The 1,153,433-nt window shown below is 42.8% G+C and overlaps 11 protein-coding genes and 1 long non-coding RNA gene across 37 annotated transcripts; 6 read left to right on the top strand and 6 right to left on the bottom strand.

Annotated features, from left to right (window-relative positions):
* Positions 1-101,945: 101,945 nt before the first annotated feature.
* On the bottom strand, positions 101,946-208,851 carry LOC137375375 (very long-chain specific acyl-CoA dehydrogenase, mitochondrial-like). Of its 10 annotated transcripts, none has more exons than XM_068042468.1 (20): positions 202,455-208,851; positions 202,302-202,375; positions 170,647-170,788; positions 170,103-170,172; positions 167,455-167,527; positions 153,481-153,545; positions 152,823-152,957; positions 149,861-150,005; positions 147,976-148,099; positions 147,189-147,314; positions 144,452-144,650; positions 141,701-141,805; positions 131,416-131,478; positions 127,877-127,978; positions 126,624-126,721; positions 124,180-124,252; positions 122,379-122,451; positions 114,440-114,512; positions 113,105-113,180; positions 103,184-103,419 (listed from the first exon to the last, which is right to left on the bottom strand). In XM_068042468.1, the coding sequence occupies exons 4-20, from the start codon at positions 170,154-170,156 to the stop codon at positions 103,282-103,284; spliced, it is 1,722 nt and encodes a 573-aa protein (XP_067898569.1). In that variant the 5' UTR covers positions 170,157-170,172; positions 170,647-170,788; positions 202,302-202,375; positions 202,455-208,851; the 3' UTR covers positions 103,184-103,281. The 10 variants fall into 10 exon arrangements, with proteins under 10 accessions (XP_067898567.1, XP_067898569.1, XP_067898571.1 ...); XM_068042470.1 differs by having other exon boundaries at positions 202,302-202,552; positions 208,162-208,851; XM_068042469.1 differs by lacking the exons at positions 202,302-202,375; positions 202,455-208,851 and adding an exon at positions 180,841-180,922.
* Positions 183,505-187,548, top strand: LOC137375374 (leucine-rich alpha-2-glycoprotein-like). The gene is made up of 2 exons (XM_068042462.1): positions 183,505-183,655; positions 186,446-187,548. The coding sequence occupies exon 2, from the start codon at positions 186,451-186,453 to the stop codon at positions 187,465-187,467; it is 1,017 nt and encodes a 338-aa protein (XP_067898563.1). The 5' UTR covers positions 183,505-183,655; positions 186,446-186,450; the 3' UTR covers positions 187,468-187,548.
* A 7,365-nt stretch (positions 208,852-216,216) lies between the features above and the next one.
* Positions 216,217-244,392, bottom strand: LOC137375376 (D-beta-hydroxybutyrate dehydrogenase, mitochondrial-like). Of its 2 annotated transcripts, none has more exons than XM_068042475.1 (5): positions 243,997-244,392; positions 238,129-238,239; positions 232,007-232,148; positions 222,532-222,684; positions 216,217-217,049 (listed from the first exon to the last, which is right to left on the bottom strand). In XM_068042475.1, exons 1-5 carry the CDS (start codon positions 244,207-244,209, stop codon positions 216,580-216,582), a joined length of 1,089 nt encoding a protein of 362 aa, XP_067898576.1. In that variant the 5' UTR covers positions 244,210-244,392; the 3' UTR covers positions 216,217-216,579. The 2 variants fall into 2 exon arrangements, with proteins under 2 accessions (XP_067898576.1, XP_067898577.1); XM_068042476.1 differs by having other exon boundaries at positions 232,007-232,142.
* A 27,096-nt stretch (positions 244,393-271,488) lies between these two features.
* Positions 271,489-307,731, top strand: LOC137375377 (D-beta-hydroxybutyrate dehydrogenase, mitochondrial-like). 3 transcript variants are annotated; one of them, XM_068042478.1, is made up of 6 exons: positions 271,489-271,618; positions 291,324-291,372; positions 298,638-298,748; positions 300,265-300,406; positions 301,242-301,394; positions 306,212-307,731. In XM_068042478.1, the coding sequence occupies exons 1-6, from the start codon at positions 271,554-271,556 to the stop codon at positions 306,679-306,681; spliced, it is 990 nt and encodes a 329-aa protein (XP_067898579.1). In that variant the 5' UTR covers positions 271,489-271,553; the 3' UTR covers positions 306,682-307,731. The 3 variants fall into 3 exon arrangements, with proteins under 3 accessions (XP_067898579.1, XP_067898578.1, XP_067898580.1); XM_068042477.1 differs by having other exon boundaries at positions 291,321-291,372; positions 306,212-307,730; XM_068042479.1 differs by lacking the exon at positions 271,489-271,618 and having other exon boundaries at positions 291,342-291,425.
* A 12,932-nt stretch (positions 307,732-320,663) lies between these two features.
* LOC137374921 (uncharacterized) lies at positions 320,664-344,227 on the top strand. The gene is made up of 3 exons (XR_010975919.1): positions 320,664-320,734; positions 338,149-338,234; positions 344,024-344,227. It is a non-coding gene; the product is annotated as an uncharacterized lncRNA (long non-coding RNA).
* Positions 344,228-438,460: 94,233 nt separating this feature from the next.
* Positions 438,461-877,118, top strand: dlg1b (discs large MAGUK scaffold protein 1b). Of its 11 annotated transcripts, none has more exons than XM_068042451.1 (26): positions 438,461-439,466; positions 439,789-439,920; positions 454,727-454,890; positions 470,307-470,372; positions 589,354-589,518; positions 682,900-682,995; positions 689,488-689,541; positions 703,771-703,821; positions 709,550-709,674; positions 713,499-713,668; positions 718,318-718,454; positions 720,332-720,476; positions 734,080-734,212; positions 765,745-765,901; positions 766,521-766,623; positions 799,258-799,372; positions 814,473-814,649; positions 837,045-837,111; positions 842,255-842,354; positions 851,175-851,216; positions 860,321-860,371; positions 866,482-866,583; positions 868,025-868,197; positions 868,499-868,608; positions 870,748-870,839; positions 875,264-877,118. In XM_068042451.1, the coding sequence occupies exons 1-26, from the start codon at positions 439,448-439,450 to the stop codon at positions 875,368-875,370; spliced, it is 2,853 nt and encodes a 950-aa protein (XP_067898552.1). In that variant the 5' UTR covers positions 438,461-439,447; the 3' UTR covers positions 875,371-877,118. The 11 variants fall into 11 exon arrangements, with proteins under 11 accessions (XP_067898552.1, XP_067898555.1, XP_067898553.1 ...); XM_068042454.1 differs by lacking the exon at positions 842,255-842,354 and adding an exon at positions 842,689-842,734 and having other exon boundaries at positions 682,897-682,995; XM_068042452.1 differs by having other exon boundaries at positions 682,897-682,995; positions 842,258-842,354.
* Positions 877,119-881,817: 4,699 nt separating this feature from the next.
* meltf (melanotransferrin) lies at positions 881,818-961,410 on the bottom strand. The gene is made up of 15 exons (XM_068042449.1): positions 961,261-961,410; positions 946,135-946,234; positions 936,322-936,507; positions 932,597-932,753; positions 929,545-929,612; positions 922,034-922,221; positions 919,035-919,209; positions 917,609-917,760; positions 915,560-915,656; positions 908,787-908,975; positions 893,011-893,167; positions 889,798-889,862; positions 887,498-887,685; positions 885,113-885,302; positions 881,818-884,202 (listed from the first exon to the last, which is right to left on the bottom strand). Exons 1-15 carry the CDS (start codon positions 961,366-961,368, stop codon positions 884,138-884,140), a joined length of 2,085 nt encoding a protein of 694 aa, XP_067898550.1. The 5' UTR covers positions 961,369-961,410; the 3' UTR covers positions 881,818-884,137.
* A 30,892-nt stretch (positions 961,411-992,302) lies between these two features.
* On the top strand, positions 992,303-1,020,839 carry LOC137375371 (GPI mannosyltransferase 4-like). 3 transcript variants are annotated; one of them, XM_068042448.1, is made up of 3 exons: positions 992,303-992,362; positions 997,104-997,245; positions 1,018,086-1,020,839. In XM_068042448.1, the coding sequence occupies exons 2-3, from the start codon at positions 997,119-997,121 to the stop codon at positions 1,019,705-1,019,707; spliced, it is 1,749 nt and encodes a 582-aa protein (XP_067898549.1). In that variant the 5' UTR covers positions 992,303-992,362; positions 997,104-997,118; the 3' UTR covers positions 1,019,708-1,020,839. The 3 variants fall into 3 exon arrangements, with proteins under 3 accessions (XP_067898549.1, XP_067898547.1, XP_067898548.1); XM_068042446.1 differs by lacking the exon at positions 1,018,086-1,020,839 and adding an exon at positions 1,001,006-1,003,252; XM_068042447.1 differs by lacking the exons at positions 992,303-992,362; positions 1,018,086-1,020,839 and adding exons at positions 992,386-992,493; positions 1,001,006-1,003,252.
* A 22,354-nt stretch (positions 1,020,840-1,043,193) lies between these two features.
* Positions 1,043,194-1,044,063, bottom strand: ncbp2as2 (NCBP2 antisense 2 (head to head)). Its single transcript, XM_068042445.1, has one exon. It carries the CDS (start codon positions 1,043,975-1,043,977, stop codon positions 1,043,669-1,043,671), a length of 309 nt encoding a protein of 102 aa, XP_067898546.1. The 5' UTR covers positions 1,043,978-1,044,063; the 3' UTR covers positions 1,043,194-1,043,668.
* Positions 1,044,064-1,044,349: 286 nt separating this feature from the next.
* Positions 1,044,350-1,058,453, top strand: ncbp2 (nuclear cap binding protein subunit 2). 2 transcript variants are annotated; one of them, XM_068042443.1, is made up of 4 exons: positions 1,044,350-1,044,510; positions 1,047,340-1,047,521; positions 1,055,572-1,055,710; positions 1,058,086-1,058,451. In XM_068042443.1, exons 1-4 carry the CDS (start codon positions 1,044,436-1,044,438, stop codon positions 1,058,182-1,058,184), a joined length of 495 nt encoding a protein of 164 aa, XP_067898544.1. In that variant the 5' UTR covers positions 1,044,350-1,044,435; the 3' UTR covers positions 1,058,185-1,058,451. The 2 variants fall into 2 exon arrangements, with proteins under 2 accessions (XP_067898544.1, XP_067898543.1); XM_068042442.1 differs by lacking the exon at positions 1,044,350-1,044,510 and adding an exon at positions 1,044,523-1,044,921 and having other exon boundaries at positions 1,058,086-1,058,453.
* Positions 1,058,454-1,093,308: 34,855 nt separating this feature from the next.
* Positions 1,093,309-1,122,782, bottom strand: LOC137375056 (sentrin-specific protease 5-like). The gene is made up of 10 exons (XM_068041682.1): positions 1,122,624-1,122,782; positions 1,115,152-1,116,661; positions 1,109,530-1,109,635; positions 1,108,232-1,108,379; positions 1,107,873-1,107,920; positions 1,106,956-1,107,033; positions 1,105,240-1,105,377; positions 1,100,326-1,100,409; positions 1,099,548-1,099,598; positions 1,093,309-1,096,026 (listed from the first exon to the last, which is right to left on the bottom strand). The coding sequence occupies exons 1-10, from the start codon at positions 1,122,780-1,122,782 to the stop codon at positions 1,095,916-1,095,918; spliced, it is 2,433 nt and encodes an 810-aa protein (XP_067897783.1). The 3' UTR covers positions 1,093,309-1,095,915.
* A 7,923-nt stretch (positions 1,122,783-1,130,705) lies between these two features.
* Positions 1,130,706-1,132,083, bottom strand: LOC137375055 (nuclear apoptosis-inducing factor 1-like). Its single transcript, XM_068041681.1, has 3 exons — positions 1,131,837-1,132,083; positions 1,131,452-1,131,572; positions 1,130,706-1,131,294 (listed from the first exon to the last, which is right to left on the bottom strand). The coding sequence occupies exons 1-3, from the start codon at positions 1,132,081-1,132,083 to the stop codon at positions 1,130,706-1,130,708; spliced, it is 957 nt and encodes a 318-aa protein (XP_067897782.1).
* Between the last annotated feature and the right edge of the window lie 21,350 nt (positions 1,132,084-1,153,433).

The raw sequence follows: 1,153,433 nt of genomic DNA, 5'->3' as shown, positions 1-1,153,433 counted from the left end.
GTTGGAAACTTATCTCCATCCTATGCTCATTGTCTGTGCAACTTCCCAGCTGGGAGCACAAATTCACCTTAATAACATCACAACGTCAAACAAGGTCCTGACTTACTGACAGTTCAAATTAATTGGAGGCAAAACAAGTTAACACCAGAGTACATAGTTCTTGGAACTTTGTAATTTAAGATTCAAGAGTCGAATGATCGCTTTGCCAATACAGCATTAAAAAATGACTTTCCTCATATGGCAAAGCTTTTACACATTGCCTCTTCTAGGTGATATGTCCTAGACAATGAACACCATAATGGTATCAATATAGGATAATGCTCCGCCAGTGGGCATGATGCAGAAAATGTTTTATTGCCAGTTATCAGCTCCCTGCGGACTTTTATGCAGGAAGCTAATTTTCTCAATAAAAGTCTATTTCTACAGTTATCAATTAGTAGAAAGTTTGGTGGAAACTATCTGTTGGCAACTGATCTTGCTTTGCCCTTAATTAATGATGATGCCAAACTCAATGATTAACAAATAATATGTAATCACTGTCAATGTAATGAGAAACAACCAACAGGAATTACTAGAAATAATGTGATCAGTAGTTAATACCATGAACTGGATTACGTTCCAAGACATGATCTGATTTCATTTGTTAGGATATATGATACTTATTAATCAAGAAGTTGTATTTTGTAATACATACGTGGAAAGTCGAATCTTGTCCACTGATCAAGTCTTCCTGAATTAACAGAACAAAATTTAATTTAGAAACGCCAGCCACATTTTCCCTTGATCGCAAACAACAACAAAATTGAAGTTAATATCAGTATTTCTTCATAAATAAAAGCACTAAAATTCTAGTCTCCACTCTTCCTTTCTGAAGGGGAGATGTGGGACATCTTGTGCAGAGCCGACATGCAGATTTTCAGGTTGTACAGCTGAGAGGGAACATTGATGGCCAGATATTTAGGGGATGGTGATTGCATATTCTAAGTGGAAAAACTTCCTTCAGAAAGGGTTGAGCAGGGGGATCATTCCTATCAACGTGGATACAAAATAAAGCTTTTGAAGAGAAATTTTAGTTTCTATTGAAATCAAAATAAACAACCAACAACTTGTATTTATATACCACCTTTAATATAGTAAAATATCCCAAGGTGCTTCACAGGAGGAAAAGGTATTGAAAAGCTTCATATTTGCACAAGGATATGCACATAGATGTATGAGAATATGTAATGTTGTGAAGTTTCTGTTGTTTAATTCAATTACATAAATTTTATTACGGGGGGGGGGGGGGGTGGCTGTGGAGGGAGAGGGGAGTGGGAAGAGTGGCCATTGCATGAGCTTCTGACATTGGTCCACTGGCATAACCTAAGGAAACTTTTCATTAATAAGGGCACTTTTGGCATCTGAGCAGCAATGCAAGCAGCTGGCAGTGCACTGTCCTCATCACTTTCCTCCTCCTCGGAATCATTCAAAGAAAGTCTGAGCTCTGTGCCTTGCTCCTCCTACAGGTCCAAACCTAGTCACAATGTTGTGCAGGGCACAGCACCTTACAGACATCCTGAAAACATTTACTGGAGGATGCCTCCAGATCTGTCGAGGCACTGAAGCACATCTTCAGCATGCCGATGGCTTGCTCAATCACATATCCGGTGGTCATATGACATTCACTGTAATGTTGCTGGGCTTCACTGGTTGGGTTTCTGACAGCTGTCATCAGCCAAGTTTGAAGTGGATATCCCTTGTCACCTAATAGTCAGCCCTTCAGTCTGCAAGCTGGGAGCTGTTGGGTTTCAAAACAAAGAATTGGTTCTGCAAGCGTTAGCAAATAGAATTTGTCACAGCTGTTTTTAGTGACCTAAAGAGCTACAGATGAAACTACTCCTTCAAGACTGTCGTGAGAAGGACCCAGGGTCGTTGGCGACAAGACTGAAATGGTTAAGGGAGGACTGCAATGCTCACTATTGATGAGAAGATTTTACTTCCATTTCAACATTCTGGAGGACAGGTGTTGGCCATCTACCTGGAGAAGTTCATGGTTTTGTGGAACGTTGTAACTGTTTGGTGTTATCTTTGCTGAGAGGACTGCCCAGAAGAATTATGAGATTTATCTTTGATGCATCTGATAATTAACGTGTAACCTTTAGGTTAAATAACTGTGATTTAACAGGCAGTTCATGTTTAACTTAAGTTGGTTTTGGTTTGAGTGTTAAAGTAACATTTATAAAAATGAAATTTTGTCCTTTTGTTTTTTCTCTGAATTGGGGTCGGTCAGTGGATTGGATTCTCTTGGTTTGTGATCACCATGAGGATCATAACAAAACTGGATGCTCGTCCGGGATCTAATACAGAATGGTCTGTGAAACAGAGTCACAGGCATTTTCCAGAGTTTAAACAAACAAGATTTCACATTTACTTTGGTTGTATTCAGTGGGAAATCACAAGTACTATTGATGTACAAGCCTTCATTAAGTGAGAAGATTTGTCTCTCAGTACTTTGCAGCAGTTGAAAAAAGTTGGTTTGATTGGTATATCAAAGTATGTGGGGATTACTGTAAGCCCAAGGGCTAAGAAAGCAGAGATAATCCAAGAATTGGATCCTCACTTGAAGCTGCAGAAAGAAAATGATGTTTCTGTTAGTGTTCAAGTCGAACGACCAAAATTGAATTACAGAAAGTTAAAAATCTTGAGTTAGAATGAGTAAAAAAGGCAAACTGGAGTTAGAAAGGAGAGACGATGAGATTGGAAAGAGAATTAGAAAGAAAATGTGAAAACTTGAATTAGAATTCAACTTGAATAAAAGGAAAAGTTCAAAGCCTGTGGATGTAAATTGGAGGTGAAAGCTGAGGATGACACAGAGTGAACTCCACGTAGTTTTGATTAGCAAAGAATATTCGCTTAGTACCTAAATTTATTGAAGAGGGAGTAGAAATATACTTTGTGTCATTTGAGAAAATTGCCATGATTCTGGATTGTCCTAAATCCTCTTGGCAATGCTCCTACTGAGTGTTTTCGTAGGAAAAGTTTTGGAGGTGTATTGTCTCTTTCAGAAGATTACTCATGAGACTATGACAAAGTAAAGACTGCTGTCCTCAACGCTGGCAAGTTGGTGCCAGAGGCCTACAGACAAAAATACAGAAATTTTAAAAGGAAACAAGGCCTGACATATGTGGAATTTGCTAGATAGAAGGAAATGTTATTTGACAGATGACATAGATTGATGAAGATGGCACAAGACTTTGACAGCCTTAGGGAAGTGATTCTGATGGAAGAATTCAAAAATAGTGTCCCTTCAGGAATAAGGCCCCACCTGGAAGAACATAAAAATAGCTACTAAGGGATGCTACAGTATTGGCAGATGATTATGAATTGATTCACAAAAGCAGTAGTCACAGGTCCCAATTTGGAAGCTTTCAGAAAAATTGGAGAGATAGGAAGTTTGATAATGAAAAGAAATCTGGTTCTATTGAGAAAAATGACATGTGAAGGCTGAGTGATGAAATTGGAAAAACAAGCCCATCACATGTGCACAGTCACATGGGCCGAAATTTTACAGTGGGCGGACGGTAGCCGGACTCCGACTTAAATGTCGGCTTCCGCCCAGTCTGGGGATCCATCCCGTATTTTACGGGTCCCCGGGTTTTAATTGGCCCGAGCTGGGACTTCCACCCATTTGAGGGAGGATGTCCAGCCTCAGTGAGCTGCCAGCCAATCAGCGGGCCGGCAGCTCTTAGTCTCAGCAGCGCCAGTGGGAGCGGTGGCCACTGCTGGGACTGCAGCCCACCTGACGCCATAGACCCGAGAGAGTGCGTAAGTTTGGGTTGCCTCACCAGGGGGAATCAGTCGTGCTCTGGTAAGCTAGGGTGGTCGTTTGGGGGCGTCTTGGATCCCAGGGGTGGGTTGGGAGGCTGGGGCGGCCCTCAATCGGGCACCTTGTGCCTGACTGCCAGGCCCCCCCCCCCCTCCAGGGTGCGCAAAGGTCGCCAGCTATCGCTGGGCGGCCTTTCACGTCCCAGGCACGCCTGCTTGCCACGGGTAAAATAGCCGTGGAGGCTGGCGAGCGCCCTTAAGTGGCCGTTAAGGGTCTTGATTGGCCTCGGGCGGGTGGGCCGTTTCCCACCCCCCGCTCCCCCTGCCGGACCTCCGTAAACTTGTTCGGAGGCAGAATTAGGGCGGGTAGGCCTCCCGGAGCCTGCTGCTCAATTTTACACCGTCCCCACGCCACCATCCGACCCGCTGGGGTAGCGCAAAATTCCGGCCATGGTGTTTCCCCAGGAAATAATGTCCTAGCACGTAACATTCCCAACAAGCAGGTGATTTCTCCCATGTTCACTGATAAAGCAAATCAGATTTCAGAAAACTATAGAAATTTTCTGTTTGCGGGTGAAGTATCCCCACTTTTGTCTGATGAGGCAGGCATGTGAATTATTATGCTTAGAGATACAGGGGCAACACAGCCACTAATGTTGGCAGGTGCCATGAACTTTTCCTGGTCATTTGCTGAATGTGAAGGCATTAATCCAAGGGATTGATGGAAGCTATTTATCCGTTCCCTTATATAGGGTTGATTTAAAATGTGTCTTAGTCACTGATCCTGTTACTGTTTGTGTCATTCCTAGTTTTCCCCTTGAAGGTGTGGATTTTCTGTTAGGGAATGACTTGGCTGGGGATAAGGTATTACTGTCTCCAGTGGATTCAGAGAAGCCAGTTGAGGCTGCTGAAACTGAAGTTTTGCAGGAAGACTTTCGCAGAATATTCCCGATTGTATTGTGACTAGGTCCCAGACTCATAGGGTTAAACAAGATGAGAAGGATTCAGTCTTTGTGGAGGACAATTTGGTATTTATTTAGCTGAAACCTTTTTCAAGTATTTGGATGGAGATGTTGGTGCTAAAGGCTCCAAGGCTAACCGTGGGGAATTGTTTAGCAGATCTTCTTTGATTGAGGCACAAGAAGCAGATCCTGATTTGAGGAGCTTCTCAGACGGCGTGTTCTGACGCAAAGGCTTTAAATATTCCTGCATGCTATTATGTCAAGAATGACATTTTGATGAGGAAGTGAAGACCTCCCCAGAGGCCCGCTGATGAGGATTGGGCTGTAATCCACTAAATTGTTGTTCCTCCTTGCTACTGCAATAACATTTTGAGAATTGCCCATGAGATTCCAGTCACAGGTCATTTGGGTATTCGGAAGACACATGCTAGGGTAATGACACATTTTTACTGGCCGACATTGTACAGGGATGCAGTTGACTTCTATAAGACGTGTTACACAATTCAGATGATTGGAAAGCCACAACCTTCAATTAAGCCAGCCCCATTAATACCAATACCAGCATTTAATGAACTGTTTAATAGGGTTCTTGTAGATTATGTTGGACCTTTACCTATGACTAAGTTGGGTCATAACTATCTCCTGACCATCATGGATTTGTCCACTTGATTTCCAGAGGAAATATCATTGAAGAAGATCATCGTGAAAGGGGTTGGTCCAGTTTTTCACCAGGTATGGGTTGCCAAAAAGAATTTCAGCCTGACTAGGGGTCAAATTTCATGTCAGGTGTATTTTAGAAGGTCATGGGTAATTTGGGAGTGAAGCTTCTCCGATAAACAGAAGTGGTCAGACCAGTTTTAGTCACATGTCTGACTTGCTGTGGCAGAGAAATTTGAACCTCCACCAAAGGATGTGAAAAGACTGTTCCATACAAGGAACTAGTCACATGACTATCCTGCAGGGCAACCTGGGAATCTTTTTTGAATTTGAACTCCCATCAAAGGGATTTGAACAGAGAGAAAGCCATGTACTCATGGAGTAAACATCTCTCCTGGAACTGAAGCAAGAATTACAGCCTCTCCTGTCTGCTTGCTTCATCTCTTCCCACAGAACTGAAACTTGTGAAAACACATGAAATGAAAAGAGAGAACGATTTCCTACGTGTACAAGATTTAAGATGAATACTGGGCCCCAACGAACCGCAAGACCATATCTTCAACCAAGGCAAGCTCGAGAAACAGTAACAAGATATTGCCTCAAACTGTTCTACTTATCTTTTCTTCTGTTCTTTTCTATTCCTATCTGCATGTTTATATCATGCGTGCATGCTATCGTGAGCGTGTCATATATCCGTAGGCGTGAACCGTATTAGAGTTTAAGTTTTAAATAAATTTAATCTTCTGCTTTAAACCAAAGAAAGCCTGTTTGTGCTCAGTTATTTGCCTGATAATTGGAAACTGAACAAGGATTCACAAAGGGGAGCTCAAAACACAGTGTGTTTAAAATTAAACCCTGTTACAATAAGACCAGGTGAAGACAGCAAGAGACCCCTAGACACAATGCTCACCTGGTCGTAACACTGTATAGATTACCAAAACATTAATGCGGTAACTAAGAGATTCCTATCTGATCCCAAGGCTCGAGGATTTTATTGATAGGGTGGGGAACTCAGCCTTTGTTAGCAAAATTGATTTACTTAAAAGGATATTGGCAAGTCCCCTTATCTGGCCAAACCAAAGAAATATCTTCTTTTTGCCAGGTTTGAGTAATTGTATTGTGTATATTGTAAGGGCCAGCCGTGGCAGAAGCAGCAGTTAAATGAACAAAATGACAGGGACGGCTACAAAATGGCTGAAAAAGGTATTTGGCTGAAATAGCAGATTGTAGCCTGCCATAGTAATGTGTAACACATAGTAAATTGTAGTAAGGAATAGATAAATTGGCTGTCTCGATAGAAACTAGATTAGAAGCATACTCATAGACAAACCCAGACAGCAGTTAGATAAGAAGAGGCCCTGGGTACACACGGATACAGGGTCTCATTGTTCGAAACAAGCTCATTGTTCTTAACAAGTTTAAGATTCTAAACAAGCTTAAAGTTGTACATCTGTTATTTCTTCACCTAAAGAGATAAGGGGTACGACAGGACTTGACCACATATTCACAAGATGATGAGAGCCTCAGAATAAGGGGTAGAACATGCCCTGATCATGCATCCACGTGATTGTAAGACCCCTAATCAATTGGACAATGTCCAGCCGATATGGCTGAGTAACTGTATTTAAACTGTGTCATTTCTTCTGTTCGGTGGAGAGGTACCTGGACTGCCCAGAGGCCTGCTCCCCACCAGTGTAAAACAATAAACTCTTTGACGGTTGAATTGGATCTCGGTGTCGAGTGATTCATTTAGTCATTCCACCCCAACATATATCAATGACCTTTTGGTGTAAAGCAACACCTGGAATGATCATGCCTGACATTTAAGAGCTCTATTTGACTGGCTGGCCAAGGTTAACCTGATCATAAACCTGGCAAAGGGAGAGTTTGCCAAGGCTATGGTAACTTATTTAGGACATATCATGTGTCAAGGTATAGTGTTACCAGGAGAGGCCAAGGTTAAGGCAATAATAGACTTTCCTGTACCCAAGGCAAAGATAGAAGTGTTATGATTTCTGGGTATGTGTGGGTTCTACAGGAAATTTGTCCCTAATTTCAGCACAGTTGTCATCGCATGACAAATCTGTTAAAGAAAAACGTCAAGTTAACAGTCTTATGCATTTGTGGGCCACCAACTGGAAGACTCTGGATATGTCTCCAGCAGTGAAAGGATCCAGAAGCTAAAATGTTGGGGGCAGTGGTGATTTTAACAGCAATTGGTAATGCGCGACCACCAGATCCAGCAGGCAACAGGTCTACTTCTCGGAGGCTGTATATGTCTGCCATCACCTGACATGACAACCTGAACCTCCTGTAACACTGTGTTCGGGTATGTGAAGGAAACTCAGTCTCCATGTTTTGGATCTTGCCTCTTGTGAGCTGCATCCTTCTGCTCCACCCCTCTCTGCTGTCCAGCTACATGTCTCTCAAGAGCAGGCTGCTGCTGCTGGTTCTATTGGTCCTCATCCGAGGTCCAATCTAAGACATCCAAAGCACAAACAGAAAACCTCCAAAGTGTAGAAAGTAACCTCTCAGCAAAAATACTGTGAACAACCCTTTCCCACTAGCAGATAAGTAAGCATCCGTGAGTAATGAGTATTTATTGCAATACCTCTATAAGTTTGAATCAGTTCCTTCAATTGCCATTGTGTTCTCACCTTACTTTCACTGGTGATTTTCAGGAAACCCAGGAAATCTATAGATGCCCCATTAAATTTAAAAGTCAGTTGAAATATCGCTGCAATTGAGCGATTAGCATATGTTTATAGGTAACCTGCCTTTCCTGAGGAGATTGCGCAGAAACATTCTAATGTGTTCTAGTTAAACATTTAAGTTGACAGATTGGAACCAACCTCCTGATCTGCTGATACTTTTCCTGGGTTCCCCAATTCAATATTCCCCCATATGAGTCTGTTACCTGTATGGAATGAAACCCTTAGCACAAACAAATAATTGTTTCTCCATTCAATTTAGTCCTTTTTTTGAAGGTGAAAGGTGGGTAGCTACAATTGTTCACAAAGGGAATCCTGTTAAGAAAGCTAGTAGAGACATATTTCATTTCCATACTTACCGCTCGCGATTCTGAAGGAACATTTAGCTTTCTCTTTTTCTTTCTTTGGAGGTAAATATAATTCTCCTTCAAATACTTCCACAGAACCATCTTCCCTGCAAAAAACAGAACAGCTTTGTATGTAAAAAAAATCACTGTACTTGCACTTCCTCATGAATGTGTCAGAGGCAAAGAAATGGTGGTGGGGAGAAATTTCCTCTTGGGGGCGGATTTCCAATGGGGTAGATCTTCTGTCTACCCTTTCATCTCAGCCACAACATACTGTAGAAAGGGTTGATGTAAACAAGGAACGGTTACCAAGTCAATATGGTTGGATGCTAAGGATAAAAAGGAGTTTGTTACATTAGTAAGGGCATATTAGAGACCTCCAGATTGTGGGGAGGAAATCTGCAGAGTAGAGCGATGAGTAGTGTCACAGAACTACTTTTTCTGCTCCTCTGATTAACAGTGTGCCTTTAAGACTCTGTTTAAAAACTGTGCGCTTTTAAAAACTAGGAGGCACAGTGTGCCAGCTGCACCTGCTCCTATGCCACAGCAGGAGAGAGGTCACATGATGTACTGTAACAATTTAACAGTGTAAAAACCGTCTGAAACCAATTTTGAGAGACACCAGTGGAGCATGCTACTGAAGAAAAGAGCTATTTCTCAGCAGAAGTTCTACAAGGAGCTACAGGCCTAGTTAATTGCCTAAGGAGATAAAAGCCCTTTGAAGAGACTCGTTGTATTGCTGGAGTAAAGTTTCGACTGAGAGACTGTTAGTTTTAAAATCCGAGTGGATCCATTGCTATACTCCTTTTTTAAAGAACTGATTGATGCCTGCTGCAGCCGAACGCCGATCTACTAAGAGACTGTTTCATCAAATCCGCATGGAGACTTTGAGTGGCATCTAATTATTTTTACACTAGGATACCTCACCCATCAGGAACATAACCCACAAAGACTTATTAACCCAGTTATTTATTTATTAATTGTTAAAATAGCAGTTTTAAAGAAACCGGCTAACCGTGATTTTTGAGTGTATGTGTGTGAATGGGGGAGTTAGGTTAAAATAAGAAATTATAAGGTCTTCAGACATACCTTTATCTTAATAGTGTTTAAGATTTAGTTTTAATAAATAGTTAATTTGCTGTTGTCTAAAGATACCTGGTTAGGTCGGTTTTATTCTGGGGGTTACTGGAGTGCTTAATTTGGCTGTTTTCAGGTTGGGTGGGAAAATGTTAATGATATGCTGCGACCTGTGGAGCAATGGGACTGAATTGACAGTGCAGTACTCCTGCCTCGGTCGTAACAGTAGAAATAACAAATTTATTGCCTGGGACATTTAAAATATCAACTTAGCGATCAGGATGGAAAGAGTAAATGGAGAAAAGGGGACAGAATTCTTAAAATATACAGGTCTCTTTCTTCAAGTAGTATGTTAGTAGGCCAACAAGGGTGGAGGCATTGCTAGATCTGATAATGGGCAATGAAATAGATCAGGTCAATGAGCTAAATGTGGGCGAACACCTTTTGAGCAGAGACCACAATTTAATTGGTTTAAAGATCCAACTAGAAACGGAAATTACAAGTTCAAACACTAGAACACCATATTAAATCAGGCAAGATTGTAGAAAGGTGAGGAGAAATTGGCACACAGGACCATTGAGCAACAGTGTTTTTTTTAAAAAAAAATTACAAAAAGGTACAGATTAAGTATATTCCAATAAGAGGGAAGGAAATTATTCATAGCTTTCAGATGCTGTGGATAAATAGAGATCAGAAATCAATAAAAATTGAAGGAGAGAGCCTATGATAACTACAAACATAAGAGTGAAAGTACTAAAGGAGAATATAAGAAAATAAGAGGTTGAATTGGATAAGGGTGATCAAAAAAGGTACAGTAAGGTATTTTACAAATATAGTTATTAAAAAATTGTTTTGAACCAAGAGCTGCTGAATCTGGTAAGTCTGGTGAGGAGGAGTTTTAAGGGTTAATTTATATTTATAGTTTTTTCTTCAGTTTAGCAGTTAACTAAAAATTACTCCTTCAGTTAAGAGAAGTTACGTATTATCCAGCCTTAAAACAAGGGTATACAAGCGACTGGCAGCTAGCATTAAAGGAAATCCCAAAGTTTTCTATAGGCATATAAATAATAAAAGGGTGGTAAAAGGAGGAGTGGGGCCCATTAGGGACCAGAAAGGGGATTTACACATGAAGGCAGAGGGCATAGCTGAGGTATTAAATGAATACTTTGCATCTGTCTTTACCAAGGAAGAAGACACAACCCAGGCAATGTTGAAAAAGGAGGTAAGTTAGCCACTAGAGAAAGTTAAAATTGATAAAGAGGAAGTATTAGATAGGCTGTCTGGAGGTAAAGTGGATAGAACACCAGGGCCGGATGAGATGCATCCAAGGATACTGAGGGAAGTGAGGGTGGAAATCGCAGAGGCACTAGCCATAATTTTTCAGTCTTCCTTAGACTTGGGGGTGGTGCCAGAGGACTGGAGAATTGCAAATGTTACACCCTTGTTCAAAAAAGGGTGTAAAGATAAGCCCAGCAAGTATGGGCCAGTCAGTTTAACTTCGGTGGGAAAACATCTAGAAAAAATAATTCAGGACAAAATCAATAGTCACATGGACAAATGAGAGTTAATTAAGGAAAGCCAGCATGGCATTCTTAAGGAAAAATCATGTTTAACTAACTTGCCGGAGCTTTTTGAGGAGGTAACAGAGATGGTTGATGAGGGCAATGCTGTTGATGTGGTGTACATGGACTTTCAAAAGGCATTTGACACAGTGCCACACAACAGACTTGTGAGCAAACTTGTAGCTCATGGAATAAAAAGGATGGTAGCAACATGGATACGAAATTGGCTGAGTGGCAGGAAACAAAGTAGTGGTAAATGGATGTTTTTCAGGCTGGAGGAAGGTTTGCAGTGGAGTTCCCCAGGGACCAGTGTTGGGTCTCTTGCTTTTCCTGATATAAATGAATGACACAGTCCTTGGTGTACAGGGCACAATTTCAAAGTTTGCAGATGATATGAAACTTGGAAGCATTGTGAACTGTGAGGAAGATAGTGTAAACTGCAAAAGGATATGGACAAGTTGGTGGAATGGACAGACAGGTGGCTGATGACATTCAATGCAGAGAAATGTGTAGTGATTCATTTTGGTAGGAAGAACATGGAGAGACAATATGGAATAAAGGATACAATTCTAAAGGAGGTGCTGGAGCAGAGGGACCTGGGTGTATATGTGCTTAAGTCATTGAAGGTGGCAGGACAGGTTGAGAGTGCGGTTGATAAAGCATACAGTATCCTGGGCGTTATTAATAGGGGAATAGAGTACAAGAGCAAGGAAGTTATGTTGAACTTGGATAAGACACTAGTTTGGCCTCAGCTGGAGTATTGCATCCAATTCTGGGTGCCACACTTGAGGAAGGACATGAGGGCATTGGAGAGAGTACAGAAAAGATTCACGAGAATGGTTCCAGGAATGAGGAATTTCAGTTATGAAGATAGATTGGAGAAGTTCTGACTGTTTTCCTTGGAGAAGAGAAGGCTGAGAGGTGATTTGATGGAGGTATTCAAAATCATGAGGGGTCTGGACAGAGTAGATAGAGAGAAACAGTTCCCACTCGTGAAAGGATCATGAACATGAGGGCACAGATTTAAAGTATTTGGTAAGAGAAGCAAAAATGACATAAGGAAAAACCTTTACATGCAGTGAGTGGTTAAGGTCTGGACTGCGGTGCCCGAGAACATGGTGCAGGCAGATTCAATTATCACATTTAGGGAGGTGGTCACACCGCAGGTTTTGAGCATGCAGGCGGAGAGAGATGGGTGACTGCCAGGCAGTCTAAGAGAACCAGACGGGCAGTGCAGGTGTCCCCTGAGCCTACCTTGCTTGCTAATTGATTTTTCCATTTTGGATACTGGTGAGGGTAATGGTTCCTGAGGGGTCTGCAGCCAGAGCAAAGTCCATGGCACCACAGGTGGTTCGGCTGCACAGGAGGGGAGGAAGAAGAATGGAAAAGCAATAGTGATAGGGGATTCGATAGTCAGGGGATTAGACAGGCTTTTCTGTGGCAGTAAAAATGACTCCAGGATGGTGTGTTGCCTCCCTGGTACCAGGGTCAAGGATGTCACGGAGTGGGTGCAGCACATCCTTCTGTGGGAGGGTGAGCCAGAGGTGGTGGTTCACATTGGTACCAATGACATAGGTAGGAAGTGGGATGAGGTCCTGAAAGCAGATTTTAGGGAGTTCGGAAGGAAATTAAAAAGCAAGACCTCAAGACCAGTCATCTCAGGATGACTCCCACTGCTAGTGAGCCAAGGAATAGGAGGATTGATCGATTGAACACATGGCTGGTGAATTGGTGTAGGAGGGTGGGCATCAGATTTCTGAGGGATTGGGATTGGTGCTGGGGCAAGTGTGACCTGTACAAGATGGACAGGCTACACCTTAACAGGACCGGAGCTAATATCCTCGCAGGGCAATTTTCTAGTGCTGTTGGGGAGGGTTTAAGCTAACTTGTCAGGAGTATGGGAACCTGAGGGGTACTCAAATTGTAAGGAAGTAAAGCTGGTAACAGGAGGTAGAAAAGTAACAAGTGATATTAGAAGGCAGGTGAAACAAATGTAAGCATCATCTAGGCTTAGAATACAGAATAATGTCAAGAAGGCAAGGTTAAGGGCACTGTACCTGACTGCATGCAGCATTTGCAACAAGGTAGATGATTTAAAGGCACAAATAGAGGTAAATGGGTATAATCTAATTGCCATTACGGAAACATGGCTTCAGGGTGACCAAGACTGGGAACTGAATATTCACGATCTTCAACATTTAGCAAGGACAGGCAAAAAGAAAAAGGAGGCGGTGTTGCACTGATAATAAGGGATGGGATCAGTACATTAGTAAGGGAGGATCTCAGATCGAAAGAACAAAATGTGGAATCTGTTTGGTCCTAAGAAACAGCAATGGGCAGCAAACATTGGTAGGAGTTGTTTATAGGCCACCAAACAATAGTGGTAGTGTGGGGCATGGTATTAAACAGGAGATTAGCGAAGCATGTGGCATGGGTAATACAGTAATAATGGGTGAATTCAATCTACATATAGACTGGGTAAACCTAATGAGCACTGATGCTGTGGAGGACGGGTTTTTGGAGTGTATTAGGGATAGTTTTCTAGAGCAGTATGTTGAGGAACCGACTAGAGAACAGGCTATTTTAGATCTAGTTTTATATAATGAGAAAGGGTTAATTAATAATCTTGTTGTAAAAGAACCTTTAGGGATGAGTGACCATAATATGACAGAATTTTACATTATCTTTGAAGTGAGGTAGTTCAATCTGAAGCTAGGGTGTTAAATATGAACAAAGGAAATTATGAAGGTACGAGGGGCAAATTGGCTGAGGTGGATTGGGAAAATACAGTAAAAGGTATGACAGTACAGAGGCAATGATAGTCTTTAAAGAATTATTACATAGTTTACAGCAACTATATATTCCTTCAAGGCACGAAAACCCCAAAGGAAAAGACAGTCAACCGTGGCTAACAAAGGAAGTTAAGGATTGTATAGGATTAAAAGAAAAAGAGAGAGAGAGAGTGTGTGTGTGTGTGTGTGTGTATATATATACAGGGAACTACAGCCCCATTAGCCTTACATCAGTGGTAGGAAAAATGCTACAATCTATTCTAAAGGATGTGATAAATGGATAATAATGATCTGATTGAGCATAGTCAACATGGATTTATGAATAGGAAATCATGTTTTACTAACCCGATGGAGTGTTTCGAAGATGTTACCAACAAAATTGATAAAGGGGAGTCAGTGGATGTGGTATACTTGGATTTTCAGGAGGCTTTTGATAAAGTCCCCCACAGGAGGTTGTTTAGAAAAATTAAAGCACATGGGATAGGAGGTAATATACTGGCATGGATTAAGGATCGATTAACAGGCAGAAAACAGAGAGTAGGAATAAATGGGTCATTCTCGCGTTGGCAGGCTGTGACTACTGGGGGTACCGCCAGGATCCTCCACCTTTTCCGCGACGTCCGCATGACGCCACTACCAAACACATCTTCCCCTCCCTTCCCCTGTCAGCATTCCAAAGTGATCGCTCCGTCTGCGACACCCTAGTCCACTCCTCCATTACCCCCAACACCTCACCCCTTCCCATGGCACCTTCCCATGAAATCGCAGGAGGTGTAACACCTGCCCTTTTACCTCCTCTCTCCTCACCATCCAAGGCCCCAAACACTCCTTTCAGGTGAGGCAGCGATTTACTTGTACTTCTTTCAATTTAGTATACTGTATTCGCTGTTCACAATGTGGTCTCGTCTGGGGAGACCAAACGAAGATTGTGTGGCCGCTTTGCAGAACACCTCCACTCAGTCCGAAAGCATAACTCCGAGCTTCCGGTTGCTTGCCATTTCAACACACCCCCTGCTCTCATGCCCACATATCTGACCTGGGCTTGCCGCAGTGTTCTAGTGAACATCAACGCAATCTCAAGAAACAGCATATCATTTACCAATTAGGCACGCTACCGCCTGCTGGACTGAACATTGAGTTCAATCATTTCAGAGCATGACGGGCCCCCCTTTTTATCTTTAGTTATTTTTTCTCTTTTATTATTTATTATTTTTAATCTGTTTAGTTTATTTTAATTTGGTTCATTATTCTTTTTTTTTAACCATGTGCCTAGCCACTGTTTTTTTTCATGTATGTGCTTTGGGCCAGGGCTGTTCATTTTTCTGTCAATTAACACCCTCTCTGCACTAACACTTTGTCTTTCAGCACACCATTAACATACCGTTTGTCTTTGTTCCATGACCTACTGGTCAGTTATTTTCTGTGACCCTCTGTCCTATCAACACCTTGCCTTTTGTTATGTCTTGCCCCATTCCCACTTTATTTGCTTAAAACCTATTACATTTCTAACATTTGTCAGTTCTGATGAAGGGTCATGGACCTGAATCGTTAACTCTGCTTCTCTTTCCACAGATGCTGCCAGACGTACTGAGTATTTCCAGCATTTCTTGTTTTTTTCAGATTTCCAGCATCTGCAGTATTTTGCTTTTATTATATTACCACAATGATCAGTACTTGGGTCCCAGCTGTTCATAGTATATATCAATGATTTGGATGTAGGGACCAAATGTAATATTTTCAAGTTCGCAGATAACACAAAACTAAGTGGGAATGTGTGTTGTGAGGAAGATGCAAAGCGGCTTCAAGGGGATTTGGACAGACTTAGTAGTGGCCAAGGACATCACAGATGGAATATAATGTGGAAAAATGTGAGGTTATTCACTTTGGTAGGAGGAACAGATGTGTGGAGTACTTCTTAAATGTTAAGAGATTTGAAAGTGTAGCTGTACAAAGGGACCTGGGTGTTCTTGTCAATAAGTCATTGAAAGCTAACATGCAGGTGCAGCAAGCAATTAAGAAGGCTAATGGTTGTTAGCTTTCATTGCAAGAGGATTTGAGTACAGGAGTAGTTTAGTCTTGCTTCAATTGTATAGAATCTTGGTTAGACTGCACCTGGAATACTGTGTGCAGTTTTGGTCCCCTTACCTTAGGAAGGATATTATTGCCATAGAGGGAGTGCAACGAAGATTCATCAGACTTGTTCCTGGGATGGGTGGACCATCCTATCAAGAGAGATTGGGGGAACTGGGCCTGTATTCTCTAGAGTTTCGAAGAGTGAGAGGTGATCTCATTGATACCTACAAAATACTTAAAGGGATAGACAGGGTAGATGCAGATAAGATGTTTTCCCTGGTTGGGGAGTCTGGAACCAGGGGACACAATTTCAAAATAAGGGGGAGGCCACTTAGGACTGAGAAGAGGAGTTTAGTTTAGTTTATGTTTAGTTTAGAGATACAGCACTGAAACAGGCCCTTCGGCCCACCGAGTCTGTGCCGACCATCAACCACCCATTTATACTAATCCTACACTAATCCCATATTCCTACCACATCCCCACCTGTCCCGATATTTCCCTACCACCTACCTATACTAGGGGCAATTTATAATGGCCAATTTACCTACCAACCTGCAAGTCTTTTGGCTTGTGGGAGGAAACCGGAGCACCTGGAGAAAACCCACGCAGACACAGGGAGAACTTGCAAACTCCACACAGGCAGGACCCAGAATTGAACCCGGGTCGCTGGAGCTGTGAGGCTGCAGTGCTAGCCACTGCACCACTGTGCCGCCCCAAAGGAGAAATTTCTTTACTCAGAGGGTTGTGAATCTTTGGAATTCTCTACCCCAGAGGGCTGTCGAATCTCAGTCATTGAGTATGTTGAGTATGAGTCCTCATTTCCCGGCGGAGCAGCAGGAGAAGGTAGCGACTCTTCGGTGGGTAAGTGAAGGCACCAGGAACTGTGTTTTAAAAGTTGTACTTACTGTTTTCCTTGTGTTCAAGCTACTTTTGGCGCGGGAGGAACCGGAAGCTGGACGGCAGCAAGGACTCCTGGGTAGGTATTTTCTTTAAAGGTGCGGAGCTCCGTGGACTCGGCCTCATTTCCCGGCGGAGCAGCAGGAGAAGGTAGCGACTCTTCGGTGGGTAAGTGAAGGCACCAGGAACTGTGTTTTAAAAGTTGTACTTACTGTTTTCCTTGTGTTCAAGCTACTTTTGGCGCGGGAGGAACCGGAAGCTGGACGGCAGCAAGGACTCCTGGGTAGGTATTTTCTTTAAAGGTGCGGAGCTCCGTGGACTCGGCCTCATTTCCCGGCGGAGCAGCAGGAGAAGGTAGCGACTCTTCGGTGGGTAAGTGAAGGCACCAGGAACTGTGTTTTAAAAGTTGTACTTACTGTTTTCCTTGTGTTCAAGCTACTTTTGGCGCGGGAGGAACCGGAAGCTGGACGGCAGCAAGGACTCCTGGGTAGGTATTTTCTTTAAAGGTGCGGAGCTCCGTGGACTCGGCCTCATTTCCCGGCGGAGCAGCAGGAGAAGGTAGCGACTCTTCGGTGGGTAAGTGAAGGCACCAGGAACTGTGTTTTAAAAGTTGTACTTACTGTTTTCCTTGTGTTCAAGCTACTTTTGGCGCGGGAGGAACCGGAAGCTGGACGGCAGCAAGGACTCCTGGGTAGGTATTTTCTTTAAAGGTGCGGAGCAGAGTTAACCCGAGACACTACACATGTAGTGTCTCCCACCCATCCTCCTCCTCTAACCTAATAATAAGACCCTTTTTACCCTCCTCCTCTAACCAAAAAGGACTGAACAGGTAAGCTATTTCACTGTTTTTGTTAATATCTATATTTGTACTTAATTAAGGGGTAATTGAGTAAAAGAAATGGCAGCCAGGGGAGTGCAGTGCTCCTCCTGCAGTATGTTCGAGGTGAGGGGAACCTCCGGTGACCCTGCCGACTTCACCTGCTGGAAGTGCATCCGTCTCCAGCTCCTATCAGACCGTGTTAGGGAACTGGAGCTGGAGCTGGATGAACTGAGGATCATTCGGGAAGCTGAGGGGGTGATAGATAGAAGCTACAGGGATGTCGTTACTCCACAAAACAAAGGCAGCTGGGTAACAGTTAGAGGTGGGAAGAGGTCAGTGCAGGGATCTCCTGTGGTCGTTCCCCTCAGCAACAAGTATACAGTTTTAGATACTGTTGGGGGGGACGGCCTATCGGGGGCAGGCTGCAGTGAACGGGTCTCTGGCACGGGGTCCTGCACTGTGGCTCAGAAGGGAAGGAGGGAGAACGGGAGAGCACTAGTCATCGGGGACTCGATGGTGAGGAGTACCGACAGGCGGTTCTGTGGGCGCAAGCGAGACGCACGGATGGTTTGCTGCCTCCCTGGTGCCAGGGTCCGTGATGTTTGTGATCGCGTCTTCAGGATCCTTAAAGGGGAGGGGGAGCAGCCAGAGGTCGTGGTGCACATTGGCACCAACGACGTAGGAAGGAAGGGTGGCACAGATGTTAGAAGTGAGTTTAGGGAGTTAGGCTGGAAGCTGAAAGCTCGGACGGACAGAGTTGTTATCTCTGGTTTGTTGCCGGCGCCACGTGATAGTGAGGCTAGGAATAGGGAGAGAGCACAGCTGAACACGTGGCTGCAGGAATGGTGTAGGAGGGAGGGCTTCCAGTTCTTGGATAATTGGACTGCATTCTGGGGAAGATGGGACCTGTTCAAACAGGACGGGCTGCATCTGAACCAGAGGGGCACCAATATCCTGGGAGGGAGGTTTGCTAGTACTGTTCGGGAGGGTTTAAACTAGTTTGGGAGGGGGATGGGAACCGGACTTGTAGTCCAGGGACCAGTGGGTCCACTCAGAAAGACAAAGAGTGTAGTGAGGTATTGGGGAAGGTAGCACTGTCGCAGAGGACAGATGGGCACGGAGAAGGGTTAAAGTGCGTATACTTCAACGCAAGAAGCATCAGGAATAAGGTGAGTGAATTGAAGGCGTGGATGGGCACTTGGGACTACGATGTTGTGGCCATCACTGAAACGTGGATAGGTGAGGGGGAGGAATGGTTCTTGGAGGTACCTGGTTATAGATGTTTTCATAAGATTAGGAATGGTGGTAAAAGAGGTGGGGGGGTGGCATTGTTAGTTAGAAATAGTGTAACAACTGCTGAAAGAATTTTCGAGGAGGATCTGCCGACTGAGGCACTGTGGGTTGAGGTCAGGAACAGGAAAGGAGCAGTCACCTTGATGGGAGTTTTCTATCGGCCCCCCAATAGCAGCAGGGAGGTGGAAGAGCAGATTGGGAAACAGATTTTGGAAAGGAGCAGAAGTCACAGGGTAGTAATTATGGGGGATTTCAACTTCCCAAATATTGATTGGCAACTCTTTAGATCGAATAGTTTGGATGGGGTAGTGTTTGTGCAGTATGTCCAGGAAGCTTTTCTGACTCAGTATGTAGACTGCCCGACCAGAGGGGAGGCAATATTGGATTTGGTACTAGGTAATGAACCAGGGCAAGTGATAGAGCTGTTGGTGGGCGAGCACTTTGGAGATAGTGATCACAATTCTGTAGCATTCACTGTGGTAATGGAGAGGGATAGGTATGTGCAACAGGGCAAGGTTTACAATTGGGGGAAGGGTAGATATGATGCTGTCAGGCAGGAACTGAGGAGCATAAGTTGGGAGCATATGCTGGCAGGGAAGGGCACGGTCGAAATGTGGAACTTTTTCAAGGAGCAGATAGTAGGGGCCATTGATAAGCATGTCCCTGTCAGACAGGGAAGGGATGGTCATGTGAGGGAACCGTGGTTGACAAGAGAGGTTGAGAGTCTTGTTAGGAAGAAGAAGGATGCGTATATAAGGTTGAGGAAAAAGGGCACAGGCATAGCTCTGGAGGGATACAAGATGGCCAGGAAGGATCTGAAGAAAGGGATTAGGAGAGCTAAGAGAGGGCATGAAAAATGCTTGGCGGGTAGGATAAAAGAAAACCCCAAGGCCTTTTACGCGTATGTCAGAAATATGAGGATGACTAGGGGGACCGTAGGTCCGGTCAAGGACAATAGCGGGAGACTGTGTGTTGAGCCGGAAGAGATAAGTGAGGTTTTGAATGAGTACTTCTCTTCGGTATTTACGAATGAGAAGGGGTGTATTACTGAAGAGGACGGTGTGAAACAGACTGGTAAGCTCGAGGAAGTGCTCGTTAGGAGGGAAGATGTGTTGGGGTTTTTGAATAACTTGAAGATAGACAAGTCTCCCGGGCCTGACGGGGTATATCCAAGGATGTTATGGGAAGCAAGGGATGAAATTGCAGAGCCGCTGGCAATGATCTTTTCATCTTCTCTGTTGACGGGGGTGGTACCAGGTGATTGGAGGGTGGCAAATGTTGTGCCCCTGTTCAAGAAAGGGAATAGGAACAACCCTGGGAATTACAGGCCAGTTAGTCTTACTTCGGTGGTAGGCAAGTTGATGGAAAAGGTGCTGAGGGATAGGATTTCTGAGCATCTGGAAAGACACTGCTTGATTCGGGACAGTCAGCACGGTTTTGTGAGGGGTAGGTCTTGCCTCACAAGCCTGATTGAATTCTTTGAGCAGGTGACCAAGCAAGTGGATGAGGGTAAACCAGTGGATGTGGTGTACATGGATTTTAGTAAGGCATTTGATAAGGTCCCCCATGGTAGACTTATGGAGAAAGTCAGGAGGCATGGGATAGTGGGGAATGTGGCCAGTTGGATTAAGAATTGGCTAACTGATAGAAGGCAGAGAGTGGTCTTAGATGGTAAATACTCAGCCTGGAGCCCAGTTACCAGTGGCGTGCCACAGGGATCAGTTCTGGGTCCTCTCCTGTTTGTGATTTTTATTAACGACTTGGATGAGGAAGTCGAAGGGTGGGTCAGTAAATTTGCAGATGATACAAAGGTTGGTGGAGTTGTGGATACCGAGGAGGGCTATTGTCGTCTGCAAAGGGACTTGGATAGGTTGCAGTGCTGGGCTGAAAAGTGGCAGATGGAGTTTAACCCTGAAAAGTGTGAGGTCGTCCATTTTGGAAGGACAAACACGAATGCAAAATACTGGGTTAACGGTAGGGTTCTTGGGCATGTGGAGGAGCAGAGAGACCTTGGGGTCTATGTGCATAGATCGTTGAAAGTTGCAACTCAAGTGGATAGGGCTGTGAAGAAGGCATATGGGGTGTTAGCGTTCATTAGCAGAGGGATTGAATTTAAGAGCCGTGAGGTGATGATGCAGCTGTACAGGACCTTGGTAAGGCCTCATTTGGAGTACTGTGTGCAGTTCTGGTCGCCTCATTTTAGGAAGGATGTGGAAGCCTTGGAGAGGGTGCAGAGGAGATTTACCAGGATGTTGCCTGGAATGGAGAATAAGTCTTACGAGGAAAGGCTGAACATTCTAGGCCTCTTCTCATTAGAACGGAGAAGGATGAGGGGTGACATGATAGAGGTTTATAAGATGATCAGGGGAATAGATAGGGTAGACAGTCAGAAACTTTTTCCCCGGGTGGAGCAAAGCGTTACAAGGGGTCATAAATTTAAGGTGAAGGGTGGGAGATATAAGGGGGATGTCAGGGGAAGGTTCTTTACCCAGAGAGTGGTCGGGGCATGGAATGCCTTGCCTGGGGAAGTTGTTGAGTCAGAAACTTTAGGGACTTTCAAACGGCTTTTAGATAGGTATATGGATAAAGGAGAATGATGGGGTATAGATTAAATTGTCCTTGACAGAGGACAAAGGATCGGCACAACATCGTGGGCCGAAGGGCCTGTTCTGTGCTGTATTTTTCTATGTTCTATGTTCTATGTTCTATGTTTAAAGCAGAGATTGACAAATTTTTAAATACCAGTGGAATAAAGGGAAATGGGGATAATGCAGGGAAAAGGCATTGAAATGGATGACCAGCCATGATCGTATTGAATGGCGGAGCAGACTCAATGGGCTGAATGGCCTACTCCTGTTCCTATGTTTGTATGTTCCTAAAAGTGAGATGGAACCCATGAGAAATGAGGTTTGTCAATTTGTAGAAGATGATTAAAAAAAATTGACCAAGATAGTCAATAAGTTTTACTAAAGAGAAGTATATTGCAGAGGAGGTGAATCCTGGAGTGCTTGAGAGCAAGGTCAGTAATATTATAGATCAAAGGAAATGTTTTCAGAAAGGACAACAAAGCATCACAGTCCGATGGGATACATCCAATGGATCCTGGAGAACTTGAGGAAGGCCCTAGAAGATGATATTTCAGAGCTCTATTGAGTGTAGGTATATGGTGCTGGACTGGACAGTGGCCAATCTTGTATCCATTTTTTGAAAAGGGAGACAGAGCTAATCTGAGTAATTACCAGCCAATTAGATTTACCTCTGTGGGAGGGAACCTTTAGAGTCTTTAATTAAAGATGACATTACCAAATATCTATATAAAGAGACATTTTTTAGAAGTAGCCAGCATGGACTTCAAAAGGGACAACTGTACATGACAAACTTCTCTAAATTCTTTGAGTTGGTAACAGTACTGTAAATGGAGGAAATGCTGTAGTTGTGGTGTACATAGAGTTGAGGAAAGCCTTTGACAAGGTACCGGATGGGAGATTACTACAGAAGGTTAAAGGGTATGGAGTTAGGGGAATGTTAGCAAACAGGATTTTTAAAAATGATTCGAAGAGAGAATACAAAGAGAGTAGTAGTTAAGGGCAATTTTTTTAGACTAGTTGGAAGTAGGTACTGGCGTCTCTCAGGGTTCAGTTCTGGGACCACTTCTGTTAACTGCGCATATCAATAACCTAGATAAGGGCCTAGAGGGAGTGGGTATTGAAATTTGCAAGTGATACCAAAATGGGAAGTATAGTTTTTTTTTAAATGACCAAGAAGAAACTGCAAATGGATATTGATTGATAAGCTAGGGGAATGGGCCAAAAAGTGGCAGATGGAAATGTCTCTAAGTGTGAGATGATGCTCTTTGGTAAATTAAGTAATAATTACACTCGGAATGGAAGTAGGCCAAGTGCTGTAGAAGGACAGAGGAACTTGGAGGTATTTAATCAGGCAGCAACTCAGGTTGATAAGGGTGTATAAGAAGGCAAATAGAATTTTAGGTTTTATCTCAAGAGGTATAAAATCTAAAAGTCAAGAGGTTATGATTGCACAATGTTCAGCACCATTCATGACTCCTCAGACACAGAAGTAGGCCATGTCCAGATGCAGCAAGACCTGGACAACATCCAGGCTTGGGCTGATAAATGGCAAGTAACATTCGCACCACACAAGTGCCAGGCAATGACTATCTCAAACAAGAGAGAATCTAACCATCTCCCCTTGATGTTCAATGGCATTCCCATTGTTGAATCCCTAACTATCAACAGCCTGGGGGTCACCATTGACCAGAAGCTGAACTGGACCAGCCACATAAATGCTGTGGATTGGGGTTGTATCACAGGTTAAAATACTACAAATCTGGAATAGGAACCAAAAATGCCTCAAACTCACCACCTCAAATGTTTATGGGGTGGGACAACCGCCCAATCCACTCACAGGAAGCATATTAGTCATTTTAATATTATAATGAGGTTGCAGTCTTAATTTTAAGTCATTCTATTTTTAACCACAGGTGACCAGGTTTCCCAGGCCTTGGGAAACTCAGCAGCTTAAAGGAAGCGAGAAGTGCTGAATCCACGTGGCAAGTGTCTTTACAGCATTTCTTGTGGCCACGAGGAGCAGGAATGCCCTGTGATCTGTCTGCTTCCCCCGCCCACCACTCTCAGAGACCCTCAACCACCATCTGCTCCCCTGGACCACCTATCACCATTGGACACTTTTCTCACAATTGGAAACCCCTGGACCACCCCTCCACAATCAGGACCCGCCCCCCCACCCCCTGATCTCTGTCACTCCTCCACTACACCTGAAAGGTGAAAGGTCTCCAGCCTGTCAGTCAATCAGACTGCCTGTGGGCAGGAACCCCAATCAAAAAAATGAAAAAGCAGCCCTGTAGTTAAATTCTGCAGGACATTCTTCCAGGTTTCCTACCTCAAACCCCCACCCTGGCATAGAATCAGCCTCCAGGCTAAAATCCTGGCCCATGCCACCTTTGAGGAGTAGGCTAGATAGCTGGTTGAAGGAAAGGGGAAATAAAAGGTTATGTACATGGGATTAGGACTTCTGCCAGTGTGGAGGATAAACGCCATCATGGACTGGTTTGGCCAAGCAGCCTGCTTCCTTGGTATAATTTGATATAAGTAAACTCCAGTTTCTGATAAGGACTCACTTATGGCAATTGCCATTGGATACAAGGAAAATGTTTAGGTAAGACTTAAAAGCTATCTCTGGAGTACTTACTTAGTCAGCCGAGTGAGAAGCTCTACCCGATTTCCATTCATGGTGTATTTTTCTGAAATGCATGAGTGTTTCTCATCAACTTTACCAGATCGTTCAATTTCATACCATGTTCCCAAATACTGTAAAATGAAAACAAACATATTAGATTGATTTGTGCTTACAGACTCATTATTCAGGATCAAATGCTAACTTAGGTGGTAAATCAACACTGAAAACATTATACCTCAAAATATCATCACAAGATCACCGTGAAGTTTATGAGTGAAGCTGTGAAAAGGCATTGAAAAAACTAAAGATAAATGAAACAGCTGCAATGTAAGGAAATGCAGTGGGATATGAATAGGACAATATGGAAAACATAAAAATTAAGGGAATCAGTTATAGTCTGAAGATGATCAGTCCAGAGGGCTGAAGAGTACCCAACTTCCAGCCAGGTTTCACAAGCATATCACGAGCAGCTTCGAGGAAGTTCCCAACCATGGTAGTCCTGATTTCACATTAGCTTTCTGATTTACCGCAAGCAAGTTCAAGGATGGAAATCTCTAAGCAAGATAGGAAGGGAGCTGTCGTGTCAAACCACAGAAAGGTCCAGACCAAGATTTCAAACAGAACGCAGATGTTAGGCAAATTGGTCTCTCCCATATAGAAACACCTGACTGGGAGCAGTGAATATCTCATTCTTTATAGATGTGCATGTAAATCACCAACTCAAATTTACCAACTCTCCCACTGTGAATCAGGCATACCCATTTTGTGGGTCAATGTGTAAACAATTCCACTGCAGCAAATGAAGCGACACTTCTGATATTTTTCTTTCAGCCTTTCCCAAAAATTCCTCTTTGTCTCCTGATCACAGTCAATGATCTCAGAATTATTTTGAGATTGCAAATGTTGAGAGATAAAGTCTGAAATATGCTTTTTTTTTTAAAGTCACCACAGGACGTGTATCATTTTTTTCTCATGCTTCTCACTATGAGTTGAAAACTGCAAGCTCACAGCGAATGCAAAGGCAGCTGTATGTTAACAGATGATCTGCACCCCTTCCAAACAATGACTTCAAAATACATTGAACAATGTGTGCTAGCTGGAACCCAAAGGAACACCACTGTTGATATTATTTTGCAAATGCTTGGAAAGGTGTTTAAATTAAAATCTTTAAATTATGATACAAATTGTTCCAATTTTTTAACCAATATGAAATGAATTTCTCTCCTTGCTTTTGTAGCTGACCATGTATTAAAATCCCTGAGATACTAGGATTATTCCTGATAACCTACTAAGCATTCTGGTACAGAAGTTTATATTGAAAAAGTTCCCTTGATAGTTACAATGTTTAGGAAATGTTTGTCCAGCAGAATTGTAGCTGTATTTTTTTTTTCACACAAATGAAAGCATTTGCTATATTTGGGCAGATCAACTTAATGGAGATTACATTGCGATAGTTTAAGATATTTAAAGCAAATCTTTCTTCATCTAAAATTGGTGGATTTAAGGTGATTATTGGAAAAGTTAAATCGAAGCAAATAGACTAACAATATATAAACAGTTGCCAGATGTTATATAGACTTTAATGAAAAAAAAAGACAGTAGTAAATAGTAAATGGTTGCTTTTCAGACTGGAGGAAGACAGTGGTGTTTCCCAAGGGTCAGTGCTGGGACCACTGCTTTTGTTAAGATATATATATATAAAAATGACTTGGATCTTGGAATACACAGGAGAATCTCAAAATTTGCTGACGAGTTGAAACCTGGAGGTGCGGCAAACAGTGAGGATGATATGAACCACAGCACAAGATTGGGTAGCAAAATGGGCAGACAGGTGGCAGATTGAACTTAATATTGACAAATGTGAGGTGATGCATTTTCAGCGATGAAGGATTTTAGTTACAAGCTTAGGTTGGAAAAGCTGGGTTTGTTCTCCTTAGAACAAAGGAGATTGAGGGGAGATTTAATAGAAGTGTATAGGATTATGACTGGCTTAGATAAGTTGGACAAGGAAAAGCTGTTCCGATTAATAAAAAGGTACAAGGACTCGGGAACACAGATTGAAAGTTTTGGGCAAAAGATGCAGGGGAAATATGAGGAAGCACTTTTTTTTACGCAGTGGGTGGTAATGACCTGGAACCCAGTGCCCACAAGGGTGGTGGAAGTGGAGACAATCATTGACTTAAAGAGGAAATTGGATGGCCACTTGAGAGAAATAGACTTGCAGGGCTTCGGGGATCGAGCTAGGGAGTGAGACTGACAGTATAACTCAATGGAGAGCCAGCATGGACTCGATGGGCCAAATAGCCTCTATGTGCCATAAATGACAGTTGATCACCAAGTCACATATATTTATACCAACATCATCCAAATGCATCAATGCTAGCTGACAATACATGAATAGTGTCAGTGATTTCCCACCCCCAGTAGGGGCCATGCTCAAAGGGTTGTGTGTTAGAGCAGTGCTGTCCAATCGAATTCCGATGCTCGCCAAACTTGTGGCTATCAGGTCACCACATTTTCCATATGATTCAAAATATATGCGAAGGATGGGGTGAATCTTGTAACAATCTCCCAAAGATGAAGTGAGACAGGATTAAAGGTGAGCAATAATGCAACCACTATGCCAGCAGCTCTGCCAATTAATATTTTTAGTAGCAGCAGCTACTCACTGCACAGCATCCAGTTGTGGTGTAGCAACCAAAATGTTTCAACATGCTTTCACTTCCTTCAGTGGGTGCCTCTTTACCACATAGCTTAGTGGAGCTAGGATACAGACTTTTTTTAATGTTAAGAATTGTTTATCCTGCAGAATGTTCTACATAATTTTGCCGTGGCCACGGATTGTGTCAGATTGAGTCTGAAACCCCATCCTCAGTCGAATGGGCTGCCGCAGGGTCCTAATGTCCATTGACGAAGAGCATCAATTCGCCACATGTCTGTGGCTAATTCGCTGCATGTGGCGAGCGTATTGGACAAAACTGTGTTAGATGACGTGAACTGAAGTGTTGTAGCCCTATTTGTGTCAAGTTATAAGCCCACTAGATGAGCCGGGCTGCAAGAACACAAACTAATTTCACTCAAGACCTCCATGGCTGGTCTGGTTTCAATTCCAGGTCCCAATAGTGAAGGGACAGTGTGAGAACCCACTACACCATCCAGTTCCATTTGGAAGGTGCTGTTTATTGATCTTTTAGCGCCTGCGAGCAATACTTCTTTACAGAAAGTAAATTGGGTTGCTATGCATCAAAGAATGAACATCAACACAACTAACCTCATTGATTGAGAAATTTTGTTGCAAGGGTTCTGTGCCACAGGGACCCCAGGAAGCTTGGTTTGTTTTGGTGAAACAAACTGAAACAATCAACAGCGTCAACAATATCCTCTGCATGGTACCGACTTGCTCGAGAGGAAGCTGAAACACAAGAGATTTCTTAACCACTTACACTCGGAAACTGATTTTATCAAAGAGGAGGAGATGGAGTTCCTTTTGTGGAGGCATAGCTTTATTTGGAAACTCTCATTCAGGACCCCACTTAAAGAGAACATCTCATCAGTGTGATGAAAGGTCACACAGACATGAAACGTTAACTGTTTTTCTCTCTCCACAGATGCTGCCTGACCTGCTGAGAATTTCCAGCAATTTTTAGAATCACAGAAAGTTTACAGCACAGAAAGAGATCACTTGGCCCACTGTGTCTGTGCCAGCTGAAAAATGATCCACCCATTCTAATCCCACCTTCCAGCATTTGGTCCGTAGCCCTGCAGATTACAACACTTGAGGTGCATATCCAGACTCCTTTTGAATGAGTTGAGAGTTTCTGCCTCAACTACCCTTACAGGCAGTGAGTTCCAGACCTCCACCACCCTCTGGGTGAAAAAGCTTTTCCTCATCTCCCCTCTAATTTTTCTACTAATCACTTTAAATCTATGCTCCCTCGTCACTGACCTCTCTGCTAAGGTAAATAGGCCCTTCACCTCCACTCTATCCAGGTCCCTCAAAATTTTGTACATTTCAATCATATCTCCCCTCAGCCTTCTCTGTTCCAAGGAGAACAACCCGAGCCTATCCAATCTTTCCTCATAGCTGCATTTTTGCACTCCCGGCAACATCCTTGTAAATCTCTGTACCCTCTCCAATGCAATTACATCCTTTCTGTAATGAGGTGACCAGAACTGCACACATTACTAAAGTTGTGGCCTAACCAATGAGTTATACAGTTCCAGCATAACCTCCCTGCTCTTATATTCTATACCTCGGTTAATAAAAGGAAAGGATTCCATATGCCTTCTTAACCACCTTATCGACCTGTCCTGCTACCTTCAGGGATCTGTGGACATTCACTCCAAGGCCCCCCCCCCCTCCCCCCTCCCTTCCTACACACCTCAGTATTTTCCCATTAATCGTGTATTCCTTTGCCTGATTTGACCTTCCCAAATGCATCACCTCACTTCTCCAGGTTGAATTCCATTTGCCATTTTTCTGCCCATCTGACCAGACCATCAATATCTTCCTGCAGCCTACAGCTGTTTTTGTTTTAAATTAACCTCCAGGGCGAGGTGTAATCCATGATTATTCTTGTGTAAAATACTGCACTCGTATATTTCTGTCTTTTTTGAAAACTGTCCTCCCGTTCGATTCTTGCAATTTCTATAGAATTTGATGAGGAGAGTTTTGAAAGATATTTCAATATTAAGCACTAACTGCCAACTATTACTGCAGCGCTCACGGATGTGGCGGCTACTGAGGTGACAGAATAGAAAAAGCTGCAACATATATTAGTACTAGAGCTGTCCCCAGTCAGCTGCACCCAATAATCAGGGCACAGACTATTTAAAATAAAATCAATCGTTAAAATTCTGTCTAACTGTTTTCAAATGGCTCATCGATTGTAATTCATTGAATAATTTTCTATTGCTTTCCCCTTTGTCAGGATTGCCCATTCCTAACCAAGAGCGCTAACGGGCTTTTGGCTGTAGATCTCTTGACAGGTCTCTAACGAAAGCATTTACCTTTCTTTTCCCTTTCAGATGCTGATACAACTGTTATCTATTTCCAGCATGTTCTGTTTACACAAGTTCCCAATGTTTACTCTTTTTTTTAAAAAAGAAAATCCAAACTTTTGGCACGGTCACTTTGTAACTGGGTTCCAAGGAGAGAAGTGGGAACAGATTTGATGATTTTAACTTTATCTCCACTCGGATATTCTCGCTCCTACGCTTTCCGAACAGGAGGGAGTGCCACTGGAAGAGGTTTAGTGTGCGTGAAGCAGTAGTACAACAAAGATCTTTAAATTCAATGTGCAGAAGTATAGAGTCTATACAAAGCGCTGAGTGGTTCCATTATACCCGACCTCTCACAGTACCTGCCAAGTTCTTTAAATTCTTACTCATTAATCTGGAAACTATGATTAAACAGCCGCAACAGTAAACTGTATTCTGTTGTTCGTCCCATATCTCAGCGCCCTCTACAAAAGCTCTTCCCTTTCAATCTATGATTTAGCAGAACTCCCGTCTGTGTTTGTGGAAACCTAACTCGGGTCCTTACCACTTTCCCTGAACTCCGTTCAGCTCAGCTCAATGCAATACAAAAGCAAAATGCTGAAAATCTGAAATAACAACAGAAAGTGCTGCACTTGTTTTTATTTCACCTCAATGCAATGCAGCCTTTCTCGACTAATGAAGCCAGTTCTATTCAGTCAGCTCGCACGGTTCAATAAGCAATCTCTCTTTATAAATCAACCAGGTCTATTCGTTTCAGTGAAGCAACATTCAAATCGCACGGTCCAATCAGCCAAATATACACTTCAATTGCTCGCCAATCTCTGTATAAACCCGAAATAAAAGCAAAATACTGCAGATGCTGGAAATCTGAAATGAAACCGGAAAGTGCTGGAAACATTTCAGATGTTCTGATGAAAAGTCACAGACCTGAAATGTGAACTCTGTTTCTCTCTCCACAGAGGCTGCCAGACCTGCTATTTCCAGCACTTTGTTTTTATTTCTGTGTAAACCCGCGCTGTTCGCGTCCATGTGGTTCCAATTTAACCCAATTGGTTTCCTTAAAATCCGCAACAAACAAACGCTCCGACAGTCGATCTCTTTAGTAATAGAATCCAGGCATTGATCGTATTCAAAATGAGCAAAATATTGAACAAATGATCACATTTCAGTATGTGGGGGGAGGGACCCCTTATGACATCCCGACTCGCCTCGACTCCCCTCCAAATTGCATTACCCCTTCTCTGTTTACATATCCCCTCCCCCGTATTACAACAACCCCCCAATAGCTCACCCTCCACCAAAGTGAAGATTGGATGGTGATATGCTCTGGAGCGAAGCCTGGAATCCCAACTGATGTGTCCCGCTGTCTGCAGCACAACCCCACAATGAGTCCTTATATCCGAGTCAGCGCCACCCAAAGCACCACGAGGTCAAACTTACCTAACAAGGAGAACAAGAGTAACAACAATCCCACCCCGCGGCCCTGGGGGACATCCCAGTGATGTACACGTCTGTACAGGAGTGTGAATCAGCTAAAGTAGGGAAGTGCCAGCTCTCACCAAACTGCTTCTAAAATGCCCCTCACCTCCACATCCCATTGTTCTCTGTATCAATTTTTTAAAATAACCACACAAAATATTACAAAATATTGTTAAAATGTAATTATATTACAGTAGCAAATAGCTTGTTTCTGTTGGACATGGTACCCAAGCTTGAAGGAACAACCCTTTGCTGTGATGAAGATGTAATGATGTATTTTTACAGAGCCCTGTCAGAACCGTGCCCTGCCACATCCAGTCGTGAATGGTGGTGGACAATTAAACAACTAGCAGGCTCCACAAATATCCCCATCCTCAATGATGGGGTAGCCCAGCACATCAGAGCAAAAGAAAAAGCTGAAGCATTCACAACTATCTTCAGCCAGAAGTACCGAGTGGATGATCCATCTTGGCCTCTTCCTGAGGTCACCAGCATCACAGTTGCCAGTAAGACACTGGATACTGCAAAGGCTATGGCCCTGACAATATCCCAACTGTAGTACTGAATACTGGTGTTGTAGTACAAGCTGCACCCCTAGTCAAGCTGTTCCAGTACACTGGCATCTACCCAACAATGTGTAAAATTGCCCAGGTATGCCCTATCCACAAAAAGCAGGATAAATCCAATCCAGCCAATTACCGCCCCATCAGTCTACTCTCGATCATCAGCAAAGTGATGGAAGGTATTGTCGACAGTGCTATCAAGTGACACTTGCTCAGCAATAACCTGCTTACTGATGCTTAGTTTGGGTTCTGCCAGGGCCACTCGGCTCCTGACCTCATTACAACCTTGGTCCAAACATGGACAAAAGAGCTGAATGCAAGAGGTGGGGGTGACCTCTCTGGATATCAAGGCAGCATTTGACTGACTGTGGCATCAAGGAGCCCTAGCAAAACTGAAGTCAATGGAATTGGGGAAAACTCTCCACTGGTTGGAGTCATACCTAGCACAAAGGAAGGTGGTTGTGGGTTTTTTTTAATTCATTCATGGGATTTGGGCATCGCTGGCCAGGCCAGCATTGATTACCCATCCCTAATTGCCCTTGAGAAGGTGGTGGTGAGCTGCCTTCTTGAACCATTGCAGTCCATTGTTGGAGGCCAATCATTTCAACTCTAGGATATTGCTGCAGGAGTTCCTCAGGATAGTGTCCTCGGCCCAACCATCTTCAGCTGCTCCATCATGAGTTTTGAAGTGGGGATGTTCGCTGATGATTGTACAATGTTCAGTACCATTCGCAACTCCTCAGATACTGAAGCAGTCTGGGTCCATGTGAAGAAAGACCTGGACATCAAGCTTGGGCTGATAAGTGGCAAGTAACATGTGCACTACACAAGTGCCAGGCAATTACGATGTCCAATGAGAAAATCTAACCATCTCCCCTTGACATTCAATGACATTACCATCACTGAATCCCCCACTATCAACATCTTGGGGGTTACCATTAACCAGAAATTGAACTGGGCTAGTCACATAAATACAGTGACTGCAAAATTGTGAGGGATCTGGATAGAGTGGATAGGAAGGGCCTATTTACCTTCATTGAGAGGTCAATGACTAGGGGGCCGTGATTGGTAAAAGGATTAGAGAGGAGATGAGGAAAAAAATTTTCGCTCAGAGGGTGGTGGGGGTCTGAAACTCACTGCCTGAAGGGTGATAGAGATAGAAAAACTCATCTCATGTAAAAGGTGCTTGGATGTGCACCTGAAGTGCTGTAGTCAGCAGGGCTATTGACCAAATACTGGAAAGTGGGATTAGGCTGGGTGGCTTTTTTTTCTGCCAGCACAGACACAATGGGTCTCTTTCTGTGCTGTAAACTTTCTATGATTCTAAGAGCAGGTCAGAGGCTGGGAATTCTGTAGCGAGTAATCCACCTCGTGACTCACCAATGCCTGTCCACCATCTACAAGGCGCAAGTCAGGAGTGTGATGGAATACTCTCCACTTGCCTCGATGAATACAGCTTCACAATACTTAGGAAGCTCGACACTATCCAGGACAAAGCAGCCTACTTAATCAGTACCCCATCCACCACCTTAAACATTCACTCCCTCCACCACAAACACACAGCAGTGTGTACCATATACATGATGTATTGCAGCAACTCACTACACCTCCTTTGACAGCACCTTTCCAAACCCGTGACCTCTTTCACCTAAAAGAACAAGGATAGCAGATGCATGGGAACACCATCTGCAAGTTCCCCTCCAATTCACACACCATCCCGACTTGGAAATATATCGCTGTTCCTTCACTGTCGCTGGATCAAAGTCCTGGAACGCCCTCCCTAACAGCACTGTGGATGTACCTGCACCAGATAGACTGCAGCAGTTCAAGAAGGCAGCTCACCACCACCTTCTCAAGGGCAATTAGGGATGGGCAACAAATGCTGGCTTTGTCAGCGATGCCCACATGAAAGAATGAAAACACCTATCTCAGAAACGTTTCAAAGCATTTCATATACAATGAATTACTGTGAAGTACAGCAACTACTGTCATCATGGAATCCCACAAACAGCAGTGGCACAAATGATCAATTAATCTCTTTTTTAGTGGCATTGGTTGAGAGAGCTATGTTGACCAGGACATCAGAATAACAACCTGCACTGTTTTGAATAGTGCCATAAGATCTTTAATATCCACCTGAACCAACAGATGGGGCCTTGGTTTGACACTTCAAGGACAGCACCCCTGACAATGTGGCACTCCCTCAGTACCACTTTAAGGTGTCAGTCTACATTATGTTCTCATGTTTGGAAAAGGAGTTCAAACCTGGCTTTGTAAGCTTTATTTAGATAATCCACACATTTGGAAGACAAAATAAAATCCTGTCTGTGCAAGAGCCATTTCTTAGAATAAAATAGGCAGAATCCATTTAGCCAATAAGCTAGGTCGATCACTTCCAAAGTTCAGCTTTTTCATATTAAAAAATCCTTCAGTTCACAGGTAAACTCATTGAGCTGATTTTGGACACTTGTGGCACTCACAGAACATGCCAGTCAGGATTTTTTAAATTCAGCATGGGATGTGGGTATCTCAGGCAAGGCCAGCATTTATTGACCATCCCTAATTGCCCTTGAGAAGATGGTGGTGAGCCCCCTTCTTGAACACTGCAGTCTGTGTGGTGATGGTCATGCTGGTAGGTAGGGAGTTCCAGGATTTTAACCCAACGATGTTAAAGGAACACTGATGATACATTTCCAAGTCAGAATGGTGTGGGACTTGGAGGGAATCTCACCGGTGGTGGCGTTCCCTCGTGCCCATGATAGAGTTCATGGGGTTAGGAGGTGCTGTTGAAGCAGCCTTGATGAGTTGCTGCAGCTATGGTTTTCCAATAATACAGAGAGTCAGTGTTTAAGGTGGCAGATGGGGTGCCAATCAAGAAGGTTACTTTGGCTCCTGATTGTTGTTGGAGCTGCACTCATCCAGGCAAGTGAGGAGTATTCCATCACACTCATGATATGTGCCTTGTAGATGGTGCACAGACATTTGGGAGTCAGGAGGTGAGTTACACGCCACAGAATTCCCAGGCTCTGACCTGCTCTTGTAGTCATAGTTTTTATATAGCTGGTTCAGGTAAGTTTCTGGTCCATGGTGACACCCAGGGAGGTGATAGGGGATTTGGCAATGGTAATGCCATTGAATGTCAAGGGGAGATTTCTGGACTCTCTCTTGTTGGAGATGTTCATTGTCTGGCACTTGTGTGACGTGAATGTTGCTTACCACTTATCAGCCCAAGCCTGAATGTTGTCTAAGTCTTGCTCAATGTAGGCATGGACTGCTTCATTATTTGATGAGTTATTAATGGAATGTCAGGTCCATAGACCTTAACTTTGCAACTATTTAAATAAATGGCTGGAAAAGCAGAGGCTTTGGACTGCAATTTCCTGATTAGTGCTTCCTATGAATGCTGCAAGTGTCAGATTGGAAAATTAGTTCTATGAACCAAAACATAGAATTACATGGAATTTACAGCACAGAAACAAATTATTCGGCCCAACTGATCTGTGTTAGTGTTGATGCTCCACACGAGCCTCCTCCCAAATCACTTCATCTAAACCAATCAGAATACCCTTCAACAGATGTCAGTCTGGGAAATTCCAGAATCTTTTGACAGATAGGCTGTGTGATACCTTCTAAACAACAAACAGTTTACTGCTCAGTGGGAATTTTCTCTGGAATGAAGTAAAATAAGTGATCCAAGATATGAGAGATAACCTTTCAGTTAAAGCTTAGTGTTTCTTATAGCCTGCAAGCCATGCACTTATCCGAAATCACCAGTTGCTGAACCAGTCAACAAGAACAATGTAGATTTACTATTCAATTTTTCTCCTTCCCGCAGAGGAAGTGCTTGCCTTAATGTGTGGTCCAATCTGAGGTCAAGACCTTACCACATGACCTCATAATTAAAGCTCTTTCAGCATATTCCATCCTGATCTTTCCTATGTCAGTGAGGGATTTAAGATAAGGCCTTGTTATTTATCATACAACACCAAAAGCAATAAATCCCCTCCATATCACATACTGTTCCTTCACTGAGAGAATAGATGAACCCGTACTATACAACTTATTCAAGTTCCTTGGTAAAATAATGACATGTAACTGACAGTCTGTAAATTTAATATTTAATTACCACCACCCCCATCCTTTTTAAACAATTTTGTCCTCTAATTTGAACCTGTACTCAATTGTGTGATAGGTAGTTGAGTAATTTACATTGCGTCTGTGTTTTTGTTGAGTTGACAGTTAGAAGGCGCCCAAGAATAGCATGGAGCAAATTATCACATTCCCCCTTTGTACCCAAATGCTTCATCACTGCTTGGGGCTCATCCCATGGAGAATCATGCACATGGATCATTTGCTACTGCTCCATTGTACACTGAGCACAAAAATGTTTCTCTCCATTATATTTATATCTTCCAGAAACAGCAAGCGGAGGTTACATGTTCTATCATCCAGCAAAACAAACCCTCTGCTCCATATTTCCAGATGCCACATAACGTACAAGTACACAGGGGACCGAGACAGAAATATGTAAACAGAAACATCTATTTCCACATGACCCGCTCTTTAAAGGAGCATTGCACTTTATTTTCTAAAGATATTTATATTATACTTTCTCTTCTCTTTTGGTCTTCCCACATCATGTAGAAACTTACTATTAAGCTTCTCGCAATAACACTATTCATCTAGCCACCGGAAGGTATATGAGAGTGGGCCATAATGGCTCTCTGTCTCAGTGCCAGTGATAAGGTATATGGCTTCCATTCTGTATCTGCTCACAGCAGCATGGCTGAGGTCATGACCTCATCATGAGAAGATTCTTGGACATTAACCCACATATTAATGCTCTACTTTGCTGTGACTACTGGCAACACCTATGCAGTCATATTCAGCTGGCCTCAGACACCGGAAACATCAGAGGAATGTATGATGGCATGAAGAGAGCTCTTGGGCCAACCATCAAGAAGATCACCCCCCTCAAATCTAAATCGGGGGACATAATCACTGACAAACGCAAACAGATGGACCGCTGGGTTGAGCACTACCTAGAACTGTACTCCAGGGAGAATGCTGTCACTGAGACTGCCCTCAATGCAGCCCAGCCTCTACCAGTCATGGATGAGCTGGACATACAGCCAACCAAATCGGAACTCAGTGATGCCATTGATTCCCTAGCCAGCGGAAAAGCCCCTGGGAAGGACAGCATTACCCCTGAAATAATCAAGAGTGCCAAGCCTGCTATACTCTCAGCACTACATGAACTGCTATGCCTGTGCTGGGACGAGGGAGCAGTACCCCAGGACATGCGCGATGCCAACATCATCACCCTCTATAAAAACAAAGGTGACCGCGGTGACTGCAACAACTACCGTGGAATCTCCCTGCTCAGCATAGTGGGGAAAGTCTTTGCTCGAGTCGCTCTGAACAGGCTCCAGAAGCTGGCCGAGCGCGTCTACCCTGAGGCACAGTGTGGCTTTCGTGCAGAGAGATCGACTATTGACATGCTGTTCTCCCTTCGTCAGATACAGGAGAAATGCCGTGAACAACAGATGCCCCTCTACATTGCTTTCATTGATCTCACCAAAGCCTTTGACCTCGTCAGCAGACGTGGTCTCTTCAGACTACTAGAAAAGATCGGATGTCCACCAAAGCTACTAAGTATCATCACCTCATTCCATGACAATATGAAAGGCACAATTCAACATGGTGGCTCCTCATCAGAGCCCTTTCCTATCCTGAGTGGTGTGAAACAGGGCTGTGTTCTCGCACCCACACTTTTTGGGATTTTCTTCTCCCTGCTGCTTTCACATGCGTTCAAATCCTCTGAAGAAGGAATTTTCCTCCACACAAGATCAGGGGGCAGGTTGTTCAACCTTGCCCGTCTAAGAGCGAAGTCCAAAGTACGGAAAGTCCTCATCAGAGAACTCCTCTTTGCTGACGATGCTGCTTTAACATCTCACACTGAAGAATGCCTGCAGAGTCTCATCGACAGGTTTGCGTCTGCCTGCAATGAATTTGGCCTAACCATCAGCCTCAAGAAAACGAACATCATGGGGCAGGATGTCAGAAATGCTCCATCCATCAATATTGGCGACCACGCTCTGGAAGTGGTTCAAGAGTTCACCTACCTAGGCTCAACTATCACCAGTAACCTGTCTCTAGATGCAGAAATCAACAAGCGCATGGGTAAGGCTTCCACTGCTATGTCCAGACTGGCCAAGAGAGTGTGGGAAAATGGCGCACTGACACGGAACACAAAAGTCCGAGTGTATCAGGCCTGTGTCCTCAGTACCTTGCTCTACGGCAGCGAGGCCTGGACAACGTATGCCAGCCAAGAGCGACGTCTCAATTCATTCCATCTTCGCTGCCTTCGGAGAATACTTGGCATCAGGTGGCAGGACTATATCTCCAACACAGAAGTCCTTGAAGCGGCCAACATCCCCAGCTTATACACACTACTGAGTCAGCGGCGCTTGAGATGGCTTGGCCATGTGAGCCGCATGGAAGATGGCAGGATCCCCAAAGACACATTGTACAGCGAGCTCGCCACTGGTATCAGACCTACCGGCCGTCCATGTCTCCGTTATAAAGACGTCTGCAAACGCGACATGAAATCGTGTGACATTGATCACAAGTCGTGGGAGTCAGTTGCCAGCATTCGCCAGAGCTGGCGGGCAGCCATAAAGACAGGGCTAAATTGTGGCGAGTCGAAGAGACTTAGTAGTTGGCAGGAAAAAAGACAGAGGCGCAAGGGGAGAGCCAACTGTGCAACAGCCCCAACAAACAAATTTCTCTGCAGCACCTGTGGAAGAGCCTGTCACTCCAGAATTGGCCTTTATAGCCACTCCAGGCGCTGCTTCACAAACCACTGACCACCTCCAGGCGCGTATCCATTGTCTCTCGAGATAAGGAGGCCCAAAAAGAAAAAAAAAAAGACTTTGCTGTGTGTCCACTACACCCCTAAATTTTCATTCAAATAAAATTATGTTGGAACATCTTTATTCTAGAAGGAACTTCATGAATTTCAACAAAGTGATTGCAGATAGGTCATTGATAATAAAAAGAAGTGAGGGTAGATTTTTGTAATTGTTGTGCCCCATTAATGGATTTAATTGGAGCATAACTGGCCAGAAGTATGGCAGAGATCACTTATGTGAGATCTCTACCCATAATGCACATGTCAGCCACATTAGAGTTAGATTAGGGCCAATCAAGGATAGTAGTGGGAAGTTGTGTGTGGAATCAGAGGAGATAGGGGAAGTGTTAAATGAATATTTTGCGTCAGTATTTACAGTAGAGAAAGAAAATGTTGTCGAGGAGAATACTGAGATTCAGGCTACTAGGCTAGATGGGATTGAGGTTCACAAGGAGGAGGTGTTATCAATTTTGGAAAGTGTGAAAATAGTTAAGTCCCCTGGGCCAGATGGGATTTATCCTAGGATTCTCTGGGAAGCTAGGGAGGAGATTGCAGAGCCTTTGTCCTTGATCTTTATGTCGTCATTGTCAACAGGAATAGTGCCGGAAGACTGGAGGATAGCAAATGTTGTCCCCTTGTTCAAGAAGTGGAGTAGAGACAGCCCTGGTAATTATAGACCTCTGAGCCTTACTTCGGTTGTGGGTAAAATGTTGGAAAAGGTTATAAGAGACAGGATTTATAATCATCTTGAAAAGAATAAGTTCATTAGCGATAGTCAGCACGGTTTTGTGACGGGTAGGTCATGCCTCACAAATCTTATTGAGTTTTTCGAGAAGGTGACCAAACAGGTGGATGAGGGTAAAGCAGTGGATGTGGTGTATATGGATTTCAGTAAGGCGTTTGATAAGGTTCCCCATGGTAGGCTATTGCAGAAAATACGGAAGTATGGGGTTGAAGGTAATTTAGAGCTTTGGATCAGAAATTGGCTAGCTGAAAGAAGACAGAGGGTGGTGGTTGATGGCAAATGTTCATCCTGGAGTTTAGTTACTAGTGGTGTACCGCAAGGATCTGTTTTGGGGCCACTGCTGTTTGTCATTTTTATAAATGACCTGGAAGTGGGTGTAGAAGGGTGGGTTAGTAAATTTGCGGATGACACTAAGGTCGGTGGAGTTGTGGATAGTGCCGAAGGATGTTGTAGGGTTCAGAGGGACATAGATAGGCTGCAGAGCTGGGCTGAGAGATGGCAAATGGAGTTTAATGCGGAAAAGTGCGAGGTGATTCACTTTGGAAGGAGTAACAGGAATGCAGAGTACTGGGCTAATGGGAAGATTCTTGGTAGTGTAGATGAACAGAGAGATCTTGGTGTCCAGGTGCATAAATCCCTGAAGGTTGCTACCCAGGTTAATAGGGCTGTTAAGAAGGCATATGGTGTGTTAGCTTTTATTAGTAGGGGGGTCGAGTTTCAGAGCCACGAGGTCATGCTGCAGCTGTACAAAACTCTGGTGAGACCGCACCTGGAGTATTGCGTGCAGTTCTGGTCACCGCATTATAGGAAGGATGTGGAAGCTATGGAAAGGGTGCAGAGGAGATTTACTAGGATGTTGCCTGGTATGGAGGGACGGTCTTACGAGGAAAGGCTGAGGGACTTGAGGTTGTTTTCGTTGGAGAGAAGGAGGAGGAGAGGTGACTTAATAGAGACATATAAGATAATCAGAGGGTTAGATAGGGTGGATAGTGAGAGTCTTTTTCCTCGGATGGTGATGGCAAACACGAGGGGACATAGCTTTAAGTTGAGGGGTGATAGATATAGGACAGATGTCAGAGGTAGTTTCTTTACTCAGAGAGTAGTAGGGGTGTGGAACGCCCTGCCTGCAACAGTAGTAGACTCACCAACTTTAAGGGCATTTAAGTGGTCATTGGATAGACATATGGATGAAAATGGAATAGTGTAGGTCAGATGGTTTCACAGGTCGGCGCAAGATCGAGGGCCGAAGGGCCTGTACTGCGCTGTAATGTTCTAATTCTAATTCTAATTTCCAGTCAAGTGTATGGCTGGCACAGGAATCTCCAACCAGAAATCTATGGAAACCTTATTTCACTATGTTCATGTAGTGATAATAAGATCATTTGGTTATTAATGCTGTTTTCTAGCCTTTTCAGTGCAAGTAAATTGAATCTTACTATTGAATATATAAATTGAACATCCAACATTGCCAATCTGTCTTTTAAAAATACTATTTATAGGGAGCACCTGCTACATTAATGTCTATTTTTCAAGTGATAGTTTCAATTGTTTTTTGTTGTGGAGGGGGGTGGTGTGGGCCTGCAGTGAGGGGTTGGGGGTAGGAGACTGGGAGATGGGTTAAGCCCAACTCTGGAGCTGAAGACTGTTTGTGATATGGGTTTTAGTCCATCTATTTTTTGTTACTGACCTATCAATTGGGATCATGGCTTTGTGGCAAAAATGAAGCATCGGTGTCTATGTTTTAGTTTGAAATTAACACTTTTAATTCTGTTGTGTTACTTATGTCAGGCAAACCCCCTACCTGCCAAGACTAAGGCACACATTATTTCGCCACATGAACATTAAAACTAAAAATTGCAAGCCCCTGACTGGAAAGACATTTCATAGTAACAGACAGTGTCAGAACAATGGGGACCCAGTCGTTGCTTCCCCAATACATCGAAGAAGTGGTCAGACCAGTTTTAGTCACATGACTAACTGGATGTTGCAAACATTTGAACTGAGAGTTTTAAAATTGGAGAAAACAGTGTTTGAAATCAGAGGCTGTTTTTCTCCTGGACTGAGAACATCTCTCTCCTGTCTGCTCTCATCTCGCTCACACCAGCATCGGAAACCATTGAAGATATATGAACACTAAGAGAGAAACCTCTCCTACAGTGAACAAGATTTAAAAAGAATACTGGGCCCCACTATAGGTACCTACAATCAAGGACTCGACGGCGAGCTGGAAACACAGCACAGTAAATAAGAAACTCTTCTGAAATTGCCTCAAGCCTCACCATTTTATTTTTCTTCTCTTTTCTGTCCCCATTTGCATGTGTGTATCGCATGTGCATGTTAGCATGGGCGCATCGTATATCCGTAGGCATGAACCGTATTAGAGTTTAAGTTTAAGTTTAATAAATTTCACTTTTCTCTTTTAAACCTGAGAAAAACATGGCATGCTCATTTCTTTGCCTTATAGTTGGAAGGTTTGAACAAGGATTCTCAAAGAGGGAGCTCAAAACACAGGGCTGAATTTTACCGGCCCCTCGACACTGCGGATCGCAATGTGGGGGCTGGTAAAATGCTGCGGGGAGTGGCCTGCTGCATTTTACCAGCAGTGGCGGGACCACGGTACGGCCCCCTCGCCGCACAGCGGCGGCACCACAATTAGCATATGGTAATGATTACTTACCTGTGCTGATTATGCAGCCCACCGCCTCTTCACCGACACTGCCGGATTTTCCGTTGAACGGGCAGCCGTCATGTGCCGTCCCATTCACGATCTGAAAAGCCGGTGGGTCCTCACTCTGCATTACGGAAGGGAGAAGGGAGGGGGTATACACAGGGGTCTAACTGCATTCTTGAAGGGAGGCGGGAGGGGGGATACATAGGAGTCTATCTCTGCATTCTGGAAGGGAGGAGGGAGGGGGGATATACAGGGGGCTAACTCTGCATTCTGGAAGGGAGGAGGGAGGGGGGATACACAGGAGTCTAACTGCATTCTTAAAGGGAGGTGGGAGGGGGGATACATAGGAGTCTAACTCTGCATTCTGGAAGGGAGGGGGGATACACAGGGGGCTAACTCTGCATTCTGGAAGGGAGGGGGAGATACACAGGGGTCTAACTGCATTCTTGAAGGGAGGGAGGATATGCAGGCTCTAACTCTGCATTCTTAAAGGGAGGAGGGAGGTGGGGAGATACACAGGCGTCGCACTCTACATTCTGAAAGGGAGGGGGTCTGGGATTACTGGAGGGAAAGCAGTGCTGGCATGAAGCGAGGTACCGTGTACCATCCCTCCATTAACAGTGTACATTCTGTGTTTGTGAGAGGGCAATGGCACACTAGGCAACCTGTGTGTGGGGAGGGTGCCAGAAAGGGCAAGAGCATTAAGGTTTTATGGATGCTGGGGGCAACCAATTCATTTTGTAGGATCTTGATGTGATCATCCTGTGCCATTCTGAGTGTTGGCCAAGATGGGCAATGCCATGGCACGCCATATAGTTGATCCAGGAAAGCAGCTGATGTACCCATCAACATCAACCCCTGCCCTGTTAGGAACCTTCAAATACACGCAGGGTTCAACTTTATTTATCACATGGAAACAGGTATGGCTCATCCTTCATTGTGTGATCCTCTGCACGTGAGGATCCGTATGCGCCAGAAGCAATACCAACAAGCAGGTGCGATCCACGTAGAGGCCCCCGGTTGTGGGCAGCAGCCCCCAAGGTGAGCCTGCCATTACGGTTGCCGTGTATCTGCAGGCCCCACATGACATACCATCAGATGTCAGAGCTTCAGTGTCAGAGGAGATTGCGCACATGGAGAGATTGGTGACATGTCTCTGTGCCCTGCTCAAGGATGACCTGAAGCCCATGGGCTCCGGTGGACATCCCATGCCTTTGTTTCTCATAATGGCAATGGTTCTCAAGCCTGATGCCTCTGCAGCCTTTTAGGGGCCGACCAGAGACCTTAGTGGGATCACACAGTCAGCAGTGCACCGCTGCATCAGGGAGGTCATCAATGCCCTGCACCGGAGGGCCAGTGAGGATGTCCACTTCAGGACGGACTCTCACAGCCAGACCCAGAGGGCAATTGGTTCTGGCACCATTGCCGGAGAACCATAGGTTGTAATGTTCATAGACTGCACTCAGGCCTACTGCCAAGCTACCACCGGCAGACGTCACCACTAAAGGAGCCCTCTCAATCTAGGTGAAGCTGGTATGTGAACACCACAGATACTTGCAGCGAATCTGTGACCGTTTCTCAGGCAGCTGCAATGACACCTGGGTCTTGCGCCTGTCCCAGCTGCCACCGCTGTTCACTTAACTGTCTCAGATAGAGAGGTGGCTTCTTGGAGATAAGGGCTATCCTTTGCAGACATGGCTCCCGACACCAGTGAGAGATCCCACCACTGCTGCAGAGGAGAGGTACAATGCAAGCCACTGAACTACTTGTGCCACCATTGAGCAGGAGATCGGCATGCTGAAAGAGCGCCTCCAATGCCTGTATGGACAGGGTGATGCCCTGTACTACGGGCCAAAAAGGCCAGCTCCTTTCTTTACTGCTCTGCACAGCTATGCATCCAATAGGGCCCAGGCCTAGCATGATGAGGAGAGACGTCAACAGGATTTGTCCTCAGACTATGAGGACGCTGATGACCTACAACATGAAAGACGCAAGGGAGGGCAGATGACACCCAGGCTCTACATACAGGGCTAGCAGTGAGGTAGGGATGTATGGATGTGGCTTATCAGACAAAGGCAACCTGCTCCATAGGAACTGACATGAGCTCTACAAGCCATACATTACCCTCACTCACCTGCTGTGCACCAGTCCACATCTGCAGCATCCCTGTGTAAACCATTAGAGGCAGCAGCTGACTGAGCCAATGTCCATGTCACTGCATCCGTGGAGACGCTCATGTGTAATGGTGGCTTGGCAATGATATTATTGCATATGTTGGCTCTTCTGAAGGGCCAATGGTGCCAAGGGATGTGACATTGGCGCTACATGCTGGCACACATCATTAGCACAGAGAAAAGGACACACATGTTGGTGAGGAACATTTAGTGAAAGACGTATTTACATTGCTGTGACATCCATGCATTCCCATTTGTGTCAGTGTGTTCTCTGTAAACCTCTGTAATACCTTTTATGGTCTATTTAAGTCTCACGTTCTGGAATGTGCAAATTTAAGATTATTCACCCAGGTGTGGCATGCCTACAAGAAGGAATGTTACACTGGAGTGGGAGAAGAGGATCGTAACTTCACAGGACACTGGGACACAGCAGGGCAAGTATGTGGCAGCAAAGCGGAAAGTGCTGGGGTCACTCAGCAGGTCAGGCAGCATCTGTCCGGCAGAGAGATTCAGTTAACCTTCAGGTCCGTGAACTTGGACAAGTTAACTTTGCTTCTCTCTCCACAGATGCTACCTGACCTGCTGGATTTCTGCAGCACTTTCTGCATTTCTGCCAGATTGACAGCAGCCCCACTCTTCAGTAGTCAGGTAACTTTGACAGCTGTCAGGAAGCAGGTGCTGGGGTGCTTAAAATAGGGCCCCCAGCACCTCCTGCACAACTGTCAAAGGATTCCTCACTGCGCCTCTCCCCACATAATATCAGGGGGGAGGCTCAGCACAGTGATGCTAATGAGCCCCCGCGCGTAATATTGCGGAGGCTCTGCGGTGACCGCTAAATGCAGGCGCCACGCTGAGTTGAAAGGGCGCTGCAATGCAGCGCGGCGCCCGAATAAAATTCAGCCCACAGTATGAAAAAAAATAATACTGTGTTACAATAAGACCAGGTAAAGACAGCAAAAAACCCCTAGACACCTTTGTCACCTGGTCATAACACTTAGAAGTTAAAAGCTACTTTCGCTCGCAACAATTATGTCCCAACTTAACTCAAAACAATATTGTAACTATTGTTCAGTTTTTCTCTGAGCAGTTTGCTTAGGGGAGGTGCCAAGACACTCAATTTAAACACAAAATTGTTCTGGGATTTGTTCAGATGTGTGGCTGATTACCAGATTTTTGAAGTTAACAGGTGGTGGTTCAAATTCTGCTTGGCTACAGTTACTGCTTTGGAGGAACTTTCCAGCCTGTCCTTTTCAAATCACTGAGTTTGATTTGGCAGCTTTGAAGCACAATTATCTGGCTTATACCTCTGAAGGGGATTTGATAAATGAATAATGTCAGAAGTTGCTGAGAATTGAAAATAAATAACTGCATAGAAATGTTTTACACAACAGTTTCACATTATTTATTAATTTTCCACACAAGGACCTGGTATTTGTTTAACAGCTGTTGTAAACATATGTATTGTTTCTATTATTCACTTATGCATTTGCCACTAAGTACATTTTTCAGCATTTAAGGTGTAAAATGAAGTCTAGTACTCATGTTATCCTGCCACATCTCAAAGACAAAGAGGAGGCATTGGATCAACCAGTGTTTGAAGCAACCTAAAAATGGTCTCCTTGTTCATTATCCTCTATGCTTATTGTTCTAGTTAAAAATCAGGGCAAATGTAAACACTCTTGAGGGTGTAGGGAGTGAGGGCTCACCAAAAAGAGTAGTCTGAAATACAGAAACCAAAGAAAAAAGTCCAGAACAAAGAATAAAAGAATCCCCAAATTTTGCAGGATGTTCCTATGGGGATCCTCTTTATTTATGCTATCTGAAGGTGGAAGATGGGAGGGATTATAGGTTACATCAAGAAGGACTGTGGTCACCTGTTGTTACCCTCCCAATTACATAGATGGGAATTATCTCAAGAAGCGTGTATGCATAGGTGAAGATTCACCAGGCAGGCTGTGAAAGACTTCTGTTTCAAGCAACCTGCAGTTAAATTCCAAATCAGGTATGGAACTCCCAGTGGGTCTCAAGGGCATTACTGCCTGAACTTCTGTACCTCAGATTCATTCCAGTCTGTCACAGGGGACCTCAGTAACACCAGTTAAAATACAAAGAACAGATGTGTCAAGCGGGTGACATGTGTTTTCCACAGCTAATGACATCATTACTTTCCCGATGGGCATCTGACAACAGCATGACAGGGTATTGTATTTATTCCAAATTGCAAGATTCTCCCAAGTCTTGCCTGCTCCTGCAGTTAATAGTTATGAATTCGTAAACTACACAAGCTATCACTCCATCAATGTGCAACTGGTGGGTGACCATCTGCACAGGATCATGCATGTCAATGATCACTTCCAGGGTATTAGTCATGATTACTTTAGTTAAGGCAATCCACAGTGCAAATGCAAGTAATGGATTCGTCCACACCAGCTATCAGCTACGAAAGGTTAAGTGGCACTACCTGCAACAATTGCAGCCATCTTTCATGGTTTGAAAAATAAATCCCCTGATGTCTGATCCTTGTCCTCAATAACTGAGGAGGACACAAGCTAATACTCCAGAGAGCAGCTTCTTGTATATCATGTGCCATTACCACCTGCTGCTGCTTATTTCTGTTTATCAACCAGTACCTTCTCCTCAGCTTCATTTACTAAATCTCCAGGGTGCTGAAGATGGTGCGGTGAAGGCTTAAAGTGAGGGATCGTGTGTGCAATGATCTAGAAGCTTCTTCTGAGTCCCTTAGCTCAACTCAGCTACACATGATGCACTTATGGAAAAAGAACATATGTCTTTATGTCAACTTTCTGTTGATTTTTTATTTGTTCTCTGTATGTGGGAGACATCAGCAAGGCAACATTTTTTGACCATGTTTAGTTACCCTGAAGTGATAGTGGGCCTTCTTCTTGGACTGTCGTAGTCCTTTTGATGATGGTGCTCCCACAGTGGTGTTAGGTAGGAAATTCCAGAGATTGATTCAGTGGCAAGAAAGATATTAATATATATTTTCAAGTCAGCATGTGTGACTTGAAGCAAAACCTAGAGGTAACAATGTGCCCATGACGTTGTATTCTTGCCCGTCTTGATGGTAGAGGTCATGGGGCTAGGAGGTATGTTGAAAGGACTGAATATTGAATCAAGTGCACTACTTTAGCCTTGATTGTAATACGCTTCTTTATTGTTGTTGCAGCTGCACCCATCCAGGTGATTGATGAATAGTCCATCATACTTGCACCTCGTAGATGATAGAAAGGCTTTGATGAATTAGGAGGAGTGCCACTCATCAGAGAGTGCCAAAGCACTGGTCTACTCTTCTAATCACAGTGTCATAATGACAGGCCCAATTAAGCTTCTGGTCAAGGGTGACTCACAGGATGTTGATGGTGGGGGATTCAGTTGAAGGTCACAGTGGTGGGGCAGTGGGGGGAGGTGGTGTGGAAGGTGGCTAGTTGAGAACACTATCTGGAACTTATATTGTTGCAAATCATACCTTCTATCTGTCAGCCCAAGCCTGGATACAACCCAGATCCTGCTGAAGGCTGGCGTGGGTGCTTCATTATTGGAAGAATTGTGAATGGAGCCAAATGCAAAATGGCAGTGAACAGTTTATACATACGAACATACGAATTAGGAGCAGGGGTAGGACACTCAGCCCCTTGAGCCTGCTCCGCCATTCAGCAAGATCATGGTTGATCAACTCCACATTCCTACCTACCCCCAATAACCTTTCAACCCCTTGCTTATCGAGAATCTATCTACCTCTGCCTTAAAAATATTCAAAGACTCTGCTTCCACAGCCTTTTGAGAGAGTTCCAAAGACTCACGACCCTCTGAGAGAAAAGATTTCTCTTCATCTCTGTCTTAAATGAGCGACCCCTTATTTTTAAACAGTGACCTCTAGTTCTAGATTATGACAGAGGGATGGTTATTAATTAAATACCTGAAAAGGTGGAGTCAAGGGGACACAGCCCTGAGGAACTGTGGCAGTAATGTTGTGGGCTTGCAATGATTGTGCTCTGAGAACCATGAACCTCTTCCTGTGTGTCAGGTTTGGAATTGTTCTTCCATGTATGCTTTGCTGCCAGTAAGTGAGTAAATGAGTCAGATAAGCAAAAGGGGCTGCAGAAGTCCAATGCAAACTCTGAGCAAGTGCTAAACCTCCAACCGCACCATCCCCTTTTTTTCCTCTCTACCCCTGATCTCCACAGCTGCCTTCTTGAAGGTAGTCAGAGGACAGAGGTTGGGTTGCCTCCTTCCATGCCTTCTCTCCTTGTTATGTACTGTCTTCTCCTGCTAAAATAGTAGAAGAGTTGATAATTTGAAATTACTATGCAAACAAATGATGATGCCAATGTGTGAGCATGCCGCACATCCTAAGTGTGCGAGTATAAACCTTCATCATGCAGAAGCAATAGATTAAAGAAACTATAGAGAGAACAGCATTTGAAGATGTGAGGGAAGAGACACTTGAGAGAAGTGCTGCATGATGAGCAGTTACAGGAAGCATGTAAAGTACTGTAAGACTGTGAGTGACAGGTAACTGCACATGTCTTGCAATGCTTAATAAATTCTATTATTAGAAAATAGGATGGGGTTTCTTATTTAATACGCAAAATGAAGTCACTCAGATTCTTATGCAATGACAGAGAAGTGCCTTTGGTATTTATGATTGTAGCTACCTTCCATCAAGTAGCTCGCACCACTCACCCGAATATTCAGCTACCGTTAGCAAAGAGGGCCTGTGGAGTGCTGGCAGCAAGCCAAATGCATCAGCTAGGGCCCTGGAAGCTGACAGATAGGTCCATTCCTCTTCTCTTCGCTGTTTCCCAACAGAAGGCTGAGTTAGAGGGCAAAGGATTTACTTCTGGGAATGCAACTAGCCCACCAAATTCAGGTGTAGTTTGATCTGGACAGCCACAGTGCATTTTAGCTGCCATGCACCCGACCAAAGAGCGGGCAGGAAAATTGATCACTTGCTTAACGCCATAAGATTACTGTGGCGATGTAGTGCAGTGGGTTAGCACAGCATCCTTTTACCTCAGAGATCTGGGTTTGACTCCAATCCAGCTTGATGCAATGGAATATTCCTCTCTGATTAAAAGTTTATTTTGTGAAATTAATTTAGAATTGTATTAAATCAGCTTTACATGATGGTTGGGCACAGCATAAGACTGCCCATAATTTAATTTAGTGGGCAACCTCACTCAGAGACCCTAATGATGACAAATGTGAGAAATACAAGCATCTCACTGATTTAAGTAGTTTTAAGGCATATTCTTAGGGCAGAATAAAAAAGAGCATGCATTTGTACAGTGCCTTTCACGTCCTCAGAACCTCCCAGAGCATGTTACAGACAATTAACTACTTCTGAGATGTAGTCATGTTGTTCTGCAGACCAACACAGCAGCCAATTTACACACTAAGGTCCCACAAACAGCAATGAGATAAATGGACAGATAATCTGTTTTTGGCGATTTTGAATAAGAATAAATGGTAACCAGAATAATTCTCCTGTTTTTTTTAAAAATACTGCCATTTGCATCTTTTACATCCAAGGAACAATCTGATCGGGCCTTAGTTCACTGTCTCATGTGAAAGACAGCACCATCATCAATCCAATGTTTCCCACAATACTGCACTGAAGTGTCAGCTTCATGTGCTCAAGATGGATTAGAATTTGAACCCATAAGCTCCTGGTGCAGAAGCAAAACTTTATCAGTAGGATGAGTTGTGTAGAACAAACAAGATTATCTGTCTTGGGAATGCTTTATTTAACAGTGCGCCCTAAAGTGGAAAATGTTCAACTCCCAATACTAACATCCTTACCTTGATAAACACAAGTTCCCCTCCTCCACCCACTCCAAATAAAATATATAGATTGAATTAACAGGCTCCACTATACACGGTGAAGTTGAATCAGATGATTTCCAGGTTCTCCCTTCTCCTTCAGTATAAACAGATGCTTGAATTTATAAAAAAACAACTAATGCAGTGAAAAATCTTAAATGCTTCACTGAGGCAAAAATCAATGACAAGCTGTGATTGGAGAAATGTTTGAGATGGGGTGGGGTGGGGTGTGGGGATAACTACAGGTATGGCTTTCGAGGAAGGTTTTGGAGAGACTTACAAAAGAAGTGAAAGAAATACCAAGGTGTTTAATAAGAGCATCCCATCCCTAGTTTCCATGAAAAAGTGGTGGTAGACCCTTTTCTTCAACTGCTACAGTCCACTCCCACAATGCTGTTAGGTAAGGAGTTCCAGTCTCTTGACCCAGTAATGATGAACAAATGGCAATATGTGTCTAAGGTAGGTGATGGCACTCCCATGCACTTGCTGCCTGTGTCCTTCCAGGTAGTGTAGTTTGCGGGTTTTGGAGGTGCTGTAGAACAAGTCTTGCCAAATTGCTGCCGTGCATTCTGTAGATAGTGCATACTGCAGCCATAGTGTGTTCATGGCAGAGAGTGTATATTTTAAGGTAGAGGATGGTTGCTGATCAAACAGATTGTGTTTACATTGGATAGTTTCAAGCTTCTTCAGTATTGCTGCAGTTGCACCCATCCAGGCAAGTGAAGAGACTTCTATCACATTCCTGACTTGCACCTGGTGGACAGGCTTTGGAGAGTCAGGAGGTGAGCTGCAGAACACACAGCCTATGACTTGCTTTAGTAGCCAGGGCATTTATTCAGCTGATCCAGTTGAGTTTTTCATCAGTGGCAATACCCAGGATGTTTATGATGGCAGATTTAAGGATGGTAATACCAATGTCAAAGGGAGGTGGCTAGACTCTCTCTTGTTCGAGATGGTCATTGCCTGGCACTTGTCTGACATGAATACATGAATGTTACTTGCCACTTCTCAACCCAAGCCTGGATGTTGTTCAGGTCTTGGTGTCTTTTTTTTATTTTTTGATGGGGTGTGGGCATCACTGAAAAGGCCAGCATTTATTGTCCATCCCTAATTGCCCTTGAGAAGGTGGTGGGGAGCTGCCTTCTTGAATTGTGGCGGTCCATCTGGTGTGGGTACACCCACAGTACTGTTAGGGAGGGAGTTCCAAGATTTTGAACCAGCAACAGTGAAGGAACAGCGATTTCGTTCCAAGTCAGGATGGTGAGTGTCTTGGAGGGCAATTGCAGATGGTGGCGTTCCCATGTATCTACTGCCGTTGTATTTAGAGCTATGGTAGCTAAATTCCTACTATAGTGAGAATGGAGCATAGGGAGGCAGGGTGAAAGTGATCAGAGCCAGAAGAGCGGAAGGCGCCTGTCAGCACTGAGAGCTGGAGGGGGTTGCAGAAGTTGGGCTGTAAAGTGCAGGAGGAGCAGCTTTATAGCATGGGAGAAAGAGGCTGAGAGGAGAGGCTGTAAAGTAGGGGAGGAGCAGCTAAGAAAAGAGCCCACTCTGTGATGCAGGGAAGATTCTGAGAAAAAATTTCTGAATCTGAAAAGGTGCTTTCAGAAGAGTGATGGAGCCAAAGGAATTACAGCTAAGTGTTTAATTTATTACATGATTAAGTGAAGTGTTTAATTCATATATAATTAAGCCAACTGTTTACTTAATTAATCAGATCTACGGGAATAAAATTAAAGTTAACTAAATAAAGGATACTAACATTAAAGGATTCCAATTTTCATTCAATTAAAATCTAATATCCAGAATTAATATAAAAGGGTTAAGAAAATAATAAAATAATGAAGTTAATAAACAAAAGTTAAGGTTAATTAGCTACTAATAAATCTGAAATCAAGATGAATTCAAATATCTAAATATAATCTAGCTCTTAGGTAATTGTATTCTATCTAAAACTAAAATAATACCAATATATAAATATAAACCAGAAATGGTAATGTAGCTGGTGTGTTGGGAGGGGAATGTGTGGGAGTTTGTGGACTTAGACTGTTCCATATTGCCACAACTGAAGTAACTGCCTCTGGTTTGAGACAATCTGGTTTAGAGTCTTTGAGCTGGAGTAAACAACTAACAGGAGGAAGAGACTCCATAAATATCCCCATCCTCAATGAGGTGGGAGCCCAGAACATCAGAGCAAAATACAAGGCTGAAGCATTTCCAACCATCTGCAGCCAGAAGTTCCAAGTGGATGATCCATCTTGGCTTCCTCTTGAGGTCCCCAGCATCACAGATGCCAGTCTTCAGCCAATTTGATTCACTCCACATGATATCCAGAAACAGCTGAAGGCACTGGATACTAAAGGCCTGCTACCCGACCCAAACCTGGCGGGACCTGACGACATGCGTCAGATTCAGGTCGGGTCGGGTCGCTCTGTTAGGCTGGTGGAAGAAATACAATGTTGCATACCCTAAATTGGCCAGGCTGGCTAGAAGTATACTTTGCATTCCACCCAACAGTAGCAGCAGTGAGAGGAACTTCAGCATCGCTGGAAGGGCAATCGACAAGCGGAGGACTGCCTTTAAGCCTTCCACTGTTGACTCTATTCTTTTTTTACATGACAATTTATGACACATTTTGTTCTTTTTTTTTTGCCATGTCTGTAACAGAAACTACTTACTTGCTATGTCTGAAACTAAGACTACTGAATAAAATGTTCGCCGAACTGCCGATTGGGTGCTTCGTTGGAGTAGGCTATTTGTTTTCTTTTTAATCTGGAAAGTGGTTTGGGACATCCTGAGGTTGTGAAAGGTGCCAGAGAAGAGCAAGTCTTTCTTTGTAGAGAGAAAATGGATAATGACATGAGAAGACTGCTTAAAAATCATGAAGGAGTCAAGATGTTGTTTGAAAGTCTCGGAAGAGACAGGTTGATATTTCTGACTGAGAAGAGAAATACTATGTGTATTTGAAAGTTATCTACAAAAACTTAGTTCGGCTTCTAGAGGTGGGATCTTTAATTTTGTGCTCTCAAGGAGTTGGAAGAAAGAAGTTCAATAAATACATAACTGTATTTGATCACTGTTAGATTATTTGTTTTGCATTTTAATACTTCAAATCAGGGCTTCTGGGATGCTTTATCTCTTCTAAGACTGAACTGTAATCTTACAGAGGAACAAGACAGTCCAGTGTAAAGGCCTGATCAGGTCTGCAAATGAGACCCGACCCGAGCCCGACAGAACCCCATCCGAGCTCGAGCCTGACCCAGCCCGAGTCCTTCCATTTTTTCCCGCGCCAAACCCAACCCGACCCAACCTTGAGTTAACTTACCTTCCATTTTTCATTTTGTTCCTTACCAGCACAAGCTTACAATAAGTGTAGCAAAACCACCTTTAAAGTCCAAAAAGTAAATTAACATTAAAGTCACTTACCTGAGGTGGTGATAGAGCGTGTCTGATCCAGCCCGACCCGACCCAAGCCCGAATGCCGGACCCGGAAGTGCAACCACCACCTGCAAGTTCCCCTCCAAGTTACACATCATCCTGAATTGGAAATATATCGCCGTTCCTTCACTGTCGCTGGGTCAAAATCCTGACCTCCCTTCCTAACAGCACTGTGGGTGTACCTAAACCACATGGACTGCAACAGTTCAAGAAGGCGGCTCACCATTGCCTTCTCAAAGACAATTAGGGATGGGCAATAAATGCTGACCTTGCCAGCAACGCCCACATCCCACGAAAGAATTTTAAAAAAAGATGGGGAAGGAAAAGGGCAGGTGGGGTAGCTATACTAATTAGAGATAACATAATGGCAGTCGCAAAAAGAGACATAACTAACAGGTTAGAAATAGAAACACAATACCTATGAACTAAAATGAAAGATTAGAGATTGGGAGGGAGCTCCAAGATTTTATTCCAGCCACAGTGATGGAATGCTGATTATATTCCCAAGTCAGGATGGTGTGTAACTTGAAGATGAACTTGGACAATAGTGTTTCCATTCATCGCCTGCCCTTGTCCTAGGTGGTAGAGTGCGTGGGTTTGGGAGGTGCTGTCAAAGGGAACTTTCTGAGTTGCTGCTGTGTAACTTGAAGATTGTATACATTGCAGCTATGTTGTGCCAGTGGTGGAGGGAGTTTGAGGTGGTGAATGGGTGCTGATCAAGCAGGTTGTTTTGTCCTGGATGGTGTCAAGCTGCTAGTGTGTTGTTGGAGCTGCACTGATCCAGGCAAGTGGAGATTATTTCAATCTACTCCTGTTTTGTGCCTTGCAATTGGTAGAATAACAACTTGTGTTTCTATAGCATCTTTAATGTAATAAAACAGAGGAGCATTATACAAATTTGACACCTAGCTGCTTATGGCAATATTAGAGAAGTGGTCAAAAACTGGTTTAAGGAGTGTCTCAAAGGAGGAAAGAGAGGTAGAGGGGCTTACGGAGGAAATTCCAGGGCTCAGGGGCCCAGACAGCTGAAGGTATGGCCACCAATGGTGGAGCAATTAAAATCAGGGGTGCTCAAGAGGTCAGATTTAGCGTGCAGATATCTTGAAGGATTGTGGGACTACAGGAGATTGCAGAGATAGGGAAGGGCGAGGCCATGGAGGGATTTGAAACAAGGATGAGAATTTTAAAATCAAGACGTTGCTTAGCCTGGAGACAGTGTAGGTCAGTGAGCACAGGGGTGATGGGTGAACAGGACTTGATGCGAGTAAGCCATGAACAGCAGATTTTTGGATGACCTCAAGTTTATGTAAGGTAAAATATGCGAGACCAGCCAGGAGTGCATTGGAATAGTCAAGTCTAGTGGTAACAAAGGCTTGGATCAGGATTTCGCCAGCAGATGAGCTGAGGCAGGGATGGAGTCAGGAGATGTTACAGCACTGACGGTCTTAGTCATGGCATAGATATGTGGTTAGAAGTTCAACTCATGGTCAAATATGACACCAGGGGTGTGAACAGTCTGGTTCAGCCTTACAATTGCCAGGGAGAGGGATAGAGCCAGTAGCTATTTATCAGAACTATTCTGATGATAGATCATTGACCTGAAATGCTCTCTCCACAGATGATGCCAGAGTATTTCCAGCATTTCTTGCTTTCATATTATATGTAATTGATTTAATTCATTCAGTTTCTGCTGCTTTATTAGTAGATTTACCTCGTGTTCATGGTTAGAGATAGAATTTTCTGAAAATCACATGTAATTTGCTTGTGCAAAATGTGATGCATATGAGACAGACAGGGAGTGTGTACAGGAGTGTCATTTTTATAATAACACTAGTGCATTTACTGTGAGCAATGCCACAAGCGATCAGAGGATAGGCAATTTCATAAAGATAGAAATGTAAATCATCCAATTTATAATGTATTATTCTGAGGTGAAGTTGTTTTCTTTGAAGGCAGCAGATCCTAATTGTCATGAAGTACACACCAGCTCAGTTAACACAGTTTAAAAATTGTTTGGTTAGGGGAAATTGCACGTTCTAAAGTGCTTGTCAGTTCACAAGAACACAGCATTAAGTAAGCTTTTTTAAAGAATTTTTTTTCAAGATTGCTACATCAGTGGCAAATTATGAAGTCTGGAATGTGATATGCCACTCTTAATTTATTAATTTTAATATCAAATAGCTAAATAGAGAGCTATGTTAAGTTTTCTCCATTACACTTTGGAATGCAAATAAATTATTAAAAAAATATTTTCTCAGGAGCACATCACTAGACTGCTCAGAAAATATATCAATGCATTATGTGGAGTATTCCCACTTCTAAATTTGCCACTGCCCACTGTGTAATCCTATTCAAACAGATACTATGGAGCTGATAAGAAACATAGCCACTTTGGTTTCATATGTTTATTGCGAAGACCAGAACTCATTACTACAAGTTTTCTGTATTATCACAGTACACAAAGCAAAATGGTGGCATGCATGACAACTGAACTAATAATGTAAGTTCTAAGAACTGCACACTTTGTTAAATCAACTGTGATAGAACATCTAAAATAGGCATTCAAATAATTTTCATTGTCTCCTTCAATAATAGAATTAACCCAAGAACCTGGATAAACCTTTAGAACAATTACAACACATCATGGCAAGCAACGTGATATGAAAAATATCTCCATCAGATGGTTACAAACTTGTGACTTTGATGTTAAAACTCACTGGGTTACATTTTCAACTCGTCATCCAGATGTAAGATTGGCATTATGGATTGGCTGCGTGTTGTAGAAACTGCCCGATTTTCATTTCCATGGAAATTAATATTTTCTCGGGGTGGGACGGGACTCCCGAGAAAAGATTAATACATTATCAGGTGGTATCTATAACATGCAACTGATTTGGAATGTCACTTTTACACCTGGGTAGCAGTTGGAAATCTACCCCATTGTGAAGTCAAACTGTATTAACTCATGACTACAAAGAACAAGATGACTCGTGCAGTCTGAAATCATGAGGTGCATTATTTTCATGCACATCAGTACCAACGAGTCAGTTATCTGCTTATACTACCTCGTAGCCAAGTCCTCAGCAATTCAGGGAAAAAATGCTAATGTGTAGTGTGTACTAACAACTTGGCGAACAAGAAGATATGAAAAATGTCTCCGTCAGATTGATACAGACTTGTGACTTTGATGTTAAAACTCACTGGGTTACATTTTCAACCAGTCATCCAGATGTAAGATTGGCATTATGGATTGGCAGCGTGTTGTAGAAACTGCCCGATTTTCATTTCCATGGAAATTAATATTTTCTCGGAGTGGGGCGGGATTCCCGAGAAAAGATTAATACATTATCAGGTGATATCTATAACAAGCAACCAATCTGCAATGTCACTTTTACATCTGGGTAGCAGCTGGAAATCTACCCCATACTGAAGTCAAACTATATTAACTCATGACTACAAAGGATAAGGTGGCTCGTGCAACTGAAATCATGAGGTGCATTATTTTCATGCACATCAGTACCAAGGAGTCAGTTATCTGTTTATACTATCTCATTGATAACATAAACTCAGCCAAGTCCTCAGAAATTCAGGGAAAATGCCATTGTATGTGTATTGTGACCCAACAACTTAGCAAACAACAAGATATGCATAATATCTCCATCAGATGGTTGCAAACTTGGGACTTTGGTGTTAAAACTCACTGGGTTACATTTTCAACCAGTCATCCAGATGTAAGATTGGCATTATGGATTGGCTGCGTGTTGTAGAAACTGCCCGATTTTCATTTCCATGGAAATTAATATTTTCTCGGGGTGGGACGGGACTCCCGAGAAAAGATTAATACATTATCAGGTGGTATCTATAACATGCAACTGATTTGGAATGTCACTTTTACACCTGGGTAGCAGTTGGAAATCTACCCCATTGTGAAGTCAAACTGTATTAACTCATGACTACAAAGAACAAGATGACTCGTGCAGTCTGAAATCATGAGGTGCATTATTTTCATGCACATCAGTACCAACGAGTCAGTTATCTGCTTATACTACCTCGTAGCCAAGTCCTCAGCAATTCAGGGAAAAAATGCTAATGTGTAGTGTGTACTAACAACTTGGCGAACAAGAAGATATGAAAAATGTCTCCGTCAGATTGATACAGACTTGTGACTTTGATGTTAAAACTCACTGGGTTACATTTTCAACCAGTCATCCAGATGTAAGATTGGCATTATGGATTGGCAGCGTGTTGTAGAAACTGCCCGATTTTCATTTCCATGGAAATTAATATTTTGTCGGAGTGGGGCGGGATTCCCGAGAAAAGATTAATACATTATCAGGTGATATCTATAACAAGCAACCAATCTGCAATGTCACTTTTACATCTGGGTAGCAGCTGGAAATCTACCCCATACTGAAGTCAAACTATATTAACTCATGACTACAAAGGATAAGGTGGCTCGTGCAACTGAAATCATGAGGTGCATTATTTTCATGCACATCAGTACCAAGGAGTCAGTTATCTGTTTATACTATCTCATTGATAACATAAACTCAGCCAAGTCCTCAGAAATTCAGGGAAAATGCCATTGTATGTGTATTGTGACCCAACAACTTAGCAAACAACAAGATATGCATAATATCTCCATCAGATGGTTGCAAACTTGGGACTTTGGTGTTAAAACTCACTGGGTTACATTTTCAACCAGTCATCCAGATGTAAGATTGGCATTATGGATTGGCTGCGTGTTGTAGAAACTGCCTGATTTTCATTTCCATGGAAATTAATATTTTCTCGGAGTGGGGCGGGATTCCCGAGAAAAGATTAATACATTATCAGGTGGTATCTATAACATGCAACTGATCTGGAATGTCACTTTTAAACCCGGTAGCAAGTTGAAAATCTACCCCATAGTGAAGCCAAACATAAACTCAGCCAAGTCCTTAGCAATTCAGGGAAATATGCCATTGTATGTATGTTGTGGCCCAACAACTTCTAGAGATGGACTGATCAGGGTTTCAAAATCACCATAGATGTTTTCACTACTCACTAATTTGAATGGGGCCAAATGTTGATAACTGACCACGTTTCGGAGATGCTTGTTATGAGACTGTTGCACTTTTAGTGCAAGTAAATTGCACTCAGTTCACAGCTCAACACAGAAACCTCAGCACATCTGACGTAATCCCAGTTATGCTAACTCAGTTGTAAAGTGCAATCATAAAAACTAAAGATAAATTGATTTTGATATAGATTAAATGTTGATTTTGTACCGATTCTGTATTTTTATCTGTATGTAGAGCAATCTTCTTGATCTGTTGCAACCATTTTTGTAACATCAACATTATGTGAAGTCAGGAAATCATGAGGTTGGTTGATGGGATTTTCTTCTAGGTGTCGTTCTCTTGACAAAATCTAAGCATACTCTGTGTGTCTAAAACTGAAATTCATCCAGCAGGAGTATATCAGTGAGTAATTTGCATAGTTGATGGATACTACCCAATATGGAATAAAGGAGATTTCTACAAAAAACACAGTTCACCGAACATTAATCTGAGATAAAGCAAATAATTTTCAATGGCTGCGTAGATAATAGCATTAACCCTAGTATCAGGATAAAACTTTAAAACAGTTACAACATGTCATGGTGAACAACAAGATATGAAATATATTTCCATCAGATGGTTACAAACTTGGGACTTTGGCGTTAAAACTCACTGGGTTACATTTTCAACTCGTCATCCAGATGTAAGATTGGCATTATGGATCGGCTGCGTGTTGTAGAAACTGCCCGATTTTCATTTCCATGGAAATTAATATTTTCTCGGGGTGGGGCGGGATTCCCGAGAAAAGATTAATACATTATCAGGTGGTACCTATAACGTGCAACTGATCTGCAATGTTACTTTTACATCTGGGTAGCAGTTGAAAATCTACCCCATAGTGAAGTCAAGCTGTATTAACTCATGACTATAAAGGATAAGATGGCTCGTGCAACGGAAATCATGAGGTGCATTATTTTCATGCACATCAGTACCAAGGAGTCAGTTATCTGTTTATACTATCTCATTGATAACATGAACTCAGCCAAGTCCTCAGCAATTCAGGGAAAATGCCATTATATGTGTATTATGGCCCAACAACTTAGCAAACAACAAGATATGACAAATATTTCCATCAGATGGTTACAAATTTGGGACTTTGATGTTAAAACTCACTGGGTTACATTTTCAACCAGTCATCCAGATGTAAGATTGGCATTATGGATTGGCTGCGTGTTGTAGAAACTGCCCGATTTTCATTTCCATGGAAATTAATATTTTCTCGGGGTGGGGCGGGATTCCCGAGAAAAGATTAATACATTATCAGGTGGTATCTATAACAAGCAACTGATCTGGTATGTCACTTTTACACCTGGGTAGCAGCTGGAAATCTACCCCATAATGAAGTCAAACTGTATTAACTCATGACTACAAAGGATAAGGTGGCTCGTGCAACTGAAACCATGAGGTGCATTATTTTCATGCACATCAGTACCAAGGAGTCAGTTATCTGTTTATACTATCTCATTGATAACATAAACTCAGCCAAGTCCTCAGCAATTCAGGGAAAATGCCATTGTATGTGTATTGTGACCCAACAACATAGCAAACAACAAGATATGACAAATATTTCCATCAGATGGTTACAAACCTGGGACTTTGGTGTTAAAACTCACTGGGTTACATTTTCAACCAGTCATCCAGATGTAAGATTGGCATTATGGATTGGCTGTGTGTTGTAGAAACTGCCCGATTTTCATTTCCATGGAAATTAATATTTTCTCGGGGAGGGACAGGACTCCCAAGAAAAGATTAATACATTATCAGGTGGTATCTATAACATGCAACTGATCTGGAATGTCACTTTTACACCTGGGTAGCTGTTAAAAGTCTACCCCATAGTGAAGCCAAACATAAACTCAGCCAAGTCCTTAGCAATTCGGGGGAAAAAATGCCATTGTATGTATATCGTGGCCCAACAACTTCTGGAGATGGACTGATCAGGGTTTCAAAATCACCATAGATGTTTTCACTACTCACTAATTTGAATGGGGCCAAATGTTGATAACTGACCATGTTTCGGAGATGCTTATTATGACTGTTGCACTTTTAGTGCAAGTAAATTGCAGTCAGTTCACAGCTCAATACAAAAACCTCAGCACATATATTGTAATCCCAGTTATACTAACTCAGTTGTAAAGTAAAATCATAAAAACTAAAGATGAATTGATTTTGATATAGATTAAATGCTGATTTTGTATGGATTCTAATCACATCTTTATCTGTACGTAGGGCAATCTTCTTGATCAGTTGCATCCATTTTTGAAACATCTATATCATATGACTTCAAGATATCATGCAGTTGGTTGATGATATTTTCTTCTAGGTGTCGTTCTCTGGACAAAATCCAAGCATATTCTGTGTGGCGAAAAGCAAAATTCATCCAGCAGGAGTATACCAGTGAGTAATTTGTATAGTTGGTGGATACTACCCAGTATGGGATAAAGGAGATTCCTACAAAAAAAAAGTTCACAGAACATTAATCTGAGATAAAGCAAGTAATTTTCATTGGCTGCTTAGATAAAAGAATTAACCGTAGTATCTGGATGAAACTTTAAAACAATTACAACACATCACAATGAACGAGATATGATAAATATCTCCATCAGATGGTTACACACTTGGGACTTTGATGTCCGCAGATTGTCGAGTTGGTTGGTTTTACAGGTACAAATATTTAGCATCTCTCAACAGCCCTGCCACAAAATTACTATCAGAACTACTGACGAAATATGAAAGAACATAAAGAAATGATTCAACTTTATCATTTATGGAGAAGTAAGGCTGACAACAATACAAGAGAATATGAATTATGAGGTGATGAAGACTGGATCTTTGGAATGTCTAGATTAGATTGCTACAAAATGAAGCAATACAGGTGCTGCAAGATTTAAGATAAATCTTGATTCAAAGATGTCATAGAGATCAAAGAACTATAATGAAAGGAAATGTAACACACAATGCCACATTGGCATCGACTAGCAGAGAGAACTTTTGATCAGGAGGATCTTATGTTCTTCTGATATAATGTGGGGTAAAGAGGAATGAACAATTGACATAACATTCCAGAGCACTTGTATTTATTTATACCTATATCTGGCAGCCTCTTTCTCTCTTTGCATCCAGCACAGATTCATTATACACCAGACATCAAACTTTGTCACAGGTGTATAACAATCTGTAAAATCAAAGAAAACGAAAACCAAGGCTGGGATTTAACAGAGGCGATGACCCAATCCACCAGCTGGAAAGCCAGGGGGGAGCCCACCTCCGATGGCCCTGGAAGCCACAACTGTGTTTTACAGTCCTCAGGCAACTAACTGCCTGCAGTCGTGGCTTCCACCCCTCAAAGGCAGGATGTCCCACCTCCAAGAGTTGTTGGCTAATCAGAAGGCCGACAGCTCTTCAGTCCCAGCAGTGTCACCCGGAGCAATGGCCACTGCTGGACTGTAGCAGCCTCGGAGCAGTATCCATCAAGGAGGCCTGGAGTGCAGGTAACTGGAGTCAGGAATCGCCGGGGCCAATTAGGCAGGACCCAGTGAGGGCGATGGAGTAGGGGGGGGGAACGATTATGAGGGTAGTGGGGGGGGTGGGTCTTCCAGCGGGGGTGGCACTTGCCACTGAGGCGAGGGAGTCCTCCGTGGAGCACAGGGAGTGCAATCTGAAGGGACCTCACCCCACCAAAACCAGAGAAAGACCAACAGGTTTTACTGGGCAGTCTCCCCAGAAGGCAAAGTGCCCATCCACTGCTGGTAAAATACCAACGACGGCAGAAAGAGGCACAAAATTCTGGTGCAAGCATTTCTAATTTAGAAAGGAAGTCTACCAGCAAAAGAAGCTAGCTCCTAATTAGTATTCAAAAGAACATAAGAACCTAAGAAATAGGAGGCCGAGTAGGCCATCTAGCCCCCTGAGCCTGCTCTGCCATTTAATAAGATCATGGCTGGTCTGACTGTGGCCTTACCTCCACTTTCCTGCCTGCCCTCCATTACACTTGACTCCCTCGTAGATCAAAAATCTGTCCAATTCAGCCTTGAATATATTCAATGACCAACTGCTCGCAGGGGAAGAGAATTCTAAACACCAACGACCCTTTGAGAGAAGAAGTTCCTGCTCATCTCCATCTTCAAAGGAAGACCCATTAATTTGGAACTCTGCTTCCTAGTTCAAGATTTCCCCATGAGGGGAAACATCCTCTCAGCATCTACCCTGTCAAGCCCCCTCAGAATCTTACACATTTCAATAAGATCACCTCTAAATTTTCTAAACTCAAATGAGTATAGGCCCAATATGTTCAACATTTCCTCATAAGACAAACCCTTCATCCCAGGAATCAGTCTCGTGAACCTTCTCTGAACTGCTTCAAATGCAAGTATGTCCCTCCTTAAATAAGATGACCAAAACTGTACACAGTACTCTAAGTGCAGTCTCACAAATGTCCTGGACAGCTGCAGCAAGATGTCCCTACTTTCATAATATAATATAAAATAAAAACAAGAAATGCTGGAATTACTCAGCGGGTCTGGCAGAATCTGTGGCGAGAGAAGCAGAGTTAATGTTTCAGGTCAGTGACCCTTCATCAGAACTGACAAATATCAGAAATCTAAAAGGTTTTAAGCCAGGAAAGCGGGGGTGGGGCACAAGAAAACAAAAGAGAAGGTGTTGATATGACAGGTCACAGAGAAGGTCATGGAACAAAGGCAAATGGTATGTTAATGGTATGGTGAAAGACAAAGCGTTAGTACAGAGAGGGTGTCAATTGACAGTAAAATGAACAGCCCTGGCCCCAAGCACAAACATGAAACAAAACAGTGGGTAGGCACAGTAGAAACAAACTAAACAAACTAAAATAAAATAAACAAAGAAAAAAGAAAAAAATAACTAAAAATAACTAAAAATAAAAAGGGGGGCTTGTCATGCTCTGAAATTATTGAATTCAATGTTCAGTCCGGCAGGTTGTAGCATGCCTAATCGATAAATGAGGTGCTATTCCTCGAGCTTGCATTGATGTTCACTGGAACACTGCAGAAATCCCAGGACACAGATGTTAGCATGAGAGTGGGGGACGGGTGGGGGAGGGGTTGGTGGTGGTGGGTGCGGTGTTGAAATGGCCGCAACCGGAAGGTCGGGCTCATGCTTACGGATTCAGTGGAGGTGTTCCGCGAAGCAGTCACCCAATCTGCGTTTGGTCCCCCCAATGTAGAGGAGACCACATTGTGAGCAGCGAATACAGTATACTAAATTGAAAGAAGTACAAGTAAATCGCTGCTTCACCTTTGGGGCCTTGGATAGTGAGGAGAGAGGAGGTAAATGGGCAGGTATTACACTTCCCGTGATTGCAGGGGAAGGTGCCGTGGGAAGGGGATGAGGTGGTGGGGGTAATGGAGGAGTGGGCGAGGGTGTCATGGAGGGAATGATCCCTTCGGAATGCTGACAGGGGAAGAGAGGGGAAGATGCATTTGGTGGTGGCAATTACGCTGGATGTGGCGGAAGTGGAGGAGGATGATCCTTTGGATGTTGGGGCTGGTGGGGTGGAAAGTGAGGACAAGGGGAACCCTGTCATGGTTCTGGGAGGGAGGAGAAGGGATGAGGGTAGAGGTGCCGGAAAAGGGCCGGACACGGTTGAGGGCCCTGTCAGCCACAGTGTGGGGGGAATCCCCGGTTGCGAAAAAAGGAAGACATATCAGAAACGCTGTCATGGAAGGTTGCATCATCAGAGCAGATGCATCGGAGACGGAGAAACTGGGAGAATGAAATGGAGTCCTTACAGGAGGCAGGGTGTAAAGAAGTGTAGTCGAGGTAGCTGTGGGAGTCAGTGGGCTTATAATGAATATTAGTAGACTGCCTATCCCCAGAGATGGAGACAGAGAAGGCGAGGAAGGGAAGGGAAGTGTCGGAGATGGACCATGTAAAGGTGAGAGAAGGGTGGAAATTGGAAACAAAGTTGATAAAGCTTTCTAGTTCCGGGCGGGAGCAGGAAAAGGCACCGATACAGTCATCATCGTATCGGCAAAAGAGTTCGGGGAGAAGGCCCGAGTAGAACTGGAACGAGGAATGTTCGACATATCCCACAAAAAGACAGGCATAACTAGAACCCATGTGGGTACCCATAGCAACACCTTTTACTTGAAGGAAGTGAGTGGACTTGAAGGAGAAGTTGTTCAATGTGAGAACATGTGAGAACAATGTGAGACACCCTCGTCCACTCCTCCATTACCCCCAGCACTTCGCCCCCTTCCCACGGCACCTTCCCCTGCAATCTCAGGAGGTGTAATACCTGCCCATTTACCTCCTCTCTCCTCACTATCCCAGGCCCCAAACACTCCTTTCAGATGAAGTAGCAATTTACTTGTACTTCGTTCAATTTAGTATACTGTATTTGCTGCTCACAATGTGGTCTCCTCTACACGGGGGAGACCGAATGCAGATTGGATGACCGCTTTGCGGAACACCTCCGCTCAGTCCATAAGCATGACCACGAGCTTCCGGTTGCTCGCCATTTCAACACCTGACCCCCATGCTCTCATGCTCACATCTCTGTCCTGGGATTGCTGCAGTGTTCCAGCGAACATCAACGCAAGCTCGAGGAACAGCATCTCATTTACCGATTAGGCATGCTACAGCCTGCCGGACGGAACATTGAGTTCAATAATTTCAGAGCATAATGGGCCCCCCTTTTTATTTTCAGTTAATTTTTCTTTTTTCTTTTTTCTTTGTTTATTTTAGTTTAGTTTGTTTCTACTAACTGTGTCTACCACTGTTTTTTCTTTCCATGCTTGTGCTTGGGCTGTTCATTTTACTGTCAATTGACACCCTCTCTGTACTAATGCTTTGTCTTTCACCGCACCATTGACATCCCATTTGCCTTTGTTCCATGACTTTCTCTGTGATCTTGTCCAATCAACACCTTCTCTTTTGTTTTCTTATGCCCCACCCCCACTTTCCTGGCTTAAAACCTTTTAGATTTCTAATATTTGTCAGTTCTGATGCAGGCTGCCAGACCTGCTGTGTATTTCCAGCATTTCTTGTTTTTATTTCAGATTTCCAGCATCTGCAATATTTTGGTTTTATCCCTCCTTTTATACTCCATCCCCCTTGCAATAAAGAAAGATTACAAATATACAAAAAGAATGCTTGAAAGAAAATTTCGTCTGATCTCTAATTGAGTGCTTACCATGAGAAACTGCCTCTATTTGAAAAATATCAAGGCAAAAACCCAAAAACATGACAACAGACTTCTACACAATCTTCCACTAGCATTCGGAAGCTTCATAATTCACCTTAAGAAAGTGACCTTTCTCAAAATATTCGCCTCCCTATTTGGCTTGATCTTTACACATTGCCTCATCTAGGTAGTGTACCTGAAATCATACCACATCAATCCTTAATGGCAGTTGATGTACCATCATACTCCATCACTGGGCTGAATGCAGCAAATGTTTTAACCTCCCAGCAGAGTCTCATACATTAAGCCTGTTATTGAATAAAAATCTACTCCTCTGGCTATCTATGTGCTCCATGAGAAATTTTGGTGGAAACAAATCATTTTCAAATATCAACTGATTTTGATTTATCTTCGATGAATGATATTGCCCTCACTGAAGGATAAACAAATGTTACATAATAACTGCAAATTTAATGAGAAACAATCAACAGTGAATTAACAGAAATAAAATGGTCATTGCTATTGGAAACGATAGTGTAGTGACAATGTTAGTGGACCAGTAAGCCAGAAGACTGGACTAAATGCTCTGGAGATGTGAGCTCAAATTCCACAGTGGCAGCATTTAAATTGAGAAAATAAAATAAATCTGGAATAAAAAGCTAGTCTCGGGAATGGTGACCATGAAATTACAAGTTTGTCATAAACACCCATCTGGTTCACTGATGTCCTTTCGAGAAGGAAATCCACAGTTCTTATCCGGTCTGGCCTACATGTGACTCCAGGTACATAACGATGTGGTTGACTCTTAACTGCCCTCTGAAACAGCCTAGCAAGCAACTCAGTTGCAGCAAAGCACTACGAAAAGTCATTTCAAATAAAATGGACCACCTGGCATCGACCTAGAATTGGGATACAACAAAGGCACACCCAGCCCAGTCAATGCCGTAAAGTCCTCCTCACTACCATCTGGGAACTTGTGCCAAAATTGGGAGCGTTTCCCATCAACTACTCAAGCAACAACCTGACAGTCATACTCACTGAATCATACCCTACAGCCAATGTCCCAGACTCCTCCATCACCATCCCTGGATATGTCCTGTTCCACTGGCAGGACCGAGCCCCCAGAAGTGACAGCACAGTGGTATAGAGTCAGGAGGGAGAGGCTCTGGAGTCCTCAACATTGACTCCAGACCTCATGAAGTCTCATGGCATCAGGTCAAACGTGGGCAAAGAAATTTCTTGCTGATTATCATCTACTACTCTCATTCAACTGATGTATAATTACTCCTCCATGTTGAACACCACTTGGAATAAGCAATGAATATACTCTGGATGAGGGTCTCAGTAGCACCATTACTGACCAAGCTGGCCGAACCATGAAGGACATGGTTGCCAGACTGGGCTTGCAGCAGATGGTGAGAGACAGAAAAGCCGACTCAACCTCTTCCTCATCAATTTACCTGCTGTGGAGGCATCTGTCCCTGACAGTGTTGGTAGGACTGACACCACACAGTCATTGTAGAGAAGTGATCCCATCTTCACTGTGAGGACACACTCCATGTTGTGTGGCACTACGACCGTGCTTAATGGGATAGATTCAGATCAGATCGTGGCCCAGCATATCCCTCACCCTACCATCAAGCCAAGGGACTAACCCTGGTTCATTAAGTATAGGAGAGCATGCCAGGAGCAGCACCAGGTAGACCAAATAATAAGATACCAACCTGCTGAAGATATAAAGCAGGACTACATGCATGCTAAACAGTGGAAGCAGCAGATAGAGCTAAGCAATCCCACAACCAACAGATCAGATCAAAGCTATGCAGTCCTGCCACAGCCAATAGTGAACGGTGATGGACAATTAAACAACTAACGGGAAGAGGAGGCTTTCTGAACATCCCCATCCTGAATGATGGCAGAGTCCAGCACATCTGTGCAAAAAGACAAGGCTGAAGGGTTTGTAATCATATTCAGTCAGAATTGCTGAGTAGATGATCCATCTTGGCCTCCTCCTGAGGCTCCCAGCATCACAGATACAAGTCTTCAGCCAATTCAATTCCCTCCAATGTAGTATCAAGAAATGGCTGAAGGCATTGGATATGCAAAGGCTATGGTCCACAGCTGTAGTGCTGAAAACTTTTTTAATTCTTTCATAGGATGTGAGTGTTGCTGGCAAGGCCAGCATTTGTTGCCCATCCCTAATTGCCCTTGAACTGAATGGCTTGCCAGGCCATTTCAGAGGGCTATTCAGAGTCAACCACATGCCGTGAGTCTGGACTCACACGTAGGCCAGACCAGGTAAGGATGAGAGATTTCCTTCCCAAAAGAACATTAGTGAACCATATGGGTTTTTACGACAATGATGTTAGATTCATGGCACCATTACTGAAACTAGCTTTCAATTCCAGATTTCTGTTAATTAATTGAATCTATATTCCACCAGCTGCCATAGTGGGATTTGAACCCTTGTCCCCAGGGCGTTAGCCTGAGCCTCTGGATGACTAGTCCAATGACATTATCACTCCGCCACTGTGCTCCAGAACTGGCCATACCCCTAGCTAAGCTCTTCCAGTACACAACACTGGCATCTACCTGACAATGTGGGAATTGCCTAGATATGTCCTGTCGGCAAAAAGCAGAATAAATCAAATCCAGCCAATTACCACCCCGTCAGTCTACCTTTGATCATCAGCAACATGATGGAAGGTGTCATCGACAGTGCTATCAAGCAGCACTTACTAACAAATAACTTGCTCACTGATGCTCATTTTGGGTTCTGCCAGGACCACTCGGCTCCAGACCTTATTACAGCCTTTGTCTAAGAGTGGACAGAAAAGCTGAATTCCAGAGGTCATAGAGTTATACAGCACAGAAACAGGCCCTTCAGCCCATTGTGTCTGTGCTAGCCATCAAGGACCTAACTATTCCAATCCCATTTTCCAGCACTTGGCCCGTAGCCTTGTATGCTATGGCGTTTCAAGTGCACATCTAAGTACTTCTTAAATGTTGTGAGGGCTCCTGCCTCTACCACCCCTTCAGGCAGTGCATTTCAGATTCCAACCACCCACTGGGTGAAAAAAGTTTTCCTCAAATCCCCTCTAAACCTCCTGCTCCTTACCTTAAATCTATGCCCCTTGGTTATTGACCCCTCCGCTAAGGGAAAAAGTTTCTTCCTATCTACTCTATCAATGCCTCTCATAATTTTATATACCTCAATCATGTCCCCCCTCAGCCTTCTCTGCTCTAAGGAAAACAACCCTAGCCTTTTCAGTCTCTCTTCATAGCTGAAATGCTCCAGCCCAGGCAACTTCCTGGTGAATCTCCTCTGCACCCTCTCAAGTACAATCACATCCTTCCTATAGTGTGGTGCCCAGAACTGTACACAGTACTCCAACTGTGGCCTAACTAGCGTTTTATACAGCTCCAACATAACCTCCCTGCTCTTATATTCTAAGCCTCGGCTAATAAAGGCAAGTATCCCATATGCCTTCCTAACCACCTTATCTACCTGTGCTGCTGCCTTCAGTGATCTATGGATAAGTACACCAAGGTCCCTCTGACCCTCTGTACTTCCTAGGGTCCTACCATCCATTGTATATTCCCTTGCCTTGTTAGTCCTCCCAAAGTGCATCACCTCACACTTCTCAGGATTAAATTCTATTTGCCATAACTCCGCCCAACTTACCAGCCCATCTATATTGTCCTGTAATCTAAGGCTTTCTTCCTTACTATTTATGACACCACCAATTTTCGTGTCATCTACAAACTTACTGATCATACCTCCTATATTCACGTCTAAGTCATTAATGTACACTACAAACAGCAAGGGTCCCAGCACCGATCCCTCTGGTACACCACTGGTCACAGGCTTCCACTTGCAAAAACAACCCTCGACCATTACCCTCTGCCTCCTGCCACTAAGCCAATTTTGCCCTGGACCCCATGGTCTCTTACCTTCTTAACCAATCTCCCATGTGGGACCTTATCAAAAGCCTTACTGAAGTCCATGTAGACTACTTCAACTGCTTTACCCTCATCTACACATCTATTCACCACCTCGAAAAATTCAATCAAGTTTGTTAGACACGATCTCCGCCTGACAAAGCCATGCTGACTATCCTTGATCAATCCCTGCCTCTCCAAGTGGAGATTAATCCTGTCACTGAGAAATTTTTCCAATAGTATCCCAACCACTAATGTTAGACTCACCAGCCTGTAATTACCTGGTTTATCCCTGCTACTCTTCTTGAATAATGGTACCACATTCGCTGTCCTCCAGTTCTCTGGTACCTCTCCTGTGGCCAGAGAGCATTTGAAAATTTGTGTCAGAGCCCCTGCTATCTCCTCCCTTGCCTCACATAACAGCCTGGGATACATCTCATCAGGCCTGGGGATTTATCCACTTTTAAGCCTGCTAAAACAGCGAATACTTCCTCCCTTTCAATGCTAATATGTTCAAGTATATCACAATCCTCCTCCCTGATCTCTACACCTACATCGTCCTTCTCCATAGTGAACACAGATGAAAAGCAATCATTTAAAACCTCACCTATGTCCTCCGGCTCCACACACAGATTGCCATTTTGGTCCCTAATGGGCCCTAATCATTCCCTGGTTATCCTCTTGCCCTTAACATACTTATAAAATGCCTTAGGATTTTCCTTTATCTTGCCCACCAGTGTTTTTTCATGTCCCCTCTTCGCTCTCGTAATTATTTTTTTAAGTACCCCCCCCCCCCCCCCCTACACTTTCTATACTCCTCTAGGGCCTCAGCTATTTTCAGCACTCTGAATCTGCCATAAGCCTCCTTTTTTTTTGTGATCCAATCCTCTATATCCCTTGACATTCAGGGTTCCCTGGATTTTTTGATCCTACCCTTCACCTTAACGGGTACACGTTGGCTCTGAACTCTCACTATTTCCTCTTTGAATGACTCCCACTGGTCTGATGTAGACTTTCCTACAAGTAGCTGCTCCCAGTCCACTTTGGCCAGATCCTGTTTTATCATATTGAAATCTGCCTTCCCCCAATTCAGTACCTTTATTTCTGGTCCATCTTTGTCCTTTTCCATAACTACCTTAATTCTTACAGAGTTATGGTCACGATACCTGAAATTCTCCCCCACTGACACTTATACCACTTGTCCGGCTTCATTCCCTAGTATTAGGTCCAGTACTGCCTCTTCTCTTGCAGGACTTTCTATGTACTGGCTCAAAAAGCTCTCCTGTATGCATTTTAAGCCTTTTGCACTAAGACTATCCCAGTTGATATTGGGGAAGTTGAAATCCCCTACTATTATTACTCTATTATTTTTACACCTCTCTGAGATTTGCCTACATATCTGCTCCTCTATCTCTCCCTGACTGTTTGGAGGTCTGTAGTACGCTCCCAGCCAAGTGAATGTGCACTTTTTGTTTTTAAGTTCTACCCATATGGCCTCATTTGAGGAACCTTCTAAGATATCATCCTTCCTTACTGCAGTAACTGACTCCTTGATCAACAGTGCAATGCCACCTCCTTTTTTATCCCCTCCCCTGTCACGCCTGAAGATTCTATACCCTGGGATATTGAGCTGCCAGTCCTGCCCCTCCCTCAACCATGTCTCTGTGATAGCAATAATATCATAATCCTTTGTGCTAATCAATTCCCTCAATTCATCTGCCTTACTAGTAAGACGCCTTGCATTAAAATAGATGCAATCTAGCCTTGCATTTTTCACTTGTAACTTAACAGGTCTATATTTGCTCTGCCTTCCAGACTGACTCAGTTTCTCTTCTATATTTGACTGTGCATCACCCCCTACTGTACTTCCACTCTGTATCCCATCCCCCTATCAAATTAGTTTAACCCCCCCACCCCCCCAACAGCACTAGCAAACCTCCAGCAAGTATGTTGGTCCCTTTCCGGTTCAGGTGCAACCCATCCAACTTGTACAGGTCCCACCTTTGCCAGAAACAGACCCAGTGATCCAGGAAACTAAAGCCTTCCCTCCTGCAATATCTCCTCAGCCAAGCATTCATCTTCTCTATCCTCCTATTCCTATACTCAATAGCACGTGGCACCGGGAGTAATCCAGAGATTACAGCCTTTGAGATCCTGCTTTTTAATTTGCTACCTAGCTCCCAAAATTCTTGTTGCAGGACTTCATCCCTCTTTCTACCTATGTCATTGGTACCAATGTGTACCACGACCTCTGACTGTTCACTCTCCCCTTTCAGAATGTCCTGCAGGTGAGGTGAGAGTGACTGCCCTTGACATCAAGGCAGCATTTGATTGAGTATGGCATCAAGGAGCCCTAGTAAAATTGAAGCCAATGGGAATTGGGAGAAACTTTCCACTGGTTGGAGTTATACATAGGCTGTGATTGTTGGAAGCCAATCATCTCAGCCCCAGGACATTGCTGCAGGAGTTCCTCAGGGCAGTGTGCTAGGTCCAACCATCTTCACCTGCTTCATCAATGACCTTCCCTCCAGTGCAAGGGCAGAACTGGAGGTGCTTGCTGTTGATTGCCAGTGTTCAGTCCTATTCATGCTCGCAAGCAGCAAGACCTGAATAATATTAAGGCTTGGGCTGATAAGTGGCAAGTAATATTCATGCCACACATGCTAGGCAATAACCATTTCTAACTAGAGAGAATCTAACCATCTCTCCTGACCATTCAACTGCCTTACCATTACTAAATCTCCCACTATCAACATCCTGTAGGTTGCCATCACTGAACTGGACTAGCCACATAAATACTGTGGCTACAAGAGCAGGTCAGAGGCTGGGAATTCTGCGGATACACAGTCTCATCTCCTGACTCCCCAAAGCCTGTCCACCATCTACAAGGCACAAGTCAGGAGTGTGATGGAAAACTCTCCACTTGTCTGGATGAGTGCAGCAGCAACAACAACCACTTGTATTTATATAATGTAATAAAACATCCCAAGGTGCTTCACTGAGGCATTAGAAAACAAAATATGACACTGAGCCACATAAGGAGATATTAGGTCAGATGACCAAAAGTTTGGTCAAAGAGGAAAGTTTTAAGGAGTATTGTAAAGGAGGGAAGTGAGATAGCGAAGCAGAGAGGTTTAGGGAGGGAATTCCAATGCTTAGGACCTAGGCAGCTGAAGGCACGACCACCAATGGCGGAGCGATTAAAATCAGGGGTGCTCAAGAGGCTGGAATTAAATGAGGGTAGATATCTCTGAAGGTTATAGGGCTGGAGGAGATTACAGAGATTAGGGTGGGGCCAGGCCATGGAGAGATTTAAAAACAAGGATGAGAATTTTTAAACCGAGGCATTGTTTTACCAGAAACCAGTGTAGGTCAGCAAGCACTGCGGTGATGGGTGAACAGCATTTAGTGCGAGTTAGGAAATGGGCAGCAGAGTTTTGGATGACCTCAAGTTTACGAGGAGTAGAAAGCAGGAGACTGGCCAGGAGTGAGTTAGAATAGTCATTTCTGGAGGTAACAAAAGCGTGGATAAGGGCTTCGGCAGCAGCAGAGCTGAGGCATGAGCAGAGACAGGCGATATTACAAAGACTGTGTACAAGGCCACATGGACTGCAATGATTCAAGAAAGCAGCTCACCACCGCCTTCTCAACAGCAATTAGGAATGGGAAATAAATGCTGTCTGTGACAGTAATGCCCACATTCCATGAATTAATAAATAAAAACTTAGTACAGTGAACTGGATTATTAATTCCAAGACTGGATCTGATTTATTTTGTTAAACAGACAGTTGTATACTTTCGTACATACCTGGAAATTCTTCCGCAATCATTCTTGGAAATAACCCTAAATTGACAAGACAAAAATTACTGTATTAACACTAACCATGTTTGCCAAAAAGGAACAAAACTAAAAAGTAAAAATATCAATATTTAAAAGTAAAATGACCTAAATTTAGTGTAAGAGTTTGCTCCTCTTTCATCCTCTCTGAAGAAGGTGAGAATGACACACAATCCTCCAAATTATCTGGGCATGGATTTTTCCTAACAATCCAACAAACCATTTGCACAAGAAAATATCAACACTTAAATATCTGCACTTAGTAGGCAGAATTCAAAAAAATTATTGTAAGAATGGATTTCATAAAGATTAATTTTCGAAGGATAAAATTATTTAATGGTGTTGTGGCTTAGAAATGATTTAGAAACTAAACAATAACAGCCTTTGCTGCCAGACTGCCAATTGGGCATTAGGATGAGCCAAAACTTGGACTCTGGGAACAGTGAAGCTGAGATTTTCAGTCCCCACCATAAATTCCATTCTCTTGTCACAGAATCCTTCAGGCCTGTCATTTATTCAGCTTTAATCAGGATTTGCAAAAACTTACCAGACCAAAGCTGATCTTCAAAGCTGGGGACAAATTCTTACCCTGCCACCTGGGTGTAAAACTAGCAAATCATCCTGCTCATTGTATAAACTTCCATTTCCTTTCCATTGGTTTCAATGGGCAGCAAGTTGAAAATCAACCCCCCCAACCCCCAGCATATATAATTCAGCACCAATACTGTTTGATTCTACCTCCGCAAAGGTGCCCTCCCCTGTCATTTAGCCCCACTGCTGCCGAAAGCATTATCCATACTTTTGTCACCTCTTGACTGGATTTATCCAATGCCTTCCCTGCTGACATCCATCCATCATCCTTTATAAACTCTAACTTCACCAAAGGTTCCAAGAGTGTATCCTTGATCACGCTGGCTCCATGTCCACCAATGCACGGAATTCAAAATTCTCTTTCTCATCTTCAAATCCCTCCATGACCTCCCTCGGCCCATCTCTTCCAAGCTTGCAGTCTTCCTATGCTCTTTAATCCTCCAGTCTTTTGTGCAGCACCTTCTTCCCTTTAGACCACCATTGATGGCAGAACCTTAAGTTACCTCAGCCTTATCCTCTGGAGCTCCATCCTGAATCCCTTCATCGTTCTCTGCTTTCTGAATCTCTCAAATTCCATATACGCAGCCAAGATTTCAGTAATCTTTCCACAGCAGTTTAATATCTATTACGCACCATAGCGGTCTGACAACTAATTAACTTTGGACTTAACTTGGAACCGTAAAGATGTTTTAACTAACCCTTTTTGGCCCTCCTTATAAAGGGGGCTAATTGACTCACTTGTGGGATCTTTCCATAGTGCGGATAATGGCACTCCTTTGGAGTGAGCATTGTGTGTTTCATTATGCACCCTCTTTCTACTGGCAGGGGACTTGACCTTCACCCTTGGTAGTGCAGGCATCCACCTGGCATATCTAAATCAGATGATCTCCTCTGGTCTCATTTATTTTGACGGGGTCAGATCATCAGCAGGTGGACACTGACCCTTAAGCCAGGCTTGACAGCTCTCTGATTTTTGGACACACTGTGATGGTGAGATAATAAAAACTGTTGGGAGATTATGCATAGGGGACCTTGCTTTTAGCGAATAATGTCTTGGTGTGTGAGCTGAGTCAGCCTTTGATTGATGGCTTGTCTTCAGGGAACTATCAGAGTGATAACTTTGTCAAGAATACTACTAACTAGGAGTGAAAGTTTGGCATTGGCTGCAGTATAAAGAATATAGTTCTCACACCTGTACCCAAAGGTGATTCAGGTCCCCTGAAAAAAAAAATATGAATTGTGCAATCTCCGCCTCATTTTGGATACTGACATAATGGGATGGAATCCATGCACATCCCCAGACCTAAACTTTGGTTAAAAAAAGACAAATGGAAAATTTTGTTTTTATCCATCAAATTTAGGAGGAATTTTTTATTGATTATAAAATCTGAGCATTTATAAGTGAAAACAAATAAAAACCTGATTTTGAAAATCCTATTTAAGCTAGATATTAGTTTGTATGATCTTTTCAGGATTGTCCCATGCCTAGATATCCTTGCTATAGTACGGTAACTAGAACTGAACAAAATACTCCATATGTTCCCATAACCAGTGCCTAGTACACTGATGAGACCTATGTTAAATGTCATTCACAGTTCATCAGCTCACCTTCCCAACCTATCCAGATCCCTTTGTATTTATTCTCTTTTTGAACTCGCTTCCCATTTTATGCCATCTGCCCCTAACAGTCAGCATTTTGTCAGCGCTGTCAAACTGTCGTTTGCTGATTGAAATTAGCATGTGCTACAGCTAGGGTTATTTTCTATTAAACACATCCCAGAATATTTTGAATCTCTTGTGCTGGAATTCCATGAATGTGTAAATCTTTGAAATTCTATGCACACGAAAAATTTTGCAAAAGTGTGGAAGTTGGGGAACACCTGGATCTTCACTAACTGGACTGGCATATAATGAACAATAGGTAAGAATATTAGAAATCATGATATTTATTTTGAATTTGTGGGCCCTGTACTTGACTGCAAGACTGGAAAGTTTATCATTTAAGCCTTATAGTGCATTATTAGCATAAGTTCTGGTTATTGTGAGCTAAATCATTTCTAATCACAATTCACTCCAGAATGCATCAAATGGGTGTCATAAAATAACTATTACTAGTTCTTCTACAATTGAGGGGAGGCAGGAAATAAACATCGCTTTTTTGAGGAGGACAAAAAGTTAGTAAGCATTCTGTGGAGTGTGGAAAATATGTCACTGCAGGGCAGGATAGAGGAGGTTGTTGTCTCTCCAATTAGCAAAATGAGAGAGGACCCTCTTCCAATGATTGGAGAGCGGGCAATCTATATTTTCTGTGATGACAAGAGAGGGATGCTCTCTGTAAAAAGAGAATGTGAGCTTTCTGTGTCAGCATGCAAGAGGATGTGCCGACACTGTAGGAAGGAAGGAATGTGAGGGAACAACATGGATGAACATGTTTCCTCTAAGGGGATTGGGGAGGAGGATGCATGCTCCCTTTGCGTTGGAATAGGGAAACAGACTGCTGATTGGACAAGGTCCCATGGGAGGTTGAGAAGGGTGGACATGTGCTGTCTGTGGAGAAGGGAGGAGAGATAAGAGATGACATGCTGGGCTGGATTTTAATAGTGCACCGCAAATCGCGGCAGCGCACTTTGAAGTCGGTGGTCTGCCCACATGGAGCGGCCGTCGCTGAGCCCCGGCGATATTTCGCACGGGGCCTCATTTAAATGGAGGGTGTGGAGCGGTCGCCCCTAATGACGTAAAGGGGGAATTGTCTCTGGCAACGGCGTCCGGCACTGGTGCCATTTTTAAAGTCTTCAAGCCCTGCAGTTTAATTAAAATTTTTAAAGGGACAGGTAGGAAAACATTAAAGTTTAAACCAGAATATTGGTGTGGGACGGCTGTCGCTACCAAGTAAGTGATTATTCATTTATTTTAATGTCATTATTATATCAAGATTAAGGCTCTGCTGCCGAGCAGCAGCGGGGCTGCCCCGAGACCTTGCCGCCATCAGTAAAATGCGGCGGAGCCTTCCAGGTATCGGGGGTCATGGTGGGCCTCTCCCGGAAGGATTTTCCGGGCCCCCCACCCCACCATGACCCCTGACATCAGAGGGCTGGTAAAATTCAGCCCGCTGCCTCTGAGACGTGCTCCCTTATTAGGTGGGGAGGGAGAAGGAAACATTCTCACTGAGCAGAAAATAGAACATGTTTTTCACAGACTGAGGGAAAAGCACACTCCCCCTGATTACATACTCCTCGTGAGTGGCAGTGCAAAGTGGGTAGTATCACTCTGGCCACCTTTTATATATAAGCCCCACCCAATGTTCAGTTCCATGGAAGCCAATTCTATTTCTACCCATTCTTCTTTTATTTGGAGGTGGCAGATAAATACCAAATGTGATTCACATGTAAAAGAAAAAACTGGCAAGGATTTTCAACCAAAAGAGGTAGATTTCACTTATCTTTGTGTACTTACCTCTGAAGGCTCTAAATTGAAGTTTAGCTGTTTCATTCACATTAGCTGGAGTTAAATCTCCTTCATAAGCTATCAAGGAACCGTTAGCCCTGCATAAAACACAGATTTAAAAGAATAATGTCAGAATAATATTTACAGCTTTACTTCAGCATTTTGTGACCTCAGACAGATAATGAAATTTGAGATCTCAGACACAGTACATGAGCAGGTGTAGCTCCGTGAGCAGAGACAGGCAAGTTGAGAACTCATTCACCTCTGTAGCAATGCAGGAGTCAATTCACTTACCGTCGCTAAAGGAATGCATTTTCTCCACCTTCCGCAACACATAAATGTAGAAAGCTGACTGATCATAAAATAGAATTTACTCCTGAACTGCCTTTTGAAAGGAGATGGATGGAGGGGATGAAAGAATAGCAGTCATCAAGTTTATTCCAGTTAGTATTTCTCGGGAAATTAGAAATGCATTCAACAAAATTAATCAAAAGATGTCTTTGTGGACTTATTTATGATGCTTCTCAATAAACAGAGCAGTTTCGAAATGAACAGCGAGTTATTTTCGGAACCTTTTCATTGATTTAGTCTGGTTATTTCCTGTAGAGGACATTCATAGCCTCAATGGGACTTTACCACTATGATAAGGCCCGGGAGTTAAAATAATCCAGACCTCAAGCTGCTGAGGTCACACCAGTTTGACACCCACCTCAGCCCCTGTCTGTTGATTCCTGGGCAAAATTTGGAAAGTAAAATTGAGGAAAATGTAAGAGAATAGGCTCTAGAAATTGCTACTTTAAAGCAAAAAAGTTTGAGAGAAATTAATCCTTCCCAATAATTTGTGCAAGCAAATGACATAAATGTTGGGTCTTGGTCACGATGGGATGCCATTTTCACATTGGCATCTTTGCCATTGCGTGAGTTGATAAAAAATATGTTCAGACTGCTTATGGGAGCGACTGATGTCACTGCAGAACCAAATTTGTAATGGGCAATATATGACACATTTTCTGTTAATCTGTCACTGTGGTAAGAAAAAAGTGTATAACATGGAACAGAGAAGGCATCAAGTAAAGAAAGATTTGGCAATGGTGTCCTCTAGGCTCTTGTGCAGCAAATCAGAATCATTAGTGAAGAAGGGCAAGAAATGAGCAGAGCCTATTGCAGAAATGGAAGATAGCAGAGATTTTCAAGTTGATCTGACACTCAAATTTAGGAATAAGTCAGGAAGAAGGTTCCTTAGGTAAACTGCAAAAGTTGCAATTAATCCATTAATCTTCCACAATACCCTTTAAGTAAATCAGAAAGCAATTCACTGCAACTTAGCAACTGAAGTGTTCCACATAAAGTGCCATTTAATGATCATCATTTAAACTGTCATCTAGCAGTGCTTATGACTGTTATCATTTTCTACTTGGTTACTTAGTACTTTCATTATACAATAATCACCTTGCATTAATCCTTTTTTTCTGATCATATTCCATGAAAAAAATCCTTTGACACACATCTCAGCATTGGTTTCTCATTCATCCCACCAACAGTAAGCTACAGCTTCCAATAACGTCACATATTGAATCAAAACTTTCCCCATAGCCCTGCAAATATTTCATTTTCATATATCTAATTTCCATTTAAAAGTTAGTATTCAATCTGCATTTACCACCCTTTCAGGCAGTGCATTCCAGATTGTAACCACTTGTTGCAAAAAAACATGTCTCCTCATCTTTCCTCTGGTTCTTTTGTCAATTATCTAAATCTGTGTCAGTTGTCACAGATCCTCCTGCCAGTGGAAACAGTTGCTCCTCATTTACCCCATGAAAATTCTTCTTAATTTTGGCCATCTCAATTAAATATCCTCTTAACCTTCTCTGCTCTAAAGAGAACAATCTCAGCATCTCCACATAACTGAAATCCCTCATCCCTGGTACCAATCTAGTAACTCTCCTCTGCACCCTCTCCAAAGCCTTGACGCACTTCCTAAAGTCTGGTGCCCAGAACTGGACACAATACTTCAGCTTTTGTACTTTGTCCCTATTTACAAAGTCCACCATCCCTTATGTATTTTTTTAAAAGCCTTATCCACTTGTCCTGCCACCTTCAAAATTGTATGTTTGTGAACCCCCAGATCTCCCTGTTCCTGCATCCCCTTTAAATACATTTTCTTTTGTAATTTCTGCTTATCATCACCACATTTCTTTCTTTTACGTCAATACTTCTTGCTCCTAGAGATTGCATTTAACTACTCACTTCCCAAGACTCCTTCAGGAAACTATTTGATTGATTTATTTATTTCACTTCCAAGAATAGATATCCTCCAGTCTATTGCCTATTTTATTGAAATATCCTTCGATTTCATTTAGTTTTGAATCTTATTTTCTCCCTCTAGTCACCATTTTGTGACCCCTTTATCTTCAGTATTTCACACAGTAATTCACGTAAAGTAGGAGCCTATTTCAGCCCTGTTTAAATGCTTAACTGTTTTTTTTACCTCTTGGCCCACTATTCTAAAGCTGTCCTGGCCAACCTCCCATCTTCTCCCCTCCATAAACTTGAGTTTATCTACAACTCTGCTGCCCATATTCTAACCCTTATTCTCATCCTTATGTTCAGACAACTCCATGGTCTATTCCTGTAACCTCCTTCAGCTCTACAACTCTTCAAAAACTCTGCATTCTTCTGCACTCCCACTTCCTTCACTCACCCATTTACAGCTGTGCCATCAGCAATCTAGGCCCCAAGTTCTGGAATTCCCTCCCTAAATCTCTCCATTTCTCTCTTCTCCTCTAAGACCCTCCTGAAAACGTAATTCCATGACTAAGTGGCGAGTCACCTGAGCTAATATCTCCTTCTTTGGCTCAGTTTCAATTTTTGTCTTATTGTGCTCCTGTGAAGATGCTTGAGGTGCTTTACTATATTAAAGGTGCTATATAAATGCAAGCTTTTTTGTTATTGCTGCCAAATGGTAATTGCAGTGTATAACTTACTGCTAGCGGCAGATTTACAAGTACTAGATGAGAATATTGGGTATTGACAGATCGCTGTAACTGAACAGAATTTATGTCTGAACATTGCAAAACCTGCCTTTGCACTTGAATAAGTAGGATCCAAATTAACTTCAAGGACTTCTTTAAGAGTTCCTGATTTTAAAACAGATTTGTTTACAGGTTATTAAAACAATTAACTGAGATGTTTGCAATATTAATTAGCATATTTGTGCTCATGACTTTATCTATTATTCTACCCTCCATCTATTTCTGGAAAACTTACAGCAACTCATGAGTGATGATCTTTACCCAAGCATCTGATTCCGGGATGTATCTTTCTGCGATGCATTTGCCTTTCACAAAACGTGAAGGAAATCTTTCAATTTCATACCATGTTCCCATATACTGTAAAATAAAAATGTTAAATGTTAGATTAATGAGTCTGGGTGCACAGATCACTCAGAATTCAGCAGTAACTCATTTAGAACCCTTCATGTCTTCAGATCATCCCAAAGTACTTCACAATCAGTTCATTGCTATTTGAAATATGATCAGTTTTGTTTTTGTAGGCATGCACAACAGTTAATTTGTCCAGTATGGCTCACAAGCAGCAATGAGATGAATGACCCTTTGATGATATTGTTTTGGGGATGAATGTTGGTTAGGACACTGGAAGAAATCCCTGCTGGCCTTCAAAAAGGTGTAATGGAATCTTTTATGCCTACCTGAATAGGCAGTTGGGGCTTTGGTTTAACATCTTATCCAAAAGGCAGGACCTCCAATAACACATTGGTCCTTCAGTGTCAGTCTATTGGAACTTAAACCCAGAGCCTTATGGTCTTGAGGGTAGGTCCCTACCAGTGACAGCTGTAAGAAGATTTGTCAACAATCTACCATGTGTTTAAGCCTTTCTCTTTCCATCCCAAACATGTGGACTTGCAGGCACACACAGTATTCAGTCAAAAGGATTGACTCCATTATATATGAACATCATTCAAGATTTACGGTTATAAAGGATCCAGAATTTCTCAGGACACAATCCCATCAGTGCTCTCCAATGTTGAACCCACTGCAGTTTGCAGGGTACTGGGAATGCACCACATTTGCATGAGTCAGACTGGCACAAGCATCAATTCAGAAACTTCTCCGGCACCACTTGCCCATGCCTGTCTAGAATACTAGCACCCATCTGCCAGTGTGGGGAGGGTTGGCCTAGGTCACCTCCAACTCTGCCAATTTTCTGATTTGCTTCCCAAGAAAGTGGCCACTCAGCCAGTTTTTTTTTTAAATTTAAAACTATTCAGGGGTCCAAGTCACTTACTTGGCCCTCACTGGTGGGACCCACATATGGCACTGAATTTTATAATCCCGCTGCCAAAATCGGCAGCGGGCGAAAACAATGGCAGCCCGCCTGTGCAGGCAGCACGTCACGTAGCCGCTGCGATCCTAAGCGTGGTTGCTCAATTAAATAGCCGAGGCAGATTGTTCCCCCTGATCATGTGGAGGGGGCGAGCTATCCATCCCTGGCAATGGTGTCAGCTGCCTGTAAGCAGGCCCTGACACCACTTTTAAAAGGCTTTGAGCCCTGCCGTTAAATTTAAATATTTAAAGAAACAGTGAATTAAAAAAATTAAATATATTTATTTTGCCCCTCTCCACCACCCACCCCCCCCCCCCCCCACCCCAATAGCCATAAAATTAATAACTTGCTTTCATCCCTCCAAAACATTTACCTTGTCTACCTGACCTTCCCCCAGCCCCCGCCGCCAAAGTGCATAAACTTTAACCTTAACCCCTACCTACCATCTCCTACACCAATGACGTTACTTTGGTCCTGTTTACCACCTCCCACACTGAGAAACTTACCTCCTCTCTCCTCCCTACAAGTGTTCCGCCTCGTTTCCCCAGATGGGAATCCGAAGGCCAACAGCAGGAAGATCGCAGTGGGACAGAAGGTGGCAGACTAAGTATGATTAATGCATTCATTTCCATTTATTTAAATATGTAAATGGGGGTCCCATCACCGAGCGGTGGGGGGGGGGGGGGCCGCGCCACCAGGCCTCTCGGCCACCGGCAATATCGGACGGGCCCTCCCAGCGTTGGGGTGCATGGCGGCCCTCTCCTGGAGGCATTTTCCGGCCATCCCCCCACCACAAACCCCGAAGTCGGGGGTCTGTAAAATCCAGCCCATGGTCTTATGGAGGTTGGTATGTGGCCACTCAGTTGACATACCTGCTACCACTATAACACCATGTCTCCTTTCAGCCTGAGCTGCAGTACTCTTAACCTAGGGAAAACCCATCCCAGGCTGCCATTTACTTTATAGGGGTAAATGGAAGTTTTGCCCCTGACAACCCAAAGAGGAAACTCATAGAAACAGTCAGGTTATGGCCGGAGACTGGCAGAACCTGTGGCCCAAGGTGCTCATCCACCTAATTGAGATATGTAAAAAAAAGTAAGGAATTAAACTCCCAGCTCTGAAATGTGCTCTATTTGCTACTTTGCTTTTCCCAAGCAGCTGAGTTAAAACCTCCAATCTCATAAGTCATGTGCAGTGCATCATACCTGAATAATCTCGCACCCCTTCTCCCCTCCAAAAAGATTTATGTCTGTGCTGAATAATGTCTGTCAACCAGGACCTAAATTCTGCTACTGCTGGGTTTTTCCAACCACCAAACATCTTAAAGATTCTTAAACTAAGTCATGCAAGTTGTGAAGTTTTTTCATGCAAATTGTTTTCAATGAGAAACCATGTGGACTCTATACTATCAAGAGGAGACGTGTGAACTGAAACAAAAAAATGATTTCCCTTTGGGCTGTGTATTAAATCCATTAAGACTAAACTATCTTTAATAATGTAGGGCATAATATTCCCATGTGCAAACAATTTTGCATAGGAAAAGTTAGCTTTATCAGTTAAATTTCTAAGAATTTTCTAGCTGAATGGTACTGGAGACATCAGTGAGCCATTTAACATTCTCTTAACAGAAATCAATTATGCCTTGTAATTATAGAAAGACATCCAGGACTATTCTTCTTTGGCCTCCTTATCTCGAGAGACAATGGGTAAGCGCCTGGAGGTGGTCAGTGGTGTGTGGAGCAGCGCCTGGAGTGGCTATAAAGGCCAATTCTAGAGTGACAGGCTCTTCCACAGGTGCTGCAGAAAAATTTGCTTGTCGGGGCTGTTACACAGTTGGCTCTCCCCTTGCGCCTCTGTCTTTTTTCCTGCCAACTGCTAAGTCTCTTCGACTTGCCACACTTTAGCCCCGCCTTTATGGCTGCCCGCCAGCTCTGGACATCCAGGACACTATGCAACAATTACCAATAAAGCTGAGGAGCCACTGTATTCCTCTCACAAAAAAAATATTGGCAATAATGTGCATTTTACAACAGAATCTACAAACAAGTCTGTCTCAGTTGAATTATTTCCCTCAAAATGATGGTCTGATGACATGGCACAGTTGTGCAATTTCTTTCCGTCCAATCAAAATCAGCATCTGATAATTTTAGACGAAGGCTATGCCTTGAAATACTATCTTAATGTCATAACTTGCTGTGGTTACAATCTCCATTTGACAACACATTTTTTCACCAATGGCTCTGAACTAATCATGTGATGTGTTTAGCAGTCTCTTCTACATTGTTTTTTAGTCTAATGTTGCAGTCATCAAGATGATAGCTGCCAATGCTTGAGAATGGAACCATATTTGTCAACCTTTATCAGCAGCAAGGACTTTTGATTCAGATGAAGCACAACTAGATCCAAAATAAAACTTTCTCAACTATCTCCAACATTTTTGCCTTAAAACCAAACTCAAAAGAAGACTTCTTAATGCTCTTACCTAAATTTTGCAACCACGGTAATCATACTTTTGGCCTTTAAGTGAATCTGCTAATTTACTACTGACTCTTACTGAAGAATGCACCCATCAGATGAACCAGGTTGTAAGACCCAAAACTCATTTCATACAGGATTTTTAATACCTTCAGGTGAGAAAAATTGATTTTCATCAGGCTAGGCCGGATTGAAATCCAGGTCCCAGAGGTGAAAGAACCATGTGATGAAGTACTGTGCTATTCAGTCTTCTTGATAGGTGCTGTTTATTGCTATTTCTAAGAGGCTGCCAGGAATATCTTTTGACATAACAGAACTGGTAATGCCTTATAGCTATATAATTAACATTAACTACTAACCTCTTCTAGAGTGAAATTTCGTTGCAATGGTATTTTGGGACATGGCCCCCTTGCATTGTTGCTGTTTGCTCTGAAGAAGTAAATGGAAAAAACTAACAGCGTCCATATAAGCCCCTTCATCTTACCGTCATGGGAGGATCTGAAAGACAAAGGGGTTATATTAGGTTTCTCAACCTCATCACTCTGACCTTAGCTGTCACAATAGTGGCATTTGAGAATAACAGATAAGGAGTAAACGGAGGCTTCTCTTTAAAACATAGCATAGGCAGCAATCACTGCTTAAGCAAAGTAGTTATGTATTGGGTGAACATGCATCATTGTTTGTTTTTTTTTAAAAAAGCATAAGCTTTAAAAAGGAATGTTTTTAAACACGGATATTCATCTTGTTAAAGTTAGTTCCAGGCATCGACAATCTTTGGCTGAATGGGTTAGACTCGAGCGTACAGATTCCTTCTCCCAGGCTTTGTTCTTCACAGACAGATTCTCTCTATTGTGCGAATTGTGTATTTTCATCTGCTTTTGGTTCCTTTCCTAACTGCTCATTCTTTTTGAATAAAAGGCATGCAACTGATTTCCAGCCAATGTGGCTCTTCACCTTGCCGTAAAGTTGGCATTTGGCTTTTCTCCCCCTCCGATTACCTTGCGGGTTAGACATGGGGAGGGAAGCCTACAGTATCTGGACCCTCTTTGAACCCCTTTAAAAAGAGTGAATGAAAGCCTGCAAATGTAGTGCATTTAGAGAGGGAGAATCTCACCATTAGGGACGCCTCGCCCTTTTCAAAGAGAGAATTGCCATAAATTCATTCTTCCTAAATCTAACAACGAATTGTGAACAAAAGACGTGTTTGCTTGTCTTGTGTTGATGGAAACATTGAAAGTACTGAGATGAGGAGATCTGAATTAACATTGCTTGATAACTCTGTGGTTTTATCAAGCCAGCTGCGTATTTCAATCAGCTCCATTCATTATGTGGGAAGAATACACTTATTGAACAACAGGATTGCCATGTTCTGTTTGTTTTTAAAATCGCAGAATTCGAGTGATTCATTTATTTCCCATTCCTCTTCCAGACTTTTCTCACACTATCTCGACAGACTCTCGAGTTGACGCCTGTTCAACCCGCCGAATTTCCCATTCTTTTTCTAGATGATAACCAACTTGTGCATTCCCCGCAGCTGCATACATTTCAGTTTCCACCATTTGTTCTACATATGCAAGCAGCCCCTGCAAGTGTGGGATTTTCAATGCCTTTCTAATTTATTAATCTCAAAATTATGCTTTAACAGCTGCAGCAGTGAACAAATATGTTCTGTTGTCCATCATATCTCAGCGCTCTCCATAAACATATTACAAGACCACCTTTACCATGCTCTTCCCCTCCAGTTAAAAGATCTCACATGAGCAGCTCACCCTTAGCTCCACTCACCTCAATGCAATCGGTACAACTGAACCCAATCCGGTTCAGTAAATAATTCAAACATGCTCCTTCAGTAGATTGTCAATCTCTCTATAAATGAACCGGCTCATGTGGTTACCAGATAACCCACTGAGTTTCCCCCTAAAATCCCCAACAAGCAGGCGCCTGGACGGTCAGTTCCTTCAGTAATACAATCCAGGCACTAACTTCATTCAAAAATGGCAATTATATTTTAGCATGGGAGGAACTGTGGTCCCAAAACCCCCTCAGCAGCTTATTACATTACCCTTTCTCTGTTTACATACTCCCTCCCCCGTATTATAACAACCCCCAAAAGCTCACCCTCCACCAAAGTGAAGATTGGACGGTGATGTCGTCTGGAGCGAAGCCCCGACTCCCAGCTGATGTGTCCCGCCGTCTGCAGCACAACCCCACAATGAGTCCTTATATCTGAGTCAGCGCTACCCAAAGAAGTGCATCAGTTACCTAACAGGGCGTGGTAAGAGCAAGCCCCACCCGGGGTCTCAGGGGAGATCCCAGTGATGCACACGTCTGTATAACTAATGTGCAGATACTTCTAGCTCTCACCACACTGCTTATTAACTCAACATTGTGCTATTCTTTTTTATTTCTGATGCAAGATATAGATTCCGCATCAAATAGCGCTTACTTTCTGTTTTTTTTAAAGTGTCACTTTAGCCAATCGAGCGCTATGGTGTTGAGGAAAGGAGTTCAGGAACATCACTGACTTCGCGTCCAATGAATCACAAACGATAGTTATTTAAGTGAAAGAGGTGAGTTTGTATACGGCAAGATCCCACAAACAGCAATTAAAATAACGACCAGGTAATATTCTTCGTTTGGTGACAGACCTTCTCGCGTCTCTTCAAAATTCAACTTATTCCATCGAAGTATCCCCATTGTAGCATTTCAGCAACAATCGGCTGTTTGGCTTCTACTACTTCAACAGCTTATTTCCAATCATAGAAAATTACAGCGCAGAAGGAGGCTATTCGGCCCGTCTGTACCTGCTCTTTGAAAGCTGACCAACTTAGTCCCACACTTTTAACTTTTTCCCCCAGAACCCTGTTCTATTTCGATATGTCCAATTGCCTTTTGAAAATTCCTATGGAATCCCCCACCCTTTCAGGTAGTGGGTTCCAAATCATCATAACCTTCTGTGTGAAATAATTTCTCCACAAATTTCTTCTAGTTCCTTCGCCAATTATTTTAAATCTCCTACCTCAGGTCAGTGACCCACTTGCTAGAGGAAACAGTTTCTCCCTACTTGCTCTATCAAAAAAACCTTCATAATGTTGAATATCTCTATTAAGTCTTTGCTCAAGGAGCACAATTTCAAATGATCTACTCTCACATAACTGAAGTCCCTCAACCCTAGTATCATCCTGATAAACCTTCTCTGCACCTTCTCCAAGGCCTTGACGTAAAGTGTGGTGCCCAGAATTGAGCACAATTGTGCAGAGGTGTAATCAGTGATTTATAAAGATTTAGCATGAATTCCTTGTTTTTGTATTCAATGCCCATATTTACAAAGCCAAATATCCTAAACACTTTATTAACTGCCTTATCAGCTTGCCCCACTTCCTTCAAGGATTTGTGAATAACCACCTCCGAGTCCCTCTGCTCTTGCACACCCTCAAAATCCAGCCATTTATATTATACTGCCTATTTCCTTGGTGATAGTGACTGTTTACAAGATGAACCAATCTGAAGTCATGTGACTGGCATGGATCCACGATGGGCTGAATGGCCTCCTTCTGTGCTGTAAATGACTCTATGACCTTATAATTCATACTCTTATAACCTTTTCTTTAATAACTGACTTATGATAGGGCCTTGCTATTTATCATGGAATATTCGAAGCAATAGTCCCCCTCTATATCACATACCACTCTTTAACTGTGACCTGCAGGATGACCTTTTTCAAGTTCCTTGGAAAAATATTGGGCTGTATCTGACAGTCTGTGGATTTAATATTTTTCCTCCTAATTTTAAACTGTTCTCAATCCCAGTACCACAGATCATTTGTCAGTTGATACAGAACAAGGAAGACCTACTTCACTCAGAGGACTGAGAATGTTTGGAATTCTCTATCTCAGAGAGTTATGCGTGCTCAATCTATGAACATATTCAAGACTGAGATCAATAGATTTTTGGACACTAAGGGAATTAAGGGATTATGGCAATGCGGGGGCAGTGGGAGAGGGGAGTTGGTGGAAAATGGAGTTTATGTAGAAGTGCAGCTACAATCTTATTGAATAGCAGAGCAGGCTTGATGGGTCTTATGGCCTACTCCTGCTCCTATTTCTTATGTTCCTAAGTGTGACATGAGGCAAATCACCCATCGATTTATGCTCCTCTGTAGGCAAGTGTCTGGTCTCCCTGCTCAAGGACTCAAAATACAACATACTGCAGCATCAAAAAGCTGCTGTCCCATTACAGCACAGAAGGAGGCCATTTGGCCCATCATATCCGCACCGGCTCTCTGAAAGTTCAACTCCCTCAGTTCCATTCCCCCGCCTTCTCCCCATAACCCTGCACATTCTTCTTTTTCATATAACTGTCTAATTCCCTTTTGAATGCTTCAATTGAACCTGCCTCCATCACGTTCTCAGGCAGTGCATTCCAGACCTTAACCACTCGCTGCGTGAAAAGGTTTTTCTTCATGTCACTTTTGTTTCTCTTACCAAATACTTTAAATCTGTGCCCTCTCATTCTCAATCCTTTCACGAGTGGGAACAGTTTCTCTCTATCTACTCTGTCCAAGCCCTTCATGATTTTGAATACCTCTATCAAATCACCTCTCAGCCTTCTCTTCTCCAAGGAAAGCAGTCCTAACTTCTCCAATCTATCTTCATATCTGAAATTCCTCATCCCTGGAACCATTCTCGTGAATCTTTTCTGTATTCTCTCCAATGCCTTCACATCTTTGCTCAAGTACGTCGCCCAGAGTTGGACGCAATACTCCAGCTGAGGCCGAACTAGTGTCTTATACAAGTTCAACATAACTTCCTTGCTCTGGTACTCTATGCCCTATTAATAAAGCCCAGGATACTGTATGCTATTTCAACCACTCTCTCAACCTGTCGTGCCACCTTCAATGCAGGAACAACAAGAGGATGTGTCAAGTTCTATCTATCTATCAGCGATACACCAGAACTTCATACCTCCAGCTGACACACAATGTACAAATATATAGGGGATAGAATAAAAATATGAAGCAGAAATATCAACTTCCACATGAACTATTTTTAAAAGAGCACTACACTTGCTTTTAACATCCTTAATGTGTCCAACATTATAAAAGTGACAACACATCAAAAAGTACTTAATTGGCTGTAAAGTGCTTTGGGACATCTGGCGTTTGTGAAAGGTGCTATATAAATGCAAGTCTTTCTTTCCTTTGGTTTGTCTGTACCATGTATCTTCCCATGGTGGAAAACTGTCAGCAAGCCTCTGGCAATAATGCTATAGAGCATTATTATGTGAATGAACCACAATGACACTCCCTGTGGCTTTCCCGCTCAGTTAGTGGTAAAGTACATGGCTCTCTATTTCCACCATCTCACAACAGATCAGTAATTTACTGAGCAACCATTGCTATTTCATGAAGATAAGGTTGCAACCTAGCATGTAAAGCAAAATGCTGCAGATGCTGGAAATCTGCAACAGAAACAGAAAATACTGAAATTATACTTCAGGTCAGTTAGCACCTGGGGAGAGAAAAGACAAGTTTGCGATTCGGGTGCGGACCAACGTTCTCTTTAAAGTTTCCTTGTTGTGCACAGCCAGCTTTTTCAATGCGCAATTCCTTTACATTTTTTTGCACATGCACTATTTCAATGGAAAATGGCCTGCATGGTATGTCCCAGGCTGCTGTGCACAGCTTAGCAGGAACATTAACGTGGACTAAAATAAAAGCAAAATATTGCGGATGCTGGAAATCTGAAATAAAATAAGAAAGTAAGAAACAGAGTTAACTTTCTGATGAAAGGTCACAGACCTGAAATGTTAACTCTGTTTCTCTCTCCACAGTTGCTGCCTGACCTGCTAAGTATTTCCAGCATTTTCTGGTTTTATTTCATTACTGTGGATGCTTCTCGAGGCATTTCCACTGACAATGGAGTGGGAGCAGCAGCAAAGAAATCCCAGGTTCAAGTCATGTTGCTGAGTCATTTAAGTGCAGGAAGCAGTGCAAGGAAGGTTACAAGACCTAGGGGTCGATTTTAACTCAAGGAGGGAGAGGTGTAGAAGACGGGCCTAAATGCTGTAGTTGGTGTCAGGCTCCGCTGATATTAACCAACGAGCCTCAGGTACCTGTAGCTAGACAAGCCCCAGGCCAGACTTACTATCTAGACAGCGGGCAGGAGTGGGATTTCCAGTGATCACAGTGAAGAGCAAGGCAGAGGAGATCAAGTGCTTCCTTGTAGCGTCCCAAAGGAGCAATCTTGGTCCCTGGCAGATTTGGCCACATTTTGCCAGGCTGAAAGAATTATAATTATTCCCTAGTGTTAGGGATTTAATTTGAGAAAAGAGTGGATAAACTTGGGTACTGGTGAATTTCATGTCACTGTCACCTCAAGTTACCATGCAGCTGGCCTGATGGTGAAATAAACATTGGGAAATAAAATCTTATTGCCATGTTTCAGCCAATTCTGCTCTAGTGCTGATCTCCAAGAAATGTGGAGCACTGTCCAATATTTTCTAGACCAAAATAGATCAGTAGAAATTAAATCTAATGGGTGTTATCTCCATACAGCTCTTGGAATATTTATTTAGAGATACAGCAATGAAACAGGCCCGAGTCTGTGCCAACCAACAACCACCCATTTATACTAACCCTACAGTAATCCCATATTCCCTATCACCTCCCTACACTAGGGGCAATTTACAATGGCCAATTTACCTTATCACCTGCAAGTCTTTGGATGTGGGAGGAAACCGGAGCACCCGGCGAAAACCCACACAGACACAGGGAGAACTTGCAAACTCCGCACAAGCAGTACCCAGAATTGAACCTGGGTCTCTGGAGCTGTGAGGCTGCGGTGCTAACCACTGCGCTACTGTGCCGCCCATTTGTGAATTGGTTTCAATTTTAACACTGAAAAATGTTTGTTACATTAAAAGTCCAATGCTGCTGCTACTCCTACCAGGAGATCTGCTGTCATAGAGAGATACAGCACTGAAACAGGCCCTTCGGCCCACCGAGTCTGTGCTGACCATCAACCACCCATTTATACTAATCCTACATTAATCCCATATTCCCTACCACATCCCCTCCTACATTAATCCCATATTCCCTACCATTCTCCTACCTACACTAGGGGCAATTTACAATGGCCAATTTACCTATCAACCTGCAAGTCTTTGGCAGTGGGAGGAAACCAGAGCATCCAGCAGAAACCCACGTGGTCACAAGGAGAACTTGCAAACTCCATACAGGCAGTACCCAGGTCGCTGGAGCTGTGAGGCTGCAGTGCTAACCACTGCGCCACTGTGCCGCCCTGTCATGGTATGTCATGCTCATCGATCTTGTGCCATCCTCACACATCCACTGTAGGTTATCTGCAACCGTTCTGTGACATCCTATATCCAACTATGCCTAGGTTGACCCCTCTTTCTGCTGCCCTCCACTTTCCCTCTAGAAGCGATCTCTGTGGAGAAATGGCTGAACTACTGACATTTTCTTTTCTGCATATCACATTTTAGATTTCTTTCTGCTCTTGCAATTTCAAGCACCTCTTCATTCGTCTTATGGTCTGTATAAAGAATTTTAAGCATATATCTTAGCATCCACATCTCAAAGGCCTCTATTTTCTTCCACAGATCTTTATTGTCCAGGTTTCTGAAACATACAAGAAAGTGGATAGAATGTAGCATCTTATTATTTGTTTCCTGTTGCTAACACATCCTTCATCTTCACAAAATTACTTCTGGGTCTCTCTACCATCTTCTGTTATCATTTGCTCTAAATAGACAAACTTATCTACTTGTTTCAGTGTGACACCATCCATTTCAATGTCATTCTAGTTTCTTCGAATGTATTCCTTCTAACTACATTATTTTAGTCTTTTTGGTGTTTATACCCAATCCATATTCTAAACTTATAGATTTTACTTGATATAGGATATTTTGCAGGGCCTCTTCTGATTTTGCAAGTAGCGCTGTGTCATCAATGAACTGCAAGTTTGTTATGTTCATGCCTCCAATCTCTGCACCTGGAAGTTCATCTAATTCTCTGGGTACAGTAGCAAAATGATGACACAATATATAAGTGAATTGTATGATGATCCAAATTGAGGGAGTCCTCAAGATATAGAAGCAGAGGAAGGACCAAACATTATAATATCAAAGGTAAAGCATGCTTTGAAATTGATGAGTGCAGGGAAAAGCTCCAGACATTGATGAAGTAACAACAGAACATCTAAAAGCCCTTGGAGTAACAGAATTAGAAGTGATAACAGAAATTTGTGATCAAATACATACCAAAGGATACATTCCAAATGACTTGAGATTTTCATTGGGTTGCATTCTAAGACTCCGCTGCCGATGTAGGCGGCAGACGTAAAAAAATGCGGCCCGCGCACACGGGAATCATGTCACGCAGCCGTCAGTGGCTGGCCTCTGCTGTACCAATCTTCATTGCCCCCCCCCGCCACCATTCCCGGCGGCAGAGGGCCTTTAAAATCCAGCCCATTATTCATTAAGATAACTAAGAAATCTAATGCAATAGAACCATAGAAAAATTACAGCACAGAAGGAGTGCAATTAGTTTAGAACTATAAGCTTAATGAGTCTTCTTAAAGTGATCTTGAAAATCATAATAAAAAGAAATAATGATACATTTGAAGCAGAAATTGGCGAAAAACAGTTTGGATTTAGACCTGGAGCAGTAACAAGAGAGGGCATATTTAACCTAAGAATAATCTTCGATAAATACCTCGAAGTAAACAATGCTTTATAGATTATGAAAAAACATTCAATCATGTTTATTACCAAAAGCTAATAGATATGTCACTGAAATGTGACATTGACAGTAAAGATTTATCCAGAGCTTATATTTGGACCAAATAGCAAGCATCAGACTTGAAGACGGACAATCAGATATGTTTCAAGTGGAGAGGAGTAAGACAAGGCTGTGTACTGTCACCAAAAATTATTCAATCCGTACACAGAACAAATATTCAAAAAGTCCAATAATCACACAATAAAGATAGCCAATTGGTAAGCCTGTGTCCTTATGAGATTTGTCAATTGAAATGAAAAAGGAAATAAGTTAGATGTTAAATGTACTTGAAAGATTAGAGGAAAGAGGATTGAGTGCTTTTGATGGCTTGCAGTTCAACATTTTAAAGAACTTTTGGCTTGCTAACTGGAAATGCATGATATGCACAAACCATCAACTGCCAAGGAACAGTTCCATCTCTGATTTAGCTCAGAGGTTCCTTAATATCCCACTAGGTTAATGCACCACACAGAGTTTTGATGCACTATACAAAGTGGAAAGCATCCCAAGGTGAGGAGAGAAAAATCAGCCATAGAATTGCACAGAAAGCTATTCAGCCCAACCAGTTCATGTTGGAGTTTATGCTCCACTAAGCCTTCTCCCATTCTAACTTGATCAGCATAACCCTCTATTCCCTTCTCCCTCATATGCTTATCTAAGCTTCTGCTTAAATGTGTCTATACTATTTGCCTCAAATACTCCCTGAGGAAACAAGCTCCACATTCTTATCACTCTCTGGGTAAAGAAGTTTCTTCTGGATTCTCTATATGGTTTCTTGGTGACTATCTTGACAACCTCTACTTTTGTACTTCCCAGAAGTTAAGAACACTCTCTGTGTCTACTCTATCAAAATCTTTCATAATTTTAAAGCCCTCTATTTGCTAATTGTATTTTAATTGGGTGCTTAATTGTATTCAGGTGGTGGACATTGACTGGGGATTCACCTGTACTCATATACATAGGAGCAGACTGAAACTGTGGTTGTTGGGTTGGTGATGCAAAATATGTAATGTGTGTTTCTGTAAATAAAAGCTTGTAAGTGTATAAAGACTAGGCATCAATTCTATCCTTCACCACCTGGCTGTCTGAATTCTAACATATTAGGTCAACCTTCAGTTTTCCTTTTCCAAGAGATCCTGTATGTTCAGCATTTCCTAATAGATATCGTTATGACATGACCACTCAAGACAAAGCTCCCAATCAAAATATATAATTCTGATTGCAATGGGAGCAACGCATTGTAAATTCAGTCCCGTCACTCCACAGGTTGTGTAATATATCTCTTTAAGTGTTCCCAAATCAAAGAAAGCAGCAGCCAAATTGAACAATCTAGTAACCCCCGAATGAGGCGAACCAAACTAGGTATCTTTAGATATCAATAAATTAACTGTTTATTAGAAAAAACTAAAATATTAAGCACTACTAAGATAAAACAATATTTAAAAATAGAAATAACAGTAAAGTCCTTGCAAGTTTACGCTTACTGATGAATAGTCCTCTGATTCAAAGTCCACTCGCAATCTTCCAGGGTCCAATGAATCCGACAATAGGAATTCAGTAATTCAGTTCAACATTTGAAGCTTCAAACTCTTCTTCGTTCCAGCGATGACCACAGCAGATCAACAATTCGTAAACACTTTCAAAAGAATCAATCTGGCTTAACTTTTAGAATTTTGAGAGGTAAAAGTAAACGGTCTAAATTTGCTTCCTTCAGTTTAAATTGACTGAGAGATCTCTTTTTAGGTGCTAGCACGCAGCTGTCTGTCAGAACAGTCTGTGTCTCAATTGTCTCTGCAAAGCCAGGTTCAAAAATTGAGTTGCAACACTGTATGTCCTGTTCTCTGTCTCTGAATGCTTATATCCAGGGCAACCAAGATGCTCCTTTAATCAGTAACTTCTGAAGCTTGCTGCCATAAAGAAATACTGATCTCTTACAGCCTTAAAGGCACACCGCATATTTCCCAATAAAACCCCAACAGGATCATGAAATCATCCTTTATTGCACCCTCTTCAATGCCTCTACATCCTTTATATAATATAGATCAGAACCATACACACTTTTCCAAGTGTGGCCTAACCAAGGTTCAATATAAATTTAACATAACTTCTCGAGTTTTCAATTCTGTCCTTGTAGAAATAAACCCTAGTGCTCAATTTACCTTTTTTTCTGGTCTTATTAACCTACATCACCAATTTTAGTGATTTGTGTTATTTGTACTCCCAGATCCCATTATTCTTCTATCCCATTTAGTTTCTTATTTTCCAAGTAATATGTGTCGTAGTTATTTTTCTTAGAAAAATGTAATACCTCACATTTATCTATGTTGAAATTCATTTGCCAGTTATACGCCCTTCTGCATGATTATTAATGAAATTTATTGACTATTCCACCCAATTTAAAAATTATGTTTTTAATTGCAAAATCTAAATCATTAATATAAATTGTGAACAACAACAGTGGGTGCAGCACTGATCCTCGTGGGATCCCACATTCCACCTTCTGCCACGCTGCCAACCTTTATCCCTACTCCCTGCTTTCTGTCTCATTTTGTCCATCTCTCTTTCTCTCTTCTTCTCTTGCTTTCTCATTATCTCCCTATGTCTCTGTCTCTTCCTCTTTCTGTCTCTCACTGTCTGTCTTGCAGCCAGCTAGCTACTAGTTACTAAAGGACAGGTGTAGACTTGAAATTGATACCCCATATAACTGAATAGCCTGCTGATGCTCGCTACCTAGTCTCACACAAGACGAGTAGCCACTTGGGTGAGGAACTGGAAGACTGAAAGCATCGGTGGAACCATACCCCGACAAAAGCCATTGATTCAGAAGAAGTGAAAAAATAGAGATGGGAGAAATGAAAGTGTTGCTGAGTTTGGGATTTCCCTGTTGTGAGGAGCTGAACCTCTATTTCTCACCCTTTGTTAGCTCTCCTTCCTACTGATATACATTTCACCTATTACTAGAACGTTCTTAGAAAGGCACATTCTTGATTATAATATAACACCTTGCACCTCTAACTATAACATTTACTGATACACTAAAAACCTCACTCATATCCCACATCCATTACTAAGACATCCTCCAATATATCCTCTGTCATTCAACAACAAGAACAGCAACTTGTATTTATATAGCCCCTTTAATGCAAGAAAATGAGCCAGAAACATTATAAGACAAAATTTGACACAGTCACATAAAGAGATTTTATTTTTATTCATTCATGGGATGTGGGCATCGCTGGCCAGGCCAGCATTTATTGCCCATCCCTAATTGCCCTTAAGAAGGTGGTGGTGAGCTGCCTTTTTGAACCGCTGCAGTCCATGTGGGGTAGGTACACCCACAGTGCTGTTAGGAAGGGAGTTCCAGGATTTTGACCCAGCGACAGTGAAGGAACGGCGATATAGTTCCAAGTCAGGATGGCGTGTGACCTGGAGGGGAACTTGCATTTGTTCCCATGCATTTGCTGCCCTTGTCCTTCTAGTTGGTAGAGGTTGCGGGTTTGGAATGTGCTGTCTAAGGAGCCTTGGTGCATTGCTGCAGTGCATCTTGTAGATGGTACACACTGCTGCTTCGGTGGTGGAGGGGACTGAATGTTTGTAGATGGGGTGCCAATCAATCAGGCTGCTTTGTCCTGGATGGTGTCGAGCTTCTTGAGTGTTGTTGGAGCTGCACCCATCCAGGTAAGTGGAGAGTATTCCATCACATTCCTGACTTGTGCCTTGTAGATGGACAGGCTTTGGGGTGTTAGGAGGTACGTTACTCGCCGCAGGATTCCTAGCCTCTGACCTGCTCTTGTAGCCACGTTATTTATATGGCTACTCCAGTTCAGTTTCTGGTCAATGGTAGCCCCTAGGATGTTGATAGTGGGGGATTCAGTGATGGTAATGCCATTGAATGTCTAGGGGAGATGGTTAGATTCTCTCTTGTTGGAGATGGTCATTGCCTGGCACTTGTGTGGTGTGAATGTCACTTGCCACTTATTAGCCAAGCCTGGATATTGTCCAAGTCTAGCTGCATTTCTACACGGACTGCTTCAGTATTTGAGGAGTTGCGAATGGTGCTGAACATTGTGCAATCATCAGCGAATATCCCCACTTCTGACCTTATGATGAAGGAAGGTCATTGATGAAGCAGCTGAAGATGGTTGGACCTAGGACACTACCCTGAAGAACTCCTGCAGTGATGTCCTGGAGCTGAGATGATTGACCTCCAACAACCACAACCATCTTCCTTTGTGCTAGGTATGACTCCTACCAGCAGAGAGTTTTCCCCCTGATTCCCATTGACCTTAGTTTTGCTAGGGCTCCTTGATGCCATACTCAGTCAAATGCTGCCTTGATGTCAAGGGCAGTCACTCTCACCTTACCTCTTGAGTTCAGCACTTTTGTCCATGTTTGAACCAAGGCTGTAATGAGGTCAGGAGCTGAATGGCCCTGGCGGAACCCAAACTGAGCATCACTGAGCAGGTTATTGCTAAGCAAGTGCCGCTTGATAGCACTGTCGATGACACCTTCCAACACAGTACTGATTACTGATGATTGAGAGTAGGCTGACAGAACGGTAATTAGCCGGGTTGGACTTGTCCTGCTTTTTGTGTACAGGACATACCTGGGCAATTTTCCACATTGCAGGGTAGATGCTAGTGTTGTAGCTGTACTGGAACAGCTTGGCTAGGTGCATGGCAAGTTTTGGAACACAGGTCTTCAGTACCATTGCCGGAATATTATCAGGGCCCATAGTCTTTGCAGTATCCAGTGCCTTTAGTCGTTTCTTGATATCACGCAGAGTGAATCGAATTGGCTGAAGTCTGGCATCTGTGATGCTGGGGACTTCAGGAGGAGGCCGAGATGGATCATCAACTTGGCGCTTCTGGCTGAAGACTGTTGCAAATGCTTCAGCCTTATCTTTCGCACTGATGTGCTGGGCTACCCCATCATTGAGGATGGGGATATTTGTGCAGCCACCTCCTCCAGTTAGTTGTTTAATTGTCCACCACCATTCACAGCTGGATGTGGCAGGACTGCAGAACTTAGATCTGATCTGTTGGTTATGGGATCGCTTAGCTCTGCCTATCGCATACTGTGTACACAGTTTGGCACGCAGATAGTCCTGTACTGTAGCTTCACCAGGTTGACATGTCATTTTGAGGTATGCCTGGTGCTGCACCTGGAATGCCCTCCTGCATTCTTCATTGAACCGGGGTTGGTCGTCTGGCTTGATGGTAATGGTAGAGTGAGGGACATGCCGGGCCATGAGGTTACAGATTGTGGTTGAGTACAATTCTGCTGTTGCTGATGGCCCACAGCACCTCATGGATGCCCAGTTTTGCATTGCTAGATCTGTTTGAAATCTATCCCATTTAGCACGGTGGTAGTGCCACACAACACGATGGAGGGCAGCCTCAATGTGAAGGCGGGACTTCGTCTCCACAATGTCTGTGCCCTGGTCACTCCTACCAATACTGTCATGGGCAGATGCATCTGCGGCAGGCAGATTGGTGAGGACGAGATCAAGTATGTTTCCCCCTCAGCACCTGCCGCTTACCCAGTCTAGCAGATATGTCCTTTAGGACCCGGCCAGCTCGGCCAGTAGTGGTGCTATCGAGCCGCTCTTGGTGATGGACATTGAAGTCCCCCACCCGGAATATATTCTGTGCCCTCGCCACCCTCAGTGCTTCCTCCAAGTGCTGTTCAACATGGAGGAGTTCTGACTCGTCAGCTGAGGGAGGGTGGTAGGTGGTAATCAGCAGGAAGTTTCCTTGTCCTTTGATCTGATGCCATGAGACTTCATGGGGTCCAGAGTCGATGGGTCCCTCCCTACTGTATACCACTGTCCCGCCACCTCTGGTGGGTCTGTCCTGCCAGTGGGACAGGACATACCCAGGGATGGTGTTGGCAGCGTCTGGGACATTGTCTGTCAGGTATGAATCCGTGAGTATGACCATGTCAGGCTGTTGCTTGACTAGTCTGTGGGATAGCTCTCCCAACTTTGGCACAAGTCCCCAGATGTTAGTAAGGAGGGCTTTGCAGGGTCTGTCGTTGTCATTTCCGGTGCCTAGGTCGATGCCAGGTGGTCCGTCTGGTTTCATTCCTTTTTATTGACTTCATAGTGGTTAGATACAACTGAATGGCTTGCTAGGCCATTTCAGAGGGCATGTAAGAGTCTAGAGTCACATGTAGGCCAGACCAGGTAAGGACAGCAGACTTCTTTCCCTAAAGGACATTAGTGAATCAGATGGGTTTTTACAACAATCGACAATGGTTTCATGGACATCATTAGACTAGCTTTTTAATTCCAGATTTATTAATTAAATTCAAATTCTACCTTCTGCAGTGGTGGGATTTGAACCCATGACCCCAGAGCTATACCCCGGGTCTCTGGGTTACTAGTCCAGTGACAATATCACTACACCACCACCTCCCCTATGGAGATACTATGGCAGATGGCCAAAAACCTGGTCAAAGAGGTTTTAAGGAGCCTCTTAAAGAAGGAGAGAGAGATAAAGAGACGGAGAAATTTAGAGAGGGAGTTCAAGAGCCTATGGCATTGGCAGCTGAAGGTGCAGCCACCAGTAGTGGAGCGATTAAAATCTGGGATGCTCAGGAGGCCAGAATTAGAGGAGCACAGATATCCTGAGGTTTGTGAAGCTAGAGGAGATGACAGAGATACAGAGGGGTGAGGCCATGGAGGGATTTGAAAACAAGGGTAAAAATTTTAGAGTTGATTCATTACAACTAATCCGATGTACGCAATCCAATAATATTATCTGATATACTCCACACTCTCTCCATATATATACCACATCCCTCACAGTGATACTTTCTGATATTACATGACCTCAGATACAACCAGTATTATTTAGCTGTCTCTTATTAATAGGGAAAATTATGAAAGTGGCATATTCGAAAACAAGTTACTTGCCAGAAGATTCAATTAATAGAATATTATAGAGTATATCTAGTATAAAAAGGATCCAGAGGGAATAAATGAAGGGGAAAAGCTTTCCGGGGAAGTTAACACCCCTTCCCAATTCAGAATGAAAGGCATCAGACACTGAAAAAGCTGGTTTTCATTCAAACTTTCTGTAGTTAATCTGAATTCCCAATTCACAACTCTTTAGCATATTTTCTACAGACATGGAATTTTGCAACAATATGTTTCTTTTGATAAAACACACAGCTCTAACTGAAATGAGATTCACCACATGATTCTGATTCAATGTTTTCTTCCCGAACATAGGCAGGTGTTAATATAAAGAGGCATTAGAAAAACAGCACTGATCAGACAAACAGTAAGATCAAGCTACACAGGAGACTGATATTTCCAGTCAACAGTGGTTTTCCATCACTGTACCAATTACTGTTGCTCTTCCATTAAAAGCCCCATTTCAAAACAGAACAACTAAGGCAGTCATCGCAATGTCATTTCCATCTGTGTCCTGAGACTCACCATCAAATAAATGGATAGTGTTTCCTTTAAAATAAAAATTCATGTTTATTATTTTTTAAATCAGAAATTTCTCTATAAGCTGATCTCGAAAATGTAACTAATAAACTCAAGCTCCTCAGATCCTAATTAAGAACAAACTTATCTCATCGTAGTGCCTTTCACAACTTCAGAATGCTCCAAAGTGGTTCATAGCTACTGAAGTACTTTCAAGTGCTGCCACTGTTGCAATATAGAGAACCCTGACAACCAAAATGTGCACAGCAAGATCTCACAAAAGGCAATTAAATAAATGACCAGATAATCTGATTTAGATGTTAGTTGAGGGATAAATGTTGGCCAGAACACCGGGAGAGCTCCCCTACTCTTCTCCAAATAGTAGCATGGGATCTTTTCTAACCACTTGAGAGGGCAGACAGGATCTCGATTTAATATTTCATCCAAAAGACACCACCCTCAACAATGCAGCACTCCCTCAGTACAACACTGTTTACATGCTCAAGATTCTGGAATAGACTTGAACTTGACTCAGAGGCGAGAGTGCAATCATTGAGCCAAGGCCAATACTTAGTCAGAACAGACCCTCCTCCTCCCTCCCAGAAAGATTTATATATTTGTTTTACTATATGAAACATCAGTCCATGCCATAAACTTTGTATGCAGAAGTTCTTCACATATTCGGTAAAAGTAATTCAGTGAGTTGAATATTCCTTTTAGAACACCATTACCATGTTAAATTTGTTCCCTTGGGCCTCATTAAATGTATTTGTGAACCGCCTGATCACAAGGCTGCTGTACTTGTCAAAACATGCTTATTGTTGCTTTAACAGCCTGTTAATGCTCGATAGTATAAAGAATAACAGATGGCTGTGTAATATACTCAAGAGGCTTGGATGACACCAAAAGCTGTAAAAGTAAGTTTCACACAGTTTGCACGCTAATCAAAACCCAGAATGTTACTAATATTGATATTTAAATTTGCCAATATTTTGAATTTAACGTGACCATTTGACTTTGACGAGTCCTACTCAGGCCCCCTCCCCCAACTCTTTTTCCGGTACATTGATGACTGTATCGGTGTCGTTTCCTGCTCCCACCCCGAACTGGAAAACTTTATCAAATTTGCTTCCAATTTCCATCCTTCTCTCACCTTTACATGGTCCATCTCTGACACTTCTCTTCCCTTCCTCGACTTCTCTGTCTCCACCTCTGGGGATAGGTTGTCTACTAATATCCATTATAAGCCCATCGACTCCCACAGCTACCTCGACTACACTTCTTCACACCCTACCTCCTGTAAGGACTCCATTCCATTCTCCCAGTTTCTCCGTCTTCGACGCATCTGCTCTGATGATGCTACCTTCCATGACGGTGCTTCTGGTATGACCTTTTTCATCAACCGAGGATTCCCCCCACTGTGGTTGACAGGGCCCTCAACCGTGTCCAGCCCATTTCCCGTACCTCTGCCCTCAACCCTTCCCCTCCCTCCCAGAACCGTGACAGGGTTCCCCTTGTCCTCACTTTCCATCCCATCAGCCTCCATATCCAAAGGATCATCCTCCGCCATTTCCGCCACCTCCAGCGTGATGCCACTACCAAATGCATCTTCCCCTCCCTTCCCCTGTCAGCATTCCGAAGGGATCGTTCCCTCCGCGACACCCTGGTCCACTCCTCCATTACCCCCACCACCTCGTCCCCATCCCATGGCACCTTCCTCTGCAATCGCAGGAGGTGTAATACCTGCCCATTTACCTCCTCTCTCCTCACTATCCCAGGCCCCAAACACTCCTTTCAGGTGAAGCAGCGATTTACTTGTACTTCTTTCAATGTAGTATACTGAATTCGCTGCTCACAATGTGGTCTCCTCTACATTGGGGAGACCAAGCGCAGACTGGGTGACCGTTTTGCGGAACACCTCCGCTCGGTCCGCAAGCAGGACCCTGAGCTTCTGGTTGCTTGCCATTTCAACACTCCCCCCTGCTCTCATGCTCACATCTCTGTCCTGGGATTGCTGCAGTGTTCCAGTAAACATCAACGCAAGCTCGAGGAACAGCATCTCATCTACCGATTCGGCACACTACAGCCTACTGGACTGAACATTGAGTTCAATAATTTCAGAGCATGACAGCCCCCCATTTTACCTTCATTTTTAGTTGTTTTTTCTTTTTTCTTCTTTTTTACATTTTTTACAACCCTTTTTTTCCATTTATTTCATTTCATCTTAGTTTGTTCAGTTTGCTTACCCACTGTTTTTTTTCATGTCTGCACTTGCTGCTGTTCAATATTCAGTCCGTTGACACCTTATCTGTACTAATGTTTTGTCTTTCAACACACTATTAACATATTGTTTGCCTTTGCTCCATGACCTTTTGGTCAGCTATGTGGCCTTGTCCAATCTGCACCTTCTCCTTTGTTATCTCTTGCCCCACCCCCACCTCACTTGCTTATAACCTGTGACGTTTTAAATATTTGTCAGTTCCGAAGAAGGGTCGCTGACCCGAAACGTTAACTCTGCTTCTCTTTCCACAGATGCTGCCAGACCTGCTGAGTGGTTCCAGCATTTCTTATTTTTATTTCAGATTTCCAGCATCCGCAGTATTTTGCTTTTATGACTTTGACCATAGGTCACCCCAATGCTCTGACATCAAAGCATATTGTGGACAAATGTTCAAGGTTCAAATTTGTAGAAACTCTTAAAAGTGAACTAGCATTGTCACAATTTTTCAGATCCCAAACATACAGAAGTCTTTAATAAGTAACCTCAATCATCATCACTTGGCTTCATGACTGTCCAGCAGCACAAAATCAGTGACTGATTCATCAGCAGGCTGCTCTTCCCTACATTCCAGATCTTGAAATGAAGTGGAATCTCAGGAAAGGGCAACTGCGTGTTGCTGAAGAAAGTGGAAAAACATAGATTCCGTAGATATTTAAATTCAGGACAGGCTTTAGAGGCTAAATTTGCAAAAAAAAAAAGTATTTAACTGATGTTTACAAAATGTTCTTGTTCTTGTTCAAGAGGGCTCAACATGCATTTATTGTAAAGTGCATGAAAAATGCAATTGCTTAAAAAAATTGGCAAAAGGCTAAATTTGCTTAGAATCCAAGTGGATGGTTTGCCACTACTCCTCCCTTGGCCACAAGCTGCTTTGATAAAGTCCTCATGTTGTTGATGACCTGCATGCTGGACGCAGACTTTAGTGCATTCAGATTGTTGGTTATACGAGCAAATGCCTGAAATAAAGACAGAAAGTTAGTTAAAACACAACATACATTTTCTAAATAGCATTCAGGTAATCCAGAATGTGCACATTGAATCATTATCTTTAATTCTGTTGTAATGTAGCATTTCTGGAGACACAGGACAGTTCATAAATTTGACCAAGTATGTTGTTGGGTGTTTTTTGTCACAAATAAAGGGGTAATTGCTAGTATGTTGTAAAAACATGAAAACTTTCCTTTTAATCAACATTAGCATGAACAAAAGGAACAATAATTGGAATTTATTTGTTATAATACTGCTTGATAAAATACATTAAAATCTACCCACTCATAGTTGGAAGTCTTTCTAGAATTTATAAAACCTTATCCTTAAAGGTTGGCATAGTGGAGCTGATCTTCTGGGATGATGGTGTTAGCCTCCTGAGATGTCAGAGTGATGAACCTGTCTTTAGAGATCTGTATCCATTCCTCCTGGATTCTCTGCTGCTGGGCTAATTCACATTCTGCATTGATAGCTACTTTTAGCTTATATTTCACTGCCCTCAATCTTGGGAACATAGGAACGTAGGAGCAGGAGTAAGCCATTCAGCCCATGGAGACTGCCCCCGCCATTTAATAAGATCATGGCTAATCATCCACTTCAATGCCTTTTTCCCCACACTATCCCCATATCCATTTATGTCATTTGTATTTAGAAATCTGTCAATCTCTGCTTTAAACATACTCAATGACTGAGCTTCCACAGCCTTCTGAGGCAGAGAATTCCAAAAATTCACAACCGTCTGAGTAAAGAAATTTCTCCTCATCTCAGTCCTAAGTGGCTTCCCCCTTATTTTGAAATTGTGTCCCCTGGTTCCAGACTCCCCAACCAGGGGAAACATCTTACCTGCATCTACCCTGTCTATACCTTTAAGTATTTTGTAGGTTTCAATGAGATCACCTCTCATTCTTTGAAACTCTAGAGAATACAGGCCCAGTTTCCCCAATCTCTCTTCATAGGACAGTCCCACCATCCCGGGAGCAAAGTCTGGTGAACCTTTGTTGCACTCCCTCTATGGCAATAATACCCTTCCTAAGGTATGGGGACCAAAACTGCACACAGTACTCCAGGTGCGGTCTAACCAAGGTTCTATACAATTGAAACAAGAAGTGTATTTCTAAGTGACACACTTATATCTGCTTCAATCAGGCTGACATAGCTGTCAATTTTTAACTTTTTGTAATCTCTCTCTCTCTCACCCACACACACTCACTCATCATTTCAGAGTATGATGGCTGATGTGCCCAGAGATGTACTATCTGCCTTTTATGGAGACACCGTTTTACCTACAATAGACAGAGAACTCCTGTAGTACCAAAACCTAAAGCTACCTAAAAACTTCTACACTTACTAAAACTTTGAATTTTTAGTCTCAAAACACCATGGTATGTATCCTGATTCTTAAAGAAACCTCCTCAGCTTTTTTCATGAAACAATCAGAGTAACACATGCCTTAGAGGAGTTCATCCTATTAAGAATCAATCACTGCAAACAGCCTTATGAGTACCTTTGATGGCCTCAGGTTAACAAAGCAACAGAATCCATACATTCCAGATGGTCCTTTCAATGCCCTAACTTATCCATTTTCTTTTTTATCTAAGAGTCTTACACTCCTTCAGGTCAGGAGTGACATTTTTATATCTCCCAATAAGCTGACTTTGAACCTATACCTTTGCTTATTTTTGCCTCCCAATTCTTGTAAGGAAAACATTGAATCACATAAGCCTTGATGGTTTTAATTAGCATTCGTTTTTTTTGCTTTCACACATGTTGGTCTAGAAATTGGTTGACACCACTCCTGTTTTACAGGCATAAAACAGACCCCAAAAGATCCAATCTGGGGGCGGGGGTTTTGTGCACATGCACATCCCACGCTGGAGGTAAATGCAGAAAAAGAGGTATTCAGGGCCCACAACTATTGACTGCATTCAGGAAAATATGGTGTACATGCATCCAAAACCAGCAGTTCTTAAAGGTACCACTGTGGCCACTAGTTTGTTAAAAAATATTTACTGGCTGAAGATTGTGCCGGCTCCCATTCCGCCCCTCCCAAACATGCCCCAACCCCCCACCCCCACACTCCCGATTGCTCTCCTCCCTCCCCATCACTTACCCCACTCCAAATCATCCCTTTCCATACCAGTAACTTGCCCCCCTCCATTTATGAATGGTTTGCCACCCTTCCCAGAGCGTACCTGAAAATTTAATGCTGATTCACGTGGCCCAATATCAGGCATGCCTTGCGCCTACCCATTCTGGAATTTTGTCAATGCAGCTGGAGCCCTGACGATGGGCACGAAAGCCGGAGGTAACCCCGCCTTGGCCGCATCTTTCAGACTGTCCAGCAACTAATTGGTTACTGTCGGGACTCTTGTCCCTTTAAAGGATGGGGCCCTGCCCCCAGGAGCTGCCAGTCATCTTGAGGGCCTGCAGGTCAGTACTCTCAGCAGCGCCATCGTAAGTTTTGGAACAAAAGATGCCATGGGAGCAGGCCACCCTCCCAACCAAGTAATTGGAGTCTGGGGCACCGGGACCAGTCAGGCTCTGGAGAGTGGTGTGGTGGGGGGGGGGGGGCGTGGAACAGCTGGTTAGACCAGGGGGGACAGGTTCCCACGGCAGTGGCCATTGCTGCCAGGGGGCCCCTCTGTGGGCCACAGAATGCCCAAATAGGAGAGCCCCCCCTCCCTTACACAGGCTGCAAGGAAACTGCCAGGATTCACCAGGCAGTCACCCCACAGCAGAGCACAACCGCTACCAATAAAATGCCAGTGGCAGCAGGAAGTGGATTTTAATTGGCTAGTTAAATGGCTCAAATAGCCTCTGGGAGGGAGGGCTGTACTCCACCTTCCCCACTGTTGGTAAAATGGCATGGCAATGGGAGAATGATAGACACTCCAATAACGACATTCCCTCACCATTTTCCCACTCCTCACACCTCCCAGCCCATACCCAGAGGACTGGTAAAATCCAGCTCGTGATCTTTCCCAATGAAGGAGACATTGTCGTAATATGGGGAAATGCAGCAGCCAAATTGCATAAAACAAGGTCTCACGAATGAGATGAAATACCTAACAATCTGTTTCAGTAACGTTGGGTGAGTTATACACCCTGGCTGGGGAAAACGACACTGTTGTTCTTCAAAATGTGCCATGGAATCTTTTACGTTCACCAGAAAGGGCAGACAGAGCCTTTGTTTAAAATCTCATGTGAAAGATGGCACCACTGAAAATGCAGCATTCCCTCAGTGTTCTGCTGAAGTTGCAGGATAGATGCTGCACTCAAATGTCTGGAGTTCGGCTTGAACCCACAATCATCTGAGTTGGAAGCAAAAGTTGGAAGCTATTATTGAGCCAAGACTGACACCTGGAGGTGGCTGTATATACAAAAAAAAGCACTTCCACCAATCCTGAAGAGGGCTGCAAAGACCTTGTCAGTATAATAGAAATTCAATGGAGATCTCCCAGAATTAGAGATCCAAGGGACTAGAGAGAATGAGGAATTGAAAGAAATTAGGATTAGTACGAAGGTTGTATTGGAGAAATTAATGGGGCTGAGGGTTAAGTTCCCGTGACCTGATATTCTACATCCCAGAGTGTTAAAACAGGTAGCTATGGCGGATGCATTGGTGATCATCTTCCAAAATTCTATAGAATCTGGAACGGTTCCTACAGATTGGAAGGTAGATGTCACACCACTATTTAAGAAGGGAGGGAGAGAGAAAAAAGGGAACTACAGCCCTGTTAACCTTATATTAGTAGCAGGGAAAATGCTAGAATCTATTCAAAAGGGTGTGATAAATGGATAATAATGATCTGATTGGGCATAGTCAGCATGGATTTATGAATGGGAAATCATGTTTGATGAACCTGTTCGAGTTTTTTGAGGATGATTCTGACAGAATTGATAAAAGAGATTCAATGGACGTAGTACATAGAACATAGAACAGTACAGCACAGAACAGGCCCTTCGGCCCACGATGTTGTGCCGACCCTTTAACCTACTTTCAGATCAAACTACCTACATACCCTTCATTCTACTAATAGAATACTTGGATTTTATTGAATAGTAGTATACTTGGATTTTCAGAAGGCTTTTGATAAAGTCCCCCACAGGAGGTTGGTTAGCAAAATTAAAGCACAAGGGATAGGAGGTAATATACTGGCATGGATTAAGGATTGGTTAACAGGCAGAAAACAGACAGTAGGAATAAACGGGTCATTCTCGCGTTGGCAGGCTGTGACTAGTGGGGTACCGCAAGGATCTGTACTTGGGCCCCAGCTGTTCACAATATATATCAACGATTTGGAAGTGGAGACCAAATGTAATATTTCCAAGTTTGCGGATGACACAAAACTAGGTGGGAATGTGTGTTGTGAGGAAGATGCGAAGTGGCTTCAAGGAGATTTGGACAGGCTGAGTGAATGGGCAAGAACATGGTGAAGTAAATGGGCAAGAACATGGAATATAATGGGAAAAATGTAAGGTTATCCACTTTGTTAGGGGGAACAGATGTACAGAATATTTCTTAAATGGTTAGGGAGTAGAAAGTGTAGATGTACAAAGGGACTTGGGTGTCCTTGTCAATAAGTCACTGAAAGCTAACATGCAGGTGCAGCAAGCAATTAGCCTTTATCACAAGAGGATTTGAGTACAGGAGTAGCGAAATCTTGCTTCAATTTTATAGAACCTTGGTTAGACTGGACCTGGAGTACTGTGTGCAGTTTTGCTCCCCTTACCTTAGGAAGGATATTTTTGTCATAGAGGGAGTGCAACACAGGTTCACCAGAATAAAAGCAAAATACTGCAGATGCTGGAAATCTGAAATAAAAACAAGAAATGCTGGAAATACTCAGCAGGTCTGGCAGCATCTGTGGAAAGAGAAGCAGAGTTAACGTTTCGGGTCAGTGACCCTTCTTCGGAACTGACAAATATTAGAAATGTCAAAGGTTCCGAAGAAGGGTCACTGACCCGAAACGATAACTCTGCTTCTCTTTCCACAGATGCTGCCAGACCTGCTGAGTGGTTCCAGCATTTCTTGTTTTTATTTCAGATTTCCAACATCCGCAATATTTTGCTTTTGGGTACTTTTGAAATAAAAACAGGAAGTGCTGGAAAAACTCAGCAGGTCTGGTAGCATCTGTGGACAGATAAGCAGAGTTAATGTTTCAGGTCAGTGACCCTTCTTCAGGACTGGAAGATATAAGAAATGTAAAAGATTTTAAGCAAGTGAGGCGGGGGTGGGGCAAGAGATAACAAAGGAGGTATAGATTGGACAAGGCCACACAGCTGACCAAAAGGTCATGGAGCAAAGGCAAACAATATGTTAATAGCGTGTTGAAAGACAAAGCATTAGTACAGATATGGTGTTAACGGACTGCAGATTGTACAGCAGCAAGTACAAACATGAAAAAAAAAGTGGGTAAGCAAACTGAACAAACTAAGATGAAATGAAATAAACATACAAAAAAAATTGTAAAAAATGTAAAAAAGAAAAAATAGCTAAAAATAAAAGTAAAATGGGGGGCCCGTCATACTCTGAAATTATTGAACTGAATGTTCAGTCCGGTAGGCTGTAGTGTGCCTAATCGGTAAATAAAATGCTGTCCCTCGAGCTTGTGTTGATGTTCACCGGAACACTGCAGCAAGCCCAGGATAGAGATGTGAGCATGAGAGCAGGGCGGAGTTTTGAAATGGCAAGCAACCTGAAGCTCAGGGTCCTGCTTGCGGACTGAGCGGAGGTATTCCGCAAAGCGGTCACCCAGTCTGCGTTTGGTCTCCCCAATGCAGAGGAGACCACATTGTGAGCAGCGAATACAGTATACTACATTGAAAGAAGTACAAGTAAATCGCTGCTTCACCTGAAAGGAGTGTTTGGGGCCTGGGATAGTGAGGAGAGAGGAGGTAAATGGGCAGGTATTACACCTCCTGCGATTGCAGGGGAAGGTGCCATGGGATGGGGACGAGGTGGTGGGGGTAATGGAGGAGTGGACCAGGGTGTCGCAGAGGGAACAATCCCTTCGGAATGCTGACAGGGGAAGGGAGGGGAAGATGCGTTTGGTAGTGGCATCACGCTGGAGGTGGCGGAAATGGCGGAGGATGATCCTTTGGATATGGAGGCTGATGGGGTGGAAAGTGAGGACAAGGGGAACCCTGTCACGGTTCTGGAAGGGAGGGGAAGGGGTGAGGGTAGAGGTGCGGGAAATGGGCCGGACACGATTGAGGGCCCTGTCAACAACAGTGGGGGGAATCCTCGGTTGAGGAAAAAGGAGGTCATATCAGAAGCACCATCATGGAAGGTAGCATCATCAGAGCAGATGCGTCGAAGACGGAGAAACTGGCAGAATGGAATGAAGTCCTTACAGGAGGGAGGGTGTGAAGAAGTGTAGTCGAGGTAGCTGTGGGAGTCGATGGGCTTATAATGGATATTAGTAGACAACCTATCCCCAGAGATGGAGACAGAGAATTCGAGGAAGGGAAGGGAAGTGTCAGAGATGGACCATGTAAAGGTGAGAGAAGGGTGGAAATTGGAAGCAAAGTTGATAAAGTTTTCCAGTTCGGGGCGGGAGCAGGAAACGGTACGATACAGTCATCAATGTACCGGAAAAAGAGTTGGGGGAGGGAGCCTGAGTAGGACTGGAACAAAGAATGCTCGACATATCCCACAAAAAGACAGGCATAACTAGGACCCATGCGGGTACCCATAGCAACACCTTTTACTTGAAGGAAGTGAGTGGAGTTGAAGGAGAAGTTGTTCAATGTGAGAACAAGTTCAGCCAGGCGGAGGAGGGTAGTGGTGGATGGGACTGGTTGGGCCTCTGTTCAAGGAAGAAGCGGAGAGCCCTCAAACCGTCCTGGTGGGGGATGGAGGTGTAGAGCGATTGGACGTCTATAGGGAAGAGGAGGCGGTTGGGACCAGGAAACTGGAAATTGTCAAAATGACGTAGGGCGTCAGAAGAGTCACGGATGTAGGCGGGAAGAGACTGGACCAGCGGAGAAAAGATGGAGTCAAGATAGGAAGAAATAAGTTCAGTGGGGCAGGAGCAGGCTGACACAATGGGTCTGCCGGGACAGACCCGTTTGTGGATTTTGGGAAGGAGGTAGAAGCGGGCTGTCCGTGGTTTCGGGACTATGAGGTTGGAAGCTGTAGAGGGAAGATCTCCAGAGGAGATGAGGTCAGTGACAGTCCTTTGGACGGTGGCTTGATGTTCGGTGGTGGGGTCATGATCCAGAGGGAGGTAGGAAGAAGTGCCTGTGAGTTGGCGTTGGGCTTCTGCAAGGTAGAGGTCGGTACGCCACACAACAGCACCACCCTTGTCTGCAGGTTTGATGACCATGTAGGGGTTAGACCTGAGAGAACGGAGTGCCTCAAGTTCAGAGGGGGACAGGTTAGAGTGAGTGAGGGGGGCAGAGGAATTGAGATGAACAATGTCTCGCCGACAGTTTTCAATGAAGAGATCAAGAGCGGGTAAGAGGCCAGGGGGAGGGGTCCAGGTAGAGGGAGAATGCTGGAGGCGGGTGAATGGGTCTGCTGGTCGAGGGGAGGACTCCTGGTCAAAGAAGTGAGCCCGGAGGCGGAGGCGACGGAAGAAGAGCTCAACATCATGCCGAGTGCGAAATTCATTGAGGTGGGGACGTAAGGGGATAAAACTGAGACCTTTGCTGAGTGTAGAACGTTCAGCATCAGAGTGGGGGAGGTCAAAGGGTATAGTGAATACACGGCAAGGGGTCAGATCAGAAGGGGTGGGGTCAGAGGGAAGTGAAGTGGAAGGAGGATCTGGAGGAGCATTCGTCCCCATCAGCTGCTGGAGCCAGACTTGTTCCCAGGATGGTGGGACTGTCCTGTGAAGAGAGATTGGGGAAACTGAGCCTGTATTCTCTAGAGTTTCGAAGAATGAGAGGTGATCTCATTGAAACCTACAAAATACTTAAAGGTATAGACAGGGTAGATGCAGGTAAGATGTTTCCCCTGGTTGGGGAGTCTAGAGCCGGGAACACAAGTTCAAAATAAGGGGGAAGCCACTTAGGACTGAGATGAGGAGAAATTTTTTTACTCAGACGGTTGTGAATCTTTGTAATTCTCTACCCAGAGGGCTTTGGAAGCTCAGTCATTGGGCTGGATTTTACCTTAGGTGAATGGGAATTCACCACCAACGTAAAAGTCGGTGGCGAACACGCTTCCGCCTAGCCTGGGGATCCGTCCCGTATTTTACGAGTTCCTGGGCTTTAATTGTCCCGAGGCAAGGTGGTCTCGCCTCAGCGAGCTGCCAGCCAATCAGTGGGCTGGCAGCTCTTAGTCCCAGCAGCACCACCGGGAGCAGTGGCCACTATTGGGACTGCAGCCCAGCCGACGACAGGGATCCAGGAATGAAGGTAAGTTGGGCTTGCCTCACCAAGGAGATCGGTCCTTCCCTGGTGAGGTTGGAGTGGTTGTTTGGGGGGAGGGGGGCATCTTAAGTCCTGGGGGTGGGTTGGGAGGCGGGGGCGGCCGTCAATCAGGTACCCTGTGCCCAACTACCATGGTCCCCCCCGGGGCGCAGAAAGGCCGGCAGCTTTCGCTGGGCGGCCTTTCACGTCCCCAGCACACCCACTTGCCACGAGTAAAACAACCGTGGAGGCGGGTGAGGGCCCTTAAATGGCCGTTAAGTGGCCACTTAAGGGCCTTGATTGACCTCAGGCAGGCGGGCCGTTTCTCCCCCACAGCCCACCCAACCGCTGTAAAGTTGACCGGAGGCGGAAGCGGGATGGGTCGGCCTCCCGGAGCCACCCACTCAATTTTACGCTGCCCCCACGCCACCATCCGACCTGCTGAGATGGCGTAAAGTTCAGCCCATTGAGTACTTTTAAAGCAGAGGTTGACAGATTTCTAAATACCAATGACATAAAGGGATATGGGGATAATGCAGGAAAAAGGCATTGAAGTGGATGATCAGCCATGATCATATTGAATGGCGAAGCAGGCTCGATGGGCTGAATAGCTTGCTCCTGTGTTCCTACGTTCGTATGGAACAGCAATGCTAAAAGTCAAATTGATCTGCAGGTCATTTTATAAGAGATGACTTAGGAGAGTTCAGATTCTTACCTTAGGTCTTGGTCAGGTCAGGAAACTTCTACCTACAAATCAGTCAGTCCTCGGTGCAATGTTCCTGGTATTGACTTGTTCAACCACCTATTGCGGGATACTTGGCTGGAGGCCCTTCTGCCCCGCATCCTCACCACCTCCCCCAACCCACCATTTGGAGGAGTACTTCCCTCCTCTTACAAACCCTCTCTACAGTACAACATCTGAGAATCTGGGGGCCCTAACAGCCTAACAGTACAGCTGTTCCTGCCATTTTCAATGCTCACAATAAAATTTAAGTTGCCTGTGCCTCCCCTTTAAATGGTATTAGTGATGCCCAATATCAGCCTCCATCCATTCAATAAACTGCCAACAAGCAGCATAAGTAGCAGAGGCAGTTCATCTGTTTTTATCAAATAATGATCAGACCCCTTGCCCACTTGAGTGGGCACGTGGATCAATTGCTCCACACAATTCCTGACCAACTACAGGCCAGACAAATTTCTCCCCCTTAATATCTATCCCTGTTTAAAAAGACTAGCACCAACCATTTGCTAAAATTGAGTTTCTACCAGAGAACAATGGTACATGAATCACACCTCAAGGCACCAGGTTTCACAAAGAACTTTCTCATGTTGAGCTGATGGGAGCCCTTGGTTGAGAGCACGAGATGCCCTGGAGTACAAGAGAAGAATAAGTTTCAGAATAAGTTACCAAAATAAAATAGAGTATTGAGAGGATAACACTCCAGTGATTCTGATGAAGCCACAACAGGAAATTTGAGGAATTTTTATTCCCAACATAGATCTTTGCCTAGGAACTTGGAATATAGGAACAGGATTAGGCCATACAGCCCATCAAGCCTGTTTCACCAGAGGAAATAGTCTCTAGCTACCCTATCAAATGCTCTAATCTTCTTAAGCACCTCAATTGGATCACCCTTAATCTTCTATACTCAAGGGAATAAAAGTTAGTCTATGCAATCTATCCATATAAGTTAACCCTTCTCCCTTGGGTATCATTCTGGTGAATCCGCAATGCACCTATTCCAAGGCCAGTATATCCTTCCTCAGGTACGGTGGCCAAAACTGAACACCTGACCTCCTGCATATGAATCTCCAAATCTCCCTGCTTGACCACATTTCCTTGTTTCTCATCATTTAGAAAATACTCTGATACATCTTTCTTAGGCCCAAAGTGGATGGATGACCTTACATTTCCCACATTAAACACTATCTGCCACAGTTTTGCTCAATCACTTTGTCAATGTTCCTTTGCAATCCTATGCTCCTTCGACACTATTTTGCTGTGACCTAACTTTGTTTCACCAGCAAGCTTGGATATATGGCTTTCCATGTCGAAATCAAGGGACTACAAGCCTAGTTTATGCACCTGATGGGAAATCCTGCAGTCTGCTTAACCTTTGTGCCCAAATTCCTGCTAGCGCATGGATACAATTCCATATAATTTACCCTATAAACTGCAAGGCTAAAACACTGGCAGTTTACATCACCAATGCCTTGACTGGATTATTTCCATATAAATGCAAAGACAGTCACCCCGCTATATGTTATATTCTGAAAGCGGCCAAAAAACAGGTGCTGCATGGCTCAATTCCTAGGCTGCTATCTCTGACTAGCATCCTATCAGCTAGTCAAAACATTCAGAGCTGCAGAATTACATGGGTTAGCTTTTCCACCCATCCAAGTAGCGAAATACAGAAACAACTCAGCAATGGTTTGACTAAAGATTTTCCACAGCAGGGCTCAGGATATATTATAGAGAGCTCTGTTAAACACAGATTAACTATTTTACATCAAAGAGAGATAGTGTTTTATAATGAATGACATGGACCCTATTTGGTGTGTGCGCCAAACAGTTTGGAGTATATTTAAGTGTGTTATCATGAGACAAATTGTATTTCAGGAGTTTACCTGGAGATGACCACAGACATGGCATAAATATCAATGGCTGCATCAGCAACTTTCTTCAATAAAAACTGCTGATCTGAAAAACGGCAAGAAGTTAGTGCAGACCTTTGGTTGTACACAGCTATAACAGTATGTCCAAACTGCAGCCCCAGAACTGTGTACAGTCCTCAAAATCTGGCAGTCTGAAGCTCAGGCAACTCAGTCTTTTGTGCACTTATATAGAGTCATAGAGTTATACAGCACAGAAACAGGCCCTTCGGCCCAACGCGCCTGTACCGACCATAAAGCACCCATCCAATCTAATCCCATTTTGCCGCACATGGCCCGCAGCCTTGTATGCTATGGCAATTCATGTGCTCATCTAAATACTTCTTAAATGTTGTGAGGGTTCCTGCCTCTACCACCCCTTCAGACAGTGTGTTCCAGATTCCAATCACCCTCTGGGTGAAAATTTTTTCCTCAACTCCCCTCTAAACCACCTGCCCCTTGGCTTAAATCTATGCCCCTTGTTATTGACCGCTCTGCTAAGGGAAAAAGTTTCTTCCTATCTATCCTATCAGTGCCCGTCATAATTTTGTATACCTCAATCAGGTCCCCCCTCATCCTTCTCTGCTCCAAGGAAAACAACCACAGCCTATCTAGTCTCTCTTCATAACTGAAATGCTTCAGCCCAGGCAACATCCTGGTGAATCTCCTCTACACCCTCTCAAGTGCAATCACATCCTTCCTATAGTGTGGTGCCCAGAACTGTACACAGTACTCCAGCTGTGGCCTAACCAGCATTTTATACAGCTCCAACATAACCTCCCTGCTCTTAAATTCTATGCCTTGGCTAATAAAGGCAAGTATCCCATATGCCTTCCTAACCACCTTATCTATCTGTGCTGCTGCCTTCAGTGATCTATGAACAAGCACCCCAAGGTCCCTCTGACCCTCTGTATTCCCTAGGGTCCTACCAACCATTGTATATTCTCTTGCCTTGTTAGTCTTCCCAAAGTGCATCACCTCACACTTCTCAGGATTAAATTCCATCTGTCACTGTTCCGCCCATCTTACCAGCCCATCTATATCGTCCTGTAATCTAAGGCTTTCCTCCTCACTATTTACGACACCACCAATTTTCGTGTCATCTGCGAACTTACTGATCATACCTCCTATATTCACGTCTAAATCATTAATGTACACTACAAACAGTAAAGGTCCCAGCCCAATCCCCACTGGTCACAGGCCTCCATTAGCAAAAATAACCCTCGACCATCACCCTCTGCCTCCTGCCACTAAGCCAATTTTGGATCCAATTTGCCAGATTACCCTGGATCCCAAGGGCTCTTACCTTCTAAACCAATCTTCCATGTGGGACCTTATCAAAAGCCTTACTGAAGTCCATGTAGACTACACCAACTGCTTTACCCTCATCTACACATCTACTCACCTCCTCGAAAAATTCAAACAAGTTTGTTAGACACGATCTCCCCCTGACAAAGCCATGCTGACTATCCTTGATTAATCCCTGCCTCTCCAAGTGGAGATTAATCCTGTCTCTCAGAATTTTTCCAGTAATTTCCCTACCACTGACGTTAGACTCACAGGTCTATAATTACCTGGTCTATCCCTGCTCCCCTTCTTGAATAATGGTACCACATTCACTGTCCTCCAGTCCTCTGGTACCTCTCCTGTGGCCAGAAAGGATTTGAAAATTTGTGTCAGAGCCCCTGCTATCTCCTCCCTTGCTTCACATAGCAGCCTGGGATACATCTCATCTGGGCCTGGGGATTTATCCACCTTTAAGCCTGCTAATACAGCTAATACTTCCTCCTTTTCAATGCTAATTTGTTCAAGTATATCACAATTCCCCCTCCCTGATCAGTACACCTACATTGTCCCTCTCTATAGTGAACACAGATGAAAAGTAATCATTCAAAACCTCACCTATGTCCTCCGGCTCCACACACACATTGCCACTTTGGTCCTTAATGGGCCCCACTCTTTCCCTGGTTATCCTCTTGCCCTTAATATACTTATAAAATGCCTTGGGATTTTCCTTTACCTTGCCCACCAGTGTTTTTCATGTCCCCTCTTCGCTCTCCTAATTATTTTTTTAAGTATCCCCTACACTTTTCTATACTCCTCTAGGGCCTCCGCTGTTTTCAGCGCTCTGAATCTGCCATAAGACTCCTTTTTTTCCCTTATCCAATCCTCTATATCCCTTGACATCCAGGGTTCCCTTGACTTGTTGGTCCTACTCTTCACCTTTACAGGAACATGTTGGACCTGACCCCTCACTATTTCCTTTCTGAATGACTCCCACTGGTCTGATGTAGACCTTCCTACAAGAAGCTGCTCCCAGCCCACTTTGGCCAGATCCTATTTTATCATATTGAAATCTGCCTTCCCCCAGTTCAGTAATTTTATTTCCGGTCCCTCTGTGTCCTTTTCCATAACTACCTTAAATCTTACAGAGTTATGGTCACTATCCCCGAAATGCTCCCCCACTGCCACTTCTACCACTTATCCAGCTTCATTCCCTAGGATTAATTCCAATACCGCTCCTCCTCCTGTATATATCCCATATTTTCTGATATGTCCTGTTTGAAATTTGAGAACTCAGAGGTTTGCAAAGAGCTATTCTCAGCACGATTTTGTCAGTGATGAATATATCCCAAATCAGAACACCACAATTTGAGATTTGCACAAATTAACATGAATTTAAACTTTATAGGAGGAACCAGAGACTCCGGGCTGTGTGCCTGTGCGGCCCACAAAGATGAAAGGCTTGGACATCCCTGAGCTACAGGAACGTTCTCCACACTAAGAAAGAAGTACGTCAGTTTATATTACTAGAAGACAAAAGTAATCATAGAAATAATCTCATCTCAGAATAGCATCCTTGATAGCGGACAGGCCAGCACAAAACATTTCCAGTTCCGAAGAAGGGTCACTGACCCGAAACGTTAACTCTGCTTCTCTTTCCACAGATGCTGCCAGACCTGCTGAGTGATTCCAGCATTTCTTGTTTTTATTTCAGATTTCCAGCATCCGCAGTATTTTGCTTTTACAAAACATTTCTCATTGTGGCTGTACTATTTATTGGAATGCTGAAAGGTCATAAACACAACAAAATCCTTAAGTCAGTAGGGGCACTATAACAGAGTGTTGGTGCACCTCAGCAGACATTTAAAGTGTAAGAATACCTTTACAATTTCATGTAAAAAAAGACAGAAGCGCAAGGAAAGAGCCAACTGTGTAACAGCCCTGACAACCAATTGTATCTGCAGCACCTGTGGAAGAGTCTGTCACTCTAGAATTGGCCTTTATAGCCACTCCAGGCGCTGCTTCACAAACCACTGACCACCTCCAGGCGCTTACCCATTGTCTCTCGAGACAAGGAGGCCAAAGAAGAAGAGAAGATTTCATGTAGAGTAAATTCCTGTTTTAAATCTGTCATGAGAATGTGAACAGCAGCAGTTTTTTTATACAGTGCAAAGATAATGATGTATAATTAAACAACAAAAGGATTAGTCAATCAGATTTTTACTGTTTAAATGTGTTATAGAGAGCAGCGGTTTAAGAATGCCTCCCATCTTTGCGCAATTATAGACTTTTTCTTTAACTTAGATACTATCTTTAACTGTTTTAATGAACCACGAATGGCGGGTCCCACCCTTGGAATTTTTCTTTCTTGCTGAAAAGTATCTATTCTGTGTATTCTAAATATCCCCTTAAATGTCTGCCACTGAATCTCCATTGACCTATCCCTTAACCTGATTGGCCAGTTCACTTTAGCTAGCTCTGCTTTCATGTCCTCATAATTGCCCTTATTTAAGTTTAAAATACTAGTCTTGGACCAACTCTTCTCTCCCTCAAACTGAATGTAAAATTCAATCATGTTATGATCGCTGCCACCTAGGGGCGCCTGAACTATGAGGTCATTAATTAATCCTATCTCGTTGCACAATACCAGGTCTAGTATAGCCTGCTCTCTGGTTGGCTCCAGAATGTATTGTTCCAAGAAATTATCCCGAAAACATTCTATGTGCTCTTCATCTAGGCTACCTCTGCCCATTTGATTTTTCCAGTCTATATGTAGGTTAAAATCCCCCATAATTATCACTGTACCTTTCTGACAAGCTGCCATTATTTCTTCCTTTCTTCCCCAGCCTACAGTGTGGTTAATGTTAGGTGGCCTGTACACCACTCCCACAAGTGACTTCTTGCCTTTATGATTTCTCATCTCTACCCAAACAGCTTCTACATCCTGGTCTCCTGAACTTAGGTCCTCCCTCTCTATTGCTAATGCCATCATTAATTAACAGAGCACCCCCTCCATCTTTTCCTAGCTTCCTGTCCTTCTTAAATGCCATGTACCCTTTAATATTCAGGTCCCAATCTATGCCATCCTGCAGCCATGTCTCTGTAATGGCTATCAGTTGTACTTATTTATTTCTGTTTGCACTCAGTTCATCTGTTTTGTTTTCAGATACAGAGCCTTTAGTTTTGTCCTTTTACTTTTTTGTAACCTCTAGCCTTATCTGTTAATTTACTCTTAGATTTGTACACTCTGTCCCTTCCTGTCACAGTCTGTTTATCATTACCCATATTAATACCTTTCTCTTTTGCCTTGTCTCTACTCCTTGTTTTACCATGTCTTCCCAAATTTGATCCCTTGTCCCCACTATTCAGTTGACAACCTTCTCTATTTCCCTAGTTATGCAGCTCGCTAGAACACCAGCCCTAGCACGGTTTAAGTGTAGACCGTCCCAACGGTACAGCCACCACTTTCCCCAGTACTGGTGCCAGTGCCCCACGAACCAGAACCCACTTCTACCACACCAGTCTTTGAGCCATGCATTAACTTCTCTAAGCCCTATGCCAATTTGCATGTGACTCAGGTAATAATCCAGAGATTATTACCTTTGAAGTTCTGCTTCTTAATTTGGCGCCTAGTTCCTCATACTGACTATGCAGAACCTCTTTCCTTATCCTGCCTATGTCATTGGTACCTACATGGACCACGATGACTGGATCCTCCCCCTCCCACTATAAGTTCCTCTCCAGCCCTGGCACCGGGCAGGCAACACAGCCGTCTGGACTCTTGCTCTTTGCTGCAGCGAACAGTGTCAGTCCCCTGAACTACACTGTCCCCTACTATCACTACATTCCTTTTTTCTCCCTCAACTTGAATGGCTTCCTGTACCATGGTGTCATGGTCAGATTGCTCATCCACCCTGCAGCCCCCACTCTCATCCAAACAAGCAGAAAGAACCTCAAACCTGTTAGGACAATCGCAAAGGCTGAGGCTCCTGCACTCCTGCCCTCTGGGTCCCCTTACCTGCCTCAGCTGCAGCCACACTCTCCTGTCCCTGACCACTGACCAAATCAGAAGACCCTCTCCTAAGGGGTATGACTGCCTCCTGGTACAAAATGTCCAGGTAACTTTCCCCCTCCCTGATGTGTCGCAGTATCTGCAGCTCAGACTCCAGTTCAATGACTCTGAGCTGAAGCTCTTTGAGTCGCAAACACTTACTGCAGACGTGTTTGCCCAGGATCGCACTGGCATCCAGGAGCTCCCACATGCTGCAGCTGTGACACTTCAGCTGTCCTGCCATCCTTAATGTGTTTTAATTAACTACTTAATTATTTTATTCAATTATTTATTTTAATTTCCTTTTTTATATATATATTTATTAAGCTTACCACTAGTTCCTTTACTATTTTAAATGTTAGGATTAGAATGGATCTTAATCACTTACCAGATACTCACCAAACAGGTAGTTTCTTCCCAAACCAATCACCTACCTGTTTATCTGTGATGTTTGATGCTATGTTTGATTTAAATTAAATTAAAAGCTTACCTGTATACTCACCCTGGCGGCTCTCTGTTTCCCTGCTCTCTCTGTTGATTGTGCCATCACTCTGATGTCACTTTTCGATTTTTCGCTGCTCCGTTCCTGCTTCTCCAGCTGTGCTGCTCTCTCGCTCTCCGCTCCCGCCATACTCCTCTCTTTCTTGCTCTGTCTCCGGTCTCTGATCTGGGCTTTTGGCGCGCTTTTTAAACCTTCACTTCCACCGTGCTCCTCGCTCTCTCGTTCTGTCTCTGTCTCTGTTAGCAATGTCAGGGACATTTTGCACTCACCCAGCTCGCCACATGACCAATTCACACTCCAGATTAAAATCGGGATACATGTTCCTCGGTCTTCAGACACGTTTCATGTATATGCTGATGTTCAGTCAAATTTCACAGTCATTTACAAAGCAGTATTCCCACCCAGTAGGGGGAATTTTAAAGAGGTAACGTGGTCTCAGCCGCGGGCTGAAGATGCGGTGGGAGACCCGTGTAGCCTCCTTTGGGGAAGGCATGCCATATGATGAGTCAATCAGGCAATTAACAGTCCACCTCCGGGCCTTTCCCAGGATCAGGACCCCAGGGACAGGAAGTCCTGCCTGCCTAGAGCTGCCGGTAGCCCTTTTGCTCAGCAGCACCACCAGGGAGATGGCGATTGCTGCCGGAACAATACTAACCGGAGACCCAGGATCGGGGTGCGGCCAGGGCCAGAGCTAAGTGATAGCGGGAGGGTTTTTGTGGGGTGGGGTTCATGGGGGATAGGGTGTAGGTGAGTTGGCAGCAAGGACAGGGTTGTGGCTCTCAGAAGCCCTCCCCCTTCCCAATGCCAGGTCCCTCAATCAGACACTGTGCCTGAGAAGGAGGGACCCCCCGGGAGACCACAGGCAACCCCGTACAGGTGCATGTCGCACTCGCCACATGGCAACAGGCCTGCACTGCTGGGTTAATACCGGCAGTGACGGGAAGAGGCCCTTAATTGGGCATTAATTGCTCCTTAAGGGCCTCAATTGGCGCCAGGGCAGGAAGGTTGTCCATGGGCCTTTCCGTCACGGACTTAATCAAGGTGGAGGCAAGAAGGTGGTGGGGTCACCACCCACCACCATCCCACCTGATTAAATGGCCTCCCTGCCTCCAAACTCACCATGGGAGAGAGCATAACATACTATCCAGGATGTTCAATCCCAACTTACCTGGAGTTACAAGGCATCAGTAAGAAGGCCTTTATGAAATAACCGTTGCATGTGTCCACCTCTTAACAGTAACTTCAATTTCATGCAATTAAAAAAAGTTGCTATAAAGCTAGAAAATGATTTTAAAATCATAGAACAAAACCTGGATCACAAAATAGATCAGGTTGAGGAAAATTATTTGTCATCTTAGCTCATCCCATTATCAAGGCATCTAATTGCGTTTTAAAAAATCCATGTTTTTCACTTCTACTATTCTATGTATTAATTACCCTTTATGTGAAGAATGTCTTGCTATCAGTGCTTTTATTAGTTTTGAACCAGGAGCTCTTGTCCTACTTTCATGGTTTAGTTTCAAGTAACTTTCCAGATCTACCTTTTCCATAGAATTTATTATGTTATATCTCGAAAAGTTCAGCTCTCAGTCACCTATCATTGTTACTTCTGTTTGGGAACATACTTTTTAACAAGGTAGCTGCTAACTATGTGGGAGTTAGATGAGGAAAAACATCAGATAAGTGTAGGGCAGCCCTTTACTCCCCCAAAAAGGCATGATGATTTTACTGAAATGAAAACAGAAAATGCTGGAAACACACAGTAGGCCAGTTTGCATCTGTGGAGAGATGTGGGGTTCGATCTCTTTTATGGGGCACAGTAGGAGCACAGCAGAAGCTGTAAGTGCTGCAGGATTTCCGCCACCAAGTAGGAGCCTGCTGTTATCAACCAGGAACATTAGGCAGTGGAGCTTCAACAATGAATAACTCACAGGAAAATATATTCACACTTCTATAAAGCTACTTTCGACATTGACAAAGTCAATGATGCATCTCGCACAGATGGACACCCAGTATTCCATCAAATGCTCCCTTACATTTTACTTATTTTTGCATCACATGAGCAGCAAAACACTTACTTATTATTTCCTTTCTGTATTTCAATAGCAGATCTTCAATGGATGTTCCAAAGTGGTCAACAGCTTCCCCCACCTGTGAAGCATAAAGCCCAATTTTAGTTTGAACCTTGTTTGAGAGGAGGGCTAAACAAGGTAGGAGAAATTAGCACTGGGAAAAACAGTATTCCCAACTCAAGTAGCTGAAAATAGCATCAAAAAGTCCAGGTTAGGTAAAACATAGCTTGCACTTGTTTCAGAAGCAGAGTTCCATCATTTGAAGCCATGAAACATTTGTGTTATATCCTTTTAAGATTTTAAATGCATAAACCCAGATTTTCAATCTGTAATTGCTTGGTGGGAACGTATTAAGCACTTTATATCAAATTGCCTGTGTTATATTAAACCTGATATTGATTTGCTTATTTCTTGTCTGCCTGAAAATAACACACCAAGCAACTCTGATCAAACAATGTATACTATATATGGCAAGTGGCTGCTTTTGAACAAATTAAACTTAAGGTGCCAGATATCTTGCTTGCCCTAATAAACTAAAAATGAAGATCTAGAGTAAAGTGACTGAAAGACACAAGCAAGGGTCTTTGATCAACAGATTAGCCAGGATGTTCGTCATCTGTGAAGTGTTAATGCAGAAAATAGCAGGGTTACTTTTCAAAATGATAGCACCCTGTGCCATTAAAATTAATTGAGGTAGCAGGTCAGTGTGGTTCTGATGTGTAAGAGTTTCATCTGAGGTCAGGCTGGATTGTGTTAACTGTACAGTGGATATGTTTCAAAAGAGATTTTAACATAGAGAGGCTTCATCTGCAATCAATGAGCTACGAAATTTTTACAAGAATTTTGCTGTTTTCCCCAAGAAACATAAAGACTTGCCAGCTTGGGTCAGAATTTAAAGTCCTGCCGAAAACAAAATTGAGCACCATTGATTGGCATGATGTATCAACAACAAGAAATTGCATTTATAGAGTGCCTTTAATATAGTAAAACATTGCAAGGCGCTTCTTCGCAGGAGTGTTATTAGCAGAATTTGACGCCGAGCCACATACGCAGATATTTGGACAGGTGACCAAAAACTTCATCAAAGAGGTAGGTTTTAAGAAGAATCTTAAAGGAGGAGAGAGAGGTAGAGAGGTCGAGAGGTTCACATATGTTAGAGGTGGGAGAATTTTAAAAATCAGAATGCTAATTTTATAGAATAATCAGATTTAAAAACAAAATTGGAATATTATTTTCTCTCCCACTTTGCATTCAAAATACTTGCATGATATATTAAAATAAAGATAAGTGAAGCAGATGGACTGAGAAATTCCTCAAAGTTAGTCCTGCTCTGTAAATGGAGTTTCCGCCAGACTTTCAACAAAGTAATGGCATTGGAGCAGGAAGAGTGCTGAGGAATTTCTCAACTACAGTATCCACAGATTCAGTGCATAAGGTGCCCATCATAGAACAAACTACCCCTATAGCTAATAAAAACAGAAAGTGCTGGAAATACTCAGCAACTCAGGCAGTATCTGTGGAGAGAGAAGCAGAGTTAATGTTTCAGGTCTGTGGTCAGAGATCTTAAACATTAACTCTGCTTCTCTCCCCACAGATGCTGCCTGGCCTGCTGAGTATTTCCAGCACTTTCTGCTTTTATTTAAGATTTCCAGCATCTGCAGTATTTTGCTTTTATTTTACCCCTATAGCGACTAAGGTAAAGTTTCAGTGCATGCTGTTTTACAAACTGATCTGCCTAAGAAATAACCACAGGCCTGATAGTCCCTTTGAGTGATATTGTATTCATTATAGTATTAGAAATCGTTACCAAATACCAACTCGCCCTCAGATCAGGATGCATTACATTCCTCAGCGATAGACCAGTGGACATGCCCAGTTTTCTGTGGATGCAAGGAAGAGATTAAAACACATGCTGCAACTGACATGATGATCTACATCTTTCATCTCTTTACTTCATGTCACTTACAAGAAAAATTAACCCGTAAATAACTATTACAGAATGCTGAATTTAAAAAAAACTGTTTTCAGAACTGTATCTGGGATGTAAGACTTGAGTATTGGGAATTTCAGCTTCCCTGTTGGCAAAATTATTCTGTTGCTTTTACAAGGCAGTTGAACCAACAGGCGAGAGGAAAATCTGACAGCAGTCATTAAAAACCAGGGCTGATACCCACCTGCCTTTCTTCTGTCCTCCATTTCTGTCATAAGTAGTTTCAACAGAACCAAGCTTATAGGTGGCTCCTCTCAATGTGGTTCACAATTGAAGCTTAAAATGCTCAATTTTATAAAAGTGCCAACACTTGACTAGTAATTGCATGTGTGTGGTATTTAAAAAAATCTTCTGCCAGTAAGTTTCAACTTGATGGAAGATTTGATTATGAACCTTTAATTTCCTGACAGGCAGAGGTAGCTAGGAAACCCAATGGCAAATATCAACTACTTGCCATTTAGTTAGCGACAAGTTTCCAAAAACTGTCAGTACAATGTAAACTACAGTGGCTCTTCCGATTGGCAAACTGAAGCAATGAGTTTATTAAGTAGATCAGGAAGATGTGTCAAAAATAGTCACATTGCAATGATCACTTAAATGACTATTTGATCCTCTGCTGCTGGATCATTTAAAAACTGCCAGAATTTAAAAAGTTAGTTGACAAATATGTCCTCACAAAATGAATTTATTAACAGTGACATCATGTAAAAGTTTCACTGTGGGTTCAGCTATCCCACAAGCTGCAGGAGCATTATAAAAAATATCATCGCTACAGGACATCACATAGTCAGCAAAGAGTGACTCCTGGTGAGTAAAATGAGTAACTGAGTAGAGGTAGTTTGAAAGGCAGACCTTTAACTATCTTATATTGTATACAAAAATTGGCACTGAGACATACAGTTGGATTACCATCTCAGATGTGAGTGGATGATTAGATTTTAGATTGCGTATATTAGTAGGAATAGAAATAGATATTCAAACACATACACAAACCCAACTGTAATCAATGTGAATGTGTTTTTTTGGCCTACTTTGTACTGTGAATTTACAGGAGCTGACTCTGACATTTATACATGCCAAATAGTATGAAATGAATTGCTCTTATTTGCCTGGTATATACTGTACTTTCCTTTAAACTAAAAACCAAGGTGAAGGGCCAATGTTCACTTTGAAGTCTGCCATCAAAGTTCAGGAATTAGTGATTAGGTGACACTTAAGTGGCAAGTAACACTTGTACCACACAAATGCCAGGCAATAATCATCTTCAACAAGAGAGAATCTAACCACCTCCCCTTAACAGTCAATGGCATTACCATCGTTGAATCCCCCACAACTTGACACTTGGGTCTGTAGGAGGTAAGAAAGACTAAGGGAGGGAAAGGGTAACAGCATTTGGAAGTTGTGTGGAAAATTGTGCAATGGGTCAATTTCAACAGGAATAAAAGGCCAATATTTTTGCAGCGGAGGGTAATGGAAGAGGAAGAGTATGTATTATAATATACACGCTATTCAGAAGAAACAAAAGAGGAGAGCTGGAAAAGCATTGAGCAAGATAGACAAATAGAGAGAAGGAAGGGTGCAGCAAAAGGGAGAGACAGGAACAGATAGAGAGAGAAATTGGAAACTAGAGGTGAAAGAGGCCAAGTTTACTCTTATATTATGTGAAGTGTGTGAGGAAGGTACTGGAAGAGGTTCACAGATAGGAAGGCAGTATTCAAGTTTTGAACAGAATTAGGTTTTAAAGAGTTCAGAATTGTTGAGGTGAAAAGCAATGTTTTGTATGAAAAAGTAGCATATGTACAGGATCTGATACTGGGAAATGCATTGGTCATTTGTACAGTCCCAAATGTTTCTCCCTCCATGCTACTGTTCATATACCCATTATCTTTCCTGTCACTAGTAAAAGGCAAGATATCAAGGGGTAGATAACTAGCACTGTGCAGAAAATTGACAGTATCTGATCAGCCCATCAAATTTTACTCCCCATTGAAGTCAATTGAAAGTAAATCTAACAGGATGAATAATGGATGGTCGATTCATAACGTGAGTATATCACCCAGCAGGGAAAGTTCAAATCTACTTCAAAAAATCTGCACCTACCAGTTCTCCACTCCAGCAGATAACCCAGTCTACACCAGGAAAATTTACAGTTTTGGGACAACTAAAGTCAAATGCCAGCCAGGTCTATGATTTGACCTTGGATTTCCCAGTTGGTCTAAACTCTCTTAATTATTGGGTTACTCCAATGGAACTCACAATACCGCTTAGTTCTTTTGATGACTTGCTCCATTAGTATTCGAGGATTACTGAACGGATTCTTCATGATCATCTGCAGTTTTTTAAAGTAATCTCCAGTTTTCTGTTACGTCATATTTAGAAACATGTTGCAAAATAAAAATCAGTAAGCACATTGCATTCTGAATTCATTAATATAGCTCATCAACATACTACTCACACAGCATGCTTACTCTTTCAAGTAAGAATACATTCTGAAATAGCAAAAGGTGAAATTTGTTGCTTTTTGAAAAATAAAGATCAACTTTCCTTTTCCAGCTTCTTTAGTTCTGCGTTTCTGGATTTCCACATGCCTTGGTTGATAATATGGATAAGTGACCTGACCCCCAGAATTTTGCCAATATTGCTATGTAAAAGGCTGGTAGGAAGCAAACAAAGTCTAGGCAGTAGTTTCTTGCTCTCCAATTCTCCCTACCAGCAAGTGCATCTTGCGTTATTAGTGTCCTTCCCAAGCAGCTTACCTTTGTTCTACATTTGACAGCACATTTTGAGATCAAGGCTTCTTATATTGGCAGAAATCAATTCTTACCATCCAAGGTACTCTACAATTCCTGCCAATGGCAGCTGGGAATTGACCATGTGGGATATCATGGGGGTTTGACCCTGAATTCATGGCACAGTGCTTCAAAGCATCAATACATTTGCCATTGCATCATTCATAAGAAAAGACTGATCAGATATAAACCAGATTTTCGTTCATTGATTCTGAATAGGCAGAGATCTAGCCCATAAACACCACGTGGATAGAAAAATAAACTTTAAACTATATTGAAAAGACTATTTTTTGAAAAGGCACAGCAGTAAACGTCAACGGCAAATCTCGCATGGAGCGAAACATAGTACCATTGATCTAGTTACAAATACATTATACAGTAGGACAGCCAAATTTATATCTGTAATAATCCATTATATGGTAGGTTCTTGATCTTACTTGTGCCAAGAAGTGTGGGCCAATGGAGCATGCTCAGGAAAGAAAATCACAAGTGTAGCTGCTCTTGCACACCATCTAGTGGCTTGATAAAGAGTTGCAGTGGGAAAAACTGGGTCAGGAGAGGCAGTGAACAAGAGATTTTGGGTAGCCAGGAGAATTAAAGTGCACTATACTATTAATAGCCAATGGAACAGGAAGATGTAAGTACATTATTTTGTACGGGATAGGTATAGGTTCTTTGATATAGTATTACTACATTATAGTGTACAGTAAGCAGTCAGAACTTACTTGAATACCAGTTAGCGCAATAAACAATCGAAGAATGTCATTGGTTCCCTCAAAAATACGGAAGATGCGCAGATCTCTCATCACTCTCTCTATACCTGTTTCCTATAGGATTGCAAATAAGTAAAAATAGGTACATAACATACACATACATACTAGGTACATGCATATTACTTACATCTATAGATTTCAATTCTTAGATATTTTTATTTTATTCTGTGTCCTACAGAAAAACAAGAACAAGCGTACACAATATTGTTAATTCTTTTTTATTTAATTCACTCATGGGATGTGGGCATCGCTGGCCAGGCCAGCATTTATTGCCCATTCCTAATTGCCCTTGAGAAGGTGGAGGTGAGCTGCCTTCTTAAACTGCTGCAGTCCATGTGGGGTAGGTACACCCACAGTGCTGTTAGGAAAGGAGTTCCAGGATTTTGACCCAGCGACAGTGCAGGAATGGTGATATAGTTCCAAGTCAGGATGGTGTGTGACTTGGAGGGAACTTGCAGGTGGTGCTGTTCGCATGCATCTGCTGCCCTTGTCCTTCTAGTTGGTAGAGGTCGCAGGTCTGGAAGGTGCTGTCCAAGGAACCTTGGTGCGTTGCTGCAGTGCATCTTGTAGATGGTACACACTGCTGCCACTGTGCGTTGGTGGTGGAGGGAGTGAATGTTTGTGAATGGGTGCCAATCAAGCGGGCTGCTTCGTCCTGGATGGTGTCGAGCTTCTTGAGTGTTGTTAGAGCTGCACCCATCCAGGCAAGTGGAGAGTATTCCATCACACTCCTGACTTGTGCTTAATAGATGGTGGACAGGCATTGGGGAGACAGGAGGTGAGTTACTCGCTGCAAGATTCCTAGGCTCTGACCTGCTCTTGTAGCCACGGTATTTATATGGCTACTCCAGTTCAGTTTCTGGTCAATGGTAGTCCCTAGGATGTTGATAGTGGGGGATTCAGCAATGGTAATGCCATTGAATGTCATGGGGAGATGGTAAGATTCTCTCTTGTTGGAGATGGTCATTGCCTGCCACTTGTGTGGTGCAAATGTTACTTGCCACTTATCAGCCCAAGCCTGGATATTGTCCAGGTCTTGCTGATTTCTACACGGACTGCTTCAGTATCTGAGGAGTCGCGAATGGTGCTGAACATTGTGCAATCAGCAGCGAATATCCCCACTTCTGACCTTATGATTGAAGGAAGGTCATTGATGAAGCAGCTGAAGATGGTTGAACCTAGGACACTACCCTGAGGAACTCCTGTAGTGATGTCCTGGAGCTCAGATGATTGACCTCCAACAACCACAACAATCTTCCTTTGCGCTAGGTATGACTCCAACCAGCGGGGAGTTTTCCCCCGATTCCCATTGACTTCAGTTTTGTTAGGGCTCCTTGATGCCAGACTCAAACTGAGCGTCACTGAGCAGGTTATTGCTAAGCAAGTGCTGCTTGATACCTTCCATCACTTTACTGATGATTGAGAGTAGACTGATGGGCAGTAATGGTCCAGGTTGGACTTGTCCTGCTTTTTGTGTACAAGACATACCTGGACAATTTTCCACATTGCCGGGTAGATGCCAGTGTTGTAGCTATACTGAAACAGGTTGGCTAGGGGTGCAGCAAGTTCTGGAGCACAGGTCTTCAGTACAATTGCCGGACTATTGTCAGGGCCCATAGCCTTTGCAGTATCCAGTGCCTTTAGTTGTTTCTTGATATCACGCGGAGTGAATCGAATTGGCTGAAGTCTGGCATCTGTGATGCTGGGGACTTCAGGAGGATGCCGAGATGACACGGCACTTCTGGCAGAAGATTGTTGCAAATGCTTCAGCTCATCTTTTGCACTGATGTGCTGGGATCCCCCATCATTGAAGATGGGGATATTTGTGCAGCCACCTCCTCCAGTTAGTTGTTTAATTGTCCACCACCGTTCACGGCTAGATGTGGCATGACTGCAGAGCTTAGATCTGATCCATTGGTTATCAGATCGCTTAGCTCTGTCTATCACATGCTGCTTATGCTGGTTGGTACACAAGTAGTCCTGTGTTGCATCTTCACCAGGTTGACACCTCATTTTGAGGTATGCCTGGTGCTGCTCCTGGCATGCCCTCCTGCACTTCATTGAACGAGGGTTGGTCTCCTGACTTGATGGTAATGATACAGTGGGGGATATGCCAGCCCATGATGTTACAGATTGTGATTTGGTACAATTCTGCTGTGGCTGATGGCCCACAGCACCTCATGGATGCCCAGTTTTCCATCACTAGGTCTGTTCGAAATCTATCCCGTTTAGCATGGTGGTAGTGCCACACAACACGATGGAGGATATCCTCAATGTGAAGGCGGAACTTCATCTCTACAAGGCCTGTGCGGCGGTCACTCCTCCCAATACTGTCATGGATAGACACATCTGTGGCAGGCACATTGGTGAGGATGAGGTGAAGTATGTTTTTCCCTCTTGTTGGTCACCTCAGCACCTGCCACATATCCAGTCTAGCAGATGTGTCCTTCAGGACTCGGCCAGCTCGGTCAGTAGTGGTGCTACCGAGCCACTCTTGGTGATAGACATTGGAGTCTCCCACCCAGAGTACATTCTGCGCCCTTGCCACCTTCGGTGCTTCCTCCAAGTGGTGTTCAACATGGAGCAGTGTTGATTCATCAGCTGAAGGAGGGCGGTAGGTGGTAATCAGCAGGAGGTTTCCTTGGCCATGTTTGACCTGATGCCATGAGACCTCATGGGGTCCAGAATCGATGTTGAGGGCAACTCCCTCCCGACTCTATACCACTGTCCATCCACCTCTGCTGGTGGGACAGGACAAACCCAGGGATGGTGATGGCAGTGTCTGGGACATTGTCTGTAAGGTATTATTCTGTGAGTATGAGTAGTCTGTGGGACAGCTCTCCCAACTTTGGTACAAGCCCTCAGATGTTAGTAAGGAGGACTTCGCAGGGTCGACAGGGCTAGGTTTGCCATTGTCGTTTCTGGTGCCTTGATCGATGCCGGGTGGTCCGTCCAGTTTCATTCTTTTTTCTTGACTTCGTGGCGGTTAGATACAACTGAGTGGCTTGCTAGGCCATTTCAGTGGGCATGTAAGAGTCAACCACATTGCTGTGGGTCTGGAGTCACATGTAGGCCAAACCAGGTAAGGACAGCAGATTTCCTTCCCTAAAGGACATTCGTGAACCAGATGGGTTTTTCCAACAATCGACAACAGTTTCATGGCCATCAGACTAGCTTTTTAAAAAAAATTCCAGATTTTATTAAATGAATTCAAATTCCACCTTTGGCTGTGGTGGGATTCAAACCCATGTTCCCAGAATAATACCCTGGGTCTTCGGGCTATTAGTCTAGTGACAATACCACTAGTGACAACACCTCCCCCAACTCAGGTCATATTACCTCATACATCCCATACAGCAGCTTCATAAGGCTTTTACAGCACCTGCACAAAAATAGAAACATCATGCACCCTACAGTACATGTCTACATTCCATTCGGTATGTACATATAGACCATCCAGTGTTCAGAACCATTATATACACCTACAGTACCTGCATATATCCCATGCCTCCCAGGATCTGGATACATTCATCAGTCACGTACCAGGCAGCCTCCTGTAGAGAACATAAAAGAATGCACAGGATATTTGGCAGATTTTTCACTGATTTTTTTTTCTGTATGTAGTTTAACTCATCATTCCAAATAACAATTTCTACCCATGATTTCTCCCATTCACTTCTACCCAGGACATCTCTTGATAATTTCATAAGGACTTGTCTAGTTATCTTATTTAGTGGAAAGTTGTTCGAAATGAACCAGAGAAATAGTACAGTGGGTCCTAAATGAAATATGCATTGTAATCACATGTTGGTAAACTCAAACACCATAGTTACTGTCCTTCAAGTCAAATATCCCAATGCGCATTCCAGATATTGCCACTGCCACTGCCAATCCATATTTTATTGTGAATTGAGGAAACCCTTTTTGATATACAAATATGTTGCAACAATTTTCAAATTTATTGTGAATATTCTATGCTCTGCATATATACATATATTTGAAATGTCTCATTACAAAGCTTGTCATTTTTTTATTTGTTCATAGAATGTGGGTGTCACTGACAATGCCAGCACCTATTGTTCACCCTAGGTGGTGTTGTGCCACCTTCTTGAACCTTTCAGTCCTTGTGGTATAGGTATATCCACAGTGCTATTAGGAAGGGAGTTCCAAGATTTTGAGCCAGTGACGGTGAAGGAATGACGATATAGTTCCAAGTCAGGATGTTGAGTGACTGGGAGGGAACTTGCAGGTGGCAGTGTTCCCATGCATCTGATCTGCTCCCCTTGTTTTTCTGGGTGGTAAAGGTTGTGGGTTTGGAAGGTGTTGTCAAAGGACCCTTGGAAAGTTACTGAAGGACATCTTGTATATAGTACACACAGTGGTGGAGGGAATGAATGTTTAAGGTGGTGAGCGAGGTGCCAATCAAGCAGGCTGCTTTGTCCTGGATGGTGTCTTTAGTTTTTTTAGTTTAGAGATACAGCACTGAAACAGGCCCTTCGGCCCACCGAGTCTGTGCCGACCATCAACCACCCATTTATACTAATCCTACACTAATCCCATATTCCTACCACATCCCCACCTGTCCCTATATTTCCCTACCACCTACCTACACTAGGGACAATTTGTAATGGCCAATTTACCTACCAACCTGCAAGTCTTTTGGCTTGTGGGAGGAAACTGGAGCACCCGGAGAAAACCCACGCAGACACAGGGAGAACTTGCAAACTCCACACAGGCAGTACCCAGAATTGAACCCGGGTCGCTGGAGCTGTGAGGCTGCGGTGCTAACCACTGCGCCACTGTGCCGCCCACTGTGTCGAGTTGCTTGAGTGTTGTTGGAGCTGTACTCAACCAGGCAAGGAAAGAATATTCCATCCCACATCTAACTTGTGTCTTTTATATGGTGTACAGACTCTGGGGAGTCAGGAGATGAATTACCCAGTGCAGAATACCCAGCCTCTGACCTGCTCTTGTAGCCACAGTATTTATTTGGCTCAACCAGTTAAGTTTCTGGTCAATGGTGACCCCCCCCCGCTGCCCCCACCCCCCCAGGATGTTGATAGTGGGGGATTCAGCGATCGTAATGCAATTGAACATCAAGGGGAGATGGTTAGATTCTCTCTTGTTGGAGATGGTCATTGTCTGGCACTTGTGTGGTACAAATGTTACTTGCCACTACCAGCCCAAGACTGAATGCTGTCCAGATCTTGCTGCATGAGGGCACAGACTGCTTCATTTCCTGAGGAGCTGCCATTTTTTTTTATTCATTCATGGGATGTGGGCGTCACTGGCTATGCCAGCATGTATTGCCCATCCCTAATTGCCCTTGAGAGGGTGGTGGTGAGCTGCCTTCTTGAACCGCTGTAGTCCATGCGAGGTAGGTACACCCACAGTGCTGTTAGGAAGGGAGCTCCTGGATTTTGACCCAGCGACAGTGAAAGAACAGCGATATAGTTCAAAGTCAGGATGGTGTGTGACTTGGACGGGAACTTGCAGTTGGTGATGTTCCCATGCATCTGCTGCTCTTGGCCTTCGAGGTGGTAGAGGTCACGGGTTTGGAAGGTGCTGTCGAAGGAGCCTTGGTGCATTGCTGCAGTGCATCTTGTAGATGGTACACACTGCTGCCACTGTGCGTCGGTGGTGGAGGGCTTGAATGTTTGTAGATGGTGTGCCAATCAAGCGGGCTGCTTTGTTCTGGATGGTGTTGAGCTTCTTGAGTGTTGTTGGAGCTGCACCCATCCAGGCAAGTGGAGAGTATTCCATCACACTCCTGACTTGTGCCTTGTAGATGATGGACAGGCTTTAGGGAGTCAGGAGTTGAGTTACTCGCCGCAGGATTCCTAGCCTCTGCTCTTGTAGCCACAGTATTTATATGACTACTCCAGTTCAGTTTCTAGTCAATGGTAGCCCCTAGGATGTTGATAGTGGTAGATTCAGCGATGGTAATGCCATTGAATGTCAATGCAACTCAACATTATGCAATCATCAGCGAACCTCCCCATTTCTAACGACATGATGGACAAAAGGTCATTAATGAATCAGCTGAAGATGATTAGGCCTAGGACACTGACCTGAGGAATTCCTGCGGCTGAGATGATTGGCCTCCAACAACTTTAACAACTTTCTTTGTGCTAGGTATGACTCCAGCCGATGGAGACTTTTCACTATGTTTCCCATTGACTTCAATTTGATGAAGGCCTCCTTGATGCCACATTCAGTCAAATGTTGCAATGATGTCAAGGCCAGTCACTCTCATCTCATCTCTTGAATTCAGATCTTTTGTCCATGTTTGGACGAGGGGTGTAATGAGGTCTGGAGCCAGATTCTTCTGGCAGAACCCAACTGAGCATCAGTAAGCAGGTTATTGATGAGTAAGTAGCACTTGATCGCACTGTTGCTGACACCTTCCATCATTTTGCTGATGATCAAGAGTAGACTGATGGGATGGTAATTGGCCAGATTGGATTTGTCCTGCTTTATATGGACAGAAACATACCTGGGCAATTTTTCACATTATTTGGTAGATGCCAGTGTTGTAGCTGTACTGGAACAGCTTGCCCAGGCACACGGCCAGTTCTATAGCACGAGCCTTCAGCACTATTAGCAAAACAACTTTCTTGTTAAGCTTTTATTCTCTCCATTTTTAAAAAATTTGCAATCTCACTGTAAAATGCTGAGAGGTTGGATTGTACTACTGCTCTTTAGCTGGCTACCAGGAGGCACTTTAGCCAACTTCTCTGTTCCAATGGGGAAATTTCTGTCTCCTGCTCAACACCTTTCCTCATTGGTGTAGCTGAGCACAGAAACTCACTGTGAGGCGAACTGCAGACATAAACTATCACCCCACTATTTTGTTGCATCTTCTTGTGCTCTTGTAAGGTTGTCTTTATCAGAGATTCATTTTGTTGAGGATTTGAACATAATGTAGCTTCAGCCTGAATCAAGCAAGCAATCAAGGAAGTTCTGTTGCAAATGAAGTTAGGTAATAAGAGTTTGTAACAAGATCCAATCATAACAGCATTTCCTTACATCAATACTCACTGAAGCAAAGACTTTGCTAATTGCAGCCTCAATCTGGAATTCACTTGCACCTGCATCCATATTACCACTGACTATATAAGCCATCGACTGTAAGAATACACATGAGCTTCAGTAAGAAAAGTATTATGTCATGAAATGCTTCGCCGTTAGTCCTTTTACTAATGTATGTATCTACTGGAATGATGTTCTTACTGTTGACTCTATACTCTTGTCAAACTCAAAAGAAAATATGTAAACATTTATATTTGTTCAGAGAGTTGAACTCAAATCTCATATAAAATGCTATACAAATGAAGAAGAAATGATAAGGGCTGAATTGGTACCCAATAAAATAATGAGGCCTGACACATGAGGTTGCTAAGATTCTTTGTGGCTTTATGTAGCATGGCATCACAGTGATCGCAATTGTAAATTGCAGCCTCTCTACTGCACTAAAGAAAATGCCATTCTTGATTTATATGCACCGTTTCAATTTATTCTAAATGAAAAGTGTTTGCGGAGTTCACCATACTTTGATAGCACAACAGACTGCTGATATGCACAAAATGAAAAGTGGCAACTTCTGAAATGATCAAGGAGGAAATAGGTAACTTACTTGATCTTGTATGAGAACTAACACGTGTTTCAGAGGTAAGTTGTGACACTATTCGCATTACACTCAACATATTAAATGGCTGTGCAAACTGAAGGTAAATAAATTACAGGGGCCAGATGAGATGCATCCGAGCATTCTTAAGGAATGAGGTAGATTACAGGGGAGCTCTAGCCAATTAAGCTTACTGGTTTGCTTTGAAGATGTGATAAAGGGGTTTGATAGGGTTCTGGCAGGGGATAAGGTACACTTGGATCTCAGTAGTGTTATGAAAGTGATTCTGTTCTTTTTTGTTAAAATATTTTTAAAGGAATTTATTTATTAAGGGATATGGGCCAAAGGCAGGTATATGGAGTTAGACCAAGGATCAGCCATGATCTCATTGAATGGCCGGACAGGCTCAAGGGGCTGAATGGCCTACTCCTGTTCCTATCTTCCTATGTTCCAATGAATTTATAGTTAAACTGAATAAATGTTGTACTAGTTTTTTTTTAAACAGCCATCAAGGGGCACTGAAGGGACTGGTGGCAACAATGTAATTGGTTGTCACATGACACAAGTTAAAGCCAGAACAGAAACCCTGGTAACAGGGGCAGAAAAGTGACAAGGGTCCCTTGATTGGACAAGCAGCAGAGCACACCTGGGATGGGCAGAAAACTCACAAGCTTTTTGGCCGTTGGTCAGTGTGTGTGTTTTACCTTCCGGAGTGAGTGGGAGATAAAGTCAAGTCCGTTGAAGAAGAGTAAAAAGAAGAGATCACAACCCAGCTTTGTTTTCCAATATCTCAGAAGGACCCTGAGAACAAAGAACAAAGAACAGTACAGCACAGGAACAGGCCATTCAGCCCTCCAAGCCTGCGCCGATCTTGATGCCTGCCTAAACTAACACCTTCTGCACTTCCGGGGCCCATTTCCCTCTATTCCCTTCCTATTCATATATTTATCAAAATGTCTCTTAAACGTCGCTATCGCATCTGCTTCCACCACCTCCCCTGGCAGCAAGTTCCAGGCACTCACCACCATCTGTGTAAAAAACTTGCCTCGCACATCCCCTCTAAACTTTGCCCCTCGCACCTTGAACCTATGTCCCCTAGTAACTGACTCTTCCACCCTGGGAAAAAGCTTCTGACTATCCACTCTGTCCATGCCGCTCATAACTTTGTAAACCTCTATCATGTCGCCCCTCCACCTCTGTCGTTCCAGTGAAAACAATCCGAGTTTTTCCAACCTCTCCTCATAGCTAATGCCCTCCAGACCAGGCAACATCCTGGTAAACCTCCTCTGTACCCTCTCCAAAGCCTCCACGTCCTTCTGGTAGTGTGGCGACCAGAATTGCACGCAATATTCTAAGTGTGGCCTAACTAAAGTTCTGTACAGCTGCAACATGACTGGCTAATTTTTATACTCTATGCCCCGACCGATGAAGGCAAGCATGCCGTATGCCTTCTTGACTACCTTATCCACCTGCGTTGCCACTTTCAGTGACCTGTGGACTTGTACGCCCAGATCTCTCTGCCTGTTAATACTCCTACGGGTTCTGCCATTTACTGTATACCTCCCACCTGCATTAGACCTTCCAAAATGCATCACCTCACATTTGTCCGGATTAAACTCCATCTGCCATTTCTCCGCCCAAGTCTCCAACCGATCTATATCCTGCTGTATCCTCTGACAATCCTCATCATTATCCGCAACTCCACCAACCTTTGTGTCGTCCACAAACCTACAAATCAGACCAACTACATTTTCCTCCAAATCATTTATATATACTACAAACAGCAAAGGTCCCAGCACTGATCCCTGCGGAACACCACTAGTCACATCCCTCCATTCAGAAAAACACCCATCCACTGTTACCCTCTGTCTTCTGTGACTGAGCCAGTTCTGTATCCATCTTGCCAGCTCACCTCTGATCCCGTGTGACTTCACCTTTTGCACCAGTCTGCCATGCGGGACCTTGTCAAAGGCTTTACTAAAGTCCATATAGACAACATCCACCGCCCTTCCCTCATCAATCATCTTCGTCACTTCCTCAAAAAACTCAATCAAATTAGTAAGACACGACCTCCCCTTCATAAAACCATGCTGTTTCTCGCTAATAAGTTTGTTTGTTTCCAAATGGGAGTAAATCCTGTCCAGAAGAATCCTCTCTAATAGTTTCCCTACCACTGACGTAAGGCTCACCGGCCTATAATTTTCTGGATTATTCTTGCCACCCTTCTTAAACAAAGGAACAACATTGGCTATTCTCCAGTCCTCTGGGACCTCACCTGTAGCCAATGAGGATGCAAAGATTTCTGTCAAGGCCCCAGCAATTTCTTCCCTTGCCTCCCTCAGTATTCTAGGGTAGATCCCATCAGGCCCTGGGGACTTATCTACCTTAATGCTTTGCAAGACACCCAACACCTCCTCCTTTTTGATAATGAGATGACTGAGACTATGTGCACTCCCTTCCCTAGGCTCATCATCCACCAGGTCCTTCTTCTTGGTGAATACTGATGCAAAGTACTCATTTAGCACCTCACCCATTTCCTCTGGCTCCACGCATAGATTCCCATCTCTGTCCTTGAGTGGGCCAACCCTTTCCCTGGTTACCCTCTTGCTCTTTATATATGTATAAAAAGCCTTGGGATTTTCCTTACTCCTGTTTGCCAATGACTTTTCATGACCCCTTTTAGCCCTCCTAACTCCTTACTTAAGTTCCTTCCTACTGTCTTTATATTCCTCAAGTGCTTCATCTGTTTCTAGCCTTCCAGCCCTTACAAATGCTTCCTTTTTCTTTTTGACTCGGCTCACAATATCCCGTGTTATCCAAGCTTCCCGAAACTTGCCAAACTTGTCTTTCTTCCTCACAGGAACATGCTGGTCCTGGATTCTAATCAGCTGACGTTTGAAAGACTCCCACATGTCAGATGTTGATTTACCCTCAAACAGCCGCCCCAATCTAAATTCTTCAGTTCCTAATATTGTTATAATTAGCCTTCCCCCAATTTAGCACCTTCACCCGAGGACTACTCTTATCCTTATCCACAAGTACCTTAAAACTTATGGAATTATGGTCATTGCTCCCGAAATTCTCCCCCACTGAAACTTCGACCACCTGGCCGGGCTCATTCCCCAATACCAGGTCCAGAATGGCCCCATCCCTAGTTGGACTATTTCAAGAAGCCCTCCTGGATGCTCCTCACAAATTCTGCCCCATCCAAGCCCCTAGCACTAAGTGAGTCCCAGTCAATATTGGGGAAGTTAAAATCACCCACCACTACAACCCTGTTACCTTTACATCTTTCCAAAATCTATCTACATATCTGCTCCTCTACCTCCCGCTGGCTGTTGGGAGGCCTGTAGTAAACCCCCAACATCGTGACTGCACCCTTCCTATTCCTGAGCTCCACCCATATTGCCTCACTGCATGACCTCTCTGAGGTGTCCTCCCGCAGTACAGCTGTGATATTCTCCTTAATCAGTAATGCAACTCCCCCACCCCTTTTACATCCCCCTCTATCCTGCCTGAAGCTTCTAAAGCCTGGAACATTTAGCTGCCAATCCTGCCCTTCCCTCAACCAAGTCTCTGTAATAGCAACAACATCATATTTCCAAGTACTAATCCAAGCTCTAAGTTCATCTGCCTTACCTGTTATACTTCTCGCATTGAAACAAATGCACTTCAGACCACCAGTCCCGCTGTGCTCAGCAACATCTCCCTGCCTGCTCTTCCTCTTAGTCCTACTGGCCTTATTTACTATGTCCTCCTCATTTACTTCGCTAGCTGTCCTACTGCTCTGGTTCCCACCCATCTACCACACTAGTTTAAACCCTCCCGAGTGACGCTAGCAAACCTTGCAGCCAGGATATTAGTGCCCTTCCAGTTTAGATGCAACCCGTCCTTCTTGTACAGGTCCCATCTGTCCCTGAAGAGAGCCCAATGGTCCAGATATCTGAAACCCTCCCTTCTACACCATCTGCTCAGCCACGTGTTTAGCTGCACTATCTTCCTATTTCTAGCCTCACTGGCACGTGGCACAGGGAGTAATCCAGAGAGTACAACCCTAGAGGTCCTGTTTTTTAACTTACTACCTAACTCCCTAAACTCCCCCTGCAGGACCTCATCACTCTTCCTGCCTATGTCAATTCATCTCGTTCCTGTCTTTGAAGAAAGCCTGACAAATTACTTATTAACACCACCTGAAAAGAATTGTTCTGAAAGATCCTAATGACCTGTTTACATGTACTCAGAAGTTAGACTGTATGCCAGTTTTGGAACAACATATCTCATCTGCTGTTTTCTTCAAAAGCGAGCAAGTAATCTGCCCAAATTTTCTTTTGTCTGTAACAGAGCTCTGAATTTATAAAAGTCCCCTTTTTTTCAGTTAACCAGTATGTATTTGTGTCTGTGAGTGTGAAGGGACTAAGGTTAAAAAAAGGGAACTTAAAAAAAAAAATCGATCTGTGTGTTTATGTTTTATTTCATTACTGGTTAAGACTTGTTTTATAATAAACTGATAATTTTGTTGCTCATTAAAGAAACTTGGTTAGTGTATTCTATTCTGGGAAAAATAGAGTATATGATTGACTGTATCGATAAGTGGGAAAATTTAAAATAATATGTTGTGACCTGCGGAGAAGTGGGACTAGAAAAACACTCCTCCCACCTCGATCATAACAGTAGGGTCGTTGATACAGTTTCTCTGGAAAGGCTGGTATTGAGAATAAAGAAAGTAGGAATTTGTGGAAAAATTTGTTGGTTGTCTGATAAAATCCAGAGGGTTTGTCACCATCCTGGGAGAATGTTACTAATGGGTCCCACAGGAGTCTGTTTTGGGATCTCTTTTGTTTAATATCCTCATTCATGTTCTGGAGCTAGGAGTCACAAACCCAATGGCTAAATCTACATACGATATAAAGCCAATGAAGGTGGTAGACTCCACAGCTGAACAGAATGAGCTGCAGAAGGATTTGAATACTCATGGGAATTGGGCAAGCAGGTGGCAGATCAAATCCAACGTAGAGAAAATCACATGAGGACAAAAAGTCCAGGAAAGGACTATTACCTAAATGGAAAAGAAAGAAGGTACATGGTAAATGAAAGCGATCTGGGGATCCTGATTGACAATAAATTGAAGCTATTGTAACAATGTTGGATGGTAGTGAGCAAAGTATTAAAAGGTCAATATTGAGCAAGGCAATGAGGTAATCTTAACACTTTAGAAATCATTGTCAGGAATGCACTAAGAGTATTGTGTACAGTTCTGGTCACCACAGTACAAAAAGGATATTGCAGCTGTTGAAAAGATATAGAAGAGAGCAACCGGAATGATTGATAGAATGGAGGGATTGGATTACGTACAGCCAATAAGTAAATAGAGCATGTTCTCACTGGAAAAGTTTGATAGGTGATATGATTGCTGTTTTTAGGATTCCAAAGGGACTAGATAAGATAGACCAGGACACCTTTCCAATAATAGAGGCAGGGGTTACAACCCGCACTTTAAGGGGGCTAAATTCAAAACTAATATGCGGAAATGTTATTTCAGTAAGCCAATCTATGGAACAGGCTCCCTCGGAAGATGGTAGAAGAAGCTAGTATTGATTCATTCAAATGAAAACTATTGATTCATTCAGAAAATACTGTTTTGAGATACAGTATGAGTAATTTAATACATGACATTCGGTATGAGTAATATGCTTGGGAGTACAGGTGATTTTGAACGTTTGGTTCCCAAAGCTTTCCACCATACTCACCTCATATTGGTCTGCTGCAGACTAATTAATAGCAATTGATTGCTATAATTAGTTAACAATTCCATTATCGTGTTAGGCAGCTACAAGGACAGTGGAAGACGAGCAAGGTGGACCATGGTCTTTTTCCATGCAGCAATTCCTATGTCCCTATGATATTTATCTACTAAAAACCCTCACCTGCACTTTTCAGGAGTAGTCACTAAATAGCAAACAGGATCTTAATCCAACTTTTCCATCCCAAGATCATGGTTGTTGAAACCAATTTAATACAACTGCTGCCATCCTAGCTGAGATCAGCTAACTCAGTAGAGATGGTATCAAACCTGGGACCTTATGGTCTGTATGACTCAATTATATACAACCTAGGAAGCTTTGAGAGGAATGTTTTTCTAGAATTTTTACCTCAGCTACATACTGCAGCATAGCCATAGTAGCAATTTTCTCTTGAATGAGGCCATAATGGTGAATCTTGCTCCCGAATTGTGTTCGATTGGCAGCATGGTCTACCTATTAAAACAGTTTCAAAAGAAAATGCAAAGGGATATCATATAAACAACTATTGCCTTTGAGGTTAAGAAAAAAACATTTCAAGTGGAGTTTATTGCTCTAGCTCTGTTCACATCAGACTTGACGTGTCTTCCCTGGAGAAAACCAATTTGCAGTGAAAGCACTGTTGGAGTGAAAGTTGCTTCAACCTGCTATTATAAATATATATGCTTTTTTCCTTTTCCACCCACATTTGCTATGTTTAATCTCTTCATTTCATTAACTTAAATAAGATGTGCTTGGTGCAATTCCACTTGAAATGTTGTGCACTCCACTCCTCTGTACAGTACTGTGATATCTCAACCCCAGGTATGGACCCAGAATTTCCTGGGGACCAGGGGGGTCCATGCTGGTTGGGGGTGGGGGAGAATGCACATAGTACAGGGGATGGGGAGGGGGTGCGACGCAGATGGTGGATGGGGAGGGAACAATCATGCAGGGGCAGGTCTGATGGTGGTCCAGTGGTCGGGTTGGGGTTGGGGTCCAATTATGTTGGGGATCCGATGGTGGTTGGAGGGAAGAAAATGGGAGTTGGGGGAGGCCAATAATCATGGACAGGGGGAGCAGACAAATCGTGAGGGTGGGGAGGGGGTTTACTAAGTAGCTTTTTGTGCCTGGAGGAAGTACGCCTCCTCATCCTGGCCCACAAGCAGTGCTTTAAAGGCACTTGTCTGTGGGTTCAGCCCTTCTCACTTCCTTTCAGCTGCCTGGTTTCCCAAGCCTTGGCTGGAAAATGAGCTAAAAATAGAGTGACTACTGAAATGAAGATAGGTAGCCTCATTACAATATTTAGATGACCAACCTGCTTCCTGTAAGCGGATTAGTCACCTGTCCTCATCTTGTCTGTGTTAAAACTGGAAGTGGGCAGTTTCAAGATATATTGGATTCCTATTTCAGATTTTTTGTATTCTAACATCTAAGATGACCCCAAACCAATCGTTTCTGGGAGTTAAGATTCACTCCTTGATGTTCACTCCATAAATTATGCTCTGTAAGTTTACGATTGGGGCAGGTGTAAGTTACATTGATTACCCTGGTAGTCTGGTCCTCTAAAAGGAGGCCGGAGCAGTGGGAGGGAGTTATCCTCTGGATTTCCCATTGCTCCTGCTTCTTCTATCCTAACTGTGCTGGATATTACCATCCATTATAATGGAGTGGCCATGACCTTGAACACTCCAGAAGATAGAAGTCTACCAAACTATCTCAACCTTTTAGCCAATTCTTTCTGTTTCCCCTCAGTGGGTACCCAAAGATGCTGGGATGGGTCCATCCTGACTCCACCCCCTCAATTTTATTGTAGCCTGACCCCATCCTGGCATTGAAAACTCTGGCAGTGTCAGGCTCTCTTTCGACCAGTGGATCGTGATATCTGCAGTACCATGGGTACAGTAGTAGGGGTTGAATTGTAACTATTCAGCCCTGTTATATTTCTTTTTACTTGTAGACCCATCATTTTAAACTTCTGGTGAGGAAAAAGCCTCTGTATTTTGGCTCATATTGCATATCATTTTTTCACAAAGTCAAGAATTTGATCTCAGAAGTTCAAGCAGCAGACAAAAAAAAATTGAAATGAGCTCTGTTTAGAATTGTTTGCGATCTGGAGTAGTTCACAACATACTGGAGTATTATTGTGCTGCAACAACATAAGATGTCTCAACAACAAGGGACTACATTAACTGGATACCATTCTATAAGTCTAGCCAGGCACGGTACAATCATTTTAAACTGGAAATGATGATGCCATAAGGAGTTCCAAATTATATCGATGACAAGTCTGACAAGAGGGGTGATTTCTCCTCAAAGGTTTGCAGCTCTACAGGCCTGGCTTTGAGCCTTACTATACTGGATGGAAATGAAGGAGAAAGGTTCCACTGAAGATGCTGAAGGGTGTACAGACTAGTTTGCATTCTATTTAGAGATCATAGATCATAGAGAGATACAGCACTGAAACAGGACCTTCGGCCCACCAAGTCTGTGCCAACCAACAACCACCCATTTATACTAATCCTACATTAATTCCAAATTCCCAACTTCCCTCTATTCTCCTGCCACCTACCTACACTAGGGGCAATTTATAATGGCCAATTTACCTAGCAACCTGCAAGTCTTTGGCTGTGGGAGGAAACCGGAGCACCCAGCGGAAACCCACACGGTCACAGGGAGAACTTGCAAACTCCGCACAGGCAGTACGCAGAATTAAACCCGGGTCGCTGGAGCTGTGAGACTGCGGTGCTAACCACTGCGCCACTGTGCCGCCCACAGTGGTATTTATAGTGGTAAAGAAAATCCTTTAACTTTCCACCTTACAAACAGCATCAGCATGTTTCCCCTCCCAAAATTGTTTCTTTTCTTTGTATTCCCCTTTATAATCTCTATTGAAAGTTTACATAGCAATTCTAGTTCATGAAAATTGATGAGTTCTACTTGTCAAACAGCAGACAATTTCTACATTTTACCTGCACAGAGCTGTGCACATTACACACAGTATAAAAAAGTAATACTGGTTCAGCATTGGAGCCAAAGATTGCTTCAAATGTTTAAATTCATGTTCTGATGCATGATATTTACATACAAAAGGATAGTAACATCAACCAAATTTATACTTACTGCTTTGGAGATCGCGCCAATCATTGTCCCTGAGAGAGCAGCTGCCATGCCGAATCGACCATTGTTCAGTATGTTCATGGCTACTTTAAACCCACTCCCGACCTCACCTAGCACATTTTCTGCCGGCACCTTCACATTGTCAAAGTATACCTCAGCTGTGTTAGAAGCCTTGATTCCCATCTTCTTTTCAGGAGGACCACTGAATCAAAACAATAACAATATGGCCATCATTGAGGCAGAGTGTTATTATGATGCATCAGGGAGTGAGGAAGGTCTAAGTTGAATAAGAAGATTGGATGTTTCATACTTAATAATTATTTTTAAAAAGTATGGAAAAATTATTTTGCTCTCTTCCCTTCCCTCAAAACTCTGTCCTTACACCATCCCTGAGAAGACAAGCAACAGGGTCCAAGATCCCTGCCAATTCTGCTTTGTAGTTATATTTGTGTTTTGAGGGTTGAGTTCACTGAATATTCTTTCTTTTCCCATACAGAATATCGAGGATAGTCAGAAGCCCCCAACATATTGTACCACCCAATGACAAGAATGCAAGTTGTGCCTGTGATCCTCCGCACAAGATAGTGCCAATGTCAGCCACACCGGTCATCAAGGGTACCAAGCAGAGGTCAAACACTTCCCACAGGGAAGGAAATGTAGGGAGAATTGCAATTATCAGAGTTGAGGAAACTGGTTGGGCACTGGTCTTAGCTAGAGATGATATATGGCACAGGGAGGTCGAATCAAGAGGAAGAAGAAAAAATTATCTTCAAAAATAAAACTGTCAGCCATGAATTTATTAAATATAGAACAGGCTGATGATATAGAGCTAAGCAGGGACTAATATTATAGGATACAAAGTAAACTGGGAATCTTTATACGGTAGGCTCACATGAATGTAAAAATGTCCCATGCACGCCAAAAGTAACTACTGGTCTGACAAAGGTCAGCTATTCCTTTTCCATTAAACCAATTTTTAATTTTTAATAAGGCTAATGAGATGTCAGCAAGCTTAAAGTTAACGATCATTTTATTTATTTTTTTTAATTTAGTGATACACACGGTCATAGGGAGAACTTGCAAACTTCACACAGGCAGTACCCAGAACCGAACCCAGGTCGCTGGAGCTGTGAGGCTGTAGTGCTAACCACTGCGCCACTGTTATTAATGTTATCATATACTTTTGCTTCACTTGCATCCAATACTAAAGGAGTGTCCAAGTTTTTGTTGCCATGGGCCTTAAAGGTGAATCATGAAGCCTCAATGGACATATTTGACAGCTAAATCCATGTTCCTGTTCATTTGCTATCCTTGAAGCTGCTGATGCTAACAGATCTTGGTGTTCTGGCTTAGGGTTTAACCAGATATGAGGCAACAGCATGAAGAAGCCTTTTCCAAAACTCCTCACCCACAGAATTTGAGCAGTACATAACAAGAAATAATACATAAGTGCAAATATGACAGTGGTGCATGAGTTTCAAGGCCCAGATTGCTAGGACTCAAAGGCATATGTTGCCCACAATTTGTAGCATATCATTCCTGAAATGGGGAGAAAGATGCACATGAAAATATATTTCAAAGTTTTGTACTTACAAATTTTGTGTAAATTTTATCTTGCTTCCCCATATTCTCAGCAATTGCCTCGATGATGATGACTGGGCTAAACTCAAACATGCTCCTGGCATTATTTGTTCAGCCCATAGTTATTTGTAAGGAAAACAGCACTATATGCTGTGGCAAGGTGGAGCTGTATAAACGTTAGTTAGGCCACAGCTGGAGTACTGTGTACAGTTCTGGTCACCGCACTATAGGAAGGATGTGATTGCACTGGAGAGGGTGCAGAGGAGATTCACCAGGATGTTGTTGCATGGGCTGGAGCATTTCATCTATGAAGAGAGACTGGATAGGCTAGGGTTGTTTTCCTTAGAGTAGAGAAAGCTGAGGAGGGACCTGATTGAGGTGTACAAAATTATGAGGGGCATTGATAGGATAGATAGGAAGAAACCTTTTCCTATAGCGGAGGGGTCAATAACCAGGGGGCATAGATTTAAGGTAAGGAGCAGGAGGTTTAGAGGGGATTTGAGGAAAAATATTTTCACCCAGAGGGTGATTGGAATCTGGAACATACTACCTGAAGGGGTGGTAGAGACAGGAACCCTCACAACATTTAAGAAGTATTTAGATGAGCACTTGAAATGCCATAGCATACAAGGCTACGGGCCAAGTGCTGGAAAATGGGATTAGGATAGGTGCTTGATGGCCGGCACAGACGTGATGGGCCGAAGGGCCTGTTTCTGTGCTGTATAACTCTATGACTCTATCTATGACTTTTTGGTATAGATTCTGGATCTTCAGATTTTGTGCAATAGGTTTTAATGATAGACGTATTAACTGTTAAAATGGCAAGTACACAGTAATTTACTTAACAATCTGTTATGATCACATTATTGATGTCAATGTCGATTACTGTCTTTGGTAGAAGCAAGAAATAGTTCGGAGGGAAAACGGCAACAATAGTCAAATATATAAGAGAAACAAATTGTTAAATCTCCCACTGATTTTCAAGGGAACAAGAACTGACCTAATATTACCAAGTAACCTCAATCATTTTTGACAACAAATGAGGGATATTGCTATAATGGAGTGGATGGTAGATAGTTAACCAAAAAAATTCTTTTCACAAAATTCTCACCAGAAAATCAAAATATAAAAATTTCTTTAAATTATTTTTTCACTTAACTGAGTCACTCCTCCAAATTTTCTCTCCACAATAAATGCCGTGATCTTGTCCTTCTTGTTTCCAGTGTGTTTATCCTTGACAGCAGTTTTGGCAAACACAGTGAAGATCTCTGCCATGCCCCCATTACTGAAAAAAATTCATAAATGAATAGCTGTAGAAACAATTCAGCCTCTGGGCAATTAGCTCTCTTCGTCCTGCTGAAATATTTTGTTGCTAACAGCTTAACCCATCGATGAGGAGCGATATCCAGTCAGACAACTGGAATTTACATCCCATTTTGTTGGCTCTACAGCCCTAAAGCATCCTAGATGAGAGGAGTTGAAGTTCATCCTAAATCCAATGGATTGAGAAGCCTGGATTTTCCTCTTTGGAATGGAGTTTCTATGGGACAGGGTACTTCCACCTACCCCATTGTGCCCACCCCAGCCTCAACCCTAGGTCAAGGCTCAAATGAGATGCAATGCAAGCTCACAGTGGGATTCCTGCTGTTAAGATTAAGCAGGACCCCACCTCTGCCAGTAAAGAAACACCAGATGCTGTGAGGAGACTACTGCAGCATCCGAAGGTCTAATGATAGACTTAAAGGGGTAGAATGAGGACACCCAATCTAGGTTTCATCCAAGAGCGAGGCCATCCACAACTAAGTCTCAGTCATTTGGTGAGAGAGGAGGCCAATATAAGACCCTCTCCATCCATTTGGGTATTTATCACCACTTTCCAGCATCCAGGAAGCAACAAAATTCTCTAATCATTTAACACTGATCCTGGGAATGAAGTTGACACTCACCTAATCCAGAGTTTGCTCCCATTCAGAATGTAGTCTTTTCCCTTCTTCACAGCAGTTGTTTTTATAGAGGCTGCATCGGATCCACTTGCTGTTTCAGTGAGACAGAAGGCAGCAATTGTTTTACCTACAAATGTACAGTCAAAAGAATAAAAATGCTCCATCTAGTGGGAAGAAGACATTCAGTGGGTTAGACATGTTCATTCACATTTAGGACCTGTGTTTAAATCCAGCTTAATGGGATAAAAGTCTTTTCAATCTGCTAGCAATGAGCTTCCTTTTGGCAGTCCTACTCCAGTTCCTGCAGGTCTAAGCTCAAGACACAAACCACCCTCAAATGGTGCTAAACTCATAATCTCACTAACAGAAGACATAGGATGATTAATTTGGAAATCAGAACAATGTAAACACTTTGGCAGTGAGGGGGAACAGTGAAGGGAATTTTTTCTCTGCATGTTTTCTCTTTATTTGCATATCAGTGGTCATGGGATAATAATGAGAATGGACAGTGAGAAATCTGAATACTCTCCCAATAGATTGCATGGATTAGGAAGGAAGGAGATTGAGGGATGGGTTAGATAGTAGATGACACAGCCTTGCAAGTCTTTTCTTATTCTTCTTTTTCTTATGTAACCCAATCATTGCTCAAGAATTGTATCACCCTGGTGAAGTCAGTTAACTTAGCACAGAATGAGGATTTATCTATTGAGTCAATGCAAGGGCTTTCAGATTGCATCCTAAAATGATGAGCCTATAAATATATCTGTAGGTATCTTTATTCTCCAGAAGATAGTCCAGCTTCAGTTTTCCAAAGAATTTTCCTGAAATGCCCAAAAATGAACCTCAAAATCTCTTTGGTCATAAGGCTTCTGAGGTTTAAATCCTACATCTAAATCATAAGAATCAAACCATGAATGAAACTTAATGAGCTCTGACTTGTATGCACCTTTCAGATAATAACCTCAACCAATTTATTTATATAAATTATATAAATAATATCAAATTGACTCCTGACAACGCAGCGGCTCACTGACATCATCAGAACGCTCCAAGCTGTGCACATGCGTAAACGGTCTCCTGCACTCTGAGATGCTGTGCATGCGCAGCCACGTCTTGCCTTGCCAGGACTAACAGGCGCATGTGCAGAAAAACGCTCTACCCCCTCGGCCACTCGCTCCAGGCTGCTCGCTCCTCGCACCACCCCCCCCACTCTCCGGCCACTCGCTCCTGCACCCCCATCCACCCCTCCAGCTGCTTGCTCCCCACTTCCCCCCACCCCTACCCCCATCCCTCCAGATGCTAGCTCTAGGCTGTGGGCCGCTTCCCTCCTCTCAGCCATTCGCTCTGCCCAAAGAAGCAAAGCGGGCCGCAAGAGGTGACGGGGCGATGTAGGAGCGAGTGGCCAAGAGGAGGGAAGTGGTGCGGCCAAGAGCTAGCATCTGGAGGGATGGCAGGGGGAGGTGGGGGAAGTGGGGAGTGAGCGGCCCGAGAGCGGGATGGCACTGAAACCTCACAGAATTATGGAGGGTGTGCAGCACTGTCAGAGGTGCTGTCCTTCTGATAAAACTTTAAACAGTGCAATGTTCTCCGTGTATCAAACATGTCCATTGTGTGCTGCCATAGGTTGAAGTTGTTTTTCTGTGATAACTTGAGCAGCGCCATCTTTAATCCTGGCAGCAGCTGAAATGCTGCAGACAGTGGCGTTTAAGTGGATGAGGCTGCATTTGCGCATGTGCTAGTACAGCGCCACCTAGTGGTTGCATTGTCAGCAAACGCAGCCAAATAAGATACACATTAAACAAGAGGAAATGAATGCACAATGCCTATATGTAAATAACAATAGATATCATACACCCTTGGAATTCTGAATGAAACTAGTCTCACCCACCTGATGCAAGGTCAGGCAAATATTTCTCCTTCTGTTTATTGGTGCCAAACAATAGGATTCCTTTGAAACCAATGGATTGATGAGCCCCAAGGGTAATACCCACTCCAAGGTCATGCAGACCAACAATCTCCACCAGTCTAGCATACTGAAAAAGAGTAGAGTTTAAAAATGAAGTTTGATAACACAACAGAACACAAAATAAGTCAACATATGCAATTTGTCATAGCATACAGGAATCAAACAAAAGTTGATGATAGTTATCACAGAATTGTTACAGCACAGTAGGAGGCCTTTCGGTCCATCGTGTCTGCACCAGCTCTCCGAGTGAGCAATTCGCTTAGTGCCATTCCCCTACCTTCTCCCCATAACCCCTGCGCATTCTTCCTTTTCAGATAACATTCTAATTCCTTTCTGAATGCCTCGGTGGAACCTGCCTCCACCACTTTCTCCGGCAGTGCATTTCAGATCCTAACCAGTAGCTGCATGAAAAAGCTTTTCCTCATGTTGCCATTGCTTCTTTTGCCAATTACCTTAAATCTGTGCCCTCTTGTTCTTGATCCTTTCACAAATGGGAACAGTTTCTCCCCATCTACTCTGTCCAGCCCCCTCATGATTTTGAATACCTCTATCAAATCTCCTCTCAGCCTTCTCTTCGAGGAAAAAGTCCCAACTTCTCCAATCCATCTTCATAAATGAAGTTCCTCATCCATGAATCCATTCTCATGAATCTTTTCTGCATTCTCTCCAATGCCTTTGCATCTTTCCCAAAGTGCGGCACCCAGAACTGGATGCAATATTCCGGTTGAGTTATATTGTAAGATCGTTATCATCATATAAGCTTCCTGAAGAGGCAGCAGGTAAATGGCAGATTTTCCTTCCGTTTTTGTCAGAATGTGTGACTCAATTGCTTTCTTACCAGAAGATGTCTCTGCATTTTCAAGACTAGAAAATAGCTTTATGTCTGGCACTGGATCAGGAGAGATTAAAGTTTAAATTTATTTTTAATTGCAAAGTTTATGGCAAAGGAGCCCAAGGACAGTTTCAGCAAAATGGTGAAAGACCAAAGAGGTGACCACAGGACTTTGGTGATACTGACCTCCAAGTCCTCATGGACAAGATGTAGCTGAGAAGCGATGGCTTATTGGGCTTTCAGGCAAGGAAGCTGGTGAAGGACATTTTCTAAGCTATGTGGAGAGGGGTAGCAGTGACTCTGTGCCCCCTCCTTCATCCCCAGGATACCTTACCAGTATTGCAAAAAAAACAAATTCCATTTGAGGGTGGGAAAGGTAAAAGACCTGGCACAGTTCCCTTTTCACTTGGGCACTGCCACACTGATCACCCTCATTTGTTAAATGGATTGATTGACAAGTCATCATGTATAACACACCAACATGTTTCAATGGCTCTCTAATCTTCCATCAGCAACCTTTGTATGAAACTCCTCTCCCAAGCCTTACTTGAAGCAACCCCTTATAACTTCATCCACTCCTGTGACAAGGGCCTTCCAATACATCTACTTGATATTCCATCAGCTGTCTGCTGCCACCTAGGATAATGCTTCAGATACTTGCTTTCACCTCACGCTGTGAATGTTATTATAGGAAACATTTACTGGGAGACTGCATGTACACTAACTAACCCCTTTCAAGGAGCAAGCTATGGAGCTCCTGGGAGGTATTCCATCCTAGCTGTTGGTGATGGTAAGCTCAGTGTGCCAGTACCTGCACCTGCTCTAGCACTTTAAAGAACCAATTTGGCATTAAACTCTAGAGCTGTATCTAATTTGGCCCATTCTTAGCTGTTTTCTTCTTTGCAGATTTATCTCAGTAATACAGGGGAAGGTAAACAGGGAGATAATGATGAAGACAAAGAGAAACAAAGAAAATATTTTGGGTTCTGGAAAACACTGATCCCGCTCCAATAGGCTTACCCCTCTATCTCTCCCCATTCCCCATCAGTTTCATTCGCTGAATCGCTGGCCTCAATCCTATGCACCAACTCAGAAACTTTCACCTGTGGTGATCGTCTGTGTTCCCTTATGTTTTCCTTTTCCTCCTCCTCCCCCTAGCTAGACAGCCTACAGAGGAATTGCCACAGGTAAACCCATGCTGCTCTACTGTACACTTTACTGTGGGTAAGGGTCAAAGATTCAGCAGTGCCGAGCATCCCTCTCTGTCAATTTAAAAACCAATTCACTAGCTCCCCAAAACAAATAAAGAACACTCTAAAATATGCAGGTAAATCCAAGATGTGGGCAAAGTTTTTCAAGGTTGTAGGCAGCTTTATAAGGAACACTTCTTCCTGGCTCGGCTGATTCTTGCAAGCTGCTATAACTGACTCATATATCTGGATGTGTTACACTGAGTGCAGTTGGAGCATTCTGACATCTCAGAAGAATTCCAAAATCTTACACCATCCTATCATTTCCATCTCATTTGCAAATGTACACTACTGGAGAGATGAATGGAGGAAGCACCCCCCCACCCCCATCACGGAGCCAGGAATTTCAACTGAAACATAATGGAGTGAAATCCCAGACAAAATGGATCTTGCCCCATAATTCACGACCCTGCAAACAACATGCACCCAAATATCACCCTATCTTCCCAGGACAAAGAAGGAAATTCAAGGCTTTTACAGTAATGTGGAACCACTATGCATTATAAATTTAAATACATTTTTAAAAAATCTGCTTAAAACCTACAAAATCACGTTATGGTTTATCTCTTTCCACTTTCTTTTAAAAAATGCTTTTAAAGTTTTAATGAGGATAACAGGAATATGATTAATGCAAGAACATTCTTATCCACTTTGACCCTTGTAAAAAGTAGCAAAACGAGAATTTAGTTCAAGCACCCCCGTAGTGTTCTATGTTTGAAGTTGGTTTTAGATATTTCTGCCTGGATCTATACTACAATGAAAGTTCAGCTAGCATTCAAATCTTTGTAGATGAAGCTCTTACCTGAGTATTGCTGAGTCCCAAACCCCCAAGTTCAACAGGAACTTGCAGCCCAAAAGCTCCCATTTCCTTCAATCCTTCCATGGTCTCATCCTCCACCTTCCCCAGCCTATCATTTTCATCAGCATTATTGACCTCCTAGAACAAAATGCAGAAATTAAAACTCAACATCATAACTACTAAGTTTCCTCTTCTGTTTTTCTTGCCTACTTTCTCTGGGAAATGTACCAGCCTTGACAACAAGTGTTGGCTGCCTTTCAGTGAAAAGAAACATCACATCCGCAGATGCACACTTCCAAGAGATGTTTGGAAAAAGGATTAGGAATGGGAACCCTAGAAGATTTTTATCTCCCTAGCCAAATAGCACAGGGATCAGCTGGAGCACTTCCACTGCCGCGATGGCTGAAATCAGTTAAGTTAGCACAGATTGGGATCAGATAAAACTCTATGTAGCTCAGCAAATCAATGAATAAAATTTCTGGGTATGAAAAAATTAAGTGAACTATTTCTTCCATATACAAACATTATGACACTAAAGCAATGTTATATCAAAGTTCTAGCACAGTCAGTCACCCTACTTATTCTAATGACTAGAAACAGTCACTGAATTCACAGTCACAAAAATAAGATAAAAGAAGAAAAACAGCAAAACTTTGCTTACCAGGAAAAACTTGGAGACTGGGCCTACTAGCTCCTGGAGAAACTGTGACTGCTCACTATTTAGAACTGCATGAAAGAACAACACAGAAGAAATTAAATTGAATTCTCAAATAAAGAAAAACCCGCAATTTTAAAAAAAACCTTACATTTTTTTTCTTTACATCTCTAAACAGGCTGGAGCATTTACGAGCTCTTTTTCTGCACCAGTTCCACAATGGATCCACTCTTGCATTACTTATCACAACCAGACCATTACCAGCAATGGCTTCCTGTCCATCTTTTGCACTGTTACCTCTTGAGTACCCCAAGGATGTATCCTTTACCCTTCTCTTCTATGTGCTTCCCCTTGGCAACACCATCTATAGACATGGGGTCAACTTTCACATGTAAGTTGATGCCGCCAGCTCTATCAGTCCACCACCTCTTGGATTCCTTCCACCCACAAACCTTGTGCTGTTGGACTGTTTGTCAGACATCTGGTCTTGGATGAGCTGCAACATCCTGCAGCTAAACATTGGGAAAACCAAATGTTTTTTTGAAAATCCAAATACACTACAGCCACTGGTTTCCCCCTTATCCGTACAACTCGTTACCTCCTCTAAAAACGCTTCACAGATTTGTCAAACATGTCTTCCCTTTCAATAATCCGTGTTGACTCTGCTTAATCATATTATGATTTTCTAAGTTACCACATCTCTAATAATAGATTCTAGAATTTTGCCTACTACTAATGTTAGGCTATAGTTCCCTATTTCCTCTCTTCCTCCTTTCTTAAATGTTTGCAATTTTCCAATCCTTGTGAACTGTTCTAGAATCTAATGAATTCTGAAAGATCAAAACCAAAGCATTCATTGTCTCTGTAGCTACCTCTTTTAAAACACTATGATACAGGTGATCAGGTCCAGTGGATTTGTCACCACTTAGTGCCATTAATTTCTCCAGTATTATTTCTTTGCTTATACTCATTTCTTTAAGTTCCTCTTCTCACTAGACCCTTGGTTCCCCATTATTTCTGGAATGTTTTTTGCGTCTTCTACTGTGAAGACAGATACAAAGTATTTGTTTAATGTCACTGCCATTTCCTTATTCCCCACTATAATTTCACCTGTCTCTGCTTCTACTAGATCTGCATTTACTTTTACTAATCTCTTCCCATTTACATACCTATAGAAACATTTACAATCTGATTTTATGGCAGGATTTTAGGTCCTCATGGGACGTGGGAACGGAGATAAGTGAGCACTAAAAATAGCAGCACTGGCTGGCGTGCTGATTTCCTCTCAACTTTCCTGCCACCGGCGAATTTCCCTCAGGATGGGGAGGAAGAAGGGACCAGGCAACCCGCCCGATTTGGAGATGAGTCCAATTAATGTTGTTAACAAGTTCATTGTCAGCTCGTTGAGGAACAGTTTGCAATTTCATAGAATCATAGAACGGTCACAGCACAGAAGTAGGCCATTCGGCCTGTTGTATCCATGGCTCACAGCAAGAGCAAGTCACCCAATGGAAGCTAACCCCAGTCCCACTCCTCTGCCTTTTCACCTTGACCCTACAAACTTTTTCTCTTCAGATAATTATCCAATTCTCCTATGAAGGCCTCGATTGAATCTGCCTCCTCCGCACTCTCAGGCAGTGCATTCCAGATCCTAACCACTCGCTGCATGAAAAGTTTTTCCTCATGTCACTGTTGCTCTTATCTCAATCACCTTAAACCAGTATCCTCTGGTTCTTGATTCTTCTGCCAAAAGAAACAGTTTCTCCTTATCTACTCTGTGCAGATCCCTCATGATTTTGAACACATCTATCAAATCAGCTCTTATTCTCTTCTCCGAGAAGAACAGCCCACCTTCTCCAATCTGTCCAAGCAACTGAAGTTCCTCATTCTGGAACCATTCTCGTAAATCTTCTCTGCACCCTCTCTAAGGCTTTCACATCCTTCCTAAAGTGTGGTGCCCAGAAATTGACATAATATTCCAGTTGAGGTCGAACCAGTGTTTTATGCAGGTTCATCATAGCCTCCTTGCTTTTGTACTCTAAGCCCCTATTCACAAAGCCCAGGTTGCCATATGCTTTATTAACGGCTTTCTCAACCTGACCTACCACCTTCAATATCTGTGCACATATACCCCAGGTCCCTCTTTTTCCACACCTGCTTTAGAACTGTATCCGTAATGTTATATTGTCTCTCCTTATTGGTCCGACCAACATGTATCATTTCACACTTCTTTGCATTCAATTTCATCTTCCACTTGTCCACCCATTCCACCAGCCTGTCTATTTCCTCTTGAAGTTTATTTGTGGGGGAGGGCGCACAAGTTACGCTTGTGGATCAGGGGCAGACCAGGTGCATGGAGGCAGCAACACAGCTGGGAGCCAGTCATTGGCGCCAAATTATATTAGCTGGGCCCATAAAAGGGAGCATGGCTGAGAGGGGCACTCGGCCATTGGTAGACAGGTACCATCAGGTGTGTAAAGGTTGCGGAGAGTATGGTCTGTATGCACTCGGGCATTGCAGGAGACATGACCCTCCTGGCATCACAAAGGCATAAGAGGCGGGGATTAGGCTTACAGACATTATTGGGTGTCCAGCTGAGTGCAAGAAAGGCAGCAGCTGGTAATGGGAGCTTGATTCTCAGATCTTGGTGATGAGGATCAACGTCCACAGCAGCAAAGGCACAGCACTGGGCATGAATAGTGCAGAGGAAAGGAGCAAAGGGCAGGAAGGCAACAGAGGTCATATCCTGAGCATAGGATCTACTGCTAAAGATGGAGCTATCCGGACATGTCGGAGAACCAGTGCTGCAGGAGACTGTGCCTATCCAGGAAGATGTTCAAGAGATTTGTGCCATCATCACGGAAGACCTCACACCTCATGCTCACCATGCCCTGCCAGCAGCCATCAAAGTCACTGTGACCTTGAACTTCTTTGCCTCTGGTTCCTTCCAAGAATCAATTGCAGACCTTGGTAGTGTCTCACAAGCGGCTGCACAACACCACATCTCACAGATTATTGATGGCCTATTTGCGAGAGCTGGGCAGTACATATAATTCCAGACAGACGGGGCCTCGCAGACACAGAGGGCAGTGGGTTTTGCCAGCATCATTGGATTCCCCCAGGCGCAGGGCATCATCGTCGATTGCACCCATGTGGCCATCAAGGCATCAAGTGACTGCACAGTGAGCAACAGGAAAAGCTTCCACTCCTTCAACAGTCAGCTGGTCGGCAACCACAAGTGCTTTCTGCATGTGTGTGCACGCTTTCCCGGCAGCTGTCATGACTCCTTCATCCTCTGGCGCTCCAGGGTGCCACAAAAACTTTGTTCCACCCCTCAAAATACATGGTTGGATTCCAGGAGACAAGGAATATTCCTTGAAGGGATGACTGCTCACCCCCTTATGTGACCTGAGACAGAGGCACAGAGGTGCTACAACCAAAGTCATCTGGTCACAAGGCCTACCATCGAGCAGGCCATCGGACTTCTGAAGATACAGTTCCAGTGTCTCAACCGGTTGGGCGGAGCACTGCAGTACACTCCTGCAAGGATCTCGTGTACTGTGGTGGTCTGCTGGGTTCTCTACAACACGACCCTCCAGAGCGGTGTGGATCTTGAAGAGGATGAGGCACTGGAATGACACAGCTCATCGGAGGAAGAGGAGGAGCATGAGGTGGAAGTGGAGGAGGAAGAGGAGGAGGAAGGTGCAGAAGACAGAGGTGCCTCAGCTGCACAGATGGTGGCTGGGCCCAGCACAGGACTCGAGGGTCTCTTCTGGATGCAGTCAACATCAGGGATTGTCTAATGCAGCCACAATTCAGCTGAGCCCTTCTAACCCAGGAGGATGGCATGGTCTAGAACTACTTTGAGCTTCCTGTGAGAGCACTTCCATTGAAAACACAGCCTGGAATAGATCCACTCTTCCCGCCAATGAATGATCCACGTCTGTCCATAGGTTTCAAAGTCCCCCTTCAATACCCCTTGCTTCTCTTCACCATCTCTTCTCTCTTTTCCAGTCTTGCTAAAAAAGAATGGAAGCTCAAATGTCTGCCATCATCTGTCAATATTACATTATGTTCAAAAGTTAAAAAGTGCACATTAACAGGTGAAACAAACCCCAGTGACCCACTCAGTGCTCTGCCCGAAGCAGTGGCCTCCACTCTTGGCCACTTCTACACCTTGCTCCCCTTGAGGCCTCAGATGAGGTGGAGGCTGTCTGCTCACCTGTTTCTGCTTGCGGTTGTGATGCACATGGTGGTCGTCCTCGTCGTGAAAGTGCCATTGGGAGAAAATCCAGAGGGTGCTCCACCAGCATCAATGCCAGGACAATCTCAATGTTCAGCACGATTCGCGACTCCTCAGATACTGAAGCAGACTGTGTCCAGATGCAGCAAGATCCGGGCAACATCGAGGCTTGGGCTGATAAGTGGCAAGTAACATTGACGCCACACAAGTGCCCAGCAATGACCATCTCAAACAAGAGAGAATCTAACCATCTCCCCTTGATGTTCAATGGCATTACCATCACTGAATCCACCACTATCAACATCCTGGGAGTTACCATTGACCAGAAACTGAACTGAAGTAGCCACATATACTGTGGAGAGGATTCCATCGCACTCCTGATTTGTGCCTTGTAGATGGTGGACAGGCATTGGCGAGTCAGGAGGTGAGTTACCACATATACTGTGGCTACAACAGCAGGTCAGAGGCTGGGAATTCTGCGGCATTGTAACTCACCTCCTGACTCGCCAATGCCTGTCCACCATCTACAAGGCACAAATCAGGAGTGCGATGGAATCCTCTCCACTGGTCTGGATGGGTATAGCTCCAACAAGAAGCTCACACCATCCAGGACAAAGCAGCCTGCTTGACTGGCACCCCATCCACCACCCTCAACATTCACTCCCTCCACCACCGATGCACAGTGGCAGCAATGTTTACCATTTAGAAGTTGCATGGCAGCAACTCACCAAGGCTCCTTTGACAGCACCTTCCAAACACGCGACCACCTAGAAGGACAGGGGCAGCAGATGCATGGGAACACCATCACTTGCAAGTTTCCCTCCAAGCCACACACCATCCTGACTTGGAACTATATCACCATTCCTTCACTGTCACTGAGTCAAAATCCTGGAACTCCTTTCCTAACAACATTGTTGATGTACCTACACCCCAAGGACTGCAGTGGTTCAAGAAGGTAGCTCACCACCTTCTCATGGGCAATCAGCGATGGGTCAGCGATGCCCACATCCCATGAATGAATAAACAAAAGTCACTCGGCTCTGCTGCATAGAAGGTCCCTCAGTCAGAAGGGCCAAGGAGGCTGTTACAGCCACGTGGTGCAATATGAGTGGCTCCCACTGTTCAAGTCCCCACCTGACTGCAGCAAATGTGTCTTGCTTTTCGGGTTTAACTCCTTGGTGTTTTATTTTTCAAATAAACAGACAGCGACGGGTTTTCTTGTAGGTTTAAAAAACAGAATCATCTCAGGCCTGAGATGATTGTAGATTTCTCTCTTGATTGAAAGTTCAATTGAAGACTGTGGATCATTTCTAGTTCACTGCTGTATCATGTAGCTGTAGGATTCTACTGCAGGGCACTTCTGGTGTGCTGGAAAACAAGCTGCTGGAGGTTGCTCTATCTTCTCTCTCTTTCTCTCTGGGGTCTCTCTCTCGCTATGCTTTTTTTAAAGGTAAAGCTGCATTACTTCTCACCTCCTGGTAGGAGACATTCCCATCTCTTCCCCATAGTGATCATACAATGGCCTAGGATGTGGCTACACATTCTTTGTTTCAGAAGAAGACATTCAATTCTGGAATGCTTTAGAATGGGGTGCAATTGACACCTCATAGTTTTGAAGATCATTCCTTTGTCCCTGTCCTGTCAGACAGTTTGAATCCACAAAGGCCGATCCTTTCTCTTTGCTAGCCATTTTGAACTTTGTTTTTTTTTAAAAATGAACCGTTATTTTAAAAAGTGAACAAAGTCCATTTTTATAACTGTTTAGAATTAGTCCATAATTTGTATCATCGTGCTTCCTGTGCACATGACAAAGCCAATGATGATGATGGCACACCGTAAGGGGTGGCATCCTCATCCTCCTCGGTGACTGCCGCAGCCCGAGGCTGGTGCTCCGGATGGCTGGAAGGGACCACCAGTTGGGGTGCAACTGGCATGGACTCCAAACATCTTTGCGCCACCAACTTGCCTGACTGGTCCATCCTACAGAGTGTGGCATGCATTCTGTGCATGTCAGTGCATTGTTCCTGCAGCCACTCCAAGTGCTGCTGCATATGGCTCTCCATGAGGTTGGCTGCTCTCTCAATGGGTTCAAAGCCCCATGTCACGCTGGCCCACATGAGCTGGATGGACTCCTCCATTCTCAGCCTATGAACTCGCACTGCCTCAGGGAGAGTACTAGAGAAATGGGAGGAGAAATTTTGTTCGAATAGCACAATTCCATGGGGTCAGGCAGCACCGCGGGCCATTACTTGCGTGTGCTTTAATGATATCAGTGAAGAATACTGCATGGACCATGCAGGTAGCAGCCCAGGGTACTGCTTGCCCCTGGGGAATCAATGTAAGCCTAGCAATGCTATGCAAACAAATTTCACTGAATGTACGAGTGCCAAAAGCATAGATAAGGGTTTCAGCAACACTGCAAGTGAAGTGAAGGCAGAGACAGCAGTAAAGTTCATACATCACAGATTACGGTCAAAAAAGGCTTCAAAATGCGTGGGAATCTTTATTTCAGATATGGATAGGGTGAAAAATTATTTTTTAAAAAGCAACATTTTCACACCAACTTTGTTCGTAATGACAGATGGTGCAGTTTCAAAAGAAAAGCAAAAAAATCAAACCCCTTTTCCAAAGTTCACTGATGGAATTCCTCCTCTTTCCCATTTCTTATCTAACCTATCAGTTTAAAGACTTTTTGAAGATTTAATTGTTAATCAACTTTTGAAGTGAAACACTGAAAGCTTAAACAGTGGCAACACCATCATCGTTATTCTTACAATCATTACATAGTCGCTTAAGTGCCCCATCAATAAATGGAACATTTCACATGGAAATAATTAGAAATTTGGCTGTTTCGAACATTTAGTTCCTTGATTCGCAAACTAGTTGACCCCTATATTTGGTTTGGCTTGAGATGCTGTTGGCTCACCTTGTATCAAATCAGTTACACAAATCTCCAACAGGTTATAAAATATAATCAATCTGTGTTTAAACTCTTGGACCTCAAGAACATGCAACATTGGTCAAAGTTGATCAAAATTCAAGTTTAAAAAATGAGTAGAATATGCCATAGCCCAGAGGTCAATGCTTCTGTGTTAGTCAGTAGTATGCAAGTTTTGAATTATTTACAGACCCATAATTTGAGGAAAGGCATAAACTTGCATGATTTTTACTTATAAAATGCAAATAAAATCTGCTGTTTAAACAATGTTCACATTGTATAGCACAGATTCTTGAATCATACATTGCAAATAAAACTAAACAAAGGAGGATGTTAGTTTCAATCTCACTTGAGTGCAGCATAAGGGACTACAAGCGACAAAGGAATAAAAAGGAACTGAATTCAATTCTGTTTCACGAGCATGCCAATTTAAGAACTTGCGTGTATGTGTATATATATATATATATATATATATATATATAAATATATAAAATATATATAGCTATCTAACACATCCTCAGTAAGTCTCAGTGCATCACATCCAATGAATTATGTTAGAAGTACATTTTAACATCTAACAAACTAAAAGCAAGTTTGCTGGAGCCATTTGTTTTAAGTAGCACAAGAAGCACAAAAATCTTCAGTGTGCAGATTGGTCCACAGTCTTAGCATCAGAAACTATCCAGATCTCCAGGCATTCTACAAAGGTCTATCCAAAATTAAAATAGTAAAATTAAAGGGTCATATTATTGAGATGAAAAGGGTGAGCAAGGAAATTTAGAACACCTAAGTGAGCAAAATAAGACATCTGATAAAAAAATAAGCTGCTACAGAGCTACAAATAGTTTTTATAATCAGATAGTGTTGCTTAATGTGGGAGGGCTTGAAAGCTCCACAGGTGTCATATTGACTCACGTGAAGTCCTCAGTTTTATACCTGCTATAACATGGGGCTGGATTTTAAATCCCCTCTGCCGTGGGAACATTTGCGGGGGGTGGGGGGCAATGAAGATCGGTGTGGCAGAGGCCCACCACCAACCCAGACGGCGACAGGCCCCGTGCCGATCTCAGCGGCGGCGGCAAGGCCTCGTGGCGGCTGCCCCGTCGCTCGGCGATGGGACCCCCATTTAAATATGTAAACTAATTTACATACCTGATTTAATGAGGGTCCCATCGCCTCCTTGATTGCCGCATCGATCTTCATTCGGGCAGCCGACAATGCCGCGCCTTCGAGTCCCCGTTTGAGGAAATGTGACACGACACCTGTGGGGAGGGAGAGGAGTATGTTCTCTCTGCGTGGGAGGGGGAGAGCGAGGTTAAAACGATGCGGATTGGTCAGGGGGGTGATGGGAAGGGGTAAAGGGCAAAGTTGACGGACCTTGGAGGGGGAAAGGGCAAATTCTCAGTATTCGCATTTGGGGGTGGGGGGGGGGGGGGCGGAAAAGGGCACGAATGGCTAAAAAAGCTATTGAGGAGGTGGGAAAATGCAATCAAAGATCATGTAATTCTGTTCTATTGCAATGTAACTTACCTGGTCCTTTAATTTTTAAATGTCTGTTAAGGGCTGTATGCCCTTTAAAAATGGCGCCGGCACCTGCACATTGGCGCCGGGCACCTTTGCCTGCAGCGGCTCGCCCGCCCCCTCCACGTCATCACGGGGGGGCGGGCACCGCACCGTGCTAAAGAGCCGCCATGTTTGAAATCGCAGTGCCTCCATGACACGGTGCCCCTGCGGGCGGGCAGAAATTTTTTACATGCCAACTTCGGTGGCAGACTCTTAGAATCCAGCCCCTGATCTTTCATAATACAACTGTAATATTTCTGAAAAACACAGCCTAAAAATATAAAATTTCTAATGTCAGATGTAAACAGCAGTGCATTTGCTTGCTATTTTGCAAATAAAACACCTTTAAATAAAGTGAGAAGAATGCCGTTTGCAGGAGCTAGCTTGGTCATCATGATTTTGCAAGACACTTTACCACTATGACACTGCCCTTTTATGATAGGAGCACACTGGAACAACCATTGAGCTTGAAATGTTTATTGTGAAATATGACAGTGCTTGTGAAATCTGCAACCATCAATCTTTTCTTTGCACAGTAAAACATGCTGATGAGAGCAGTTTCATGCCTGCCTGACCATCATTGATAGTATTGGAAAACATGCAAAACTCTCCAGAAATCACAGTGTTAAATACAATAATGTCTCCGTGCCACTTTCTTACAGGCCATGGATTTGTCTTCATGATTCCCACATTGTCAGAACACAACCTCAAGCAACCTGGAGGCACCGAGCAAACGTAAATGTGAGTGGAGAGTGAAAGAGAGAAAGAAAAAGGCAGCAAGTTATTGAGGGCAACTCATATGCACGGCCAAATTTAGACTGACATTTGAAGAGGCCTAAATACAAGTTCTTCTCTACTCTTGTCAATCAGGATACATGATGGGTACAGCTACTTGAAAGCAGAAGGAACAAATGGAGAGATTTTTAAAATAAAATTTTGTAAAAATAAAACTAAGTCACAAGAAAGGGGAGAGAGTCTAACATGAGACTAATGTCAGTGGAGGGGAAACTACGAGAGACCAGCGTCAACAACAAAAATAGTTCTCTCCTGAAGAAGCATGGGTTAATAAGGGACAGCCAACATGGACTTGTTAAAGGCAAATCATGTCTGACTAATCTGGCTGAGTGCTTTGATAAAGTAACAGACAGGGTTGATGAAGCTACTGCAATAGATGTGTATATATGCCGCAAAGTTTGGTTGCATTGCACCCATACTTTTAGCACTATGGGTGCTGGTTCAGATCCAAAATGGCATTTGTGGTGCGGGCTCACACTTCCGGTGCTGAATGAGGTGGATGCCATTTTGATGAGGGCATTAGCACGGATGCAGGGAACATGCGCCAGAAGTTTGCAGAGTAGGTAGATCTTGATGTCATTCAATGTGTAACTCTGATTTGACATTCAGCAGCAGGAAAGCCCCCCACCAATACCATTAAAAGGGATCATTAACTATTTTCAGATTAGTTGCTGATTGATTTCGACTGGCTGCTGATTAGTTAGTAGGACTGTTTGGTGTTTGCACTGGTATTTAGTGCTGCTGTAGTCTACAGGGAGTGGTGTGGCACATATTGAATTACTTGGTCCTGAGTTCAAGGGATCTGCTCAGACCACTTGCTTCCAGACATGGGTGCAGTAGTTCGTATCCCCCTAGGTCTGCAGCATGACAGGGAGAATGAGCAGAGGACACACAGATCAGGACAAGTTGATCGAAGAGGTAGGATAAGGAGGGGGAGAAGGGCTCTCAACAAGAGGAGAAATCGGCCCAGGGTCTTCAGGAAGCAATTCTCCTACTTCAACCGCAGTGGAACAGTGCATTAGACGTCTTTCTCTTATTCGTTCATGGGATGTGGACGTTGCTGGCTAGGCCAGCATTTATTGTCCATCCCTAACTGCCCTTGAGAATGTGGTGGTGAGCTGCCTTCTTGAACCACTGCAGTCCCTGGGGTGTAGGTACACCAACAGTGCTGTCCAGGAGTTCCTGGATTTTGACCCAGTGACAGTGAAGGAACAGTGATATAGTTCCAGGTCAGAATGGTGTGTGACTTGGAAGGGAACTTGCAGGTGGTAGTGTTCCCATGCATCTGCTGTCCTGTCCTTCTCGGTGGTAGAAGTCGCAGGTTTGGAAGGTGCTGCCAAAGGAGTCTTGGTGAGTTGCTGCAGTGCATCCTGTATATGGTACACACTGCTGCCACTGTGCGTCAGTGGTGAAGGAATTGAATGTTGAGGGTGGTGGATGGGGATGTCATTCATACGGGCTGCTTTGTCCTGGATGGTGTCGAGCTTCTTGAGTGTTGTTGGAGCTGCACCCATCCAGGCAAGTGAAGAGTATTCCATCACACCCCTGACTTGTGCCTTGTAGATGGTGGACAGGCTTTGGGGAGGCAGGTGGTGAGTTATTCGCCACAGAATTCCCAGCCTCTGACCTGCTTTCGTAGCCACAGCATTTATGTAGCTGGTTCAGTTCAGTTTCTGGTCAATAGTGACTCCCAGGAAGTTGAAAGTGGGGATTCAGTGATGGTAATGCCATTGAACATCCAGGGAAGATGGTTAGATTCTCTTTTGTTGGAGATGGTCATTGCCTGGCACTCGTGTGGCACGAATGTTACTTGCCACTTATAAGCCCAAGCCTCAATGTTGTCCAGGTCTTGCTGCATCTGGACATGGGCTGCTATAGTATCTGAGGAGTTATGAATAGTGCTGAACATTGTGCAATCATCAGCGAACATTCCCACTTCTAATCTTATGATGGAGGGAAGGTCATTGATGAAGTCGCTGAAGATGGTTCGGCACAGGGCACTATCTTGAAGAATGCCTGCAGTGATGTCCTGGGACTGAAATGATTGACCTCCAACAACCACAGCCATCTTCCTTTGTGCTAGGTATGACTCCAGCCAACAGAGAATTGTCCCCCTGATTCCCATTGACTCCAATTTTGCTAGGACTCTTTGATGCCATACTCAGTCAAATGCTGCCTTGATATTTGGGGCAGTCACTTTCACCTCACCTCTTGAGTTCAGTTCTTTTGACCATGTTTGGACCAAGGCTGTAATGAGGTCAGGAGCTGAGTGGCCCTGGCAGAACCCAAACGGAGCATCAATGAGCAGGTTATTTCTGAGCAAGTGCCACTTGGTGGCACTGCCAATGACACCTTCCATCTCTTTGCTGATGATCAAGAGTAGATTGATAGAGCGGTAATTGGCCGGGTTGGATTTATCCTGCTTTTTGTGGACAGGACATACCTGAGCAATTTTCCACAATGCCCGGTAGATGCCAGTTCTGTAGCTCTGCCGGAACAGCTTAGCTAGGCGGTGCGGCTGGTTCTGGAGCACAAGTCTTCAGTACCATTGCTGGAATATTGTCAGGGCCCAGAACCTTTGCTGTATCCAGTGCCTTCAGCTGTTTCTTGATATCACGTGGAGTCAATCGGATTGGCTAAAGACTGGCTTGTGTGATGCTGGGGACCTCAGGAGGAGACCAAAATGGATCATCCACTTGGCACTCCTGGCTGAAGATTGTTGCAAATGCTTCAGCCTTGTCTTTCGTACTGATGTGCTGGGCTCCGCCATCATTAAGGATGGGGATATCTGTGCAGCCACCTCCTCCAGTTAGTTGTTTAATTGTCCACCACCATTCACGGCTGGATGTGGCAGAACTGCAGAGCTTAGATCTGATCCGTTGGTTATGGGATCGCTTAGCTCTGTCTATCGCATGCTGCTTCTGCTGTTTGGCATGCAAGTAGTCCTGTGTTGTAGCTTCACCAGGTTGACACCTCATTTTGAGGTATGTCTGGTGCTGTTCCTGGCATGCCCTCCTGCACTCTTCATTGAACCAGGGTTGGTCCCCCAGCTTGATGGTAAGGGTAGAGTGGGGGATATGCCGGACCATGAGGTTACAGTTTGTGGTTGAATACAATTCTGCTGCTGCTGATAGCCCACAGCGCCTCATGGATGTCCAGATTTGAGCTGCTGGATCGGTTCTGAATCTATCCCATTTAGCACGGTGGTAGTGCCACACAGCACGATGGAGGGTATCCTCAATGTGAAGACAGGCCTTTGTGTCCACAAGGACTGTGCGGTGGTCACTCCTACCAATGCTCTCATGGACAGATGCATCTGTGACAGGTAGATTGGTGAGGACAAGGTTAAGTAGGTTTCTCCCTCATGTTGGTTCCCTCAACTCTTGTCGCAGACCCACTCTAGCTGTTATGTCTTTTAGGACTTGGCCAGCTCGGTCAGTAGTGGTACTACCAGGCCACTCTAGGTGATGGACATTGAAGTCCCCTACCCAGAGTACATTCTGTGCCCTTGCTACCCTCAGTGCTTCTTCCAATTGATCTCCAACATGGAGAAGTACTGATTCATCAGCCGAGGGCAGGGGGGGGAGGGGGGGCGGGGAGGGAGCGGCTGGTTGGTGGTCATCAGCAGGACGTTTCCTCGCCCATGTTTGACCTGATGCTATGAGACATCATAGGGTCTGGAGTCAATGTTGAGGGCTCCCAACGCAACTCCCTCCTGACTGCATACCACTGTGCCGCCACCGCTGGCGGGTCTGTCCTGCCGGTGGGACAGGACATCCCCAGGGATGGTGACAGTGGTGTATGGGACATTGTCTGTAAGGTATAATTCCGCGAGTATGACTGTATCAGGCTGTTCCTTGACTAGTCTGTGGGACAGCTCTCCTAACTTTGGCAAAAGCCCCAGATGTTAGTGAAGAGGACTTTGTAGGATCGACAGGGGTCGGTTTGCCATTGTCGTTTCCAGTACCTAGGTCGATGCTGGATGGTCTATCTGGTTTCATTCCTTTTATTAGATTTTGTCGGAGATTGATACAACTGAGTGGCTTGCTAGCCATTTAAGAGTCATCGCTGTGGGTCTGTGGTCAGACCAGATAAGGACAGCAGATTTCCTTCCCTAAAGGATATTAGTGGACCAGATGGGTTTTTACAACAATCATGGTCACCATTAGACTAGCTTTTAGGATATTCTGGGAGCCACACTTCAGCAAGGGGAGGGGGTTGAGGGAATTTTAATAATATCAACAAGGAATCCTGGTAAATCGAGCTCCAAGTGCCAAATAAATATTCCAGCTCCCCAGCTCAAAATAGTGCGACTGGCAGTTTTCAGAGCATACATATGTGCCAGGGTCTCTTAGATATCTGTACAAGTTAATACATTTGGGAAATAATCAAAAAAGAATTGATTAACATGCTTTCTTTCCCTCTACACTAAACTGCTCACCTGATGGATAGGGAAAAACTTGTTCAGTGCTGATTTGGCCCTTAAAAATGTTTACACCAAAGGATACTGACTCCTGAAAAGGAAGATAATCACATGAGTTAAATAAAACACCCAGAACTTGGAGGAGCTATATAGCAATTTAAAATATTTTTTTCAGTGTATAGACAATTAAATATTAAGTTGCATACTTTTCAGACCTAACATCATCTCAATGTTCTTCCAATAATTTTAACTACATTATCATTTGTGAATTATAGTTATTATTTGGTCTTTTATGCTTACCATTTCTAAGGGAGAACTGGATGTGCAGTAGGTTAAACACTTTCACCTTTGGAAACTTGGTTCCATTTCAAACTTTACTGATGGAATGAAAAGTTTTCTTTGTCTATGGGCTGCAAGGATCCCATGTGAAATGAGATCAGACAGTTTCAACCCAGTTCTTGATAACAACCACACATACAAGGATTGCTCTGAATTTGGCCTTAATTGCCATCAAATTGCAATTCTCATTTAGAACGGCTACAGGATGATGCTCCAAATGCACAAAGTGAGAAGTTTTCAGTTCCCAGCACTTGATAAGCTCAAAACTTACAAAAAGCTTACTATTTGTGACAGTTTTCAGAGAATTAAATAGTGCTTTCAACAAGAAACTGTAACTGAATATGACACCAAAAGGAATATTAATCAAAATACGATGGTTGTTTCTGTCAATTATATCTTCAGTATTAATCTTATGAAATCATTTAAGATGTCCTACTCCCCATATAACAAATTCTGTCAAATTAAGAACATGGGGATAAATGGTAGGTGAACACCAGGGTTACCAACACGACCTGGTAGGCGCAGGTTACCGAGAAGGTGAGGTGGGGGCCAAGGTTGACAGTTTTCCAGACTACTGTAATTCAGATGTGGTGATGTAACCAGGCACCAGAGTTAACTGTCAATACTCCTAAGACTCACATTTGATAAGATACAACTGCATCTGATGAACCACTGAAGGATTCACGTAAGTCTTTCAAATAGAAGCAGTCTCCGTGGAAGCAGTTACACAAAAAGGCATCCCTAATGAGAACTTTCCATGAATCATAAAGAGCAGGGAGGCTTGGTGGAGACAGCATGGTGCATTGCAGCCATGCAATACGCCAATGGCTCCAGCATAACCGAGTTCTCATTTATGACTCACCGCATGGCAACTTCCCAATCTCACTATGTCGTCATAGGGAAATTCAGAGGTAGCCTAGATAGTGCAATGGTTCGAACATTCCCCATTGTCTTCCAGAAGAAAGGCTCAATTCCAGCTCCAACTGATGAGATGAGTGTCCCCTCTTTCTCCCAGCTGCATGGGTCCCAAATAAAATAAATTTTGTCACTCTCAAAGTACTTCCCAGTGAACACAAGCCTATGGCACTAAATAGCTCACCATTAAATTGACAAAAATTGGCAGTCTCACTCAGAAGGCCATGGGGATGGCTAGTGTGAAGAATGGAAGTATTTATTTTGGTGCAGTCAAGGGTTGATCTGATTCCTACTGTTCAGCATGTACCCAACTGATGCTGTCTCTAAGTGCAGAATGGCAACATTTTGCAGTCCTCAATATTACCATAAAGAAAATGGGTGAATCATGTTGGATTTTAAAAGAACTTCCCAAGGGATTATAGCTATTAAAAAAATACAAACTACCATGTTCAGAAGAATTTTGAATATCAGAGGGGAAATACAGGAGTTAGAGTGTGATAATGGTTAAGACATTTTCACAAGAAATATAGAACCTGTTTGAATTCCTGAATTATTAATGAAATTCAACAATAACTTACATTTATATAGTGCATTTAACATAGTAAATGCCCCATTGGAGAAAAGCAAGTCCTACAGAGTACTAAATGCTGGGTTTTGAGGAGGTTTTTAAGACAAGGTGAGAAATCACAAGGCAGAAACGTTCAGTTAGGGAACTCCAAACAATGTAGCTGAGAAGCCAAAGGCTCTATCACCAATGGTGGGGTTGGGTGAAACAAAATGAGTAGGGGCAATGCACAGGAGTTCAGAGTTATAGAACCAAAGTCATGGACTGGAACATAATGTTAAATGGGTTGCAGAGGTAAGCTGTGATGAGACCAGAGGGATTTATAAGTGAGAAAAAGGAATTTGAATTGGCAGCGAGGAGACCATGAAGGGTTGCTGTATCCAGATTTCATAAGGAACTGAACATTTTAATCATCAGAGAAGGTAATAGAGTCCAAAACAAACTGTTCCAATTCTGCTCCCTCTTTTAAATGTTTCCCCTGGTTGGGGAATCTGGAACACGGGATCACAGTCTCAGAATAGGAGTCAGGCATTTACAATTGAGATAAGGGGAAATTTCTTCATTTGAAAGGTGCTAAATCTTTGTAATTCTCTATCGCAGAACACTGGGGATGCTTAGTCATTGAGTGTATTCAAGACTGAGGTCGATAAATTTTTGGGTATTGAGGGAATTGAGGGATATGGGAATGGTGCGGGAAGGTGGAGTTGAAATAGAATATCAGCCATGATCTTGAATGGTGGACCAGGCTCAAAGGGCCGCATAGCCTATTCCAGTTCATATTTCTTATGTTCTTAGTATTAAAAAATATAAATGCACATTGTATATAAAGTTCAACAGTTCGGCTCACCTTTTTTATTTCACTTGCATAGTGGGCATTAAACTGGAAGGTTGGAACAGGCATTCCAGGCAAAATACTACTGGAAAAAGGAACACAACATATAGAGAATATCAGAAAACCAACAGTATTGCACAAAGAGTATCAGACACATCTCAGCAAACAAGCTCTATATTTTATTTATTGTTACGACCAGGTGAGAAAGAGGTCTAGGGTTCCCTTTCAGCTAGGGTTCCCTTTCAGCTTCACCTGGTCTTACTGTAACAGGGTTTAATTTTTAAACACACTGTGTTTTTAGCTCCTCCTTGGTAAATCCTTGTTCACCACTTTCCAATTATAAGGCAAAGAAACCAGCACAAACAGGCTTTCTTAGGTTTAAAGAAGAAAAGTTGAAATTTATTAAACTTAAACTCTAATTCGGTTAACACCTACAGTTACTCGACGCGTCCACACAAGCATGCATACGCGATACACGCATGCAGATAGGGACAGAAAGAGCAGAAGAAAAACAAAATGGAAAAGTTTGAGGCAATCTCTGAAGAGGGTTTTTTATTACTGTGCTTTGAGCTCGCTGTAGAGTCCATGCTTGTAGGTAGATCTTGCTTTTCGTGGGAATCCAGTATTCTTCTTAAACCTTTTTCACTGTGGGACACTTCCCTCTCTTGGGGTTCATGTATCTTCAATGGGTTTTGGAGTTCCTTGAGAAAGAGATAGAAGCCATCAGGAGTGGCTGTGACGAGCTAGCCAGGAAAGGTCTTTTCAATCCAGGAAGAAATAGCTTTCTGCAGACTCTCAGTTCAAACTGTACAATTCAGAAACCCCTAGGTTGCCAAGCAGGTTAGTCATGTGACTAACTGGTCTGACCATGTCTTGGTTTTGTGTATTGTATCATCTTAGCAGGGAATGGAATGTGCTTCCCTGCCTTCAATGTCTGTTAGTATATAAAGGTGTTTTTTCCAGCCAAGGTCTGGCAGTGCTTGTAACAGGCCTTCTCTTCTTCCCAGCAACAAATTGAAATTTAATGTCCATGTGGTGAAATTAATATGCCTTATTCGTGGCAGGTGGGGGCGTGCATGACAATATCTTGAAATTTTACATCAAACTTAACTGTTTAAAGATAACTGATTTTAAAGCAGGCCTTGACAATAATGTTCCAAATTTAGATTTATCCATCTGAGATTGAAGCTCATGGAATTGAAGGCAAATTATTGACCTGGTTAGGAAATTGGCTGAGCGGCGTGGGATAGAGTAGGGATAATGGGCAGGTACTCTAATTGGCATGATGTGACTGGATGGTGTCCCACAGGGATCTATGTTGAGGCCACATCTATTCACTGTATGTGCTAACAATTTAGATGATGCGATGGAGCCATATATCCAAGTTTGTTGATGGCACAAAGACAAGTGACATTATAAGCAATGTAAATAGAAGCATAAAATTACAAAGAGATATTAATAGATTAAGTGATTGGGAAAAACAGTGACAAATGAATTTCAATGCAGGTAAATGTGAGGTCATCCACGTTTGGACCTAAAAATGATAGAGAGCACTTTCTAAATGGTGCAAAGCTAGAAACAGTGGAGGTCCATGTACATATATCATTAAAATGTCATGGGCTGGTACAGAAAATAATTAAAATGGCTAATGGAATGCTGGCCTTCATATTGAAAGGAATAGAATACAAGGGAGTAGAAGTTATCCTACAGCTATACAAAGCCCTGGTCAGATCCCACCTGGAGTACCATATTCAATTCTGGGCACCACACCTTGGAAAGCAGCTATTGGCCTTGGAGGGGGTGCAGCATAGATTTACCAGAATGATACCTGGACTCCAAGGATCAAATTACAAGGAGAGATTACACAAACTAGGATTGTATCCCCTGGAATTTGGAAGTTTAAGGGGTGATATGATCAAAGTTTTCTGGAAATTAAGTGGAACTGGTAGAGTAGATAGAGAGAAACTTTTTCTGCTGGTTAGGGAGTCTATCAGTAGGGGACGTAGCATAAAAATTACAGCCAGGTCTTTCAGGAGTGATAGATGTTTGGAATTCTCTTCTGCAAATGACAGTTGGTGCTAGATTGATTGCTAATTTTAAAGCAGAAACTGATATATTTATTTTCACCAGAGCTATTAAGTGATATGGGACAAGGGCGAGTATATGGAACACAGAACAGTTACTGGCTGGGATTTTACCAGCCGTCTGGAGGTGGACTGGGAGATGGGAAGGCATCCAGAAGGAAGCCCTTCCCGCCACCACAGGTTATTCCCAAAGACGGGAATAGCAGCGGATCAGATGGCTGCCAACTGGCAATTAATCCAATTCATTAGCCTATTGACAGCCATGTTACACTCCTGCTGGCATTTTACAGGCATCAGAACAGCCCCCAGCCATGCAGGAGACCGCCAGGTACATTGAGGTGGCCTCTTAGCGGCTTACTAGGTGGGGGAGGGGTGGTGGTGGAGCATTATTTTCTGGATGCTCGATGGCCCCACGGAGGGCCGCCCCGGCGGCAATGGCCACCCCCGAAGCTCAGACAACGTTGCTGGAGGATTCACCCCTCCAATCGCCACAGCCTGCCTATCTGGACCTGGCACATTAAGAAAATTTGTTCCTGGCCCTTTAAGGGTGCTTAATGATGCAGGCACCTCTCCTTCCTTTTGCAGCCTCAGCAGTGGCCACCTCTATCTGATTGAGCTGGTAGCTCGGAAAGACTCTGAATTGGCTGCCACCAATAAAAGCTCCTTTGTGGACCTGTCGTTCACCCACAAGGGCTCAGGAGCTGCCTCTGATCCCAGTAGCAGACCCTCGGCATGCCAGTAAAATTCCAGCCAATGATTTAGGTCAATTTCCAACATCCATGGTATTTTGCTATTCTATTGTGTGTGAGTATATGGAGTTGGCTCACAGATCAGCTATGATCTTATTGAATGGAGGAATAGGCATGAGGGGCTAAATGGCCTACTTCTATTCCTATGTTCCTATATTCCCATCTCTTAAATTCCTGCATCCAAGGCAAAATGTAGAGACACAGAGTATTAAAGTAGAATGCTCAGAGTCAGAATGGGGATAAAGCAAGTCAATCCCCATTCTGATTTGAATTGTGCCAGGTGGTGAAGTGTTAAGCAAAGGTTTTGCCATCTGCCTGCAAAGGAAAGGGAAATAATTTACTCATTAAACATCAAACATGAAAAAGAAACAAAAACAGAAAATGCAGAAATACTCAGAAACAGGAAAAGGAGCTACCTTGAAAATAATTCTCTGATCAGTATCTGATAGGAATCTTACTTACAATACAGGTTTTCTTACTTTTGCATTGTATGTCCATGCAGGTATTTTTCCAATGAAGATGTGTATAACTAATCTGGTCTAAGGTGGAAATTTCTGGTAACAGCCAAGCCCTAATGTTTAGCTGAAGGAGCTTCTGGATAGTCCATGACTTAATGTTGGACTGGATGTGACACAGAGCAGCAACAGTCATACAATTTGATGGAGCACAGAGTTTAAACCAGGTGTTTCCAGCAGACATAAAGAGTGAGATTTTAACTCACTCAAACCATCCTCTTAAACAGAGTTAAAATCAGGCCCATTTTTAAAGGAACGGATTCCATGCTTACAGACAATATCTTTCTGAGGCAATAGGATGCAAAGCAGCAGGATGCTGAGGCAGCCAAGCAGATGGTGTCACCTTAGGGATAAAGAAATTCGTGAGCTTCTCTGCTGCATGACAAATACCCAATTCCAATTCATTAAGAGAACATCTTTGGTACATTTCCAAAAAGTACATATATCTTTAAAATATAACAATAATATATACATTCACAAAACACCTTTCCTCCAGAAGAACAGAGAGAATTAAGAGTCCAAGTAGAGAAGTCTCCAAAAGTTAGTGGACAGGTACAAAAATAAATTAACGGTTAATGGAATTTATCTCAAGATGGCTGGAACACAAAGCAATGGCAGTTATGTTAACTGTTATATAAAGTTCTGGTTAGACCCTATTTAGAGTACCACATTCAGTTCTGGGCACTGCATCTCAGGAACGATATATTGGCTTTCTAGGATATGCAATGTGGATTCACCAAAATGATACTGAGGCTGAGGGTTAAATTATGATGTAGGTTGCATAGATCAAGCTTGTATTCTCTTGAGTGTAGAAAATTAAGGAGTTATCTAACTGAGGTGTTTAAAATGTTTATAAAAGATGATAGGGTAGACAGAGAGAAACTGTGGATGAGTCCAGAACAAGGGAGCGTAACCATAAAATTAGAGCTAGGCTCTTAAAGCGTGATGTCAAGAAGCACATCTTCACTCAAAGGTTAGTGGAAACTTGGAACTCTCATCTCAGAAAGCTGGGGTCAATGGAAAATTTCAAAACTGAGATTAATAATTTTCTGTTAGGCAAGGATATTAACAGTTACAGAACTAAGATAGGTAGATGGAATTAAGATACAGATCACCCATGATCTAATTGAATGGCGGGTCGGGGACTCAAGGGGCTAAATGGCCCACTCCAGTCCCTACGTTCCTGTAAGTCAAACATTACTTCTTGGCAATGCTGTTATATAACAGCATCAAATATTTTCTGATGTAGTCCTCCACAAACCGTTACACAAAGCAAATTTTAAAAACAAAAAAACGACTAAATTTCAAGCTTATGCGCCATTTGTGCTACACATTTTGCATTATTTTTCTGATACGGAGCGGCTGTGCATCAGCTTCCATCTCTAAAGCTGCAATCCCCAAAAAGATACATGCAGCCACTTTGGGGACAGAGATCTCATTCCCATCAGTGTTCTGACATCATGAGGAAGGAACAGGAAAAAGTACATTTAATATCTCAGAACATCCCAAAATGAAGTACCTTTGAAGTGCAGTCACGATTGTTGCTCTAGGGAAATGCAGCAGCCAACTGGGGCACAGTTAAGTTCCTACAAAGAGATAAAGTCTCATTGGAGACTCCATTGGGATAAGAAGTTTCATGTGTCTTATTTAAATATGCATATATTGAGAGAATACTTGGGACAAGAATGCTTCCTCTAGATAGCCTTCATTTTTTCAGACATTAATTTGCTCATTTCTCTCCTAAAGGAACCAAATCCTCCTAGAGGTACTTTCACGGACACCAACAACCGACCTAAACGGATGTTCTTCATGTGTGAGCCTACAACCATCACAACACCTCTGCTGCTATTGGCCTGCTAAACTGCTCCCTCAACTTTGATACCCTCCATGTCACAAAATCATTCACTGTCTCCCAGTCCTCATGCTCAGGCAATGAAAATGAAAATTATCCCCAAAGTTTTCCCATTATAAATGTTGATATAAACAGTGTGACCCAGAAAGCAGTGTTAATGTGAACAGGGATTGTGCACCTAATTTTGTTGAAGCAAAATCATGAAACTCTGGTGCAGAAATATATTGTAATTCTATATTTTTTACCTGACATTTCAGCCACACAGCAGACCATTTTTGATAACAAGCAAGCAAAAACAATGTTCCTGATTTGTTTCTACACAATCAACGCATGCCTGCATAACAAAGGATATGGAAACTGGTAAACTTGGGAAAGAAAATCTCTCTTTCCCTTTGAAGACGTTCTCATCTTCACTCTGTCTCCCCCTTCTATGTGTGGTGCTCTCTTTCTTTTCTTTCCTTCTATGTTTCACTGTTCCTTCCCTCTTTTTGTTTTCTTCATCATCCATTATTTGCCTCTCTCAATTCTTTCCCTGGTACGTTTCCCTCTACTTTTCCTTTCTTTCTCTCTGGTTCTTTCCTTTGCACCCTCTCTGTTGTTTTCCTTCTATGTATCTGTTCAATACATTGAACGGTTGCTTATTTGGTGATTTATTTGTGAGTTTCATCTTGCATGGTTTCACTTCGACATGCCTAAATACCATTTCTTCTCATCCCCATACCATCACATCCAGTATCCCCCAAGGGGTATATTCTTCATCCCTCCTCCTCCTGGGGTACATGCTACATCTCATTGGCATCATACAAGGCATAGGATAAGCTTCCATACGTTGATGGCACCCAACTCTATTTCTCTATCACTTTCCTTGACTCCAAAATTGCCGTCTGCTCTTACAGCCATAACTTTATCAATTAGTACCACTAAACCAAGTATAAATTATGAAAGAGAATGAAAGGGTAGACATGGAGAAATTGTTTCCAATTGTGTGGGGAATCCAAGACTATCTGACATCAAGTCATAAATAAAGTTCAAGAAGGGAATTCGTAGCTGATTTTATCCTCTTTCTTCACACAGACTCTCCTCAGGCCTACTGTTGTTTCCCCCAGCTGAGGTGCACTAGATCAGTACTAAGAACCATATTTTGATCTATTGGTCTGCATAGCCCTAGGCTACACCAACCAATGGGATAGAATTTTAGTGACAGTTCTCCTGATCTCCCACTATAACTTCGGCAAAAGATCAAAGGAACCCCAGCGAAACTGTTCTTCAGGATTTTGGCCAATCTTCCACCAAATTTACTATGAGAGATTGGGAAAATCTCCACGGACAGATGTTTTACCCCAGTCTTTATTCACCAGAGATCCATCTTCTCTTCTCTTTTGGTAATGTGTTACAAACTCAGCGCACTGTTGAACTACAAGAAAGCCCCCAGAGAGTTAACATCCGTAGCACTTAAAGTAGCCAGAAGCGCTGCACAAAGAACAGCCAGGCGCTGTGCAAATGACTACTGGCAACACCTATGCAGTCGTATTCAGCTGGCCTCTGACTCCAGAAACATCAGAGGAATGTATGATGGCATTAAGAGAGCTTTTGGGCCAACCATCAAGAAGATCGTCCCCCTCAAGTCGAAATCAGGGGAACCGATCACTGAACAACGCAAGCAAATGGACCGCTGTGTGGAGCACTACCTAGAACTGTACTCCAGGGAAAATGTTGTCACTGAGACCACCCTCAATGCAGCTCAGTCTCTGCCAGTCATGGATGAGCTGGACGAACAGCCAACAAAATCGGAACTTAGTGATGCCATTGATTCTCGAGCCAGTGGAAAAGCCCTTGGAAAGGACAGCATTACCCCTGAAATAATCAAGAGTGCCAAGCCTGCTATATTCTCAGCACTCCATGAACTGCTTTGCCTGTGCTGGGATGAGGGAGCAGGACCACAGGACATGCGCGATGCCAATATCATCACCCTCTATAAGAACAAGGGTGACCGCGGTGACTGCAAGAACTACCGTGGAATCTACCTGCTCAGCATAGTGGGGAAAGTCTTCGCTCGAGTTGTTTTAAACAGACTACAGAAGCTGGCTGAGCATGTCTAACCTGAGGCAGAGTGCGGCTTTCGAGCAGAGAGATCCACCATTGACATGCTGTTCTCCCTTCACCAGCTACAGGAGAAATGGTGCAAACAACAGATGCCCCTCTACATTGCTTTCATAGATCTCACCAAAGCCTTTGACCTCGTCAGCAGACGTGGTCTCTTCAGACTACTAGCAAAGATCGGATGTCCACCAAAGCTACTAAGTATCATCACTTCATTCCATGACAATATGAAAGGCACAATTCAGCATAGTGGTGCCTCATCAGACCCCTTTCCTATCCTGAGTGGCATGAAACAGAGCTTTTATCTCTCACCTGCACTGTTTGGGTCTTTTATTTATTTTTATTTATTTAGAGATACAGCACTGAAACAGGCCCTTCGGCCCACCGAGTCTGTGCCGACCAACAACCACCCATTTATACTAATCCTGCATTAATCCCATATTCCCTACCACATCCCCACCATTCTCCTACCACCTACCTACACTAGGGGCAATTTACAACAGCCAATTTACCAAGCACCTGCAAGTCTTTGGCTGTGGGAGGAAACCGGAGCACCCGGCAAAAACCCACGCTGTCACAGGGAGAACTTGCAAACTCCACAAACTCTTCTTCTCACTGCTGCTCTCACATGCATTCAAGTCTTCAGAAGAAGGAATTTTCCTCCACACAAGATCAGATGGCAGGTTGTTCAACCTTGCCCATCTTAGAGCAAAGACCAAAGTACGGAAAGTCCTCATCAGAGAACTCCTCTTTGCTGACGATGCTACATTAGCATCCCACACAGAAGAGTGTCTGCAGAGACTCATCAACAGGATTGCGGCTGCCTGCAACGGATTTGGCCTAACCAGCAGCCTCAAGAAAATGAACATAATGGGACAGGACATCAGGACTGCTCCATCCATCAATATCGACGACCAAGCTCTGGAAGTGGTGCAAGAGTTCACCTACCTAGGCTCAACTATCACCAGTAACCTGTCTCTCGATGCAGAAATCAACAAGCGCATGGGAAAGGCGTCCGCTGCTATGTCCAGACTGGGCAAGAGGGTGTTGGAAAATGGCACACTCACACGGAACACAAAAGTCCGAGTGTTTCAAGCCTGTGTCTTCAATACCTTGCTGTACAGCAGCGAGGCCTGGACAACGTATGTCAGCCAAGAGTGACGTCTCAACTCATTACATCTTCGCTGCCTCCGGAGAATCCTTGACATCAGGTGGCAGGACCGTATCTCCAGCGCAGAAGTCCTCGAGGCGGCCAACATCCCCAGCATATACACCCTACTGAGCTAGCGGCGCTTGAGATGGCTTGGCCATGTGAGTCGAATGGAAGATGGCAGGATCCCCAAGGACACATTGTACAGCGAGCTCGTCACTGGTATCAGACTCACGGGCCGTCCATGCCTCGGGCTTTAAAGACGTCCGCAAACATGACATGAAGTCCTGTGACACTGACCACAAGTCGTGGGAGTCCATTGCCAGTGATCGCCAGAGCTGGCGGACAGCCATAAAGGCGGGGCTAAAGAGTGGCGAGTCGAAGAGACTTAGCAGTTGGCAGGAAAAATGACAGAAGCGCAAGGAGAGAGCCAACTGTGTAACAGCCCCGACAACCAATTTTATCTGCAGTGCCTGTGGAAGAGTCTGTCACTCTAGAATTGGCCTTTATAGCCACTTCAGGCGCTGCTCCACGAACCACTGACCATCTTTAGGCGTTTACCCATTGTCTCTCGAGACAAGGAAGCCAAAGAAGAATGTGTTACGACCTCAATGAGACTGTTAACATTAAAATATGTGATATGAACCCCCCCAGATCAAGTTAAAGAATTACACAAGATTTCACATTTTAAGATTTATATTATAACAACTAAAGTAAATTAAATCCCCATTGCACTTTGCAAGTAGCTGCTACCCCAAATTACAAAGAAAGGTATTTTATTTACTTATTAAAGCATTTGAAAACCTCACATCACCCGTATATGTTACACAGTCCTCTTTGATTGTGAAATCCTTTTGGTTAAAAGTTGCAACTTCCTCCCAGTTGCAATAGGTTAGATCTCCCAAACCTTTCTCAAAGCCAATGTCCTCTTTGCTCACTTCTCTGAGCACCTTTGACCGGGTCATCTGTGAAAAAGGCAATTTCTGGTGATCCGCTTGGTCTTTTACTTCCCTGTGGACTTTGACTTTCAAAACAGGTTCAAGGTCTTTGGAGCCTTTAGCTATATCAGTTTTTTCCTGAGAGCAGGTATTTCCCCCTTTCTCTCCCTTTAGGTTGCCACTGTTGGTTGCCTTCCTCTCTCACAGCCTATCTGCCTTCAGAGAATCTGTTAAATGTATCTGGAATCAAAAGTCATAGCTCATTGTCCTTTTCCAATATGCAAAGTCCATAAGTCTGACTTCAGCAGAGCCACCCAGGCTTTCCATTGTTACCAGGTGTTAGCTGCTGCCATGCACATTTGCATTCTCAAAATCACCAACTCCTTGTCTATGATCTGAAAGTCTGGAAGGGTGAAATCCATTTTTCTTCAGGTGTTATACACTTGCAGTCTCTGTTTTTCAAAAAAAAATGCCTTTGATATGTGTTCTATGTTGTCCGACCTGGGCCCGACCCGACAACAGCCAACCCAAACCCGACCCAGACCCGAGTCCTTTAATTTTTTTTAAATGCCCGGCCTGAAAATAACAAACATACTTTTGAAACAGAAAAAGATCATAGATTAAAACAAAAACAATACGAAACAAAACAGTACAGTCCAGCCTGACCTGACCCGAGGTCGAATGCTGGACGCCGAATACAGTCCCGTCCCGAACCCGACACATGTAGTCGGGTTTGGTCAGGTTCGGGTCTGGTAACCAGGCTTTATATCTGGCTTCCTCTTAAGTGCATCCATGCTATTCACCTCAACACATTTAAGCAAGTTCCACATTCTAATCACTCTCTGGATAAAAAAAAATTCTCCTGGATTCCTTGTTAGTGACTCATATTTATGACCTGTTTGGATTCCCCACACAATTTGAAACAACTTCTCTATTTCTACCCTATTAAACCCTTTCATACTTTATAATTGGTTTAGTGGTGCTAATTTTTTAAAATTCTTTTCATGGGATGTGGACATCATTGGCAAGACCAGCATTTGTTGCCCATCCCTTAATGCCCTTGAGATGGTGGTGATGAGCTACCTGCTTGAATCGCTGCAGTCCATCTGGTATCGATATTATTGCTATAACTTTATATTAATGTTAAAAAAGAGATGAATTACACTGATATGTATTAGTCGATCTCCTGTGGCATTGAGCACAGGAAATCAAGACTAATTGCATTCTTCACGTGAAACAGAGTTGCAGACCAGATGTCTGCACTCGAGCGCTTGCCTTCGGTCCTTATTGTAAATTGCCTACAATTAGTAAGATTGGTATCAATGGATGGGATATCTGTATACATTGATTTTGCAGTGTACGCACCTATTGGTAATGGGGTTAGGATGCCGCCACCTGCCATTTGTTCGGGAGAAGGTGAGAAGGTCACAGCGAGCGCTGCTTTGCAGCAGCAGGCGGAGAAACATCGTCTGGTCCCCGAACCCTCCCCGGAGGAGGCAAAGCTTGTTCAGCGTTCACTGAGCAACAGAGACCATCCGCAGCACAGCACCTCTGCACTTTACTCTCACTGCTCGAAAGTAGCTTGTCTTTGTCCTCCCTCCCACCCCCAGCACCCACTTGCAGCTTGCTGCTGCTCTCCACACCCTCTTTAAAAATGGGCAGGGGAGTCTCATCTCCGGGGCAACTGTTCTGTGACGCCACCAATGACAATTTTTTTTTTGTAAATGTGATTCAACTTTGCCAATGGAGGAGCATTTGAGACTTGTTCTGCTTCTTGATTCCTGATATGCCGGTGTTAAGACGGTTCTAGATGCTGATTCACTTTGCATCCCTTGTGGGCTGGCGACTCTGTCAGAGGCAGATTTGCTCTCATCCAAATTTGCTGTCATGCAGTCATCATGGACCACAACATCTCTTGCTCTTCATACAACCTGGGATACGTTCTCAAATGTGAAAGGACGGAGTGTACTTGGGTAGATCATAAACGTTCACATAATTAAATAATTTTTCAAAATAAAATTTAAGTATCAAATTTTATATAAATAAAAGTTATTTTTACTTCCTCTCCTCCTGAGGATTTGGATATTATATAATTACTTTGCATGATCTTATTGTTGGTATTTGTTCATTTTATGTTCATTTCATTTTTCCCATCTCTCAATCAAAAGATCAAAAATATGGATGAGGAACACCACTGGGCCTATCGTAACTCATCCATTTAGTCCAACCTAATCCCTCTATCACAGTGTCTATTTGGTTCTTAAATGCTTCATGGTTTCGTGCCACTAGTGTCTGCATTGGAAGCCCAATCTACATGTCAAACAAACTTAGTTTGAAAAAGAATTTTCTGACACAAATCCTAAATTTGTGTTTCACGAGTTTGAACCTATGCTTCCTGGTCCTACAATTACAGAGCAATTTAATGCTGTGGGCTTCCATTTTTGTTTCTGAGTGGTGAAACATCCCTTACTATAGGGTGGGGGAGAGGGCATGATAGAGTTGACTCTATCCACTGGCAGAGTTTGTTGGGAAGATAGCTTGGAAGGGGATGCACACATCATTTCTTCTCTGAAATCTGGGTTAGCCATTTTCTATTAACTCCACTCGTGCTTTGATGATGAGGGGTAGACTTGGATTATTGTCCTTTTGTTTTAGTGGGTTACATCTCTCCAGGGCTCTAATACTCGTGCATGAATTTTGTGTTAGTAGGTCGTCATTGTGGGTTTCCTGCATGTATGCATTTTGTTCTTTATAGGTTGGCAGTTGTGGGAGTAATATGGGGCCCGGGTTTCCATGTTCCTATGTTGTATGTTCCTGTCATTTAAGAATGTTCTGGCTACATTTGACATATCAAAGGAAGGAGGGTTCTTGAAAGGCTGGGTCAGAAGGTTCAAGGTGTAGTGGCAGTTTGTGGGATTAGTATAGCCTGGATGTGTGGAGTGTGCCATGTGCAGTTGACTGCAATGAGGAAACCAGGTTATGTCGGAGTGCCACCTTTGGAGGGAAGGGTTGAGGGAGGCTGCAGGTAGTGTCTTGAAGAGGTTGGTCATTGAGTTCTCTTTCACAACAGACATTGATAGATGTAAATTGTGTCCAAGATTGAACAAGGATGGAAGAAAAATGCCGCTTCACAACTGTGCGTATAATTTCAGTCACGTGTCCACTGATGGTAGGGATAGCTTTAGCTTTCTGCTTGGGAGAGGGTTTCTGTGCATCTTCTCTTCTGTTTTTCTGTGGTTGGGACTGCAGAAAAGATGCCCTGTAAATTGCCTAAAAAGGGGTCTTCAAGATTCATTGAGGAAAGATGCTCTCAAAATGGAGTTCAGCTTTAAGTACCCATACAATATATAGTTCAGCTGCAGAACTGAACGCTGCTAGGAAGCAAAGCTGGTTAAAACCATAAAGCTTCTAACTGATGCAAGATTCTAAGATAATTAAGCAGTAACCGTTTCTAGGTTAGAAGCCATAAAGGTGTGTATATACAAACAACACATTCCATGCTAGTGTGAGATAACCATTTGGGATGTCTAAATAAATGACTGTAACTCATGAGCTATGTAGAATAATGATCACATTCAACAAGCGCCTGTACAGTGTCCTATGTTTCTTTAACAATGTTCCCTGATTTTGTTGGAATACTTCAGAAATGTTGTTCCTTCAAAGTTTGCAGTTCTGCCTCAATGTTGGTCTGCACTAAGCAAGATAGATACTAGCATAATGCTCAATGAACTTTACACTCTTTCAACGGGTCAGATTACACGTGAAAGTTTGCTAACTTTTAGATATTGCTATAGGTTTTCTAAGTTTCAGTCTTATTGATGCAATATCTTATCATAACAGCCAAGTACAAGTGAAGAAATAGCATACAACACTTCTGTAAAAGAGTTCTGCATGTTCTGTACAAATTAGTTATTGCTCAGCTAACTAATGTTGCATGAAAGAGCCATTGACCAACATGGTACCGACCTGAGCAATGTTCCCAGTTCCAGTGATTGCGTAACTTCTCTTAAAATTTCACCAGTTCCAGTATTCCAGCCTCACTTCCTTTGATAGGAACAGACAGACAGCTGCTTGTGTTGGCAAACAGCAATTGTGGAACCACATAAAATACATCTCCACATTAATTGCTCTTCACAAAGCCGACAGAACACAGTTATTTCAGAATCGGCTCAACAGTAAGGTAGGAATGTACTAATAGTATTGGCTGTGTGGGCTGTCTCCAGTCTCTCTCCCTTCCTCTCTTTCTCTTACTAGCAATCTGCCTGGATCTGTGTGGGGATTAATTTACTCTGGGATATGTTTGAATGAATGTTGTGGAGGATTTTGGATGTGCATGCTGGCGATTACCGTCAGCAGAAAATTGCCTAAAAGAGGTCTTCAAGATTCAATGGGAAAAGATGGTCCCAAAATGAAATTCAGTTTAAAGTACACATACAATATATAGTTCAGCTGTGGAACTGAACACTGGGATGTAGTTAGGAAGCAAAGCTGGTTAAAACCATAAAGCTTCTAACTCCCAGTTATTTTCCTACCCGGTCACTGAAGGGTATAATAAAGATTCAAATTAATGGCCAGGTGTTTTATGTTAATTAGGAACAATGATGCTAAAACGTTAATTATTAAATGTGTAGGTCCAGAATAAAAAATGACAGCTGTCACCTACTGTCTAGGTGCAATTGCTTAAAAAAAGCCAATAACTGCTACATTCTTACATAGGTCTAACCCAGCTCTGCTGAGGAGAAAATTCCAGCTACAGGGTAAAATACTTCAACAATACTTTACTGGGTGGTGCAGTGTAAAGAACGATTATTTAGTAATTATGAATGAACTAGCTTCCAAATTTGAAAAGTGGAAACAGCAGTGATCACTGCCGTTCTGTGGTGGTTAACATATACATCGAACAATTTATGAGCCATGTAACTATATTAACAGGCACTGCACATACAGGTAGGGATCAACGTGCAAAAATAACAGTAAGAAATGTGCTCTCTTCCAACTATTACAGCCAACATTACAATGTATAAGGTTGCACACAGTTCAATAACCTTTTGTATAATGTCTGAGATTCTGACTTGGACAAGTCTCAAATAATAGATTGTTCCTACTGTTTAATGGAGTAGTGCTTTGGCTCAGTTATTGGCATCCTGGAATGACTACTGAGGTTGACTCCCAGAATCTGGCTGTGGCTGTTTGTCTCTCTTTCCTGCTGCCAGGCTGCTCTCAGGGTACTGTTTCTTCTTCCCATGCACTTCCAATTCTTTGTGGGATTTCACTTTCTGCAGCCTCTCTTTTTGATGCAGTCAAAAGATCATTTTTCCATTTATTATCCAGCCTCACTGGAGCAGGATAATGGGATCCTATGGAAGGGTTCAGTTGGTTTCAATAGAGAATAATGGAGACCTGATAAAAGAGTTGCAGGTTATGATCTAATCAAGGGATTCGAGAGGGATAGATAGAAAATAATAAATGTAATGCTTTATTGGGAGTGAGCTGCAATCTAATTGATAGGTTCAGATGGTTTGCGTGTAAATTGCTACATAGCTAAGCTTAAGTTATAGGCTGTAATTTTTAAATTTTGTTAGGCTCCACTCCAACAATTGAGTGTCACTCAACAAGAACACAGATCAGAAAACTGGGTACAAAGATCAGTTTGCCCATTTCACAAAAATCCTGATTTTCTAATAAACTGTCCTGAATCAGGGATTCTGGCCTTGGTGCTTGGTTGTCCAATTATGCTCCTACATGCAAGCCTTCCAACATTCCCAGCATGGGACCTCACAAAATGTAACCTCTAATTGAGAAAGTCATATGGCATCACAACATGTGACAGTGAAGCTTGTACTGCTGACAACTCTCATCTGAATCCCTGCACCAGATTAGGGTCAAGCTCAGCAAGTTTTCCAGCCAGTTCCAGTAATCATGTCATCATCAGCACATTTTGTTTAAGCAAAAACATTTTCTGGAAATAATTAACTGAAATATGTTAAAAAGAAACAAAAGAATACAAATCTTAATGAAAATCCTTTGTAACCATTTTAAATGATGTTATCCACTCGAAAATGGATGCGCAGAAATTTCCTTCAATTAAATATTGGGAAGACTGAAGCCATTATTTTCAGTCCCCGCTCCAAACTCGATACCCTAGCTACCGACTCTCTCTCTCCCTGGCAACCATCTGAGTCTAAACCAGTCTGTTCACAACCTTGGCATAATATCTGAGCCTGAGATGAGCTTCCAACCACAAACTTGTGTCATCACTAAGACTGCCTATTTCCACCTCTGCAACATTACCCGACTTCGCTCAGTCTCAGCTCATCTGCTACTGAAACTCTCATTCATGCCTTTGTTACCTTTAGACATAACTATTCCAATGCACTTCTGTCTGGTCTCCCACATTCTACCCTCCGTAAACATAAAGTCATCCAAAACTCGGCTGCCCGTATCTTAACTCGCAGCAAGTACCATTCTCTATCACCCCTGTTGTCACTGACCTACATTGGCTCCCAGTCAAGCAACGTCTTGATTTTAAAATTCTACTCCTTGTTTACAAACCACACCGTGGCTTTGCCCTTCCCTCTCTTTGCAATCTCCTCCAGCCTCACAACCCTCCAAGATATCTGCGCTCATCTAATTCTGGCCTCTTGAACAGTTCCAATTTTAATCATTCCACCATTCGTTGCTGTTCCTTCAGTTGCCTAGGCCCGAAGCTCTGGAATTCCCTCCCTACGCCTCTCTAGTTATCTACCTTGCTTTCCTCCTTTAAGGCACTCCTTACAACCTACCTCTTTGACCAAGCTTTAGGTCATCTGACCTGATACCTCCTTGTATGGCTCAGTGTCATAATTTGTTTTATAATGCTCCTTGGGTTTTATTACGTTAAAGGCACAATACAAATAAGGTTTTGTTGTTTTTATTGTTGTAAGACAGTCATAAATTAGAATCTTTTTCTCATGTTCCTCATAAATTTCAGATCAAATGGATGCCATCAAGATTACTGCAGTACTGTTCCTGAGCTATATTTGCTTTTCATCTTCTGTGAACATTTGCCCTGAACACTGCACTTGCTACTTCTCTAACAATATCACGTCTGTGATTTGTGTTTCGGTTGAATCTCTTCATGAAGTACCAGTAAACATTCCGCCCAGTGCAACAACCATATCGTTAGAATTCACCAACATTACCACGCTAAAAGAAAAGGATTTTGCTCGACTTTTCCAACTTCAAGAACTTAATCTTGCAAGCAACATGTTGACAAACATCTCTTCAGGTGTATTAAAGGATCTTCATCAGCTGAGAACTCTGGATTTAACCAACAATTTCATGAAAACATTCCCACCAGATTTATTTACCACCTCTCATAATCTAACCTCACTTGTTTTACAGGGAAACAAATTGCAGACAGTAAATCCTTTATGGTTTTATCATCTTCACAGTCTTGAATGGCTGGATTTATCAAACAATATGTTGAAATCCTTACCTCCCAGTTCATTTCAAAATCTGACCAATTTGATAACTCTTGATCTTTCCAGTAATAAACTTGAAAAATTATCAGTTGATTTATTTAACAAATTGCCTAAGCTGGATAGGTTAAATCTGGGAGATAATCAGTTGTACATCATTCTCCCTGGTACCTTTGACTATATGATTAACTTAAAATATTTGTTTCTTAATGGGAATAAAATTGGGAGGATTCCAGTGGGGCTGTTTAATAAATTACTGAAGCTAGACACAATGGATCTTTCAGATAACAACTTAGAGTCGCTTCCTCCAGGAGTGTTCGATGAACTCCTGCAAATTGGGGCAAAATGGCAACAGGGTTTAGATCTCTCACTGAATCCATGGGTTTGCAATTGTGGCCTGAAATATCTGTGGCACTGGCTGACAGTGAATTCTGAAAAAGTGTACTCATTCAACACAACAGTTTGTGCCAAACCTGAAACAGTCAGTGGGAAACAGATTGGAACATTGGATGAAGTGGAGCTAATGTGTTAAAGCAATTACTTCTAAATCACTTTGTATCAGATTGCAATTTGTATGAATCCATTCAAGAAAATAAAGATAAAGATTAATGTTCCCCTTTGTCTCTGGCACCAAATATTTGAATAATCTTTGAATGGGTGAACTGGTAGCACAATACAGCTGACAAATGTTGGGCCAAAAATAGTGATGGAACATGGATCCATATTCTATGATTACACGAATGGTGAGTTCTTAATCTCTGTGATGTTCTTGGGACTGGAATAAGGTTTAGCCAGGTTTGGTAGAAGATATGTGAGACAGAGACTGCAGGCTGTTGAACATAATGGAATCTTCTTTATTCTATTTTACTCTTACTTTCCCTTTGCTAGCATGTGTGTTCGACAGCAGCCTCTACAGTACACAATGCACAATGCAATTGCAATTGCAAATCATGGCAACACTACATCCCTCCCCTTCTTAGTAAATTAGAGTCAAAGCATGTTTCAATGGTTTGTTTCTAAAAATGTAAAGAATAAACTTAAATAGTTCACTTCATAACATAGTCATTTAAGTATGGTGGATGTTTTCTCTCACGAGTAGGATATCATCTGACATCAGACATAATCTCATTTGACTCATGTTCTTCATCTGAAGTGTCGATGTTGGAATCGCTTTACAGTGGTGTTTTCAGTGCTTTGAAGAATAACGCATTTCCTGTAATGATTTGTGAACTGCACTTTTAGCAGTGATTATGGATCCTTTTGTGTTCATCACAACAAAGGGTTGGATGTTGTTATAGCCTGGTGGGTGATGGCGTGGCTTGTTCCCATTGTTCCCCTCCCAACTGACCATAACAAGTGTTTTTGTTCCTAGGGTTTTAACACCTTGTGTTTTATTTGTCAAATAAACAGACAGTGACAGATTTTCTTGTAGGTTTACAACAGAAGATTAACAATTTATTGAACATGCGATAGACAGGACTAAGCAATCCCACATCCAATGGCCCATATTTAAGCTCTGCAGTTCTGTCACATCCAGTTGTGAATGGTGGTGGACAACTAACAGGACAAAGAGGCTCCACAAATATCCCCATCCTCTCATGGGGGAGCCCAACACATTAGTGCAAAAGACAAGGCTGAAGCACTTGCATCCATCTTCAGCCAGAAGTGCCGAGTGGAAGATCCATCTCGGCCTCCTCTTGAGGGCCCCAGAATCACAGATGCCAGTTTTCAGTCAATCTGATTCACTCCACGTGATGTCAAGAGACAGCTGAGGGCATTGGATATTGCAAAAGATATGAGCCCTGACTATAGTACTGAATTCCGGCAATAGTACTGAAAACTTGTGCTCCAGAACTAGTCGCGCCCCTAGCCAAGCTGTTCCATTACAGCTACAACACTGACATCTACCCAGCAATGTGGAAAATTGTCCAGGTATTTCCTGTGCTCAAAAAGCAGGATAAATCCAACCTGGCTAATTACCACCCAATCCGTCTACTCTTGATCATCAGCAAAGTGATAGAAGGGGTCGTCAACAGTGCTATCAAGTGGCACTTGCTCAGCAATAACCTGCTCACTGACACTCAGTTTGGGTTGTGCCAGGGCCACTCAGCTCCTGACCTCATTAAAGCCTTGATCCATAAATGGATAAAAGAGTTGAACTCAAGAGGTGAGGTGAGAGTGACTGCTCTTGACATCAAGGCAGCATTTGACAGAGTATGGCATCAAACAGCCCTAGAAAAACTGGAGTCAATGGATATCAGAGGGAAAACTCTCTACTGGTTGGAGTCGTACCTAGCAGAAAGCAAGATGGTTGTGGTTGTTGGGGTCAATCATCTCAGTTCCAGGACATCACTGCAGGAGTTCCTCAGTGTAGTGTCCTTGGCCCAACCATCTTCAGCTGCTTCATCAGTGACCTTCCCTCAATCATAATATCAGAAATGGGGATGTTTGATGATGATTGCACAATGTTTCGCATCATTCGTAGCTCCTCAGATACTGAAGCAGCTCATGTCCAGATGCAGCAAGATCTGGACAACATTCAGGTATGGGCTGATAAGTGGCAAGTAATATTCACGCCACACAAGTACCAGGCAATGACCATCTCCAACAAGAGAGAATCTAATTATCTCCCCTCAATGTTCAATGGCATTACCATTGCTGAATCCCCCACTATCAACATCCTGTGGATTACCATTGAGCAGAAACTGAACTGGACCAGCCACATAAATGCTGTGGGTGCAACAGCAGGTCAGAGGCTATGAATTCTGCAGCAAGTAACTCACCTCCTGTCTCCTCAATGCCTGTCCTCCACCTACGTAAGGCATAAGTCAGAAATGCGATGGAATACTCTCCACTTGCCTGAATGGGTGCAGCTCTAACAACACTTAAGAAGTTCGACACCAGCCAGGACAAAGCAGCTGCTTGATTGGCACCCCATCCACCATCTTCAGCATTCACTCCCCCTCACCACTGATGCACACTGGCAGCAGTGTATACCATCTACAAGATGCACTGCAGCAACTCACCACGCCTCCTTTGACAGCACCTTCCAAACCCGCGACCTCTACTGCCTAGAAGGACAAGGGCAGCAGATGTATGGGAACACCATTACCTGCAAGTTCCCCTCCAAGCCATACACTATCCTGACTTGGAATTATTTCACCGTTCCTTCACTGTCGCTGGGTTAAAATCCTGGTGCTCCCTTCCTAACAGCACTGTTGATGTACCTACACCCCAAGGACTGCAGCGGTTCAAGAAGTCATCTCACGACCACCTTCTCAAGGGAAATTAAGGATGGGAAATAAATGCTGGCCTAGACAGTGATGCCCACATCCCATGAATGAATAAAAAGTAATATTTATTCCTGAAATGGCAGCAACTGCACCCATGCACGCATTGACTCACATATACGTGCACACACAAGAATAGATAGAGAGGAAAAAGGTAAGTGGTTCAAAGAGAGGTTGGTGTTCAAGTTTATGGTAAACCTGTTGAATCTTCTCAGAGCACAGTTTCTCTTTTAAAGTTGCAGGCCTGTGTGTTTGTAGTTTTCTGGTGGTTAAGTGTTAAGACTGGAGGCGGTGGTCACTTTCAATTCACTGCTGCACCAAGTTGAAGTGTACAATTTGCAGCAGGGCTCTGTTATTGTTTTTTGCTGGGTTTCCTTTCACAACTCTTGGCTGGACTGCTTTTCTGTGATGTTTTTGTGATCTCTCTCTCTCTCACTTTCCAGAAAGTAACCTCTTAAGGTAAAAAATCCCTCACATTAGCCTCTGTTAGGAGATGCATGGCCACCTCCCTGTTGTGCTCACACAATGGACCAGGTGTGGCTACAAACCTTCTTTGTTTCAGAAGAACCCATTCAATTCAGGAATGGCTCTTGATAGTTTCAGGATGGGTGTAATTGACACCTCCTAGCCTGGAATGTATCCTTTTGTCCTTAAAAGACAGTGAGACAATTTGAATATACAGGTCAAGGCAGCCAACCTTCAGTAGCCATTTTGCAGCATATTGTCCACTTTTTAAAGAAAAAGTCAATTTTTTATAGCTCATCAATTTGGTTCTGTATTTTCATCACTGCACTACTCGTGACCATGTCAATGTCATAAAGGGTTGTTTGTTTTCCAACATGACTATCATGTTTCACAAGTATATCTCCTGGCTTTAGCAGTGTAGCTCTAAATTTCATGATTCACTCTGCATTTACCTTCATTTGATCCTCTGTTCTCAATCACATTTGCATACATGTTGATCATTAGCTTTGTGGGGTTGCTCAGGTAGACATATGTGCATAGGATGTGCAAAGGTGAGTGTAGCTGGATGTTTTCCAGTAGTCGAGTGAAGAGTCACTCTTTAAGTATGAAGAAAGTGATATAGCTCTTGCTTCCATGACTTGTTCTCAGCTGTAGCATACGTATCACTTTTTTCAAAGTTTTCATAAATCTTTTGACTTCTCCAGTAGCTCTTGGCCAATTGGGTGTGATTTTCCTATGAGTGACCAGCTGGTAGTTAGCAAATTTGCTGAACTCATCACTGTTGAGTGGGGGTCCATTGGCACTTCTTACCATTTGAGGGATTCCAAACAAGACAAAGATCTGGTCAGCTTTGGGATGACTGCTTTCGTTGAAGTTGAAAGAACTAATTCCACAATTGTGAATCTGCTGTAGTCATCAGTGACAACAAGCAGGTGTTCACCTGTGGGCAAATCTGTGAAATCAATGCTAACGTCAATCCATGCTCCTGGAGGTAGTTCAGACATCTTGAGAGGATCATGAAGATTTGACATTATGGTTGCTTGACATGGCAAACACTGATTGATTTTGTGCTCTACCAGGTGGTCAATTCCTGGGAACTATACCTTTTCGCGAAGGAGTTGTTTGGTCTTGACTATTCCTTGGTGTTCTTCATCTGCTATATCGACAACACATTCCTTCAATGAGTGTGGAATGAAAATACAGTTGTTGCGTAATATGAGATCAGATGTTGTTGTAATGGTGAGCTCATTTCGAACATTGTGAAGACCTTGTAGTGTGTGAATGATTTTGTTTGTTGACGCTTTCTCGATCACACCTTTCCATTTTCATGATTCCATAGCTTTCATACACAATTGTAAAATCTCACCTTGTTTTGTTGTTGCTTTGATGTCAGCTAGTTTTAATGACATTAGCACCGCATTTATGCTGACAAAGTTAAGATGTTGTTCAGCAACCTTTTCCTCACAACTAGTAGGACCAATTGTTGGAAACGAATGTCGTGAAAGGTAGTCTGCTGGGTTGAGCTTGCCTGGCTGATACTCAACATGGAACTTGTACTCTCGTAATTTGAGTATCCAATGTTCTACTAGAGTGGGTGGTTCGCAATGTGGATTCAACATCATGAAAAGGTCTTCTGCATGTGGGACTTCTTTCCTTTCTGTCTCAACCTGCTTTTCTGACATTTGCAACAGGACTGGTGAAAGAGAGCAGATGATGAATTGAGCTTTCAAGCGGCTATTTCCCATATTACTCTAGTGCACTGATATGCAAAAGGTGGCTTTTAGCATAATGCAGCCCCTGCATTTCTTTGATCAGGCCTGCAAAACTCTGCTGATTTCTCCCTTCTTTGCACTTGTGCACAAAGGCAACTCCAGCACCTTCAAACTACTTAAAATTCCCAGGCCTGGAGGACTGGAAAAAGTTGCTTCATGATTAGTAGAACTCCATGCTGCATCTTCTTCTGCTGCACATTGGATCATCCTTGTCCATTTAAAGCCTCACCATTAAAATGACCCTTTTTGCTTCAGTAATAGTCCTTGTGTAGAAAGTTGTTAATATGTTTTCCCAATTTGAGAGTGAGCAACAAGTGATTCATATTATTGGTGCCTGAAGAGTTTCATTCCACAGTTCCATGCCACCATTTTTTAATATATGCCATTTGGATAGCACATTGAATGTAGAAAAAAATTTCCTACAATACTTCACAGTTGTATTCAGACAAAACTAGAAACAGTAACAGAGAAAAAGAGTGACCAAATGATTGGCCAAAGAGGTACATTTTAAGGAAGGGTTTAAAGGAGGAGAGGAAGATAGAGGGGTTTATGGAAGGAACTCCAGGGTGTGGGACATAAATAACTGAAGGCACAGCCATCAATAATAGATCAAAGAAAGGGAGGGTGCACAAATTAAGTATCCCAACAAATCGGCAAGAAATGTTTTTAAATCCTTGATTTTGTCAAATCCTGTTTCACTGGTCAATGTATTATACAGTAAAATATCTTCTGGTACTTGCCAATCAATTTACTAAGACTCTCATATTGATTGTTGTTATTGTACCTTCAGCACTCTCTGTCTGATACCAAGCAATTCACCTCCAGTCAATCAATGTCAATGAAGGCATTTGTCCATTTGAAGGGATGAAAGTGATCAAGACTAATAATTTACAAAAGTATTTTTTTTTTAAAACTGTGTTCCAGATTATTTCCTGGGGCTTTTGTCATTCTAGAAAATATGTGAAATCGAAACCAAAATTGTCATATGTGCAGTGCGTCATTTATATCCAATGTTTCTCTTTGTGCGTAATATTCACTGGATGGTAATATGGTTGAACTGACACAACTTTTTGTTACTTTAAAAAAGTTACAAATTCCTGTTAGAAGTGAGGGCTTCTTTAACCAGATTCATTTCTCTCTACCTTATCCTTTTTAGTTATTTTTTAGGATGCAGAATGATTCATTGACGCTGACTTTTTTGCTGAATTTTGAAACTATACAAAGTATTTAAATAGAGTACAAACATAAACAGTAAACATGGATTTCAGACCTGGACGTGTATAAAATAACATGGTGTCATGCACAGAAGGAGCCATGATGAAATAAAGAATGAAATGGAAGAATTATGAATTTAAAAAGTCAACTGTTAAAACCGCAAGAACATGGACACTCAGACCACAGTCAAAATGGAGTAGCAGCCATGTGACTCCTGTACTGGAAATCAACAAACCTGTCTACAAGAATGGAACTCGTTAACCTCATCTGAAATAGCTCTGGGGAGAACTCCTTTGAAATTGAAAAAAGCACTATTGCATATTAATGACTCATCAACATAAATAAACTAACAAAGGATTCTGGAGACAGACGGACTCACAGCCCAAACCAAAATTGAATAGGTGTGAAATAGCACCAATATAATAGAATGGTCCCTATTCAGACATCAATCGATAGCACATGGTCTCCACATCCTGGCCAATTGTGTGGTCAAACCAAGGGACTGGGCCAAGTGTCTCCGAACGGAAACGCTAATGTGATGAATTTTTACCTTAAAAAGGTAATCTTCTGGAGAGAGAGGGGGAGATCAAGTCAACACCTTCAGAAAGCAGTCCAACTAGGGACTGTGAAAGAGATCCAGCCAAGCAAAGAAGAAGCCCTGCCGCTAATGCTACACTTCAACTTGCAGCAGCAGAGAACTTAAACTGACCACCACCTCTAGTCTGAAGCTTTAACCACCAGAAAATCTACACCTCAACAAGTTCAAGACACCCAGGCCTGCACCCTTAAAAGAGACTGTCCTCCTGAGAAAATTCAACAGGTTTACCGCAAACCACGAACACTTACCTCACTTTGAACTTTAAAGTACTTACCCTTTTTCTCTCTATTTATTCTTGTGTATGTGTGTGGGGGTGAATGTGTCCATGGATGAGGTTGTGATCATTTCAAGAATTGTATAAAAATAGTTATTTTTTTTAAGCTACGAGAAAACCTGTCATTTGTCTGTTTATTTGACCCGAAAGACACTCAGGGACGAACACAACATTTTAACAAAACACGAGTGCAGTCAGTTCGGAGTTGAATAGTGGGAACCAGCCACACTCCTTTCCACCTGTCCGTAACATGCTTTGAGTACACAATATGACCCAAGTAGATACAAAACCTAAATGTTACAGATACGGATCAAGAATTACGGAGATGTGGATCAATCCTTGTGGGCAGCATCAATTGATGTTGATTGGGGTCAAACAAACACGAGCAGAGATGCCTATTTCTGAAAAATAATCCACTTTTAACCATGGCCCTCGAGGGTCCACTCTAGAGCCACGTCTTACCACTTGTAGCTAGTATGCTGCCACAGCATATCATTCTCTATTTCTAATTGTATCCTAACCTTTTATAACAACAGTAGATCGTAATGGCCCACTGTTATTAGTCAAAGATCACATATAAAAATTAATTGGAAATCTGAGATGGATCCATGGACATTCATCCATTCTGGAATATTTGGAGCTGTTGAATGAGAAAGGGCATATGGTTTATGCTTACCAGCAAATATTGTTCATGTTTACTTGAACTGGGGGACAAACTGAATGAACCTCTTGGAAACCTTGACCACATACATCCGGCAATCATGAAGACAAACAGGTTATGGATAACAGTTTGCTTTTATAAGGTGCCTTTAACATAAAATCCTCCCTGGACAACTCACAGTTAGCCATTGAGAAAATGAATGCTGAGCCAGGATTTAAAGATTAGGAGGGGTGCCAATGGCTTGGTCATAGAGATAGGTTTCAATGAGGCTTTAAAAAAAAAGGAAGGCAGAGCAGTTCTTTCTTTCTTTGGCCTCCTTATCTCGAGAGACAATGGATAAGCGCCTGGAGGTGGTCAGTGGTGTGTGGAGCAGCGCCTGGAGTGGCTATAAAGGCCAATTCTAGAGTGACAGGCTCTTCCACAGGTGCTGCAGAGAAATTTGTTTGTCGGGGCTGTTGCACAGTTGGCTCTCCCCTTGCGCTTCTGTCTTTTTTCCTGCCAACTGCTAAGTCTCTTCGACTCGCCACACTTTAGCCCCGCCTTTAAGGCTGCCCGCCAGCTCTGGCGAACGCTGGCAACTGACTCCCACGACTTGTGATCATTGTCACAGGACTTCATGTCGCGTTTGCAGACGTCTTTAAAGCGGAGACATGGACGGCCGGTGGGTCTGATACCAGTGGCGAGCTCGCTGTACAATGTGTCTTTGGGGATCCTGCCATCTTCCATGCGGCTCACATGGCCAAGCCATCTCAAGCGCCGCTGACTCAGTAGTGTGTATAAGCTGGGGATGTTGGCCGCCTCGAGGACTTCTGTGTTGGAGATGTGGTCCTGCCACCTGATAGCAGGTATTCTCCGGAGGCAGCGAAGATGGAATGAATTGAGACGTCGCTCTTGGCTGACCTATGTTGTCCAGGCCTCGCTGCCATAGAGCAAGGTACTGAGGACACAGGCTTGATACACTCGGACTTTTGTGTTCCGTGTCAGTGCGTCATTTTCCCACACTCTCTTGGCCAGTCTGGACATAGCAGTGGAAGCCTTTCCCATGCGCTTGTTGATTTCTGCATCTAGAGACAGGTTACTGGTGATAGTTGAGCCTAGGTAGGTGAACTCTTGAACCACTTCCAGAGTGTGGTCGCCAATATTGATGGATGGAGCATTTCTGACGTCCTGTCCCATGATGTTCGTTTTCTTGAGGCTGATGGTCAGGCCAAATTCGTTGCAGGCAGCCGCAAACCTGTCGATGAGACTCTGCAGACACTCTTCAGTGTGAGATGTTAAAGCAGCATCGTCAGCAAAGAGGAGTTCCCTGATGAGGACTTTCCGTACTTAGGACTTCGCTCTTAGACGGTCAAGGTTGAACAACCTGCCCCCTGATCTTGTGTGGAGGAAAATTCCTTCTTCTGAGGATCTGAACGCATGTGAGAGCAGCAGGGAGAAAAAAATCCCAAAAAGTGTGGGTGCGAGAACACAGCCCTGTTTCACGCCACTCAGGATAGAAAAGGGGTCTGATGAGGTGCCGCTATGTTGAAGTGTGCCTTTCATATTGTCATGGAATGAGGTGATGATACTTAGTAGCTTTGGTGGACATCCAATCTTTTCTACTAGTCTGAAGAGACCACGTCTGCTGATGAGGTCAAAGGCTTTGGTGAGATCAATGAAAGCAATGTAGAGGGGCATCTGTTGTTCGCGGCATTTCTCCTGTATCTGACGAAGGGAGAACAGCATGTCAACGGTCGATTTCTCTGCTCGAAAGCCACACTGTGCCTCAGGGTAGACGCGCTCGGCCAGCTTCTGGAGCCTGTTTAAAGCGACTCGAGCAAAGACTTTCCCCACTATGCTGAGCAGGGAGATTCCACGGTAGTTCTTGCAGTCACCGCGGTCACCTTTGTTTTTATAGAGGGTGATGATATTGGCATCGCGCATATCCTGAGGTATTGCTCCCTCGTCCCAGCACAGGCAAAGCAGTTCATGTAATGCTGAGAGTATAGCAGGCTTGGCACTCTTGATTATTTCAGGGGTAATGCTGTCCTTCCCAGGGGCTTTTCCGCTGGCTAGAGAATCAATGGCATCACTGTACGTCCAGCTCATCCATGACTGGTAGAGGCTGGGCTGCATTGAGGGCAGTCTCAGTGACAACATTCTTCCTGGACTACAGTTCTAGGTAGTGCTCAACCTCGCGGTCCATTTGCTTGCGTTGGTCAGTGATTATGTCCCCTGATTTAGATTTGAGGGGGGTGATCTTCTTGATGGTTGGCCCAAGAGCTCTCTTAATGCCATCATACATTCCTCTGATGTTTCCGGTGTCTGAGGCCAGCTGAATATGACTGCATAGGTGTTGCCAGTAGTCATTTGCGCAGCGCCTGGCTGTTCTTTGTGCAGTTCTTCTGGCTGCTTTAAGTGCTACGGATGTTATTCCGCTGGGGGCTTTCTTGTAGTTCAACAGTGCAATGCGCTTAGCGGCTATGACATGTTCCGGCTCTTCAGTATGAGATTGAAACCAGTCTGCATTTCTCTTTGCACGTTTGCCGCAGGTGGTCAAAACTGACTCATGGATGGCGTCTCTGATGTGAGCCCACTTGGTCTCAGCATCCCCTGTGGGAGTGTTTTGAAGGGCTGTTACAAGTGAATTTAGAAATTTTTGTAACAGCTGTGGATGAGAAATTCTGCTCGTGTTGATGCGCAGGTGGCCCTTCTGCTTGGAATGATGCAACCTCTTTGGTCTGAGTCTAACCTTGCTGCATGCCAGGGAGTGGTCGGTGTCGCAGTCCACACTGTGGAAGCTGCGTGTGATTTGAACACTGTTTAAGGAGGCTCGCCTTGTGACAATGAGGTCTAGCTGGTGCCAACGACACGATCTTGGGTGCCTCCATGAAACCTGGTGACAGGGTTTCGTGTGAAAGAATGAGTTGGTGATGCAGAGGTTATGATAGGTACACAACTCAAGCAGTCTCTGCCCATTCTCATTCATCCTTCCAACGCCATAGCTCCCAAGGCAGGAGGGCCATGAGTCATGGTCGGCCCCAACACTGGCATTAAAGTCCCCCAGCATCAACAGGTGTTCAGTATTGGGGATGCTACTAATGATATTATGGAGTTCCTCGTAGAACTGGTCTTTAGCTTCATGTGGGAAGCAGAGTGTTGGAGCATAGATGCTGAGTAGGTGTACTGGACCAGAGGTGGTGAGCAGTCGGATGGACAGTATTTGTTCCGAGCCATTTGAGGGAGGCTCTATCATGCTGAGCAAGGCGTTTCTGATGGTGAAGCCCACTCCATGCTGTCTTGGTTCTTCAGGATCCCTGCCCTGCCAGAAGAAGGTGTAGTCATGCTCTGCTAGAGATCCACTCGCGGGGAGGCGTGTCTCCTGAAGTGCTGCAATGTCCACATTGAGTCTACTGAGCTCGTTGTTAATGATGGCGGTCTTCCGAGAATCGTTGATTTGTGTAAGGTCTTCCGACAGGCCAGGACACATAGTTCTGACGTTAAAGCTTGCAAAGCGAAGGGCTGGTACCTTCTTTCCTTTTTTCATGTTGTTTGGTGCAGTGTTGCAGTCCACTTTTCGGGCAATGACCCTGAGCTCCAAGCACCCATTGAAGCAGGTGGACTGTGGTGGGACAGAACCTTATTGACCGGGGGGTGCCTGGTTTGAGGCGGGCAGTAGCTGTCCAGTGAGGTGCGATGACCTTTCCCACCAACAAAGGCAACCCGTGGCGCCCAATCTCTACGCCAATTTAGCTGGACTTATAACCCGTAACTGCTGCCTTCCGTGTTGTTTCAGTCGCTGTGAGGCGACTATGGAGTGACCTCTCCATGGTGCATGCCTGGGCGAATGTATGGAGGTTGAGAGTTGCCCAAGCGTCAAAACCCCCCTCTCGGCCTTTCTGGTGGGGTCCAAAGGAGTGCAGAGCACGACGTTTGGCACCGGTATGACTGCAGGAACTGCCGGAAACATGCCAAAAGTGACACATGACCGCCTACGGGGTTCTGCTCCAGATTTTCTGTTAGGGTTTACTCCCTTAGCCTTGGTCTCTCCCGAGACGCCCACAAGGCAGTGGGGTTAATAAGACAGTTAATAAGCAGAATTCAGCCCACAAGGCAGTGGGGTTAATAAGACAGTTAATAAGCAGAATTCAAAGAAAGTAAGGCCCAATATTGCAAGATAAAAGTAAACAGGGAGAAAATGCAACCAGAGCAAAACAAAACAACCAGCCACAAAACCCTTTTGAGTTGCTATAAGTCTTTAATGGCAGAATGCCCACTCTCTGCAAATGACCAAACCTGGAAATGCAGTTTCACTGGGATAGGTCCAGGAAAGTGCACTCCACTTCCTGTGTGCTTGGAAGCAGGCCACAGAGAGAATTCAGCCCTCATAAGTGTCATTTCCACAGAGTAGGGTGCATAAACAATAGCAGTGGTGGGGGTCGGTGAGGGGGAGAGGAAATTGTGATTCACCAATTTTAGCGGTAAGAATTCAGCAGGAGGCCTCCAACCCCATTTTCCGCAATACTCCTTATCTGTATCACCCATTTTCGGTTGGGAATGTGAAGGAAAACCCTGCTATTCTCCCAACCTTGGTGGCATCCTACTTTCTGAGTGTCGTTGCTTCACTTACGTTTCTCAATTTTAAAAAATTCCTCCTGAAAATGACGAATTAAATAAAAATTAATTTATGGTAAAATAAAACTAGACTCAATGTACAGGAGAAAGAGAACATTAGATTCACATAAAATAAAGCACTTGCGTAATAAATCATCAAGTGCAAATGCTGTCACTTGGTGGTTTATTTTGTGTAAACTGCCAGGCCTTGACAATTATCATCGATGAACTTCACTGTGAACCTTGATCTAACATCAGCAAATATAGTACACCCAATTTGCAGACAGATGGATCTGTGTTTATCCTGTTCAAGGCAACAGTACCAAAACAAGTTAAGATAAGCCTTAAAGTGCAAGCTAACCTTCACCTTGTACATATTAGTCATCAACATGCAGATATCCCCCTTCAATCAAGCACTCCTTTTTGCCGTTTATTAACTGTCTCATGCTATTGGTAGCAAGGGACCATTGTCCACTTGCTTGAAGCCAATTCATACCTAGAAGGACCTTCAACATAGATTAAAAATATATAAATTGTGGACCATTTAAATGTAATGGTTTCACTGCAACATGAAGTTTTCAGTTTGGTTGTTGCAGAAGCATCAAAGATGATCTGATCTGGAAAGTCTGCTCAATCTCCGTCACATTGGCTATCAGGGTAAATTTTGCTGCCACTGACTTTACAAAAGCCTCAATGCAAAATTTTGCAAGTGCACTTTTTCTGCTTCTTTAGGCTAGTTTTATCAAAAGGTAAACTTTCTTAAGGATAGAAGGTTTTGGCAATTTAGTTCCATCACTACATCACCAATCATGGCTCAGTGGCAAGAAACAATGGGTAATTTTTGATGGGTGTTTTTGCGACTGGAGGGCTGTTTCCAGTGGCGTTCCGCAGGGCTCAATACTGGGTCCCCTGCTTTTTGTGGTATATATTAATGATTTGGACATAAATGTAGGGGGCATGATCAAAAAGTTTGCAGATCACACAAAAGTTGGCTGTGTGGTTGATAGCGAGGAGGATAGCTGTAGGCTGCAGGAAGATACTAATGAGACTGGTCAGGTAGGCAGAAAAGTGGCAAATGGAATTCAACTCGGAGAAATGTGAGGTGATGCATTTGGGGAAGTCAAACAAGGCAAAGGAATACGCAATAAATGGGAGGATACTGAGAGGTGTAGAGGAAGTGAGGGACCTTGGAGTGAATGTCCACAGATTCCTGAAGGTAGCAGGACAGGTCGATATGGTGGTTAAGAAGGCATATGGAATCTTTTCCTTTATTAGCTGAGATATAGAATATAAGAGCAGGGAGGTTATGCTGGAACCATATAACTCATTGGTTAGGCCACAACTTGAGTACTGTGTGCAGTTCTGGTCACCTCATTACAGAAAGGATGTAATTGTACTGGAGAGGGTACAGAGGAGATTTAAGAGGATGTTGCCAGGACTGGAAAAATGCAGTTATGAGGAAAGATTGGATCGGCTGGGGTTGTTCTCATTGGAACAGAGAAGGCTGAGGGAAGATACGAGTGAAATGTATAAAATTGTGAGGGGCCTGGATAGAGTGGATGAGAAGGGCCTATTTACCTTAGCAGAGAGGTCAATGACGAGGAGGCATAGATTTAAAGTGATTGGTAGAAAGATTAGAGGGTAGATAAGGAAAAATCTTTTCACCCAGAGGGTGGTAGGAGTCTGGAACTCACTACCTATAAGGGTAGTTGAGGCAGAAAACCTCAATTCATTTAAAAGGTGTTTGGATATACACCTCAAGTGCTGTAACCTGTAGGGCTACGGATCAAATGCTGGAAAGTGGGATTAGGCTGGGTGGCTCATTTTTCAGCCAGCACAGATATGATGGGCCAAGTGGCCCCTCTCTGTGCTGTAAACGTTCTATGATTCTATCATATCAAAGCACACTCCGCAGTTTGAAGCCCTGACAGCATTTCCTGTTCGACACTTTGCAGTGCAGCAACACTCTGTCTCAATCCCTATTGACATTATGCTTGAAGGCGAAACCTAGATATAAAATCGGATGTCGTAGAATAGAAAAAGCACTGAAGTCTCCGAATATGAAACCGCTCATCTCTGTGAGCAAGCTGTTCCAGAGGGAGAGCTTAGAAGCTGTAGAACATGTGAAAGTTAAAGGAAAGTGCAAAGCCTATGGTGCATATCATATTAATCAGATATTCTATTATTTGCACAATATGTTTCCTCATTGCACAGCAGTTGGTCTATTTCAGAAAGCTAGTTGGTGAAGAAAGAACTGGAGCCAATCTTTACACACTTTTATATTTATCTGCAGAACTACACATTACAAACATACACCTCCTAACCTAACACCACAGTTTTAGTCTGTGTCACTTTATAAAGGCTCAAGTAAATCCCCAGTTAATTCCCATCCCCTGCATACAATTAAACACAACTAATGTACAATTAACAGCAGTGATTGTGCATAATAGTACATGTAATGACAATGCAATACCCAATAGAAAAATGTACTTACTTACTTATCATATAGCATTTGTTCGCTTCATAGAACAAAGATCACTATTCAATATCGCACCAACAGTCACCATCCAAACTGGAAACAGACACGAACATATGTGCAGTATAAGGGCTGAAAGGGTTAATTTTGAGAGAGTGTAAAGAATACCTCCTACCATGATGATGTAAGTGATGATGTAGAAGGTCACATGTGAGAGAGACTTGAAGATAGATGCAATGTAGCTCTGGAGGAGTCACACAGACTGGTGTGAAGCTGTACATAATTAGAATGTAAGAAAGGTTAATGTTCTAATTACTCCAGAAGAAAGAATCTCTCTAAGCTAGACTAACTAAGGTGGCAGCGTACCAAACAAACATACAACAATTGGTCAAGGAGATCATCTATAGACTTCTTTGTTGAGAAACATGCACAAATGAGAAAGGAGAAAATGAGAAATGAGAAAGGAGAAGGTGGATGATGAGCCGAGGGAAGGGAGTGCAGATAGTCTCAGTCATCTCAATATCAAAAAGGAGGAGGTGTTGGGTGTCTTGCAAAGCATTAAGGTAGATAAGTCCCCAGGGCCTGATGCAATCTACCCCAGAATACTGAGGGAGGCAAGGGAAGAAATTGCTGGGGCCTTGCAGAAATTTTTGCATCCTCATTGGCTACAGGTGAGGTGCCAGAGGACTGGAGAATAGCCAATGTTGTTCCTTTGTTTAAGAAGGGTAGCAAGGATAATCCAGGAAATTATAGGCCGGTGAGCCTTACGTCAGTGGTAGGGAAATTATTAGAGAGGATTCTTCGGGACAGGATTTACTCCCATTTGGATTCAAATGGACTTATTAGCGAGAGACAGCATGGTTTTGTGAAGGGGAGGTCGTGTCTCACTAATTTGATTGAATTTTTTGAGGAAGTGACAAAGATGATTGATGAAGGAAGGGCAGTGGATGTTATCTATATGGACTTCAGTAAAGCCTTTGACAAGGTCCCTCATGGCAGACTGATACTAAAGGTGAAGTCACATGGGATCAGAGGGGAGCTGGCAAGATGGATACAGAACTGGCTTGGTCGTAGAAGACAGAAGGTAGCAGTGGAAGGGTGCTTTTCTGAATGGAGGGATGTGACTAGTGGTGTTCCGCAGGGATCAGTGCTGGGACCTTTGCTGTTTGTAGTATATATAAATGATTTGGAGGAAAATGTAGCTGGTCTGATTAGTAAGTTTGCGGATGACACAAAGGTTGGTGGAGTTGCGGATAGTGATGAGGATTGTCAGAGGATAAAGCAGGATATAGATCGGTTGGAGACTTGGGCGGAGAAATGGCAGATGGAGTTTAATCTGCACAAATGTGAGGTAATGCATTTTGGAAGGTCTAATGCAGGTGGGAGGTATACAGTAAATGGCAGAACCCTTAGGAGTATTGACAGGCAGAGAGATCTGGGCGTACAGGTCCACAGGTCACTGAAAATGGCAACGCAGGTGGATAAGGTAGTCAAGAAGGCATACGGCATGCTTGACTTCATCGGTCGGGGCATAGAGTATAAAAATAGGCAAGTCATGCTGCAGTTGTACAGAACTTTATTTAGGCCACACTTAGAATATTGCGTGCAATTCTGGTCGCCACACTACCAGAAGGACGTGGAGGCTTTGGAGAGGGTGCAGAAGAGGTTTACCAGGATGTTGCCTGGTCTGGAGGGCATTAGCTATGAGGAGAGGTTGGATAAACTCGGATTGTTTTCACTGGAACGACGGAGGTGGAGGGGTGACATGATAGAGGTTTACAAAGTTATAAGCGGCATGGACAGAGTGGATAGTCAGAAGCTTTTTCCCAGGGTGGAAGAGCCAGTTACTCGGGGACATAGGTTTAAGGTTAGAGGAGCAAAGTTTAGAGGGGATGTGTGAGACAAGTTCTTTACACAGAGGGTAGTGAGTGCCTGGAACTTGTTGCCGTGGGAGATGGTGGAAGCAGGTACCATAGAGACATTTAAGAGGCATCTTGACAAATACATGAATAGGATGGGAATAGAGGGATACGGACCCCGGAAGTGCAGAAGGTTTTAGTTTAGGCAGGCATCAAGATCGGCGCAGGCTTGGAGGGCCGAATGGCCTGTTCCTGTGCTGTCCTGTTCTTTGTTCTTTGTTTGTTCTTTGAGTACCAGTGATGATGGCTGACAAATGGCCAGCTGGGACTGAATGGAAGTGTAGCATAGTGTATGCTCTCTCCTTAGTTGCATGGGGCTATAAAGCTCAATGGGTCTATTTTGACATGGAGCACAGTACAGCAACAGATTTGTATTGAACAGTTATATGTTTCTTTTTACGTCTTGTGGGAAGTCCAACATCTTCAATTATCCTCTAAAGCTAGATACATTTACATGGGCCTTTGAAAAAGAAAAATGAAAAAGAAAGCAAAACTATTATGTTACATTGGTTTCCTCATTTATTCTTCATATTGAAACTTGATTGGTTATTAACAAGAACATAGCTAGTTAATTTGCCCTTTTTCATAACCTTCAAGTCATCATTTGTTGATGTAATATGTATCTTTAGAGTGTTTGTTATTCTCTTTTAGTGCTGATTTTTTCAGCTTCCAGATCTTAGCTAATTCTTATAATTGCATCCCAAATCCCTAAGCTTTGAGTCATGGTTAGGCAGTGGTCTTATGAGTGAGAACTGCCAGCAACAAAGTTGTTGCAAAGCTTTCAGCCAATTCCGCATTACTCCAGCTGAAAAACATGGCATAACAGACAGTTCAGAGTGTGGTCTAAAATATATGGCATGCCAAAATGGTGTTTTTCCTCCCATTGGAGAGATCAGGAGGATGTGGTGGGCAATCTGTGCTATATCCACTATAATTCCGTTGTAAAATGTACATTGTTCACTATACATGCAGGCTTAAGATTCAGTTTGTGAGAGAAATATGAAAACTGCCTTTTGCATTTCCCAAAAATGGCATACAGTCTGGTGTCCGAGTACACGTAGATAGGTCACTGGGATCTTTCCTGGAGCAGTTCTTTTCGGGCAGCATCAGGAATTAATTCGGCAGACTTTCCAGGAGCTTCTCAGGAGAAATGTTGCATCAGGGGTTTTAGCTGTCACACACTGGATTCACAGGGTCTCTTAGAGAGGTGCAGGAAAGATAAGTTGGGTATTTTTTTCAGCAGGCTACCAAACCCAACTGCCTTCAAAACAGTCCACACCCCAACTGAATCAAAGCAATATCCCAAAAGCAAAACCTCCTGTCCGCCATAAATCTTGACATGCCCATGACAGTATTGGTAGGAGTGACCACCGCACAGTCCTTGTGGAGACAAAGTCCCATCTTCGCATTAAGGATAACCTCCATCGTATTGTGTGGCACTTCCACCTTGCTAAATGGGATACATTTTAAACAGAATAGCAATGCAAAACTGGACATCCATGAAGCACTGTGGGCCATCAGAGCAGCAGAATTGTACTCAACCACAATCTGTAACCTCATGGCCCGGCATATCCCCCACTCAACCATGGCCATCAAGTCAGGAGATCAACCCTGGTTCACTGAAGAGTGCAGGAGGGCATGCCAGGAGCAGCATCAGGCATACCTCAAAATGAATTATCAACCTGGTGAAGCTACAACCCAGGACTACTTGCATGCCAAACAGCATAAGCAGCATGCAATAGACAGAGCTAAGCAATCCCACAACCAACGGATCAGATCTAAGCTCTGCAGTCCTGTCACATCCAGTCTTGAATGGTGGTGGACAATTAAACAACTAACAGGAGAAGGTAGCTCCACAAATATCCCCATCCTCAATGAAGGAGGAGGCCAGCACATCAATGCAAAAGATAAGGCGGAAGCATTTGCAATTATCTTCGGCCAGAAGGGCCAAGTGGATGAACCATCTCGACCTCCTCCTGAAGTCCCCAGCATCACATACGCCAGTCTTCAGTCAATTCAATTCACTCCACGTGATATCAAGAAACAACTGAAGGCACTGGATACCGCAAAGGCTATGGACCTTGACAACATTCCGGAAGACCTGTGCTCCAGAACTTGCCGCACCCCTAGCCAAGCTGTTCCAGTACAGCTACAACACTGGCATCTACCCAGCAACGTGGAAAATTGCCCAGGTATGTCCTGTGCACAAAAAGCAGGACAAATTCAACCTGGCCAATTACTGCCTCATCAGTTTACTCTCGATCATCAGTAAAGTGATGGAACATGTCGTCGACAGTGCTATCAAGCGGCACTTGCTTGGCAATAACCTGCTCATTGACGCTCAGTTTGGGTTCCACCAGGGCCACTCAGCTCCTGACCTCATTACAACCTTGGTTCAAACATGGACAAAAGAGCTGAACTCAAGAGGTGAGGTAGGAGTGACCTCACTTGACATCAAGACAGCATTTGACAGAGTATGGCATCAAGGAGCCCTAGCAAAACTGGAGTCAATGGAAATCAGGGGGAAAACTCTCCGCTGGTTGGAGTCGTACCTAACACAAAGGAAGATGGTTGTTGGAGATACAATCATCTCAGCTCCAGGAGATCACTGCAGGAGTTCCTTAGGGTGGTGTCCTAGGCTGAACCATCTTCAGCTGCTTCATCAATGACCTTTCTTCAAACATAAGGTCAGAAGTGGGGATGTTCGCTGATGATTGCACAATGTTCAGGACCATTTGCCACTCCTCAGATACTGAAGCAGTTTGTGTAGATATGCAGCAAGACCTGGACAATATCCAGGCTTGGGTTGATAAGTGGCAAGTAACATTCGTGCCACACAAGTGCCAGGCAATGACCATCTCCAACAAGAGAGAATCTAACCATCTCCCCTTGACAATCAATGCAGTTACGATTGCTGAATCTCCCACTATCAATATCCTGAGGCGTTACCATGGACCAAAAATTGAACTGGGGTAGCCATATAAATACTGTGGCTTCAAGAGCAGGTCAGAGGCTAGGAATCCTGCAGCGAGTAACAGGAGTGTGATGGAGTACTCTCCATTTACCTAATGGATGCAGCTACAACAACACTCATGAAGCTCGACACCATCCAGGACAAAGCAGCCCTCTTGATTGGCACCCCATCCACAAACATTCACTCCCACCACCACAGCTGCACTGTCTTGCAGTGTGCCATTTACAAGATGCACTGCAGCAATTCGTCAAGGCTTCTTCGACAGCACCTCTCAAACCCCTGACCTCTACCACCTAGACGGACAAGGACACCAGATGCATGGGAACACCACCACCTGCAAGTTCCTTTCCAGGCCACACACCATCCTGATTTCGAACTATATCGCCATTCCTTCACGATTGTTGGGTCAAAATCCTGGAACTCCCTTCCTTACAGCACTGTAGGTGTACCTATCCCACATGGACTGCAGCGGTTCAAGAAGGCATCGCACCACCACCTTCTCAAGGGCAATTAGGGCTGGGCAATAAATGCTGGCCTGGCCAGCGATGCCCACATCCCCATAAATGAATAAAAAAATCTTCTCTGTAAACATCTCCCCCAAGTCACCAAGGTTTCTGTTGTTTATTGAGCTTAAGGCATGTGACATCCAGCAAAGGTTTGTTTTCAAACAAGACCTCCCAGTGACCCTTGTAAAAAAACACATCCAAGGCATATTTTCAGATTTCCAAATGAACAAATGTCAATAATTCTAAAATACGGGTCCTCAATAAAAATGCTAAAAAATGAAGCAGTTTTATAACAAATGTCATGGGATCTTTTATATCCACTCGAGCAAGCAGACAGGGCCTCAGTTTAATGTCTCATCTCCAACTCCCTCAGTACTGTACAGGAGTGTCAGCTTTGGAGTGGGATTTAAACCTTGCTGTTCAGAGGCAAGAGTCCTAACAAGTGAGCCACAGCTGACATTCATAAAGAGATCAACTACTTACAGGTTAGTTGCTGGTTGATTTCTTCTCACTGTTGCTACGAATCTACAAGTGTTTGGTGCTTGTCTACAGGGAGTGGTGTGGCAAGTGCTGAAGGACTTTGCCCTGCATTAAAGGCTTCAGATACGGTGCACTAGTAGGCATTCCCCTTGGAATACAGTATGACTAGGAGAAGGAGCAGAGGGCATGGAGAGCAGAACAATCTCCTGAAATAGGGAGGAGGAGGAGAGGTGAACAGCTCTGAGCAGGAGGCCTTCTCTACTCATGATGTTCATGGAGCAATTCAACTCACTGAATCGCAGCAAGGAACAATGTGGGCAATTTTTATACTTTAGTAAGGATGTCCTCACTGAAATCTGCCACCTGCTGCAGCCACAACTACAACTTTCGAACGGTATTGTCAGTGGGTGCAAAGGTGACTGTGGCTATGAACTTTTATGTGTCTGGCTCCTTCCAGGATGAAGCTGGAGATAGCTGCAACATCTCCCAGTTTGCCATCCACTGTAAGGGATTTAAGGGAAGTCGCTGATGTTCTCCACAGAAAAAGAGATAACTGCTTTCATTCTCTCTTGCCAGGTGGAGCAAGCATGCAGCTTTTCTTGGATTACAGGGTGTGAAATCAAGCAATGGTGAGTCATCAGGATCACCGTCTTCTTACTGTTCCTCCACTGCCTGGCCAGGTTGCACCTCTTGGGTATCTGAAAAGAGTAAGGCACAAGGGTAAGGTTGTGGTGAGGGGAGGGAAAGTTAGAGGAGTACATAGAATGTTTTCAGGATTATTTCTTGGAACAATACATTCTGGAGCCAACAAGAGAGCAGGCTATACTAGACCTGGTATTGTGCAATGAGATAGGATTAATTAATGACCTCATCGTTAAGGCACCCCTAGGTAGTGGTGATTAGAATTTGACTGAATTTTACATTCAGTTAGAGGGAGAGAGGAGTGGGTCCAAGACTAGTATTTTAAACATAAATAAGGGCAATTATGAGGGCATGAAAGAACAGCTAGCTAAAGTGAACTGGCAAATCAGGTTAAGGGATAGGTCAATAGAGATGCAGTGGCAGACATTTAAGGGGATATTTCAGAATACACAGAAAAGATACATTTCAACAAGAAAGAAAAATTCCAAGGGTGGGACCAGCCATCCGCGGCTAACTAAAACAGTTAAAGATAGTATCAAACTTAAAGAAAAAGCCTACAATTGTTCAAAGATGGGAGGCAGGTCAGAAGATTGGACAGAATATAAAAAACAGCAAAGAATAGCTAAAAGATTGATAAGGAAGGTAAAATTAGAGTACAAGAAAAAGCTAGCTAGAAATATAAAGACAGAAAATAAGAGTTTCTATAGATATTTTAAAAAGAAGAGTTAACAAGGTGAGCGTTGGTCCTATAGAAAGTGAGTCTGGGGAATTAATAATGGATAATAAGGAGATGGCAGATGAATTGAACAGGTATTTTGCATCGGTCTTCACTATTGAGGGTACAAGTAACATCCCAGAATTAACTAAGTCAGGAAATGGAAGGGAGGGAGGAACTCAAGAAAATTACAATCATCAGAGAAGTGGTACTGAACAAGTTGTTGGAGCTGCGGGCTGACAAGTCCTCGGGTCCTGATGGACTTCATCCTAGGCTCTTAAAAGAAGTGGCCAGTGAGATAGTTGAGGCATTAATTTTAATTTTCCAAAATTCCCTAGATTCGGGAAGGTTCCGTTAGATTGGAAAATAGTGAATGTAACTACTTTATTCAAAAAGGGAGGGAGACAGAAAGCAGGAAACTACAGGCCAGTTAGCTTAACATATGTCTTGGGAAAATGTTAGAAGCTATTATTAAAGACGTTATAGCAGGGCATTTAGAAAAATTCAAGGTAATCAGACAGAGTCAACATGGTTTTGTGAAAGGGAAATCATGTTTAACCAATTTATTGGAGTTCTTTGAGGGAGTTATTTGTGCTGTGGATAAAGGTGGATGTGTTGTACTTAGATTTCCAGAAGGCATTTGATAAGGTGCCATATCAAAGGTTATTGCAGAAAATAAAAGCTCATGGTATAGAAGGGTAACATATTGGCATGGATAGAAGATTGGTTAGCTAACAGGAAACAGAGAATAGGCATAAATGGGTCATTTTCTGGTTGGCACGATGTAATGAGCGGTGTACCACGGGAATCTATGCTTGGACCTCAACATTTTACAATTTATATAAATGACTTAGATGAAGGGACTGCAGGTATGGTTGCTTAATTTGCTGAAGACACAAAGATAGGTAGGAAAGTAACTTGTGAAGAGGACATAAGGGGGCTACAAAGGGATATAGATAGGTTAAGTGAGTGGGCAAAGACCTGGCAAATGGAGTATAATGTGGGAAAGTGGGAAATTGTCCACTTTGGCAGGAAGAATAAAAAAGAAGCATATTATCTAAATGGTGAGAGACTGCAGAGCTCTGAGATGCAGAGGGATCTGGATGTGCTGGAGCATGAATCACAAAAGGTTAATATGTAGGTACAGCATGTAATTAGGAAAGCTAATAGAATGTTATCGTCTATCGTGAGGGGATTTGAATACAAAAGTAGGGATGTTATGCTTCAGCTATATAGGGCATTGATGAGACCACATCTGGAGTATTGTGTACAGTACTGGTCTCCTTATTTAAGGAAGGATGTAAATGCATTGGAGCATTGTATCCGCTGGAATTTAGAAGAGTAAGAGGTGACTTAATTGAAACATATAAGATCCCGTGGGGTCTTGACAGGATGGATGTGGAAAGGATGTTTCCCCTTCTGGGAAAATCTAGAACTGGGGGTCACGATTTAAAAATAAGCAGTTGCCCATTTAAGACAGAGGTGAGGAGAAATTTTTTCCTCTCAGAGGGTCATGAGTCTTTGGAACCTTCTTCCCCAAAAGGCAGTGGAAGCAGAGTCTTTGAATATTTTTAAGGCAGAGGTAGATAGATTCTTGATAAGGAAGGGGATGGAAGGTTATCGGGGGTAGGTGGAAATGTGGAGTAATCAGTTCAGCCATGAACTTATTGAATGGCGGCGCAGGCTCAAAGGGCCGAGTGGCCTACTATATCAGAGAAACTTATGGAATGAGGAGGAAATGGAATGTGAGAAGGAGAATTACATATGAGGATACCATCATCTTCAATGGTTTTATAGAGTCACAAAAAGTTTAAGGCACAGAAAGAGGCCACTTGGCCCATCGTGCCTGTGCCAGCTGAAAAACGATCCACCTATTTCAATCCCACCTTCCAGCAGTTGGTCTGTAGCCCTGCAGATTACGGCACTTGAGGTGCATATCCAGACTCCTTCTGAATGAGTTAAGGGTTTCTGCCTCAACTACTCTTACAGGCAGTGAGTTCCAGACCCCCAACCCCTTTTGGGTGAAAAAGTTTTTCCTTATCTCCCCTCTAATTTTTCTTTACTTTACATCTATGCCCCTTCGTCACTGACCTCTCTGCTAAGGTGAATAGGCCCTTCACCTCCACTCTATCCAGGCCCCTCAAATATTTGTACATTTCAATCAGATCTCCCCTCAGCCTTCTCTGTTCCAAGGAGAACCACCCCAGCCTATCCAATCTTTCCTCATAGCTGCATTTTTCCAGTCCTGGCAATATCCTCTTAAATCTCCTCTGTACCCTCTCTAGTGCAATTACATCCTTTCTGTAATGAGGTGACCAGAACTGTACACAGTACTCAAGTTGTGGCCTAACCAATGAGTTATACAGTTCCAGTATAACCTCCCTGTTCTTATATTCTATACCTCAGCTAATAAAGGAAAAGATTCCATATGCCTTCTTAACCACCTTATCGACCTGTCCTGCTATCTTGAGGGATCTGTGGACATTCACTCCAAGGTCCCTGGCTTCCTCTGCAATTCTCAGTAATTTCCCACTAATTGTGTATTCCTTTGCCTTGTTTGACCTCCCCAAATGCATCACCTCACACTTCTCTAGGTGGAAATCCATTTGCCACTTTTCTGCGCATCCGACCAGACTATCAACATCTTCATACAGCTATCCTCCTCGCTGTCTACCACATGGCCAATCTTTGTGTCGTCTGCAAACGTCTTGATCATGCCCCCTACATTTATGTCCAAATTGTTAATATATATACCACAAAAAGGGGACTCAGTACTGAGCCCTGCAAATGCCACTGGAAACAGCCCTCCAGTCACTAAAACACCCGTCAACAATTACCCTTTGTTTCCTGCCACTGAGCCAATTTTGTATCCACCTTGCTACATTTCCCTTGATCCCATCGGATTTTATTTTTTTAACCAGTCTGCCATGTGGGACCTTGTCAAAAGCCTTGCTAAAATCCATGTAGACCACATCAACTGTACTACCCTCATCTATCTTCCTTGTTACTTCCTGAAAAAAATCCATCAAGTTGGTCAAACAAGATCTTCCCTTAACAAATCCATGCTATCCTTGATTAACCTGTGCCTTTCTAAGTGACAGTTTATCCTGTCTCTCAGAATAGATTCCAATAATTTGCCCACCACTGAGGTTAGACTGACTGGCCTGTAATTATTTTGTCTATCCTTTGCTCCCTTTTTAAACAGAGGTACAATGTTAACAGTTCTCCAATTCTCTGGCACCACACCTGTATCCAGTGAGGACTGGAAAATGATAGTCAGTCCTTCTGCTATTTCCACTCTTGCTTCTTTTAACAGCTTAGGGTACATTTCATCTGGCCCCAGTGATTTATCAACTTTCCAGGATGCTAATCGCATTAATGCTTCCTTTCTCCCTCTGTTTATCATGTCCAATACTTTACACTCCTCCTCCTGAACTACAATATCTGCATCGTCCCCCTTTTTTTGTGAAGACGGACGCGAAATATTCATTAAGAACCATACCAACATCTTCCGCCCCCGCACATAGGTTACCTTTTTGGTCTTTTATTATCCTTAGTTATCCTCTTACTCTTAATGTATTGATAAAACATCTTTGGGTTCACCTTGATTTTGCTTGTCAATATTCTTTCATGCCCTCTCTTTGCTTCCCCAATTTCCTTTTTGATTTCACCCCTCCAGTTTCTATACTCCTCTCGGCTTTCTGTACTATTGAGTTCTCCAGGGAAAACAGACCCAGCCTATCCAATCTCTCTTTATAACTCAAGCCCTCCAAACCAGGCAACATCCTTGTGAATCTTTTCTGCACCCTCTCTAGTTTAATCACATCTTTCCTGTAGTGTGGCGACCAGAACTGCACACAGTACTCCAAATGCGGCCTAAACAACATTATGTACAACTGTAACTGGACGTCCCAACTCTTGTACTCAATGCCTCGGCCAATGAAGGCAAGCATGCCATACACCTTCTTCACCACCCTGTCTACCTGTGTTGCCACTTTCAGGGAACTATGTACTTGCACCCTAAGGTCTCTCTGCTCAACAACACTCCCAGGGCCCTGCCATTCACTGTATATGTCCTGCCCTGGTTTAACTCCCCAAAATGCATCACTTCGCACGTCTGCGTTAAATTCCATTTGCCAATCCCTTGTCCACTTTCCCAGTTTATCTATATCCTGTTGTAACCTTAAACAACCTTCTTCACTGTCCACTATACCACCAATTTTGGTGTCATCTGCAACCTTATTAATCATGCCCCCGACATTCACATCTAAGTCATTAATATATATGACAAACAACAGAGGGCCCAGCACCGATCCCTATGGCACACAACTTGTCACCGGCCTCCAATCTGAAAAACAACCCTCCACCACCACCCTCTGCCTCCCATCACCAAGCCAATTTGTATCTAATTGCAAGCTCACCCTGGATCCCATGTGTTCGAACTTCCGGACCAGCCTACCATGCGGGACCTTGTCAAAGGCCCTGCCCTCGTCAATCCTCTTGGTCACCTTCTCAAAAAACTCAATCAAATTCGTGAGATACGATTTCCCACACAAAGCCATGCTGACCATCCCTAATCACACCTTAAAATAAAAGCAAAATACTGCGGATGTTGGAAATCTGAAATAAAAACAAGAAATGCTGGAACCACTCAGCAGGTCTGGCAGCATCTGTGGAAAGAGAAGCAGAGTTAACGTTTCAGGTCAGTGACCTGTTGAGTGGTTCCAGCATTTCTTGTTTTTATTCCTAATCAGACCTTGCCTTTCCAAATGCATATAAATCTGGTCTCAGAATCCCTTCCAATAACTTTCCCACCATTGATGTAAGGCTCACCAGCTTGTAGTTCCCTGGCTTATCCCTGCTGCCTTTCTTAAAATAAAGGCACATTAGCTATCCTCCAGTCTTCTGGCACCTCACCCGTGGCTAACGAGGATGCAAAAATCTCTGCCATGGTCCCAGCAATCTCCTCCCTTGCTTCCCATAGCATCCTAGGATACACCTGGTCAGGCCCTGGGGATTTATCCACCTTAATACACTTCAAAACCTCCAACACCTCCTCCTTTGTAATGTTGATATGCTCCAGGATATCGCTGTTCCCTCCCTTGAAATCACTAGCTTCCATGACCTTCTCCACGGTAAATACAGACGAGAAGTATTCATTTAAGACCTTGCCCATTTCCCGTGGCTCCACACAGATTACCACACTGATCTTTAAGGGGATCTACTTTCTCCCTAGCTACCCTTTTACTCTTAATATACTTATAGAATCTTTTAGGATTCTCGTTCATCTTATCTGCCAGGGAAATCTCATGGCCCCTTTTCACCCTCCTAATTTCCTTCTTAAGTGTAGTCCTACATCCTCTATACTCCGAGGGACTCACTTGATCTCAGCTGCCTATACCTGACATCTGCCTCCTTCTTTGTCCTGACCATACCCTCAATATCTCGTCAACCAAAGTTCCCTAAACTTGCCAGCCTTGCGCTTCCATCTAACAGGAACATGCCAGCCCTGAACCCTTCTTATCTCAAATTAAAAGCCTCCCACTCCCCAGACGTCTCTTTACCTGTAAACAGCCTCTCCCAATCAACTTTTGAGAGTTCCTGTCTGATGCCATCGAAATTAGCCTTCCCCCAATTTAGGACTTCAACCTGAGAACCAGTCCTATCCTTTTCCATAACTATCTTGAAGCTAACAGAGTTATGGTCACTGGTCCCAAAGTGCTCCCCCACTGACACATCAACCACCTGCCCAGCCTCATTTCCTAAGAGAAGGTAGAGTGTTGCCCCTTCTCTAGTAGGGCCATCCACATACTACTTCAGAAAATTATCCTGGACACACTTAGCAAATTCTTCCCCATCTGATCCCTTAGCACTAAAGGCAGTCCCAGTCAATATTAGGGAAGTTAAAATCACTTACTATTACAACCCTATAATTCCTGCACCCATCTGTGATTTCCCTACATATAGGCTCCTCCAATTCCCTCTGACTATTGGGGGGCCTATCGTATAATCCCATCAAAGTGATCACACCTTTCTTATTTCTAAGTTCTACCCATATGGCCTCACAGGACGTTCCCCCCGGGATATCCTCTCTAAGTACTGCCATGATGTCCTCCCTAATCAATAGTGCAACTCCCCCTCCTCTCTTACCTCCACCTCTGTCATGCTGGAAGCATCGGTACCCCGGAACATTGAGCTGCCAGTCCTGCCCATCCCTCAAACACGTTTCTGTAATAGCTATAATATCACAATCCCATGTACCGATCCATGCTCTGAGTTCATCTGCCTTACCTGTAACGCTTCTTGCAATAAAGTAAATGCAGTTTAGCCTACCAGACCTTCCACACTCCCTGTCCTGCCCCTGCCCGGCCTGCCTACTGGACTTCCACACAACTATAAATATGAGTATTTAAAATCCAAAATGCTATGTCATGCAGTGGGAGGATGGAAATTTGTACTCTGATCCTCCAGCTCCTTTTTCAAACTTGGGACTGGGAATAGGCCAAATGCTTACCACTTCTGCAGTGGTAGGAAGAATACGTTTTAACTCACCTCCCCATGGCCAGTTTTACAGCAACATTGGTAGGGGACTCTGAGAAGATCTTTAACAATCTCTCAGCTTTAACTGGCGAATTGAAGGGGAACCTACAACGGAGGAAGACAGGAAAGTAATAACAAAAATAAAAAAAGCAAAGAACTAATCATAGGAAAAATTTTTATTTAACATATAATCACACACACATAAAAATACTGAAGAACAAAGCACAATTTTTCCACAGTTGACTGCAATTAAAAAATAAACAGTGTTACAGAGTTCTTCAGTACGTTACCCTGTGACAAACAGATAATGTATTCAAGTGAAAAAATAATTACATTAGAACAAGTGCATACAAAACTTACAAAATAGAACTTTGATTAATTTTGTGCAGTTCCATTAAGTATCCTTGGGTTAGAGTAGTCGTTAGAGGAAGTGGCACTAGGCAATAAAAAGAGCAGGAAGCACAAGGAAAATGGCAGAACATGTTCGATAAGCAGATCATTCTGGCAATGCGGTTGCACGTTGGTTAATGTTTGTATAGCCAGTCAGTTATTGGAGCAGGTAAATGGGCAATGATGTGCAATCTAACCCACCAGTAGGCATTCATTGGTTCATAGCGACTGTATGGATATCTGGAAGTTAGTGCATCAGTGATAGCATCAATAATAAGAGACATGTCTTTTGAACTGCTGCTACAGAAAGATTTCATTACCATTGTCTGTCGATCAAAGTACGCCTTCCCGTAATCTTCATGTACAATTTCAGCAGCTTCATTCCACATTCTATCAGCTATACTTTCAACATGGTCACGAGTAAGGATGCCTGTGGCAGCTATATGGTTTCCCAGCTCAATAATGCTGACTTTAACACCCCAACGCTGTTGTTCATAGCGCAGGCAGTCTGAGAATGCCTCTATTCCATAATTTGAAATACAGTCAGCAGAGTGACTAGCCATGCTCATGCGTCCAAACATGCTGGCAACATTCACAACACGACCTGTGAAAAAAAAATGAAGAACTCTTATCGATTCAACAAAATTTGTACCTACCTAAAGTTTTTTTTTAAGTGAGTAACTAAACCCTTTTGTAGGCCAGATCTGGTCACATAAATGCTTTCAGGCCTTCATTACAGAATCCTAAAATTCTTAATGACATGCACCCATTTCATTCACATAATTCTGCAAGATTGCAAAATATAACTGAAAAAGCAATTATGTACAAATTATATTTTGAACCTCTTATTTTCTCATTCTTCTAGGTTCTCGTTATTTTTATTCTTAGTCATTATTTGCCCCTCTTTAATTTTAGTTGGTTTCCAGTTTCTATTTATCCATGGCATCCTAAAACCATTCGTAGTTTCCTTTTTTAAAAAAAAAATGGAATATACAGTAGTTATTCTATACCCTTGCAATCTCTTCTCAAACATCACACTGTTGATCTACAGTGCTGTGTGTCAATTTTTCCTTTCTCTTTACCTCAGCTAGTTCACTCCTCATTGTTCTAAAATTTGTCCTAATTCGATAGAAACATAGAAGATAGGAGGAGTAAGCAATTCGGAACTTTGGGTCTGCTCCGCATTCAAAAAAGATCATGGCTGATTGTCTAATTCAGTAACCTGTTCCCACTTTCTCCCCATATCCCTTGATCCCTTTGGCATTAATATATCCATCTCCTTCTTGAATATATTTAATGACTTGGTCTCCACTGCCTTCTGCAGTGGAGAATTCCACAGGTTCACCACCCTCTGAGTGATGAAATTTTTCCTCATCTCGGTTCTAAATGGCAAACTCCATATCCTGGGACAGTGACCCCTGGTTCTGGACTCCCCAGCCATCGGGAACATCCTCCCTGCATCTAGCCTGTCTAGTCCTGTTAGAATTTTATAGGTTTCTATGAAATCCCCTCTCATTCTTCTAAACTCTGGTGAATATAGACCTAGTCGACCCAATCTCTCCTCATACGTCAATCCTGCCATCCCAGGAATCAGCCGAGTAAATCTTCTTTGAACTCCCTCCATGGCAAGAACATCCTTCTTCAGATAAGGGGGTGCAAGGGTTACACGATGGATCAGGAAGAGTCCAAGTGGAAAGAGGTGACATAATCAAGTGTTCTAGTTTTTGTACTGACTTTTTCCCCTTTCTAGTTGGATCTTAACTCTGGTCATATTGTGGTCTCTACTCCAAGGTGTTCAACATTTAGTTCATTTACTTGATCTAATTCATTGCTCATAACCAGATCTAGCAATGCCTCCATCCTTATAGTCCTGCTAACATATGGCTTAAGGAAGGAGGCCTATACACATTTTATAAATTTCTTTCCCTTTTCTCTATTTACTACCTATAAGTCTCAATTATTGAGTTAATAATTCAAATCTCCATGAATAATAATTTTGTTTTCCCTACAAATTGCTCTAACCTAATTGCACATTACTTTTTCCATTTCCGTCCCACAATTTGGAAGTCAGTAATACACCTTATTAATATAACACCCTTTTTCATCTTTGAGCACCAAACATATTGAATCCTTTCTTGTCTAAGACAGCCCTCTCTATAATATGCATTCCCTCTTTTAGCAGTATTGCCACTCTGCCTCCTTTTATTTTTCTATATCCCTCCTGAATATATTTCAATATGCTTACTTAGCATTCTGTAGTTTGTAGTCAAGGGCAGGATTTTTGCCCGCAAATAGGGACAAGTACTGAATTGCTTGGTACGAAAATTAGCAACGGCCGTCGTGCAGGTTTGCTGTCACCATTCTGGCCGCCACGAGTTTACTCAAAGGTTGGGAGGGGGAAGGTGGGACCCGGCAACACGTCCGATTCAGATAATTGGCCAATTGATCTGTTAATGAGCTTTTCGATAGCTCGTCAAGGGTCAGTTTGGAATTTTTGTGGGGGCGCAAGAGTTACACGATGGATCAGGAAGAGTCCAAGTGGAAAGAGGTGACAAACTTTCTATGATTCTATGACAACACAGCAGGGAGCCAGTTATAGCTCTGCCATTCAATAGGTGGGCCTATAGAAGGGTGCATGGCTAAGAGGGGAACTCAGCCATACAGGTGCAATCAGCTGAGCAGATTTAGCAGAGCAAGTGGTCTGTGCACACTCAATCAGTGGCGGGGGGGCCGCGATCCTCCAGGGGTCATGGAGCCATCAGAGGGGACCTCCAGTAAGCTTAGTTAGTGCAGCTGACTGCAAGCAAGGCAGCAGCTGGACAACGGATTAAGGCACCAGCTTCAGCCAGAAGTGCCGAGTGGATGATCCATCTCAGCCTTCTCCTGAGGTCCCCAACATCACAAATACCAGTCTTCAGCCAATTTGATTCACTCCACGTGATATCAAGAAATGGCTGAAGGCACTGGATACAGCAAAGTCTATGGGCTCTGATAACATCCCGGCAGTAGTACTGAAGTCTTCTGCTCCAGAACTGACTGCAACGCTGGCCAAGCTGTTCCAGTACAGCTACAACACTGACATCTACCCAACAACATGAAAAATTGCCCAGCTATGTCCTGTCCACCAATAAAGTCCAATGCAGCCAATTACCGCCCAATCGGTCTACTTTCGATCATCAGCAAAGTGATGGAAGGTGTTGTCGACCGTGCTATCAAGCAGCACTTGCTTAGCAATAACCTGCTCACCGATGCTCATTTTGGGTTCTGCCAGGGCCACTCAGCTCCTGACCTCATTACAGCCAAAAATGGACAAAAGAGATGAGAGTGACTGCCCTTGACATCAAGGCAGCATCTGACCGAGTGTGGCAACAAGGAACGCTAGCAACATTAACGTCAGTGGAACTCAAAGGGGAAAACTCTCCACTGGTTGGAGTCATACCTAGCACAAAGGAAGATGGTTATGATTGTTGGAGACAGCTCCAGGACATTATTGCAAGAGTTCTGCAGGGTAGCATCCTAAGCCCAACCATCTTCAGCTGCTTAGTTCATGACCTTCGCTCCATCAGGTGGTCAGAAGTGGGGTGTTCACTGATGGTTTGTACGAGAGAATCTATCTCCCATTTACATTCAACAGCATTACCTCCTGGGGGTTACCGTTGACCAGAAACTGAAGCGGACCAGCCACATAAATACTGTGGCTACAAGAGCAGATCAGAGGCTGGGAATTCTGCAGTGAGTAACTCACCTCCTGACTCCCCAAAGTCTGTCCATCATCTACAAGGCGCACGTCAGGAGTGTGATGGAATACTCTCCATTTGCCTGGATGAGTGTGGCTCCAACAACACTGAGGAAGCTCGAAACCATCCAGGACAAAACTGCCCACTTGATCAACAGCCCATCCACAATATTCACTCCCTCCACCACTGACGCACAGTGGCAGCAGTGTGTAGCATCTACATGATACACCACAACAACTCACCATGCCTCCTTCAACAGCAACCTACAAACCCAAACTCTTCCACCTAGAAGGACAAGGGCAGCAGATGCATGGGAACACCACCATCTGCAAGTTCCCCTCCAAGCCACACACCATCCTGACTTAGAACTATGTCGCCATTCCTTCACTGCCGCTGGGTCAGAATCCTGGAACTCCTTCCCTAACAGCACTGTGGGTGTACCTGCACCACATGGACCAGTTCAGTGCAGCAGTTTAAGGCAGCGGCTCACCACCAACTTCTCAAGGGCAATTAATGATGGGCAATAAATGCAGGCCTAGCCAGCGATGCCCATGTCCCATGAAAGGATAAAAAAAACATGGAAAGATGTGCTAAAGTGCTTCACAGACACTAATTAGACAAAAAAAAAAAGTCAAGGAAAGGAGAAAAAAAGCATGGTCAAAGTAATGGATTTCAAAGGCATGCTTTAAAGGAGGAGAGATTGAGAAGCAGAGGGGTGAAGCGAGGGAATTCAAGATCATGGGACCTAAACAGCTGAAGGCATGTCTATCAAAGGTGGAACAATTGGAGGCCACAGTCAGAAGAGATAGTCCAGGGGTAATAGGCGGAAGAGGTCAGAGATAAGAAGGGCTAAGGCCGCCAAGGAATTTTAACAAGAGGTTGTGAACTTTTTTTTTTTTGAGTATTTGGGGGAAGAAGAGCCAATGTACGAAGCAAGGATCGGGTGATAAGTGAGCAGGACTTGATACAAAATTGCATATGGGCAGCAGGGTATTGAATGAGCAGAAGTTTACAGAGGGTAGAGTGTGGCAGGACAGCATTGGAGTCAAGTCTGGAGGAGACAAATATATAAATGGGGGAGGCAGCAACATAGTCAGGAACTTTGAAGAGGAAGGAGAAGTTGGAAATTGGCTGCTAGTTTGCAAAGACGAATGACTGAAGGTGGCATTTTTGATGCGAAGGGTAATGACAAGTTTTGAAAGCGAGAGCGACTGTGCCCGTGATGTACTCACATATCTGCTGACAATAGTCATCTTGTTATTTATTTTATATTATCCTCTATGTTGCATTCCGTTAGTCTGCTCTTACCACCACAAGCTTTTCCAGCTGAGAAAATATGCTGTCGAACTAATCCTTACTTTGGCAACCATAAGGAGATCGAAAAGAACAGGCCGCTGATTTTCAATTCCAACCTGCAGGAAGCAAACTCTGCCTGGGGCCTCCATCACTGAGACTGGGAATATGCCATCTGAACAATCACTAACACAAACTCACATTCTGTTACTCTATGCCAATTTACATCTGTCGCATTTTTGAATTCATTAAGAAATAGGCTTAGTGGCTCCTTTAATGAATTAGGGCCTGGAGCGTTTATCCAGCCAGAACTTAATTTCCAGGACTGCTTGCTGCGAAAATATATTTCACCCAGGAAGGTTATTTGAGTTCCCAAACTGCACTGCAAAATTGAGTGGCATGCAGTCGAGTGTTTGAAGTAGGACACAAGACTAACTACACCAAGAAATAAAGAGCTGAAGAGCATACCAGACAGGCCCAGCTGACCCACGGGCCATTACAGAAGACTTTACTGGTTACATGACTAGGATTTGCACAGTAGTTTACAGTTCATGATTTTCATACAGTTGAAAGGTAAAAGATCATCTGGCCACTACAGAGGAGTTCAGGAGACAGTCGTTGTGTCATTAAACCACCTCCGAAAAGGCAATCATCTTCTGAAATTTTTTTTTTTTTTTTTATTAAGAACAATGCAGCTGTAGCTAAGGTACAGTTCGTATTTCACAAACTATGGAAATCCAGTCTTACCTTTCAACATATTTTAGACTTCTTAAGTATAGGATTGGCATAAAGCTTTTAACTAGATATCCTCACTACTCTCATTTGTTAATTGACCAGGAAACATTGCCACAAGTTTTCTGAAAGAATGTAAAGATATCAAACTGGACTATAAATAGAGCCATGGCTAGAAAACTGACACAACATATACAGTAAAATAGTGAGAATTTAATTCCATCCATAGGCGAGGCCTTGTTAGGTCTTTAAATGAACTTTGTGTTCATGTCAAATTTCATATGATTGTCACTTGCTGACAATCTGGAACCCAGTTTTGCTCACCCTTGGCTCGCCGGATGAGGGGGAGGAAGGCCTTAGTTACCCGGACAGTTCCCCACAAGTTGACATCTGCAATTTCCTTGTAATGTGCCACACCTGTGAATTCCACTTCTCCAAAAGTTGAAGTGCCAGCGTTGTTCACCACGCCCCAGAGACCTGAACAAAGGACACAAAGCATTTGATCACTACAAGCTGTTCATGCATCACATTTATTACTCTCCATGTAATACACAACGGAAATTTAAGGAAAAGGCCATTTTCAAAACCCAATGAAGCCGATCTACAGTTCCATACCAATGTCAGCTGTAGCTCACTTTGTAGCACTCTTGCCTCTGTCACAAGTTTCTGGGTTCAAGTCCCCCTCCACTGCTTAATCACAAAAATCAAGGCCGACACTCCAGTGCAATACTGAGGGAGTGCTATGCTGCCAGAGGTGCCGTCTTTCAGATCAGACGTTAAACAAGGCCCCAGCTGCCAGCTCGGGTGGATGTAAAAGATCCCATGGCACTATTTTGCGAAGAGCAGGGGAGTTATCCCAGGTGTTCTGGCCAATAATTATCCCTAATCAACATCACAAAAGCAGAACACTATCACTTGCTGTTTGTGGGAGTTTGCTTGACAAATTGACTGCTGTGTTTCTTACACTGCAACGGCTGACTACACTTTAAAAGTACTTCATTGGCTGTAAAGTGGTTTGAGATGCCCAGTGGTTGTGTAAAAGTGCTATATAAATACAAGTCTCTCTAAAGCTTCTTGGCAAAAAAAAAGATTTTCATCATTGCTGACCAAATATAAATATCACCTTTGCTTGAACTCTCACATAATCTACGTACTGAGCAACATCTTACATTCCACTCCCTTCAGCACTACAAGAGAGTGTGGCAAAGGCTAAACATGGAGAAGTAAACAGAACTGGTGTTGGAACTTGGGGGCACAAAAGTGTTAGTTTATGGGAGCCCATTACTCAGCATGCCCCTTCCCACTCAGCCAATCAAGTTTTTACCACACCCAATGCACAATCTATCATACAACTAAATACTCAAACATTATAAAGAGGCTCTTAAATAATCTGCATCAGGAAATGAAAAAAGTGGAAAATGTGTCTGCAGGGCTGTTTCATTTTAAAACCTCTCACTTCATTGAACTATGACAGTGCCATATCTTCTGAATTGTTTTTAAGGCAGATCAATTTGGCAAGGACAGAATGTCACTAGCATCTGTTTTTAGGCTTCCACCACCTGGTGTTAGCATTTCAACACTGTCATTCCTGGAACGCCATTCCTGCTACTGTCAGCAGGTTCATCTCCACACAATAGCCCTGTGGAGATTGAGTTGGGGGGTGGGGGGCAGCGGAGTGGTTCTGCGAAAATTGGGGTGGGGGGGGAGGGGGGGCACATCGGGATGCTTCCCCGATGCATTCCCCCCGCCAGGGAACATACCTTGGATCAGGCAGATCACAGGATCGGCTGCCCACTCCACAGAGGCAGGCAGCCAACTATGCTTGTTAAGGACCCAATTAGGGGAAATTTTGCAGCAATGAAAAATTCCCATCGTCAGAGTGGACCCCGCTGCATGTGAAGAACACAAGCTCATTGGAGGACGCTCCCCTGTGACAGGCCAAGGGGCCACTGAAGCTGGAGGCACCTTGCCCTAATGATGGGGGCTGCGTGAATGAAAGGTCGCAATCGTAGCCGGGTCAGATCCTGTGCAGGGGTTTCCCTTCGATCCAGCTTTGGGAGGCTTCAGTGCAGCCCTTCTCTGTTGGCCAGCAAAGGTGCCTCCATGTTGAGGAGCCACTGTGGTCCCCGACCTGCCTCAGCAGCACCCACCTCTCCCTGTGGGGCTGCCAAGGTTCTAAAGCTGCCAGCCCGCTGACTGGACCTGCAGCATTCGGAGCTTGCCTACCATCCTTAATAGGACGGTGGAAGTGTGAAGGTGGCCAATTAGCAGGCTGCCTCCCGGCAGATTGCAATGCTGGTCTCCCTGCTGGCAAGTGTGGGATCAGGACCCCCATTTGGTCCCAATCTTGGTGCCCTGAAGCCCAGGGAAAAATCCAGCCCAATACTTCACTAGGGCATGTGGGAATTTGGTAGTTTACTGTACACATACATTCACTCTGTTCAACGCACACAAGCATCAATGACAGACTCCAAACATCCAGGAAATGTATCTGTCTATACATGTCTATAGATGCTGTAAGATTTCAAGGCCAGCTATTCATTGCCAACCTCCTGTCCATCAGTAGATCTTGTTCTACTCCAGTGTAGTGAAGGATATAACTGGAGTCAATCTTTGCACACTTTTATAACTATTTACAGCAACAATGGCATACTGGGGGAGATGGTAATGTCACTGAACTAGTAATCCAGAAGCCTAGGTTAATGCCCTGGAGACATGGGTTCGAATCCCACCATGCAGCTGGAGGAATTTAAATTCAATTAATGAATAAAAATCTGAAATTGAAAGCTAGTCTCAGTAATAGTTTCATGGCATCATCATCAATTGTCATAAAAACCCATCTGGTTCAGTAATGTCCTTTAGGGAAGGAAATCTGCTGTTCTTACTGGTTTTGCCTACATGTCACTCCAGACCCACAGCAATGTGATTGACTCTTAACTGTCCTCTGAAATGGCCTAGTAAGCAACTCAGTTGTCAAGAGCAATTAGGGATGGGCAACAAATGCTGGCCTTTCCAGCGACACTCACATCCCACGAAAGAATAAAAAAGACAACCAAGCACCTCCTAACCCAAGAACCACAGTTGTAGTGTGTGTGTATTTATACCTCTTTTGGATCAACTGGGAGGTTGTTAAAGAGGATCTAGGTGCCCCTTCTGAAAGATGCGTAACAAATGCATAACCAGTTTAACAAAAAACCCAAAAACTTTAAAGAAAACTTAGCTAATTGGACTAAAGTGACTTCCCAGAGGTGATGATGCACTCCAGTCCCCCCGGTGCCCACCAGTCATGGTATACTTAAATGTACTGAAGGGCACCACATGCTCCCTCTCCAAGGACACTGTGGGGCACAAGTGAATCCCCAGTTAATTTCCACCATCTACCTGCAATTAAACACAATTAACATGCAGTTAACAGATCTCCAGCACCCTGGGTTTCACAGCTGACTAAAGACAGTTCTGGAAGTGAATTGCAAAGTTTTCTTCAATTATAAATAAAGAGCATGCAGTGCAGAAGCCTACAAAAGGAGAAAAGTAAATGCATACAAACTTAAACGTATTAGTAGCAGATAGAAGTCTTTAGCATTTCTTTTTAATACTTCTCAACCCAACGATAAACTACCCTTAATCGTACTTTATGTGCTGGAATATTGTTATCTGTGTTAGCCAGGTGGCTGGCTTAGCTTGCAGGATGTTTTCATCACTAAGGATGAAGAATTGTTTGCCTGTACTTCATGGCACGCCACTGAAAAAAGTATCAGACAAAGCAATAAGAAAATGGGAAAATACAGAACAAGCGAGCTGAGATCTGTCATGATGGAGCACAACAGAACAGTTTCTTTACAATGGGAATTGCTAGGTGAGCAAAGACCAAGGTCCATCTAGTTCACCTTCTAACATCCTGGTGGTTGCATGATACAACAATAATGGAGTTTTTAACAAATTGTAGCAATCAATCTCTATCAAACGTCTACAACAGACCCAGATATAAGGCAGGGAAAATCCCAGTGGTGAAGAGCTTTGGGAACTATAGGTCCAAAGTTGCCTGCTCCTACCAAGCACACTACATTTATCACGTCATGTCTCAAACTACTCGCATACTGTATCCCAAAATGTTATCCAATTTGCAGCTGAATGAATCAATACTAATCATTGCCCTCGGGAGCCTATTCTGTACACTAACTATTGCGCACTGAAATATTGTTTCCACAGATTTGTTTTGAATTTACTCCCCTTCAAGTGCAGGCCTTTAAGTCCCACTGTTCTGGACAAGGTGAAATAGCTTGTAATGGTCTCTATTATCTAGTCCCTTTAGAATCTGAAAAACAGCAAACTTATCACCTCTCAGCCTTCTCATTTCCAGTAAGAAAATGCCCAATTTACCCAAGCCTCCTCATAAATCGAATCCTTCCAACTGGTTACTCCCTTTTTAAAATGAAATCACAGCAAAAAAATAAAGCCTCCTCCACTCACTGCCAGCCTTCCACATCGCTGTGTCATGCGAGTTTCGGAGGACTCCTCCAAAACCATGACATTATATGACCACATTTGTTGTAGGTAGAACCCAAAAGGAATATATTACACACTGTCCGAATATTGCTTGGCTGTTGAAGGAATGACATCAAAGAAGAAAAAGTGTCAGTCGGTCAATGAAAGGTTATCTATAATGAAATTTAATTTTAAAAATTCCAAGATATTCTGTATATGTATGCCTGTACTGGCACAAACCGTCAGCTTTCATTGGCAAGCCAAAACTTGACATGTGAACAATGAAATCTTACATCATTGAAGAATGCATCAGAAATAATACAGCCCACGCACTGTGGTCCAGATCTCTCCTAACTGACAGGAAAAAAACTGGACAAACTACATACTTCAGGCTAATATGCTTATTAAAATGTTAAATTATACACAAGCAATAATAATTCAGCACATTAAAATGAAACAACATAGCCCTTGATTCTCACTGTTACTTATAACAAAATAAGATTTTTTGAGATGTTTTTGAAGTACGTGCAATGGAATTGTGTGAACCGATCTAAAGAACTTGGGAAAGCTTACCATTTATCCCCAGATTCATGCCTACAAAACTGGCAATCATGAATCAGAACAGACACTATGTCAGGGGGTGCCATACATACTATGCTGACTGGTACCAAGATCCCGCATTTGCTTTAACCAGAAGGTGCTGATTCTAACACAATGTGCACCAGCTACCTTTTGAAAACAAGCTTATTTTTGATGGCCCAGCTATTAGCAACAATGATTTGATTGTCTTTCATTGAAGCAATACATACATTAACATGTAACTAGCCTGCTGTGCCTATCCAACCAATCTGAACCTTATCGTTAACAGACAACGACATGAACAGAATGAAGAACAGAAAAAAAAACAGCACTTCAGTGTCAAGTCGATACAGTTCATGCATTTTCTCCTTCACAAATACAACAGAAATCTCTCCAAGAAAGATGGCATTTTATGGGAGAGAGTAAATTAGATGACCAACAGCTTGGTCAAAGAGGTAGGTTTTAAGGAGTGCCTTAAAGGAGGAAAGTGAGGCAGAGAAGCACAGAGGTGTGGGGAGGGAATTCCAGACCTTAGGGCCTAGGCAGCTGAAGGCACGGTCACAATGGTGGAGTGACTAAAAGCAGGGATGCTAAAGGGGCCAGAATTAGAGCAGCATCGGTGTCTGAGAGGGTTGTCGGACTGGAGGAGATTACAGAGATAGGGAGGGGCGAGGCCATGGAGGGATTTCAAAAAAAAGGATAAGAAGTTTAAAAATCAAGATTTTGCTTGACTGGAAGCCAATGTAGATCAGTGAGCACAGGGGTGCTAGGGGAGGCAGCAGAGTTTGAATGACCTCAAGTTTACAGAGAGTAGAATGTGGAAGACTAGCCAGGAGTGTGTTGCAATAGTCAAGTCTAGCGGTCACAAAGACATAAATGAGGGTTTCAGCAGCAGATGAGCTGTGACAGGGGTGAAGTCCGGTGACGTTACAGTGGTGGAAATAGGTGGTCCTAGTGATGGCACTAACATGTGGTTGGAAGCTCATCTCAGGGTCAAATATGAGACCAGGATTGCAAACAGACTGGTTTAGGCTCAGACTGTTGCCAGGGAGAGGGATGAAGTCAGCAACTAGGGAACGGAGTTTGGAGCGGGGACTGAAAACAATGGCTTCAGTCTTCTGAATATTTAATTGGAGGAAATTTCTGCTCATCCAATAATGGATGCTGAATGAGCTGTCTGATAATATAGCAACAGTGGAGGAGTCGAGAGAGATAGTGGTGAGGTAGAGCTGTGGGTCATCAGCGCACATGTGAAAACTAATGCTGTGCTTTCAACTGATGTCGCTGAGGGGCAGCATGTAGATGAGAAATAGGAGGGAGCCAAAGATAGATCCTTAGGGGCCACCTGAGGTGAACAGTGCAGGAGCAGGAAGAGATACTCTGGATATGATTAGATAGCAAAGAATGGAACCAGGTGAGAGCAGTCCCACCCAACTGGATGACAGTGGAGAGATGTTGGAGAAGGATGGTTTGGTCAGTCAGGTCAAAGGCTGCAGACAGGTCGAGAAGAACTGATATCATTCCATGTGATACCAAGAAATGGCTGAGTGCACTAGATAGGACAAAGGCTATGGGCGCCAAAAATAGCCCGGTAGTAATGCTGAAGACCTGTGCTCCAGAATTAGCCATGCCTCAAGCCAAACTGTTCCAGTACAGCTACAACACTGGCATCTACCAAAAATGTGGAAAATTGCCCAGGTATGTCCTGTCCAGTAAATAAAAAGCAGGACAAATCAATCCAGCCAATTACCACCCCATCAGTCTATTCGCAATCATCAGCAAAATGATGGAAGGTGTCAGTGACAGTGCTATCAAGTGGCACTTGCTCACCAATAACCTGATCATCAGTACTCAGATTGGGTTCTGCCAAGAGCACTCAGCTCCAGACCTCATTACCGACTTAGTCCAAACAGACAAAAGAGCTGAATTCCAGAAGTGAGGTGAGAATGACCGCCCTTAACATTTTGGCAGCACTTGACCACGTGTGGCATCAAGGCACCCTAATAAAATAAAAGTCACTGGGAATCAGGGGGGCCATAACTAGCACAAAGAAAGATGGTTGTGGTTGTTGCAGGCCAATCATTTCAGACCCAAAACATAACTGCAGGAGTTCCTCAGTGCAATGTTCTAGGCCAAACCATCTTCAGCTGCTTCCCAATGATCTTCCCCCCATCAAAAGATCAGAAGGGGAACTGTTTGCTGATTGCACAGTGTTCAGTTCCATTTGCAACTCCTCAGATAATGAAGCAGGCCGTGCCAGCAGACCTGGATAATATCCAGGCTTGGGCTGATAAGTAACAAATAACATTTGCAACCCACAAGTGCCAGGCAATGACCACCTCCAGCAAGACAGAATCTAACCATCTCCCCTTGACATTCAATGGCATTCCATTGCTGAATTACCCACCATCAATCAACATTGATCAGAAACTTAACTGGACCAGCTACATAAATCCTGTGGCTACAAGATCAGCTCAGAAGCTGGGAATTCTGCAGTGAGTAACTCACATCCTGACTCCCCAAAGCATGCCCACCATCTACAAGGCACAAGTCAGGAGAGTGATGGAGTACTCCCCTTTGAGAGAATGGGTGCCACTCCAACAACACTCAAGAAAGCCTGACACCATCCAGGACAAAGCAGCCCGCTTGATCAGCACCCCATCCACCATCTTAAACATTCACTCCCTCCACCATCAGTGCACAGTGTGTACCATCTCCAAGATGCACTGCAGCAACTTGCCAAAGCTCCTTCAACAACACCTTCCAAACCCACGACCTCTACCACCTAGATAAACAAGGGCAACAGATGCATGGGACCACCACCACCGGAAGTTCCCAACCAAGCCACACACCTGCCGGGTTTTACAGGCAGGGTCAGAGGCTGGAGGGCATGGAGAATCGCGGCAGGTGGCGGGGGAGGCAGTGGGACAGAGGACCCATCGCCTAGCAATCTTCCTGGGGGCGGAATAGGCTGAAAATGGCCTTCCCGCCCAGAGGCCAATTGAGGCCCTTAATTGGCCTATTAACAGCCCCCCCGGGAACCACTGCACCCTCAGGGAAACCCCTCTCCCTGGACCAAATGCCCGCCCCATCCCACACCGTCTCACCGGGGCCTTCAGGACTGGCCCCAGCAACCCCACCTCTTCACCGCCAGGCCTGGGTCCGAGGTGTCTGTAATACTGGCAGTGGCACTGCTGATACTGTTGTACTGCTAGCCCCGTGATTGGCCGGCAGCTCTTTGTGGGGGGGGGGGGGGGGGGATCCCCAGCCCTATAAAGTATTTAAAGGGACAGGGATCCTGCCTCATTCAACTTTGCCCTCAAAAGACCAGAGGATGGCTCCGGGGGTCTGAAAAAATGCAGAGGAGAGGTTCCCCCTGACTTTTTGGCAAGGTGTCGGGAGCTCACCTCTTGCACAAGATCCAGCTCACCATCCTCACTTGGAAATACATTACTGTACCCTCGCTGTTGCTGCATCAAAACTCTGGAACTCCATTCTAACAGCACAGTGGGCATACCTACACCACAGGGACTGCAGCAATTAAGAATGTGGCTCACCACCACTTTCTCAAGGGAAATTAGGGATGGACAATAAAGATTGGCCTTGCCTACGATGCCCACATCCCATTAACGAAAAAAAAATCAGGTCTTTGCTGGAATCAGAATTGTACCAACTGTTGCTGTGTAAGAAAAATAGATCATTCAATATTTGGTTATACTACTTCATATTTCTTTAATAACAAACAAATGGAATCTATTTAATTTAGCAGCCAAATGAAGTGCACTTGTTTAAAATATATCTTGGACAGTGGATATCAATATAGAAGAGTTGTAATCACTTTTTACAAATAAAATAAAGACAAATGGATTGGTTCTTTGGTGTCTTGCTCCACAACTTGTATTTTGTTATTCAAAAATGAACATACCCTGTGTCTAGATTTTGTGGTGTCAGTGTTGTCCTATCACCTTTAGGACCTGGGTCTGAATCCAGGTCTTGCCATTGGCTATAAAAGGTCCTGCATGAACTGAATTTTGGCAACCCAAACATGGTTCTAAGTGTATGCGAGTCCACATCACAAAATCACTAAAAAAACTTTGGCATAAACTGGCTCCTTTGCTCAGCTCGAGGAAGAGATTTCCTACAATGAAAAATGGAAATGTCACACTAGTACAATAGAGATACTCTATTAAAAGTGACAGAAGACTGTTATTGAGGGTCCTATTTTTTGGAGTCCCAGTGCATTTGATGACACTTTGGTGACCATCAGAAAACAACCGTTGATATTGACCCATACACAAGGAAAAGATTAGGCGCAGTTTACTCTGATGATACTCTGCACTATCAGGCCACTCATATGATTTTCTTGTGTACACTGTAAAAGCTCATGAATGAAGTCCAACCAGATGTCACAGGGTACATCATGTTCTGGTAATGATAAAAGAGTAACCCAAAAATACTCATACAAAAGACCCACAAGTCTTCACAGAAGACCAATTTCACATAGTTATAATTCAGACCAGAGATCAAAGGGGGCAAAAATGCTTTAGGAAAATTGCACCTGCTATCACTACAACTAAGCAAACCTCAACAACTAGGCCATATCAGCACAGCAATCCCTCACTCACTGACTAATATTAAAACTTACTTCTTCTCAAAGAGTAAACCTTCAACACATTTTGTTAAATTATCCTGCTGATCTGACCAGATTCTATGTGAAACTGAACCCACGTCATACCCTTCTCAGGTTCCTTCAACTGGCTCTTTACAAAATCCACGGCCTGTCGCACCTCCTCATCTGTGCATACGTTCATTTGAAGAACTTTCATACGTTCACATTTCATCTTCTCAAGTGTTTGAGCACCTTCTCCATTCTTATCCTTCCAAAGAAAAATACAATTACTGCAATTTTTCAATAACTAAATCAAAAAAAAAAAGCAAGTTCTCCTCGTGGTTCAGCGGATAAATGTACTAAAATGTGTAGCAACAAACAATACAGCAGAAAGATCCTATGTTCAATCTTGGATCTGTGCTGAACTAGCTGATTGTGTCTGGCACAGCAGTGGAATGTAACAATAGATCCCAGAGTCCCAAGCTACTGATGGTGGAAACAGAATGTTCAGTTGGGATTCTCAGAGTGGTCTGCTGTGCAGTCATTGACCCCTACTAAAATGTACAGGTGCGAATGTTGGGTGAAAGTTGAACAGGATTAGGCTTAGCTAACTGGATTCACAATCTAATAGCCTGCTGATAATTATTGTCTAAGCTCACACATGAAGAAGAATGGTCATTTGAGTAAGGTACCAAAGGGAAAACTGCCATGAAAATACCCAAGAGTTGGCTTCTCCAAAAATGTCCAAAGAAAAAGTAGGAAATGTTTACGTTTATGTTTATGTTGCGGGAAGAAATTCCAAAATGAAGTATATATTTTTTTTTTTAAAATAGGTACTTGTTAGAAAAAGTGCCAGAACTCATCTATAATATATTGGCCCAGAATTTGTGCTGAGAATGATGCAGTAAATCAGACAGCAACTTCCAGAGTCCCCATATGCACCGTGAAATGCAGAAATTGGGATGCTGCTGTCCAAGCTACCCTGTTCCTTCACATCTGCATTATAACAGAAACTCGCCAATAGACTTGGCATTGAAATCCATGTAAGGGCATGATGTTGCTGTACTCATCGACAAGTGGCACACTAAACAAAGCAGACAAAAGTTAGGGCTGGTGCATTTAGGCCAGCATTTACTGCCCATCTCTAGTTACCCTTGAGAAGGTGGTGGTGAGCCACCTTCTTGAACCGCTGCAGTCATGTGGTATAGATGCACCCACAGTGCTGTTACAGAGGGAGTTCCAGGATTTTGACACAGCAACATGAAGGAACGGTGATAGAATTCCAAGTCAGGAAGGTGTGTGACTTGGAGGGTAGCTTGCAGATGGTCATGTTCCTACATGCCTGCTGCCCTTGTCCTTCTAGATGGTAGAGGTCACAGATTTGAAAGATCCTGTCAAAGAAGGCTTGGCAATTTGCTGCAGTGCATCCTGTAGATGGTACACATTGCAGCCAAAGTGTACTGGTAGTGGAGGGAGTAAATATTTAAGGTGGTGTTTAAGCTGAAGGATAGGGTGCCAATGGCATGAATTTTAAATGGTGCAATTATTCATAATTACTGCCAAACAATCTCTCCATCACTGAAAATCTAATTTTACAAGTGCAGAATCTCATTCCTTCGGAATGTAATTAGTGTTGGAGTTATAAAAGAGATTTTATTTACTTTTTCTGTCTCTTTCATCTCTTAATCCCATCTTTTGTTCCCTCTCTTTATTTTGCTTTCTGTACATGATTGTTCTTGTTTAGACTTGCAAGTCTCAGTGAGGTCTCTTCAATCTGATTAGTTGAAGAGCCTCGCTACAGACGGCTCCATGCCCTGTAGAGGGTGCCGCACTGAACCAGACACCGGATGAAAGCAGGTCTCCGTTCAAAAGCTGCAAAAATCCTGTGGGCAGCTGTCAATGTGGTAAACAGCAAGCACCATATATTTGCCATTGTCCACAAAATCCAGGCCATTAAACTACTTGAGTTTTTTTGAGTCTGCTACAAGTGGCAACAGTTCAGTCACTCTTGTAACACGCTTCAGCATTAATTTCAACAGGGTAAGGTGGCACAGTCACAAGTCACACCTGCAATAAGCACTTCCTCCACTGGTGGCAGTATTACATCTCTATTGTATTCACTGGAAGCCTTTTAAGTTCCCAATTCACTCATTGCAACCTCCTGCATGCTGGAAAATAACCAATTCATTCTCCGTTTCTCCTAGGGAAGTTAATGACTTTGCATGTCTCCACGCAGACACTGCACTTCCTAGCTCCCCCCTGCAGTTAACAAAACCAATTCCCTTTTTCTCACAAGTATATCTTTTAAATTCATTTCTGTTGTGCAATTCTCAAAATAAATACATGAGTAACCAGACCCTGCCCTCTATCTTGAAATAAATAATCAAGCCACTCTTACAATAAATAATCAATCCATCCATACAATTTGCATTCTCAGTGCTGGTGTTTTATAAGTAAATTCACATTCTTGACATTATGTTTATTGGTACATTCCCACTCCTACCTTATATAAAAAATTAATTAACTAGAAGCTTCAGCAAATAACATTTTGGGATGCAGTAGGTGAATAATTTTATGAGCTAAGTGTAGTACGCTTGGGAGGCAACAGATGATTTTCGACCTATGGTTCCCAAAGCTCTCCTCCATCACTGAAGTCTTCCTCATGTTATTTCTGATCCTGCTGTAGACTAATTAATAGAGATTGATTACTATGATTAGTCAACAACTCCATTTTTGTTGCATCATGTGACTACCAAGATGGTAGTAAGCGAACCAGATGGACCTTAGTTTTTTTCCTCAATCGAGCAATTTCTATGTTTCTATGCTCATTCACTACTCTCCTTTTATTAGTAAGTCACCCAACATTCAAATTTATGGATAAATGCCTGGGACCAGAAATCGTAAACTAAATACAATGCCAAAACAGTACATTCCCACTGCTGCCGTTTAATATAGCACCCCAGCCCCAATGATTATAAATTCCACATCCAATAATAAATAAATCACCTTGATAACACCGCATTACACTCTTATCTTTAAAATTCCAAATCCTGGAACTTACTGTGAATAATACCATGGGACATTCATTAGTATTTTACAAAAACGAAGCAAACAGGTAAGCACGAAAACAGAAAATGCTTGAAATACTCAACAGTTCTGACAGCATCTGTGGAGAGAGAAATAGAGTTGATGTTTCAGGTCCTCTCATCAAAATGGAAATAGAAAATAGAGCAGATGACTGCACATTGAGTATGTCGCTGAATAAGCGCAAGGAATAATTTTTCACAGTTTTGACTGAAAAATTATGGAAGAAATTATGAAACAGAGTGCCATGCAGTGCAGTAAATACGGAGTCAGTTTAAACATTCAAAACTATATTGAGTGAGAAGATTTTTTTCTAAATTCCTCAAAGAAGATCCAGATAACAGATAAGTTATATGGGTAGAATGACCTTTTTTCAATATCACATTTTTTTCCGTTCTAAAATACAGAATTTGAATCTTTAATAAGAATAGCAGATCTCCTGTCTCATTGGACTGAAGATCATTTTAATCCAAATGGCCTAACAGGAAACTGACATAATCAGATCGGCCACCCGTTTTACACGCTGGCCGATTTTACTTTCCATTGCCTTCACTAGGTAGTACATACATTACTCAATGTGACTCATACTTTATTTGAACTAATGTGCATGAAAATAAAATACATAACTCAGGAGTAACTTAGGCATTGAAAATAAGTTATTGGATGTGTTGTGGGTTTTTTCCAACTTGTCTAGCAATAATTGGAGTTTTTAACAACTCAGAACGGTTAACTGAACAGATTCACTCGGACAATGAATGTTTTTTAATGCTATGGACAAATTTGAAGTGCAAGATACAGATGTGAAACAGGAAATGTACCACATTCTAGTCTTTAAAGGCCTAATTAGAAGAATGCATATTCAAGACTTTAAACATTTTAACAATACAATTTGTTAAGTGATCTATTGCTTTACAAAATGTAATTCTTTTAGTAATTTAACTTATAACCCAGATTATAACTATTACAGTACAAGATGAAATTTTCTCTTCATTCATGGGATGTGGGCATCACTGGCAAGGCTATTATTGCCCATCCCTAATTGCTCTTAAGAAGGTGGGGGTGAGCCCTTTTTGAACTGCTGAGATTTATTTGTAGTGGTTTGATACAACTGAGTGGCTTGCTCGGCCATTTCACAGGGCAGTTAAGAGTCAACCACATTGCAGTGGGTCTGGAGTCAAATATAGGCCAGACCAGGTAAGGACAGCAGATTTCCTTCCCTTTAGCAAACCAAATGGGTTTTTACAACAATCCAGTAGTTTCATGGTCACCACAACTGATACAATCTTTTAGTCCAGATTTTTGATTTAATTAACTGAATTTAAATACGTCAAATGCTGTGGTGGAATTTGAACTAATGTCTCCAGATCATTAGCCTAGGCCTCTGGATTACTAGCCCACTAACATAACCAGGTACAGATTGTTATGGTCTTGACAATGTATAAAACAGTTTTCTTTATTTGCTTACAATGCATCCCACTCCATTATTTGTTACATTTTCAAACAGGACGAGGAATGGAGCTGTTTTGGTTGGAAACATGAAAAATGTGCATCCTAAGCGTTTGAATGTGTAGACGTTAAACACATAATTAAACACGTAGTTGTGACTGTGGGTGGTCGAGGTGGAGCAATAGAAGAAGTAAAGCACAGAATTCAGCACAAGATTATGAATCACAAGCAAGTCTCAGCATGAGCTGTGACGTACAACAGTCAGACTGGTGGGAAATGCCAAAGTTTAACCAAGTTCAAGGACTGCTGTGCGGAACAACAGCGAGCAATTTTTTGTACCTCAGCAAAAAGTAGGAAGATTTTAAATGTAACTACAATGCCATAAACAACACAAGAATGTTTTGAAAAAAGTGTGTACTCAAGAGTTCACATGGTTCATCCACATAAAGCTGCAGACATGGTCACTTCTGATTTTCAACAAATAAGGCCTCTGCGATGTTCTGAGATTTTAAAGAGACAGTGTGGTTGTTTTATTGGTGTGTTTTTGAATGTGGGGTTGTTGAGAAAAACATAAGTAGGTGCAACCCAAGATATTTGAATGCCATCTTATTACCTTCAATACTAGTGTTGTGACAAGGTTCTATTCTTTGTTAATAAGTTGACCCTTGGAAATGTTAGATGTGGACTCATTTTCTATATGCATGTTGATGACAACAAATTAATCTTACATCATAACTGTTCAGTGACAACGGGCTGAATTTATTCTTGGCAGTGGGGATCACACCTATGGGCCCGAAAGCAGGGATGGGGAGGTGGAGCAACCCTGCCTGGGCAGTCAGCGGGCCGGCAGCCAATTAATTGGTGGATAGCCGCCCCCAAGAGCTGCCGGCCAATCAAAGGGCCGACAGTTCAGCAGCACCACTGAGAGCAGTGGCCACTGCTAGATCTGCTCCTGGAGGAGGAGGGTTCAGCGATGGAGGACGCCCTCACAACCAGGTCAGTGGGGATTGAGGGCACCACAGCCAGTCGGCAGGCCCCAGTAATGGGGGGAGGGGGTTGCAGATGGATGGATTGGTGAGGGCAAGTGGTGTAGTTGCCACCGGGACAGCCATTGCCACCAGGATGGGCCCTCCATGAACCAAACAGTGCTCGAAAAGGAGGACAGCCTTCCCATGCCAGCTTATAGGCTCCCCTCCCTCTCAGCCCAACCTCAGAGGGCTCGTAAAATTCAGCCCAATATCTTTGGAAGAAATTGGGTATGAAAACAGGTAGAATATAGTCACTTCACCTCTGGAACTTGGGTTGGAATCCAATCAAAAGTCAAATGTAAGTTCTCTGTGTTGGCTTGAAGGGTGTCAATATTTCCAGGTCACATTTATTGATAAACATAAAAATGCAGCCTAGAGTTCCATTCAAGGGTCATCGTCAATTTCTATCAGAATACTCAAATTTTCCAAAAGTTGATGAACGGTCATTGATCTGAAATGCTAACTGTTTCTCTCTTCAGTGTTGCTGCCTGACCTTCCAGAAATTTCTGTTTTTAACTCAAACTTCCCACATCAATTCCAAAACAACAGCTTTGTTCCCATTTTTCCATGTCACACAATTCTGCATTAATCATCAAAAATATAATTGGGAAAAGTTGAGAACAAGACACTTTTCCAAGTATTTCAATCCAAAGGTTTAACAGAACAAAATAGAATATGTCACAGACTCACCTTTAAGAGGCAGCCAGCAAAGACAGTAAACCCTTTAGTGTGTAAATGCTTTGCCAAAGCAAACCCAATTCCTTTATCACACCCTGTGATCAAGATGGCTTTGTCGTTAACCTAGAAACAAGGATAACCAATAATACAGATGTGTTAATTTTACATGACCTCAAGAATACACCGAACTCACCTATAGTAAATTAGATATTAAGTACAGCTATAAAGCACAATCCTTTCCTTATCTACGGAAAGAATGTAATGCTGCCTAAACTACTGTTACACAAACTCAAATTCATGGCATTTGCTCACTGAATACTGACAAATGGCATTACAATTAATATTTGATAATGGTATTTCATTAGAGAGATTCTAAAGATGCCTCACAAAATATTACATTTTTAAAGCACTGGGCTAGTCACTCATTAACAACACAGACCAAAATCAGAGATGAGTCTTCTTGTTTAGTGCTGAGTAAAACTATGACTGAAATCATCCCTACATAATTACAGGAAGGGATTTAGCTCAGGAAAATCCTGCAAATTGCTATACTTACTGTTCAATAGGTGATTTTCTGCTTGAATGCCACTATTTTGTGTTAAGAAGTTATGCAAATATTTTAAATGCTGCGATCTAGAGAGATCGGAGCATAACAAATCACTTATCCAAACAATGATATCACTCAACTATAAAGTTTGTTGTGATTTACATGATCTTGTATTTCAGAAAATGACCAGTGAAATGTTGTGCCAAATAAGATATGTTTTCATTAAGAGTTGCTGCAGCAACTTAAATAGGTCATATATTCTGACAAGAGAGCAGCAGTGTTAGAAGCATCAGCTTTGTGTAACACAAGTGTTCGCTTTCAGTTTGTTTAAAAGAGTAGAAACTATTAAATTATTGACAGCAATTAAAATATAAAGGTTAAGTGGCTGATGTTAAAATAGGTTGGGGCTATACTGAGGGAACCAGGTAAGATTCACATTAATTCTCTCTTCAGTGTTGCTGCCTGACCTTCCAGAAATTTCTGTTTTTAACTCAAACTTCCCACATCAATTCCAAAACAGCTTTGTTCTCATTTTTGAGCATTCTAATAGCAACCCCAACTGCTCCTAATTTACATCAGGATTTTGATTCAAAAACTTATAGTATCATAAGAATTTTCAGACACATCATCTAATCTACTCATCCAATGTCTCACCAGATTACCTTGATACAGTTCTATGAGTGCATTCACACTGAAACTCTGATGCTAGAGCAGTTGATTGACTTTGCACTGACCCTGCAGTTACCATAAATGTGCCTTGAATCCAAGGTGCAGAACCAATGCAGCAGGAGAACTCCCAAGAGAAGGAATTGTCAACCTACTTCACTTCAGTGTCAGTTTGGGCCTTCACATCTGATTTACTGTACACAAGATTAACATCGGTTTGAAGCCGAAACTACTCTGTACCACCATAAAGCTTGCACTGTGAATGCACGATAATCCTATCCACTAACAGGAACTTGCATGTCCGATTTTGAACCTTTCCACGGTCTTGTTCCATCACCCTTGAAATTTGGAAGAGGAAAGGATAGTTCAGACTAAATCAAAAGCAAAATACTGCACTGCTGGCAATCTCAAATAAAAACAGAAAGTACTGCTGGTAGTCTGTTCCACATGTTTACATCATCTTTGATCCAAAAAATCTTGCTTGAATTTCCCTTTTTTGTCATTCATCATTTAAAACTATGACCCTTATTTGAACTGCCTATATGGCAGACAAACTTGTCTAAATCCACATTCTCCAAGATCCTTAATCTTAAATACTTCTATTAAATCACTCCTCGGTCTTAAAAATTCCAGTGTAGCTAACCTCTCCTCATAGCTCGAGTTCTTGGAACTGGAGTTAATGCAGCTGTTCTCCTTTTCACCCACTCCAATAACTTAATGTCCTGCTTAAAGTAGGGAAATTAATACAGTACAAAGTACTCAAGATCTTGCCTTCCAGGAGAGGAGCGGAGCAGAGCTGTGGGGAGAACACAGAGAGCGGAGCCTATAAATCGACCCCGAGGATCGAGGCCCAGTCTCTTACCTTCCAGGAGCGGACATATGGAGAGAACACAGAGAGCAGAGCCTATAAGTTGACCCTGAGGATCGAGGCCTTCCAGGAGAGGAGCGGAGAGATCTTACAGCGCAGAGTTTTGAAAAAAAAAGCCAACAGAGACGTCAGAGGAGAGCTGCAAGGGAAGAGATTGCTGGGGCCCTGGCAGAGATTTTTGTATCATTAGCCATGGGTGAGGTACCAGAAGACTGGAGGATAGCTAATGTTGTGATTCTATTTAAGAAGGGCAGCAGGGATAAGCCAGGGAACTACAGGCTGGTGAGCCCGACATCAGTGATTGGAATGTTATTCCAAGGGATTCTGAGAGACAGGATTTATATGCATTTGGAAAGGCACGGTCTTCAACATTATTCTTTTTACTCTCCCACATCATAGTTTCAAATAATTTCCCTGCAACTGTACCAAGTCTTACAGACCTGTAATTTAACTGTCATTCTTAATCCCTTTTCTAAACATTGGAATCACATTTACTACTTCCTAAGCTTCTGGGATATGACCCAAGTCACAACAGAGCTCTGGAAAATATTATTATGGAGGCTACTTCAGAACTCTGCACCAAAAGTTGTCAGAGCCTCGGCATTATTTATCTTGCGCTGCTGCAACATCCCTAGCTTGCTTCCATGTGATTTTAGCCATTTCTAATCTTCGCTTGCCAATAACAGTGTCTTCCTGTTTGAAATATTTCTGCCCATCTCATTTGTGAACACCAATGTAAAGTACTGGTTTAACATTTCGCAACTTCCTTCTCAGTTCTCACTTGTTCATTATCATTTCTTGGTAGCTGAACATCTTTATGCACGCCAATAATTTCCAATATAAAAGATGACAGCTGTGCTGTTCTTTTTATTTCCAGAGATTTGCTCTCCTTTAATATCTCTTCATTTCATTTTAGTATTTGAAATCAGTTGGAAAAATTCTTGAAACAAGATGTTGATATGAGTAAAAGCTGTTGGATTATCGAAAAACTGAACTGGTTCACTAATGTCCTTTAAGGAAGGAAGCTTTTCTGGTCAATATACAACTCTAGTCCCAAGCCAAATTGAGACTTAATTGCCTTTTGAAGTTATCTAGCAAGCCACTCATTTGTATCAAAACATTACCAAGAAGGCCACCCACCACTTTCTCAGGGCAAGTAGATAACTAGGGCAGCGTCCACATCCTAAGAATTGCTTTTTTATAAACCGAAAGAAAATTGTTAAAAATGAGGTGGGAGCCCAGACAGGAGCGGATTGCCAATCTGTGGATGATATTCAAAAAATGGCAGAGACAGAATAAGTCCTTTGCATTTGTCATTACTAAAGAGAATACCAAAGGGGTGAATCCTGAAGTGGCTGAGAGCTAGATAAGCGATATTGTGATAGATAAAAGGGAAATTTTCGATAGATTAGTTAAGATAAGAGAAGACAAAGTACCAGAGCCTAATGGGATACATCCAAAGATCCTGAAAGAGTTGAGGGAGAAATTGTAGAGGCCTTGGAAGTTATATTTCGGGGCTCTATTGAGTGTGGATTCATACCATAAGGCTGGAGAGCGGCCAATGTTGTACCATTTTTAAAAAGGGAGACTAAGCTAATCCAAATAATTACAGCCCAGTTAGCTTAACAACCATCGAGGGGAAAAGTTTAGAAACTTTAATTAAGCATGAAATTAACATCTATAAAGAGACATTACAAGTAGACAGCAAAGATTTCAAAAGGGACCATTGCTCTTGACAAACCTCAGAATTCTCTGAGGAGATAACAAACATCGTAGATTGGGGAAATGCAGTGGATGTAGCGTCTGTACTTCAGGAACGATTTTGACAATGTACGGCATAGGAGAATACTATAGAAGATTAAGGGATATGGAATTAGAGGAGGATAGCAAATTGGATTAAAAGTTTGTTGTAGAGGAAATAGAGTAGGAATTTATAGGCAGCTTTCTCAGACTGGTTGGTAGTAGGTTGTGTCATCTCACGAGGTTCAGTTCAGGGGCCGCTTCTGTTCACTATCTACTTCAATGATTTGGATATAGGTTTAGAGAGTGATGTGGAAATGTGCAGATGATACCAAAACAAAAGACTGATTTAATTCTTTCGAAGACAAAAGGAAACTGCAAAAAGATACTAATACGATGGCAAATGGAAGACAATGTCAGTAACAGGGCTGTCAGAAAAGTTAGTGCCTTTGGGATAAAAGGGAGAGTAGTAGCCTGGATATGAAGTTGGCTGAGTGACAGGAAACAAGGGATAGTGGTGAACAGCTGTTTTTTGGACTGAAAGGAAGGTTTAGAGTGGAGTTCTCCAGGGGTCGGTATTAGGAGCACTGCTTTTCTTGATCTATATTAATGGCATTGACTTAGGTGTGTGGGATACAATTTCAAGATTTGCGGATGACACAAAACTTGAAAGTATTGTAAACTGTGAGGAGGATAGTGACAGACTTCGAGAGTTGATAGACAGGGTTGTGGAATGGGCAGACAGGTGGAAGATTAAATTTAATGCAGAGAAGTGTGAAGTGATACATGTCCGTAGGAAGAATGAGGACAGACAATAAAGGGTACAATTCTAAAGAGGATGCAAGAGAAGAGGGACCAGGGTGTATATGTGCACAAATCATTGAAAGTGGCAGGGCAGGTTGAGAAAGTGGTTAATAAAACATATAGGATCCTAGGCTTTATAAATAGAGGTATAAAGTACTAAAGCAAGGGAGTTATGAAGAACCTTATAAAATACTAGTTCAGCCTCAACTGCAGCATTGTGTCCAATTCTTACACCACACTTTAGGAAGGATGTGAAGGCATTAGTAAGAGTGCAGAAAAAATTACAAGAATGGTTCCAGGGATGAGGAACTTCAGTTACATGGATAGGTTGCAGAAGCTGGGGCTGTTCTCCTTAAAGAGAAGACTGAAAGGAGAATTGACAGAGGTGTTCAAAATCATGAGGGGTCTAGACAAAAGTAGTTATGGAGAAACTGTTTCCATTGGTGGAAGGATCAAGAACATAAGGACACAGATTTAAGGTGATTAGCAAAAGAACCAAAGCAACATGAGGAAAAGCTTTTCTTATGCAGCAAGTGGTTGGGACCTGGAAAGATCTGCCTGAGAGTGTGGTGGAGGTAGATTCAGTCGTGGCTTTCAAAAGAGTATGAACTGATTAGGCAAATTGGCTTGTTTCCACATTATAACTTTGATGTATTTCTATGTAGAAGAGCCACAAAACTGACCCCTGCCATCAAAAGGCTAAACTGAGTGGGGATTAGACAACAGTGGTTGGGGGGTCAAGTAGATTTCTCTGGAGCACACTTCCTCCCCCACTTGTATTTATCTTCCAAATATTGAATGGTAGAATAAACAAAGATAGTAGGGCAAGGGATCACAGATTTAAACTGGTTCTTCACACAAAAATGTAATCAATAGACTTCCAGGAAAACCAGTAGCAATATAGAAAGCCTTGGTGCATTTAGGATTCAGATAACTTGACGAAGTAAGCTAGGGATGGGTTTGATGCAAAGCACGGCCAGATACTTAGAAGTTATAATGGATTTAATAACTCTCCCTTAAAGAAAAAGCTCTACGTGTTATTATGGTGTACTTCATCCTGAATGTTGAGACCTGGCCATTTCCAAACGTCGCGTTCAGGAAAATGTGGAAACGTTATAAAGAGGAAACGCTATAAACAAAGAGTGAAAAGATTTATTTCATACAGCACCAGAAAGAAAAGCGTCACCTCCATTGGCAGGGAGATCCGGACAATATTAAGTCATATGAAACACTCCAAAGAGATCAAAGAGTTTACCTTCACCGAGCCGCGGGGCAGAGCGGGCATCGCCAAGTACACCACAAAGATCAGGTACATCAGCACAATACTGTGGGTCACCAGGTCCTCCTTCAAACCAAACAGTTTAACAAAAGCACTCAGAATCTCGGGGAGCCACAAGCCCAACCCCAGGGTGAGCAGGAATGAAAAGAGCACCATCAGGGCCATCTGAACGTAGGAAAACTTTGACATCTCGCCCCCCCCCCACTCCCCTTGTTCGGCTCTGGTCCCTCGCTCAACCTATTGCAGCAGTGTCCACCCGGTCTGCGCTGACCGGCTGTGTGCTCTCAGCACCGCTATGCAGCTAGCCCTCCTTTCGCATCCACTCATTTATTCTCCTCCACACACCCACTCAGCCCGGACAGAGAATGAGATCACTTCCGTGTGTGAACCTTATGAATATGCAGCGGCAGGTTACTGTACCATTTCATAAACAAGTGTGTTGCAGACCGCAAGCCCGCTGGAAAAAAAACCCTGAGCCAGTTTAAAGCAAGCTGCTTTCTGATGTGTTAGGAACAGGAGGAGGCCATTCAGCCCCTCCAGTCCTATCAGCTGTTCAGTTAGGTCATGGCCGATCTGTATCTAAATCTCCATCCACCCCCTCGCTTGAGTTCCATAAACCTAAATAATACCCTTCACGAATTTCACAGACTTATTTACAGTGCCGAAGGAGGCCATTCGGCCCATCGTGTCCGCATCAGCTCTTTGAAAGAGCAATTTACTCAGTTCCATTCACCCGCCTTCTCCCCATAACCCTGCCCATTCGTTTTTTTTTCATAAACAGACTAATTCCCTTTTGAATGCTTCAATGGAACTGGCCTCCACCACTTTCTCAGGCAGTGCATTCCACACTTTAACAATTCGCTGCGTGCAAAAGGTTTTCCACATGTCGCTTTTGCTTCTTTTACCAATTCCATTAAATCTGTGCCCTCCCATTCTCTCTATCTACTCTGTCCAGACCCCTCATGGTTTAGAATACCTCTATCAAATCATTTCTCAGCCTTCTCCAAGGAAAACAGTCCTAACTTCTATAATTTATCTTCATAGCTGAAGTTCATCATCCCTGGAACCATTCTCGTGAATCTTTTCTGTACTCTCTCCAATGCCTTCATATCTTTCCTAAAGTGCAGCATCCAGTATTACTCGAGCTGAGACTGAACAAGTGTCTTATACAAGTTCAGCATAACTTCCTTGCTCTTGTACTTTATGCCCCCATTAATAAAGCCCAGGATACTGTATGCTTTACTAATCACGCTCTCAACCTGTCCTGCCACCTATAATGACCTAAGCACATATACATCCAGGTCCCTCTGCTCCTTCACCCATTTTAGAATAGTACCATTTATTTTATATTGTCTCTCCTTGTTCTTCCTACCAAAATGAATCATTTCACGTTTCTCTGCATTGAACCTCATCTGCCACCTATCTGCCCATCCCACCAAGAAGTCTGTGTCCTTTTGGAGTTCTACACTATCCTGCAGTCTCTTTTCATGCTCTCTCTTTGCTTCTCTTATTTGCTTTTTAACTTCCCCTCTGGACCTTCTATATTCAACCTGGTTTTCAATAGTATTTTCTTCTTGGCATCTGTCATAAGCAAACTTTTTTCTTCTTTTTCTTTATCGCTACCTCTTTTGTCATCCAGGGAGCTCTGGATTTGTTTGCCCTACTTTTTCCCTTCAAGGGAACACACCTTCACTGTGCCCGAACGATCTCTTCTTTGAAGGTAGCCCATTGTTCAGCTACTGGTTTTCCAGCCAGCTTTTGACTCCAATTTATTCGCCCCAGCTCCATTCTTACCCCATTGAAGTTGACCTTTCCCCAGTTAATTATTCTTACCCTGGATTGCTCTTTGTCCTTTCCATAATCAGCCAAACCTATGATACAATGATCTCTGTCCCCTAAATGCTCTCCTACTGATACTTGATCCACTTAGTCCACCTCATTCCCAAGAACCAGGTCTAGCAGTGCCTCCTTGTTCATTGGACTAGCAACATACTGCTGTAGAAAGTTTTCCCTGAACACACTCTAGGAACTCTTGCCCCTCACTGTCCCTCTGACTGCACTCATCTGAGAAACCAACACCCTCACCAGTATCCAAAATGGAAAACCAATTAGCGAGTGAGATTGTCTCAGGGGACTCCTGCACTACCTTCTGGGTTCTTTCAGACTGCCTGGCAGTCACCTATTCCCTATTTGCCTGTATGCTCCTAACCTCTGGTGTGACCACCTCCCTAAACATGCTATCCACAAAATTCTCTGCCTCACGAATGCACAACAGTGACTCCAGCCACCACTCGAGTTCTGAAACCTCAAGCTTCTGCAGCCAGTGACACTTCCTGCAGATGTGTTTGTCTAGGACACATGGTGTGTCCATGACTTCCCACATGCCACACAATCTGTACATTCCATTTGGCCGAGCTACCCTATCATCCCTTAACTTTACAGACGATTTATTATAAGTAGAATAGCTTACCAGTTTCTCACCAATCAGCTCCTTTCACTGCACCAAAGTAAGAACCAAATACTGGAGAGTGAAAAAGTAGAAAAAAGGAGTACTTCCTCCACCCCTTCACTGAACTACCCACTCATCAAACTTGTATCTTCACACTCTGCTTGCAAACTGCACACCATTTGCAGGCTGCACCCAGACCTCTGTATTTATACTTTTTGAAGCTGAAACTGCAGCAACTAGATTGGACTGATTAGCTACTTAACTAATCAACTACATTGCAGTACAGCATGCTAATCCCTGCCTAGGGCTGGAAGAAATTACTTTACTTTCTTAACTTACTTTACTTTTTTAACTTACTTTATTTAGAGGGTAAATCCCAGTTAAATGCTAACTGCAGACCAGATTTTTAGCAAGATATTGACAATTAAAAATCCCCACTCACCAAACTCATATCTTCACACTCTGCTTGCTATCTGCACTCTTGCCTAACAAAAATCTATCAATCTCAGTTTTGACATTTTTCAACCTAAACCTCAACAGCTTTTCGGGGGGAAAGAGTTCCAGATTTCCATTGCCCTTTGTGTGAAGAAAGGTTTCTTGACATCACCGTGAACACCTTGGCTCTAATGGTCTATACATAATATCCAAAATATCTTCCCAATGAATCTGTATTTATTTATAGTGTCAGGCAAGCCCCCACTTGCTAAGAATGAGGAAAATTAATTTCGCCAAATGAACATTGATTTTAAACCATTGTTGGTGAAGAAAGAACTTGTTTTAAAAAATTGGAGACTTTGGCTGGAGAGAGACATTAACATATCAACAGACAGTACTTTAAGGGGCAAAGGAGCTATTCCTTGCTCCAATTTAATCCACTATGGACTTTTGATTACCAAACATTGAAGCATTCCAGGTTAACTACTAAAATGGCCAAAGACACAAACAGACTAGCTGGCTGTTGGTTTTTTGAACTTCCAACAAGGAATTTGAAATTAGAAAGCTGTTTGCTCCTGGACTGGAAAGGACCTCTCTCCTGTCTGCTCTCATCTCGCTCTCATCAGCTTTGGAAACCATTGAAGACACATGAGCCCCAAGAGAAAACATCTCCTACAGTGAACAAGGTTTAAGAAGAATACTGGGCCCCAATGAAAAGCAAGACTATTTACAAAAGGACTACAATGAGCTCGAAGTGCAGTAAACAAGAAACTCTTCTGATATTGGCTCAAACCTCTCCATTTTATTTTTCTTCACTTTTCTGTCTCTATTTGCGTGTGCGTATCACGTATGCATGCAAGCATGGGGCGTGGCGTGTATCCGTAGGCGTCAACTGAATTAGAGTTTAAGTTTAAGGTTTAATAAATTTCACTTTTCTTCTGGGCGGCACAGTGGCGCAGTGGTTAGTGGCGCAGTGGTTAGCAGCGCAGCCTCACAGCTCCAGGGACCCGGGTTCAATTCTGGGTACTGCCTGTGTGGAGTTTGCAAGTTCTCCCTGTGATGGTGTGGGTTTTCATTGGGTGCTCTGGTTTCCTCCCACAGCCAAAGACTTGCAGGTGATAGGTAAATTGGCTGTTGTAAATTGCCCCTAGTGTAGATAGGTGGTAGGGAATATGGGATTACTGTAGGGTTAGTATAAATGGGTGGTTGTTGGTTGGCACAGACTTGGTGGGCTGAAGGGCCTGTTTCAGTGCTGTATCTCTAAATGAAAAAATTTTTAAAAAAATTTTTAAAAACCTGATGTGCTCATTTCTTTGCCTTATAATTGGAAAGCTGGGAACAAGGATTCACAAAGGAGGAGCTCAAAACACAGTATGTTTAAAATTATACCCTGTTACAATAAGACCAGGCGAAGCCAGTAAAAGACCCCTAGACACCTTTCTCACCTGATCCTAACATTAGTATCAGTATAACCAGAATTACTGCTTGTCCTCATGACCTGAAAGCCATCCTAAGGAACCATCAAAAGCTGTCTAACTGCTTCAAAAATACTAACATCAGAAAAGTTAACTATTCTTTCTTGTGTATTTATTCATTCATGAGATGTGGGCAGTACTAGCAAGTTATTGCCCACCCCTAATTGTCCTTGAGAAGGTGGTGGGTATTTATGACAATCCAACAGCTTCATGATCACTCTTACTGATAGCTTAAAAACAATCAGGAAATAAAAAGCTGCTAAGTTCAAATTCTCAAACCTTCATGATGGAATTTGAGCTCACATTAGACCAGGCCCCGGATTACCACTCCAGTATAAAACCACTATACCACTGTACCAACCCTTGTAATATTAGCATATGCTCAAATCAGCTAATTCCCCACTTTGATCCAAGCCTTTGGGCTGCCATGGGGGTCTGAGAAAGGGACAGATTATGTCTTATGTCAAGCCAGTTATGTTTTGTGAATGTAGAATGTTTAGCTAGTTTGAACAGTTGCAGATGTGTGTTTTAAAAGGTTTCAATTTACAAATTAATATGATGCATCAGTCGTTAGCATCTCAATGAAATGATTGGCAAATTGTATTGAATTGCCAGAATTCATTTTATTTTCATAGTTTGTTTATACAAGGAGAAATTATTTTTGTTTTAAAAGGCTGTATTAGAATAGGTTCTAAATGGTCAGAAATTGCACCAGATATAGGGTTGGATTTTCAAAACGAGTTCAGGAACCCGATGGCCAGATGATTTCTGGGTCCCAATCCCATGCCTCAGCTGCGTTGCCAATGCGACATAATCATCAAATGGTAATTCCCTAATTGGGCAGGAGGCGAGCTGAGTGCCCAATTAGTGACGCCAAGTGTCTGCAGGAGACAGGAGTTGCCTGCCCGGTGCCAGAGGCACAGGCAAGCAGCAGTCATGAAGTGGCCTGTTGCTGCCTTAAGCACAAGAGCACAAGAAATAGGAGTAGGAGTAGGCCATTTGGCACCTCAAGCCTGCTCCACAATTCAATAAGATCATGGCTGATCTGATTGTGGCCTCAACTCCACTTTCCTGCCTGCCCCGCATTACCCTTTACTCCCTTGCAGATCAAAAATCTATCTCAGCCTTGAATATATTCAATGACCATTGCTGTCTGGGAAAGAGAAATCTATTGATTAATGACCCTCTGAGAGAAGAAATTCCTCCTCATTTCCATCTTATTTTGATGGAACTGTGACCCCTAGTTCTGGATTCCTCCACGAGAGGAGACACCCTCTCAGCTTCTACCCTATCAAGCCCCCTCAGAATCTTATAGATTTCAATCAGATCACCTCTCATTATTCTAAACTCCAATGAGTATAGGTCCAACCTGCTCAAACTTTCCTCCTAAGGCAACCCATTCATCCTAGGAATCAATCTTGTGTACCTTCTCTGAACTGCCTCCAATGCAAGTATATCCCTCCTTAAATAAACTGCGCACCATGCTCTAGGTGTGGTCTGTACCAATTCCCTGCACAGTTGTAGCAAGACTTCCCTACTTTTATACTCCATCCCCCTTGCAGTAAAGGACAACATTTCATTTGCATTCCTAATTATTTGCTGTACCTGTATGCTAATTTTTTGTGATTCATGTACGAGGACACCCAGATCCCTCTGTACTACAGCATCCTGCATTCTCTCTCCATGTAAATGATATTCTGCTTTTCTATTCTTACCGCCAAAGTGGACAACCTCACATTTTCCCACATTATACGCCATCTGCCAATTTTTTGCCCAGTCACTTAGCCTATCTATAGCCCTTTGGAGACTTTTTGTGTCCTCCTCACAATTTGCTTTCCTACCTATCTTTGTATCAGCTGCAAATTTGACTACAATACACTCGGTCCCTTAAACCAAGTCATTCATATAGATTGTAAATAGTTGAAGCCCCAGCATTGATCCCTGTGGCGCTCCACTCGTTACAGTTTTCCAACCTAAAAATGTCCCATTTATCCCGACTCTCTGTTTCCTGTTAGTTAGCCAATCCTCCATCCATATTACGCCCAATACCATGAGCTCTTACTTTGTGTAGTAACCTTTTATTTGGCACTTTATTAAATGCCTTTTGTAAATCCAAATATACAACATCTACTGGTTCTCCTTTATCCACCCCGCTTGTTACATCTTCAACTAACTCTCATAAATTTGTCAAACACGATTTCCCTTTCATAAAACCATGTTGATTTTGCCCGATTGTATAATGATTTTCTAAATGACCTGCTACTGCTTCCTTAATAATGGATTCCAGCATTTTCCCAATAACTGATGTTAGGTTAACTGACCTATAGATTCCTGCTTTCCGTCTCCCTCCTTTCTTGAATGGAGGTGTTACATTTGCGGTTTTCACAATCTGCTGTGACCTTTCCAGCATCTGGGGAATTTTGGAAGATTACAACCAATGCATCCACTATATCTACAGCCACTTCTTTTAAGATCCGAGGATGCAGGCCATCAGATCCAGGGGACTTGTCAGCCTTTAGTCCCATTAGTTTTTCTAGTACTTATTCTCTACTGATAGTGACTGTTTTAAGTTCCTCCCTTCCTTTTGCCTCTTGATTTTCTACTATTCTTAGGATGCTTTTTGTGTCTTCTACCATGAAGACAGATACAAAATACTTGTTCAAAGTCTTTGCCATTTCCTTGTTTCCCAATATTAATTCCCCAGTCTCATCCTCTAAGGGACTAATGCTTACTTTAGCTACTCTTTTCCTTTTATATACTTGTAGAAGGTTTTACAATCTGTTTCTTGCTATTTCTTGCTAGTTTACTCTGACACTCTAATTTCTCTCTCTTTATTATTAGGAGAGCAGGCTCCTCAGGGGGCCAGCAGAATGGACAGGTGAGGCAGCGGTTCTATAATGGCGCTGAGCCAGGCCCAAGATTCCTGTAAGCCGAAAACATTTCTTCTTCAAACAACAAAGTTAGCTCCCTGCCCTCTGTGAGCCCAACAGCTGTGCACTATACCGCCACATTCCTCTTTGAAAATTGCAGTGCAGACCCATCCCAGCCCCATTAAAGAGCTCCTAAAGAAGCTTAATGGCCCCTTAATTGGAGGTAAGAGGCTTCCCCATTCCCTCCTCCCTTCCTCACATTAAAAATTGCAGACTGTCCTGGAGGCATCAGGTTCCAGAGATGACCTCCGGGACCGCAATTTTTAAATTGCATCCGCACCGGCTTCCAAACTCACAGCCCTTTCAACCTGCCCGCCATCTTCAATGATTTGTGCACGTATAACCCCAGGTCCCTCTGTTCCTGCACCCACTTTATAATTGTAGCCTTTAATTTATATTGCCTCTCCTCATTCTTCCTCCCTCAGTATCGGAGTGAGTGGCTGCGATGTGGAGGGCAGCTCCCCCGGTACTGAGGTAAGGCAAACAAATCCAGAGCCCCCTGAATGACGAAAGAGATAGAGAGTAAGATGAAGCAGAAAAAGGGTGCACATGACAGATGACAAGTGGATAATATAATTGAGAACCAGGCTGAATATAGAAAGTTCAGAGGGGAAGTGAAAAGACAAATAAGAGAAGAAAAGAGACTGGCAGCTAACATAAAAGGAAATCCAAACGTCTTCTATAGGCATATAAATAGTAAAAGGCTGATTAGGGACCTAAAAGGGGATTTATGCATGGAGGCAGGGGCATGGCTGAGGTACTATTGAGTACTTTGCACTGGCTTTACCAAGGAAGATGATGCTACCCAGTCATGGTGAAAGAGGCAGTATTTAAGACACTTGATGGGTTAAAACATAGGAACATAGGAATAGGAATAGGCCATTCAGCCCATCAGGCCTGCTCCACCATTCAATACAATCATGGCTGATCAGCCACTTCAATGCCTTTTTCCCCACACTATCCCCATATCCCTTTAGGTCATTTGTAATTAGAAATCTGTCAAACTTTGCTTTAAACATACTCAATGACTGAGCTTCCACAGCTCTCTGGGGTAGAGAATTCCAAAGATTCGCAAACCTCTGAGTAAAGAAATTTCTCCTTATCTCAGTCCTAAGTGGGTTTCCCCTTATTGTGAAATTGTGACCCCTGGTTCTCAACTCCCCACCCAGGAGAAACATCTTACCTGCATCTACCCTGTCTATCCCTTTAAATATTTTGTAGGTTTCAATGAGATCATATCTCATTCTTCGAATTTCTGGAAAATACAGGCCCAGTTTCCCCAATTTCTCTTCATAGGACGGTCGCGCCATCCTGGGAACAAGTCTGGGAACCTTCGTTGCACTCCCTCTATGGCATTAATATCCTTTCCAAGGTAAGGGGACCAAAACTGCACACAGTACTCCAGGTGCAGTCTAACCAAGGTTCCATACAATTGAAGCAAGACTTTGCTACTCCTGTACTCAAATCCTCTTATGATAAAGGCTGACATACCATTAGCCTTCCTTATTGCTTGCTGCACCTGCATGTTAGCTTTCAGTGACTTATTGAGGAGGAACCCAGGTCCCTTTGTATATCTACATTTTGTAATCTCTAACCATTTAAGAAATAATCTGCTCATCTATTCCTCCTACCAAAGGGGATAACCTCACATTTTTCCACGTTATATTCCATCTGCCATGTTCTTGCCCACTCACTAAGTCTGTCCAAATCCCCTTGAAGCCACTTTGCATCTTCCTCACATTCCCACCTAGTTTTGTGACATCCATGAACTTGGAAATATTACATTTGGTCCCCACATCCAATCATTGATATATATAATGAACAGCTGGGGCCCAAGTACTGATCCTTGCGGTCCCCCACTAGTCACAGCCTGCTAATGCAAGAATGACCCATTTATTCCTACTCTCTGTTTTCTGCCTGTTAACCAATCCTTAATCCATGCCAGTATATTACCTCCTATCCCATGTGCTTTAATTTTTCTAACCAACCTCCTGTGGGGGATTTTATCAAAAGCCTTCTAAAAATCCAAGTATACTATGTCCACTGACTCCCCTCTGTCAATTCTGTTAGTACCATCCTCAAAAAACTCAAACATGATTTCCCATTCATAAATCATGTTGACCATGACCAATCAGATCATTATTATCCAAGCGTCCATTTATCACATCCTTTAGAATAGATTCTAACATTTTTCCTACTACTGACGTAAGGCTAACAGATCTGTAGTTTCCGGTTTTCTCTCTCCCTTCCTTCTTAAATAGTGGTGTGACATTTGCTACCTTCCAATCTGCAGGAACCATTCCAGAATCTATAGAATTTTGGAAGATGATCACCAATGCATCTACTATCTCCATAGCTACCTCTTTCAACACCCTGGGATGTGGAATATCACGTCCCGGGGACTTATCAACCTTCAGCCCCATTAATTTCTTCAATACAACCTTCTTACTAATACTAATATCCTTCAATTTCTCATTCCCCCTAGTCCCTTGGATCTCTAGTTCTGGGAGATTTCTTGTATCTTCCTCAGTGAAGACAGACACAAAGTAATCATTTAGCTTCTCTGACATTTCTCTATTCATCATTATAAATTCTCCTAACTCTGCCAGTTGTCATGCAGGCCCCCACCTGCCAAGAATGAGGCATATTAATTTTGTCATATGAACATTGATTTTAAACTTTGTTACGACCAGGTGAGAAAGAGGACTAGGGTTCCCTTTCAGCCTTCACCTGGTCTTACTGTAATTTTTAATTTTAAACACACTGGGTTTTTAGCTCCTCCTTGGTGAATCTTTGTTCACCGCTTACCAATTATAAGGCAAAGAAACTAGCACAAACAGGATTTCTTAGGTTTAAAGAAAGATTGAAATTTATTAAACTTAAACTCTAATTCAGTTGACGCCTACGGATACATGACGTGCCCACTCTAGCATGCATATGCAATACACACACGCAAACAGAGACAGAAAAGAGCAGAAGAAAAATAAAGTGGAAAAGTTTGAGGCAATCTCTGAAGAGTTGTTGTTACGGTTCTTTGAGCTTACTGTAGAGTCCTCGATTGTAGGTAGATCTTGCTTTTCGTTGGGGCCCAGTATGCTTCTTAAACCTTGTTCATGTAGGAGACTTTTCTCTCTTGGGGTTCATGTGTCTTCAGTGGGATTTGGAGTTCCATGAGAAAGAGATGGGAGCAGACAGGAGAGGCTGTGGCGAGCCAGCCAGGAGAGGTCTTTTCAATCCAGGAGCAAACAGCTTTCTGCAGGCTCTCAGTTCAAACTGTATAATTCAGAAAAAAAACGAGACTGTCAAGCAGATTAGTCATGTGACTAACTGGTTTGACCAGATCTGTTTGTGGATTGTATTGGAGCAGGGTTAATACTGTCTGTTAATATGAAAAATGTCCTTCCAACCAGGGGCCTGGCAACCCTTTGTCACAGGCCTTCTCTTATTCCCAGTAACAATTTGAAATTTAATGTCCATGTGGTGAAATTAATGTGCCTCATTTTTGGCAGGTGGGGGCTGTATGACGCCTCCACACCGAGGGGAATGAAATGCAATTTGAGAAAAGCGCATTTCATTAAAAGGGTCGAGAGAAAATATATGATACATGAAAAAATCATGCATTTCTCTCATTCATTCATAAATCCTAAATCTTATTATAATTGCCTGTCTTTTCTTCGTGCCAGTGCTGCTTTAATTGCCCCCTCTTTGGCTTCCCAGTAAAGGTTTAGGTTTAGAGATACAGCACTGAAACAGGCCCTTCGGCCCACCGAGTCTGTGCCGACCATCAACCACCCATTTATACTAATCCTACACTAATCCCATATTCCTACCACATCCCCACCCGTCCCTATATTTCCCTACCACCTACCTATACTAGTGGAAATTTATAATGGCCAATTTACCTACCAACCAGCAAGTCTTTTGGCTTGTGGGAGGAAACCGGAGCACCCGGAGAAAACCCACGCAGACACAGGGAGAACTTGCAAACTCCACACAGTCAGTACCCAGAATTGAACCCGGGTCGCTGGAGCTGTGAGGCTGCGGTGCTAACCACTGCGCCACTGTGCCGCCCAAACATATGATTCTTTGGGGAGGTTTTTCTTCAGTTTGCCTATTGCCATGACTGCCGAGGGTCTTTGTTCCTGTTGAGGTCTGCCAAGGGGGTGGGGGTGGGGGGGTGGAGGGAGTTAGATTTAATTTGCCCTAAATTGGAATTTTTTGCAAGAGAGTCAGTAGTGGGCAGGTCTATCCTGAACTCTCTTTCAGTGCTTTGCTGAGTCATGCAAAGGCTTTTGACTTCAGGGGATGGGTGGTTCCCATTTTCTCTGACGGTGGGGGAGGATTCTTTGTTAATCTCCCCATTGTTCTCTGGGACACTCCTGCCTGCAGGTATGTGTGCAGACTCAACTGCACTTCAACTAGGTGAGACATCACCCTCATGGTTTCTCTGCCCCCTAGAGGTCTTTCTTTGTCTCTTCAGTTTCCTGTAAATGTTGTTAGCAACTCTGGTGGGGTGCTTCTTGTGTCTGCATTTACGTAGGAGGATGTGGGGTCTAACATTTCACATTTTTTGGGGTTGGCTGACTGGACAGTAGGGGTTTTCATCAAGGATTTCTCCCAGACTTCCGTTAACCTGCCCTCTTGGCCATTTTTTCCCCTTCCCTGCCTAACCTTTTGCCAGCCTTCTGCCTGTCTGACCCTTTTTGTTCTCAGCGGGAGTCCCTTACCAGCCCTCTGCTGGAGGGTCCTCTGAACAGTTGCAGGACTTAGGGGTGCAGGTTTCACTGTAGGCTGGGGTTTCCCCTCATCCTGACACTTGTACTCCACTACATCTTTGTAGAGTTTTGGCCAGTCAACCTGCTGTCTTATGCAGGCTTTGGTCTTTCATATTAGAGCATGGCTACCCGACCCGAACCCGACGGGACCCGCCGACGTGACGGGTTCGGGTTGGGTCAGGTCGCTCTTCCAGGTTTGGCATTCAGGCTCGGGTCGGGTCGGGCCGGGTCAGACACAGTGACAGCCAGGACGTCAAGGCGGGAAACACTCCACACTAGTCTGCAGTGAGCAATTTCATCGAAGGTAGGGCACAACCTCTGTAATGTAATCAACTTTATTCCGGTGGTCGAGTTGGGTCGGGTCAGGTTGGGCGCGGGAAAAAATGAAAGGACTCAGGCTGGGCCAGGCTCGGGTCGGATGTGGTTCTATCGGGCTTGGGTCGGGTTTTATTTGCATACCCAAGCAGGCCTTTATTTCGTATACCAGCATGTACAGCCACTGTAGTCTCATGGGCCCTTCTTAATAATTCTCTCTGGTACATCTGTGGCACCACTATGGTAAACTATTGCCCACTCCTTGCTCTCAGAGAACTCCATTTCCTCAACAGTACCTCATTCTTTAAATAGTAGCAGTCAGGGACTCCCTCTGCTTCACTTTCAGACTGAGAAGCCTGTGCTAACCCTCGCAATACTGGTTCGGCTCGCTGAGCCTCAGCTAGGGAAAATCCATTTAATTCATTCCTTGGGTCTCCTAACTTTCCAACGAAAGTTTCGGACAGGCAGGCCTGGTCATCTGCCTGCAGTGACAATTCAATCCCCCGCCACTGTCCTGTCTCTCTGACCTCCTGCTGTCTTTCTTTCACTACGGGGGGGTGGCTACCACTTTCACCCCTGCCAGATCATTACATAGGAGCAGGTCAACCCCGTCCACAGGCAAACTAGGGACAATCCCTGCAGTTAGTGGTCCCGAAACTAGGTCGCACTCCAGGTGTACAGGTACAGGCATACACTGCCCTCCAATACCATTCACCACCATTCTGGTATTTACTGCACTCTCTGGGGGAAAGTTCAGGCCTTTTCACAGTAAAATGGATCTCAAGGCCCCTGTGTCCATGAGAATTACTAATGGCTTGCTTGCCCCACTCAATGGGTATGGTGTTACTTTCCCTTCAGACACAAAACCTTGATAACCCTCAGGAATCCTATTTGAACTATTTGAAATTTAATGTCCATGTGGCGAAATTAATGTGCCTCATTCTTGACAGGTGCGTGCCTGCATGACAACTTGCTGGGAAGAAGAGAAGGCCTATTACAAGGGATGCCAGACTCTTAGCTGAAAAATATTTGCACACGAACAGACAGTGCTTGTGGAGACAAAAGGACCATTCCCTAACACATTCAAACCACAACAGATTTTGATCACCGGACATTGAAGGTATAAGGAAGACCATTCCACAGGCTGCTAAGGTGATACAATCCACAAAAGCCAGAACTGGTTAAACCAGCTGGTCACCTGACTAACTGGCTGGCCCAGGGTTTTTTGAACAAGCCACAGAGTTTTTGAACGCGAGAAAGACTGTTTGCTCCTGGAGTGAGAAGACGTCTCCTGTCTGCTCCCATCTCTTTCTCACAAGCCTCTGGACCCACTGAGGACACATGAACTTCAAGAGAGAAAAGTCTCCTGCATTGAACAAACTTTAAGAAGAATACTGGGCCCCAACAAAAAGCAAGATCTACCTGCAATCAAGGACTTTACAGCGAGCTCAAAGAACAGTAACCAAAACCATTTTCAGATATTGCCTTAAACATTTCCACTTTATTTCTTCTGCTCTTTTCTATCTCTATCTGCATGTGTGTATCGTGTATGCATGCTAGCGTGGGCGCATCGTGTATCCGTAGGCGTTAACCGAATTAGAGTTTAAGTTAAATAAAGTTCAACGTTTTTTCTTTTAACCTAAGAAAACCTGTCTGGCTAGTTTCTTTACCTTATAATTTGAAAACGGTGAACAAGGATTCACCAAGGGGGAGCTAAAAACACTGTGTGTTTAAAATTAAACCCTGTCACGGTAAAACCAAGTGAAGGCTGAGAGGGAACCCTAGACCCCTTTCTCACCTGGTCATAACAGTGTAATGGACCCACATTTGTCTTAGCCAAACATTTCCTTTTTACATACTTATGGAAGCTTTAACAGTCTGTTTTTATGCTTTCACTAGTTAACATTGATATTCTATTCTCCCTCCCTTTATCAGTTTCTTGGTCTTCCTTTGCTGTATTCTAAAACCTCCCAATCCTCAGGTTTACTACTATTTCTGGCAAATTTATAGGCCTTTTCTTTTAATCTTTTGTAATCCTTAACTTCCTTTGTTAGCCACAGTTGACTGACTTTTCTTTTTGGGTTTTTGTGCCTTGAAGGAATGTATAGTTGCTGTAAACTATGTAATAATTCTTTAAAGACTATCCATTGCCTATGTACTGTCAGACCTTTTAATGTATTTTCCCTATCTACCTCAGCCAGTTTTCCCCTCATACCTTCATAATTTCCTTTGTTCAAATTTAACACCCTAACTTCAGATTGAACTACCTCACTTTCAAACATAATGTAAAATTCTATCATATTATGGTCACTCATCCCTAAATGTTCTTTTACAACAAGATTATTAATTAGCCCTTTCTCGTTACATAATACTAGATCTAAAATAGTCTGTTCTCTAGTCAGTTCCTCAACATACTGCTCTAGAAAACCATTCTTAACACACTCCAGAAACTTGTTCTCCACAGCATTAGTGCTCATTAGGTTTACTCAGTCTACATGCAGATTGAAGTCACCCATGATTACTGTATTACCCGTGCTATATGCTTCTCTAATCTTCTGAGTAATATCATGCGCCATGCTACTACTGCTGTTTGGTGGCTGTTTGGGCGGCACAGTGGCGCAGTGGTTAGCACCGCAGCCTCACAGCTCCAGGGACCCGGGTTCGATTCTGGGTACTGCCTGTGCGGAGTTTGCAAGTTCTCCCTGTGTCTGCGTGGGTTTTCCCCGGGTGCTCCGGTTTCCTCCCACATCCAAAGACTTGCAAGTGATAGGTAAATTGGCCGTTGTAAATTGCCCCTAGTGTAGGGAGGTGATGGGGAATATGGGATTACTGTAGGGTTAGTATTAATGGGTGGTTGTTGGTCGGCACAGACTCGGTGGGCCGAAGGGCCTGTTTCAGTGCTGTATCTCTAAAATTAAAAAAAATTAAAAATAAAAAAATAAACAACTTCTACCAATGTTTGTTGCCCCTTGCTGTTTCTTAGCTCCACCTAAACAGATTCTGCGTTTTGTTCTTCCAATCTGAGATCCTCCCTTACTAATGTACTGCTCTCATCCCTTATTATCAGCGCAACACCACCTCCTTTTCCTTTTTGTCTGTCCTTCCTAAATGTCGAATATCCTTGACTATTCCGTTCCCAATCTTGGTCACCCTGTAGCCATGTTTCTGTAATGGCAAATTGATAAAGAGGAAGGATTGGATCACCTGTCTGTACTTAAAGGTGATAAAGGACTGGATGAGGTGCATCTAAGGATACTGAGGGAAGAGTGGAAATTCTGGAGGCATTGGCCATAATTTTCCAATCCTCCTTAGATGCAGGGGTGGCACCAGAGCACTGGAGAATTGAAAATTGCGCTCTTGTTCAAAAATGGGTGTAAGGATAAACCCAGGAACTATAGGCCAGTCAGTTTAACCTCACTGGTGGGGAAGCTTTTGGAAATGATAATTCAGGGCAAAATTAAAGTCATTTGGGCAAATGTGGATTAATTAAGGAAAGCCAGCACAGATTTTTTAAGGGCAAATTATGCTTAACTAACTTGCTTGAGTTTTTTGACGAGGTAACGGTTGATGTGGTCTACATGGACTTTCAAAATGCATTTCATAAGTGCTACATAACAGTCTTGTTCACAAAGTCAGAGCTCGTGGAATTAAAGAGACAGAAGCAGCATGGATTTTAAATTGGCTGAGTGACAAGAAACAGAGAGTAATGGTGAACGGTTGTTTTCCAGACTGGAAAAAGGATTATAACGGGTTTCCCAGGGGTCGGTGTTAGGACCCTGCTTTTCTTGATTTATATTAATGACCTAGACTTGGGTGTACACAAATCTCCAACTTTGCAGATGACACAAAACTTGGAAGTATTGTGAACTGTGAGGAGCATAGTGTTAAACTTCAAAAGGACATAGACATGCTGGTGGAATGGGCAGCAAGTGGCAGATGAAATATAATGCAGAGAAATGTGAAGTGATTCATTTTGGTAGGAAGCATGAGGAGTGGCAATAGAAATTAAAGGATACAATTCAAAAGTGAGTGCAGAGGCAGAGGGACCTGGGGGTATATGTGCTGTAACACTCACATAAAGTACAGCGATTGAAACTACAAGAACTCAACCTGAAGAATTATAAAAATTGATTTTTCTTTTAAAAAAGTGAACAATGTGCTCCAAAATGGCTGCCAAAGGTCAAACGACCTGGCTTTGTATATTCAAACTGTCTACTGTCCAGTCCGAACAAAAGAATACATTCCAAGCAAAAATGTGTCAATTGCACCCATCCTAAACCATCAAGACACATTTTTGAATTGAATGGGTTCTTTTGGATCAAAGAAGGTGTGAAGTAGCCACATCCTGGACCAGTTCCAGTCACCACAGGGTGGAAAATTTCTGTCTCCCAACAGAGGCGAGATGTAAGAGACTTTTAGCTTTAAAGGTAGCTCTCTGGAGAGAGAGGGGGAGGGAGAGCCAGGAAGAAGCACCACCAAAGCTCACCCAACATGAGAGCTGGTAGAGAAATCCAATAAGCCAAAAGGAAGGCACCCTGCTGTGAATTCTACATTTCAACTTGTGCAGCAGAGAATTGGAAGTGATCCCCTGTCTTCAAACTGAACGTTCAGCCAACAGAAAAATCCAGAAACAAACCAGGCCTGCAACTAAAGAGAAAGTGACCTCCGAGAAAATACAACAGGTTTACAGTGAACTCTGAAACCCTACCTCCCTTCAAACCACTTACCCCATGTCCTCTCTGTCTCTTCGCGCGTGTGTGTGCAAGTGAATGCGTGAGTGGGTGCAGTTGGGACAATTTCGGGATAAGACATATTGCTCAATAAATAAAGCTACAAAAAAAACCTGTCACAGTCTGTTATTTGACAAATAAAACACAACGAGGTTAAAACCCAAGTAACAAAAACACTTGCTGCGGTCAGGTGGGAATTGAACAGTGGGAACCACCCGCGCCCCTCACCACATGGCTGCAACAGTGCACAAATCATAAAAGTTTGCAGGGCAGGTTGAGAAAGCAGTTAATAAAGCATACAGGATCCTGGGCTTTATAAATAGGAGCATAGAGAAAAAATGCAAGGACGTTATGATAAACCTAGCAACTGGGGCACCCAGACTAGCGATATTATGGTACTGGGACACCTGGACTGTGTGTATTACGGCAATGAGGGACCGAGACTGGCTGAATAATGGCACTCAGGCACCGAGACTGGATGTATTACAGCACTGGGGCACAAAGACTGGATGTATAATTTCACAGTTGCATTAGACTGGGTGTATTACAGCACTGGGGCACCGAGACTGTGTGTATTATGGTACTGGGTGTATTACAGTACTGGGGCATCATGAATGGGTGTATTACAGCACTGAGGCGCCGAGACTGGTGTATTATGGGACTGGGACTGGGTGTATTACGGTACTGGGATATTGTGACTGCGTGTATTACAGCACTGGGCCACCAAGACTGGGTATATTACGATACTGGGGCACCAAGACTGGGTATATTATGACACTGGGGCATTAGATTGGGCGTATTACAGTACTGTGGCATTTGACGAGGTGTATTACAGCACTAAGACATTAGACTGGATGTATTACAGTACTGGAGCATTAAACTGGGTGTATTGTGGTACTGGCTGATTAGACTGGGTGTATTACAGTACTGGGGCACTGGGTGTATTATGGCACTGGGGCATTAGACTGGTTGTATTGTGGCACTGAGATATTAAAATGGTGGTATTACGGTACTGGGGTATTAGACTGGGTGTATTACGATACTGGCTCATTGGACTGGGTGTATTATGATACTGGGGCACTGAGACTGGGTGTATTATGGCACTGGAGCATTCGACTGTGTGTATTACAGCACTGAGACATTAGACTGGATGTATTACAGTACTGCGATTTCCACCCTCAATTCCCTCAGTATCCTTGGATACATCTCATCTGGTCCTGAAGTTTTATCCACTTTAAGTACAGACAGCATAACTAATAATTCCTCTTTATCAATTTTAAATTTCTCGAGTGTCTGACTTCTCTCCTTTTTCAGCATTGCCTGGGTTGTATCTTCTTCCTTGGTAAAGACAGATGCAAATTATTCATTTAACACCTCAGCCATGCCCTCTGCCTCCATGTGTAAATCCCCTTTCTGGTCCCTAATCGTCCCCATTCCTCCTCTTACCACCCTTTTGCTATTTATATACCTATAGAAGACTTTGGGATTTCCTTTAATGCTAGCTGCCAGTCTCTTTTTATGATCTCTCTTTGCTTCTCTTATTTGCTTTTTCACTTCCCCTCTGGACCTTCTATATTCAGCCTGGTTCTCAATAGTATTTTCTACCTGACATCTGTCATATGCACCCTTTTCCTTCTTTATCTTAATCTATACCTCTTTTGTCATCCAGGGAGCTCTGGATTTGTTTGCCCTACTTTTCCCCTTTGAGGGAACATACCTTCACTGTGCCCGAACTATCTCTTCTTTGAAGGTAGCACATTGTTCATCTACCAGAACCAGGGGTCTCAGTCTCAGGGTATGGGATTTGCCATTTTGAACCGAGATGAGGTGAAATTTCTTCACTCAGAGGGTGGTGAACTTGTGGAATTCTCTACCGCAGAAGGCAGTGGAGGCCAAGTCATTAAATATATTCAAGAAGGAGATAGATATATTTCTTAATGCCAAAGGGATCAAGGGATATGTGTAGAAAGCAGGAACAGGGTACTGAATTAGACAATCAGCCATGATATTTTTTTGAATGGTGGAGCAGGCCCATAGGGCCGAATGGCCTACTCCTGCTCCTATTTTCTGTGTTTCTATGTTTACTGGTTTTCCTGCCAGCTTTTGATTCCAATTTATTTGCCCCAGCTTCATTCTTACCCCATTGAAGTTGGCCTTCCCCCAGTTAATTATTCTTACCCTGGATTGCTCTTTGTCCTTTTCCATAGTCAGCCTAAACCTTATGATACAATGATCACTATCCCCCAAATGTTTTCCTACTGTTACTTGATCTACTTGGCCCACCTCATTCCCAAGAACCAGGTCTAGCAGTGCCTCCTTTCTTGTTGGACTAGCAGCATACCGTTGTAGAAAATTTTCCTGAGCACACTCTAGGAACTCTTGCCCCTCACTGTCCTTTACACTACTATTATCCCAGTCTATGTTTGGATAATTAAAGTCCCGCATTATAACTACCCTATAATTTTTGCACCTCTCTGCAATTTCCTTGTAAATTTGTTCTTCCACGTCCTTCCCACTAGCTGGTGGCCTGTAGACAACACTGAGAAATGTAACCGCACATTTTTGTTCCTTAGCTCTAGCCAAATTGATTCTGTCCTCGACCCCTCTGGGACATCCTTTTTCTCCAGCACTGCAATGCTCTCCTTAATCAATACTGCCACCCCTCGCCCTGTTTTCCCTTTTCTATCTTTCCTGAACACCTTGTATCCAGGAATATTTAACACCCAGTCCTGCCCTTCATTGAGACAGGTCTCTATTATAGCCACAACATCATATTCCCACAAGGCAATCTGGAGCTCACCAATCTTATTAACATTATTCACATACATGCACATTAACCCTGATTTAGACTTTATTACTTTCTCCCTTTCTCTGACCCCACCTAATAACTTATTATTCCCTACTCTAGCGCTATCTATCACCTCCAGTATTCTGTGTACCTCGGTATTCCTCTCTGATACTTGCTCCTGGTTCCCACACCCCTGACAAGTTGCCAGTTTTGCTTCCCTACAAGCTGAGCTCCCTCTCAGGTTCCCATCCCCCGGACAACTTAGTTTAAACCCTTCCCAACAGCACTAGCAAATCTCCCTGCAAAGATATTCGTCCCAGTCCTGCTAAGATGCAACCCGTCCATCTTGTACAGGTCCCACCTGTCCCAGAACTGGTCCCAATGTCTCAGAAATCTGATGCCCTCTCTCCGACACCAATTCCTAAGCCGCATGTTTAATTGCCCAATTGTCCTATTCCTATGCTCACTTGCACGTGGGACTGGGAATAATCCTGAGATTACTGCTTTTGAGGTCCTGCATTTTTAATCTTCTGAGCTCCCTAAAATCTGCTTTCAGGACTTCCTCTCCCATTTTACCTGTGTCCTTGGTACCAATGTGGACCACAACCTGTTCACCCACCCCCAGAAGAATGTCCTGCAGCTGCTCCATGATATCCTTGACCCTGGCACCAGGGAGGCAACACACCATCCTGGAGTCACGTTTACTGCCATAGAATTGCCTGTCTGTTCCCCTAACTAACGAGTCCCCTATCCCTACTGTTCTTCCACTATTCTTCTTCCCCTCTTGTGCAGCTGAGCCACCTGTGATGCCACAAACTTGGTTCTGACTGCACTCCTCTGAGGAACCATCACCCTCACCATATCCAAAATGGAAAACCGATTAGTGAGTGAGATCACCTCAGGGGACTGCTGCACTACTTGCCTGGTTCTCTTTGACTGCCTGGTGGTAAAACATTCCCTCTCTGCCTGCGTTCTCCTAACCTGCGGTGTGACCACCTTCCTAACTGTGATATCCATATAGTCCTCCAACTCGCAGATGCACAACAATGACTCCAGCCCCTGCTCGAGTTCTGAAACCTGGAGGTCGAGCTTCTGCAGCCAGTGACATTTCCTGCAGATGTGTTTGTCTGGGATACATGGTGCATCCATGACTTCCCACATGCCACAGGGTGTACATTCCGCTCAGCAGAGCTGCCCTGGGTGATGGAAGCCCTACCTGCCAAGAACGGGGCATATTAATTTTGTCATCTGGAATATTAATTTTAAACTCCGACTGGACTGAAAACATGGCTGCACCTGCATTCTAACAGGACACTGGCTGGAAATATTTGCATTCTAAGAGACAGTTGCCTGGAGAAAACAATGGAACTGCTCCCTGATTCAATTAACCAAATGGATTTTGATCATAAGACATTGATTGTGTGAATGCCAGCATTCCAACCCCCTACTGAGGATGTCTACTAAGATTGAAAGAAGCCACAAAACTTGCCAGGTAGGTTGTCCTGAAAAAGAAGCTAGTCACATGACTGGCCTAGGTTTGGTTTAAATTGTATTCACAGAACAGTTTGGGTCAGACTGCAATTTGAAGACAAAAGAGAAGGAAGGTCTCTCCCTCTCTCACGAAAAGAAGAAACCGCAACTGGATTTCCAGAAGACAGAAAACCATTGAAACAAGTTTGAAAGAGTGCACTGAGCCCCAACAATACGGTAAAATTAAAGTACAACGCGAAGACTTTACATCGAACTCAAAAGACGCGAAATGAACTCCAGCTATTGCTTCAAACCTTTCCCCTTGATACTTTCTCCTTTTCTGTCTCTATCTACATGTGTGTTTATTGCGTCTGCATGCTAGCGTGGTTGCATTGCGTATTTTTAGCAGATTTAACCAAATTAGAATTTTAAGGTTAATAAGCTGACACCTTTCTTGTTTAAATCTAAGAAAACCTGTCTGGTTGATTTCTTTGCCATTACAATTGGAGAGCAGTGAACAAGGATTCACTGAGGGGAAGCTAAAAGCATGGTGTTTTAAAAATTAAACCCTGTTACGGTATGACCAGGGAAAGGCTGAGAGAGAACCCTGAGACCCCTTTCTCACCTGGTCGTAACAGAAATTTGGGGGCTAGCGTCCGGATTCAACCCACAGACAAACGAGAAAATTGGAGGTGGGAAGTCAAATTGATCCCAATCAAAAAAGAGAAAAGATTTCAATACAGGTTTTCTTGTGGTTGTGTATGCTAGAATACTAACAAGTCTGCAATTTAAGCGAGTAGCTCCCCAAGGCAGGGGGAAGTAACTTGGGATAACTTATAAACACTGTCTATGGAAGAGTTGAGAAAAATGGCTGAGCAGTGTGGGATCACTGTCCGTGCCAAGGCTAGAAAGTCTGAAATCATAAGACTTGTGGCCAACCATTTTTCCCTTGAATCTGAAGAAGCAGAAACAGGGTTAGAAATAGACTCCGACAGGGTATTGCTAGCAATGATACAATTGGAACAGAGGAAACTTGAATTAAAAGTCAGGGAAAGAGAAAGAGCCTTCTAGAAGGAACATGAAGAGAGAGACAGGAGAAAGAAAAAAAAGAGAGAGAGAGAGAGAGAGAGAAAGAACCTTCCAGAAGGAATGCAAGGAGAGAGAGCTGAGGTGGCTTGAGTTAACTAGGGGGCGACATAGTAACCCCAGTGAAAGCATGGCCAATATGGAGGATCGCAATTTAGGGATGGGTACAGAATTGTTAAAATCTACTCAACTGATCCCAAAATTCAATGAGGGAGACATGGAAGCATTTTTTGTATCTTTTGAAAAACTCGCAAGGCAGTTAAAGTGGCCAGCTGAGGCTTGGACTCTCCTGCTACAAAGCAAGTTAACAGGAAATGCCCATGAGGTTTATTCCCTGTTGCCAGATAAGAGTTCATCAAATTATGAACTGACAAAAATTACTATCTTCGGGGCATGTGAGCAAGTACCGGAAACCTATCACCAAAAGTTTAGAACCCTCAAGAAGCAAGCTGATCAAACTTACTTGGAGTTTGAGAGAAGAAAGCAGCTAGCTTTTGGCCAGTGCTGAGGGCTCTTAAAGTGCAGCCCAGCTATGAAAATCTCAGAGAGGTAATTTTGTTCAAGGAATTTAAAAATTCTCTCCCACTCTCCATAAAGAAACATGTAGAGGAACAAAAGGTTCATAGAGCCAGGGAAGCCGCAGTTCTGGCTGATGGGTTTGCTCTCATCTATAAGTCAGTTCCCCATAGGAAAACTTTTCCTGGCCACCCCCACAAATAGCAGTCCTGGTAGAGAGAGAAAAGCAGGAGAAACAGGGGGCCCTCCTCCAGCCAAAAAGGAAGATGCTGTAAGTAGGAGTGAGACCCAGAGACCTGTGTGCTTCCATTGTAATAATGCAGGTCATCTCAGAGCTGACTGCTGGAAACTATGGGGAAAACCTGTAGGGTTAATCAGGGCATACCCGCTCAGTGAAGGAGAAAGGACCCTGATGGAAAGCACAGCTGAACAAGCTGTGGCTTTAATTGCAGCAGTAGTAAGACCCAGGAAACGTACTGCTGTAGGTGCAGAAAAATTTAATAGGATTCCTGAAGGTTATCAGGATTTTGTGTCTGAAGAGAGAGTAACCCCATAGCCCTTGAGTGGGGCAAGAAAGCCCACAGTAATCCTCAGGGATACAGGGGCCACTGGATCCCTTTTGCTGGGAAAAGGCATGGCCTTTCCCCCAGAGAGTGCAATAAGTACCAGAAAGATGGTGAATGGTATTGGAGGGCAGTGTATGCCTGAACCTTTACGTCATATGCACTTGGGGTGCGACCTAGTTTCGGGACCGGTGACAGTAGGGATTATCTCTAGTTTGCCTGTGGACGGGGTTGACCTGCTCCTAGGTAATGATCTGGTGGGGCTGAAGGTGGTAGCTTCCCCAGTAGTGAAAGAGAGACTGCAGGAGGTCAGAGAGACAGGGCAGTGGCAGGAGACAGTCCCCTGCAGTTCCCCTGATTGTGCAGTGAATCAGGCTATGATCAAACCAGCTCCCCTGGAGGGTTCTGAATTGGCACAGCAGGCAGATAACCATGAGGTCTATCTGTCTGAAACTTTCTTTGGAAGGTTAGAGGACTCAGGGAATGGATGAAACGAGTCTTCCCTAGCTGAGGTTCAGCGAGCCGACTCAGTACTGAAAGAGTTAGCACAGGCTGCCCAGTCTGAAATTGAAGCAGTGGGAGTCCCTGATTACTATTTAAAGAATGAGGTACTGATGAGAAAATGGAGTTCTCCTCACAGACCTGAGGACAAAGAGTGGACAGTGGTGCGCCAGTTAGTGTGCCGCAGAGGTCCTGGAGAGAAATATTAAGAATGACCAAAGAGTGGCTGTACATGTCGGTATACAAAAAAAAACAAAGCCCGTATAAGACAGCAGCTTGGCTGGCCAAACCTCCACAAAGATGAGGTGCAGTACTGTAGGAGTTGCCACATGTGCCAGGTTGAGGGGAAACCCCAACCTACAGTGAAATCTTCACCCATATGTCCTGTATCGGTGTTTGGATGACCCTCCAGCAGAGACCTCGCGAACTGTAAGAGACCCCTGTCGAAAACAAAGGGGACAGGCAGGCACAAGGCTGGCAAAAAGTTAGAGAGGAAAGGGGAAAAGGGACAAAGAAGACAGCTTAAAAGGAGATCCGAGAGGATTTCCAGATGAAACCCCCTACTGTCCGGTCAGCCAACCCCGAAATGTGCGAAAAATTAGAACCTACATCTTCCTATCTAAATGCAGACACCAGAAGCATCCCATCAGAGTTGGTAACAGCATTTACAGAATCCTGCAGAGACAAAGAAAGTCCTCAAGAGGGCAGAGAAACCGTGAGAGTGATGCCTCACCTAGTCGAAGTATCGCAGAGGACTGCAGTAGAATCTGGACAAATATCTGCAAGCAGGAGTGTCCCAGAGGACAAAGGGAAGATTAGCAAATAATCCTCCCACACAGTCAGCAGAAAAGGGAACCCTAAGGTGAAAAGCCCTTGCATGACTAATCAAAGCACTGAAAGAGAGTTCAGAATGGATCCACCCACTACTGACTCATGAACAGAACTCCAACCTAGGGCTTATTAAATCTAACCCTCCCCCTGCAGACCTCAACAGGAACAAAGACACCCGAGGCAGTCATGGAAATGTGCAAACTGCAAACCTCCTCAGAAATCACATGTTGACTGGGATGCCCATTCCCAAACCATTGCAGGCTGATAGAGAAGAAACTTCAAACCCCTTTGGGGCAACACATAGCTAGACCCACCATAAGGGAAAAGGGGCAGTTTAAAACAGCACTGCTACAAAGGAAAGACAGGTGGTAACAAGTTTTAGAATTTCTCAATGAATGAGAGAAATGCATGTGTGTTTTCCTGTACTTACTCTGCTCTCTATTCTCTTTTAACGAAATGCTTTTCTAAAACTTGCATTTCATTCTGCTGGGTGTGGAGGTGTGATGGAAACCCCACCTGCCAAGAATGGGGCATATTAATTTTGTCATCTGGAACATTAATTTTAAACTCCTAATGGACTAAAAACATGGCTGCACCTGCATTCTAACATGACAGTGGCTGGAAATATTTGCATTCTAAGAATTTTTGTTCGAATTCTGTTCACACAACAGTTTGGGTCAGACTGCAATTTGAAGACAAAAGAGAAAGAAGCATGGGTGGCACAGTGGCGCAGTGGTTAGCACCGCAGCCTCACAGCTCCAGGGACCCGGGTTCGATTCCGGGTACTGTCTGTGTGGAGTTTGCAAGTTCTCCCTGTGTTTGCGTGGGTTTTCTCCGGGTGCTCCGGTTTCCTCCCACAAGCCAAAAGACTTGCAGGTTGATAGGTAAATTGGCCATTATAAATTGTCACTAGTATAGGTAGGTGGTAGGGAAATATAGGGACAGGTGGGGATGTTTGGTAGGAATATGGGATTAGTGTAGGATTAGTATAAATGGGTGGTTGATGTTCGGCACAGACTCGGTGGGCTGAAGGGCCTGTTTCAGTGCTGTATCTCTAATCTAAAGGTCTCTCCCTCTCTCATGAAAAGAAGAAACTGTAACTGGATTTCCAGAAGACAGAAAACCATCGAAACAAGTTTGAAAGAGTGTACTGGGCCCAAATGAGATGGCAAGATTTAACTGCAACGCAAAGACTTCACATCGAATCAAAAGACAGTAAATGAACTCCAGCTATTGCTTCAAACCTTTCCCCTTGATTCTTTCTCCTGTTCTGTCACTATCTGTGTGTATATTTATCGCGTGTGCAATCTCGCATGGTGGCACTGTACATTTTTAGTAGTTTTAACTGAATTAGAGTTTTAAGGTTAATAAGCTGACACTTTTCTTGTTTAAATCTAAGAAAACCTGTCTGGTTGATTTATTTATGGGCGGCACAGTGGCGCAGTGGTTAGCACCGAAGCCTCACAGCTCCAGGGACCCGGGTTCGATTCTGGGTACTGCCTGTGCGGAGTTTGCAAGTTCTCCCTGTGTCTGCGTGGGTTTCCTCCGGGTGCTCCGGTTTCCTCCCACATGCCAAAGACTTGCAGGTTGATAGGTTAATTGGCCATTATAAATTGCCCCTAGTATAGGTAGGTGGTAGGGAAATATATAGGGACAGGTGGGGATGTGATAGGAATACGGGATTAGTGTAGGATTAGTATAAATGGGTGGTTGATGGTCGGCACAGACTTGGTGGGCCGAAGGGCCTGTTTAAGTGCTGTATCTCTAAAACTAAACTACAATTGGAGAGCAGTGAACAAGGATTCACTGAGGGGAAGCTAAAAACATGGTGTTTTAAAAATTAAACCCTGTTACGGTCAAACCAGGAAAAGGCTGAGAGGGAACCCCTAGACCCCTTTCTCACCTGGTTGTAACACCTGCCAATCCTTAACTTTACAGACTATTTATTATAAGTAGAATAGCTTACGAGTTACTCACCGACCAGCTCTTTCCATGCACCAAAGCAAGAACTAAATGCTGGAGGTTAAAGAAGTAGAAAAAAAATGTGGAAAAATGGAGCACCTCCACCCCCTTCACCGAATTGCCACTCACCAATCTCGAATCTCCACATTCAGCTTGTATTTTCTGCACACCGTTTGTAAGCTGCACCCAGACCTCTGTATTTATACCTTTTGAAGCTGAAACTGCATAGACTGGGTGTATTACAGCACCGGGACACCTGGGGGTGTATTACGGCACTGGGGCATTAGACTGGGTATATTATGGCACTGGGGTACTGGGGCACTTGCACTGGGTGTATTACGACACTGGGGCATTAGACTGGGGGTATTACGGTACTAGGGCACCTGCACTGGATGTATACGGTACTGGGGCATTATACTGGGTGTACAACGGTACTGGGCAGCTGCACTGGATGTATTACGGTCTGGGGCATTATACTGGGTGTATTACGGTATGGCGGCACCTGCACTGGATGTATTACGGTATGAGGCACCTGCACTGGATGTATTACGGTATGAGGCACCTGCACTGGCTGTATTACGGTATGAGGCACCTGCACTGGATGTATTACGGTATGAGGCACCTGCACTGGCTGTATTACGGTGGTCGGACGGATGTGACTGGTGACCTTGCTGAGCCAGCGGAGTGACCAGAGCTCCATTGACAGTATGTACCGGTGTGTGGCTCGGAGTGCGGTGGCCGCGCTGTGGGGGGCAGCTCCCCCGGTATTGAGGTAAGAGAGCGCGGGGAGAAAGCCGGGCTTCAGGTTAAAAGTGAGGTGAGGGTGAGAAGGAAGCTTTAAGCAGACCGCTGGGTGTTCTCTGAATAGAAAGCCTTTCTGTCTGGCTGGTTCAATCATCGCCTTTCCACAGTGACCGCTCTTGGGGCCAGATTGTAAAAATAACTTAATTATAAATTTGAGGAGCCAGACACAGTTAAAATTCATTTGGAAATGTGGTTGTAAGGGAATGTTGCCATAGTGACAGGAGTAGGCCATTCAACCCCTCCAACCTGTTCCACATTACTGTATCAAGACTGATCTGTACCTTATTTCCATTAACCTGCTTTGATTCATATTCCTTCATACTTACCTAATAAAAAAAATCAATTTCAGTCTTTAAAATGTCAATCAGATCCCTTTGGGAGAGCTAGTTCCAGATTGCCAGCAGTATTTATATGACGAAAGTGCTTCCTGATTTCACTCCTAAATGACCTATCTCTAATTTTGGGCATTCTGCCCTCTTGTTCTAGATTTCCCCACCAGAGGGAATAGTTTCAGCTGGGCTGAATCTCTAACATTTTATATAAGAAATAACTTCCATTTATGAGGTGCCTTTCACCACCTCTGCATGTTGCAAAGTGCTTTACAGCCATAATTTTACAACTCTTGACTTGAGGGAAAAAAAATCAAAAAGTGAGTCAGAGTGTTATCACAATCAACAGGAAGCGGGGAAACAAAGAAGTGAGTTTCATTTAATCTAAATTAATCAACTATCAAGTAAGACTTGAGTGATTCTTTAGTATAAAAACTAAAAATTAAAGCCAGTTTGATAATTTGCCTTATTAAAATCTGCTCAATTAATCAATCAGATTTAGGGGATAAATTTTTTAAAAATTAAATAATAGGGGAAAGGCACACTAAAGAAGTCTGAATTTTTCAGTAAATTAAAATCTAAGGCTATTAGACAATGAGTTAAGTAAAACATTTTGGTTAACCTCCTGATAAAATAAAGTGACGTTAGCACGGGAAAGGCAGCTGATTGGTGAGTTTTCTTTTATTTCACAGAATGGTTACAGCACAGAAGGAGGCCATTCAGCCCATCGTGTCTGCACCAACTCTCCGAAAGAGCAGTTTACCTAGTGCCACTCCCTGGCCTTCTCCCCATAGCTCTGCACATTCTTCCTTTTTAGGTAACAATCCAATTCCCTGTTGAATGCCTCGATTGAACCACTCTCTCAGGCAGTGCATTCCAGATCCAAACCACTCGCTGCGTGGAAAAGCTTTTTCTCATGTCACTACTGTTCCATTTATTATTTACTTTAAATCTGTGCCCTCTTGTTCTTGATCCCTCCACCAATGGGAACAGTTCTTCCCCTATCTACCCTGTCCAGACACCTCATGATTTTGAACACCTCTATCAAATCTCCCCTCAACCTTCTCCACCAAAGAACACAGTCTGAACTTCACTAATCTATCCACATAGCTGAAGTTGCTCATACCTGGAACCATCTTCGTGAACCTTTTCTGTACTTTCTCCAATGCCTTCACATCTTTCTTAAAGTGTGGCACCCAGAACTGGACACACTACTCCAGTTGAGACCGAATCAGTGTTCGACATAAGTTTAACATAACTTCCTTGCTTTTATACTCTATGCCCCTATTAATGAAACCTAGGATGCTGTATGTTAACTGCTCTCTCAGCCTGTCCTGACCCATTCAATGTCAGTCGTAATGTTTAATAGTCCAATAAACAGAGTCATAGCAGGGCAGCTCGGGCCCGTGGAGTGCGCATCCTGTTCCATGTGGAAATGCCGAGACACTTCTCCTATCCTGGGCAGCTGCATGTGTTGGAAGTGTTGGCAGCTGCAGCAGCTCGAACTACGGGTTTCAGAGCTTGAGCAGCAGCTGGTGTCACTACGGTGCCTCTGTGAGGCTGAGAATTTCATGGATAGCACGTCTATAGATGTGGTCACCCTGCAGTTTGAGGGAATGGGTGGCTGCCAGGCAGTGAAGAAGGACCAGCCAAGTATTGCAGGAGTCCCCTGAATGTATCTTACTCACCAACCAGTATTCAGTTCTGAATACTGATGAGAGTAATGGTTCCTCTGGGGTGTGCAGTTAGCGTCTAGTCCATGGCACCATGGCTGGCTCAGCTGTACAGGGAGGCAGGAGGAAAATTGAAAAGCAATAGAGATAGAGGATTTGATAGGGGAACAGACAGGCATTTCTGCGGCAGCAGTCGTGACTCCAGAATGGTATGTTGCCTCCCTGGTGCCCAGGTCAAGGATGTCACTGAGCAGCTTCAGAGCACCCTGGGGTGGTGGGGGGGGGGGGGGGGGGCGGGGAGTAGAATGTGAACAGCCAGTGTTTATGGTCCACATCAGTACCAATGATATAGGTAGAAAGAGGGATGGGGTCCTGTAGGCAGAGTTTAGTGAACTAGGAATAAAACAAGTAAGCAGGACCTCAAAGGTAGTAATCTCCAGATTAATCTGAGTGTTACGACCAAGGCAGGAGAAATGCACTGTTAATTCAGTCCCACTTCTCCACATGTCATAGCATATCAAGTACAGTTTCCCACCAACTGAAGAATAGGCAAATTAAACACTTTATTTGTCCCCCAGAATAAAGCACTCGAAACCATGTTTCTTTAAACAACAACATTAACTATTTAAATAAAAGCAAAATACTGCAGATGCTAGAAATCTGAAATAAAAACAAATGGTGGAAATACTCAGCAGGTCTGGAAACATCTGTGCAGAGAGAAGCAGAGTTAATGTTTTAGGTGAGAGACCCTTCTTCAGAACATTAACTATTTATTAGAAAAGAAATAATAAGTCTTAACTTCTTTGGCTTCCTTGTCCGAGAGACAATGGGTAAGCGCCTGGAGGTGGTCAGTGGTTTGTGCAGCAGCGCCTGGAGTGGCTATAAAGGCCAATTCTAGAGTGACAGACTCTTCCACAGGTGCTGCAGATAAAATTGGTTGTTGGGGCTGTTACACAGTTGGCTCTCTCCTTGCGCTTCTGTCTTTTTTCCTGCCAACTGCTAAGTCTCTTCGACTCGCCACGCTTTTATGGTTGCCGGCCAGCTCTGGCGATCGCTGGCAACTGACTCCCACGACTTGTGATCAATGTCACAGGACTTCATGTCGCGTTTGCAGACGTCTTTAAAGGGGAGCCATTGACGGCCGGTGGGTCTGGTACCAGTGACGAGCTCGCTGTACAATGTGTCCTTGGGGATCCTGCCATCTTTCATGCGGCTCACATGGCCAAGCCATCTCAGGCGCCGCTGGCTTAGTAAGGTGTATATGCTGGGGATGTTGGCCGCCTCGAGGACTTCTGTGTTGGAGATACAGTCCTGCCACCTGATGCCAAGGATTCACCGGAGGCAGCGAAAATGGAATGAATTGAGACGTCGCTCTTGGCTGACGTACGTTGTTCAGGCCTCGCTGCCGTAGAGCAAGGTACTGAGGGCACAGACTTGATACACTTGGACTTTTGTGTTCTGAGTCAGTGCGCCATTTTCCCACACTCTCTTGGCCAGTCTGGACATAGCAGAGGAAGCCTTTCCCATGCGCTTGTTTAATTCTGCATCGAGAGACAGGTTACTGGTGATAGTTGAGCCTAGGTAGGTGAACTCTTGAACCACTTCCAGAGTGTCGTCGCCGATATTGATAGATGGGGCATTTCTGACATCCTGTCCCATGATGTTCGTTTTCTTGAGGCTGATGGTTAGGCCAAATTCATTGCAGGCAGCCGCAAACCTGATGATGAGTCTCTGCAGACACTCTTCAGTGTGAGATGTTAATGCAGCATCGTCAGCAAAGAGGAGTTCCCTGATGAGGACTTTCCGTACTTTGGTCTTCGCTTTTAGACAGGCAAGGTTGAACAACCTGCCACCTGATCTTGTGAGGAGGAAAATTCCTTCTTCTGAGGACTTGAACGCATGTGAGAGCAGCAGGGAGAAGAAGATCCCAAACAGTGTAGGTGCGAGAACACAGCCCTGTTCCACACCACTCAGGATAGGAAAGGGGTCTGATGAGGCGCCGCTATGCTGAATTGTGCCTTTCATATTGTCATGTAATGAGGTGATGACAATATGAAAGGCACAATTCAGCATAGCGGCGCCTCATCAGACCCCTCTGGTGGCTTTGGTGGGCATCCAATCTTTTCTAGTAGTCTGAAGAGACCAATTCTGCTGACTAGGTCAAAGGCTTTGGTGAGATCAATGAAAACAACGTAGAGGGGCATCTGTTGTTCACGGCATTTCTCCTGTAGCTGGCGAAGGGAGAACAGCATGTCAATGGTGGTTCTCTCTGCTCGAAAGCCACACTGTGCCTCAGGTTAGACACGCTCAGCCAGCTTCTGGAGTCTGTTTAAAGCGACACGAGCGAAGACTTTCCCCACTATGCTGAGCAGGGAGATTCCACGGTAGTTGTTGCAGTCACCGCGGTGACCCCTGTTCTTATAGAGGGTGATGATATTGGCATCGCGCATGTCCTGTGGTACTGCTCCCTCATCCCAGCACAGGCAAAGCAGTTCGTGCAGAGCTGAAAATATAGCAGGCTTGGCACTCTTGATGATTTCAGGGGTAATGCCGTCCTTCCCGGGGCTTTTCCGCTGGCTAGAGAATCAATGGCATCACTGAGTTCTGATTTCGTTGGCTGTACGTCCAGCTCATCCATGACTGGCAGAGACAGGGTTGCATTGAGGGCGGTCTCAGTGACAACATTTTTCCTGGAGTACAGTTCTAGGTAGTGTTCTCCCCAGTGGTCCATTTGCTTGTGAGTGATTGTGTCCCCTGATTTAGATTTGAAGGGGGAAATCTTCTTGACGGTTGGCCCAAAAGCTCTCTTCATGCCATCATACATCCCTCTGATATTTCCTGTGTCAGAGACCAGCTGAATATGACTGCATTGGTGTTGCCAGTAGTCATTTGCGCAGCGCCTGGCTGTTCTTTGTGCAGCGCTTCTGGCAGCTTTAAGTGCTACGGATGTTAACTCGCTGGGGGCTTTCTTGTAGTTCAGCAAGTCTTAACTACTAATGAGAAATCTATATATGTGGAAAACTCCTTATTTCCTAGACCCTCATGCACACACACATACATTCAAAAAAACCAGTTAACCGGGGAAAAAGGATTTTTTGTTTTACAGCTGTTTCCTAGGAATTAAAAGGAAAAAATAAAATTATTGAGTTTATCAATCAGGACGGTGAACTGTACCAGAGTCGAATAGTCAGATGCCACTTGAAGTCTCTCCAGGCAAGGTTGGTGAACAGTCTGTGATGGGTAGGTGTTCAAGGCATTTGTCTGCAGCAGGCGTCACACAGGTCTTTCGGTAGAGGTGCAGCAACCAGTCTGCTCAGGAGTCGCAGCAGCAACACAGCAGTAGAAGCTTTCTGCAGGTTCCAGGGTTTCCCAAAACACAGGAGGCAACAGGAACCACTCTGAAGGCAAGGATTCTTCAAAGACTGGAGACAGTAGGAATCTGCTACTTCTGACGTACAGGGGTTTCTTCTCTGAAAAGCAGTCTTCCTCTACAGAGAGAAGTAACTTTTTTTTTCCTGGGTCGTCTTCTCTCTCCAGGCAGATCACAGCTACATTTCAAATGCAGGATTTCTTTTTCAAGAGAGGAAAGTCTTCTTTACAGAGAGAGAGGTATTTTTCTTCAGTCTCCAGGTAGTTCACAGCCAGATTTCAAACTACCTGCGCCTTGTCCAACTCACTGGTCTTTTTCATAATCCAAAAGTGAAACTTAACTTCAGCAATCAAGTCACATAAATCTTGACCTGTCATTCCACTGCTGAGTTGTTTGGAAACAGGTGCCTTGCAGTCTGTCTATTTCACTCAGATCAAACCCACCAAGTTTCAGCAATCAATGTCCACAGAGAAAAATCCTTTCCTCAGTTTTTAAAAACACACAGAATTCTAAAAGAAAACTCTTGTAACCGCCAGTACCATGTGCAAGTGGGTATATAATTGGGAGGATAAAGCAGATGAAAGCGTGACTGGAGAGATGGTGCAGGAGGAAGGGGAATTCTTGGGATATTGGAACTGGTTCTGAGGGAGATGGGACCTGTACAGACTGGACAGGTTATAGCTGAACAAAGCCAGAAACAATGTCCTTGGAAGGCGAATTGCTGGTGCTATTGGGGAGAGTTTATACTAACTTGGCAGAGGTGTGGGAACTAGGAGGTAATATTAGAGGAAAAACAAGGTGCACAGAGAATTGGGAGAGACAGCTAGCACTAGAGTAGGAAATAGTATGGTATTTGGTGGGGTAAGAGTAAAATGGAATGTAATAATGTCTTACTTAGGTTTACTGTGCATTTATGTAAACGGAGTGTGATAAATAAGGTTGGTGAGCTGCAAGCACAGATAGGTGAACGAGATGCACTCGGGACTCCTACACTAGCCTGGTCCTCCTTGATTGCCTGGCAGTCACCCAGGAAAGATAGGAAAGGAGGAGGGTTGGCTGTATTGATTAAGGAGAATATTACAGTGCTGACGAGAGAGGATGTCCTAGAAGGATCAAGGACAGAATCTGTTTGGTTAGAGCTAAGAAACAATAAAGGTGCATTGCTGGGTGTATTCTATCGGCCACCAACTATTGGGAAGGATATAGAGAAACAAATTTGCGGGGAAATTAACAGAGGTGCAAGAATTATAGAGTAGTTATAATCGGGAACTTTAATTAACCTAATATAGACTGGAATAGTAATAGTGTAAAGGGCAGAGAGGGGCAAGAGTTTCTAGAGTGTGTTCAGGAGGATTTGCTACATCAGTATATTTACAGTCCAATGATAAAGGAGGCATTGCTGGATCTGGTTCTGGGGAATGAGGTGGGTCAGTTGGATCAAGTGACAGCAGGAGAACATTTAGAGGACAGTGACCATAGTATCATACAGTTTAGGTTGGCTATGACAAAGGACAAGGAGCAATCTAGAGTAAAGATAATTAATTGTGGGAGGGCCAACTTCAATGGAGTGAGAATGGATCTGGCCAAAGTAAATTGTAATCAAAGATTGGCAGGCAAAACTGTAACCGAGCAATGGGCTGCGTTTAAAGAGGAGCTAGTTCAGGTACAGTCAAAGTACATTCCTACGAGGGGGAAAGGTAGGGCAAAGAGGTCCAGAGCTCCCTGCATGATGAAAGCGATAGAGAGTAAGATGAAGCAGAAAAAAGGTGCATTTGACAAATGTCAGGTGGCTAATACAATTGAGGATCTACCTGAATATAGAAGGTTCAGAGGGGAAGTGAAAAAAATGAGAAGCAAAGAGAGAATATGAGAGATGACGGCTAACATAAAAGGAAATCTAAAAGTCTTCTATAGGTATATAAATAGTAAAAGGGTGGAAACAGGAGGAATGGGGCTGATTAGGGACCTAAGCGGGCATTTACACGGCGGCAGGGGGCATGGCTGAGGTACTAAGTGAGTACTTTGCATCTGTCTTTACCAAGGAAGAGATGCTGCCCAGTTATGGTGAAAAAGGAGGCAGTGAAGACACTGGATAGGCTAAAAATTGATAAAGAGGAAGTACTGGATAGGCTAGATGTACTTAAATTGATAAGTCACCAGGACTAGATGAGATGCATCCGAGGATACGGAGGGAAGTAAGGATGGAAATAGCGGAGGCGCTGGCCATAATCTTCCAATTCTTCTTAGATACAGGGTTGGTGCCAAAGGACTGGAGAATTGCAAATGTTAACACTGTTACGATCAGGTGAGGAGCAGTCCAAGGGCTCCCCTCTTGTCCCTCTCCTTGTTCAACCACAACAAGGTTTATTTCTTTTTTAAAATGGATATGCTTGCCAATTCAGTGAGTGGTTAACTGTTTACGTGCTATGATTATAAAAGAACCAATCAGACAGGTTTTCTTGAGTTTAACAAAAAGAGATTAGCTTTATTGTAATTAGAACAAAGAACAAAGAACAAAGATAATTACAGCACAGGAACAGGCCCTTCGGCCCTCCAAGCCTGCGCCGATCCAGATCCTCTCTCTAAACATGTCGCCTATTTTCTAAGGTTCTGTATCACTTTTCTTCCTGCCCATTCATGTATCTGTCTAGATACATCTTAAAAGACTCCATCGTGCCCGCATCTACCACCTCCGCTGGCAATGCGTTCCAGGTGCCCACCACCCTCTGCGTAAAGAACTTTCCACGCATATCCCCCCTAAACTTTTCCCCTTTCACTTTGAACTCGTGTCCTCTAGTAATTGAAACCCCCACTCTGGGAAAAAGCCTCTTGCTATCCACCCTGTCTATACCTCTCATGATTTTGTACACCTCAATCAGGTCCCCCCTCAACCTCCGTCTTTCTAATGAAAATAATCCTAATCTGCTCAACCTCTCTTCATAGCTAGCGCCCTCCATACCAGGCAACATCCTGGTGAACCTCCTCTGCACCCTCTCCAAAGCATCCACATCCTTTTGATAATGTGGCGACCAGAACTGTACGCAGTATTCCAAATGTGGCCGAACCAAAGTCCTATACAACTGTAACATGACCTACCAACTCTTGTACTCAATGCCCCGTCCGATGAAGGAAAGCATGCCGTATGCCTTCTTGACCACTCTATTTACCTGCGTTGCCACCTTCAGGGAACAGTGGACCTGAACACCCAAATCTCTCTGGACATCAATTTTCCCCATGACTTTTCCATTTACTGTATAGTTCACTCTTGAATTGGATCTTCCAAAATGCATCACCTCGCATTTGCCCTGATTGAACTCCATCTGCCATTTCTCTGCCCAACTCTCCAATCTATCTATATTCTGCTGTATTCTCTGACAGTCCCCTTCACTATCTGCTACTCCACCAATCTTAGTGTCGTCTGCAAATTTGCTAATCAGTCCACCTATACTTTCCTCCAAATCATTAATGTATATCACAAACAACAGTGGTCCCAGCACGGATCCCTGTGGAACACCACTGGTCACACGTCTCCATTTTGAGAAACTCCCTTCTACTGCTACTCTCTGTCTCCTGTTGCCCAGCCAGTTCTTTATCCATCTAGCTAGTACACCTTGGACCCCAAGCGCCTTCACTTTCTCCATCAGCCTGCCATGGGGAACCTTATCAAACGCCTTACTGAAGTCCATGTATATGACATCGACAGCCCTTCCCTCATCAATCAACTTTGTCACTTCCTCAAAGAATTCTATTAAGTTGGTAAGACATGACCTTCCCTGCACAAAACCATGTTGCCTATCACTGATGAGCCCATTTTCTTCCAAATGGGAATAGATCCTATCCCTCATTATCTTCTCCAGCAGCTTCCCTACCACTGACGTCAGGCTCACCGGTCTATAATTACCTGGATTATCCCTGCTACCCTTCTTAAACAAGGGGACAACATTAGCAATTCTCCAGTCCTCCGGGACCTCACCCGTGTTTAAGGATGCTGCAAAGATATCTGTTAAGGCCCCAGCTATTTCCTCTCTCGCTTCCCTCAGTAACCTGGGATAGATCCCATCCGGACCTGGGGACTTGTCCACCTTAATGCCCTTTAGAATACCCAACACTTCCTCCCTCCTTATGCCGACTTGACCTAGAGTAATCAAACATCTGTTCCTAACCTCAACATCCGTCATGTCCCTCTCCTCGGTGAATACCGATGCAAAGTACTCGTTTAGAATCTCACCCATTTTCTCTGAGTCCAAGCATAACATTCCTGCTTTGTCCTTTAGTGGGCCAATCCTTTCTCTAGTTACCCTCTTTCTCCTTATATATGAATAAAAGGCTTTGGGATTTTCCTTAACCCTGTTTGCTAAAGATATTTCATGACCCCTTTTAGCCCTCTTAATTCCTCGTTTCAGATTGGTCCTACATTCCCGATATTCTTTCAAAGCTTCGTCTTTCATCAGCCGCCTAGACCTTATGTATGCTTCCTTTTTCCTCTTAGCTAGTCTCACAATTTCACCTGTCATCCATGGTTCCCTAATCTTGCCATTTCTGTCCCTCATTTTCACAGGAAAATGTCTCTCCTGCACGCTAATCAACCTCTCTTTAAAAGCCTCCCACATATCACATGTGGATTTACCTTCAAACAGCTGCTCCCAATCTACATTTCCCAGCTCCTGCCGAATTTTGGTGTAGTTGGCCTTCCCCCAATTTAGCACTCTCCCTTTTGGACCACTCTCGTCTTTGTCCATGAGTATTTTAAAGCTTACGGAATTGTGATCACTATTCCCAAAGTAGTCCCCTACTGAAACTTCAACAACCTGGCCGGGCTCATTCCCCAACACCAGGTCCAGTATGGCCCCTTCCCGAGTTGGACTATTTACATACTGCTCTAGAAAACCCTCCTGGATGCTCCTTACAAATTCTGCTCCATCTGGACCTCTAACACTAAGCGAATCCCAGTCAATGTTGGGAAAATTAAAATCTCCTATCACCACCACCCTGTTGCTCCTACATCTTTCCATAATCTGTTTACATATTTGTACCTCTATCTCACGCTCGCTGTTGGGAGGCCTGTAGTACAGCCCCAACATTGTTACCGCACCCTTCCTATTTCTGAGTTCTGTCCATATTGCCTCACTGCTCGAGTCCTCCATAGTGCCCTCCTTCAGCACAGCTGTGATATCCTCTTTGACCAGTAATGCAACTCCTCCACCCCTTTTACCTCCCTCTCTATCCCGCCTGAAGCATCGATATCCTGGGATATTTAGTTGCCAATCATGCCCTTCCCTCAACCAAGTCTCAGTAATAGCAATAACATCATACTCCCAGGTACTAATCCAAGCCCTAAGTTCATCTGCCTTACCTACTACACTTCTTGCATTAAAACAAATGCACCTCAGACCACCAGTCCCTTTATATTCATCATCTGCTCCCTGCCTGCTCTTCCCCTTAGTCACACTGACTTCATTATCTAGTTCCTTACAGGCTTTTGTTACTACCTCCTTACTGTCAACTGACCTCAATTGGTTCCCATCCCCCTGCCACATTAGTTTAAACCCTCCCCAACAGCGTTAGCAAAAGCACCTCCAAGGACATTGGTTCCAGTCCGGCCCAGGTGTAGACCGTCCAATTTGTAATAGTCCCACCTCCCCCAGAACCGGTCCCAATGTCCCAAAAATCTGAACCCCTCCTTCCTGCACCATCTCTCAAGCCACGCATTCATCCTGACTATTCTTTCATTTTTACTCTGACTATCACGTGGCACTGGTAGTAATCCTGAGATTACTACCTTTGAGGTCCTACTTTTTAACTTGGCTCCTAACTCCCTAAACTCTGCATGTAGGACCTCATCCCGTTTTTTACCTATATCATTAGTGCCTATGTGCACAATGACAACTGGCTGTTCACCCTCCCCCTTTAGAATGTTCTGCAGCCGATCTGAGACGTCCCTGACCCGTGCACCTGGGAGGCAACATACCATTCGGGAGCCTCGTTTTCGACCACAGAACCGCCTATCTACTCCCCTTACAATCGAATCCCCTACGACTATAGCCCTTCCACTCTTTTTCCCGCCCTTCGGAACAGCAGAGCCAGCCACGGTGCCATGGACCTGGCTCCTGCTGCCTTCCCCTGGTGAGCCATCTCCCTCAACAGTATCCAAAACGGTATACTTGTTTTGGAGGGAGATGACCACAGGGGACTCCTGCGCTGCCTTCCTGCTCTTTCTCTGCCTTTTGGTCACCCATTCCCTTTCTCCCTCAGCAATCCTAATCTGCGGTGTGACCAATTCACTAAACGTGCTATCCACGACCTCCTCAGCATCGCGCATGCTCCAAAGTGAGTCCATCCGCAGCTCGAGAGCCGTCATGCGGTCTAACAAGAGCTGCAGCTGGACACACTTCCTGCACGTGAAGGAGTCAGGGTCATCAGCCATGTCCCTGAGCTCCCACATTGAGCAAGAGGAGCATGATACGGGTCTGAGATCTCCTGCCATTTTTAATCTTAAGTTTAAACTTAGTTAAATGAAAAAGGAACGAAAAGTTTTTACCAATCACAATAAAACCAGAGAAATCGAAAAAGCCTTACCTTATAAACACCCCACCGAGTCCTTTTTTTTGGTTAGAGGAGGAGGGCGGGTGGGAGACACTACAAGTGTGGTGTCTCGGGTTCAGAAACCGCCCAAATATATAGTGTTTTACTTACCCAGCAGCCCCCTGGCCTCCGCCGAAAAACAAAAGGAAATTAAATTTACTTTCAAACGGACTTTCCCAGCTGCTCACTCGCTCACACGCTGCTCCCGAAAAAGCTGCTGCACTGAAAGGAAAGTTATTTTAAACCGCCCAAATATATAGTGTTTTACTTACCCAGCAGCCCCCTGGCCTCCGCCGAAAAACAAAAGGAAATTAAATTTACTTTCAAACGGACTTTCCCAGCTGCTCACTCGCTCACACGCTGCTCCCGAAAAAGCTGCTGCACTGAAAGGAAAGTTATTTTAAACCGCCCAAATATATAGTGTTTTACTTACCCAGCAGCCCCCTGGCCTCCGCCGAAAAACAAAAGGAAATTAAATTTACTTTCAAACGGACTTTCCCAGCTGCTCACTCGCTCACACGCTGCTCCCGAAAAAGCTGCTGCACTGAAAGGAAAGTTATTTTAAACCGCCCAAATATATAGTGTTTTACTTACCCAGCAGCCCCCTGGCCTCCGCCGAAAAACAAAAGGAAATTAAATTTACTTTCAAACGGACTTTCCCAGCTGCTCACTCGCTCACACGCTGCTCCCGAAAAAGCTGCTGCACTGAAAGGAAAGTTATTTTAAACCGCCCAAATATATAGTGTTTTACTTACCCAGCAGCCCCCTGGCCTCCGCCGAAAAACAAAAGGAAATTAAATTTACTTTCAAACGGACTTTCCCAGCTGCTCACTCGCTCACACGCTGCTCCCGAAAAAGCTGCTGCACTGAAAGGAAAGTTATTTTAAACCGCCCAAATATATAGTGTTTTACTTACCCAGCAGCCCCCTGGCCTCCGCCGAAAAACAAAAGGAAATTAAATTTACTTTCAAACGGACTTTCCCAGCTGCTCACTCGCTCACACGCTGCTCCCGAAAAAGCTGCTGCACTGAAAGGAAAGTTATTTTAAACCGCCCAAATATATAGTGTTTTACTTACCCAGCAGCCCCCTGGCCTCCGCCGAAAAACAAAAGGAAATTAAATTTACTTTCAAACGGACTTTCCCAGCTGCTCACTCGCTCACACGCTGCTCCCGAAAAAGCTGCTGCACTGAAAGGAAAGTTATTTTAAACCGCCCAAATATATAGTGTTTTACTTACCCAGCAGCCCCCTGGCCTCCGCCGAAAAACAAAAGGAAATTAAATTTACTTTCAAACGGACTTTCCCAGCTGCTCACTCGCTCACACGCTGCTCCCGAAAAAGCTGCTGCACTGAAAGGAAAGTTATTTTAAACCGCCCAAATATATAGTGTTTTACTTACCCAGCAGCCCCCTGGCCTCCGCCGAAAAACAAAAGGAAATTAAATTTACTTTCAAACGGACTTTCCCAGCTGCTCACTCGCTCACACGCTGCTCCCGAAAAAGCTGCTGCACTGAAAGGAAAGTTATTTTAAACCGCCCAAATATATAGTGTTTTACTTACCCAGCAGCCCCCTGGCCTCCGCCGAAAAACAAAAGGAAATTAAATTTACTTTCAAACGGACTTTCCCAGCTGCTCACTCGCTCACACGCTGCTCCCGAAAAAGCTGCTGCACTGAAAGGAAAGTTATTTTAAACCGCCCAAATATATAGTGTTTTACTTACCCAGCAGCCCCCTGGCCTCCGCCGAAAAACAAAAGGAAATTAAATTTACTTTCAAACGGACTTTCCCAGCTGCTCACTCGCTCACACGCTGCTCCCGAAAAAGCTGCTGCACTGAAAGGAAAGTTATTTTAAACCGCCCAAATATATAGTGTTTTACTTACCCAGCAGCCCCCTGGCCTCCGCCGAAAAACAAAAGGAAATTAAATTTACTTTCAAACGGACTTTCCCAGCTGCTCACTCGCTCACACGCTGCTCCCGAAAAAGCTGCTGCACTGAAAGGAAAGTTATTTTAAACCGCCCAAATATATAGTGTTTTACTTACCCAGCAGCCCCCTGGCCTCCGCCGAAAAACAAAAGGAAATTAAATTTACTTTCAAACGGACTTTCCCAGCTGCTCACTCGCTCACACGCTGCTCCCGAAAAAGCTGCTGCACTGAAAGGAAAGTTATTTTAAACCGCCCAAATATATAGTGTTTTACTTACCCAGCAGCCCCCTGGCCTCCGCCGAAAAACAAAAGGAAATTAAATTTACTTTCAAACGGACTTTCCCAGCTGCTCACTCGCTCACACGCTGCTCCCGAAAAAGCTGCTGCACTGAAAGGAAAGTTATTTTAAACCGCCCAAATATATAGTGTTTTACTTACCCAGCAGCCCCCTGGCCTCCGCCGAAAAACAAAAGGAAATTAAATTTACTTTCAAACGGACTTTCCCAGCTGCTCACTCGCTCACACGCTGCTCCCGAAAAAGCTGCTGCACTGAAAGGAAAGTTATTTTAAACCGCCCAAATATATAGTGTTTTACTTACCCAGCAGCCCCCTGGCCTCCGCCGAAAAACAAAAGGAAATTAAATTTACTTTCAAACGGACTTTCCCAGCTGCTCACTCGCTCACACGCTGCTCCCGAAAAAGCTGCTGCACTGAAAGGAAAGTTATTTTAAACCGCCCAAATATATAGTGTTTTACTTACCCAGCAGCCCCCTGGCCTCCGCCGAAAAACAAAAGGAAATTAAATTTACTTTCAAACGGACTTTCCCAGCTGCTCACTCGCTCACACGCTGCTCCCGAAAAAGCTGCTGCACTGAAAGGAAAGTTATTTTAAACCGCCCAAATATATAGTGTTTTACTTACCCAGCAGCCCCCTGGCCTCCGCCGAAAAACAAAAGGAAATTAAATTTACTTTCAAACGGACTTTCCCAGCTGCTCACTCGCTCACACGCTGCTCCCGAAAAAGCTGCTGCACTGAAAGGAAAGTTATTTTAAACCGCCCAAATATATAGTGTTTTACTTACCCAGCAGCCCCCTGGCCTCCGCCGAAAAACAAAAGGAAATTAAATTTACTTTCAAACGGACTTTCCCAGCTGCTCACTCGCTCACACGCTGCTCCCGAAAAAGCTGCTGCACTGAAAGGAAAGTTATTTTAAACCGCCCAAATATATAGTGTTTTACTTACCCAGCAGCCCCCTGGCCTCCGCCGAAAAACAAAAGGAAATTAAATTTACTTTCAAACGGACTTTCCCAGCTGCTCACTCGCTCACACGCTGCTCCCGAAAAAGCTGCTGCACTGAAAGGAAAGTTATTTTAAACCGCCCAAATATATAGTGTTTTACTTACCCAGCAGCCCCCTGGCCTCCGCCGAAAAACAAAAGGAAATTAAATTTACTTTCAAACGGACTTTCCCAGCTGCTCACTCGCTCACACGCTGCTCCCGAAAAAGCTGCTGCACTGAAAGGAAAGTTATTTTAAACCGCCCAAATATATAGTGTTTTACTTACCCAGCAGCCCCCTGGCCTCCGCCGAAAAACAAAAGGAAATTAAATTTACTTTCAAACGGACTTTCCCAGCTGCTCACTCGCTCACACGCTGCTCCCGAAAAAGCTGCTGCACTGAAAGGAAAGTTATTTTAAACCGCCCAAATATATAGTGTTTTACTTACCCAGCAGCCCCCTGGCCTCCGCCGAAAAACAAAAGGAAATTAAATTTACTTTCAAACGGACTTTCCCAGCTGCTCACTCGCTCACACGCTGCTCCCGAAAAAGCTGCTGCACTGAAAGGAAAGTTATTTTAAACCGCCCAAATATATAGTGTTTTACTTACCCAGCAGCCCCCTGGCCTCCGCCGAAAAACAAAAGGAAATTAAATTTACTTTCAAACGGACTTTCCCAGCTGCTCACTCGCTCACACGCTGCTCCCGAAAAAGCTGCTGCACTGAAAGGAAAGTTATTTTAAACCGCCCAAATATATAGTGTTTTACTTACCCAGCAGCCCCCTGGCCTCCGCCGAAAAACAAAAGGAAATTAAATTTACTTTCAAACGGACTTTCCCAGCTGCTCACTCGCTCACACGCTGCTCCCGAAAAAGCTGCTGCACTGAAAATTAAACCGATCTAAGTAAAATAATAAAGATGCTCCAACTTCCACACACACACACGAATAGGTTACAGAGTGGGGAAGGATAGATTGGTTAGATTAGAGTCTGGAGCAATAAAAAGGGTATACTGTCTGTGGAGTTTGGTGACTCAGTTGTCTTCCGGATGAACTCGGTGGTCCTGAGGCTTCCAGCTTGCAGATGTTAACAGCAGATTTGGGATTTTCCTGGAGACAAGAATGCAGATGGTTCCTTCATGGGGTCTCTGGCTGCAGCAGTGATCGGCCTGGGTGGTTACGGCCAGCAGGCAGGGTTCAAAACTTGCATGGTGGACTGGAGAGGGAGGAACCCAACTTGGGTCTTCTCTGGTCAATGTCTAGTTGCTTATCTGGACTGCAGAGAAAGAAAAACCAGCTTAAATGCACAGATGGTGGGGCCTGTCACATGACCATCACCCCATGTGTATTTTCTCTTGCAACTTAATCAGTTCATGTCTAGGAATTCCCTTCTCTCAACCAGGGTCCCGTTATTCAAGTGATTGCCTTTGAGTGGTTCGTCTCCACCAGTTTAATGTCCCAAGTGATTGCCTTTAATGTCTTGTTAATGGGAACAGGACAGATAGTTCATTCAAAATTCCCAGCTCATTGTTCTGGCTGGGGATTGAGCCGACACTACATCTCCACCTTGATGCATTGGAATGTAGGGTATTTTGATGCAAATTGCAATGACCATTTTAGCTGCTAGCAGTCACCTTTTATATGAAGTCACTGGGAATCGGTGGTGGGGGGAGGGGGCGGGGGGGGCAGTTCTCCACCAGTTGGAGTCATACCTAGCCCAAAGAAAGATGGTTGTGGTTGTTGGAGATCAAACATCTAAGCCCCAGGACATTGCTGCAGGAGTTCCTTAGCGTAGAGTCCGCGGCCCGACCATCTTCAGCTGCTTCATCAATGGCCTTCCATAGAAACATAGAAAATAGGAGCAGGGGTAGGCCATTCTATCCTTCGAGCCTGCTCCACCATTCATTATGATCATGGCTGATCATCCAACTCAGTAACCTGTTCCCGCTTTCGCCTCATATCCTTTGATCCCTTTAAACCCAAGATCTAACTCCTTCTTGAAAACATACAATGTTTTGGCCTCAACTACTTTCTGTGGTAGCGAATTCCACAGGCTCACCACTCTCTGGGTGAAGAAATTTCTCCTCATCTCAGTCCTGAATGGTTTACCCCATCTCCTTAGACTATGACCCCTGGTTCTGGACTCTCCCACCATCGGGAACATCCTTCCTGCATCTACACTGTCAAGTCCTGTTAGAATTTTATAGGTTTCTATGAGATCCCCCCTCTTCTGAACTCCAGCGAATATAATCCTAACCGACTCAATCTCTCCTCATACGTCAGTCCCGTCATCCCAGGAATCAGTCTGGTAAACCTTCGCTGCATTCCCTCTATAGCAAGAACATCGTTCCTCAGATAACAAGTGGGGATGTTTGCTGATAATTGCAGTGTGCAGTACCATTTGTGACTCCTCAGATACTGAACCAGTCTGTGTCCACATGCAGCAAGACTTGGACAATATTCATCCTTGGGCTGATAAGTGGCAAGTAACATTTGTGCCACAAAAGTCCCAGGCCAAGACCATCTCCAACAAGAGAGCATGCAACCATCTCCCCTTGATTTTCAAAAGCATGACCATTGCTGAATCCCCCACCATCAACATCCTGGGGGGATGGGGTTACCATTGATTAGAAACTAAACTGAACCAGCCATATAAATACTGTGGCTACAAGAGCAGGTCAGAGACTAGGAATTCTGTGGCGAGTAACCCACCTCCTGACTCCCCAAAGCCTGTCCATCTACAAGGCACAAGTCAGGAGTATGATGGAATACTCTCCAATTGCCTGGATCAGTGCAGCTTCAGTAAAACTCAAGAAGCTTGACACCATCCAGGACAAAGCAGCGCATTTGATTGGCATCTCATCCACCACCTTCAATATTCACTCCTCCACCACCAGCATATAGTGGCAGCAGTGTGTACCATCTACAAGATGCACTGCAGCAACTCGCCAAGTCTCCTTTGACAGCATCCAAACCTGTGACATTTACCACCTAGAAGGACAAGGGCAGCAAGATGCATGGGAACACTACCACCTGCAAGTTCCCCTCCAATTCACACACCATCCTGACTTGGAAATATATCGCCGTTCCTTCACTGTCGCTGGGTTAAAAATCTGGAACACTCTTCCTAACAGCACTGTGGGTGTTCCTACATCACGTGGACTGCAGCAGTTCAAGAAGGTGGCTCACCACCACCTTCTCGAGGATAATTAGAGATGAGCAACAAATGCTGGCCTTGCCAGTGATGCTAACATCCCGTGAGAGAATTGAAAAAAAGTCTTATCCCATTCTAAGTCCTATTTACCCATCATATCTATAACAGATAGCACTCCAATTGTCACTGATCTACGTTGGGGTTTCTATTCCCAATATATCAATTTCAAAATCCTTGTCTACAAGTCCCAAGGTCTTTTCTTGCTCTATTGTCATGACCACCTCTATCCTTGTTTCTTGCCTCAATTTCTTCATTCTGGCCTCCAATGCAACATGCCCTCCTCCATTCTAAGACTGGTGGCAGTGTTTTCAGCCCCACTTTGTACACCCTTGCCTTTATTCCCCTTTCCCCATGTTTGAATTACTTTTCAAAATTGGTCTATTTAGTCATACCTTTTGTTACCTCTCCTGATGTCCCCAGATTTGGTTGGTATCCACATCTTTGCTCTGTGAATACTATTTAACTTAGACTGAACATGGAACTGAAGAAAATCAACAAATTTGTTGAGAATTATTATGCAGATATATCCATTACTTAGAAGGGTAGTGAGGGAGGAGGATAAGACTTTCAACTGCAGCAGTTGATTTAATTTAACACCTTTTAATTAGTTAGCAACAGGATGGGAAGGGAGTTGTTCAATATAAAGTGCTTGCACACTAGTGGAGCACAGCCAACTGCAGACTGTCCTTCATTAAGCAGTTATGTTCCATTTTTGGCATTTTGGATCCTTGAACAACTTTCCTCAATCCAGTGATTCTCCTTACAACTTGCAGACAAAGAAAGGATTGGCTTTGGTGTGATGCATACTCACCCTTCTCTCCTTCCCCTCCCTTTCACTCCCTCCCCTTTCTCTCCTCCTCCCTCCCGCACCGCCCCCCCACTGCCTCGCCTCTTCCTCCTCCCACCCCCCTAACCCTGTGACATCATCAGCTCACACTTTCAGCAGCTTGCCATGCAAAAACTTTACAAGCCTAAACGTGCAAGAGCACATCTAATGACTGGAGATGTCATTACATGCTCTGTGACGGCAAATTATCTACATCTTCCACACTGACGTAGCTTCATTTGCTACGTAGGGAAGAGGGTTGAGTGCAATCTCCCTTGCCTATTTAAATAAGCTGGCAGACCCTGTTCCCTCTGTGTAAAGTAATTGAGTCTAAAATGTCTGTTCACCTTCCGTCTCATGATCTTAAGTCCAGAGTGACTTCTTAAAGTTGTGTGTTCTTTCATTCTCCTAAAACTTTGCTAGAAACTATTTTTAAATCACATATATAATTTTTTTATGTTATCCTGTTTTTCAGTAGAGTGCAGCCAACTATTTACACCACAGCTGTTCGATCACTTGCAAGCCAGGTGAGTGGCTTTGTGTGATGGAAGGCTTTCTGTCCAAAGTGAAGCAGTTAAAGGTCATTGAACTATATTAGCATTTAATTTTATTAAATGGAACCTGGTTATAGTAAGCTCCATGTTATAATGGAAAAAGTTCAGCATCCTTGGTTATTTATTGTTTGATTAAATGTAGTAATACTGCTGTTCAATGCCAGCTTGTGTTGGAGCCGTGGGGTGTGGGATAAGGGCATTTCATTCCTTCCTGTAAATTCAGAGCACATTGTGGGTGGAAGTTGAATGTTAACTGTCTGTGGAAAGTATGCTGTACAGAATTGCATTCATAAAATGTTGTACTACTGACTGCAAACAAAGCCCTAGCTTGATGCTTAAGTGTAAGAATGACGCATGGATTTTATGGTGATAATCCATTGTGGAAAATGATCAGAACTTTTACTGTCTGTTCTGACCCATCAAAAATTGATCATTGACCTTATCGGATGGTTATTCTAATTTTATTTTTTTTAAAAACAACTAAAATAGAAAATGCTGGAAGCAGAGCAGGTCAGTCAGCATTTGTGGAGCGATAAACAGGTTAACATTTTGGGTGTAGCCCTTCACTAGAACTGAAAAAATGAAAAATAAATAAACTTTTAAATAGTAATGAAGGAAAGGAGAGGGGGAGAGAAAAATATACACATGAGAAAGAAAGTATGGGTGAAGTGGCCTGTATCCTGCTCATAGGAAAGTAGGGGATGGTTAGGTGATTGCCATAATCTTTACATTAGACGATGCAAAGAAGCATAATAAGAGAAATTAAAGACTAAGAATGTATGAATAGATGCGGCAGTGGAGGGGTAACTGAAGTCTGAAATCAAAACCAGAGAAGCTGGCAAAACAGGGCCCCTTAGCATAATTTTTGGTTACACTAGAAATGAGGGAAAAGTTTACATTATATTTTTAATTTTGGAGATATGATTCTTTAATTTACCCAACATTGGAACTGGATATAGATTTTGAAGTCTTTTTGTAGAAGAGCTGAGCTCCCAGGATCTCTTAGCTGGAAGATGGTAGCAGAGCTTGAATTAGAAAAGTTTGATGGAACTTCATACAGCATGATTCAGTAAAGGTTTGATTGCATTTCCAGCAGAATGGTTACAATTACATTGATCAGGAATAGGGTTAATTCTGGCTTATTTCCAGGTTTTGCTCTACTTTGAACATTGATTTGGAAGGGTTTATCATGGTGATTTTTTCCCCTCCATATCCAATCCATAAAAGTAATGTTAAAAGCTTTCTAGTCTGTGTAAGTATAATTTTTAGACTTTTCCTACTTATCTGTCTCAAGCGTGCCTAGTATTATTATTTCTCAGGGTCACCCACTCAAAAGCTGCCTGATCTTTATAAGCTACCTGAGAACAGAACTGAGTGAAGAGTCACTTGTATAAGAAGATTAGAAGTGGAAGAGGAATTGACCTGTGGTGTTTGTGGCTATCTAATTACAAAAGTGTTGGCAGAGCCTGAGAACAAAGAACAGCACAGGAACAGGCCATTTGGCCCTCCAAGCCTGCGCCGATCTTGATGCCTGCCTAAACTAAAACCTTCTGCACTTCCAGGGTCCGTATCCCTCTATTCCCATCCTATTCATGTATTTGTCAAGATGCCTCTTAAACGTCTCTATGGTACCTGTCGCTATCGTATCTGCTTTCACCACCTCCCCCGGCAACAAGTTCCATGCACTCACCACCCTCTGTGTAAAGAACTTGCCTCGCACATCCCCTCTAAACTTTGCCCCTCTCACCTTAAACCTATGTCCCCTAGTAACTGACTCTTCCACCCTGGGAAAAAGCTTCTGACTATCCACTCTGTCCATGCCGCTTATAACTTTGTAAACCTCTATCATGTCGCCCCTCCACCTCCATCGTTCCAGTGAAAACAATCCGAGTTTATCCAACCTCTCCTCATAGCTAATGCCCTCCAGACCAGGCAACATCCTGGTAAACCTCCACGTCCTTCTGGTAGTGTGGCGACCAGAATTGCATGCAATATTCTAAGTGTGGCCTAAATAAAGTTCTGTACAACTGCAGCATGACTTGCCTATTTTTATACTCTATGCCCCGACCGATGAAGGCAAGCATGCCGTATGCCTTCTTGACTACCTTATCCACCTGTGTTGCCACTTTCAGTGATCTGTGGACCTGTACGCCCAGATCTCTCTGCCTGTCAATACTCCTAAGGGTTCTGCCATTTACTGTATACTTCCCACCTGCATTAGACCTTCCAAAATGCATTACCTCACATTTGTCCGAATTAAACTCCATCTGCCATTTCTCCGCCCAAGTCTCCAACCGATCTATATCCTGCTGTATCCTCTGACAATCCTCATCACTGTCCGCAACTCCACCAAAGATTTTCTTTCAATCAGTTGGGGTTGGGGTGGGGTGGGATTAGAGGAGCAGAGGAAAAAATGCTAAAATACTCAACAAAATGTAGGTGTTGACCTTGGCTTAGTTGGTAGCACTCTCACCTCTGAGTCAGAAAGTTATGGGTTAAAGTCCCACTCTAGAGATTTGAACATATAATCCAGGTTGACATTTATGTGCAATACTGAGGGACTGCTGCACTTTTGGGAGGTGCCACCTTTCAGATGAGACGTTAAACTAAGATTCACTCAGGCTGAGGTAAAAAAAATCCCATGGCACTATTTGAAGAAGAACAGAGGCATTCTCCCTGGTGTCGTAGCCAATATTGATCCTTCAACAAATATCACTCACCTTCCGGGAGCGGAGCGGACCTGTGGGGAAAACACTGAGAGCGGAGCTGATAAATTGTTAGATCGAGGCCCAGTCACTTACCTTCTGGGAGCGGAGCGGAGAGCAGTCCAGATGCTCCGGAGTTTGGAAACAAAGTGAGCAGTGATGTCACAGGAAAGGTACAAGGTGATTGGCTGGTGAGTAACTGCTGTTAGGAAATAACTCAAAATAGCTGGGTAAGTAACAAAAAGTAAAGGGAAAGGTCTACAGATTTTTTTTAATATAGTAGGTAGTGTTTTTTTTAGGGAATCTAGGTCCCTAGTGTAAATCACCTAAATTTTGGGTAATTTAAGGGGATAAATTAAGGGTAAGTCATGGCAGGGCTGCTCGGCATGTGGAGTGCTCCTCCTGTGCAATTTGGGAAGTCAGGGACACTTCCAGTGTCCAGGGCAAACACGTGTGCAGGAAATGTCTCCAGCTGCAGCTATTCGAAATCCGCGTTTCGGATCTGGAGCGGCGGCTAGGGACACTGGCGCATCCTCGAGACTGAGATCATCGTGGATAGCACGTACAGGGACGTGGTCACACCGCAGGTAAAGACTGCTCAGGCAGAAAGGGAATGGGTGACTGCCAGGCAGTGTAGAAGAACGAGGCAGGTAGTGCAGGAGTCCCCTGGGTCCATCTCCCTATTTGACAGATTTTCCACTTTGGATACTGTTGGGGGAAGATAGCTTCTCAGGGGAATGCAGCAAGAACCAAGTCTGTGGCACCACGGGTGGCTCAGCTGCACAGGAGGGGAGGAAAAGGAGTGGAAGAGCTATAGTGATAGGGGATTCTATCGTAAGGGGTACAGATAGGCGTTTCTGTGGCTGCAAATGTGACTCCAGGATGGTATGTTGCCTCCCTGGCGCTAGGGTCAAGGATGTCATGGAGCGACTACAGGATATTCTGAAGGGGGAGAGTGAACAGTCAGAGGTCGTGGTACACATTGGTACCAACGACATAGGTAGAAAGAGGGATGAGGTCATGCAACAAGAATTTAGGGAGCTAGGTAGCAGAGTAAAAAGCAAGACCTCAAAGGTTGTAATTTCTGGATTACTCCCGGTACCACGTGCTAGTAAGTATAGGAATTGGAGGATAGAGCAGATGAATGCTTGGCTGAGGAGATGGTGCAGGAGGGGAGGGCTTTAGTTTCCTGGATCACTGGGTCTCTTTCTGGCAAAGGTGGGACCTGTACAAGTTGGATGGGTTGTACCTGAACTGGAACAGGACCAACATCCTTTGTGAGAGGTTTGCTAGTGCTGATGGGAGGGTGGGGGGAGGGGGGGGGGGTTTAAACTAATTTAGCAGGGGGTTGGGATACAGAGTAGAGGTGCAGTAGGGGGTGATGCACAGTCAAATATAAAAGAGAAACTGAGTCAGTCTGGAAGGCAGAGCAAATATAGACCTGTTAAGGCACAAGTGACAAATGCAAGGCTGGATTGCATCTATTTTAATGCAAGGAGTCTTACTAGTAAGGCAGATGAATTGAGGGCAATGATTAGCACATGGGATTATGATATTATTGCTATCACAAAGACATGGTTGAGGGAGGGGCAGGACTGGCAGCTCAATATTCCAGGGTATAGAATCTACAGGCGAGACAGGGGAGGGGGTAAAAGAGGAGGTGGCATTGCACTGTTGATCAAGGAGTCAATTATTGCAGTAAGGAAGGATGATATCTTAGAAGGTTCCTCAAATGAGGCCATTTGGGTAGAACTTAAAAACAAAAAGTGGGCAATCACTTGGCTGGGAATGTACTACAGGCCTCCAAACAGTCAGGGAGAGATAGAGGAGCAAATATGTAGGCAAATCTCAGAGAGGTGTAAAAATAATAGGGTAATAATAGTAGGGGATTTCAACTTCCCCAATATCAGCTGGGATAGACTTGGTGCAAAAGGCTTAAAGGGGGTGGAATTCTTAAAATGCATACAGGAGAGCTTTTGAGTCAGTATGTAGAAAGTCCTACAAGAGAAGGGGCAGTACTGGACCTGATCCTAGGGAATTAAGCCAGACAAGTGGTATAAGTGTCAGTGGGGGTGCATTTCGGGGATAGTGACCATAACTCTAAGATTTGAGGTAGTTATGGAAAAGGACAAAGATGGACCGGAAATAAATGTACAGAATTGGGGGAAGGCCGATTTCAATATGATAAAACAGGATCTGGCCAAAGTGGACTGGGAGCAGCTACTTGTAGGAAAGTCTGCATCAGACCAGTGGGAGTCCTTCAAAGAGGAAATAGTGAGAGTTCAGAGCCAACATGTACTCGTTAAGGTGAAGGGTATAACCAACAAGTCCAGGGAACCCTGGATGTCAAGGAATATAGAGGTTTGGATCAGGAAAAAAAAGGAGGCTAATGGCAGAGTGTTGAAAACAGCAGAGGCGCTAGACGAGTATAGAAAGTGTAGGGGGGGTACTTAAAAAAAAAAAGTAATTCGGAGAGCGAAGAGGAGACATGAAAAAACACTGGTGGGCAAGATAAAGGAAAATCCAAAGGCGTTTTATAAGTATATTCAGGGAATGATTAGGGCCCATTAGGGACCAAAGTGGCAATCTGTGTGTGGAGCCGGAGGACATAGGTGAGGTTTTAAATGATTACTTTTCATCTGTGTTCACTATGAAGAAGGACGATGTAGGTGTAGAGATCAGGGAGGGGGATTATGATTTACTTGAACATATTAACATTGAAAGGAAGGAAGTATTAGTTGTTTTAGCAGGCTTAAAAGTGGATACATCCCCAGGCCCGATGAGATGTATCCCAAGCTGTTATGTGAGGCAAGGGAGGAGATAGCAGGGGCTCTGACACAAATTTTCAAATTCTCTCTGGCCACAGGAGAGGTACCAGAGGATTGGAGGACAGCGAATGTGGTACCATTATTCAAGAAGGGTAGCAGGGATAAACCAGGTAATTACAGGCTGGTGAGTCTAACATCAGTGGTAGGGAAACTATTGGAAAAAATTCTGAGGGACAGGATTAATCTCCACTTGGAGAGGCAGGGATTAATCAGGAATAGTAGTCAGCATGGCTTTGTCAGGGGGAGATCGTGTCTAACTAACTTGAGTGAATTTTTCGAGGCGGTGACTTGATGTGTAGATGAGGGTAAAGCACTTGATGTAGTCTAAATGGATTTCAGTAAGGCTTTTGATAAGGTCTCACATGGGAGATTGGTTAAGAAGGTAAGAGCCCATGGGATCCAGGGCAATTTGGCAAATTGGATCCATAATTGGCTTAGTGGCAGGAAGCAGAGGGTGATGGTCGAGAGTTGTTTTTGCGAGTGGAAGCCTGTGACCAGTGATGTACTGCAGGGATCAGTGCTGGGACCCTTGCTGTTTGTAATGTATATTAATGATTTAGACGTGAATATAGGAGGTATGATCAGTAAGTTTGCAGATGACACGAAAACTGGCGGTGTCGTAAATAGTGAGGAGGAAAGCCTTAGATTACAGTACGATATAGATGGGCAGAGCAGTGGCAAATAGAATTTAATCCTGAGAAATGTGAGGTGATGTATTTCGGGAGGACCAACAAGGGAATATACAGTGGATGGCAAGACCTTAGGAAGTACTGAGGGTCAGAGGGACCTTGGTGTACTTGTCCATAGATCACTGAAGGCAGCAGCACAGGTAGATAAGGCGGTTAGGAAGGCATATGGGATACTTGCCTTTATTAGCCAAGGCATAGAATATAAGAGCAGGGAGGTTATGATGGAGCTGTATAAAACGCTAGTTAGGCCACAGCTGGAGTACTGCGTACAGTTCTGGGCACCACACTATAGGAAGGATGTGATTGCACTGGAGAGGGTGCAGAGGAGATTCACCAGGATGTTGCCTGGGCTGGAGCATTTCAGCTATGAAGAGAGACTGGATAGGCTAGGGTTGTTTTCCTTAGAGCAGAGAAGGCTGAGGGGGGACATGATTGAGGTGTACAAAATTATGAGGGGCGTTGATAAGTTAGATGAAAGGGAAGAAACTTTTCCCTTAGCAGAGGGGTCAATAACCAGGGGGCATAGATTTAAGGTAAGGGGCAGGAGGTTTAGAGGGGATTTGAGGAAAATATATTTCACTGAGGGTGGTTGGAATCTGGAACGCACTGCCTGAAGAGGTGGTAGAGGCAGGAACCCTCACAACATTTAAGAAGTATCTAGATGAGCACTTGAAATACCATGACATGCAAAGCTATGGGCCAAGTGCTGGAAACTGGGATTAGAATAGTTGGGTGCTTGATGGCCGGCACAGACACAATGGGCCGAAGGGCCTATTTCTGTGCTGTGTTACTCTGTGATTATAATATATTATGTGGCCATTATCTCATTGCTGTTTGTTGGAGCTTGCTGTGCACAAATTGACTGCGGCATTTCCTTCATTACAACTACATACCAGAAGTACTTCATTGGATGTAAATTGCTTTGAGAGGTCCTGATGTCATGAAAGGTGGTTCATAAGTGCAATTACTTTCTTAAAACATTTATAGCATTATTATTTTCTTTTTATTTAAACCAGAGTGAAGGCAAAAGTATCGTCATTACAGGATGTGACACCGGTTTTGGATTTTCATTGGCCCAACACCTGCATGAAAAAGGATTCAAAATATTTGCAGGATGCCTGTTAAAGGTATAGATTTTGTTGCCTCTTAGTTGCACAAGGTTTGAGAATTGGCTTCAAAGCAAGTGGAATGTCTTGTCCAGAAAACCTCTGACAAAAATAATTGGTTTGAACAGGAAAAAGATCCTCTCCTTTAATATTTTAATACTTTATCAAATAATACAAGGAGCAAAAACTGTTGTCGTTTTACACAATATTATTAAATGACTATTCTGGGAAAAGGCTCTAATGCTTTATAATAAGGAACTCCTTATACAGGAAGTAATTAATATATTTGACCCGAATGACTTTTACTGTGCACTCATTTGTCTCCTGATGGGAGTTGTCCTATTTATTTGAGGCAGAATGTGGCACTATCTAGCCAAGTGCTGTCAGTTTTCCTCACTGTTCAGCTTTCTTCAGTGGCATGTTTCTCAGTTGCTGAGAAAGAAACTCAAACTCTGGATCAGGAAAACTTTTGGAGCTATAATTGTTAGAAAAATGCATTGTGCTGGTAACTTGTAGAGGACCTCAAGATGGATCTAAATAAGTCACAAGTGCAACTAAATCACTATCTTAGCGATTCTTTAAAAATATAGTCTTACAAAGAGGCTAATGGTATATTGATCTTCACCTTGGTTTGAATCCAGTTCAGATTAATGACTCACAAGTTTTCCCTCTATTGCAACTGAAAGGGTTTTAAGTGGAAATTAATTAAAGCATTTGTTACTCAGCCTCCAGAGGCTGTGCATTAATTTATAAAGTTGCAAAGTCCAAGCTCTGGTGTCTGCTCAAATGGAAACTTCTTTGCAGTTTGACTGTTAAACAGATTTATATTTATCTGTATCAAATTCAGCATCCGGACAGGAGACTGAATTTTCAAAATGCTGAGTGGAATACTTGGAGTAACGTGGAGACCAACATGATCTTAGTCCTGAAGAAATTCTGCAAGAATTTTCTTTTTACTTTCTCCCCTTTTCCTGTGCTGAAAGTGTTGACTGCAGTTTGAGTAGAAGTCAGTGGGTGCTGGTTACCTTCCAGTACTTCACTCAAGTGGCAATGTGAACCTGAAGATTATTTTACTGTGAACATATCAAAGCCAAGCCCAATCCTGCCCTTGCCCAGTATCCAAATATACACAATTTCCAATCGGTGTTTTGGGCCATATTGGTAAATTGGTTGAAGTCAAAGTGCTGTGTATTCAGTTCTACAGTTGAACATTTTGACCTTTATACACCTAATATTAAATGTCCTGCTGTGACAGGATTATTTCAGTGCTGTTTGATAGGAGTGGGGATTTCATGTAGTCAAACCCGTGCTAACATTCCTTTACTTTCTTAGTGTGGAAGGTGGCTCATCTCCACTTGATGTTGCCCTAAGATAACCTGTGCATCCCGAGCTCAACCTGTGAGAAATCTTGGGTACCAGCCTTGAGTTCTACCATTTCACAGGGATGGATTAACCTGCTGTGAATACAGCATTGTGACTGTGCTAGAGATTTCAACTTTGTACAGATTCTGCACTGATGGTAACTTTCTGCTTTCAGGATAAAGGTGGGGAAGGGCCAAAGAAGCTGGAGGAAATGAAGAGTGATCGGATGATTGTCGTCCAGTTAGATGTTTGCAAAGATGAGGAAGTAGCGAGAGCGGTGGAGTTTGTGAACGAACATTTAACAGATACAGAAAAGGGTCAGTTGGTTTGAAGAGTTCATCCATGCAGTTTATTTAGAGTTTGATAAATGTATGTGCAAGCCAATAATATTTCTAAAAACTAGAATTTTTAGATTTTTTTCAGAAAAGTTATCTGCAGGTCTCTTTTTCAGTGCAGCATTACTTCCTTCAGTCAGGAGGAAAGTACATTCAGGGTATACTTTCTGCACTGCTCTTTTCTATGGCATTCTTATAAACAAAAAAATTAGAGTGCGTGGAAGGAAGAATACTGTTTAGCTTCTTTAGAGCACATTTAATTTCTGCCAATAAAGTGGAATTATGGGTGTTTGTGCTTTGGAAGAATAGCAAAAGAGTATTTTTGGTTCAACATACTCTCCTTTTTGCATTAGCAAATGCCAATTTTCTCACAACATAACCATCTGTGGCTAAGCTTTAGTGATTCCAGTTGTTTTACTCTATATTCTGGAATGACTGTGTGCAGTCAGATTGCAACATCACATTGGGTGGGAGCACTGAAGCTACCTGACTTAGGGAAGCCATGCTGTAGGCAGAGTGCAGTTTTTTCCTGCTGTTTGCATTGGTACCAGTCAGGAATACACCAGGATCCTATGAGTAATTGGCATCATTGGAGAAGCCTGGTGGGGAAAGAGACCCTGCCTAAAAGATTTCCATGTCAGTCATGGAATTTTTTTTTAATTAAAGAAAATATCTAGTAAGTGTTATCTGACATGAAAAAGGGAGTACTTTGACAAAAATAACTTCCCTTACACTTTCTCCTTTTAAAGGTTAAGTATGATGGTCACTAATGTTATATGACTAAAAGATTTCAAAACACTCTGCATCCTTTCATTAGGTCTTTGGGGTCTGATTAACAACGCTGGTATTTCAACTTTTGGGGAAGTAGAATTCACCACCATGGATACCTATAAGCAGATTGCAGAGGTTAACCTGTGGGGAACTATCCGTGTGACCAAAGGTTTCCTTCCCTATATTCGTAGAGCAAAAGGTGAGTGAAGATTAGCTTGAGTAGTGTGTGAGAGCAGAGCTGTTCCCTGGGTATTCAGTAACCCAATTGAAGTGGACTTTACACCATTATATAAGTTGCCTTCTAGTATGTTGATTTATGGGAGTTGATTGTCATACATTATGTAAATCAGGCAGCTGATGAGCAGGAAATTCACTCCATCCATCTGATGATATTGGTGGGATGTTCCGATTAATTTTCATGGTTAGGCTTCATTGTAATAAGATGGCAAACTGCCATCGCTGGAGTGTGCTTCCTATAGGCAGTTCACTCACTGATTTTTGACAGCAGAAAATCCAGCAGAGCTGCAGCTATTTAAAGCTAGCCTGCACCTCTTAAAGGAGCAGTGCACATATCATATGCTGGTTCGTTGTAATCGTCTTTCAGAATCTGCTGGTGAGATGACTGCGTCTAGGGCACCCAGAAATCTGAATGTTGCTAATTGAGCAAGTGAGCAGCATAGTCGAGGTCGTGTTCCCCTGGTGGCCGGGAAAATTTCACTGCAGCAATGAAAGAAGCTGGCGGAGCAAGCATTGTTCCCAAAACCTGGCAGCAATGGAGAAACAAATTAACAACTTCTACAGAACTACTAATGTGCACATCTCCCCTCCACTCATCACAGCTCGGTACCACCATAATTTAATATGAGTCAGAAGTTTGTGGGTTCAGAGTACAAAAATCAAGGCTGAGACTTTAATGCAGTACAGAGGAAGTGTTGCACTGCTAGAGTTGTCATCTTTTACATGAGATTTTAAACCAAGGCCCTGTTTACCTTCTCTGGTGAATGTAAAAGATCCCGTGGCGCTATTTCGAAGAAGAGCAGGGGAGTTATCCTCTCTGTCCTGGCCAATATTTATCCATCAATCAATATCACAAAAACAGATTATTTGGTTATTATCACATTGCTGTTTCTGGGAGCTTGCTGTGTGCAAATTGGCTGCCGCGTTTCCTATATTATAACGATGAATACACTTCAAAAGTACTTCATGGGCTGTAAAGCACTTAGGAATGTCTGGTGGTCATGAAAGATGCTATATAAATAAAAGTCTTTTTTATAATTTAGCGCCTTAACATTAGTAATCCTTCCTTCCCACACCTCTTCTTGAATTACAGCAGGACACTTCACTGCAGCTTTCTGCTTGCACACACACTTAGAGCTTGCTACTGCCTTTGCGATAACTTCATACCCTCTTGTCCATTCTTCCTGTCATCTTACACTGTATGCTAAGCTGCCTCATACATATTCAAAACCATTCAACAGAGAACAAACAAGCCTACTCCCACTCTTCGTGCAGAGAATCTGGCACAGAGTCCTAAGTGTGCATGCAAGATCAGGAAGCAGTCCTGCCTTGATGCAAGTGCTCGCATCACTTGCTGAATGTATTGGACTGCCTGCCAGGGAGCTTTCACAGTATGTCAGAGTGTTGAAGAGTCCACTACTACAACTTGTGTGTGGTTCTGGTGCATGGCATTGACACTCTGCAGTCATCCATAGAGCTTCTGGTCACCTCAATAGATGCTACAGCTGGCCGCTTCATGTAGGAGTCTGTGACATCAGTAATAGCATCTCAGAGATGCTTGGATAGCTAGGAGACTGAATGGATAGGGGCTCCCGTCAGGTCACTTATCTACTTTCTATTCACCCACAGAGCAATGTGAGTGCAAGGCCGTAGTCCCATAGAAGGGGAAGTCCTGCAATGGGAAAAGAACATGTTGCCATCACTCAGGATGACAGCATGTCTGGATCCTCATGATTTCCCCCTCCCACTGTCTGCACTAGTGCCAGGAAACCAGCTGGGCCATACTGTCATGTTTACACACCAAACAGTTTCATCACTCTCCATAGCCAAGCAGCAGCATAGGATCTGTGGGGTTTGTTGAGATCACTGGATTCCTCAAAACTGATGTTGCTAATATCCACTGTGGCAGCCTGGAAGGAGCTGGAGGCAAAGAATTTGAGGGCTGCAGTGACCTTGACTGTCATAAGTACTAGCTGTCGAAGTTGTTTGTAAGTTTAGTTTTAAGTTTGGATATCTGATAGCCTTCCTAGAGAAGTGTTGCTTCCTTAGGCACTGATTGTTGTCCTTTGCCTATTTATTCTGTTGGAAGGTGAAGGGTTCCTGAATGCCTTCCTGATCTATTTGCTCTCCCTGCAGCTGCAGCTCTGTGGCCACCCTCCTCCTAAGTCACCTCCTTTTCCTGCAGCCAGAGTAGCATTGTCAAGACTCCCTGAAGAGTTGAGAACATTCTGCAGCCAACACCAGCACTGGTCTCTATCGCCAAAAATCACATTGTAATAGAAGTAAAGTATCCCCCAAACTGTCCAGTGTCTACCTGTGAGCAATTGACAATCCCTTTAAATATCGCCAGAAATGGCCACCTCCCAACTTGTACTGTCTGTGGTTTGTCAGCAGGGTAGAGACCAGAATAGCTTCTGAATGCTAAATGTGTGTTAGGACCCTAACTTACATTTGGTTTCTGTTTATTCTGGATGAGAGTGCTGGCTGCCTACATTGATGCCTGCTTACAAACTGCCTTGGGTAGTAAGTGTGGGTTAGTGAATTCAAAATTTGCAGCTTGCGACAGCTTCTTTCATGATAATGAACCAGGAGGTAATGAGATGAAAATTACCCCTATGATGTGCTGTGATATCCATGTTGGTGCTTCATGACAGAAGCCCTTTTCATTAGAGATGCCAGTAGACAAGTTTGGAAAAAATATAGATACTCAAGACTGCTACAAGTGTTTCCATTTTTTTTGTTAAATTTTGAGAATTTGTATTTTAAAACTGAAAGGGATTCCATAGATGCTGGAAGTTTTTTTTTTAAGGAAGGTTTTTGGACTGAGTTTGAACTGTGAACAGTTACTGGAAGGCACCTGTTTTCAAATTAAAAACCCAGCAGAGTTGTTTTTGACTTGGACAGATGTTTACAAAGAAGTAACAAGCCAAGATTTATAGATGTCTTGAGACTGGACTTCTGGAAAGTTTTTTTTTGGTTTCAATTTGAACTGTTAAAAAAGGACATTTGGTTGCCTGCAACAGCAGATGATCCAGCCAGCTCAGCTATTTCTCTTGAAAAGAAATCCTGTATCAAGTGTGTTTCCTATTCCCTCCTGTATTTGAAGCAACCTTTACTGCTACAGTTCTGCTGTAAGATCTCACTGAAACCTCCTGTTGCTGCATCTCTTGGAATGCCACCTCAAATTGATCTTCAACATCGCCGGGAAGGAACTGTTGTGGGAAGATCCTAGTGACAGCCGCCTAAATGCATTTAGGACGCCTAAACCACATCAAAGGACATCTTTCCATACCTTCTTTTCAGTGTTTTTTTAAAAATTCCTTCTATTTTTTTTTGCAACAGTTGTAAACAAAAATCCTTTTTTTTCCAATTAATTGGTGTGTGTGTGAGGGCAAGGGTTTTTTATTTATTGGCTTGTGGGATGTGGGCATCGCTGCCTAGGCCAGCATATGTTGCCCATCCCTAATAGCCCTTGAACTAGGCCATTTCAGAGGGCAGTTTTAAGAGTCAACCACATTGCTGTGGGTCTGGAGTCACATGTTGGCCAGACCAGTTAATGACGACAGATGTCCTTCCCTAAAGGACATTAGTAATCCAGATAGGTTTTACATTAATCGTCGTTATCATTAGACTAGCTTTTTTAATTCCAGATTTATTAATTGAATTCAAATTTCACCATCTGCCGTAGTGGGATTCGAGCCCATGTCGCCAGAGCATTAACCTGGCCTCTGGATTACTAGTCTAGTGACATTACCACTACGCTACCGCCACCATTTTAATATTTAAATTTGTGCATCTGTTTTACTTTATTATTGATTAAGACTTGGTTTATAATAAACAGATTTTTTTTTTGTTGAAGAAACCTGGTTGGTGTGCTTTATTCTGGGGGAAAATAGAGTATATGATTGACTGTTTCAGTAAGTGGGAAAATTTTAATATATGTTGTGGCCTGTGGAGAAGTGGGATGAGAACAAACAGTGCATTCCTCCTGCCTCGGTCGTTACAAGTCCCTCAACAGTGATTGAGCAAATTTTCCATGAGCTTATCAATGAATAAAACAAATTTAATCCAGCCTGCCCTTAGAGTTTGTTTTCACAAATTAATGCTATACAGAGCTGAAAATGTGTGAGTGTCTATTTGGAGTATAATTTCTCTTTGAAAGTTATTGGATCAATACTTTTAAACCAACCCAATGCCTGCATTATTCAGTGATTTTCAGAGATCAAAGCTCATTTGATTCTATTCATAATTTCATCTGCTGTTCCACGGAGGGGTAGGACACTCTTTGTTTCTGAAACTCCATTCACCCTGCTCAACACGTTTGTTTTATTGAGAAGGCAAGAGAGAATGAGGGAAAAACAAATCTCATCTGTTCAATTATTCCTCACTGTGTCTACTTCAAGTCTAGGTAATAAGTAATGGAAATGGAACAATCTTGTTTTGTTGAGAATTGTGCTTTTTATTATTTAATGCATATGAGCGCTGCGAACAAGCCAGCATTTGTTGCCTATCCCCAGTCGCCCTTGAGAAATGGCTAAGGAAACAAGAGGGTAAAACTTACAAAATAAGTGATAGATTTTTTTTTGTTTGTTTGATGGAGCTCATTGTGTGAATGCACTGAGCTTTATATTTTAAAACTTTGTGATCACTTGAAGCACTGATTTATGACAATCCACTTGATACAACCTTGATGTGATGCACTGAAGAATGAATAATGTATAACCTCTCTCTTGATATAATGATGCAACGTTTTAATCTCTCATTTTTTCTTGTGGAAAGGTCGTGTGGTTAACATTGCAAGTATGCTGGGACGGATTGCCAATCCTTCTCGTTCCCCGTATTGTGTCACTAAGTTTGGAGTGGAAGCATTCTCGGACTGCTTGCGCTATGAAATGCACCGCTGGGATGTTAAAGTTAGTGTTGTTGAACCTGGTAACTTCATAGCCGCCACTAATCTTTACAGTCCTGAACGCGTCGAAATGATCAAAGAAAAAATGTGGAATGATCTGCCAGACATTGTCCGTAAGGATTATGGGAAGGAATACTTTGATGAACAGATTTCAAAAATGGAATCTTATCTTGGGGGTGGTTCCACAGACATATCGACGGTTATTAAGGATGTCACTCACGCAGTGACCTCTGCAACCCCATACACCCGCTACAATCCAATGGATTACTACTGGTGGTTGAGGATGCAGATTATGACCCACTTTCCTGCTGCTGTATCTGATCGAATTTACATTCATTGAAGTGATTGTAACCAGATACATGTTATTTTAAAAATGCATTGTACCTTCTTACTGATCAATTAATACTGTATGATGATTATGACAGTGCTGTAAATATAACATTTACACAATGGAATCACTGAGCAGAATGCACTGTTCCATAAACTCTCTTTAGTGGTTATCAAAACTTGAATTTTTCCAGTTCTAACCAATTCTGATAGTGGTTGTGGCCACAATTATAGTTTCAAATTTGTAAACCTGCTCCGTAGTGACACGGAAGGGACAATGCAAGTCCTGATTTGCCTACAGAAATGCAGTCTTGTCGAATACTCAGGGAGGCTGTTTCACACCTCATAACCTTAACTTTGAATGGAAGGCAATATTGAGTCCCATTCAAGAAATATTCAGGGGATCCATGGGATTTCTTGGTACTTAGAAACTCAAGTAGAGAATTTCTTTAATGTTTTAAGAATGGCTGATATTGCTGCCAGTGCTGTAAAACCATTCAATATCTTCCAGCTGGGAGCTAAACCCCACACATGTGAGAATGCAGTTGCAGCCTAGCTGGCTGCAAATTGATTCAGTAGCTACCAGTCTCATACTTGTGTCACATTACATATTTGTCCTGTTGGAAGTTCAAGCACTTTACTAAATTGAAAAACGCAGCCTGCACTGTTTTCATGTGACTGCATATTTTAAGATCTGTTCAGCTTCCTGAAAGGCTTTAAGTAAATTGTGTAGATTTTATTTTTGACATGCCTGTTTTAGAGTTAGCAAAGTATTTTAATTATTTTTTAAATAACTGGAATCTCATTGTCTGAATTGGTGCTGTAGAAGTTACTAGGCCACCTTGACATGCAAATGATTTGTTTGCATTTAAGGGAACTTCATTGAAATTGTGTAAATTACCATTTTTAATAAACATGAAGATGCTAGTCTATAGCATATTTATTTAATGCAATTAAATTGAAAGTTTCCCTTGTTATTCTATATAATTGCTTTATAAATGCTGTTTAAAGTGTTTTTGGTAAATTCTATTTAAGACTCCAAGTTGAGCCATTAGAAAGCCAATAAAATTGCATTGAACAAAACATTTTGTATTGGGTGTTTATTTTGATGTCACTGGAATTTTTAAAGGAAAGTGTATATAATATCACCAGGAGTTTTCCATAATCTTGCCATAATTTAATTTTTAAAAACCTACCTGCATAATCATACCAAGAAACTTGTGAACAAGGGGTTTAGAAACATAGAAAATAGGAGCAGGAGTAGGTCATTTGACCCTTCGAGCCTGCTCCACCATTCATTATGATCATGGCTGATCATGGGTTTGTGCTCATCCCTTTTGTGTCAATACATTTGCAAACCCGGTTTCCGCTGATTTTGCACTGAAAATAATTGTAGCTCTGTAAACATTCAATTTTGTGAACCAAATGACTGGTCAAAATAAATGGCAACATCAAAACCAAGACCCATAATTGTAATGTATAGTTGTTGCTGCTATAAATAACGTCACAATCATTTTGGCAAACTTAACTTCAGCTGCGAATGAATGTATTTCCACATCACAAATTTGCCTTTAATTCTGCAGGTTTTAACTGCAGTTCCTTTCAAAAATTGGATTCTTCAAGCACATTCATCATAGATTTCACTTAAAAACTGCCTTATACACTGATGAGCAAATAAGGTATTTAATGTGAATTATTTAGAGATACAGCACTGAAACAGACCATTCGGCCCACCGAGTCTATGCCGACCATCAACCACCCATTTATACTAATCCTACATTAATCCCATTACCCTCTCACATCCCCACCATTCCTCTACCTATACTAGGGGCAATTTATAATTTACCTATCAACCTGCAAGTCTTTGGCTGTAGGAGGAAACCGGAGCACCCGGCGAAAACCCACACGGTCACAGGGAGAACTTGCAAACTCCACACAGGCAGTACCCAGAATCGAACCCGGGTCGCTGGAGCTGTGAGGCTGCGGTGCTAACCACTGTGCCGCCCCACTGCGTGAAGTTAATGAAGTGTGCTGGTCCTTGATATTAAAACAGGCAGCTGACATTGAGTGACCCTGTTATGGTAAGCATTCAGAAAGAGGGGAAATGGTTGATTCTCATAATCATGCAGTAAATATGGCTCTGCAGAAGAAGTGGGAAGTAAACTCGTGCACTGCTTTTGGTACACATCAGGACACTTTGGCTTAGTGTTGTGTACTTTCCCCCTTAAAAACTAAACACCATTTTATTTATTGATCTGTTCCCCTGACGATAGACCATTTCTGGTTGAGAGGATCGACTGGTCACCTGCTACCAGACCTCCTTCAATATCTCTTCATAACTGATGGATAAGAGGTGCACAAGGGATTACCTAGGTGGTTGATCCTTCATTATTTTTTCATTTTTCTTCTATTCTCCTTGTATTACACCTTGTTAGAGTATGATTCCATAGGCACCATGCCGCCTCCAGTAATGCACTGAAATGTCCATTATTTATGTCTGAATCTTGATTTATCAACTAGGAAGTAGAAGAGTGAGTATAGAGCTGCATTTACAGAAATGGTTGTTGGATAGCAGAGAGGGAAGCCTGGCTAGTTTATGATTTTTCCTAACCACAGGTGTTGAGATCAATTGTAGCTCACCTATTTCTTCCCTGCTTCAGATCAGCTAATTCAGTATAGGTCATGGATTGAAATGAGTCTGTTTAACTCAGCTATTCACCGGGAAAGATCTCTAAGACACCCTAAGAAGGATGGTCCTCCTATTTGAACCTCCCTTCCCAACAATCACTGACCCTCGTCTCCAGCCAGACGCAGGAAAGGTTGAGAAGATTTGAGTTATTAAGTTATGAAGGATTTTGATAGGAAATAGGCTTAGCCTATTCTCTTTGATTAGGGAGTGAGTGATGAGCGATTACTGATTTAAAATTGTTCAAGAGTAAAGCAAGGTTTGGAGAAAATCCTTTATGCAATGTTGCTGGAATTTGAAATATTTTGCTGCAGGAAGTTGTTGAGTCAGAGACCATGTCTTATTTGAAGCAAAATTTGATAAATATTTGAAGCAGCAGAAGATACAAGGTTATCGCAAAGCACAGGGCCACAGTAATAGTTTTGAATTGCTTTAGCAAAAAGTCGTCACAGACCTGATGAGCTAAATGGTCTCCTTTTGTGGTTCTACATTGTTGAAAATTAAATTGCCATATTCGGAATAGTTGTGCATTCCATTGATCTCCTGGCCAGCCTCCAACTACGTATCTTCCATGAACTTGAGCTCATCCAACATCCTGCTGGCCGTATTCTAACGCGAATCAAGTCCTGTTCACCCGTCACCTCTGTACTCAGTGACCTACATTGACCTTCTGTCTGGCAACACCTCTATTTTAAAATTCTCACCTTGTTTTCAAATTCCTCCATGGCCTCTCCCCTCCCTATCTCTGTAACCTACAATCCTCTGGGATCTCTGCGCTCCAATTCTGGCCACCTGCGCATCACTATTGACAACTGTGTCTTCAGCTGCCAAGGCCTTAAGCGCTGGAATTCCCTCCATAAACCTCCGCCTCTCTACCTGTCTTGCTTTAAGACCTAGTGCTTTGGTCAAGCTATTCGTCACCTTTCTTAATATTACCTTACATGTTTTGATGTCAAATTCAGTTTTATAACACTCCTGTGAATTACCTTGGAGTATTTTACTATATTTAAAGGTGCTATATAAATGTAAGTTGTCGTGCTACTGTGTGGTAGAAAGACTTGCTACTCAAGCATGTCATCCCACTAGTCATGAGATGTTTTCTTTTGAAACTGTATGGCAAATAACCTGTTGCAGATTTTTCTTTAACCACAGAGGCTCCCTTGTTTGTTAATTATGACTGATAAAATTCTGGCTGAACTCTGAGAAACTATTCCTGCCATGTGGCAGGATCATGGACTGAAGCCAATTTTCTGGCAGAATACATGCTGACAGTTTGCATCCAGCCAAACTATCTGTGCTAGCCAAGATTATGACTGTTGATGGAAAATTCCCATTGAATCATGAATAGGCTGAGATGAGGCAAGAAATAACTCACTGTAAGAAGCTTGGCGCTGAAATTTGCTAGTAAACCAGAGTAGCACAGCTAAATGTGTGCTTTGATTGAAATGAGTCATGTTTGAACTCAGTTATATTTACTTGAATGATGTGTGTTATGTTAACAGAAATATTTGATTTAATGTGGCAAGAAAATTGGACTTTGACTATTTCAGCACTGCAGTCTGTTTACTTACTCTGTGACTTAGATGTTTGTATAACCATTTAGCTGCCATAGAATTAGAAAACAGCATGTTGCCCATCAGGCCTGTTTGTTCCAACACACCAGGCATTCTTCTCCTGAAAAGAAAATTCTACACAAATGTTCCCCAATTCTCCTAAGGCAATTAAGTTAGGTTGAGAGACTCTAGTTGAAACAAGAGCTCACATGCTTATGGTCATAGTCAGTAGCTGAGATGCCCAATGTTAGCTCTTCCCTAAAGTCCTGTGATTAGTCACAGCCTGACCCATTACCACTTTTTAGTAGCAGAGTTCCTAATCACCATTGCGCATGGCAACACAATTGTTGTTTTTGGATTTAATTAACATGGTCCCCAATCAATTCAATTTCTACCATAACCTCAACATATCTTAATCTCCTGACTACTATTGGTATAAGAGCACATTCAAATTTGGCAATTTAGCTGCCTACTTAACATGTGCTCTCACCCCCACATTTCTCCTTATCTTTGTCTTTGTTTCTATGTTTTCTGTCCCTCGATCACCTTCCCCTTTTGTTTTCTTGGTTCTCCTTTTCTCTGTAGCTTTGACTTTCGGTCTGTCTATGTTTCATAGCATCAAAAGTTCTAAGAAAGCTAAGTTTGTGTTTGGGAAACAACCACAATAAGTTATTGTTGAAAGAATATCAGGAAAGACAATTTATAAAAGGAATGGGATGTGCAAAATTATAGAGTTCCATCCCACAAACCAGACAGATCAGCTGAGAATGATTCAGAGTCAGACACAATTTCTTAGCAAGTTTAACATTGAGACCAAAATACAAAAGGAAATATTTGAGACCAAGAAATCATAAAACCCTATTTTATCTGAAAAATGCAGCTGAAGATTTCACAGGATTCACTTTTCAATTAAAAGTGGAATGAAATCTATTTTTCAGTCTTAAAACTTAACTTTGTGAAGACACTCTGAAACTGAAAATCTCATTGTTTTAAAATGCCCTCTGGAATGGCTGAGCAAGCCACTCAGTTCAAGGACAATTAAGGATGGCAACAAATGCTGGCCTAATCAGTGACACCCACATCTCACAAATGGAAAAAAAAGTAATCTATTTCATGTTTTATTAATCACCTCCAACAACGACTTCTCTTTCCTCCCCCAGACCATCACCTCCCCAATATAACCATTCTTGGTCTCCTTATTTGTACATTGTTCCTTGGCAACATCATATCAAACATGGGGCAGGATTTACGGGGCCCGCCAGAGGCGGGAATGCAGGCGGATGGGGCCCAAATATACCAGTGCCGGCCGGCGTGCCAGTTTCCCGACCCCGTTCCCAGCACCAGCCATTTTGCTGAGGTGGTTTGGCAGGGCTACCCACCCCCACGAGGTGGGTAGCTGATTATGCTCGTTAAGAGCATTGCTAATTGCAATTAAGGGAGGCTGACTTACCTGGCAGAGGAAGAAACCATGATCAGTGGCCTTTGATCCTGTTCTAGGTAGGTTTTTGAGCAAACCAATTCTAGAGCTTCAGGCGCGGGCGTGCGTAACACCATTCGGGTGGTGGTGAAGGATAAGGAAGGAGGTGCATTGGTTGACCGTACCTTCTTCATTAGGAAAATCCTTATTGATTGCTGTGGATTCCAAGTTACAGACATCTTCTGCCTGCAGGATTTCCCCAGTGGCGGATATTTTGATATGACGTTCAAGAAAATGGTGGGATGCATCAAGTTCCTGCAGGTGTTCAAGGAGAAGGGAAACCAGGCGCTGCTGTCAATCTTCGCAATGGAGCCACTCTTCATGCTGCCATCGCAACATGAACAGGTGGTGACAATCTACCTCTGCAACCCTCATGTTCCTGTCGGTGGATGTGCTCACCTTCCTCGCCAGGTACATCGAGGTGGCCGGCAGTAGTACTGATGTCAAGGACCCATTTGGGATTTGGACCAACAAGCGGCAGGTCAAGGTGACCTTGAAGGTTGATGCCAAAGAAACCATCATCCATCCTCCCTCCAGCTTCTTTATCGGGGGAAGTCGAGGCTACTTGGTCTTTGTGGGGCAGCCCAGAGTTTGTCGTACCTGTGGCAAATCTGGTCATGTGGCAGCCAACTGCAACACAGTCATCAGTAATAAAGGCCACCTTAAAAAAGAAAAAAAAACAGGAAAAAAAAAAGAAAAAAAGTCATCTGCAAGAAGGAAGGCCGTCAGACCAAGGACTGTAAACAGAGTAAGTGCTGCAACGTGCGGTGGGGCAGGCCACCACTACAAAACCTGCCCCAAACGCTGCCTCAGTTATGCTCAGGCAGCAAGGTCCAAAGAAAGGCCGGGAGAAGGAACGGTGAAAGCGTCTGGTGCTGGGAAGGAGACAAACAACCCTCCCCGCAGCGAGGAAGGTCCATCTGAGAAGGAGAAGGGGAAGCAGTTGCAACCAGCAACCCAACACCTCGGACAAAGCAGCCCGCTTGATTGGCACCCCATCTACAAGCATTCACTCCCTCCACCACTGACTCTCAGTGGCAGCAGTGTGTACCATTTACAAGATGCACTGCAGCAATGCACCAAGGCTCCTTAGACAGCACCTTCCAAACCCGTGACCTCTACCAACTAGAAGGACAAGGCCAGCAAATGCATGGGAACACCACCACCTGCAAGTTCCCCTCTAAGTCGCACACCATCCTGACTTGGAACTATATCGCCGTTCCTTCACTGTCGCTAGTTCAAAATCCTGGCCAGCGACGCCCACATCCCATGAATGAATTTTTTTAAAACCCCGTGCCCGGAAATTCCTTCTCTACAGACAGAATCAATGGAGGAGGAGGCAGCAGATGGACAAACAGGTCAGTGGCAAGTGGTAGAAAGGAAAACCACAAAGAGGAAACCTCCAAAAAAGGAACAGGCCACCACCCAAACCAGTGGCAAGAGAAGGCTCCCGTCTGAGACAGACTACGGCAGCTCCTCTTCATTGGACGAGGAAGGGCCGGAACGACGGCATCGCAAAAGAAGCGGCAGAACTCAAAGGAGCTGGACAATAAAGCCCCCCAGCTCCGGGGTACTGGAAGCTGTGATGGGCCCAGCGCACCCCAAACCCAAAGCGCCGAACCCAGCGACATTCCCAGCACACCCCAGCTCCGGGACACCGAGAGCAACGAAGCGTCTGGTGCACTCCAGCTCCAGGAAGTCAGAAGCAGTGATGTCTTCGAGGAGGAACAGAGGGGAAAGACACCAACAGCAGAGGACAGCCCAAGCCTTGCTACCTACAAGACCCCACCCCACCCCCCGATGTCACCCCAGTGGAACAAACCCCCCATGAGAAACCAGGAGGGGTTTCTGAGCCCAACGAATGTGAAACAGTTTGTGTACACTATGGATATGCAGGAACGTACACAAGAACTGGTACTAGCAAGGACAACTGGTGTGGGAAGCAACACCTAACTTTGAAATTGGTATAAAGATTGCTTCGATTACCGACCTCGCCAAGGTCAAAGCCGACCTGCTGTTTCTGCAGGAGTGGGGAATTCTGCACCTCAGCACCTACAGGCAATGGTCGCGATGGTGGCCCCATGGGCCATTGATCTGGTCAGGGGGAAATGATTCCCGTTCCTCTGGCCTGGGTATTCTGCCGCGGGGAGGCAACTTCACCATCTTCGAAGTTAAGGAGGTGGTGGGCAGTCGCCTCCTCATAGCAGATGTAATGTGCAACAATGCTCTGCTCCAGTTGATCAACTTGTACGCCCCAGTTGAATGCAGTGAGCAGCTGACTGTCTTCCAGCAGCTTCGACTGTTGCTGGCAACATCCAGACCGGTTATTCTAAGGGGTAACTTCAAATGCATCATTGATGCAGCTGGACGATCCAGCAGTGACAACAGCAGACTGGATACGACATCCAAATTCCTAATGGAAACAGTAAAAGATACCAAGCTGCATGACGTCTTCAGCAAACTTGCAGATGGAGTGTAGCGTAGATACACCTGGTCAAGATCGGACGGGTCTGTCCGTTCCAGGATTGACTTCCTGTTTGTATCCCATGCTGTCACAGTCAGATCCACCAATGTCAAGCGGTGTTCTTCTCTGACCTCTTACTGGCCGACTATCACTTACAGGATGACCAGGGTTGACAGGGGGACATGGAAGCTCAATGCTACACTGCTAACCCCAGAAAACAGTGAGGAACTCAAAAGGGATCACGAAGGTTGGAGAACCGTGAAACCCCTCTTTGAGTCTCCAGTTCACTGGTGAGAGGCGATCAAGGAGAACATCAAGAGGTTCTTTATCTCCAAAGGTGTTCAGAGGGCGAGAGAGAGACAGAGGGAAATGTCCCGACTCCAGAAAAGAATGCAAAATCTGCTCCGGCTGCAGTCGATGGCGGTCGAGGTCAAGGAGGATCTCCAAGAGGTGAAGAGCCAGCAGGCCTCACTCTTTGCCACCGAGGCCTCCAAGATCATCTTCCGGTCCAGAGTCCGCTCCATTGAGCAGGATGAGATGTGCTCGCGTTACTTCTTCTGAAAGGTACACAGAGAGAGCTCTGTGATCAGCAGCCTGAAGGAAGAGGATGGCTCGGTAATGTCTCCCCAGTCCAACATACTAAGGATCAGCAAATCCTTTTATGCTGAGTTGTATGACGTGAAGCCCACGGACAGCACGGCTTCCCAGTCCTTCCTGTCATCTAACACGGAGATCTTAGATGACAGCATGCAGGAGACACTGGACAAACTGCTAACTCTGGATGAGCTGACAAAGGTCGTCAGGTACTTCGAGATGAGTAAGATGCAAATATTTAACTTCCTGTATTTGCAAAGTCAGCAGTCCCATAAATAATTAGCACAAAAATAACTAGTTTTACAGCATTTGCCATCATATGTTTTTATGTCCCAGAAGCGACAATTTACCGGTTGTGTTGTATTTGGCTCTGTGGGACTGGGTCGACCCAGACCTGCTTGAAGTATACAAGAGTACGCACCTGGCCGGCAGCATGTCAGAATCCATGAGGAAAAGCATCATCACCCTCATCTACAAGCGGAAGGGGGAGAAGGTGGAAATCAGAAATTGGCAGCCCATCTCACTGCTTAATGTTGACTACAAGATTCTGTCCAAAGTCATTGCTAGTCGGGTCAAGTCTGCTCTGGAGTTGGTGATACACCCTGACCAGACCTGTACTGTACCTGGCAGGAAGATCTCTGATAGTCTCGCGCTACTCAGGGATACGATTGCCAATGTACGGGACAGGATGGTGGACATCTGCCTCATCAGCTTGGACCAGGAGAAGGCTTTTGACGGGATATCCGCACACCTACATGATGGACGTGCTCTCCAAAATGGGGTTTGGGGAGGGAATCTGCAATTGGATCAAACTGCTCTACACAAACATCAGTAGCGCAGTCTCAATCAATGGGTGGGAATCAAAAAGTTTCCCGATCCAATCTGGAGTCAGACAGGCTGTCCGCTCTCCCCTGTCTTGTTTGTTTGCTGTATTGAACCTTTTGCTGAGCCCACTAGGAAGGATGTGGGCATAAGAGGGGTGACAATCCCAGGCAGTGGAGGTATTCAGGTTAAAGCCTCCCTGTACGTAGATGACGTCGTCGTCTTCTGCTCAGATCCACTGTCCGTTCGCAGACTGATGAGCATCTGCGATCAGTTCGAACTGACCTCAGGAGCCAAAGTTGACCACAGCAAGACTGAGGCCATAATAAAAACAAGAAATGCTGGAACCACTCAGCAGGTCTGGCAGCATCTGTGGAAAGAGAAGCAGAGTTAATGTTTCGGGTCAGTGACCCTTCTTCGGAACTGACAAATATTAGAAATGTCACAGGTTATAAGCAAGTAAGGCGGGGGTGGGGCAAGAGATAACAAAGGAGAAGGTGTAGATTGGACAAGGCCACATAGCTGACCCAAAGATCATGGAGCAAAGGCAAACAATATGTTAATCCACACCATTAACATATTGTTTGCCTTTGCTCCATGACCTTTGGGTCAGCTATGTGGCCTTGTCCAATCTACACCTTCTCCTTTGTTATTTCTTGCCCCACCCCCGCCTCATTTGCTAATAACCTGTGACATTTCTAATATTTGTCAGTTCCGAAGAAGGGTCACTGACCCGAAACGTTAATTCTGCTTCTCTTTCCACAGATGCTGCCTGACCTGCTGAGTGGTTCCAGCATTTCTTGTTTTTATTTCAGATTTCCAGCATCCGCAGTATTTTGCTTTTATATAAGACTGAGGCCATGCTCTTTGGGAATTGGGCTGACCGATCCTTTGTCCTCTTTACCGTCAGGTCAGACTACCTCCATGAAAATCCCAAAGAGTGACTCTTTCCCCCTGGGGACAGGTTCGGGACCAGGCAATAGTTCTAATTTCTGTTTCCTGCCCCAAAGGGAACATTCAGCCCATGGAGTCATTTTTTATAAGAATATTGACAACGTACAGTTCGATCTTTCCACTGCGTCACCCACTCTATGACTACTACTGTTCTGTTGGACTGCCTGTCCAATAGTAGTTTTGGATAAATCACAATTTGCTTTAACTGAACAGCAAGAAGACCGAGGCCATTGTTTTTCCCTACCTGGCAAATTTCTCAAGCTAAAAGGAGACTGCACAAATTTAGCATCTTATATGAAATTGGAGCCAGATTAGACCATTTGGCTCTTTGAGCCTGCTGCATCATTTAACAAAATCATGGCTAATTTTCTACCTCAAATCCACCTTCCTGCACTATCCCACTCTCGTTTCACCCTTAACCCCTATTCTTGCTTGATACAGACCCTTAGAAAATAGGCAACATGTTTAGATAGAGGATCTGGATTGGCGCAGGCTTGGAGGGCCGAAGGGCCTGTTCCTGTGCTGTAATTTTCTTTTTTCTTTGTGAGATCAGCTTCAAAAGCCACCTCTCCTTCACTATGACTACTTCATTCCACCTTCACTCCTCATCTATGCAACACCATCCAGCTTTACATCCCCCTCTGCCACCTTCAGTCTTCCGATTCTGGCCTCCTGACCATCCCTTCCTTTACCTCATCAATGGTGGCAGAGCCTTCAGTTGCCCTAGTCTGACCCATCCTCCCTAAATTTCTCCACTTCTATCTCCTGTTTTAGAAAGCTCCTTAAAACCCATCTTTTCACACTAGCATTCAGTCATCTCCTCTCTGCCATGGCTTGACATCCATTCATCTTGCTATTCGCACTTAGGAAGACATTTTCTTTTCTTCTTGGATTGGACCTGCATAACAGCTTTTATTTCATCTCAACACAAAGATTTCTAAGTTTTAAAAGTATATTGCTCACGTAAGAGAAACGTAATCACATTAGACATCATCTAGGACAGACAGACATCAAGGTGCAGGCTTTTTCCCTTGTTGGGCGAGGAACTTCACGCACTTATGAAGTACGTTTATTAAATAGTTTGGGAGAGGGATTGGCAAAGAGAAATAACATTTAACCAGTTTTGGACAAGTTTTCTAGACTAGATCCCATTAAAGAAAGGGGTAGGTTTGAGGTAAGTTATGTTGAGGGGCAATGTTCTGAAATGTTAACTCTGTTTCTCTCTCTCCACAGATGTTGCCTGACCTGTTGGATATTTACAGCATTTTCTGTTTTTTTTCAAATTTCCGGCACCTGTAATTTTTTTTTGTTCACATACTGTCGGCTGGGTATGTTGTAAAGATATAAAGGAAAAAGGATGCATTTCACCCAACCTTGGCCAAATAGTTTGAATTATTAATAATAATTTAATATTTAAGTACATTAACCAAATAAATGTCTTTTACTCATGAAAGGAGATGTTTGTAGGGTGGGAAAGCACATTCCAGGAACTGTGGGAGAGGGGAGAAACAACATAAACTGTTTCCACTGGCTGGAGAGTCATTAACCAGAAGACACAGATTTAATATTATTGCAAAAAGCCAGGAAGAAGATGAGAAATATTTTCGCACAGTGAATTGTTATGATCTGGAATGCACTGCCTGAAAGGGTGGTGGAAACAGATTCACTAGTAACTTTCAAAATGGAATTGGACCTATAAAATGGAAAACATTGTAGGGCTAATTGGGGGCTGTTTCAGAGAGCCAGCACAGGCACGATGGGCTGAATGGCCTCCTCTGTGCTCTGTGATTCTATGATCCTAAATTTGTTGACCAATTTGCAGCAATCTAAGTTCATCTCACCCTTAACATCTCTCACTGAAGAGATGTTGCTAGCCTGAATTTCTTAATAAGGCATTAATTTTCCTCACTTTTGCCTAGACATTGGGGTGGCACAGTGGCTCAGTGGTTAGCACCATCGCCTCACAGCTCCAGCAACCTGGGTTCAATTCTGGGTACTGCCTGTGTGGAGGTTGCAAGTTCTCCCTGTAACCGTGTGGGTTTCTGCCAGGTGCTCCGGTTTCCTCCCATAGCCAAAGACTTGCAAGTTAGTAGGTAAATTGCCCCTAGTATAGGTAGGTGGTAGGAGAATTGTGGGGATGTGGTAGGGAATATGGGATTAATGTAGGATTAGTATAAATGGGTGGTTGATAGTCGGCACAGACTCAGTGGGCCGAAGGGCCTGTTTCAGTGCTGTATCTCTCTACGACTATGAGTTCATTGCATTAAAATAAGGCATTTCATTGGGGAAAAAAGACATAAACGCTGTTTCGATCATGTTGGTTTGAATTAGGCGGCCTGCTTGCTCTTGATAACTTTTTATAGATCATGGTTATGGAGATGATTGTGGTTCAAGCTCAGACTTCCCTTCCCATTCAGGGATAGAGAGTGTATTGAGGAAAGAATCTGAAAAGATCGGAAGGAAATAAGTGTTTCACAAAAAGGTCCTATGCTCGGCTAAATTTACAAAAGTCAATAACAAGCCATTAGACAGACACAACCTCAGAGAGGGCTTTAGATATTTGCAGTGCTTGCCAACACAGGCTGTAAGCCAGTTCTTAAGAGTCCAAAGATCTGAACAAGTAAATACAGTCTCACATTACGATATTGATAAACTGAGTAGTCTGTGGTTTTATTGATTAGTGCTTCAACAAAGAAACTATATCATAAATGTTAACCGACGCTTTCTCCGTACAAACACAGACAGACCTGATGTGTATTACCAGCATTTCCTATTCTAATTTGAAATGTCTTGTATGTTTCTTGTAACTGATCAGAACCACTTCAACGTGTCAATAATTACCAGAATGGCATGAATGTAATGTAGAGCAGAGGGAGTCTGCGGTCCCCTAGGGGTCAACAAGAAGGTTTCAAGCCATAAGTAACCTCTGGGATCTATTAAAAAATCAGATTAAAAAAATGAAAAATTCATCATTGCATAAAGGTGCGATCAAGCTGGAGCAAACTGGCAGCTCTAGCCCCAACTAGGACCTCTTGAATGTTAGGGAGGAAAGAAGTTACTGATGTCAAACAGTGTGGAATACGTCAACCTCAGGAAACTATTAGGACTAACACTACTAGCAAAACTGAAACAGTTTGCAAACATTTAAATATTCTATACTGGCTAATTTTCTCCCTCAGTTTCTCTCCTGCTATCTTCAAAGTGTTGAGTCACACTGTAATAAAGTTACAAGGGTGCTGGTTGCCCTTTAGTGCATAACCTCATTCATTTTGTGATCCTATAACATGAATGTTAGCAATTGTGTCTTTCAAAAAGGAATTGGATAATTATCTGAAAAGATTTTCAGGGCTACAGGGAAAAAGGCAGGGGAGTGGGACTAGCGAGTTGCTCTTGCATAGAGCTGGCATGGAGCCGATTGTTCAAATGGCCTCCTTCTGTGTTGTAACCATTCTATGATTCTACCAGAGTGGGAGCCAATATTTTCTGCAGTGCCGGGATAGCAGCTGCTATAATATGGTGAGTGGGAGCAGTGCTGTGAGAATTTCTACGGAGAAATAATATTTGTGTTGTACTACAAGGGGTCCCTGAAATTTTTATAGCATGGGAGGGGGGACGTCAGAAGCAAAAAGGTTGAGATCCCCTGATGTTGAGGATAATTGTGGGCTTCCACATGGATGCAATGTTTAACCAACTTGATGTGAGCAATGCAGTTGTGAGTGTTATGGTATCAGATAAGGTTGTTAAAATCTTGCACCTAACCGGGTAAGGAAGCAAATTTTAGCATGTTAACACTGGGGAGCACACAGACACCATTCTCCCATGAGTTGACCTACAAGAGCATGAATTGTAAAAGGGCTTTAAGTGTATTATGCCACTGGTAAAGCAACAATTACAGTGGGTATAGTACATCCCTTTTTCCAGATGTAATTTAATCTAGCTATAATGCATTAGTATATAACTTAATTGCTATTTTAATTATTAATTGTTAGCACACAGAATCACATTTGAAGTAGGCTATAATAGGTCCTATCCTAATACTAATTCTTTGTTTATTTAATTATATCCAATATATTTTATGAAAAATATGAACCTAATATGAACAATATAATTATAGAGATGAATTACTATTAACTCTGAGGCAATTCACAATGTATTTAAAATTGTCTAAACACTGTGATCGTTATGTCAATGCATTATTTTTAAATAAATTGATGCAAGACAAGCTCCATCTACAAACACACTGAAGGAGTAATACATGTGCTGGACCTCCAAGAAATTAAAAGCACGGGACTTATTTACACAAAATTTATTAAAATAAAAATGGCAACTAATTTTCCAGCTGTTGGTGGAAAATATGAAACTGAACAGTTTATTTGACAAATTGTTACTGAAAATATTGTGTGGTATGTTACAGTCAGATGAGGAGGGGGTCATAGGCTCCCCTCTTGCCCTTCCTCTTGTTTGGCCGCAACAGGGTTTATTCCTTTTTAAACAGTGGTTGTGCTTACTGCTTCAGAGTGTTTTACCTTTTACCTTTAATGTGATTGTGAAGGAACCAGTCAGACAGGTTTTCTTGAGTTTAAACAAGAAAGAGGTGAGTTTATTATATTTAACAGTCTAAACACAATCTAAATAAAATAATAAAAAAAAATACACTACACATTCACACACACATTCACAGGAGAATCATACACACACAAATAGATTACAGAGTGAGAAGTAGATTTTATGGTTGGATTGGAGTCCAGAATAAATAAAAATTAAATACACAGTCTGTGAGATTGGATGATTCTGTGGTCTTCCAGCTGAAGTTGTATTCTTGAAGTCTTTGGCTAGTCAAAATGCACTTTACTGCTGGCCCGCTCGGCTCAGGGCTTTCTTGAAGGCAGACTTGTAGGTGGCTCTCTTTCCCTGGTCTCTGTCTGTGGTAAGCTGTAGACTTGGAGGGTCCACAATCACAGATGGTTTTCAAACTTGTGGTGTTATCTGGGGAGAGAGAGTGGGGGGGGGGGGTGGGGATGGGAGGGAAGGCACACAGCCTTTCTGCTGCACAGTCTGAGTTACTGGCTTGACTTTTTTTTAAGGAAACTCCCAGCTTTCACAGAGATGGACAGACAGTCACATGACTGCCTCAAGGTATTCCCTGGACCTTCTAATGAGATTCAAGGTTTGGAATTGGCTCCCCAGCCCCCGGGATACCAATATTTACACATGAAAGTGTTTGTTCTTTCAAAGTCAAGGTGTTCAGATTGCCTTGATTTCCATGCTAATAAAGCAATCTTAGGTAATTTAATCACTTAGAGCAAGCCATTGTTTTGGGTCCATGTTCCTCAGACCTCTGTCTCCTGTTGGAGGCCTTGGAATGTGAAAAGGTGTTTCAGATGCAAATTGCAGTGGCCATCTTGGCTGCCAGTTTTTTAAAGTTAACTGCAGGATTTTTTTCCATTAAAAGTTTAATGTAAGTTTCCAACCGACTAATTAATATTCCTTATTTGGTATATCATTTTTCTTGACACCTCCGCTCCACACAGAATGAAATGTGTCAATCGGAACATTTCATTAAAGTTGTGGAAAAGAAAAAGAAGAAAACACACATTCATTTTCAACACTCACTCCTCAAATTCACTCATTAATCTTAGAATTGCTGCATCTGGCTTTGTCTGCAACAGCTATCCTGGTTTAATTTTTCTTGGAGCTTGTCTGGGATGGTTATGTGTCAGATTAGTTCCTGGACATTGCATCAGTGATTACATTGTTTTTTTTTCTCTGCAATGCAACTTTAACCATCCAGGTTCCAGCACCTTGATAATTTTTCTCCCTATAGTGGCAGTGGGTAATTTTTTTTTAGCCCTTGTGAGGTATCTGAGATTTCCTCTGGGCCTTTGTTCTTGCTGAATTGAAATTGTTGGGTTTGATCAGCTTTGGGTTTGGGACTGACCATTGGATTCTTCAGTGGGTAGATCCATACTGACCTCACTTTTAGTTTTCTGGTGAGTCACACAAGTGCTGTTTAATTTCGCTCCTGCTCTCAGCACTGTCCTTTTTGGCCTGAGGAGGCCCTGTGTGTTCAGCTTTCCCTTTTCACCGATAGCTGTTAAGGCTCCTATCACCCTCCCACCTTTTATCTTTTTCAGGGTTGTGGAGGTGTCTAGGGAAGGGTTTCCCTTGGGATAAGGGCTTGTGTACAATTCATCAGCCAGAATTGCAGCTCTTCGAACCTTTTGTTCCTCTACGTGGGTTTTAATGGAAAGGGGAAGTGAGTTTTTAAACCCCTCAAGAAGGATCACCTACCTCTCTGAGGTTTTCAAATCTGGGCTGTATCTTAATTGCCTGTATCAACTGGTTGATAGCAAGATGCTTAACTCAAACTTGAGGTAAGATTGGTCAGGCTGCTTCAAGAGGGTTCGGAATTTCTGGCGGTACGCTTCCAGTACTCTCTCATAAGCCCCCAGGATAGCATTTTTAGTTATCTCATAATCTGATGAACTTTCATCTGGAAACAGTGACGAAACCTCATGGGCTTTTCCTATTAGCTTGCTTTGTAACAACAGTGTCCTGCTCTCGGCCAGCCATTTCAGCTGTTTTGCAGCTTTTCAAAAGTGATGAGAAATGCTTCCACATCCCCCTCATTGAAACTTGGAATCAACTGGGAGAACTTTAAGAGCTCAGCACACAGTCCTGAGCTAGGGGTAGCTTCCTCACTAGCCGTGCCTTCACTGGGTGTACTGTGTCTTCCCCTGATTAAAGCAAGCCGCCTTAACTCTCCTCCTCCTCCTTCTGGAAAGCTCTCTCTTTTTCCCTTTCTTCCCTTTCTTTTTCCCTTCTTGACACTCTCTGCTCTTTCTCTCACTGGAATTCTAATTCTAGTCTCCTCTGTTCTAATTGTATTTTTGCTAACATTACCCTGTCTGTTTCTGACTCTAACACTGTTTCTGAACTTTCAGAGTCAAGTGAAAAATGGTTGGCCACAAGTCTTAGGATTTCTAGCTTTTTGCTAGCTTTTGAACAGAAAGTAATCCCTAACTGCCCAGCTACATCCCTCAACTCTTCAATAGATAGCACCTGTTATTATACATTACATATGGTTGATATCTACATATAATGAATAATATGAAATAAAATAATTGAAAATTAATTCACCAAAATGAGAGGTCCTCCCCTCACAATGTGCAATATTGGAGATATTCCCCTTCCATATAATAACCATTCATTTCCTAGGTGTCACAACTCCAATTTGAACTATTTAAAGATAATTACAATAGACGGCGTTAAATGTTTGAACTCCTGGGCCCAAAAGGTTGGCGCTCAAAACTCAGTAGATCTAAGAATGTCCTTGACATCTAATGACTAGGTTCATTAATATAAATGTAATTTTTCCCCCAAAATGTTGCTTCGAGCTACTCTGGATTTTCAAGCCAGCTTCCTGGTTCCATTGCCAATCCACATTGAGCCTTTTTCTAACCAAGGTCAAGCAGAAAACTTCCAGTTGTCAAGGTTTGCATGACTTGACTGAATTTTGTTTGCAAGACTTAACGTTAATAGCAAATTACCAAATGAGAGTATTCCTAGGTTAAGAGTAAATATGCAATGCTGAAATATATTTAGCACCAAAAGGTGAACCCACAAGTCAATTCCCCAATGGATTTTAAGTTGTAGTTGGGGTTTCTGATATGTATTGCTGCTGTTCCTTACAGAAAGCTGGGGCAGTCCTTATTGAGGGTCATTTAAAAGGATTGCTATCTGATGACCCCCACCTGTCGCCTGACTCCTGTCCTTTGGTTTCTTTGGTGGAGATTTTCCTTGATTGGTTATGTGCTAACAGCAGAGGGTGCAGTTGAGTCACAAAAGTGTGAGTTTGTTGCATGGATCTGATTCCCTTATCATCCATCACTTCCTCCTGGCTTTGGAAAAGACACTGATAATTACATTTGATACTTTCATCTTGAAAGAACCTTCAACCAAGAAGCAGCAAATATTTGGCTGGGACTCAAAGTGTAACTTCCGTATTCATAAATGTTGAATTACACAGATGCTGATGCTTTTCAGCTACCCGTTAACATCATATTTAGTGCTTTCTAATGACTGCCTGGAGGCAGGTCTGAGACAGACATTTTGTAGAGTACTTCTGCAAATGTGTTATGAAGTTCGGGTCTAGTATATTGAGAGCTCACTTCTCATTTGTTATACCATCATTAGAGTGAGGTGATCTTTTCATAAGTTGTCTATCATTACACTGTCACCCTCAGTCAGGTGCCACAAGAACAGTGGCCAAACCAATGGCATATTAATCAAGGTAGGGTAGCTTTTGTGCATTCCAGTCCTTTTCCTCTCTTCATCCAGCCACTGTTAACAAAACACCCTTTTCCTGAAGCATGTGATACAACTATATTGGAACCTACACCTTTAACCACAAGCCTATGCTGCTGATGCATGTCCTGTAAATATTGTCATGTAAGCAAACTCTTTAAGAGTTAAAACTAACTGTCTGTCTGTCCATCTGTGTGAAGGGAAGAAGGAGGGAGGGAGAGGTAGCACTGCAGGAAGGGGGTTAAAGATGTCCTGATTCCAAGAAAGATCCTTGAGGTAATGTTCCCTTTTTAACACCATTGCTTTGCAGCTATATTTTTAAAAGATTCTACAGATGAGGGACCCGCACCGCCGCCTTTTAAAGCACGCTGATTGGTGATATTCCTCCTTTAAATGAGATCCTAAAACTCCACCAGTGGCTTAATCAGTAAATATAGTGTGGTGTGCAGCAATCCCCAGGTTCAATCCCTGACCTGTGCTGTTGGCTGATCTTAGCCAGCATGGCAAAACATTTGGTCCTTGTGTCCTTGTAGAAGATGACTGGAATGTTTGGAAGTGTGTTTGTGGTCAATAAGTAAGGACAGGACTGGAATCATTACTGATGCACCCCATCACTAGTCTACTGATTCTCTGGACCAAATTTTCATTCAGCTGCAGAAGCGGGACTGGAGGCAGGCATGCCTGCAATTTCCTGCTACTGGCTGCGTGCCAGTCTGCCACTATGGGTCCACCTCTGGGCAATTCTCATTGTTGCTGAATCAGGTGTGTTATGGATATCAGCCCACCAATTAGGCCAATTAAATTGTCCATTGAGGGCACTTGTCAGAAGCTGGTTGGAATTTTCCAGGCAGCAGGCAGGCCACCCACTGAGGCCAAAACCCAGCTGAAGAATTGAGATGGCCCCCTGACAGTAGACCATGGGAGTGGAAGGCCCGGGAGGGCCATCAATGCTTCAGTGAATGCGTGGCTCAAAGACTGGTGTGGCAGAAGTGGGTTCCAGTTCTTGGGGTACTGACACCAGTACTGGGGAAAGTGGAGGCTGTACTGTTGGGATGGTCTATATCTGAACCATGCTGGGGCCAGTGTTCTAGCGAGCCGCATAACTAGGGAAGTAGAGAGGGTTTTAAACTGCATAGTGGGGGCAAGGGATCAAATTTGGGAAGATATGGTAAATCAAGTAGTAGAGACAAGGCAAGAGAGAAAGATATTAATATGGGAAATAATAAACAGACTGTGACAGGAAGGGACAGAGCATACAAATCTAAGAGTAAATCAACAGATAAGGCTAGAGGTTACAAAAATAATAAAAGGACACAACTAAAGGCACTGTATCAGAATGCATGTGGCATTCGAAACAAAACAGACGAATGAAGAGCACAAATAGAAATAAATAAGTATGATCTGATAACCATTACAGAGACATGGCTGCAGGACGACATAGATTGGGACCTGAATATTGAAGGGTACATGGCATTTAGGAAGGATAGGAAGCTAGGAAAAGGTGGAGGGGTAGCTCTGTTAATTAATGATGGTATTAGTGCAATAGAGAGGGATGAACTAAGTTCAGGAGACCAGGATGTAGAAGCAGTTTGGGTAGAGATGAGAAATCATAAAGGCAAGAAGTCACTTATGGGAGTGGTGTACAGGCCACCTAACATTAACCACACTGTGGGACAGGGTATAAAGGAAGAAATAATGGTAGCTTATCAGAAAGGTAGAGCGATAATTACGGGGGATTTTAACCTACATATAGACTGGAAAAATCAGATGGGCAGAGGTAGTCTGGACGAGGAGTGCATTGAATGTTTTTGGGATAATTTCTTGGAACAATATGTTCTGGAGCCAACCAAAGAGCAGGCCATACTAGACCTGGTATTGTGCAACGAGACAGGAATAATTAATGACCTCATAGTTAAGGCGCCCCTAGGTAGCAGTGAGTATAATATGATTGAATTTTACTTTCAGTTTGAGGGAGAGAAGAATGGGTCCAAGACCAGTATTTTAAACTTAAATAAGGGCAATTATGAGGGCATGAAAGCAGAGCTAGCTAAAGTGAACTGGCAAATCAGGTTAAGGGATAGGTCAATAGAGATACAGCGGCAGACATTTAAGGGGATATTTCAGAATACATAGAATAGATACATTTCAACGAGAAAGAAAAATTCCAAGGGTGGGACCCGCCATCCATGATTAACTAAAACAGTTAAAGAAAAAGCCTATAATTTACAAAGATGGGAGGCAGGTCAGAAGATTGGACAGAATATAAAAAACAGCAAAGAAGGACTAAAAGATTGATAAGGAAGATAAAATTAGAGTACAAGAGAAAGCTAGCTTGAAATGTAAAGACAGATAGTAGGAGTTTCTATAGATAATTAAAAAAAGAAAAGTGTTAAAATGAGCATTGGTCCTATAAAAAGTGAGTCTGGGGAATTAATAATGAAAAATAAGGAGATGGCAGATGAATTGAACAAATATTTTGCTTCGGTCTTCACTATTGAGAATACAAGTCAGGAAATGGAAGGGAGGGAGGAACTCAAGAAAATTACAATCATCAGGGAAGTGGTACTGAACAAATTGTTGGAGCTGCGGGCTGACAAGTCCCCAGGTCCTGATGGACTTCATCCTAGGATGTTAAAAGAAGTGGCTAGCGAGATAGTTGATGCGTTATTTTAATTTTCCAAAATTCCCTAGATTCAGGGAAGGTTCCTTTAGATTGGAAAATAGTGAATCTAACTCCTTTATTCAAAAAGGGAGGGAGACAGAAAGCAGGAAACTACAGGCCAGTTAGCTTAACATATGTCTTGGGGAAAATGTTGGAAGCTATTATTAAAGATGTTATAGCAGGGCATTTAGAAAAATGCAAGGTAATCAGGCAGAGCCAACATGGTTTTGTGAAAGGGAAATTCTGTTTAACAAATTTATCGGAGTTCTTTGAGGGAGTTACATGTGCTGTGGATAAAGGGAACCGTTGGATGTATTACACTCAGATTTCCAGGAGGCATTTGATAAGGTGCCACATCAAAGGTTATTGCAGAAAAAGCTCATGGTGTAGGGGGTAACATATTGGCATGGATAGATGATTGGTTAGCTGACAGGAAATAGAGAGTAGGCATAAATAGGTCGTTTTCTGGTTGGCAAGATGTAAGTGGTGTGCCACAGGGATCAGTGCTAGGCCTCAACTTTTTACAATTTATATAATTGACTTAGATGAAGGGACCGAAGGTATGGTTGCTAAATTTTCTGATGACACAAAGATAGGTAGGAAAGTAACTTGTGAAGAGGACATAAGGAGGCTACAAAGGAATATAGATAGGTTAAGTAAGTGGGCAAAGACCTGGCAAATGGAGTATAATGTGGGAAAGTGGGAAATTGTCCACTTTGGCAGGAAGAATAAAAAAGAAGCATATTATCTAAATGGTGAGAGATTCCAGAGCTCTGAGATGCAAAGGGATCTGGGTGTCCTAGTGCATGAATCGCAAAAAGTTAGTATGCAGGTACAGCATGTAACTAAGAGAGCTAATAGAATGTTATCGTTTATCGCGAGGGAATTAAATACAAAAGTAGGGAGGTTATGCTTCAGCTATACAGGGCATTGGTGAGACCACATCTGGAGTACTGTGTACAGTACTGGTCTCCTTATTTAAGGAAGGATGTAAATGCATTGGAATCAGGACAGAGAAGGTTTACTAGACTAATACCTGGAATGGGTGGCCTGTCTTACGAGGAAAGATTGGACAGGGCTAAGCTTGTATCCGCTGGAATTTAGAAGAGTAAGAGGCGACTTGATTGAAACATATAAGATCCTGAGAGGTCTGGACAGGGTGGATGTGGAAAGGATGTTTCCCCTTGTGGGAGAATCTCGAATTAGGGGTCACTGTTTAAAAATAAGGGGTCGCCCATTTACAACAGAGATGAGGAGAAATATTTTCTCTCAGACGTTCGTGATTCTTTGGAATTCTCTTCCTCAAGAGGCTGTGGAAGCAGAGTCTTTGAATATTTTTAAGGCAGAGGTAGATAGATTCATAATATATAGTAATGATTTAGATGAAGGAACTAAATGTAATATCTCCAAATTTGCAGATGACACAAAACTGGGTGGGAGGGTGAGTTGTGAGGAGGGTGCAGAGAGGCTTCAGGGTGATTTGGACAAGTTGAGTGAGTGGGCAAATGCATGGCAGATGCAGTATAATGTGGATAAATGTGAGGTTATCCACTTTGGTAGCAAAAACAGGAAGGCAGATTATTATCTGAATGGCTATAAACTGAGAGAGGGGAATATGCAACGAGACCTGGGTTTTCTCGTACACCAGTCACTGAAGGTAAGCATGCAGGTGCAAAAGGCGATAAAAAGGGCAAATCGTATGTTGGCCTTCATAGCAAGAGGACTCGAGTACGGGAGCAGGGATGTCTTGCTGCAATTATATAGGGCCTTGGTGAGGCCACACCTGGAATATTGTGTGTAGTTTTGGTCTCCTTATCTGAGGAAGGATGTTCTTGCTATAGAGGGAGTGCAGCCAAGGTTTACCAGACTGATTCCTGGGATGGCGGGACTGACGTATGAGGGCAGATTGAGTCGGTTAGGATTATATTCGCTGGAGTTCAGAAGAGTGAGGGGGGATCTCATAGAAACCTATAAAATTCTAACAGGACTTGACAGGGTAGATGCAGGAAGGATGTTCCTGATGGTGGGAGAGTCCAGAACTAGGGGTCATAGTCTAAGTATACGGGTAAACCTTTCAGGACTGAGATGAGGAGAAATTTCTTCACCCAGAGAGTGGTGAGCCTGTGGAATTCGCTACCACAGAAGGCAGTTGAGGCCAAAATATTGTATGTTTTCAAGAAGGAGTTAGATATAGCTCTTGGGGCGAAAGGCAGCAAAGGATATGGGAGAAAGCAGGAACAGGCTGCTGAGTTGGATGATCAGCCACGATCATAATGAATGGTGGAGCAGGCTCGAAGGGCCGAATGGCCTACTCCTGCTCCTAATTCATATGTTCGTATGTATGTAATGAATTTAACCCCAAGCCGCTATTGCCAGTGACCATAGCTCCAGCTGCAGGCCGTCCTGTGAAGGGTTCCGCACTGACAGTTTGGCAGCTGCAGCCACTTTTTATTTTTACTCTTTGAAAAATTCTTCAGAAAATCTCGTTCCCCTACCTACATTATCAGCTCCAATCTCTGCCAGTGGGGCTGCCGGTCCTTCAGTGCTGGGGAGCGTCCTATTGGCAATCCACCCACGGGAGCCCACCCGCCATCCTTAATTGGATGGGGCTCCTCAAAAATTGCCCTCTGGGTCCCGGCACCAGAAGTTATGGGTTCCCAACCTGCATTTCCTTCTGTCATCCATGCCCACTTGGGCAAGGTACCAGGGGATCCATAGAAATATATCCCAACAAGAGATATCATCCATAAAATGGCTGCTTATGAGACTGTATTTTCAACAGATGAGAGTCAAAGCCATTCTTCAAAAGTAATCCTGGAGGCAAAACGCTCACTTTAATTGTGGAAGAAATCAAGCTGAACAAGGAATAAATGTTAAAAGGTATCGCTGTTGAACAAACCAGTCATTCAGTCGTTAGCACAAATTCTCCCTGATGTTTTCAGGAGGAATAACAACTCTTTTGTACAGACTGGTACTGTGTTACCACACAAGACTGCCAAGCATTCAAATAAATCTCAGCCCACGGTGTGACTGGAAAACCTCTATTTTCTTCTGTTGTATCAGGACATGTCATCTCTCAATCTTTTTGGATATTTATAATTCAAATGAACTACAGGATACTCATTTTTGAAATACATTTAACAGCAGTTTGGCTTTTGCTAATGCTATTTTTTTTTACAACAGTATCAGCAAAATACTAGTTGAAGAAGAGAGAAACAGTTGAACTGCTGGAGAGTGTGTTTTTCTCCCTGGCTTAAGGTTCACAGTTGTAAACAATACTGCTGCAGTAACAGGATTTGGCCAGTGCCATTCACGAAATGGCCTCACTGACACCCACAATTAATGACATGGAAAACAATGAGCAAGACTCAAGTTTTTTTGGAAGCTTTGGTAATCTGTATTCTGCACCTCTTCAAATTTACAGTTCTCCATTCCTTTTTGGGTCTGCCTTGCAACAAGCAAAATGAACGCACAGACCAACAAAGCTGAATCCCCTCTCATCACTGGCAATTCAAAAACCATTCAAAAACGGGAAAATAGGCGTAAGAATGGAAGTGAGGCAGCGGCACAAAAAGTAGTAGATTATAACATATAAGGTACAATTTATATATAGCAAAACATTCCAAGGTGCTTTATAGGGAAATGAGCAAGCTGTTGAGATGGAGCTTAATGAGGTAATTGAAGCCAAACACACAGAGAAATGTCTTGTGGGGCTTTTGAATTGCTGTAAATAGAATTACATTGAATCTGCATCACAGAAACAAGCCATTCGGCCCACTGGGGTACTCTGGTTTTTATACAGCACATGAGCATCCTCCCTAACTACCTCTTCCCACTTGCATCTATATCCCTCTATCCCATTCTCCTTCATGTCTAGATCAAGGCCAGGATTTTACTGCCACCCCCGGGAGGTAGGGAGGCTGGTAAAATCACATGGACCCACGCTGGATCATCGATCCGGCCATTGGGGCATTTTAATAATAGTGGGGCAGGAAACGGAGACGCTGCCTGCTCTAAGGAGGCAGGGAGTCAATTTCCATAATTAAAGTCCCAACTTTGGCCCATTTTACAGTGCTGCCGGCAATTCTGCCAACGGCGGGGCAATCCCCCGCCGCCTGGGGAGACTACCAGCTAAATGGAGGCCGCCTCCCAACGGCGCCCCAAGGGGAAGGTTTAATTGAACAAAGAGGGGAACACGTGCAGGGAAGGCAGCCCCAATGAATTCCCCAGAGGGTTTCTCCTCCAGCACTGGGCCTCATGATTTTATTTCTTTAATTACCTGGTATAGGTGCCAGGTCACCTGCATTTATCACCACATCTCCCAGTGGGGCTGCTGAGGCTTCAGAGTTGCTGGCCGTCTGATTGGACCCGCAGCATTAGGAGCCTATCCTTAATTGGATGGCAGGTCCACAGACAGCCAATTAGGAGACCACCTGTGGTAAAATTACCGAGCAGGTCCTGCTGCCGGCTTATTACCCCAGTGTTGGTGTCCTAACTTCCCTTGTGAAATTCAGCCCCAAGTCTCCCTTTAAATGGATCAATGCTATTTGCTTTAGCCACTCCATGTTCTCACCACTCTGTGTAAATAAATTCCTCATAAATTATTTATTTGATCTCCTGGTAGATATGTTAGATTAAGTATATGCCCCCTTGTCGTGGACTCACCCACATTTTCTCCACATCCACCCTATCTAGTCCCTGCATAATTTTAAAGATGTTTCACAGGTCTCCTTTTAGTCTGCTCTTTCCCGGAGAAAGGAGCCCCAACCTGCTTAATCTTTCCTGATAGTTTCATCCTCTCATTTCTGGTAGCATACTTGTAAATCTTTTCTGCAATTTCTCCAGTGGTTCAATATCCTTTTTATAACATAACAGACAGTACTGCACATGTTGCCCCAAGTGTGATCTTACTGAGTTTCTATATAGATTAATCATTACCCTCCTTGCTTTTGCATTCCATTCCTGTCGAAATTAACCTCAGTCCTTTGTATGTTTTCTGGCTTTACCAATTGATGTTGCTGTCTTTAGTAACTTAAGTACTTGTTCTCTTAGATTTTTTTATTTCCAAAATATACTTTATTCATAAAAATCTGTAAAAATTACATTGCCAAACAGTTTCAAACAGCACCAAACAATACAAACATTGCAAGGGAGATCAGTTTCCTTCAATACAATCATGAGTTGCCTCACAACCCTTCCATTTCACATTTGTCATGCCAATTACATTTTTACATTTACAGCAAATGAAAATTATCCTGATACAGTTCGAGGGGTTTCCCATGGGTCCAGCCCTTCAGTTCAGCTTGGTGGGGGGACCTTACACTGTGGTCTTTCCCCTTGAGCCTTTGCTGCGGCTGCCCCAAGCTTTAGTGCGTCCCTCAGCACGTAGTCCTGGACCTTGGAATGTGCCAGTCTGTAACATTCGGTGGTGGACAACTCTTTGCGCTGGACGACCAGCAAGTTTCGGGCAGACCAAAGGGCATCTTTTACCGAATTGATAGTCCTCCAGCAGCAGTTGATGTTTGTCTTGGCGTGCGTCCCTGGGAACAGCCCGTAGAGCACAGACTCCTGTGTTACAGAGCTGCTTGGGATGAACCTCGACAAAAACCACTGCATTTCTTTCCACACCTGCTTTGCAAAGACACATTCCAGGAGGAGGTGGGCAACCGTCTCTTCCCCACCACAGCCACCGCGGGGGCATTGTGCGGAGGGGGCGAGATTTTGGGCGTGCAGGAAGGATCTGACTGGGAGGACCCTTCTCACCACCAGCCAAGCTACATCTTGGTGCTTGTTTGAAAGTTCTGGCAATGAGGCATTCCGCCAAATGACTTTGGCGGTCTGCTCGGGGAACCATCCGACAGGATCCCCTGTCTCCTTTTCCCGTAGGGCCTTGAGGACATTCCGTGCAGACCACTGCCTGATGGATCGGTGGTCAAAGGTGTTTTCCCGCAGAAACTGCTCCACGAATGATAGGTGTTACGGCATGGTCCAACTGCATGGAGCGTTCCGCGGCAATGTGACCAGGCCCATCCTTCGCAACACTGGGGACAGATAGAACCTCAGCACGTAGTGACACTTGGAGTTTGCGTACTGGAGGTCTACACACAGCTTGATGCGGCCGCACACGAAGGTGGTCATCAGGATGAGGGCGACGTTGGGTACATTTTTCCCACCCTTATCCAGAGATTTGAACATCGTGTCCCTCCGGACCTGGTCCATTTTAGATCCCCAGATGAAGCGGAAAATGGCTCGGGTGACCGCCACAGTGCAGGAGTGGGGTATGGGCCAGACCTGCGTCACGTACAGCAGCAACGTGAGCGCCTCGCACCTGATGACCAGGTTCTTACCCACAATGGAGAGAGATCGCTGCCCCCACATGTTCAACTTTTGTTGTACCTTGGCTAATCGCTCCTTCCAGGTTTTGGTGTACGCCCCGGCCCTTCCGAACCATATCCCCAGCACCTTCAGGTAATCTGACCTGACGGTGAAGGGGACAAAGGATCGGTCAGCCCAGTTCCCAAAGAACATGGCCTCGCTTTTGCCGTGGTTAACTTTGGCTCCCGAGGCCAGTTCGAACTGGTCGCAGATGCTCATCAGTCTGCGCACGGACAGCGGATCCGAGCAGAAGACGGCGACGTCATCCATGTACAGGGAGGTTTTAACCTGAGTGCCTCCACTGCCTGGGATTGTCACCCCTTTTATGCCCGCATCCTTCCTAATAGACTCAGCAAAGGGTTCAATACAGCAAACAAACAAGACCGGGGAGAGAGAGGACAGCCCTGTCTGACTCCAGATTGGATCGGGAAACTTTCCGATTCCCACCCATTGATTGAGACTGCGCTACTGATGTTTGTGTAGAGCAGTTTGATCCAATTGCAGATTCCCTCCCCAAACCCCATTTTGGAGAGCACGTCCATCATGTAGGTGTGCGATATCCTGTCAAAAGCCTTCTCCTGGTCCAAGCTGATGAGGCAGGTGTCCACCCTCCTGTCCTGTACATAGGCGATCATATCCCTGAGTAGCGCGAGACTATCAGGTATCTTCCTGCCGGGTACAGTACAGGTCTGATCGGGGTGGATCACCAACTCCAGAGCAGACTTGACTCGACTGGCTGTGACTTTGGACAGAATCTTGCAGTCAACATTCAGCAGTGAGATGGGCCGCCAATTTCTGATTTCTGCCCTCTCCCCCTTCCGCTTGTAAATGAGGGTGATGATGCCTTTCCTCATGGATTCTGACATGCTGCCGGCCAGGAGCATACTCTCGTATACTTCCAGCAGGTCCGGGCCGACCCAATCCCACAGGGCCGAGTACAACTCGACCGGTAAGCCGTCGCTTCCGGGAGTTTTACTCGTCTCGAAGGACTCGACGGCCTTTGTCAGCTCGTTCAGATTTAGCGGCTTGTCCAGTCTCACCCTCCTGCTGTCATCTAAGATCTCTGTGATAGATGACAGGAAGGACTGGGAGGCTCTGCTGTCTGTGGGCTTCGCGTCATACAGCCCAGCATAAAAGGATTTGCTGATCCTTAGTATGTCGGACCGCGAAGACGTTACAGAGCCATCCTCTTCCTTCAGGCTGCTGATAACAGAGCTCTCTCTGTGTACCTTTTGGAAGAAGTAACCCGAGCATGTCTCATCCTGCTCGATGGAGCGGACTCTGGACCTGAAGATGATCTTGGAGGCCTCCGTGGCAAAGAGCGAGACCTGCTGGCTCTTCACCTCTTGGAGGTCCTCCTTGACCTCAACCCCCATCGACTGTAACCAGAGCAGATTTTGCATACTTTTCTGGAGTCGGGACATTTCCCTCTGTCTCTCTCTCGCCCTCTGAACACCTTTGTGGATGAAGAACTTCTTGATGTTCTCCTTGATCGTCTCCCACCAGTGAACTGGAGACTCAAAGAGGGGTTTCATGGTCCTCCAACCTTTGTAATCCCTTTTGAGTTCCTCAACGTTCTCTGGGGTCAGTAGTGTAGCATTGAGCTTCCATGTCCCCTTGCCAACCCGCTGGTCGTCCTGTACGTGACAGTCGGCCAGTAAGAGGCAGTGGTCGGAGAAGAACACCGGCTTGACGTCGGTGGATCCGACCGTGACAGCACGGGACACAAACAGGAAGTCAATCCTGGAACGGGCAGACCCGTCCGATCTTGACCATGTGTATCTACACGGCGCTCCGTCTGCAGGTTTGCTGAAGACGTCGTGCAGTTTGGCATCTTTAACTGTTTCTATTAGGAATCTGGACATAGCGTCCAGTTTGCTGTCGTCTCTGCCGGATCGTCCAGCCGCATCGATGATGCAGTTGAAATCACCGCCTAGGATGACCGGCCTGGACGTCGCCAGCAGCAGTGGGAGCTGCTGGAAGACGGTCAGCCGCTCGCTGCGTTGTACCGGGGCGTACACGTTGATCAACTGGAGCGGAGCGTTGTTGTACATAACGTCTGCTACAAGGAGGCGACCGCCCACCACCTCCTTAACTTCGGAGATGGTGAAGTTACCTCCCCGCAGCAGCACACTCAGGCCGGAGGAACGGCAATCATTACCCCCCGACCAGATCGATGGCCCGTGGGACCACCATCGCGACCACTGCCTGTAGGTGCTGAGGTGTGGTATTCCACACTCCTGCAGAAACAGTAGGCCGGCTTTGACCTTGGCGATGTAATCCAAGGTTGAAACACATCGCGTAGTGGATTTAATGCTACGCACATTAATGGAAGCAATTCTTACACCCATTTTTTAAAAGTTAGTTGCTGCTTCCCAGACCATTTGTCCTTGCTAGTCCCAGACCTTCGGGATGTTCCTGCATACCCATAGTGTGCACAAGCTGTTTCATGTTGGTTGGGCTCAGAAACCCCTCCTGGTTTTTCATGCCGGGTTTGTTCCGCTGGGGTGACATCGGGGGGCGGGGGGGGGGTTCTTGTAGGCAGCAAGGATTGGGTTGTCCTCTGCTGCTTCCCTCTGTTCCTCCTCAAAAACATCACTGCTCCCGGCCTCCCGGAGCTGAGGTGCGCCAGACGTGTCTTTGCTCTCGGTGTCCCGGAGCTGGGATGCGCTGGCCGTGTCGTTAAGTGTGGCGCTTTGGGGTTGGGGCACGCCGGGCCCATCACAGTTTCCCGTGCCCGGGGGCTGGGGGGCTTTATCTTCCATCTCCTTGGGGTTCTGCTGCCTCTTTTGAAGGGGCCGTCGTTCTAGCATTTCCCCGTCCAGTGAAGAGGAGCTGTTGTTTAGTTTAGTTTAGTTTAGAGGTACAGCACTGAAACAGGCCCTTCGGCCCACCGAGTCTGTGCCGACCATCAACCATCCATTTATACTAATCCTACACTAATCCCATATTCCTACCACATTCCCACCTGTCCCTATATTTCCCTACCACCTACCTATACTAGGGGCAATTTATAATGGCCAATTAACCTATCAACCTGCAAGTCTTTGGCATGTGGGAGGAAACCGGAGCACCCTGCAAATTTCCATACTGTATCTCAAAATTTTGAGTCCAAGTTGTTTATATATGTGGTGAGCAACAATGGTCCCATCATGGATCCCACTGGGATAACACTTCCCTTTCTCTGCCAGAAGGTAGAAAAATATGTAGCAAAGTTGTAGAAGTTTAAGAACACAATTCCACAGTGCAAAACTATGGTAATTGAAAACTCTGTCGCCAATAGTGGAGATATGGTTACCAACTCTGATTGGACATATCCCTTGCAATTTCATCATATGACCACCAGCCTTTAACCATGCGCCCCGCCCCCCACTCCCGCCATTGGTTGTCTAACACGTCCATCTTCCCAGTGCGCTGCCTTCCCGTGCCATATGGAAACCAAGCAGACCTATCATTACCCGATTGGATGATTCTTGACAATCAGTCAAACAGCCCTTTACCCATCACCAAGATGTTTTATGACTAATGAAAAAAGAAAATGAAAAAAAAAGTAGTATTTTTAATGCCCCTATGATCTTTCTCCCAGGTTCCTTGTAGCAGCGTCCTGGAGACTCCAGGACAATCCTGGAGAATTGTCAAGCATAAGTGGAGGAGAAGGGAGGTAGATGCATGGTAGGTCAAGGTCAATAAATAGGTCATGTGTGGTACTATACTGGTTGGCCTGAAACAGGAAAAGATGGGTGGGGAGCTGCCTGCAAATGATGTGTTCGTAAACCTTAATGGAGCAAGAAAAGTTGGAATAAAAACAGAAAATTCTGGTTAAAATAGAGTTAACCTTTCAGTTCAATGACTTAGAGGAAGTTGGAGATGGTGCAATTACCAGCGGCGTTTTGAAAAGGGGCAGGGAATTTTTGAAGGGCAGGGGAACAATGACTGGGGTTAATGATAAATGTCAGTGAGCATTATGCTTTGTAATGGTGGATGAGTGGCTAAGAGCTTGGCTGGGATAAGATGAAAGGAACTGGTGCCAAATCTCATAGAAGAAATGAGTGTGGGGATTGGCCATGGGAAAAATTAGAATAAAAGCAAAATACTGCAGATGCTGGAAATCTGAAATGAAAACAGAAAGTGCTGGAAATACTCAGCAGGTCTGGCAGCATCTGTGGAGAGAGAAGCAGAGTTAACATTTCTGGTCTGTGACCTTTCATCAGAACTGGCAAAGATTAGAAAAGAATTAGGGGTTGAAATTTATGTTGCTGCCACAGTGATCGGACGTGAGGAGGCGGGCGATCCATCCCTGGCAATTACGTCAGGTGCCACTGCATAGGCGCCGATGCCATTTTTAAAGGGCTTCAAGCCCTCTATTGCAATTTAAAATTTAAACAGACATTGTTTTTAAAAAATTAAATAACTTAATCCTGACCCTCTCCCACCACCTCCTCCCCCATCCAATAGCCGTAGAATTAACTACCTGCCCTCTCTCTCCCCGAAAACACAACTGATGCACCTGACCGTCCCCCTCACAGTTCATAAACTTGAAACTTTATCCCTTCCCACCATCCCCTAGACCAATTAGATTACTCTGATGCCGTTCCCCCATCCCCCCCACACAGAGAAACTTACCTGCTCTCCCCTCCCCGCCAGTGTTCTGCCTCGGATCTCCGGACGGAGATCCGAAGGCCTGGGAATGCCGGCCACTGGCACCAATATTGGAGTGGGACCGTCAGCAGGAGTGGGCTAGTAATTAATTCATTTATTTGCATTTTTAAAAATATGCAGATTTTGCTTCCGTCACTGAGCGGCGGGGGGTGGGGGGGGGGGGCGCCTGCCACGAGGCCTTGCCACCACCGGCAATATCAGGCCAGGCCTTCCCGGCAGCGAGGCCCATGGCAGGCCTCTGCCGGAGGCATTTACTGGCCTTCCGCACCGCCATGACCCCCAACGTCAGGGGTTGGGGTGGGGGGGGGGGGGGGGGGGGGGAGTGCTGTAAAATCCAGCCCTAGGTTTTAAGCAAGTGAAGGGTGTGGCGAGGTTTGGTGGGGAAGAGGGCAAAAGGGAGGGAGAAATTAGAATGTTGTGGGGTGACAGTCTGTGTCTATGGGGGGCAGGGTAGACCAAGACAGCTAAGCAGGTCAACAGAGAAAATTAGCAGAGATGCTTATACTATGATTTATACCCTTATTGGAGACAATCAGTGCTATCCATGAGAGGTGAAAAGATAAGTGGGCATGAATGTGGCATTTATGATGCAATTGTTCGAAAAATATTTTTTTTAAATGGAGACAGTGACCCCTTCATTGCACGTTCTTCTGTGGGATCTTGTTTTCCAACTGCAGATTCCAGCTGTTTAATTTTAATACCAAAGGTGGTTTAATTACTCTCACCTTGAAAGTAAGCTCCTTTTGGAAGTAAAACCTGCCAATTTAATTTCCAGAGTTGACAGCAACTCAGATGGGCTTAATTAGAAAAGCTGTAGCGAGCAGATTCACTGCTGCTAAGGATGCATTAAGAGAAAAAATATCCCTTGGGGTAAAAAGGAAAATACATATTTGCTGGTTACTGTGCAACCTGATAATAACCCAGTAATCTGACAACAACAGCTCCGTAACCCAGTAATAATGGAGCATTAACTTTTATAACTGCAAATGATAAGAGCTTGAATACTGAACAATAACAGCTAAAGGTAATAGTTCAGGTACATGAGAACCAAGTCCTTGCAACGACAAACTAGTTATCTTGGAACAACAGCTAAATAACTTGGGCCCAGTAGCAGACTAGCCTAATTAACAACCTAATTACCTGGAGATCACAGCTCAATAACCCATGGATGACAGCTCAATGATAACTGGTGATTTCCTAAATTGTTGAGATCAGGGCAATTCAGACGTAGATCAGTCCTTTGTTGGCTAGGACAGTAGCATACATGTGATTAAAAGCAAACTGATACAGCGGAATTCAGTTACAGTGATTGATTTGGGCTAAGCAGAAAGATGGTGTCACGAAAATGTGCTTTCTGTCAAATGATTTTTAATCTACCTGCTGGAAACCCAAATTGAATTTTAAAAAACAGAGAATAAAAGTGACTTAAGCTCTCAACTAAAGATGGCTATCCTAATTTGTATCTGTGTACCTTCCACATTCCAATCCATTTTAATGGAGACATCATGTCTGCAAAGACCCATCAAGGACAATGACCTGGGAAATATGAATGAACCACATATTCTGTCCCCATTAGCAAGGCATCAAGGCAATCACCTGAGATATTCAATTGGTGGAGACAAACCACTAAACCTAATCACATGGACTATGGGACCCTAGCCGAGAGGGGGTTCACAGACACAAACTCATCAAGTTATAATGGGAATGCCTGAAACTCAATCACTTAAACAATGGGACCCTAGTTATGAGAGGGGGATTCTGAGACATAAACTGATTAAGTTGCAAGGGGGATACAATAGTAATTACCATGTTTGAATCACTGCATGATGGACATGTGACAGGCTCACCCTTCATGTGTTTAAGCTTCTGCTTTTTCTGCAGTAAAAAGACAAGCAGCTGAGATGTTGAAAAGAGTAGAACCAAATGGGTTCCCTCCTTCCCCCTCTCTCTCCAACCCACTTTGCAAGCTTTGAACCCTGTTTGCTGACCGTGATCACCCAGGGATGCCCCTGCTGCAGACAGAGACTCCTTGAAGGAAATCAACCCCACACTACCGTCTCCAGGAGAACAGGCAAATAAATGGGAAGCACCAGAACCACCGAGGGAAAGTTGCATGCTCACCGAGTTCAGCCTGAAGACAGCTGAGTCACCAACCTCCACAGACTGTATACCCCTTTTATTTCTCTGGACTCTAATTTGACCAATCTATCCTCTTCTCTCACTTTGTAATCTATTTGTGTGTGTGTGTGTGTGTGTGTGTGTGAACTTCAAGTATGCGTGTGAAAGTCGGGGCATATTTTATTATTTTACTTAGCTCTGTTTAAGTACAATAAAGCTAACCTCTTTCTTTGTTAAACTCAAGAAAACCTGTTCAATTGGTTATTTTATGATCACAGCATGTAAACAGTTAAACACTCACTGAATTGGCAAGTATATCCTTTTCAAAAGAGAAGTAAACCTATTGCAGTCAAACAAAGAGAGGGAAAAGAGGGAACCATTTGATCCCTTGTCATCTAATCATAACAATGGTGTTAGATGATAGTTACACTATAATTATGAAGCTGGGAGAATGCTGTCACTGAGACTGCCCTCAATGCAGCCCAGCCTCTACCAGTCATGGATGAGCTGGACATACAGCCAACCAAATCGGAACTCAGTGATGCCATTGATTCCCTAGCCAGCGGAAAAGCCCCTGGGAAGGACAGCATTACCCCTGAAATAATCAAGAGTGCCAAGCCTGCTATACTCTCAGCACTACATGAACTGCTATGCCTGTGCTGGGACGAGGGAGCAGTACCCCAGGACATGCGCGATGCCAACATCATCACCCTCTATAAAAACAAAGGTGACCGCGGTGACTGCAACAACTACCGTGGAATCTCCCTGCTCAGCATAGTGGGGAAAGTCTTTGCTCGAGTCGCTCTGAACAGGCTCCAGAAGCTGGCCGAGCGCGTCTACCCTGAGGCACAGTGTGGCTTTCGTGCAGAGAGATCGACTATTGACATGCTGTTCTCCCTTCGTCAGATACAGGAGAAATGCCGTGAACAACAGATGCCCCTCTACATTGCTTTCATTGATCTCACCAAAGCCTTTGACCTCGTCAGCAGACGTGGTCTCTTCAGACTACTAGAAAAGATCGGATGTCCACCAAAGCTACTAAGTATCATCACCTCATTCCATGACAATATGAAAGGCACAACTCAACATGGTGGCTCCTCATCAGAGCCCTTTCCTATCCTGAGTGGTGTGAAACAGGGCTGTGTTCTCGCACCCACACTTTTTGGGATTTTCTTCTCCCTGCTGCTTTCACATGCGTTCAAATCCTCTGAAGAAGGAATTTTCCTCCACACAAGATCAGGGGGCAGGTTGTTCAACCTTGCCCGTCTAAGAGCGAAGTCCAAAGTACGGAAAGTCCTCATCAGAGAACTCCTCTTTGCTGACGATGCTGCTTTAACATCTCACACTGAAGAATGCCTGCAGAGTCTCATCGACAGGTTTGCGTCTGCCTGCAATGAATTTGGCCTAACCATCAGCCTCAAGAAAACGAACATCATGGGGCAGGATGTCAGAAATGCTCCATCCATCAATATTGGCGACCACGCTCTGGAAGTGGTTCAAGAGTTCACCTACCTAGGCTCAACTATCACCAGTAACCTGTCTCTAGATGCAGAAATCAACAAGCGCATGGGTAAGGCTTCCACTGCTATGTTCAGACTGGCCAAGAGAGTGTGGGAAAATGGCGCACTGACACGGAACACAAAAGTCCGAGTGTATCAGGCCTGTGTCCTCAGTACCTTGCTCTACGGCAGCGAGGCCTGGACAACGTATGCCAGCCAAGAGCGACGTCTCAATTCATTCCATCTTCGCTGCCTTCGGAGAATACTTGGCATCAGGTGGCAGGACTATATCTCCAACACAGAAGTCCTTGAAGCGGCCAACATCCCCAGCTTATACACACTACTGAGTCAGCGGCGCTTGAGATGTCTTGGCCATGTGAGCCGCATGGAAGATGGCAGGATCCCCAAAGACACATTGTACAGCGAGCTCGCCACTGGTATCAGACCCACCGGCCGTCCATGTCTCCGTTATAAAGACGTCTGCAAACGCGACATGAAATCGTGTGACATTGATCACAAGTCGTGGGAGTCAGTTGCCAGCATTCGCCAGAGCTGGCGGGCAGCCATAAAGACAGGGCTAAATTGTGGCGAGTCGAAGAGACTTAGTAGTTGGCAGGAAAAAAGACAGAGGCGCAAGGGGAGAGCCAACTGTGCAACAGCCCCAACAAACAAATTTCTCTGCAGCACCTGTGGAAGAGCCTGTCACTCCAGAATTGGCCTTTATAGCCACTCCAGGCGCTGCTTCACAAACCACTGACCACCTCCAGGCGCGTATCCATTGTCTCTCGAGATAAGGAGGCCCAAAAGAATTATGACAGTAAGTAAAAAAGATACTACTGATTTGTGTTTCAGCGAAAAAGTCTTTAGCGCTCCACTGCTCCTTTAGATGAGAGCCAGTTAATTCAAGACAAGCCTGGGCCCTTCCTGTTCTGCATAACCCAGTAAGATGTTAGGCCTTGCATTTGCCACAAAGGCATCAGAATAACCTGCCCTTAGCTCAGTGCTAGTCCTGCTAGGATTGCTGAAAGTTTAGGATTTATGAACAAGGAGAAATAATAGGCCCCAACCCCTCTCCTAGCACTCTGTGGCATAACCTTTCAGTGTATCAATGCTTTCTATTTCTTGTTTCATTAACTTCCTAAATTTAAATTCCACAGATTAATGTTATCAAAACTACATTTACAGGTACAAAAGCTGCCAAGAGGAAAATTATATGTTTGCACCTACCAGCACATGAGGAAAAACCAGACCTGCTCTTTTCCAGAAGTTTGATTTGAAGCTGCTATGAAGACAGATTGGATTACAATTTTTAATTAACACTCATATTGTACATTCTGATAACCTCCGTGTGCTTAGAATTCTTCTGCTGGGGATAAAGGGGAAGTAATAAAGAGCCACTTCAGATTACTCAGAGGTATTGAATTGATTACTTCTATTAAACACTCAAAGATAAAATTAAATTAGATATCTGTAATCTGTATTAAACAGACATGGGTTCTCCGCTGGCTATTTTTCAGCTAATAGTCTTGTGCTTATTGTCCCATAGAAGGTCTGATAGCTCTGCCCTTGGGCTTTGACATGGACTGGTTCTCTTCACCTCTTCACATGTGTTGAGCTCTTGCTTTGTTTCAAATTGCTGAAGATTTTAATTTTTTCTCACCGTCCCTTTCCAGGCTCTGTTGCCATACACCATTTCCTGGTGGCAACACTGATCAAACTTTATCAGTCTCGTCCTTGAACAAGGAAGTTGTTGTAGATAGTTCACATACTTTGATGTCAGTCAGGATGTTTGACTAGAGGGTCTAAGTGTTTTATGTCTCCTTTATTTTACAATGCTGCCATCAGTAGTCCCAATTTAACTAACAGTATTACAAAGAATATGTGGTGGTGCTGCTGAATCTGGAGCATTTAGATCCACCTAAACTGATGTTTTTGTACAGATTTTTCCCAAACTTTAGGAAAGGATCAGCAACCAGAAAACAATTACATTAAACATGACTTTCAAACAGAGACTATCTTCCATCTGTAGAGCTCTTTGTTGCCCAGTTCTGTGTAGTTATTAATATAATATAAAAGGGTTAATTGTGCAGCATTAGTCTCAGAATGTATTACAGAACTGCTTCTTAAAATGGTTTTGCAGTATAAAAATGCCATTAAAAATACATCATATTTCAGTAGCTTGATTGCAAACACTGACACATCCATACATGTCAACTAAATGAAATTAATTTTATTGATGTTGGTCAGTGTATCAGTGGCTGCTGTCTAAAATCAGTGCAGACATGAGCACTCTCCCTCTCGACCCTTTTCTCCCCCAGTCCAGCTACCAATGCATATGGTATATTCAGGAGCAGGAATGAGTGAGCATGTTTTTTTTTATTCATTCACGCGATGTGGGCGTCGCTGGCCAGGCCAGCATTTATTGCCCATCCCTAATTGCCCTTGAGAAGGTGGTGGTGAGCTGCCTTCTTGAACCGCTGCAGTCCATGTGGGGTAGATACACCCACAGTGCTGTTAGGAAGGGAGTTCCAGGATTTTGACCCAGCGACAGTGAAGGAACGGCGATATAGTTCCAAGTCAGGGTGGTGTGTGACTTGGAGGGGAACTTGCAGGTGGTGGTGTTCCCATGTATTTGCTGCCCTTGTCCTTCTAGTTGGTAGAGGTTGCAGGTTTGGAAGGTGCTGTCGAAGGAGCCTTGGTGCATTGCTGCAGTGCATCTTGTAGATGGTACACACTGCTGCCACAGTGCGTCGGTGGTGGAGGGAGTGAATGTTTGTAGATGGGGTGCCAATCAAACGGGCCGCTTTGTCCTGGATGGTGTCGAGCTTCTTGAGTGTTGTTGGAGCTGCACCCATCCAGGCAAGTGGAGAGTATTCCATCACACTCCTGACTTGTGCCTTGTAGATTGTGGACAGGCTTTGGGGAGTCAGGAGGTGAGTTACTCGCCTCAGGATTCCTAGCCTCTGACCTGCTCTTGTAGCGACGGTATTTATATGGCTACTCCAGTTCAGTTTTCGGTCAATGGTAGCCCCTAGGATGTTGATAGTGGGGGATTCAGCGATGGTAATGCCGTTGAATGTCAAGGGGAGATGGTTAGATTCTCTTTTGTTGGAGATGGTCATTGACTGGCACTTGTGTGGCGCGAATGTTACTTGCCACTTATCAGCCCAAGCCTGGATATTGTCCAGGTCGTGCTGCATTTCTACACAGACTGCTTCAGTATCTGAGGTGAACATTGTGCAATCATCAGCAAACATCCCCACTTCTGACCTTATGATTGAAGGAAGGTCATTGATGAAGCAGCTGAAGATGGTTGGGCCTAGGACACTACCCTGAGGTACTCCTGCAGTGATGTCCTGGAGCTCAGATGATTGACCTCCAAGAACCACAACCATCTTCCTTTGCGTTAGGTATGACTCCAGCCAGCGGAGGGTTTTCCCCCTGATTCCCATTGACCTCAGTTTTGCTCGGGCTCCTTGATGCCATACTCGGTCAAATGCTGCCTTGATGTCAAGGGCAGTCACTCTCACCTCACCTCTTGAGTTCAGCTCTTCTGTCCATGTTTGAACCAAGGCTGTAATGAGGTCAGGAGCTGAGTGGCCCTGGCGGAACCCAAACTGAGCATCACTGAGCAGGTTGTTGCTAAGCAAGTGCCGCTTGATGGCACTGTTGATGACACCTTCCATCACTTTACTGATGATTGAGAGTAGGCTAATGGGGCGGTAGTTGGCCGGGTTGGATTTGTCCTGCTTTTTGTGTACAGGACATACCTGGGCAATTTTCCACATTGCAGGGTAGATGCCAGTGTTGTAGCTGTACTGGAACAGCTTGGCTAGGGGCGCGGCAAGTTCTGGAGCACAGGTCTTCAGTACTATTGCCGGAATATTGTCAGGGCCCATAGCTTTTGCAGTATCTAGTGCCTTCAGTCGTTTCTTGATATCACGTGGAGTGAATCGAATTGGCTGAAGTTTGGCATCTGTGATGCTGGGGACTTCAGGAGGAGGCCAAGATGGATCATCAACTCGGCACTTCTGGCTGAAGATTGTTGCAAATGCTTCCGCCTTATCTTTCGCACTGATGTGCTGGGCTCCCCCATCATTGAGGATGGGGATATTTGTGCAACCACCTCCTCCAGTTAGTTGTTTAATTGTCCACCACCATTCACGGCTGGATGTGGCAGGACTGCAGAGCTTAGATCTGATCCGTTGGTTCTGGGATCACTTAGCTCTGTCTATCGCATGCTGCTTAAGCAGTTTGGCATGCAAGTAGTCCTGGGTTGTAGCTTCACCAGGTTGACACCTCATTTTGAGGTATGCCTGGTGCTGCTCCTGGCATGCCCTCTTGCACTCTTCATTGAACAAGGGTTGGTCTCCTGGCTTGATGGTAATGGTAGAGTGGGGGATATGCCGGGCCATGAGGTTACAGGTTGTAGTTGAGTACAATTCTGCTGCTGCTGATGGCCTACAGCGCCTCATGGATGCCCAGATTTGCATTGCTAGATCCGTTCGAAATCTCTCCCATTCAGCACGGTGATAGTGCCACACAACACGATGGATGGTATCCTCAATGTGAAGGCGGGACTTCGTCTCCACAAGGACTGTGCGGTGGTCACTCCTACCAATACTGTCATGGACAGATGCATCCGCGGCAGGCAGATTGGTGAGGACGAGGTCGAGTATGTTCTTCCCTCGTGTTGGTTTCCCCACCACCTGCCGCAGACCCAGTCTAGCAGCCATGTCCTTTAGGACTCGGCCAGCTCGGTCAGTAGTGGTGCTACCGAGCCACTCATGGTGATGGACATTGAAGTCCCCCACCCAGAGTACATTTTTTGCCCTTGCCACCCTCGGTGCTTCCTCCAAGTGGTGCTCAACATGGAGGAGTACTGAGTCATCAGCTGAGGGAGGGTGGTAGGTGGTAATCAGTCGGAGGTTACCTTGCCCATATTTAACCTGATGCCATGAGACTTCATGAGGTCCGGAGTCGATGTTGAGGACTCCCAGGGCACCTCCCTCCCTACTGTATACCACTGTGCCACCACCTCTGCTGGGTCTGTCTTGCCGGTGGGACAGGATGTACCCGGGGATGGTGATGGCAGTGTCTGGGACATTGTCTGTTAGGTCTGATTCCGTGAGTATGACTATGTCAGGCTGTTGCTTGACTAGTCTGTGGGACAGCTCTCCCAACTTTGGCACAAGCCCCCAGATGTTAGTAAGGAGGACTTTGCAGGGTCGACAGGGCTGGGTTTGCCGTTGTCGTTTCCGGTGCCTAGGTCGATGCCGGGTGCTCCGTCCGGTTTCATTCCTTTTTATAGACTTCGTAGCGGTTAGGTACAACTGAGTGGCTTGCTAGGCCATTTCAGAGGGCATGTAAGAGTTAACCACATTGCTGTGGGTCTGGAGTCACATGTAGGCCAGACCAGGTAAGGACAGCAGATTTCCTTCCCTCAAGGACATTAGTGAACCAGATGGGTTTTTACAACAATCAACAATGATTTCATGGCCATCATTAGACTAGCTTTTAATTCCAGATTTTTATTAAGTTCAAATTCCACCTTCTGCTGTGGTGGGATTCAAACCCATGTCCCCAAAGGGATACCCTGGGTCTCTGGGTTACTAGTCCAGTGATAATACCACTACTCCACCGTGATAAATGGATGGCAATGAATGGGGGAAATGGATGGTAATGAAAGGGAGCGAGAGGAGGAAATGAAGAGCAAATGGATGGAGAATGGAAAGTAATGAATGGTCCTGGGTTCAATGAGAGGGGGTGTGGATGGAAATGAAGGGGACAGGAAAGGCAATGAAACTGGGATCAGTGGCAATGAAGTGGGAGGAGGGAAATGGATGATAACAGCACGCTAACATTAACTGAGACTGTGTGAAGCATAACTGTTTGAACTGCAGAGTGGTAAAAGAGTACCAGCATAACTGGATTGTAAGAGGATCAGAAGTGTAGCAAGCTGTATTGAGGATTGGAGGAGATAGTCTGTATGCAAGGTTGGATCCTTGCACAAGGTAATGTCTTTGTGAATTGGGTCTAGAGGTGGTAGAATGGTTTTTTGAACTGGATGGTAGGGGGTCGGATGTGGACAGGTTTGACGCCAGAGGAGATTTCAAAGGCGATGCCGTACTGCACCTCAGAGAGTCATAGAGTCATAGAGTTGTACAGCACAGAAACAGGCCCTTTGGCCCACCGTGTCCGTGCTGGCTATCAAGCCTATCTATTCTAATCCCATTTTCTAGCACTTGGCCCGTAGCCGTGTATGCTATGGCGTTTCAAGTGCTCATCTAAATACTTCTTAAATGTTGTGAGGGTTCCTGCCTCTACCACCTCTTCAGGTAGTGCGTTCCAGATTCCAACCACCCTCTGGGTGAAAACATTTTTCCTCAAATCCCCTCTAAACCTCCTGCCCCTTACCTTAAATCTATGCCCCCTGGTTATTGACAGCTCCACTAAGAGAAAAAGTTTCTTCCTATCTACCCTATCAATGACCCTCATAATTTTGTATACGTCTATCAGGTCTCTCCTCAGCCTTCTCTGCTGTAAGGAAAACAACCCTAGCCTATCCAGTCTCTCTTCATAGCTGAAATGCTCCAGCCTATGCAACATCCTGGTGAATACCCTCTGCACCCTCTCCAATGCAATCACAGCCTTCCTATAGTGTGGCAACCAGAACTGTACGCAGTACTCCAGCTGCGGCCTAACTAGCGTTTTATACAGATCCATCATAACCTCCCTGCTCTTATATTCTATGCCTCGACTAATAAAGGCAAGTATCCCATCTGACTTCCTAACCACCTTATCTACATGTGCTGCGGCCTTCACAGATCTATGGACAAGGACACCAAGGTCCCACTGACACTCTGTACTTCCTAGGGTCGTACCATCCATTGTCTATTCCCTTGCCTTGTTAGTCCTCCCAAAATGCAACACCTCACCCTTCTCAGGATTAAATCCATTTGCCACTGCTCCGCCCATCTTGCCAGCCCATGTATATCATCCTGTAATCTAAGGCTTTCTTCCTCACTATTTACAAAACCACCAATTTTTGTGTCATCTGCGAATGTACTGATCATGCTTCCTATATTCACGTCTAAATCATTAATGTGCACTACAAACAGCAAGGGTCCCAGCATCGATCCCTGTGGTACACCACTGGTCACAGGCTTCCAATCGCAAATACACCCCTCGACCAGAGGATGCAATTCCATCAATCAACCCTCCCAGAAGGTGCAGTGTGCACATATAAGAAAAGCTTAAGCACGAGTTGGATGACATGGAACACAATGGCATCATCCATCATATGCATCATCACACAGACTGCTGCAGCTCAATTACGTGTCTACTAAAGAAGGATGGAGCAATCAGGGTCTAGATCTGAGGTGTTTAAACCTCCCTGAAGAGATGCCCCCACAAGATTCCAACACTAGAGGAATTGAATCCCAAGTTCACAGGAGCCAAATTCTTCCCCATGTTTGATGCTAAACATGGATATTGGTCAGTACACCTAACTAAGGAACCTCAGGAAGTCACGACCTTCAGAACACTATTTGGAAGATATTGCTTCCAGAGACTACTTTTCAGCTTATCTGTCAGTCAAGATCTGTTTCAGCAGCATATGGACAGAATTATAGAAAACGTGCCTGGATGTTTATGCATAGCCAATGATATTGTGGTAATGGGCAAAAACAAAGAAGAGCATGATCGAAATCTTCACTCACTGATGGCAATAGCTCATTGCAAAGGGCTCATTTTTAACAGCAAGAAGTGCCAGGTGAATGTAAGTCAGATCAATTTCTTTGACTCCATCTATTCAGGTTGCGGAATCCATCCTGACAATGCAAAGTCGAAGATGTAAGGCATATGCCTGCCCCTCAAGACAAGGAAAACCTCGAGATATGTGTTGGATTTTTCAACCTCTTGGCGTCATACATTCAAAATTTTTCTGACAAAGCATTATCATTGAGAGAGCTCTTAAAGAATGACATACCATACATATGGCAGGAGGGCGATCGGTATATGTTTGAGTCTCTCAAACAAGCATTGTCGGCAGAAACCTATACCCTGCAGTACTACGATCCAAGGAAGAAGACAATCCTGGAAGTCGACACCTCACAGTGTGCATCCTGCAGAATGGCAAACCAGTTGCATTTGGGTCCAAATGGATTTCAGTTAAAACTAGTGTCCTTGAATATCAAAAAAAATTTTCAAAAGTTGGAGATCACCGATTAGAAATGCTGAATAGAGGAGGAGCTGTTGGAGATATCTCCTCTTGCAAATTCCTTTTTCTTTGCACTCTCAGGGGTAGTAATAGAGACCGCTAAATTGTTGAAGTCACCTTATTTTAGATGGAAAGGGAACTGGTAGAAGTCAGACTTTTCTGTTGTTACTTGCAGCTTGTCTTCGGGATGGTTTGTTTCATGCTGGATGTTTCAAAGTGTGGCTTCTTTTTACTTCTTTTTCTTGTTGAAAAGGCCTTAGACAGAAGTCCATGTTGCTTTCTCCACCAACCAGGTTTCTTTAATAAACAACAAAAGTATAAATTTATCAAGCAAGACTTAGTCAATAAAGATGCAAAGCTTTAATACACAGTTCAAAATATGACAGTCAATATATATATATATTTCCTTCTAAATACCCAACACGTGCATGTATGCACACACACACATACACACTTCATCATCATCTGGTTCTACCAAATCAATGTTTGACTGTTGCTTCTGGGGAATAGGGATAATGTTTCTCCTATTTCTACATATGATCCCTTCTGTTGTGTGTAGCACCATACGATCTCTGGTAGTTTTCATCTCTGTGGATTACAGTACCTTCCCTTTCTAGGTCACGTGTCCCATACTCACAGGTCTTCATTCAGCTTCGGTAAGTCTCTGGCACAAAATCTTTTGTTTAAGAAGCCACAGCATGTCTCTAGCACATAGCAGCTGTATAATGGAGGACAGGCTATACTCAGAAACGGTTACTGTTTTGAGTCCGCACAGGTTGGATAGGGATCTCCTGGGTCCTATAGCTAGACTCTTTTCAAGTGGCTGTCCCACCTGACCTCTCTCCTCCATTTTGACAATCAGAACACAGAAGTACAAACTTAAACCATACTGTATAAAATGGCAGTTGACATTAATACTTGAATGCACAACATAATTTATAAGGGGACTTGCATCCATTCGTGACACTGATCTTCAACTCATCTTTAAAAGGTTCCAGCCCCTCCCGCAGCCAGAATGCGCCTCCCTTTAAGAGGTATAGTCTGGTTTTAAGTGTTGCAGATTAGCTTTAAGTGATGCGAGTCTCGCACAAACCTGGGCCCCTTGCTGAGGCGGGCAGCCACTCAACAGCACGTTTGATGCTGGGCTGCACGCCACAATCATTATGATGAGCAGGCTGCACAAAGTTTCCAAAGCTGCCTGTTTCACTTTGAATGGACGTGGATAAATTGCGCATCATGATCTCACTGCACAATTTTGGGGTATCCAATTTAGCCCCCATAGGTTTTTAAAACACAGGCTTTTGATCACAGCAGAGGGGGAATCATAAGAGAGCAGAGTATTATGTGTTGTTGTACTTATAATGTAGCTAGGGCAGAGTTGATAAAGTCTCAGCATCTGGATAAGGTCAATTAATAACTTATTATTTACACATTTCTATTTACTCTCTCTACAAGCCTCTCTAGCTAGCATCCTTTATGCTGCTGCTCTCTTCTTCCAAAGCCCATTACCATGTGACCATTACATCATCATCACTACAGTGGGAGGGGTTGCTCTCACTATCTCCAGCATTAACCCTTTAAGGTCCTTATGCTACACCTTCCCCTAAGTCTTTATCCATACATTTTGTTTAACATTTATACATTCTTGACTTTACCTACTACCCTTTCTCCCCCAAGTCGCTAACTTCACAGATTTAGTCTTTTAGGAGGTTTCATGACTCTCACTGATCTTGTTCTAGTCTGACTGGGATGATCAGTCGTCTTTCTTGTAAGTCTTGATTGCTGACTTGACTGATATTTATGAAGGGGTGTAGTATCCTGTTTGCTCTGGTTTCATCATCATCTGGTTCTACCAAATAAATGATTGACTGTTGCTTCTGGGGAATAGGGATAATGTTTCTCCAGTTTCTACGTAAGTTCCCTTCTGTTGTGTGTGCCATATACGATCTCTGGTAGTTTTCATCTCTGTGGATTACAGTACCTTCCCTTTCTTGGTCACGTATCCCGTACTCACTGTCCTTCATTCAGTTTCGGTAAGTCTCTGGCACAAAATTTTTTGTTGTAATTTCACGTTTGCTGCCTTCTATAAGAGTTTTCCTGGTTTCTTACTCTCTCGTAATCCTGGACATCCAATCCTGGAAGCAATTTCTTAGGCAATATAGGAAGTTGCATTCTTATCTTCCTGCGCATCCGTAACTCTGCAGATGATAGTCCACACATCAGCGATGTAGATTGATAGATTAGAAGTGAGGTTGGAAGGCCTTCATTCTTCGTCAATAGGGACTTTATGGTTCTTATACCTCTTTCCACTTCACCATTCGACTCTGGATAACGTGGTAAACTTGTGAGATGTTGAAATCCCATTTTAGTTGCAAACTGTGAAATATTAATTTGTAAAATGTGGTCCGTTGTCTGACATTGTTTCGTCAGGGATACCATGTGTCACAACGATGTCTTGTAGAACTCTTAGAACTGCTTCAGTTGTTGTTAAATACAGCTTTCTCACATCTATCCATCTTGAGAAGTAATCAATGATGATTATGTAGGACTTTCCGTTAAACATGATTAAATCCATACCTAGAAGTTCTCATAGTTTGGTCGGAAATTGAGTAGCTATCAGAGGTTCAGTCTTTGTATTGCACAGATCTGGCAGTTCCGGATCATATTTTCGATGTCTTTCGATTTCCCTAGCCTTCACACTGATGATTGTGCCCTTGCTCTGCACTTTCCCATGTGTCCTTGATGTTGATGTTCCAAGATATCCGATCTAAGTCAATTGGGAATGACTAGGCTGTCATTATAAACTAGCAAATCGTCGATGATTGTGAGGTATTTTCTATATTCATAGAAAGTTTTCATTGTCTTCCCACTAGGACGTTCTTGTGGCCACCCTCGTGTGCAATACTGCCTTATACAAATACAATCTTCATCGCTTTTTTAGGCGTGACAAATGGCTTGCAGTTTCTGTGTGCTTACCGGCCATGGTTGTGCAGTATACTGTGAATATGACTCTATCTCGTCCACAAAACTCACATCTTATTGTGTTGGATGGTCTACCGTCACTCTTGATAGCACATCAGCTGTTGTTTGCATCTTTCCCGGTCTCGTACGTATATCTCATTAATCTTAAACAAAATATTTGGATTCTTGAAAGCAATTTTGTGATCTCCTTCTCATCCAATAAAGAAACCAAAGGTTTATGGTCTGTCTTGATAATGACTCTCAATCCAACAATGTAATCAGAAAACTTCTTACATGCCCATGTGACTGCAAATTCTTTTACAATTACTGCATACCTTGTCTCTGTCTCAGACAAAACTCTAGATGCGTAGTATATTGATCTCCGAGAACCATGAGGTTGCTCCTGGAAAAGAGCTGCCCCTAACTCCGCAGAGTAGGCATCTGCAGCTATTGTTGTCAGTAGTGTATGGTTATAGTCCAAGATGTCCAACGATATGAGCATTTCTTTAATCTTCCAGAATGCTTGTTTTTGATGTGAACTTCAACACCACACTTGATCTTTTCTGGAGAAGATGTCTTAGCAGTTCTGTTACCTGCGCTAATGAGGTAGAAATGTGGCTAAATGATTCACCATTCCAAGGAATCTTTGGAGCTGTTTAATGCAAGTAGGAGGAGGGAATTCTGTCTTCCGTGTGTCTGCCATTCTGCCATTCTGCCATTATACCTTTACTGCTTACTATGTGTCACAAGAAACGAACTGATGTCTTGAAGAATTCACACTTCTCATTCAATGTTAGCCCTGCTTCTTGAAGCCATTGTTAAACTACTCAAACTCTTTGGTCATGTTCCTCTACTGACTGCCCATGTACCAGGATGTCATCCATGTGACAAATAACTCCCTTGAGCCCTTCTAAGATGTTTGACATAGACCTTTGGAAGATCTCTAGTGCGGAAGTTATCCCAAACGGTAACCAATTAAAAGAAAAGCTTCCAAATGGGGTTATACATTGTCATGGTCCTGTAGTTTTTTTTCCCCGGGAATATACGGTGTACCTTTAAGGCTTGCAGAGGATCAGTACTGCTTTAAGAACCAGCAGGTCTCCAGAGTTACTGAGAAGGTTCATTTTCGTTGCCTTAGATACAGCCATTCGGAGACTGTGATTCAAAGGGTGTATTCTCGTTACCATGGATACAGCCTCTTGGATTGAGCAGCATGCGATACCTTTGTTACAATTCAATTTTGAACTGGATTTTTAATTGAAGACAGGCTGTTCTAACAGGGAACACAGACAGACAGCTGGTGTTAGCACCTGAAAAAAGAGCTCTCAGCCATTTAAACTGAAGGAAGAGAATTTTAGTCTGTTTAATGCTTATTATATCTCAAAATTCTAAAAGAAAGTCAAGCCAAAACGGAGATCTCTGATAATTTAAACTGAAGGAAGGGATGTTAGATTGTGACAATCTTTTACCCCTCAAAAACTTTAAAATCAGATTGATTCTATTGAAAGTGTTTGCAAGTTGATAATTGTTGAAATTCACTGGAGAAGGAAAGCAACACTTCCTGCTGGAATTAGACTGTTCTACTGTGGAAGAACCTTTTTTTCCCCATCGGACGACTGTAAGGACATTAAGCAACATTGGACTGTAAATTTGCAAGGACTCTAAATTTTTCTATTTTAAATGTTGTTTACATCTTCATAAGGTTTAAGAATTTAGTTTTTCTAATTAAACAGTTAATTTGTTGATTTAAAGACACCTGGTTTGGTTAGCCTCATTCGGGGGTCAATAGATGTTACAATTTGGCTGGGTCTTTCTTTAATTTGGAAAGTTTAAAATGATATGTTAGGCGATCTGTGGAGGGACGGGATTGAATTATCATTCATCGTTTCTCCCACCACAATCAGAATTGTATATTTTGATTGGGGGCTTTGGCCATTCAGATAATAACCTGCCTTCCTGTTTTTGCTACCAAAGTAGATAGTCTCACATCTATCCACATTATACTGCACCTGCCATGCATTAGCCCACTCACTCAACTTGTCCAAATCACCCTGAAGCCTCTCTGCACCCTCCTCACAACTCACCCTCCCACCCTGTTTTGTGTCAATTGCAAATTTGGAGATATTACATTTAGTTCCCTCATCTAAATCATTAATGTATATTGTGAATAGCTGGGGTCCTAGCACCGATCCCTGCAGTACCCCACTAGTTACTGCCTGCCATTTGGAAAAAGACCCATTTATCCCTACTCTTTGTTTCCTGTCCGCCAACCAATTTTCTGTCCATCGCAATACACTACCCCCAATCCCATGCGCTTTAATATTACATGCTAATCTCTTATGTGGGACTTTGTCCAAAGCCTTCTGAAAGTCCAAATAAACCATATTCACTGGCTCCCCCTCATCAACTCTACTAGTTACATCCTCGAAGAATTCTAGTAGATTTGTCAAGCATGATTTCCATTTCGTAAATCCATGCTGACTCTGCCCTATTCTACCACTGTTCTCCAAGTGCTCTGCTATAAAATCTTTGATAATGGACTCTAGAATTTTCCCCACTGCAGACGTCAGGCTGACTGGCCTATAATTCCCTGCTTTCTCTCTACCTCCCTTTTTAAATAGTGGGATTACATTAGCTAAACTCTAATCTGTAGGAACTGTTCCAGAGTCTATAGAATCTTGGAAGATGACCACCAATGCATCCATTATTTCTGGGGCCACTTCCTTAAGTACTCTGGGATGCATACCATCAGGCCCTGGGGATTTATCGGCCTTCAATCCCATCAATTTCCCAACACCATTTCTCTACTAATACTGATTTCTTTCAGTTCCTCTCTCTCACTAAGCCCTGTGTTCCCCAACATTTCTGGTATGATATTTGTGTCCTCCTTTGTGAATACAGAACCAAAGTATGCATTTAGTTGGTCAGCCATTTCTTTATTCCCCATAATAAATTCCCCTGACTGTAAGGGACCTACATTTGTCTTCACCAATCTTTTTCTCTAACTAATAACTCTTTTATTATTTACACATCTCTACACTCTCCACAAGCCTCTCGAGCTAGCATCCTTCGTGCTGCTACTCTCTTCTTCCAAAGCCCATTACCATGTGGCTATTACATCATCACTACAGTGGGAGGGGTTGCTCTCACTGTCTCCAGCATTAACCCTTTCAGGACCTTATACTACAAGTATTGCAATGTAAAAGGGTAATAGGTCGCTAAAGAGCTTACATCAAAGGTTTGTACAACAGAGCTACGGCTCAGGAAAAGCAATGATAGGAAGCAACGATGTGGAATGAAAAGATATGAGGCCTCTCTTCCCTATCTGGTAATCTATTTAAAGAACTGAGGATCATAAAACATCCAATAGTATTGCATCCAGCAGCAGCTAGAACATATTGTAAAGAGATTCAACAATTGACTCAGTATAAACTTTGCTTTGCTGACCTTCAAGGTTGGATAATCCATTCTCGTGATTGACCGCTAGAAGTTCCCAGCACAGATGGTTTCGGACGTGACTCTAGACATGGACTACTCTGTATGAAAAGTTAAATGTTTTGAAACAAGATTAAATTAATTCTCAGACCTATTACTGTCTCTAGCTTTACAAACTGTTTAAAGGATAACGAAGGAATTATCCCAATAGGGAGGAGTAAGTGATGAAGGGTTAGAGTGAGGCCAAGACATAGGAGCAGGAATAGACCATTCAGCCCTCAAGTCTGTTCCACCATTTAATGAAATTATGCTGATCAGTATCCTAACTCCATCCACCCAACTTGGCTACACATCCCTTAATACCCTTGGTTAGCAAAAAAATCTTTCAGTTTTAGAATTTAAATTATTAATTGAGCTAGTATCTACTGTATTTTGAGAGAGTGAGTTCTACACTTCTACCAAACTTCTGTTTCTTCTCTCCTGAATGGCCTGGCTCTGATTTTAAGGCTATGTCCCCTTGTCTAGAAGAAAATGTTTCTCACTCTCTACTCTGTTACTTCCTTTCAAAATCCTATAAACCTTAATCAGATCATCCTTTAACCTCTATATTCCATAGAATGGAAGCCTAGTTTATGTAAGGTGGAGTTGAGGTACAGGTTTGTGGGAAGGTGGAATTAAGGAAGATCAGGCATGATTTAATGAATGATGGAGGAGGCTCTAAGGCCTACTGCTGCTCCTATTTCTTATGTTCTTATGCTCTTATGTAATCCCACTTCATAATTTAACCCTTGGAGCCTGACAATGTTCTGGGGAAATCTACGCTGCAGTCCTCCAAGGTCAATATATCCTTTCTAAGATGTACTGTACACAGAGTCACAGTGGAGTCAGGAGGATGATGTAGGGATTGAGTGGGGAGTTCAAAGGATAATAGATAGGAATAATGATAAGATCATAGGGTGTAGGTAGGAAAGTCAGAGAGTGGAAAAGTAAAGCAGTAGGGGATGCAATGGCAGCAAGGGAATGGGGAAGCACAAATAATCGGAGGAGGCGATTGGAAGGGAGCTGCTGACAGCCACATTCTACCCACAGCCACCACCCCCAATGTAGACTGCAGCCATTGCTGTCTCCTTTCCCCTCCATATTGTGCCAATCCCACCCACAAGGAAAGAAAAAAAGGGGAGAAAGGAGAAAAGGACAGAGAGAGAAGCAAAAGGTAACAAAGGGAGAAGCGAAGGAAACAGAGGGAGAGCGAGAGAGAATCAGAAGCAAAAGGAAGTGGGAAAGTCACAGTGGAGAGATAGAAAGAGAAACAGCAACACAAAGACAACAGAAGGAGAATACATGTTCCAATTTACTGTGTACAACAACACTGGAGATGAACTAATAACTACTTGTTCTTACATCTCTGGTCTGTTCTTGAAATGGGGGCTGTGTTACCATTTGCCCGTTATCTAGGTTGGCATGTATGCATGCTGTAATTCAGTCATGCATTTGGATTCTCTCTCCAACAATTCCCCAAGTGGTAAGAAAGCTCTATTAGGGCATGGGGTGGGGGATGGGGTGGCAACAATTAACATCTTCTGTACCGATGAGGGACCTTATGGATAGTTTAGGAACGGCATTCACATAGAGCTCCAGGCTGCTTGTGAGAATTGCTCTTGGTCTCTATATATGTTCCAACATCATAATTGTGTTGCTTTTTAGTATATTTAATTATGTTGCACAAAGAAACACAAGAATTGTTTCCCCTTGTTTATGGAATTGTGTCTATTATGAGGAGACTCAAAAGATAGGAATGTAGGGGAGGGAGAGTGATGGGCAATCTACTCAATCTAGAAAACAAAAGGGGCAAACTTTCCGTTAATTCTTGAATTTAAAGGCTGAATTACCTTGCACTTTCTGTCGCTATGCCTCCATAACTTTATCAGGTGTTGGGTTTATATATGTAAACAGGGGTTCAGCCACACACTTAACAAAGCTACAGTGAGGCAACAGCAGGAATTCAGGACCTTTAAAAATCTACTTGATGAAATTATTTGAAAAAGTTATTTTTATAAAACGGATGGTTTAGTTCTAGTCTTAGATGCTTTGATCAATTTGCTCAAATACACAAATTTTCCCTCCGTCTCAATGGACAGAAAAAAGCTTACACTTCAAATAATCAATTTAACACAGGCTGAAACAATATAGTCTAATCCAGGATATCCTGAGACACTGCAGTTAGTGATTGATTAGGTAGTAATTACTATGGACACTTCCTTTTTCCTGTGTTTAAGACATTATTTGGTGCTAATTAATTTAAAGGATTAAACGAGAAACAAAAACTGTATTTAGAAAGTAAATCATTAAACTTTCATTGTATCACAGACTTGTGTTAAAAAGCATGCGCAGGACATGGACTCATTTTGTCACTTTATAGCTCCTACTGATACTCTTGACAATTTTTCTTTAACGAAGTAAGTGTTTACAAAACAAAAGTTATGTTTGATTTTGAATAATATTATCAATCTGAATTTGAATTTTGAGCACTTTTCCATGTTTTGGCTTCCAAATTTCAAGTTGTTTTGTTTCATTTTTCCCTCTGAAATGATTTTTACTCCTTTTTTATATCCTGCTTCTTCCTCCTCTCTTACATTGCAGAATGTACCCACCGAAAGAGCACACAGATGACCTCATCCCAAGTCTATAGCAATATTGCTCCATTACTAGCCATTAGAAGGAGCTTTTCCCTCCCCTCCCCCAATGGTTCTGACAGCCCAGATGTGATCAAGAACTTGCCATATGTTAGCAGAATGTCCACATTTGGTGCTAATTCTAACTTGACCTTTTATCTTGTTTCAGATTAGCACAACAGCCTTGTTTGTGGCAAACTACAGTGCAATCACAGTGACTGGGAAAATATATAGTGCCATTCCGTTGAGTATAACTGGATTTCAGAGTAAACATTTTGACCGTTCTCAGGTGTGATTGTTGCTGAATGGGACATACAAAGGCCAAATGCAAAGCTGTTGCACATTTAGTACACTGTCATCATATTACACAGAGATTCTTACATCAGTTTGCAAACCATCTCCTTGAAACTCCTGCCCATATTGACAACCACAGAAGCATTAGTTGATGAGTCAGAAGAAAATAATCTCAACACTGAGATTATGCATCTCAGTAAATAAACTGTGGCTTTTTCTCAAAAAGAAATAAGCCATGAAAAGAGTAATTAACTGAAGGTCGATTTATTTATAGAAACATAGAAAAATAGGAGCAGAAATAAGCCAATCAGCCCTTCGGGCCTGCTCTACCATTCAAAAAAGATCATGGCTGATCGTCTAATTCAGTACCCTGTTCCCACTTTCTCCCCATATCCCTTCATCCCTTTGACATTAAGAAATATATCTATCTCCTTCTTGAATATATTTAATAACTTGGCCTTCACTGCCTTCTGCGGTAGAGAATTCCACAGGTTCACCACCCTCTGAGTGAAGAAATTTCTCCTCATCTCGGTTCTAAATGGCATACCCCATATCCAGAGACTGTGACTCCCCAGCCATCGGGAACATCTTCCCTGCATCTAGCCTGTCTAGTCCTGTTATAATTTTATAGGTTTCTATGAGATCCCCTCTCATTCTTCTAAACTCTAGTTAACATAGACCTAGTCGACCCAACTCTCCTCATACGTCAATCCTGCCATCCCAGGAATCAGCTTAGTAAATCTTCTTTGAACTCCCTCCATGACAAGAACATCCTTCTTCAGATAAGGAGACCAAAACTGCACACAATACTCCAGATGTGGTCTCACCAAGGCCCTGTATAACTGCAGTAAGACATCCTTGCTCTGGTACTCAAATCCTCTTGCAATGAAGGCCAACATACCATTCGCCTTCCTAATTGCTTGCTGCACCTGAATGCTTGCTTTCAGTGACTGGTGTACAAGGACACTCAGGTCTCGTTGCACCTCCCCCTTTCCCAATCTATCACCATTCAGATAATAATCTGCCTTTCTGTTTTTGTAACCAAAGTGGATAACCTCATAATTATACTGCATCTGCCGTGCATTTGCCCACTCACCCAACTTGTCCAAATCACATTGGAGCCTCTTTGCATCCTCCTCACAGCTCACTTTCCTCCCTAGCTTTGTGTCATCTGCAAACTTGGAAATATTACATTTAGTTCCCTCACCCAAGTCATTAATATATATTGTGAATAGCTGGGGTCCAAGCACTGATCCCTGCGGTACCACACTAGTCATTGCCTGCATCTGGAAAAAGACCCGTTTATTCCTACTCTCTGTTTCCTGTCTGTCAACCTATTCTTAATCCATGCTTGTATATTACCCCCAATCCCATGTGCTTTAATTTTGCACACTAACCTCTTATGTGGGACCTTATCAAAAGCCTTCTGAAAATCCAAATACACCACATCCACTGGTTCTCCCTTATCTATTTTACTAGTTACATCCTCAAAAAACTCCAGTAGATTTGTTAAACATGATTTCCCTTTCGTAAACCCATGCTGACTTTGCCCAATCCCGTTTATGCTTTCCAGGTGTTCTGCTACCACATCCTTTATAATAGACTCGAGCATTTTCCCCACTACTGATGTAAGGCTAACTGGTCTTTAATTCCTTGTTTTGTCTCTCCCTCCTTTTTTAAATAGTGGGATTACATTTAATGTTGGCTATAACATCACCGAAGAATAATTTGTAATTATGCCTTAAACTTTGAGCTAAGGATATATTTTATTGGAGTTCATTAATGCAATGACATTAAGTACAGCTCTGAATACTGCTTTTGAAACAGGATACACTCTTTGGGTGAATACATATTCCATGTAATCATCTGCCTGTAGAAGTGCACATGGTCATTGTTTCTGATTAGTAAAGAGTGCCATGGTGATTTATAAACTGAAATTTAAAAGCTAACATGTGCATTTGATCCATTTCAAACTTCCTGACAGCAATTATAGCTGTAAGAATGTGGGGGAGGGGCAAATTGGTGTTTCTTTACAGTAATCATGAGACTATCAATACTCTTCTGAAATTTCAAGGATTTGAAATATAAAGTGAACATTTGATTGTGTACTTGCTGGAATGTTCCTTTATAACATAGGGATCAAAGAATTCAAATATGATGCTATACAGTGAATATAATTACTGCATTCTGTAGGACACTGCTCCAATTTACATATCCGAACATGACAGCCTTCATACACATTCCTATTGTGAAGGTAAACAAGTGACTGAATCTGATTATTGGCAATTGTATTTAACTGCAACATAGAGCAGTTGACAAAATAAATAGGCATAGAGTCATTACAGCAGTGGAGGTGGCCATTTGGCCCATCGGGTCCATGTCGGCTCTCTGTAGAGCAATCCAATTACACCCATTCCCCTGCTCAATCCTTCTAGCTCTGCAAGTTTACTTTCCTCAAGTGTCCATCCAATGTACTTTTGAAATCAATCATCTCTGCTACCATCACTAGAGTAGGCAATGAGTTCCGACCATTACCACTGGTTGCGTAAAAAAGTCCTTCCTCACATCATCTCTGCATCTCTTGCCCAAAACCTGAAATCTGTCCTTGTACCATCAGCTAATGGGAACAGCTTTGCTTTGTCTCCCTTATCTGAATCTGTCATAATCTTGTACAGCTTTATCAAATCTCCCCTCAATGTCCTTTGCTCCAAGGAGAACACCCCAGTTTCACCAACCTAACTTTGTAGCTAAAATCCCTCATCCCTGGAACCACTCTGATAAATCTCCTCTGTCTCCTCTCAAGGACTCTCACATCCTTCCTAAAGTCTGGTGACCAGCAGTGGACGCAATTCTCTAGTTGTGGCCAAACCAGAGCTTCATACTGGTTCAGCATAACTTGCCGCTTTTATACTCAATTAAAGCCTGGCTCGGGTATAAAATTAAAACCCAACCCGACCACAGCCAACCCGAACCCAACCCAAGCCCAAGCCCTTTAATTTTTTTTGTGCCCAACCCGACCCAACACAAATTGCATTCAACTGTTCCAGCAGCAGGCTATTCCTGCAGCTGGGGTTGTGGGGAATCATGGGTAAGCCTGATCCCGTGTCCAGCCCTACCCAACCCGAGCCTGAATGCTGGACTTGGAATTTCCACCCTTCTCTCACCTTCACAAGATCCATCTCCCACTCTTTCCTTCCTCAACATCTTTGTCTCCATTTCTGGGGTAGGCTATCAACAAATATTCATTCTAAGCCCACTGACTCCCACAGCTACCTTGGCTACATTTCCTCACACCCAGCTTCCTGTAAGGACTCAAGAACACAAGAAATAGGAGCAGAAGTAAACCATACGGCCCATCGAGCCTGCTCCGCCATTCAATACCATCATGGCTCATCTTGGGCTTCAATTTTGTTCTCCCAGTTTCTCCATCTCTGCTGCATCTGTTCTGATGATGCAACCTTTCATACCAGCACTTCTGTTATGTCTTCCTTTTTCCTCCAATGAGGAGACTCCCCCGCCCCAACCATGGTTGACAGGGCGCTCGACCGAGTCTGTTCTATTTCACAAACTTCTGCTCTCATCCCTTCCCCTCCCTCACAGAACCATGATAGGGTTCCCCTTGTCCTCACCTTCCATCTCATCTGCCTCTGTATTCATCAGATCATCCTCCATCATTTCTACCACCAAACATATTGTCATGCTAGGCCCCCACCTGCCAAGAATGAAGCACATTAATTTTGTCATGAACATTGATTTTAAACTGTTACTGGAGTGAAGAAAGGTCTTATTAAACAGATCAGCCGTGGCTGGAAAAGACATTTGCATATTAACAGATGGTGATTGGAAGAACAAAGGACCATTCCCTGACACATTCAACCCACAATGGACCTTGATCACCAGGTATTGGTGTAAGAGGAACATTCAAGAGACTGCTAAGATGATACAATCCAAAACGTGGTGAGACCAGTTAGTCACATGACTAACCTGCTTGGCGACCTGGGTTTTTCTGAATTGTACAAACAGTTTGAACTGAGAAAAAGTCTGTTTGTTCCTGGACTGAGAAGATCTCTCTCCGGTCTGCTCCCATCTCTTTCTCACAAGCCTCTGAATCCACTGAGGACACATGAACCCCAAGAGAGAAAAGTCTCCAACAGCGAACAAGGTTTAAGAAGAATACTGGGCCCCAACAAAAAGCAAGATCTACCTACAATCAAGGACTGTACAGTGAGTTCAAAGAACCGTAACAAAAACTCTTCAGATATTGCCTCAAACATTTCCACTTTATTTTTCTTCTGCTCTTTTCTGTCTCTATTTGCATGTGTGTATCGCATATGCATGCTAGCGTGGGTGCGTCGTGTATCCGTAGACGTCAACCGAATTAGAGTTTAAGTTCAAGTTTAATAAATTTCAACTTTTCCTCTTTAAATCTAAGAAAACCTGTTTGTGCTGGTTTCTTTGCCATATAATTGAAAAGCGGTGAACAAGGATTCACCACGGGGGAGCTAAAAACAAAGAGTGTTTAAAAATAAAACCCTGTTACGGTAAGACCAGGTGAAAGCTGAGAGGGACCCCGAGACACCTTTTTCACCTGGTTATAACAACATCTTCCCTTCCCCTTTCAGCATTCCAAAGGGATTGTTCCCTCATGCCTCCCTGGTCTACTCCTCTATCACTCCAACAACCTCTCCCCTTTCCATGGCACCTTTCCATGCAAGCACAAGAGATGCAACACCTGCCCTTTTACCTCCTCTCTCCTCACCATCAAAAGCCCACTCCTTCCAGATGAAACAGCAATTTACACATACTTCTTTCAATTTAATATACTATATTTGCTGCTCACAATGTGGTCTGCTCTGCATTGGGGAGAACAAACGCAGATTGCGTGACTGCTCTGTGGAACACGTCCGTGCAGAAAAGGCCTGCTCGGGTCTGCAAATAAGATCCGGCCCAAGCCTGACAGAACCACATCCGACCCTGAGCTTGACCCGGCTTGAGTCCTTGGATTTTTTCCCGCACCCAACCCAATCCAATCCAACCATCAGTTAACTCACCTTCCATTTTTCACTTTGTTGCTTACCCGCACAAGCTTAATATAACTGTAACAAAACCACCTTTACAGTCCAAAAAGTAAATTCACATTAGAGTCACTTACCTGAGGTGGTGATAGAGTGTGTCTGATCCGGCCCGACCCGATCCGACCTGAGCCCGAATGCTAGACCCAGAACTGCAACCTGACCCGACCCGAACCCGACACATGTCGTCGGGTCCCATTGGGTTCGGGTTGGGTAGTAGGCCTTTACCGTGCAGTCTGCAAGGATGACCCTGAGCTTTCAATCTCCTGTCATTTTAATTCTCCACCTTGCTCTCATGCTGACCTCTCTGTCCTTGGCCTCCTGTAGTATTCCAATGAAGCTCACGCAAGCTTGAGGAACTGTACCTCATCCTCATCTTTCAATTAGGCACTTTACAGCCTTCTGGACTCAACATTGAGTTCCACAATTTCAGACCGTAACCTCTGCCCCCATTTTGTTTCCTTTTTCATTTCAGGTTTTGGTTTTAACTCATTTTCTCCAGTTTTGCTTTCAGACAGCAGTTGTTCATCATTCTGCCATCCACACTTACTCTAGACACATCTTTTGTTTCTTTATTTGTCCCATTACCACTCCCTTTGGGCCTGCACCACCAACTTTTTAGTGAATTAATCTCTCCTGTTTTCCACTCTACCACAGAACCTTCCCTTTTGTTCTTTTTCCACCCTCTCTCCTTTCATTTGCTTAAACCCTATTACATTTCTAACTTTTTTCCCAGCTCTGATGAAAGGTCATTGACTCTGTTTCTCTTTCCACGTGCTGAGTATTTCCAGCATTTTCTGTTTATTTTAGATTTCCAGCATCCACAGTATTTTGCGTTTGCATCAATGCCATGTTTGGAATTGTTCATCTTGATCTACATTTTACTGCCATGTACAATGTTCGCCTCCAGTGTAATAGAATTAATCAGGCATTCCATTTTGAGGGTGAAATAAGCAACGGTTACTTATAGCGTGACAGACTGTTTCCTTATCGAGGTAATGGAGGAAAATTAACTGAGAGTGGCCAGACGAGGAACCTAGTATTTGTTTATCTGCTGCTTCTGATAGTTTTCACCTCTTTTTTCCCACTCCCCACAGAATTTTCTCCTCTACTCTCCAGATTGATTCTTCCTATTGCTGGGGTACAGTTCCATTGGTGCCAGAAACGCTGCAGTACCTTGTCTAAATCCCCATGTGTATGTGAACTTAAACAGTATCTATTGGACAACCGTCCAAACGTAGAGTGCATCAGAGCCAAACTTGATCTGGCCTAAAGCCCACACACAACCACTTTCTTGTAGTGACCACTAGATAAACATAAGAGAATAAGAAATAGGAGCAGAAGTAGGCCATACGGCCCCTCAATTCTGCTCCACCATTCAATAAGATCATGGTTGAACTATATCAATTCCACTTTTCCGCACTATCCCCATGTCCCTTGATTCCCTTTGTGTCCAAAACGTTGTCGATTGCGGACTTGAATATACTCATCAACTGAGTATTCACAGCTCTCTGGGATAGAAAATTCCAAAGATTCACAAGCCTTTGAGTGAAGAAATTTCTCCTCATCTTATCATCTCATCCTAAGTGGCTGACCCCTTATCCTGAGACCAGAACCCCGAGCTCTAGATTCTCCAGCCAAGGGAAACAGCTTCTCAGCATCTACCCTGTCAAGCCCACTCAGAATTATATACGTTTCAATGAGATCATCTTTCATTCTTAAAAATTAATAGTTGGCCAAAAAGGGGCATTGAGGCCAATTAGTGTGGCCCAATTTCTGAGATCAACTCGCTCAGCATAGATGAGGAATTTATTTTAGGATCTTCTGGTCTGTATGATTTAATACCACACCAGCAGGTTCCTTTTCCTACTAATCCTTTGGGGGTGTTATATATCTCTTTAATCAATCATATGCATGTCCCAAATATTTATGTACTTGGCTCATGAATCAATTTATATTGTATCATTTACTGCACTTTAAGAATGGAGAAATGTAATTCCACTAAATTATCAGGAACAATAACATACTGGTAATGTTACTGGACTCGTAATACAGAGACCTGGACTAATGCACCGGAGACATGGGACAGAATTTTTCCTACCCTGTGGCGGTGGAAACGGAGGCGAGAAGGGCAGTAAAACGGCATGACCCCGCAATCGGAGTGACCTCCTGACATCGTTCCACCATTGACCAGTCTTCTGAGGTGCAGGCAGCGGGATGGATCAGTGGCAGACATGTGGGTGGTGGGCAGGTAATTAGGCTGTTTTCCCGATTTTACAAACAGCGCACAGGTTGCACGGTGGCTCAGAGTCTCGCCTCCTCAAAGAAGGTGGGTTCTGAGTGGCAGTTGGGAAGTGGAGGGATCTGGCAGGCACAATTGGAATCTGTCTGCAGGTTGTGTCTTAAAAAGCGACGATATCAAGTATCAAGAAGCACTGCATAGAGTGGTGTAAAGTGCTGTTCGTGGAAGGGCGTCTTCCAGGTCCACAGCAGCCACTGGAGGCAGGACAAGGTTCTTCAGAGGCTCATTGCAGTGGAGGCTTCATTTGGCTAAGGGGCCCTTGCAGTCAGAGTTTGACTCCTCCAGTGAGGAGGAGAGAGACAGAGAGATGGAGAAGAAGCCACATGAAGAGGTTGTGCAGCAGCCAGGGGAGCTCCCTGCGATTGGATGTGGATGAGGAGGGCGCATGAAGACAAGAGGGCAGCTTCATGGTTGCAAAAGGTGCTACCCAACTCAAAGGATTACCATCAAAGGCTCAGCTTCATTGAGATGTCTGAGCACCAATGTCTACAAAGACTGCGAATCTCCAGGGAGGTGATGGTGGAGCTGTGCCGTATGCTGGAGCAGGAGTTGATGCTATTGGGAAGTGGCGGACATACAATGCCTATCGCCTTGAAGGTGACATTGACACTCAACCTTTTTGCCTGTGGCTCATTCCAGGGATTGTCTGGAGACCTATATGGTATCACTCAGTAAGCGGCCCATCACTGCATAAAGGAGGTCACCGATGCCATATACCGTCAGGCTGATCGATGTATCAAGTTCACAACCGATCTGGCCAGTCAAGCCCAGAGGGCAGTGGGTTTCTGGGCCATGGCTGGATTTCCCCAGGAACATGGAGTCATTGACTGTTCTCATGTTGCCATCAAGGCTCCCTCAGAGCAGCCAGGTGCCTTTGTGAACAGGAAGAGGTTCCACTCTCTGAATGTTCAAGTCATCTGCGACCACCGTAAGCAGATCATGCAGGTGTGCGCAAGGTTTCCGGAAAGCTGCCACAATTCCTATATCCTTAAATCAAGTGTCTTAGCTGTTCAGACCACCCAAACACCTTCATACTTGGATCTAGGAGGAGAAGGGGTGTCCACTGAAGACATGGCTTCTGACTCCTGTGTGCAAACCCAAAACTCAGGCACAGGACACATAAAACTGCTGCCATATGACTACAAGGGCCACCAGTGAGCATGCCATTCATTGGCCCTCTGATTATAAGGTTTAGATGCCTTGATAGATCTGGGGGAGCCCCACAATATGCCCCTAAAGTGTATCCCGCATCAATGTCATCTGCTGCACATTGCCTACCTCATTCTCCAGAGGGCAGTAGCAGTGGAGCCAGTGGAAGTCACTGATTGAGCCACATCCTCAGAGGAGGAGGATGAGCATGAAGCACCTCAACAGCTGCCAGCCAATAAAGATGGCACAGTGGGGTCCAGAACAGTGGGCAGTGGCTTGCGTGGCAGAGAGGCTTGTGACTCTCTGAGCAGCAGATGCTTCACATGTGGTCAAGTGCAACAGGCCATAGAAACAAAAAGTTCTCTCCTAGAGTTGGCCTTGCTAACCTTTCATAAGAGGCCCTTACCATCTCTCTGTACTCCCATGATGATATGTCAAGGCCTTCTGCCAAAACAGCCATTCATGAGGCACTCACTTTTACATAGGGTTCGGGACATCTGCTCTGGGCTGGAGAGGAACTTGCAGTGGGAGGTGGAGGATCTAGTTGTTGTGGTCCACATGGGCACCAACAGCATAGATAGGACTTGGAAAGAGGTTCTGCATAGGGAGTATGAACAGCTCGGGGTTAAATTAAGAAGCAGAACCTCAAAGTTTGAGGGTGAGAAGAGTGGATCTAAGACTAGTATTGTAAACTTAAATAAGGGTAATTATGAGACTTTGAAGACAGAGCTGGCTAAAGTAAACTGGGAAATTAGGTTAAGGGATAGATCAGTAGAGATGCAGTGGCAGACATTTAAGGAGATATTTCATAACACTCAGCAAAGATACATTCCTGTGAGAAAGAAAGACTCCAGGGGAAGGACGCACCATCTGTGGCTAACAAAGGAAGTTAAAGATAGTATCAAATTGAAAGAAAAGCGTACAATTCAGCGAAAAGTAGTGGCAGGTCCGAAGACTAGACAGAATATAACAAACAGCAAAGAATGACTAAAAGAATAATGACAGAAAAATTAGAGTACGAGAGAAAACTAGCTAGAAATATAAAAACGGATAGCAAGAGGTTCTACAGGTATTTAAAAAGGAAAAGAGTAAGTAACGTGAGTGTTGGTTCTCGAGAGAGTGAGTCTGGAGTTAATAATGGAAATTAAGGAAATGGCGGAGGAATTGGACAGATTTTTTCTGTCTATTGTTATGAAAGAAAGTGCTTCCATTTTAAAATCTTTTTGAAGATTTGTGTTTTAGAATTGTGGAGATAAATTCATTTGAGATGGAAGGGATTCCATGGAGGTTTTTTTTAAAAAGAGTCACTGAAAGGACTCTGTTAAAAACAACATTTACTGGATGTCATATGTCTTCAGCTAAGGTGCCTACTGAATATGGGAGTTGTTTACAGGAGAAGTGACATGCCAGAATTTATGGTGCTCAAGAGTGGGCTTCATTTTTGAATACGGTTTTGAGTCAGTTGGGTTTGTAGTCTGCTGAAAAAAACCCAGCTCATCTTTTCTCCGCCTCTCTGAGAAACTCTGTAAAAAGAAAATTCAGTGTGTGATAGCTGTAACACCTGATGCTGCATTTATCCTGAGAAGCTTTTGGAAGACTTCCTCTCGACATCTCTTGAACGAATTGCTTCTGAAAAGATCCCAGTGGCCCACCTACATGTACTCGGACACCAGACTGTATGCCATCTGGAACAGAACATATTTTATCCTTTTTCTTCAAGAATTAGCAAGTACTCTGGCCAAAGCATCTTTATTTTTCCTTTAACCAGTGTGTGTGTGTGTGTGTGTGTGTGTGTGTGTGTGTGTGTGTGTGTGTGTGTGTGTGTGTGTGTGTGTGTGTGTGTGTGTGTGTGTGTGTGTGTGTGTTGGGTATTAAGAAAGGCATATATATATTAACTGTCATATTCCAACTGTGTGTTAAAGCTTTGAATCTTTATTGACTATGTCTTGTTTTATAATAAATTCATACTTCTGTTGTTTATTAAAGAAACCTGGTTGGTGGATTTTATTCTAAAATAAAAATAGAGTATATAATTGGCTATACCCGTAACTGGGTAAATACTTAGAGTCATAGAGTTATACAGCACAGAAACAGGCCCTTCAGCCCATTGTGTCTGTGCCGGCCAGCAAGCACCTAACTATTCTAATCCCATTTTCCAGCACTTGGCCCGTAGCTTTGTATGCTATGGCGTTTCAAGTGCTCATCTAAATACTTCTTAAATATTGTGAGGGTTCCTTCCTCTACCGCCTCTTCAGGCAGTGCATTCCAGATTCCAACCACCCTCTGGGTGAAAACATTTTTCCTCAAATCCACTCTAAACCTCCTGCCCCTTACCTTAAATCTATGCCCCCTGGTTATTGACCCCTCCACTAAGGGAAAACGTTTCTTCCTATCTAACCTATCAATGCCCCTCATAATTTTGTATACCTCAATCATGTTCCCCCTCAGCCTTCTCTGTTCTAAGGAAAACAACCCTAGCCTTTTCTGTCTCTGTTCATAGTTGAAATGCTCCAGCCCAGGCAACATCCTGGTGAATCTCCTCTGCACTCTCTCCAGTGCAATCACAGCCTTCCAATAGTGTGGTGCCCAGAACTGTACGCAGTACTCCAGCTGTGGCCTAACTAGTGTTTTATACAGATCCATCATAACCTCCCTGCTCTTATATTCTATGTCTCAGCTAATAAAGGCAAGTATCCCATATGCCTTCCTAACCACCTTATCTACCTGTGCTGCTGCCTTCAGTGATCTATGGATAAGTACACCAAGGTCCCTCTGACCCTCTGTACTTCCTAGGGTCCTACCATCCACTGTATATTCCCTTGTTTTGTTGGTCTACCAAAATGCATCACCTCACACTTCTCAGGATTAAATTTAATTTGCCACTGCTCCACCCATGTTACCAGCCCATCTATATCATCCTGTAATCTAAGACTTTCCTCCTCACTATTTACAACACCACCAATTTTCGCGTCATCTGCAACCTTACTGATCATACCTCCTATATTCACTTCTAAATATTATACTTAAATATATGTTGTGACCTGTGCAGAAGTGGAACTAGAGAAAGACAGTGCACTCCTCCTGCCTTGGTCATAACACTGTCTTCACTATAGAGGATACAAATAAATCCCAGAAATAACTGTGATTCAAGAGTTGAAAGAGAGGGAGGAACTTAAAACAATTACCATTACCAAGGAAAGGGTACTAAGCAAATTATTAGAACTAAAAGCTGACAAGTCCCTGTCATGGGTTTTGTTGTGTTATCTTAAGCAACACAATGAAGTGCGTGTATTCCAGTTCATTGAAGATCATGAGAAAGTTTATTCACAGCTAACCTAGTATATACAATAGAGAGTAAACTATTTAAAGAACCTTTGTCTGGGGTGTTACAGTTGCAGAGTAACTATGGCTTCCAGTCACATGACTGCATCCTAGTACTTAGCTCATTAGCATACTGAGTTCTTAAAGGGACAGCACTCTTAAGGCGATCGTGCAACAGTCCCCAGGTCCTGATGGACTTCATCCTTGGATCTTGAAAGAAGTGGCTGCACTGGTTTTAATTTTCCAAAATTCCCAAAAGGTCCCATCAGATTGGAAAATAGTGAATATAACTTTGCTATTCAAGAGAGGAGGAAGACAGAAAGCAGGAAACTATAGGCCAGTTAGCTTAACATCTATCATAGGAAAAATAATGGAATCTATTATTATGGAGAAAATCTGAATGCAATCAGGCAGAGGCAACATGATTTTGTGAATGGGAAATCATGTTTGACTAATTTATTAGAGTTCTTTGAGGAAGTAACAAATAATGCAGATAAAGAGGAACCTGCGAATGTGGTTTACTTGGTTTTCAGAAGGCATTTGACAAGGTGTCACATCAAAGGTTACTAGACAAAATAAGAGCCCATGGTATAGGGCATAACATATTAGCACAGGTAGAAGATTGGCTAGCTAACGAGAAACAGAGTAGGCATAAATGGATCGTTTTCGGGTTGGCTAGCTATAACTAGTGGAGTGCCACAGGGATCAGTGCTGGGGTCTCAACTATTTACAATCTATATCAATGACCTGGATGAAGGGACAGAATGTATGGTTGCTCAATTTGCTGATAACACAAGGATAGGTAGGAGAGTAAGTTGTGCAAATGACATAAGGAATCTGCAAAGGGATATTGATAGGTTAAAAGAGTGGGCAAAGATGTGGCAGATATAGTATAATGTGGGAATGTGTGAACTTATCCACTTTGGCCGGAAGATTATAAAAGCAATATATTATTTAAATGGAGAGAGATTGCAGAACTCTGAGATGCAAAGGGATCTTGGTGTCCTAGTATACGAAACAGAAAAGATTAGTCTGCAGGTACAGCAAGTGATTAAGAAGACAAATGCAATGTTGTCATTTATTGCAAGCTATGGAATATAAAAGTACAGATGTTTTGCTACAATTGTACAGGGCATTGGTGAGATCACATCTGGAGTATTGTGTACAGTTTTGGTCTCACAAGAACACAAGAAATAGCAGCGGAAGTAGACTATATGGCCGATCGAGCCTGCTCCGCTATTGAATATGATCAGGATGATCTTGGGCTTCAATTCCACATTCCTGCCAGCTCCCCATATCCTTTGATTCCCTGCGAGACCAGAAATCTATCTATTCCAACCTTAAATGTATTCATTGATGGAGAATCCACAACCCTCTGGGGTAGAGAATTCCAAAGATTCACAACCCTTTGAGTGTAGTAATTTCTCATCTCAGTCCTGAATGATTGATTCCTTTTCCTGGGACTGTGTCCCCATGTTCTAGATTCCCTGACCAGTGGGAACAATCTCTCAGCTTCTACCCTATTAAGCCCTTTCAGAATCTTGTATGTCTCAATTAGATCACACTTATTCTTCTAAACTCCAGAGAATTTATTCAGCCTCTCATCATAAGACAACCCCCTCATCCCAGGGACCAATTTAGTAAATCTTCGCTGTACTGCCTCCAGTGCAAGTATATCATTTCTTAAATGTGGAGACCAAAACTGCACACTGTATTCCAGGTGCGGTCTCACCAAAGCCCTCTACAATTTTAGTAAGACTTCCTTATTCCTGTACTCCAATCCCCTTGCAGTAAAGGCCAACATGCGATTTGCCTTCCTAAAAACCGGCTGCACCTACATTCTTTGTACGAGTACCCATAAGTCTCTCTGAACATCAACAAGTACCAGTTTCACACCTTTTAAAAAATATTCTGCTTTCCTATCTTTTAGACCAAAGTGAACAACTTCACACTTCCCTACATTATACTCCATTTGACATCTTGTTGCCCACTCACTTAACTTGTCCACATCTCTTTGCAGCCTTTCTACATCCTCCCCGCAGCTTACCTTTCCACCGAGCTTTGTATCAGGAGCAAACTTAGATACGTTACTCTTATTGCTACCAGATGAGAAAGGTGTCTAGGGGTCCCTCTCAGCCTTCACCTGGTCTTACCGTAACAGGGTTTTATTTGAAACACACCATGCTTTTAGCTCTCCCTTGGTGAATCCTTGTTCACTGCCTTTCAATTATAAGGCAAAGAAACCAGCACAAATAGGTTTTCTTAGGTTTCAAGAAGAAAAGCTGAAATTTATTAAACTTGAATTTAAACTCTAATTTGGTTGATGCCTACGGATACATGACGCACCCATATTAGCATGCCTACGCGATACACACATGCAAATAGAGACAGAAAAGAGCAGAAGGAAAAAACTAAAGTGGAAAAGTTTGAGGCAATATCTGAAAAGTTGCCATTACGGTTCTTCGAGCTCACTGTACAGTCCTTGATTGTAGGTAACTCTTGTTTTTCATTGGGGCCCAGTATTATTCTTAAACCTTGTTCGCTGTAGGAGACTTTTCTCTCTTGGGGTTCATGTGCCTTCAGTGGATTCAGAGGCTTGTGAGAAAGAGATGGGCGCAGACAGGAGAGAGATCTTCTCAGTCTAGAAGCAAACAGACACTCTGAATTCAAACTCTCTGTGGCCAGTTCAAAAGAAAACCCTGGAACAGCCAAGTAGTCATGTGACCAGCTGGTCTAACCAGTCCTGGCCCTTGTGGATTGTATCCTCCTTAGCAGGTCCTGGAATGCCCTTCCTCACCTTCCATGTCTGTTAGTATGTAAATATTTTTTCCAGCCACGGCTGATCTGTTTAATAGGTCATTTCCTTGCTCCAACAGCAGTTTAAAATCAATGTTCATGTGACAAAATGAATATGCCTCATTCTTAGCATGACACTCTCTGTCTTTTCATCCATGTCATTAATATAGAGTGTAAATAGCTGAGGCCCCAGTACTGATCCTTGTGGTACCCCACTATTCATTGCCTGCCAACTTGAAAATGCCCCACTTATGCCCACTCTCTGCTTCCTGTCTGTTAACCAATCCTCTATCCATGCTAATATATTACCCCCAATACCATGAGCCCTTATCTTGCCTATTAATCTTTTATGTGGCAGCTTATCAAATGCCTTTTGAAAATCCAGGTCTAGTACATCTACTGGCGCCCCTTTATCTACCTTTTTAGTTACATCCTCAAAAAACTCTAATATATTTGTGAAACAGGGTCTCCCATTAGTAAAACCATGCTGACTTGTTCTAATCATACTATTCTTTTCCAAGTGCAATGTTAAGACTTCTTTAATAATAGTTTCCAGCATCTTCCCAATGACAGATGTTAGGCTAACTGGCCTGTAGCTCCCTGTTTGCTCTTTACCTCCTTTCTTGAAAAGCGGGTAACATTTGCCAACTTCCAATCTGATGGGACCATTCCTGAATCTAAGGACTTCTGGAAAATCATAGCCAGAGCATCCACTATCTCTGCAGCTATCTCTTTTAGAACCCTAGGATGTAGGCCATCTGGTCACGGGGACTTGTCAGATATTAGTCGCAAAAGTTCCTCCAATACTTTTTCTCGGCTGATATCAACATCCTTAATTTCCTCATTCTTTTTAGCCCCTAGGTTACTGCCTATTTCTGGTATAGAACTTGTATCTTCTACTGTGAAGACAGATACAAATTATTTGTTCAATGCCTCTGCCATTTCCTCATTCCCCATGATGATTTCTCCTGTCTCTGCCTCTAAGGGACCAATGTCTACTTTAGCTACTCTCTTCCTTTTTATGTACTTATAAAAGCTCTTACAATCTGTATTTATATGCTGGCTAGTAACTCTCATTCTTTTTTTTCCTTTTTATCAAATATAAAAGCTCTTACAATCTGTAATTATATTGCAGGCTAGTTTACTCTCATTCTATTTTCTCCCTTTTTATCAACTTTTTGGTGGCCCTTTGTTGGTTTCTAAAACACTCCCAATCCTTAGACTTGCTACTATTTTTTGCAACATTGTAAACCTCTTCTTTTAGTCTAATACTTTATTTATTTATTTTATTTAGAGATACAGCACTGAAACAGGCCCTTCGGCCCACCAAGTTTGTGCCGACCATCAACCACCCATTTATACTAATCCTACACTAATCCCATATTCCTACCACATTCCCTACCACCTACCTTTACTAGGGGCAATTTATAATGGCCAATTTACCTATCAACCTGCAAGTCTTTGGTGGTGGGAGGAAACCGGAGTATCCGGCGAAAACCCACGCAGACACAGGGAGAACTTGCAAATTCCACACAGGCAGTACCCAGAATTGAACCCAGGTCACTGGAGCTGTGAGGCTGCGGTGCTAACCACTGCGCCACTGTGCCACTGTACTCTCCTTAACTTCCTGAGTAAGCCACAGATGGGTCTTTCTGGAGGAGTTTTTGTTTTTGTATGGAATGTACTTTTGTTGAACCCTTTGAATTGTTTCTTTAAATGTTTCCCACTGTTCATTTACTGCCATACCTTCCAGTCTATTTACCCAATTAACCTTAGCTAGTTCTCCCCTCATACCTTTGTAATTGGCTTTGTTTAAGTTTAAGATTCTTGTTTGTGATTGAAATGTGTCACTTTCAAACTTAACATGAAGCTCAATGGTATTATGATCACTATTTCCCAGTGGATCTTTTACTATGACACTGCTTATTAACCCTGGTTCATTACACAATACAAGATCTAAGATAGCTTTATCCCTAGTCAGTTCGACAACGTATTGTTCCAAGAAACTGTCACAAAAGCATTCTATAAATTTATCTTCTAGACCACTGTTGCCAATTTTATTGTCCCAGTCTATATGCAGATTAAAGTCCCCCACAATTAATACATTACCTTTTTTACATGCTCCAATAATTTCCCATTTAATGTCCTGTCCAATAATATAACTATTGTTAGGGGGCCTGTAAACTACTCCCACCAGTGTTTTTTGACTCCTGCTATTCCTGATTTCCACCCAAACTGATTCTACTTCATGATCGCCTGAGGCCTTATCCCTTCGTATCAATGTCCTTCTGTCTTTCTTTACTATCATTTACTATCATACTATCATCCTGTCTCTCCAAAATATTGTGTACCCTGGAAAATTAATTTCCCAACCTTGATCTCCTTGTAACCATGTCTCAGTAATGACAATTAGATCTGGATCATTTATCTCTATTCGTGTCACTAGTTCATCTATCTTGTTACAGGTGCTTTGTACATTCAGATAAAGGAACTTTAATTTCATTTTTTTACCTCTATTCCCTGCAATGACCTTATTTGCCAATGTACAATTTTTATTAAACCCTCTGAGCCTTCCTATCCAATTCTGTTGGGAGTTACCCACATCACTATCCTGCTCCGACGCCCTGACCTCTCTTTGAGTTCCTAAATTTCCCTTTACCCAAACCCTCCCCCCCACCCCGCCACCATCACTTGCCCCCCCCACCCCCCCACCTCCCCCTGTTGGTTTAAAGCCTTGCTCACAGCCCTAGTTACGCGATTGGCTAGGTCACTGGTTCTTGCCCAGTTCAAGTGAAGCCCATCCCAACAAAATAGCTCCCTCTTCCCTGAGTACTGATGCCAGTGCCCCAAGAATTGAAACCCCTTCTTCCCATACCACTCTTTGAGCCACGCATTTAGTTCTCTAATCTGTTTGACCCTGTGCCAATTTGTGCGTGGCTCAGGTGACAATCTGGAGATGATTAGCTTTGATATTCTGCATTTTAGTTTGGATCCTAACTCCTCATATCTCTAAACTGAACATCATGTCTGGTTCTACCTATGTCATTGGTTCCCACCTGGACCATGTCAACTGGATCCTCCCCCTCCCACTCCAGGTCCAGGTCCCTCTCCAGCTACAAGATGTCCTTATCCCCGAGCAGGCAACAAGGCCATTGGAGCTCCCGGTCGCAGCTACAGAGAACAGTATCTATCCCTCTGACTATATTGTCTCCTATCACTACCATATTCCACTTCACTCTCCCCACTGGAATGGCATCTTTCACCATGGTGACATGGTCAGTCTGCTCATCCACCTTGCAGTCCATACAGGTAGCAAGGACCTCGTACCTGTTGGACAAGGACAGGGGCTGAGGTTCCTCCATCACTACACGCTGATTCCCCCTACCTGCCTCACTTGCGGTCATGCCCTCCTGTCCCTGACCATTGGCCTTTGGCCAACTCTAATGTTCTCCTTACTCTAAGGGGTGTGTGTGACTGCCTTCTGGAACAAAGTGTCCAGGTAACTCTCCCCCTCCCTCATGCTCCGCAATGTCTGCAACTCAGTCTCCAGCTCAGCAATTCTGAGCTGAAATCGTGCAAGCTGCAGACACTTACTGCAGACATGGCTGTCCGGGATTGCAGTACATTCCACAGATTCCCACATGCTGCAGCTGCAACCCACAACCGGCCCTGTCATCTCTGTACAATCTTTTTTTTAGTCAATTAGTTAATAATTCAAGCTGAAGTAATGGCAAGTTGCACTCATCTAACTTGGAGTCAAAGGAAGAAGACTCACCAACTGCTGGAGGCTGAAAACAATAGGAAAAGGAAAAGGAAAAGGAAAAGGAAAAGGAAAAGGAAACCCCCACCCCCACCCCATTCCCTCTATGCACTGAATTCCCACATGCACCAAATTTCCAAATTCACTCAGGCAACTGTCTCTTCTCAACTGCGTCCTCTCACTGCATTCGGTTAAGAAACTGGCCTGCTTTATATAAGGATTCTGATCACTCACTAGCTAGCTCAGATTCTGCTCCAATTGTTCACACCTATTGAACCTAACTACTTCCAACTGATTGACAGGTAACTGCCACTGCTGGCTGCTTCTTGTTTAACGAGGCTATTTACCTAACCAGCAGATTTAAAGCCTGACTCTTGATCGAAAATTTAAACTAGACAAATACTTACCAGAACTTACCACGTGTACCAAATTTCCAAACTCACTCTGGCAATTGTATCTTCTCAACGGCGTCTCCTTACTTAAGAAATTGGAAGCAATTCAGAGAAGGTTCACTCAATTGATTCCTGGACAGGTTGGGTCTGTATTCACTGGAGTTTAGAAGGATGAGAGGTGATCTTATTGAAACATATAAGATCTTGAGGGGACTTGACAGGGTGGATGTGGAAAGGATGTTTCCCCTTGTAGGAGAGACTAAAACTAGGGCGCACATTTTAAAAATAAGGGGTCTCCCATTTAGGACAGAGATGAAGAGAAATGTTTTCTCTCAGAGAGTCGTGAGTCTGTGGAACTCTCTTTCCCGGAGAGCAGTGGAGGCAGGGTCATTGAATGTTTTTAAGGCAGAGGTAGACAGATTCTTGACAAATAAGGCAGTCAAAGGGTATCGGCTATAGGCAGGAATGTGGAGTTTGAGTCCACAAACAGATCAGCCATGATCTTATGGAATGGCGGAGCAGGCTGAAGGGGCTGAATGATCTACTCCTGCTCTTAGTTCCTATGTTCCTATGTTCATATACCATCCATATATTTGATTCCACATCTGGCCACTGCCAACTTGTTCACAAAAAAAATACACGAGTCATTATACATTGCATCACAAGACCTAGTAACACATTAAAGGTTCCTGCATTGAACAAATAATTATCACCCAGTGAAACTCGAAGTGCTTGTCCATTCATTTACGTGCTCGCTTATGGTAACTTCTATTGGGTGCTTTCCCTGTGCCTGGAGTTGATGTGGGGGCAGCCTATTGCCTTTCTAGCTCTGATGCATGTGTTGGCTTATATCCTCTGGTGCAGCATTGGTGTCACTGGCAAAGGGGCAAAGGATCCGCCTTCAGTGATCAAAGCACCTTGAGAGGAGTCCCCATTGTCTTCAGCCTTAACTCCTGAAACTTTTAGGCCCCACATGCACTCCAGTGGTTGCCTGCATGTGTCACCTCTTGGCAAAGGGAAGATGCATGGCTGGTCCATCTCTCCCAGCCATTGCTCCATACATCTCATCTCATGTATGAGGCTATGCTATAGAGGTCTGTGCACACCCACTGCATCCATTTAATGCTATGCTCCATGTGTCTCTCCATGAGGGTCACCACTGTCTCAATGGAGGAGGCCAGGCGCTCACATGCTAGAGAAATGGAGACACTCATGGCATGGATGGACCCCTCCATCATATGTGCATGGGATTTCGCTGTCTCTGGAAACTGATAGATGTTCACACATTTGACACCACAGCTGAAGCATCTGCTGCATTGCTGATGACACCTGAGGCTCACCATCTGCCTGAAGCTGAGCATTGCTGGACCGCTCCTCATTTCTCTGAGGACAAGTGGCCACAGCTGTCACAGCCTCCATTATCTCCTCCTGTGTGCTTGTGCAGTGCTCACCAGATTGTGCCACCCATTCTACATGTGCAACAAAGCCCACGAATGTGAGTGTACCTGGTGGAGCGTGTGCTGGAATAAAGTGCCAGAGTGTCTTGAGATGGAATTGCATCCTGTCAGCTTTCCAGTGTAGCAGGAGCCCTGGTCTGTTTCTCATCTGCTGCTGTACCTGCTGGAGAGATACGAGTTAAGCAAGGCAGCTGCTCCTTCAACCGAGCCCTGGTGCCTCCCCTTGGTCAGGAGCTTCCAGTGGTATTAAAGGCCATAGCTCACACATGGTTGAGGGAATGATGGATGCAATCATCACTTTACTCACTATCAATTGCTTCCACATGTGCCTTGCTCTCAGCAAAAGGTTACCCTGTCGTGACCCATTCGATATCTATGGCCTCCTCCTCCACCGGTGACACCATGACAATGAAGGACACTACACCCCACCATGCATTGATGCTCCCTAGCACTTCTCCTACAGGCACAGATATATGCAGTGTCACTCCTGTCCCATGGCCTATCTGTGCTGGTCACTCTGAGGCACTGTAAACATGCAGCACCATGCCACTGGGATGGCATGGTGTGGCAGCCATTCAGCCAACTCAATGCAGCGTTCACCCAACATGAGTGTACCTGCATTGGTGGAGCATGTGCTGGAATAAAGTGCCAGAGTGTCTTGAGATGGAATTCAATCCTGTCAGCTTTCCAGTGTAACAGGAGCCCTGGTCTGTCCCTCATCTGCTGCTGTATCTGCTGGAGAGATACAAGTTAAGCAAGGCAGCTACACTGAGCATTGACCCTGGGGCGTGGGTGTGTGCGAACTGGGCACCTCAATGTGGCTGCTGGTGCCTGGTGTTGCCCCATGCATTGGTCTACCACCTGGCCTCACATATCATGGGCTCCCTTTCAATTAATGCTGGGCTTCCAGTTTGCCATTCTAAACCTCACTCACCTTTCTAGACCACACCAGGTCATTAAATCTCTTCCAGTACTGGATTTACATTCTTGCAACCAACCCTCGGCCACTGACTACCTCTGCGACCTCCAGCCGTGTCTTCTTCATTGGGCTTGCTGGCTTCCTAATCCCTTCTGCTGGAAACAAGACATCTCTCCGCTGCCTGCAGGAGCACCTCCAGGGAAATGTCATTGAATCATGGAGCGACTCTTCCCCTAATGAAGCCATTCCTCCACAGCCTTTGTGATATAAACCCTTTCCCTTGTATCCTGTGTCTGCAGTCTGCCTGAATGCTGCAGAAATGCCTTTAAAAGTGGTACCGAACAGCGAGCTGTTGGCACCAGGACCTGCCTGTCACCCTTAATTGGCCGGGTCCCCCGCCTGCCAGTCCTTAATTGGCTCTTCCTCATAAAATCGTGAGGCAGTTCCGCCACCCGCCTGTGCAAGCCAGCAATCTGGATATCCCTCTGATGTCGTATCATCGACCCAAACAGTAAAATGTAAACCGAGTTTAAATCCCACCACGGCAGCTGTGGGAATTTAAATTCAATCAATTAAATGCAAAAAATAGCAGTTTCAGTAATGGTGATCATGAAATCCATCTGGTTCATTAATGTACTTTAGGGAAGGAAATCATCTACCATCCTTACCTGGGTCTGGCTTACATGTGACACCAGACCCACAGCAATGTGGTTGACTTTGAACTGCCTAGCAAGCCACCCAGTTGTATTAAACCACCAGGGAAAAGTCAAATAAGAATAAAACAGGATGGACCACCCAGCATCGACCTAGGTATCAGATATGACAAAGGAACAACCTGCACAGTCAACCCTGCTGGGGCCTCCTCACTAACAACTGGAGCCGTGTGCCAAAATTGGGAGAGATGTCACACAGTCTAGTCAAGCAATAACCTGGCAGAGTCATACTCACCAAATCATACCTTACAGCCAATGTCCCATACTCCTCCATCATCAACCCTGGTTATGTCCTGTCCGACGCACAGTGGTGCAGTGGTTAGCAGCAAAGCCTCACAGCTCCAGCAACCCGGGTTCGGTTCTGGGTACTGCCTGTGCGGAGTTTGCAAGTTCTCCCAGTGACCGTGTGGGTTTCCTCCGGGTGCTCCGGTTTCCTCCCACATGCCAAAGACTTGCTGGTTGATAGGTAAACTGGCCATTGTAAAAAAAACTGCCCCTAGTGTAGGTAGGTGGTAGGAGAATTGAGGAAAGGTGGGGATGTGAGAGGGAAAATGGGATTAATGTAGGATTAGTATAAATGGGTGATTGACTCGGTGGGCCAAAGGGCCTGTTTCGGTGCTGTATCTCTCTATGATTCTCTGACCAGCAGGACAGACACACCAGAAGTGGCAGTACAATGGCATACCGTCAGAAGGGAGTGGCCCTGAGAGTAGGGGTTGGCAATGTGTCCATACACGGACACCAATGTCCGTGGTAAAGATTTTGAGATCTGTGACCAATAATTTCCTATTGGCTTCTTCTTTCCAGACAAGTCCAACTTTAAAAAGATTCACAGCCATCAGTTTCACTTTTTAAAGTTGGACTTGTCTGGAAAGAAGAAACCAGTGGGAAATTTCTCAATCCTGAAATTACCAGTCACAGTCTCAAATTTTTTACCATGGACACTGGTGTCCATGTACAGACACACTGCTGACCCCTGCCAGGTACTCATTAAATAGGGAATAATGTATTTTAAATCGGACTGTGTTTTGATGGCACTAGATTAATTGCCTCCATGTCTGTGACTGAGTCAATAATTTTGACAAATGTCCTTGGTGCAACATTTTGGTGCATAGGCACCCTGCCTGAGAGTTCTCAACATTGACTCCAGACCCCATGACGTCTCATGACATCAGGTCAAATATTGGCATGGAAACATCCTGTTGATTACCATCTACTGCCCTCCCTCAACTGATGAATCAGTAATCCTCTATGTAGAACACACTTGAAAGAGGCACTGAGGGTAGCAAGGGCACAGAATGTACTCAGGGTGGGGGATATCAATGCCCATCACCAAATAGTGGCTCGGTAGCACCACTATTGACTGAGTTGGCCAAGTCCTGAAAGGCATATCTGCCAGACTGACCTGCAGCAGGTTATGAGAGAACCAACGAGAGGGAAAAACTTACTTGACCTCGTCTTTGCCAATCTACCTGTTGTAGATGCATCAGTCCTCAGTGTTGGTAGGACTGACCACTGCATAGTCCATGTGGAGACGAAATCCTGTCTTCACGCTGAGGATACCCTCCATCATGTTTTGTGGCACTACCATCGTGCTAAATGAAATAAATTTAATTCAGATCCAGTAGCTCAAAACTGGAAATCCATGATGCACTTTGGGCCATCAGCAGCAGCAGAATTGTATTCCACCACAATATGTAACCTCATGGGCCGACAAATCCCTCACTCTACCATTACCATTAAGCCAACGGGCCAACCCTGGTTCAATGAGGAATGTAGGAGAGTTTGCCACGAGCAGCACCCGGCATACCTAAAAATGAGGTGCCAAGCTGGTGAAGCTACAACACGGGAGGACAAACATGCTAAACAGCGGAAGCAGCATGCTATAGATATAGATAAGTGATCCCACAACGAACGGATCAGATCAAAGCTATGCAGTCCTGCCACATCTATTCGTGAATGGTGATGGACTATTAAACAACTAATGGCAGGAGAGACTCCACGAACATCCCCTCCTTGTTGGCAGAGCCCGACACATGAGTGCAAAAGACAAGGCTGAAGGATTTGCAATCAGCTTCAGCCAGAGGTGCTGAGCGGATGATTTATCTTGGCCTCCTGCTGAGGGCCCCAGCAACACAGAAAGCAGCCATTAGCCAATTTGAATTCACCCCACGTTATCAAGAAACGGCTGAGCACACTGGACACAACAAAGCCTACGACCCCCGACAACATCCCAGCGCTGAAGACTTGTGCTCCAGTACAGCTGCAACACTGGCATCTACCTGACAATGTGGAAAATTGCCCAGGTATGTCCTATCCACAAAAAGCAGGACAAACTCAAGCTAGCCACCCCAACAGTCTACTCTAGATCATCCCCTCAAGTGATGGAAGGTACCGTCAACAGTGCTATCAAGCGGCACTTACTCAGCACTAACCTGATCAACAGTGCTCAGTTTGGGTTCCACCAGGCCCACTCAGCTCCAGACCTCGATACATCCTTGGTCCAAACATGAGTTAAAGAGCCAAATTTCAGAGGTGAGGGCGAGTGAATGCCCTTGACATCGAGGCAGCATTTGACCGAGTATGGCATCCCCAGCAAAACTGGAGTCAATGGGAATCAGGGGAAAACTCTCCACTGATTGGAGTCACACCTATCACAAAGGTAGATGGTTGTAGCTATTGGAAGCCAATCACCTCAACCTCAGGACATCGCTGCAGGAGTTCCTCAGGGTAGTGTATTAGGCACAACCATGCTTCATCAATGACCTTTCCTCCATCATAAGGTCAGAAATGGGGATGTTCGCTGATAGTTGCATAGTGTTCAGTACCACTCATAACCGCTCAGATACAGAAGCAGTCCGTGCCCACATGCAGCAAGACCTGGACAACATTTAGGCATGGGCTAATAAGTGGCATGTAGCATTTGTGCCATTGTTTATATGGATTTTAAGGAAGCGTTTGATAAGGTGACCACATAAAAGGCTGGTTAACAAAATTGAGGCTCATGTAGTAGGAGGGTCAGTGTTAGCTTGGATAAAAAATTGGCTTAAGGACAGAAAACAGCGAGCCGTGGTAAATGGTTGTTTTTCAGACTGGAGGATGGTAGACAGTGGTGTTCCCCAAGTGTCAGTGCTGGGACCACTTCTTTTTTTGCTATATGTAAATGACTTGGATCATGGAATACAGAGTAGAATCTCAAAATGTGCTGATGACACCAAACTTGAAGGTGTAGTAAACAGTGAGGATGATATGAACCACCTGCAACAGGACATAGATAGGCTAGCAGAATGGGCAGAGAGGTGGCAGATGGAATTTAATACTGACAAGTGTGAGGCGATGCATTTTAGCAGAAGGAATAACGAGAGGCAATATATATTTAATTATGTAGTTCTAAAGAGTGTGCAGGGACCTGGGTGAAGGTGGCAGGACATATTGAAAGAGTGCTTCATAAAGCATATGGGATCTTGGGCTTCATAAATAGAGGAATTGAGTACGAAAGCACCTTTATCAAGCTCTAGTAAGGCCCCAACTGGAGTAGTGTGTCCAGTTCTGGTCACCACATTTTAGGTAGAATGTGAGGGTTCTTGAGGGGGTGCATAGGAGATTTATCAGAATGGTTCCAGGGATGGAGGATTTTACTTACAAGGCTAGGTTGGAAAAAAAGAGTTTTTTTTCTCCTTAGAACAAAAGAGATTGAGGGGAAATTTAATAGAGGTGCACAAGATTATGGCAGGCTTAGAGCAGTTAGACATGGAAAAACTGTTCCCATTTATTAATGGTACAAAGACAAGGGGTCACAGATTGAAAGTTTTGGGCAAAAGATGCAGGGCAAAATGAGGAAACACTTTTTTATGCAGTGGGTGGTAATGACCTGGAACTCGTTGGCCACAAGGGTGGTGGAAGGAGAGACAATCAATGACTTCAAGAGAATGTTGGATGGCCACTTGAGGGAAATAGACTTGCAGAACTATGGAAATTGAGCAGGGGAGTAGAAAGCTGACATGACTCGATGGGCTAAATGGCCTCCTTATATGTTGTAAATAACTCTGACAATATGACAAGTGCCAGGCAAAGATAATTTCTAACAAGTGTGACTAACCATCTCCCCTTGACATTCAACAGCATTACAATCGATGAATCCCTATCAATTTGCTGAGGGTCACCATTGATTCAGAAACTGAACTGGGCCAGCCACAAATACTGTGGCTACAAGAGCAGGTCAGAGGCTGGGAATCCTGTACTGAGTAACCCACCTCCTGACTCTCCAAAGCCTGTCCACCATCTACAAGCCACAGGTGTGTGATGGAGTATTCCCTAGTCACTAGGATAGGTGCAGCTCCAACAAAACTCAACAAGCATGACACCATTCAGGACACAGCAGTCCACTTGATTGGTACTCCCATCCATCACCTTAAATATTTATTCCCTCCACCATTGTGTACAGTGACAACAGCATGTACCATCTACAAAAAGCATTGCAGCACTCTCCAAGACTTCTTTGACAGTACCTTCCAAACCCAAGAGAAGCAGGCACATGGAACATCACCACCTACAAGTTGCCTTCCAAATCATACACCATCCTGACTTGGACCTATATCACCATTCCTTCACTGTCACTGGATCAGAATCCTGGAACTCCCTCCCTAACATCACTGTGGGTGTGTCTACACCACAAGTGTTAAACAGTAAAATATCCATTCACCAAAATGAGGAAGCTGATGACATTCTCTGATGCACAACTGTTTTATTGTCAATTCACAGTTCAGTCCAAATATCAGTTCCCACTCTTCCTTTCCACATTAACACTCTATCCAGAAGTAATGCCTAGCTGGGGAAAAACCCAGCCCTTAAATGCAAACTGCAATGAGAATCACCTGCTCTCTATTAACACTGAATTAAGTCCTGTTTAATTAAAGGGACCAGCATATTCAATATAAACACAAGGACTGCAGCGATTCAAGGCAGGGGCTTACCACTACCTTCTCAAGGGCACTTAGGGATGGGCAACAAATGCTGGCTTTGCCAGCGATGCCCACATCCCATGAATAAATAGAAAAAAATTAAACCTTTTTATTGTTGTCATCGCATTTCAATACTAATTGGTAGCCTCTTAAAGAGGAGGTGTCACCAGGCCTTGTGGTGGGACAGTTAATTGGTGCTCTATTCATAATTCTTCATACGGATGAAAAAATAACACTAATAGTTATGTGTAAACACATTGTAAATGTATTCCTACATATTTCCTCAGGTCACAATTTCAGGCAAAACCTTTAACATGCTCTTATTCCCTTCTGAGTGACCAGAGAAATCTCTCCTGTGAGAAATTATCTACTTATATATTGCTTTCTTTACCAGGGTAACAAATCCTCATCTACAGAGACCAAAGGAAGATTGGAATCCATTTCAACCTGAGCCTCTCTTGACAACTCCTGCCTTACAAATCAAGCTCAATAACAACAGAGACCTAGAAACAGGTCATCTCTCTGCCCTCGTGGACGATGAATTTTACATGCTGCAAAGAAACGTGGGGAGGAAAGACAATTGTAGGGCATAAATAAATCCTGTTTGAGTCAATTCTAGGCTTTAGATCAGTCAGATGTTAAACGCTCACTATTTGTATGGAAGTTGCTAGATGTTGTATTCACTGTATTTTTAGACAAACGAATGCTGTTCGTTGAACTGCTGTGAAACACTGGGGGAATTTAAGCCCCCAGGACAGGTGAGGGAAGAGGAGGTAAAAAAATTTAAATTGGGAAACCCAACCCCAACCCCCCTCCAATGTGCCCACTTCCAGTTTCAACAGAGGTGGGCTGGGGCGAGGACAGGTGATTAACCTACACTACAGACTATACCACACTAAGTCCCCAAGTTAAATATGTTAATGAGCCTGCATGGCTCAAATTTTAATTATGTTTTGAATTTTATACCTGCGAGCTGGGTTTCCCAGGGCTTGGGAAAGCCTGCGGCTGAACAGAGGTGAAAACAGTTGGATCCATCAAGTAAGTAACTTTCCAGCACTGCTTGCACGTGAGGAGGAGCAGGAGTGATTTCCATCAGCCCCTTAAGGTAACCTGCTTCCTATTCCCCACCATCTCCAATGCGATTGGACCACTGTGGGCATCTTTGGCAAAGCCAGCATTATTGCCCATCCCTAAATGCCCTTGAGAAGATGGTGATGAGCTGCCACATTGAACCGCTACAGTCCTTGTGGTGTAGGCACACCCACTGTCACCCTATTCCCCCCCACCACCAACATGATATCTCTCTGGACTCAGACCTATCTTTCCAGCCCCCACCTGATCTCTCCAAGCTCTCACCCCATGATCTCTCCAACCGACAATCTATTTATGCACCCTCACCCCCACTCACCCTTCCCAATGTACCCCCAACTCACAATCTCTCCCTCCTACCTGTCCACTCCCCGGCTACAACCTGGTGCTATAAGCCTTCCCACCCGCCCTACAGCTGGCTGCCAGCCAGAAAACAGAGTCCAAAAATTTAAATCAGATCCTGTCATTAAATTCAGCAGGACCTCCAGGCAACCCAAACATCTTGGTTTCCTGGCTGTTACACTTCCATTCCCCACCCCACCCCCGCCCCGCTCTCCAACCTTGTTCCCTACTTGTAAATATTGGGCCTATCACCTCCACTGCTGTAGTGGGTATGTGATCTGACCAGTCTACTGAATGGTTGTTCAGACGTGCACAAGCCATGCAGTCTCACATATGAAAGAACTGTTTTCTGTTTGATAGGAAATGACAACTCCTATAAACCATAGTTAAAAGTTTTAGAATCAAAAGGCCAGAGGAAGCCAGTCTGAGCAAACGGGAGATTAAGAACTAAACAGCCTTGAAATATGAGCTGGAGTTGCAGGGGAAAGCAGACACTTCATCATTTTACACTGATCACATTTCAATATAAAGGGCTGATTGATTCAACAATTCTAAAACCTAAAATCTACTACCTTATGTGTAAAAGCAAGTCACTATTTCTTGGAAAATAGGGTACAATGCATTTTTACCTGATTATCCTGATTTTCCTTTTAGTTTGACACAGACTAATGCAAAGAGCAAAATCTCCTTTTAAAGAGGGAACTTTGTCATCAGATCCCCTTTCAACTGTTGGATTGCTGAAATCATAGCAGACCTCCCGGCCAGCTGGCTTTTGTAAAGATTTCACTGCAACTGTGTTGAACCATCTGTTACAGTAAGTCTTGAGATTAACCCCGACTGCACAAGTATATTTTTTAAAAGGTTTTGAATAGGATACAATGCTTGCAATGTATCTAATAGGTAAACTTATGAGTAAAATAGAGATCCATAAAGCAGAGTTTCTTGAAATGCACAATTTTTGTGTAAAACTCACAATGGACAGAACAATAACTAGATTGAAGTTTTTTTCATGTATCAGACAGAAAACTGTAGCCCAATTAGCTTTCACTTTTAAACTGTGTTTTGAAAAATATGATGACATGTACTGCCCGAAGAGATGGTAGAGGCAGGAACCCTCACAACATTTAAGAAGTATTTAAATGAGCACTTGAAACGCCATAGAATGCAGGGCTAAGGGCCAAGTGCAGGAATATGGGATTAGAATAGTTGTGTGCTGTATGGCCAGCACAGACACGATGGGCTGAAGGGCCTGTTTCTGTGCTGTATAACTCTATGACTATGTATTTTTGGACATTGTCCCTATCTCTGTAACCTCCTCCAGCCCCACAACCCTCCATGGGGACATCCCTTGATGCGATAGCTATTCACCCCCTCTACAACAGCCCCATACAGAGGCACAGAACAAAGAACAAAGAGCAAAGAACAGTACAGCACAGGAACAGGCCATTCGGCCCTCCAAGCCTGCGCTGATCTTGATGCCTGCCGAAACTAACACCTTCTGCACTTCCGGGGCCCATATCCCTCTATTCCCTTCCTATTCATATATTTGTCAAGATGTCTCTTAAACGTCGCTATCGTATCTGCTTCCACCACCTCCCCTGGCAGCAAGTTCCAGGCACTCACCACACTCTGCGTAAAAAACTTGCCTCGCACATCCCCTCTAAGCTTTGCCCCTCACACCTTAAACCTATGTCCCCTAGTAACTGACTATCCACTCTGTCCATGCCGCTCATAACTTTGTAAACCTCTATCATGTCGCCCCTCCACCTCCGTCGTTCCAGTGAAAACAATCCGAGTTTTTCCAACCTCCCCTCATAGCTAATACCCTCCAGACCAGGCAACATCCTGGTAAACCTCCTCTGGACCCTCTCCAAAGCCTCCACGTCCTTCTGGTAGTGTGGCGACCAGAATTGCACGCAATATTCTAAGTGTGGCCTAACTAAGGTCCTGTACAGCTGCAACATGACTTGCCAATTTTTATACTCGATGCCCCGACCGATGAAGGCAAGCATGCCGTACGCCTTCTTGACTACCTTATCCACCCGCGTTGCCACTTTCAGTGACCTGTGGACCTGTACGCCCAGATCTCTCTGCCTGTCAATACTCCAAAGGGTTCTGCCATTTACTGCATACCTCCCACCTGCATTAGACCTTCCAAAATGCATTACCTCACATTTGTCCGAATTAAACTCCATCTGCCATTTCTCCACCCAAGTCTCCAACCGATCTATATCCTGCTGTATCCTCTGACAATCCTCATCATTATCCGCAACTCCACCAACCTTTGTGTCGTCCGCAAACTTACTAATCAGACCAGCTACATTTTCCTCCAAATCATTTATATATACTACAAACAGCAAAGGTCCCAGCACTGATCCCTGCAGACCACCACTAGTCACATGCCTCCATTCAGAAAAACACCCATCCACTGTTACCCTCTGTCTTCTGTGACCGAGCCAGTTCTGTATCCATCTTGCCAGCTCACCTCTGATCCCGTGTGACTTCACCTTTTGCACCAGTCTGCCATGCGGGACCTTGTCAAAGGCTTTACTAAAGTCAATATAGACAACATCCACCGCCCTTCCCTCATCAATCATCTTTGTCACTTCCTCAAAAAACTCAATCAAATTAGTAAGACACGACCTCCCCTTCACAAAACCATGCTGTCTCTCGCTAATAAGTTCGTTTGTTTCCAAATGGGAGTAAATCCTGTCCCAAAGAATCCTCTCTAATAGTTTCCCTACCACTGATGTAAGGCTCACCGGCCTATAATTTCCTGGATTATCCTTGCCACCCTTCTTAAACAAAGGAACAACATTGGCTATTCTCCAGTCCTCTGGGACCTCACCTGTAGCCAATGCGGATGCAAAGATTTCTGTCAAGGCCCCAGCAATTTCTTCCCTTGCCTCCCTCAGTATTCTAGGGTAGATACCATCAGGCCCTGGGGACTTATCTACCTTAATACTTTGCAAGACACCCAACACCTCCTCCTTTTTGATAATGAGATGACTCAGACTATCTGCACTCCCTTCCCTAGGCTCATCATCCACCAGGTCCTTCTCCTTGGTGAATACTGATGCAAAGTACTCATTTAGCACCTCGCCCATTTCCTCTGGCTCCACGCATAGATTCCCATCTATGTCCTTGAGTGGGCCAACCCTTCCCCTGGCTCTTTATATATGTATAAAAAGCCTTGGGATTTTTCTTAATCCTGTTTGCCAATGACTTTTCATGACCCCTTTTAGCCCTCCTAACTCCTTGCTTAAGTTCCTTCCTACTGTCTTTATATTCCTCAAGTGCTTCATCTGTCCCTTTCCTTCCAGCCCTTACAAATGCTTCCTTTTTCTTTTTGACTAGGCTCACAATATCCCGTGTTATCCAAGCTTCCCGAAACTTGCCAAACTTGTCTTTCTTCCTCACAGGAACATGCTGGTCCTGGATTCTAATCAGCTGACGTTTGAAAGACTCCCACATGTCAGATGTTGATTTACCCTCAAACAGCCACCCCCAATCTAAATTCTTCAGTTCCTGCCTAATATTGTTATAATTAGCCTTCCCCCAATTTAGCACCTTCACCCGAGGACTACTCTTATCCTTATCCACAAGTACCTTAAAACCTATGGAATTGTGGTCATTGCTCCTGAAATGCTCCCCCACTGAAACCTTGACCACCTGGCTGGGCTCATTCCCCAATACCAGGTCCAGAATGGCCCCATCCCTAGTTGGACTATTTACATACTGTTTTAAGAAGCCCTCCTGGATGCTCCTCACAAATTCTGCCCCATCCAAGCCCCTAGCACTTGAGTCCAAGTCAATATTGGGGAAGTTAAAATCACCCACCACTACAACCCTGTACCTTTATATCTTTCCAAAATCTGTCTACATATCTGCTCCTCTACCTCCTGCTGGCTGTTGGGAGGCCTGTAGTAAACCCCCAACATCGTGACTGCACCCTTCCTATTTCTGAGCTCCACCCATATTGCCTTGCTGCATGACCCCTCTGAGGTGTCCTCCCGCAGTACAGCTGTGATATTCTCTCTAACCAGTAATGCAACTCCCCCACCCCTTTTACATCCCCCTCTATCCCACCTGAAGCTTCTAAAGCCTGGAACATTTAGCTGCGCTACTACCTCAGTAGGATAACCATTGAGCAGGCTCAGGCTTCTGAAGTGCACCTAGTGCCTGGACTGATCTGGTGGCAACCTGCAATAAACTCCTGCATGTGGTGGTCTGCTGCGCTCCGTGACATCGACCTCTAGGGAGGTGTGGACCTTGAGGACGGTGAGGCCCTGGAAGGACATAGCTCATCGGAGGAAAAAAAGGAACAGGACATGGAAGAGGAGAAGGAGGAAGAGGAAATGGAAGGGGAAGAATCAGAATACCGAGGTGCTTCGGCTGCGCAAGGAGGAGGCCTGGCCCAACACGGGGCTCAAGGGTGTCGTCAGGATTTCATTAACGTCAGGGATCATCTGATTAAAGCTCATTTCGACTGTGCCTCTCTGACTCTGGATGAACGGCATGGTGTGCAACTCACTCTGAGGTGCCTGTGCTAACACCTCCATTGAAGACGCAACCTGGAACTTGTAAACTCTTACCACTAATGAAGGATGCACATCTGCCCAGAGGTTTCACCGTCATCGTAGATGGACCCTAGCTCACCTTCACCACTTCAGACCGCTTTTCTTGTCCTGCCATTAATAAAAGGAAACTGATATGTCTGGTTTGATGTGTCAATATTTACGTGATGCTCATAAGGGAAAACAGTGCACAGTTACAGGAAGGAGACACCCCAGTGACCAACTAGGTGCACTGCCCAATGTGATGGCCTCTGCGCTCAGCCACTTCTACAAGGTGCTCCCCTTTTGGCCTCAGAGAAAGTAGAGGCAGCCTCTACCTGTGGCTGAGATACATGTGGCGGTCATCCTCATCATGGAGGTGCCAGTGGAGGCACCTCTAGAGGCTGCTGCAGCTGCATCATTGCAGGCGCAGCCTCTGTCCCTGAGCCCTGCTGCACAGATCTTTCTCAGTCAGAGGAGCCAAGGAGGCTGATGATGATGAGGATAACCCATGAGGGGTGGTACCCTCATCCTCCTCTGTGACTGTCTCAGCCCTTGACTGGTGCTTCAGATGGCTGGAAGTGAGCACCAGCTGGGGCACAATGGCATCCCTTCCAGACATCCCTGCGCTATCAGTGCCACTGACCGGTCAAGGCCACAGAGTGTGGAATGCATCCTGTGAATGTAGAATAAAACAGGAGCAGGATAAATCTTTTTCCTATTTTGCCCCTTTATGCACTCACAGGTTGGGGCAACATGAACTAGATGGGGGGTAAATTGCCGAGCAAGTATTCTCAGGTATGACCTAAGAATTCACCTCAGTCTACAAAGCCCAGTCTACATTATTCCAGTAACCTGCATTAATCCTAACTCTTTCAATCTATGTTATTAAGTCCGACAAGTGATGTAAGCATTTGGACATTTAAAACTGATGGAAGAGTTGCCTGAACAGCATGTGCAAAGAAATTCATGTCGAGCACTACTTTAGGGAAGATTTCTAGATGCAAACAAAAGAGAAAGATAACAAAAGTGAGGAGCTGAATGTAATATTTTGATATAATTTTTCTCCTCATACTTCCGAAGCACCTGCATAACTTTCAGACAAAACATTCCACTTGCAATGCCCTTGAGATTGTTGTTTTGTAATTTATTCCCAGGCAGTTTTACCCTAGATAATTTTGCACTGAATTAATTGCAACATGAAAAACGTCTTGCCCTGTTTTGTGAATTATTTGTTCACCTCTTTAGGTCCTGTTACAACCAGCTGTGAAAGGTGTCCAGGGTTCCCTCTCAGCCTTCACCTGGTCTTGCCGTAACAGGGTTTAATTTTAAACACACCATGTTTTTAACATCCCCTTGGTGAATCCTTGTTCACCACTTTCCAATTATAAGGCAAAGAAACCAGCACAAACAGGCTTTTTTAGGTTTAAAGACGAAAAGTGGAAATTTATTAAACTTAAACCGTAATTTGGTTAACACCTACGGACGGCACAGTGGCGCAGTGGTTCGCACCGCAGCCTCACAACTCCAGGGACTCGGGTTCAATTCTAGGTACTGCCTGTGCGGAGTTTGCAAGTTCTCCCTGTGACCGCGTGGGTTTTCGCCGGGTGCTCCGGTTTCCTCCCATAGCCAAAGACTTGCAGGTGATAGGTAAATTAGCCATTGTAAATTGCCCCTCGTGAAGGTAGGTGGTAGTGAATAGGGGATTACTGTAGGGTTAGTATAAATGGGTGGTTGTTGGTCGGCACAGACTCGGTGGGCCGAAGGGCCAGTTTCAGTGCTGGATCTCTAAATAAAAAAATAAAATCAAATATACAATGCGCCCTATGCAAACATGTATATGCGACACACACATGCAAATAGAGACAGAAAAGAGCAGAAGAAAAATAAAGTAGAAAGGTTTGAGGCAATATCTGAAGAGTTGTTGTTACTGTACTTCGAGCTCACTGCACAGTCCTTGATTGAAGGCATCTCTTGTTTTTCACTGGGGCCCGGTATTCTTCTTAAACCTTGTTTGCTGTAGGAACCTTTTCTCTCTTGGGGTTCATGTGCCTTCAGTGGATTCAGAGGCTTGTGAGAAAGAGATGGGCGCAGACAGGAGAGAGATCTTCTCAGTCTAGGAGCAAACAGACACTCCGAATTCAAACTCTCTGTGGCCAGTTCAAAAGAAAACCGTGGAACAGCCAAGTAGTCATGTGACCAGCTGGTCTAACCAGTCCTGGCTCTTGCGGATTATGTCCTCCTTAGCAGGCCCTGGAATGCTCTTCCTCACCTTCGATGTCTGTTAGTATGTAAATGTTTTTGTCCTGTTTTGATCTGTTTAACAAGTCATTTCCTCGCTCCAACAACAGTTAAAAATCAATGTTCATGACCAAATTAATATGCCTCATTCTTGGCAGGTAGGGGCCTAGCATGACAGTCCCCTTTCCTGTAGCATATACTATTGCCCTAATTGGGAAGAGAGAATAGTAGTCTGATCTCCAGCTTCACTTTCTACTGCCCACAAGCAATTGTGAGAGTGGTATGTGTTGTTTGCCTTGAGGATTATCAGTCCTCTGTTCAGGAGGAAGTAACACACATTAAGCACAAGTCATATTCCTTTACCATCCCCCAGATGGTAGGTTGGCCAAGATTATCAGCTCACACCTTGACGAATCACGCTGGAGAAATTATGCCTTACCACCTCATGAACTGCTGGGGAAAACATTTTAGCATTTGTCATTCTTTTGCTGCTGTGCATGTTATTTTAATTGATCCATTTACAATAAATGGCACATTTTTATCACAAAACAGCAAGACATTCTGAATACTAGGTCTCTGCTTTAATCATTGAAATGTCAACACTTATTAACTTTATAATTGATTTAATGTAATTTTAACATAACCTTTAAAGAATAAGTTCATTCATTGTACATTTTTGACAGCTTTCTTTTTAGAACAATTTATTTGACTAATTCCAATTCTGGTAAGCACCTTGGGATCATTTTGAGGCATTATGTAAATGTAAGCTATTGTAGGCCACTGTTTGAATACAATGTGCAGTTGTGGCAACCCATTATAAAAAGGATATTGGAGCTATAGGAAAGCTGTAACATAGATTCACTAAGATGACATGAAGCTAAAACACTAAGCTTAAGTTTACTAGAGCCGAGAAGGTTAAGGGTACAGAGTAAAATTATTATTCTTTCTATTTAAATAGATTTGAAAGCATCGGGTTTACAAATAGCCTAGGCCTTGAATTATGCCTTTGCAGATGAATGCTTAATGCATTTGTCTGAAATTTCACCTTCCACCATAATAGAAGAGGTGTTAATATTGTTATTTTAAATGAACTAACACTTTTGCTAAAATAGCAGAGAGAAGAATTATTCCAAAATGTATTTTTAGGAGTTTAGTATTTAGTGTGACACTTTATCAACCTTATTGCATGTTTGATTGGCATGTCCATGCCCTTGCAGCTACAGCAGAATGACCTGGTGATGACAAGATAATAATGTCTGAGTACTGTACAAATGATGCCAACATTAACAGCAGTACACAAATCTTCATGCAAATGAGTACTGAATTTTTTTTTAAATTTGACTTTCTGTTTATTTTAGCTCTCCCCCTGGGCTGAATTTTATTCAGGCGTCGCGCCCTTTAAACTCAGTGGGGTGCCCACATTCAGCCGCAGCTGAAGAACCCCCACGATATTTCATGCAGGGGCTCATTTAAATAGAGTGAGCGAAGCGCCCACCCCCAATGACGTGTGGAGGCGGCCACCGCGTCCCCGGCAACGGTGTCTAGCGCCACCGCGCATGGCGCCGGCGCCATTTTTAAAGGGTTTTAAGCCGTTACAAATCATTTTAATTTTTAAAGGCAAAATATACTAGATTTTTATTAAATATAAAAATAAGTGATGGAGGCCCTTCGCCATCTCCTCCAATGGTCATTTCATTGTCCAAAATGACTATCAATTGATTTTTCAAATACCTGAACATTTCCCCCCAATCTTCAATCTTTTGCCCTTCAACCCCTTCCCACCATCCCCACATCCAATAAAAATTGATTTCCCCACTCCCCCACCCTGAAAATTTTATTCCTCCCTCCTCCCCACCAGGTTCTCCTCTCGGAACTCCATGTGGAGTTCCAAAGGCGTGCGAAGGCCGAACGGAGGCCGTAAAATCGGAATGGGGTGGTAGGTAAGTTATCTTGCATACATTTATTGGCTGCCAGGCAGCCAGGGGGCTGTTCCAAGGTCCCCCTGCACTGGTAATATGTGGCAGGCCCTTCTTGACGCTGCTGGTTGAGGCGGACTTCTCCCCGCAGTCTTTTACCAGCCCTCACGCCACGACCTGCAGCGTCGAGGGGCCAGTAAAATTCAGCCCCCTATTTCTCTTTCTGTGCCTGATTTGGCGTTGACTTAATAATTTTAATTTATACTTCCTGGTTCAGATTGCACTGTTCATTTAACAATACTTTCGTCTGATAGTTAAAGAAAAAATACAGTTGCTTGCCCTGTTCACATAGGCTCCAGATGCTCTGTATAATATGCTGTGCCGTTTGGATCTCTAACTTCCAGCAAATTGCAGTAAAACAGAAATTAAATGGACATGGGCAAGTCTAACAAATGCAAGGGGCTGTTTGTTCACTGTCTGGAGAAAATTCTGGCCTATTAAAATCTGTGATTTCAGGAAGCTTAATGTCTACACCGGCATTCTGTGTCAAGGTGTGCTAGGACATAGATTTGTGTTTGTACCTCAACCAGATTGTTGCTGCTGGTGCTTCCCCAAAGGGAGGGAGGGAAATTAAAGTCTTGTACATGTCAGAGAAATCAGTTACAGAGCATCACTGGCAGAAGTCCCAGATTGCTAGCCTGTTCTCTCAGCACAGAGGAAATGGGTGTGTGGAAACCAGAATGTAGAAGTGGACAGATAAAACAAAGGAAAAGTGCCAATGGGGAAAGAGGTTTTTTTCAGACATCACATCAAATACATCAAAGTGAATTAACCGTACCCTTGAAATTAGTGGAGGTATTTACACATTACAACAGCCTGATTGGCACCTTCTTCCAGCTATTTAGTTCAGTGCTGTTCCACGTACATATTAAACATTTTTGTGCCTGGGCCTGTCACCTCACATCTTAATCGTTAATGATTCTTAATTGACCGTATTTTCCCATGATTAACGGTTATCACATAAGGACTGGCCAGGTGGGCAGAAAAGTGGCAAATAGGATTCAACCTGGAGAAGTGTGAGGTGATGCATTTGGGGACGTCAAACAAGGCCAAGGAATACAAAATTAATTGGAGAATACTAAGAGGTGAAGAGGAAGTGAGGGACCTTGGAGTGACTGTCCACAGATCCCTGGAGGTGGCAGGACAGGTCGATAGGGTGGGTAAGAAGGCATATGGAATCCTTTCCTTTATTAGCCGCGGTATAGAATATAAGAGCAGAGAGGTTATGCTGGATCATTGGTTAGGCCACAACTTGAGTACTGTGTGCAGTTCTGGTCACCTCATTACAGAAAGGATGTAATTGCACTGGAGAGGGTACAGAGGAGCTTTACAAGGATGTTGCCAGGACTAGAAAAATGTAGCTATGAGGAAAGATTGGACAGAAGGCTGAAGGGAGATTTGATTGAAATGTACAAAATTGTGAGGGGCCTGGATAGAGTGGAGACGAAGGGCCTATTTACCTTAGCAGAGAGGTCAGTGACTAGGGGGCACAGATTTAAAGTGACTGGTAGAAAAATTAGAGGAGAGATGAGGAAAGATTTTTTCACCCAGAGGGCGATGAGGGTCTGGAACTCGCTGCCTGAAAGGTTAGTTGAGGCAGAAACCTTCAACTCATTTAAGAGGTGTCTGGATATGCACCTCAAGTGCTGTAACCTGCAGGGCTATGGACCAAATGCTGGAAGGTGGGATTAGACTCAGTGGCTCGTTTATTGACCGGTGCAGATACGATGAGCCTAGTGCTATAAATGTTCCATGATTCTATTCTAAGAAACTTGGGGTGATTATGACACAATCATTAATCCTTGAGCACAGATCATGCCATTTGTCAGCAACATAAAGCCCATTGTCATTGGACATCCACTCTGACAGCAGCAGCTGCAAATAGACAGACAGAACATTGTCAAGAAAACCCTATATGCCAAATGAGAAATATTAATTTAATCAGTTGGAAACTTACATTGGACTTTTAATGGAATAAATCCTACAGTTAACTTTTTAAAAACTAGCAGCCAAGATGGCCACTGCAATTTGTATCTGAAATACCGACAGATTAAACTGAAGACAAAAGTCGAACAAGAAGCCCAACCAGAACAATGCTTTGGCTAACTAAGTAGATTATGCAGATCATCCTCAATAGCAGAACAGTCAAAGTCATCCTGAGGCATTCATAAATGGAGACGTCCTCCAGGGATAAACACTGACAACCTCACTTAATAGAGGTTTGGGGTTTTAGATATTGGACCTCATTAAAAACAAAGGGAATTGAGAGAACCATGTGGCCATCTGGCCATCTCTGAAAAAATTGGGAGTTTTATTACACTCACAGGAGACAAGCAGTAACTGAGTGTGCAGCAAAAGAGAAAGGCTTCCCTTTCTCTCTCTCTCTCTGTCTCTCCAGAAAACATCAAGTTTGAAAACCATTTGCAACTGTGGACCCTCCAAGCCTACAAACTGCTACAGCCAGAAACCAGGGGAAGAGTAACACCTACTAATCTGCCTTCAAGAAAACCCTGAGCAAAGAAGCCCAACCACAAAGTGCACTTGACCAGCCGAGGACTTCAAGAATACAGCTTTAGCCAGAAGACTACCGGATCATCCACTTAACAGACTGTGTATTTAAGTTCCATTTATTCTTGAATGGCCTCCTTCTGTGCTGTATGATTCTATGAAAACACCTCTGAAATTCCCTGTTTTCAGCACATATTGGTGCCAAATCTCCTCTTTTCCTATCTTGACAAAATGTTTTGAACCTGTACTGACAGGAACTCATCTGTGTTTTTGGGTTTAGACCATCTTCATAGGCTTGAAATTCATATGGCACAGTCCTACCCTTGGGAATAGGACTGCTCCCAAACATGGGGAAGAAGGTCAATCAGCTGAGGAGCCTCCTGGAGCAGCAATTGCTGTGGGTTTCAGGGCCTTCTGTCCAGAAACTGTAGCCATTACCATTTTGGGCCTGCATATGCTTCCTGCCTCTCACTCTCAAATCTAAGGAGACTGGACACATGCAGTAAATTACTGTGATAGCTGCTCTGTGAACTTCCGCCATAAACCCAGAAAAATTAGGCATCAGTTATGGTGATGATATAACTCCTCACTAGCATTTTCTTTACATGTTTCTGCCTGCTCATTTTCCTTTGGATAGCACCTACTTTTCAGGTGCTTTAGCGATAAACCCAGTAAAAGCACCCCATCATACTGGATGCATTTTACAATGTGTAGTTCACTGGCATGGTTACATTTGGAATACTATGTGCAGCTCTTGGCATTTTCCATTGGAAATTTTGTTCAAAAGAGGAGAATGCACACCCCATTTCTGCTACAACACTCTCTCAACACAGGGAATAACACCTTAATAGAATAGAATAGAAAGTTAAATATTCCATGGAACATATGGAAAAAACATATGTGGTAGGCAGCTAGTCTGAATAGAATTCCATGAATTACAGTGTGAGATTGATACCCTGTGGAGTTCTCACATAATTTCCATTAGTAGTCAGGAAGACATTTTAGAGTCTTTTCTTCTAATATTTATTTGTGGTTATTCACCTCCCTCGAAAATAGGGCAATTTCTGGGCCTAGAGGTGCATGTTGAACACAATAGCAATTCTTGCTTATAAATTGTGACTGCATAAATATATGGATACACACACATAGTTCCTTTGTTAAGCTTTAAGTATTTCTGGTCCATATCTATTACAACTATTTGTTAGGAAAGCATTAATTTAAATACTTTAAAAGAAGTTATATTACATTTTGGTAATAAATGGATTTTGGCTGTTCATTTACCAGATGTTAGACTCTCTGGAGGCTTATTGGAAGCTAGCTGTGAATATCATGCACTACAGTGCAGACATCAACCTATGAATATCCTTTCTGGTATTTCTCATTTGCAACACAAATTATTTCCAAATGTTTCAGTTTTGGAACATAGAATTGAAAGCACATCTTCTAACTATACATCTGCAAGTTTGCCACTCCCTGCAGTGCCACATGGCATGAAGTTGTGGGGCTTATGAGGCTGTAGGCCAAGTAGTTCTACTGATGGATTTCAATGACTGGAATTATGTTCTACCTCATGGATGGTCTATACTGTAAATATCAATATACTGTAATTATTTATCAGTTTGGTAGTAGAATTAAGATTTTAATGTGAAAGAAAAATACTCTTTCCTTTGGTTTATTTAACACAACTGAAATGAGCTTTGTCTCATCGGTCCTTCCATGAAGGGAAGGATACTAGCAGAGGACCACATGTATACCGAATTTCTCTGTGACCTCTCCCACGGATCCCAGAAGACAGCTGGCACAGCAGCAGAGTCCACTGCCCTGTTATGCGCCAACATCCAAAAGGGATTCAAACTCATTACAGGGCAATGTAGAAAAATGGCTGCTTCAGGAGCATCTGTTGGCCAGACCCCACTTCATTAGGGATCCAGGGAAATCATTCAACTCAATATGGAGGTCTTGGAGAACCATCTAATAAGGTCAATGTCAATTGGACTGCATATTATATAAGACAGGAACTCAGAGGAATTTCATGAGGTCTGTTCAGCAGCTAGTCACTGATAATCAGAATACTGTGCCCAGGAGCAGTGCTGAAACTAATGTGTAAGCTTCAGAGGCTGCTTCCCTTCATGATAACAGCACAGAGCGGCACTTCATTAGCTTATTGGTGAAGTCATCATTTTTGCAGAACCAGGCCACCAAAGAGCACATGACCAAGACTCAGCCTGTCCATGCTAGGACTTGGGGAGCCCTGATGAAGGGTTACGTCCATTGCAAGATGCTCACAATATTTTGCAGCACGCATTTACATCTCAGACCTTCAGGTAGTACGTAGAAGAAGTGATAGAACAGGGCAGAGAAGAGCTTGTCTATTAACAAATTTAGAGAGGCTAATGAGAAGAGGAAGATCCTTGATGGGTTGAGATTATCAGAAAGTGCTGCTGTCTCTATCTGTGAAGGTATGCCAAATGAGTCCATACCTCAGCTGTCTAGCAGCACTCGCCACTGCACCTGTTTTCTGTTCTTCAGCATTGGCAATATCATTGGGCTCTCGTATCCTCTGAAACATTTACCATCAGTTCTTTCCTGATTGAAAAGTTGTGAAGCACACAAAATGCTACCACAATTCACAATGGATACTGAAAGGCAACCCTGGACCTTTCCCAGTGACTTGTTCAATGCTCATTTTTGTCTTCATTTTGTCTTACAAAGAGGTGACAGTAGCCCTGGAAGTTGCAGGTATTGTTGTCAAACAGCATTCAGACTGTTCCTAGCCCCTGCTGTTGAAATAGAGCTGACACTAGGCTGATAAAGTATAAAGGCACTATGTTTTATTCCCTTCTGCCCCCATCTCAATGAATTTCGTGCTTGGCATGACATTAACCTCTTCCTCTGTCGCCTTCGCCTCTAGGCTCACTTCTTTAGTCACAAGTCCTCCCCCCAACCAGTGGACCCATTCACCTGCCTCCAGTATTCTCCCTCCACCTGGCTTCTTACCCACGCTTGATCTTTTCATTGCGACTGTCGGTGTGACATCAGCCATCTTAATTTCTCTCCTCCCCTCACTGACTCTAACTAGTCTCCCTCCGAACTTGCTGCACTCCATTCTCTCAAGTCTAATCCCAATGTGTGATCAAACCTGCTGACAAGGGTGGTGCTGTTGTTGTCTGGTGTACTGATCTCGACCTTGCAGAGGCTGAGTGCCAACTCTCAGGCACTTTTTCCTACCTTCCCCTGGACTGTGCTCCCAACACCAAATATCAAGCCACTGTCTCCAGGGCTGTCACTGACCTCATCTCCACTGGAGATCTTCCCTCTACAGCTTCCAACCTCATAGTCCCGTAACCCCGGACAGCCTGCTTTAACCTTCTTCCCTAAATCTGGAAACAGGACCCATCGTTTCAGCCTGTCCAGTGAACTTACTTCTTCCCACCTTGAGTCTATTTTTTCTCCCCTGGTCCAGTCTCTTCCCACCTACATCCATGACTTTTCTGACGCCCTACATCATTTCGACAATTTCCTGTTTTCTGGCCCTAACCACCTCCTCTTCACTATGGACATCCAATCTCTCTACAGCTCCATCCCTCACCAGGACGGTCTGAGGGCTCTCCTTTTCTTCCTTGAACAAGGCCCAACCAGTCCCATCCACCACCACCCTCCCCCACGTGGCTGAATATGTTTGCACACTGAACGACTTCTCCTTCAACTCCACCCACTTCCTCCAAATAAAAAGTGTTGCTACGGGTACCCTAGTTATGGGTCCTAGTTATGCCTGTTCTTTTGTGAGGTATGTCGAACATTCCTTGTTCCGGTCCTATTCAGGCCACCTCCTCTAACTCTTTTTCCGGTACATTAATGACTGTATCAGTGCCATTTCCTGATCCTGTCCCGAACTGGAAAACTTGATCAACTTTGCTCCCAATTTTCGCCCTTCTCTCATCTTCATATGGTCTATCTCCAACACTTCCCTTCCTCACCTTCTCTGGCTCCATCTTCCCCCCCACCCCCCGCCACCGCCCCGCCCCCCCGTGGTTGACAGGGCCCTCAACCATGTCCGACCCATATCCTGCACTAAAATAAAAGCATAATACTGCGGATGCTGGAAATCTGAAATAAAAATAAAAGATTAAAAAATGATGAAAGGTCACTGACCTGAAACGTTAATTCTGCTTCTCTCTCCTTAGATGCTGCCAGACCGGCTGAGTTTCTCCAGCACTTTCTGTTTTTATTCCATATCCCGCACTTCTGTCCTCACCCCTTCTCCCCCTCCCAGAACCGTAACTTTCCACCCCACCAGCCTCCACATCCAAAAAATCATCCTCTGCCATTTTCACCACCTCCAGCATGATGCCACGACCAAACACATCTTCCCCTCCCCTCCCCTGTCAGCTTTCCAAAGGATTTGTTCCCTCCGCGACACCCTGGTCCACTCCTCCATCGCTCCCGACACCTCGTCCCCTTCCCACGTCACCTTCCCATGCAATCGCAGGAGGTGTAATACCTGCCTTTTTACCTCTTCTCTTCACACCATCCAAGGCCCCAAACACTCCTTCCAAGTGAAGCAGCAATTTACTTATATTTCTTTCAATTTAGTATACTGTACTCGCTGCTCACAATGTGGTCACCTTCACACTGGGGAGACCAAATGCAGATAGGGTGACCGCTTTGCAGAACACCTCCGTTCAGTCCGCAAGCATGACCCCAAGCTTCCGGTTGCTTGTCATTTTAACTCACCACCCTGCTATCATGCTCACATTTCTGTCCTTGGCCTTATGTAGTGTTCCAGTGAACTTCAACGCAAGCTTGAGGAACAGTACCTCATCTTCCGATTTGGCATTCTACAGCCTTCTGGACTCAACATTGACTTCAACAATTTCAGAGCACGACTGCCTTTTTTATTTTATTTTTTAACCATGTACCTGTCTTAACCTTGTTTTCATGTTTTTGCTCTTGGATAGCTGTTCATTATTTTTGCCATTAACACTCTCTCTGGATTAATGCTTTGTCTTTTACTACAACTATTAGCACTCCCTTTGCCTTTGCTCTGTGACATCTTGTCATTTAATCTTTCCTGCCCTCTGCCCTATCACACACCTTCCCTATTGTTCTTCTTCTCTCCCTCCCCCTTTTCACTTCCTCAAAGCCTTTGCCAGTTCTGATGAAAGGTCACAGACTTGAAACATTAACTCTGTTTCTCTCTCCACAGATGCTGCCAGACCTGCTGATTGTTTCCAAAGATTTCTGTTTTTATTATAAATGCAGTATGCCAGCTCAACATAACAAATTCAAGAAGCTGTCTCTGTAACTGCAAACATGCTGCACTTTTAGGAAATAGAAGCCTTTGCAGACCATATAAATGGGATGGGGAATAGTGATTTTCATTTGGGGCATGTAATGTCACATGGGTGCAATCAACAGCCTCTATAACCCTGGGAATCTGACTATCCTGGAAAATTAATTGTTTTCTCAGTCATCTGTCTGGGAGCTCTTCTAAGTTGTTTATTTTGACCTGCCCTGATAAAGAGGGCATTCGTGACTTGCCTCCCAGAGAAGTAATGCATAGCAAATTGGCTGACTTGCCAAAATTCTTCTGTAGATCCCTGGAATGAGCCTGCAGCATAAAAATTGAAGACTGTGGTCTCTTTCTCTGCCAGTTAGAGCTGTGTGTGCTGTGACCCTTGCTTGCAGATGTGGCTGCAGCAATAAACAGAACTGCTCCAAAGTTTCATGATTGAAGCAAAGTCTCCTGACACAGAGCTCCTGGGAAAGGTCTTGGATCTATACATCCTGTTGGATGGGTAGTCCTGGGATGGTCTGGCTTTTCTTTTGTGCTGTCTGATTAGTCTAGTTTCTCTGTTCCACCTCTTCCTCCAGCTTGTACATCATGTAAAATGAAATTCGCACTGGATGTCCAATACGCAGTCCTCAGTCACTAGCTCAGAAATTGAATCAAAATAGAATGCTAGAATGTAAGGAAGATTTCCTGAGTATAAATGGAAAAGTGTTTCCTATAATTGCAGAGTTCCAAGACATGACCAAAAGTGTCCATAAACAATCTCAGTTGAGAGGTGTCCCTTTAATCAAGTACTTCTGCCTTGATGAATGTGTCCTTGCAAACTGCATCTTTTAGATTCAGTGTGGGATGTTAAAGCAGATGTTAAAGCAGCAACTGATTTAAATATAATGGCCCTGAAATATCTGTGTTTGGACACTGTGTAAGTCTGTTTGCAAAGTCAGAAATGTTTGACAGGGTCAATACACGCTGGACTTCTCAAGAGTAAATGGGAAGGCAGAAGTAACATAATTTAAGGCAGGTGATGTCATTCCATCTTAATTCCAACACTTGCATGTGACAGCCATTGAGAAGGTGGGCAATTCTAAATGCATCCTGAAACACAAGGGCAGCAATAGTGAGGGTGCTTCTACAGCAGATGTCCAGCGTGTATTGACCCTGTCAAACATTTCTGGCTTTGCAAACAGGCTTACACAGTGTCCAAACACAGATATTTCAGGGCCATTATATTTAAATCAGTTGCTGCTTTAACATCTGCTTTAACATCTCACACTCAAGAGTGTCTGCAGAGTCTCATCGACAGGATTGCGGCTGCCTGCAACGAATTTGGCCTAACCATCAGCCTCAAGAAAATGAACATCATGGGACAGGACGTCAGAAATGCTCCATCCATCAATATCGGTGACCACGCTCTGGAAGTGGTTCAAGAGTTCACCTACCTAGACTCAACTATCACCAGTAACCTATCTCTCGATGCAGAAATCAACAAGCGCATGGGAAAGGCATCCGCTGCTATGTCCAGACTGGCCAAGACAGTGTGGGAAAATGGCACACTGACACGGAACGCAAAATCCAAGTGTATCAAGCCTGTGTCCTCAGTACCTTGCTCTACGGCAGCGAGGCCTGGACAACGTATGTCAGCCAACAGCGACGTCTCAATTCATTCCATCTTCGCTGCCTCCGGAGATCAGGTGGCAGGACCGTATCTCCAACACAGAAGTCCTCGAGGCGGCCAACATCCCCAGCTTATACACACTACTGAGTCAGCGGCGCTTGAGATGGCTTGGCCATGTGAGCCGCATGGAAGATGGCAGGATCCCCAAAGACACATTGTACAGCGAGCTCGTCACTGGTATCAGACCCACCAGCCGTTCATGTCTCCGCTTTAAAGTCATCTGCAAATGCGACATGAAGTCCTGTGACATTGATCACAAGTCGTGGGAGTCAGTTGCCAGTGATCGCCAGAGCTGGCGGGCAGCCATAAAGGCGGGGCTAAAGTGTGGCGAGTCGAAGAGACTTCGCAGTTGGCAGGAAAAAAGACAGAAGCGCAAGGGGAGAGCCAACTGTGTAACAGCCCCGACAAACAAATTTTTCTGCAGCACCTGTGGAAGAGCCTGTCACTCTAGAATTGGCCTTTATAGCCACTCCAGCCACTGCTCCACACATCACTGACCACCTCCAGGTGCTTACCCATTGTCTGTCGAGATAAGGAGGCCAAAGAAGATATTTAAATCAATATTCCAGCACCACTGCCATTGATTTGATTTGGTAAATATTTGATACTAGAATTTAGCAGTGCACAATAGAACACAAAGGTTAGGAGGGAGGTGTTACATTTGTGCCACGTGCTTCTGTAGAACATTAAATAAACAGTTTCTCTGTCAGGTGCACAATAAACTATGGTTATATAAAAGCAATTAACACTATGATACGTCTGTCCATCCCTGTGACAAATAAACTGAATATCTAGGGATTAAGTTGCATTCAGTGGAATGCATTGTTTACTTGCAATGTTTGACATACCACAGTAAACTCTTTGTGTGGTATTGTTGTGGGTGGCAATGCTAGAGGATCTAGAACAGTACTTGTTGTAGCTGATCATTCACTGTTTATTTTTAGTGATAAAGAAGGCTTGCTTTTTTATTTGGAAGGTTGTAGATTATTTAATATTTTACTGCCCTTTCCCTTTTCAGATCTTTCAGCACTGTACCCCAGCCAAAAAGGATAAGTACATGCTTTTCAGTTAGGTACTTTTCAGTGTCAATCCAATTATGAGAATGTTTGGAGATTGGCCCTGGGTGCTGGTGACCCTCTTTCTGATTTATATCGTGTACATACCTAATTAAGATTGAACTTGATTCCGGAGAGACATGGGGCTGAATTTTATGATCACGTCGCCGCTGTGCAAAACAGCGGCGCTCCCGTTTGTCTCATGATCGGCCGTGCCATCGCGATTACACGGCAGGCAGCCATTCCGCCTAATGGAGGCTGCCGTCCCCCCAATCACGTGGAGATGGTATTCATGGCGTCACCTGTTGTAGGACCTGGTGCTGGTACCATCTTTAAAAGCCTGCCAGCCCTGCATTCACTCTCTCCCTGCATTCTATAGAAGCTCACTGAAGCACACTTCTGTGCTGTTCCATAAAATTAAAATTCAACAAGCAGCCCCACTGGACATCCTTATAATCATGTCAGTGGTTGGCCCCATGCTTCAGTGTTGCCTCCCTGCTTATTCTCCTCCAGGCTGCAAGGGAAAGGCCAGAGGTCCTTTTCCCCGGCGATGGCAAGAAGAGGTCCTCCTGCCTGACAAAGCAAGCCTGGACGGAGATCACAGAGGAGGTTAGTAGCCATGGGGTCACACGACGAAACTGGGTCCAGTGTAAAAAGTGGGTCAATGACCTCCTGCGTTCAGCAAAGGTAAGTGGCACGATCCAAAATTGCTTGGTGTGATCTGGTTGTCACTACACGGTTTGTCACATGGGTGCCACTGCCATTTCAAAGACAGGGAGGTCATGGCAGATTGCTGGCAGATAACTGGCTGCATATGTGAAAAAAGTCTCCCTCGTTAATAACTCAAAGCAAGTTAGGCCCATGACAGGTTGAATCGGTATGCCAGACAAAAGATGCCACAAGTGTTGATGAAGCGTCCATGTTAATAAAACTGTGATGTTGATGTTTGGCAATGTTCAATATCTGCATGCTTGGTCTTTAAGGACAAGAGGGTTCATAACGGGAGGGAGACGGCCAGGACCGGTGACGGAGTGCTCAACCTGCATCCTTTAAGTCAAGCCGAAGAGGAGGCACTGGAACTAGCCGGGAGCCAAAGAGGACGCACCATCTCCGACATGGAGATCAGGGTCCCAGTGCAAGAGAGTGATTTTTGCCGATCAGATAAAAATGCAATTAGACATGGTGAATTAGCTCTAGCATAATGCCCCTAATGGGATATGTATAACCTAACCCACACATATGCTGTTTTCATTGTATCTTGCAGATCGCCATTCGCAGGAGACCACAGACCCTGAGAGACTGATGACGACGTCTGAGGACGAGGAGCACTCCTCTACCAGTGCAGATACTTTCACGTTAGTGAGAATCTGCTTGGCTTTACAATCAGGATCACAATCTGATGAGAGCACCATACACACGCCCGAGCAGCTGGCTGAGGCTGAGAGAGCCGAGGCCTCTGACAGTTGGAGGAATGTGGGTGGCTAGGCCCAAGCTGAGCCCCAGATTGATGATGAGCCTCTGGTGTCAACAGCACAGGGCATGCTGGAGTTGCAGAGAAAGGTTAGACAACATCTGGTGGAGATGCCAGAGGCCATGCGTAACCTTGAGCGGATGGTGGGGAGTCCATCCATGCTATCACTGCTGCCATGTCCCAAGCATATGAGCGCATGGTTTCATCCATGAGAGCCACATTCCACAAATGCACAATGACCTGCAAACCCTTGCCTTGGCCATGAGGTCCACAGCAGTGGCGGGGCGAGAGAAGGACCAGGAGGCCAGGGAATGTTCCAACTCCTAGTCTTTCTCAGATGAGTAGGGAGGCTCCAAGGAGCCTTGAGAGGGAGGAGAGGATGCGCTCCATATCTCGGGTCTACCCTCAGAGCGATTCAAGTGTGCACACCGGCTCCTCATCCCCTCTGCCAGTGTGCCAGGCTCCAGCAGCCGGGATGCCTACGTGCACTTCTGCACCAGTGCCGGAAGCCTTCAGGCAGCCATGACCCTCCCGGCCTCAGGCACGCAGAGGACGCCTGCCGAAGTCATCCCAAGCCAAACGGCATCATGATCGGCAGCCTGCCTCCAGTCCAGCTGCTTCTGCAGGGAATGTACCAAACAGGAGCACGTGCAAACATATAAAAAAGACACTTTGACACATTTGGGCATTCACAGGTGAAATCGATATCTCATGTTTAATGTAATTAAAAATTCATTGATGCATTCCACCATGGCTTGAGTGTAAATACTGCAATCCCCTCAAATGCCTTACTACATTGGTAAAGTGACCACTGACACCATTAACATGCCAGAGAGCATGATTGTTTCATTACTTGAATTATGTCACATGGGTACTGGCTGAACTGGATGTTGCCATTCATGCTGGAGGCCAAAATAGTGCCGAGGCAGAAAACTTGACACTGCATGCATGAGGTTGAGTTTTTATCAGAAGTATATTTATTTCAAGTCATGGATTTTGGAAATGCTCCATTATAAGGCTCTGCCTTGCTTCTCTCGTGCACTGCTCAAGATGTCTGCCTCCATCATTCTGCTAGGATCTTCCATGGCTGCTTGGGCTTGTGTGCTTTCTGTGTCCTCTTTGCCAGAGGAAGTCTAATATTCCCACACCTTCCTCTTGCAAGGCCTTCCCCCTCTGCAGTGCTATGTTATGTAGAATGCAGCAGACCACAACAATGTGCCCAACCTTCTGTGGGGCATACTGAAGGGCTCCACCAGATCTATCGAGGCAGCAGAACCGAATCTTCAGCATGGATGTGGGAGGTAAGGGTCACCACTGGTGTCCCTGCTGACTTCACCTGTGAGAAGTGCACCCAAATCCAGCTCCTCGCAGACCGCGTTAGGGAACTGGAGCAGGAGCTGGATGAACTTCGGATCATTCAGGATGCTGAGGGGGTGATAGAGAGCAGTTATAGAGAAGTAGTGACACCTAAGTTACAGGATAAAGGTAGCTGGGTGATCGTCAGGGGAGGGAAAGGGAATAGGCGCACAGTGCAGGGATCCCCTGTGGGCGTCCCCCTCAATAATAAGTATACCGTTTTGGATACGGTTGGGGGGGACGACCTACTGGGGGAAAGCCACATTGGCCAGGTCTCTGGCACTGAGCCTGGCCCAGTGGCTCAGAAGGGAAGGGGGGAGAATAGGAGAGCGATAGTGATAGGAGATTCAGTGGTTAGAGGAACAGACAGGAGATTCTGTGGTCGCGAACGAGACTCCCGGATGGTATGTTGCCTCCCGGGTGCCAGGGTCAGGGATGTCTCGGATCGAGTCTACAGGATTCTTAAGGGGGAGGGGGAGCAGCCAGAGGTCGTGGTACATATCGGTACCAATGACATAGCTAGGAAAAGGGATGAGGACCTGAAAAGCGAATATAGGGAGTTAGGTTGGAAGCTGAAAGGCAGGACGAGCAGAGTAGTGTTCTCAGGATTGTTACCGGTGCCACGTGCTAGTGAGGCTAGAAACAGGGAGTGAGTGCAGCTCAACACGTGGCTACAGAACTGGTGCAGGAGGGAGGAGTTCAGATATGTGGATCATTGGGATACCTTCTGGGGAAGGTGGGACCTGTACAAGAAGGACGGGTTGCATCTGAACTGGAGGGGCACCAATATCCTGGGCTGGAGGTTTGGTAGAGCTCTTCGGGAGGGTTTAAACTAGTTTGGCAGGGGGATGGGAACCGGAGCTACGGATCAGTGGATGGGGTAGCTGTTGAACAGGCAGATACCGAGTGCAGAGAGTCTGTGAGGAAGGTTAGAGACAGTTGACAGGGCAAAGTTGCAGCCAGTATGATAGGTTGAAGTGTGTCTATTTTAATGCAAGAAGTGTCAGGAATAAGGGTGATGAACTTAGAGCATGGATCAGTACTTGAAGCTACGATGTTGTGGCCATAACAGAGACGTGGATATCACAGGGACAGGAATGGATGTTGGATGTTCCGGGGTTTAGATGTTTCAAAAGGAGTAGGGAGGGAGGTAAAAGAGGTGGGGGAGTGGCATTGTTAATCAGGAATAGTATCACAGCTGCAGAAAGGGAGGTCGTCGAGGAGGGTTTGTCTACTGAGTCATTATGGGTGGAAGTCAGAAACAGGAAAGGAGCAGTCACTTTGTTGGGAGTTTTCTATAGACCCCCCAATAGCAACAGAGACATGGAGGAACAGATTGGGAGGCAGATCTTGGAAAGGTGCAGAAGTAACAGGGCTGTTGTCATGGGTGACTTCAACTTCCCTAATATTGATTGGAACCTCCTCAGTGCAAATAGTTTGGATGGAGCAGTTTTTGTCAGGTGTGTCCAGGAAGGTTTCCTGACTCAATATGTAGATAGGCCGACTAGAGGGGAGACTATGTTGGACTTGGTGCTTGGCAACGAACCAGGCCAGGTGGCAGATCTATCGGTGGGAGAGCATTTCGGTGATAGTGATCACAACTCCCTGACCTTTACTATAGTCATGGAGAGGGGCAGGAGCAGATGGGATGGGAATATATTTAATTGGGGGAGGGGGAATTACAATGCTATTAGGCAGGAACTGGGGAGCATAAATTGGGAACAGATGTTCTCAGGGAAATGCATGACAGAAATGTGGGGGTTGTTTAGGGAGCACTTGCTGCGACTGCTGGATAGGTTTGTCCTGATGAGGCAGGGAAGGGATGGTAGGGTGAAGGAACCTTGGATGACAAGAGATGTGGAACAGCTAGTCAAGAGGAAGAAGGAAGCTTACTTAAGGTTAAGGAAGCAAGGATCAGACAGGGCTCTAGAGGGTTACAAGGTAGCCAGGAAGAAACTGAAGAATGGACTTAGGAGAACTAGAAGGGGACATGAAAAAGTCTTGGCGGGTAGGATTAAGGCAAATCCCAAGGCGTTCTACACTTATGTGAGGAACAAGAGGATGGCCAGAGTGAGGGTAGGGCCGATCAGGGATAGTGGAGGGAACTTGTGCCTGGAGTCGGAGGAGGTAGGGGAGGTCCTAAATGAATACTTTGCTTCAGTATTCACTAGTGAGAGGGACCTGGTCGTTTGTGAGGACAGCGTGGAACAGTCTGATATGCTCGAATAGGTTGAGGTTAAGAGGGAGGATGTGCTGGAAATTTTGAATGATATGAGGACAGATAAGTCCCCGGGGCCAGACGGGATATACCCAAGGATATTACGGGAAGCGAGGGAAGAGATTGTTGCGCCTTTGGCAATGATCTTTGCGTCTTCACTGTCCACTGGAGTAGTACCGGATGATTGGAGGGTGGCAAATGTTGTTCCCTTGTTCAAGAAAGGGAATAGGGATAACCCTGGGAATTATAGACCAGTCAGTCTTACATCGGTAGTGGGCAAATTATTGGAGAGGATTCTGAGAGACAGGATTTATGATTATTTGGAAAAGCATGGTTTGATTAGAGACAGTCAGCATGGCTTTCTAAGGGGCAGGTCATGCCTCACAAACCTTATTGAATTCTTTGAAGATGTGACAAAACACATTGATGAAGGAAGAGTAGTGGATGTGGTGTATATGGATTTTAGCAAGGCGTTTGATAAGGTTCCCCATGGTAGGCTCATTCAGAAAGTAAGGAGGCATGGGATTCAGGGAAAGTTGGCTGTCTGGATACAAAATTGGCTGGCCCATAGAAGTCAGAGGGTGGTAGTAGATGGAAAGTATTCAGCATGGAGCTCGGTGACCTGTGGTGTTCCACAAGGATCTGTTCTGGGACCTCTGCTCTTTGTGATTTTTATAAATGACTTGGATGAGGAAGTGGAAGGCTGGATTAGCAAGTTTGCCGATGACACGAAGGTTGCTGGAGTTGTGGATAGTGTGGAAGGCTGTTGTAGGTTGCAACGGGACATTGACAGGATGCCGAGCTGGGCTGAGAAGTGGCAGATGGAGTTCAACCTGGAAAAGTGTGAAGTGATTCATTTTGGAAGGTCGAATTTGAATGCAGAATACAGGCTTAAAGACAGGATTCTTGGTAGTGTGGAGGAACAGAGGGATCTTGGGGTCCATGTCCATAGATCGCTCAAAGTTGCCACCCAAGTTGCTAGGGTTGTTAAGAAGGCGTATGGTGTGTTGGCTTTCATTAACGGGGTATTGAGTTTAAGAGCCGCGATGTTATGCTGCAGCTCTATAAGGCCCTGGTTCGACCACACTTGGAATATTGTGTTCAGTTCTGGTCACCTCATTATAGGAAGGATGTGGAAGCTTTAGAGAGGGTGCAGAGGAGATTTACCAGGATGCTGCCTGGACTGGAGGGCATGTCCGACGAAGAAAGATTGAGGGAGCTAGGGCTTTTCTCATTGGAGCGAAGAAGGATGAGAGGTGACTTGATAGAGGGGTACAAGATGATAAGAGGCATAGATAGAGTGGATAGCCAGAGACTTTTTCCCAGGGTGGAAAGGGCTATCACCAGGGGCATAATTTTAAGGTGATTGGAGGAAGGTTTCGGGGAGATGTCAGAGGTAGGTTCTTTACACAGAGAGTGGTGGGTGCGTGGAATGCGCTGCCAGCGGTGGTAGTAGAAGCAGATACATTAGGGGCATTTAAGCGACTCTTGGATAGGTACATGGATGATAGTAGAATGAAGGGTAAGTAGTTAGTTTGATCTTAGAGTAGGTTAAAGGTTCGGCACAACATTGTGGGCCGAAGGGCCTGTACTGTGCTGTACTGTTCTATGTTCTATGTTCTATACCAATGGCCTGCTCAATGGTTGCTCTGATGGAGTCATGGCAGGTGTTGTAATGCTCTTCCACATCATTGCTGGGGTTCCTTTCAGGCATCAGAAGCCATGTCCTCAATGGGTAGCCCTTATCCCTGAGAATCCACCTTTGAAGGCAAGCGGAGGGGAATGAAAAGATGTGACACTTGGGACTGCCGAAGCATGAATGAGTTGTGGCAGCTTCCCAGGAAGCAGGCAGACACTTGTAGGAAGCACTTTCTGTGGTTGCATACAAGTTGCACATTAATGGAATGAAAACCCTTCCTATTGATGAAGGCAGCTGGTTGTTCCATAGGATCACCTTGGACTTGTGGGAATTCTGCAATGGCCCCAATCCAATGGCCCTCTCAGCCTGACTCCCCAAGGTCTGTCCTGTAGTGTAAATATTTGCCAGCTCTCCTGATCAGAGCATTGGTCACCTCCTTGATGCAGCAGTGTGCTGCAGATTGAGAAATCCTACATATCCCCAGTGGATCCCTGGAATGATCCAGAAGCATAAATGTTTACGGCCACAGTAATCTTCAGGACCACAGGCAGAAGATGACCACCAAAACCCATTGGGTGCAAATCGTCATTGTGCACTGAGCAGAGGTCTGTGACCACCTCTCTGGACAGCCACAGTCTTCTCCGGAAGTTCTGTTCAGACATCTGCAGGTATGTCAGGGGAGTTCTATATACTCACTGCTATATCTGTGCTCTTCGTTGTGTTCTTGGCTGTTGCTGCTCACGTCTGGGAGGCTCCTCTTGCGCCACAGCTGCCTCTTGGGCCCGCCTCCATTGGAATCGCCTCAGCACTGCACAAGGGTCCAAGAAAATAGGGTCAACCATGCCATCGTTATTCTCCTTAAATCTTTCGCTTTCTTCAAAGGTTATGTTTATCTATCTGGGAAAAGAGATGTTTGAATTTTGGTTACGGGAAGCCTACATTAGCTCCATGGTATGGATTGATGTTGGAACTGTAACATTTCCAAAAATGCAAGCCATCATGAGCAAACCAATAACATTTTGATGCCCTGCACCGCCTTCCAAAAAAAAACAGGTCCACACTTGCCAAGTTCTCCCAACATCCCCCTCACAGACAATGCAGTTGGAGAGTGCTCCCATTCCCCCACCCCTCACAGACAATGCTGTTCACGAGTTCTTCCAACCAACCACTTCCCTTAGATAACAGCGGTCAAGTAAATTACCCTTTCGAATCACCGAGGACTCTTGCCTCGGTGCTGCCAGCTTTTTAAAGACACAAAACTGAAGGCATGTGAGTGCCTCATGCCCAACACAAGATTGTGAACGCCTGGTAAGATCACTATAAATTACATTCAGATGTATGCTAAAGAGTTTTTAACATATGTAAATGCCAATGCCACTGCAGCGATGCAGAAGTGCCATCACGGCACTTCAATGCCTCTGACAGCATCAGAACACAGCATTACGGCATCGGGTTCCTGGACAGTCGACTCCATGCCGATTCACCGTCCCCCACACCTAAAAACCCACCTTCCAGAGGAGCATAAAATTCAGCCCATGGAGTGAGACTCCCTCCTCCCCTCCTCCAGGGAGACTCAATCTGCCTTTCTATAATGCCATGTTGGTCCCTGACTGCAGATTTAAACTATATTTTCATCATAAATGGATCATTGATGCAAAGTAAAGGCATTTTGCACCAATGCTACAGTAATACTTTAATACACCCCTTAACTTACAACTCCTGCTCCCTCAATCCCTCTCACCCTCAACATTTAATCACTTAACCGTTTATCCTTAGCCCTGTTCTTGCCAACATTGTAAATGGCTCCCTTTGCATTGGCACCATTATTTCCTTTTCAGTCATTATCACTCCCCTACTCGAAATAAACCTCCAGCCTTGCCCTGTGTATGCTCTCCAACCTCATTTCCTCTCTAAAATCCTGATACAAATCATTATCGCCCAGCTTCATGTCCATCCCTCTCATCGTTCGCAATTTAAATCTACTCAATCTGGCTTCTGTCCTGCCACAGCATTGAAATCACTTTAGCCAAAGTCTCATTTGTGACATTGTACCTGGCTTATAAGAACATAATAAATAGGAGCAGGAGTACGCCATATGGCTCGCGAGCTTGGTCCGCCATTCAATAACGTCATGGCAGAACTTCTAAATCAATTCCACTTTTCTGCCGTATCCCCATAATTCCTTGATTCCCTGAGTGTCGAAAAATCTATCAATCAATCTCAATCTTGAATATACTCACCGACTGAGCATCCGCAGCTCTCTGGAGGAGAGAATTCCAAAGTTTCACGACTCTAAAGTGAGGAAAGTTCTCCTCATCTCAGTCCTAAAAGATCGACTCTTTATCCTGAGACTTTCCAGCCAGGGGAAACAGCCTCTCAGCATTTACCCTGTCAAGTCCTCTAAGAATTTTATACGTCTTAATGAGATTATCTCTCATTCTTCTAAACTCTGGAGAACATAAGCCTACTCTACTCAATCTCTCCTCATAGGACAGCCCTCTCATCCCAGGAATCAATCAAGTGAACCCTTGTTGCACCCTCTCTGAGGCAAGTATACCTTTCCTTAGCTAAGGAGACCAAAACTGTCCACAGTATTCCATGTGTGCTGTCACCAAAGCCCTATATAATTGTACTAAGACTTCTTTACTCTTATACTCCAACCCCATTGCAATAAAGGCAAACATGTCATTTGCCTTTCTAATTTTTTTCCTGTACCTGCATGTTAATTTTCTGTGATTTGTGTACAAGGACATTCAAATGTCTCTAAACCTCAACATTTATCAGTCTCACCTTTTAAAAAATAGTCTGCTTTTCTATTCTTCCTAATGAAGTGGATAATTTCACACTTCTCCACATTATAGTCCACTGGCACCTTCTTGTCCAATCACCTATATTGCTTTGCAGCTTCTTTACATTCTCCTCACAGCTTACTTTCCCATCTAGCTTTGTATCATCAGCAAACTTGGATACATTGCACTCAGTCCCCTCATCTAAGCCATTGATATAAATTGTAAATAACCTAAGCCTAAGCACTGATCCTGTGGCACTCCACCAGTTACTCCCTGCCATCCTGAAAATGACCCGCTTATTCTTATTCTCTGTTTTCTGTCTGTTAACATACCATCTCCCCAAGTGTTTACCCAGGCTGAAGCAGACACTGCAAAATCTCCTTGTCATATCTGGCCCTGAGCTGAGTTTCAAAACCCAGATCTTATCCATCACTAAGGTGATTATTTCCACCTCTGTAACATTGCCAGCCTCTACCCTTACCTTGTACTCATCCACATCTTCATTCTCTCTGAGCTCGACTTCTCCAATGCCCTTCTCATCGTCTCCAGAGTTCCACCTCACACAAACTCCAACTTGTCCAACACTCCACCGCCTGCATTCTGGCCTACGCCAAGTTGCACTCACCTATCATCCCGTTGCTGCTGAACTCCATGAGTTCCCGATTCTGCAATGTAGCAAATGGAAAATTTCATTCTTATTACAAATGCCTCCATGGACTCATCCCACCATGCATTAATCCTCAACTTGGCAATTGGTAACATTTTTGTCTCTGAGTCAGAACATTGTGATTTCAAACCCCACTGTAGATTTGAGCACATATTCTAGACTGCCACTTCAGTGCAGTGCTAAGGAGTGTTGCATTCTCAGATTTGGTATTTTTTGAATGAGATATTAAATTGAGGCAATGTGTCTCTGTTCAGGTGAATGTAAAAGATCCCATGGCACTATTCAAAGAAGAGTAGGGAGCTCATTCCTTGCTCATTATCACCATAAAAAATTATCTGGCCATTCATTTATTTGCCGTACGTGAGACCTTGCTGCTGTGTAAATTGACTATGGCATTTATTTACATAACAACAGCACTTAAAAAGTAATTGATTCATTATGAAGGATGTTGGGACATTTTTGAGGACATGGAAGTGCTGTATAAATACAATTTCTTTCTTTACTCTTGCAATCTCCTCCAGTCTTATGTCCCACCCTATGCTCCTTTGACTCTACTGCACCAACCGCCTTCCCCCACTGCCCCCAATCATTCCATCACTGATGGCAAAGCTTTCAGCCATCTCAGCCTCACTCTCTGGAACCTCCCTTCTAAACCTCTCTATGTTGCTACATCTTTCCTAATTCTCCATTAATGTTCAACTTCCATTTTGCCAATGTGAATCATCTTGGGATGTTTTCTACATTAAAGATGCTACATTAAAGTAAGCTGTGTTGTTGCAACAGTACGTAAGAAGCTGTATTACAGGACCCAATGGAGAAAGGGCACCCAAAGGAAGTAAAATCATATGGAAAGACCTGAGACTATTAAACTTAATAGGATAATGTGAGAGAAAGAAATTCAAAAGGGGGGCCCCTGAAAAAGACATAATTGAGAAGGATGCTATGAGGTACATTTGCCATATGATCTTTAGGAGCATGAAAGCTGGGTATAGTAAGTGGGTGAAGAGATACAATAATTGTCTCTGTTTAGAAAACGCTACTGAGGGAAACCACGAAAATGGGAATTTTGGATGCGTTTAGGTTAGTAAAAATAGCAAGAAAGTTAAGAAAGCCTGAAAAGTTATTCAGGAGATTACAATAATAATGAGATACCGAGCACTGTAAAATAATCCAAAAGAAAACACAAGGGACAATTTAAACTCCTGGCATCAAGTTGATGGGAGCAGATGCCAAACCCACACAGGAATGAATCAGAGGCCTGGCAGATTTTAGCTGCTGGGTTTCATTTGAATATCAACAGTCAGCTGCTTGCCCATTTCTGGTGGCTGCTGGAAAAGGTTAAAATTCGAGCAGCCCAGAAGTAACCTTATTGAGGTATATAATATAGTGAGTAAAAGGTTAATCCATAAAGTTACTTCAAACTAACTTTTAAGAGTAGAATAAGGGGACACAGGTTCAAACTAGTAAAGATAAATTTAGGGCTGATATCAGGACTTCTTCTTCACCTAAACAGTGTTCATGGAATGGACTTTCAGATAAAGTAATTGAGGCAAAAACCCTAGAATCATTATTTAAACAATAAAGTGTCGCATTGAGGGAAACATAGTTTTTCTGGGTGGATGAATCAGAATGGACCAAATAAGTTTCTATAATTATCCTGTGATTATATACTTTTAGTCGTGCACTGCTTGGTTAATTACTAATAGTAAACAGGTAACATACTTTTAAAAAGTGCTGTAATTTGTAGAAGAAATTCTCTATGCTGATTATTTTCAAAGCAAGACTGTCTGTGAGAAATAACTCAAAGACTATACCATTCTTCAGCAAGAGAGCAGAAAGGTGCCTTGTTGCCTGTATATAGTTCTTGGCAACTCAGAGAGATTCAGAATTTGTATGGTGAAACATAGGAGTGAACCAAGATCTGACCATTCTACATACAGATCCTTGGTACTGTTATGCCAATGTGTTTTGTTGAATGATAATTTTCTTTAATCCACTAACTGGAGTTCTGAATTTGTATTTTTTTTAAAAGACATTTTCAAAATATATTTAAAACAGGATGACTGCTAGCAGCTTAAGATGATCACCTAGTTTTGCTACACTGTATCCTACATTGCAAAGGAGTGTGAGGAGGGAGACAAAATGCCTGTGCATTTGCCCAGCAAGAACCCAGGAAGTTTAAGGGAACTGTTTGTTCTCTTTCTTTTAGCAAGAAGAAGAAATACTGCTAAATGCTATTTTTGAATCACTGAGTGACTGTCATGTGACAAGCTCCTCCCCATCTGTGGTTTTAAGCTGATGTTTTTCTGCAGCAGAGGAGAAGCAACTGGACTCTGACACATGCAGACCCTAAGTGGGGGTCCCTCTCTCTCCATTCTAGTTGGAAAGCTTTCAAATCTTGCCTGTTGACTGACCACCTTTCCATATCTGACTACAATGGGAAACCCTGTTGGAGGAAATCATCTGCTTTGCTGTCTCCAATGGGACCAACCAAACCAGTCATTTACCTCTTCAAACTAAAAGCCTCAGGACCACTGAATTCAACTAGAAGCCAGCCAAATTACCAAACACTGTATACCCCTTTTTTTCGATGGACTCTAACTCAACCAATCTAAGTTTCCCCACTCTGTAACCTATTTGTGCGTGTATAAACCTCTAGAGTGTGTATGCGTGAGTGAAAATTGGCGTGTTGTTTATTATTTTTATTGGTTCAGTTTAGGTACAATAAAGTTAACTTCTTTCTTTGTTAACTCAAGAAAACCCGTCCAATTGGTTCTTGTTATGATCATAGCAAGTAAGCAATCGAACACCTGCTGAATTGGCCAGTACATCCACTTTAGAAAGAATTAAACAGAGAAACAGAAAAAAAACCGAGTAAGAGTAGGCCATTCAGCCGAAGGGCTGCTCCACCATTCAAAAAAGATAGTCTAATTCAGTAACCTGTTCCTGCTTTCTCCCCATATCCCTTGATCCCTTTGGCAATAAGAAATATATCTATCTCCTTCTTGAATATATTTAATGACTTGGCCTGCACTGCCTTTTGTGGCAGAGAATTCCACAGGTTCACTACCCTCTGAGTGAAGAAATTTCTCCTCATCTCGGTTCTAAATGGCATACCCCGTAACCTGAGACTGTGACCCCTAGTTCTGGACTCACCAGCCATTGGGAGCATCCTCCCTGCATCTAGCCTGTCTAGTCCTGTTAGAATTTTATAGGTTTCTATGAGATCCCCTCTCATTCTTCTAAACTCTGGTGAATATAGACCTAGTTGACCCAATCTCTCCTCATACGTCAATCCTGCCATCCCAGGAATCAGCCTAGCAAATCTTCTTTGCACTCCCTCCATGGCAAGAACATCCTTCCTCAGATAAGGAGACCAAAACTGCACACAATACTCCAGATGTGGTCTCACCAAAGCCCTGTATAACTGCAGTAAGACATCCTTGCTCCTGTATCAAATCCTCTTGCAATGAAGGCCAACATACCATTCAACTTCCTAACTGCTTGCTGCACCTGAATGCTTGCTTTCAGTGACTGGTGTACAAGGACACCCAAGTCTCGTTGCACCTCCCCCTTTCCCAATCTATCACTATTCAGATAATAATCTGCCTTTCTGTTTTTACAACCAAAGTGGATAACCTCACATTTATCCACATTATACTGCATCTGCCATGCATTTGCCCACTCACCCAACTTGTCCAAATCACATTGGAACCTCTTTGCATCCTCCTCACAACTCATATTCCTCCCCTGCCCCGCACCCCCCAATCCCCAAACAAAGCTTTGTGTCATCTGCAAACTTGGAAATATTACATTTAGTTCCCTCACCTAAGTCATTAATATATATTGTGAATAGCTGGAGCCCAAGCATTGATCCCTGAACCTGTTGTGCTCTGACAAGGAGAGGGAAAAGAGGCAAGCCCTTCAACCCCTCCTCACTTGACATAACAATACGTTTACCTGTGGTGTCACCTGTTCAAAATTAATTAACTGCTTTAAATTCTAATTTCACAAACTAGTTATTTGGCACAACTCTTTTCTAGATCTGTAAAAGCCTGCTGGAAATGCTGCCCTCCAAATTGGCTAGCTGTCCATCATTGCTGAAAACACATTGGTAACTCACCAATGAAATTCAAATGAGGCCTGACCAGCAAATGTTTCAGACTCCTCACGGGTGACTTTGGGGGATGGTGGCCCAATTGTCCCACCCACCACCTGCCCTCCACTGAAACTAAATTGGTTCCATTGTTTTTTCCAAATAGATTGCAGGAGGCAAGTTGATAGGGTTGAATATTTATCTCCACTTAAAAGACATTATAGCAATAAATCCCAATCAATATTGTCTCAGCAAGGTGTAGCTGACCATGATTCATACAATTCAAATGGTGGTTTGAGACAAGTTGTTTCCTGAACCACAGCTGTATTCTGATGAAGAAGTGTAAATCATGAAGAACATCATAAATACAGCAGGACATCAGGAAGTGGGTACTGGTGATAACTTGATCTACTCTAATTATAACTTGATCTAATAATAGCCTAGAATGCTGTTATTAACTGATTCATTCAAATCTGCACATTTATGCAACGTCTGCTGGAATGATGCATGATATGCAGTAATGTTTACACCATGCTGACATGTATATCTTTTAATCAGCTTTCTTGTTGATCAATAAAGAAGCATGTAAGCTAAAATCAGTTGTGAGCAATAGGCACTTTTCTGCCTTATATTTTGGCACAATGGCCTCTTGAATTGGTCATAAATCAACATTTGGATATCATAAAAGCAAAATACTGCGGATGCTGGAAATCTGAAATAAAAACAAGAAATGCTGGAACCACTCAGCAGGTCTGGCAGCATCTGTGGAAAGAGAAGCAGAATTAACGTTTCGGGTCAGTGACCCTTCTTCGGGTCACTGACCCGAAACGTTAACTCTGCTTCTCTTTCCACAGATGCTGCCAGACCTGCTGAGTGGTTCCAGCATTTCTTGTTTTTATTTTGGATATCATAGTTGGACTTTCAAGCACTGATTCACTCTTTGAAGCTCAGTAAAAACATTAAAAAGTTTGTGGGTTTCCCCAATGGTTCAGTAAGTTATTGAAATGTAGAGAAGGTACCAGATTCAATTCCCAGCCTATGATAAATTACCTGATCTCAACTAGGAAAGCACAAGGGGTACTGCAACTGGCTTCAGCACCCTTGGGTTAAATAAGAGAGAATCTGATCATAATTCCTTCACCAGACCACAATGCAGCAACTTAAGAACATAAGAAATAGCGGCTGTAGTTGGCCTTTCACCTTCGAGCCTGCTCCACCTTTCAATAAGTTTATAGCTGATCTTCTACTTCAACTCCACCTTCCTGCACTATTCCCATGCCCCTTAATTGTCTTCGTACCCAAAATTCTATCGACCTCCATCTTGAATATAACCAATGATTGAGCATCCATAGCTCTCTGGGATAGAGAATTCCCAAGATTCACAACTCTTTGAGTGAAGGAATTTTGCCTCATCTTAGTCCTAATTGGCTAACCCCTTATTCTGAGACTGTGACCCCATTGTTCTGGATTCCCCAGCCAGGGGAAGCATTTTCTCAGCATTAAACCTGCGAAGCCCCTGAAGAATGTGATATGTTTCAATGAGATCACCTCTCATTCTTCTATACTCCAGGAAATATATCTCTCTTCATAGGACAGTCCCCTCATCCCAGGAACCAGCCCTGTGAATCTTTGTTGCACCCTGTCTAGGGCAAGGATATCCTTCCTCAGTCAAAGAGACCAAAATTGCACACAGTACTCCAGATATGGCTTCACCAATGTGCTGTACAATTGTATTAAGACTTTCTTAGTCTTATATTTCAATCCCTTTGTCACAAAAATTAACATGCCATTTGCCTTCCTTGCTTGCTGTACCTGTATGTTAACTTACTGTGATTCATGTAGAAGGTCACCCAGGTCCCTCTGAATGCAAACATTTCCCAGTCTCTCACCATTCGAAATATATTCTGCTTTTTATTTTTCCTACAAAAGTGAATAACTTTAAACTTTGCCACATTGTATTCCATCTGCGATGTTCTTGCCCACTCACCCAACCTGTCAAACTCAATATAAAATTCTATCATATTATGGTCACTCTTCCCTAGAAGCTCCTTTACCACAAAATTATGAATTAACCCTTTCTCCTTGCACAATACTCAGTCCAAAATAGCCTGTTCCCTAATTGTTGCCTCAACACACTGATCTAGAATACTATTTTGCATACATTCCATGAACTCGTTCTTACCACTATTACTGCAAATTTGGTTTGTCAAGTCTATATGAAGATTAAAGTGTTCCATGATTACTGTATAATCCTTGTTACATAAGCTTCTGATTTCCTGATTTATACCCTGCCCTACACTACAACTACTGTTAGGGGACCTATAAACAACTCCCACCAATGTTTCCTGCCATTTGCTGCTTCTTAGCTCCATCCAAACTGATTCTGCTTCTTGATTTTCTGCACTAAGATCCTTTCTCTCTACTGATTTTATCCTGTTCTTTATTATCATGGCTACCCCTCCTCCTTTTTCCTTCTTCTAAAAATTAAGTATCCTGGAATATTTAGTTCCCAAACTTGGTCACTTGGTACCCATGTCTTGATAATGGCTATTAGATAAAACTTATTAATTTCTATCTGTGCTCTTAATTATTTATTGTGAATGCTTCACATGTTGATATAGTGCCTTTAGCTTTGACATTTTGCTAATTTGCCTTAATGTCACCTTAGTCACTAATGCCCTCTTACCTTTGTTACTTTCTCTGTCCCTTCCTAACCCACTCTGCTCATTTTTGCCCAAAACTCTGCTTTGTTCCATTCGCATTGCTGCTTTTGAATTTCCCTGGATCCTTCCAACACCTCCCCCCTTTATCAGTTTAAGCTTCAGCTAGAAGCATGGACATTGGGTGAGAATAATATTCAACTTGAATTTTTGAGGCCCCACCCCCACCCCCACCCCCCTCCTCTTTTCTGCTCCCTCTCCTACTTGTAATTACTTAGTGGATACACGTGTGGCATGTTATGACACTAGGCCATACAAATCAGGAGATTTCCAGTTTCCACCCCTACTCTGTGTTGTTTTCTGAGTTTATCTGGGGTAGTAATGAGAGCTCTACAATTGGCCTTTGTGTTTCCAAGGTACAGCTAAAAATATGTTGCATATTTCCATTACTGGTTGTTATTTAGCCATATTTGCTAGAAAAGCTCATGTGGATGACAGAACTAACTTAGCCATGGTGTTTCCTTATTGTAGAATAACCTGTTCCCATGGTCTCCATCACAGACAGGTATTTACAGCATTAAACAGGCCATTTGGCCGAACAGTTCCTTAAGTATTTAAACTTCACAAGAACCTTCTCGCACCCTTCATTTGACGCCATCGACAAGGCCATCTCCAAACACTTTTTCTTGTGTTCCTCACCACCCCCCTTCCATTCCCACTTATTTCTGTGTGCACTCCTGGGAAAAACCTCACCCCCAAGTCACTTACATCTGCATTTTCAAACACCCAACTGCTTCAACATTGGTTTTTCATTCACCTTGATAATTCTGCAGCCATCAATTTGCTTGACCATTCTCTCATCTCTATAATTGATGGCCTTGCCCTCAGCAAAATCTTTACTTATTCTCACTGATATGACTCTATCTTAAAATCCTTGTAGTCCAAGGGGTGCAGACTTGTGTTCCTGAAGCACAAATGGAGCACTGGCTGCTCCAACAAGAAGTGCAAGAAAAGCATGGACCGCTTTGTCACTAAGATTAATACCATCAATTCAGCTGCTGCTTCCCAACCTCTTTCACACCAAGCAAACCAACCCAGGCTGCACCCAGCCTCAGCCCTGAACTCACATCTCTCTCTCTAGTTTCTTTTCCATCTCCCTCTAAGTTCATCTCATCCATGGGAGCCATCTCCTGCTTCTTTGAACCCATTCCCACTAAACTGTTGACCATTTAACTTCCTTTTATAACTCCATGCTAGCTGTCATTGCAAATCGTACCCTCTCCTCAGGTACTGACCATTCAATTTTAAAACTACTGTCATTACCCTTGGCTCCCTTAAAAAAAAACTTTTCCCCTCTGTCCATGCATACTACCATTCCATCTTGAAATTTTCTTTCCTCTCCAAAATCCTTTAATATGTGTTGCCTTCCAAATCTGAGCCCATCTTTCCTAGAACTGTTTGAAGCTCTCCAATCAGGTTTCTGCCCCAAGCACTGCACTGAAATGACCTTAACTAAAGTCACAAATGAGATGTTATGTGACTGTGACCATCGTACATTATCCGTCCTAATGCTTGTTGGCCACTCTGATGTAATTGACGAACTCAAACACACTATCCTCTTCCATTTTCCACCTTGTTGGGATTGCACTTGCTTGGTCCCATTCTTAATTAACAGATCGAAGCTAGCGCATCTCCAGCAATGACATCTATCCAATGTCACCAGACCATTATCTGTGGAGTCGCCCAGGGATTTATCCTAGGCTCCCTTCTCTTCCTCATTTACATGATGTCGCTTGGCAACATCATCTGAACACATGGGGTCAGCTTCCATGGATGCTGACAACACCCAGCTCAACCTCTCCAACACCTCTCTCAACCTTGCACTGACTCTGTATTGTCAGGCTGCTTCTCTGATATCCAGTCAAACATCAGGAACACTGAAGTTCCCAACATAAACTCCATATCCTTGTCAATGATTCCATCCCCCTCCTTGGCCCTGAACATGGTCAGACTGAACCAGAATGTTTGCAATCTGAGTATCCTATTTGATGCTCAGTTGAGCTTCCAATGCTATATCCTCTCCATCATTAAGATTGCTTACTTCCACTTCTGTAAAATCATACACCTTTATCCCAACCTTGCCCTTCTGCTGTTGAAATCCTTATCCAAGCCTTTGTCAATCCCAGATCCAACTATGCTTTCCAGGCAAGCCTCCCATTCTCCACCCTCTAAATTTTTGTTGATACAAATCATTGCTGTCCTTTTCCTATTTTGCATTTTTTTTTATTTGTTCATGGGATGTGGGCGTCGCTGGCTAGGACAGCACATATTGCCCATCCGTAGTTGCCCTTGAGAAGTCCCATATAGTCCCAATCACTCAGCATTTTTGTCCTCAAGAACTGACATTGGCACCTGGTTCCCCAACACCTCAAATTTTAAATTCTCATAGTTGTGCTTAAATCTCTCCAAGGCCTATCTCTTCCTATCTCTGGCTCTACAACACCCTTAAAACTCCCTGTCACCCAGGACACCAGGGAGAACTCCCCTGACCTTCTTCAAAATAATGCCATGGGATCTTTTATGTCAGCCTCACAGGGCAGAAAAGGCTTCTGTTTATTGTTTCATCTGAAAGATGGGGCCTCCAACATTGCAGCGCTCCCTTAGTACTGCACTAAAGTGTCAACCTAAATATTGTGTTTATGCCTGTGACTGAATACTGCATAATCTTTTTCTTAGGCTACATAAATCCTGTTCTACTTAGTTTAGGGGATGTCCAATGGAATGTGCATATTGGTTAATAAATACCAATTGAACACCCTGCCAGGTGTTAAAAATGAGTTACAAATAAATATTAGAAATAAATGAACCCAACAATGAAAAATTAATGAACTATGATCAGGGCCCTACCAAAGTCACAGTAAACTTTTACAAATTTCATGGTCACGTCATTTTAAGAATTGTGAATTTCCAACACAGAAGTCCTCGAGGCGGCCAACATCCCCAGCATATACACCCTACTGAACCAGCGGCGCTTGAGATGGCTTGGCCATGTGAGCCACATGGAAGATGGCAGGATTCCCAAGGACACATTGTACAGCGAGCTCATCACTGGTATCAGACCCACCGGCCGTCCATGTCTCCGCTTTAAAGATGTCTGCAAACGCGACAGGAAGTCCTGTGACATTGATCACAAGTCGTGGGAGTCAGTTGCCAGTGATCGCCAGAGCTGGCGGACAGCCATAAAGGTGAGGCTAAAGAGTGGCGAATCGAAGAGACTTAGCAGTTGGCAGGTAAAAAGACAGAAGCGCAATGGGAGACCCAACTGTGTAACAGCCCCGGCAACCAATTTTATCTGCAGCGCCTGTTGAAGAGTCTGTCACTCTAGAATTGGACTTTATAGCCACTCCAGGCGCTGCTTCACAAACCCCTGACCACCTCCAGGCGCTTACCCATTGTCTCTCAAGACAAGTAGGCCAAAGATGAAGAGGAATTTCAGGATTTCATATATTTAAATCGAAAATTTCACAGTGTTGCAACGAACCATGAAAATGATCCATGTAAAATAAAAAAGTAGACAAAGGAGGTTTCTGGATTCAAATGGCATTTATTGTATACTCAAAAACTATTGTAAAAGGCTGACTATAAACAGGTCACATTCTTTACTCACTGAAGTCAGTGCAATGCAACTGCCTTCATTCTTTCTTCATTCCTTGTCTCTGCACTGTGAACACCTATCCATGTTTAGACTCAGCTCTCTCCATGTCTGCAGAGCTTGTCGGAATTGTCAGACAGTGTGTGCTAATCATGCAAGGTGGGGGAGTCTTCATTCCACAGAGTTCATCTCCTTGCAATGTGTATCAAAAACCTTGGGTAGGTAGTCTTTAGCAAGCAACCACCATTTTGCACACTACACAAGTTTTCCCAATGACATGTTGGCACTTGCAAAAGCATCCAACTGTCTATTTTCTGAGCTCTCTGTCAACTTCTTAAAGAGTTGGAATCGTTGCTTTTTTTTTGCAGGTTTGTTTTCCAGCAGTGCAGTGTCAGATGCTTTCTTTCTGCTGTGATGGCGCTGAACCATTACCGCCGTGTATGATCCAACAAAACATTGCAACTTATATAAAATAGAATACCACTATTGGCATTCAGAATTTGGCTTCCAAATTCTTTCACTCAATGTGCTGCAGTAATGGTTGTGCGGTTTTTGATTTGCTCATTCTGTCATTCTCACTTGTCTACTAACACTTGAGACTGCTTCTCTCAAAACTGCACTGAAAGTCCTCCCTCATCTACCAATGAGCAAGTTAAGCCTTGTGTCAATCACTAAAATGTGAAATGTTCGCAACATGCCCAGCAATTAGCGAAGTGATCCTTGTATCAATCAGTAAAATGCGTGAAGTTCATAAAATGGCCAATTTCATGGAGGACCCAAACTTTCACTGTCCGTGACACATTTTTCACAGCCGTGAATTCAATAGGGTCCTAACTATGACCATATAACAAGTCCCCAAAAGTACCAACAGACTATAACAATGAGAACTCTTTATTAGATCCAAGGTACCATTTATGGAAAATTGGAATATTAGATTATAATCACCACACCGGTACTATCTCATAATTCACGCTCTAGCAGTTATCTCTCTATTTTAATAACAAAACAATGTAAATTGCCACAACTCCCCAAATAGCACCATCTGGTACAAAAAATATTTTTGTAGCTCTCTCCTTAATAAAGAAACCACACAAAACACCATCTTTACAGCATACCCTTCACAATAATGATACAATTTGGTACACATTATTTATGGTTCGCTTGCTCTTTTTCTAATAAATAAACCCTATGATACACCCTCTCAATAACTACATATTGCACATTCACTATAACAACCTAATAGAACACACTTCCTTTATTATTGCCTCACTAATACCAGACGGTGTTATCGAGGGGGTGTTTTATAGGATTTCTACATAACTTTCTGATATAACTCACATGTATATGTTTCTCTTACCAATTGAGAAACTGTCCAAAATATTCTGCCCTTTATGTACTTTAATATCTCCTTTTGTGGCTCGTGTCATAATTTGTTTTATAATGCTCCTGTAACGTGCCTAGGGAAGTTTTATTATGTTAAAGGCTTTAAGGTTTTATATAAATATAAGCTGTTGTTTATGTATGGCATTTTACATTTTGGGTTTTTGTGTTCCTCTTACAGCAAGCAATTAGGAAGACAAATGATATGTTGGCCTTTTTGGCAAGGGGATTGGAGTATTTCAATAAGGAAGTATTGCTACAATTGTACAGGGTTTTGGTGAGACCACATCTGGAGTATTGTGTGCAGTTTTGGTCTCCACATTTAAGAAAGGATTTACTTGCATTGGAGGCGGTACAGTGAAGGTTCACTAAATTGGTCCCTGGGATGAGGCGGTTGTCCTATGATGAGAGGCTGAGTAAATTGGGCCTATATTCTCTGGAGTTTAGAAGAATGAGAGGTGATCTCATTGAAACATATCAAATTCTAAAGGGGCTGGATAGGATAGATACAGAGATTGTTTCCACTGGTCAAGGAATCTTAAACAGGGGGCAGAGTCTTGGGATAAGGGGCCGATCATTTAGGACTGAGATGAGGAGAAATTACATCACTCAGAGGGTTGTGAATCTTTGGAATTCTCTACCCCAGAGGGTTGTGGATGCTTCATTGTTGAACACATTTAAGGCAGGGATAAACAGATTTTTGGTCACCCCGGGAACGAAGGGAAATAGTGAGCAGGCGGGAAAGTGGAGTTGAATCCGAAGATCAACCATGATTGTTTTGAATGGTGGAGCAGGCTCGATGGGCCATATGGTCTACTCCTGCTTCTATTTCTTGTGTTCTGAATCAAGGTACTTCAGTTTCTATACTTTAGATTACTCTCAGCTGAGTCTTAACTCCCAATGGTCTTGAAAGTATCTTCAGAGATCTTAGGTCTGGGAAAGATTTTGGTATCAAGCCCAGTATAGTGAACACAAGACCTTTCAGTGTCTTGTTTTAGCTATTGGACCTAATTTATGCCTTCCACTAGACCTTTCTCAAATGGTAAAGTATCTTAATATAAGAACTCATCTTAGACTTTAACTGTCAAGTGAATTTATTCATAAATAAATGAACAGGCAAACAAATAATATAATACACATTTGTGGTTAAAGTAGATATATTTATCAACTCCTTGAAAGGAAATAAATGATTGAACTCTATACTAAGGTAATATTTTCACATTAAACTTTATATAAACACAGCTATTCTATCCTTGGTCTTTCCAATTGTGGAAATTAAGTGATTTGATTTTTCAGTCTGTAGAATTCAAGCCAACACATCAATTTGAATAGATTAAGCTGCTTAAATATCCCTCAAACAATGTACCAAAATTTGGTCGATTTAAATAATTATCAGCTCAATTCAAAAGGAGCTGCCAGTAAAGTGCATAACTGAATCAATCATGCAACATGTTTATATTTGAAATGTGTGGTTTTGTTCTCCCTTCAACAAATGTGCTTCAAAATATGCAACATGGTTCACTTAGGCTTAAATGCCAAAATGCACACAAGTAAATGTATCCTTATATTTCTTCAATAGCATACCTACTGCTCCTGGTAAAGTATATTCTGATATCACATAAGGATACTCTGGAAAACTATAATCAGGCATAAGTATAATCTCTTCTGTTGTGGTGATACACTTGGCATCAAAGTTGATGCAGTGCTAGTGGTGAGGAGGTGGAGTGTTGAAGAATCAGACTCCATCGAGGTTTGCACGATTCAACAGTGATGCAAATTGCAGCCGTGAGGTGTGCCGATGTTTTAATTTCAATGTTTTTTTTATATAAGTTTTCTTTCAGTGAAAAAGTTGTAGCAATTATATGAAAGGTAGTTAATGAGGGTGTTGCTGGCCAAGGGCAATGTGCTGCTTCATTTTATTTTCAATGGGCTGTTGCACACTTTATTTAAAATACTGGCAGTACAGATACTGACTGCTTTAACAGCTCACTACATAAGGGTTGGTAACTTTTGTTTCAGTGGTTGTTCTAACAATTGCCTAATACATTGTGACTCACCTTAGAATAGAAAGTTGTCTTGTAAACAAAAAAATCCTACCTGTTTTTACATCCTTGCTACCTCATGCAGTTTGTATCACCTTCAGTTTAACTTACCCAGATTTGTGCAGTGTTTTCACATGGCCACTTGGCATCAAATGGTGCACAGCCAGGAGAGTTTCTGCATTCCACTAAGTATAGGACCTCTCATTTAATCTGTTTATGTTTTTTACAATAGTATTTAATCCAGAACTGAAGCTGCCACATGTTATCATCACCAATGCTCAAATCAACTCAATATAACATCATAGTATATTGGTAAATGATGTGTAATCTACGTACTGATACTGCATCTAAGGTAATGGCCATGCATATCCTGTCACACATTGGGTTCCACTTGCTCATCACCCCCTGTACTTACTGACCTCAGCTGGCTCCCTACCCTCACCACCCCCTCCCCCTCCCCTCTGCCCATAACATATTCAATTGAAAATCCTTGCCCTCATCTATAAATCCCTCCATGGTCTTGCAACATCCTATCTCTGCAATCTCCTCCAGTACCATTTTCCCTCTTGAATGTTCTATAATTCTGCCCTCCTGGGCCTTCCCCAACATTTGTCACCACTATTGGCATAGAATTCAGCTGCCTTAGTCTTCCTCTTTGGAATTCCCTCTCTAAACTTCTTTGTCTCTTTAACTGTCTTCATTTTAAAAACCTCTTCAAAACCCAACTCTTCACCCAAGTATTCAGTCACCGCCACATCCCCCCCCCCCCCCCCCCCACTTCTTCTTCTCCTTTCTGACTCAGCATCTGTTTTCATTATGCACACTTGTGAAGCACTTTGAGACAATTTACATTAAAGAGCTATACAACTGCAAACTGTTGTTGTAGCTTTACAATTAATAGCAAGATCTGTAGATAAAAATCAAATATGAAACAAAAAACATTTAGCAGACAGTGGAAACCCTGATGACTTGAGTTTTCATCCAACATTAGACCATTATTGCAATACTTTTAATCTTTTTGGAGCACAATACATTAAACTTGTCACTGTGGGCCATATTTTTTCCTGTAACTATTTGTTTCCACATCTCTTGAAATATTTATAAGTTTATGCAATTCAATGCATGAAAAGTAAAGTCTGTTTCAAACAAAAATTCAGAATGCTGTAATTATTTTCTATAGCGCCTTGTGCAACTTTTTTTAAAGTTTGTACAAAAAATAACATTCTATACAATACAGTATGCAATTATACTTCAAACAACCAGTTAAATTTAAAACAATGTATATTTTTTGCATATTAGGTGAATAACAATAGAGAGCAGTTGAAGGAAACATAAAGAGCACAGATATCTCATGAATTCGAGCCTAATGGTTCACAGGACACCAACGGGAAGGTGACAGCTTGCCAAATGCATGCTCCAGGGTGGAGGCAGCATTAGTAGTGGAATTAAGTTGCTTGCAGAGCCGAGTTTTGTAAAGATTCTCACACTGATGGTCGGCACAGACTCGGTGGTTTGAAGGGCCTGTTTCAGTGCTGTATCTCTCTATGACTCTAACTTTTCCAGCCATTTCCACCACCCGTTTCTTTTCAAAAATGGATATGTTTGTAACTGAAGAATTTGCAATACCTGTTAAGGAAAGGGTGACCAATATCATAATTAATCATTTTTGACAAAAGCAAAAAGTGTCAAACTCTCAGCAGATCCAATTTAACCTGCTGAGTGTTCCCGCATTTTCTGTTTTTGGTTCGGATTTCCAACATTTGCAGTTTTTTGCTGCTCATTATCAACAAGGTTATTGATTAGGTTATATCACATTTGTCTACTCGTCATCCTATTCTGCTTGCATCTTATTGTAGTGATTGGGTTGCTATTTGCCTTTTGATGGTGAGTTAGCCACTTTTTTTTAGGGTGGTATTATCATCCCCAAAGTAAGAATTGTCTCTTCTGATGAGATCCACCAGATCACTGACAAGACTGAGAATAGTGGTCTAAATATGATTCTCTAGATCCTTTGTTGGTGTTGTGAACAGAACGCAGATGCTTACTTATTTTGATACCAATTGTACTTCAGTTTTCTGGAAAAGTCAAGAATTTTGTCTGGCAGCTCAGCAGATGGATCACAAGAGGTTTGTTCCCCCTAATGAGTCAGCATGTTTAAAGGAGTGGATTACAGACTACGGTCAAAGACTTTTTTAATATATGATTTGAAAACAAGTTATAGAATGGTTAAAGCTTACTTACATACAACCTATCTACAAAAGCAAAATACTGTGGATGCTAAAAATTTAAAATAAAAACAGAAAATGCTGGAAATACTCAGCAGGCTTGGCAGCATCTGTGAAGACAGAAAAAGAGTTAACCTTTTAGATTGATGACCATTCATCAGAACAGCATATACACTTATAGATAGCAGCCAAGGAAACTACTGTTGCCTTTAAGCCTGCATCTTCTTACCATTCCTCTCATAAATACAATCCCTTATGTTATAAAAAAAACACACACAAATATCTCATCATAGTTTACTGCTATTTCTGTGTTGCACATCATAAATGAAAGTTTTGTGACAACTCAGAGCTTCTGGGGCCTAAAGTTACCCCCACCCTCCCCCATTCCCTAACAAATGTGGTGCTACCTCGAAAATTCAGGAATTTGGAGTTTTAACCTTATTACATTTTATTCAAGTTGGAAGAGCTGAGGGACAGGAGTTGAATTTTCACATTTGACTAATATTATCGCGATGCTGAACTGGAATTAGGAAGGATTTGGAGGATTTACGTTTTACAGACAATCTTGTTAGCATTTAAATTTATAAAGGTAACAGCCTCCCCTCCTAAAGCTCTTGGATCAAGACATTTAGAAGCAGCAGCTTCAGTCGCCGTCATCTGGTCTCGGACGTTGTTCGAAATCTGGCTGTCTCGGCCAGTTCCGTCATTTCCAGCTGTCGGGGGATTGATTTTCAGTCCTGACCAGACTGTAATGGGAAAAAAAAGGCGTCTGGTTACAGTCCAGAGGGACAAAGCCTGTTACCCCCAGGTGGCCACGGATCCAGGTGCTTAATGTACGTGGAGTAGTAACGCAAACCCACCGCGTACAGTCAGTGTATCAAAAAACCATTCAAAAAACTTTCAGATTCACCAACATCTGAACGCATTGTAAACAAAGCCACAGATTTAAAAGGGATACACCGAGTGAACTTTTCCACAGTGTACTCCGCATTTCTATTCATTTCAAAAGCAACTATCCTTTGATTTGCTGTGATTAATTACTAAACCTTTCAGTTGGTTGTAACGTCTTTTTATAAAAGTGAAGGAAATATATCTCAAAACAATACTCTACGGTCTTTCCAAAGATTATTTCATTTCGATTTCTTTTGCTCTCATTTGCATGTCCTTAACATAATCATTAAACTTCCGTTTTTGTTGGGACAGATATTAGAAAACGTATTGAAATTTTATAAATGTGTTGTTTTACAATGGGGGCGTTGGGGACGAGACTGCTTCCAACTTCTTTACAAAAAAAGTTTACAAATAACAGGGAAAAAAAGAGATAATTGTGGTTAACTGAGAAAATAATGATGGAAGAACCGTCAAGAACGGAATGGGAAAAAACGCCTTTCCTAATTGGTTGCTGAGTGCGAGTGATCAGTGGGGATGGATCAGGGGTAGAGAATAAGTGAGTTAGAGAGGGAGAGTGTAAGCTGGAGAGGAAGTGAGTTAGGGAGGGAATGAGTGAGTGAGTTATGGAGTGAGTGTATGAATGAGAGAGAGGGAGTTAAGGAGGGGGAAAGAGTGTGAGGGAGGGAATGAGTGATTTAGGGAGGAAGAGTGTGAATTAGAGAATGAGAAATGTGAGTGATTTAGTGTGGAATACATCACTCTGCATCACCAACTTGTTCTTTCATACTAAACCCCGTCACCAGGTTTCATGGAGACACCCAAGATTACGTCGTTGGCACCAGCTGGACCTCATCGTGTCCAAATCACACGCAGCTTCCACAGTGCAGACTGCGACACCGACCACTCCCTGGTGTGCAGCAAAGTTAGACTCAAACCAAAGAAGCGACATCACTCCAAGCAGAAGGGCTGCCCGCGCATCAACACAAGCAGAATTTCTTATCCACAGCTGTTGCACAAGTTTCTAAATTCACTTGAAAAAGCCCTTCAAAACACTCCTGCAGGGGATGCAGAGACGAAGTGGGCCACATCAGAGACGCCAGCAATGACCAACTTTGGCAAATGTGAGAAGCAGAATGCAGACTGGTTTCAATCTCACTTTGAAGAGCTGGAACCTGTCATAGCCACTAAGCGCATTGCACTGTTGAACTACAAGCCCCCAGTGAGTTAACATCCGTAGCACTTAAAGTAGACAGAAGCGCTGCAAAAAGAACAGCAAATGACTACTGGCAACACCTATGCAGTTGTATTCAACTGGCCTCTGACACCGAAAACATCAGAGGAATGTATGATGGCATTAAGAGAGCTTCTGGGCCAACCATCAGGAAGATCGCACCCCCTTCAAGTCTAAATCAGGGGAAACTATCACTGACCAACGCAAGCAGATGGGTGGAGCACTACCTAGAACTGTACTCCAGGGAAAATGTTGTCACTGAGACCGCCCTCAATGCAGCCCAGTCTCTGCCAGTCATGGATGAGCTGGACAAACAGCCAACAAAATCGGAACTCAGTGATGCCATTGATTCTCTAGCCAATGGAAAAGCCCCTGGGAAGGACGGCATTACCGCTGAAATAATCAAGAGTGCCAAGCCTGCTGTACTCTCAGCACTGCATGAACTGCTTTGCCTGTACTGGGATGAGGGAGCAGTACCCCAGGACATGCGCGATACCAATATAATCACCCTCTATAAGAACAAGGGTGACCGCAACAACTACCGTGGAATCTCCCTGCTCAGCGTAGTGGGGAAAGTCTTCGTTTGAGTCATTTTAAACAGACTCCAGAAGCTGGCTGAGTGTGCCTACCCTGAGGCAACAGATGGGCCTCTACGTTGCTTTCATTGATCTCACCAAAAGACCTCGTTAGCAGATGTGGTCTCTTCAGACTACTAGCAAAGATCAAATGTCCACCAAAGCTACTAAGTATCATCACCTCATTCCATGACAATATGAAAGGTACAATTCAGCATAGCGGTGCCTCATCAGACCCCTTTTCTATCCGGAGTGGCATGAAACAGGGCTGTGTTCTCGCACCTACACTGTTTGGGATCTTCTCACTGTTGCTCTCACTTGTGTTCAAGTCTTCAGAAGAAGGAATTTTCCTCCACACAAGATCAGATGGCAGGTTCTTCAACCTTGCCTGTCTTAGAGCGAAGACCAAAGTACGGAAAGTCCTCAGAAGGGAACTCCTCTTTGCTGACGATGCTGCATTAACATCCCACACAGAAGAGTGTCTGCAGAGACTCATCGACAGGATTGCGACTGCCTGCAATGAATTTGGCCTAACCATCAGCCTCAAGAAAATGAACATCATGGGTCAGGATGTCAGAAATGCTCCATCCATCAATATCAGCGACCACGCTCTGGAAGTGGTTCAAGAGTTCACCTACCTAGGCTCAACTATCACCAGTAACCTGTCTCTCGATGCAGAAATCAACAAGCGCATGGGAAAGGCGCCTGCAGTTATGTCCAGACTGGCCAAGAGGGTGTGGGAAACTGGCGCACTGACACGGAACACAAAAGTCCAAGTGTATCAAGCCTGTGTCCTCAGTACCTTGCTCTACGGCAGTGAGGTCTGGACAACATATGTCAGCCAAGAGCGACGTCTCAATTTATTTCATCTTCGCTGCCTCCAGAGAATCCTTGGCATCAGGTGGCAGGACCGTATCTCCAACGCAGAAGTCCTCGAGGCGGCCAACATCCCCAGAATATACACCCTGCTGAGCCAGCGGCGCTCGAGATGGCTTGGCCATGTGAGCCGCATGGAAGATGGCAGGATGCCCAAGGACACATTGTACAGCGAGCTCGTCACTGGTATCAGACCCACCGGCCGTCTATATCTCCGCTTTAAAGACATCTGCAAACACAACATGAAGTCGACATTGAGCACAAGACGTGGGAGTCAGTTGCCAGAGATCGCCAGAGCTGGCGACAGCCATAAAGGCGGGGCTAAAGTGTGGCGAGTCGAAGAGACTTAGCAGTTGGCAGGAAAAAAGGCAGAAGCGCAAGGAGAGAGCCAACTGTGTCACAGCACCGACAACCAATTTTATCTGCAGCACCTGTGGAAGAGTCTGTCACTCTAGAATTGGCTTTTATAGCCACTCCAGGTGCTGCTTCACAAAACCACTGACCACCTCTAGGCGCTTACCCATTGTCTCCCGAGACAAGGAGGCCAAAGAAAGACTTGAGTTCGAAAGGGAGCTCCCACTCTCGAGCTGCAGGCACTATCACCACGTCCTTCCTTTACACTTCAGCCCCGCCCCCCCACAGCTAGCTCACTCCTGATTGGCAGCCGGACGATCACGTGGTGGATATTCCCAGTCCCGGCCGCCATTTTGGTGGAAAGTTTGGAATTTCTCAGTCAGTCACCGGGAGGAGGAGGAGCGGGCGGCAAAGTTTTTTTTAATTTGGTGTGAACCGAGAGGAGCGGGGCCTAACGCCGGTTCAAGGCCCCGGCACCAGCGGCGAGAACGGGTGGCGCGGGCGTCTGGAGTTGAGAAGCCGGCGGTGCCGTGGCAACCCCCCCCCCCCCACCTCCCCCTCACATACCCCGGGGACAGCCCTCAGAGCTTGAACCCGCCTGAGGAGAGACAGAGTCAGCCCCGCCTCGGGGCTGCACAGGGACGCCGCCGCCGCTCCCCGGATACCAAGGAGAGAGAGAGAGAGGAGGCAAAGGCCGCTCCCCATCCCGTGGTAGGAGGAGGGGAGAGAGACCCCCACCGCCGAAAGGAAACAACTGGATTCAGGAGCTAGTGGGTGACCCTGAGTTTGAGGGACAGAGACTGGGACACTCACCTTCAAGGTGAGGGGGGGGGGTAAATCCCCTCCCTCCTCCAGAACAGGATAATCTGGAGTCACCTTGAGAGAGAAAGTAGGACAAGCACTGACCGGCAAGATAAAAGGGCAAACTGCCTCATCAGATAACCCAGACTGAAAAAGAAAATCGCGGATGAGGTCCTGAGGCAGCTTTCTTACAAACCGGTCATTCCACCTGGGATAGAAGGAGAGTCCAAAGTTAAAAAGAAACCGAAAACCTTTTTTTAAGCCAACTAGCCCAAACTTGTTTTTAAGGTACAGAAAGTGCCAGTGAAACTGAAGTATATAGAAAACCTTAGGCGCATCTCCTGGGGGAAAAAGCTGGAATCCTGCTTTTGACAGACTGTCAGGAATTTGTAAAACATCGAAGAAAGGAAACTGCTATTAGGACTTCTCCAGGATAATTTACAACTGAAATTAAGGGAATTACTAAGGGTGGACTTTAATCTGTTGGGGAGGAGGGGGGTGGCGGTGGGGGAAACGAAGTAAGAGGATGCCGGTTCGAAAGCAAGGTGAGTTTCAACATGTTAACTTTCTTGAACTTAAGGTATCCAACCTAATTTAGCCTTAATATGAGCTTAAACATTTAATAAAAGTGCTTTAATTTTATTTAAAGTGCTGTAAGACGTTTTGTATTTCTTTTCTTTCTTTTGTATTTAACATCACTAAAATTAACTAAACAAAACAGATTTTCACAGCTTTGCATTTTCCGACCAAGCGGCAAATGTTGGATAAAGTTGAGCTACTTTGTAGCTGCAGGAGTTGTTGTGAACGGGCCGTTAATGACTGTTCAGTGTGTGATTGTCTTTGCCCCTCTCTTTCTCTGCTCCTCAGATGCTCAGCGGGCTCTGAAGCTCCTGGAGAATTACCGTGCCAAGCTCGGCAAGACCGAGGACCACCAGCTCCGTGCGTCTATCGAGAGAGTCATCAACATATTCCGCAGCAATCTCTTTCAAGCATTAATAGGTACGTTTGTAAACCCCAAGTTTTCACCTCATCACCTGCGTTAGTTTGGGGATTAACAGCACGGCCAGTCAACGTGAGGTGTTGAAACATAAATGCGTTCAGAACATAAGGGTTTTTTAAAGAAAAATATTATTGAATAGAGAAAAAGGAGTTCGACGTTTTAACGACGGGGGCATCTATCATCCAGTAGTACGCCATTCCCTATGAGCTGACAACCTGTTGCATAACGATTCTGCGTATAAACCATGGAGAGCCAGTGAAAGCGGGAATAGTACAAACAAGGCAATTGCAAATAGTTAAGTGACGATATCGAGGCATTTTCAACCCCTCTGCATTAAAATGAGTAGCAGCACAAGTACAGGATTTCTAATGAACTCTACCTACTGTTGGATCATCATATTGCAGTTTCACGGATGTCAGTGTGCTTGATGCTGCGTGCTTGCCTTCAGGAGCCGTTGGGCGTTTTGTGTGTAGCGAACAGGAAGCATTATGGAGTGAGGGGCGTGATTTATGGATGTAAACAGACTACACACTGGGTGACTGCTCTGTAGTTCAGGCTTTTGAGTTGGACACGTGTTGAGATGGTGCTGAAGGAAGTCGTACAGTATCACGACTATATGAAATTCTAAGGAAAGTCATATAATTTTATTCAGACCTTGACCCACGTTTTTAAGTAGAGTTAAAGATAATGTGATCGCAATAAATTTCTTAATGCCGATTTAGACTTTCCAGAATAGGAGGACCCTTTCCTAATTACAAAACTTGTTGACGCTCTAGTTTACTCACCAGCCCACACTCTGCTGGATGGAGTACAGTACAATTGATTAAAACCTTTTTCATTCTTTTGATAGGAGAAAAAATGTTAAATTACAAAGAAATTGCTCATTTCTTTGTCTTCAGTTGTAACATTATTCACATTGGACATTCAAATAGATTGAAATGAAAATAATCATGCGTGCAAATTGAATTTTTTTTTCATTTGTGGGATGTGAGCAAAGACAGCACTTATTGCCTGTCCTTAATTGCGTTTGAGAAGGTGGTGGTGAGCCGCCACCTTGAATTGCTCTAATTCACAGTAATTTTGATTTGATTTAGAGATACAGCACTGAAACAGGCCCTTCGGCCCACCGAGTCTGTGCCGACCATTAACCACCCATTTATACTAATCCTACACTAATCCCATATTCCTACCACATCCTCACCTGTCCCTATATTCCCCTACCACCTACCTATACTAGGGGCAATTTATAATGGCCAATTTACCTATCAACCTGCAAGTCTTTTGGCTGTGGGAGGAAACCCAAGCAGACACAGGGAGAACTTGCAAACTCCACACAGGCAGTACGCAGAATTGAACCTGGGTCGCTGGAGCTGTGAGGTTGCGGTGCTAACCACTGCGCCACTGTGCCGCCCCATAAGTAATGTATGGCTGTTAGTGCCAACTGCATTGATACAAGATGCATTTCACTGCTTTACATTACTTATGGGAGTATATTTAAAGGGCCAAAGGGTGGCACCCAGAGCCTCCGGTCAAAAATAAATCTAACAAGCCTTCCTCCTTACTAACATAAATTACTCTGGCAAACTAAAATTGCATTGTGGCATTAAATTAGAATCTGATTTTTGCCATCAATTGTGCAACTTGTTTCCAGTGGTGCCCACCAGTCACCAGAAGGTTTCAAACTTATTGATGGACGTGAGTGATCTCTCTCCAAAGCCACCCAAATACAAGGAGAGGCAAGAAGTCGATGTGAAATTCCAAACTGATCATACATATCTTGGCCTGTGGATGGTAGTCTTACCCAGGCCTAGGAGTAGACCTGTCAGGAGATCCTCTGATCTGCTTGCCACCATCCCTGCATCCAGTAACTGAAAGTGTGGGGGGTGGGGTGAATGTTAACTAAAGATTGAGTAGCCACCGTTTCGGATAATTTTACTATTTCTTAAAGACAATGAAATAACCTATACTAGGCTTTCATAAATTAAGGAATGTTCCATTTGGCAGCGTGTAACCAAAAGGCCTGTGCTTTCTCCTGCTCCCCTTAGCATTCCTCCCAAAAAATACTTGTACTGCTATTCTAAGCTGTGTCCAGATGGGAATTTATATCCACACACCTGCTGCCTTGTCATTTTTTTTAAACAATAGTTGTGTACATTGCTTCTTTCACCTCCCTAAACCCCTCCTCCCCCAACTTGGGTGGCCATGGGTGTGTGCAGTTGTTTCCCAGCGGTGCACATCATAGTTAAGTCTCACTTAATATTTGCATATGCATGGTTTCTAGCAGGGATCATTTGAAAGTGGCCAGAAATGGGAATCCTTGTTGGTTTTTGTTTTGTGCCTTGTTCAGTTTTGCTGAGGAAAATTGTGGGATTTAACCGCTAACTTAGTGTAGACATTTACCAGAGAGTGAGTGTGAATAGGCACCAGGTGATGGTGACATTAGTTTGATGTAAATGTGGATATAGATTTTCAGAAAGTTTGTCCCATTAGGCTTGTTATACTGTGTACCTGTTTTTTCATGAGAAAAAGTGGTCGCATGGATGGAATGTTGGTTGGGCAGAAAAGAAAGTAAAAGTTAATGGATGTTGATTGTATTGAAATTTTAGAAGTGGTGCACTGTACATCATTGGGCTCACTTTTATTCCTGTCATAATTTAGATTTGCATTTGGTCATAGGGGATACATTATTGAATTTGCTGACTACACAACAGTGGACAGCTTGACAAATGGCGAAGGGGATTGTAAAAGGTTACAGGAGGACATAGGAAGGTTAGCTGAAGGGGCAGTTAGGTGGCAGAAACAAGTTAATGTGGAGATTTGTTATTAGAACATTAGAACATTACAGCGCAGTACAGGCCCTTCGGCCCTCGATGTTGCGCCGATCATCTGACCTACACTATTCCATTTTCATCCATATGTCTATCCAATGACCACTTAAATGCCCTTAAAGTTGGCGAGTCTACTACTGTTGCAGGCAGGGCGTTCCACGCCCCTACTACTCTCTGCGTAAAGAAACTACCTCTGACATCTGTCCTATATCTTTCACCCCTCAACTTAAAGCTATGTCCCCTCGTGTTTGCCATCATCATCCGAGGAAAAAGTCTCTCGCTATCCACCCTATCTAACCCTCTGATTATCTTGTATGTCTCTATTAAGTCACCTCTCCTCCTCCTTCTCTCTAACGAAAACAACCCCAAGTCCCTCAGCCTTTCCTCGTAAGACCTTCCTTCCATACCAGGCAACATCCTAGTAAATCTCCTCTGCACCCTTTCCAAAGCTTCCACATCCTTCCTATAATGCGGTGACCAGAACTGCCCGCAATACTCAAGGTGCGGCCTCACCAGAGTTTTGTACAGCTGCATCATGACCTCGTGGCTCCGAAACTCGATCCCCCTACTAATAAAAGCTAACACACCATATGCCTTCTTAACAGCCCTATTAACCTGGGTAGCAACTTTCAGGGATTTATGTACCTGGACACCAAGATCTCTCTGCTCATCTACACTACCAAGAATCTTCCCATTAGCCCAGTACTCTGCATTGCTGTTACTCCTTCCAAAGTGAATCACCTCACACTTCTCCGCATTAAACTCCATTTGCCATCTCTCAGCCCAGCTCTGCAGCCTATCTATGTCCCTCTGTACCCTACAACACCCTTCGACACTATCCACAACTCCACCGACCTTCGTGTCATCCGCAAATTTACTAACCCACCCTTCTACACCCTCATCCAGGTCATTTATAAAAATGACAAACAGCAGTGGCCCCAAAACAGAACCTTGCGGTACACCACTAGTAACTAAACTCCAGGATGAACATTTGCCATCAACCACCACCCTCTGTCTTCTTTCAGCTAGCCAATTTCTGATCCAAAGCTCTAAATCACCTTCAACCCCATACTTCCGTATTTTCTGCAATAGCCTACCGTGGGGAACCTTATCAAACGCCTTACTGAAATCCATATACACCACATCCATGGCTTTACCCTCATCCACCTGTTTGGTCACCTTCTCGAAAAACTCAATAAGGTTTGTGAGGCACGACCTACCTTTCACAAAACCGTGCTGACTATCGCAAATGAACTTATTCTTTTCAAGATGATTATAAATCCTATCTCTTATAACCCTTTCCAACATCTTACCCAGAACCGAAGTAAGGCTCACAGGTCTATAATTACCAGGGCTGTCTCTACTCCCCTTCTTGAACAAGGGGACAACATTTGCTATCCTCCAGTCCTCCGGCACTACTCTAGAAAGAACAAAGAATGGGATTATAAACTCAATGTAAAATCTGTGTCTGGATGACCAGAGATGTTGAAAGTTCAATTGCAGGCACATTATATTCACCTTTTATTATGTCTTAATTTTTGTGTCGTGAACAGGGGTGTAGATTATATCGAGGTTAAATTTCTACAAGGCGCTAGTTAGGCACAGTACTGTATGCAACTTTGGATGTCCCCATTGTAGAAAGGACAATAAAATCAGTAATAATGCAGTATAAAATTGCAAGATGGTTACCTGGGGGTGAAGGACTATAACTATGAAGAGATATTGGAGATCTTGCTTTTTTTCCACTTGAGCAGAGAAGGCTAAGAAGAAATTTAAAATTCTGAAGAGTTTTGATAAAGACACAGAAGTAATGACTATTGCTGCTAGTTGGGGAGCCAGTGATGAGGGGTTATCTGTTTAATATCACAATGAGATGTTGAGAATTTTTTTTACATAGTTATTTGAGAATGAAAGATTTTGCCATTGGGAATAGTTGATGTAGAGACCATTGTATATTAAGGGACAATTTAGATAAATACTTGGAGCAGGGAGGGTGTGGAGAAAAGCAGGAAAGTGGGATTTGATTTGGATTGCCCTACTAAAAAGCCAGCACAGACATAGACTCAATGAGCTGTGCTGTAAATCTCTATAGATCTTTGCTAAGTGCTAACATTTCCTAGTTTCTGAATATTTGTCCAATTAGTATTTCTTTAAAAATGGCTTTCTTCTGCTGAGCCATAGACTTAATTACAAGCAGTCTTAATTGATTTTGCCTAGAGCTTGCTTTTTGATATGAATTCCAGAACATAATGGAGGTAGGGGAAGAGAGAGAGAGACACCCACACACAGACGTGGATTTGTGAATATGTTCATGGGTAATGTGCTTTCGTAAACATTACAATGGATACTGATTTGAGACGGGTTGGGATGGGTGACAGCACTGCTTCTAAATTGTACCATAGCCCTTTAAAGATGACTTGATGGTGTTAATGTGATTTTTCTGCACCAGCACAAATCCAGAAGCAAGTTCTTGAATTAACTGAAGCTTTCCCCTTGCCTTCCTCCAGCTGTCAAGTAGCTGATTGACTAGCATGTTGTGCTCCTAAAGGAAGTTGGGATAATTAGTTTAGGTTGCATCTTGGCATTCCTCGCTAGCTGACCCATGTGTCTTTCGGGAAAGTGGTGGAGATATACACAGTTTGTCCCATCAACCAACGTCTTGGCGTAAAGGCTGCGAGATGAGAAAAACAATTGTATACGATAGTGATTAATTTCTTAACATTATTCCAATAGACTGATATTTAAGCTCCGTTGATAAGTTATAAATTGGGTTCCCAGGAGTCAAATATAAACATCGTGGTTAATGGTCTTTACTCCAAATACGCATAGGAATAAACAAAATTACCAACTAAACAGTGCAGGTTGGGTGATTGTAGAAAATTGGGAAAATGGAGTCAGTCCAGCAAATAGTGTGGGCTAGGTGCGGAGTTTTATGGTGCACTTAAGTGGCAGCACTTGCCGTGCCCATGAAACAGTATTGAGCTCATGATATATTGGCTTGAACTTATGCATTTTCAGCAGGCTTGACAGTAATTGAATCCTGAATATTAATGGGATCATTAATTCCAAATAACATGTTTATTAGCTAGTGTGACTGCTAGCCTCTTTTTCAGTGTAAGTTTATTTATATCCTTTAAACTTGAAATTGGTTTTAGTTCTATACATGTAGATTTTGTAGGCTGGCTTAATCTTTTGATCTTCAACATTGAATTGGTGTTGTATGTTATCAGGATGGTTGATGTCACTACAACAGAACTACACAAATAAAAGCAAAATCTGCAAATACTAGAAACCTGACATAAGACACAAGATGTTGGAATTATATTTGGGAATGGCCATTATGGAAAATAAACTGGAAAGAGGTATTTAGTGAATAAATCAACTGAATAAAGTTGATACATTGTAGGACAGTGTTATCTAACTTAAAAATGCAATTTATAAAACGATTGAAATCAGAACTTTTTAAATTAACCATTTGTTGTAATTGAAAATGATTGTTATGTCTTGGTAAATTACAAAGCAGTAATCTACTCAAAGGTTTCAGGTGTTGGCTTTTGATTGCAAAGCTTGAGGTGTGGGGTGCTGGACCCCTGATTGGACTACAGCTTTCAATTTACTGAAGGATATTTCTCATAATGAAGTTATTTTAACATTATTCTTACTATTGTGGTGTTGCATTTCCATTTCTGTTTGAATATGCTGCATGACTTAGGACCGGAAGGTATGTTGACTTTTGATGTATTATCAGGTTGTTATTTATGGTGCATTAGCAATTTTCAACCCAAATTCAAATAGCAGATGGTGGAATGTATGTTGGGGAACATTGCTAATGTGTTTTTTTTTTGATAGCAGTTGGCAAACTTATTGGAAAACCCAGAGAGAATTCCAGTGTTGAATTTGAGCCTTAGAGCTTAACCATTCCATTTGTTTTGTCTTGATTTAGCTGGTGTTCTTTTGGGGGTGGGGGGAATGAAGTGCCTATTTTGTTTCGGGACTGTGGGGAGTGCTAATTTGTTTATCATGGAATGGTTTCTGTGTTGAATAATATTTAAATACCATACATATTTAAACAACAGTATATAGAGCATGTTCAGTTTTTTCTACATAGTGATACTCTTCAGGCATTTCTTACATGTCAGGAAGAGAAAAGCACTCCAACATGGAGATCTCTGCTACATTTTATTGAATTTGCATTATTTGATATTAATTTGCACACCTTCCAGATGTCAGAAGTTTGGTAAAGGTTGGCATACTAATCATTTGAATTATGGAGCCTCTTGTAGGTTTTCTATAAATAGCATTTCCTTCATTTTTGCCTTTTTAAAAGGGGGATCCCTATATCTAAGGTGAATGCCCTGCTTTATAGTAAATTTTTTTTAGCTATCTGACTTGTGCTTTGTAATTAAATCAAACACTATTACACATTACACATCAAGAACATAGGTTGTCTTGAAGTGCGAGGGTGATGTGACTCAGTCCAGGGCTGCTATTTTCTATAATTGTGACTTTTTAAAGGGAATTGCATATATACATAAAAATTTGCAGGGCTGTGCGGAAGGACCGGGTGAGTAGGACTAATTGAATAGTTCTTCCTGGCTACTGCCTGAGGCTGAACCAGAATGTTTGCAGCCACAGTGTCCCATGTGACCTTGAGCTGAACCTCTGCCCCCATATCTGCTCCGTCATCAAGACTGCCTACTTCTAACGCTGCTTGTCTCTGCTAAGATCTCATCCACACCTTTGTCGCCTCTAGATGTGAGTATTCCAATGTTTGCTGGCTGGCCTCCCACCTTGCATCATCCCGTAAACTGAGCTCATCCAAAATCTTGCTGCCCATATCCTAACTTGCACCAAGTCACATTCACCATCACCCCTCTGCTTGCTGACCTACATTGGCTCCTGATCTAGCAACACCTCTTGTTTTTAAATTGTCATCCTTGTGTTCGAATCACATCTGCCCCTCTCATCTTTTAACCTTCTAAAACCTTCCAAGATCTCTGCACTCCTCCAATTCTGGTCTCTTGCGCATCCTGGATTTTCAGGTACAGTGGACTGATTGATCACCTTGTGTGCTGTCAGGTTCACTGATTCTATTACTTTAATGCTCAATGCAAATGTGCTGAAAAATCCACGATGATGTCTCTAATCGGATGGGGTGGTAATATAGGATTATTTCTGCTAAATGTTACAGGGTATGCTGTTTTGTTGTACTGTAATTGGATATCACACTGCAGTTGAGATCGCATGTTCTGATCATGAGCCAGTTGGTGTCGATCACAGCACCTGCTGTTTTTTTTTAAAAGCATCTAAAACGAATCATCTATCTTTTGAAATCTATCCATTTATTTGATGCCAACTGGAGTTTGAAGGATTTCAGTGTTATTGACTAGAACATTGGAACTTCACTTGTGTCTTGATATCTGACCTGCCACCTCACCTCTCACTCCTGCTGCTCGATATTTTACTGCACTGAAATCCACTTGGCCCACTGTTATATAAACAGTAATGACTTGGCTACTTCATGATTATGCATGAAATAGAGTATGTTAAAAGGTTGTCAAATCCAGAGTTCAGATTATTCATATTGTATAATCTTGAATGTACTTGGGTTTTCGTCCTATTTTATGAATATGTATAACAAATTCCCCAGTGAAAGCTATTTGTATCCCACAGTGGACTGGAATAGATTTCCATAGCTCATGCACTTACTGTTTTAGTTATCTCTTTTCAGAAAAGAGCTGGATGATTTTCTGATCAGTAATGATATTGGATTATATAAAGACAAGTTCAGAATGAAATCGAATACCGTGTGGAATTTGGTTTCTTAGGTACGCTGTCAATGATTATGACTTGCTACAGCAACTGGCTTAGTGTGTATATTGTGCGATGTAAAGTTAGATGGTTAATTTTGAATTGTGTTCATTATCTTTTGGGTGCAGAAAGGAATTTTGTAGTTTTTTTTCTTAAAAGGTTTGTTGATTCCTCTCACCCCCAGCTTCCCCCCCCCACCCCCCCAGCTGATCCTGAAACAATGAAACTGTTTTATAAGCATTGCCCTATTGAGGTTTTCCAATGGTGCTAATTTTAACTTTCTACTGTTGCTGAGTGCTTAGTGGTCAACTTTGAATTTTTAGTTGGGTTGTATGTAGTAATAAATTATAAATACCTTTACTGTGTGTATAATATACGTTTGAAGTGTCGATTCCTGGATGCAACAAAAAGGAAAGCTATTCTGAATATATAATAAATGCACATCTGGCAAAGAAAATTAATTGGGGCTAACAAGGCTCCCAAATGGAGCAGATCGATGCGAATTGTACTAAATATATCAAGTCATTATGTTTTATTTGTAGCTCTTGAGTTATGGTCACGATTTTGTTCATCTTTTTTATATATATATATATATTACTTTTTTGCTTTTGCCATGTTGGTTGGTTGGAGATGGGAAGATTAGAAATTCCATGTATGTGTTGGACTTGTAGCTCTGTTAATTTCAGTTCCATTATTCTCATTGAGGAACTTCATAAAATGAAAGTGGAATGGAGAGAAGGGACAATTAGTAAAAAAAAAACTGAGCATTGGAGCATCTTGCCAGAAAAAATAATGGGCAGAAGCTGATGGTAAGGAGGAGAAAATAAATGAATGCTCCATCAGTTTTCTAAAAAATTTTTGTGGAGTGAGCAGGAAACTTGAATTCCATTGCAAAATGATTTAACAAGTGTATGTGTGATCTCAGTCAGGGCTTAAAATGTCCCAAGTGCACTAAAATATGAAGGCCAGATGAGGGGACAGAAAAAAATGCTTTTTGCTTTGAACATAGCAATTTTTGCTTGTAGCTTTGTTCCCTTTAATGGGGTTTAAAATAGAAGTCCTGATGCAAAACATCTCCATGAATTGTTGGCTAAATGAACAAATGGTGTCAATTCTGCAGTTATTTGGGCTCCTTCCTTCCCCACACCCTGAAATTGGTATCACCTGAAAATTACAACACTAAGCAAAATGTTCCAAAGTCTTTGTCTACTAGAATTCCGGCAAAATATAGTAGCAGCGTGATAGTTTTGTACTCCGTTTAAGTGAAAAATACAGAATAATCACAAATTTTGGTCACTAGGATGGACCACTTGTGCTAGTGAGGGATCAATTTGAGGTATTGAAAAATATCTCAAAAAATTTCAACAATGCAGTTTTGTTCTACGGTTTGCCAATGAGCTCAAGCCCCAATGATAACACTCTCTGGGAACTAGTTAGAAGAGCAGAGGCTTACTTGGCTGTCAGTCTTTCCTTCTAGCTGGGAGAGGAACTGGAGAAGAGGTTTAGATTGTCAAACCTGTGTATTGCTTTTGCTTTGGTATACTAAATGTGTTGCCATCAGGCGTCCATTGATTTGACATCTGTATTTTTAATAGAGCTTTCCCTTTGCTCTCCTATATCAAGGGATTAATATCTTGTATTCCCCTCTTTGAACACTTGTCACACTGTAATTCCTACTGTATTTAAGTGTGCTTATCCATTGCAAGTCCAGTGTACCTCTTCGCACCTATACTTGTACCAAAGGAATGAATGTATCATGCTGAAATACAGTGTGTGTATTCTCATTCTTCCTTTCATCCCTCTCCCCATCCCCCTCCATGGATGTTATTGATCTGTTCTATTTGCTGATTTGGTAGGGACACTAATAATTCATATTATTCAACTAAATATTAGGCCAAAAGGTAAGCCTTAAAATTAGCTGACCTGTGGAGCCTTGAAAAGCTTGAAAGCAATTTAGAAAAGAACAGTTATTCGGATGGATTCACAGAATCGCAGACTGCAACTAGAAAGCTTGAACATCTGAACCTCAAGGTTGTGTTACTGCTTTGGAATGCATTATCTAAAGCAGCTTCTGTTTTGTCCCTTTTACCACTTTGAGAGCACTTGAATAGAAAAAACAAAATAGAGCAAGAAGCAAGCTCTTTGTAAGGCAGGTTACCAGTTTATTGGCTATTTTATTTCAGCCTTTTGTGGTCCTGCAGAATATATTATTTACAAGCTGTTTTTACAGATGCTTTGTTTGCACTTCCTTTAAAAGGAAATTCAGCAAATCGGGACAGGACTTAGATATTGATCTGGAGTCCTACCCCGCCACCCCCACCCCAAGTGCCTCTGTGGCTTTATTTCTACATTAATAGCACTATTTGGGTACAAGTTGTTCAAGATCATTTTTTGAAAAGCAGTCATGGTGTGGAAACTTCCCTTTTTGAAATATCATTGGAAAGAACAATGTAATTGAGTATGTAAATTCAAACTTCCCTTGTATGGGTTTGTCAACTGACGAAAAAATGTGCAAATTTGGGACTCATTTTGATTCAGATTTGAGGTTCATTTTAATAAATGTTCAGGGAAAACGAGTCTGTGACTTTCAGCAGTTACAGAATGTTTTTAAATACATATTTCCAATGCTTTCCCGGCTGTCACCCATCTATCATTGTCCCTCCGTAAACTTGAGTTCATCTAAAACTGCTGCCTGTATTCTAGCTTGCACCAAGTCCTGTTCACGCATTATCCCTGTACTCGCTGACCTGCATTGGTTCCCAGTCCACTGCTGCCTCAATTTTAAAATGATCACCTTCGTGTTCAAATCCTCCTTAACCTTGCTCCTGTCTAGCTCTGTAGCCTTCAGCCCTGAACCCTTCACAGAAATCTGCGTTTCAAGAACTCAGCCTTCAGTGGGTAGCCCACTTTCTCCATGCCATCATTGGAGGCTGTGGCTTCAGTCATCTTGGCCCTCAGCTCTGGAGTTCACTTCCTCAAATTCTCCACCTTTTTTCCCTTCGGCATCTCCATTTAAAAACTACCATTTTGTCCAAGTTTTAGTCACCCACCCTATTATTCCTGCTTTGACTCAGTGGCAATTTTAGTCTAACTATGCTCTTTTTGCATGTCTCAATGTTTTACAATGTAAAAACTGCTATATAAATGCGAGTTTACGTTTTCAGCAAATTGATATTCACACATGGAATAAAGCAGCATAGAGCTGTTCTGAAGCTTTTGTGCGATAGATATGCCTCCTAACAATTGTGCTATCTGCATGTTTTCTTCAGAAAATTATGTGGAATTAAAACATCAGTGGTTAAATGGCCTTATTATGGTGGATGGATATCCTCGAGTCACTTTTACTTGGTTGCCCTTAATGACGAGAACTATTTGTCTGTTTTCTCTTGCTGGAAACATTGTCATTATTTGCTTCATTCAGGCGATGAAATTGGGAAGAATCTGTGATTGTAGAAGTTAAATGAACTAACTGTCCTTTCTTGCCATACTTGGTACTTTTTTTTTGCTTCACTTCAAGTCTGCACTATCTCCAAGGTGAGGTGCTTGTCTGGTAAAGTTGACTTGCCTGAATGTTTAGAAGGTGAAATTGCATTTGGCAGGTTGATGGAATACCTTGCTGTGATTTAACATTCAGCTCTTCTGACTGCATTGATATACTTGATGAAGTTTCAATTAGTCAATGCAAGAATTGTACTAACTAGTGGCTGGAACTGGAGGAAGCTTGTCTCTCACCTCAAGACCATCATCTGAAGAAAGAAATGATACAGCAAAGTGGACTAACTGATACAATGTTTCCTGTTCCAGGCCTCAAGTGCGCTAGTGGATAGTCCTCTAGGGTCATTAATGCAAATTGAACATATAAGCCATTCGTCTTTCTTGCCCTCCAGCTTCACTCAGTTAACTTGAAATTTTCACCATCAGATTGTCCTGGTCAAAGTAGCTACAACTGTGTCTTGTTAGAATTTGTATACATCATGCATGTATTGAGTATAAAACCTATGTCTAAATTTAAAATTAAGAAGAATTTACATGCACATGAAAAGGAAGGTATAAGCATACAAACCAGAGCAGTGTTCAGTATTTTGTTTACCGATGGAGTATGCATAGTCAGCACAGTGCCATGTGTGCAGTGTGAAAAATTAGGAAAAGGTAGTGCAGAACATCTGAAATACACCTGAAATGGAGGCAGAATAAGGATGTTTGTTCAGCTGAGTTCTGACTATCTGATTTTTATGGGCTTGCAGAAGAGTTGGCGTTTTTGAATAAGAGTTGAGGGGGAAGAGAGTTGGGTCAGTGAATAAAGCAGGATGTGGGAATATCTGAATTTGGCTAGTCCCGTTTTAAGGTATCTAAATATCAAACAAAATAGTCTCCTTGCTTAGTTTTCAATAAATACTGTTACCTTTAGATTTACTCATTCCAAAAATCTAGCCTTTTACATTAAATTACTGTTCACATGTTAGTAAGTCTAGTGCAGTTATTACCTGAAAATACCAATGAATGGAAAATCTAGCCCAGGATTGCTTATTAGTGGGACATTACTTTGGTATTCCAGGACATGAGCACCTAATTTATCTTTCCACCTGAGTGCAGTGTGTTGACACTTAAATGCAGTGGGGTTCTGAGGGAATGTTGCCTTTTTGGTCAAGATGTTAATCACACGTCCCGTCCATCTGTTTAGATGGACATAAAAGATCTCAAGGCACTATTTGAAGAGGTGCAGAGAATGTTCTCTGCATGCTGACCAACACTTATCCCTCAACCAACACCACAGCAGGTTAACTAGTTTCTCATCCTTACAGCTTCTAGGATCTTGCTGTGTAATTTGGTTGCTGTTAACCTACATAACGATGAGTACCCGACAAAAGTAACTCATTGTCTCTGACGTGCTTTGGATGTCGTAAGGATGTGAAAGGTACTGCATGAATGCAAGTTAATTAATTGAAAAATGGTATGAGACTGGTTAAATAAGATTTCTGGAGTTGCAGCAGTTTCTCAGTTTGGACTGACTTTTTAAAAAATCTTTCTGTATTGACTTGATCAGACTCTGTAGAATCCTGCTTGAAACTGTGGGATGTACAGGGAAAGAAAATCACTTAGTACTGATTGACGAAATTTTGATTAAGGTGTTTGCTGAAAACTCTTAACTTAAATGAGAATAATAGAATTTTAACTAGCATTGTTCAAGGCGAGGGCAGGGTGAAGTCTGCTGGAGTTTTTACTTGTGATGGGCATCTAGTGCCTCCTGCTGGAAAGTTTGTGAATTTCTGATTCAGTTTTTCTTGGTCAAAAGCTTGAATAGTCTGTTAGCCTAGACAATGAGTGGCACCACATGAGGAATGGCATTGTGAGGTATGGGAGGCGTGCCAGTGCCTATTGAACCATACCTCAAGAGGGACAAGTATTGAAAATTAAAGCCGTGTTAAAGGGATTACAAAATTTAATATACTTTATATTTAAATTTTTTCTCTGAGGGTCGTGAGTCTTTAGAAAACCCTTCCTCAAAAGGTGGTGGAAGCAGAGTCTTTGCCTTAAACATATTCAGAGTTAGACAGATTCTTGATGTTTAGCAAGGGGTGAAAGATTGTCGGGTGTAGGTGGTAATGTGGAGTAATCAGTTTAGCCAGGAACTTATTGAATGGCAGAGCAGGGACGAGGGGCTGAGTGCCTACTCCTGCTCCTAATTCGTATGTTCATATGTATGTTGGTATATTTGGTATTGTAATGTTCAAGGCAGTTTTACACTAAAAGTGCATATGCTGTATTTCTGTGTACAGACATGTCAATGTTCGTATCCTAATAGGTTTACAGTGCCATTTTGTGGTTTTTTCTGAAAGATAAAGCATTAGGTTAAGTAAATGCGAAGAGCTGATCCCAACATCAATGCATAGGTGTTGATTCTCCTGAAACCGGGTGCAGTGTTGAGCACGAACATTGAAGTGTTTTAAGATTTGTTTACTTTAATGATGCAGGTGCTTAAAAGGGTTGGTTGTGTCTCAACGGTTTAGCTGTGCTTCTTAACTCATGAAGTTTGGATTATTTCATAATTACTGGAATAATGCTAGTGAGGCTGTATTGTTGAGGAATAGATACAAATTTGTAGATTCCTACAGTATGTGTATCCTAACGTGGTTGTGGACTTTAGATGCATGTTTTTGTTTTCCAGATATTCAGGAATTTTATGAGGTGTCACTGCTGGATAATCAACCGGTTCTTGCTCAAAAGACAACTGGCATTGTTCCAGCAGTCCGTAACTGGGATATTTCCAACCTTCCAGGCACAACTGTTACATCGGAGGCGCTTCCCATCAGCCTTAGTCCTAGTACAGAGGTAAGTGTGAGATCAGGTAGAGAGACAGATGAAAAGATACAAAAGCTTATGCAGTAATGCTAAAGGTGCTGTTTACAAAGTAAGATGCAGTAAATTGTCAGGTTGAGTAACCAGTTGATGTAGCAGATTGTGGCATAAGAGGCTATTCCTTGGATCACCTGAAACTGATCAGCTGAAGTTATCTTCTCTAATGTACCAATGTTTGTGTTTCTGTTTATCTGATCCTTCTTGACGTCTGCCAATGTAATTGACAAGGTGAACTAGCTGTCAGGCCTTGTCAAAATTGCATTATTAAAATTTCTGCAGAAATGATGCCAGAAATTCTCTTGCACAGCTGTTCTCTTGCAGCCCCACCTGAAGAGGTTTCATACATCTTGCATAAGACGCATTAGTAGAACATCTCAGCATGTGTAGCAGTTTCCCCTCAAAGCAAATGTGTGGTTCTGTTTGGATGTTTCTTCTGAAAAGATTCTATTGACAGTCTTTGTGAACCATTGTTTTCAGTATTGGAGTAATTTTGTTCCTGATTTGTTTTCTCATCTCCAGATTTAAAACAGATTAACTTATAAATTAGGAGTAAAAACTTCAACGTGAGCTAAACTGGGTTTGGTTGCTCACATGTTTGCATTTCGTTTGGTTCCGCTCTTCACTATCTAGTTATAGTCAAAGAACCAGCTGCATTGGCTTCTGTTTTCATTCCCTCTCTCTTTACCTCTGGGGTTCCCCAAGTATCTATCCTTGCTCCTGTCTGTATCTCATCTACATGCTACCCTTTGGTGATATCACCTGGAAATACATCTGGTTCCACATCTGTGGCAGTGATACTCAACTCTATCTCTCCATCACCACCTTGGGCCCCTCAACTATCTCTGATATGCCACACTACTTGTCTGCTATCCAATATTGAATGGCAGACAAAATTTCCTCCAACTAAATATTAGGAAGACTGAAGCAATTGTTTTTGGTCCCTGCCACAAACTCTGTTCATTGTCCACTGTTTCCAGCTCTGGTAACTTGTCTTAAGATGAGCAAGGTCATTCACAACCTTAATCTTGTGTTTTGACTCCAGGATGAGTTGCCGACCACATACCAGCACCAAAACTGCCTACTTCCACCTCCGTAATATCACTTGACTCCAACCCTGTCTCATCATACCTGCTGAAACCCTCACCTATTGCCTTTGATACCTCTAGACTTGACTGTTCCAATGCAGGCAGAGAGGCTGGCCTCCCATCTTGCACCCGCAATAAACTTGTGCTCATCCAAAACTCTGCTGCCTGCAACATAACTAACTCCAAATCTCATTCACCCAAAACCTCTGTACTTGCTAATCTTCACTCATTCCCTGTTCAATACTGCCTCAATTTTAAAATTGTCATCCATGTTTTCAAATCCCTCCATGACTTGGCCCCTCCCTTTCTGTGCAGCTCCTTCAGCCCTACAAGCCTTTGAGATCTCTGCGCATCTCCAATTCTGGCCTCTTGTGCATCCCTAATTTTAATCGCTACACCATATTAGCTGTTATGCTCTCAGTTGCCTTGGCCCTCAGCTCTGGGATTCCCTCACTAAACCTCTCCCTTCTCATTTAAGATGCTCCTTAAAACTTACCTCTTTCATCAAGCTTTTGGTCATCCATCCTGATTTCTGTTTCTGTGGCTTGGTGTCAAAAATATTTTTATTGATATTGTTCTTGTTAAATGCCTTCAAACATTTTACTACATTAACTGAGCTACATAAATGCAAGTTGTTGGCTCTTGGCAGTTCCCAATTGATTGTGAAGTGATCTCCTCCTAATCTGGCACCAATGTACTGAAATGTATGTGTCCTGTCGTTCGAGCCAATAATACTTTTTGAGAAATGTAGCAACTGGATTGGATTCAGTTAGTTTATTGAAGTTGATTTTTCTGGGATGTATTCTGGCCAAGAAAGTCTGAATTTCTACCACTATGTAAGCTTTTCAAATTTACTAGGGCTTATTTATGAACTACTTATGGGCACATCTTTCTTTCTTCATTCATGGGATGTGTACCTGTTCACCTGATCCTTTTTGACTTCTGCCAGTGTAATTGACGAAGCAGAGAGTGGATATCAGCCCTAATTGCCCACGAAGGTGGTAATGAGCCGCAGACTTGAACTGCTGCAGTTTGTTGTCACTGTGTTGATGCAACTGGGTGGCTTGCTAGGTCATTTCAGAGGGCTGTTAAGAGACAACCGCATTGCTGTGGAACACCCACAGGCTAGATCAGGTAAGGGCGTTAAGTGAACCAGTTGGATTTTTTTTGGAAATCTGAGTTTCATGGCCACCATTAAATTCCAGATTTATTTAATTAACTGAATTTAAATTCTCCAACTGCCGTGGTGGTGTATGAATTTGTGTTTCTGGATTATTAGTCCAGTAATATTACCACTAAGCTACCGTACCTGATCCTTTAAAGTACAAATGCTATTGCAAGAGTCAACTTGAAATCGGTGGAAATTTGGATTGAATCTGTAGGACATTTAAATTCATGTATATTGCCATGACAAACACCCAATAACCAAATGCTTTAACAAAGTTTTAGGGAATGCTGATTAGTTTTTGTTCTCATGTTTTTCATGTTTCTTAGGGCAGTGGCAGGAGAAAGAGGGAGCCTGTACCACTCTCTGGGTGTGCAGGTGATTTTTGCACTCCCCCACCCCCCTCAATGCCTGCGTCGCTAGAGCTGGTCACTAGTGGCTGAATGAAATCAGACCAGCGTGACTTTTTCACACCCCTGACGCTATAGAAAAGCACATGATTTCAGTTTAACAATTTGTACCCATTGGACTTGCATGAAATTGTGGTTGCAAACCTGTATTTTAATTGGAATCATGCCAGAGCAGCAGCTTGCTATGCTTTTGTGCGTTAGTTAGAACACTGAGATGAGACAATAACTGAGGGTTAAGAATAACATCCAAATCACAGTAAACATATTGAGGCTGTTTGATTCCAATTTGATAGCAATGAGCAGTGAGTGTTGCATGTTGTCAGCACTAAAACAAAGGTTGGCTTACTTCAATAGCTTTGGTGTAATACCAAGCTACAATGACCATAGCAAAAAGCTCTAGGTTCATTTCCTGGTCTGTGCTGAATTAGTTGATCTCAGCAGAGGCAGAATTTGGATGCTAAATTCCTGCTGGCTGAGTTTTTGGAAGGCTGGGTTGCGGGGAGGGCTGACTGCTGTCCAGTGAATCTTGTTGAAAAATGTTTGTGTGTGAATGTGGGATGAGAACCAGGATTGGACTCGACTGCGATGTCTACATGTTCAAATATCCAACTGAACTTTTGTTTAAGCTTGTGCATAGAGTGGCTGCTTGGACAAGGTATGAGTGTACTGTCAGCACCACACAGCTGCATGAGTTAATGTCTTCAGGAGAGATGAAGTGTATTGACTTTTGGGGGATGAAAGAAAAGAAAACTGTGACTGTGTATTGAGATCTAATTTATTATAATAGCTGCCGTTGTGGGGAAGGGTCAGTGAAGTTTAACTTTTGTAGTTCGACTTGAAAAGATGTCAATGTTATGCTCGTGACTTGCTTATGTAAGTGACATTTTTGCCGATGCAAATGATTTAATATGAATAAAATCTGGAGGTGTTTCTTTGCAGTGTTAGATCTGCAGGATGGCATGTGTGGGCAGTGAGGTGTTAAGTATAGCTGTTCTGTGATGATCCCTCTGCCTCTCGTATTGCGAGGAAACGCAATCGCATGTTTTTGCTAATATATTTATTTTTGGTTTTATCGGCTTTCCAGCTGTGTGGCTAACCTGTTGGCTGAATCACTGGGGGATGGCATTTGAATTGAAGGCATCTGTTGGAATAAGTACAAGAACGTGCTGCCTGTAGGTTGAGAATCTTTGCAGCTATTTTGGGGGGGTGTGGGGGTTTGCTAACGCTTGTGTTGTACTCATTAATGTTGAATATGTAGCACAATTAGAATGAAGGAATACTGTAATATGTAATTTGTAGTTAATTTGGGTGGAAAGAACCTGTACTGTTGTCACAGCAATCACACGACCTCTTTATGTTCTGATTACATTTCTGCAAAATATGCTGTGTATGTGTGCAAGTTTTGTTGTAAACAGCTCCTCCCTCCTTCCAGCTCCCCACCACCACCCTTCCCCACCCATACCTATCATCTTCAATCTGGCCATTATTGGCCTAGCTCTTCAGATTTCTTAATCTCTGCAGTTTTCTTTACTTTCCCACTCCAAAATGCTGCTTTAAATCCTCTTTACTGTATATACCTTTTACTGATTTGTTTCGTTGTCTGAGACGTTGCTTTTTACAATTGATTTATTTTCCTTTTACGATGATTGATTTATTTTCTTGATAAATGTACCACACCCTCTTTCATAGTCAACACCCAAGGCCTACCAATGCAGACCTGTGATGGCACAATTGGCAATTCAGCAAGCTTATTACTGGATGCAGATTGGTTCATCATTGGGCTGCTGGGGGTGGATTGAAGTATGGGGAGGGGATTATTGAATACGAGGACCAAGTGGTTAAACATGACTGCTGTTTTAGGTATGCCATGATACCTGTATAATTTTCAGTATTCTGACCAAACATCATTAAACCAATGACCCATGTGAAATAATTTACTCTCCAATTCATTTCAGTCTCTCAGCTCTGCAATAACTTTATTAAAATTCTGGAGGTTCTGTTAACCAGAGAAACACTTCATTTTAATTTTAAAAAAAACTACCTGTTTGGTTGTCAACCTATAAAGCAGTGGACAAACATTTTATCAGTTTAAGTTGCGTCAATCAAAACCCAAACCTAAATTTGAAACAAACCACCATACTGTTTCAGTATTGTTTACGTTGACATGCCTTTAGTACCCGCTGTCCACATTGCTTACTTAAAAGTCCAAAACTTTTTCATTGTTGGATTTATTGAAATCTGTAAAGGATTTTATCTGTAAACTCAAGCAGGTTTTAAACAATTCTATGAAAGTATTGAAATCATAAGCAACATTTTATAATGTTGCAATCTTAGCTAAACAACACATAAGTATTTGGAATGCACATGAAATGAACGAGTTGAACCAACCTGACTTGGAACTATATTGCAGTTCCTTCACTGTCACTGGGTCAAAATCCTGGAACTCACTAACAGCACTGTCGGTGTGCCTATCCCACATGGATTGCAGCGGTTCAAGATGGCAGCTCACCACCACCTTCTCTAGGGCAATTAGTGATGGGCAATAAATGCTGGCCTAGCCAGTGATGCCCACGTCCCAAGAATGATTCAAAAAAACTTTGTTCTTTTGAAACACAATATTTCTGAATGTTCTACTCTGGTAATTCAGAACCTCCAGCTGTGATTCTTTGTGTATTACCGTTTGTAGTAGAATTGGCATCAAGGTATATATTGAATAGCTACAAATGCTTGTGAGGTATTAAACTCTGAGACTTAGTGCCATTTCTGCAGCTGCAAGTATTATGTAAATCATAGCCTGTTGGGTATTGTGATTTATTCTTCCTTCCTAGTATCATGTAACTAGAATGAGTGGGGAAAATGGGACTAAATAAGTAGGTTTTTCTGGGAGCCAACACAAGAGGTGGCCATCTTTATGCTGTACAATTGTTGATTCAGGACCCTTCAAACAAAATTAAATATAACAGAATAATGTTTTTTTTTAATGTACCCTTTCTTCAACCCGGAAGAAAGGGATAAAATTTTCCTTTGCTGACCATAAGGTGAAATGGAATGATTTTGGAACCGCTTGTTTGTGGATTGGCAATTCAAACAATGCACTTATTGGCAGTCTAAGACTATACAAAATATCTGGCATGCTAAATGTTATATTTAAAAAAAAAAAGTAAACTTGGGTCTGGTGCATTTTAGCTTGCAGTTAAAGGCATATTGTTGTAGCAGAATATAAGATACTTCATTCTTCAAGCATCAAGGAATCCTAAAGTGGAAATGTGTTCTGTTCCTCTGCACAGACATCCCTTCCAATGAATTGGGACTGGAGGAAGATCAGTTACTCCAAATTGGATCAAAGTCCAATATTCAATGCTTGAAATTATTTGCACATTTAATTTGTGAAGAGCAAAGGCTTTCTGCTGTTCTGCTCAGACTTTACAATGTTTGTACCATCTTGGCAGAATTTGCTGCTTAATGGGGAGGAAATATTGAAAGAAGCTTGGCTTAAAAATTGGCTATATCCTTGAGTGCTGGCAGAGAAGAATTGAGCAGACCTTATCATCTACCTTCTTTCATTGCTTGTTTTTAAAGTTTATTGTGCCTGTTTGAACTGGGATTACTAAATATCTTAAACTGACGCTTTTATTTTTCAAATATTAGATACTTTTCTCCCTAATTTATTTCTCTTCAGACCCCATTGTGCATGAGCTATGTTTTCCCTTGCTGGATGAAAGGATGAGCAGTTAACCTTCTCCCTTAATTGCAGTAACTTTTGCATGTCCCATAGTTTGTTCCATGTCTCCCTCTGTCAGCAGAATCTTCACAGGGCTGTTGTACATATTGTCTCCATTTCATTGATAGTGATTGTGAACATGCTTTGGTGACATCAGACACTGGATCCTTGAGTGTATCCATGAGATCCCCCAGTTTCTATATAGTTGGTTGATTTAGACAGGTGAAGGGAAGGGGATCCTATTTTTAAATCCGTCCTTGCTGAGTTTAATGGTTGACTGGTACAGCATAAACTTAATTGGGACTTATTTAAATTTAAAGACCAGTTGCTCCAGTGATCAATTAATATACAGCATGCTGTGGTGATTAATTAGTGCAGTTTGTGGAGATGCATACTGTTAATATGCAGGCAGTGTTTGGCAGGGCTCCATTGAGGAGTCCTTCAGAAGTGCCCTTCAACAATGGTAGTTTAGCTGGATGCTCTGGAGTGCATGATGGGGGAGGTCATTTGTCTGTGCTTTTGTTATGGCGTGACTGTTCCAAGTTGTGCATCATGCTTGTGCAATGTAACTTTTGAAAGTGAAGTCCTATTAGTTCCATTTTTTTCACTTTCCCAGCTCAACGTAACAAATCTTACTGGATTTTCATTCTCTTGCAAACACTTGATGGTAGAATCTACAGAGAAATTTATTTTTTATGGAGTAGTTGAATGAATAAATTACTGAGTGACATTTCTATATTTTAATCACACAATTTGACAGCCTCGATCAAAGTAGCCAAAATGTTTGAGCTGAAAATGAGATGGTAATGCTTGCTGAAGTACTATCTGTTAGACTTGCTTCTTTCTCTGTGCTAGTTTTGGGCAGTAGTTGTACATTATTGTGAACTGTACCCTGATGTAGTTGAACCAGGATCACCTTTCGTGGGGTGATTTCTACTGCAGTCAGTACATTATAAAGTGCAAATCTCAAATATTTGTCTGTCAGTAACATCTTTGAGGATGACAGCAGAATTGCTTTGCTGACATATGTAGGAGAGACGGGTATGAGAACATAAGCCAGTAGTACTCAGATCAAGGACATCCAATGTCTTTTCTGAGGGCTGATGAGTCTAGAATCTGTCACTCACCAAGGAGTATCTCCTTGTGATATAAATAGGGCCAGCAATTTGTGGTGAGATTTATTTGTGCCCAGGTTCAAAATCACACTTTCACTACCTTGGAATTTTGCGCAAAATTATGTCTTGACACCCTATCACGCTGCATGCAATAAATGTAGACACTTGTGGGGTATCACAGTGTCTTATAAATTGCAAAGATGTGCATTTTTGCTGAATTAAAGAATGTTGTGGTGATAGCTGATTATGAGGAAACGTGGTCAAGACATTTTTATCTGATCTATTAAATGAGTTATTTTTTTCTTCCTTTTACATCTGTAAACAATGACCCTTTAGGAGGAAGGTTGGTGAATAAGCGTGCCTAGGCCATTCAGCCTGTCGATCCTGCTCAGCCATTCAGTTAGGTTGTGACTGATCTGCACCTCCACTCTTCTTACCTGCCATAGCCCCATATCCCTTGATGCTCTTCTTACTAACAAAGATCCATCAATCTCTGTCTTGAAACCTTCAATTGTTCCAATTTCCACAGCCTTTTGGGGGAAGAGAATTCCAGAATTTTACTACCCTATGTGGGGGGGAAAAAGTGCTTTCTGATTTTTCTCTCTCAAATGGCCGAGCTCTGATTTTAAGATCAAGGGCAGCAGATGCATGCGAACACCACCACCAAGTTCACCTCCGAGCCACACACCATCCTGACTTTGAACTATATCGCCGTTCCTTCATTGGCTCTGGGTCAAAATTCTAGAACTCCCTTTCTAACACCCCAAGGACTGCAGTGGTTCAAGAAGGCAGCTCGCCACCACCTTCTCGAGGGTAATTCTGGATGGGCAATAACTGCTGGCCTAGCCAGTGATGACCATGTCCCACAAATGAATAAAATTCTTTTTTTTTCTCTCTGCCCTATCAAATCCATTTAACATGCTAAACACCTCAATCAGATCACCCCTGAGGTGGATGTGATGTAGGCATCACTTGACATTTGTGGAAAATATTTCCCTCTGATAGATGACAGTACTCTCGGGTACAATATTATTTTTGTGGTACCTCTTTGACCTCCAATATTTGATCTGTTTTATATGCTTCAAAAATTATCAAGAAATGACATTCTTGTATAATAAACTAGGTGGAATGATTATTAGCACATGGACTGGACTGAACTTTGAATTTCACCTTGAGCATAATACCCAAGTAATTTTGCCTCAACATGTGTTTTGAGTTGACTTCCATTCTAGAACCAAATCACTCATTGGCCCCAAGCCTGCCTATCTTTCTCCTCAACCTCCTCTCCTTTAAGACTGCTCAAAACTTACCTCCTTGACCAAGCATTTAGTCGCCTGTCCTAATGTCGTGTCCTTTTGGTTCAGTGTCCGTTTTTTGTCTTCTTATGCTCCTGTGAAATACCTTGTAATATTTTGCTATGTTAAAGGTATTTTATAAATGCAATTGGTTGTCTGATTTTGACATTTCGGAAGGACAGGAGGCTAGGAAAAGGTGGTGGGGTATCTCTCTTAATTAAGGGTGACAGTACAGTAATGAGAAATGACTGTTCAAAAGATCAAGACGTGGAATCAGTTGGGCAGAGATAAGAAATAGCAAATAAGTCGCTTGGAGTAGTTGGTAGGTTCCCTAACAGCTTCACTGTAGGACAGAGTATACAGGAAGAAATAATGGAAGCTTGTAAGAAAGGTACTGCAATAATCATGGGTGATATTAATCTACATATAGATTGAACAAATTAGATTGGCAAAGGTAGCCTGGAAGATGAGTTCATAGTGTATTCGGGGCAATTTCTTAGGGTAGTACATTTTAGTACCAGCCAGGAAGCAGGCCATTCTAGACCTGGTAATGTGCAATGAGACAGGATTATTTAATGACCTCTGTAGTAAAGGGGCCTCTAGGCAACAGTGATCATAACATGATTGAGAATTTCTCATTCCATTTGAGGGTGAGAATTGTGGGTCTAAGACTAATTTTAAACGTAAAGGCAATTACAAGTGTATGAAGACAGAGTTGGCCAAAGTGAACTGGGAAATTAGTTAAAAGATAGGACAGTAGAGAAGCGTGACAGACATTTAAGACGTATTTCATAACTCTCAGATATATTCCATTGAGAAAGAAGGACTTTAGAAGGACGCAACATCTATGGCTAACTACGGAAGTTAAAGATAATATGAAATTGAAAGAAAAAGCTTACAATTCTGAAGATTTGTGGTAGCTCAGAAGATTGGGCAGATTTTTAAAAACCAGCAAAGAGTGACTTTTTTTTTAAAAAGGGAGAAATTAGAATGAGAGAAAGCTAGCTAGAAATATAAAAACAGTTTCTACAAGTATTTAAAAAGGAAAGAGTAACTCAAGTGAACGATGGTCCTCTAGAGAGTCTGGAGAATTAATAATGGATAACAAGGAAATGGCAGAAGTGTTGAACAGGCATTTTGTGTCGGTCTTCACTGTAGAAGACACCAAAAAAATCCCAAAGATACTTGAAAAACGAGGTAAAAGTGAGGAAAGAACTTAAAACAATCACCAGGGAAAGGTACTAGGAAACGATTAGACCTAAAGGCTGACAAGTCCCCTGGACCTGATGGCCTGCATTCTAGGGTCTTAAAAGAAGTGGCTGCAGAGATAATAGATGCATTTGTTGTGATCTTCCAAAATTCCCTAGATTCTGCAAAGGTTCCAGTGGATTGGAAAATTGCTAATGTAACCTCTCCAATCAAGAAAGGAGGGAGACAGAATGCAGGAAAATGTAGGCCGGTTAGCCTAACATCTGTCACAGGGAAAATGCTAGAATCCATTATTAAAGGAGGCTGTAGCAGGGCATTTAGAAAATCGTAATGCGATCAGGCATAGTCAACACGGTTTTGTGAAAGGGAAATCATGTTTGACTAATTTATTGGAGTTCTTTAAGGAAGTAACAAGCAACATGGATAAAGGGGAACCTGTAGAGGATGTGTACATGGATTTCCAAAAGGCATTCGATAAGGTGCCATATCAAAGGTCACTACACAAAATTAGCGTTCATGACATAGGGGGTAACAATAGCATGAATAGAGGGTTGGTTAGCTGACAGGAAGCAGAGAGTAGGCATAAATGGGTCTTTTTTTTTTTGGATTGGCAGGATGTGACTAGTAGAGTGCCACAGAGATCAGTGCTGGACCCTCAACTACTTACAACCTACATCGATGACTTGGATGAAGGCACCAAATGTATGGTAGCTAAATTTGCAGATGCAAAGATAGGTAGGAAGCTCAGTTGTCAAGTGGACATGAGACTACAAAGGGAAATAGATAGGTTGTGAGTGGGCAGAAAATTGGCAGATAAAGTATAATGTGGGAAAATGTGAACTTGTCCACTTTTGCAGGAAGAATAGAAAAGCAGAATATTATTTAAATGGAGAGAGATCGCAGAACTCTGCAGTGCAGAGGGATCTGGGTGTCCTGGTACATGAATCACCAAGTTAGTTTGCAGGTACAGCAAGTGATTAGGAAGGCAAATGGAATAATGTTTATCGCAAGGGGGACAGAATATAAAAGTAGAGAAGTTTTGCTACAGCTGTACAGGGCCTTGGTGAGACCACATCTGAAGTACTGTGAACAGTTTTGGTCGCCTTACTTAAGAAAGGATAAAATTCCATTTGAAGAAGTTCAGAGAAGGTTTACTAGATTAATTCCTGGATGAAGGGATTATCTTATGAGAAAAGGTTAAACAGGTTGGCCCTATACCCATTGGAGTTTAGAAGAACGAGAGGTGATCTTATTGAAACACATGAACTTAAGGCGACTTGAAAAGGCGGATGCTGGAAGGACGTTTCCACTAATGGGAAAAACTAGAACTAGAGGACATAGTTATTAAATAAGGGGTTTTCCATTTAAGACTGAAATGAGAAATCTTTCTGAGGGTAGTTAGTCTGTGAAATTCACTTCCTCGGAGCAGTAGAGGCTGGGTCATTGAATATATTCAAGGCTGAGCTAAATTCTTGATAGACAAGTCAAGTGTTATTGGGGGGGGGGGGGGGGGAAGTAGAGTTGAGGCCACATTCAGATCAGCCATGATCTTATCAAATGGCGGAGCAGGCTCGAGGGGCAGAATGGATGACTCCTGCTCCTAATTCATGCGTTCGTATGTATGTTCTGTCGCATTGCCAGCAGTGATCTGTTTATCTTCCAGCTGAAAAGTTAACCAACGTAGAAAATGATGCCGTCAGTAATCAAAGATCATCAGTTCTGATATCCACAAGGTCATGTGAAAATGAGTTGCGCTAAGCATGCTTCTCTGAGGGGTCCCTAGTGTAGTTGTCAAGGTAATTGAGTATTTATCATGGAGTCTTGTTTGCATCTTGAGGCACGGTTAAATAATTGTCATTGAACTTGTCATTGAGGCTGGAATACCATATCCTGTCACAAGTTCCACAAATATCGAACATTATAACTTAATAGCTGTCAAATCAGAGTTGAACCCGGGTCCCTGGAGCTGTGAGGCTGCGGTGCTAACCACTGCGCCACTGTACCGCCACTGTTGCAATTGAAAATTGCTGATTAGGTTAATCCATCATTTTTCAGTCAGTAGAGAAGGCATCATGGTTTTGAAAATGGCCTATAATCTTTAGGGCAGTGTACCAGCTGTAGTTAAACTATTGGTTAGCATGAATTAAGATGTCATTTATTTCAGTGGTACTGATGTGACTACAGTCTTTTGCATCCCAATGACCTTGGGTGGGAGGGGAGGAGGAGTGTGCAATGAATATCAACTGGCGTTTCTGTTCCTGATTTGTTATCCAGTGAACCTTACCTCTCTTCCCATCTCTTTTCACTCCGCCCATTGAAAATTACTTCTGGGCGTTGGTAAAATTAGGCTGCCATGGTGAAAGAACCATGAAATAATGACATTTTGGAGCTAGATTGCCCTCAATTAGTGCCTCTTGTGTTTTGGGATACCAAAAGCAGCGATGGTTACTACTGCCTCAAAACCACCATCCTAAAATTGCACCAGTATTATCTTCTTAGAATTGCAGTTTTTTTTTTAAGGCTCTTCAGGAACCTACCCTCCCGCATTTAAATGGGGTCACCAGTGTGACAAACCATTTTGCCCAATTTCAACCCCTAACCTGACTATTAAAACTGCAACGTTATAAATGTTAAGAGCAGGGCGGCACTATCCTTGTGGTGGAGACTGCATTGAGGAGGCCATTTTATCGCTGGGATTGAAGATTGGTGTTAATGTGCTTGCATGTCAAATTGTTCGAAATTCTGGTGGTTCTGTCATGACTGTTTGCAGAGTTTACTTATAGCTGCAAAAGCAGAGTTTGGACTGGGGACATGAATTTCCCAATGCAAACTCCTCTTAGTGTTTTGACGAGGATATGGAAGGGGTTAGATTTTGAAGCACTTGGAATGAGACATCATATGCATTTCTTACAAGTAGATATCAATTTATTAGTGTTTTCAGACCAAGAAGGCCTGTCTTCGACTTCTTGGCACATCACTACCCTAGGAGGCTGTGCGTCCCCTGGAGGGAATTGGATGGATATGCCAGTTGCTGGCTGAGGAACATCGGTGTGTGCATTCCATTTGGAGTCACTGTATTGTGATCAAGGGCAGGGATACCGGCCAGTTGTTCTTTTGCTACGAATTCTGACTGAGATCACCTAATGCTGTAAAGTTTATGGTGTAGTTTGTCCACTGGTAAATGTTATGGCAAACATCGGGGCAGCTCACACTTGTGATATGTGATATGTAAGTGAATGTATGCACACACAGGATTAGCTAGTGATTGGACATTTTTCATCATAATCTGATCACAAACCATTCAGAACTGCAATTTAAAAAAAAAGTTTCCCTTGTGACAACTCAGCATTTATTCTAAATCACCTAGAAATAATTAACTTGTGTTGGGAATGAGCCCTTGAGAGCTGAACAATTGTACTTTAAAAAAACCCCTTCAGAAGCTCGTTTTCAGGAGCTTCAAAAGGAGTAATTAGAGAACTTAATAAGCTATAAAGCAATTGACATCATGCTGACCTGTTACGTTGTGACGTGCAGCCAAGTGAAATGAGAAAGCTAACGTGTATTTTTTTTTAGAAGCTCCGCATTCATGGAATATGCTGTGTACTGCAAGGGTGCTAGTCTGATATTCATCTCTTCCCTCCCCCACCCCTCAAAAAAGAGTGAAAAGAACATAAACTGTGAGCTTGTAAAATAAGAATGTTAGAATTATTTGAGTAGCCATGCTGTCTTGTGTCTGGTTAGCATTTTTACAAGGCATTTCACAGTGTCAGTCATCCTTTTTGTTTTCAGCCCTGCTTAATAGAGGCCAGTTGGTTGGGGGTGGGGGGGGGGCGGCGTCGGAGGGTGGAGAGTAGGGGCTGTCACTCAAACCATTTATTTATGGCACCCAAGGGCTATTGTCAAAACTGAATTTCCATCATGTGACTTGTTAATTGGTTTCATATTTTCAATTCTTGAAATTTGAACTCCAGATATTTTCTCCTGCGTGCACCCTATACTTGGTTCTTGTGCATAACCAATTCCTTGACCTTAGTTTTGAACTAGTCTTAGTTTTTTGTGCCGTTTATATCATCATGGTTCATTTGTTTTGATATTTTCTACCTAAATTATTGGAATAGAGTGTTTAACTTGCAGCTGAAAACCACATGACAACAGAAACCATAGAACTTTATGACTGCTTGTGTTCACTGGCACCTATAATTCTGATCAGCTTCATAGAATGTTGAGCAAAAATTTTTATACTGAAATAACTAATTGTGACCTGTTGAAGGTTAAAATATGCGTAACTGTTTCAAGTCTGATAGATTTCATAAGACCCCTGTTTAATGAATAATGCTAAATTATAACACTATTTAGTTATAGGTGCTCTTTTTGTCAAGATGAAGTCAACATCACATTGTATTTGAATATATTATGCCTTGTCCACGGATGACATTTTTACCAGTTACCAGTCCAGTACTAGACTTCTGTTAATTGTTGCAAAAGTCTTATTCTAAAAATCATTTTTCAACTGTTGTCAACAAATCCCAGTTGAAGTGATGTACACAATCTTGACGAGATCTTTAAATCCTAAAATAATGCACTTGTTCCACTGCTGTATTCGCTCTGGTGGAGGGAGGGAGTCAGACAACCCTTGCATAATTCTCCAGCCTTAATAATCAAACTTTAGAACAACATTGGAAAATCAAGAGCAATTGGAGATGACCGCATTTTTGTTTTTCTCTCCTCTATCCGACCAAAAGTAACTCCAGTATAGTCTGCTCCTAACTTGCAGTCACTTATTTCAAATTATATGAAAATTTAAATTTTCTTCGCCCTAAATTTCCACTTTGCATAATTATCCAATAACTTATGTAAGTATAATTATATTTCTCTTGGAAGAACAATTTTAAATTTCAGAAATAGACTACATTTGAGCAGGTGGGTTAAGAAACATGTAATAAATAAGGTCCTGCTTTCTTCCATTAAAGCGTAGCTAAGTTAAAATGTCAGTTTAAAGAGATGACTATAATTCAGATTAACCTTTCTTAATACAAGACCATGAATTTTTCTAATAGATTGATTACCTTGGGTGATTCCTACATATTTTGTGTTATGCATTTTTGGATGCAAAGGAGGAATATATTTGTTGGTCAATTCCTTGAAACTTGTGTTTGATTATATGCGGGGTATTGGAGTATTCAGAATTTATAAGATTTTTTTGAATGCTGCACTTCTTCTGGATGTAATCAAGTAAGTTGTTAAATGCTTTCAATTCTTTGTATTTTGTAATGAATGATAGTTAATTTCATGTACACTGAACCCTCCTCGCAGTGATAGCAGTAATAAGTTGAGACTCCAGGACCCTCCTGACATTTGTGTCAATTCTCTTACTGTTTTGCTTCTGAAGGACAACTCTCTGCTGAATGAAATACTTGATGTTCTTCAGACCTCTGTCCCTACTCAGGTTATACATGTAAGTACAATATACCTGTAACATTCTCCATCCTACATGTTCAATGACATTCATTTTTCTCGAGTGATTCTTGATTTTTTCACAAGCACGAAATTCATTCATTTTTAAGATAGTCAAAGAAAATGAACTTAAAGCAGACTTGGTTAACACAAATTTTTGGATCTGCTTACAATCTTCATGGAGTGGCAGGATGATGGTTTTGCTTGAAAGTGGCAAAGGGGAGTTCCTGCTGTCTGTCCTGCAGTTGAATGTGCTGAAAAGTTGCGATACAATGATTTTTTTTTGCACTGCGCCGGTATGGGAGTTGTTAGTTTGGAGTTTGGGCAAATGAACAAAATTAGAGTAATGCTTAAGTATTGTCTGACTTTAATTGAGGTATCTAAAATTAATCAGGGGCATAGGTAGTGGGTATGATGGACCTATTTCCCTTAGCGGAGAGGTCGGTAACCAGGAGACACATTTAAAGTAATTGGCAGAAGCATTAGAGGAGAAAGGAGAAATTCTTTCACCCAGAGGCCGGTGGTGGTGTACAACTCACTGCCTGAAAGGGTGGTAGAGGCAGAAATCCTCATTGCATTTAAAAAATACTTGAATATGCACTTGAAGTGCTGTAACCTACAGGGCTATGGGCCAAGAATTGGAAAGTGGGATTAGGCTGGATAGCTCTTTTTTGGCCAACAGACATGACGGTCTGAATGACCACCTGTGCCATAAAATTTGTGTTTGTGTTAATCAACTATTGTCCCCAGCGTGTAGTGAACTGTGGTCTCTGGGTGGGAATGTTATTAATGATGCAATCAATAATGTGCTTATTCTAAACTGCGTGCAATATGAAATTTGTTTACGTACGAACCAGCGAGGGACCTGACTGGAACTATGTTCCTACAAATTTTTGGCAGTTGGAAAAAGAATTCAAACACCTGTACACCAACACACAGCTGCAACCAGAGCTAATAGTGTTGTTTTCAGTGGTGTCAGTACCACGTGGCTTGCTGACCCCATGCAGCTATGCAGTGTAATTGAGCACTCTAGCATGTGCGTCTTCCAATGTCACAGTCATGGTTCTTAATTATGCTTTGGAGGGTGGGCAGATGTCAACTACTAAAACAAAAAGTAAGTTACTAAATTTTCAACAAACTCGCATGAAACTGGAATGTATGTGTGTAAGAAACTTGCTGCTTGGAAACTTGCACTTGGTCAGGAATTCTGTTTATGCTCAAGTTGCAAATAAAAATCACATTCAGCAGCTTCCTGTGGCGTATCCTGTATATAATTAACACAGTTTTGAAAATTGGTGTAAAGACTGAAATCTTGACAGATCTGTCATTGTTATCTCGCTCAAGACCGGGATTGTTGTCAATTCTTTCCGAAAACTCATTATTTTGCCCGATCTTATAAAAGTAGCAGCTCAGCCTCGCCTATTTTGAATGATAGCAGCATTGTGAAGCAAATTAGAGGCAGGTTTGATGAGGAATTGGCATCTTCAGTCTAAAATCTGTCTTGTAAAATTAAATTTGAACTGAATGTCTCGATTGATTATAAATGAGCACATCACCTGTGTAAGGGTTTTTCGATGCCATAAATGCAGACATGCAGTTCATGTCCCTTCAACAGATTTTAAAACTTCTTGTGAAGGCATGTGATCCAACCTATATAGAATGCAGAATTGTATTATGCCCAGATCTAGGAACTGGGGTTTCTCCATGCTTAATGTGCAGTGGTATTTCACAACAATTATTTTGAATATTTGAAGTTTCAAAAATGATGAATGGAGACCAGTTTTCCTAAGTGCAGTAGACTGTATTCAACACTAATTACTTGGAGCATTCCAATATGGTGCAATTGGACAATGACTTTTCTTGCCTATACTAATGTTCTAAAATGAAAATGCTGGGCAGGAAAAGATTATCTCCATCAAGCCTGCTCCACAAAGTCATGATGCTTGATGCATCATGATTCCACAACCCCTTACCCACAAACAGCCAAGCAATCTCTTGGGAGAGGCAAAAACACTGATACAACCCCAAAATCAATTAGGGAAAAAGTCTCTTCTCCTCCTCCTCCTCCCCGCCCCCCCCTCCTCCCACAAAACAGTGATGGAAACTAGTCCAGGAAACTACATTGACCATGCTTGTATTGTCTGGTATTTCACCTATCATTTTATAAGATATGATCTCCAGATCTCCACCCCAGCCAGGAACTGGTCCTGCTCTCCTTTGAAGTATGCAGAGAGTCAGTATTTATTTCAGAGACCGGCAATGTGTTTTATAGGTCTACTATCCTCTGGGAAAAGAAGAACTGCCTAACGTCTAACTTGGCTCTACGCTTGCGTGGTTTATATGCAGGTCCCCGCATCTTCCCCAATCTATCAATCGGGATACAGGTTATTCCTTTAACTAATTTATATACCTACAGCAAATCATCCCAAAGTCTACGCATCTCTAAAGCGAATAGACCCAGCATTTTGAGGCTTATGAGTGAGCAAGATTGATTCCCAACTGAAACATTCTTGTGCTCCTCCTGAACTTTTTATGAAGCCTCTATCACCCACGATATGAGGGAACCAAAGCTTGCCGGAGTGTGGTTTATCTAAGGGCTTGTCTTGTACAAGCACAAAATGGTATGCTTTTGTTTTATATTGAAAAGTCAGCTTGCTACACCCAGATACCCTATTTGTTTAGGTTGCAGCTTCTCTGCACTGGTCATACCTTTCAAAAATTATGAATTATAACGCCAAGATTTTTTTTTTTCCCTCAGCTGTTTTCAGTTGTATTCCATGTAAAGCATAAATATGCTTGGTGTTGGTCTTACCCAAATGCGTAACACTGTACTTCTCTGCATTTCATAATGCTTGACAGATTGGCCAATTCGCCCAGCGCATCTACATCTCCTAACTGAAGAGGAGAGTGATGCTACTGGGAGCAGAAGCTGTGTGTTAACCTGTTGCACTCCACCCCAAGAGCTCTGTTTATTGCTCCCCTCTGGTGGATAAGCTATTTCTGCTGCCAATTTTTTCCAAAGCCATTTTTATTCAATTAGGAACAACTAGGTAGACTTTTTTTAATAATCTGATAATTAAGCTGCTAAATCTGCCCTTCAGGCCAAGGATGTAAATTTAGAGATTGCTGTACCTAGTGGCATATAAGGCAACCATTTCTTCCACTGGTGTGTACCAGAGAAAGATGTTTGACTTTAATAGGTTGTCTCCACACCAGAAGCATCTGTTTTGATCATCCTGCGGAAGGTTGTTCTTTGTCCCCTATTCCTTTTTTCACTGGAGCCAAGGACATTCTTGTGATTCTGCCAAGGGACACTTTGTTGACATGACTGACCACCATAACTGTCTGTCTGTCTGGTTGTTGAATTCACAGTCAGCTGTTCTGTGCAGCTCAATAGTCTCTCATTGGTTACACAATCCCCAACGCCTTCCCAAGGTTCCCCTTAAAGCTGGTGAAATGCATTAAAATTGCAATAGTAGAGTAGAGTGTGCAGGTAGATTGAGTGGTGAAGAAGGCATATGGATTGCTTTCCTTTATTGGCCGAGGTATAGAGTGCAAAAGCAGGGATGTTTAGAGATACAGCACTGAAACAGGCCCTTCGGCCCACCGAGTCTGTACCAACCATTAATCACCCATTTATACTAATCCCATATTCCTACCACATCCCCACCTGTCCCTATATTTCCCTACCACCTACCTATACTAGGGACAATTTGTAATGGCCAATTTACCTACCAACCTGCAAGTCTTTTGGCTTGTGGGAGGAAACCGGAGCACCCGGAGAAAACCCACGCAGACACAGGGAGAACTTGCAAACTCCACACAGGCAGTACCCAGAATTGAACCCGGGTTGCTGGAGCTGTGAGGCTGCGGTGCTAACCACTGCGCCACTGTGCCGCCCCAGTGATGTGATGCAGGAGCTGTATAGAGCGCTGGTTAGGCCGCAGCTGGAGTATTGCGTGCATTTCTGGTCACCACATTGCAGAAAGGACATAATTGCTCTGGAGAGAGTGCAGAGGAGATTAACAAGAATGTTGCCAGGGCTTGAGGGTTGCAGCTATGAGGAAGGATTGGATAGGTTGAGGTTGTTTTCCCTGGAATTGAGGAGGCTGAGGGGTGACTTGATTGAGGTGTACAAAATTATGAGGGGCCTAGATATAGTAGACTGAAAGGACCTGTTTTCCTTGGCGGGGAGGTCAGTTACCGGAGACACAGATTTAAGGTGATTGGTAGAAGGATTAGAGGGGACATGAGGAGCAACATTTTCACCCAGAGGGTGGTGGGTGTCTGGAATTCACTGCCAGGAGTGGTGGTGGCGGCAGAGACCCTCAATTCTTTTAAAAGGTACCTGGACATAGATCTAAGGCGCTGTAACCTGCGGGGCTATGGACCAGGTGCTGGAAGGTGGGATTAATTTGGGTGGATAGCTTATTCAGCTGGCGTGGACACAGTGGGCGGAATGGCCTCCTGTGCTGTATTTTTTCTGTGTTTCTATGTTAGATACCTAGGGACTGCACCTTGACATGGTGGAAGACATGTGTGCTTTCATCACATTGAGTGCTGTGTTAGCAAGAATGTAACTCCTGGTAGAGTTACCCAAGGCAGATAACTCTTGAAGGAGACAGACCAAGGGAACTCCACTGTCCTTCCCAGTAGGGGATTGAGAGTCAGGTTGACAACCTGGCAACATAAAATGCCTTATGAAAACAATAACCCCTACGTAGAGGGCAAAATAATACATATTTTAAGATAAATGTAATTACACAATCAGTTGCTTCATATGTAGAGATTAATGATTAAGCCCCATTCTTGGCTAGAAGTTATGCTTTTTGTATTTTATCTTTCTGCCTAAAATTGAAATCCAGTTGCAGAGTCTGAAATGCACATTTCCTATTAAAAGGAAACTTTTGAAATGGTGATAATACAATCCAAGGGAGGAGTAAGCCCTTATTTACTGGCTTCTCCACAGATAAAATTTTCTTTTCTTTTTTCACAATTGAATGGGAAAACATTGGATTGAGGAAAAGCACTAAATCTTGGGGCCCTGTTGAGTTGAACTGATCATTTTGCATTGTGGAGGCAAAAATTGATGTCTTTGTATTTTATGCTCTGCAGTTACCTAGAAATTCTAATCATCTATAGGCTATAGCATAAGGGAAATAAATTCTAAACTCTTTCTGGAGGTAGAACTATTGGTTTGTAGAGATCAGAATTATTCTTCAACCACTGAATGAATTTGGTGCCAGGTGATATTTCAAACGTACGCATCTTTCTTTCATATTCCCATGATTTGACATTGCATGATCTGTGCTTGCTAAACTTTTGGAATCTTGCATTAGACTGTTTCCGCTAAGGATTTGTCTTTTTGATCATTGAGAAGGCATGACGAGGTAGAAAATGTGTTGTTACATCACTTTCACAGAGTAGCCACTTTTTTTATATAAAAAGAGCAGCAGGTTTCAACAATTGGGGTAATGAAGTTTTTCTTGAATAATTAAAGATAAACACTCCTGGAGTTTCCCTTTTGTTAACTTATTCTGTATGATCGCATTGATTCTCTGGTATCTCTACTTGGGAAATGAATGGAATGGAGAAAGCTGCTACACAGTGAACGAAATGATGCCCAATCCAACCCAACAATTCCTTCCATCCACCAAAATCAGAAATTGTGATGTCTGAAGAGTAGCTGCAACATTAAGTACATTTTTGAGAGAAATTAAATATGTATTTATAAATCAATTTGGTTATTCCATCACTGGCCAGTGTTAAATATGAAATACTGCTTTAACAAATTGGCAAATTGTAAAACATTCTCAATCGATCAAAATCTAGGTGCAGTATCCTTTTTGAATTTTCCCCCCCCCTTTTCCTTAGAGAAAATTACTGAGCAGTGCTCCTCTGTTATAGGACAATTTGTTTTGATGGAATCATTTGACCTGACATGTATTGATCAGTTGCTTTGATCAGCACTGCTCTGTTTTAGCATCACTGGGTGAGCGGTCCTTGTATAAAGAAAAATTGTCCTGCCCATCATTTACATGCTTGACTGAGCTTGACCAGGTCATGTTGAGAGGAGGGGTATGAGAAAAAAAGAACATTGAGGAGCCTCATCTCCCAAGACATTTTGACACCTGATGTTGAAGATATCTGCCTGGTCTCTTTCTTTCCTGCACTGTGTACATAGATGGTATTCATGTCCCCAACTACTAATTTATTTCTACTGTGCAGTCTGATAGTAGTACTAAGTAAAACAAAAGTTTTTGAATGTCGATTGTGTGAAATACTTAATTTAAATATGTTGTGAAACATTTAAGAAACTTTTTTTTACAATGAACAGTGGCCACAGAACATGTCTGGCTTTTGTGGAGGAACATGAAATGTTCCAAATTTGAGATTTTCACCTTGCATGCAAACTAATTTTGTTTGGAGGCACAGGAGAAAATCTTTTGTAAAGGTGGGTACAAGTCAGGTTAGTTAGGGACGCGTGTGGTCCATTGCCCGTTTATTTGGATCAAACTCATACTGTCGAAGTTTAGAGATAGACCAACAACTGGTTGATCTGGTAATCCTTGCCATTTCTTGGCTGAGAGTAGCCATTGTTGGTGCTGCCCATATATTGCGTTCAATGCTGCAGACCTAAAAATTAGGATCAGTAGAATATGAGAAACACCAGAGTGCAGAATGACATTGAGTTTAAGAGGAAATCCAAGAATCGTAAAATAAACAAAACTGTCCAGATGAAGGTGAGTGGCACACAGCTATCTTGCCAATAGATGACTGACTGAAATGATTTGGCATGTAAAAGTATTTTATTGATGATCTTTGTAGACAGTATTGTGTATTGACAGTATACTAGAATTCAGTGAGATTTGTACAGAATGAACACTCCTTTCTAAATGGCTATTCCATCAAACCAGTTAAGCTGAATAGAGTGTGACTGTCACATAGGTCTGAAAACATTTTCTTTCCTTTCTATGTTTCTCTTGGACAGGTTGCAGCAGAAGATCTCGCTGATTCTGGTATATAGTAATAGAGGAATGAATGTAAAATGCCCTGTTTTGACTTCAGTTCAACTTCCGTCCAGAGAAGAAACGAATTTGAAGGGTTTTTTCCTTTTGGCCAAAATCAGAGCGGAGAGTCTTACTTTTACACAAAATTAAAGTCAACTCAAGTATCGATGTTTTTTGTTTTCCTTCCCTCCGCTGCCTCCAACCATAAAATGGATACTCCAAGTTCTAGAAATAGATGTATTTGTTAAAAGAAAAATCTGGATAAAAGACCGGATACAAAAAGACATGGGGAGGAAGGAAGAAAGCAATATCACTCTTTAGCTTGCTGTTATTGTGTGTGTGTTCCTGCCCTTTACAGTATTTCATTCCCTGGTGGGTTGTGTAGGCTGAGCTAGAGAGCAGCATGAAGCACTAGTAGATTGGTCTGTCTGCACTGGAAGCTTACTATACAGATAGAAGTAACTAACAGCTGTTTAATAGTATAATAAAAGCAGAATACTGCGGATGCTGGAAATCCGAAATAAAAACAAGAAATGCTGGAAATACTCAGCAGGTCTGGCAGCATCAAATAGCTGTTTAATAGTGTTTGGATGAAACTTTAATGAGAGAATTGCGCACACTGGGAACAGCCTTCCACCAATCTAATGACATGGGTATGGTTGAAAATACAAATGAAATCATTATTTCACCTTTAATATCTGGATGATTATTCCAAATTTTATTTCTGCTTGGTGCAACTGGTTATCCAACATCCAGTACTGAATGAATTGGGGGAAGACTGAAGCCATTGTTTTTTTTTGTTCCTGCTCCAGACTCCATTCCTCTCCCTGGCAACTGTCTGACACTAAACCAGATTGTTCGCAACCATCGTGCCATTTTGAATGCAGGTGAACTTTCATATTTGCTCCATCACTAAGATTGCCTATAAACACCTCTGACTTTGCCCCTGCCTCAACTTGCCTGCTGCTGAAACCCTTACCTGTGCCTTATCAACTCTAGACTCGATTATTCCAATGCACACTGGCTGGTCTCCTATGTTCTACCCTCATAAACTTGAGGTCATCCAAAACTCTGCGGCCTGTGTCCTAACTCACACTGTCCCATTCACCTATCGTTCCTGTGCTCGCTGACTTACATTGGATCTTAGTCAAGCAACATCTTGATTTTAAAATTCTCATCCTTGCTTTCAAATCCCTTCATGACCTCATCCCTCCTGCAACCCCACAACCCACTGGACTATCCGTGCTCAACTAATTCTGGCCTCTTGAGCATCCCTGATTTTAATCACTCCACCATTGGTGGCACATTCAGTTGCCTGGACCCTAAACTCTGGAATACCTTCCCTACACTTTTCTGCCTCTCTACCTTCCTCTGCACTTTTAAGATAGTCCTTAAAACCTACCTCTTTGATCATGCTTTTGGTCACCAGTCCCAATATCTTATTATGTGGCTTGGTGTCTTATTTTGTTTAAAGTGCTCCTGTGAATCGCTTTGAGACATTTTATTATGTTGAAGATGTGATTGTAAATACAAGTTGGTGATGGAATTCTCTTAGGAGTGTTTGCTATGTAACTGATCAAGATAGATTCCTTTTTGGTTTGGGGAATTGGTGGTTAGGTGGCTGATATGAGCCTGAGATCAAACCTTCAAATGCTGAATTTACTTTTTGAAACTTGAAGTTGAAGAAAACTTTATCTTTGGGTCACTGGGCAATTTCTTTACAGAGGATGTGCAGGTGACCTGAGATTTTTGCAAATGCTGTTCTGTAATTGATTACTTGAAGGTATGCAAGATTAGCTTGAGCAGACTTGCCCTTTATTTTTCTTTGTACCTGTAGGATTTTGTCCAAATTGTTGAATGGTTGAAATTTGATGGCTGTGGGTTTTGCCACAGTGACAATTGCTGTTTAATTATGATGCATCCTTTTAATTTGTTCAGTCTTATTTGTAACAACTTGCATTTATATTCCATTTTTAATGTAGAAAAATACTACGGCTGAAGGCTTTGACATCAGCAGTGACGGGGGTGGATTGGAGGTGATGGTAGGGCAGAGCATGTTGCAAAGGGAAGGTGGGATGAGGATCTTAAATTAGATTTGTTGTGCCTTGGAATGAGTGTAGGTCAGTGAGATTGGACTGGATGACCAACTGGGCCTTAATATGGATGTCAGATATTTTTGGACAATTTGGAGTGAGACAATTGGAAGGCCAGCAAGGAGGCATTGAGAGCCCAGAGATGACGAAGGCATGTATAAGGCTTTCAGAGCAATGGAAGTAAGGTATGGATGAAGATGGTCAATGTTGTGAAGGTTCTTGGGAAGGACAAGTTATGGAGTTTGAAGTGCAACTCAAAGATGAACAGGAGATCAAGATTGCATTTTGCCTGAGTGAACAGCTAAGGAGATGGATAGTGTTAGTGGCAGTGGTTTAGAGATCTTTGCAAGGGCTGAAAATGATCCCTGATCCACAGATTGTGAGGTAATTTGTTGGAAAAAAAAATCAGTTGAAGTCAAGAGATGTGGTGGGATGGTAGAGTTTGGAGAAGCTTGGAGAGGGTATCTAACCCTAGTCATGATTTAGTATGTGGTTAACATAGATGGGAAAATTGGGAAGAGATGGAGTAAGTTGAAATAGATCCAAGGTTCCAGGTAATTATGTTTGTATTCCCATTTGTTTTGCTTTGTTCTATGTGCAATTCAACCTGTGGAGCATCACAACTGTTCCTTCCTTTTAGAGAAACCAATATGAAAACTAAAAAAATATTAATCCAAGGATTTGAGTTTTTTGACTAACAATACCACTAGGACGATACTGTGGCTTCACTTGGGAGAGCCTTGTGTAAATTAATTTTTTTTCAAAACCGGTAAGAACTTCAACCTGTGGACTGAAACCTGACCAGTAATTAAGTTATATCTTTGGGAGAAGAGCTGATGAAGCAGGCTAGTGATGACCTGCTACAGCCATACAAACAATCACATGCAGAAAGAACAGGTTTGAGGGATAAGGAAACTCATTCTTGTAAGCTGTGAGTTATGTTTTTTCAGTTTCACCAAAACCGTGGTTTTCCAAAACTTCAATTTTTGCACTTATTTCAGAAGCCAAATATTTAAAATGTATGTTGTAAAAGGTTAAAGTTGCATGCCAGCTGTCAAATTCAATCAATCTGATTGTAATGTTAAAGAAAGAAGTTGCATTTGTACAGTTACAATTATGAAAAATGTTTGTACATTGCCTTCATACCAACACTTTTTTCCATCTGGGTTAATAAAATTCCTCATTTGGACTTGCAGCACTGAGTAAATGGATATGTAAATTAGGTTCAGACTTGAAAGGTGACCTGTTCAGAAAATAAGTGCTTAAGAATGTCATGACTAAGGTGGGAATATTTGTAATATATACCAGCTATATGTTAAAGAACTATTTGGATATTCTGTTGCAGAACTAAAAACAAGTTATGATTTGATACTGAAGTACTGTGTATGTTTTTTGTCTTCTGTTTTCATGAACATAGTGTAAAAGCTTGTATTTACATCTAAAATTGAACACATTTGTTCAAGAGAGTATATGAATATTTGTAATATGTGCTGCATACCATGTCATGTGTAACTGTGAAATCAAGTAGCTAGTCAAGATTAAATTACAGACTTGACTGTGATGCTTTTGAATTGATTTGATAGTTATAGGATGCATACACTATGTCAGTTATGCAGGTACTGAAACCAGAGAAGATGCTCGTTCAGGTTCTCTCTCCCTAATTTTTATAAACACTTAGATGAAATTTTAAACACTATTATGCAGAGTTCCAGGTAGCATCCATTAATTTTTTAAAGTAGTCTTTCCCTGCTAGATCTTGCACTGTTCACTATACTGTGGACAGATGACCTACTGTTTGGGTTCTGACCGGACCGTTTGGAAGCACTTGAGCAACTTGTAGTGGAATTCTTTTTTTTTCTCTCCTATACTTTCGCGACTCATGAAACCCTTGTGTATATACAGGATGTGTTATTTACTACTTTGTGGCCTTGTGTGGAAAAAGTTATTGTACCTGATGTCACACGTGCATTGCAAATATGTGAAATCATTTATATAATCTGATATAAAATGGAATTTTCCATGAGCACATTGTGTACCTAATTAGTTAGGGGTAGTATGTGCAGATACAGATAGGAGTGGCTTGCAAAGACCAAATCAATACTGGATCCCACCTTTTCAGGTCCAGGTTGATTTTAACCAGCTGTTACTTTGTGTAAGGTCATAGAGTCATAGAGTTATACAGCACAGAAACGGGCATTTGTGACTGTTTTGTTTGTGCCCCCCACCCTCCTTTTTAAAAAAAAAAAAAACTTTTTGTATTGACCTACAAACCAGGTGTAATGAGGTTTGTTGTACTGTGGTAATGTGAGGAATAGTTCTTATCTAATCTCTGCTTTATTCATCCCTTCCCAACACCTGGATTGCTAGCTGGTTTCAAGACCGAAGGCAGAGTGTGGGAATAAAGGGTAGTTATTCAGAGTGGCAGAAGGTAGGAAGTGCTGTTTCACAAGGATCAGTGCTGTTCACAATTTACATGAAAGATTTGGACTTGGGAATCAAAACAATTATTAAATTTGCGGGTGACACAAATTGAAAGGATAGTCGATAGTGAGGAGGACTGCAACAGGGCGGCACAGTGGTTAGCACCGCAGCCTCACAGCTCCAGCGACCCGGGTTCAATTCTGGGTACTGCCTGTGTGGAGTTTACACGTTCTCCCTGCGTGGGTTTCCTTCGGGTGCTCCAGTTTCCTCCCACATGCCAAAGACTTGCAGGTCGATAGGTTAATTGGCCATTGTAAATTGCCCCTAGTATAGGTAGGTGGTAGGGAAATATAGGGACAGGTGGGGATGTGGTAGGAATATGGAATTCGTGTAGGATTAGTATAAATGTGTGGTTGATGGTCGGCACAGACTCGGTGGGCCGAAGGGCCTGTTGCGGTGCTGTATCTCTAAACTAAACAAATTACAGGAGGTCATTAATAAACATACACAATGGGCAAATAATTGGCAAATGAAATTCAACAGATAAATGTGATGTATTACATTTTGGTAGGAATAGAGAGGTTACTTATTACTTGGAAGATGTGCTTCTAGATGGGGTAGAGGAGCAAAGGGATCTCTGAGTACAAATAAGCCAATCGCTAAAAGTTGCACCACAGCACAACTGTTTTGCTTTTTTATGGACCATCAGAACCCAACCAAGCACTGGGCTTTATTTCTAGAGGGATAGAATTGAAAAGTAGAGAAGTTGTGCGACCCTGCATCGAACCTTGGTTAAACCACCCTTGGAGTACTGTATGCAGTTCTGGTTGCCATATTATAAAAAGGATATAGAGGGTGCAGAGAATACAAATTGGGAAAGGATGAACAGGCAGGGCTTTTTTTCTCTTGAAATGGTTTTGGTAGTGTGGATACAGACAAAGTTTCTACTTGTGAGGAAGAGCATAACAAGAGGCCATCAATATTAGATAGTCACCAAGAAATCAACAGGGAATTCAGAAGAAACTTCTTTACCCGAAGAGTGGTGGAAATGTGGAACTTGCAGACAGAGAGTAGTTGAAGCATCAATACTAACAAGCGTATGAGGGAGAAAGGACTAGAGGATTATGATCGATTTAGATGAGGAGGATGCTCTAGTGGTGCATAAATGCTGGCATGGACTCATTGGGCTGAATGACCTGTTTGTGCTCTGTAATCCTATATAACCTGCAGCGGTAGTGCTGAGATCAGAAGATGACTAAAGTGAGGAATCAAACTTACTCTTGAGTGTTACAAAATGATGGTCACTACATGGGTGAAGGGATGGCTGCTAATAGGTTTTCAATATTATGCACCATTGCAATGAGCATCTAAAGTTAGAGATGCTAAATCTGTTTTTTCAGTAAGCTTGCAACCTCTTGTTTTTCCCCTCCTCATACATTTTGTGCGAGTACAAATGCAGCATTACATACGCACAGTGAATGATCTACTTTTGTTAAATTGAATTTTGTATATTTGTGCTCGACTGATGTAAGGGAAAAATCTGAATTCTGTGATTTGCAGTTAATATACTCTGTATACATAAATAAAATGTTATTTCTCAAAGGTGTGTGCTTCAGACTAAATCTGTTAGTAAATGTAGAGCCCCATATAACTTATTCGTAAATCTTGAACAAGTGATTTAATATACCCCCATTATCACCTTTTGGATAAGGGAGCATGGGCTATGACTACTCAGCTAAATCTGTAGCTTTTTCAGCCGAAGATCTACAACTTGGCGATCTGTCTTGACTACAGATGTTTTTGTCCACTAAGTCAGATTCCTGTACTGTTAAGGTTGCTGAATGAGATTCAGTTGAGCAGCTGTATAACTTGTAACTCCTCTGAAGTATTCTTTCTCCACCCACAATCCCTCCATTCCAATGCTGCTGTTCTGGTTTCATAGCTCATATTTATTACTGTTGTGTTATTGTTGTGTTGTATTATTGCATCTTAATGAGAAGAACTTGAGAGTCTAAAGGTTGTGTATTTATGAAACAGCAAGAGGAAGTTGCATGGGTGTTTCATGAGGTCAGTGCATAAAATCTGCTGGAGGAGATTGTCAGCAGCCTGGAATGATTTTTGTGATTTTGGCTGACGGTCGTATGAGGTAAGTAAGCTTAGCTTCCTGCCCCCACCAACAAAAAATATAGTTTTAGTCATGAAGATCAACATTACATTAAGCATCCCATTGTTGGGCACTTTTTTGTTTCATAGGATGTGGTTGTTGCTGTGAAGGCCAGCATTTGTTGCCCATTCCAAATTGCCCTTGAAGGTTGTGGTGAGTTACCTTCTTGGACCACTGCAGTCTATCTGGCGTGGAAACACCCACAGTGCAGTGAGGAAGAGAGTTCCAGGATTTTGATCCAGTGACAGTGAAGGAATGGTGATATATTTCCAAGTCAAGATGGTGTGTGGATTGGAGAGGAACTCGCAGATAGTGTTCTCAAGTGTCTCTTTTTTATTCTTTCATGGGGTGTGGGCATCGCTGGCAGGCCAGTATTTGTTGCCATTGCTAATTGCCCTTCACAACTAAGTGGCTTGCTAGGCCTTTTCAGAGGGCAGTTAAGAGTCAACCACATTGCTGTGAGTCTGGAATTGCATGTAGGCTAGACCAGGTAAAGTTGGTAGATTTCCTTCCCTAAAGGACATTAGTGAACCAGGTGAGCTTTTATGACAATCGATAGCTTCATGGCACCATTACTGAGACTAGTGTTCAATTCCAGATTTTTATTGATTGAATTTAAATTCCACCAGCTAACATGATGGGATTTGGACAGTAGGCATTAGTCTGGGCTTCTGGATTACTAGTCCAGTGACATTACAACTCCACCACTATCTGCTACCCTTGTCCTTCTCGGTGGAAGAGGCTGCATGTTTGGAAGGTGTTGAAGGAGCCTTGGTGAATTGCTACAGTGCATCTTGTATGTGGTACACGCTGCTATCGCTGTGCGTTGGTGGAGGGAGTGAATGTTTAAGGTGGTAGATGGGGTGCTGATCAAGTGGGCTGCTTTTTTTTTTAAAGAGTGATACAGCACTGAAACAGGCCCTTCAGCCCACTGAGTCTGTGCCGACCAACAACCACCCATTTATACTAATCCTACATTAATCCCATATTCCCTACCACATTCCCACCATTCTCCTACCACCTACCTACACTAGGGGCAATTTACAATGGCCAATTTACCTATCAACCTGCAAGTCTTTGGCTGTGGAAGGAAACCGGAGCATCTGGCGGAAACCCACACGGTCACAGGGAGAACTTGCAAACTCCTTTGTTCTGGATAGTGTCGAGCTTCCTGACTGTTGGAGCTGCACTCATCCAGGCAAGTGGAGAATATTCCATCACACTCCTGATGTGCCTTGTCGTTGGTGGACAGGCTTTGGGGAATCGGGAGGTGGGTTTTGCGCCACAGAATTCCAAGTTTCTAGCTTGCTCTTGTAGCCACAGTATTTATGTGGCTGGTCCAGTTCAGTATCTGGTCAGTGGTAACCCCCAGGATGTTGGTAGTGTGGGCTTCAGCAATGGTGGTTCTGTTGAATGTCATGGAGATGGTTAGATTCTCTTTTGTTTGAGAGTGCATTATCCGGCACTTGTGTGGCTTGAATTAAAGGCCTGCTCATGTTGGGAAAAAGAACCCGAACCACAGCGGACCTGAGCCCGACCATCCCTTTACTTACCTTCTGACTCTGAACCTCCAGGAAGCTGCGGCGCATGTGTGATGACGTCATAGTGATGTCACTCACTCACTGCGCAGACTCAGTTTCGTTCTGGACTCCCAGCTCAGGTAAGTTTGTTTGTTTTTTTTTCTTCTTCTTCAATGCTTACCAGCAAGCGCCTACCGTGTGTGTCTGGCCCGACCCGAGTCCGGAAGAGGGCCCGAACCCGACACGTCGTTGGGTCCCATCAGGTTCGGGTCGGATAGCAGGCCTTTAGCGTGAATGTTACTTGCCACTTAACAGCCCAAGCCTGAATGTTGTCCAGGTCTTGCTGCAACGGGCATGGACTGCTTCAATATCTGAGGAGTTGCGAATGGTGCTGAACATAGTGCAATCATTGAACCTGCCCACTTCTGACCTTATGATGGAGGGAAGGTCAGTGATGAAGCAGCTGAAGATGGTTGGGCCTAGGATTTGCTCTGTTCCCTTGCCTCCTTGCTTGTCACACCCCCCACAAGCACCCAGTTAATAGACAAATTCCATGTTGAGTTTGGGAGGGATGCTTGAATTAGGGTTCCAACTGTGTTTCTGGTTACTTTGTGGGCTACTAAGTTTACCTGTTTGAATTTGGTGGCCCAACATTGTTTTTAGCACTGCTTCCTCATTGATAAATTTAAGGTTTATTTACTGAAGGAGCTGCATACTGCAGGCAGGGAGTAGTTAGCTGGTCTTAAGACTGTAGTTTAGACGCCTCTGTTTCAGAGGCTCTGAACTGTACAAACAGAATTGCCAGCAATTGAGTGCTGTAATATGTCAGACTTGATCCATTGGTATACTGCTTCATGTTTTCTGCAGGTTGGAATTTTATGCTGATAGAATTTCTGACCACCTGCATCGTTTGGATGAGAAAATGTATTTGATGCCTAAACAGGAAGTTGTAACATTTTGTGAAGCTATAAAGTACCCATATATTAGATTAACCTTTTAAATTGAGAGCTCCATCATGCCTTACCTCCTACTCACTATTGCAAATGAGAGCCATGAGCAGGAAAGTAAAATAGCTTCATACAACATGCTTTTGTCCTTTATTATAGATTTTAATTAAAGTGCAAATGTTCTGCCATCAAATGAATCTTTTGTACCAGTTTATCTTCAATTATGTTCAAACATGTTGCAGTATTCAGAACTAACTTAATTTTTTTAATGGATTGCAGCCAAAAGCTTTACATTGGTAATTTACTAAAAAATTTCTAGTGTAACTAAAATACAGTTTACAGGTTGAGATGATCTAATTTTTTGCTTTGAACTTGTTCTAATTTCATTAATGAAGTAAGCTATCTTATTTGGAGTTGGAGCCAGTCAGTGTGCTGCGAATAGGAGATGCAGTATTTTGACATGCAGCAGCTGCCACGTGTAGGCTCAGTACTGTCAGCCTATCGCTGGCTTTTATCTTTTAAATCGGTCTGACTTTTTAGGTGCCAGATTTGGATTTGTTCTGTCTTTCCTACCCAGTCACAATCTCTAGTTTTAAATCTTTCCCCTTGCCTCCCCTTTTAAGTCCACATAGACTGTTACATTGAAAGAAAATTAATTATTTTGCAGACAGTTAATACTTGAATTGAGTGATAAATGGATGCACTCTTCCTATATCCTAGGGTACTAACTGGGATCAGCCAAGTGTATCTTCGAAGTGTGAGGCATATAAAGCTTTCCATTGAGCTGGTTGGAAGACGTACGTCTATATTCTGATACTAAGTGCATGGACTGAGTGGGTTAATGAAGCATTGAAGTGGGAGTTTGTGGTTGCTAACCATTTCTGATATCTGGTGTCTCCTCCGCATTTCTCGCTGCTGCTGTATAAATTTAACCCTGTAGATTGGGATAACTGCAGCATCAACTGGATGGGTTTTGAAGCCTTTTTACATACTGTGCTGCTAAGGTTCGAGTGTACAGCCACGCATCCTCTAGCTTGCAATGACAATTTACAGTAGCAGTACCTGCTACAAGTTTGGTTCTTTTAATCTCCACTGGGCTTTATTTCTCAGTCTCTTCCTATAATCTCCTGGTATTCCTGTGAGGCCACTGAAAGTTGAAAGGAAAAATGAATTGTTGAATTTTTTAATGCAATAGATATGCTCAAAGGATGGACTGTCTTTGTATTGTAACAACAAAGGTAAGCATTTCCTGAGTTGTGAATTGAACGTGTTGAACTAATCAGCCTGAAACTGTGTTCGTTGAAATTACTTGTCTCTTATATGCTTTCTTATGAATGTATATGGTCAGGTACATGTTGCACAAGGATTTCAAAGGGGTTATAGTCTTTATTTTGGCTGGTGCTGTTTGATGTCCTTCTGCAGCCTCTGCGCCTCCCCCCCTCCCTCTTTTTAGGACTGTTCAAGCTGCAGTGAACACCTGTTTGCCAGCTGTTAATCTTCAGTAACTGGATTGGGCAAACTTGTGAGCAAGAGCAAATTGGGTTCAAATTCCTTGACCATTGGTGTGAATCAGTACAATGTGCAGGAAAGCAACTCAGTAATTGGACCTCTGTTAATACCAGCAAAAGTATATGTTGAATATTCTGTTTTAGCTTCAAATACTTATGCTTGAATTACTTGACAATTTATGGTTTAGTAAACATAGGTGTAATCTCTCATATCGATTGCTGAAATAAATAGGATGGTTCATTAAGCTTCATTTTCCAATCTTCTAAAAAAAAAACCTAACTGCTTATGTTTAGTGCACTAAGAGTTTATGCTGGTACCTTTAACTAAAATGCAGCTGGTAATGCTATTGCAGTGCTAGAATTTTCAGTGTTGTTGAAATAATGGGGAGAGGTGGCTGTAAATAACCTGGTCATGTATGTGCTGGTGCATGTTCCTGTGCAAATGAGTTTTAAAGCATGCCATGAGCTATTCACTACTGATATGTGGGTGGAACTGGTTCTTTTCCCCAATGCGTTTTGCATAAAGGTAGAGCAGCTTTACATCACCACAGCTATGGAAACTACCCAGAAAAACTGCTTGGTGATGTATGTTTTGTTTCCTTCCAAAATAACATTTCTTTTATAGCGATTCATCTGCTAGAATAGAATACTGAAGCAGCTTTTAATCTCTATGTACTTTTGAAAAGAAAACTGTCATAATTACAGGAAAAATATTGTACTTTAGTGTTCACGAAGGCTTTTTAAAATTTTGGGTTATGAATCTTGCCACTTATACTATATTAAATTGCTTTCCACATTTATAATTTTCATGATTTATGCTTTGGAATTTATAATATTGATGTGAAATGACTTGATTATTTTGCTTCATGCTTCTTTTACTGCAGATTGTATTGTAGCTGTTATAGCACTTTCCTTTGTTTTTAATGCAGCTGAAGTTTGAAGCCTTGACAGCACTCTTAATTGTTAGGTCGTAATTAACCAAACTGAATTTTAGCTGTTAGTGTTTTTGAATTCAATATTTTGATTTGTCTCCATGCAAGCAAATGGACATGTTTGGGATACTACATCTGTAGGATTTATTTTTCTAGCGAGGGAAAAGTCAAGAATAAGAGTCCAGTTTGCCCATCAAGTTTTTGCTTCTAGTATCTCAACTCACCAGCATTTCAACTGCATTTTGGACATCTCTAATGTGATTCCTGATGGATCATTCCAAATGTGTATCATCCTTTTGATTTAACATAATATTTCCTAATACCTGTTTTAAAATTTACTTTTTACTTATTTGAGATTGTTGTCTTGCTGTCCTGCCTTGACTTGCCTTAAACTGATCTAGATTTGTGTTATTTATGCCATTTAATACTTGAATGAGCTTGCTAATTAACCACCACCTCGCGACCATAGAGTATAAGCTGTTACAACTCGTCTTTACAGTTGGGATCCTTCTTGTACTATGCGCTCTTTCCAATGAATTCATGGCTTTCACTTGGAACATGAAAGCATAGAATGCAAAAGAGCCTTTGGTCATTGCAGGCACTATGTTCAAAAGGTAATGTGCAATTTGCAGTGCTTTGGACTGTCCTTGCATCAGTTTGCATTTATATAGCACCATGTAAGGTATCCCAAGGAGCTTCAAAGGACCGTTATCAAACAGAATTTGACACCAGGCCGCATAAGGAAATAGGATAGGCAACCAAAAGCTTGGTCAGAGGTAGGTTTCAAAGACCATCTTGAAGGAGAGAGATAGAGAGGCGGAGAGTTTTAGGGGGAGAATTAGAGGTTAGGGCCTAGGCAGCTGAACGTACAGCTGGGAATCCGGGATGAGCAAGAGGCCAGAATTGGAGTGTAAAGATCTGAATCGTGGAGTTGAATGAGGTTAAAGTTAGATGCGGCAAGGTCATGGAGGGATTTGAAAACAAGAATGAGAAATTTTTAATTGAGGCGTTGATGGACTGGGAACCATTGTAGGTCTGCGAGCACAGGGATGCTGTGGGAATGGGACTTGGTGAGAGTTGGGGTGCAGGCTGTGGAATTTTGGGTAAGCTCGAATTTATTTAGGGTGGAAGATGGGAGGCTGGTCAGGAGAGCATTGGAATAGTCAAGTCTAGAGGTAACGAAGGCATGCACAAGTGTTTCAGCAGCAGATGAGTTGAGGCGGGGCAGTATCGGGTGTTAGAGTGGGAATGGGTGGTCTTTAACTATGGCGCAGATTTCTGGTCAGACGCTCTTCTCTGGGTCAAATATGGCACCAAGGTTGCACGCAGTCTGGTTCTGCCTCAGTTGCTAGGGAGAGGGATAGAGTCAGTGGCGAGGGAACCGAGACAATGGCATGGTTCTTCCCAATATTTTGTTGGAGGAAATTTTTGATCATCCAGTACGGGATATCAGCAGGCAGTGTGTCAAATCAGAGTGGAGGGGTTGAGCGAGGTGGTGGTGGTAAAGTAGAATTGAGTGTCATCTGCATACATATGGAACTGGATTTGTTTTTGGATGATGTTGCCAAGGGGCAGCATGTAGATGAGAAATAGGGAGCCAAGGATAGATCCTTGGGGGACTCCAAAGGTTATGGTGGAAGTAGGAAGAGAAGTCATTGCAGTTGATTCTCTATGACTGGATAAATAGGACTGAACCCAGATAAATGAAGTCCCACCTAGCTGGAGCAGTGTTGGAGAAGGATGGTGTGATCAATCGTGTCAAAAGCTGAAGGCAGGTAGAGAAGGATGAGAAATAGTTCACCTTGATTACAGCCTTTAGATCAAAGCTTGATCCAAACTCCCATCAGGTCTGACATCGCAGTTGTAAAGGCAACTGAGTGGTTAATGTTGGGGCACTTGTGCAGGTTATCAGAAGTACAGAACTTTTAATTATCAAATGATTTGGGAATGTATGAGAGATTAAATGAGAGTGAAACAGAAATTTATTTTATTAGTTTAAATCATTGAGATTAAACAAATTATTGAGTGGAGAAAGGCTTCTGCCATCAGGAGTTTGTGACAAATCCGTTGTAGTGATCAAAATAACCACCCATCTGCCTTTCTGGAATAGTTTAAAAAATCTGAAAAAATTGCTCCAAAGCCAAGATTTGTCTCCCATTATTTGAATGCAGACATTTGCTCAAGTGCTGATTTGTATTATAGATTCCGCCGCCCTTTATAAGATGTTGCTTTTTAGCTGCTAGTCACGTTTTCTTAATGCACCCACACAGCACATTAGACTGACGTGAACTTGCCTGTGACAGTTAACCAAAATGACTTTTGCTTAAAAAGAATTTGATCACTTCATTTTCACAGCTTAACTATGATCTTGGATTCTAAAGGTTAGTGTTGCATAATTTCAGGTCTCAAGGGAGAAGAGTCATCTACTCTGCTCCTTCACAAAGTTCTGTTTAAAAATAATTGGAATGAAACTATTACTTATCCATTTATTTTGTTGTACATTAAAAACATGATTCAGGGTTATCTCAAAACGGTCAGTAAATACAATCTGAGAATTGAGCACACCTGTACACATGGTATGAGCAAACACTAATTCCATTCTGCCATTTGGACACCATTTAGAGACAGCAAAATAGATAAAGGAAAGTTTTGCCACTGAATTAAACATTGCTCAGCAATAGTAATGGACTCAAAACTAGTTTCCTTTATTCATTCCAACGATAAACCGGCACACCTGTTAAACTTTAAAATAAAAACCTTATCGGTGTGGTATATTTTGACTGAGTAGCAAAAAGAACCCAGTTGGCTCAGCGTGGATATGCACCACCTCATGTGGCATCAAGCAATATAAATCAGGAAGATCTTTGCTGAAGTTGTCAGTTGCTGTTGGGGTGCAACATTTAGTCGTGATCTGCTTGTATGGGTGGGATTTCAAGATGATCTTTTTTGTAAATACATCGAATGGATGCCTCCTCATTAGAGGGTTGGACTCAACTGTGGTGATCCTTATTGTGAAATTGCCTAGTGGCACAGTACTGCCCAGGTTGAGAAAGGAAGATGAACTACACTGGAGGGACGTTGCCATCTCTGCAGCCAGGAGAAAGCCAGGAGTTGGGGGACATAAACTTGCAAAAGCCCATCCAATTCTGCCTTCAGAAAATTTGGTTGATAAATTTTTTTGTACCTGACTACACTTCAGTTGCAGATGTGATGAGCTGTTTTCCCGAATTGAAGTATCCTTTCTTTTCTTGGCACAAAAACCAGGTTCAGAGAATGCTGGTATTGAGTTGACTACTGACAGGTCTGAGTGAATTTCATTGGATAATTCAGTCACTGTTTCATGCTACTGTTCCCGACAACTTGTTCTATTAGGAGCTTCACCTCAACACTGATCTGGTGTGAATTATGTTGCATCTTATTAGTTTGTTCAGCAGAATTATTGGGTTAGCAAAATGCATCCTAACATGTCACCTCAGTTTTAATTAGGATAAATAAATATTTTCTGGTACTGATGGGATTTTTATTTCCCCCCGCTTAGAAATATTTTGGTCCATGCTGTTTGAAAAATGTCTTATACAACATTGCTACTATGCCAAAGCTTTTAACTGACTACTGGATTATCGAGCTATTTTTCTTCAAAGGGGACAGATTGTTTCAATGGTTTTGTAACCCCCTTATCCTGCTTAATTTCTATAGTTTGCCAAGTGTCACATTGTTAGTTTGGCTCAGTTGGTAGAAAGCTGTTGGTTTGACCCTCCCTCCAATGTACTTGCACTCGTATAATAACTTGCATAGTACCATTAATGTAGAAAATATCCCACCAATGTGTGTTAAGAGGGGAAAATGTAAATGAAGGGATTGTTACATTGCCTGATGTGTCACACTTAGGATGAGATCCTAGATTGGCTCCCTGTTTGTTCCGTTCAGCGGTCATTCAAAGAAGGGCAGGTAGCTTTTTCCAGTCAAGAATTGCTTCTCCAACTAAAACCATCAAAAGATTAATGTCATTGCTGTTTGTGGGATCTTATTCTGTGCAAATTGGCTACTTGTCTATATTGCGATTAGTGCATTTCAAGGTAATTCACTATGTAAAGCAGTCACGATATTTTGGGCTATGAAATGCTACATTAATGCAATGTAATTTATGCACTTTATTTCATTTTAGACAGGGCTGTGTGGACTGCTTGTATTGTTGCAGTATGCTTTGACCATAGAATAAGACAGAAGGATGTGAGTCAGCCCGTCGTGTCTATGCCAACTCTTTGAGAAAGAAATCCAATTTGTGCCAACTGCTCTTTCCCAGAATGCAACTGGCAGCACTCTTGGAGTTTGCAGTAAATTGGCAAAGATAGTTGGAGATGGCAAGCATTGCCAAACTGATTTCCATCTATGACTGCTGCTCCAGTCTACAATATAAATGGCACTGAATCTGGTAAAGGAGGGAAAGAAACCACCAAGCGAATTGTCTGAATTGCCTTGCTTCCCACTGTGCAGTGAATGAAGCAGTTTTGGCATCTTTCATCTGTACAGTTTGTTTTTTGGTACCTTGAGCCAAAGCTTCTAACTTTTCTAGAACTGTGCCCATGCGGTAATTGGTTATTTAGGGAAGTTCTGGAAACTGTGCGCACACGACATTGGACGGCTTCAAAATCTTTCCTAAACAACTATTTATCGTGGCTTCCTGTATGGAGGAGAGTGGATGTGCTTCTGCTGCTCAGCTTGCTGGCTTCTACTATTGCCCTGCCAAGGGTTAAATATCGCAAGGACGATAGACTTTTGGTCAGTAAAACTACTTTTTATGCAGTTCTTTAGTGTGGTGACTATTCATAATCACTAAATTCAGATCCAGTTGATTATCTGAAAGATCACACTTTTTAATATGTTCGCATTCTAACTTTCTGCATAACTCTCCTATCCTGCTTAACTCTTCTGCGCTGAGACTGTTCTGGACATATGAAAAAGCTGACATAAGCAGGCATATTAATTATCCCACAGGCCTTACAAAGATGATGGCCAGCAAATTCAATCTTTTGGTCACCAGAAATGCTGAGTAACTCTCTGCACTTCTAAAGCATGTCAGGAATCCAAATGAAACTTAGCCAATTTTTGCACAGCAAGATCTTGCAAGCAATAATTAAATAAAATGACCACGTTATTTGTTTTCAGATTTTGGTCAATGGATAAATATTGGTTATGACACCAGCGGAACTCCTCCACTATTTGGGACCTTTTATTATGATCACTCATAGCACAAAAATCTACTGAAATAGTGATAGTATTGTCACCATTTACAGTACACCTATAATACTCAGTTTTTGTCTGTACTGTTTTGGTCAGTTTAAGGGCATGTCTGGTAGGTTGATTTGGTGGGCGGTGCTTGGCACATGAGGCCTATGAGGTGCATGGAGGATTGGAGCGCTTTATACGTGTGTAGCTGCCAATGGATAATGACGGGGGGGGGGGGGGGGTGGGATTGTTGGTGGAAAACAAAAACCGAGGAAGTTAAGGGGAGCCCAACAACAAAGTTACCCTGGCTGGAGAGAGTGTTTCTATGAGAGATGGGAATGGCATGAGAGGGAAGGGATGAGATGATGGAATTGGGTAAGTGTGGCAAAATGGCTATTGTGCTAAAAATGAAGATTCATTAGATTTGAATGAAAAAGTTTCAGAAAAACTGTCAGGTGAATTAAAAGAATACATCAGTGTTGGTTCTATAGATGAACATAACAGTCTATACCCTCTAGAGTTTCTACATAGTCCAACTCCAATGGACATACCACCACACAATATTAGATTCAAGGAAGCAGAAGTTATAAGGTTGCTACAAAACATGGATCCTCAACTAGGACTTTGTCATGGAACAAGATTGGTTGTTAGGAAACTGTTTTCTTGGATGATAGGTGCTGAAATTATAACAGGCATATTTCAAGGAAATAGTGTGTTTATTACTTAAATAATATTGAGCCCATGAAATATAAACCTGCCTTTTCAACTTGGGACAAAACAGTTCCCAGTTAGAATTGCATATTCTGACTATAAACATGTCACAAGGCCAGACTCTTGACAAAAATCGTATTTTTATTCCTATACCTGTTTTTACACATGGACAGCTTTCTGTAGCTTTTTCCAGAGTGAGCAGTTTTGATCCTGTTGAAGTCTTTGGTGAAAGAATAACTGTAAATCCTGTATTTAAAGTAGTACTTTTGCAATAAAGATACTAATTTGACTGTAAATGTTTTGTGGATCTTTGCTAGTTTACAGTAATGGTTTTGCAGCAACACTTCGCCTGATGAACTAGTTTCTTAAATGTAAGGCTGCGTTTGCAGACAACGCAACTACTAGGTAGTGCAGTACTAGCACATGCGCAAATGCAGCCTCATCCACTGAAACGTCACTGTCTACGGCATTTCAGACAGCTGCCAGTAATAAAGATGGCGCTGCTCAATTTATCACAAACAAATTTAACCCAATTCCCCTCGATGGTTGTGATCGGCGACTCCACCCCACCCCCAACAGTACCCCGTTGCCTTCTGCCATTGCGCTTTTCTTTGCCGCTCCCTCCTGCGCTCGTCTTCTTGCCACTTGCTCCCCGCTGTCTTCCCTCAGCCGCTCGCTCCTGGCCTTGCAGCCTCCCCCACCTACCCACCCCGGCTGCTTGCTTCCCGCTCACCCCACCCTCCCACCCCGGCCGCTTGCTCCAGGCTGCGCCACTTACCTCCTCTCAGCCTCTTGCTCCCACGCCGCCCGTCACTCCTCGCTCCCTGCCTTGTGCTTTGGCGGCTTGTTCCACGCTGCTGTTTCGGATGGTGTGGCAGGGAATGATCAGCCAAGGGGAGGGGGGGGGTGGTGGGGGGCGGCGAGGCCAGGAGCGAGCGGCTGAGGGGGAAGGGGGGGGAAGCGGCAAGGCCTAAAGTGAGCTGTTGAGGGGGAGAAGCGGAAAGGGCGGGAGAAAGTGAGCGAGTGGGGGGAACGGCGAGGCCTGGAGCGAGCGGCTGAGGGGAGAAAGTGGCAGTCGGGTGGTGGGGAGATGTGGCGGGGGTGGAGGCACAAGTGGCGGGAAGCGGTGATTGAAGCAAGGGATGGTGGGAGGGAGCAGGAGTACTGTTCAGGGGAATGGAGGTGGCTATTGAGGGGTGAGTACGTCATTGCGTGGTGACGTCATGCATGCGTTCATACTAGCAAGCTGACGAATGTTTGCATGCATTAATGTCTGCGATTGGCTTACGCATGCTGTGCTTGTCAGGAGTCACTTTATAAATGTGATTATGCTGCTGCTGTTTTAAGTTGCAGTACTGGACATAACCCAGAATGCAGAGCAAATATGGAATAACCAAAGTATTCTGTTGGCAAATAAAGGTTCTTCATTCACTGATAAATCTTTGGAATTATCTACAGAAAGAAATAGGGGTTAAGCATTTAAAATGCAATTCCCTCATGTTGATTCTTGGCACCTGCTGCAGATATGTCCTTCAGAACTTGGCCAGTTTAACCACTAGTGGTGCTACCAAGCCACACTTGGTGATGGACGTTGAAGTTCATCAACCAGAGTACATTCTGTTCGCTTGTCGTCCTCAGTGCTGCTTCCAAGTGATGTTCAACATGGAGGTTCATCAGCTGAGGGAGGGCGATGGGTGGTGATCAGCAGGAGGTTTCATTACCCACGTTTGACCTGATGCCATTAGAATTCATGTGGTCTGGAGCCGTTGTTGATGGCTTCCAGGGTCATTCCTGTTGACTGCTGCCACCTCTGGCTGGTCTGTCTTGCCAGTGGGACAGGACGTACCCAGGGATGCTAGTGGAGGAGTCTGGGACATTTGACAAAGTCTTATTCACTAAATCATACCTGTGTCAGACTGTTGCTTGACCAGTCTGTTGAACACCTCTTCCAATTTTGACAAGTCCCGAGATGTTAGTGAGGCGAACTTTGGAGGGTTGACTGGGCTGGGTGTGCCTTTGTCATGTCTGGTGCCTAGGTTAATGCTGGGTGTCTGTCTGTTTATTCATTCTTGACTTTTTATAGCTGTTTGATAGAACTGAGTGGCTTGCTATGCCATTTTAGAGGGTACATTGTTGTGGCTCTGGAGTCAACATGTAGGCTAGACAAGGTAAGGATGGAGAATTTCTTTCCCTAAAGGACATGAGCGAACCAGATGGATTTTTATGATCCAGTAGTTTCATGGATGCCATTACTGAGACTAGCTTTTTATTCCACATTTATTTAATTGAATTTAAATTCTTCTGCTGTAGTGGGGCTAATTGAACTCATGTCTCCGGCACATTAGTTCAGATCTTAGGTTACCAGTCCAGTAACATAACCACTAGGCCACTGTTCCCACAGTGCAACCTCTGCTACATGGTGCAGGGGAAGTTTTATTCTCTCGAGTTGCTAAGGTAAGTCTCTGCTCTTGTACCAATATACATCCTCTGAAACTGTACGAGTTGTAATCACCACCTTATCCATCAGACTCTTTCTTAGCACCTGGGTGTCAGGCAAACTCACCAAAACTGAAGCATGTTCTTTATTTGAAACCACTCTCAACTTACTGTCTGTGCCACAAAGACTCCTGATCATTTTAAAAGGGCGAGGCACTTACAGCTCTCATCATGATGGCATGCATAAGAACATAAGAAATAGGAGCAGGAGTAGGCCATTCAGCCCCTCAAGCCTGCCCCGTCAGTCAATAAGATCATGGCTGATCTATCCCAGGCCTCAACTCCTCTTTCGGGCCTGCGCTGCATACCCCTCGACTCCTCGAGATTTCAAAAATCTATCTACCTCTTCCTTAAATGCACTTAATGACCTAGCCTCCACAATTCTGAGGTAGAGAATTCCAGAGCTTCACCGCCCTCTGAGAGAAGAAATTCCTTCGCATCTCAGTTTTAAATGTGTGCCCCTTTATTCTGTAACTATATCCCCTAGTTCGAGATTCCCCCACCAGTGGAAAATTATTCTCAACAACTACCCTGTCAAGCCGCCTTAAAATCTTGTGTTTCTATAAGATCACCTCTCATTCTTCTAAACTCCAATGAATAAAGGCCTAACCTGTTTAGCCGTTCTTGATAAGACAGCCCCTTCATCCCAGGAATCAGCCTAGTGAACCTTTTCTGAACTGCCTCCAATTTTAGTGTATCCTTCCTTAAATACGGGGACCAAAACTCTGCACAGTACTCCCAGGTGTGGCCTCACCAACGCCCTGTACAGTTGCAACAAGACTTCCCTATTTTTAAACTCTAACCCCGTAGCAATAAGGCCAAAATTCCATTTGCCTTCCTAATTACTTGCTGCACCTGCATGCTAACTTTTTGTTTCATGCACAAGAACACCCAGATCCCTCTGTACTGCAGTATTTTGTAGTCTTTCTCCATCTAAATAATCTGCCTTTTTATTCTTCCTACCAAAGTGCATGACCTCACACTTTCCCACATTGAGCTCCATCTGCCAAGTTTTTGTCCACTCACTTAACCTATCTATATCCCTTTGCAGATTCTTTGTGTCCTCATCACAACATGCCTTCTGACCTATTTTTGTATCTTCAAATTTGGGTGCACTACACTCTGTCCCTTCCTCCAAGTCATTGATATAGATAGTAAATAGTTGAGGCCCTAGGACCGATCCTTGTGGCACCCCACTAGTTAAGGCTTTCCAACCTGAAAAAGACCCATTGATCCTGATTCTCTGCCTTCTGTTTGTCAGCCAATCTTCAATTTATGCCAACGCATTACCCCACAATACTTAGCTTTTATGTGCCACTTTATCGAATGCCTTCTGAAAATCCAAATACACTACATCTACTGGTTCCCTTTATCCACTGTGCTTGTTATATCCTCAAAGAACTCTAGCAAATTTGTCAGATATGATTTCCCTTTCATAAATCCATCTTGACTTTGCATTATATTTTTCTAAATGTCCTGCTATTTCTTCCTTAATAATGGACTCTAGCATTTTCCCAATGACAGATGTTAAACTAACTGGTCTATAGTTTCCTGCTTCTGTCTCCCTCCTTTGTTGAATTGGGGCGTCACAATAGCGGTTTTCTAATCCGCTGGTACCCTATCGGAATCCAGTGAGTTTTGGCACATTATGACCAATGCCTCTACTATCTCTGCAGCCACTTCTTTTAAAACCCTTGGATGCAGGCCATCAGGACCTGGCGACTTGTCTGCCTTTAGTCCCATCGGTTTGTCCAGCACCTTTTCCCTCGTGATAGAGATTGTTACAAGTTCCTCCCTCCCATTTGCACCTTGCTCATCTATTATTGTCGGGATGTTTATAGTGTCCTCCACTGTGAAGACCGATGCAAAATATTAGTTTAAATTATCTGCCATTTCCCTGTTCCCTGTTATTAATTCCCCAGTCTCATCCTCTAAGGGTCCCACACTTACTTTCGCTACTCTCTCTCCCTTTTTTTATACCTGTAGAAGCGCTTACTGTTTTTTATATTTCTTGCCAATTTACTCATCAGTTTTCTCCCTCGATTAGTTTTTTAGTCATCTGCTGGTTTCTTAAAAAAAAAAATTCCCAATCCTCTGGCTAACCACTAGCTTTTGCCAATTTGTACGCCTTTGTTTTTGATTTGATACTCTCCTTAACTTCCTTTGTTATCTATGGGTGGTTCGTCATTCTCGGAGTCCTTCCTTCTGACCAGAATAAATGTTTGCTGAGTGTTATGAAATAGCTGCTTAAAAGTCTGCCACGACTCCTCTACTGACTTCCCCTGTTGTCTATTTTCCCAGCCTGCTTTAGACAACTTTGTTCATACCTCTGTAATTGCCCTTGTTTAAGTTGAAGACACTGGTTCGAGACTTGAGTTGCTCACCCTCAAACTGAATTTGAAATTCTACCATGTTATGATCGTGTCCCCGCAGAGGATCTTAAATGGGACAAGTTTCCAGGACACAAGCGTGCAACAGAGTCATCTTTCTCCAAAGAAAGCAAAAGGTGTACAACCAGTGCCACAGAAGTGAAACCAGGAAAGACCATCACAAAAAAATCCTGAATCCAGAAGAGGTGTTAGTTGTAGTAGGCGGATGAGCAGAGACCGGTTTGAGGGTGAGGATGGAGTTCAACTTCCACAAAGTACAAATGCCCCCTCTCCAAACCATGGGCCTACTCTCTGCCATCTGGAATAAAACAACAAGCTCATAGTCAATCCAGCACCACCTTCCTATGCCATCCTTCAATCTGGATATTTCTGTGCCTCCACTATTGTCAACACCAGGATGCTACCTAATCACCAACTCTGTCCAAAGTGTATTGCAGGGGCACCCAGATTACTGCTTGGGGTTGTCCTGTCATTTTAGCCACACATAGCAACACAGACTTGATCATAGGGAATGGAATCCTTCTAGAATTGTGAAGACCACCGAGAGTAACAGGGTAGTTGTTATGGGGGACTTTAACTTTCCAAATATCGACTGGAAATACTATAGTTCGAGTACTTTAGATGGGTCAGTTTTTGTCCAGTGTGTGCAGGAGGGTTTTCTGACACAGTATGTAGACATGCCAACCAGGGGCGATGCCACATTGGATTTGGTACTGGGTAATGAACCCGGCCAGGTGTTAGATTTAGATGTAGGTGAGCACTTTGGTGATAGTGACCACAATTCGGTTAGGTTTACCTTAGCGATGGGCAGGGACAGGTATATACCGCAGGGCAAAAATTATAGCTGGGGGTAAGGAAATTATGATGCGATTAGGCAAGATTTAGGATGCGTAGGATGGGGAAGGAAACTGCAGGGGATGGGAACAATCGAAATGTGGAGCTTATTCAAGGAGCAGCTACTGCGTGTCCTTGATAAGTATGTACCTGTGAGGCAGGGAGGAAGTTGTCGAGCGAGGGAGCCGTGGTTTACTAAAGAAGTTGAAGCGCTTGTCAAGAGGAAGAAGAAGTTAGGATGAGACGTGAAGGCTCAGTTAGGGCGCTTGAGAGTTACAAGCTAGCCAGGAAGGATCTAAAGGGAGAGCTAAAGAGCAAGGAGAGGACACGAGAAGTCATTGGCGGATAGGATCAAGGAAAATCCTAAGGCTTTCTATAGGTATATCAGGAATAAAAGAATGACGAGAGTTAGATTAGGGCCAATCAAGGATAGTAGTGGGAAGTTGTGTGTGGAATCAGAGGAGGTAGGGGAAGTGTTAAATGAATATTTTGCGTCAGTATTAACAGTAGAGAAAGAAAATGTTGTCGAGGAGAATACTGAGATTCAAGCTACTAGGCTAGATGGGATTGAGGTTCACAAGGAGGAGGTGTTAGCAATTTTGGAAAGTGTGAAAATAGATAAGTCCCCTGGGCCAGATGGGATTTATCCTAGGATTCTCTGGGAAGCTAGGGAGGAGATTGCAGAGCCTTTGTCCTTGATCTTTATGTCGTCATTGTCGACAGGAATAGTGCTGGAAGACTGGAGGATAGCGAATGTTGTCCCCTTGTTCAAGAAGGGGAGTAGAGACAGCCCTGGTAATTATAGACCTGTGAGCCTTACTTCAGTTGTGGGTAAAATGTTGGAAAGGTTATAAGAGACAGGATTTATAATCATCTTGAAAAGAATAAGTTCATTAGCGATAGTCAGCACGGTTTTGTGAAGGGTAGGTCATGCCTCACAAACCTTATTGAGTTTTTCGAGAAGGTGACCAAACAGGTGGATGAGGATAAAGCAGTGGATGGGGTGTATATGGATTTCAGTAAGGCGTTTGATAAGGTTCCCCATGGTAGGCTATTGCAGAAAATACGGAAGTATGGGGTTGAAGGTGATTTAGAGCTTTGGATCAGAAATTGGCTAGCTGAAAGAAGACAGAGGGTGGTGGTTGATGGCAAATGTTCATCCTGGAGTTTAGTTATTAGTGGTGTACCGCAAGGATCTGTTTTGGGGCCACTGCTGTTTATCATTTTTATAAATGACCTGGAAGAGGGTGTAGAAGGGTGGGTTAGTAAATTTGCGGATGACACTAAGGTCGGTGGAGTTGTGGATAGTGCCGAAGGATGTTGTAGGGTACAGAGGGACATAGATAGGCTGCAGAGCTGGGCTGAGAAATGGCAAATGGAGTTTAATGCGGAAAAGTGTGAGGTGATTCACTTTGGAAGGAGTAACAGGAATGCAGAGTACTGGGCTAATGGGAAGATTCTTGGTAGTGTAGATGAACAGAGAGATCTTGGTGTCCAGGTACATAAATCCCTGAAGGTTGCTACCCAGGTTAATAGGGCTGTTAAGAATGTATATGGTGTGTTAGCTTTTATTAGTAGGGGGATCGAGTTTCGGAGCCACGAGGTCATGCTGCAGCTGTACAAAACTCTGGTGAGACCGCACCTGGAGTATTGCGTGCAGTTCTGGTCACCGCATTATAGGAAGGATGTGGAAGCTTTGGAAAGGGTGCAGAGGAGATTTACTAGGATGTTGCCTGGTATGGAGGGAAGGTCTTACGAGGAAAGGCTGAGGGACTTGAGGTTGTTTTCGTTGGAGAGAAGGAGAAGGAGAGGTGACTTAATAGAGACATATAAGATAATCAGAGGGTTAGATAGAGTGGATAGTGAGAGTCTTTTTCCTCGGATGGTGATGGCAAACACGAGGGGACATAGTTTTAAGTTGAGGGGTGATAGATATAGGACAGATGTTAGAGGTAGTTTGTTTACTCAGAGAGTAGTAGGGGCGTGGAACGCCCTGCCTGCAACAGTAGTAGACTCGCCAACTTTAAGGGCATTTAAGTGGTCATTGGATAGACATATGAATGAAAATGGAATAGTGTAGGTCAGATGGTTTCACAGGTCGGCGCAACTTCGAGGGCCGAAGGGCCTGTACTGCGCTGTAATGTTCTAATGAACTCTAATCATTTATTGCTTCTGGCACGCACACACTTGAATTAAAAACTCTTGGAGCAAAGGAGAAGTGTACAAGATTATGACAGGTTTGGATAAGGTAGACAAAGACCAGCTGTTCCCATTAGCTGATGGTACAAGGACTAGGGAACAGATAAACTTTATTCTTTGAGCTGTTTAGTTTTGAAATTTGCATGAAATTTTTGAACCTGTTATCAACCCCATGCTATATATTTTCATTACTTGGTTTATCTTCAATGTTAAAGGAGAGAAACCTTGGAGTGGTTTGGTGCAAAGGGATCTGGGTGTCCTCGTGCATGAATCGCAGAAAATGAGTATGCACATGCAGCAGGTAATAAGGAAAGCAAATGGAATTTTGACATTTATTGCTGAAGGAATAAAGTATAAAAGTAATTACTGGAACTGTACAAGGCATTAGTGAGACCGCACCTGGAGTATTGCGTACAGTTTTGGTCCCCTTACTTGAGGAGGGATGTAGTTGCATTGGAGGCAGTTCAGAGGAGGTTCACTAGATTGATTCCAGAGATGAGGGGTCTGTCTTATGAAGAGAGATTGAGCAGTTTAGGCCTTTACCCTTTAGAGTTTGGAAGAATGAGACGGGATCTAATTGAGGTATATAAGATGATTAAGGGGATTGACAAAGTAGACGTAGCGAGGATGTCTCCTCTGGTGGGGCAATCTAGAACAAGAGGTCATCGTTTTAGGATAAGGGGTAGCAGATTTAAAACAGAGATGAGGAGAAATTACTTCTCTCAAAGGGTCATGAGTCTGTGGAATTCACTACCCCAGAGTGCGGTGGATGCCGGGACATTGCGTAGATTTAAGGAGGAGATGGACAGATTTTTAATTAGTAATGGGTTGAAGGGTTATGGAGAACGGGCGGGAAAGTGGGGTTGAGGTTGAGATGAGATCAACCATGATCGTATTTAATGGCGGAGCAGGCTTGAGGGGCTGAATTCCCTACTCCTGCTCCTAGTTCTTATGTTCTTACATTATTGTGGAGATGTTAACATAAGTTACTAAACTGTATTACTTGAATAATTCCTCCTAAACGTTGATAAGATCATGAGAAGTATTTGTTTTGACTTGTGGATAATGTGGAGTGGTGCAGTAACTGAAGTCTGAAACAGTGATGGCCACAAGCCATATGTTGTGCACTGCTCTGGAAATTGGAATTACAAAATATTAATGAACTTTAGCATAACCAGCATATGAGAAATTACTGCATACAATATTAATGTTCAGCTATGCCGTCCTTTAATTCCTGTGACCTCTTGCAGTTGATAAATGTTCTGGAATTTTCTTCTCCAGCTGTGAGTTAATAAGCTTGGGAATATGGCATGGTATGATTAAAATGTGAGCGCTGTATGATCCATTTGGCCCGGAAGACCACAAACTGCTTACAAATAACCGTAGGTATACAGAGTTACATGGCAGCTCTTTCTTGTAAGGGATGATTATACCTCAAAGGAAATGAGCTGCAAAGGGAATTAACTGTTTCTGGATACTGACAGGTTTTGTTAATGATTTCAGACACTTGATTATAACTTAAAATTATAACTGTAAATTAAAAATTGAGCTGAGTTAATTGAAAGGAACATTGGGGCAGGAGTAAGCCATTTATCCCCCTCGGGCCTGTTCTACCATTCAATTAGATCATGGCTGACCTGTGCCTGAAGTCCATTTACCTACCATTAATCCATAGGCATTGATATCCTTACCTGTCCATGATGGCTTCCAGTAATTTACCTACAATTGACATGAAATTGACAGGTCTTTAGTTTTCCAGTTTTTCTTTCCTTCTTAGTGGAATGACATTTGATTTTTTTTTTTCCCAATCCAAAGGCTCCATTCCTGCATTGAGTTTTTTGAAAAATCATCTGTAAGGTATCTGCAATTTCCTCAGCTGTTGGTTTCCACCCTAGGGTATTAGAAGTATCAGTACCGGACATCAATCCATCTAAAGTCCTATTATTTTCACTATTACTGTTTTAGAAATTTATATTAAATCCAATATGTAACTTCTCTTGTACTGCTGATATTTTGTACTCTTGCTTAACTGTGCAAGCAAAGTACCAATTCAACAAATCTGCCATTTCTTTGTAATAGTATGGGTTTCTGTCATTAGTGGCGCACATCTCCACTCACCACTCTCTCAATATATTTAAATACTTTTACTCGAGCTTTGACAACCAGTACATTTTTTATTTTTGCACCTCATTACATTCTATTGATCACTTGTTGCTTTTTTTGTAACTCTCCCAGTCTGCTGGATATTATTTGCATTTGTGTAAACCTTTCATATTTTTATACTGTCTCTTACTTTTTTTGCTGAGAATGGTTGCTTAACTGCACAAGTGGAGGTTTTTTCCTTTTAGGGGAAGTGTTGAGAGATTTAAGAGAACACAGTGGTAATTTGACTTCTGAGTGTACTTGCATTTATGTTAACTCAGTGCGCAAACGCAGCTTAATATATCAAATACTGGTGCATTCCTGACTATGCAGGCAACTTGGGCTGGGCTGCATTTCTGCATGACCCTTTCTAGACTTCACTGCTGACAACTGTCTGTGTCTGTAATTAGACATAATGTAGATAACTGTCAGCAGTGATGTGTGCAATATGTTGTTTTAAAATGTAGTTGGGATTAACATGACAATTAATGGATGGACTTTGGAGGACAAATATCTCCAACTTACTAAATGCGAGTTCATTTTCATGGGTGAATGAATGGGATGGCAGGGCAAAGTGGCAAGTGTGTTGGTATTTGTAACTTTGGAGCATTACTCTCCAGTTCACTACACAGTATGAATGCGGGTATGGGGATGTTGGAGAGAAGAGGAAGAAAATTCCCTTAGCCAATTTCTCCATTCACCTTTGCTGTCTCCAGCCTAAAAATAAATGGTTGAAGGGTCCAAGTTCACTTTTTTGGTAGGAAGATTAGTATTAAATATCTTGAATCTTTAGACCCTAATACATAAATATGTAATCCCATTTTTTTTTTTTTGGTATTTGAGGCTGCAACCAAAGAAACTCTTTTTGGCTTATTAGATGGCATTAGAAGTGCAACCAAAGGTAGTTAAATAACACAGATGTTTTCTAATCTTCTCTTGGGAGCATCGAGAGATCTTTGAAGAAATTGTACTGGGGGAATGAAGTTTTTTTTTAGTCTCGTGCACCAACAAACCTGTTTCCTTTTTGTGCAAAAGATAATTCCACATTGAAATTTCTACATCTAAGGAACAAATTCCAGGTGATTACACTAGGGAGTTGCAAACATAGCATAAATGATGTGTGAAGCTTTTTTGCTGATTCTGTTTACTTATATGATTTTAAATTGGCAGCGTATGGCTGCAGTGGCTCTTGTATTTCTTACATTAAGAATGGAAATCAGATTGAAGTATTGGCAACTCCTGTAACATTGGCCTAATAAAGATCAAAGGCTGATACCTTAAGTGCATACATAAGGGCAGAGCACTCTGACATTTTGTGCTGTCACTCATCCATTTTGACTTTGTAATTGGTTTACATTTTCTGTGCAATATTACAACAAAGAATTCATTGTGGGGCATACACATACTCAAGTGGATTTTATTAGCATGTCAATTTCTACTGAACTAAAGTAGCTATATGTTGAAGAAGGCAGTGGATGCCACACAGGAATGATTTGTCTCCCATCCTGCAGTCAGCTGAACTACTTGCCTTTTAACTGTACTTTGCCTAGGAGCAAGAGGTGGTTTTTCTCTGCAACCTCCAAATGGTACTATTGCACGACATCCTTCAACAGATGCGGGCTTTGTGGAACACTGAAGTTGCTGGAGTGACTAGTTACATGGGCTTTCTTGAGGAATTGAAGGTGGGCACTGGATGTACAGTAACCGTTCACTAATCTCCAAAAATTGAATTCATGGATCTCTGTTCCTCCTAATCTCACTCAGCCTCTGTCAAGAGCCAGTCTCTGTCAGTTCACTGGGTGCCTTTGTATCATATGAAGGCCCAGGCGGTAAATGTTGGAACTGGATCGCTTCATTTTACTTGATTCAATGGCAGCTGTAACCTGTTGGTAGATTGGTAGACACCTGGTTTCATGGTTCCACATCCCACCAGTTCCTGGAATGTCTGTTTGCATACACTATGGAATATAGCCAGTGTCAAGAAAGCAACGTATCTGCAGTTGGCTACACTTCTGTAATGGAAAAGCACCATAGTGCCCACTTTGTGTGGTTTTCTCAAGTGATAGTATATTTGATTTTTAATTTTGTTCATAATCCTTGTTCATTATCAGATGTAAACTAGCTTCAGAAATGGTGTAAATTGGCAACTTTGATTAAGTTTGAAGTTTTGTAATTTATTCCTTTTGGCCTTTAGCCAGCATGCATTAAAAATGGAACAGTTTCATTTTCAATTTAAGCTAACAGCCTTGAGTGACTAGTTTCTGCTGTTTTAGTTAATCTGGTGTCAATGCCATTTCTTTGTTTTTAGGCCTCCATAGCTGATCTCTTGTTAAAATATTAAAAAAAAAACTGGAGCAAGTTGCAGGCAGATTGAGGGAAAGTACAACACTTGTGTATGTATCTTGCAGTTGCAAGAGTTTGGAGTGTGAAACTCCCAACATTAATTTACAGAAAGGATTACAGTAAAAATGCTGTGAAAAGCCACAAGATGGGAAGTCTCAATTCTCAGCCTCAGCTTCATCTTATTAACTTGATGAAATATTTAACACTATTAGAACCAGAAGATAAATATAGGTCAACAGGATAATACAGTCAGTGACAAATTATTAAATGCTGCTATTACTACTTGTAACAATCAGAAACAGAAGGAACGTATTGAGTGTATTCCAGATGCTTTATTTTGCCTCCCACTGGGAGGGAATGTTGGCACTTCAATCATGGAGACTGGATTCTTGCAGTTTCCAGCACCCATGACTGGAAGTGGCCTAGGAATGGTTTCCCAGATTGTACTACCGTGATCCCTGGGATTACATCCTTTGAAAACCATTCAGTAATATAAAAAGGGCATTAAACAGGATGAGGAGCACTGTTCTTCAATTACAGAATTTTAAAAATCTTACTTCTGACATTACTATCTTTAATTTCTCTCCTATCAAACTTCATGCCCTCTCCAAGCTCACCTTGTCCATGAGACCCACCTCCTGCTCTCTATCTTATTCCCATTAAACTACTGACCATCCAGCTTCGCTTCCCGGCTCCCTGTTTAATACTGTTAAAAGATTTTCTATTCGGGTGCTTCAAATCTGCCATCATCACCCCTGTCCTGGGGTGGCAGCGGTGATGGGGTTTGGGGGGGGGGTGCGGGCGTGGAGAAAATAACCCTTGACCACTCTGTACTTGCAAACTACTGCTCTATCTCCAACCTCCCTTTCCTCTCCAAAGTCCTTGAACATGTCGTCTCAGAAATTTGTGCCCATCTTTGCTGACTTCATATTTGAATCCCTCCAGTCAGGTTTCTGTCTCTACCACAGCACTGAAATGGTTCCTATCAAAGTCCTAAATTACATCCTATGTGACTGTGACCGTGGTAACTTCCTTCCTCATCCTTCTTAACCTGCCTGCAATCTTTGACATCGTTGATCACGCCATCCTTCTCTCAGCACCTCTCCACTGTCATCCAGTTGGATGGGACTGCACTCACCTGTTTCCATTCATATCTATCTAATAGTAGCTAGCGAGTTACCTGCTATGGCTTCTCTTCCCATTCCTGCATAATTAACTCTGGTGTACCCCAAGAATCTACCCGTGGCCCTTATTTCTCATCTACATGCTTCCCATTGGCGAAGTCATCCGAAAGCAGTCAGTTTTCACATGTACGCTGGCAGCCAGCTCTACAGCACCACCACCTCTCTTGGCCCCTCCATTGTCTCTAAATCGACAAACAGCTTGCCTGGCATTCCACTTCTGGATGATCAGAAATTTTCTCCAATTAAATTTGGGAAGAACAAAGTCATTGTCTTTGTTCTCCAGCACAAACTCCACTCCTAGCCACTGACTCCATCTCTCTCCCTGGCAACTGCCTGAGGCTGAGCCAGACAGTTCACAACTTGGTGTCCAATTCCAACCACATATCCATGCTATCGCTAAGCTCGCCTGTTTCCACATCCATAACATCGCCCTGACTCCACCCCTGCCTCAACGCATCTACTCCTGTGACCCTCATTCATGCCTTTGTTACCTCTAGACTTGACTTCAAATGGACCCCTGCCCAGCCTCCCATGGTCTACCTTCTTTTAACTTGAGATCATCCAAACCTCTGCTGCCCATGGCCTAACTTGCACCTAATCCTGTTCACCTGACAGCCCTTTGCTCGCTGACCTATACTAGCTCCCGGTTAAGCAGCGCCTCAATTTTTTAAATTCTCATTCTCTCGTTTGCAAATCCCTTGATGCCCTGGCCCCTCCCTATGTCTAACCTCTTACAGCCCTATAACCCTCAGATATCTGCACACTAATTCTGACTTCTTAAGTATCACCGATTTTAATTGCTCCATCATTGGTGGCTATGCCTTCAGTTGTCTAGGTCCTAAGCTCCAGGATTCCCTCCCTAAACCCCTCTACCCTTCTGCCTCTCGACCTCGCTTTCCTCTTTTAAAAAGGACACTCTTTAAAACCTACCTCTTTGACCAAGCTTTTAATCATCTGCTCGAATATCTCTCTGGTTTAGTGTCATGTTTTGTTTTATAACACTCCTGTGAAGTGCTTTGGGCTTTTTATTACATTAAAGGCACTATATAAATTCAAATTGCTGTAACATGAAAGTTTTAATTTTGTGAAGTGGAATGAGAAGTATCTGCTGTAAGATTATAATGCAGATTTATTGTGGGGAAGGCCCCAATTTGGATTGATTCAACAGCTTCTTCAAGTAGTCTCCATCTCTGGGGATAGGCTGTCTACTAATATCCATTATAAGCCCACCGACTCCCACAGCTACCTCGACTACACTTCTTCACACCCTGTGAAGACTCCATTCCATTCTCCCCAGTTTCTCCATCTCCGACGCATCTGCTCTGATGATGCTACCTTCCATGACCGCGCTTCTGATATGTCTTCCTTTTTCCTGAACTGAGGATTCCCCTCCCCACTGTGGTTGACAGGGCCCTCAACCGTGTCCGGCCCATTCCCCGCACCTCTACCCTCACCCCTTCCCCTCCCTCCCAGAACCGCGACAGGATTCCCCTTGTCCTCACTTTCCACCCCATCAGCCTCCACATCCAAAGGATCATCCTCTGCCATTTCCGTCACCTCCAGTGTGATGCCACTACCAGACGCATCTTTCCCTCACTTCCCCTGTCAGCATTCCAAAGGGATCGTTCCCTCCGCGACATCCTGGTCCACTCCTCGATTACCACCGCCACCTCATCCCCTTCCCATGGCACCTTTCCTTGCAATCGCAGGAGGTGCAATACCTGCCCATTTACCTCCTCTCTCCTCACTATCCCAGGCCCCAAACACTCCTTTCAGGTGAAGCAGCAATTTAGTTGTACTACTTGCAATGTAGTATACTGCATTCGCTGCTCACAATGTGGTCTCCTCTACATTGGGGAGACCAAACGCAGACTGGGTGACCACTTTGCAGAACACCTCCGCTCAGTCCGCAAGCATGACCCCGAGCTTCCGGTTGCTGGCCATTTCAACACTTTTCCCCCCCCTGCTCTCATGCTCACATCTCTGTTCTGGGATTGCTGCAGTGTTCCAGTGTACATCAACGCAAGCTCAAGGAACAGCATCTCATCTACCGATTACGCACACCATAGCCTGCCGGACTGAACATTGAGTTCAATAATTTCAGAGCATGACGTCCCCCCATTTAACTTTTATTTTTATTTTTTTATTTTTTTTATATATTTTTGGGAGTTTTTTGTGTTTATTTTATTTTATCTTAGTTTGTTCAGTTTGCTTACCCACTTTTTTTTTCATGTTTGTACTTGCGGCTGTTCAATTTTCAGTCCATTAACACCCTATCTGTACTAATGCTTTGTCTTTCAACACACCATTAACATCTTGTTTGCCTTTGCGCCATGACCTTCTGGTCAGCTATTCTGTGACCTTGTCCTATCTACACCTTCTCCTTTGTTATCTCTTGCCCCAGCCCTGCTTTACTTGCTTATAACCGTTCACATTTCTAATATTTGCCAGTTCTGAAGACAGGTCACTGGCCTGAAACGTTAACTCTGCTTCTCTCTCCACAGATTCTGCCAGATCTGCTGAGTATTTCCAGCATTTCTTGTTTTTATTTCTCCAAGTAGTTCCATTGGCCTGGTAATGTCCCTCATCTCAACTAGCAAATGTCCTGCATCTTTAATCAATATTGTAAAAATTAATAGATATATTGGCCAATGTTAGTCCCTTAATATGCATAATTAAATTTGTTTTTAAATGCTGTAGATTCTGGTAACAGGAGGCGCATAACTTCAGCTTTTCCCTCATCTGTCACAATTTAATGTGCTGATGCTCAACCACCAAAACTCAAAGCCCAGCTCCTCTTCCACCACGCCATGTTGGCTGGTGATACAGGATAAGTAATTTTGTCCATCCCACTGGCACCTGGCTTGGGAGTGTGTTGGGCAGAGTTGAAAATCTTCCACTGTGTAAGTTTTTTTTCCATTTCTCTTTGTTTTTTTTCTCTTCCCCGCCGACCTCCCAACCCTCTTTCACATCGGGATCATTAGACAGCAGTTCCTACATTTCGACATGGGTAAAATTTGTCTGAAACATCAGTACTTTATTTAAAATTGGAAAAGAAACCCATTGATACATTACCATTTAAGCCACCCTCATCAGGGTATGTTGAAAGAGAAATTACCAACACTTAACAAGATGCAGGTTCCTTAGAATGGACCACATATGTCTATTTATGTTTAAAGGATGAATGCAAGCTAGTGGTTGCTGTTGCTTCCATTTAATTATAGAATTCATGTATTTGCAAAAGCTAAGCATGAATGCAAGTCAGAGCTATTTTGAATTTATTGATGTGGCAACGTAAGGGATGTAATTTAGGGGATTTCAACTTCTTAACCATGCAGTACATTAGTTAAAATAATCTGAGTTGGTTATAGGAGAGATTATTCAAAAATAGACTGCTGTTTACAAATCTTTGTGATCTCAAAATTTTTTCATTGAGTTTCAAAAAGATCCTGAGATCCGGTACTACTTAAAAGAAATTCCAGACTTTGAATGTCCTTGAAAGAAGAAAACATGCTTTTCTAAAAGTATTGTTCAGTGGAACCTTGGGTATAAATAACATGGAATCCTGTAGCTCTCCATGCAAAATGCCTGGCACTCATGCAAGAAAAGCTGTTCCTACATTTGAGTTATCAAGCCAAGCTACAGAGAAATCCATATAGATGTGTTTCTTTTGATATGGAGTGTACACTGTCTTCTGTCTACATAGGGAGTTTGGCCTTTGTAGTTAAGCATGTAGTTTAGCTGCAGCTCGACATTAAGTCAAGGGTTAAGGACTTTCAGGGTGGGAATATTGCTGGTAAGCTTACCATTGCTTGCCTAGCCAAAAGTCCCTCGTGGCATAAAGTTATTCATTGAGATTTTGGCTAATACAAAAGCAAGCATGTAATCTGGAATAAATGTTCATTCCAGCTATCCTGGAATAGCTAAGAAGGAAAGAGGAGAAAATCCCGTTTCCCTTATTATACTGTAAAATTCCCTCTCGGTAGATTATGAACCTCGGATTTAATGTGTCAGTATGGTCATTGACATCATTTAATAAATGGCAAGGCTAACTCTTTTTGTGTCTGTATCTTAAATTTGTATCTTAGCTTAAAAGAGAGGCGAGAAAAAAAGCACTTCAGAGAATTCTTGAAGCATAGTGTCTCATATGGTAGAATCGGGCAGAGTCAGCATGGATTTACGAAAAGAAATCATGCTTGACAAATCTAGAATTCTTCGAGGATGTAACTAATAGAGTTGATGAGGGGGAGCCAATGGATGTGGTTTATTTGGCCTTCCAGAAGACTTTCAACAAAGTCCCACATAAGAGATTAGCATGCAAAATTAAAGCGCATGAGATTGGGGGTAGTGTATTGCGATGGATAGAAAATTGATTGGCAGACAGGAAACAAGGAGTAGGGATAAATGGGTCTTTTTCTGAATGGCAGGCAGTGACTAGTAGGGTACCGCAGGGATCGGTGCTAGGACCCCAGCTATTCACAATATACATTAATGATTTAGACGAGGGAACTAAATGTAATTTTTCCAAATTTGCAGATGACACAAAACAGGGTGGGAAGGTGAGTTGTGAGGAGGATGCAGAGAGGCTTCAGGGTGATTTGGACAAGTTGAGTAAGTGGGCAAATGCATGGCAGATGCAGTATAATGTGGATAAATGTGAGGTTATCCACTTTTGTAGCAAAAACAGGAAGGCAGATTATTATCTGGCTATAAACTGAGAGAGGGGAATATGCAGAGACACCTGGGTGTTCTCGTACACCAGTCGCTGAAGGTAAGCATGCAGGTGCGACAGGTGGTAAAAAAGGCAAATGGTATGTTGGCCTTCATAGCGAAAGGATTAGAATACAGAAGCAGGGATGTTTTGCTGCAATTATACAGGGCCTTGGTGAGGCCACACCTGGAATATTGTGTGCCGTTTTGGTCTCCTTATCTGAGGAAGGATGTTCTTGCTATAGAGGGAGTGCAGCGAAGACTTACCAGACTGATTCCTGGGATGGTGGGACTGACGTATGAGGGCAGATTGAGTCGGTTAGGATTATATTCACTGGAGTTCAGAAGAGTGAGGGGGGATCTCATAGAAACCTATAAAATTCTAACAGGACTTGACAGGGTAGATGCAGGAAGGATGTTCCCGATGGTGGGGGAGTCCAGAACCAGGGGTCATAGTCTAAGGATACGGGGTAAACATTTCAGGACTGAGATGAGGAGAAATTTCTTCACCCAGAGAGTGGTGAGCCTGTGGAATTCGCTACCACAGAAAGCAGTTGAGGCCAAAACATTGTATGTTTTCAAGAAGGAGTTAGATACAGCTCTTGGGCCTAAAGGGATCAAAGGGTAAAAGGGGCGAAAGCGGGAATGATCAGCTATGATCATAATGAATGGCGGAGCAGGCTCGAAGGGCCGAATGGCCTTCTGCTCCTATTTTCTATGTTTCTATGCTGGTAACTTAATAGGACCTGTTCAGTGTAGAAGTGGGAGCATTTGTATTAAAAACAAATGAGTAGATTGAGGGGAAAAAATCTTGTTAGCCCAGTTTAAAGTGCTGTATTTTCAATTTGTAAGGTTTACCATTGCTGAGCTTCAGTTATGGCTGTGGTTTATTTTAAATTAAATCCTGTTCACCTCATTTGGTGAAAGTTCAATCCAAATGAACTCTTGGTTGTTAAATTAATGCAAAACTCAGAAGAGATTGGTTGTGATTTCAGTAAATGCAGTTGAACCTCCGTATTAGAAACTTGCAGAGCACAACATAGTTCTGAGTTACTAAGGTTTAAACTGTAGTCTGACGAGGGACTATTAAGATCTTGGTATTTCAACATCTGAATATCTTTTGCACCTTCTGCGCATCATAGAATCATTGCAGCACAGACGGAAGCCATTTGGCTCATTGTGTCCGTGCCGGCTCTCTGAGTAACTCAGCTAGTACCATTCCCCTGCCTTTCCCCATAGCCCTGTAAATCTTTTCTCTTCAGATAATTATCCAATTCCCTTTTGAAAGCCGCCCAGTTGAATCTACCTCCACTACACTCCTGTGCAGTGATTTCCGGATCATGAGCACTCTGTTTAAAAATAATTTTTTTTTCCCTTATGTTGCCTCTGGTCTTTTGCCAATCACTTTAAATCGGTGTCCTCTGGTTCTGGACCCTTCCACCACTGGGGACGCTTTCTCCCTATCTACTCTGGCCAGACCCCTCATCATTTTGAACACCCTGATCAAATCTTTTCTCAACCTTCTCCTTTGAGGAGAACAGCCCCAGCTTCTCAAATCTATCTTCGTAACTGAAGTCCCTCATCCCCGGAACCATTCTCTTAAATCTTGTCTGCACCCTCTCCAATGCCCTCACATCCCTCCTGGGCACCTTCTGGTGCCCAGAATTAGACAATCTGCTCCAGAGGAGGCCAAACCAGTATTTATCATAACTTTCTAGCTTTTGTTCTCTATGCACCTATTTATAAAACTCAGGATGCTTTATTAACTGCTTTCTCAATCTGCCTTGCCACCTTAAACAATTTGTGCGCATACACCCCCAGGTCCCTCTGCTCCTGCATCCCCTTTAGAATTGTATCCTTTTTTATATTGCCTTTCCTCGTTCTTCCTACTAAAATGTATCACATCACACCTCTGCATTCAATTTCATCTGCCATGTGCCTGCCCATTCCACCAGCCTGTCTGTGTCCTCTATATCCTCCTCACAGTTCACAATACTTCCAAGTTTTGTCATCTGCAAATTTTGAAATTGTGCCCTGTATACCCAAGTCTAGATCATTAATTATTTATTTAGAGATACAGCACTGAAACAGGCCCTTCGGCCCACCGAGTCTCTGCCGACCAACAACCACCCATTTATACTAATCCTACATTAACCCCATATTCCCTACCACATCCCCACCATTCTCCTACCACCTACCTACACTAGGGGCAATTTATAATGGCCAATTTACCTACAACCTGCAAGTCTTTGGCTGTGGAAGGAAACCGGAGCACCTGGCGGAAACCCACGCGGTCACAGGGAGAACTTGCAAACTCCGCACAGGCAGTACCCAGAACTGAACCCGGGTAGCTGGAGCTGTGAGGCTGCGGTGCTAACCACTGCACCACTGTACCGCCCTCAAGAAATCTCAAAATTGGATGGAAATAACTTAAAACTTTAAGTGAATCAAAAGGTTGTCTTTTGGGTGAATAATTTCCGTGATAAATTTATGATTTAAAACATTCCTAATACCAGTCCCTGGGGAGCCCCACTATATACCACTATCCAGTCGATAAACAACCGTTCACCACTATTCTGTTCTTGTCACTCAGCCAACTTTAGATCTTTGCTGTCACTGTCTCGTATTCCTAGGCTCTAACTTTGCTGGCAAGCCTGCTATTTGGCACTTTATCAAATGCCTTTTTGGAAGTTTATATACACTACAACTGCATTCCCCTCATCAACCCTAACTCTTGCCTCATCAAAGAAACTCAAGTTAGTTAACACTATTTGCCCTAATTCATTACAGATGCAAAATAACTATTTTATTTAAGATAATGCAATCCAATTACTGATCTGTAGCCTGAGATTTGCAAACAATTTACCATCTTCAAATTGACTTCAATGATTCGCAAGCAAATAAAATTACCTGAATTCCTACTTGAATGGTAGCCTTAAAGGGTCGGGCTCAGTTAGCTAAACAATTGTGTTGCAAACAGCACTGTCACAGGAGATCTGCTCATGTTAACTTGCATTTTGGCAGCACCTTTAATGTAGCAAAATGTATAGCAAGTTCACTGGAGTCTGTTTTTTTTTTAAGACCCCTTTGGGGTGGTGGGGGAGGGTGGGTGGGAAGAGAGGCAGCAAACATTGCTAGCATAATTACAAAGTGATTGAATTACTCCACCTACAAGGATTCTTGTATTTTCCAGTGAAGGAGAGCTAAATGGGGAAGCTGTCAGATTGTCAGAATTTTGGCCTTTTTTCTATTCCAAGTTAACTGCTTAGTGTTTCCAGAAATAACAATTGTGTGTGTAACAGATGTACTGATTTAGTGTCTTGTGATATGATTTCCCTTTATACATACCCATAAGTGAAAACTCACCAAGGCCTTGGAGAGAAAAATAGAAGTACTTTTACAGTGTGAAATTAAGTAGATCGCGGTTTTAAAAGTTTTTTTTCAATTTTGTAAAAAGTGAAATTTATAAACCTACTAATAGAACATTCCTGGGGTGAGTTTGCACAAGAATTTTAAGGACAGGAGTAGACCATTTAACTTCTCAAGCCTGCTGTGCCATCTAGTTAGGTTATGGCTGAACCGCATCGCCATATTTTTCTGCCACTGTCCATAATTCCTTGATACCCTGAACCTAATCTACCACCTCCTTGAAAGCGTCAGTTAGCCTAGCATGCGCAGCCCTTGAAGCTGGAGAGTTTCAGATTTCTATTGCGTTTCGTGAGAAGTGCTTCTGATTTTCTTCATGAATGGCTGACTGAACTTTGATATTTAACAATTTCGTACGTGTCCTTTATGATGTAAAAACCTCTTGTAATCGCAAGCTTAGAGGATATAGTTGAGGCACTTGATGGGCTAAAAATTGATAGAGGTGGTGTTAGATCAGCTTCTGGACTTAAAGTTGGTAAGTCACCAAAGGATACTGAGGGAAGCAAGGGTGGAAATTGCAGAGGCACTGGCTATAATCTTCCAATCCTCCTTAGATACATGGGTGGTGCCAGAGGACTGGAGAATTGAAAATGTTTGCACACTCGTTTTAAAGAAGCGTTTAAGGACAAGGCCAGCAGTTAAAGGCCGGTCGGTTTGACCTCCATGTTCGGACAGCTTTTAGAAATTATAATCTGACAGTCACTTGGATAAATGTGGATTAACTAATGAAAGCCAATATGGATTTAAGTGCAAGTTGTGCTAAACTAGCTTATTTGAGCTTTTGATGAGGTAGTTGATGAGGATAATGCAGTTAATGTGTGATATATGGACTTCCAAAAGGCATTTGATAAAGTGCCACTTAACAGACTTGTCAGAAAAGTTAGAGCCCATGGGAATAAAAGGGACAGTAGCAGCATGAATACAGAAACTTGCTGAGTGACAGGAAACTAGTTGTGTTTTGGACTGGAGGGAGGTTTATAGTGGGGTTCTGCAGGGGTCATTGTTAGGATCCCGGCTTTTCTTGGTGTATATTGATGACCTAGACTTGGGTGTACAGGGCACAATTTCAAAATTTGTGGATGACACAAAACTTGGAAGTATTGTGAACCGTGAAATGAATAATAAACTTCGAGAAAATTTGGAATGGGCAGACAAGTGGCTGATGAAATTGAATGCAGAGAAGTATGAAGTGATACATTTTGGTAGGAAGAATGAGGAAAGGCAATATAAAAATAAAGGATACAATTCTAAAGGGGGTGCAGGAGCAGAGGGACCTGGGGATATGTGGTGCACAAATTATGGAAGGTGGCAAGGAAGATTGAGAAAGCGGTTAATAAAGCATACTGGATCCTGGGATTTATAAATAGGCACATAGAATACAAAAGCAACAAAGTTATGATAAACCTGCATAAAGCACCAGTTTGGCTTCAACTGGAGTAGTGTGTCTGCTTCTGGGCACCACACTGTCAGAAGGATGTGAAGGCATTGGAAAGGATGCAGACAAGATTTGCAAGAATGGTTCCAGGATTGCGGGACTTCCGTTACGTGGATAGATTGGAGAATCTGGGGCTGCTCTTTAGAGAAGGGAAGGCTGAGAGGAGATTTGATAGAAGTGTTCAAAATGATGGGTCTAGTAGATAAGAAACTATTCCCATTGGCGGAAAGATCGAGAACCAAAGGACACCGATTCAAAGCGATTGGCAAAAGAACCAGAGGCGACATGAAAAAAACCTATGCAGTGAGTGGTTAGGATCTGGAATGCACTGCTTTGGAGTGTGATGGAGGCAGATTAAATCATGGCTTTGAAAGGAGAATTGGATAATTATCTGGAGAGATGATTTTCAGAGCTATGGGGGAAAGGCAGGTGAGTGGAACTAGCTGAGTTGCTCTTGTAGAGAGCTGGCACAAGCTTGATGAGCCAATTGGCCTTTAGTCCTGTAATTCTATAATTCTAAGTTTCCCTTGTGGACTGTCACTGCTGCTGTGCCTCCATGCTTGAACTTGTCTTGACGTACTTTTTTATATTGGGTGAAGGCCCGTGCTAGTGGCATTTGCTCCTGATGCATAGACTTTGTTCATTTGGCTGCAATCATGAAGTAAATTTACTGAGATTCCTTAGTTCCTTTCATTGGGAAGAACACTATTTACCAGGCTTTCCCAGCTGCTAGCTTTAGGGAAACCTGGCAAGTTTACTTTCAAGCTCTCGTTGGATGTCTGAGGCTTGCATGTCGTGCTGGCGTCACTCACTGTGGTGTGGTGGTGGGTGGTGTGCATGCGTGTGTGTAGGTGTGGGTGATGTTGGGGGGCTTTTAGCGTGCGATCAGAAATTGGGTTGAGTTGTGAAAGGCATATGGGTAGATTATAAACTCACCAATTCTTGAAGTTTTTGAACCATTTACTCACTCTAAATTGCATCGTTATAACTTGTATTGCAACTAACTTGATGATGGTATTCCTAATTTAGCCTGTTTGTGTTCAGTCTTTAAATACATGTTCAGGAGCACTGAATCCCAACTTTTACTCTTTCTGCAATTCTGGTTAGATGCAGCAAAAAAATCTTAGTGCTGATTCCCTTTGAATAAAATGTGCATAACCTTCAGTTGCATTCCTCCCTATTTTCATTTATTTTGTCAGGTGTTTGGCTAAAAATTCAAGCTGCCTTGCCTTACTGCAGACTTCATGTCTTGAGCTGTTATCGGTGAAAAGCTTGTTACAACATTGAATCATTTTCTAACCTTAGGCTTTGAGCAACTGGATCGATGGTGAGGGTGGAAATAGAAAACCTCTAATTCCAATGTATGCTAACTCATCTGGGCTAATGTTGAGTTGAGACAGCAGGATTTATTTACTGCCAAATGGCTGATGAATTCTGTTTCTATTTGTCCACATGATACAATATGTTTCAACCTTGCTGGTTATTCTAGTGTCACGAAAGATCATTTCTTGCACTTGTTTTTCTCACCCCATCTCAGTTTTCTTCCACTTCACTTCCTTGCTTATGCAAGGCTATTGAGGTCGATTTTTTTCCTATTTATTTCAAAACGTACTTTCTCTAGTAATAGCTCATTTGGAGAAAGAAACTTTTTTTAACTTTGAAAAGCATTTGATTTATAATACCCTAAGAGCAAGTAAGCATTCATATTTTATGGCTATTCAAAGATTTGAGTCCTCAATTTGATATTGCTGTACCTCAACAATCCCTCTTTCCTTTTGAAGTCAAGTTGGTACAAAAGGAGAATAAATAGTTACTTTCACAGTTCATAAAGACTTGATAAATATTAAGAATCACAGACGCTCAAGACATGAAGTCTGCAGTAAGGCAAGGCAGCTTGAATTTTTAACCAAACACCTGACAAAATAAATGAACTGTAGTAACAGACCATTAACAGTCTTTTTAAACTTTCCAACTACAACATCCTGAATTTAAAAAGCACTTATAGCTAGATGTTTGTCCTGTAGCTGATTAACTACCAGATCAGATGATCTGGATGTCTTGATGCAGAGTGCCTGTCTCAGCATCATGTAAGCTATGGGTTGGGAAAACTTCCATTTTGCATAACTAGAGCAATCATAGATATTTCCTTAAATGTAATTGGGAATATTTCAGTAAAAGTCGCAATTACACTATTTGAATAATTATTTATCAGAGATTCTATAGCCCTAGCCCTAGTTTAATGTTGGACTTTGTGACCTTGTGCAATTGGTGGTCATCAAAATAAACTTGCGGGTTTCTTTTAAGACCAGAGATTTTTACTGAGTATTTGAAGGGGCAGTAAATGCACTGATCTTGGAAGTAGCAGAATTATGTCATGACACAACAGCATGGATCAACAATGTGGACTTGCACACTAGCCTAGCCAAAATGTTGCTCTTAGTCCATGCATGCATCTGAATAGTGAGTTCTCAGTGCAGCCAGTTTTAGGAAGGTTGGTAGCACATTACAAAGATAAATGCAGGAGAGCAGCTCCATTTGCTTGTTCCCCCACAAGCAATACAAACTTATTAACAGCTTTACCAGCAACTTTCAGAAGATCATTTTAACCTTTTTACAATATGGCAAGATAGAAATGATAAAATATAAACATCATCACACCAGTTCTGAAGATTTGAAAGAGGGCAGATCTATGACATAACACAACAAAAACTAATGGTGTTTAATTTACTAGGTGTGTTTGAATTATCAGATGACATACTGTTAATTGAGATGCTGAGAATGACTTTGGGTCCTGCTATACTCCAGGGAGAGTCTAGTCATCAAGGCACAGAGGAGGTCATTTGGCCCATTGAGTCCATGCCGGCTCTCTATGGAGCAATCCAGTCAATCCCATTCCCCTGCTCTATCCCTGCAGCCCTGAAAGTTTATTTTCCTCAACTTCCCAGCTGATTTCCTTTTGAAGTCATTGATCATCTGTGCTTCCAACAACCTCATAGGCAGCGAGCTCCAGGTCATTAGCACTGGTTGCATAAAAAGTTTTTTTGTTTCTGTTCAAATGCATTGCCTATTAATTTCCCCTTTTAGTATTGTGATCATTTTGGTGGCTCCAGCACAGTACATTGTTACAGTCTGAGTTCAAAGATGTAGTTTTCCACATTGGGAATTTGATATTAGAATGACTCTTGTGAGTTGAGATGAACACTCTCTCTCCTTCGAAAAGGTCAGCACTTACAAACCTAGTAATGTTGATAAAGGCAAAATACTGTGGATGCTGGAAATGTAAAATAAAAAAACAAAAATGCTGGAAAGGAAAATCAGGAATGGATGAAAGGCTGGATTCTGATGAAAGGTCACCATCCAAAACTTTAACTCTGTTTCTCTCTCCACAGATGTTGCCTGACCTGTGTATTTCCATAATTTTCTGTTTTCATTATTAATGTTGACAAAGGGTTGCGAGAAATGGGCTTAGTTGGAGTTGGGTCAAATTGTTCAAAACATTCAGTATTTTTCTCCAAATATTAAACTGATACTTTCCCTTGTTCACAACTAGGGCTCACAGATTTGTACTTTACTCTGACTAGTACCACTTTTTGACATTCTTATGCAACTAGTTTGCAGATTACTGTGAAATGGAGATAACCCAGGAGGAAGCTAATTGTCAGTGGTTCATGTAATTCATTAACCTACCCTTCCAATGTGGTAGTTTTAAAAAATAACCTGTTTGAAACCACTGATCAGCAACATCTACACCCAGTCTACCACTAGTTCCGTACCCAAGTCTGCCACAGTACATCCAGTCCCTCATTATTCAGTGTTCCAACACCTCTAACCCACCATTACTGCCTACATGCAGCAAAGTTCTATCAGTCTTCCAGTCTTCTGACCACCTCCATGCTGCCAGAGTCCCACCATCTGAAAAATCCTTCTAATCCCCAAATCACTACTACATCGTGTTCCCTCGCCTCGTGATCCAGGATTATTCCCAACTCCAGCCATCTCCTTCCTACTCGCTATCTGGTTGCATCTTCTATCTGCTCTTTCCCAGATTCCACTCCCAGCATCTTACCTCCCTCATTTTTCTTTCCAGATTGTTTTCATTTCCAGAATTAATTGAAGGAATGTTCCTATGTGAACTGGTAAAGGGACTTGTACAAGAGCCACAAGAAGACAGCAATTTAGAAAAGAGAGAGGGGAGATGGGGGAAGAAAAGCTTGCAGAGTCAGGAATTAACGAATATGACATCATCTTGAGTAAAGTGTGTTACAGCCAGTCAGAAGGGTGCAAATGCAAAACTGGGCATCCATGAGGCGCTGTGGGCCATCAGCAGCAGCAGAATTATACTCCACCACAATCTGTAACCTCGTGGCCCGGCATATCCCTCACTCTACCATTACCATCAAGCCAGGAGACCAACCCTGGTTCAATGAAGAGTGCAGGAGGGCATGCCAGGAGCAGCACCAGGCATACCTAAAAATGAGGTCAACCTGGTGAAGCTATAACCCAGGAATAATTGCATGCCAAACTGCGTAAGCAGCATGCGATAGACAGAGCTAAGCGATCCCATAACCAACGGATCAGATCTAAGCTCTGCAGTTCTGCCACATCCAGCTGTGAATGGTGGTGGACAATTAAACAACTAACTGGAGGAGGTGGCTGCACAAATATCCCCAATCTCAATGATGGGGGAGCCCAGCACATCAGTGCGAAAAATAAGGCTGAAGCATTTGCAACAATCTTCAGCCAGAAGAGCCGAGTGGATGATCCATTTCTGTCTCCTCCTGAAGTCCCCAGCATCACAGATGCCAGACTTCAGCCAATTCGATACACTTCGTGTGGTATCAAGAAACGACTGAAGGCACTGGATACTGCAAAAGCTATGGGCCCTGACAATATTCCGGCAATAGTACCGAAGACCTGTGCTCCAGAACTTGCCACACCCCTAGCCAAGCTGTTCCGGTACAGCTACAACACTGGCATCTACCCTGCAATGTGGAAAATTGCCCAGGTATGTCCTGTACACAAAAAGCAGGACAAGTCCAACACGGCCAATTACTGCCCCAGCAGCCTACTCTCAATCATCAGTAAAGTGATGGAAGGTGTCATCGACAGTGCCATCAAGCAGCACTTGCTTAGCAATAACCTGCTCAGTGACGCTCAGTTTGGGTTCCGCCAGGGCCACTCAGCTCCTGACCTCATTACAGCCTTGGTTCAAACATGGACAATAGAGCTGAACTCAAAAGGTGAGGTGAGAGTGACTGTCCTTGACATCAAGGCAGCATTTGACCGAGTGTGGCATCAAGGAGCCCAAGCAAAACTGAGGTCAATGGGAATCGGGGAAAACCCTCCACTGGCTGGAGTCATACCTAGCGCAAAGGAAGATGGTTGTGGTTGTTGGAGGTCAATCATCTGAGCTCCAGGACATCACTGCAGGGGTTCCTCAGGGTAGTGTCCTAGGCCCAACCATCTTCAGCTGCTTCATCAATGACCTTCCTTCAATCATAAGGTCAGAAGTGGGGATGTTTGCTGATTGCACAATGTTCAGCACCATTCGTGACTCCTCAGATACTGAAGCAGTCCGTGTAGAAATGCAGCAAGACCTGGACAATATCCAGGCTTGGGCTGATAAGTGGCAAGTAACATTCGTGCCAGGCAATGACCATCTCCAACAAGAGAGAATCTAACCATCTCTCCTTGACATTCAACGGCATTACCATCGCTGAATCCCCCACTATCAACATCCTAGGGGCTACCATTGACCAGAAACTGAACTGGAGTAGCCATATAAATACCGTGGCTACAAGAGCAGGTCAGAGGCTAGGAATCCTGAGGTGAGTAACTCACCTCCTGACTCCCCAAAGTCTGTCCACCATCAACAAGGCACAAGTCAGGAGTGTGATGGAATACTCTCCACTTGCCTGGATGGGTGCAGCTCCAACAACACTCAAGAAGCTCGACACCATCCAGGACAAAGCAGCCCGCTTGATTGGCACCCCATCTACAAACATTCACTCCCTCCACCACCGACGCACAGTGGCAGCAGTGTGTACCATCTACAATGTGCACTGCAGCAATGCACCAAGGCTCCTTAGACAGCACCTTCCAAACCCGCGACCTCTACCAACTAGAAGGACAAGGGCAGCAAATACATGGGAACACCACCACTTGCAAGTTCCCCTCCAAGTCACACACCATCCTGACTTGGAACTATATCGCCGTTCCTTCACTGTCGCTGGGTCAAAATCCTGGAACTCCCTTCCTAACAGCATTGTGGGTGTACCTACCCCAAATGGACTGCAGCGGTTCAAGAAGGCAGCTCACCAGCACCTTCTCAAGGGCAAATAGGGATGGGCAATAAATGCTGGCCTGGCCAGTGACTCCTACATCCCATGAATGAATAAAAAAAAACAGACACAACATAAAAGGAAAATGGAAAAGAGGCAGCAATGAATTTTTGGGGAAGAAGGGTATCATTTTGTTTCCATGTGATCAGCTATATTATATGTTGCATGTTACATGGTGTAATGCTCTTGTCATTATAAGTTAGCATCTTCTGTCTCTTGAGCATCTACACTCGAGTTCCACTTGAGACTGGTACTTCATAAAATTGTTTGCACACTCCTGCAACTGTAGGAAGCTTAATTTCCAAATGCTGTAAATTGGCTGGATATTTGAAATGTTTCTTTGATTGTATTTGGTGTCTTGGGATATGTGGTCCAGAGTCTTTTGAGGATGTTTGTTACCTGAGGCAGTGGTAGAATGGCTCCAAAGTAAATATTGAAATGGTAGTGGGTTTTCCAGTAATTTTTGTATTGTTAGCGAACATCTCTGAAACGTCTATAGAAAATTGCAGTTCTTGGGTTCGGAGCTACAACCCGCAGTGGAGATGTGCAGATCATTGGCCTGCAGGCCATGTTTATTTTTATTTAGAGATACAGCACTGAAACAGGCCCTTTGGCCCATCGAGTCTGTGCCAACCATCAACCACCCATTTTATACTAATCCTACATTAATCCCATGTTCCGTCTTCAAATGAGAAGGAAAGAACATGCATTTGTAAAGTGCATTTTATGTATTCTGGAACATTATAAAGCATCTCTCAGGAAATGGAATACTTAGGAAGTTTTAAAAAATTCTTTTCATGGGATGTGGGCATTGCTGGTAAGGCCAGTATTTGTTGCCCATCACAACTGAGTGGCTTGTTAGGCCAAATCAGAGGGCAGTTAAGAGTTAACTGTTGTGTGATTGCCTTTAAGATCGTAGTATGCTAATGAACTAAGTGCCAGAATGTGATCATTTGCTGTTTCTGATTGTAGTTGGTCACATTTGTGCTGACCAAAATAAAGTAAGTTGGTTTTGAGCACATCTTCCACCTCGATGTCCATGCTGTCCTCTTGTAGATCCAGTGGAACTTTTTCATTCTTGCTCGGGTTTGGCAATCTGTTCAGCGTAACCTAAGTGACCATTTTAGTACCTAGTTTGTAGCAGACATCAAAGTCATACCCTTGTACCTTCACTAAGGGCCACTGTAGTCGAGGTGGTGCACTTGTCAGTGGTTTGCACCATATCATCTCCAGTGGTTTATGGTCAGTTTCCACTGTGAACTGCTTGTCGAGCAGGTAGGTGTGGAACCTTGTGATCCTAAACACCAGAGCAAGTGTTTCACACTCTGTTTGAGTAATTGGACTGTGCTGAAGATAAATATTTGGACCAGAAATGCAATTGGTTTGCCATCCTGCAGGACGCACACTCCTAGCCCTTTCTGTGAGACGTCGACCTCCAGGATGGTCTTTTTCCTTGGGTCATAGTACTGCAGAGTACAGGTTTCTGCTGACAATGCTTGTCGTGCTCAAAATGGACTTATTGCATTTTGATTAGCACAAATGTGACCAACTACAGTCCGAAACAGCAAATGATCATGCCCTGGCACTTAACTCATTAGCATACTATGATCTTAAAGGCAATCATACAACATCAACCACTTTGCAGTTATTGGAGTCACATGTATGTCAGACCAGGTAAGGACGGCAGATTTCCTTCCCTAAAGTGCATCAGTGAACCCAGATGGCGCTTTACAACAGTCGATAGTCTCAGTAATGGTGCCATGAAACTAGCATAGTACAGCTGATGCTGTTGTGCAGGCAAATGTGGAGACCAGTTTGTACAATGCAAGGGTTCACAGACAGTAAATCTGATAAATGACCAGCGGATCTGTTTTGGTGGTATTTGAGGAATGACTTGGAGAGCTCCTTGCTGCTCTTCAGGCCATCTGTTGCATCCACCGGAACACCTACGCCGGATGTGGTTTAACGTCTCACCCAAAAGATAGCGTCACCGGAATGCAGCATTCTTCTGTACTGCACTGAAGTATCAGCCTCGATTGTGCTCAAGTGTTGGGGCTTGCTCTACGATCTTCTGTTTCAGACAAGAATGCCTTCACTGAGAAGTTCTAATTGTGTTTGGCACTACCTGTTATGTGCAAGACTGGGTTCTGACTAAAACTGAAGTTTTAAGATCACTGCCTGTTTTTCTTTTTGTTTTCTGCAGTCACTTTCCTGCTTGCCAGCTACATTGCAGCTAGGATTTTACAAGCTTAACAGCACTTCTTTCATAACTAACTGACTCTAGTGGATGCATCTGTTATTTAATAAACTTAAAACATTGCAACTTTTGAATAGTGGGGAGTGTTACGACCGTGGTGGGAGCAATGCACTGTCAATTCAGTCCTGACACTCCACAGGTTGCAGCATATTATTAAAGTTTTCCCACTCAACCGGAAAACAGCCAAATTAAACACTCTAGTAACCCCTGGAATAAAACTGACCAAACCAGGTATCTTTAGACAACAATAAATTAACTATTTATTAAAACTAAATCTTAAGCACTATTAAGATAAACCTATGTCTAAAGACCTTATAACTATTTTAACCTTACCGCCCCCCATTAACACACACACACTCAAATAGCAGTAGTTAACAGGTTTTAAAAGTGTTTTAAAAATTAGCTGGTAATAAATAAACAAGTAAGTCTATGTGGGTTATGTTCCTGATGGATGAGGTATTTTAATGTGGAAATAATCAAATGCTACTCAAAGTCTTCGCTTAGATTTGATGAAGCAGTCTGTTTTTGATAGGCATTTAAACTCTTCAGCTGCAGCAGGCATAAACGGTTCCTTCAGCAATACCAAATGGTCTCTTAAAAGGGTTATTTCCTCTTTAGTCAATTAATTTGGCCAGTAACTCCTTGTAGAATTTCTGCTGAGAGAGAATGGACTGCTCTTTTCTCTTCAGTACGCTATTCTGGCGAGTCTCTCCAAATAAACTGGTTCAGGCCAGATTTTGTCAGTTTTACTCCTTGTTAAGTGGAAACATACCATGTGACCCCACTCTCCTGCTGTTGTCTAGGTAACAAAATGCAGCTGTGGCTCACTGTTCAGAAATCTAACTTCTCTCCCTGTCTTAAAGGCACACTGTTTTAATCCGAAGAGAAACATAATTACAGTTCCGTGACAGGAGGAACAGTGATATTTATTAGCCCTGTCTCTCAGCTTCATTATTTCGTACGTTACATTGTGGTGGAAAACTATGACTATGTAAATTTAGTGTATATAACTTCACCCTTCCAATGTTCAAAAGCTGTTCGCTCTCAATGTGAATGTAGAAATTAAATATAAATATTGTACACTGCGACTCAACCTAAATGTACACTCCCAAATGGAGCTAATGTATATAATTATTACACTGCTATGTTTTTTGTCTTGAGCCAAATCATAATTTATTTGTCCGGGTGAATCGAAGCCTTTCCAGAGTTGCTTAGTCAATTATGGGTCTTGACGTTGTGGGAACAGATTAAAGATAAGCTAATTGGCTGACTGATCAACTAACAGACACAGTTAATAAAGAAAACTAACAGGCAGAAACTGACAGGACAGCTGCAGCTAACTGTTCAAGGAAGTGGGGTTGGGGGGGGGTGGTGGGGGGAGAGGAAATGTGAAACTTGCTGGTACGAGCAGACAAAAATTGCAGAAGTCTGCAGACCAATTAGGAACAAAGGGTGGGGGGGAGGGTGGTGTTATGGGCAAGTATAAAGGAGGCTGGATTTGGCGCGCAAAGGGCAGTTCGTTTTCGGCGCGCAAAGTTCGTTCCGTCTTTTCTCCAAGCTGTAACACAAAGTTCGGTCCATTTTTATAACCTGAGCTGTTTGCTGTAGTGAAGAAAACCTACATCAAGGAGAGGAAGTCGAGCTGTAACAATTACTTACCTCAAAGTTTTGAAAGTTACCATCGGACTCTGTCTCTGAAATTGATGAGATCTAACAACTTGGCGTAGTCGGCAGGATCGCTGGAGGATAGAGACCGAAGCCCTGGACATCGGACTTATATCGGCCCCGGAGGTAAGGACTCCTCTTTACCAAAAAAAAAGTCCTCGGCCGTTGTCTAGTTTTGGTACTCCACCACGCGATCCCGCACTTTTCCGGCTCGAGACCCCCTTTATACTCGGCGGTGTACAACGGTAACACACCGACCTGGCTGAAAAGCCCCACGGCATCTGCAAAAGAAGCATCATGGCTCGAGACTCCCTTTATATACGACGGTAACACACCGATCCGACTGAAAAGCCCCACGGCATCTGCAAAAGAAGCCCCACGGCTCGAGACCCCCTGCACAAAATCGGTACAATGCCTGACGAAGGCAACTGACAGTAAAAGGCGGACGGGCCCTGCCAGACGTTCCCGAAGACGAAATTCTTCGGCAACTAAAAGAATATATAGAGCAATGGTTTAACCTGGCCAAAACCTGCACCGAGATCAAAAAGAAGTAAGGTGTCTTCAAGGGACAGTGGTCTCTGGAAGATATCAAAAGAGCTTGGGGGAAAGCGACCTATTTAAAGGATAAAGAACGAACCAGATGGTCCTTAGCCGTAATGGGCCAGATTTATTTTATTTTATTTATTTATTTAGAGATACAGCACTGAAACAGGCCCTTTGGCCCACCGAGTCTGTGCCGACCAACAACCACCCATTTACACTAATCTGACATTAACCCCATATTCCCTACCACATCCCCACCATTCTCCTACTACCTACCTACACTAGCGGAAATTTACAATGGCCAATTTACCTATCAACCTGCAAGTCTTTGGCTGTGGAAGGAAACCGGAGCACCCGGAGGAAACCCACGCAGACACAGGGCGATCGTGCAAACTCCGCACAGGCAGTACCCAGAACTCTGAACCCGGGTCGCTGGAGCTGTGAGGCTGCAGATCCGACAGCGTAATGAAATTATCCGACAAGCTCAAGATGATCGCGACCTGACTAATGCGAAGGACCAACTGAAGACGGTCTGCGAACAATTAAGAAAGGAAAAGCTTAAATTAGAAAAATTAGAGACTGAAAAACAATCTGAAAAGGAAAGGCTGGAGACTGAAATTAAAGAACTTAAAAAAAACAATTACAAGATGGACAGGCGACCCAACTGAAGGGACCGGGGCTGCCCTGCGGACCCCGCCGACCACAACCGTCTCACCTGTTCCCGAATCTGGAGTCGTTACTAAAAAACAAAACTACGAAAAATGCAAGGGCATGAAGCCGGTATAGAGGAAGCTGAGTCCTCCAGCGATCAAAGTGATTCGGATGATGAGTTGCCTTTTGCGCGGCTCGCCCCACTTAAGCAGAAACGCATTAAGGTCAAGCAGGAAAAGAGGACTACAGACGGTAACGAAATGATCACGTCTGAGCACAACACTCATTGGATGCATGTCCGGGCGGATACTGAGAAAATTGATAAATGGTCGAAAGAATTGCCTGACCCGAAAAAGGGGGGCCAGAAGACGTGGGAGCAGTTGGAACGTCTGAAGGGAATTTACCACCTCCACCCGTGAGACGGGGTACAGATCATGACCATGATGGTGCCTGGGCGAGCGGGGCAAAGGCTGAACAGAGGTCCAAACTGCTTTGGGCGAGGATGAGCAACAACTAGATGCCGGATGGGCTGCGATTAGTCAGTGGCTGTGAGCATTCTGTCCCGCAAAGACGGATTGGAGTAAAATTGCCGCCTGTCAGCAAAAAGGCACGGAGGAGGTGCGGGAGTATGAAGAGAGGTTTAGATCTGCTTGGTTGGAATACTCGGGGATAACGGACATTGCCCCAGAGGCACTAGACGACACCTGCTTTCCACCTCTGAAGTCGGCTTTTGTCACGGGATTAAAACCAGAACTATCAAAGATGTTGAAGGTAACCCTACCGAATTGGGACGGCACAGATATATCCTTCGCAGCATTGGTTGACCGATGCAGTCAGCTGGACAGGGACATGGGAGCAAAGCTCCGAGCCCTGCAGGTGGGCTGGACGCCCAAAGGGCCTGATAAGCGACCCGGGACATGCCACCATTGCGGGAAGGAAGGCCATTGGGCTAGGACATGTAGAGTAAAGGGACGGGGAAGAGGACGGCAAGGATACAAACCGGCACAAAGACTAGGTCCCTCCCCTGAGGACGATGACCTAGAAAACTTCAAACAGTTGTCACCCCAGCAACGGGAGGAGATACTGGCGTTACTTGGTGTGGCAAAAAACTAGCAGAGCCCTCCCTCGCCCTTTCGGCGCCCCTCCTGGCGCTAATAGAACAACGAAGAGATGGATTGTATATAACTGCGAGGGTGGGCGATCAAGACATAGACTGCCTATTGGATACTGGGGCCGAATTAGTGTGTCTACCTCAACGATACAGGAACTCAATACCTATTGACGGAAAAGTTAAGACTGCCCATGGAGCTGGTGACCATGGGGTGTTGATCAGGAAAACTCAGCCCATACGTATTGGTCTTGGTCCACATGAATTGATAACACCAGTCTGGATAGGTCCGGCGGACCATACCCTTCTTGGTATGGACGTTCTTACCCAGCTGAATTCCTCGTTGCATTTCGAAGGCGGCCAGGTAACTTGGTCTATCAGAAGTCTGAAGAAGGAGGAGCTGAGGGAGCACCCAATATGGGCTCGGGATAAGAACGATTGTGGGCTACTTCAAATGGAACCGGCAGCGTTTTACAGGATCCGCTCTGCCTTGTACTAAACAATACCCCATTAGTCCAACATCTATTGCAAGAATCCTACCCGTAATTAGACAGCTAGAGGAGCGAGGCGTGCTGGTTAAAACACACAGTACCTCCAGCAGCCCTGAGTGGCCAGTACGGAAACCAAACGGGACCTGGCGGCTTACGGTTGACTATAGAAGGGCTAACCAATGTATTGATCAAAAGGCTACTCTGGTAGCTGACCCCTCCACGGTATTCAATGCCCTGAGGTCGGAACACGAATGGTTCTCTGTTATCAACATGGCCAATGGATTTTGGTCGGTGCCACTGGCACCCAAGGTCCAACTATGGTTCGCCTTTACCGTTCAACAACAACAGTACACCTGGACCCGGCTGCCACAGGGTTTCCACAACGGTCCTACAAAACCATTTGAGGGAGTTACCTCCCATGCACTCCACGGTCATCCAGTACGTAGACGACATCCTGTTAGCCTCTGAAACGGAAGAACAACACGAACAAGATCTGCGTACTCTGCTGGACCACCTTCATCGGAGAGGACACAAGGCAAGTATCGACAAAGCGCAAATAGCCCAAGAAGAAGTCATGTACCTGGGACAAAAGATTTCGAAAGGAAAGAGGGAACTTACCCAGGACAGGACCACAGCCATCCGGGCTGCCAAACAGCCCACCACTATCCAGGAACCTAGGTCCTTTTTGGGTTTGTGTAACTTCAACAGAAATTGGATCGACTCCTACACACAACTGGCTCAACCGTTCCCTTCAGAACCGGATGGCCCTAGACTTTATCTTAGCTGAAAAGGGGGGCACATGCGCCCTGATTGGGTCCGAATGCTGCACCTACATTCCAGATCTCAAGGCTGGCGGAACACATCATCTTTTTTGTTATCATAATTTTGTATTTTACGTTTTTGCTTATTAAGTGTTGCTGCAAACAAGTGACCGAAACCCCCGCCAAGCTTATGCCCTTACAGAGCCCCCACCGTTCCCTCTTGCGGCACAAGCGGGCAACGTATTAAGCACAACCCCTCCAGGTGTTGAAGGCTAGTAGACCATCAAAGTCACCAAGACAGAATTGAGGGAGTGATTCTTAAAGAAGTTTGAAGAATCAAAGGGGGGGGGACTGTGGGAACAGATTAAAGATAAGCTAATCGGTTTACAGGCAGAAACTGACAGGACAGCTGCAGCTAACTGTTCAAGGAAGGGGGGGGGGGGAATGTGAAACTTGCTGGTACGAGCAGACCAATTAGGCTCTGACGCCTCAAAAATTGCAGAAGTCTGCAGACCAATTAGGAACAAAGGGGGGTGGGGGGGGGGGGGTGTTACGGACAAGTATAAAGGAGGCTGGTTTCGGCGCGCAAAGCTGGGTCCGTCTTTTCTCCAAGCTGTAACACAAAGTTCGGTCCGTTTTTATAACATGGCTGTAGTGAAGAAAACCTACATCAAGGAGAGGAAGTCAAGCTGTAACAATTACTTACCTCAATAAAGTTTTGAAAGTTGCCGTCGGACTCTGACTGTCTCTAAAATTGATGAGATCTAACAATTGCTATGTTTTTGTCTTGAGCCAAATCATAATTTATTTGTCCGGGCGAATCGAAGCCTTTCCAGAGTTGCTTAGTCAATTTTGGGTCTTGACGTGAATTGAAAAGGTTGGCAGTGACCATAATTTAGAGTAATACTTGATGCCGAGTTTGGTATTTCTTTCATATCTATGGCAGTAGTGTACATTATTTGGATTTACGCTGCCCCCTACTGCATTGGGAGAAAATTAGCCAACTGTATTTTATAGATTACTTCACACAGCCAATAGGTACATTGCTTATGAGTCAGTTGCCGTTAGGTAAAATTTAGTGAAAGTACAGCACTGATATTAAATCTCATCTGTATAATCTTGCATCTTGTGAGCACGTTTAATATGTAAGGAAAGTGTAAGTCACGCATGCCATCTGTCAATTACAGTTAATTTGGCTCATAGCTCATATGTTTTGAAGCATGCCTGTTATTTCAAATATAAGGAACAATCACCAATTACAAACCAATAGATGGAGGGGAGGTGAGGAAATGATGCAAATCATGGACTGCCAATCTACACAATTTCTTTCCAAGCCAGTGACTTTGGGAGTAAGCAACTGCAACAAACAACGCAATAAAATTGTACACATTGCTATCTTTCTTTCAGTGGTCATGTGTTTTCTCAGTGAGCTGATTTATTTATAGGCAAAAAGTACAAAATATAAATTTATTTAATATATTTAAACTTATGGAAAGAGCTGCCTGGCTTATGTCAAATCTGTTCAATTAGTCCTGTTGGGGGACTTGGGTTTGAGTTTCAGCTTTCCTTTTTGCATTCTTTTGCTGGATTTTGTTAGTCTTTTACTCTCAGCACTCTGGATACAGGCAGCACTGGCAATGTAGTATTTTTTGCACTGAGGACATTAAGCATCAACTAAACAATGTGGGATTGGAATTGCATATGAACAAAAGTACACTGAGCCATGCCTAGCACTTATTATTTAAGCAAAACAGTGACACTAGAGAACGATCAAGTAAAGGGGAGTCTGCTGACAGCATATAAACAGACAATGTCTGCATAGGACCAGGACTTGGGAGGCAGATCTTAGGAATACTCGAGAGTTGGGGTCTGGGAGATTTCAGGTTGGTCAGTGTGCTGGAATCAAATGGCTGGGAATGGGTTCTCGGAGCATTCAACTAGTGGAGATGGGGAAGGCTGGCGTGCGAGATCTGTCAGTAACATAGGGATGTCCACAGGGGGCTTTTAACACTCAAAGGGGCATTGGGTTGCAAAGACAGAAGGGGAATATCATAGGGGTAGGAGAGGTAGGTTCCCTTCCCATAAGTTGAGTATTCACGGCCATCTGGCAGCCCAAAAATTTGAACTTTGTGTTCAAGTTGCGCAACTTGCTGTAGCATGATTTGAACTGATGACCTCTGTGTAGCCAGTTTAGTACCATCGCCTTTATGCTCCCATCTCTGCTACAGAAGGATAATAGTCTAATGAAAACAAACTTCGTGTTTTCTGCTGGGCAGCCTGATGCAGGTAAAACTGTGATATCCATCTGTGATTCAGGGCAGCTGGATTATTACTACTTGCTGGTGGCTGAAATGGTCCTAACCCCAGATTCCTCTGCAATATCAGTGTTATATGATCAAACCTCAGTGACAATATAAGAATATGAACTATGCTCCGCTTCATTTATCCATTCACATGTCAATCAAGTGTAGTTTGAAATCTTGTTATATTTTTATACATTATATTTTTATGTACATTGTTATACATAAGTATATTAAGGGCAAGAGGATAACCAGGGAAAGAGTGGGGCCCATCAAGGACCAAAGTGGCAATCTGTGTGTAGAGCCAAAGGACATAGATGAGGTTTTAAATGATTTTTCATCTGTGTTCACTATGGAGAAGGACAATATAGGTGTAGAGATTAGGGAGGGGGATTGTGATATACTTGAACAAATTAGCATTGAAAGGGAGGAAGTATTGGCTGATTTAGCAGGCTTAAAGGTGGATAAATTCCCAGGCTGCTATGTGAGGTAAGGGAGGAGATGGCAGGGGCTCTGACACACATTTTCAAATTGTCTCAGGCCACAGGAGAGGTACCAGAGGATTGGAGGACAGTGAATGTGTAACATTATTCAAGAAGGGTAGCAGGGATAAACCAGATAATTATAGGCCAGTGAGTCTAACATCCATGGTAGGAAAACTATTGGAAAAAATTCTGAGGAGCAGGATTAATCTCCACTTGGAGAGGTAGGGATTAATCAGGGATAGTCAGCATGGCTTTGTCAGGGGGAGATCGTGTCTAACAAACTTGATTGAATTTTTCGAGGAGGTGACTAGATGTGTAGACGAGGGTGAAGTAGTTGATGTAGTCTACATGGACTTCAGTAAGGCTTTGATAAGGTCCCACATGGGAGATTGGTTAAGAAGGTAAGAGCCTGTGGGATCCAGGGCAATTTGGCAAATTTGATCCAAAATTGGCTTGTTGGAAGGAGGCAGAAGGTGATGGTCGAGAGTTGTTTTTGCTAATGGAGGTCTGTGACCAGGGATTGGTGCTGGTACCCTTACTGTTTGTAGTGTACATTAATGATTTAGATGTGCATATAGGAGGTATGATCAGTAAGTTCGCAGATAACACAAAAATTGGTGGTGTAAATAATGAGGAACGCCTTAGATTAAAGGATGATATAGATGGGCAGGTAAGATGGGCGAAGCAGTGGCAAATGGAATTTAATCCTGAGAAGTGTGAGGTGATGCACTTTGGGAGGACTAACGAGGCAAGGGAATATACAATGGATGCTGGAACCCTAGGAAATACAGAGGGACCTTGGTGTACTTGTCCATAGATCACTGAAGGCAGCAGCACAGGTAGATAAGGTGGTTAGGAAGGCATATGGGATACCTGCCTTTATTGGCTGAGACATAGAATACAAGAGCAGGGAGGTTATGATTGAGCTGTATAAAACGCTGGTTAGGCCACAGCTGGGAGTACTGTGTACAGTTCTTGTCACATTATAGGAAGGATGTGATTGCTCTGGAGAGTGTGCAGAGGAGATTCACCAGGATGTTGCCTGGGCTAGAGCATTTCAGCTATGAAGAGAGACTGGATAGGCTGGGGTTGTTTTCCTTAGAGCAGAGAAGGCTGAGGGGGGGGGGGGACCTGATTGAGGTATACAAGATTATGAGGGGCATTGATAGGATAGATAGGAAGAAACTTTTTCCCTTTGTGGAGGTGTCAATAACCAGGGGGCATAGATTTAAGGTAAGGAGCAGGAGGTTTAGAGGAGACTTGAGGACATTTTTTTTTTCACCCAGAGGGTGATTGGAATTTGGAACATGCTGCCTGATGGGGTGGTAGAGGCAGGAACCCTCAACATTTAAGAAGTATTTAGATGAGCACTTGAAACGCCATAGCATACAAGGCTACGGGCCAAGTGCGGGAAAATGGGATTAGATTGGATGGGTGCTTGATGGTCGGCGCAGACACATTGGGCCAAAGGGCCTGTTTTCTGTGCTGTATGACTCTGACATCTTAGTTGTTATGAACTAGCTTATAGTTTTGTATTAGTTTTAGATTTTTACTTTTGTCATGGTTGAAAAATTATTCGCCCTTAATTTCATAAGACACTGAGATGTGCAGCCCCATTCCTGGAAATTATATGGTGGTCTCAGTTTGCAGTGATGAGCAGGGTTCCTGGAAATCACACTACCCTAATTCCTGTAAAACATATGACTCCTCTCTAGAGAACAAAGGGACTATTTAATGGGTGGCACTGTCCTATGTGTATTTCATTTTAAGAAACCAATGCATAAGTGATCACACACTCCTGACACCAATCAAAAGAACTAGGGAGAGTCATTCAGTTAGAGGTGTAAACCTCCAACAAAGGGCTAAAAGACTATGCCTACTCGGTGATGACTGATCCCCTCAGCCCCTCAATCAACTACAAGGCTTAAGTCAGCAGTCTGGAATACTCACCACTTGCCTGGACAGATACAATAGCAATAACACTTGAAGCTCGCCAGCATTCAGGATATAGCAATTTGTGTGATGGGTGTCCCCCCCACGCCCCCCCCCCCCCTTAAAATTGTACTCCATCCACCCAACCACCACTGGAACAATCTGGCTGGGAGATGTAATGCAGCAACTCTAAGGTTATTTTGGCATCTCTTCCCTCCCCGGGACCTGTACCAATGAAAAAGACGAGCAACAAGTTTGTGACAACATAATCACCTCCAAATTCACACTATCTTATCTTAAATATTTGTTGCTGGCCAAAATATTGGTATTGCCTACTTAAGGCCATTATGGGAGCAGCAGGAGGAGGTCTGTTATGACCTTTAGCAGTATTGGAGATTGGCAGTAAATATGGGCCTGCCGGCATTGCCCACGTCCTGAAAGCCATGGATTGGTTTACTTTCCTGCATTCACTTTCCTGCCTACCTTCATTAACTAGCATTATAATGTAGTGGTTTACATAGAAAATACAGCACAGAACAGGCCCTTCGGCCCACGATGTTGTGCCGATCCTTTGTCCTCTGTCAAGGACAATTTAATCTATACCCCATCATTCTCCTTTATCCATATACCTATCTAAAAGCCGTTTGAAAGTCCCTAAAGTTTCTGACTCAACAACTTCCCCAGGCAAGGCATTCCATGCCCCGACCACTCTCTGGGTAAAGAACCTTCCCCTGACATCCCCCTTATATCTCCCACCCTTCACCTTAAATTTATGACCCCTTGTAACGCTTTGCTCCACCCGGGGAAAAAGTTTCTGACTGTCTACCCTATCTATTCCCCTGATCATCTTATAAACCTCTATCATGTCACCCCTCATCCTTCTCCGTTCTAATGAGAAGAGGCCTAGAATGTTCAGCCTTTCCTCGTAAGACTTATTCTCCATTCCAGGCAACATCCTGGTAAATCTCCTCTGCACCCTCTCCAAGGCTTCCACATCCTTCCTAAAATGAGGCGACCAGAACTGCACACAGTACTCCAAATGAGGCCTTACCAAGGTCCTGTACAGCTGCATCATCACCTCACGGCTCTTAAATTCAATCCCTCTGCTAATGAACGCTAACACCCCATATGCCTTCTTCACAGCCCTATCCACTTGAGTTGCAACTTTCAACGATCTATGCACATAGACCCCAAGGTCTCTCTGCTCCTCCACATGCCCAAGAACCCTACCGTTAACCCAGTATTTTGCATTCGTGTTTGTCCTTCCAAAATGGACGACCTCACACTTTTCAGGGTTAAACTCCATCTGCCACTTTTCAGCCCAGCACTGCAACCTATCCAAGTCCCTTTGCAGACGACAATAGCCCTCCTCGGTATCCACAACTGCACCAACCTTTGTATCATCTGCAAATTTACTGACCCACCCTTCGACTTCCTCATCCAAGTCGTTAATAAAAATCACAAACAGGAGAGGACCCAGAACTGATCCCTGTGGCACGCCACTGGTAACTGGGCTCCAGGCTGAGTATTTACCATCTAAGACCACTCTCTGCCTTCTATCAGTTAGCCAATTCTTAATCCAACTGGCCACATTCCCCACTATCCCATGCCTCCTGACTTTCTCCATAAGTCTACCATGGGGGACCTTATCAAATGCCTTACTAAAATCCATGTACACCACATCCACTGGTTTACCCTCATCCACTTGCTTGGTCACCTGCTCAAAGAATTCAATCAGGCTTGTGAGGCAAGACCTACCCCTCACAAAACCGTGCTGACTGTCCCGAATCAAGCAGTGTCTTTCCAGATGCTCAGAAATCCTATCCCTCAGCACCTTTTCCATCAACTTGCCTACCACCGAAGTAAGACTAACTGGCCTGTAATTCCCAGGGTTGTTCCTATTCCCTTTCTTGAACAGGGGCACAACATTTGCCACCCTCCAATCACCTGGTACCACCCCCGTCAACAGAGAAGATGAAAAGATCATTGCCAGCGGCTCTGCAATTTCATCCCTTGCTTCCCATAACATCCTTGGATATACCCCGTCAGGCCCGGGAGACTTGTCTATCTTCAAGTTATTCAAAAACCCCAACACATCTTCCCTCCTAACGAGCACTTCCTCGAGCTTACCAGTCTGTTTCACACCGTCCTCTTCAGTAATACACCCCTTCTCATTCGTAAATACCGAAGAGAAGTACTCATTCAAAACCTCACTTATCTCTTCCGGCTCAACACACAGTCTCCCGCTATTGTCCTTGACCGGACCTACGGTCCCCCTAGTCATCCTCATATTTCTGACATACGCGTAAAAGGCCTTGGGGTTTTCTTTTATCCTACCCGCCAAGCATTTTTCATGCCCTCTCTTAGCTCTCCTAATCCCTTTCTTCAGATCCTTCCTGGCCATCTTGTATCCCTCCAGAGCTATGCCTGTGCCCTTTTTCCTCAACCTTATATACGCATCCTTCTTCTTCCTAACAAGACTCTCAACCTCTCTTGTCAACCACGGTTCCCTCACATGACCATCCCTTCCCTGTCTGACAGGGACATGCTTATCAATGGCCCCTACTATCTGCTCCTTGAAAAAGTTCCACATTTCGACCGTGCCCTTCCCTGCCAGCATATGCTCCCAACTTATGCTTTAGTTATGAGTTTCTTAACTTCTTTCTCCCAGACTGAGTTTATTGGCTCGAAGGTCTTCCAATTGTTTGAGTAGATAGTGGTTCATGGTACCATTACCTGCCAGGTTTTACAAGTGCATAATCCTGGCCTGGAGTTTGTCATGCTGAGAGTGCATTTTGGGAAATTGGGCATGGAGCTCAGTATACCAAACAGCATTTTACATGCATTAATTTTAATGAACAGAAAACCCTGTGGTGCCTATTGACCTTCATAGCTGAAGTCTTGACATGCGTCGTTGGCACACGATGTTATGTGCCAGGATTTGTATTCTTAAAATCAGCCCTCTTTTTGTGGCTTTATATACCTCAGCAAAGAAACAAAATTTAATGCTGGTTTTTTTTTTTTTGTTGCCAATTTTCTCTCTCTCCCCTTGCCCTGCAAGGTATTAAACAGATCTGAGTGCCTTACAGTACCTTGTCTGTTCTTCAGGTCTAGATAAACAGTGCACCATAGCTGATAGAGATCCTGCCCTCATCTGTCTTGAATTTTGTGTAGTAGGTGTGTCTGGTCAGTCTCAGGGACGGAACTGGTTTTTCAGTTCAAAATCCGGGGGTGCTAAACCCAATTGTAATGCGTGCTGCTACTAACCAGAGTCCGTGTACTCTGCACCATGCACAATTTGAGCCCAGGAATTTCTGCTCTCAGTGTTGACTTAGTCAGTTACGTGCTAACTTTACCAACAGCCATCAGTAGTCTCACGATTTTTTTCTTGTATCTTGGGGATAATATAACTAATAAAACTAGTGTCAGTTGTATGGCTTTACTGCTGTAATAGTCTTTTTCTGAATTGGTGTGTGAGCTGAAAACTTTAAAAAATCATCCAACCTAGGGTGATGGTCCTTTTCATGATTGAGAGCATGAGGGTTCACAGTTGAATTTATTAGGTTGAAGTAGTAATCTGGAGTCTCATTTAATTATTTTTGCGGTTAGTTTGAGCCATCCATGTTGTCACCACCTTTCTGACACTATATAATTTGTGTAATATTTACACAAGTAGGTTGCCTCCATCAGTCCGGACTGATGGAGGCCTTTTCAACCTCAGGCGTCTTCAGGCTCTCACAAAGACACAAGAAAAACTCATCCATAAACTTCTTTTCACCGATGACTCTGCTCTCCTGGCCCCCAGACAGTCAGACTTGCAATGTATAACAACACATTCTTCTAAAAATCAGTTTAAAGAAAACTAAAGTCCTACATCAGCCTGCACCCCAAGAAGAATATAGACCACCAAGCATTGTCATCTAGGGAACCGAGCTGAATGCTGTCAAGCAATTTATTTCTTTGGGGAGCATCGTTCGTTTGATGCCACCATTGACAAGGAAGTGGACAATAGGCTTTCAAAAGCAAACAGAACATTCGGCAGACTGTACAAGCATGTGGAGCAACCACAGCCTCAGAGCACAGACCAAACTCAAAAGTATACAAAGCCGTAGTCCTCACCATCCTTCTGTTTGGCGCCGAGTCCTGGGTCCTATACCATCGTCGTGTACGCCTTCTAGAGCGCTTCCATCAGTGCTGCCTCTGCTGCATCCTCAAGATTCGCTGGCAGGACTGCATCACAAACGTTGAAGTCCTGGACACACGCAACATTTCCAGCAAAGAGGCCATCTTCCTGCAAAGTCAACTGGGTTGGGTGGGTCATATTGCCCTGATGGACGACAGTCGCCTGCCCAAGATTGTGTTGTATGGAGAGCTGACCACGGGTAAAAGGAACAGAGGGGCCCCATGCAAACGTTTCAAGGAGTCCCTAAAGAAGTCCCTCTGTGTGCCACATCTACAGTGGGAGGCGCAGGCCAGAGGTCGTGATGTCTGGAGATGCTACATCAGGAGGGCTACACCTTTGAGACTGAGCGAAGAACCAGCATGAAGGAGAAAAGGACGAGAAAGATAGATCCAATTGCCCCCAGCAGCGACTACACCTTCACTTGTACCCGCCGTGGAAGAATCTGCCGGTCACAGATAGGCCTGACTAGCCACCAGCGGGCCTGCAACCGATGAGTACAACCTTCCCAAAATCTTTGTCCGTGAAGAAATGCCAAGAGATAAGTACGTTGAGGTTATTACACTAGTTAGTGAAAATCAATATTTCTTTTTATAGAAAACCTCTAGGATAAGATATACTTGTCAGCTTGCTCAGTAGCACTCTTGCCTCTGAGTTAGAGGTTGTGGGTTCAAGCCCCATTCTAAGACTTGAGCACATAATCTAGTTTGATTCTTTCAATGCAACATTGAGGGATTGTAACATTGCAGTTCTGGTCCTTCATTTGAGATGTTTAAACTGAGCCTCCATTTGTTTTAACCATCACCTGAGCTGCTATAAACAATCCCTCGGTGTTTGTAAAGCATGGAGTTCACTTAGTGTCCTGAACTCCAAACCAATGCCAGCCAAAGCCAATTATTCATTCATCTCATTGCTGTCTGTGGGACCTTGATGTGTGCAAATAATGTTTTACCATATAGTAGTAACAATACATTGTAATGAAGTGTTTTGGGGTGTTTGAGGGACATGGTGGGATATTAGCATTCCTTCTTTCCAACTGGCAATATTTTCAAAGAATGCAGTGAACTAAATCTACTTTGTTTTGAGTTAATTTTTGGAACAAATTGCTACCAAATATATTGAACGCTAATACATCTATTGAAGCATTTAGAAGATAATTGGTAACATTTCTCAATTCTTAAAAATCTTTTTCATGAGTTGTGGGCGTCGCTGGCAAAGCCAACATTTGTTGCCCATCCCTAGTTGCCCTTCGCAATCGAGTGGCTTGCTAGGCCATTTCAGAGGGCAGTTAAGAGTGAACCACATTGCTGTTGGTCTGGAGCCTCATGTAGGCCAGACCAGGTAAGGATGGCAGGTTTCCTTCCCTAAAGGACATTAAAGAACCAGATGTGTTTTTACGACAATTGACAGTGGTTTCATGGTCACCATTACTGAGACTAGCTTTCAATTCCAGCTTTATTATTTGAATTTAAATTCCACCAGCTGCCACGGTGGGAATTGAATGCGTGTACCGAGAATTACCCTGGGCCTCTGGATTGCTGGTCCATTGACATGATCACTACGCCACTGCCTCCCCAATGTAATCTGCAGTGTGAAGGGGTCTAATTTTGAGCCTGGCAATCAGAATAAGGAACCTGGCTGTTTTAATGTGTGGAGTTACAGCTGGTGTACACGTGCAACTGAAATATAACTAACTCTAATCCATGGAGTGCACCTCATTTGGAATGTAGGGTGGAGCTTTACAAGGTAATGACAGTTGAGGGAGCCTGTTTATGCAACTCGTATTCTAATGTCTCAACTACCTCTTCTGCTGGCCCACTTGGGCATCATCGCAGATTTGAAAACTTGGCATTATGTTTTTGAATCTAGATTTTTTAAAATGTAAATTAGAAACCATAGTGGCCCCAACTCTGCTCCTCTTTTCCCTTGCTCCGATCTGACACAAATCTTAATGAGCAGCACTCCTTTTCTATCCTTCATCCAGTTTCTTATGCATTACAGGGTTTAATTTGAATCCACACTGCTTTAAGTTTAAGTAATAGCCTTTTGTGGGGAACTTTACCAAAAGTATTTTGATGATCTATGAGTCTGAGAAATGCTGCCAGAAGACTTTCCACTGTTTACTTGGGTTGTCATTTCCTCAGAAGTTGAGATCTTGTCCGAATTCATGCTGGCTGCTACTAACTACATTATTGTTGTACTGATCAAATTAACTTCTGATCAATTCCATTATTTTGCATGGAGTGGAGGCACGACAAATGGGTCTGCAGTCACCACTGTCTGTTCTGTCACCTTTTTTGAATATGGGTGCCACATCAGCCTTTTTTAAATCTTCTGGTACCTCCCCAGTGTGCACAATGTTATCTTTTCCTGGGGATTGATTTGTTTTGAGCTTATTTAGCATGTCCAGGACTTCAATCGCATTGACATCAATGATTCTGCTTGTATAATTAAAGTTGAATACCTCGATAAAGCAGTTGGTGTGAATGGTAGAATAATGAATGAGCAGCTGCTGTCTGAAAGCACCCTCAGGGCACATCTTTTGTCTCTTTACTTGCCCCATTATTACTCCCTTTGATTTGCCCCACCAACTCTTTTTTTGTTTTGTCATTTGATGTCTCCCTTCTTCTGCCCTATTACAGCCCTTCCCTTTTAGTTCTTTTTCCCACCCTCTCCATTTGACCTACTTAAAGCCTGTCGCATTTCTAACTTATTCCCATTCTGATGAAGGGTCATTGACCTGAAACATTAACTGTTTCTCTCTCCAAAGATGCTGCCAGACTTGTTGAGTATTTCCAGCATTTTCTGTTTTTATTACTTATACATCGCCCTTCTCGTTCTTCATCCTTGCATTTGCTGATATATATTGACTCTCTGTCCTCCAGTGCCTGAAAATTCTTGTGCTTGCGATTGAATCCCTTCATGACCTTTCCTCTTTGTTAATTCCTCTAGCTCGATAAACCTTCTCCCATCTCTCCATTTCTCTTATTGACCTGTTATATCATCCACCATCAGTGGCCGTGTCTTTAGTTACTTGGACCCCATGCTCTAGAAATCCCTCATAATTGTTGGCAGCCACCTTCTCCTTGAAAACATTCCTTAAAATCCACTTCTTTGAAACCGTTTTTGATTACCCCATCTCACATCTACTTTGGTTTCGTATCCTTTCGTTTGAAGTGTGTTGGGAAAGTGCTTTATAAATTGTTTGTGGAATTGTGCATGTATATAACCAGTAATAAAGCTTTGGAATTGCATGCTGTCCATGGTTCTGAACTGTTTGACATGTCTATTTTTACTTGCACTTCTCAATTTCTCTCCATCTTTTCCCGTTTTCCCAATCTCTTTTTAAGTAATAAGATAAGATCGTAAGAACTAGGAGCAGGAGTAGGCCGTCCGGCCCCTCGAGCCTGCTCCGCCATTCAATAAGATCATGGCTGATCTTTTCGTGGACTCAGATCCACTTACCCGCGCTCTCACCGTATCCCTTAATTCCTTTATTGTTCAAAAAGATATCTACCTTAGCTTGAAAGACGTTTACTGAAGTAGTGTCAACTACTTCACTGGGCAAGGAATTCCATAGATTAACAACCCTCTGGGTGAAGAAGTTCCTTCTTAATTCAGTCCTAAATCTGCTCCCTCTAATCTTGAGGCTATGCCCTCTTGTCCTAGCTTCACCTGCCAGTGGAAACATCCTCTCTACTTGTATCTTATCTATTCCCTTCATAATTTTATATGTTTCTATAAGATCCCCCCTCATTCTTCTGAATTCCAATGAATATAATCCCAATCTACTCAGTCTCTCCTCATAAGCCAACCCCGTCAACTCCGGAATCAAACTAGTGAACCTCCTCTGCACCCCCTCCAGTGCCCGTACATCCCTTCTCAAATAAGGAGACCAAAACTGCACACAGTACTCCAGGTGCGGCCTCACCTTATACAGCTGCAACATAACCTCTCTGCTTTTAAACTCAATCGCTTTAGCAATGAAGGACAAAATTCCATTTGCCTTCCTAATTACTTGCTGTACCTGCAGACCAACCTTCTGCGATTCATGCACAAGGACACCCAGGTCCCTCTGCATAGCAGCATGCTGCAACTTTTTACCATTCAAGTAATAATCCTTTTTCCTGTTACTCCTACCGAAATGAATGACTTCACATTTGTTAACATTGTATTCCATCTGCCAGACCTTTGCCCACTCACTCAATGTATCTATGTTCCTCTGCAAAATTTCGCAGTCATCTGCACACTTTGCTCTGCCACTCATCTTAGTGTCATCTGCAATCTTTGACACCCTACACGTGGTCCCCAACTCCAAATCATCTATATAAATTGTAAATAATTGCGGTCTCAACACCGATCCCTGAGGCACACCACTAGTGACTGATTGCCAGCCAGAATAGCACTCATTTATCCCCAATCTCTGCTTCCTGTTAGTCAACCAATCCTCTATCCATGCTAATACTTTATCCCTAACGCCATGCATCCTTATCTTATGCAGCAGCCTCTTGTGCGGCACCATGTCGAAGGCCTTTTGGAAATCTAGGTACACCACATCCACTGGGTCCCCATTGTCCACCTTACTCGTAATGTCATCATAGAATTCCAAAAGATTTGTCAAGCATGACCTTCATGAACCCATGCTGCGTCTGCCCAACGGGACAATTTCTATCGAGATGCCCTGCTATTTCTTCCTTGATAATAGACTCCAGCATCTTTCCCACTACAGAGGTTAAGCTATCCGGCCTATAATTCCCCATCTTTTGTCTACCTCCCTTTTTAAACAGTGGCAGCACATCTGCTGTTTTCCAATCTGCTGGGACTACCCCAGAGTCCAGCGAATTTTGGAAAATTACCGAATTATGCATTGTTTGTCACCAGCCTAGAAATTGGTTTTCACTTTGTCACGGCTGTTGTGGTACAGAGTGTGTACAGGCGGCAGTACAAGCTTTTGTCAAGGTCATTTGTTGTATTGGAAACTTGAATGATATCCTTTGTAAAATACATTAGTGTATGTTTCTGTGCTGTATCATGTTCATATCTGTAACAACTGGTTTGATGTTTGAGAGAGCAGTTCAGAGTGATTGCCCACATTTAAAAATCAAATCAAATTCTCCTCTTCTGTGTTGGAAGTGCCTGGCCTCTGAACACTGGTTCTCTGTCAAATCTTGAGGTGTGAGGCACTTGCCCTAGATGAATGTAATAATTGCATGATTGACTTTTGATGAGAAACCTTGCCCTCGCCACGGTGTGTGTCCCAACTCGCCCCATTATTTTATGTGAAAAATAGTTGTCTTATGCATAGCGCTACAAATGAATTTCTTCAGGTATTGGTTTCAGCTGGTGCAGTACTGCTGCAATTTAACATTCATCGATTTGAAACCTGTGAACCTATTAGATTGTACCTGGCTGTGTTAACATTAACTGCAGCTTTCTGTGTCAAACTGTACAGCTTTTGGAGCTGAGGAGAGAATTATTAACTTTGTTTACATTAAGACTAGTAACTTAATTACTATTTGAACATCAAGATTACCATTTATTGTGATATGATGTCTTTTTTAGTCAGCTGTTTTGTATAAACTCCAATTTTCCTTCAGAGCAAAGTGAGAATTTATTTTCTTGATGGTGTTTAAAGTTTGAGAAGTTACAGCTGGCACCTACCTAACTATAATTACATTTTTCATATGCATGTACTTCCTGTAAAGTACTCCTATTGTATGCTTGTCACAGCTATTTCTGTTACACCTTTTGATTTACTAAAAGCTTGCTAATACCCACATTCTAACTCTCTTCCCACTTGACAGCTCTAAGTTGGATAACTGTTGTTAACAGCTTCAGTAAGCTGTACAAAATAGAAGTTCAGGAATAGAATCTAACTTTTTATATCAACTTCAAATTAACTTCCCTGCCACTAAATTGCATAAAGGTGGCTGACATTTTAGTACAATGCTCTAGTGCTCCATTTGTTGCAGGTGCTGCCTTTCATGCAAGACATTTCTGAAGAAATTCATGTTTCTAATTCTGGTTTTACGCTGAAACATGCGACAGGCAATTTTCCTCCATTTGCGTTGCTTCCAGGAGAAATAGATCTTTAGAAACTGTCTAATAATAAAAGCAAAATACTGTGGATGCTGGAAATCTGAAATTAAAACAAAGTGCTAGAAAAACTCAGCAGGTCTAGCAGCATCGGTGGAGAGAGAAGAAGCGTTAACATTTCAGGTCTGTGACCTTTCATAAAGTTCTGATGAAAAGTCACAGACCTGAAATGTTAACGCTGCACTTCTCCCCACTGATGCTGCCTGGCATGCTGAGTATTTCCAGCACTTTGTTTTTATTTCAGAAACTCTCTGCTCAGTTACATAGCTCTATTGCGATCATCTGGTTCATGGTTTGTATAAATTTTCTAGAGGTAATTTTTAATGCAAGACAAATTAAAACACCTGGTTTGAGAAGCTGGTGGTTACAAACTAAGGGTGGCTCATGTTTATTTAGTAAGCTCATATTGGGAAGTGTAAAGACCCTACACAACGGGAACCCCTCTTAACTTGTTGATAGAGATGGTGTATTTGCAGCTACCTCTTTTTTTTATTCCCAAAATATACTTTATTCATAAAAATCTGTTTTTAAAAAAAAAAAATACATGACAAAACAGGTCCAAGCAGCACCAAGTTTAAAAAAAAATACAAACAGTACAAAGGAGGTCAGTTTCCTTCAATACAAGAGTGAGTTGCCTCACAACCCTTCCATTTCATTTTTCATGCCATATACATTTTACAGCAAACGAAAATTTTCCCGATACAGTTCGAGGGGTTTTCCATGGATCCAGCCCCTCCGTTCAGCTTGGTGGGAGGACCTTACACAGTGGTCTTTCCCCATTGAGCCTTTGCTGTGGCTGCCCCAAGCTTTAGTGCGTCCCTCGGCATGTAGTCCTGGACCTTGGAATGTGCCAGTCTGCAACATTTGGTCGTGGACGACTCTTTGCGCTGGAAGACCAGCAAGTTTCGGACAGACCAAAGGGCGTCTTTCACCGAATTGATAGTCCTCCAGCAGCAGTTGATGTTCATCTCGGTGTGCATCCCTGGGAACAGCCCGTAGAGCACAGACTGCTGTGTTACAGAGCTGCTTGGGATGAACCTTGACAAAAACCACTGCATCGCTTTCCACACCTGCTTTGCAAAGACACATTCCAGAAGGAGGTGGGCAACCGTCTCTTCCCCACCGCAGCCACCTCGAGGGCATTGTGCGGAGGGGGTGAGACTTCGGGCGTGCAGCTACCTCTGTCAGGGGTTTAAATTATGAGTTCCCACAACAAAGAAGATATGATGTTCAAAAATCTCTCCAAGTGCTTACAGACAGTGTTTGAAAGGTGAGAGCCATAACACTGCAGGTGGCCTCATTTAGTTGGGCTGTTGGAACCACAAAGTTTAGGAGAGTTTGTTCTGTCATTGTTAACAATATCAATTATTCATGTGGGTATCAGGAAGAGAAGATTTAGAGTTGGAAATAATTAGTTTAAATTGCTATCTGACATCCCACGTGTACTACATTGCTGGGGAGATGCCTTTTGGGTCAGTTTTTTTTTTGAATGCTTGCTGACAGTTGGCTTTCAGGCAAGCCATTGGCTTTTGGAAAAGCAGGTTGGCTTTGGGAGCAGCTGGACTCTGGAGCAAAGAGGCCACCAGGAACCAGGGGTATTTCTGTTTTCAGGCAGGCCCGTATTCAAGCTGGGAAAACCAGATTCGGGAAGCGATCACATACCTCAGAAGACAGCTGAGAAACTAAGGAATTCAAAGTGAATTCCTAAGAGCTGTAGTACACTTTGGATTGGTCCCAAGAGAAATGAACAAATTGCCAAGATCCTGTAACGTATTGGGAAAATTCTTGGGGTGGAAGTATCAGTCGAATAGGAGTGTTCTGTTGAGATTAATGTTTGAAATGTAAGTCTGCATGTTCTGCTAAGATTTTGCGTTTAAAATGTGTTTCCAAATTGTGTTAAGTTAGTGTTTTGCTTTTGATAGCTCTTGTACAGTAAAGTTTTTCGATTAAAACGTGAAATCTTGTGGCATAATTCAGTAATAACGGGGAATTTGACTTTCTCTTTTTAAAGGTTAACAGTTCATAATGGGATCCTAGCAGCCCCATCCCATCTGTGTTTTTCCTGCAGTTATGCAAATGATGCGATCATACAGACTTTTGGCCAACAATTTAAGTGCAACACACCTCAAAGTCACCTGATATCTACATGTTTGATCACTTTCATCCTGAGAAGAGGTTCCAAACTTTGTAGCTTTATTTATGCTGTTTTAGAGCAGTTTTTTCTTCCTCACTCCACCTGCACTCAGTTTAACCAGAGTGCTGCAGGTCTCTGAACCCAAGGCTTTTCAGCCCCTTGGCTGCTGGATACCTTGACCCTAAGCTTTCTGGAAGGATCAATTAACTGCATTGGCCTTTGAGGATGATGCTATGCAGGAGTGTGCCTACCAGGAAGAGGAGCAGCAGAGGCAGAAGAACCTAAGAATGAAGCAACATGCTGGAGGACAATATTTCACTGGTTGTTTACACCCCCAACCCAAACACCACCGCTCAGTATGAACAGGCACTACATATTGTACCAGGACCTGTTAGAAGAGCTGTGTATCTAGAGACTGCATGCCACAAAGGAAGCCATTCGCTACCTAAGTAGAATTTGTGGGTTAACCCCAATCCACTATCTACTACTTGAAGGGTGTTTTTTTTTATCTGTCAAAATGATGATCACCACAGACCTGGATTTTTACAGCTCTCTATCCTTCCAGTCAGACACAAGTAATCTACACAGCATGAGCCGGGGAATTATAAGGTCGTGCATTCACCAAGTGACTGATGCCTTTTTCTGCAGGGCGCCATAACTGGAGGCCTATGGCATGTTCAGAGCAGGGTAAACGGAGAGGGCCATTTGCTTCTGTGGAATCGCTGGTTTCCCCTGAGAGTAATTGACCAAACCATGTGGTGCTGAAATCACAAATTCAAAACCCTGTGACTTGCAATAACAGGAAGGGCTTCCATTTGAATGTGCAGACTGTGATGCCCAGCATCAACATCTGCATTTGGTGCAAAGTCCTGTCGGGCAAGATTTCAGTCTAATTTCTGCACAAGTGCAATCCTGGGCATTGTCTCTCAATCTTGGCTGTACACAGATTTTATTTACATATTAGTTCTTAATAGAGTCGGGGCTGTAGAGAAAATGTGCTGTTTGGTAGGAGGCGAGGGGCAAAAGGTGGAATGGATTGGACTGGGTACAACTCGGATGGATCACTTCAACTAGTTTATCAGCACGTTGTGAACCCACCTGTTACGAAACTTGTGCTCAGACCTCCAATGTGACTGGTTGACTGAAGTGGTTAAGTCTTTGCAGCTCAGTCTCCAGCCCCTTCTCTCCCTGTTTCCATTTATGCTTTGTTGTCTTAGCAATATCCACAGCATTACTGACCTGAACTGCTTTATTTGTCAAAACGTTTGCAGATCAGTTGATTCAGGGTATTACATATCACAAATAGGAGATTTGTTAATATGTTGCACTTTTAAATGTGTAAAGTTTAAAAATAACCATGCCAGACTAAATTTAATAACCACCCTGTGCTTGCTTGTCAGGTTATTGCTTGTGTAATCTGCTCCGCCATGGGAAAATAATGTGGGTGACAGGTCACGTGTGCCAGCTTGCGTTGTCCAACACAAGGCAGTGTGATTTGATTGGCCAGTTCTGGGATGGTAGTGCTGAGACATATTTGAGGATGGCACAAAGATGACTGGAAAAATTACCCAAGGGTTTGATCAGGCTTACACAGACGCAGCAGTGTGCTTATAATAATAGGACCCCTTAGGTTCAAAAGCTGTGCTGTACAGTCCCCACTGTTAATCACATTGCTAGACATGGTTTTCTAGTACCATTCTTTTAAGTCTGTTGAATCTAAACATCTTTTATTTGTGGGGGTGGTAGTGACACGATTAGATATTATGTTAACAGCATGACTTGATGCTTTCTCTTAAAATATTTCAGTTGGAATTTTTTAAAGAAAGTGAAGGAGCCAGAAAAAGTCTTAACAGCACTGAGAGCATCTCAATTTAATCTATGGTGTAGGTCTTAAAAATGCACTTTGTGCATTTACGGAAAGATCAATAAAATTGCTGTGCCGCCTTGATTCTGATCATCTGTGGTTTCACCAGATTCTTACAGTCCAGTGATCTTGACATGAAAGTACCTTGCAGAGATGCTGTCGGGTTCATGTCTGTCAGGGCATGTAATGAGTTTCTCGCTGCAACAAGCTACCCTCCCCCTCCCCCCTCGTGCAGTCCAGCATACCATGCCTTTGTGTCTCTGCTGTACTTGTTTCTTATCCTATGGAGGAGATGGCATTAGTTGCACTGCAGCAGGTGGAGCTACTGCATTGTATTCAGCTGATCTGACTCTGGCATTCAGACCCCTCCGAGACCCTTTGCCTTGGACAAATTAGTCCCTGGCAGAAATGGCCCCCTTGGAAATGAAGACAGCCAAATGATGGCAGGTTTACTGTGAAATATTTCTTTTGGAGGGTGTATCTGCATCGGAAGGTGGACAAGAGTTTGATTTTGTGTGTGTGTGTGTGTTAGGGTACATGGGGAGGAGAGAGAGAGAGAGAGAAAATAAAAGTACTGTGAGGAATACAAGTCCACCCAAGGAGCTGTCAGAAGTGAGGATGCCAGAGATGTGGAGTAGATGCTGAAAGAGGCTGTAAGTCGCTGCTTACTGAGCCGTTCAGTCCCTCTGTAATCTGTCATTGATCAGCCTGGAATTAACATGTCTCCTAGCATCAAAAACTTGGATTGTTTCTCTCCAATGCTTTGTCACTGTAAAGTGGCGTGTACCAACAGTACTGTATCACTGATGTTTGGATGTAAGGTGGGTTGAAAATGGCACTCCTGCATGTATATCTTATTTTAAAATACAATGAGAATCTGGTGCATTTGTAAGCTTTTCAGTGTGCACAAACTGATGTCAATATTGGGACTGTAGACAAAAAGCAATCTCTTTTGAATTGTGCTGACATATACTGCAATTCAATCAATGGGAAATTGGTGCATTCGGCTGTTTAGCTCTAGCGCTTAAAGTATTCAATGTAAAGTGGGACACACAAAAGCTGCTGCTCATCATTTTGAGGATCCTATTAAAATGGGCCTTTATTTTGCTGCTTGTTGCTGGTAGAATTTGATGATCTTAGTAATCTTGTGTGAAATTCTGTTGCCTGAGCATTAGTCTTTTCCTTCTGTTCAAGATTTTATTTGTGCAACCTTTATACCAGTGATGAGGGCATACAATCTTTGACATTTATTTTTACGTGCTATGATGTTTGGATGTAGACTTAATAAAATATTGCCAAAGGCACTCTGGCATCCTAAAATGGTCGGGTTCTTCGCAATTCATTCACAGATCTAGAGCAAAACAGCAAATCCTGAAATTGGTGAATATTTTGCATACAGTTGCTTTTTTGTGGTTCTAATTGATCAGCTGCTAATGCTGCAGTTGAAGGACCCTAGTGTTCTAATGTTAGCTAATTTTAAACTAAAAGACAAGTTTATTTAAACAAGATGGTGATTACATTTATTTTCAGCCATAATCTCATAAGCGTAATAATTATGCATGACTGAGTAATGTTGCAAATGTCGTAGGCACCCATTGATTACACTTTGCTCCTTCTCAAAATAATTCATTTTGAATTGCAGACCATTCAAAGAAGTGAATTAAAATATTGGTTGATTGGAATGAAAAATCCCTTGTGCTCTAAACCTGCCATTAGCCACTTCAGATAGGTAATCCTGTTAATGTTATTCCCAGAGTCAAGAAGTTTTTTGCTTTTTAATTGCAGATATCCTATTTAAGATCTTTTTTGTTGTGCAGCAATCTTCCAAATGAGGGGATATCTTCAAAGGTTAATGCTGATGTGAGCCTTTTTAAAAAAAAAATCTTCCCTTTCTCCCCATCCCTTTATCTCTGTACTGTGATTTGTGGCCAAGAACTCAATTTATGGGCAATTGTGGAGGTGGGAATAACTTTGGTCCAGGATGTTAATGCACCATGAAACTTTGTCTACTCCAAAGTGTCTCAGGAATCTACAGTTAAATTAAGAAACTGCTTGTTAATGTGGTCAGAGGTAGAGTTACAATTTAAAAAATAATTCGCTCTTGTATCACAGCAGGGCTGGTGTATAATGATCTGTTTCATGTGCTAAGTAAGAGATGAGCAATTCTGGAGCTGAAGTAACGTTTTAGAACTGGGTGATGAAGCTGCTGAGTGATTAGTCCAGTATCTTGTTAGTCCGAGTATTCGTTTAATAGCGTGAATCTTCTCTGTTCTTGTATCATGTGTGTATCATAGCATTTAGCTTTAAAGTTGTGTGGATCCACTTATGACCATACGACACTTCAGCTTTTACAAGATATGTTGCAGTTAATAAAACTCCAATCTGAATATGGTTGCTGGGATCACTTTTCAAGTGCCTGGAGTTGAGCTAATGTTAAATATAACTCACCAGTACCTTCCTCTGATGATGATTGCTGGCATATGTTTCCATGGCTGTTTGCAGCTCTCTAGTAAACCAGCGAAGTACTTGAGCTGTGAGCTAAAAGAGTCAGTAACAATGCATGATTTGACAGTAAAGGATAGAACAGCTGAGCTCACTCTTCAAAAGAAAGCACGTGTAGTTATATAGCATGTTTTCTGCCCTTCGTGGCCGTTTAAGCACTTTTCAAGTTAGTTATTGCTGTATCGTAGGGAAAGGCAGCAGCTACTTTGCATGCAGCAAGGTCTGACAAATAACCCTTTTTGGGGGTGTTGAAGGGTAAATGTAGTTGGGACCTCAGTTTAACATTTCATCTGAAAGATGACACCTTTGACAGTGCAACATGCTCAATACCGTGCAGAAGTATGATGGGTCAAGTGGCCACTTTCTATGATTCTATTCTGTAAGTGTCAGCCTAGATTATTTATTCCACCTCTGGAGGGTGGCTTGAACCCATGACCTTCTAACATGGGTGAGAGGTCTAGCTAGCCTGATATATTTGTATGCTTTTCCAGCAGTTCTCTAGGTAGTAGTCGGGAAAGTGTATTTTTTTCTTCCTCCCAGCCCAAGTTTGATAAGGCTGGTTGTAATGCATTTTCCCACTGCAGACCCATTTGGTGAAGGGTAACAAGGCAGAAAAATACATTAAACATGGATTCATCTTAGTCTATGTGGCTCAGTACTTCATTATGTCATGCAGTTACCCATTCAGCCATTGTGAGAGCCATAGAGGTAAGTTTTTTTTTCTGAGGAAATGCAAATAAAACCACAGCAATTTTTAAAAAATGGACAACATCATTCATGTTTTCTGCTGTCTTCAGTGAAAGTGAGAAGCAAGCAAGACCCAGTAAAAACAAGTGCACGAAGTGTGGACTAACAAATGGCATTATTTACATCATCACTTTTGCAGTGTTTTGAATTAAATCACTCTATGTTCACTAAGATCTGCCAATTTTTGTTTAAAGCTTTATATCGAGCGCTGAATTCCAATTGGAAAGAAAATAAAGCACCGTAGTCCACTTGGCAACCTCAGACCCGTTTTGAGCTGAAGAGCATTTTTAGAAAGTTGCAGGCAAATCTGTTTACTACCACTCTGACAGTCTTTAATGTTTACACTAATTTTTGCCATGGTTTCAGGTATTTATAGTGTATTGAGCCACTGTTATCACAGGTACTTGCCTATTTGATCCCTATCGAGTAAGAAATTTTGCAGAATGTTTCTTTTCTTTCTCTCCCCACACTTCCCAAAATACTTTTTCATTATGATGCAATAGTGCTACGGTGGTACTTAATTATCATGGTAGTCACTTTCTTTAAAGTACTGGCTTGCTGTTTAGGATCTTCCATTATTTTTGCTGAACAGCTGCCAGCAGGCAGAACTTGACTGGAAAAGCTATATGATCTTTCAGTGCCTCTTAGCATCTGAATAACTTTTAGCACACACACAAATGGAATTGTCAACAAACCATTGTTGATTTAAACGTAGGCAACTTTTTTTAGTAGTTGTAGAATTTTGACACACTAGCCTTCCATTGGAATATTTTTCTTCCACACTCTGCTCATTACTGTAAAGACCATTCTGACCCCATCAGTTGTGCATTTGATGATTGGTAATTGAGTTCTTCTGTTTTTATTGTGCAGTTCCTGAAATTTTCACCAGTGTTTTGTGTATTGCGTTCCATTATAGCATCTGTTCATGATTAGGCCCATTAGATTATGATTAAGTTGAATTCAATTTTCATTACAAGAGTATGGATCTTCCAAGATTTTCACTGGTGTTTTAGAAATTGCATTTTGCCGTTGCCTCATTTTTCCATGAAAACCGGGGAAAACAAATCTGTGGTTTTGGACATCAGCAACAACTGCCTTAAAATTGGCTGGTTAACACCTGAATGGAATAATCCTGTCCTGTAAATAGATTAAACTAAAGCTACAATGATCACTAATTTGTCTTTTTAAGTTTTGCTTGTGTCATCGGGAAGGACTTTTAATGTAGGTTAATGCAACTGGAGGATTTAAGTAGTATTCGTAGGTTGCAGTTAAACTTAAGCTACTGATCTTGAACTGCTATCTGTGGAATGCAATGCCGAGCCAACAGATTGGAGTTGTCATGCATAAGTACAAATTAGCCATAAATGAACTTCTTGTATACTTGGATGCAAGCATTCGGTGTCACAGAGCAGCCTGGGAACTTCTAAAATGCAGCTTTGCTACATTGTACTTAGGTTCATGCCTGTGCGAGACTGTCTCTTAGTGAGAAAACTAGGAAATGTTTGGAATTTCAAAATAGTTAATTCAGTTCCTCATATGCTGTAATGTTTTAAAATTATGAAGCTCCTCTGCAACATGTAAAGCTGCAGTCATCTGGTTTTGGAGGCATTTGGGTTTTGCAAGCAGGGTGATCTATCATCACCACTTAGCTGCTAAGCTTGATCTCTGTAGCTGATTGTTGGATCCATGTGTATTGTACTCATAGCTCTTCCTCTGTAACCACCCCATGCTGCTGCTTTGAAGTATAGAGAATTTGTATAGAAAGTTGGAACATCTGTATGTAATCAGTTGTGTACCCACAAATGTTGCAGTGGGTAACGTTTATGACGCTGAAAAGATTCAAAACTGTAAACCGTGGCGCAAAGTCAACTCCCCCTTGTCCCCTTTATTCCCTATACCCACTTGATCCTGGCCGTCACGTGGGACTGAAGTCCTCTTAATTCAGGCTCAGGCTGGGTGTTTGGGATATCAGGTTACAAGAGAGCTACCCTCCAGCTTAATCCAGCTACAGTTAATGGCTTAGTACAAAGAGGAGGAAACTCAGTCCTTTCTTTAACTATCAACTTACTTTATTCACCTTGTTCTTCTTTGGCCTCCTTATCTCGAGAGACAATGGGTAAGTGCCTGGAGGTGGTCAGTGGTGTGTGGAGCAGCGCCTGGAGTGGCTATAAAGGCCAATTCTAGAGTGACAGGCTCTTCCACAGGTGCTGCAGAAACATTTGTTTGTCGGGACTGTTACACAGTTGGCTCTCCCCTTGCGCTTCTGTCTTTTTTCCTGCCAACTGCTAAGACTCTTCGACTCGCCATTCTTTAGCCCTGCCTTTATGGCTGCCCGCCAGCTCTGGCGAACGCTGGCAACTGACTCCCACAACTTGTGATCAATGTCACAGGACTTCATGTCGCGTTTGCAGACGTCTTTAAAGCGGAGACATGGATGGCCGGTGGGTCTGATACCAGTGGCGAGCTCGCTGTACAATGTGTCTTTGGGGATCCTGCCATCTTCCATGCGGCTCACATGGCCAAGCCATCTCAAGCGCCGCTGACTCAGTAGTGTGTATAAGCTGGGGATGTTGGCCACCTCGAGGACTTCTGTGTTGGAGATACGGTCCTGCCACCTGATGCCAAGTATTCTCCGGAGGCAGCGAAGATGGAATGAATTGAGACGTCGCTCTTGGCTGACATACGTTGTCCAGGCCTCGCTACCATAGAGCAAGGTACTGAGGACACAGGCCTGATGCACTCGGACTTTTGTGTTCCGTGTCAATGCGCCATTTTCCCACACTCTCTTGGCCAGTCTGGACATAGCAGTGGAAGCCTTTCCCATGCGCTTGTTGATTTCTGCATCTAGAGACAGGTTACTGGTGATAGTTGAGCCTAGGTAGGTGAACTCTTGAACCACTTCCAGAGCGTGGTCGCCAATATTGATGGATGGGGCATTTCTGACGTCCTGTACAATGATGTTCGTTTTCTTGAGGCTGATGGTTAGGCCAAATTCGCTGCAGGCAGCCGCAAACCTGTCGATGAGTCTCTGCAGGCACTCTTCAGTGTGAGCTGTTAAAGCAGCATCGTCAGCAAAGAGGAGTTCCCTGATGAGGACTTTCCATACTTTGGACTTCACTCTTAGACGGGCAAGGTTGAACAACCTGCCCCCTGATCTTGTGTGGAGGAAAATTCCTTCTTCTGAAGACTTGAACGCATGTGAGAGCAGCAGGGAGAAGAAAATCCCAAAAAGTGTGGGTGCGAGAACACAGCCCTGTTTCACGCCACTCAGGATAGGAAAGGGGTCTGATGAGGTGCCGCTATGTTGAATTGTGTCTTTCATATTGTCATGGAATGAGATGTACAATGTAAGAATAAGGCTTTTACACTTAGTTAGACAAAAGCATGCAACTCCAACTGAGTTATACAGTTAATAACAAAACTAGCTAGAATTCATAAGCACACCCACTAGGTTCCTCTGACCTTTCCCTGACCAAGTCACAGAAAACTAAGGATAATACCCGAAAAAGGGAGAGTTGACGCTGTCCAGGTGTTCCGTCCTCTCTCTCTCCTATGTCGTCGCCGCGTTGCTCACGCACGGTCTTCCACTTCCACGATCGTTGGTCTCCGGAGTTTTCGCTGGCTTTATGCCCAGAAAGCTCTATTCTTATCCTGTTGCTTATCTCTCCAAATCTGAGCTGTATCTTTCTGGTTGGCTTAAGCCTGCTCACCTCGTTCACATCTCTTAATTGGCCCAGGCCCCAAGACCCCGGTATCACACCGTGTCCAAATAAGGCTCTGTTCCTGTGATCGATCCTTTGTCTTGTCTCATAAAGTAAATAGTTCAAACTGTTTTTTTACCAGCACAAGCCGGGGCGGCACAGCCTTGATTGTCTGTCCTTGTGCTGTTAGAAACCTATTCATTTTATTTTCAAGCTTTTGCTTTGCTATTATTTGCAATGCAGTGGTTAGCACTGCAGCCTCACAGCTCCAGCGACCCGGGTTCAATTCTGGGTACTGCCTGTGTGGAGTTTGCAAGTTCTCCCTGTGTTTGCGTGGGTTTTCTCCGGGTGCTCCGGTTTCCTCCCACATGCCAAAGACTTGCAGTTTGATAGGTAAATTGGCCATTATAAATTGCCTCTAGTATAGGTAGGTGGTAGGGAAATATAGGGATAGGTGGGGATGTGGTAGGAATATGGGATAAGTGTAGGATTAGTATCAATGGGTGGTTGATGGTCGGCACAGACTCGGTGGGCCGAAGGGCCTGTTTCAGTGCTGTATCTCTAAAGTAAAAAGTAAAGAGCTCCAGGTTACTACAGGTCAAACAATCCCAGCAGTTTGTAACTGATTCTATATTTCTTGCAGCCCCTGGCCAACAAAACCATGCAACTTAAACTGAGACTCTGTGGGTTCAGTATATAAAATATGCAGTGCAAAAATTTCTCATTTCCCTAGACTAGTTTGAGTCTTCCTTAACTGTAGTTATTTGTGCAGTATGAGACTGTACAAAGCCTCCTTATTTTTCTTCCAAAAGACAGACCTCCATTGACCTTGTGCAGGGAACTGACAACTAAGCTAATTTCTTTACTCTTAATTGAAAGTATACACAGTAACATTTAATTGGGAAAGAAAAGAGAATCTAACAAGTGTCTTCGAACTTCATTGTGTCTTAGAATAAAGTTTAGAATTAGCAATAAAGAACATTTATTCATATTTAGAAACAGATTTATTCAAAAGAATTGGGATTTGTGTGTTGAGGTGAGACAAGAACTGAAAAATTGAGTCTACTGTATGCACATGCCTACTCTTCAGACGGCTAGAGTTGTGCCTCTCAATCTGTAAAAGCTGTTCAGCTGCATGCCGAATTTTGATGACAGTTCTCTTGCTCCAATGGGATTTGGATTATAATTACTTTTACAAGGGTGGAATCAAGCCTCCCTGTCTAATGGGTTTCTGCCTGTTTGTTCCTTTTCAATTGGTGCTTCTGTCCTAAAAGAAAGACTTGCATTTATATAGCATTTTTCATGACCACTGGACATTTGAAAGCTCCTTACAGCCAGTAAAGTACTTTTGAAGTGGAGTCACTGTTGCAAGAAACAATGCAATGTCTTGTGCTTCAGTGCTCCAGCATGATCATAGCTTTTTACAGCCTTTAGCCTTGATTGTCTGTCCTTGTGCTGTTAGAAACCTATTCATTTTATTTTCAAGCTTTTGCTTTGCTATTATTTGCAATGCAGTGGTTAGCACCGCAGCCTCACAGCTCCAGTGACCCGGGTTCAATTCTGGGTACTGCCTGTGTGGAGTTTGCAAGTTCTTCCTGTGTCTGCGTGGGTTTTCTCCGGGTGCTCTGGTTTCCTCCCACAAGCCAAAAGACTTGCAGGTTGGTAGGTAAATTGGCCATTATAAATTGTCCCTAGTATAGGTAGGTGGTAGGGAAATATAGGGTCAGGTGGGGATGTGGTAGGAATATGGGATTAGTGTAGGATTAGTATAAATGGGTGGTTGATGGTCGGCACAGACTCAATGGGCCGAAGGGCCTGTTTCAGTGCTGTATCTCTGAACTAAACTATCCATCACCAACCCCCACACCCCCAACACCACTGATCCCTTCCCTCCCCTCTCCTAATCCTGTTCTTAGGCCTCTATCATTAATGGACCACTGACAATGCAAGATGTTCTGACTTAACTCCCAATTGTTATGAAGGTGTTTCCATGTTTTAATATTTTTTGAGGACTTGTGTGTAAAAGTCTGTGGAAATTTGAGGAGCTGCAGAACTTTGTTCTTAAAATAAGGTCACTGGAAGGACTTTGGGACTTGGTTCAAAAACCCACTTACTGGAAATCACATGACTTCAGCTAAGTAAACAGAGTCTTGGTGACTAAGAGGAATTGTTTACTGAGAAGTGACATGTAAAGATTTATGGTGGTCAAGAGTTGGTTTCGTTTTGGTTTGTTTTGAATCAGTTGGGGGTCAGCCTCCAAAGAGAGAAGACCAGTTCATCCTTTCTCCACCTTTTGAGAAACCTGAGAATAGTGTGTGTGGACTGAAACCCCTGATACCCATTTCTCCTGGAAAGCCTGCGAGACTAATCCTCGACGCCACCTGAAGGGAACTGCTCCTAAAAGATCCTAGTAACAGCCATCTGTGCATATTTGGGGGTGCCAGAATAAAGGGACAACTGATAATTCCATAACTTCTCCTATTCTTTCAAGAATTAATAAGTATTTGGACAAAGATTTTTTTTGTCCTTTTTGTAAAATTATCTCTGCAGAGAAAGCTTCTTTATTTTTCTTTAACCTGTGTGTGCGGGGAGTTTAAAAAGGGAACTTTCATGTTTAATCTGTTAATGCTTTGCATCGTTACTGAATAAGTCTTGTTTTATAATAAATTGATTTTGTTTATTAAAGAAACCTGTTTGGATTTTATTCTGAAATAAAAATAGAGTATATAATTGGCCATATCGGTAACTGGGTAAACATTTTAAATATATTTTGTGACCCGTAGAGAACTGGAACTAGAGAAAGACTGTGCAATCCTCCAGCCTCGTTTGTAACAATATACTGCATCTGCTTTCTAAATAAATAAGTGCCTGGGTTCTGTGATGTCTTTCCCCAATATGGCCAAAATTGGACTTCATGTCTTAAGGGGTTGTTTCCCAAAAAACATGCCCAGAGTCATCAGAAATGCGTGAAATGCAGCTCAAGATTTGATAAGGGCTTGAAACACATTACATCTGTTGCCTTTCTGGGAAATGGTATGTCGTGAGGTGGGGGCAGAGTAAGCCCATGCCCAGTCTGGCTCCAGGCTTATGTTCCAATTAACTTTGAATCTCGTAATGCTACTGTAACACTGGTATTGATTCCTGTTGATCTGGTGGGGGCGATGGGGAGCACTTTAAAGGTCATCACTTTGAATTTGCAGCTCAATGAAATAATAGCCAGGGGCATCGATGCAGTTACTAGCAGGAGGTTTGTTGGGCTCATAACTGGTGTGAAATATAAAATTAACCATTTAACAGTCTGTGACTATTATGCTTTCCCCATTGTCATATTTTTAATGATGCTGTTCCCATGCACCTGCTGCCCTTGTCCTTCTAAGTGATTGAGGTTAAGTGTTTGGGAGGTGTTTGTGGGTTCATGCCTTGTGTACATTGGCTGTTTCTCCTTGCCTAACAGTAATAAAAGCACTTCAAAAGTAATTAATTGGTTGAAGTATATCAGAGTGCAAAGACATTCTATAAATGTAAATTCTTTCTCTTAGTCAGTGAGATTGGTAACTGCTTCTAAATTTAGTATATTATAACCTTGAGTCTCAAAAGTTCTGATTGGAAGATACAAGGGGTGTCTAAAGATGGGAAGAACTTGCATTTGTATAGTGCCATTCACATCCTCAGGACAATATTATCTTTGAAAGTATGGTCAATGTTGTCTTATGGTCATTTGCATCAGCCATTTGGCATACATGGTACTGCAAACAGTAGAGATAAATAGCCAGTTAAATCTGTTATATTGGTGTTGAGGGATGAGTATTGTCCAGGACACTAGGAAAGCTCCACCTGTTAGAATAGTTCTAAGGGATCTTTTATGTCAACCTGAATAGATGGGACCTCTGTATAGCATCTGATCTGAAGGGCAATCTCCAATAATGCCCACCTTTCTCAGTACTGTGCTGAAATCACACACCCAAGTCCTGAAATGGGGTTTGAGCACATAGCCATCTAGCTTGGCGATGTGTAATGTGAGCTAAACTGACACTTGATTAATTGCAGCATTCTGTGATTCTATCTGGGACTCCAGATGCCAATTTAAGCCTAGGTACAATCCTTTGGTGCTATTTTAAGATAGGGGGAAAGACGCTTTGGTCTTCCTCATTTTTTTAATGACTGCAAAGTTCCAATGCAAATTAAGGTTATGCCATGTAAAACACATCCAAATAGTTTTTCTTCATGGTTTAGAACTCGGCATGCAATAGAATGGCCTTTTCTGGCCTACATCTGAGATGCAGAAACAAGTTGTTAGGTGAAGTTATGACATAAAGGGAAAATTAAGGGTGGTCGATGCTGACTGATCAATCTGTCACAGCACCCTGGAGAGGCCAGCCTCATAGTGGATGTACCTTTGTCAAAACCTCTTGTGAGATAGATAAACATGGTAACTAGCTTTGGATTAGAGTGTCTAGAGCATTGAGGTGGCTGGCACGTGTCAGGCTGCCTCATATAGATCCTCGTATCACGCAGCGGACTGTTGTCCAATATATAACTGAGTCAGACCTGGGATGCTGTCGATTGGACGTTAATTTGGAGTATGATGAGCAACTCTGGATATAACATTGAGTAGTCACCGTGATTGAGTTTCAGAGAGGCAACCTATGGTGAAATGTGCTCCAGTATTTTGTGGTGAATTGTGCTGCATGAGGTGCTCGAAGGCACTGGTGATTGAGCAGTCAGCTTGCCTCTGTAATGGAACATGGAGTGAATCTGTCACAAGTGAATTCTTACAATTCTGCTCCAGGTGCCTGTGTGAGCCATTGATCTTTGTTTAGTGTTCTTTGATAGACAAAGAATAGTTTAATTCTGGCAGTGCTCCTGCATAGACTATGAGGTCACTAAGTTTTGGCTTCTCCAGGATGCCACTAAAAAAACTGTTAGTGAAAAGTGGGGTCTGCTCCAAATGAAAAAGATGCACTCCACATCAGGTAAAGAGAAGTGTGACCCATGTGGAATTATTGTAGCTTAATTTGGGAACTGTTAAACATGGTGATGAATATCTGTGTTTCAGGCAGTTTACCAAAAATTGGAGAATATTCATTACATTTCGTGCTGACCATGACTCGCTTTTTCCAGTTTACAAGTGGATTTTTTTTGTTGCAGAGAGAAGCAGAAGTAACTGAATTTACTCTAATTTTTAATTCTCTCCCCACCCCCATTACACAAAAATTGTATTGTATGAAGTCAATCTTGTGCCTCATTTTAACCTGTTCACTTGTAACCATGAAAGATTTTGCTTCCAATAATCTAAACTTGAAGTATTTATGAAAGTTTCTTCGGTATTCATTGTTTCTGTGGAACTGGCTGCTACTAGAGCTTCAGTGAAGCTCACAATTTTTGCACCATCAAGGAAAGAAAACATCCAATTAGTAAGTTTCTATAATTAGGTAAAAGTATCATTTCCTATACGTCTTCCATAGTGTAAATCTGCTCAGGAAGGGAAAGAGGAGCACAAGTCTTTCTACCCTTTAGAAGAAACCTGTTTTTAATCTCTGCTTATGTCCAGTATCGGATAGGTGACCATGCACATGCACTGCTTTCTGTATTAGTGTTGTAATGTTGGTTGCCATGAGGATGTCTACTATGGCAAGTAAGACTGAAAATGTAAAATTGCTGGTTTTCATGATGAGTGGTTGCTCTCCCTACAGTGCCGGGTAATGGTTAATATTAGATTCTAATTGTAGGTTGAGAATGCTGCGTGCAGCAACTTTTAAGTATTTTTAGTTTAAACGGTCTTGTGTATTTTCTGCTGTCACTTGGCATTTAGTTTCATTCTACAGTAAGGCAATATGTTGATTCAGTATACAGGGTGATAAGTAGGCAAGAGTGAGAATATCCTGAACAGAGACCCCAAACCTTGTAGTTGTATCACTCCCTAAACTGGGAGTGGGTTTGTGTAATGAAATGCCCTACACCCTGTGGTAATGCGATTACGCTCAAAGGCTTGATTTTTGTCCATCTTCCACATGCTTTGTTTTGGCCAGGTGCCTGTGTCATGGTAGAGTGGTGGGTAGTTACTTTCTCACAATGTGATTTGAGGTCGGTACTTAATTCATTTTCTTTTCCCTTTTGTGTTTTGCTTGCAATATTAATAGCAGATGAAAATTACTAAATAGATGCGGAAAGTTTAACGAGGGGGATTGTGTTCGACATGGGCGGCGCAGTGGTTAGCACCGCGGCCTCACAGCTCCAGGGACCCGGGTTCAGTTCTGGGTACTGCCGGTGCGGAGTTTGCAAGTTCTCCCTGTGTCTGCGTGGGTTTTCGCCGAGGGCCCCGGTTTCCTCCCACATCCAAAAGACTTGCAGGTGATAGGTAAATTGGCCGTTGTAAATTGCCCCTAGTGTAGGTAGGTGATGGGGAATATGGAATTACTGTCTTCTTTGGCCTCCTTATCTCGAGAGACAATGGATAAGTGCCTGGAGGTGGTCAGTGGTTTGTAAAGCAGCGCCTGGAGTGGCTATAAAGGCCAATTCTAGAGTGACGGGCTCTTCCACGGGTGCTGCAGAAACATTTGTTTGTCGGGGCTGTTACACAGTTGGCTCTCCCCTTGCGCCTCTGTCTTTTTACCTGCCAACTACTAAGTCTTTTCGACTCGCCACACTTTAGCCCCGTCTTTATGGCTGCCCGCCAGCTCTGGCGAATGCTGGCGACTGACTCCCACGACTTGTGATCAATGTCACAGGATTTCATGTCGCATTTGCAGACTTCTTTAAAGCGGAGACATGGATGTCCGGTGGGTCTGATACCAGTGACGAGCTCGCTGTACAATGTGTCTTTGGGGATCCTGCCATCTTCCATGCGGCTCACATGACCAGGCCATCTCAAGCGCCGCTGACTCAGTAGTGTGTATAAGCTGGGGATGTTGGTCGCCTCATGGACTTCGGTGTTGGAGATACGGTCCTGCCATCTGATGCCAAGTATTCTCCGGAGGCAGCGAAGATGGAATGAATTGAGACGTCGCTCTTGGCTGACGTATGTTGTCCAGGTCTCGCTGCCATAGAGCAAGGTACTGAGGACACAGGCCTGATGCACTTGGACTTTTGCGTTCCGTGTCAGTGTGCCATTTTCCCACACTCTCTTGGCCAGTCTGGACATAGCAGTGGAAGCCTATCCCATGCGCTGCTTGTTTTCTGCATCTAGAGACAGGTTCCAGAGCGTGGTCGCCAATATTGATGGATGGAGCATTTCTGACGTCCTGCCCCATGATGTCCGTTTTCTTGAGGCTTATGGTTAGGCCAAATTCATTGCAGGCAGCCGCAAACCTGTCGATGAGACTCTGCAGGCACTCTTCAGTGTGAGATGTTAAAGCGGCATAGTTAGCAAAGAGGATTACTGTAGGGTTAGTATAAATGGGTGGTTGTTGGTCGGCACAGACTCGGTGGGCCGAAAGGCCTGTTTCAGTGCTGTATCTCTAAATAAAAAAGCCTGATTTTGAGGTGAGTGGAGAATTGCAGTGGATGTGGTTAATGTGGACTTTCAGAAAGCCTTTGACAATATACCACACTGGAGACTGTTGAAAGAAGAAAGAATGAACTTGCATTTATATAGAGCCTTTCACAGCCTCAGGATGTTCCCAAAGAGCTTTACAGCCAATGAAGTTCTTTTGAAGTGTAGCCACTGTTGTGCTGTAGGAAATGTGGCAGCCAACTTTGTGCACAGCAAGCTCCCGCAACAGCAATGTGATAATGACCAGAACATTTTTTTTTGTGAGTGAGGGATGAAATGTGGCCAGGACACTGGGAATAACTTCTGTGCTGTTCATAATAGTGCTCTGGATCTTTTACATCCAGCTGAGGGCAGATGAGGCCTCGGTTTAACGTGTCATATGAAAGATGGCACCTCTGAGAGTCATAGAGTTATACAGCACAAAAAAGGCCCATCATGTCTGTGCCAGCCATCAAGCACCTAACTATTCTAATTCCATTTTCCAGCACTTGGCCCGTAGCTTTGTATGCTATGGCGTTTCAAGTGCTCATCTAAATACTTAAATGTTGTGAGGGTCCTGCCTCTACCACCCCTTCAGGCAATGCATTCCAGATTCCAACTACCCTCTGGGTGAAATTTTTTTTCCTCAAATCTTCTCTAAACCTCCTGTCCCTTACCTTAAATCTATGCCCCCTGGTTATTGACCCCTCCACTAAGGGAAAAAGTTTCGTCCTATCTAACCTATCAATGCCCCTCATAATTTTGTATACCTCAATCATGTCCTCCCTCAGCCTTCTCTGCTCTAAGGAAAACAACCCTAGCCTTTTCAATCTCTCTTCATAGCTGAAATGCTCCAGCCCAGGCAACATCCTGGTGAATCTCCTCTGCACCCTCTCCAGTGCAATCACATCCTTCCTAGTGTGGTGCCCAGAACTGTACACAGTACTCCAGCTGCGGCCTATCTAACCTCAGTGTTACACTTCCTCAGTGCTGCACTGGAGTGTCAGTCTATATTTTTGTGCTCGGGTTCTCTGAAGTGGGACTTGAACCCACAACCTTTTGACTGAGGCAAGAGTGCTACCAACTGAGCCATGGCAGATAGACGGCTGGAGAAAACTAAATGGCATGGAATTAGTGGAAGGATAGGAAATTGGATTAAAAATTGGTTAGAATGGAAAAACCATCAGTTAAAGGCAGTTTCTCAAAGTGGACGAAAGTGTTTAATTGTTAAATTATATGCAGGTGGAGGGTGTTAATTGGGGTCTGTCTTGAGCACAGAAAAGAAGACACTTACTGAGACTGGTGAATGTTTTTTGAGTAAGGAGCTACATGGTTGTAATCCTTTTACTTTGTAAAACAGATGTAAAGCTGAATAAAGATTGACTCCAGCATCTTTCAACAAGAAGCTTTCTGGAATAGAACAGTGGCAGTAGCAGTGTCCCAAATGGTTCTGTTCTGGAACCACTTCTCTTACCTTTGAACATCTATGATTTGGATCTGAGGCAATGGGAGTGGTGTTCAAATGTGCAGTCCTGAAATGTGATTCCTGAAATAGGAGGCGCAGTAAATAATTCTGAGGACCAAAGAAAGTTGCAAGGTTGGTGAGATGGTGGAAGGGACAAAAACTGGCAAATGAAATTCAATGTCCTTAAATGTATATTGGTACATTTTATTAAAATTATTGCTTTGAATGGTGCAGTGCATTTAGGTTCAGGTTCACAAGACCTTGGTCAGCATCTGAAATGGATAAGGCCGTAAAAAAGTTAATGGAATATTGGGTTTGCGGTATAGGTATGAAATATAAATCAAGATATAATCATGAATCTTCATAAAAGCTGCAAACAATAAGAATGCTGTTGAGGCAACAGAGGGTGCAGTGCAGATTCACTAGAATGCTGCCTGGTATGGAAAAATACAAAAATGAAAAAAGCTTGCAACTTTGGCTGTTTTCGTTAGAGCAAAAGAAATTACGTGAGTATTTAATAGGGGTGTTTAAAATGGTGAAATGTTGATTAAATAGAGCTAGATTGTAGTGATGGATGTCAGGCAAACCCCCCACAGGCCAAGACTGAGGCACACATGATTTCGCCATCTGAACATTAAAACTTAAAATTGCAAGCCCCTGGCTGGAAGGTCATTTGCATAGTACCAGACAGAGCTGAATCAAAGGAACCAGTCCCTGCCTTAATACACAGAAGAGACCTGGTCAAACCAGTCGGTCACATGACCACCTGCTGGACAGCTAGGTGAGTTTTAAATTGGAAAAACAGAATTTGAACTCAGAACACATTGTGCTCCTGGAACTGAAGCAAGAATTACCTCCCCTCCTGTCTTCCCACATCTCGCTCTCACCAGCTTCAAAACCATTGAAGACACATAAACTGAGAATAGTCTCCTACGTGAACAAGATTTAAGAATAATACTGGGCCCCAATGAAATGCAAGACAATATCTTCAATCAAGGATTACAGCGAGCTCAAAGTAACAAGATATTGCCTCAAACTGTTCCACTTTATCTTTTCTTCTCTTTCCTGTCCCTATCTGCATGTGTATATCGCGTGTGCATGCTAATGTGGGCGCATCGTATCGCATCCGTAGGCGTGAACCATATTAGAGTTTAAGTTTATTCACTTTTTTTCTTTAAACCAAAGAAAGCCTGTTTGTGCTCATTTCTTTGCCTTATAATTGGAAAGCTGTGAACAAGAATTCACAAAGGGGGAGCTCAAAACACTGTGTTTAAAATTAAACCCTGTTAGAATAAGACCAGGTGAAGATAGTAACAGACCCCTAGACACATTTCTTGCCTGGTTGTAACATGGAGGGTGTAGAATGAAGGAACAGCAATAAAGACAAGGATATGGATTTAGGACAAAAAGCAGGAGAATTTTTTTTTTAAAGAGGACTGCAGTGCTATGGAATGCACTACCAGAGTATGCGATTGAAGCAGTTTGCGTGTCAACATTTAAGAATAGCTGAGATAGATTGTCAAAGGAAAGGAAAATAAAGGGATATTGGAACAGGGTGAGCACATGGGATTAGGACTACTCCTGGAAGATAAATGCCAACAGGCTGCAATTTCCATGTAAAATATATTGATGAATTAAATTGTTTTTTTTATTGACTTGTGCTCAATGCGAGTGTACATTAAGTTAATGAGGTTATTATGGGACACAGGTCCTTTAGGAAATGTCCTCTAAGGAAGGAAGTCTGCTGTTCTTACCCCTGATCTGGCTACTCCAGATCCATAGCAATGTGGTTGACTCTTCACTGTCCTCTGAAATGACCTAGCAAGCCACTCAGTTGTATCAAACTGTGAGGAAAATGTCTAATAAGAAAACTGGATGGACCAACGGACCAACATACGAATTAGGAGGCCACTCGGCCCTTCGAGCTTGTTCCGCCATTCAATATTTCCACCTACCCCCAATAACCCCCTTGCTTGTCAAGAATCTATCTACCTCTGCCTTAAAAATATTCAAAGTCTGTCCTTCCACCGCCTTTTGAGGAAGAGCATTCCAAAGACTCACGACCCTCCGAGAAAAAATTTCTCCTCATCTCTGTCTTAAATGGGCGACCCTGTATTTTTAAACAGCGACCCCTAGTTCTAGATTCTGCGACAAGGGGAAACATCCACCCTGTCAAGACCCCTCAGAGTCTTCTGTTTCAACCAAGTTGCCTCTTACTCTTCTAAATTCCAGCGGATACAAGCCATCCTGTACAATTTCTCCTTGTAAGACAGCCCGCCCATTCCAAGTATTAGTTTAGTAAAGCTTCTCTGTACTGCCTCCAACGCATTTACATCCTTCCATAAATGAGACCAGTACTGTACACAGTATTCCAGATGTAGTCTCACCAATGTCCTGTATAGCTGAAGCATAACCTCCCTACTTTTGTATTCAATTCCCCTCGCGATAAATGATAACATTCTATTCGCTTTCCTAATTATGTACTGCACCTGCATACTAACCTTTTATTCATGCTCTAGGACACCCAGATCCCTCTGCATCTCAGAGCTCTGCAATCTCTCACCATTTAGATAATATGCTTTTTTTATTCTTCCTGCCAAAGTGGACAATTTCACATTTTCCACATTATACTCCATTTGCCAGGTCTTTGCCCACTCACTTAACCTATCTTATATCCCTTTGTAGCCCCTTTATGTCCTCTTCACAAGTTACTTCCTACCTATCTTTGTCATCAGCAAATTTAGCAACCATACCTTTGGTCCCTTCATCTAAGTCATTTATATAAATTGCAAAAAGTTGAGACCCCAGCACGGATCCCCGTAGCACACCACTCGTTACATCTTGCCAATCAGAAAATGACCCATTTATGCCTACTCTGTCTCCTGTTACCTAGCCAATCTTCTAGCCATGTATCAGCCTAGACACTGGAAGTGATAAAGGCATACTCTGTCCAGTCGATCCAGCATTCTCCTGCTCACTAATATCTGTGGGCTTGTGTCAAAATTGGGAGAGGTGTCCCACAGATTAGTCAAGAAACAGACAGGCATAGTCATATTCTCAGAATCATACATTTCAGCCAATTTCTCCGACTTCTCCAAGGGCAGGGCAGACCCATCAGAGGTGGCGGCGCAGTGGTATACAGTCAGCAGGGAGTGGCCTTGGAAGTTCTCAACATTGACTCCGGACCCCATCAAGTCTTATGACATCAGGTTAGTCATGGGCAAGGAAACCTTCTCCTGATTACCACCTACTACCCACCCTCAACTGATGAATCAGTACGTTGAACACCAATTGGAAGAAGCACTGAGGGTAGCAAGGGTACAGAATGTTCTCAGGCTGGGAGACTTCAGTGTCCGTTACAAGTCAATGGGAATCGGGGGAAAACTCTCCGATGGTTGGAGTCATACCTAGCGCAAAGGAAGATGGTTGTGGTTGTTGGAGGTCAATCATCTCAGTTCCAGAACATCACTGCAGGAGTTCCTCAAGGTAGTGTCCTCGGCCCAACCATCTTCAGCTGCTTCACCAATGACCTTCCTTCAATCATGAGGTCAGAAGTGGGGATGTTCGCTGCTGATTGCACGATGCTCAGCACCATTCGTGACTCTTCAGATACTGAAGAAATGTAGAAATGCAGCAAGACCTGGACAATATCCAGGCTTGGGCTGATAAGTGGCAAGTAACTTTCACGCCACACAAGTGCCAGGCAATGACCATCTCCAACAAAAGAGAATCTAACCATCTCCCCTTGACATTCAATGGCATTACGATCGCTGAATCCCCCATTATCAACATCCTAGGGGTTACCATTGACCAGAAACTGAACTGGAGTAGCCAGATAAATACCGTGGCTACAAGAGCAGGTCAGAGGCTAGGAATCCTGCGGCGAGTAACTCACCACCTGACTCCTCAAAGCATGTCCACTATCTACAAGGCACAAGCCAGGAGTGTGATGGAATACTCTCCAGTTGTCTGGATAGGTGCAGCTCCAACAACACTCAAGAAGCTCGACACCATCCAGGACAAAGCAGCCCACTTGATTGGCACCCCATTCACAAACATTCACTCCTTCCACCACAAATGCACAGTGGCAGCAGTGTGAACCATCTACAAGATACACTGCATCAAAGCTTAGATAGCACATTCCAACCCATGACCTGTATCAACTAGAAGGACATGGGCAACAAATGCATGGGAACACCACCACCTGCAAGTTCCCTTCCAAGTCACACACCATCCTGACTTGGAACTATGTTGCCGTTCCTTCACTCTCACGGAGTCAAAATCCTGGAACTCCTTTCCTAACAGCACAGTGGGTGTCCCTACCTCACGTGGACTGCAGAGATCCAAGAAGGCAGCTCGCCACCACCTTCTCCAGGGCAATTAGGGATGGGCAATAAATGTTGGCCTAGCCAGTGACGCCCACATCCCATGAATGAATTTAAAAAAAAGTTACGATGTGTGGCTTCGTAGCACCACTACTGACCAAGCCCTGAAGGACATAGCTGCCAGACTGGATCTGCAGCAGGCAGTGAGAACACCAAAACAAGGGGAAAAACATAATAGTACTGCGAATGCTGGAAATACTCACCAGGTCTGGCAGCGTCTATGGAGAGAGAAACCACGACCTTAAACATTTGCTCCCTGCAATGCTGGCGCACAGTGGCAGCACCATCTATAAGATGTACTGCAGCAACTCACCAAGACTTCAACAGCATCTTCCAAACCCATGACCCCTACCACCTAGAAGGACAAGGGCAGCAGACGCATGGGAACACCACCTGCACTTTTCCCTCCAAGCTACACGCCGTCCTCAGCAGGTGGAACCAACCAGGGAGCAGGCTATTCTAGATTTGGTATTGTGCAATGAGGTGGGATTAATTAATCTCATAGTTAAGGATCCTCTGGGGAAGAGTGATCATAGCATGCTAGAATTTCAAATTCAGTTTGCGAGTGAGAAACTGGAGTCCCACACTAGCGTTCTGGAGTTAAACGAGGGTAATTACATAGGCATGAGGGCAGATTTGGTCATAGTGGACTGGGCAGGAAGACTAAAGGGTAGGACAGTTGATGAGCAATGGCAGATGTTTAAGGAGATATTCAATTCCTCCCAACTAAAATATATTCCAGAGAGGAAGAAAGATTGTAGGAGGGGGAGGAAACATCCATTGCTAAGCAAGGAAGTTAAGGATAACATAAAGACAAAAACTAAGGCATACCATATTGCAAAGGCCAGTGGCAGGCTGGAAGATTGGGAAGCTTTTAATGATCAACAAAGGGTTACTAAAAATGCAATAAAAAGAGCAAAGGTAAATTATGAAAGAAAACTAGCGCAAAATAGAAAAACAGATAGCAAAAGCTTCTACAAGTAGCTATATCTGTTGGAGGATGAGATGGGGGAGTTAATTCTGGGGAACACAGAAATGGCGGAGACACTAAATCAGTATTTTGCCTCAGTTTTCACGATGGAGGGAGGATACTAGTATCATCCCAATAGCAACAAGTAATGGAGAGGTTATAGAAAGGGAGGAACTTAGAACAGCCATCATCACTAGGGGTAAAAGTACTGAGCAAACTATTGGGATTGAAGGTAGACAAGTTCACAGGGCCTGATGGCCTACATATTAGGGTCTTAAAGGAAGTGGCAGTAAAGATAGTGGATCCATTGGCTATAATATTCCAAAATTCCCTGGATGTGGGAAAGGTTCCAGTGGATTGGAAAAATGCTAATATAACGCCCTTATTCAAAAAAAGAAGGGAGGCAGAAAGTAGGAAACTATAGACCAGCTAGTTTAACATCTGCCATTGGGAAATTGTTAGAATCCATTATTAAGGAAGTAATAACAGGGCATTTAGAAAGTCAAAATGCGATCCATCAAAGTCAGCATGGTTTTATGAAGGGTAAATCTTGTTTGACTAATTTGCTAGAGTTCTTCGAAGAGGGCGGCACAGTGGCGCAGTGGTTAGCACCGCAGCCTCACAGCTCCAGGGACCCGGGTTCGATTCCAGGTACTGCCTGTGTGGAGTTTGCAAGTTCTCCCTGTGTCTGCGTGGGTTTTCTCCGGGTCCTCCGGTTTCCTCCCACAAGCCAAAAGACTTGCAGGTTGATAGGTAAATTGGCCATTATAAATTGTCACTAGTGTAGGTAGGTGGTAGGGAAATATAGGGACAGGTGGGGATGTTTGGTAGGAATATGGGATTAGTGTAGGATTAGTATAAATGGGTGGTTGATGTTCGGCACAGACTCGGTGGGCCGAAGGGCCTGTTTCAGTGCTGTATCTCTAATCTAATCAATCTCATGTAACCAGTAAAGTGGATAATGGGGATCCTATAGATGTAGTATATCTGGACTTCCAGAAGGCATTTGATAAGGTGTCGCACAAAAGGTTAATACACAATGTAAGATCACATGGGGTTAGGAGCAATTCATTAGCTTGGATAGAGAATTGACTAACCAACAGAAAACTGTCGGGTTAAATGGGGCTTTTCCTGGTTGGCAAGATGTAACTAGTGGGGTGCCATAGGGTACGGTCCTCGGGCCCCAACTATTTACAATCTATATTAATGACATAGATGCAGGGATAGAAGGTACTGTAGCCAAATTTGCAGATGACACTAAAATAGGTGGGATAGTAAGTTGCAATAAAGAAATAAATTTACAAATGGATATGGATAGGTTAGGTGAATGGGCCAAAATTTGGTAGATGGAGTTTAATGTGGATAGTGTCAGGTTATTCATTTTGGTCAGAAGCATAGAAAGGCAAATTATTACCTAAATGGAGAGAAACTTCAGAGTGCTTCGATGCAGAGGGATCTGGGTGTCCTTGTGCATGAATCACAGAAAGCTAGTATGCAGGTGCAGCAGGTAATAAGGAAGACAGATGAAATTTTGGCATTTATTGCTAAAGGAATAGAATATAAAAGTAGGGAAGTGTTGCTGCAACTGTACAAGGCATTAGTGAGACAGCACCAGGAGTATTACGTACAGTTTTGGTCCCCTTACTTGAGGGATGTAGTTCCATTCGAGGCAGTTCAGAGGAGGTTCACGAGATTGATTCCAGAGATGAGGGGTCTGTCTTATGAAGAGAGATTGAGCAGTTTAGGCCTTTACTCTCGAGTTTAGAAGAATGAGAGGAGATCTAATTGAGTTATATAAGATGATTAAGGGGATTGACAAAGTAGACGTAGAGAGGATGTTTCCTTTGGGGCAATCTAGAACAAGATGTCATAGTTTTAGGATAAGGGGTAGCAGATTTAAAACAGAGATGAGGAGAAATTGCTTCTCTCAAAGGATCGTGAGTCTGTGGAATTCCTTACCCCAGAGTGCATTGGATGCCAGGACATTGAGTAAATTTAAGGAAGTGATAGATTTTTAATTAGCAATGGGCTGAAGGGTTATGGAGTTGAGGCCGAAATGAGATCAGCCGTGATAGTGTTGAATGACGGAGCAGGCTCGAGGAGCTGAATTGCCTACTCCTCTTAGTTATGTTCTGATGTCAGGCAGCATCTGTGGAGAGAAAAGCAGAGTTTCAGGTCGTTAACCTTTTATCAGAACTGGCAAACTGAATAAATGTAATAGATTTTGAGCAAGTGAAGAAAGTTGGAGGGGTGGGTGGAGAAAGAAGAACAAAAGGAAAGGTCAGTGATAGGATGGAGGGCAGGAGAGATTAAATGACAAAAGGTTTCATGGTACCACGTCAAGTAAGGAAACAAAGGATGTGTCTGGATGAGGTGTAGATGACAGTATAGCAGCCACCCAAACACAAAGTAAAGGCATGAAGAAAGAAAGGAGGGTGGATGGAACCAGCAAAATAAAGTGAGAAAAGGAGAAAAAAAAAGTCTCCTTAAGGGCTTATGAAAACACCATCACCTGCAAGTTCCCCTCCATGTTGCACAACATCGTGATTTGGAACTATATCGCCATTTCTTCACCGTCACTGGGACAAAATCCTGAAACTCCCTACCTAACCACACTCTGGGTGTTTGTACACATGGATTGCAGCGGTTCAAGAAGGTGGCTCACCACCACCACCTTGAGGGCAATTGGGGATGGGTAATAAATGCTGGCCTAGTCAGCGATGCCCACATCCCATGAACGACTATAGGTATTCGCCATATGGTGAATTGGGGATTCAGATGTGGCTAATTGTATTAGTGATTGGTAAATTAAAAAAATTAGTAATAGACATAGTGGGTATGTGATCGCAATACTGATATGTATAGCATGTGAATGTGTACTTTATTAAAATGTTAAAATAAAATGCAGAATGTACAAATGTTTTATGATGGTTGTGTGCTCTAATTTCCTGATTAGCAGAAAACCAGTAAGCAGGGTACAGTGCTGCGCAATATGGATAAAATGTTAGACTTTCAGCATCATTGAAACATAAACACTGTAAGACAGCTTGACTAGTTGAAGTAACTGCTTCGGGCCAGCAGAAGTAAACTAAACCAACTGAGCATGTCATGGCTAAGGGCAAGCAGCACCCAACGACATTCTGGGCAAGGAGAGGGCCGTGGGTCTGGTGCGCCACACTAAGAGTCAACATTCTCAGCAATTGCTCTGCTGAAGTCCAAGTGCTGCTCAACTGCAAGACAAAAAACTAGAAGTTACACTAAGATGTGCTTGTCTGAAATTCATGCCAGAACTCCAAACTTTGGGGGAGAAGAAAGGCTGCAAAGTTTCACACTGACTAATAGATGTTTAAGTAAACAGACGTATGAAGTATATTTAGGGATATTGTAAGTCCGCTTTAAAGACGTCTGCAAACGCGACATGACGTCCTGCGACATTGACCACAAGTCGTGGGAGTCAGTTGCCAGTGATTTCCAGAGCTGGCGGACAGCCATAAAGGCGGGGCTAAAGAGTGGTGAGACTTAGCAGTTGGGAGGAAAAGAGACACAAGTGTAAGGAGAGAGCCAACTATGTAACAGCCCTGCCAACCAATTTTATCTGCAGCGTCTGTGGAAGAGTCTGTCATTCTAGAATTGGCCTTTATAGCCACTCCAGGCGCTGCTCCACAAACCACTGACCACCTCTCGGCACTTACCCATTGTCTCTCGAGACAAGGAGGCCGAAGATAAGATTGTATGGAAGAGATATTCTAATAAAACTAGTGCACGTGGCTAAAGTGGTGTTGCTGTGGCTCGTCAGCAATTTTCTCATAGACAATACTGGCCAATGGGACCTGTGCCCAGGTATAAAGCTCAATGCAGAAAAACTGCATGCAATGGTTGGATCAGTTTCATTCAAATGTAGTATATTCTGATTTGCTTTATTATTAATAGTGTTAACATTTTACTGAATTATTCCATGCACTTTACTGCACATTAGTGTTTTAATGGATTGGGGACAGTGAAGAGAGGCCCTGTTTTGAAGAAGGGTCACTGACCTGAAACGTTAACTCTGCTTCTCTCTCTACAGATGCTGCCAGACCTGCTGAGTTTTTCCAGCACTTTCTGTTTTTATCCCTGAATGTTCTTGGTGCCCAAGACCCTGAGAATTCTTAATTCAGTTCTGTTGGCACAGTAGTTTGAAACCCCATTTTGTTGTGATAGAGGAGTAAGGTATGAGATTGCACAATACTTTAATTTGTCCGACCAATGTGAGTAGGTGCAATAATTTCCCCACGGTGGAAAAGTTAAAGTTAAGAGGGCAAGTTGTTCTTGGCCATTCGTATGCATGTCTGAGCACTGGTGATGGTGGGTGCCTAGGAACAAATCTCAGCTTGGAATAGGGTGTGTGTTGGTCATACTAAAGAGATGATGGGGAAAGTCAATAAAGTTTACATTTTTTTAGTGACATTTGAACGTTTTCTTCAGGATTAATGAAGTACTTCATTACTGTATTTGTCTCATTTTAAAAACTTACATTCATGCGTTCAGTGCTGGCCAGATCTTTGTGCAATACTGAGCATAGCTTCCCTGCTAGGAAAGATACAATAGCCAAGGATCACTGCTTAGGAAAGCCTTTTACCTAGCTAATGAAAATTAGCTGAAGTGTGATGTCATCTGATGTTTTGATCACAGTCCAGGGTGTCAGTAATGTCTGAGAAAATGGGATCAAGTTCTATTAAAATAAAAGCATAAACTACTTCCATCAGAGAAATTCTAGCATGGGCTTTAGAGCAATTGTTAAATGCTATATACGAAGAATTAATGACCATAGTTGTGAATACTTTCATTTTTCCTCCTGCTCTTGACAGTGCTACGTCCCTGTCCTTTGTGTTGATTTCTACCATGTAATACATCTGTCTTTATATAGCTATCATTTGGCAATCGTACCATTCACAAAGAACTTTGTCAGCTGAGTGGCTGACACCCTCTTAAGTTGACATGTATATTAATACAGATGAAACTGTGCATTGGTATTTGTGGAAAAGAAAGCCATTAAATAAAAGCAAAATACTGCGGATGCTGGAAATCTTAAATAAAAACAGATATGCTGGGAATACTCAGCCTGGCAGCATATGCGGAGAGAGAAACGGTTAATGTTTCATGTTCGATGAAAGGTCATTGATCTGAAACGTTAACTCTGTTCTCTTTCCATAGGTGAAAAGAAAGCCATGGCTGGTTTGCTGATGCTTTTTGCGCATTACTTTCTAAGTTACTGTATCAATGCTATTGAGAATAGTAAGTAATGATTTGTACAGTTTTTTGTAAGCTTTTAATAAAATGTGACCTGTTGGATTTGACTTTGATGGTATTTTCTGAATAAAGCAACTTTCTGAACTCTAAATCTGTTCCATCCGACTAATTGAATGATTTGGGATTGAATACCAGCCATAGTTGGTATGTCATCAGACTTCACTTGAGGCAAAGTGTTGAAATCTATAGCCCTGAAGTCAGTGCAGATTTTTGACTAGTTTGTTCTGATTACTTTATTCTACCTGATTCTAATGCCTTAAACTAATTGCGTTGTTTTCTAGTTTCACAAGAACATGAACCTGTTGATCATTATAATTATTTGTGGACACAGTTGAATTTTGATATTGCAAAATGCACTTGATTATACCAATGGGAGTGATTAACTCTGTAGTGAAACTGGTAAGATGTGCACCACTTGCATAATTCCATGATCATTTGTGACAGGTTCAGCTCGTCTCTTGAGCGGGTTCCACCTGTGTCCTGCACTTCAGATTTAAAAGGTGAAATTTACCATCTATACCTTTTTGTTTCAAAGTAAACCACTGAAACACCTTTTTTGAATTTTTAAGTTTGAGGACTGTCTTGGGGAATTTCTTGAGGCCAAGGCAGCTATCAGGTCCCTCAAATTGGATTTGTGATAACTCAATTTAATGCATAATGGTTAATTTATCTTGTTCATGTTGTGATAATTAACTCCTAGTCATGATCTGGATGAGACTACTGCACGGTGGTTAAACCAAACATCAAAAATAAAAGGACAGTCAATGGATTATAATTCCTTCAGTGCGTTGGTTTAGAATGACAGTCCTAATGCCCTTTGCAATAAATTGCAATTTATTGTATACTTTGTGTGTAGTGTCTTTTGGGAAGTAATTACTATTTTGGGAGTAGTAGTGAGATGAGTGGTGTTACATGTCAAGAGATGATGGCGTGACCTTATTTTGTGTGGAGTTTAGTGTTCAACTTCGAGCATGTGGCAGGAAGGAAAAAGACTTGTATTTATATAGTGCTTTACACGACCACTGGACATCTCAAAGTGCTTTACAGCCAATGCAGTACTGTTGTTATGCAGGAAATGCAGCTAGTTTGTGCACAAAAAACTCCCACAAACAGCATAATGATACCTAATAATGATAATGACCAGATAATCTGTTCGTGATGTTGATTGAAGGATAAATATTAATCAAGTATTTTTTCTCTTTTTTTTCCCCCCCCCCATTCTTTCTCTCTCTCAAAGCTTGGGTGTTAGTAGTAGCAAGGTTTGTTATCTAATAGAGGAATGGCAGGGCTGCTGTGACCTCTGGAGTGCACATCCTGTGTTATGTGGGAAGTCCAGGACACTTCCTATGTCCTGGATAACAATATGTGCAGGAAATATTGTCAGTTGCAGCAACTCAAGCTCTGGGTTTTGGAACTTGAGCAACAGCTGGTGTCACTACACATCCATGAGGTTGAGTGCTTCGTGAATAACATGTTATCAGATGTGGTCACAGATGTGGCTTCAGAGTATGCAGGGAGAGGGGGAATGGGTGACCACCAGGCAGCCAAGAAGAAACAGGCAGGTAGCGTAGGAGTTCGCAGAGTGTGTCTCACTCTCTAACCGGTATTCAGTTCTGAATACTGAGGAAAGTGATGGTTCATCTGGGGAGTGAGGCCAGAGCCAAGTCCATGGCTGACTCAGCTGCAGAGGGGAACACAAAGACTGGAAGAGCAATAGTGACAGGAGATTCGACAGTTAGGGGAACTGTCGGGTTTCTGTGGCTGCAGATGTGAGTCCAGGACGGTGTGTTGCCTCCCTGGTGCTACAGTCAAGGATGTCACTCAACAGCTGCAGAGCACGCTGAGAGGGGAGGATGAACAGCCAGCAGTCGTGGTCCACATAGGAAGAGGGATGTGATGCCGCATCAATTTAGGGAGCCAGGTAGGAAATTACTACTTTTGAGGTTCTGCTTGCTAATCTCCAGAATACTCCTGGTACCAAAAGCAAGTGAGTATAGAAACAGGAGGATAGAGTTGATGAATGCATGACAGGAAAGATGGTAAATGAGGGGGGAACCTTAGATCCTTGGAACACTGGGGCCAGCTATGGAGGAGATGGGATCTGTACAGGCTGGATGGGTTGCACCTGAACAGAGTTGGGGTAAATTTCCTCGCAGGGCGAATTTGCTAGTGCTCATAGAGTCATACAGCATAGAAACAGGCCCTTCGGCCCACCGTGTCCATGCCGACCGTAATGCCTATCTGTACTAATCCCACCTGCCTGCATTAATTCCATATCCCTCTATGCTTTGCTCATTCAAGTACCTGTCCAGATGCCTCTTAAATGTCGCTACTGTTCCTGCCTCCACCACCTCCTCAGGCAGCTCAATCCAGATACCCACTAATCTTTGTGTGAAAAATTTACCCCTTTGATCCCCTTTAAACCTCCTCCCCCTCACCTTAAATTTATGCCCTCCAGTTTTAGTCACCCCTACCATGGGAAACAGACCCTGGCTATCTACCCTATCTATGCCCCTCATAATTTGATATACCTCTATCATGTCCCCTCTCAGCCTCCTTCGCTCCAGGGAAAACAGACCCAGCCTATCCAATCTCTCTTTATAACTCAAGCCCTCCAAAACAGGCAACATCCTTGTGAATCTTTTCTGTACGCTCTCTAGCTTAATCACATCTTTCCTGTAATGCAGCGACCAGAACTGCACACAGTACTCCAAATGCAGCCTAACCAACATTATGTACAACTGTAACATGACGTCCCAACTCTTGTACTCAATGCCTCGGCTGATGAAAGCAAGCATGCCGCCTTCACCACCCTGTCTACCTGTGTTGCCACTTTCAGGAAACTATGTACTTGCACCCCAAGGTCTCTCTGCTAAACAACACTCCCCAGGGCCCTGCCGTTCACTGTATGACCTACCCTGGTTTAACTTCCCAAAATGCATCACTTCGCACTTGTCTGCGTTAAATTCCATTTGCCAATCCCTTGCCCACTTTCCCAATTTATCTATATCCTGTTGGAACCTTAGACAACCTTTTTCACTGTGCACTATACCACCAATTTTGGTGTCATCTGCAAACTTACTAATGCCCCCTACCTTCACATCCAAGTCATTAATATATGTGACAAACAACACACATCCAAGTCATTAATATATGTGACAAACAACAGAGGGCCCAGCTCCGATCCCTGCGGCACACTATTGGTCACCGGCCTCCAATCGGAAAAACAACCCTCCACTACCACCCTCTGCCTCCTATCGCCAAGCCAATTTTGTATCCCATTTGCTAGCTCACCCTGCATCCCATGTGTTCGAACCTTCTGGACCAGCCTACCATGCGGGACCTTGCTAAAGTCCATGTAGACAACGTCCGTTGCCCTGCCCTTGTCAATCCTCTTGGTCACCTCCGAAAAACTCAATCAAATTCGTGAGACATGATTTCCCACGCACACAGCCATGCTGACTATCCCTAAGCAGACCATGCCTTTCCAAATGCGTATAAATCCTGTCTCTCAGAATCCCTTCCAGTAATTTTCCCACCACTGATGTAAGGCTCACTGGCCTGTAGGTCCCTGGCTTTTCCCTGCTGCCCTTCTTAAATAAAGGCACAACATTAGCTATCCTGCAGTCTTCCGGTACCTCACCCATGGCTAATGATGATACAATCTCTGCCAGGGCCCCAGCAATCCCATAGCACCCTAGGATACACCTTGTCAGGCCCTGGGGATTTATCCACCTTAATGTGCTTCAAAACTTCCAATACCACCTCCTTTGTAATGTTGATATGCTCCAGGATATCGCTGCTCTCTCCTTTGAACTCACTAGCTTCCATGACCACCTCCACAGTAAATACAGACGAGAAGTATTCATTTAAGATCTCGCCCATTTCCCATGGCTCCACACATAGATTGCCACACTGATCCTTAAGGGGATCTACTCTCTCCCTAGCTACCCTTTTACTCTTAATATACTTACAGAATCTTTTAGGGTTCTCCTTTATCTTATCTGCCAGGGAAATCTTCTGGCCCCTTTTCGCCCTCCTAATTTCCTTCTTAAGTGTAGTCCTACATCCCTTATACCCGTTGAGGGACTCGCTTGATCCCAGCTGCCTATATCTGACATTTGCCTCCTTCTTTGTCCTGACCAGACCCTCAATATCCCTCGTCAACCAAGGTTCCCTAAACTTGCCAGCCTTGCCCTTCCATCTAACAGGAACATGCCGGCCCTGAACTCTTCCTATCTCACTTTTAAAAGCCTCCCACTTGCCAGACGTCCCTTTACTTGTAAACAGCCTCTCCCATTCAACTTTTGAGAGTTCCTGTCTGATGCCATCGAAATTAGCCTTTCCCCAAATTAGGACTTCAACCTGAGGACCAGTCCTATCCTTTTCCATAACTATCTTGAAGCTGATAGAGTTATGGTCACTGGTCCCAAAGTGCTCCCCCACTGACACATCAACCACCTGCCCATCCTCATTTCCTAAGAGGAAGTCGAGTGCAGCCCTTCTCTAGTAGGGCCATCCGCATACTACTTCAGAAAATTATCCTGGACACACTTAACAAATTCTTCCCCATCTGATCCCTTAGCACTAAGGCAGTCCCAGTCAATATTGGGGAAGTTAAAATCACTGACTATTACAACCCTATAATGCCTACATCTATCTGTGATTTCCATACATATGTGGTGCTCCACTTACCTCTGACTATTGGGGGGCCTATTGTATAATCCCATCAAAGTGATCACACCTTTCTTATTTCTAAGTTCTACCCATATGGCCTCGCTGGACATTTCCCCCCCGGGATACCCTCTCTAAGTACTGCCGTCATGTCCTCCCTAATCAATAGTGCAACTCGCCCTCCTCTCTTACCTGCACCTCTGTCACGCCAGAAGGATTGGTACGCCGGAACATTGAGCTGCCAGTCCTGCCCATCCCTTAACCATGTTTCCATAATAGCTATAATATCATGATCCCATATACCAATCCATGCTCTGAGTTCATCTGCCTTACCTGTAAGGCTTCTGGCATTAAAGTAAATGCAGTTTAGCCTATCATACCTTCCATGCTCCCTGCGCTGTCCCTGCCCGGCCTGCCTACTGGACTTGCTTGCTTTAACCTCTACATTTGCCTCAACTGTCTCATCGGAGAGACTACTACTTTGGGTCCCACCCCCCTGCAAGACTAGTTTAAACCCTCCCGAGTAGTACTAGCAAACCTCCCCGCAAGGATATTGGTCCCCTTCCTGTTTAGATGCAACCCGTCCTCCTTGTACACATCACCTCTGCACCAGAAGAGATCCCAATGATCCAAGTAGATGAAGCCCTCCTGCCTACACCAGCTCTTCAGCCATGCATTCATTTGCCTTATCCTCCTATTCCTACCCTCCCTAGCACGTGGCACAGGGAGTAATCCTGAGATTACAACCCTCAAGGTCCTGCTTTTTAACCTTCTGCCTAACTCCCTATATTCACTTTGCAGAACCTCATCTCTCTTCCTGCCTATGTCGTTAGTACCAATATGGACCACGACCTCTGGCTGCTCACCCTCCCCTTTCAGAATGTCCTGCAACCGCTCCGAGACATCCTTGAACCTAGCACCAGGGTGGCAACATACCATCCTGGAGTCTCGTTTGTGGCCACAGAAACGCCTATCTGCACCCCTTACGATAGAATCCCCTATTACTATAGCTCTTCCACCCCTTTTCCTCCCCTGTTGCGCAGCAGAGCCCTCCGTGGTGCCACGAACTTGGCTGTTGCTGCTTTCCCCTGGGAGGTCATTTCCCCCCCCCCCCCCCCCCCCCAACCCCTGCCAACAGTATCCAAAGCGGTATATCTGCTTGAGAGGGGATGGCCACAGGGGATTCCTGCACTACCTGCCTGCACCTACTACTCTGTCTGGTGGACTCCATCTCTTTTCTGCCTGTGCAGCCATTACCTGCGGTGTGACCACTTCACTAAACGTGCTATCCACAATGTCCTCAGCATCGCGGATGCTCCACAGTGAATCCACCCGCAGCTCCAGCTCCGTAATGCGGGTAGCCAGCAGCTGCAGCTGGATACACTTTCTGCACATGCTGTTGGAGGTTTTGAACTAGCTTGGCAGGGGAAAATACAAGAGACGAACACTGAGAATTGGGAAAACAGATTGCCCTGGAGTAGGAAATAGCAAGGTATTAAGTGGATAAGACGGAAAGTGATCAAGTCTAAATTAGGGTTACTGCGCATGTATGTGCGGAGTGTAGCAAATAAGGTTGGTGAGTTGCAGGCGCAGATAGCCACGTGGAAGTATGATGTGGCGATACGGAGACCTGGCTCAAAAAAGGGCAGACTGACTGCTAAATATTCCTGGATATAAGGTGCTTAGGAAAGGGGGAGGGTGGCAGTTTTGAATAAGGAGAACATTGCAGGGCTGGAGAGAGAGGATGTCCCAGAGGGGTCAATTGCAAAATCCATTTGACTAGAGCTAAGGAGCAAAAATGGTGCAGTTACATTGCTCGGTGTAGTCCAGAGGCCACCAACTAGCGGGAAAGATGTAGAGGGGCAAATTTGCAAGGAAATTAGAGAGTTGCAGGAATTATAGAGTTATAGATATATAATGGGGGAACTTTATCCAAATATCGACTGGGGTAGTATTGTAAAGGACAGAGAGGGGCAAGAGTTCCAAGAGTGGGCAGGAGAATTTTCAACAGTATGTTTCCAGTCCAATGAGAAAGGGGGCATTGCTAGACCTGGTCCTTGGGAATGAGGTATACCAAGTGGATCAAGTGTCAGTAGGGGAACAATTTGGGGGACTGTGTTCATTCTATCATAAGGTTGAGGTTGACTATGCAAACGAACAAGGAACAAAGCGGAGTAAGAATAATTAACTGGGGGATGGGTGGTGGGGGGGAGGGGGGAGTTGACTTCAATGGGGTAAGAACAATCTGGCCCAGAAAAATTTGAATCTAAGATTGGTAGGCAAAACAATAACTGAACAATAGACTGCCTTTTAAGAGAGAGTTTGGGCACAGTCAAGGTATGTTCCCACAAAGGGGAAAAGTAGGGCAAATAACCCTACCTGGATGAAGAAAGCGATGGAGGTTAAGATGAAGTGTGCTTATAATCAATGCCAGATGAGACAAATGAGAAGCAAATAGAGTGTGTGAAAGGAAACTGGCAGCTAATCTAAAAGGGAATCCAAAGGTTTTCTATTGGCATATTAATAGTAAAAGGGTGGTAAATACTTTGTGCCTGTCTTCACAAAAGAGGGGGAGGATTTAGACATAGTAGTTGAGGAAGAGTGTGAAATATTGGATGTGATCAACATAGAAGAGAGGAAGTAATGAGATTAGCATCCTTGAAATCACCAGGGCCAGATGAAATCTATCCCAGGCTGTTAAAAGAAGCAGGAAGGAAATAGCGGAAGGTCTGACCATCATTTTCCAATCCTCACTGGATACAGGTGTGGTGTCAGAGGACTGGAGATCTGCTAACTCTGTTTAAAAAGGGGAGTGACGAATAGACCGAATAATTATAGGCCAGTCAGTCTAACCTCAGTGGTAGGTAAATTATTGGAATCAATTCTGAGAGACGGGACGAGCTGTCGCTTAGAAAGGCACAGATTAATCAAGGATAGTCAGCATGGATTTGTTAAGGGAAGGTCACGTCTGACTAACGTGATTGAATTTTATTTGATGAAATAACAGTAGTTGATGGTCGTGCAGTTGATGTGGTCTACATGGATTTTAGCAAGGCTTTTGACAAGGTCCCACATGGCAGCCTGGTTTTAAAAAAAACAAAAGCCCATGGGATCCAGGAGAATGTAGCATGCTGGATACAAAATTGGCTCGGTGGTAGGAAACTTTGCGACTGGAAAGCTGTTTCCAGTGTTCCGCAGGGCTCAGTACTGGGTCCCCTGCTTTTTGTGATACACAGTAATGATTTGGACATACATATAGCGGAATGATCAAGAAGTTTGCAGACGACACAAAAATTAGCCGCTTGGTTGATAGTGAGGAGGATAAGTGTCGACTGCAGGAAGATATTAATGGACTAATCAGGTGGGTAGAAAAGTGGCAAATGGAATTTAACCCAGAGAAGTATGAGGTGATGCATTTGGGGAGGTCGAACAAGGCAAAGGAATACACAATAAATGGTAGGATAATGAGAGGTGTAGAGGAAGTGAGGACCCTTGGAGTGAATGTTCACAGATCCTTGAAGGTAGCAGGACAGGTAGATAAGTTGGTTAAGAAGGCATGTGGAATCCTTTCCTTTATTAGCCGAGGTATAGAATATGAGTAGGGAGTTTATGCTGGAACTATCTAAAACATTAGTTAATCCACAACTTGAGTACAGTGTGCTGTTCTGGTCACCTCATTACAGAAAGGATGTAATTGCACTAGAGAGAGTACTGAGATTTACGAGGATGTTGCCAGGACTGGAAAATTGCAGCTATGAGGAAAGATTGGATAAGCTGGGGTTGTTCTCCTTGGAACAGAGGAGGCTGAGGGAAGATTTGATTGAGATATACAATATTATGAGGGGCCTGGATAGAGTAGATGGGAAGGGCTATTTGCCTTAGCAAAGAGGTCAGTGACTAGGGGACACGGATTTAAAGTAATTGGTAGATTTAAAGTGATTGGTAGAAGGATTAGAGGGGAGATGAGGAAAAGAAATTTCACCCAGAGGATAGTGGGGTCTGCAATGCACTGCCTGAAAGGATGGTGGAGGCAGAAAACTTCATCTCATTTAAAAGGGGCCTGAATGTGCACCTGAAGTGCTGTAACCTGCAGGGCTTCGAACCAAATGCTGGAAAGTGGGATTAGGCTGAGTGGCCCTTTTTTTTTCAGCCAGCACAGACACAATGGACCAAGTGGCCTCTTTCTGTGCCGTAAACTTTGTGATTCTATGAAAAGTAGAAGTGGGGCTGATTAGGAATCAAAAAGGAGATTTATGCATGGAGGCAAGGGGCGTGACTGAGGTACTGAGTGAATATGTTGCCTCTGTCTGTAACAAGTGTCATGCCCAGTAGCGGCATGTCCTATTCATAACTTTAAACATTAACTATATTCAGCATTGCAACTTCTGGAAATGAATTTTAATGTCTTATCCAAAAGACGGCACCTCCAACAGTGCAGCGCTTCCTCAGTACTGCACTGGAGTTTCCACCTTGATTTTTGTGCTCAAGTTCTGGAGTGGGACTTGAACCTGGAACATTGTGACTCAGAGGCAAGAGTGCTACCAACCGAGCCACAGCTGACACTCTCTCTAAATATAATTGATGCCAGAGAGCAAAGAATGACAAATTTTGGATGTGATGTGTTTCAGCATAATTTGGCTTTAATTGTTCTTGAAATGATTTGTTTTCTTGCTGTTTTTATTCTTAAATGTACTGAAATTTTGTCTGATTTCTTGACATGATTTTCTCGTGTTGTGCCTTTGTACTAACTAATTGGAGGAACTTGATTGCGTTAGGGGCATGCCAGTCTGTGTACAGGTTAGCTTAAATCTACAATAATCAAACTTGTGTAGGTGAGAAGTAAGTAGACTGTTGCTGTGTCAAACATCTCCTTGTGAAAGCTCAAGGGAAATCTAGTCTCAATGCTTTGGAGAGGGGAAGCTAGTGAACAAAGGAAGTTTATCACACAAACCTGTGACCACCTGGTCATGGATAATATTGAAGTAGATATGTTTATGCCTCTGAAGTGCCTTTGTTTTTTCTACATTAAAAACACTGTGTAAATGCAATTAAAAATAAAAGCAAAATACTGCGGATGCTGGAAATCTGAAATAAAAACAAGAAATGCTGGAAATACTCAGGTCTGGCAGCATCTGTGGAGAGATGACCCTTCTTCAGTGACCTGAAACATTAACTCTGCTTCTCTCTCCACAGATGCTGCCAGACCTGCTGCGTATTTCCAGCGTTTCTTGTTTTTATTTTAGTGTAAATGCAATTGTTGTTTGGCTCAATCTCCTGTCCTTGCGTGTGCATGTGAAATTGTGTGTCAACTACTGTGTACTAGAAATAAAACAAGTGGTGTTCACAAGTCATTTTGTCAGTAGGGATTATGAAGGGAAGCTTTCAGCTTTGCTTTGCTGCATGTGCAGTTCTGCTACATTATTGATTATTCTACAATCAGTATTTTCACAAAGCTGAGGAACTGAAATCTTCCAAGTGTCTTAGTTTGTGTGTCTGAGGTGAGGTTAGAAATATTATCCGCTCTTTGGACCCAGGACCTGTATTTCTAGAACGTAAATTAGTTGCAGAGTTGAGTTTAAATGCTCTAAAGTGTGCCTTCCCTGTGCCTCAGCAATTCCCCCACTTCATTTTCTATACTAGCTATGCCTTTGAGGCAGACTACCAATGTAATGCTTTATGTTGAATTACAGATTGCTTTGTGTTATAAACGAACATAACACTCTCAACTGGAGTGACACTGCCTCGTTCATTTTCCATATAATTTTTAACAACAGATAGGAAAGCAATGCTTTTATCCCATCGGTATGTGTTGGATTTGAGCCTTGTACCCCATGTGAAAGACTGCTATTACCCCAACCCTTAAACCACCCAGTCTTCTCCCATCGACATGTTTGTAATTCTCCCCAATTGGAATATTTCCCTTTTCCTTTGACATTTATGTTGAATCCTTTCCAATAAAGGGTTAATTCTCTTGGATCTCATTGTCCTTGAATCATTCTTAAGCTCTCGTGTAGTCTTTCTTATCTACAAGTTTCTTAACTGAAAATATGATGACACTAACCTTGGAAATGATTTACTGTGGAAGTAGTACTGCAATCAGGAATAGTTACTGTACTTTCAAAATAGTTTCCTGTTAACCAATGTGTCATTCATTAATCAGTCCCATTTTGATATTCACACCTGAACTGTCTATACTAAGATACACGGAGCATTCTGTAGAGCAGCTGCTTGTATTGACCAGATTTATGTACCCTCATTTAAATGCACTTTGTGGGATTTTTTGGTATAAAACGGAAAATTTATTCCTCAAGATGAATATCTTTTCTGTTCCTCTTGATTGCTGGAGTGCTGTAAAGGCCAGAGCAGTGCCTGGCTGGGGATTGGCACACACAGGTGTAATCTGTCCATCTTGCCCACTTTCAAAAGGGCAGCTCTGACAGGGATAACTGAATATGTGTGTGTGCGTTAACTTTTTTGTACACTTTTTGGTAAAATAGCAAGATGAGAAGCTGAGCGTATGAATGTTTTATGATCATTCTAGTGCTTTACTCCCTTGGTTACTGAATGCTGGTAGGAGTTAAGTAAAATACTTTTCTGAAGTACATTTACATCTATTGTGAGTATATATGTGTGTTTTCTACTCAAATTAGTGCATGTTGCCATAGCCCCACTTGTGGCTAGTCAGCAATTTCAGTTGGGCAGCACTGTCCAGAAGCAAATCTTCACAAACTGCTTTTAGGATTGTTGTGTTCTATTGAGGAATGTTGAAATGTAGCTATTGGTGTGGTTGCAATAGAAAGAGAATTTGTCAACTCATGCATACATTGGTGTGACCTGTATAATTTTAAACTTCTAACTTTGAATAATTTCAAAAATTAAGTGCGAGTTGGTGTTGCAAATTCACATGTTATTCAGGATTCCATATGAATGACTGCGGACAATTGAAAGGTTAAAGGAACATCTTTGTGCAAACTAGGTACTTTTTATTTTTTTTAAAAATTGAAATCTCTGTAGAAATTTCATTAACCTTGCATTTACCAGCAAAATGGCACACTCTATTTTTGTGAACAGTTGCACTGAATGTTGAATTTAACAAATAACGTGATTGCATCAAGGAAATAATCCTTTGAGAATGGGAGTGATTTACAAATTGGGAAAGTATATTGATCTGGATATTTAGAAATTTCTGTGTTTAGTTTTGGAGTTGATATGGTTGCATGTATTTGAAGTTCTTTCGTTATCTTTGTTAATGTCCCATTTTTCTTTTCTGTTCTTACAGAAGTATCGCTATCAAGATGACGATACATCTCCACAAGAACACAGCTCTCCGCAGATTAGCAATGAGGTGAAAGGCCCGGAGCTTGTACATGTGTCAGAGAAGAACCTGTCTCAGATTGAGAATATACATGGTTTTGTTTCTCAGTCACATATATCCCCGATGAAGGTAAGAAGCTGTGAATTGTGCAAACCAGAAATTTGGCAATTGTTTAGCAAAGCTAACTGACATTTAACGCTTAACTAATCAGACTAACATTTTTTAATTTCCTTGCAGTAAAGTGTATTTAGTTTGAATCATGTTTTTAATGAACCTTAAATGTATTTACCTCTAAGTACAAGAGATTCTGGTGTTAGATCACCACCACCTCTAATACTGTATACTTTTTAAAGTTTTTCTTAACGAATGCATGGAGTAGCATTGAAAATATTGGCACTGTAGCAGACTTAGAGGCTGCTGCAGTGTGCATCTTGCTACGATGGCAGCGTGGTTATTGCAGAGTTCTCAGAGCAGTCCATTCTGCTTGAGGCGAGATGACAGACTGCCTCTTCGTAGCTGGTGCAAAAGTGGGGCATTGTCCTGAATCCTGCATTTACTGGAACCGTGTTTTGGTCCAGGCTAGGAGAGTTACTTGTTCAGTACTGCAAAAAAAAATAGGAGAATTTAAAAAAAAAACTTGATCTGAATTCAGTTGGATCATTAGCATATTTTGTAATGTAAATTGCAGTCAAGTCGAGAGGAGTCAAGTAATTTTTTTAACATTAAATCAGGAAAATATGGGAAAGACTGGATCTCTGGAGAAAGTTGTGAAAATGATTAGCTTTAAAAGTTTTATTTAAGTCAGAGGTGGAAGAATCCCATTGAAACTTGGGGTTTGCAATCTGCAGCCCTGTATTACAAGCTGAGCAAGTAAAGCACCAACCAAATTTATAAACTTCTGGATATAATGTTATGGCTGAGAGTTTGCGAGTTTACAAATCTACTTTGAACCAATTTCGAATCCTCAATTGAGTTACGATTCAGCTGAGTTCCTCTGCTTGAGTCTTTAAAGAAGTGGCACAGTTATTTCTTTATAAATTCACTTTTTGAGCATCTGTTTTGACAGCCACTCGAGTCTTTAGGTATTAATATTACATGGGATGTCTGCTCAAAGCATCACAAACTCCAAGACATTAGCTTTGAACATTTTAATGGTTTGTATGATGAAGCTTTTAGTATTTCTATCTTGAAGCCCAAAGACTTTAAAACTAATCAGGCATGCTATTTATGATGTATTTTTTATTTTCTCTCTTGTCCAATGCTCCTGTAATATACATCATTTTATGTGCAAGCAGGTGGTTAGATTGCTGCCCCTGCCAATTTTAGCTTCTAACTGGTTCTGTGCTGCTTGAGAGCTACCAATGACTGTCGGTCCATCCATTTCTCCTCCCCATCAGACTTGAAGTATCTGATCTGACTATTGGACATTTAGTTCATGACAATTTAAAAACCTGGGCCAGATTTTCAGGTTGCAAGTAGCAGTATGTCTATCATTGTTGCACCTTTTCCCAAGTCATGCTACAGGCAGAGGTATTGATGTGGTTGAGCTGTAACTATGCAGGCCAGTTTTCTTATGTTTTGTCCATGTTTAATGAATGAACGTAGTGGCTGTGTAAGCAGTAGTTGAGGGTAATGCCTGCTTTTCCGTTATGGACAAATCCAACTGATAACCATTGCGTCAAATTGCATTTGAGCCACTTTGCCCCTCAAGGCAGTCTAGTTAACTTGTGCGTGATGTATGACCAGTGTTGTGCATGTGCAGGACAATCCCAATAGTATGTTAATATTGAAGAGCAGAAATATCAAGCTTCTGTGCATTCTATTGTATTTGTAGAAGTTTATTTAATCAAAATTGTAATTTGAGAATTACCTGCTGGTGCATGTTTTGTGGATAGAGTCTTTTACACAGAGGAACATTTCAATGAGGCATATGTAGCAATCCCCTTGGCCTTGTATATTGAGCCCTTATGTGATGTTTAGTGGATACAATGACGAGTGTTGGTTTAATAGAATATTCATTTCCTAAGTCTTTAATAGGAATGGCTAGTTTCTTTCTCAATGGTAGGAGCAAAATACAAAATGAGTTAAAGACTGGAAGAGCTTGCACTTTTAAGTGGCTGTGTACCTTCAAGAAATCCCAAAATACTTCACAAAGAATTTGCTATGGTCGTGCTAATAGATCTGTATGCCTTTCATAATTGTAAGCAAATTTGCACAGTATGCCACATGCTTCGGTTACAGCGGTTGTTTATACGTGTGCTTAGGGAATATAGGGAAGAAACTTGTCAGTAATTAAATTTTTAACAGTAAACACTGACACGTATTCAATTCTGCCATATATATTCTGTCCTGTAAATTTAATCCCTCGAGCTAAATTAATTCTAGTAGTATTTTTAACATGTTCCCCAAGATGATGGTCAGCAATCTAAAATGTGACAACTGGCATATACTGTGGTGCAATTTTCTTTCTAAACAAACAATCCTAGACTATATGGACAGGATTTTGGACTGTTTGAGGGGGCAGGTTCAGGGGTGGGCTATCACTTAAACGTGCCCCGGGTCAGCATGCCAGTTGCCCCATGTGAGGTGATATGCTCAGATTTTGAAAGGCACGGATGGGAGTTGGAAGAGGCAACCCGCCGGAACTGCTTAAAAGGCCACTTAAAACCATTAATGAGCTTGTCAGCTCATTTAAGGAGCAGACATGGATTTTGTTTTTTAGGATTGGGTTCAACACCATCAGCACCATGTCATAGAGGAGGAGGCAGTGACATAGTGGGGAATGATCTGCAATGGCAGGACAGAGATAAAAGGCAACATTGAAGAGAGATGGCCCTAACTGGCAAGAAGTTGTGCTCATGTGATAAATATCCTTCATATCTTTGCGCTCTTCAGAAGGAGCTTTTGGAGGTGAGGTTCAGGCAGACTCCATCGTCAATTCCAACGAAGGAAGGACACACGAAATGGGGTCAAGCTTCTTTGAACTTGATCTAACCAGCAAGGAAGAGCAGCATCTGCTAGAGCAGAGATGGGGCAGGAAGGCTCCAGAGTCTGAACCGAACAGAATTTTTACCAACTGTTATGACCAGGTGAGAAAGAGGTCTAGGGTTCCCTTTCAGCCTTCACCTGGTCTTACTGTAACAGGGTTTTATTTTGAAATACACCGTTTTTAGCTCCCCCTTGGTGAATCATTGTTCACCGCTTTCCAAATATAGGGCAAAGAAACCAGCACAAACAGGCTTTCTTAGGTTTAAAGAAGAAAGGTGAAATTTTATTAAACTTAAACTCAAATTCAGTTGACGCCTATGGATACACAACGCGCTCATGCCAGCACGCATATGTGATGCACATATGCAAATAGAGACAGAAAAGAGCAGAAGAAAGATAAAGTGGAAAAGTTTGAGGCAATATCTGAAGAGTTGTTATGGTTCTTCGAGCTCACTGTAGAGTCCTTGATTGTAGGTAAATCTTGCTTTACGTTGGGGCCCAGTATTCTTCTTAAACCTTGTTCGCTGTAGGAGACTTTTCTCTCTTGGGGTTCATGTATCTTCAGTGGATTCAGAAGCTTGCGAGAAAGAGATGGAAGCAGATAGAAGAGATCGTCAGTCCAGGAGCAAACTGACACACTGCCTTCAAACCCTCTGTGGCCAGTTCAAAAAATAAAAACTCTAGAACTGCTACATAGTCATGTGACCAGCTGGTCTAACCAGTCATGGCCCTTGTGGATTGTATCCTCCTCAGGCCCTGGAATGCGCTTCCTCATCTTCAATGTCTGTTAGTATGTAAATGTTTTTTTGCCAGCCACGGCTGATCTGTTTAATAAGTCATTTCCTCGCTCCGACAACAGTTTAAAAAATCAATGTTCAGTGATTGCTGAAGGGGACCACCAGCTGTGCTGCAGCTGGCATTCACTCCATGCCTCTCTACACCATTTGCACCACTGACTAGTCAATGCTGCCAAGTCTGGCATGCAACCTGTGCATGTCGGTGCTCTGTTCCTGTATCCACTTTGAGTGATGATGCACATGGCAGTCCAAGAGTTTGGCCAATCTAGCTCTCGGGAGGTGCTCCCAGGCTCAAAGTGAGAGTCAGTGTGGCGCATGTGAGGTGAAAGGTCTCCTCCATTCTCCTCCTGTAACCGCCCCCCCCCCCCCCCCCTCCTCCCAACTGCCTCAGCCAACTCTGACATGTGGGCGCACATCTCACACTGGTTCTCCAGGTAGAGCCATCTGTTTTGTGACTCCTGAGGCACTGCATCTTCACTCTGCTGGGCATGGCAGCAGCTGTTCTCCATCCTCTGAGAGGGTCTGGCCACAGCCAACTCTGCTTCCCCCAAATCCTCCAACTCTGAAGTGATGTGTGCATCACCCTGTGCCACAATCTTTAATGATGCGTGAGGACCCACTGAAAGAGTATCTGCACTGGAGGGTGCGTTAATATATGACCATGCAGGCTCCGAAGTGTCTTCCTCCTTGGGAACTTGTTCTGAGTGTGGACTCCTGCCCCTCTACAGCTGGCCTTGTGGGAAACATAAGAGAATGTAGTCATGAGAAATTGGCACCATCAACAGATGCTTCTGCTGCTTAAAATACTGGAATAACAACTTATGCAATGACAGCTGGTTGCACAGGGCACATTGCCATGTATCCCCTAAACTTGGAGATGTTGAGAAGTTTTCACCCTGTGCGGCACACTCTCGTTTCTCTACAGCGTCCCTGAGGCTGGACACTCTGGCCACATCAGAGGCCTGCTCCTAGAATCACCTCAGAACTATGAGCTGTGGTAGCCCACCTTCCAGGCATGTCCTCTCGTTCTCCTGAACATTCAACTAACTTTTGGCCTGCATGTGAAGAACGATGCCATTTGGACAATGCCTCCCTCCCTGTCCACTTTCAGCTTCTCACTTGCATACGATATTATAGTCTGCGCTCCAGCCTGCTGCCCAGTGGCGCTAGTGTTCTAACCTATGGTTATGGGTCAGCAAGGCACCTGAGCACACCCCTCTCCGATGGAGATTCCACTTTGCTTCGCTTCAACTGTCTTCAATTGCCTTATGCCATCCACCAGAAGAATTTCCTTGAGTTTGGCTCCTACTGATGAGAGAGACACTAATGACATTACTGGCATGCCTATGCACTTCCCCAAGGCCTTTCAGGGAGGTCTTTACCCCTTTCAGCTCTTCAGTAGATGTTCGGCATTTGTAGTGACATGCACATGAAGAGCTGGTCTTGTATTTCGGAGATCTGGCTTGACATTGAGTTATATTTCTTGTCAATTTTTCCATGTGCGAGGTTGAATCGGGACTGATAGCTGTCATTTGCTTCTGCAACAGGATATATTGCACCATCATGTTAATGCAGCTGCTCACGACCTTGCTGCTTGTGGATGACTGCAACGAATGTTTGCACAAACCAGTACAGAATTCTTTGCCATACAATCTTAGAACAGGTTAGCAAGAACAAAATGATACAAGTCATCTTGAGGTTCATCAAACACCATGCTTGACATGTGTTGCTTTTTCGCTCCAGTTTGATATTCTCAGCTTTCAGCTTTAAAGGACCAAAATTCATATATATCTGCTGTCACAAATTGCAAAATTTTCACTAGTTTATCAATATGATCCTTTTTAAAAAGAAAAATCAGTCTTCAGTAGCTTAGTTGTTTTTACTTAGCTCAAATATCCCTCTTGAATTAACATAATTACCTAACTCTTTGAGCATTTTAAATTGTGCTCAACAGTGTGAAATCCGGCATCTTGTCACAGCTAACAATTTTGTGCCTGGAGCATTGTTTATAAAAGCTTTCAAATAGAAAAGTGACTGACATAAATGTAAAAAAAAAATCAGTTTTCTGAAATGTCTTTGTCATCTCAACAACTGTCCTAAGAATTGATGTAGCCATGCCAGCTAATCAGCTAAACCATCTTGTCAATTGTATATGATCTGCAAGCCTGTCAAACTTGACTTCCAAGCTTCAAAGCTATTTTCCTTCAAAGGAATCAGAAGTATTAAGTATTTCAGTTTCAGTGCATGAGCTTCATGAGCAGGTGCATTACATATTACAAGTGATTGTCATTTCAAGACTTGTCCTGAAGGAGCTAAGAGAATAGACCCTCACTCTAATTGCATATATTGTAAATTACTTCGTGACTGATAATTGTCCCTATCTTCTCTTTTGTACTATATAATAGAAAATAAATGCAATCAGAAGTTTATACTTGTGTAAAATGTGTCTAGCTTTTGATATTTTCTGCCTTCCAGATTGATGGGAGCACAGTTGAGACTTTTAAGTAAGTGATAATATTGTCAAATTTGGTACTTTTTGGAGACGGCAGAAAATGTTGGGAATGCACAACCAACCTGCAAAGCGATTAGCTGGATTTAGATTGATGTACACCTTTGGTCCAAGAGGGAAATTTTAATTTGCCTATTTAACCAATAATGTGTACCAGTGGATCCCAAGTTCATATTACAAGCTGCCTTGTGCAAGGCGAAGACAGGGATGCGTTTGCGTAAGTTGAATCATTGGATTCAAAGTCTACATGTTCAAGATGTGTCAAGGTTCATGGGGCAGCTGTCTGCAGATGTAATTTGATTTAGCTACAGTGGAAATATGATCAGGTAGGTCATCAACTGCTGAATTCCAGTAATAGGCTCACCCTGGGCCTGCGTGCAATAAAGATTGCATCCCCAATACTAATATTGGGAGAGTACCTGCTTATCCAAAGTTATTGTGTATGCTGCGTGGAATTGTGGTAACTTTTGATATTCCTGTTAGGGTTTGACACCAGTGAGAAACAGTGTTAACATTTCAGGTCGTGAAAGTTCGCGACCTGAAATATTAACTCTTTCCCTCGCCACAGACGCTGCCTGATCTGAGTGTTTCCAGCATTTTCTATTTTGGTTTCTGAATGGCAGGCTCTGGTTAACCTATCTTTGAAGAAAGCGAGGAGAGAAAAGACTGACGGTTCTTGATATGGATTTTCAAAAAACATCTGATAAGTTGCCACATATGCGCCTTACAGCAAAGGTGACGATGCACAAAATTATCTAACGTGGCCATAGAGGTAAATGATGGGACAGCAGAAAGTCAAGCGTCGGAAGAAAAGGAAGTTACTTGGAATGGAAAGTGTGATTGTTCCACAAGAACCACGTTCAGGCAATTCTTATTTACGTACATGAATATTCTGGACTTGAGAATTAAGAAAGCAATATTACAATTTGCTAATGGCACCAAATTATGGCGATAGCAAATTGTGATGAAGGTTGTCAAAGACTGCAGGAAGGTGAGCACATAGGTAATACATGCTGCTTAATGTTGAAAAGAACAGGGAAAGGAAATAAATGTTTAAATGGTAAGATTTTAAGTGATGTACAGGAGAAGAGGAAAGGTGTGCATATGTACAGGTCATTAACAACAGTAGTACAAGTAGATGAGGCCATAAAAATCAAACTAAATCAGGGGATTAAAATATAAAGCTATGGAGGTACTGTTGAACCATGTTTGGGATGTTGTATGCAGTTCTTAGCACCCTTGTATGGGAATGATATAAAAGCAATGAGAAGGTAGAGTCATAGTCATACAGCATAGAAGCAGGCCCTTCGGCCCACTGCGTCCATGCCGACCATAATGCCTATCTATACTAATCCCACCTGCCTTAGTATAGTTTCAGTGGGATATTGCCAGAGATGATGGGTTACATTTATGAAGGGAGACATAAGAGGTTGGGCTTTTTTTTTGGAGCTGAGCAGGTTAAAGGGGGACCTAATAGAAGTCTTCAAGGTGATGAAAGGTATGATGAAATAAGTAGAAAGATTATTTTCAGTGGCCCATGAGACAGTAATGAAAGGGAACAAAATTAAGACAATTAGAAAAAAGATTGAAGTGGGATGTTGGGGGTGGGCGCGGTTGGAAAATCTGTACAGACGGTGGTTTAAACATGGAGTTCTTGAACAGTTATTGAAGCAACGTCCATAAGCTCTTTATAAAAGTAGGTAGTTGCTTGAAAAAAATGTACATTGACAAGTAAGGGAAGCATACATGAAAGCATTTAGATGTTTTGTGAGAAACACTAGTCCAGATTGATGGGTGGAATGACCTGCTTCTCTGCTTTAACATTGTGATTCGACCTGTGATGCTTAATAGTTTTGAATTTTGTTAAATAACTGCAGTTAAAGCTCAGCAGCTGATGAATAATCTGTTTATTTCCAAAACATCTGGCTTTTGGCATTTTACTTCCTGTTGACAGTTCTGCGAGTTGGAGCAATCGCTACATATGTTGTGACTTTACAGCAGGCGGTGCTAGTCTCCAAAGCTACATTGTCAGGGTGAGGTTTTTTTTTAGTGAAAAGAAGGTTCTGTTTTCAAAGGAACTTAATTTTTTTAAACACACTTGAAATGTTAATGTTCTCCTATTTACATTGTAAAGAATACCATTTAATTTTATCAGGCTGTATTTGAAAAAAAATCAGTCACTTTGGATGATGAGATATGGGGCTGCATTAGATTGGATGCACTTATGTTTGAGATATATGGTAACTTTACGCAGTGGTGCAATTTGCTTTTCCTTATTTGTGTCCATCTGTGTTGAAGCTTCAATGCCGTGCACCTTGAAAGGCTAAATATAGTTAAAAGAACTGACAACAACTACTTGTGTTTATATAATGCCTTTAATGTGACAAAGCATCCCCAAGTGCTTCACGAGCAGTGTAAAGCAAAAGTTGACAGAGGTGATATTAGGGCAGATGATCAAAAGCTTTGTTAAAAATTAGGTTTTAAGGAGTGTCTTAGAGGACAGCAAGGTAGAGAAATGGAGCGATTCAGCAAGGGAATTCCAGAACTTAGGGCCTAGGCAGCTGAAGGTATGGCCACCAATTGTGGAGGAATTAAGATCGGCGATTCTCAAGGCAAGAATTAATGAGTGCAGATATCTGAGGGTTATGGGACTGGAGGAGGTTGGAGAGGTGAGGCCGTGGAGGGATTTTAAAACAAGGATGAAAATTTGTAATGTAGATTAGTGAGCACAGGGATGATGAGTAAACAGGACTTGGTGGAAGTAAGGACATGAGCAGAGTTTTGGATGACCTCAAATTTATGGAGGGTAGGATGTGGGAGACCAACCAGGAGTGCATTGGAATAGTCCAGTCTGGAGTGAACAAAGTAATGGATGAGGGTTTCAGCAGTAGATGAGCTGAAGCAGGAGTGGAGTGAAGAAATGTTACGGAGGTAGAAATAGGCAGTCTTAGCGATGGTACGAATATGCGGTCAGAAGCTCATCTAGGGGTTAAATCTGACGTCAAAGTTGTGAACGTTCTAATTCAGCCTCGGACAGTAGCCAGGGAGAGTGATGGAGTGTGTGGCAATAGAACAGAGCTTGTGGGGACCGAAGACAATGGCTTCTCTATATTTAATAGAAGGAAATCTTTGTTTATCCAGTCCTGGACGTTGGACGAGCAGTATGTTGATTTAGATACAATGGAGGAGTCGAGAGAGGTGGTGATTAAGTTGGAGCTGGGTGTCGGTGTACATTTGGAAACTGATGCTGTGTTTTTAGATGATGACATACGAACATAGGAATTAGGAGCAGGAGGAAGCCACTCTGCCCCTCAAGCCTACTCTGCCATTCAGTTAGATCATGGCTAATCTGATTGTAACCTTGACTCCACGTTCCCACCTATCACCCCCTTGCTTATCAGGAATCTATCTATCTCTGTCTTAAAAATATTCAACGACTCTGCTACCACTGCCTTTTGAGGAAGAGAATTCCAAAGATTCTCAACCCTCAGGAAAAATTTCTCCTCATCTGTCTTAAATGGGCGACCCCTTATTTTTAAACAGTGACCCCTAATTCTAGATTCTCCAACAAGAGGAAACATCCTTTTCACATCCACCTTGTCAAGACCCCTCAGGATCTTATATGTTTCAATCAAGTCGCCTCTTACTCTTCTAAACTGCAGTGGATACAAACCTAGCCTGTCCAATCTTTCCTCATAAGACAACCCGCCCATTCCAGGTATTCGTCTAGTAAACCTTCTCTGAACTGCTTCCAACATATTTACATCCTTCCTTTAATAAGGAGACCAATACGCTACACAGTACTCCAGATATGGTCTCACCAAAGCCCTGTATAACTGAAGCATAACCTCCCTGATTTTGTATTCAATTCTCCTTGTAATAAACAATAACATTCTACTAGCTTTCCTAATTCCGTGCTGAACCCGCATACTAACCATTTGCTATTCTTGCACTAGGACACCCAGATCCCTCTGCATTTCAGAGCTCTGTAATCTGTCACCATTTAGATAAAGCTTTTTTATTCTTCCTGCCAAAATGGATAATTTCACATTTTCCCACATTATACTCCATTTGTCAGTTCTTTGCCCACTCACTTAACCTATCTATATCCCTTTGTAGCCTCCTTATGTCCACCTCACAACTTACTTTCCTATCTATTTTTGTGTCATCAGCAAATTTAGCGACCATACCTTTGGTCCTGTCATCCAAGACATTTATATAAATTGTAAAAAGTTGAGGCCCCAGCACTGATCCCTGAGGCACACCACATGTTACATCTTGTCAACCAGAAAATGCCCTATTTATGCCTACTCTCTGTTTCCTGTTAGCTAGCCAATCCTCTGTCCATGCCAAAATGTAACTCCCTAAACCATGAGCTTTTATTTTCAGCAATAACCTTTGATGTGGCACCTTTTCAGATGCCTTCTGGCCGAAGGGCAGTACATAGATCAGAAATAGGAAGGGACCAGGGATACAGCCTTGGGGGATGCCAGAGGTAACTGCGAGAGCAGGAAGCGAACACATTGCAAGTGATTCTCCGGCTATGATTAGATAGGTAAGAATGGAGCTAGGTAAGCGCAGTCCCATCCAGCTGGACGATGGTGGCAAGGCATTGCAGGAGGGTGATGTGGTCAACCGTATCAAAGACTGCATGCAGATAGATCAAGGATGAGGAGGAAAAGCTTACTTTTGTTAGCATCATAGGATGTTTGATTTTAGGTAGGTCAAAAAGTGTTTCATCCCAAAAGATGAAAAACACTCTCATTCATTGAGTTAATTACTAGATATCCCAGAAAGAAAGCCCAGCTTTAAAAACAAAGCAACAGGTCCCCCGTTGGCTCAGTGAATTTAGCCAATGAATAGCTAAGAACCGGAGGACAACCGATGCCTGTAAGACAATAGCCCAGCACGGAATCGGTGCGCACAGGAAGGGCAAATGGAGAAAATGAAGCAGCAAAATAATTTTCAAGATGTCATTCAGGGTTGCTACAACATCCCTTTGTTATAGAGCCGCACAGGAAGTGATCTTGGAGCAGGTTGCTTGCCACTTCTGTTGGTCAGAGAAAATGTGGGGTGAGGCAACCAAAATGGCAAAGAGTAAAAAGTATTGATTTTTTTCTCTGAAGTAATTTAACCTGAAATGTTGTCTGTGATATAGAATTTAAGGTCTCCGTTCTCTTGTTTGAAATATAATTACCTAGTTTCACTGGCCACAGTGAAATTCCGCAAATTCATGGCACTGCAAGCACTGGGTACATGAGTCTAGTGGTTTGTTTCTGGTTTGGTAGCTCAAGGTAGCGAGTTCAAATCCAAGTTGTGAAACTGAATTTAATAAATCTATCTAGCACCAGAAAGAACAACGCTCATGAAAGCTGTGGGCTGCACACTTAAATAAGTCACCTACGTACACCAAAAAAAAAATGGAGGGAACATTAATCATGGGATAAGTTTTGACTGAGAGAGTGTGAAATCGGTGATAGCCCATTTTACATCTTTCATTTCCATTGAAGTTAAAAAAAAAAAACCTATCCATATGACTCTTAATGTCCTTGACGAGGAATGGACAATAAATACCGCATTGTCAATGATTCTCACATTCCAAGAGTAATTTTTTTTCAAAAAATGTCTCATCATCCATAATACATAAAAGAACATGCTGATAGTGCACATTTGTGCAGATTGGAGATATTTAAGTTGAGCAAGAAAGTGACTCAGTGACATTTTTTACAATGAAAGCAAATATGGCTTTCTTCCAGTTTAATGGAAAATATACTTGCATTAAATCAAATAGTTCCACTTATGCTAAACTAAGTTACATGTTCTTTTATAATTGATCTGTCTAAAGGTTGTGAATCACTACATTGCAACAGATAGCTATGAATATATTGAAGCCATATGACTACATACAATGCTTGGCTTTTACCTAATTTTTGATCATTGCCCCACTTTCTCCCAACCAATTCGTTTTTTAAAAATCCATGACCCCACTTTCTGAAGGCAATAACTTCTGGAGATGTCTCCATGGTTCTAGTATAGAGAGCACTCTTCGCACATGTAAATAGGCATTGCAAATAAATGAAGGCTAACTGCTTGTTGGTTTCGCTGCTGAGCTGAGGTTGTTTCCGCCTTCATGCTTTCCACACCATTGGTTGGATAGGGATCAAGAGTGCAAACTATGACTTTTTTAAATGAGCTTCCCCTTCCTCCCTAGCCTGCAGTACTGAGGAAAATTGTGGCACCTCACTTAATCCCTATCACAAGCAGTTTCCATGTCAAAAATACTTGTATATTGAATAACTCCATAATAGAGTATGGCCCTATGGGTGCTAGTTAGCTTCTGGTGCCTCAAAGGAGCAGCTGTTTTTCATGCCTAAGCTTAGCTTTTGCTATTGACAATATATTCAACTCTTGGAGAGGGCATCACATCCAAATCCAATCCTGTTTTCACCGGGGTCCATGCGCACATTTCCAACAGAGTTGTTTTGAGTACGAAGCCTTGTAAAGATATGGGCACAGATTTTGCAGTCAATGGCGAATAAATGGCACTTGTCATTCATTATGCTTACAGCTGCCCACGGACTTTCTGTGGACTTTTGAGTGTCAGCGTATGGTCATCAAGAGTCCTCTGCAGCACCCTCTACAGGGGATTTGCAACTTGTGTGAACAGGGCAAGCAACGGGGTATATCTCCAACCAATCAGATTGAAGAATCCTCACTGAGACATAGCGTCTAAACCAGTTAGAATAATTCTATGTAAAATCATGTACAAAATAGTGGGAAAGAATGATGGGATTAAAAGTTAAGGGACAGAAAAAGAAAGTTTTAAAAATCTACAATAATTGGAATCTGGAGAACTGAGTGTACACTTGTAACAGTTAACTTTCAGTCCCATAGAGGTTGTTTGGCAGTAATAATACTTAACCACGCCATTAAAAATTCACTTGAATGAACAAGCCCAACTTTTTTGGCATGTTCAGTGCATATCTAGTGGGTAAGTACTGCAACTTCATGCCGTACATGTATTTCAAAGCAGAGTTTCTCTGAGGTACTGGTATAGCTTGTGGAGGAGCAGGGCAACTTGGTTAGTAAGTTTCTGATTTCCATACTTTACCGCACGTGTGAAGACACCAGAAGCTGCTGTCCAATTTCCCCCTTAACGGTGAGCAGTGATAGCCTCACTGGTATTCCTACCGCAAAACCCAGATAACTGCTTTAAAGTAATTTCTCTTGGTACCACCAGTTTCTGTAGAAAAAAAAATAGTTTGAGGAGGGCAAAGAATAAATCATTATTTTAACAACATTGCAAAAGGAGGAAACCATTTCTATGTAAACAGGCTTTGTTCCCTTGTAAAATCAGCCTTTACACCAGGGTTAAAAAAAGACATCTACTTTCTTGGTTATATTCGTAATAACCTACTGTGCTAGATTGTAGCTGATCAATTTTTTTTAACAAGGGCTTTGAAATATGGCAGATTGGGTAGTATTTTTAAACAACTCTATCAGCGGAATAACCTGGAAAAATGGGCATTTTAAAGTTCTCCACAAACCCTCCCCAAACTGATGGTGTCAGTAGATTATTTCTGCTGGCACTTTTCATAATGCCACATGCTTAGTTCAAATTCTAGGAAATGGTCATCCCAGCACCTACACTGATAAACCCAATTCCCTGCTCCTGACAGTGGAAATGTAGACCCACATTTAAAAAGCAATGGGTTTATAATTCTGCTGGGATAAGGGAACTGATTTTAGTAGTTATAAATGCTCAAGGACACCAGTATAAAAGTGACTTAGATCATCTCCAGCATAGAAGTACATGACCGTTAATATACTTCAGTAAGTGGGCTTCCCCTTGCTCTTTTAACTTGTGTAGGCAGCACTTATTTTCTCAGACATGTTTGCTGTCACTTGGCACTAAAGGAATACTCATTCATTTTTTTGTGGAATAAAGGCCGGTTAAATTTGCAAATAGTTGATTTTAGGACTGCTTTTTAATCATTTTAATTGTTTTCACTTTTAAGACTTTGGAAATGATTGGCAGAAGTAAACTAATTAGAGAAGCTGGCACGTTGAGATATTTGGGACATAAAACTGTTATGTACTGCAACATAGCTTCTAGTAATGAAATTCTACATTTCTTTTCAGTCTAATGAATAGAGATCTAGAAGTATTATTAATACGTTAAGCAGTGAGTGTGGTCCAGATTAGTGTTTTTGAACATGTCTGTTTCAATTAGTGAATGGTTGTTATTAAAAGTCAGGAATGGATTACCCTAGCAGTAAATCTCAGACCTAGGTGGTTTTGATTTTCAGCACCAGTTTCACACCCAAACACAGGAAGGGACGTTGGAGTTTTAGTGAAGGTAACTGGAGATGTCTGACAAATGTAATAAAATATTGACAATGTGTTAGAATATTCTGCAGATTCAAAATTTAATTTAAATACATGACAATGTGGCAGTAGCTGTATTTTTTGACTTCCAATGTAAGATGCAATAGGATGAAAAGTAAACTGCATACTATTTCGAAAACTACAACTTTTCAGTGAGAGCATTTTTATTAAGGTGATCAAAGATGGAGCAAGATAAAAGGAAACTATTTCCCAAGATGCGTTTTGTGAATTACATTGGCTTTAATGATTCAGGTTGCATGGATGAAATGGGAAAAGGTGTCGGAGTTTAATTGAAATGGTGTTTTATCTGTCATAATATAAAATATCATTTCTATTTTCTGTTTGTAGCTATTGTGTACTTCGCAAGAGTTGAGACCCAACAAAATGTCCTGGCATTGTTCTCATTGTATTAGTCTCCTTTGCATAGCCTTGATTTTGTTGAACACTATAATCTGTGTACTTAGTTAAGTAGTTAAGGTTCTATCTGCTGCAGTCACTATTGTTTTTAGATTTTGTAGATGGGTCAATGACGTGATTGAAAACAAATTAAAATACACACAGAATTGTTGAATTGCATGATTTTCCACTATGGTCTTATTCACAACAGTGTCTTGGGTCACTCCCATTTTTGAGCACCAAAGTTAAAGCTCTGCTGGAATAGAGAGAATTTAAGTTATGCATCCTGAACATTTCCAATACATCAAATTGTTGAACTGACAAATTTGCTGTTACTGTGTTGTAATGCCCCTTTCAAATTCACTGGATCTTCAGCAAGGCAGGAGTCTGTTATGAGAGGTGGTAGTTGGAATAATATTAAGCTACATTGTGCCAGGTGAACAGTTGTGCAGTGCAGATGGCGATAGAAATAATTCAACGACGCATCTACCCCCAGGACATGCACCAAATCCAATTTGTTTGCTCCAGATAAATGTGCTGATTCTTTGTGTTCTGAACTCTTGCACATGCTATGTTGTCTTCATTCTTTTTATTGAAAAGCAAAACAAATCTCTCCTATTTTTTCTCTGCTATCCCCTCCACTTCTGAGTTTTGACTTTTCTTGAGGTATGATTCCATGGCAATGTGTGGTACCTTTCGCAGATAACCATTGTGTATCACCTGTGACAGTGCGTATCAGAAGTCTATTCAACCTCTTGGGAATTCAGTGTCATAACTGATCGTGTCCTTAGTTTAAACATCCAGCAGGACTCGCTGGATAGCAATCAGAGGCTTTTCCTCCCCACATACCCAAAATTGTGGAATGAAGGCCGACAGCACTTTTATGCCATTCTAGCTGAAATTAGTTAATGGTCCACAAAATGAGATTTTTAATTTGTTTCCAATAGATATTCTACCCTTGAAAATTAATTTTAATCTAGTTTTTTTGGGGTGGGCGTGGTAGAATGTTCGATTTTATTTGATAATTCGCATATCAGAGGCTTGTAACTATCAAGTATGATTTATTAATCCAGTGTTTTTCAGACTTTTCTGTGTAGGCGATATGAAAATATTGATGTGTACTCCTGGGGAAGTTTAGCTGAACTTCTGTGAGCTACCCAAAGGAAATGATGCTAGCATCGTATTTTTATTAGCGTACAGTAACAGTGTTACTAAATCAGTGAATACAGGAATTTGACAAATTCACTTATCTTTTGGGATCACTTCTTGGACGCCTTGGGATTCTGGGACACCAGTCTGAAACCCTATAAATCAATCAAATCCTAATATTGCTCTTGTCTTGACACATGCATGTGATATTCAGATGGAATGAAAAATATTAAAGCTTTCAATATACAGTGGGGGCCATCTCCAAAGCACTGTAGTGACACCAATGATGACCATTTCTCTTTGTACTATTTTTAACGGTACCGGGGCTGCATCAGCATGTGCTCTCCTCAGATTTTCTTTTCCTCTTGTTTAGTGAAGGTGGCATCTCAGGCTGAGGTACGGTCCAGCACTTGCACTAATAATATTTAGGTGTGATCCCGCTTGGGACAACACAACTTTACCCAACGGCTGCTCTGACCAAATATATTTTGAGAAAGCTACAAAAGGTAATCTCACATTTAATAATAAGGTTGCAAACCTGGTTGTACATTCTTTCAAAGTGATGAAGAGTCATAAAAATTTGACGAAGTGGTACTTATCAAGTTGGAGCTGTTTGCAGTGATGTCTTCTGTTGAATGGTTAACTCTTTAATGTTTTATTACAACTACTTTAAATTCACTCATTAATAAACCCATGAAGCCTGGGAAACCCAAGGATCAGAGACTCAACTTATTGCAGTCTGGTTCTTCCAACAGTAGATGGCAGCCTTATTCATGCAATGAGAATCTTGCTCGGTTTAGATAAGCAATCCTTAAATTCTTTGTGTTTGTTACATGATAGCGTGGAGAGGTATTGCTGTGTGACTGACCAGAAATATTTGAATCTAGGTAAGTGGGATAACACAAGGCAAAGTTGTACTGCTCAGACTATTACTGTTCCTTTTAAATTTATCTGTGTTGGTCACAGACCTAGGAGCAATAAAGATTAGGGAATACACTTGATGGAGAACTTTGCACGATCATTGTCACAGATTATTCCACTAATTGTTTTTGTTAGTATTGGCTCCAGCTAGGGTTGTCAACCCTCCAGGATTATTCTAGAGTCTCCAGGATTTAAAAATTATTTTCCTGGAATGAATACAGAAATATTCAGGTGAGGCAGCATCTGTGGAGAAAGTTACTGTTTCAGGTCAGTGACCTTTATTCAGAATGGGAAAAAGTTAGAGATGTAACAGTTCATAAGCAGAGATATGGGAAGAGTAGTGGGAGGGGAGGAAAGAACAAAAGGGAAGGCCTTTGGGGTGAAAAGCAGGAGGGATTAAATGACAAAAGGGATGACGGTGCAAAGCAAAAGGGTAGGTAATGGGACAAGCAAAGAAATAAAAGATGGGTATGGAGGAGGTTTGAATGGCATCTGCAAAATCATTACCAGAACTTGCTGTCCAAAACAGCAATTACTTATATTTATATAGTGCCTTTAGTAAAACATCCCAAGGCACTTCACAGGAGCATTATGAAACAAAATGACAGCAAGCCATGTGGAAATAACAGGTCAGATGGCCAAATGCTTGGTCATAGAGATATGTTTTAAGGAGGGTCTTAAAGGAGGAAAACAAAGTAGAGGTGGAGAGGTGTAGAGAGGGTAAGCGAGAGCTTAGGGCCCAGGAGCTGACGGCATGGCCACCAGTGATAGAGCAATTGGGGATGCTCAGGAGGCCAAAATTATAGGAGCGCATATATATCAGAGGGTTGTGGGCTGGAGGAGATTACAGAAATTGGGAGGGGAGAGTAAAGGCCTGCTTGGGTCTGCAAATGAGACCCGACCTGAGCCCAACAGAACCCCATCCGACCCTGAGCCCAACCCGGCCTGAGTCCTTCCAATTTTTCCCGACCATTAGTTAACTTGCCTTCCGTTTTTCGCTTTGTTCCTTACCTGCACAAGCTTAAAATAACTGTAACAAAACCACCTTTAAAGTCCAAAAGGTAAATTAACATTAGAGTCACCTACCTGAGGTGGTGATAGTGTGTGTCCGATCCAGCCTGGCCTGACTTGAGACCGAATGCCAGACCTGGAAGCGCGACCCAACCCGAACCCAACACGTCGTCCAGTTCGGGTCGGGTAGCAGGCCTTTAGGGGAAAAGCCATAGAAGGATTTGAAAACAAGGCTTAGAATTTCAATATCAAGATGTTGCTTTACTGGGAGCCAATGTCGGTCAATGAGCACAGGGGTGATAGGTGAACGGGACTTAGTGTGAGTTAAGACATGGACAGCAGAGTTTTGGATGGCAAGTTTACAGAGTAGAATGAAAGCAAAATACTGCGGATGCTGGAAATCTGAAATACAAACAAAATGCTGGAAATACTCAGCAGATCAGGCAGCATCTGTGCAGATAGAAGCAGAGTTAACGTTTCAGGTCTTTGACCTTTCATCAGAACTGGCAAAGGTTAGAAATGTCATGGATTTTAAGCAAGTAAAGTGGGCAGTGGGGTGGGGGGAGAGAGAGAACAAAAGGGAAGGTGTGTGATAGGACAGAAGGCTGGAGAGATTATCTGACAAAGGAGGTCATGGAGCAAAGGCAAAGAGAGTGTGCTAATGTGGTGAAAGACAAGGTAGAGAGTGTGTTAATGACAGAATAATGAACAGCCCTAGCTAAAAGCACAAACATGAAAAACCCAGTTTAAGGCAGGTAAATGATGCTGAGTAGGACTGGAACAAGGAATGTTTGACATACCCCACAAAAAGACAGGCATAACTAGGACCCATGCAGGTATCCATAGTGTCATAGTGCTGGGAAGAAGAGCGGGCCTATCACGGGGAATTGCCGGGCCCCTCGCCGTAAGTCCTTTTTTGCATGCTGGCGGACAGTGTTGGAACAAAGTCCCTGCTTCTCCAATATACAGGAGACCTGGTCAGACCAGTATAGTCACATGACTAACTGGCTGTTTGAATTTGAACTTGCCATCGAGTGTTTGAAACTCAAAGCTCTTTTCTCCTGGATTGAGAACACCTCTCTCCTGTCTGATCCCATCTTTTCTCATGGAGCTGAAGACCCATTGAATACGCATGAACCCTAAGAGAGAAAAGTCTCCTACAGTGAACAAGGTTTAAGAATAATACTGGGCCCCAACTAAAAGCAAGACTACCTACAATCAAGGGCTACAGCGAGCTTAAAGCACAGTACAAACCCCTCTTCGGAGATTGCCTAAAACTTTGTAACTTTATTTTTCTTCTCTTTTCTGCCCCTATTTGCATGTGTGCATCACATCTGCATGTTAGCGTGGGGCGCGTTGTATATCCGTAGGCGTTGACCGTATTCGAGTTTAAGTTTTACTAAATTTCACTTTTCTTTAAACCTAACGAAGCCTGTTTTATGCTCATTTCCTTGCCTTTTATAATTGGAAAGAGGAGAGGGATGAAGTTGGTAGCTAGGGAGCAGAATTTGGAGCGGGGACTGAAGATGGAAGCCATTGTTTTCCCAATATTTAATTGGAAGAAGTTTCTGCTCATCCAGTACTGGATGTCAGATAAAGCAGTCTGAGAGTTTAGCAACAGTGGAGGTGGTGGTGAGGTTAAGCTGAGCATCATGTGCGTACATGTGAAAACTAATGCTGTGTTTCCAGATGATGTCACCAAATGGCGGCTTGTAGATGATAAATAGGACAGGGCCAAGGATAGATCCTTGGGACCCCAAAAGAAATGGTGTGGGTGCATGATAATGATCTGAAATGTTAACTGTTTCTCTCTCCATAGATGCTGCTTAAGCTGATGAGTATTTCCAGAGTTTTCTGTTTATTTCAGATTTCAGCATCTGCAGTATTTTAGTCTTGTATTACTGTCTTGGACACTGCTTTCAGGAATGTCAGAAAATTTATTGGGGCATTAAAGTTATTTCCTTTGAACAGTTTCATGTATTGATTATGTAAAAAAAAAATGGAGCTGTGAAAAGGCTGATTCACGGTCAAGAATCATGAAATCAGATAATGAAGAGTCTAGTCACTTGCCAGTTGGTGTGGGAAGACGATGTGCAATGAGGATGGCTACATTGGAAGGCCAATGGCGGTAGTTTGGAGGCAGGAGGGTCATGTGACTATACCACCAGGAATATGTCCAACCATAGTTGGCAGCCCTAACACCAGCTGAGGCATTTCCAGTAAACACAAATGTTGCGGGACATTGATCCTGGCCTTATCTCAGAACACAGAAAAAAGTGGCTAGCCAGCTCTGGGTACAACGCCAGAGTTTTCTCTTGGCTCACTGCAGGAGTGCCCAAGATCTTTTGTCAATTCATTGGTATGCAACACTCAGCCTTGTGGGATTCCATATAAAATTGAAATCCATGTTCCCAGTAAATTGCATATCTAAGGCTACCAAGACTCCAAGAATCTGTTCTAATTTAGGATTTACCTATCGGTGAGTTAACAGTATTTAAAAAGAACCTTTTTGGAAACTTTCAGGATAGCAAAGGTCAAATAGGTCAACCCTGAAATATAGGTGCAAATTAAGCTGTGTTGCCTGAGCCTAGATTGTTGGAGTGTGGGAAGTGCATTTTGGCCAAATTCATGATTTAGCAAATGATAAATTAAAATCTGGCATTATGTATACAAAAGACAAATAAATCTCATCTCCCTTCTTATATTTTCTATTATCTTTTCTTTGAAAGCTGTTACAGCTTGTGACACTGACTTTCAAATTCAAAACCATTTCTAAAATGATGCAAACCTGTATGGTGTGCCTGCTGAAACTAATCTACTCGGTCTTAGCAATATCCAGGATCAAAGAGGTATCCTGCTCCCAGGTTGCTGCTAGGAGATGCACACAGTTTGCTTATTTACTTGTTCCTGTGAGGAAACAATCCGTCTGACAATAAAAACAAGAAATGCTGGAACCACTCAGGTCTGGCAGCATCTGTGGAAAGATTTCCAGCATCCGCAGTATTTTGCTTTTATATTAATCCGTCTGACAATGTGGCTGAGCTAGAGAAATTGCCACATGGGAACCATTACTGATATACAGCCTTGGGCAAACCCTCTCCGCCTCTGTAGCTCACTGCAGTGTAGAAAGGGCAGCAAATTCCTCTTTGCAGCAAAGAGAATATAATTTTTGGAACATCATTTAAGCAAGGTTTTTCCGATTGTGCATCAGTGCAAGATTAATGTTATGCTATATCTTAGTTTTTTAGGTAAGTACTTGCATTAATTTTGAATTTAACCCTCATCAGAGTGAGCCCTGATTTCAGTAGCAATGCACCTTCCATGCAGCATTAGTTTAGGTTTCTGCTTGCTCTACTGCTGTATGTTGAAGAAACCTATCACAATTGTGAAATATTGTGTGAATGCCATGGTGGAGATTGGGGAGAATTTTTATTAAATGGCAAGAAAAGTAATCTGAGGAAAGCAATGTTTATAGGTGATTCAAATCAACTGGAACTTTGTCCAAAGAATCTACACTAGAAATGGCCTACAAAAGGGTTGAGGTATGTTTGAGAAAATGCCAGTGTGTATCTTCTATCAGCTGAGGTATTATCGCTTTCTTTTGAATATAATCAGTATTTTTCTTCTCAAACGATAATTTCTCTGTTACAATGTTCTACCATACTAACCATACTTTGCGTATAATTACTGTTCAGAATTTTCTGTTTTATGAAGGCTCGCATTAAAAATGCGCTACAGACATTTATGTATTTTTTCGATTCGTTGATGGGATATGGGCATTGCTGGCAAGACCAGCATTTATTGTCCATCCCTAATTGCCCTTCAACCACTACAGTCCATGTGGTATAGGTGCACCCATGATGATAGGTAGGGATTTCCAGGATCTCAACCCGATGATGATGAAGGAACAGTGATACATTTCCAAGTCAGTTGGCGTGACTTGGAGGGAAACTTGCAGATGGTGTTGCCATGCGCTTTCTGCCCTTGCTCTTCTAATTGATGGAGGTTGGGTTTGGAAGATGCTATTGAAGAAGACTTAGTGAGTTGCTGCAGTGACATGTTCAATAACTACAGGATCGAACTGCATATCAGAACTTTTCTCTGAGCATAACTCGTGCTGGAAATGATCGTAAATTAATTTTAATATCATGAGTCTAGCATAGCTTGGTTGGTTCTGGCTAACCACATGTTCACCTCGCTTGTAAAAATACTGACATAAAGTTGATATGGGGAGCTCATGCAGTCACACCTCTTAGTGCATTGGCGCAAATCCTTCAGGATGCTGCAAGAGTAAGTTGAATCATTCCTTGCAGGCTTTCACCCTTTGCAGATGTATTCTGTTTCCAAACCAGTCAATCTATATTTTCTGATTCTTGTTTTAATTATGTCATTCTGGGTACAGTGATGCCCAAATGGGTCTCTAGAGCAAACATCAATAAGACCGGTTCTGTCCATATCAAGATACCAAATTAAAACAGACGGCATCAAGCAGTGTTCTTGCCAGTTATCAAACCCCTTTCTGACAGCACTGGCCCACACAATATACTGCTAGGATCTGCTGGGAAAAAGTTGAAATACAATATCAAAATGCAGTAGCTCATACATAATCTTTGACCATTCCATCAGGAATCCTCAACAAGCAAACGCCACTGCTGCCAACTTTACTGCGAAAATTGGCATATCATATGTCCTGTAATCAGGACAAAAAAAGGAAAGAGCAAAAGAAGGGTGATTCCAGGATCGGAGTTGGCAAACTCATTGTATCCTCTCTTTTGACTATTGCCAAACGCTTATAGATTGCTGAGTGTCATGTAAACCAAATATCGCTCTAGGATCCATTTAGTAGTATGGTACTTTCTTTGGATGAAGATTCAGGTCTCAACCAAATGGTACTGGGTGCCTTCTAGCTTATGTATCCATAAGTATAATGTAAAAAGCATATTTAAATACCCTTCTGAGCAAGAGGGGTGGGTTGCCAGAATCATTAGGGAAACCATCATTAGATAAATTGTACTGAGTACTCTAGTCCTCTGGAAGGTGGTTAAACCAAAAGAAAGCTACATGAAAATGGTGTCCATTGGCATCCTATTTCTTGAAGGCACCACACCTCCCCCATGTGCCTTTCTCCTTCGACCCCCCACCCCAAAAAATCCCCACCAAACCGGTGTCCATAAAAAGCAGCTGCAGGTCTTTAGAAGGTGCTAAGAGGCACATGTTCTCTTGCAGAGAGGGGGAGGGAAGAATCATTTACGAGATCCACAGAACTATACTTTGTGTCTTATGGTGAAACACCTGGCCCTTGTCATAATGGAATTAATGCAGGCTGCATTTGTTTGACTGGATAGGAATTTGTTGTATTTTTTTTTTTTAACCAGAACTTCCATTTCCAAAGTGCTTCTTAATTAAAATAAAATGTCCCAAAGTGCTCAGTGGAAAGAAACAACATAGACAATAAAGGCCTGCTACCTGACTCGAACGCGACGGGACCCGAAGACGTGTGTCGGGTCGCTCTTCCGGGTCCGGCTTTTGGGCTTGGGTCCAGGTTGGACACACACAGTACTACCCTTTGCTCTGTTGGGAGGAAAAGGGAAGTTGAGTAAGTAAGCGTCAAAATTTGAAAAGCCTGCCTGAGCTGGGCGTCTGGACGTCAAGGAGTCAAACATGCATCCAGACTCCACAGACTCTGAGTCTGCGCAGTGAGCGTCTCTATGACTTCATCGCGCTCATGGTGCAGCTTAGTTCCATCCATCCAAAAGTGGTAAGTACAGTGAGTGCACTGTACAGTGTGCACTGGGTCGGGCGCGGGTCGCATCAGGCGCGGGAAAAAATGGAAGGACTCGGGCCAGGTCGGGTTCGGGTCCAATGTGGTTCTGTCGGGTTCGGGTTGGGTTTTTTTTTTTCCCCCAGTCCCGAGCAGGCCTTTAATAGACAATGTGTAAGAGAAACTAGGAATGGGGTTGGGAGAGAGAGAGTGCAAGATTGAAGGGAAAGATTTTAAGTGGCTCTTGAAAGTATGTTTGGAACTGCCATTGTATATTTTGGTATTCTATAAATGGGAATTAGCTGAAGTACAGGACCCAAAGGAATTGAGCTTAGTGAGTTTTTTTTACTTCAGAACTATATTGACAATTTATTGAAAATGAACCTTTACCAGCCTGGCTGAGAGCCAAGAGAATTCATCCCAAGCAAGCTAACAGGTTTGAGTGATGAACATCTCTGAAAATGAATCTTTGTCAGCTTGCTCTTTCAGAATCATTTCTTTCTCTGAAAAATGTGGTAATGTCGGCACTGTTTTCCCCATTTATCATCTTGTGTCTTGGGGTACGTTTTATACCACAGCTACTGCTATAGACCTATCTACCAAAGGTACTCTCCATGCTGTTCTTGAGTGTCTGTTGTCTGCCAATGAAGGTTAAAATCTATACTAGTCATTGGGGTAGTGTAACAGTAAGTGTTGTAAAATGGACATATGAACATACGGAGCCGAACTAGAGATACTAATTAAAATAGTTTAAACAGGGTATGAAACAAATTGCTTTAAAAGGGAATAGAGGGTTTTTTGAGAACATGGATGGGCATCTGCGACCTATTGCTTGCAATTCCTGTGCCATGTGGGAATTTCAGGATGCTTCGTGTGTCTTGGGCGACCACGTGTCTAGGAAGTGTCTTTAGCTGCTTCAGCTCGAGCTCTGGATTTCTGAGCTTCAGAGGCACCTGGAATAACTGTGGAGCATCAGTGAGCAGGAAGAGTTTCTTGGATCATGCATTCCAAGAGGTGGTCTCCCCACAGGCAGCAGGAGTTCAGGATAGTAGGTGGGTGGCCATCTGGAAGAGTAGGAAGAGGCAGGAAGTGTAGGAGTCTTCGGGGTGTGTGCCACTCTCCAAACTGGTACTCCGCTTTGGAGACTGCTGGGAGTGAAGACACGTTGAAGGAGTGCAGTCCAGACCATGGCACCAATGGGCAAGGCACTGTACAGGAGGGAGCAGCATAGTACAGAAATGCAGTAGTTATAGTTGATTCCATAGTCGGGGGACAGATAGGCATTTCTGTAACTGTTATCGTGAGTTCCGCATAGTGTGTTGCCTCCCTGGTGCCAGGGTAAAGGACATCATGGAGAGGGTGGAGGATATTGTGCAAGAGGAAGGGAGTGAGCCACAATTGTGGTACACGTTGGTACCAACAAGATAGCAAGGGCAAGTATTGAGGTCCTACTGTCAGATTTAAAGGAGCTAGGGAGGAAGTTAGACTACGACCGCCAAGGTAGTAATCTCTGGATTACTCCCAGTGCCATGTGCTAGAGAGAGTAGAAATAGGAAGGTGTGGATCAATGCGTGGATTAAAGCATGGTGCAGAAGGGAGGGCTTCAGATTCTTGGGGCATCGGGGCCATTTTTAGGGAGAAGACACCTAGTCATAAATTACTGGTTTCACTTTAGGCTGGGTCCAATATCCTCAGGGGAGTTTCACTCGTGTGGATGAGAAGGGTTTAAATTAAATTGGCAGGAGGTTGGCACCAGCAAATAGAAGTAGAAAAGAGGAATCAGGTGCATAATGTGAGAGTTAGTACCAGAGGAGGGAGTAGTTCATATTAGATGGGAGTGGACTGAGAAGGACTATGAGGAATGCCCAGACAGGATTACAATGTATAAACACACAGTGTGGTGAATAAGGTTGGTGAGCTACAAGCGCAAATAGCAGTGTGTAAATAAGATGCAGTAGCAACAGCAGAAGTGTGGCTTAAAAATGGCAAGGACCGGGCGCTTAATATGCAAGGATATAAAGTGTTTCAGAAAAGATAGAGAAGGAAAAAGGAGGGAGGTGGGTGGCAGTACTGATTAGGGAAGACATTGTAGTGTTGGAAAGGGAGGATGTCCTTGGAGTAAGGACAGAATCTATTTGGTTAGAGTTGAGAAGCAAAAAGGGTATGATCGCGCTACTAGGGGTATTCTATAGGCCTCCAAATAGTGACAAAGATAGAGGAACAAATCTGCAGGGAAATCAGAGATGTGGAAGAACTATAGAGTGGTAATGTTGGGGGACTTTAATTGCCCAAATATCAATTGGAATAACGTTAGAGTAAAGGGTAAGGAGGGGGAGGAGTTTCTGAAATGTGTTCAGGAGAACTTCCTTGATCTGGTGCTAGAAATGAGCTGGACCAAATGTCTGTCGGGGAGCACTTGGGGAAGAGTGATGATGGTATCAAAGTTTAGACGAGTAATGCAGAAAAGCAAGGAACTAAAGATCGTATGTCTAGATTGGAAGAGGGCTAATTTCAACAGAGAAGGGATCTGGCCAGGGTAAAATGGAACCAAAGACTGACAGGAAGAGCTCTATCTGAACACTGAGTTATCTTTATGAAGGATGTGCTTCAGGTACAGGCTAGGTACATTCCAACAAGGGCAAAAAGTAAGGGAACCAAAAACACAGCTCCTTGGATGACCGGGAAGACAGATTATGATGAAACAAAGAGAGTGCATGACGCATGTCAGGTGAATACTTCAAGTGAGAGCCAGGCCATACGCAATAAATTGAGAGGGGAGGTGAAGAGGAAAATAATATGGGCAAAGAGAGAAAATTAGAATAGCATGGCAGTCAACATGAAAGGGAATCCAGGAATCTTCTACCAGCATGTAAATAGTAAGCAGGTAGCAAGAGGTGGAATGGTGTCTGTTAACGTCAAAGAGCATAATATATGCTGAGAGGCGCAGGGCAAGGTGGGAACGGAAATGGCAAAAGGGCTTGCCATAATCTTCCAATCTTCCTTTGATACGGAACAGGTGTCAGAGGATTGGACAGTGGCAAATGTGACACCCTTATTCAGAAAAGGGTGTAAGGACTGTTCTAGCAATGATAGACCAGTTAGTTTAACATCAGTAGTGGGTAAGGTTTTAGGAACAACAATCAAGGAAGAAATCAACAGAAATTTGGAGAAGTTTGAGTTAATTAAGGATAGCCAGCAAAGACAAATCATACTTGACGAATCTAATTGCATTTTGTGGTGAAATAACAGAGAAGGTTGATGAAGGAAATGTGGTGGATGTTGCTTATGTGGATTTGATGAAAGCTTCTGTTAAGGTACCCCTCAGATACTAAAGCTGCCTGTTTTCAAATGCAGCAAGACCTGGACAACATCAGGCTTAGGCTGATAAGTGGCAAGTTATATTTGTGCCATGCAAGTACCAGGCAATGACCATCTTCGAGAGAATCTAACCATCTCCCCTTGGTGTTCAATGGCATTACCGTCGCTGAATTCCACCACTATCAACATCCTGGGGGTTACCATTGACCAGAAACTGAACTGGACGGCCACATAAATACTCTGGGTACAAGAGCAGGTCAGAGGCTGGGAATCCTGCGGTGAGTAACTCACCACCTGTCTCCCCAACGTCTGTCCACCATCTACAAGGCACAAGTCAGGAATCTGATGGAATACTCTCCACTTGCCTGGATGGGTGCAGCTCCAACAACACTCGAGGTGCACGACACCATCCATGACCAAGCAGCCCACTTGATTGGCGCCCCATCCACCACTTTGAACATTGACTCCCTTCACCACTGACTAACAGTGGCAGCAGTGTGTACCATCTACAAGATGCATTGCAGCAATGCACCAAGGCTGCTTTGACAGCACCTTCCAAACCCACGACCTCTACCACCTAGAAGGGCAAGGGCAGCAGAAGCATGGGAATACCCCCACTTGCAAGTTCCCCTCCAAGCCTCTCACTATCCTGACTTGGAACTATATTGCTGTTCTTAGCGGTTCAAGAAGACAACTCACCACCACCTCCTTAAGGACAATTAGGAATGGGCAATAAATGCTGGCCTAGCCAGCGACGCTCACATCCAATGAACGAATAAAAAACAAAGTTGGTTAACAAAATTGAGGGGCAATACCAAATTGGATTTTTAAAAATTGGCTTAAGGACAGAAAACAATGAATTGTAGTAAATGGTTGTTTCTCAGACTGGTGGATGGTGGCCAGTGGTGTTCCCCAAGGATCAGTGCTTAGACCACTGCATTTTTTTGCTATATATAAATGACTTGGATCTTGGAATACAGAGTAGAATCTCAAAATTTGCCAATGACCCCAAACTTGGAGGTGCAGCAAACAGTGAGGATGATCTGAGCTGCCTGCAACAGGATATGGATAGGCTAGAAGAATGGGCAGACAGATGGCAGATGGAGTTTAATACTGACGTGTGAGGTGATGTGTGGCGAGAATGTTATTTGCCACTTAAGTGCTAGACACTGACCATCTCCAACAGGAGAGAATCTAACCATCTCCCTTGACATTCATTGGCATTACTATCGCTGAATCCCCCGCTATCAACATCCTAGGAGCTACCATTGGCCAGAAACTGAACTGGAGTAGCCATATAAATACTGTGGCTACAAGAACAGGTCAGAAGCTAGGAATCCTGCAGCGAGTAACTCATCTCCTGACTCCCCAATGCCTGTCCACCATCAACAAGGCACAAGTCAGGAGTGTGATGGAATACTCTCCACTTGCCTGGATGGGTGCAGCTCCAACAACACTCAAGAAGCTCGACGACATCCAGGACAAAGCAGTCTGCTAGATTGGCATCCCATCCACAAACAGTGACTCCCTCCACCACCGGCGCACAGTGGCAGAAGTGTGTACCATGTACAAGATGCACTGCAGCAACGCACCAAGGCTCCTTAGGCAGCACCTTCCAAACCCGCGACCTCTACCAATTAGAAGGACAAGGGCAGCAAATGCATTGGAACACCACCACCTGCAAGTTCCCCTCCAGGTCACACAACATCCTGACTTGGAACCATATCGCTGTTTCTTCGCTGTTGCTGAGTCAAAATCCTGGAACTCCCTAACAGCACTGTGGGTGTACCTACCTCACATGGACTGCAGCGGTTGAAGAATGCAGCTCACCACCACCACCACCTCAAGGGCAATTAAGGATGGACAATAAATTTTGGCCAAGCCAGCGATGCCCACATCCCGTGAATGAATGAATACAAAAAAAAGGGCACAACGGGATCTGAGGGTGCCTGTGCATCAATCTTTGAAGGTGGCAGGACATTTTGAGAGAGTGTTTAGTAAAGCATAAGGGATCTTGTGCTTCATAAATAGAGGCGTTGAGTGCAAAAGCAGGGAATTTATGCTGAATCTTTATAAAGCTCTGGTTAGGCCCCAACTGGAGTATTGCGTCCAGTTCTGGTTGCCGCACTTTAGGAAGGATGTGAGGGTGCAGAGGCGATTTACCACAATGGTTCTGGGGATGCGGGATTTTAGTTACAAGGTTAGGTTGGAAAAGCTGTTTGTGTTCTCCTTAGAACAAAGGAGATTGAGGGGAGGTTTAATAGAGGCTTACAAGATTATGACAGGCTTAGATAAGGAAGAACTGTTCCCATTAACTACTGTTACAAGGAGTGGAGGACACAGATTGAATGTTTTGGGAAGAGATGCAGGGGGAATATGAAGAATTTTTTTTACACAGCAGGTGGTATTGACCTATGGCTGCCCATAAGGGTGGTGGAAGTGGAGAGAATCGATGACTTCAAAAGGAAATTGGATGGCCACTTGAAGGAAATGAACTTTCAGGACTGTGGGGGAGAGGGACTGACTGGATAGCTCCATAGAGAGCCAGCATGAACTTGATGGGCCGAATGGCTCCCTCCTGTGCCATAATTGATTGACTCATTTGTCTAATCAACATTCCTCCTTCTGAAGTGGGGCCATTTTGGGTCCAGCTTGGCTCCAGAATATGACTGGTGGTGACAGGCTGAGTAACCTGATTCCTAAGACAAACAGTTCTGCAGAACTCCCAGGGGTCATTGACCACCCAGCCTGTTTCACTAATGGGACCTGGAGCTGTAGATCTGTCACGGCGTTGGGGATTATTCCCGCTGTGCTTCAAAATGGGGTTAAGGGTCCTGGTTGGGCAAACAGTGAGAAGTTTACCATTGCTTTATGCCAATAAATGGTGTGCAATTTTCATTAATTAAACTCCAGCAGTACCCCTGTGTGCACTTGGCCTCGGCTCTGCTGAGCTGCACCTCAGTTCTCAATTTAATAGAGGAGTCTCCCCCTATGGGGAGTAACTGCTGTTCATATTATTCAAACATTCTCTAACTCTAGATTTTCAGTCACTTGGTTTGGAGATTTCCTAAACTCAATGAAGGGATTCTAACCACATCAGACACCCTGCTAACAAAGAAAAGACTGATAAATGTTTGAGCAAATAGAGATTAGATTGACTAGAATTGAACTGCTCTGCACCTATGGATTATTTTTGTTATGAGTTGATCAGAACCCAAGTCAAAACGACATTCAAAGTTGTTAATGGTGACTGTGACCAAACCTTTTGATTACATAACTTACTTTGTACTGGACTGTTGGATTGTTTGGGCAAGATTGAACTTACCTTCTTTGGCCTTCGCAAACTCTGCCTATTTGCCACCAGGCTGCTCCCTTGCCACTGAGACTCAACCAGACTCTTTGCAGCCTTGGCATCCTATTTGAGTCTGAGTTTAGTTTCAGACCCCCCTGTCCTTTCCAGAACAAAGACAGCTTGATTTCACCTCTGCAACTATGTTTGTTCCACTCCCCTCTGCTGAAACGCTCACATGACTATATTACCTCCATACTCTACGCCATTACGCTCTTTGCATCCAGTTTCCACCCTGCATGAACTCCAATGTATGCAACAAAGAAAGAAGGCTGCGTTTGCTGACAATGCAACCACTAGGTGGCGCAGTGCTTGCACATGCACAAATGCAGGCTCTTCATCCGGAACTTCAGTGTCTGCGATGTTCAGGCAGCTGCCAGGATTAAAGATGGCATTGCTCAATTTATCACAGGAAATGCTCATGGCTAGATCGCTCCAGCAAACTAACTTTACATTAAGTTGGGATGGAAGCCCAGTAATCTACTATGTAGTTATAGGGTACTAACTGTAATCCTCAGATCCATTTAATATTCCAGTAATCTTATTAAATACAAAAGGAATTTTATGATTGAATTTCCGTTGTAAGATAGTGAATTGGCACCCTGATTGATGGAAAAGAAAATCGGGCAGAGTATAAAATGTGCTGCCAATTCGTTGTGATTCATTTATATGACGGGCCAGGACTGATTTCACCCGAACGCAGCTTCTAGCTCCTGCCCCACTGGCTGCTCTCTTTCTTCCCCTCCTCTACACCGGCTGTTCGCTCCCCCCACCCAAGCCATTAGCTCCAGACCTCGCTGCTCTCCCCCACCCCCTCCCCACCTCCCTGGCTGATTGTTCCCTGCTCACGCAACCCCGCTCTCCGGCCGGGGTCTCACGCCCCCCCACTCCCTCAGCCGCGAGCACTGGGCCGTGTTGCTTCCCTCCACTTGCTCCCACGTTTCATTAGTTTTCACGTGCCATCCGAAGAAGCAAGGGGTGACGTAGGAGCGAGTGGCCGAGAGAAGGGAAGTGACGCAGCCAAAAGCTAGCGGCTGGAGGGGAGGTGGGGGGCGGGGAGCGAGGAACAATCGACCAGGGGAGTGGGGGGGAGCAGCGAGGTCTGGAGCGAGTGGCTGAGGGGAGGAAGCGTCAAGGCCTTGAGCGAGGGGGGAGAGCGGCCAGTGGGAGTGAGTGACTTGGATCCAACCTCAAAGTCTCCCATTCAGTCGCTTCTTCCAGCCGGTGAGGGACTGACACCCGATGATGCTTCATCACGCATGTGGAAAGATGGACCCAGCGTGGATACACGATGACGTTAACGCTGTGTGATGACGTCACCCCTGGCAAGATGTAACTGCGTATGTGCGCATCTTGGTGCTGTCTGATGACGTCAGCGGGCTGCTGCGTTGTCAGGAATCACTTTGAAGAAAGAAAGCACTAGCATTTAGATGGTGCCTGTCATGATTTCAGGACATCCCAAAGCTCTTTGCATAAGAGTATAAGAAATAGGCCCCTCGAACCTGCTTGCCATGCAATAAGATCATGGCTGATCTTTGACCTCCACTTCACTTTCCCAACAGGCATTGATGTACTTTTGAAGTGTAATCACTCCTATAAAGTAGTGAATGTGGTACAAAGCAAGATCCCACAAACGAAGTTATGATGATGAGGTAATCTTTTTCTGGTGTTGGTTAAGGGTTAATGTTGGCCAAGGAACCAGGAGGACCCTCCTACCATTCTTCTAATAATGCCATGGAATCTTGTATGTCCACCTGAATGTGCAGACGGGGCCTCGATTTAACATTTTATTTGAAGGACGGCACCTACAACTCCCTGTACTACACTGTAATGTCATAAGTTATGTGCTGAATTGCAGTTTGAACCAGCAGAGAGTTTTCCCCCTGATTCCCATTGGCTTCAGTTTTATTAGGGCTCCTTGATGCCAGACTCTGTCAAATGTTGTCTTGGTGTCAAGGGGCGTCACTCTCACCTCACCTCTTGAATTCAGCTCTTCTGACTTGGGCGAAAGTGCTGCCATTCAGCCAAGGCTGACAGCATGTGTTTATATGTAAATTTAAAGTGGAAATTGAAGGCAAAGGGGTTCCTGAGTATAAGAAATATACAGCCATGATGAGAAACTGCAGCATCCAACAGGCTCAAATTGCCTGTCAGGGCATGACAGTCTAGCTCAGCAACCAAAATCTGGCCTGGAAGACTTCTGCCTGTGCAACACTGAACCTGTGCAAAACTGCCTACTTACCCCCACTAGAAAGGAATATCTTTCTCCTTGGTCATACTGCATTAAATCAAAGCTGGTCGTAAACTGGTGGTGTCTTCAAAGCTGTACTGTTGTGACTTTTGGATTCACCACTGTATGGCAGTATTACACAGTTCATACAGGCATATGCTGTTTTAAAATAAAATAAACACATTTAAGTGTTGGAAATGATTGTTCACTTTGCTATTTTGGGTTGATAATGGCCCTTTTCAGAACCAGATTTGAAGAATATCCTGTGTATTTCTTTTATTCATTCATGGAATATGGGCATCGCTGGCAAGGCCAGCATTTATTGCCCATCCCTAATTGCCCTTGAGAAGGGGGTGTTGAGTTGCCTTCTTGAACCGCTGCAGTCCATGTAAGGTAGGTACACCCACAGAGCTGTTAGGAAGGGAGTTCCAGTATTTTGACCCAGCGACAAAGAAGAAACGGCGATATAGTTCATCAAGATCGTGTGTGGCTTGGAGGGGAACTTGCAAATGCATTTGCTGCCCTTGTCCTTCCAGTTAGTAGAGGTTGCGGGTTTGGAAGGTGCTGTCCAAGGAGCCTTGGTGTGTTGCTGCAGTGCATCTTGTAGATGGTACACACTGCTGCCACTGTGCATCGGTGGTGGAGGGAGTGAATGTTTGTGGATGGGGTGCCAATCAAGGGGCTGCTTTGTCCTGGATGGTGTCGAGCTTCGTGAGTGTTGTTGGAGCTGTACCCATCCAGGCAAGTGGAGTGTATTCCATCATACTCCTGACTTGTGTCTTGTAGATGGTGGACAGAGCTTGGGGAGTCAGGAGGTGAGTTATTTGCTGCAGGATTCCTAGCCTCTAACCTGCTCTTGTAGCCATGGTATTTATATGACTCCAACAGTTCAGTTTCTGGTCATGGTAACCCCTAGGATGTTTGTAATTCAGCGATGGTAGAGATCCACCATTGACATGCTGTTCTCCCTTCGCCAGCGACAGGAGAAATGCCGTGAACAACAGATGCCCCTCTATGTTGCTTTCATTGATCTCACCAAAGCCTTTGACCTCGTCAGCAGAAGTGGTCTCTTCAGACTACTAGAAAAGATTGGATGCCCACCAAAGTTACTAAGTATCATCACCTCATTCCATGACAATATGAAAGGCACAATTCAGCATAGCGGTGCCTCATCAGACCCCTTTCCAATCCTGAGCATCGTGAAACAGGGCTGTGTTCTTGCACCTACTCTGTTTGGGATCATCTCACTGCTGCTCTCACATGCGTTCAAGTCTTCAGAAGAAGGAATTTTCCTCCACACAAGATCAGGTGGCAGGTTGTTCAACCTTGCCTGTCTAAAAGCGAAGACCTAAGTACGGAAAATCCTCATCAGGGAACTCCTCTTTGACGATGCTGCATTAACATCTCACACTGAAGAGTGTCTGCAGAGACTCATCGACAGGTTTGCGGCTGCCTGCAATGAATTTGGCCTAACCATCAGCCTCAAGAAAACGAACATCATGGGGCAAGACGTCAGAAATGCTCCATCCATCAAAATTGGTGACCACACTCTGGAAGTGGTTCAAGAGTTCACCTACCTAGGCTCAACTATCACCAGTAACCTGTCTCTCGATGCAGAAATCAACAAGCGCATGGGAAAGGCTTCCTCTGCTATGTCCAGACTGGCCAAGAGAGTGTGGGAAAATGGTGCACTGACACAGAACACAAAAGTCCAAGTGTATCAAGCCTGTGTCCTCAGTACCTTGCTCTACGGCAGCGAGGCCTGGACAACGTACGTCAGCCAAGAGCGACGTCTCAATTCATTCCATCTTCGCTGCCTCCGGGGAATCCTTGGCATCAGGTGGCAGGACCGTACTACCAACACAGAAGTCCTCGAGGCGGCCAACATCCCCAGCATATACACCCTACTAAGCCAGCGGCGCCTGAGATGGCTTGGCCATGTGAGCCGCATGGAAGATGGCAGGATCCCCAAGGACACATTGTACTGCGAGCTTGTCACTGATACCAGACCCACTGGCCGTCCATGGCTCCGCTTTAAAGACATCTGCAAACGCGACATGAAGTCCTGTGACATTGATCACAAGTCGTGGGAGTCAGTTGCCAGCAATCGCCAGAGCTGGTGGGCAACCATAAAGGTGGGGCTAAAGCGTGGCGAGTTGAAGAGACTTAGCAGTTGGCAGGAAAAAAGACAGAAGCACAAGGAGAGGACCAACTGTGTAACAGCCCCGACAACCAATTTTATCTGCAGCTCCTGTGGAAGAATCTGTCACTCCAGAGTTGGCCTTTATAGCCACTCCAGGTACTGCATAAACCCCTGACCACCTCCAGGCGCTTACCCATTGTCTCTTGAGACAAGGAGGCCAAAGAAGAAGAAGAATGCCATTGAATGTCAAGGGGAGTTGGTTAGATTCTCTCTTGTTGGAGATGGTCATTGCCCGCCACTTGTGTGGCGCGAATGTTACTTGCCACTTATCAGCCCAAGCCTGGATATTGTCCAGGTCTTGCTGCATTTCTACTTGGACTGCATCAGTATCTGCGGATTCGCGAATGGTGCTGAATATTGTGCAATCATCAGCGAACATCCCCACTTCTGATCTTAAGATTGAAGGAAGGTCATTGATGAAGCAGCTAAAGAGGTTGGGCCTAGGAAACTACCCTGAGGAACTCCTGCAGTGATGTCCTGGAGCTGAGATGATTGACCTCCAACAACCACAACCATCTCCCTTTGCGCTAGGTATGACTCCAACCAGCAGAGAGTAACTTCTGGCTGAAGATTGTTGCAAATGCTTCAGCCTTATCTTTCGCACTGATGTGCTGGGCTCCCCCATCATTGAGGATGGGGATATTTGTGGAGCCACCTCCTCCAGTTAATTGTTTAATTGTCCACCACCATTCACGGCTGGATATGGCAGGACTGCAGAGCTTAGATCTGATCCGTTTGTTATGGGATCGCTTAGCTCTATCGCATGCTGCTTATGCTGTTTGGCACATAAGTAGTCCTGTGTTGTAGCTTCACCAGGTTGACACCTCATTTTGAGGTATGCCTGGTGCTGCTCCTGGCATGTCCTCCTGCACTCTTCTTTGAATCAGAGTTGGTCTCCTGGCTTGATGGTAACGGAGTGGGGAATATGCCGGGCCATGGCTGTGGTTGAGTACAATTCTGCTGATGGGCCCACAGCGCTTCATGGGTGCCCAGCTTTGCTTTGCTAGATGTGTTTGAAATCTATCCCATTTAGCATAGTGGTACTGCCACTCAACATGATGGAGGGTATCCTCAATGTGAAGGTGGGACTTCGTCTCCACAAGGACTGTGCGGTGGTCACTCCTATCAATACTGTCATGGACAGATGCATCTGCGGCAGGTAGTTTGGTGAAGACGGTTCCCTTGCCGCCTGCTGCATACCCAGTCCAGCAACGATGTTCTTTAGTGCTCGGTGAGTGGAGATGCTACCGAACCACTCTTGGTGATGGACATTGAAGTCCCCCATCCAGAGTACGTTCCGCGCCCTTGCCACCCACAGTGTTTCCTCCAAGTAGTGTTCAACATGTAGTACTGACTCATCAGCTGAGGGAGGGCGGTAGGTGGTAATCAGGTGGTTTCCTTGCCTATGTTTGACCTGATGCCATGCCCCATGTCATGGGGTCTGGATGTTGAGGACTCCCAGGGCGACTCCCTCCCAACTGTATACCACTGTGCCGCCATCTCTGCTGTTTCTGTCCTGCTGGTGGGACAGGACATACCTGTGGTTGGTGTTAGTTATACGGCACAGAAACAGGCCCTTCGGCCCATTGTGTCTGTGCCGGCCATCAAGCACCTAATTATTCTAGTCCCATTTTCCAGCACTTGGCCCGTAACCTTTTATGCTATGGCGTTTCAAGTGCTCATCTAAATACTTCTTAAATGTTGTCATTTGGCAGTGTCTGGAACATTGTCTGTAAGGTATTGTCAGGGTCTTGTAGATTTATTTTCCAGAAATATGCGGTTTGTCTTTCAGGTTTGCAAAGGATCAATATTGTTTTAAGAACCAGCAAGCCTCAGGAGATGTAGGAAGGTGCATTTTCGTTGCCTTAGAAACAGCCATTTGGAGACTGAGATTCAAAGGGTGCATTCTCGTTACTATAGATATAGCCACTGGGAGTGAGTATCAAGCGATACATTTGTTACAGTTCAATTTGGAACTGGCTTTTTAATTGAAGACAATTTGTTCTAACAGGACACAGAGGACACAGACGGCTGTGGTGTTAAGCACATGAAAAAAGAGCTCTCAACCATTTAAACGGAAGGAATAGGATTTTTGTCTGTTTAATTATTATCTCTCAATTCTAAAAAAAAAAGCCAAAACACCGATCTCTGGTAACTTAAACTGAAGGAAGGGAAGTTAGACTGTGACCATCTTTTATCCCTCAAAAAACTCAAGTTAGATTAATTCTATTGAAAGTGTTTGCAAGTTGTTAATTGTTTAAATCCATCGCAGAAGAAGGAAAGCATCACCTGCTGGAGTTAGAGTACAGATTGTGTTCTACTGTGGAAGAACCTGTTTTCTGCATCGGACAGCTGTGAGGACTTCAAGCAACATTGGACTGTAAATTTGCAAGGTCGAATTTTTTCCATTTTAAATGTTGTTTACATCTTCATTGTGTTTAAGAATTTAGTTCCTCTCAGAGTTAATTTATTGATTTAGACACCTGGTTTGGTTAGCCTCATTCGGGGGTTAATAGATGGTACAATTTGGCTGGATCTTTCTTTAATTTGGAAAGTTTTAAATGATATGTTAGGCAATCTGTGGAGCGACAGGATTGAATTAACAGTGCGTTTCTCCCACCACAATCAGAATCGTATATTTTGATTGGGGGCTTTGACAGGAGCGGTTGTTCATAACAGTATGATTCCATGAGTATGACTATGTCAGGCTGTTGCTTGACTAGTCTGTGGGACAGCTCTCCCAACTTTGGCACAAGCCCCCAGATGTTAGTAAGGAGGACTTTGCAGGGTCGACGGCTGGATTTGCCATTGTCGTTTCTGGTGCCTCGGTCGATGCGGGGTGGTCCGTCCGGTTTCATTCTGTTTTATTGACTTCGTAGCGGTTAGATACAATTGAGTGGCTTGCTAGGGCATTTAAGAGTCAACCACATTGCTGTGGATCTGGAGTCACATGTAGGCCAGACCAGGTAAGGACAGCAGATTTCCCACCCTAAAGGTCATTAGTGAACCAGATGGATTTTTACAACAATCTGGCAATGGTTTCATGGCCATCATTCGACTAGCTTTTAATTCCAGTTTTATTAATTGAATTCAAAGTCCACCTTCTGCTGTGGTGGGGTTTGAACCCATGTCCCCAGAGAAATACCCTGGGTCTCTGGATTACTAGTCCAGTGACAATACCACTACGCCACCGCCTCTTACAATTGTCATTATGATTGAAGTAAACAATTCAACAGTGAACAAAAAAAAACAAATTGTAGCAGGAGTAGGCTGTTTGGCCTCTCGAGCCTACTCTGCCATTGAATAAGATCATGGCCAATCTGAATATGACCTTAACTCCATTTCCTGCCTATAACCATTGACTCACTTGTAGATCAAAACTGTGTCTAACTCCGCCTTGAATACATTCAAAGACCCGGGCTCTACTCTCTGGGGAAGAGAATTCCAAAGATTAATGACCCTCAGAGAAGAAGTTCCTCCCCATCTCTGTCATAAAAGGGAGATCCTTTATTTTGAAACTGTGCCCCCTAGTTCTAGATTCTGCCACAAGAGGAAACATCCTCTCCGCATCTACTATTTCCGGCCCCCTCAGAATCTTGCATGTTTCAATAAGATCACCACTCATTTTTCTAAACCCCAATCAGTATAGGCCCAACGTGCTCAACCTTTCCTCATAAAACCACCCTTTCTTCCCAGGAATCAACCTAGTGAACCTTCTCTGAACTGCTTCCAATGCAAGTATATCCCAACTTAAGTAAGGAGACCAAGGAAATTGATTTCAGACAGTATAAAGCTAGTGTTGAAATATCTCCAGCAAAATAATAGGGTATGGGGGTTACGTTGGGGAAAAATGGGTTTGCTTGGTGGGAGTCTTTGAACACAGTACAAAGAGAATGAGCCTCTATCTGCAACGGTTATCCAGTAGTGACAAGGAATAAAAGCTCTGGCCAATTTCTCGTGTGCTCAAGGCTGTTGAGGCCAGTTGGGCTTGAGTGCAGTGTGTATTACCAGGAACCACTGCATTTACGTAGTGCTTTTGACATAGAAAAACATCTCCAGGTTCTTCACAGAAGCACAAGGAAAAACATGTTAAGTCAAAGGAGAGATTAGGAGGGTTGAGCAAAGAGATTAATTTAAGGAGACTTTCAACTCCCTGTCCTCTAAAAGTGGATGGGGTTAGACATACAATTCCAGGGAGTTGGACATAGTCGGCAAATGGTGTGCTAAAGGGATGCATAGAGACCAGTGTCAAAGAAAAGCAAATTCAGTAGGATATGATATGGGAGGGAGGAAAAGATTATCAGCTTGAACTAGGCATAGTGGGGACGGTGGGGGGGGGGGTTCAGAAAGGCAATCGGATTGAAATGGGGACCGGGAAAAGTATGTAAGATTGAATTGGAGGGGTTGGGAAGAGGGACAACCATGTTAGCATGGACGGAAGGGGAGGGACTGCCTCTGCACTGGATGGCTGGAGGAGGTAAAGTCTGTGTGCTGGGTGGGGTGGTCATGAATCTGAAGTGTGGTGGCTGTGGAGGGGAAGTAATTTCTTGGGGAAGTCATAGTCTGGCTGTTGAAAACCCAAAATCTGTTTTCCTACAACCACAAACTCTCTATCCTCATCACTGGCTTCATCCCTCTCCCCACCATTGTCTCGGGTTGAACCAGACTGCAAGCAGTCATCTTCAGCCCCAAACTGAGCTACTGATTGCATATCCATTACGTCAGAGACTGCTGCCTCTATAACATTACTCATCTCTCTCCCTGCTTCAGTTCATCTGTTGCTAAAACCCTCATTTATGCTGTTACCACCTCCAAGCTCACCTATTGTAAAGCTCTCCTGGTGACCCCATCCCTGCATACTCTACCCTCCATAAACCTCCAGCTCATCCAAAAATTCAGCTGTCCAAAACCTATCTTGTGACAAGTCCAACTCGTCCACAGTCTTGTCCTTGCTGCTGTGCATTGGCTTCTGGTTTCTCCAGTGTCTCAAATGTAAAGCTATCCTTGTGCTTGAATCCCTTCATGACTTACCTTTCCCCCTCTCTAATTTTCCCTAGACTACTGGTACAGGCACCCTGTCTGAAAACTGTTATATCCCTACTTTCTTGCGAACTTGATCCATTAGGCAAACTTTAACATAAAGGTTCATTTAAAAGTAATAGCTATTATTGGAAAAAATGGTCAAAAAATCGAAAAGTGACAGAAACTGAAACATACTGTTGAAGACCACACAAAGTTATTGCTTTGACAGTAATGAAAAAGAGACCTGCATATCTATCAGCAATTTTCAGACTAGTGACTATGGAATGTTGTGAAGTCAGATGCTGGTGTGATAAAACCACTTTACTGATCGGTAAATAAGAGTTCTTGCTTAAAATGTTTAAAAACAGCTATCTTAAAAGTGTGATATTTAAATGTCAAATGGCTGTTTATCACATCAGTAGTGCATAACATCTTTATGTAAGGCTGCTTGGAAGACACATGATTGGCTACCATGTCTTGGCGCAATCACATTGATATTCACAAGCAATTTAATGTCCTTTATATGAAAGATGTATGTGACTGCTTATCAGGGCTTCCCAGATACAGTCTGATTAAATAGTGAGGAAAGAACAAATTAAGTGTTTTTCAGCCAATCTAAACCACTTTCTAATTTTCATTAGACGGAGGTTACGAGAGCTTTTTCATTTAAAGTGAGTGACACAGTACTTTGAGTACTTGCACATATTTTGTTTGTTTTATATGTACATTTCCTTAGTTCTTAAAATGTGATTTTTTTTTTACACTTTTATTAGTATCAGGACCACATTGACAGTCAACTGACATCCCAATTTCAGCTGTGCTGCTGTAGAAGGCTCTGAACAGAGGCCAAGCATTTTCCCACTGCAGGGAGAAGTTTGTGATGAGCTGATGGTACACTGCTGAGCAACTTGATTGAGTGACATTGGAGGGCAGGAAGCAGGTGCCTTAACACTGCTACATTGCTACTGTTCTTGAATAGGCCAATGACCTTCATGTGCCTGTTAGTTTTCAGTTGGGTGCTGGTTTAATTGGGCCATTTATACTTATTTCTAAACATGGCTGCAGGTTCTCCATATTTACTGGAACTGATTTTCTGATGGCAGACTTTCGCCTCCAAGCCACGCACCTTCCTGACTTGGAACTATATCACCATTCCTTTACTGTCGTTGGGGCAAAATTCTGGAACTCCCATCCTAACAGCACTGTGGATGTACCTACACCACATGGACTGCAGTGCTTCAAGAAGGCAGCTCACCACCACCACCACCACCTTGAGGGCAATTAGGGATGGGCAATAAATGTTGGCTTAGCTAGCAATGCCCACATCCTGTGAAAGAATAAAAAAAAAATGTTGTGGGTGTACAGTGCTATCCATTTCTTGAACAACTGGCTGTTTCTACTTCAGACTGTAACTGATGGAGTGAGTTTGATGTATCATTTGGTGTCCTGCAAGGTAAAAGTGACTAGAGTACAGCTGGTGAGTTGCCTATGGTGATAAAATGAGGAAAGAGAATTGCAAAGTAAGATAACTTCCAAAAAAAAAACCCGACTGAAAAAACAAATAATTTGAGCTGGTGTCTGTGGAGTAAGTTGTCATCATGGGAAGTAAATGTTGATTAATTTGAATTCATACTTTCCGACTCCATTTGTGCCTGAATCGAAGTCCATTTAGTCTTCGGCTGAGCTGAGGCTAGACTGGAACTGAGGTTGCAGTTAGCAGGGGTCTAGAGAATGGAGCCAGTGCTGGAAGGGAGTGGGGAGTTCTACCTCAGATCGTAAATCGAGACTTGATTCAGAGATGGGCTGGGTTCATCGCTGGGAGGGAGTGCTATATTCGATGTCTCGGAGAAATGAGCACCCCAGATCTGTGAATGGGCTGAAGCTATGACCTAGATCAATGACTGCTTTCAGGTAATGAGGTCTGAAGGCTGGGCCTGTGTTGAGATTGCGAATGTAGAGCTGGTTTGAATAGTTACTGCAATAGCTCTCATGCTTTGCATTTTGACAGAGTAAACTTGAAAAGTTTCAAAGTAATGTTTGGATAGAAAACTTTGGCAAATCACTGTAAACAAACCTCAAAGCAAGAGACCCAATGACTCCTATTGCATTTGAGTTTTGCTAAGATCCCACAATTCAACTGAAAGATCTTGGGCAGGGCTGGAAAGAGAGTTCTCTTTGTGATGTCTAGTTCCTGCTACTCACATGACTATGATAGCAATCAAGTGGTTAGCAGAGACCAATCAAATGCGAGAAAATAGACATTATTTGGTATTGATCAAGATAGTGGGTTTGTTGTGTTCAACAAAAAGTTTGTGAGCAATTCATGGGAGGCACTTTCTCATGATATCTTGCTGTTGTATCCACAGCCAGCAGCTCGGAAAACGATTACTGTTCCCAGGCTTGGGCTGATAAGTGGCAAGTAACATTTGCGCCACACAAGGGCCAGGCAATGACCATCTCAAACAAGAGAGAATCTAACCATCTCCCCTTGATGTTCAATGGCATTACCTTTGCTGGATCCCCAACTACCAACATCCTGGGGGTTACCATTGACCAGAAACTGAACTGGGCCAGCTACATAAATGTGGCTACAAGAGCAGGTCAGAGGCTAGGAATTCTGCAGCGAGTAACTCGCCTGTCTCCCCAATGCCTGTCCACCATCTAAAAGGCATAAGTCAGGAATACTCTCCACTTGCCTGGATGAGTGTAGCCCCAACAACACTCAAGAAGCTCGACATCATCCAGGACAAAGCAGCCCGCTTGAATGGTACCCCATTCACCACCTTCAATGCTCATTCCCTTCACCACTGATGCGCAGTGGCAACAGTGTGCACCATCTACAAGATGCACTGCAGCAACTCACCAAGGCTCCTTCGACAGCATCTTCCAAACCCGTGACCTCTATTGCCTCGAAGGACTAGGGCAGCAGATGCAAGGGAACACCACCACCTACAAGTTCCCCTCCAAGCCACACACCTTCCTGACTTGGAACTATATCCCCATTCTTTCACTGTCACCGGGTCAAAGTCCTGGAACTCCCTTCCTTACAGCACTGTTGGTGTACCTGCACCCCAAGGACTGTAGCAATTTATGAAGACCACTCACCATCACCTTCTCTAGGGCAATTCGGGATGGGCAATAAATGCTGGCCTAGCCAGCGACACCCACATCCCATGAACGAATAAAAAATGGCAGCAGTTTTTTTTTAAATGAGGTTAAAAACCTAGAAATGTTTGTACTGTTCAACTCTGATGACTTGTTCTAAATTTAGTCCCCTAGCAAGGGGCTGATTTTATGTTGTCCTGTTTGTCTGCTTCCTCCCCTAATCTTGGCTGTTAAAGTAGATTTCAATCAACACATTTCTTCCATTACCACTCCCCCGCGCCCCCCCCCCCCCACCCCATTTCACCCAAACCCAGTATTATCTTTTAATTCTTGATGCTCTCAAAATAAAAAGCAGCCAAGTGCTATCTTTTTACCTTCTGCATTGCCTGAAGGGTTAATTCTCCAGTTCTGTGCTGCTCCATGTGGTGCAGACTTGCTGTTTACTGCCACCGCTGAGTCATTCAAAACGAGATGTTTCATCTCAATGTGTGATCCTGGTGAAATATTTTAAATAAGCATAATTCTCTCTGATATGTGGTGTAGTCTGATCTGGCAAGCATTGCTATTATTTCTTAATTAGGAACCTAAAAAAAACACCCTCCTTCTAACGTGCCCCCCACACTAACACTGCATGATATTGTGCAGCCCCTCCTATCATGGTTATAATTCTCAAAATTATACCAGTTTTTTTTCTCCTAAGGGGTGTTCAGACAAACTTTGACCACTGCAACATGGTTTCCTTCTCTTTCCCCCTCCCCCAAATAACAGGCTTTTTATACAGCTCCTGACTTTTTTTAAATCATGGATTTAGTGTATTCAGGTCACGACAGATTGAGTGAAAGCTGCTCTGGATATCTTATTTTATTTGCTAAACTGGTGGTGTTAAAGTGCTGCTGACAGTCAATAGGTAAATGGATTTTGCAGATGTTCAGACAGGTTGCTTTTTAATAATTGACGTATAATGCTTGGTGCAAATACAAAGCTTGGGAATATTTTTACTTTTTGCCAATGGACAAAACACAAGTAATAAAACATTTTTGTCGCCGTCCTTTTTCTTGAACCTACCGATATTTATGTTCAGTTTTGTGCAACTAATTACTCTGCATAAATAGTTCAATTGATTTACCTAATGGATGCAGAAAAGTAACATTAAGTCTTTTATTGTGTTTGACGGAGGATTATCTGATGGCAAAGGTTAACGCGTGCTGTGCTCAAATTGCAGTCAGGAATCTAGGGTGGACAGAGTGATCCTACAGTATTGTCTTGCAGCCCATTTGCAGAGCTGTTCATGCACCTTATAGTTGCCTGGCACAAGGCACCTCCTGTGACAAAGCAGCCTTCACATTATTTAGTCAGCACTAGTAAGACTTATTTGCTGAATCACAAATGCCTGTAGGAACCTAGCTTCATTCCCTGTCGGAGCTTTACCAGACTTGTTGCAGCCCACCCCCGCCTCGCCTCCTAACTGCTGCCTTTAAATTAGATTCAGCAGAATTCTAAATTAAATCTGTTTGCAATCACATCAACTCAGTCTGCAGGCGAGCTCTCATCAGACTCTGTGCTTCTAAAGGCAGAAAAACATTAGTAATATAAAGTGGGCATGGGGTATTGCCACTAGCTGTGTGGGTTACCATTCCCTTGTGGATATATAGTATGACATAGAACCTGATTTATTGCAAGGGATTGGGTCCCGATCCCTCCCCAAAAAAAAACTAACCTGTGACTGTGTGACGCAGTGCTATCTACTTTATCTTCCTAAAGTACCAGCATTTGTCAGATGCTTTGCAATAAAGTAAGATCTAATACAGAAGTATTCTTGAAGAGGAGTAGCAAAAAAAAGCAATAGAAAAGGATGTTTGCATCTGTATGGTATGCCAAAAAGATGGGTCGTCGGTTTATCAAGAATGTGCGGAAATCGAGAGAACAGCATCTTCATCTGTCGGTAAGTTAATGAAACAAGCAGTAAATGCCTGGCTACATGTTATGTATAGATGTCTGAATTAAGAGAGGCATCAAATTGCTATGATGAGAGCTATGTCTTATTGTGGAAATGAAGTAAGTGATATCTGTCCGTTATTTTTGCCAAAATCTTAAAATCAGAAATAGTGTTTCCTTTAGAAGCTTCAAATTTAAATGTTTCTGCAGTGGTTTTTTTCCCCCCCTTGATTCTCATTTCTGACTTAGTGTTTGTTTATTTTCTAGATTTTATTTTTAGAATTCTAGTTAGCAATTTACCATGTATGGCTGAAGTTGTAGACGGTGATGTGAAAGCTTACGTGGAATTCAGGTATCAACTTAATTGAAGTTAGGATGCTGCTTTGAAGATAGCCTTGTTTGTGGAAATGCTGAGGAAAAATATGAATGATACAGATTATTTATCAGAAAACCAGAGGCTGTCAGTATGCACATATGTTACCAAGCTAGTTTATGTTGAGATATATTTATTTTCTGTTGTTGAATACAACTGGGTACAGGCTGTGAGGCTGGATATATTCTATTGAAAAGAACATATTGCATTTAAGTTCAAAATTCATCAATCTTTCATACAAGAAGGAAAGAATGTATTTCTGGAGGGGAATCCTGAACGCTTGGGTGATTGTGTGTTGATATCAAGACTCTTGAGTCTTAACTTGCTTAGTTTTAAAAGTTCATTGTTCGCCCAAGCCTCCGGGGCAGTTTGCCAGCTGCATATTTTAAAAGGCCTTCTGCATCTGGATCAATTAAATGTGCAGCTTTATAAGTTGCAGCAGTATGCACAGCAAACAGCTTCTTGACAGGCCTTTTGACAGACTGTAGGAGAGATGTGTGCTGCAATGGGACGTGCACATTGCAAAAGATCAAGCAATGCTTAGCTTTTTTGAAGCAGGCAATCTAAGTTGGGGCACAAAACAAAGTATTTGATCATTTTTTTGCAATGTAATTCAGTACTACCATTACATTCAATTTTTGCACTTTTATGTTGGATTTCTGAGTATGTATTCTAGAGTGTTATTAATTTATCTTTCAAAGCATTAGAGTTTTTTAATCAACCAAGACATGTGTAAATGCTAACTGGTCTGTAATTTTATTTGTTTGGTGTAGAACTCAATCCAACTGTGACAGGCCTCGGAATAAACTTTCAAACCTCAGGTTGAGTTGTATTGCTTTAACAGCCAAATGGGCTGGCCTGAGTTTTGAATGGCAGTCCTATAACTGTAAGGGTGCAATTATACTACTTCTGGATTGATATGAAAAGATTTTGGGTGCGCATCAATGCAAAGGTGACAGAATAACTCAGGAAACTAACAGGACATAAAGCTTTGAGGTGTGGAGGCTATTGCACTCCAGTTTTTGTTTGTACAAAGCGCAATATATATCCAATGTTAAATTCTGATATTAAATTCCATTCAGATACCATGTCAATTTTTAGATATCTCTTAAGCTCAAGCAATCAAGTTTGAGAATAAGCCACACCAAGGGTAAACTACTGTTTTGTCAATATGTTGAAAGGCAGTACATTGTGGAGCTTGGTTCTGAGGCTACTGAACTTGCAACTGACGATTGTTGGTATGCAGTTCTTTTTACTATTTGAGATCATCCAAAATTCTCTCTGTCCTCATTCACACCAAGTCCTCTTCACTCATCACCCCTGTGCTCGCTGACCTACACTGGCTTCTGGTCAAGCAAAGTCTTTTGATTTTAAATTCTCATCCTTGTTTTCAAATCCCTCCATGGCCTCGCTCCTTCCTATCTCAGTAATCTGCTCCAGGATATCAGAGCACCATTGGCCACGCCTTCAGTTGCCTAGGCCCCATGCTCTGGAATGCCTTCCTCTCTGCCTCTCTACCTCATTTTCCTCCTTTAAGGCACTCCTTAAAACATCTCTTTAACCAAGCTTTTGGTCATCTGACCTAATATCCCCTTTTGTGGCTTGGTGTCAAACTTTATTTTATAATGCTCGTGTGAAGTGCCTTGGAATGTTTTATTATGTTAAAGTCACTATATAAATTGTTGTAACACTCCACTGCACTCTTGATGGAATGTTAACATTGTTGGTGGTGCCATCTTTTAGATAAAACATTAAACGTAGGTTCTGTCCAAGTGAACTTAACTGACCCACTGAGTTACTCTTTTTTTTAAACAAAGCAGTAAGTTCTGTCTGAGGCAACATTCCTTCCTGAACTATTTTGACTTAGTTATGATTGGTGACACTTTTGCAAGTTGTGATAATGCTCTATATAAATGTAGTCTTTAGCTGCATTTATATTTGATTGTGGCATGCAAGTGCAGCCAGCTCCCAATGTGTATCTTTAGTAACTGACAGTAAATTAGCAAGTATCATTGATGCTGGTGGCTAGCAAAACTCTTTAATCAGGTACCCCTGTGGGCGAGTCTTGGCAAATCTGGCAGGTTTATGACCATTTCCAATAAGAGTATAATCACCTCCCCATGCCATTCAATAGAAATACCATTGCCAAGTCCCTCACCATCAACCTTTTTGGGGATTACCATTGATCAGAAACTGAACCAGATGAGCCACTGGCTGCATGCCACCTTCTTTGGCCTCCTTATCTCGAGAGACAATGGGTAAGCGCCTGGAGGTGGTCAGTGGTGTGTGGAGCAGCATCTGGAGAGGCTATAAAGGCCAATTCTAGAGTGACATGCTCTTCCACAGGTGCTGCAGAAAAATTTGTTTGTTGGGGCTGTTACACAGTTGGCTCTCTCCTTGCTCCTCTCTCTTTTTTCCTGCCAACTGCTAAGTCTCTTCGACTCGCCACACTTTAGCCCCGCCTTATGGCTGCCCGCCAGCTCTGGCGAACGCTGGCAACTGACTCCCACGACTTGTGATCAATGTCACAGGACTTCATGTCGCATTTGCAGATGTCTTTAAAGCGGAGACATGGACGGCTGGTGGGTCTGATACCAGTGGCGAGCTCGCTGTACAATGTGTCTTTGGGGATCCTGCCATCTTCCATGCGGCTCACATGGCCAAGCCATCTCAAGCGCCGCTGACTCAGTAGTGTGTATAAGCTGGGGATGTTGGCCGCCTCGAGGACTTCTGTGTTGGAGATGCGGTCCTGCCACCTGATGCCAGGTATTCTCCGGAGGCAGCGAAGATGGAATGAATTGAGACGTCTCTGTTGGCTGACATACGTTGTCCAGGCCTCGCTGCCATAGAGCAAGGTACTGAGGACACAGGCTTGATACACTCGGACTTTTGTGTTCTATGTCAGTGCGCCATTTTCCCACACTCTCTTGGCCAGTCTGGACATAGCAGTGGAAGCCTTTCCCATGCGCTTGTTGATTTCTGCATCTAGAGACAGGTTACTGGTGATAGTTGAGCCTAGGTAGGTGAACTCTTGAACCACTTCCAGAGCATGTTCGCCAATATTAATGGAGCATTTCTGACGTCTTGCCCCATGATGTTCGTTTTCTTGAGGCTGATGGTTAGGCCAAATTCATTGCAGGCAGCCACAAACCTGTCGATGAGACTCTGCAGGCACTCTTCAGTGTGAGATGTTAAAGCAGCATCGTCAGCAAAGAGGAGTTCCCTGATGAGGACTTTGCTCTTAGACGGGCAAGGTTGAACAACCTGCCCCCTGATCTTGTGTGGAGGAAAATTCCTTCTTTAGAAGACTTGAACGCATGTGAAAGCAGCAGGGAGAAGAAAATCCCAAAAAGTGTGGGTGCGAGAACACAGCCCTGTTTCACGCCACTCAGGATAGGAAAGGGATCTGATGAGGAGCCACCATGTTGAATTGTGCCTTTCATATTGTCATGGAATGAGGTGATGATACTTAGTCGCTTTGGTGCACATCCGATCTTTTCTAGTAGTCTGAAAAGACCACATCTGCTGATGAAGGCTTTGGTGAGATCAATGAAAGCAATGTAGAGGGGCATCTGTTGTTCGCGGCATTTCTCCTGTATCTGACGAAGGGAGAACAGCATGTCAACGGTCGATCTCTCTGTACGAAAGCCACACTGTGCCTCAGGGTTGACACGCTCGGCCAGCTTCTGGAGCCTGTTTAGAGCGACTCGAGCAAAGACTTTCCCCACTATGCTGAGCAGGGAGATTCCACGGTAGTTGTTGCAGTCACCGCGGTCACCTTTGTTTTTATAGAGGGTGATGATATTGGCATTGCGCATGTCCTGAGGTACTGCATGCCACCTGCATATCCATAATCTGCATAGTTGATACAGGTCTTACACAATATAGAAGCAGCATTTAATTTTTTCATCCAACAGGACAGTAATCAGGAATGGGACCGTTGGCAGAGTTTCTTTTCTCCCCTCATTTTGGGTTCTGCCAGAACCATTCGACACCAGAGCTCCTACAGCCTTGATCCAAATATGGGCACAGTAACTGAATTCCAGAGGTTGAGGTGAGTGACTGCCCTTGGCAAAATGGCAGCATTTGACCAAGTGTGGTGCTAAGGAGCCTTTGACTGAAGTCAATTGGAGTTGGGCGGGGGTGAAATGGTTAAAGTCTTACTGACACAAAGAAAGATGGTCATGCAAAGTGACATTCATGCCACACAAGTGTGAAGCAATGACCATTTCCAACATGAGTATAATCTCCTCCCCATGGAGTTCAATGGCATTTCATTGCCAAGCCCCTCACCATCAAAATTTTGAGGATTATCATTGACCAGAAACTGAACTGGGCCAGCCACATAAATGCTGTCGCTACTAGAGCAAGTTAGAGGCTGGATATTTTATGGTGATTTCCTATCTCTCGAGCCTTTCTGCCACCATCAAAATGCATTTCAGCAGTGTGATGGAATACTCTCCACTTCCCTGCTGGTGTACTTCCATTAACACTTGAAGAATGACACTATGCATAAAAAAGCAATCCACTTGTTTTAACACCCACTCCCTCCACCATTGACATTCTGTGGTTACATTGTGTACTATCTGCAGGATGCACTGCAGCAACACACCGAGGCTACTTTGGCAGCACCTCCCAAACTCGCGACCTCCACCACCTGGGAGGGAGAAGGGTAGCAGGTGCATGGGAAGATGATCACACTCAGGTTCCGCTCCAAGTCACCCACCATCCAGGCTTAGACATATATTGCTGTTCCTTCATTGTCACTGGGTCCAAATCCTGGAACTCACTGCCTAACAGTATTGTGAAAGTACCTTCACCTCATGGACTGTAGTGAATCAAGAATAAGGTACACAATCACCTTCTCAAAGAGCAATAGGGTTGGGCAATAAATGTCGGCCTTGTGAGTGACATCCATATCCTGATTTTTTTTTTAAATTATCCGGGGCGATGAGGCCGACTGTTGCCTGATTGACCTCTAACTTGGCACATACTGGGAATTGATCGTGGGATCTGTTTGATTTTCTTTTTATATTCACTGTCCTCAGTGCGATTGGAAGCACAGTACAATTAATGTCATACTATTTAGAGGTCTCACCATGCTGCTGTACTTTCTGGTTTACTAGGTTTCAGCTATGGCTCATTGGCAACACTATTGCCTCTGAGTCAGAAGATCATGGGTTCAAGTCTCAGTTCATAGACTTGCATACATAATTCAGGTTGACACTTGAGTACAGTAGTGAGGGAGTGTTGTACTATCAGAGTTGCTGTCTTTCAGATGAGACGTAAAATCCAGGACCTGCCTGTCCTATCAAGCGCACATAAAAGATGCCATAATATTAACCAAAGAGCAGCTGAGTTTACCTGGTGGCATGGCCAATGTTTATCCCTTAACCTGCATTACCCAAACCGATTACCTGGTCATTTATCTCATTTTGGGACCTTGCTGTGTGTAAATTGGCTGACACCTTTCCCACATGACAGCAGTGACTACATTTCCGAAGCCCTTCATTGGTTGTAAAGCACTTTAGGATGTTCTGAGGTCTGGCATATAAATCCAAGTTCATTTTCCTGTCATTCTTTTAGTCTAGTCAGCTACTGGGCTTATTTTTAAGGTAATTTTGTTTAAAAATAGAATTGTCAAATTTGGCCAGTCTGGGGACTTTTTGATAAATTTCCAACACTAATCCATTGGATAGTAGAATATATCTAACTTGGCTTCTGTGCTTCCACTTTCTGGGTAAATTTTTTTGCCATACTAACATGAGGTATAAGTTCTTTATTTGTACCTACTATCAGCAGCAGATGCTTCCAGATCAAATGTAGTGCAGCCCATGTGCTCACTAAACTGGCTTGGATACGTATGCACAGATTAAGTGTAGATTCAAGCTCTTTCCACATTATTCCATTGAGTTCCTGGATACATATAGCACACACAAGTTAGATATAGGTGAAATATCCTGCTCTGTCCAAACAATGCATCATATCTACTACAGTACAGTATCCCTGAATGCACCATGTGGAATTTGTATTTCTTAGGAAGGCTTGCAAGGGAATGCCAAAACATTAAAGCAATTAAACAGAAAAAGCTGGAAACACTCAACAAGTAAGGAAGTATCTGCAGACCAGAGCAGAAGATTAAGTTAATGTTTCAGGTTTTCGTCAGAACTGGAAGATATTGCAGACCAACTGATTAAAGAAACAGAATGGTCTGTAAAGTAATTAGGTAGAGAACAGGAGATGATTGAATATATGTGCAGTCATCTTCCTTTGCTCTGTTTTTCCTTGTAAGCTGTTGATCTGCAACATCTTCCAGTTCTGTTGAGGGATTAGTCCTGAAAAGTTAACTATTTATCTCTCCATAGTTCCTACCTGACCAGCTGAATGTTTCGAGCATTTCTTGTTTTTTTTTTAAATTTTCAGAAATATGTTCCTTTTTCTTCAAACTAGTAACAGTTTTGTTCACAGCCACTCAGAGGTCAGTTGAAAGTGAGCTAACCTTTAAAGCACTAAACCATCAAAAAGAAAACTTTTGCATTTCATTGACCTGTACTAGATTTGAACAAGGGTCTCTGAGGAAAGCACCACGTGCCAACCACGGGCGGCACTGTGGCGCAGTGGATAGCACTGCAGCATCACAGCTCCAGTGACCCGGGTTCGGTTCTGGGTACTGCCTGTGTGGAGTTTGCAAGTTCTCCCTGTGACCGTGTGGGTTTCCGTCGGGTGCTCCGGTTTCCTCCCACCACCAAAGACTTGCAGGTTGATAGGTAAATTGGCCATTGTAAATCACCCCTAGTGTAGGTAGGTGGTAGGGAATATGGGATTAATATAGGAGGGGATGTGGTAGGGAATATGGGATTAATGTAGGATTAGTATAAATGGGTGGTTGATGGTCGGCACAGACTCGGTGGGCCGAAGGGCCTGTTTCAGTGCTGTATCTCTATGACTCTATAACCCATTGCACCCCTATGTGATGACAATGAGGCAAGATAGAAACTAGGATGTATGCTCTCCAGTGAGTTAAGACGTCAGCATTTGAAGAGCCACCAATGCATGGCATCATCAACATACTGTGCCAGCAGTAAGGTGTGAGTTTGTCCTTCTGATTTACCACAATGTACGCAATCTCAAGTATTTGGGTGGTTGTGCTGGGGGAGGCTAGTAGAAAATAAGCACAATATTTTTGATGGCTTTCTTTTGTTATGTTAATGTTTCTCTAATGGCTTTTGTTATCATGCTTCATTGTAATAAATTCCAAACAAATTATCTTTGTAATACTTTTTTGTATTGACTATAAATTCATGGTACCAGTTCCTACTTTGAATTTATGAATCATGACAATCATGTGCTGGATTGATGGAAAATGCTGCAATATTTAGAATATAATCAGATTATTTATGATTCATCAACTCCATTGTCGCCACTAAAAACAGTGTACTGCAAAGTGGTGGTGTATAAATCCACAGATAGATGGATTTTTTTTTTCCCAAAAAGGAAACTGAAATCTCTTAGGCTTGATGGTTTTGACTGGGATTCAGGATAAGCAGGCATTTAAAATCTAATTTTATCTTGGATTCCATGTTGCATATTCTACTGGCCTAGTGAAAATGAGAATGTCACTGGCCCATTTATGACCTGATGGTTACAGACTGCATTGGGAGAGGCCTGTGAATAAACCACCTCTCCACCTTTTTATTTGGCAAATGTTGCATGGCAGGAAGAAATCTTAAAATGGAATAGCAAAAAAAACTTAGTGGGATTTAAAATAAAGTATTGTACCTGTGGCAAAAGGACACATGGTATTTGAAGAAGTTTTTTTTTTGCTGTCATTTCTGTGTTTTGTAAGTTTACAATCTCCTATGAGGTAAAGGGACACTGGAAGCTGCTTATGTCACCATGTGGCTGACCAATGTTGGGCACAGTGACTGTCTGGGAGAAAGCTCTGGGACATTCTCTGCATTTTCAAATGTTCAGCCCTGTGGATTAGGAAAAAATGAGGAAAATTGTACAGCAAATAACTTTATGGGACAGCCCTAGAGAGAATGCACATAGAAAATGTTGGTACTCTGCTGCACACTACTTCAAGTTATTTCCTATCAAAAATAGACCTATAATGCCTTTGTAAATCTGGGCCTTTTACAACATATACAGATTCAATTGAAATGAATTGATTTCAATAGAAAAGACGATAGTAACAGTAATTGGTACTGTTTGTAGAATTTGCTCTGCATCATTTTATGAAGCAGTTTATCATTTTGAAACAATTTGTTTTTACAAAGCACCTTTAATGTAGTAAAATGATTCAAGCTGCTTCATTGCAGCATTATCAAATAACATTTTGGCATCGAACCTCATGAGATATTAGGACAGGTGACCAAAAGCTTGGTCAGAGCTTTTAAGGAGTAACGAGGAGAACGGCAGAGAGGTTTAGGGAGGGAATTCAAGCTTAGGGCCTTGGCTGCAGAAGACACAGCCACCAATGGTGGAGCAATTAAAATCAGCAATGCCGCAAGTAGCCAGAACTGGAGGAGCACAGATGTTTCGAAGTGTGTTGGGGATGGGAGGGGGTTACAGAGATGAGGAGGGGCGAGGCCATGGAGGGATTTGAAAACAAGGATAAGAATTTTTTAAATTGAGGCATTGTCGGATGGGGAGCCAATGTAGGTCAGCTAGCACGGGGATGTTGGGTGAACGGCCTTAGTGTGAGTTAGTGCATGGGCAGCAGAGTTTTGCGTGGCCTCAAGTTTAGAGGGTAGAATGTGGAAGGCCAACCAGGAGTACATTGGAATAGTCAAGCCTTGAAGTAACAAAGGAATGAATGAGGGTTTCAGCAGCAGATGAGCTGAAGAGGGGATGGGAGGAGAGATGGACAATATTATCGAGGTGGGAAATAGATTTTTTTAAAAAGCATTGCAGTATTTAAATTATGTAACTGATGTCAAAAATCAAATTACTCAAAAATAACTTGTGAATTGACATAACTGAACCTTGAGTCAACCACTGAGTGACTGAGGATGCCATGTTCTTGAACTTCCTGGTAGCTTGACTCAGTCTTTGGCAAGTGCATCTTGAGTGTGTGCATGTGTGTGTCCAGGCTCTGTTTTTCATCATCTACGCCTCTTGCTATAATCCCTACATTTTGGACCAGCTCACAATTTTGTAAGATTACAACTGCTTCTACAGTACGTTTTTAATTTTTTTGTTTAGCATTTTCTGTTTAGAAGTGAACAAGATCCCATGTGGGCAGGACTAAATATAATGTACACTTGGACTCAAACCTCATCTAATGCTCACCAAGTATTCATACACTTTGCTTTCTGTGGTTGAAGTTTTGTGACTAGAGGGATTCTTGCTAGGTCAATGGAATATTTCTCCACTTATTTACCCATATCAGATCAAGCAGTCCCATGTTAAAATTATCACTAGGTTTGATACTAAGTTTCCCTGCTTTCTCCAATTGGATTTTCCATTTCCCAAAATTGACATCCTTGTGAAGTTGTTACTTTCAAAGACTTTTATCCAACCTAGTTTCAAATCCACCTCTCAAAAATAAGTGTTTAACTGTACCACCCAGCATCTGTTCCATTCAATTTTTAAAGGAGAAAGTCAGTTTTAAGTGCACATCCCTCAGCATAGTAGAAAATGTATTGCCTCAAATTTCTTCCACAATTTTTTTCAAATTTTGTTGCCAAGATAAACATCCTTGAGTATAATCTGCTCCTTGCTAGGCCTCTGGAAATATGTCAATTACAGGCAGAGTTCCTGAGAGGTTGCATTGCGAATAGCAGTGTACACCAATTTAAAGCTTACCTTTAAGGCCATTCTAGAGTCACCTGAATAAAACCAGGTTAAAGGCCAGGAGTGTGAATTTCCAACATTTACTCTGGAACTGCTCTGTAATGTGCAGGGGCAGTCCTCAAGATTGACATCACCAAGCAGCCTAAAAAGTAGTGGAGCTACTTCATGGCCTTCAAACTAGCAGCAAATTGGCATTTAAAAAAAAAAATGTTGAAGCAGTTTCAGGTAAGCGCATTCTCTTTAATAACAAATATTTGGGCAGGAAGTATATTGAGGATAAAGTGTTTTCCCCAAATCATGCTTTCTTTCAAAGAAGTAAGAAAGACTGACTTGCAATCACATAGTGCCTTTCATGACCTCTGGGAATCCCTAAGCCAAAGCTGCTTGACAAACTATTTTCTTCATATGCAATTAAATTTGAAATGAATCAATTGTCTAATCAATCCAGGAAAATGATGGATCACTGTCCTGACTCCTCTCCTTCCTCCAAAATATATTTTCCCACCAAGTACACAGCAATGCATACCAGTTTTCCAGCTTGGATCTAAAATTGAAGCACTGTTATTAGTGGGAAGGAAGGAGTGTGAGCATTTTCTAAACTGATCAGAAGGTAGATATAGGGATTGTTTTCTCAAATTCTTTATCTTTGTCTATCTAGTCTGACCCCAGGTGTCCAGTTAAAAATGGAACACACAAAGTATTGCTGAACACACAAGAATTTATGGGCGGCGCAGTGGTTAGCACCGCAGCCTCACAGCTCCAGCGACCCGGGTTCAGTTCTGGGTACTGCCTGTGTGGAGTTTGCAAGTTCTCCGTGTCTGCGTGGGTTTCCGCCGGGTGCTCCGGTTTCCTCCCACCTCCAAAAACTTGCAGGTTGATAGGTAAATTTGCCATTATAAATTGCCCCTAGTGGAGGTAGGAGAATGGTGGGGATGTGGTAGGGAATATGGGGTTAATGTAGGATTAGTATAAATGGATGGTTGTTGGTCGGCACAGACACGGTGGGCCGAAGGGCCTGTTTCAGTGCTGTATCTCTAAATTAATATAAAAAAAAAATTTCTTTGCCTTCTCTTTGCTGTGATGCTAAATGAAAATTACTTTGATCCCTTTTGGGACAAATGCCCCTATTAGTGGTTTTGAATGTTGTGTTCGTGTTTCACCCAAATCCATTAAAACTCTGCAGAGCCAATCTTGTTTAAGGAGAGGTTTCAGTGCATTATGGGTTGTTCCAGTGAAATATTGATTCAATCTCAGATGCTGCTGAAGTGGGAATGTTGACCGCATTGTTCATTTCTAAGTGAGTTGGATCATTTCATGCTGTTATCACAGTCTAAGTGTCCTTCAATATGCTTTGTTTCCGGTGGTTATTCCCTACTGGCTTTTCAATGGAAAGGCTTGTCTATATCTGGGAGCAAACACTGTACAAAGTACAAGGGGGAAGATGCTTCTTGCGGTTTCTGTATATTATGTTTAGACAAACATTTTAAAACACTTTTAATGTGTTTATTTTTTTAGTATAATGGTGAGGTAAAATATTCTGAGTTATGGTCCATGTGACCCAGTTGCCACAGTGTGTTTTGTTTTTCTAGAGATTTTTATAAATGCGTGGAATGATTACAGTCAGGTAACTGCAGTCTGTTCTCTCTCATCGTGCCCCCACCCCCACCCCACTACCCCCGGCTCTCTCAAAGATTAGACAGTTCCAAGTTTAGTCCAATGCCTGTACGTTCTTACCTGTTAATAGATCTCACATCTTCTCTTTCAATATAGTCACTCAACCGGCTTTAATTCTTTAGCTTCTCTGGAAAATAGTTGATGGAAAGAAGAATAAAAGCTAGATTAATTAGGACCCTCTAATGCACTGTGATTTTTTTAAAGATCTGGGACTGTACAAGGCTTTTAAACTCTCTGTATTCTTCAGCCCTAAATAACTTCCAGACAAGGTCTTCAGCTGCTGTAGGTAGCCAGGTTCTGTCTCCTGTACTTCAAGTGATGCTGATGTAATTCTATCTGCAGTTGCTTCTACATACTCCACTCGGCAGCTGGTCGTGATAGACTCTGCCTGGTAACCACCTGAGAGCTGCAGAGATGAATTACATCTTTGGCAACAACACGTCGCTTTTGTACTCGCGTCCCAACAGAGGCAATGCCGGCGCTAGCCTGAATTCTGCCGGGCTGAAACTGAAGCAATGCGCAAAGAGGAGTTCGGCTGATGAGCTGAACTCGCGAGAGAATGAAGCGGAATCTTCTCGCTGGAGGACAGTCCTGGCATTTTTTACCCGCAGGCACTACCTTATTGACTGTTTTTCCACAGGTGATGGCTGTATTCAGGTAAAACTCTGCTAACTGAAATGTTCAAATCTATATTTCTAGTAATATAAGAAAAAGTGCAATAATTTGTAGTGTTACAGTTAGATGAAGTTAACAAATTCTTCAATTCTTGATGGGATGGTTTGAAGGAACAGAAAGCGACTGTTAAACCTGTTTTTCATATTTGCTCTGTTTGTACAGCAAATAATGTTAGCGGCCCTAATAACATGGTCTGATATAATTCAACTCAGTAGTTTATTGCTGTGATGACGCACATACAGGCTCTTAGGGCTTTGCTGTGATCAATATATATGGAAGAAGCAGTGTTGTCCCAGTTCTTCTTTAACTTCTGTGATAAAACCCATAACTTGAAAGTGATTTGAAATGGCTTCAGCTGTTACTTGCATTGTCCTTCCTTCCAAAGCAATGTCTGTCATTGCTGGTGAATTGAATTATACTCGCCAAATGGTGCTAGAGTAAATGCCCCTGTGGTTTCAGATTGGGTTTCAGTTGACATTACTTGTATTTCAACACAACAGATAGAGAATGTATTAGACATGCTGGTGTGCTGCTTAATGCACTATGTAATTACATTATCTATGTTCCTGTAATTTCCATATTTGGTTTCCATGTATTTGGAATACAAGTGGTTGTTAAAGTTGTAGCTATATTGTAATAACATCTTGCATCATATGGGTAATATTATTCAGATACCCTTCTGCTGTTTTTGACTCTTGGTGCTCTCCCCAAAATTTCTGCACACAGACGCATGTATATAATACCCTTTCAGCAATGAGAAAGAGTTGGAGATGACAGCTAGTACAATAGTGACAGCCATTTGGCTGAAGGCCCTTTTCCTTTCTTTGTGCAATTAATAAATAATTTAAGTTCCAATGCCTCCTGGGCTAGGTTTGAAGTTAAATGCACAGGTGGTGATTATAGTCTAGTCTAAAGATGCAGCTAACACTGCAGCTTGAGAACATTAGCTGCAGTTTGGGTTTCAGCCAGGCAGAACCCTGCTCACACTTCTTAGCTCCTACCTGTCTGACAAGTTAACAGTCCTGTTCAATAGAAGGTTCATCACATGCCTGATTACACCCATGGGCAGAGCTATCTCTCGAAATTTAAATGTGTAGTGTTTGAGGAGTGGAGAATCTTTGCCTTAAACATACTTAAATTAAATCAGATGGCTTTTCAAAGTGTAGAGTGGGATCCAGCAGACCACCTGCACACTTCGAAAACCAGGTTTATCACACTGCATTGCATTTACATTCTTTATGGTATCAAATCAAAGTATTTTGAGACTTCTCTGATTTGCTCCAGAATTAAGACAGGTCTTGTCTCCTGATTCACACTGCGAGTTTAGTGTTGGTGCGAAATGGAAACCACTTGACACCTATGCTGAACAGTGACAGTATTAAATGTTCCAAAATCATTGCATGTTAATGTTATACAATGAACCAGTGAACTCTACTTGCAAATTGTTGTTCAGGTATCAAAATATATATATACCATTTTAATTACTGGTAAAGTGAGCTCTTTATATTGAACAAAAAGTACACTTGAATTCTGTAACGCTTGTAAGTTCCTGCCAGTGTACTGATTTATGTGTTACTCTAGCCCTTTGAATAGTTGATCATGGAAGATGATTATATTTGAGTGTGCTTAAAACAAAAATGTGTTTTGTAGATCACATGAACTTCAGCTGTCAATAATTTTTTTGTAGGTAAAGGATGAGTTTTATTGCAGTGTAAAAAAAAAAAATTCCCATTCTTTGTCAGAATACGAGCGGGGCGGCCTGTTAAAATTTACCCTTTCTCTCCACACATTGACTATGCACAGCTATACAAATGGAGAAAAGTCAGCTGCAGTGACCTTCATGTAGTTCTGAGATGGGTATGGGCCTTTTAGGGGCAAGGTTCTAAAGCAATTTCCATTGCTTTAAGAGTGGCAATTTTTATACTTGCAGTTGAAAGTGTATGGGTGTCTTTGATTTTTGTCTTTAAAGTCCTGTGACGAGACTAGGTACATTTTCTGACATTGAAGATGCTATTTAATGGCAAGTTGTTGCTGATTGGCTCTGGCGTTAAACTGGCATTTAGGTGCATCCTAATTCACTGAAATATTGTGTGTAAGTTGTATGATGAAATTGTGAACAAAAGAAATCCAGATTCTCTTTTCTATTGAGAAGTCCCCTCACATTGTGTATTTGAATTGGCACCCGTATTCAGTGTATGCAACAAAACTCAGTTTAAAAAAAAAAAGTTGTCCTTTAATTTTAATTTCTGGTAGGAACTGCTGGGTGGGGCATCTGCAATAATGTTTTTGTGTACTCTTGTTTTTGGAGCTGTACTGCAGTATAAAGGGGATAGTTTCATGAGCCAGGGGGTACCAGCTTACAAAGGGCACAGATTACAACTGCATATCTACATATGAGCCACTTAGCTCCTGACCTCATTACAGCCTTGGCCCAAACATGGACAAAAGAGCTGAACTCGAGATGAGGAGAAAGTGATTGCCCTGGATATCAAGGCAGCATTTGACTGGCATCAAGGGGCCCTAGCCAAATTGAAGTCAATGGGAATCGAGGGGAAAACTCTTCACGGGTTGGAGTCATATCTAGCACAAAACAAGATGGTTGTGGTTGTTGGAGGCCAATCGTTGGAGGCCAATCATCTCAGCCCCATGACATCACTGTGGGAGTTCCTCAGGGTAGTGTCCTAGGCCCAACCATCTTCACTTGCTTCATCAATGACCTTCCCTCCATCATCAGGTCAGAAGTGGGGATGTTCGCTGATGATTGTACAATGTTCACCATTCGCAACCCCTCAGATACTGAAACAGTCCGTATCCATATGCAGCAAGACCTGGACAACCTACTATCAACAGTCTCGAGGTTACTATTGACCAGAAACTTAACTGGCGCAGCCACATAAATACTGTGCCTACAAGAGCAGGTCAGAGGCTGGGAATTCTGTAGCAAGTAACCCACCTCCTCACTCCCCAAAGCCTGTCCACCATCTATGTAGCACAAGTCAGGAGTGTGATAGAATATTCTACACTTGCCTGGATGGGTGCAGCTCCGACAACACTCAAGAAGCTCAACAACAGGACAAAGCTCACTTGATTGGCACCCCATCCACCACCTTCAAAATTCACTCCCTCCACCACTGACATACAATGGCAGCAGTATGTACGATCTACAAGATGCACTGCAGCAACTCATGCCTCCTTCGACAGCACATTCTAAACCCGCAAGCTCTTCCACCTAGAAGGACAAGGACAGTAGAAGCATGGGGACACCACCACCTGCAGGCTCCCCTCCAAGTCACGCACCATCCTGACTTGGAAATATATCGCCATTGCTTCACTGTCGCTGGGTCTAAATCCTGGAACTCTAATAGTACTGTGGGTATACCTGCACCAGATGGACTGCAGCAGTTCAAGAAGGCAACTCATCACTCTCTCGAGCAATTAGGGATGGACAACAAATGCTGGCTGAGCCAGCGATGCCCACATTCCATGAAAGCATTAAAAAAAAAGCCTTGATTTCAAACTAGGGTCAGAAGTGTGCGTGGAGTCAGTGTGGTGACAATGTTGGTAACGTAAGTCGTGGGTTATTTTAACATCCCGCATCATCAAGCAGGAGCTGGACAGGCGTGGCAGGCTACCATAGGAATGGTCCCTGGTAGTCTGGTCAGTGGCTGGGGAGTGTTTAGGGGTAGCAGGGTGTGTGAGGTGATTCTGATCATGGAGGCACAGGTTTCCTCATGGAACCCAGGACGACATCTGCTCTGCCTGACTCCCAAGGAAACATTTAAACATAAACTCCATTTGCCCTTTTTGGCCCCCTCTGGGCCTTCTACTCCATTGCACCTGGTGCTCCTGCCGAGGCCAACACCAGGTACTGAATGTGGCTGCCCAGAGTTAAGGTATGGTCAGGGTCTGAATGATATCATAAGACCTTGCCTTTTTAAATTTTGAGATCCTAGTCTGCCTGGTCAGGTAAGTGTCATGCAGGGATTTTAACCCCATTCCTATTGGGCATGGGGTGTGTGGTATTTAAAATTTTGATATTTATTCTAGTTTACTAGTCCTTTTAAACAATATTTCACTAAGCTTCTGTGCATTCAAGAGATTAAAAAATACAAAATGCAAAAACAATGCCATAAGAACCACAATTCTGACCACTAACTGATAAGATAAAGCCAGCAGAACTCTTCAAGGGCAATCAAGCCTATTTGTGCTACTTATTCTACAATTTCCCCCATGTGCACTTGTAGGAAATCTACCACATTTGATATAGAAGCCATTCTATTCCCATTCATCACTCATTGTCTCCATATGGTGGGCAGCAAGTTTCATTCCATTCCTGGTGAGAATAACATATAGTAAGACTCTTTACTTTTCTCTCTGGTGTAATCCTGTTTTTCCTGTCCCATGTGATTGGCAGAATGGTGTGCATTGTATGTTATGAAAACAGTGTTTCTAAGACCAGTTTAAATGTGAATATTATAAAGGACAATTATAGCAATGTCTGGAACCACAAAGTCTGCTTTGGATTCAGTGTAATCTGAGTAAACTAAAATATTAGTCTCGGCCAGCTTTGACCTTTTACTGTTTCTGAATTTTAGGACCCATTTCAATATGCATGTTAACCAAAGGAGGTAATTTATTCCCATAACAAAATTGTGCAGTAGTTGTCTGAAAATCTAGATACTCAGAGTTCTGATCCTACTGCTGGGAGAAGAGAAACAGATTTAACTGTGTTGTATGCAGGCCCCCACCTGCCAAGAATGAGGCACATTGGTTTTGTCATATTAACATTGATTTTGAACTGTTGCTGGAGTGAGGAAATGACTTGTTGAACAGATCAGCTGTGGCTGGAAAAAAAACATTTGCATACTAACAGACAGTGCTTGTGTTGACAAAGGGCCATTCCCTGACACATTCAACCCACAATGGATGTTGATCATGGGACAGTGAGGGGGTGGGGAAGCGCATTCCGGGGTCTGCTGGGGTGATGCAATCCACAGAGGCCAGAACAGGTTGGACCAGCTGGTCACCAGACTGGCTGTTCCAGGGTCTTTTGAACTAGCCACAGAGTTTGAACTCAAAGATTGTTTGCTCCTGGACTCAGAAGATCTCTCCTGTCTGCCCCATCTCTTTCTCACAAGTCTCTGAATCCACTGAAGACACATGAACATCAAGAGAGAAAAGTTTCCTACAGCGAACAAAGTTTAAGAATAATACTGGACCCTAACGAAAAGCAAGATCTACCTACAATCCAGGACTCTGCAGTGAGCTTGAAGAACTGTAACAAAAACTCTTCAGATATTGCCTCAAACATTTCCACTTTATTTTTCTTCTCTTTTCTGTCTCTATATGCATGTGTGTATCGCGTATGCATGCTAGCGTGGGCGCGTCATGTATCCATAGGTATCATTCGAATTCAAGTTTAAGTTTAATAAATTTCAACCTTTAAACCTAAGAAAACTTGTTTGGCTAGTTTATTTGCCTTATAATTGGAAGTTAGTGAACAAGGATTCACTAAGGTGGAGCTAAGAAAACAGTGTGCTTAAAATTAAACCCTGTTACAGTCAGACCAGGTGAAGGCTGAGAGGGAAACCTAGACCCCTTTCTCACCTGGTCATAACAGAGTAAATGCAGCAAGTTGTTGCATAGATGCCAGCCTCCCATGAGCTGCATGACACAGGCACTAACAGGTTTTTTTTAATCTGCCTCTTGCATCAGTTTGTGCCCATAATCATTTCATAGTTAACATTAACTGCTGTAGCAGCAAGTGAACAGATTCCTGATTCAGAGTATGTACTAATTATTCATTTTAAATTTTAGAAACTCCTTCCATCTGTTAGTTGTCCTCATTTACTGCACTGGCAAATGGGAGGATTAAAATTTTACGTGGAAGATGTAATATTGGTCAATTGTGTAACTATTTTTCTACCTCTCCACCGCCACCTGATTGATTAGATTCACAATAACCTAGATTTTGCAGCTTTACATTTTGTTTTTCTTTCCCCTCCACGCCTTGCCTTGAAGTACAAGGCTCATTAAATTTAACGAGTTCAAGTTCATTGATTCAGGATATTGGCATGGAAAGAAAAGGAATTAATTATACTGTCACAGGTAAACATGATGGAGCTAAAGATGATTAAGCAGTCATTTGGGGAAGGTGGTGTATTGAGGCCTCCTGTCCCTCCTGACTAATGTGTTGAAGCACAAGTGCAAAAGATTCCGTCCAAAGGATTTATTTGTTTTACTTGATATTTTAAAGGCTGCAAATGCTAAAAGCACTTAATTTTCCTATTCTATATGAAATAAATAAACGTTGAAAAATTCTTCATTATTCCATATTAAATGGTCAAAATACTCGATGCACACACCTGTACACATTTGGAAAGGAAACTGTGTGGCCAGAATTGAGTTTCAGTAATGAAACATAAAGATCTATTAAAGTTCCATGAGAAAACCAAAATATATTAGCAGTTTACATTGTTGCTATGGAGTTGCCACTGCTCCTATTAGCTGGATAATGGTCATGTGATCTGGGTATTTCTCTTTAAATTTTGGTGACTTAAGCATCCATGGGAACAGAGGGAAAAAAAACTAATGATGGAAAAAGGGTACCGATATATTTTTGACAGCTGAACCCCCAGCCGCTGTCTTGGGTTGAACCATATTGTTGACATATTTGTCCAGTTCCACCTGAGCTTCCAACCCTCCACGCTGTCCATCACAAAGACCTCTTACTTTCATCTATAACATTGTCTACCTCTGCTTTAGCTCCACCCATCTGCTAATAAAGCCCTCACCCATGCCTTTGTCAACTCCAGGCACAAGTATTTCAGTGCTCTTCTAGCCAGCCTCCCATGCTCTAAACTTAAGCTGATGGAAAATTATGATGCCTGTATCCTATCCCACACCATATCCTCCTCAACAGTCAGTCTGTCCTTGCTGACCCACATTGGCTTCCAATCCCCCTAACGCTCCAATTTAAAATTCTCATACTCGTGTTTAAATCTCAAGGCCTCCCCTCTTCCTAGATCTCTGTAACCTTCTTCACTACCATCCTCATAGCACTTGTGCATCCCTTCTTCCTTTTGGCCCATCATTGCACCCCATGCCTTCAGCTGCTTCATTGCCGCATTCTGGAATTCTTTCCCTAAATCCTCTCCGCCTTCCTTGTCAGTCTTACAAAACCCTACTTAAAGTCCACTTCTACGATCAAGTTTTCAGGCTTCCTTCCTAATATCTCCTTTAGCTCAGTGTAAATCTTTGACTTATTAGGTCTCTGTGAAGTGCCTTGTTTTTCCTACTTTAAATATACTATACATTATACAGCACATTATTGTTGCTGTTGAAGTACCCCAGGTACTTGTGTAAAATACATAATGTGCAGTGATGGTCTGAGTGTGTTTTATAAGCTGCAGACCCTATGATTTACATGCTAGAATAGTAAAATCAACTAATGGGGAACTAGGTGATATTAGAGGATGAAGCATAAAGTTCTTTCACCTCTGGGACCTGAGATTAATTGGAATTGAACTGGTTATCTCATGCAAATAAGCCACAAGGGTGGCTGGAGTGGAAAATAGAAATGCCACACTGGTGCAGTAGGCACACTCCTCTGAGATAGAAACCACGGTGTTGTATTGAAGCAGAAAGCTTTACTCTCTATCTAACCCATTTTATACCTACCTTGAGAATTCTTGATGCTGATCTTGAGCACCTGACATGGAAAAGTGTTCCATGTGTTACTTATCTGTTGCTTAGATTATGGCATTTGAAATTAAAGGGGCTTGGTCACTAGGAAGGCAAAATAGCAATGTGATATTTTAGTCACTAAGTCATACACAAGCAATGTAATTACATAAATAAAAACAGAAAATGTTGGAAAAACTCAGTGGATCAGGTAGCATCTGACTTATGCCCATCATCTGAAAGGTTAACTCTGCTGCTTCTCTCCCCAAACGCTGTCTGACCTGCTGAGTATTCCCAGCATTTTGTTTTTATTTCAGATTTCCAGCATCCATGGTATTCTGCTTTTGCCTCGATGTACTGTTTTGCACTGAATTTACTGCATTGTGTGTTTGACAATGCCTAGAACATTTTCCAGTGAAAACAGTGTGTTGGTTCTTTGCTGGAAGAATCCAAACTCATCCCACTGCCACGCACTTCCTTCATTTTTAGGTCTCTTCCTATGTTAAAGTATTCCATGTTCTAGCATCCTGTGTAAAGAACTTTCTTCTGACCCCCTCCTTACTTTCCTAGTGATGATTTTAATTTAATGACACCCCCTCATTGACTCCACAACTAGTGGAAAATGTCTTTTGCTATTCACCAATCAAAACTCTTCAATTTTAAAAAAGTTATTATATTTCCATTAAATCTCTTGTTAGCTTTCTCTGTATCTAGTCATAGATATCTCAATTCTCTCATACCAAGGCTGAGATTATAGTTTTCATCCAGGCAAATGTATGCTGTACACTTTATATGGTTTTAATATCTTGTCTCTAATGGGGTGCCTAAAACTGCTCACAGTATACACTGACTGCAGCCTAACTAATTTTTTGTACAAATTCATTATAAGTTCTTCACTTCTGTGCACTCTGCCCCTATGTATAAAACTTAAAATGTTACCAACTTTTTTTCTGACCTTATTTATCAGCACTGTGACTTGCACTTTCAGCAAATCAAATATTTGAGCTTCTAGTTTCTCTTCATCTTTCTGTCTTAGCATTGACGGTGCGCTTCCATTCCTTATTTTTCTCATTACCACCTGGCCTCTGAAATTCTGGTGCATAAACATGATCTAAGACTCAGCAACCAATTGTCATGTTTCCACACCTTAAGCTCAGAAAATGACCCACATGGTGAACTTGATGTTACCCACCATGTGATTTTTTTTTAAACTGAGCTTATTTTTATACTAATACAAGGTAACCTGGGAAAATTCAATCGAGTTCTGTTCCTTCCCAAACATACCTTGACAAACGAAATACATTTGATAAATACATTGCAGAAGAAAGTTCAGATAATTTCCCCCACAGCATGTACAATTCAGAGGGTAAGAAGCCTGACACACCACCTGTTCCTGTGCCTATTAAGCCAGCTGGCAATGAGGATGACTACATTAGAGTAGTTCAAGGTGCCCTGTTGATTTTTCTTTTCTCTCTGCTCAAACTCCTTACCTTCGCTTGACTCCTTAATCTTAAAACTTTTACACTTAACTCTTGTGTGTGACATAATCCTGCTACTAATCAATGAAATATTTGTTCAAGAAATATACTGGGCAGGTGAATAAATATCTGCATTTGTTTAAATTAGGGGATTGTTAACTTGTCCTGTAATACTGTAAACGGAATTTAGCAGTGAAAAAACGTGAGTTGTAATGGGGCTGAGTAAATGGGGATTTACATTGGACTTGAGGGACCAGCTTGTGGAAGATGTTTAGATGCCGATTGTTCTAAGCAGACAACTTTTTACGATCAGTGTACATAAATATTCTGCCCTTATCTCAGCTTCTAGTCCTAAATCTGATTTAAGTGAGTCCAGTCCATTACATGTGACTGAGCGTGACCAGTTTTTCTATCCTTTCCCCATTTCACCTCTATCTGAGTGGTGAGCATTTTAGCATTGAAGAAAGATAGCAGTCCTATACCATCTGCGCTGGTTGGTCCCTACCCAAAACAAACCATGCAAGCAGCTACTTGGAAATGTTTCCCTCTATCCAATCTGTTGCCACTTTATTTTCCTTAAATGCCAATAATATCCATAACACTTTCAAGGCAGTGGCTCAAATGTTCCACTTTAATTGGGAACTGAAATCTGAAGAGTTGAAAAGGTTAAAGGAACTGACTGCAAAAATAAACCAATAGCTTAATATATGCCAAAATGTAATTTTAACCAGATCTTTTAAAGTATCGGTGTATATTTGAAGACTTTTTCAAATGTCTGCTCTAGCCCAGAGCAGCATACTTTGTGCAGTTGCTAATACTATTTAAAGTTGTAAAGTTCTTCAGGCATCTTCTCGATGTGTGCTGAACCAGATACGAGCATATGAATTAGGAGCAGAAGTAGGCCATTCGGCCCCTCGAGCCTGCTCCGCCATTCAGTAAGATCATAGCTGATCTGTTTGTGTCTTGAATTCCACACTCCCATCTACCCCTTATAACCTTCAGTTCCCTTGCCTAACAATCTATCTACCTCCGCCTTAAAAAATATTCAATGACCCCACCTCCTGAGGCAGAGTTCCAAAGCGGCACACGGATCAAGAAGCCATTGAGCTAATAAGTGGGGTGGGGGGAGCGCAGGCAGGGAGGAAAATCATGTAAATGTTTGGAGTCCCGCTTCATGTAGATTGTTGGCAAACCAGTGATGTGCAATAGACATTGGAGGGGTGGGGAGGGGTGGTGGAAAAAGAACAAAAGGGAAGGTCTGTTGAATATCTGTAACCTAAAATCGTTACTTTGGTACTAGACTGTAGTCAGTATTAATGCCCAAACTCTCCTGTCAGTTGGGCTGAACAATTGGCCTGAACAATTGGCCTGCTGCATGACAGAAAACTGTATCTTCGCAGAAACGCACTTTGTAGTGGTTTACAAGTTTATAATTGAACCTTGGGTTCAGATGGCATTCATTATACTACTGAAGTCTGCATCATACTCCAGTTTACCGTAGGATTTAGTTTTTGGAAACCAGGAGCACACTCAGGCCCAAGTTCAGAAAATACTGGAAATATGCAGCAGGACTGACAGCATCTGTGGTGAGAGAAATAGAATTAACATTTCAGGTCAACAACCTTTCATCACAGTTTCTCTCTTCACAGATGCTGTCAGAACTGCTGAGTATTCCCAGCATTTTCTGGTTATATTTCAGATTTGCATCAACAGCAGTATTATGCTTTTGTAACAATTTTCAGAAGTTTGCTATTAAGTTCAAACGGCCTAGGTTGGTGTTGCGTTGTCGACTTGTGCATGTGTATTTTTAATATGCTAAATTTGTATAATCCATTGGTTACTCAATCTGGTATTTTTTCTCTGGAACCTAAATGTCAAACAGATATCCGGCTTGAGCTGTTTAATCTTTCCTGCATTAGACATTTGGGATATCCATTCTTCCTTGACTGGTTGGAGATGCAGCTCAATCGCAACAGTATTTCCAGATATCTCCTTTTTCATGTGCATATGAGAGCATTTCTTATTCAAATTCATGAGGCAGCAACAGTTGAATCACATATAATTGTACTGAGTTTTAAACCTCGAGTGACGTCTAGAAATGTTTCTCCCTTTTTGCAGAGCTAACAAATGGCTCTAAATCCTCACCTATTGTGACTTGAGTACTTACAATTTCCAGAAAGTGTTGGCCCTCTCCCACCTAGAGGCTTTGTGTGTTGGTTTACCAAAATCCTGAGTCGAGGCTCTATAAATTTTCATGTGCAGAATTCAGAATTAGGTGGAGCCATCAAACCTCTGTGAACCCCAGAAAGAGATTTGTCCTAAAGTGGTGTATCTCTGTCACGGTTTGGATAACACTTTTCATGCACTTTCTGTTTATAACTTTCAAATTGACATTTTGGAGAATTTGTTGCTTCCATTTAATGTTCTTTAACAAAACATCAGGCCCTAAATTTAAGATGAAGTATATTCTTTCTTTCCCCCTTGACCTTTTGGGTCATGCACACATAGTGACTAACCTGTTCCTTACCTGTTCGTGTTGCTTTAAGCAGTTGAAGAATCAACTCTATCTACCCAGGGCAAAGCCTGTTCATGCATATGTGTTTTTATATTTTTTTAAACCATTGGTTAATGCTTATTTGAAGTTGGGGTGGTTGAAATGTGAAATCCCTGGATTTGAAAAAAATGACTTTCACTTATATAGCGCCTTTCACAACCACAGGATGTCCCAAACGCTTTACAGCCATTGATGTTTTGAAATGTAGTCACTGTTGTAATGCAGGAAATGCTGCAGCCAATTTGTGCACAGCAAGCTCCCACTAAAAAACAATATGATAATGTCCAGATAACCTGTTTTTGTGATGTTGATTGAGGGATAAAAATTGGCCAGGACAACAGGGGTAACTCCCCTGCACTTTGGAAATAGAGCCATGGGATCTTGAACATCCATCTGAGGGGGAAGACAGGGCCTCGGTTTAATATCTCATCCAAAAGATGGAATCTCCAGCAGTGCAGCACTCTTGAGTACTGCACTGGCGTCTCCCTTGATTTTGTGCTCAAATACTGGAGTGAGACTTAAACCCACAACCCTCTGACTCAGAGGCGTGAGTGCGACCATCTGAGCCATAGCTGACGCTAAATTGAAATGTTTCCACAAAGCAATCTCATGACTCAGCAGAAAATGGTTATGACATACTCCATGTGACCTGTCATACTTTGGGAAAGTATATATAAACTTGTATTATACGCCTCCCTGCGAGCGGATCTCAGAGAGCAAGACTACGCCTTCTTCTGGCAGGGTAGGGATCCTGAAGAACCAAGACAGCATGGAGTGGGCTTCGCCATCAGAAACTCTTTGCTCAGCATTATACAGCCACCTTTAAATAGCTTGGAAGGCATACTGTCCATCCGACTGCTCATCGCCTCTGGTCCAGTAAATCTATGCTCCAACACTCTGCTCCCCACTTGAAGTTAAAGACCAGTTCTACGAGGAACTCCATAATATCATTAGTAGCATTCCCAATACCGAACATTTGTTCCTGCTGGGAGACTTTAATGCCAGGGCTGGGGCTGACCATGACTCATGGCCCTCTTGCCTTGGACGCTGTGGCATTGGAAGGATGAATGGGAATGGACAGAGACTGCTGGAGTTGTGTACCTATCACAACCTCTGCATCACCAACTCGTTCTTTCATACGAATCCCTGTCACCAGGTTTCTTGGAGGCATCCAAGATCACGTCGTTAGCACCAGCTGGACCTCATCGTCACAAGGCGAGCCTCTTTAAACAGCGTTTTAATCACACGCAGCTTCCACAGTGTGGACTGCGACACCGACCACTCCCTGGTGTGCAGCAAAGTTAGACTCAAACCAAAGAAGCTGCATCACTCCAAGCAGAAGGGCCGCCCGCGCATCAACACGAACAGAATTTCTTATCCACAGCTGTTACATAAGTTTCTAAATTCACGTGAAAAAGCCCTCCAAAACACTCCTACAGGGGATGCAGAGACCAAGTGGGCCCACAATAGAGGCGCCATCTGTGACTTAACAATGACCACCTTTGGCAAACGTGTGAAGCCGAATGCAGACTGGTTTCAACCTCATTTTGAAGAGCTGGAACCTGTCATCGCCGCTAAGCGCATTGCACTGTTAAACTATAAGAAAGCCCCCAGTGTGTTAACATCCGTAGCACTTAAAGCAGCCAGAAGCGCTGCCCAAAGAACAGCCAGGCGCTGCGCAAATGACTACTGGCAACACCTATGCAGTCGTATTCAGCTGGCATCTGACACTGGAAACATCAGAAGAATGTATGATGGCATTAAGAGAGCTTCTGGGCCGACCATCAGGAAGATCGCCCCCCTCAAGTCTAAATCAGGGGACACGATCACTGACCAACGCAAGCAAATGGACCACTTGGTGGAGCACTACCTAGAACTGTACTCCAGGGAAAATGTTGTCACTGAGACCGTCGTCAATGCAGCCTAGTCTCTGCCAGTCATGGATGAGCTGGACGAACAGCCAACAAAATCGGAACTCAGTGATGCCATTGATTCTCTAGCTAGTCGAAAAGCCCCTGGGAAGGACGGCATTATCCCCAAAATAATCAAGAGTGCCAAGCCTGCTATACTTTCAGCACTCCACAAACTGCTTTGCCTGTGCTGGGACGAGGGAGCAGTACCACAGGACATGCGCGATGCCAATATCATCACCCTCTATAAGAACAAGGGTGACCGCGGTGACTGCAACAACTACCGTGGAATCTCCCTGCTCAGCATATTGGGGAAAGTCTTCACTCGAGTCGTTTTAAACAGGCTCCAAAAGCTGGCTGAGCGTGTCTACACTGAGGTACAGTGTGGTTTTCGAGCAGAGAGATCCACCATTGTCATGCTGTTCTCCCTTCACCAGCTACAGGAGAAATGCCGTGATCAACAGATGTCCCTCTACTTTGCTTTCATTGATCTCGCCAAGGCCTTTGACCTCGTCAGCAGACGCAGTCTCTTCAGATTACTAGCAAAGATCGGATGTCCACCAAAGCTACTAAGTATCATCACCTCATTCCATGACAATATGAAAGGCACAATTCAGCACAGCGGTGCCTCATCAGACCCCTTTCCTATCCTGATTGATGTGAAACAGGGCTGTGTTCTTGCACCTACACTGTTTGGGATCATCATCTCCCTGCTGCTCTCATATGCGTTCAAGTCTTCAGAAGAAGGAATTTTCCTCCACAGAAGATCAGGTGGAAGGTTGTTCAACCTTGCCCGTCTTAGAGCGAAGACTAAAGTACGGAAGGTCCTCAACAGGGAACTCCTCTTTGCTGACAATACTGCATTAACATCTCACACAGAAGATTGCAGCTGCCTGCAATGAATTTGGCCTAACCATCAGCCTCAAGAAAACGAACATCATGGGACAGGACGTCAGAAATCTTCCATCCATCAATATCAGCGACCACGCTTTGGAAGTGGTTCAAGAGTTCACCTACCTAGGCTCAATTATCACCAGTAACCTGTCTCTAGATGCAGAAATCAACAAGCGCATGGGAAAGGCGTCCACTGCTATGTCCAGACTGGCCAAGAGTGTGGAAAAATGGCGCACTGACACGGAACACAAAAGTCCAAGTGTATCAAGCCTGTGTCCTCAGTACCTTGCTCCACGGCAGCGAGGCCTGAACAACGTATGTCAGCCAAGAGCGACGTCTCAATTCATTCCATCTTCGCTGCCTCCGGAGAATCCTTGGCATCAGGTGGCAGGACCGTATCTCCAATGCAGGAGGCCTCGAGGCAGCCAACATCCCCAGCATATACACCCTACTGAGCCAGCGGCGCTTGAGATGGCTTGGCCATGTGAGCCGCATGGAAGATGGCAGGATCCCCAAGGACACATTGTACAGCGAGCTCATCACTGGTATCAGAGCTACCGGCCGTCCATGTCTCCGCTTTAAAGACGTCTGCAAACGCGACATGAAGTCCTGTGACATTTACCATAAGTCGTGGGAGTCAGTTGCCAGTGATCGCCAGAGCTGGCGACAGCCATAAAGGCAGGGCTAAAGCGTGGCGATTCGAAGAGACTTAGCAGTTGGCAGGAAAAAAGACAGAAGCGCAAGGGGAGAGCCAACTGTGTAACAGCCCCGACAACCAATTTTATCTGCAGCGCCTGTGGAAGAGTCTGTCACTCTCGAATTGGCCTTTATAGCCACTCCAGGCGCTGCTTCACAAACCACTGACCACCTCACAGCGTTTACCCATTGTCTCTCGAGACAAGGAGACCAAAGAAGAAGATGTTGATATAAGCTTGTATTATAGCATTTTTCACATCCTCAGAATGTCCCAAGTTGCTTCACATTTGAATTTACTTTTGAAGTGCAGTCCATTATTAAGTAGGCAAATGTAGTGGCCAATTTTCGCACAGCAAAGATTTGCAAACATCAAATTTAATGAATAACCAGGTTATCTCTGGTGCTGATGTCTGAGGGAGGAAGGGTCAAGGATGGCCAGGACAGTGGGTGAGTTCCCTGCTCTTCACATAGGGCCATGGAATATTTTTGTCCACTTAAACAGGCAAATAAGCCTCTGTTTAATGTCTTCTGAAAGACGGCGCCTCCAGCAACATAACACAGAAATGCCAGCCAAAACTGTGTTGAAGTTCTGGATTGGGGCTGCAACCCTCTATCTTCTGACTTAGAATTGAGAGAACTACTAACTTAGCCATGCCGATGTTTATTTCGCCGTTTTGCCTCTTAAGGAAGCCTAAAGTGGCTGTGGGTTTTAATTAAGATTGAATTCTAAGGGCTAGGCGTATCATTTCAACTCAGGATTGGGCTGTTTTTTTTTTTACTTTTCCTGTTGTTTTTTGGGCAGGTGATTGCAAAGTTAGTTAATCGCATTGTCTCTTTTGGATGAGTAACAGCTACAAGAATGCATATGAATCTTATTTTAGATGCCAGCGAATGGAGAGGGAAAAAATTTAAACTTTTCCGGAACAGAGTGATTTCATTGCCTGTAGCAGAAGCCATAGTGTTATTAAGTTGCATGCTATAAATTTCAGCATACAATTATAGTGCTGCAATGGAAAAAATTTTATGATTCTCAAGATTAATATAGATTTTAGTATCTTTAAATGCAAAAAGAGGGTAAGTATCCATAGCCCATTTCATACAACATTGTCTCCAAGTTTTGAAACAGCTATGCTCTTACACAGCATGTTTTTCAGCTAAAGCAGACTGTATATCAAATGCTGTGTTAATAACTGAAGGATAAATATAGATACTGTGGTGTTAGTGTCAGCAATCTTCTGAAAAATGGAACCCAATGGGGGGTATGGAGTTGATGCAATCTGACAAGTTATGAAATTTATAATCCAATATATGGTGAAATTGGCCCCAAGTGAATGAATCATGGTTCTGCATAAACAATGAATGTTGTCCTCACTGGACTTGTAGTTGCTGCTTAGCTTTCACAGAAGGTGGTACACGTACTAAAACTTAAAAAGCAACACACCAGAGCACTGTGCAGTTATCAAAAAATGGTAGCTTGCTAGTTAGCGGCTATGATCTTGCAAACTTTTGAGTTTTGGATCTTAGCTATGTTTCTCTGGGAAACTTGAAGAGGTGGCCAGGTGCTCCATGACAGACTGAGAAGATCAGAAAGGGAACCACTCACCAGCTACATTTGTGTAACTTCTGCAGTTGGTTCTGCTTGGTATGGCTGAGGAACTTGGGGCAGCTTGCCTATGTACCACCCCCCCTCCCCCGCCCCAATCAACTGCGCTTGGCACATGTTTCAAAACCCAATTGATTGTGTTGGCTAAGGGGTAAATGTTGGCCTGGATGCTGAGGGAGCTCCCTTCTCTTTGAGTAGTGCTGTCAGATTATTTACCTCCACCTGAACAGAAAGCCAGAACCACTGACAAAGCATCAATATCTCCGTACTGCACTCAAATGTTAGCTTAGATTATGTTTTCAAGTTCTTGGAAGTCGGGCTTAAACCAGCTGACTCAGGAAAAAGGTACCCCCACCTGAGCCAAAATGTCAATCAGTAAAGTCATGTTCTCAAACTACTTCTGTCCCTCTTCAATTTTCCTTAAGGCCGACTGCTTTTATACAGTAAAAAAGTACTTTAGTATACATAATATCTCCCAGCGTAAAGCTCTTAGGAACCTGACTGGGCATTGTATGCCTAGTTTTGGTGCATGTGTGCTCTATCAGCTCTGCTTATACTAGTGCATCACCCACTCTATGTGATGTCCTTTCAATATTCAGTATAGCTAGAGTAAATTTGTGTGGTAACTGTTGCAAAGTATTAAGATTTTCAAAGTATAAATTATATATTATAGGTCATAGTTCTTAGTAAAAAGAAATTGGGTATTTAATGGAGGCGAGGGAGGTCTTGCCCGCTGGCTGAAGAGCCAGCGAGGGCCCCTTGTCACCTCTTTGGCACGTAATATCGTGGGCCTTCCAACAATCAGTCACTTGACTGTGCAGCAGCGGGCCTTCCCCGGTGTTAAGGATCCCAGGGGCGGAAGTCCTGCCTGCTGAGAGCTGCCAGCTAATCAGAGGCTGGCAGCGCTTACTCAGCAGCACCATTGGGGAGGTGGTGGCTGTAATGTTCCCACCTGAGGCCCAGGATCATCGGACCCAGGCCACAGGTGAGTGATGGCGGGAGGTGTAGGGGGGTCAGCAGCAAGAGGTGGTAGTGGTTTTCAGCCAGATCCCTTAATCAGGTGCTGAGTGCCTTTAAATGAGGCCCCACCAGAGAGCCCACAAGCAACCCGGCAACCTGCATGGGTTTGCTCGTGGCACTCCCCATGTGGCAACAGGTCTGCCCGATGCTCGGCTAATACTGGCAGCGGATAGAGCCCCCTAATTCAGCTGTTCGGTGTACAGTGCATACACTCATTAGGGAGCTGTGTTATCTATCTCCTGTAGGACTTTTAAAACATTTTAGATCTCTTAAAGAGCTTGGTAGTTTTATGGAATTGTGAACTTAAATCTGGTTTAAGGTGATCAGATTTGAATAGTAATACAATAGTTTGTTGTAGTTCTAACAATAATATCTTGCATTTATAAAGAACCTTAAACATAGTAAAACATCTCAAGCTGCTTCCCAGAAGTCAAACAAAATTTGACAGAGCCACCAAAGGAGATAATAGGGCAGGTGACCAAATTTTTGGGAGGGAATTCTAGAGCTTAAGGCCTAGGCAGCTAAAGGCACAGCTACTAACGGTGGAGTGAGAAAAATTGGGAATGCGCAAGAGGCCAAAATTGGAGGAGTGTGGAGATCTGCACGTAACAAGCCCAACGAGAGGCAGCACAAGTCTAGATTTAGTCTTCGGTAATGAAGCTGAGCAAGTGGATGAAGTAACAGGGGTGACCATTTTGGAGTTGTAACCACTGTACAGTTTGTTTCAGCATAATCATAGAAAAGGACAAAGATAAAACAGGAGCAAAGGTTCTAAATTGGGGGAAGGCAAATTTTACGAAACTGAGAGATGACCTAGCAAAAGTGGACTGGATACAGCTACTTGAAGGAAAATCAGTGGCAAACCAGTGGGAGGCATTCAAGAGCAAGATACTACGGGCACAGTTGTAGGCATGAACCCACAAAGATTAAGGGTGGTACTGCCAAATCTAGAGCCCCCTGGTTATCTAAAAGCTTACAGAGTAAGTTAAAACAAAAAAAGAAAGCTTATGACGATCACAAATATCTTACTCCTCTAGGCTTTCTAAAGTATTATAGAAAGTGCAGGGGTGAAGTAAAAAAGGAAATTAGAAAAGCAAAGAGAGGAAATGAAAAATTATTGGCAGGTAAAATCAAGGAAAACCCAAAGATGTTTTTATCAGTACATTAAGAGCAAGAGGATAACTAAGGAAAGGATATGGTCTATCAGATATACAGGGGAACCTATGCATGGATGCAGAAGATGTGGGCAGTCTTAATGAGTTTTTTTGTCTGTCTTCACAAAGGAGAGGGTTGATGCATCATTGTAGTAAAAGAGGAGAGTAAAATATTAGATACGATAAGCATAATGAGAGAGGAAGTACTAGAGGGTCTGACATCCCTGAAAGTGGATAAATCGCCAGGACCAGATGGATTGCATCCCAGGTTGTTAAAGGAAGCTAGGGAGGAAATAGCAGAATCACTGAGGATCATCTTCAAATCCTCACATGATACAGACAAGGTACCAGATGATTGGATGTCTGCGAACGTTGTACCATTGTTTAAAAAGAGTGCAAGGGATAAGTCAAATTATTATAGGCCAGTCAGTCTGACCTTGGAGATGGGTAAATTGATAGAATCAATTCTGAAAGATAGGATAAACTGTCACTTAGAAAGGCACGTGATAGTCAGCATGGATTTGTTAATGGAAGGTCATGTCTTACTAACTTAATTGAGTTTTTTGAGGAAGTAACAGGGAGGATTGATGAGAGTAGTGCAGTGGATGTGGTTTACATGGATTTTAGTAAAGCATTTGACAAGGTCCCACATGGCAGACTGCTCAGTACAATGAAAGCCAATGGGATACAGTGGAATGTGGCAGATTGGATCCAGAGTTGGCTCAGGGACAGGAAACAAAGGGTAGTAGTCGACAGATGTTTTTGTGAATGGAAAGCTGTTTCCACTGGCGTTCCACAGGGCTCAGTGTTGGGCCCCTTGTTGTTTGTGGTATATATTAATGATTTGGACTTAAATGTGGAGGCATGATTGGGAAATTTGCTGATGACACAAAAATTGGCCATGTGGTTAATAGTGAGGAGGATAGCTGTAGACTCCAGAATGAAATCAATGGTTTGGTTGAGTGGGCGGAAAAGTGGCAAATGGAATTCAATCCAGAGAAGTGTGAGGTATTGCATTTGGGGAGGGTAAATAAAGTGAGGGAATACACAATAAACAGGAGGATATTGAGAGGGGTAGAAGAAGTGAAAGATCTTGGAGTGCATGTCCACAGGTCCCTGAAGGTGGCAGGACAGGTAGATAGAGTGGTGAAGAAGGCATATGGATTGCTTTCCTTTATTGGCTGAAGTATAGAGTATAAAAGCAGGGATGTGATGCTGGAACTGTATAAAATGCTGGTTAGGCTGGAGTTTTGTGTACAGTTCTGGTCACATTACAGAAAGGACATAATTGCTCTGGAGAGAGTACAGAGGAGATTTACAAGAATGTTGCCAGGGCTTGAAGGTTGCAGCTATGAAGAAAGATTGGATAGGCTAGGGTTGTTTTCTCTGGAACTGAGGAGGCTGACTGGTGACTTGTTTGAGGTGTTCAAAATTATGAGGGCGCAGATAGAGTGGACAGGAAGGACCTGTTTCCCCTGGCGAGGAAGTCAGTTACCAGGGGACACAGATTTAAGGTGATTGATAGAAGGATTAGAGGGGACATGACGAGAAACCATTTCACCCAGAGGGTGTGTGGAATTCGCTGTCAGAAATGGTGGTGGAGGCAGAAACCCTAAATTATTTTAAAAGGGACCTGGACATGTACCTGAAATGCTGTAACCTGCAGGGCTATGGACCTGGTGCTGGAAGATGGGATTAGTTTGGGCAGCCAGTTATTTCGGCTGGCGAGGACATGATGGGCTGAATGGCTTCCTTCTGTGTCGTACTTTATCTATGGTTCTATTTCAGAGGGTTCTAGGGCTGGAGGAGGTTAGAGATGGGAAGGGGGCAGGGCCATGGAGAGATTTGAACAAAGAGAATTTTCAATTGAATTGTGACTGGACCCAGAGCCAATGTTGGCAAGTGAGCCAAGGGATTATGGGTGAATGGGACTTGGTGCAAATTGGGATATAGGCAGCAGAGGTTTGGATGAGATCAGGTTTATGTAGGGTGCAAGCTGGGAGGCCAGGCAGGAGAGCATTGGAATAGTAGAGTCTGGAGGTAGCAAAGGCATGGGTGAGGGGTTCAGCAACAGATGCTGTGTGGTGGGGGTGGAGATGGGCGATGTTAGGGAGGTGGACGGATATGGTCTTTGTGACTGGATTAAGCTGTCAGAGTGGTATGATGCAAGTTCACTCGGCAGCTTGCAAATCATGAGTGCATGCTCATGCTCTCATTCTGACTCAATTGGAGTGCCATGAGGGCCAAATATTTTTCCAAAGGGAGGAAATATCAATTTGCTATGGCGTTTTCATATCTATTGCTAGTTAAATTGCCTTTGGCAGGGGCTGGCATTAGTAAGATGAAATGGTGTAGGATTGTGAGCATTCAAGGATCTTGCGCTCTGATCCAATTGGAATCAGTATGTATTCCCCTCTAATTGAATATCACATTACTGGATACTTTGAAGACTTCCTCTCATTAAATACTGGCCATGTGCCAAACTTAAATGTGTTAGAAAATGCCAGGCAGCTCAGATTGTTTGGAGTGGCAGTTGAGTTTCTTTGCTTTTAAAAGGTTGTCATTAAAAATTTACATTTTATATTTTGCTACAAAAACATCATTGACCAGGAAGTGTGGTGAAATTAAGCAAATCGCTCATGTCCAAGCTGTGCTGGTGTTATTGCCAACACAATAGAATTTATTCACTGAAATCTGTCCAAATAAAAGGCGTCTGAAAGACATTGCTGTGTCAACTGAAATAAAGTGCAGTGCCTTGTCTGCTGAGTCACAATAGAAGCTGGTAAGTTGGATCCATTGACTAGAGTAAGGTTTTCTGAGGGTGATCTTGACCCAGTGGTTTCTATTGGATCATAAGACGACATAATGGGAATAGGAAGATGAAATAAAGCAAAATTCCTGTTTCTTAAACTGGATAGAATAGTTCATGTTTATGCTTGTGGGTGCTAAATCACTAAATTCAAATGCAACCAATAAGTTTGTATACATGCCATGAAGTTAGCACCCTAAAACTGTACATGTTTTTAAAAAAAACAACCAAGCTGGGGTGTTTCAGAACACAATACACTGGTGATGCTCATTATAGAATTGTCCAATTAATGAGAGTTGGTTGAGTGATTTCCCCTGACTGGTATGATTGGGTGGAGAAAGAGAGACACCCCAACAAAGATAAATTGAAACACTTTAATTTAAATAAAGTTTTAATTAGTACACAGTGACTCTTCTTTGGAAGCCAGTTGTAGAATGCTCCTGGTGAACAGGCAGACACCACATCTCTGCTGAAGGATCATCTGGCCAAGAACCTAAACCCATAACATACAAGTGCAAAGATCAAGAAGGAACTAGGAGGGGAAATGATTGGCACCAAATGGAGCAAAGTGTCAAAACGCATAAGCGGTGACTTTGTAAACTTAACATTTTTGTGGGCCACAGAAAATCTATGACTATTGATGAGGCAGAACAATTAGTCTTTTGTACAGAAATACAACATTTGCACTAATTGAGTAATCTACAGAGGGGCAACTCGCTGTCCTATTTACAAAACTTGTGGTGAATATGTACCCAGTTGCAGTATGTAGATTCATTTGATTATCAGACTTTGTTTTGCTCAACAATTCTGTTACAGAAGGCCAAGTTATCACAAGTATATTAATTCAATGTGTGTGTCGGTGTAAATTTTGCAACCTTCAGCAAATCCTGGTGTACTATTTCATTCTGCTTGCTAGTACAGAGTAGTGGTACCACTGCAACCATCTGCATTTATATAGCATTTTAACATAGCAAAATGTCCAAATGTCCTTCTGAAAGGAGATCAGATAACCAGGAAGAACTAGGGAAGCAGACCAAATGCATGTTTGAAGAGGTTTTTGAAAGTGGTAAGGGTGGGGTGGTGAAGATGGGCAAAGAGAGAGATGTCGCAAGTCAGTGGATTCAGGAAGAGAATTTCAGAGTGAACAGGTGCCACCAATGGTGGAGTGGGAGGGGGGAGGAAGAAGCAAACAAAAAATAAACCAAAGCCAGAAAAAGTGATGTAGAGCTGCAAGAAATTGCAGAAATGGGACACACTCCTGGAATAATAAACTTACATTTTAGGTGTGCTGGGACTTGGAGAACCAATGGAAGTGGGCAAGGATCGGAATGACAGCTGAGCACTACAGGATAATATATGGATAGCGTCATTCTGCTTGAGTTGGTCTTTGTGTAGTGTGGATTATTCCAGTTGAGCATAGAGGTGACAAAAGTATTCCTGAAAGTTATGAGGGTGGTAAAAGAATGAATAGATGCAGGCATTACTATGGAATTACAAATAACCAGTCATAGTGCTACCTCTTTAGTATGAAGGGAAAACCATATAATGTGATGTCTAGAGAGAAGCAGAGTTAACATTTCAGGTCAGTGACCCTTCTTCAGAACTGGCAAATATTAGAAATGTAAAAGGTTATAAGCAAGTAAAGCAGGGGTGGGGCAAGAGGTAACAAAAGAGAAGGTGTAGATAGGACAAGGTCACAAAATAGCTGACCAGAAGGTCGTGGAGCAAATGCAAACAATATGTTAATGGTGTGTTGAAAGACAAAGCATTAGTACAGATAGGGTGTTAACAGACTGAAAAACGGATTTACTTGTACTTCTTTCAGTGTAGTATACAGTATTCGCTGCTCACAATGTGGTCTCTTCTACATTGGGGAGACCAAACGCAGACTGGGTGTTTGCTTTGCAGAACACCTCCGCTCAGTCCGCAAGCAGGACCCCGAGCTTCCGGTTGCTTGCCATTTCAACACTCCCCCCTGCTCTCATGCTAACATCTCTGTCCTGGGATTGCTGCAGTGTTCCAGTGAACATCAACGCAAGCTCGAGGATCAGCATCTCAATTTACCGATTAGGCACACTACAGCCTGCCGGACTGAACATTGAGTTCAATAATTTCAGAGCATGAAGGGCCCCCCATTTTACTTTCATTTTTAGTTTTTCTTTTTTATATATTTTTTGTTTTATTTCGTCTTAGTTTGTTCAGTTTGCTTATCCACTTTTTTCATGCTTGTACTTGCGGCTGTTCAATTTTCAGTCCATTAACACTATCTGTACTAATGCTTTGTCTTTCAACTCACCATTAACACATTGTTTGCCTTTGCTCCACGACCTTCTGGTCAGCTATTCTGTGACCTTGTCCTATCTACATCTCCTTTGTTATCTCTTGCCCCACCCCTGCTTTACTTTCTTATAACCTTTTACATTTCTAATATTTGCCAGTTCTGAAGAAGGGTCACTGACCTGAAACATTAACTCTGCTTCTCTCTCCACAGATGCTGCTAGACTTGCTGAGTATTTCCAGCATTTCTTGTTATTATTTCAGATTTCTAGCATCCGCAGTATTTTGCTTTTATTATATTAATGTGATGTCTAGTTTGGCTATCCAGTCAACGGCCCCCTGAGATGCCAAGTAGGAAACATGAGGTGCCTCCCGCAACAGATCTTAGTGAACAAATTGGTGTGAGCTCTTAGCCACCACCACGCTTTGGGGCATCCCTCATCTTCCCTTTGCGGAGCAAGTAACTGCATTGTGCATGCTCTGTGGTTGAGGATTGTCCCGTTGTCTTTAAGGGAGAATGAAGCCATGGGCCTTTGCTGTTGGGTCAGTGATGAGGTGTTCGTTCTTTGTGCTGCATGCGTCCCACAATTCCATCCATCTGGATAGTGGGATGATGCTAGTTGTATGAAGATTAGCTGCTGTTTCCCAGAATGGCCGGTGTGATTTTAAGCGCTTTTCTGGTGAGTTTTCAAGTCTTAGTAAATGGGAAGGTCAGTATTCCTCACGGAGGTGAATGGAGTCTGTGGGTGAGTATTGGGAGTCACTCAGTTAGAGTGGACTTAATCATCCTTCATACTGTCCTCATGGCAGTGTTTAGCTGCACATCCACGATCTTTGTGTGACGGCTGCAGGACCATGAGGCAGAGCAGTATTCTGCAGCAGAGTAGATTAGGGCCACTATTGCGATGCAAAATGTTCTGGTTGTGCTTCTTCATGATCCAGTGGGTTGAAGTTGAACTCCAGGGTAGAACAGCTCACTCAGTTGGGGACCATAACTGGTCAGCGTGATGGAATTGGTGGCTAATGTGTGAAGCTTTTGGCAGGGACTAAAGGGGTTCATTTTGATCTTGCCAGATTTGAGTTGGATGAAGCACTGGTTCACGCATGACTTAAGGTTGCACAACGCAGCAGCATTTACGGATTTAAGTATGGTGGTTGTCAGATTTTTTTTTTCTTGCAGACACTGTGCAGAAACTTTTGAGCTTCAATGAAACTAGTAAACCATCTTGGAGGAGAGAATAAGCTGAGTTCAAGCTCCCGTTGTCCCTTCCAAAAGTGTATGTTAAGTATCCTCCTCTAGGGTTGCCAACCCTCTAGGATTTGACCTCAGGTTTCCAGCAATTGAAGATTAATAGCCAGGACATTGCTGCAAGCAACCAGGGAGAACAATTATTGGGGCATGATAAGCAAATAGTCGTTTGTTTTCATTTTCTTTGTACACTTGCGCTATCAGTTATACAAGTTTTGGAGATAGGGGAAACAGGTTGCTTGATGGCAAATTAAGAATTGTTCAGTTTGGTAATGAAGAGTCTGTTCATTTTCATTTGGCATGAGGATGGACATGTTGAGTGACCAACGATAGGAATGTGCGGGTGGGGTAGTTACATAAAGCAGGTTATGATGATACTTTCAGGAAAGTATCTGAAAATTGGCAATCCATTTCTGCACCCCCCCCCCCCCCCCCCCCCACCCTCCGCGCATGAACATTGTGTTCAGATACAGAATGCAGCAATAAACCTTTAATGAAGGAAGTTCTTGAAGGGAGAGAGAACTCAATGCGTGTGTATTTAAAAAAAACGTTGAACAGCTACTGTGGAAATGCTGCTGTTCCAATTCAAACTCAGTCTTTCCAGGAGCAAAAATAATGGTTTGAATTATTAAGGATGTTGTGCTAGAAGCTGCATATTATTTCGCAAGTGTGAAACTGCTAAAATCACATGTATGCAGTTTTCTGCCATGAATTGAAATGAAGTAATCTGTCTCTAGATAAGTTTAATCTTACATCAGAGAGTTGGTGTTTGCAAAGTATATCAATGGCTTTCGAAGATTTTTTAAGCTGCATCATATCCAATGATACCTCTGTAATGATGGTGTTAATTGTTTTCCATTTTAATGAAACCATAAGATTTTTGGTAGTTTGGTAGCCACTCAGTGAGCACATTTGCAATATATTTCAGTTTTCTATTTTATTTTCATTTGCAGTGAGAACCTTGACACAAATTGAGAAATTACTGCAAACAAATATTATAAATGGGACATTTTGTGGTTGGCCAGACTCTGTTGTTGTCTTAGTTCACAGCCACCTGTTTATAATTCTTTCTTTCCTTTTTGAAAAGAATTCACCTTTCTGTCATTATTTTATGGCAAAGGTGCTGAGTGGCTGGAGGTCATCTGATGACTATGAAAGGATCATTTAGGACCTGAATATCATTTTGATAGGTACTAGTGTTCAGCCTTTTGCTCTAAATAACAGATTACTAAGAACTAAACTGAGCCCATATTATTTAGATTGCTTTTTGAGTCGAATGTTCTCCCGCAGCAGCACATCTGCTTCCGCTTGCACGTTGCCGTTATCAGTCATAAAACACTGGAAAATTCTGTAAGCTGCTGGCAGAGTCTGGATCACCACTTCGGCTTTTTTCCTCTCCTCCTCCTCCTGGCTCATACTGCTTTGAATATTGCATTAGAGTGCAGCTTCTATAGCCTCTGATTACATCTATGTACCAAGCAAAATGAGCTGTGGCAGCTCCATGGTGATTAGTGAGGATTGCTGTCAGTTTCTATTCATCTCTGATCTGCGCTTACCAGCTGACTGTCCATTATTTGAACTCCCTGATGTAGCTCCTGATGCCTGTTTTAGAGCTGCGATTTTGTGTGTTCTGTAGGATTTTAACAAAATACTATTACTTTAGTGTGACTATTCAATGAGCTATATCTAACTCTTGGGTAAATATATATTTATAAGACTAACGATATCAAGGTTTTGTGCTTCAGCATTTGACATATTACCACTACACAGTAAAGAGGAGAATTTAATTGTGTTTAGATTATTGATTGAATTGAAGAGTTTATAGAGTATTAACTACAGAATTTGGATATGTGCAACTGAAAAGGACTGTAGCCTGTTTTGATACTCTTGTTCCTTTCCTTTGGACAGTGTTTGTGAAGTCAAAATTGAATAGTTTACCATAACATAAACAATAAATTCCAAGGCTTCCTTGGAAATGCGCTGTTTATAATTAGAACATTTTCATCTTTAAAGGGTGTAAAATACAATGCCAGGTTTGTAAATCATCAATTCTATAGCTGCAGCACCTTTAACAGTAAGATTTTTTTATTTTGGGGGAAGGGGGTTGATGGTGATAAAAGAAAGCTTCTTTTGGGATAGTTGCATGTTAAAATGTGTTGGGAATATATATTTAAGGTGACCTTTGCCACCCACATACAAATCTGTGCTGTGCATTGATTATTCATGCCTGGAAAAAGAGGGCCGTGATGTGCAGTGCCCATTGGTGCTCATTAATTGGAGAGAGCTACTGGCTAGAATCAGATTCTGCTTCTCTGCTTTCCCTAGCAGTGCCATCCTCCGATAAATGCCCCAACGTTGCAATATTTTTATTTAATTTCTGCCTGACCTGACAATACGTGAAGAAATTTTTTCTTTCCACACAATAGTTTATTTTTCTCTCCTTGATTTGCACAATGACGACTTACTGTTACAAACACGAATACTCTTGTGTGCCAGAAGGTTGTGAACTGGGGAGATTAGTTAATTTTTCAAGTAACCCGAGGTTGCAAGTAAATCAGAGGCAGCAATATCTGGAGCCTCAGCAGCAGCACTTGACTGCGCACAAGTACTACAACTCTGTGACTCTGCCCGTGTCCTCGACTAAACATAGAAGCAAGTTTACAAACCTGCGTGACAGCGTTAAGAAAAGTCCTACTAAAAGTACTGCCAAAGTAAAAGCAACCAGCGGCTGGTGGTCGGACAGCTCATGGTCGACGCATTCTTTTGATAAGGTCAGTGCCTGTGGAATTCTTTGCTGTACTTTCAGTAGTGATGTCAGTACAGTTTTTGTATTTAGACCAGACTGCAGGCCGTGGAACAACAGTTATGTCCAAGTTCCCTGATCAATAGAGTCAGTCAATTCTAATTATTGGTGCATGCTTCAGTTAGAGTCTAGTGTCTGATACCTGGAAGACACATTGAAATCTTGACTTCTTCACTATGGAGCATTCCCTTTTATTGTGCAGTTTGCAATAAAGCTAATATTTTAAGACTTCATTATTTGGAGAATTTTTTTGCGGTCTTGCTACTTATTTTGTCTGACTGGCCTGTGCCTACAACTGAGAGGGCAGGTGCATGGCCTCCCCCACTATACTGCTGCCAGTGTCCTTCATCCTGCTGTCAGGAAGTACCAAAAGCTGCCCATGCTTGACTCTGCCTTCTGATTTTCCTCCTCGCCTCTGTTTCCCTCTCCCTCCTCCCCTGGCTGCAGCCCCAATTCCTCCTTTACTGCCTCAGATCGTGACTTCCGTAAAGAAGGGCTTGAACCCACTGATAAATTTATCATATTTTGAAGTAATTATGCTAATACTGGTAACACATGTTGGTGCCGTGCTTCTCCGATGTTGCTGAGCGGTGTAACATCCTGCAAATGTGGAGACCTGTTTTTCTACTTGGCAAATAACATTATTATCTACCCAAAGGAATATTTTTTATTAACATGCAACAACAAAGCTAGTAAGTAAACACAGTAATCTGATTGATTAGAAATCTCATTCCCTCGGACCTGCTGGGATCCAACTGTCAACTCCCCCAGCGTTCAACAGTCTATTTTCAAAGCCTATGTTGTCGGTCACTCATGAACTGAACTTGCACTGTCTCCATTGTTCCAAACAGTTGATCTTTGCATCCTGAGTTAATAGTTAGGTCATGGGTTTAGGATGTTTTTTATAATGAACTTTGTTATCTAAAACTCAGAAGGACCCAGCAGTATTTTGCCCCAGGGGGATGCTTTTTATGTCAAGAATCTAAATATGTAAATGTTTCTGTGAGACGAGCACTTTTTTTTTCAAAATTTAGTGCAATGCTCTGATTTCCTTGGTAATTAAACAAAGCTGTCATGCCCCAATGAAGGAATAAAATTCTTTGCTATTGATTTTCCCTTCTCTTTTCCTCCACCCACCACATCCCCCTCCCCAAACAAAGACTCTACCATTTAGTTTTTTCAAGTCCTGCTTGCTTCTCTCTCTCTTTGTTCCCAAGAGAGTGAATAGGCCACTGATTTCTTGAACTAAACCAGAAGATAAAATGGTGATGGGGTGGGGGGGGGGGGAGAGTTGGGTGAGGGTGAATGGGGAAATGTGACTTGTGTTTTGAAATAGGATTTAGTTTTTTAATTAAAGAATTTGCAGCATTTTATTTTAAGAAATGTAATCCGGAAGAGAAAATGGTACTACAATGAGACCAGCCATGCCTGTATACTTTGCAGTGTTGAGATAATTTGACAACAATGCAGCCCATCATAACAAGAGTTGAATGTTGAATAGTAGGCTCATAAAGACTGAATGTTTATGTATCTGGCTGTTAGAAATAACATCGGATGTTGGGATAGTAGATTTGATTAGACTGTGAAAGTGGGATGTTTTAGATTTACCAAGCTCAGCAGCATTTGATCATGGGTTTCCATTGGCCATCTGCTGACATGATTTCAGTTCCATTGTTTTGAGTATAAACTATGGTAGAATCAATATTGCAAATAATCTTGAAAGTTAATTTTACCCATCTCATCGTTACTGTTTATCTCTCATTTGCCTGATGCTGATCAGTCTAATGTTGCTCCTTTCTCGAGGGCAGGGATACCTCCCCTGCCCAGGTGAAACGGATGTATGTGCTTTCTGTCTGTCTTGTGGATGGTTAGAGAGAGGGAAGGAAGTCTTTATTTCTGTTTAGTGAAATAACGCTTTATATGTTATTTTATCCTGTGCCTTGACATTGTAGGGACCCCAATATTTGGATTCATATTCCTTGCCAGAAACAATATTACTCACAAGAGACTATGTGGAGTTAGTGATGTTTTACCATTTTGTTTTGATTTACCTAATGAAGCTGTTACTTTCATTTCGATGGCAATTCCGCACATTTAAACAAATAATTTGAGTTTTGAACTGTTGTATGTAAAGTAGTTTGTGAACACTGGTCCATGCGAATGGATTAATTTAGTGTCTTATATTTGAAGATTGGGCATAATTTTGTCACATGAAGATAATAAAATATTCTGAGATTGGATTTCCTAGTATCGCATGTGCTTTGCTCTCCAGTATTGAGGGTGGGAAGCAGTGCTATAGATGGCCTAAAATGTTGAAGATATGTTGGTTTTTATTATGTTGGAGAACTGTACTGATGGATTGTTTTTATCATTTAAAAAGAATCCTATATTGCTGCCAATGTTTGTTATTGGCTGTAATGCATTTAAGTCAGTGGAACCATATGCGAAGAAGACTTTACACAGCATTGCCCTTCTCTTAGCCGCTCTCAGTGATCCAGCACTGTGTACAACCTGGGAAGATGTATATTGTTGCATTCTTTAATGGCCCTTGCCCCACAACTGTCCAAAAACACAAATCATAATTGCAAAAAGAAAAACCACTCTCAATAGGGGACTGGAGTTATTTTAAACTTTGAGGGGCAACATCTATTCTACTGTGCACCTTGTTAATGCTATCTGACTAATGGAATGCGTTTCATATACTTTTGTCATGAAAAGTTTACATTGGTTGTATATGTGGTGGCTATATGTCAGGATGTCTAGAATAAAATGACTGAGTTCTGCAACATTCTAGGAGTCAATTTGGTGAAATTATTTGGTATGAAATCCAACAATTTTTGTTTGGAAACTTGACTGAAGCTATTCATACTTGAATTGCTTCCTATTAAATGGATTGAGGTAAATGTTAGTTTGCAGTTAGACTGTCTAGGTTTTATGCTCATTCCATCCTTATAAACACTTGTACAGCAATGTTGTATAATACCTTCTGTCAGATATACTTGTTTCATTCAGATTTTAGTTTTATTTACAGTGCCTTATTTTTATAAAGTTATTCCTAATTAGTGCAGCATGTTGAGAGAAAGGTTCTTGGTTGATGCTGTTATCCTAAGTCAAGAACAGTTCTCTCCAGGTATATTGGCCATCTGCTTATTTGTGCTTTGTATTGTTCTGCGGCTGCTTTGCTGTAAAATAAGCCTTGAATTTAATGAACCTAATCAAATCAGATTATAGTAAGGCTTGATAAAAACTATAGTTCAAGTGTAAGGCGGTTCCTTTCAGATAAGGGAGCATCCTATTATGTAGGACTGGAATATGATATAAATGTAAAACGTGTTTTGTCCGATACAGAACAAACTACAGTAACTTGACACCGATAGAAGATCACATCTAAAATATTTGCTTGGCTCACTTAGTACTCTCATCTTTATCAGGTTGTGGGTTCAAGCTTTTTCCAGGTTTAATTATGTATTGTTTAATTGGTTTATTTAAGTGGATACCATTGCACGACTCAGAGAAGCAAGGCTTCTCTTGCTGTCCTGGCCAACATTCTTCCCTCAAACAGTAGTCAATAATCTCATTGTTGTATCTCCATATCATGCCGAGTGCAAAATGGCTGTCATGTTTACCTATGTATTAATTATTGAGCTTTGAAGTATTCATTGTATGTGAAGTACTTTGGGATTCTCCTGAAAGACTTGATAAGGCAGTACATAAATGTGTCATTCTTGCTTGAAGCCATATAACCATTGCTTCCATATGAAGATGAAATTCAAAGTTGATTGCATTGGGTATTTCCTGTGGGAATAAATATTCTAATATATTTGTGCAATCCACTGGTGACAACCTCCACATATTGAGATAATCGTAGCCGATATATTCAAACTCTTCATCTGAGTGCTGCTATGTTCTGAAATATTTTAGGAGTACTAATTGTTGAACCCACCATGCACCAAACTAAATTACTTTTTAATTCATTTAGGGGATGTGGGCTTCACAGGCTATGTCAGCATTTATTGCCCATCCCTAATTGCCCTTGAGAAGGTGGTGGTGAGCCGGCGCTTTGAACTGCTGTAGTTCTTGTGGGGTAGGTACACCAACTGTGCTGTTAGGAAGGGAGTTCCAGGATTTTGACCCAGCGACAACGAAGGATCGGTGATATAGTTCCAAGTCAGGATGATGTGTGGTAAGATAGTGTTCCTATATTTCAGTTTTTTTTTGAGGACTCATATATTTTAGAATTATGGACACTCTTATTTGGGAAAATTTAAAAGAATTCCATGGATTTTTTTTTCACTGGGGTCATCAGAAGGTCTTTTGGACTTGGTTTGTAAACAGCCCTTACTGGAAGTCACCTGTCTTCAGATAAATATCCAGCAGGGGCTTTTTGACTTAGCAAAGATGTTTACAGAGAAGTGACAGGTCAAGATTTATAGGGGTCAGGAGGCTTGACTCTTGAGAGTTTGTTTTTGGTTTCACTTTGGACAGTGTGTTGGGGTGTGAACTGTTTTGAAGGCAGTTAGAGAAAAACAGCCAGGAGTGCAGTCACCATCAATACCCTCTTCCATCTCTTTGAGAACTTCCTGAGAATCAAGTGTAAGAAATAGAGAAATTGATGCTGCATTCCTCCTGCAAGGCCTGCCAGAAACCCGTGTTGCCGCATTTCTCCTGGAGAGCCTGCCACACTGATCTTCAACATTGCCTGAAAAGAACTGCTCGAGAAAGATCCTAGTGATAGCTATCTACGTGTATTTGAGACGCCAAACCAAAAAGGGACCACTGACATCTTTCCATACTTTTTTTTTTCTTCAAGAATTAGCAAGTATTTGGCCAAAGATTTATTTGTCTTTTTTTGTAATCGAGCTCTAAAGAGAAAATCTCTTTATTTTTCAGTTAACCGGTGTGTATTTTTGTGTGTGAGGGGCTAAGGTAAAAGGGAACTTTCAGATTTCAATCTGTGTATTAATGCTTTGCTTCGGTACTGGTTAAGTCTTGTTTTATAATAAACTGATAATTTTGTTGTTAAAGAAACCTGGTTGGTGTATTTTATTCCGGGATAAAAATAGAATCTATGATTGACCATATTGCTAACTGGGTATACATTTAAATATAGGTTGTGACCTGTGGAGAAGTGGAACTAGAAAAACAGTGCACTCCTCCTGTCTCAATTGTAACAATAGGGGCGTGGAGGGGAACTTTCAGGTGGTGGTGCTGCCATGCATCTGCTGCCCTGGTCCTTCTAGGTGGTAGAGGTTGTAGGTTGTAAGGTGCTGTTGAAGGAGCCTTGGTGAGTTGCTACAGTGCATCTTGTAGCTGGTGCAGACTGCTGCCTCTGCATGTCATTGGTGGAGGGAGTGAATGTTGAAGGTGGTGGATGGGGTGCCAGTCGAGTGGGCTGCTTTGTCCTAGATGGTTTTGAGCTTCTTGAGTGTTGTTGGAGCTGCACCAATCCAGGCAATGGAGAGTATTCTATTACACTCTGGACTTGTGCTTTGTAGATGGTGGACAGGCATTGGGGAGTTAGCTGAGTTACTCGCTGCAGAATTCCCAGCCTCTGACTTGTTCTTGTAGCCATAGCATATATGTGCTGGTCCAATTCAGTTTCTGGTTAATAGTGACCCCCAGGATGTTGATAGTGGGGGATTCAGGGATGGTAATGCCATTGAACGTCAAGAGGAGATGATTAGATTCTCTCTTATAGGAGATGGTCATTGCCTTGCACTTGTGTGGTGCAAATGTTACTTGCCACTTATCAGCCCAAGCTTCGATGTTATCCAGGTCTTGCTGCATATGGACATGGGCTGCTTTAGTATCTGAGGAATCGCGAATGGTGCTGAACATTGTACAATCCCCTCTTCTGACCTTATAATGGAGGGAAAGTCATTGATGAAGCAGCTGAAGATGGTTGGGCCTAAGACGCTGCATGAGGAACTCCTGCAGTGATGTCCTGGAACTGAGATGATTGACCTCTAACAACCACAGCCATCTTCCTTTGTGCTAGGTATGACTCCAACCAGTGGAGAGTTTTCTCCCTGATTCCTATTGACTCCAGTTTTGCTCAGGCTCCTTGATGCCATACTTTGACAAATGCTGCCTTGATGTCGAGGACAGTCACGCTGTCCATGTTTGGACCAAGGCTGTAATGAGGTCAGGAGCTGACTAGCCCTGGCAGAACCCAAACTGAACATCAGTGAGCAAATTGAAATTGGAATGTTGAAGTGATGTATGCTGGTTTGAAAACTCTTACCTGGATTAGAATACCTGTTTTTAAAGAGTCAAGTTTTTTTTAATGCATTTTAAAATCAAATGTCTAACTGATGCAAAGTCTAATTTCAAGACCCACTTTCTGTTGCTCCTTCTTCCCACCCTTTCTTGCTCTCCTCCTTGCTTTCCCTCCTGGATTCCACAGTACTTGTATTACATGCCAAAGTGTTAAGTTTGAAGACTGGAGAGACCAGAAACACCATAAGGAAGATTCACAAATGGGGACACGTTTCCTGGGATTTAAAGTTAATTGAAAAATTACCACCGAGCAAACAGTAGGACCAGATGGGAAAATTTCTGTTGCCTTGCTGTTGAAGTCATTGCTCTGTACTATAGAAGCACTGGTCACATCCGGTGTAAGAGCACCAGTACTGCATGGATAACACATTTTTGTGGATGTTAATGTTGAGATTAAGCATTTTGCTTGAGTTCATACTGTGGGGCGGCGCAGTGGTTAGCACCGCAGCCTCACAGTTCCAGGGACCCGGGTTCGATTCTGGGTACTGCCTGTGTGGAGTTTGCAAGTTCTCCCTGTGTCTGCGTGGGTTTTCTCCGGGTGCTCCGGTTTCCTCCCACAAGCCAAAAGACTTGCAGGTTGGTAGGTAAATTGGCCATTATAAATTGTCACTAGTATAGGTAGGTGGTAGGTAAATATAGGGACAGGTGGGGATGTTTGATAGGAATATGGGATTAGTGTAGGATTAGTATAAAAATGGGTGGTTGATGGTCGGCACAGACTCGGTGGGCCGAAGGGCCTGTTTCAGTGCTGTATCTCTAATCTAATCAGTTTGAAGTTTACATTGATGCCCTCTTCAAATTCTTTCCTCTCGGATGTAATCGATAGTTATAAGGAATGTTAAATTTATCAATGATATTTAAAAACGTCAACTTAACCACTAACCTAACTAATTATCTAATCTTTGCAATTGAAGATTCATCAGAGAAAATTGTTTTCTACAGTCCAATATAGTTTGATTGTAATTGCATTTGAAACCTGATTAGATTAAATAGGTTAATGCCAAATATGAAGAATGTTTTATACTCATCCACCTCGAATGCAATGAGAGAATAAGACACACAAAATCTCATTGCTTTAGACCACAATTTCACTTTGGGATATGACTATATATTTCACATTGTGTTTCAGAAACTTTACTGCATTTGTGCAAAACCTTGCATATGCATGCAATTTTACCTTTGGGGGTAGACTGGAGTTGGTTGGGAGAAGTTATGATGATTTTATTATGGATGGAGGTCATTGATATTTGAACTGTAAAGGAGGGACTGACCATTTTAACTCTTGATGTTCCGCGGTTGGAGTTTGGTTGGCATTTCATTTTTTTCATCCCTATTCCTCAAAAAAAATCGTAAGATCTTGCCAGATGTTTTCTCTTATTGAGTTTGTCATTAAACAGTAAGATTTTGATATATGCTTATTGTGCTCCGTTAGATTTGCTTAAATGTTTTGCTATGCAGTTGTGTGTCTTGGAATTTGATCCCTTGCTATTGTTTAGCAGATAGAGGCTACTCCTCCCTCTACTCCTGTAATCCCTGTGATCCCTGTTATGCCAGTCCCTGCTGATGCCAGTGTCTTCTCGTCTGACAGTCAACAGGTTTTGTTCCTTTTTTCTTTTGAATGTTTTGATTTTGTTGCTGTATATTCAACATTTATTTTGTGCATTGTTTAATCTTGTATAATGTTATTCTGTAGATCACTGGGCACCTGTGGTGAGCAAGTAGAACTGAGGAGACATGTGAAACAAAGTGTATAACTAAAAAAAAAGTGTATAACTGCATTAATCTGGAGTTAAACAGTTCACTGTTTTGCTCTAGAGTGTTTTTCTGCTGGTTATCTGGTCTTTTGTTTCAATGATTAAATTGAAAACATTAATCTCTCAAATTGTGCTTATCACTCAGAATTTTGCTCTTTGGTTCTCATTGCCCACCTCAGAAATATGAAGGCAAAGGTTTCAGAGTAAAACTAGTTTGATCACAGCAACAAGCAAAATCTGGTTCTATTGAAGTGGTATTTGAAAACTAATTGAACTCAGTATATAAATTAAATCTGTGTAATGGGAAAGTGTAAATGTTTGCATAAATCAAACCAGTGTCACAGAAATGTAGAGAAGACAAAGATGTGAACGAGAGTTTGAAACCCTTGAGCAAATTTGTTAGGAATCCAACTAAAAAAAAAGTCACATGCCCATGCTGCTGCAATAGAATTTTAGAAAGTGGATCTATGCAGATGTATCCCAATATTTCCATGGTTTGTTCCCCTTTAGACTCCCATAATTAGAGATGTAGAGTTGTGCAGCAGAGAAACAGGCCCTTCGGCCCACCACATCCATGCCGGCCATAATGTCTATATACTAATCCCACCTGCCTGCATTAATTCCATATCCCTCTATGCCTTTCTCATTCAAGTACCTGTCCAGATGCCCCTTAAATGTTCCTACTGTTCCTGCCTCCACCACCTTCTCTGGCAGCTCATTCCAGATACCCACTATTCTTTGTGTGAAAAATTTACCCCTTTGATCCCCTTTAAACCTCCTCCCTCTCACCTTAAATCTATGCCCTCTAGTTTTAGTCACCCCTATCATGGGAAACAGACTCTGGCTATCTACCCTATCTGTGCCTCTCATAATTTTATATACCTCTATCATGTCCCCTCTCAGCCTCCTTTGCTCCAGGGAAAACAGACCCAGCCTATCCAATCTCTCTTTATAACTCAAGCCCTCCAAACCAGGCAACACCCTTGTGACTCTTTTCTGTACGCTCTCTAGCTTAATCACATCTTTCCTGTCGTGCGGCGACCAGAACTGCACACACTACTCCAATTGCGGCCTAACTAACATTATGTACAACCGTAACATGATGTCCCAACTCTTGTACTCAGTGCCTCGGCCGATGAAGGCAAGCATGCCATACTCCTCCTTCACCACCCTGTCTACCTGTGTTGCCACTTTCAGGGAACTATGTACTTGCACCCCAAGGTCTCTCTGCTCAATAACACTCCCCAGGGCCCTGTCATTCACTGTATATGTCCTGCCCTGGTTTAACTTCCCAAAATGCATCACTTCACACTTGTCTGCATTAAATTTCATTTGCCAGTCCCTTGCCCACTTTCCCAGTTTATCTCTATCCTGTTGTAACCTTAGACAACCTTTGTCACTGTCCACTATACCACCAATTTTGGTGTCATCTGCAAACTTACTAATCATTCCCCCTACATTCATATCCAAGTCATTAATATATATGACAAACAACAGAGGGCCCAGCACTGATCCCTGCGCCACACCACTGGTCACTGGCCTCCAATCTGAAAAACAACCCTCCACTACCACCCTCTGCCTCATGTCACCAAGACAATTTTGTATCCAATTGGCTAGCTCACCCTGGATCCCATGTGTTTGAACCTTCTGGACCAGCCTACCATGCGGGACCTTGTCAAAGGCCTTGCTAAAGTCCATGTAGACAACGTCCATCACCCTGCCCTCGTCAATTCTCTTGGTCACTTCCTCAAAAAACTCAATCAAATTCGTGAGACCTGATTTCCCACGCACAAAGCCATGCTGACTATCCCTAATCAGACCTTCCCTTTCCAAATGCATATAAGTCCTGTCTCTCAGAATCCCTTCCAATAACCACTGATGTAAGGCTCACCGGCCTGTAGTTCCCTGGCTTATCCCTGTTGCCCTTCTTAAATAAAGGCACAACATTCACTATCCTTCAGTCTTCCGGTACCTCACCCTTGGCTAACGATGATGCAAAAATCTCTGCCAGGGCCCCAGCAATCTCCTCCCTTGCTTCCTGTAGCATCCTAGGATACACCTGGTCAGGCCCTGGGGATTTATCCACCTTAATGCGCTTCAAAACCTCCAACACCTCCTCCTTTGTAATGTTGATATGCTCCAGGATATCGCTGTTCCCTCCCTTGAACTCACTAGCTTCCATGACCACCTCCACGGTAAATACAGAAGAGAAGTATTCATTTAAGACCTCGCCCATTTCCCGTGGCTCCACATATAGATTACCACACTGATCCTTAAGGGGACCTATTCTCTCCCTAGCTACCCTTTTACTCTTAATATACTTACAGAATCTTTTAGGATTCTCCTTTATCTTATCTGCCAGGGAATTCTCATGGCCCCTTTTCGCCCTCCTAATTTCTTTGTGTATTCCTACATCCCCTGTACACGTCGAGGGACTCGCTTGATCCCAGCTGCCTATACCTGACATATGCCTCCTTCTTTGTCCTGACAGACCCTCAATATCCCTCGTCAACCAAGGTTCCCTAAACTTGCCAGCCTTGCCCTTCCATCTAACAGGAACATACCGGCCCTGAACTCTTCCTATCTCACTTTTAAAAGCCACCCACTTGCCAGACGTCCCTTTACCTGTAAGCAGCCTCTCCCGTTCAACTTTTGAGAGTTCCTGTCTGATGCCATTGAAATTAGCCTTTTCCATAACTATCTTGAAGCTGATAGAGTTATGTTCACTAGTCCCAAAGTGCTCCCCCACTGACACATCAACCACCTGCCCAGCCTCATTTTCCAAGAGGAGGTCGAGTGTAGCTCCTTCTCTAGTAGGGCCATTCACATACTGCTTCAGAAGACTAGCCTGGACACACTTAAATTCTTCCCCATCTGATCCCTTAGCACTAAGGCAGTCCCAGTCAATATTAGGGAAGTTAAAATCACCTACTATTACAACCCTATAATTCCTACACCTATCTGTGATTTCCCTACATATATGCTCCTCCAATTCCCTCTGACTACTGGGGGGCCTATAGTATAATCCCATCAAAGTGATCACCCCTTTCTTATTTCTAAGTTCTACTTAAGATAAATTATTTAAGTTAGAGGTAACTTAACTCTGCAGCCCTAGAATTAGAAGCAACTCCCCTGTCCTGGCAGTCTATCTTTTTGAAGCTCAGGCAGTGCAGTCTAATTGCACTTGGGTTTTGAATTTGCTGGTTTGTCTTGTTTGAATTTCATGGGCCTGGAAGTTTGGAGAAGGTTGTTTTTCGCCCTGTTGCCTCAGTGGTGGATAGAATCTAAACCAGGACGGAAAGATCCATTAGTACCAAAAACTTGATATATATGCAAATTGTTAGGAACCAAGATTTAAGCTAGACTTCTGGAATTGAATGAAACAGACCAATGTGGCCTTTGACACAAGCTTGGACATCCATGATTCAAATGAGAATCAGGCATTCAAATCACAGATATTGGTGGCACTTTGCAACCTAAAATAAGTTCAGAGCACCATTTAAGAGGGCAGATTGCTTTTGTTTTCTTTGCATTTAAGTTTGAAACTTTAAATCTTTAACATCCTAATTTTCTTGAGCAAAAAAAGACTACCCATGCCAAAAAGATTGAAATGGATAACCACTTCACCCACTTTTATTGATAAGAATGTAATTTTTCATGCAGGTGGTTATGTTTAGAGATACAGCACTGAAACAGGCCCTTCGGCCCACCGAGTCTGTGCCGACCATCAACCACCCATTTATACTAATCCTACACTAATCCCATATTCCTACCACATCCCCACCTGTCCCTATATTTCCCTACCACCTACCTATACTAGGGGCAATTTATAATGGCCAATTTACCTACCAACCTGCAAGTCCTTTGGCTTGTGGGAGGAAACCCACGCAGACACAGGGAGAACTTGCTAACTCCACACAGGCAGTACCCAGAATTGAACCCGGGTCACTGGAGCTGTGAGGCTGCAGTGCTAACCACTGCGCCACTGTGCCGCCCCAATGTTATGATATCAAACTTGGTTGACACTTTCCATTTTAAATGCTTTTTTGTCAGTGCAAGCAACATCAGTTTCTGACTACATTATGGAACTCAAAAGCTAACTTAACAAAACTCTCAACAACTGAAGGTTTTACTTCAATAGTTGGATTGGCGCAGTTTCTGCTGAGTTATTTATTTAGTTATTTATATGTTTATCTGGTTAGTTAATTATTTTAAAACTTGTTGCAGAATTTGATTTCTAAAAATACCACCTTCAAACGAACTCTCTGCAGATCTGAAACAGATCAAACAGTTTTGTCCATTTTTTTCAGATACTTGGAAGAGGACCTTTACTGCAGTAACTTTTGCAGTATTCTAATGAGTAAATGCATTGGTTATAAATATTAATTATATTTGACCCAGATTGGTGGAACAAAGATGATTTAACTGAATTATTAATGCACAAAAATTCCCATTTCTCAAACTGAAAGAACAGATAAATGAAAATACATTCTTTATATCTTCAAAAGGCTCTACGGGTGAATTATTTATATTGAATTTTTCAACAAGGATGTGTCACTCCAAGGAGTTTTTGTGTTTTCACTGAGTCCACCACCCATCTCTTGCATGTCGCACAACTTTCTTAAATTGAGGGAGTAGGCAGCTTATTTGTTCCCTAGCCTATGCCTTTTGTGATCTTTGCACAATTCCAAATAGCTGTTTAAAGTTACTTGCTCTCTTCTCATTCCTATATCCATCCCTCTGAGAAAGCACTTCACATCCACTCAATGCTCCCCATGATGGACTTTGCCCGAATCCAGTTAATGTGAGCAGTAGGCAATTTTTTTTTTCAAGTGTCTTGAAGGGTGTAGTTTAAGAGAAAATAGGAGCCAGCACAGAAGCCAAAAGGGATGGTTGTCCTTGACAAACCTCTTTGAATTCTTTGAGGAGGTAACAGACATAGATGGGGGTATGCAGTGGATGTAGTGTACATGAGTATAAGGAAAGCTTTCGACGAGATACCACTTGGGGGATTACTGGAGAAGATTAAGGGGTAAGGAATTAGGGGGAGGATGGCAAACTGGATTGAAAAAAAATGGGTTAGAAGGGGCAAAACAGTCAGAGTAAAAGGCATTTTAGCAGAGTGGGTAGAAGTGGATACTGATGTCCCTGAGTGTTCATTTTTGGGACCACTTTGTTCACAGAATATCAGTGATTTGGATTTAGATCTACTGGGAGTGGTGTCAAAATTTGCAGATGATGGCAAAAGATGAGGTAATTTTTTTTAGAAGACCAAAGGAAACTGCAAAAGAATATTAAAATAGGTGAATGGTCTAAACAGTGGCAGATAAAATTCAGTGTCAGTAACTGAAGTAATGCATTTTTGTCAAGACCAAGTAACAATTATGCTCATACTGTCAGAGTGGAGGACTTGGGGTTACATGTTCATGGTATTCAATGCAGCATCTTGGGTTGATAAAGCTATTTTTTAACACAATATTTTAGACTTTATCTCGAAGTACATAATATAAAAGCTGAGATAATAAATCTATAAAAAAAGAACCTTAACTTTAGCACTGCATAGCATGGGGCTGCACACTGTAGGAAGGATATTGAGACTTGAGTGGGTGCATTGCAGATTCTCAAGGATTCTTCCTGGTATGAGGAAATACAAAAACAAAGCGACTTGAAAAGTTAGGGGTTTTTTTTTGTTAGACCAATGCAGATTATGGGGCAGTACGATCCTTTTTAAAATAATTAAATGATGGGACAGGGTCGATAGAAGCAGATTGTTGCCAGTTTTTGAGGGCTCAAGAATGAGGGTCCATAGATCATGGATTAAATGTATGACAGATAAGAGGATCGGAGTAAATTCTTCACACACAGACATCAGGCTGTCGAATTCACTACTAAGGTTAGTGGTTGAAGCAGAAACTGTCAACATTCCAGGTTAGATTGGATAGTTGGATGAAGGAGTAGAGGTGGAAGGGATATGGGAACAGAAAGGATAAATGAGATTAGAACTACTTGCTCGCATGGTCCTAAAGTCATGATTCTGTGCTGTATGTTCTTGTAAACCCATCACCTAACCAGGCATGGTGCAGTAGTACACCTAGGTGTTACCTTCATTTTGAATAGAATTTAGAACCTCATTCTAGTTTTAAACAGGAAAAGCTAGCGATTCACATGAAGTTTGTATATAGTGATGCACTGTTTAAACAATTTCCCTATTCTATCCTTTTTAGGTCCAAAGTAGATCCAGTAGTAAAGTTCAGGTTTTATAAATTTAAATAGTAGGTTATTATTTGCATTTCTAACATGTTTTAACTGTGCCTTCTTCATCTTTCTTTAAAGGCTAATCCACCCCCGGTTGTGGTGAATACGGATAGCTTGGAATCTCAGCCATATGTAAGTTATATTCAGTTTTGCTTCTTGTATGTGAAAATTAATATTTAAAAAAAAAGTTGCAAAATGAAGAGGCCATAGCAGTGGACAGGCCAGTGGATATTTTCAGATACAGACTCATTCTTTCTGCATTGCTGTTCTATGAGGAAGAAAAGTCTTGGGACGATCTATCAAAATCCATCTCTGGCAGTCAACATTTTCAGTTAAAGTTTACAATTTGTGAAGCCAGCAGTTTGATTGCAAAACAACGACTTTGTCAGCTGGCAGTTCTGTGGCTTTGACATTTAATTTCAATACACTGTTGATTTAACGTGCAGATGGGGAGCAGCTTAATTTTAGTTGGGCTTCTCAAATTGACGAGCTGTATCAGCCTCTTCAGCCACCAAGTCTTTTCCACAGGTGAACAAATCCTCTTCCAGATCAAAAGTCACATTAGATTGCTCCTGCTGTATTCACAGCAGCTTGTGTATTACATGAAATATTCAGAAAAGATACACTTTTTATCAAGTAAGAATTGTTACCTGTGAATGGTGTGTTTTGTGCTGCAGCTTTTCCATAAATGCTATGACAAATTTCATAATCACTTTTTTGACTGTTAGATTCCTTGGAGCTTGTTGCAGTTGCAAAGCAGATTACTTTAGGGAAATTATCCCAGTCGTTTCAGCCCTTCAGGCTACCTGACTTATAGTCAGAATATCCACTGCCAAACATTTTTTTAAACCATTTTTTGTGAAACTCATTTTTAATGACATCAAGGGAGTGCTAACATGAACTCATTCTATGAAAGCTTTAACAGTATGTTTTGGATGACGTAGCATAAAGGAAAATTTTTGCAGCCTTTTCTAACTTTATTTCAATTTTACCCTTTCCTATCACTCTCGTAAGAAAGCGCTGTGTGGCACAGCTAATAATTTCTGTATTCTATATCGTGAATAATTTTATACTTGGTAACCTGCCAGTTATTTTGTGCTATGTATATTCACATTCTGTTACTATCATTTTCATTACTTACCCGTCTACATTATGCTGTCTTTGATCATAAAAGTCAAATGTTTGAATATCTTTAAACAGCAAACAGAATTTTATTTCTTATTGATTGGTCATCTGATCATCTCAATTTAATTACCCATAGACAGCTGCCTCTTGCTCTAAATGTACAATATTAGCAGCAAAGCTATGCACTAGTCTCATGGACAATACTATTGCAGTGTCTACAGGTTTCCCATTTTCCAGCAATCATTACTGTCAACATAACCAGACATCAATACAGTTGTACTCAGTTGCCTCCTGTTGTAAACACCTTGGGATGCTTACTACAGTTGTTGTGCCACGCAATTTATAATTAAAAAAACTCAGCTGTCATATCTTGTATTGTGGACCTATCTTATGTTGTGTATCTCTGCACCTATTGAATAGTACCCATTGATGAGCCTTTTGCAATTTACATCCTACGTCATGCCATTTCCATTCATTCTCACTAGCACCTTGGCTAATTCCCAGCCCCAGATTTTTTTTTATGCTGGTGACCAACGTCAATTTTACAAAAGGGAATTGTCATTTATTTCCTTGCAATTTAATGTTGAACTAATTTTAACATCCAACTAATTTTAACTTCTAATAATTGCAAAATATTCCTTTAAACAATTGGTATCGGGATGGCTAGGAACATATGAGCAGGAGTAGTCCATTTACCCCCTTGAGCCTGTTCCACCATTCAGTGAGATCATAGTCATTTACAACACAGAAGGAGGCCGTTTGGCCCATTGAGTCTATGTCGGCTCTGCACGGAGCTATGCAGTCAGTCCCACTTCCCGGCTCGAACCCCGTAGCCCTGCAAGTATTTAGAGGTCTGAGACTGAACTTCAATTCCACCAAACCAGTAGCTTACTGAAGACAATGCATGTAAATGAAAAGATAATAAAGATGATAACATATGTGTTGAAGATATACAGCATGACATCACTAGTAATACAATAACACGAGTTGTGTTTTCCTCAGTCAGTGCCCTTGCTGTTGCCCGTCAGCCAGCGAACCGGACTTTTGCCCATGCTGAGGCGGTGCATTCTGCAGCCAGGCCTTCAAGGCCCAGAACTGTTCGAGGGTGTCCTGCAAGGCCATCTGCAGTCCCCCGCACCCGTGAAAGTCAGTAGCCTTCCACCAACCATGCTATAGCTACTGTCTAATCTGTGACCTAAATCCATATATATGCCTTTTCCCTGTATCCCTTAATAGCTTTGTCAAGCAAAAATCTATCAATCTCAGATCAATTGTTAATTTAAAAACTAGCATCAACTGTCGTTTGCAGAAGAGAGTTCTCAACTTCTACTGCTGTTTGTGTGTAGAAGTATTTCCTAATTTTACTCCTGATTGGTCTGGCTCTAATTTTTATACTATGCGCTCTAGTCCCAGACTCCCCAACCAATGGAAATGGTTTCTCTCTATCTACCCTACCTGTTCCCCTTAACACCTTGAAACCTTTGATCAAATCACTCCTTAACCGTCTAAATTCTAGGGAATACACCCTCAGTTTGTGTACAAAATCAAAATACTGCGGATGCTGGCAATATGAAATTAAAACAGAAAATGCCGGAAATACTCAGCAGGTCAGGCAGCATCCATGGAGAGAGAAACAGACTTAACGTTTCAGGTCGATGGCCTTTCATCAGAACAGCTGTGCCTAGTTTGTGTAATTGCTGCTCACAATTTAACCCTTTGGAGTTCAGGTATCATTCTGGTAAATCTATGCTGCATTCCCTTAAAGGCCAATATATCTTTCCTAAGGTGCAGTGGCCAAAACTGCTCACAGTACTCCAGGTTAGTCTAACCAGGACTTTGTACAGCTGAAGGATGACTTCCTCCCCCTTGTATTCCGTTCCTCTAGATACGAGGGCCAGCGTTCCATTCGCCTTTTTGATTATTTTCTGTACTGTTCATGATCTTGGTGCCTGGACCCTCAAGTCTCTTTGAACCTCCACTGTTTCTAGCTTTTCATTTAGAAAGTATCCTGTTATATCCTTTTAGGTCCAAAGTAGATGACCTCACATTTGCCACAGTTTTGCCCATTCACTTAATGTATATTGCTTTCAATGCTGCCTATCTTTGTGCCATTGGCAAATTGGATATGTGGCCTTGTATCCCATCATCTAAGCCATTAATAAATATGGTGAATAGTTGAGGCCCCCCACACAAATCCTTGCGAAAAACCACTAGTTACATCCAGCCAGTTAGAGTGCCTGCCCATTATCGCTACTGTCTGTCTCCTGCTGCTCAGCCAATTTCCTAACCATGTCAATAATTTGCTTTCAGTTCAGTGAACTTCAACTTTAGCTAACAGAATCTTATGAGGGACTTTATCAAATGCCTTCTGGAAGTCCATGTAAATAACATCCATAAACATTCCCTTGTCCACTAACTTTAATCACCTCTTCCAAAAATTCAATCAGATTCATCAGGCATGACCTACCTTTTAAAATCTCAAAATTGTTACAGTGCAGAAGGCGGCCATTCGGCCCATCATGTCTGCACCAGCTCTCCCAATGAGCATTTCACCTAGTGGCACTCCTCTGCCTTCTCCCCATAACCCTGCACGTTCTTCCTTTTCATATAACCGTCCAATTCCATTTTGAATGCCTTGATTGATCCTGCCTCCACCACAGTCTCAGGCAGTGCATTCCGGACTTTAACGTCACACTGCATGACAAAGTTTTTCCTCAGGTTGTGTTTGCTTCTTTTACCCATTACTTTAAATTTGCATCCTCTTGTTCTTACTGGCGCTCTCTGAGCAGCTGAAAATTTTCAAGGTGTTCAGTCACCTTATCCTTAATTATAGACTCCAGTAATTTCCCAACAACCGATGTTGGGCTAACTGATCGATAATTCTCTGGTTTCCCTCTTTCACCTTTCTTAAATAGTGGAGTGACATGAATGTTGGCAGTGAGCTGTTGTGCACTTGGCTGCCAAACAGAATGATTTGCATTAAAATCCCAAGTTGATGAGGGCTGTCGATTCTCAGGTCGAGTACAAAATGGTGTCAGAAAGTGAATAGGCAGTGCACATCCACAATTAGGGCAAAGAAATAATGCTGATTTCTTCAGTGGAGAAACCTATGGCCCAGACAGTCACTTACCTGTCTCAAGCAGCTGAGTTAATCAGGATTGTGCCACCTTTTTAGTTTTAGACAAATACAATGGTGAATGGCGCAGACTGCCCTATTATTTCATGGCTTGATGTGTGGCTAGAAATGAATGAGTTGCATTGTCCTGTTTTGGCTAAAGTTGGATGTAGGAAAATTAGACGGCTTCTGAGAAAAGATGGAAGCCACCCTGAGATTTGACTTCTCCCATAAGAGTCGTTGCTGTAGTGCATGGAGTAAACTGATCTGTGCGGTCTCTTTCCACCCTTAACTTCATTCTCTAACAATTTTCTTGATCCTCTTACTCAATCCTCTCCTTGTTCATTTGCATCTGCTTGTGTTTATGTACATTTTACTGATGTTAAAATGACTGTCTTGTTCCAGATATTTATTTTATTAATACTTCCTCCATTTTTCTAATTTCTTTGGTCCCCTACAGGTACCATCTAAGGAAATGACCTGACAGACCTGTCTGAGCTCTAAAACTAGCCGCTAGGGATATAAGCACACCGATTTAGGAATGAGCCCCCTCTCACTACTTCTAGCCTGAACTAGTTTCTCAGACTGGTTGTAGCATTGTAGCAAATGTGAAGGGTTTACTCAGCTGCTGTAAAAGTAACTTTAGCTGGATTTGGACATTAATTGTAAAATTGAAACCAGATACCCAGATGCTCTGGTGTTTTGATCGCACAAGGATGATTAAGTATTAAAACCTAAGGAGCTGCCCTCTATAATCTCTTCCCTCACATATTGAACAAGGAAGCCACCATTGACACTGTCAGCAAATAATTCACACTTCACCGCTGTTAACTTGGCTGCTATAAAACAGATACATTAATGAACAAATAGTGCAAATCCTTCAGACAACACTACACTTCTGTTTTTCCTGTCTTGCTCCATCTGTTATTCTGGAAGCCTATAAGGTGATGACTAATGACTTGGGGCCAACTCCATCCAAATCACTTAGCCTCTTTCTGCTGACCAATATTCTTCCCCTATGGCACACTTATGTCCTTTTTTACGAATAAATCTGCACACCCCTGCCCCCTTCCTTATCACTCAAGCTGGGTTGTTTGAGAGTCCTTGGATGCTTTCAACTATCTTTGTGATCCAACCAATGTTCAGAGATGCCTATAATATCTAAATCCTTTACTGTATGCATATAGTTGCAGCATTTTATTTCTAATACTTGAACGTTAATCAAAAAAGGAATTATGTTCATGCCTTTTATGGCTCACCCTAAGTAAACTGTTAGCCCTGCAGCTCTGGTTGGACTACACATAGCATGAACCTCCTTTCATAACTAATTTAAGTATCTCCTAATGACACTTTCTACATTCTGACACAAGCTATCAGCTGCCAGACAATTCAAATGAACTCCATCCTTCATACAATTTTAGACCCCACCACTTAATTTGCCCTTGTGTGATTTTTCCCGATGGCGTGCTTTTTTTAAAAAAAAGCTTAATGGTTGAAAATTTTTGGAAAGTAAAAGAATTTTTACTATATAACTTTTAAAACCAACCCACAAGTTTATCTTGAGTATCTAATAAATTTGCTTTTGTTCTGTAATGTTTCCACAAGAAGGCGGCCCACCACTGCCTTCTCAGGACAACTAGGAATGGATGATTAATGTCAACCTTGCCAGAATTAATTTTTCAAAGTTTACATTTCATGCAGTAGAGAATGGAGAGCAATGAATTCTTTACCCAAAGGTGTGTGTATTTTAGCAACCATCACTGTAGTGTGTGTGAGCTGCTGTTCTAGTGAAGTAGCATTAATCATACATTACAACATATTGCAACAACAGATTTTTATAGCATTTTCCTTGATCAATGCAGTTTGATAAATATTTCCGGTATGTTCCGTACTTAATTTCATAGCAATTGTATTTGTTTCTGAGAAGGCAACCCATCACCTCAGAGCAGCTAAGGATGGACATGAAATGTAAAGAATCTGAGAAATCAAAATTAATAAATAAACCTTTGCATATAAAAATGTTATAGAATATATCATACATGAGAAAAAACAATTTTTTTTTGCCAAATATCTGAGGCACTATATAGTTCTGCTTTAAATATATTTAAATAAAGGATTTTGTTCAAAAGCTCCCTCTAAATGGAAACTTCCGTGACCACTTAACTTTTCCCTCCTGTTCTCCTTCTCTCCTCACCACCCCCCCTCCCCCCACCGCCCCACCATTCTAGCTGACTTGATAAAGCCGGTGCAAGCATAGGAACGTAGGACTTAGGAACAGGAGTAGGCCATTTGGCCCTTTGAGCCTGCTCCGCCATTCAATAAGATCATGGCTTATCTCAACTCCATCTTCCTGTCTACCCCCCCATAACACTTGACTCATTTGTCTATCAAAAATCTATCTAACTCAGCCTTGAATAAATTCAATGACCCAGCTTCCACAGCTTTCTGGGGAAGAGAATTCCACAGACAAACGAACCTCAGAGAAAAATGTCTCCTCATCTCTGTCTTAAAAGGGAGAACTTTTATTCTTAAACTGTGTCTGCTAGTTATAGTCTCCCCGGCCAGAGGAAACATCCTTCTGGTATACACTCTATCAAGTCCCCTCAGGATCTTGTATGTTTCAATAAGATCAAATCTCATTCTTCTAAACTTCAATGGGTACAGACCCAATTTCTTCATAAGATGAGCCCTTCATCCCTGGAATGAGTCAAGTGAACCTTCTCTGAACTGTTAATGTAATTATATCCTTTTTCAAATAAGGAGACCAAAACTGTACACAGTGCTCCAAATGTGGTCTTACCAAGGCCCTATACAGCTGCAGTAAAATTTCCCTACTTTGATACTAGATTTCCCTTGCAATAAATGCCAACATTCCATTTGCCTTCGTAATCACTTGCTGTACCTGCATATTAACCTTTTGTGATTCATGCACCAGGATACCCAGATCCCCCTGTACCACCAAGTTCTGCAATCGCTCTCCGTTTAAATAGTATACTGCTTTTCTATTTCTGCCAAAGTGAACAAGTTCATATTTTCCCACATTATACTCCATCTGCAAAATTTTTGCCCACTTACTTAACCTATCTATATCCCTTTGTAGACTCTTTACTTCCGCTTGACAACTTACTTTCTTTCATATCTTGGTGTCATCATCAAATTTAGCTACAGTGCATTCAGTCCCGTCATCCAAATCATTGATGTAGATTGTCAATAATTGAGGCCCCAGCACTAATCCCTGTGGCACTCCTACTTACAGCTTGCCAACCTGAAAAGGGCCCAGTTATCCCTACTCCCTGCTTCCTGTTAGCTAACCAATCCTTTATCCACACTAATAGGTTACCCCCTGCACTATATGCTCTTACCTCGTGTAGTAACCTTTGATGTGGCACCTTATCAAATGCCTTATGGAAATCCAAGTACACCACATCTACTGGTTCCTCTTTAAGCACCTTGCTTGTTACTTTCTCAAAGAACTCTAATAAATTAGTTAAACACGACTTCCCTTTCTCAAAACCATGTTGCCTGTCTGGTCCCATAATGATTTTCTCAGTATTCTGCTATAACCTCCTCAATAATAGATAGCATTTTCTCTATGACAGATGTTAGGCTTACTGCTTATAGTTTTCTGTTTTCTGTCTCCCTCCTTTCTTGTGTTACATCTGCTATTTTCCAATCTGCTGGACCCTTCCAGAATCGAAGGAATTTTGGAAGATTATAACCAATGCATCTACAATCCCTGCAGTCACTTTATTAAGACTTTAGGATGCAGGCCATCTGGTCCTAGGGACTTGGCAGTCTTTAGGTCTGTTTGTTTTCACAGCACCTTCTCCCTGGTGATGGTGATAGTTTTAAGTTCCTCCCTTCCTTTCACCTTTTGATTTTCAAGTATCTTTGCAAAGTCTTCTACAGTGCAGACAGACACACATACCTGTTCAATGCCTCTGCCATTTCCTTGTTTCCATTATCAATTCCTCAGACTCTCTAGAGAACCAACAATAGCTTTAGTTACTCTTTTCCTATTTAAATACTTGTAGAAACTCTTACGATTTGTTTTTATATTACTAGCTAGTTTTCTCTTTTATATTCCACTTTCTCCCTTTTAATTTTTTTCGTCATTCTTTGCAGGTTCTTCAAATCTGTCGAATCTTCTAACCTACCATGAATCTTTGCAGATTTGTACAGTATTTCTTTCAATTTGATACTATCCTTAACCTCTTTATTTAGCCACGGATGTTGCATCCTTCTCGGTCTTTCTTTCTCACTGGGTTAAATCTTTGAGAGTTATTAAATATCTCCTTAAAAGTCTGCCACTGCATCTCTACTGTCCTAATTTCCCAGTTCACTTCAGCTAGCTGTACCTTCATAACTTTATAATTACCTTTATTTAGGTTTAGAACACTAGTCTTGGACCTACACTTTTTCCCTTCAACCTGAACGTGATATTCTATCATGTTATGATTGCTGTCACCCAGTGGCTCCTTTTGCATGAGGTTGCTAATTAATCCTGTCTCAATGCACATTACCAGGTCTTAAATAGACCTGGTTGGCTCTAGAATGTATTGCTCTAAGAAGTTGCCCTGAATGTACTCTATGAACTCGATTTCCAGGCTACCTCTGCCAATCTGATTCACCCAATCTACATGAAAATTAAAATCACCCATGATTACACTCCAGTTATTTCTTCCTGTATAGTCTGTCCTACAGTGTAACAACTGTTAAGGGCTCTGTAAACTATTCCCACAAATGACCTGTTGCCTTTCCCATTTCTTATCTACCCAAACTGATTCTACATCTTTCCCTTTCGAGCTAAGGTCATTTCTTGCTACTGTACTAATGACATCCTTAATTAGCAGAACTACCCACCACCTTTTCCTAGCTTCCTGTCTTTTCGAAATGTCAAAAAGCCTTCAATATTCAGGTCCCAGCCTTGATCATCTTACAATCATGTCTCTATAATGGCTATCAAGACATACATATTCAGTTCTAACTGTGCTAACAATTCATCCATTTTGTTACGAATGCTATTCTGATACAGAGCCTCTAACTCTGTCTTTTTAACGTCTCTGCAATCTCTGGCCGTATCTGCTGGTGTACTCTTAAGTTTGTATGCTCAGTCCCTTCCTGCCACACTCCGTTTATCGTTAATCAAATTGCTACCCTGCTCTATTATCTCGTCGTTTCCCTTTGATTTAACACACCTTCTCTCACGTGATCCCTTCCCCCCACCATTTAGTTTAAAGCCCTCTCTACCGCCCTAGTTATACAACTCACCAGAACACTTGTCCCAGCAAGGTGCAGGTGAAGACTGTCCCAATAGTACAGCTCCCACTTTTCCCAGTACTGGTACTAGTGTCCCGTGAATCGAAACCCATTTCTCCCAGACCAGTCTTTCAGTCACGCATTCATCGCTCTAATCTTATTTACCCTATGCCAATTTGCTCGTGGCTCAGGTAATAAGATGGAGATTATTCTTAATTTTGGTTTGATTGCAGTTCTTTTTATGTTAGCCCCTAGCTGTTCATACTCCCTATGCAGGACCTCCTTTCCTAGTCCTGTCTATGGCTTTAAAACCCCACACTCAAATCGTCTCCAAGACAGCTTATTACTACCACAACATTGCCAAACTCAGTCTAGATCACAATCCCTCCACAATGAAATGCCCTACCCTCTTCTCTTCTCCAGACATGATTACTCCAAAGTTTTCTCTCTGCTGGCCTCCCGTTGTCAATAAATTCCAACTTGTGAAAGAAGTATGCTATTCTGTACTAAGTTTAGCTTGCCCACACCCTCTGTCCTCATGGGTCTACTTTGGTTTCATATCTCCCAATACAGTAAGTTCCTTGTGGTCATCTACACATCATTCCAGTACAGTCTCAAGCCATGTAATCCCTCTCCATATACTCAGGTCCTCGGACTCTGCCTTTTCCTCCTTCACCACACGATTGGTTACAGAACCTTCAGCTACCTTGGCCCAGCCCTCGAGGACTAATTCCATAATCCATCTACCTCAGAACTGCAGCATGTTTTTTATTATTTTTTATTTAGAGATACAGCACTGAAACAGGCCCTTCAGCCCACCGAGTCTGTGCCGACCATCAACCACCCATTTATACTAATCCTACATTAATCCCATATTCCTACCACATCCCCAATTCCCCTACCACCTACCTATACTAGGGGCAATTTACCTATCAACCTGCAAGCCTTTGGCTGTGGGAGGAAACCAGAGCACCCAGCGAAAACCCACGCGGTCACAGGGAGAACTTGCAAACTCTGTACAGACAGTACCCAGAATCGAACCCGGGTCACTGGAGCTGTGAGGCTGCGGTGCTAGCCACTGTGCCACACTGTGCCATGTGTATCTATATTTTCATATGTCAAGGTGATATTTGAAAATTAATAATTGTCTACAAGATGCAAAATTGAATTTTGTAACATTTTTCCCTGGAGACGTGAAAAACAGATTTAAACATTGAATTTAGATTTAGATCTAAATCTCCTTGGTTCACTAACTGAAGTGAAGCTACCATTAGATAATCTGAGGGAATAAAATCTTGTGTTCAAAGTTGCATGAATTTTATTTTACATGTGGCTGTTTTAAAAAATAATATTGTCATTTGTTACACTTGGACTTCCCACAGACTTTCTATGGGATTTTGCATTGAACATGCTGTAATTAGAAAGCCATTTTGGCACAGCTCCCTTTCCAGGGTATCCAGGACCCATCTGAAATGAGCAAGCAACTGTGCATCTCCTTAATCAGATTGAAGAGTTGTTACTGAGCAGCACAAGAGTCTGAACCATGGAGTGTCAGTGAGAATATTTAATTCAGTGCCAAATTACGTGCAGAAAGCAAAATAATGGGAAAGAAAGATGAGATTGAAAAAGCTAAGAGACAAAGATAAAGCTAAAGAAATTGTTCGGAAGGAATGAGACTGCACACTTGTGAAAGTTATTTTGCAGTGCCTGGGTGGTTGTTTGGCTGTAATCAAGGCTTATTGCTGCATTACAAATTTACTCTCACTGAAATAGACAAGCCCTAACTTTTCCTGATTATAGGGTTAGTTAGCTCAGTTGGTTAGATGGGTAGAGTGTGATGTAGAAAGACACCAACAGCATGGGTTCAGTTCCCTTACTGGCTGTGGTAGTTCATTGAGGCCTGGCTCCTTGCCTTGCCCCACGTTTGAGGAGTGGTGACCCTCAAGCTATACATCACCAACTGACTTCTCTTTCATGGGGAGAGATGCCTATGGTCCTTTGGGATTATGGCTAGAACAATAGTTAAGTGCAGCAATTTCACACTATTCCATGTGTTTCAATGTCAGGCCTCTTGGCAAGCTACAGGCATAGCAAAGCTTTGAGAAGCAAAGCAACTTGGATAGCAACTTGCTGATTTCCACATTTAATTGTGTGTGTGCAGTCACCAGAGGTTGCCGTCCAATTTACATCTCAAGAATGATGAGCGCTGTTGGCCTTACCATTATTTCTACAGCAAAATCCAGCCCAGTGTGATTTCTATTATCTAGATTCCTCATCTTTAAGTGCATGCCTTGCAGCAATTTGAATTCTGCTGGGAGCATCCCTTTATTTAAACCAGTAGAACTTCATCTCTTTTAAATGGCACAAAGACTACCTTTCTCTATTCCATTGTTCAAATTAATTTGCTTACTTTCCCCCATCTAAAGTACCCCATTCTACCAAGGCACCAGACAGATCTGTTTCTGGCTCACTGCACATCTCATTGTAAGGAGAAAGGTCTAAAATTGTATCTCAATCAGTTTCTCTCTTCTCTTCAAAGTCTCAATGAAAGCTTCCATCCTCATTTCATTTCCCTGATATTTCAGACTTCAGATGGTAGCAGACAGCACTGAATTCTTAGATATAATTATAATCATACAAAGCATTTCATCTGAGACAAGTAAAGAAATTTTATTTTTTCAATGTTGTGTATGCATCTTGGAGAATACTTTAAAAAGGTTAATGGTATCTGATTATGAACATCTCAACTATCCAATCAAATGTACTTTAAAAAAATACAGTGGCTGGATATCGTGATTCTTCGAGGGAACTACTGTTTAGTAGTGCTGAATAAAGCAAGTATTTTTTGATATGCTTCACTATGTTCAGTACAACCATACAGAAGATATCAAGTTGAACACTGAAAAGAGGCTATCTCATCATTTCTCTCAATGACTTGAGTGTACTCAACACTGGGATTTTGGGTCAGATGCCATTAGCTCAGGCCAAGTTGTTTCTAAATTCCATTGTTAATTTGTACTGCTGAATAATTCAGATATAAAAGGACTCATTTAAAGTGGCTCTGAAATTCTCACTTGAGCCAGTTTAGTGATATATTAAACACAGTGCACCACTGTTGATTCATTAGATAAATGTGGCTTTCAGTGATGCTTTGTAACTTTGTAGCTATATGCAATTATCCAGCTAATCAAAAGCTGAGTTTCTCTACAAAGTGATGTTTTACAGCATTAAAATGACCAATTATGCTGTTTTATAGACTATTGAGAAACAGGTGTACACTCCCATAATTTCCTACAGTGATCTTGTTCAAGAACAGTCAGAGCAGGAATACCAAAGGGTGAAAGAATTTCTGCACACTCTAATTGGGTGGTTCCAGCAGAAACTTCAAGAGCTCCATAATTGATATCTATCATCAAATCCTGTGGACTAAGCAAGGGTACAATTTATCATTTTACTACCAACTGATGACATTATGAACCTAACACTAAAGCTGGAGTTGGGTAAGGTGCTGTTTCCACCTGGTGGATACAAATCTGCCACATCCCCACCTAAGACTCTGAGCATTTCTAAGTACTAATGAAGAAATAGTCATTACTTGACAAATTTTGCTCCATAACCTTCAGTTGCCTGTCCATCAGCATGGCAATCCTGTTGTTCTGACTTTGATAACCTCCCTGCCAACCAGTTTCACAAAAGAAATATTTGTATTTGTGCTTCTCCCTTTTTGTTAATCTTTCCTCACTTCCTTGGATTCCACACTCTAGTTTGTTGGTGGACCACTTTAATACTGGTCTATCTATGTTTTTTGCAGACAGAAAGAATACGAACAAACATTGCACCTATTTCAGCTGAACAAAATAATTGACAGCCATTGGCTGGTTCGTTCCTCAGGGCAATACCTTGACTAATCAAGAGTCAAGCTGCCTGGTTTAAATTTTAAACAAAGCTTGCCAGTTAACTGTCAGTCACCATAAACTGGTGCATTTGCCATGGCAATGCCTCTACCAATCAGAGTTCACTTGCCAACCAATCAGCACTCTCTTATGCAGTATAAATTGTTTGCCCTTATATTGGTTATTCTTGCGATTGTCCTGATGAGTGCAAAACTAAAAGCTTCAGCAACATGTCTCTATTTTCAGCAATACTCAAGTTCTGTACTACTAAACTACTACTTGTCTATCCCTTAACCAATTGTGTTGGTCTGCAAGTATCTATTTCTTTGCTGTGAAGGATGCAGCTTATTCAGTTTGCAACATAGTCAACATTAATAACTATTGTATTATACAATACATAGAGTAAGTTAACTTTTACCAGGTGGTTACTGTGCATTACTGTATTAATATACAGAATGTGTTTTTTCTCAGCTGCTAATTTAAGTTAAAAGTAATTGGTCACATTGTAATTTGTCACTTAGCTGAATTGTTTTTTGGTGCCATAAAATCTAATGTATTTGCATTAGTGTGAAAATTGCACTGTGACTTTGATTTGGCTGGCACAAGGGTTGTACCTTTGTATGAGTGACTCATGAAAGCCTACAGGAAGGTGTAATTTATGTATTTAAACTAATGGTGGAGATTGATTGGGTTTCATCAAACTGTTTTCATTATTAAGTTAAAGGATCCAAAATTGTCAAAATCTGGGTCCCAAGTGCAATCAGTTTGCTAAGTTTCAGTCCGTCTCCTGTGAATATGAATCCACATCCATAGAAGCAATTATTGCAGTTTTATCATTTCCTGATCGATCATTCTGAAAGCTTTTCTTAAAATAAGGATGGAAATGTGAAGCATTTTTAGTTTTTTTTCCCCCAGTGTGACTATTTTTTCTAAGTTGGCATTTTACTTGTGTCTTTGGTTATTTTGCAGGTTAATGGTACAGATGCAGATTATGAATATGAAGAAATCACACTTGAAAGGGTAAGATGGCTTTTTTTGTTCTCTTATCCACCATGTGAATATTTTCCAGGTTACAGAAATTCTTGAGAAATTCATCTGAATTTGTTACTCAATCAAAATGCATTTCTTGCACTTCTTGCATTCTTGTTTTCTGTCAATTTCACCCCCTGCATTCCCCAACAAAGACAATAGGTCCTTGCTTGGGTACTGTTCCACAAACAACAGTTAACCTCCATCACCTTAGCTAGCTGGCCATTCACGTGAGCTTTTAATGGTGTGTATCAGCAGCTGTTGTATAGGTTGTCCTAATCCTGTCATCTTCTAGCACACTTCCAGGAGTCACTGGGCATTGGTCAGGACTGGGACTGCTGCCTAGTTTTTTGCCTTTCCCCACTTTCTCCCACCCACACCCCATCTTCACACAATCCCATAGGCACTGAAACGAATTGCCATCCTACCACCACAGCTGAAATCAGCAAACTTAGTGCAAACCAGAAATTACATGTTGAAATCTGGACCTTTGCTGGTTTTTATGGCTCAGATGCTTGGTCGACAAACCGGCTGAGCCACATGGGAAGCAAACATTTTTTTATATCATTGTACATTTATTTTGAATAATTATTTATCAATATGAATACAAAATTTAAACATCAAAATATTTCTATTTGCAAAGAATTTAATATTCAGCTTCAGTTATGGTCTCTGCAATATGGTAGGAAATTCTCAAAATTACTATGCTCTTAGTATCAAGCTAAATCTGTGCAATATCATGCATGTCCACATGATCACAACTAAAATTTTACCTCTTAGAAAAATATCGGGGGGAAAAGTGGTTTGTTGTCACTAGAAAGTATTGTGCCACTGAATAGGAAAAAGCCTTGCTTATGGCTACAGATCACCATGTGGCAAGTTCCTGCTTATCAAGGGGGGTTGAGGAGGGTTATAGAAAGTATTCTGCATGTAGTTCAAAAGGGGTATAATGCATGTTAAAGAGTGGAGGGAGAATGAGTCAACCTGCACAAGAGCTGGCCACCCACCCATGTGATATAGCAGTGAACTAATCTAACTGCTAATTAATTTGAATATTTGCAGATCAAGTGACTTGAGTTCTCAAATTCTAAACATGTTTGCAAAGGTTGTCACAAAATTACCTTTTTGTTTTAAAAGTAGTATGAAATGCATAAAATTTCCCATTGATGTGATGTAATATTTAGTGGAAATATTGATCTGGCACTCGCACTTGATTCATGTGAACGTGATTCAGCTTTCTGTTGTAGGCTTGAGTTCACCATTGGTCAATTTTTGTCAACCACAGAATCTTAACAGTATGGTTGCAGAATTTTCTTGTGCTCTGCATCCTTTATGTGACCTCTATACAAGAGGATTAATAATTGATATTACTGTAAATTTGTTGAATTATTCTGCGGTTGGTTGCTAGGAAATCCTGCATCAAGCTGCATTTCAAACAGCTGTGATCATTATTCAATAAAGTTCTTGTCTTTGATCAGCCCCAATTGCTTTTGTTCGCCACTGAATAGTAGTCGTATAGAAAGGAAATCAGTGTTCATATTTTTCTTTCAAGGTATTGTAATGTTCTGATCCCATATTTCTCATGACAAGTCCCCATGGTTACTCCCTCTCTCTTGTAATGTTCATTTCTTCCTTGAGAGAAGCTAAAGTGGATAGAACACTTGGAAAATTGAGAAATTATTTATCAAATCCAGTGCCTGGGGTTTGAATGAGGCTTGCCTTGGGGTCTAACCATGGTATTGGCTGATACATTAATGTCATTTATTCGTGATTGTGAACTCTATTGCCAGAAAGGAAATTGTTTCATGAATATCATCCTTGCCTGACACAATACAGTCCAATAGTAATCATTGAAACTACCTCAGCAAGCGTCACTTCAGTGTGTAGCATTTGGTGCTAAAATTTTTGGGGAAGGGATCCTGTTATGGAAAATTGCTGAATTGAAAAAGGATATGGCCAACATTCCTTTGAACTGAATGCTTTTCTCTATCCAAACATTTTATTTTAGGCCAGTTCCACTCAAAAATTCTGTTTTTGAAAACTTGAGTACCAAAACTTTCCATTCCCAAAAATCAGCATACTTTAGGAAAAGAAAAATGCTCCATTGTCGATGAGCTCAACAACAATAGAGAAACCTAAGTGTGCACAAGTATTTATTTAATCTTTTATAATTGCTCCATGGTAATTCAAATACATACAAAATCACTACTGTGAGGAAGTATACTTTGCACTATGAAGAAAAGTGCAATGAATTTGAGTAAGGGTTCGGCAAGCCTATTCCAAGGCACACTCCAAACAAGAATGGCAGCTTATCTAACCTGGCCAGGTGTCTCAAGTGTTACAGGTATAGCCTATGAAAGAATATCTTTGCTTAAAATAATTAGCTATTATTCCAGTGGACAAATGAGCAATTTCAAAACTGCAGCAATAATGTGTCGTACGTTCTGTCAACTTGGGTATGACGTCCGGTGTGTAGAGCTGTTCATTTTCAAATACACCAGAATCCATATCTCTGATTTACTGCCAATCCCAGGCAACTCCTTTACAAACGGTTAATGGTAAGTTCTTGGCGAGCAGATGAAGACTTTGTTAGTTCTTTACATGAAATATTAGCAAAACCTAAGCCAGCTAATTTTCAGCATGATGAACTGTCTCAATTCTTACCAATTTCAGCCATCCTTCTAAACTGTTGGGAGCTGTTAAAAAAAAAAAAATTACAGCTGTTGCAAGTGGAATAACATAAGCTGCCAGCTGAAAAAGCTTCACATTATTTCCTTTACCACACAACACCGCATATGTTGACACCTATATACTTATGTGCCCATGGGGGTGGCCATAAGTGTGACTAAAGCTAAAAGCCAGTAGGTCGCTTCATCTTTGGAGTTTCCTTCAAACAGACTGAATGCTTCTATCTTAGGCATAAGGCATTCAATAGAACCCAATATGGTAACAATGCCTCAGATTCACGTGTCACTTGCTGTCTGCTGTTGAAAGTTACATACTTTTACATCCGATCAAGAGGTTTACCCTCCACCTGCAAGAGCAGTACTGCGTCAGAATAAATCTGTTGTATGTAGAGGATAATGGAAGAAATAAAGGCATATTTCCTGTCTTAATAGGCCCGTTTCCACCTCTGTTACAACTCCGTCCTACCTCAGCTGATCTGCTGAAACCCTCATTTGTGCCTTTATTATCCCTCGACTTGACTATTCCAGTACACTTCTGGCCAGCCTCCCACATTCTAACCTCCTGTAAATTTGAAGTCATCCAGAGCTCTGCTGGATGCCTGTGTCCTTACACACACTGTCCCATTCGCCCATCAGCCCTGTGCTTGCTGACCTGTATCAGCTCCATGTTGGGCAACTCGTTGATTTTAAAATTCTTATCCTTGTTTTCAAATTCCTACATGGCCTCCCCCTTCCCTTTTCTCTGTAATCTCCTCCAGCCCCACAACTCTCCAAGATATCTGCGCTCCTGTAATTCTGGCCTCTTGAACATCCCTAGTTTTAATTGCTCCACCATTGGTGGCTGCACCTTCAGCTGCCTAGGCCCTAAGCTCTAGAATTTCCTCCCTAAGACCCTCTGTTTCTCCCTCTTCCTTTAAGACGCTGCTTAAAACTTACCTCTCTAACCAAGCTTTTGGCTATTTGCCCCAATATCTGTTTATGTGGCTCAGTGTCAAATTTTGTTTTATAATGCTTCTGTGAAGCACCTTGGGATGTTTTATTAAGTTAAAGGTGCTATATAAATACAAGCTGTTGTTGGTTTTCCTTGTGTAATCTCTTCCCTGGCGTATGAGTGAATGTGTTAATGGTCAAAAAAGTGTCAAATGATTCATGTGTTTATGCTTGAGTGCAGTTGCAAAGAGCAGATTTATGGGTGTGTATTTATAGCACAAGAAAACTATGACCAATTTGTGCTGGTAGCGAACCTTAATGTTCATGACATCTGAAATGCCACCACTTTACTATAAATGACAGGGAAAACCCTTCCCTCCCCGACTTGAATTTATTATTGCTAGTGTACAAAACTGAAATGAAAGTCTCATTCCTCAAAGTCCATACCCGTTTCCGAGTTGATAGCAAAACCGTTTATTTCAGTCCTTCCATGTGTGAGCATAGCAATTGGGATTAATGAGCAACAGAATCTGATGACGCTAGCCCTTGAAAGAGTCTGGATTTTACCTCTGAATGGATGGTGAAAGAGCTGCATGTGGACTTAATTTAGCAACTGAGCTGAATATAAAATGAGCAGCATTGAGACTAAATTGTTATCTTCACTTTGGGGTAATTGAGAACTCTTGCTTATAGCCAAATGTAAAACAAAAATGGTGGTGCCATTGATTTGATTTATATATTTATTGGCAGCTCAATAATTTGACAGCATTGTCAAATATTTAGATTAAGATTTGGGACATCTGTTCACTGCAGCTAAATGTGGCAATATAATTAACTGCAGCTATGACCTCTAATGTTGTATTGACTACTTTTTCTACTGGAGGAGAAAGCTTAATTAGATTTGCTGGATCAAATTGTCCATTTGCTTCTCGAAGACGGATTTTTGTTTTAAAGAAACAATGCTGTTTTTGTGAAGACACTTTAGATTTTTGGGCACTAAAGGAATTGAGGGGTTTGTGGATTGTGGGGGATGTGGAATTGATGTAGAAGATCAGCTATGATATGGTAAAGCAGGCTCGATAGGCTGTATGGGGCCTACTCCAGCTCCTATTTCTTATGTTCTTCACCACCATATGCACTGGGGCAATTGATGGAGGAGGAGAATTTATATCCAAAAGGAGAAATTGACAACTCAATCCACTGTGTGTGTAGTGGTGGACCATGTCCCCATGTTGATGATTGATTGCACATGTAGTTGCCAGCAGCAAAAGGACTTGGGAAAATATTTTTAAAATCATTTCATAAATTCCAAAATCTGAAAGGAAAATGTGTGGGCCTTTACTGTTACGTTTTTGATGGTGCATGATTGTTTTAAAGTGAAGTTTTGCCAGCTTGGAAAAGAGAGCATGAATTCAAAAAGTTGTGGTTTATGTGCAATAGCATAAAAGTAATTAATGGAAAATTGCATCATAAGTATGTGTGTTGAACACGTGTTTTAAAAAAAAAATACATTAGCTCAGAAAAAACATTAAATTTACTTTTCTAAAGTTAAATCCTTCTTTAAAGAAAAAAGTTGTCTTGGGCAGAACTGATACTTGCTGATCCATTACTCAAATTCGTTGATTTACTTTCCATGGAAAATGGGGGACATGAACACAAGTGACCTCTTCCCAGATCTCTCTTTGTCATTAGCCAGTGGGTACACAGAGCACTTTCTCACTTGTTGGCAAGTACCTGACTTCTGCCCAGCACCTTATCTTAAGATCAGGATATCAACAGAGATTATGAACCCACACTCTATAGTCTGTGGAGCAGTGCCTCAGTACACCAAAATATTTCACTACAATTTCTGGTTTTAGTTGAGTTGGTGGTGTCCTTTAATATTTTGTTTAAAAATTCTCATTTGTTACCATAAAAAGGCGTCTGAAACAAAAATATAGCATACTGCTTTCCTTATTGGAGAAGAACCTGCTGCCAGCAAAAGCAATGTTTAAAATAAAACCTTCACTGATTCCCACAAAATCATTTTCATAATGACTTATTTTCTCTGTGCTCAGTAAATTAGTTTTATGCCTGATTTTCTATTTATGCACTTACAACAGGGAAATTCTGGCCTCGGCTTCAGCATTGCAGGTGGCACAGATAATCCGCACATTGGTGATGATCCGAGCATATTCATTACAAAAATCATTGCAGGAGGTGCAGCTGCACAGGATGGAAGACTGCGGTACGTCCAACCATAATGCATTGCCATTTTTTAAATGTAAAACAAACATTGATTCACTCGTGTCTGCTATGAAGACTACATTAAGGGGTCTTATTAAAAAAAATTATCGCCAGCTTCTCAGAAGCTGCTTTGCAATGTTTTTTTGCCTTTGTTTGGGAAAAAATTACTTCAGATTTTAATCATGAGTTTAAAAACTGTAAATGTAGCCATTAGAATTTAATTATTAAAGGAAAGATATAATTGAGATTATGAATCATTACAATTACCAAAAGCAGGGAATACATAATTTCAAAAGGTATCTGCATACGTACATTTTATGTTCATCTACCTTCATGTTATATTTTAATAACATTAAATGGAAGCCAATTATTTGGAATATACAGAAATCCCCAATTAATAAAATATACTTCAGTACAAAAGTCTGAATTTCTTTGGCCAATGAAATTGAAAATAGCCTTCCCAATCACAATCCATCTTCACTTATTTGCAGTCTGAAGAGTAATTAAACTCTGACCAAAAGCTCCATTTGTGGCCTCAATGGGACATAGAGCCAACATGGATGCAGAATAAAGCATTGTGCATTGCCAAATATAGCACTTCTATTTGTATAAAACAGCCTGTTGTCTGACTTAATGTGAGGGAAAAGTGAGCGTGTGCTCGTGGAAAGTCTGAGTTTGTGCTGGTTTACAAGAGTGGGGGCATTGTAAGATCATGTGTAGCTGTGAGTCCCTTTTGAGGCAGGAATATGTACTTGCTGTGCCTTCTTGAAATGAATGCTTGGAGAGTCAGGCTGAACATCAGAACCTTGGCTTTGTATGATTGACGGGTCAGTTAAGTTTTGAGACATTGTGGAGCCTGTAGGTTCTTAGAGGGAACTGAGACACAGCATTTTTAGATTGTTTCGCATTTATATGGAGGATAACTGGAAATAGAATTATTTTCAAGATGATGAGCAACTCTGAACTGTGGAGGAGCGAACAGATTTGGCTGTCCATGTATACAAATCACGAAAACCTATTGGATTGATACAAAAAGCAATCAAAAAGGCTATTGGAAATGTTCATCTTTATCTCAAGGGGAATAGCTTACAAAGTTGATGGGTTTGGGGGGGGTGGGCGGGGAGAATGGCATAGTTATGCTTAAGTTGTATATAGTCTTGCTCAGATGCTATCTACAGTACCACATTTAGTTCTAGTACAAAAAAAACTCGGGAAGGGTATATTAGCCATGGAAGGAGTGCAGCATAGATTCACCAGAATCATAATGAAGCTTTAAGTTAAATTATGAAGACAGGATGTATTCCTTGTGAGTATAGGAGACTGGGGGGGGCGGTGATCTGATTGAGGTGTTTAAAATGATATAGACTTGCATAAAATTCAGAGGAGAAACAATTGTAAACGATGAATGTTTTTCATCTACCTTGACCAAATGCTCCTTGTTCACACCGTCTCCTACCCCTCTGAATTCCTTCCTATATGATTGGATCTGCCACAAAATCTGAAACAGATTGCACTGATGCAACAGAAAGTGTGTCCCTCGCAAAAGCTGAAGTGTTTTGGGTTAAATGTGGGTGTCATCCCTTGACCTCTAGCGATTTAAGACAGCTGATTGAATTTCATGCAAGGGTGCCCCAAATTTATTTCCTAACATTTTTATTCCCACTTTGAGAAAGTAATACTGTTGTCTCCCATGGATCGTGTGGCTCAGGCTCGCGGCTCAGCATGTGAGAATTTGCATTTGATGCAATATGTGATGGTCCTAATAAAATTTAAAAGGTTTCTACTGCAAGTTGGTACATTTTTGCATAAAATGTTCATAATGTTTCCACATCTCTCTGGAGATTGTTTCCTCGGATGCTATTTGGCACATCTTAACCCAGTTAGTTCTGCTTCACTCTAAATTAACTGAAATGAGAAATGTCAGTATTAAGCCTACTGTATCCATCATTCTGCCATGTACTGCTTTTCTGGATATGAGTCATTACAACTAGGCAAGAGGAGAGGAAATCAGATGCAATCTGTTTAGTCTTAGGCACTTTCCAAGTTATTGTACTGTTTTATATTTGATATTAGTGGTGGAATGTACCATTGTCGCCAATAGTATAATAGTTTTATATAGTATACTTAAAATTGCTTTTAATTTTAATATTCATTAAAGTTTGAAATTTAACGATGGTGAGAAAATCTATTAAACAAAAATTCTATGCAAAGTTTCCGTGAGAAAGCTGAACATACTCCAGAACAATTTAGTCATTTGAAGCTCTACGTAAAAGTTCACATGCAGAGTTTATGAGCACTTGAGGCTGTTGAAACTTCCATTTATCCACAGGACTCTGGTGTATTGAATTGGTCTTCAACAGTAGTCAATGGAAAAGAAAATTGGGCATGGTGTAAAATGGGCTGTTTTGCTGTCAGCCCATTTTGCACTACTGGCAAAGACCAGTTTCGCTCCCTGAGCCACCTTTTTTTTTTACCATGTTAATATATTCTTATTGATTTTATTTACCTCTGAGTCATCCACACTTGGTCTACAATGTAGGTAGCATCATAAAAGTCCTGCCCCAGGCATGTGTTAGCAGGTTGTGGGAAATTGTCTGCAGAATGAAAGCAATTGCAACTGGCTGTAAAGTATCTTTAAAAAATGATGACGGCTTCCTATGGATTAATCTAAAATTTCCGACACCTGCTCCAGTATCTCTGGGCACAGCAATACAGGAAATTCAGATGCTATGCTGGTTCTTCATGGTTCATTATTCGTTGTTTCCTCCTTTCTTTTTTGCCTGCACCTATTTACTCTCACCTCTCCCTTTCTTCAAGACTTCATTATTTTCAGCTCACTTGTTCGTCCCTGCACTTTGTCCAGCAGGGAAAAGAAACCAGTCAACCTGGGATCCGCAGACTGCTGGGGTTCCGTACAGACTTCCATAGGGGCGGGGGGGTACACAAAATAATGTGAAAATGCTTGTGATCAGCATCTGCCTAATGGGTGAGTGACCACCAAGGTCTCAGCGGACAGGGCTTGGATCTCATCTTGCCACCATGTACCCATTCAGGCCTTCCACTGCTGCAGACTCGAAATTTTTGGTTAAAAGCTCCACATGGACTGATAGAGAAAATGTTGAGTCTGCAGCCTCTTGCATTGGCACTCAAGGAGGTGCACAAAGCTGTCAAACTAGTCTCTGGCCATGCTTCAGCCAATTTCCCAGTGTACTGCAGGGCCACTGCTTTACTGGACTGAGTAAATCAAATTCTATTTTTAATTACATGAGATTTTTGTGTGTTTTGGGGTCCATATTCTGCACTTCTGTCCACTTTGGCTTTTACGTAGAATGATTTACGAGTGGTATTGTCAAACATCACACCAAGGATAGGCAGACTCTGCAGTGATATCTGTATATCTATCTCACTGTTATGTAAATAAATACCTGTTTCCTTAAAAGCATTATTAAAACACTCTACATGCAACATTTTCATAAGTATATGATAATTTAGATGGAGGGTCCATGATTACTAATCCATTTGAAAAGGGGTTATCAACCAAAAAAATTGAGAACCCCTGAAATAAATGACTCCTAAAACAAAAGTAATTGATGCATATGACAAGGAAGAATAAAATTGCAAGGCAAATAGGGAGGCAGGAATTAAATAAAAATCATGAAACAAGGGTGAAAAAGCAAAAAGTAAGACAGAGACATGAGGGGATTTTTTTCTGCAAAGAAGCCGGTTTTCATTGGTAAATATTTCTTTACATTTTTCACACATTTTAAAGAAAAACTGCATATGTCCAGCTTGAAGCTTGTTTGAATATCATTTTTTTAATTCTAGGGTGAACGACTGCATCCTTCGGGTAAATGATGTAGATGTAAGGGAAGTAACGCATAGCAAAGCAGTAGAAGCTTTAAAAGAGGCTGGATCGATTGTGAGATTATACGTGCGGAGAAGGAAGCCAGTCACAGAAAAGATCTTAGAAATAAAACTTGTTAAAGGACCAAAAGGTAGGTTCTATATCAAAGTGCAAAAAGACTGTTCTGGCATACTTTTCACAGATCGCACATGTTAAAGTCGGAAAGATTCTGTCATTGTTTATGAATTAGATAAATATGGCAGTGTTCTTGGTAAGAGACAAACGGTAATTCCATTGGAGAGAAGAGCAGACCTTTTTCAAGGTGGACACTCTTGGAAGGGAACTGGCAGTGAATTAAACACTAATACAAAAGCAAATTACTGCAGATTTTTATTTTTTTTATTTCTTTATTTTGTTTAGAGACACAGCATTGAAACAGGCCCTTCAGCCCACCGAGTCTGTGCCGATGAACAACCACCCATTTATATTAATCCTACATTAATTCCATATTCCCTACCACATCCCCACCATTCTCCTACCACCTACCTACTCTAGGGGCAATTTACAATGGCCAATTTACCTATCAACCTGCAAGCCTTTGACTGTGGGAGGAAACCAGAGCACCCGGCGGAAACCCACGCAGTGACAGGGAGAACTATCAAACTCCGCACAGGCGGCACCCAGAACCGAACCCGGGTCGCTGGAGCTGTGAGGCTGCGGTGCTAACCACAGTGCCGCCCGCAGATGCTGTCCCACAGATGCTGGAAATCTGAAATAAAAGTAGTGTGTGCTGGAAATACTTAAGGTCCATCAACTGAAACATTAACTCTCTTTCTCTCTCAACAGATTTTGCCAGACTTGCTGAGTATTTCCAGCATTTTCTGTTTGTTTATTTTTTAATTTCAGATTTCCAGCTTCTGCAGTATTTTGCTTTTGTGTTGTGATGGTCATTTTTTTGTTCTGCACCAGCCTGGACTTTCTCTTCTCCAACCACCGCCCCCACCCCCACAAAAGAATCTTCCATGCACAGGCATATGGGATGTACAGTCAGAGTAATGGGGCGGCGCAGTGATTAGTACCGCAGCCTCACAGCTCCAGGGACCCGGGTTCAATTCTGGGTACTGCCTGTGCGGAGTTTGCAAGTTCTCCCTGTGTCTGCGTGGGTTTTCGCCGGGTGCTCTGGTTTCCTCCCACTGCCAAAGACTTGCAGGTGATAGGTAAATTGGCCATTGTAAATTGCCCCTAGTGTAGATAGGTGGTAGGGAATATGGGATTACTGTAGGGTTAGTATAAATGGGTGGTTCTTGGTCGGCATAGACTCGGTGGGCCAAAGGGCCTGTTTCAGTGCTGTAACTCTAAATAAATAAATAAAAAAATAAATAATGCAGTACAAACCCCAGAAGGAGGTGTTAAGTCCGTACAAGCCATTGTGCTGCAGAGAATTGCTGTGTGCAATTCCAGTTGTTTACTACAAAAGGAGAAGTGGGCATTGGAGACCATGCAGGCCAGTCAACCAAACTGATACCTACCCACTTTAATATCTTGAGTTATGCAGAGAGTCTAGGTTTGTTTTCTCAGGAGACATGAAGGCTCGGGCGATACTTTTCAAGTATTCAAGATTATTAAAGTAAAAGGTAAGGTAACCACTGATAAGTTTGAGATTGCCATAAACTCTCAAACTGGGGGAGGCGGGCTCAAGTTTAGAACGTAAACAGGAACAAGAGTAGACCATTCAGTTGGATCATGGGTAATCTGTACCTCAGCACCATTTACACAACCCTTGTTCCATAGCCCTTGCCCAAAAAAACTATCGATCTCGGTCTTATAAACTTCAATTGTCCCAGCATCCACAGCCTCTTGTTCTGGATTCTCTCACCAGAGAAAATAGTTTCTGTTACCTATCTTAGCAAATTCTTTTATTATTTTAAACACCTCAATTAGATCACCCTTCAACCTTCTCAACTCAAATAAATACAAGCCAAGTTTATGCAGCCTATCCTCATACTTGAACCCTTTAAGTCCTGGTATCATTCTGGTGCATCTGCATTGTAGTCTTCCACAGTCCATATCTCTTCCCTGAGGTATAAAATTGAACACACTGCTCCAAACGGGGTCTAACCAAGGCTTTTTAAAACTGCAACATCACTTCCTCACTTTTGTATTTCAACTCCCTTGCGATAAAGGCCAACATTCCATTAGCCTTTTTGTATGTGTGCACTAGCTTTTAGTGATTTGTGTACATGAACACCTAAATCCCTTTGCTCCTCTCACTATTTAGAAAATATTTTGATTTCTCTTTCTCGTATCTAAAGTGGATGGCGTCGCACTTGAATTCCATCAGCTGTAGTTTTGTCAACTCATTTTACTTTGACCCTTTGTAACTTCCTCCTCCCACACAGAGCTTATTATACTTCCTAACTTAGTGTGACCTGTAAACTTTGATATGCATTTCTGTATTAGAGAGTGCTTCAGCAGATTTAAATATAACCATGCAAAAGGTAGTGAATGTGTGAAATAGACTACCTACTCGAGGCAGATGGTGTGCAGATATTTAAGGAAGAATTGGGTGGATTTTGAGGAAATAGGTGATTGAGAGTTAGCTTTGGGAGCAACAAGTTGGATTAAAGTATTTTCTGATTCGGTACTTTCTATGTTCTTGTGACACAATCTTGTATTTTGGGTTAGTTTTCTGCCAGTTACACTGTTTCCAGGTGAACAGTTTGACCTCTAGCATTAGTTGCAGCTGCGCTTGCTGTGGCCACTTCTGTTTTAGGCTTACCTAGCATCAAAAATCTGCAATTGCTTGTGGCAGTTATGTTTAGTGTTGGTAGTAGTTCATTAAGCAAAAGAATGACTTGTGGTCTTCATTTAATCACTGATGTAGCTAAAGGTCTTGATGCCATTAACAAATGAATCTGAGCTTTGACAAGGTCCCACACGGGAGACTTATCAAGAAAGCAAATGCACATGGGATACGGGGTAACTTGATAAGGTGGATTCAAAATTGGCTTAGCTGTAGGAGACAGAGAGTGATGACAGACGGCTGTTTTAGTGACGGGAAGCCAGTGTCCAGTGGCGTACCACAGGGATCTGTGCTGGGTCCCCTATTGTTTGTCATTTATATAAATGACATAGATGACTGTGCGGGGTTGGATCAGTAAGTTCACGGATGACACAAAGATTGGCCGAGTGGTTAACAGTGAGATGGAGTGTCTTAGGTTACAGGAAGATATAGACGGGATGGTCAAATGGGCAGAAAAGTGGCAGATGGAATTTAACCCTGAAAAGTGTGAGGTGATACACTTTGGAAGGAGTAATGTGACACAGAAGTATTCAATGAATGGCCTGACACTGGGAAGTTCCGAGGAACAAAGGGACCTTGGCGTGTTTGTCCATAGATCCCTGAAGGCAGAAGGGCAGGTTAATAGGGTGGTGAAAAAGGCATATGGGGCACTTGCCTTTATCAATCGAGGCATAGATTACAAAAGCAGGGAGGTCATGTTGGAGTTGTACAGAACTTTGGTAAGGCCACAGCTGGAGTACTGTGTGTAATTCTGGTCGCCACATTATAGGAAGGATGTGATTGCACTGGAGGGGGTGCAGAGGCGATTCACCAGGATGTTGTCTGGGATGGAACATTTAAGCTATGAAGAGAGGTTGGATAGGCTTGGGCTCTTTTCGCTGGAGCAGAGAAGACTGAGGGGTGACCTGATCGAGGTGTACAAGATTATGAGGGGCATGGACAGGATGGATAGGGAGCAGCTGTTCCCCTTAGTTGAAGGGTCAGTTACGAGGGGACACAAGTTTAAGGTGAGGGGCAGGAGGTTTAAGGGGGATTTGAGGAAGAACGTTTTTGCCCAGAGGGTGGTATCGGTCTGGAATGCCCTGCCTGGCAGTGTGGTAGAGGCGGGTTGCCTCACATCCTTTAAAAAGTACCTGGATGAGCACTTGGCCCATAGCCTTGAATGTTATGACGTGCCAAGTGCTGGCAAATGGGATTAGGTAGACAGATCAGGTGTCTTTAATGCATCGGTGCAGACCCGATGGGCCGAAGGGCCTCTTCTGCACTGTATTATTCTATGATTCTGTGAGCTGAAGTGTGTAATTTAGAATTGCTAAGTTTACATGAAACTAATCTGTTTTCACTCATACCAAAAACTAGAATCTTTCTATTTTAATGTACATGACATATCTTTCAGCTCTGGACTTAGGCTTCAAAGATTGACCTACAGAGCTTGTCTAAATTCTTGTTCCTAATAGTTTTTATTTGACTGATTTTCTTGTTGCCATTTTTTGGTAATACCAAACTACTGAAAATACAGCATATTCCCTTTTAGCTCCCTGTACTGTTTTGCCCAATAAAACCTTTTATTTGACATCTATTACACTTCCACTTTACATGTTGCTGGAGCTTGAACACTAGATTTTTCATATTGCACTTTGTTGGAATACTAACACACCTCCTCAAGCAAGGCTTAGCTCCCTAAGGACATGTTAGAGGACACTCTGTATTTAGCAGAAGCACTGGAATAAGGAATTAGTGCCGGTGAAAGTTTACAAGTAAAAATTAAAGCTGATAAGTAGATACATATCTGCAAACCCATTGGTTTCTACACTGAAAATGTTGCATTGATGGAATACATCATTGGATGAAGATCACATTGGGAATCAGAGTTCTATGCCTTGATGGATTGACATGTGCCCTGTGATATGTGCGAGTAGTTGTTTAGTTGAATTGAACTGTGAATTGTACCCTGTCTTTCTAAACATTTCTCTTGTTTCCCTCCTCTTCCAAAAAAGGTCTTGGGTTCAGTATAGCAGGAGGTGTTGGAAACCAGCACATCCCAGGCGATAACAGCATCTACGTAACCAAAATTATTGAAGGAGGAGCAGCGCATAAGGATGGCCGGCTACAGATAGGGGACAAGATTCTGGCAGTAAGTTCTGAGTGTGCTTTTCCCTGCTCTTGCCAATAGGTTAACAAATCCTTGAAGAATTTGATAAGATGGACTAAAGTTAAACAGTTTGAGTTATAATTTTGTACCTCAGTCATAGAGTCGTAGAGAGATACAGCACTGAAACAGGCCCTTCGGCCCAACGAGTCTGTGCCGACCATCAACCACCCATTTATACTAATCCTACATTAATCCCATATTCCCTACCACATCCCCTCAATTCTCCTACCACCTACCTACACTAGGGGCAATTTATAATGGCCAATTTACCTATCAACCTGCAAGTCTTTGGCTGTGGGAGGAAATCGGAGCACCCGGCGGAAACCCACATGGTCACAGGGAGACCTTGCAAACTCCGCACAGGCAGTACCCAGAACTGAACCCGGGTCCCTGGAGCTGTCAGGCTGCGGTGCTAACCACTGCGCCACTGTGCCGCCCTCAGTGTTTTATAAACAGCAAAATCATGATCAGAATAACTGCCATTTTTTTAAAAGGACATTTAGAACTATTAATACTCAACTGATGCCAGATATCAGTCTATCACATTGAGTATCTTATTGGGCAAGTTTCATTTGGTCATTGTTACCTGAAGATTTATAGCATTGCAGTAGTTTCTGTCGCATTGTAGTAGTGGAAACTATGGTAACCAGTTATTCCCTCAAGATGCATTGACCACTAATTTATGAGGAATCTGACCATTGAATTTACTGCTTCAGGTTACGTAAGTGTGCTGTGATGTTTTTTCAGTGAAGTTTAAAAAAAATTCTAATACATGAACCTCGTGGTGTAATTGGCCCATATATCTAAGGATGCCAGCAAAGAACTTGCCAAGAGAGACTGGAAGCAATAAAAATAGCTGATTTTTATTGGACTGACTTGGTACTTCTGATTTCCATTACTGTGCTAATACTTTCTCCTTTCTTGAAATCTGCATTGCATAACCATCACTAACCTATTGGAAGCAACAGAACTTTCACCTCCCATACATTGGTACTACACTTTACAAGGCCATGATTACTTCTGCAAATAGAATTTTCGTTAGACCTCTAAACATTCAGTAACATGATGGGAAGTGTTTGTAAAGCTGATGGCCTTCGTAATGTTTTTGTTTCCCAACCTGGACCTTTGATTAAACCTGAAAATCTGTTTTTCACTGTCCTATCTAACCTTTTAACCTTTCCTGCATATGTATAAAATGCTGAACGTTCCCTGTGTCAATCCAGTACAACATCCAGTGGACTGACTTGCAAATGGTCCTGATGGCGGTTGTGGAGATATTGGATTGCCTGCGCGTACAGTTAATGAGCATTTGTTAATGTGGGGAGGGTGAGGGGCTGGATAAGGCGGCCAAAAGTTTGAGGTAATGGGGTAGTTCTGGTGTGTATGCACTTTTGTGTGCTCGTGTTCAGATCTTCAAATTCTGTTAATCGGCTTCCTAGAGAGCAGATTAAGGTTGTTAAATTTATTTCCTATTTTTAATGCTGAGCTGATCGAATTGTAAAGGAGTTGGCAACGATTTGTTCTGCATTAAAAGCAAGTATGCTATTAATTACTGATATTAGCTGACTTCCATTTAATTGGCATATGTCACGGAACCATCTTTACTGTCAAGTGTTCAACTACACTGCCTGCATATGAAGGTTTTGATCTCATGAGTCACATCAAGTTTCCAGATTATGTACTCAATATTTTTGTGTGGATGTGCCTACACCACATGGACTGCAGCGATTCAAGAAGGCGGCTCACCACTACCTTCTCAAGGGCAATTAGAGCTGGGCAACAAATGCTGGGCTAGCCAGCGATGCTCACATCCCAAGAAAAAAATAATTTTTTTTTGTGTTGCCTCTTGTGTATTTCAGGTCAACACAGCCAGTCTAGATGAAGTTACTCATGAAGATGCAGTGACTGCTTTGAAAAACACAGCAGAAGTGGTATACTTGAAGGTTGCAAAGCCTACCAGCATGTATATGAACGATGGGTATGCTCCTCCAGACATCACCAATTGTAAGTTTATCTCATCAGCTTTACTGAGGGTATGGAGTGATTTCAAGACTGCAAGTTAACCCTTGAAGATTGTGTTGTTGGTTTTAAATTATGTATTTTATATATGTATACCAGGCACTTCTTGAGTTTGTGTCATTAGTAAATAAGTATAATGTAGAATGTCCAGACTACTGTCTTGTACTGGTTAATGCTATTTTCTGAAGCCTCACACTTCTTCATTGTTTTTTCTCCTTGTGCATTAGAACATGCTCACTGATTGAAAGGGGAAATCCGAGAGCTGTCTCCCTTAAAAAGATTTTAATCACTGCAATCGCAAGGGCAATATAATCTTCCTTAGTCCCATGCTGCACTAAATCTGTGGCTTCAGGCTAGTGCTCAGTACTTGTTCCATTAGAAGCAGTGCAATCCTGTTGTTCCATCGAGAAAGAAAATCAGATTTCTAGAGATTTGGGTGTTTTTTATTTGGCCTGTAGCTGAAATGGTATCCAGTTACAATACTGAAAATTTTCCACACTGGAGCATTTTATTTTTATTCTGGAACCTTGGTTTAGAACTATATGCACTTCTGAAAACTGTTGTCCCTTAAACGAGCAGGGATTATCCCAAATGTCTTTGTCTTTCATTGAAGTCAATCTTCAAAGAGAATGAATGTTGCCTGCCTCACTCCAGAAAGACACCTCAAGGGCTAATATCTTGGTTAGTGATTTAGGAAGTAAATTTTAATGTTTACTCATCAGAATTCAAGCCAAATCAACTTTACAGTCCAATTTTGGAAAAAGGTATCTAGCAAAAATACTTTCAGAAAGGTGATATAGTAATCTGTTGGAATGGTTTTTTGATGAGCACTGGTTGATCTTGAGTTTAGCCAGGATGAAAATATCAAACTCTTGGATGATCTGGCAACCTTTTTCCTGGGGGAGAAGGGCGAATGAAAGAATGCTTCTTAAAACTGGAGAATAGTGTCTCTGTATCACTGAAAGTTTAACAATGAAATTTAGCAATTTCTCCTGAAGAAATTAGGGTGAACCCTTGCAATTTTTGTCATTGTTTTACAATGAAGGAAGCTGTGCACTAGCATGAATCACTGTTTTCAGGGAAGGGGAAGAAAATTGTAGCTGATAAAGTCCCTGTATCAATCCAGTACTTTATCCAAAAAGAAGTCTTCTGTCAACTGTCCTGAAACGCATACAGAGATTCAACTTGCAGCACTGCAGTTTCTTTTGAGGTTAGAGTGTAGCTAGCACTGGCCAGTTACCATGATACCTTTCAACAACTGCCCTATGGCCCAGCCTCAACTTATTTTTCTTGTGGTTGTAGCCACTGCGCATCCCTGGCAGTCTAAAGGCAGACAGAGGTGAATGTTCTTTTATGGAAAACTCCAAGATTCTGCAGGTGCTTGGGATCCTCGAGGGCCCTGATCTTGGAGTTCTCTAACGAGTTCAGCAACTGAGTTGAAACTTGCACTTATTTTCCAAGAGCAAGATTGAACTACTGTTGGGTTTATACCTGGGGTGTTCTTGAGTCATGTTAGTTGTCCATGACCAAAATCATCTCACTCCTCATGCACTTTTGCTGTCCAGCACTGAGGCAGAGATGAGACCAGGAAAACTGCCACATTTCTTTTTAAACAACTGTTATTTCTTAAACAGAAGAAGGTTTGCTGACCTCCTACGCTGCAAAAGTTATTTGTCAAGTTAGATGTAGTTTAAATATATATTAACATTTAAGGACAATGTGTACTTATAAGGAATGAAGTTTTAATGATGAAACAGTTCCTTTTCTACATTATTTCTCCTGTCAGATTAATTGCCTAGTGTGTTTCGGCTGTTTCTTATCTTGGTCTGAGAACTATGTGCTTGCTTAAAGACATCTTTGGCCAGATGGTGAATAAGATTTAAGTGACTACATATGCTTTCTGCAATATTAGAATTCCCATGTCAGAATGGGGAATAAAAACTGCAGTACACTTAAAACATGAAACTATAAATAAATAAAACCTGAAAACAAGCTGGCGTTGTTTGGAAATACAACAGAACCATTTCTCTGTTGAACCCCAATTCGAGAGGCTAACTCTTGAATATCTTTATTAGCCACAAATGGATGTTATTGATCTGTTGCTGCTTTTGTCGGACAGAGAGGGCACTTGAGAAGACGCAACAGTGAATTTCAAGCCCTATTGATTGTGTTTATATGGAGTCTCCTACCAACCACCCTTACCAAACCCCAATAATATAATTGCAAAGCCTTCATAAGAGACCAGGGAATTCAAGATTTATAATGCTTTTTGAGACGATATTATAACTTTGGGAAGAATCAAAACACTGTAATGCTATATCATTTGGAGCTGTGAACGTATTAGACCTTCAAACTAAAGGACAATCAAAATGTTTAGACTGTGCTTCTGTTGTCAGTTGAGTTCACTGATTCCTTTTTTTAAATGGCATTTTGGAGGATGGGAATTAGTATTAATTGAACCCAAGAAGCTTTTTCCCAGAGTGGGGGATTCAATTACGAGGGGTCACGAGTTCAAAGTGAGGAGGGGAAAAGTTTAGGGGGGATATGCGTGGAAAGTTCTTTACGCAGAGGGTGGTGGGTGCCTGGAATGCGTTGCCAGCAGAGGTGGTAGACGCGGGCACGATAGCGTCTTTTAAGATGTATCTAGACAGATACATGAATGGGCAGGAAGCAAAGAGATACAGACCCTTAGAAAATAGGCGACCTGTTTAGATAGAGGATCTGGATCGGCGCAGGCTTGGAGGGCCGAAGTGCCTGTTCTTGTGCTGTAATTTTCTTTGTTCTAACCCCGTGAGTGCTGTCTAGTGATAGCAGTTTTCAAAAGAGATACTTTACTTGATTCATCTATTAAATATAGTTTTGGATTGAGAATCCTGGCTGATCTACACAAACTGAAATCAGAAAAGGCAATTCAGCTTATCAAGCCTGTATGATTACATGCACAATCTCTATCCTATCATATACTCTATGATGCTGCTTCTCATAAATGTAGCTGTTTTCATATAAAATATAGATGTGGACTTGGGTGTAAGAGACACAATATAAAAATTTACAGACAACAAAAAGCAAGTAACTTTGAAGAAGACAGTAAGGATGTCAGGAGGACTTGATAGGTTTGTAGTTTAAGTAGGTAGATGTCAGATGAAATTGAACATGGACAAATGTGAGCTGATGTATTTTGGAAGGAAGAGAGAAAATGTATACCAAATAGTAACTTTAAAAGGCATAAAGTAGTAGAAAGTTGAGAGTTCTATACACAAATCTTAAGAGATAGCTGTTTTGTTTTTTTAAAAAGATTATATGGAAACATTAGGTTTTGTAAATAGGGACAGTAAGTACAAAAACAAGGGAGTAATGTCTGCCCTAAGACCACAGCTAGAATATAGTGTACCATTTTTGGGGATCATCTTTAAGAAGGATTTCAGAGCAATGGAGGGAGTACAGAAGAAATTCGCCAGGGCATTGGTAAGGATGAGAGGATTTTGATGAGAGACTGGAGGAAGTTGGACTGCATCGAATCAGAGAAGGTTCTAATAGGGGAGCTAAAATTATGAGAAAATATGGGAAATATTTCTACTGGTCAGGGAATCAATAATTAAGAGGCATATAGCCCCGTTAAAGTAATAAAACATCCCAAGGTGCTGCACAGGAACATTATGAAAGAAAATATGACACCGAGCCACATAAGGAAATATTAGGCCAGATGGCGAAAAGCTTAGTCAAAGAGAGAGGTTTTAAGGAGTGTCTTAAAGAAGGAAAGTGAGTTAGAGAGGCCAAGAGGTTTAGGGAGGGAATTCCAGAACTTATGGCCTAGGCAACTGAAGACACTGCCACTGATGGTGGAGTGATTAAAATTGGGGCTCAAGAGGCTGGAATTAGAGGAGTGCAGATATCTTGCAGGGTTATGGGGCTGGAGAAGATTACAGAGATAGGAAGAGGCCAAGGCATTGTGGGATTTGAAAACAAAGGTGAGATTTTAAAATTAAGGTGTTTAACTAGGAGCCTGTGCAGGTCAGCAAGCAAAGGGGTGATGGTGAATGACATTTGGTGCGAGTCAGGATATGGGCAACAGAGTTTTGGATGACCTCAAGTTTACAAAGGATAGAATGTGGGAAGCTGGGCAGGAGTGCGTTAGAATAGTCAAGTATAGAGATGACAAAGGCATGGATGAGGCTTCAGCAGCAGATGACCTGAGACAGGGGCGGAGACGAGTGATGTTACGGAGGTGAAAATAGACGGTCTTAGTGATGGCGTGATATGTGATTGAAAGCTTATCTCGGAGTCAGATGTGACACCGAGGTTGCCAACAGTCTGGTTCAGCCTCCGACAGTTGCCAGGGAGATGGATGGAATCGGTAGCGAGGGAGAAGAGTGGGTGGTGAGGTTCGAAGACAATGGCTTCACTTTTCCCAATACTTTTATTGGAGGAAATTTCTGCTCATCCTGTACAGGATGTCAGATAAGTAGTCTGACAATTTAGAGACAGTGGAGGGGAGGAGAGAGGTGGTGGTGAAGTAGAGCTGGGTGTCATTGGTATACATTTATAAGATCACTGCTAAAGGAATGAAGGAAGAAGTTAGAGAGTTGTTTTTAATGCAGTGTTGTTAGGAAACAGTGATGGAAGCAGAATCCATAATAGCATTCAAAAAGGGAATGGCTAAATATTTCAGGAAGAAAAAAGAGTATGGGGGTAGGGTAGGGGTATCGGTTCTCGGTGAACAGCTCTTTCAGTGAGCTGGCATAGGCGCGATGGTGTGACTGGTCTCTGCTGTAAAATTCCAAGTTATTTTCCATGTCACACATGCAATGAAATATCAAGATTATATATGAAAGGCTCATACCTTGTGACACAAATGCTAATGTGAAGAAATAACATGTTAAATAGCCTCGTAACTATAGCAGTATATTGGAAAAAAACAGAAGAATATTTGTATCAAGAAACTTTAACCCACTGCAGTTTAAAAAAGGGGTATGTTGGTAGAGGTAGGGCGCACCACCCTACTAGGTTGTTGCCTTCCCTGCTTTTTGGGCACCAAATCATGCAAGTTGCCATGTTATGTTTACAGTAGGCAGGATGATCCTCGGGCTATCCTTGCTAACCTATATGGAAGATCTGTGGCCAGACTGAAAAACCTTATTTAGTGTTTGAGATGCAATACATATGGTTCTAGCAAAAAAAAGTATTCCTCCCTGCAACAACATTTTATGCTGCAATGAATGCAGTCTCAGTTAACACCTGATTCAACAGGGGAACAGAGGTTCCAGAGTAGGAGAGGAATGAAGAAGGTTGTTTTGCAGGTCTTAAGTAAGGGGCTTAGCTTGATTGGGCTGATGCTTCCAATTCCTCATGGCTTTGATCTCTCTTTCGAAAGATAGCTTTATTTTCAATCCAACGCATATTGTGCCTTATCTTTCAGCAGCTCAGAGGAAGAACTAATAGGCAGAAACTATTTAACTGAAAATCTGGGCTGGCTGTTTGGCTCATGTCATGAATGTCGCCTGTTCCTATTGGATGCCAGTATTCATCACCAGTCAGATTCTAGCAATGACTGTGGGAAGTGAGCACCAAAGCCATTAGCAGTGGTAAAGTGCTGAGCCAGGGATCAATTTAATGAGCAAAGCATTGATTAACTTTCCCGAATGTCATGCAGACAGTGAGTCATTAGCTATGATTGAACATTGAGAGTAAAATTAATTGGTCCTTAGATCAAGTAAGTTTTTTTTCAAAAAGGAGAATTTTAGGGTCAGCTCTGCACACTTCTCTCCCCCACACTAAAAGGATTGTATGAAAGCTGTAATGCTACACATTCAGGCACAACGGAAGTATCTGGGCTGACTTGAGACACTGGGAAGCTCTTGGTTTTAAACCCTGTCTATACTGACTTAGTCAGGCCACACTGCTGCACATTACAATTGGCATATCCATCCCTGGGCTTGGGAAGAAAAGGATTGGCGAGGTTTCCAATCCAATGTGTGATAGTGACCACCCCCACCCCACCCCCGTTCGAAAGCAAATATGTGGTTGCATTGTGAGGGCAAGTTGCAGCACTCCTACCCTTCCTTCCACATTTTGCACTGTTTGTGATCTCTGTCCAGGATCTCACGTGAATGAGTATTTGATATAGTTGCTGAGCCACTCAGAGCGCTGTTACTAGATTAGTCATCCTGAGGCTGGATGAATAATCTGGAGAAAGTTGGTTCAAATCCCACCAGGGTAGTTAGAGAATTTGGATTCAGTTTATAAAAAAAAAACTGGAATCAAGTCTGGTATAAATGAAAGTGACCATAAAGCTGTTGGATTGTCGTTTTTTAAAAAATGCAAATGGCTCACTAATGTCGTTTTTAAGAAGGAAATTTGCCATCCCTACTTTGTCAGACCTGTATGTGACTGCAGTTCCACAACAATGTGGCTGACTCTCAACTGCTTTCAGTCATGGCCTAGCACGCTGCTCAGCTGTATCCAACTAGAATGGGCAATAAATACTGGTCTTGGAACTACACCCACATCCCTAGAATGAAATAAACAGTCAGAGGTATTCTGTGCAATTCATCAGTGAATCTTGTGTTCAACATTGATTTTATTTGGGTTCTTCTGACTTTGTCGAAAGTCGGTGACTCCATGTGCATCATACAGTATGAAATAATTTACAGCCCAAAGCATGACTTCGCAAGTTTGTGTATTATAAAGAATAATAAGGTAAATAGATACATTTCGAAATAAAAGAATTTGATTCAATTTGCAGCCTACTATGCCATTAACTATCTCAGTTAATCATAAAATGGTTACAACACAGCAGGAGGTCATTTGGCCCCTCATGTCCGTGCCTGCTCTCTGCAAGTGCAACTCACCTAGTCCCACTCCCCCCAACTTTTCCCCATAGCCCTGCAATTTTTTCTCTTCAGACAATTGTCCAATTCTCTTTTGAAAGCTACGATTAAATCTGCCTCCACCACAGTGCATTCCAGATCCGAACCACTCACTGCATAAAAATGTTTTTCCTCATGTTGAGGTTGCTGCTTTCCGCCAATGGGAACAGTTTCTCCCAATCTACTCCCTCCTCTTAATCTTCTCCCCTTCAAGGAGAGCTGCCTTATTCTCCAAAAAATACTGCATTTCAGCTAATTGTTTCAGTGACGGTCTCAAATTTACCTCCTTGACTTAATTGTGAATGTATTTTAAAAGTTGACAATACAGTAAGAGATTGAAGCGTGAAGGGTGTCCTGTTAGCAGTGGTTATTTAGAATGCTGCATGCCAGCGCTGATATTTATTTACAGTACTGTTGGTACTATATCTGTGGTAGACTGACTCTCAAAGGTATTTGTCTTTGTTAGCCAGCAACCAATTCACTGGATTGCAATTACTGAATTCAGCTTGTTTTGTTGTGGAAGGGCCTTTTTTACACACACAGTAAAAGCATAATATGGTTTTTAATATTAAGAACAACTAGACCTTTTGATCTACTGATGGTCATAATAAATAATTGAGAGTGCTATGCTAGAATAGGTGGTCTTCAGCTTGTGAAAACATTAAGTTCCTGGTCCCAATAGGAGGCCCTTTTTAAAATTTTATCATTTTAATATTTAAAATGTAATTTCATACATTCATTTCTGTGAGGAAAAAATTTTCTTTTCCACTACTTACCCCCAGACAGCAGTAATGAGAGTAAATAATTGTTAGGATACAGAGAGAAATTCAATATAGTGCTAAATGTTTCCATTAATGAATAATGTGAAACAAATAGGTAGGCTTGTCGTAAGAGGATTTTAGTTTTAATAGTATTAAGTAACATTGTTCGTTTCCAAAATGTAGGTATTATTAAGCCTTTTAAAAGTATAATCCTAGGTTTGCGCAAATACACCAATACCTTGAATTTAGCAGTTCGAGACATATTTAAATTTTAAATTAATCCTCAATAATAGAAGCAATCTTTAGAGGTAACTTTGCTAATATATTAAATTTTTGCTTTGCGAGCTTATGAATTAATCAAAACGGGGATGAAGAAGGTTTTTAGATTCAAAAGTAAATAAAATGAAGTCTAGACTAACGAAGATTCAATAATTTGAGTCCATTCATCACCATACAAATGCAAGTTTAAGTACAATGTTTAGTACAGAAAATCCGCTCTGTTCAATCTGGCCGAACTCATTTCTTGGGGAAACAAAATGGCTGACGTCTTCAAGGCCTGCTGGAATATTTCTATACAAAAGAATTAAACTGTCTTTGGTTTATTTGTGAATTACAAAATGTTCTGTACCTGAGTCTTGAATTATAATTATCTCCAATTTGTAGAATATGGCTGTTTCCAGATTGAAGTTTGGCAATATGTCAATGTCTGGAAACTGAAAAGGATCAAAGATAATTCCATTAAATGAAATTTCCAGTTGAATTTTTGGCTTTAAGTGATTACAGTTCACACGCAATTAATGTGTCCTCATTCCTTATGTACATTTTACAACTAAATATTGAACAGTGTCTTTCAGTCTAGCCAGTGTTAGGACCAGGTGAGAAAGAGATCTAGGGTTCCCTTTCAGCCTTCATCTGGTCTTACTGTAATAGGGTTTTAATTTTTTAAACATGCTGTTTTTAGCTTCCCCTTGGTGAATCCTTGTTTACCATTTCCAGTTATAAGGCAAAGAAACCAGCACACGCGGCTTTCTTAGGTTTAAAGAAGAAAAGTTGAAATATATTAAGCTTAAACTCTAATTCGGTTAACGCCCACGGATACACGACATGCCAACGCTAGCATGCATACGCGATACACACTTGCAAATAGAGACAGAGAAAGAGCAGAAGAAAAATAAAGTGGAAAAGTTTGAGGCAATATCTGAAGGTTTTTGTTATGGTTCTTCGAGCTCACTGTAGAGTTCTTGATTATAGGTAGATCTTGCTTTTTGTTGGGGTCCAGTATTCTTTTTAAACCTTGTTTGCTGTCGGAAACTTTTCTCTCTTGGGGTTCATGTGTCTTCAGTGGATTCAGAGGCTTGAGAAAGAGATGGGAGCAGGCAGAGAGGAAAGATCTTCAGTCCAGGAGCATTCTGCTTTCTGCCCAAACTGTTTGTACAAATTCAAAAAATTCAAGTTGCCCCGCAGGTTAATCATGTGACTAACTGGGTTTGACCATGCCCGTCAGTGTATTTGGCCATTTTAGCAGTCAATCTGGAATGCGAGCTCCCCCACCTTCAACTTGTGATCAAAAGTCCATTGTGGGTTGAATGTGTCAGGGAATGGCTGCTTTGTCCTTCCTAACACTCTTTCATCTGCAAATGACTTTCCAGCCAAGATCTGGCAATTTTTAAAAGCAAGTCCTTTCTTCGCTTCAACAACAGTTTGAAATTTAATGTCCATGTGGCAAAATTAATAAGCCTGATGCTTGGCAGGTGGGGGCCTGCATGACACCCGTCTGACAGTTACCAGCACTCTTCCAAACTTTGGAAATGGAATCAGGCTACTACAAAATGGCAGTACTATATTTTGCCTTCATTTAAAAACTGTCAGCAGACTATTTGTAGAATCCATAATTTTTATTGTAAATAATCCTAAATCAAAGAAAACAAACTCTTGAATTGACTTTTGTGAACACTTTCCTTTAAATGTAGTTAAATACATGTACTTAATCAATGCACCACTATATAAAAAATTCATGTTCTTAATCAGTGACCTTCTCTTGATAATCTAGTGAGACCTAACAGCTGTTGTGACAAACCTCAGGTGATCTTTATATATAGACAGCTTCATAAAGCCCAGTTCGTTAAATGTAGCCATGGGAGGCATTGTCTTTAAGAAAAACTTCGCTACAATTTTGATTTTTTTTTTGGAAACGTTTAGACTCTTAATGAAATGGACACTTCCAGGTTTTTTGTGCTCCCTCTGACCATAATTGGTTTATAATCATTTCAAAAAAACTTGGAACTGCTCTGGGGCGGCACAGTGGCGCAGTGGTTAGCACTGCAGCCTCGCAGCTCCAGCGACCCGGGTTCAATTCTGGGTACTGCCTGTGTGGAGTTTGCAAGTTCTCCCTGTGTCTGCATGGGTTTCCTCCGGGTGCTCCGGTTTCCTCCCACATGCCAAAGACTTGCAGGTTGATAGGTAAATTGGCCATAAGCAATTGCCCCTAGTATAGGTAGGTGGTAGGGGAATATAGGGACAGGTGGCGATGTGGTAGGAATATGGAATTAGTATAGGATTAGTATAAATGGGTGGTTGATGGTCAGCACAGACTTGGTGGGCCGAAGGGCCTGTTTCAGTGCTGTATCTCTAAACTAAACTAAACTAAAACTAAATTCACATACTGAAGCTGTTATAATTTGGGTTGAATATCACAACGCTTAGTTCTACACTTGGTCCTATGTCACAATGTTTTAACCAGTTTCCAGAATGAACAAATGTGGATAAGAAAATAAAAACAGTAGATATTGTAATGCAACCTAAGAGTTCCAGATACCGACTGAATTTTGAGTCTGTGACTCCTCAAATTCCAAAAGAAAACCATCAGTTAAATGCGAATTAACTAAATCATGCTATTTTGTTTATGCTTGAATTATCTCTCGAGCCTGTAACTCCAAATTCTGTTTAGTTATTACAAATACCTTTGAATTTAAGTCTCGTTGCTGCATCTTCTATACTTTTAATATGTAATCTGTGTATGTATCTGGTTCTCTATAATCTGAACACCTTGTGTAAAATGATGGATAGCTGCGAGTGAGTTGCACACTACCTTGCAATTATCTTGTTTTATAGGAATTTTCAATCTTGGTTCAATTAGTCCTACAATCATCTCGAAGTATAATTTGTCTTATAATGTGTTGCTTACCACAAACATCCCTTGTCAAGTATTTTCAAGTGTTAGAATTGTTTGGCTTACTGCTCACATTGGGAAAAACACCATCAGTTATTGTAAGGATCTAGATCTGCTCCTTGAGGTGGCTCAGAAACATAAAAAATTAGAATCAATAGTTATCAGATACAAGGTTACATATTCCTGAATTACAGCAACTTACATTTATGTAGTTTAATTTAAAAAGAAAAATTCCCAAGATGCTTTACAGTGGCATAATCGGACGATAATGGGTATTAAGCCAAACATGAGGAGGGATGACCGAAAACGTGGCCAAAGAAATTAGTTATAAGGAGGGTATTGAGAGGGAGATGGAAAGGCAGTCGGGCATAAGAGAGCGTTCCAGAGTGTGGGCCTAGATGACTGAGTGCACAGCTGCCATTGATGGGCAAAGGAAGGAAAGCATGTGTAAGCAGTTGGGGAAAGTGTGTTCTGGGGTGGAGGTAGGCCCGGAGCAAGGCCATGAAGTGATTTTAAACAAGAGGATGTGAATTGCACATTAGAGATGTTGGTGGTATTGTGAGCCAATGTAGGTCGGCAAGGAATTGAGTGAGATTTGGTGTGGGATAGGATACGGGGATCAGTGTTTTGGATGAGCTGAAATTTACAATGTGGTGGATGGGCGTCTGGCCAAAAGATCATTGAAATAATTGAGTTTGGAGGTAGTGGGCATGGATGATAGTTTTAGTAACAGTTGGGCTGAAGCAGGGTTGGAGGCAAGCGATGTTGCAGAGGTGGTGGTTGGCAGTCCTGGTGTTAACTATTGGGTTCGGAACCAGTCCACATTGGCTGGGGAAGGGGTAATTCAATCCGTGTGGTGGGGTGGGGGGGGGGGGGGGTGATACAGAAATTGGTGCTGTCTTCCCAATGTTTAACGGAGGAAGTTGCAGTTTATCCAAGATTCATTTGAAGACCAATAGTCTGACAGCATGGAGATATTGAGGTAGTGGAGAAGTAGAGCTTGGTGTTGTCGGCATACATGTGGCAGGTGACTCTCATCTCTCCGGATTATATGGTCAAGGGGCAGCAGGTAGATTAGGATGTGGGGTGGGGGAGGGGAGTTGATGGTTGAGGACTCCAGAGGTAGAGGTGTAAGACAGGATGAGAAGCATTGCTGAATGTCCTGTGACTAGGAATGAATAGTTGAGTGGAACCAAGCAAGAGTGGAGTCGATCAATGGAGTAGGGACAGTGGAGGAGCATGATGTGATAGTATGTCAAAGGCTGCAGAATGGATAAGGAGGGATAATTGACAGGATGTCATTTGTGACGTCAATTAGAGCCATTTCAGGAGTGGAAAGATGATTGGAGAACTCGAAACCTGGAGTTGCAGGAAAGGTAGGCTGAATTTGGGAGGTGACTGTGTTCAAAGACTGAGTTTGAAAGGAGATTGGAGATGTTTACAAGGGCAGAGAGGTTGAGGTTTTTTTTTCCAGAAGATGGGGAAGATGATGAAGGTGGCTTTGAAGGGAGTGGGATAGTACATGAGAAGCGAACGTTTACAATGTTCGAGAGAATGGGAACCATCAATGTGGTCATCACTTTATTGGGAATGGAGTCAAGAGAACAGGAGGTTGGCCAGATGAGCTCAAACAGTGCATATGGGGAGGTGAAAGAAAAGCAGGATCAAGGCTAGTTGGGGGGGTGGTAGGGGGAGGTGGTGGAGAAACTGCAGGGAAGTTTGGTTTGCTGGGAAAGGGGGTGGACAAGGAAGCAGTCGAGCCAGCTGAACGGATGGTCTCAATCTTGGTGATAAAGTCCATGAGCACCTCTCTTATTAAAGGTGGGAGTTGACCTTTCCAAGGCTGGGGAATCTAAAGAAATGGCTGGCAATGGAGAAAAGAAGCTGGAGGAGGGGAGTCATCTTTGATTTCCAGGCTGATTTTTGATATTTAGCCAAATCTGATGATGGCTCAGCCAGTTGCGGACCAGTTGGACTTGAAGGAATGAAGATGAAGACCATCCTGGGGGGTGGGATTGACGAAGAATGAGAGTAAAGGTTTTAATGGGGACAAAGGCATCAAAGGTGAAGGAGCGTTTGAGCGAATCGACAACTACACGTGTTCTGTTGAATGGAAGGTCAAAAGGAATAGTTTGAAAGTGCAGTTGTGAGCAACTTAGGAATAGTTTCTTCAAGCAGTGAATGCAGAAGGAAGTGTAGAATTACACATTTTTTCCCTATAAGTTTGTGTAACCATTTCTAAAGTCTAGAAAGTTTCCCCTGTTCTCTCTTCCTCTCACCTCCCACAGCACTCTGCTATGCCTCGCTATGAAGTAAGGTGGGTGATTTGCAGACAGGATGTTTGCAACGATGCTCTTTAACCGGAAGAAGTCAGGGTGACTTGCTGTCAGTTTCCTGCTTCTGGTGAAGAAGCAACTAATCTCTGTCTGTTGTCTCCTTGTGAAAGCATGACTAAGGTTGAGGATCCCAGACTCCAATCCATGGTTATTGATCTATAGTCTCATGCATCAAGCTGTGGAATTACCAGCCCATTTACACATTTTGTGGAACAAATGGTGCTCTTGAGTGCTAGACACAAGCTACTTTTTAATTCAAACTGGTCAAATAGATTGCAAAGCATTTTTTGTGAGATGAAAGAAAACAATTTCATGAATTGAATGTTTACCCAGATTTATTATAGTTAATTTCATGTACACAGACTGCTTTGATTTTCAGTACATTGTAATAGAAAATGAAAAGATGTTTGGAAAAATATAATTGTTACCAATGCACACTTTTTTTTGTTTTTCCAGCTTATTCCCAGTTGGAAAATCATATCACGCCATCAAACTATTTAGGGAGTACAGAATACAAACAGACACTTCCTCCATCATCAGGCAGATACTCGCCAATTACCAAAGTCATGGGTGATGATGAAATGACCAGGTAAAGTTTCATAAATTTATAATGCATTTACTATTTGCTCAGTGACTTGCATAAAACGGGAAACACTTTCTATTCCCATTGGTCTTTAATCCAGTAGAAACCTCATTTTAACAAACACTTTCCTTCTCTAAAGGGAGTGCCTTGTCCTCATTAATCTAGTAAGTTTTGTTATAAGGGGATTACAAGTTTTCAAGAATAGCTTTAATACATGAAACACTTCCAGTAGCTGTTTCTAAGCATGTATTTATTCACTTTTGTTTAGACAAGAAACAGGTTTCACAGTGAATGTCTGTTCAATGACGAGTAGAAAACATTCACTCCTTTGGAGAGATTTTGTCAGACAGTTCTGGCGGCGCAGTGGTTAGCACCGCAGCCTCACAGCTCCAGTGACCCGGGTTCAAATCTGGGTACTGCCTGTGTGGAGTTTGCAAGTTCCCCGTGTTTGCGTGGGTTTGCTCCGGGTGCTCCGGTTTCCTCCCACATGCCAAAGACTTGCAGGTTGATAGGTAAATTGGCCATTAGCAATTGCCCCTAGTATAGGTAGGTGGTAGGGAAATATAGGGACAGGTGGGGATGTGGTAGGAATATGGGATTAGTGTAGCATTAGTACAAATGGGTGGTTGATGGTCGGCACAGACTTGGTGGGCCGAAGGGCCTGTTTCAGTGCTGTATCTCTAAAACTAAAAAAACTAAAACTGCTTGTTGCTGCAATCGATGAACTGCAGACTCTCCAGCCTGAAGTATCCATGATTGCCCCAACTCCTGATTGATGTCTCCTGGCCCCTGCTGGCCAATTTCATTTTTACACTTTGATCAATTGGTAACTAAGTCATGTTGGTGTATAACAGATGTTCCAATCACTTGGTTTATTTGGCTGCTGGGAAATAGGCTCATTCCTTTTGCATTCTCTGATATCATGTGGCTGCTCTTTCTCTACAGTTTAATAATAAAATGTCTCAAAGGCTTCTGGTGAATAAGAGGGCCTTTTTTTTTTGCCTTGCTTAACACCTATGATCCCAGCTAGTACCTGAAATAGTGAACAAAATCATTTGGTATGTAAATCATCATCTACCCTAAAATAAAAATACCAAATCCCTCCTAGTCACTAATGTACAACTTCTACCTGTAGGCCACAGGTTTGAGAGCAGATAGTGCCCACCTAGCCTAATCATCCAAGCCAGAGCTGCATTGACCACCTCAAGCAATATCTCCTTGCCCCCTCTGCAGCCAAATTTTCACTACTCCAGGATCATCTGGGAGTCTAGAACAATTCTGAACCCCTCTTCTATGATAAACTTCCTTTTATTGTTGCTCTATTCTCAACTACAAGCATGACAAGTTCAAAATTTTCTTTGTCTCTAGTTAAGGCCATCTGCTTGGCTGTGTTAGCTGGCTAGCATTGAGCCCAGTCTGCATGGCGTCCCTCACAATATTTTAGGAACTTTATCAAATATAACAATTCTCCTAAAACCCAGGGCTTGCTACATCTCTCCCTATCTTCATAATTCTTCTGGAAAAACTATCCCTTTCAGAATTCCTTCAGCAATGTTTTCTAACTCTCCCTTACTATTAGTTTCTCTGTTTACCCCTATTCCTCCTTTTTTTTTTCTGAAGTCCTTTGGAATATATTGCTATGGTAAGGGTATTCTATAATTGCCATTATATATGATTATAAGCCCGTTTTGTTTGTATCAGACTGCTATAATTATGTATGTAATTTATTTTCAAAAGTCTTTAGAACTTTATTCCAGATACATTTTGACCTATTTTCTCCATGTTTACAACATTTCCTCATGAAGCCCATGGAGTAGACTTTTGTCTTCACTGTCTGGGCCGTAATCTACTGTGGTGCACAGTGGCCCTCTATAGAACCTGCCTAATTTTCATTCCATTGATTTCAATAGAATGAGCATCTGGCGGGTTTTGTAAAAGCTGGGAGTTCTGTCCTGCCAGATTATTACCCAGACAGTGAAAACAAAAATGTACCCCGTGATATTTTCACTGAGCATATTTGAGAATGAGGTTGACCATAAGAGACCCATAGAACGAAAGACTTGCATTTAGATAGTGTTGTTCATGACCTCAGGGCTTCCCAAAGCGCTTTATGGCCAATGAAGCACTTTTGAAGTCTTGTCACTGTTGTAATGTACGAAACGTGGGAGTGAAATTGAGTTAGTTAATTTGATCTTTATTACCTGGTGGTAGTAATTAATACAGCTGTTCCTCCATCCCATCTCAAAATAGTTGCTAATTACCTTTAGTACCCAGAGGAAAAATATAATTTTCAGTTTGCATTTCTGTGCCCTTCCTTTTTATGTACTTGCAATTGCCAAAAAACCTCCGTGTTGGACTGCCAAGCCTCCTTGAAACAACCATTTAAGTTGAATGCCATCATTTAGAATTTGGAGGTATAACCAGATTGTCCCCCAGCAAAATAGGTTTTTTTTGCGTTCAGTTGAGCCATAGATTTCTGTGGACTGATGTCTGCCCTGCACTTGCTCGGAACAAAATCCTTAAGCTAGGAGCTTTCAACTCGCAGCTGGTATAGTATTGTGATGTAGTGTCAAAATGCAGCTAATAAACCTAACCCCTCTCTCTCAACATTCTGTAATTTTTGATGCAATCCCCATCCCCACCTTCAAATGCCCCCTGAAAAACGATCTCTTTGACTGCACCTCTAGTCACCTCCTTTGATCTTCTCTAGTTCCTACTTAGTGTCTAATTTGGCCCTTGGTAAAGCACCTTGGGACACCTTGCTATCTCAAAGGAACCATGCAAGTTATTTATGGCTGTTCTCAAGCAGGTGTAGGAAGCCTCAATATTCCTGTGAAATGGAATTGATAATTAGTTCTGGAACTATTTGCTTATTGAAGTATTGAATTTGCTTTTCATCTCTAGCTCTAATGACTAAAATTAATCAAAATTTTAATAAAACTTGTACAGATTTTCTATTGAAAGAATGAGACCTTTAAAAAAAAAAATAATAATTTAATATTTAACTGTGGGAATAAAATGCAACCTTTTTCCCTGTTCAAAAGCCCCATGATTTCTCATTATTCATGTGTCATCCAGTGAGGTGATCTGTGCCCCAGTCTCCTTGCAGCATTTCTATTTAAAATGATCTAGTAGTGAATAACAGAAACCAACATTTCAAACCTCTGTGGAGTTTTCTGTCTGCTTTATATTAAACTAATATTTTCAGGTTGAAATGGTATTTTGCCTGGACTTATTTCTTCTGTGTCACATGTGCATTTTATGGGGTGGAGAGAAAAGAACAGTGAACCTTCTCTGCACTTCCAATCGCCATTTAATTTACTTTCTTTCAGAATCTTGACATCTAAGAGACAGGAGTACCCCTCTATTTTCCTCTTCCTCTAATGGGGAAGTGCCAACCTTCCATTCAACAACATCTAATAGTTGACACCAAAAGCTCACCACATTAAGGGTAAATCACAGGTGTGGCCCATGTCTCATCCAAAAGGGCTACAACATTGTTGACTGACCTACTCAGACAGATTTAGGACTCTGGTCCTGTTTAACAGTTTGTCCCTATGATAAGGTGGATGTTGCTCGTTGTTCATATAAAGGTATGGTATTGTTACTAAACTGCTATCTTGTTTGTGTGAGGGAGGCAAAAGGGCAGTTTCCTCTGATTGAAAAGAAAATCATCTTTTCAGTCACCCAAAATTGAATTTAACTGATCACATATTGTACTTTTACCACAGAGTCGATAACTGACTTTCAATCCCACTAGCAATACAAATCCACTAGAGGTGGGGGCGCCATGGTGTATACATTTAGGAGGGATTGGCCCTAGGAAACAAGACCAGTCTTTGCACCCAGCTTCAGCCAAGAGTGCCAAGCGTTTGATCAATCTCCGTCTCCTCGAGGTCCCCACCATTACAGATTACAGCCTTCGGTCAATTCGATTCACTGCACGTGATTGCAAGAAACGACTGAGCACACTGGATATAACAGAGGCTGTTGCCGACCGACAACAATCCCAGCTGTAGTGCTGAAGACTTGTGCTCCAGAACTAGCTGCACCTCTAGCCAATCTATTCCAATACAATTCCAACACTGGCATCTACCTGACAAAGCCCCATCAGTCTACTTAATTGTCAACAGAGCTGAAAGGTGTCATTGACAGTATTATCAAGTGGCACTTACCAATAATCTGCTCACCAGATTTGGGTTCTACCAGGACCACTTAGGATCCAGACCTCGTTATTGTCAAAATGTGGACAAAAGAGCTACATTTGCACCATGCAAGTGCCTGGCATTGACAGTTTCCAACAAGAGAGAATCTAACCACTTCCCCTTGACATTCAACAGCATTAACATCGTTGAATCCCTCAACATCATCTTGGGGGGTGGGGGGGGTGGGGTCATCACTGATCAGAAACTTAACTGGACCAGCCACACACATACTGTGGCTACAACAGCAGTTCAGATGCTGGAAATTCTGTGCCAAGTAACTCATCTCCGAATGCCCCAAAGCCTTTCTACCAACTACAAGGCACAAGTCAGGAGTGATGGAACACTCTCCACCTGCTTGGATGAGTGCAACTCCCACAACACTCAAGAAGCTCGACATCATCCAAGGTAAAGCAGCCCACTTGATTGGCTAAACTTTCACTTCTTCCATGACCGATACATTGTGGCTGCCGTGTGTGCCACCTACATCACTCACTGCAGCAACTTACGAAGCCGCCTTCAACAGCACCTTCTAAACCTGCGTGCTCTACTCCCTAGAAGGACAAGGGCAACAGGGACATGGGAACGCCATCACCTGCAAGTCATACACCATCCTAACTTAGAAATACATCATTCCTAAATTGTCACTGGTGGTGGGGGGCAGGGGAGAAATAGAACAGAAGTATGCACTTAATGGAAAGACATTGGAGGGTATGGAAGAACAGAGACCTGCAAGCTGAAAGACATAATTGTTTGCAAATGTAAGTCAATAGAATTTTGGATTTTAAATGTGGGTATAGAGTGCAAGAGTAAAGTAATAATTCATAAAGCATTGGTTAGAATAGTTAAAATATTCTATGCAGTTTTGGGTGCCCCATTTTTAGAAAGGGCATTGAAGCTGTAGAGTACACAACGTAACTTAGCTTTGCCAGGATGGTGTCCTGGATGGGAGACCAGAGTTACAAAGAGATTTGAGATATTGCAACCACCACCAGTGGAAGATACCACTCGGAGACACCATGGTGATTTTTAAATTATGGTGGGTTCTGATCTAAGTAGCGAAAGACTTTCCCCTAGTTTGATATTCAGAGCTGAGAGGTCATCTATTTAAAAATATCACCAAGAAAGTGAAGGGAGAAGCTAAAAGCCATTTTTTTGCATAGAGGGTTGTTGGAGCTTGGAATGCTTTACCACAAGGAGAGTTTGAGGTAGTGACCACTGCTTCTTAAGCAAAAGTTAAATATTTAAAGCAGAGGATGATACGAGGCTGTGGGGACAGAGCAGGAGACTGGCATTAGTTTTTGATTGCTCTAGCAAAGAGCTGGCACGATGGGTCAAATGGTCTCCTTCTGTGCTGGAATCTTATTTGTGAGGATGCAGAAAAGCTTGGTTTTAGAAATGACTGCAGTATCTATTAAATCTATCCATCATCTTAAAATTTGTTACATATTAATAGTCTAACTCCACACCCAGTTCCACAGGATATTTGCTTGTGTGGGTGTATGTTTATTTAATTAGCAACAGTGTATTTATTTTTGTATGACATTTTACTTGGAGTTTATAACAAATATTATATAACAAAGTAGTTCACATCCAAAGAGGTGAAGCAAAAGATCATGCATTATATAAACCATATAAATTCTAAGAATTATCTGTTTTGAAAAAGTAGATTTCTCTGCTTGTACTCTGAATATATTTTGAACTTGTACTTTTTTTCCATTTCATCACTCAAAAGGTTCATTTTAATATGATTAAAATGTAGTAGCAAAGCTTTCCTTTGAGGAATTGCATGCAAGAAAAATTGAAAATCCAGATAAGTTTGGTAAAATCCTGAAATATCCTCAAAAACAAATTTTTACACTTAGTTTTAAACATATTGTTGATAAGCACTTAGTGTGATGCCTTTCGATCTGCACATTTGGACTTGGTGTTTAAATAAATGCCTTGTTAACTTGATAATTGATTCCATGCTTGCCCAGTGCCATGCTTGAGATGATCCAGAAAGTCAGTAGAACTGGTTAAGGGGAAAAGATGATGCAAGTATAAACAACCAATAATTAGGCGCTAAAATAAAAGCAAAATACTGCGGATTAGGCGCTCATGTTTTGCAAGAGTTTAGGAACAGGAGTAGGCCATTCAGCCCCTCTAGCCTCTTCTCTTCAGTTAGATCATTGATCTGTACCTCAACTCCATTTCATCACCTTTACTCCCTATCCCTTGGTACCTTTATCTAACAAGCCTCTATCAATCTCAGTCTTGAAAATTTCCAACATTTACAGCCTAGAGAGAGTGAGTTTTCCAGATTTCCACTACTCTTTACATGAAATAATGCATCCTGACAATAGGGCAGGCAGAAACCATACCCCACCAAAGAATAGTTCCACTAGTTGATAATGCAGAGCCTCAGTTGTTCTATTCTCTATAACTAAGTTGTGTAGGTACCAAACCCAAACTAGGTGCAATTTCTCAGTTTGACAGCAGGTAATGCCATTCAGCATTTCTTGGCTGAATTTCCATGAAATATAGGACTGCCTTTAATGTGAATGAAGGACTGAAGTAGTTCTTTGAATGGAGCCCTAACTTGAATGCAGCTGGATCTAAGACACAAAACTCCTTGTTAAGTCACCGAACACATCAAGCAGTTGTACAGTGAACTTTCTGGTTGAAAGTGTATTAAAGAACTATTGACCCAGTCCAATTAAGTATTAGAAGTGCTCATGTAAGCACTAGATATGATTTATTGTCCTTTCTCAGGTTTGCTGCTCACCCAGGTCACTGCTATGGTTTGTTAATATTCTGGGATGTAGATCTAATTTGTTAATACTTCTAGATTTTAAAAAATGTGGTAATTGATCTTAGCTTGTAATTGCTTTGCAGAGAGGCTTCAGAAATACAATTTTGTGAATTCTGAACTAATCAGGGAAATGACTGTTGCAGTCCAGCTTACATGAAATTTTTACTTGTAGCACTGACCATTGAAAATATGCTAAATGTTGTCCATTGATGCATTTAATATCCATTTAACTATCTAAAATGACATTGTGCAGAATTGGATGCATCATCACACCTGCATCATTAATGTGTGACTTTTTTAAATTAACTGGAACCAACAACTACATTTAAATGCCAATATTTAATTTTGCCTGATTCTAATCTACTCTGGGAAATACTTGAAGCACCCTGATTGCCGTGTAATATATGCAGATGCTTCTGTTATTTTCAAATGCTATTTGAGGACCCGAGAAAGGAAAATAATTGCACACATGAGATTGGAGGAATGTTCACAAATGGATATAAAATGGGATAGTTCTTGATGCCTGTCCCTTTTTGAGATCTCGACACTGTCTACATTTTCTCATCATATCTTTCCGTCCAGAAACACATCCATTTACCTCCTTGAGCCTTTCCTCGTAAATTGTTCCAAAGCCCTGTGTTCCCTGGTGTAGTGAGCAGTTTACTTCAGTCAGTTTTATACTTGGTCAGTTGGTAGCACTCTTGCCTCTGCGTCAGAAGGTTGTGGGTTCCCAAAGTGGGACTTGAGCACAAAAATCTAGGTTGACACTCCAGTGCCGTACTGAAGGAGTGCCACACTGTCGGAGGTGTCATCTTTTTGATGAGCCAAGTAGATGCAAAAGATCCCATAGCAATATTTCAAAGATAAGTTGGGGAATTATCCCTGGTGTCCTGCCCAATATTCCTTCAGTCAACATTACAAAAAAATGTATTATCTGGTCATTATCACATTATGTGGGAGCTTGCTGTGCAAAAATTGCTCTACATTACAACAGTGACCATGCTTCAAAAGTACCTCATTGGTTATACAGTCGTACAGCATAGAAACAGGCCCTTCAGCCCACCGCATCCATGCCGACCATAATGTCTGTCTATACTAATCCCACCTGCCTGCATTAATTCCATATCCCTCTATGCCTTTCTCATTCAAGTACCTGTCCAGATGCCCCTTAAATGTTCCTACTGTTCCTGCCTCCACCACCTCCTCTGGCAGCTCATTCCAGATACCCACTATTCTTTGTGTGAAAAATTTACCCCTTTGATCCCCTTTAAACCTCCTCCCTCTCATTTTAAATCTATGCCCTCTAGTTTTAGTCACCTTCTAAAACACTTGGGGACATCCTGAAGTCACGAAAGGCGCTATATAAATGCAACTCTCATCTACATCTTCGGAAATCGTGAAAGTTTCGGTTGGATACCTCACAGTTTTTGATTTTCTAAAGATGATGAGCCTAACTTTCTTTACCTTTCTTTATAACTTAGATGCCTAAAAAATTTCCAAAACTTGCCTCTTAACCCTCTGAAAAGCATTATTATTATATTTGCTTCAGAATGCCACACATTACATCAAGCAGGATTTTATTGAATACTGTAGTTAAAAGTCCTACCTATCTACTGAAATATTAACTTTCTAGTCAGTTTTTTAAACCTTTTTTGTTATCCTTTTCCTCCTTTTCTAAAAGAAAAATTCCAGTAGCCTGGTCTTGAACTGTCTTCCACTGAGAAGGCAGTACAGCATAAAAGATCCATTGAGCTGATATCACGCCATCATTGTTTGTCAATGGTCTACTCGCATGTGTAGCTAACAGCGGTTGTCCTGAAAACCAACATAAGTAGCACTGTGTCATAATTATACAAAATGGGAGGTGAATTATTGACATGTTTGGGTCTCTATACGAAATCAAAAATGACATTCATTCATTCATAATGAGATGTGAATGCTAACTTCCCTTTCGCTGTCAGCTTCGGTATAACAGTTTCATTGAAAAGCTGTTACTTTTTGAGCTCAGGCAGAGCCACCTTGTCTTTCTAACGGTTTCCTTTTTTTATATATTGGAAGCCATAATGGAAAAATGTGATTGTCATGTATGCTGACCTTGGATTCCTCATGGCTCTAATAAGCATGATGCTCAACAATACTTTCCTTATTCCCATAGATGTAATATGTGACTCAATTCTTCTCAAGGGGGTTAGGGACAATGAAATAAGGGCCCTGTTCACAGATTTGACCAGTTGTTATTGGTCTTTATATCTGAGAATCATGTGAATATGAGCAGTGACTGCTTTGGCATGCTGATGTGTTTTTACTTATATATTTCAACTTCCTGTGGTGAGTGACACTTTTTTCTGCTTTATGGCTCTTGCAGCTAGGGCTGTGAACCAGCAACCATCTATTGTTACAAAAGAAAAATACTGCAGATGCTGGAAATCTGAACTAAAAACAAAATGCTAGAAATACTCAGGCAGCATCTGTGGAGAGGGAAGCAAAGTTAATGTTTCAGGTCGATGACCTTGCATCAAAGCAGCTCTGATGGAAGGTCGTCGACCAGAAACAGTAACTCCGATTTTCTCTCTCCACAGATGCTGCCTGATCCACTTATTGTTGCTTGGCTGGGATGTGGCTTTTTGCATTTTTGGATGTAATCTGCTTCGTTTGTCTCCAGGTGAAGCCTGTACCTTTTGGACTGGTAGATGGGAAAAGAGAGCGGCAAGCTTCTTGAATGCTTCTATCCAAAGGGCTTGAAAATCAGACTGTGACAAGATCTCTGGAGTACTGCTTCTACAGAGTACTAAAGTCGGGGAATTTGGTGTTCTGGGTTTTTTTTTAAAAAGCAAGTAGCAGTCCAAGAGCGGGAGCTGAGGTCTAGATGCATTAATTAAAATCAATAGTTTAAACAAGGTACGAAGTGAATCCTAAAAGGGAATAGTTTTTTTTTTTATGACTGATGGGCAGCTGAGACCTGTAGCTTGCAATTTCTGTGCCATGTGGGAACTTGAGGATACTTTGTGTTTTGGGGTCCATGTGTGTAGGAAGTGTCTCCAGCTACTTGAGCTCAAGCTCAAGGTTTCCAAGCTTGAGGGGCAGCTGGAGTCACTGCGGAGCATCAGGAAAGTTTCATGGATCATACCTTCCAGGAGGTGGCCATCCCCAGATGGAGTGTGTGTTCAGGAGAGTAAATGGATGGCCATCTGGAAGAGTAGGAAGACACGGGAAGTACAGGAGTCATCAGGGTGTGTGCTACTCTCAAACGGGTACTCAGCATTGGAGACTGCTGGGTCCAAAAGGAATTGGAGACTGCTGGGTGACCATGCCTTGAAGGAGTGCAGTCCAGACCATGGCACCAATGGGCAAGGGACTGCACAGAAAAGAACAGCAAAGTGTAGAAATGCAGTTGTTTTAGGAGATTCCATAGTAAGGCGGATGGGCTGGCATTTTGGTAAATGTCATCGTGTGTCCCACAGGGTGTGTTGCCTCCCTGACGCCAGGGCAAAGGATATCACAGAGGGTGCAGAAGGGAGTGAGCCAGAAGTTGTGGTATGCGTCCAATGATCTAGTGGGGAAGATATTGAGGTCCTATGGTCAGACTTTCAGGAGCTAGGGAGGCAGTTTAAAAGTAGGACCTCTACGGTAGTAATCTTTGGATTGCTCCCAATGCCATGTGCCAGCGAGAGGAGAAATCAGGAGTATCAATGCATGGCTTGAGGCATGGTACAGGAGGGAGGGCTTCAGATTCTTGGGGCATTGGGACCACTTCTGGGGCAGGAGGCACCTGTTCAAAAGAGTCGGATTGTACCTCAACATGACTGGGGGCCAATGTCCTCGTAGGGTGGTTGGGGAGGGGTTAAACTAAATTGGCAGGAGGATCGAGCACCAGCTTAAAAAATGTTTTTTTACTCGTTCATGGGATGTGGGCATTGCTGACTAGGCCAGCATTTATTGCCCATCCCTAATTGCCTTTAAGAAGTTGGTGATGAACTGCCTTTTTGAACCGCTACTGTCTTTGGGGTGTAGGTGCACCAGCAGTGCTGTTAGAAAGGGAGTTCCAGGATTTTGACCCAGTGACAGTGAAGGAACAGCGATGTAGTTCCAAGTCAGGATGGTGTGTGGCTTGGAGGGGAACTTGAATAGAATAGATGAATAAGGTGCATAAAGGAGTGAATATTTTGGATAGTACTAAAGAAGGAAGTAGTATCATCTGAGAGGATCAGACCAAGTAGGGCTAAGAGGAATGCAAAGGTAGATTTACAATGCAAGTATGTAAATGTACAAAGTGTGGCGAATAAGGTTGGTGAGCTGCAAGCGCAAATAGCCATGTGGAAGTATGATGTTGTAACAATAATGGAAGCATGGCTTAAAAATGGCAAGGACTGGGTGCTTGATATTCACAGATAAAAAGTACTTAATGATAGGGAAGTTTAAAAAAAAAAAAAATGCGAGGTGGGATGGCAGTCCTGATTAGAAAAGACATTGTAGTGTTGGAAAGGGAGAATGTCCTTGAGGGTTAGAGTTAAGAGGCAAAAAGGATATGATCACACTGCTGGGGGTATTCTATAGGCCTCCAAATAGAGAGATAGAGGAGCAAATCTTCAGGAAATCAAATGTGTAAGAACTGTATGTAGAGTGGTGATATTGGGGGACTTTAATTACCCAAACATAGATTGGGATAATGTGAGAGTAAAGGATAAGGAGTTGGGGGAGGTTGGAATTTCTGAAATGAGTTTAGGAGAATTTCTTTGACCAGTATGTTCAGTTCAACTAGAAAGGAGACGTTGATAGATCCGGTGCTGAGGAATGAGGTGGGCCAAGTGGACCAGGTGTCTGTTGGGTAAGAGTCCTGATGAAAGGTCACTAACCTGAAACGTTAACTTTGCCTCTGTCTCCACAGATGCTGCCAGACTTGGAGTATTTTCCAGCACTTTTTGTTTTTATTTCAGATTTCCAGCATCTGCAGTATTTTGCTTTTATTTTACGTGGGTAAGAGTCTTCATTGTATCATATGGTTTAGATTAGTAATGGAGAAGAGCAAGAAACAATCTAAAGTAAAGCTTCTAAACTGGAAGAGGGAAAATCGCAATGGGATGAGAGCGGATCTAGCCAGGGTAAAATGGAACCAAGTATTGACAGGAAAAACTGTAATGGAACAATGGGTGATCTTTAAGGAAGAGATGTTTTAGGTATAGACTAGGCATATTCCAACAAGAACGAAAGGCAGGGGAACCAAAGTCAGAGCTCCTTGGATGACAAGGGAGTTAGAGAGTATGATGAAGTATAAAAAGAGGATTATGACGTATGTCAGATAAATTCTTCAAGCGAGAACCAGGCCAGATAGTGTTGAGAGGGGAAGCGAAGAGGGAAGCAAGTCTGGCAAAGAGACAGAGAATAGAATGGCAGCTTACATAAAAGGTAACCTAAAAATATTGTACCAGCATGTAATTAGTAAGTGGGTAGTAAGAGGCCAGCGGGAAACTATTGGGGACAAAGGGGGTAATATATTCTTAGAGGTGCAGGGCAAAGCTAGAATACAGAATACTTGAGTACCTTGTATCAGTATTTACTAAAGAAGAGGATGCTGATGAAATATTGGTCGAAGCAGAGATGGTAGAGATAATGAGTGAAGTGGAAATTGTTAGCGGGCCTTTCCAGTACCTCTTGCCTATGCTTAGAGTGGATAAATTGCCCGGTCCGAATGGCTTGCATCCCAGGTTGCTAAAGGAATTGGGAGTGAAGATGGTGAAAGGACTTGCCATAATCTTCCAGTTTTCCCCAGATACAGGGGAGATGCCAGAGGATTGGAGAGTGGCAAATGTGATACCAGTGTTCAAGAAAGGGTGTGAGGACTTTACAGGCCAATCAGTTTAGCATCAGTGGTGGGCAAGGTTTTAGAAACAATTATCAGGGGAAAGTTTAACAGGCACTTGGAGAGGTTTGAGTTAATTAAGGATAGCCAGTACAGATTTGTAAAATGCAGGTCATGTTTGACTAATCTAAGTGAATTTTTTGATGAAGTAACAGAGAAGGTTGATGAAGGGAATGCAGTGGATGCAGTCTACTTGGACTTTAAGAAAGCGTTTGACAAAGTACCGCATAAAAGGTTGGTTATCACGATTGAGGCTCATGGTATTGGCAGATCATTGTCAGCTTGGATAGAAAAAAATTAACAAGGGCAGAAAACAGCAAGCCGTGGTAAGTAGTTACTTTTCAGACTGGACAGTAGACAGTGGTATTTCCCAAGGGTCAGTGCTAGGAGCAGTGCTTTTTTGATGGATATATAAATGGATTGGATCTTGGAATACAGAGTCAAGTTTCAAAATTTGCCAGTGATGCCAAACTTGGAGGAGTGGCAAACAGTGAGGATCTTGCCACTCGACTGCAACAGGACATTGGCTAGCAGAATAGGCTGGCAAATGGCAAATTGAATTTAACACAGAGAAGTGTGTGGTGTTGCATTTTGGTCGAAGGGATAAGGAGAGGCAGTATATACTTAATGGCACAGTTCTAAAGAGTGTGCAGGGACAGAGGGACCTGGGAGTTCATGTGTATAGATCTTTGAAGGTGGCAGGATATATAGAGTAGTTAGCAAAGTATATGGGATCTTGGGCTTCATAAGAACATAACATAAGAAATAGGAGCAGGAGTAAACCATACAGCCTGTTGAGCCTGCTCCGCCATTCGATACAATCATGGCTGATCTTTGGTTTCAACTGCACTTTCCTGCCCTTTCCCCATATCCCTTGATTCCCTGATACCAAAAATCTGACTATCTCAGCCTTATATATATTCAATAATTCAACAATCCTCTGGGGTAGAGAATTCTGAAAATTCATGATCCTTTGAGTGAAGAAATTTCTCCATCAGTCTTAAATGATCAGCCCCTTATCCTGAGACTGTGCCCCCATGTTCTAGATTCCCCAGCCAGGGTAAACAACCTCTGTGTGTACCTTGTCAACCCCTTCAAAATCTTGTATGTTTCAATGAGATCATTTCTCAGTCTTTAGTGAGACCATTAATGGTGAAATATGAGATATGAACTCCCCAGACCAATTTAAAGATTTCACATTTTAATACTTTTACTATAATTAAGCTAAAAATCAACATTAACTAAACAGTATTTTGTATGTAGTTTTTACACTAGATTGCAGAGAAAGGTATTTCCCTTTAACTTATTAAAACACTTAAACCCTACTTCAAATTTAAACATTGCACAGCATCCTCATTGAAGCAATATCTTTTCAGTTAAAAGTCCCAAACTCTTCCCAGTTGCAATGGCTTGGATCTCCCAGTCCTTCTCAAAAGTCAATGTCCTCTTCGCTTACTTCTGAGCACTTTCAGCCTGGTCTGCCATGAATAAGGTGATGTCTGGTGAACCCGTGGTGGTCTTTTTTCTTCCGCAAAACTCAGCTCTCGAATTGGTTTCAAGCCTTAGCAGCCTTTTGCTGTATCAGTGTTCTGAGGGTGGAGGTTTTTCTCTCTGTTAGGCTGCCACTGCTGGTCTTGTCTTCCAGTCTTCCTTACAGCCTCCAGATCTCTGAAAGCCTGTTGAATTTATCCAGAATCAAAAGGCAATAGTCATTTGCCTTTTCAATATGTAGAGTCTACAAGTCTCTTCACAGCAGAACCACCTGGGCCTTCCTTGCTTTCCAGACATTAAAAATTTCAACTTGAGTTTGAACCTTCAGAGCCCCTGGCTCCCTGTTTACAATCCGAGTCTGGGAGAGCGAAATCAATTATTGTTCAGGTGTTAAAACCTTGCATTCTGCTTTCAAAAGGGTCTTTGATCTACGTTCCTTGTTTGCATGTTAACCAGGAATCCCTGTCTTGTGTCTAGGTAGAGTTGGTGTGAGGTCACATGTCTTCTCTGAATCCTCCTTGCACTACATTAAAAATCATTTTTTAAAAACATAATCTTACTACAAAACCCAGCGTTCATAACATTAGGCCACAACTTGAGTATTGCGTCCAGTTCTGGTCACCATGCTTTAGGATGGATGTGAGGGTCCTTGAGAGGGTGCAGAGGAGATTTACCAAAATAGTTCCAGGATGAGGGATTTTAGCTACAAGGTTAGGTTGGAGAAAATGGGGTTGTTCTCCTAGGAGCAAAGGAAATCGAGATGTACAGATTATGACCAGTTTAGATAAGGTAAATGAAGAAAAGCTGTTCCCATTGACTGATGGTACAAGGACTAGGAGACACAGATTTAAGGTTTTGGGCAAGAGATGAGGGGGAATGTGAGGAAAAATATTTTTACGCAGCAAGTGGTAGTGACCTGGAGCTTGCTGCCTGTGTGGGTGGTGGAAGCAGAGACAATGAATGATTTCAGAAGGAAATTGGTTGGGCGCTTGAGAGAAATAAACATACAGGGCTCTGGGATAGAGCTGACAGAATGGAACTGACTGGATTGCTGTACACAGAGCCGGCATGGACTCGATGGGCTGAATGTCTGCCTTCCGTGTCGTAATGACGCTATGAGAGGTGCCTCTCCTTTCATGCTGTTTCTGTAGCAGAGTACTGTGCTGGGAAATTGAGGGTGCTGATGTTTGAAGGATTCAACTTACTCAGATTGTCGTTTCTATTTTATTCTATATTAATGAACAGCCAAAACCTATAGTCAAACCCAAAACTCTCATGTAAATGTGTAAAACATAGTTTTCTTCCATCCTATTGCACATGGACTGATTCTGAGGGGCATGCAGGTAATCCATTCAGATACACTTTTCGGTGACTATTATACCTTTATGAATGTTAACAGATATTGGATATTGAACAGATATTACCCCAGGGTAAATAAATTTGCTCTCCTGAAATCATTTGGGTAAATTACCCCGCACATTTTCTATCTCTCTGTTTTCTGTGAAGAAGTGCAGAGTTTCTACTTGACCCCTCCTGTAATAAGCTGTCTGTGTGGGGGATTGTGTATTACAATGTTATGGACTATTTGGGCATCTTTATTTTCCACTTATATGAAGTTAAAACTCAGCAGCTCACTTTCTGTGCATCAGTTTTATTGTGCTGCTTGTGAACTTTTTTTGATTTAAAAGAAGTGACAAGGAGGATGCTTAGGTTGATGATGTGTAAAATGAATGTTACTGGTAAATGTTCCCAGGGGAAATTAGTGCAAATGCAATGGAAAGCAATATTCCTTCACCGCATACTTTGCTTTTCTCTGTATATATTGAACCAGGATAAATATGTGTCCACATTTATATTCATATATGATAAACAAGGTATGTAAATTGTTAAAATGAATTGGTATTTTGTGTATTGCCTGTTAGCATGCTCAGATGATAAGCCCTTGAGGCTGACCAAGGAATATTTAAAAGCAAGAGGGTAAAAGTAAGCTTGAGCGTATCATGTAAATGTTACTAGTAAAGAGAGGGTGTTGCAGTTTTTGAGCTCTCACCAGATATTTCTCTGTACTTCGTGCCAAGCACCACTCCAATGAGAGACCTCATTCCCAGTGAATGGAAGTGTGACCCTGTATACATAATTTTGAATACTGTTACATTGTCCAGGGTCAAACCAAGCACCTTTGTTTTAATTTGCTCTCCTGAAATGATCTGAACCCCCTTGTGTCCTTGTAATCTTTTGGTAACAGAAAAATAATGATTCTGACAATGTGGCACAGGCTATAACTTAGGAATCAGGGTTTTAAACATTGGCAAAATTTCAACACAGCAGTTTTCGGTAGACGTAAACATTTAACTTGCAGCTCCTCAATTCATAAAATAATAAGACACCACTTCACTAATTCTAATAATGAACTTAGTCTAGCGTCCATTACACAAAAGTTGTACATGATCAAGAGAGTTGTATAGGATCGAGAACGCGAAGGCACAAATTTAAAATAATTGGCAAAAGAAGCAAAGGTGACATGAGGAAAAACCTTTTCACACTGAGTGGTTAAGGTCTGGAATGCACTGCCTGTGAGTGTGGTGCAGGCAGATTCAATTGAAGGAATCAAAAGGGAATTAGACTGTTATCTAAAAGGGAAGAATGTGGAGGATTGTGGGTGAATGGCACTAAGTGAATTGCTCATTTGGAAAGCCAGTGTAGACACGATGGGCTGAATGGCCTCCTTCAGTGCTGTAATAATTCTGTGATTGTTGAGGATGAGGTTGAGACCACCTCAAGGAGCTGTCACTTTCTCAATTGAATACAAGCTGCAGCATAGTAGAAATGCTGAACAGGCCATAAATGGCTAAATATATTTTTGTTTGGAGGTCATCTTTAATAAGTCCATACCAATGACATTGTATGAAGCATCCGTGGCCATGAAATCTAGACTTACAAGGGTTCACCACACATCAGGCAAAAAGTACAATGGCAAAAAATGCTGAAATTACAGGTCAGTCAGCGCAAGTATGGAACAATAGAATAGTTGGTATTTCAGGCAGGGACCATTCTAAAGATGGAGTCCTGCTTCAGATGTTGACCCTGTCTTTTCTATACATAAGTGCTAACTGTCCTACAGTGTTTCTGGCATTTTTGGCTCTTGTTTCAGATTTCCACTGCTTTTTAAGAGATACAATGATACCTGGCTGTCTAGTTTGCGGAACAGAACCTGCTTTGAAAACCCAGCAATTAGGAGTGACTATAATGTCCTGCCAAGGGCTGAAATAGTTGAATTGTCAATACAAGCAGTTAAGCTAATTGCTTGTTGGCACCATCCCTAACCCTAGACTTAAAGTGCATCTGATTTTTATTTTTAAATAATAAATTTTTTTAAAGGAATTCATAGTCAAACTGAATAAATGTTGGTAATAAAAACAAGAAATGCTGGAACCACTCAGCAGGTCTGGCAGCATCTGTGGAAAGAGAAGCAGAGTTAACGTTTCGGGTCAGTGACCCTTCTTCGGAAATGTTGGACCAGTTATTTTTTCTGAGAGAGTCATTAAGAGGACACTGAAGGAACTGGATTGCCAACAATGTTTACTGGTTGTCACATGATTTAGGTTAAAGATAGAACAGAAACCCTGGTAACAGGGCAGAGTAGTGACAAGCACCCTTGATTGGACAAGCCCAACAGCAGCAGAGCGCACCTGGGAAGGCAGACAACTCTCAAGCATTTTGGTAGTAGTCAGTGTGTTTTTACCTTCTGGAGTGAGATAAAGTCAAGTCTGCTAAAGAAGTGTCAAGGAAGGAGAGAAGATCGCAACCCAGCTCGTTGTCCAGTAGTTCTCTAAAAAGCCCTGAGAAGTCCACTGTGTCAGTTCATCTTGTCTCCTATCACTGAAAAAAGCCTGCTAAAATTAATTCTCAATGCCACCTGAAAAGAACTGTTCTAAAAGATCTCATTGACCTGTCTACATGTACTCAGAAGTTAGACTGTGTGCCAGTTTTGGAACAACATATCTCATTTGTTTTCTTTGAAAATGAGCAAGTAATCTGCCCAAGTGTTTTTTTTTGTCTAACAGAGCTCTGACTTTTTAAAAATCCCTTTTTTTTTTGGTTAAAAGGGAACTTTAAAATTTAAATCAGTGTTTATTCTTTGCTTCCTTACTGGTTAAGACTTGTTTTATAATCTGATAATTTTGTTCATTAAAGAAACCTGGTTAGTGTGTTCTATTCTGGGAAAAATAGAGTATATGATTGACTATCAGTAAGTGGGAAAATTTAAAATATATGTTGTGACCTGTGGAGAAGTGGAACTGGAATACACAGTGCACTCCTCCCGCACTGATCGTAACACCATCCATTCTGACATTTCAGCCTCATTATAATGTAGATTCTCTCTAACTACAGATAAGGCAAGTCTGCAGTGATTAATTTGAAGTGGCATCTTCACAAGTCTTAACAGCAGTTAGAAAGATTCCTATAATATCAAACTGATTTCAGATTTGTTGTAGAAATGGCCAAACAACCTCAATGAGTGAAACCATTCTATAACTAACAATGTGGGGGAATGTGGTGCCTTTTGTAAGCCTTGCGTTTTGAACCTCGGCCTTCCTTGACCTTCTGCCTGTGATACTGTTGGGAAAAGTGGAGAACAATTCCATTTCGTAACTTTGTAAACCTCCCACCCAATTTTCCAAATGTGCTCAACTGCAATGTGGCTCTTGGCATTATTGGATGTAACCTCCTTGGTTTGACCACAATTGAAACTTGAATCTTTTGACTAGTAGACAGGAAAGACAGCATGAAGCTCTTTGAAGAATTCTTCTGCCCAATGTTGGATATTCATATTGTGCCAGCACAGAGCCTCACCTACCAGGGTGCATTTTTTTTATTATTATTCATTCATGGGATGTGGGTGTCACTGGCTAGGCCAGCATTTATTGCCATCCCAAATTGCCCTTGAGAAGGTGGTGGTGAGCTGCCGCCTTGAACCACTGCAGTCCTGGGTGTAGGTACACCAATCGTACTGTTAGGAAGGGAGTTCCAGGATTTTGACCCAGCAACACTGAAGGAACGGCGATATGGTTCCAAGTCAGGCTGGTGTGGTGTTTGCAGGAGAACTTGCAGGTGGTGGTGTTTCCATGTAACTGGCTGCCCTTGTCCTTCTAGGTGGTAGAGGTCGCAGCTTTGGAAGGTGCTGTTGAAGGAGCCTTGGTGAGTTCCTGTTGTGCATCTTGTAGGTGGTACACACTGCTGCCACTGTGCGTTGGTGGTGGAGGCAGTGGATATTGAAGGTGGTGAATGGGGTGCCAATCAAGGGAGCTGCTTTGTTCTGGATGGTGTCGAGCTTCTTAAGTGTTGTTGGAGCTGCACCCATCCAGGCAAGTGGAGAGTACTCCATCGCACTCCTGACTTGTGCCGTGTAGATGGTGGACAGGCCTTGGGGAGTCAGGAGGTGAGTTATTCGCCACAGAATTCCCAGCCTCTGACCTGCTCTTGTAGCCACTGTATTTATGTGGCTGATCAATGATAACCCCAGGATGTTGATAGGGGATTCAGCAATAGTAATGCCATTGAACATCAGGGGAGATGGTTAAATTCTCTTCTTTAAGATGGTCATTGCCCAGCACTCGTGTGCTGCGACTGTTGCTTGCCACTTATCAGCCCAAGCCTGGATGTTCTCCAGGTCTTGCTGCATCAGGCCATGGGCTGCTTCATTATCTGAGGAGTCGCAAATGGTGCTGAACATTGTGCAATCATCAGTGAACATCCCCACTTCTGAACTTATGGAGGGAAGCTCAGTGATGAAGTAGCTGAAGATAGTTGGGCCTAGGACATTACCCTGAGGAACTCCTGCAATGATGCCCTGGAGCTGAGATGATTGACCTCCAACAACCACAACCATCTTCCTTTTGTGCTAAGTATGACTCAAATCAGCAGAGAATTTTCCTCCTGATTCCCATTGACTCCAGTTTTGTCAAGGCTCCTTGATACTCTGTCAAATGCTGCCTTGATGTCTAGGGCAGTCACTCTCCCCTCACCTCTGGAGTTCAGCTCTTTTGTCCATGTTTTGACAAAGGCTGTAATGAGGCTGCAGATCAGGAAAACATGAGCGCACTCACCAGAAATAAAGGAGATTGTTCTTATGTGCTGCAAATTAGTGAAGCTCCATAATCAGGAGAGCACATTTGGAAAATTAGCCCCGTCATGACGAACCTGTGGCTCGTCATCAGGTTGTGTATATCTTCATAAATGGCGCTTCAATTGAGTACAATATTCCACGATCCTGTGTGACACAGATCAACTGAATCATTGGGTCATTACTGCAATGAAAATCCTGAATAATTTATTGTGCAGTACACTTTACCATGATCCTACTGATCAGGATTATATATAGTTTATTCACGTTATTATAGATTTTATCTTTAATATATGGACAATAATGCTAAAAAGCTTTTGCAATAAGAAAAATGTGGCAATTCAAATGCTGTAATCTACTGGCTGAAAAATGTAAAAGATTATTAGACTGAGTGTAACTGAAAGAGCCACCATAAATATGCTGTTGGAATCAATCTAAAGTATTAGATACAATAATTCCGGATTCTCTGCCAGATAAGTGGAATATGGTGAATTTGTTTTTTCCCCAGTCCATCTCTCTAAAACCACTTCAGCTTTTTTGAAATCAGCCGTTGTAGTTCCCCCAGTTATTAAGCTGGTTAGTGAGTAGCTGAGCTGCACAGGCCAAGAGGGTGCCAATCTGTGGGCTGTTGGTCATTTTCCGCTAGGGCAGTGGTAGGTATATTATAATTAGATCTCCACTGCTCTTTTTTTTTTAAAAGAGAAAATCAGTCAAGGTTTCCACTGCTAGTCATTACTCTGCAGGAATTGCACACGTGGATGTATTGGATTGAGCCCTGCTGTGGTGCCTCACATTGTTGAGTAGCCTGTTGGCACTCACCATCTTGACTGTGTGAGTAATGCCAAGTTGAGTGGGCCATCCCAACAAGTTGTCTTTCAGATGAGGCATTAAATTAAGGCCATAAACGCATGCATAAAAGGTTCTATAGAACCATTTGAAGAGAATCAAGGAGGTTTCTGTCTTTTGGCCAATAATTGTCCTCACACAACACTTAAAAAACATAAAACACTGGAAATACTTCGGTCAGGCAGCATCTGTAGAAAGAGAAGCAGAGTTAATGTTTCAAGTCAGTGACTTTCATTAGAGTTGAAAAGCTTCAAATCTAATAGGTTTTAAGCAAGTCCTCCTCTAGACACATCTTTTGTTTTTTTACTTGTCCCATTACCACTCCCTTTGATCTTGCACCACCAACCCTATTGTTATCTAATGTCTCCAGCCTTCCACCCTATCACAGGCCTTCTCTTTTGTTCCTTTTCTCACCCTGCCCCCTTCCCCGCTTGCTTAAAACCTATTACATTTCTAATGTTTCCCAGTTTGGATGAAAGGTTATCAACCTGACAACGCTACCTCTGTTTCTCTCTCCATATACGCTGCCCTGGCCTGCTGAGTATTTCAGCAGTTCTGTTTTTATTTGTTTTCCAGCAGCTGCCTTACTTCGCTTTTGTATGAAAAAATAATCAAGTCATTCATTCACTAGTTGCCTGTGAAACCTTCCTATAAATTGTCAATCCCACTGTAGTTGATGCATGCGTTAGTTGACCTGAAGGCTTCGGCCCTTCCCATTGATGCCGCAGCATACCTTGTCTGGATATTTGTGCTCTGGCAGTCACCGGGGTAAATTTCATGAGACATATGACCTTGTTACAGTGGCCTTCACATGTTAAAGAGAAGCAAAGCGTTAAACTGTTCTTTACAAATGTAGAAACAATTGCACATGTTAATTCTTGCCTTCTTTCCTCAACTCTTTTCCCCCACCACCACGTCCCCCAGCGAATATTGTGCAGGAGCAGAGTGCTACTGTTCATTGCATGGGCTTTGTAGACATGATTCACATCAAGACAAGTGTGGAGTTTGACAGTGATGTCCGGCAGTCTGCCAGTTTTCAATGAAGCGTGGGTGTGCACAATGTATTTGTTTCAGGTTGGCAAGTGTACAGATTTATTGCTGTTTGACTGCCTAAAGTAACTGGGTGTGAACAAACAGTACAATATAGAAAATAAAAATGGATTATTCGATTGAATCTCTACTGTCCTACTTAGCAGGAATTATCTCTATTATGATGGAAAAAGAGTAATGAAGATGTTAGGTTAGAAGGTACACTCAATAATTTGGAAAAGGCTAAACTTGGAGATGGGCCTACAGACATAGGCGGCTAGGCGATGGTACTCAATTTAGCTGCTATTCCAACCCATCCACTAATTCAAAGCAAAGCTTCTGTTTTATCTATTTATAGGGCCACAATCAATTTGGCACAATAGTATTTGTTTTGACTTGTATTTGTCTGCCAGTAAGCTGCAAAGTCCTTTTGTATGTCCTTCCAAGGATATTTTCAAAATTGAAGTATTAGCTTGCCTGGTTTCTTTTTGTTGAGTGGATTTCATGTATATCAGTTGGGAGTGTGCTCAACTTATTGTAAATTCAAACTGCTGAACTTTTGAGCACACAATCATCTGGTGCCTTGGGCAACTGTATCTCGGGTGCGATATCACCACATGGGGATGTTTTCTCGTGGGCAAAGCTCTTGGAATGTCCTTTTTTGGAAACACTGCAGATACTGTTGCACAATGGACTTGTACAGTATAATATATTTTTTAAAGAAAATTTAATGTGCTAAACACTATCTGCAACAATAGCCTGTGCTATTGCATTTTTAATATATGAACATGGTGAAACACTTAGCAGGATCACCAATGTGAGAGATCCTTTGTGAAGCGCTGAGGTGGAAAAATACATAATGGTGCCACCTATGAATAAAACTCATTGTCTTCTGCTACAGTAAGCATGTCTGCTACATAAAGTACTTAAATTTGTTTGGTTTGAATAGTGAGGAGTTTGATCGGGTATGTTAGTATCACATGCTCAATGTCTTCCTGGTTGTCCTTGTTCAAATAAGGTATCCTTCCTTTCTTTGCCACAGTCTAGGTCACAATATTTGTCAGTTCTGAAGAAGGGTCACTACCTGAAATGTTAACTCTGCTTCTCTCTCCACAGATGTTGCCAGACCTGCTGAGTATTTACATCGTTTCTTGTTTTTATTTCAAATTTCCAGCATCCGCAGCATTTTGCTTTTATTCTAGGTCACAATCTGTTTGTTCTGCCTGAGATTAATAGTTTGATCACGTTGGATGCACATTCTTATACTACTTAATATCAGATTTAAATATGCGATGAAACCATTTCACAACAAGGAACTGCAATCAGGATGATTACTTTCACTTTTATTCAAAAATGTTTTAATTAGATTCCTTTTGGATTTCTTATTTTGAGTGATTTTTTTGCACCCCACACTACTATAGATCTTCCCAAGCGAAGCAACAGTTACTGACTGAGAAAGTCGGCAGACAACCTATTCCTGAATCAAAAGCACATGAATAGACAGTTTCTCCCCTGTTTGGAAGCACCAGGGCCCACATTTCATAGGCCTGGGAGAGCCGAACAAGAATGCAAGTTGGCTGGAATTTGGGATGTTCATAGAATCATAGAAATTTACAACACGGAAGGAGTCCATTTGATCCTTTGTGTCTGCATTGGCTGTCAAGTAGACATCCAGCCTAATCCCACGTTTTAACTCTTGAACTGTAGCCTTGTAGGTTACGGCATTTCAAGTGCATATCCCAGTACTTTTATCTTATATAGCAGCTTTCAGACAGTGATTACCAGATCCCCACGACCCTATGCATGGAAAAAATTTCCCCTTGAATCCCCTCTAAACCGCCTACCTCTTACCCCAAATCTATGCCCCTGCTTATGGAACCTCAACCAAGGGGAATTGAGCCTTCCTATCCTCTCTAACCCAGCTCTTCTATTTTGTGCCTCTGCTATTAAAGGAAAGTACCTTGTATGTCTTCTTGACCACCTTATCTACCTGTCCAGCCACCTCCAGGAATCTGTGGACATGCGCTCCAAGGTATCCCTGTTTCTCTGCACTTCTCAGTATCCTACCATTTATTGTTTATTCCCTTGTCTTGTTAGTCTTCCCCAAATGCATTACCTCACACTTCTCCGGATTGAACTCCATTTGCCACTGTTCTGCCCACCTGACTAGTCCATTGATATCATCTTGCACCCTACAGCTTTATTACCAACCGCACAACCAATTTTTGTATCGTCTGCAAACTACTTAATCATATCCCCTACATTCAAGTTCAAAGGTGGAATGACATTCCCCTGTCCGAAATCCTGCCAGTTCCACTTTTCCTATGATTAGTTTGCAAAATGTGCCTCTGTCAATGTGACAGTGGGAGCCTAGTCCCATTTTCCCAGTGGCCATCTCGCTTGCTATTAGGGAAGTCACTATCAATAAATTGCTGCCACTTTAAAAAAAAAGACTCTGGTTGAAACATATTAAAATAAGGAACTTTTCACATAGGGAAACACCGATCCCTGATTCTGCATTTGTCCATCCTCTACCATTTCATGGATGCGTTAGAAACCTTTGCAGCCTATTTCACTAATCCAGCCAAAACATTTTCATTGTCTGACTTGAACCTTTGAGCTGTATGTTCATTTTGCAGAGCTGGTAACAAATAGAAAATGTTTTACTACATGCGACAGCCTGGGTCCATGCTGTGCTGTAATAGAAGGCATGAAACTTGCATTTGCTCCCCTAGTGTTTCACTAAGTAGCTGAGCCATACAAACCAGGAAAGTGCCGATTCGAACTGTGACTTATGCTGAGTCCTTTGTTACTGAATCACTTCTGCCTTCCACAGATGAAATGTCATCAACCTGAAGTGTTAACTCTATTTCTGTGCTGCTGAGTATTTCCAGTTTTCTGTGTTTGTTTCAGATTTCCAGCATCTGCAGTATTTTGTTTTTGTTTATGCCGAGTGAGTTGACCTCTATTGAGGCAGCAATAGAAGCACTGCAGTTGGCAAGAAGTCAATGGCTTCAGAAGAACAGGGGAGAAAGTTTTTATTTAATAATCCTAGAGCTTTGAAGCCTCAAATTAAGTTGTGCTCTTATATTGCCTCTCGTGTAACAAAATATTTCAGAATGATTTCAATGAGACACAGGAGGCTTGAAGAGGAAGTGAAGTTGAGAAGCACATTCAACTGAGTCAGAATTTGGGGGCTTTTGAAGTTGAGGAGAGTGGTAACAAGACAAAGGAGTCTAGGAAGAGAATTCCAGACTGTAAAGGTTGTGAGGACAGAAGGCTCTACCACCATTTTAAAAAGAAAATGGGAATCTTTTATAAGAAGCTATTAAGTTGATGGATGGTAGGCTCTTTCTGGGCATGACTACATTCAGAAGTGCTGAGCAATGGAAGCAGCTGAGAGTGGGAAATTGTTTACGTTTGTGTCAGGATCTCACATTTACGTGTTCTGCCTTTGTCAGTAATTGTATATACTGAAGGTGATTAAATACATTGCATTACTTGGATCAGATAATTGGATTCTCCGGAGTCAGCTGTATGGGACATTAGATATTGCAGCATTCATCCACTACATGATAGTGGTCTCGTTCCACTGATCAATTAAAATTTGATTGCAAGCCCGGCATTTTTAGAAACAGTAGAGGGGGGAAAACCTGGCCCAGAACAGTCAGAATTGGTGTCTGGGTTGTTGTGATTTAAAGGTCAGAGGGCAGAAAGAAATGTAGATTGTGCTGTGACAAATGCCTGAAGAGACAGTAAGTGGTTTCCATACACATGAAATGTTACAAAGGATAGTGTGTGGTGCCAATTGATTCTCATTCTATACTTGTAACGGGGATTTATAGTTGCTATTTCTGCGCAATTTGATTATAGTATTGAAAAAGAGTGTTTTATGGAGGGTGGCGGAGTGGTGAAAAGCATTATTCCCTAGCCACCAATTCCATCCTCCCCTCTGGCCACTGTCTCGGGCTAAATAAAACTGTTTGTAAACTTGGTGCCCTACTTGACCCTTCTGACCCCATATCTACTTTTGCCCCGTTCCCACCTGCCTCAGCTTATCTGAATTCCTCATCCATACTTTTGTTACCTCGAGACTCGACTGTTTCAATCTCTTCTCAGTCAGCCTCTCATCTGCAACCCTCCATAAACTGAAGCTCATCCAAACCCCTGCTCCTCATATCCTAACTCGCACCAAGTTTTGTTCTCCCATCACCCCTGTGCACACTGATCTACAGTGGCTCCTAGTCCCCAACTGCCTCCATCTAAAAATTCTTATTCTTGTATTTATATTCTTTGTGGCCTCGCCTCTCTCTCTAACTTCCTCCAGCTCTACAACCCTACAAGAACTCTGCATTCCTCCAACTCTGATCTCTTATCCATCCCACCATTGGCAGCCATGCCTTCAGCCCTGAGGCTCTGGAATTCCCTCTCCAACTCACTCTCTCTTTTTCATTTTAAAAACCTCCTTACACCAACCTCTCTGACCAAGTTACCTTTCCTAATGACGCCTCCTTTGCCCATTGTCATTTTTGTCTGATTTTTGCACCTTGGGATGTTTTTGCTACATAAAAGTTGCTATATAAATGCAAATTATTTTTGTTGGCTTATGATGTGTTCACATCTGAAGGATGTCTGTGCATTTAATGGCTTGTGTACTTTGAATGCCATGTGAAGCCTCAAATTGTCTGGGAATGGGTTTCAGCTTTTGTTGAGTGTTTTCAGCCTTGCAGCTATGAAACCAGTCTGCCTGCTCAGTTTGATTTGCTGTTTTATCTGGTGGGTCTGAATTATTTGAATCAGCATAGTGGCAGAATGCAAGCCATCCTTTTTGCAGAATGGAGAAGACTTGAGTTTGCTCTCAGCTGAAAGGAGGCTTGATCTTATTAACTGCCTGTTCCTGGGGAGTAAACCAAATCAATCCATTGCTGAAATAGTTTGAGATTTGCTTGCAATTTACTGATGAGTACAAATTGGTAAGTGATACAATGGCTGGCCCCAATGACTTTTTTCGCTTTGTATCTAGATATGAATTTTATAAAATGGAGCTGTACTTGGAACAGCTGAAATAAATGTACATATGCATTTATACGGTCACTGGACATAATACATTATTCAGTGAGTGGAAGTTGAAATGCCATTAAATAAAACACGATAGCACAGAGGGAATATAATTTAGCTTGAACAAGAATTGAAGCAACTTGTCCAAGTAGTTGTGCTTTTTTTAATGTATATGTTATCCAGTGTTCTTTTTCAGGAATATTAGTGCACATTATCAAACTCATCACTACAACTAGCATCACCTCAGCACTGGTTTGTTCCCCAAGTACAGGCAGTTAGTGGCCAGAATTGAGTTCTCATAATGGGACTCATCTCATTGAAATTGTATCCTCTTCTGGCCACAGCTTCACTCTTGCATAGGATGGGAGGGGCAGTGTGATTGTTGTAAACTATTCCAGCGCGCACCTGAATTAAGAGTAGAGAGCAAGAAACAAACCTCAGGTGGAGTTCTCCACTGACGCAGATGCTGTCTTTCAGATGAAACATTAAACCGAGATTGGATATGTAATTGGGCATACATCTGTTCTCTCAGGTGGATGTAAAAAGTCCCATGCCACTATTTCAAAGAAGAGCAGGAGAGTTCTCTCCAGTGTCCTGGCCAATATTTATCCCTCAAGCAACATGACTAAAACAGATTATCTGATCATTATCACATTGCTGTTCAAAGGACCGTGCTGTGCACAAATTTCCTACACGACAGCAGTGATTACATTTCAAAAATACATCATTGACTGTAAAGCACTGCGGGGTGACCTGACGTCATGAAAGGTGCTTTAGAAATCAAAGGTTGATCAACCTATATCCGTCTTTGGAGAGCTCTTGTTGAACTGCCATTAACTTTTATAAAGCAGTTCTTGATCAATATATACAAAGATTTGCTGCCCTCTGATGTTGATCAGCCTGAATAGCAGCTGTAAGCAAAAAAGCAAGAGTGAGTGTTTTGTGTTGTAAGTATTCTTTTGTTTTTCTTTGATCTCCCCCAATGTGATTGACTGACAAATACTGCAATTAGTACCCCAGCTTGGAATAGTTTTCCTATCATGGAAACACCCATTTTGGATCCTGTCTCTGAAATCATATAGGGACAAATGACAGGTGTCACAAACTCCAGCCAGCCTTTTGGGTCAGCCTGGAGGTAATTCAGTAAGTGCCAACCATCAACATCCTGGGGATCACCATTGATCAGAAATGCACCTGGATCAACCACATAAATACTGTGGCTACAAGAACAGCTCCGAAGCTGGGAATTCTGCAGTGAGTAACTTGCTTCCTGTTTCTCCAAAACCAGCCCACCATCTACAAAGCACGCTCCAACAACACTAAGCTTGACAGACAAAGCAATTTCCCCCCTTAAACATTCAGTCTCTCTACCACTGGCACACAGTGGCAGCAGTATACATCATCTACAAGATGCACTGCAGCAACTCACCAGGACTCCTTCGACAGCACCTTCCAAACCTGCAGCTTCTTTTGTCTAGGACAAGGGCAGCAGGAGCATGGAACGCCACCACCTGTAAGTACCCCTCCAAGTCTCACACCTGTTGCAACTGTTATCGCCATTTTTTCATAGTTGCTGGGTTGAAATCCTGGAACTCCTTATGGTACCTACACCACTAGGACTGGAGCAGTTCAAGAAGGCGGCTCACCGCCACCTTCTCGAGGGCAATTATGGATGGGCAATAAATGGTGTTGCCAGTGATGACCGCATCCCATGAATGAATAAAAAAAGTAGGAAAATGGGCACCTTAAGTATTTGTATTCCTGTAGAAATTTATATCATCACCACTTATTCTAATTGGTAGACCTTCAATTTCAAAAGTACTAATACCTAAACTGATGTCTTAAATTCAATATCAGCAAATGTTAAGTTTCAGCCTTTTGTTATCTTAACCTACAAAATGCGATGCTCAATCATATTTGTTTTGAGCCATAATGTAATGTTTTACCCATGGGATGCTTAAGTAGATTGTTTTTCCTTTTTAAACCAATGTGAAGTCATTGATTCATTCCTATTAAAAGCACCATACAATATTTATCTAAAATCACGTGTTTGAGTTTTAAAAAGCCGTGACTTCCGAGCAATTTGTCAAACTGGATCATAAAGGATTGAAAGACCCTAAGATATGAGAAATAGGAAGGTGAGGAATTTGTCGTTCATAAAGGAAGAATTTTTTAAAAATTTTATTCATTCACTAGATGTGGGCATTGCTGGCAGGGCCAGCATTTATTGTTCATCCTTAATTGCCCTCGAGAAGATTGTGGTGAAGGTACTCCCAACAGTGCAGTTAGGGAGGGAGTTCCAAGATTTTGACACAGTGACAGTGAATGAACAGTGATATATTTCCAAGTCAGCATGGTGTGTGACATGGAGGTAGTGGGCAGGCAGCATCTGTGGAGAAAGAGGAGAGGTAATGTTTCAGGTCAATGACTTTTTGTCAGATCAGAGGTCACTCGCTGAGTATTTCTAGCTTTTTCTGTTTGTATTTCAAATTTCCAGCATCCGCAGTATTTTGTTTGTTTTGGAGGTGTTGGTGTTCCCATGTGTCTGCTGCCCTTGTTCTAGGTGGTAAAGGTTCCGGGTTTGGAAAGTGCTATCGAAGGAGTCTTGGGAGTTAAATGCTACACACTGCTGCTACTGTGCTGGTTGTGGATGGCGTGCCGATCAAGAGGGCTGCTTTGTCCTGGATGCTGTCAAGCTTCTTAAAAGTAGTGTCAGAGCTGCACATATCCAGGCCAGTGGGGAGTATTCCAACACACTCCTGACTTCTGCCTTGTAGATGGTGAACAGGCTTTGAGGAGTCAGGAGGTGAGTTACTCAGTACAGAATTCCCAGCCTCGAACCTGCTTTTGTAGCCACAGTATTTATGTGACTGGTCCAGTAACATTTCTGGGCAATGGTAACCCCCAGGATGTTGTTGATGGGGGATTCAGCGATGGTAATGTCGTTTGAATGTCAAGGGCAGATGGTTAGATTCTCTCCTGTTGGAGATGCTCATTGCCTGGCACTTGTGTGAAGCGGATGTTACTTGCTGCGTATCAGCCTAAGCTTGAATATTGTCCAGGTCTTGCTGCATATGGACACTGGCTGGTTCACTATCTGAGGAGTTGCAAATGGATCCAAACACCATGCTATCAGCGAATGTCCCCACTTCTAACCTTATTTAATGAAGTGCAGGTATATATGATTCCATGAACTATTGAATCTTTTTGATTTGGCTTTCATTTTTTCTTCTGCCAAAATGACACCAAGTTGGACAGTATGGTCACTCCACGCACTCTGCATGTTGCACAAATGATCCCTACAACGGTCTAGAGAGAATCCTGATCGAAGATGTGTAGTTAAGGCATGAATAATTTGTTGGCTCACATTTCCTCTCTGGATTGCTTCAAGTGTTGCAGGAAACCATGTTATCCCTCTGTCTTAACAGCACTCTTCAGTGCCCTGCCTAAGCAGTCACTATTTAGTTGTGTCTTGACTGTGAGTGTCTGCAAGCTGTTTGACAGCATGTATGCTGAACCTGATTCTGACTTTGCCTATCCAGGAGCAGGAATCCAGGCTGATTTTCCCTGCTGCTGTCTTGGCTGGGATTAGGTAAAAACATGAGCAATAAACATTAATTATCTAATAATGAAAGCACCTTCTTCCAGAAAGTTTTTTATTTTATCTTAATTTTGTTTTTTCATGAAGTCGTTCAACCTGGACAGAAGCAGAGGTCCAATGTTAGCTTTTACCGAAAACTTTAAAGGTCTTCCACAAATTTCTGTTAATATTTATTTTAAAAAGCCATCTTAAAGAGAAAAATATATTTTCCACTGGTTGAGCTTCCTCTTTCCTAATTTCCTTTCCCTCTCACTCCTGTCTGCCCCCAAAAGCAAGTATGGATGGAAGAAAGCCTACTGAACCAATTTGTTGAAGTTAACACTGCCACTATATGGTGTTCTGTGTCTATTTCAGCAAGTGCTTACAGAATCTTTCTAGCCATTAAACCGTATGTTCAGCCTTATCCAGCAGATTTCTCCCAATACAGGCTTGTCCTGATCTGAGAAGATACTTTGTTAGAATGAATTCACATTACATTAAATGAATTGCAAAGTGTATTTGGTAGACTGCTTCATTGGCTACTTTTGTCTTTGCAGGGAGCCCAGGAAGGTGGTGCTACATCGAGGTTCAACAGGTCTAGGTTTTAACATTGTTGGTGGTGAAGATGGGGAAGGAATTTTTATTTCCTTCATTTTGGCAGGAGGCCCAGCTGACCTGAGCGGTGAACTAAGAAAAGGGGACAGGATTATTTCGGTACAGTGTCTCCTATTTTGATATGTCTTTTTGCTGTTTAGAAATTTTAACTTTGTTATCCTCCGATTGCTGTGGTAGCCTTTCTTTATATCTCTGGTGTTTTTGGAGTTAATAGCACCACCCCATCTCCCCTGCCAATGTTCTCCTCTCCCTTCATTTCCTCTCCTGCAGACTTCAAATCCCAACTGGAGTATAGTTCAGCAAGACTGTGCACACTCCTATATCTAGCCCATGTTTTAAATCTCAGCACTGAATATTAACAGGTTGCTTAACTGCAGCAAAGCCTGATCATATCCTCACGACTTTCACACACTTCTGAATCAGGAGCATTAATACTGGTTGATTTTCTGATCGCAAGGATGGGGTTGACTGGCACTTTGAAGAAAAAAAGCTGCTGTCCACCTTTGCAATCCATTGCTAGGAGACAACCAGAAAAAAATGTTTAAGATCTTAATCTGTCATATGTAAAAGATAAATGACTTTTTTTCTCCTTTAAAACCAGTTCAATCATATTACATTTTTAATTAATATTTGAAAAATAGGATGCTTCCTGAAAAATTAAAGAGTCAAAGGTATGCAGGAAAACTTTTGAGTGTTCACTTCAACATTTTTGATGCAGGTGAATGGTATTGACCTGCGGAGTGCCACCCATGAGCAGGCTGCAGCAGCACTGAAAAATGCCGGGCAATCAGTCACTATTGTAGCACAATACAGACCAGAAGGTGAGGATTTTGGATCAGTTAATCTGCATTTAACGAACAAATCAATATCTTTGTTTTTAAATTTGTAAATGTCAGTGTGCTACAGATACGTATTGAGAAAGTCTTGAGCACAATGTTAGAAACTGAATTTGGAATTTAGCGTGTAGTGTTTATCAGATGTTTGACCGTGTCCTGATGCGTATCTGTAGAATGCCCAATGATTGTTTTCTATTAATTACTAACAGACATGGTTGGAGTTTGTCTGTGTGTCCACGATGGAGGTGCCCTTGACAATGTATTAATTCTATAACAATTGTTTACTGAATAATCCCTCAACAAACACATTTAAAATTTACTATTGTGCAGCTATTTGGATTTTTAGTTGGTTTATGTTCGCAGATTGTAAATTAATCTGCATGTGTTAATAGTCTTCTTTTGCCTTTAAGCTGCCAAGAAGGTAAACTGGAGACAAAAATGACTGATTCTTGTGCCATCATTAAACACTCAGATATAAGTACAGTATTAACGCAAGTAAAAACAACTCTAAGAAGGTCATGCACTGTTTTTGTCTGATCTCACCTCAAGTTCCATATTTTATTTTCACTAATACCACCTTGGGCATGGGTGGACATTGTAAATACGTTGGATACAATGAGAAGGCCTGACCTCTGCTTATTGAACAGAGGGATAATTTTTTTTTTTAAAGTCTGATAATCGTTTGACACTTACAGGCTGTGAAGTTGAGGAAAATCATAAGCTGAAATTTGATGCATCCATTTCCCACTTTGTGAGTTGCAGCCGAAACTACAAGTAGATGTGGAATTCCTTCCAAAGACACTTGGGCTTATCATTCAAGACATGTTGCTGCTTGTAATTGCTGTTACCTGGCCAATAGCTTATAGGTTTTTATTAATGTGTAATCCATTGTACCTGCTGCAGTGGTCTTGCATTTGCTGCTATTTAACAGCTTACCTGAATCATTTGAGAATTTTTTAACTTTACTTTGCATTATTTGTCTTTTCTCTTTGGAGCCTTTTTGTCCCTTTAGCAAATAATTCTGTTGAAAAAGCTTTAAGAATCACCACCTTGTGTATATGTAACATTCTCTGCTAAGAAGTTATAGGGCAATGGGGTTTAATGGGGAAAATCCACAATTCGTGTATAAGCCATGGATGAGACCCCAAACTCATTTTGGAATGGAGGAGGTCATAATTGATGCAGATAAGTTGAAGAATTATTTTAGCTCGTCCTCTATTGAGTTCAATTGGCACAAACACTTCAGAAGAAAGAGATCATTTTATAATAACTTGCTAACCCCAAATTATTTGAAGGGTTTTTTTTAAAGTTTACAATTGGCTGACTGTCCATCTGTTAGCCTGACTCATTACCCTTGCTTGTTTCAGCTGTGTCTGTGGCTAGTCATTAGTCAAATGCCAGCCATTCTGGATATTTATACTGCACAGCTGATCCAAGTAATCATTTTAGAGAATTTCTGCCAACTTACCTTGATGGTTTGTAGTTGTGTACATGTTCCCTTCTCTCTAACTGCTGTCCATAAACTATTCCCTATTTAGATCCTCTCTCAGCAATGTGTACTTGGACAAATGTTCATGTGGTGAAACACCTTGGCACCACATTCTGATGCAACCCATTATCTTAATTTAGTGCATGTATCAATGATAACATTCAAAGAATCTCAGAGTCCACACAGTCTACAGCTATTTGTTTGGTAGGCTTCTACAGGTATACAACATGCTGCATGGAGTGAGGAAACTCTGAATTGGAGTTAGTTCTGTTGTCATCTTCCTTGTAATAACTTATTAAATTCCTCAAGTTAAACACTGCCACAAGGCTTCACTAGTGGAGTTACTACTTTTGTGCTGATGAGAAAATTGAAGGAGGGAGTGAATAGTGTTTGCAGCTACTCCCCAAGCACTGTACAACAGATAACTTGGTTAAGAATAGGCTTGACAATTGTAAGGTTAATGATAGACATAAAATACTATATTGAGCATGGAGACTCCTGCGCTGTTGGGACTATTGACGTGTCATGTTTGGAATGCAGTGATCAAGCATGTATTGTGTGAGCTCTGAATATGGAATGAATACCTGGAGTTCGACTCAAGTACTGTTTGGGAGTGGAGAAATTCATCACAGGCTTTCCCTGTGGATGGGTGGTTACCCCTCTCAGGTGATTTTGTGGAAAGGCCAGACAAAGACAAATTAGTCAGGAAAGGTAGAAACCTGTTGGCCTAAATGGCCTTTTTCTCATTACATGCTTTATATTCCAACAATTAGAAATCTGCTCAGTGCCTCCCAAAGCTTTGGTTCGGGGTCTTGCATTCCCCACACATTAACAGAGGCTTTCGCTGGCTCCATGCCAACATGCGACATCTCATTTTCCCAAGCCAACATGTAACAAAGCTGGTGATAAACTTTCCTTGGGGCAAAATATGTTAATTTTATTATTACATTATCTTCAGCTGAGCAACATTGTTTTAAGGAGGAGGGGGAGTGTTGAGGAATGGAAATGATTTATTAGCCTTGCCCAGCGTGCTATCGAAGCCCATATGTGGAGAGCACTGAGTAGCATGCTAGGGAAAAATAAATATTAACTTGCACAGTCGGTTAAATTGTTTTGGTTTAATTGGAAATGGCATTTTGGTTTGTACTGCAGTTGAGACAGCTGTCTGCTTACACAAAAGACACAGTGTAGCATCTCAGGGCCATCTGTTAAACATAGTTCTCGATCCTCAAAGCATTTACTTCAAGTTCAGCAGCCATGGACTAACCAAATACAGTTGTATATAACATGTTTATAGAGGGGAGATTTCCTTAAAATTCCCAGAACACGCACTGTTTATATATCACTATACTTATTAACATTGGTGGACATTCAGCTTGTTCACTGTATTCAATTAATGTAACTGCCCACTGTGTTACAACATTGGCTGGAATGGTCATAAACACAGTTTGCAAAGATAGTAAACATGTATAAAATACCCTGAACCTACTGTTGAAGCATATGTCTAAACTGTAATGTGGCTGGGAGTTGCTCTGTGTTTGACCAATGAATTGCATGCCGTCTGTTCAGGGTGTTCGTGTAATTTCTGTATAATTCCCTGTGCCGGCCGGAACATTCAAAGTGTTGTCATAATTGCACTAAACTTGCCCAAAGTTTAATGGTTAGAACAAGATTAATCAATGTGTTTCCTTTGAGTAACATTATGCTTCCATTCATACCTGGAGTTACTTGATGGGCGTCCTATTAAAGGTGCTATATAAATCCTGTTAAAGACGTCATATAAATGCAAGTTGTTGTTGCTCCCCGTCTATGGTGTGTTACTTTCAAATTGTGTTATGAAAGTGGGGTGGACCAATCTGGAAACATAGCATGATAATGTCAGTTGTTAGTGGAAGATGTTGACTTTTAATAAGAAGGAGCACTCTGTTGGTGTACTAACACTTTATGCTTTGGATTGCTGGCATGCCAGCTTCTGCCTAAGTTCTTTATATTCACTTGCTCATTCATCTGCCACCTAGTGTAATCATTGCACTTGACAAATTATAAATTCCTTCTGAATAAGTTGCAGTTAATTACAGGGAAGTTGTATTTATGTTGCATTTACATTGCACAGATAGATATGTGGCAGTATGATACCATAGCTTTTGCAGAAACACAGCTTAAGGAGAGACAGAAATGGTTAAAAGGTTTTCAGACGTGATGGGGAGGGGGATAAGAAAGGAAGAGGAATGGCAATTTTGGTCAAGGAAACAATTATAGAGGTGTGAGGAGGGATGATATGTTGGAAAGTTCATCAAATGAGGCCATATGGATTGAGCTAAGGAACAAAAAAGGGGTAATCACACTGCTGGGTGTGTACTATAGACCCCCAAACAGTCAGAGGGAGATGGAAGAGCAAATATGTAGGCAAATCTCTGACAGTGCAAGAACAATAGGGCAGCAATAACAGGGGATTTTAACTACCCCAATATTAACTGGGATAGATTTAGTGTGAACGGAATTGAGGGAACAGAATTCTTGAGGTGCATTCATGAGAACTTTTTACCTGCAAGTCCAACAAGAGAGAGCATAGTTTTAGACTTGGGAAATGAAGATGGGCAGGTGGAAGGAGTGGCAGTGGGAGAGTATTTGGATGGGAGTGATCATAATTCAGTCAGTTTTTACATAATTATAGAAAAGGACAAGGATAGAACAGGAGTTAGAGTTCTCAATTGGGGCAAGGCCAATTTTTTAAGCTGAGGAGAGATTTAGCAAAAGTAGACTGGAAACAGCTACAAGGTAAATCAGTATCAGAGCAGTGGGAGGCATTCAAAGGGGAGATTCAAGGGGTTCAGAGTAATTATGCTCCCACAAAGAAAAAGGGTGAGATGGCCAAATCTAGAGCCTCATGGATATCAAGGAGCTGACAGGGGGAAAAAAGGAAAGCTTATGTCTGACGCCGAGAGCTCAATGCTACAGAAAGCCAAGTGGAGGGGTGAAATCAAAAAGGAAATTGGGAAAGCTAAGGGAGGACATGAAAGAATATTGGCAAGCAATATCAAGGTGAACCCAAAGATGTTTTATCAATGCATTGAGTAAGAGGATAACTGAAGAAAGAGAAGGGTCCATAAAAGACCAAAAAGGTAACCTATGTGTAGGGTAGAAGGTGGCGGTGTTGTTGTTCATGAATACTTTGCGTCTGTCTTCACAAAAGAGGGGGACGATGCAGATTTTAAAAATTCATTCATGGGATGTGGGCATTGCTGGATCAAACAGCATTTATTGTTTATTCCTAATTGCCCTTGAGAAGGTGGTGGTGAGCAGCCTTCTTGAACTGCTGCAGTCCATGTGGGGTAGGTACGCCCACAGTGCTGTTAAGAGGGGATTTTGACCCAGCGACAGTGAAGGTATGGCAATGTAGTTCCAAGTCAGGATGGTGTGTGGCTTGGAGGGGAACTTGCAGTGGCAGTGTTCCCATGCAACTGCTGCCCTTGTCCTTCCAGGTGGTAGAGGTTGGGGGTTTGGAAGGTGCTGTCGAAGGAGCCTTGGTGCGTTACTGCAGTGCATCTTGCAGATGGTACATCTGCCACTGTGCGTTGGTGGTGGAGGGAGTAAATGTCCATGGATGGGGTGCCAATCAAGCAGGCTGCTTTGTTCTGGATGGTGCGGAGCTTCTTGAATGTTGGAGCTGCACCCATCCAGGCAAGTGGAGAGTATTCCATCACACTCCTGACTTCACAGAATAATAATACAGTGCAGAAGAGGCCCTTCTGCCCATCGAGTCTGCAGCGATGCATTAAAGACACCTGACCTGTCTACCTAATCCCATTTGCCAGCACTTGGCCCATAGCCTTGAATGTTATGACGTGCCAAGTGCTCATCCAGGTACTTTTTAAAGGATATGAGGCAACCTGCCTCTACCACCCTCCCAAGCAGGGCATTCCAGACCGTCACCACTCTCTGGGTAAAAAAAGTTCTTCCTCATATCCCCCTTAAACCTCCTGCCCCTCAACTTAAACTTGTGACCCCCTCGTAACTGTCCCTTCAACTAAGGGGAACAGCTGCTCCCTATCCACCCTGTCCATGCCCCTCATAATCTTGTACACCTCGATCAGGTCACCCCTCAGTCTTCTCTGCTCCAGTGAAAACAACCCAAGCCTATCTAACCTCACTTCATAGCTTAAATGTTCCATCCCAGGCAACATCCTGGTGAATCGCCTCTGCACCACCCCCCCCCCTCCAATGCAATCACATCCTTCCTATAATGTGGCGACCGGAATTGCACACACTACTCCAGCTGTGGCCTTACCAAAGTTCTGTACAACTCCAACATGACCTCCCTGCTTTTGTAATCTATGCCTCGATTGATAAAGGCAAGTGTCCCATATGCCTTTTTCACCACCCTATTAACCTGCCCTTCTGCCTTCAGAGATCTATGGACAAACACGCCAAGGTCCCTTTGTTCCTCTGAACTTCCCAGTGTCAGGCCATTCATTGAATACTTCTGTGTCACATTACTCCCTCCAAAGTGTATCACCTCACACTTTTCAGGGTTAAATTCCATCTGCCACTTTTCTGCCCATTTGACCATCCCGTCTATATCTTCCTGTAACCTAAGACACTCCACCTCACTGTTAACCACTCGGCCAATCTTTGTGTCATCCGTGAACTTACTGATCCAACCCACATAGTCATCTATGTCGTTTATATAAATGACAAACAATAGGGGACCCAGCACAGATCCCTGTGGTACGCCACTGGACACTGGCTTCCCAGCACTAAAACAGCCGTCTATCATCACTCTCTGTCTCCGACAGCTAAGCCAATTTTGAATCCACCTTATCAAGTTACCCTGTATCCCATGTGCATTTGCTTTCTTGATAAGTCTCCCATGTGGTACCTTGTCAAAGGCTTTTCTGAAATCCATGTAAACTACATCAACTGCACTACCCTCATCTACACACCTGGTCACATGCTCAAAAAATTCAATCAAATTTGTTAGGCATGACCTCCCTCTGACAAAGCCATGCTGACTATTCCTAATCAAATTTTGCCCCTCCAAGTGGAGATAGATTCTCTCCAATAGTTTCCCTACCACTGACGTGAGACTCACTGGTCTCATTATTATTATTAGAGAGGATTCTTCGGGACAGGATTTACTCCCATTTGGAAACAAAAAAACTTATTAGCAAGAGGCAGCATGGTTTTGTGAAGGGGAGGTCGTGTCTCACTAATTTGATTGAGTTTTAGTTTTTTGAGGAAGTGACGAAGATGATTGAAGGAAGGGCAGTGGATGTTATCTATATGGACTTCAGTAAAGCCTTTGACAAGGTCCCTCATGGCAGACTGGTACAAAAGGTGAAGTCACACAGGATCAGAGGTGAGCTGGCAAGATGGATACAGAACTGGCTCAGTCATAGAAGACAGAGGGTAGCAGTGGAAGGGTGCTTTTCTGAATGGAGGGATGTGACTAGTGGTGTTCCGCAGGGATCAGTGCTGGGACTTTTGCTGTTTGTAGTATATATAAATGATTTGGAGGAAAATGTAGCTGGTCTGATTAGTAAGTTTGCGGACGACAGAAAGGTTGGTGGAGTTGCGGATAGTGATGAGGATTGTCAGGGGATACAGCAGGATATAGATCGGTTGGAGACTTGGGCGGAGAAATGGCAGATGGAGTTTAATCCGGACAAATTTGAGGTAATGCATTTTGGAAGGTCTAATGCAGGTGGGAAGTATACAGTAAATGGCAGAACCCGTAGGAGTATTGACAGGCAGAGAGATCTGGGCGTACAGGTCCACAGGTCACAAAGTGGCAATGCAGGTGGATAAGGTAGTCAAGAAGGCATACGGCATGCTTGCCTTCATCGGTCGGGGCATAGAGTATAAAAATTGGCAGGTCATGTTGCAGCTGTACAGAACCTTAGTTAGGCCACACTTAGAATATTGCGTGCAATTCTGGTCGCCACACTACCAGAAAGACATGGAGGCTTTGGAGAGGGTACAGAAGAGGTTTACCAGGATGTTGCTTGGTCTGGAGGGCATTAGCTATGAGGAGAGGATGGATAAACTCGCATTGTTTTCACTGGAACGACAGAGGTGGAGGGGCGACATGATAGAGGTTTACAAAGTTATGAGCGGCATGGACAGAGTGGATAGTCAGAAGCTTTTTCCCAGGGTGGAAGAGTCAGTTACTAGGGGAGAGGTGCAAAGTTTAGAGTGGATGTGTGAGGCAAGTTCTTTACACAGAGGGTGGTGAGTGCCTGGAACTTGCTGCCGGGGGAGGTGGTGGAAGCAGGTGCGATAGCGACGTTTAAGAGGCATCTTGACAAATACATGAATAGGATGGGAATTAAAGGATACGTTCCCTGGAAGTGCAGAAGGTTTTAGTTTAGGCAGGCATCAAGATCAGCGCAGGCTTGGAGAGCCGAATGGCCTGTTCCTGTGCTGTACTGTTCTTTTTTTGTTTTGTCTGTAGTTCCCTGGCTTATCTCTACAGCCTTTCTTAAATATTGGGACCACATTCGCTGCTCTCCAGTCCTCTGGCACCTCCCCCGTGGCCAGAGAGGAATTAAAAAGTAGGGTCAGAGCCCCTGCAATGTCCACCCTCACCTCCCACAGCATCCTGGGACACAAATCGTCCGGACCTGGAAATTTGTCCACTTTTAAGCCTTCCAAAACCTTGTCACTCCCTATGACAATTTGCTCAAGAACCTCACAGTCTCCCTCTCTAAGTTCCATATCTACATCCTCATTCTCTTAGGTGAAGACAGATGGTGAAGTATTCGTTCAACACCCTACCAATGTCCTCTGGCTCCACCCACAAATTTCCCCCTTGGTCCCTAATGGATCCTAGTCTTTCCCTGGTTATCCTCTTCCCATTGATATACTTATAGAATATCTTGGGATTTTCCTTAGTTTTACCAGCCAGAGCTTTCTCATATCCCGTCTTTGCTCTCCTAATTGCTTTCTTAAGCTCCATCCTACACTTTCTGTACTCCACTAATGCTTCCTTTGATTTGCTCTCCTATTTGCTAAAAGCCTCTCTTTTACTTCTCATCGTACCCTGAAATTTTCTGGTCATCCATGGTTCTCTGGGCTTGTTGCTCCTACCTATTACCCTCGAGGGAACATGTTGGGCCTGTACCCTCCCCATTTCCTTTTTGAATGCCCCCCAATGCTCTTCTGTAGATTTCCTGACAAGTAACTCTTTCCAGTCTACCTAGGCCAGATATTGCCTTATTTTACTAAAATTTGCTCTCCCCCAATCCAAAACCTTTTTTTGCAACTTGTCTATTTCTTTCTCCATAAACAAGCTTAAATTATACCATGTTTTGGTCACTATCACCAAAAGGCTCCCCCACCAACACATCAACCACCTGTCCGGCTTCATTCCCCAGAATTAAGTCCAGCACTGCACCCACCCTTGTTGGATCCTCGACATATTGAGCTAAAATGTTCTCCTGTATACATTTTAAGAACTCCACTCCATCGAAGCCCTTAACACGATGACTATCCCAATTAGAATTAGAACATTACAGCGCAGTACAGGCCCTTCGGCCCTCGATGTTGCGCCGACCTGTGAAACCATCTGACCTACACTGTTCCATTTTCATCCATATGTCTATCCAATGACCACTTAAATGCTCTTAAAGTTGGCGAGTCTTCTACTGTTGCAGGCAGGGCGTTCCACGCCCCTACTACTCTCTGAGTAAAGAAACTACCTCTAACATCTGTCCTATATCTATCACCCCTCAACTTAAAGCTATGTCCCCTCGTGTTTGACTCTCACTATCCACCCTATCTAACCCTCTGATTATCTTATATGTCTCTATTAAGTCACCTCTCCCCCTCCTCCTCTCCAACGAAAACAACCTCAAGTCCCTCAGCCTTTCCTCGTAAGACCTTCCCTCCATACCAGGCAACATCCTAGTAAATCTCCTCTGCACCCTTTCCAAAGCTTCCACATCCTTCCTATAATGCGGTGACCAGAACTGCACGCAATACTCCAGGTGCGGCCTCACCAGAGTTTTGTACAGCTGCACCATGACCTCATGGCTCCGAACCTCGATCCCCCTACTAATAAAAGCTAACACACCATATGCCTTCTTAACAGCCCTATTAACCTGGGTAGCAACTTTCAGGGATTTATGTACCTGGACACCAAGATCTCTCTGTTCATCTACACTACCAAGAATCTTCCCATTAGCCCAGTACTCTGCATTCCTGTCACTCCTTCCAAAGTGAATCACCTCACACTTTTCCGCATTAAACTCCATTTGCCATCTCTCAGCCCAGCTCTGCAGCCTATCTATGTCCCTCTGTACCCTACAGCATCCTTCGGCACTATCCACAACTCCACCGACCTTAGTGTCATCCACAAATTTACTAACCCACCCTTCTACACCCTCTTCCAGGTCATTTATAAAAATGACAAACAGCAGTGGCCCCAAAACAGATCCTTGCGGTACACCACTAGTAACTAAACTCCAGGATGAACATTTGCCGTCAACCACCACCCTCTGTCTTCTTTCAGCTAGCCAATTTCTGATCCAAAGCTCTAAATCACCTTCAACCCCATACTTCCGTATTTTCTGCAATAGCCTACCATGGGGAACCTTATCAAACGCCTTACTGAAATCCATATACACCACATCCACTGCTTTACCCTCATCCACCTGTTTGGTCACCTTCTCGAAAAACTCAATAAGGTTTGTGAGGCACGACCTACCCTTCACAAAACCGTGCTGACTATCGCTAATGAACTTATTCTTTTCAAGATGATTATAAATCCTGTCTCTTATAACCTTTTCCAACATTTTACCCACAACCGAAGGAAGGCTCACAGGTCTATAATTACCAGGGCTGTCTCTACTCCCCTTCTTGAACAAGGGGACAACATTTGCTATCCTCCAGTCTTCCGGCACTATTCCTGTCGACAATGACAATGACAATTAATGTTGGGAAAGTTGAAATCACCTAATATAATTACCCTATTATTTTTGCACACCTCTGCAAATTGCACACATATTTGCTCCTCAATTTCCCGCCGACTATCTGGGGGTCTGTAATAAACACCTAGCGATGTGGCTGTCCCTTTTTGTATTCCTAAACTCTACCCATAAAGCTTCATTTGATGGCCCCTCCAAGATATCATCTCTCCTTACTGCAGTAACTGACTCCTTAACTAATATTGCAATGCCCTCTCCTCTTTTACCCCCTCCTCTGTCTCACCTGAAGACTCTATATCCCGGGATATTGAGCTGCCAATCCTGCCCCTCCCTCAACCATGTCTCCGCGATGGCTACTATATCACATTTCCACGTGTCAATCCTTGCCCTTAACTTATCCTTTTTTACCTGCAATACTCCTGGCATTAAAGTAGAGGCCTTCCATCTTGGTCTTACTCCCTTGAAACTTACTTCCGCTGTATTCCCTCTGACTTGTTCGCTTTCCTGTGTCCCTATTCTGCTAGGAGTCTGCATCCCCTCCCCCTGCCAAATTAGTTTAAACTCCTCCCAACAGCACTAGCAAACCCACCAGCAAGGATTTTAGTCCCCCTCTGGTTCAGATGTAGACCTTGTACAAGTCCCACCTTCCCCAAAAACAGTCCCAGTGGTCTAGGAATCTCAAACCCTCCCTCCTGCACCAACTCTTGTGCCTTGTAGATGGTGGACAGGCTTTGGGGAGTCAGGAGATGAGTTACTCGCCGCAGGTTTCCTAGCCTCTGACCTGCTCTTGTAGCCATTGTATTTATATAGCTACTCCAGTCCAGTTTCCGATCAATGGTAACCCCCAGGATGTTGTTAGTGGGGGATTCAGTGATCATAATGCCATTGAATGTCAAGGGGAGATGGTTAGATTCTCTCTTGTTGGAGATGGTTATTGCCTGGCACTTGTGTGGCACTAATGTTACTTACCACTTAGCCCAAGCCTGGATGTTGTCCAGGTCTTGCGGCATCTGGACATGGGCTGCTTCATTATCGGAGGAGTCGCGAATGTTGCTGAACATTGTACAATCAGTGAACATCCCTACTTCTGACCTTATGATTGAAGGAAGGTCATTGAAGCAGCTGAAGATGGTTGGGCCTAGGACACTACCCTGAGGAACTCCTGCAGCGATGTCCTGGGGCTGAGATGATTGACCTCCGACATCCATAACCATCTTTGCGCTAAGTATGACGCCAACCAGCGGAGAGTTTTCCCTGATTCCCAATGACGCCAGTTTTGCTAGGGCTCCTTGATGCCATACTCTGTCAAATGCTGCCTTGATGTCAAGGGTAGTCACTCTCTCCTCGCCTCTGGAGTTCAGCTCTTTTGTCCATGTTTGAACCAAGGCTGTAATGAGGTCAGGAACTGAGTGGCCTTGGTGAAACCCAAACTGAGCAAAGACTATGGGCCCTAACAACATTGCTGATATCACTTAAGAGACATAACAAATTCTTGGGAAAAGTAGAGATATTTCAGAAAGGCATAGTTGGGTTAGTAGACTGGGTATAAAGGTGTTGCTAAGCAAGTGCCACTTGATAGAACTGTCGACAACACCTTCCATCACTTTACTGATCAAGAGTAGACTGATGGGGCAGTAATTAGTCGGGTTGGATTTGTCCTGCTTTTTGTGTACAGGACATACCTGGGCAATCTTCCACATTGTTAGGTAGATTCCAGTGTTGGAACAGCTTGGCGAGGGGTGCGGCAAGTTCTGGAGCACAGGACTTTAGTACTATTGCCGGAATGTTGTCAGGACCCATAGCCTTTGCAATATCCAGTGCCTTCAGTCGTTTCTTGATATCACATGGAGTGAATCAAATTGACTGAAGTCTGGCATCTGTGATGCTGGGGACTTTAGGAGGAGGCTGAGATGGGTCAACCATTCAGCGCTTCTGACTGAAGATTGTTGCAAATGCCTTATCTTTTGCACTGATGTGCTGGGCTCCCCCATCATTGATAATGTTAATGTTTGTGGAGCCTCCTCTTCCTGTTAGTTGTTTAATTGTCCACCACCATTCATGACTGGATATGGCAGGACTGCAGAGCTTAGATCTGATCCATTGATGGTGGGATTGCTTCGTTCTGTCTATCGCATGCTGCTTACACTGTTTGGCAGACAAGTAGTCCAGGGTTGTAGCTTCACCAGGTTGACATCTCATTTTGAGGTATGCCTGGTGCTGCTCCTGGCATGTTCTCCTGCACTCTTCTTTGTACCAGGGTTGATCCCCTGGCTTGATGGTAATGTTAGAGTGGGGGATATGCCAGGCCATGAGGTTACAGATTGTGGTTGAGTACAATTCTGCTGCTGCTGATGGCCCACAGCGCCTCATGGATGCCCAGTTTTGAGTTGCTAGATCTGTTAGAAATCTATCCTGTTCAGCACGGTGGTAGTGGCGCACAACACGATGGAGGATATCTTCAATGTAAAGATGGGACTTTGTCTCCACAAGGACTGTGCGGTGGTCACTCCTAACAATACCGTCATGGACAGATGCATCTGCGATAGGCAGATTGGTGAGGACAAGGTAGTTAAGGAAGAGGGGTGTGAAGTATTGGATGTAATAAAGAAAGGAAGAGAGGAAGTATTAATGGGATTAGCATCCTTGAAAGTTGATAAATCACCAGGGCCGGATGAAATGTACTCCAGGCTATAAAAAGAAGCGCGAGAGGAAATAGCGGAAGGTTTGACCATCATTTTCCAGTCCTCACTGGATACTGATTGGTGCCAGAGGAATGGAGGACTGCTAGCATTGCACCTCTGTTTAAAAATGGACCAAGGGACAGACCAAATAATTACAGGCCAATCAGTCTAACCTGTCACTTAGAAAGGCACAGATTAATCAAGGATAGTCAGCATGGATTTGTTCAGGGAAGACCTTGTCTAGCCAACTTGAGCAAATTTTTTGAAGAAGTAACAAGGAAGATAGATGAGGGTAGTGCAGTTGATGTGCTCTACATGGATTTTTAGCAAGGCTTTTGACAAGGTCCCACATGGCAGACTGGTTAAAAAAAATCCCATGATATCCAGAGAAATGTAGCAAGGTGGATACAAAATTGGCTCAGTGGCAGGAAACAAAGGGTAATTGTTGACATTTTTTCGACTGGAGAGCTGTTTCCAGTAGTGGTTTGCAAGGCTCAGTACTGGGTCCCCTGCTTTTTGTGGTATAAAAGATTTGGATGTAAATTTAGGGGGCATGATCAAGAAGTTTGCAGATGACACAAAGGTTGGCCATGTGGTAGATAGTGGGGAGGATAGCTGTAGGATGCAGTAAGATCTGGTCAGATGGGCAGAAAAGTGGCAAATGGAATTCTATCTAAAGAAGTGTGAGGTGATGCGTTTGGGGAGGTCAAACAAGGCAAAGGGGAGATCTGATTGAAATGTCCAAAATTTTGAGGGGCCTGGATAGAGTGGAGGTGAAGGGCCTATTTACCTTAGGAGAAAGGTCAGTGACTAGGGGCATAGATTTAAAGTGACTGGTAGAAGAATTAGAGAGAGAGGAGATGAGGAAATTTTTTTTCACCCAGAGAATGGTGGGGGTCTGGAACGCGCTGTCTGAAAAGGCAGTTGAGGCAGAAACCCTCGGCTCACTCAAAAGGAGTCTGGATATGCACTTCAAATAATCTGCAGAAATGCTGGAAGGTGGGATTAGAATGGGTGGATTGTTTTTTGGCCAGCACAGACACGATGGCCTCTTTCTGTGGCGTAAACTTTCAATGATTGTATGAATAAAAACCTATATCCAGCATTGTTAAGGTGTGTAGTTTTTTTAAAATAGTTGGTGGTTACAACTATAGTACTGGTTGTTTCCTTAATTTCTACATGTTACGTTTATGCTAGGGAGCAAAAATGTGCTCTCATTATCACTCTCTGTCTTTCTCTACCAACCACACCCCCCCAGCCCCCGGCCTCCAAAATAAACAATTACAGCTAGGAATGATTTCCATTAAGTAATATACAGTCTGTTTTTATTGAGTTTCCAATTCACAGTACTAAAGCAAAGGAATTATCAGATAAGTTCCTACCTTGCTTATTTCAAATTCATTGAATAATATAGTACAGGAGGAGGCCATTTGGCCCATCATGCTTGTCCCAGCTCTTTGAAAGAGCAATCCAATTATTAAATACAATTATTTTTAGCTTAGTGTCTGAATTATTAGGAGTAGATGCATAAATGCCCCTTTGCCTGGTACGCATGGATAATCTGCTTCTGGAGGACAGGATTTAAAGTGAATAAATGTCTGTATTTTAAAAAGAAAAGCTCCTTGGAGTGAATGCAGAAGATTTAAACAAAGATTGCCCTGGGCTAAAATTCCTTCGTGTTTAAAAGTGCAGCAATTTCGTTGAAAGCTGCTTTCGAATGGTGTTAAAGCGACTGTTGTACCTGTGTATTGAAGTGAAGAAAATCTTCAAGCCTCATAACAAAGTAACTCCTATATGTCAGAATAGGATGATTAAATATAAGGTCTAGACTGAAATAAGTACTGTCTTTATAGCAGCTGGCAACAGTGATTTTGTTGATGCACCATTGGGATATTTTGTCCATTGCCATTCAATTTTAGAACATCATCTTGTAATCTTTTAGTCATTCAATACTTACTGAAACTGTAAACACTGAACAGCAGTTAAAGAAGGCACAATTGTCCACCATTACTGTCCATATCAAAGCTACCCCTGTGATTGCATTCACTGCTGCCAAGGAGCAAAATATGGAAGATAGGTGAGAACACTGGATGACACCAAAAATGTCCTTGCAGACAATAGAGGAGAAACTGTTTGATAGGAATGGAATCATGACGAACTCTGCTATGGAAATTGATGATGGAGGGAAGTAGAGCCATGAACAATTTTAGAAGGCTGAGTGAGGGAGGAGATTTTTGATAAAGCTAGCAAAGGGTGATCAATTGCCGAGTTGATGAAGGGCAGGTTAGTGGAATATAAGGTGGTAGAACAAGCACTAGAGGAGCATGGGATGGAACACTATGGGATTCCATGGAATGTATAGCAAATGTGAGAGAGAATTACTCTCAGTAAAGCAATTTTTAATCAGATCCAAGGTGTTAGCATTCTGATGCAAGATTGTTGATTGTCTATTCCGCTTCTGTGCCATCTTTACCAAAATCCTTTCTCACTTGCCCTCACAGCCGTCTATCAATGTCTTACCATTCCATTTTCCTCTCTATCTACTTCCATGGTACAATTTCTCCATTCCTATCAGTCAAACCATTTTTTCTACCTTGTCTGCAGAGTCTCTAGGTAGATTAGACGGAGCATACTGAGGAGAGTGGAGGGGGTATAGGGGATTGAATCAAGTGCAGGATTCAGGGTTGCAACATAAAGGGTGGCAATGAGGTCAAATCATCCGGCTGCTGAGGGACAGCAGCATGTTTAACCATTGGCTATGCCAGAGAATTCCCAAGAGGGGCAATGAGCCTGGAACAGTTGCATGATGGGAGTTGAGCAGGGTATGAGCAATTGCTAGAGCAGAAAATCAACAAGAGCAACATGCAGTGAATTGAGAAGAAAGAATAAGAGACCAGAAGAGCAGTGGACATTCTCTAGTCCACAGTAACAGCTGTTAATCTTACCTGAATGGTCTTGGACGTACAGTAGGTACAACATAAAACTAAAACATCAAATCTGAGCTATTCATAAAATATATTGGATAAAACAGTGCAAGTACAGGAATGGAGACATGGTAGTTACAACACATGATATACAGACATGCCAAACTCTTGATTTAACAAAGTATTGCGGTCACAGGTCTAACACAGACCTGTTGTAATCTCTATTACAAACTCAATACAGCAAAGAAATAACCTTATAATGTTTTCCTGTCTGCCAATAAAGCAAATCCCTGTCTTTTGGTTCACTAGCACATTGCCATTGGTTATTGTCAACTCCACTGCCAATATGCAGATACTATATAGAAAATGGAGACTAGCCTGCAACCAAAGCAATTGCACATTTTGAGCGGAGATGAAAAACTGCTTCCATTTTGTGATTGGATTTTTTGATGATGTTGGTCTATGTGTTGCTGCCTTGTAACATAGTAGAATGAAAATTTATGGTTTATAACCCAAATGCGTGCTAACTTTGATGCATCTAACAATAATTTATTTGTAATTCAGTGAACTTAAGTACAATTTTCTATGTATCCAGAGCTTGCCTACGTGAATTGCATTGAAGGATTGGAGGAGGCGGTGGCGTAGTGGTATTGTCGCTGGACTAGTAACCCAGAGACCCAGGGTATTGCTCTGGGGGCAGGGGTTCAAATTCCACAGCAAAAGGTGAAATTTGAATTCAATTAATAAATCTGGAATTAAAAAACTAGTCTAATGGCCATGAAACCACTGTCAATGGTTGTAAAAACCCATCTGGTTCACTAATGTCTTTTAGGGAAGGAAATCTGCTGTGCTTACCTGGTCTGGCCTACATGTGACTCCAGACCCACAGCAATGTGGCTGACTCTTACATGCCCTCAAACGGCCTAGCAAGCCACTCAGTTGTATCTAACCACTACGAAGTCAATAAAAAGGAATGAAACCGAATGGACCACCCGGCATCGACCTAGGCACCGGAAACGACAACGGCAAACCCAGCCCTGTCGACCTGCGAAGTCCTCCTTACTAACATCTGGGGGCTTGTGCCAAAGTTGGGAGAGCTGTCCCACAGACTAGTCAAACAACAGCCTGACATAGTCATACTCACGGAATCATACCTGACAGACAATGTCCCAGACACTGCCATCACCATCCCCGGGTATGTTCTGTCCCACCAGCAGGACAGACCCAGCAGAGGTGGAGGCATAGTGGTATACAGTAGGCAGGGAGTTGCCCTGGGAGTCCTCAACATCGACTCCAGACCCAATGAAGTCTCATGGCATCAGATCAAACATGGACAAGGAAACCTCCTGCTGATTACCACCTACCGCCCTCCCTCAGCTGATGAGTCAGTACTCCTCCATGTTGAACAGCACTTGGAGGAAGCACTGAGGGTGGCAAGGACACAATGTAATCTGGGTAGGGGACTTCAATGTCCATCACCAAGAGTGGCTCGGTAGCACCACTACTGACCGAGCTGGCTGAGTCCTAAAGGACATATCTGCTGGACTGGGTATGTGGCAGGTGGTGAGGGAAACAATAAGAGGGGAAAACACACTTGACCTCGTCCTCACCGATCTGCTTGCTGCAGATGCATCTGTCCATGACAGTATTGGTAGGAGTGACCACCGCACAGTCCTTGTGGAGACCAAGTCCCTCCTTCACTGAGGATACCCTCCTTCGTGTTGTGTGGCACAACCACCGTGCTAAATGGGATAGATTTCGAACAGATCTAGCATTGCAAAACTGGGCATCCATGAGGCGCCGTGGGCCCTCAGCAGCAGCAGAATTGTACTCAACTACAATCTATAACCTCATGGCCCGGCATATCCCCCATTCTACCATTACCATCAAGCCAGGAGGCCAACCCTGGTTCAAGGAAGAGTGCAGGAGGGTATGCCAGGAGCAGCACCAGGCATACCTCAAAATGAGGTGTCAACCTGGTGAAGCTACAACACAGGACTATCTGCGTGCCAAACGGCGTAAACAACATGTGATAGAGCTAAGCGATCCCATAACCAACAGATCAGATCTAAGCTCTGCAGTCCTGCCACATCCAGCTGTGAATGGTGGTGGACAATTAAACAACTAACTGGAGGAAGTGGCTCCATAAATATCCCCATCCTCATTGATGGAGGAGCCCAGCACATCAGTGCGAAAAATAAGGCTGAAGCATTTGCAACAATCTTCAGCCAGAAATGCCGAGTTGATGATCCATCTCAGCCCCCTCCTGAAGTTCCCAGCATCACAGATGCCAGACTTCAGCCAATTCGATTCACTCTGCGTGATATCAAGAAATGACTGAAGGCACTGGATACTGCAAAGGCTATGGGCCCTGACAATATTCCAGCAATAGTACTGAAGACCTGTGCTCCAGAACTAGCCGCACCCCTAGCCAAGCAGTTCCAGGACAGTTACAACACTGGCATCTACCCTGCAATGTGGAAAATTGCCCAGGTATGTCCTGTACACAAAAAGCAGGACAAGTTGAACCTGGCCAATTACCACCCCATCAGTCGACTCTCAATCATCAGTAAAGTGATGGAAGGGGTCATCAGCAGTGCCATCAAGCAGCACTTGCTTAGCAATAACCTGCTCATTGACGCTCAGTTTGGGTTCCACCAGGGTTACTCAGCTCCTGACTTCATTACAGCCTTGGTTCAAACATGGACAAAAGAGCTGAACTCGAGAGGTGAGGTGAGAGTGACTGCCCTTGACATCAAGGCAGCATTTGACCGAGTATGGCATCAAGGAGCCCTAGCAAAACTGAGGTCAATGGGAATCGGGGGAAACCTTCAGCTGGCTGGAGTCAGACCTAGCGCAAAGGAAGATGGTTGTAGTTGTTGGAGGTCAATCATCTGAGCTCCAGGACATCACTGCAGGAGTTCTTCAGGGTAGTGTCCAAGGTCCAACCATCTTCAATGACATTTCTTCAATCATAAGGTCAGAAGTGGGGATGTTCGCTGATGATTGCACAATGTGTTCAGCACCATTCGTGACTCCTCAGATACTGAAGCAGTCCATGTAGAAATGCAGCAAGACCTGGACAATATCCAGGCTTGGGCTGATAAGTGGCAAATAACATTCATGCCACACAGGTGCCAGGCAATGACCATCTCCAACAAGAGAGACTCTAACCATCTCCCCTTGAGACATTCAATGGTATTACCATCGCTGTATCCCCTACTATCAACATCCTAAGGGTTACCATTGACCAGAAACTGAACTGGAGTAGCCATTTAAATACCGTGGCTACAAGAGCAGGTCAGAGGCTAGGAATCCTGCGGCGAGTAATTCACCTGTTGACTCCCCAAAGCCTGTCTGCTGTTTACAAGGCACAAGTCAGGAGTGTGATGGAATACTCTCCAGTTGCCTAGATGGGTGCAGCTCCAACAACACTCAAGAAGCTCGACACCATCCAGGACAAAGCAGCCCGCTTGATTGCACCCCCTCTACACACATTCGCTCCCTCCACCACCGACGCACAGTGGCAGCAGTGTGTACCATCTACAAGATGCACGGCAGTAGTGCACCAAGGCTCCTTAGGCAGCACCTTCCAAACCCGCGACCTCTACCAACTAGAAGGACAAGGGCAGCAAATGCATGGGAACACCACCACCTGCAAGTTCCCCTCCAAGTCACATACCATCCTGACTTGGAACTGTATCGCCGCCGTTCCTTCACTGTCGCTGGGTCAAAATCCTGGAACTCCCTTCCTAACAGCACTGTGGGTGTACCTACCGCACATTGGCTGCAGCGGTTCAAGAAGACAGCTCACCAACATTTCTCAAGGGCAATTAGGGATGGGCAATAAATGCTGGCCTAGCCAGCGATGCCCACATCCCACGAATGAATTTTTAAAAATGCCACAAAACAGAGGTGCATGCAAAGTGAACAGGAAGGAAATTGGTCTGTTGAGATTTTGTTTATATTTCACTACAAGATTACTTGAGTGACAATTTTCTCATCAGTGCAGCTTACAATTATGATCTTGATCAGACTCAGTCAGGATTTTCATGCTTGCAGACTTAGGAAATTTAACCTAGTTCTATCTGATGTTCTTTTAAATATTGATGGCATTTTAATGCATGATACCAGCAAATCTCAGGCATAAATTCACTGCCTACTTCTCTGTGATTAAAGTTAGAACACCAAGCATATATTTATTATGTTTTTTTTAATTGTTTTCAGTTATTTGGACATAAAATGGCAGTGTCCAAGACACAGCCCTGGGGCCAAATTTGGCCTGCGGTTTTACTTCTTTTGAGCTCTTTTCGTTGCTGGCAAAAAGAATGAGGAAAAATACCAATTGGTTAGCATCAAGTTAGTCTGAACTTCGTAAACTTCCAGGCTTTTAAGAATTAAAAAAAGGCTGCTTTATTGGTCTCAATCGTGAAACAGTCCTCTGCTGGGGTGAATTGTACAGGTGTCAGTACTTATGCTATTATTTCTAATGTACATTAAATGAGCTTCATTTCAAAACCAAATGTAACTTGTCAAATTTGCTGAGGACAGCAAAATGGGAAGAGCAGGACAGATGAAAGATGCTCCAAAATGTTTACAGATGGATGTAGGTTGGTTATATAATTGAGCATACAGATTGGTCCATTAAATTTAACATTGATAAATGTAACCTATTTCACATTGGTCAAAAATATTCGCACCAGTTATCAGACTGTACAGGAAGAGGGAGACATTAAAAAGGCTGAGGAAAGATGGCTGATTAATTACTTTGTGTCTGCCATCGTAACTCAGATTTGAAAAGAATGCTGGGATATGTATAGCAGAATTGTAGTGTACATGTTCCCAGAGGTTGTGCAAAGAGTAAAAAGACCTGCAAATGTTTAGAGCCATGGATTTAAACTAAAGATTACAACAATTCAAGCTTCATATCTTAGAAAAGGGAGTTTGACGGGGTGGGGGTGGCACCTTGTTAATAAGGTATATACAAAATTAAATGGTATAATAAAGTGATCCCAAAAATATACATAAAACTGAGCCAAGTAAAGCTGGAGCACACGGATGGAAACTACACCTGCCAAAATGAAACATTAATTTTGTCATATGGAACCTTATTTGAACGTTTACTGGACTTGTTTAAAAAGGCCACAGGACTGAGTGACTGAAAACATGGCTGCACATTTGCATTCCAAGAAACAGTTGTCTAGAGAGACAATGGAAGTACTCCTTGAGCCAATCAGCCAGATGGATTTTGTCAATAGTGATAATCAAGAGACATTGAGAGTCATTGAATGTGAAAGAGCCAGCATTCCACCCCTCACTGAGTGACTGTGTCTGGTAAGCGCTGAGGAATCTACAAACCTCGCAGGCGAGGCTGTTTCAAACAAGAAGCTAGTCACATGACTGAACTGTTAGTCAACCTGGGAGTTAATTGAATTGTGCTCATAGAAAAGTGTTGAGACAGACTGCAAGTTGAGAACCAAGGAGAAATGTCTCTTTCGCACGCAAAGTTCCATGGACCCATGGAAGTAACTTCAGCCTCAAGACAGAAGATCCCCTGCAACCTTCTGGTCCCAGCGAAACAAGTTTGAAAGTGTGCACTGCGCCCCAGTGAGAATAGCAAGACTTGATTTCAGTCAAAGATTTTACATCCAACCCAAAACCAGTAACTGAATTACATCCACTGCTTCAAACCTTTCCCCTTTTAATTCTTTCTCCTCCTCTGTATCTATTAGTGTGCGTGTTTATTGCATATGCATGCTAACGTGGTCGCGTCGCATACACTTAGTAGTTTTAACTAAATTAGAGTTCTAAGGTTAATAAACTTACACCTTGTTTAAATCTCAGAAAACCTGTCTGGTTGATTTCTTTACAACTACAATTAGAGAGCAGTGAGCAAGGACTCACTGAGGTGAAGCTAAAAATGCTGTTTTAAAAATTAAACCCTGTTCCGGCCAAACCAGGAAAAGACCAAGAGGGGAGCCCGAGACCCCTTCCTCACCTGGTCATAACAACACAAACTTGAAACCGATACTGCGAAGAATTCTTTTATTTAGAAGATTCACTACTTTAGTGCGTACAGTAGCATAATGGATTCTGTTACTGGGCGAGTAATCAGAGGCCTGGACTAAGGATCCAGGAGACATGAATTCAAATCCCTCCACAGTAGCTGGGGTGTTGAAATTTAGTTAAATAAATAAACCTGTAGTAAAATGGTGGTAATAATAGTGAAATTACCAGGTCATTGTAAAAACACATCTGGTTCATTTTCCTTTAGGGAAGGAAATCTGCTAGCCTTACCCAGTCTGACCTATGTGTTTGAATCTTAGCTGCCCTCTGAAATGGTCCAGCAAGCCACTCAGTTGTATCAAGCTGCTATGAAAAAGTCTTAAGAATAAAATAATCACTCAGTATCGACCTAGGTACTGGACACAACAAAGACACACCTTTCCCAGTCAACCCTGCTAAGTCTCCCTCCCGAGCATCTGGGGACTTGAGACAAAATTGGGAGAACTGTACCACAGACTTGTAAAGGTAGCAAGGGTACAGAATGTACTCTGGGTGGCAGATTTCAATGTCCATCACCAAGAGTGGCTCAATAACACCGCTACTGGCCAAGCTGCCTTAGTACTGAGGACATAACTGCCAGACTGGGCCAATGGCAAGTGGTGAGAGAACCAACATGAGGGAAAACCACTCGACCTCGTCCTCATTAATCTGCCTGTCACAGATGCATGTCAGTATTGGTAGGAGTGACCACCACACAGTCCTTGTGGAGACCAAATCCTGTCTTCACACTGAGGGCATCCTCCATCGTGTTGTATGGAACTGCCGCTGTACTCAATAGGATGAACTCAGAACAGAACTACGCTCAAAACTGGGCATTTGTGAGGTGCTGTGGGTCATCAGTAGCAGCAGAATTGTACTCAACCAAATCTTCTACTTCGTGGCCTAGTATATCCTTGAATCCGCCATTAGCATCAAACCAACAGATCAGCCCTGGTTCAATGAGGAGTGTAGGAGAGCATGCCAGGAGCGGCACCCAGGAACCCTTAAATGAGGTGCTAACCTGGTGAAGCTACCACACAGGACTATATGCCATCTAAACCATAAACGATCCCACAACCAACAGATCAGATCAAAGTTCTGCAGTCCTGCCCCATCAGTCATGAATGGCAGTGGACAATCCTCAGTGGTGGTGGAGCTTAGCATATGAGTGCAAAAGACAAGGTTGAAGTGTTTGCAAGCACCTTCAGCCAGAAGTCCCAAGCAGATAATACATATTGGCCACCTCTTGAGTTCACCACTGTTTCAGGTACCAGTCTTGAGCCAATTCGATTCACTCCACCTGATATCCATAAACTGCTGAAGGCACTGTGTACAGTAAAGGCTATGGGCCCCGACAACATCTGGTTGATGAAGAGTTTTGCTGCAGAACTAGCCACGTCTCTAGCCAATCTATTCCAATACAGCTACAATACTGACAACTACCTGACAAAATGGAAAATTGCCTGGGTTTGTCCTGTCTACAGAAAGCAGGACAAATCCAATCCAGCCAATTACAATCATCAGCAAAGTGAGGGAAGATGTTGTCGACAGTGCTATAAAGCTGTAGTTACTCAGCAGTAACCTGCTCACTGATGTTCAGTTCAGGTTCAGAGCTCATTCCAACCTTGGTTCAAGCATAGACAAAAGAGCTGAATTCCTGAGGTGAGGTGAGAGTGACTGCCCTTGAAATCAAGGCAGCTTTTGACAGAGTGTGGCATCAAGGTGCCCAAGTAAAATTGAAGTCCCTGGGAATCTGGGATAAAGCTGTCCACAGGCTCAAGTCAAACCTAGCACAAAGGAAGATGATTGTTATTGCAGGCCATTCATCTCCACCCCAGGGCACTGCTGCAGGAGTTCCTTGGGGCCAATCATCTTCAACTGCTTCATCAATAATCTTCCCTCCATCATAAGGTCAGAAGTTGGGAATGTTCGCTAATGACCGCATTTAAAATGGAGGAGAGATCTAACTCTGGATAAAACCCCTTGTCTGGTTGGATTGCATCTGAAGAAGCGAGAGAAGAGATGGCCATCATCAGCAGCAGAATTGTATTCAACTACAATCTGGAACCTCATGGCCTGGTACATCCCCCACTCTACCATTACTATCAAGCCGGGGGACCAACCCTGGTTCAATGAACAGTGCAGGAGGGCATGCCAGGAGCAGCACCAGGCATACCTCAAAATGAGGTGTCAACCTGGTACAACATAGGACTATTTGTGTGGTAAACAGCATAAGCAGCATGCGATAGACAGAGAGCTAAGCGATCCTATAAGCAACGGATCGGATCTAAGCTCTGCAGACCTGCCACATCCAGTCATGAATGGTGGTAGACAGTTAAACAACTAACTGGCAGAGGTGGCTTCACAAATATCCCCCTCAATGATGGCAGAGCCCAGCACATCAGTGCGAAAGATAAAGCTGAAGCATTTGCAACAATCTTCAGCCAGAAGTGCCAAGTGGATGGTCCATCTCGGCCTCCTCCTGAAGTCCCCAGCATCACATATGCCAGTCTTCAGCCAATTAAATTCACTCTGCGTGATATCAAGAAACGACTGAAGGCACTGGATACTGCAAAGGCTATGGGCCCCGACAACATTCTGGCTATAGTACTGAAGACCTGTGCTCCAGAACTAGCCGTGCCCCTAGCCAAGCTGTTCCAGTACAGCCACAACACTGGCATCCACCTGTCAATGTGGGAAATTGCCCAGGTATGTCCTGTACACAAAAAGCAGGACAAGTCCAACCCGGCCAATTACTGTCCCATCAGTCGACTCTCAATCTTCAATAAAGTGATGGAAGGTGTTGTCAAAAGTACTATCAAGCGGCACTTGCTTAGCAATAACCTGCTCCGTGATTCCCAGTTTGAGTTCTGCCAGGGACACTCAGCTCCTGACCTCATTACAGCCTTGGACAAACTTGGACAAAAGAGCTGAACTCCAGAGGTGAGGTGAGAGTGACTACCCTGGACATCAAGGCAGCATTTGACCGAGTATGGCATCAAGGAGCCCTAGAAAAATTTGAGTCGGTGGGAATCAGGGAAAACCCTTCGCTCGTTGGATTCGTACCTAGCACAAAGGAAGATGATTGTGGTTGTTGGAGGTCAAACATCTCAGCTCTAGGACATCATTGCAGGATTTCCTCAGGGTAATGTCCTAGGCCCAACCATCCTCAGGTGCCTCATCAGTGACCTTCCTTCAATCATAAGGTCAGAAGTGGGGATGTTCGCTGCTAATTGCACAATGTTCAGCACCATTCATGACTCCTCAGATACTGAAGCAGTCAATGTAGAAATGCAGCAAGACCTGGACTATATCCAGGCTTGGGCTGATGTGTGGCATTAATGTTACTTGCCACTTAAGTGCCAGCCAATGACCATCTCCAACAAGCGAGAATCTAACCATCTACCCTTGACATTCAATGGCATTACGATTGTTGAATCTGCCACTATCAACATCCTGGGTGTTACCGTTGACCAGAAACTGAACTGGAGTAGCCATATAAATACTGTGGCTACAAGAGCAGTTCAGAGGTTAGGAATGCTGCGGTGAGTAACTCATCTCCTGACTGCTCAAAGCCTCTCCACCATCTATAAGGCACAAGTCAGGAGTGTGATGGAATACTCTCCACTAGCCTGGATGGGTGCAGCTCCAACAACACTCAAGAAGCTCTACACCATCCAGGACAAAGCAGCCCACTTGATTGGCAGCCCATCTACAAACATTCACTCCCTCCACCACTGGCGCACAGTGGCAGCAGTGTGTACCATCGACAAGATGCACTGCAGCAAAGCGCCAAGGCTCCTTAGACAGCACCTTTCAAACCTGTGACCTCTACCACCTAGAAGGACAAGGGCAGCAGATGCATGGGAACACCATCATTTGGAAGTTCCCCTCCAAGCCACACACCATCCTGACTTGGAACTATATTGCCGTTTCTTCACTACCGCTGAGTCAAAATCCTGGAACTCCCTTCTTAATAGCACTGTGGGTGTACCTACCCCACATGGACTGCAGCAGTGCAAGAAGGCGGCTCACCACCACCACCTCGAGGGCAATTAGGGATGGGCAATAAATGCTGGCCTAGCCAGCGATGCCCACATCCCATGAACAAATAAAAAAAAAATGTACACATTTAATAATACGTTTTTAAAAAGTAGTGCCAGAGAATTGGCAGGTGGCTTACGTTGTTCTGTATCCTCCCTTTAGGTATATGTCCAGGCATCTATAAAACAGTCAGCTTAACATCATTGGTAGGAAAAATAATGGAGTCCCTACTAAAGGAGAAAATAGAAACGTATCTTAAAAAAACAAATATGACTCATGTTCAGCATGGATTTCTAAAGGGAATGTCTTGCTTGACCAATCTGAATGAACTCTTTGAAGAGATAATTGAGTAGATAAGGGTAATATATTAAATTTACCTAAATTTCCAAATTCCAATTTCCAAAATGCCTTCAATAAGGTGACATAATAAACGAATGAATAAGATCAGCGCATTTGGAGTCAGGTAACAAGTTGCAGAATGGATATTTAGGTGGCTGCAAGACAGAAAGCAGAGAGTAAGGGTAAAGGATAGCTATTCAGAGTGTAAAGCCAGGGTCACACAAGGATCCATGCTGGTACCACTGTTCACAATTTTCTTAACAGTTTAGATTTTTGAATCTAATCATAATTCTTAAATTTGCAGACAACGCCAAATTGGGGGTGATGGTCAATAGTGTGAAGAGGAGTGTAACAAATTACAAGACAACAGTAATAAACTTGCAGAATGGGCATATAATTGGCAAATGAATTTCAATGTGTGAGGTATTATGTTTTGGTAAGAAAAGTGAGGTCACACGTTACTTGCAAAATAATCTAAATGGAGCAGGGGAGCAAAGGGATCTGGGAGTACAAATATGCAAATTGCTTAAAAGTAGTGATGCAGTTTAATAAGGCGATTTTTTAAAAAACGGTGAATCAAGGGCAAGGGTTTATTCTTAGAGGCACAGAATTGAAAAATAGATAAGTTTTAAGCTAAAGTTTTGTCAGACTTTGGACAAACCACAGTTGGATAGCCATATTGAGAGGATATAGAGGCACTGGAGAGGATGCAAAAAGGATTTGCAAGGATGATACAACTGCAATGTTTTATCTATCAGGAAAGGATAGACAGGCTGGATCTCTTTTGTCTTGAAAAGGGAAGGCTGAGGGATGACCTAATAGAGGTCTTTAAAATTTGGAAAAGCTTTGATACAGTCAATGGTGTTTCCACATGTTGGGAAGAGCAAACTCAGGGCCATTTCTTTCAATGTCAACCTTTAGATTAACTAAATGTATGAATATCAATACAAACATTTTAAAACAATTAACCTCAAGGTACTTTCAAGGAGCCATAGGAAAATTGAAGTCAATGGGGATCAAAGGGGCAAACCTCCATTGGGCGAAGTCACATCTGATGGAAAATAGTTATAGTTGTCAGACGCCAGTCACCATAACCCAAGGACATCAGTACATGAGTTACTCAAAGAAGCATCTTTAGCCTATGTATCTTCAGCTGCTTCATTAATTACTTTCTCTCCATCATGAGTGGGTCTGTTTGCTGATAATTCCACAGTTTTCAGCTGCACTTGGAATTCATCCAGTAATTGAGCATCCCATGCCAACCTACAACAGGACCGAGGTAACATTCAGGGTTCGGCTGGCAAATGGCAGGAAACATTTCATACCACCCAAGTGCCTGTCCTAACCATCCCACGCAAGAGAACTCCCAGCTATGTCCCCATGACGTTGAAAGGTGTTATCGTCACTGAGTCTCCTCACCATCAACGTTTTATGGGTGGGGAGAGGTCATCATTGACAAGCAGCTGAACAGGACCAGCCATACCAACACAGTGGCTACAAAAGCAAGACAGTGGCCACATATTCTTACTTTCTGACCTGTCAAAGACTTTCTGCCGTCTACAAAGCTCAAGTCAGGAGTGTGATGAAATACTCAACTTTTGTGGATGGGTGCAGCCACAGCAATACTATAAAACGAAAACACAAAATGTTGGAAATACTCAGTTCAGGCAGCATCTGTGGAGAGAAAAGCAGAGTTAACGTATCAGGTCTATGACCTTTCATCAAAGCTCAACACCATCCAGGACACAGCAGTTTGCACGACCGGTGTCCCAACTACTGGACTCAAAATCCACTCCCTCTGTGCCAGCACGGTGTGGCTGTAGTATGCATGATCTATAGGATGTACTGCAGTGCTTCAACAAGATTACTTAGAGCATTTCCCTCCCCGTTACGGATATCCGAGAAGGACAAGAGTAGCAATGTTGTGGGAGCGCTAGCAGGTCCCACTTTCCCTTTAAGTCATTACAGATTGGCATGGGATGCCTAATTACTGGATGAATTGCAAGTACAGCTGAAAGCTGTGGATTGTCAGCAGTCACTTCTGACTTTATGATGGAGGGAAAGTCATTAATGTTGTACTCCATTGAGCTACTTCTTGTACAGAATACTTGTCTCGGGAAATCGGCGCACTGAGGGTAGAGGTGCTGTTCTGGTCTTAGGAGCAGTCCAAGAGAGCGAGAATTGAGGTCTGGAGGCATTAGTTAGGTAAGTAGGTAAGTGGTTGAGTTTTTACTATTTTTTTCCTCTAAACTAGGGCAGTGCAGGGGGTTGCAATAAGTGCTGTATTAGATTTATAGCTTAACTTGTTACATTGCTTAATACTGCAAATATTCATTGAGTGATATTTCAAAACTTGAAACTCTATTTAGTTAAATAAAATAAAATAGATATAGCAAGGTGGGTGATACATTGCAGCTGTAGCATGTGGGAGCTGGTGGACACCAGTGTTGATCCACAGCAACCATGTTTGCAGTAAGCATTTGTACCTCGAGGAACTTCGACTCGGAGTTGCGATCTTGCGTCTGAGCTTCGGACACTGCGATGCATGACAACTGCAACAACTGCAGTGATGCAAGGAGAGAATGCCCACCACTACTTTCTCAGGATAACTGGTTAACAGGTTTGAGCAGTAAATGAGGCCTAAACCAGTGTCACCACATCCCAAGAGCAAATAAATAAAAAAAATTCAGTAAATCTTTGTGCCCATGACTTTTACCAGTTCATTTAAAGGACACCAGTCACCTTGGATGCCATGTAAGTTGTGCATAAGATGTTGCTCAGCAGTTTCAGGTTTATAGGTAAGAAAAGAACAAGAGAAAGAAGTGAAATCAAATTAGTCTATGGGAACGCCATCACGTCCATGTTTCTGTCCACACACTGTCCTGACTTGGACACACATCGTTCAATAATCCTGGCAGTCCTTACCTAACAGCACTGTACAAGTTCTTTCACCACATGGGACCACCACCACCTCAAGGGCAGCTATGGATGGATAGTAAATTCTGGCCTGGCCAGTGATGCCCATTTCCCAAGAGAGAATTTTGAAAGAAATTATGCCTGGCTGCTTTAATGTGCTTAGTTAGAGACTGATCTTTAGAATGACTCTTACAGATGTTTGGGAGAAATATTGCCTGCCTCCACTCTTAGCCCAGGAGAGTGATGCATACCAATCAATCACTTAATTGGCTAAAATGGTTGAGGAATGGGGAAAAAAACATTCTTGCAATAGAAGTAAGACTTCACTTTCTTCCTTTACCAATTCCTGGTGTATGTTAACATTATAAAGAAAGCACAGAATATCTTGTGTATTCAAATCATTCATGTTTAAGTTCAAATCAGAATGTGTTTTGCTCCAATGTAAACTTGCTTTAGCTTTTTATTTAACTTGCTATGAGTAGCTAAATTGAGACTTGCATGAGTCCTGCAAATTAAGTAGCAGCTTAGCATATTAAAATTGCATTTTCCTGGTCATCTATTCTAGATGACTGCTTGATAACTGATAACCCTGCTGTAAACAGCAGCCGGGTGATGAAACAAAGTGACTCTGTAGAGTCTGGAGTCTGGTTGCATCTGTTACGACGTTTTAGTTACAGTCTGTGACCTCCATTGTAGCAAAGAGAAAGTGGTAATCACTGCATATCAGAAAGCTGGTTGTAACTGCGCGTGCAGTGATCGGATGTTCTAATTGAATGCCAGTGGGGGAGTGGATGGATTTTCAGGAGCGATGCTGAAAAGGATGATCCCTTAAAGTTGCTTTAAGGTAGTTTCTACTGGTGGATAATGAATTGGGTATGACAGAAAGAAAGTGAAGTTGTCCGTGTGAGATTTCATTTGAAGGAATTGGTGTGCGTATCATACTGCAAAACCTTCCTGCAGAATGGGTGTACTTGAAATTTGCAAACTGCATCATAGAATTGCAGCATTTACTCTTTAGAAATGTGCTTTATGCTGCTTGTAATATTTGTTCAACACAGCTCAGAAGAATGGTATTAAATAAGACATGGTTTCAAAAGCCCAACACAAGTTGCAGGTTCCAGACACCATAATAAATGTAAAATGTGAGTGGCAATGGCAAATAATTCAAAATATTCTTTGTATCTAATTCAGTTTTTTAAGAAGTGCTGTTATATTGTTTAAAGTTAATGAGTATGGGATTATTTTCATTTTCTATATTGATCTCTTCTTGTGAACGAAGATTAAATCTGAAAGATTTGTAGCAGTAAAATTCTAGATCAACTTCAGAAATGTCGACAGCTGGTCTATTCAATTTCATTCTCTGAAATGCTAAGATTTTTTTCAGTTAGCAATGCAGAGATTGCAAAGTTGTCTGCAATGCATGCAGTGCCATCTTCTAATTATAGAACAGTGAAATTATTCAGTGCAGCATTTAGTTTTTTTTCTTCTTTTCAGTCCTGCTTACATTTATAGTATTCGTGACTAAGTGTTGATGTTCAGAAATTTTCCTTGAATTATTTTCACCTGTTTTCCCTGGTTCAGTTATTTAACATCAGCTGTTAGCCCTTTGTGAAATACCTAGTGTTAAGATATGACAATCCATTAATGGTTAACTGGAAGTGAGTTGCAGACAGTTTAAATTGAGAAGTTCACATGAACTATGCTAAGGTGGTTGTTACAACCGGGTGAGAAAGGTGTCTCGGGTTCCCCCTCAGCCTTCACCTGGTCTTACCGTGACAGGGTTTAATTTTAAACACACTCTTATTTTAGCTCCCCCTTGGTGAATCTTTGTTCACTGCTTTCCAATTATAAGGCAAAGAAACCAGCAGAAACAGGTTTTCTTAGGTTTAAAGAAGAAAGGTTGAAATTTATTAAACGCTAATTTGATTAACACCTATGGATACATGACGCGCCCACTCAAGCATGCATACGCGATACACATGCAAGTAGAGACAGAACAGAGCAGAAGAAATGAAGTCGAAAAGTTTTTGAGACGTTCTCTGAAGAGGGTTTTTGTTACGGATCTTCGAGTTCACTGTATAGTCCTTGATTGTAGGTAGAACCTGCTTTTCATTGGGGCCCAGTATTATTCTTAAACCTTGCTCATTGTAGGGGACTTTTCTCTCTCAGGATTCATGTGTCTTCAGTAAATTTGCAGTTCCGTGAGAAAGAGATGGGAGCAGACAGGGGAGATCTCAGTCCAGGAGCAAACAGTCTTTCTGCTCAAACTTTCTGTGGCTAGTTCAAAAAATCCTGGAACAGCCAGTCAGTCATGTGACCAGCTGGTCTAACCAGTCCTGGCCCTTGTGGATTGTATCCTCCTTCGCAGGCCCTGGAATGCGCTTTCTCACCTTTGATGTCTGTTAATATGTAAATGTATTTTTCCAGTCGTGCCTGGTTTGTTTAATAAGTCATTTCCTCACTGCAGCAACAGTTTAAAATCAATGTTCATATGACAGAATTGGTGTCTCTCATTCTTGGCAGGTGAGGGTTCTGCATGACATGGTTTATAACTATCTTTGGAGCCCCAAGATGATGCCATCCTTTAATATTCGCATAGTAATTTGCTTTACACATGGCCTTATTTTGTGCTGTTATTTTGTCAATAATGGCAGTTGTTTCTGATAGCACCAGTCAATGTGCTGTACATCCCTAATGCACCATGGCTTCCATGAAAGAGGATTAATTGTCGTGTCATTACAACTCATTCTTCAAGAAATAATCGAAACTTTACTATCAAGCAATTTTATTTCCAATATACTTCACAATGACTCCACACAAATTAGTGTCTGGATTCAACAGATCTCTAAACTGATATATTGTTAATGATATGTGTTGATAGCTATGAGTAATTTCTGAATAACAATGAAGTGGAAATTAATCCATCTCCAGAGATCATTTAACTTTGCTTCCATTGTAATTGATAGATGTTTCTGTTCTCATTGTGTCCTAACTTCTGTACCAAAGGTAGAGCGACATTGAGTTAATACTGTATCTGCTTGCACAAGTTCGAAAGCGTGAATAATACGTTGATTGGCTAATAACCTGTGCTCCACAAATTAAACTATTAACTTTGACTAATGGTCATGGTCAGTCATCAAGCAGTGGCAGTTGCTTTTATTTAGAGAGGAGCTGTGATGTGTTTTCTTAGCTTAGCCTGTAAGTGTGCAAGAGAAATACACACTGATTTTAGAAATCTTTCTTTTTTTCTCCAGAATACAGCAGATTTGAAGCCAAAATCCATGATCTACGGGAGCAGATGATGAACAGCAGCATTAGCTCAGGATCGGGGTCACTGCGCACCAGCCAGAAGCGATCCCTTTATGTCAGGTAAAAAAACAAAGGAAAACTGATGCTCCACTATTGAAAAGGGGGCCTATTGCGTGCTGTGCTCTTTTTAACTACAAACTGTTCTGTGCTGCTGTACAGTTCCCAAATGTCTTTAATCCTCACTTGAAATCTTTAAGACTCTGCTGTTTCCGTTCCCTGTGCATTGAATATTTCAAGAAATGTCTGAGAGTATCGTATGCTTGACATCAAAGGAGGAAATTTTGTTTCGGAAATCCATTTACATATATAAATATGTAGAATTCTTGTAGTTTGCTAACAACTTTAATGGTGCCATGTTGATTATTTTTCATTCTGTTGAGTGAATGATCTTTCACTGACCTGCAACTATTTTCCAGAAAATGCTTTATCACAATTAATTATCACCAGTTGAACTGGATGCTAGTTTAATTGTTTTAAAAGTCCATTGGATCACATTCTGATTCAACGAAGAGTGGAAAGTTGCGATAATACTACACCTGCTGCAATGTCTTGTGAAATTTATGCCCTCTGATTTTTTTTTCTCTTCATGTTGCACCTCATGAGTCGTGCTCCTTCAGGCAATTCTCTTTCATAAACTTTACCACCTCTGTGTCTGCTCTTCACCTGCTAACTTGCTTAAGATTTTTCCAAACACTGTTGTTAGTTTAAAAAAAAAAATTTTCATTGACCATTTTTGAATATGATACTATTGATGTGCAACCACTTGATGCATTTATTTGCGAATTGCAGAGAATCTGTTTCATTCATAAAATGCTGGGCACTTGTGAATACTGTCCACAGAAAACAAAGATTGCCAAGAGAAACATTACTGCTACGTCAGTCCAGCATGGTGCCATAGATTTGTTGTACAGCACAGATCGATTCTTTTTTTTTAAAAAAAAAGCTATCCTTACATAAAATGTAGATTTGTTTTTCATTTTGTCATGATTTTTATTTTTAAAAGTAGGTGTACAGTTACTTAATTACACCAGTTAATTTTAAATGTTTTTGAAGACTGTTTCAGGGTTGAGCAAAAAAGGAAAGTTTAAAAAGGTAAGATGAAGGAAAGCAAATGTTGCTTTAGGCATAAATATTGGCCAGGACACAGCGGAGAGCTCCCCTCCCCCCCACATTTTCACTTCTCTTTTCTGTATACTGTTCCCTGTGTTAATCAGTGAGCAAGTGAATTGCTCCCAACATCATTCCACTTCCATTTTTTCACCTTGCATTTTAGGGAAGGTGCTTCATGAACGTTCAGCTTCAGTGCAGTGCAGTGTAAGATTCGAAACCTAACAAGATGAGGGTATGGTGCCTGTGTCCCCAGGTATTTTTGCTTTAATGTACAAGTTGCATTTAACCCAAAGCCATTGAATTGAATTATAACCCTGCCAGTTGAATTGCCTAAGCAAGTGTTACTTTTTTTGTCTGCCTATTTTCTCCTTGCCTGAAGGTGATTCTTTATACAATTCCATCGATACTATATACATTCTGGTGCCTCACTAAAGTCATTATTCATGTGTAAGCCATGATGGTAAGTAGTGGTAGCCGACTCAAATGCAGTGGTATCAAGGCTGAACCTAATCATGTCCATGAATGATATCTCCATAAGTCTACAGGTAGTCAGCTGTAGGAAACACTAGACAGGGTTTTCATTCCTCAATAATCAATGGGCATTGAGTCAACTGTGCCGCACTGATAGATCAAATAACTTCAGCATAGACCGTGCCTTGGACCTGAAATCTTTCTGGTTTAAAATGCTCAAATGTTAGGTGAATAAATTAGCTGAGCTTTAAAAACAGATGTCTTTCCATAGTGAGCCAGGGACATTAGAAGCCATGGTACCAGAGGTAGTGAAAAGACTAAACTGTGCTCCTTGGAAAAGGTCCAGGACTTTTATAATCATGAAAATAATTTGTGTAAATGTTCTTGGATTGTACAGGGCAGAGACAAAACCATTTTAATGAGGGCAGCTGTTATTTACCTGACACATTCTGAGGGAACTGGGAAATGGAGCTTTACATTTATGTTCAATATGTTAATGTGAGAATATCCAACAGCAATCTTTGAAAAATCAGATTAACTTTTTATCAGAGTAAGTGCAATACCTATCCTGTCATCTTCCTGTTAGTTGATGGTGAATGTTTAAATAATACGCACCCATCTGATGACATGCAATTTGCTGGGGACGCAAAAATACCTGGTCTGTCATCACTGATTGTATAAACAGCAATATTGATACTAAATTATCAGGAAGGTCATAGCCAGGATTTGTTTGTGTCAGAATTACATAAGAGTGCATCTGTCTGAATATTCAGAGCTTTAAATGAACACTGGCACGCTAGACTGAGACGAGTAGTTGTTTTTCCAGAAATCCACAAACCACTAAGGTGCTGATCTACCAGAGTACATAGTAAGGCTAAATGTACTCAGTTTTTTATTTTTGTTCTGAACTGGCTTTAGGTATTTGCAAAACCCGTGGCTGCTGGTGAAGGAGAGGAAGCTAGAGGAACTGTTGCCGTCTGCACTATGAATATACAGAAAACCCTCTTGTTCAGTAATCTTATCAGAAGTAGTTCCAAAATAACTAAGCTATTGAAACAAATAGCTGGTATAGAAAATTCTTTCACATATTTCATTATGATTGGCTGATGAATTGGTAAACCAAATTTATAACTGATAACTAGGTGTCAGCAACATTTCATCAGCAAAAGGCAGCCTTCGCTGTGAAAGGAACAGTTGACCTAAGTTAGAGTGGGCAGTTTCTCACCTAGTGAATAATGAAACATTTCATGGTTCTTCGCATAATAATGAAAGGATTAAGGATGGAAAAAGCAACATATTTATAATCTATTAGTTCGAAATGCCTCTCTCAAAGATGGTACAAAGGGCATTTGAGTGAAGTAGTTTCCTAACAAATTGATTTTTGATTTTGAAAGTATTTTGGTTCATATTTTTAGTGTGCTAATGGTGTCAAATGTCCACTACCAGCAAAATATTGGCTAACTAGTGTAGGGTTATATGCAGACGTTGTACTGCTTGAATCAATGCATGTGATGGTACTATTCCAAAAATTATTACAATGTGTCCAGAATGGAAGACAGCAAAAATATTAAATCCATCTAATAAAACCTAAACAAGGAGTTACATTTTCTGAGACTGCAGTAGTAGCATGGGCCCTCGAGGGGCAACAGTGTCAGGAAATTGGGTCTGTGACATCACTTGCCCAATCTTCTGGCTGCCAGTTTTGTGGGTAACTTGAACATTCAAATTTGGTGTCTCACCCAAATTCCAGTGGTGGACAAGGGACTGACTATTGCTTGTGAGATGAAGTGACACAGAACGGTTCCTGGTACCTGGCCCAGTCAAGCAGGCCTCCTGAAAGTAGGTAGATGCTGTTTTGTTTTTCTTCTCCCCTGTCGACATTTAAATAGAACAGAATTTAAACTGTATGCTTCAGATGATAATGAAGCAATGAAGGGCTAACAAGTGAAGATCCAATGCCACCTCAGGCATTCTGGCCACCCCTATCATGACACTGCTATTACAATGATAGGCTTTTAGGTAAATTGTCTGCCTTGGTTCAGCATCGCTAATCGCATCCCTTGCGAGCCAGCACTGGACTAAACTTCTTCCAATTCCACCAATCAAGCCTTAAAAATAGAGCAAATTGATGTGTGACAGCAGTTTATAAAAAAGAATAAGCCCATTGCTCGGGTTCTTAGATTCTGGCCATGCTTTCCTGCTGCAGCTCCTTATTTGGCTGCTCAGATCATTATCTCCTCACCGCCCTGCCTGTGCGCCCCCTCCCTCAATGTCCCTTTCCCTGTCGGGGGGGGGGGGGGGGGGTGGGGTGGATGAGCTTCAGCTCAACAGCATTTCTACAACAGCCTCATTAGCTGAACTGTGGTTCTCATGTCATGAATGTGCTTCCATTGTTAATATTATTTGAGGACTTGTGTGTGAAAGACTGGAAGATATTTGAGAAGATACTGGACTTGTTTTTTTGTTTTAAAAAGCTCACTAGAAGGACACTTGGGACTTTGTTTAAAAATAACCACAGGAAGTCACATATCTTAATCTAAGTAAACAGCAGGGGCCATACTGACTATTGCAGTTGTTTACAGAGAAGTGACATGTCTAGATTTATGCTGGTCAGGGGTTGTTTTGTTTTTGAACTGTTTGAATGGGCAGTTGGGCTGCAAGCCTGCTAAGTGAGAGAGGCCACCAGTTCATCCTGTTCCACCTCTTTGAGAACTCTGAGAATCCAGCATGAGAACTGGAGAAACTGATGCAGCATTTCTCCTGAGAAGTTTCTGCAAGACTTTCTCTCGCCATCTCCTGAACGAACTGCTTCTGAAAAGATCCCAATGACCACTGCATGTGTCTAGTGACACCTGTTTACGTGTATCCGGACATCAGACCAACTGGAACATTCTATATCTTATCCTTTTTCTTCAAGAACTAACTAGTACTTGTCCAAAGTAATTTTTTTTTGGTACAGTTGATCTCTGTAGAGAAAGGTTCTTTATTTTTCCTTTAACTGATGAGTGTGTACGCGCCTGTGTGTTGGGTTATTTAGAAGGGAATATGTTTATACTTTCATATTTCAACCTGTGTTATAAGCTTTTCATCTTTATTGAATGAGTCTTGTTTTATAATATAATAATTTTGTTGGTTATTAAAGAAACCTAGTTTGTAATTTTTATTCTGAAAGTAAAATAGATAAAGTATATAATTGGCTACACCAGTAACTGGGTAAAGCATTTAAATATATATTGTTACCTGTTGGGAAGTGGAACTAGAGAAAGAACGTGCATTTCTCCAGCTTCAGTCATAACACATGTGGCCACGTGAGCTGCATGGAAGATGGTAAGATCCCCAAGGAGGTATTGTACAGCGAGCTCATCACTGGTATCAGACCCACCGGTCGTCCATGTCTCCACTTTAAAGACGTCTGCAAACGTGACATGAAGTCCTGTGACATTGACCACAAGTCACGGGAGTCAGTTGCCAGTGATCGCCAGAGCTGGCGGACAGCCATAAAGGCGGGGCCAAAGAGTGGCGAGTCGAAGAGACTTAGCAGTTGGCAGGAAAAAAGACAGAAGCGCAAGGAGAGAGCCAACTTTGTAACAGCCCCAACAACCAATTTTATTTGCAGCGCCTGTGGAAGAATCTGTCACTCTAGAATTGGCCTTTATAGCCACTCCAGGCGCAGCTCCACAAACCACTGACCACCTCTAGGCGCTTACCCATTGTCTCTCGAGACAAGGAGGCCAAAGAAGAAGTCATAACACATAATTGAGGGCTCGCCTGGGATAACCCAAAGTCGATGAAGTGCAATTATAAGGGGGGTAATAGTAGTTGAAAAGGGGGAAAAGAAAAATGCCAGGTTTCTTGTACATTAGAGTAAAGCTTACACTACTGGAATGGCTAATTTTGATCCAATTGCATTTGTTCAGCAGCCTGGAATAGATAATGATTCTTAAAAGGCATTGTTCATTAGTGAGCTGTTAAGTGTGGTGGAGCATTTGAAGCTACATATTAGATCAATAGCTAGGAGACCGGAAATTCAGGGACTCGTGGCCAGACAGCTGAAGATTGAAGTGAAAGAGCTAGAGGGACGAGTGGAGTCAGCAGAAGACACTAACACTAGCACAGATTCAGTTAATCATGAAGTTAGGACTAGAATTTTAAGACGGAGGAAGGGAGCGAGAAAAAGAAAGGAAAAAGGAAAAAAAAGAGAGGAAAGGGAAAAAGAGCATTTCAACGGGAGCAAGCAGAGCAGCAGGAGTGAGAAAGGGCACAAGAAAGAGAGGAAAGGGAATTCCAGGTTAGAAGGCTGGAACTAGAAAAAAAGGATGCCCTTGACCCCGATGAAAATTCGAGTGGGGAAAGACCTGACTCCAACCCTGGACCCAGTGGAGAGCTATTTAAATTTGTGCAAGCCCTAAGTTTGCGGAAAGGGACGTGGAGGCAATTTTCATTTCTTTGGAAAAGCTAGCTAAACAGATGAGGTGACCAAAAGAAAACTGGATGCAGCTCATGCAAAGCAGGTTTATGGGCAGAGCTCATGAACTTTATGCTATGCTTTCTGAAGAGGCTTCTGCAGTTTGAGATGGCAAAAAAGGCCATTCTCGCTGCTTATGAGTTGGTCCCTGAAGCTTACAGGCATAAATTTCAGAACCTCTGGAAACAGCCTGGGCAGACTTGTGTAGAATTTGAGAGGGTAAAGCAAATTAACTTTGATCGTTGGATACCGGCACTGAAGGTAGAGGCCACATATGAGACCCTTGGGGAACTAATTCTCCTGGAAGAATTTAAAAATTCGCTCCCTCCATTAGTAAGAACCCTAATGGAGAACGAGAAGGTTTCAACAGCCAGACAGGCAGCTGAGATCGCTGATGATTACCAGCTTGTTTACAAGCCCAAATTCTTTGTCCGTCACCCTCAGTAGCCCAAGAAGGATAGAAGGTGGGAGGGGGAAAGGAAGGCCTGAATTTCTGTTACACATCCTGCTTGGCAATTGAAATGCTTCACCTGAATGACATCCTTCGTGCTGCTGAGCATCTCAAGATGGAGGAAGTTATTAGCCTGTGTAAACAGATTCAGCTTGAAATGGAAATTAAGAAAGAAAACTGTGATGACAGGTCAAATAATTTAGCTAGCAAAGCCCATTTTTGTACTTCAAATAAACTTGTCGACCAGCAAAGTTGCAAATAAAAAGACCTTTGACTGGGGACAAGGGACAGCTGGAAACGCCCTGGATCATTTCCTCAGGCCTGAAAGGAAGGTGCTGAGGGCGGGTGAGGTCCAAAAGCCTAAGTACTTCCATTGCCACAGTATGAATTTCATGGGCTATCCTTAATATTTCCCGCCGATACTAGGGCGGTACCACTATCTGGTGAACAACCGTCCATTCTTTGTCCGTAGATCTGTGAGGAGGTAAACCAATGGGACTTATTGGGGTATACAAGGCCACTGCAGAGAAAGGGGCCCTGATCGAGAGTATGACAGACCACGTATCTCTGACTGCAGCTGTAAGGTCAAGTACAAAAACCGCTGTGAATGCAGGGGACGTGAGCAAGATACCTGACAGCTACAGGAAATTCTTGTCAAAAGGAAAAGTAACTCCCTATCCCTCAAGTGAGGCAGGTAAACCTGTAGTTATGCTTAGGGATACGGGAGTCACGCAAACACTTTTGCTGGGGAAAGACTTGGCTTTTCCACCAGAGAGCACATTGAATGCCAAGGTTTTAGTGAATGATATCGGCAGGGAGTATATACCTGTATCTTTGTATCGGGTGCACCTGGATTGTGACCTGATGTCTGCAACGGTAACTGTTGGAGTTGTCCATGTTTTGCATGTAAACAGAGTTGACCTACTCTTGGGAATGATTTGGCCTGAGCAAAGGTAGTAGTCATGGAAAGACTAAGTGAAGTCAAGGAGACAGCAGTTGCAGGAAAAGGTTCCAGGAATGACCCGAGTAATGGCTAAAGAAGTTTCATGGTCAGAGGTAAAATTAGCACTTCGTCTATCTGAAACTTACTTTGAGGACTTGGATAATCCGAAGGAAATGTTCAGTAAGTCTTCTCTGAACAAGACTCAGCAAGTCGATCCAGAGGTAAATAAAGTGACGCAATTGGCTCTAACTGAAGCTGAGGCAAAGGGAGTTCCAGAAGGCTACAATATTAAAAACGGGATTCTGATGAGGAAGTGGAGACCTCCTCACAGATCTGCGGACAAAGAATGGGCAATTGTTCACCAGATAGTGGTACCACCCAAGTATCGACAGGAAATGTTAAGGATAGCCCATGAAATTCATATGGTGGGAAGTGGGGATCTGGAAGACCCAATCACGTATGAGTCAACATTTTTACTGGCCAGGTCTTTTCAAGAACATGGTGCAGTTTTGCAAAACGTGTCATACATGCCAGGTTGTGGGAAAACTGCAACTTTCCATAAAACCAGCACCTGTAATTCCCACCAGTTTTGGGGAGCAATTCAGTAGGGTGTTGGTAGACTGTGTGGGGCCTTTACCAAAAACAAAAACGGGGCACCAATATTTACTCTCTATTAGGGATGTGGCTACTCGGTTCCCAGAGGCCATTCCCTTGAGAACAATTTCTGCTAAGGTAGTGGTGGAGAAGGTAACTCTGATCTTCACTCAATATGAATTACTGATTGAGATCCAGTCAGAACATGGTTCCAATTTTATGTCTAAACTTTTTCAGAAAGTTATGAGTAATCTGGGGTAACACAGTTGAAGTCCTCAGCATACCACCCACAGACACAACGGGCTTTAGAAAGGTACCATCAGACTCTCAAAACAATGATCAGGGCTTACTGTCATGAATATCCCCATAATTGGGACAAAGGGCTGGAATTTCTTTTGTTTACCACCAGGAGTTCACCTAATTAGTCTACTGGTTTTAGTCCTTTTGAATTGGTTTATGGACATGAGATAAGAGGTCCTCTGAAACTAATCAAAAGAGAGGTTTTTTAGAACAGAGGCACAAATCTCTGTTAGATTATGTATCTATGTTCCGGGAGCAGCTCACAACTGCCTACAAAGTTTCTCAGGAACACCTTAAAAGCTACCCAGACAAGCATGCCAAGACCCGAACATTTCAACCAAGGAATGATGTGCTAATATTACTGCCTTTACAGGGTGAACCGCTAAAAGCATGGTTCAGTGGTCCGTATAGCGTATTCAAAAGAATTAGTAAATTATTTGATGACACCCCAGATTTCTGGATAAAGAATTGACTGTGTCACATCAATATGTCGAAACAAAATCACTGCCAGGAGGGGGATAAGCAAGCACAGGTATGTCAGCAAGTAAGGACAGTGAAGGACGAAAGATATAGTGAGGATGAGGCAGAAGGAGGCCCAGACAATTCCTGAAGTGAAACTTCTACTATCCAGTTAGCTAAAACTGAATTGTTAGGGAGATTAGACACTATGCTTTCACAATCATGTTAGTGCCTAAGCCTGACTATTCAACTAGATTTTGCATAGACTACAGAAAGGTTAATGCAGTAACAAAGGCAGACTCCTACCCAATTCCTTGCTTGGAAGACTGTGTTAACAGAGTGGGCAGTGCCACGTTTATTAGCAAAATAGATTTGTTAAAGGGATACCGGCAGGTTCCTTTAACACTCCGAGCTAAAGAAATATCAGCCTTTGTCACACCAGACGGTCTTTTCCAATGCCGAGTGATGCCATTTGGGCTTAAAAAAAAATTCCCCAGCATCTTTCCAGAGACTAATGAACCAAGTGGTCGCCAGGGTTCCTAACTGTATGGTTTACCTTAATGATGTGCTGGTGTACAGTGACACTTGGAAGGACTACTTGGAACAACTAAAAGCTCTATTTAGAAAATTACAGTCAGCTGATTTGGTGATAAACCTTGCCAAAAGTGAATTTGCAGAAGCGTGGGTAAGCTACCCAGGGCAAGGACAAGTGTTGCCAAGAACAGCAAAAGTACAAGCATTGGTGGAGTTCCCTGCCCCTAAGACTAGACGAGAAATCATGAGGTTTTTGGGGATGTGTGGTTTCTACTGTAAGTTTGTACCAAATGTTAACATATTGCTGTTCCACTGACACATTTGCTACAAAGGAAAGCCACGGCAGTGTGGTCAGGAGAGTGCCAAGCATCTTTTGAGAGGCTGAAAGCAATTTTGATCAATGAATCAGTATTGGCTGCCCCAAATTTCACCTAAGCCCTTCAAGGAAGGAATTGATGCTAGTGACCTGGGGATTGGTGCAGTCCTGTTAGAAGCTGATGAATCGGACATAGTGGGGTACTTTTCCAAAAAGCTAAATTGACACCAAGAAAAATACTCCACAGTGGAAAAAGAAACCCTGGGCTTACTATTAGCTCTTGAACATTTTGAAGTGTATGTCTGCCACTGTTAGAGAGACACTGATATATGCTGATTATAACCCCCTAGCCTTTGTGGAAAAATTCAAAGCCAGAATGCCAGACTATTTTGATGGAGTTTACTATTGCAGCCCTTTCACTTAAAGATTATCCATAATGCAGGGGAAAACAATGTAATTTCTGATGATTTGTCTAGAATTTAACTTCGCTGTGAGTTATCTGAGTACAAAGATGGTACAGGGCATAGCTGTATTAGTTACAGGTAAAGAGTGAATAAGAATGTGTGTCAATGTATTTTAATATTTTTTCTTTTTTTTTTTGTCTGCACTTCATAATGAAAGACACTTAAGGGAGGGAGAGAGAAAACAGGGTGTTACAGACCTGTTAGCCTTACATCAGTCGTTGGGAAAATGCTGGAATCTATTCTAAAGGAAGTGATAAATGGGGACATTTGGATAATAAAAATCTGATTGGGCAGAGTCGCCATGGATTTATGAATGGGAAATCATGTTTGACAAACCTGTTGGAGTTTTTTGAGGATGTTACGAACAGAATTATGAAGAGAGACTGGATAGGCTAGGGTTGTTTTCCTTAGAGCAGAGCAGGCTGAGAGGGGACCTAATTGAAGTATACAAAATTGATAGGATAAATAGGAAGAAACTTTTTCCCTTCGCGGCGGGCTCAGTAACCAGGGGGCATAGATTTAAGGTAAGGAGCAGGAGGTTTAGAGGGGATTTGAAGAAAAATTTTCCCCCAGAGGGTGGTTGGAATCTGGAACACAGTGCCTGAAGGGGTGGTAGAGGCAGGAAGCCTCACAACATTTAAGAAGTATTAGATGAGCACTTGAAACGTCATAGCATACAAGGCTACAGGCCAAGTGCGGGAAAATGGGGTTAGATTGATTGGGTGCTTGATGGTCAATACAGAAGCGTTGGGCCGAGGGGCCTATTTCTGTGCTGTATATCTCTGACTCTAGAACTGATAAAGGGGAGTAGGTGGACGTGGTATACTTGGATTTTCAAAAGGCCTTTGATAAAGTGCCCCACAGGAGGTTGGTTAGCAAATTTAAGCACGTGGCATAGGAGGTAATAAACTGGCATAGATTAAGGATTGGTTAACAGGCAGAAAACAGAGAGTAGGAATGACCAGGTCATTTTCGCGTTGGCAGGCTGTGACTAGTGGGGGACCACAGGGATCAGTGCTTGGGCCCCAGCTGTTCACAACATATATCAATGATTTGGCTGTGGGGACCAAATGTATTTCCAAGTTTGCACATAACACAAAACAACTAGGTGGGAATGTGTATTGAGGAAGATGCAAAGCAGCCTCAAGGGGATTTGGAAAGACTTAGTGAGTGGGCAAGAACATGGCAGATGGGATATAATGTGGAAAAATGTGATGTTATCCACCTTGGTAGGAGGAACAGATGTGCAGAGTGTTTCTTAAATGGTAAGAGATTAGAAAGTGGAGATTAGAAAGGAACCTGGGTGTCCTTGTCAATAAGTCACTGAAAGCTCACATGCAAGTGCAGCAAGCAATTAACCAGGCTAATGGTATGTTAGCCTTTATCGCAAGAGGATTTAAGTACAGGAGTAGTGAAGTCGTGCTTCAATTGTATAAAACCTTGGTTAGACTGCACCTGGAGTACTATGTGTAGTTTTGTTTTAGTTTTAGAGATACAGCACTGAAACAGGCCCTTCGGCCCACCGAGTCTGTGCCGACCATCAACCACCCATTTTACACTAATTCCACATTACTACCACATCCCCACCTGTCTCTATATCTCCCTACCACCTACCTATACTAGGGGCAATTTATAAAGGCCAATTAACCTATCAACCAGCAAGTATTTGGCATGTGGGAGGAAACCAGAGCACCCGGAGGAAACCCACGCAGACACAGGGAGAACTTGCAAACTCCACACAGGCAGTACCCAGAATTGAACCCGGGTCGCTGGAGCTGTGAGGCTGTGGTGCTAACCACTGCGCCACTTTAGGAAGGATGTTATTGCCATAGAGGGAATGCAGCGAAAGTTCACCAGACTTGTTCCCGGGATGGCATGACTGTCCTATGAAGAGAGATTGGGAAACTGGGCCTGTATTCTCTAGAGTTTCGAAGAATGAGAGGTGATCTCATTGAAACCTACAAAATACTTAAAGGGATAAATGTATGTTGTGACCCATGGGTAAGTGGAACTAGAGAAAGAACGTGCATTTTTCCAACTTCGATCGTAACACTCACTTAAGTTCCTATGTTCGTATTTTAATCCCCCCTCTGCTCCCTCATTTTCCCACTCTTTTCACCTCTCTCTCTCTCTCTCTCTCTCTTTTCCCCCCACCCCCCACTTGGCCCACTGCTCCTCCCTTTCCATCTACTTTTTTCTCTTTCCCTCCCCTGCGCGCCCCCCCACCACCCACCCTTACTGCTACCTTCTCCCCGAGTCCCTTCTCTTCCTCAGGGTGTAATTACAGAATGACAATTTTACATGCACATTTATAATTGTGGATGCAGGAATTTATAACAGAAACATAACAGTATGGGGCAGAAACTTGCATTTATATCACGCCTTTCACAACCACCCGATGTCTAATAGTGCTTTACAGCCAGTGAAGTACTTTTAACGTGTTATAGCAAACACGGCAGCCAATTTGCACACAGCAAGCCCTGCAAACAGCAATATGATAATGACTAGATAATCTTTTTTTGTGATGTTGATTGAGAAATGTTTATTGGCCAGGACACCAGGAAGAACTCCCCTGCTCTTTTTTAATATAGTGCCATTGGATCTTTTACATTCACAGACAGGGCCTCGGTCTTTCCAAATGATGGCACCTCCAACAGTGCAGAACTCCCTCAGTACTGCACTGCAGTGTCAACCTTGATTTTTGTGCTCAAGTCTTGAAGTGAAATTTGAACTCGCAACCTTCTGATTTCGAATGTTACCAACTGAGCCACAGCTGACACGAGGGCAGAATATTTGAATTTAAGATGGCAGATTGAATTGCATCTGCATGCCCCTTTAGTGATTCACTGACATCTGATCCCACCTCACCCGAAGATGACACAAAGACACACCATGTATAAAGCCATGGGAAATCAACTAGTATTTACAACAATGAGCGAATTTATTATTGCCCTCAATATCAAGCCAGCAAAGGCAGTCCTGCACTAACCTTAGACATAAAATTGATTCTTGTTACACCGTTTCTAGTGGTGAGCTGCGGCCACAAATCTCTTGAATAGCTTAGAACCCTGTTGGTCTCAGCCTGACTGCTGCCTGGACTTCTCTCAACCACATTAACTCAGCAACCATTCATAGTTTCAGTTATGTAAGATGTTTGTCCCAGCTGCCCTGAGTGATCACTGCAGGGAAAACACCTTGCACAGCAACTGGGGAAAAGATACCAATGCCGTTGCATTCAGCAGGTATCAGTATATGAAAGACGCTTTGTATGAACAGCAACAAACCACAGATACATTAGTGTCCTTGGCATACCAGACAGTTATGTCATTTGTTGTAGCTTGAAAAAAAATGTTAGCAATAATACTTTAACTTATGTGTGCTTACTAGCAAGATACAATCCAAATAGATAAATAATTTACCATACACAATTGTTGTGACACCTGGCATCCATGTTTGTACACCTCTCCATCTGTACCTGGGCCATCTCACCTGTTATGACCACAGGTGAAGCTAGAAATTGTGAAAGTACATCCACCTGCCAATTGTTCAGGTGTGCAGTTGAGATGAAGGTGGAGATTGCTGTGTTGCCTGCATCTGGGGGAGGAAATTCATGGCAGACTCCTTGCCCAAAGTGACATGGTTTCCCACTACCTGGTATTTTCTAATTGGGATGTGTTTGTATTGCAGTGGTCTTGCACTCGAGGCGCTTGTGGGCCTCATTAAGGAGAGTGGAAAAAATGCAAATGAGTAGAATTCTCCATTCCCCTGCTGTCTCCACCCCACCCAACACTTTCCCCCCCACCAGCCCAGCCCCCACCAAGCACCTTGCATTTTCTGTCATATGCTTGAGAAATCTCATCACTAAAGGTGCATTTACAAACTCCCCTTCTGATTCTCAAAGAAAGCACCAAGCTTGGGAAATTAAACTGTGGTAAAGTGTACCATATTTGTGTTCTAAAGCCTGCAGATTGTAGGAGGAAGGGCAGAATTTGGAGATGCATGGATGAGGTAAAACGCGAGGTGGCGGTCAGCATTGATTTCAGTCTATTAACTTAGTGCCTACGCTTCACATGAACTGAGGTGAAGGGGTTTCTTCTATCTGCTTCCAAGGCATTTTTTATTTTAAAATGAAACATCCAGAGAAGTATGATCAAAGATAAAGTAAAGCTAACTTAGGATAACAAACGGGTTTCAAATCTGACAGATGGGAAGGAAGAAAGTAACTGGCTTGACCGCACACAACAATTCAAAATAGACTTAAATTGAGTTGGAAAGGACAGCTTTATATATTCTTGAATTATGATTAGAGAGCGACCATTAGCATCAGTCTCCTTGGATCAGCAAGCTATAGTTCTTTATTTTTAATTTTCTAATTTATTTTGAGTGTCTACTTGGGGAAAATTAACCAGGCGTTGTAAAGACTGAAAACAATTTTAGTTGAATGATCATTTTGCTGATCAAATAACTAGGTTGCTGAAGTACGCAGGTTTCATTACTATAATCTTTATTTGTGTTAGATTTGGCTCCCTTGGTACCGTTATACATTTTAAATGAAGATAAAACTTTAACTAAAATGAGGTGCAGAAAGCTTGAGAAATCTTGTAATATCTTGGGTTTAAAAAAAAGAAAAATCAGATCTCAAATAAAAATAGAAAATGCAGGAAATATAACTGAAGACCGACATTTTTGTAAGGTTGCAAAGATGTTAACAAAAGGGAAGAGGAGGGAAGAAAATCAACAGATACATCAGAGAGGCAAGTGATGAGTTAAATGTACCAGTTTGCCAGTCTGTTAATTTTCACCCTCCCCTATATATACATTTTTTCACAACCTTATTAAATTGCTTGTTCATCTTTGTCTTCAGTTTTGCTGACGAGTTACACATGTCAAATAATAGACTGTTTTCTTTTTGCAGATGCTGGCTCATCTTTATATTTCCAGGATTTTGTTTTTACTACAATATCATGTATGCCTAACATAGATGTAATATTTTATGATTTATAATTATTCTATCATTAAGATGTTGTGTTCTTCTCCTTTGTGTCACTTTTAGAGCCTTGTTTGACTATGACAAGACCAAAGACAGCGGTCTCCCAAGCCAAGGCCTTAATTTCAGTTTTGGTGACATCCTGCATGTGATCAATGCATCGGATGATGAGTGGTGGCAGGCTCGACAGGTAACGCCGGACGGCGAGAGTGAAGAAATCGGAGTCATCCCAAGCAAACGGAGGTGGTGACCTTGTCTCAAATTGGAATTTTGACATTTGGGTAGAATGTTTCTTTTTAAATGCAGTGTGCTCCTTAATGCAAAAAGATTGCAATAACATTTCGCCATTAAAATCAAATAATTTTTTTTTGGCAGCTTAAAAAGCAAATACAGTACACTATTCCCATTTTGATTAGTGGAAATAGTTTTGTGAATGATGTGAGAAAGGAAAGAGGCGAGCATTTTGAAAGCTGGAAGAGTACTTTGACTTCAAAGTGGTGAATTTATCTTGTGTGAGGGTGCACTGGTGGTCCAACCTGTAGGTGCTAATGTGCTGTGCAGCGGAGGGCTAAAATGGGTTTTATTGCCCTCAATCTTCCCAGTATTTCTTTACCTTAAAAAGATGTTGATCCTAGTTTCGCACTTGTTTTAATTGTTAATCTCAATATCTTCCACAATGGCATGTAAAAATTTGACACATATAAATGCTGCAAATGAACTTTATTACTGAAATTGAGCAGTTAACGTGGTGAAATAATCTAGACGTGAGCATAATTGAGTAGCTGTCCTAAACAATTTGTTTTAGAATTCACTTTGAAACTTTATGATGTCAAATGGTTGACATCGCATGATGTTACCAAACTGACGTCAATATGATCAGTGCCATTACCTCCTGTAGCTGTGAGTCCAAAGTTGGGTACTGCCCAAATCTAATAAGATTAAAGGAAATTAGCTTTTCTCTGAGGTCATATTCCTGGTTGTTTCAGCTTGTGTATAATGACATTGATTGTTCTTGTGGGAAGATGTAGGTAGAACAATGGTCCAACATGACCATTGCTAGCATTCTCTGCCATGAAGTGAGTTCACATTTTCCTATATCATGAATATTCAAACTTGTTCACAATTAGGGAAGAAAATGTTAGAAACGGTGACTACTCTCATGCACCTCCTAACATCCAATCAGAAATGATGAAAAATAACTAAAAGTAAATGAGTTGGAAAGACTCAGATTTTTATCTATTAATTTAAAATAGCCAAGTTTGCATTAGTTAAGGTGCATTAGATGTTTATAGCTTGAGAATACATGTATAAAGTAAAAGCAACAAAAGGGCTCCCTACATATCTAATTTGTTATCATTTTCTGTCTCATATTTACCAGCTATGGTATTCTGATTGTGGAAAATTATGCTGGCTATTGGAGAGACTGGTAATCGTAAGGGGCTATTTAATAAACACATTGGAAATCTGAAATAAAATTGCAATGTTTAAATACACAGTAGACTCTTCATATCTAGAAAGAAAAGACAGGTTAGTATTTCAGGTGTAGCCCCTTCATCAAAACTGAGAAATGATAAATGCACCTGACACTATGTGGATGCAAGAGAGAACATATGCCAGTTAGAGTTTGTGAAATTTAATTATATGATGGGAAACTGTACAGTTGATATTTCCAGATGTTAAAACATAGACAACTTACTCCTTTATTGCCTTAACAGGGGGCAAGGTTTCCTCCAACACCATATTCAAATGGTTGCTTGCCATGGAAACACTATAGCACAGAAGGAGGTCATTCAGCCCATCAAGTCCATGTCGACTCTCTGTTGAGCAATCTCATCAGTCTGATTCCCCCGCTGTATCCCCGTAGCCCTGTAAATTTATTTCCCTCAAGTGTCCATCCAATTTCCTTTTGAAATCATTCATCGTCTCGCCTCCAGCTTCCTCTCAGGCAGCAAGTTTCAGGTTGTTACTGCTCACAACATAAAAAAGTTCATCCTCACATCCTCCTGTATCTCTTGTCCAAAACCTTAAATCTGGGTTCCCTAATCCTTGAACTATCAGCACCACTTCTTGGATATTATGGAAAGCACCAGATTTATGTAAAACCATAATTATTATCCTGTTTTTAATTAGTGTAACACAAGTTAATGAAATCAGCATTTGTAGTGAACTCAGCAGATTTAATTTCCATTTGTTAAGTGTAGAACATAGGTCAGCACAAGCTAGTAACGTAATCAGTTGTCATTCTTGAAGTGGGTGACAGTAATTTCTTGTTTGCACTTTCTTGATGCATATTTATGAGGCAACGTAGTTTCAAAACCTGCCTTCTGCTGATCTAGTGTTTGTGGGCACAGGCTCACTTTGAATTCAGTGAATCCAGTTAGAACACTATGGTTGCAAGAGATGCTTAGTAAGTTGAAGCTTAGAGGGATTTGGTGGCACAACATTGTAAGAGATGTATTTCTGGCCTTGTGTTCAAATCCATCAGATAGGGTGTGGATGAACAGTTCCCTCCTCTTAACAGTAGATTTATTGGTATGTGGAAACTTTCCAGTAGCTCCAATGTAAAAGCGTTTCTTCATCTTTAATAACATTTGTAATGCAGCATTCCAGTCCTGTGGTCAGTTTGCAATTGGGATCAGAGTGAGAGCAATCTATTCATCAGTGCATCCTGCTAGTACAATGTCCTCAAACTTTACTTCTTGCATACCCCCTTCCAGATCTATCAGCCGTCCATGTGTCCCTACCAGCATGCAGGTTTAATAATTAACTCCTTTAATGTCCAACTATTGTACAAAATGTGCAAATTATAATACAGCTCAAGCAATGTCTTAATAGTACTACTCACCATTAATTTGACAGATGAGCTTGTTTGTTCAAGCACAGGTACATAATGTTTGGAGTGATAGTTTGAGTCGTAAGTTGCCTACACAAAGGCTTTGACGATACTTGGATTTCATTCCAGTGAGTGAAAATCCTCTCATGTAGGTAAGTAGTAGCTAATGGGATCAAAAGTTGACAGACCTGTTTGACAATTTGGGGAACTGCTTGCATTGGGACCCAAAATTCAGCCACTGCTTTTGTTCGAACTTGACCTTGAATCTGCTGTTAGTTAAGATGTCCAGGAGCTTCTCTTTTATTGGCAAGTCTTGCGGCATGGGTATTGCAGAAAAAAATTGTAAAAGTTTGTTGCGGACCCAGCTGTTTGTGTTTCATTCGCTGCAGGGCAGACCTCTCCTGCCTGTTTCACATGAAATCTAGGTTGACAGACTCGGCCGTTTAAGCTAAATCTGCTATTAATAATTAAGTCACCACTCTAATTTTACCCATTCCATCCTATTTGACATTTCCCAGAAAGATTTTCAGATACTGCAAATTTCAACTAGATGGACCATTTTTTTCCCCAGAAGCAAACTTTTTTTAAATTCAGTCCTGGGATTTGGGTGTCCCTAGCTAGCACATCATTTATTGCCCATCCCGAATTGCCCTCGAGAAGGTTGTGGTCAGCTGCCTTCTTGAACCGCTGCAGTCCATGTGGTGTAGGTACACCCACAGTGCTGTAAGGAAGGGAGTTCCAGGATTTTGACCCAGTGACAGTGAAGGAACAGTGATATAGTTCTAACTCAGGATGGTGTGTGGCTTGGGGAACTTGCAGGTGGTGGTGTTCCTATGCATTTGCTGCCCTTGTCCTTCTAGGTGGTGGAGGTCGTGGGTTAGGAAGGTGCTATCTAAGGAGCCTTGGTGCATTGCTGCAGTGCATCTTGTAGATGGTACACACTGCTGCCACTGTGCGTTGGTAGAGGGAGCGAATGTTTATAGATGGGGTGCCAATCAAGCGGGCTGCTTTGACCTGGATGGTGTTGAGCTTTGAGTGTTGTTGAAGCTGCCCATACAGGCAAGTGGAGAGTATTCCATCACACTCCTGACCTGTGCCTTGTATATGGTGGACAGGCTTTGGGGAGTCAGGAGGTAAGTTACTCGCCGCAGGATTCCTAGCCTCTGACCTGCTCTTGTAGCTATTCCATAGATTCATAGAGTTATACAGCACAGAAACAGGCCCTTCAGCCCACCGTGTCTGCGCCAGCTGTCAAGCCTAACTATTCTAATCCCATGTTCCAGCACTTGGCCCATAGCCTTGTATGCTATGGCCCTTCATGTGCTCATCTAAATACTTCTTAAATGTTGTGAGGGTTCCTGCCTCTGCCACCCCTTCAGGCAGTGTGGACCAGATTCCAAACACCCTCCTGGGTGAAATTTTTTTTCCTCAAATCCCCTCTAAATCTCCTGCCCCTTACCTTAAATCAGTGCCCCCGGTTATTGACACCTCTGCTAAGGGAAATAGTTTCTTCCTAACTACCCTATCTATGTCCCTCATAATTTTGTACACTTCAATCATGTCCCCCTTCAGCCTTCTCTGCTCTGAGGCAATCAACCCTGGCCTACCCAGTCTTTCTTCATAGCTGAAATGCTCCAACCCAAGTAAATATCATGGTGAATCTCCTCTGCACCCTCTCCAGTGCAATCACATCCTTCCTATAGTGTGGCAACCAGAACTGTACACAATACTCCAACTGTGGCCTAACTAGTGTTTTATACAGTTCCAGTTTCTGGTCAATGGTAACCCCCAGGATGTTGATATTGGCAGATTCATTGTAATGCCATTGAATGTCAAGGGGAGATGGTTAGATATTCTCTTGTTGGAGATGATCATTGCCTGACACTTGTGTGGCGCGAATGTTACTTGCCACTTATCAACCCAAGCTTAGATATTGTCCAGGTCTTGCTGCATTTCTACACGGACTGCTTCGGTATCTGAGGAGTTGCGAATGGTGCTGAACATTGTGCAATTGTCAGCGAACATCCTCACTTATCTTATGATTGAAGGAAGGTCATTGATGAAGCAGCTGAAGATGGTTGGGCTGAAAACACTACTCTGAGGAACTCCTGCAGTGATGTCCTGGGAGCTAAGATGATAGACCTCCAACAACCACATCCATCTTCCTTTGTGCCAGGTACGACTCCACCCAGCCCAGCGGAGAGTTTTTCCCCTGATTCCCATTAACTCCAGTTTTGCTAGGGTTCCTTGATGCCATACTCTGTCAAATGCTGCCTTGATGTCAAGGGCAGTCACTCTCGCCTCACTTCACCTCTTTTGTCCATGTTTGAACCAAGGCTGTAATGAGGTCAGGAGCTGAGTGGTCCTGGCGGAACCCAAACTGAGTGACAGTGAGCAGGTTATTGCTAAGCAGGTGCTGCTTGATAGCACTGTCGGCGACACCTTCCATCACTTTACTGTTGACAGGCCATACCTGGCCAATTTTCTGCATTGCTGGGTAGCTGCCATTGTTGTAGCTGTACTGGAACAGCTTGGGGCACGCCAAGTTCTGGAGCACAGGAATGTGCCGGATTGTTGTCAGGGCCCATAGCCTTTGCAGTATCCAGTGCCTTCAGTTGTTTCTTATTACGTGGAGTGAATCGAATTGGCTGAAGGTCATTTAGAGGTATGGTCATCATTAGACTAGCTTTTTTTTAAATTCCAGATTTATTAATTGAATTCATATTCCACCTTTGGCCTTGGTGGGATTCGAGCCCATGTCCCCCAGAGCAATACCCTGGGTCTCCGGGTTACTAGTCCAGTGACAATACCACTATACCACCACCTCCCCGCTGGTTTTAGTAAATGGAGTTTGCAACACTGGGTGTCATTTGGTCTTGTAACCACTGTTCTAATTGTTACAATAAGTGTATAAACACTGAGCCAGACTAAAAGTATTAATTACAATTGATGGTTTAAACAAGTACTTTCAATTTAAATCAAGCATTACATCAAACATCCAAATATTTAACATCCAAATTAATTAATTAAATAGAATAGAGATGGCTGCGATGTGTTGCAGCTGTAATATGTGGGAGCTGGTGGATGCCGGTGCGATCCACGGTGACCACATCTGCTTGAAGACCTTCGGCTCAGAGTTGATGATCTGGAGTCCGAGCTGCGAACACTGTGACACATCAGGGAGGGGAAGAGTTGCCTGGACACTGTTTCAGGAGACAGTAGCACCCCTTAGATTAATTACATCAAATTTGGACCGTGGTGAGGGACAGGAGGGTGTGACTGTGAGTGAGGCAGGTATGGGGATCCAGAATTTAGCTTTGGAGGAGCCTCAGGCAGTGCCCTTATCCAATAGGTACGAGGTTCTTGCTCTCAGTGTGGACGAGGCACAGGCTGCGGGGAAGATGAGCGAACTGACCACAGCATCATGGTTCAGAGCGCCATTCAAGTGGGGGGAGAAAATAGAAATATAGTAGTAATAGGGGCTAGCATAGTTAGGGGAATAGATACTGTTCTCTGCAGCAAAGACAGGGAGTCCCGAAGGCTGTGTTGCCTACCAGGTGCCAAGGTTAAGGACATTCCTTCCGGGCTGGAGAGCAACTTGGAGTGGGAGGGAAATGATCCTGTTGTTGTGGTCCGCAAAGGTACCAACAACATAGGTAGGACTAGGAAAGAGGTTCTGCTGAGGGACTATGAGCAGCTTGGGGCTAAATTAAAAAGCAGAACCTCAAAGGTGGTAATCTCCAGATTACTGCCTGAGCCACATGCAAATTGGCGTAGGGTAAATAAGGTCCTCAGTACCTTGCTCTATGGCAGCGAGGCCTGGACAACGTATGTCAGCCAAGAGCGACGTCTCAATTCATTCCATCTTCGCTGCCTCCGGAGAATACTTGGCATCAGATGGCAGGACCGTATCTCCAACACAGAAGTCCTCGAGGCGGCCAACATCCCCAGCTTATACACACTACTGAGTCAGCGACGCTTGAGATGGCTTGGTCATGTGAGCCGCATGGAAGATGGCAGGATCCCCAAAGACACATTGTACAGCGAGCTCGCCACTGGTATCAGACCCACCGGCCGTCCATGTCTCTGCTTTAAAGACGTCTGCAAACGCGACATGAAATCCTGCGACATTGATCACAAGTCGTGGGAGTCAGTTGCCAGCGTTCGCCAGAGGGGCTAAAGGCGGGGCTAAAGTGTGGCGAGTCGAAGAGACTTAGTAGTTGGCAGGAAAAAAGACAGAGGCGCAAGGAGAGAGCCAACTGTGTAACAGCCCCGACAAACAACTTTTTCTGCAGCACCTGTGGAAGAGCCGGTCACTCTAGAATTGGCCTTTATAGCCACTCCAGGCGCTGCTCCACACACCACTGAGCACCTCCAGGCACTTACCCATTGTCTCTCGAGATAAGGAGACCAAAGAAGAAATAAGATTAGAGAGGGAAACGCGTGGCTCAAAGATTGGTGTGGAAGAAATGGGTTCTGATTCACAGGACACTGGCACCAGTACTGGGGAAGGCGAGAGTTGTTCCATTGGGACGGGCTTCATTTGAACCATCCTGGGACCAGTGTCCTGGTGAACTTTATAACTAAGGTTGTAGATAGGGCATTAAACTAATTAATTGGGGGGAGGGTTCCTCAAAAAGAAACGAGAGCAGAGATGCAGCGTAGTGAAGAGCCGAACAGTAATTAAAGTGTGACAGGAAGGGACAGAAAATATAAGCAGGAAAGTGCAGCAGAAATTAGAACCAGAATGAGTAATAATGGTTAAAAAGTCGAAGCTTAAGGCTCTTTATCTGAATGCACGCAGCATTTGTAACTAGATAGATGAGTTGACGGCACAAATAGAAATGAATGAATATGACTTGATAGCTATTACAGAGACATGGCTGCAGGGTGACCAAGACTGGGAACGCAATATTCAAGGGTATTTGACGTTCCTGAAAAATAGGCAACAGGGAAAAGGAGGTGGGGTAGCTTTGTTAATAAAGGAAGGTATCAGTGCGGTGGTGAGTAATGATATAGGTGCAATAGATCGTGATGTGGAATCAGTTTGGGTGGAAATAAGGAATAGCAAGGGGGGGAAGTCACGGGTGGGAGTCGTCTGTAGGCCCCCAAAGAGTTGCCTCACTGCAGGACAAAGTATAAATTGGGCAATAATGGAAGCGTGTATGAAGGGCGCTACAATTGTCATGGGTGATTTTTAATCTGCATATTGACTGGACAAATCAGATTGGCAGAGGTAACCTGGGAGATGAATTTGTAGAGTGCATCAGGGATTGTTACTTAGAGCAATACGTTGCAGGACCTACCAGGGAACAGGATATTTTAGATCTAGTAATGTGTAATGAGGTAGGATTAATAAAAGATATTGTAGTTAAGGATCCTCTATGGGGTAGTGATCACAACATGGTAGAATTTCAAATTCAGTTTGAGGGCGAGCAACTCTGGTCTCAAACCAGTGTCCTCAACTGAAACAAGGGCAATTACGGAGGTATGAAGAAAGAGTTGTCTAAAGCGGGCTGGGAAAATAGACTAAGGGGACGGTCAGTGGATGAGCAGTGGCAGACATTTAAGCAGATATTTCATGACGCTCAGCAAAAATTTATCCCGGTCTAAGATAAGGACTCGATGAGAAGGATGAATCACCCGTGATTAACAGGCGGTCAAGGAGAGTATCCAATCAAAATCTAAGGCATACAAAGCGGCAAAAACTAGTGGTAGGCCTGAGGATTGGCAATTTTTTAGGAACCAACGGCAGATGACTGAAAAGCTAATAAAGAGGGAGAAAATTGATTATGAAAGTAAATAGGCAAGAAATATAAAAACAAACAGCAAGAGCTTCTACAGGTATATAAAAAGAGAGTAGCTAAAGTGAACATGGGACCCTTGGAGGGTGCGACTGGAGAATTGATAACAGGGAACAGGGAAATGGCAGATAATTTAAACCAATATTTTACATCAGTCTTCATGGTGGAGAACACTATAAACATCCCACAGATATCAGATAAGCAAGGAGCTAATGAGAGGAAAGATCTTGTTAAAGTCTCTATCACGAGGGACAAAATATTTGACAAACTAATGGGACTAAAGGCGGATAAGTCGCCAGGACCTGATGGCCTACATCCAAGGGTTTTAAAAAGTGGCTGCAGAGGTAGTGGAGGCATTGGTCGGAATATTCCAGAACTCACTGGATTCCGGGTGGGTCCCAGCGGATTGGGAAAACCGCTAATGTGACACCCCTGTTCAAGAAGGGAGGGAGACAAAAAGCAGGAAACTATAGGCCAGTCGGCCTAATATCGGTCGTTGGGAAAATGCTAGAGTCCATTATTATAGAAGAAATAGGACATTTAGAAAAGCTTAACACAATCAGAGTCAACTTGGTTTTGCGAAAGGGAAATCATGTTTGACAAATTTGCTAGAGTTCTTTGAGGATATAACAAGCAGAGTTGATTAAGGGGAACCGGTAGTTGTAGTGTATTTGGATTTCCAGAAGGCATTCGATAAGGTGCCACATAAAAGATTATTGCACAAGATAGGAGCTCATGGTATTGGGGGTAATGTATTAGCATGGATTGAGGATTGGTTAACTCACAGAAGACAGAGTAGGGATTAATGGGTCCTTTTCAGGTTGGAAAGACTTAACTAGTGGAGTGCCACAAGGATCAGTCCTCGAGCCTCAATTATTTACTATCTATATTAATGACTTGGAGGAGGGGGCAGAACGTAATGTATCCAAATTTGCTGATGACACAAAAATAGTTGGGAGGGCACGTGATGAGGACATAAGGAATCTGCAAGGGGATATAGATAGGTTGAGTGAGTGGGCAAAAACTTGGCAGATGGAGTTTAATGTAGGAAAGTGTGAGGTCATGCACTTTGATAGGAAGAATCAAAAGGCAGACTATTTAAATGGAGAGAGGGATCTGGGTGTTGTGCATGAAACATAAAGTTAGCATGCAGGTGCAGCAAGTAATTAAGAAGACAAATGGAATTTTGGTCTTTATTGCTAGGAGGTTGGAGTTTAAAAATGGGGAAGTCTTGTTACAACTGTACAGGGTGTTGGTGAGATTGCACCTGGAATACTGTGTACAGCTTTGGTCCCTGTATTTAAGAAAGGATATACTGTCATTGGAGGCAGTTCAAAAGAGATTCACTAGGCTGATTCCTGGGATGAAGGGGTTGACTTAACAAGAACGGCTAAACAGGTTAGGCCTTTATTCATTAGCGTTCAGAAGAATGAGGGGTGATCTTATTGAAATGTACAAGATTCTGAGGGGGCTTGACAGGGTAGATGTTGAGAAGATGTTTCCACTGGTGGGGGAATCTCAAACTAGGGGACATAGGGCGGTACAGTGGCGCAGTGGTTAGCACCACAGCCTGACAGCTCCAGCGACCCGGGTTCAATTCTGGGTACTGCCTGTGTGGAGTTTGCAAGTTCTCCCTGTGTCTGCGTGGGTTTTCGCCGGGTACTCTGGTTTCCTCCCACCACCAAAAGACTTGCAGGTTGATAGATAAATTGGCCATTATAAATTGCCCCTAGTATAGGTAGGTGGTAGGGGAATATAGGGACAGGTGGGGATGTGGTAGAAATATGGGATTAGTGTAGGATTAGTATAAATGGGTGGTTGTTGGTTGGCACAGACCCGGTGGGCAGAAGGGCCTGTTTCAGTGCTGTATCTCTAAATAAAATAAAATAGTTACAGAATAAGGGGACACTGATTTAAAACTGATATGCGAAGGAATTTCTTCTGAGTGTAGTGAATGTCTGGAATTTTCTCCCCCAGAGAGTTGTGGAGGCTAGATCACTGAAAGTATTTAAAGGGGAGGTAGATAGATTTTTGAAATATCGGGGAGTTGAGGATTATGAGGAGCTGCACAAAAGAGGAGTTGGGGTCTTGGGGCAGATCAGCCAGGATCTTATTGAATGGCCTACTCCTGCTCCTATTTCTTATGTTCTTTTGTATCTATAAAATGACCTCTTTTTGAGTGAACTTTTCTCTCCCTCCAGGTGCATTACTGTTAATGCAACTCATTGTACTTAACTTTTACCACATCTAAAAATAAGATTGCTTACACAATTACTTTGAATATTTTGTTTCCTCTAACATTTCACATCTTAATGCTGTTTCTTAGTCAAGTTGAGTTTCACAATTAAATTGGGATCAGTGCACACTTAATAAAAATCAACTTTACAGAGACTGGATCAGTCAGCCTGTGAAGTTGATGAAAATATGTTAGGATTTTCTCAAAATGACTGTTTTCAAAACAAAATAGATTGAATTCCTTCCATAAAACTAATATAAAAGTCAAAATGAGCACCATGAAAGATAGGCAAAAGGGCGCTCCAAAGGAGGAAAAATCCTGGGCCACAACAAGGGAAGATTTTTTTTTTTAAGTTGGATATAGTAACCCAAAGAATAGTGCAGCACATTTTCAAGCTGCCTGTACCACCTCCTGCAATTTCTAGTCAGTAGTGACCTGGGTAATATTCTGAATTACAAGTCTTTTAATTTTAAACCATCTTACCAAAGCAAATGGCAACTCCATTTACCAGAAAGTTTAAACCTGATCAAATGCAAACCCTGAAGCCCCATTTTTAACTGCCCACAGTGCCATCAATGCCAGGGACTGAGAGTCCACAGCTCCTAATTTAGTGAAAATCACAATAAGTTGCAGTGAAACGGGAGAAAATAAACAAGTTCTGCTTCCCCCATGGGCAAAAAGCAGAGAGCTTTCTCGTCAGTTTCACTGAGATATAAAGCAAAGTTTTTGGAAACTTGCTGAACTCACCACTTTATAGTGAAACTGTTTAGTGCTTTCTATGGACTGCTAATGTCAGAAAAGATGCAGAATGGTTGCCATATTGTATACCACTGTAAATGAAAAGAAAGCAGTGCGAGTGAGATTAGGTATCGGAAGTGCAGATGAGAGAATGCGGAGGAAGTTCACGAGAGAGAGCACGTCTAAGAGATTGCAAGAGGATCTGCCGTTAGTCAATTTCTTCTGCATTCCCCTGGCGATGTCTTGTACCACAGTTCGTGAATCCTTGTTCTAGTACATTTAAAATAGTAAATAAAACTGTCAACACAGTGAAGAAGACTGACTGTTACTGTGAGCAGTGTTCAGTATCTAAAATAGCATAGGTGCTTTTTTTGTCATTAACACTGAAATTATATCTCAAATTAACAAACTATATATTCAGAAAGATGAAAATGTAGTGTTGGACCATCCGATGCATCTGTCAGCCTAATTGTCATAGGTTTAAATGTAGTGATGTCAAATTCAAATGACATTTTTGTGTTACGAACAGTTGAGGGGGGGTCACAAGGTTCCCCTCTTGTCCTTCCTCTTATTTGACTGCAACAGGGTTTTTTTTTAAAACAGTGGATGTGCTTCCCACCTCAGTGAGTGTTATACCTTTTTAGCTTTGTTGTGTTTGTAAAAGAACCAATCCGACAGGTTTTCTTGAGTTAAGCAAGAAAGAGGTGAGTTTATTATACTTTCAAAAAAAAATCTAAACTCTTATCTAAATAAAATAAAATTATGCTACACTTCCACACACACGCGGGAATCTCTCGCACACAAATAGATTACAGAGTGTTGTGGAATGGGTTTGTGTTGGATTCGAGTACAGAACAAATAACAATTATACAGTCTGTGGCATCTGATAGCTTCAGTGGTCTTCTGGTTGAATTCGTGGCCCTGAAGTTCTGCGTTGATCGTTTTTCTTGGAGACAGTTGAGCAGAGGGCTTCCTCCTTAGTGTTGTTATCTTGGATCTGGCAGCTGGGCTTTGCATGCCCCACCATGACTTCTGGCTTCTGCGCAGTGTGTGTCACTGGCTTGTCTAAAGAAAACTTCCTGCTTTCACAGAGATGAACAGATGGTCACATGACTGTATTCTCTAGTACATTCTAATGAGATTCAAGGCTAGGAATTTCCATCTCTCAAGCCTCAGGGTTTCATTTGTCATGAAAACTCTCTATGCCAAATGGGAAATATTGATTTAATCGGTTGGAACCTTACATTACACTTTTACTGGAAAATCTTACAAATAGCACTTTAAGAAAAAAGCAGCCAAAATGGGCACTGCAATTTACATTTGAAACACCAAAAGGTCAAACTGGAGACGACAAGTCTCATTCAACCTAGCCAGAACAATGGGGTGCTCTGTGATTAAATTACCTAGAATGGCCTTATCAACAGGGCCATCAAGGCCTTCTCCCTCCCCTTCTCCCCTTCCCATCCCCCTCCCCCTTCCCTCTTCCCCCCTCCCTCTTCCCCCCTACCTCCCTCTTCCCCCCTACCTCCCTCTTCCCCCCCCATCTCCCTCTTTCCCCCCCATCTCCCTCTTTCCCCCCTATCTCCCTCTTCCCCCCCTATCTCCCTCTTCCCCCCCTATCTCCCTCTTCCCCCCATCTCCCTCTTCCCCCCCTCTCCCTCTTCTTCCCCCCTCTCTCCCTCTTCTTCCCCCCTCTCTCCCTCTTCTTCCCCCCTCTCTCCCTCTTCCCCCCCCCTCTCTCCCTCTTCCCCCCCCTCTCTCCCTCTTCCCCCCCCTCTCTCCCTCTTCCCCCCCCTCTCTCCCTCTTCCCCCCCCCCTCTCTCCCTCTTCCCCCCCCTCTCTCCCTCTTCCCCCCCCTCTCTCCCTCTTCCCCCCCCTCTCTCCCTCTTCCCCCCCCCTCTCCCTCTTCCCCCCCCCTCTCCCTCTTCCCCCCCCCTCTCCCTCTTCCCCCCCCTCTCTCCTTCTTCCCCCCCCTCTCTCCTTCTTCCCCCCCCTCTCTCCCTCTTCCCCCCCCTCTCTCCCTCTTCCCCCCCCTCTCTCCCTCTTCCCCCCCCCTCTCTCCCTCTTCCCCCCCCCTCTCCCTCTTCCCCCCCCTCTCTCCCTCTTCCCCCCCCCTCTCTCCCTCTTCCCCCCCCTCTCTCCCTCTTCCCCCCCCTCTCTCCCTCTTCCCCCCCCTCTCTCCCTCTTCCCCCCCCCTCTCTCCCTCTTCCCCCCCCTCTCTCCCTCTTCCCCCCCCTCTCTCCCTCTTCCCCCCCCTCTCTCCCTCTTCCCCCCCCTCTCTCCCTCTTCCCCCCCCTCTCTCCCTCTTCCCCCCCCTCTCTCCCTCTTCCCCCCCCTCTCTCCCTCTTCCCCCCCCTCTCTCCCTCTTCCCCCCCCTCTCTCCCTCTTCCCCCCCCTCTCTCCCTCTTCCCCCCCTCTCTCCCTCTTCCCCCCCCCTCTCTCCCTCTTCCCCCCCCCTCTCTCCCTCTTCCCCCCCCTCTCTCCCTCTTCCCCCCCCTCTCTCCCTCTTCCCCCCCCTCTCTCCCTCTTCCCCCCCCTCTCTCCCTCTTCCCCCCCCTCTCTCCCTCTTCCCCCCCTCTCTCCCTCTTCCCCTCCTCTCTCCCTCTTCCCCTCCTCTCTCCCTCTTCCCCTCCTCTCTCCCTCTTCCCCTCCTCTCTCCCTCTTCCCCTCCTCTCTCCCTCTTCCCCTCCTCTCTCCCTCTTCCCCTCCTCTCTCCCTCTTCCCCTCCTCTCTCCCTCTTCCCCTCCTCTCTCCCTCTTCCCCTCCTCTCTCCCTCTTCCCCTCCTCTCTCCCTCTTCCCCTCCTCTCTCCCTCTTCCCCTCCTCTCTCCCTCTTCCCCTCCTCTCTCCCTCTTCCCCTCCTCTCTCCCTCTTCCCCTCCTCTCTCCCTCTTCCCCTCCTCTCTCCCTCTTCCCCTCCCCTCTCCCTCTTCCCCTCCCCTCTCCCTCTTCCCCTCCCCTCTCCCTCTTCCCCTCCCCTCTCCCTCTTTCCCCCCCCCCTCCTCTCTCCCTCTTCCCCTCCTCTCTTTCCCCCCCCCCCCCTCTCCCTCTCCCCTCCTCCTCTCTCCCGCCCTGCAGTAGCCATCAAGAGATGACCTGGCTGAAACTGGGAAATTCTCTCAATCCTACAGACCACCACTGCCAGCAACCAGGGGACAAGAATCAAACCCTCTTCTGATTTCAGGAGCCCTGAGAAAAGTAAGCCCACAACCATGCACATGGCTCAGCAAGGACTTCAGGACTACAATTTCTACTGAGGACTATGGGACTAATATACCGTATTCAAATTCCATTTATTCCAGACTTTAATCCAACTACCAAATCTGTTTTCCCTTTGTAATCTATTTGTGTGTGTGTATGTGTGACTCTCATGTGAATGTGTAGTGTATCTTTAGTATTTTTAACCGGGGTAGAGTGTTGTGTATAATAAACTTACATCTTTCTTGTTTAACTCAAGTAAACCAGTCTGGTTCTTTTGTAGTTACATTAGAGGAACAGGAGCAAGCGCTCACTGATGTGGTAACTTCAACCACTGTGTTACAGTCACACCAGAGAAGAGGCGAAAGGGAAGTCTGAGACCCCCTCCTCACCTGGCTGTAATGCAATGTTTTCTCCTGCAGGGTTTTTCCCTTTCAATATTAATGTCTCAGGATAACTTCGAATGTCTTGCTAATGAAAGCAATCTCGGGTAGTTCAACCAATTGGGCAAGCCATTGTTTTGGGTACAGGTTAATCAGACATGTGCCTCCACTTTGATTCCTTGGAATGTGCAAGGTTTTCAAATGCAAATAGTGGTGACCATTTTTAGCTGCAGCAAAGTCTTTGTAAAAGATGTCTAACATTCCAGTTTTCCTTTTTTTTTGAGTTTAATGTAAGTTTCCAACCGATGAATTAAAATTACTCATTCGGCATAGCATGTTTTCTTGACAGCAACAGAATAAAACTAGCCGAAATGAAATTTTTAATTCCGATTTAAATGCATACTACCTTAGGAGCTTGGAGTAGACTTTGCAAATGTTTTATCCTACTATCTTGATGTAAATTTTGGGATTCTTTGTCAGAATGTCAAGTACCTTAGAAGCTGGAAGCTAGCGTATGCTAGCAGACTGCCATGGGATAAACTTTTGATGTGGATGCAGCTGGGACGATGGAAATAAGATGCATTATACTGTTTGCCTCATATCATCCTTTGCCATCTGCCAGTGACCTGTTATTTTTAGTCCAAACTTAATGCGTTGGATAAAATGAATGGAATACATAATGTCTTAGAATAACCTTGAATGAGGTTCTAATTTCCCAAGACCAATTATCAATCAATGTCAAAATCTAATGAAGACAAACATCCGCCTCACGTGGTGTTTCATATTCTATTGTACATCAAACTGCAATTTGTAACCAGTTTTGCAATGACAAACAAGTTTTCAGATTGCAACAGTCATACTTGACATCATTTTTTTTATTTAACACCACAATGTTGATTATCATCAGACAAATGGGAATTAAATCTGAAGTTGTGTATCTCATCTGGGAATTAACAACATTTTCCTTAGTCTCCATATAGCTCAGTGTAGAAATCGATTATGTTTCCCATTCTATCTAAGTGCTGATTAAATAGTTACAAAATATAATCACATTTATTTTAAAAATGGAATGCTCTTCTTGGCGCAGGCTTTGGCTCAGTGGTAGCGCTCTTGCCTCTGAGTCAGATGGTCATGGGTTCATACCTGACTCGCGGACAAGCACGTAACCTTGGCTGACACTCCACTGCAGTTCGAGGAAGTGCTGCCTTTTGGAGGAAGTATAGAAAGATGGGCTGTTATTAGTCGATAACACACCAGGATCAGAACAGATGCATCGGAGGATACTGAGGGAAGTAAGGGTGGAAATTGCAGAGGTACTGACCATAATCTTCCAATCCTCCTTATGGTGTTGCCAGAGGATTGGGGAATTGAAATGTTGCACCCTTGTTCAAAAAAGGCCTCCTTCTGTTCTGTAGTCATTCTGTGAATGAAGGTCCTTCTACCTTCTGAGGTGGACATAAAAGCTCCAATGGCATTTATTGAAGTAGAGCAGGGAGGTTCTTGCTGTACTTTCCAATATCTATCCCTCGCAAACAACACCAGAATTGACTCTTCCAATGTTCTCTGGTCTGGCCCCTCACCCTATTTCACCCTCCATAAGCCTGAGTTCATCCAAAACTCTCCAGCTTGTTACCTAATCAGCACCAAGTCCCACTCCTCCTTCATCCCTATGCACACTGACTGACCCACAGTGACTCAAAGTTAAACTCTCATCCTTCTATTCAAGTCCTTGCTCATCCTCCAGCCCTACAACCATTCAAGGACTCTACATTCCTCCAACTCTGACTCTCTTGAAACCTCCACTGTGCACTGTTGATGATTGTCAAGCCTTCAGCCATCAAGGCCTAATTTCTGGAATTTCCTCCCTAATACTTTGGCTCGGTTTCAATTTTTGTCTGATTACACTCCTGTGGGATGTTGCCTACGTTGAAGGGGCAATAAGTGCAAGTTGTTACATCAGGCTTTTTCAATGAGAAAGCATTTACCAGCGGTACTGGTTGCAAATGTAGGCAGCACTGTGATTGGCAATTAAAATGTTACCTCACATTGGCTTCAAGCCCAGTACTGGAACTGCATTTTTGGTCTTATAGTTAAGTTACCTAAGCATTCAGTTTAAATCAAAACTCCTCCAAGTAAGGGAATCTCTCTCTTTTTTGACATTGCCTTTTGAAGCCATTTGTCCTCAACAGTGGCAGTAACTAGCCACAACAAAGTGAACAAAATTGAGCCAAAGATGATTTGAGGAGGGAATTCCAGAAATTAAGTCTAGATGGCTGAAGGCATGACTGTCATTAGCGGGGCACTAAGTGGAGGTTGCAAAGGAGTTGGAGGAGCGTAGAGTTCTTGTAGGATTGTAAGGCTGGAGGAAGTTAGAGATGTGGGAGGGTCAAGGATTTGAATGAGGATGAGAATTTTAAAAAATCAAGGTGAATGGCGCTCAAGCCAGCAGGGCTTGATGTCTAATGTCGAGAGCAGGGCATTTGCAAGGCTAAAATGCAGATCTGTGGACAAAGCTGGGTACCCGTTGGACTGAATTAAAAATTATGTAAAAACAGATCATAAAAGGAGTTTGTGGCATCAAGAAAGACCCTTAAAGGGGCAACTGCGTAGATGCAAACAATGCCAAAAGGTTATTCCAATACTACAACAGCAAAAGAGCAGTTAGGGATTTTTTTTTATTAGTTTATGGTGTGTGAGCGTCATGGGCAAGGCCAGAATTTATTGCAGATCTCTAATTGCCTTTGAGAACATGATGTTACGCCATAACCTTGAACTGCTGCAGGCCATGTGGCGTACATTCACAGTGCTGTTAGGCAGGGAGTTCAAGGATTTTCACCCAGTGTCAGTGAAGTAATGGCGATTATATTTCCAAGTCGGAATGGTGTGTGACTTGGAGGGGAGCTTGAGGGTGGTGTTCCCATATGCCTGCTGCCCTTGTTCTTCTAGACAGTAGAGCTGTAGGTTTGGAAGGTGCTGTTGAAGACCCATATGGAGTTGAAAATGAGAAACAGCAAGACAGCAAATTCTTGCAGGTATACTTTCACATAATAAAATATCCCAAGACACTTTTAGAGGAGTCAGTGACTATTAACCAGAAGTGACCAAATACGCACTGCACGAGATAGGTTTTGGCGCAACACAAAAAGGTTTAGGACTACTGGCCGTGTTAGCAGAAGTTCTGTCAGAAAGTGGGAATGCAAATAGACCAGAGTCCAATGGCACCACACTAGGAGTGACAGTGGATGCAGAGGAAATAAGAATGATAACCTCGCAAAGAGAACTTTACAGTATTAGCACCTTAATTGGACAGGTACAGAATGCTGCATTTTGGAAGTTCAAGTGTGAGGTACTCGTGAACACCAAAAAATGGTGGAGAGGAAAATGTTGACTGGTCCATCCAACCTGTCTTATACAGCTATGATGCCTCATTAATCACTAGCAAGTCAGATCATTCATCTCAAACTATGTTTTATTTTCTGTTCTGTGAATCCTACTTGAAGTACATTAATCACTGCAGATTTGAAGTAATATTTATTTCCCTCCTTTTAAAATAAGCAAATAATTAAAGGGTCTGTATTTTAATGTATTCTGATTTATTTAATTTTTTCCTGCTCAGACATTTCTGGCTGTGTATTAACTTGAAAGTTTGATTCAGTTTCAGACTCTGGATTGTCTTCATGTTTTTAAATTTAATTATTCAGCATGACTTGCTATTTTCTTAGATCTTATTGACAGAAATGGTTGTAAATACCACAAGAACTTGTTATAAACTTGGATTTATTTAAACTTGTTATCCAGTTATGGTAGCAATTATCTAAATTGCATGTACCTTTGTTCAATCTAAAATTGAGTTGCACTGCTCTGACAGTCTGCTGCAGGGTTTCTGTGTTTTTGTTAATTAGCCAGATAGCTGAAATGTCCTTCAACCCAGTTCAATGTCATTACTTGCCATTTTCACCCACCTTGTGAAAAAGGTATTTCCTTATTTGGCTTTAACCAAGATCAGCTCAAAGCAATATGTATTGAATAGTGGATTAACCTTTGCATATAGAAGTTCATTAAAGGAATATTCCAGGGTAAGGTTCTTCAGTGGTCTTGCATGTTTTTAGCTCCCAATAATCTGCTTTTTGAATATTTTGATATTGCTAGTCAAGTTGGGTGATGACTTTCATTGGCTTTTTTTTTAATTCATTCATGGGATATGAGCATCTCTGGCAAGGCCAGCATTTATTGCCCTTGAAGAGGTGGTGGTGAGCCGCTGCAGTCCACATGGGGTCAGTACGCCCATAGTGCTGTTCGGCAGGATTTTGACCCTGCAGCAGTGAAGGAACAGCAATATGGTTTCAAGTCAGGATGGTTTGCTTTGTTGTGAATAGTAAATAGCATTTAATTTTGAGGAATGCAAAATAACACATATTAGTGTTAAAATGGGTATAATTGTACAGCAAAATAGAAATATTAAAATGTAGCAGTCGTAATATTGAGTAAGATAGTTGGCTAAATATTAAAGTTTTCAACATGTAGCAACAATTGCCAAAGCAAATTATATGTATTCCACTAAATAGAAGTCCAAGCAGGTCTTCAAAACAATGAGTAAGAATAGATTTGAATATTACATCTATATTACTCATTGTCTCGATAAAAATCTGATCATTGGAAAGAGTTTAAATAAGGGCAACAGACATCATGGTGCTGGGCCTTAAATTACGAACATATGAACAATGGCAGATAGGAAAAGACCTTCTGGTCCATCCAAGCTGTGTGAAACAATTGTCATTACTTGTGTATCACAATAAATACACCCACCCTGTCCCAAAAGCCGTATGATCTCCTGGGAGACACAAAAATCAAGACCAATGTTTGGGGAAAGAAATTTGGGAAATTGCCCTGAAACCCATCTAGACAATCAAAACTAGTCCAGGAGGTCACTCTAGCCCAGAATTCCTTGCATTACCTACCTTTTGTAAGGGCTGATCTCCACTCCAGCTCTGGCTTGAAGACATTCAGCGAATTGGCATCCACCATGAGCCAGCAGCCTGATCATGATGTTCACTATTCTCTGGGAAAAGAACCACCACATGACATCTAATCTTGATCTGGCCATGCACAACTTGAATGAATTGTGAACAGTTAAGTAAGCTAGAATGGTTCTTGGGGGTGGGAGGAGATCCAAGCCAAGATTTTCAAGTTGAAGCAGCAAATTGATGGACAGGTAGATGTTGGACCCCTTAGTAAGAAAAGGGAGTGAGGAGACATGATTGTAAATTGAGAAAACCTTGAACTAAATGCCAATTAAGGTTTGACTATTTCACCATTAGAATTCTAATTTAAAGAGTCTTGTCTTTTATGAAAATGGCTAGGATCTGGTACAGTAAATTATTGATTTAGTTGAGGTTTTCAAAACAAACAACAAATAAGATATGGGTTTGGTTCAAAGTATAAAAAATGACATCCCAAGTGTTGTACACAGACTAAAGAGCAGAATTCTCTTTTCTTGACTAATGTTTTTAGATAATAGTATAAAAATAACCTATTTTCTGTCATCACAGTTACAATGTCATGTCTCAGCTACTTAGTATCAAACTACTTAAAGGAAATTGATTTCTTGTGTCTTTTTGAATTAGATGTAAAAAAGAAAATTACCATTGAATGACATCTATTCAACTTCTTGGGTATTCACTTTACTTTCCCCTATTTATGTGTGTGCTTTCCAATGATGCACATACATCCAGATCAGTAGAAAGAACCAGAGACCTCCTTTCAGCCGTCACTAATTGCTGCAGGGAACTATGGAAGTGCAGCCCTAATGTGACTGTCCTTTTTGTTTTGCTAATTAGGGAAAGCCAGCATAGATTTGTAAAAGGCAGAATGTGCTTGACTAATCTAATTGATTTTTTTTGATGAAGTAACAGAGAAGGTTGATGAAGGGAAAACAGTGGGTGTTGTCTATATGAATTTTAAGAAAGCCTTTGATAAAGTACCACATAAAAGGCTAGTTCCTGAAATTGAGGTTCATGAATAGGAGGGTCAGTGTCAGCTTGGATAAAAAAAATCGGTTCAAGGACAGAAAACGGTGAGTTGTGGTAAATAATTGTTTTTCAGACTAGAGGATGGTAGACAGTGGTGTTCTCCAAGGTGCAGTGCTTTTTTAATATACATTAATGACTTGGATATTGGAATACAGAATAAAATTTCAAAATTTGCCGATCATACCAAACCTGGAGATGTGGCAAACGGTGAGGATGATGCCAATCAACTGCAACAGAACATAGATTGGCTAGACAAGTGGTCGATGGAATTTAATACAGAGAAATGTGAGGGGATGCATTTTGGCAAGAAGGAGAGAGAGAGGCAATATAGACTAAATGGCACATTACAAAAGAATGTACAGGGACAGAGGGACCTGGGGGTTCATGTGCATAGATCTTTGAAGGTGGCAGGACATATTCAGAGAATAGTTAGAAAAGCATATGGGATCTAGGGCTTCATAAATAGAGGTATTGAGTACAAAAGCAAGGAGGTTATGCTGAACTGGTATAAAGCTCTGTTTTGGCCACAACGAGAGTATTGTGTCTAGTTCTGGTCACCACACTTTAGGAAGGGTGTGAGGGTCTTTGAGAGGGTGCAGAGGAGATTTACCAAAATGGTTCCAGGGATGAGGGATTTTCAGTGCAAGTTGGAGAAGCTGGGGTTGTTCTCCTTGGAGCAAAGAAGATTGAGGGGAGATTTGATAGAAATGTAAAGATTCTGACAGGTTTGGATAGGATAGACAAAGAAAAGCTGTTCTCTTTAGCTGATGATAAAAAGACTAGGGGACACAGATTTAAGGTTTTGGGTGAGCAATGCAAGGGGGATGCGAGGAAGAACTTGTCTTACTCAGTGAGTGGTAATGACTTGGAATTCTCTGCCTAAGAGGGTGGTGGAAGCAGGGATGATGAATGATTTCAAAAGGAAATTGAATGAGCACTTGAGGGAAATAAATTTACAGGGCTATGGGGATAAAGCCGGGCAATGGGACTGATTGGATCTCTCTACAAAGGGCTGACATGGACTCGATGGCCAAATAGGCTCCTTCTGTGCCATTATGACTTTATGACTCCTGCCGTTCCAAAGTCTGGTTTCAAATTTTTTTTTAAATTGAACAGCACTTGTTTGTTTCACATATTTCAGATTTAATTAAATTAAATGGTAAATGAATCAGGTTTTACTGCTAATTTTCTTTTATACATATTGGTTCTAGGCTGTAGAATCTTGAGACTGTTCAACTGTAAGTAGGTTAATTTTTCATGTGCCTCTCGACAGTATTGATGATGGAAATACTGCTGCCTTCATAAGCTTGTGTGTGTTTGACCATGAAAACACAGGCTTCAATTTATGATTTACAAGTATTTGAACCTGTGCTGTTCAATTCTAAATTTTTGGTTTTGTTATTTTCCTCTTTCAATAAGAGTTGAGAAGAAAGAACGAGCCAGGTTAAAGACTGTGAAATTCAATTCAAAATCAAGAGATAAAGGGGTAAGTGAAGTGGGAGTTTTATTTTACATGTCGTGATTCTCTGCATGTAAAAGTGCTTACACTCATTGAGGATTTGAAAGTCTATCTATTTGATTATAATTTAATTTTCTAAAAGATTTTTTTAAAAAGGTCTCAAGAACGTTGAACTGTTTCACTGTATATAGTATATATTAACTTTCTCTGCTGAACTGGAACGACAGGCTGGGAAAATTGCCTAATAAAGCATCATTATTCCTTCAAATGTGTGTATTTCCACACAATGTGATTAGTCTGTGGTATAAAGTGTGTTTGGAGATTGAGTACCTTAGGGTGTTTTTTATATGTTGCATTATGCTACATAAATGCAAATTGGCATTGCGTTTCAGCAGAAATCTAAGCTTATTCCATGTAATTCTGCAGCACTTGAGTGCTGAGGTGCTTCACTGATCGCTTCTTAAGGCTGAGTTCTCTCATCGTGGAGTAGTTTTAAGTACCTGGTTATTTATTGTCTAAGATAATTAGCATTCGTGTTCTATTAGAATGAGTGACCAGGTCTAGTAATCCAAGTGTCCTCTTGATTGAATATTAAAGGATAATGGCTGAATTGATGTCTGCCTCACCATTTGCAGGTACAAATGACTAATACTAAACTATGCTCCAATCAACTTATTTTATTAGCATTCACAACAAATTGCTGATATGGTGGAACATCTGAAACTAGTCAATAAAAACATGTTTTTTTAAAAGAAATTCAATAGCATTTCTACACTGAACTAAAGGTACAAGGTTTTAAGCAGGTTTCAAAATTAGATCTGATATCCCCTGTTAAGTTCCCAACATTGAATTTAAAAAGAGGCTTACTGAAGATTCTCAGGCCAACATAAATTGTGTTTTTTTAAATGAAAAAGCATTCCCAGTCAGATCTTCCACTGTAGTGTCTCTATTGGTAATTGGTCAAGTCAGGTTGGGGTGGGGAAGGAAAGAGAGGAAGGGTCAGCCAAACAAATAACCACTAAATAATTGCTGTAAGTGGTTCATCTTATTCCAATCTGGGGTCTTCATCTAACTTGAGGGGTTGAAATTGGAGTCAGTTTAAAATTTGCTCTAAACGAGAGATTTGTAATTTATGATCAACCCTAGAAACCCCTCCCAAAATGACAATACCTTTCTGGTGTTCAGCAATGCATTCCCACCCCGCCCATACCTAATGTCACTTCCACCTCTAGCAGTCACACTACAAAAAAAAAATGTTGTCTTCAATTCTTCAACTATATTACCAATTCCATCTCCAAGGACAATGTAAGCATGGGCTGAGTCTTCAGCCACCCCATCATTGCTTCCTTCCCCAACCATGGGTGGTACTTCAAGTCATCTTGACATTGCATTTTGATTCCCTATGGTGGACTATACTTTCAATTATTATGGTGGTTTATTTTTCATTTCCCTTCAGCTGTAGTAATGAAGTATCCTTCTCCATGCTCCATCACAAAATGCATAAAAAACTAAAGACACCACAACAATAAAGACAAAATCTTGATTCCTTTATACATTGCAGGCTGACAAAAGAAAAAGACTTGCATTTATATGGCACCTTTCATGACCACCAGGTGTTCCAAAGTGCTTTACAGCCAATGAAGTACTTCTGAAGTGTAAAAACCATTGTAATGCAGAAAGCGCAGCAGCTAATTTGCGCACAGCAAACTCTCACAAACAGCCATATGATAATGACCAGATAATAAGTTTGTGATGTTGCTTGAGGAATAAATAAATATTGGCCAGGGCACCAGGGACAATTTCCTTGATCCTCTTCGAAATAGTGCTGTGGGATCTTTTACGTCCACCTGAGAGGGCAGATGTGGTCTTGGTTTACCGTCTCAACCAAAAGACAGCACCTCTGACAGTGCAGCACTGCCTCAATTGCACTGGAGTGTCAGCCTAGATTGGTGTAGAGAGAGAGAGATACAGCACTGAAACAGGCCCTTCGGCCCACCGAGTCTGTGCTGACCATCAACCACCTATTTATACTAATCCTACATTAATCCCATATTCCCTACCACATCCTCTCCTACATTAATCCCATATTCCCTACCACACTCCTACCACCTACCTACACTAGGGGCAATTTACAATGGCCAATTTACCTATCAACCTGCAGTCTTTGGCGGTGGGAGGAAACCAGAGCACCCGGATTGGAGTGGATCGCGAATCCACAACCTTTCTGACTCGGAGGCAAGAGTGCTACCAGCTGAGCCACAGTTTACACGCTGGGTTAAATGTTTCTTGATTCAGTGTTTTTAAAAAGTTCTGTGACCAGTGAATTGGAAAAATAAAAATGTTAATGGATAGACTATTCCTCTAATGTGTGTCAGCAAAAGTAACATGTTCATGTACAGTTTATTTCTTTAAAATTGGGCATTAATGAATAATGAAAAATGCATTTTATCTTGGGTTCAGAGCACACTAGATACACTTTAGTGGCAAGTGGACTTTAGAGGTTAAAACTGATAGAAGTGCCCTGAAACACAGATAAATGCACATTCCTAAAAGTTAATTATCATTAGATTATGGGTATGGTATTTTCTGTTTCTAAAAATATATATTTTGACTAACTAGTGGTCATAGCTCTGAATTAGTGTATTTTGGGGAAAAAACCATCACCTTGAATGTATATTTATGATTTATCATATAACATTCTACGCATTTTTGTACTGATTTGTAGGAACAGTTTTCAGTGGAAAAAATTTAGATTACACAATTACCCGTGTCAGGAATACCAACTTCAGACAATTTAACTTTGGCACGTATGTGTGTTTTACGTGTTCATCATCCCTGAAGAGTTCTAAATTGCATTCCTCCCACTCTGTATCCGATATCTCTCTTGGGCGCACCAATTCTTGGTGAGAATTCATGCTGAAAAGCCAGGAACACTTTCTGCCTGAGCTGAATGATAGAATTCTGAGTAGAAGGTTTCTTTTTCACAATATTTTTTAAGCTGACCACCAAAGGTTAAAACGTAACCATCCTAGTATTTGGTTAGGCAACTATAGTCTTTCTTTCAGTGCTACTTGTTAACTTTGGGAAAGGGGGATAGAGAGAAGGGATGGCTGCCTTAATTAAATACTCTTTTTGGGGAAGGAATTACATTTCTGGTCAAATCTTTTCCTTACCCATAATCTAAAAATTACAAAATCAATTCTTTTAAAATTATGCTTTTGATTTATAAATATTGGAGTGCCAGATGTTTTTATAGGTATCTGTGCAGAAATTTGAATTATTGTTCTTCAAAAACATTCAGCCAGGAGTGAATAATGTAGATTATCATCATGCTGCATTGTTCTACCACTTGCTATATAGATTTATAGTAAGTGTTTTATGATCTTTAAGAGGGAATACCAATTTTTGTAGTTCTGCACATGTGTATATGTGGTTGGAACAATTGTGTACTAACGTGCGCAGAAACATGCATGCATTGTGTAGCTAAAGGAATGAGGAAATAAACTACGCTTGCCATTGATGAAGATCTGCATCCCAAAGGGCTGTCTCATTTAGTCACATTCAAACTCTGGCATGGCTTTGTCAGATGCCAAGCTTTAGCACGCTATGCATGCTTTCTACTTTTAAAAAAAAATTGACTTCTACAGCTCAAAATCCAATTTCTCTCTTTTTGGGTGTAGGCCTTAGTGACCTGATGCCATTTTTCGATTTAAACTGATGGGCATTTTCTTTTCCCTTGCTGGCTTGGTTTGAACAATTTGGAGACCAGTTTCAACATTCTATTATTACTAGACATAAAATAGATGGCTTTCAAATTAGTTACCTAAAATCCAATAGAGACTTCTTTAGTATTATTTCACAGATTTAATGTTATCCAAATCTTAAGTGATGGGGGGGTGAGAACTAGTATTTCAAGCAGGGTACAATATACATTGAACAATCAACAACATATAATTGGATCCTACTTGCTTAAGTTTTGTCACATAAATATTAATGCTGTATACATTAATAAAACATATTCTCTATATAAAGCTCTTGTATACATCTTCAGCAACTTCTTGCCCTCTATTTAGAGCTTATCTGTACAGATGGCTGTCTCACTCAATAAGTTGCTATTGCTCACAGTTCCTCTTACTCGCTTTCATGTGCATTCTCACATTTCCTCTTACTTTCTCTTTCTCTCTCCTTTTTTCTGTCCTCTGTCTCTTTTCTTCCACTCCCTTCCACCCAGTTGGCTCATTTACAGTTCTGCCATGCTTACTTCAGAGATTCTTCTTTCCCTCAATCTAGTCAAATATTTTGTAAAGCATGATGAAAAATATTTTGGAATAAGATTTGTTTTTAATAGTGTTTGTGTGAATTACTTGTTAGTCACTGATATCAATATTCTAATTTGGAATGAATAAGCCTTACTTGTAGATTCACCTGAAATTCTTGAGAAATTGGATTTTCATTTTTGGTGCGCTTTGATCTCTAGCTCTCATTCTACTACATTGGCTGTGGATTCAATTAATGAACTTCTTGCTGAAAGTTGGCAACAATCTATATTAAAGTTTATCAATAATCAAGACTTTAAATTGTAGGGCAGCATGCAGATAGCCACATCTCTTCCTGTCTCCTTGTTTCACAATCTTCAAAATCAAGCTGTGTTCATTTGAATCCATCTGAGTTTGTCTTTTTTCTAGAAGATTATTTTCTTTATCTCTTGCCAAAAGTCATTTTTTTAAATCCCTAATGTTGCCAACTGTTTTTATATCCATCTTGACCATTTTCTTCTATTTTATTTTGATTGTCTCAGATACAGAACCTGACTGATCTTACTCTTGTGGAAGTGACTCTAAGGCCGGCACATTTCTGTCTAGTCTTAACAATCTGATTCTGCACTTTAAAAAAAAAAAAATATATATATATATACATAATTTGCTAAATGTCCTGGAAGTTTCTCTGGATTGCTTTCTACAGATTTTCTGTCACAGTTTGAAGGAGATTTGCTGCAAGAGCAGGCTACATATTGTGCATCATTTTCTTGGCAAAGTTAACATTAAAACAAAATTTAAAAAAAAATTGCAAGGGATGGTGGCCCGAGTCAGTTTTCATGCATTTCTAGGGTTGGGCATTAATCACGTGGACATTAGACACCCCTTTTTTTGCCACTCCTTCTCTTCCTCAGCAGTCATTCAATGACAAGCGTAAAAAGAGCATCTTTTCCCGAAAATTTCCCTTCTACAAGAACAAGGAGCAGAGTGAGCAGGAAACCAGTGATCTTGAACGTAAGTAGCTGCAACCAAATACACCTGCAGAGAAGGTCAATCTCTCAAGTAGGGACCTTTACTGTGTTACCATGGCAACATGTTTTTGCTGAATACAACTGGTCTCCTCTTCATTTTTAACGAATTGGTGCATCTGTTCTGAGTTCCCAGTGTTAATATACCAATATACTGGCACTTTATGGCTAACTCCTGGGTTGCGAAACATCCAAACCAGTTATGTTCACACAAAACCGTCTGTCATGGTAGTAGTCTTGTTATGTGCCACTGACGTTTTTTTTTTCTTCTGTGATTGTTTTTTTTTCTTATTGCTTGCTGTCTGGGGACTACTCTACAGGAGATCCCCGGGTTAGGTGACGACGTTATGGGAACAAAAGGCCTGAGTAAGTGCCGGAAAATCCTCTCCATTCACATTTGCCTCCATCTGTTTTCTAAGCTAGTTTTTGTTCCTTTCTGTAATGGTTCGTAGGTTTCTGCTGGCATGGGGGAGGTTCATGGTTATTGGTTTTCCATCTTTATTTTTACTTTTTAATCATTACCATGCAAAGACAAGTTTTACAAGCTCTGGCAATATTTCCTATGTAAACCTTTTGAAATAAATTATAAATTTTGGTAACTAGGAAATGTGACCCTTGTGTAAAATTGTGTGTAAACATTCGATGGAGGCTAAAGTTTCTTACAAGTGTTTGTAACTTGGTCAGTTCTCTGACATGCATTTGTAAGTAAACATGCCAGCCTCTGTTCTGAAATAAAAGAATCAGTTCAGTATTCATTTGGAGCTGAAAGATCAGGTATTAAATGTTAACATAGGAAGTAGCTGGAGACCATTGCAAGTGATTGCATTTCTTTTTTATATAATGACGTCAATGCAATCTGTGTACTGTGAACTGGAGGAAAGATGATATAAATGAATTTCATTTTTAGTTTTTTTTTGAACTAGTAAACCTCACTGGGTTGGGGGTTCCATTTTCTTTTCATCCAAAATAAACATAATTTCAGTTGAGCCAAAAGCGTTGTATGCCAGGAAGTGCATTTTGCTCTCATGAAACAGAATGAACACTCACATCCAAAGGCCTGGAAATCACACTTTTAAAAAGAAAAATCCTGTTTGTTTTTCTGTTAGCTGCATTGTTAACTGGTTGTCATGTTGTGTGTGTAATTCTCCCCCCCCCCCCCCCCTCCGCAATTGTAACTGGGGGGTGCAGGCTGCTGTCAATGTTGTTGACTAGCTGATAGGGGCTTGATGGAGACTGACTTTCTCCTTTCCCAAAAACCACCTGGCCTCAGCTCTGCACCTTTGTGCCTTAAGAGATCAAAGTCTCAGGTGAGAGATTGAATCTGTGTCCTTCCTCTTCACAGTCATTTCTGTGTCAGTGCCACCTTGGTTATCTTATACTTTATTGATCAGTTTCTTAAAAACATAGAAAATAGGAGCAGGAGTAGGCTATTCAGCCCTTCGAGCTTGCTCTGCCATTCATTATGATCATGGCTGATCATCCAACTCAGTAGCCTGTTCCCGCTTTCGCCCCATACCCTTTGATCCCTTTAGACCCAAGAGCTATATCTAACTCCTTCTTGAAAACATACAATGTTTTGGCCTCAACTGCTTTCTGTGGTAGTGAACACCACAGGCTCACCACTCTGGGGGAAGAAATTTCTCCTCATCTCAGTCCTGAAAGGTTTACCCCGTATCCTTAGACTATGACCCCTGGTTCTGGACTCCCCCACCATCGGGAACATCCTTCCTGCATCTACCCTGTCAAGTCCTGTTGAAATTTTATAGGTTTCTATGAGATCTCCCCTCACTCTTCTGAACTCCAGTGAATATAATTCTAACTGACTCAATCTGCCCTCATACGTCAGTCCCACCACCCCAGGAATCAGTCTGGTAAGCCTTCACTGCACTCCCTCTATAGCAAGAACATCCTTCCTCAGATAAGGAGACCAACACTGCACACAATATTCCACGTGTGGCCTCACCAAGGTCCTGTATAATTGCAGATAGACATCCCTGCTCCTATACTCGAATCCTTTCGCTATGAAGGCCAACATACCATTTGCCTTTTTTACCACCTGTTGCACCTGCATGCTTACCTTCAGTGACTGATGTATGAGAACACCCAGGTGTGTCTGCATATTCCCCTCTCTCAGTTTATAGCCGTTCAGTTAATAATCTGTCTTCCTGTTTTTGCTACCAAAGTGGATAACCTCACATTTATGCACATTATACTGCACCTGCCATGCATCAGCCCACTCACTCAACTCGTCCAAATCACCCTGAAGCCTCTCTGCATTCTCCTCACAACTCACCTACCCCCACCCCCCCCTCCCCACTAGTTTTTGGAGATATTACATTTAATTCCCTCATCTAAATCATTAATGTATATTGTGAATAGCTGGGGTCCTAGCACTGATCCCTGCGGTACCCCACTAGTCACTGCCTGCCATTCAGAAAAAGACCCATTTATCCCTACTCTTTGTTTCTTGTCCGCCAACCAATTTTCTATCCATCGCAATACACTACCCCCAATCCCATGCACTTTAATTTTACATGCTAATCTCTTATGTGGGACTTTGTCGAAAGTCTTCTGAAAGTCCAAATAAACCACATCCACTGGCTCCCCCTCATCAACTCTATTAGTTACATCCTTGAAGAATTCTAGCAGATTTGTCAAGCACGATTTCCCTTTCATAAATCCATGCTGACTCTGCCCAATTCTACCACTGTTCTCCAAGTGCTCTGCTATAAAGTCTTTGATAACGGACTTTGAGAATTTTTCCCACTACTGACATCAGGCTGACTGGTCTATAATTCCCTGCTTTCTCTCTACCTCCTTTTTTTAAATAGTGGGGTTACATTAGCTACCCTCCAATCGGTAGGAACTGTTCCAGAGTCTATAGAATCTTGGAAGATGACCACCAATGCATCCACTATTTCTAGGGCCACTTCCTTAAGTGCTCTGGGATGCAGACCATCAGGCCCTGGGGATTTATCGGCCTTCAATCCCATCAATTTCCCCAACATCATTTCTCTACTAATACTGATTTCTTTCAGTTCCTCTCTCACTAAGCCCTGTGTTTCCTAACATTTCTGGTATGATCTTTGTGTCCTCCTTTGTGAAGACAGAACCAAAGTATGCATTTAGTTGGTCAGCCATTTCTTTATTCCCCGTAATAAATTCCCCTGTTTCTGACTGTAAGGGACCTCCATTTGTCTTCACCAATCTTTTTCTCTTCACATACCTATAGAAACTTTTACAGTCAGTTTTTATGTTCCCCGCAAGCTTGCTCTCGTACCCTTCTTAATCAATCCCTTGGTCCTCCTTTGCTGAATTCTAAACTGCTCCCAATCCTCAGGTCTGTTGTTTTTCCTGGCAAATTTATATGCCTCTTCCTTGGATCTAATGCTATCTCGAATTTCCCTTGTAAGCCATGGTTTGGCTACCTTTCCCGTTTTACTTTTGCGCCAGACAGGGATGAACAATTGTTGCAGTTCATCCATCCATTCTTGAAGTGTACTTAAAAACAAAACTAATTCATTCAGTTAGAAATGGGAAAATGTCCAAAAAGCCATAAAAGCAAATTGAAAAGAAGCCAAAATTTAAATTGTGGATAGTTCTGCCCATGGGTATCATTGTATTTCCCAAAGCTGAGAGCTTTAGTAGTAGTCATGACTTGTTTTATTAGGTGCAGGCAAAGTTAGGTTTTTACTACGTTTATGTTTCCATTTAATTTCAATGTTTCTCTTTCTGCCTCAAGTTTTTTTTTTACCCGATTAATTGATTTTAAGATTATAAATATGACTTCAGTTTTTGTTTACTCGATGGACTAGCATTAGTCTTTTATACCTTTTTTGTATTTCTGACTGAATGGGGGTCTTAGTCTGGCTAACATCTCCTTTCACTATGTTTGAGGTAAGACTAGAGAATTGGGTACTCTTTGTATTGTATGTTTTTTTTTCCAAAAAAGAATCTTGGGCTGTTTTGTGTTCAAACATTTCAATTTCAAGCATACTTAACTGCTTTAGTTTCGTGTTGAGCTTTTGGGGAGTGGTGATGCAGTAGGGGAATGTTGTCGCAGACTGTGAACCAAAATATGCCGTATGTTGTTTTTGAAAGTGTTAGAAACTGGCATTGTGCCTTTCTCAGTCAAACAAATGTAATTCTTCAGAGCAAGTTTTTCTGCTAGAAATAGAAGCACTTCTGTACTCTGTGCCAAAGCTCTATCAATCTTGACAACCTAGTGTATTTATTATTAGCGTAATGAGAAATTATCTGATTCTGTTGTCCATTGCTAACTCTGTACCTGCTGTTCTGTGTAAGAATTGTCTAAGTGTGTCAGTCTAAATATTCAGTGCCCCACAATGGACTTTAATATATCTTATTTGGTATCAGAGGTCAACAAAGTTCTTTTTTAAAAAAGAAATCTCCTAAAATACGTACAACAAAAGCTGCCTTTCTGTGTTTAATCTAGTGGATAAGTACACAACCTTTTGTGCTACTGAGCTACACAGATCAGGAAGGTCTGTTTGCTGATGCCAGCGTAGGGGACAGTATTTTCTAGAACTGGCCTTGGTATCTGGGCTAGGAATTGGGAAAATGTCTGCCTGTGATCTTGCATTGACTCTTGCTGGAAAGTATTCAAACATGGATGTTAGTGGAGGATAAGACCTGTTTGGTTGTAAATCCTCCATTCTATTGATATAGCTAGCTTAACATCTTCATGATCATTAATTTACATAATACTGAAGGGCTGCTTGCACAGAAAAGTCATGGCTGGTTTAAATCAGTGTCTGGAGGAGAGAAGGGTAATAAACTATTGGGGAAAAAATATGCTAATGTTGCCAGTGTTCCTCCTTTCCGTGTAGTTGTCTGTCAAAAAAAACCTTGTATTCTTCAAGTTTCCATTTCCTTTTGCACCTCATTGCATTTATTAAATGGAAAATGTTAGTAAGAGAATGAAACCAGCATGAAAAGATAAATAATGGGATTGAGAGAGAACAGTGCAGGAACAGGGAAGGAAGAACACAATATCACTAAGAATTGAGAGGTTGGAAGGAAATCAGTCGTGCAGTTTGGGGAAGGGGACACTAGAATAGCAACTCAATCTATTACATTCCTGCACCCTATTTATCATATAATATCATAAGATCCATGTATTGACGCTAAAATTGCATTGCTGGTCTATATGGCCAGGCTAATGAAGAGTGGTGAATAGATCCACTGTACAGCCTGATTACTTTACAGTCATAACCTGGTGAGGCCTTAACCTATGGTATAAATAACAACTGAAGTATTAAAACATCAAAAACAGTGTTTAAGCAGTTATCTTGGGCCAATCCTGCTGAATAGACTTGGTTTCAGTTCATAACTCCCCTTAATTCCATTTCATCTCTTGTTGCAAAACTTGCCACTCAGAAATTTATACAGAGCACTTGCTGAGCTTGTAAATAGCATGTGGTGTATCACAAAATATATAACTATAAAGCGGCGCTTGAGATGGCTTGGCCATGTGAGCTGCATGGAAGATGACAGGATCCCCAAGGACACATTGTACAGCGAGCTCGTCACTGGTATCAGACCCACCAGCCATCCATGTCTCCGCTTTAAAGACCTCTGCAAACGCGACATGAAGTCCTGTGACATTGACCACAAGTCGTGGGAGTCAGTTGCCAGTGATCGCCAGAGCTGGCGGACAGCCATAAAGGCGGGCCTAAAGAGTGGCGAGTCGAAGAGACTTGGCAGTTGGCAGGAAAAGAGACAGAAGCGCAAGGAGAGAGCCAACTGTGTAACAGCCCCATACAACCAATTTTATCTGCAGCGCCTGTGGAAGAGTCTGTCACTCGAGAATTGGTCTTTATAGCCACTCCAGGCGCTGCTCCACAAACCACTGACCACCTCCAGGCATTTACCCATTCTCTCTCGAGATAAGGAGGCCAAAAAAGAAGAAACATGTAACATCAATGACTTTATAAGCTTGAAAGATGAAAATATTTTAGGTGGGAGCTTCAAAACAAAGTGAGTGTGGTATGAATCACTCCAAGGATATATTTATTCTTAACAAAAGTATAGAGCTTTTGGAATGTTTCATTCTCAAGCAGTGGAAATATTTGATGTACATACTTCCCAGGATGTCAGAGGTTTACAAATATAGATTTTCTAAATTATGAAGGAGAAATTAAAATTGGAATACATCAGCTTGCAGCACATCCATTTCACCTACATGTTTTATGTACATTCATTAGAGTCCTGAAAACCTGCTGACAAATCATCAAGGCTTGTATTATGCTGTACAACTTTGGGAAAGTTCATTCATTTATTCTAAGTCGTAAATGTGCAATTTAGTGGAGTATATACTGAAGACTTAAATATTGCGGATATTAGCTATTCGGCAACATACATTAGGGCGAGATGATAAATATGTTTTCTATCCACTCCCTTGGATTATTGAATGATCTAAAATGTCCCACCAAGCATTTTTTTAAACCAGAATAACGTGTCTTAAGCAACTCTTGAAAATATTTTTTTTTTCTTTCTGTGCCATCCTTTCATCCACCAGAAAATGCTATTCCCTGATCAAATGACAGCTAGGTTGACCACCTAACCTCTGCCAGTGTCATTGTTCAGGCAGCTGCCAGGCATCCGCTTCATTCAAAGTAAATAACTTTTATTTCTTCCCCTCCTCCACCACCCCCCACCTCACTTCCTCTCTCTCCACTGAAGGGAAAATCTTATCCCCATTCTGTGCCTCCCCAATATGTTGCATCCAAAGCTCACTGTAGGGAATGCAATCACAATGCAGTAGAATATCCACTAATAATCAAAAGTGTATTCCTGAAAATGGAGACGTATTTTCGAAGATTTTTGTCTTGCACTCATCAGGACAATCCACAAGAATGTAAGGGAAAACAACAACTTTATGCTGTATGAAAAGAGAGTGCTGATTGGTTAGTGTGATAGGCAGGACGTCTTTTTGGCTTTACGGCATCCTATTCGTGACGAACACCGCACGTGTTGCTACTGCATAGTAGCAGTGTGAAACAGCTAGCTTCACCTGTTGCTCAAAATTTTGGGATACATTACCCTTCCAGGGTAATTTGAGGTAGACTGGGCACTTTACTGGGCCGAAAACGACACCCTCAGGCACATTCCGAAGTTTGTGCGATATACAGCGAGAAATGATCGTATCAGGGTAGCTATTGTCACGCAGGATGTCTTTGATTCGCCCTATTTCAGCATCAAGCTTGCATGGTAAGCAAATGGCTTGGGCCCTGTTTGAGGTTGCAGATAAGGCCAATCTTAGAACGCGTGGAATTGTAAGAATCCCAATGCGTGTATTGACCAGTGAAGGTAAACTGTGCGGTAGATTGCAGTAGAGAAACCCGTAGACATCCTGCGTGGATAAAACTGTAAACCTTCTATATTGTCAAACACTTGCACCTTATATGGGAGAACATGTTTTTTTTATATATATATTTATATATATATATAACTTGGCTCCTCTACAATGCCTCAACTTTAAGCTCAGTCTAAGTGCCCACCACTACAACAGTGTGGTGTTTGTTTCCTACACAAACCACATTTGTAATTTCTTTGAAAATTACAATCTCTGGAAATTGTCGTATTATTTGAGACTCAAGTCGTGGCTTTATATCATTTATCTTAACAGTCAGATTATCAGCATTATCATTCGAGGTCACCAACAGATAGTTTTATAAATGTGCAAAAATGCCTGAAAGCCTCTCAGTATACTATGGGACAGTTCCCTAAATGGAGCATAGGGGTCTCAAATTACATGGACATTGACTTTAAATAAAATAATATTTACACTGAAATACTTCAATAATTTTTTTCAGAAATGTAATTCCTACTTCTCCCCTCATACAAAGGTTGTATTTCAAGCTTGATCAATAGCTGCAGCATGCAGAAGTTAAAGTTATATTTTAGGCAAGCTGAGTGAGAATTCAACTGCACGGTCAAGTTACCTCTACTAATATATCCAATCATTGAGCCTTAAATTACATACATCTCTTATTGCTTCTGACGCTAGGTCTGAAGACCAATAGCCAGTTAATCTCCTGTTGAGTCATAGGAACCCTTTAAAATCAATTTTATTAATAAGTAATAAACCATTCTGGTCTAAAATGTGCTTGGGATTGATAAAGCTGAGATATTAATTTGTATACAAGGAATATATCAGAATCTGAAATGCCAAGGGTCAGTATTATCATTATTTATCACCCATTCAATTGAATATTTGCATTTTAGAGAATTTAGTGTTGGGATATATTTAGAAAATATCAATTGATAGCGAACATATTTTCCCACCTGGTCAGATAAGCAGAGAGCTCTGCTCATGCCATTCTTAGATGACTAGTGGATAACCCAAGAATGATGCCCCCTCTGGTGGTTCTGTGCTGGATTGAGTGACAATCTCGCGTTGAGCAGTCAGGTGGTATTCAGTAAGGCTCTACTGACAACTTATGGTGGGAGGAATATTGCTGCATGTGTGGCATTGTATATGTATGTGGTACCATTGCTCTGTCCATTTTAAGGTATGGTGCTCTTTTTTTGGTTTTCAGTCTGATAGAGTGTTTTAAAGGTTTTGGGGTTTTCTCAAATTTATTGTGTGTGGGGGGATACTTTAGCACAAGAAGTCAAGTTTCCCAGTTCACAGTAATTACATCATCTAAACGATTGTTATGCATTTCATGAGTCCATGGTTTGCTTTGCATATTGTTGAAATGCATAATTTATCAACCGTAATTTGTATAAAATGTTGCATTTGCTTATGTTGCTTATTTTTCTTTTATTATGATTTCAGAGCATGTAACCTCTAATGCCAGTGATAGTGAAAGTAGTTACCGTAAGTTGTTTCTTGTTCGCTTTTGAGTTTACCCGAGACTCCCTCTGTGTTACCATACAGAGTTTTCAATACTGCTGCCCACTGATAAGCTCCATGTTGTTGGTAATCTTCTAGCAAAGAAGGGAAACTGTTCATATATGGCTATTGTATATTACCATGCAGTTTCTGGCGATGAATTAACATACATTGGGCCAATCCTATACAGATTCAGCCTGCCACAGTATTCCCACTGAATTTTAAACCCAAATTTCATTGGGATCTCTTCTGGTGCAGAGGTGACCTGTACAAGAGGGACGGGTTGCATCTGAACTGGAAGGGGACCAATATCCTTGCGGGGAGGTTTGCTAGTACTACTTGGGAGGGTTTAAACTAATCTTGCAGGGGGTTGGGACCCAAAGTAGTAGTCTCTCCGATGAGATAGTGGAGGCAAATGTAGAGGTTAAAGCAAGCAAGTCCAGTAGGCAGGCAGGGCAGGGGCAGGGCAGGGAGCGTGGAAGGTCTGGTAGGCTAAACTGCATTTACTTTAATGCAAGAAGCCTTGCAGGTAAGGCAGATGCACTCAGAGCATGGATCGGTACATGGGGTTGTGATATTATAGTTATTACGGAAACGTGGTTGAGGGATGGGCAGGACTGGCAGCTCAATGTCCCAGGGGGGACATCCAGTGGGGCCATGTGGGTAGAACTTAGAAATAAGAAAGGGGTGATCACTTTGATGGGATTATACTATAGGCCCCCCAGTAGTCAGAGGGAATTGGAGGAGCATATATGTAGGGAAATCACAGATGGGTGTAGGAATTATAAGGTTGTAATAGGTGATTTTAACTTCCCTGATATTGACTGGGACTGCCTTAGTGCTAAGGGTTCAGATGGGGAAGAATTTAAGTGTGTCCAGGCTAGTTTTCTGATGCAGTATGTGGATGGCCCTACTAGAGAAGGGGCTACACTCGACCTCCTCTTAGTAAATGAGGATGGGCAGGTGGTTGATGTGTCAGTTGGGGAGCACTTTGGGATCAGTGACCATAACTATTAGCTTCAAGATAGTTATGGAAAAGGATAGGACTGGTCCTCCGGTTGAAGTCCTAAATTGGGGGAAGGCTAATTTCGATGACATCAGACAGGAACTCTGAATGGGAGAGGCTGTTTACAGGTAAAGGGATGTCTGGCAAGTGGGAGGCTTTTAAAAGTGAGATAGGAAGGGCAAGGCTGGCAAGTTTAGGGAACCTTGGTTGACGAGGGATATTGAGGGTCTGGTCAGGACAAAGAAGGAGGCATATGTCAGGTATAGGCAGCTGGGATCAAGTGAGTCCCTCGGAGTATAGGAGATGTAGGAGTATACTTAAGAAGGATACTTGAGCGGCGCAGTGGTTAGCACCGCAGCCTCACAGCTCCAGGGACCCGGGTTCGATTCCGGGTTCTGCCTGTGTGGAGTTTGCAAGTTCTCCCTGTGTCTGCGTGGGTTTTCTCCGGGTGCTCCGGTTTCCTCCCACAAGCCAAAAGACTTGCAGGTTGATAGGTAAATTGGCCATTATAAATTGTCATTAGTATAGGTAGGTGGTAGGGAAATATAGGGACAGGTGGGGATGTTTGGTAGGAATATGGGATTAGTGTAGGATTAGTATAAATGGGTGGTTGATCGGCACAGACTCAGTGGGCCGAAGGGCCTGTTTCAGTTCTAATCTAAAAAAGGAAATTAGGAGGGCGAAAAGGGGCCATGAGATTTCCCTGGCAGATAAGATAAAGGAGAATCCTAAAAGATTCTATAAGTATATTAAGAGTAAAAGGGTAGCTAGGGAGAGAGTAGGTCCCCTTAAGAATCAGTGTGGTAATCTATGTGTGGAGCCACGGGAGAGGTCTTAAATGAATACTTGTCATCTGTATTTACCATGGAGAAGGTCATGGAAGCTCGTGAGTTCAAGGGAGGGAACAGCGATATCCTGGAGCATATCAACATTACAAAGGAGGAGGTGTTGGAGGTTTTGAAGCACATTAAGGTGGATAATTCCCCAGGGCCTGACCAGGTGTATCCTAGGATGCAAGGGAGGAGATTGCTGGGGCCCTGGCAGAGATTTTTGCATCATTGTTAGCCGCGGGTGAGGTACCGGAAGACTGGAGGATAGTTAATGTGCCTTTATTTAAGAAGGGCAGCAGGGATAAGCCAGGGAACTACAGGCCGGTGAGCCTTACATCAGTGGTGGGAAAGTTATTGGAAGGGATTCTGAGACTGGATTTATATACATTTGGAAAGGCAGGGTCTGATTAGGGATAGTCAGCATGGCTTTGTGCGTGGGAAATCATGTCTCACGAATTTGAGTTTTTTGAGGAAGTGACCAAGAGGATTGACGAGGGCAGAGCAATGGACGTTGTCTACATGGACTTTAGCAAAGCCTTTGACAAGGTCCCGCATGGTAGGCTGGTCCAGAAGGTTCGAACGCATGGGATCTCGGGTGAACTAGCCAATTGGATACAAAATTGGCTTGGTGATGGGAGGCAGAGGGTGGTAGTGGAAGGTTGTTTTTCAGATTGGAGGCCGGTGACCAGTGGTATGCCGCAGGATCGGTCCTGGGCTCTCTGTTGTTTGTCATATATATTAATGACTTGGATGTGTGTTGTTTGTCATATATATTAATGACTTGGATGTGAAGGTAGGGGGCATGATTAGTAAGTTTGCAGATGACACCAAAATTGGTGGTATAGTGGACAGTGAAAAAGGTTGTCTAAGGTTACAACAGGATATAGATCAACTGGGAAAGTGGACAAGGGATTAGCAAATGGAATTTAATGCAGACAAGTGCGAAGTGATGCATTTTGGAAGTTAAACCAGGGCAGGACATAGACAGTGAATGGCAGGGCCCTAGAGAGTGTTGTTAACAGAGAGATCTTGGGGTGCAAGTACATAGTTTCCTGAAAGTGGCAACACAGGTAGACAGGGTGGTGAAGGCGGCATGCTTGCTTTCATCAGCCGAGGCATTGAGTACAAGAGTTGGGACGTCATGTTACAGTTGTACATAATGTTGGTTAGGCTGCATTTGGAATACTGTGTGCAGTTCTGGTCGCGCACGACAGGAAAGATGTGATTAAGCTAGAGAGGGTGCAGAAAAGATTCACAAGGATGTTGCCTGGTTTGGAGAGCTTGAGTTATAAAGAGAGATTGGATAGGCTGGGTCTGTTTTCCCTGGAGCGAAGGAGGCTGAGAGAGGACAAGATAGAGGTATATAAAATTATGAGATGCATAGATAGGGTAGCTAGCCAGAGTCTCTTTCCCATGGTAGGGGTGATTAAAACTAGAGGGCATAGATTTAAAGTGAGAGGGAGGAGGTTTAAAGGGGATCAAAGGGGTAAATTGTTCACACAAAGAATAGTGGGTATCTGGAATGAGCTGCCAGAGGAGGTGGTGGAGGCAGGAACAGTAGCAACATTTAAGAGGCATCTGGACAGGTACTTGAATAAGAACGGCACAGAGGGATATGGAATTAATGCAGGCAGGTGGGATTAGAATAGATAGACATTATGGTCGGCATGGACGCGGTGGGCCGAAAGGCCTGTTTCTATGCTGTGCAACTCTATGGCTCTAAATTTATATTGGAAATGTAAATTTGGTTTATTTAACAATGGAGTAACTAAATTCCCTATCTTTTTGTGGTGTTTTTGTACTGTTTTTTGTAGTTAAGTTGTTACACTAACCCAAGCAGCCCACGCAGTCATGGGCATCTTGTTAAGTTTGCTTCCTCCTGTAGGTATCTCCATGACCTGCACCATTTCCTTATTGAGTGGACTGTTAACATGCTCTCAAATACCTGTCAGTACCTACATTTTTGCTCGACAGAAAATGGGCAAGTTCTGTCTGGACTGACTTGTACTCTAGTTTGAAATTTTAAAAATCATCTTCGATTCATATACCTTACAATATGTCTAGTTCACCAGACCAAAGTCCTCTGGAGTCCTGTAAATTAATCCAGCTCCATTTTTGAGGTTGTTTTAAGATTTTTTTCAATTCCCATCAGTTACTTATAAGTTATAGTGGCAATCAGTCTAAGAGCACTATACTTTCTGAAAAAGCGAAAACCCAAGTTCTCCCTGTGTCTGTGTGGGTTTTCGCCGGGTGCTCCGGTTTCCTCCCACATCCAAAGACTTGCAGGTGATAGGTAAATTGGCCGTTGTAAATTGCCCCTAGTGTAGTGAGGTGATAGGGAATATGGGATTAGTGTAGGGTTAGTATAAATGGGTGGTTGTTGGTCGGCACAGACTCGGTGGGCCGAAGGGCCTGTTTCAGTGCTGTATCTCTAAATAAATAAATAAAAATAGATAAACTGATCGTTGAGAGAGGCACAAATGTTGAAATTCTGGAAATCTTATAGGTTGGCAAGTCTGTCATTAAACATTTGTGGGAATTTTAAAATCTAAAAATTTATCAAATTGGTTAATAAATTGACCAGTTTACAGTAATCACAAAAATTGAAATGTTAATTTTGCATCTGTGTAAACTTAAACATTTTTATTGTAAATATGGACATAGGAATTTATAATACCTATGTATATTTGCAATACTGTAACTACACCCTCCTGCCAGTGGAGGTGCTGCAATGCCAGTACTGGCAGGAGGGCAATTACAACCTCATAAGTATATATAGGAAGTTTTCATTCTAAATGTGAGTTTATGACATTCAATTGTAAAAAATTAAGAATAAGAACGGATTGTATGTCTTCAAAGTATGACTGAATTATGCCTGCGTGCCCTAGTCCAATTATATTCTCCTCTCATCCTCTTCATCTGAAGACTATGTTGATCTTAACTTCCTGGGTGCAATGCCAGAGGAGATTGATGTGGTACATAAAAGCTCTTCTCAAAGATAACTTCTATCGTTGTTCAATGGAAAGGACTTCCAGAAGGAAAAGTTCTTATTTTCTGATCTACAATAGACCAATTTCAATTTTTGAAGCTTCAGTTTTCTTGCCAAAAATTTGTTACTGACATACATCTCTTCACTGAGCATTTTTTTTTACATTAAAAGTTCTCCATCGGGGGAAGGAACAATCAAGAGGGGTAGGAAGTTCTACAATTTTGAGGTTCTGGGAAAGAATGTACTATGAGTATGTAAGAAGGAGGAAGGTGCATGGGACGACATTTCTGGAACTTAGAAAAAAATAAGGGGTGAAAATTCAGATCAGCACTAGCAACACGAGTACTGATAAAACAGTGATGGATGAAAAGGGTTCCAATGAGACAGAGAGATTGGAGGTTTGATGTATGAGGGTGGGGAGGGATGCCACCCATCGGGGAAACAAAATGGAATAGATGTAATCCATTGAACTGAATAACTGTTCAAGTCTAAAAGAATCCACGTAATCAACGATCTAGTAGTCTGATTAGTTCCATCAAAGCTACGAAATTCTGTTTGCTGTCACAAGGAAGAAAATTTGGGTGCTAGCTCATTGAAAGCGCAGCTGACTCATCCTGCAAATTTACCATCTTTGGAACCTCGTGGCCAAAGAGGCAAGTCAACAGAATAGATGGTATGAAATCTAGCTTGATGTATTTAAATTTAATTAAAATCCCATCCCTAACATACAAGATGTAAGACCACTTACATTTGCCTTTACACATGGTGCATGTGTAATTTTTATAGGAAGCATGTGTCATCTGAGGCACGAGGCAAACAAGCAACAGTTTATGCATCCACCATCAAAACAGCTTGTTCCACTTTGAAATCTGGCTCCACCCCTTACTAGCACTTCCTGTTCCAACTATTAAGCACCAAGCTCCTTTACTGTAGTATGTATATAAAGTATGTGTGCACATGCATAAGCTGTCACTCGCTGTAAGATACTAGCCATATATGAATTGCTACCTTTTAACCAAATGTGCAGTATGATTGATATTAAATTTGAAGAGCCACAGACATGAAAGGGCGGCCAGCACTGAAGTGATTATCACTGACCTAGTTTTGCGTGATGTGCCGCACAGCAAGATCAATGGATAAAAGGACTGAATCTCTTAAATACTTTTAAAGTGTGCTGTATTGCAAATTTTACTTCTTCCCTTTCTCCTTCTGCCTTCCCTCTTTCATAACAGAAATCATGATTACGGATGAGTATGGTGAAACAAGAGGTTAATTTCAGCCCGTTCTGATTATGTATCTCTCCTCAAATGTACATTGTTTCTCATCAGCCCTGCTTTTGCATGAGTTGCTTGTACTCTGAATTTTGTTTTGTACAAGTTGTTTATTTTTTGATCAACTTTTAACAAAGTCTGCTTGAAAACAGTTAAAGTTGTACATTCACCTGGTTAATTAGTAATCGTTGTGTTTGACAGATTGGAAATTCAACTACGTAGCCCAGTGTTCTCCTAATGTCTTGCACAATGCATTGGGAGGAGACTACATATTTGTAAAGGTACTGACTGAGGGCTGAAGTGTCCATGAGATAATTTATCGTGGAACATTCACAGAGATCAGTGTTAGCAGTGGTGATATGGAGTCATCCTTGCCTCATTCACTCTAATGTACTTGAGTCAACTAACTCTCAGCTCATTGCTAACTGTAACATGGAAATAGCACTTCACGAGCGAAAACTTTTGAGTGCAGAAGTCTTCAGGAAGTATTTCAGTAACAAAGCTGAATTGTTTGTGGAAAAAGTGACTACTTTATGTTTTTGGATTAAATCTTCTATGATAGTTTGTGAATGTGCTACTTTAACTGAAGCGATAACTGCAAAAGCCCTTCACCTGCCATTCTATGCTGGTCACTTGGATTCTGAAATGTTATTTAAACAATGACTGACAGGAAGAAACCCTCTGGTCTATCCGGTCTTTCCCACACAAAATGTGATATCTTGTACATCACATTTTATACACTTCCTACCCCGCCCAAAACCATGTAATTTCCTGGGCAAGGTGAAAATACATTTTTTTTAAAAGCCAGGCCAGTTTGTGGAGGGCAGTGGGGCAATCTAGGAAATTCCCTCTCACCCTCCCCTCCCCCTCCCTCTTGGGTGATCCAAACTAGTCCAGATCATCACTCTGGTCCCAATAATCCTGTAAGGTACTTTGGACCTCCCTTGGACAAAATGTAATCTTCGTCCCACCCAGAAACTGCTCTCGCCTGAAATAATTCAGAGAATGGGCATTCACTGCACAAGCCAGCAACCTGTTCCAGAGGTCCAATATTCTCTGGGGAAAACGGGCATTTCCTTGCCTCTAACCTAGAACTGGCCTTTCCTAACCTGTTTAATTGGAACAAACCGTCAACTCGAACACCATCTATTGATTCCATCATCTTTTTAAAGCTTCATCAAATCAGGTACTTCAGGTAATGAGTGCAAAAGTAATAAATCCCATGTATAAATTCTATATCTGATACAATCTGTAATATTACTGCTTGAGTTAAAAGTGTAGGAATGTCCCTTTTTTAATATATCTTTAATAATTGTAGACAGGTAAGAAAGCGTCACTCAACTGAGATAAGTATCTCTTCAGTGGCAGGTGAAGTGTTCATTTGAATTGCAATGGGCATCCATATCAAACAAGGACATGCTTTAACCAGCTGACCACTGATGTGTTGGCCCTGTTTGTTGCTGATGTGCAACTGTTCAGTACTGTGAAGTGGATAGTCTGTCCTTTTTGCTTTAAATTATACTTTGTGGTGTATATGCCTTTGTGTTAAAATGGCATTGAAAAACTGAAATCATACTGCACAGAAACAGGCCATTTAACCAGTCAGGCCTGTTCCAGTGTTTTTCTCCACAAGAGCTGCCAAATTTAATCCTACTCTCATCATTTCCCATACCCTTTAATATTCCTGTTTTTTCCAAGTAACTAGTAAACATGCGAGCATCCATACGAACATGGAGCAGTTGTAGGCCATTCGGCCCCTCGGGCCTGCTGTGCCATTCAATAAGTTCATGGCTGAACTGATTTCTCCACATTACCATCTGCCCCCAATAACCTTTCACCGCCTTGCTTACAAGAATCTATCTACCTCTGCCGTAACCATATTCAAAGACTCTGCTTCCGCCACCTTTTGAGGAAGTGAGTTCCAAAGACTCACGACCCTTTGAGAGAAAAAAATTCTCCTCATCTCTGTCTTAAATGGGCGACCCCTTATTTTTTAACAGTGACCCCTGGTTCTAGATTTTCCCACAAGGGGAAAACGACTTGCTTTTTAAAATATTTATATGAATTATCTTTTGAATCTGTTTATATCCAATTTGACATTCCAAATGCACCCTATAGCAAGGATCCAAGCTCTCCAAATTGGACAAACTAACCATCTAATAAAGGACAGGGAAGAATTGATACCCTTACTAAAGATCACTTATAGACTTAGTCATTGCAATTTTACATCCTATGTACAGGGCATTATTAACATGCCAAAGATTTCTACATTTTCACTCATTTGGTACAGTATCAGTAATGAAAGCTAGACCTGGGAATCTGAATCAGAATCCAAGATTTTCTGGGAGTGATTTTATCCAATTTACCTTCTCTGGAATAGATGCAGAGCTGATTGGCACAGTCCTGTAACTGCAAATCCCAAGTCTTAGACTCTTGTATAATCTATAATTCAAATCACAGTCTCAACTGATATTCATTCATGGGTGGTGCTACCCAGCCAAGAGTGCACAACTTTATTAAAATCTGCTATTAACAATTGGACTTAAATTTTGGTGCAATATTTAATACATTCATCACATTTGCATATCCAAATCTTTTCTGTTTAATCTGGAGCGTAGCTTATGCACTGACTTCATAAAACTGATTTGATGTAAAACATTTTTAATATCAACTTTAATTAAACAGCAATTTACTAGTCATGAACTAAAACTGCCTTTAATAATGTTAATTGTTGTCGATCACGTAAAAGGACTTCTGCAATGTAACTGATTTGGAAAAGTTTGATTTTTAGACTGAGAATAGAAAATAAGGTTTTAATTATAGTGTTGTGCATTATCTTAGTAAATGAGAATGCAATACTGATCCTCCCCTGCGCGCGCACCCCCACCCCCAGTCCCAAAACAGTGTTTCAACACCATGCTTTTAGTAGGCTATTGCTATGTTCTTTCTAATGTTGTGAAGTTGATTTTTAAACTATCTGTTTTTTGGGACAGGTGGTCAGGAAGATTACGTTCTCTCCTATGAACCTGTTGGCCAACAGGAGGGTAAGTGGACACTGACGAAAAGATGCAACAGTAAAGGAAAGTTAAACAATTTTTGTCCTGCTCCCCTTCTAACCAATCTGTATAGTTTATTGAAAATTATTTTTCTCTTTACCCCTAATGTCTCCATTTTACACACACCGTGCCCCTTCTCAGTGAAGAAGGTGTGGAGGTGGAGGCCCACAACAGAGCCTCTGCAAATGCTACTCTGTGACTGAGCGGCACAGTGGCACAGTGGTTAGCACCGCAGCCTCACAGCTCCAGGGACCCGGGTTCGATTCCGGCTACTGCCTGTGTGGAGTTTGCAAGTTCTCCCAGTGTCTGCGTGGGTTTTCTCCGGGTGCTCCGGTTTCCTCCCACAAGCCAAAAGACTTGCAGGTTGATAGGTAAATTGGCCGTTATAAATTGTCACTAGTGTAGGTGGTAGGGAAATATAGGGACAGGTGGGGATGTTTGGTAAGAATATGGGATTAGTGTAGGATTAGTATAAATGGGTGGCTGATGTTCGGCACAGACTCGGTGGGCCGAAGGGCCTGTTTCAGTGCTGTATCTCTAATCTAATCTAATTAGTCCAAAACAATTTTCCAACCAGATTTCTCTCTCCCTATGAAGACTTGCCATTTGTTCCATGCTACTTGATCATATTTAAAAATCGCAACACAAATCTTTATGCCATACCACACTGCCAAATAGTGTGTTGGTTATATTTTTTGAGGTGCCAGTCTTTGCATTGACAGCAGTCTCTTCAGGCCATTTTCTTCCTTCTCACCTGCTTGCTTCACGCACACATCTATTTTCATGTTGTACAAGAGCGGACAGTTGCTTATGCTGGTGTAGTCTTTGGGCCAGCTAGATCAAGGGAGTGCTACTTTCCCCTCTTCTTTCTTTAAAAAGAGGACAAGAAATCACTCCATGTTTGACTTCCATCCCAGCATTGAGGCCATCTGGTCAAAGTCACCAGCAATATCCTGTGTGCACTTCCAGCTGCAGAATCTTATCTCTTCTCTCTGTCTTTTCTGTATCCTTCAGTACTACTCTGTACTTTTTCACCACCTCTCTCCCTGTGGCCCACCTCCGCAGCAGTGCACTTTCATGATTCCCGTCCTACCTTTGCCAACATAGCCAACAATCTGCTGCAATAACTTCTCCATTGCTGATAGTTAAAGATTTTATCCTCAGGCTGCTAATAGACTTCATGCATCTGAGTTGTCATTTGTAAGCATAGCATGTCAGCCCATCTTCAATTCTCTGCCATCACCCTTGACTGTCCAACTGGTGCTCATCCAATATTAAGTCATGGACGACCAATTGCTTCCTCAACCTAAACATTGGTAAGACCAAAGCAATTCTGGTTGGTTCTCACTGGACACTTTGCACCCGAACCCCTGATCCCACCTAATTCCCTAGCTGCCGACTCAGACTAAATCTAATGGTGCACTTTCTCAGTGTGCTGCTTGACCCTGAACTGAGCTCCAAAGCCTACATCTAGTCAGTTACTGAGACTGCCTAGTTCTGCCTCTGCATTACAGCCTTCCTCACTGCCACCACTATGACCAGTGATACCCTTCTTACCTCCAAGCTCAGTTTCTCCAATACTCTCCTCGCTAGCTTCCCGAGGTCTTCTCTTCATAAATTTCAACTCCATCAAAATTCTTAAGCCTGCATCTATCCTGTACGATGTCTCACATATTTACCAGTCTCCATTCATTTGGGGTATGGTAGTGGTAATGTTAATAGACTAGTAATCCAGAGGCTCTGGGAGCACGAGTTCAAATCCCACCACAGCAGCTGGTAGAATATAAATTCAATTAATAAATTTGGAATAAAAAGCTAGTCTCAGTAATGGTGACCATGAAACTAGTGGATTGTTGTAAACACCCATCTGGTTCAATAATGTCCTTTGGAGAATTAAATCTGCCATCCTTACCTGGTCTGGTCTACATGCGACTCCAGACCCACAGCAATGTGGTTGATTCTTAACTGCCCTCTGAAATTGACTAGCAAGCCACTCAGCAGTACCAAACCACTACAGAAAAGTTGAACAAGAATAAAACCGGACTGACCAACCGGAAACAACAAACGTATACCCTGCCTAGTTGACCCTGCAAAGTTCACCCAAATAACAGCTGGGGGCTTGTGCCAAAACTGGGAAAGCTGTCCCACAGACTAGTCAAGCGACAGCCTGACACAGGTTCAGTGAGTATGATTTATAGCCAATATCCCAGACTCCTCCATTACCATACCTGTATATGTCCTGTCCCACCAGAAGTGACGGCACAGTGGTATAGTCTGGAGAGAGTTGCCCTCGGAGTCCTGAACATAGACTCCAGACCCCAGACCCCATGAAGTCTCATGGCATCAGGTCAAACATGGGAAAGAAAACCTCCTGCTGATTACCACCTACTGCCCTCCCACCCTCCTTCATGTTGAACACCACTTGGAAGAAGCACTGAAGGTAGCAAGGGCACAGAATGTACTCTGGATGGGGGAGCTTCAGTGCCCATCACCAAGAGTGGCTTGGTGGCACAACTACTAACTGAGCAACCCAAGTCCTGAAGGGCAGATATGCCCTTCTGGGTATTCAGGTGGTGAGACCAGTAACAAGAGGGAAAAATCTACTTGACCTTGTTATTACCAATCTACCTGTCACAAATGCATTGTCTATGACTGTCAGTATTGGTAAGAGTGGCCACCGCACAGTTCTTGTGGAGATGATGGACACGGAATTGGCTGAGCGACAGAAAACAAAGCATAGTGATTAATGGGTGTTTTTCGGGCTGGAGGAAGGTTTGTAGTTGAGTTCCCCAGAGGTCGGTGTTGGGACCCTTGCTTTTCCATATATATGTTAATGACCTAGACCTTGGTGTACAGGGCACAGTTTCAGATTTTGTGAACGATATGAAAGTTGCAAGCATTGTGAACTGTGAGGAAGATAGTGTAGAACTTCAAAAGGACATAGACAAGTTGGTGGAATGGGCGAACAGGCGATAGATGAAGTTCAATGTGGAGAAATGTGGAGTGATACATTTTGGTAGGAAGAACATGGAGAGACATTACAAAATAAAGGGTACAATTCTAAAGGGGTTGCAGGGGCAGAGGGACCTAGGTGTATAAGTGCATAAGTTATTGAAGGTGGCAGGACAGGTTGAGAGCGCAGTTAATAAAGCATGCAGTGTCCTGGGCTTTATTAATAGGAGCATAGAGTACAAGAGCAAGGAGGTTATGTTAAACTTGCATAAGACGCCAGTTTGGCCTCGGCTGGAGTAGTGTGTCCCGTTCTGGGCGCTGCACTTTAGGAAATATGTGAAGGCGTTCGAGAGAATGCAGAAAAGATTCACAAGAATGGTTCCAGGGATGAGGAACTTCAGTTATGAAGATTGGAGAAGTTGGGACTGATTTCCTTGGAGAAGGCTGAGAGGTGATTTGGTAGAGGTATTCAAAATCATGAAAGGTCTGGACAGAGTAGATAGGGAGAAACTGTTCCCACTCGAGAAAGGATCGAGATGAGAAGGCATAGATTTAAAGTAATTGGTAAAAGAAGCAAAAGCGACATAAGGAAAATCTTTTTCACACAGCAAGTGGTTAAGGTCTGAAATGCACTGCCTGAGATTGTGGTGAAGGTGGGTTCAATTGAAGCATTCAAAAGGAAATTAGACTGTTATATGAAAAGGAAGAATGTGCAATGTTATGGGGAGAAGGCGGGGGGAATGGCACTCCGTGAATTGCTCATCCGGAGAGCCAGTGCAGACACAATGGGCCAAATGGTGGCCTCCTGCATTGTAACAATTCTGTGATTTCACACTGAGGATACCATCCATTGTGATGTGTGGCACTACAACTATGCTAAATGGAATAAATTCAGAAGAGATCTCATAGCTCAAAACTGGGCATGCATGAGGCTCTGGACCATCAGCAGCAGAATTGTATTCAAGCACGATCTGAAACCTTATGGCCTGGCATATCTCTCACTGTACCATCACCATCAAGCTGGGAGATCAACTCTGGTTCAATGAGGAGTACAGGCGAGCATGCCAGGAGCAGCACCAGGCATACCTAAAGATGAAGTGCCAACCTGGTGAAGCTCAGATTAAAAACCTGGAACTCCCTCTCTAATAGCACTGTGGGTGTACCTACACCTAATGAACTGCAGTGGTTCAAGAAGACAGCTCACCACCTTCTCAAGGGCAGTTTTTTTTTTTATTTGTTCTGGGGATGTGGGCATTGCTGGCTATACCAGCATTTATTACCCACCCCTAATTGCCCTTAAGGTGGTGGTGAGCTGCCTTCTTGAACTGCTGCAGTCCTTGGGGTGTAGATACACAACAGTGCTGTTAGGAAGGGAGTTCCATAAATTTGGCGCACTCAGTGAAGGATGGTGTGTGGCTTGGAGGGGAGTTAGCAGGTGGTGGTGTTCCCCCACATGTGCTGCTCTTGTCCTTCTAGGTAGAAGAGGTCGCAGGTTTGGAAGGTGCTGTCGAAGGAGCATTGGTGAGTTGCTGCAGTGCATCTTGCATATGGTACACACTGCTGCCACTGTCGGTTGGTGTTGGAGGGAGTGACTGTTGAAGGTGGTGGATGAGGTGCTGCTCCAGCAGGCTGCTTTGTCCTGGATGGAGTCAAGCTTCTTGAGTGTTGTTGGAGCTGAACCCATCCAGGCAAGTGGAGAGTATTCCATCACAATCATGACTTGTGCCTTGTAGATGGTGGACAGGCATTGAGAAGACAGGAACTGAGTTAGTCACCACAGAATTCCCAGCCTCTGTCCTGCTCTTGGAGCCACAGCATTTATGTGGCTGGTCCAGTTCAGTTTCTGGTCAATGGTGACCCCCCCCCAAGGATGTTGATGGTGAGGGATTCAGCGATATAATGCCATTGGACGTCAAGGGGAGATGGTTAGATTCTCTCTTGTTTGAAGTGGTCATTGCCTGGCACTTGTGTGGCACAGTTGGGGATGGGCAATAAATGCTAGCCTTACCAGTGATGTTCACATCCCATAAAAGAATAAGATTCCCAACCCACAATATGGTAACTTCAGCCTCGTTCTTAGCCATATATCCCCATGTGACCTCATTCCACCCTATCTTGCAATCTTCTCCAGTACTCCGTCCAAGCTGATACCCTCCATTCTTCTGTGTATGGAATACTTTGCTTCTTACATTTTGCCTCTGCCCCAGATATTCCCGTCTTTGTGCTTTACCATCAGAGGCAGAATCTTCAAGCTTTTATAACCTTCATGAATTGTCTCCCAGATCTGCATCATCATGCTTCATCTGTCATCTTCAAAAGCTTCCTTCTTCACCATCATCTTTGGCCACGTTCCCTAACTCTTCTCCCAACTCCTGCTTGGTAGTTCTTTTTTCCTCCTTTTCTGGAGTGCTTTAAAGCATTTTGCTACGTTAAAAGTGTCCATTAATTAAAATTGTTACTTGGAGTGAGTCCTGCTGGAATAAGAGAGAGAGGTTTAATGGCCGACCTTCTGGGGAGTTGATATTTTAAGTGTCTGCCATGTGGAAAGGAGTTGGTGGCTTAATGTCAGGCCTAGGGATGGTCAGGTAAAGCCTGGTTACCCAACCCGAACCCAACTAGACTCGACTAAATGTGTCGGGTTCGGGTCAGGTTGAAATTCCGAGTCCAGTATTCGGGGTCGGGTCGGGCTGGACAGTGCTTCCGGGAAGTAATGGGATCAGGCTTACCCATGATTCACCACAACTCCAGCTGCGGGACAACCTGCTGCCGGAAGAGATGAAGGAGATTCATGTCGGGTCAGAAACGAAAAAAAAATTAAAGAGCTTAGGTCAGGTTCAGGTTGGCTGTAGCCGGGTCGGGCCTGGGTCGGGTTTTAATTTTATACCTGAGCCAGGCTTTATGGTCAGCTAGTTTTAATGGGAGTGTGGCTTAACAATAAATCTAATGGTGTATGGGAGGTTTTCAATTTTCTGTTGAAAACAAACCTCATCATAGTGAGAACTACTACAAGAGAAAGGAATGTCTGTAACTGCAGCCAAAATGAACAGCTTGTGACTGATCTGGTAAGCTAGATTTTACTACTGTAGGAATGCAGTAAATATTACAAAATGTCTACTTCTCATTGAGTTTCTTTTTTTGTCATATAGTCCATTATTCTCGTCCTGTTATCATTCTGGGACCCATGAAAGATCGAATTAATGATGATCTGATCTCTGAGTTTCCAGACAAGTTTGGATCTTGTGTTCCACGTAAGTACATTATCATTGTCAATTAAATTGCTGTAGGATATAACCAATGATTAATGGAGTATATTCTACTGAATTGGCTGTTATAAAGGGAGGTGCCTCTATTCTCACTAGTATGCCTCAGTCAAATGGCCATCTGCTTACAGTCACATGCAAGGCATCACCTGGGATGAGGAGAAACTCTGCACAGACATCGGCTCCCAAACCACGTCTATTCATCAGTTAGATAGTAAGGAACCTTGAGATACAGAATGATTGAGGCACCAGTGACAGTTTGGATATCTGTTATAAATTTTAGGATAATGGGGAAATTAAATGGGATATGTCAATATTTTCACTTTAACCTATCATCTCAACCATTGTTAGCTTGAGACCGTTTTGTCAACATTTTTTTTTTAATTGGTGTACTTAATTGTTAGAAGCTAAGTTACTATCAGACTACAGCTCCCCTTTGACTGCTCAGTGATCATTGCACCACACTCCAGCTGTCTGGCCAATGGCCATTAATTTCCTCATACGGTTATAATCTTTAAACATTAACATCTGCATTAGAACACAGCAGGTAAAGTAACTGCAAGTTTCTGCACAATGGAATAAATGGCTTAAATATGTAAAAGTTTTCCCCTCCCTCACACCTCAATTTATTCTTCATGTCCCACCATTCCAGCATTACCTTTGCATTCAGAAACTATATCAGTTTCAGGGGTCTGTCAACTTCAGTTTAAAATTTAATCATTTTGAAAGAACATTTTTACTTGTTTTTTTTAAATCCATTCTGGTCATTGGCAAGGCCAACACTTATTGCCCATCACTGGTTTCCCTGAGGAAGTGGTAGTGACAAACCACTTTTTTAAACTGCTGCAGTTTGCAGGTTTGATAAACTGAGTGGCTTACTCCACTTCAGAGGGCAGTTCAGAGTCAATCACGTTGGTGTTGGCTTCGCACTTTATAAGCATGAATAGTGCGTACTTACAAAGTTTTAATTGTTCAACAGATGGGAGCTAGTTAATGCAATGGTTCTGCTCATTACCATTTCACCTAAGATCTGAAACCAGGCCAGACTGACTGAAAAAAATCCTTTTACTGCTGAAAGTAAAGGTTTTGAGTGAAATATGTTTGGACTATCTCAACCAAACTCCAATTGGGTGGGGGTGGTGAATTGGTTTGAACTGTCTATAATTCAATACTTGGCACTAAACCTCAAGAGTGGCTTGTGTACAACAAAGAAGATGTCACTGAGGTTTTTTCTAAGGTTGGGAGTTAGCTGGAGAGGGGCAATGTGCAGGGAGCTTTATGCTGCACAGAACTCCTACGCCTGACTTGCGAAGTTGATCCTGACACCAGGTCTTAAATTCTCAACACATCATCTTGAAATTTGATCATGAATCAGCAAGGAAGAAGCAAAAGAATAAATGGTTTAATGGAAGTGTTTCACTTTCTCCAGATACAACTAGACCAAAGCGTGATTATGAAGTTGATGGACGAGACTATCATTTTGTTGCATCTAGAGAGCAAATGGAAAAGGACATTCAAGATCACAAATTTATTGAAGCTGGACAATACAACAACCATCTGTATGGCACCAGTGTGCAGTCCGTAAGAGAAGTAGCAGAAAAGGTAAAGGAAATCCATAAGCGTATTGTTAAACCATTTTAACACTTACCCTCTAAATCAAGAAGAATACATCATTTTGCACCACACAGCAAAATTTGATTTTATTATCAAGGAAAGTGTAACCTTTAATAATGCATAGCTGTTATGACACAAAGTACTACTTTCCAATAGAGCTAAATCGATCAAAATGCAGAATAGCTATTCCGTCTTACATATGCAAACAGATACCTTTGAACAATCTAGAACCTTGAACCTTTTAAGTTTGGTACCCATGCTTTAAAATTTCCCCTTGTTTATTCTTTAGGGTAAACACTGTATACTGGATGTGTCAGGAAATGCTATTAAGAGGCTTCAAATAGCCCAGCTGCACCCAATTGCTATCTTCATCAAACCAAAATCAATTGAAAACATCATGTGAGTATAGACTTCAGCCCTATAACCAGGATTTTCAGAATTCATTTCTGGGGCATGATTTTCTTTTTTTCTTGCAGCTTAGTTCTATTTACCAATACAACACCGAAGCTTTCAAGGCATTCCCTAGGATGAGAGCCAAATGTGGCCTTATCTTCAAGTCGTTGGAGTTACATCTGACCCCTGCACGAAACATGAATTCTGTTTTGAACTGCATTGGTGATGCAAAATGTATACAGTCTCTCCACTTCTCGGACATGAGTTCAAGTCCAACCCAAACTGCTAACCTAAAATAATTTTACAACATTTCTGGGCAGCCTGAACTCAGTCTCAACAAGTACAGGCCAGAAGCACTGTCTGTAATAGAGCTTAAATTGGGACTAAATGACTTAGAGCAAAATTCAAACTGATGCCACAGAGGATCCTCTTTTGCAATTGCAGCAAAGCAGACTAGGGGACAGTTTTCTGTTAAATTGGTCCATGTTTACCTCAGCTGGGAATGGTTATCATAAAGTTCCCTGGCATAAACTTCTTAAGTAAACAAAATTCACTAAGGGGTGTTGGGGGGTGGGGGGTGGTGGTGGGGGTTGGTGTGAGATGGATCTTGTGTTGTGATTGGCTTCAGTATTGGGACTGCCATCTTAAGACTCTGTGCCCAGTACCCCAAAAGCACAAAAGTGTCACAATTTGGAGTCACAGCTTCTAAGACAACAGAAAGGTAGCTGGTGATCCCAGGTACTGCTTCAGAACTTTTAGAACTAACTTGATGGTATTTCGGTGTAAGAAGCTAAAGGCAGCAGTGCTGCTGGGTCTTGTTTTTCTGGAGCATTCATACTAAAGCTTTAGTGGCCCATAACTTTGAGGAGGTTGGTGGGATTGATGGTGTGAGCTGAGCAGGAAACCGTCACCTAAACACAACTTTGCTAAGTGAGCATTTTTTTGACCTTTTACAAGATCATTATCCCCTTGTTACATTGTTCCAGCATTTCTGTGGTTGCCTTGGGGAGGTGGAGCTGGGCCTGCAGTAGCAATTATTTTCATTTGTTTATGGGATGTAGGTGTTGCTGACAAGGCCAGCATTTATTGTCCATCTCTAATTGACCTTGAGAAGGTGTTGGTGAGCCACTGCAGTCCATGTAGTGTAGGTACACCTGTTGGATGGAGAGTTCCAGGATGTTGACCCAGCGGCAATGAAGGATTGGCAAAATAGTTGTCATTTAAAAGAGAAGGCTTGGTCCAGTTTTCCACATTTTTTTCCTGCAGATTCAGCCCAGGGGAGCCTCAATAAAGCTGGGGTTGGGCTTGCAGTAGGAATCCTCCCCACCCCAGACTTGGTCTATCAGCAGGCCAAAGAGATGGGCAAGTCTAAGATTTGTTTTTACTTAGCCAGTGGATCTTTAGAGTCTTCTGGCAGCTGCTCTCCAGATCGGAAAGGCATGCAACTACACTTAAATTCTCTCCCATACTCATCAAGTCCCTTTTTGCGATTGGCTCAGTCATGCAGGAGCCAGTCTGCATCAAGGGTGCCTTCAGGTCTTTTTAACAGTCCTGGAGAGAAAGCACTGACACTCCAAGCCCTTGATAGGCACAGCACACTTTAGATATGCTGCTCCTGTTCAGTGCCAGGTGTGGGAGTAGGAAAATTGGATCAGAAATCTTCTGTTGTGCAAACTGTTGCAATGCTGATGTTTCTCTGTTGGTGGTGCTAAACAGCTGCAATTCCTTTGTGCTGTCAGCAAGATTGGAATCTGAATTCTGTTATCTTAGCCTATTAATTTCGCATGGCACTGATTTAGGTGATAATTTCACAAGTTATGAGGAAAAGGGCTCTGCAGAATCTGACAGTTATAGTTTTAGATAAACCGGTTTGAATATTAAGCAGGTTGTGCTTGAGGTTTTAACTAGTCTGGATAAAGGGACAGAATATTTTTTGGGGACAAAGAAGCAGTTAGGAGAAAGAAAGGGAGAGTATTGGGTATTTCTTAACTTTGGGGCCAGCTTGAGTGACCACGCCAGTCCTTTTACAGCATTGTGCATTTGTATATTCCTTACCTGCCCTGTGTTAGCACAGGCTTCACTTATGATCAAAGTATAGCTGTTTCACAGACTGAGGGTAAAGGCTTCTGCTCTCTTCCTTTACAGGGAAATGAATAAGCGATTAACGGAAGATCAAGCAAGGAAAACTTTTGAGAGAGCCGTAAAACTTGAACTGGAATTTACAGAACACTTCACAAGTTAGTATCATTGCCTGATACATGCATACGAATTAGGAGCAGAAGTAGGCCTATTGGCCCCTTGAGCCTGCTCTGCCATTTAGTAAGATCATGGCTGATCTGTTTGTGTTTCGACTTCCACTCCCATCTACCCCAATAACCTTAAGATTCTTGTTAAGCAAGGGAATCAATCTACCTCCGCCTTAAAAATATTCAATGACCCCACTTCTGAGGCAGCGAGTTCCAAAGTCGCACAACCGTCAGAGAAAAATATTCTCCTCATCTCTGTCCTAAAAGGGTGACCCCTAATTTTAAAACAGTGCCCCCTAGTTCTGGACTCACCCACAAGATGAAACACCCCCGCCACATTCACCTTGTCAAGACCGTTCAGGATCTTATATACTTCTTTCAAATCTCCCCTCACTCGTCTAAACTCCAGTGAAAACAAGCCTAGTCAGTCCAACCTTTCCTCATAAGACAACCCACTCATTCCAGGTATCAATCTAGTAAACCTCCTCTGAACCGCCTCCAACACATTTGCATCCTTTCTTAAATAAGGAGACCAAAACTGTACACAGTATTCAAGATGTGGTCTCACCAATGCCCTGTATGACTAAAGCATAACATTCTCAATTTTATTTTCAATTCCTCTTGTCATAAAGGGTAGCATTCCATTAGCCTTTATTACTTGCTGTACCTGCATACTACCCTTTTGTGACTCATGCACTAGAACACCTAGATCCCTCTGCAACTTGGAATTCTGCGGTCGTTCTCTGTTTAAGTAATACTCTGCTTTTTTATTCTTCCTGCCAAAGTGAACAACTTCACATTTTCCCACATTATGCTCCATCTGCCAGATTTTTGCCCACTCACTCAACTTATTTTTATCGGTCTGTAACCTACTTATGTCCTCTTCACAACATACTTTCCTACCTATCTTTGTGTCATCTGCAAATTTAGCTACCATGTCATCACTTCCCTCATCTAAGTCATTGATATAAATTGTGAAGAGTTGAGGCCCCAAACCCGGACCCCTGCGGAATTCCACTCATCACATCCTGTCACTCAGAAAAGGACCCATTTATGCATACTCTCTGTTTTCTGCCAGCCAGCCAGTCAATCTTCTATCCATGTTAATATGTTACCCCCTGCACCATGAGCTCTTACTTTGCACAGTAACCTTTTATGTGGCACCTTGTTAAATGCCTTCTGGAAATCCAAGGACAGTACGTCAACGGGCTCCCCTTTATCCACAGAGTATGTTACTCCTTCAAAGAACTCCAATAAATTGATTAAACATGATTTCCCTTTCACAAAATCATGCTGACGATTCCCGATGACCTTGAGTTTTTCTAAGTGCCCAGCTATAACCTCCATAATGGTCGATTCTAACACCTTCCCCATGACAGACATCTAGCTAACTGGCCTATAGTTATCTGTTTTCTGCCTTCACCACCGCTCCCCACCACCTTCAACCCTTCTTGAATAGAGGGGTTATATTTGCTACTTTCCAGTCTGATGGAACCTTTCCAGAATCTAGTGAATTTTGAAAAATTAACCCCAATGCTAGTACCTCATTATCCACCTCTTAAGACCCTAGGATGAAGCCCATCAGGACCAGGGGTCTTGTCAGTCCCCAGCTCCATCAGTTTGCTCACTACCACTTCCCTGGTGATTGTAATTTCACCAAGTTCCTCTCTTCCTTCCACCTCCTGATTTATAGCTGTGACTAGAATGTTTTTTGCATCCTCTATTGTGAAGACAGAAGCAAAATGTTTGTTCATTTCATCCGCCATTTCCCTATTATCTACTATTAACTTCCCATTCTCACTCTCTGGAGGACCAACTTTACTTACTCTTATCCTTTTTAAATACCTACAGAAACTCTTGCTAGCTAGCTTCCTCTCATACTCTAATTTCTTTCTCCTGATTAATTTTTTAGTCATTCTCTGCTGTTTTTTATATTCTGACCAATCATCTGACCTGCCACTCACCTTTGCACAATTATATGCGTTTTCCTTAAGTTTGATGCTTTCTTGAAATTCTTTAGTTAACCACGGATGGTGGGTCCTCTCCTTAGAATTTTTCTTTATTGTAGCAGTATACTTATTCTGAGTATTCTGAAATATCCCCTTAAATGTCTGTTACTGCTTCTATTGATCTATTTCCTATCCTAGTAACCCTTCAGCTAGCTCAGCTTTCATGCCCATATAGTTGCCCTTGTTTAAGCTTAAAATGCTAGTCTTAGACCCACTTTTATCTCTTTCAAACTGGATGTAAAATTCTATCGTATTGTGGTCGCTGCTACCTAGGGGTGCCTTTATGAGGTCATTAATTAATCCTGTCACATTACACAATGCCAAGTCTAATGTAATTTGCTCTCGTTGATTCCAGAATTTGCTGCTCTAAGAAACTATCTCGAAAGCATTCAGTGAACTCCTCATCCAAGCTACTGTTGCCAATCTGACTTTTCCAGTTTTATACGTAGATTAAAATCACCCATGATTATTGCCGTCCCTTTCTTACAAGCAACTAGTATTTCTTCTTGTATACTTCCTACATTGTGGTTACTGTTAGGGGGCCAATAGACCACTCCCACTAGCAACTTCTTTCCCCTACTATTTTTCATCTCTACCCAAATGATTCTACATCCTTATCTCCTGAACCAAGGTCATCTCTACTATTGCACCAATGCCATCCTTGGTTAAGAGTGCTATCCCTCCACCTTTATCTAGCTTCCTATTCTTCTTGAATGTCATATACCCCTCAATATTCAGGAATCAATCCTTGTCATCCTGCAGCCACGTCTCCAGAATGGCTATCAGATTATATTTATTTACTTCAATGTGCGCTATCTTTAGTTTTATTTTTTTGTTATCTTTGTTACATCCAGTCATGACTGTTGGTGTGTTCTTAGGTTTTTTCTCTCTGTCCCTTCCTGCCATTCTCTGACCTTCATTTCCCATGTTACTCTTCTGCTCTCCTGCCTTGACTCTACCCCTTGATTTGCTACATCTACCCAAGCTTGATCCCTCACCCCCGTATTTAGTTTAAAGCCCTCTCCACTTCCCTGGGTATACGGTTTGCTAGAACACTGGTCCCAGCACGGTTCAGGTGCAGACAGTCCCAGCCATCCCCATTTTCCCCAGTATTGGTGCCATTGCCCCACGAACCGAAACCCACTTCTCCCACACCAGTCCTTGAGCCACATATTCATTTCACTAATCTTATGTGACGTCTGCCAATTGGCACGTGGCTCAGGTAACAATCCACAGATTATTACTTTTGAGGTTCTGCTCTTCAATTTGGTGCCACGCTCCTCATGCTGTCTAAGCAGAATCTCTTTCCTAGTCCTACCTATGTGGTTGGTACCTACATGGACCACAACAACTGGATCCTTCCCTTCCCACTCCCAGTTCCTGTCCAGCCTTGAGTGGATGTCCCGAACCCTGGCACCGCGTAGGCAAAGCAGCCTTCTGAACTCACGCTTTTGGCTGCACAGAACAGTCAATCCCTCTCCGTGTTTGCAGTTTGGCTTCCAGATCAATAATCCTGATTGGAATTCCTCTAGCTGCTTACACTTTCTGCAGACGTGTTTGTCCTGGATCGCCTTGGCATGCAAAAGCTCCCACGTACCACAGCTGCAACATAACATCTGTCCTGCCATTGTTACTCATGCTATTAGTTAATTTACTTTAATTACTTTCTTAGTTAACTTAGAATAAGTCCTTCAAATAATGATGTGACAACTATCTGTACAGTTAAATTAAAATGTGTCCATAATTGTTAATTACACGTTTACCCATAGACAAGAGTGATGTTGCTTTATAAGTGAATCGTTGAGGAAGTTGAATTAAAATTAACTAAGAGTTACCTGCTCCGTCCATGTGCATCCTTGTTGATAAGGCTCCAAGATATAATATAGCTTGTCCCACTTTTTTCTATGTTGATCACTTTTTGTGTGAAGTTCTTCCTGACATCTGTCGTAAATTTTACTTTCACCTATGTCCCTTTGTTCTAGCCACAAAGTAGTGTTTCAGATTAACCTCATCATGCAAGTTCAGGTGGGACCTTACAGTAAAAGAAAGAGGGCTTTCATTGCTTCAGTTTGAATTAGATATGAACCTCGATCCTAGAAGCAAAAGAACAGTGTGTTCTGCCCCAATTCCTTTTGCTATCCTGAAATAAACCAGAAAACACTGAAAATGCAAAACCAGTTAGTCAGCATATGTAACGAGTAGAGACAACTTATGAAACTTTGGGTACCCTTCATCAGAATTCCATTCCAACCTTTCTCTTGTTTAAGATGCTGTGTCTTCTGAATTTTATTTCAAATTTCCAGCATGTATTTATTTTTCTTCTGCTATCGTGTGTTGGATATAATGATAAAGAATGGCACAAATCTCGGCTTGCAAAATATTAATTATTCTTTCTTTGATGGTCAGGTATTGTACAGGGAGACTTGCTGGAGGAAATTTACAACCAGGTGAAGCAGATTATTGAAGAGCAGTCGGGGCCTTACATCTGGGTTCCAACCAAGGAGAAACTGTGAAGTCTGTTCATAATAACCATCATCCATTGCTCATGATGGTCTGGACCCCCTTCTACAGGATTCACTCTTGCTCCTGCTGATCACAAATCTCTCTCTCTCTCTCTCTCTCTCTCTCTCTCTGTGTCATGAAAAGTAATTTGTCTTTCACTAGGGGACGTTCACATCTCCTGTTTGTGAAAACTGCTTGTACGTGATACCTGATAAAAATTACCACCATAGTTTTTTTTTAAATGAAGGGGAAAGGCCTGACTAACTGTTGAAGGGAGATTCTATGGTACAGTTCCTTAATGTTTAAGGGCAACAATTCTTCAGCAATTTTCAGAAAAGCTTTATATATATTTTTCTTTTAATAATAAACTGAAAGAAAGGAAAAGTAATCTTCATGTTTAGCATTGGGTTTGGAAACTAATTCTAAGCAGCTTTTTGCACGATGAACTTTGGAAGCATGGTTTGGCAGTGGAAATCCTGATGGTTTTATTGTTGTCTCCTCCTGCATTACTTGCTCAGGCCACTATTTGAGTTGTCTCTGATTTTTAATTTCTGTACTGGTTCAGTAATTCCCACTTTTGTTGAACAAGTTATAACTCATCAGCCTTTAAAGTGCAACGGATTTTTTATTCACTTTACGAATGTTCTTGACAGACCATGCTTTTATTTTTGTTTTTCCTTTTGCCAATTGAAGTGCACGATAAATAGATAAAAATGTTTATATTGAATGCTGATTAGAATGTGTACCTGTGACACTGAGAATAATTACTTTCACTCTTGTAGAGAGTCTACTTTTATGAATTTGATTATTGAGTGGGGAGAGGGGGGAAGCAAAGAGTAGCCAGTAAATATAATGACTATTTTAAATGATAACTGACGGGATTTTCAATAGGACTTTTCAAATAAGAATGATCTGGGAGGTGGAGGTGAGTATAAATAAGGACGTGGATTTGGCTGAGGAACAGAGCTGAAACCTAATCATGACTATTTGTAATGGGACATAAGATTTGAGATTTTAAGATATATAAGTAATTAACCCTCAGTAACTATGTATTTTGATATAAATGATCAACTATATTAAGCGTACTTTTAACAAATACACTATATAACTTACCAAGAATGTTTCTTTAAAATAGCTGCACATATATTTTCTTTCCTTCTAACCATCTCTCTCCATGAATATGTTTTTTTTAATTCCAAGTAGACATGAATTAGTGTTTTATCATCTTTAACCATGAGAGTTATATGGGAAATGTGGTGTTGGGGTGAAACAGTATTTTGAGAATAAATGCAAGAATTAAAACCCAAAAGAAGCCAGTTTTCCTCTCTTTTCCCCCCTACCCACCCCTGTGAATTCTGTGTGAGGTTATTCAAAGTGATGCTGTGCATGTTTTCAAAATGTTAAAAGCAATTTTAAATAAAATAATTTTTACATTTTATGTACATTTGCAAGTGGGAATTGCAAAGATGTCATATCTTCCATTGTAGTTCTCAATCAGAGGCTTCTGTGTTGAGAAAATATATTTTAGCAATTATAGGGTATGTTCTCAAATGAAACTCTTAACACTACATTTAGATTAACTGCCTGGTACCTGACCTCTGCTAGTAATTTGGAGATGACTTGTTTTATATAGGAATAATGTGCTTACAAGCAGTTCAGTACACCTGACCCTTCTGGTGCTGCAGTTTGTACAGACTCTCATCTATATCCATTCCATTGTCAAGAGGGGAACAGCTAATAAACTTTAATGTACAATTTACTTCTTTGTGATGTGTTTTCTTTTAACTTGTTCCAATTCAAAATCATCAATATGGAAAAACAAAAGCAATGAAATGTGGTGATATGGGGGTCAAGCATGGTGTTTTTCCAAGTGGCAGGTCAAAGATTCAGAGCCATAGTTTCTCATGCAGAGGTCCCCTCTCAAACCTTCATGGTGGGGCGATTCCCCAGAAGTAGAAAAACAAAAGGGTGAATTGACTCCGGTAGTAACACTGGACTAGTAACCTTACAGAGCTCAGAGAACAGCATACCTCCCCATTCTGGTCATGGATAAGTATGTGATGCAGTGGAACATAAATGAGGGAGAAAGAAAACAAAACAGTCATGAATAAAAGATTCAGGGTTCCACTAGAATAAACTTAATGCTTTGTTAATGCAGACCAATAATGTCACAGGTTCAATCCTTGAGTGTGCTGATATAAACTGGATAAGGATAGATATTCCACAGTTGGCTTCTGTTCAGAAGGTACATTTGGAAAATTCAGACAGAATCACTATTCCTGATTGCTACCCAGAAATATTTGCTGCAAAGGATAAATGTATGGATATTGACTGAGGGCAAGATTGGGTTTGGCTGTGGTGCCCCGTAGTCAAATAGTTTTTCAAAATTTGTTCGGCTCGTACTGGGTAGCTGTTGGTGTTTGCTACTCCAACATGAGTGTGTGATATAAGAAGGGTAAATTAAATGAATCTAATGCTGCCTTATCTTAAGCTATAGATGACAGTATGAATACCTGTACTGTCATCTCCTGAAGTCTGCTTGATTGGGGTGGGGGCAGCTAGAGAAGAATTTTCCAGAGTATCTTAAATTGGCCAAGGTTTTTCCTTTTTTTGCCTATCCAAGGAGTTTGCATGACTGCGGGTAAGGGGTCACAATACATGTAGATTACATGTCTAATGGAAAGACTAGATGGGCTAGTTGGTCTTTTTTTCAGATTGTGGACCTACTGCTGCCCCAGATGCGATTGGTTTTAACTGAAATTATGCATGCATAAAATATGGGCCAGTACTTTATAAGTAAACTAGAAAAAGAGAAAAAGGAGTAGCAAGATATCCTGAAAGACTAAGATGGGGTAGATAGAATGGGAGAAGACTTGGGAGTATAAATACCAGCAGAGACAAGTTAAGCCAAATGGACTGTTTCTATGCTATATTTTGCATGTAATTCTATGTAGATAATACAGCACAGATCAGGGATTGAACCTGGAACTTCTTTGGAAGCTACACATTGAACCAGTAAGGAACTTTCCTCATTTCATCAATTTTATTCTCTTATCCTCTGGTTAAACAATCCAATGACAAATGTATTATCTCTTTAGAATTATGAAGACCAGGATCTTGTTCTCGGTCAGTCCTTCTCCAGTTGGAAGCAGATATTGGTTTTGTATCTTCACTCTTTATCATTTGAGTCATGGAATCATTCTCCTTGTACCTCCTTCAATATCCTTTTTCCAACTATAATCAAAATTGCACAAAACATTCCAAATGTAGCTACACTAATGAGTTAATAACAGTTAAATATTTACGTGGAGAATTTGTCTCCTGCTCTCCTGTCGTATCTTTAGCAGAAACCACACACATGGTGTAAACGGCACAGTGGCGCAGTGGTTAGCACCACAGCCTCACAGCTCCAGCTACCCGGGTTCAATTCTGGGTACTGCCTGTGTGGAGTTTGCAAGTTCTCCCTGTGTCTACGTGGGTTTTCTCTGGGTGCTCCGGTTTCCTCCCACATGCCAAAAGATTTGCAGGTTGATGGGTAAATTGGCCATTATAAATTGCCCCTAGTATAGGTAGGTGGTAGGGAAATATAGGGACAGGTAGGGATGTGGTAGGAATATGGAATTAGTGTAGGATTAGTATAAATGGGTGGTTGATGGTCGGCACAGACTCGGTGGGCCGAAGGGCCTGTTTCAGTGCTGTATCTCTAAATAAAAAAATAAAGTTGCAGCGGGAGACTGGGAAGACTGTTGTGGAAACTACTGATCGTTGGTCTTAAGGGTACACTTTTCCCTTTAAGTCAGTTGATTGAGGGTTCAAACATCAGCATGGAATTGACATCATTTAGGCTGGCACTCCATTGTAGGTTTGGTTCCACGATTCCCCAAAATTATGACTTCCTAGTCTGTTGATGAAAGCGGGTGTACTGTTACCAATTCTTTGCATTATGAATAACTCTATTGCATTCTCCTAAGCAGACTAAGCAGGATACCAATGATAAATAAATCAAAGACAAAAAAAATTTAAGACCAATGTGTTGTGATAAATTGTGAAGCCAGTAAAGAAGGCAGGGTACAAAACCAAGGAGCTCTAACTAAGCACCATCTCATTGGATCATCAGATGTGGATGCAAGTGGATATTGACACTAGAGATAACTGGAGCAGGGAAAACACATTAAGCTTATGTAGGAATAATGCTCTTTGGCATGATTCCCAAGCAACACCTGTGTAATTTAAACAAAGGACCTCTTAAAGATGCTGAAAGGCAGGCTAGTATAAAGTGACTGAGCAATGTGAGAACTACAAACCTAGAAAAAGGCCGTTTGAAATAGAAATTGCTCCAGGATATGGTCTGTTCCAAAGTTCTCAATCACAAGCCATCATTCAATTTAACGTGGAAGTGACGGCGAGCAGAAGCTGTTCTGTGTGTTTAACTGAGAAAGCAGGAGATCTACTTTAGAGGCGGTGAGGCTTGTTCCCCTAGCTGGGAAGTCTAAAACTAGCAGTCAGCCATTCAGGGCTGAGATGAGAAATTTCTTCATTCAAAGGGTTGTGAATCTTTGAAATTCTCTAACACAGAGGGCTGTGAATGCTCAGCCTTGAATATATTCACGACAGATCAATACATTTTTGGATATCAAGAGATGTGGGGGAAATGTGGAGTTGAAGTAGATGATCAGTCATGATCATATTGAGTGGTGGCACAGGCTCGAATGGCCTACTCCTATTATGTTTTAAAAGGAAATGTGTTGATATAATTGAAATGAGCAGTAAATACTGAGGCTGATACATGTCAGATGTTTGCTAGCTTGAAAGAAAGTTTTTCAAAAAGTTGCTATTTATAGGATTTCACTCAAATTTTGTGTCACTGATTTCAGCTGCAGAACAGACTAGCCAGGATGATGCAAGCTGAGAGGGTTTCCAATGGTGTATTTCCCATTGCTGTCAGTATAACCATTTCTATGTGTTTAGCAAATGCTTAGTGGAGACTTTGAAAAGTCTATCATCAGGCCCTGAACAATGATGAGAAGTGGCTGTGGCAAAGAGCATGCATTTTGTCTTTGGCTATTAATCAGATTCTCTCGGTGAACACTACAGTTGCGAGAAAGGTCAGTCACTGTTCGCAGTTTCTACAGTCAGCTCATTTTCACTTCTCAGGGCAATAGCAGAGATGTGCATCATTCAGATAGTCATTTATCAGTATGGTTTCATTGTTCTCATTATACCTAGTCGGGAATCTATGAGTTTAAAGTATTTGATATATATCAATGAATCGAGATATTCCAATCTATTCATTTGATAACCTCAGCTATGGTTAGATAGAGGCAATTAGGAAAATGCCTTTGAGCATTGCTGAAAAATGCTGATATACCTGTGTGGACAAACATCCTATTGTTGAAGTTAAACTGATCTAGTTACCAGACCGTTGTTGCATTAGTAAATGTGCAAAGGCTATTGAATAATATATCTATGTCTGTCTTTATGCTACTTGGCAGTCAGTCTAAAGCTAACAAGAAAACTGAGCTTGTATTAATGGTTCCATTAAAAGCCAAACCTTTTGGCTTGTAAGAAGTCAGCGGCCAAACTTATGTTGAGATTATTTGTTGTTTTGACATTTCAAAGATTGTAAAGCTATAAATATACTATTTGTGCTGAATACTGTTCATTTACCTGTTCAATATTCAATAATGTCTGTTGGTTTATAGCTTGAGCCTTGGTCTGATAGAGTGTATACTCAGTTTAAAGATGACCATATCACACGATGGCAAGTAATATTTTCCATGAAGCCAGAATGCAATGAGGAGAGTTCTGTTTTATCCCAGGTCTTCCAACACTTACCTAGATATTGGTTAAAGTATGGTTCATAAGGGAGTGAGGTCCACTTACAGGAGTGACCATTGATACTGAACTCGTTGTAAATCTAATATGATACTCTTTATATTAAAAAAAAAACATATCAGAGGGCACATTGCAGAGGGATGCACTTAGCCTACATCATCCCACCATGTCTACTCCATTAGTTGATGTAAAACTAATTTAGTAAAACTAATTGTTCGAAAAGAAAAATCATGCACCTTTGAATATTTTAAAGTATTTATTAAAAGTGCTTCTACAGGCCAGGGCTGCCATTGTTGCCCTTTTTTGCAATATGTTCTAGTAAAAATGACATCACTGGGCTTGCTAGCAGTACTGTACAATTTACCACGAAATATTAACTTGTAAATAAAAAGGATATTATTGTTTACAAACTAACATTCTCTGGAAGGTTTGTCATACTTTGGCATAGCCATAGTACATGCTGGCCGTAATGTTAACCTTGCAGCTGGTTAATGATCTACGGTGCTTGGTGACCTGAAGAGTGAATTGGTGGGAAATAAATATCTTCAAAATTCTTGCAGCCACAGAAAGGTTAGTGCTAATGCTAGGAATATTATTTTTGTTATTAGGTTTACTAAGCACATCGATCGAACTGAATCACCAGTGTCCGTGGTAAAAATTTTGGGGCCCGTGACTGGTAATTTCAGGGTTGAGAAATTTCCTATTGACTTCTTTCAACCTGTCAGTTTTTTAAAAAAATAATCGCTGCTGTCCGTTCCAGAGCTGATGTGTTTAGAGTAGGACCAGCGCTTCCAATTCGGACAACTTCGGGCTTTTCCAGCGGGTTCCTTTTTTTTTTAAAAGCCCGGCAGGAAAACTCGAACTTGTCCAAATTGGAAATACTGGTCCTGCTCTAAACACGTGTCAGCTGTGAAACTGACAGCTGTGATTTTTTTTAAAACTGACCAATCTCAAAGCTGAGAGTTGCCACTTGCTGCAACTATCACAGAGAGGGGGAAGGGGAGGGAGGGAGTGGGGCAGAGAGGGAGGGGGAGACAGCGACACAGAGACAGACGCAGTGAGACAGCGATCGTGATCACTCCCGACAATAGACATCTATCCCTAATACTCCGCATTGCTACAAGTGTGAGCAAACATTGACTACTTGTGCAAGCAAAAAAAATGCTAGGTGTCTCGCTAAATCAGTGTCCAACATAGTGACCAGAAAGTCAATAAATTAACCTCATTCAAAGCTTCTTCACAAAAATGCACCTTTGTTGTTGTTTTGATGAATAGTAAGATAAATTTTTAATGCCTTTATCTTTCTGAAATTGTCTCACCAGCCCCCCTATGTAAGACAAAAATTGTAATGTGGCCCCCCACGCGAAAAGCATCCAAGTAGTACAAATCCGGCATATGCACCAAAATAGCATCCTGTACCTGCATCAAACTAATCATACAGTACATATTAAAGAGCAAAGCTCCCTCTACATTGTTCTAGCAATACGCCCTAGCCCAACCTCTGAAGAGAAGCCCTGGATGCACTAGTCACTTGCTATCCCAAGCATTCTTGTAGACACTTTGAGCAAGCTGCCAACTTAGACCCAATTTATAAGCAGTTTTGTACTTTGGATTCATGTCCATATTTAGTTTGTCCAAGCTCATTTTACTAGGATCTTACATCTTGAAGAGACTGGATTGAAAGCCAAGTATCAGATCTAAATTACATATCTAATCCTTTTCTTTTATTCAAAATGCCACAGGAAAGAAGGAAATTGATTACTTTTCCCAAGTGATCTCCAACTTTTCCTCATCTACTTATGACTAGGGTGTCAAAGATGAACTTTCAGTTCGTTTGGAAACCAAGAGCTTTAAATAGAAAAGCTAGAAATTGTGCTTTATAGGATATTACAGCACTGAAGGAGCCCATTGCTTCTGTGCTGGCTTTCTCTTAATCCTGTCTTTTTGCCCTTTTTCATTACCTTCCAAATTTTTCTTCTTTCATTTTTCAGGAATGCCACAAGCCATGCCCTCTGTTACCCGCATTGACTCTTTTCCATTCCATTTCTACTTTCTATCACAGCTGAAGTTTTCTCCTCCAAAAAAATTAATGAATAGCATCTTGGGAATATTTACTAAAGTTTCTGCAAAGAAAAAACAGGTTTGCAGGAACTTTGCATCTAACTTATAAATGTTATTGAGCAGAAGCTGACATAAAGTATGACTGCTGGGAGAACAATTATACTTAGAAGATATGATACTGTTGTGTAACAGCAATTGCATACACACTGATATGGCTATTGCCTTTAGAGATGGTATGCTGCACAGGATAAGTAACAGATAATTATTTATGTTCTGGCACATTCGCCTAAGCAGAAGTGTTTGAAACAGGTACTACTGAAAATGCTGTATAGGCGATCCCTATATTGTAAAGCATTCTGCATAAATCATTTTGTGGTATAAGTTGTTCCATTATATGCAAACAGTATCAACTAAGTATTTCTACAGCAGTATTTATACCAGTAAATAATATGCAATGTACACACACTGATGTAGCATCTGCTTTTACAGAAATACTGCTAAGTAACAAGAACTGAATGCAACTAATAAATTACTGCACGCAATGACCTCCTCTAAACAGTCATGATCAACCCCAAATCATTTTTCTACCACTTGCACAAATAACATGTTTAAATCTACAAATTACTCATCAATCAGCTGCTTTGTGCTTTGCTCTGAGCTGTCGTGACATTACCGAGCTCAGGAAAACTAACTGTCCTTTATTCTTTTAATGTGTCTATTGTTGCAGCTCGGTAGCTGTTTAAATCGTGAACTCGTTCTGTCTGATGCAGTGTTTTTGCTTTTGTTTCAGTTCCTCTCCTCGAGTAGTTCGGTTCAACAAGGATGAATTGCCCGCAAATCTCGGATTTGAAACGGGTCATGTGGCAGATCACGGACAGGAGATTACATGAAGAAACTGTGTAGCATTAAAATGAGCAGACACAACGATGACATCCCAGATGGAATCACTGGAAGAAAGATAGGTAATCTGAGAGAAATACATCAGTAATCTATCTGTATAAAAATGAAAATTCATTATAGCATCTCATAGCTTTGTCAATGTCACAAAGCTCTTCACATAATGAATTATATTTTGGAATCTTGTGAATTTTATGTAAAAAAAAAAGGAAGAAGCAGGTTAGCAGCTGTGGAACTAAAAAATAACAATATTTTTAATCCTGTCAGTATTATTTAGCATTCACATTTAGTGCTGTCTGCACAATATTAACACATACCTTAACCTAATTAGTTTTTTTAATGAAGGCTATAAATATGCCAATTAAATTAAAATGCATTTTTGGGATTGTGAATATTTTAAAAAGTGTAAGTTGGCCACTAATGACATGCTAACCAGAATGAACTGTACTTTGTAAATGAAGGTAAACTGGGCTTCCCCCAGTGGTAAAGGGGGTGCAACTGAGACATGTGGGGCCAGAAATCCTAGATTTCATTCTTAGTTTATGTTAACTTTCTTAAATCATCCAAAGTAATAGGACTACAATTGGGTTCAGCCTTCCTAAGCTCGAGAGGCGGGCAAGAAATAGCCGGGGTTCCTATTCCTGATAGCTATCCAGCCCCCAAAGTCTGCTTGTGTGAACATTGGACAGGCCAGAAATAACTGTGATGGCTCCCCATTGTCATTGACTGGACTCGCAAGTGAACAAGGTTCACTTAAGTGATGTGTGCAAGTGTCCAGCACTTGTGGAACCATGAAGTACCGCAGGGTGCCCAGGACCGGTGGAACTGTAATCCAATATGACTCTATTCCTTCAGGAGAGTCGATAAGAAAAGAAAACTGATGGACAAAAACGATAAGTAAAGCACTGAAATACAGCATCGAAATATGGAAATATAGAAGCTGACAGGTGTGTAACTCACTTGCGCCAGAACATTCAATCCTTTTAATTGCCTCCAGATAGTTTTTTCCAAGCCAATCTTCGTAAGTAGTTTTCTCCCCAACTGATATGATTCTAACGGTAGAATCTTTAAAGAGCAGATCACTTCCACCATAGGCCGATGAATTAAACATTTTAAAGTCATTGGGATTACTATTGTACCCAAAGAAATCCTAGAAGAAAAGATGTTAATTTATACAGCAACTGAAATTGTTTTACATACAACAGGTTACTTTGAAGTGACTGTCATGCAGCCAAGCAATGGCACCTATTCGATACACAGCAGACGAGATACCACCAAAAGATATCAATCTGTTTTTGGTGGTATTTGAATAAAGAATGTTGGCCGGAACACAAAGGGGGCTCCCTATTTTCCTTTGAATAGTACCATGGAATCTTTAATGTCCACCTAAGCCATTGAAACAAGCAGGTAGAGTTTATCATCCAACCTGAATAGCAGCACCTCTGACAATGCAGCACTGTTCTCAGTACTTCATTGTAAGATTAGCTCAGATAACGTACTTAAATCTTGAATTCTGACTCAAAGGTGAACTGACTAGACAGAAGAAATCAGTAATGGAAGAGTTAACATCACATTGTAAGCTGTAATTAAAATAATAGTGCCTTGCCCTTTAACTATATTGATCCAAAGAGTTTCTACAATATCAGAAGTTTACCCATGAGAAATGTGCTGTAAACACAAGGGTTGATTTGTGATATTGTGCTCCCAAAGGGGAGGCCCACTTGAAAGAACCATGGTCAGAGATAGCCCTACAACACTGCAACCCTGATCCTTTGGCCTGTGTCTCTATCAAGTACAGTTCCCTACTGAATGTGCAAAATCTATTACTCATTCTCGACAGATTTGATTTTTATTCTACCAAAATCAGAGTTTTCACATTTACTGGTGACCACTGCCCTCTGCTCTTCAACCCAACATTTACATTTTGTTTTACATTCACCTTATAGATTTTAAAAAATCATTTTGTACAACACCCTCTTCGTTCTCCTCCACCACCCCCCAATAAAAATGTGGATGAGTTCCAATAACTTTTATTCTACATGTGCTTCAGTATGTTATATTAGAATCTCAAAATGATATCTTATGCCTTCTGAAGTTGCCAATGTAGGTATGGAAGAGGAAGGGACCAAGGATAGATCCTTGGGAACTCCAAATATAACCGTGTGGAAAGAGAAAAGAAGCGATTGCTGGAGATGCATTAGCTATACTTGGATAGGTAGAATTGGAACCATGGAAGGACAGCACCGTGGAGCTAGATGATAGAAGAGTCATTGGAAAAGGATGACTACTAAGTCAACTGTGTCACTGTAGAAAAGTCAAGGACGGTGAGGAAGGATAATGCACCATGCTCACGGTTAAAAAGGATACTAATCGTGCTTTGACCGTTCGAGTGCTGGGAGAAGGTTAGAAACCAGATTGCAGTTATTCAAAGGGGGAGAGTTTCAGGAAGATTGAACATGGAGCTGGACATATTCAAGGATTCAAGAGAGGAAAGGCAGGTTGTAATATGTCAGCGGTTATAGACGATGGACATATACATGATGGGATTTTGAGAAAGGGGTGATGATGGCAGTTTTGAAAGGCAACTGTTGTTAATATCTGCTAACATGGAGGCCAGGAAGGAGAGTTAATTCATCAACAATTGAGTAGGAAAGGGACAAGGATGAAGAAGTTATTGGGCTTATGGATAAAGATGAGCTGGCAGAGATGGGGTGAATCTCCAGTAAGACGGAGATTCAGGACTGGAATAGGTGGTGCAAGGTTGGGAACTCGGGGACAGCAGAGGTGAGAGAGCTGCACAGATTATATCAATCTTGGAGACAACAAAATACAAACTCCTCACAGTTTGTAAAAGCAAAATACTGCGGATGCTGGAAATCTGAAATAAAAACAAGAAATGCTGGATTCACTCAGCAGGTCTGGCAGCATCTGTGAAAAGAGAAGCAGAGTTAACGTTTCGGGTCAGTGACCCTTCTTCGGAACTGACAAATATTAGAAAAGTCACAGGTTATAACCCCCCACCTCACTTGCTTATAACCTGTGATTTTTCTAATATTTGTCAGTTCCGAAGGGTCACTGACCCGAAACGTTAACTCTGCTTCTCTTTTCACAGATGTTGCCAGACCTGCTTAGTGGTTCCAGCATTTCTTGTTTTTATTTCCTCACAGTTTGTGTTTGAGTTAAAAGTAGAGAGGGATTTAAAGAGATGATTAATCTACAGTTGGTGAGATGGCACCCAAAAGTCAAATTGTTTGATCTTCCGCTTTTAGTCAGATATTTATTTTGATAGTTCTTTTACTGCTTAAAAATACAACTGAAGTACAGATAAGTGCTTGAAATACTTACCTGTGCTTTATCAAGCAAACCAAAGACAACTGTGGTGGATGTGGAAGGATCGACCATCACTGCATGAGATGGAACCTTAGCCAAATTACACTCTTTGAACTGATTCACTTCTGCCCGTGCACCATTCAGGCACAGTAGTTGATAATCACTGGATTTTAGATTCATAGCCCAAGGTTCCTGGTTTTTTCCTAATGGAAAAAAAAATCACATTAATATATTTATGAAGTTTGACTATCTTGTCCAGCTCAACAAGTACAATTTAAAAACAATATGTTATCCCAGGTCAGAGTGTATAGATAAAAGGAATATATGGATTTCCAGATGTTTGATGTGGCGTACACAAATGTTTTGTTCTAAAAATTAAGGCACTTGGTAGTAAAAACAATGTAACTGCCTGGTTTGGGGAGTTGTTAAGGAACTGAAAGCAAAGAGTTGGACTAAATATTTTTGGCTTGGCAGGATGTGGGTACTGGGGTATGCCCCAGGGTAAAGGGCAAACTGTGAGCAAGAATGTAGAAAATTAGAGATTAGTGGACTGGGCAGATAGGTTGATAGATTAATTTCAAAGCAGAGAAATATGAAGTAGTATGTTTTGAAAAAAAGAACCGTGAGCAGTCAAAAAATGATGGGAATGGTTACAAATGCATTATTTAATATATGTAGAGAATTTTAGAACACATTTTCTAGCCAGCAACAGGAATGGAAACACAATCCATTTTAGCTTTTAGAAGGGGAATGGATAAATATTTGAAGAAGTAAGATTTAAAAAGGGATTGGAGAAAGGGTCAGGGAAGGGGACTAAAGGAATAGCACTTTGAGAGCCAGCATAGGCACATTTAGCCAAATGTTATAAAGGTCTGTAATTCTAAGAAAATATGCAACAGCAGTTTGTGTAGGTGGGGAGGGAGTCACCATATTATAAGAAGCACAAAATGACACTAAAAATGATGTAGCAAAATGCTGACTGATATTAGATATCAGAGTTACAAGGAGAGACGATAGAAGCTGAGCTTGTTTACAGTACAGAAAACTGCGAGGCAATATTGTTGAGGTAATGGCCCAGATTTTGCGTTAAAAATAACACTGAGATTGTCAGTGCTCACCGTTATTAAGGAATAAATTGCACAGCAACCCTGGAGTCCACAAGTGCACAGTTAGACACAGAAATCTGGATGTTGCTGTCCGACTTTCCCTGCTCCTCCACAAGCTTCGCTACACCAGTACCTCAGTGTGACAGCCATGTAAGGTTGTGAATTTACTGCGCTTACCCACTGGTTACCCATTATACATGTCAGAAAAAGTTACATTTGGTACATTCAAGGTGTAAGAGAATTTTTAATGGTATGATGAATCTTAATTACTGCCAAACAATCCTCTGGCATGGAAAATTTAATTTTACAAGTGTGGAGTCTCATTCCCTCAGAATTTATTGTTGGAGATTTCTTTAGAAAAAATCTAACTTTTCTGTCTTTTATCTTTCTCTTTCAATCCTGTCTTTCTTTCCCCCTCTATTGCTTTCTGTATATGATATTATAATGAATTAAATATGCTAATTTGTACTTCCTCATTAGACTCTGCATGCCTGAGAAAGGATTCTTCAATCTGATTGGTTGAAGAGACATGCCATTGCTTACTCTGCTCTCACATGTCTTGTAAAGGGAGCAAGACTTGAAATGATCTCTATTAACTAAGTTGCTGCTCAAAAACCCACGAAAAGTCTGTAGGCAGCTGTCAGTGTGATGCACAGCAAACAATGTTCCTTGGCAGCTGACCACAAAATACGGGCCGCTAAACATTGCTAAGGGTATTGATGCGATGAATCCTGAGAACTGTTTACTATAGTCCTCAATAATGACAATGAAGGGGCATGGAATGAAGCTCAGAAGAGGCAACTGATAATGACATGAGAAATTTTAAGATGGAGTTGACAGGCATTTGGTGATGAGATTAGTTAAGGGATATAAATTGATAGTGAACTGCGTATTCAGTTTTTGAACTTTGGAGCTGGATAGATGGTATTTCCTGGTTCTACGCATTACCACATTCCTATGACCAGGACAATGAGAAAGGAGAAAAATGGACAATGGTGAGGAGAGAAATAAAAAGATACATTGGAAAGAAAAATGGGCAGGAAGATTGTTGAGAGAATGGAATGGAAAATGATAAGATATGAAGAGGAGAAATATGTAGGGCAAGTGTGGGAGAAAAGTGGGTAGAATTGCAGTTGAAAGGAAACTAGATAGAGGGTTTGAGATAGCATGGAAGATGAAGAAACAGGCAGAAGAGCCAACTAGACTTACCATCAGTGTTGGCAAAAACTGTTGTGTGTTTAACAAATGCTACATCTCCCACTTCTGCAAGGCACCTATTGATTTTAAAGAAAATAAGTTATTCATTTCTACAACATACAAAAATTATGCCGGTACAATAGTGCAATATGCTGATGCAATAACATGCTATTGTATAAAGTTTCAAAACATCAATTCTCCCTTGTAATCCTGTATGCAATGAGTTCCCAATTTCTGAGTCTGTGCTTAAAAATTCAGTTCAGTTAAATGCAGCTGTTTCATTCTCCTTATTTTGTGCTTTTACCAACTCTACCAATGACACATTTATTAGCCATGTAAAGTACCTTATGCAGGGGGCTACGCTGTACAATTAGATTTTGCAGTCAGCAGCAAAGCAATGGCACTCATCACTGACCTTGAAGAAAAGTGCCACAAAGATCTAGCGATCCCTGTGGCATGGATTTCATCTTTCCCAATGACAGTTTAAATCTAACGCCAAGTCAAGAGGATTTTCAAACATGCAGCAGCCAATCACATTAAAGTATTCTCCCAGACAGCAAACCAGACATTTAAAAAAAATTGAATCCCTTCACTTTTAACTTAAATTCTCAGATAGCAAAATAAATTATTATGATTAGATTAAGATAGAAGGTAATATATTAAACTTTTTTAAAAATTAAAATATGGATTTTTTTTATCATAATGGAGAAATTGACATTTCAATAATTAGCTTTTCAGGTTCAGTGAGGATGTTTAGCAGTAATTATGAACTTAGTATGTTAAAACCCAGTTTTGTTTTATCATGCTTCTGTAAAGTGCCTTGGGACTTTTTATTATGTTTAATGGCTATATAAATATAAATAGTCATTGTTGTTACACCTCATTCAACAAGATGTAACTTTTTCAAGGGTTTTTACAGCGAGACTATACAAAAGTGGAATTTTTTGTCAATTCACTAATTGCTTAAGGATTGCAGTCTGGTGGACCTCAACAGTGCACCCTCTGGAGGAGCACAGAATCACTGATAGCATACCAGAAATATTAAAGTTATCAGGAAAAATTGCACAGGTTAGGGTTTTTTCTTTAGAAAAGAGGAGACATAGAAGGGACCTGATAGAGGTCTCTAAAATTATGAATGGGTTGGATTAGGTAGATATGGAAAAAAATGTTTCCACTTGTACGAGAATCCAAAACTAGGGGCGATAAATATAAGATTCATTAAATCCAATAGGGAAATAAGGAGAAACTTCTTTGGTCAGAGAGTGGTTAGAATGTGGAGTTCGCTACTACGAGAAGTGGTTGAGGCAAACAGCTTACATGTTTTCAAAAAGAAATTAGACAAGTACATGAGAGAAAAGGGATATGCTGCAAGGCTGAGATGAGGTAGATGGAATAGGAGGATACGTATGTGGAGTATAAACAGCAGCACAGACTGGTTGGGCCAAATGGCCTGTTTCTGTGCTGTATATTATATGTATGTAATTTGGATTTCAGCATTATTCTGTGCATGTGCGAAAATCCGAAGTTGCAGTCAGTTTCATTGGAATAATGAAGTTGAATGCTGATAGTTTCACTGTCATTATCACCCAAAATCCGGGCCAAGATGTCACTTAATAGAATCTATGATTCAGCTGTAAATGAATGCAGTAAATGCTGCATAATTTTGTAGGTGCCTTATTATCACCCCTTCCAATTCTGTTCCTGTAAATTATAACAACATTTCTGTTTCCCCCACCACAGTAATCATTAAGCCATCCTTTACAACATGTAAACCTTTTGTTAAACCAATGAATGCTAAGATTTTATTGTTTTAATGAACAGTATTTTATAGCCTCAGGTGCTGACTGAGCTATATCATATCATGCAGTATAAAGTAGTTGTCTTGTACAGCCATAAATTCTTGAGCTATCACCTTTGGCTCTGAACTGTGATCAAATTTGCATTTAACTAACTGCAGATAAATTTCTACCTCACTTTCGCACTGCAGCACTGCCAAATCTTAGCTGTCTCATTCACTACCTGGATTAACCATCATGCAGTGAGATGAGCAAAATATTCATCTAAATATTACGTGAAAAAGCATAAATATCATTTTGCAGTAGCATGCTCTTTAATTTCTCTGTAACTGAAACTCTCCCTGAGCTACTTTATTACTCTGGTAAAGATCATCTCCCTCCCATCCTAAGTCACTCAGTTCCTTGACATATTGATCTGTGTTTATTTAAAAAAAAGTTGCTTCCTATATTCCTTCTCTCCCAACATACACTGCAGAGATGCTGACAAACAGGAGAGTGAATAACATAAATATTAAATGAATGTTTTATAATCAATTCAGTATATTACACCCTCTCTACCATAAAAGAATTTCTTTAAATTATCAATTATGCTAGATTGCTATTTTTGTTCTCAGTAGAATCTCTTTCTAGCAAATCTGCAATGAACTTCTGCCCTGGTCTTCTGCCCCCGCTGAAGTCAGGACAGATGTTGAGATCTTAGTGAGATGAAAATGATAAGACCAAGGTTATTGGTCCTGTGTTTGTATTAACAAAGTTCAAGTTGTGTCAATGATTTCAACAAAAGCAATCTGGGAAGGAACTAGGAACTTTTAACCCTTTAGATTGCTTTTACACTCTGAGAAACTATTCTGCATCTTTCGTTTGTAATTCCTAACCTTATTCTAATGATTTTCCCTATTTCTTTGGGCGCCATGCATAATTTTGTGGTTAAAGAGGCAGGTTGAAGATCATCTTACAGGGCCTTGCCAGAGACACACTGTAGTTTACTATTACACAGTGCGTGAGAGTGACACAGGTTGCTGTAATTTCACCTTCCAATTATCCCCCATTGGCAAGAGATCTCGGGGTTGATTTTTCAATTGTCACCTGGGTGTAAAACTGTCCATTGCAGTTCAGCCTCTCGTTATAAAAACAGCCCAATTTTCATATTCATTGATTTCAATAGAAATGAAAAGCAGGTGGCTGATCCAGAAAACAAGTTTTCTACCTGGATGGCAAGTTTAAAAATCTACCCCCTAGATTCCAAGAAACCCTGTGTGGAATGACCCAACTGCATGCACATCCTCCCACCCATATCACAGAATTGATATGCCAATGGGCCCCAAGAGGTGACTTTTGCTCCTTCAGTTTGCAGTGCCACTGTAAACTCTTGAATTGTAATAGACTCAGACCCCGCTATCATTCAACGTACTTTATTCTATCAGATTACCTGAATGCTCCTGTATAGCCACTGTATCGTTCCTCTGCACTGAAGACGCACTTTGACTTCCCTTTGGCATCTCCAATGCACAATTCACAAAGACTTGATGGATCACCCGGCTGATTGGCACCTGGCACACAGCTTGCAGAAAAAAACTCACTGACCGCTGTACAGGGGAGACAATGAAATTGTCAACCATCTCCATATTTGTTACAGTAACTCATGTTACTGCATATATTAATTTAAAGATCATTCCTCCAGTGGCAAAGGCTGGTGTGCATGTTTGGACTACTGTCATTTTGATTAGTTCTGCAGCGCTTAGATGCACCTACGTGCAGATTAAGTCAGAGCAGCACTTAATGCATCAGTATTGCTATGATTCCTACAGCTTAGGATGCAGGTCATTTTTTAAGTTGTACAATAAAACTGAGATATTATTTGTACATTAGCAGGAATAAGTTAATTTTAGTGTATGTGGGGAGAAGAAAGGATTACAATTTTAAGGACTGATTGACTCTATTGTTTCATGACAAAGATGTAGACATAGAGTCATCGAGAGATACAGCACTGAAACAGACCCTTCGGCCCACCAAGTCTGTGCGGACCAACAACCACCCATTTATACTAATCCTACATTAATCCCATATTCCCTACCACATCCCCACCTTCCCTCAATTCTCCTACTACTACTCTAGGGGCAATTTACAATGGCCAATTTACCTATCAACGTGCAAGTCTTTGGCTGTGGGAGGAAACCGGAGCACCCGGCGGAAACCCACGCAGTCACAAGGAGAACTTGCAAACTCCGCACAGGCAGTACCCAGAACTGAACCCGGGTCACTGTGAGGCTTCGGTGCTAACCACTGCGCCACTGTGCCGCCCATACCACTCCATATATGCAGGAAAAGCAACTTTTAATTGCCAATCTCAGCATGATTTAAACCATTATTTAATTTATTTTTTTTCTTATTTCCTGCTTTTGTTTCAATGACCATTGACTCCATCTGCTAGAAATTATGGACTGATCCCACTTTTCTATTTCTCAGTAATGGGTTGAGAGGGCAGTGCTTCTGTGAATTTTTCCTCCAATTGATGCAGAAAGACTGTCACTGCTACAAAAATCCATCCAGAAGGCAACAGTAACCTGTATTTGTAAAGCACATTGAACAAAAGAAACTATCCCAAGGTGAGAAGAGGGATGGAATGAATCTTGAGCCGATATTCTGTGGTTCTTGAGTTTGTGACAACCTCATGCATATCATGAGTGTACAATTTATTCTCTTAATAATTTTGATTACTTGAATAATATCGCCCTTCAACCTTCACTTTTCCAGAGTAAATAATCCCAGGCTATATGGCTTAGAAGCCTTAGGTTATATTTTAATTCAGTTGCCCTTTTCTACACAGCCTCAACAACTTGTATTTATATAGTGCCTTTAACATAGAAAAACCTCCCAAGGTACTTCACAGGAGTGTTATAAGACAAAATTTGGCAACAACCCACATAAAGAGATATGAGGCAGATGATCAAAAGCTTGGTCAAAAAGGTAGATTTTCAGAAGCACCTTTAAGAGGGGAAAGAGAAGATTTGGGACAGAATCCCATAGCTAAGGGCCCAGGCAGTGCATGTGCACTCCTCAGTGCAAAATCTTCCCTGTGTGAAGAAGATAGAATCGGGCATGCTCAAGAGGCCTGAATTAGAGTAGCACAGTACCTTGTAGGGTTGTCGGGCCAGAGGAGATTACAAAGATAGGGTGGAGCGTGCCATCGACAGGTTTAAAAACAAGGTTGTGAATTTTTAAATGGAGGCATTGCTTTACCCAGAGCCAATTTTTTTTGTTTGTTCTTGGGATGTGGCATCACTGGCAGACAGTGCTGTTAGGGAGGGAGTTCCAGGATTTTTACCCAGTGACAGTGAAGGAACAGTGACATAGTTCCAAGTCAGGATGGTGTTTGGCTTGGAGGAAACTTGCAGGTGGTGCATCTGCCGCCCTTGTCCTCCTAGGTGGTAGAGGTCACGGGTTTGGAAGATGGTGTCGAAGGAAGCTTGGTGAGTTGTTACAGTGCATCCTGTAGATGATGCACACTGCTGCCACTGTGCACCAATGGTGGAGGGAGTGACTTTTTAAGGTGACTAACGGGGTGTCGATCAAGCGGACTGATTTTTCCTGGGTGGTGTCGAGCTTCTTGAGTGTTTTTAGAGCTGTACTTATCCAGGCAAGTGGACAGTGTTCCATCACATTCCTGACTTGTGCTTTGGGGAAAGAAAGAAAGGAAAGACTTGCATTTATATACCACCATTCACAACCACTAGATGTTTCAAAGCATTTTACAACCAATGAAGTACTTTTGAAGCGTAGTCACTGGGAGTTAGGATGTGAGTTGCTTGCAGCAGAATACCCAGCCTCTGACCTGCTCATGTAGCCACAGTAATTATATAGAAACATAGAAAATAGGAGGAGAAGGCCATTCGGTCTTTCGAGCCTGCACCGCCATTTAATACAATCCTGGCTGATCGTCCAAACTCAGTTCCCTGTTCCCACTTTCTCCCCGTATCCCTTGATTCCTTTAGCCCCAAGAACTATATCTAACTCTTTCTTGAATATGTTTAATGATTTGGCCTCAACTGCTTTCTGTGGTAGAGAATTCCACAGGGTCATCACACTCTGGGTGAAGAAATCCCTCATCATCTCAGTCCTTAAATGGCTTACCCCTTATCCTTAGATTATGACCCCTTGTCCTGGACTCGCCCGCCATCGGGAACATCCTTCCTGCATCTAGTCGGTCCAGTCCTTTAGAATTTTGTAGGGTTCTATGAGATCCCCCCTCATTCTTCTAAACTCCAGCGAATACAAGCCTAATCGACTCAATCTCTCTTCATACGTCAGTCCTGCCATCCTAGGAATCAGTCTGGTGAACCTTTGCTGCACTCCTTCCATAGCAAGAACATCCTTCCTCAGATAAGGAGACCAAAACTTTACACAATACTCCAGATGTGATCTCACCAAGGCCTTGTATAATTGCAGTAAGACATCCTCGCTCCTGTACTCAAATCCTCTCGCTACAAAGGCCAACATACCATTTGCCTTCTTAACTGCCTGCTGCACTTGCATGCTTTCAGCGACTGGTGCACAAGGACATCCAGGTATCGCTGCATCTCCTGCTTTCCCAATCTATCGCCATTCAGATAATCTGCCTTTCTGTTTTTGCCACCAAAGTGGATAACCTCACATTTATCCACATTATACTGCATCTGCCATGTATTTGCCAACCTGTCCAAATCACACTGGAGCTTTTCTGCATCCTCCTCACAGCTCACCCTCCCACCCAGCTTTGTGTCGTCTGCAAACTTGGATATATTACATTTAATTCCCTCATCTATATCATTAATATATATTGTGAATAGCTGGGGTCCCAGCACTGATCCCTGTGGTACCCCACTAGTCACTGCCTGCCACTTGGAAAAAGACCCACTTATTCAAAGAACAAAGATACAAAGAACAAAGATAATTACAGCACAGGAACAGGCCCTTCGGCCCTCCAAGCCTGCGCCAATCCAGATCCTCTCTCTAAACATGTCGCCTATTTTCTAAGGTTCTGTATCTCTTTTCTTCCTGCCCATTCATGTATCTGTCTAGGTACATCTTAAAAGATGCCATCGTGCCCGCATCTACCACCTCCGCTGGCAATGCGTTCCAGGCACCCACCACCCTCTGCGTAAAGAACTTTCCACGCATATCCCCCCTAAACTTTTCCCCTTTCACTTTGAACTCGTGTCCTCTAGTAATTGAATCCCCCACTCTGGGAAAAAGCCTCTTGCTATCCACCCTGTCAAAACCTCTCATGATTTTGTACACCTCAATCAGGTCCCCCCTCAACCTCCGTCTTTCTAATGAAAATAATCCTAATCTACTCAACCTCTCTTCATAGCTAGCGCCCTCCATACCAGGCAACATCCTGGTGAACCTCCTCTGCACCCTCTCCAAAGCATCCACATCCTTTTGGTAATGTGGCGACCAGAACTGTACGCAGTATTCCAAATGTGGCCGAACCAAAGTCCTATACAACTGTAACATGACCTGCCAACTCTTGTACTCAATACCCCGTCCGATGAAGGAAAGCATGCCGTATGCCTTCTTGACCACTCTATTTACCTGCGTTGCCACCTTCAGGGAACAGTGGACCTGAACACCCAAATCTCTCTGGACATCAATTTTCCCCAGGACTTTTCCATTTACTGTATAGTTCACTCTTGAATTGGATCTTCCAAAATGCATCACCTCGCATTTGCCCGGATTGAACTCCATCTGCCATTTCTCTGCCCAACTCCCCAATCTATCTATATTCTGCTGTATTCTCTGACAGTCCCCTTCACTATCTGCTACTCCACCAATCTTAGTGTCGTCTGCAAACTTGCTAATCAGTCCACCTATACTTTCCTCCAAATCATTAATGTATATCACAAACAACAGTGGTCCCAGCACGGATCCCTGTGGAACACCACTGGTCACACGTCTCCATTTTGAGAAACTCCCTTCTACTGCTACTCTCTGTCTCCTGTTGCCCAGCCAGTTCTTTATCCATCTAGCTAGTACACCTTGGACCCCATGCGCCTTCACTTTCTCCATCAGCCTGCCATGGGGAACCTTATCAAACGCCTTACTGAAGTCCATGTATATGACATCGACAGCCCTTCCCTCATCAATCAACTTTGTCACTTCCTCAAAGAATTCTATTGAGTTGGTAAGACATGACCTTCCCTGCACAAAACCATGTTGCCTATCACTGATAAGCCCATTTTCTTCCAAATGGGAATAGATCCTATCCCTCAGTATCTTCTCCAGCAGCTTCCCTACCACTGACGTCAGGCTCACCGGTCTATAATTACCTGGATTATCCCTGCTACCCTTCTTAAACAAGGGGACAACATTAGCAATTCTCCAGTCCTCCGGGACCTCACCCGTGTTTAAGGATGCTGCAAAGATATTTGTTAAGGCCCCAGCTATTTCCTCTCTCGCTTCCCTCAGTAACCTGGGATATTCCTACTCTTTGTTTCCTGTCTGCCAACCAGTTCTCTATCCATGTCAGTACCTTACCCCCAATCCCATGAGCTTTAATTTTGCATGCTAGTCTCTTATGTGGGACCTTATCGATAGCCTTCTGTAAGTCCAAATACACCACATGCACTGGTTCTCCCTTATCTATTCTCCTAGTTACATCCTCAAAAAATTCCATTAGATTTGTCAAGCATGATTTCCCTTTCGTAAATCCATGTTGACTTTGTCTGATCATGTCATTGTTTTCCAAGTGCTCTACTATTACATCTTTTATAATGGACTCTAGCATTTTCCCCACTACCGATGTCAGACTAACCGGTCTATAATTCTGTTTTCTCTCTGCCACCTTTTTTAAATAGTGGGGTTACATTAGCTACCCTCCAATCCATTGGAACTGTTCCAGAGTCTATAGAATTCTGAAAAATGACCAGTAATGCATCTACTATTTCAAGGGCCACTTCCTTAAGTACACTGGGATGTAGATTATCAGGCCCTGGGATTTATCGGCCTTCAATCCCATCAATTTCCGTAACACCATTTCCCTACTAATGCTGATTTCATACAGTTCCTCCTCCTCACTGAACCCTATGTTCCCCAACATTTCTGGGAGGTAATTTGTGTCCTCCTTTATGAAGATAGAACGAAAGTATGTATTTAATTGGTCTGCCATTTCTTTGTTCCCCATTATAAATTCCCCCGTTTCTGACTGTAAGGGACCCACATTTGTCTTCACTAATCTTTTTCTCTTCACATATCTATAGAAGCTTTTACAGTCAGTTTTTATGTTCTCTGGAAGCTTACTCTCATACTCTATTTTCCCCTTCTTAATCAATCCCTTTGTCCTACTTTGCTAAATTCTAAACTGCTCCCAATCCTCAGGTTTGCTGCTTGTTCTGGCCATTTTATATTTCTCCTCCTTGGATCTAATACTATCCCTAATTTCTTTTGTAAGCCACGGTTGAGCCCCCTTCCAGTTTTATTTTTGTGCCAGACAGGAATGAACAATTGTTGTAATTCATCCATGCGCTTTTTAAATGCTAGCCATTGCCTATCCACTGTCAACCCTTTAAGTAACGATCCCCAATCTATCATAGCCAACTCGCGCCTCATACCTTCATGGTTTCCTTTATTTAGATTCAGGACCCTAGTCTCGGAATCAACTCCCTCACTCTCCATCTTAATGAAGAATTCTGTCATGTTATGGTCGCTCTTCCCCAAGCAAGATTGGGGAACAACAAGATTGTTAACTAATCTTTTCTCATTACACAATACCGAGTCTAGGATGGCCTGTTCTCTTGTTGGTTCCTCAATGTATTGGTCCAAAAATAAAACCCATCACGTACGCACTCCAGGAACTGCTCCTCTACAGTATTATTGCTAATTTGGTTTGCCCAATCTATATGTAGATTAAATTCACCCATAATTACAGTTGCACCCTTATTGCATGGATCTCTAATTTCTTGTTTAATGCCATCCTCTACATCACCACTGCTGTTTGGGTGTCTATATACAACCCCCACCAACGTTTTCTGCCCCTTGGTGTTTCTTAGCTCCACCCATACAGATTCCACATCAGAATTCTCTGAGCTAATATCCTTCCTCACTATTGTATTTATCTCCTCTTTTATTAACAACGCTACTCCACCTCCTTTCCTTTTTTGCCTGTCCTTCCGAAATACTGAATACCCCTGGATGTTCAGTTCCCATCCTTGGTCACCCTGCAGCCATGTCTCTGTAATCGCAACTATATCTTATCCATTTACATCTATTTGCATGGTTAATTCACCTACCTTACTGTGAATGCTCCGCGCATTGAGCCACAATGCCTTCAGGCTTGTCTTTTTAACATTCTTAGTCATTTTAGCATTATTTCGCACTATGGTCCTATTTGCTTCTTGGCCTTGATTTGTATGCCTTCCACTTTTGCCTTTTTGTTTCCTGTCTTTCGTTCTATCCTTGTTTCCTCCTCCTTAGTCTCCCCACTCAGGTTCCCATCCCATCCCCCTGCTATTCTGGTTTAAATCCTCCCCAACAGCACTAGCAAATGCCCCTGCGAGGACACTTGTACAGGTCCCACCTTCCCCAGAACCGGTCCCGATGTCCCAGGAATCTAAATCCCTCCCTCCTGCACCATTTCTCCAGCCACGCATTCATCAGGTCTATTCTGTTCTTCTGTTCACTAACACGTGGCACAGGAAGTAATCCTGAGATTACCACCTTTGAGGTCCTGCTTTTTAATTTAGCTCCTAACTCCTTAAATTCATCTTGCAGGACCCCATCACTTTTTCTACCTATGTTGTTGGTACCGACATGTACCACGACGACTGGCTGTTCACCCTCCCCCTTCAGAATGTCCTGCAGCCGCTCCGAGACATCCTTGACTCTAGCACCACAGAGGCAACATACCATCCTGGAGTCTTGTTTGCAGCCACAGAAACGCCTGTCTGTTCCCCTTACAATTGAATCTCCTATCACTTTGGCTCTCCCAGTCTTTTTCCTCCCCTCTTGTGCAGCAGAGCCATCTGTGGTGCCACGAATTTGGCTGTTGCTGCTTTCCCCTGGGAGGCCATCCCCCCAAACAGTATCCAAAGCGGTATATCTGTTTGAGAGGGGGATGGCCACAGGGGACTCCTGCACTACCTGCCTGCGCCTACTACTCCGCCTGGTGGTCAACCATCCATTTTCTGCCTGTGCAGTCATTACCTGCGTGTGACCACCTCACTAAACGTGCTATCCACGACGTCCTCAGCATCACGGATGCTCCACAGTGAATCCAACCGCAGCACCAACGCTGTAATGTGGGTAGCCAGTTGCTGCAGATGGATACACTTCCTACACACATGGTCGTCAGGCACACTGGAAGTGTCCCTGATTTCCCACATAGCGCAGGAGGAGCATATCACGGGTGCGAGCTCTCCTGCCATGACTTACCTTTAGATTAATTAGTTACTCCCTTTAAAAAATACTAATTACCCTAGGAGCCTTGTTCTACTCCAAACACTGCCCACTACAATCTCAAGTCCTAATCAATTACACTAATTAAAAAAAAACACACTTTAGCAGTACTCACCTTATCACTTGAGGTTTTTTTTTCAAAATAAAACTTTCCCCTTTTTTAAGCTACTTAAATGCACTAACAGCTGTTACTTACGCAACCAATCATCTTGCAGATTTCCCATGATGTCACTAAGTCTTTTTTTCCTCTTTTGAGTCTCAGCACGCGCCGGCAGAGAGAGCCTGCCGCCGCTCCGGTCACCAGAAAAGTAAGGGCCTCGAGCCCCGCTGTCTCCTTTTCAGCTCCCGCTCAGGATGCGATTCCTCCCAGGTCCGCCTGCCGCCGCTCCAGTCTCCAGGTAAGTGGATGATTCAGTTAAGTTTCTGGTCAATGGTAACCCCCAGGATATTAATGGTGGCAGATTCAGTGATGGTAATGCTGTTGAATTTCAAGGGGAGATGGTTAAATTCTCTCTTGCTGGAGATAGTCATTGTCTGGCACTTGTGTGGGGCGAATGTTACTTGCCACTTATCGGCCCAAACCTGAATGTTGTCTAGGTCTTGCTGTATGCGGGCATGGACTGCTTTAGTATCTGAGGAGTCGTGAATGGCATGGAACATTGTGCAAACATCAGCGCACATCCCCACTTCTGACCTTATGATGAAGCAGCTGAAGATGTTTGGGTCTCGGACACCGCCCTGAGGAACTCTTCCAGCAACGTCCTGAGGCTGAGATGATTTGGCTTCCAAAAACTACAGCCATCTTTCTTTGTTCCAGGCATGACTCCAACCAATGGAGAGTTTTCCACTTGATTCCCATTGACTTCAATTTTGCTAGGGCTCCTTGATGCCATACTCGATCTAATGCTGCTTTGATATCCAAGGCAGTCACTCTCACCTCACCTCTGGAAATCTGCTCTTTTATTCATATTTGGACCAAGGCTGTAATAAGGTCTGGAGCTGAGTAGCCCTGGTGGTAGGTTAGTGAGCGCAGGGTGATGGGTGAACAGGACATGGGCAGCAGAGTTTTGGATGACCTGAACTTTATGCTGGTTGAACATGGGAACCCAGCTAGGAGTACATTGAAATATTCTAGTCCAGAGGTAACAAAGGCATGGGATGAGGATTTCAGCAGCAGATGAGCTGAGGCAGGAGCAGAGTCAGGCGATATTATGGAGGTGGAAATAGGCAGCCTTCGTGATGGTGCAGATATGTGATCAGATGCACATCTTGGAGTCAAATATGATACCAAGGTTGCGAACAGTCTGTATCGGCCTCAAACAGTTGCCAGGAAGAGGGATGAAGTCAGTGGCGAGGGAGCAGAGTTTGTGGTGGGGACAGAAGATGATGGCTTTGGTCTGCCAAATACTTAGTTGGAGAATGTTGCTGGTCATCCTGTCCTGGATATCGGACAAGCAGTCTGACAATTTACAGAAGTGGAAGGGTCAAGAAAGATGTGGTGAAGTAGAGCTGGGCGTCCATTAACGCCCTCTCTGTACTAATGCTTTGACTTTCAGCATACCATTAACATACTGTCTGCCTTTTCTCCATGACCTTCTGGTCAGTTATTCCCTGTGACCTTGTCCTATCAACACCTTTTTTGCTATCTCTTGCCCCACCCCCGCTTTACTTGCTTAAAACCTATTACATTTCTAATACCTGCCAGTTCTGATGAAGGGCCACTGACCTGAAACGTTAACTCTGCTCTCTCCACAGATGCTGCCAGACCTGCTGAGTATTTCCTGCATTTCTTGTTTGTGTTTCAGATTTCCAGCCTCTGCAGTATTTTGCTTTTATTTTAGTGCTTAATTCACTGTCACTTCTCTTCCAGGAATGCCTACCTTGAAGAAGTTCTGCTCTTCTCTCCGACGGGATTTTCGGTTGTCTCTTTTACTTTGTTCACCTTCATTGCTTTCTATTTCCCTCCTGATATTTGATAAAGTGTCTACCAAAACTCGTTTTGACAGCCACACCTCCTTCCTCAGTGACTGTCTCCGGCTCTGACTTATTCCACGTGGCTTCCAACTGCAGTTTCACCCATCATGTTTTGAATCCACCCAGGATCACAGGTATCTCCGAGAAATACAATGTTCCTCGGACTGCTGTTCTCGCCGCATCCTGAGAGATACACTCAGTGCTATGCACCGCCACATGTACACACTGAACCTCTCTCTCCAGCAGCACCGCCTCACCTTATCTCAAAACTGTTCTACTCCGCAGTTTCATTTCATCCTTCGTCGTATCCAACGCATTAACAAAAAACTTTTTTTCTTCCTTTCAGGTGTTAAGGAACTCAAGCTCCAGCAGCTGATGGGGACTAATGCCCCTCCAGATCCTTCTTCCCCTTCACTTCCCTCTGACCCCACCCCTTCTGATCTGATCCCTTGCCATGTATTCACTATACCCTCTGACCTTCCCCTCTCTGACGCTGAACGTTCTGTACTCAGCAAAGGGCTCCGTTTTATCACCTTCCACCCCCACCGCAATGAATTCCATGCTCGGCATGACGTTGAGCTCTTCTTCTGTCGCCTCCGCCTCCAGGCTCACTTCTTTGACCAGGAGTCCTCCCCCCGACCAGCAGACCCATTCACCCGCCTCCAGCATTCTCCCTCCGCCTGGACCCCTCCTTCTGGCCTCTTAAATAAGAACATAAGAACTAGGAGCAGGAGTAGGCAATTCAGCCCCTCGAGCCTGCCCCACCATTCAATACGATCATGGCTGATCTCATCTCGGCCTCAACTCCGCTTTCCCGCCCGTTCTCTATAACCCTTCAACCCATTACTAATTAAAAATCTGCCTATCTCCTCCTTAAATTTATTCAATGTCGCGGCATCCATCACACTCCCCCCCCCCCCCCCCCCCACTGTGGTTGACAGGGCCCTCAATCGTGTCCGGCCCATTTCCTGCACCTCTACCCTCACCCCTTCCCCTCCTCCTCAGAACCGCGACAGGGTTCCCCTTGTCCTCACTTTCCACCTCACCAGCCTCCACATCCAAAGAATCATCCTCCGCCATTTCTGCCAGCTCCAGCGTGATGCCACTACCAAGCGCATCTTCCCCTCCCTTCCCCTGTCAGAATTCCGAAGGGATTGTTCGCTCTGCAACAGCCTGGTCCACTCCTCCATTATCCCCACCACCTTGTCCCCTTTCCATGGCACCTTCCCCTGCAATCGCAGGAGGTGTAATACCTGCCCATTTACCTCCTTTCTCCTCACTATCCCAGGCCCCAAACACTCCTTTCAGGTGAAGCAGCGATTTACTTGTAGTTCTTTCAATGTAGTATACTGTATTCACTGCCCACAATGCAGTCTCCTCTACAATGGGGAGACCAAATGCAGACTGTGTGACTGTTTTGCGGAACACCTCCGCTCAGTCCGAAAGCATGACCCCGAGCTTCCAGTGGCTGGCCATTTCAACACTCCCCCCTGCTCTCATGCTCACATCTCTGTCCTGAGATTGCTGCAGTGTTCCAGTGATCAACGCAAGCTCGAGGAACAGCACCTCATTTACTGATTAAGCATGCTACAGCCTGCCGGACTGAACATTGAGTTCAATAATTTCAGAGCATGACGGGCCCCCACTTATTTTTATTATTCAGTTATTTTTTCTTTTTTATGTGTTTATTTTATTTTAGTTTGTTTAGTTTGTTTCTACTGTGCCTACCCACTTTTTTTCATGTTTGTGCTTGGGGCCACGCTGCTCGAATTTCTGTCCATTAACATCCTCTCTGTACTAATGCTTTGTCTTTCAGCACACCATTAACATACCATTTGCCTTTGCTCCATGACCACCTGGTCATTTATTCTCTGTGACCTTGTCCTATCAACACCTCTTTTGTTATCTCTTGCCCCACCCCCGCTTTAATTGCTTAAAACCTATTACATTTCTAATATCTGCCAGTTCTGAGGGTCACTGACCTGAAACGTTAACTCTGCTTCTCTCTCCAGATGCTGCCAGACCTGCTGAGTATTTCCATCATTTCTTGTTTGTGTTTCGGATTTCCAGCATCTGCAGTATTTTGCTTTTATTTTAGAGCTGGGTGTGGTTGACGTACATGTGGAATTTTCAGATGATATCGCAGAGGGGCAGCATTAAGATGAGAAAAAGGAGGAGGTCAAGGAAAGATCCTTGGGGGCACCAGAGGTAATGGTGCGGGAGCAGGAAGAGAAGCCATTGCAGTTGGTTCACTGGCCATGCTTCGATAGATAAAAATGAAACCAGGTGAGTGCAGTCCCACCCAGCTGGACAACAGTGGAGAGATGTTGAAGGAGGATGATGTGGTCAACTATGTCAAAAGTTCAGACAGATCAAGAAGGATGAGGAGGGACAGCTTACTTTTGTCACAGTCACATCGGATGTTATTTGTAACTGGTAAGAGTCATTTTGGTACTGCGGTGGGGTGAAAACCTGATTGGATGGATTCAAACATGGAGTTCCGGGAAAGACAGGCATAGATTTTGGGAGGCAACAACACATTCAAGGACTTTGGAGAGGAAAGGGAAATTGGAAAAGGAGCAGTAATTTGCAAGGACACGGGGTTCAAGTCTCCAATGCTTGAATATCCTTATTTTAGTATAATGACCAGAACCATATTCACTTCAGGTGTGACCTTACCAATGCCTTGTTCAGACTCATTATCACCTCTTGGAATTTGTGCTCCATACTTGAAGGGGAAAAGTTTGCAGGCTATCAGAAAGGGCAGGGAAATTGGACCAATTAGATAGCTCTTTCAAAGAACCGGCAGAGATATGATGGGCCAAATGCAATTGTCTTATTTTATTATTTATTTATTTAGAGATACAGCACTGAAACAGGCCCTTTGGCCCACCAAGTCTGTGCTGACCATCAACCACCCATTTATACTAATCCTACATTAATCCCAATTTGGCCTAACCATCAGGCTCAAGAAAACGAACATCATGGGACAAGACGTCACAAATGCCCCATCCATAAATATCGGCGACCACACTCTGGAAGTGGTTCAAGAGTTCACCTACCTCGGCTCAACTATCACCAGTAACCTGTCTCTCGATGCAGAAATCAACAGTGCATGGGAAAGGCTTCCACTGCTATGTCCAGACTGGCCAAGAGAGTGTGGGAAAATGGCGCACTGACACAGAACACAAAAGTCCAAGTGTATCAAGCCTGTGTCCTCAGTACCTTGCTCTACGGCAGCGAGGCCTGGACAACGTACGTCAGCCAAGAGCGACATCTCAATTCATTCCATCTTCGCTGCCTCTGGAGAATCCTTGGCATCAGGTGGCAGGACCGTATCTCCAACGCAGAAGTCTTCGAGGCGGCCAACATCCCCAGCATATACACCCTACTAAGCCAGCGGCGCCTGAGATGGCTTGGCCATGTGAGCCGCATGGAAGATGGCAGGATCCCCAAGGACACATTGTACAGCGAGTGCGTCACTGGTATAAGACCCACCGGCCGCCCTTGTCTCCGCTTCAAAGACGTCTGCAAACGCGACATGAAGTCCTGTGACATTGATCACAAGTCGTGGGAGTCAGTTGCCAGTGATCGCCAGAGCTGGCGGGCAACCATAAAGGCGGGGCTAAAGCGTGGCGAGTCGAAGAGACTTAGCAGTTGGCAGGAAAAAAGTCAGAGGCGCAAGGAGAGAGCCAACTGTGTAACAACCCTGTCAACCAATTTTATCTGCAGCACCAGTGGAAGAGTCTGCCACTCTAGAATTGGCCTTTATAGCCACTCCAGGCGCTGCTTCACAAACCACTGACCACCTCCAGGCGCTTACCCATTGAATCTCGAGACAAGGAGGCCAAAGAAGACAATCCCATATTCCTACCACATCCCCACCTTCCCTCAATTCCCCGACCACCTACCTATACTAGGGGCAATTTATAATGTCCAATTTACCTATCAATCTGTAAGTCTTTGGCTGTGGGAGGAAACCGGAGCACCTGGCGAAAACCCATGCGGTCACAGAAAAATTGCAAACTCCGCACAGGCAGTACCTAGAATTGAACCCGGGTCGCTGGAGCTGTGAGACTGCGGTGCTAACCATGATTCTATGATTCCCACTGATTATGCTGGTTACCTTTCCATACCACTGCTGCACACCATGCTATTGGTATCAGTGAGGTATCCACCAATAGGCCGGGAACTTACGAGCATAGCCAAGGAGCTGATGCTGGGGCCAGAAGTGGATGGTGCTGCACTCCCAACCGCACTGCTATCTTGCGCTGGCTGGCCAATTCACTGCCGTGGGAGGGAGGGGGTGTGGGGGACCATTCTGAGGTTGGAGGCGGCCATTTAGGTGGCTGTCGCAGCATCAGCTGACACCGATGGATGTGCAGGCGCCATCTTTAAAGGGCTGCCAGCACTGGAACACAACTGAAGCCAGCCTTCTGTGGTAGTCCTCCTCGAGTGAAGCCAGCCTTCCCTGAAGATCCAGCCAGCTGTACAGGCCTGCGGGACAACCTGCTTTTTCTGGATGCCCATGGCAGGTGGGCATTCTGTGTCAAGAACCACTCTCCCAGATGCTTCCTCCAACCACCCAGATGCTTCCTCCAACCACCCCACCCACTCTCAGCTCTCTTTCAATGCATCCAAGTGCCAGCAGACGGATGGCACCTATTTCCTCCTCACTGCAAAATGCAGCAATGACCTGAGCTGCCACCTCATTGCAGATATAACTGATGGGGCTCTGACCCCCAGTACACTTTGAAGAAAATTGGAGTGGGCCCATAAAATACCTGTCAATTCACATTTTAATTGCTTAAGTATCTTTTTTTTCCAAAACAATGCACCATTCCGTCTAGACTTGCCGTCCAGCCCTCGTAAAATCTAGACCTGGCTTGATATCAGAACGGCCGCCCCACACGATTTTACGGCCCCCTTCCCCACCTCCAAGGCCATCCATAAAGGGGGCCGGAAAATCCCGGCAATAGCCGCAGATCCTGTGTTGTGTCATGTAGCCTAGAGCCATAAAGTTTATATTCCTACCGTTTACTTCCATCCCCTAGTCTCATTAAATTGCAGTTATGCTTTAAATAACTCTTGCCACTCATCAGCCCATCTTCCCACCTATCCAGCTCCTTTAGTACCACATGTGCCTGTTCACTGTTATTTGAACACCCTGCCCCAAAATTTGCAGTTATCTACAAAATTAGAGAGCTTTGCTTCTGTTCCCAACTCCAAATAATTTTTATACCCTGTAAGCTGCACTACTCCCACTGGTGATTCCTTGCTCTGTTAACATGGCTCCTATCAGAGTCACCTTTTGCTTTCTCTGGCTTATCTAACTTTTAATCCACCTGAGAAACCTGCCTCTAATTTCATTGCTTCCTACCGTGTGGATTAAGCATTTGTGTGACAAGCGTGAAATCTAAACTCATCATATCCACAGAATTTCTTCTGTCAACAAGGTCAGTGTTTCCTTTGAGAACAGCAGTAAATTTGTTAAGCAAGATCTCTCATTAATGTACGTTGACTTCCTCTTATGTTTAATCATCCCTTTCAGGATGCCATCTAAACAGATGCAATGCTTACGAGCTAAAAGTGGCCTAAGACATTTCAGTGCCCCTTTTTAAAGATTTGTGTAATGTTGGCTACTTTTCAGTTCTGGGGCACAACTCCAGTTTGTAGTAATTGCCTAAAGATAGTGGCCATATATCAAGTAAAATCATTCCAGATTAGCAAATAAAAAAAAAAGTCTTTGTTGAGCATCTGAAAACCAATTATGTTTTGTGCTGAAGAAATCTCCCTCACCTTTGACAATATTACATTTGTTGAACTTAATTTCACCCCTCTCAATTAGGATACCAATCGGGATGTTCCAGCCAGCTGTCCTGGACAACCCAGTGTGACAGGACTTCTTTCCTTTCAGCTGATTGATGGTGAAGGCATTATGACTTGACTTTTTTACTACTGCCACAGCATAATATCCATCATTATCACCTAATAAATAAAAAAAAATACATTAATATCAGACTGTATGCATTGGGAGTGAAATTCAACATTGCAGAGGGTACAAAACAGGTGATGGATCAGCCAACTGGGCACTTCAACTTTAACAAGAAAGTCAATGGAGAGGGAAAATAAGGGACAGCCGATCCCCTATCATCTGTTTTGGGTCTCTGCCAAAGTTGAATTTAACCACTGGTGTAACTGTAACATATGGAAGTGAGCTTGTTGAATGAGACACATGTTCTGGTCATGCAGCAGGTTATTTGTCCCCACCGGGACCTTTATAATTCAGAACCCAATCCAACCTACCTGATGCTCTACATTGCCTTCATTTAATACCATTTCTTTGTAGCCTCATGTCAATAAAGTAAAACACGGTAAGAGTACGAACATTTCACTATCATTTGCCTAAAAACCAGCATCACAAACCTCCCACCACCCATGGCCAAAGTATCTATCCTAAGGAGAAATGCCATGCACATCATACAATGTAATATGTCAAAAGCCCATATTTGTCAGGGCACCCTCAAATAATTGTTTCGCAAATTCAGAATTCTCAATCAAATGCTCAGAAAAGATATGGGATCAGAACCAAAGGCAGCATTTTCACTTGAAAAAAGATGAGCTTGGGTAACTAACACTTGTACTAAAAATCACTTCTTTAAGGAAAGTAAATTGTAACTGTAAAATAACTTATAAAAGCACCAAAAAAATCTACTGCTGAAGAGCCAACTGGTGGTCAGGATCTGGAAATGCACAGAGTTAAATGCCTAGTTTACAGTCAGATATTGCTTTTCTAAACTAGTGTTATGTGACATACTTATAACATTGTACAGTCATAGCATAGCAGCACTTAAATACAATGGCTGCTGCAGGTAAATGTGGACACTTTTAGAATGGAATAGTTCCACAGGAGAGCCTCACATAGGGGTTTTCCATTTATTTTGAAATTCAATTCAATTACAATTGAATTACAATTCAATTGTAAGGGGAATAGATAGGCGTTTCTGTGGCTGCAAAAGAGACTCCAGGATGGTATGTTGCCTCCATGGTGCTAGGGTCAAGGATGTCTCAGAGCGGTTACAGGACATTCTGAAGGGGGAGGGTGAACAGCCAGTGGTCGTGGTACACATTGGTACAAACGACATAGGTTAAAAAAAAAAGGTTGAGGACCTAAAAGTAGAATATAGGGAGCTAGGAAGTAAGTTGAAAAGTAGGACCTCAAAGGGAGTGATTTCAGGATTACTACCAGTGCCACGTGCTAGTCAGAGTAGAAATAGCAGGATATATCGGATGAATACGTGGCTGAAGAGATGGTGTGAGGTGGAGGGTTATAGATTTCTGGGGGAGGTGGGACCAGTACAAACTGGACGGGTTACATCTGGACAGGACCGGGACTGATGTCCTAGGGGGAGTATTTGCTAGAGTGGTTGGGGAGGGTTTAAACTAAAATGACAGGGGGATGGGAACCTTTGCAAGGAGTCGGAGGAGGGCGGATCAAAGACAAGAACAAAAGACAGTAAGGGGAATAAGAAAAGTGATAGGCAGAGAAATCAAGGGCCAGATCAAACAGGGCCACAGTGAAAAATATTGGGAAGGGGACAAGTAATGTTAAAAAGACAAGCCTTAAGGTTTTGTGCCTTAACGTGCGGAGCGTTCGCAATAAAGTGGATGAATTAATCGTGCAAATAATGTAAACGGGTATGATATAGTTGGGATTACGGAGACATGGCTGCAAGATGACCAGGGATGGGAAATGAACATCCAGGGATATTCAGTATTTAGGAAGGACAGACCAAAAGCAAAAGGCAGTGGAGTTGCATTGCTGGTTAAAGAGGAAATTAATGCAATAGTGAGGAAAGATATTAGCTGTGACGATGTGGAATCTGTATGGGTAGAGCTGAGAAACACTAAGGGGCAAAAAAGCAAGTGGGGGTTGTATATAGACCCCCAAACTGTAGTGGTGATGTTGGAATGGCATTAAACAGGAAATTAGAGATGCATGCGATAAAGGAACATCTGTAATTATGGATAACTTTAATCTGCATGTAGATTGGGCAAATCAAATTAGTCACAATACCGCAGAGGAGGAATTCTTGGAGTGTATACGGGATGGTTTTCTGGACCAATACGTTGAGGAACCAACTAGAGAACAGGCCACCTAGAAGTGGGTATTGTGTAATGAGAGAGGAATAATTGACAATCTAGTGGTGCGAAATCCCTTGGGGACGAGTGACCATAATATGATAGAATTCTTCATCAAGTTGGAGAGTGACTCAGTTGATTCTGAGACAAGGGTCCTGAATCTTAGTAAAGGAAACTACGAAGGTATGAGGTGCAAGTTGACCATGACGGATTGGGAAATGTTACTTAAAGGGATGACAGTGGATAGGCAATGGCAAACATTTAAAGAGTGCATGGATGAACTGCAACAATTGTTTATCCCTGTCTGGCACAGAAGTAAAATGGGAAAGGTAGCCAAACCATGGCTTACAAGGGAAATTGGAGATAGCATTAGATCCAAGGAAGAGGCATATAAATTTGCCAGGAAAAACAACAGACCTGAGGATTGGGAGCAGTTTAGAATTCAGAAAAGGAGGACCAAGGGATTGATTAAGAAGGAGAAAATAGAATACGAGAGCAAGCTTGCGGGGAACATAAAAACTGACTGTAAAAGTTTCTATAGGTATGTGAAGAGAAAAAGATTGGTGAAGACAAATGTAGTAGGTCCCTTACAGTCAGAAACAGGGGAATTTATTATGGGGAATAAAGAAATGGCTGACCAACTAAATGCATACTTTGGTTCTGCTTTCACAAAGGAGGACACAAATATCATACCAGAAATGTTGGGGAACACAGGGCTTAGTGAGAGAGAGGAACTGAAAAAAATCAGTATTAGTAGAGAAATGGTGTTGGGGAAATTAACGGGATTGAAGGCCGATAAATCCCCAGGGTCTGATGGTATGCATCCCAGAGTACTTAAGGAAGTGGCCCTCGAAATAGTGGATGCATTGGTGGTCATCTTCCACGATTTTATAGACTCTGGAACAGTTCCTACATATTGGAGGGTAGCTAATGTAACCCCACCAATTAAAAAGGGAGATAGAGAGAAAGCAGGGAATTATAGACCAGCCAGCCTGACGTTGGGGAAAACCTGACCTGGTAGTGGGGAAAATTCTAGAGTCCATTATCAAAGATTTTATAGCAGAGCACTTAGAGAACAGTGATAGAATCGGGTAGAGTCAGCATGGATTTACGAAAGGTAAATCATGCTTGACAAATCTATTAGAATTTTTCGAGGATGTAACTAGTGGAGATGATGAGGGGGAGACAGTGGATGTGGTTTATTTGGACTTTCAGAAGGCTTTGGACAAAGTCCCACATAAGAGATTAGCATGTAAAATTAAAGTGCATGGGATTGGGGGTAGTGTATTGCGATGGATAGAAAATTGGTTGGCGGACAAGAAACAAAGAGTAGGGATAAAATGGGTCTTTTTCCGAATGGCAGGCAGTGACTAATGGGGTACCACAGGGATCGAAGCTAGGACCCCAGCTATTCACAATATCCATTCATGATTTGGATGAGGGAACTAAATGTAATATCTCCAAATTTGAAGATGACACAAAACTGGGTGGGAGGGTGAGTTGTGAGAAGGATGCAGAGAGGCTTCAGGGTGATGTGGACAAGTTGAGTGAGTGGGCTAATGCATGGCCGATGCAGTATAATGTGCATAAATGTGAGGTTATCCACTTTGGTAGCAAAAACAGGAAGGCAGATTATTATCTGAATGGCTATAAAGTAAGAGAGGGGAATATGCAGTGAGACTTGGGTGTTCTCGTACACCAGTCGCTGAAGGTAAGCATGCAGGTGCAAAAGGCGGTAAAAAAAGCAAATGGTATGTTGGCCTTCATAGCGAGAGGATTCGAGTACAGGAGCAGGGATGTCTTGCTGCAATTATACAGGACCTCGGTGAGGCCACACGTGGAATATTATGTGCAGTTGTGGTCTCCTTATCTGAGGATGGATGTTCTTGCTATAGAGGGAGTGCAGTGAAGGCTTACCAGACTGATTCCTGGGATGGTGGGACTGACGTATGAGGGCAGATTGAGTCAGTTAGGATTATATTCACTGGAGTTCAGAAGAGTGAGGGGGGATCTCATAGAAACCTATAAAATTCTAACAGGGTAGATGCAGGAAGGATGCTCCCGATGGTGAGGGAGTCCAGAACCAGGAGTCATAGTCTAAGGATACGGGGTAAACCTTTCAGGACTGAGATGAGGAGAAATTTCTTCACCCAGAGAGTGGTGAGCCTGTGAAATTCACTACCACAGAAAGCAGTTGAGGCCAAAACATTGTATGTTTTCAAGAAGGAGTTAGATATAACTCTTGGGTGTAAAGGGATCAAAGGGTATGGGGCAAAAACAGAAACAGGCTACTGAGTTGGATGATCAGCCATGATCATAATGAATGGTACAGCAGGCTCAAAGGTTCGAATGGCCTACTCCTGCTCCTATTTTCTATGTTTCTATATTTCTACAATCAATTTGTTAATTGGGCTTTATCTGCACATCAATTTAGCCCAAGCCAATAATTGCTGTTCCCTTGAGATAAAGGCTGGCCTGTGGACTGCTAGCCACTTATAAAATCAGTATCTTTATGTGGAATGCACTCATTAAACCTCTGTGAATCCTTGCACAGAGGACAAAGTGATAATTTCTTGAGAACAAGAAACTGAAGATAGGCAGCTGTACCGGTCCATGCTCATGTGAATGATCTTTTTACTTTGCTTCCCTAAATATTATGTCATTTCAAGTGTAATCTCCTCAGTTTAATGTTTCATCTGAAATACTTCCCTTTGGTTCAGCAGCACAGAATTACTCAATCATAGAACTCTAAGAGATCAAACTTTCCATTCACTCCCAGTAGATAGATTTCCAGTGAACTAAACCAGTTCCTATGTGTTAATGCTAATGCACAAAATACAGTACATTGACTAGCAAGAGACACTAAAATTCTAATCACTCTTGTATAAAATGTTTTCTCAGTTTGTTCTTTGAATTGAATTACTGAAGAAATGACTAACAGGCTGTAGATCAGAAATATATTAATTATCTGCATTAATCCAGATCCAGAAAAGGATCCTTTGTTATGTGTTTGTCAAGACTAGTTTGTGCAATGCTGAAATGTATCCGATAGAGGAAAAGTGCTTTAGCTATCGAAGAGGACTCAATACCCTCTTGGCTTCTGGCTATTATTGCTTCAAGGTTGCATAGCAGTTCCAGAAGAGCAAGTCTGAATGTTCCTACCCATGCGCCCTTTGAGTGCAGCTCCTCACTGGAAGCCCATGACTTCAGAATTACTCCTATATTTTATCAAAGTGACTCCTGATAACGCAGAGGCCCGCTGACATCATCAGAGTGCGCCAAGCTGAGCACATACGCAGCTACATCTTGCCAGGACTAAGTAGCACATGCGCGGGATGACATAGTGCAGCGTCAACATCATCGTATATCTGCGTCTGGTCCATCTTCGCGCATGCGCGATAAAGGGTCATTGGGTATCTAGCCCCCCACTCAGCTGGAGGGAGTGGCTGAATGGGAGACTTTGAGGCTGGTTCTCTTCCCCCTCAGCAACTCGCTCCAGGCCTTGACGCTTCCTCCCCTCGACCGTTCGCTGCAGACCTCGCTGCTCCCCGCCCCCCCACCCCCCACTCCACTGGCCAATTGTTCCCTGCTCCTCACTTCGGACCACACCGCTCTCCGGCTGCTCGCTCCCCACCTTTCCACTCCCCGCCACCCCCCCACCCCCAGCCGCCAGCTCTAGGCCACGCCGTTTCCCTCCTTTCGGCCAATCGTTCCTATGTCGCCCCGTCACCCATTGCGGCCCGCCTTGCTTCTTCCAGCAGCATGTGGAGAACAATCAAATGTGGGAGTGACTGGCCGAGAGGAGGGAAGCGGCGTGGCCTATAACTAGCGGCTGGGAGGGGCGGGGAGCGACCGATCGACCGGAGAACAGGGTGGTGCGAATGGGGAACAATCGGCCGGGGAGTGGGGGGGGAGCAGCGAGGTCTGGAGTGAACAGCTGTGGGGGAGAAAGCAAGTTGCCAAGGGGGGAGAGCGGCCAGTGGGGCGGGAGCTAGTAGCTGCATTCGGGTGAAATCAGTCCTGGTCAGTCATATGAACGAATCACAATAACGAACTGGCAACACATTTTATACTCTACCCGATTTTCTTTTCCACTGATCGGGTGCCAATTCACTATCTTCCAATGGAAATTCAATCATAAAATTCTTTTTGTACTTAATAGGATTGCTGGAATATTAAATGGATCTGAGGATTACAGTTAGTACCCTATAACTACACTGGGCTTCCATCCAACTTAATGTAAGGTTAGTTTGCTGGAACGATCTAGCCATGAGCATTTCCTGTGATAAATTGAGCAATGCCATCTTTAATCCTGGCAGCTGCCTGAACGTCGCAGACACTGACGTTCCAGTTGATGAGCCTGCATTTGCAAGTACTTCGCCACCTAGTAGTTGCGTTGTCAGCAAACGCAACCATATTTTATTTCTTACCTGTGTAACTTTCAGCCGCAGCAGGTACCAAACCATACAGCTTTCCAGCTGTGTATATCTGTCCTGCATCCAGTGTAACTGCATCAATGTCTTTATTCTGTAAAGAGGCAAATAAACTTATCAGTACTGTGATTAATTCAAGCTTTATTAAGAAGGTTAACATATATTCCATTTCATTATATAATTTAAAGAAAAAATATTATAGGGGAAGGTACTTTGAACATGAACAGGAGCTCACATGGTTGGGGATGTCATGAAGGAGAAAAGTGCTGGTGCATTCTATTATATATCACAAATAAATCTTTTGCAGGAGTCATTCCTTTACCAGCAGCCTGGTGCAGGCCTGGACATAGGTAAACTGTCACTCAACTGAAGGGATTCATCGGTGAGCACAGCTCATAGCGTGCAGCTGCACTCTTGGTCCAAGATACCATTATCTACTTGGTTGCCACTGAGTTTGTTTTACACTCAAGATAGCTCCAGCATTGGCATCTAGGACTAAGGATCCAAACTGCATTGATTAATTTCACTCAGTGATTGTATGAGTATGGCAGCTCTTTAAAGTAACGATACTCTGAACACAGGGACCCACCATAAGTCCTTAAATTGCATTGGCAAAATTGTAATGTGTCTTCTCTCTTTCCCCTTGTCTACTGTAGGCAATGACTTATTATGGAGTATGGTTTTGAGGGTGTTCACATCCCTACAGTATCTTACTGATGAAAGGTCATTGACCTAAAACGTTAACTCTGTTTCTCTCCACGGGTGGTGCCAGACCTGCTGAGTATTTCCAGCATTTTCTGTTTTTATTTCAGATTTCCAGCATCCGCTGTATTTTGCCTACAGTATCTTAGTAGCTTAGTGCGTTGACAGGCTACTTTCTCATGAAAGACCTGGTCCTCTCCACATCTGATGTCCAGCATGGGTCAAAAGACAATATCAGAAGTGGGAACTCTGGCTGCATTTACCCTTCATAGTCCACAGGAATTGAAGATCAATTCAAGTGCCCCTGGTTGATATCTGCTAACAGTTTAATCAAACTGAGACATTCTGATCCATATATCTTAATATAACCCCAGGTGGCATCTTTAATCACGAGGCCTCAAGTGAAAGTGTGAAATAACCATTATTACATAACCATTTGACTGATTTACAGATGTTCTGATTATGCCACAGAATGGTAGGGTGCCTACAGCTCCTTCCCTGTTGACCTCCCACCCCACCGCTACCCCCCCCCCCCTCCCCACCCCCTATCACTCAATCTCAATCACATCTTCGTGATGCAGAACTGTTGAGTAGAAGCCAGGCAATTCACGAGGTATTTGGAAGAGCGTTCACTTGCAGTTGCTCTTGCATAGGAGTTATAAAGCAGCACTGGCAAAGGCCCTGGAGGAGGTCAGCTATCTGTCTTCTGCTGGGAAATGTAAATTGCCATGGGAAAATCAGAAGAGAAAGTAAAGCAGCATAATATAGGAATCTAAAATCATGGATTTTCCCCATTATTTTCTTGCAAAATTAAGCACGAGATTACTAAGATGGTAATCTTCTCATTTAATTATATTTGTTTAGATAAGGTGCTGTAATTAGGTAATATTTCCGTCTTGTTAGATGCCCATTCACCGTTTGATCCCCTGACCTATTCAGATCAAATCACATTCCATCCTAACTGGGCAGGGAGAACAATGAAATCCACCAACCTGAGTTGAAATCTGCCAGATATGCAAAAGACTGTCAACTAAGAATTAAAGAGCTTCATTATTTCAGGGCTTTGTGCTATTCCTGTACATTCTTTTGAAAAAGCCCAAATACACTTATGAAAATGTTTCTACTGGGGATCGAGATCTGCGACTGGCAATTCATTTCAGTACAGCATACTGAACTGAAAAATACAATAAATTGCATAAAAGTCTTGAATTTTTCTGACAAGTAAATGAGATCCAGGTTTTGCTTGATTTGATGTTTCTTCAATCTCCACAGGAACTATATACATATATATCCACCCACCTTGAGCTTTTACTGCTACAGGCAATGTGTAGATATGGATCCTACCTTGATCTTTTCCATACAGTCATTGGGATTGTCACCTGACACACACTGAATTGGCGGTGTCAGGTTTTTGCTATTGAAAGCTTCAGCCATATCTCCACATTTCAGCAATTCTCCTCTAGACTGTGTGCACCAGCGCAGAGTGGTGGGCATCCCTGTGATAAGAAAAACAGCACAAACTTACTACCTGTCTGTACTGGTACAATTTTAATATCACAATTGTCCTTTACATAACAAATGTAAAATATTTCCATTTTGTGCAATGTGAATAGTAGTTCTAGCACAGAAGAGCAGTGGAATTCGCTTCCAATTCAAGAAAAGAGTTGGCACAGACATAATGAGCCAAATGCCCTTTATCCGTGCTATAAACTTCTATGGTTCTAACAAGTAGCCTCATATTCATAGTTTTCCCCACACAAACCGTTCCAGATTGTTGCCCAAGCTCATCAAGAAATATTGTCAAGTGAGGGCTTATAAACTGCTTCACCAGGAACAAGGGAAAACCATAGGGTGAGTCATATCGAGGTGTTTGTGCATTGCCTTGGTAAGTCCCAGGAAAGTGGAACTCAAATGGACATCAATGGTGTATGTGTGTGCCACCTCCTCCTGTTTACCTGGTGCACCACGACAGTTAAATCCTACTTGCAGCCAAAGACTTTCATTACCATTAATATAAGGAGGAAATGCAGCTCTATAGTTTTAAACTTAAGTGAAGACCTACTGAAAATCCACAAGACCTATGAAAATGTGTTTCTCCAATGTTGTTGGTTCTCTAGAATTCCTTTGTATGGGGTGGCGCAGTGGTTAGCACCGCAGCCTCACAGCTCCAGGGACCCGGGTTCGATTCTGGGTACTGCCTGTGCGGAGTTTGCAAGTTCTCCCTGTGTCTGCGTGGGTTTTCGCCGGGTGCTCCGGTTTCCTCCCACATCCAAAAGTCTTGCAGGTGATAGGTAAATTGGCCGTTATAAATTGCCCCTAGTGTAGGGAGGTGATAGGGAATATGAGATTACTGTAGGGTTAGTATAAATGGGTGGTTGTTGGTCGGCACAGACTCGGTGGGCCGAAGGGCCTGTTTCAGTGCTGTATCTCTAAATAAAACAAAAATGAACTGAGGGAGTACCACATGTCTACAATTAATAACACCCAGCTAATATACTGATTATTAAAATTCAAAAAATTGTATTACAAATGTAACACACCCAACACTTCTAGGACAACCAGATCATCCAACATATATTTTTAAATCTGCTGGACAGAAACCCCCTGCTCTTGTTTTGTTGTGACCACACTGTGGGGAGAATAGAGGATTGGGACAATAGCGGACATTTCACAGTGAAACCTCCACTGCTGGTAAACTTGTTGACGCTTGCTATCGGGAAGATCTGCCACTTTGTGTGTTAATGATTCTGAACTATCTTCTTCAACTTACTGTAGCAGTTAAGTCCATTCAAGGATTGTAGATATTCTGTCCCCAGCCAGGCCTGATAAGTTTGATTCTTGATGAGCATGAATTTTTTGGTGGAGTCCTTGAACAACAAATCTTTGCTATTGTATGAAGCAGAATCAAACATCTTGAAGCCAGTGGAAGTAATGCCAAATTTTTTCTGTAAGTAAAGGATTATTTTTTAAATGAAGGGTTAATGTAACTGCCTTTGTTCTGAGTTATACAATTCACGACCAGCACAGGAAAGAGGTGGGTTTGTCTATCACATTGTACATCAGTGAGATTGAAAAGCCTGCTAATTTTCATGGTTTTAACACAGGCTGACTTAAAAATATACATGAAAATGGAGCACTGCAATTGTATGGCTTCATGTATGCTATACAACAACTAAATTACTTTAATTGTGCTGTTGACTCTCAAAGTGAAATACCAATCCCAAACTTGGTTTATCTACTGATCAGCCTAAATGCAAATAGATTTCATTTATACTCCAGATGGGCATCTACAAATGACAGTAAAACATAACTCCTGCCACATTATTGCTACAACCTGCTTTACCGTCCTCTGAAGTGCAATATTATCTGAATGTGAGCAGTCTTGCCTTGTAAGTGGTGCTCTGTACACCTGGAGGGGCTTCTCCCAGTTCTTTCCTGAACCACCTCATCTATCAGACAACCCATGAACTCTTTTCTATGGATTAATGATGATTCAAAACATGGTGTAATGCCCTAAACTCTTAAGAAATAATGGATTATCCCTCAGGGAAGCTATGGTGAAGCAATGAGGTTGAAACTGTGCTTCCAGGGAGCTATATTTTCATTCCTCCTTACAATGGGTCCTGATTCTTTGCATCATCCTTTCCTCTCAAGAACCCAGTCTACTGATTTAATTAACCTAAATTAAATTACTGTCACATTCTGAAAAAGGCATGAGTCTAGTCATATGAATCAGAACTGAAATTTTACCATGAGAAGGTTTCAGTTTAACAATATTTCCAGATACACTTTCTTGCAGCTCACTAAGGCTTCCTGGAGTTGTTTTGCCCCATATTCACCTCTCAGATAGTCATTTTCTTTGCCATTCTTATTTATATGAAACTGCTGAGTCAGTCCTCTCCACGAGTCATGGGGGAAAGATATGTCCATCCAATCAAAGAGGAGGAATAGGAAAATACATGTCCTGACCTAGTTTCATGAGCTAATACAGAAACTCAATCATTCTTGCAGGTGATACTCTGAGCAATTAAGTCCATGGTTTGGATGACAATTCATCCCAGATTTCTTAAATGCCTTATAGGACTTAAACAAGCTCATTGGCACGCTGGTATTTCCCAGTCAAGTGCACCAGAAAATGTCAATGCAGTCTGCATAATCCAATTCCTTTGTAATCCAGTCAAAATGAAGTGTGTACGGTTTCCAGCCTAGTTAGTTAAATTCCTTCAGGACAGCTCTTCCTTCCTGGAAATTATGCGTAGTCATTGACAGGGCACCTTCAACTGTAAGTAATAGCTAATAAATCCTCAGAAAAGTTACAGTGAATCAATGAGATGTTTCAGAGAGCTGTATCATAATTTCATCTTACAATGGGTCATGATTATTTGAATTGTCTTTCACTTCCTGGACCAGCACCCAGGAAACTCAATTACTACTTGCATTAATCCATGTAAACTATTACCTGACAGCAAAAATATCTGATACTTTGTGGAATAAGGTACGGGAGAAAGCTATTGAAATTTATTTTTATTCTTCGTTTCATGGGATGTGGGCATCACTGGCAAAACCATCATTTGTTGACCATCCCTAACTGCCCTTGAGAAGGTGGTGGTGAGCTGCCATCTTGAACTGCTGCAATCCATGTGGTGTAGGTACACCAACAGTGCTGTTAGGGAGGGAGTTCCAGGATTTTGACCCAGCGACAGTGAAGGAACTGCGATATATTTCAAAGTGAGGATTGTGCATGGCTTGGAGGGGAATTTGCTGATGGCAGTGTTCCCATGCAATTGCTGCCCTTGTCCTTCTAGATGGAACAGGTCGCGGGTTTGGAAGGTGCTATTGAAGGGGTTGCTGCAGTGCATCTTGTAGATGGTACAGGCTACTGCTACTGCACCTTGGTTGTGGATGGGGTGACAATCAAGCGGGCTGCTTTGTCCTGGATGGTGTTGAGGTTCCTGAGTGTTGTTGAAGCTGCACTCATCCAGGCAAATGAAGAGTATTCCATCACATTCCTGACTTGTGCTGTGTAGATTGTGGACAGGCTTTGGGAGTCAGGAAGTGGGTTACTAGCCACAGGATTCCCAGCCTCTGACCTGCTCTTGCAGCCACAGTATTTGCATGGCTGCTCCAGTTCAGTTTCTGGTAAATGCTACCCCAGGATGTTGATAGTGGGCGATTCAGTGATGGTAATGCAGTTGAATGTCAAGGGGTTAGATACTCTCTTGTTGGAGATTGTCATTGCCTGGCACTTGTGTGGCACGAATGTCGCTAGCCACTTATCAGCCACGTCTGATTTGATGAAAGGTGAGATTTGATGAAAGGTCACACAGACCTGAACCATCAACTCTGTTCTCTCCACAGATACTGCCTGACTTGCTGAGTATTTCCAGTATTTTATGTTTGAGTTGACCTCCTTCTGTACTGTACTATTCTATGATGAGATGGCCAAAAAATTGAGCTAATTTATGAAAAAGGGACAGCTTTGTTGGACTAACTTGCCTATTCCTAAACAAAAGTTCTTATGACATATTCCCTAATCCAAGAAGATTTCTATAACACCAAGATTTAACATCTTAATACAATATTTCATTTGTCAATTTCTGAAGTACTGTTACATGCCTGTATTACTTCTATACTTTTCATATTCTTTAATCAAAAGGCTTTGCAACTAAATAAATAGCCTAATATTCTCTTGCTCACAAATATTTCTTTAGTTTTTTTGTAAATGTTAGGATTTGATAAATTGGCTCAGTCGGTAGAAAGTCTCCATACCTGAGCAGTATCCAGAGCGTTGAAGACAGCCATGCCATCCGTATCCTGTCTGACTACAACTGCATGGGCAGGCACTCTGGCGATGTGGCATCCCTTCCAATCTGTTACTTCAGCACGGCTTCCATCACGACACAAAAGCTGATAGTCATTTGAATGAAGGTCCTTTGCCCATGAAGTGGGATTATTTCCTGAAAAACAGTTTATGGCAGGCTTTGACCTAATCATACCTTTTTTTTATTTATTCAGGCAATGTAGGCATCACTGGCTAGGAAAGAGTTTATTTCCCATCTCTAATTGCCCTTGAGAAGGTGATGATGAGCCACCACCTTGAACTGCTGCAGTCCATGTGGTGTAGGTATATCCACAGTGCTGTGAGGAAGAGTTCCAGGATTTTGACCCAATGACAGTGAAGGAACAGTGATATAGTTCCAAGTCAGGATAGTGTGCAGCTTGGAGAGAACTTGGTGGTGGTGTTCCCATGCATCTGCTACCCTTGCCCTTCTAGGTGGTAGAGGTTGTGGGTTTGGAAGGTGCTGTGGAAGGAGCCTTGGTGAGTTGCTGCAGTGCATCTTGTAGATGGTACACACTGCTGCCACTGTGCACAGTGGTGGAGGGAGTGAATGTTACAGGTGGTGGATGGGGTGCCAATCAAGTGGACTGCTTTGTCCTGGATGGTGTCGAGATTCTTGAGTGTTGTTGGAGCTGTACCTATTCAGGCAAGTGGAGAGTATTCCATCACACTCTTGACTTGTGTTTTGTAGATGGTGGACAGGCATTGTGTAGTCAGGAAGTCAGTTACTCGCTGCAGCATTCCCAGCCTCTGACCTGCTTTTGGAGCCACAGTATTTATACGGGTACTCCAGTTCAGTTTCAGGTCAATGGTAAGCCCCCAGGGTGTTGATAGTGGGGGATTCAGTGATTGTAATGCCAATGAATATCCAGGGGAGATGGTTAGATTCTCTCTTATTGGAGATGGTCTTGCACACCTCTATTAAATCTGGTCCAGTTCAGTTTCTGGTCAATGGTAAGCCCCAGGATGTTGATAGTGGGGGATCCAGCGATGGTAATGCCATTGAACGTCAAAGGGAGATGGTTAGGTACAGCTATGATGCTCTACTTAATTCACATTTGACAAGTACTGATGTAGTTATAATTTACAGCAGCCAACTACAATTGTGGCTGAGTTTTGTTACATTTACTGAGTCTGGAATACAAGGAGCAACAGTTTATCAGTGCTGCCTAGATCAGTATTTCTTTCACCATTCTTCATTAAAAAGAGTGTGGAGTGCTGGGAGATGCTAGCCTATCCTATCATCTATCCTATAAAGTTCATTGTAACGAGCCCTTCAAAGAAAATCAAGTCTGACATCACAGGCAAACAGGTAGGTGACTGGTTAGGTAAGAAACTACCTGTTTGGTGAGTATCTGGTAAGTGATTAAGGTTTATTCTAATCCTAACATTTAAAATAGTAAAGGAACAAGTGGTAAGCTTAATAAAATATATAAAAAGGAAAATAAAATAAATAATTGAATGAAATGATTAAATAATTAATTAAAACACATTAAGGATGGCAGGACAGCTAAAGTGTCACGGCTGCAGAATGTGGGAGCTCCTGGATGCCAGTGTGATCCAGGCCAAACACCTCTGCAGTAAATGTTTGCGGCTCAAAGAGCTTCGGCTCGGAGTCATTGAACTGGAGTCCGAGCTGCAGATACTGCGACACATCGGAGAGGGGGAAAGTTACCTGGACACTTTGTACCAGGAGGCGGTCATACCCCTTAGGATATGGTCTTCTGATTTGGTCAGTGGTCATAGACAGGAGAGTGTGGCTGTAGCTGAGGCAGATAAGGAGACCCAGAGGGCAGGAGTGCAGGAGCCTCAGCCTTTGCGATTGTCCACAAGGTTTGAGGTTCTTTCAACTTGTCTGGATTAGAGTTGGGGCTGCAGGGTGGATGAGCAACCTGACCATAGCACCATGGTATAGGAAGCCATTCAAGTGGAGGGAGAAGGAAGGAATGTAGTGATAGGGGACAGTATAGTTAAGGGGATTGACACTTTTCTCTGCAGCAAAGAGTGAGAGTCCAGACGGCTGCGTTGCCTGCCCAGTGCCAGAGTTTGGGACATCTGCTCAGGGCTGGAGAGGAACTTACAGTGGCAGGGTCCAGTCGTCGTGGTCCATGTAGGTACCAACGACATAGGCAGGACAAGAAAGAGGTTCTGCATAGTCAGTATGAGGAATTAGGCACTAAATTAAGAAACAGAACTCAAAGGCAATAATTTCTGGATTTTTATCTGAGCCACGTGCAAATTGGCATAGGGCAAATAAGATTAGAAAAATTAATGCGTGGCTCAAAGACTGCTGTGGTAGAAGTGGGTTCCGGTTCGTGGGGCACTAGCACCAGTACTGGGGAAAGTGGCGGCTGTACCATTGGGATGGTCTATACCTGAACTGTGCTGGGGCCGGTGTTCTGGTGAGCCGCAGAACTAGGGAAGTGAGAGGATTTTAAACTGAAAAGTGGGGGCAAGGGATCAAATTTGGGAAGATGTGATAAATCATGGAGTAGAGAAAAAGGCAAGATATGGAAAATGATAGACTATGACAGGAAGGGACAAAGCGTACAAATCTAAGAGTAAATCAACAGATTAGGATAGAGGTTACAAAAATAATAAAAGGACATAACTAAAGGCTCTGGATCTGAATGCACGTAGAATTCAAAACGAAACAGATGAACTGAGAGCCCAAATAGAAATGAATAAGTACGATCTGATAGTCATTATAGAGACATGGCTGCAGGATGACATGGATTGGGACCTGAATATTGAAGGGTACATGGCATTTAGGAAGGAAGGAAGCTAGGAAAAGGTGGTGGGGTGGCTCTGTTAATTAATGATGGTATTAGCACAATAGAGAGGGATGACCTAAGTTCAGAAAACCAGGATGTAGAAGCAGTTTGGGTAGAGGTGAGAAATCATAAAGGCAAGAAATCACTTGTGGTAGTGTTGTACAGGCCATCTAACGTTAACCACACTGTAGGACAGGGTATAAAGGAAGAAATAATGGCAGCCTGTCAGAAAGGTTCAGTGATAATCATGGGGGATTTTAGGGTTAGGGTTAGACTGGAAAAATCAGATGGGCATAGTTAGCCGAGATGAGGAGTACATAAAATGTTTTCAGGATAGTTTCTTGGAACAGTATGGTCTGGAACCAACCAGAGAGCATGCTATACTAGACCTGGTATTGTGCAACGAGATAGGATTAATTAATGACCTCATAGTTAAGGCACCCCGAGGTAGCAGCGATCATAATATGATTGAGTTTTGCATTCAGTTTGAGGGAGAGAAGTGTGGGTCCAAGACGAGTATTTTAAACTTAAATAAGGGCAATTATGAGGGCATGAAGGCAGAGCTAGCTAAAGTAAACTGGCAAATTAGGTTAAGGGATAGGTCAATAGAGATGCAGTGGCAAACATTTAAGGGGATATTTGAGAATACACGGAATAGATTTCAATGAGAAAGAAAAATTCCAAGTTTTGGAGTGGGGGTGGGGGGACCCACCATCCTTGGTTAACTAAAACGGGGTTAAAAGTAGTCTCAAATTAAAGAAAAAGCATATAATTGCACAAAGATGGGTGGCAGGTCAGAAGATTGAACAGAATATTAAAAAACAGCAAAGATTGACTGAAATATTGATAAGGAAGGTAAAATTAGAGTACGAGAGAAAGCTAGCTAGAAATATAAAGGCAGATAGTAAGAGTTTCTATAGATATTTAAAAAAGAAAAGTGTTAAAGTAAATGTTGGTCCTACAGAAAGTGAGTCTGGGGAATTAAGAATGGATAATAAGGAGATGGCAGATGAATTGAACAGGTATTTTGCATCGGTCTTCACTATAGAGGATACAAGTATCATCCCAGAATTAGTTGTAAATCAGGAAATGGAAGGGAGGAAGGAACTCAAGAAAATTACAATCACCAAGGAAGTGGTACTGAACAAATTGTTGGAGCTGCGGGCTGACAAGTCCCCGGGTCCTGATGGACTTCATCTTAGGGTCTTAAAAGAAGTGGAATAGTTGATGCATTAGCTTGAATTTTCCAAAATTCCCTAGATTCGGGGAAGGTTCAGCTAGACTGGAAAATAGTGAATGTAACTCCTTTATTCAAAAAAGGAGGGAGACAGAAAGCAGGAAACTACAGGCCAGTTAGCTTAACATCTGTCTTTGGGAAAATGTTAGAAGCTATTATTAAAGACGTTATAGCTGGGCACTTAGAAAAACTGAAGGTAATCAGGCAGAGTCAACATGGTTTTGTTGAAGGGAAATCATGTTTAACCAATTTATTGGAGTTCTTTGAAGGAGTTACATGTGCTGTGGATGTATTGTACTTAAGTTTCCAGAAGGCATTTGATAAGGTGCCACATCAAAGGTTATTGCAAAAAAAAAGCTCATGATGTAGGGGGTAACATATTGGCATGGGTAAAAGATTGGCTAGCTAACAGGAAACAGAGTAGGCATAAATGGGTCATTTTCTGGTTGGCAACATGTAACAAGTGGTGTGCCACAGGGATCAGTGCTGGGGCCTCAACCTTTTACAATTTATATAAATGACTTAGATGAAGGGACCGAAGGTCTGATTGCTAAATTTGTTTATGCCACAAAGATAGGTAGGAAAGTAGGTTGTGAAGAGGACATAAGGAGGCTACAAAGGGATATAGATAGGTTAAGTGAGTGGGCAAAAAACTGGCAGATGGAGTATAATGTGGGAAAATGCAAAGTTGTCCACTTTGGCAGGAAGAATAAAAAAGTATATTATCTAAAGAGAGATTGCAGATGCAGAGGGATCTCGGTGTCCTAGTGCATGAATCGCAAAAGTTTAGTATGCAGTTACAGCACATAATTAGGAAAGCTAATAGAATGTTTTCGTTTATCGCGAGGAATTGAATACAAAAGTAGGGAGGTTATGCTTCAGCTATACAGGGTACATCTGGAGTACAGTGTACAGTATTGGTCTCCTTATTTAAGGAAGAATGTAAATGCATTGGAAGCAGTTCAAAGAAGGTTTACTGGACTAATACCTGGAATGGGCGGGCTATCTTACGAGGAAAGATTGGACAAGCTATGCTTGTATCCGCTGGAATTTCGAACAGTAAGAGGCAACTTGATTGAAACATATAAGATCCTGAGGAGTCTAGACAGGGTGGATTTGGAAAGGATGTTTCCCTTGTCGGAGAATCTAGAACCAGGGGTCACTGTTTAAAAATAAGGGGTCGCCCATTTAAGACCGAGATGAGGAGAAATCTTTTCTCGCAGAGGGTCATTTGTCTTTGGAACGCTCTTCCTCAAAAGGCGGTGGAAACAGAGTCTTTGAATATGTTTAAGGCAGAGGTAGATAGATTCTTGATAAGCAAGGGGGTAAAGGGTAATGAGGGTAGATGGTAATGTGGAGAAATCAATTCAGCCATGAACTTATTGAATGGCGGAGCAGGCTCGAGGGGCCAAGTGGCCTACTCCTGCTCCTAATTCGTATGTTCGTACGTAAATCTGTTGTCGGACTCAAATAAAATGAAGCATTTCATTGGAAAAGGAAACAAAACAAAGGGGATGGAGAGAGTGGGGGGAAGGAAGGGAAAGAACAAGTAATCCTTGAACAAACCAACAGCTGTTATAGTGACACAATTACAAGCAGTCATTTTCCAGTACCACAGTGTGCCATGCCTCTCAGCCAGGCACAGCTCCAGAGCTCTTGCATATGCTACTAAAGGCTTATATCATCTTTGCCATATATCAGACTGTGCTAATGCAGACTCTGAATGAGCTGGCAAAGTGCTTTCCTTTCAAGAACTCTGCAAGCAGGTGCAATCCATATAGTCCTTCACTGGCAGTAACAAGCACTAGTATTCACAGAACAAAATTGTTGATAAGGACCCTACACTTCAAGAATACCAATCAAAATAGGGCTACCATAATGCTTTTAATGCAGGTATATAAAGCAAAGTACTCCAACAGTAGCTGCATCAGTGCATGAATGTCCCATGATTTGTTCTTACCCTAGAGGATTGCCTTTGCCAAGGCAACTTTTAATCATACCTTTGCTGTCTTCCATCCATTGAACACATCAGAGTAACAAATTGCTCTTTGCCGTCTAGGATATCAATTTTAACATAACCATACTGATAGAATGATTGCTCTTTCCCTATCATACACTATCTCTCCTATATATGTCTCTTTTATACACGATATAGGCCACTGAGCATTGTGGTTCAGTGAGGAATGGAACACTGGAAGGGAAACAGAGCAGTCAGGTGAGGAATGAAAATCAGGCCCGAGAGGGGCCAGTCAAGCAAAAATGTATTAGAAGATGAGGCCCAAGCTGGTACAGCAATGGAAAAGGTTAATTTTTCTTATCTGGCAACTTCGACCAGCCTGAGGTGGATGAAACCATTCCTGCAGCTGAGACTAGGAGCAGATGTGTTCCTGGGATTAAAACTGGGTTAGAGGCTGGTGAGAGCAGCATGATCAGTTCTGTACAACATATAGGGTAGGACTGCCAACTCTGGTTGGAGGGATTCCTGAAGTTTTGATCATGTGACAGTCTGGCCACATGATTCTTGCAATTGTTATTCCATTTACCTTATGATAAATTGGGTCCCTGTAGTTGAGTACCTTTGTGGTTTTGCAGCAGTTGTGTGCAAAGTCACAAGAACCAAGAGGCCACCCTTCAGCAGACAAAGAAGGGAAACATACAAACATATGAATTAGGAGCAGGAGTAGGCCACTCGGCCATTCAAGCCTGCTCTGCCATTCAATAAGTTCATGGCTGAACTGATTACTCCACATTTCCACCTACCCCCAATAAACTTCCACCCCTTTGCTTATCAAGAATCTATCTCGTAAGTCAGCCCGCCCATTCCATTAGTCTAGTAAACCTTCTCTGTACTGCCTCCAATGCATTTACATCCTTCCTTAAATAAGCAGACCAGTACTGTACACAGTACTCCAGATGTGGTCTCACCAATGCCCTGTATAGCTGAAGCACAACCTCCCTCCTTTTGTATTCAATTCCCCTCGCAATAAATAATAAGATGCTTTTTTATTCTTCCTGCCAAAGTGGACAATTTCACACTTTCCCGCATTAACAGAGCTACCCCGAAAGGGGGAGGGTCATTCACAAAGGGGCAATCAGAGATAACAGAAACTTTGAATCCATCAGTAACTAATAATAGCTCACTGAAATTGCATCAGTAATCAATAGTAATACTGATAACACTCAGATTTCCCTCTAAACCAACACTAATACAACTATTCACAGTACATTGTCCTAAATTACATTCCAGGTGCAAGACAGTCAGTGAGAAAGGGCATGGGGAGATTTACAAGGTTTTGTTTAGTTAAAGAGGGAATAAAAGTAAACTGTAAGTGTATTAATCAATCCTATTTGCATATCATAACATGATGCAACTGCTTTAACAGACCAAACACAAATGGAACAGATTGTAGGAAGTTACACCATCACTCACCATCTGTATTCTCTGACACGGTAGAATGTTTAACAAAAGCAATATCACCTGCTTGTTCAGCTAGGCACCTGAAGAGAAATAGCCAAGCACAGGTAAAATGTCAAGGCTAAAACAAAACACTCAGCAGTATGTTGTTATTCCTCTAGCTACCCCAACCCTCCATTTCCAAACCTAATGCAAACACAGCAACAACGAACAGAGTCAAGCAACCCATGAACAATTAGCATCCAAAAAAGACATTTTGCAAATTGTTTCTTTTTCTAGCCGGGATCAATATTGGACAGCTTATGGGCTATGTGCTTACATTATAAAACTGTTTTCCTTCAGTGGCATTTGCTGCCAATTACACAACTGCAATGTAGGGAGTAAGGAGCGGAATTCTGCATGTACACGATATTGATTCCAGTGGGAGGGGGCGAAGGGAGAAAAGTATGTACTTCAAAAACTAATGTACTCAGGGTTGCACTGCATACATGGTGCATTGAAGCAGACCTCTCTGCTGAGTTCCTGATCTCAATCTCATTATTGCAGGGAGGAAAGTGGGACACAGAATCATTATCGGGCCCTGTTTTTGAACCACCTAGAAGCTCACTGCAGAGAGGCACTGGCAAAGAGTTGGCACCAGAACATCCACATCACCTGGAGTATTGCGTGCAGTTCTGGTCACCGCATTATAGGAAGGATGTGGAAGCTTTGGAAAGGGTGCAGAGGAGATTTACTAGGATGTTGCCTGGTATGGAGGGAAGGTCTTACGAGGAAAGGCTGAGGGACTTGAGGTTGTTTTCGTTGGAGAGAAGGAGGAGGAGAGGTGACTTAATAGAGACATATAAGATAATCAGAGGGTTAGATAGGGTGGATAGTGAGAGTCTTTTTCCTCGGATGGTGATGGCAAACACGAGGGGACATAGATTTAAGTTGAGGGGTGATAGATATAGGACAGATGTTAGAGGTAGTTTCTTTACTCAGAGAGTAGCAGGGGCGTGGAACGCCCTGCCTGCAACAGTAGTAGACTCGCCAACTTTAAGGGCATTTAAGTGGTCATTGGATAGACATATGGATGAAAATGGAATAGTGTAGGTCAGATGGTTTCACAGGTTGGCGCAACATCGAGGGCCGAAGGGCCTGTACTGCGCTGTAATGTTCTAATGTTCTTTAACCTTGGCTGATATGTGCCCAGGGAGGAAAAAAGGGTAGCAAAATAAGAATGTTTAACCAACTTTTATTTAAGCTGTGTTTCTCAATGATGTATCTGGGACTGGTATCGCTTCAAAACATGAGGTAAGACATGAACATGTATTAAGTATGTGAATGGCCATTGCCTAGCCTATCAGAATATTCAATATTACTCAACCACCTAAAATATCTCGCAGGCCAGCAGAATGGTGTTCCATACAAAGGAACATAAGAAGGTACAGAACTGGAAAATATAGTGGGGTGATTTTTGGCAGTGCATTCAGGAGCTAAAGATCCTCCCAGGTGGCCATGATGGGGTCTTGAGCTGAAAAGCTGGTTTACCCCGTGTTTAGTGCAAGACTCCATCTTGCTAAAGGAATTGAAGCACACACTAGAAACAGCTGCCCAGAGGCTCAATAGAGGGTTGACTGCCACTTAAAATGCCTGCTAGTGCTCATTAAGGAGGTTGCACACCACTTTGGTCACTAGCACTTCTCCCAACGCCCTCTCCTAATAGCAATCAGCTATTTGGGAGTAAACAAGATGTTGATGTGGATTTCAAGCGCTACTTAAAGGGATACTCACCATTTCATGAACACTTGCTGCTGGAGCTGTGGAGAGAACCTCTGAAACACATCAGGATACCTTCTGTGACACTTTGTGAAGATTTCACCAGCACTCTAACGATATTTATTCTGCAAATTCTCTAAGGACTTCCTAAAAGGATTAAATGCTGTGCTACTCCACTTTATAGGAGCCACCAGAGGAATGGGAATGCTCCGTCATTGGTGTCTTGCTACGGGTCCGCCCCATGGTTTGCACAAGGGCATGAGGCCAAGCAGAGCAGCACTAGCTGTTGCAGGAGAGAGGGACAGGAAGCCAAGGAGGGCGAGGAGCGTGAGGTGGCATCCTTTCCTTCTGCGGGTACAGGACACCCTTCCCCCTCTCGACCTGCTCCACCCAGACCTCCAGTGCTACATCCAAGAACCTGTGCACCATCTCCCTCAGTCCCTGAGCCATCCTGCAACATGCCCCTGTGTGTCAGCCAGTACACTCCATGTCTTTGGTAGAAGTGGGTGCGAGGAGCGCACCTATACTGCTTCATGAAAATTGTATCTAATCAGTACTTGAGTGCTAAATCTGTAGGATTCTAGTTAAGCCCCTCTAGGCAAATTCAAATTATGGTAATCAATTAGGACCAAAATTATCTGCTAAAATCAGACTTTCAAAAGGCGTGGCTTATTAGCACAGCATCCATTTAGCACCTGTTTTCACCCTTTGGCTAAAATAACCCCCAGTTGATCTGGCCAGTGTCTAGAATGTCATATCCCACGACTTCGACCATTTTGTAATTCCACATTAGAGCTTCTGTTGTTACGTTGCAAGAATTTGAGAATTTTTAATGCAGATTCCTTGTTGAATTAACCCTCCAATAATCTAGCTACAGTCATTCAACCAACGGTGTCCATTTAGACTTTAAATCAGTAGGACGTGTTTTTTTTGCCATATTATTCCACAGCAGTTTTGTGGTGCACTAAATCTTAGGATAAGTGAATTTATTCCTTTGAATGAAACAAGCAGTGCGATAAACCTTTTTATCAATACTAAAGGTAACCAATCAGTAGTACTGGCAAATCAGTAGTATTTTCAGTGTTCCAATTGTTACCCCCACCATGAGATCAGCTAACTAGACACTGAGCAGTGATTGAACATGGGAACTTGCAATCTGTAAGAATTAGCATTACACCATGCAGTGCATTTACCCATTGGGCAAGTAAAGATCGCTTATATAATCTTTATATTACTTACAGTCAAGAGCTTTAAATGGGTGACACTTGTTATACTTGACATTAAATGAACAGATGTCGAAATGCAATACCTGAATGCCCCATTGTCGCTAAAATATCCCTCGCTAGCATTTTCCACACATTTGTTTTCGCTTTTTTCATCACCAATACATAACTGGCAAAGGCTTGATGGAAAATTTATATGTTGTGCTCCAGGGATGCAACTTTGGGTGAAAAACTCACTCACAGCTAGAAAGAAGCAAAATAATTGATCAGCAGTGATCAGACTTGTGAGGGTGTATTTTTTGATAGTCCATCTTGAAACAGAACTTCTGACATTAATTAACATTGGATTAGAAATAAGAATTTTGTTGCATAAACTTCAGTCAGACTCTTTTTCTGATTATTAAATAAAGTTGAGACACAAAGTTTCAGTGCTCCTCAAAGACTGTAAAGCAAATACAGGTAATCTTAACTTTTAGCACAAGGTGGGACATAAGCAATAGTAAATTGGCTATTGTTTTCCACTTGCCTGATGGTCTTTCTCATCTATGCTCCCTAACTTACAGAGGATCAATGTCAAGTTCCTGGGGTGCATTAGAAATAGGGATGATGGTGTATATTTTTGTCTGATAAATAATTATAAAGTAGGTGTAACTGAATAAATAGAAGGTGATCCATTATACCAGATTTCCACTCATTTAGCATTCAATCCTATTTTACAGATGCATTTTGTTTTAGCACCAAACGTGCCCATTAATTTGTCATTTGTTATATCAAACCTAGGTCCCAATTCTGGCACACACATATTCACACTATTGCCCAGCATTTACACTAGAATAGCTTTTGTTATCAACATCAATACAAAATGGGTGTCCCAAAGCGTTAAAGACCTGTTGGCTGTGGTTTTCCACTTCTTTGCTCACCAGACTGTAATTTTCCACCCACTCACATTAGTAGGTATAATAACATAGTGGTTACGTTACTGGGCCAGAGGCCTGAACTAATAATCTAGAGAATATGAGTACAAGTCTGTGTGGCAATTTGAGAATTGTATTTCAGTCTTTTTAAAAAAAAAACTAGAAATAAAAAACTGCTATCAGTAAAAGTGACCGTGAAGCTGTCAGATTTTTGTAAAAACCTAACTGGCTCATTAGGACTCCAGTCCCACACCAATGTGGGACATAACCTCCTCCTGTAGTAGCCCAGCAAGCCACTCAGTTGCATCCCTAGGATGGAGAGTAAATGCCATCCTTACCAACAATATGCATGTCCTGAGAGTGAATGTTTAAAAATGAGTGAAAAATCACAGGCTGGCAAGTGTGAAAGTAGAAAACTCTGGCTTTTGTTTACAGAAGTGGATCTAAAGAGCAATAAGGTTTGTAAACTGTACAGACTGTAACTACTTCCAGTTCTGATGCAAGGTCATTGATCTGAAAGGTTAATTCTGAGTGTTTCAGTGTTTTGTGTTTTTAAGATTTGCAATAGTGTTTTGAGAGTATGTTTGAAGCTTTTCTCTTGCTTTTTTTTGTTTTTCTTTTCTTTTACTTATTTGGTCAAAAGGCTTTATGCTAAATGTTCTGGTACCACCATATTTTTAGTATATCCACAATATTGGGATAGTCGATTTTCCATCGGGAATTCCCCCTTTTCCTTGTATTTTTTAAGGGAAGAAGAGGAGAGATGCCAGACTGGTCAGGTTGCTTTGAAGGTGTGCTGTGCTGACTCACTGCTTGCCTCACACCCACCTTAATGGGCAAGGACCCACTGACCTGCCAATGAATGTGCAGAACTGGCTCTACAGGTCACAGATCAGCAAAAAGCCAAATGAAGAGCTGTACCATCTCCTGCAAGGACCCATACAGCTAACATGCATTATAAGGCTAACACTGACAGTGGCTGTGGCTGTATAGTCAGCTGTGCCTTCAAGTTCTCTTCTGTCAAATCTAAGGCATGTTGCAATGTTTTCCAATGGCAAAAGTGCCCTAGAGTGGCAAATAGGTCATCCTTCTCACCATTATATCATGTCAGCCATCAAACAGGAATTTCATGTGCTACATATCACACCATCACTTGGGCAGATACCCAGTTTCCTGCCTTCACATTTATCCTGTCAACTTCTGGATATTTTGTTGTCTAACCGGCCACTGCAAAGTCGAAATTTTTATGAAAAATATGAGCAGCCATTGTAAAAGTTACTCATATTTTTGCTCCAAATGTAGCCATTTACCTTTTAAGGATTCATTTACATCTAGCCATCAGCCCTTGTAAGTAGTCTTTAAGGGCTGCTTACATGCAATTTCCTGACCTGCTTCCCAACACTAGGCTCAATATGGGCGAGAGCTCACCCACATTATATAAATGGAGTCGAACCTGCAAAATCAGACGATGTCAGCATGCTCACATCCCAGTTAGTGGTCTGATCTTCTACCTGATATGGATATCGATCAACTGGGAAAGTGGGCAAGGGATTGGCAAATGGAATTTAACGCAGACAAGTGTGAAGTGATGCACTTTGGGAAGTTAAACCATGGCAGGACATATACAGTGAACGGCAGGGCCCTGGGGAGTGTTGTTGAGCAGAGACACCTTGGGGTGCAAGTACATCGTTCCCTGAAATTGGCATCACAGGTAGACAGGATGGCGAAGAAGGCGGATGGCATGCTTGCCTTCACTGGCCGAGGCATTGAGTACAAGAGTTGGGACATCATGTTACAGTTGTACGTGACGTTGGTTAGGCCGCATTTGGAGTACTGTGTGCAGTTCTGGTCGCCGCACTACAGGAAAGATGTGATTAAGCTAGAGAGGGTGCAGAAAAAATTCACAAGGATGTTGCCTGGTTTGGAGGGCTTGAGTTATAAAGAGAGATTGGATAGGCCGGGTCTGTTTTCCCTGGAGCGAAGGAGGCTGAGAGGGGACATGATAGAGGTATATAAAATTATGACAGGCATAGATAGGGTAGATAGCCAGAGTCTGTTTCCCATGGTAGGAGTGACTAAAACTGGAGGGAGTAGATTTAAGGTGAGAGGGAGGAGGTTTAAAGGGGATCAAAGGGGTAAATATTTCTCACAAAGAATAGTGGGTATCTGGAATGAGCAGCCTGAGGAGGTGGTGGAGGCAGGAACAGTAGCGACATTTAAGAGGCATCTGGACAGGTACTTGAATGAGCAAGGCATAGAGGGATATGGAATTAATGCAGGCAGATGGGATTAGTAAAGATAGGCATTATGGTTGGCATGGACGCGGTGGGCCAAAGGGCCTGTTTCTATGCTGTACGACTCTATGACTATGTTGCTGGTCAGTCACTAAAAAGATATCAAAAATGACAGAGATTTTCCCTTGCCCTTGATGTAAATGCTACTGAAGCTAAGTCCTAAGTCTTTTATGAATAGCATTTCATATATTAAAATAAATCTGTTTGTTAAATAAGAGGACTTAAGGATCTGGCTATCCATATGAGAAGAGTGCAAAGGTTAAAAGACTGGGGTCAAAGGGTAAGAAAATGTAATTGTAGGAAATTCGACAAAAAGGAATAGATGAAGATAGAGAAATACAGATGAAGAGAAAGACTGGATAATAGAGGGGCAGACAAAAGGACACAAAAGATTGACAAAGATAAACAGATGAGACAGACAGAAAGAAAGAAATAGAGTGAAGGAGGCAAATTGACAAAGACAGATGGAGACAGAAATAGAAACAAATGGATATAGAGAAGTTAGTAGGGAGAGAGAGGTAGACACAGAACAAGAAAGACAGCAACAGACAGAAAATGCAATCCATAGACGCTGCCATTAAGAATCAATTACTCCAGTTTTACCTTGTGGAATGTTACAACCCATCACAGACATTTTCCCAGTGTTAATCAGATAGCCAATAGGAACATTCCACCCTGCTGTTCTACCGTATCCAGTGTGGCAGGACTTTAACATTTTCAGATTGTTGATAGTGATTGAATCGTCTGATTTTCTGACAACAGCCACTGCATAATAAAAGGTTCCAACTTCTGAAGGAGCGAGAAAGAAACAGAAAATGTATTAGCACCAAAATTAGTCAAAACAGATCTAACTTTTTGGAGTTATCAGAATTTCAATAACAACAACTCAACACAACACTAAAATTGTATCTACCCACAAAGCCATTGGGAGATCTCATACATATTTCAGATCTCCTTCCACTCTCCCCTCATATATAAACGACTTTATAAAATAACCCAATTTTCTTAGCCGATTCTCCTAAAGTGCTCTCAAGATCATTTCCACAAATTGAGAAAACTTATGGAAAAAGATGAAGGACCATGCTTGTTTCTGATTCTTAACGTCACTCCAAACTGCCAGCCTTGGAACTTTTAATTAGGAGGGATGGTAGTGGGCAACCAAACTGCTCTCAGGAGGCAGGCCACTCATTTAAATGAATTCAAGACCTTGGGAAACCTGGAAGCTAAAGTGAGGTGAAGACTGCTTGTGGGCTCAGAGGAGCAGGAGTGCTTCCTCCTAGCCCCCCAAGCTAACCTACTTCTCTCTGTGGGATCAGACCCCCTTCCACCGCCACACGATTGGACCTCCTCCCTACATGATCAGTCTCTCTTCCTGCACGATTGGACCCCTTCCCCTTGCAATCAAAGCCCACCCCACAGCAATATCAATGAAAATTCCCACAAACACTGACCACCCCTTCCCAACCTGATCCGCCATGATTACTGACGCCACCGATCCCTTATCTCTGCTCCAATCAGCCTCTGACCCCTGCGATCTCCCTGCACGAGCCACTCTGTACCCCATCATGATGTCTACCCAGCAACATAAACTTGCCTGCTCCTGTGCTGTGGCCTCTGCTGTAGCATTCCCTGCCCGAAAGCGAGCCAAGCTTGTCAGTAAGGCTGGCTTCCGGGCAGGGATCCATTTGAAAAAAAACACATGCTGTAAAGTCAAAATTCCACAGTGTTCAAGAGCAAAACACCTCCCACCCTACCCTAGGTTTAGAAATCCCACCACAGTATAGATTGGAATCTCGATGTCTGTGTTTTTGGGATGTAAAGTAGCATGTTGAAAAGATTTTGATGGCTAAGCCATTGGGTACAGACTGCTGGTTCAGGCTTGCAAATAAAATCGTTAGGAACAAGGAATGTCAGCAAAGGGTAGGTCTTATAATGGCTAAAGGTTATTTTGTCTATTGAAAGGACATCATGTCCAAGAAATTAAACAGCTGGATTTTAAAATGTCCTTTTCATTTAATATAGGCAGTACTGATTACTTGTATTGGTTGGCCCTACTCCAAAGGAAGAATTATTGTTCTGTTGATGCTGACTCTAATGCCAGCCCAACAGTCCCATCAATGCTGACACTGCTGCCCCTCTGATATCCTACAGCTCTACACTCCTTCACGGTCAGAGGTGCCGACCCCCACAAACGCCAGATCGAGAATTGCCCTGACATCCCCACCTTCCCAACCCTGAAGCTCCCTGTGCAACTAAGAGTCCTGGACAACGAAATGTGCAGAAAGTGTCACCAAATGCAAAAAGTCGAGTGCCGAATCCTGGAACTCGAGGAGCAGCTGGTGTCACTGAGGTGCATTCGTGAGGATGAGAGATACGTGAATAGCACATTTCAGGAGGCGGTCACCCCGCAGCTTAAGAGAGCAGAGGCAGAGAGGGACTGAGTGGCTGCCAGACAGACAAGAAGGACAAGGCAGGTACTGCAGGAGTCCCTGGCAGGCATCCCATTTTCTAACTGGTATTCAGTTCTGAGTACCAAACGGAGAGAGGGTCCCCTGGAGAGTGCGGCGACGTCATGACCAGAGCACTATGGAGTGAGAACAAACAAAGAACAGTACAGCACAGGAACAGGCCATTCGGCCCTCCAAGTCTGTGCCGATCGTGATGCCTGTCTAAACTAAAACCTTCTGCACTTCCGGGGACCATATCCCTCTATTCCCATCCTATTCATGTATTTGTCAAGATGCCTCTTAAACGTCGCTATCATACCTGCTTCCACCACCTCCCCCGGTAGCAAGTTCCAGGCACTCAGCACCCTCTGTGTAAAGAACTTGGCTCGCACATCCACTCTAAACTTTGCCCTTCGCACCTTAAACCTATGTGCCCTAGTAACTGACTCTTCCACCCTGGGAAAAAGCTTCTGACTATCCACTCTGTCCATGCCGCTTATAACTTTGTAAACCTCTATCATGTCGCCCCTCCACCTCCGTCGTTCCAGTGAAAACAATCCGAGTTTATCCAACCTCTCCTCATAGCTAATGCCCTCCAGACCAGGCAACATCCTGGTAAACCTCTTCTGTATCCTCTCCAAAGCCTCCACGTCCTTCTGATGGTGTGCGACCAGAATTGCACGCAATATTCTAAGTGTGGCCTAACTAAGGTTCTGTACAGCTGCAGCATGACTTGCCAATTTTTATACTCTATGCCCCGACCGATGAAGGCAAGCATGCCATATGCCTTCTTGACTACCTTATCCACCTGCGTTGCCACTTTCAGTGACCTGTGGACCTGTATGCCCAGATCTCTCTGCCTGTCAATATTCCTAAGGGTTCTGCCATTTACTGTATACTTCCCACCTGTATTAGATCTTACAAAATGCATTACTTTACATTTGTCCAGATTAAACTCCATCTGCCATTTCTCCGCCCAAGTCTCCAACCAATCTATATCCTGTTGTATCCTCTGACAATCCTCATCACTATCCGCAACTCCACCAACCTTTATGTTGTCCGCAAACTTACTAATCAGACCAGCTACATTTTCCTCCAAATCATTTATATATACTACAAACAGCAAAGGTCCCAGCACTGATCCCTGCCGAAATCACTAGTCACAGGCCTCCATTCAGAAAAGCACCTTTCCACTGCTACCCTCTGTCTTCTATGACCGAGCCAGTTCTGTATCCATCTTGCCAGCTCACCTCTGATCCTGTGTGACTTCACCTTTTGTACCAGTCTGCCATGAGGGACCTTGTCAAAGGCTTTACTGAAGTCCACATAGACAACATCCACTGCCCTTCCTTCATCAATCATCTTCTTCACTTCCTCAAAAAACTCAATCAAGTTAGTGAGACACGACCTCCCCTTCACGAAACCATGCTGCCTCTCGCTAATAAGTTTGTTTGTTTCCAAATGAGAGTAAATCCTGTCCCGAAGGATCCTCTCTAATAATTTCCCTCCCACTGACGTAAGGCTCACCAGCCTATAATTTCCTGGATTATCCTTGCTACCGTTCTTAAACAAAGGAACAACATTAGCTATTCTCCAGTCCTCTGGGACCTCACCTGTAGCCAATGAGGATACAAAGATTTCTGTCAAGGCCCCAGCAATTTCTTCCCTTGCCTCCCTCAGTATTCTGGGGTAGATCCCATCAGGCCCTGGAGACTTATCTACCTTAATGCTTTGCAAGACGCCCAACATCTCCTCCTTTTTGATAACGACATGACCCAGACTATCTACACTCCCTTCCCTAGACTCATCATCCACCAAGTCCTTCTCTTTGGTGAATACTGATGCAAAGTCCTCATTTAGTACCTTGCCCATTTTCTCTGGCTCCACACATAGATTCCCTCCTCTGTCCTTGAGTGGGCCAACCCTTTCCCTGGTTACCCTCTTGCTCTTTATATACGTATAAAAAGCTTTGGGATTCTCCTTAATCCTGTTTGCCAATGACTTTTCATGACCCCTTTTAGCCCTCCTGACTCCCTGCTTAAGTTCCTTCCTACTGTCTTTATATTCCTCAAGGGCTTTGTCTGTTCCCAGCCTTCAAGCCCTTACGAATGCTTCCTTTTTATTTTTGACTGGGCTCACAATATTCCTCGTTATCCAAGGTTCCTGAAACTTGCCAAACTTATCCTTCTTCCTCACAGGAACATGCTGGTCCTGGATTCTAATCAACTGACGTTTCAAAGACTCCCACATGTCAGATGTTGATTTACCCTCAAACAGCCGGCCCCAATCTAAATTCTTCAGTTCCTGCCTAATATTGTTATAATTAGCCTTCCCCCAATTTAGCACCTTCACCCGAGGACTACTCTTATCCTTATCCACAAGTACCTTAAAACTACGGAATTATGGTCACTGTTCCCGAAATGCTCCCCTACTGAGACTTCGACCACTTGGCAGGGCTCATTCCCCAATACCAGGTCCAGTACGGCCCCTTCCCCAGTTGGACTATCTACATATTGTTTCAAGAAGCCCTCCTGGATGCTCCTCACAAATTCTGCCCCATCCAAGCCCCTAGCACTAAGTGAGTCCCAGTCAATATAGGGGAAGTTAAAATCGCCCACCACTACAACCCTGTTACCTTTACATCTTTCCAAAATTCTGTCTACATATCTGTTCCTCTACCTCCCACTGGTTGTTGGGAGGCCTGTAGTAAACCCCCAACATCGTGACTGCACCCTTCCTATTCCTGAGCTCCACCCATATTGCCTCGCTGCATGACCCCTCCGAGGTGTCCTCCCACAGTACAGCTGTGATATTCTCCTTAACCAGTAATGCAACTCCCCCACCCCTTTTACATCCCCCTCTATCCGCCTGAAGCTTCTAAATCCCGGAACATTCAGTTGCCAATCCTGTCCTTCCCTCAACCAAGTCACTGTAATAGCAACAATAGGAGGTATGAAAAAAGACAGCAGAGCAATAGTGGTAGGGGATTCTATAGTTAGGGGAACAGACAGGCGTTTCTGTGATTCCAGGATGGCATGTTACCTCCCTGGTGCAAGGGTCATGGATATCACCGAGCAGCTACACAGCATCCTGGAGGGCAAGGGACAGGAGGTTTAGAGGGAATTTGAGGAAAAATGTTTTCACCCAGAGGGTGGTTGGAATCTGGAACACACTACCTGAAGGGATGGTAGAGGCAGGAACCCTCACAACAATTAAGAAGTATTTAGATGAGCACTTGAAATGCCATAGGGCGGTGCAGTGGTTAGCACCGCAGCCTCACAGCTCCAGCGACCCGGGTTCAATTCTGGGTCTTGCCTGTGTGGAGTTTGCAAGTTCTCCCTGTGTCTGCGTGGGTTTTCTCCGGGTGCTCTGGTTTCCTCCCACAAGCCAAAAAGACTTGCAGGTTGGTCGGTAAATCGGCCATTATAAATTGCCCCTAGTATAGGTAGGTGGTAGGGAAATATAGGGACAGGTGGGGATGTGGTAGGAATATGGGATTAGTGTAGGATTAGTATAAATGGGTGGTTGATGGTCGGCACAGACTCGGTGGGCCGAAGGGCCTGTTTCAGTGCTGTATCTCTTAAAAAAATAGCATACAAGGCTACAAGCCAAGTGCTGGAAAATGGGTTTAGTATAGATAGGTGCTTGATGGCCTGCACAGACACAATGGGCCGAAGGGCTTGTTTCTGCGCTATATAACTCTATGACTCTAAGGGTGTGGTCCACATTGGTACCAATTATATAAATAGAAAAAGGGATGAGATCCCACAGGCTGAGTTTGGGGAGTTAGGGAAGAGATTCGCAAGCAGAACCTCAAAGGTCATAACCTCCGTATTACTCCCAAGGCCACGTGCTAGTGAGTATAGAAATAGAAAAATACACCAGATGAATGCGTGGCTCGAGAGATGGTGCAGGAGGGAGGGCTTCAAATTTCTGGGGCATTAGGTTCTGGGGAAGATAGGAGCTGTATAAGCCAGACGGTCTACACCTGAAGAGGACTGGGATGAATATCCTTGCAGGAAGGTTTGCTAGTGCTGTTGGGGATGGTTTAAACTAGATTGGCAGGGAGATGGGAACCTGAGGGCAATTTCAGATAGGACAAATTCAGAGCAGGGAACAGGAGGCAGAAAATTAGCAAGTGACTCTGAAAGACAGAAGAAGCAAAGGTTAAAAAATGTACAAAATAGGAATTTGGCAGTGTTAAAAGGTATTTATTTAAATGCAAGGAATATAGCAAATAAAGCTGATGAACTGAGGGCAGAGATAGACACATGGCAGCATGATATCATTGCTATAATGGAAACTAGGCTTAAAGAGGGGCAAAAATGGCAGCTCAACATCCCTGGATATAGAGTTTTCGGGTAGGATAGAGAGGGCGATAAAAAAGGAGGTTGTGTAGCATTATTGATTGAAGAATCAATTACAGCTGTGAGGAGGGATGACATGCTAAATGAATCATCAAATGAGGCCATATGGGTTGAGCTCAGAAATAAAAAAGGGGCAGCCACACTACTAGGAATGTACTATAGACCCCCAAATTGTGAAAGGGAGATGGAAGAACAAATATGTAGGCAAATTTCTGAGTGCAAAAACAATAGGGCAATAATAGTTGGGGATTTCAACTACCTTAATATCAACTGGGATAAAAAGTGTGAAGGGCTCAGAGGGCATAAAATTCTTGAACTGCATTCAAGAGAACTTTTTTAGTCAACACATAACAAGCCCAATGGGAGGCGCAATTTTAGAGTTAGTCTTAGGACATGAAGCTGGGCAAGTGGATGAAGTAACAGTGGGTGACCATTTTGGAGATTGTGACCATAATACAGTTAGATTTAACATTATCATGGAAAAGGGCAAAGATATAACATGAGTAAAAGTTCTAAATTGGGGGAAGGCAAATTTTACGAAGCTGAGGGGTGATCTGGCGAAAGTGAACTGGGTACAGCTACTTGAAGGAAATCAGCGGCAAACTAATGGGAGGCATTCAAAAGCGAGATTCTATGGGCACAGTGTAGACATGTCCCTATAAACAAAAGGGTGGTAATGCCAAATCTAGAATCCCCTGGTTATCTAGAAGCATACAGGGCAAGATAAAGCAGAAAAGAATGTTTATAACAGTCACAAAAAATTAAATACTTTAGAAAGCCTAGAGGAGTATAGAAAGTGAAGGGGTAAAGTAAAAAAGGAAATTAGGAAAGCAAAGGGAGGAGATGAAAAAATATTGGCTGGTAAAATCACGGAAAACCCAAGGATGTTTTATCAGTACATTAACAGTAAGAGGTTAACTAAGGGAAGGGCCTATCAAAGATGTACAAGGGAACTTAGGCATGGATGCAGAACTTGTGGGCAGGGTTCTTAATGAGTTCTTTGTCACTGTCTTCATAGAAGAGAGGGATGATGCCGACACTGTAGTTAAAGAGGAGGAGTGTGAAATATTTGATACGATAAGCATAATGAGAGCGAACGTACGAGTGGATCTGACATCCCTGAAAGTGCATAAATTACCAGGGCTGGATGGTTTGTATCCCAGGCTGTTAAAGGAAGCCAGGGAGGAAATAGCAGAGGCTCTGAGGATCATTTTCAAATCCTCACTAGATATAGGTGCGGTACCAGAGGATTGGAGGTCTGCAAAACGTTGTACCATTGTTTAAAATGGATGCGAGGGACAGGCCATATAATTATAGGCTGGTCAGTCTGACCTCGGTGGTGGGCAGATTATTAGAATCAATTCTGAGAGATAGGATAAACTGTCACTTAGAAAGGCAAGGATTAATCAAGGATAGTCAGCATGGATTTGTTAAGGGAAGGTCGTGTCTTACCAACGTAACTAAATTTTTTGAGAAAGTAACAAGGAGGATTGATGAGGGTACTGCAGTGGATATGGTCTACATGGACTTTAGTATGGCATTTGACAAGGTCCTACATGGCAGACTGGTCATAAAAGTAAAATCCCATGGGAAATAGGGGAATGTGACGAGTTGGATCCAAAATTGGCTCAGTGACAGGAAACAAAGGGTAATAATCAACGGAAGTTTTTGCAAATGGAAAGTGGTTTCCAGTGGCATTCCACAGGGCTCAATGTTGGGTGCCTTGCTGTTTGTGGTATATATTAATGATTTGGACTTAAATGTGGGAGGCATGATGGGGAAATTTGCAGATGACACAAAAATTAGCCATGTAGTTGACAGTGAAGAGGATCGCTATAGACTCCAGAATGATATCAATGGTTTGGTTGAGTGGGTGGAAAAGAGGCAAATGGAATTCAATACAGAGAAGTGTGAGGTAATGCATTTGGGGAGGGCAAACAAAGCGAGGGAATATACAATAAATGGGAGGATATTGAAAGGGGTGGAGGAAGTGAGAGACCTTGGAGTGCATGTCCACAGGTCCCTGAAGGTGGCAAGATGGGCAGATAAAGTGGTGAAGAAGGCATATGGAATGCTTTTCTTTACTGGCCGAGGCATAGCATACAAAAGCAGGGATGTAATGCTGGAACTGTATAAAATGCTGGTTAGGCCACACCTGGAGTATTGTGTACAGTTCTGGTCACCACATTACAGGAAGGACATAATTGCTCTGGAGAGAGTACAGAGGAGATTTACAAGAATGTTGCCTTAGAACAGTGGAGGCTGAGGGGTGATTTAATTGAGGTATACAAAATTATGAGGGGCTTAGATAGAATAGACAGGAAGGACCTGTTTCCCCTAGCAGAGAGGTCAATTACCAAGGGGCACAGATTTAAGGCGATTGGTAGAAGGATTAAAGGAAACATGAGGAAAAACCTTTTCACCCAGAGGGTGGTGGGTGTCTGGAATATGCTGCCCAGATCGGTGGTGGAGGCAGAAACCCTCAACTTGTTTAAAAGGTACCTGGACCTGCACCTGAAGTGCTGTGACCTGCAAGGCTACAGACCAGGTGCTGGAAGGTGGGATAGAATGGGCGGCACAGACAAGATGGACTGAATGACCTCTTTCTGTGGCGTAACATTTCTATGGTTCTCGTCTGGCACAACCTTCCCATAACAAAGTGCAACTGTGTCCTCTTTTACACTATATAAAAGTAAATTATGAGATGCATGGGATACATGTATCAGATGTGTATAAAGTGGTGTATCATTTACACAAGAAGCTTACATAATTAGTATGAGAAATACATGTCATCCGTATAGTTACTATTCTAATCTGTGGAAACAGATAAATACCAGTGCTTCCATCAATAATATAGTTTGTCCTGCTACCAAACATAAGTTCCTCAGCTATGGTGGGTTTAGAATTCACCTAGTTTACAATGTACTTGTAGGAGAATTGAGACAAACATAAACCATATACTACTAGATGTGAATGAATCATTCCGTGTTACAAGTTATTTATATGTCTAAAAACCACTGTGGATGTGAAATGAATGAGTGAAATGTCATTTTGTTAAAGCAAAATGTGCAATTATAATTTAAAGCATAACGTTATTTGATCTTTTTTGAAAAACAATAATTGTACTGGGTAGTTTTCCATTTACACTAAAGATTTATAGTGGATATTTATTTATATTCTTCATACTCCATTTAGAGGTTCAGCAGTTTTTGCTTATCTCTAGTTGTTGAGAAAATGTGTTAGTGGGCTGTCTTCTTGAATCATTGAGTAGCAGCATAACATAATTGGCTTGTTAGGCTACTTGAGAGGGAGATAGGAATCAACTTTGTTGGTGTGGGCTGAAATCACATACAGTACAGCAGGTTTCCTTACCTAAAGGACATTAGGGAACCCAATGTAATTTTTACAACACTCCTACAGATTTACAATCAACTTTTACTGAAAACAGATTTTTATTTCCAGATTCTCTACTCTAGTGGGATTTGAACTCATGTTCCCTGGATTATAATCCACATCTCTGGATTATTAGTCCAGTAACATAACCTTTACACTACTATACCCCTTGTTAATGGTGTGGATCACTGGATGTCTATGTGCAGTACCTTGATCATACGTCTCACCAACAACAGGCTTTAGTTTATGCTCCTTTGTAGCCTGATAGAGATTCCCACCATCCAATGACACTGCATCTGCTTCTTTATTCTGATAAATGATTGAAGAAAGTTACCAGTTGAATAAAGAATTCATTTTGAAAACAAATATTAATACTTGCAATAGCAGCATCATACGATCGAATTTTTAAAAATTGCATTTATATAGCACCTTTCATGACCTCCAACCATCCCAAAGCACTTAAGAACTTTTGAAGTGTAGTTACTGTTGTCATGTCGAAAACACAGCAGCCAATTTGTACATAACATCCCAGAATGACCAGAAAATCTCTTTTCAGTCTTGGTTGTGCGCTAAATGTTGATCAGGCTCTTTTTCAGGATAGCGCTGAGATTTTTTTAACATACATCCTCACTTCAATGTTTCATTTGAAAGAAGGCACCTCCAACACTGAAGTATTAACCTAGATTTTGTGTTCAAGTCTATAGAAGGAGATATGAACCCACAACCCTCTGGTCTCAGAGGCAAGAGTGCAACCAACTGAGCCACAGCTGACATCCATTTTTCAGATGTATCATTATTTCTCATTCAGTAAATTAACATGCAATATATTATGGTTAAAAATAAAGGCAATTTATGATTGGCTGAGGAACATTTTAAAACCCCTGCTTGATACTATTTTCCAGTGTCAAGTGGATTGTGTTCACTCAAGCCCTATGTGCAAGTTTCCAAAAGACTTGGCCATTTCTCCATGTAATCAATGAGTAGTGTTAGGCCTGCCCATATATTAAGATGTGCAACAGATGATCTCTCAAGTCACATATCCAACCATCCAATGAACAGTATTAACTCCAGACATTTATCCAACTGATCCAGTTAGATACTATGAAAAAGATCTGAAGTACTCAATTTAGACAACTTTTCAATACAAGAAGATTGAAGATTAGCGCAGTGCTGATATTTTCTTAGTTCTCTGCATTTTGATAATACTATTTCAATCTTCTTTGTAGATGTTCCAACATCAACATTACTAAATAGTTTCCTTACTTTGGATCACTTAAATTTGGTTGCAGAAGACCGTTTTCCTGACTTCAAAATCCTAAAGCAATAGTCTGCATCTCTGTCTAAACCTGATACATCAAGATACAGCAATATCATATTTTGAAGTAAGAAATGGAAACACTTTTGTTACTACCACACTACAATATGCAAGCTACTCATATTCTGTGCACATACAGACACCAGAAAGATACATATGCTACCATACTACAGACACATGGTGCACACACAGAGCAAATGCAAATACAGTACATAAAAAATGCACTTGTTGTTTTACTACTGCAACAATTAATACACTACCAATCTACCACACACATACACACACATTATATGGAGTTCATTAATGACCAGCAACCAGTAATACCTTAAACATTCACTTCATACACCGTTGGCACAAGGTGGCTGCAGTGTGTACCATCTGCAAGATGCACTGCAGCAATTCACAAATGCTTCTTTGACAGCATTTCCCATACCCGTAACTTGTATCACCTAGAAGGACAATGGCAACAAGTACATGGGAACACCATCACTTCCAAGTTGCCCTCCAAGTCACCCAACATCCTGAATTAGAAATATATTGTCATTCCTTCATCGTCACAGGATCAAAATCCTGAAACTCCCTATCTTGCAGCATTGTGCAGTACCTTTACCACATAAACTGTAGTGGTTCAAGAAGGCAGCTCATCATCACCTTCTCGAGGGTAATTAGGAATGGGCAATAAATGCTGGCCTTGCCAGCGACATCCACATCCGTGAATAAATAAAAAAGAAGTAACCATGAACTATTTGTACAAATTGTAGCACAGGCTATTTAATTCAGTGTTAGATTTTGAAACATATACCACGTTAAGTAAAGCCATAAAAAAAATCTATGTATTCAGCTGGGGAGAGTTAATTGCCACTAAATGGAGTCATGTAATGTTGATGGAATATATTAAGTCATAGCACTGCATTGAGTAATTAAAAAACTTGAGACACTTGGGTCACACAATTCAGCTCTGTACAGCTGGTGGTTTTGATGCTACAGAAGCCAGTTGAGGTGAAAAATGGTGTGTGGAGGGGGTGGGGGGTGGTGCTCCTGACCACTTCTGGCCTGGCCCATGCCAATTGTCCTGTTATAGAGGGCAATAGAGTGGGCGTTCCGTGCGAGCGCTGGAAGTATGGAGAGTGAGCAGATTGTGATGTCAATGATTTGATGCAAGACTTGCCATTTTGGACCTCACCGCTCTAGTTAACACCTTCTCCTAAATGCACACAGCTAAACAGGAACTCCCCCAACAGCACTATTTAAAGGCACCACCATTGATATCATTGAGGAAACCTACGTGGGCTGTGCAGATAGTAGCCAGCAGTGCTGCCTGCCCCCAGGAAATCTATGTAGTCTGCTTTGGAGCAGCACTACGCGAACAAATTTTTCCTCCAACATTTGCAGCTCGTATATCATTATAGCTTGAGGGATAACAGTGGAGTGGGATTTGAGACGGTTCAGAAGGCAGAAACACACTGTCATCCTCAATGGCTTCTGTGAAGCCACTGGCCATGGCCTCAGTGACATCTGCTCCAATTATTCCCAGCACCGTCTCTTCCTTGGAGGTCTGCACATGCAACCATGCCTGCCCTCTGCCAGTTTGCTTCTGTTTCCATCTATTATGGGCCATCTTGTCTTGGAAAAGAGATGGAAGTGTGTCAGTGAGAGTGTTGCAATGTGTTTAGGTGATGTGCCTGCCACAGTTCAATAGTTGGCAGTAAGTGAAAGCTGTCAGATGAGTGTGCAGCTTCCAGCAATGCTAAGTGTTTGAGGGTGAAGTGAAACATATGAATATGAGGTTTGAGTCATGGTTGGTAAAGATTATTGGAAGGTGAGTGAAGGGGGTAGGGTGATTGGAGGAATGGTGCAGTTGGTAGGATTTGATACGTAAGGATGCATTCACTGACCATGACCACTCATGTGAGGTAATTAAATTTCTTGCAGCACTGCATCCATGTTCTTGGTGCCAGACTATTGGCATTGACTGCCATGATCACCTGCTCCCACTGCCTTCTGTATGGTTTCTGGACAATCTCCTGGCACCCTGAGGGCAAAGAACCTCTCCTCCCATCCGCCTCCTGCACCAGTGACTCCAACATGGCATCCAAAATCTTGGGAATATACTCTCTTGCCTGTTGAGCCATTTAGGGTCCTTCCTGAAGGTCTTCGAATATTGCCCAAGTAGTTTCAGCCTTGATGCAGCCAGAATGCATATCTCCTTTAAGTGGTGCAATTTGGCTTTAAGTAGTACAGGCTAGTTTTAATTGGTGCTAGCCTCACACAAACTTGTGCCCCCTGGTGAGGCATACAGTCTCCCAGCAGTGTGTTCAGTGCTAGGCTGCATGCCACAATCACGGAAATCAGTAGGCAGCATGAAATTTGCATGCTGCCTGCATCACTTCAATGCAGCGCGGGATAATCGTGCATCGGGATCCCATGTCCGCACATTCCACCAGCCTGTCTTTGTCCTCTTGAAGTCATAGAGTCATAATGGCACAGAAGGAGGCCATTCGAATCCAGGCCAGCTCTCTGTAGAGCAATCCAATCGGTCCCGTACCCCCACCCTATCCACATAGCCTCGCAGGTTTATTTCCCTCGTGTCTATCCAATTTCCTTTTGAAATCATTCATCATCTCCGCTTCCAACACCCTATAGGCAACGAGTTCCAGGTCATTACCATATGCTGCGTAAAAAGGTTCTTCCTCACATCCCTCCTACATCGCATGCCCAAAACCTGAAATCTGTGTCCCCTAGTCATTGTACCATCAGCTAATGGGAGGGAACAGCCTTTCTTTGTCTACCTTATCTAAACCTGTCATAATCCTGGACACCTCTATCAAGTCTCTCTTTAATCTCCTTTGCTCCAAGGAGAAAAACCCCAGCTTCTCCAACCTAACCTTCTACCTAAAATCCCTCATCCCTGGAACCACTCTGGTAAATCTCCTCTGCACCCTCTCAAGGACCCTCACATCCTTCCTGGACACAATACTCTAGTTATGGCCTAAACAGAGCTTTATAAAAGTTCAGCAAAGGTTTCTTGATTTGTACTCAACACCCCTATTTATGAAGCCCAAGATCCCATATGCTTTGCTAACTACTCTCCCTCTGTCCCTGTACACTCTTTAGAATTGTGCCATTTAGTCTATATTGCCTCTCCCTATCCCATCTGTCTAAAGCATCATCTTGTCTGCCCATTCTGCATGCCTATCAATGTCCTGTTGCAGTTGAGTGGTACCATCCTCACTGTCTGCCACACCTCCAAGTTTGGTGCCATCAGTAAATTTTGTAATTTTACTCTGTATTCCAATATCCAAGTAATTTTATATATATCAAAATAAGCATTGTTCCTAGCACTGACCCTTGGGGAACACCGCTGTCCATCATTCTCCTGTCTAAAAACAACCATTTACCACAACTCGCTATTTTCTGTCCTTAAGTCAAATTTTATCTAAGGTGACACTATCCCAAGAGCCTCAATTTTGTTAACCAGCCTTGTACATGGTACATACGAATTAGGAGCAGGAGTAGGCCACTTAGCCCCTTGAGCCTGCTCTGCCATTCAACAAGATCATGGCTGATCTGATTGTAACCTCAACTCCACATTCCCACCTATTTTGTCAAATGCTTTCTTAAAATCCATATAGACAACAACCATTGCTTTCCCTTCATTAAATTTCTCTGTTACTTCATCACAAATTCAACTAAATTAGTCAAGCATAATCTGCCTTTTACAAATCTGTACTGGCTCTCCTGAATTAACTCATACCTCTCCAAGTGCCTGTTAATTTTTTTCCCTGATTATTGTTTCTAAAACCTTACCACCACTGAAGTAACTACAGGCTGGTCAGTTTAACTTGGAATGTCCTTACGTCCTTTCTTGAATAAGTGTGTCACATGTGCCGTGCTCCAATCCTCTGGCACCTCCCCCATATCTAGGGAAGAATGGAAGATTATGGCAAGCCCTTCTGCTAGCTCTACTCCCATTTCCTTTAGCAACCTGGGATGCAAGCCATCCGGACCCAGGCGACTTATCCACTCTAAGCATAGCCAGCCTTTCCAGTACATCCTTCCTATCAGTTCTTTAGTAAACACCAATACAAAATACTGACTAAGTATTCTAGCTTTGACCTGCGCCTCTAAGCATATATCACCCTCTTTGTCCCTAATAGGCATCACCCCACCTCTTACTACCCGCTGACTATTTACATGCTGGTAGAAGATTTTAGGGTTACCCTTGATGTCAACTGCCATTCTATTCTCATACTCTTTCTTTGCCAGTCTTATTTTCCTTTTAACTTCCCCTCTCAACTTACTGTATTGGGCCTGATTCTCACTTGAAGAATTCACCTGTCATGCATCATACATCCTCTTTTTTTGTTTCATCATATTCTCCTTCTCCCTCGTCATTCAAGGAGCCCTGGCTTTGGTTCCCTTACCTTTCGCCATTGTTGGAATGTACCTAGCCTTCACCTGAAACATCTCTTCCTTAAAGATCACCCATTGTTCAGTTAGTTTTTCCTGCCAATCTTTGGTTCCATTTTACCCTATATAGATCCCTTCTCATCCCACTGAAATGAGCCCTCTTTCTATTTAGAAGTTCTACGTTTGATTGTTCTTTGCTCTTCTCCATTACTAATCTAGACCTTATGATACAATGATCACTCTTACCCAAGTGTTCCCCCACTTGCCCACTTCCTTCCCCAACACCAGTTCCAGCAATGTCTTCTTCCTAGTTGGACCGAGAACATACTGGTCAAGGACTTTCTCCTGATCACGTTTCAGAACTTCTTCCCTCTCCTTACCCTTTACTCTAACATTATCCCAAATGATATTTGGGTAACTAAACTCCCCCAATATCACCACTCTATACTGAACACAAAACCACAAGAAATAGGAGCAGGTGCAGACCATATGGTCTGTCGTGCCTGCTCCACCATTCAATATGATCATGGCTGCTCTTAGGATTCAACTCCACTTTCCCACCCCCCTTGATTCCCTCAGAGACCAAACCTCTGTCTATCCCAGCCTTAAATGTATGCAACGATGGAGCACCACAGCCCTCTGGGGTAGAGAATTCCAAAGATTCACAACCCTTTGAGTGAAGTAATTTCTCCTCATCTCAGTCCTAAATGATCAGCCCATTATCCTGAGACTGTGCTCCAAGGCTTTAGATTCCTCAACCAGTTGAAACAATCTCTCAGCATCTACCCTATCCAGCCCCTTCAGAATCTTGTATGTTTCAATGAGATCGCCTCTCATTCTTCTAAACTCTGAGAATATAGTCCCAACTTACTCAGCCTCTCATTATAGGACAAACCCCTCATCCCAGGAACCAATTTAGTGAATCTTTGCTATATTACCTACAACGTAAGTATATCCCTTCTTAAATGTGGAGACCAAAACTGCACATATACTCCAGATGCGGTCACACCAAAACCTGTACAATTGTAGCAAGATTTCTTTATTCCTGTATTCCAATCCCCTTGCAATAAAGGCCAACATGCCATTTGCCTTCCTAATTGCTTGCTGTACCTGCAGGCTAACTTTTTGCGTTCCTTGTCCAAGCACACCCAAGTCTCTTTCAACAGCAACACTTCCAGGTTTCACACGTTTTTAAAAATATTCTGCTTCTCTATTCTTAATGACCAAAGTGAATAACTTCACACTTCCCTACATTATACTCCATCTGCCATCTTATTGCCCACACCTGTCTATATCTCTTTGCAGCCTCTCTGTGTCCTCCCCATAGCTTATCTTTCCATCTAGCTTTGCATTATCAGCAAACTTAGATATATTACTCTCTATCTGTTCGTCTAAATCATTGATATAGATTGTAAATCGCTGAGGACCCAGCACTGATCCTTGCAGCACTCCACTATTCACTGCCTGTCAACTTGAAAATGCCCTGTTTATGTCCACTCTTTGCTTCCTGTCCATTAACCAATCCTCTATCCATGCTGATATATTATTTCCAACTGCATGAGCCCTTAGCTTGCCTATTAACCTTTTGTGTGGCACCTTATCAAATGTCTTTTGGAAATCTAGGTATACTACATCTATTGGTTCCCCTTTATTTACCCTACTAGTTACATCCTCAAGAAATTTGTCAAACAGGATTTCCCTTCAGTAAAACCATGTTGACTTGTTCTAACATTGTATTACATAGTGCTTGCACATCTCTGTGAGTTCCCTGCAGATTTGTTCCTCTCTCTCTCTCACTCACTATTCGGAGGCCTAGTGAATATTCCCATAGCTTGATCATACCTTTTTTGCTTCTCAACTCTAACTGAATGGATTATGTCTTTGCCCTCTCAAGGACATCCTCCCTTTCCAACACTACAATGTCCTCCCTTTTCTCCTTCCCTGTCTTTACTGAACATTTTGTATCCTTGAATATTAAGGTCCCAGTCCTCACCATTTTTAAGCCAGTTCCATTATTGCCACTACATCATATTTCCACATGGCTGTTTGTGTTTGTCGCTCACCAACCTTATTCACTACACTCTGTGCGTTAACATACATGCATTGTAAACCTGTCTTTGTATTCCTCGTAGTCCTCCTTAGTCTGCTCTTATCTAACATGGTACTACTTTCTTCTCTAGTACTATCCAATACTTTCATTCCTTCATGCACCATATTCCTCTTTTCTACTTCTATATGCTGGTACCCATCCCCCTGCCAATATAGTTTAAACCCTCCACAGCCACACTACTTAACCTCCCCTTGAGGACATTCATCCCAGTCCTGTTGAGGTGCAACCCTTCTCTTTAAAATAAGTGCCATTTACCCCAGAACTGTTCCCAACGTCCCAAGAATCTGAAGCCCTCCCTCCTGCACCATGCCTCAAGCCACCTGTTGACCCTCCCTATCTTCCTACTTCTACCCTCTCTATCACTATCTAAGTCTATCACGGTCCTTCTCACAGTTCACAATACTTCCCAGTTTTGTGTCATCCACAAATTTTGAAATTGTGCCCTGTACGCTTAAATCTAAGTCATTAATATATATTAAAAAGCAGTGGTCCTCGAACTGACCCCTGGGGAACCCCACTATATAGCTTTCTCCAGTCCACAAAACAATCGTTCACCACTACTCTCTGTTTCCTGTCACTCAGCCAATTTCATATCCATGCTGCTACTGTCCCTTTTATTCCAAGGGCTCTAACTTTCTGACAAGCCTGTTATGTAGCACTTTATCAAACACCTTTTGGAAGTCCATATACACCACATCACTGCATTATCCTCATAAACCTCACTGTTATTTCATCAAAAAACTCAATCAAGTTAGTTCAACAGAATTTGCCTTTCACAAATCTGTGCTGGCTTTCCTTAATTAATTCACACTTGTCCAAATGACAGTTAATTCTGTCCCAGGTTATCATTTCTAAAACTTTTTCTGCCACCAAGGTTAAACTGACTGGCATGTAGTTGCTGGGTTTATCCTTACACCCTTTTTTGAATAAGGATGTAACATTTGCGATTCTTCAGTCCTCTGGCAGCATCCCCGTTTCTAAAGAGGATTGGAAGATTATGGCCAGTGCCTCCGTAATTTCCATCCTTACCTCCCTCAGCAGCCATGGATGTATCACAAATTTAAGTACAGACAGCCTTTCTAATATCTCCTCCTTATCAATTTTTAGCCCATCTCGTATATCAATTACCTCCTCCTTTACTATGACTTTGACAGCAGCTTCCTTGAAACGACAGATACAAAATACTTATTTAGTATCTCAGCCATGCTCTCTGCCTCTATGCACAGATGCCCTTTTTGGTCCCTCATTGGCCCCACCCCTCCTATTACTACCCTTTTACTATTTATATGCCTACTGTTACGACCAAGATTGGAGGAGTGCACTGTTAATTCAGTCCCACTTCTCCACAGGTCACAAAATGTATTTAAATTTTCCCACTTACTGAAACAATCAATCATACTCTACTTTCCCCCAGAATAAAGCATGCCAACTGGGTTTCTTTAATAAACAACAAACTATCCATTTATTATAAAGCAAGTCTAAACCAATAATGAAGTAAAGCATTCACATAAATGGAAATATTAAAGCCCCTTATTTATCCCAGCCCTCTCACGCGCGCACACGCACACCCGATTAACGGGGTTAAAAAAAGGGATTTTTGTTTACAGCTATTACAAAGAAATAGAAGGAGGAAAAAAAAACACATGCTGAAAAGAAGGTATGGAAAGATGTCCGTTATTGGTTAGGCATCCCAAATGCGAATAGGCAGCTGTCACTAGGATCTTTCCAGAACAGTCCCTTCCAGGTGATGTTGAAGATCAGTCTGTGTAGGCTTTCAAAAGATGCAGCACAGAAAGTTCCAGTCAGGCATTACAGCAGGAAGCAGCAACAAAAATTTCATTAGGTCTTATAGCAGCAATGTAGCAGTAAAGGTTTCTTCAAATACAGGAGGCAACAGGAAACACATTTGACACAGGATGTGCTTTTCAAGAGAAAGATGGGCTGGCTAGATCGTCTTCTGTTCTCCTGGCAGGTCAATAAGCAAACTCCAACTGCCTGTTTGTAACAGTTCAAAATGAAACTAAAACTTTTTCAGAAACAAGCCTTGTGACAAACTTAAATCTTGGCTTGTCACTTCTTTGCAAATAGCTCTTCAAGCCAAAACACAACCCCTTGCTGGGTTCTTTGCAATCAGGTGCCTTCCAGTAAAACTTGTTTACATTCAATCTAAATCTTCTGGTAACTTCATTTAAAAACCACAAAGTTCAGCTTCTTCAAGATTCCAGATGAATCAGTGTCCATAATTCAACTATAATTTCTTAAAACATATTTTACAAAAGAAACAGAAGCAGTCTTGTAACATTATAGAGGATCTTTGGATTCCCCTTTATGATTGTTGGCAGTCTTTTCTCATACTCTCTCTTTGCACTCTTATTTCCTTTTTCACTTCCCCTCTAAACTTCCTAGTCAGGCTGATTCTCACCTGGATTATCAACCTGACATCTATCATACATTTCCTTTTTCTGCTTCATCTTATTCTCTATCTCTTTTGTCATCTAGAGAGCTCCAGCTTTGTTTGTCCTACTCTTCCCCCTTGTGGAAATGTTCTTCAACTGTAACGGGACCATCTCCTCTTTAATTATTCTGTTACAACTTTGCCTGCCAATCTTTGATTCCAATTTACCCGAGCCAGATCCATTCTCATACTATTGAAATTGGCCCGCCTGCAATTAAGTATTTTACTCCGTGTTTTTTTCCACAGCTAATCTAAACATTATGATACTATGATCACTGTTCGCTGAATGTTCCCCAACTGTCACTTGATCCACTTGACCTACCTCATTCCCCAAAACCAGATCCAGAAATACCTCCTTTGTCATTGGGGCAGAAACGTCTTGATCAAGAAAATTCTCCTGAACAAACTTCAGAACATCTTCTCCCTCTCTGCCCTTTACATTATTATTATGCCAGTCTATATTAAGATAATTAAAGTCCCCCATTATCACTACTCTATGGTTCTTGCAACTCTCTGTAATTTCCCTACAAATGTGCTCCTCTATATCTTTCCCACTAGTTGGTAGCGTATAGCATACACCCAGTAGTGTATTGGCATCTCTATTGTTTCTTAGCGCTAACCAAATAGATTCTGTCCTTGACCGCTCCAGCACATCATCTCTCTATAACACTCTAATATTCTCCTTAATCGATACTGCCAGTCCTCCTCCATTCTTTTCTTGCCTATCTTTCTTGAACACCTTGTATTCAGGGATATTGAGGACCTAGTCTTGCCCCTTTTTGAGCAAGGGCTCCCTTATCACCATGACATCATATTCCCATGCCTGCAGCTCACCAATCTTATCTACCATGCTTCATGCAACTGGGTTTTTGAACCTTGTATTTTTGGTTTCATGTATGCATGTGTTCACATTGTATATTTTGTTATTATGGAATTAGGCAACATTCAAAGTTGAGTCAACAGATTACAATTAAACAATTGACTAAATCAGCCTTTTTTATGAGCAGCACTGATGAATTGAACATTTGGGCAAAACTGGTACCTTCCTATGTGTGATTCCAGTGTACAGCAATTTTATTGGTTTGAGGGTTGTCTGAGTAACACAGAAGTTATTAGCTTGCTGTTGCTACAGCAAGTAACCTTTTTGGTTTTTTTCTGGTTCGTGGTTTCTACTGACTTGTCTGTTGTGCTGTGGAAGTCTCTGTGGTTAACAATTTGAATAATGTGGTTAGCTGGAGAATCCTAGTCATCCTGTTTTTTTCCTCCAGGTTCCCGTGAAAGGAATGACTAGTAAGCCTTTTATTGGTGCAGATTTTGTATAACAAACAATGCAAACAGCTCTGGTTATTTTTGTTTCTTTTCTGTTGAAGATAGATGAGGACGTTTACAGTGGAAAAATAAGAAGCTACGCACAGCCATACAAACATCTAGAGGGGAATTTTAACCCTCAACAACAGGTTGGTTTGGGTTGGGTGGGATGTAAAAATGTTTTAAAATGTCAAACCCAAACCCAACTCGCCCACTTCTAGTTTTAACAGAGGTGGGATGTGAGCGGGGAATAGATGAAGCAGGTAACCAACATGCTCCCAGGAGGTGGGTTGCTCATTGACTGGCTGGCTGGGTTTCCCAAGTCCTGTGAAACTTGGCAGAAAAAGAAAGATGAAGAATGTTGTGTGGAAGAGATAAGTGCCTTTCCAGCACTGCTTCTGGGCCAGGAGGAGCAGGATTCTCCCCCGCTAGCTCCCCAAGCCCTTCTGCTCTCTACCCCACTCCTCCATGATCAGAACACCCCACTGTGCGATTAGCCACCCTGGCAATTGGAGCCACCCCCGCCTCCCCCAACAAGCCAACAAAGGAACATAGGAACAGTATGTCATTTAGTTCCTCGTGTCTGTTCTGCCATTCAATGGGATCCTGGCCGATCTGCAACCAGTTATGGACAGGTGGTAAGGGGTGTGGGTGGTTCCCACTGTTCACCTCCCAACTGACTTAACAAATCATGTTTTGTTAAAATGATGCTTTAGCCCCTGAGTGTTTTTAGGTTTTAGGGTCAAATAAACAGACAAATGCCAGATTTTCTCTTGGGTAAAAAAAAAATATTTTTAAACAAATCCTGAAATGATCGCAACCTCACTCACACACACACGAATAGATAGAGAAAAGAGTAAGAGATAGTTTAAAGTCCCAAGTGAGTTAAGTGTTCATGGTTTACAGAAGATAACTGAGTCTTCTCGGGAGGAAGAAGTCTTTTTTTTAAGTTACAGGCCTGATTATTTGCAGTTTTAAACTTGTGGAGGTATTGTAAAGCTCTAGTGGTTGTAATACAGTCCAAAGCTGGTTGTGTGTAGTTTGTTACCTTCACAGATAGTTAGTCTCAAAGTCACTTTGTAATGTCTCTGCTGCGGTGGCTGCTCTTGGACAGTAGGGTTCTTCTCTTACCTGCTGAATCCTTCTCACAGGCTTTCTATGATGTTGGCTTGATCTCCCCTTCTCTCTCTTTCTCTCTCTCTCTCTCTCTCTCTCTCTCTCTCTCTCTCTCGAGAGAGAGAGAGAGATACATTTTTAAGGTAAGAATCGACATTCGGGTTTCTTTAGAGATATATGGCCCTCTCCCCTCTTGTGACTACACAATGGGCCAAGATATGAAAACCAGGGACATCAGTTGATGTTTGAATGGGAATAATTCTGATGTTGCTGCTTCACATTTTATTCATCTTGGTTTGGCTATGAGCCAGACTGTCTCCAGAATCCATAGTTACTCCATTCCTGTTGATCATTAATATGCTACAGCTCCTTTCAATTTCGATGGGGTTCTCCCCAGAGCTATTTCAGACAAGGTTAACAATCCATTTTTGCAGACAAGTTTGTGGACTTCCAGTACAGGAGGGGTCACATGGCTGCTACTCCATTTTGACTGTGTATAAATGTATAAATGTCCATGTTCTTGTGGTTTTGTTTAGCAGTTGACTTTTTAAATTCATAATTCTTCCATTTCATTGTTTATTTCATCATGGCACCTTCCGTGCATGACAAACCTAAATCCATTATGCACCTTTGTCCCATGTCTTAATATCTTTGGTTAACATAAATCTCTCACTCTCAGATTCAAAATTAACAATTGATCTAGTATCAATTGCTGTTTGTGAGAGTTCCAAACTCCTACCACCCTTTGCATATAGAAGTATTTCTCAACTTCACTCCCAAAAGAACTAGCTCTAATGTTTAGTCTATGGCCCCTAGTATTAGATTCCCCAACCAGCGAAAATAGTTTCTCTCTATCCAACTTATCTGATCATCTTAATATCTTGAAAATTAATATTTCAAAATGGAATAGGCCTTAGGCTTTATGGCCCTCTGTTCTTGTGAAATGGTTCCTTCTATAGTTTCATTTTAATCAAAACTGTAGGGCTGAATTTTCTCGTCCCCATTATGACGGGCTTGGAGGGAGGGAAGCCAGGGAAATGGGGGGGGAGCCACATTGGGATGGCTTCCCGACACATTCCCCTCCCCCCCCCCCCCCACCACCTACCACCCAACCCCCCGCACCCCCACCAGGTAGCCAGGCAGCCAATTACATTTGTTAAGACTCCAATTAGGGATGATTTTGCGGTCTAACCAGAATTTTGCTGCTGGTGGAGTGGCCCCTTGCCACTGCGGAGGCTGCCAGCTCAATGGAAACAGCTAGAGGCTCGATGCCCCATTGATGGGGCCACAAGCATGAAAGGCCGCAATTGCAGCCGAAACCAATCTAGCGGAGGGTTTTCCCTTCCATCCCTATGGACCTGCCAGTATAGATTTTGTTTATTTCTGCATGGCTGTGCAGACCAGCGAGGGTACTCCATGTTGAAGCACCCTCACGGGCCCAGACCTGCCTCTGCAGTGTCCATCTCTCCGGGTGGGTGGGGCTGCAGAGCTTCCGGCCCTCCGATTGAGCCTGAAGCATCGAGACCCCACCCGCCATCCTTAATAGGGTGGTAAATTCAGAGGCAGCCAATTAGGAGGCCGCCTCCTGGAAGATTGCTGAGCCAGTCTCACTGCCGACAAGTACAGGCTTGGGGCCCCCATTTAGTCCCGAAGCCCACAGCAAATTCCATCCTGTGAAATGTAAATATTCTGGCACATTTCTATTCAGCTTTAATCAGAGTGATCTCTATTTTAATTCATATATACAAAAACACCCTGCTACCTTAAAGGCTAAAAATATTGTGATTGATTTTGAGATTTGGATGATCAACCAATCACCAATACTTAAAGCAAAGAAACAGCAGTGTTTTGGGTCTATGGACTCATAACATTGAGCCAACATGTGGCAGGGTGCCAAAAGAGTGTCCTAATGCTGCTTACCAGAAGAAAGGCGTCAAAGATTGGATTGCTCCAGCTGGCTGAAATTGTGGGGTGGGCTATGATCACAGAAGGTGAAGGGGGCTGAGAGTGGCAACGATCCAGATTATTTCTGTGGAGTCTGGAGGAGCACTCTGCTCCTGCTGGCCCCATAAAAATAATCTCAAACTTATTTTTATCAGTATGGAAATGACTGGAGTATGATGCACAGTGCAGACTCTGACCATTTCCAACTTAAAGTGGTAATCGGGATCCTGGAACCCCAATTTTCATATTGAATTGAGCCTACCACCTTAAGCAGACAGGCTCTTTGAATACCCAGTGATAGGTGGTGCTGGCTGCATGCAGTATTAATGGGGCTGTAAGTCTACTAATCACATTAGCGCCAAGCGCTACTAGTTAAAATCAACCTCACTGTTACTCATCAAAGTGGGTAGATGGGCAAGAGCCATTTCTAGACCTCTGCCAATAATTCAATGTAAACAATTAATGGAAATTACATTTCAAAAAAGGAATATAGGAAAGTGGTGGAAACTCAGAGGAGCAAACATTGTTATTTTAGTAAAACATAGCTAAATAGACAAAGCAGTCAAAACATAATCAACATTACGGAGGGTAAATATGCCTAAAAGAAGTCAATGATGCCAATCGATCCAAAATTTTAAGAGAAAGTTGTAGGAATGGCTAAAATCACTAAAACATACCGCTATCTTTTTTGCACAGTCCAATGCCGAGGCTGCTATAACACAGGATATCAAAGGATGTATTTTAGCAGATTCAAAAGCTTCCTTCATACGGCTGCACTTGTTCATCTCAAGAGTGGAAGTAACGCACCATTGAATCTCCTTTAACCCACTTGCTGCAGGAAAGATAAAAGATATGATAACTGATCAACTGATGAATTTCAGGCATTTCTTCACCACATGTTTCAATGCCGGTGGAAAGTCATTCTTGCACTGACAATGTGTAACTGCAAGGCCAAGCTTGCAGAGAGAACCACCATTATAAGGGGGCAATCAAATAAAATTATTTTGATTTTTTTCGTAATGCATAATCGCCTAGTTGCGAAGAGCAGACAATTTTGTTTCTCAAACTACTTCAAGAAGAGAGTCCTGAATCAGCCATTAGAAGCTGACTTACCCTTTAATATTTCCTTTAATATTTGCACTGGAGTGCTGACTTGGGTTGCATTAGAGTGCTACAGTGGAAGTTTGGTAACTGAGGAGAATTAAGGGTTAATTTTATCTTAAATCTAATCTGTTTTATATTTAGCAGATCAACTTAACAGTTGCTGTTAGGGTTGGAGAAGGTGAGTTTTAGACCAGCTTTAAACAGGGTTCACTCAGGCTCTGCTTGCAGCTGCACCTTGTTAATTAGAGAATTGGCTTAAACCAGTTTTCAGAGGGCTAGAGTCAGTCAGTATAAAAGTGAGCCATCTTACAGTGCTGACTTTGTTTGCATTGGAGTGCTGACTTGGGTTGCATTAGAGTGCTACACTGGAAGTTTGGTAACTGAGGAAGTTCGGTAAGGAGGGAGTGAGGAGTTCCTTTCTTTTCCTACCTGTCCTCAGTGAGGGGAGCCGAGAGCTTCCAAAGAGCACAGCTGACTGGGAGAAGACACGGAGGGCGGAGTTCCGGACTGGTAAGTATAAAAAACTTACCTCTGGTAAAAAAAAACTGAAAGTGACATCACAGGAAAGCTGTGACCTGATTGGCTGGTAGGGAATTTTTTTTTTACTGAATTTGAAAATAAAACATTGATAAAAATTGATTAAAACCCTAATTAACTAATTAATAAGTAGAGTAACTAAACCAGAGGGAGGAGATTACTGTATTTAGTTAGCATTTAATATTTATAGTAGGAATCTAGCACGAGGGACCATATAGTTATTATAACAATTTAGTAAGGATTTAATAAGTATTTATTTATCTTAAATTAATTTATTAATTAGTGCTAGAAATGTCAGTTAGAGGGGTGACGTGCTTCACCTGTGAGATGTGGGAAGTCTGTGACGCTTACAGCGTTCCGGCTGACTACATCTGCAGGAAGTGTACCCAGTTGCAGCTCCTCACAGACCGTGTGGATCGTTTGGAGCGACAACTGGATGCACATAGGAGCATGCAGGTGGCAGAAAGTGTCATAGACAGGAGTTTTAGAGAAGTGGTTACACCCAAGGTGCAGGCAGATAGATGGGTGACCGCAAGAAGGGGCGGGCAGTCAGTGCAGGAATCCCCTGTGGCTATCCCCCTCTCTAACAAGTATACCGTTTTGGATACTGTTGGGGGGGATGGCCTATCAGGGGAAAACAACAGCAGCCAGAGCAGTGGCACCATGGCTGGCACTGTTGTTCAGCAGGGCAGGACAAAGCGCAGAAGAGCAATAGTTATAGGGGACTCTATAGTCAGGGGCACAGATAGGCGCTTCTGTGGACGTGAAAGAAACTCCAGGATGGTATGTTGCCTCCCTGGTGCCAGGGTCAAGGATGTCTCTGAACGGACAGGGGGCATTCTGAAGGGGGAGGGTGAACAGCCAGAGGTTGTGGTACACATTGGTACCACTGACATAGGCAGGAAGAGTGACAAGGTCCTGCAGGGGGAGTTTAGGGAGTTAGGTAGAAAGTTAAAAGACAGGACCTCTAGGGTTGTAATCTCAGGATTACTCCCTGTGCCACGTGCCAGTGAGGCTAGAAATAGGAAGATAGTGCAGCTAAACACGTGACTGAACAGCTGGTGTAAAAGGGAGGGTTTCAGATATCTGGACCATTGGAATCTCTTCAGGGACAGATGGGACCTGTACAAGAAGGACAGGTTGCATCTAAACTGGAGGGGCACAAATATCCTGGCTGCGAGGTTTGCTAGCGTCACTCGGGAGGGTTTAAACTAGTGTGGCAGGGGGGTGGGAACCAGAGCAGTAGGACAGCAAGTGAAATAAATGAGGGGGAACTAGTAAATAAGGCCAGTAAGACTAAGAGGAAGAGCAGGCAGGGAGATGTTGCGGAGCACAGCGGGACTGGTGGTCTGAAGTGCATTTGTTTCAATGCGAGAAGTATAACAGGTAAGGCAGATGAACTTAGAGCTTGGATTAGTACTTGGAACTATGATGTTGCTATTACAGAGACTTGGTTGAGGGAAGGACAAGATTGGCAGCTAAATGTTCCAGGATTTAGAAGCTTCAGGCGGGATAGAGGGGGATGTAAAAGGGGTGGGGGAGTTGCATTACTGGTTAAGGAGAATATCACAGCTGTACTGCGGGAGGACACCTCGGGGGGGATCGGGCAGCGAGGCAATATGGGTGGAGCTCAGGAATCGGAAGGGTGCAGTCACGATGTTGGGGGTTTTCTACAGGCTTCCCAACAGTCAGCGGGAGGTAGAGCAGATATGTACACAGATTTTGGAAAGATGTAAAGGTATCAGGGTTGTAGTGGTGAGTGATTTTAACTTCCCCTATATTGACTGGGACTCACTTAGTGCTAGGGGCTTGGATGGGGCAGAATTTGTAAGGAGCATCCAGGAGGGCTTCTTGAAACAATATGTAGATAGTCCAACTGGGGAAGGGGCCGTACTGGATCTGGTATTGGGGAATGAGCCCGGCCAAGTGGTCGAAGTCTCAGTAGGGCAGCATTTCAGGAACAGTGAACATAATTCCATAAGTTTTAAGGTACTTGTGGATAAGGATAAGAGTAGTCCTCGGGTGAAGGTGCTAAATTGGGGGAAGGCTAATTATAACAATATTAGGCAGGAACTGAAGAATTTAGATTGGGGCCGGCTGTTTGAGGGTAAATCAACATCTGACATGTGGGAGTCTTTCAAATGTCAGTTGATTAGAATCCAGGACCAGCATGTTCCGGTGAGGGAGAAGGATAAGTTTGGCAAGTTTTGGGAACCTTGGATAACGCGGGATATTGTGAGCCTAGTCAAAAAGAAAAAGGAAGCATTCGTAAGGGCTGGAAGGCTAGGAACAGACGAATCCCTTGAGAAATATAAAGACAGTAGGAAGGAACTTAAGCAAGGAGTCAGGAGGGCTAAAAGGGATCATGAAAAGTCATTAGCAAACAGGATTAAGGAAAATCGCAAGGCTTTTTATACGTATATAAAGAGCAAGAGGGTAACTAGGGAAAGGGTTGGCCCACTCAAGGACAGAGAAGGGAATCTAAGTGTGGAGCCAGAGGAAATGGGCGAAGTACTAAATGAGTACTTTGCATTAGTATTCACCAAAGAGAAGGACTTGGTGGATGATGAGCCGAGGGAAGGGAGTGTAGATAGTCTCAGTCATCTCATTATCGAAAAGGAGGAGGTGTTGGGTGTCTTGCAAAGCATTAAGGTAGATAAATCCCCAGGGCCTGATGGGATCTACCCCAGAATACTGAGGGAGGCAAGGGAAGAAATTGCTGGGGCCTTGACAGGAATCTTTGCATCCTCATTGGCTACAGGTGAGGTCCCAGAGGACTGGAGAATAGCCAATGTTGTTCCTTTGTTTAAGAAGGGTAGCAAGGATAATCTAGGAAATTATAGACCTGTGAGCCTTACATCAGTGGTAGGGAAATTATTAGAGAGGATTCTTCGGGACAGGATTTACTCCCATTTGGAAACAAACAAACTTATTAGCGAGAGGCAGCATGGTTTTGTGAAGGGGAGGCCGTGTCTCACTAATTTGATTGAGTTTTTTGAGGAAGTGACGAAGATGATTGATGAAGGAAGGGCAGTGGGTGTTATCTATATGGACTTCAGTAAAGCCTTTGACAAGGTCCCTCATGGCAGACTGGTACAAAAGGTGAAGTCACACGGGATCAGAGGTGAGCTGGCAAGATGGATACAGAACTGGCTCGGTCATAGAAGACAGAGGGTAGCAGTGGAAGGGTGCTTTTCTGAATGGAAGGATGTGACTAGTGGTGTTCCGCAGGGATCAGTGCTGGGACCCTTGCTGTTTGTAGTATATATAAATGATTTGGAGGAAAATGTAGTTGGTCTGATTAGTAAGTTTGCGGACGACACAAAGGTTGGTGGAGTTGCGGACAGTGATGAGGATTGTCAGAGGATACAGCAGGATATAGATCGGTTGGAGACTTGGGCGGAGAAATGGCAGATGGAGTTTAATCTGCACAAATGTGAGGTAATGCATTTTGGAAGGTCTAATGCAGGTGGGAGGTATACAGTAAATGGCAGAACCCTTAGGAGTATTGACAGGCAGAGAGATCTGGGCGTACAGGTCCACAGGTCACTGAAAGTGGCAACGCAGGTGGATAAGGTAGTCAAGAAGGCATATGGCATGCTTGCCTTCATCGGTCGGGGCATGGAGTATAAAAATAGGCAAGTCATGCTGCAGCTGTACAGAACTTTAGTTAGGCCACACTTAGAATATTGCGTGCAATTCTGGTCGCCACACTACCAGAAGGATGTGGAGGCTTTGGAGAGGATACAGAAGAGGTTTACCAGGATGTTGCCTAGTCTGGAGGGCATTAGCTATGAGGAGAGGTTGGATAAACTCGGATTGTTTTCACTGGAACGACGGAGGTGGAGGGGCGACATGATAGAGGTTTACAAAGTTATGAGCGGCATGGACAGAGTGGATAGTCAGAAGCTTTTTCCCAGGGTGGAAGTGTCAGTTACTAGGGGACATAGGTTGAAGGTGAGAAGGGCAAAGTTTAGAGGGGATGTGCGAGGCAAGTTCTTTACACAGAGGGTGGTGAGTGCCTGGAACTTGCTGCCGGGGGAGGTGGTGGAAACGGGTAAGATAGCGACGTTTAAGAGGCATCTTGACAAATACATGAATAGAATGGGAATAGAAGGATACGGTCCCCGGAAGTGCAGAAGGTTTTAGTTTAGGCAGGCATTAAGATCGGCACAGGCTTGGAGGGCCGAATGGCCTGTTCCTGTGCTGTACTGTTCTTTGTTCTTTGTTCTTTGTTCCTTTGTCGCCTTACCCAAGATGTGATGGACTAAACTGACAGCTTAGTAAATTATGATTTTAAAGCATTATGTTTTTTTCACATTTCACAAGTAAATCCAGGAATCCACCACTAGCAGAACAATGCCTTCATTTTCCATCAAAAGGAATGAGAGAGTTAGCAAGGGCTCAAATGTCTTGAATATATACAAGGTCACACCCAAAGTCGATAGAATGAGTGCACAGGTTTCACAAACAGTATAATTAAGGCTTTCAGTTGTATTACTTCCATTCTTTTCTGAATGGATTAACCTTGCATTATACTAATGTTAGTCACTGTATCTTACAATTTAGCAACCCTCCCCACCAATGATTAAAGTTAAAATTACACAACATATCCAATCCACAAGAATGTCAACTAGGCTGTTGATGAAAATTGATTGTTTTTTTAACAAATCTATTTTCATAGGTTACCTAAATTTTCATTTACTCAAATGATGGCAACTTATTTTACTGATAAACTATTGAAGAATCTTGGAATCTCAAATGTGACAAAGCCATAAAGTTAGTACCTAATTCAGTGCCCAAACCAGACAGCAATTATAACATTGACCTTGAAGGCCATAAATTACACTATCAAGTATTTCAAAGTTCAAGTCAGTCATTTACAGCACAGGAGACCATTCAGCCCATCGAGTCCATGCCTGCTCTCCACGGAGCTATGCAGTCAATCCCACTCCCCGCTCGATCTTTGTAGCCCTGCAAGTCTACTTCTCTCAAGTGCCCATCCAACTTCCTCTTGACATCATTGATTGTCTCCACTTCCATCACCCTTGTGGGAGCGAGTTTACAGAATCACAGAATTGTCACAGCAAAGAAGGAGACCTTTCGGCCCATCGTGTCTGCACCGGCTGTCTGAGTAAACAATTTATTTACTGCCATTCCCCCGCCTTCTCCCCATAACCCTGTACATTCTTCCTTTTCAGGTAACTATCTAATTCTCTTCCTGCCTCCACCGCACTCTCTGGCAGTTCTATCCCGATCCTAACCACTCGCTGCGTGAAAATGTTTTCCTCATGTCACCGTTGCTTCTTTTGCCAATTACCTTCAATTTGTGTCCTCTCGTCCTTGATCCTTTCACAAGTGGGAACAGTTTCTCCATATCTATACTGTCTAGACCCCTCATGATTTTGAATACCTCTATTAAATCTCCTCTCAGCCTTCTCTTCTCCAGGAAAACAGTCCTAACTTGTCCAATCTATCTTCATGAATGAAGTTCCTCATCCCTGGAACCATTCTCGTGAATCTTTTCTGCACTTTCTCCAATGCCTTAACATCTTTCCTTGCATGTGGCGCCCAGAACTGGACGCAGTACTCCAGATGAGGCCAAACTGGTGTCTTATATAAGTTCAACATAACCTTCTTGCTCTTGTACTCTATGTCCCTATTAATAAGGCCTAGAATATTGTATGCTTTATTGACTGCTCTCTCAACCTGTCCTGCCACCTTCAATGACTTATGCACATATAGACCCAGGTCCCTCTGTTCCTGCACCCACTTTAAATTTGTATCCTTTATTTTATATTGTCTCTCCATGTTCTTCCTACCAAAATGCATCACTTCTCATTTCTCCGCATTGAACTTCACCTGCCACTTCTCCGCCCATTCCACCAGCTTGTCCATGTCCTTTTGGAGTTCTACACTATCCTCCTCACAGTTCACAATGCTTCCAAGTTTCGTATCATCCGCAAATTTTGAAACTGTGCCCTGTACACCAAGGTCTAAGTCATTATCAGGAAGAGCAAGGATCCCAACACTGACCCCTAGGGAATTCCACTACATACCTTCCTCTAGCCTGAAAAACATCAATTAACCACTACTCTCTGTTTCCTGTAACTCAGCCAATTTCGTATCCATGTTGCTGCTGTCCCTTTTTTTCCATGAGCTATAATTTTGCTCACAAGTCTGTTGTGTGGCACTGTAATAAATGTCTTTTGGAAGTTCATGTACACCACATCAACAGCATTGCCCTCATCAACCCTCTCAGTTATCCCTTCAAAAAAAACTCCGGCAAGTTAGTTAAACATGATTTTCCGTTAACAAATCCGTGTTGGCTTTCCTTAATTAATCCGCATTTGTCCATGTGGCTATGAATTTTGTCCCAAATTGTTATTTCTAGAAGTTTCCCCACCACCGAAGTTAAACTGACTGGCCTGTAGTTGCTGAGCTTAGCTTTTCCTCCTTTTTTGAACAAGAGTGTAACCTTTGCAATTCTCCAGTCCTCTGGCACCACCCCTGAGTCTAAGACTGGAAAATTATGGCCAATGCCTCCACAATTACCACTCTCACTTCCCTCAGTATCCTTGGATGCATCTCATCTGGTTCTGGTGTTTTATCAACTTTATGTATAGATAGCCTATCTAATACCTCCTCCTTATCAATTTTAAATCCTTCTAGTGTTTTAATTACCTCCTCTTTCACCGTGGCCTGGGTAGCATCTTCTTCCTTGGTAAAGACAGATGCAAAGTATTCATTTAATACCTCAGCTGTTCCACCTGTCTCCATGCATAAATCCCCCTTTGGTCCCTAATCAACCCTACTCCACATTTTATGATCCTTTTACTAATTATATTCCTGTAGAAGATTTTGGGATTCCTTTTTATGTTGGCTACCAGTCTCTTTTCATACTCTGTCTGTGCTTCTCTTATTTGCTTTTACACTTCCCCTATGCACCTTCTATATTCACCCTAGTTCAGATTCACTCAAAGTACACCCTAATCCAAATGGTTCTCCATTGTATTATCTGCCCGACATCTGTCATAAGCACACTTTTTCTTCTTCATCTTCATCTCTATCTCTTTTGCCATCCAGGGAGCTCTGGATTTGTTTGCCCTACCTTTCCCCTTCGAGGGAATATACCTTGACTGTGCCTGAACTATCTCTGCGTTGAAGGTAGCCCATTGTTCCAGGTCATCAGCAATTTAGTGATGCTCATGGATTTCAATACTTGAGAATTTAATGATCGGTCTGGCCTGTCTAGGGTGGCCACAGACAGCTCAAGAATACCGGACACGCCCCTGACAACTGTGTATCTTTTTTATTTGTTTCATGGGATGTGGGCATCACTGGCAAGGCGAGCATTTGTTGCCCATCCCTAATTGCACTTGAGAATGTGGTGGTGAGCTGCCTTCTTGAACCACTGCAGTCCATCTGGTGCAGGTACATCCAGAGTGCTGTTAAGGAAGGAGTTCCAGGATTTTGATCCAGCGACAGTGAAGGAAAGGCAATATATTTATATTTCCAAGTCAGGATGTTATGTGGATTGGAGGGGAACTTGCAGATGGTGGTGTTCCCATGCGTCTGCTGCCCTTGTCCTTCTAGGTAGAAGAGGTTGTGGGTTTGGAAGGTGCTGTTGAAAGAGGTGTGGTGCTGCAGTGCATTTTGTATACAGTACACACTGCTGCCACTGTGTGCCGATGGTGGAAGGAGTGAATGTTTAAGATGGTGGATGGGGTGCTGATCAAGCGGGCTGCTTTGTCCTGGATGGTGTTAAGCTTCCTGAGTGTTGTTGGAGCAGCACTCATCCAGACAAATGGAGAGTATTCCATCACACTCCTGACTTATGCCTTGTAGATGATGTCTCCCAGGACATAGCCCCTTTAAGATCGAGAGGCTGACTCTTTACTCTGCCCCCTCTGACGTAAACTAGGGCAGGAACTGTGCCGGGGTCAGATTTGGGGACAAGGCGAAGCTTCTCTTGGGCTTGGAGCAGGATGCTGGCAGTGGCAGCATGGGGACTGAACCTGAGCCCGGGGATGGGCCAGGGCCAGGGCCTGTACAGGTCGGGGGTTCATCAGTCACGGTGGAAATAATACACATTGGGCTCATCAGCTTCGGGGGGAAATCACACACTCCAACGAAGATAAACAATTATGGTTCTTAGAGGCGTTTCATAATAAAAAAAATACCAGACATAAAGGCAACCGATACCAGATGGGACAGACCAGCTGAAAACCAGACAAATGGCCACCCTACCTGTGTCTCTTTTTTTTATTCATTCATGGGATGTGGGTGCCACTGGCAAGGCCAGCATTTAGAGCTCATCCTGAATTGCTTTTGAGAAGATAGTGGTGACAACTGAGTGGCTGACTAGACCATTTCAGAGGGCAGTTACCATCAACCACATTAGATTAGATTAGAGATACAGCACTGAAACAGGCCCTTTGGCCCACCGAGTCAGTGCCGACCATCAACCACCCATTTATACTAATCCTACACTAATCCCACATTCCTACCAAACATCCCCACCTGTCCCTATATTTCCCTACCACCTACCTATACTAGTGACAATTTATAATGGCCAATTTACCTATCAACCTGCAAGTCGTTTGGCTTGTGGGAGGAAACCGGAGCACCCGGAGAAAACCCACGCAGACACAGGGAGAACTTGCAAACTCCACACAGGCAATACCCAGAATCGAACCCGGGTCCCTGGAGCTGTGAGGCTGCAGTGCTAACCACTGTGCCACTGTGCCGCCCTACATTGTGGTAGATTAAAGGCCAGCTACCCGACCCGCACTCGACGGGACCCGACGACGTGTCGGGTGGGGTCGCACTTCCGGGTACGGCATTCAGGCTCGGGTCGGGCCGGGTCGGACATGCTCTATCACAGGTAAGTGGCACCACTGTTAATTTAATTTTTGGACTAGAAAGGTGGTTTTGTTAGTTATTTTAAGCTTGTGCAGATCAGCAACAAAGTGAAAAATGGAAGGTAAGTTAACTGATGGTCAGGTCGGACGCAGCCAAAAGTGGAAGGACTCGGGCCGGGTCGGGCTCGGGTCAGATGTGGTTCTGTCGGGCTCGAGTCAGGTTTTTTTTTGCAGCCCCAAGCAGGCCTTTACTGTAGATTTGGAGTCACGTGTTGGCCAGTCTGGGAAAGAACAGCAAATTTCCTGCTCTAAAGGACATAAGTGAACCAGATAGATTTTTACAATAATCAAGTAGTTAAATGGTCACTATTACTGATACTAGCTTTTTCCAGATTTATTAATTGAATTCGAATTCACAAACTGCTGAGGTGAAAGTTAAACACATCTCTGGATTAATAGTTCAGTAACATAAACACTATGCTACCCTACCCTGACAAAGACCCCTGAAAGTGACAGCTAAATGATAAATATGAACCTGAATTCGCTACGTTCTCTATTCTTGGCAGCCTTGTAGTGAATTATGGGCTTTAAATTCTCGTGCTGTGTATGGGTCTGAATCCCTTACAGTGTAAAGGTGAGTATATATCTTATTCTCAGGCAACATAGTGCTGGGGACTTGAAGCTTTGGCAATCTAGTTCTGCATCTCACTCAGTGTATACTTAGACTTCACAAATATCTCACTCTTTAGATCTCGTCTTCAAATAATTTTGTAACAACCATGAAGAACAAGCCAATTATTCACATGATGCTGTCCACATAAAAATTACAAAGAATGATTACAGCACAGAAGGCCATTTGGCCCACAGAACAAAGAGAACTGCAAAGCAAGTCTGAAGTCAAATATGTGACCACTGATCACAATGTTCTAATTTTGATGAATTAACTCTGTTTATTCAGAAATAGCCATTTTTGCAATTGATCAATTCACCTTCCAATTCTGCATGGAGCTATATTCACTTATGCATTATTTCTAAATGGCCTAACAAGCCACTCAGTTGTCAAGGGCAATTAGGGACAGGCAACAAGTGCTGGCCTTGCCAGTGACGCCCTCATCCCACAAAAGAATTTTTTAAAAAGCTGAACTCTGGCTTCTTTATGTAAATAAGGTCATACAAACAATCCATTTAATGAAACTGTCAGGATAATTGATTCAGGGTACATGCCCTGGCAAAGGGGCGGCACAGTGGCGCAGTGGTTAGCACCGCAGCCTCACAGCTCCAGGGACCCGGGTTCGATTCTGGGTACTGCCTGTGTGGAGTTTGCAAGTTCTCCCTGTGTCTGCGTGGGTTTTCCCCGGGTGCTCCGGTTTCCTCCCACAGCCAAAGACTTGCAGGTGATAGGTAAATTGGCCATTGTAAATTGCCCCTAGTGTAGGTAGGTGATAGGGAATAAGGGATTACTGTAGGGTTAGTATAAATGGGTGGTTGTTGGTCGGCACAGACTCGGTGGGCCGAAGGGCCTGTTTCAGTGCTGTATCTCTAAATAAATAAAAAAATAAATAACTAAATAAATTGTACATAAAATATAATCTGTTCATGCTGTTTCCTTTTTTATAAACTAATCTAGTTAAATTGTACTGTGCAATATTAGCATGTGAGCAGTTAACACATTTGTATGAAATTCCTTTGTCCACTATTTTAGCAGAGGAATTAACTTGTTTATTTTGAATGAGCTTCCTTTTAAATAGCAGACAAAATAACTTTGTATGAATGTGTTAGGTTTCATGTGCTAACATTACACCACATGATTCACCTCACAAATGTGTTGAATCCCATTCTGCCCTGCCCATCACACCCATTTGTATCTTGAAGTAATATGCATGTGGGTGCTCCACTGATCCTTCACAAAGTGAGCTCAAGATCTCAGAAAGTCCATCCAGAAAAGCAGCAGAGTCGATAAAAGATGTTTCCCCTTAGAAAGGGGGAAATAATTGGATGCTGAATTACTGTCGAGCATTGATGCAAATCTCCAAACAGCCAGCAAAGCAGAGACATAGACAGGGTCCTCAGAGCCAGCCTTTCATCTGGTTATCAAATAGAGTATACATTTTCAACTTGCTGTCTGGGCATAAAACTGGCATTGTGGAACGGTCACCTGCTATAGAAACAGTCCAATTTTCATTTTCGTTAACATTTTTAAAATCTAATTTGATCATTTGGGTTAGGGTGTACGTTGAATGAATCTGAATCTCACAACAGCAGGCAGCAGTGTGTTTCAACATGTGGAATTCTGAAGGCTCATACTCTAGGTTGGTGCTGAGAAGCCTTGTTTTTTTTTTGTGTCTGATTCGTCAGTACCACACTTCAGTTTTTAGCTTCCAGTCTGGAGTGTCTTAATGGCTGAGTCACTGGGAATTTAGTGGTGGATAGGGTCCAAGTTTTAAGCAGTCTAGTGATAGTGATAGCCTGGATTCTAGATTGTCAAGTAATAGATTGTTAGTCCAAATCCTATCAATTTACTGATGGGGATGTGTCAAGTTCCTTGTGTGCTACTCATGATGTAATGTGACTCTTGCTCGTCGAGTGGTGGGTGTGATTGGGACTCCTTGACAGTCTAGATATGAATCAATGTCTGCCACTCTATTGGTAGGTGTGAGTCTGTGTCCGATTCCCTGGCAATCTAGAAGAGTCTCGCCCTATTGAGTTGCATTCTTTTTCTACTGCAGATTCACAGTTTTTGGATTTGGTACCCTGAATCCAAAACTGAATTTACCGCAATGCCCGTGCTGAATATGCAGCGCTCCTTGCATCATCAGTCTAAGATTAAGAGCCATGTAGTGCGAAGGACAGAAAGTTTAGCAATACAAATCCTTCACAATAAACACAGAATTCGAATGATAAATATTCAGTATTACTTCTACTTGTCATTTGTGCAATACATTTAAAATACACACTGATGTGTTATATATTGTGCGCTGATTATTTTGAAACTATCCACTTGAATTCCTCCACGCTTGCCTTGTCCAAACAAACTGTACATTATCGACTTTACTCGCAGCCTCAGATTACAACTCTTCAGTTTGCCTGGAACTGAAAGACTTTTTTGTACTTGCCCAAATTGAAGATGCCGACTAAAATGCACACAGCCCATAGAGTGGAAGACTGCATGGTGCTTTCCGTGTTAAGAACGATCGAAGACTCTGCGACCACCTTGATTTCTTCAGCTCCCTTTATACCTTTCGGCGGGGTCCCAGTTCGTTCCGTCAAGTTAATGATTGTAAGAAGCGGCAACCGCTGAGGTTAAGAATCGGACTTTACCCAAGTTATATTGCCAGTTGCAAAATGTCCTTCAGAGGTTTTACTTCATTTATCGTTCCAGGAAAAATTGTGCAATTTTGTTTTTAATCTCCGTAATCCTCCGAACCTGACGATATCGCCCAAGCGCTATTTCAAGACCAAACTGCGTATAAAATGAGGACGCTCAGCTCAACATATCTGAGCACAGTGATCATAACGCGTCTTTCAGATCCTGATACACTGCAGACTTTGTGTTTCCAGATTTTTTTTTAAAGGGGTATGACCTAGTGCAATTTTTGCTGTGTATATAAGAAAAAGTATTCCTAAAGTAGAAAAAAATACAATTCTTGCTGGGTGAGCTAAAATTGTATTATAATAGAAATAATTCATAAACTGTAGAATGAGGAAAATAGTGATTGTTTAAAAGCATTGTAGAAAGAGGCATTATTTAATGAGTATTTGCAAACTTTTACTGAAATATCAAATGCAAGTTTTAGGAAGTGAAAGGCACCATGCCTCATAAAACAATGTTGGCAAACATCATTGCTTTACTTATGTTTAACGTTATCATGATGAAAGTGCAGGCCTGACTCTTTCTGGTTTCTATCCTTTCCCGAACAAGAAATAGTTTTCCTAATACTTCTTCATGCAGACAAATGATTTTCCATTTTTTCTGGGGGAGGGTCCTTGCCGCAAATACCTTATACGCTCCCATGGACAAGCTGCAAGTATGACACACTTCCAGGGACTATCTGCAAATACTGGTACACTCCCGGGAGCTCTCGTTCAATACAGTGACAGCTGCCTAATGGAAAACTGCGTTCAGAGAAAAAGTGTTTTTAATCAGTATAGGCAATAAAAATTTTCAAAATGGAGCTAGGAAACAGGACCAGGTCTGGTTATTTTTGGTCTGAAACCTGCATCCTGTGAGAAGCTGATTAAGATTGCAATTTTCGCATGGGAAAGCCTTATTTGATATGGAGAGGGAATTCCTGTCCTCTTCGAGCCAGTGGGATTGAAAATAGCAGTGGGTCAGATCAAGTGTGGGGCTCCTATAGACTTCCATAGTAGCCATCACTGAGGCTGCTGGTTGTCCTGAGGGAGAGGTTTGCCTTCCACAGCACCAAAGGGAAGTGCGAAGTCACAGGGAAGCTGGAGGGCTGGCACTAGAGGCAGGACAAACTCTTAATCGATGCCCACCTGGATCTAACGCTGGAGGCCATGAGGGAGATGGTCTTGAGGGAGGAGGCCACCTCATTGTGCAGCAGGGGCACCTCTCTGTTCAGTGTTATCCCCCTCTATCTCTTACCTCCTGCTCCTCCTCCGATGGGCCATCTTCTTCCAGATCCTCACTGTCCTCAAGCTCCACACCTCTCTGGAGCATCATGTTATGGAGAGCAGAGCAAGCCGCCACAATGACCGAAACACTTGCAGGAGGGTATTAGAGGGTGCTACCCGACTAATCCAGGCACCAGAATCCCGATGGCCTGAGCGGGTGGCATTGTTTTTATTCAGCTCTGTGCCTTTGTCTGGGGCTCCTGTAGAGGGGTCAGTAGCCACCTGTTCAAGGGATTTCCCTTATCCCCTTGGAGTCAGCAATGCACTTTGGGGGATGGAGTGAAGGACCAAGGCAGCCTGGACTGGTGGATGATGAAGGAGTCATGGCAGCTGCCAGGAAAGCGAGTGCACGCATAGACGAAGCTCTTGTTGTGGTTGGGACCAGTTGGACATTGAGGGAGTGGAAGCCCTTCTTGTTGATGGATCTCACTGGCCTGTCGTTGGGTGCCTTGATGGCCACATGGGCACGTGAAGATGCCCTGCACCTGAGGGAATCCAGTGATGGAGTCTGAACCCAATGCCCTCTGTGCCAGCACAGGCCCATCTGTGTCAAAGTGGGTGTAGTCCCTCCCCTCCTGAAAGGGGCATCCGTAACCTGCCAGATGGCCTAATGAGATGCCAACTTTGAGATGCCGCCTAGGTCCACAGCTGATCCCTAGAATGACCTAGAATAGAGGTTCAGGGTGACTGTAACCTTGATGGCTGCAGGTAGGGGACTACCATGGGGGCTGTGAGGTCTCAGGTCATTGTGGATCAGAACACACAGGACTGAGATCATCTGCCTGGATAGGCACATGCCTCCTAGGGCACTGGCACTCTGCCATTTGCAGATAGCTGACTCTTGAGCTGTGCACCCGATGTCTTGGTTCGGGCCTTCCTCCCCTTGCAGCTGCCGCCCCCACCACCATTGACCTCCTCTGGTCTCCAGGTGTCCAGGAGATTGCATCTGCTGAAGGTCATCCTGGCTGCTCTGTGCAACAGTAGAGGAGCCTGTTCCCATCAGAACTCCCTCTGCTATGCTTTGTATGTTCACCATGCCTTCCCCTACCATCCCCAGCTGCTACAGTGATGCCAGCAGCCTCATGTCCCTCTCTAGTTTCCTGCCACTCACCACTGAGAAATTCAACTCTTCCAGCTGCAGCAGTAGCCACAGAGAGGCACATCTGAAGCAGCTGCCTCTGCTTTATTTTAATCAGCCCTTCCCATAGCCCTCACGGCCCTCCACACTGTTCACGTCTTCACGAGCCTGTTGTATTCTCCCTATGGTATCTCCCCCATTCCCAGTCTTTAAAAATTGTCCCCTGAAACTGATAAGCCTGTTAATGAGCTCAACAGGCAATTAATTGGACGTGGGCACCTGACCTGTTCTCTCCCTGCTGGTTGTACTTTAAAAATAGGATTGCCTTCCAGAGTTGGCAGGACCCAGTGCCGAACTCCAAGAACATGATAGTCAAAAAGTGCTCGCAGCTGTTCCCGCACTCAGCGGGCTTTGAAAATCTGGCCCAATATGTCAATAGTCTCAGCAAATACATAAATTCACAGAAATCTGTTAACCTCACAGATCACCTGACTTCCCTTCACCAGCACCAGGGATTGAGCAAGTTTGAGAACCTATGATGAAGACAATTCTCCCTTAAACCAATTATGTCATTCTGTTTGTCAGGAAACCACTTCTTGTATTTGCCGTCAGCATCAAGGATTTTCAGATGAGGTTATCTTTATAAATCCTAATCTCAGGAGAACATCCACTTCAGTAGATTTTCCAGCTAGCCTCACAGAGTGAGAGTCTCAACTTAATATCAAGTCTAAACTTCTTTCTATAACCCTCAAATCTATTTCAACAACTTGCATTTATAAAATGCCTTTAACATAGGAAAATATATCAAGGCATGTCACTGGAGCGTTATCAAACAAAATTTGAGCCACATAAGGAGATATTAGGAGAGGTAACCAAAAACTTGGCCCAAGGAAGGTTTTAAGGAGCATCTTAAAGCAGAGGAGGCAGAAAGATGGAGAGGTTTAGGGGATGAAATTCTAAAAATTAGGACCCAGGCAGCTGAAGGCACATCTGTAGCCAGGTGATTTTCATTTTTACTTACACAGGTTTCCTTGTGGGCCAGGAGAATTGGACTGTTCCTCCAGGTCCGACAAAGAAACCCAGGGCTTCCCCTTTCTGCAAACTGGATTCTCTCCGGGGACAGTTCCTACCTTTAACTCGCAGCAACTTTTTTGCTAACATTAGCATAGGGTAGCTAACCTTATGACACAAACTCACGTCAAAATCCAGTGTTCACAAATAAGGTAAAAGTCTGCACTGTTGGAGGTCTGCAAGGATCCTGCTGAAATAACACACAGTCTCAACTTCGTCCAAACACAACATTGTTTCAGGCTCAGCATTAATCAGCAGTCTTCTTTGGAGAAAACATAAAGATAAGGAAATATGAATGGCACACTGGCACAACATGGCTTAATCTTCTGAAGGGGGCTAAAGCCAAATGTTGGAGCTGAGTAGGATAAGTGCTAGTTTGCATTTAACCCATAATCAATATGTGGAAAAGTGAGATGTTCCTTTTCCTACATTAACACTCCTCACCTAGATAAACAAGGTTCAACACGAATAAAAATAAATTAATGGCAGCAATATGTCTGTACTGTCACCCAAAGGTTTAAAACCATTGATTTTACCTAAAGTATTTTTAGAACAGCCAAGTTCCCACTGAATGCTGCCCAACCATGCATATTTTGCAGTAAATTTAGTACACCTCCAACCCCAATCCTGCAAACGAATTAGTACCGACCTCTTCTAATTGCTGAAAGGAAAAAAACTTGCATTTATATAATGTCTTTCACAACCTCAGTACATCCCAAGGTGCTTTAAAGCTCATGAAGCATGTTTGAAATGTAGTTACTGTTGTAATGTAAGAATTAATCAGCATCAACAATCCCAAGCATCATTTGCAAAGCTACAGCAGTCATTAATTATCTCTGAGACATTTTCACACCCAATAATTATAAGACAAACCCATTTCTTTATTATGGACCTTATATTTTCTCACTGAAATTGATCATGGTTAAAAGACTCCAATGTCATCTATATTCTAATTGTCCTGAGTTCAGCACATACCGTTCACATTGTGCTACGCCAGATGACTTCTCTTTGCCCAATGTAGGAGAAATATTCCAAGAATTGTCTTAAATTTGTCAAAATATGGAGTCAGTAGTCATACTGAATGCTGGGAAAGGGAAGGGCTCATGATGATCAAACTGTGAAGGTTTATATAAACATTCCTTACCAGGTATTGAAGACAAGCCTTCAAGGCCACAGGCCCAAGGGTGGTTCATTAATTGAGACGTAAATATGTACTTCCTTATCAGGACATCTTAAGAGATCTCTCAGGAATAAAAACTTGTTAAGTTAGGAAGCAAACAAGTGGCCAGGCATGTCTAGGTGCTTCATCGATTTGGAGGTTGCATGGGTTATGTGATTGACATCAAAATACTGAACTCTTCCAACAAATGGTTGAGATGACTTTTTTGTGAATTATGGATAGCCAGGGAATCACCTGGACTTGGAACTATATCGCCGTTCCTTCACTGTCGCTGGGTCAAAACCCTGGAACTCCCTTCCTACCAGCACTGTTGGTGTACCTACACCCCAAGAATTGCAGTAGTTCATGAAGGCAGCTCACCAGCACCTTCTCTAGGGCAATTAGGGATGGGCAATAAATGCTGGCCTACCCAGTGACACCCACATCCCCTGAACGCATACAAAAAAATGTTTAAATTATATTACACTGATTAGGAATGTACAGTATACAAATCTAAGTTCACAGACTGGTAATTACATCATCAGAACAATGGTGACTCAGCTACTCCATCCAAAGACCTGCATTTGAATTTCAATCTTAGCTATTCTCAACCTGGTCATCGAGGGCAATCCCTTACCCAATGATTGAATGTGATTGAGGAGCAGAAATGATGTCACGTATCTCCTGGACTGTTAACCTCCCCTTGATTGAGAATGAAACTTGGGAAGGATGGGGGGGGGGGAGAAAATAAAGCAGAAAAAGTTCAAAAAATTAAGTAGATAAGTTTAGTTTCAATCCGGCTTTTAAAAAAAAAATATCTGGCATATTGACTGAAACAAGGAACGGCACAAGGAATAAAACTGGACAGACCACCCGGCATCAACCTAGGCACCGGAAATGACAATGAGCCCTGTCGATCGCTGTTCCTTCACTGCCGCTGGGTCAAAATCCTGGAATTCCCTTCGTAACAACACTGTAGGTGTATCTACTCCGCAAAGACTGCGGCGGTTCAAGAAGGCGACTCACCACCACCTTCTCAAGGGTAATTAGGGTTGGGCAATAAATGCAGGCCTAGCCAGCGATGCCCACATCCCTGAAAGAATTAAAAAAGTTCTTCGTGACTTTTTTGCTTTAGAAATGCACTTTTGCTTTTTTTAATGAAATACATTAATCAAGATATTCAAGGATAGTTTTTCCAATGTTTCAATAGCTTTAACTACAGAAATAATGAGCTCTTTGTCTTTCTGGGAGAGAGCTGCATAGCAAAGTAATTAAATGAGAATGATAAGATGACATACTGAACAGAACAAGCTATTGTACCAATGCTACATATATCAGTTTAATAATAATGTTCATTAAAGATAAAGGCTCTAGTAGTGAAAAAGTGTTGAAAACACTGGAGGTTACTTTGATCCCAATTCTATTAGACTGATTAGGTTCACAGTTTCAAACTAAACCTCATTAAAATTTTACTATCATTTTTGCCAATGGTTTGGGTTATTTCTTAGCAGTTATTCATTTCAAACTAATGACAACAAGTCATGAAAAATTACAGGCAAAATTTTAAACTTAATAAAAATGTCTGTTCTAATGCAAATATACTAATAAATGGTTTGGCTTTGTACTATTATGATAGTATCTAAATTATCATGCACTTTCAGTACAGTCTACCAGCACCATACAAGTTAGAGTCTGGAGGTAGTTTCTCCCAGTGTTGCAAAGTGGAGGATACTATATTGATCAGTATTAACAGCATTAGGAAGAACACTGACAGTCATGCTGTGTGTAGAAGGGAGAGACTTGGATTTAAACACCTACTCTGTTGTGTCCTGATTCAAGTCACATTCCGTGTGGCAGTACTGGTTGGACATGAGGTAACTTCCCACAAGGGGGATAGAAAAGTAAATACAGAGTTCAGCTCAACTGAACTTTCTTGCAGCTGGCTAACAACTGCATCAAAAGTGCAACAGAAATTTCCAGAAACGCAGAGTAGGTCAGTTAGCCTCTGTGCAGAGTATAGGCAAATTTATGTTTCAGGTACTGATTCTTTTTCAGAATTGAAAATTGAGAGGCAGATGAGCATGTTGATACAATCTGAAATAAGGGAGAGGGAAATATACATAAAAGGGAATTATGAGTGGGATGATGCAACAAATCATCTCAGTCGAACAACAGACAGAAGGTTTATAAAGAAACAGAGGGTATGTATAGAGTTAAGGAAGTGGGAAGAGCTGCTGAATTTGGAGAAAATAAAGAAATGGAAAACCTGGCAGGGGGTCAGCTATGAAATTAAAACAAATTAGAATGTATGGATACAACTAAAGTCTGAAGTTACTGAAGTTCTCTCCACAGAGAGGGAACCAAATGTAGATTAGGTGATCACTTTACCCAACACCTCCATTCTGTCTGCAAGCGCAATTGCAAGCTACCTGTGACTCGTCACCAACATCCCCACTAAGCTGCATGGGTGTGCAGCCATGCAGCAGCCTGGTAGGTGACATGCACACCTTGTTCCATGATAAATAATGCACGTACACAGCAGCCATGAAAATAATTTAAAGGGACTGCACAATATGAAAATTGGCCACACACAACAAAGTTTTAAAGGGAACATGGTTCGCCACTTTAACGCCCCTTCCTATTCCTACTTGACCTCTCTGTCACTGGCTTTGTATGCTGTTCTAAAGAAGCACCAATGTGAGCTTTAAAAACAATTGTGTAAAATTTCTATGGGGTTTTCTTCATCTGCTGCCATAACTTCAGATTGGAGAAAATCTTGAATAAACAGCCAGAGATTGGGAGAACTCTTGAGGAAATTTTACCCCAATATCTCTCGGCACCTTGTATCCTTCTGGTCTGAACACTGACTTCAGTAACTTTTTACTATATCTTCATTTTCAAACCTGTTTTAGTTTCATTGTTGACCTCCAATTTTACTATGCTTTCCATCTTTCCAATCTTCTTGTATTTCCTATTAATTTCAACTTTCTTAGCTATTTACACACTCTTTGTTTTTTAATATCTTAATGCTTCTGTTTATACTTGACTGAGATAATGAATATATTTTCGTCTTTACCATCAGGGCATCAAGCATTGCTTGGGCAGAGGGCTGACAGGAAAATCTGGTGGGTAAGATCATGCACTGGTAACAAAGTTAACTTAATTTTCCTTCTATTTAAGTTAATGGAAGGAAAACTGCTCTGTTTTGTAGCAGCCAGATGATTGAATAATCATCCCTGCCAAATTTTCTTGTCTGTGCACCACCAAGATAATAGACCAGATTTTGCTGTATTAATAACAGTGAGGCTGTCAACACTCGCCATTATTACTGGGTAAGCTGACAGCAACTTCTGGCATCCACAAATGTGCAGTTAACTGCAGAAATCTGGAAGCTTCTGTCAGCAATACTCTACTCCGCCACAGGCTGCGCTGTTGCAGTCTTCGGTGATGGAATCTGCACAGACATCACTATCATTGGTGCAAATTTAGGATAATTAGCCACAATTCTCGCTCTGTAAAAGGGCAGAAAAGGTTAGGGCCAGTGTAATGAGACGTGAATGTGTTTTTAATGGCATAATAAGTGATCATTTCTGCTGGAAAATCTCTCAGGCTTTTAAAAATTAATTTTACAAGCGTGATATCTCATTCCTTTAGAAGAAAATTAATGTTGCAGATATTTAAAATATAAAAATTTAATGTTTATATAGTTCTTGTGTTTTGCTCTTTTATGAATTTTCCCTGAATCCCATATGTATGTCCCGATCTTAATTTCACTTCCTGTACAATGATTTAAATATAATTTATATTTCCTGTTTTTTACTACCTGCTTTTCTGCCTGCATGTTTAAGTGAGGAATCTCACTGGTTCAACATCCTGTTTTACCTGCATACAGATATCACAGATTCCTTAAAGAGGGTGTCAAATTCACATACCAGAATACTAGAAATTTTGTCCGACAAGTCCATTAAATGTCTGTGGACTGTGATGAAACATGGGTCTAATAGGCTTAACTAGGTAGAATTTAGAGATAATTAATACAAATAAAAGGCCAGTTTTCAGGATTCACTGAACTCCCCTTTTAAGAGCAGAGTTTAAAAATACATAAACATCCCTGTTACAATAGAATGTGAACCAGAAACACTTTTAAAATTACAAAATCTATTCCAAGGTCTCTGCTACAATGGAATTAGAAGATGAAACACACTGGGACATCTTATGTGAGGTCAGGACTGATACCAATAAACTTAATTAGCTGATAGTGTTAGTGATATAGACAGACTGACTCAAGAGGATGATACAAGGTACCATAAAAAGACAATTACAGACGACAAATTACAAAATGAAATAGTACTTACAAAAACAGATGCCAAGTAAACCCAGTTATAAACATTTTGACCAGTTAAAAGCTCACAACTTCAAGAGAAGGGAATTTCCAGCAAATACATTAAGTGGGGATGGTAGCTAATGATATTACCATATATGGATCTCAAAAGTAGGAAAAACACACACAGAAAGGTAACACCTACATTCTAAAAGATGAAATGAAAGATTAGAAACATTATAAACATGAGCGTTTTGAATAAAAAAAAACAAGAGTATTGAATTCCTCATCAATGCTTCTCAACGTATGGCACTTGGGGAATTTAAGGTAAAAGTTTACTTTAAATTTTGATGGATATTCTAAGATATTTTGCTGTAACATTGTCAAGGTTGAACTTTTGGATTCTATTTTAGAAATAAGATTATGTTTTATATCTCTTAGTAATCTTTGATATTGTAGTATACTTAGCCACTTAAAGTGTATTGCATGTTCAATTCATTAATAAATATCTAAAAGTTAATAAATCATCTCAAGTAGCATTCTGTATACAACCACAAGAATCCCCCCAAGAGCTATATCTAACTCCTTCTTGTAAACATACAATGTTTTGGCCTCAACTGCTTTCTATGGTAGCGAATTCCACAGGCTCACCACTCTCTGGGTGAAGAAATTTCTCCTCATCTCAGTCCTGAAAGGTTTACCCCATATCCTTAGACTATGATCTCTGGTTCTGGACTCCCCCACCATCGAGAACATCCTGTGGATCTTAAATCATAACTCCCTCACTCTACTTTTGTGGTTTGGAAATTTCCTTTAAAGTTCACTTTAAAGCCTAGTTGCAATTAGGTCCTGACATATTTTAACACCTTGTTCAGGTTCCATTCTGGGATAAGGATAGTCATAGGTACCTTTCAGGATTCTTATTCTTTCTATCCAGAAGATTTGCTGTCCATACCCCTTGGCCAATGAACGGCACAGTATGCTGAAGCTGCAGCATTACGGTTTGGTTTAGAGAAGGCAGACCCTGTCAAGCCTTCATTAATTTGTACAGATAGTGACTATTGTAAACGGGCTTGCAACCAACTTGGTGGGAGCAAACAGGCTTTATCAATCACAAAGGTAAACCCATAAAACACAAATCATTGTGGGAAGGTATTCTCTATTTCTAAAAGGAGAAACGTAATTGTCAGGCAATTCATGTACCCGGGCATACCACTGGTTCAGTACACTCAAAGGGAAACAGTCTTTCAGATGGACAGGCAAAACACTCAGACTGCGTGACAGCAACCCCCCCCCCCCACCCCCACCACGAGAGGGGCCCGCCACAGTTAATGGAATCACTAAAGGAGTACGGACAGCTAATCAGGATGAGGAACTATTTCAGCTATTAGACCCAACAAAAGAGAATCCAAAAGAATATCTATCAAAGTACTTTTATTCGGAGACCTCGACTGGTATTGTACTGGTTAAGTTGCCCAAGGGTGTCCAGGAAGTACCCCCGAGTCACAAATGAGAACAGCTTGTAAAACAAGCTCATGAGGGTATAGGTCAGGCGCATAGTGGTGCCCGAACAACATTCTGTAAATTGACTGCTTTATATTGGTGGCCAGGCATGCTTAAAGCCTGGAAAACATATGCGGCAAATTGTGAGCCAAGTAATTAGATCAACAAATCATCATTTATTAAACCACTACCATTGGCTCCTGTGAAGCTTAATAAAGGAATAGAGAAATTTTTTGTTGATTTCATTGGACCACTTCCCCCATCAATGGGGTATAAACATGTTCTCATTTGTGTTGATGGCTCAAATTCTTTCTGCTGGCTGGTCCCCACAAAAACTGTTTCGAAAAACGCACTTGTCAGTGCTATTACTGAAATTATTACCGTAGCTGGTGCACCCAAAGTCTGACACTCTGATCAAGGCAGAGCCTTTGTTTCCATGGTTTTCAAAGACTATTGTGTGCAAAGGGGAATTGGGTTGGAGCACAACACATCACGTCATCCGCAGTCAGTGGGACTGGTGGAACGTAAAAACCAGGATGTAAAAAAGCTATTGACCAAACTGTTGAGAATAAGAGGGAATAAGTGGGCTGCCATCATTCCAGAGGTACAGTTATCACTAAATAATGTGCCCACGTGTGCATCAAGGATAGTGTTCCCTAGAACACCGTATTAATGTGTGGGGTTGAAATGCATACACCACTTACGGTTCTTTTATTGCGTCTACGCTTTCTGACTCCTTGACCTGACAGCAACAATTAGATTTGAAACAAGAAATAACGGATCAAATTCATAAAATTGATCAGCGGATCAGAGAGAAGAATAGACAAAAACAGGTAATTACCAAATCTTGGCAACCTGTAACTGGGGAGTGGGTTCATGAGAGAAAGATTGAACAGAAACCTGGTTTGAGACCTAAGTGGAAGAAATCTATTCAAATACATTCTATTATTAATGAAAGAACTGTCAAAACATTTGCTTGCTGAATGGCAAGCAATCTCTTAAAATTGTCTCTTTAGACAACCTGAAGAGGTGTCCTGAAGGGTACAGGAATGGAGGAACAGTACAAGGTGCAGTCATTTCAGGACATAGCCTGGAGGACGACATCGGAAACGTGCTAATCGAACTGCAACCAACTGCGTCAATAATGGTTCCTCCCCCAAGCAGGACCTTGCAGCTCCTCAAAATTTGGTTTCACTGGGAACTACACCTGATGCAATGAGCAAAAGTCAAGTCACAGTATCAGAAGACGGAAACACTGTGGGAAAGGAACAAAGCACCAAAGACTCAGTGATGGGACTTGCTCTCGCGTAAAGAAAGGATTAAGGTACTGGTAAATTGTTTGTCAAGGTCTTCCGGACGCAAGCAGTGCATGTGACATGCAAGAAATGTCTTACTAATTGAACATCTCACACTGTACGATTTCCTACAGCCAAGGAGAAATCAAACATTTAACTGCATTTGACCCGAGTGACATTTGGAGGGGAGGTAATGCATGTGATGGTCCCATTCATCATAACATTGGAAGAGTGCAATGGCACAAAGGAAAACACGGCAGAAATACTCTTTGTATCGTCAAGTTAGCTTCTGTTGGAACGTACACCTGTTATAAAGATAATCAAGTAACAAATGACACTTATATCCAGGAAAAATCAGAATTCCCTGAAGTGAAAGTCTATTCACTTTATTCCTGGTGTGAAGACATTGGCTGAAATGTGACTAAAAATAGACTAAAACGCATTTTAGTTTATGCCAACAGGACTTTATTGATTCAAGATTGAGCGGCAGCTACGGAACCTTACTTCTCTACGAACACACCCTCTGAGGATGATACTTGCTGTGCTCACACTTTCCAACATATTAAATCCTCTAGATCTAGAGATTCCAATGCTCCTCATGTTATTTATATGCCTGTTAAACTTAGTAAGATTAGTCTTTTGGGCCTCCTTATCTCGAGAGACAATGGATACGCGCCTGGAGGTGGTCAGTGGTTTGTGAAGCAGCGCCTGGAGTGGCTATAAAGGCCAATTCTGGAGTGACAGGCTCTTCCACAGGTGCTGCAGAGAAATTTGTTTGTCGGGGCTGTTGCACAGTTGGCTCTCCCCTTGCGCCTCTGTCTTTTTTCCTGCCAACTACTAAGTCTCTAAGATTAGTATTGTACTAAAAACAAGAAATGCTGGAATCACTCAGCAGGTCTGGCAGCATCTGTGGAAAGAGAAGCAGAGTTAACGTTTCGGGTCAGTGACCCTTCATCGGAACTGACAAATATTAGAAAAGTCACAGGTTATAAGCAAGTGAGGTGGGGGTGGGGCAAGAGATAACAAAGGAGGTCCAGATTGGACCCGGCCACATAGCTGACCAAAAGGTTACGGAGCCAAACAGATTAGTAAACTGGACAGTGGCACCCCTCAGAGGACTATAGTAGCGTGTAGCCTTTTTATGCTTGAGCATGCGAGGTAATCTGCTTTCAACCATAAATGTGAGTGCGTATCTAGGGGAGCAGATGATCAGAATCCCTCTGACTGAGGAAATAACTGGTGCTCATCTTTTTGATTAAGTTTTTAATTTAACTAAAATTTAATCTTCTTGACATCAATCTTCAAATTCCCCAATGGTACTCCTATTAAAATAACAGCTAAAATAACTCATGATTAAATGTAACATATTAATCTTATAGAATCATAGAATGGTTACAGGACAGAAGGCGGCCATTCGGCCCATTGTTTCGGTGTTGGCTGTCTGCGAGAACAGCTTAGCTAGTCCCACTCTCCTGCCTTTTCCCTGTAGTCCTGCGATTTTTTTTCTTTTCAGATATTTATCCAGTTCTCTTTTGAAGGCCTTGATTGAACCTGCCTCTACTAACTCTCAGGCAGTTGTTACGACCGAGGTGGGAGCAATGCACCGTCAATTCAGTCCTATCACTCCACAGGTCACAGCATATTATTAAAGTTTTCCCATCCAACCAGAAAACAGCCAAATTACAAACTCTAGTAACCCCCAGAATAAAACAGACCAAACCAGGTATCTTTAGACAACAACAATTTAACTATTTATGAGAACAGAATCTTAAACAATGTTAAGATAAACCTATGTCTATAGGCCTTATAACTTCTTATTTTAGCCTAACTCCCCCATTCATACCCACACACTCAAAATCAACGGTTAACCGGTTTTAAAACAAAATGATGTTTAAAAAAATTAGCTGTTGGTTACGTTCCTGTTGGGTGAGGTATCCTGGTGTAAAAATAATCAAACGCCACTTGAAATCTCCACGCAGATTTGATGAAACCATCCTTCAATGGTTCGGCATTGAAAACACTTCGGCTGCAGCAGCTGTCAAACTGTTCTTTCAACGATGAGCACAACAATAGATCTATTTGAATTTTTAAAGATCGACAGTCTCTCTCTCAGTCGAAACTTTACTGCAAATTCCAGAAAACACAATCAGTCAAGAGAGAGTCAAACTTGAAGCAAAGACTCTTAGATTGGAAGTAAATAAAAGGAATTTTGCTACCTCCAGCAATACAAATGGTCTCTTCAAAGGGTTTTTTTCCTCCTTAGGCAACTAACATGACTTGTAGCTCATTGTAGAATTTCTGCTGAAAGAAATGGACAACTCTTTCCTTCAGTAAGCACGCTTCACTGGTATCTCCCAAAAATGTTTTTGAAACATTATACCATGTTAATTCCTCACTCTCCTGCTGTCGCCTAGGTACCAAGTGCAGCAGTGGCACAGTATTCTCAGAAATCTAAAACTTCTCTCTCTGTCTTAAAGGTACACTGTTTTTAACAGAGTTTTAAAGGTTCCGAAGAAGGGTCACTGACCCGAAACGTTAACTCTGCTTCTCTTTCCACAGATGCTGCCAGACCTGCTGAGTGAATCCGGCATTTCTTGTTTTTGTTTAAAGGCACACTGTTTTAAACAGAGGAGACAAAAAATACAAAAAAAAAGAAACTGGGAAAAAACACTCTAACATTTTTCACATTCAGGCACCATTCACCCCATTGATAATTTACAGAATTTTCTTTGTACCATCGCCATCCATATAACTTAACATGGTTAAATTCGTGACAAAGCGTCGGCGATAACATTGTATTTCCCTGAAATATGTACAATTTTCAAAAGATAAGTCTGTAACAACAAACTCCGTCTAAATATTCTAGCATTTCTGTTTTAAAATTTTTCCACAAACGTTAACGGGTTATAGTCAGTGTATATTAGTATTTCTTTATAGTCTTGGTGGACATATACTTCAAAATGTTTGCGAGCCAGCAAAAGTCCTAATGTTTCTTTTTCCACCGTGGAATACTTTTTTTGACGGCAATTTAGTTTTCTTGAAAAGTACCCTACTGGCTCCTCTATGTTATCCTGCAATAGGACTGCACCAACCCCCAGGTCGCTAGCATCGATCTCTATTTTAAAGGGTTTAGTAAAATTTGGAGCGGCCAACACTGGTTCATTAGTTAAGATTGCCTTTAGCTTTTCAAAAGCTGCCTGGCATTCATCTGACCATACTACTTTGTTTGAATTTTTTAGTAGCAAATCAGTTAAAATTCCATACAAATTTCCTGTAAAAACCACACATTTCTAAAAACCTCATTATTTCCCGTTTAGATTTGGGGATAGGGAACGCTACTAAGGCTTGTATCTTTGCCGTTTTTAGCAATACCTGTCCTTGCCCCACTATGTGTCCGAGGTAAGTTACTCTTGCTTTTCCGATTTCTCTTTTTTCCAGATTTATCACTAAACGTCCACTGCTTGTAACTTTTTGAACAGAATTTTTAAGCTAATTTAAGTGTTCTTGCTAAGTGTTACTGTATATTAGTACATGATCGAGATACACTACACAGTTGGGAACACTGGCTACCACCTGATTCATTGATCTTTGAAAAGTGGCTGGAGCATTTTTGAGCCCGAATGGCATCACCCGGCACTGATAAAGACCGTCAGGTGTTACAAAAGCTGATATCTCTTTCGCCCAAGGAGTCAAAGGAATTTGCCAGTATCCCTTTAACAAGTTGATCTTGTCAAGAAACCTAGCACTGCCCACTCTGTCGATACAGTATTCTAAACGTGGAATTGGGTAGGAGACTGTCTTCGTTACTGCATTGACTTTTCTGTGGTCTATACAAAACTGGTTCAGGTACTAGAACTCTTGCTGAAGTCCAGCTGCTTTGACTAGGTTCGATCAAATTGTTTTCCAACATGTATTGGATTTCTGCTTTTACTTGGACCTATTTGTCCGTACTTAAGCGGTAAGGATGTTGTTTTAAAGGAACAGTTCCCCCTATATCCACATTATGTGTGGCTAAGGTTATACATCCTGGCTTATCCCTACAGACTCTTTTAAATGTTGTGAAAAGCCTGGTTAGGTCTTCATGTTGTTTTGCCTCTAAGTGCAAAAGCATGCTGTCCAATTTTCCTAGCCATTCTGTATTCACTAATCTGATAGAGGTTCAATCTGAGAATTATCTAGGCCTCCTTCTGTCTCATCCTCACTATCCTTTTCCTTCTCAACAGTCCTGATTACCTGACATACCTGTACTGGTTTATCCTCCTCCCTGCGATAATATTGCTTTGACATATTGATGTGACACAACTGGTTCTTCTTCCTGTGATCGGGGTATCAATCAAGTAATCTACCTTACCTACTCTTTTGATCACTCTATATGGGCTACTGAACCATGCTGCATTAACATCCCACACGGACGAGTGTCTACAGAGACTCATCAACAGGATTGCGGCTGCCTGCAACAAATTTGGCCTAACCATCAGCCTCAGAAAAAAGAACATCGTGGGACAGGATGTCAGAAATGCTCCATCCATCAATATCGGCGACCACGCTCTGGAAGTGGTTCAAGAGTTCACCTACCTAGGCTCAACTATCACCTGTAACCCTGTCTCTCGATGCAGAAATCAACAAGCGCATGGGAAAGGCGGCTGCTGCTATGTCCAGACTGGCCTATAGGGTGTGGGAAAATGGCGCACTGACTTGGAACACAAAAGTCCGAGTGTTTCAAGCCTGTGTCCTCGTACCTTGCTCCACGGCAGCAAGGCCTGGACAACGTATGTCAGCCAAGAGCGACATCTCAACTCATTCCATCTTCGCTGCCTCCGGAGAATCTTTGGCAGCAAGTGGCAGGACCGTATCTCCAATGCAGAAGTCCTTGAGGCGGCCAACATCCCCAGCATATACACCCTACTGAGCCAGCGGCGCTTGAGATGGTTTGGCCATGTGAGCCACATGGAAGATGGCAGGATCCCCAAGGTCACACTGTACAGTGAGCTCATCACTGCTATCAGACCCACCGGCCGTCCATGTCTCCGCTTTAAAGACATCTGCAAACGCGACATGAAGTCCTGTGACATTGACCATATGTCGTGGGAGTCAGTTGCCAGTGATCGCCAAAGCTGGCGGCCAGCTATAAAGGCGGGGCTAAAGAGTGGCGAGTCGAAGACACTTTGCAGTTGGCAGGAAAAAAGATAGAAGTGCAAGGAGAGAGCCAACTGTGTAACAGCCCCAACAACCAATTTTATCTGCAGTGCCTGTGGAAGAGTCTGTCCCGCTCGAATTGGCCTTGATAGCCACTCCAGGCGCTGCTCCACAAACCACTGACCACCTCTAGACGCTTACCCATTGTCTCGAGACAAGGAGGCCAAAGAAGAAGATACTTCCCCACATTAGTGGGTTCTCTTGTATTTTAACCTTCTGTCTAGCAGATTTCTATTTAAAAACAACAGTCTGCCCGATTTGTATCTCCCTATGTCCACAACTGAGGGGGAGGACTTATCCCACGCAATCCCCATCAGTATCTGGGATCAAGGACTTAGCAACACAATTGCTGAAGTGTTTATGAATTACTGAGACAATCCACTGAATTGCTTCTTATTTTGGTCTCTGAGGAAATAACTTTAATTGCTTGACTAACATTTTAACTGGATTTTTAATGTGAATACACCTTTTTAAAAATTCCATCAGCAACATTTGCATCCAGAACAAAAAATCATGTTTGTTTCTTTCCCTTTCTCCGAGTACTGATTAAATTGTCTTCATCAGTTTTTCCTGATCGAATACCAGTTGTCCATAGTATTTGAGAATGATGCATTGCTGAAGCTGTCGTTACACATCGTTAATAAATCTGGTTAACAGTAATATTCTTTACCAGAGGACCATGACCCTTTAATCTTTCTTGCTGCTCTTCTGGCTTGAAAGTGTGAATCAAATTCTGGCTGTTGTACGGATTGTAAACACGCAAGAGAAAAACAACCGCAGTGAAAACTGAATCCATCAAATATTTATTGTCCGCCGAGAACAAAATATTCCCTGCGGAGTGCGCAACCGCACCTTTAAAACAGAAAAAAAAACCATTCGCCGTCACCTTGACAACAACGCTGGTGCTACGCTATGACGCCACGAACAAACAGCCAATCAAAAGCCTGTTGAATATATTAGCGCGCGCCACTAGCGACTGCGCTTGCGCCGCTCTGGCCAGCGCGGCCTGGACACAGGTAATAAGTTGGGGTTGGGCACTGCTGAACGCTGCTGTCGCTGTAAGCGACCCTCTATCGCATCTTTGCGCGAACTCTGAGCACCAGGCAGTCTTCTCCTTCGCCCCTGGCAGCAAGTTTTAACCTGTGCGGTGGGTGAGGGTCCGCACTGAGGGATCTCCCTCAGACGAGGGAGCAAGCGATCCCAGATCTAGTACTGTGTAATGAGATAGGAATAATTAATGACCTCATGGTTAGGGATCCTCTTGGAAGGAGTGATCACAGTATGGTTGAATTTAGAATACAGATGGAAAGTGTGAAGATAAAATCCAATACCAGGGTCCTGCGCTTGAACAAGGGGGACTACAATAGAATGAGGGAGGACTTGGCTAAAGTGGACTGGAAACAAAGATTTTACGGTGGGACAGTTGACGAGCAGTGGAGGACTTTCAAAGCAATTTTTCAAAGTGCTCAGCAAAAGTATATTCCAGTGAAAAGGAAGGACTGGAAGAAAAGGGGTAATCTGCCATGGGTGTCTAAGGAAATAAGGGAGGCTATCAAATTGAAAAAGAAGGCATACAAAGTGGCCAAAAGCAGCATGAAACTAGAAGATTGGGAAAACTTTAAAGGTCAACAGAAAGCTACAAAAGAGCTATAAAGAATAGTAAGATGGAACATGAGAAAAAACTAGCACAGAATATAAAGACAGATAGCAAAAGTTTCTATAAATATATAAAATGAAAAAGAGTGGCCAAAGCAAACGTTGGTCCTTTAGAGGATGAGAAGGGGAATTTAGTTATGGGATATGATGAAATAGCCGAGGCATTGAACAGGTATTCTGTATCGGTCTTCTCAGTGGAGGACATTAATAACATGCCAGTAATTGACAAAGAGACGAACGTAGGTGAGGACCTGGGAACAATCATTATTACGGAAGAGGTAACGTTGGGAAAGCTAATGGAGCTAAGGATTGATAAGTCTCCTGGCCCTGATGGAATGCATCCCAGGGTACTAAAAGAGATGGCGGGAGAAATAACAGGTGCACTGACGGTAATTTTCCAAAATTCGCTGGACTCTGGAGTATTCCCAGTTGATTGGAAAACAGCAGATGTGACGCCACTGTTTAAAAAGGGAGGTAGACAAAAGATGGGGAATTATAGACCGATTAGCTTAACCTCTGTAGTGGGGAAGATGCTTGAGTCTATTATCAAGGAAGAAATAGCAGGGCATCTCGATAGAAATTGTCCCGTTGGGCAGACGCAGCATGGGTTCATGAAGAGCAGGTCATGCTTGACAAATCTTTTGGAATTCTATGATGACATTACGAGCAAGGTGGACAATGGGGACCCAGTGGATGTGGTGTACCTAGATTTCCAAAAGGCCTTCGACAAGGTTCCGCACAAGAGGCTGCTGCATAAGATAAGGATGCATGGCGTCAGGGGTAAAGTATTAGCATGGATAGAGGATTGGTTGACTAACAGGAAGCAGAGAGTGGGGATAAAGGAATGTTATTCTGGTTGGCAATCAGTCACTAGTGGTGTGCCTCAGGGGTCGGTGTTGGGACCACAATTATCTACAATTTATATAGATGATTTGGAGTTGGGGACCACGTGTAGGGTGTCAAAGTTTGCAGATGACACTAAGGTGAGTGGCAGAGCAAAGTGTGCAGATGACTGTGAAACTTTGCAGAGGAACATAGATACATTGAGTGAGTGGGCAAAGGTCTGGCAGATGGAATACAATGTTAATAAATGTGAAGTCATTCATTTCGGTAGGAGTAACAGGAAAAAGGATTATTACTTGAATGGTAAAAAGTTGCAGCATGCTGCTATGCAGAGGGACCTAGGTGTCCTTGTGCATGAATTGCAGAAGGTTGGTCTGCAGGTACAGCAAGTAATTAGGAAGGCAAATGGAATTTTGTCCTTCATTGCTAAAGGGATTGAGTTTAAAAGCAGAGAGGTTATGTTGCAGCTGTATAAGGTACTGGTGAGGCCGCACCTGGAGTACTGTGTGCAGTTTTGGTCTCCTTACTTGAGAAAGGATATACTGGCACTGGAGAGGGTGCAGAGGAGGTTCACTAGGTTGATTCCGGAGTTGAGGGGGTTGGCTTATGAGGAGAGACTGAGTAGATTGGGATTATATTAATTGGAGTTCAGAAGAATGAGGGGGGATCTTATAGAAACATATAAAATCATTAAGGGAATAGATAAGATACAAGTAGAGAGGATGTTTCCATTGGCAGGTGAAGCTAGGACAAGAGGGCATAGCCTCAAGATTAGAGGGAGCAGATTTAGGACTGAATTAAGAAGGAACTTCTTCACCCAGATGGTTGTTAATCTATGGAATTCCTTGCCCAGTGAAGTAGTTGACGCTTCTTCAGTAAACGTCTTTAAAGCTAAGGTAGATATCTTTTTGAACAATAAAGGAATTAAGGGATACGGTGGGAGCGCGAGTAAGTGGATCTGAGTCCACGAAAAGATCAGCCATGATCTTATTGAATGGCGGAGCAGGCTCGAGGGGCTGGACGGCCTACTCCTGCTCCTAGTTCTTATGATCTTATGATCTGTCTCCCCTTGCTGTTCACCCATCTGTCTCACTGAGTCTCTTTTTCTGTCCCCATTTGTCTCTGCCTGTCTGCACCTAGCCCATCTGTCTCCCACATCTGTTTCTGTTTTTGCCTCACCCCCCACCCCCATGTGTTCCCTCACTGTCTGTCCCTGCCTCTTTGTCCCCCAATTGTTTCTGTCTTTGCCTCCTTGTGTTTGTCTCCCCACTGTATGTCCCTCGGCCTCTTTCCCTAACAGTTTCTGTCTTTGTCTCCTGCCATTTGTCTCCCCATCATCTATCACTATACATCTGTCTCTCCCCCAATTCTGTCCTCGTGAATTTGCAGGGCTAAGGGAAAAGAGCAGGGAAGTGGGACTAGCTGAGTTGCTCTTACAGAGAGCCAGCACAGACATGACAGGCCAAATGGCCTCATGTGCTGTCATTATTCTATGATTCTATTTATATACTGCCTTTAATGTAGTAACATGTCCCAAGGTGCTTCACAGGAGCATGATAATGCAAAATTTGACACAGAGCCACATAAGGAGGTATTAGGACAGATGACCAAAAGCTTAGTCAGAGAGGTAGGTTTTAAGGAATGTCTTAAAGGAGGAGATGTTTAGGTAAGAATTTCCAAAATTTAGGCCTAGGCAGCTGAAGGTATAGCCAGCAATGGGTAGAATGATTAATATTGGTGATACACAAGAGGCCTGATTTAGAGGAGGGCAGATATCTCGGAGGGTCGTGGGGCTGGAGGAGGTTAGAGAATTAGGAAGGGGCTAGGCCATGGAGGGATTTGCAAACAAGGATGAGAATATTTAAATTGAGGTGTTAGTGTACCGGAAGCCAATGTAGGTCTGCGAGCACAGGGCTGAAGTGTGAACGGTACTTGGTGTAAGTTAGGATATGGGCATCAGAGTTTTGGATGCGTTAAAGTTTATGGAGAGTGGAAGATGGGAGTCCAGCCAGCAGAAGGTTGGAATAGTCAAATTTAGAAGTAGCAAAAGCATGGATAATGATATCAGCAGCACGTGAGCTCAGGCAGGGTGGAGTCAGGCTGTGTTAGAGGTGGATGCAGGTGGTTGTTGTTGGAGCGTCATAGTGTAGGAAAGAGAGAACCTGGCAACAGGCCCTCACCCTCCCCATTCCAGGAGAATGCTGTACAGTTTGTGAGAGGTACAGCATTCTGTAGTTAAGGACTGTTGCTGCTGATGTAGGGCAAAATACCTAAGTGTGGACATTTCCCAAAGCTCATCAAGATTACTAACCGCCAGGACATCCAGGAAAATTGGTTTTCACTGAATTTAACTCATACTTAAAATCCTAGTGTCCTGGCCAATGTTTATCCCTCAACCATCATTACTAAAACATATTATCTAGTCATTATCATTGCCTTTTTGTACGATCCTGCTGTACTCAAATTGTCTGCCACACATCCGACATTACAATAGTGACGACACTTCAAAAAGTACTTCATTGGCTGTAAAGCGCTTTGAGACGTCCTGAGGTCATGAAAGGCGCTATATAAATGCTAATTCTTTTTATATTTAGTGTGCTATTATTCAGAGATGGCATTCAGTTATTTTGATGTGAAGATCTCACCTATTTTCACATGATAAAGACAGTTCCATATGCTTAAAATAAAACAGAAAACACTGCAAGTATACAAATCCATCAGAATCTGAAAGATAGATTAATGTTTCAAAGTAGTGACCCTTAGTTACACCTTTTTTCTCTTTAAAGATCTTGAAGGACCTGCTACATCTGTCTTAATAATATTTGCTTTTTGTGCAATTGTTTAAAATATTTTTATAAGAACGTAAGAAATAGGAGCAGGAGTATGCCCTTCAGCCCACTCTGCCATTCAATGAGATCCTAGCTGGCCGCCCACTGCAACACCATTTTGCTGCACTATCCCTGTATTCCTTGATGTTTTTAATATGTAGAAATGTATCGATCTCCGTCTTGAACATACTCAATGACTGAGCCTCCACTGCTGTCTGGGGCTGAGAATTCCAAAGATTCAGCACCCTCTGAATGAAGAAATTCCTCCTCATCTCAGTCCTAAATGGCCTGCCCCTTATTCTGACACTGTTTCCCCTGGTTCTCGATTCCTGGCCAAGGGAAACATCCTTCATTTTGTTTACAAAATTGATCCATCTGTTGTTTCTTTGTTATAAAAATCTAATTAGAAATGTGTTTTTTTTTTAAACAGCTGTGTGCAGTTTTGATGCTCAGGATGGCGCTCATGTTAACATGGTTGGTACTTGGAGTAGTCAGGGTGCTGTGGTGCCTAATGCCACAAACTGGCTACATACATCCTGATGAATTTTTTCAGTCTCCAGAGGTTATGGCAGGTAAATAACTTCTTTAAAATCTGTTTTTTTTACTTTTTCTAAAAATAATTTCCTTTGTTCGCTTTTAAAATAAACCTCTTCATCCCGTGCTCATAAATTAACCCCTTGTATCCACAAAATTTAGAGGATGACATAACTCAGTCCAACCTGCTGTGATATCTGCATAAACATGGGAATGTCCAGACTTCTTGCTTTAGTGTGCTACTTGGCTGCAATCCATAAAGCCTCATTGGCCACATTAAAAAGCAAATGAGACACTGATTGCCAGAGGTTCATGGAAGAGAGCACAACCAAGATAAGCCTAAAATGTCAAAAAATAAGATAATAAATGAACTTTTTCGTTAGAGTTATCAATAATAATACTTCTCTAGAATTCCATTCCAGTTAAAACACCTGTTGGCTGAATAATAAGCTTGTGCTGAAGTACTGCTCCACCACAAAACAACTTGCATTTATATAGTGTCGTTAATATAATAAAATGTTCCAAGGCGCTTCACAGGAGCATTATCAAACAAAACTTGACATTGAGCCACATAAGGAGATATCAGGACAGATGACCAAAAGGTAGATGTTAAGGAGCATCTTAAAGGAGGAAAGAGAGGCAGAGAAGTTTAGGGACAGAATTCCAGAGCTTAAGGCCTAGGAAGCTGAAGGCAAGGCCGCCAATGGCAGAATGATTTTAAATCAGGGATGCACTAGAAGCCAGAATTGGAGGAGCACAAAGTTCTTGGAAAGTTGTAGGGCTGGAGGAGGTTACAGAGAGAGGGATTTGAAAACAAGGTTGAGAATTTTTAAATCAAGGTATTTCTGGACCAGGTGCCAGTGTAGGTCAGCGAGCACAGGGGTGATGGATGAACAGAACCTGGTGCGAAATAGGGTAAGGACAGCAGAATTTTGGATGAGTTCAAGTTTATGGCGGGAGCTCAGCCAGGAGAGCATTGGAATAGTCAAATCTAGAAATAAAGGAATGGATGAGGGTTTCAGCAGCAGATGAGCTGAGGCGGAGTGGAAATGGACGATGTGACAGAGATGGAAGTAGTTGGGCTTGATGATAGATGGATGATGGGATTGGAAGCTCATCTCTGGGTCAAATAGGACGCTAAGATTTGTGAACGATCTGGTTAAGCCTCTGACACTGACCATGGAGAGGGATGGAGTTGGTGGCTAGGGAATGGGGTTTATGGGGTGGACCGAAGACAGTGGCTTCCCAATATTTAGTTGGAAATTTCTACTCATCCAGGACTGAAATGTCAGACAAGTAATATGACAAATCAGACAGTGGCGTGGTCAAGAGAGGTAGTGGTGAAGTAGAGTTGGGTGTTGTCAGCATACAGGTGGAACTTGATGTTGCGATTTTGGACGATGCTGCCGAGGGGCAGCACGTAAATGAGAAATAGTCAAAAGATGTTTAAATGATGGGTGCCATTCCTCACTTAATCAAGGTACATATTCATGGGAACAACGGAGTTCAGCAGTTTTTTGATTTCTACCGGTCTAGAAGCAACCTGTGTCCTAAACTGGAGGCAAGTACCTGTTTATGAAGGGAATCACAGTGACTCCCTATAGAATTTAGAAAACTCCAAGATGCAACCTGATATTTGTCAGCAAAGCACATGCAATATCACTACATTATTAGCATGGTATTTATAGATATAGATAGGTTAAGTTAGTGGGCAAAAAATTGGCAGATGGGGTATAATGTGGGAAAATTCCCACTTTGGTGGGAAGAACAGAAAAGCAGAATATTATTTACACGGAGAGAGATTGCAGAATGCTGCGGTACAGAGGGATCTGGGTATCCTTGTACATGAATCACAAGAGGTTAGCATACAGGTACAGCAAGTAATTAAGAAGGCAAATGGAATGTTGGTATTTATTGCAAGGGGGATGGAGTATTAAAGTAGGGAAGTGAGGGCACAAATTTAAAGTAATGGGTAAGGGAAGCAAAAGCAGGATGAAAAACTTTTTCATGCAGCGAGTGGTTAAGGTCTGAAATGCACTGCCTGAGAGTGCAATGGAGGCAGGTTCAATTGAAGCATTCAACAGGGAATTAGACTGTTATATGAAAAGGAAGAATGCAAGGTTATGGGGAGAAGGCAGGGGAATGGTACTAAGTGAATTGCTGTTTCGGAGAGCTGGTGCGGACATGATGGGCTGAATGGCATCCTTCTGTACTGTCACAATTCTGTAATTCTGTGAAGTCTTGCTACAACTGTACAGGGCATTGGTGAGACCGCACCTAGAGTACTGTGTACAGTTTTGGTCTCCTTACTTAAGGAATGATATACTTGCATTAGAAGCAGTTCAGAGAAGATTCAGGAGGCTGATTCTTAGGATGAAGGGGTTATCTTATGAGGAAAGATTGGGCCTATACTTATTGGAGTTTAGAAGAATGAGAGGTGATCTTGTTGAAGCATAAAAGATTCTAAGGGGGCAAGAAAGGGGAGATGCTGAGAGGATGTTTCCCCTCGTGGGGAAATCTAGAACTAGAGGGCACAGTTTCAAAATAAGAGGTCTCCCTTTTAAGATGGAGATGAAGAGGAATTTCTTCTCTGAGGGTCATTAATCTTTGGAATTTGGAGAGCAGTGGAGGCATTGAATAGGCTGAGTTGGACAGATTTTTGACCTACAAGGGAGTATAGGCAGGAAAGTAGCGTTAAGGCCACAATCAGATCAGCCATGATCTTATTGAATGGTGGAGCAAGCTCGGGGGGCCGAATGGCCTACTCCTGTTCCTAATTCTTATGATCTTATACAAAATCAATCTTCTTGGCCAGGAGTTGCTTAAAAAAACACATCTTGGGAGCCAGGCAGGTATAGGTATTTGTACTGCATTTGTATTTTGTGTTTGGTCTCTTACAACACACGCTTTCACAAAGACAACCTGCAGCAAAACTATTTTTTTCTTCAGTGTCTTTTCACATCCAGCCTGTTAGCTCTGTTTACGACTCCATTTTTTGGTGGAGCAAAGGGAAAGGATGGAGAAAAAGGTAAGTGGCAATTTCCATAAATTGTATGGTCCCAGTAATCCTTGCATTCTTGATTAAAATGCTTCAGATGTTTGTTGCTTTCATTTCCTGATGCTTGTAAACAAGCTGGAATATGATTCTCTTTTTGTTAGGATGAAGCCTCAGTGAAGGAGTCCACCACAACCAAAAGGAATAGGAGAGAAGAGGAGATAAATCAGGAAGTAATGATTAGGCGATGCCATGTATGTGCTTTAAAAGCTTAGAGATTGTAGGAGGAATTGAAGACTAAAGGGGTAAGGATTTCTACAGATTTTAAGTTCTGCAAAGGAATGATTTTAAGCAGGAGATGGAGCAGTAAGTCTTGATCTCATCACACTGACAACACAAGGAAGACAAGCTTGAAAGGAAAAATAAAGAATAATGACCATGTTAGTTTTGATAATAGTGACAAAGGTTGAACGTGGGGGAGCTTGGAGTCCAGAGATGAGAGAAGGATCAGCAGTCAAATGATTATCACTTTACTGTATCTCATCAATGAGTGAAAAAGAGGAAAAGAAGTGTTTACCACAGAAAAAAAAACTTTGTGTCAGCTTTAGCAATAGAAGAGACGCAGTTCCATTAGAGATCAGAGGAGATAGTGAGATCAAGAATTGGAGGAAACTAGGATGAAATCATCAAAGGTAAGAGGTGGACCTCTTAATTTGTTGGCTGGACTTAATATTATGGAGTATGTATAACTTTCAAAAAACTTTGCTTTTCTCATTTTGAATGTACCCTTGTTTTCTTTACAGGTGACATTTTGAACCTCAAAACTTTCCGTACTTGGGAATTCAATACCAGCTACCCCAGCAGATCAGTCCTGTTCCCGTTGGTCACAACTGGCTTTTCATTCACAATACTTAAAGCTTTACACAATTCTGGCCTTTTTGGCAGTATTATAAACAGCTACAGTTTGTTGGTTTTCCCCAGATTCTACCTGACATGCCTGTCCTTTATACTGGACTACTCTGTTTACCGTTTAGCCTGTCTCTGGGGAGCAGATCCATGGAATGCTTTAACACTGCTGAGTGGATCACACGTTATGTTGGTTTTTTACACCAGGACATTTTCAAATGTTATAGAAGCAGCTTTTTTTGCATTGTTACTTCTGTTAGTGGCAGTGGACACAAAGCAAGCAAGTGTAGTACCGCATCCTGGGGAAAAGGAAAGAAGGAGCAATAAACATCTTATTGGGATTGTTTTAGTCTCCGGCTTTTTTAACAGACCCACATTCATTGGTTACGCTTTAGTGCCGATGCTGCTTTGGCTTTCTCATGATCAGAAAGGCACTTTTCAATGCAGTTTAAGTCAAATTTTGAAGCGTTTCTTTGGTCTTTTGTCTTCTGCAATTGCAACCAGCTTTCTTTTCATTGTGACAGATGCACTGTATTTTGGTTCATTGTTGTCTGAAAAGGATTGGCTTTTGAAAGATGGGAATACTCTGCATGCACTCATTGTCAACATAAGCCAATGTCTAGTTTTAACCCCTGTTAATCTCATTTTGTACAACTTGGACCAAAAAAGCCTTATTGCACATGGTAGTCATCCCTGGTTTACACATCTGACTCTGAATGGATTTCTGCTGTTTGGTGCTCTTCACTTGTCAACTGTTGTAACTGGAGTCAAAACGATGGTCAGCAAATTTGCCTGCAAAGCCAGTTGTCTTACCTCTCACAAAGACCATTTGGAAAAGAAATTGCCAGCGCAGCTTCCTGCTGCTACTCAAATTACTGAGTATTTATTGTTTATTTATTTTATCCCTATCATTGTTTTGTCATTGTTTAGTCATCAGGAACCACGGTATATTAGCCCACTCATTGTGCCACTCGTTATTCTCAGTGCTCCAAAATGTGAGATGTCGAGGTGGAAAGTTGTAATAGTCCTATTTAATGTCTTGGGGTCAGTGTTTTATGGCTGTCTGCATCAGGGTGGACTAATTCCTTGTCTGTCCTATTTAGAAAAAACTGTGCACTCAAAGAATCCTCTAACTAACCACTCTGAGCACAGTTTGGTATTTTACCACACCTACATGCCTCCTAGGTATCTCCTGAATGTCAAATCAGACCAAGAGTCTACTAGAATCATTGACCTTGGAGGGTCTGACGTGTCTGTGCTCAATAACACAGTGAATGGACTACTTGACAATTTTTCTTCCGAACACATTGGGAATAATCAAGAAATGAATATCTACATCATCGCACCTGGCACTGTTCAAGATGATATTAATAATTGTGGTTTTCAGTGCAAAACTGTTGCAACCTTTTTCCCTCATTTAACTATGGAAGATCCTCCTGATGTTCCATCTCTTCTTTCTGAGGATGGATTGAACCAGTTGAGGCTTTACATTTTCAAAGTGCACATAAAGTCAAAAAATTCAGAAACCTAACAGGACTCAGTTCTGTTTTGGTGTCTTCCTGCTGTCTTTTTCTGCAGCATATTTGTTATGTTGGTCCAAGGTCCAATTGTTAAAGCATTCAAGTCCTTTTACAGAACTTCACCTGTAGCAGTATTTGCAGCAGCTGAAGCCTGAACACAATGGAAAGAGGCATTTTTAAAAGTTTATGTTTTTAACAAATAATCATGGGATTGTAGTCAAAGAAATATTCAGGAATAATGTATCTAAATGTTTTGGGTTAATTTCTCTATTTGCAGAACGATTATCATGGAACCAAAGTCTTCAGAAAACCAAAGTAAAATTACAAGTATTAGATGGTGACCCTGGGTAGTATATTGTAATGGACTTATGTCTACAGTTCCCCTTCTGTGAGTTACTACTTTTGACGATGTAAGGCAGAGGTCTAGGCTGATCTCTCATTGCCTACACCAGTAGTCTGTTCATTTGTGAAATTGGTGGAAAGGATTAAGGAAACTTTATCTTCTGCTGTGTAATGATGTGAGTCAGAAGGGTGGAGGAATTCTAAAGATGGGAAGAAAACTGGACATTTATGAGAACAAATTAATGTTTTGTGTTTGGGAAAATAAAATGTTACTTTATAAAGCCACTTCGTGATACTGAATGCGTCATAATTGTCATAGTTCTTGTGAACAAATTAGGACAATTGTAACACAGGGAAGACTGACATATCAATTGCACAATTTCCCCCCAACCTTAAGGTTTTTTGTCACTGATATTTACTAAGGTATCCCAATGAGATGCGGACACCAAGTAAAATTATTTTTTCAATATATATATATATTTATAACATTAATATGAATGTGATCCATGTTCTTTGTGGCTAATAAGTATACTTATTAGTTAGCATTGTGGAGCACTTTGTTTGACCTACATGTGTTGATGGAGGATTTATATTCATTTTACAGTATTTAAGGAATAGAAGAGAAGCTGTCAAACTAAACACAAGGTGCATGTGATCTTTTCAGGTCAGGTTATTCCCCAAAATATGGAAGTAGATGGTGTGCATTTTGGGATAGGTTGTGTTTTCTTCCACGTTTAGAGTGTACTTGTATAATTTAGGTAATGATCACCTGAAATATAGGCTTAAATGGAGAAAAGAGACCATTCCCTTCCTACTGGTCTAATAATGGACAGTTATTCCATTATACTTGATGAGATGAATTGAGACCAACGATGTTATTCCCACAAAGAAAGAAACAATAATTTTCCTTGTTGGGAAATTGACTGATGTTTACAAAACAGATGTTTTGTGCATTGGAAGTGATCCAGTTATTTTTGGATATAATGTAAGATACAACTTGATGGAAAACAAAAATGAAATGACTCAGGTTGGGGGGGGGGGCGGGCGTGGTTAATGACACTATGACACTTGTAATGAAGAACTGACAAAATTGAAAGAGGAATTAAATTAGTTGATGCCTTAGTAGTTGTGAGTGACATATGATAATGTTAAGTGTTAAATTGCATTTAGGCAAATCTGCAGTAAAGAATAGTCAAGAAGACCACATATTAGTGTGAATATTCTAGAGCCTGTGATTTGCAAAGCTTCACACTTTTCCAGGACAGATAATATCCTGATAAAATCCTATTAGAACACCCTCATTCAGTAAGGAGGCCTGTTTTAGAAGGAATTACAAGTGAAGAATGCAGTTTTATAGGATAACATTTGAGAGAAAAAAATGCCATTAGTAACCCAGCCTGCTGGAAGGCGATTGAGATAATACTTTTCAAATTTTAAAAATGTTTTGGTCATTAATTCCTTTGACTAAAGGAAACAATACATATGCATAATTCAAGTACCAACAGATTGCTAGCATATGTGAGTAGTTCAGGAAAACATTCCAGGCTAATGCTGAGGGGATAAATGAATAGTTAAAAGTACTACAGTAAGGTCTTCTGGGCAGAAAACGTGGTCTGTGATTTTAATTAAGGGATAAATGCCAAAGAATGAAAGACGTTTCCATTTGGTTGCACAGTTGGTAAGCAATAGTCTCATTGGCATTAGAATTTGCATTTAAGTGCTGTTTGACCAGCTGAGTACTGTAACAGCTGCACTTACAGTTGTGGCATATTCAGCTCTGATTTCTTCACTAGCACTTTACTTCAGGCTCTATTTTTGTTTTTAAATCACAAATGCCCAACTAGAAATTTAAAAACAAGAAAAAGTCAATGATGAGAAAAGGCCATTCAGCCATTAAGCTCTTCCCTTTAATGTTTCTGTTCTCCCAGCCTAGCATTCAGCTGCACCTTGAACTTCTGTAGCTTCATTGAATGGATCACCTTAACTGGTAGATTATTCTTTGTGCATCACTTTTTTTGAGTCAAGATTTTTTTTCTAAAATTTTTCATAAATTTGCATCATTCATTTGTGTGCAGATTGAGAGTCAGAGAACACCAGCCACTTTAAAGCACACTGGTGATTAAAAGTAAAGAGCCAGTGGGTGGAATTTTCACAGGCGGGGTGGGGGGGGGGGGGGCGGGTGGTGGGTTTGGGTGTGTGCAGGGAGTTAAATCCCCTAAAAGTGATGTCAGGTTGGGATCCTGACATCATCCACCCTCTTTGGCTTTCCCCCTGGAGGGTTTGAAGGTGAATGGGGAACCCCCGTGCAGCTGTCAGGTAAGGCATTAAAATATTTTAATAGTGCATTAAATTTTTTAACCAAGGATTCTGGATCTAACAGGCAGCAGACTTATTTCCTGTGTAGTGTGGAACTCACCAGGGTTACCGAGGCATATGCACAACAGGGAGTGCTGTTTCAGTGAAACTTGACAGGCTGGGAAGCCTTTGATCAGTGAAACTGAAGAGTGCCAGCCATTGCTAGGTGAGACGTTGTTGCTCACAGCACCCCTTCTCAGAGAATACTTTCACTGCTTGACAGGTGATTTCCAGCTTCTTGGAAGTCACTTCGCCTGTCTTGAACTTCACTCACCTTCAGTTACACTTCCCTGCTACCTGCCTTCACCATGGCAGGGAGCAACAGATGCAGCTCTACCTTCCACCTCTGGTAAAGAGCAAGAGGAGCAGCGATACCAGCAGCAGCAGGAGCAACACCAGCACCAGCCACCGCCTTCTCAGCCATATGCCTTTCCACAGGGCAGAAAGATGGACACAGAGATCCATCTCGAAGGAGGTGAGACCCCCAACGCAGTGTCTGCAAGCAGAGGATCGGCTCTCTCAACATCTGTGAACACCAGTGCCTCAGGAGGCTCAGGCTTTCACAGCAGGTCGTTACTGGCATCTGCAGCCTCCTGAAATAAGACTTCCTTCCCAGTGGGCCAGGTAAGCATGCAATGCCTGTAGCTGTCAAGGTACCTGTCACTGGAGGGCCACCCCTCTGGGTCTTTGCCTCTCCTTGAAGTTGTGTGCTCTCTTCTACAAGGAGAGAAAGCAGAGAGTTATGAATAATAGTAATGGCTTGTGTGGATAGCAGGGAAGGACAATATTTGTTGAGGGTGACAGTGAGGCATGGGTACAAGAGGGCAATAGGCTAAGTGTGAGTGTTGGTTGCTCAGATAGGGATGTGAAATGCTTGGAGAGAGAGGAATGAGTGTAGCTGTAAGGCGTGTTCTGAGGACTGCTGTACATGGGAATGCTTGGAAAGTCAGAGTGTGGGACTTGGCACCTGAAGGTGTTATGGAACTCGGCTTTCCTTCCCTCCTAAGGTCCTGGATCTTCTTGGTGCACTGTCTTCAGGTTGGAGGGATCACACTGTTGCTGCTGACTTCCTTGTCCTCTTCCATCCACGTCTGCTTGGTTGGAGAGGTTGTTCCCTTCTTTCTGCTCTTCGAAAAAGATTACCTCATTCAGTTCCTCAGATTCCGCAGGCAAGACCTTCAGATAAGAGTGAGACCCCCCGGGGAGCAGCCTTCCCAGGTCTCCCCCATTCTTGGGGTTGTTGCAGCCTCAAAAATCCATGTCCAATTGAGCCATTCTAACTATGCCAGGGCCCCTTTAATTAGAAATCCTTCCTTTGACAGAATTTACGTACCATTCTGCCCACTCTCCTTGGTTGGCCAAGGAACCTGGAAACGGAATGCTAATTCCTTAGCTCAGTTAAAGAGCCACAGGCAATGTCCCTGGCAATGGCGTCAGCAGCCTTTGCGCAGATGCTGATGTCATTTTTAAAGGGATTCGAGCCCTACATTTCAATTTAAATATTTAAAGCTATAGTGATTTTTAAAAATTAAATAAATTGATCATGACCTTCTCCCACACACCACCCCCCCCCCCCCCCGCCCCCAATAACCATAGAATTAATTACCTGCCCTCTTCCCCCAAAAAACATTTACCTTGTGCACCTGACCTGCTCCCCAAAGTTCATAAACTTTACCCCTTCCCACCATCCCCTACACCAATGAAATGACTCTAACACAGCTTCCACCCCCATCCCCGCACTCGAAACCTTACATCCACCCACTTTCCACCAGTGTTCCTGCCAAATAGTCCCTGCCAAACAGCAGGACCAAGTTGACAAAATTCCATCCAGTATATTGAAACACTGGGCTGAATTTTGCAGACCGCCCCCCCCCCCCCCCCCCCCCCAAACATCGGGGGTCGTGGCGAGGGGGGCCGGAAAATGCCTCTGGCAGAGGCCCGCCACGGGCCTTGACACCGGGAAGGCCTGGCCTGAAATAGCCGGTGTGGCGAGGGCTCAAGGTGGTCCCCCCCCCACCTGGCTCGGCGATGGGAGCCAAATTTAAATATGTAAATTAATTTAAACAAAGGAATAAATTACCTTCTCGCTCCCGCCGTCTGTCCTGGAACGATATTGGTGTCGGTGGCTGGCACTCCCATGCCTTCGGCTCATTGTCTGCAGATCCGAGGTGGAACACTGGTGGGGAGTGGGTGCAGGTAAGGTTTTGAGTGCGGGGATGGGGGTGGAAGCTGTGTTCGAGTCATTTCATTGGTGTAGGGGATGGTGGGAAGGGGTAAATTTTATGAACTTGCGGGGGACAGGTCAGGTGCACAAGGTAAATGTTTTTTAGGGGGAAGAGGGCAGGTAATTAATTCTTTGGTTCTTGGGGGCGAAGGGTGTGGGAGAAGGTCAGGATCAAATTATTTCATTTTTAAAAATCACTATAGCTTTAAATATTTAAATTGAAATGTAGGGCTCGAGTCCCTTCAAAAATAGCGTCAGCATCTGCGCAAAGGCTGCTGACACCATTGCCAGGGACGGACCACCCACTCCCTCCAGGTCATCATTGTGGGTGGTCCGCCTTGGATATTTAAATGAGCCGCCGCATTTAATATCTTGGCGGTTCCGCGAATTGCGGTCCACGCGGGCAGACTGCCATTGTTTTTGACTGCTGTAATCGGCAGCGGAAGTATAAATTCCAGCCCACTGACTAGCAATTTGACTATAAATTGTTCAATGTATAGTGAAAATTGCAGGATTTGTCATGGATATTGTACTGCCACAGATAATTGGCATACAGATATTCTATCAGGCAGTCCTTTTATTTTGATATACATTGTGATTTTGAATTTAATGTTGGTTTATTGGTAGGCAAATTTAGATTATAATTTGATAATTGTACCTGTTATGTCCTATTTGGCATGTGTTCGGCTTCTCTTGCTGTGCCTTTTCTTAACATCTTTCATGGGTATTTGACCACCTGATTCAAGTGACCATCATTGTCCATGTAGACACCAACTCAGCGATTTGTCAACAGGATATTTCACCATGATCCTGCTCTTCAGCCCAACTTCCCCCATCCCCCCATCTTGTGGTCAGCTAATTAAGCACAGACAGGAATTGGGTACCTTTTGTGGTCTATATGGCTCAGAGTTTAATTTTACATGGAGTTGTATGGAAAGTACAACATGGGAACAGCTCTAACCAGTCCATGCTGGTGTTTATCCCCTGCACTAAACACCAGAGAAATGTCAACTAGCATCACTGCAATGGAGAAGGTCAATTTTTTGACATTAATGTCAGAGTCAGGGACAGTTCTCGAACATTGTCCATTATTATCCTTGAGGCAGGTTTATTGGTAATCGCATGCCATCATTTTAGCACAAGAAGTAGATGAGCAGCAGGGAATGGATTGAGTTTAAAGACTTAGAATGAAGTATTTTTAACTATGATTGTGCTTGTTTAAAGGGGAAGAAAAAATCAGAGGGCTGAGTACTTCTATCAAAAATAAAACGAAAGCTCACCCGAGATTTATGTGATTATTTTTGTAGAAATGTCAATTCATCTACCAGCCTGCTGAGCTTAACTGGTTCCATTATTAGCAATATTAAATAAAAACAGAAAGTGCTGGAAATACTCAGCAGGTCTGGCAGCATCTGTGGAGAGAGACGCAGAGTTAACGTTTCAGGTCTGTGACCTGTCATCAGTTCTGAAATGTTAACTCTATCCATAAAAAGCATGACAAATCCAATCCAGCCAATTACCACCCCATCGGTCTACTCTCGATCATCAGCAAAGTGATGGAAGGTGTCGTCAACAGTGCTATCAAGCACCACTCAAACAGCAATAACCTACTCACCGATGCTCAGGTTGGGTTCTGCCAGGGCCACTTGGCTCCAGACCTCATTACAGCTGTGGCCTAAACATAGACAAAAGGGCTGAACTCAAGAGGTGAGAGTAATTGTCCTGGATATCAAGGCAGAGTTTGACTGAGTCTGGCATCAAAGAGCCATAGCTAAACTGAGGTCAATGGGAATCAAAGGGAAAGCTCTCCACTGATTGGAGTCATACCTAGCAAAAGAAAGATGGTTGTGGTTGTTGGAGGCCAATCATCTCAGCCCAGGATATTTCTGCAGGATTTCCTCAGGGTAGTGTCCTAGGCTCAACCATCTTCAGCTGCTTCATCAATGGCCTTCCCTCCATCATAAGGTCAGAAATGGGGATGTTCGCTGATGATTGTACAATGTTCAGTATCATTCACAACTCGTCAGATACTGAAGCAGTCCATGTAGAAATGCAGAAAGACCTGGACAACATTCAGGCTTAGGCTGATAAGTGGCAAGTAACATTTGCGCCACTCAAGTGCCAGGCAATGCTGATCTCCAATACAAGAGAATCTAACCAGCTCCCCTTGTCATTCAACGGCATTACCCTCACTGAATTCCCCACTATCAACATCCTGGGGGTCACCACTAACCAGAATCTTAACTGGACCAGCCATATAAATACAGTCGCAACAAGAGCAGGTCAGAGGCTGGGAATTCTGCGGCAAATAACCCACCTCCTGACTCCCCAAAGCTTTTCTATCATCTACAAGGCACAAGTCAGGAGTGTGATGGAATACTCTCCAATGTCTGGAAGTACGTGGTTCCAACAACACTCAGGTTGTTCAACACCATCCAGGACAAAGTAGCCTGCTTGATCGGTATTCCATCTGCCACCTCAAACATTCACTGCCTCCGCCACCAATGCACAGTGGCAGCAGTGTATACTATATATAAGATTCAAAGCAGAACTCACCCCACCTCCTTGGACAGCACCTTCCAAACCCACAACCTCTTTCACCCAGAAGGAGAAGGACAGCAGCCACATGGGAACACCGCCACCTGCAAGTTCCCCTTCAAGTCACACTTCATCTTGACTTACAAATACTTCACTGTCGCTGAATCAAAATCCTGGAACTCCCTCCCTAACAGCACTGTGGGTACCTGCACCAGATGGACTGGAGCGGTTTAAAAAGGCAACTCACCACCACCTTCTCAAGGGCAATTAGGGATGGACAATAAATGCTGGCCTTGCCAGCGACGCCCACATCCCATGAAAGAATTTTTTTTTAAACTCCAGGTGGTTCGCAGTAATTGAGATCAGTGGGGTGGCCTAGCAAGGAGAAAGGCACAATGCACAGGTTTTCATGTTGGTAGAAAATTGATATGTTTCTAACAGTTCAAATAAAATTCAGGTGAATTTGTAATTTTTTGTCTATTAAAAAGGAGAGTATTTAGAATAAGAGCTTTCTTTCGCCATGTTTGACAATTATTTCATACCCTAATTTCTATATCAGATGATATTAGATGAGATTATATTCCCCAAAGACACATTGTACAGCGAGCTCGCCACTGGTATCAGACCCATCGGCCGTCCATGTCTCCGCTTTAAAGACGTCTGCAAACGCGACATGAAATCCTGTGACATTGATCACAAGTCGTGGGAGTCAGTTGCCAGCGTTCGCCAGAGCTGGCGGACAGCCATAAAGGCGGGGCTAAAGTGTGGCGAGTCGAAGAGACTTAGTAGTTGGCAGGAAAAAAGACAGAGGCACAAGGGAAGAGCCAACTGTGTAACAGCCCCGACAATCAAATTTTTCTGCAGCACCTGTGGAAGAGCCTGTCACTCTAGAATTGACCTTTATAGCCACTCCAGGCGCTGCTCCACACACCACTGACCACCTCCAGGCGCTTACCCATTGTCTCTCGAGATAAGGAGGCCAAAGAACATATGAGGCAGGTAAAAGACATTCATAAAGCAGAGATGAACTTTCAAGTAGAAGGATTTGTGAAAGAAATTATAGTGGAAAGGCATTTGAAATGAGGGAATGTAAAACAGAGTATAAACAAACAGTAAATATGAAAGAACAAGCTGTGAAGAATTGTAGACTGACAGTGGAAAGTGTAGGATGTTAATTTGTACATGTTGCCAATAAAGAACTAGTGTTAATAGTCTGTTTCCAGCCATCCATATCAACACTCCTATCAGGTCATTGAATGAGGGCAGATGCTTCATCATTCGAGTGGCTGAATCCTTATTATTTCTGTTAATAAAGCAATTGACCTGTCATCTGGCTAAATACATCATCTGTCTTTAATCTAGGTTGTGGAATTGATACCAATGATCATGGTTGCCTTCTTGTTATACTGACTACAACTGTTAATCTTGTAATTCAAGTGAATTGTACCATGCTATATTCAATTGATCACAGTTAAAACTGGACTGATGTAATCCTGAAAAATCAACTCCTTTATGCTACTTGTTTAGATTCTGTTGATTTATTTTGATTATCAATTACTTTTGGAAATATAACACTGTAATTTTTAAAGACTGAACCATGTTTCTGATGCCTATGCTAAATCAATCTATAAATGTATTCGCTGAGTGTATCGTAAATGTAGTTAAATAAAGTAGTTGGCAATATCACATTATGGGCGGTATTTCATGTTCCCCCCATAGTGAGTTTGGAGGCAGGGAGGGCATTTTATTGGGTGGGATAGTGGATGGCCTTTCTGCCTCGCCACCAATTGAGGCCCTTAAGTAGGCAATTAAGGGCCTCTTCCCACTGCTGCTGGTATTAACCCAGCAGCAGGTAGGCCTGTTGCCATGCGGGGAGCACAACATGCAAACCCATCCCACAAAAGCCTTCCCGTATCATTTACTTCTGGCCTGGGTCACTTTGCGATCCTGGGCTTCTGCTGGATGCTGTTCCGGCAGCAGCTATTGCCTCCCTGGTGGCGCTGCCGAGCAAAAGAGCTGCCACCTCTGATTGGCCAGCCGCTCTCGGCAGGCAGGACTTCCTGTTCTCTGGGGTCCTGATCCTGGGAAAGGCCCACCAGTGGCCTCTCAAGTGCCTGATTTCTTCGTGATATGGCAGGCCTTCCCCAAAGGAAGCAATGCAGGTTGTTAAGACCAGGTGAGAAATGTGTCTAGGGGTCTTTTGCTGTCTTTACTTGGTCTTATCGTAACAGGGTTTTATTTTATAAACACACTATGTTTTGAGCTCCCCTTTTTGTGAATCCTTGTTCACAGCTTTCCAATTATAAGACAAAGAAACCAATTCACACAGGCTTTCTGAGGTTTAAAGGAGAAACATGAAATTTTATTAAAACTTAAATCTCTAATACGGTTGACGCCTACGGATATACGACGCACCCATGCTAGCATGCACATGCGATATACAGATGCAGATAGGGACAGAAAAAAGAAGAAAAGATAAAGTGGAACAGTTTGAGGCAATATGTTGTTACTGTGCTTCGAGCTCACGGTATCGTCGTTTTGTAGGTAAAAATAGCTCCGAGTTCCGATGAAGGGTCACTGACCCGAAACGTTAACTCTGCTTCTCTTTCCACAGATGCTGCCAGACCTGCTGAGTGATTCCAGCATTTCTTGTTTTTATTTCAGATTTCCAGCATCCGCAGTATTTTGCTTTTACATTAATCACTACTCTTTGTTTCCTGTCACTCAACCAATTTCGTATCCATGTTGCTACCATCCCTTTTATTCCATTAGCTACAAGTTTGCTTACAGGTCTGTTGTGTGGCACTGTATCAAATGCCTTTTGAAAGTCCATGTACACCACTTCAACAGCATTGCCCTCATCAACCCTCTCTGTTACCTCTTCAAAAAACTCTACAAGTTAGTTAAACATGATTTTCCCCTATGACATCCATGCTGGCTTTCCTTAATTAACTCACATTTGTCCATTTGACTATTGATTTTGCCCCTAATTATTTTTTCTCGACGTTTTCCCACCACTGAAGTTAAACTGACTGACCTGTAGTTGAAGGGCTTATCTTTACACCCAATTTTGAACAAGGGTGTAATGTTTGCAGTTCTCCAGTCCTCTGGCACCACCTCCAAGTCTAAGGAAGACTGAGAAATTATGGCCAGTGCCTCGGCAATTTCCACCCTCACTTCCCTCAGTATCCTTGGATGCATCTCAATTGGCCCTGGAGCTTTATCCACTTTAAGTACAGACAGCCTAGCTAATACTTCTTTATCAGTCTTTAAACCCTCTAGTGTCTGACTTACTTCCTCTTTCAACATTGCCAGGGTTGCATCTTCTTTCTTGGTAAAGACAGATGCAAAGCATTCATTCAATACCTCAGCTATGCCCTCTGCCTCCATGTGTAAATCCCCTTTCTGGTCCCGAATCAGCCCCACACGTTTTACCACCCTTTTACTATTTATGTGCCTATAGAAAACTTTGGGATTTCCTTTAATGCTAGTTGCCAGTCTCTTTTCGTGCTCTCTCTCTGCTTCTCTTATTTGCATTTTCACTTCCCCTCTGGACCTTCTATATTCAGCCTGGACTCAACAGTATTTTCTAACTGGCATCTGTCATAAGCACACTTTTTCTTCTTTATCTTAATCTCTATTGCTTTTGTCATCCAGGGAGTTCTGGATTGGTTTGCCTTACTTTTCCCCTTCGAGGGAACATACTTTGACTGTGCCCAAACTATCTCTTCTGTGAAGGTAGTCCGTTGTTCATCTACCAGTTTTCCTGCCAGCTTTTGACTCCAATTTATTCTCCCCAGCTCCATTCTTACCCCATTGAAGTTAGCCTTCCCCCAGTTAATTATCCTTACCCTGGATTGCTCATTGTCCTTTTCCATATCAGCCTAAACATTATGAGACAATGATCACAATTCCCTAAATGCTATCCTACTGATATTGATCCACTTGGCCCATCTCATTCCCAAGAACCAGGTCTAGCAGTGCCTCCTTTCTCGTTGGACTGGCAGCATTCTGTTGTGGAAAATCTTCCTGAATACACTTTAGGAACTCTTGCCCCTCACTGCCCTTTATACTACTATTATCCCAGACTATGTTTGGATAATTAAAGTCTCCCATTATAACTACCCTATAATTTTTGCACCTTTCTGTAATTTCCTTGCAAATTTGTTCCTCCACGTCCTTCCCACTAGCTGGTGGCCTATAGAAACACTGAGCAATGTAACCGCACATTTTTTGTTCCTTAGCTCTAGCCAAATTGATTCTGTTCTTGACCCCTCAGGGACATCCTTTTTCTCCAGCACGGCAATGCTCTCCTTAATCAATACTGCCACCCCTCCCTCTTTTTTCCCTTTCCTATCTTTCCTGAACACCTTGTATCCAGGAATATTTAACATCCAGTCCTGCCCTTCTTTGAGCCAGGTCTCTGTTATAGCCACAACGTCATATTTCCACATGGCAATCTGCACCTGTAACTCACAAATCTTATTAACCACATTCCATGTATTCACATACATGCACATTAACTCTGATTCAGACTTTATTACTTTCTTCCTTTTCTGACCCCACCTAATAATGTACTATTCCCTACTCTATGCTATCTATCTCCCCCAGTATTCTGTGCATCTTAGTATTCCTCTCTAATACTTGCTCCTGGTTCCCACATCCCTGACAAGTTACCTGTTTTGCTTCCCTCCAATCTGAGCTACCTCTCAGGTTCCCATCTGCCTGAAAATTTAGTTTAAACCTTCCCCAACAGCACTAGCAAATTTCCCTGCGAGGTTATTCGTCCCAGTCTTGCTAAGATGCAACCTGTCCATCTTGTACAGATCCCACCTGTCCCAGAACCGGTCCCAATGTCTCAGAAATCAGATGCCCTCCCTGCTACACCAGTTCTCCAGCCACGTGTTCAATCGCTCAATTGTCCTATTCTTATGCTCACTTCCACGTGTGACTGGGAGTAATCCTGAGATTACTGCTTTTGAGGTCCTGCTTTTTAATCTCCTTCCTAGCTCCCGAAAAGCTGCTTTCAGCACCTCATCCCCCTTCTTACCTATGTCATTGGTACCAATGTGGACCACGGCCTCTGGCTGTTCACCTTTCCCCAGAAGAATGTCCTGCAGCCACTCCATGATATCCTTGACCCTGGCACCAGGGAGGCAACACACCATCCTGGAGTCACGTTTACTGCCACAAAACCACCTGTCTGTTCCCTTAACTAATGAATCATCTATCACTACTGCTCTTCCACTCCTCTTCCACCCCTCCTGTGCAGCAGAGCCACCTGTGGCACCAGAAACTTGGCTCTGACTGCACTCCTTTGAGGAACCATCTCCCTCACCAGTAACCATGATGCAAATTTTGGGATTTTTTTTGTTATGAAGACCACCAAATATTACATTGTGGCAATGTTTGATTTTTTTCTGACAAACACACTGAGAGAGAATAAAGAACAGCAGGCTGCCTACTTGGAGTAGCTGAAGATCTGACAGGAGACCCTAGAACACTGCAGTGAGCTGAGACCACTGACAGGACCCTTGTTTTCCTTTGTTGGCAGGGCCTAAGCCGAAGCATTGTATGGCAGGCAAGCAGGGCCAGAATTAGCTCGATTGCAAGTAGGACAGAAGGTCAGAATTCTCAATCAAGCGTCAGGAACTTGGTATCCTGCAGAGGTTGCTAGGATATGCAACCAGCCCAGATCGTATGAGGTCCAGACATCCAGTGGTGCGATTTTCAGACAGAACCAAGGTCAGCTCAGGGAAATGTACAACAACACTACATGTGACAACCCTGTGGCATTGCAGACACATTCAAAGACAAGTCTGAAGCTGAACATACAGAGGCTACGTGCACAGAGAAAGAACATGCTAACCAGTGTTCCGGGTCACCAGAGTCTCAGAGGAGCCATCAAGGCAAACTCAGCTCTGGGAAGAGGTTCACGGTAACAAGATCAGGAGATCAGGCGGTACAGTGGCGCAGTGGTTAGCACCGCAGCCTCACAGCTCCAGGGACCCGGGTTCAATTCCGGGTACTGCCTGTGTGGAGTTTGCAAGTTCTCCCTGTGTCTGTGTGGGTTTTCTCCGGGTGCTCCGGTTTCCTCCCACAAGCCAAAAGACTTGCAGGTTGATAGGTAAATTGGCCATTATAAATTGTCACTAGTATAGGTAGGTGGTAGGGAAATATAGGGACAGGTGGGGATGTTTAGTGTAGGATTAGTATAAATGGGTGGTTGATGTTCGGCACAGACTCGGTGGGCCGAAGGGCCTGTTTCAGTGCTGTATCTCTAATCTAATCTAATCTAAAATAAGGTTTACTAATGTCCTTTAGGGAAGGAAATCTGCCATCCTTACCTGGTCTGGCCTACACGTGACTCCAGACCCACAGCAAGGTGGTTGAATCTGAACAAGCCATTCAGTTTCTCAAGGTCAATTAGGGATGGGCGATAAATGCTGGCCTTGTCAGTAACGCCCACATCCCTTGAACGAATAAAAAATATTTAAAAATAAGCAAACCTCCTCTACGTTTTAGAGTGTGTTAAACTTACTAACTTGTAAATAAAATTTTGTTTTAATCATGTATAGTTAGTCTGAACCACAACATTATTATATATTGTGCAGCTGCTTTTATCTTTCGAAAAAAATGTTGTGGGATGACCTTATGAGCAGACTACCTTAAGAGCTGTAAATAAAGATCACCAGAGGAAGTGATGTCACATCACACATGACCAGGGACTTGTGGGTGTGACCTGCCAGAGTGAAATGCATTTAGATGTGGCTCATGCAGTAACTGTTTGTGTGGTTATATATATACATATATATATATATGTATGTTCCAGTTTAAAGTACAAAAAAGCCCACATTTTCTTTGGATATTACTTGGAGTCTTGCGAATCTTACAATAGTTCACACACCAAAGGATCAAGTAATATTACACAGGGAAGGTGAAAGAACAGGTTATCATATCACTGTTTCCACAAATGCAATGGTCCAGAATGTCAAGTGCTTCAGGTATTGGTTGCTGCTGTTTTCACTAACTGCTGTTTGTCAACAGGTTAGAACAAGACTTTAAATCATACATTTTTATTTATTTATTTTATTACGCTCACATGAAGTGCAGCCCAACCCAAACTGAAGTGTTATAAAAATTGACATTTGCTTCAAAAAGTGGATAATGTGCTGCAAAAATTGCCATCGGAGGTCAACCCTGTATATTCAAATTGTCTTATTGTCTGGTAAGGACAAAAGGATACATTCCAAGCTAAGAGGTATCAATTACACTCATCCTGCACCATTAAGAGACATTTTTGAATTGAATGGGTTCTTCTGAAACAAAGAAGGTGTGAAGTAACCACATCCTGGGCCATTGTCATTAACCACAGGGAGGGAAATCTCTGTCTCCCAAGAGGGAAAGTAGCTCTTTGGAGAGAGAACGAGAACCAGGACAAACATCACGAAAGCCTGTCCAGCTGAGAGCTGGGAGAAATCTAGCAAAAGCAAAAGAAGATGCCTGCTGTGAATTCTACACTTCAGCTTGTGCAGCAGAGAACGTGAAGGTGATCCCCCGTCTCTAGATTGAAGACTCAGCTGCCAGAGAAATCTACAAAACCCAGGCCTGAGAAATTGACCTCCAAGAAGATTCAACAGGTTTACCGTGAACCCTGAAACCTACCTCACTTACTTCTTTTAATCTCTATCTATCTGATTGTGTGTACGAGTGAATTAGGGTGTAGTTGCGACCATTTTGGGAATTAATATTGCTCAATAAATCGTTAATTTTCTGTTTTAAACCTACTAGAAAATCTGTCGCTGTCTGTTTATTTGACAAATAAAACACAAAGGGGTTAAAACCCTGGTAACAAAAACACTTGATGTGGTCAGTTGGGAGTTGAACAGCAGGGACCACCCACACCCCTTACCACTTGGCCATAACAATTTACAGTATTGAAAATGGTTAAAATTGTATATTTTTTTCTTTTTAAACACATTTTTCTTTACTTTACAGGGGACATTTTGAACTTGAAGATCTTCCGTACTTGGGAATTCAATACTAGCTATCCTACCAGATCAGTCCTGTTCCCAATGGTCACAACTGGCTTTTCTTTCACAGTCCTGAAAACTTTACACAATTCTGGCATTTTTGGCAGTATTGTGAACAGCTACAGTTTGTTGGTTTTCCCCAGATTCTACCTGACATGCCTGTCCTTTATACTGGACTACTCTGTATACCATTTAGCCTGTCTCTGGGGAGTAGATCCATGGAATGCTTTAACACTGCTGAGTGGGTCACACGTGATATTGGTTTTTTACACCAGGACATTTTCAAATGTCATAGAAGGAGCCCTGTTTGCATTACTGCTGTTGTTAGTGGCCGTGGACACAAAGCAAGCAAGTGTGGCATCGCATCCTGGGAAAAAAGAAAGAAGAAACAATAAATATCTTATTGGGATTGTTTTAGTCTCCGGATTTTTTAACAGACCCACATTCATTGGTTACGCTTTAGTGCCGATGCTACTGTGGCTTTCTTGTGATCAGAAAGGCACTTTTCAATTCAGTTTAAGAACAATATTGAGGAGCTCCTTTGGCATTTTTTCACCTGTAATTGTAACTACTTTCATTTTTATTTTGATAGATACACTATATTTTGATGTATTGTTTTCTGAAATCGACTGTTTTTTGAAAGATGGAAATGCTGTACACAAACGCATTGTTAATCTAAGCAAACATCTCATTTTAACTCCTGTCAATTTTATTTGGTATAACTTGGATCCAGAAAACCTTTCTGCACATGGGAGGCATCCCTGGTTTACACACCTGACTGTTAATAGTCTTATGATGTTTGGTGCTCTTCACTTGTCAGCTGTTGCATCTGCTATCAGAATAATAATGCACAAATTTGCCTGTGCAGTTGGCTGTCCTGTCCTCAGGAAAAAGCAGTTTGAAAAGAGATTACTAATGCAGTTTCCTGCTACTGCTCCAATTACTGAGTATTTAATTTTGGTTTATTTTGTTCCTGTGATCATTCTGTCCTTATTTAGTCATCAGGAAGCACGGTTTCTTACTCCACTTATTGTACCAGTTGTTATTCATAGTGTTTTAAATTATGAGATGTTGAGGTGGAAAACTGTAATTGTTGTGTTTAACATTTTGTGTTCAGTACTTTTTGGCTGTCTGCACCAGGGTGGACTAATTCCTTGTCTATCTTATTTAGAAAAAGCTTTGCATTCAAAGGATCCTGTGGCTAACCAGAGTTTGATATTTTACCACACCTACATGCCTCCGAGGTATCTCCTGAACATCAGATCAGATCAAGAGTCTATCAGAATCATTGACCTGGGAGGGTCTGATATTTCTGTGCTCAACAACACAGTGAATGGGCTACTTGACAATTACCCTTCCAAACACATTCGGAGTAACCAAATAAATATCTATATCATTGCACCTGGTACTGTTCAATACATCATTAAATACTGTGCGTTTCAATGGACAACTGTTGCTTCCTTCTTCCCTCATTTATCCATGGAAGATCCTCCTAATATTCCTTTTCTTTTTTCTAATGATGGATTGAACCAGATGAGTCTTTACATTTTCAAAGTGCACATAAAGTCAAAGCATTCAGAATCTTAGGAACGATTTATATAAGAACATAAGAAATAGGAGCAGGAGTAGGCCATATGGCCCTTCGAGCCTACTCTGCCATTCATTGAGATTATGGCTGATTTTTTACCTCAATTCCACTTTCCTGCCCAATCTCCATATCCTTTCATTCCCCTAGAGTCCAAAAATCATATCTATCTCAGCCTTGAACACACTCAATGATTGAGCATCCACAACCCAATTGTTAGATAATTCCAAAGATTTGCAACCCGCTGAGTAAAGAAATTCATCTTCATCTCAGTCTTAAGTGATCGACCCCTTATCCTGAAACTATGTCTTCTGGTTCTAGACTTTCCAGCCAAGGGAAACAACCTCTCAACATCTACCCTGTCAAGGCCCCTCAGAATTTTATAAATTTCAATGAGATCCCCTTGCATTCTACTAAAATCCAGAGGGGTTATTTTTTGAAGACTGCATACCAGCAATTTCTGTGGTGTACTTGTGAATGTATTTAATTTTGCAGATATGTTGATCCGCGGCTATCTCAATTTATTTGGGTCCTTCAGACGGTTTACAAAAGTACCATCTGTGGCTTTTGGTGAGCAATATAGATCGGGCTTGACAGAAACAAAGGTCAGATAACAGAAGTAAACAACAACTTACATTTATATGGTGCATTTAACATAGCAAAATGTTCCAAGGCACTTAACAAGAGTGCTATCCAGAAGGACATTTTTGACACCGAGCCACAGAAGGTGATTTCAGGCCAGAATTGGGAGAGCGACAAGATCTTGAAGGCTTTTAGGGCTGGAGAGGGCAACGGAGATATTTAATACATTCTAATACGATGGAGCTTCTCTAAATTCAAAGCAAAGCTCAGCTCCATATTCTGATCACAACTGCCTCAGCTCCAAATGGCTTTTACATGGCTTTACTATGTAACTGATTCATAAAGTAAAACGCTACTGGTCGCAGGAAGTGAGAATTGTAGTTTATCAATTTACTTCACAGGCCCCTGTTAATTTTAGCAGATCCTGAAGGGAAAAAAACAAGTCCATAACCAGTACAGGTTTCTACACCTAGTTTATTGATTCATACTATGTTCCTGTTAAGAATGTTGAGATATGACTGTTTTGTGGCGAAGACCTCTAGTAAAACAATACACTATTATTGTAATATAGAACATTTAGTAATAAGACATCTACTAGTTGCCCTTTATCGTTATGCGATTATCTTACATGTGTGTTTTACCTTTCTAATATTAAAAAAACTCCTAAAACTGTTTAAATAATCAGTTGCTGCTGCTCTTTATATTGCATCCATACTGTAGATAAGAACCTGTTAGTTGTCATGTAAACTTGATATAACTTGCGTCACAGTTTCTGTTGGACTGCCACACTAATTTGTGGTATGATATGTGTCAGTTGAAAACTTTGATTAAATCATTCCAAGGATAACCAAACTAATTGTCTGGATTAGATATGTCAAACCGTCTGGATAAGTAGGCATTTAACAGTACTAATAGCATTGAGAACTCGAACATCATTCCCAAGTATCATGTAGGGATTGGCAGGATTCCTATTTCTGATAGACTAAAAAGAGTGATACTGGGTTGCAACTAATATAATAATCATAGAAACTTACAACACAGAAGAAGGCCATTTAGCCCATCGTGCTTGTGCTGGCTCTTTGAAAGAACAGTCATGCTTAATCCCACGTCCCGCTTTTGGTCTGTAACCCTGTAAGTTCCTCATCCTCAAGCACCTGTCCAATTCCCTTTTAAAGTTATTTATGGAATCAACTTTCTCCATTTTAGGTAGAGCTTTCCAAATCCCGACAAATCTCTGAGTGAAAAAATTTCTCATCTCCCCTTTAGATCTTTTTCCAATGATTTTGAATTTATGACCTCGAGTTGTTGATTCTCTGACCTGAGGGAATATTTTTTCACGAATTATCAAAACCTCTCATCATCTTGAAAACCTCTAATAAGCAACCTCTGTTCCAAGGAGAACAGTCCTAACTTTTCCAACCTCTCTTCATAACTGATGTCCCTCAGCCCTGCTAATACCCTGGTAAACTTCCTCTGCACCCTTTCTGAGGCCTTTACATCTTTCTTAAAGTGTGATGCCCATAATTGTCCACAATACTCCAGCTGAAGCCTAAGCAGTGATCTATAAAGTTCTAACATGATCTCTGCTTTTATAATCTTTTCCTATATCTACAAACCCGAGTAACCCATATGTTTTTCTAACCATCTTATCAGCTTTCCCTGCCAACTTTAAGGATTTGTGCATATGAATGTCAAGGTCTCTGCTCATCTACACTTGTTGAAATTGTGCTATTTATAGTACACAGTCTTTCCATATTAGTCCTCCCAAATTGCATCACTTCACACTTCGAACTCCATCTGCCATGCTTCTGCCCACTTCACCATCCTGCCAATGTCATCCTGATGCCTATAACTATCCTCATCATGATCTGTTACTTTGCCAAGTTTCATATAATTTACAAACTTTATAATGCTGCTCCTTACACCTAAGGATAGGTTTATAATAAAAATTGCAGAGTAATGGACCCACAACTTACCATTTCATTTCACAATGTTTAAGTCAGCTGTCGTTAATTAGCAAGAAAATCTGAAGTAGGCATTTCCCAGCATTCTCACAGTTGTTAGGGAGAGGGATGGAATCTATAGATACTAAATTTAGCTGTGGGTTCAGGGATCTCAGCGAACGTGGTTACTGTTGTCACTTTACTGTAATGTCATGCAGGCCCCCACCTTCCAAGAATGAAGCACATTGGTTTTGTCATATGAACGTTGATTTTTAACTGTTGCTGGAGCGAGGAAATGACTTGTTGAACAGATCAGCCGTGGCTGGAAAAAACATTTGCATACTAACAGACGGTGCTTGTGTAGACAAAGAACCATTCCCTAACCACATTCAACCCACAATGGATGTTGATCATTGGATAGTGAGGGGGTGGGGAAGCACATTCCGGGGCCTGCTGGGGTGATGCAATCCACAGGGGCCAGGACTGGTTGGATCAGCTGGTCACATGATTAACTGGCTGTTTCAAGGTCTTTAGAACGAGCCAGAGAGAGTTTGAAGTCAGAAAGACTGTTTGCTCTTGGACTGAGAAGATCTCTCCTGTCTGCTCCCATCTCTTTCTCACAAGCCTCTGAATCCGCTGAAGACACATGAACCCCAAGAGAGAAAAATCTCCTACAGCGAACAAGGTTTAAGAAGAATACTGGGCCCCAATGAAAAGCAAGGACTATCTACAATCAAGGATTCTAAAGTGAGCTTGAAGAACCATAACAAAAACCCTTCAGATATTGCCTCAAACTTTTCCACATTAATTTTCTTCTGCTCTTTTTTAAAATTCATTCATGGGATGAGGGCATCACTGGCTAGGCCAGCATTTATTGCCCATCCCTAACTGCCCTTGAGAAGGTGGTGGTGAGCTGCCTTCTTGAACCGCTGCAGTCCATTTGGGGTAGGTACACCCACAGTGCTGTTAGGAAGGGAGTTCCAGGATTTTGACCAAGCGACAGTGAAGGAACGGCGATATAGTTCCAAGTCAGAATGGTGTGTGACTTGGATGAGAATTTGCAGGTGGTGGTGTCCCCATGCATTTGCTGCCCTTGTCCTTCTAGTTGGTAGCTGTCGTGGGTTTGGAAGGTGCTGTCTAAGAAAAGTTGGTGCTTTGTTGCAGTGCATCTTGTAGATGGTACACACTGCTGCCACTGTGCGCGGTGGTGGAGGGAGTGAATGTCTGTGCACGGGGTGCCAATCAAGCGGGCTGCTTTGTCCTGGATGGTGTCGAGCCTCTTGAGTGTTGTTGGAGCTGCACTCATCCAGGCAAGTGGAGAGTATTCCATCACACTCCTGACTTGTGCCTTGTAGATGGTGGACAGGCATTAAGAAGTCAGGAAGTGAGTTACTCGCTGCAGGATTCCTAGCTGCTGGCCAGTTCTTGTAGCCACAGTATTTATATGGCTACTCTGGTTCAGTTTCTGGTCAATGGTAAACCTTAGTATGTTGATAGTGAGGGATTCAGTGATCGTAATGCCATTGAATGTCAAGGGGATATGGTTAGCTTCTCTCTTGTTGCAGATGGTCATTGCCTGGCACTTGTGTGGCGCGAATGTTACTTGCCACTTATCAGCCCAAGCCTGGATATTGTCTTGCTGCATTTCTACAGTGACTGCTTCAGTATCTGAGGAGTCACGAATGGTGCTGAACATTATGCAATCATCAGCGAACATCCCCACTTCTGACCTAATGATTGAAGGAAGGTCATTGATGAAGCAGCTGAAGATGGTTGGGCCTAGGACACTACCCTGAGGAACTCCTGCAGTGATGTCCTGGAGCTGAGATGTTTGACTTCCAACAACCACAACCATCTTTCTTTGCGCTAGGTATGACTCCAACCAGTGGAGAGTTTTCCCCCTGATTCCAATTGACTTCAGTTTTGCTAGGGCTCCTTGATGATATTCCCAGTCAAATGCTGCCTTGATGTCAAGGGCAGTCACTCTCACCTCACCTCTTGAGTTCAGTTCTTTTGTCCATGTTTGAACCAAGGCTGTAATGAGGTCAAGAGCTGAGTGGCCCTGGTGGAACCCAAACTGAGTGTCACTGAGCAGGTTATTGCTAAGCAAGTGCCAGTGTTAATGACACCTTCCATTACTTTACTGATGATTGAGAGTAGACTGATGGGGCGGTAATTGGCTGTGTTGGACTTGTTCTGCTTTTTATGTACAGGACATAACCTGGGCAATTTTCCACATTGCCGGGTCGATGCCAGTGTTGTAACTGTACTGGAACAGCTTGGCTAGGGGCGCGGCAAGTTCTGGAGCACAGGTCTTCAGTACTATTGCCGGAATATTGTCAGGGCCCATAGCCTTTGCAGTATCCAGTGCCTTCAGTCATTTCTTGATATTACGCGGAGTGAATCGAATTGGCTGACATCTGGCATCTGTGACTTAAGGAGGAGGCCGAGATGGATCATTGACTCGGCATTTCTCGGCCTTATCTTTCACACTGATGTGCTGGGTTCCACCATCATTGAGGATGGAGATATTTGTGGAGCCACCTCCTCCAGTTAGTTGTTTGATTGTCCACCACCAGTCACAGCTAGATGTGCCAGGACTGCAGAGGTTAGATCTGATCCATTGGTTATGGGATTGCTTAGATCTGTCTATCGCATGCTGCTTCTGCAGTTTGGCACGTAAGTATTCCTGTATTGTAGTTTCACCAGGTTGACACTTTATTGTGAGGTATGCCCTCCTGCAATCTTCATTGAGGTGGTCTCCTGGATTGATGGTAACGGTAAAGTGGGGAATATGCTGGGCCATGAGGTTACAAATTGTGGTTGAGTACAATTCTGCTGCTGCTGATGGCCCACAGTGCCTCATGGATGCCCAGTTTGCATTGCTAGATCTGTTCGAAATCTATCCCATTTAGTACAGTGATAGTGCCACACAGCACGATGGAGGGTATCCTCAATGTGAAGGCCGGACTTGGTCTCCACAAGGACTGTATGGTGGTCACTCCTCCTAATACTGTCATGGACAGATGCATCTGCGGCAGGCAGATTGGTGAGGACGAGGTCAAGTATGTTTTTCTCTCTTGTTGGTACCCCCAGCACCTGCCGCATATCCAGTCTAGCAGCTATGTCCTTTAGAACTCGGCCAGCTTTGTCAGTACTGACGCTACTGAGCCACTCTTGCCACCCTCAGTGATCAACATGGAGGAGTACTGCTTCATCAGCTGAGGGAGGGCGGTAGGTGATAATCAGCAGGAGGTTTCCTTGTCCGTGTTTGACCTGATGCCATGAGACTTCATGGGGTCTGGAGTCGATGTTAGGGACTCCCAGGGAAACTCCCTCCCGACTGTATACCACCGTACTGCCACCTCTGCTGCCAGTGGGACAGAACATACCCAGGGATGGTGATGGCAGTGTCTGGGACATTGTCTGTCAGGTATGATTCCGTGAGTATGACTGGGTCAGGCTGTTGCTTGACTAGTCTGTGAGATAGCTGTCCCAGCTTTGGCACAAGCCCCCAGATGTTAGTAAGGCAGACTTTGCAGGGTTGACAGGGCTGGGTTTGCAGTTGTCGTTTCTGGTGCCTAGGTCAATGCTGAGTGGTCCGTCCCGTTTCATTCTGTTTTATTGACTTCGTAGTGGTTAGATACAACTGAGTGGCTTGCTAGGCCATTTCAGAGGGCATGTAAGAGTCAACCACATTGCTGTGGGTCTGGAGTCACATGTAGGCCAGACCAGGTAAGGACAGCAGATTTCCTTCCCTTAAGGACATTGGTGAACCAGATGGGGTTTTACAACAATTAACATTGGTTTCATGGCCATCATTAGATTAGCTTTTAATTCCAGATTTATTAATTGAATTCAAATTTCACCTTCAGCTGTGGTGGAATTCGAACCCATGTTCCCAGAGAAATACCCTGGATCTCTGGGTTACGTCGAGTGACAATACCACTACGTCACTGCCTCCCCTCTACTGCACTCTCCTGTAGCACTTCAACTAGGTGAGGCATCACACTCAAGGTTTTTCTGCTGCTACAGGTCTTTCTGTCTCTGAAGGTGTCTGTAAATGCTGTTAGCAACTCTGGTGGAGTGCTTCTAGTGTCTGCATTTACGTGTGAGGATGTGGGGTCTAACTTTTCACATTTTTCAGGGTTGGCTGACTGGACAGTAGGGGTTTTCATCTGGGATTCCTCCCGGACATCCTTTAACCTGCCCTCTTGGTCGCTTCTTCCCCTTTCCTGTCTAACCTGTTGCCAGCCTTGTCTGCCTGTCCCTTTTTGTTCTCAGCGGGGGTCCCTTACAGTTCACCAGCCCTCTGCTGGAGGGTCCTCCTAACACTGGTGCAGGACTTAGGGGTGCAGGTTTCACTGTAGGTTAGGGTTTCCCCTCAACCTGGCATATGTGGCAACTTCTGCAGCACTCCACCACATCTTTGTGGTGTTTTGGCCAGTCAACCTGCTGTCTAATGCGGACTTTGGTCTTTTGTATACAGGCATGTACAGCCACTGTAGTCTCGTGGGCCCATCTTAATATTTCTCTCCGGTACCTCTGTGGCACCACTAAGTGCTGAACTACTGTCCACTTCTTGCTCTCAGGTTTGTGAGGAGAACTCCATTTCCTCATCAGTACCTCATAGTAGCAATCAGGAACTCCCTTTGCTTCACTTTCAGACTGAGCAGCCTTTGCTATCTCTCACAATACTGGGTCGGCTCGCTGAACCTCACATCGGGAAAATCCATTTAATTCATTCCCTGGGTCTCCTAAACTTTCCAAAGAAAGTCTCAGGCAGACCTCATGGTCATCGGCCTGCAGTGCCAATTCAGTCTCCTCTGGGGGAGCTGGTTTGATCGTGGCCTGATCCACTACACATTCAGGGAAACTGCGGGGGACTGTCTCCTGCCACTGCCCTGTCTCTCTGGCCTCCTGTGGTCTTTCTCTCACTACTGGGGGGGCTACCACCTTCACCCCCACCAGATCATTACCTAGGAGCAGGTCAACCTGTCCACAGGCAAACTAGGGACAATCCCTACGGTCACCTGTTCCGAAACTAGGTCGCACTCCAGGTGCACCTGGTGTACAGGTACAGGCATACACTGCCCTCCAATACCATTCACCACCATTCTGGTGTTCACTGCTCTCTCTGAGGGAAAGGTCAGGCCTTTTCCCAGTAAATGGGATCTAGTGGCCCCTGTGTCCCTGAGAATTACTATGGGCTTGTTTGCCCCACTCGAGGGGTATGGGGTTACTTTCCCTTCAGACACAAAACCCTGATCGCCTTCAGGAATCCTATTACATTTTCCTGCACTTGCACTGGTAAGCTTCCTTGGTCTTACTCTTGCTGCAGTTAAAGCCACAGCTTCTTCTGCTGTGCTTTCCATCAGGTTCTCTTCTTCACTGAGCGTGTGTGGCTTGATTAACGCCACCGGTTTTCCCTTTAGTTTCCAGCTGTCAGCTTTTAAATGCCCTGCTTTATTACAATGGAATCACACAGGTTCGGATTTGTGGGGGTGACTAGGAAAGGTTTTCCCCTGAGAAACTGACTTATAAATTAAAGCAAACACATCAGCTAGAACGGCTGCTTGCTGGGCTCTATGAACCCACTGTTCCTCTACATGGGTCTTTTTGGAGAGTGGGAGAGAGTGTTTAAATTCCTCTAACAGAATTACTTCTCTGTGATTCTCATAGCTCAGCTGTAATTTAAGAGCCCTCAGCCACTTGTCAGGCAAACCCCCCAACTGAGGCACACATTATTTCGCCACATGATCATTAAAACTTAAAAATTGCAAGCCCCTGACTGGAAAGACATTTGCATAATACCAGACAATGTGGAAACAAAGGAACCAGTTCCTGCCCCCAATACACAGAAGAGACCCAGTCAAACCAGTCAGTCACATGACCACATGCTGGCCAACTAGGGGAGTTTTAAACTGGAAAAGCAGATTTTGAAATCAGAAAGTCATGTGCTCATGGACTGAGAACATCTCCTCTCCTGCATGCCTGCCTCCATCGCTTCCTCACAGAACTGAATCTTGTGAAGACACGTAAACTCAGAGAGAGAAAAATCTCCTACGTGAACAAGGTTTAAGAAGAATACTGGGGCCAAACAAAACGCAAGATCATATCTTCAATCAAGGACTACAGCGAGCTCAAGAAACAGTAACAAGATATTGCCTCAAACTGTTCTACTTATCCTCTGCTCTGTTCTGTCCATATTTACATGTATGTATCGCGTGTGCATGCTAGCGTGGGTGCGTCGTATATCTGTAGGCATTAACTGGATTAGAGTTTAAGTTTAAGGTTTAATAAATTTCATCTTTCTTCTTTAAAACAAAAAAAAACTTTTGTGCTCATTTCTTTGCTTTATAATTGGAAATTTGCGAACAAGGATTCACAAAGGGGGATCTCAAAACACAGTGTGTTTAAAATTAAACCCTGTTACAATAAGACCAGGTGAAGATAGTAACAGACTCCTAGACACATTTCTCACCTGGTCATAAGACACTGGTCAAAAGCCAGCTGCTTACTTCTTTCAACCTCTAGATAAATTTAATTAGCTTGTCTCTTGAGGGTTCTAAACTTTTGGTGATGGGCTTCAGGTACTAATTCATATGCCCCGAGGATAGCATTTTTGGTCAGTTCATAATTTGACAAACTCTCCTCTGGCAACAAGGAATAAACCTCATAGGGTTTTCCAGTTAGCTTGCTTTGTAATAAAAGAGGCCAGGTCTCAGCTGGCCATTTTAGCTGCCTTGCCAGTTTCTCAAATGACACAAAAAATTCTTCTACATCTCCCTCATTGAATTTTGGGATGAGTTGAGCTAGTTTTAACAATTTTGTACCCAACTCCAAATTATGCTCCTCCATATTGGCTATGCTTTCACTGGGTTTACTCTGTCACCCCTTGTTAACTCAAGCCACTTCAGCTCTCTTTTTTCGCATTCCTTCCGAAATATTCTCTCTCTCACAGAAACCCCAACCCTCCCATCCTGTTCTCTTGTTAAATTTCCTACCTGGTGCACCCTCTGGGGGCTAACTGTGCAAATGTTCTTCCTGTCCCTCTCACCTCTGACCCTGTGATCTCAGCCAGTGTTCAACAATAACAGATCACCTCCATATCTCCCTCCAGAATGTCCATTAACTTAAGAACATGGCTTTTGCCATCACTGACCTTATTGTGGATGAATGCATTCACATCATGGCCTTGATAGAAACTTGCCTATGAGGAACGATGCCTTACCCTTACTGATACTTCATCTGTCAGTCTGCTCAATTACTCCCTCACCTCTGCCTTTGATGTCCTTGTCCCCAGTAAATTCTTTACACTCTTTCACCCTAGAATTTACCCCAGTATAGCCCTCATCTTCTGTCACTTAAGTCCAAGAGTCGCAGACTTGAACGTACGTGATGCTCAACTGGTTTAACCATTCATCACCAGATCATGTGTTATCGGGCCCTTCTCTCTGCTAAAACTGCTGATCTTCCTGGAATTTACTACCAGCTGCTACTTAAAACCCTTTCTCTCACCCCTCACCGGTGTTTCCAACAAGAAGTATGTGAAGCAAGTGAACTTTGTCACTAAGATTGAGACCATCCACAGTCACATCCCTTCCTTCATCTTGCCCACCAGGCTACCAGTGTTAATCTGTTAATTGCATATCAATTGCTTGATATATTCAGGTGGAGGGTGTTAATTGGGGTCTTCCTTGAGCACTTGTAAGCAGACACTTACTGAGACTGGTTAAGGGTTTGAGTGAGGAGCTGCATGTTTGTAATCCTTTGTACAGAGTAAATAAATGTGAAACTGAGTAAAGATAGGCTCTAGTATTATCCTTCCATAACAGGCTTTCTGGAGTTTAACATGGTAGCAGAGGATGGTTGCCTAAAGCTGAAGGTTGGAAACTAAGAATTTTTTTTACATAGAAAACTAAACTCTCACGGGCTATTGTGGAAAATATGGCAGAAAGCAAGTGTAAATTGTCAGGGCATGATTACTCTCTGATGTTTTCTGAGCCTGAACCATATGACCAGTGGAAGAATGAAGTGGTTATGGGTTACATCTCTACCAAAGCGGAAGCAAGGTATGGCCTTGGCATTGTCACTTCCTACCAAAAGTAAAATCAGAAGTAAAGTGTTTTGTGAACTGGATGCTCATCAGTTGGATACTGATGAAAGGTTGAATCTTCTGTTAAAATTCTTGGATGAAATTTACAAGAAAAATGACCTATTGATTGCGTATGGGACATGGCCAGACTTTGATTTCGGAAAACAGATGGTTATTCAATGGAGGAATATATCATGGACTTAAAAAACTGTATAGAAGATTGAGGAAATTCAATTTGGAGATCCCTGGTTAAATTGCTAGATGGTGCTAGGGTTCTATGGACAAGCTCCTGGTTCTAACTGGGGTTCGGTTCTTAGACAAAGGGTCCCTGTTGGATCAAATGTCTTCTGCCTTAAAGTAATTACTGGGGAAATAGTCATTTCCTGCAGCCCTGGTAGAACAAACAGGGCATTCTGTGGTGACACAAAGAATGGAGAACTCAATGTTTATTAGATTTTGAAATGGTCCAGATACTGGAAGCAGGTATAAGTACAATGGAAGAGTTAAAGATAGGAGGAAAGAAAGAAAATGAAAGCACCTTTAGCAGATCTGACTATTACAGTGGAAGACAGAATTGGAACAGCAATCACAGACGAATGAATCCCAGGAATGCCCAAGGAACAGTTAATAGGTGCTTCAGGTGTGACTCAAAGTATCATTATGCAATGGAACTGCCCAAAGCGGAGGGGCAGAGTCCTCGAAATAACACATGACACAGAGCATCTTGAGGCAGAAGAGGAAGATATTGATGAATCTGAACAAATTGTACTAATCACAAGGAGATTTAGTCCTGTGATGAATGTGTTAGTTGCAGATTCATTCAACTGTGCTGTATTAGATAGTGCTTGCATGTCAACAGTATGTGGAACTGATTGGTTACAATGTTATCTGGATTCACTCAGTAGTGAGGATTGTCACAAGGTTAAGGAGTATAAAAGTACTACCAGCTTTTGGGTTGGTGATGACAACACATTGGTCACTGAAGAGAGTAGTAATTCCATGTAAAATAACTAGAGTAAGCCACTTTATCAGTACCCATGTTGTCTCTAGTGCGATACCTTTACTGTTGAGTAAGTTTTCAATGAAAAAGGCACAGATGAAACTTAATATGGAGCATGATAAGGCAATTGTTTTTAGAAAGTCAGTGAATTTGCAGTTTACCCTGTCAGGGCATTATTGTATCCTCTTAACAAAACCTGATGTTTCTTATCAGAGTGTTAGAGAAGTATTAGTGGCATCAGGTGGTAAGAATCAGAGAGATAAAAAGCAAATTGTCTTAAAGTTACATATAATTGGAAAGTGGTGAACAAGGACTCACCAAGGGAGAGCCAAAAACATGGTGTGTTTAAAATTAAACGCTGTTACGGTAAGACCAGGTGAAGGCTGAGAGGGACCCCAGACACCTTTCTCACCTGGTCGTAACAGTAATTTTAGGCTTAGTTCAGCACTCAAATAGTGCAAGTCAAATTCCTACAATTTTTTTCCCCTTCATTTTTCCTCATAAGTGTTCTTCCATATTGGTCCTGGTGGAGAGGAGTATCCCAACGACCACTGTTGCTGCATGCCAGGATAATTGGCTTCTGTGATATGCCTGTGCTGGGACGAGGGAGCAGTACCCCAGGACATGCGCGATGCCAATATCATCACCCTCTATAAAAACAAAGGTGACCGCGGTGACTGCAACAACTACCGTGGAATCTCCCTGCTCAGCATAGTGGGGAAGGTCTTTGCTCGAGTCACTCTGAACAGGCTCCAGAAGCTGGCCGAGCGCATCTACCCTGAGGCACAGTGTGGCTTTTGTGCAGAGAGATCGACCGTTGACATGCTGTTCTCCCTTTGTCAGATACAGGAGAAATGCCGTGAACAACAGATGCCCCTCTGCATTGCTTTCATTGATCTCACCAAAGCCTTTGACCTCGTCAGTAGACGTGGTCTTTTCAGACTACTAGAAAAGATCGGATGTCCACCAAAGCTACTAAGTATCATCACCTCATTCCATGACAATATGAAAGGCACAATTCAACATGATGGCTCCTCATCAGAGCCCTTTCCTATCCTGAGTGGTGTGAAACAGGGCTGTGTTCTCGCACCCACACTTTTTGGGATTTTCTTCTCCCTGCTGCTTTCACATGCGTTCAAGTCCTCTGAAGAAGGAATTTTCCTCTACACAAGGTCAGGGGGCAGGTTGTTCAACCTTGCCCGTCTTAGAGCGAAGTCCAAAGTACGGAAAGTCCTCATCAGGGAACTCCTCTTTGCTGATGATGCTGCTTTAACATCTCACACTGAAGAGTGCCTGCAGAGTCTCATCGACAGGTTTGCGGCTGCCTGCAATGAATTTGGCCTAACCATCAGCCTCAAGAAAACGAACATCATGGGGCAGGACGTCAGAAATGCTCCATCCATCAATATTGGCGACCACGCTCTGGAAGTGGTTCAAGAGTTCACCTACCTAGGCTCAACTATCACCAGTAACCTGTCTCTAGATGCAGAAATCAACAAGCGCATGGGTAAGGCTTCCACTGCTATGTACAGACTGGCCAAGAGAGTGTGGGAAAATGGCGCACTGACACGGAACACAAAAGTCCGAGTGTATCAGGCCTGTGTCCTCAGTACCTTGCTCTATGGCAGCGAGGCCTGGACAACGTATGCCAGCCAAGAGCGACGTCTCAATTCATTCCATCTTCGCTGCCTCCAGAGAATACTTGGCATCAGGTGGCAGGACCGTATCTCCAACACAGAAGTTCTCGAAGTGGCCAACATCTCCAGCTTGTACACACTACTGAGCCAGCGGCGCTTGAGATGGCTTGGCCATGCGAGCCGCATGGAAGATGGCAGGATCCCCAAAGACACATTGTACAGCGAGCTCGCCACTGGTATCAGACCCACCGGCCATCCATATCTCCGCTATAAAGACGTCTGCAAACGCGACATGAAATCCTGTGACATTGATCACAAGTCGTGGGAGTCAGTTGCCAGTGTTCGCCAGAGCTGGCGGGCAGCCATAAAGACAGGGCTAAAATGTGGCGAGTCGAAGAGACTTAGTAGTTGGCAGGAAAAAAGACAGAGGCGCAAGGGGAGAGCCAACTGTGCAACAGCCCCGACAAACAAGTTTCTCTGCAGCACCTATGGAAGAGCCTGTCACTCTAGAATTGGCCTTTATAGCCACTCCAGGCGCTGCTTCACAAACCACTGACCACCTCCAGGCGCGTATCCATTGTCTCTCGAGATAAGGAGGCCCAAAAGAAGAAAGAAGAAGGTTAAAGATACCATACTTCTGAAAGATGTTAATGTTAAAGATGCTTAACATCCCATGATACTTTTTAAAGAACAGAAGCATGATCTGACTCTTTACTGGCTCTCAATAAATATCATTAAAAAATGCCTATTGTTACCTCCATAACAACAGCCACTGCACTGCAAAGTTAATTGATTGTGGAGTTCTACATAACATTCTCGTACTATTGTTAATGCCTTGACATCTTTGATACACTGCAGGCTGTTATATCAGTCTTTATCTTGTTACATACAATTTTCAATGTTATGTAACACCTGACATCTTGAATCTTGGTAATAACCAGTGCATTGCCATACTCCATGACATTACTAGACTAATAATCCAGAGAATAGACTAATAATCCAGAGAATATGAATTCAAATCCCACCACGGCAGTTTGAGAATTTGAATCCAATTTTTTTTTTAAATCTGGAAATAATAAAAGCTAGTACAATGAAATCTGTAAATTCAGGACACCCAAGGGATTTGCATCAGGTGTCCTTGTTTACAAAATGGTCATTGTATGGACAGTAAATCAGATGAGCCAAATATCCCAAACTGACTGCCATATCCTGCAAGGGCTAAGGGGTGGGATTTAATGTCCTGCAGACCCTTGTCCAGGACCCCATCCCTCATAAGTTGCAGCTGTTCATGTTTGAAGTGCTGGTGGGTGGGTAGGGGGCTGCTAATCAGTGCTTGACATACCGATGGAGTGAGATGTGACTCTCCAATCACAGCTTTACTTTTCCCATCCTCTTCAGCGGCTCGCACCTTTTTGGTTGGGTTTTGAGTGCACAACTCATGCGTTGCGACCATTGCGCACAGTCTGACTGGAGCTTCCCTCCTGTGCAGCTGCTTTCATGCTCTACACTAATGGTCCTCCATTCGGTATGCAATATCTTTTAAAATTAGAAATACCTGATAATAATTGAGAGGAATGGAGAAAAGGATTCTACCACATGAAATCAGGTGGCACTCCTAGACGTTTGATCGCAGATCAACTGACTATGCAATGCACGATCATGTGACATCTGATCACATGACCACTACAACTGTTATTGCATTTACCTTGTAAAAGGTTAGGTCCTTATTACCCAGAAGTAAGGTGAAAGAACGGGAAGGGAAGCCATTACAAGTGATTCTCTGGCAATGACTGGATAGATAATTTACCTCAATTTCCTCCAACCTTGCTCTCCCCTGCCCTGATCTCTGTGCTCCTCCAATTCTAGCCTCATACACATCCCTGATTTTCACTGCTCCACTCTTGTCACCCATGCCTTCAGCTGTCTAGGCCCTAAACTCTGGAATTCCCTCCCGAAACCTCTCTCGCTCTTTCAGTCACTCCTTAAAATCTACCACTTTGACCAAGCTTTTGGTCATTGTCCTAATATTTCTTTATGTGGGTTGGTGTCAAATTATGTGATAACACTCCTGTGAGGCGCCTTGGGACATTTTTAGGTTGTTAAAGGCGCTATCATAGAATCATAGAATGATTACAGCACAGAAGGCGGCCATTTGGCACATTGTGTCCATGCCGGCTCTCTGCAAGAGCAACTCAGCTAGTCCCACTCCACTGTCCTTTCCCATTAGCCCTGCAAATTTTTTCTCTTCAGATAACTGTCCAGTTCTCTTTTGATGGTCTTGATTGAGTCCACCTCTATCACACTCTCCAGCAGTGCATTCCAGATTCTAACCATCTGCTGCGTAAGAAGTTCTTCCTCGTGTCACTGTTGCTTCTTTTGCCAGTCAACTTAAATCGGGTTTCCTCTGTTTCTGGATCCTTCAGCCAATGGGAACAGTTTCTCCCTATCTACTCTGTCCAGACCCCTCATGATTTTGAACACCTCTGACAAATCTCTTAATCTTTTCTTCTCCAAGAACAGACCCAGCTTCTCCAACCTATCCATATAACTGAAGTTCTTCATCCCTGGAACCATTCTCGTGAATCTTTTCTGCACCCTCTCAAATGCCTTAACATCCTACTGAAAGTGCGGTGCCCAGAACTGGACATAGTATTCCAGAATCATTGCTTTATACAGGTTTGTCATAACTTCCTTGGTTTTGTACTCTATATCCTGATTTATAAAGCCCAGGATCCCATATGCTTTATTAACTGCTTTCTAAACCTGCCCTGCAACCTTCAATGATTTGTGCACATATACCGCCAAGTATCTCTGCTCCTGCACCCTATTTAGAATTGTGCCCTTTAATTTATATTGCTTCTCTTTGTTCTTCCTACCAAAATGAATCACTTCACACTTTTCTGCAATAAATTTCTTCTGCCACACGTCCGCCCATTCCACCAGACTATGTCCTCTTGAAGTTTATCACTATCCTCCTCACAGTTCACGATACTTCCGAGTTGTGTGTCATCTGCAAATTTTAAAATTGTGCCCAGTACACCCAAGTCTAGGTTATTAATATCACTCAAGAAAAGCAGGGGTCCCATCTCCGAACCCAGGGAAACCCCCCTATATACCTTCCTCCATTCAAACAACAACCATTCACAACTACTCTGTTTCCCGTCACTCAGCCAATTTCGTATCGACGCTGATGTAAGGTCACAGACCTGAAACATTAACTCTGTTTCTCGCTCCACAGATGCTGTCTGATCTGCTGAGTATTTCCAGTACTTACTTTTTAATTTCATATCCATGCTGTTACTATCCCATTTATTCCATGGGCTCTAATTTTGCTAGCAAGCCTGTTATATGACACTTTATCAAATACCTTTTGAAAGTCCATGTACACTACATCAACTGCATTACCCTCATCAACCCTCTCTATTACCTCATCAAAAAAAAAACAAGCAAGTTAGTTACAGGTGCAAGTTGTTAAAGCAAAAAGCTATGGATACATATGAACATATGAATTCAGAGCAGGAGTGGGCCATTTGTTCCCTCGAGTCTGCTCTGCCATTTGATAAAATCATAGCTGATCTGATTCTGGCCTCAACTCCACTTTCCTATCAACCTGCTATAACCTTTGACTCCTTTGTCAATCAAGAATCTATCTAACTCAGCCTTAAAAATATCGAATGGCCCTGCCTCCACTACTCTCTTCATCTCTGTCTTAAATGGGAGACCCCTTATTTTTATACTGTATCCTCTACTTTTCGTCTCTCCCATAAAGGGAAACATCCTTTCAGCATCCACCCTGTTAAGTCCCCTCAGGATCTTATATGCTTCAATAAGATCACCTCTCATTCTTCTAAACTCCTTGTTCCTTCAACTCAATTTCTCACTAAAAAAACTTTGCTCTTGCATTAGGGGCTCATAGGTCCAAAAAAGGCCTGCAACTTTCCTAAATCAGTGCCTTACAGGTTCTGAGGCACCTGTATTCTGAGGCTATTTTCCTGTGAACTGCCTTTTTACTTCAAAATATATTTAAACACAAATAGTAGCTGTCACATCTCAGGCTGAAATGAATCACATTTGAATTCACAGCTTTAATGTTAACAAAGATTTAACAAGTGTTTTACTAAAGACTTCTGCAGATTGTTGTTCCCTATTCTCACGACAGTAGCAGAAACTTATCTGACTTTACAACAACTCCCATGTCAGGTTTTTTCCCCAAAGCACAAAGCTACTTTCAGTTTCCCATCCAAGTACCACATATTCTCTAATACTCAAGCCCACACATATAATCATGACATTCCTCCCTTATCAGACCAAACCATGTCCATGATTTATGAACGTAATCACAACACATAATCTTCATATCCTTTTGGTGGTCTCCTCTCACGCCGTGGTCTTCCTGTTGTCTCAGGAACTCTGGTCACTACGACAGGATTAGGAAATGTCATCAGCCCTTCTGGAACTGATGTTTCTCCCTCTGGATAGCAAGCTGTGTCTGCCTGCCAACAGCATCACTGGCTTAGACATCTGAATTGCTGAATGTCAGCTTCACCTCAACTCCTACATCTGGTCCATCTGCTGTTGTGTGTTTGTCACCATGATACTTTTTAATGCATGAAGAATTTCTGTCCTGCAGCACTCCTTCTGGTGACTGCACAATCACACTGTTTCCCTTCTTGGCACTAACAGTGTACAGCTTGAGATAATATGGTGTATCCATCTTACTCAGACTCTTCCATCTCAGCAATACTTCTTCACCTGGTATCACATCAGACTGTCTAGCTCTCCTTCTGTTCTCTGCATAAAACTTTGCAGGACCCTTATTCTCAGCATCAAGTTCTCGAACCTCCTGATCAACTCTAATGCCCTCAGCTCTGATATCTTGGTGCGTATTTTGTATCCAAATAACAACTCAGCTGGTGTCTTTCCCATTGTCATGTATAAAGCAACTGCACACATGGCCACATATGACAATATCTCCTTCTAGTCTTTATCCTCAGCCTGAGCAATCCTCATCCATTTCTCTAAGGATTGGTTTTGTCTTTCCACTTCCCCATTTGCCTGTGGCCATTTAGGTGTGACTCTATGATGATGAATACCTGTGATTTGCATGTAATCTGCAAAGGTCTGTAAATTGAATTGTGGCCCATTGTCTGAATACAATGTGACTGGTAGACTTGCAAAGATTTCAGTCCACATTATTTCATTACCACATACTCATAATAATGGCTGTAATAGTCAACCACCACTAGTATGGACTCCTCTGATGGAAATGGACCCAAGAAGTCAACTGCTGCATCCTCCCACCATCCAGCCGATAACAGTGTGCTGTGTACTGGTTCTGGTGGATTGGGTCTACAGACAAGTTGACATCCATGACATGTTTTGACAAACTGTTCCACATCTTCCTTCATCCCTGTCCACCATACTTTGGTTCGTAAGTTTTGCTTAGTATCAACCATTCCCAAGTGATCCTCATGAGCTAGTATCACCAGCCTAGCCCTGAGCTTTTGTGGCACTATAAGTCTGTCACCTTTGAGAATACACTTCCCAATTGTGCACAGTTCATCTCGTATAAAGATGTACTCTCTGAATGGGCAATTCTCCCAATTTCCAGCTTGGATTCTCTGTCTGATGTCATTCAATTCTGGATCTTTGTCTGACTCTCTTTCAATCTCTCTAGTTGTGATTGCTCTCAGTGTAGCATGAACTGCCACAAACCACACGAATGATTCAGCTTCCTTCCCTAGTGATGATCTGTGACTTGGATCCTCCCTCAGTAGTCGTGACAGCGAGTCAGCAATGTTCATCTTTCCAACAATATGAACCACCTTGTACTTGTATTGCTGGAGTCTCAAAACCCATCTTTCAATTCTGGCACATGGTTTGGATCTGGGAGAATAAATCATCTGTAATGGCTTGTGATCCGTCATTAATTCAAACTCAATGCGAAACAAGTATGCACGGAATCTTTCACATGCCCACACCAATCCTAGTGCCTCTTTCTCCATCTGAGAATATCTCCTCTCCACGTCTGTCAGAGATCTGCTCACATAAGCAATGAGTCTCGGGCCCTCAGCATGCATTTGCACCAGCACTGCTCCTAATCCTACTGGACTAGCATCTGCAATGACTTACATTGGTGCTTTTGGATCACAGTATTCCAACATTCGAGCACTTGCCAAGCTGTCTTTAAAAGCTTTGAATGCTGTTTTCTGTTCTTCATCAAATCTGAACTGTTCATTCTTTATGGTTAACTTCCTCAATGGATCAGCCAGGATAGCAAAGTTTGAGATATAGCTTGCACAATAGCTCACAAGTCCCAGAAAACTTCTCACTTCGCTAGTGTTTCATGGTTCACGTGCCTCTGCTATTGCTTCTATCTTGTCTTTGGCAGGATTGATTCCACTGCTCGTGTGTTTATGGCCCATGAACTTTCGCTCTGTAATGCCCAGCAAGCACTTGTCTGCATTTACCGTAAGTCCTGCTGACTGCAATCTAGCCAATACTAATCTCAGCCTCTTGTCATGTTCCTCTCTATTGGCTTCATGAATAATGATGTCATTTGAGATATTGGTTGTTCCTGGGATTTCAGCCACAGTGGGAATCGGGTGACGCTCTCTCACTACTGCTTCATTTACCGGTCAGATATCAACACTGAGTCTGATGTCACTTTTGGTTTAGGCACTACCTCAACAGGGCTCACCCACGGTGTTGGTCCTTCAGCTGGCTCTATGATGTCTAGGTCAACCAGTTCCTTGATCTTTGCCTCAACTTTCCCTCTCAGACAAAAAGGTGTTCTATGTACAGGCTGAGCTACAGGCTTCACGTGCTCGTCAACTGTTAAACTCACTTGGCGGTTGTGTAACTTCCCAATTTCTTGAAACACTAGTCCAAACTCCTCTCAAAATCCTGCACAGGTTTTCACAGAATTCATTTTCAATCCAATGTGTAACACCCCCAAGGCTTGGCCAGTTGCTCTACTCAGAAGAGGCTCACCATCATGAATTCTGCCTCCACACTCTGATCTCCAGCTCTTACACTCATTGTGAAGCATCCAACAATCTGAAGTGGGATTTTAGATGTGTAAGGATAAAACTTTTTGACACATTTTCGCGATGTGCATTTAATTCTTGTCTTCAGTTCCTCCCACAGTGCTCTGCTGAGGATATTACTGGCACTGCCTGAATCCACAATAATGCTCACTTCAACACCCCCAACAATCACTAGAACTCTCTCATGGTTGCTTCTATTGACAGAAAACATGTATCTATGATTGCTATTTGTGTCCTCATTCACTGCACCTTCTTCAACTCGGCTCACAGATGTACTACTTTCATCTTTCTTTTACATGGTTTGCCAGGCTTCCCACTCTATTCAGCTTTGCTTCCGCACTTCTTGGCATAATGGACTCTGCCTCTTGGCAGGGCAGCAATCATCTCTTCCATAGTGCCCCAGATTGCCACATCTGAAACACACTCTCAGACATTTGTTGTTTACATTTACGCGTACCTGGATTCCATTATGTCACTCGATTAACCTCAGATTTTGTTGTGTGGATGGTGGAAATGGAACCAAGTTTCATGCTGTGAACTGTCCATCCACTGCTTCCAATGCAGCCACTATTTTCAGTGTCATCCAACGCTAAGCCACCTCCTCTTTCCAGCAGCCTGCGTGGCAACTTATCCGACTTTCAATGTTGGACCACCTGATCCATTATCTGGTTCTTCAAATATATCACAACATAATTATATCCATCGATGCCTGCCTCAAATGAGTCACAAATTGGGCTACTGTTTCCCCTTCTTTGTCTCTTTTTTTTATTCATTCAGGGGACGTGGGCATCGCTGGCTAGGCCAGCATTGCCCTTGAGAAGGTGGCGGGGAGCTGCCTTCTTAAACTGCTGCAGTCCTTGGTGTGCAGGTACACCAACAGTGCTGTTAGGAATGGATCTGCAGGATCTTGACTCAGCGACAGTGAAGGAACAGCGATATAGCTCCAAGTCAGGATGGTGTGTGGCTTGGAGGGGAACTTGCAGGTGGTGGTATTCTCATGCATCTGCTGCCTTTGTCCTTCTAGGTGGTAGAAGTCACGGGTTTGGAAGGTGCTGTCTAAAGAGCCTTGGTGAGTTGCTGCAGTGCATCTTGTAGATAGTACACTCTGCTACAACTGTGTGCCTGTGGTGGAGGGTGTGCATGTTTGAGGTGGTGGATGGGGTGCCAATCAAGTGGGCTGCTTTGTCCTGGATGGTGTCGAGCAGCTTGAGTGTTGTTGGAGCTGCACGCATTCAGGCAAGTGGAGAGTATTCCATCACACTCCTGACTTGTGCCTTGTAGATGGTGGACAGGCATTGGGGAGACAGGAGGTGAGTTACTCGCTGCAGAATTCCCAGCTTCTAGCCTGCTCTTGTAGCCACAGCATTTATGGTCAATGGTGACCCCCAGGATGTTGATAGTGGGGGAAATCAGTGATGATAATTCCACTGAATGTAAAGGGGAGGTGGTTAGATTCTCTTGTTTGCGATGGTCGTTGCCTGGTAGGTGTGTGGCACAAATGTTTCTTGCCACTTATCAGCCCATGTCTAGATGCTGTCCAGATCTTGCTGCATACAAACATGGGCTGCCTCAATATCTGAGGAGTCACGAATGGTGAACATTGTGTAATCATCAGTGAACATCCCCACTTCTGACCTTATGATGGAGGGAAGGTGATTGATGAAGCTGCTGAAGATGGTTGGGCCTAGGACACTACCCTAAGGAGCTCCTGGAGTGACGTCCTGTAAAGGCCTGCTACCCGACCCGAACCCGACGGGACCCAACGACGTGTGTCGAGTTCAGGTCGGGTCAGGTTGCACTTCTGGGGCCGGCGTTCGGGCTAGGGTTGGGCACACTCTATCACAGGTAGGTGACTCCAATGTTAATTTTTGGACTAGAAAGGTGGTTTTGTTACAGTTATTTTATGTTTGTACAGATCAGCAAAGTGAAAAACTGAAGGTAAGTTAACTGATGGTCAGGTCGGGTTGGGTCGGGCGTGGGAAAAAAATGGAAGGACTCAGGCCAGGTCAGATGTGGTTCTGTCGGGCTTGGGTCGGGTTTTTTTTTTGCAGACCCCAGCAGGCCTTTAATGTCCTGGTACTAAGATGATTGACATCCAACAACCACAACCATCTTCCTTTGTGCTAGGTATGACTCCAACCAGTGGAGAGTTCCCCCACCCCCCGATTCCCATTGACTCCAGTTTTGCTTCGCCTCCTTGATGCCATACGGGGTCAAATGCTGCCTCGATGTCAAGGGCAGTCACTCTCACCTCACCTCTGAAGTTCAGCTCTTTTGTTCATGTTTGAACCAAGGCTGTAGCGAGGTCAGGAGCTGAGTGGAACAGCTTTGCTAGGGCTGCTGCTAGTTCTGGAGCGCTAGTCTTCAGTACTATTGCTGGAATGTTGTCAGGGCCCATAGCCTTTGCATTATCCAGTATGAGCAAATGCGCCACACTGCAAGCCCTACTGACAATCTTAAATTGGTTGTCAGCGTAATTCTTTGCACACTGAGCATTTGCGAGAATTGGAAGCTACATATATTAATACACAGGGCCCTGTTCTTTGCAGACAAAAAGAATATGCACAAATATTGCGCCTGTTTCAGCTAAACAAAATAAGTGACAGGCATTCGCTGGTTTATTCCTCAGGGAAATACTTCGACCAGAGTCAAACTGCCTGGTTTAAATTTCAAACAAAGCTTGGCAGTTAACTGTCAGTCACCATTAACTGCTGCATTCTCCATGACAACGCCTCTACCAATCAGCATTCACTTGCCAACCAATCAGCACTCTCTTCTCATACAGTATAAAGTTGTTGTTTTCCCTTGCATTGGTATTCTTGCAGATTGTCCTGATGAATGCAAGATGAAAAGCTTTGACAACATCTCTATTTTCAGCAATACTCAAGTTCTGTACTACCAAATGACAATTTGAATAAAAAAAATAAAGACTTCTGCAGAGTTCTGTTCACTGTTCTCATTACAGCAGCATAAGCTTATCAGGCCTTACAACAACCCCCAGGTCAGGTGTTTTCCACAAAGCTACTTTCAGTTTCCCTTCCAAGTACCATATATTCTCTAATACTCAAGCCCAAGCGTACAATCATTACAGTAGCATCCAAGTCTTCCATTTTATAAAGAAAAAAGAATATGCTATAACAATTTATCCATGCAACAAGGCAAATGACGACTGACACAAATTTTTCTTTAACTCTTTGACCCATCACAGATCAGCCTTAATTGACAAAGCAATATTGCCTTACATTCTCGTTGAAGTTTCACTGCATTTAAAATTTATTTTAAAATGAATCTCAGTTGCAGCAAAACAATTATGAGGCCAACATAGGAAAAATGTCCGATGAAATCTATTTGGCCTTGCAATCTGACCTATTGCAGTCATGATCCTGATCTTGTCCCAATGTCAATAAATTTACATAAATCGCAAAAGAATTTCAAAGTTAGTGAGCCGCTGCATTGGAATCCGAACACCAAGAAGTCTGAACGGAATTCATCCAAATTTCAGCTTGCGACCCCCCAGGACAGTTGCTTGCTGCTGTGCTTCCTGAATGAGATAACCTTCCAAAATGTCCCTGCCTTCCTGCTGCAATATTTGCAGGTGTTGAATGAGGAATCCCAGGGGAGACTCCAGCCCCATACCGGGTCCTGGGACCATCCTTATTTCGGTTTCTTCTGCCCCGAAGCCTCCTTCATCCCTTCTCTCAGCTCCTTCACGAAGGTGTCTTTCAGCTGGGCCGCTCGCTTGCTCAGTTCCCCGAGGTTGCGGGGAACGTCGGCCCGCTCACGGATCTGCCGGACGGTGTGGTGCTGACCCAGCCGCTCCGCCGCCTCCCGGCCGCCCAGCTGGAGCCGCATGATGGCGTACGCGGTGATCTGAGCCGCCCGACGAATCGGCCGAGTCTCCGACAGCTTCTCGATCAGCCGCGAGTTATTGAGCAGATTCAGCAGCAGCTTCTGCAGCACCATGGCAGCAACCAACAGCCTCCCCCTCGGCCCCTTTCCCAGACCCGCGCCCTCACCGCTCGGCTATCGATTCCAACCCCCGATCTCCTTGGAAACGGCTCGATCAGCTCGGCAATCGGCAGCACCGGTCCGTCACCTCTACAGTCCCGCGGGGCGGAGAGATCATTTTTAAAATTCTGTTTCTGCCTTTTTGATACTCGATTTTTGTTATTGCAACAAAACTGCATAAAGAATACAAGCACGAATGATTAAATGTTCTATGATTCTATGTCAGTAATAATTCTCCCGGTCCAGTTGGTATCATCGGGGAACGACTAGCGCGGACCCGGTGGCCGCACGGACCGCGTTTAGGTGGGAGGTCGGTGTCTTGTCACCTGCGAGGATTAGTTGTTCGTTTCTTTTCTCCAGTCTTATTCTTTTCGGCTCGTTTGGTGGCTGCGGTTTCTGTTCTCACCGGCGTCATGTCTATAGTGCTGAACGCCTTGAACAGCGACTCTCATGTGGAGCTGAGCCAATACCGAGACCAGCACTTTCGGGTAATGTGTCCATGGTGTTCCCCATCCCATTTCGCGGCAACTGGCAGCAAACGAGTGATAACCGTCCAACCAGGCGGTAACTGTCCAGTCATAATCATATAGTAACCGGACAGTGAACAGCACTAGTGCCAGGACATAACTTTGTGACACTGAAGTAGTGTCCGGTTCTGGGCACCACATTTTAGGAAGGACTTGAAGGAATTAGAGAAGGTGCAGAAAAAATTCACGAGAATAGTTCCAGGGATGAGGAACTTCTGTTAGGTCAGTAGGTTGGAGAAACTGGGCTGTTCCCCTTAGCAAAGAGGAGATTTGATAGAGGTATTCAAAATCATGAAGGGTCTGGTCAGAGTCGATAGAGAGAAACTGTTCCCGTTGTTGGAAGAATCGAGAACCAGAGGACACCGATTTAAGGTGAGGGGCAAAAGAAGCAATGGCAACATGAAGAGCTTTTATGCAGTGAGTATTTAGGATCTGGAATGCAGTGCCTGAGAATGTGGTTGAAGGCAGATTCAATCGAGGCCTTCAAAAGGGATTTGGATAATTATCTGAAGAGAATTGCAGGGCTATGGGAAAAGGCTGGGGAGTGGGACTTGTTGAGTAGTTGTTACAGAGAGCTGACACAGACACTGTGCTGTAACCATTCTATGATTCACTTCCCAGTTATTGACCTGGGTTCTTCCTGTGCTTTTAACCTGAAATCTACTGTTTGTGCCTCTGACTCCAGATGATTCAGCTCCATTTCTTGGAAAAATATTGATTTCCACTTGGCATTTATATAGTGCCTTTTACATCTTCAGGAAGACTTAGATCAAGGAATAGAGAGTTTGTATTTTACACTTACGAGGCACAGTAAATTTGCAGGAGAGAAAATTACAAAGGGATTAAGTGAGGGGGGGAAAACTGGCGATTGGAGCTCAATTCCGGCAAGTGTGAGTCATCCATTTTGGGTCTGAGAAAGGCAAATAAGAATATTTTCTGCATAGCAAGAGAATAGGAATTGTGGAGCGGCAAAGGGATTTGGGTGTCCAGGTACACAAATCTCTAAAAGCTAGTGCACAGGTACAAAAAGTAATCAAAATGCCTAATGGAATGTAGGGCTTTATCTCAAGGGGCTGGAAGCAGCAGACGTTGTACACAGCCTTGGCCAGACTCCGTCTGGAGTATTGTATTCAGTTTATTGCATTGCACCTCAGGAAGGATATATTGGCCTTGGAGGGGTGCAGTGCAGATTCACTAGAATGATACTGGGACTAAAAGGGTTAAATTATGAGGACTAGTTACAGAAGGACTGGCTTGTGTTCCTTTGAGTTCAGAATGTTGAGAGGTGATCTAATTCAGGTGTTTAAAGTGAGAAAGGGATTTGATAGTGTAGATGCAGAGAAACTATTTCCTCTGAGGGAATCCAGAACAAGGGGCAAAATCTTAAACTTAGAGCTAGACCATTCAGGACTGAAAACAAGAAGCACTTTTCACAAAGGGTGGTGGAAATGTGGAACTCTGTCCCCAAAAAGATGTGAATGCTGGGACAATTAAAATTTTCAAGACTTGAGAGGTACAGATTTTTATTTTGTAAGCACTTCGAGGGATATGGATCAAAAGTGGGTAAATGGAGTTGAGAAACAGATCAGCTATGATCTAATAGAATGATGGCCTACTTCTAATTTTTTTAAAATAATCTTTCCTGGGATGTGAGCATCGCTGACAAGATTAGTTGCCCATCCCTAATTGCCCTTGAGAAGGTGGTGGTGAGCTGCCTTCTTGAACTGCTGCAGTCTTTCTGATGTGAGGACATCCACATAGCTGTTAGGAAAGGTGTTCCAGGTTTTTGACCAGCAACAGTGAAGGAACAACGATATAGGTCCAAGTTAGGATGATGGGCGACTTGGAGGGGAACTTGCAGTTGGTGGTGTTCCCATATGTCTGCTGCCCTTGTCCTTCTAGGTGGTAGAGGTCGCAGGCTTGGAAGGTGCTGTCGAAGGAGTCTAGGTGATTTGCTACAGTGCATCTTGTATATGGTATTTCTAATCTGATATTCCAAAGTACTTCACAGCCATTTAATTACTTTTGGAGTGTAGTTTTGTAGGGAAGTGTCAGTATGTTGCATCCCACAGACAGCAATGAGATAAATGACCAATTAATCTCTTTTTGTTGTTAATTGAGGGATAACTCCGCTGTTCCTTTTCAAGTAATATCACGGGATCTTTAATGTTCATCTGAACAGGTGGAGTGTCTTCATTAAATGTCTCATCTGAAACAATGCAGCACTCCCTCAGTACTGTCAGGTTATATTATGTGCTCAAATGCTTGGTATGGAGCTTGAACACAAAAATAACACTCAGAACTGAGACTGGCACCATTAGGCCTAGCTGTTGCACTCCATGTTACTAGCCATAAGTTGGCTCCCTAGTATTCTTTTGAACATTTCTCTTTTTTGCCCACACGTTGCTAATTCTAACGTCAAATTCTCAGAGAATGGAGAGAAAATTCAACTGCTCGTCAGTTTCTGACAAAAAATGAGCAGCACGATCTGAACATGTGCTTAAGGCCTGATTTAAATCCCAATTTGCAAATGCAAGGTGCCTATTGCCTGTTTCAGGTAGGCACCCTGCACACTGAGAAGTCACCAGATTCCACTTAGACAGCTGGCACACTTTGGGCCCGGGAGTTTGTGAGCTGAGATTCGACCCCCCCCCGTCCCCCCCCCCCCACCAAAAAAATGACGCAATGTTGAATTTCCCCCTTAATATCGTTCATTAGATTGTAAGGTAGTGCTACTTTGCAGAATGTATTTTGTTCTTTATGTCCTAACTTTAAATATTTGTTCTTAAGGGAAGCCGATATGAACAGGACAAACTGTTGAGGTATAGCTGCACACTCTATGTTGGGAATCTGTCGTTTTACACAACTGAAGAACAGATCTATGAACTCTTCTCAAAAAGTGGAGATGTTAAGAGAATCATCATGGGCTTGGACAAAATCAAGAAAACGTCCTGTGGATTCTGTTTTGTGGAGTATCTTTTATGTGTGACTAAGTTCTAATTTTTTATTCTCCCCTGCTAAAATCGAGGTTTTTTTCAGAACACTTGGTTCAATTAGACATATAAAACCATAGAGTATGGTATAATGTGTTTTTAGCATTATAAAAACTTCCATTTATATAGCACCGTTCACGACCAAAGTGCTTTACAGGCAATGAAGTGCTTTTGAGTGTAGTCACTGTTGTAATGTAGGAAACGGAGTAGCCAATTTACACACAGCAATCTCCTACAAGCAGCAAAGTGATAGTGATCAGATAATCTGTTTTTGTAGTGTTAATTGAGCAACAAATATAGGCCAGGACACCGGGGATTAACTACCTTGCCCTTCAAAATAGTGGCATGGGATCTTTTACTTCCACCAGAGAGGGCAGACAGGGCCTTGGTTTAACATCTCATCTGAAAAATGGATGGATCATAGGCATTCAGCTCCCCCCAACCCGCCTCCGTCCCCCCGAGCCTTTTCTGCCATTGTGAGATCATGGCTGATCTGTATCCTAATTCCATCCACCTACCTTGGCTCTATATTCCTTAATACCCTTTGTTAGCAAACATCTATCAATCTGGGGTTTAAAATTAATTAATTGAAATACTGCTATTTAAAGAAGAGTGTTCCACACTTCTGTCACCCTTTGTGTGAAGAAATGTTCCCATACTTCTCTCTTGAATGGCCTGGCTCTGATTTTAAGGTTATGTTAACTTGTCCGAGACTCCCTCATCAGCGAAAAAAGTTTATCTACCCTATTAATTCCTTTTAATATCCCATAAACCTCAGTCAAATCACTTTTAACCTTCTGTATTCCAGGAAATGCAAGCTTAGTTCATGTAATTGCTCCTCATAATCTAATCCTGGGAGCCCTGTTAACATTCTGATAACTCTGCACAGCATTCCTTCCAAAGCCACTATAACCTTTCAAATCTGCAATTCCCAGGATTGTACACGTTACTGCAGGTGTGGTCTAACCAGGGCTGTATAGTTGCAGCAAAATTTCCTCCCCTTTATATTCTAGTCTTCTAGTTGTAAAGGTGAACATTCCATTATCCTTTTCACAGAATCATTACAGTGCAGAAGGAGGCCATTCGGCCCATTGTGTCCACACTGGCTCTCCAAAAGAGCAGTTCCCTCAGTTCCATTCCCCTGCCTTCTCCCCATAATCCTGCACATTCTTCCTTTTCATATAACTGTCTAATTCCCTTTTGAATGTTTCAGTTGAACCTGCCTCCACCATGTTCTCAGGCAGCGCATTCCAGACTTTAACCACTCGCTGCCTGAAAAAGTTTTTCCTCATGTCACTTTTGCTTCTCTGACCAAATACTTTAAATCTATGCCCACTCGTTCTTGATTCTTTCATGAGTGGGAACAGTTTCTCTATCTACTGTGTCCAGCCCCCTCATGATTTTGAATACCTCAATCAAATCACTTCTCAGCCTTCTCTTCTCCAAGGAAAACAGTCCTAACTTCTTCAATCTATCTTCATAACTGAAACTCCAGCTGAGGCTGAACTAGCATCTTACACAAGTTCAACATAACTTCCTTGCTCTTGTACTCTATGTCCCTATTAATAAAGCCCAGGACACTATGCTTTATTGACCACTATCTAACCTGTCCTGCCACCTTCAATGACTTATGCACATATGCACCCAGGTCCTTCTGCTCCTGCACCCCCTTTAGAACTATATCCTTTATTCTATATTGTATCTCCATGTTCTTCCTACCAAAATGAATTACTTCACATTTCTCTGCATTGAACGTGATCTGCCACCTGTCTGCCCATTCCACCAACTTGTCTATGTCCTTTTGAAGTTCTACACTACCCTGCTCACAGTTCACAATGCTTCCAAGTCTCGTATCATCTGCAAACTTTGAAATTGTGCCCTGTACACCAAGGTCTAAGTCATTAAAATATATATCAGGAAAAGCAAGGGTCCCAACACTGGTCCCTGGGGAACTCCACTACAAACCTTCCTCCAGCCTGAAAAACATCCATTAACCACTATTCTTTGTTTCCTGTCACTCAGCCAATTTCGTATCCATTGTTGCTACCGTTCCTTTTATTCCATGAACTACAAGTTTGCTCACAGGTCTGTTATGTGGCACTGTATCAAATGCATTTTGAAAATCCATGTACACCACTTCAACAGCATTGCCTTCATCAACCTTCTCTGTTACCACCTCAAAAAACTCCAGCAAGTTAGCTAAACATGATTTTCCCTTAAGAAATCCATGCTGGCTTTTCTTAATTAACTTGCATTTGTCCATGTGACTATTGATTTTGTCCCAAATTATTTTTCCTAGAAGTTTTCCCACCACTGAAGTTAAACTTATCTTTACACACTTTTTTGAACAAGGGTGTAACGTTTGCAATTCTCCAGCCCTCTGGCACCGCCCCCAGGTCTAAGGAAGACTGAGAAATTAAGGCCAGTGCCTCTGCGATTTCCTCCCTCACTTCCCTCAGTGTCCTTTGATGCATCTCAATTGGTCCTGGTGCTTTATCCACTTTAAGTACAGACAACTTATCTAATACTTCCTCTTTATCATTTTTAAACCCCTCTAGTGTCTGACTTACCTGCTTTTTCAACATTACCTGGGTTGCATCTTCTTCCTTGGTAAAGACAGATGCAAAGTATTCATTCAATACCTCAGCTATGCTCTCTGCCTCCATGTGTAAATCCCCTTTCTGGCCCATAATCGGCTCCACACCTCCTTTTACCACCCCTTTACTATTTATATGCCTATAGAAAACTTTGGGATTTCCTTTAATGCTAGCTGACAGTCTCTTTTTATGCTCTCTCTTTGCTTCTCTTGTTTGCTTTTTCGCTTCCCCTCTGGATCTTCTATATTCAGGCTGGTTCTCAATAGTATTTTCTACCTGGCATCTGTCATAAGCACACTTTTTCTTTATCTTAATCTCTACCTCTTTTGTCATCCAGGGAGCTCTGTATTTGTTTGTCCTACTTTTCCTCTTCGAGGGAACATACCTCGACTGTGCCCGAACTATCTCTTCTTTGAAGGTAGCCCGTTGTTCACCTACTGGTTTTCCTGCCAGCTGTTGACTCCAATTTATTTGCCCCAGCTCCATTCTTACCCCATTGAAGCTGGCCTTCCCCCAGTTAATTATTCTTACCCTGGATTGCTCTTTGTCCTTTTCCATAGTCAGCCTAAACCTTATGATACAATGATCACAATCCCCTAAATGCTTTCCTACTGATACTTGGCCCACCTCATTCCCAAGAACCAGGTCTAGCACTGCCGTCTTTCTCATTGGACTAGCAACATACTGTTGTAGAAAATTTTCCTGAACGTGCTCTAGGAACTCTTGCCCCTCACTGTCCTTTACACAACTGTTATCCCAGTCCATGTTTGGATAATTAAAGTTCCCCATTATAACTACCCTATAATTTTTACATCTCTGTAATTTCCTTGCAAATTTGTTCCTCCACGTCCTTCCCACTAGCTGGTGACCTATAGAAACACTGAGCAATGTAACTACACCTTTTTTGTTCCTTAGCTCTAGCCAAATTGATTTTGTCGTCGACCCCTCTGGGACATCCTTTTTCTCCAGCGCTGCATTGCTCTCCTTAATCAATACTGCCACCCCTCCCCCTTTTTTCCTTTCCTTTCTTTCCTGACACTTTGTATCCAGGAATATTTAACACCCAGTCCTGCCGTTCTTTGAGCCAGGTCTCTGTTATAGCCACAACATCATATTTCCACATGGCAATCTGTGCCTGTCATAGAGTTATACAGCACAGAAACAGGCCCTTTGGCCCATCGTGTCTGTGCCGGCCATCAAGCACCTAACTATTCTAATCCCATTTTCCAGCACATGGCCCGTAGCCTTGTATGCTATGGCGTCTCAAGTGCTCATCTAAATACTTCTTAAATGTTGAGGGTTCCTGCCTCTGCCACCTGTTCAGGCAGTGCGTTCCAGATTCCAACCGCCCTCTGGGTGAAAAAGTTTTTCCTCAAACCCTCTCTAAATCTCCTGCCCCTTACCTTAAATCTATGCTCCCTAGTTATTGACCCCCTCCACTAAGGGAACATGTTTCTTCCTATCTAACCTATCAATGCCCCTCATAATTTTGTATACCTCAATCATGTCCCCCCCTCAGCCTTCTCTGTTCTAAGAAAAACAACCCTAGCCTTTTCAGTCTCTCTTCATAGTTGAAATGCTGCAGCCCTGGCAACATCCTGGTGAATCTCCTCTGCACCCTCTCCAGTGCAATCACATCTTTCCTATAGTGGTGCCCAGAACTGTACACAGTACTCCAGCTGTGGCCTAACTAGCGTTTTTTTACAGCTCTATCATAACCTCCCTGCTCTTATATTCTATGCCTCGGCTGATAAAGGCAGGTATCCCATATGCCTTCCTAACCACCTTATCTACCTATGCTGCTGCCCTCGGTGATCTATGGACAAGTACACCAAGATCCCTCTGACCCTCTGTATTTCCTAGGGTCCTACCATCCATTGTATATTCCCTTGCCTTGTTAGTCCTCCCAAAATGCATCACCTCACACTTCTCAGGATTAAGTTCCATTTGCCACTGCTTCGCCCACCTATATCGTCTTGTAATCAAAGACTTTCCTCCACACTATTTACAACACCACCAATTTTCGTGTCATCTGCAAACTTATTTATCATACGTCCTATATTCACGTCCAAATCAAACAGCAAGGGTCCCAGCACCGATCCCTGCGGTACACCACTGGTCACATGCTTCCACTCGCAAAAACAACCCTCGACCATCACCCTCTGCCTCCTGCCACTAAGGAATTTTGGATCCAAATTGCCCTGGATCCCATGGGCTCTTACCTTCTTCACCAATCTCCCATGCGGGACATTATCAAAAGCCTTACTGAAGTCCATGTAGACTACATCAACTGCTTTGCCCTCATCTTCACATCTAGTCACCGCCTCGAAAAATTCAATCAAGTTAGTTAAACACAACCCCTGACAAGGCAATGCTGACTATCCCTGATTAATCCCTGCCTCTCCAAGTGGAGATTAATCCTGTCCCTCAGAATGTTTTCCAATATTTTCCCAACCACTGATGTTCGACTCACTGGCCTGTAATTGCCTGGTTTATCCCTGCTACCCTTCTTGAATAATGGCATCACATTCGCTGTCCTCCAGTTCTCTGGTACCTCTCCAGTGGCCAGAGAGGATTTGAAAATTTGTGTCAGAACCCCTGCTATCTCCTCTTGCCTCACATAACAGCCTGGGATGCATCTCATCTGGGCCTGGGGATTTATCCATTTTTATGCCCACTAAAACAGCTAATGCTTCCTTTCAATACTAATATGTTCAAGTATATCACAGTCCCCCTCCCTGATCTCGACACCTACATCGTGCTTCTCCATAGTGAAAACAGATAAAAAGTAATCATTTAAAACCTCACCCATGTCCTCTGGCTCCACACACAGATTGCCACTTTGGTCCCTAATGGGCCCACTCTTTCCCTGGTTATCCTCTTGCCCTTAATATACTTATAAAACGCCTTAGGATTTTCCTTTATCTTGCCTGCCAGTGTTTTTTAATGTCCTCTCTTGGCTCTAATAACTCATCAATAACTCACGCCTGTAACTCACCAGTCTTATTAACCACACTCCATGCTTACACATACATGCACATTAACCCTGAATCAGACTTTATTACTTTCTCCCTGACTCTGACACCACAAAATATCTTACTATTCCCTACTCTAGTGCTATCTATCTCCCCCAGTATTCTGTGCCCTTCGTATTCCTCTCTGATACTTGCTCGTGATTCCCACACCTCTGACAAGTTACCAGTTTTGCTTCCTTCCAATCTGAGCTCCCTCTCAGGTTCCCATCTGCCTGACAATTTAGCTTAAACCCTCCCCAACAGCACTAGCAAATCTCCCTGCAAGGATACTCGTCCCAGTCTTGCTAAGCTGCAACCTGTCCATCTTGTCCAGGTTCTATCTTGTACAGGTCCCACCTGCCCCAGAACTGGTCGCAATGTCTCAGAAATCTGTGCCCTCCCTCCTACACCAGTTCTCCAACCACGTGGTCAATCGCTCAATTCTTATTCCTTTGCTCACTTGCACGTGGGGCGGGGAGTGATCCTGAGATTACTGCTTTTTAGGTCCTGCTTTTTAATCTTCCTAGCTCCCTAAAATCTACTTTTAGGACCTCATCCCCCTTCTTACCTATGTCATTAGTACCAGTGTGAACCATGACCTCTGGCTGTTCACCCTCCCCCAGAAGAATATCCTACAGCCGCTCTATGATATCCTTGACCCTGGCACCAGGGAGGCAACACATCATCCTGGAGACGCGTTTACTGCCACAGAAATACTGTCTGTTCCCCTAACTAATAAATCCCCTATCACTCCTGTTCCTTCCCTCTTATGCAGCTGAGCCACCTATGGTGTCACAAACTTGGCTCTGACTGTACTCCTCTGAGGAGCCATCACCCTCACCAGTATCCAAAATGGAAAACCGATTAGCGAGTGAGATCATATCAGGGGACTCCTGCACTACATGCCTGGTTCTCTTAGACTGCCTGGTGGTCACCCATTTCCTATCTGTCTGCATTCTCCGAACCTGCGGTGTGACCACCTCCCTAAACGTGCTATCCATGTAGTCCTCCGCCTTATGGTTATAATAAGTAGACTAGTTTACCAGGTACTCGCCAAACAGCTCCTTCCACTGCACCAAAGCAAGCACCAAGTACTGGAGGGTAAAAAAAGTAGAAAATGGCGCACCTCCTCCCTCCTTCACCAAACCTGAATCTCCACACTCAGCTCGCAACCTGCACTCTGTTTTGATTACTTTTTTTGTACCTGCCCACTATTGACCTTTAGTAACTTTTTCTGTGCACATGGATCACTAAATTCCTTTGAACTTCCACTGTACCTAGTTTTTCAACCTTTATATTAAAACACAAATCTATCCTATTTTTTGGTCCAAAATGGATGACCTCATACTTATCTGGGTTGAAAACTGTCTGCCACAGTTTTGCCCACTCACTTAATCTATCAGTGTCTCTTTGTTGTTTTATGTTCCTATCTACTCTACTATGTCACCAATATTTGTGTCATCAGCAAATTTGGATATATGGCTCTCTGCATTCTCTGAGCCATTAATAAATATCGTGAATAGTTGATGCCCCAGCCAGCACAGATCCTTCTAGGACACCACTTGTCACTTCCTTCCTGTCTCTACTGCCTAACCAACCTCTTAATCGGGTCAATGAGTTTTAATTTTAGTTAACAGTCTCTCATGTGGAATTTTATTGAATGCCTTCTAGAAGTCCATAAAAACTACATCCACCAATATTCCCCTGTCTACAACTTTAGTTATTTCCTCAAAAAATTCCATTAGGTTCATTTGACATGAACTGCGCTTTAGAAATCCATGATGTCTCTCTGGCTCAAATTTCAGTCACTCTGTCCTTAATTATAGATTCCAATAACTTTCCTACAACAGATGTTAGACCATCCTGGCTTCTCTCTCTCACTTTTCTTAAATAACTTGCAATTTTCCAATTCCTGAATTGAGAGAGCTTTGGAAGATTACGGCTAAATCATCTGTTTCCTCATCCGCTTCCTTTAAAACTCTGGAGTGGAAACCATCAGGTCCTAAGGATTTGTCAGTCTTTAGTTGCATAAGTTAACTTTAGTGAGTGCCAGTCAGTTTTCTATATTTGACTGAATTTTCTTGGAATACTACCCCATTCAAACGTGAGCATCTCAGAGCTTATTTAGAGGAGCATTGGCATGAGACTGGAACCAGGTCGTCTGCTTTCCCTTTGTAGGAGGGACCTAACAAAGGAGATTTATTTTGCATGTGTGCTGCACTATCTCAGAGCTGTATGTATAACACAGGAGCCATGTGTAAAAAGCAGGGAAGTATTCCATTCCTATATTGATATGCCTCATCTAGATACATGGAATGGTTCATTCAAAAACAGGGGAAATGTTAATTGCTGATGTATCCCTAACTTTATGCATTAGTACTTGTTTGAATGGTGGCTTCTCCTTAATGATTTAATTAGATATTATACACGTATAGATGCTGAACAATGCATGAGATTTATTAATGGAACACGCTTGGATGATCGGATCATCAGAACAGATTGGGATACCGGCTTCAGAGAAGGCAGGCAGTTTGGTCGAGGAAAATCTGGTGGTCAGGTACGTGGTTTCTATAATACTGTGAATGCAATCTTCTAAAATGAAATTAAAATAAAAACTCAAAGGATCCAAACACAATCTTTTCGTAATAGTGGAGTGAAAACATAATTATTTTTTTAATTCAACATATTTTCGTAGAGAATTTCAGTTTTCCTGTTTCCTTACAATGTAACTGGAATAACTGTCTTGTCATAAAAGGAATGATAAAAGGCAGCAACATGTTGAGAACTTGAGATGATGTTGTGATGCACTGAAGCAAAGTTTATCACCATTGTGTGAATCCCAAGTACACTGTTTTACTTGTGTTTATAATAAGTGTGGCATCACTTACATGAGAGACAGGTGGCCGTTGTTTACAAAAAAGCAAGTTCCTGCAGTTGAATCCTGATTGAACGTGTCTTAAGCAGTAAGAATTGAACTGCAGTGCTATCATATATATTACTGGGAATTATTATAGAGTGAGATATACAATGTTAATTTCAAGTGAGTTTTAATTGTTCTTTGTTTAGAACAGAAAGAGCTGTGGAAGCATTTCATGGATCACTGAATCTTGCAGAGCTAAAATTCTTTGGGGATAGTGCCTTGAGATTAAATTGGTGGGAGATAGGGTGGTCCCTGATGCTTTGCCTATTCCCTAAGTTTGTGACCTCTAATCTGCTGTCATGGAGTGGCTTTGAATTGGCCCAAGTCCTATCTCATTAGGGAATAGAATCCTTGTGGCTGACTTCAAAGCAACACCAACAACCTTGAACAGATTGGCTGCAGACTTTTGTGTGTACAGATACTGGACAAGGAAGCAGACAAAATAAATTGCTCTCTATGCCTAAGGAGTAATTCGTAATGGCAATTGATAGTCATTTTTACTCAGCTATGTGACTTTGCCACAGGCCTTGAAATGAGGGGTATGGCACCCTTAGATAAGGGAAGCAATTGGAAGTTATGTCTCCAGTTTTCTTTTTAAAAATCTAAGTAATGTATTGACATGATAGCCCACCAGTATAACAGAATGCAAAATCTTAACTGCTAATTCATGTGTGTGTATGGATGTTTGGAGGCCAATTTATATATTTTTTTAAGATTGCGCTGGGGAGTACAATGCAGTGAACATGTATTGGTGGCATAATTCATCTCATTTCTCACTGGGACAGTTACACTTCTAACCACATGGTCTGTTACGGGGTGCACTAACTGTGTCTGTGTAATGGTCTGGCATTAATTTCAAATGTTCATTTGATTTCAAAATTGTTACATTTTGGTGGATTGTCAGTGTTATGTTGCTAGCCTGCCCTTACGTGGATGATGAAAAGATTATGATCCCTGGTTTGCTGAAATTCAACCTTTTTCTTTCATCGAAGTATTAGCTTGAATGAGTAATTGCTACAAAAATAGTTAACTTCTATTACAATGAGAGTTTTTTGTAGTGAAGTCTTCAGTTTTCCATTCTATATAGCATTGGCATTGGGTATTCAGTTTGTGTTTAATTATTGAACAGATTAATGCTGTTGACACTAGTGCGTTGTAAAAACATATAGTCATAGGCATCTGTGGCTTTTAGAATGTTCTACAATGGGGTCTCATGGCATAAATATATGTAGTGCACTTTTTAAAAAATAAAACTGTACAACCAGTGTCCTAACTAAAAATGAGTCTTGAAGAACTTTCTATGATGAAAGTAATGTTGATGCATTCATAATCTGTATATTATTGTGCGTCTCATTTTCATGCAGGTATATTTATTTAGAGATACAGCACTGAAACAGGCCCTTCGGCCCACCGAGTCTGTGCCGACCATCAACCACCCATTTATACCAATCCTACATTAATCCCACATTCCCCTGCCACCTACCTATACTAGGGGCAATTTATAATGGCCAATTTACCTATCAACCTGCAAGTCTTTGGCTGTGGGAGGAAACCGGAGCACCCGGCGAAAACCCACGCAGTCACAGGGAGAGCTTGCCAACTCCGCACAGGCAGTACCCAGAATTGAACCCGGGTCGCTGGAGCTGTGAGGCTGCGGTGCTAACCACTGCGCTACTGTGCTGCCCCGTATAGCTTTGTGATGTGATTTTGTCTGCTGTTACTGAGGTTTAGGTGACTTCTATGAAATACTGTATTGGTCGCTAATATCATTCAGTTCTCTATATCAGGAGGAGTAGTAGAATAAAGAGAATACTGTCATGCCTGCCTGGTACAGCTCTTCAGTGAACAAGTTGTTTTATTCAGATTTTTGATATATTTGGTGTACTGATCAATAATGTACCCCCATACAGAATTAGGTGACACAGAATGCAAGAGAGAATTCACCTCTTCAGTGTACTTGATAGCCCAGTGGGTAACATGCAATTTTATTTTGCACATTTGCTTTCTTGCAGGTACGTGACGAATATAGGACAGACTATGATGCAGGCAGAGGCGGGTTTGGAAAACTGGTTCAGATGCAGAGAGTCCCAGAACCAAGACAGAAATTTTAGAGTGTCAATGGCTGTACCTATACATTTTAGGATAATTAAGCTATAATGATCCTAGAAGCTTGGGTTGAAGTATACTGCTGACACTTTAATGCCTAAAGCTTTGTGCTGTTCATTCTTTCATAAGCCGAATGAGCGCTCTCTTTATTTACATGTTTTTTAAAAAAAAAGCAGCCCAGTTTGAGTGAAATCATTGTGTTCAATTTTGTTTCCTTCTGAAGTTATAATTTTTGTCAATCCTAATAAAAACTGAAGAAAATCTGATCATTTAAGTTGTCTTTGTAAACTCCAAACTCTGCCAGTCAACTGAAACAAAAGAAGTTGCAAGTCTTGTGTGCATTTTCTTATTACTTATTTGCTGTTTCAATAATACTAACTTAACGATTTGAAATACTTCTGAAGCCTCCAAAATCCATCTGTAAGGTTGGTGGCACTGCTCTTACTCAGTTCACAAGATGGATGGTGTGGTGAATGGAAAATTCTGGCATTGATGCAGTAGGGACTGCTCTCTAAAATTATGTTGGTGGCAGCTTTGCTCTAAATCTGGCTGTGCTGTACCTGACCTGGGCATTCTTGATGCTGAGCATTACAAACTCACATCTGCCTTTTCCAGTTCAATGGTGCCCGTCGCATTCTTAAGTGGATCGCACATTCCTTCTATGTTATAGTTGAGACTCTTTGCACAATATTTACTTATACTATATTGTACCCTAGGGGATGTAACAATACCTCCGCTTTGATATACGAATTGGAATTTGTGCCATTTGCACATGCCATCGTGTGTGCTTCTCCAATCTTTTCAAAGGTGGACCAAGAAACGCTTAATATTATCATAGAATAGTTACATCAGAAGGAGGGCTTTTGGCCCAACGTGTCTGTTCCGGCACTACGCAAGAACAATTTAGCTAATCTTGCTCCCCCTTTCTCTGTCATCCTGCATTTTGTTTTGAAAGCCACAATTGAAACTACCTTCACCACCCTCTCAAGCAATGCATTCCAGATCATAACCAATAACTTTAAAAAATAAAGTTTTTTCTCATGTTACCTTTTGTTCTTTTGCAAATCACCTTAAATCTGTCTCTTCTGGTTCTAGAACCTTCCACCACTGGGAACAGTTTCTATCTACTCTGTTTAGACCCCTCATGATTTTGAACACCTCTAACAAATCTTCTCTCAACCTTCTCTAAGGAGAACAACCCCAGCTTCTCCAATCTATCCATGTAACTGAACTCCACTGTTCCTGGAACCATTCTTGTAAATCTTTTCTGTACTTCTGTAAAACTTTCACATCTTTCCTAAAGTCTGGTGCCCAGAATTGGACACTACTCCAGTTGAGGCCAAACCAGTGTTTTATAAAGGTTCATCGTAACTTGCTTGATTTTTTTTGTACTCAAAGCCCAGGATCCTGTATGCCTTTTTAACCACTTTCTCAACCTGCCCTGCCATCTACAACAATTTGTGTACCTATATCATCAGGTCTTTGTTCCTGTACTCCCTTTAGAATTGAACCCTTTAGTTTGTATTGCCTGTTCTCATCCTTCCCACCAAGATGTATCACTTCACACTTTTGTGCATCAAATCTCATCTGCCACATGTCTGCCCATTCCACCAGCCTTTGTCTTCTTGAAGTCTATCACATCCTCTTCACAATACTTCCATGCTTTGTTTCACCTGTAAAGTTTGAAATTGTGACCTGTATGGCCAAGTCTATGTCCCTTTTATTCCCTGGATTTCAACTTTGTTGGCAAGTCTATTAGTTATGTGGCCATATATATTTGCTAAAGCTTTTTTTTTTTAAAAAATGCAACTAGTAAACATACAGAGCAACAGTTATGATTGGACTCTCCTATTGGTACTGCATGTTCATTATTTTGGACTATCCCACTATTAGTGAGTAGTCTTGCTTGAATTAAACAAAATAAATTCTAATTATTCTGTAGCTTTTGTTGAACCTGACTGACCAAAGCTTACCCTGGAAGTTTTTATTTTAAACTGACTGTCCCTGATCATGGATTTTTCCTTCCTGTTAAGCAGAATATCCAGCCAATTACCTCTGCTGAGCCTAAACGAATTGAGTCAACTCAGCCAAAGTATTTGTGAAAGGACCAAACCAACTTTCATTCTCTGAATCCTCAATCACACTTCCCAGCCCTGCTACCTTGTGAATTAACTTCGAGATTTTAGTTGAACTCAACTAACATTTTTACCATCTATTACATCAAGGTTATCCTTGTGGTGGCATAATCAGAAATCCCAAAAAGTTACATGGACACTGGGTACCTGAAATAGAAAGAGTTTCATTCTCCAGCACTTGCATCCTTCTTTCTGAACAAAAAATAGCTTACTAAAAAAGAGTAAGATCTAAGATTGACAAGGTAAATCATTTAAATTAATTTATATGGAAGTCAACATCATTTGACCCTGAAAATACAACCTTTAGCAGTTGTTGTTCTAGCCATAGTCCCAAAAGAACAGGTGCATCTCTCTCCATTAGTGAGACAGTTGGTAATGTATAGCTTGAGGGGCGCCACTCCTCAAGTGTGGGGCAAGGCAAAGAGACAGGCCTCCATGAACTACTACTGCCGTTACAGGGATTGTACCCGTGCTGTTGACGTTTTCCTACGTTACGCTCTAGGTGCAACTGAGCTAACCGACTCCAATGCCTTAAAACTGTAATAAAAGTGCAATTTTAATATTCAATCAACTCAATACTGTGACCCAGATAATATTTTATATATTAGAACATAACACAACATATCCTCTGACTATGTGATTGTGAAATGTTTAGTGTATATTTTATATACATAATAGTTCTGTAATATTGTTCATGGTACATATATGCTGTCAGCACCCAGCTCGACCTCACCATCACCTTTCTCGATTTCTCCACTGTTAGTAAACTATCAGGCTGCTTATCCGGCATTCAGTACTGGGTAAGCAGAAATTTCCTCCTATTAAATATTGGGAAGACAAACTGTTGTTTTCAGTCCCCACTTCAAACTCCATTCCCTCTCTCTGCCAACAGTCTAGGATTAAGCCAGTCTCTTTTTAACCTTGCTAGTACATTTGATCTGAAAGTGAACTTCCAATCACATTCATGCCATCACTTTGACTGCCTATTTCCACTTCTATAATGTCTCTCAACTTTGCTCCTGTCTCAGCTCATCTTCTAAAACGCCTCATTCATGCCTCCGTTACCTCTAGACTTAACTACTCCAACACTTTCCTGTGCTGGTCTCCCACATTCTACCCTGCATAAACTTGAGGCCATCCAAACTCTGCTGCCTGTACCTTAGCTTACAACAAGTCCCATTTACCTATAAGCCCTCGCTGACCTACATTGTCTCCCAGTCAAGTAACATCTTGATCTTAAAATTCTCAGCCTTGTTTTCAAATCCCTCTATGACCGTGCCCCTCCCTATCTCTGTAATCTCCTCCAGCCCCGCAACACTCCGAGATATCTGTGCTCCTCTAATTCTAGCCTTTCAATTGCCTAGAGCCGAAGCTCTGGAATACCCTCCCAACACCTCTCTGCTCTTATAAGACACTCCTAAAACCTACCTCTTTGACCAAGCTTTTGGTCATCTGACCTAATATTGTATGTGCCACAGTGCCATATTTCCTGTGAAGTACCTTAGAGTCAGAGAGTCACAAGGCACAGAACAAAGAACAGCACAGGAACAGGCCATTTGGCCCTCTGAGCCTGCGCCGATCTTGATGCCTGCCTAAACTAAAACCTTCTGCACTTCCGGGGTCCGTATCCCTCTATTCCCATCCTATTCATGTATTTGTCAAGATGTCTCTTAAACGTCGCTATCGTATCTGCTTCCACCACCTCCCCGGCAGCAAGTTCCAGGCACTCACCACCCTCTGTGGAAAGAACTTGCCTCGCACATCCCCTCTAAACTTTGCCCCTCACACCTTAAACCTATGTCCCCTAGTAACTGACTCTTACACCCTGGGAAAAAGCTTCTGACTATCCACTCTGTCCATGCCGCTCATAATTTTGTAAATCTCTATCATGTCACCCCTCCACCTCCGTCGTTCCAGTGAAAACAATCCGAATTTGTCCAACCTCTCCTCATAGCTAACGCCCTCCAGACCAGGCCACATCCTGGTAAACCTCTTCTGTACCCTCTCTAAAGCCTCCACGTCCTTCTGGTAGTGTGGCGACCAGAATTGCACGCAATATTCTAAGTGTGGCCTAACTAAAGTTCTGTACAGCTGCAGCATGACTTGCCAATTTTTATACTCTATGCCCTGACCGATGAAGGCAAGCATGCCGTATGCCTTCTTGACTACCTTATCCACCTGCATTGCCACCTTCAGTGACCTGTGGACCTGTACGCCAAGATCTCTCTGCCTGTCAATACTCCTAAGGGTTCTGCCATTTACTGTATACCTCCCACCTGCATTAGACCTTCCAAAATGCATTACCTCACATTTGTCCGGATTAAACTCCATCTGCCATTTCTCCGCCCAAGTCTCCAACCGATCTATATCTTGCTATTTCCTCTGACAATCTTCATCATTATCCGCAACTCCACCAACCTTTGTGTCGTCCGCAAACTTACTAATCAGACCAGCTACATCTTCCTCCAAATCATTTATATTTACTACAAACAGCAAAAGTCGCAGCACTGATCCCTGCGGAACACCACGAGTCACATCCCTCCATTCAGAAAAACACTCTTCCACTGCTACCCTCTGTCTTCTATGACCGAGCCAGTTCTGTATCCACCTTATCAGCTCACCTCTGATCCCGTGTGACCTTTTGCACCAGTCTGCCATGAGGGACCTTGTCAAAGGCTTTACTGAAGTCCATATAGATAACATCCCCTGCCCTTCCTTCATCAATCATCTTTGTCACTTCCTCAAAAAACTCAATCAAATTAGTGAGACACAACCTCCCCTTCACAAAACCATGCTGCCTCTCGCTAATAAGTTTGTTTGTTTCCAAATAGGAGTAAATCCAGTCCCGAAGAATCCTCTCTAATAGTTTCCCTACCACTGACGTAAGGCTCACCGGCCTATAATTTCCTGGATTATCCTTGCTACCCTTCTTAAACAAAGGAACAACATTGGCTATTCTCCAGTCTTTTGGGACCTCACCTGTGGCCAATGAGGATGCAAAGATTTCTGTCAAGGCCCCAGAAATTTCTTCCCTTGCCTTATCTACCTTAATGCTTTGCAAGACACCCAACACCTCCTCCTTTTTGATAATGAGATGACTGAGACTATCTGCACTCCCTTCCCTAGGCTCATCATCCATCAAGTCCTTCTCTTTGGTGAATACTGATGCAAAGTACTCATTTAGTACCTCACCCATTTCCTCTGGCTCCACACATAGATTCCCATCTCTGTCCTTGAGTGGGCCAACCCTTTCCCTGGTTACCCTCTTGCTCTTTATATTCGTTTAAAAAGCCTTGGGATTTTCCTTAATCCTGTTTTCCAATGACTTTTCATGACCCCTTTTAGCCCTCCTAACTCCTTGCTTAAGTTCCTTCCTACTGTCTTTATATTCCTCAAGTGCTTCATCTGTTCCTAGCCTTCCAGCTCTTACGAATGCTTCCCATCAAGTCCATGTGGGCTCTCCATGGAGTTATCCAGCCAGTCCCACTCCCATGCTTGATGTCTGTAGGCCTGTAGGTTCACCTCCTTCAAGTGGCCATCCAATTTCCTTTTGAAGTCATTGATGGTCATTGCTTCCACCATCCTTGTGGGCAATGAGTTCCAGGTCATTACCACCCACTGCGTTTAAAAAAAGTTCTTCCTCCTATTTCCCCTGCATCTCTTGCCCAAAACTTTCAATCTGTGTCCCCTCGTCCTTGTACCATTAGTTAATGGGAACAGTTTTTCCTTGTCTAACTTATCTAAACCTGTCATAATTTTTTTTTCGTTCCTGGGAATGCTAGGCCAGCATTTATTGCCCTAGAGAAGGTGGTGGTGAACTGCCTTCTTGAACTACTGCAGTCCATGTTGGGTAGGTACACCTACAGTGCTGTTAGGAAGGGAATTCCAGGAGTTTGACCCAGCGACAGTGAATGAACAGCGATATAGTTCCAAGTCAGGCTGGTGTTTGGCTTAGAGGGGAACTTGCAGGTGGTGGTGTTCCCATTATTACGACTAGGTGAGAAAGGGTCTGGGGCTCCCTCTCAACCTTTGCCTGGTTTAACCATAACAGAGTTTAATTTTAGAAACACTGTTTTTAGCTTCCCTCTCAGCAAATCCTTGTTCACTGCTCCAATTGTAAGGCAAATAAATCAGACAGGTTTTCTTAGATTTAAATAAGAAAGGTGAAAGTTTATTAATCTTAAACTCTAATCTGGTTAACGACTACAAATATGCGATGTGACCACGCTAGCATGCATACGCGATAAACACACACAGATAGAGACAGAAAAGGCAGAAAAGAATAAAGGAGAAAAGTTTGAGGCAATATCGGGATTATAATTAAAGTCCTTTGAGTTCAATGTGGAGTCTTTGGTTGCCGGTAAGTCCTGCTGTTCATTGGGGCCCAGTTCACGCTTTTCAACTTGAATCGCTGTTGGAGTTTTTTCTCTCGAGGTTTTTTCTCTCTTGAGGTTTATGTGTCTTCCGTGGGTCTAGTGGCTTGGGAGAAAGTGAGAGAGAGACACAGCCAGGAGAGACGCTTCCTTATTCCAGCTTCAGTTGCAAACTGCCTTCTCAATTCAAACTGTCCTGCAGATAGTTCAAAAAACTGGACCAGCCAATTAGTCATCTTAGCAGTCCCTGGAATGCACCTTCAATATCTGGTGATCAAAATCCATTTGGGTTAATTGGATCAGGGAGTAATTCTTTTGTCTCTCTCAGCACTGTCTCTTAGAATGCAAATGTTCTTCCAGCCAAGTGTCTGGTGATCTTCAAACAAGTCATTTCTTCACTCCAGCAATAGTTTAAAATTCAATGTTCATATGGCAAAATTAATATACCTCATTCTTGGCAGCTGAGGGTCTGCATGACACCATGCATCTGCTGCCCTTGTCCTTCTAGGTGGTAGAGGTCATGGGTTTGGAAGGTGCTGTCTAAGGAGCCTTGGTGCATTGCTGCAGTACATCTTGCAGATGGTACACACTGCTGCCACTGTGCATCGGTGGTGGAGAGAGTGAATGTTTTTGGATGGGTTGCTTTGTGCTGGATGGTGTTGAGCTTCCTGAGTGTCATTGGAGCTGTACCCATCCAGGCAAGTGGAGAGTACTCATCACACTTCTGACTTGTGCCTTGTAGATGGTGGACAGACTTTAGGGAGTCAGGAGGTGAGTTACTCGCCGCAGGATTCCTAGCCTCTGACCTGCTCTTGTAGCCACAGTATTTATACGGCTACTCCAGTTCAGTTTCAGGTCAATGGTAAGCCCCCAGGATGTTGATTTTGGGGGATTCAGTGATTGTAATGCCAATGAATATCCAGGGGAGATGGTTAGATTCTCTCTTATTGGAGATGGTCTTGCACACCTCTATTAAATCTCCCCTCAATCTCCTTTGCTCCAGGAAGAACAAACCTAGCTTTTCCAACCTAACCATGTGTTACAAAAGTGCCTCTCTGTTTTGTTAAATATACTTTTTGAGGATTCATTTTTGAAAGATTGAAGAAATATTAAACTTTGGGATTTTCATAGGGGGTCATGTAAAGACAACTTGACTTTGAAAAACAGTTCCCAGAAATGTTTTTTTTTTTTTTAAAAGGGGCACTGAGAGGTCTTGTGAGGAAAACAAGCCTTTCTGGGAAACCACCAGACTTCCAGAAACAACAACAAGCCTTTCTGAGGAACCACCTGATTTCCAGCTCAATAAATAACAGAGAACTTTGGACACATATGGCACGAAAATTGGTGGTGTCGTAAATAGTGAGGAGGAAAGCCTTAGATTACAGGACGATATAGGTGGGCTGATAAAATGGGCAGAGCAGTGGCAAATGGAATTTATTCCTGAGAAGTGTGAGGAGATGCATTTTGGGAGGACTAACAAGGCAAGGGAATATACAATGGATAGTAGGACCACAGGAAGTACAGAGGGTCAGAGGGACCTTAACCTACTTCATCAAAAATTAAATTAGATTAGTGAAGCATGATATGCCTTTTACAAATCCGTGTTGATTCTCCCTAATTAACTCAAATCTCCAAGTGTCTGTTGATTTTTTTTTAACCTGATTATTGTTTCCAAAACCTTACCCACCACTGATGTTAAATTAACTGGCCTGTAGTTGCTAGGACTTTTCTTACACCCTTTCTTGAATAACGGTGTCACATTTGCCACTCTCCAATCCTCTGGCACCTCTCCCGTATCCATGAAAGATTGGAAGATTATGGCAAGACCTTCCACTATCTCTATCCCAACTTCCATTAGCAGCCTGGGGTAAGTACTTCCTCTCTCTCAATTTTTACTCTATCCATTGCCTCCACTTCCTTAGTGAACACTGATACAAAGCACTCATTAAGCCTTGCCCTGTGCCTGTAAGCATATATTACCCTCTTTGTCCCTAATAGGCCTCATTCCACCTCGTACTACAAGCTTACTGTTTACATTTTTGGGTTCTGTTTTTATGTTGACTGCCATTCTTTTCTCATATTCTCTCTTTGCCAATCTTATTTTTCTCTTCACCTCCCCTCTCAACTTATTGTATATGGCCTGGTTCTCGCTTGAAGAATTCACCTGACATGCATCATACACACTCTTTTTTGTTTCATCACAATCTCTTATCTCCCTCATCATCCAAGAAGTCCTGTTTTTGTTTCCCTACCTTTCACCCTTGTTGGAATGTACCTAGTCTGTACCTGAAGCATCTCTTTCTTAAAGATAACCCATGGGACATTTTATTGCATTAAAGGCATTATATAAATATAAATTGTTGTTGTGGTGGTAGCTGGTGCATACACATTGCTCTTTGCAATTTGAACTACCACAATGGCAGCTGTATCTTTAAGTATGTCTCACTGACTAAAATGCATTTTGCATTAATTATTTTTGCAAGTTTATTGTGCAAAACTGCTGGTGAGACATTTTTGGAATACATTTAATTATCTCCATCTTATTATATTAATTATTTGTCGTACTTATTTCATTATGCAATTAATACAGCTATCCCTCCTCATCTTATCAATCTCTCTGCAGTCTTTGACATGATTGATCATACTTATGCTCCTCCAATGCCTCTCCGCCATCCAGCTGCGTAGGACTGCCCTCATCTGGTTTCATTCCTGTCTTTCCAATCCTAGCCAGAGAATCAACTGCAATGGCTTCTCTTCCTGATCATGCGCCAGTACCTCTGAAATTCCCCAGTGTTCTATCCTTGGCCCATTCCCATTTCTCATATACATGCAACCCTTCAGCAACATCATCCAGAAACACAAGGTTCAACATGTATGCTGACATTAAGAAATAGGAGCAGGAATAGTCCATTCGGCCCCTCAAGCCTGCTCTGCCATTCCCTAAGATCATGACTGATCTGGTTGTGGCCTTAACTCCACTTTCCTGTCGGCCTTATCATGCTCCATATCAACTTTTGTTTGTGCCTTTTTCATTGAAGGCTTACTCAACAGGTATCTCACTAGAGACTACAGCAGTACTGATAAAGTGGCTTACTCCAGCTATTTTACATGGAATTACTACTTTCTTCAGTGACTTCAATGTGTTATCATCACCAAACCTAAAGCTGGTAGTAAAAACAAGAAATGCTGGAAATACTCAGCAGGTCTGGCAGCATCTGTGGAGAGAGAAGCAGAGTTAACGTTTCAGGTCAGTGACCCTTCTTTAGAGCTCAATTTGGTAGTACTTTTATACTCCTTAACCTTGTGTCGATCCTCACTACTAAGTGAATCCAGATAACATTGTAACCAATCAGTTCCACATACTGTCAACATGCAAGCACAATCCAATATAAGCACAGTTGAATGAATCTGCAACTGACACATTCATCACAGGACTAAAACTCCTTGTGACTAATACAATTTGTTCAGATTTGTCAGTATCTTCCTCTTCTGCCTCATAATTATCTGCATCGTGTGTTATTCCGAGGACTCTGCCCCTCCGCTTGGGCAGTTCATTGCTTAACGATACTTTGAGTCACATCTGAAGCACCTTTTAGCTGGGCATTCCTGGGATTTATTCGCCTATGATTGCTGTTCCAACTCTGTCTTCCACTGTAATAGTCAGACCTGCTAAAGGTGCTTTCATCCTCATTCCTCCAATCTTTAACTCTTCCAATGTACTTATGTCTGCTTCCAGTATCTGGACCATTTCAAAATCTAGTAAATATTGAGTCCTTCATTCTTTGTGTCACCGTAGAATGCCCTGTTTGTTCTACCAGGGCTGCAGGAAATGACTATTTCCCCAGAAATTTCTTTAAGGCAGCAGACATTTGATCCAACAGTGAGGCTTTGTCCAAGAACCGAATGCCAATTAGAACCAGGAGCCTGTCCATATGCGACACCGTAGCACAATCTAACAATTTAAATGCTAGAAATAAACCAGGGATCTCCAAATTGAATTTCCTCAATCGTCTATCTAGTCTGTTAAAGCTCATGATATATTCCTTCATTGAATAACCATCTATTTTCCAAAATCTATCAAAGGCTGACCATGTCTTATATGCATTCAATAGGTTATCTTTCTTGTAAATTTCATCCAAGAATTCTAACAGAAGATCCAATCCTTCATCAGTATCCAACTGCCAAGCATCCAGTTCACAAAACACTTAACTTCTGAGTTTACTTTTGGTAGGAAGTGACAACGCCAAGGCCACACCTTGTTTTCTCTTTGGTAGAGATGTAATCTGTGTCCACAGATCCACTTCATTCTTCCACTGGTCATATGGTTCAGACTCAGAGAACATTGGAGGGTAATCATACCCTGACAATTTATACTTGCTTTCCGCCATATTTTCCACAATAGCCCATGAAATTTTAGTTTCCTATGTAAAAAAAAATCCTAGTTTCCAACCTTCAGTTTTAGGCAACCATCCTCTGCTACCATGTTAAATTCCAGAAAGCTTGTGATGGAAGGATAATGTTGGAACCTATCTTTACTCAATTTCACATTTATTGTGCAGAATAAAAGGAATACAAATATGTAACTCCATACTCAAAACCCTTTCCCAGTCTTGGTAAGTGTCTGTTTACAAGTGCTCAAGTAAGACCCCATTTAACAAAGACAACCTCTTCATCTCAGGAATCAGCCTAGTGAATCTTCTCTGAACTGCTTCCAATGCGAGGCTATCCCTCCTTCAGTAAAGAGACCAAAACTGTAAACAATGCTCCATGTGCAATCTTAACAATGCCCTGTACAGTTGTAGCAAGGCTTCCCTACTTTTAGACTCAATCTTCCTTGCAGTAAATACCAACATTCCATTTGTCTTCCTAATTACTTGCTGTACCTGCATGCTAACCTTTTGTGATTCATATACATGGACACGTACCGCTGCATTCTGCAGTCTCTCTCGATGCAAATAATATTCTGCTTTTCTATTCTTCCTGTCAATGTGGACAACCTTACATTTTCCCACATCATGCTCCATCTGCCAAATTTTTGCCCACTCGCTTAACCTATCTATATCTCTGTGTCCTCCTCACAACTTGCTTTTCTACCTATTGCTGTATCGTCCACAAATTTGGCTACAATACACTCGGTCACTTCATCCCAGTCATTAATATAGATCATAAATAGTTGAGGCCTCAGCTCTGATCCCTGTGGCACTCCACTAGTTACTGTTTGCCAACCTGAAAATGCCCCATTTATCCTGATTCTCTGTTGCCTGTAAGTTAGCCAATCCTCTATCCATGCTAATTTATTACCCCCAACACCATGAGCTCTTATATGAACATACAGATTAGGAGCAGGAGTCGGCCCTTTGAGCCTGCTCCACCATTCAACAAGATCGTGGCTGATCTGATTGTAACCTCGACTCCTCATTCCCGCCTACCCCCAATAATCTTTCATCCGCTTGCTTATCAAGAATCTATCTACTTCTGCCTTAAAAATATTTAAAGACTCTGCTTCCACCGCCTTTTGAGGAAGAGAATTCCAAAGACTCATAACCCTCAGAGAAAAAATTTCTCCTCATCTCTGTCTTAAATGGGCAACCCCTTATTTTTAAACAGTGACCCCTAGTTTGAGATTCTGCCACAAGGGTGGCGCAGTGGTTAGCACTGCAGCCTCACAGCTCCAGCAACCTGGGTTTGGTTCTGGGTGCTGCCTGTGTGGAGTTTGCAAGTTCTCCCTGTGACTGTGTGGGTTTCTGCCGGGTGCTCCCACAGCCAAAGACTTGCAGGTTGATAGGTCAATTGGCCATTGTAAATTGCCCCTAGGGTAGGTAGGTGGTAGGAGAATTGAGGGAAGGTGGGGATGTGAGAGAGAAAATGGGATTAATGTAGGATTAGTATCAATGGATGGTTGATGGCCGGCACAGACTCAGTGGGCCGAAGGACCTGTTTCAGTGCTGTATCTCACTATGACTCTAAGAGGAAACATCCTTTCCACATCCACTGTCAAGTTCCCTCACGATCTTATATGTTTCAATCAAGTGCCTCTTACTCTTCTAAACTCCAGCAGATATGAACCTAGCCTCTCCAACCTTTACTCATAAGACAACCTGCCCATTCAAGCTATTAGTTTAGTGTACCTTCTCTGAACTGCTTCCAACGCATTTACATCCTTCCTTAAATAAGGTGACCAACACTGTACACAGTACAGTATCTTGCCTAATTACCTTTTATTCATACACCCCCCTTTTGTTTCATCATCATCTCTTATCTCCCTCATCATCCAAGGAGCCCTGTTTTGGTTCCCTTACTTTTCGTCCTTTTTGGAATGTACCTAGCCTGTACCTGAAGCATCTCTTCCTTGGTAACCACAAGGACCACGACAACTGGATTCTACCCCTCCCACTCCATGTTTCTCTCCAGCCTGAGGAGATGTCCTTAACCCTGGCACTGGGCTGGCAACACAGCATTTGGACTCACGCTTTCAGCTGCAAAGTACAGTATCTATCCTCCTAACTATATTGTTCCCTACTACTACATTCCTTTTTACTCCCCCGACTTGAATGGCCGCTGCATCACGGTGGTGTGATCAGTTTGCTCATCCTCCCTGCAGTCCCAGCGCTCGTCCACACAAGCTGCAAGAACATCAAACCTGTTGGACAAGTGCAAGGGCTGAGGCTCCTCCATTGCTACCTTCTGAATCCCCATACCTGCCTCACTTATAGTCACACCCTTCTGTTCCTGACCACAGACCAAATCAGAGGTACCCAGCCTAAAGGGTGTGACTGCCTCCTGGATCAAAGTGTCCAGGCAACTATCCCCCTCCCTGATGCATCAGTGTCTGAATTGCGGACTCCAGATCATCAACTCTGAGCCAAAGATCCTCGAGTTGCAGGCATTTACTGCACACCTGGTTACTGTGGATCACACTGGCATTCACCAGGTCTCACATGCTACAGCTGCAACACATTACCTGCCCTGCCATCTTTATTGTGTTTAATTTAATGAGTTAGGTTTCAAGTTTAGAAATGATTGATAAACTACTTAATGTAACTACAAATTAACAAGTTAAGCTATAAATTTAATGCAATACCTATATCTCCCCAGTACCAGTTTAAACTACTGCCCCACTTTAGACAGAAAAAAAACTTAAAATTCATGAAACAATCACTGACCTGCTTACCTAATTAATGCCTCTGGGCTTCAGTTCTCAGGTCTCGTTGTGTCTGGCTCCCTCTCTCGGATCACTTCTTGCTCTGTAAAAGACCAGAACAGCACCTACTCCCTCACTGCATCAAATTCCCTCACTTATCAAATTTCTGAGTTAAGCACTCTGCCTTGCAGGACTCAGTCGAGCTGGACTTAGTGCTACTAGGTTCTACCTCACCACCACCTCTCTGACCTCATCACTCCCTCTGATTTGTCACGTTGCATTACTGGATGAGCAGCAATTTCCTCCAGTGAAATATTAGCAAGACCAAAGACAATGGCCACAAACACCGTTCTCTAGAAACAAATTCCATCTCTCTCCCTGGCCACCGTCTGAGGCCAAACCAGACCATTTGCAATCTTGTGTCCTATTTGACCTCAAAATGAACTTCTATCCCATATCCACTCCATCACAGATGCAGCCTACTTACACCTTAATAACATTGTCTGTCTCCACCCTTGCCTCAGCTTATTTTTTTTGTATATTCATTCATGGGAGGTGGGTGTCACTGCCAAGGCCAGCATTTATTGTCCATCCCTAAATGCCCTTGAACGGAGTGGCCATTTCAGAGTGAACCACATTGTTGTGGGTTTGGAGTCACATGTAGGCCAACTCAGGTGAAGATGACAGATTTCCTTCCCTAAAGGACATTTGTGAACCAGATCGGTTTTTACAAAAATTGACAATGGCTTCATGGTCATTATTAGACTAGATTTTTAATTCAGGATTTCATTAACTGAACTCAAACTTCAGTATCTGTCCTGGTGGGATTTGAACCCATGTTTCCAGAGCCTCTACTTACTAGTCTAGTAACACTACCGCGACACCAATGTCTCCCCATCACTTAGCAGCTCCTCAACCTTTATCCGAGCTTTTGTTACCTCCAGACTTGACTATTCTAATGCTGTCCTGCCCAGGCTGCCATCGTCGACTCTCCATAAACTTCACCTCATCCAAAACTTTGCTGCCCATATCTTAACTCGCATCGAGTCCCGTTCACCCATCACTGCCCTTGACATCAAGGCAGTATTTGACCGATTGTGGCATCATAGATCCCTAGCAAAATTGAAGTCAAATGGAATCAGGGGAAAACTCACCACTGGTTGGAGTCATACCTAGCACAAAGGAAGATGGTTGTGGTTGTTGGAGACCAATCATCTCAAACCCAGGACATCACTGCAGGAGTTCTTCAGGGCAGTGACCTGGGTCCAACCAACTTCAGCTGTTTCATCAATGATCTTCATTTCATCATAAGATCAGAAGCGGGGATGTTCGCTGATGATTGCACAGTGTTCATACCATTCGAATTTCCTAAGATACTGATGCAGTCCATGCCCGCATGCAGCAAGACCTGGACAACATTCAGGCATGGGCTGGTAAGTCTCAAGTGGTCATCGTTGGCTGTCCCTCGATTCGAGGATGACATCTACTCAAGGTCACAAGTTTCTCCCATGGGTCTTCAGGTCACTGAACAGGCTGATTCTCGACCCTCAGATCTTTGGGCACATGGGCAGGATGTCCCACGAGGTAGTGGGATCCAGAGTGCAGGATTTGCTTCCTTTTCTTTCCTTATCTGCAGCCCCTCTGCCTCATCATTAAGGCTTTTGGACTCAAAGCATGATGCAGCTTGATGGACAAGTTGTTGCCATTTTGAACGATTGGTAGTAAGCTCCTCCCAGTCATCAATGTCAATGTTGAGGACAGGTGCAGCAACATAGAAACATAGAAAATAGGAGGAGTAGGCCATTCGGCCCTTCGAGCCTTCTCCGCCATTCATTATGATAATAGCTGATCATCCAACTCAGTAGCCTGTTCCCGCTTTCGCCCCATACCCTTTGATCCCTTTAGACCCAAGAACTATATCTAACTCCTTCTTGAAAACATACAATGTTTTGGCCTCAACTGCTTTCTGTGGTAGTGAATTCCACAGGCTCACCACTCTCTGGGTGGAGAAATTTCTCCTCATCTCAGTCCTGAAAGGTTTGCCCTGTATCCTTAAACTATGACCCCTGGTTCTGGACTCCTCCACCATCGGGAACATCCTTCCTGCATCTACCCTGTCAAGTCCTGTTAGAATTTTATAGGTTTCTATGAGATCCCCCCTCACTCTTCTGAACTCCAGCGAATATAATCCTAACCGACTCAATCTCTCCTCACACATCAGTCCCGCCATCCCAGGAATCAGTCTGGTAAACCTTCGCTGCACTCCCTTTATAGCAAGAACATCCTTCCTCAGATAAGGAGAACAAAATTGCACACAATATTCCAAGTGTAGCCTCATTAAGGCCCTGTATAATTGCAGCAAGACATCCCTACTCCTGTACTTGAATCCTTTTGCTATGAAGGCCAACATACCATTTGCCTTTTTTACCGCCTTTTGCACCTGCATGCTTACCTTCAGCGACTGGTGTACGAGAACACCCAGGTCTCGCTGCATATTTCCCTCTCTCAGTTTATAGCCGTTCAGATAATAATCTGCCTTCCTGCTTTTGCTACCAAAGTGGATAACCTCACATTTATCGACATTATACTGCATCTGCCATGCATTAGCCCACTCACTCAACTTGTCCAAATCACCGATGCCTCCCTGCATCCTCCTCACAACTCACCGTCCCACCCAGCTTTGTGTCATCTGCAAATTTGGAGATATTACATTTAAGTTCCCTCATCTAAATCATTAATGTATATTGTGAATAGCTGGGGTCCTAGCACCGATCCCTGCAGTACCCCATGAGTCACTGCCTGCCATTTGGAGAAAGACCCATTTCCCCTACTCTTTGTTTCCTGTCCGCCAACCAATTTTCTATCCATCGCAATACACTACCCCCAATCCCATGCGCTTTAATTTTACGTGCTAATCTCTTGTGGGACTTTGTCGAAAGCCTTCTGAAAGTCCAAATAAACCACATCCACTGGCTCCCCCTCATCAACTCTACTAGGTACATCCTCGAAGAATACTAGTAGATTTGTCAAGCATGATTTCCCTTTCGTAAATCCATGCTGACTCTGCCCGATTCTACCACTGTTTTCTAAGTGCTCTGCTATAAAATCTTTGATAATGGACTCTGGAATTTTCCCCACTATCGACATCAGGCTGACTGGTCTATAATTCCCTGCTTTCTCTCTACCTCCCTTTTTAAATAGTGGGGTTACATTAGCTACCCTCCAGTATGTAGGGACTGTTCCAGAGTCTATGGAATCGTGGAAGATGACCACTATTTCTAGGGCCACTTCCTTAAGTGCTGTGGGATGCATACCATTAGACCCTGGGGATTTATCGGCCTTCAATCCCATCAATTTCCCTAACACCATTTCTCTACTAATACTGATTTCTTTCAGTTCCTCTCTCTCACTAAGCCCTGTGTTTCCCAACATTTCAGGTATGATATTTGTGTCCTCTTTTGTGAAGACAGAACCAATGTATGCATTTAGTTGGTCAGCCATTTCTTTATTCCCGTTTCTGACTGTAAGGGACCTACATTTGTCTTCACCAATCTTTTTCTCTTCACATACCTATAGAAACTTTTACAGTCAGTTTTTATGTTCCCCGCAAGCTTGCTCTCGTACACTATTTTCCCCTTCTTAATCAATCCCTTGGTCCTCCTTTGCCGAATTCTAAACTGCTCCCAATCCTCAGGTCTGTTGTTTTTGCTGGCAAATTTATGTGCCTCTTCCTTGGATCTAATGCTATCTCTAATTTTCCTTGTAAGCCATGGTTTGGCTACCTTTCCTGTTTTACTTTTGTGCCAGACAGGGATAAACAATTGTTGCAGATCATCCATGCGCTGTTTAAATGCTTGCCATTGCCTATCCACCGTCATCCCTTTAAGTAACATCTCCCAATCCGTCATGGCCAACACGCGCTTCATACCTTCGTAGTTTCCTTTATTAAGATTCAGAACCTTTGTCTCAGAATCAACTACGTCACTCTCCATCTTGATGAAGAATTCTATCATATTATGGTCACTCGTCCCCAAGGGGTCTCGCACCACTAGATTGTCAATTATTCCTCTCTCATTACACAATACCCAGTCTAGGATGGCCTGTTCTCTCATTCGTTCCTCAACATATTGGTCCAAAAAACCATTCCTTATACACTCCAAGAATTCCTCCTCTATGTTATTGTGACTAATTTGATTTGCCCAATCTATATGCAGATTAAAGTCACCCATAATTACAGATGTTCCTTTATCGCATGCATCTCTAATTTCCTGTTTAATGCCATTCCGAACATCACCACTACAGTTTGGGGGTCTATATACAACCCCCACTAACTTTTTTTGCCCCTTAGTGTTTCTCAGCTCTACCCATACAGATTCCACATCGTCAGAGCTAATATCTTGCCTCACTATTGCGTTAATTTCCTCTTTGACCAGCAATGCAACTCCACCGCCTTTTGCTTTTGGCCTGTCCTTCCTAAATACTGAATATCCCTGGATGATCATTTCCCATCCCTGGTCACCTTGCAGCCATTTCTCCATAATCCCGACTATATCATACCCGTTTACATCTATTTGCGCGATTAATTCATCCACTTTATTGCGAATGCTCCGCGCGTTAAGGTACAAAGCCTTAAGGCTTGTCTTTTTAACATTATTTGTCCCCTTTCAATATTTGTCACTGTGGCCCTGTTTGATCTGGCCCTTGATTTCTCTGCCTATCACTTTTCTTATTCCCTTACTGTCTTTTGTTCTTGTCTTTGATTCCCCCCTCCTCTGACTCCTTGCAAAGGTTCCCACCCCCCTGCCATTTTATTTAAACCCTCCCCAACCACTCTAGCAAATACTCCCCCTAGGACATCAGTCCCGGTCCTGCCCAAGTGTAACCCGTCAAGTTCGTACTGGTCCCACCTCCGCCAGAACAGGTCCCAATGCCACAGGAATCTAAAACCATACCCCTCGCACCATTTCTTCAGCCACGTATTCATCCAATATATCCTGTTATTTGTACTCTGACTAGCACGTGGCACTGGTAGTAATAAAGAACAAAGAACAAAGAAAATTACAGCACAGGAACAGGCCCTTCGGCCCTCCAAGCCTGCGCCGATCCAGATCCTCTACCTAAACACGTCGCCTATTTTCTAAGGGTCTGTATCTCTTTGCTTCCTGCCCATTCATGTATCTGTCTAGATACATCTTAAAAGACGCTATTGTGTTCGCATCTACCACCTCCGCTGGCAACGCGTTCCAGGCACCCACCACCCTCTGCGTAAAGAACTTTCCACGCATATCCCCCCAAAACTTTTCCCCTCTCACTTTGAACTCGTAACCCCTAGTATTTGAATCCCCCACTCTGGGAAAAAGCTTCTTGCTATCCACCCTGTCTATACCTCTCATGATTTTGTACACCTCAATCAGGTCCCCCCTCAACCTCCGTCTTTCTAATGAAAATAATCCTAATCTACTCAACCTCTCTTCATAGCTAGCGCCCTCCATACCAGGCAACATCCTGGTGAACCTCCTCTGCACCCTCTCCAAAGCATCCACATCCTTTTGGTAATGTGGCGACCAGAACTGCACGCAGTATTCCAAATGTGGCCGAACCAAAGTCCGATACAACTGTAACATGACCTGCCAACTCTTGTACTCAATACCCCGTCCGATGAAGGAAAGCATGCCGTATGCCTTCTTGACCACTCTATTGACCTGCGTTGCCACCTTCAGGGAACAATGGACCTGAACACCCAAATCTCTCTGTACATCAATTTTCCTCAGGACTTTTCCTTTTACTGTATAGTTCACTCTTGAATTGGATCTTCCAAAATGCATCACCTCGCATTTACCCTGATTGAACTCCATCTGCCATTTCTCTGCCCAACTCTCCAATCTATCTATATTCTGCTGTATTCTCTGACAGTCCCCTTCACTATCTGCTACTCCACCAATCTTAGTGTCGTCTGCAAACTTGCTAATCAGACCACCTATACTTTCCTCCAAATCATTTATGTATATCACAAACAACAGTGGTCCCAGCACGGATCCCTGTGGAACACCACTGGTCACACGTCTCCATTTTGAGAAACTCCCTTCCACTGCTACTCTCTGTCTCCTGTTGCCCAGCCAGTTCTTTATCCATCTAGCTAGTACACCCTGGATCCCATGCGACTTCACTTTCTCCATCAGCCTACCATGGGGAACCTTATCAAACGCCTTACTGAAGTCCATGTATATGACATCTACAGCCCTTCCCTCATCAATCAACTTTGTCACTTCCTCAAAGAATTCTATTAAGTTGGTAAGACATGACCTTCCCTGCACAAAACCATGTTGCCTATCACTGATAAGCCCATTTTCTTCCAAATGGGAATAGATCCTATCCCTCCTTATCTTCTCCAGCAGCTTCCCTACCACTGATGTCAGGTTCACCGGTCTATAATTACCTGGATTATCCCTGCTACCCTTCTTAAACAAGGGGACAACATTAGCAATTCTCCAGTCCTCCGGGACCTCACCCGTGTTTAAGGATGCTGCAAAGATATCTGTTAAGGCCCCAGCTATTTCCTCTCTCGCTTCCCTCAGTAACCTGGGATAGATCCCATCTGGACCTGGAGACTTGTCCACCTTAATGCCTTTTAGAATACCTAACACTTCCTCCCTCCTTATGCCGACTTGACCTAGAGTAATCAAACATCTGTCCCTAACCTCAACATCTGTCATGTCCCTCTCCTCGGTGAATACCGATGCAAAGTACTCGTTTAGAATCTCACCCATTTTTTCTGACTCCACACATAACTTTCCTCCTTTGTCCTTGAGTGGGCCAATCCTTTTTCTAGTTACCCTCTTGCTCCTTATATATGAATAAAAGGCTTTGGGATTTTCCTTAACCCTGTTTGCTAAAGATATTTCCTGACCCCTTTTAGCCCTCTTAATTCCTTGTTTCAGATTGGTCCTACATTCCCGATATTCTTCCAAAGCTTCGTCTTTCTTCAGCCGCCTAGACCTTATGTATGCTTCCTTTTTCCTCTTAGCTAGTCTCACAATTTCACCTGTCATCCATGGTTCCCTAATCTTGCCATTTCTATCCCTCATTTTCACAGGAACATGTCTCTCCTGCATGCTAATCAACCTCACTTTAAAAGCCTCCCACATATCAAATGTGGATTTACCTTCAAACAGTTGCTCCCAATCTACATTCCCCAGCTCCTGCCAAATTTTGGTATAGTTGGCCTTCCCCCAATTTAGCACTCTTCCTTTAGGACCACTCCCGTCTTTGTCCATGAGTATTCTAAAACTTACGGAATTGTGATCACTATTCCCAAAGTAGTCCCCTACTGAAACTTCAACCACCTGGCCGGGCTCATTCCCCAACACCAGGTCCAGTATGGCCCCTTCCCGAGTTGGACTATTTACATACTGCTCTAGAAAACCCTCCTGGATGCTCCTTCCAAATTCTGCTCCATCTGGACCTCGAACACTAAGTGAATCCCAGTCAAAGTTGGGAAAGTTAAAATCTCCTATCACCACCACCCTGTTGCTCCTACATCTTTCCATAATCTGTTTACATATTTGTACCTCTATCTCACGCTCGCTGTTGGGAGGCCTGTAGTACAGCCCCAACATTGTTACCGCACCCTTCCTATTTCTGAGTTCTGCCCATATTGCCTCACAGCTCGAGTCCTCCATAGTGCCTTCCTTCAGCACAGCTGTGATATCCTCTTTGACCAGTAATGCAACTCCTCCACCCCTTTTACCTCCCTCTCTATCCCGCCTGAAGCATCGATATCCTGGGATATTTAGTTACCAATCATGCCCTTCCCTTAACCAAGTCTCAGTAATAGCAATATCATACTTCCAGGTACTAATCCAAGCCCTAAGTTCATCTGCCTTACCTACTGCACTTCTTGCATTAAAACAAATACACCTCAGACCACCAGTCCCTTTGCTATCATCATCTGCTCCCTGCCTACTCTTTCCCTTAGTCACGCTGACTTCATTATCTAGTTCCTTACAGGCTTTAGTTACTACCTCCTTACTGTCCACTGACCTCCTCATTTGGTTCCCAACCCCCTGCCACATTAGTTTAAACCCTCCCCAACAGCGTTAGCAAAAGCACCCCCAAGGACATTGGTTCCAGTCCGGCCCAGGTGTAGACCGTCCAATTTCTAATAGTCCCACCTTCCCCAGAACCGGTCCCAATGTCCCAAAAATCTGAACCCCTCCCTCCTGCACCATCTCTCAAGCCACGCATTCATCCTGACTATTCTTTCATTTCTACTCTGACTAGCACGTGGCACTGGTAGCAATCCTGAGATTACTACCTCTGAGGTCCTACTTTTTAACTTGGCTCCTAACTCCCTAAATTCTGCTTGTAGGACCTCATCCCGTTTTTTACCTATATCATTGGTGCCTATGTGCACAGCAACAACTGGCTGTTCACCCTCCCCCTTCAGAATGTTCTGCAGCCGATCTGAGACATCCCTGACCCGTGCACCTGGGAGGCAACATACCATTCGGGAGTCTCGTTTTCGACCACAGAACCGCCTATCTACTCCCCTTACAATCGAATCCCCTATGACTATAGCCCTTCCACTCTTTTTGCCGCCCTTCTGCACAGCAGAGCCAGCCACGGTGCCATGAACCTGGCTACTGCTGCCTTCCCCTGGTGAGCCATTTCCCTCAACAGTATCCAAAACGGTATACCTGTTGTGGACGGAGATGACCGCAGGGGACACCTGCACTGCCTTCCTGCTCTTTCTCTGCCTTTTGGTCACCCATTCCCTTTCTCCCTCAGCAATCCTAATCTGCGGTGTGACCAATTGGCTAAACGTGCTATCCACGACCTCCTCAGCATCGCGGATGCTCCAAAGTGAGTCCATCCGCAGCTCCAGAGCCGTCATGCGGTCTAACAAGAGCTGCAGCTGGACACACTTCCTGCACATGAAGGAGTCAGGGACATCAGCCGTGTCCCTGAGCTCCCACATTGAGCAAGAGAAGCATAACACGGGTCTGAGATCTCCTGCCATTTTTAATCTTAAGCTTAACTTAGTTTGAAACTTAGAAAAAATGAAAAAGGAATTAAAAGTTTTTACCAATCACACGATTAAAAAAAAAGTAGAAAAAGCCTCACCTTATCTACACACCACCGAGTCCTTTTTTTTTTGGTTAGAGGAGGAGGGCGGGTGGGAGACACTACCCGTGTAGTTTCTCGGGTTCAGAAAAGGCCCAGATATATAGGGTTTTACTTACCCAGCAGCCCCTTGGTCCGCCGAAAACAAATGGGAATTAAGTTTCAGCTGAAACTGACCTTCCCAGCTGCTCACTCATTCGCACTCTCTGCTCCCGAATAAGCTGTTGCAATGAAAGGAAATCCTGAGATCACTACCTTTAAGGTCCTACTTTTCAACTTACTTCCTAGCTCCCTATATTCTGCTTTTAGGACCTCATCCTTTTTGTTATCTATGTCGTTTGTACCAATGTGTACCACGGCCACTAGCTGTTCACCTTCCCACTTCAGAATATCCTGTAACCGCTCTGAGACATCCTTGACCTTAGCAGCAGGGAGGCAACATACCATCCTGGAGTCTCTTTTGTGGCCACAGAAACGCCTATCTATTCCCCTTACAATTGAATCCCCTATAATTATTGCATTCCCACACTTTTTACTCTTCCCCTGTGCAGCAAAGCTAACCGTGGTGCAACAAATTGGGCTGTTGCTGCTTTCTCCCGAGAGGCTATTCCCCCCAACAGTATCCAAAGGAGAATACCTGTTTTGCAGGGGAATAGCCACAGGAGATTCCTGAACTGCCTGCCTAGTCCTCTTGCTCTGCCTGGTGGTCACCCATTCCCCTCCTGCCTGTGTGTTCTGAGCCTGCGGTGAGACCACCTCTCATTACGGGCTTTCCACGATACTCTCCGCCTTATGGATGCTCCACAGTGTCCCCAACTGCTGCTCCAGCTTCGAAACCCGGGCTTCCAGGAGCTGCAGCCGGATACATTTCCTGCACTCATGCTGGTTCCGGGCCCTGGAAATGTTCCCGACTTCCGACATGGAGCACGAAGAGCACACCATGGCTTTGAGCTCTCCTGCCATGTCTTAACCCCTTAAATGAAATTAAACCTTCTGGAAGATCTTAATGTCCAATAATATCAGTTACTCTAAGGCCCTTCTTCCCTAGTCCGCGTTACTACAGAACTCACTAAAACAAAACACTACTTACTATATTTGAAATAAACTTTTAAACTTTTCTTACCTTAGATAGTTACCCAGCTATTTAAAGCTATTCCCTAACAGCAGTGACTCACCAACCAATCACCTTGCAGCTTTCCTGTGATGTCACTGTTGGCTTTTTTTTTCAAAACTCTGGCACGCTGGTAGAGGTCCGACTGCTCTCCACTCCTGAAGGTAACATGGTAACAGCAGCAAAGAAAGCACCAGAGACTGCATAACGCAAGCCGATACACGAAGTCCACAGTGAAATAAACCCGAGACAAGGCTCAGAATAGAGCGATTCTCAACCAGAAGACGATCAGGCATTTCACATTGTGAACCTGACAGATTGTGTAATGAAGTCAAACAACTTGAAGCTTTTGCTACTATCAGTATCATGTGCCCAAAGAAAGTTAGCAAGCACACACTCAGGACTAAGATTGGCACGGGAGCTAGTGCAAATATCCTACCAATCCGAATCTTGAAGGATATGTACCTGGGTCATTGGAAATTAATAATACAACTTACAACTGCAAAGCTAACTGTATACAATAGGTCATCCATCCCTTGCAGTGGCACACTAACAATGCAATGTAGCTATGGTAAGTTGCCATGGAAACCACAAATATTTTACCTGGTAGACACGAGCAGACCAGCAGTGGCAGGACTGCCAGCGTGTAAGGACCTCAACATTGTGACTATCCACGAAGTCACCACAAAGAACAAAGAAAATTACAGCACAGGAACAGGCCCTTCGGCCCTCCAAGCCTGCACCGAACCAGTTCCTCTATCTAAACATGTCGCCTATTTTCTAAGGGTCTGTATCTCTTTGCTTCCTGCCCATTCACATATCTGTCTAGATACATCTTAAAAGACGCTATCGTGCCCGCGTCTACCACCTCCGCTGGCAACGCGTTCCAGGCACCCACCACCCTCTGCGTAAAGAACTTTCCACGCATATCCCCCCTAAACTTTTCCCCTCTCACTTTGAACTCGTGACCCCTAGTAATTGAATCCCCCACTCTGGGAAAAAGCTTCTTGCTATCCACCCTGTCTATACCTCTCATGGGTACCACGGTACCCACTACAGCAGAAGAGACCAAGGGTACCTGCATTGAGTCAGTGCATGACCTACAACAAATGTACACAGGTTCGACGCCACAGATTTCAAAGGTGATGTCGTACTGCACCTCAGAAAGGATGACATTCCGTCAATCGACCCTCCCAGAAAGTGCAGTGTGCACATACAAGAAAAGCTTAAGTGCAAGTTGGATGACATGGAATGCAATAGCATCATCTGTCATGTGCATCATCGCACAGACTGGTGCAACTCAATAACACGCGTACTAAAGAAGGATGGAGTAATCAGGGTCTAGATCCAAAGCATCTAAACCTCTCCCTAAAGGGATGTCCCCACAAGATTCCAACACTAGAGAAATTGAATCTGGAGTTCACAGGGTCAGTAAATCTAGCTAAGGAATCTCAGGAAGCCACCATCTTCAGAACACCTTATGGAAGATATTGCTTCCAGAGACTACCCTTCAGCTTATCTGTCAGTCAAGATCTGTTTCAGCAGCATATGGACAGAATTATAGAAAATGTGCCTGCATGTATATGCATTGCTGATGATATTGTGGTAATGGGCAAAACCAAAGAAGAGCATGATCGAAATCTTCATTCACTGATGGCAATAACTCATCGCGAAGGGCTCACCTTTAACAGCAAGAAGTGCCAGGTGAGTGTAAGTCAGATCAATTTCTTTGGCTCCATCTTGTGTGCTGACCCAGGCAAAGTTGAAGATGTAAGGCGTATGCCTACCCCACAACACTTGGCACCATACACTCCAAATTTTTCTGACAAAGCATCATCATTGAGAGAGCTCTTTAATGAAAGACGTACCATATGTATGGCAGGAGGGCGATCAGTATATGTTTGAGTCTCTGAAACAAGCATTGTCAGCAGAAACCTGTACCCTGCAGTACTACGATCCAAGGAAGACGACAATCCTGGAGTTGACACCTCACAGAAAGGGCTAGGAGCGTGCATCCTGCAGAATGGCAAACCAATAGCATTCAGCTCCAAGTCTTTATCCTCAGCTTAATCCAATTACTCAAACATAGAGCGTGAAACACTTGCTCTGGTGTTTGGGATCACAAGGTTCCACACCTACCTGTTCGTTAAGCAGTTCACGGTGGAAACTGACCACAAACCACTGGAGATGATCTGGCACAAATCATTGACAAGTGCACCACCTCGACTACAGTGACTGAATGAAAGCACAGGGGTACGACTTCGACATTTGCTACAAACCGGGTACCAAAATGGTCACCTCGGATACGCTAAGCAGATTGCCAAACCTGAAGAAGAATGCAGAAGTTCCACTGGATCTATAAGTAGACAGCATGGACATTGAGGTGGAAGATGTACTCAAAATAGATTTATTGCATTTTGGTCTGCACAAATGTGACCAACTACAATCAGAAAAAGCCAATGACCCACAACTGAGGTCACTGTGAAGAGTCATCATAGAAGGTTGTCCTGATATGGTAAAATAGGTGCCAGAAACCCTCAGATGCTTTTGGCCTTATAGAGATGAACTCAGTATCGCAAGAGGCATCACCTTCAAAGGAAAACAAGTGATTGTGCCCAAAGCTCTGTGACAGGACATCTTGTCACAACTTTACCAAGGCATAGAGTGAACGAGATGACTGACACGAGATACTGTTTATTGGCCAAGGATCAACGGTGACATCAAAAAGTTAGTGAGGATGTGCGAGGCATGCCAGAGCCACCAGCCACAACAATGTAAAGAACCTCTACACCCTCACGAGATTCCATTAGTCCCTTGGTCCAAAATTGCCACTGATTTGTTTTCTGTGAATGGAGATGACTTTATCTAAGTCACCGATTTTGTCTCCAAATTTCCAGTTGTCATACAGGTAAAAGATACTTCAAGCACTGTAGTTGTAGGCACATTGAGTGCCACGTTCAGTCTATTCGGTGCACCTGAAGAAATTATTTCGGACAATGGGCCACAGTATACGGGCAAACCTTTCACAGATGTGTGCGCCAAATGGGGCATAAACTATGTGACGTCCTCACCACATTACCCTAGATCTCATGGTCTTGTCGAACGAATGGTTCGCACAGTTAAATCACTTATTCTGAAATGTAGGGCAATGAAACAAGATTTTCGTCTTGCCATGTTACACCTCAAAGCTACACCTATGGATATGGGCTTGTCATCACCAGCAGAGATCATGTTTGGCAGACATGTGCAAACAATTCTGCCAAGCCAACATCCATCCAAATTCTCCAAATTGCAGGAGACACTGCTCGAAAAACAAGGGAGAATGAAGATGGTGCATGACTGACATGCAGGGGCAGAACTACCTCAGCTGCACATAGGACAAAAGGTCAGGGTCATACACCCACAATGAGAACATGGTTACCCGCAGAGGTATCCAATGTATGCAGTGAGGCTAGGTCCTACGAGGCTACAATATCTTGCACAGCAGTGTTGAGGAGGAACCGAAGCCCCACAATGAGAAATGTGCAATACTCCAATTGCGCACAGCGGACTCAAAAGAACACACTCCGACGATGAGGGTGTGATGGAACAACAGGACAACAACCAACACATTGAAAACATGTCTGCAAACCAAAAACAACCAAGGGTGAAATTCACATTTCCAGAAGGTTATACCATAACAAGATCTGCAAGAGTTGTCAAACCACCGAAATGATACATGGACTCTTAAGCTTCTGCACTCGTAAATTTCACAATCCCTATCTTCATACTTGTAAATTTTATAATCTCTATCCCTGTAGAACTAATTTTGATGTTATCCAATAGCGTATGAGACTTATCTTTGGAAAGAAAGGGGATGTTGTATGATCACTTCAAGAGTCCCTTTAAGAACTCAGTATGCTAATGAGCTAAGTACCAGGATGTAGTCATGTGACTAGAAGCCATAGTCACTCTGCAACTGCAACACCCTGGACAGAAGTTCTGTACATAGTTTGCTCTCAACACTGCTTGCAAATGATGGTGGAAGCAGAGTCTTTGAATATTTTTAAGGCAGAGATTCTTGATAAGCAAGCAGCTGAAAGGTTATCGGGGTAGGCGGGAATGTGGAGTTGCAGTTACAATCAGATCAGCCATGATCTTGTTGAATGGCGGCGCAGGATCAAGGGGCCGAGTGACCTATTCCTGCTCTTAATTCATATGTGTGTATGTTTGCATCTTCGTATGAGTGTGTGGGGTTGGGTGGCGGTGGGGGTGAAATCCGAGAAAAATATGAGCACATTTTATTCTATACGTTGGGGTTACTTGCACACAGCCTCTCAGGAGAGGTGGGTTGTCAATTTCAATACATTAGTCGTTCAATTACAGTTATTTCAACGTGGCTTTTGGAGTTTGGCTTTGGCTTCCCGGAACTCACCAGTTAAAGCAAGGTGAGAAGACAACAGTGATTAAGGGGGCTGAAGCCATGACAGAAATATGCCAGTCAGTACCCAGTATTCACAGTCACCTGCTTGTGTGAAAGTGTTTGTTCACGGAATTTGTGCTAAGAGATTACATTACATATTGTGGAAGTGTCATTGACACATCAGAGGTTTGAAGTTCTGATTTGCAGTTTGGAGCACTTAGCTATCAGATCAGCACGGATGCCACTTATGCTGTGTTATATTGGACCTTTGATGAGCACCAAGACGACCGGTAACAGCGCTAGGAACAATAGGACCTTCACTAGCAATACCCTGCTCCTCACAGACCTGCAACTCCACAGGAGAGAGGGGATCAGCAGTAAAGTGAAGCTCACAGGAGGTCATACCCGGCCCACAGGGTCTATAATCAGAGGATTAGCTTCCTCGACCAGTCTCAGGAAGTTTAGGATTTTGCATCAAGTGGTGGCAAGCATTTGTAGCCTGCTGGAACAAGGCATGCTGTCAACTGGATCCGCTTTACCAGTGGCTGCTAAAGTAGCATCAGCTCACTGCAATGGGAAATGAAAGGTGAGAAACTAATGTCCCTTTTGGTATGTGTCTTCCACAGCATTAATTCTGCTTTAAAGTAGAATACTGTGCAGAGAACTTTCACCTTAGAGTGCTCTCTTTTCTCTTCACCAACACCCTCCCCCATTGCCTGCCCATCTATGATTGAAGGAAGAATAATTTAATATCATCCAGTCCCTGCTCTGACTGCTCAGATGCTCTTGGCCAACATCCTCTGGGTTTTGGAGCCCATGAAGGCCCTGCCAAAGACCACTCCACATGGCCATCGGAACAGAAGAAAGCATGACAGGCACTGACAGGGGAGGGGGTGGAGGGTGGAGCCAGGGAGAGGGAAATTTTGAGCCATGTCCCCACTTCCATGTCACCATGGCACTTAGGAGGTAACAGGACATCCGAGACGCTAAGTGAATGTGGTTCAATACATTGCCTGAGGTTGGTAGATCTTCAGCAGACTGAGTCCAAAATTTCACAAGGTGTTACTATCTGTAATCCAGCAAATATATACCCAACATTTGGGCCACAAGGGGAGGTGGCCCATGAATGATATGATCCAGGCCCCTGGAAGGTGGTGGCCCTGTCAATAAATGCCAGATGAGGATTGCAGAATCTTGGTTCCAATATAAGAATACTGATTGTTACACATGGTACTGACATGATGGGACTACCATGGAAGAAATTCACCACTTTATGGTAGAGTCCAGGTGGAAATCCCTCAAGCACAAACTTATATTTACATAGCAGCTTTAACATACAAGGCCCTTCACAGGGGCATTATAAAGCAAAATATGACACCTAACTTCTTTTTTCTTTTCTTTTGGGCCTCCTTATCTCGAGAGACAATGGATACGCGCCTGGAGGTGGTCAGTGGTTTGTGAAGCAGCGCCTGGAGTGGCTATAAAGGCCAATTCTGGAGTGACAGGCTCTTCCACAGGTGCTGCAGAGAAATTTGTTTGTTGGGGCTGTTGCACAGTTGGCTCTCCCCTTGCGCCTCTGTCTTTTTTCCTGCCAACTACTAAGTCTCTTCGACTCGCCACAATTTAGCCCTGTCTTTATGGCTGCCCGCCAGCTCTGGCGAATGCTGGCAACTGACTCCCACGACTTGTGATCAATGTCACACGATTTCATGTCGCGTTTGCAGACGTCTTTATAACGGAGACATGGACGGCCGGTGGGTCTGATACCAGTGGCGAGCTCGCTGTACAATGTGTCTTTGGGGATCCTGCCATCTTCCATGCGGCTCACATGGCCAAGCCATCTCAAGCGCCGCTGACTCAGTAGTGTGTAAAAGCTGGGGGTGTTGGCCGCTTCAAGGACTTCTGTGTTGGAGATATAGTCCTGCCACCTGATGCCAAGTATTCTCCGAAGGCAGCGAAGATGGAATGAATTGAGACGTCGCTCTTGGCTGGCATACGTTGTCCAGGCCTCGCTGCCGTAGAGCAAGGTACTGAGGACACAGGCATAAGGAGATATTAGGTTAGATGGCCAAAACTTTGTTCAAAGAGATTTTAAGAAACGTCTTAAAGGAGGAAAGAGAGATGGAGAGGTGTAGGGAGGGAATTCCAGAGCTTGGGGCCTAGAGAGTGGAGCATGAGCACCAATGGTGGAGCCATTAAAATCAGAGGTGTTCAAGAGTCCAGAATTAGATGAGTGCAGATACCTTTGAGGATTGCAGGGTTGGAGGGTTATAGAGATATAGAGGGGTGAGGCTATGGAGGGATTTGAAAACAAGGATGAGCATTTTAAAATCAAGGCATTGCTTAAACAGGAGCCAATGTAGGTCAGTAAGCACAAGGGTGATAGGTTATGGGCAGAGGTTATCCAAAGCAGAGTCTCGTGGTCTCCAGCACTTGATTCTAACCTGCAGTGATCATTGATGCATACCTGAAGAAACCTCCAACTGAGAAAGTTTATTCTGAATATTATAACTATTCAGAGCCAATCATGTCAGGGTAAGTTTGGGCTCAAACTGGCTGACTTCCACATTTCATTCTGTATGTTGGGGTTGCTTGCGCACAGCATCTCCGGACAGGTGGGTTGTGAATTTCACGACATTAGTCAGTCAATTACAGTTATATCAATGTGGCTTTTGGACAAAGAACAAAGTACAGTACAGCACAGAAACAGGCCATTCGGCCCTCTGAGCCTGCGCCGATCTTGATGCCTGCCTAAACTAAAACCTTCTGCACTTCTGGGGACCGTATCCCTCTATTCCCATCCTATTCATGTATTTGTCAAGATGCCTCTTAAACATCATTATCATATCTGCTTCCACCATCTCCCCCGACAGCAAGTTTCAGGCACTCACCACCCTCTGTGTAAAGAACTTGCCTCGCACATCCCCTCTAAACTTTGCCCCTTTCACCTTCAACCTATGTCCCCTAGTAGCTGACTCTTCCACCCTGGGAAAAAGCTTCTGACTATCCACTCTGTCCATGCCGCTCATAACTTTGTAAATCTCTATCACGTCACCCCTCCACCTCCGTCGTTCCAGTGAAAACAATCCGAGTTTATCCAACCTCTCCTCATCGCTAATGCCCTCCAGACCAGGCATCATCCTGGTAAACCTCTTCTGTACCCTCTCCAAAGCCTCCACGTCCTTCTGGTAGTGCGGCGACCAGAACTGCACGCAATATTCTAAGTGTGGCCTAACTAAAGTTCTGTACAGCTGCAGCATGACTTACCAATTTTTATACTCTATGCCCCGACCGATGAAGGCAAGCATGCCGTATGCCTTCTTGACTACCTTATCCACCTGCGTTGCCACTTTCAGTGACCTGTGGACCTGTATGCCCAGATCTCTCTGCCTGTCAATACTCCTATGGGTTCTGCCATTTACTGTATACCTCCCACCTGCATTAGACCTTCCAAAATGCATTACCTCACATTTGTGCAGATTAAACTCCATCTGCCATTTCTCCGCCCAAGTCTCCAACCGATCTATATCCTGCTGTATCCTCTGACAATCCTCATCACTATCCGCAACTCCACCAACCTTTGTGTCGTCCGCAAACTTACTAATCAGACCAGCTACATTTTCCTCCAAACCATTTATATATACTACGAAGAGCAAAAGTCCCAGCACTGATCCCTGCGTAACACCACTAGTCACATCCCTCCATTCAGAAAAGCATCCTTCCACTGCTACCCTGTCTTCTATGACTGAGCCAGTTCTGTACCCATCTTGCCAGCTCACCTCTGATCCCGTGTGACTTCACCTTTTGCACCAGTCTGCCATGAGGGACCTTGTCAAAGGCTTTACTGAAGTCCATATGGACAACGTCCACTGCCCTTCCCTCATCAATCATCTTTGTCACTTCCTCAAAAAACTCAATCAAATTAGTGAGACACAACCTCCCCTTCACAAAACCATGCTGCCTCTCGCTAATAAGTTTGTTTCCAAATGGGAGTACATGTTGTCCCACAGAATCCTCTCTAATTATTTCCCTACCACTGATGTAAGGCTCACAGGTCTATAATTTCCTAGATTATCCTTGCTACCCTTCTTAAACAAAGGAACAACATTGGCTATTCTCCAGTCCTCTGGGACCTCACCTGTAGCCAATGAGGATGCAAAGATTTCTGTCAAGGCCCCAGCAATTTCTTCCCTTGCCTCCCTTAGTATTCTGGGGTAGATCCCATCAGGCCCTGGGGACTTATCTACCTTAATGCTTTGCAAGACACCCAACACCTCCTCCTTTTTGATAATGAGATGACTGAGACTATCTACACTCCCTCCCCTCGGCTCATCATCCACCAGGTCCTTCTCTTTAGTGAATACTGATGCAAAGTACTCATTTAGTACCTTGCCCATTTCCTCTGGCTTCACCCATAGATTCCCTTCTCTGTCCTTGAGCGGGCCAACCATTTCCCCAATTACCCTCTTGCTCTTTATATACGTATGAAAAGCCTTGGGATTATCCTTAATCCTGTTTGCCAATGACTTTTCATGACCCCTTTTAGCCCTCCTGACTCCTTGCTTAAGTTCGGCTTTTGCTTGCCAGTAGCTGCTTTTTATTTCCTCACTGTAAAGAAATGAACTGAAATTTCTTAATGTTTTGTCTTTATATCTTTGCTCATAACTGAATATAAAAGCAACATCCATGACAGCGCTTCTGATCTGTCTTCCTTTTTCCTCAACCGAGGAGTCCCCCGCAGTGGTTGACAGGGCCCTCAACCGTGTCCGGCCCATTTCCCACACCTCTACCCTCACCCCTCCCTCCCAGAACCGCGACAGGGTTCCCCTTGTCTTCACTTTCCACCCATCAGCCTCCATATCCAAAGGATCATCCTCCGCCATTTCCGCTACCTCCAGCATGATGCCACTACCAAGCGCATCTTTCCCCCCCTTCCCATCAGCATTCCGAAGGGATCGTTCCCTCCGTGACACCCTGGTCCACTCCTCCATTACCCCCACCACCTCGTACCCTTCACATGGCACCTTCCCCTGCAATCGCAGGAGGTGTAATACCTGCCCATTTACCTCCTCTCTCGTCACTAGCCCAGGCCCCAAACACTCCTTTCAAGTGAAGCAGTGATTTACTTGTACTTCTTTCAATGTAGTATACTGTATTCGCTGCTCTACATTGAGGAGACCAAACGCAGACTGAGTGACCGCATTGCGGAACACCTCCACTCAGTCCGCAAGCAGGACCCCGAGCTTCCGGTTGCTTGCCATTTCAACACTCCCCTCATGCTCACATCTCTGTCCTGGGATTGCTGCAGTGAACATCAACGCAAGCTCAAGGAACACCATCTCATTTACCAATTTGGCACACTACAACCTGCCAGACTGAACATTAAGTTCAATAATTTCAGAGCATGACGGGCCCCCCAGTTACTTTTATTTTCAGTTTTTTTTTCTTTTTCCTTTTTTTATATACACATTTTTTTGTGTTTATTTTATTTTATTTCATCTTAGTTTGTTCAGTTTGCTTACCCAGTTTTTTTCATGTTCAATTTTCAGTCTATTAACACCCTATCTGTACTAATGCTTTGTCTTTCAACACACCATTAACATATTGTTTGCCTTTGCTCCACAGCTATTCTGTGACCTAGTCCTATCGACACCTTCTCCTTTGTTATCTCTTGCCCCACCTCCGCTTTACTTGCTTATAACCTTATTTCTAACATTTGCTAGTTCTGAAGGGTCACTGACCTGAAACATTAACTCTGCTTCTCTCTCCACAGATGCTGCCAGACCTGCTGAGTATTTCCAGCATTTCTTGTTTGTGTTTAAGATTTCTAGCATCTGCAGTATTTTGCTTTTATATTATGGAAAAGCAACATCTATGTTATTTCTTAGTTTCATAAGAGTTCAGATCCTGAACACACAGAAGTGTTAAGTGCAGCAATGCATGCAGATGAGGAAGGATTCCATCACTAAATGGAATTCCCAGTCATTGAACACCATTTATTATAACAAGTGACCACACTTCAAAAACACTTCCTTGGCTGTAAAGTGCTTCGAGACATCCAGTTATTGTGAAAAGTGCGACATAAATGCAAGTCTTTTCTTTTTAATGCCTTCAAGATGCAGAGCTGAGATTATTCAAGGTTAAAGCAACGTCTTGTGTTTGCTGATTCTAAAGATGAGCTTTGCAAATAAAAATAAGCCTTACCAGAAGATATTTTCCCATTTTGTTTTTTTTTTTATACATGGTACACACCCTGAAATTGCTGGCCTTGCCAGCCCTATGTGGCTGCCTGTTATATCAGCAAGATTACAAGTTTGACACTGGGAGCATGCATTTACGTCCCCATTCAACTGCGTAGAAACCCGCTCCCAGTCTTCAAATTGTTGTTAACATGCAAACATAGCAGAAAGACTAGATTCCAACTGGTTTTGTTGCACAGTGTTAATCTCATTCTACAAAACTTGCAGAGGCCACCATGCTAGTTCTGTATATTAGCAGTGGGATTTACCAAAGCTTTTGGTGATAATTCCAACTCAAGGGGGACTGTTACCCTGAGAGATTGGCAACAATGAAGTCTTACCGTATAATACTAGTTGATTAGAAGAAAGTGACTTCTCCTTTAAGGAGACACGAGGCCCACCTGCAGACGGCACCTGTGAAGCAATTTCACGGCTTGTTCTAAAGACTAGACCATCAACAACTAAGGGCATTTGTCATGCAACAAAGTAGTTGCAAGTATCAACAAAATTTAAGATTAACGACCCTTGCAAGAAAAAAAATCTTTTTTCCACATTTAGGTGGTAATCATTTAACGTGCTGAAATTAATATGCATACAAACTTCAAAAAATTTACACCATTTTTATATTTGTAATGTTAATATTTCAGATTTAGGGTAACTTAATTTGAACATGTGAATAACAGCATCATACAAATACTTTAGGCAGTGTCCAAAATTAAGTTCAAAATGGACTGGAAAGTGTGTTTGGATGCACTAATGCAACAGAACTAAAACACACAGATCCTACGTCAAACAATGTTACATATTCAAAAACACATTATACTGAGACAGAACAGTGTGACCTACTTCATTCTCAGTTAAACAGCGCAATTAACCAAAATCTCCAAACAGTAAACAAAGTATGCCAAAAAAACTCCCAAAAGAAAGGAAGGTCACACCACACACTAAGGGAACAAAAGATGTAGGAAGGGCAGTAAGAAAGGGCTAGATACTCCTCAAATACTTTATTGTTCAATTTCCATAACATAGAACTAATTACAACAGTTCTCCTTGCGTGAGTAAAAAAAAAATCTACTTTACTCAACTTCTATTATTGCACTAATGTTTGTAACGCAACACATCTTTTATCTCCTAACCTGTAAAAGACTTGGTGGGGTCCTGGATACAATACAATGGATAATGTACCAAGAATAGTTTTAGGTCAGTACAAAGTAGCTTTTATAAATATTTAATTGCATCTTTGCATCCTCATAAGGGTTTTGGCTGTACAACGCACTGCCATTGCTCAATCCCATGAACACAGGTTCAGTACAACTAGATGGTGTCCATGAGGGTCTGGAAATTCAGATTTAAAAGCTCCTTCGAGGAATGTGGAACCACAGTACCAAAATAAGGCAGTTTATTCCTAGAATCATAACCACAACTTCCATATGCAAGTTTCCAGCATTTAAAGTGAGGTAAAGATCAATTTCTGACTGAAATACTTAGTTAAATGCCTCTGGTGCTTCCCATTATAGAAGGAAGTTTTAATCATTTTTTCACTTACAGATTTGAATTTAAGTAATTGGGACAATCGACTGTCACAGTGGAATACATTCTTTCCTTACCAAAGCATTGGATATATATATATTGTAGAATTACTGAGTGCAGACTGTAAAATTAAGGGACAAAAGTTAGAAACTATTTAATTAAGGGAGAAAAAAAATCAAACACTCAATTTCTGAAAATCTGAAATCTATTTGCAATACCATTGCAGAGCACAGTATGAGGACAGCAGTTTACACTTTCCCCTATGTCCCAAAACTGAGCATTATCTAGAATAATTCTCACCCTCAAACACTGACTCAATCCATTTTCAAGAACTCCTCCACTTAGTTTCCATCTTTTTGTTTTAAATAAAGACAAAATAAAAAAATGTTCACACTGGTAAGATACCAGTTTTCTAGGTTATAAATCACATAATTTGACTTTTTAAAAAAGAATTTAAAGGAAGAATGTAACTATAAAAGTAGGTACAGGGTACAGTAGTGTAATGGTTGCATTACTGGACTAATAACTCCAGGTATGTGAGATCAAATCCCACCATGGCAGTTTGTGAATTTTAATTCATGTTAAAAGGCATCAGTAAAATGAGCTTGAAGGTATCAGATTATTGTTGAACAAAAATAGAAAACCTGTGTCCTTACCCAATTTGGCCTATGTGAATGCAGTACCATACCAAAGTGGTTGACTCAAATGCCCTGTTACCTCAAATCGCTGTTGGTTCAAGGAAGCCCACCATTACCTTCTCAGGGCAACTAGGGATGGACAATAAATGCTAACCTCAGGTTCTCGATGTTTAAATCGAAAGAACGTCAACACGGACACTGATTAGTCCTTCATCTTTCAGAGTAAAACGTCCAAAGTTAGCAGCAGTAAATAAAATAGAAAATAATATTTCTGCTTAAGCAGAAAGGGAAAAGGCTTTCCATCAGTATTAAGCAAGGCAAACAGATACACCAACTGAGATCAAATTATAATTGTCACTCCAGCAAATCCATTTCATTATTTCACTCATGAAATGGAGAAGCACAGCCCATTAAATGTGTATGAAAAAATCAGAAAAAAGATAGGAAATTTGCCTTGGGTTAAACATGTAAGATTTACAGTATTAATGTTCAGTGTTACCATCGCCTTTGACATTCACAGAACTGACCCCAGAGTTACTGTGTTTTTTGAATGACACTATTTTCACTTTTAAACATGCTGCAGCTCAACACAATGACCTAATGGTCATTAAACACCTGTGAAAAAAGTGAAAATCTCCCCAGTGGATATGAAGAGGGGTTCTCACTTAATACCTGGAACAAATTCTACACTAAGACTTCAGTTTCCCCTTAAGTTAATGTAAATTTTACTACTTCCTTTACTTAGAGGTTCTCAAAATATGCAGACAATAAGGAAGTCTAAATTTATAGTCTACTGCTACATGCAATTTGTCAGCAACAGGCCAATCGAGCAAAGTTGTGCTTTTATTAAGTCTGAAGGTGCTCAGGCCATGCATGCACCTGGAAAGGAGGTAAACACTGCTACTGCGCCTTCAGTACTTCCTCCCTGCCTTCTCTCTCTCTCTCTCTCTCCTCCTTCCATCCGTCATGTAACAGTACTGGCCATACCAATCTCCTGGAATGAAATTTCCTGTGAGGAGTTTCAATCAGCTCCTTCCTGCCAGCTCACTCCATAAGCTTGCACTCGCACAGTTCTCTGTAGATCAGTTTTCTTACTTCAGGCATGTCTTTCTGAGAAAACTGAAAGGGTCTTCCTAGAGCCAGGCACTTGCAGTACTAGAGGGGCAATGGAAACACAGCGTCAGCACATTGAAAAGGTTTCAAATTCTTTTAAATAAATTAGTGAGTAGAAGTATTGTCAGGAATTGGGAAAACACACCAAGAGCCACACTCATGCCAATTCAACAGAGAACAGAAGAACCAGGACAGAAAAGGGGAAGGGGTGGGGGGAGGAAGCATTTATATAGCACCCTATCACATTTCTCAAAGATTTAAATAAATAATACAACAGACTAATGTGGGATCTACATTGCGCACACTAACACTGCAGAAACAGCAATAAAACAAACTTTTTTTTTTGGTGGTATTGACCGAGGGAGGAACTTTGGTCAGAACATCGAAAAAGTCCCTGCTACAGCATCTGTGACATACAACAGCTGAACAGACAAAACAGGCATTAATGCCACGGCAGCACTAGAGTGTCAACCTTGATTATACACTGGAGTGGGGCTTGAATCCATAACCCCCTGACTTAGTACTGCCAAGCTGACACACACTACAAGTTGAAATGTACTGAACCCAAGTAGCACATGTACCTAAATGACAGGGGTAGGTTAAATTATCTTTATTTACTTGTACTTGCACATATTAAACCCCAACAATCCACTCAGTTCATTATGGGGAGTCCTTTCTCACTCCTCTTGTCTGAATCTGCTTGTCAGCCACTAGCTTAGACACACCAAGCAAGCCTTTTTTAAAAAAAAATTCATTCATGGAATGTGAGCATTGCTGGCAAGGTCAGCATTTACTGCCCATCCCTAATTGCCCTAGAGAAAGTGGTGGTGAGTCACGTTCTTGAACTGCTGCAGTCCATGTGGTGTAGGTAGACCCACAGTGTTGTTTTGGGTTGCGGGGGTGGTGGGTGGTGAAGTTGCTCCAGGATTTTGACCCAGTGACAATGAAGGAACAGCAATAGTTCCAAGCTAGGATGACGTGTGACTTGGAGTTGAACTTGCAGATGGTGGTAACGCGTCCCCATGCATCCGCTGCCCTTGTCCTTCTAGGTGGCTGAGGTCGAGGGTTTGGAAAGTGCTATCAAAAGGAGCTTGGCGAGTTGCTGCCTTGTATATTTTGTATATGGTACACACTGTTGCTGTGTGCCGGTGGTGGAGGAAGCAAAGTTTAAAGGTGGTTGAACCAAGCAGGCTGCTTTGTCCTGGATGGTGTCGAGCAGTGCTATTGGAGCTGCACTCATCCAGGCAAGTGGAGTGTGACTCGTAGATGGTGGAAAGGCTTTGGGGAGTCAGGCAGTGAGTTACTCACCACCAAATTCCCAGCCTCTGACCTGCTCTTGGAACCACAGTATTTACATGTTAAGTTTCTGGTCAATGGCAACCCCCAGGATGTTGATAGTGGGGGATTCAGCAATGGTGAAGCCATTGACTGTCAAGGGGAGATGGTTAGAAACTGAACTGGAGTAGCCAGATAAATAACATGGCTACAACAGTAGGTCAGAGAGTAGGAATCCTGCAGCGAATAACTCACCTCCTGACTCCCCAAAGCCTGTCCACCATCTATCAGGCACAAATCAGGTATGATGGAATACTCTCTCTACTTGCCTGGATGGGTGCAGCTCCAACACTCAAGAAGCTCGACACCATCCAGGACAAAGCAGTCCGCTTGATTGGCACCCCATCCGCAAACATTCACTCCCTCCACCACCGATGCACAGTGGCAGAAGTGTGTACCATCTACAAGATGCACTGCAGCAACGCACCAAGACTCCTTAGACAGCACCTTCCAAACCCATGACCTCTACCACCTTGAAGGATAAGGGAAGCAGATGCATGGGAACACCACCACCTGCAAGTTCACATCCAAGTCACATACCATCTTGACTTGGAACTATATCGCCATTCCTTCACTTTCGCTGGGTCAAACTCCTGGAACTCCCTTCCTAACAGCACTGTAGGTGTACCTACCCCACATGGACTGCAGCGGCTCACCGCCACCTTCTCAAGGGCAATTAGGGATGGGCAATAAATGCTGGCCTAGCCAGCGACACCCACATTCCAGGAACGAATAAAAAAAAACTGCACTTTAGTCTTTCTTTACAACCATTTTCCTCAACCTATAAGTTCTAACAATCTTTCACTAATGGATATAGGAAAACAAAGTCTATTCCAAGCAGCAAATTTTTCCTGGCGCTGTAGAACAAGGGCGAGATGCACCCAAACTGATAGTGTCAGGTTGTATTGCAGTCTGAGGCAGTAATCTGCTATTGTCAATATAGTCAACACAAGTCATGTTTACCACAAAACAGAAGTAAAATCAAGGACATTATAGTTAAGGCGTTTTTAATCTGTGGTCCATCATTGAGGTCACTTATTTCAGGTCACCAAGTTCTTTAGGATGTTTTAGCTGTCTCAAAGTCCTTGGAATGTTCAACCATGCCTGGATGTGTCAAGTTTTATATGGCGATGTGACTAGGACAAACTCTTACGTTCTTGCTCTCTATTCTTCAAGATTAAAGATTTTAAAAAAGCCAGAAATCAAATGCTACAAATGGGGCACCAGTTTCAGAGCAAATTGAGATTCTGAAGGGAAGCAAGTTTATTTCAACAAAAATATTGAAGAAAACTTGTCAGAAATCAAGCCAAAAGGGGAACACATAGAACAGATTTTAAAAACTTCAAATTGATGGGTTTATTGAAGTGTGTACTTTAGTGGAATTACAGTAATACCCTGCTATTTCAGCAGCATTACCATAACCTATGGTGATCGTTCAGCATTACAGTAGGTGTTCTGAAATGTTAAAAATGGTAGTTTCAGAGAGTCCAGATTTCTGGCACCCAATTTCCTGTTGTACGCTTGTGTGAGGACATTTAACCAAGTATCTTATTTTGATCAATAAAAAATATGCAGGCCTATTGCATCTGAAGAGAGAAAAGATAGCTTACTGCTTCAAATCTCAACATTAATCTGTCTTTTCAGATGTTAATTTCTGATTCAAATATTTGCAGATGTTTTTTATTTTGACATTTATTTTGTCCACAAAACATTTTCTTGCACTACAAACATTACAGAATTAATATAGATCAGCCTGTAATTTATCAATTTTGGATTTTCTCCCAGCTACTCCCCTAACAAAGGGCACTTCAAATGGATCATTGTATGTAATGACAGATCTGATGTCGCAACATGCAAATGAAAGGCTTTACTTCCACATTTTGCCTGAGGTGGTCGTAATCACTGCTCGGTTACAGTTTCACTAGGACGAGTGGCCCTAGTGAACCTCAAAAACATTCAAAAATTATTCATTTAAAATCTACTACGCATGTCCTAAAAATAAAAATGACAAGGCAACTTCCTCCCTTCATGATACTGGATATAATCCATTTGTGGCTTTGTTCTTAATATGTATCAAGTCTGCTTCACATGCAGAGGTTCCAATCATTGTTGGCGAGAAACCATCTTCAGCCTTCAGAGGTGATTTGAGCATTTTATTAGTTACTATGTTTCACAACATTTCATTTTAATTACATAATTAAATCAGGGAAGATAAGCGGTCACCCTACCTGAAGAACAAACACACCACAGTCGCTATCATTTTTCTGTTGAGGAATACACTATGGGGGGAGAGAAGAACACAGGCATTAAATAGAAAGTATGCAAATAGTTCAATTCTGCTTTTACAAAAAAAAACATCCTCCAAATTTCTTCTGCTGACTTCACTGTTCCATCACTGTTAACCCAAATCACATCCACACATAAGAACCGCCCAGCCAGATTTATAAAACAACTGTTTTTGTCCCTCAGCAGAGGCTCTGAAGTAAACTGTAGCAACACTATTACTAACCAGATAACCCAGCACAAGGATTAAACATCTGATCAGTCTGTTTTAGTATATGTTACTGGAGGAAGTCAGGCAGTTATGACGAACACATTAAAAAACTGTAGTTTACAACCTATCTTCATATGAATAAGGGTATGCAAAATAGACCCTATAAGTTAAACAATTTAATTTGTACAGATTGATAATATTACAAATATTATTACAAAAACAAACCCAGAAATAAGAGTCAGAGTTTAGGGATTATGAAATTTTACGGAGGGAGAATTTGTCTGCTTCCCTTATGTGGGGAATGGAAAACACCCCACCTCTACCAAAAGCATGTAAAGGCAGAATACCTTACACCTTAGTTTTTACAAAGCAAAAGAAGCACATGCACAATTTATGGTTACATCTGAAGCAGTTTCAGTTGCAATCTGCAGCCTACAAGTTGAACATTATGCACTTCTGAAGACGGACTACAAATGAAACCTCTAAAGCAGGTTAGTCTGCCTGAACCTTACCGTCGTGGCAAAAGCTTTCCACCCTTCTAGGAATGCGGGACGATTCCTCTCACCTGCTTCTGTCTTTAAATACTTCAGAATGTTCTGTGAACCAGAAAGTCAGGCACATCAGATGGACAGCAAGAAATAAGAAGCAAAAACGTGTACCATTTTGAACGTGCTCCAGGCTGCTACACTGGGAATGGGAACTCAAACCTAGGTCCAACCACCTCTCTCCCTATCAATTTTAATTCCTCCCTGAAGGGCTTTACTTCTGGCTGGGATATGATTCCACAAGTGTCAGTTACCCTCCAATACATTACCCCAGTTAGCTGCAAGGGAGATCAAAACCAAGTCCATTTCAAGTTATTCACCAAAACTCTGGGTATTAATGTTTAAAAATCCAACTGCAACAGTTCCAGCAACATCTTAGGGAATGGAGTTGCACACTCCTTTTTTTAAAGTTACAATTTTCCTTTGTAAAGGCATAAAAGAACTCTATAATCTTATTCGAGTCTGATCTTTTTGTAGCCCACAGCAGTTCCCAGAGCATTCCTTTAAACTTCTTCTTTGGCCTCCTTATCTCGAGAGACAATGGGTAAGCGCCTGGAGGTGGTCAGTGGTGTGTGGAGCAGCACCTGGAGTGGCTATAAAGGCCAATTCTAGAGTGACAGGCTCTTCCACAGGTGCTGCAGAAAAATTTGTTTGTCGGGGCTGTTACACAGTTGGCTCTCCCCTTGCGCTTTTTTCTTTTTTCCTGCCAACTGCTAAGTCTCTTAGACTCGCCACACTTTAGCCCCACCTTAATGGCTGCCCGCCAGCTCTGGCGAACGCTGGCAACTGACTCCCACGACTTGTGATCAATGTCACAGGACTTCATGTCGCGTTTGCAGACGTCTTTAAAGCGGAGACATGGACAGCTGGTGGGTCTGATACCAGTGGCGAGCTCGCTGTACAATGTGTCTTTGGGGATCCTGCCATCTTCCATGCGGCTCACATGGCCAAGCCATCTCAAGTGCCGCTGACTCAGTAGCGTGTATAAGCTGGGGATGTTGGCCGCCTCGAGGACTTAATGTTTCAAGAACAACTTTGCTAACTATAGATGTGCTGAAATGCAGACAAGAGATTATAACTAAATTATAATAACCTGCTTGACAAGCTGGTGCTATTGGTGCCATGATGTACCAACACACCATGTCAAAGGAGGGTGGTATCAGTTTGTGTCCAGGATTCATCAAATGTCAAGCTGCTAGTCTTGGCCAAGCCATCATGGAAGCTGGCAATGGAGCCTGAAGTAATTGCAGAGGTAGGAAGGTTTACATTTAAGTATATAATTACTTGATAACCACCACGCTGAGGCTGCTCTTGCTCACAGTGGCTGATGCAACAGAGAGAAAGAACGTATCTTCTGCCCACCGGCCAGCAATGAAATGAAGACACAAGTGAAATAATAATATTTTAAAAATCAATAAGTACTATAAACAAAGCTTCTGAATTTTGGCAATGCTACTGAAGAATCGGTGCAAAAGCAAAATGTTCAGTGCTCTACAATTTTCTTACTCGTCAAGGGGTTTCCTTTAATAACATCTCAAAGTCTGAGTTGTCTGTTCAGGCTTACTTCACTGGAATGAAGTCACAACCCAGTCCACCTTCTATTGGAATAACCCTATACCAATGATTTATCAGAACCCTAGTACCAAAGGATTCAACACCTAATTGCCCGTTGCTAGCAAAAAAACAAATCCTGCTGCTCACCTGATTTTTTTGGTGCTCGACATTTGGCCTGTCTTCTTCAAAGCCCCAATAGTTCCTTTACACCACTTTCTGTTTTGGGAATAACCAACCAAAAATCTGGAATGGACAGTAATTGCATTTTTTCACGCATACTGGCCGTACTGAGGACTTTTATAAAGGAATCAAGGCGAGCCCCCCCCCCCCCTCCCCCACCGACCCCCTCCACATATTGAGATTAACAGTCTAACTCAAGTCTTTCTTTCTCCCACTTTTTTCTGATTTCTGCATTTTTATTCCACTCTCATTCAACCTTTCTGTTCAAACCATTTGCCTCTCATTTCTGATCCCCATTCTTCTACTTTGCCACTTAGATCCAATTCTCTGCTTCAAGACTCAACATTTGCTCTTTTTTTTTTTAAGAATGGTGGATAGCATAACCAAAAGGGATAAGAATGAAATAATTAACATTTAGTTAGTTAAAACCAGAAACTGAAAATGAAGATTATAGCCTCAGCTAGATAATCTGACTGAATCTTGCTATCTGCTGTTACTGGTTTGGCCTACCTGCTGCACTTTCTATTTTTCTCAGATTTCTACAAAGGAACAAAACAGGGAACCATACCAGGTGTGCTGCCAGTCGCACATTAAAAGGGGAAAGCAGACCAGAGTAGCTCAGCAGCAAAGATCAGATACCTACTTGAGGGAAGGTGTGTGTGTATATGTTACATAAATAAATGGCTTAGATTCTCCTGTCCCAACAGGATTCCATAAATAAAGCAGACATTTTGATTTACTGCAGGAAGCGATGCAAAGGAACTTCCTGCACACATTTTAAAAGATAGCGTCAAACCCCCTCCCAGTTCACACCTCAGTACACAATTTTGAATGCAGTATTTTTACATTTACAGCATCTGCCACTTTTCTAAATATTAAACAGTGCCTGTTTAAAAAAAATACGATGAGATGGTTTGCGAAGAGCACACTGAAGACAACTGGGTGATGCTTACTGTTCTTGCTGACACTCCGTTTGATTCCAGTTTAGACGGATGAAATGCAAAAATCCTCTGCCAGTCGTATGTAGGGTAAGTGAATTGACTTATGGGGATTGTGATCCAGTTCTGAATCATTTATGCAATGTGGATGCACATCGAGCACAAATTGGCAATCTCATTTAAAGAGGCCAGAAGGGTAGCTGGTTTGGCAAATGGATGCTTCTTAGTTTCTGATTAGGGCACATTTTTGGCAGCAAGGGTGGGGGGGGGGGGGGGGGGGGGGGGGTTGGGGGAGAAACAGAAAGAGCTTTGCCCTGCTTTCAGTTTGTGCTCTACTTGACTTTTCAGATGATGGGTGACACCAGGGACACTGTAAAATTCTCCATCCCTTAGTTAACAAAGCCTCACCTAGAGGACCTCAAAAATTCATTCTCCTGAGATATTGAGTAAAATAATCAGCACTCTGTCAAAGAGCGATCAGTGGGTTACATGGGTGAATTACACATGCGTTTGTTGTTCTCATCTGGACTGTAGACCAGTGGACACAACCCAGATAAAATATTGCCTCAATGCCTAGTAAATTCTCCCAATTCTTTCTCCAGAATAGTAACTTCAGTTCTGTTTGGGAGATTACCAATTCACTACCACTAATGCTGACACTTGAAGCCTCATCCTCCATCACTCTTACAGGTCCAAAACACAAAGTACTGCTACATTTTGTCACTGGGTCACCCCTACAGGTTAAGGATTAATGGAACTGAATATTAAACCAAAGGTATCGGTGACATTGAGGGAGGTCACCGACTGTTTAAAAAAAAAAAACCCTCGCTTTTATATACTGTCTTTCATAACCACAGGACGCGCCAAAGCACTTTACAGCCAAAGAAATACTTTTGAAGTGGTCACTGTTGTAATATAGGAAACACAGCAGCCAGTTTGTGCACAAGCTCCCACAAGCAGCAAATTGATATGATCAGACGATCTGTTTTCGTGATGTTGATGAAGGGAAAAATATTGACCAGGACACTGGAAATAACTCTCCTGCTCTTCAAAATAGTGCCGTGGGATCTTTTATGTATACCTGAGAGGGCAGATCGGGCCTCATTTTAATGTCTCACCAAAAAGACAGTGCAGCACACTCTCAGAATTGAAGGCTGATACTAGAGTACACTAATGTGCTCAAGTCCTGGAGTGGGACTTGAAACCACAACCTTGACTGCGACCAATTGAGCTACGGCTATTCCTGTCATTAACATTAACCATTACATTGCACGGTAGCATTCAAACAGAAGAGTCGAAAGGTTCATACTTTGTGTTCACTTACTGAATGAAGAAGAACAGTGACATTTAATTATTGTTGTAGTATAGAGTTGGTTTGGGAATGAACATTAGTTTGTTAGTTTACCAGTATATTTAATGATGTATCAATAACAATGATTGACCAGCAAATAGATTCAGACATTAAACCAACCTACAGAGTGATGATTCCAGACAGTAAATTCTTACATAAAGCACAAATAGATTTTATGCCTATTTAGTGAAGCATTTATTAATCTTCTCATTAGTGGCATTTATATATGGCGCTTTCTACAAGGGTAAAAGTTTATTTGACCATATATAGTGGTGTCTGATAAAATACATCAGTACTGAGTTAAGGAATCTTAAAATACTGGAGGAACAAATTACATCCCAGATGTAACCATAAAATGCACATATGTAAATTACACAGATGTCTACTTTCCGTATCCAAATAGCTGAAAAGACTTTTACCGTCACTCAGAATTCCACTTGACCATTTTTCAACCTAGAAGAAACAACTTCCAGAGAATAGCTACTCTGGGAAATTATATGCTGTGCAAACAGAAAGGTTTGAACCTTGGCCTGTACTGAATTAACTGCTCAGGTTGGGAATGCTACAACTGCCCTCACTATCCCTAGGCTAGAAAGGGAAGAAAAGAAAAATCAGGCAGGGTTCCTCCTCACTGTTGATAAGTCAGCAATATGAACTGTGCTCGCAAGGAGAGGACCAGGCTCCATGGTTGAATGATCCACTAATACACACTGTATGGACTTAATCATGAAACGTTGCCATTCAGGAGGGCTTTCACCAGTGCTCAAGGAATCTGATTCCAGCATGTCATTGACTTCAGGAAAGCACAATCCAAAGCGCTAAAAATCTGACTGGAAATTATTCAAATGATTGTCTTACCTGAACACAGGAATTAAAATGGATGCCTTGAGAATCGTAGAGGCAAATTTTCCTATTTGGAAGATCAACTGTTAGCAACGACCAATGGATTTCCAAATGAATAGGGATTAGTAACAGGGCTTTACTGAATAAATCCACCTGAACAAAGAGAAAAAAATCTTCCAGTTAGGTGGACCGATCATCTGAAGAAAACAAGACCTTGCAGCTTCAACATCACAGATTAAGTAGTTTGGAAACCAAACTTATGAGAAGGCAGAGGCAATGTAGAAAAATGTAGCAAAAATGCTGGGATTTTACAGCTGGCTTTGAACTGGAAGGAAAAAAGACAACATCCAAGACTTCTTTTAAAATCATGAACTGGGAATGAGAGTATTTTTTGTGCAGTATTAGGAGACATGATTAGAAGCTGAGTTTAATTTAATTCTTTGGAGTGAATGGCATGCCTTTTTAGCATATCTTGTCTATTCTGATGAACTCTGCTTTAGTATGATCATGAAAGACAATTTTAATGCCATTTTGGTCCACGTTGTTGAGAATTTCTATCCATGAGGTAGCAACCACAATAAAATTTGAAACCTGATTCAGTCATGTTTAATTTTTATAATGTAAACACCCCGAGCCTGAGAGAAACTATTCTGAGCATATACTGTAACAGGTCAAGTCCACAATAAAGAAAAACTTAAGACTGGGGAGTTTAAAAATCTGCACATTAAAGGAGTTAAAACTTCACATAGTTGGCATCCTTCCATCTACAAAAGATGGGCATGCAGCAACAATCCATTTAGGTGGGATGTCTTCTCTTGGTGCACCTTTGTCGATGGCTGTGAAGGCCAATCCTTGAGGCGCCGGTTTTGCCACAAGCGCCGCATGTGAAGCTGCCAAGTGACGCCGAGTTGTTGTTTTCAGCCATTGGCGCCTGTTGCCAAGTTGCTGTAGCTAGTGGTCATCGTGGTAGTGCACACCAGTCCACAGGATGTGTCGCCATTTTCCTCTTTCACCAGATCGTGACTCCCATGTGCGATAGTCGACATTTAGGGCCTTCGTGTCACGCTTGCAATCATCCTTGAAGCGGAGCTTCACTGGTTGTCCGGCCCTGGCTACCTCACCATGTAGAAGGTCCTTGGGTATGCGAATGTCTTCCATCCTGTGGACGTGTCCACTGAAGCCGTCTGTTTGATTAGTGCCAACACACTTGGGAAACTTTGAACGACTGTCAGGTTACTTGTTACAATACAGCGCGTTGAGTTGTGCTCAAGATTCATCCTTTTTAATGCCCACACCTAGGATCTAAACCTTGAAACAGCAAAATTCTCTTCACAGTAATTAAGCTGTAAAAGATGACTATGCAACATGCCAGTGTTCATCAGTTTTAGTACAAGGGGTTGACTTGGGTCAGAATAATCACATATATTCAAATGTGTCTGTTACAGCATTGCTAAGACTGGATTGCTTTCTAATTTCATTTAGAAGACATGCTTCCATAGGGACTGGTCAAGTTAAATTCCAAATGATATCAGGTTAGTCACACAAGTGATAACAAAAGCTCTCTGCAGAGGTGCACAATACTACAATTTGAAAATAAATGTTCTGAGTATACCACTGGATTCACGTCAACATCGGTAGCTTCCACAACAACTTAATAGCTGCTTATACCGAAATTCACCAAACATGCAAAAATGCTGCTTGCTGCCACAACCCACTCCCCCAATGACCCACCTTTTTTGTCCACCTCTTCACTCCGTTGTATCCTTTAGTTTGAAGCTGTTTGTAAAAGAAGCTATTGAAGAAGTGAACCTAGGAAGGGGAAGAAACAAAATTAATGGAACAGAAACCTGTTTGACATGAGACTTCCTTGCTTAGAGCCATAGAAAAATTATGGCACAGGAGGCCATTCAGCCCGTCGTGTCCATGCTAGCCAAACAAACTAGCCTCCCAATCTAAACCCACCTTCCAGCACCTGCTTCACCTGCCATCTAGAGTTTACAAAGCATTTAAACACAATGCCCACTTTTTGCCAGATTTTTTTCCCTCTACATCTCCTGAAGGCAATAAGTGCCAAGGTACAGATCAATACAGATGCCAACCACGCTCTATTACCTCAATTTAGTGGCCATTCTCCACAAGTGAGTGTTGGCTAGTTACTCATCTGCATCACAGCTGAGCTCATTCCTGGCCTCACAAGCCAACCCACACACGTGCAGCTCCAGCAGCAATTGCTGTTTAGCAATCTGGGGAGGCAAACTTTATTTTCCCCTTTCTAACCAGGGGCACTGGAGTACTAGTACTGCCCCTCTAGATGAGATCACCTAACTCAGCAGAGATTGTGGATCAAACTGGACCCTTCCTGCTATATACAGATCAGTGTCTCATTGTTCTAAGCTGAGGGAGGTGCCCGTGGATTTTTTTTTAAAAAGGTACTTTTTTTCCTTATTCTGAATCTATCAAAGCAGCAACCGGGTCCGAGGGCATTTTTGATACTTTCTGGAGGTGCACAAGGCAGGTGACTCATTCCCACCACCTTAGTTTGCTATAACTGAAAGATATGAACATCAATGAACTTCTACTAATGAAACAGTGAGGCATGCTATCAAGACAATAATAAAGGGACCTTGTACTATTGTCCATAAACCCACCTTATCTGGTACCGCATCCATAATCAGTTCTCCATACATGTTTATTACCTGCAAGGAAACCAGGCAGTTAACCATTTGTTCACTACTGGACTTCATTTGGATAAGATGGCGCCTACACGCTCAATAACATAGAATAAAATATATTACGCTCGCAGTGGAGATTAAACATGGAGGCATATGGTGGCTATTTACAAGATTCCAACCTTCCCTTAATCTATAAATATCTACATTTATGTTTACACCCCAACCACAATCACACCAATAAACCAAGCTGTCACTCCTCTGAGGTATATCATCTGACTCTCACACAGATCAGTTACAGATAAAAATCTCTGACACAACCTGTCCCCTTGTCTGACCTGATCGTTCAGCCAGTTCTCTCCATAAAGAGTGGCCAGGTCTTCCAAAGACAAAACGTGCTTGTTGTAAACCACTTGGAAACCAGATACTGGTTTGTTCACCTGCGCTTTCTGATACTTTCGGATTTCCATCCGGACGAAGACCTTCCTGAAGTACACAGAACATAGAGAATACAATTTAACACTGCCTCTGTTCTGCCGATGACCACATCTGAAGTGTGCAAGGCACTTAAAGGACACCCACATTTGCACTTTTATGAAAAAATAGCTAAGAGGAGCCTTTTGCTAGACTTGCTTGAAGGGTACTTTAAATAAAAACATTTTTTTGGGTGCATTTTCTTCCCTTCTTTCCTGAAAGCACCACTGTGACCGAGGTTTGGTTGCATCGGCACTGGTAGCCTTCAAGTGGTCATTCGCCATGAGAGGCTAGACCTTGAATGTTGGCAGGCTGTTTGACTATGGACATCACAGCCAAGTCTCACTCAACTTTTCAGCTGAAATAGGCTTCTGTGTTTGGTGGTGGGGGTGGGGTTGCGAGAAGAGTAGAGTTCGGGTTGTAACTGTAAATGGTGCTGCACTTACCTACACAATTGTTGCCGCATTTCAGAAGTAATTCATTGGAAATTAAGCGATAAAGCGTGATATAAATTTGAGTTCTCTTTCATGGTTTCACCAAGAGATAAATTCTTACCAGTTACTACAGTAGGTGCACATAACACAATGAGGCATATGCTCTCAGACAAATCACAGGTGAAAAGTCTATTTTGTTACAGATTTTTTTAATGCAAAATCTAGCAGTTCCAACAAAATAGTCCAATACTGCTTTGGGTACTTTGCACAAATTTAACTACTGAAATGAAGCAAGAAAAAAATGACATGTTTGCAAGGGGGAGTGGGAGAAAGAATAAGGGAAGAAAATGATTAAGGAATGATAATAAATAATCCAACAGTTTGAAAACAACACATTCCTTACATCTTACTCGTTTTGAGGCAATTTGTGAATATGCAGCAAAAGAAGCTTCTCTCGTGTCAGCCGAGTACAATGACCATGAGTTGGAGTAGACTACAGAGTTCACTACACCATCCTTACGATCTAATGAACTTGATGCAGCCAAGATGAACAGCATTGATTTTGAATCCTGTGACATGTTTGCTAGATGAACTTATTTGTCAAATAAAACACTGCCCCATTACAAAAGGGTAAATCGCGAGGACACAGTGCATCTCAAACTTTTCAAACGACTCAGGGGAACAAACTATTCAAGGACTCATCATAAAGCACTCTCTACCATACATACCTGTCATGGAAATCCTGATGAAAGATTTGCTCTAGCTTCATCAGAACATCAGCCTCAGTAAGTGGGATAAGACTCCCATACTTTCTCAAAAACTCATCCAGGAAAGCTGAGAAAAACAAAGATCAGGAAAGTACAAAGTCCAACGTTACTCAGTCAGGAAGTAAACGCCTGCTAAACCACATGACAGAAACTACTAGCTCCAGAGTTCACCGAATATGCATCACGCTCACTGGCTGTTGAAGAAACCTTTGGCACCTACTTGTTTAATGACCTTATTGTGAGGGATTGCATTTGGTACAGTTTCAAATAACTATAGTTGTGCTTTCTCAGCCCTGGTTTCTAGATGGTCCATAGTACAGTAAGCGATGGTATGTGAAAAAGGCAGTCTTAGTGATGGCACAATTTGAGGTCGGAAACTCATCTCGGGGTCAAAGGTGAAACCAAGGTTGTAAACAGACTGGTTTGAATGCCAGAGAGAGGGATGGAGTCGGTAGGTAGGGAAAGGAGCTTGGAGTGGGAACCGAAAACAATGTCTTCAGTCTTCCCATTGTTTAAGTGGAGGAAATTTCTGCTCATTCAATACAGGATGTCAAATAAGCAATCTGATAATTTAGCTCTACCTGACATAGAAGTGACACAGGAAGAGGGTGAGGGCATTAATGGATTGACAAACCCAAGCTATTCAAATTTGATTAGGGTGTCCTTCAAGAGGGCAACTGAGAATGAGACAGATGATAAATCTTTCCATTATCAGGAATATTAAGTCAAACATATTGTCTACTATAAAGAGATATACATCCCCCAGGACACACAATTGGAATTTGGCTTATAACCAGAAAGACACATGTATTACTCTTTCTCACAGCAAGCTTCTGAGTACTTTTGACTCATTCAAAATTGATTTAAACATAACTCTGGAAACTGTCAAGACAAGTTTAAAGAAAGTTCCATTTTCAAACTGAAACGTTTCAGTGACCCTCCATCATTAAAAACCTCACTTATAGATGAGGAACTCTCCCTACATGGAAGTTAGCTACACAGACCATGAAGGTCCACGGTTGATACAGAATTAGCTAACAGTTGAGGCATTATAATTGGCCTTTCGAATCCTTGGCTATGGAGAGGGTAATAAGAATTATCAGCTAAGGAAAAAAGGTTGGGGGAGGGGGGTGGGGAGACACAAAAAAAGCAACCAGATTTTCTGTTCCCATCACCATCAAGTGAGCACATGTGAAAGGTAGGTCAGACTTAGCTATGATACTCTTGTCTACAGTCAAACATCTTGTCGACACTAATGATCTATGCTCACACATGAAGATTGGTCACTTTGGAGACAGGATAACTCTACTTTGGTCAGGACTCCAGGTTTAGAAATGGGGGGAAAACCCTTCAAGTTGAAAAATCAGATGACTAATCAAAGCTGATTCAATATCATAGCCGTGAAATTCCAGGGCCAGGGAGGATGGCACTGGGGCATGATCTAGTTCTGTTGGATCTTTGTCCCCATGAACAGATTTTCTGATGGGGCCGGGGGGGGGATAAAAGGAAAGAACTGGAGGTGGGGGGGGGGGGGGGACATGAGGCAAATTTCACCCATCACCCTTCCAACCTATTACTAAAAGAAGTGAGACTAACAGGAATGACATGCCCTTGCCTCCAACAGAAATTCTGTCTTTCTTGTGGACATTGAAAAGTACGCATGATACAAATATTTACTGAACCACAGTGGAAATGAAGCAAACAACTGGCACTGGAAGCAGCAATAGGAAAAAGGCAGTTTCAAAAAAAAAAAAAAGCTTTTGGCTGAGTGATGTGAAATGCTGCTCCAACATCTCCACCCCACTCTCACCCCCCCACCCCACTACCAAAGACGGAGCGAACCTCCAGAGAGCACCGTAAATGCTTTGGGTGCTCATCCCTTTTATGTAAATGAGCCCCAAGTGTTTGGATGGGGTCAATGCCAAGGCCAAATTGTGGCCAGAGGTAGAGGCCTGCCACCCGACCCCGACGACTTGTGTCAGGTTCGAGTCGGGTCGGGTCCATCTTCAGGGTATGGCTTTCGGGCTCGGGTCGGACACACAGAGTATGTGCTCTGCCGGTAAGTATTGAATTTAAAAAAAATTTACCTGAGCAGGGAGTCCAGGACAAAACAGTCTGCGCAGTGAGCGGGTGACAACACTATGATGTCATCACGCATGCGCTGCAGCTTCGTGGAGCTTCCCAGTCGAAGCTAAGTAAAGGGATGGTCAGCTCGGGCTGGGCTCGGCTCCACTGTGGTTCGGTCGGGTTTGGGTCAGGTTCTTTTTCCCCGACCTGAGCAGGCCTCTAGCCAGAAGTACCACCCTCCTGGACTTTTGGCAGTGAACCAGGGCCCAAGATAATTTAGGCTCCAAGTCTTTGCTGTGAGACAACAGACACTTTAGAGGACCAGCTAAAAATAAAATTATCCAAACTATTTTACAAAAAATGCACAGTTACTTATGATCAAGTATGAGAGACTCTTTTGAACAAATTTTTTTTTTAAATGCAGAAACAATTTCATAGGAAATAACACCAAAGAGGTACTGAGCAGAATAGACAAGGAAGCCCATTAGACCCTCACAATTGAAGTCAAGCTTCCAGGTTGTACTTGAAGCATCAATGCCAACAGATGAGGAACACAACGCTAACCACTTACATTTGACAGCTCAGCCAACTGCAGCGAAGTGCAGCCAGCAGGGCCAGACTCAAATAAATAACACGTTTAAAAAAAAAGATTTTTTGAAACCCCTGTTTAAAAAGGTACAATGTACCTTTCTTTTGAAAAGAAAGGTGGTTTTGGGAACACTTTCTTTTTAAAGTGACACACTCTTACCCCATTTGGAAAATCATTGTGCCAATTAGAGTACAACAGCCTGGGTTGCTGATTTAAGTTCTACACTGCTCTTTAAACTATTCTTTAAAAGGCAGTACTGTAAAATCGTAGGAAAAATGGAAAACAAGGAAATAGCAGAGACTTTGAACAAGCATTTTGTAACTTTCTTCACAGCAGAAGACACAAAAGCATCCCAAGAATAGTAGAAAATCAAGAGGCAAAAGGGAGGAACTTAAAACACATCACTCACTAGAGAAAAAGTACTAGGAAAACTAATGGGACTAAAGGCAGACAAGTCCCCTGGACCTGATGGCCTCCATCCTAGGCTCTTAAAAGAAATGGCTGCAGAAATAGAAGATGCATTGGTTGTAATCTTCCAAAATTTCCTAGATTCTGGAAAGGTCCCAGCAGATTGGAAAACCAAAAATATAACACCTCTATTCAAGAATGTGGGGAGGGGGTGACAGAAAGCAGGAAACTATAGGCCAGTTAGCCTAACATTTCTCATTGGGAAAATGCTAGAATTCATTATTAAGGAAGTAATATAAATTTGCGGATGACACGAAGGTCGGTGGAGTTGTGGATAGTGTCGAAGGGTGTTGTAGGGTACAGAGGGACATAGATAGGCTGCAGAGCTGGGCTGAGAGATGGCAAATGGAGTTTAATGCGGAGAAGTGTGAGGTGATTCACTTTGGAAGGAGTAACAGCAATGCAGAGTACTGGGCTAATGGGAAGATTCTTGGTAGTGTAGATGAGCAGAGAGATCTTGGTGTCCAGGTACATAAATCCCTGAAAGTTGCTACCCAGGTTAATAGGGCTGTTAAGAAGGCATATGGTGTGTTAGCTTTTATTAGTAGGGGGATCGAGTTTCGGAGCCACGAGGTCATGATGCAGCTGTACAAAACTCTGGTGAGGCCGCACCTTGAGTATTGCGGGCAGTTCTGGTCACCGCATTATAGGAAGGATGTGGAAGCTTTGGAAAGGGTGCAGAGGAGATTTACTAGGATGTTGCCTGGTATGGAAGGAAGGTCTTACGAGGAAAGGCTGAGGGACTTGGGGTTGTTTTCGTTAGAGAGAAGGAGGAGGAGAGGTGACTTAATAGAGACATACAAGATAATCAGAGGGTTAGATAGGGTGGATAGTGAGAGTCTTTTTCCTCGGATGATGATGGCAAACACAAGGGGACATAGCTTTAAGTTGAGGGGTGAAAGATATAGGACAGATGTCAGAGGTAGTTTCTTTACGCAGAGAGTAGTAGGGGCGTGGAACGCCCTGCCTGCAACAGTAGTAGACTCGCCAACTTTAAGGGCATTTAAGTGGTCATTGGATAGACATATGGATGAAAATGGAATAGTGTAGGTCAGATGGTCGGCGCAACATCGAGGGCTGAAGGGCCTGTACTGCACTGTAATGTTCTAATTCTAATAGGACATTTAGAAAATCATAATGCAATCAGGCAGAGTCAACGTGGTTTTATGAAAGAGGAATCATGTTTGACAAATTTAATAGAGTTGAGATGTAAGCAAGGTGGATAAAGGGAAATCAGTAGATGTAGTGTACTTGGATTTCCAAAAGGCATTCTATATGGTGCCACATACAAGGTTACTACACAAGATAAGAGCTCAAGGTGTTGGGGGTAATATATTAGCATGGATAGAGGATTGGCCAACTGACAGGAGAGAGTGAGTCAGGATAAATGGGGCATTTTTAGGTTGGCAAACTGTAACTAATCGAGTCCAACAGGGATCAGTGTTGGAGCCTCAATTATTTACTATCTATATTAATGGCTTGGATGAAGGGACAGATTGTATTGTAGCCAAATTTGCTGACGATATAGATATAGGTAGGAAAGCAAGTTGTGAGGAGGACACAAAATGTCTGCAAAGAGAGATAGACAGGTTAAGAGAATGGGCTAAAATTTGGCAGATGGAACATAACATGGGAAAATGTGAGGTTGTCCACTTTGGCAGGAAGAATAGAAAAGCAGATTATTTACATAGCGAGAGACTGCAGAATGCTGCAGTACAGAGGGATCTAGGTGCTCTCGTGCATGAATCACGAAATGTTAGCATGCAGGTACAGCAAGTAATTAGCAGAACAAATGTAATGTTGACATTTATTGCAAGGGGGATGGAATACAGAAGTAGGGAAGTCTTGCTAAAACTGCACAGGGCATTGGTGAGACCACACCTTAGAGTACTTACTTAAGGAGGGATATACTTGCATTGGAACAGTTCAGAGAAGGTGCACTAGGATGATTTCTGGGACGAAGGGGTTGTCTTATGAGAAAAGGTTGAGCAGGTTGGGCCTTTACTCATTGGAGTCTAGAAAAATGAGGAGTGATCTTAATGCAGCATATAAGATTCTGAGGTGGCTTGACAGGGTGGATGCAGTGAGGATGTTTCCATTTGTGAGGAAATCTAGAACTGGGGACACCATTTTAAAATAAGGGTTCTCCCTTTTATGATGAAGATGAGGAGGGATTTCTTCTCGGAGGGTCAGTTATCTTTGGAGTTCTCTTCGTCAGAGAGCAGTGGAGGCTGGGTCATTGAATATAATCAAGGCTGCGTTAAACAGTTTTTTGATTTATAAGGGAGTCAAGGGTTATGGAGAACGGGCAGGAAGGTGGAGTTGAGGCCACGGTCAGATCAGCCATGATGTTATCGATTGGCGGAGCAGGCTCGCGGGGTCGAATGGCCTACTCCTATAGCTTATGTTCTTATGTAAGAAATAGAAAAAGAAAGGTTTTCTTAAACCAGCAACCGTACCATGAATACAGGATACTAATTGTTCACTGGTAACAGAGCAGGTCCGAGATTCATTCTCCTTCCCCTTTTCGGCCTGACTTCTACCTGACTGTTCAGTCCTCACTGATGCATGCCCGGCATGTTCCTCAGTAGATCTATAGTAAATGTGGTCCAGCAGCTGTGGTTGAAGCACAGGACATGGCTCACCACTTTGCAAACATATTGACTGGCCAGATTCATTAAGAGAAGCACTGGTGTGTTTACAAGATACTGGACTCGAGTCCATTACGGCATTGATGACTTGCATCTCCCCGTCACAGACTGGGGTTTGATTTGAAAGTCTTCCCTGTGGGTCGGTAAACAACTGGGATGTTCCATCGGTCTTAGGCCACTTAGCAGTTACAAGCTGGCTGACACAAGAAGTATCTGACCCACGAGGGCTTGAAGGAAAGAACACAGCTTTTGAATTTTCATCAACTGTTTGATTATCAAGCTCATCAAGCCTTTCATTTGAATGAACAAAATGAGGCATGGCCTCCTGCGCTTGTGAAGTATCCATCCTCTCACCAGGGGGCATAAGTGAAACTTCACAGCAATTAGCCAGGCACAAATTCTTGTCTTGCTTCATCGTCTCTGAAGTACCACTATTCTGATCTGAATCAAACTGCGCGTTCTGACTGGATTCTTTGCCTTTGGGAGGTGACCAAGACATAGCACATGCCATTTTATCCAAACATTGGCCAGCCTTTTTTGGATTTAAAGATTGTGCCCGGTTTAGTTTCTCTTGCCTCTGACTGGTAGATTTTTTCCTCCTATTTAGACTATTAAATATTCTATAATGGAAGCTAAAGAGAGAAGGTTTTCTATAGAGCAGACAGATTTTGTGCCCTTTCAGCTGCCGCTTTGTCTTGCGAGGTAAATTATTGGATGCAGAATCTTTGCTCTCTTGGAAGTCTATTTTTTTATAACCATTTGATAGCTTCTGATTTATAATCTTGTCCTGAAGCCCACTATTTTCCTTCTGCAGGGATTTGGGAAAAGTCACCTTTGCAGGTGCAGTTAGATTTCTTGAGACTGCTTTACAATATAAAATGGTTGATTTACAGTCAGAATCTGGGACTACAGCATTGCTGTTCCAAACTTCACAAATTTCATGTCCATTACTCTCTCCTTCCTCATGGGGTGCCAAAGGTGCTGGCGTACATGCTTCCTCGGTTGATGTGTCATTGACTCTCAAGGTCAATGACGCCTTTTCCTTCCGTGTCGCCTTCAAACATTCGGCGCTTTCCACAGATCTGCACTGTTGACAATCCAAAAGGGCCTTTCTGAGCACAGACTTGACCCGTTTTTTCCTGATTGACAACCACAGACGATGCTTCTGTTGATAATAAAACTGTCTTTGGGAGCACAACGAGCCTTCCAGTTGCTTCCATTTGCTGTGGTGGGACCTCAGTTGCTCTCTAAGGTTTGCCCTGAAGAATCTTCTATAGCATTTGCCATTGCTGTGCTCCTTCATAGTCTGACAGTTTGGCTGTGAGAAAAGATTAAAACAAAACTTAAGTATATATATATTTATAGATATTAATTATTTCTTAAATATCAGAGCACAGCGAGTTTCAACAACTCACTTTGAAAGAGGCAGTTGATGTGACGGCCTTTTTAAATCTGGGACCCAAGTTGGAATTTAGCCCAAATGGAGGGGTACAATTGGCTTCATGGATCCTACGTGAAACAAGTATGGATAGTCGCAACCCAAATCTTAGCAACCTGACACACAGCACAAAATTTTAAAATAAGCTGGTATTATTAGTCACACTGATGGCAGAATGGTTAATCTGGAAACTTCACCTACTGTTATATGGGCAGTCTTTAGAGTTTGGTCTCAGATTTTAGAAGTGAATTTAGTGTAAACCACTCCCCCAATCTCATTTATCCATTTCACTCCCTATCACTACATCCCATCAATTATGCCTAATATTGCCACTTCCAAAGAGCAGGCATGCAGGCTGCTTCAGTCAACCAGTTTCTTTAAAGGCTGCAGAGAACAGCTAATTGAAAAGTATGTTGTTTCTTATCCTTTCAAGGCACTCGCCACTCTCCCAAATAAATGAATGGGCTGTCTTAGGGAGCGACACTACTCTGTTATACCACTGTGCACAGTGGGCTAATAATTTTCTTTTAACAATGAGACAAACCAAGTTATTAACTACAGTTACGCTACAAATTGCACATGAAAAATTCTGCTCAATGTGAAAGTCAGACTCAAAGTGCTTTACTGCTTTTGAAGTGTCGGCATTGTTATAATCGAGGGAAACACAACAGCCAATTTGTGCACAGCGAGGTCCCATATGAAGCAATGTGATAATGACCAGATAATTTGTTTTAGTGGTACAAGGAGTAAATATCAGCCAAGGTAATGGAGAGGAGTCCTCTGCTCTTCTACGAATAGAACCATGGGATCTTTAATGTCCACTTGAGGGGGCAGATGGAGCCTTAGTTTAATGTCCCATATGAACACATGGGTTGTTAACGATGGGAATCGAACTCTTGCCATTTCAGGCACCCCGTATCAGTCACGACACAGCCAGATGCAGAGTAAAGCATGCTGTAGTTTGCCCCCGAGAACAGCACCATCTATTGCACCAATTTGACATTTCCCCTATCCCATTTCCTTCTCCAGGTGAGATTGCTAGTTATTGCTAAATTAGGGGCAGTTTTATGCTGAAAGACAGTGCCCATTAGGAACTGGATTGAGACTCCAAACTTATTTCATGTAAGATTCATAGCTGGCAAACAGAGTAGGCTTTCATTCTCAGTTTGGGGAGGATTTGAACACAGGTTCCAGAAACAGAAGGCCAATGTTCCACCCAGTTCTATAATCTCTCTCCAATTTCAAAAGCAGATGTCTCAGGCATACTGTACTCTTGCTAGTTACAGGAGGCAAGCAAAAGATGCCCTCAACTAATGTGTAGCCACAGGAGTCTGTGCGTTGCTGGTTATACAATTATTACATTTCCAGGGTATTTTCTCACCAAATTGTGCAATCACCCAGAGTACAAAATTAAAACTGGACTGCTGGCTGGAAAGGGAGCCTATGTTTAAAAATTAAATGTTATAAGGAAGGGTCACTTGCAGCACTGAATTAATGGCAGCAAAAAAACCAAGATGAAGCATATGCATTGAATGTGAAGGCCCAAACCTTCTGAAAATCTGGGCAGAAAAGAAGAAACAGCATTAATTAGAATACAAGGGGCAGCCATTTGAAAATTTTAAAAGCCATAACATAAGAAAAGGGGCAAAGAACCTATGAAGGATGCCCATTGGATTATTTCTAAAAGAAAATACAGACAAACTAGCTGGAGAGAGAGATATTAAAAATAAGAGTTTCAAAAACAGATGCTATGGTTATTTGGATAACAAAAAGTAGTTTCTGGAATTTCCTTTCTCATTAAAGAAAAATCATTCTCAAATTCAGTTACGAGACCTAATTATAGTGCTTTATTCAGGATGCTCATTTCAGTTTATTACATGATCTGGTTACACAAGGCCACTCAAAAAGAACCAACAGCCTGTACTGTTTATTTGGTCAACACTATTGCCATTCTTTAATTTTTAAAGTAATTGTGTATCTTTTATAATAAAAACAAGAAATGCTGAAAATATTTAGCAGGTCTGGTAGCACCTGTGGAGAGAGAAGCAGAGTTAACGTTTCAGGTCAGTGACCCTTCATCAGAACTGTGTATCTTTTATTACTGCTTATAAGTGATGTTGGGTATTCATTATTACATGCATTATATTCTTACAGCATTTTGATATTTTACTTTTTTAAATCCAATGCTGGCTTATGAAGTGGAGATTGTTAAAGATCACCATCTGAGGTAGATAGATTCTTGATAAGCAAGGGAGTGAAAGTTTATTGGGGGTAGGCGGGAATGTGGATTCGAGGTTACAATCAAATCAGCCACGATCTTGTTGAATGGGGGTTGGGCTCAGGGCGCCGAGTGGCCTACCCCCGCTCCTAGTTTGTGTGTGTATCCACTCCTTATCTGCAGGCTAGAGGAACAGCTGGCTTAATTTGTCATCTTGCAGTGCTGTTAACACTGAGGAGATCCAGCTTATGCATCTGGCTCTGTTCTTAGACCCCATGCTTTAGCTCAGTGACTGGAAGGAAAGCCAGTGTGTCAGAGGTCAAAGAAGGGTCACTGACCCGAAACGTTAACTCTGCTTCTCTTTCCACAGATGCTGCCAGACCTGCTGAGTGATTCCAGCATTTCTTGTTTTTGTGTCAGAGGTTAATCCTGAGTACTTAAACCGCACATTCTTCAATTTGACTTTCTGCAAGTTAAGGAACTTTAGAACAAACAGCGCTGGCACAGGATATTTTGACTGCTGCAGATTTTGTTTCTTACCAATACAGCAGAAATATCAAACAGTGGGGAACCGACGCAAACGACTACTGGCAACACCTATGCAGTCATATTCAGCTGGCCTCAGACACCGGAAACATCAGAGGAATGTATGATGGCATGAAGAGAGCTCTTGGGCCAACCATCAAGAAGATCACCCCCCTCAAATCTAAATCGGGGGACATAATCACTGACCAACGCAAACAGATGGACCGCTGGGTTGAGCACTACCTAGAACTGTACTCCAGGGAGAATGCTGTCACTGAGACTGCCCTCAATGCAGCCCAGCCTCTACCAGTCATGGATGAGCTGGACATACAGCCAACCAAATCGGAACTCAGTGATGCCATTGATTCCCTAGCCAGCGGAAAAGCCCCTGGGAAGGACAGCATTACCCCTGAAATAATCAAGAGTGCCAAGCCTGCTATACTCTCAGCACTACATGAACATGAGCCAACTGTGCAACAGCCCCAAACAAATTTCTCTGCAGCACCTGTGGAAGAGCCTGTCACTCCAGAATTGGCCTTTATAGCCACTCCAGGCGCTGCTTCACAAACCACTGACCACCTCCAGGCGCGTATCCATTGTCTCTCGAGATAAGGAGGCCCAAAAGAAAGAAATCAAGAGTGCCAAGCCTGCTATACTCTCAGCACTACATGAACTGCTATGCCTGTGCTGGGACGAGGGAGCAGTACCCCAGGACATGCGCGATGCCAACATCATCACCCTCTATAAAAACAAAGGTGACCGCGGTGACTGCAACAACTACCGTGGAATCTCCCTGCTCAGCATAGTGGGGAAAGTCTTTGCTCGAGTCGCTCTGAACAGGCTCCAGAAGCTGGCCGAGCGCGTCTACCCTGAGGCACAGTGTGGCTTTCGTGCAGAGAGATCGACTATTGACATGCTGTTCTCCCTTCGTCAGATACAGGAGAAATGCCGTGAACAACAGATGCCCCTCTACATTGCTTTCATTGATCTCACCAAAGCCTTTGACCTCGTCAGCAGACGTGGTCTCTTCAGACTACTAGAAAAGATCGGATGTCCACCAAAGCTACTAAGTATCATCACCTCATTCCATGACAATATGAAAGGCACAATTCAACATGGTGGCTCCTCATCAGAGCCCTTTCCTATCCTGAGTGGTGTGAAACAGGGCTGTGTTCTCGCACCCACACTTTTTGGGATTTTCTTCTCCCTGCTGCTTTCACATGCGTTCAAATCCTCTGAAGAAGGAATTTTCCTCCACACAAGATCAGGGGGCAGGTTGTTCAACCTTGCCCGTCTAAGAGCGAAGTCCAAAGTACGGAAAGTCCTCATCAGAGAACTCCTCTTTGCTGACGATGCTGCTTTAACATCTCACACTGAAGAATGCCTGCAGAGTCTCATCGACAGGTTTGCGTCTGCCTGCAATGAATTTGGCCTAACCATCAGCCTCAAGAAAACGAACATCATGGGGCAGGATGTCAGAAATGCTCCATCCATCAATATTGGCGACCACGCTCTGGAAGTGGTTCAAGAGTTCACCTACCTAGGCTCAACTATCACCAGTAACCTGTCTCTAGATGCAGAAATCAACAAGCGCATGGGTAAGGCTTCCACTGCTATGTTCAGACTGGCCAAGAGAGTGTGGGAAAATGGCGCACTGACACGGAACACAAAAGTCCGAGTGTATCAGGCCTGTGTCCTCAGTACCTTGCTCTACGGCAGCGAGGCCTGGACAACGTATGCCAGCCAAGAGCGACGTCTCAATTCATTCCATCTTCGCTGCCTTCGGAGAATACTTGGCATCAGGTGGCAGGACTATATCTCCAACACAGAAGTCCTTGAAGCGGCCAACATCCCCAGCTTATACACACTACTGAGTCAGCGGCGCTTGAGATGGCTTGGCCATGTGAGCCGCATGGAAGATGGCAGGATCCCCAAAGACACATTGTACAGCGAGCTCGCCACTGGTATCAGACCCACCGGCCGTCCATGTCTCCGTTATAAAGACGTCTGCAAACGCGACATGAAATCGTGTGACATTGATCACAAGTCGTGGGAGTCAGTTGCCAGCATTCGCCAGAGCTGGCGGGCAGCCATAAAGACAGGGCTAAATTGTGGCGAGTCGAAGAGACTTAGTAGTTGGCAGGAAAAAAGACAGAGGCGCAAGGGGAGAGCCAACTGTGCAACAGCCCCAACAAACAAATTTCTCTGCAGCACCTGTGGAAGAGCCTGTCTCTCCAGAATTGGCCTTTATAGCCACTCCAGGCGCTGCTTCACAAACCACTGACCACCTCCAGGCGCGTATCCATTGTCTCTCGAGATAAGGAGGCCCAAAAGAAGGGGAACCGAAACAGCTCTATTTTTTGCTCACCTGTATCTGAACCAGCACAATAGTTTCCAGAGTCTGGGAAACTGGGCAGATGATGGTTAAGACTATAGTTTATTAAATTTCAGCTTTTGCACTCAGTTTACCACATCTTCATACTTCATCATAGGAATCAGACTGACCATTCAAAATTCTTATTAACTCCTTAACAGAATCATACAACAGAGGAGGAATCCATTTGGCCCATAGTATCTGCAGAACTTGGAAACAAGTATGTGGCACACATCAATAAAGAACTCCCTTTCTACACACACACCATCACCCTCACCTCCACCCATCGGACTGTCCCTACACATGCCCCACTCTACACACCGTGCATTCCCCCCTCCTATCTTCAGGGCTCTCCAGACACACTGTACAAACCCCCACTCCCAGGGCTCGACACGGCGTATACCACAAACATCTCCATCTCCAGGGCTCTCTACACATACTGTGTATAACCACCAACCCTCATCTCTAGGGCTCGGCATCCCTCCTCCTAACTACAATGTTCGCCACAGAGCATCTCCCCCACACGCCACCTTTTCCAGGGCTCTCCACACACACACTGTGCCTCCCCTCATTCACGGGGTCCTCTCTACACTCTCAATCCGCAGGCCAGCTCCCCAGCGCCGTATAACGGAACCCAACCCCCGAGGCCGCTTTCAGCGGCTGCAGCCTGATACACAGGACCCGAGTTAACGGCCCCTTCCCTCGGGACTGAGCGCTGCCGTTACCTGAGCGCAGCCGTTAGTGCTGCTGTTGTCGCCTCCTCTTCCTCCTCCGGCGCTCCCCCCAGGTAGACGCCATGTGCCTCTCCGCTCCCTGCGCCCTCCTGCCCCGGGCCCGCCCCGCGCACGTGTCCAGGCCCCGCCCCTGGTCTCGCGGCGCGCCATTCATGCGTCATCGACAGAAACAACGATCCGCGAATGAGCAGCAAGATGGTACCTGCTGCGGTGCCGGCAAATAACCGGACAGGGAGAGCGCGCCCCCTGCAGGGACCACGGGATAATGGCCACAATAGGCTGAGCAGCGCAGTGACACAAGGCGGCTGTTCCCATTTGGATTCACCCTTTATTGGTGCGGGAAGAAATGCTGATGGATCTCAAATACTGACCATCATCTGCTTCAGTATTACAGTGCCAGCTCTGAGTCACACGGTTCTGGTTTCAAGTCCCACTCCAGGGCTTGAGCATAAAAAGGCTGATAATCCAGAGCAGAATTGAGGGAGTTTTGCACCGTCAGAGGTGCTGTTTTTCAGAGGAGTCGTATTTGGCCCCTCGAATATGCCCTACCATTCAGTAAGATCATGGTTGATCTGATTGTGGCCTTAACTCCACTTTCCTGCCTGATCTCCATAACACTTTACTCCCCTGGAGATCAAAAATCTAACTCAACCTTGAATATATTAATGACCCAGCCTCCACTACTCCCTGGGAAGAGAATTCCAAAGATTAATGATCCTCTGAGAAAAGAAATTCCTCCGAGGCACAGTGGCGCAGTGGTTAGCACCGCAGCCTCACAGCTCCAGCGACCCGGGTTCAATTCTGGGTACTGCCTGTGTGGAGTTTGCAAGTTCTCCCTGTGTCTGCGTGGGTTTCCTCCGGGTGCTCCGGTTTCCTCCCACAGCCAAAAGACTTGCAGGTTGATAGGTAAATTGGCCGGTATAAATTGCCACTCGTATAGGTAGGTAGTCGGGGAATATAGGGACGGGTGAGGATGTGGTAGGAATATGGGATTAGTGTAGGATTAGTATAAATGGGTGGTTAATGGTCGGCACAGACTCGGAGGGCCGAAGGGCCTGTTTCAGTGCTGTAATCTCTAAATCTAAATCCTCATCTCTGTCTAAAATGAGAGACCCCTTATTTTGAAATGATGCCTCCTAGTTCTAGGTTCCCTGATGAGGGGAAACATCCTCTCAGCATCGACCCTGTCAAGCCCCCTCAGAATCTTATATGTTTCAATAAGATCACGTCTCATTCTACTAAACTCCAATGAGTAAAGGCCCAACCTGTTCAACCTTTCCTCATTAGACAACTCCTTTATCCCAGGAATCAGTCTAGTAAGCCTTCTCTAAACTGCTTCCAATTAAAGTACATCCCTCCTTAAGGAGACCAAAACTGTACGCCATACTCTTGGTCCGGTCTCACCAATGCCCTGTAGCAAGACTTCCCTACTTTTATACTCCATGCCCCTTGCAATAAAAGCCAACATTCCATTTCCCTTCCGAATTACTTACTGTACCTGCATGCTAACTTCTTGTGATTCACGTACAAGGACACCCAGATCCTTCTGTACTGCAGAATTCTACAGCCTTCCTCCATGTAAATAATATTCAACTTTCCTATTCTTCCCACCAAAGTGGACAAATTCATATTTTCCCACATTATACTCCATCTGCCAAATTTTTGTCCATGAACTTAACCTAGCTATATCCCTTTGCAGACACTTTGTGTCCTCACAACTTGTTTTCCTACCTATCATTGTATCATCTGCAAATTTGGCTATAATACACTTGGTTACTTCATCTAAGTCATTAATATAGATCATAAATAGTTGAGGCCCCAGCACTGATCCATGTGGCACTCCACTAGTTATAGTTTGCCAACCTGAAAATGCCCCACTTATCTCAACTCTCTGTTTCCTGTTAGTTGGCCAATCCTCTATGCATGCTAATATATTACCCACAACACCATGAGCTCTTATCTTATGTAGTAGTCTTTTATGTGACACCTTATTGAATACCTTTTGGAAATCCAAATATACTACATCTACTGGTTCCACTTTATCCACCCTCTTGTTACATCCTCAAAGAATTCTAATAAATTTGTCAAACACATAAAAGCATGGTGACTCTGCCTGATGGCATTATGATTTTTTAAATGTCCTGCTACTACTTCCTTAATAATGGATTCCAGCAATTTCCCAATGACATGTTAGGCTAACTGGCCTATAGTTTCTTGCTTTCTGTCTCGCTCCTTTTTTGAATAGAGGTGTTGCATTTGCAGTTTTCCAATCTGCTGGAACCTTTCCAGAATCTAGGGAATTCTGGAAGATTACAACCAATGCATCTACTATTTCTGCAGCCGCTTCTTTTAAAACCCTAGGATGGAGGCCATCAGGACCATGGGACCTGTCAGCCTTTTGTCCCATTAGTTTCCTAGTACTTTTCCTCTATTGATAGTGATGTGTTTTAAGTTCCTCCCTCCCTTTTGCCTCTTGATTTTCTACTATATTTTTAGTTTAGTTTAGAGATACAGCACTGAAACAGGCCCTTCGGCCCACCGAGTCTGTGCCGACCATCAACCACCCATTTATACTAATCTTACACTAATTCCATATTCCTACCACATCCCCACCTGTTCCTATATTTCCCTACCTATACTAGGGGCAATTTATAATGGCCAATTTACCTATCAACCTGCAAGTCTTTTGGCATGTGGGAGGAAACCGGAGCACCCGGAGAAAACCCACGCAGACACAGGGAGAACTTGCAAACTCCACACAGGCAGTACCCAGAATTGAACCCGGGTCGCTGGAGCTGTGAGGCTGCGGTGCTAACCACTGCGCCACTGTGCCGCCCTTGGGATGCTTTTTGTGTCTTCTACTGTGAAGACAAATACTTGCTCAAAATCTCTGCCGTTTCCATGTTTCCCATTATTAATTCCCCAGTCTCTTCGTCTATGGGACCAACACTTACTTTTTTTTTGAGCTACTCTTTTCCTTTTTATGTACTTGTAGTAGCTTTTACTCCGTTTTCATATTTCTTGCTGTTTGCCCTCATACTCAAATGTCTCCCTCTTCTTTAGCCATCCTTTGCTGGTTTCTAAAATTTTCTCAATCTCCTGGCCTACCACTAATTTTCACAGCACTGTATGCCATTTCTTTCAATTTGATACCATCCTTAACGTCCTTAGATAACCACGAATGGTGCATCCTTCTCATAGATGTTAAACCGAGAACCCATCTGCCTGCTCTAGTGGATGTAAAAGATCCCATGGCACTATTTTGAAGAAGAGCAGGGGAGTTATCCCTGATGTCCTGGCCAGTGCTTACACCTCAATCAATGTCACAAAAACAGATTATCTGGTCATTATGACATTGCTGTTTGTATGCAAAATTGGTTGCTGTGATTTTTTCATTCTTTTCAAGGGATTTGGGCATTGCTGACAAAGCCAGCATTTGTTGCCCAGCCCTAATTGCCTTAGACAACTGAGTGCTTTGCTAGGCCACTTCAGAGGGCAGTTAAGAGACAACCACATTGCTGTCACACGTAGGTCAGACTAGGTGAGGATGGCAAATTTCTTTCCTGAAAGGACATTAGTGAACCAGATGGGTTTTTACAAAAATTGATGATAGTTTCATGGAACCATTACTGAGACAAGCTTTCAATCCCAGAATTTTGTTTTACATTAGTTGTATTTAAATACCACCTGCTGCTGTAGTGGTGGTGGTGGTGGCAGGAATTGAACCTCTGTCCCCAGGGCATTAGCCTGGGCCTCTGGATCACTAGCTCAGGGACATTACCACTATGCCATTATCTCCCCCATTTTCTACCTTACAACAGTGACGATACTTGAAAAGTACTTGTCAGCGAACTTTCTTTCTCCTCTGTTTAAAACAGTGTGCCTTTAAAACTGTTAAGAACAGTGTACCTTTAAGACAGAGAGAGCAGTTTCAGATTCCTGAGAACAGTGTGCCAGCTGCACCTGTTCCTAGGGCACCGCAGGAGAGGGAGGTCACATGGTGTACTGTAACTTTTAACTGTCTGTAAAAACCAGCTTCAACAGGTTTGAACTAGAGCCACCATGGAAGTGTGCTTAAAGGAGGAAGGAGCTGTCTATTTCTCTCAGCAGACATTCTACAATGAGCTACAGGCCATGTTAATCACCTAAGGAGAAACAAAAAACCTTTGAAGAAAATATTTTCTGGAGGTAGCAAAATTCCTTTCCTTTACTTCCAATCTAAGAAGTCTTTGCTTCAAGTTTGACTCTCTCTTGACTGATTGTGTTTTCTGGAATTTGTAGTAACGTTTCGACTGAAAGACTACCAATTTTAAAATCCAAATAGAGACCTGTCTTTATACTCTGTGTTTAAAGAAATGTGTGATGCCTGCCGCAACCAAAGTGCTTTGAAGACCTATCAAGTAAAGACTGTTCATCAAATCCACCTGGAGATTTCGAGTAGTATCTGATTATTTTTACACTAGGATACCTCACCCATTGGGAAAGAAACCCACAAAGACTGACAACCCAGTGATTTATTTATTCTTAAGAAACAGCTAATTTTTAAAACAACATTTTTAAAACCGGTTAACCATTGATTTTTGAATGTTTGTGTGTGAATGGGGGAGTTAGGATAAATAAGAAGTTGTCAGGTCTTTAGACATAAATTTATCTTAATAGTGTTTAAGATTTAGTTTATTAATAAATAGTTAATTTGTTGTTGTTTAAAGATACCTAGTTTGGTCTGTTTTATTCTGGGGGTTACTAAAGTGTTTAATTTGGCTAATTTCTGTTAGGTGGGAAAACGTTAATAATATGCTGCGACCTATGGAGTATTGGGACTGAATCGACAGTGCAGTACTCCTGCCTTGGTTGTAACATATGTAATAGGCTGTAAAGCACTTTGCGACATCTGGTGGTCATGAAAAGTGCTATATAAATTCAAGTCTTTCTTTCACAGGATAGATACAGATGAAGAAAGCTATTTAGTCCATCTTAGTTCACCCTTTCAGAATGACCCTACAGTCCATACTCACAGCATTCAAATTCTTCTTAAATTAATCCAACAGCCTGGCCAGCAACCCTTGTGTTGATTACCCTTTATATGACATCAATACTAAATGTGCCTTTTATTAGTTTGAACCTGTGTGTCTTTACCCTGGTTTAGTTTGTACTCCTGTTTCACATATATGTTTCAATACTGTTTACTATTCTGTATAACTCTTGTGAGGTCATTGCTCCTTTCTACACTGAAAAGCCCAGTACTTCCTCACAACTCAGGCCTTTGACACTCGGGATCACACTCCTAGCTTGAATGCCCCAGGTCTTGCTGGCCAGAACTAGTTTCATATTCATTGCGCAGTCTGACAAGAGTACTAATTAACAATTTATAATGAAAGAATTCCAGAATGGGTAGTGGAAATGTGGAACTTATTTTTATTCGTTCAGGGTTTGTGGGTGTTGCTGGCTGGGCCTGCATTTATTGCCTGTCCCTAATTGCACTAAGAAGGTGGTGGTGAGCTGTCTTCTTGAACCGCAGCAGTTTATGTGAGGTAGGTACACCAACAGTGCTGTTAGAAAGGGAGTTCCAGGATTTTGACCCAGCGACAGTGAAGGAACGGTGATATAGTTCCAAGTCAGGATAGTGTGTGACTTGGAGGGGAAATTGCAGGTGGTGGTGTTCCCATGCATCTGATGCCCTTGTCCTTCTAGGTGGTCGAGGTCGTGAGTTTTCAAGTGAACTATTATGTTTAAGTTTATTGTTTACAGTTTTGGAAATAAACTATTGAAACATGCTACGTCTCTTTTTACTAAGAAGGGGAAGGATGTAGTGTTGTAGTGTTTTGAAACCTCACTCCAGTCTTGAGAGACATCACAGTGAAGACAAAAGCGATGGAAGAAAAAAACTTTGTAACATGGTCACTTAAGTATGCGTTCCGAGCCATTTGAGGGAAGCTCTATCATGCTGAGCAAGGAGTTTCTGATGGCGAAGCCCACTCCATGTTGTCTTGGTTCTTCAGGATCCCTACCCTGCCAGGAGAAGGTGTAGTCTTGCTCTGTTACAGATCCACTCGCAGGGAGGCGTGTCTCCTGAAGTGCTGCAATGTCTACATTGAGTCTACTGAGCTCGTTGTTAATGATGGCGGTCTTCTGAGAATCGTTGATTTGTGTAAGGTCTTCCGACAGGCCAGGACACATAGTTCTGGCGTTCCAGCTTGCAAAGCGAAGGGCTGGTACCTTCTTTCCTTTTTTCGTGCTGTTTGGTGCGGTGTTGCAGTCCACTTTTCGGGCAATGACCCTGAGCTCCAAGCACCCATTGAAGCAGGTGGACTGTGGCGGGACAGAACCTTATTGACCGAGGGCTGCCTGTATTGAGGCGGGCGGTAGCTGTCCAGTGAGGTGCGATGACCTCTCCCACGGACAAAGGCAACCCGTGGCGCCCAATCTCTACGCCAATTGAGCTGGACTTATAACCCGTAACTGCTGCCTTCCGTGTTGTTTCAGTCGCTGTGAGGCGACTATGGAGTGACCTCTCCATGGCGCATGCCTGGGTGAATGTATGGAGGTTGAGAGTTGCCCAAGCGTCAAAACCCCCCTCTCGGCCTTTCTGGTGGGGTCCAAAGGAGTGCAGAGCACGACGTTTGGCACCGGTATGACTGCAGGAACTGCCGGAAACATGCCAAAGGTGACACATGACCGCCTACGGGGTTCCGCTCCAGATTTTCTGTTAGGGTTTACTCCCTTAGCCTTGGTCTCTCCCGAGACGCCCACAAGGCAGTGGGGTTATAGACTGTACGCATGTGGCAATTAGACCACCTGTAGATCATTCAGGGGCATTCATCAACCGAAAAGGCTTCCATTCATTGAATGTTCAGCTTGCATGCGATCATCACAAGAGAATCATGCAGGTTTGTGCACGGTACCCAGGGAGTTGCCACGATGTATGCATTCTCAGAAACTCCCAGGGGTTATCCTTTGAAGACATGGCTGATGACACCCATGAGAATCCCAAGGGTCATGCTGAGGAACGCTTCAATGAGAGCCATACGGCCACCAGAGTGACAATCGAACAAAATGCTCAAGATGAAATTCTGGTGTCTAGACCGATCAGGTGAAGCACTACAGTACGCGCCAGCATGGGCATCCAGGATTATTGTCATTTGCTGTGCCTTGCATAACCTGCCGATGGAAAGGAGAGACACCATTGAGGAGGTTCAAGGTAACCGTGAGGCGTCATCAGATGAAGATGGAGTTTCTGACAAGGATGATGGGAAACACCCATATGATGGCATGGTACAGGAAACTGAATGCCTTCTGGAATTAACAGCAAGAGAGACCCGGGGTGCCCTAATAGGCAGGTGTTTCTCTTGAGAGGATTGCTCCATGCAAAGATTTTACATTGTGGCATGCACTGAGCCATTGTGGGATTGCAAGAGGGGAAAGACACATACATCCAAGGGAAGAGATGATCAGATTAAAAACAATATGTCACGATGATCCCAACCCAAGCGTGTGACATCTCACACATAACCGCTTCAGCAGCGCAACAATGTCTGATCTTACCTCATGGATGGCATATGCAAAGTTCACTGTTCAAACCACAAATTTATTTACAGTGATGTAATGTGCCATTTAAATAAATAATTGGAAGGTAACCCAGTGAACCAGGAGTGATGTTACTGTGATTTGTTAAAATGCTTGCGGGTGCTCTTACGTGTGGACGATCCCTGGCCACCAGATTCACCAGTGGCAGGTGCCTGATCGAGCTGCCGCCCTGCCCTTGACGACTTTGGCAGACGTCCTCTGCCTGCTCGTGGCCGTGCAGGCTGCGGCATATCAGGGTGCTCATGAGAAATATCAGGTACACCCTCTAACACCCTGAGAGTTTGCAGTTGACATGTCACTAGCGGAGGGAGCAAGGGACTGCGTGATGCATCAGGAGTGCCCTGAAAGGAGCTCCCATGTGCTATTGGCTGCTGCCCCTGTGCGTCCTGAGGCTTGACTGGTCCTCAAAGCTGACCTCAGAGGGATGAGCAGCCTCGACCTGCCACATGTGCATCTGAGTTTGCACTCTGATAGCCTGGTCCAGGGAGGCTACACTCCCCCGAGATTACAAATGGCTTCCAGTACTGGCCCCTCCATTGCAGCCATCAGTCTGTCAATGGAGAATGCCAGATGGACAAATGCCTGAGAATTTGCAGCAGACATGCCCCGAATGGAAGTTTCCAAGGTATGTGCTGTGGCTCGCAGCGTCTCTGGCAACTCCGCCAGATGTTCATGCACCGCAAGTTGAACCTGCAACATGTCCCGCCGACTGGATGTTCTCTGATGTGCATCATCAGCTTGCGGCTCTGCGCTGGCCTGGCCTCCCACACTCCTCCGAGTGTGTGAGGCATCGGCCGGTTCTGCCTCTGGTGGCTGGTCCAGTGACTGTGCTGTGCTAACACCGGTAAGTGGCATTGTTTCTGCGGAGACAGTAATCCCAACCATGGTGGAAGTCTCTGCGCTGGCGCTTGGTGAGGTGCGATGATGTGACGGTGCACTCTCTGAAGCAATCTCGCCATCCTCAGAGGGGGACTGTTGAGCCCCCGGGACCCCACCTGGCCACTGATGTGTTTCACCTGGAGGGAAAATCAGATTGATCAGTTTGATCAGCACCACAGATTGAAACACATGTCCCTTACTGCAGTTTGCACACATTTGTGTGATTCAACTTTTATTAGCACAGTTAAGGACATGAGACAATCACCACTTCAACTGCCCCCCCAACCCCCGCCCCACTACACCCGCCCACCACAATATGGGTCACTCATTCTGAAGACCAGAGCCGCCAACCTCACTATCTTCCATGGCACTTCCTCTGTCCTCCCCTGCCCAGCATCAAGGCATCCTCCTCCATAGTTGTCAGGTATGCCTGATTGCCCTGGCCACCACTGGTCCGGGACCTCTCTCGGGCATTTCCTATTTAAACAAGCACACCTAGTTTAGACATATGATTTGGTCTCTCAGACCCTCACCCATTGGGTTTGTTGTTGCATTGCAGCGTGACTGCAATGCAGTGCCCAATTTGAACACTATTGGATCACTATGCATCCCAAACCTGCCCATCCTGCATCCCAATACAATGCAGCAGGCAAGGACTGCTCATTGCTGGTTTCCACTTTACATCATTAGGACAGACTGACCCTTCCCTGACACATTCACAACGAGATTAATGAGCAGTACCCCTTACCCGGGCAGAGCGAAGCAGGTCGTTGAGCCGCTTGTGGCACTGGAGCCATGTCCTCCATACAACACAGCAGCAGCTGACCTCCTTGGCGACCTCCAGCCAGGCCCCTTTGGTCACTTCTGCGGGCCTTCTTTGGCCATTGGCATTGAATAGTATGTCCCGCCTCGCCTCCAGCACCTGGAGGAGGACTTGCAGAGATTCCTCTGAGAATCTGGGGGCTGTGGTGAACCTTCTCCCTTCCATCGCTCTGGCTTTGATCTGCAAATGTTGGCCCCTTTCCTGCCCCTGGACACTGTCACTCTTCCTTGACTTCTTCACTTTCCAGTCAGCTGATCACCTCCGCTGGTACACTGACAACTCCTTCTCTGCTGTATTCCCCTGAGCGTCTGCTCCATTGTACTGCTGTCTGCCTTTTTACAGTGCTGACATTGGCCCTGCCTCCAAATCCACTGCTGCAGCCGGCCGTGCGCGCCCTGTCGAGTGCCGAATACGCTGAGGGGCCACTAATTGGCAGCCCCACGCGTGATGTCGTTGAGCAGGTGGCACAGAGCGGATTCGGTTTTCTCGGCTGATTCCGACTCGGCCACCCCAGAGTCGCCGGCAGCCATAAAATTCCGGCTGATGGCTCTAAATACACATCAAAAGGTAGGAGATTGAGCATAGACAACGCCATACTGATCAGCAACGCAATGATAAAGGATCGGGGATCATGTTCCTTTCCAAGGGAACTTCTCTGCAATGATCTGAGATTATATGTTTTTTTTTGATTGGATGGTTATTTTGGAGTGATCAGTGTGTGACTATACACCGTACAAATGTCCTGTGTCTCTCTCTAACAGTCTCCAACTTAAAATGCTGTCTGTGAAAGTAGACAAAAACCGTCCAAAATTTTCATACCTGAAAGCAATGTTTCCAGTTTTTCACCATCCTTTTCTTTTTTTACCTCATCGCCATTGTGATGTTCTCGGGACTGGAGTGAGGTTTAGCCGGGTTTGGTATAAGATATGTGAGACAGAGACTACAGGCTGCTGAACATAATGGAGTCTTCTTTATTCTGGTTTACTTTCACTTTCCCTTTGCTAGCATGTTTTTTCTACAGCAGCCCCAAGTGTACAGAATGCACAATATAATTGCAACTTCAAAACACTACCACGATCGGTCCTCAGCAAAGGCCTCAGCTTCATCCCCTTATGCTGCCACCTCAATGAATTTCGACCTTGGCATGATGTTGAGCTCTTCCTCTGTCACTTTTGTCTCCACACTTCTTTATCCAGTAGTCTTCCCCCAAAGAGTAGACACTTTCTTTCATCTTCAGAATTTTTCTTCCATATGGACCCCTCCTGGCCTTTTACCATCTCTAGATCTTTTCATTGGGAACTGCTGGCATTAAATCGGCCAGCACAATTTTTCTACTCTGCTCTTTAACTCTAACTTACCTCCTTCTGAACTTTCAGCACTCAGTTCTCTCAGGTCCAAACCCTAACATTGTCATTAAACCTGATGACAAGAAAGGTGCTGTCGTTGTTTGACAAATTAACCTCTACCTTGTATCGGCTGAATGCCAACTCTCCGACACCTCCTCTTACCTCCCCCTGGACCATGACCACTCCACCGAACATCAAGCCATCATTTCCCAGATTCTTACTGATCTCATTTTGGAGATCTTCTCTCCAATAACCTCCCAACCCTGCACAGCCCACTTCTATCTCCTTCCCAAGATCCACAAACGGGACTGCCCGGGTAGACCCACCATTTCAACCTGTTCTTGCCCCATGGAACTGATTTCTTCCTATCTTAACTCTATTTTCTCTCCCTTTGTCCAGCCTTTTCCCAACTACATTCATGATACTTCTGGCACTCTCTGCCACTTAAAAAATTTCCAGTTTCCTAATCCCAACCATCTCCTTTTCACTATGGATGTCCAATCCCTCTACACCTCCATCCCGAGGGCTCTCTACTTCTTCCTTGAACAGAGGCCCAACCAGTCCCCATCCACCACCCTCCTCCACCTGGAAATGCTTGTTCTTAGATTGAACAACTTCTCCTTCGGCTTCACTCACTTACCTCCCAATAAAGGGTGTTGCTATGGGAACCTGCATGGGTCATAGTTATGCTTGCCTCTTTGTGGCATTTGTGGTACATTCTTTGTTCCAGTCCTACTCAGATCCCCACCCACCTCACCCTCATATTGATGACTGTTGGTGCCATTTCCTGCTTACCCTGAACTAGAAAATTTCATCAACTTTGCTTCCAATTTCCACCCCTCGCCTTCACATGGTGCATCTCCGACTCTTCCCTTCCCTTCCTTGAGTTCTCTATCTCCATTTCTGGGGTTAGGCTATCAACCAATATTCACTATAAGCCCACTGACTCCACTGCTACCTTGACTACACTTCCTCCCACCTTGCTTCCTTAAGGACTCTATTCCATTCTCCCAGTTACTCCATCTTCGTCGCATCTGTTCTGATGATGCCACCTTCCATACTTGTGCTTTTGATATGTCTTCCTTTTTCCACTACTGAGGATTCCTCTCTGCTCTGGTTGACAGGGACTATGACCATCCCATTTCCTGCACTTCTGTTCTCATCCGTTCTCCTCCCTCCCAGAACCATGATAGAGTTCCTCTTGTCCTCACCTTCCACTCAACCAACCTGCACACTCAACGGATCATTCTCCACCATTTCCTCGACCTTCAGAATGATGCTACCACCAAACAGATCTTCTCCTCCTCTCTACTTTCTGCATTCCAAAGAATTCATCCATTTGTTGGTCGTGACTCAGTTGGGAGCACACTGAGTTAGAACCTTGTAGGTTCAAATCCCACTCCTGGACTTGAGCACAAAAATCAAAGTTAGCACTCTATTTATTTATAGATACAGCACTGAAACAGGCCCTTCGGCCCACCGAGTCTGTGCCGACCATCAACCACCCATTTATACTAATCCTACACTAATCCCATATTCCTACCACATCCCCACCTGTCCCTATATTCCCCTACCACCTACCTACACTAGGGGCAATTTATAATGGCCAATTTACCTATCAACCTGCAAGTCTTTGGCTGTGGGAGGAAACCGGAGCACCCGGCGAAAACCCACGCAGACACAGGGAGAACTTGCAAACTCCACACAGGCAGTACCCAGAATTGAACCCGGGTCGCTGGAGCTGTGAGGCTGCGGTGCTAACCACTGCATCACTGTGCCGCATTTTAATGCAGTACTGAGCAAGTGCTGTACTGCCAGAGATGCTGGCTTTCGAATGACCCTGTCTGCCCTTTCAGGTGGAGCAAAAGATCCCAGGGGCACTATTTCGAAGGAGAGCAGGTGAGTTACCCCTGGTGTCCTGGGAATATTTATCCCTCAATCAACATCACAAAAAAACAGGTTATCTGGTCATTATCACATTGCTGTTTGTGGGAGCTTGCTGTGCACAAATTGGCTGTTGTGTTTCCTACATTACAACAATGATTACACTTCAAAAAATACATCATTGGCTGTAAAGTAATTTGGGGTGTCCAGTGGTTGTGAAAGGTGCAATATAAATGCAAGTCTTATTTCTGCGATAGACTGGTCCACTCCTCAATCACCTCCAACATCCCCTCTCCTTCCCATAGCAGCTTCTTGTGCAAGTGCAGGAGGTGCAACACCTGTCCTTTTTACCCCCTCCGTTCCCACTGTCCAGGGTCCCAAACACTCCTTTTAGGTGAACAGTGATTTACTTGTAATTCTTTCAATTTAGTATACTCTATTCACTGCTCACAATGCGGCCTTCTCTATATTGGGGAGGTTTAGTGCAGGTTGGGTGACTGCTTTGCGGAACACCTCCATTCAGTCTGCAAACATGGCCCCGAGCTTTTGGTCGCCTCACCCCATCCTCACTCTTACCTCTCTGTCCTCGGCCTCCTAAACTCTTCCAATGAAGTTCAATGTAAGCTCGTGGAACAGCACTTCATCTTTCAGTTAGGCACTGACTTTGTACTTTTTTTTATTCGTTCATGTGATGTGAATCACTGGCAAGGCCAGCATTTGTTGCCCATCCGTTGAGAATGTGATAGTGAGCCACTTTCTTGAACCACTGCAATCCATTTGGTGTAGGTACACCCACAGTGCTGTTAGGGAGGTTGTTTCAGGGTTTCAACCCAACTATAGTGAAGGAATGGCGATATAGTTCCAAGTCAGGATGGTGTGTGGCTTAGAGTGGAACTTGCAGCTGGTGGTGTTCCCATGCTTCTACTGCCTTTGTCCTTCTAGGTGGTAGAAGTCGCAGGTAACTTTGGAAAGTGCTCTTGAAGGAGCCTTGGTGAGTTGCTGATGTAGATGGAACAGGATGCTGCCATTGTGTGCTGATGGTGGAGGGAGTGAATGTTTAAGAAGGAGGATGGGGTGTCAATAAAGCAGACTGTTTTGTCCTGGATGGTGTGAAGCTTCCTGAGAGTTGTTGGAACTGCGCTTATCCAGGCAAGTGGAAAGCATTCCATCATACTCCTGACTTGTGCCTTGTGGATGGTAGAAAGGCAATGGTGAGTCAGGAGGTGAGTTACCTGCTGCAGAATTCCCAGTCTCTGATCTGTGTTTGTAGCCACAGTATTAACATGGCGGTCCAGTTAAGCTTCTGGTTCATGGTAACCTCCCCACCCCAACCCCCCACCCCCACCCCTGGATGTTGATGGTGGGGGTTTCAACGATGGTAATGCCACTGAATGTCAAAGGTTAGATTCTCTCTTTTTGAAGATGGTCATTGCCTGGAACTTTCCATCACTTTGCTGATAATTGAGAGAAGATTGATGGAATGGACAGGTAATTGGCCGGATTGGATTTGTCCTGCTTTTTGTGGACAGGACATACTTGGCAATTTTCCACATTGTTGGGTAGATGCCAGTTTGGTAGCTGTATTGGAACAGCTTGGCTAGGGGCACAGCTAGTTCTGGAGTACAAGACTTCAGTACTAAGGCTGGGATGTTGTCAGGGCCCATAGCCTTTGCTGTATCCGGTGCCTTCAGTCGTTTCCTGATATCAAGTAGAGAGAATCAAATTGACTGAGGATTGGCATCTGTGATGCTGGGGACCTCAGGAGGAGGTGAGCTGGATCATCCACTTGTCACTTCTCATTGAAGATGGTTGCAAATGCTTCAGCCTTGTCTTTTGCACTAACATGCTGGGCTTCCCCATCTTTGAGGAAGGGGATGTTTGTGCAGCCTCCTCCTCTGGTTAGTTGTTTAATTGTCCACCACCATTCATGGCTGGATGTGGCAGGTCTGCAGAACTCTGATCTGATTTGTTGGTTGTGGGATTGCTTAGTTCTGTCTATTGCATGCTGTTTCCGCTGTTTAGCTTGCATGTAGTCCTGTGTTGTAGCTTCAACAGGTTGACACCTGTAAACAGTATGCCTGTTACTGCTCCTGGCATGCTCCCCTGCACTTCTCATTGAACCAGGGTTGATCACCTGGCTTGATTGTAATGATAGGGTGAGGGATAAACCAGGCCATGAGCTTTGTTATGATCTTAGCAGGTTAACTTTAAAACAAGAGATATGAACCCCCAGACCCATTAAAGAATTACACAACAAGATTTCATGTTTTAAGACTTTTACTATAACAACTAACCTCAAAATCAACATTAACTAGCAGTACTTAGTAGGTAGCTAATGCACAAAATTACAAAGACATTTCCCATTTATGTATTAACACACTTGAAAACCCCACACCACATTTATACGTTACACAGTGTGCTCATTGAAAAGGTATCCTTACAGTTAAAAGTCCCAAACTCATCGCAGTTGCAATGGGTTGGATCTCCCAGTGTCCTTCTCAAAACCAATGTCCTTTTCCCTCACTTCTCCCGAGCACGTTCGACTGGTCTTCCATTAACAAAAGCAATTTCTGCTGACCCCATTGGGCATTTTCCCTCTGCAAACCTCAACTTTCGAATCGGGTTCAAGTCTCAACAGCCTTTTGCTGGATCAGTGATCTGAGAGCAGCTGTTTTTCTCACTCTTTTTCTCTAGGCTGTACAGCTCTCTTGCTGGTCTTCCTTTCAGCCTGCCTCAAGACCTAGGAAAGCCTTCTGAATTTATCCAGATCAACAGTCAATAGTCGTTTGCCTTTTTACAATTCTCAGAGACCATGAGCTGTATTTTATAAGCCTGCCGCCGCAAGCGCTGACGCCATTCTTAAAGGCTGTTAGCCCTACTGACAACTTTAAATATTTAAAGAACGATGTAATGAAATTAAATAACTACATATCTTTTGCCCCTCTCCTGCCCCTAATAACAATTAAATCAGTTATTTGCCTTTCGCCTCCAAAACACTTACATTTACCATCTGACCTTCCTCCCACCAACTGCACAAACGTTAAACTATAACCCTTCCCACCATCCCCTTTACGCATGACATTAATTTGCCTCGGATCCCCTTCCACCCGCACTGAGAAACTTACCTCCATCCTGCTCCCCACCAGTGTTGTGCCTTGTTTCCCTGGACAGGGATCCAAAGTCGTGGGGGTGCCGGCCGCCGGGTCGAAGATCGCAGTGGGATATCAGGAGGTGAGGTAAGTTTATTTAAATTAATTATTTTAATTGATTTAAATATTCAAAATATGGTCCCATCGCCCAGCGACAGGGAGGCTGCCATGTGCCCTGCCGCCGCCGGGAAGAGTGGGCTAGGCCCTGCCGGCATCGGGATCCGTGGCGGGCCTCATCTGGGGCTATCTTCAGGCCCCCCCTCCCCCCACCGCCTCAGATTCTGATGTCGAGGGCTTCTTAAAATCCAGCCCCATAAGTCTAACCATAGCAAAACCACCTGGGACTTACTTTGTTTCCCGGTGTTAACAACTGCAATTTGAATTTGCATCCTAGAGCCCCAGGCTCCCTGTTTGCAATCTTTGAGCCTTTAGGTCCTTTAGGTGTTACAACCTGGCACCCTGCTTTCAAAAGGGTCTTTGATCTGGGTTCCTGGTTCTCATGGTAACCAAGACCCCTGGCTTGTCTCTGAGCAGAATAAATGTGAGGTCACATGTCTCCTTCGAATGTTCATTTTACGCTGCATTAAAGATCACAGTTTTTAAAATAAAACCATACTACAAAGTCCAGCATTCATAACACCTCCATGCATAAATAGAAAATTCATTACCGTGGTAATGATTTTTCTACAGCATTGCCAACATATAACATTGTAATTATTCCAATCATTAACATTTTACATTTTATACAGGTAACAATAGTATTTTCAACTCTCCGAGTTGGTTTCCTCTATTATACCCTTTCTTTAAATTCTGGATAGAGCATGTGCAATTACATTGCTCTTTCCTGTAGCACATACAATTTTTAGGGTAAATGGTTGCAACAATAAACTTTATCAGAATAATCTGGCATTGTTGGTCTTGAATTTCTCAAAAAACCTGAATGGATTATGTTGGCTATAAAAGGATATTTCTCCTTGATCATTATTGACATATAGTTCAAAATGTTGAAGAGTCAATATGAGACGTAAAGCCTCCTCTTTGATAGTGGAGTACTTCTTTTGGTATTTATTCAGTTTTCTAGAGAAGTCGTTTGATACCAGCATCATCCTCTTGGAGTAACACTGCTCCTACCCCCACATCACTCGCATCAATAGCCACTTTAAAGGACTTGCTAAAATTTGGTGCTGCCAGGGTGTGTTCATTGATTAAAATGGCCTTTAATTTCTCAAATGCCATTTGACGTGATTCTGTCCACATGACCTTCATGTTTCGCTTTAACAAATTCATCAGTGGAGTAACTACTGTATTGAAGTTAGGAACAAATTTTCAGTAGAACCCACATATCCCCAGGAATTGTAATATCTCCTTTTTTGCCTTGGGGACTGGAACCTCTATTATCATCTGAACCTTAGCTTCTCTTCACTGTATACCAAATAGATCATCAATATACACAACGCAATTGCTTAGTCCAACAATCACCTGCTTAGTCAATCTTTGCTGTCCTGGGAAGGACAGCATTACCCCTGAAATAATCAAGAGTGCCAAGCCTGCTATACTCTCAGCACTACATGAACTGCTATGCCTGTGCTGGGACGAGGGAGCAGTACCCCAGGACATGCGCGATGCCAACATCATCACCCTCTATAAAAACAAAGGTGACCGCGGTGACTGCAACAACTACCGTGGAATCTCCCTGCTCAGCATAGTGGGGAAAGTCTTTGCTCGAGTCGCTCTGAACAGGCTCCAGAAGCTGGCCGAGCGCGTCTACCCTGAGGCACAGTGTGGCTTTCGTGCAGAGAGATCGACTATTGACATGCTGTTCTCCCTTCGTCAGATACAGGAGAAATGCCGTGAACAACAGATGCCCCTCTACATTGCTTTCATTGATCTCACCAAAGCCTTTGACCTCGTCAGCAGACGTGGTCTCTTCAGACTACTAGAAAAGATCGGATGTCCACCAAAGCTACTAAGTATCATCACCTCATTCCATGACAATATGAAAGGCACAATTCAACATGGTGGCTCCTCATCAGAGCCCTTTCCTATCCTGAGTGGTGTGAAACAGGGCTGTGTTCTCGCACCCACACTTTTTGGGATTTTCTTCTCCCTGCTGCTTTCACATGCGTTCAAATCCTCTGAAGAAGGAATTTTCCTCCACACAAGATCAGGGGGCAGGTTGTTCAACCTTGCCCGTCTAAGAGCGAAGTCCAAAGTACGGAAAGTCCTCATCAGAGAACTCCTCTTTGCTGACGATGCTGCTTTAACATCTCACACTGAAGAATGCCTGCAGAGTCTCATCGACAGGTTTGCGTCTGCCTGCAATGAATTTGGCCTAACCATCAGCCTCAAGAAAACGAACATCATGGGGCAGGATGTCAGAAATGCTCCATCCATCAATATTGGCGACCACGCTCTGGAAGTGGTTCAAGAGTTCACCTACCTAGGCTCAACTATCACCAGTAACCTGTCTCTAGATGCAGAAATCAACAAGCGCATGGGTAAGGCTTCCACTGCTATGTTCAGACTGGCCAAGAGAGTGTGGGAAAATGGCGCACTGACACGGAACACAAAAGTCCGAGTGTATCAGGCCTGTGTCCTCAGTACCTTGCTCTACGGCAGCGAGGCCTGGACAACGTATGCCAGCCAAGAGCGACGTCTCAATTCATTCCATCTTCGCTGCCTTCGGAGAATACTTGGCATCAGGTGGCAGGACTATATCTCCAACACAGAAGTCCTTGAAGCGGCCAACATCCCCAGCTTATACACACTACTGAGTCAGCGGCGCTTGAGATGGCTTGGCCATGTGAGCCGCATGGAAGATGGCAGGATCCCCAAAGACACATTGTACAGCGAGCTCGCCACTGGTATCAGACCCACCGGCCGTCCATGTCTCCGTTATAAAGACGTCTGCAAACGCGACATGAAATCGTGTGACATTGATCACAAGTCGTGGGAGTCAGTTGCCAGCATTCGCCAGAGCTGGCGGGCAGCCATAAAGACAGGGCTAAATTGTGGCGAGTCGAAGAGACTTAGTAGTTGGCAGGAAAAAAGACAGAGGCGCAAGGGGAGAGCCAACTGTGCAACAGCCCCAACAAACAAATTTCTCTGCAGCACCTGTGGAAGAGCCTGTCACTCCAGAATTGGCCTTTATAGCCACTCCAGGCGCTGCTTCACAAACCACTGACCACCTCCAGGCGCGTATCCATTGTCTCTCGAGATAAGGAGGCCCAAAAGAAGAAAGAAGATATAAAAACAAGAAATGCTGGAAATACTCAGCAGGTTTGGCAGCATCTGTGGAGAGAGAAGCAGAGTTAACGTTTCAGGTCAGTGACCCTTCTTCAGAACTGGTAAATATTAGAAATATAAAAGGTTATAAGCAAGTAAAGCTGGGGTGGGGCAAGAGATAACAAAGGAGAAGGTGTAGATAGGACAAGGTCACAGAATAGCTGACCAGAAGGTCATGGAGCAAAGATATGTTAATGGTGTGTTGAAAGACAAAGCATTAGTACAGAAAGGGTGCTAACGGACTGAAAATTGAACAGCCGCAAGTACAAACATGAAAAAAAACAGTGGGTAAGCAAACTGAACAAACTAAGATGAAACAAAATAAAATAAACACAAAAATATAAAAAAAGGAAAAAGAAAAAAATAACTAAAAATAAAAGTAAAATGGGGGGCCCGTCATACTCTGAAATTATTGAACTCAATCTTTGATTTGTGGCCGGTGCATTTTTCATACAAAATAGTATGACCTTACAATGAAGCAGGCCATTTGGGGTCACGAAGGCAGGGATGTCTTTAGCTTGGTTGGTCAAGGGGCCCTGCCAATATTCTTTCAGCAAACTGGACTGAGGGGCTGGATCCATGGGAAACCCCTCGAACTGTATCGTTAATATTCTCAATTGCTGTAAATGTAAAACTGTAATTGACATGACAATTGTGAAACGGAAGGGTTGGGAAGAAACTCATGACAGTATTGAAGGAAACTGATCTCCCTTGCAATGTTTGTATTTTTTGGTGCTGTTTGGAAACTGTTTGGCAATGTAATTTTTACAGATTTTTATGAATAAAGTATATTTTGGAAATAAAAAAATAAAAAAATAAATCTTGCTAATAAAGGCTGAATTCCTCAAGACATAGGATTGGATAAGCGTCTGTTTTACTGCATTGTTACTGCATTGATTTTCCGATAATACAGAATCTTTTGGAATCATCTGGTTTTGACACCAGCACAACCGAAGAAATGCAGCTACTTTGACTGGGTTCAATTCTATCATTCTTTAGCAAATATTGAACCTCTTTTCTGACATGAGTAAATTTATCAGGATTGAGTCCATAAGGGTTCTGTTTAATGGGTATAGTTGGCCCTTTGACAACCCCATGAAAAGCCAAGAGTTTGACCTGGTTTATCTGCACACACTGCTTTAAACTCTTTTAACAGCTCAGCTAATCCATTTTCACGTCATTCAGAAGGGTAATGTAGAACTGTATCTAAACTTTCTAACCCTTCTATGTTTGCTAGTTTCACCGCAGGGGGTTCAATTTGAGAGTTCTCGGTCTCTGCCCCTTCATCCAGCTCATTAAAAGTAACACTATCCTTATTCTCATTTTCGATTATTTGTCATACATTAACTGGCTGGCAATATTCATGGTCATAGTATCTTTTCAACATATTCACGTGACACACCCTTTGACTTTTCCACCTGTCTAGGGTACTAACCAAATAGTTCACCTCACTGAGTTTCCTCTTAAGAGAGGGGTTTAAACTAAATAGTGGGGGAAAGGTATCAAATTTGGGAAGATGTGGTAAATCAAAGAGTAGAGACAAGGCAAGAGAGAAAGGTACTAATATGGGAAATGATAAACAGACCGTGACAGGTAGGGATAGCGAGTACAAATCTAAGAGTAAATCTGCAGTCAAGACTAGATGTTACAAAAATAATAAAAGGAGCAAACTAAAGGCTCTGTATCTGAATGCATGTAGCATTTGAAACAAAACAGATGAATTGATAGCACAAATAGAAATAAATAAATATGATCTGATAGCCATTACAGAGACATGGCTGCAGGATGACATAATTAGCACAATAGACAGGGATAACCTAAGTTCAGGAAACCAGGATGGAGAAGCGGTTAGAGTAGAGGTGAGAAATAAAAAAGGCGGGAAGTCACTTGTGGGATTGGTGTATATGCCCTCTAGCAATAACCACAAGATAGGATAGAGTATAAAGGAAGAAATAATGGGAGCTTGTCAGAAAGGTACGACGATAATCATGGGGATTTTAATCTACATATAGACTGGAAGAATCAGATAGGCAAAGGTAGCCTAGATGAGGAGCTCATAGAATGTTTTCGGGATAGTTTCTAAGAACAGCACATTCTGGAGCCAACCAGAGAGCAGGCTATACTAGACCTGGTATTGTGCAACGAGATAAGATTACTTAATGACCTCATAGTGAAGGCGCCCCTAGGCAGCAGCGATCATAATATGATTGAATTTTACATTCAGCTTGAGGGAGAGAAGAGTGGGTCTAAGACAAGTATTTTAAACTTAAATAAGTGAAATTATAAGGGTATAAAAGCAGAGCGAGCTAAAGTGAACTTAGGTTAAGTGATAGGTCCACAGAGATGCAGTGGCATATTTCAGAATACAGAGAATAGATACATTCCAACGAGAAAGACAAATTCCAAGGGGAGGATGTGATTGCACTGGAGACGGTGCAGAGGAGATTCACCAGGATGTTGCCAGGGCTGGAGCATTTCAGCTATGAAGAGAAACTGAAAAGGCTAGGGTTGATTTCCTTAGAGCAGAGAAGGCTGAGGGGGGGACATGATTGAGGTATACAAAATTATGAGGGGCATTGATAGGTTAGACAGGAAGAAACTTTTTCCCTTAGCGGAGGGGTCAATAATCAGGGGGCATAGATTTAAGGTAAGAGGCAGGAGGTTTAGAGGGGATTTGAGGAAAAAATTCTTCATCCAGAGGGTGGTTGGAATCTGGAACGCACTGCCTGAATAGGTGGTTGAGGCAGGAACCCTCACAACATTTAAGAAGTATTTAGATGAGAACTTGAAATGCCATAGCATACAAGGCTACGGGCCAAGTGCTGGAAAATGAGATTAAGAATAGTTAGGTGCTTGATGGCCGGCACAGATATGATGGGCCGAAGGGCCTGTTTCTGTGCTGTATAACTCTATGACTCTATGACCCACCATCCGTGGTTAACTAAAAAGTTAAAGATAGTATCAAACTTAAAGAAAAAGCGTCTAATTACGCAAAGATGGGTGTAAGGTCAGAAGATTTGACAGAATATAAAAAACAGCAAAGAATGGCTAAAAGATTAATAAGGGGGAAAAAATTAGAGTACAAGAGAAAGCTAGCTTAAAATATAAAAACAGATGGTACGAGTTTCTATAGATATTTAAAAAAGAAAAGTTAACAAAGTGAGTGTTGGTCCTATAGAAAATGAGTCTGGGGAATTAATAAGGGAAAATAAGGAGATGGCAGATGAATTGAACAGGTATTTTGCATCAGTCTTCACCACAGAGGATACAAGTAACATCCCAGAAACTGCTGTAAGTCAGGAAATGGAAGGAAGGGAGGAACTCAAGAAAATTACTATCACCAGGGAAGTGTTACTGAGCAAATTGTTGGAGCTGTGGGTTAATAAGTCCTTGGGTCCTGATGGACTTCATCCTAGTGTCTTAAAAGAAGTGGCTAGTGAGATAGTTGATGCGTTGGCTTTAATTTTCAAAAATTTCCTAGATTTTGGGAAGGTTGCATTAGATTGGAAAATAGCAACTGTTATTCAAAAAGGGAGGGAGACAGAAAGCAGGAAACTACAGGCCAGTTAGCTTAACATCTGTCGTAGGGAAAATGTTAGAAGCTATTATTAAAGATGGTATAGCAGGGGACTTAGAAAAATTCATGGTAATCAGGCAGAGTCAACGTGGTTTTGTGAAAGGGAAATCATGTTTAACCAATTTATTGGAGCTCTTTGAAGAAGTAACATGTGCTGTGGATAAAGGGGAACCAGTAGATGTACTGTACGTAGTTTTCCAGAAGGCATTTGATAAGGTGCCACATCAAAGGTTATTGCGGAAAATAAAAGCTCATGGTGTAGTGGGCAACATATTGGCATGGATAGAAGATTGGCTAGCTAACAGGAAACAGAGAGTAGGCATAAAGGGTCATTTTCTGGTTGACAAGATGTAACAAGTGGTGTTCCACAAGGATCAGTGCTGGGGCCTCAACATTTTACAATTTATATAAATGACTTGGATAAAAGGACCAAAGGTATGGTTGCTAAATTTGCCGATGACACAAGGATAGATAGGAAAGTAAGTTGTGAAGAGGACATAAGGAGACTACAAAGGGATATAGATAGATTAAGTGAGTGGGCAAAGATCTGGCAAATGGAGTATAATGTGGGAAAATGTTAAATTGTCTATTTTGGCAGGAAGAATAAAAAATAATCATATTATCTAAACGATGAGAGATTGCAGAGCTCTGAGATACAGAGGGATCTGGGTGTCCTCATGTATGAATTGCAAATGGATAGTATTCAGGTACAGCAAGTAATTAGGAAAGCTAACAGAATGTTATTGTTTATTGCGAGAGGAATTGAATACAAACGTAGGGAGGTTATGCTTCAGTTATATAGGGCATTAGCTGAGATCACATCTGGAGTACTGTGTACAGTATTGGTCTCCTTAATTAAGGAAGGATGTAAATCTGTTGGAAGCAGTTCAGAGAAGGTTTACTAGACTAATACCTGGAATGGGCGGATTGTCTTATGAGGAAAGGTTGGACAGGCTTGTATCTGCTGGAGTTTAGAAGAGTAAGAGGTGACTTGATTGAAACATATAAAATCCTAAGGGGTCTTGACAGGGTGGATGTGGAAAGGATGTTTCTTCTTGTGGGAGAATCTAGAACTAGGGGTCACTGTTTAAAAATAAGGGGTCGTCCACTTAAGATAGAGATGAGGAAAAAAATTTCTCTCAGAGGGTTGTGAGTCTTTGGATCTCTCTTCCTCAAAAAGCGATGGAAGCAGTCTTTGAATATTTTTAAGTCAGAGGTAGATAGATTCTTGATAAGCAAGGGGGTGAAAGGTTATTGGGGGTGGGTGGGAATTTGGAGTTGAGGTTACAATCAGATCAGCCATGATTTTATTGAATGGTGGCGCAGGCTTGAGAGGCTGAGAGGCCTACTCCTGCTCCTAATTAGTATGTTCATTTCTCTGTATGCCCAATACTCACTAACAGCTTCAGGTGTGTCTTTGATAGTTTCAGACCATCCTTTCATCACAACTTTCTGTAACACTTCAAGAGTTGCATCTCATCATGCAGTTTGCTTTATCTGAGCAAGACCCTTGTCAGATTCAATGTCTCTGCTGGGTTCATGACTTCCAGAGCATGTTGTGCTGTTGATTCTTACTAAATCTGAAAGATTTCACACTCTTTACTAGCATTATCAACTTCCTTCAAAGGTAGTGCAACTCTTGGCAGCATGTCAGTGATGTACAGCTGCTCCCCTTTCTAGTACTTCCAAGTGATATCTCTGCAAATGAAGTAACATCCTTTGGAAATGCTTTGGAGCAGATAAAAGCGGTTTGAGAAAGATGCTTTGAAGTGGCTTGTGGTTAAACGCTACCATCACTTTCTCTCTCCCAAGCAAGTACTGATTGAAATGCTGACAAGCAAAGACAATAACCAGGCACTCTTTCTCGATCTGTACATAGCGATGTTCAGTTTGCGTTAACGCTCTGGATGCAAGCGCAACTGGTTGTCCTTGCTGCATAAGGGTTGCTCCAAGTCCTGTTTCACTGGCATCACGCTGCAGGATGACTTCATCGTTGACATCAAGTGCCTCAGCACTGGCGTTGTCGTCACTAGTTGTTTGATGCAAGTGAAAGCTGCTTCTTGTTCTGTGCCCCAATACCACTGAACATCATTTGCAGTGAGCTTACGTAGAGGTTTACACTCGGACAACAGGTTGGGCAAGAACTTGGCTAGGTATTTTATAAATGCAATAAATCATTGAATTGCCTTCACAACTGTTGTTTGCTGCATCTCTGCTACAGCGTGCAGGGTGAAGTCATTTAGCTGTCAGTGCATGCCCTATATATTTGACTTCAGTCATCTTCAGCTGCAACTTTTTCTTTTTCTTGTTCAGCTTCAGGTTCATCTGGTAAGCTCTCCCTAGTAATCTCACTAGATTCCAATCATGGTCTGCAATGGTGTCTTCATGGTATCTCCACATCCAAACACTAGAAGATTATCCATGATCACTTACACTCCTGGAAGACCATTGACTATCTCATGCTGTCTACATTGGTACTGTTCTGGAGCAGTATAAATGCCTAATGACATGTGCAAACATCTGTACCTACCAAAGGGCATCCAGAAAGTAGTCAGAAGGCTGGTGCTTTCATCCAACTTCACTTGCCAGTATCCATCCTTAGTATCTCGGGTGGTAAAGACTTTTGCCTTGGCAAGTTGAGGCAGAATCTCTTCAATGGTTGATATAGGATAGTGACATCCCTTCAAAGCTTTATTGAGGTCCTTCGGATCTAAACACATTCTCAACTTTCCAGGTTTTCTCACCACTACCATACTGCTTATCCAGTCTGTAGGAGTTGTCACTTTCTTGATACTCCCATCTTTTCAAGCTCCTCTATCTTGTCTTTCAGGCTAGGCTTGAGGGCAGCTGGAACTCTCCTCAGAAGATGTTGAGTTGGCCTCACATTATCTTCTACTTTGGGATGATATTCACCAGAAAGGCATCTAAGACCTGTGAAAACATCTTTTTAATCTGTCAGGATTTGTTCAGCAGTCAATGGCTTGGTGTCATATGAAACACTGTAAATCTCTTCTGGTATGTGGAAGGTTACCAGTCCAAGCCTTTGACTTGTGTCAGCTGAGATGAGGGTAGTTTGCTTAATGTCGACTATCTGGAACTGAAGTTCTACTTTCTTCCAATTGCATGGGACTCTCCGCTTAGTTTGGCCTCTTGGGATAAGCATCATTCCATTGTAGAGCCTCAACTTTACCTTCGATGGCTTCATATTTGGGTCACCATCTTGAGCAATTTCACACAAGTCTGCGAAGCTAATGATGTTGCACGTAGGACCAGTGTCTATCTGACATCTCACATCAGCTTGATGCCCTCCTTTGGCGATCATCTTTCCAACAGTCACAAACCATTTTGTACCTCGAGACTTGATGGCACCATGTTCTAGGGTGTAGAGTGATTTGTCAGAATCTCATCCGCCATCTCTCCATCAACCATCTTTGCAGGCTTGCTTTTCTTCTTTCCAGAAAAACTCCAGCTTCTTGCAGTTAGAGCACTGCTTTCTCCATGCTGGACATACTTCCTTTTCCTTCTTGTAGTGTCCTCCACAGTATTTACATCCAGTATTCTGTCCTTGATCCTTCTGCTGGAAAGTTGTTCTTCCTTTTCATCATTGACTTGTGCTTAGAAGACATGGACTACCTCTCAGCATAGTGCACAGCCTCGTCAGTTCTCCCATCAATACTCTTCAATTGTTGATTAGCCACCTGAGAACTGCTGCACATGTCAATAGCTTTTTTGAGCGTAAGCTTCTCTTCTCTCAGCAGACATGCTCTCATAGCAGGATCTCTTGTTCCTAAGGCAATCCTATCTCTGATGAGATCATCCTTCAGTTGCTCAAACGCACAAGACTCAGCGAGATGTCTCAGTACAGTCACATACTGATTAATATTGTCCCCCTCTTCCTGAGCTCAGGTGTTAAACATATAGCATTTGTAAATATTAGTAGAGGGTTGTAAGTGGGTCTTCAAGGCCTCCAAAATCTCACAAGTCTTGCTTTTCCTCTCCTCATTGAAATCTAGGGTGCAATACAGTTTGTAACATTCCTTCCCCATCAATGATAAGAGTGTTGCTACTCTTATCTGTTCGGGTTTCTTGTCCAACTTTTGGCAATCTCATAATTAACTGAGACTGGAGGAATTGTCAATTCCCTCTCAAAATCTCCCTTAATTTCCATAGGAGCAGGTCCTGGAAAATTCAAAGGCATGACTTACCTAGCTGTCGATGTCCTGTGCAAAGATGCAGACAGATGTTTTATGACCCGTCTCCCAAGCAAAATGTGCATGTGGGCCAGGGAAGGCTTCTGTGGCTTTTTAATACACTAATCCCACTTGTCCACAGGAGCATGGCCAGGCCCTAGCAGGTCAAACTTCTTTTCAAAATTGCACTAAAACTTTCTCTGCGGGAACTCCATGGCGCATAATTACCCTTTGATGTTTTGCACATCTACTGGCTGTCTTACACTGACATGCCTCAATCCAAAGGCCATTAACATCCTCTCAAATCCCATTGACTCACTTCTGACACCATATTCCATGTGGTGCATAAAATGGCAAAAGCCTTTATTTGGATACAGTGACATCTGAGGTCACTTGTACGGCAAGACAGAGTGTACAAAGGTATTTATCCAAACATAAGGAGTACACTATGATGCTAATGACAAAGGGTAATCCACATGCTACCACAACATACAAATCATCAGCTTCTTGCACTGCTGCTCCCTAGAGGCTTACAAAGTTATGAGCGGCATGGACAGAGTGGATAGTCAGAAACTTTTTCCCAGGGTGGAAGAGTCTATTACTAGGGGACATAGGTTTAAGGTGAGAGGGGCAAAGTTTAGAGGGGATGTGCGAGGCAAGTTCTTTACACAGAGAGTGGTGAGTGCCTGGAACTTGCTGCCGGGGGAGGTGGTGGAAGCAGGTACGATAATGACGTTTAAGAGGCATCCTGACAAATACATGAATAGGATGGGAATAGAGGGATACGGTCCCCAGAAGTGCAGAAGGTTTTAGTTTAGGCAGGCATCAAGATCGGCGCAGGCTTGGAGGGCCGAATGGCCTGTTCCTGAGCTGTACTGTTCTTTGTTCTAAGTGCCAAATCAAATCTGGAAACAAAAGAGTTGTGTACACACAAAACCATCTTGTCTGCATCTGCAGGCTTTCTCCCTCCCCCCCACGACTGCTGCTGCGCAGCATATTTTATTTTCACTTCAAAAACCTCCCTATTCCCTCACCCACCACCAGCTGCCTTACACCACCTCATTTACTCACACGCCTCAGGAGAAAACTATTGCAAATGAACAAGATTTTAGTCCGTAATTTATCAAAACAGGTTTATTGTCAGAATGCTTGCATGCATGAAATTAACACAAAGGAAAAAGTTTTAGAAACTTGAGCACTTCAAGGACTAGGTGTCCTGTTTCTGTACATAAAAGGCAACATAATACTTACAGGCCCTGGAAAAAATATATAAAACACTAACAAGGTCACATTTTGTCACATATATAAAATGTATAAATATCAAGCCAGCAGTAAATCATCACTAAATAAAACAAATGGTATAAAACAGTATATTATGAAGACGTAACAAAATTAAACTTTCTTTTTAAGAAGTATCTTTGATATATTCATCCTTATTCTCTAATGCCTGTATTTGAAATATCTTGGGAGTGGTTCACTGGAACAGTGACTCTTCAATTTCTTTAACTCTCTGAAGTCTCACTCACATCCTTGTCTTCTGCCCCAGTCAGTTTCTTAAAACTCACCTCTGAGCAAGTTTTAGACACCTCTCCTAATATCTCCCTTTTTGATTTGATTTCCATTTTTTCCTTACCCCACCACTGGCAGCCATGCCTTGGGATGTTTTTCTACATTAAAGGTGCTATTTAAATATAAGGTGGTTGTTGTTGCTGTAGTTGATGGACAAAGTATGTGACTAATGTCCGAATATTCCAAATAGTGTCCAAGTTCCAAATCAGCGTGGGTTTGTTAAAGTCAAATCATGTTTAACCAACCTGATTGAGTTTTTGAGGAGGTAGCAGAGAGGGTTGATTGTAGTATAAGGATGTAAAGCATTAATACTGAAGACAATGAAAGACCCCTCCCACTGTACGATCGATGATGTAACAGTCACATGAGATAGGCTTGAGAAGAAGAAGGTATAGCAGCACAAAGCTTAGGTGGCTTGCAGAGAGTGTATATAGTAACGGTAAATGATAAAGAGTTATTAGTTAACCTTTACTGGAGTCTAAGACTTTTTCTAAAATGCCCTACAATGCTACTAATACAAATTCAACTAAACCCAACAGATGAGGGCAATGCAGTTGATGTAGTGTATATGGACTTCCAAAAGGTGTCTGAGAAAGTGCCACTTAACAGGCTTGCCAACAAGTTTAAGCCCATGGAACAAAATGGGAAGTGGGAGCATGGATAGGAAAGAGGCTAAGTGACAGGAAACAGACAGTAGTGGTGAACAGTTGTTTTTTTGGACTGGAGGAAGGTATACTGAGGGATTCCTCAGGTGTCAGTTCTAGGACCATTTTTTATGTATATATTAATGACTGTTAAGATAAACCTCTATAAAACACTGGTTCAGCCACAACTGGAGTACTGTGTCCAATTCTGGGCACCACACTTTACAAAGGATGTGAAGGTTTTTTTAGAGGGTGCAGAAAAGATTTACATGAATGTTTCCAGGGATCAGGGACTTCAGTTAAATGGATAGTTTGGAGAAGCTGGGGTTGTTCTCCTTAGAGCAGAGTAGGTTGAGAGGAGATTTGATAGAGATTTTCAGTTACAGAATCACAAAGTTGTTACAGCACAGAAGAGAAACCGTTCCTAATGACAGAAGGGGCGAGAACCAGAGGACACAGATTTAAGGTGATTTGAAAAAGAGCCAAAGGTGACATGAGGAAAAACAATTTTATGCAACAAGTGGTTATGATCTGGAATGCACTGCCTGAAAGGGCGGCACAGTGGCGCAGTGGTTAGCACCGCAGCCTCACAGCTCCAGCGACCTGCGTTCAGTTCTGGGTACTGCCTGTGCGGAGTTTGCAAGTTCTCCCTGTGCCTGCGTGGGTTTCCGCCGGGTGCTCCGGTTTCCTCCCACCACCAAAAGACTTGCAGGTTGATAGGTAAATTGGCCATTGTAAATTGCCCCTAGTGTAGGTAAGTGGTAGGAGAATGGTGGGGATGTGGTAGAGAATTTGGGATTAATGTAGGATTAGTATAAATGGGTGGTTGTTGGTCGGCACAGACTCGGTGGGCCAAAGGGCCTGTTTCAGTGCTATATCTAAAAATAAAAATAAAATAAAAAGGGTACTGGAGGCAGATTAAATAGAGGCTTTCAAAAGGGAATTAGATAAACTCATGAAGGGGAAAAAAATTGCAGGGTGGGGGAATGGGACTAGCTGGATTGCTCTTGCAGAGAGCTGGCAGGGACTTGACAGGCCAAATGGCCTCCTTCTGTGCTGTAATCATTCTATGAAATGAGAATTACTATTAATGAGGAGCGAGGCTGGGGAATAGCAGAAGCGGTGTGTGAATGGTAAATTATATTTGAAGAACATGGAGGGCTGATCCTCTGTAGTGAATAGATAATCTGACTTTCTTTATCAGTCAGTTCTTCTCCACATACTGTAGCAGGGCGGCACAGTGGTGCAGTGGTTAGCACCGTAGCCTCACAGCTCCAGTGACCTGCGTTCAGTTCTGGGTACTGCCTGTGCAGAGTTTGCAAGTTCTCCCTGTGACCGTGTGGGTTTCCACTGGGTGCTCTGGTTTCCTCCCACAGCCAAAGACTTGCAGGGTTGATAGGTAAATTAGCTATTGTAAATTGCCCCTAGTGTCGGTAGGTGGTAGGAGAATTGTGGGGATGTGGTAGGGAATATGGGATTAATGTAGGATTAGTATAAATGGGTGTTTGTTGGTCAGCACAGACTTGGTGGGCCGAAGGGCCTGTTTCAGTGCTGTATCTCTCTATGACTCTAGCACTACACTGCAGTCATGTCAAACAAGTGTCTGTTACCCATTATTTGATTTTAACACATTCCACTGAGGAGAGTATTTATTATATGAGAGTCTAGGCAGCAGTGTTTAGAAAATGAGGATTGCTCCATGTGGAATGTAAAAAAAAGTTTATAACAGAGGAGATATCCATAGCTTGAGTGGAATGACTATTTGGTGATTATCAACCTGCAAGCTACAGTATTACATTATATTCCACAACATACCTACCAATATGATTTATACACTCAAATCTTTATTTTTATATTTTATATCAGATCTC

Source organism: Heterodontus francisci, chromosome 11 (assembly GCF_036365525.1).
Source record: "Heterodontus francisci isolate sHetFra1 chromosome 11, sHetFra1.hap1, whole genome shotgun sequence".
NCBI classification, from domain to species: Eukaryota; Metazoa; Chordata; class Chondrichthyes; order Heterodontiformes; family Heterodontidae; genus Heterodontus; species Heterodontus francisci.
Note: the sequence above shows the minus strand (reverse complement) of the source record. Positions and strands in the feature narration are given on the sequence as shown.

Excerpts from the sequence above, each read along its gene's own strand:
- LOC137375375 (XM_068042464.1), bottom strand. The coding sequence starts at position 180,941 with ATGTTTCTCCGCCTGCTGCTGCAAAGCAGCGCTCGCTGTGACCTTCTC. Across the intron at positions 131,479-141,700 it reads TGCTGCAGTATGTAGCTGAG|GAGGCTGCCTGGTACGTGAC; the intron begins GTAAAAATTCTA and ends TGTTCTCTACAG. Across the intron at positions 122,452-124,179 it reads TGAGGGCGAGTTGGTATTTG|GTGGGGGAAGCTGTTGACCA; the intron begins GTAACGATTTCT and ends TATGCTTCACAG.
- LOC137375374 (XM_068042462.1), top strand. The coding sequence starts at position 186,451 with ATGGATGCCATCAAGATTACTGCAGTACTGTTCCTGAGCTATATTTGC.
- LOC137375376 (XM_068042475.1), bottom strand. The coding sequence starts at position 244,209 with ATGTCAAAGTTTTCCTACGTTCAGATGGCCCTGATGGTGCTCTTTTCA. Across the intron at positions 232,149-238,128 it reads TTGCTGGCTGCCTCTTAAAG|GATAAGAATGGAGAAGGTGC; the intron begins GTGAGTCTGTGA and ends TTTCTTTGGAAG. Across the intron at positions 222,685-232,006 it reads GTTGAAGGAACCTGAGAAGG|GTCTCTGGGGCGTGGTGAAC; the intron begins GTATGACGTGGG and ends TCCTTTGTTCAG.
- LOC137375377 (XM_068042477.1), top strand. The coding sequence starts at position 271,554 with ATGTACCGGTGTGTGGCTCGGAGTGCGGTGGCCGCGCTGTGGGGGGCA. Across the intron at positions 291,373-298,637 it reads TTCGATCACTTGCAAGCCAG|AGTGAAGGCAAAAGTATCGT; the intron begins GTGAGTGGCTTT and ends TATTTAAACCAG. Across the intron at positions 298,749-300,264 it reads TTGCAGGATGCCTGTTAAAG|GATAAAGGTGGGGAAGGGCC; the intron begins GTATAGATTTTG and ends TTCTGCTTTCAG.
- dlg1b (XM_068042450.1), top strand. Across the intron at positions 439,921-454,726 it reads TCTCTTTCAAGCATTAATAG|ATATTCAGGAATTTTATGAG; the intron begins GTACGTTTGTAA and ends TTTGTTTTCCAG. Across the intron at positions 709,675-713,498 it reads GCACAGGATGGAAGACTGCG|GGTGAACGACTGCATCCTTC; the intron begins GTACGTCCAACC and ends TTTTAATTCTAG.
- meltf (XM_068042449.1), bottom strand. The coding sequence starts at position 961,368 with ATGAACAAGTGCAGCCGTATGAAGGAAGCTTTTGAATCTGCTAAAATA. Across the intron at positions 929,613-932,596 it reads AGCGACAATGGGGCATTCAG|GTGCCTAGCTGAACAAGCAG; the intron begins GTATTGCATTTC and ends ATTTCTCTTCAG. Across the intron at positions 887,686-889,797 it reads AGTTTTTGCCAACACTGATG|GAAAAAACCAGGAACCTTGG; the intron begins GTAAGTCTAGTT and ends TTTTTCCATTAG.
- LOC137375371 (XM_068042446.1), top strand. The coding sequence starts at position 997,119 with ATGCTCAGGATGGCGCTCATGTTAACATGGTTGGTACTTGGAGTAGTC. Across the intron at positions 997,246-1,001,005 it reads GTCTCCAGAGGTTATGGCAG|GTGACATTTTGAACCTCAAA; the intron begins GTAAATAACTTC and ends TTTTCTTTACAG.
- ncbp2as2 (XM_068042445.1), bottom strand. The coding sequence starts at position 1,043,977 with ATGGTGCTGCAGAAGCTGCTGCTGAATCTGCTCAATAACTCGCGGCTG.
- ncbp2 (XM_068042442.1), top strand. The coding sequence starts at position 1,044,841 with ATGAAGGGTCTGGTCAGAGTCGATAGAGAGAAACTGTTCCCGTTGTTG. Across the intron at positions 1,044,922-1,047,339 it reads CCAGAGGACACCGATTTAAG|GGAAGCCGATATGAACAGGA; the intron begins GTGAGGGGCAAA and ends TTTGTTCTTAAG. Across the intron at positions 1,055,711-1,058,085 it reads GAGGAAAATCTGGTGGTCAG|GTACGTGACGAATATAGGAC; the intron begins GTACGTGGTTTC and ends GCTTTCTTGCAG.
- LOC137375056 (XM_068041682.1), bottom strand. The coding sequence starts at position 1,122,782 with ATGGCGCGCCGCGAGACCAGGGGCGGGGCCTGGACACGTGCGCGGGGC. Across the intron at positions 1,109,636-1,115,151 it reads ATTAGTATCCTGTATTCATG|CTTTCCTGGATGAGTTTTTG; the intron begins GTACGGTTGCTG and ends TGTTTTTCTCAG. Across the intron at positions 1,107,034-1,107,872 it reads TGGATGCGGTACCAGATAAG|GTTCACTTCTTCAATAGCTT; the intron begins GTGGGTTTATGG and ends TCCCCTTCCTAG.
- LOC137375055 (XM_068041681.1), bottom strand. The coding sequence starts at position 1,132,083 with ATGGAAGGGAGAAGGTTCACCACAGCCCCCAGATTCTCAGAGGAATCT. Across the intron at positions 1,131,573-1,131,836 it reads TCGCTCTGCCCGGGTAAGGG|GAAATGCCCGAGAGAGGTCC; the intron begins GTACTGCTCATT and ends TTGTTTAAATAG. Across the intron at positions 1,131,295-1,131,451 it reads AGGAAGTGCCATGGAAGATA|TAAGGGACATGTGTTTCAAT; the intron begins GTGAGGTTGGCG and ends TGCAAACTGCAG.